The sequence below is a fragment of the Squalius cephalus genome, assembly GCF_949319135.1.
Source record: "Squalius cephalus genome assembly, chromosome: 13".
In the NCBI taxonomy this organism is placed as follows: domain Eukaryota; kingdom Metazoa; phylum Chordata; class Actinopteri; order Cypriniformes; family Leuciscidae; genus Squalius; species Squalius cephalus.
In genome coordinates, this window is record NC_137134.1 from 13,942,562 (window position 1) to 15,069,584 (window position 1,127,023).

At 38.9% G+C, this 1,127,023-nt stretch overlaps 29 protein-coding genes and 8 long non-coding RNA genes across 66 annotated transcripts; 17 read left to right on the plus strand and 20 right to left on the minus strand.

Moving 5' to 3' along the window:
* Positions 1 to 850: 850 nt before the first annotated feature.
* On the minus strand, positions 851 to 42,093 carry LOC307170500 (uncharacterized protein; the record flags this gene model as incomplete). Its single annotated transcript, XM_079891621.1, has 4 exons — positions 42,052 to 42,093; positions 41,485 to 41,525; positions 1,346 to 1,672; positions 851 to 1,143 (listed from the first exon to the last, which is right to left on the minus strand). The coding sequence occupies exons 1-4, from the start codon at positions 42,060 to 42,062 to the stop codon at positions 851 to 853; spliced, it is 672 nt and encodes a 223-aa protein (XP_079747747.1). The 5' UTR covers positions 42,063 to 42,093.
* Positions 12,921 to 13,708, plus strand: LOC307169174. 2 transcript variants are annotated; one of them, XR_013823061.1, is made up of 4 exons: positions 13,020 to 13,041; positions 13,072 to 13,147; positions 13,435 to 13,493; positions 13,586 to 13,708. It is a non-coding gene; the product is annotated as an uncharacterized lncRNA (long non-coding RNA). The 2 variants fall into 2 exon arrangements; XR_013823060.1 differs by having other exon boundaries at positions 12,921 to 13,147.
* LOC307170501 (neoverrucotoxin subunit beta-like) lies at positions 27,137 to 29,138 on the minus strand (the record flags this gene model as incomplete). The annotated part of the gene is made up of 2 exons (XM_079891622.1): positions 29,052 to 29,138; positions 27,137 to 28,878 (listed from the first exon to the last, which is right to left on the minus strand). Exons 1-2 carry the CDS (start codon positions 29,086 to 29,088, stop codon positions 27,137 to 27,139), a joined length of 1,779 nt encoding a protein of 592 aa, XP_079747748.1. The 5' UTR covers positions 29,089 to 29,138.
* A 28,933-nt stretch (positions 42,094 to 71,026) lies between the features above and the next one.
* Positions 71,027 to 78,715, plus strand: LOC307169411. The gene is made up of 5 exons (XR_013823122.1): positions 71,027 to 71,229; positions 71,672 to 71,717; positions 72,536 to 72,596; positions 73,613 to 73,646; positions 78,407 to 78,715. It is a non-coding gene; the product is annotated as an uncharacterized lncRNA (long non-coding RNA).
* A 39,451-nt stretch (positions 78,716 to 118,166) lies between these two features.
* Positions 118,167 to 124,626, minus strand: LOC307169391 (ICOS ligand-like). 2 transcript variants are annotated; one of them, XR_013823108.1, is made up of 4 exons: positions 124,386 to 124,626; positions 122,460 to 122,500; positions 119,198 to 119,524; positions 118,167 to 118,983 (listed from the first exon to the last, which is right to left on the minus strand). XR_013823108.1 is itself a non-coding variant. In XM_079890009.1 (4 exons), the coding sequence occupies exons 1-4, from the start codon at positions 122,971 to 122,973 to the stop codon at positions 118,841 to 118,843; spliced, it is 522 nt and encodes a 173-aa protein (XP_079746135.1). In that variant the 5' UTR covers positions 122,974 to 123,186; the 3' UTR covers positions 118,167 to 118,840. The 2 variants fall into 2 exon arrangements, 1 of the variants encoding a protein (XP_079746135.1); XM_079890009.1 differs by lacking the exon at positions 124,386 to 124,626 and adding an exon at positions 122,963 to 123,186.
* Positions 124,627 to 172,429: 47,803 nt separating this feature from the next.
* On the minus strand, positions 172,430 to 280,344 carry LOC307169377 (ICOS ligand-like). 4 transcript variants are annotated; one of them, XM_079889993.1, is made up of 5 exons: positions 280,186 to 280,344; positions 279,542 to 279,579; positions 279,130 to 279,456; positions 278,680 to 278,918; positions 172,714 to 172,825 (listed from the first exon to the last, which is right to left on the minus strand). In XM_079889993.1, exons 1-4 carry the CDS (start codon positions 280,194 to 280,196, stop codon positions 278,707 to 278,709), a joined length of 588 nt encoding a protein of 195 aa, XP_079746119.1. In that variant the 5' UTR covers positions 280,197 to 280,344; the 3' UTR covers positions 172,714 to 172,825; positions 278,680 to 278,706. The 4 variants fall into 4 exon arrangements, with proteins under 4 accessions (XP_079746116.1, XP_079746119.1, XP_079746117.1 ...); XM_079889990.1 differs by lacking the exons at positions 278,680 to 278,918; positions 279,130 to 279,456; positions 279,542 to 279,579; positions 280,186 to 280,344 and adding exons at positions 173,322 to 173,654; positions 173,729 to 173,769; positions 174,346 to 174,586 and having other exon boundaries at positions 172,430 to 173,097; XM_079889991.1 differs by lacking the exon at positions 278,680 to 278,918 and having other exon boundaries at positions 172,736 to 173,097.
* Positions 191,544 to 196,750, minus strand: LOC307169380 (uncharacterized protein). 2 transcript variants are annotated; one of them, XR_013823101.1, is made up of 5 exons: positions 196,684 to 196,750; positions 196,311 to 196,510; positions 194,799 to 194,839; positions 193,349 to 193,672; positions 191,544 to 193,141 (listed from the first exon to the last, which is right to left on the minus strand). XR_013823101.1 is itself a non-coding variant. In XM_079889996.1 (4 exons), exons 1-4 carry the CDS (start codon positions 195,453 to 195,455, stop codon positions 192,897 to 192,899), a joined length of 621 nt encoding a protein of 206 aa, XP_079746122.1. In that variant the 5' UTR covers positions 195,456 to 195,575; the 3' UTR covers positions 191,550 to 192,896. The 2 variants fall into 2 exon arrangements, 1 of the variants encoding a protein (XP_079746122.1); XM_079889996.1 differs by lacking the exons at positions 196,311 to 196,510; positions 196,684 to 196,750 and adding an exon at positions 195,445 to 195,575 and having other exon boundaries at positions 191,550 to 193,141.
* On the minus strand, positions 277,595 to 579,117 carry LOC307169381 (uncharacterized protein). 8 transcript variants are annotated; one of them, XM_079889997.1, is made up of 6 exons: positions 556,285 to 556,459; positions 555,551 to 555,591; positions 553,809 to 554,135; positions 518,193 to 518,873; positions 496,270 to 496,391; positions 277,595 to 277,698 (listed from the first exon to the last, which is right to left on the minus strand). In XM_079889997.1, the coding sequence occupies exons 1-4, from the start codon at positions 556,293 to 556,295 to the stop codon at positions 518,635 to 518,637; spliced, it is 618 nt and encodes a 205-aa protein (XP_079746123.1). In that variant the 5' UTR covers positions 556,296 to 556,459; the 3' UTR covers positions 277,595 to 277,698; positions 496,270 to 496,391; positions 518,193 to 518,634. The 8 variants fall into 8 exon arrangements, 2 of the variants coding, with proteins under 2 accessions (XP_079746123.1, XP_079746124.1); XR_013823102.1 differs by lacking the exons at positions 277,595 to 277,698; positions 496,270 to 496,391; positions 553,809 to 554,135; positions 555,551 to 555,591; positions 556,285 to 556,459 and adding exons at positions 519,037 to 519,352; positions 520,151 to 520,191; positions 521,572 to 521,687; positions 521,802 to 521,982; positions 533,467 to 533,700 and having other exon boundaries at positions 517,610 to 518,873; XR_013823104.1 differs by lacking the exons at positions 277,595 to 277,698; positions 496,270 to 496,391; positions 518,193 to 518,873; positions 556,285 to 556,459 and adding exons at positions 550,592 to 553,606; positions 559,774 to 559,967; positions 561,354 to 561,551; positions 561,714 to 561,824.
* On the minus strand, positions 350,099 to 355,592 carry LOC307170502 (uncharacterized protein; the record flags this gene model as incomplete). The annotated part of the gene is made up of 14 exons (XM_079891623.1): positions 350,099 to 350,289; positions 350,373 to 350,546; positions 350,685 to 350,957; positions 351,284 to 351,398; positions 351,619 to 351,710; positions 352,146 to 352,263; positions 352,363 to 352,707; positions 352,810 to 352,903; positions 353,003 to 353,181; positions 353,766 to 353,998; positions 354,278 to 354,379; positions 354,536 to 354,910; positions 355,036 to 355,137; positions 355,346 to 355,592. 14 exons carry the CDS (start codon positions 355,590 to 355,592, stop codon positions 350,099 to 350,101), a joined length of 2,640 nt encoding a protein of 879 aa, XP_079747749.1.
* LOC307169430 (uncharacterized protein) lies at positions 419,995 to 421,199 on the minus strand. The gene is made up of 4 exons (XM_079890051.1): positions 420,876 to 421,199; positions 420,541 to 420,690; positions 420,292 to 420,395; positions 419,995 to 420,212 (listed from the first exon to the last, which is right to left on the minus strand). The coding sequence occupies exons 1-4, from the start codon at positions 420,928 to 420,930 to the stop codon at positions 420,120 to 420,122; spliced, it is 402 nt and encodes a 133-aa protein (XP_079746177.1). The 5' UTR covers positions 420,931 to 421,199; the 3' UTR covers positions 419,995 to 420,119.
* On the minus strand, positions 422,207 to 432,052 carry LOC307169387 (CD276 antigen homolog). 2 transcript variants are annotated; one of them, XM_079890003.1, is made up of 4 exons: positions 431,932 to 432,052; positions 430,199 to 430,239; positions 429,780 to 430,106; positions 422,207 to 428,769 (listed from the first exon to the last, which is right to left on the minus strand). In XM_079890003.1, the coding sequence occupies exons 1-4, from the start codon at positions 431,973 to 431,975 to the stop codon at positions 428,618 to 428,620; spliced, it is 564 nt and encodes a 187-aa protein (XP_079746129.1). In that variant the 5' UTR covers positions 431,976 to 432,052; the 3' UTR covers positions 422,207 to 428,617. The 2 variants fall into 2 exon arrangements, with proteins under 2 accessions (XP_079746129.1, XP_079746130.1); XM_079890004.1 differs by having other exon boundaries at positions 422,207 to 428,766; positions 431,932 to 432,049.
* LOC307170344 (uncharacterized protein) lies at positions 478,366 to 482,804 on the plus strand. 2 transcript variants are annotated; one of them, XM_079891440.1, is made up of 3 exons: positions 478,366 to 478,837; positions 478,961 to 479,566; positions 482,719 to 482,804. In XM_079891440.1, the coding sequence occupies exons 1-2, from the start codon at positions 478,646 to 478,648 to the stop codon at positions 479,561 to 479,563; spliced, it is 795 nt and encodes a 264-aa protein (XP_079747566.1). In that variant the 5' UTR covers positions 478,366 to 478,645; the 3' UTR covers positions 479,564 to 479,566; positions 482,719 to 482,804. The 2 variants fall into 2 exon arrangements, with proteins under 2 accessions (XP_079747566.1, XP_079747565.1); XM_079891439.1 differs by lacking the exon at positions 482,719 to 482,804 and having other exon boundaries at positions 478,961 to 479,603.
* LOC307169592 (sodium channel regulatory subunit beta-4-like) lies at positions 496,389 to 696,358 on the minus strand (the record flags this gene model as incomplete). Its single annotated transcript, XM_079890326.1, has 5 exons — positions 496,389 to 497,501; positions 691,385 to 691,711; positions 691,792 to 691,832; positions 696,069 to 696,104; positions 696,333 to 696,358. 5 exons carry the CDS (start codon positions 696,356 to 696,358, stop codon positions 497,290 to 497,292), a joined length of 642 nt encoding a protein of 213 aa, XP_079746452.1. The 3' UTR covers positions 496,389 to 497,289.
* LOC307169408 lies at positions 539,250 to 550,128 on the minus strand. 2 transcript variants are annotated; one of them, XR_013823119.1, is made up of 4 exons: positions 550,009 to 550,128; positions 541,691 to 541,761; positions 539,944 to 541,611; positions 539,250 to 539,859 (listed from the first exon to the last, which is right to left on the minus strand). It is a non-coding gene; the product is annotated as an uncharacterized lncRNA (long non-coding RNA). The 2 variants fall into 2 exon arrangements; XR_013823120.1 differs by having other exon boundaries at positions 549,932 to 550,128.
* Positions 563,505 to 565,396, plus strand: LOC307169376 (uncharacterized protein). The gene is made up of 5 exons (XM_079889989.1): positions 563,505 to 563,597; positions 563,725 to 564,048; positions 564,284 to 564,412; positions 564,625 to 564,734; positions 564,884 to 565,396. The coding sequence occupies exons 1-5, from the start codon at positions 563,573 to 563,575 to the stop codon at positions 564,974 to 564,976; spliced, it is 681 nt and encodes a 226-aa protein (XP_079746115.1). The 5' UTR covers positions 563,505 to 563,572; the 3' UTR covers positions 564,977 to 565,396.
* On the plus strand, positions 579,951 to 590,250 carry LOC307169405. The gene is made up of 7 exons (XR_013823116.1): positions 579,951 to 580,390; positions 585,512 to 585,609; positions 585,706 to 587,320; positions 587,999 to 588,100; positions 588,815 to 588,935; positions 589,090 to 589,202; positions 589,821 to 590,250. It is a non-coding gene; the product is annotated as an uncharacterized lncRNA (long non-coding RNA).
* Positions 605,607 to 668,395, plus strand: LOC307169412. Of its 3 annotated transcripts, none has more exons than XR_013823123.1 (3): positions 605,607 to 605,662; positions 667,969 to 668,072; positions 668,203 to 668,395. It is a non-coding gene; the product is annotated as an uncharacterized lncRNA (long non-coding RNA). The 3 variants fall into 3 exon arrangements; XR_013823124.1 differs by lacking the exon at positions 605,607 to 605,662 and adding an exon at positions 644,457 to 644,580; XR_013823125.1 differs by lacking the exon at positions 605,607 to 605,662 and adding an exon at positions 667,799 to 667,849.
* Positions 614,350 to 619,074, plus strand: LOC307169386 (ICOS ligand-like). Its single transcript, XM_079890002.1, has 4 exons — positions 614,350 to 614,447; positions 615,888 to 615,928; positions 616,005 to 616,331; positions 618,604 to 619,074. Exons 1-4 carry the CDS (start codon positions 614,437 to 614,439, stop codon positions 618,789 to 618,791), a joined length of 567 nt encoding a protein of 188 aa, XP_079746128.1. The 5' UTR covers positions 614,350 to 614,436; the 3' UTR covers positions 618,792 to 619,074.
* Positions 696,359 to 726,788: 30,430 nt separating the features above from the next.
* Positions 726,789 to 729,951, minus strand: LOC307169407. Its single transcript, XR_013823118.1, has 4 exons — positions 729,803 to 729,951; positions 728,386 to 728,426; positions 727,978 to 728,304; positions 726,789 to 727,832 (listed from the first exon to the last, which is right to left on the minus strand). It is a non-coding gene; the product is annotated as an uncharacterized lncRNA (long non-coding RNA).
* A 27,861-nt stretch (positions 729,952 to 757,812) lies between these two features.
* On the minus strand, positions 757,813 to 760,699 carry LOC307169379 (ICOS ligand-like). The gene is made up of 5 exons (XM_079889995.1): positions 760,448 to 760,699; positions 759,066 to 759,106; positions 758,689 to 758,991; positions 758,440 to 758,493; positions 757,813 to 758,287 (listed from the first exon to the last, which is right to left on the minus strand). Exons 1-5 carry the CDS (start codon positions 760,459 to 760,461, stop codon positions 758,079 to 758,081), a joined length of 621 nt encoding a protein of 206 aa, XP_079746121.1. The 5' UTR covers positions 760,462 to 760,699; the 3' UTR covers positions 757,813 to 758,078.
* A 10,776-nt stretch (positions 760,700 to 771,475) lies between these two features.
* On the minus strand, positions 771,476 to 775,317 carry LOC307169384 (uncharacterized protein). Its single transcript, XM_079890000.1, has 4 exons — positions 775,160 to 775,317; positions 773,660 to 773,700; positions 772,399 to 772,719; positions 771,476 to 772,263 (listed from the first exon to the last, which is right to left on the minus strand). Exons 1-4 carry the CDS (start codon positions 775,171 to 775,173, stop codon positions 772,037 to 772,039), a joined length of 603 nt encoding a protein of 200 aa, XP_079746126.1. The 5' UTR covers positions 775,174 to 775,317; the 3' UTR covers positions 771,476 to 772,036.
* Positions 775,318 to 794,016: 18,699 nt separating this feature from the next.
* cusr (Copper-only SOD repeat protein) lies at positions 794,017 to 803,209 on the plus strand. Its single transcript, XM_079889888.1, has 10 exons — positions 794,017 to 794,236; positions 795,443 to 797,510; positions 798,074 to 798,173; positions 799,219 to 799,296; positions 799,394 to 799,492; positions 799,587 to 799,719; positions 799,836 to 799,950; positions 800,532 to 800,656; positions 802,112 to 802,195; positions 802,281 to 803,209. The coding sequence occupies exons 1-10, from the start codon at positions 794,197 to 794,199 to the stop codon at positions 802,370 to 802,372; spliced, it is 2,934 nt and encodes a 977-aa protein (XP_079746014.1). The 5' UTR covers positions 794,017 to 794,196; the 3' UTR covers positions 802,373 to 803,209.
* Positions 803,210 to 804,065: 856 nt separating this feature from the next.
* Positions 804,066 to 817,997, plus strand: xpnpep1 (X-prolyl aminopeptidase (aminopeptidase P) 1, soluble). Of its 2 annotated transcripts, none has more exons than XM_079889970.1 (20): positions 804,066 to 804,210; positions 805,727 to 805,848; positions 808,247 to 808,310; positions 809,569 to 809,673; positions 809,941 to 810,033; positions 813,073 to 813,216; positions 813,337 to 813,432; positions 813,697 to 813,778; positions 813,888 to 814,098; positions 814,447 to 814,536; positions 814,616 to 814,666; positions 814,761 to 814,819; positions 815,099 to 815,176; positions 815,261 to 815,332; positions 815,461 to 815,521; positions 815,615 to 815,684; positions 815,810 to 815,983; positions 816,180 to 816,256; positions 817,072 to 817,170; positions 817,706 to 817,997. In XM_079889970.1, exons 2-20 carry the CDS (start codon positions 805,732 to 805,734, stop codon positions 817,823 to 817,825), a joined length of 1,863 nt encoding a protein of 620 aa, XP_079746096.1. In that variant the 5' UTR covers positions 804,066 to 804,210; positions 805,727 to 805,731; the 3' UTR covers positions 817,826 to 817,997. The 2 variants fall into 2 exon arrangements, with proteins under 2 accessions (XP_079746096.1, XP_079746095.1); XM_079889969.1 differs by lacking the exon at positions 804,066 to 804,210 and adding an exon at positions 805,271 to 805,294.
* Positions 817,998 to 818,414: 417 nt separating this feature from the next.
* Positions 818,415 to 822,073, minus strand: LOC307169394 (uncharacterized protein; the record flags this gene model as incomplete). Its single annotated transcript, XM_079890016.1, has 4 exons — positions 821,983 to 822,073; positions 820,451 to 820,579; positions 820,204 to 820,300; positions 818,415 to 818,712 (listed from the first exon to the last, which is right to left on the minus strand). The coding sequence occupies exons 2-4, from the start codon at positions 820,533 to 820,535 to the stop codon at positions 818,415 to 818,417; spliced, it is 480 nt and encodes a 159-aa protein (XP_079746142.1). The 5' UTR covers positions 820,536 to 820,579; positions 821,983 to 822,073.
* Positions 822,074 to 835,907: 13,834 nt separating this feature from the next.
* Positions 835,908 to 852,160, plus strand: LOC307169410. Its single transcript, XR_013823121.1, has 4 exons — positions 835,908 to 835,974; positions 838,826 to 838,928; positions 839,336 to 839,424; positions 852,029 to 852,160. It is a non-coding gene; the product is annotated as an uncharacterized lncRNA (long non-coding RNA).
* Positions 852,161 to 875,372: 23,212 nt separating this feature from the next.
* cxcl12b (chemokine (C-X-C motif) ligand 12b (stromal cell-derived factor 1)) lies at positions 875,373 to 884,942 on the plus strand. The gene is made up of 4 exons (XM_079891160.1): positions 875,373 to 875,661; positions 878,412 to 878,529; positions 880,459 to 880,542; positions 882,899 to 884,942. Exons 1-4 carry the CDS (start codon positions 875,595 to 875,597, stop codon positions 882,927 to 882,929), a joined length of 300 nt encoding a protein of 99 aa, XP_079747286.1. The 5' UTR covers positions 875,373 to 875,594; the 3' UTR covers positions 882,930 to 884,942.
* A 34,242-nt stretch (positions 884,943 to 919,184) lies between these two features.
* Positions 919,185 to 922,632, plus strand: hmox2a (heme oxygenase 2a). 2 transcript variants are annotated; one of them, XM_079889889.1, is made up of 6 exons: positions 919,185 to 919,292; positions 919,579 to 919,660; positions 920,670 to 920,787; positions 920,881 to 921,372; positions 921,480 to 921,603; positions 921,687 to 922,632. In XM_079889889.1, the coding sequence occupies exons 2-6, from the start codon at positions 919,602 to 919,604 to the stop codon at positions 921,812 to 921,814; spliced, it is 921 nt and encodes a 306-aa protein (XP_079746015.1). In that variant the 5' UTR covers positions 919,185 to 919,292; positions 919,579 to 919,601; the 3' UTR covers positions 921,815 to 922,632. The 2 variants fall into 2 exon arrangements, with proteins under 2 accessions (XP_079746015.1, XP_079746016.1); XM_079889890.1 differs by having other exon boundaries at positions 919,214 to 919,292; positions 919,576 to 919,660.
* A 1,516-nt stretch (positions 922,633 to 924,148) lies between these two features.
* tmem186 (transmembrane protein 186) lies at positions 924,149 to 933,544 on the minus strand. 5 transcript variants are annotated; one of them, XM_079890184.1, is made up of 4 exons: positions 932,911 to 933,544; positions 925,574 to 925,628; positions 925,174 to 925,243; positions 924,149 to 924,903 (listed from the first exon to the last, which is right to left on the minus strand). In XM_079890184.1, exons 3-4 carry the CDS (start codon positions 925,174 to 925,176, stop codon positions 924,244 to 924,246), a joined length of 663 nt encoding a protein of 220 aa, XP_079746310.1. In that variant the 5' UTR covers positions 925,177 to 925,243; positions 925,574 to 925,628; positions 932,911 to 933,544; the 3' UTR covers positions 924,149 to 924,243. The 5 variants fall into 5 exon arrangements, with proteins under 5 accessions (XP_079746310.1, XP_079746308.1, XP_079746307.1 ...); XM_079890182.1 differs by having other exon boundaries at positions 925,574 to 925,612; positions 932,841 to 933,544; XM_079890181.1 differs by having other exon boundaries at positions 925,574 to 925,615; positions 932,841 to 933,544.
* On the plus strand, positions 925,781 to 931,300 carry gde1 (glycerophosphodiester phosphodiesterase 1). The gene is made up of 6 exons (XM_079890179.1): positions 925,781 to 926,523; positions 927,148 to 927,323; positions 927,427 to 927,532; positions 927,684 to 927,776; positions 928,441 to 928,652; positions 930,701 to 931,300. Exons 1-6 carry the CDS (start codon positions 926,257 to 926,259, stop codon positions 930,846 to 930,848), a joined length of 1,002 nt encoding a protein of 333 aa, XP_079746305.1. The 5' UTR covers positions 925,781 to 926,256; the 3' UTR covers positions 930,849 to 931,300.
* On the plus strand, positions 931,767 to 935,725 carry mcrip2 (MAPK regulated corepressor interacting protein 2). 2 transcript variants are annotated; one of them, XM_079890189.1, is made up of 5 exons: positions 931,784 to 932,584; positions 932,738 to 932,807; positions 933,715 to 933,848; positions 934,933 to 935,034; positions 935,361 to 935,725. In XM_079890189.1, the coding sequence occupies exons 1-5, from the start codon at positions 932,530 to 932,532 to the stop codon at positions 935,429 to 935,431; spliced, it is 432 nt and encodes a 143-aa protein (XP_079746315.1). In that variant the 5' UTR covers positions 931,784 to 932,529; the 3' UTR covers positions 935,432 to 935,725. The 2 variants fall into 2 exon arrangements, with proteins under 2 accessions (XP_079746316.1, XP_079746315.1); XM_079890190.1 differs by lacking the exon at positions 932,738 to 932,807 and having other exon boundaries at positions 931,767 to 932,063.
* Positions 935,726 to 936,078: 353 nt separating this feature from the next.
* Positions 936,079 to 946,850, minus strand: slx4 (SLX4 structure-specific endonuclease subunit homolog). Of its 2 annotated transcripts, none has more exons than XM_079890177.1 (14): positions 946,604 to 946,850; positions 946,032 to 946,463; positions 945,199 to 945,364; positions 944,858 to 945,085; positions 942,616 to 942,848; positions 942,244 to 942,536; positions 941,376 to 941,610; positions 941,221 to 941,303; positions 940,969 to 941,115; positions 940,717 to 940,886; positions 938,286 to 940,606; positions 938,043 to 938,142; positions 937,275 to 937,550; positions 936,079 to 936,705 (listed from the first exon to the last, which is right to left on the minus strand). In XM_079890177.1, the coding sequence occupies exons 2-14, from the start codon at positions 946,438 to 946,440 to the stop codon at positions 936,327 to 936,329; spliced, it is 5,040 nt and encodes a 1,679-aa protein (XP_079746303.1). In that variant the 5' UTR covers positions 946,441 to 946,463; positions 946,604 to 946,850; the 3' UTR covers positions 936,079 to 936,326. The 2 variants fall into 2 exon arrangements, with proteins under 2 accessions (XP_079746303.1, XP_079746304.1); XM_079890178.1 differs by having other exon boundaries at positions 945,199 to 945,361; positions 946,604 to 946,843.
* Positions 946,851 to 947,111: 261 nt separating this feature from the next.
* On the minus strand, positions 947,112 to 998,870 carry crebbpa (CREB binding lysine acetyltransferase a). 3 transcript variants are annotated; one of them, XM_079889948.1, is made up of 31 exons: positions 998,057 to 998,870; positions 984,851 to 985,488; positions 968,775 to 968,939; positions 968,446 to 968,686; positions 965,944 to 966,057; positions 964,397 to 964,651; positions 963,822 to 963,915; positions 963,576 to 963,713; positions 962,296 to 962,413; positions 962,015 to 962,183; positions 961,711 to 961,773; positions 961,487 to 961,599; positions 960,942 to 961,121; positions 960,598 to 960,831; positions 958,654 to 958,800; positions 958,212 to 958,392; positions 957,468 to 957,586; positions 957,098 to 957,337; positions 955,810 to 955,898; positions 955,051 to 955,131; positions 954,845 to 954,901; positions 954,348 to 954,425; positions 954,183 to 954,250; positions 953,548 to 953,698; positions 953,098 to 953,244; positions 952,872 to 952,985; positions 952,622 to 952,787; positions 952,344 to 952,511; positions 952,032 to 952,193; positions 950,779 to 951,060; positions 947,112 to 950,488 (listed from the first exon to the last, which is right to left on the minus strand). In XM_079889948.1, exons 1-31 carry the CDS (start codon positions 998,133 to 998,135, stop codon positions 948,257 to 948,259), a joined length of 7,083 nt encoding a protein of 2,360 aa, XP_079746074.1. In that variant the 5' UTR covers positions 998,136 to 998,870; the 3' UTR covers positions 947,112 to 948,256. The 3 variants fall into 3 exon arrangements, with proteins under 3 accessions (XP_079746074.1, XP_079746073.1, XP_079746075.1); XM_079889947.1 differs by having other exon boundaries at positions 960,598 to 960,834; XM_079889949.1 differs by lacking the exon at positions 960,598 to 960,831.
* A 31-nt stretch (positions 998,871 to 998,901) lies between these two features.
* Positions 998,902 to 1,045,715, minus strand: LOC307169355 (adenylate cyclase 9). Its single transcript, XM_079889952.1, has 10 exons — positions 1,042,642 to 1,045,715; positions 1,014,009 to 1,014,172; positions 1,013,733 to 1,013,831; positions 1,012,342 to 1,012,583; positions 1,012,144 to 1,012,246; positions 1,009,990 to 1,010,198; positions 1,008,655 to 1,008,814; positions 1,007,259 to 1,007,407; positions 1,006,727 to 1,006,753; positions 998,902 to 1,003,591 (listed from the first exon to the last, which is right to left on the minus strand). Exons 1-10 carry the CDS (start codon positions 1,044,410 to 1,044,412, stop codon positions 1,002,307 to 1,002,309), a joined length of 4,209 nt encoding a protein of 1,402 aa, XP_079746078.1. The 5' UTR covers positions 1,044,413 to 1,045,715; the 3' UTR covers positions 998,902 to 1,002,306.
* A 1,880-nt stretch (positions 1,045,716 to 1,047,595) lies between these two features.
* LOC307169280 (uncharacterized protein) lies at positions 1,047,596 to 1,062,932 on the minus strand. 2 transcript variants are annotated; one of them, XM_079889819.1, is made up of 7 exons: positions 1,062,793 to 1,062,932; positions 1,053,745 to 1,054,875; positions 1,052,224 to 1,052,322; positions 1,051,569 to 1,051,664; positions 1,051,345 to 1,051,461; positions 1,050,987 to 1,051,220; positions 1,047,596 to 1,049,483 (listed from the first exon to the last, which is right to left on the minus strand). In XM_079889819.1, the coding sequence occupies exons 1-7, from the start codon at positions 1,062,848 to 1,062,850 to the stop codon at positions 1,048,678 to 1,048,680; spliced, it is 2,541 nt and encodes an 846-aa protein (XP_079745945.1). In that variant the 5' UTR covers positions 1,062,851 to 1,062,932; the 3' UTR covers positions 1,047,596 to 1,048,677. The 2 variants fall into 2 exon arrangements, with proteins under 2 accessions (XP_079745945.1, XP_079745946.1); XM_079889820.1 differs by having other exon boundaries at positions 1,053,745 to 1,054,872; positions 1,062,793 to 1,062,897.
* A 1,322-nt stretch (positions 1,062,933 to 1,064,254) lies between these two features.
* glis2a (GLIS family zinc finger 2a) lies at positions 1,064,255 to 1,080,104 on the plus strand. Its single transcript, XM_079889977.1, has 7 exons — positions 1,064,255 to 1,064,667; positions 1,071,730 to 1,071,875; positions 1,074,118 to 1,074,257; positions 1,075,158 to 1,075,328; positions 1,075,970 to 1,076,103; positions 1,076,421 to 1,076,539; positions 1,077,516 to 1,080,104. The coding sequence occupies exons 2-7, from the start codon at positions 1,071,740 to 1,071,742 to the stop codon at positions 1,078,151 to 1,078,153; spliced, it is 1,338 nt and encodes a 445-aa protein (XP_079746103.1). The 5' UTR covers positions 1,064,255 to 1,064,667; positions 1,071,730 to 1,071,739; the 3' UTR covers positions 1,078,154 to 1,080,104.
* A 254-nt stretch (positions 1,080,105 to 1,080,358) lies between these two features.
* On the plus strand, positions 1,080,359 to 1,098,576 carry LOC307169593 (uncharacterized protein; the record flags this gene model as incomplete). Its single annotated transcript, XM_079890327.1, has 3 exons — positions 1,080,359 to 1,080,507; positions 1,083,028 to 1,084,152; positions 1,097,613 to 1,098,576. The coding sequence occupies exons 1-3, from the start codon at positions 1,080,470 to 1,080,472 to the stop codon at positions 1,098,574 to 1,098,576; spliced, it is 2,127 nt and encodes a 708-aa protein (XP_079746453.1). The 5' UTR covers positions 1,080,359 to 1,080,469.
* A 12,480-nt stretch (positions 1,098,577 to 1,111,056) lies between these two features.
* LOC307169402 lies at positions 1,111,057 to 1,112,871 on the plus strand. The gene is made up of 4 exons (XR_013823113.1): positions 1,111,057 to 1,111,183; positions 1,112,004 to 1,112,087; positions 1,112,394 to 1,112,471; positions 1,112,645 to 1,112,871. It is a non-coding gene; the product is annotated as an uncharacterized lncRNA (long non-coding RNA).
* Positions 1,112,872 to 1,127,023: the final 14,152 nt, after the last annotated feature.

Consider the following 1,127,023-nt stretch of genomic DNA (forward strand, 5'->3'; position numbering starts at 1 on the left):
ATACATTAAATCAATTAAGTTACCAGTCAAGTTACCAATTTGATCATTGCTAGCCCTATTCTGAACTTAAGTAACTGAGATACCTAATTGATTTCAAACTTCCAAATGTTAACTCGCTGAACACTGACAGCTGTGGCATCCCCACATTAGCTATAACATTTGTATACTGTAACGTACACACGGCATGGTACTGTATATGCGTGTATTAATGTATTCGGAGCAAACAACTGATGCTAAACCTTAAAAACTTACTTCAAATATGATGTATTCTTATTCTTCGGTGAAGTTCGGTATCTTGCAACTATCTCTCGTCCTCTGCTCGTCCGTTTGAAAACTGCGCGCGCTGCCGGCGAACGTAATTTTTTTTTTAAGTCAGCATCAGCAACTGCCAGTAGCAAATAAAATTTTGGGGTGGCACCCGGGGTGGCCAATCGCATGTCGCATGCCACCCCGGACCCCCCTCTGGCTCCGCCACTGCTACTCAAGGACCTTGACAGAATTGTAGTGGAGTAAAAAGTAAGATATTTGTCTTTCAAATGTAGTGAAGTTAAAGTAAAAAGTTCCCAGAAAAAACAATACTCAAGTAAAGTACAGATACTCAAAAGGTGTACTTAAGTACAGTACTCAAGTAAATGTACTTTGTTACTGTCCACCTCTGCGTTTGAGTTCGCAGATGCTGACACTTCCATTCACCTCCATCCTCTCCACCACCTCCAAGACGGATCCTTCCCTCCATCCTCCCCACCACCACCACCAGGATGGTCCCTTCCCATACCTCACAGGAGGTCGGCTGCGCCCCTGCCTTCGTCTTCAGGCAGGATATGCAGAGTCCGGACCCTCGGATTGCGAGCTATGGACGGGGCCTAGGCCGAAGAACTCTATTGCTTGCTGGGCTGTTAATAAATGTATCATTGTCACAGTATTTATTCTCCCGAGTCTTTCTGGTAGAACTCATGTTGTGTCTGTCTGTCCTACGACTGCTTGAGTTCTTTCTTTTCCACCAAGCAACAATGAAACCTATAACAATAATTACAGGTACAGTGCCAACCCAGAGCCAAGGCGATGATGTTTCCACACTGTCTGGTTCTGTTTCTCCTTGGTTTTCTTGTTCAGTCGATATGGATCTTTTTTCTGCTGTTGATTCTGAAAATAGTTTGAGAGAAAACATTACCTTAAAGAGATAAAGGCAACAGACCCGTCTATAATTTATATACAGCAGCATTCAGACTGAAACATCACTAGTGAACATTAAATATGGATCATTTCCTTGCAGTCTTTAGATTTTAAAGCAAACAACTTTTTTTAAATTAAAAACTTACTGCACTAATCAACTATTTTCACACACCGTTGATGATCAGCTGTACAGTCTCCTGTTCATTTGATGGAGTGATTTGGCAGGTGTATTTTCCTTCATCAGTGTGAGTGAGATCTGTGAGTTTGATGGATAAGTTTCCTCTCTCATACTCCTTTGGAAAAGTTTCAGTTCTGTCCTTGTACTGATAATCTTGTTCTGATACTGTCTCTTCACCCTTGACTATATCACACACAATCTTGCTCCTATTGTCTCTCCATTGAACATCAGTGTCTTGAAGTTTCAGATCATCTTCAGTGGCAGAACACGGCAGGAGAACAGAACCACCAATAAAAGCCTCTACTGTTTCCTGCAGAGACACTGAAACAACACAAACTGTTATTGACCATATTCACAGTTACTTCCTGGTTTTCAATAAGCCTTGGTTATTCCAGTGAACTGTTCGTTATCATTCAGTTCTTCAACACAAAACCATCAATGGTTGACTTTTTAAAGGTCCCCTATTATGCCCCTTTTCACAAGATGTAAAATAAGTCTCTGATGTCCCCAGAGTGTGTATGTGAAGTTTTGGCTCAAAATACCCAACACATCATTTTTTACAGTATGTTTAAACTGTCATTTTTTGGGGCTCAGAAAAACGAGCTGTTTTAGTGTGTGCCCTTTAAAGCTGCAGTTGGTAACTTCTGTAAAAAAATAATTTTTTACATATTTGTTAAAACTGTCATTATGTCCTGACAGTAGAATATGAGACAGATAATCTGTGAAAAAATCAAGCTCCTCAGGCTCCTCCCAGTGGTCCTATTGCCATTTACAGAAATACACCGCTCCCGGTAAGAAACAACCAATCAGAGCCAGGAGGAGTGTCTTAGCAGTGTCAATCAAGCTCGTGTACACGCTAATCACACCCCTCTCTCGCACAGCGCGACGCGTACCGTCGTTCAAAATCAAGATAGCCGGTGTGCCGCGCAGCTGTGCTAATGGCGGACAAACAACCAAAACTGCCAATTTCTCCAGTGGCACCTGCTCATACAACAAAGACAGGTAAACGGAAAAAGACAGATGACGATAAACAAGCCCGTCGGAGCCCATTGACTCAGTGTCAAAACTCTAGCCGCATAGCTAACATACAGATAAAATGTCACGCACTGTGCAAAGCAACAATTGAAACCTGCTAATTCACTGGCTTGTCATGTTGCTGAAATAATGTACTAGCAAACCTTATTTAGCATTACTGTCATGATTCCTGTCCTGTGTTTCCCTTGTCTTGTGTGGACTGTTGTTATTTCCTGTCCTGTGCCATGTTTTGTAGTCATTTGTAGTTTTTCTTGTTTATTAGTCTCCCCAGGTGTTTCTGATTAACCACACCCCCTTGTTATCTTGTTTAGCTTGTTTTCCTGTGTATATAAACCTCTGTGCTTCAGTTGTTGTTTGTCGGTAGTGATGGCCAGATCGAGGCCTTGTGAAGCAAATGAAACAGTTGAACCAAATGTGCCATATTGTTTCGAGGCTTCGAATCAATCCGACACCCGTCTCAACGGTGACACCTAGTGGTCACTTGCAGGTGTTGATCTGAAACAACCTTGATGAGCCATTAAAAAAATTTGTTTTTTTTATTATTATAATTTTCTAATATGTGAAGCTTGTAACCTATAGGCTCCTCACTGTGCATAATGTTATTTTGGTCATGAAAAATGAATATTAATAAAATAAATCAAGCCACAATGTCTCACTTTTTTAGAGATTTTTATTCAAAAAATATTAATTTCTCTGCTGTGGAAGGACTTAGCCTACTTCTTTTTTTACAGATAATTTCTCCAGCCTTTGAAAAAATCCTCTCACAAGGGACACTTGTTGCTGGCATACAAAGATATTTTTTAGCAAGGACATACAAATGAGGAAAGATTACTGCTGTCTCTTTCCAGTAAGTTAGGGGATCATGAGTTCTGGGCAAATATGCATCGTTGATGTATTTTTTCACTTCCACTCTGGCATCAGCTGCAGTATATTGGGTACTCATATGTAGACCTATAAAATGTATATTTACACAATATTATATTATATTATATTCACATTGAAGCTATTTTTAACATGATTGGCAGTTGTGATTGGGACATTAGGTTGTAGGGCATTGGGCTATGGACTTTATAAACAGTGTCCCAAAAGGTTGTAATTATATTTCAATTATAATTATATTTCAAACAATGCATACATTGCATACAGGGACGGACTGGGGCTAAAAAACAGCCCTGGACTTTCTCCCAAATAGGCCCATCATCCGGCCATTCGCCTAGCCGTGTGCGACAGACACTAGCCAGGATGTCCTGATACTATATGCCACAATACTGTAGCCTATCAGACAAGGTATTCACAGCAAGTAACATCGCAAAACCAATGATGATTATTGGGGTTGTGTTTATTAATGAAGCCTCAGCCTTCAAATAAAAACAAAAAATGTGCAATGCCATAAAATACAAATAATGAAATGTCACTGGCTACAGAAACCCCAAATTACACAAACTTGTAATTATAAAACATATAGTTACTATACCAGGGGTCTCCAACCTTTTTGTGTGCGAAGGCTACCTCAAGGGATAAAATAATCTAGAAGGAATTTTTATTTGTTATACTCCAATATTTATTATACATAACATGGTGAAGCTTTTTTACTTTTCACCATCATATGGGAAATAATAAAATATCTTGATATTCTGGTTCAGACTTACAAGCGTTTAAAAAAAAAAAAACAATTCCTGAAAAATTATGAAAATATTTATTGATTTTTTTGTTGATTTTCTTATTGTATGTGTTATCAAAAACAGTAGCCCAAACATTTAGTATAAATATAAATGAAAAATAAAAATAAAAATAAACTGCCATAACTTCCAAACAAAACATTACTGCATTAGGCCTACATTTAATACATTTATACATGACTATATTAATATAACAGCATTTTAAATATGAATACAGGCACATTTCTGCCAAAAAAAAGTTTGTTTTACAGTTAATTCATAAGTTGTGGAGTGAAATGTCTTCTAGCTGGTTCGTTCTCGGAACAATGTTTCGCCTGTTTTTTTTTTTTGTTTTTTTTTTTTTTTTTTGCGTCAATATGTTGAGAATATAAGCGCTGTTTCATCTGGCTTTTTACAAGCTTAAATCACATAGTCATTTGTGGGTTTATAATAGAGATAGAGAATTCTGCGCTGAATTTAAATGCTTCTCAGTGGATCGCGCAGCTCTGTGTATAGCCTAATGTTCGCGTGATCGGGATCAGGCCGCACAGCTGCTTTGTCCGCGATCGCTGTGTTTTGGGCCGAGCTGATAATGCGCTGCTCAGATCAAACAAGTTTTGTTCCGCTTTTTGAGCGTTTGCCATTTGATGTTTCTCATACGCAACGCAAATGACAGCGTATAATCAAAGAGAGTTGGGTAATTGTGTAGAGGCAAAAGTTCAAATTGAAACGTTTAGTTGAAAAGGTCGCAAAATTATACCATATTCGAAGTCTGGAACCCCGACGGCAAGTTGGGGCTATTTATAGAATGTGTTTAGCGGGCAACTAAACACATTGGAGACCACTGCTATTCAAATATAAAGCAAGCAAATTTAAAAGTGCAGCCTTATAAAACTAACTTTCCGTCAGTGGCTATAGGCCGACTCTTCTTCCTCAGTTGTTGTTTTTTACACGTAGCATATAAGTGATCATATTAGTGCCCCTGCTGTTGGCTGTTCATATTGGTTTAATATACTTTTTTTTTTTTTTTTTGTGCCGACGGCCCTCGGTTTGACGGCCGTTCTGGACTTTTCCAGAACGCACAGATTGTCAGTCCGTCCCTGATTGCATAGATGGCCCAACAGTGTCAGTAGCAGGCCTAGGTAGCCTACAGGGGGAATGCCATCCTCTGCACCCTGCAAAATGGCAGGATGAGTGCTCCTCAAATGGAGCATCATGGATGATGTATTGTTGCAGTGGGCTAGATACCGATCACAATACACACATCTCACTTTATTTGGGGTTTCTAAATGGAAATGCTCCCACACCACAGATGTACGGCATCTCTTCTGGGGAGCCTCCATTTTATCTATCTATCCAAATCAATCTATCTATCTATGTATCTATCTATCTATCTATCTATCTATATGAATCTATCTATGTATCTAGATATGTATCTATAATCTATGTATCTATGTATCTATCTATAACATATGTATTTATATATGTATCTATAATCTATCTATATATGCATCTATTTATAATATATGTATTTATATGTATCTGTAATCTATCTATATGTATCTATCTATTAATCTGTCTATATGTATATCTATGTATCTATTAATGTGTCACTATATACTCTGTCTGTCTCTAGCATCAGTCAATGTGTTGTGTAAATTTAAATGTAAGCCTAAATTGCCTATAACTAATCAAATCGCACTATGTCACTATATCACCAAAAATCCGCCACCTCAAAGTCAAACTCCTCTCACAAAAACCCACGAGGTCAAAATGCGTTTATTTCACTTTTATACAGATGCGCGATTGTGTGGTCTGTTCCCGACCGTGTCAATCAAACGCTGATTCGGCGGACCACACCTGATGAAACACTTAGTGAAACACTTCGAGGCTTCGTTTGGTCATAGTCACATGACATGGGTGTTTCGAATCACGCTTCGGATCAGTGTATCGACACATCTGCGCTTCGGGATCTCGCAAAGCTTCGGAACGACTGTTTCGCGTCAGCCATCCTTATTTGTCGGTCATTGTAGCTGTTTCTTGTTCCTGTCCTTAGTTCCGTTGTTCTGTTATTAACCCTGGATTACCTGTTTGTTTAAATAAATGACTGCTGCATTTGGATTCTTCGTTCTGTTACAATGAGGCAAAGATGAAGCAGAGAGAGAATCCAAATGCAGCAAAAAGTTGGAGTAAATTTTGTGATGAAATTGGAAGATCAACACCTGTGGATAAGGTATGGTCAATGATAAAGAGGATGGGTGGAGATAGGAGACAGTGGGAGTACCCAGTGTTGATATTAGAGGAGGAGATAGGTGTCACTAATCTGGAAAAGGCAGAAATAATGGCAAAGTCGTTTACAAAGATACACAGTTCAGAAAATTTATCAGAAGAAGAGAGAAGGAGAAGGTCAGTAACTTTAAATCAAAATATGCATGCGTTAAATAGGAAGGAATCAACTGGTAGTATTATTGATGAGCCTTTTTCTCTGGCGAAATTGGTTAGAGCGATTAAAAGAGCAAAGCCTACTTCTCCAGGGAAGGATCAGGTGTGTTATGTAATGTTAAAACACCTTGGGGAAAGATCACTATTACAGTTACTGGAGGTATTTAACAAGATATGGAAGTAGGGAAAACTGCCAGTTGCATGGAAAGAAGCAGTAGTGGTTCCAATTAGGAAACCTGGCAAAGATCCAAGTAAACCCATAAGTTATAGACCAATTGCTTTAACATCTAACTTGTGTAAGATAATGGAGAGGATGATAACAGAGAGATTTTCGTATGAAATGGAGAAAAAGGGATTACTGGTAAGTTGTCAGAGTGGATTTAGGAAGGGAAGGAACACAATGGATTCAGTAGTAAGATTAGAGAATGAAATAAGAAGTTTAATCAAGTTGGATAAAATAGGGATAGGTGGGAATTTGTTTAACTGGATAAAAGATTTTCTGTTTGGTAGGAAAATTCAAGTGAGAATAGGGGCAGAAGTGTCAAGCCAATATGAGGTTGGGAACGGGACACCTCAAGGAAGTGTGATAAGTCCTTTGTTATTTATTATAATGATAAATGATGTCTTTGTAAATGTTTCAGAAGACATTGGAACATCATTGTTTGCAGATGATGGGGCAGTGTGGAAAAGAGGAAGTAATATAGAGTACACAGTTAGGAAGGTGCAGAAAGCCATTGATAAAGTGGTAGAATGGGCTTATGACTGGGGATTTAGGTTCTCAATAGAAAAGACTCAGACAGTCTTTTTTACCAGGAAAATAATTCAGGAAGAAATTAAGCTAATGATGTATGGGAGAGAGTTAGAGAGGGTAAGTTCCATTAGGTTTTTGGGAGTGATTTTAGATGCAAGGTTGACATTTGCAGAACATATAAAGAAAATGGAAGACAAGTGCAAAAAAGTCATTAATTGATGAGATGTTTGACAGGAAGAGAGTGGGGAGCCAGTCGTTCATCGCTTAAAAGTATATATGTGGCTCTGATAAGATCAGTGTTGGATTATGGTAGTATAGTGGTTGGGTCTGCAGCTAAGTCTCTTTTAATGAGGTTGGAGGTTATTCAGAATCAAGCTTTAAGAATTTGCTGTGGTGCTTTTAAAACTTCTTCAGTACCTGCCATACAAGTGGAAATGGGAGAAATGCCACTGGAATTAAGAAGGATTCAACTGATGGCTAATTACTGGGCTGGATTGCAGGGCCATAATGACTCGCATCCCACAAAAGCAGTATTGCAGGATTGCTGGGAAAATGGAAGAAAGTTAAAGGAAAACTTTGGTCGAATTGGAAATAATGTAGCAAAAGAGTTAGAAGTATTTAATCTTAGAATAATCCCTACGGTAGTTTTTCCAGAGATTGCCCCTTGGAAGATGACATGGCCTGAGGTAGACTGGTATGTGCATGAGGAAAAAAGGAAAGAAAAGGAAGAAGTTAATCTGAAAAGTATATTTAACAATAGAGTAGGTGGAAACTATAGTGAATTTATGCAGATTTATGCAGATGGTGCTAAAAAACCAGAGACAGAAGAAACAGGGTTTGGGGTGGCAATTCCAGGGAAAGAAGTAGAAATTAGTAAAAAAAACATCTAATAATTTAGGGGTATATACAGTAGAGATTATGGCAATTTTAATTGCTTTGCAATGGGTGGAAAAGGTAAGACAGGAAAATGTTTTTAAATGCTCAGATTCTTTATCAGTCTTGGCAAGTTTAAGGTCATTCCATTCAAATTCGGCAATATATCCTGTATGAAGTACTTCAATTAAACACAAGATTAAGTCATATGGGATGTCAGGTTAAATTTATGTGGGTGCCAGCATATGTTGGCATTACAGGTAATGAGATGGCAGATAGGCTGGCTAAAAGGGCGCTAACAAAAGAGAATGTAGAAGTACAGGTTAATGTTAGTAAAGCAGAGGTTAAAAGCATAATTTGGGAGAAAATAAATAAAAGGTGGCAAGAGAGGTGGGATAGAGAGGAGAAAGGGAGGCATTTATACCAATTTCAGAGAAATGTTAAAGAGGACAGGGTGGGAAGTGGGAATAGGAGAGAAGAGGCTGTGATGACGAGGTTAAGGTTGGGACACTGTTCGCTGAATAAAACACTAAAGATGATAGGGAAGCACCAGACAGGGTTGTGTGAGGGATGTCGAGAAGAGGAGTCAGTGGAGCATATAATTATGAGTTGTAAGAGATATGAAACACAGAGGCAGGTAATGAAGAATAGTTGAGGCCGATTGGGGTGCAGGAGATTACATTTAAAAGGTTATTAAGCGCAGTAAATGGGACACAGAGCAGAATATTGATGTCTTTTTTAAGGGAGGTGGGAGTTTTCAATAGGATTTAAGTGATAATTAAAGTTTGTTTTGTGTGTGAGTGTTTATTTGAGGGGAATGAGTGTTATGTAAGTGTAGGAAAGAGAATGGACAAAGCTGTATTATAAATCTATTATCTGATCCACATTCCGGAGCAGAGGGGGGCGGTAATGCACCAAAAAGCTGGATGCCAACCGCCGTAAAATTGGAAAGAAGAAGAAGAAGAAGAAGAAGAAGAAATAACAACAGTCCACACAAGACAAGGGAAACACAGGACAGGAATCATGACAATTACACATCGCTAGAATAATTACTTACATACATACTGTAACGTTACCAGTATATTATCTTGCTAGCTATTTATAACTTATAGAAAGAGTGCATTGTTATGAAGTTACATTACATGTATTGCAAAATACAAAATTATTTGAGGACCAAGTTTGTAGTCAAAGTATGGGCAGGCCATAGTCAATGTAAAGCATATTGTTGATGTTTCGTCCCTACCAGTGAATGTGCGATAACTGTTTATCCACCGTCATCAGTGGCCCTGCATGTTTACTAGCATGCGCGTTCATGGCAGGCTCCGTTGTGGGGGAGGAGCTGTGGAGGGAGGGCTGTAGCGTAGCAGAGAGCGAGGGGGAGTGACCTGTAAGCTGTGCTTGTTAAAATTTTCAGGCTAAGTCAACGTTTTCTAAAAGTTCCCTACTGCAGCTTTAAATGCAAATAAGCTGCTGCTGTACGACACAGGGGGCGGAGCTTCATGAGCTCACGCTCAGTCTCTCAGGACAATTTCATCTCATGGAATGATGATAATATCACAAACTCTCAGTAGCAGTGTTCATTTCGACCCGGAGTCGGACAATAATGCCTACAGAGTCAGAGTGCTTTATAGAGATGGAACAGGTATAGTTTAGTAGTTTAATTACGGTTATAACGTATTTGTCATTTGCTTGTATGTATCCATTATTAATAGCCTACAAGTCTGCTGTTTCGGACCAGGTCTGAATGATGATCAAACATATACTGATGAGTTTAATAAAGTTTATTGTACATAACACAAAAGATGAAGCGTCAGTTTTACTTCAGAAAATCCCCGTAAGAGCGGAGTAAACACAGTAAGTTATAAGAAGTGCGCAAGTACATAAACGAATTTCGGTCGAGTTGAGGGAGCATTTTCTTTAAAAACTAAATAATTCCACCTCATCTTCAGCGGCTGCCTCAGATTTCGGGAGTAAATAGAGAGAGCTATGTGGATTAATACATCCAGCCACACAAAACCTACAACGCTTCGGAGACATTCTCATCAGTGCAGCAATGGCTGATGTGTACAACTCGCTGTGAACTCGATCAGGGCGGGTCTATGTTGAAACGGCAGTGTCTGTGCTTAGTGACGTCACTAAAACAGCATTCTGAAAACAGGTCGTTGGGAGCAAGGGGCAACATTCTAATCTGAAAAATGAAGCCTACCCGGAAGTGCGGAAAACTGCAATACATCGAAAATCCGCTAGGGCCAGGTCCCAAAAGGGAGCAAATGTCCATAGAATCCATGTTAAAATGTCCGTTCTCTTACGAGAGGTTCTCTCGTACTGCGTAAGTCTTACGCTAAGGGATAATCTCTTTTCCGCGAGATACTGAATCCAAAAAATTATCCTTAATTCTGAAATAATGTAAAACGCATTGCGGCAGCATGCAGACACAGGCGAGACGGCTCGCACGCCTATTGGCTGCCCTGCGGCAACTGCAGCAGCCTATCGATAAGGCCCTTTCGTGACCCAATGGGGGCGCTTCGCGCCCAATACGTCACGTCCCGGCGAGACAGGCGTGGCCTAGGGCTATAAATATAGCTTAGAGAGGCTAGCTGTCACGATCCACACACACAGGAAACAAGAGAGATCCAATTTGCAGTATTTATTGGGGTAATCCGTACTCACAAAACCAGTCCAGGCAAAAGGTCAAAATCCATAAAGGCAATCCAAAAACAAGAACAAAACAGGAACCAGGCAGAAACGAACGTCAGAAGTGGTGTGATATGTTACAAGGACTCCGTGACACATACTAAAACAGACAGGGTTAAATACACAGGGAAATGACAATGCTAATGGGGAAATGGCTGAGTGCAATGATTAATGACAAGGGACAGCTGAGTGCAATGATGAGACAAGGATCGTGGGGAATGTAGTTCAAAAATGTGACAGACACCGCGAGGAAGGAGGACATCTAGTGGACACCTGGAGAACACAACCTGACACCGTGACATAACCCCCCCTCTACGGAGCGGCTACCAGACGACAAAAACTACAACACAAAACAAGAGTCCAAGGCGGGAGGCAGAACAGTGAAGGATCAGGGGGAGGGATGGGTGGCCAGGTCCATGGAGGGAAACGGGGACAGGGAGTGACAGTTCATCTGGCGGCCAGGGCGGAGACAACAGTCCATCGGGCGGCCAGGGCGGAGACTCTCCCTCGGGCGACCATGGCGGAGCAGACAGTCCATCGGGCGGCCACGGCGGAGACGACCCCTCGGGCAGCCACGGCGTAGACGACCCCTCGGGCGACCAGGGCGGAGCAGACAGTCCATCGGGCGGCCACGGCGGAGACGACCCCTCGGGCGGCCATGGCACAGGAACAGACACCGGCTCAGGAACTGGAACAGACGACACCGGCTCAGGAACAGACACCACCGGAACAGATACCACCGGAACAGACACCACCGGCTCCGGCTCAGGAACTGACACCACCAGCTCCGGCTCAGGAACTGGAACAGACACCACCGGCTCAGGAACTGGAACAGACACCACCGGCTCAGGAACTGGAACAGACACCACCGACTCCGGCTCAGGAACTGGAACAGACACCACCAGCTCCGGCTCAGGAACTGGAACAGACACCACCGGCTCAGGAACTGGAACAGACACCACCGGCTCAGGAACAGACACCACCGACTCCGGCTCAGGAACTGGAACAGACACCACCAGCTCCGGCTCAGGAACTGGAACAGACACCACCGGCTCAGGAACTGGAACAGACACCACCGGCTCAGGAACTGGAACAGACACCACCGGCTCCGGCTCAGGAACTGGAACAAACACCACCGGCTCCGGCTCAGGAACTGGAACAGACACCACCGGCTCAGGAACTGGAACAGACACCACCGGCTCAGGAACTGGAACAGACACCACCGGCTCAGGAACTGGAACAGACACCACCGGCTCAGGAACTGGAACAGACACCACCGGCTCAGGCTCAGGAACAGACACCACCGGCTCCGGCTCAGGAACAGACACCACCGGCTCAGGCTCAGGAACAGACACCACCGGCTCAGGCTCAGGAACAGACACCACCGGCTCAGGCTCAGGAACAGACACCACCGGCTCAGGCTCAGGAACAGACACCACCAGCTCCGGCTCAGGAACAGACACCACCGGCTCAGGCTCAGGAACAGACACCACCGGCTCAGGCTCAGGAACAGACACCACCGGCTCGGCGGCGGCCATCTTGTCCGGAGACACGGCTCGGCGGCGCCATCTTGTCCGGAGACACAGGCTCGGTGGCGGCCATCTTGTCCGGAGACACAGGCTCGGCGGCGGCCATCTTGTCCAAAGACACAGGCTCGATGACGGCCATCTTGTCCTGAGACACAGGCTCGGCGGCTATCATCTTGTCCTGAAACACAGGCTCGGCGGCGACCATCTTGTCCGAAGACACCGGCTCGGCAGACGTGACGTGAACAGGCTCGGTGGCAGCCCTCTTGTCCGAAGACACAGGCTCGGCAGACGTGCCGTGGACAGTCTTGGTACTTTCTAGGATCTTAAATAGCGTATCAAAATAATCCAACAAGCTTTCCGCCGCTATGGCAATAGCGGGCTGCTCGGGCACAGCCTCCGGGACTACAGCGTGCTCAGAGCCGGCCCAGCCACTAAGCGACCTTTGCAATTGCAAAGGGCCCCGTGACCAGCAGAGGGCCCCCTAGAGTCACTGCTAGCTAGTGGGTGAAAAAAAAAAAAAAAAAAAATCACACATCAAAAGTAACATAAAATAAATAAATAAAAATTTTGGGCCCACAGCGCTCTTTATCTGGCATCATAAGCATAGTAGTTATTTATTTATTTATTATGGCGATTGGCAATTTTCCCGCGACCGCGAGTCTTGACCCTATGATGTCACTTGTTGTCACTTGGTCGGTCAGTCAGTCAGTGACTCCGACATCGACGATGTCTGAAAAGAAAAGAAAACATCTTTCTGGCCATGAAAAACGTCAAAAGAAGAGACTGGAAGACGAGAAGAAACAAGAAGATAAAGGTATGTAAGCCTAATTTTCCGATACCTGTATGGATAACGTTAACCTATCTGCACTAACAAAAGTCGTTAGGAATTGCTTCATATTAACATTAGCCAAAATCATGCTTGTATTAACTTTCATTATGCTACAGTGTTTACATGCTAATAACATGCTGCTGCATGAAATTGGTTTAGTATCATGCCTATATCATTCGATGTGATGTTAAAGCATTTAACAGCAATATAAACCCAGTTTGGCTTCTACACTAAAGGGCTAACGTTAACATTCATTTATTCCTTATGTCCAGGAGCACTTTTAAAGTAACGTTAAGTTACATGCTACCAGTAAACAAAGCACCAGCTGTTGGTGAGTATAAAGGGGTTGTAAAATGATAACCTTCTGCATTTTAAAAATTAATTCTACCTTTATATATAATTATTTTCTTTATGTCATTGCAGCTCCATCAACCACATATATTCCTAGTTCACAACACAGTCATGTCACTCAAGAAGCTAACAATGTTGGTAAGTTCTGTGTTTTATTTTAACCTAGAAATAGACTTACTTTTTCCCAAGGAGACGCACACAAATACATAAGTACTAAATAAGTTTGGATTTGAATAGTTCTATTGAAATGTTACCTTATTCTTATTATTGTTTTTATTATTATTATTATTGTTACTATTGATCTTGTTTGTGGTGTTTTAGATGTTATTGTTTTGTTTATTTGAAAAATTCAAACATTTGAATGTTCTATTTATTATATTATATAATATTTTATTTAAATGTTATTCTATTTGCTCTATTTAATATAAATTATATATATATATATATATATATATATATATATATATATATATATATATATATATATATATATATGCTGTAGTTTGTGACTCTTAAACTCTGTTGTCGAATTAATTATATTTGGTCAGTGAAAATCACTTTATCAGTCTTTTTATTCAGCAAGTTCCTCAGTGTGTTCAGTCTTGCACTGCCACTCAGCTCAGTCAGTGGTATCATCATTTTTTTTCTTTTAGACATCAAACATAGTAGATATAATAATAATAATATGTACCGTATAGTTATTAGGTAGGCATTGCTTTTCTTTAGGTCTTAAAATGATCAAAGGGGCCTCCAACCAAATTTTGCATAGGGCCCCCAAAGGTCTAGGGCCGGCTCTGAGCGTGCTGCACGAGGACGGCCTCTGGGATGACAGCTGGCTGCACGGGCATGACCTCTGGGATGACAGCGGGCTGCACGGGCATGACCTCTGGGATGACAGCGGGCTGCACGGGTACGGCCTCCGGTTCTTTGGGGAGGTTGGAGGTCTTCCTCCTCCTCCGCCTCCGGACCACCGAACTCGTGACCACCGGAACTGGGACCACCGGAACTGGGAACCACTGGAACTGGGAACCACTGGAACTGGGACCACCGGAACTGGGACCACCGGACTCGGAACCACTGGAACTGGGACCACCGGACTCGGGACCACCGGAACTGGCATGGAGGAAGTCTTCCCTCTCCTCCTCCGTTTCGGGACCACTGGGCTAAACCCTGGCTCAGATCTGGAACCGCTGGATAGTTCGGGCTCGGGGCTGAAAAAAGACCGAAGCGGCGAGTGGTGTTGGGGTCCATATCCACCACCTCCTCCCCTGCGGCCTCCACGGGTCCCACGAAAAATGACTAGACGGGTTCCCTTAAACAAATCTCTCCTCTCCCGCTCGGTGGCTGGGGAAGAGAAGTTTGAAAACATACCTCTGGATCTTTGTGGGGACGGAGTCCTTCTGTCACGATCCACACACACACAGGAAACAAGAGAGATCCAATTTGCAGTATTTATTGGGGTAATCCGTACTCACAAAACCAGTCCAGGCAAAAGGTCAAAATCCATAAAGGCAATCCAAGAACAAAACAGGAACCAGGCAGAAACGAACGTCAGAAGTGGTGTGATATGTTACAAGGACTCCGTGACATACTAAAACAGACAGGGTTAAATACACAGGGAAATGACAATGCTAATGGGGAAATGGCTGAGTGCAATGATTAATGACAAGGGACAGCTGAGTGCAATGATGAGACAAGGATCGTGGGGAATGTAGTTCAAAAATGTGACAGACACCGTGAGGAAGGAGGACATCTAGTGGACACCTGGAGAACACAACCTGACACCGTGACACTAGCTCACTGATTTATCATCTCTTCAGCGGAGCTAACGCATCACTGGATCCTGAGAGAAGAAGCCACGCCGTTGAGAAAGCCTTTCAGCGGGATGAGCCTGGCATCTGGAGTCGCTGGCCGCGCCACCTTCAGCCGCCGTTCCTGCTACGCTATCCAGCGTTATATCCTTTTCACTGCATAGTGTGTGTTCGCCGCCGTGACTCACTCCTTCACATTTTGTTCAATGAATCTAAAGTTTACAATAAATCTTTAGTTTACAGTGTGTAGATGATTATTTTCACATGAAAGTGTGAAAACTGATGGTTGAATTAAATTCTGCTGTGGAGGAGCACGTCTTTTTATGTTGTCTTGCGTTTGAATAACTAAATTAATGCTAGGCCTGATTAAGTGACTACAATCTAGACTTGTAGTCAAGACCGACTAAACCGAGACCAAGACACTACCAAGACTAGAGGGTATCGAGACCAAGACAAGACCAAGACCAAGACCAAGACAGACCAAGTCAAGACCAAGACCAAGTCAAGACCAAGACCGAGACCAAGTCGAGACCGGAGGAAAAAAAAGCTACTTTTTTTTTAGTAGCTACGCAATAACTTGTATTAATTCAAGAACAGCAGCATACTAGGGTTCAGCCGCAGTTTACATTCAATACATATTAGACGGTATTACTTATTACTAACAATACAGACAGACCATGTCATTTGTGTGACTGTGAGCTCACCAGGGTTATTATAGTTTTGCATTTTTCATTAGTTTTTATTTTTATTTCGTTTTGACTTTTTGTTTTCAAATTCAGTTTAGTTTTAATTAGTTTTTAAAGTGGGTTTGCTTAGTTTATTTTTTATTTTTTGAAAATGCTTAGTTTTAGTTTAGTTTTTATTAGTGTTAGTGTTAGTTTTAGTCTTTTTTTGTAATTTGGGTTATTTGTCAGGGGCAAGATTCAAAAAGGTCAGAAAAAGTATTGTGTAATAATATCTCAACAAAAACATCATACAATTTTAGAAAAAAATTCACACCCCATTGAAATTTCTTTACCTCTAACAAAATCCACACGCTGTACCAAAAATCTACACATCTTCTATGCAGAATTCACACCCTGAACAAATACCACAGTTGTATAAATTTACCCTATACAGTCATAGCCTACTCATCTGGATTGAAGCAGCAAACATTGTGTAAAAGTAAAAAAAAATGACATAACATTATTTAATATTTGAATCACAGCTTATATAGTGTTTTGACATCGACAACCACAACCAAAAAGTGCATTTTACCTCAAACTTGCGACTAGTTAACTTTCTAAAGAAGGCGCAATCGCTTCTCGGGTCAACATTAACACACTGACAAAATTATATTAAGAATTTAAAATATTTTTGTATCACTTTTTAATGTGTGATTGTGTAAAGGTGTTCACGAGATAGAGATACCAACCTTTCGCAAACTTGCTTTCAACATCGAACGAACACTCGTTCTCATGGAGACGCGGTGTGAACGGAGGGGAGGGGCTGTGTGTGTGTGTGTGTGCGCGTGCGCGCGCATGTAAGAGACGCATGAGTGACAGAGAGACGGAGGGAGAGCAGGGAAAGGAAATGCAGCTGCGTGTTTTAATAGCGTTAAAAAAGGAAAGACCTTGAAAAAGACGAAAACTAAGGATATTTACTCTATAATTTTATTTTAATTTAGTTAGTTTTGCCAAACACACATTACAGTTTTAGTTAGTTATCGTTTTTTTCTAATTCCTCGTTTTTATTTTTATTTCAGTTAACGATAATGTTTTTTACCACTTAGTTTTCGTTTTTTCGTTCGTTTTCGTTAACGATTATAACCTTGGAGCTCACTATAAATGTTTTTGCAGACTGGGTGATATTGCATGACAGCTGTTACTGCACTATTAGAGGATTGAGACTCCCTTAACTTTTGTGTAATGTTGAGGACTGACATGACTGGTACTGACTGGTTCATCTGACAAAACATCAAACACCTCCAACACCATCTTGCTCCTCCAACTGTCTAAAGAATGAGAAATATGTAACTAATTGGAATTAAACTTAATGTGTAGATGAAATCGTAACATCAAATTAAAGATGCATAAGTATAAACTTGGATTAGGCCTAATGTTTAGTCAACACAACGGAGATATGCAGATGATATTTTAAAGACCATTTATTTAGTCAAACACCATCTTAAATATAATACTGTAATCAAACAACACACACACAGATCAAATATACAAATTCATCTAAACAAATGCAAAATACAAATACTAAATATTAATACATCAAAACCTGTACATCAAATCGGCGTGGGCTCATGTGTTTAAAAACGCATAACACTTGAGCCCCGCCATTTGAACAGGAGGGCGCGGCGCAAGGGGCGGTTAGCTTTCTGTACATAAGAAAGCTGGCCGCGAGCTCAGAGTAGAGCAGCATAAATTTTAACTGTCGTCAGGTCAGAGCCGAGATTCGAACACGGGTCTCTGGCGCACAAGCCTTAGAGTTCGCCACTGAGCCACAGGGGGGAATGATGTGAGCTTTCTGTTAGCGTGAGCATATAAGAGAGCATCATGTGAGTCACGCGGGGGCACCGGCGTGGGCTCATATGTTTAAACATATAATAATAACAAATAATGATGTTGCATTATGGAACGTTGTGTATCGTCGTGGATATTGTAGGCTAAATCCCCCGACCACTATGTCGGTCTGAGACAGCGAGACCTAGACAAGACCGAGAGATCCGAGACCAAGACAAGACCAAGACTAAAGACCGACGAGGCCGTGACAAGACCAAGACCGGTCTCGAGACATACAACACTACTACAATCTGATTATAAACTAAGTATTACACTATTGATGCTGTTAAAGCTACATCAGGGGCCTGTTTCAGAAAGGAGGTTCAACCAACTCTGAGTTAAAACTTGAACAGATGGGAAACTCGAGTTTTCAGTTTCAGAACAGCTGAAATTAGTTAGTTCAATCAACTCTGAGTTGACTGACTCTGAGTTAAGCGCGTGCACCACAACTATAAAAAGCCATTATCAATGGAGCGCAGATATTATGAGTCACCATGGCAACAGCGCAAGACAAAAAGAGGTCTGCATATTTCTCACCAGCAGAACTTGATGAGCTTCTGCAAGCATATGGAGAGTATGAACACATATTATTATTTAAAAGATAAAGGTCTGAGGCACTCAGGAGGATGAAGATTAAAAAGCCTTTATTAATCCATGGCTAGTCTCATAAAAATAAACACATGCCTACGTGTTTCGTATTATTTCATATTATTATTATTTTTTAAATATCGGCTGCAGCAGCGAAGGACAGAGAGTTAGCTAAGGAGAAAATAGTTGCTCGAGTCAATGCGTAAATTGACATTTTCATTACTGTTATACAGTGATTGGTGTAATTAATTACCAAATAATCTAAATACTGTAATTTAATTAAAGGGATTGCTCTTAATTCTTCTGTAATTTAAAGTAAAATCTGATGTATGAACACATGAATAGTAGCTGGCTATTTTTCCTACAGTACAAGAATGGCAATGAACATGGCTAATTTTGTGAGAGACGAAGAGGGTGACTTCTCAGACAGTCAAGAGCCAGAGCCAGAACCATACCTGAGTTTTCAGAAGATGAGCTGCGTGCTTTGGAAATAGAACGACAGGAGGAGGAGATTGCGATCGCTCAACAGCCTGAGGTGTGAATCTGGGGGAATATGCCAATCTATCCCGACTGAAATAGTGTCTGTGCTGTAGAGAGTGGGACAAGTTACTGCCATCGATGACCAGGCTCAACGCGTCAGATCAAGATGAGCGTGCCGGCAGTTGTGTCACAGATACCGAGTATTTCACGGCGTTCCATCCTGCAGTAACTTTTACTCTATTTTTTTCCCCGGTGTGATAAAGTGAACTGGAAAAAAAGCCCCACGCCGAATGGACCAAATGGACAACTGTCCACAGAGTAAGTGATTATTTTAAACATGACGCATGTATAGATCGAAAAGTAAATGTGGATAGGAACAGGCTTCACTCAATGTGTACACTTGTCAATTTTAAGAGTGCTGGCCTAGATAATTATAATACATGAAGTGGGAGAGAGGCCGCACTATGCTTAAATATATTTATATTTTTATTTTTGTTTGCACAGATGCATTTCGGCACGTGCCTTCTTCAGTGTGCACACTGAAGAAGGCACGCGCCGAAACGCGTCTGTGCAAATAAAAAAAAATATATATTTAAGCATAGTGCGGCCTCTCTCCCACTTCATGCATGTATAGATCGAACCATATTATACCTGTATTCACATTCACATATTATACCACATATGTTGCGTGATATCATGTGTTGCGTGATATCTCTGCGCCCAAGTAGCAGTGCTTCGCCTAAGCAGCAGTGCTTCGACTGTGCTTCCCCCTAATACAGTCCCAAGTCAATATCTGCCTAGGAAATCACCTAGTGTTAATCTGCATCGCTATTTGTACTCGTTGTGAATACGCAGGCCACAAGAAGTAATTAGGTGTTTTTTTTTTAGATCACTTTTACTCAGGCCATGCTAGCTGGCAACAAAGGATTCCATTCATTGTGCTAAGCTAAGCTAGTGCCGACCCTGTCAAACATGCATTTGTCCACCTATCTAAATGTAGGAAAGAAGGTGAATAAGCCCTATTTCAAAAAACGGTGGAGTGTTCCTTTAAAAGATATTGTCACGGTTCATAAATCCTTGTGTTCATTTTGTGTATCTGTTGGTGTTTTTGTAGGTGTTGGGTCTATGTGTGTGGTGCTTGTTTGTTGCCTAGTGACCAGCTCATCACTCCAATCAGTCACTTCAGCTGCAGCTAGTTTACTGCCTATATCTAGCTGGAGTGAGTTATGCTGGGTGTCTTGTTCTCATTGCCAGTTACCTCGTCAGAGTTGTTTGCTGTGTTTGATCCCCGCTTTCTCCTCTGAGTCCCGTGTTGCGCTGTATTACCGGTTTGGGGTTTTACATCGACCAGCATCCTGGATTGCACCCTGAGTCTGTGATTCCACATTAAGAGTTTCCTGTATTGCACCCTGAGCATCCACTTTGTGGTATCGTCTGTCGAGTTTCATCAGTCTCCTGCATCTTGTCTGACCTGAGTATTTTCTCTGTCTAATAAACTGTTTGCTACTTGCACTTGGATCTTGGAACTCGTTATTGTGACAGAACGAACCGACCACAATGGATCCAGCAAGTGCGTCCGAATTGAGCGCAATCCTGTCAAAGAGCGATATTCGCATGCAACAGGAGGAACAGACGATAGCCACGGGTTGCGCTGTCCAGGCGCTGGTGACCCAAGTTTCCGAACTAACAACCCAGCTGCAGCAACTAAGGACTGAGACTGCTTCTGTTCAACAACAAGTCACGGCCATCCCACCAGCTTTTGCCGCTCAGACCATTCGTGCCACTGAGCCCCGTCTTCCACCTCCAGCGTTCTACTCCGGTGAGCCCCAGTTATGTCGCGCGTTTTTAGTCAAATGTTCTCTGTACATCTCTCTTCAACCTTCGTCATTTCCTACGGAGTAGTCTAAGGCGGCCTTTGTTATAACCCTGCTCTCGGGTCGAGCGGCCAGTTGGGGAACTACTGTGTGGGAACAGAGACTTCCGTGCTGTGCTTTATTTGAGACATTCTCCCGGGAGCTCAGAAAGGTCTTTTATCGCGCTGCTTCCGGTAGAGACGCGGCGCGACTTCTCGCGGAGCTGCGTCAGGGAGATCGTACTGTAACGGACTATTCGATTGAATTTCGCACATTTGCTGTGGAGTGTGGCTGGAATTCAGAGGCTCAATGGGACATGTTTTTATATGGACCATAAAGGATGAAATTTACTCTTTGGATTTACCCGCGGGGGTGGATAAACTTATAGATCTGGCTATTCAGGTGGATACGAGACTACGGCGACAGGGTCCACGGACACAGCAAGAGTGGTCTGCCAGTGCACAGAGTAAGGTATCTTTTTCTCCTGGTGAAATTATGTCTTTTCCAGATCCTGAACCCATGCAAATGGGCAGGTCCCATCTATCGCAACAGGAGAAGCAGAGAAGAAGAGAGAGGGGACTATGTCTGTATTGTGGAGCCGCCGGTCACATCGCTCTGCAGTGTCCAGTAAAAGCCAGCGCCTGCCAGTAGGTAAGAGGTTACTGACGGGTGGAACTACACTTGACTACTCTTTTTCAGATACTCATCTTCTTATCAGTTTGAAATTACCTTCTCAGAGTTTTGATTGTGAGGCTCTTGTTGACTTGGGAGCGGAGGGTAATTTTTTAGACATTAATCTGGCTCATAAGCTCATGATACCGGTGATGACACTCTATCAACCCATCTCAGTAGTTGCACTTAATGGTCAACTATTACCCTCAGTCACACATTCCACTGCCTCCTTAAGACTCGTCACCTCAGGCAATCATTCTGAGGATATTGACTTTCTTTTGATTGACTCTCCTTCTGCTCCTGTGGTTCTGGGACACCCCTGGCTGGTGCTCCATAACCCTTATATAAACTGGCATATGAATTTTGTCATGCCACCTGTTTGTTGTCTGCGTGTTCTTCTGTGTCTTGTTCTGTGTTTCAGGATGAACACATGGATTTGTCTAACGTGCCTTCGGAGTATCTGGACTAGGGCTGGTCCGAATACCATTTTTTGAGCTTCGAAGCTTCGGTAGTAATGAACATCGAATATTCGAAGCTTCGGAGAGAGGGGGCTGAACATATTCTTCTCTCTAATAAAGGCAGGATCTATGTGTCTGTCTGTCCGTTTGCATTTTGATTATTTCGAGAACCGTTCATCCAATCGACTTCACAAGGGAGTGAGTGCAGTGTCGCATTTGGTGCAATATAGATGGACACGCGAGACGCGACATGTTCAGAATTAATAAAGTTTTAGTAAACTACAGAACAGCGAGAGGGAAGCGGCGCACCTCACGTGGGCAGGGGCTTATATGCTCCGAGAACGGACACTGCACTAATGATATAAAATGCACACACACAGGTCTGTTAAATTAAGCAATACTTTTAAGGTAGTCTAATATTTTTCTGATTACTGACACAGTAAAGGGTAGATTTAAATAAAGAAAAACGAAATTTAAATAAAGAAAAACAAAATTAAATAAAGAAAAAACAAAATTTAAATAAAGAAAAACTAAATTTAAATAAAGAAAAACGAAATTAAGTTAAATTAAAAGCCAGATTAATTTAGATTGATAATAACGGGTAAAAAGGCTAATACATTTTGTTTCTATTATTCTATTTTCCACAATGTCAAAGCAACGCAGCTTAACCCAAAGCTCAGGCATGCACTTCGGTCCATACACACTCCGCTGTTCTGCGCTCTAGCCAGAGAACACTCCTGTTGCTGGAACACTTAGTCGGTTCTGTTTCTAGCATGCACGCGTTTTCCGCGTGGCTCGAGCCGCGCCTGAGACGCGTGTCTCACGCAGGCAGTGTGCAAACTCCAACCTGTTAACATGGGAGCCGAAAAAAAAACGGACACGCCACGCAGCTGAGACACTCTCGCTACACAGCCAGTGTGTCGCCGGCCTTATTCAATCGCGAATGAGAACCGTTTCACGGGGGATCCCATGTGTGAAAAAAAAAAAAAAAAAAAAACCCTGAATATTCGAATGTCAAATTTTCAAATCGAATACCAACCCACTGAACGAATATTGGATTATTCGAATATTCAGGTCCAGCACTAATCTGTACTATGATATGGTACGATCAGTTCATATATGTCTACCTGGATGACATATTGATATTTCCTTCTTCTCTCCAGGAACACGTTCAGCACGTCAGGTGAGTGCTCCGGAGGCTGTTAGAGAATGGGCTTTTTGTCAAGGCGGAGAAATGCTCATTCCATGCACAGTAGGTTCCATTTCTGCGTTATATCATCTCCTCCGAGGGGGTCCGCATGGATCCCGACAAGGTTAAGGCTGTGGTGGATTGGCCAACTCCAGATTCCCGTAAGGCCCTACAGAGGATTCTGGGGTTCGCCAATTTTTACTGGCGTTTCATTCGCAGTTTCAGCCAACTTGCTGCTCCTCTGACTGCCTTGATCTCCACCAAAGTGACGTTCAGGTGGTCTGGTGCAGCTGAAGCTGCATTTACCAACCCTTAAGAGCCGCTTCGTTTCAGCTCCCATTCTTATCGTCCCTGATCCTTTACGTCAGTTTGTGGTGGAGGTCGACGCATCAGAGGTGGGGGTAGGAGCAGTTCTCTCCCAGCGTTCACCCACGGATGATAAGATGCCCCCTTGCGAGTTTTTTATCATTGTTTATCACCTGCTAAGTGTAATTATGACATTGGTAACAGAGAGTTACTGGCAGTCAAGCTAGCGTTGAAGGAATGGCGTCATTGGCTAGGGTTCGGGGGTACCTTTTATCGTCTGGACCGATCATAAGAACCTCGAATATATCAGATCTGCTAAATGACTCAACTCCAGGCAGGCTCGATGGGCTTTTTTTTTTCGGTCGCTTTGATTTTTCCCTTTCATATCGTCCGGCTTCTAAGAACATCAAACCCGATGCTTTATCTCGTATTTTTGACTGTTCCGATCACCCTTCCACTCCCGAGTGCATTCTTCCCGAGAGACTTATTGTTTCCACACTCATATGGGAGATCGAGTCGAAGTTCCGCTTGGCCTTAGAAGAGGTAACGCCTCCGCCCGAGTGTCCACCGAGTCGTTTATTCGTGCCGGAGGGATTACGGTCCGACATTATTCGGTGGGGCCATTGCTCCAACGTTGCGTGTCATCCAGGAGTCAGTTGCACCAGTTTTTGGTCAAGCAACGATTCTGGTGGCCCTCCATGGCCCGCGACGTTCGAAGTTTTGTTTTGGCATGTTCGATCTGTGCTCGTGGTAAGACTTCCAATTGCCCACCGGATGGGTTACTCCAACCGCTGTCTGTCCCTTCGAGACCCTGGTCCCACATCGCGCTAGATTTTGTCACTGCCCTCCCGCCCTCCCGCCCTCCCAGGGCAATACGGTCGTTTTGACCGTAGTGGACCGGTTCTTGAAGGCGGCTCATTTCATTCCCTTGCCCAAATTACCGTCTGCCAAGGAGACAGCAGTTGCCGTCATAAATCATGTCTTTCGTTTACATTGCCTCCTGATGGATGTGGTTTCTGACAGGGGTCCCCAATTTATTTCTACATTTTGGAGAGAGTTTTGTCGTTTACTGGGGGCGAGTGTCAGTCTTTCTTCTGTAGAGCAACGGCCAGACCAAGCGTGCCAAACAAGATTTAGAAAGAGTATTGCGATGTTTGGTTTCTCAGAATCCTTCCTCCTGGAGCCAGAAACTCTTGTGGGTTGAGTACACACATAACTCATTACCAGTGTCATCCACGGGCCCATCTCCATTTGAGTGTAGCGTAGGGTACCAGCCACCTATTTTTCCCAGCCTGGAATCCGAAGTCGCTCCCAAATTCATCAGCACGTTCACTGTCACCCAGATTCTTAGTCCGGTGGCAGTCCGCCTCAAACTCCCTCCTGCATACAGGATAATTCATCTCGTTTTTCATGTCTCCACATTAAAACTCGAGTTTCATTCTCACATTAACCTGCCTGTCCCTCTACACACTGCCTGTCCCTCTACGTCAATTCAAGAATAATTCATGCAATTGTATATTGTTTATTTGAATGCATTAATAGTGCAGTTTCTTGTCTCTCCTTGTATTGTTCAAGTGGTTGAGGTTGATATGGGATTTAGTAATTAGTAATAAGTAGACCAATACTTTCTAAAGATAGTCATTATTACATTAATCTAATTACATTGTTGAAGATGTCATTAGAGTAACTTACTTATAATATCAGAGGTGAAACTGGAAGAACAGTATGTTATTCAACCTAATTTTAATTTTCAAGGAGGTGCAATCCTGCAGGTATTAAAGCGGGGCTCAGTAGTTTCGGGATTTCTTCGCTGTATTCTCACCTTTTGCTCGCAGGTTTCTCTCTAGAGCTCCCCCCACAGCTTCGGACTGTTGTAGTCAACACTGTTGTAAAAACTCACTGTTGTAAAAACTCGTTGGCGATTCTCAGACACCAGAGGTTAGTAGATCAACGACATCAAAGCAGATGGGGCATTCTTTAAAACGTCTTCTTCATTCGGGTTCGAACAGCGTGAGGGAGCGCAATAATGACAGCATTTTAGCAGATTTCTTTTGGCCGTAAAGCAATTGTTTACATGGCGAGACCTGATATCATGCGATACTTCCTGACGCGGCGGCCGCCGGCCCGCCGGCTCAAAGTTGCAAGTGCGGATTTTCCGCTCACGGGCACCAGGGGGATGCAAAACGACCACCATTCAACCCGAAATAAGTAATATAACCATTCCAATGACTCCGAAGCTGTTCAGTTATGGTAAAAAAAGTTACTTAGATCACCTTTAAAAGAACATGGCATTTCTCTAGTCATGTAGCACTGATTTCAATTATACGTTTTCTACCATCTTGCTGATAATGTTTCTTTAGTTATTCGGCAGTCCTACAGCCTGAATCCCTAACACAGACAACAGAGAATATGGTGATTTTTTTTTGTCTGTAATATTGCCGTCATCATGTGGTGAACTAATTTATACAGTATATTAAGATTTTATCTGCTAAAAATATATTGAATCTGTTTTTCTTCCTTATTTTATCGTTGAATTTGCTGTCATACCTTATTCTATAGATTTTATTTTCCTGTGGTCAGTACTCAGTTCAATTACTTGCTTTACAATGAACTTCTGTATGCTTTGCATTTATTATGAGTAATTAATAATGATAATTATTAACGAATATAATATGAATATATTTGTTAAATATATTATTAATATTAATCTTAATCACTCTGTTTTTAGGGATGACTGATGTCTTTCTGCAGAAATGCCATCATACAGTGGGATTAAGAGCCAACAGTTTTTGTGTGTTAAGTTGATTATTTTTGTGTGTTTTGTTTATTATTGTTATTGTTTATTGTTTTATGTCAGCTAAATTTATAAATGTCCTATTGGTTTTCATACAGAGAAATGTATGTTTTACTTGTTCAAGGCTTTGTATTGTATTGGTATTGTGTCTTTGTATCATATGAATTTAATATGATTAAGTACACTAGCCTACATTAGACATCAAATACATAATATACTCTGTCTTTAAGGACTATTCGTAACAACATGAACGAAGGAAATAATACTTTCATATATATACAGTCAAATGAGAAATACTTTACAACATGTTACCACACCTGTTAGGAAATATGGTTGTAAATACAAACATTGACTGTGTGAAAGAAGCAAATTATATATATATATATACAGTGCTATGCATAAGTTTAGACAACCATGCTAAAGTTGACTAAAAAGAGGAATAAAAAATCATATTTTGCAAATTGAACTTAATGCCTTATTTAAAAAAATTAGGAAAAATCCAAGTTTGGGCACCACTATGTTAAATTCCCATAGAGGCAGGCAGATTTTTATTTTTAAGTATTTTTAAAAAAAAATTTTTAGGATACTATGCATCCTGATAAAGTTCCCTTGGCCTTTGGAATTAAAATAGCCCCACATCATCACATAGCATTCACCATACCTAGAGATTGGCATGGTTTTATTTCGGTTAGCCTAAAAGCTAGTTTGATTTGCATTGAGAGCAATGCAAATCAAACTAGCTTTTAGGCTAACCGAAATAAAAAAATTCCTTAAAGGTTGGATTTTTCCTAATTTTTTAAAATAAGGCATTAAGTTCAATTTGCAAAATATGATTTTTTATTCCTCTTTTTAGTCAACTTTAGCATGGTTGTCTAAACTTATGCATAGCACTGTATATATAATTATTTTTATTTTTTTTTTTAAAGATGACACTTACTTGAAGACTGTATGGGGCCAATAGTGTCGCTGGCTTCACTGACTCCCACTTTACCCACTATCCTGTAGCGGATTAAGTACTGCTTTCCAAACTCCAATCCAGTCAGAGTAAAGACTTCATCAGCTGTGTTTATGATAATCCACTGTTTCTCAGAGCCAGAATCTGCTTTCACCTGCTGGTACTCCACTCTGTACTGCACAGTTTCTCCAGTTGGGGACTTCTGCAATTTCAGGGATACACTGTCCTCCAGGACCTTCTCCACTTCTGGTGGGGGAGGCTTCGACACGGGCTGGAACTGTGTGTCTGTCAGGTTCCCTGTTTCATACAGATAGATAGAGGAGCCTGGACTGGAGAGTTCGGAGATGGCAGAAATAATGAATCGAAATCTCTTTTCATCTTTATTAGCCTCTGAAAAACTTCTGAAAAGAGATAAGTTCTTTCTCATTTTTGAGATGATATCAGGATGGTTGAACCACTTTCTAATAGATGCTAACGTGCTAGAATGAGGTTTCATTACCACATTTAGCCCTTTAAACTCATCAGATTCCAGAAAGTTCTTCAGAGTTGTGAGATCTGGGTCTTCATACCTCAGAGATGTGAAGGTCAAGCACACCACAACATCAATATTAGGATTAAAGAGGATGGTGTTGAGTCGGTTTGAGTCTTCAGTTTTGATTCCCTTCAGTATCTCAGTGTGAGCACTCAAGAGGTTAAATTCAGCCTTTCGATGATCTAACCACTCGTTAAGTATGTCAGCATTAAACGGGGAGCTATAGTGGATTTTCAGGATGTTTTCCAATGAATTTTGCTCCATCTCTCCTCCTCGTATAGCAGGCAAGACCTTGGCCACTGCTTTCAGGAACATCGTTTTGTAAATGTTAAGAGAGCCCTTAAATAAACGGAGCCTCTCTTTGATGTCTTTGAAAACATTTACAATTGGTTTTCTAGAAAGGTCGTTGCATGTCCTCTCAACTTCTCCCAGCCCCTCGATTATATCTTCAGTGTTGAAAACCAGACTTGAACTAATTTCTCTCTCCAACTGAGCTGCTTTTGTATCCAGTAGAGAAAGAGGATAGAGCCAGACTTTTATTGGAACTGCATTCTGTGGATTCTCCTTCAGTATAGTGGGGAGCTTCTTGTACACCTCTAGGGCCTCCATGTAAGTGGTGGGGTTCTGATCAAGGCGGACGTCACCATGAAATGTGCAAGCAGTCTTCTCAGCCACTTTCTTTTGACCATCTGTCATGTTTATAGCTCCTTGTCCCTCAATGGAAAATTGAGGAATGTTCTTGACCATGACATTCAGTTCTCCCTCAATCTCCTGCTTTTCTTCCCCTTCTGAAAATGTCCGATCAAACACCATGAAGGCCTGAGCTCCGTATAGTACACCTGTGACCACATGAGTTGCAGTTTTCTGGTCAAAGACCTGAGGGTAAGTGAACTGACCCAGATGGCTCATAGAGAGCTGTTCGTATCTTGTGCTTTCGCTGTAATACATTGTAACTCTGGACTGTTGGTTTGAAGATTTGGTATTACGCAGGAACTTGGCAGATCCTCCCACCTCCACCAGCCCTCCCAAGAAGCTGGCCTTCAGGGAAGCACTCACATCCAGGAGACTGGACTTATCAGAGAGTGAGTCGGAGCTACTGAACTTCAAATCTGTCCTGGGCTGTGGATGACTGTCCAAATCTTCTCTCAGTGATTTCTTATCCCACAGAGTGACACCTGAAATGACAGATTACTTTTAGATTTATGTACGAGGAAGTGATTTACTGTTGAAGAAACATGCAGGGTTTGAAGTGTTGTTACACAAGGATTTGTAATTAGTGATACAATATTTCATGAAGAGGGGAAAATAAACTTTTAAAAAAAAATTATTTTAAGTTTTTGTAAAGCACCTGGAATGAAGGTATCCTCGCAGCAGTCATACAGCATACCAGGAAACAGAGGTCTTCCTAGAGCTGCCACTTCAATGGTCTGTGATGCCAAGGCTGCAGTAAATAACAAATAAAAGGTATAATTTTATTTAGAATATGTATCATATATTAACACAATTATATCTGATGATAATGAAAACTGTTTAAGTTAAAAAAAGCAACAATTCGAGCAAACAGCTGAGAAAATCACGTTTTTGTCAAAGACTACATCTAGATCTAATTCAGAACGATGATCGAAACATAGATTGATAGAGTAGATTGAGTCAACACCCTCAAAGTTTGCACAGTCCTATGTCCTGGGTCGACTTTTCATTTGGTAACATTAGGCAGATTTGATATTTTGATAATCCAGTTTTGATTACCAGTTTTGGTAACATAAGGCAATTTTGACATCTTCTAATCTTCCAGAAGATGCGTAATAGTGTCCCCTACCGTAAAACATTGAAAAAGTGGAAATTTCCGTCAATGGTGGAGAAAGAATTAATAATGAAGAAATCCATTTTAAAGCAAGCAATGAAGCCATAGCAAGCACATGGCATGGCAAAGAAAATGGTCAAAGGAAATACAGAATTAAACTTTCAACCTTCAGGTCAGTTTAATTATATCATATAAAATTCTTAATTTGCATGTACACATTTAAAAGACGCTTTTATCCAAAGCAACTTACAATAGAGTCTCTTACATCAATCACCAGAGCGAGCTGTGTTAGCGCCCCCTATTCAGGCAGATGCAGCAGTTCCTGCTTTTGGCAGAAACCAAACTGCTCTCCCATTACCCCTTTTCCACCAACAAGAACCGGGTGCTGGTTCAGAGCCAGAGCCAGAGCTGGTTCAGAGTTGGTTCGACTGACGAGCTTACTAAGAACCGGTTTGCCTTTCCACCGGCTAGAGAGCCACAACAGAGCCAGATCTTACGTCACTGTATACGTCTCATGTTGCCCAGCAACCGCTAGTGCGGTAGCGCCAAACACAAACACGCCAGGCTTGTTCGAGATGCATCGGCTTCTCGCAGATCGATCGCCGCATGACATCAAAGCACTGCGATAGCGATCTAAAAGCACAAGGAGTCGTATGCTCTCCAAACACTCCCGCAGCTCCGATCGGTCCTAGCCGCTCCGATGCATCTCGAACAAGCCATCAACAATAACGGACGTTGCAATACTATGGATGCTCATGGGTTTGCAAAAATACATCGGAATCCAACGCGTTCGTGCAGCTCGCCGTAACTTACATAGACGGATATTATAATCGAGCTGCTATTAGCTCGACTAGCTGCTATTTAAAAATGGCGGTCACAAGTTTCTATTCGTCTTGTTGGTCACGGTAACCCCGCCCCCAGCCCCTGACGCAAGTGGTTCTTTCTTGGCTCCGTTCTAGACCCTGCAATGATTTGGTGCTACTTAAGAAAACAGTTTTACTGGTTCGGAGCTGGTGCTTTGGCGGTGGAAAAACAAAGAACCGATTTGAAACTAGGCTCTGGCTCCGAACCAGCACCAGCTCTGCCTTGGTGGAAAAGGGGTACCAGAGGGCAATTTACATTCTGGCTGGAGATTTGGAAACTTTGTGTCTTATCCCTGAAAGGTAACAGCTCATAGATCAGATGAATTTCAGGCATGTCAGAAATTTTGGTCGCTCCTTGTGACTATATCGCAAAGTTGAAGCAAAGTTACGAACCGATTGCCCTAAACGTTGCCTTAAGGGCGTAAAAGGTCACTAATATATCTGGGTGCGAGACCAAATAGGGCCAAGTAAACAAAAGTCAAAATTTTTAAATCCACCCCGAATTTCACTGGGAGCCAGTGTAGAGATACCAAAACTGGGGAAATATGATCCCTTTTTCTTAATCCTGTTAACAGCCCGGCTGCAGCATTTTGGACGAGTTATAGACAGGATAATGCAGTTTGGGGCAGATTACTATACAATGAGTTGCAATAGTCTAAGATTAAATAAATGAGTGGATCACAATTTCCAAGTCAGTATGGGAAAGGAAAGTTTTTATTTTAGCAACTGATCTCAGATGGTAAAACTACTCTTTACACCAGCACTGATCTACTTATTGAAAAGTAGAGATGAGTCAAAAATCACTCCAAGGTTCCTCGTATGACCTTGAACATTCAACGATAACAGGCCTAACTGGACAGCAAGGCCAGGTAAACGGGACAAGGAGGAACCTAAGATCAAGACTTAAACAATTATTAGCCAGCCAATGTTTGATATCTTTAAAACAATTTAAGGCTTTCTCAGATGAGCAATTTTTGTCTATTCTCACTGGGAAATAAAATTGGGAATCATCGGCATAAAAGTGATAAGATATGCTGTACTTCTGAAAGATAAAGCTCAGGGGAAGCATATAAAATGAAAACAAGCAGCATTTATCAGGGTTCAAGTGGTTTAAGGCCTTTAAGCACATGCATAAAAAGATATTATGTTTTATTTAGCAAGCATGTAAACACTTAGAAACCAAAAGTAATTTATAAAAGATCATATAAGAGATTCAGTCAAGAATCATTTTGTACAGACGTAACTATGTTGGATTGATGTTTATAAGGACGTTCATCCATAATGCATTGTCAGCATTTGAAAGATTATTATACCTTTTGGTGGACAAATGTGCACCTATGAAAAAATGTACAGTGATTGTTAATGAGTTGAAAAACATTATGTTTGAGAGAGATGTGGCAAAGGGTACAGCAAAAAGAACTGGGAACAAGGAGGATTGGGATGTCTATTGCAAATAAAGAAATCAAGTAACTAAAATTAATAGGAAAAAGAAACATGTTTTACAAAATTAAAATAAGTGAATGTAAATATGATTGTACAAAAATGTGGAGTACAAGCAATGAAATAATGGATAGGAAATCAAGTCAAATTACTTATTTTATTGATACAGGTGAGTCATTTTTAACTATTTTTAAACCATATGAAATTTGAAATTATTTTAATGATTTTTTCATAAATAAAGTTGATAAATAAAGAGAAGAAATGTTGTTTGACCAGTTTGTCACATCTTTAATATCAGTATTGAAAAGGGGATTTTTCCTTTAGCTTGAAAAGATGCAAAAGTTATTCATGCAGCACTGGGTTTTAATGGTCATAATAGTCGACCAATAAGTTTGCTACCAGTTCTTAGCAAAGTATTGAAAATGATAGTTTGTGAGCAAATTCAATTATTCTTTAAGGAGAATAATTTGCTCTCTAATTTTCAGCATTTGAGAGAGCACAGATTGATGACAATAACTTAGCAGGAGCAGTATTGTTAGATTTTAGCTTAGCTTTTGATGTAGTGGGGCCTGTTTCAGAAAGGAGGTTCAACCAACTCTGAGTTAAAACTTGGAACTCTGAGTTGACTTACTCTGAGATGGGAAACTCTGAGTTTTCGGTTACAGAACAGCTAAAATGAGTTAGTTCAATCAACTCTGAGTTGACTGACTCTGAGTTAAGCGCGTGCACCACAACTATAAAAAGCCATTATCAGTGGAGCGCAGATATTATGAGTCATTATTATGTCATTATTATGAGCTTCTGCAAGCATATGGAGAGTACAAACACATATTATTATTATTTTTTAAATATCAGCTCCAGCAGCGAAGGACAGAGGGCGAGCTAGGGAGAAAATAGTTGCTTGAGTGCATAAGTTTACATTTTAATTACTGTTATACAGTGTTGGGTGTAATTAATTACCAAGTAATCTAAATACTGTAATTTAATTGAAGTGATTACTCTTAATTGTTCTGTAATTTAAAGTAAAACCTGATGTAACTGCATTAGACTATAGAACAATTCTCTATATTTAACCCTCTGGGGACCAAAAACGCGCCCGCGCGTTTTGCTCGTTTTTTTTTTTTTAGCAATGAAAATAAACACTAAATGCTCTGTTAATTTTGATCTTTCATTTTCGTGTAATACATCAATCGATCCTGTTCAGTGTCTATTTTTTTTTCTGTATATATACTCACAATAAAAATAAAGTGTTTTGCTTTTTGACAAATAAAGAAAAATTAACATGATGCGATTTCTGCCTTCTCTCTGTCAGTAAACTCCCATTTGAAACGCGTTCGAAAATGATCTATAACTCCGCGAAAATTCATTCAAACAGGCAAACAGACCCACGGACATAAAGCTTGAGATCGCATCTTTTAAATGAAGTCATTTATATAAAAAAACAAATATTCTCAGCTTCTGTAATCTGTATAAAAAGAGAGCGACTCCAGTTGACCTCATTACGAGATGATTCACAGTAATGTGACCACGCCCCGGAGAGCGCGTGCTATTCAAACGCAAATTCTGAGAACTATTTCAGACCTGTGAAACGCTCACATCAGCTGTAAACACAGCGCGTTGCGACTCCTCGCGAGTGAGACATTATAGCCTACCTTATGGAGAAACGATTCCTCAGAACAGTGCTGATGAGGAGCAATATGTCCTGAAATGAGGAGCAGATTCCGCTGAGGAGTGAGGTAGGCTGTTTTCTTTTCTCACGTGTGGAATAACATTGTGGAATAACGTTAGTGTAGGCCCATGTAAACCGCAAAAAGATTAATCGCATTTCTATAATATGACTCGCCTTTCTGTGAGATGAATGAAGGGTACATATTTGTAAAGACTGTTTAGCCTAAATATGAATCGCGTGTCTGTGTGTAAAATAATAAACTGCTTTGCTATAGCCTACTGAGATGAGTAAAAATCGACTGGAATATGTTGAAATAAAATGTATTTGTATAAGCAACGTATTAAACTGAAAATTAGCATTTATATGCCCTAATATTTAATAAAAACAACGTTACAGTCAGGCGAAGTATGAAAGACAACATTTTGTTGACTAGACTAGGGTACAGTTTTTAGGCTACTGTAGAATATACCGCCACATCAAAAAAGCTTTTGTTTAGCAATTTCTGCTCATATCTAACGTTATATATATATATATATATATATATATATATATACTATTTTTGTCAAAAATAAAGTCATAGACTAAGATGTTAGATGTTCCAATGTTGGCTATATTCAAACTAATGAATATATATGATAAAATGTAGGCCTATAATCTTTTTTCTTTTTTTTTTTTTTTACAAAGAAAGAGTACACTTGAAATATTGTTGAAATTGTAATTATTGTTGTAATTGTAACATTTTTAATAAAATAGCAAAACATATTTACAAGAGAGATGTAAGCGAAATCTTAAATGGTCAATATAAGTCTTCTTCTAAATACATCTTTTGTCCTTGCATTGTGGCTCAGTCAGTGTCACACCTGAATGAATGGCTCATTAGGCAGAGTCATTATGCAGAGTGGGTGGGACACTGTAATCTAAGGTGTAAACTACTCCTCCCCCTCGCATAATGGATTTCCAAGCAAAACCTGTTGTACACCATTTAAATCAATGTATTTTTTTTTTGTGAACGATAAAGCAAGACTATTTTCACATAATTTTGAAGCTAGAACTCAAAGGGACAACATCCATTAGTCAAAAGTCTTGTGGACACATATTTAATATGTGTTTTGTGGTCTTAATTCAGCAACTTTCATTTTTATTTTTTCCAATAACCACGCATAAACATTATTCTCTTAAAAATACAAACATCTACATACACGTTGCTCGCATATTATGGTAGCCCTGTTTGTGCTATATAGAGTGAATTTACACCTTAGCCAGTAACATGTTTATAAATAACTGAAAAAAGCACAAATGTCAAGGCATGTCAGAACATCTCAAGGGCCCCAAAAACACCTTGGTCCCCAGAGGGTTAACATACATTTTAAAAGGTATATTTTTAATGTAATCTTCTCCCTCTACACACTTTGGTCAATTCAAGAATAATTCATGCAATTGTATATTGTTTATTTGAAAGCATTAAAAGTGCAGTATTTTGTCTCTCCTTGTATCGTTCAAGTGGTTGAGGTTGATATGGGATTTAGTAATTAGTAATAAGTAGACCAATACTTTCTAAAGATAGTCATTATTACATGAATCTAATTACACTGTTGAAGATGTCATTAGAGTAACTTGCCCAACTGTTATAATATCAGAGGTGAAACTGGAAGAACAGTATGTTATTCAACCTAATTTTAATTCTCATGTAGGTGCAATCCTGCAGGTATTAAAAGAACATGGCAGCAGCTGAAAATTAAATATAAAAACATAATTCAATCAAGTAAGGCTTGAGCATATCATGGGTGAAGGCTACCTGACTTTACAAACATTTGACATATTAAATAAATAGCATCCAGTGTCTAGCAGTGCAGCAGCATTTTTGGCTGAGGGAATTCCTGGAGGGACTTCAGAGCCAGTCACTCCCGAAGATCTAAGGGTCTTCATAAAATGTAAGAGGTTTACATGTGTTATTTTTTATATAGGCTATTTTTGATATTTTCATTTATTTTACTTTGGGTTCGGTTTTTTTTTTGGTCCCAACAGATTCTGATGGTAATATCTGTCTTTTGGAGCCTCCTGTCCCAACAGAACCCCAGGCAGTTGTAAGTAGCCGACTCAATACACCAGAAATTATGACAATAGTGTTATAAAGTGTACTCAACCAAATGCTCATCTTCACAGGAGGATAAAGAGTTTCTGCTGCCTAAGAGAGGCCTACAGAGGTAATGTTAATATTATGTGTCTACACATCAATTGCCCTGTCCCAAATGGCACACTTCATATGCACTTTCGGTCTTGTGGACTTACAATGGCTGCCGCGTACGCGTGTCCGTTAAGTCCGTGAGACTGTAGGGTGTCCCATTTGTCATTTTAGGCCTTAGAAGGGTGCTCGCGAGCGCGCCCTTTGCGGTCAATATGCTGATATACACAGTTCAGTGATTTTCAGTAAATGCCACAGTTTAATTCTGTAGAATTTGTTCAGAACTACATTATGTAACTCTAATCTACTACTGTATTTTCAGTTGCCAGTTAAGGAGTCATATAGACTTCATCCATCCATCCATCCATCCATCCATCTTCTACCGCTTATCCGGGGCCAGGTCGCGGGGGCAGCTGTCTAAGCAGGGATGCCCAGACTTCCCTCTCCCTAGACACTTCCTCCAGCTCTTCCGGGGGGACACCGAGGCGTTCCCAGGCCAGCCGGGAGACATAGTCTCTCCAGCGTGTCCTAGGTCTTCCCCGGGGTCTCCTCCCGGTGGGACATGCCCGGAACGCCTTCCCGGGAAGGCGTCCAGGAGGCATCCGGAAAAGATGCCCGAGCCACCTCAACTGACCCCTCTCGATGTGGAGGAGCAGCGGCTCTACTCTGAGCTCCTCCCGAGTGACCGAGCTTCTCACCCTATCTCTAAGGGATCGCCCAGCCACCCGGCGGAGAAAGCTCATTTCGGCCGCTTGTATCCGGGATCTTATCCTTTCGGTCATGACCCACAGCTCATGACCATAGGTGAGAGTAGGAACGTAGATTGACTGGTAAATCGAGAGCTTCGCCTTGCGGCTCAGCTCCTTCTTCACCACGACAGACCGGTACAGGGACCGCATTACTGCAGAAGCTGCACCGATCCGCCTGTCAATCTCCCGTTCCATCCTTCCCTCACTCGTGAACAAGACCCCAAGATACTTGAACTCCTCCACTTGAGGCAGGAGCTCTCCACCAACCTGAAGCGGGCAAACCACCCTTTTCCGACTGAGAACCATGCTGCCGCACTAAGGCAAAAGGTCGTAACTTCAATTTTTGGCAAAAATGAGTTATTGTAATTTTTAGGACAATAAACATAAGTTTTATCATGTAGACAAACATCAAGTTTCAATTCGATTGTTTTTTGGGTGGAATAAGATTATGTTTTTGCCGTAACTTCAAAAAGCCAAGGGGAAACTATGGTAGAAGCCCGTAACGTCAGTTACGGCTTTATGCCTTCGTTTCTCGCTGCTCCTGAACACTCGAATGAAGTTACGGGTGCGCTGCCGTGAAGTTACGGCACTCTGCCTTCTAACCGACCATCAAAGTATTGCCGCGCTGGAGTTACGGGGTTATGATGTAGCAATTAAATCACCTCAGACACACACGTACATTTTTCACAGTGATTGCTTTTGTTAGGTTTGAAGAATGGCATACTCTCGGGGAAAAATGATGGTGGAGATGGCTTTGAATATTTAACATCCAATAATAGCTAGCGGTAGCCTTAAGCTAGTGATACTACTACACAAACTAGACACAAACACTTTTCGAGCCATAATCAACAATTTATCCAGTAACAAACGCTGAATAGAGCAGGCTTGTATGATATCTTAATTCACAGCCCGTAATACAAAGCTACATGTACAACTGAAATAAAATATGCTTCATAGCTAGCTCTCGCCTGCCAATGACAGTCCACTGACTGAAAACTACGCTAGTTGGTTGGTTGGAGCCGCAACGACACACCCATTATACACCAGCAACAGGAATAATTTAGAGCCTACCTTTTGTTGAACCTTGGTTAAAATCCATGTCAAACAACCGACGAGAAGGCAAATCCATTACATCCACCACGAGTTTTTAATACTTGCTACCGGCTCTAAAACTGAAGTGTGTGTGTGTGTGTGTGTGTGTGTGCGCGCGTGCGTGCGTGCGTGAGAAAGAGAGAGGCGCGGACGCGAATCGATCCCACTGTTCGATCGCGCCCGCACCTCTCTCTCTCTCTCTCTCACACACACACACACCGAGTCACACACGCGCGCACACACACACACACACACACACACACACACACACTTCAGTTTTAGAGTCAGTTTTTCAAAAAAAACTTTAAATGTTCCACATCTTTTATACTTTAGTGATGTTAATCAACTTTGTTTTATGAAATTCATGTTAATTAAAACCATTCATACTTTTCCAACTATTCTCACTACTTTAACTTCTTGTTGATACATGTAAAGCCATTTTTCATATTGCTTACATTTTAAGCATAACATTGGCTATAAAATAGAAGTTAAGGTCTTTTGCCTTGGTATGACCGATTGTCATTTTGTGGGCAATGCTAAGGCAGAATACAGTAACTTCCGAAAAAGGGTCAAAGGTCAAATTTGAGTTCAACATTTTTTTGTAGATGGGTTAATAAAGGTATACACTACAACATGTGAAAATTACAATATTATACCTATAACTCAATTGCCAGGACATTAAGATAACTTTAAAGTCATTTTTCTCAGTTTCACACTCTGGTGAGTTAAGGTCTTTTGCCTTAGTAGGGCAGCATGGCCTCGGATTTGGAGGTGATTTTGATTTTCATCCCAGCCGCTTCACACTCGGCTGCAAACCGTCCCAGTGCATGCTGGAGGTCCTGGCCTGATGAGGCCAACACGACAACATCATCCGCAAAGAGCAGAGATGAAATCGTGTGGTCCCCAAACCTGACCCCCTCCAGCCCCTGGCTGCGCCTAGAAATTCTGTCCATAAAAATTATGAACAGAACCGGCGACAAAGGGCAGCCCTGCCGGAGTCCAACATGCACCGGGAACAAGTCTGACTTACTGCTGGCAATACGAACCAAGCTCCTGCTCCGGTCGTACAGGGACCGGATAGCCCTTAGCAAAGGGCCCCGGACCCCATACTCCCGGAGCACCCTCCACAGGCCGCCGTGAGGGACACAGTCGAATGCCTTCTCCAAATCCACAAAGCACATGTGAATTGGTTGGGCAAACTCCCATGAGCCCTCCAGCACCCTGTAGAGGGTATAGAGCTGGTCCAGTGTTCCACGACCGGGACGAAAACCACACTGTTCCTCCTGAATCCGAGGTTCTACTATCGGCCGGATTCTCCTCTCCAGTACCCTGGCATAGACTTTCCCAGGGAGGCTGAGAAGTGTGATCCCCCTATAGTTGGAGCACACCCTCCGATCCCCCTTCTTGAAAAGAGGGACCACCACCCCAGTCTGCCAGTCCAAAGGCACTGTCCCCGACCGCCACTCGATGTTGCAGAGGTGTGTCAGCCAAGACAGCCCCACAACATCCAGAGACTTGAGGTACTCAGGGCGGATCTCATCCACCCCCGGTGCCTTGCCACCGAGGAGTTTCTTGACTACCTCAGTGACTTCAGCCCGGGTGATGGACGAGTCCGCCTCCGAGCCCTCAGCCTCTGCTTCCTCAATGGAAGACGTGGCGGCGGGATTGAGGAGATCCTCGAAGTATTCCTTCCACCGTCCGGTGATATCCCCAGTCGAGGTCAACAGCTCCCCACCTCCACTGTAAACAGCGTTGGTAGGGCACTGCTTCCCCCTCCTGAGGCGGCGGACGGTTTGCCAGAATCTCTTCGAGGCCGACCGATAGTCCTTCTCCATGGCCTCACCGAACTCCTCCCAGGCCCGAGTTTTTGCCTCCACAACCACCCGGGCTGCAGTCCGCTTGGCCCGTCGGTACCCATCAGCTGCCTCAGGAGTCCCACAAGCCAGCCAGGCCCGATAGGAATCCTTCTTCAGCTTGACGGCATCCCTTACTTCCGGTGTCCACCACCGGGTTCGGGGATTGCCGCCTCGCCAGGCACCGGAGACCTTACGGCCACAGCTCCGAGTGGCCGCGTTGACAATGGAGGTGGAGAACATGGTCCACTCGGACTCAACATCTCCAGTCTCCCTCGGGATCTGGTCGAAGCTCTGCCGGAGGTGGGAGTTGAAGATCTCTCTGACAGGAGAGTCGGCCAAACGTTCCCAACAGACCCTCACAGTACGTTTGGGTCTGCCGAGTCTGTCCAGCTTCCTCCCCCGCCATCGGATCCAACAGCTCCGCCCCTCTCTTCACCCGAGTGTCCAAGACATACGGCCGGAGGTCGGATGAAACGACCACAAAGTCGATCATCGACCTCCGGCCTAGGGTGTCCTGGTGCCATGTGCACTGATGGACACCCTTATGCTTGAACATGGTGTTCGTTATGGACAAGCTGTAACTAGCACAGAAGTCCAATAACAGAACACCGCTCGGGTTCAGATCAGGGGGGCCGTTCCTCCCAATCACGCCCCTCCAGGTGTCACTGTCGCTGCCCACGTGGGCGTTGAAGTCCCCCAGTAGAACGACGGAGTCCCCAGTCGGAGCACTTTCCAGCACCCCTCCGAGAGACTCCAAGAAGGCCGGGTACTCTGCACTGCCGTTCGGCCCGTAAGCACAAACGACAGTGAGAGACCTATCCCCGACCCGAAGGCGCAGGGAAACGACCCTCTCGTTCACCGGGGTGAACTCCAACACATGGCGGCTGAGCTGGGGGGCTATAAGCAAACAAACACCAGCCCGCGGCCTCTCACCATGGGCAACTCCAGAGTGGTGAAGAGTCCATCCTCTCTCGAGGAGTGTGGTTCCAGAGCCCAAGCCGTGCGTAGAGGTGATCCCAACTATCTCTAGTCGGAATCTCTGAACCTCACGCACAACCTCAGGCTCCTTCCCCGCCAGAGAGGTGACATTCCATGTCCCTAGAGCTAGATTCCGCGTCCAGGGATCGGGTTGTCTAGGCCCCCGCCTTCGACTGCCGCCCGATCCACTTAGCACCGGCCCCTTACGGTCCCTCCTGCAGGTGGTGGGTCCACGGGAGGGTGGCCCCATGTCGCTCCTTCGGGCTGAGCCCGGCCGGACCCCATGGGGGGAGGCCCGACCACCAGGCGCTCGCATACGAGCCCCAACCCCGGGCCTGGCTCCAGGGTGGGGCCCCGGCTGCGCCATACCGGGCGACGTCACGGTCCTCTGTTTTTTTGGCATCATAAGGGGTTTCTGAACCGCTCTTAGTCTGACCCGTCGCCTAGGACCTGTTTGCCTTGGGAGACCCTACCAGGGGCATATAGCCCCAGACAACATAGCTCCTAGGTTCATTCGGGTACTCAAACCCCTCCACCACGGTAAGGTGGCAGTTCAAGGAGGGGACTCCTTGAACTGCCATATAGACTAATATAGACTTCATCTTATTAAAAAAATATATATATTAATAAAATATATATATTAATAAAAGATTCATTTTATTAATAAAAATGTGCTGAAAGAATGAATGAGGTGTTTAAACACCGCTTCCTCTTTAAAAAAGGGGAGGAGACCGAAAGAAACTCTGGGTTTACCGAAGAAAACCTGCTCCCGACCAGGTTAGGTTCACAGAGTAATTTACCATGGTAGCTGACTCCGAGTATAAGTTACCTCTCTTTCAGAAACGGGCTTGTCTTACTCTGCTTTCTCAGGGTTGACATACCTCCCATTCTGAAACAGAAAACCCAGAGTTTCCCTCATTTCAGGGTTAACATACTCAGAGTTTTCACTTAACCTCCTTTCTGAAACAGGCTCCAGGACATTAAAGATACCGACACACCAGCAAAAGACATTTCACAGGAAGTTTTCCAACTGGATTATAATATTGCAGAAGTTATTATAACATTCTGTGCAGATGGTCAATTTTAACTAACTTTAACAGTCAGTGGCAGTAATTCATCTTTCAAATGTAATTTATTTAGATGCTTACCTTTGTTTATCAGCACCGCAAACACACAGATGAAGCCACAACTGCAGAAACAGAAAACATAAGTTTATTTAACTTAATTTAGCTCAATTTGAATAGTACGGTACAAACACTAAAGTCATGAGTTTGATTCCCACATAACACACATAATAGAGGTAAGATGGTAAGATAGGATAGTGTGTCCCTCCCATACCCTCCCAGTTTTATTACTGATGTCACTAAATGAATCTCTAAATATGTTACAAACTGGTAGTAAATGTTTTTAAGGGGACAACTTTACCCTTCTTATCCTAAACCCTTGAATTTACTTCAAATCAAACTACTATCAACTAAAACTCCCTGAACACCATTCAAACAGTTAATGCTAACTTCTAACCACTTAATCAAGATAATAGTTACATAAACCATGCATGTAAGCTTTATAATCATTCATTAACCAATTCAATGTTTTAACAACACTTAAATTTAGATTTCCTTTTTAATTCTAGTTTAAATAAAGCATTAGAACACGGGCAACAAGCTAAACCAGTGTGTCCAAACAGCGTTTCAATCTGCATTCAGCAAACAAACCTGATCATCATGGTGGACCAATATTATCAATATATTTTTAATTTGACTATACTTCTCACAAATTCTTTTGAAATTAGGGTGAAATACTACTGTTTACAACAGAAAGTATCATAGCTCTTCAGCTTCCGTGCGCCATGCATTCTGCGTATGACATCAGACGTAAGTGACGTCAACAGAAATCACGTGAACTGATCAGATATACGCAGATATTCGTTGAGTTTGAGTTTCATAAAAGTAGCAATACAACATTATTACAACTTCTTTGTCAAGGATAACACAATAAATTTGCATTAACTGTCCTTGTTTTTTTTTTTGTTTTTTTTACGAGACATTTTCATGACAAACCATGCACAAAAAAATAACTGTCACAAAAAAACAACAAAAAAACCCCACAAAATACACATATATTCAAATATATAAAGCCATCCAATCTAAAAACAATTTCTTCACTCTTATACTAAAACTAACATTATCCGTTAAAACCTTAATGTCCAATGTCCACTTATTCCACTCCTGCGCACATGTGTATTCAAACGTCCTATTACTATACAAAGTCTTACACTTACATAGATTCAGATGCATTATACTTTGTCTAGTATAGTGTCCATGTCTTACATTAACCCGAGAGAAATAGGAGTTAAAATACACTGGGACCCAATTATTAATTATTTTGTTGTATCATTTTTAGTTTCAGGAAAGCTAAAACACAACTTGAAAAAAGTTGAAATGACTGATTTTGATGTGTTGGTTCAACAAAAATCCACACTGTAAAAATCTCGTAAAAAACAAAACAAAACAAAAAAAACTTAGTACTATTTTCCCCTAGCTTTTTCTTGTTGACTCAACTTTTGTAAATAATAGTTATACGAACTGAAAATAAGTTGTCTGTGACACACAAAAAAACTTTTAGTTGAGTCAACTTGACATTATTTGTTTTCTGGAGAGGTGCAACTATTCTGTAACAAATCTTTTGTAGTTGAGCCAATTCAAAAATTTTTGTCTATAGGAAACAGAAGTTCTTATTAAGAATAAGGTTCAGATGTAGATTTTTTTTATTGAAAACGTTTGGTCACCATTTTGTTGATGAGCGTTTCCTTGAGTTGGGCAGTTTGACTCTTGGCATATTATGTGAGTTTGTGGTCTTTGTAACAGTGTATAACAAAACACATAATTTGTTGTAAAGAAAGCCATAAACAAAAATGATCAGCTGATCTATATAACAGCATCAGGGGAATAGTTGACTATTCTTATTCCTGAAAAGTGATTATTTGTGAAAAAAAAAATTATATTTACCAACAAACTTTAATGCAACTGATCAGACATTCTGAATTTTGATTTTTAAATACATTATGGGATTTTTTTTTTTTTTTTTTTTTTTAGAAACACAGACCTCAAGAATCAGCATATTAATCTCAACAATGGTGACATGTTTCATGCCACAATGCATGCTGGGACCCATGATTTTAATACTATGGTGGCTCCCAGCATGCATTGCGGCATGAAGCATGTCACCATTGTTGAGATTCATTTGCGGATTCTTGATGTGCGTGCGTGTGTGAGAGTGAGAGTGTGTGTGTGTGTGTGTGAGAGAAAATACATTTTTCCCTTATAATGTATTTTAAAATCACATTTCAGAATGTCTGATTTGCTGCAAGAAAATTTTGCTGGTAAAATATTAATAGAAAAATAATAAATTTTGATCAGAAATAAGATTAGTGATTTATTCTAGTTTATGAGGCTGAAAACTTGATCATCTTGGTTTCTTTTTTCTTAGCAACAAATTATGTGTTTTAGTAAACACTGTTACAAAGACCACAAAAAGCCAAGAGTCAAACTGCCCAACCAAAGGAAACGCTCATCACCAAAATGGTGATGACCAAATGATTTCCAATAGACAAAAAATGTTGAATTGGCTCAACTACAAAAGATTTGTTACAGAATAGTTGCACCTCTCCAGAAAACAAATAATGTCAAGTTGACTCAACTAAACGATTTGTTTGTCTCACTGACATCTTATTTTCAGTTTGTATAACTGTTATTTACAAAAGTTGAGTCAACAAGAAAAAGATTTTTTTTGTTCAAGCTCAAATTTTTTTTTTCAGTGTAAACGTCTTTCAATAGGTAACCATCCAATCTGCTGAAAGTGTACATTATCCACATGAGTAAAATAATGATTTACTAAAACTATTCTCAATAATTTATTTTGTGACTTTGTAAATTTGTCATCCACATACTGGATAAATCAGTCATCCATGAACAACACGCATGCTCAAGTTGACTTTGTACTAGACCTGTAGGAAGAACCGTTAAACTTAAACTTTAAAACTTTAAAAACTAGCATATCTATACATTTAATTTGAGCATTAACTTTTCTAAAACTTCCCAGTATTAGTGAAATGAACAGCAGTAAATGAGTAAATGTTCTCAGACTTACATGAGTATCTGAGTGAAGCTTCTTTCTTAAACTCCTCTGAGAAAACATTGTGTTCTGGATCCTGAAACATTTCTCTGAATGATGTCTCATATATTCCTGCTGTCACTGAGTCTTTAATACACACTCGTGCCTTGACTTTAGTGTATCTCTGTAACAGCAGAACAAGAACACCTACAGAAGAAAATGAAAGAGAGAATTGAAAACAACATTGTTAAATTTAGTGATAAAATTATTATTATTTTTTAAAATGAATTAACAAATGAATCTTCTACAACAATAAATTACCTGTTTTCTTTTTCATATCTGGGCTAAATCCAGAAAGATCTTCTTCACAGTTCCTCTCTCTTGTTTTCATCCTGACAGACTGAACAAGAGCTGAGTGACTCAAGACTGATATTCCCGGACGTCTGATGGGAGGAGAAACTAGTTAGATGAGCAGGTTGGAAAAGTACAGTGTGTTTTGTGGTTTTGTTTATTGTACATCCTCATCCTCATTCTAGAGAGAGAGAGAGAGAGAGAGAGAGAGAGAGAGAGAGATTTGCACAATTTGTTCAAAAGAAGTTCAAAATTTGCTTTTCAAACCTTGTGGTTTGACATATAGCAGGGCTATTCAATTGGTGGCCCGCCAATCATCTCCGTGCGGCCCGACGGCACCAACCTCCCTCCTCCTCTTTTCCTGCGGTGCGGCTAATTCAGTTTGATACTCGCTCCAATTGACCTGAGAAACGTTTTACGTGCGAATATTTCAGCAGTTATATACAGTGCTATGCATAAGTTTAGACACCCATACTAAAGTTGACTAAAAAGAGGAATAAAAAATCATCTTTTGGAAACTGAACTTAATGCCTTAATTTAAAAAATTAGGAAAAATCCAACCTTTAAGGACACCAATTTTCTTTGTGAATGAATAATGTATCGTAAATAAATAAATGTTCTTCCTTAAAATACAGGGTGCATAAGTTTGGACACCCCTATGTTAAATTCCCATAGAGGCAGGCAGATTTTTATTTTTAAGTTTTTTATTTTTTTTATTTTTTAGGATACTATGCATCCTGATAAAGTTCCCTTGGCCTTTGGAATTAAAATAGCCCCACATCATCACATAGCCTTCACCATACCTAGAGATTGGCATGGGGTACTTTCCATAAGATCATCTCTCAATGCAAATCAAACCAGCTATTAGGCTAACTGAAATAAAACCATGCCAATCTCTAGGTATGGTGAAGGCTATGTGATGATGTGGGGCTATTTTAATTCCAAAGGCCAAGGGAACTTTATCAGGATGCATAGTATCCTAAAAAAAAAAAAAACTTAAAAATAAAAATCTGCCTGCCTCTATGGGAATTTAACATAGGGGTGTCCAAACTTATGCACCCTGTATTTTAAGGAAGAACATTTATTTATTTATGATACATTATTCATTCACAAAGAAAATTGGTGTCCTTAAAGGTTGGATTTTTCCTAATTTTTTAAATTAAGGCATTAAGTTCAGTTTCCAAAAGATGATTTTTTATTCCTCTTTTTAGTCAACTTTAGCATGGGTTTCTTTATTTTCAAATATGTTTATTGAGCACCAAAATACAAAATGCACACAATGAGAAACAGTACATTATAAATATGCAACAGTGCTCACATTTTTTTTCCAGTTTCTCCCCCCCACACTTCCAACATTACATTATGGGTTTCTAAACTTATGCATAGCACTGTATACCCTCAAAATCCACTTTTCTCAGGATATAATTGTTTCTCTAGTAATTTGAATATTGTATTCGAAAGGAGATGCAAAGAAATTACACATTGCTGGGTGTTAGATTTTTTAGAGTCACTTATTTGCTTTAAAAAGTCTTTTAAAGTGTCAATGACGTCATACACATCGTACGACTAGAGATACTGCGTTACGGCAATCCTTCAGTCACTTTGGTGATTTCGCGCTCTGCACTTTCTTTTCACTCGAGCCGAGGCATCGACAGCACAGCTGACACAGGTAAATACACGTGCTAGACGAGTTTTTGATTTGTTTGTTTCTGGTCCCGCTTCGGATGCCACGATGCCATCAAGCGGTATCTCTGGTCGTAATCAGTCCTTCACTGACCAATCAGCGTTCATTAGCAGAATGCTAGCGTGTTATGGGCAACAACAACTCAACCTGTAAGAAATCGAAAGGACATAAGTACTCGTTCATTCAACTTTCGAAGTATAACCCATGCTGAACTTGCAAAACCTACAATCAAATCTGAGATTTCTCAACGGCAATCGGGTGAAAGAGACAAATTTAGCCGTATAGCCCCATAGACTCCCATTCAGTCTGCACTCATGGGCGATCGCCCCCAGTGGAACTCTGGTGGAACTACAACCAAAATTCAGTACAATAGGACTTAATAGGGAGTGGGCAGGCTCTCCGTAGACGGGCTCTGGTATAAACAAGGCTTCAGCCGTGCAGCGTAAGATACCATGGCGACGAACACCGATTAAAGCTAAGCTACTTTCATAGTACCTAAAACCCTGGGTTGGCGGAAACTAAACTGAAACATAGCTGGCTAGCCACCTAAACCGGCTTCATGGTATAGGCCCCCGGGGTCCGTTCTTCGTACGTCGCTAACTCACTTAGCTGGATTTGATTGTTGGTGATTTGGCATGATCCTGGATTGTTTGGTTCTTCAACGCTCATCCTGGACTTGCTGTCATAGCAACATGTGCGCAAACTTAAACCTGCTCGGGAGCAGCTTATTTCATGTTAACAGGATTAGACCGCGGCTTCATAAGCGGAGCTGATACGGGAAGTCCAGCGCAGCGCGATAGTGCACTTTCTGAGATATTGAGATATTGAGATAGATATATATATATATATATATATATATATATATATATATATATATATATATAGCCTATATATATTTTCTCGTGATTCGTGAGATTGTCGTTTTTTGTCGCTTTTATGTTTAAAAAAACAGGTTTATTTAGTTATTTATTTATTTATTTTTTCCAAGCCACTTAAGACCCAATGTTGTAAAGCAGTTTTTTTTTATTATTCTTTTTAGGTTATCATCATTTTTTTATGAAGATCATACAATCATGACCATGCCGATTACAGATATGTCACTCAGGCTTTACTAACGTGATTGGTACTATAGACTATAGGCTAAACCATAGACTGCCATCAAGGCCTCAATGAAGGGGATTATGTGAACAGAAAGGGGATTCACAATGTAAATGTGCAGCCCAGTTACTATTGTGATTCTTAATATTCCAGATTAGTAATATTATATAAAATAAAAAAAAGGCAGTTGACTAAAATCTTCCATATCACAAATGTGATAGCAAAATGGCCAGGATCTGTGCATGACTTAATCATTTTCAGAGATTCACATGTATGCACATTATTTGCAAGTGGTAAGAAAAGTTCCACAATTAAATATCAAGCTCACTGTATTACATACACTTATGCTGATCCTAACAGAACTGCATTTTTTCATAGGTGATTATGACATGTTCCTGCAGACAGGTGTTTTATGACCCCATTCCCTGACCCAAACCAGTTACAATGCAGCTCTAGCCAGGACAAGGGCACACAATGAAATGAACTTTGGCTAACTAAAGGGAAGATGTCAGTGTCTGAAAAGTCTGAGGGTTGCACACCTGACAGGGCCTGGGACATTGTTGCATGTGCAAAAACACTTTTCATTAAATGTTTAATAAAAGACTAATATGCTTAGTTCCTTGAGTTTTATTTCAATTGTTCTTTGTAAAGAAAAGCCAGTGGTCAAGTGCCTGCAACAAGAGATATTAGACACATGCCTCATGCAACAAATAAAAAGGAAAAGTTGTCTATACACTGCCCACCTGTAGGCCTATGGCTCCTCTGTCTGTGCAGACTCTTCTGTAGGCCTTTCTGTAGATGTGGAATCCTGCAACTTATATTGCAGCCATAAAGCATACAAGTATAAATTAAGTAAAGTTATTTATGCACTTGCAGGTAGGCTAGTTCCTCCGTATGACAGTTATCTGAGAGGGTTTATTCACTGGCCAGTGCAATGGAAACAAATGGACATTACAAAGTCTTATACTTTCTTTCCTTTGGAAAGTTAGAAAATGTCCACTTACTGCACATATTTCAGCCACCAGTTTCTTGGGAACAGATACAAGTGTTGGTGTATTATGTAAAAGTGCACAAAAGAGGAAAACACAATGTCATTACAATGAACTACACTGGGGAAAAATGTGATAACTCATGGCAAAATATTTTTACATTAACATAAGTTTATCAGTTTTCACTTTCACAAGTCAAAGCAATTCATCATTACTCAAGATTTAACAGTTGAAATGACTATACAGCCTTAATTTAATGCAGCAAAAATTATTTTACAGTGTAGGCTACTAAGATCTTTTCTTTTCTTTTTTTTTTCTCAGCCTTTTTCTTGGTTGCTTTTATAAACAGAACACCATTTATTTAACAGTGCCTTTTATAAAAGAGACTACTGTATAATATAACTAAAAATGACCATTATGTAGAATATTTTTGTACTTCACTTTTATTAGTTCCCATGTTCTAGTGTGGTGACTCTGACATTACAATGAACAAAGTAATTCTGCAATTATTAAAATTAAAAAAAAATAAGCTAATAAGTGATAAAAACATCTAACATGGCCACTTCTAACGGATTTAAATTGTCTGCTACTTTTTGCCAGCCCTCTCTCCTGGCTTTTGCAGACTTTGAGGTGTTCCCTGGCGTTTTGATTAAACATTAAAATTCCGAATAAACTTCGACTATTAGTTCTTGCTCTGCTGAAGAGAAAAACTGAGTGCGTTCTTTGGCCACGCTGAGCAGCCAATAGCAGCGTTGCTGATCAATGTTTCTACTATCGATACATATCCCCTTTTAACCAGCGCATGAACGCGCAATTATCTCAGATAACACATTCCAGCTATACTAATCATATCCGGCAAGTGTGTTCGAAGAACCGAGTTAGCCAGATCATGATTCGCACGATGATATCATCTTGGATGTGTCATTTGATCTCGGATGTAATAAGCAACGTACGAAGAACGGGCCCCCGGTCTCTTCCTTCTGTTTGTTTTCCTTCATTCACACACGCGCACACACATACAGCTGATTCCTATTATCCTCACCTCACCTGCAGCTGATACCCATAGTAATATGGTAAGATACCCAACACTTACACTGAATATTATCTCACTAGATCCTTTTCCCCTCTAATTTCCTCAGCTAGCCTACTTCTTGTCACTGTTTTCTCAGTCTCCTTATCAGCATCAGTAAGATGGAAATGAAAAGCATTATTAAACAGAGGTTGAAGGAAAGGTGGCAAAAACAATAGGAGGAAGAGAGTAAAGGACGGTGGTTTTACAAAATTCAGAGGAGAGTGGAAGAAATGAGATGTGCAGGAAGGAGAAGAGACAATTATATCGAGACTTAGATTTGGGCACACAGGGTTAAATAGGTACATAAAATAGGTAAACATAACACCGGCAGATGTGAATATTGTGAGCAATAGGAAACAATAGAACATGTTATGATACATTGTAAAAAATATGAGGGGAAAAGGAAGGAAGAGAATGAGTTTTGATTTAGTAGAAATTCTTAGAAAAAACTCAAAAGATAAATGCTATGGAATTGTTTTTCATTATCTTAGAATAATCGATATGATTGAGAGGATTTGAGACTTAATTTTATTTTTTACATTTTTTGTTTGTTTAGAATAAAATAAATAATAGACATTCAGATCCACACTCCATACCAGTCGGTGGCAGTAATGCACCATTTCGTTGTGTGCCAACCGCCAAAAAAAACTCAAGAAGAAGTCTCCTTGTCAGATTATTGTTGAACGTTGAGCTTTTGCTTTGTCTCTTCGTTTCTATCTCATCAGTATTTATTCTCATGAGAGACACCCAGTCTTGTCTTGTCCTGTCCTGTCGTGACGTGAGTTATATGTTGGCGATTCATCATTGTAATCTTTACCCAGTGCACCTACTGTCTGTGGACCATCACCTACCAGCTGTCAGTGAGTAACTTCAGAGCCCGTCTACGGAGAGCCTTGGCACTCCCTATTCGCCCCATTGTATCGATCTTGGTTGCAGTTCCATTAGAATTCCACTGGAGGTGATCGCGGGCGAGTGCAGACTGAATGGGAGTCAATGGGGCTAGACGGCTAAATGTGTCTCTTTCACCCGATTGCCGTTGAGAAATCACAGATTTTATTGTAGGTTTTGCAAGTTCAACATGGGTTATAGGTCGAAAGTTGAATGAACGAGTACTTATGTCCTTTCGATTTCTTACAGGTTGAGTTGTTGTTGCCCATAACACGCTAGCATTCTGCTAATGAACGCTGATTGGTCAGTGAAGGACTGATTACGACCAGAGATACCGCTTGATGGCATCGTGGCATCCGAAGCGGGACCAGAAACAAACAAAACAAAAACTCGTCTAGCACGTGTATTTACCTGTGTCAGCTGTGTTGTCGATGCCTCGAGAGAAAAGAAAGTGCAGAGCGCGAAATCACCAAAGTGACTGAAGGATTGCCGTAAAGCAGTATCTCTGGTCGTACGATGTGTATGACGTCATTGACACTTTAAAAGACTTTTTAAAGCATATAAGTGACTCTAAAAAATCTAACACCCAGCAATGTGTAATTTCTTTGCATCTCCTTTCTAATACAACGTTCAAATTACTAGACAAAAAATTATATCCTGAGAAAAGTGGATTTTGATGGGTATTTCGCCATAGACCTCCATTCATTCTGCACTCGCCTGCGAGCGCCCCCGCATGGACAGAGACGTGTTACTGCAGCCAGTCCAGAAACCGGAAGTAAGCAGAGAGTGCCAATTCTCTTCCTATTAGACATTAGCCGTTTCTCAATACCAAGTACGCAAAGTTCGGACTTGAGTCCTTGGTAGTTCGGACTTGACAAGTTCGACTCAGGAGAACGAACTCCCGAGGACGGGAGGACACAAGTCCGATAATTCTGATAGTTAGGGAAAGTTAGGATTTTTTTTTGCCAATCTGCAAAAAAAATTCTTACCATTAGCTTTTTTACCATGTGTTCCTATAGGTGTCTAGTAACACCTCCCAATTTATCCACGGCCAAATCCTCGGGGAAACGCCTGGAGAGGCAATCAAAGTTGGGGTGCCCAGACGGCCTGGGTAAAAATAATGATTTTTTTTTTTTTTTTTCAATATTACCTTTTGAGATGTCTAACTAGGGGTTTTTAGGGGTGCCGAATCTATCCCAGCCATTAGTTTTGAGTAAAAATGACACCAAGTCCATACAAAAACCACATAAAAATGGTTTTATTGAACAACTACAAAACAAAACTTACTAAATCGGTTTAAGGCGAGACACTACAGGTGAATAGAGTCAAATTTTTAACTAGCAGATATCACCATGAAACTTTCCCAGTTGATTAACTATATTAAGATGAGAAAAAAATTGATTACAAGTTTTCTGTAATTTAATGTTTAAATATGCAAATTAGGCAATATCTAATTAAATATGCGCTAATTTGAATCTGAGTATTGGATAAAGCCAGGTTAAAAAATATTGTATCATTGTGTTCACATATTAGATGGGGAAAAAAAATTACAGAGGGATTTATGGATATCTACTTTTGTTATCCTGTAAATCCGAAAATACTGTCAATAGCCTTAAAAAAATGATTTTCGCCATGTTTTTTGGAATAAAATGTTATATAAATCAGGCTAGGAATAATATATTTACAAATCCCTCTGTATATGTCTTCATAATATAACTAGGTACAAGACTGGAGAGTTTGGTGTATATAGGTGCTACTGAAGTGGAGATTTCGGACTTGGAGTATAAGAGAAAAGTTATTTTGAGAAAACGGGCTTTAAAGATTTATCATCAGCCAATGAGATTGCGCATTCAGCCCTTTTACTTTCACGATTGGTTGCTGATAAAAAGGAAATGACCATATTTGGATCCGACAGCGTTGTACAGGAGAGAGAGAGCTTTCCAGCGGTGTGTGTGATGACAGGGAGCAGACAGCGATCGCGGAGCAGCATGTTGATTGAGAACGCCAACTTGTGTTGAATTTGTGAGAAATCTACAGACCCAAACAGACAAAGTGTAGAAAAACAAAGACCTAAATGTGTATTTCGGACTTTTTTCACCACAAGTCTGAAAGAAGACAAATATCGTTGTTATTGAAGACAAATATCCAAAAATCTCAAAATTGACCAGTAAAAAAAACAATGTTTTTGCCTGCCGTGTCTCGCCTTAAAATTGAACAAACCTCATCCAACTCCCCTACATCTCACTCACGCCTGTTATCATCTGGCTGGTTGATGTTCTGGCAAGAGTTACCATGACAGTTCCCACAAACAGAAATACGCTTGACGCCTTGCTTTTTACAGCAGCACCTGAGAGTGTCACAGTCCCCTGCACAGTTGCAGCTGACAAACTTCAGAAGGTAGTGCAGTGCAATGGGATCTGTTGTAGGGACTGGTGCATAACCTTGTTCTCCTTGTTTCCATCCATACTCAAGGACATCCAGTGAAGGATTTTGTAGCAGTAGCCGATCTCTGGTCTGGAGATATGCCCGCAGAGAGTTTTGTGCTGCAGCTCCTGTAGTCGGAGGCAGTTTCTCAGGCTTGATGCTCCCGGCTGCGACCCGCTTGCTGAAGATATCAAATCTTAAGTCTTTCAAATCTTCAGGTGGATTTCCGCAGAATGTGAGCTTGAACAGTTCGCAGCCAGCTTTGATGATGGCACTTTTCTTGGCTCTGATGTCATTGAACACATCCATGGCCCCCTCTGCTTTGTCAGTCTTGCAGAGCTTGGTGAGCAAAGTTGGTTTGCTAAACCCAGAAATTGCTGATACGGTATCGCAGCCAGAGAAGCTGTGCAGGAAGATCAGGTATTTACGGTATCTCTCCGGGAGGGCCTCCCGGATCTTTCCGACATCGTAAGATCGTAATGATATTTGTCTTCTTTCAGACTTGCTGAAAAAACATGCTGCTCCGCGATCGCTGTCTGCTCCCTGTCATCACACACACCGCTGGAAAGCTCTCTCTCTCCTGTACAATGCTGTCGGATCCAAATATGGTCATTTCCTTTTTATCAGCAACCAATTGTGAAAGTAAAAGGGCTGAATGCGCAATCTCATTGGCTGATGATAAATCTTTAAAGCCCGTTTTCTCAAAATAACTTTTCTCTTATACTCCAAGTCCGAAATCTCCACTTCAGTAGCACCTATATACACCAAACTCTCCAGTCTTGTACCTAGTTATATTATGAAGACATATACAGAGGGATTTGTAAATATATTATTCCTAGCCTGATTTATATAACATTTTATTCCAAAAAACTTGGCGAAAATCATCGCGCATAGGTTTAGTATGTATGATCACGCGCGTGAACTCGGCAATCGACTACTTTGGACTTCAGCCGAAAACAGGATGTAAATACAGGTATTTGCGCTGGCTTAAATAACATCATTTTTATCCATTTCTTTCACATCTACTGCAGTCAGATTCACTCGTGTTCACTCTGAAGGAATCACTCACATGACCTGTGCACTTGTAATGACACATCAAGGATGTTAAGAGGCTAAAAGCAGGTTTAAATATTGCCCCATTGAAGTCAACAGGGTGCAAATTTTAAAAAGAGGATAACACGGTGTAGGCAACACCGATTTTTGTCGTTGTTCTCTGTACTGACAGCACTCCAAATTGACAAAAAAATGAGCTCAATGTTAAAATTGACCGGAGTTCTCCTTTAAGATGTCAGGAGTAGCATATTCTGATAGACCAACATGCCCTATCAAATAATGCTCCCAGTGCAAATTCACTTTATTTTACATCACTACTCGCTCCATATGCACTGTATGAATATGGAGAGCATGTTGAGAGATACTTTGTCATAATGTCTTCAAGATGTCAGGAGTCACATATTCTGTAATACCACCTTTAAGATGTCAGGAGTAGCATATTCTGATAGACCAACATGCCCTATCAAATAATGCTCCCAGTGCAAATTCACTTTATTTTAACAGATTATTGATCATTTGTTTCTTCACAGTTTTAAATTCCAGTTATTGTGCGTTTGATGCCGATTCATAGTCCTTGTAATGTGTGTGATTTAACAGACACACGGTAGCGAGTCGTTTAAAAACAGCAACAAACGTAAAATACAAATACAGAAAATAAAGTCATTTTATGCAAATCCAAAGCCTTTTATCTACAGATCAAGCATTATAATGTGAATATATCATATTGGAGAGAATTTTACCGTGCATCCTGCTGTAAACGGACGAGGCGCGCGCGCTGTTACTGAATGGAGAATGATTGACAGCCACAGAGGAGGGAAAACGAGTTTCCGTAAACTTAATGATGTAAATAGACTTCTGTACCTCACATTAAGCTATGGAATGGCTTCAGATGACTTTGTGAAATTATAATCTGACCCAAGTCACCCAAACTGACGTGAAAAAAGCGGGAGGCGCCAAAAAGTGCGCTGTTTGCATTCAGAGGACCCCTGAATGCGTGCATCCAGTATTACAAGAAACCCGTCTATGGCGCGTATGCATTTTTTTGCTGAAAAGAAGGTGTATATGCTAATATTTACACGTTCACAGGTACAATTAAGTAATAAAAAAGTATTAAAGATATCGCAATGCTCACCGTCCGTCAACCGAAGTCTTGACACAGCAAGGATGCCTAGATTTATGGGCGTGGTGACGCAGAACACAATTGTGAGCCTGCACATGCGCAGAACCAGTAAGTAGCACATCTCGATGGGTAGCATGAATCGACAGAACACCGGCAGCAATCACGTGAGCTTTCGCACTAAACACAGAGACCGTGAATGTTGCATGCAGGCAAAGCTTCAGATAGAAAAAATGACAGAAATGTGTGTGCAAATGATTTGTTGTAAAGCAGAGAACAGTATCCTTTCAACATAAAATCTTGAGCGAGAGAGAGAGAGAGAGAGCGAGAGAGAGAGAGAGGTGTGTGTGTGTGTGTGTGTGTGTGTGTGTGTGTGTGTGTGTGTGTGTGAGTGTGAGCGAGAGAGAGAGAGAGAGAGAGAGGGAGGCTCAAAATACATTTATTTACCAAAATTATTAAAAATGCAATTTTACATTATTTTTCCAGGACAAAAAAAATTCAAAATACATCTAAAATAAGTAAATAAATAAATAAATAAATAAAGAGAAATAAATAAAATTAAATATGCAAGTACAAACAGTCATCACTATCATTATCGCAAATACATTGATTCACAGCCCATCTATGTTTAAACTTCTCCATGTTATTTACCAGTTTATGATATGTGAACTCAATTTTAATGCGAGATTTTACTAGTCCTTTTAGAATCGACACAATATCATCTGACCCAGCCCCATTCAAACGATATTTTCTTGATAGCCAAATTGCCAGCTTTTCCGAAAATAAAATTTATTAACACATGCACTTCCCTCTTTCTTCTACTGTATTTTGGACCATAAATAAAAAAAAACTGGTGTAAAAATTTCTCCTAAATGATGAGACCACTCTTCTAAAATACAAAAAACTGGTTGAAGTCTTTTGCACTTTAAAAACAAATGAAAAACTCCTCTCCTGTTCCCCACAGAAAGGACAGCCCTCCCCTCCCCAACCTGTGGATAAAGGTGTGCTATGTGTCTGTTTGTAGCTATAATCCCGTGTACTATTCTCCACTGCAGGTCTCCAGACCTCTTCTCAATGGCAGGTTTGTACAGGGACCTCCAGCTGCCTTTGGGGGAGGCGCCTGGCCCAAAAAACTCTTGCCATTTGGACTCGCTAACAGTCTCTAGTGCTTTAAGATGCCATGATTTCACACGCATAGTATATATGTCCGTCTTATCAGCATTGCAAAAGTACTTCGGCTGATGAGTCTTAAAAGACAGCAAGCAACCTTCTTTCTCTTGCCATGTACCATTCTCTGGTGAAAAAAGCAACTGAGGAAAGCTACAGTGATCAGTCTCTTTTTCAAAACGTTCCATTGCCAGTTTGTAATCCTGAGGCAGGGTCTCAATTATCTGAGTCAGCACATTTTTTATCAATCTGACAGATTTAATTCTCAATTTTTCAGCTAAATTCTCAGGGTTAATCCATTCTTTATTGACTCGCAAATGTCCAATCTTTAAGATGTTTGCTGCCCACATGGCTTTTCTAAGAGTGTCCGATTTAAGAGCATCCACATCCAGAGCAGGATTAAAGAAAAGCGGCTCTTCATTCAGCCACAAGTTCTGAATGTCACTTCCATCCCGTGAGAACTTAAAAAGTGCCCATGATTTAAAGAGTGATCTGTAAAAGAGACTCAGTCCAGACAAATCCAGTTTTTTAAGATCCATCAGAAATAGGTGACGGTCTAATCCCATGTCTCATACTCTTCTCAGGAGAGCACATGCGATCTCACCCCAGCTCACATCCACACCATAGATTAATCTCCTTGCTGTCTGGATTCGAAAAGCCTTTAGTCTCGATTTGATGTCAATCAGCCCCTGGCCTCCTTCTTGCCTTGGTAAGTATAGCACAGCAGCCTTCAGCCAATGCTGTCCCGACCAGAAGAAGTCTACTATCCGCTGCTGTATTTCTTTCACCAGCTTTTCAGGAGGTTCTAGTATCATCATTTTGTGCCATAATGAAGAAGCAACCAGATTGTTACACACCAGAACCCTCCCCCTATAGGACAGCTGGGGTAGCAACCAGTTCCAGCGAGACAACCGGGCACACACTTTCTCCACAAGGCCCTCCCAATTTTTTTCCCTATACTCCTCTATTCCTATAAAAAACCCTAAATATTTAAAACCTGTTCTCCCCCACTGTAACCCACCAGGAAGTATTGGACCTTTAGAAACCCTTCCACACCACAAAGCATCACTTTTGCTCCAGCTGACTACAGCGGACGAGGCTTTACCATAACACTCTAAAGACTCTTTAAGTACCTGAATATCACTTTCCTCTCTAATTATAATTGTGAGATCATCAGCATATGCAGATAATTTAATAGAGTAATTCATGGTATTAACCTGTAAACCCATTAGTCCCCTTCTCAGTTTGCATAGCAATGGTTCAATTACGATACTGTACAATTGTCCTGAAATTGGGCAACCCTGTCTGATACCTCTTCTTACATTAATAGGGATACTTAACTCACCACCCATTTTAATCATACATGTTGCTTTGGTATAAAGAAGTTTGATCATTGAAATAAAACTTTTCCCAAAACCAAAAGCATTAAGGGTATCAAACAAAAAAACATGATCAACCCTATCAAAAGCCTTTTCTTGATCTAAAGACAAAAGACCCAGATTAAGATCATTACAATTGGCATAATCAAAAACATCCCCAATTAAATGAAGATTATCTGTAATTAACCGATTTTTAACACAATATGACTGATCTTTATGTACAATTTCATGCAAAACTTTGTTTAACCTATTTGCTAAAACCTTCGAAAATATTTTATAATCTGTACACAAGATTGCAACAGGTCTCCAGTTCTTTAGGAGTGTTAAATCACCCTTTTTCGGGAGCAAAGACAAAACCGCTCTTTGACAGCTGGTTGGAAGAATTCCTTCATGACAACATTTCTGAAACACTTTAAAAAAGTCCTGACCTACAATTGGCCAAAAAGTCTTGTAAAACTCAGCTGGTAGTCCATCCATTCCCGGACAACGGCCTGAAGATAGACCCATCACAGCTCGAGAGACTTCCTCAAAAGCGATATTCTCTAATGACAGCTTTTTTTCTTCAGATAAAACAGGTAACTCTCTTAAAGGGGTGATGAACTGAGAAATCAAAGTTTCCTTGAGCTTTTGACATATAAGAGATCATCATACTATAATAATATCCTGTAAGTTTCAGAACTGAAAACTACCTTGTTAGTCCAATAAAAGCTTTTATAGACATCAGGCTCAGCAAACGACTCGTTTTTCAAAGTGGGGAACAATGACGTCAAAGAGGATAAAACACCGCCTCCACAAAAGAAGATCAACGCCTACTTCAACACGGCCTGTTTAGCCCCACCCACCGATTCGCCCAAACATGCTAAATAACATTGGACGACATGATAATTGCTACCGGATCGAGCTACTTACAAGCAATAAACATGCTGTTTACTAAATATTGTGCAGCGCCTGTTTGTGGAAGAAGACCGTCTGCATAAGCTTCCTTCGGATTCCAGCATGGTTAAACTTTATTAAATCAGTCAATCACAATTTCCCGACACGGATCTGCCAGCAACATGTAAGTAACCATACTCTAATGCCTGATCTGCGATCAGTGATTTCTGTGTAATTATTCAAGTTCAGATATTTCTCTTAAAATCGTTCAATACTGTTTATGCATCAGTGACTAAACGATCAACTTCACATAATTTCTCGTAGTATTATGAAAATAATCTTTTTTTAAACTGTTATTAAATTATATAGCCTACAGAAAGCGATCAAAGAACGATCCCTTTCGCCCAAGCTGTCAATCAAACAGCACAGCGCGTGCCGCGAGAGCTTATCTGGACACTTACCAAACTCGTGATGACATAATGACACTGTTACACTACACAACGAAGCTCTTACTGTGTACTCACATCGTGTTTGCATTGTGATTTGGTGTAAGCATTTGTGAGAGTGCAAAAATCGCGTTGCAATGATAAGATCTTTATTCACGCGATCAACAGACTGTCTTTCATCTGCTCAATGCTCATCATGCTGCAACCTTTCATGTGATGGAATAGATTTAAATATAATGCTTTAAACAATACTTTTCACGATTTGTTAATCTCGGTAGCTGTAATAGTAAAAACGTAGTAAAAGTTTTCGAGAGAGTTCATGTAATACTAGCTATTTCATTGCAAGCATGTCAGCCAATCACAGCAGTGGGCGTTTACACTGCAGTCTCACAGCAGACACGCCCCTTAAAACGGAGCGTTCAAATCTGAGGCAGAAATCAGGCTTGGAAAAATGGCTTTTATTTATAAATTATGACAATTTTTTATGTAAAAATCATACTAACATTATAAGGGCACCCCAGGCAACATTATAAAATAATAAAACAATCCAGTTCATGACCCCTTTAACAGCTCAGTCCTGGAATGTTCATCTGAGCTTTCAGCAGTGTACAATTTAGAATAAAAGTCAACAGCAATTCTTCGCATCTCCAGTGGTTCTGATGTAACATGTCCATTATTGTCCTTCAGTAAAATCATTTGTTTCTGCTGACCCACTTTACGCTCTAGGTTAAAAAAATAAGAAGTGGGAGCATCCATGTCCTTCAAGTGTAAATAGCGGCTTCTTATAAGAGCCCCTTTAACTTTTTCATCCAGTATTGAACTTAAATAATTTTTCTTTTCAGTCCACAAGTCTTTTACATTAGCATCATCATTAACAGTCATATTTGTTTCAATATCAGCAATTTCCGCTTCCAGCTGTTTTAATGTATTTTTCAACCGTACAGAGGAGTATGCAGTATATTTTTGAGAGAAATCTCTTATATGGGCTTTGCCAACCTCCCACCACTGAATAATATCTTCAAAATTACTCTGTTCTATTTGCCATTTCTCCCAAAAAAAACTCAAAATCTTCACAAAAAGACTTATCTTCTAAGAGTTTAGTATTCAGATGCCAATAATAGCTCTTATGTACACTTTTAGACAAGGTAAACCCAACTGTGACAAGCTTATGATCAGAAAGAATATTGGGGATAATTTCTGTGTTAACAACTTTATTTTTCAGGTTTGAAGATATATAAAAACGGTCCAAACGTGCAGCATAAATCCTCTCATTATTCACTTTCACCCATGTATATTGTTTTATAGAAGGGTTATTCACTCTCCACACATCTGAGAGACTGAGCTTTTTTAAAACACTAGCCAAACAGGAGGCTGACTGTGCGTGTGGTTCTTCCCCATTTCTGTCTAGAACAAAATCTATAGTGCAGTTCCAGTCCCCTCCCACAACAATAAAAAAAATCATCACTTTCTTCTTTGATTATGCTTTCTAATTTAGCAAAGAATAACTTTCTTTCTGCTCCAACATTAGAAGCATAAATATTTACAAAAAGAAAATTTAGATGACTGATTTCAGCCTTAACAATTAAAAACCTTCCTGGTACTACTTGTTTTGATAAAATTTGGACATTGAATGTAGGAGAAAAAAGGACAGCTACACCAGCACTTAAATTAGTACCATGGCTAAGAATATAGTCTCCCTTCCACCATAGGCCCCAGTCAACTTCATTCTTGCAATTGCTATGAGTTTCTTGCAAAAAAGTAACACTCAAGCCTTTCAATCCAATCATTTCTGAAAGTAGTTCATTCTTTTTTCCATCCCTCATCCCATTAATATTAAGAGATCCCACCCTCAGAGTCTCCATGGAGAAAAGATAACAAAAGAAAAAACAAAAGAAAAGAAAGGAAAACTTTACAGCCATAGTGATTATCTAAATTTTCCCCTCGCTTTTCCTAGCTTTTTACCTAGGTTAGTTACATGCTTCCTCATAGCTGCTGACCTTCCTAGCCCTCATTGCTGAAACAATAAACTTTTCTGTATCCGGGAACCTTTTGTTTGATCTAAAAAGGAAATGATTTGCTCAACACTGTACAAATCCTTCTCAACCTCAATCTCAGTGCACTGTGATAAACACTCAAACTCATCATCCATTTTCTCCTGAGAGCCAGCTACCTGTACAACATCACTGTTCATACCTTTATCCTCAGCATCACCCACATTATCAACACTAGCACTCACATCTTTATCAGGTAAATGACAACCTCCAGGTTGTTCCACACATCCAGCATTATTAACATTAGAATCACTCACCTCTTGCTGTCCCTCCACTTCCTCTGTAGCACCATTATCTTGTTCTTCATATCTCGGAGTTTCTACGATATTTACATGGTGTTCGCTGTTATTATCATCGGCGCGAGATGTGGAAGCGCACACTTCGTTTTTTTTCGGACATGAAAATCGCTTATGGCCCAAGTCTCCACACTCAAAGCATCTCAAACTCTCCGAGCTAGCATAAACCATGAAAGAGCTCTCTCCGTGAGTTACACGGAAAGAAGCCTCCAGTGTCCTCTCCGGAGAGCTGAGAAACATGTAAACCATAGGTTTAAAGGAAAGCACGTGCTTTAAAGCGGCGTCTTTACATCCCAGAGGTAGGGTGGATTGCCCTAATGTGGGACATTTTTTGCTTTTCAGACTTTTGTAGAATATTACGATGTGAAGACAATACATTAAATCCACATCCAATACCAATTTGGAATCCTCAGGGGGTTTTCTAATCAAATCAAAAGAGAAAATGCAGATAACACATTCATAAAATAAATTATACAGATATCAGTGCTTTTAGTGCCAAATTGTCTGAGAAAATGTGCAGCTTCCTAATGTGGGACAGTCATTTGCCTAATGTGGGACACTGTAAAGTCTATGTTAAAAGGTCTAAACCATGGTGCACGTTCATTCATGAATAATAGTAAAACATCCTCAATAAGTAATTCTGTCTATTTCTTTAATTCTTTATTTTTATGTTCAGTCATTTTACCATTTGCAATGTTGTTCCTGTCATAAAACCAAGGTTTAAGATGAACGTTGGACAATTGAGCATCATCAAGCAAATAAAACAACATTATGGTTTTGCATGCATGAATTTATTATTAACTTATTATTATGAATGTATTTATTATGAACTCATGAAGTAGCCTATATTTAAAGGTAAATATATAAAATGTTGCATAGGCTTATTACAATATATCAAACAACAGATAAATAACAGCAGATAACAAATGGCCTGCAGAAGTTAATAAGTCATGAACTCATGAAGTAGCCTATATTTAAAGGTAAATATATAAAATGTTGCATAGGCCTATTACAATATATCAAACAACAACAGATAAAAAAACAGCAGATAACAAATGGCCTGCAGAAGTTAATAAGTCGCTACATTTCTGGGAATAGGCAACCTTTACATGTAAAGGCATTGTCGTCGTCAATCACCCTATTGTCCTCTGCACAGCTTTCATGAAACCAATGGGAACAGACTGCACAGGAAACCCACTCCTCTGTCGACTTGGGGTCATTTGAGTCGCCATAAGAATGCTGGCAGACATTACAAGGATCCTGGTTGACTTGACGAACTTCACTGGTTGTGGATTGCTTGTGTGTTTTCTTTGCTGGGTTTGGCTTCTTCCCCTTCTTTTTCATTGCTTTTTCTTTAATGAAAGTAAAGTGGTCATCACTGGTCAGATCATATGATGGAGGCTTTGCCCTCTGGCAGCTGGTAGTTGGCCTTTCTCTGACCGGAAGGGTGATCAGTGATTTGAAGGAGACCTCTGGCTGTGTCACCACTTCAACTTCCAGTGCCAGAGGTGGTGGGGTAACAATGGCGGACTGAAGAAGGTGCTGTGGAGATTGTGGCGGAGGAGATATTGCTGGCTGAACAGCATCATGCAGAGGGTGGCAAGGGGTGTGGTCTGGAAGATCGAACATTTCTTGATGGTAGGAATCATCATCATCATCCCCGTTATTGTCATCACACGGAGGATGGCTTGGAGTTGCACATGCAGGCTCAAGGGGTCTCTCCGTAGTTTCTGATGGCATGAAAATAATTTTTTTGATCTTGTCTGGGTTGAAAGGGAATATCCCTGACCCACGAAATCCAGCCTGGGCATTTGCGGGCGTTGCAGCTTTCCTCCAGGCCTTGGAAAACAGTGGCATGAACAACGCCCTATCAAGACGTTTCCCTCCACTCTCTATGGTGACCCTTCTTCCCTCAAGCCTCCAGAAATGCTTTAAACTCTTGAATAGAGCTCTATCTGCAGGCTGCAGATAGTGTGTAGTGTGAGGGGGAAGGCTAAACACACATACATTGTTGTCTTTCATCAAATTCAGAAAGTCAGTGTTGTACACATGGGAAGAGTGACCATTGTGGGATTACAATTTTATTAAATGTTTAATTTAGTTTGCATCAGTAAAAGTTGAGTACATTGAAGTTAGCATTTTAAGGTTAAGTTAGGAGAATGGTATCAACAGTTTCTGCCAGACCTGTTTTATGCTGATTGGATTAGCTTTAGGTGAGACTTTCACCATTTGTCTTTAATGGCTCTGGGATGGCTCGTGGAACCGTAGTTCCTGGCCAATATGAGCATTTGAATAGTTACGCATATTCAATTGAAACTGGTAGCGCTCTCTGAGTAGGGTGTGTTCCTACTCATTTACATGCTTTGTTTGAATTTGTCTCCACCTTCAAAAGTCCCTCCTCCTAAAATGCCTATAAGACACCATGAACAATTATATACTTTAGATTATGTTGGATTCCTGCAGCCACGTACAGCGGAGTTCTCAATAAAGAATAACTTCTGTTGAACGTGATCCCCAAAGTCTCCTGGTCTCTGCTTTGAAGAAAGAAAACTTTACAACACCATCAACAAGGAGCAAGTAGGTCGTGAATCGTCTTTGGGCAGGCTTTGGAGAAAAAACTTGCCCCATTCAGTGAACAATTCTGTGTTTATCCACCCGTTATCTGACATCCTGAGGAAAGTATTCTCGGGAGCCCCAAAGAGCCAATCTGCCTTCATCCTCTTGCCCTTGAAGATGATCAGGTTTGGACCATACCCACCACCAGCGTTGATGCTGGAAAGGCAATTTGAGGTTTCTCCTTTCTCTCCAGCAGTGATCTCAAAACAAGGTGACCCAGCCTCGGCAACCACCCTGGTGGAGAGGAAGTGATCTTGGAGCCCAGTCTCATCACAATTCCAAATATGATCTGGAACATTCTCCAACCCTAGTCTGTCAATTGTGTCCTGATATTTTTTGAACCACGTATTCACAACAGTGGGGTTGAATCCAGCAGCTCTTTTGGCTGAGAGAGCCTCAGGTTTCCTGATCCTAAGATTCCGATTGCGTCTCAAAAAAACCCTAAACCATTTGTAACCAGCCTTTTCCTTTACTTCACTGAATCCCCTGATTCCTTTCTTGGTGGCAAACTGGTAGGCCAGTTGCTGTATATCACTCATCCTTAGGGGGAATCCTCGTTTTCCTAATGTGACTATTATCTCCCCAAGCTCTACCTCATCCTCACTGCTGATGATAGGCTTCCTTCCTATTGTGTGCCCAGAGCCTAGATTACCTTTCACCCTGCGCTGAAGAGTTGACTTGGGAATGTTCCATGCCCTAGCCAGTAGTCTAATGTTGTTTTACCTGTACCTACTGGTACCGTAGCTCCTTAACTCTGTAATCTTGAGGTAATCTTGCAGTCCTATGTGGGGAAAAATGCAGTGATGCATCGCACACTTTCACATAGACAAAAACTATGTGAACACACATTTTACTGTAAAACATACAGGTGGGTGCATGTAAGGTGCAGTATGTATCTGTATAGAGTATATTTCTGTATGCTGTGTGAAATTCAAGTGGACTACTGTAATATGAAGCATTATAGGAAGTATACAGTATACTGCTTATATACAGTAACAGTGCACTGTACATTGGTGGACATACCTGTTCTCTCTTCGAAACGTTTGAACTATTGAGGACACGGTTGATCTCCCAATATTCGGCTGCACCCTTCGACCCGCCTCAGCCATGGTAAGGCCATGATTGACAACATGGTCTACAATAGTGGCCCTTATGTCATCAGATATGCGCCTATGTCCTCTTCTGCCTCTTCCTCTGTTTTGCCTTCCACCACGCATCCTTGCTCCTCTTCTTCCTCCTCCTCTTGGCTGTTGATCCTGTTCGTTTCCTGGTCCATCCATTATTGGAAAATTGCAACTCTGTGTTGTGGTCTGTCTATATATGCTTCCCAATTGATTGTTCATGAGATGCACCTTTGAGCAATTTAGACAACTGGTTGATTGTTGGTTGAACTAACACTTTACATTCCTTGAGTGAGGGTCAATTTCACCTGCCCGAGTCATCAATTCAAGTTTTTGTACAAAAGGTCTAATAGAAATGTGTAAAACTATGCTTGACAGTTTATGACAAATAGTTAAACAATTTTGCATGTAATGGCTTATGCAAGGAACTAATGCCTAGATATTTTGAGGGGTAAGACTATTCAACAGAGAACCATCTACTATATTTCAACATGACATGAGCAATTGAAAATGTGGAAAAAAGTTGACACTTGTACATTATCAATTGCAATATGTACAAAAGCAATTGCAATTTGTTCAAAGGAATAAGAAATTGCTTTAATGATGTGCACAAGTGACTAGATGATTTGGAATTTGTACAAGTAGTATCAAGAATGGCACTTTTGATCTAAGAAATGCACCAAAGCGACTGAGAAAAACTGTAACATACAGTATCAGCTGTTTCAATTCAGTTGAACTTTGTGAATTCATTGCTACATGTACATTTGTTTTACTGTATACGTCTATTCTTTTACATTATTATAATGTTAATAGATTAAAGATTCAAGTGACTTTATTGGCCTGGTAAAAAGCTTTACAAATTGCCAAAGCATTGCTAACTTTAAATGACAGACATACATATTTATACACAAATAATACAGAAATTATAAATAACAATGAGATAGGAAAGGCAAAAAAGTACACAAAGATTTCTATTGTTATGTAAATGTTCTTCAGTGTTGATGTTATTGTCCTCTTTTGTCGTGGCCACCAGGTTTGCATTTCTCTTCTTATTGAAATATTATTCTATATTGTATGTATTAGCATTTTGTTTTTGTGTCTCAAAGCATATTGTTTTGTATATTGTTTTAGTATGTGGACAAAATGCTTTTGATGCCTTTTAATCGTTTATAAACATCACACTGTTTCTGAAATACACACAGGCATTCAGTTTGATTTCTTCAATAGTTTGCACAGGTTTGACCTGATGCCAGTATCTGATGAGTTTTATTTAGTAAGTGCTGCTTGATGTGGAAACTCAAACTTAACACAGCTCTTCACATCATGGGACGCAACACAGGACTACAGTGTGTATACTGTAATATGTTTCCTCTGGTGCCCTCAAGAGGCTGCAACTGTTATTTTTATATTAACCCAATGGATCCCTCAGATCCTATTCAAAATAACCTTTTAATGTAGGCCTATTCAGCAACTATAAGGAAGGGGTTGATGATGATGAGGCATGTGCACATCAAATCTAATTGTTTTTGTTTGTTTATTTTGTTTACCAAAAAAAAAAAAAATTAAAATTAAGAGACATATTTACGAGAAAAGTTGGATAAAAGCGTCAGTTTTTGACATTGTCATAATTTCGACTCTTAATCTCCTATTTCGTAACAGGGCTGCAGAGGTGGACAGTAACACATTACATTTAGTCTACTTATTTTGAGTGTCTGTACTTTACTTGAGTATTTTTTTTTTTTCAGGAAACTTATGACTTTAACTTCACTACATTTGAAAGACAAATATCATACTTTTCACTCCATTAAATTTATATGAAGATCCTAGAATGTCGTTAAATTTATTTCAGTGGATGATTTTCATAACAGGTGATGGTAAAATGGAAGACGACGGTTCCTCATTGCAGCGCGCTATACTTAGAAAATATGTTTCAGTTTGAACCTTTTACAGATATGGTTTGAACTTTTTTGTTTGCCAAAAACCAACCATATCACAGCCTCCTAAAACTCGTCATCTAACCTGTGGAATCATATTGAGTTATGTAAACTTTTAATTTCAGGTGAAAGCTTGAAATGGAAATTGTCTGTGCTTTTAGAGCTAAAGTTTCAGCAAGAAGTATGGCCAAGTTGCCAAAACCTTGTGGATATCCCACTAACGCATAGGCAAGGTTCGACAATGACGTTATTTAAAATGCAAAAATGTAGCTGGGCTAATAACGTTAACTGAAATCTATTTCGTTTAATAATAATCTTGTCAAATAGACACAATGTAGAAACCTGTCTTTTCTGGTATGATTTCGACTTCAAAAAGAGCTTTGTGACTTTAAACAAGTAGCCTATTTAAATGAGTTCATGGTAGTCGTATGTCGGATGGAGCATCACTGACTGGTTTAAACCATCATGACGGCACAGCGTGCATTCATACAACTGAAACAATAATAAAACAATGCGTTGACATAAAAAGAACAGAAAATTTTTATTCAGGTGTACCTCATCATGCAGTGCCAGTCCTCGTTGTTACAATTAAAGTAACGCATCAGACCCTCTCGTACATCCCTGCCCTCCTCCTCTACACCCTGTGCCACTGCCACCACAGGCTCTGCTGCTGCAGGTGCATCCCAGTCATTGTCATAGTCCTCTCCATGACTCTCGCAAAGGTTATGCAAAGCACAGCAAGTAAGAATCATAGATTTCACGATTGTAACATCACAGTCATTTCTTTTCATGAGACAACGCCACCTTCCCTTCAGTCTACCAAAAGCGTTTTCAACCACGACCCGTGCTCGACATATCTTCTTGTTGTAGATCTGCTGTTCTGCTGTCAGCCGTCCAGTGTCAGTGAATGGTTTTATGAGCCAGTTCTGCAGGGGATAGGCAGAATCTCCCAGGATCCCACTGAGCAAGCGACGTCTGTGGACGTACAAAACAGGTTGAAATCAAGTCCGCCCGTCCAGGCCATGAACTGAACGTCCATTGACAGCCAGAATTAGTCTATTAATGACACTGAGAAATTATGTCCAATCCGGCCATAATCTAAACGTCCACTGACAGCCAGAACTAGTTCAGAAAAGACGTTCATACTGACTATAATCTGGACGTCCGTTGACATCCAGAAACAGTCCATAAATGACGTGAATAAAGATGTCCAATCCGGCCATAATCTAAACGTCCACTGACAGCCAGAACTAGTCCAGAAAAGACGTTCATGCTGACTATAATCTGGACGTCCGTTGACATCCAGAAACAGTCCATAAATGACGTGAATAAAGATGTCCAATCCGGCCATAATCTAAACGTCCACTGACAGCCAGAACTAGTCCAGAAAAGACGTTCATGCTGACTATAATCTGGACGTCCGTTGACATCCAGAAACAGTCCATAAATGACGTGAATAAAGATGTCCAATCCGGCCATAATCTAAACGTCCACAGACAGCCAGAACTAGTTCAGAAAAGACGTTCATACTGACTATAATCTGGACGTCCGTTGACATCCAGAAACAGTCCATAAATGACGTGAATAAAGATGTTCAATCCGGCCATAATCTAAACGTCCACTGACAGCCAGAACTAGTTCAGAAAAGACGTTCATGCTGACTATAATCTGGACGTCCGTTGACATCCAGAAACAGTCCATAAATGACGTGTATAAAGATGTCCAATCCGGCCATAATCTAAACGTCCACTGACAGCCAGAAATAGTTCAGAAAAGACGTTCATGCTGACTATAATCTGGACGTCCGTTGACATCCAGAAACAGTCCATAAATGACGTGAATAAAGATGTCCAATCCGGCCATAATCTAAACGTCCACTGACAGCCAGAAATAGTTCAGAAAAGACGTTCATGCTGACTATAATCTGGACGTCCGTTGACATCCAGAAACAGTCCATAAATGACGTGTATAAAGATGTCCAATCCGGCCATAATCTAAACGTCCACTGACAGCCAGAAATAGTTCAGAAAAGACGTTCATGCTGACTATAATCTGGACGTCCTTTGACATCCAGAAACAGTCCATAGATGACGTGAATAAAGATGTCCAATCCGGCCATAATCTAAACGTCCACAGACAGCCAGAACTAGTTCAGAAAAGACGTTCATGCTGACTATAATCTGGACGTCCTTTGACATCCAGAAACAGTCCATAAATGACGTGAATAAAGATGTCCAATCCGGCCATAATCTAAACGTCCACTGACAGCCAGAACTAGTTCAGAAAAGACGTTCATGCTGACTATAATCTGGACGTCCGTTGACATCCAGAAACAGTCAATGACTGACAGCCAGAACTAGTTCAGAACAAAATGACAAACAATATCTGTAAATTAATTAACTGACTGTAAATTTACGGACTATATCATTAACTGTTAAATTGATCTTGCTGGTCAGACACCAACAGGGTTCATGATGCACACATGATGCTTTTAAGTCCTCCTGGGAAGTTTGTATTCATGAGGTTTTACTATTTGTTTTTTTTTTATGTTTTAAATTAATTTATGAAGCCACTGTAAAATGTATCATTACATGTTATATTGTTATACTATAATACTGTCATATTTTGTGCAGGCATTAGCTTACTTCATTGTAAATAGAAAAGCCTGGCAATGTAACTGCTAAATACCAAAGTATTGTGGTATTACATGTTTCTCACTGACACACTCATAACTCTTCAAGATCGGGCTTATAGAAAATCCCAAGCTTCCTACTCATATTTTCATCATTGTGGCGGCGTTCATGTATGTTCAATTTGTAAATACGATCTTTATGATACAGGTATGTCTTGAGTGCATCAATAGCTCTAGTTTAGGGACAATCCATACAAACAATCTTTACTAAACAGACTGTCACAGTGAGAAGATTTTTGTCCTTTATCAATGCTAAAGGCCTAACCACTGCAGTTAACACCATGCTGTTAAATAAACGTCTGTAGACAAGTCTTAAGGTTAGGGTTAGGGTTAACCTTAATCCTTAATTTCTAACCCAGACCCGGTTTCACAGACAGGGTTTAGATAAAGCCAGGATTTGTCCTTAGTTCAATTTGGGTATTTCATTATAGCTTCTAAAAATGTGCTTTAGAACAACAACAACAAAAAAACATTACTGGCGTGCATCTTGAGACAAAACAATGGCACTGCCATAAGATATGTCAGTGCAAGTTGCTTTCAGGTAATACAGCTCAAACATGCATTTTAGTTTGGGACTACAGGCTTAAGTCTTGCCTGTGAAGTGTGAAACCCGGGGTATTATGTTGTAACTTGTATATAATTCTGCCAATGTTACCAAAGTGTTGCGTTGGACAGAGGATTAACTCTAAACCAACAGGTTGTGTACCAATGCCTCACAGGGTGATAAAGGATGTTGACATTATTAGGCATAAGAGTGTTTCTAAAGGAAAGGTCAAGAATTTGTGAAAGTGTAAAAGGGTCATTATTGGTCACATGAATGTAACTGTCACTCACCACCATGATACCAATTCATTAGATTTTCATATAGATCTACATACAGAATTGTATATGAATATGCAGTGTTTGCTCTGTTTAATATACTGTTTGCTCTATTAAATTGCACTTTATCAGAACAGTGGTAAATAAATATTGTATATGGTCAGTTACTGTAAGTTCTTACAGTATTTTTAATCTTTAATTTTTAATGTTTAATTTTTAATCATGCACTGCAATGAAAAAAACAATTTAACCAATTGATTAAATATAACAGCCAGCCTACAAATCCTACAACCAAATAAGCAGCACATTATATATATATATATATATATATATATATATATATATATATTCATATTTTCCAGTAATTACAATGTTGCCACACTATTGGCTGTCTCTCCTCGCTGTTTTGAGCATGATTGGTTATTCTCTGTTTATTCTGACTGTCATCCAGCAATCTAGCCAATGACAACTATGCGCGCCTTTACGAGTCAAGTTTGAATAAACGTCAGTTGAGCGAGTCGGTGTTTGCTTTGCTGCTGCGCGGGATCTTCAATAGCCTATTCTGTGGGTTTTACATCGTTTAAAACATGGATTATTTTACATCGGACTGCTAAATGTTTATTTTGAGCGAGTTGCTGGATGTAAATGAAGAACAAACCAGGAATATGGACAAAGAATTTTAACAACGGACATATTGCAATCTACGGAAGGTAAATAACTTTATTTTATACAAATTCTGCTACGTCAAGATATAGTGTATTAAATTGAGAATCTAAACGCGATTAGATCAATATTATTAGTGCATACGGTATTCCAATGAATTCATGTTATGTGCTGCTAGCATGTGTAACTTGTCTATGATAAAAAAATTAAAAAAAAACTCAGCATGGGAGCTTTACAACGAGTGAACTGAGAATATTGTATCTTTAGACAGAAAGGAACTGTCACAGTCTTACTCTAAGAATCTGCAAACTAGGCTTTTGAATCTATTGTTGATCTCGGGATGGCTAACCGATCAGTTAAATTAACGAGTCGTAATAATATGTTTTGGAGCTGTTGAGTCAATTTTGCAAGCTTTTGCAAATGTCTCCGTTAGTAAGTAAAACAAATAATAATATTGATGTGTATGTGTGTGTTTCCTTCATGATCCAGGCATTTTGGGAATAAATATTATCCAGCCACACGATGTTCAGATGCGGTGAGTATTGTCATAAAATACACGTGAAATAGAGGCAGAACATGTGAATCTGCTCAAATGCACTAGTTCAAACCCTCCAGACAAGCTTTATCTTCTTGAGTTTACAGGCCTAGCTGACCCAAAAATAAATGTCTTTCAAAATGAAAGTATTTTCAAACCTGTATAACTTACTTTTGTGAAACACAGGAATTTTGGGAATAAAACAACTGTATTCATTGTATGACAAAAATAAAAGGCATTTTCCAAGATATCTTAATTATGGTTCTACATAAGAAACTCATACAATTTCAACATGAGGGTGAGTAAGCTACATAATGAGATTTTTTTTTTTTTGGATGAGCTGTTCTTTTAAGGACATTTGCTAAATTAACCATGTTTTTTATTATAGTGTAGAAACCATGTTTTTATGGTGGACTGATTACAATAATTTATTAAGTGAGTATAGGAGCAGGCTTCACTGCATATATTAATAAACTTTTAGAGTGCTGGCCTGGATAATTGTAATACGTAAAATAGGAAAGAGGGCCACACTATGCATAACCTTTTATTTGCAAAAATGCATTTCGGCGCGTGCAAACTGATGAAGGCACGCGCCAAAACGTGTTTTTGCAAATAAAAGTTTATGCATAGTGCGGCCTCTTTCCTATTTTACGTATTACAATAATTTATTACCATTTGGTTAGTGTTGCAAAACATTGTTAATTTTTAGTAAGGGTTCTCCAGATTTATATAACACTTATGGAACATTAAAAAATGGTCCTATGTTACCCGATCAATAATCCTATTAACACACTTTTTAACAAAATTTTTATTTTTAGATCAAGCATTGGACTTACGGAGCAGAATAGGCACCAACAGATAAAAACAAGTCCATCACTAGTAAGTATCCACTGCAGTATCTGGTTACACTTTATTTCGATAGTCCACTTTAGACATTCTACTAACTATAAGTAACTTTTCAACTACATGTCAACTAACTCTCATTAGAGTATTAGTAGGCTGTACTAGACAGTCAATAGACTGGTAGGTTAAAGGAGAACTCCGGTCAATTTTAACATTGAGCTCATTTTTTTGTAAATTTGGAGTGCTGTCAGTACAGAGAACAACGACAAAAATCGCTGTTGCCTACACCGTGTTATCCTCTTTTTAAAATTTGCACCCTGTTGACTTCAATGGGGCAATATTTAAACCTGCTTTTAGCCTCTTAACATCCTTGATGTGTCATTACAAGTGCACAGGTCATGTGAGTGATTCCTTCAGAGTGAACACGGGTCAATCTGACTGCAGTAGATGTGAAAGATATGAATAAAAATGATGTTATTTAAGCCAGCGCAAATACCTGTATTTACATCCTGTTTTCGGTTGAAGTCCACAGTAGTCGATTGTCGAGTTCACGCGCATAGGTTTAGTTACCTATGATCACGCGCGTGAACTCGGCAATCGACTACTGTGGACTTCAACCGAAAACAGGATGTAAATACAGGTTAAAGCTAGATATGGTGGAAGAGTTCCATTTAACATTTGTTTGGGTTTGCTATATTACACAAATTTAATCATACCGAAGTTCCATAGGTAAAACTTCTATTAATAGATGCGTTAATGTAACTACCTGCAGGGTTAAAAGAAAAGACGTCAAGAACACACAAACTTAAGGAACTTTTACACAACAACAATGTACTAAAAACGGAAGAGTTTTTTCTTTGTACAGATGACAACGTTATTAAAACGATTACCGTTTGGACAGATCCACTGTGTTAATCTACATGTTCCTTCTTTTGGTGATGCACATTTTTCTATCAGACATAAGTTTTAGATACCAGACAAAACGAATGAAATGTGACCCATGCTAATTAATTCCCCCCTTTTACCTCTCTCTTTTATCTTTCTGTGGTCAGGATCCGTCATTCATCAGAACAGCTACCAAGATAAGTGAGTATTCGTCCTCTACCTCCTTTGTCTCAATGTTATTTCAACACAATTGGTCTCCAAAGTACTATATGTATGTGTTTATATTAGGGGTGTAAGATTAAGAAAATGTCATAATTCGATACAATTGCGATTTTCGATGCAAAAACGATTCTCGATAAATAAAAAAAACGATTCACAGTATGTAAATGTAGTTACTTTTCCTATGTAGGTATTAGGGATATGCATCTCCATAACTGAGGCCGATACGATACGCATCTCGATGCATAGCCAACGATACAATACATTAATGATACATATAAGCAGCTGCCAGCTACCGATGCAATGCAATACGATTCACTATTATTACGATCCGGTGCGATTCGATTTCGATTCAACGCATTGCAAAAATATGATGCTATGCAATTCAATATGGTATAGATAGTTAACTTTTATTTCTTTTGTTCAGACATAGGGCAAATCATAAAGTAGCTTAAGTGCCATCTGACTTTTAACACATGGCTCTCTCACAATCAAAAGATTTGGTTTCCACAAAAAAAGCAGGGACTGTAGGCTAACTGACCAGAAAGCAGGTGCTGTTATTATGTGCTTCACGGGCCGTTTATCAGTTTGGACCAGTGCAGCACGAGCCAATCTTGATCAAGCGACACTGTTACTAGACGGCGCTAATAGATCCCCACTGAAGTAATAACATCGCTGCGAGATCTAGTGAGAAGCATTCATATTTCTCTGTTATTAATGGATCAAACAGCGCTGATGTGGAAACATTGTGCCATGAATGAACAATCCAGTGTCCACAGATCAGCAACATTCACCATGGATTTACTGTAGTAACACTAACTGTAACCATGGAAGTATGGCAGGAATAGTAGGCTATAATGCTTTCAAGTTACATTACGTTGGTTTTATTTTGACATAAATAAAATTACTGCCCTCAAATGTTAATCTGAACTAAAATAAACCTTTGTTTATAACTACAATATTACATTTCATTTTTTTCAAGGAGCTGTTTTACATGCTTCTAAGAGTCAATTATAGCTTCATCATTCCTCAAAGTAAAAAAAAAATCATACTTTATGATGTTAGGTTTAATAAAAAAAAAAAAAAGTTACAAATATTAAATCAAGGAAATTTCTCTGGCATTTCTTTCTTTTTCCTGTATCGAAAACGTACCTTACCGTGACACAAGTGTATCGTATTTAACCGAACCATGAATTTTGTGAACCGTTAACTTACACCCCTAATATGTGTGTGTGTGTGTGTGTGTGTGTGTATATGGGGCTGTTTAAACCTGGCCACTTGATGCGTTTTCTCAGATCGGATAGCTATCTGTTTTATCACAACAATTCCATTTACACCTTACACCTTTTGCAAAACGGATATAAATCCGATCTTCGATTCCCTCACTATGCAAATTTAATGGCGTTCACGTCACCGAAAGCAACAGATATGAGCTGCATTTTATTGATCATCCGTTAAAGGAGAACTCCGGTCAATTTTAACATTGAGCTCATTTTTTTGTACATTTGGAGTGCTGTCAATACAGAGAACAACGACAAAAATCGGTGTTGCCTACACCATGTTATCCTCTTTTTAAAATTTGCACCCTGTTGACTTCAATGGGGCAAGTTTTAAAGGTCCCATTCCATGGATTATTTTTATTATTTTATCATGTTTCCTGGGGTGCCCTTATAATGTTAGTATGTTTTTTAGATCAAAAATTGTTATAATTTAGAAATAAAAGGCATATTTCCTAGCCTGATTTCATTCCCTGGTTTGAACGCTCTGTTTGAAGGGGCGTGTCTGCTGTGAGACTTCAGTGTAAACGCCCTCTGCTGTGATTGGCTGAAATGTTTGCATATGAAATATCTGGCATTACATGTGGAACTATCTGGAAAACTTTTACTATTACAGCTATTATACGTTTTTACTATTACAGCTATCGGGATTAACGAATCGTGAGAAGTTTTTTAAGTATTTAGATCTATTCCCATCACATAAAAGGTTGCAGTGATGAGCATATTGAGCAGATGACAGTCTGTTGATGGCGTGAAAAAAGATCTTATCACTTTCTGCACTCTCACTAATGATTTCACCAATGCAAACATGAGGTATATAAATACAGTAAGCGCTTCGTTGTGCAGTGTAACAGCGTCATTGATTTCATAACGAGTTTTGTCAAGTGTCCAGATAAACTCGCGCTGTGTGATTGACAGCTTGGGCGATTGGAAAGGGATTGTTCTTTGATCGCTTTCTGTATATTAATCACAGTTTAAGTAAGATTATTTTCATCCTACTAAGAGAAACGATGTGAAGTTGATCGCTACTTCAATAGTAAATCACTACTTACCGCTTGCTGGAATATAGTTGAAATTGCCCCCTTCGTCAGGATGAAACGCTGAGAGAAGTCTGCTTGATATTATCCCAGGTTAGAATAGGGCTGGGCGATAAAACGATAACGATAATTATCGCGATATAATTTTTCTCGATAAAACGATATCAAGAGGTCGATAAATGTTCGATAATGTTTATGCGCCAAAAGCGGAACGAAACTCATTTGAACCGCGGCTCATTTTATCCGCTCGGCTCAAAGTCCAAACGGCAGCGCGAGCGCGAGCTCACTAAAGTTAGAGCAGATGCGTTTACTCTGATCGGTCTCGGTCACGAAATCCAGTGAGAAGCGCTTGAATTCAGCGAGGAACACAAATGTCTCAGTGATTTAAACCAGCTTAAAGGCAGATGAAACAGCGCTGACAAACTGTGCGCAACGATACAGTCTGAAGGCTGAAATTCCCATCATTTACCACGGATTTACTGTTAGCTTAGTAATATTAACTGCACTATGAAATGTAGGATATACATTGAATTGTATTATATTATTAATGTAGACAATGTATTAAAGGACTAATGGAATATAATTACAGTATTTAATAATGTATTTAGACTACTGTTTTTCATACAAATACCATAGAAACCATAAAGTTACATTTTGCCATGATAGTGAGGTGCTATAGGCTAGCCCTGGTTTTATCTGTGGTTATCATGATCTAAATGCATGATAGGCTACTGGATGACCAATGGTTAAGTTTAATAAAACTCAAACAGTCAGAATATTACATTTTACCAAAAAAAAAAAAAAAAAATTAGCACATGCAGAAACTAAGAAATTGTCCAATAAATATATTTATTTTGTTAAGGAAAAATGACAAATGTTTGTCATGATATGTTCTGACAATAAAGAGTAGTTTAAAACCACAGTTAACGCTCTGGTTTCTACAACTTTCACTTAGGAGCAAAAATCTGCCTTTAAACTTTAAAGAAATAAAGATTTGACTTTTATCGTGATAATTATCGATATCGACTGATATAAAAAAAATTATCGTGATATTTTTTTTTGGCCATATCGCCCAGCCCTAGGTTAGAAAAACAGTCCGTGGTGAAATGGACAGAGCAAACTAACAACTTCGAATTAAACTTTTGCGGTATCCGATTATAGATAAACATCAACCGTCTGTTGACATTTCGCCATCAAAACGCCTGTGTTCCACGGTAAAAACACGGTTCTAGTGATGTCATTAAAGAAGGAAGTAGAGGGGTGTAGTCCAATCGAGCCGTTCGTTGTAGTCAACTTCTGTTAAATAAAATATCTCGCTTGTCATTGAACTTTGAGCTTTATAATTTTACAGATATTATTTATACTCTAACAACAACATTACACACTAACTAAAGTTTGAAACATGGGATCACGAAGAACGGGACCTTTAAACCTGCTTTTAGCCTCTTAACATCCTTGATGTGTCATTACAAGTGCACAGCTAATGTGAGTGATTCCTTCGGGGTGAACGCGGGTGAATCTGACTGCAGTAGATGTGAAAGATATGAATAAAAATGATGTTAATTCAGCCAGCGCTCATACCTGTATTTACATCCTGTTTTCGGTCGAAGTCCACAGTAATCGATTGTCGAGTTCACGGGCATTGGTTTAGTACCTATGATCACGCGCGTGAACTCGACAATCGACTACTGTGGCCTCAATGTTAAAATTGACCGGAGTTCTCCTTTAAAATTTCTAAATCAAAGACCGCAATAGGAGAGAGCGCAACAGCCTTGGTAATATCATTTCGTTTCTTTACTTTTAAAGATGATAACTGTGTTAAGCATCGGGGGCTTACTTTCACTTTGATTTCCGCTAGTTTGCAGGTTGGCTTGATGAATAACGTTAGATGGTCAGCGGCGATGCGGCAGTAGCGTCGTCATAACTGGCTATAACATGACATATAGCCTATAACACGCTCTCACACCTTTATTTTAGAGCGTTTTTGGGAGGAGTAAAATGTACATATGATATGTGGTTTCAACAACCAGATGCATTTACACTTGTCCAGTATCTTCTGGAATGCGGCCCAGACCTCCTCCTGAAGTGGTTTGAGCAATCAGATTCAAATGCGTCACGAATGTGTTTCGGAGGGCATTTACACCTGGTCTTTTCAAGATCGTATAGCTATCCGATCACCAAAATCGCATGAAGTTGTAAATGGCCCCTATGTGTGTGTGTGTGTGTGTGTGTGTGTGTGTGTGTGTGTGTGTGTGTGTGGAATGCCTTATATCAGGCTTGATGTAATTTTACTTGATTTGTGATTTATTTCATTTAATTGATTCGAGTACTCAAATTTTCAACTATGTATCTCTGCTATAAGCTAAACCACAACAGTGGCATTTGTATTTATTTATTTTACATGTTGATTTTTTTGCTTTGATTGTAGCTGCTGTCATGAAATGGGACCCAGCTGCAACAGAGGCCCAAATAAAGTCTGCAGCCGATCATCTGAAACTGCTTGCTGCTATAAATGAAGCTTGTGAACCTTATAGCAGCCATATTTTGTTAATTGTTATGTTATAGCCTATATTGTTTTAACAACATTTTATAGATTATTTAAAGGGAAAATGTGTTAATTTACAACTTAACTGTTCTGGTTTTTAAGTTTGATTGTGTTAATGTATACTTTATTCTTCCGGCTGTTAAGTTTTGGTCCAGCAGAACGAAATAGTAATAAAAATATATTTTGAGATTTAAATAGTTGATTTCTTGGAGTGATTAGTTTGGTTTACAGGAAAATGGTAAGCAGTTTATTACAGTTATATTGTTAAGATATACAAATGCAATTATATACACTACACAGTTATTCAATTGAATATTCAATATTATCAATATTCTTTAAAATCTTATTTAGGTCTATGGTCTGTGTGTCTGCAGTTTCATGACACGACAACCATTAACAATGAGTAACTGGGGTTTTCTCAGTGAGAACTAGCTCACTCACTGCCACTGTTTTGTAAATATTTGTAAGTAAATATTTTTTAACCCTCTGATGGTTTATGGGGTCTTTTGGGACCCCAAATGACTTTTGCTCAAATTAAAAAAAATGTTCCCTTTGTCCAAATGGTATGAAACCTTCTACGGCTCTCAACACTTTCTAGATCTACAAAAAAAAAAAAAAATTGGAATGATATCTGTTTTTATGTTAGCGTGACAAAAATTGTGACACTCGTGGTCTTCGGGGTCTCTGGAGACCCCGCAATCAAAATAGACAAAATTCATCATCAAAATCAGAAACAACGCAGAACACATCGACAGAAATGGCACAAATAAAGTGGCACACTTCCACCAATGCAAAAAACATCCACAATGCTAAATTATATTGCTCACAACACGTGTGTATACACACACACACACACACATATAGAGGAATACATTTTTGAGACTATAAAAACTGTTCTCTTATCATTTGTAAAATAAAATCATCCAAAATGCAGTACCACCACAAAAATAAATTGGTGACACTGACACATTGAAAATGTACACACGCACACACACACACACACACACGCACACACACACACACACACACACATACACACACACACATTTGTAAGGCTATAATTTGTCAAATAAAATCATCCTAAATGCAGAACCAACACAAATATAAAGTGGTCACACTGACATCGACAATGTGTACTCACACACACACACACACACACACACACACACACACAGACACACACACACACACACACACACACACACACACACATTTGTAAGGCTATAATTTGTCAAATAAAATCATCCAAAATGCAGAACCAACACAAATATAAAGTGGTGACACTGACACCGACAATGTGTACTCACACACACACACACACACACACACACACACGCACACACACACTTGTAAGGCTATAATTTGTCAAATAAAATCATCCTAAATGCAGAACCAACACAAATATAAAGTGGTGACACTGACACCGACAATGTGTACTCGCACACTCTCTCTCACACACACACACACACACGCACGCACACACACACACACACACAGGAACATTTGTAAGGCTATAATTTGTCAAATAAAATCATCCAAAATGCAGTACCACCACAAAAATAAATTGGTGACACTGACACATTGAAAATGTAAACACACACACACACACACACACACATACACACACACACATACACACACACACACACACACACACACACACACACACATACACACACAGGAACATTTGTAAGGCTATAATTTGTCAAATAAAATCATCCAAAATGCTAAACCACTTCAAATATAAAGTGGTGTGGTGACACTGGCACATCGACAATGTGTACTCACACACTCTCTCTCTCTTTATCTCTCAGACACACACACACACACACACACACACGCAATTGTGTGTGTCTAGAATCTAGAATTAGATTAAAAATAAATGATTGAAATAAATGATAAAATCTTAAGACTCCAACATTTCTCTTTGTAACATTTTGTTCAGGTTTGATTCTAATCATAATGTAACATTATTGAAAAACTGGGGGGGGTTTTGGTACAAAAAAATGCTAAACTTTGACAAAAATATTTGATTTTTGTTATAATTGTGCTTTTATAATATTTAGATATGAATCCAACTGAATCCAACTTGTGAAAAGATATCTTTCAGGTAGTCTAATAGCAAATAGCATATAATGGAGCTCTATAGCCATCTAGTGGTTAAAATTATTATTTTTTATTTTAAAACTGCATTTTCCAAAAAATGGGCAAAAATGTTACATTAAACCATTTAAAATCATCCATGTTATCCCCATGAATGAAAGTTAGAAATCTGGGTCTTTTATAAAGTGAATTTTACATCAAATGCTGTTTTTTTGTAAAAAGGCTATTTAAATATTTATTTATTAATTTATTTATAGAAATTTAAAAAATATCATAAATTCTCCAAAAACTGCACAAATGTTGAGTAAAAACATTAACAAACAGAATAAAATTACATTTGTAAAAAAAAAAAACTATTATCTTGTTACAAAATTAAATGTTATTTTCTGGGGTCTCTAGAGACCCCAAAACCCAGAGTGTAGACATAAATAAAGACCATCAGAGGGTTAAAGTTGGATCCTTGCAAAATGCACATATGGGATTTCCATGTCAGTATGGGTCTTTAACAGTCTTTGACATTTCTACTACAGAAAACACGTCTAATACAACTTTTATTCTTGCTGCCTTTAGATGTCTAACAATTACGTCTGTAGCACGTCTTGACATCTATACAATGTCCAGAAAAGACGTAAAAAAAACTTTCATTCTGGCTCCTGTGAGGACGTCTTCTGGATGTCTAAGAATGACGTCTTTGAGGACGTCTTCTGGATGTCTAAGAATGACGTCTTTAGCACGTCTTTAATTGACGTCTATACAATGTCCAGAAAAGACGTAAAAAAACTTTCATTCTGGCTCCTGTGAGGACGTCTTCTGGATGTCTAAGAATGACGTCTTTAGCACGTCTTTAATTGACGTCTATACAATGTCCAGAAAAGACGTAAAAAAAACTTTCATTCTGGCTCCTGTGAGGACGTCTTCTGGATGTCTAAGAATGACGTCTGTAGCACGTCTTTAATTGACGTCTATACAATGTCCAGAAAAGACGTAAAAAAACCTTTCATTCTGGCTCCTGTGAGGACGTCTTCTGGATGTCTAAGAATGACGTCTGTAGCACGTCTTTAATTGACGTCTATACAATGTCCAGAAAAGACGTAAAAAAAACTTTCATTCTGGCTCCTGTGAGGACATCTTCTGGATGTCTAAGAATGATGTCTTTTAGACGTCTTCTGGACGACTTTTTGCTCGCTGGGATGTAGTAGGCAACATTCACCCCACCAATATTCCTGGTGTAAGCTGGAAAGAGGTTGCCACGGCCGGCCAACTCCCACAATGTGGACAGTCTTAAAACACGAGCATCATGCAAGCTGCCAGGCAGTCCTGCAAACACGTTCCAGAACAGTCCTTTTCCATCTACAACACCTTGAAGGATGATGGAGTGCCAGCCTTTACGGTTGAAATAGTCACAGTGGTACTCCTGTGGTGCCAAAATGGGTATGTGTGACCCATCGATTGCACCAACACACTGCGGGAGCCCCCATCTGTTTTCAATGTAGGTAGCCATTTCTTCAAACTTCTCCTGGTCTGGGAAACGAATTTGTTCAGGAACCAACAAAGTTTCTGCAGCAGCAGTGAACTCTTGAACACACCGGCAAACAGTTGTTATGCTTACTCCGAAAAGATGACCGACAGTTCTGTACTCTGAACCGGTCGCAAGCTTCCATAGTGCGATGGCCACTCTCTTCTTTAGAGGAACACACTTGCGGAAGCTTGTGTCCTGTCTCTCCATCACTGGACGCAGTTTGTTGTACAAGTATATAAATGTTTCTTCGGACATTCTGAAGTTCTGAACCCACTGCGCGTTTGTGAAATCGGGAACAATAACATCCCACCACTCGGTAGCTCGGTTGAAAGCCCAAACAGAGAGAGTCACTTCATGAGCATTTTACGGTTTCATTTGAGAAAAACTATCGTCATATCATACACACACAAAAAATCAAAGGTCTTCACAGCAACCCGTCAAAATAAAAGTTTGGTTTAACTTGAAGAAATTGACAGAAATAATTATATTAGGCTACTGTACAGTAGATTTAGCTATGTCTCCATGTATTAAAAATACTACTACTACTAATAACAATGTGTGCATAGAAGGTTGCTTGTTTTTCACTTGATTTTTTTATAAGCAATGTTTACATTTAAACAGCATGTAGCCTTCAATGCTTATATGTATTATTTACTTATGATTACTGTCATAAAAAATAAAGTCATTGAAATGAATTTAATATTTTTTTCAAAAAGTTAAATAAAATAGAAAAATGGTTCCAACAGATTTTGTTGTGGTACCGAAATTGGTACAGAGAACCGTAAAATTTTAATGGTATCGGTACCGACTACTGGAATTTTGGTATCGTGACATCCCTACCTTTTCTCGTAGCATCGGCTATCTGCTGTAGCTTCTGAGATGAAGCCGGCAAGTGCTCCTCAACTCCAGCTATGTAGGCCTCGACTTCCTCTTCGAGGTCTGACGGTTCTGAGTTGGCCAGGGGGTGTCTGGAGGACAGCGTGTCTGCTATAAGCAGAGACTTTCCCGGGGTATACACTGCCACGGGGTGAAGCGCATCATCCTAATTAGGAGTCGCTGACAGCGAATGGGGACCTCGTCAAGGTTTTTCTGGTTCATCAAAGGAACAGTTTGTGATCAGTGAGTACTTTGAAGGAATCCAAACTGTTGTGAATTCCCTGCTGTGAGGAGGTCACGTCACAGCAAGCTGCTTCATACAGAGTCTGAGGGACTGTTTGAGCATGCGCAGTGTGTTCGGGAAAATTTTCCTGTGTAGTCAATAGTTGGCCTTCCACCGACAGTCCGTGGTCTTCATTATTACTTTGTACAACAGTGTGCGTCAGTGATGATGTAAGTTACATGATGAGTAGATGTTGTTTATATATTTGAATGTGGCGCGATCTATTAATATTACCGGGGTAATTATGTTTATTTGTTAACTTCCTATTTAGCATGTGTTGCTGAGCCCCGTGAAACAGACGGCCCGACATGTAGTTAATTACCTCACATTTTATTTCCTTATTCTACTGTTTATTTAGCTGTGTAGCTTTGTTTATTGAGGTCGTTATTATTTTGACGTTAATGTGTCAAATTACAGATCGGTAGTTGACGGGTTTTTTTTCAGTTTAGCTTGGTCACGTGACCTACCCGTGGCGCGAAGCTGTGGTGTTGTTTAATGATCCTACACTGACCCCTAGTGGCGATTTGCAGTATTACACACTGTTCATATCTGTTGTAATTCATGTTATTTTATCATTATTACCATTGATGCCACTGAACTTTACTTAGTATTAATATTGTTTTACTGTTGTTATTTTCTGCAGGCATCACAAACCACACATACACATATTACAGTGCCCTGTAGAGTTGTAAAAGTCCAATAAATTCATCTAAAGGAAAGAAGTTGCTGCGTCTTCTCTGACCGGAGGATTAGGCCAGTATACATACAGCCAGCATTTCATCACCGCAGCTGTTCCGTTACAAGTGGTCCTTCGAGCCGGATTGTGTGTATAACTGCGCCATGGCAACTTCCAGCAACCAAACAGATGAACAACCTTCAGTTGTGTCCCGCCCAAGCCGGTCTCACCAACTCCCCAGGCACCTTCGCGACTTTGTCATTGATAACCCTGGCAATTTGCATAGACGTGATGCCACACATCAAATGATAGAAGCGCAAGAGGAAGAGCCTCCAGACCATATTCTGCACACTGGGTCAGAAGATCTCATGCTGGAAGGGATGGAAGCCCGCATGAAAGACATAACTAGGCAGATGAAACAACTACAGTCAGCCATGGACAGTGTTAAATGTAAAGTTCACACTCAACAGCATCCATCCAAATTATCATATCCTCTCCGGAGCTCGAGCCTTCCTCATATTCACCACGGTGAAGAGATATGGCCCAGAGTATCACCCCTCATGGATCATCGGATGATTTGGAAATCAGCTAATGAAGGTTATTGTCAGCTCTTAGACAACAGTGAACCTTACCCACTTACAGCACAGCCCATACAGCAGGGAGAGCTCAGCTCAACAACTCAGGCTACCAGAGCTCTGCAGCCATCCGTCCAGGTAGCAGCACAACCACTAGACCTCAGTGAGTCTAATCGCTATTCAGCTACCCTAACTGGACCAGTGCCAGAGTTTCCACAACTGCCTGCAGTTCAGTCTGCTCACCACACCCCGCTTACTCAGCGAACATATTCACCTTTTCTGCCCGTCCAGCATGCAGGTCAGCACGTCCAGTCAGGGCACCAACCAGCTCAACAGACACCCTCAACAGTGTATCTGCCAAACCAGCATGCAGCCCTGCGGACATACGCACCTACACAGTCTCAAGGTGTACCTCAGCCCTTACTCACAACTGTACAACAGCAGACTTATCCTCGATATGTCCAGCATCAGATCACTCCTCAACCTGGACCACAGCTTGGATTTCAACCTGCTTCACTCAAACAACCAGAGATAATAACACCATCCCGTTCTATCCCTCCTTATCAGCCACCTACTGATCTAGGAGCAGCCTATTCACTTCCACAGACCAGATATCTCCCTGAAGTTCAATCACAGCCATACCAGTCTGGACTTCATTCAGCTGCACACTACCCACAGCTTACTCAAAGGGCTGCCTCACCTACAGCACCAGGATACATTTCTCCCTACAACAATCCTGCAACACTCACCATGACAGAAATGGCTATTGCAGCCTCATATGGTATTCCAAAGCCCAAACTGCCTCTCTTCAGTTCTGGAAGGGAGAGTGATTTCATCATGCTGAAAAGGGGACTGGATAGTTTACTTGGTCCACACCGACATTTGACTGAAGATTATAAATACCAAGTATTACTTGATCATCTCAAACTGCCTAGCGCCTACCAAATGGCAAAGAGATACATACATGACCCCACACCATACTCCAGTGCAATGGACGCTCTGCAGCATCGATATGGGCAGCCAAGACAGTTGGCTTTCGAAGATTTTTCTTCAGCTGTAAACACTCTGGTGGGGATGCTAAGTCGCATGGACGGTCCTGCTCAGTCTGAACTGCAGTGCGGCTCCCACGTAGACACCCTCCTTGGTAAGTTGCCTGGTAACTACAGGGATAGCTTTGCTGAATTCTGTATTAAAAGAGGCATCATCCGCAGTGGGAGCGACCAGACATACACCTTACCCGACCTTGCTGAATGGCTGGATATGAAGGTTCAGGTGCTCCAGGTGTCTCGACGTGCAGCAGAATCCAACACATCTGATCCCAGTCGTATCACACTGAGAAAGAACAAAGCAAGTAAATCACAGTGGGTCAAACCAGCCTCTGTTTACTTCAGCAGTGACTCTACAACAGTCAAAAATCAGCAGACCTCTCCACAGCGACAACGGACCAACCTCCAGTCGGGTTCAAAGAAAGATCAGCCCACAAACAAAGGGAGGGAGCGTTTTAAGCCCTATTGTCCGTATTGTAGGACCACCCAGGATCATTACCTCAACGGCTGTGCAGAGTTCGAAAGAATTACTACTGAAGAGAAAGCCACCTGGATAAAGGACAAAGGAAAATGTTGGAGATGTGGGCGTGGACACTCTCCAGAGAGCTGCACCCTAAAGAAACTCTGCTCCATGTGCAACAAACAACACCTGCTGATACTTCATGAAGTTGTGGCCCAAGACCCGCAGCTAAACATCCTCACTGTCAGTACCCCAACAAATGCAGTGTATCTGGATCACGCCAGCCACTCAGGGCGTGTCATGTTAAAAGTGGTACCAGTGCTGCTCCGTCATGGCAAGAGAACACTAAAAACACATGCAGTGTTGGATGACGGCTCTGAGCGCACTGTGATTCTGGCTGCTGCGGTCAAATACCTTGGGTTGAGTGGGGAAGTGGAGTCACTCAAATTGAAGACCAGCAGACAGGATGTATTGCAGCTCCAGGGAATGGCAGTGTCATTTGAGGTGTCCGCTGACACAAAACCACGCACTTATCACTCCATCAATCAAGCTTTCACTGCAACCGAACTCCAGCTGGCTGAGCAGTCATGTCCAGGTGACAAATTAGCAAGGAAATACAACCACCTGAAAGGAGTCCCCCTACACACATTCACTAAGGTGCAGCCAATGCTACTGATTGGATCTGACCATCCTCATTTAATAACTCCGATCCACTCAGTACGTGCAGGACCGATAGGAGCACCAGTAGCAGTCTGCACCCGACTCGGCTGGGCAGTGCAAGGACCCACTAACTTTCTTCAACATCCACCCGGTGAGAGTTCCTTCCTTCACCTGTCAGTTGACACACCTTGCTCCAACCTACACAAGGATGTTCAACGCTTGTGGCAGCTTGACATTTTGCCATATAAAAGCGAGAGGGAGGTGACGCGATCCAAGCCAAATCAGGCAGCTCTCACCATGCTTGATGAGAAGAGCACCACTGTAATAGTGGATGGTGTCTTAAGATACGCAACGCCCCTCCTTCGGAAGAGGAAAGTAGCTCTGCCCTGCGCATCACCTGTTGCTGTGATGCCCCTCCTTCGCTCTACAGAACGCCGTCTATCTACCAATCCTGAGTTTGCTAAAGTTTACAACCAGGAAATACACAAGCTAGTGGAGGCGGGATATGCTGAGCGGATCACCAGTGAGGAGGCCAGTCGCTCTGCCGAATGCTGGTACATTCCACACCACTTAGTACATCATAACGGAAAGGCAAGGGTGGTATTTAACTGCTCCTTTCGCTACCAGGAGAGTGCTCTGAATGATGACCTGCTACCAGGGCCTTCCCTTGGACCGTCACTATTAGGAGTTCTGCTCAGGTTTCGAGAACATGCCGTCGCTATCAGCGGAGACATACGGGCAATGTTCCATCAGATCAGACTCCTTCCTGAGGACTGCCCACTCCTCCGCTTCCTCTGGCGAGACATGGAGAGAGACAGGTCACCTGATATCTATGAGTAGCGTGTCCTGCCATTTGGCACGGTTTGTAGTCCGTGCTGCGCCATATACGCTGTGCAGCGTCACGTTCGTGATCACCAGAGCGGCAACGAAGACCTGCTGGAAACGGTAATTACCTCATTCTATGTGGATAACTGCCTGAAATCGCTCCGCACGCCACAGCAGGCAAAGGATCTTCTCGACCGCTTGAGAGCCCTCCTAGCGAAGGGTGGATTTGAAATAAGGCAGTGGGCATCCAACAGGACAGAGGTAATCTCTCACCTCCCAACTGAGGCACGATCAACAACATCTGAGCTCTGGCTAACCGCTGAAGGAGATGACCCGAGGGAGTCCACTCTCGGCCTGGTTTGGCATTGCATGACAGACACACTGGGTTATAAATGTCAGCCTGTGACGCCTAAACAGCCCACCCTGAGAAATGTATATAGGGTACTTGCCTCACAATACGACCCGCTTGGATACATAATCCCCTTCACTACCCGTGCTAAAGTCCTGGTTCAGGCTTTGTGGGCTACAGAAAGACAGTGGGACGAGCCTATTGCAGATGAGTTACTTCCAGTGTGGCAGGCCTGGGAAGGTGAGCTCCCTCAATTGCAGCACATAGTTCTTCCCCGTTGTTATGTTCCAGAAGCTGCTGACAATGATTCATCAGTGAGGCAGATTCACATTTTTTGTGATGCCTCGGAGAAGGCGTACGGATCAGTCGCCTACCTGCGAGTGGAGGATCCAGAGGGACGCATCACTGTGTCATTCATTATGGCCAGGTCGCGGGTTGCACCCAAACGACAACAGACGATGCCGCGACTGGAATTATGTGCTGCACTCACTGGAGCCCAGCTGGCCAAAGTGCTCCAGACCGAACTGACTTTGTCCATCCAATCCGTAGTGCTGTGGTCAGATTCAACAACCGTACTGAGCCGTACAGTACAGTCAGAGTCCAACCAGTACAAAGTATTCGTTGGTACAAGAGTTACTGAGATACTTGATCTTACCAAGCCTGGGTCATGGAGATACATTAACACGGACTTGAACCCCGCTGATGATATCACTCGCGGGAAGACTCTCCTTGGATTGTCCCAGCCAAACTGTTGGAGTCAGGGGCCTTCATTCTTGTATCAGTCCTCAGATCACTGGCCAGTGAACCCCTCAGTGCACATAGAGGAACCAGATGAGTTGAGAGCTCAAACCTTCTGTGGCCACATGTCTACTATCAGCAGTGATGAGCCCGATCCTGCTAAGTATGATACATGGACTGAACTACTGCAGGCTACATATCAGTTCCTTCATGGGGCGGCTGCTCCAGCTATGTCTGCCGTCGACCGTATTGAGATGGAGACTACTCTGCTAAGAAGGATACAATCCGATAGTTTCCCGGAAGAATTAAAGGCACTTAAACAGGGCAAACCAGTCCATTCAGGCAGCCGTTTAAGTGCTCTAAGCCCTGACTACGACCAAGCATTAGGCCTCATTCGGGTTGGTGGTCGACTACGCAAAGCAGAGAATCTGATTGAAGGCAGTCTTCACCCTGTTGTCATCAGCCCTGAGCATCCGATCACACAGCTGTTGGTGAAGGATTATGACAACCGTCTGCACCACGCTGGTACTGAGAGAACTTTTGCTGAGATCCGGAGAAATTACTGGATCTTACGTGGTCGACAGGTAATTAAGAAACACCAGAAACACTGTGCAGAATGCTGTTTGTGGCGGAGCAACCCAGTAACACCAATGATGGCCGATCTGCCTGCTGCGCGGCTCCGGATCAACAAACCCCCGTTCTGGTCCACCGGAGTCGACTGTTTTGGGCCTTATACAGTGAAAATCGGAAGAAGGCACGAGAAACGGTGGGGCATTATATTTAAATGTCTTACTTCAAGATGTGTCCACCTGGATCTGTTGCCACACATGGACACAGACTCGTTCTTACTGGCCTTGCGCCGATTCATCTCAAGACGAGGCAAGCCATACGAGATCTTATGTGACCGAGGTACCAACTTCCGGGGGGGAGACAGAGAGCTCAAAGAATCACTGGAAGATCTCGATCCCACATTGAAGCAACAGTTGGCCGACCAAAGCATAACATTCAAATTCAATCCTCCTCTTTCACCCCATTTCGGTGGCGCGTGGGAGAGGGAAGTAAGGTCAGTGAAAGCTTCCCTCCAAGTTGTGTTGCGGGATCAAGTCGTATCAGAGGAGGTATTGGCGACTGTCCTTGTGGAAGTAGAGGGCATACTTAATTCAAAGCCTTTGGGATACTCCTCTTCCGACCTGGCTGACCCCGATCCTTTAACGCCTAACTTGCTGCTGATGGGGCGGCACGACGCATCGCTTCCACAGGCTGCATATGGTTCCAGTGATCTTCTAGGCCACCGCCGTTGGAGACATAGCCAAATCCTGGCAGACCGGTTCTGGAGCCAATTCACCCACCAGTACCTTCCTGACCTTCAGCGCCGCCATAAGTGGAGGACCCCTACTATTGCCCTCACTGCAGACCAAGTGGTTATGGTAGTAGATTCCCAGCTTCCTAGGGCACTTTGGCCCATAGGAAAGGTCATTAAACTTCATCCCAGTGGAGATGGGACAGTTCGTTCAGCGGATGTCAAAATCAAGGGGGCAGTTTACACTCGTCCGGTTACCAAGTTAGTACCTCTCCCCAAAATGCCAGAGGACCACGTGTGCAACAGGGACCTTTAACAACAGCAGGGACTTGTACTTCTTCTACACATTCATACATGAATGTGGGGGCGGCTGTTGTGAATTCCCTGCTGTGAGGAGGTCACGTCACAGCAAGCTGCTTCATACAGAGTCTGAGGGACTGTTTGAGCATGCGCAGTGTGTTCGGGAAAATTTTCCTGTGTAGTCAATAGTTGGCCTTCCACCGACAGTCCGTGGTCTTCATTATTACTTTGTACAACAGTGTGCGTCGGTGATGATGTAAGTTACATGATGAGTAGATGTTGTTTATATATTTGAATGTGGCGCGATCTATTAATATTACCGGGGTAATATGCAGTGTTGTAATGTAACGGAGTACAAATACTTCGTTACTGTACTTAAGTAGAAATTTCACGTATCTGTACTTTACTTCGCTATTTAAATTAATTTCAACTTTCACTTTTACTCCACTACATTTCCTAGATAAAATGTATACTTTTACTCCGATATATTTCCACAAAGCATCTTCGTTACTCGTTACTACAAAATAAAATCAGAAGAAATGTGTGCGACTGCAATAAGGGAGGTTTGGCGAATCACTGCTCCTAGATTGCATTACGCACGCTCCGCACGGCGCGCGCTCTATTTCAGCGTAATGGTTGTTTGTTGCCATGGCAAAGGAGGAGGAAGCACAACTGAAACCGCCATGGAAGCACAAGCACCTACTGGAGGACCTCCCGTTATCGTAGACGACCACCCTGACACAGAGCTGCCAACTCTCACGCATTCACCGTGAGACCGCGTGAGACACACGCAATTGACACTTTTCACACGCTTTCACGCCACACATCCATTTTCTCACGCACAGAAAAATCGCGAAGCAAAGAGGACACGGAGACCGACAGACTAGACAGAGCAGGTTAGTTATGATAGAAAAAAATCTCAGCTTTTTATTACGAAATTCAAACAATAAATACCGTTTTGGAGCTTGTAAATGTTACGTGACAGATCCCTAGCGCACGTGAACCGATCATCTATACTAGCTAATAGTAAATAAACACGAATGAACAATGTTAAAAGAAACAGTACAACTTACCGAAATGTAAATTCATCATACATAATATCGATCAATCAGTGTTTTTCAACCGCGGAAAGGGTCAGTAAAACACCTGGAGAACAATTATGTCACATAACATTTACCGGTAACACTTTATATTACGACCCGCAAACAACTGCGTAAGTAAACCGAAACTACGGTGTACGTTTCTGTAATTATAGTGTACTTCCGTGTAGGTATAAGGGAACAATATGTTAAGTTTTGGGTAATAAAGGGGTACAACCAGATATACAAGCAAATTATTTATAATGTAATTATTTTAAAACTAACAGGTACCTATTCTGTTAATATATTCCAGGCAAAAATTGTACGTCTGTTGTATATAAAAGTTTTTATCACATTTCTGGAAAAATATGTTCTTGTACAATGTAGTTACAGGGTAATTTTGACATCTGTGGGTTGTAAATTAAATATATATATATATATATATATATATATATATATATATATATATATATATATATACATATATATATATATATATATGGCTGTATGTAAGCACAGTATGATAAAAATTTAATCTGAAACAATTTTATAAACAGCTGATTTCGAAAAACATTGGCAATGCTATTTATTGGCTTTTCTTACTAAACTACTTAATGTTTAGCCAAAAAATTTTTTTTTTCTGCTATGACTTTAATTTAGAACGTACCATGTAGTACTTATACTTACCTTATCACATTGTATTGCAATGACACTTAAATGTCAGGGCAAATATACTGTGTAATTAAACGTTTTTTCATTTTTTTTTTATAAGAGTAGCCTACTTTTCTCTGTAATTACTGTGCAAATAGTGTTGTTTCGTATTGTTACATAGTAAGTAGTGTTTGTTACCCGTTTCAACTGTGTAGTTACAGGGTAAGTGTAACTCCTGCGGGCTGTAAATTAAAGTGGTGCTTGTTACCCCCTTGTTCTGTGTAGTTACAGGGTAAGTGTAACTCTTGCGGGCTGTAAATTAAAGTGGAGCTTGTTACCCCCTTGTTCTGTGTAGTTACAGGGTAAGTGTAACTCCTGCGGGCTGTAAATTAAAGTGGAGCTTGTTACCCCCTTGTTCTGTGTAGTTACAGGGTAAGTGTAACTCCTGCGGGCTGTAAATTAAAGTGGCGCTTGTTACCCCCTTGTTCTGTGTAGTTACAGGGTAAGTGTAACTCCTGCGGGCTGTAAATTAAAGTGGCGCTTGTTACCCCCTTGTTCTGTGTAGTTACAGGTTAAGTGTAACTCCTGCGGGCTGTAAATTAAAGTGGCGCTTGTTACCCCCTTGTTCTGTGTAGTTACAGGGTAAGTGTAACTCCTGCGGGCTGTAAATTAAAGTGGTGCTTGTTACCCCCTTGTTCTGTGTAGTTACAGGGTAAGTGTAACTCCTGCGGGCTGTAAATTAAAGTGGCGCTTGTTACCCCCTTGTTCTGTGTAGTTACAGGGTAAGTGCAGTAAATATACAATAAAGGATCCAATTTAATTTCTGACTTTTATTTTACAAAAAAATGTCAAAACACTTTATTATCTTAATAAAACATTATCTTTTCTACAGTATACTCAAACAACAAAGTAACACATTATACCCCCCCCCCCCTTATTTGCGTCCCTTGCTTTTCTTCTTCTTTCTTTTCTTGCTCTTCTTTTTCTTAACTTCCACTGGGGACTCTGAAGTTGAGGAGTTGATGGAGTCCCATTGGTCTTGCTGCACTGCAAAAATATGAATATACAGTATATGCTCTTAGCAAGCTACACCTTCGATTTTAAGTTGTCGAACAATCCTCCACTCTAAACATTTTGTGCCACCTGATATTACTGTAGTAACTGTAATTTTGAAGAAAACACATTTTGGTGAAGTTTGAGTCAGATCATGGGGGGTTGTGATATTTTATAGTGATAATGACTGTAGTGCAGCAGAAAATGTTTTTTAAAAAGGCATATTTGTTCTGACAGCAACAAAAAAAAAAAAAAAGAAAAGCATGAAACACAAACCTGAGGGCTGTGGCAATAGTTCAATAGTTTGGATTGAGCTGATCAACAAACGGACAGGGAACTACGTCATCACGTTGAAAGGTCACGCCTGCACCGGCCGAAGTACCGCCCCACTGTTTACAATGCGACCGTACGTAGGAGGATAATTCAAATAGTATTGTTTGCGATTATATAGAAATAGTATTCAGTGAATATGAATATGAATAGTATATGAATAACATTCTGATGAATATGAATAGTAGTTCAAATAGTATTGCCGGTGCAGGCGTGACCTTTCAACGTGATGACGTAGTTCCCTGTTCGTTTGTTGATCAGCTCAATCCGAACTATTGAAGGTAAAAAGTCTATAAATGATATATTTCTTTTTTTTAAATGACCTATCGTTTCGCTAGATAACAACCTCTTCTTCAGCTGTGATCGCGTACAGCCCATTTAAACACTTAAAAGACTTCTGAAACTGCATTGATTTGGACTTAACGATGGTGACCAATGAAGTCCGTTGTAAATTTTCATTTTGGGGTGAACTAATCCTTTAACAAGTGCATTTATAATGTACAGTACCAGTGATGTTTAGTTCTTCAATTTGATGTTTTAAAAAATAGGAAAGTGGTCACAAGTATAAGCCCTGGAGTAGGGCAGGAGTAAAATTTAAACGTCTAACCTTTCTTTCTTTCTTTCTTTCTTTCAAAGATAAGATTATCACTCTTAAAGCAGAGATCACCTTGCTCAAAGATGAGTGTGATTTTTTGAAAAAGGAAATTGAAAAGATGAAGTCTGCTGTCCCATCTGCAATGACACAAAGATATGCTGTTCCTATAGTGCCACAGCCCTCATGTTTGTGTTTCATGCTTTTTTTTTTTTTTTTGTTGCTGTCAGAACAACTATGCCTTTTTTAAAAACATTTTCTGCTGCACTACAGTCATTATCACTATAAAATATCACAACCCCCCCATGATCTGCCTCAAACTTCACCAAAATGTGTTTTCTTCAAAATTACAGTTACTACAGTAATATCAGGTGGCACAAAATGTTTTAGAGTAGAGGATTGTTCGACAACTTAAAATTGAAGGTGTAGCTTGCTAAGAGCATATACTGTATATTCATATTTTTGCAGTGCAGCAAGACCAATGGGACTCCATCAACTCCTCAACTTCAGAGTCCCCAGTGGAAGTTAAGAAAAAGAAGAGCAAGAAAAGAAAGAAGAAGAAGAGCAAGAGCAGCAAAAAAAGGGGGAGAGGGGGTGGGTGGGGGGGGGGGGGGGTATAATGTGTTACTTTGTTGTTTGAGTATACTGTAGAAAAGATAATGTTTTATTAAGATGAAAAAGTGTTTTGAAATGTCTTTGTAAAATAAAAGTCAGAAATTAAATTGGATCCTTTATTGTATATTTACTGCACTTACCCTGTAACTACACAGAACAAGGGGGTAACAAGCGCCACTTTAATTTACGGCCCGCAGGAGTTACACTTACCCTGTAACTACACAGAACAAGGGGGTAACAAGCGCCACTTTAATTTACAGCCCGCAGGAGTTACACTTACCCTGTAACTACACAGAACAAGGGGGTAACAAGCGCCACTTTAATTTACAGCACGCAGGAGTTACTCTTACCCTGTAACTACACAGAACAAGGGGTAACAAGCGCCACTTTAATTTACAGCCCGCAGGAGTTACACTTACCCTGTAAATACACAGTTGAAACGGGTAACAAACACTACTTACTATGTAACAATACGAAACAACACTATTTGCACAGTAATTACAGAGAAAGGTACTCTTATTAAAAAAACAAAACAAAAAAACTTTTAATTACACAGTATATTTGCCCTGACATTTAAGTGTCATTGCAATACAATGTGATAAGGTAAGTATAAGTACTACATGGTACGTTTTAAATTAAAATCATAGCAAAAACTATTTATTTTTTTTGGCTTAACGTTAAGTAGTTTAGTAAGAAAAGCCAATAAATAGCATTGCCAAAAAGTTTAATTTACAACCCACAGATGTCAAAACTACCCTGTAACTACATTGCACAAGAACATATTTTGCCAGAAATGTGATAAAAACTTTTATATACAACAGACGTACAATTTTTGCCTGGAATATATTCAGAATAGGTACCTGTTAGTTTTAAAATAATTACATTAAAAATAATTTGCTTATATATCTGGTTGTACCCCTTTATTACCTAAAACTTAACATATTGTTCCCTTATACCTACACGGAAGTACACTATAATTACAGAAACGTACACCGTAGTTTCGGTTTACTTACGAAGTTGTTTGCGGGTCGTAATATAAAGTGTTACCCATTTACCTCAGGAAAGCCATTTGATGATCATAATATAGGCACGTTAGTTGGCTAGAAAAAAAGAGCTATAGAGAGTATTTAGCTAAATATGTGTACTATATTACATATTTATTACATTTTTACTTATCATTAAATAAAGTTGTTATTATGATAAAAAACGCATTATATTTATATCTGATAGGGCTCTCTGTATGTTTACAGCATTAGGTGAGATTTTTTTTCTTGAGAAAAATGAATGCCTATCTTGTGTACCTAATATTTATCCAAATTAGTCAATATTGCATATTGTGATCTAAGATTTTTTTTTTTTACATCCCAACAACTTCCCCACCCACCCCACAATAAAGCCACAATAAAGTTCACAATCAAAGTTTTAACCGTTTGCTTTAAAAAAAAAAAAATTACTTTTACTTCTACTTCAATTACTTAAGTACATTAAATATCAGAAAATTACTTTTGATACTTAAGTACAGTATATATCAGATACTTTAAGACTTTTACTTAAGTAATATTCTAAAAGGTAACTTTCACTTCTACCAAAGTCTTTTTCTAGTATGATACTTGTTCTTTTACTCAAGTATTGCTTTCTAGTACTTTATACAACACTGGTAATATGTTTATTTGTTAACTTCCTATTTAGCATGTGTTGCTGAGCCCCGTGAAACACACGGCCGACATGTAGTTAATTACCTCACATTTTATTTCCTTATTCTACTGTTTATTTAGCTGTGTAGCTTTGTTTATTGAGGTCGTTATTATTTTGACGTTAATGTGTCAAATTACAGATCGGTAGTTGACGTTTTTTTTTCAGTTTAGCTTGGTCACGTGACCTACCCGTGGCGCGAAGCTGTGGTGTTGTTTAATGATCCTACACTGACCCCTAGTGGCGATTTGCAGTATTACACACTGTTCATATCTGTTGTAATTCATGTTATTTTATCATTATTACCATTGATGCCACTGAACTTTACTTAGTATTAATATTGTTTTACTTTTGTTATTTTCTGCAGGCATCACAAACCACACATACACATATTACAGTGCCCTGTAGAGTTGTAAAAGTCCAATAAATTCATCTAAAGGAAAGAAGTTGCTGCGTCTTCTCTGACCGGAGGATTAGGCCAGTATACATACAGCCAGCATTTCATCACCGCAGCTGTTCCGTTACACAAACCACAGAGATATCGTGACAGCTTTTCACATGTCCAAACTCCATCAGATTTTGGGGTTCGTTGAGGTCCCGAATAGCACGGACCTTTACCGGGTTGGGCCTGATGCCCTCTTGACTGAGACTATGTCCCACAAAACCTAGTTCCTTTTGGCAAAAGATCCATTTTTCCTTCTTTAGCTTCAGCCCTGAGGCAAGAATGGTACTTCTTCAAGTCTATGGTCATGTTCTTCACACATATGACCATATACCAATATGTCATCCATATAGCTGCATACTCCCTCGACATCCCGAAGCAGCCCAGTCATGCGTTTCTGAAATATCTGTGGAGCACTAGTTATGCCGAACGGCAAACGACGAAAGCAGTACCTCTTGAACGGGGTTATGAAAGAAGTCAACCTCTTGCTGGCGTCATCTAGCGGAATCTGCCAGAAACCACTGGCCATGTCCAGACTGGAAAAAAACATCGCCCCCGTCAGTTTAGAAGTGATATCATCCAAGGTTGGCAGAACAAACTTTTCGCGAATGATGGCTTTGTTCAGTCGTTTGAGGTTGACGCATATCCTTATGTCTCCATTCCTTTTGGTGACTGGCACCATTGGGTCACACCATGGGGTGGGCTCGGAAACCTCTTCAATCACGTCCAGCTGCTCCATTCTTTCCAGTTCTTGTTTGACTTTTGTAAGCATTGGGATTGGTACTCTATGAGCTACATGAACACTGTCTGGCTCAGCTAAACTTTTGAGCATTATTTTAACTGATTCGCATGCCATCTGTAAGGAATATGACTTAGCTCAAATGATTATAGGGAATCAAAATTATGAATCGGGTTGATTCATCTATATTCTTACAATATTAATAAATTATTGAAGCTGAAATTTAGACTTATTCGTATACATCAATGTTCAATTACAATGAATTATAATTCAATCATTAATATACCAAAATGTCCCTCTTTCAGATCAATTAATCAGAGTAATTTTAAGGGAAATTAATATATTAATTAAACAGTTGTTTGTCCCACAAACTGGTCGTAAAATTAATTCCATCAACTTCTCAACAAAATTATCTCTTTCTTATAATTCGAAGAAAGCTATATTTTCTGGCCATGGAAAATTACTTTCTTGTTCTTATAAAATGTAGGTTACTTAACAGTTACTTTACAAACGCATTTGTAAAGCGTAGCTTGATCGTCGTTTCATTGACTTGTAAAATGAACACTTATACAGAGACAATCTAGGATATATGGAATTTAATAATTGGACTAATACTACATCGAACTAAGGAATACAAGTTCTACAATTTACATGAGTATGCATATAACAATACAAACAGTAAAGACAAATACAAGACTAAACGAATAACGAAAATGAGGGAGAGGATGAAATAGAGTTCTGACAATGAGAGAGAGAAAGTGAAACTAACATGTGCGATCAAAGGAAGATCACAGTTAGGCAAAATCACAGGCAGTAACCTTGAGAGACAACAAGGAATCAAATCACCTTAAAAGTTCAATAAACTTATCTTGCAAAATGGTTCTCTTTGTTGCAGAAGAACGCCGAGTTCGTGCGTGTGTCCTAAGAGCAGCTGCGTGTGTTTCTTTAAGAAAGCAGGGCTTGCTTCGATGTGCGCGGCCGCGGGATTTTCAAAAGAGTCTTTTTCTTTAAATTGAAGTTGCTTGCTGCGTTTGCTTCGCTGAGTCCGAATACGAAAATAAAGAAAAGACTTAAAGAAAATAAACGATAAAATGGTGAATACTCCCTTAAAAGGGAGTCATGTGGATCTTCTTCCTGATGAAGACGGTTCGTAAGAAAAGTGCTCACGGAGATTTCCTGAGTCGGTCTTTTATGGAAAATATGGGTTGACGCCTCTGTTCGCACGAACAACCAATCAACGTCCAAAGATCTGAAGCGGGAAAAGGTTCTTTGTCTCTGGGGCAACGCCCACTCGAATGAGTCATGAGGAGATGGGCTTTGAGCTGTTCGGCTCCCAAAATATGAAAAAGTGTAAAATAATGCATATTACTTCATTCTGCTATCAGAATTCGACTCCGTTAGATTGAGAGAATTTCAGAGATATGAAACTTGTCATAGGAAGATTTTAGGAACACCAAGTTACATAAGATATGCGTAATTACAAACATTTTAAAGTTACATGGCTAGAAATAAGGTTTACTCAAAATGTGTTGTACACTAAGCTACAAATGGAGATGAAACTTAAGGAACAAAACACGGTACACACCTGATTTGTCTAACCTTATTACCAAAGTTTACCAGAATACACAAACTACACCACGTAAAAGAAAAAGTATGAGATGGGAAATTACATCCATGTTTACATTTCTTTAGTGGTTATACATATAGAAAATGTAGGATTTAAGTAGGAGGAAAGATTAACCCTTTCACACGTAAGTTCAAAATATTCTGGCTGACCCCCCAGCGTGAGTTTTTCAAGGCGACCGTTATTTAGAATGTGTCACTTTATGGTGTCCATGGTGACGCGTCATTGCTTGTCACGTGACACACCGCAGCAACAACAGAGCTGAATGAATGATGATCTGCTTTTATGTCATTTTTCCTTTTTTATTCAAAATATTCACAAATTTGTTAGATATGGCATGCAATATCTGATATTCCGATTGTCAAATATATGCAGGTGGAAGTGTTTTGTTGTTTAAACACCTTTATAACGATCGCGTTAGTTGAGCTGTATGCGCGATGGGCGACTCCATCTTAGTTTGTGCCGCAGACGCAGTTCAGAGAATCGGATCTGTTGGATTGTTTACAACACGTGAATTCATCCACGACTCCCGAAATACATAAAAGTAAGTGGCTGGTGAACTGGGAGAAGAATAGAGTAAACTTTAAAGTTACTTACACAATGTGTATCTGATATGAATAAAAATTATAATGGAAAGGATTATTATTGCCTCTTCCTTTGACATCAGTGTGTATTTTACAAACTCTAAATGTATTGTTTTTTTAGTACTTATATGTCTGAAACCTAAAATAATCATTATGTGGTTGAAAACACTGAAAAGTTGTGATATATGACAGCTCTGAGTGCGTCTGTCTCTGGCTCAGCGCCAGCCAACGGGAACCACATTTGAATTTAGCAGTTGATCACGTGATGCGCTGACCGTTCTAATCACACCGATGTGATCGTACGCTCCAGGGACCAGCCTAGACTGATCACACCGGTGTGATCGTAAAGGGTTAACACTTTAATTCTGCTCCACTCCTAAAAGCTCCGTTGCTTGACATTCCGTTAGGCAATAAAACAAAGTGTGGGGGGGGGGAGGCAATTCCCCTGGAGAAACATTCTTCACAAATACATTTCAGAGCTCAACACTAGAAAATCATAATTATATGATCAAACAAATTAATAAAACATGCATACAGGAAGGTCAAACCCAAATCTAAGTTACATACATTAAAACTATATTTCTATCCTGAATAACACACAGAGGATGTTTGTGTGTGTGTGTGTGTGTGTGTGTGTGTGTGTGTGTGTGTGTGTGTGTGTGTGTGTGTGTCACATAGAAAGTTTTGTTATCTCTCTGTGGTCCAGAGAGGGGAAGGGGGTTTGGAATGCAGAACTTTGCAAAGTTAAGGGAATGTGTTGACTTTATCCTCCAAGGTGCAATAAAGTGTCGCGAAAGACCATTTGTTGCAGACTAACTGGAGCCAACACAACTGATTTACCTTCGGGGGTTCAGAGTGGGACAGCAAGAAGGAATGTGCGTTTGTGTTCTGATTCAATGAGCCATGATTCATAGCCAGTGTTGCTACACATCAGTCCCAAAGAGCCAAACACGCTCTCTCTTATTTCATCTATTCTTTGTATTAGCCCCATTTGAATTGCAGTACTGCGTCCCAGCAGATTTCCAACATGAGCTCCTCTCACCAAATTAGCATTCATCAGATACTTCTTTTTTTTTTTTCACACTTACTTTTGTTCTCAGTAGGCCCATACACTCCAGCTTGCCACCAGGACTGTGCAGTATGACGTTTGTTTTGCTCAGTGGTATTTTGTTCTTTAGACTTTTCTCAGACATTACAGTGGCGTCTGCAATTTTGAAATTAATTATTTGTCCATCCATGAAAATGTCGACAGTCCATGGTGGAATAGGTGCATCCTCCCTTTGAACTGAGCCTAGGAACATAGCTGACCCCCTGCATCCTCATAAGATATCACTTCTTGCACTGTCTTAGTGTGGCAGACCACAGCGAAATGGACAATCTTTCTGCACTTACGACATTCTGATTATGGGTTTTGTTACATTGTGCATTTCTTCCTGTCACTCCGTTCATTTCTATAGCCTTGTCCTTTTCTTTGTTTTTTGTTTTTTTCTTCCTCTGCCACGATTTTGTTGGTAGAATTTAAACTCCTCCAAATTACTTTCACTTTGCTCAGCATTTTGGATTTTAATGAGCTCGTGGCTACGTGCCATTTCAATTGCTCTAGTGAGCGTCAGTGTTCCTTGAAGCTGCAGCTTTTCTGACAGAGATCTGTCTCTCAGACCGATCACAATCCTGTCACAGATATATTCGTCTTTTAGTTTGCCAAAATCGCGATGTTCTGAGAGCTCATACAGTCCTCTTACGAACACCTCCACTAGCTCTTCATCGCGCTGATGAAAGCACACACATTCGTATATCACGTTTCTTCGGGAAATGAAGTGCTCGTCAAACTTCTGAATCACCACTTCATAGTTATCTCTGTCATCATCGTCGTCGAATGTGAATGATTTGAATATATTCTCTGCATCCTTCCCCATGGAGTAAATGAGAGCACTGACCTGCACATCGCTTTGGTGGCTGATCTGTAGCGCTTGAATCTTTGTTTCCACTCCGGCCATTCGCACGGCCTATCAAACGGGAAACTTTCTGACGCTGAAAATTTTAGCATAGTCCTCTACGGCAGGGGTTCTCAACCTTCTGCAACTCGTGGCCCACCAATGACTGTTTAAAAACATATGAGGACCACCTTTCCAAATATGATAGTGTGAACAGAATAAGAATTCAAAAAGTACAATGATATTCTCTGCTGTTAATCTGTTATGCCACTGTAGCAGACTAGGTCAAGTCATGAAAACTGTCCTTGTATAAAAAAGACTTAGCAGGTTTACTCAGTAACAATAACAGGCTAACATACCAGTAACAACAGATCAGACACACAAGAGGGGAACATTCTATTCATTAGCAGAAATGTTCAACAAAGATCATTCACCCCGATTTACATAGCCTAAGTATAATTTATCAAATACAATTAGCGATATTAACATGACTGTTTAAAACAATATTCTCTTGGCTTCCCAACATAGCCCGGGTGTTTTGAGTTCAAATGTCTCTGCAGCTTTGATGGTTTTAGCACCTCACTTGACAAAATTTCTCTACATTCAACGAACTGTGCCTTCGGCTTAAGGGGATTGCACACCGGACGAGAAGCGCAGCGCCACGTCTTTAAAATATTGCTGACCATAAACTGAGAAAGTGTGCGTCCGGTGTGCGATACCTCGAGTTGTCCTAGACACGACGTGGCACTGCGAAAGCAAAAGCTTCAAAGTGTGCAGTGAGAAAATACAACACTGAATAGGCTACATTAAATTTGGTTTTATATGGGCAGGTACTGAGACGTACATATACATATACATTATATATATATATATATATATATTATATATATATATATATACACCATATGACTAGTAAGTCAAAGTCCAAATCACACTCTTTGCTGTCCAAACTTAATTGATATAAGTACCAATGTAGAACATCATATTGAAACTGTGTCTATTCCTCGTTTAGTGAGATCAAATAATAAATCTACTGCAGGATCTAAGAAAAATCTAATTGTGATTAAACCAGAAAATCTCAATATTAGTGAACAAAAACAATTTATAAAGCTAGGTCTTTTAAACATCAGATCGCTTACACCTAAGGCGGTTATTGTAAATGAAATGGTCACAGATAATAGTTTCGATGTACTTTGCCTTACTGAAACCTGGCTTAAACCAAATGATTATTTCGGTCTTAATGAGTCTACTCCTCCTGGATACTGTTACAAGCATGAGCCCCGTCTGATTGGTCGTGGCGGTGGTGTTGCTATAATCTATAAAGATATTCTTACTGTTACTCAGAAAACAGGTCACAGGTTTAATTCATTTGAAGTACTTGTGCTAAATGTTACTCTCTTAGATGTAAGAAAGAAATCCATATTATCTCTAGCCTTGGCTACTGTATATAGACCGCCAGGGCCTTACGCTGATTTCCTAAAAGAGTTTGCAGACTTTCTCTCAGATCTTTTGGTCAATGTCGATAAAGCATTAATTGTTGGAGATTTTAACATACACGTAGATAATTCAAATGATGCTTTAGGGGCTGCGTTTACAGATTTATTAAACTCCTTTGGGGTCAAGCAAAACGTAACTGGTCCCACTCATTGTCTTAATCATACGCTAGATTTAATTATATCACATGGAACCGATCCAACCGATATAGATATTATACCGCAAAGTGATGAAGTCACTGACCATTACATGGTCACTTGCATACTACGTACCGCTGAAATTTGTCATGTTGCGCCGCGTTATCGACCAGGCAGAACAATCCTTCCAACAACTATAGATCATTTCTCAAATAGCTTACCTGATCTATCTCAGCTGCTCAGTGAACCCAAACAAACAGATGAACTAGAGGAAATGACTAGCACTATGAGCACCATTTTCTCTAGTACATTAGACATCGTTGCACCAATTAGATTAAAAAAGGTTAGAGAGAAAACTAAAGCACCATGGTACAACAGTGTTACGCATGTTCTAAAGAGAGAAACTCGTAATTTAGAGCGTAAATGGAAACAAACTAATCTAGAGGTCTTTAGAATCGCATGGAAAGACAGTATGTCACGTTATAAAAAGGCCCTAAAAGCAGCCAGGGCTGAGCATCTCCGCAAACTAATAGAAAACAACCAAAATAATCCTAGGTTTTTATTTAACACCGTCGCTAGACTAACAAATAAACAGACGTTACCGGAGCAAAATATTCCGTTACAGTGTAGTAGTAATGATTTTATGAATTTCTTCACTGAGAAAATAGAAAGCATCAGAAACACAATTGTAAATGTACAATCTTTAATGATGTCTTATGATTCAGCCTCAATTATCACCCCGCAAGAACAACTACAGCGCTTTGCAACTATAGGACAGGAAGAGTTAAATAAACTTATCATTGCATCTAAACCAACAACGTGTTTATTAGATCCAATACCAACTAAACTACTGAAACAAGTGTTACCTGTAGTGGAAGAGCCTCTTCTCAATATTATTAACTCGTCTTTATCCTTAGGTCATGTTCCAAGAATATTCAAGTTGGCAGTTATAAAACCTCTTATTAAGAAACCACAATTAGATCATAATAACCTAGCAAATTACAGACCCATTTCAAATCTTCCATTTATGTCTAAAATACTAGAAAAAGTTGTGTCCGCTCAACTGTGCTCTTTCTTGCAAGAAAATGATATCTATGAAAAGTTTCAGTCTGGATTCAGGCCGCACCATAGCACAGAAACTGCGCTCGTTAAAATCACAAATGATTTACTTTTAGCTTCTGACCAAGGCTGTATCTCAATACTAGTTTTACTTGATCTTAGTGCTGCGTTCGATACTATAGATCACACAATACTCTTAGACCGACTACAAAACTACACTGGTGTTCAGGGACAGGCATTAAGCTGGTTCAGATCATACTTATCAGACCGTTACCATTTTGTCTGCGTAAATGGGGAAAAATCGAAGATAACGTCAGTAAACTACGGTGTACCGCAAGGATCTGTGTTAGGCCCTCTGCTATTCTCAATATATATGCTGCCACTTGGTAATATTATAAGAAAACATGGAATTAATTTCCACTGTTATGCTGATGACACTCAATTATATATTTCATCACGACCAGATGAAAACGCTAAATTATCTAAATTAACAGAGTGTGTTAAAGATATAAAATACTGGATGACATGTAATTTTCTGCTATTAAATTCAGATAAAACGGAGGTATTACTTATTAGTCCAAAAAACTGCCCACAAAACCTCTTACAATACAACTTTAATTTAGAAGGGTGTCCTGTTACTTTATCCTCTACAGTAAAAGACCTGGGTGTTATATTAGACCGCAACTTGTCTTTTGAAAATCATATTTCATATGTTACAAGAACAGCCTTTTTCCACCTTAGAAACATTGCTAAGCTACGTAACATGCTATCTGTTTCTGATGCAGAAAAGTTAGTTCATGCATTCATGACCTCGAGACTAGATTACTGTAATGCTTTATTAGCTGGTTGTCCTGCATCCTCAATAAACAAGCTACAGTTAGTCCAAAATGCCGCCGCTAGAGTTCTTACTAGATCAAGAAAATACGATCATATAACACCAATTCTGTCGTCTCTACATTGGTTACCTATAAAGTTCCGTATCAATTACAAAGTATTGCTACTGACCTATAAAGCCCTAAATGGTTTAGCTCCCGTGTATTTAACGGAACTTCTATCGCCCTACAATCCATCGCGCTCTTTAAGATCACTAAATTCGAGGCTTCTGGTCATTCCTAGGATATCTAAGTCCACTAAAGGAGGGAGAGCGTTTTCACATTTAGCTCCTAAACTCTGGAATGGCCTTCCTGATATTGTTCGAGGCTCAGACTCGCTGTCCCAGTTTAAAACTAGATTAAAGACGCATCTCGTCAGCCAGGCATTCACATAATACTTACATTTTATACTACAGTTGAATCAGATTGAATGCATTAATATTGCGAACAGCAGCTACGCTAATTATTTCCCATATGCTTTTCTGTTGTTATCTCGGGACACCCGTGCAGAGACGACTCGGCGCCTGTGAAGAGACGACTCGACGCTGGCTATGTTTATGCCCTAAATCAATACATGATTAACTAACTGTATTTCTCAATGTACATTTCTGAAATGCACTTTCTGTAAAGCTGCTTTGAAACAATATGTATTGTGAAAAGCGCTATACAAATAAATTTGAATTGAAAAATTGAATTGAATTGAATATATATATATATATATATATATATATATATATATATATATATATATATATATTAGGGTGCATCAAATTTGAATGGGAAATTTTAATTTCAAAATATCAATTTGGCTGGCATTGCATTTTGTTCCAATTAACATAAAAATGACTTTTGCAAAGTTTTGAGCAATTCCATTGAGATTTAGGGGTGCCACCTAACACATGAACTTTGGCGAAATTTCGAAAAATTTGCAATTTTTTGTCTAATTGCCAAAAAGTTGACCTGGAAATGTTGAGTACAGTGAACTTTTATACAGTAACATGTTCTATAGGGTTATCAAAGTAAAATTTGTTTGTTTGAGCTTTGGGCAACTTGGACATTTCTCAGAATTCAACTTTCAAGATTCTCCATTCATTTGTCCTATAGACAAAATGAATGGTGGTCAATGGGACATGTTCACGTGGCCTTACCCTGTTAATTTACTGTAACAACTGCAATGCTACTCTCAATACACATGAGACATCTACAGTGGGGAGAACAAGTATTTGATACACTGCAGATTTTTCAGGTTTTCCCACTTACAAAGCATGTAGAAGTCTGTCATTTTGATCATAGGTACTCTTCAACTGTGAGTGACAGAATCTAAAACAAAAATCCATAAAATCACATTGTATGATTTTTAAGTAATTTGCATTTTATTGCATGACATAAGTATTTGATACATTAGAAAAGCAGAACTTCATTTTTGGTACAGAAACCTTTGTTTGCAATTACAGAGATCATACGTTTCCTGTAGTTCTTGACCAGGTTTGCACACACTGCAGGATTCTGGCCCACTCCTCCATACAGACCTTCTCCAGATCCTTCAGGTTTCGGGGCTGTCGCTGGGCAATACGGACTTTCAGCTCCCTCCAAAGATTTTGTATTGGGTTCAGGTCTGGAGACTGGCTAGGCCACTCCAGGACCTTGAGATGCTTCTTACGGAACCACTCCTTAGTTGCCCTGGCTGTGTGTTTCGGGTCGTTGTCATGCTGGAAGACCCAGCCACGACCCATCTTCAATGCTCTTACTGAGGGAAGGGGGTTGTTGGCCAAGATCTCGCAAAACATGGCCCCATCCATCCTCCCCTCAATACGGTGCAGTCGTCCTGTCCCCTTTGCAGAAAAGCATCCCCAAAGAATGATGTTTCCACCTCCATGCTTCACGGTTGGGATGGTGTTCTTGGGGTTGTACGCATCCTTCTTCTTCCTCCAAACACGGCAAGTGGAGTTTAGACCAAAAAGCTCTATTTTTGTCTCATCAGACCACATGACCTTCTCCCATTCCTCCTCTGGATCATCCAGATGGTCACTGGCAAACTTCAGACGGGCCTAGACATGCGCTGGCTTGAGCAGGGGGACCTTGCGTGCACTGCAGGATTTTAATCCATGACGGCGTAGTGTGTTACTAATGGTTTTCTTTGAGACTGTGGTGCCAGCTCTCTTCAGGTCATGACCAGGTCCTGCCGTGTAGTTCTGGGCTGATCCCTCACCTTCCTCATAATCATTGATGCCCCACGAGGTGAGATCTTGCATGGTGCCCCAGACCGAGTGAGATTGACCGTCATCTTGAACTTCTTCCATTTTCTAATAATTACGCCAACAGTTGTTGCCTTCTCACCAAGCTGCTTGCCTATTGTCCTGTAGCCCATCCCAGCCTTGTGCAGGTCTACAATTTTATCCCTGATGTCCTTACACAGCTCTCTGGTCTTGGCCATTGTGGAGAGGTTGGAGTCTGTTTGATTGAGTGTGTGGACAGGTGTCTTTTATACAGGTAACAAGTTAAAACAGGTGCAGTTAATACAGGTAATGAGTGGAGAACAGAAGGGCTTCTTAAAGAAAAACTAACAGGTCTGTGAGAGACGGAATTCTTACTGGTTGGTAGGTGATCAAATACTTATGTGATGCAATAAAATGCAAATTAATTATTTAAAAATCATACAATGTGATTTTCTGGATTTTTGTTTTAGATTCCATCTCTCACAGTTGAAGTGTACCTATGATAAAAATGACAGACCTCTACATGCTTTGTAAGTAGGAAAACCTGCAAAATCGGCAGTGTATCAAATATGACTTAAATGACTTATGATAAATAAGTATACAAAGACACAACTACAGATATGATAGTAATATGTAATAATACATAGGCCTACCCAACACAGAAAGATCACCTCAAAAAGAAAGATCACCTCAGTTTTCTTGAGCTGTAGTATTGTTTACCTCAGATCTCCATGGCGACCATTGAGCACTGTTAACCACTTTATCCAACAAAAACAGATGTGCGGTGGCACCCCTAAATCATCATGTACTGGAAAAATATTTTGCATGTGTTGTTTCTACATATATTGGAACACTTTTAGCACCCAGCCATATCAAAATTCAAGAATTGTGTTTTTTGATGCACCCTAATATATATATACATACATACATACACACACACACATCTGATTGAACAAACGGTCAATCTGACATTGTGGCGTGATTGGTGTTGCAATATTTAAACATAAATTAGCTTTTAGATAGCTTTTAGATAATGCATCTTGACTTACATTGAGTGTTTTTGATCATATAAATTCATAAGAACAATCAGATAATTAGAAAATAACAAGATTTGTCAATTAAAAAATAAATAAAAATTAATTTGGTTTAGTCTACCACTGCCTGGCGCTCCGAGGCCCACTAGAGGGCCGCGTCCCACCGGTTGAGAATCACTGCGTATAACTCTTCACTTAAAGAGAAAGACACAGTCTTTTCAGCTTGCCACTATAAATCGCTATTTTTCTAGCCTGGGTTTCCCCATACTGCCTTGCTCGCAGCGCGATTTTATTCACGCTTCTAGGCAGTCTGGACACCATGGACCAAATTTTCCCCTGAAAAAGGGAACCAATCACAGAACGGGGAGGGAGCAGCAAGACGATGACGACACCGAAGCAGTTTGTTTATATCTATGGATCCAACATGGCATCAGACTCGACGTTACGTTCTACCCTCATGTTTATCTTGCATAAACGGTAATATTTGCTAAACGCCATCGTGTACAAATAAATATCTGACCCATCGTCTTTTTCCTCGTCGAATTTCTGTCACTCTACATACGTCATCTGGTATAATTGAAGCGATTGGCTATGAGCTACGTACAGGCGCATTTGATAGACATTCATAGCGCCCAATAAACGGCTCTGGGCATTCGTAAACCACGCCTCAAATACGAGAAAATGAACACGTGGTTCCCAGACCAAGTCTCAAATGAGACTTGGTCTGACGTTAGCCAGGCTACTATTTTTCTGCACTAAACTAGTGAATTTTGCCAAGATATATTCAGAGATGATAGACAAGATGTTATAGAATAATAATTTAATGAAAACCCAATTGTGACAAAAAAAAAAAAAAACTGACATTTGATCTATTTTTAGACCTTACTGAAAACTTACCAGCGCGACATCTGACGGGTTTTCCCAGATCGCATCACATTTGCACAAGATCACAAGATGAAATCATACAAATTCAAACCTAAACCTGCATGGATGTAATAGAAGAAAATTTTTTTTTTAGTACTAAGATTTGTTTTAATAAAATCTAAGCTGGACTGTATATCATATGATTTGATGATATGTCTTTATGATTTACTGTCATTTTTAACCTGATAAAGTATTGATGATTTGAGTTGGTAGGTGCTGAAAAAAAAAGTGTGAACAATGTGGTCAGAGCAAACCTGACTTCCTCTGCTGTCTGGTTCAGAGCTGCAGTAGAACTAACTTCATCAATCAGGGTTCATCAGATTCAACAGTTTTAAGCAGAAACATGAAGATCCTTCAGCTTCATTTCTGTGAGTTTTACTTTATTACATGTTATGAATATATTTACATGAGCTTAACCATAAATGGATTTATGTTAAAGGTTCACAGTGATTTTAATCAGGTAATAGAAATTATGCATTTCTATTTCAATAATTTCTAATTATGTCTTATAGATGTGTTAATCTGTTGTGGAGCTGCAGTGTCAGATCAACTCACTGATTTGGGATCAAATGTGACCATAAACTGTGATCTTGATGAAAATGAGGTTTATTGGATTTTACTGAAAACACCAGATCCTCCAACAGTGATTCTACGATCAATGTCAACCACGCCATCACCTTTTTACTTTAATGCAACATTCAGACAGAAATATTCACTGCAATTTAAACATCGTCTAGTTATTAATAATGTGACCGCTGATGAATTAGGAGTTTATTACTGTATGAAAACAGGCATGCCTCTAAAACTCAGCAACAGCACCAGACTGCACTTCACCGGTGAGTTCTATTGATCAAAACATATTGATGATCAGTGTGAAAACTGTGAATGTTTTGTTATTCATTACTTATTTACTACATCATTTTTTTTTAAACCTGTATGAAAGCCATAATTATCACTCTCATTGGTTGCTCTACACTGAGATTAATATGTTACAGATATTAAAGGTTTATAAAATTGCAGTCATTGTGTTCCAGCTGGAGACTGACATTAACAAACTCTGAACACTTTCATTACAGAATCAACTCAACTAACTGAGTGTCACAATCATACAGCTCTGGAGTTTATTGATCAGAATCAAACACAATGGCAGATTATTATAATCATATCTGCTCTGATGAACGGGCTTCTGCTCATTGTGCTGATCGGTGAGATATAACTTATTGATTTAAAAATGATCAAATTAAATACACAATAGTGCAACAAAAAAAAAGCAATATAATGATGTTCTCCATTTAGGCAGAAGTTTTTAATTACTTTGTTTAGCATACTTTTGACTATTTTCGATCGTGTGTGTGTGTGTGTGTGTGTGTGTGTGTGTGTGTGTGTTTGCTTGTTTTACTTAAGTTGAAGATTTTGAATTTATTGATATCTGTTTGGCTTATACATCTTATATATTTAATGTATTGTTATAACATTAATATTTCTCCTGATTTTGACATACTGTATGTTTTTTTGTATTGTGTTACTATATGGACAAAATGCTTTTGATTCCTATTGTCATTATACTGTTTCTGGTTTGACCTGATGCCATTATTTGATGTGTTTCATTGACTAGTAAGGAGTGATGTTGATGTGGAAACTCTCAGCGCCATATACACACACAGAGTTTGTCATACACACACACGGAGAGAACCATGTTGTTCTGGTGTTGAGATCTGGCTCGGGCTCTTAGAGAACATTAAAGCCTCATGGACCCTCAGAGAGCCCCAGTGCACTGCCTCAAAACACACCAACAGATTTGGCTTTAATGTCTTTACAAAGTTTTACTGAAATTTTTAATTCTTGCCTGTTTGGTTTGTCTTGACCATTGAAACTTGTTAATTTTCCATATATAATTAAAAAATACTACACAATAAAGGTTAAGGTCGATGTCTTCATGGCCAAAGCAAGACATCATATTCTGTGGAGAATATACTGCAGTTTCCTCTTCTGCCTCCAATAGGCTGATAGTGATAGTTCTCCACAATCTAAACCAGTTGAACAACTCTGATACTTTTCATAATAAACCTTTAAAGGAACACTCCACCGTTTTTTGAAATAGGGCTTATTCACCTTCTTTCCTACATTTAGATAGGTGGGCAAATGCATTTTTGTCTTCAAAAAATCCTTTGTTGCCAGCTAGCATGTCCTGAGTAAAAGTGATATAATTTTTTTTAAAAACCCACCTAATTACTTCTTGTGGTCTGCGTATTCACAACAGGTACAAATAGCGATGCAGATTAACACTAGGTGATTTCCTAGGCAGATATTGACTTGGGACTATATTAGGGGGAAGCACAGGCGAAGCACTGCTACTTGGGCGCAGAGATATCACGCCCAAGTAGCAGTGCTTCGCCTGTGCTTCCCCCTAATATAGTCCTTAATATATAAGTCAATATCTGCCTAGGAAATCGCCTAGTGTTAATCTGCATCACTATTTGTACCTGTTGTGAATACGCAGACCACAAGAAGTAATTAGGTGGGTTTTTAAAAAAAATTATATCACTTTTACTCAGGACATGCTAGCTGGCAACAAAGGATTCCATTCATTATGCTAAGCTAAGCTAGCGCCGACCCTGTCAAACTAAAACAATGCAAGCACTGAGACAAAAATGCATTTGCCCACCTATCTAAATGTAGGAAAGAAGGTGAATAAGCCCTATTTCAAAAAACGGTGGAGTGTTCCTTTAAATAGACTGTATATTCAGTGTCTACAAAGTGTAGGTTGGTTATGACGAGAATTCAAACATTGTTTTCAGAGAATCCTTGTGGTCTGTTTTTTTTCCAAGTAGAAACAATGTAAGGGAGTGTATACCTAATGGGCTTTTTTTATTTTGATTATGAGAAAACATTTAGTTTTATTAAAATATCCAATATAAACACCCAAATAAATATCCAAAAACTTCAACAGATGAAAAAGGGATTGTCTGCGTACAATGAAACACAAAGCTCTGAACAGGGACGGACTGGGGCTAAAAAACAGCCCTGGACTTTCTCCCAAATAGGCCCATCATCCGGCCATTCGCCTCTAGCCGTGTGCGACAGACACTAGCCAGGATGTCCTGATACTATATGCCACAATACTGTAGCCTATCAGACAAGGTATTCACAGCAAGTAACATCTCAAAACAAATGATGATAATTGGGGTTTGTGTTTATTAATGAAGCCTCAGCCTTCAAATAAAAACAAAAAATGTGCAATAGGCCTATATCACGAAAAAATTAAAGACCGGAAGTACGTCTTTTAGTAGGGATACGGCTCTTCCGGTTAGTTCTTTACAATGGCGGAGTCCGATAGATACTGCTGGACCAAATCTCTCCGCAACCTGCCTGAAGTCACATATGACGATGTGGTTCGGATGGTAAATGAAAACTCTCAAGTGGAAAAGCGTGAAAGCTGAGTTATGGCTGTCTACGTCCTGACGCAGAGCAACCCGGTGCACTACAACAACAGCTGCGGGCCGTTCGCCAGTTAGGTAAACGTTTCTATGGTAACAGCGAGTTGGGCCAATCAGCAGACGTTGCTGCTACGCTTAGGAGTGTGGGTAGTGTAGTTTTTTTTCATAAGATCGCGGATAAAACATGTTTTTCCTAAAACAAGGTTGATTTCATACGAACTTATAGCTTCTACAGGAGCAAAACCCTTCGTTTCACAACCTCATAGCTCCTGGTCAGTCTACCTCGGATGGTTTAGACATTATGGCTGATAATCTAAATCCTTATGGAGAAATACCGTTGACCGGAAGTTCTGAATCCCTACTCCGCGCTCCGGAAGCAGGAAGTGTGACATAGGCCTATAGCCTAATGTTCGCGTGATCGAGATCAGCGTAACGTGCTTTGTCCGCGATCGCTGTTTTTTTGGGCCGAGCTGATAATGCTCCGCGCTGCTCAGATCAAACAAGTTTTGTTCCGCTTTTTGAGCGTTTGCCATTTGATGTTTCTCATACGCAACGCAAATGGCAGCGTATAGTCAAAGAGAGTTGGATAATTTTGTAGAGGCAAAAGTTCAAATTGAAACGTTTAGTTGAAAAGGTCGCAAAAATTATAGGCTACCATTTATTCGAAGTCTGGAACCCCGACGGCAAGTTAGGGCTATTTATAGAATGTGTTTAGCGGGCAACTCTATGCACCACGTTGGAGACCACTAGCTATTCAAATATAATGTAAGCAAATTTAAGTGCAGCCTTATAAAACTAACTTTCTGTCAGTGGCTATAGGCCGACTCTTCTTCCTCAGTTGTTGTTTTTTACACGTAGTATAAGTGATCGTATTAGTGCCCCTGCTGTTGGCTGTTCATATTGCTTTATTAGACTTTTTTTTTTTTTTTTTTTTTTGTGCCGACGGCCCTCGGTTGGACGGCCGTTCTGGACTTTTCCAGAACGCACAGATTGTCAGTCCGTCCCTGGCTCTGAATATAACTGAGAATACTGAAGATTTAAACTATGTCTGTAACTTTACAACACAACTTTTTTAAATTAAAAACATAACACACAAATTACCCAACTTCACACATCACTGATGATCAGCTGTACAGTCTGAAGTTCAGATGAGTTTGTGATTTTAGGTGTATTTTCCTACATCAGTGTATTGAAGATTGCTGAGTTTGATGGAGTTTCCACTCAGAAAATCACCAGGAAAAGTTTCAGTTCTGTTCTCATAGTCTGAATCCTGTTTCTGACTTTCTGCTGGGAATTATATCACACACAATATTCACTGACTCTGTGTCTCCAGCTCACATCAATGTCTAGTTAAAATCCCCTTATAAAGTCATTTAAATGTGTGTTTTTTTTTGTAATTACTAAAAAAGCCTTGCTATAAAATCTTTTTATTTAAAAGAGTAAACACACAGATGTGATATTAAAACATGCTCATAAATGGATGTATTACAGTAAACAAATAGAAACATTTTTAAGATACACTTAAAATACTTTATCCAGACATTTCAAATGTCCCACATTTAAGATCAAAATTTTAACAATTTAATCTAAATAAATCTATCTTGCTTCCGTCATGCTCACTTCATGTAAATATACAGTACTGTGAAAAGGTTTCTGTAAATGTTAGTACCAAATAATATAGTTTTAAGACAGGTGTTTATATATTTTACTTCAGTTCGCCACAGAAGTAAATATCAGTTTACATTTCCAAACATTAATTTTTACATTGATTGTAATAATCCAGTAACATGTTGGTAGTAGCGTTTGTCTTTGTGTGTGTGTGTGTGTGTGTGTGTGTGTGTGTGTGTGTGTGTGCAAAAGCAGAGTATTTGTATGTATTACCGCATTGTTGTATTGTGTTTTTGTGTTGTATGAACACAATGCTAACTGAAGCCTGATCTGATCAGTCTGGTTCTAATACATAGATACGTTCAGTTTGTTTTTGTCTCTTTTAGTTTGCAGAAGTGTATCACCTGATGCCATTGTTTGATGATTTATCAGAATAGTGTTGCTGTTGCTGTGAAGAGTCCAGTCCTATTTCTCCACAGATTTCTATACTGAGATACATCAAGAGCCTCATTTGGCCCTCAAAGAGCCTCAGTTACTGTAAAGAGCCCAACACCATGTCTCTGGACATTATGATCATTTGCTCAGTTCACTCTGTTCCTCTTCTGATTAAGCAGTTATCATTGTGCATGAAAAGTTACGTGTCAAAATTTTGCAATATTCAGCAAGAAGTAGCCTGGAGTGAGTGACGTACAGTAAGACATGAATAAAGTTATAATGGGATTTGGGACAAAAAAATAATTAATTTGATGTGCAGTCAGGAATTAATAATTTTTGTCTAAATGATGTGCAGTACTAACATGAAATGATACATAATACAGGGTGGGCCATTTATATGGATACACCGTAATAACATGGGAATGGTTGGTGATATTAAAGTCCTGTTTGTGGCACATTAGTATATGTGAGGGGGAAACTCCTCAAGATGAGTGGTGACCATGACATATACTAATGTGCCACAAACAGGACTTTAATATCACCAACCATTCCCATGTTATTACGGTGTATCCATATAAATGGCCCACCCTGTACATTTAATACTGTCAAATGCAGCGTGACAAAGAACACTTGTGGTAAAGATGGAAACTTATTGACAAACTCATTTCCTTCAGATTCAGCAAAATCATGTTCCTTATTCAGTGTTTGAAGATCTTATTGTGTTAGGCTACTCAATAAAAACAATGTGATGCATTTGGCAAGAATATAATGGAACAAAACAAATATATTTTGCACCAGAGAGAACCAATGAAAGATAAAATAAAATAAAAATAATCAGAAGAAGCTTATATAGAAATATATAAAATATGAAATAGAAATGAGAGGTTCTAGCTCCTTTGGAAGACAAATGTGTGTCAAGGAAAAAAATAAATTAGCCTCTAAAACCCTGTTTCTTACTTTTATTATCTATTCTGAACCAGAATATGTACAAAACTGCAGAAAAACAGGCCTCTAAAGGTTTCACAAAAGAAACGCTGGAGAGCTTTAAGGGGACATTCATTGACTTTAATGGGATGAACTGATCGCCTTTGGCTAAAGCGGGTGTGGAATTAGATTACATGTGGAACACAATGCTTTTACTGCTTTTTAGAAAACAATTAATTTAATCTATGTAGAAGAAGAGAGAAGAAACAGGCAACTCAAGGGTGGAATAAAAACAGACTAAAACTGTAGTAGTGATGGGAGATGGATCAAATACATGTGTAATTCTTTTTTTTTATACATCTTCTTGACAAATAACTCAGGTGTGAATTAAGAGAGGGATTTCGGGGGATTTGACGTTACATATAGTAGAGAAGTGAGCAATATTTTCTGAACATATGTTTAAAGGCATGCATATATCTTATATACCTGTTTGTCATTTATGGCACTGAGACAGAACAGATTTATTTTTTTATTCAAGAGAAATATGATGAAACAAACCATAAGCACTGTGGATAATACAGCTGATGCAATGCAAATATTAAAGGTCATTATATTTACACTGTCTGCTTCTCCTGTATCTTCTGCTTAGTTTTTAGTGGATTTGTTTCCTGTTTCCTATCATTTTCCAATAATTTACATACAGCAACATTCAGACTGGAGCATCACTAGTTGGTCTAACACTTATTGTATTTAGATTTGATAAAACTTTTAAAAATTAAAATCATATATTAATCAACCAGTTTTACATTATTGATCAGCTTAAAGTCTCCTGTTTATAATAAGGGCTTGTGAAGAAACAAGTCTATTTTCCTGCATCAGGTTGTTAGAGATATTTCTCTCAGAAAATCATCAGGGAACGTTTCAGTTCTGTTCTTGTACTCTGGATTGAGAAACTAAATAATTATCCTTAATTATACTAAACACAATCATGTCATTGTGTCTCCAGTGTACATCAGTGTCTTGAAGTTTCAGATCATGTTCAGTGGAAGAACACGGCAGGAGAACAGAACCAGCAATAACAGCCTCTACTGTTTCCTGCAGAGACACTGAAACAACACAAACTGTCAAACACTCTCAGAAAAAAAGGTACAAAAGCTGTCACTGTGGCGGTACCTTTACAAAAGGTACACCTTTGTACCTAAAGAGTGCATATTAGTCCCTCAAAGGTACATATTGGTACCAAAAGTGTACATATTAGTTCCAAAAGTGTACATATTAGTACCTAAATGGTACATATTAGAACCCTTTTGAAGGGTACTGTCCCAGTGACAGCTTTTGTACCTTTTTTTCTAAAAGTGAACACAAGACTGACATTACTTCATGTGGCCTGAATTTGACTATTAAATGAGTTGTTCAGATGTTCACCTTTGTTTATCAGCACTGCAAACACACAGATGAAGCCGTGACTGCAGAAACAGAACAAACAGGTTCCTGTAACTCGAGCAGTAGATCATGACACTAATGGTAGTCAAAGTTTGATTCCCACACAGACGGGATAAGATGTCCTTGTTGATAAATGGCAATGATTAAACAAAGTTTAATGATCTTTGTTTTGTAAGTGATAATATTGATCACTAGGTTTAAACAGAAACATGATCTGTCCTGTTTATAAGCTACTTTAACTATAGTGAGATCTGGAGCACTAGCTGGTGTTTAACAGGTTTTACTAGTGAGGACATTTTTTGAATAGTGAAGGACATTCTGGACGTCATAAACAGTAGCAGTCTTTACTTCAGCTGTTTCACTTCAACATTTCTCTGAATGATGTCTTATATTCCCTCTGCCATTGAGTCTATTAATACATTGTCATGTCTTGACTTTAGTTTATTATCACTGCACACGGCAGGACAATATTTCAGAGCTTCCGATAACATCCTCCTCCTGACCTAGAGAAAAATGAAAGAGAGAGAACTGAAAAGAACAGGGAAATACAGCCTGACCTTTTCATGAATTTGCCATTCAAATGAGCTCAAAAGTAAGACTGTACAATAAGAGACTGTATTCTCTGATGGGACGAGAGATTCAGAGATATTTTTAGGGTTGAGATTGTTAGTTTACTTTGAGGTGTGGTCTGATGCCTTTATCTGATGTTACATTTGCTCATAATTTACTCATAAGGAATTGTGCTTGATGTGGAAACTGCCCATCAGGATGTTTGTCATACATGGCCCTCATGAGAAAAGCCCAATTATTGTGATGTTCTGATGCTGAGATTGAGATATGGCTGGGGCTTTTAGAGGCCATTCAAACCCTCACAGGTCCCTCAAAGAGCCCCGGTGAACTGCCCAAAACACACCAAGTGTCAGGAAGGGGTTAGTTGTTTTATATAAATGTGTAAACTAAATTAAACTCATATACCAGAGTCTGATGTGCTATTTTTTAATTTTTTTTTAAACCAGAAACCACATTTCTGCTTTCACGCTTCGGATAAAAGTATCATCCATATGAATAAATGTAAATGCGAAACATTTGGTGTTAGTAAAAGTATAAGATTAGAAATATCCCAACAACTTTGACAGACACATTATTTCATCAAAACAATTTATTGGGTCTTGATCATCATGAGATCATGCAAATACAATTAATCTCTGCTCCTTGTTTCCTCTGTTTATACCTGAGAATATTGAAGTATTAACAATTTAATAATTCAGTTCCAGCACATAAAACATTATTTTCAAGATGAATGTTTACATGATTTAAGGCAGCAACATATTGACAGACTCACTTGTCTTTCAACCAAAAATGTACCTTTTCAAGATCTCAGTGTCTACATTGCAACGGTGCCAAGAATATCCCAAGCTAATTGCTAATATCCCAAGAATATAGCAGCACAAAACAGTCTTTTACATCAGAAAACTGTAAAAACTAAATTTAACTTACAAAGTGGAAAGACGAGGCAAAGTTATTTATAGCACACTTTGTACACACTAGTAAAAGCACTTTACTTAAAAGTGATAATTTTAAAGGATACAAAATATGAAAAAAATAGTCAATGCAAGAATATGTAACGTTTGGTCCTTTAGCAGTTGCAGATTAAAATACTTGTGGAGGAACATTAAGTTCTGGTGAATACTAGAGATAGAGTTGAAAGTTAACTATAATTCCAGATGCAATGACAACCCAGGACCAAGGCGATGATGTTTCCCCACTGTCTGGTTCTGTTTCTCCTTGGTTTTCTTGATCAGTCGATATGGTTCCTTTTCCTGCTGTTGATTCTGCAAAAAGTTTGAGAGAAAACATTACCTTAAAGAGACCCGACCTATAGACCAGTCAACAGACCCGTCTATAGTTTATAAACAGCAGCATTCAGACTGAAACATCACTAGTGAACATTAAATATGGATCATTTCCTTGCAGTATTTAGATTTTAAAGCAAACAACTTTTTTTAAATTAAAAACTTAATGCACTAATCCACTAGTTTCACACACCAGTGATGATCAGCTGTACATTCTTCTGTTCATCTGAGGGTGTGATGAGGCAGTTGAACTCTCCAGCATCAGTGTGAGTGAGATCTGTGAGTTTGATGGAGAAGTTTCCTCTCTCATACTCCTCTGGAAAAGTTTTGGCTCTGTTCTTGTACTGATGGTCTTGTTCTGATACTGTCTCTTCACCCTTGACTATATCATACACAGTCTTGCTGCTATTGTGTCTCCAGTGTACATTAATGTCTTGAAGTTCAAGATCATGTTCAGTGGAAGAACACGGCAGGAGAACAGATCCACCAATAACAGCCTCTACTGTTTCCTGCAGACACACTGAAACAACACAAACTTTAATTGATCATATTCACGGTTACTTCCTGGTTTTCAATAAGCCTTGGGTATTTCCAGTGAACTGTTAGTTCACAATAAATCTTTAATTTACAGTGTAGGTGATTATTTTCACATGAAAGTGTGAAAACTGATGGTTGAATTGAATTCTGCTGAGGAGGAACACGTCTTTTTATGTTATCTTGCATTTGAATAACTAAATTAATTCTAGGCCTGACTAATTAAGTGACTATAATCTGATTATAAACTAAGTATTACACTATTGATGCTGTTAAAGCTACATCAGGACATTGAAGATACCGACACACCAGCAAAAGACATTTCACAGAAGTTTTCCAGCTGGATTATATTGCAGAAATATAAGGCGAAAATATGCCACCCCGTGTTCAGCGATCAGGTTTCACTCTGGCTCAGCATGTTTTGTGCCGCTCCGCTTCCGAAGATGCAAAACTTCGAAGTGTGTTCCCGTGTGTGTGTGCTCTCCGCTCTTGTGTTCTGCTCAATGTTCCGCTGCAACCCCCGTGTGTGTGTGTGTGTGTGTGTGTGTGTGTGTTATGCGCTCTGCTCAGTTGCTCACGGCCCAAAAGCTACCATTCACGCTCACCGGTAAAGCCTTGTTTATACTTTCGCCTGGCTCCGCAGCGCGCCTGCGCGAGTCTCCGCTGACTGCGCGCGCACCTCCCCAAACGAACGAGGCGTTTAAACTTGACACCATAGACAGTAAAAGAAATGGACACAGCGACCCTATTGGATTCAACGGAGAAAAGTGAAGTAAATTAGAAGCACTCACTTCCTGATGGTCGAGCGTACTGCGCAGACTCAAACTGAGCTTGACGACGTAGATGTGACGTGAGCTGTCTCATCTACGGGTCTGTCTTCTAGTGGCTGTGCCAAGAGAAATCTGAATCATTCCCTTCCGAAACTTGCAGAGACGGAGAGTGTGAGTAGGAGGTGTCCATGAGCTAGGAGCAGGAATAACTATTGCTAAGTATTCTGATTAATTATTTTGTCATTTTGCCTCCACGTCCCCCCGATTGCCCGTGAGCTTCTCATCCTGTCCATACGGTAATTTCTCTACTGTGCGACAGAGAGTCGCGTGGTTATGATGCAATCGTTAGCCTATTTTTACAAAAACTGCTTCTACGGGGCCATAACGTAAGATACAAGGTAATGGAGCCTTTTATACATTTTCGTGTTTCTTTAGAAATAAATAATGGACAAATAATGTCTTTAAACACCTCAGATTTAAAGTTATTCGCTGTCAAAGTGACGCCAAAATGAATGGGAGTCAATGGAATGCTAACAGCAGGTGATGGTCTTCTAATCAATGGCGGCGACCGGGGAAGCTTCAGTGTTTTCTGAAACATTGGCCCACTGCTTGACGCGCTCGCTGTTGTACTATTCTTTAAAACGATAGGGGGCGACTCGAGTAATTGTCCTCTAAACCATCAGGATTCAGCGGTGAGAAGAAGGCTATACCATAGACTGTAAAAAAATAAGGACGACGCCCCTTCGCTCTCTTCCATTGGTGAGAAGTGAAGCCGCCAGTGTCCCGATATGGCGCTGACATCTTGGGGCTTGAGTCTGCGCAGTAGCGAGCAGGAAGTAAAGCCGCGAAATCAAGGCCCCGCCCTCACTCTCGGTGTGAAATAATTAATTATAGAAATTTAGATATTAAATTTAAAACTCCAATCTCCTCAGTCCTCCGAAGATCCTGAAAAAAGTCTGTTGGTGCTAGAGTGACTACTTCACTCAGAGAACCTGTCAATCACAGCTGTCAATCATGACATCATGACCCAATATGACCTATACTAGGACCAGTCACCGGGGGGCGATCGAGACGTTTTGGCTTCACTTTTCAGGGCTTGTGCGGCACGTTTGGGCTATACACACGTGACAATGTTTATTTTAGTACACCAACACCAATACCACACAACAAAAAGAATTGTGTAAAACCCAGTAAACCCTGATGTTATTACTCGTGACAATAAAACAAAATATATGGATATGAGTTAAAATTATAAATTTTAACTGAATTATAAATTATGAGCTTTAAAGCTAGGTTTATACTCGACGCGTCCGCACGAGCGCGAAGGTAATAAACTCAGGGTTTACTGGGTTTTACACGATTCTTTTTGTAGTGTGGTATTGGTGGTGGTGTACTAAAATAAACATTGTCACGTGTGTATAGCTTTCTTCTTCTCACCGCTGATTCCTGGTGGTTCAGAGGACAATTACTCGAGTCGCCCCCTATCATTTCAAAGAATAGTACAATGGCGAGCGTGTCAAGTATAAACGCCTCGTCCATTTGAGGAGGTGCGTGCGCAGTCTGCGGAGACTCGCGCTGCGGAGCCAGGCGAAAGTATAACAAGGCTTAAGGCTGTGCTGTAATATGGTGTGTATTGCCGTGCTGGGCAACACTGTTAAAATGACGCTACACTCTTGCTCACTGATCCTCTCCCTGCTATCTGCTCACATGCTCTAATGATAATAGCGTTGTTGAGTACTTTATTTTGATAATAGTCAAAAAGTAAAAATCTGTTAAATCTGATTCTGCTGCATAGAACTGAATGAAGAATAATATATTTTTATTAATTTATTGATATTTAATATTATTTTAATATAGGCATATTTTATGTCCAATTTTGTGTTACTAGAAATAAAAGTGTGGTTATTTTATTGGCTTGATTTTTAAAAAAATTTTATTCAGATTTATTAAAGCATTGAATTTAGTTAAAAAGTTATATATTATATCTATAATACAACTAAAAAAAATAAATAAATAAATAATAATTTCAAATAAGAAATTAATAAAAAAAAACATGTAAAGTTATTTTCGGTTTCGGTTTTTGGCCAAGTGCATCCATAATTTTCATTTCGGTGCATCCATTTTTCAAATGTAGTTTGTTTAGGTGCTTACCTTTGTTTATCAGCACCGCAAACACACAGATGAAGCCACAACTGCAGAAACAAACAAACAAAAAAAAGTTAATTTAACTTCCTTTGGTTCAACTTGTACGGTTCAAACACTAAAGTCATGAGTTTGATTCCCACATAACACACATAATAAAGGTAAGATGGTAAGATAGGATAGTGTGTCCCTCCCATACTTAGTTTTACTACTGATCACTGATGTCACATATAAAACACTACATTTTATTTAAGTTACTAAATAAAAACACTAAAACACTAAATATCAAGAGTTACAGCAGATAAACCATGCATTTAAGCTTTATATTCATTAAATAACCAATTCAATGTTTTAACAACACTTAAACAATTTCCTTTTTAATTTGAGTTAAAATAAAGCATTTGACAACCAAACACGAACACAAGCAACAAGCTAACGTTACATCAGGCCTTCACTGCTGAGAAGTACATGTGTGTGCAAACAGCGTTTCATTCTGCATTCAGCAAACATACCTGATCACCATGGTGGACCAATATTATCAATATATATTTAATTTGACTATAATGCTTAAAAATACTTTTGAAATTAGGGTGAAATACTACTTTTTCATCAGAAAGTCTCGTAGCTCTACACTTCCGTATACTCCATGCGTTCTACGTATGACATCAGACGTAAGTGACGTCAACAGAAATCACGTGAACTGATCAGACATACGCAGATATTCGTTGAGTTTGAGTTTCATAAAAGTAGCAATACAACATTATTACAACTTCTTTGTCAAGGATAACACAATGAAGTTGCTCACAAAAAAATAAAAACTATCACAAAAAAATAAAAATAAAAAAATAATACACATATATATCCTAACCCATCCTATCTAAAACAATCTCTTCACTCTTATACTAAAACCAACATTATCTGTTAAAATTATGTCCAATGTCCACTTATTCCACTCCTGCGCACCTGTATATTCAAACGTCCTATTACCATACAAAGTCTAACACCATAATACTTTGTCTAGTATAGTGTCCATGTCTTACATTAACCCGAGAGAAAGAGTTAAAATACACTGGGGCCCAATTATTATGAATTTTTTTGTATCATTTTTAGTTTCAGGAAAGCTAACTGTCTTTCAATAGTTTACCATCCAATCTGCTGAAAGTGTCCATTATCCACATTAATAAAATAATGATTTCCTAAAACTATTCTCAGTAATTTATTTTGTGACCTTTGTAACTTTGTCATCGACATACTGGATAAATCAGTCATCCATGAACAACACGCATACTCAAGTTTACTTTGTACTAGACCTGTAGCAATAACCTTTAAACTTTATTTATTTAAAAAACTAGCATATCTATACATTTAATTCGAGCATTAACTTTTCCTAAAACCTTCCAGGCCAAACTTACACCACTTAAATTATTATCCAGAACACAACCAAGATGATTGACCGATGTTCTGTTTGCAAGTACACAACCATCAACTTTAATTACTTAATCATCTGCCTTCCTTAACTTACTTCTGTTTTACCCAGATGTCATAAAGCTTATTTTCAGACAGCCTTCATCTTAACAAGCTCCTCATCTATAACTTCTGTATTCTATTTGTCTCCTTTTCTACAATTAAAGCATCATCATCTGCGTATAAAAACATATTACACTCACACACCTCTATAACAAAAATGAAAGAGGGCCAAGCACATCTCTAGTCATCTGTCTTTCTGCACTTTAATTCATCAATAAATAACATGACAAAAAGTTAGACAAAATATTGTGCTAGTTTCACTGAAAAACCATCATGTTTGATGTATAATAATAAAAATAAGCTGTTTTTTTCAGCAGGATGCTGTACTCGTCCTTCTGTCTGATGTGACGTTTGATCCAGTATTAGTGAAATGAACAGCAGTAAATGAGTAAATGTTCTCAGACTTACATGAGTATCTGAGTGAAGCTTCTTTCTTAAACTCCTCTGAGAAAACACTGTGTTCTGGATCCTGAAACATTTCTCTGAATGATGTCTCATATATTCCTGCTGCCACTGAGTCTTTACACACTTGTGTCTTGACTTTAGTTTATCATCACTGTAAGAGCAGGACAAGAACGCAGAGCTTCCAGCAACATCCTCATTCTGACCTACAGAGAAAAATGAAAGAGGATAATTGAAAACAACAGTGTTAAATTTAGTGATACAATTATAATTTTTTTAAATTAATTAACAAATGAATCTTCTACAACAATAAATGACCTGTTTTCTTTTTCATATTTGGTCTCAATCCAGAAAGATCTTCCTCACAGTTTCTCTCTCTTGTTTTCATCCTGACAGACTGAACAATCTCTGAGAGACTGAGGCTGATATTCTCTGACGTCTGATGGGAGGAGAAACTCAGGACTGTTGTCAGACTAGATAAGCATGTGAAAGTGCAAGTATGTTTTGTAGTTTTGTTTATTGTACATCCTCATTAGAGAGAGAGAGAGAGAGAGAGAGAGAGAGAGAGAGAGAGAGAGAGAGAGAGAGAGAGAGAGAGAGAGAACTTCACAGTCTAATGAATTTGGTTTTCAAACCTTATGGTTTAACATACAGTATCAGCATGTAGGTTTGGTTGTGTGTTGCTTGTTTTAATTCAGTTGAACTTTGTGAATTCATTGCAACACTTACATTTGTTTTACTGTATACGTCTATTCTTTACATTATTATAATGTTAATAGATTCAAGATTCAAGTGGCTTTATTGGCCTGGTAAAAAGCTTTACACATTGCCAAAGCATTGCTAACATTAAATTACAGACATACATATTTACACACAATAATAAATAAATTATAAATAACAATGAGATAGGAAAGGCAAAAAAGTACACAAAGATTTCTATTGTTATTTAAATGTTCTTCAGTGTTGATGTTATTTTCCTCTTTTGTCATGGCCGCCAGGTTTGCATTTCTCTTCTTATTGAAATATTATGCTGTATTGTACAAATTAGCATTTTGTTTTGTGTGTCTCAAAGCATTTTGTTTTGTATATTGTTTTAGTATGTGGGCAAAATGCTTTTGATGCCTATTATCATCACACTGTTTCTGAAATACACACAGGCATTCATTTTGATTTCTTCAATAGTTTGCCAGTATCAGATGAGTTTATATTGAGTTTTATAAGCTTTATGTGGAAACTCAAACCTAACACAGCTCTTCACATCATGGGACGCAACACAGGACTACAGTGTGTATACTGTAATATGTTTCCTCTGCTGCCTTCAAGAGGCTGCAACTGTTATTTTTATATTAACCCAATGGATCCCTCAGATCCTATTCAAAATAACCTTTTAATGTAGGCCTATTCAGCAACTATAAGGAAGGGGTTGATGATGATGAGACATGTGCACAGCAAATCTAATTGTTTTTGTTTGTTTGTTTATTTTATTTACCAAAAAAAAAAAAAAAAAAGTAATGTAAGAGATATATTTAAGATTTTTTTTGGTCAAGATATTTATGAGAAAATTTGGATAAAAGCGTCTGTTTTTTTTTTTTTTTATTCCATAATTATGATAGTCATAATTTTGACTCTTAATCTCCTATTTTGTAACAGGGCTGCAGCAATGTAACAAATTACATTTACTTATTTTAAGTGTCTGTGCTTTACTTGAGTATTATTTTTTTCAGGAAACTTATGACTTTAACTTCACTACATTTGAAAGACAAATATCATACTTTTCACTCCATTACATTTATATCAAGATCCCCGAAAGTCGTTATTTAGCAGCTTTAAAAGTCAGTGGATGATTTTCTGATCAGTTGATGGTAAAATGGAAGAAGACGGCGCCATACTTAAAAAATATGTTTCAGTTTGAACCTTTTACAGATTATGGTTTGATCAAACTAACTTTAACTTCAAATTTGTTTAGTTTTAAATGTTTTGTTTGCCTAAAACCAACCATATCACAGCCTCCAAAAACTCATCTAACATGTGGAATCATAATGAGGTATGTAAACTTTTAATTTCTGGTGAAATCTTGAAATTGTCTGTGCTTTTAGAGCTAAAGTTTCAGCAAGAAGTATGGCCAAGTTGCCAAAACCTTGTGGATATTCCGCTAACGCATAGGCAAGGTTCGACAATGACGTTAGTTAAAATGCAAAAATGTAGCTGGGCTCATAACGTTAACTGAAATCTATTTCGTTTTATAATGATCTTGTCAAATAGACACAATGTAGAAACCTGTCTTTTCTGGTATGATTTCGACTTCGAAAAGAGCTTTGTAACTTTAAACAAGTATTTAAATGAGTTCATGGTAGTCATGCTAGTATGTTGGATTAAACCATCATGACGGCACAGCGTGCATTCATACAACTATGAAACAATAATAAAACAATGCGTTGACAAAAAGAACAGAGAAATTTTATTCAGGTTCTTGTCATGCAGTGCCAGTCCTGGTTGTTACAGCACCCACACCTCTCTCTCTCTCTCTCTCTCTCTCTCTCTCTATGAGGGTGTGAGGTGCATTGTGTAGTGTGTGCATTGGAGAGTGCTCTTTCCTTTTTTGGGGTCCCCTGTTTCCCTGTTATCTGCCCCATCTACAAAAATCACTATTTCTAATGTTCCGCCATTTGTTTCCAATGACGCCATCATAAAAGAACTTGTAAGATTTGGGAAATTTGCGAGCCCCATGAGAATGATTCCATTAGGGTGTTTTGTCGTCAAGTCTACATATCGTTAGCCTCATAGCATAATTGCCTAAGTCATATTTCAATGTCTTTGGAAAACAAGAAAAAAAAAATGACATAACAATTATGCTATGAGGCTAACGGTATTCTTAAGTTCCCAAGAACGATCTTTAGAAGCATCTTTTCGAGTTAATCAAGATAATTCTTATGGTATACACGAGCAAAGAGAGTCTGAAATGTTTTGAATGCAACAATATTGGACAAGCGTTTTTCGTGTCCGCATAAAGAAGTGTGCAATGATTCTCAGCCTCCACTGATTACAGTGTTAAACAGAGTTAAAGAAACGAATGGAGTTTTTTCTCACGAATGAAAGGAATAGACAAGACACTGAGCAGACTGAAAGAGTAACGGAAGAAGCAAATGAACAAGATGAGGTGAGTGGAATTGTTTCTAAAAGTGTGAGTGATGATCAGCCTGGATGCAGGCAGTTATGCGGTTGAAAAACCTGATAGTGTTTGTGATGTTACTACGATTAAGATAAGTTAATGAACGCAATGCAGAGGATGTGTTGAAACTCTCTGAACTGTCTCAGAGCCAATCTCACAGCAGAAAAGTGTTCAAAAAGGAGCAAGTATATTACACAAGCCGTTTCTTACATTCTAGCTAAAGATATGTTGCCCCTAAACACAGTGGAGCAAGACAGGTTCAGGAAATTAGTTAAAGTGCTTGTCTCCTGGCAGAAACTACTTTTCCAAAACTGCACTGCCTCAGTTTTATGAAGAAGGCCGCGGAAAGCTGGAAAATAACCTAAGGAGCGTGAGATACTTTGCCACCACCGACCTATGGTCCAGCCGCATCTGAGCCATATATGAGCCTCACCATTCATTACATCGACGAGGAGTGGGCTCTTCAATCAAGATGCTTGCAGATGGCATATTTTCCGGACGACCATACTGCCGAAATACTCACCGCCGGTCTGGAGGATGCACTCGCATCTTGGGGCCTTAGCGAGGACCGCTAGGTGTGCATCACAACGGACAACAGTGCCAACATTGTCAAGGCTGTCTCACTTAAACACTGGACTCGCCTGCAGTGTTTCAGTCAACGGCTGCATCTAGCCATTGGTAAGTTAATAAACATAAAAAAACTCAAGTTTCCAGTGCTAAAAATAGCATATAAAAATGTATAACATATCTTAATTGATTTTACAGCATTTAAGGCTGTCCCGTTTGACTATGCATAATTTAGAAACTGCTTGCGTATTCACACTTACCTTACAAACACCAACTTGTGCGTGGTTGTGCGCTGTAAAGGCAGTGGTAAAGAAATAAAAAATGTATCGTCTAGCCCTGCTTGACGCTATTAATAAACAAATAATGTTCATGTATATTAAGCTGTTAAATACTGTTAATGTTTTAAAATGTGTGTAATGCATCTATTATATTCCACAATAATAACTTCATTCAGTTATGATTCAATTTCGTTTCTGCTGGCATTGAAGTTGTCATGGCATGCTCAAGTCATTATGCCAGTTTGTTGGGGTAGTGTGAATTAGCCTTTATTTAACTCAGAATTGTAGGAGAAAAAGACAGCCCTAGTGTGTGTGATCTAAATGTAGTTTCTCATTATGTTGATTGAGAATGTCATAACATTGTAATTTATCATCACAAAATATTTTCTATCATCACAAACAAGTAATTTTTATAATCATATTTGCCCTGTAAAGTTTCTAAACATGTACTGTTTTCTTCATCATCAGATGGGAGTATGAGAGACCAGAGAATCCAAAGAGCCATGGGTGTGTGCAAAAAAGTGGTCAGTGCTTTTTCCTTCTCTGGAAAAAGAAACGAGAACTAGCGGCCACTCAAGAGGAGCTCAAGCTGCCAAAGCACAAGTTGATCACAGAATCACCCACCAGGTGGGGGTCTCGCCATGCAATGATAGCACGGGTGCTAGAGCAGGAGAAGGCCATTGCAAAAGTTTTATCAGCTGATAAAAAAAAAAACAAAGGCTCCGTCATGGCAGGACATTGATGTTCTGGAGTCTGTTTGCAAGGCTCTAAACCCACTTGCTGACTTCACTGATGCCCTTTCTGGTGAAGAATATGTGAGTGTGTCGTACCTGAAACCTGTACTGCATCTTTTCAATGAGGAGGTCTTGAAACCTGTAGCTGATGAATCAGAGCTCACCAAGACCATCAAGGTTTCTGTCATCAACTATCTGAATGAGAAATATGACAACGTTGCTACTGATGACCTTCTGAACATAGCATCCCTTGTTGATCCTCGTTTCAAGACACGCTACATCAAAGATGACAAGGTCGAGGCTGTGAAATCCAGAGCCGTGGCTCAGATGCTGGATCAATGTCAGAGGACATCGCAAGCTACTCCTGCATTCCCTTCCACTGCACTGGGAGGAGGCAAAGGTGATGATGGTGCTGCTACACCAGCCAAATTGCAGAAGACGACACTGGGCAGCTTTTTCAAGAAGTCCTACACTGACTCTGTTGCACCATCTGATCTCACAGTACAGCAGGCTGAGGCTGAACTAAACAGCTACCTGCAAGCTCCTGATGCAGACAGTGAGACCAACCCCCTGGCATGGTGGAAGATCAATTCAGCAACATACCCCAGAGTGAGCCTCCTGGCGAAACGTTTCCTGTGTATTCCTGCCACCAGCTCACCCTCAGAGTGTGATTTTAGCACAGGTGGCAATATTGTGTCATGCAATAGGGCAGCTTTAAAGCCAGACACAGTGGACAGACTAGTCTTTCTGGCAAAAAACCTGTAAAAGTTAAAGAACAAATTATGTGCACTTGCTAGTTGTATAGTCTTATGTTTACATTTTGCACATTTAATCTACCTCTTAAAGCCAGACACTGTTGTATATTGTTATTTGTACATTTTGCACATTTAAGCTACCTCTAAAAACAAACTGTAAGTGTGTTACAAATGTTGTTTATTATTCATTACAGCGAGATGGTCTTTCTGCTGGGCCTTAGGCCTGTCGCACCTCCAATGGTGCCTTTGGTGGACTATGCATGGCAGAGGCGTCCTCTTCCCTGAGGCAGGCCTAAACCTGACCGCATACTGCACGGTTTTGCTCCAGGGTCTTCAGCTAGGGACCACCGCTCATTGACGTTTCGTCCCTTAACTCAGAACGTCTCACGGTGGCAGGGCAGTGAACAGGGACACCCCCCGCAGCAAAACCTAATTAGATGTTACACCCCAAGCCTTGTCTCGTCATTTCAGCCAGAGCCAGTGGCTTGCTTTCTCAGCTTTCTCAGTGTGGCTCCCCGTAGTCCCATGTCCTTGAGCAGACGTGATATTGATCTGCCCACAAAGCCGCTGGTTCCCACCTCCACCGGGTACAGCCTCACACTCCATCCACTTTCCCTGCACTCCGCAACCAGATCTTCATACTTCGCCTTCTTTCTCTCGTAGGCAGCTTCCAGGCCCTCCTCCCATGGCACTGTCAGCTCGATCAGTATTACTGACTTCACAGCTGCAGACCACAGCACCACGTCTGGTCTTAGGGTGGTGCTGCATATCTCCTGTGGGAACTGGAGCTGCCTTCCCAAGTCTACTTCCATCTTCCACACCGCCCCTGGTGTTAATAGCTTGGTGGGTTGTCTCTTGCTGGTATGCATTGCGTGTTCCCCCTGCCCAATGAAGTGGATCCTGCATCGGCTCTCTGATGGACTCTGGTTGTTTGCCTCCTGTCGACTTTTCTCCAGCACCTCTTTACAATAGTTCAATGTTTACATTTTGCACATTAATCTCATTTACCTTTTTTGTCACAACTTTTTGTTTTATATTTATTTTAGAAAGTTGTCTTAATATTTTAATGCCAAATGTGTAATCTGTTTTTGTTAATAAACTATACTTTAAAACGAAATGATCGAACCCTCTAGTTGTTGTGGCTTCTGTCATTGTTGGGATACTCTGTTAAAGCTGGCAGCACTAACAATTTATAGAAATCAAAATGTATATCGTTATCGATCATTTTGGGAAAAAAATTATCGAGATTACATTTTTGCCATATCGCCCAGCCCTAGGCGGAACAAGCCGTGTGCTGGATGGAACCGATCTCTCATGATATTTTGTGTCCTACGCAGACAGCGGGAGGTGTACACAGATGAAATCTCTAGGAGGACAGTCCCGATGATTTTGCCTGCAATTTTCACCATCCTCTGAATCAACTGCTTTTCAGCTATAGTGCAGCTAGAAAACCATAAACAGCCCATAAGTCAACACACTTTGAATTGCATAGTTGTAAAAATGTATCATGAGCCTCTGAGGGAGTTTCGCTCTTTTCAGCTTCCTCAGGTAAAAGAGCCGCTGATGGGCCTTCCCTACAGCTGAAGTGATGCTACTGCCCCAGGACAGATACTCCGACACAGTGAGACCCATGAAATTAAAGTTGTTCACCCTCTCTACTGCCTCCTCATTAATGTTAAAGGGTGAGTGACCAAGGTGGTCTGATTTACGAAAGTCAACTATGATTTCTTTTGTCTTTTTGATGTTAAGTACCAGATTATGCTTTTTACACCACTCTGCCAGTAGTTCATTCTCCTCCTTGTGTGCCGTCTCATCGTTGTTTGTAATGAGGCCGTGCATGGTTGTGTCGTCAGCAAATTTAATGACGTGATTAGTGGGGAAGGAGGAAGAACAGTCATGTGTGTAAAGTGTGTAGAGTAGTGGACTGAGCACACAGTGATGTATAGTATTTGAGTTATTAACAAGCTTTCTCATTGGTCATTATGTATGTGCATGTACGTTCAAGGAAGTGTTCAGTAAACAGTCGAAACACATGCAAGTCTAGCGTGGCTTATGACATGGTGTTAGAAGCGGGATTTTAGCTCAGTACACGTGTCAGATTGATGGTGTATTGCCCCGTTAATCTGACACAACTGACTCACTTTGCGTTTAGATCAATGCTAATGCCCGGCCACCATACTAACAGGCTCGCGACACTTGCTAAGTCCTTGGTGACCTTTGTGAATGCGAGCGAGTACTTCATCTCTCATTTTGTTGGGATTGCGATTCTTGACCGTGTTTAAGAGAAGCCCTGTCGACTCGCTCAAAAAACCCTGTTGCCTAAAGTAGACTCACAAATCGACAGGCACCGCTTTTACATGTTTAGGCCACCCTTGCCGAACTTATTTAAGCACACTTTGCAGCTCCACTAATAGGCAGCTGCTTTCAATCGCTTCCGTGTTTAACTAAGCGCGGGGCTCCACACTAACTTTTTTACTAGGAGCACATACCCGATATATACCACAATATATATATAGTGTCTGTGTATATTAAACAGAAAAAAGACTATTTAAATATTAACCCTGCATGTTCTGCTGGTCTCTGTGTGAATGAATGGTGCAGACGCGCGGTTTCATTTACCTCACACACACAAACACACTGAAGCACGAGTGACGCTCACGCTGTTTTCAGTCTCTGCTGCCTCACGATATGATGACATGATGAAATTCATCTCCAGAGCCACTCTGAGAGTCACTTCATGAGCATTTTACCATTTCATATGAGAAAAACTATCGTCATATCATACACACACAGAAACTCTAAGGTCTTCACGGCAACCCGTCAAAATAAAAGTTCAGTTTAACGTGAAGAAATTTACAGAATTAATTATATTAGGCTACTGTACAGTAGATTTAGCTATGTCTCCATGTATTAAAAATACTACTACTACTACTAATAATAATAATAATAATGTGTGCATAGAAGGTTGCTTATTTTTCACTTGATTTTTTTATAAGCAATATTTACGTTTAAACAGCATGTAGCCTTCAATGCTTATATGTATTATTTACTTATGATTACCGTCATAAACAGAGATGGGGGACTCGAGTCACATGACTTGACTCGTCGAGTCAGACTCGAGTCGCAAATTTAAGGACTTGAGACTTGCTTGACTAAATTAAGAAAATGACTCGACTTGACTTTGACTTGAGATCCAATGACTCGAGACTTGACTTGACTTGAACTGTATGACTCGAGAATGACTTGATATACATTTCATATATATTTCATCAATTGATGAACAAAATGAAAGCAACGGAACCATTGACGCCAGTCGCGATTGCGTGACGCTGCACAAGCCCAGAAAAAACACATTGCGGTGAGCGCGCTAAATATAAAAACACGAGGCATCGTTGTCCCATGGCATCTCCCAGCATCGTTTCTTTTTGGATATAAAGACTAAAATTGACCATATTCATTCAAGAAGATTTGCTGTATGCATAATAACTGGCAAGGGATATCGGACGACGACCATCACAACCTCGAACAGTCGAACTTCATTCACCACGTCTAAAAGTAAGCTATGGCTTGTTTAACCTGTTTGTTAATTTGACTTTCTTTAAAACTAAATCTTTAAATCTAGAGAGAATATTGGTCAAAACAGCATGCCTCTTTATAAAGCTTAATGTTGTCAATATTCAAATGATAATTAATGATGGCATATGTTTTGTATAACATTTGCCACATTTCTTTCCAATCATGCTTTAAAGGCAAATATGTTGTTCTTTCCAATGACAAAAAACAACATAACATTTTTTAATGTTTTGTCGTGTTTTATGTTTCTCTTAAAGCAGGGTTAGATGTTATCAGGGGGTCGGGGGCAAAATGCCAGCAGAATTAATATGCACCCTAAATTCAAAATGTGGTGGAAAAATTGTCCTAGTATGAGTTATTTTTATAATTAGCCTAGACGGATTTAACTTCATATTTAAAAATATATAACTTATATAAAGGGGATGCCAGTTTGAAGAATACCATTTGGTGGCATAGGAACCATTATACTTTTTGTGAATTGTTTTAATACCTTTTAATGGTCTTCTGCAATGTTTGAGGCATATTTATTTTTTCATGATTTAATGTTGGCCTAATTTCAGTTACATTTACATTTTAGTTTGAAATTTTATTTATTTTTTATTTTTTAGATTTTTATTGTAGTAACCACTCAGCTGTATGTGGAAATGCATATTTAAAAAAAAAATAATTTGCAAATAAAACCATAGTCCACAACTTCTGTAGTTTTAACTTATTTTAATATATAAATTCAGTGAAATCATCAAACGTTTGTATGACTTGCCAATGACTTGTGACCCAAGCTATACGACTTGACTTGACTTGCTTGACATAAAGCAGTGACTTGACTTGACTTGACTTGCTTTTCTCAAAATTGACTTGGACTTGCTTGAGACTTGAAGGTTGAAGACTTGAGACTTGCTTGTGACTTGCACATGTGTGACTTACTCCCACCTCTGGTCATAAATAATAAAGTCATTGAATTGAATTTAATATTTTTTTTCAAATAGTTAAATAAAATAGAAAAATGGTTCCAACAGATTTTTCTGTGGTACCGAAATTGGTACCGAGAACCGTAAAATTTTAATGGTATCGGTACCGACTACTGGAATTTTGGTATCGTGTCATCCCTACCTCTTCTCGTAGCATCGGCTATCTGCTGTAGCTTCTGAGGTGAAGCCGGCAAGTGCTCCTCAACTCCAGCTAAGTAGGCCTCGACTTCCTCTTCGAGGTCTGACGGTTCTGAGTTGGCCAGGGGGTGTCTGGAGGACAGCGTGTCTGCTATAAGCAGACTTTCCCGGGGTATACACTGCCACGGGGTGAAGCGCATCATCCTAATTAGGAGTCGCTGACAGCGAATGGGGACCTCGTCAAGGTTTTTCTGGTTCATCAAAGGAACTAGAGGTTTGTGATCAGTGAGTACTTTGAAGGAATCCAAACCACAGAGATATCGTGACAGCTTTTCACATGTCCAAACTCCATCAGATTTTGGGGTTTGTTGAGGTCCCGAATAGCACGGACCTTTACCGGGTTGGGCCTGATGCCCTCTTGACTGAGACTATGTCCCACAAAACCCTGTTCCTTTTGGCCAAATATGCATTTTTTCCTTCTTTAGCTTCAGCCATGAGGCATGAATGGTACTTCTTCAAGTCTATGGTCATGTTCTTCACGTGTATGACCATATACTGTACCAATATGTCATCCATGCAGCTGCATACTCCCTTGACATTCCAAAGTAGCCCAGTCATGCGTTTCTGAAATATCTCTGGAGCACTAGTTATGCCGAACGGCACACGACGAAAGCAGTACCTCTTGAAGGGGGTTATGAAAGAAGTCAACCTCTTGCTGGCGTCATCTAGCAGAATCTGCCAGAACCCACTGGCCATGTCCAGACTGGAAAAAAACATCGCCCCCGTCAGTTTAGAAGTGATGGCAGAACAACCAAGGTTGGCAGAACAAACTTTTCGCGAATGACGGCTTTGTTCAGTCGTTTTTTTCACACTTACTTTTGTTCTCAGTAGGCCCATACACTCCAGCTTGCCACCAGGACTGTGCAGTATGACGTTTGTTTTGCTCAGTGGTATTTTGTTCTTTAGACTTTTGTAGCTTTTCTCAGACATTACAGTGGCGTCTGCAATTTTGAAATTAATTATTTGTCCATCCATGAAAATGTCGACAGTCCATGGTGGAATAGGTGCCTCCTCCCTTTGAACTGACCCCCTGCATCCTCATAAAATGTCACTTCTTCCACAGCGAAATGGCCAATCTTTCTGCACTTACGACATTCTGATTATGGGTTTTGTTACATTGTGCATTTCTTCCTGTCACTCCGTTCATTTCTATAGCCTTGTCCATTTCTTTTTTTTTTTTTTTTGTTGTTGTTTTTTTTCTTCCTCTGCCATGATTTTGTTGGTAGAATTTAAACTCCTCCAATTTACTTTCACTTTGCTCAGCATTTTGGATTTGAATGAGCTCGTGGCTACGTGCCATTTCAATTGCTCTAGTGAGCGTCAGTGTTCCTTGAAGCTGCAGCTTTTCTGACAGAGATTTGTCTCTCAAACCGATCACAATCCTGTCACAGATATATTCGTCTTTTAGCTCACCAAAATCGCGATGTTCTGAGAGCTCATACAGTCCTCTTACGAACACCTCCACTCAGTGGCGGACTGGGACAATAATTCAGGCCGGGAATTTGACTCCACTGCCAGGCCACCTTTGCTGCTGCAGTCACCACCACCCTATTCATGTAATCTACTGGACTGATAAACTTAGGCTAACCCTATTAATGTAACAGGTTATAGCATAATTGCCTAAGTCATTTTTTGTTTCTTCTTGTTTTCCAAAGACATTGAAATATGACTTAGGCAATTATGCTATGAGGCTAACGATATCTAAAATAATTTTGTAGACATAGAGATGCACCGATTACAATTTTCTAGGCTGATTCCGGTTTTTCATTGAGTTTGACCTGCCGATTCCGATTTTTTTTCTAACCACTTTACAGCACACACAAATATTTATTTTTGATCTTTTCTTGACTCTAACCCTTTCACGCGTAAGTTTAAAATATTCTAACTGACACCCCCTCCCCACCCCCAGAGTGAGTTTTTTTCAAGGTGAACGTTCCCTTTAATGTTTCCATGGCGACGCGTCACGCGATATTATATTTGAAAAGATTGTTATTGCTGCTTCCACAGACATCAGTGTGTATTTTACAAACTCCAAATGTATTGTTTTACTCGTGCTTATGTGTATTTAAATATCTGAAACCTAAAATAAACATTATGAGGTTGAAAACACTGCTTAGTTGTGATATATGACAGCGCTGTATGCGTCCGACTCTGGCTCAGCGCCAGCCAACGCGCGAAAGCACAGTTTGAATTTGGCAGTCATGCGACGTCTCAAATCGGTAAAATAGGGTATATGTCGAACGTCGCATGACGAAACCGGAAACCTGGTCTCATCGCATCCGCTTGTCATAGAAAGTGTTAACAGCCGTATGAACTGACGCCGATATCTATGGAATTTTAAGGTAATCAGCTAACCTACCTATCTCACTTTGTTATTGGCGTTTTATTCTATTTAAATATCTAAACGTTAGTGTGAAGATTTTTTTTTTTTTTTACTTTTAAATATCGATCTTCACATGCGAGGGACATTGGTTATGATCATCTTTGCTCGCTCCTTTTAAGTTATCTTGAGTAAAACAGTAAAAAAATGCAAGAAGCACATACAAAAGACCTGAACCGGAAGCGATGCGTTCTGTTTTCCGGTTTCGTAATGCGACGTTCGACATATACCCTATTAAATATGTAAAATTATAGACGTAATGAGTGGCACATAACGTGAAGTAACATGGCATTTTATTTTGTTTGAAATTTAACTTGTCGAGTGGGACAACTAATTTTCTATTCCACTTGTCCTACAAAAAAATCCACTTGTCCCGGACAAGCAGACAAGCCTTAATGTTGAGCCCTGCACTAACACTATTCTGTCTACTTTTTATTCATTTTTATTTATTATATAAAAAATATGCTACATAGACGAAACGAGACTTGACACAGTACAGCAGCACTTACATTGTTGCTCGTTTGTTGGTTTAATTTTATCTATTGTGATTATCTAAGTGATTTGGATGAAAGCGCTCGTCTGCCAAATTATTATAAATATAATGTAAATGTAATCTTGACCGACCTGTTCCCTTACTGGCGAACATGGCTGGGATTTTGCAGCAGCTTGCTGCGTCTGTGGCCAGGGCTTTTTTCCTTTTCATACGCTCCCTCTCTGCTCCCTTTGCGTTTACGCTCCATTTTTTTAACGATTTAGTCAGATATACCCTGTAGGCAGTGCGTCGCTGACGTTGTGTGGGAGTGTCATTTTCACTCCGCCATTGCCTGATTCGTCGATTGAGAGATCCGTCAATTAATTCGTAGTTGCACACCAGCCTATCACATGCCAGGCTGATCGTCTGCACAGCGGCAGCCGGCAGGCCAGAACGACCGTCAGGCCACCGGGAAATGTCCCGGTGCTCCCAATGGCCAGTCCGCCCCTGCCTCCACTGGCTCTCCATCGTGCTGATGAAAGCACACACATTCGTATATCACATTTCTTTGGGAAATGAAGTGCTCGTCAAACTTCTGAATCACCACTTCGTAGTTATCTCTGTCATCATCTTCCTCGAATGTGAATGATTTGAAAATATTCTCTGCATCCTTCCCCATGGAGTAAATGAGAGCACTGACCTGCACATCGCTTTGGTGGCTGATCTGTAGCGCTTGAATCTTTGTTTCCACTCCGGCCATTCGCACGGCCTATCAAACAGGAAAATTTCTGACGCTGAAAATTTTAGCATAGTCCTCTACAGCAGGGGTTCTCAACCTTCTGCAACTCGTGGCCCACCAATGACTGTTTAAAAACAAACGAGGACCACCTTTCCAAATATGATAGTATGAACACAGAATAAGAGAATTCAAAAAGTACAATGATATTCTCTGCTGTTAATCTGTTATGCCACTGTAGCAGACTAGGTCAAGTCATGAAAACTGTCCTTGTATAAAAAAGACTTAGCAGGTTTACTCAGTAACAATAACAGGCTAACATACCAGTAACAACAGATCAGACACACAAGAGGGGAACATTCTCTATATTCATTAGTAGAAATGTTCAACAAAGTTCATTCACCCCGATTTACATAGCCTAAGTATAATTTATCAAATACAATTAGCTATATTAACATGACTGTTTAAGACAATATTCTCTTGGCTTCCCAACACAGCCCGGGTGTTTTGAGTTCAAATGTCTCTGCAGCTTTGATGGTCTTAGCGCCTCACTTGACAAAATTTCTCTACATTCAACGAACTGTGCCTTCGGCTTAAGGGGATTGCACACCGGACGAGAAGCGCAGTGCCACGTCTTTAAAATATTGCTGACCATAAACTGAGAAAGTGTGCATCCGGTGTGCGATACCTCGAGTTGTCCTAGACACGACGTGGCACTGCGTAAGCAAAAGCTTCAAAGTGTGTGGTGAGAAAATACGACACTGAATAGGCTACATTAAATTTGGTTTTATATGGGCAGGTACTGAGACGTACATACATACATATACTGTATATATATATATATATATATATACATACATATATATATATATATATATATATATATATATATATATATATATATATATATATATACATACATACATACATACATACCATATATATATATATATATATATATATATATATATATATATATACATACATACATACATACCATATATATATATATATATATATATATATATATATAGAGTCACGTTCTGGGTTTTGTTTTATTGTCATTGTCATGTTTCTGTGTCTTGTCATGTGATCCTGCCATGTGTTCCATGTTGTCAATTGTTTAAATGTTCACAGGTGTCCCTTGTCTCGTCGTTAGTCCTGTGTATTTAAGCCCTGTGTTTCAGTCTATTCCTTGTCTGTCGTTAACTTTGCATGTTGGTTGTTCTGATCCTGAGTCCTGAGTCCTGAGTCCTGTGTCCTGTGTCCTGTGTCCTGAGTCTGTGTTTGGGAAGTTTAGAGTTTGTTGAAATAAAAGACTATTGCTGCATTTGGATCCTCCATTCTTCCCTGCTTCAACCTGAAGCATATAATATAATATAATATATATATATATATATATATATATATATATATATACAGGGCCTGAAATTAACACCCGACCACACGCCAAATGCGGGTGAATTCTGCAATTGGCGGGTAACACTGTCAATCTACCTGCCACATTGGCAGGTAGCCAATGAGAATCGACCCTTCGCGGGGAGTTTGATTGACGGCGATCTGGCCAATCATAATCCGCCGAATTTTTTTTTGTCCGACAAAGCAGTCAGGAGAGTTCAACGTTGGATGATTTGAACTTGAAAAAACGGAGTGTACTGAGTAGACCTACTGACATCTTTCCGCAGTTAAAACTTCATTCCTTCTTATGTTCATTCATGTTTATTTTATGCTATAAATTAACTAGAAGGAAGAGATGATCGGTTCACAAGCAGCTTTAACTGAGGCACCACAGCGATCTGTCAAGACACATTACAGAGCCACAAAACGGTATTGTCTAAATTTCTTTAAAAATGACCAAATTTTAACGTTGATACTTTGTTTAATATCAAAAGTAACCAGGACTGTCTTGTCTGTCAGCGTGTTGTAAGTGTCTCTGCTGCGCGATGACTTTTTCATTGCGTGAGATCATGGTTTGGCGTGAGCTCGGTGTAGCTTGTCGGACATTAGCCTGGGTTTCCCCATACTGCCTTGAGCAGCGCGATTTTATTCACGCTGCAAGGTAGTCTGGACACCATGGACTAATTTTTCCCCTGAAATAGGGAACCAATCACAGAACGGGGAGGGAGCAGGAAGACGATGACGAAGTATATGCGACACACCGAAGCAGTTTGTTTATCTATGGATCCAACATGACAGACGTAAAAATATATGCATATTTTTAGGAACACATCTACAAAAATATGCCTGTATTTCAAGTTGATAAAATAATTTAAAATCCACATCAGTTTATTTGTGCCGACGCGCCACGCCCTCCCAGGATCTATAACGTTACCTAGGCTACTTCCACTTTTAAAAATGCATCACAACCGCGCGCGCGCGTTCTGCTTGCAGTCGTCGAGATAGATGCTGAGGAGTTGAAGAAAAGAATAGCTAGTGGAGATTGTAAAGTTGTCGACAATACGTCATCAAAAATCAAGTCTAGTGTGTGGGAGAAATTTGGAGTTATCTGAAGAAAATATTGTGAAAGGCTTTGCTGCAAACATTTTCGTGTTGGATAGCCGCAAATGTGGAACTTCATCCCTGAGGAAGCACGCAGATAACTGGTAACAAAGCAGCTCTATCGAACGGTATTTTTCATATTTAACACTGTTAAGTATGTGTGGTGTGCAGGGTGTGTTTGAACCCAAAATTGTCAGATGTAGGCTAGACGAAATTGTGTGGCATATAGTGGTGTAGCCGCGTCTGTTCGATTTGTGTGGTAACGTTAGCCATGTTCTTCATGTATCGGCCTTTTGACAGCTTCGGCTATAATGGTCGTGTAATAACTTCTGTATGACCTGGCAATAAAAATGTTTGTAAGTGTGTCTATAATGTGATAGTCTAAACTGATTTTATTTCGGCTGGGGGTCGGGTGTCGGTTCTATTTTAAGCGGGTCGGTGCAGATTTTTATTAGTGCTGCTGTTGGAAAACGGGTCGGGTGCGGATTTACAAAATCGGACCCGTGCAGGACTCTCTGGTGTACACATAAATCTCTGACCCATCGTCGTCTTCTTTGAATATCTGTCGCTCTACATACGTCATCTGGTATAATTTGAAATGATTGGCTATGAGCTGCGTACAGGCGCATTTGATAGACATTCGTAGCGCCCAATAAACGGCTCTGGGCATTCGTAAACCACGCCTCAAATACGAGAAAATGTACATGTGGTTTCCAGACCACGTCTCAAAGAGAAAGTGGTCTGACGTTAGCCAGGCTAGTCGGACATAGCAACAGTAACTAAAGCGGCTGGGTCTTTGCGTTTTTTTTTTTTTTTTTTTTTAACTGTTGTTATTTGACATTTAAACGAAGTCAGCCATACGCACCAAACGCGAATATGCGTCTAAATTCGCCTCCGGTGTGAACGCACCATAACGGTTCCTGAACGCTGTAACAGCTGCCCAGCGATCAACACAGCCGCGTGTGATTTGTTTACATAGCCTACGAGCTGCACTCGGTCTATATCTGTATTCTAAGAGTTATTATTACTTGTATGGATCTCGTTAATAACTTGACAGCACTTAAATGTGTATTCTTACAAGTTAAAGAACAAATGTTTGTGCAGTTCCTTTTTTTTTTCACCTTTTATGAGGCAAAAAAAACAAACAAAAAAAAACAAAAACAAAAAACTGGCTGGTAAAAAGTCACTGTGGCGGGTGGATTTTTAAATCCACCTGCCACAGTGGCTGGTGGTCAAAAAAGTTAACTTCAGGCCCTGTATATATATATATATATATATATATATATATATATATATATATATATATATATATATTTACATAGTCTCAACCTGTACCTCAGTACCTCACACACTTTAAAGCTTTTGCTTGCACTCCTACATCTGCTTTTCTTTTCAGAAAACGATCCATATTACAGTAACGTAATGTTACTGCATCTGATTGAACAAACGGTCAATCTGACATTGTGACGTGATTGGTGTTGCGATATTTAAACATAAATTAGCTTTTAGATAATGCATCTTGACTTAAATTGAGTGTTTTTGATTTTGATTCATAAGAACAATCAGATAATTAGAAAATAAGATTTGTCAATTAAAAAATAAATAAAAATAAATTTGGGGGTAGTCTACCACTGCCTACACGGCCCACCAGATGGCGCTCTGAGGCCCACTAGAGGTTGAGAATCACTGCGTATAGCTCTTCACTTAAAGAGAAAGACAGTCTTTACAGCTTGACACTATAAATCGCTATTTTTCTGCACTAAACTAGTGAATTTTGCCAATAGTATTAGTAAAATTAGTAAAAAAAATAGAATTTAGATAATATGTTATAGAATAATAATTTAATGATAACTACATTTTGACAAAAAACTGGCATTCGATCTATTTTTAGACCTTACTGAAAACATACCAGCGAGACATCTGACGGGTTTTCCCAGATTGCATCACATTTGCAAGATCACAAGATGAAATCATACCAATTCAAACCTAAACCTGCATGGATGTAATAGAAAAAAAGAAGAAAAAAACTATACAAGTTTTAGTACAAGAAGTTGGACTGTATATCTTATGATTTTAGCATCTTATACAAATTATCATGAGTTGTCATGAGTGTGTTGTCTTTATGTGACAAATAGCAATTTACTGTCATTTTTAACTTGATAAAGTATTGATGATTTGGGTTGGTAGGTGTTGAAAAAAAGTGTGTACAATGTGGTCAGAGCAAACTTGACTTCCTCTGCTGTCTCAGAGCTGCAGTAGAACTAACTTCATCAACCAGGGTTCATCAGATTCAACAGTTTTAAGCAGGAACATGAAGATCCTTCAGCTTCATTTCTGTGAGTTTATTACATGTTATGAATATATTTACATGAGCTTAACCATAAATGGCTTTATGTTAAAGGTTCACTGTGATTTTAATCTGGTAATAGAAATGATGCATGTTTTTATCTTACAGATGTGTTAATCTGTTGTCGAGCTGCAGTCTCAGATCAACTCACTGATTTGGGATCAAATGTGACCATAAACTGTGATCTTGATGAAAATGAGGTTTATTGGATTTTACTGAAAACACCAGATCCTCCAACAGTGATTCTACGATCATTCTCAACTCCAACACCGCCTTTTTACTCAAATAAAACATTCAGAAAGAAATATTCACTGCAATTTAAACATTGTCTGTTTATTAATAATGTTACCGCTGATGAATTAGGAGTTTATTACTGTATGAACACACGCACACCTCTAAAACTCAGCAACAGCACCAGACTGCACTTCACCGGTGAGTTCTATTGATCAAAACATATTGATGATCAGTGTGAAAACTGTGAATGTTTTGTTATTCATTACTTATTTACTACATCAGTTTTTTTTAAACCTGTATGAAAGCCATAATTATCACTCTCATTGGTTGCTCTACACTGAGATTAATATGTTACAGATATTAAAGTTTTATACAATTGCAGTCATTGTGCTCCAGCTGGAGGCTGACATTAACAAACTCTGAACACTTTCATTACAGAATCAACTCAACTAACTGAGTGTCACAATCATACAGCGCTGGAGTTTATTGATCAGAATCAGACACAATGGCAGATTATTATCATCATATCTGCTCTGATGAACGGGCTTCTGCTCATTGTGCTGATCGGTGAGATATTAGGCTTATTGTTTTAAAAATGATCAAATTAAATACACAATAGTGCAACAAAAAAAAGGAATATAATGCTGTTCTCCATAGGCAGCAGAAGTTTTTAATTACCTTGTTTAGTCTACTTTTGACTATTTTGGATCTTGTGTGTGTGTCCATATATGTTTTACAACTTAAGAAATAATAATATAACCGTTAGTAAATATTGTATCTGAATTTACTGTTTCATTCTTAGCTTTTGCTGCTGGAAAAACAGAAAAGTTGGACAAACACATTCACACTGATCTGCAGACACAAGTTATATATCAGCTTCAAGACCCAAACCAGCTGTAATGTGAGTTAATTCATATATATTTATTGCTAAACGTCTTTAAGTTTTAAATATTGACTTTTTTTTTTGTTATCCCAACAAAATATTGTTCCTCTTTGTTTGTATTCATCTATATCAACTGCAGCTGAATGCAATATTTCTTTCCTTTCCTTGTTGCTCTTCCAGTTCACCGAAGTGGAAATATTCAGTAAGCAAACAGCATCTGTATTTGACTATATAACATGTTCTTAAAATATCATGTGCTTAAGTCAAGAATATAATATTTAATGGTGTAATATATGGGCACATAAATCTAGGCTACAAAAACTGCTGAAAATGTAATTCGTAAACAGTCCATCTGTTATCAAGCTTCAGTTAATATAGTCATATCGATGTGACAATCTTCTATTATTTTTTTCAGTCAGGATTTGCATGTTTGCGCACCTACCAATAAATTGACTGAAAACAAGTCTAGTATTTTATTTAAATGGCCTGACATGAGTCACACCTCCATTATATATATTTATATCAACATGTACTGTATATATTTGTAAAATAATTTGTATTCAGCACAAGTCCACACAGTGTAACTACACAGGCTACACAGTGCGGTTAAACTCAACTGAAGTGTTAAAGCAAAACCAGAAATATGTTCCACTGGTCACTTGAAAACCAATGACAAACAGAGTCTCTCACCTTTGTCTAGAGTGGAGGTTTAACCTTAAACCGAGTGCCAGGACCTTCATACATTTATGTGTCTCAGTTCTCACAGTCATCTTAAACATAATGGAAACAGCAGAATTGCAGTATCTCTGCTTTGTCTACTGTATATCTACACATTTATTGTCAGAGAACTTGACAAGTGTTTGAATGCATGAAAGTTTCACACATGTAAGTTTATATTGGTTTGAATGTCCAGAAGATAAACTGCAACTGTCAAATCTGTTGTTAAATATTCACCTCTGATCTTCATTGAGTGTTTGTATAAAGATCAGATTTAAGTCTGCATTGTGGTCTACAGCCATTTAGAAAGTATTGTCAGTGACAAACATTTTGTGTTTTGCAAAGTTTGCTGCTTCAGTATTTGTAGATAATTTTTTCATGTTTCGATGGTTTTCATAAGTATTAAAAGCTATTTACAGTATTGACCCTTCTTTTTCATAACCTTTGTAATTCACTCTGGCATATATATATTTCTTCTAAAATGAGTATTTTTATCAAGCTCGTATATTTATGTTCAGTAATTTCACTTTAATGACAATTAATAGGTAATTTGCATTGCCATTAAAGTGAAATAACTGAACATAAACATACAAGCTTGATAAAAATGATCATTCTAGAAGAAAATTTCAGATGGCACTTAGAGGCTTTTGCATCTGAACTCTTCATATATATATATATATATGTCTACATGAAGAAACAACAACAATCATTCTATCAAACTGTTAAATCCCCACTCACTGACTGCTCTGCATTTCTTTCTCTGTTTGAGGTTAAAAAATGCTGAGATGTCTAAAGCAAATGTGAACTCTGCTGAAGGGTAAACCACCTGTCAAGAACAACACGACACCATATGAGTCATTTACTGTCAAGTGACCAACTCAGAGGAACTGATGGTTTAAGTATTGAGCTTAGCTTTACACTTTATTTGAGCTAAACCACACTGCTTACACTTCTGCTAAAGAGAGCAAAAGATTTAATGCACAGATTTAATGTCTATTATCTTTTAGGAGATGCAATAAACTTCATCTTGAACAACTGTACCAACTTCAGCTACAGGCAAAACAACTCTGAAATGTCCAATATAAACATGCACAACATACACTTTGAAGATATTACATTTTTAAGCATTTGAAATGCTTAATGACTTAAAGAATTTCAAAACCCTTGTGTTGCTGTCCTTCACACAACAAACCCACACTACTTACAGGAAGTCAGACTGAACTCTGACTCTGTGAATTTTGGCCATTTTGAATGATGAGACTCAAGTAAAAAATGCTACCACCGTATTGGTTACATATATTTAAACATTATATTTCATATATAACATATATATCAAAGTTTAAAGGGTTAGTTCACCCAAAATACAAATTCTATCATCATTTACTCACACTAATGTCATTCCAAACCAGTAAGACTTTACTTCATCTTCAAAACAAAAATGGAGATCAGGACCAGCTGTGAGTGTGTGTTATTAATCAGGAATGGCGAGAGAATATTGGGTTTGGTGCGTTTTTCGTCTTCAAACGAAACTTGAGTCTTCAGCCGACAAAGTTTAAATCCGGTCTGGCTAGAGAGCTTCCCAATGTTTACACTTTAGGTCAGTATGCGGAGATAAGACGGTCTTTTGTGTCTGTTCGAACGCATTCGACCACATGAGTGTTTACATTATGAAAGTAATCCGGTTAGATGTGTTTTCGACTACCTCTGGAAGTGGTTGAAAGTGGACAAGCTCAAAGTGTTTTAGACCCTGTTTACACCTGTATTTAGCGTTATCCACTTAAGATCTGATCAACCAAAACACATCTTAATACCAGGTGTAAACAGGGCCTAAAAACATTCACAGAAGGAAATGCCATTCTGGATCCTTTAATTGTGTTTAATTTTTTCTAATTTAATAATATATAACTAATTTATCCTCATCCTCACAGAGTCAATAAAATCTGGACATCTTTCCGGGGCTTCGCCTCCACTTTCACCTTCATCAGTAGCTCTATAAATTCTGTACTTTACACTTTTGCTGGAAAGTCCTACATTAAACGCGAGGGCCTGGCCTTCATGGCACGGCTGTTTGAGAGCTCAGGGATCGAGTCCACACGAAAGATCCGGCAGAGTCAGAGCAATCGAGAACGAGAGAAGAAAGAAGAGGTCGACTATCCCAACAATAAAATCTGATTCCACCACTAGCACTAATGCTAGCTTGTACATTAGAGTAGAGAAATGGAAAGTGACCACAGCATAAACTTTTTGGGTTATTTTTGAATCTACAGTGTGCTTTATATGCATTTGTATAAGTTAGACTGAATGATGCTGTGCACTTGAACAAGTGCACTTAAGTAAATCTACAGTAACACAGTGTACTTGTGCTATATGTTGTTAAAATAAATGTCATCTGGTTTCATATTCTGTTATATGATGACATTTTAAAGCATGGCTTAAATATCCAAATACAGCATTACTGTATAGCCTACAGCATTTCAAAGATTTGGTTCAGGTGTTTATCCAGTAGAGGGCGCCACACAACAGTGAGAAAACACTAAACCACTCCTTCTTCTTCACTGTATTTCTATAACTTTAGTTCTGAGCATAACCTGTACTGTATTCTGTTATATGTATGCTTAAAACAAAGAATGACTTCATTGAAGTAGTATATTCTCAGAAAAGTCATAACAGCTTAAACAGTTTGGATTCTTAGTTGAAGTCACCATGAAATTATCTTTATCTTTTATCTTCTTGAAAACGGTACATTTGATATTCAAGGTGGCAAGGAGCACATTTGCATATTTCCCAGAAGAATATGTAGCCTACATAAAGGTGAACGTGATTTCGCTAAGTAGGAAGTTTCCTGAATCAACATCCTTGTTGATCCTGGAAAAAACATCTTATCAACCAATCACATTTCAGTGTTAGGTTTAGGGCTACTGTTAGGTTTAGTCTTGGGTTAACGTTAGAGGTTTGAACACCATCTTTATCAACCAATAATTGTCCACTGATTTGAGGGCTAGTCTATGGTTTGTGTGAGGTGTGGGGTTCTGGTTTGACTGGAATGTTGTTTCAGGACCAACAAAGATCTGAGCCGTGTGGAATCCACGTGTACCGGATGTGGGCCGGATCTGGGCAGACACTATGTTGCTGTTGGGGAGGAACTGAACAAACAAAACAAAAAAACATTCCAGGCATTCCAGGTGTGCAGAATGCATCGTACATTTGATCCTACTGGAACTTTGAGATTTTACAATTAGTGAATAATAAAAAAGGTCTGACTGTCGTGCAGTTGAAGACACCATTTACTCATTTTATGGAGTGTGTCTTTATAACAACTTGTATAGCAGATCTCAACTTTGAGCACCATGTTTCATCTTTATATAAGAACAAAAAATGACTGTGTAATGAGTCAGATTTGGTAAATGAAACAGTTCTAATTTGAACATAATTATGAAATAACACATAAAGAAAACAAAATAGATTTAACACTAGCAAACATATTATGAAGAAAGAACACTTGTGGTACAGAATTGTCAAGACAGCAACACACTGACCGACTTTTTTGTCCTTTAGCAAACAATGTTCCTTTTTTAGTGTCTCATTCTGTTATACATTTGAAATGTGTGTTCTGTTTTATTATCATGGGGTTTTGGTTTCCTTGTTTGCCTGACTGTGTTCCCTAGTTAGTTTCCCTGGTTATTAAGTAGTTCCCACACTTGTTCTGTTTGACATTGGTTACACTCCTCGTGTATTTAAGGCCTGTGTTTCTCTAGTTCCTTGGTCTGGTATCGTCAGTGTTAAACGTGGTTGTGTTTATGGTTTCCTCCTGCGATCTCATGAGTTTTCTGTGTGGATTTTATAAAGGCTGTTTCTGTTCTCTACCCCTTTCGTTGTGCGCTTAATGCAACAACAAACCATGACAATAATAAAATGCCGTGCAAATGGCAAGAATATAACAGAACTGAATCAGATCGATATTTCAATGAGCTTCTGCAAACTTGCGGTATGTTTGATGCATGGAAATATATGAAACCAAACTTCAAGGCATTTTTCTGCAGCTCATCAGATCTATTCAAGGATTGACTTCATCTTTACAGACAAGAGAATGTTACCATTACTCAGATTATGTGAATACACAGGTATAGTCATTCTGATCATGTAGTGATCACTCTCTGCTTTCAAATCAACATACCATCACGGTGTGTGGAGATTCAACTCTAGATTACTGGCAAAATAGAAGTTTGTTGAATTCTATCTAATCAGATATATTACTTTCTTGAAACAAACCGCGCCAGGTATGACTGACTGTAACTTCTGGAAGATGTTGAAGACAAAATAATTTCATATAGTGCGGGCATGACGGAAAACCAGATTATCTCAAGGATAAACGATATAGATCAAGAGCATTCTAGATCTCCACCGCTGCCCTATATAAGGAGAGAGGAGTATTACAGTCAGAGATACCTTAACCATGGAGGCGGAGGAGAGGTTATATCTGAGATCTAAACAGCAAGAATTAAATTATGGCGAAAAAGGCTAGAAAGTTGAATTCACACCAATTGAGACAGAACAATTTAACTAGTTATATAACAGAAATTTAGAAGTCACATGTGAATAACCACAGACCAGTTAAGCATTGACAAACAGTTTAGTTTTTGTTTTATGAGGAGCTACACACACCAGAGTCATGTGACAGTGAGAACACAGCACACTTTTTGCCACTTTATCAGTATCAGACTGATAAAGTCAGTCTTCAACAATCCATATCAACAGTGGAGCTTGAAACAAGCTGTTTGTTACACATTCCCTGTGTGTGTTCCTGCACTTTTATGTTGAAGTGTATTCTCAGAGTCAGTCTGGCAGTCAGTAATTACGAAAATTCATTCAACATCTGTCAGGCATGGATTACTGCAATTTAAGATTACTTAATCCCTGACAACATTCAAAAGACAGCTGAAAGACTGATGAAATCCCATCTCTTCCGTGAGCACTTAACCTCATAAAAAACAACAACAAAAAAAAAAAAAACTTTCCTTTCCCTTTAAAACCTCACTTATCGGGCTTATGCTACTCTGAATAATGTCTGAACTTGGTATTTTGAGCACTTCTCGCGTTGTTTTTGCCTCTTCATGATGACTCGCTTAAATTAGTCCTAATTTGTAAGTCACTTTGGATAAAAGCGTCTGCTAAATGACTAAATGTAAATGTAAGATAATCCATGGGGGGAGGGGGACACAGATGTCAAGAATAAGCATGAATCTCAGCAATGGTGACATGTTTAATGCCACAACGCATCCTGGGAGCCATGAGTTTTATACTATTGTGGCTCCCAGCATGCATTGCGGCATGAAGCATGTCACCATTGCTGAGATTCATATGCTTATTCTTGACGTCTGTGTCTTAAACATTTTTTTCCCCCATAATGTATTTTAAAAATCTAAATTCAGAATGTCCGATCTGTGGTGATCAAACATTTTCAATAAATTGTCAAAATCTAAACCTCTGTTAATTCTCAATAAGAACTTAAGAACAATAACAGAAATAACGTCAATCTGGTTAGTAATAAGTGAAGCTGCTGTTTGTGGAGTTGTTTAATCCTCCTGTGCTGAGAACTTGAGAGATTTAATGTGTTTTGTCTTCATTTGATTTCATCTAAGGCTGTTTGATTTCATCTAAGTTCTTGTGTTCCTCTTTTTCTGTTCTTGTTGTTTCTCTTTCCTTCAGTGATTCTGCTTGTTGACAGCAGGTGTTCATCATTAATGCCCAATCATCACTTAATCACTTAAATATCTCATTAAATTTAACTCTGATTCAGAGTTATTTTAACTCTCTGTAGAGAGGGACCAAATGTTCTTTGAGCAGAGTTAATTTAACTCTGGGGAGTTTGTCATGTGGAGAGTTCAATGTATTTATGATGTTCTGATGTTGAGATCCGACAGGGGCTCTTAGAGGCCATTAAAGCCTCATGGACCCTCAGAGAGCCCCAGTGCACTGCCTCAAAACACACCAACAGATTTGGCTTTAAGGCGAGACACGGCAGGCAAAAACATCGTTTTTTTTTTTTTTTACTGGTCAATTTTGAGATTTTTGGATATTTGTCTTCAATAACGTCTTCTTTCAGACTTGTGGTGAAAAAAAGTCCGAAATACACATTTAGGTCTTTATTTTACTACACTTTGTCTGTTTGTGTCTGTAGATTTCTCATAAATTCAACAAAAGTTGGCGTTCTTAATCAACATTCTGCTCTGTGATCTCTGTTTGCTCCCTGTCATCACACACACCGCTGGAAAGCTCTCTCTTCACTGTACAACGCTGTCGGATACAAATATGGTCATTTCCTTTTTTTCAGCAACCAATCGTGAAAGTAAAAGGGCTGAATGCGCAATCTCATTGGCTGGTCATAAATATTTAAAGCCCGTTTTCTCAAAATGACTTTTCTCTCATACTCCAAGTCCGAGATCTCCACTTCAGTAGCACCTATATACACCAAACTCTCCAGTCTTGTACCTAGTTATAATATGAAGACATTTACAGAGGGATTTGTAAATATATTATTCCTAGCCTAATTTATATAACATTTTATTCCAAAAAACATGGCGAAAATATTTTTTTTAAGGCTATTGACAGTATTCTGATTTACAGGATAACAAAAGTAGATATCCATAAATCCCTCAGTAATTTTTTTCCCATCTAATATGTGAACACAATGAAAAAATAATTTTTAACCTGGCTTTATCCAATACTCAGATTTTGTTTTTTAAAATATATGCAAATTAGCATATTTAAACATTAAATTACAGAAAATTTGTAATACATTTTTTTCTCATCTTTATGTAGGCAATCAACTGGGAAAGTTTCATGGTGATATCTGCTAGTTACAATTTTTACCCTATTCACCTGTAGTGTCTTGCCTTAATGTCTTTACAAAGTTTTACTGATATTTTAAATTCTTGCATGCTTGGTTTGTTTTGACAATTGAAACTTTTTACTTTTCCATATATAATTAAAAAATACTACAAAATAAAGGTTAAGGCCGATGTCTTCATGGCCAAACTAAAGCAAGACATCATATTCTGTAGAGAATATACTGCAGTTTCCTCTTCTGCCTCCAATAGGCTGATAGTGATACTTCTCTACAAACTAAACCAGGTGAACAACTCTGATACTTTTCATAGTAAACCTTTAAATAGACTGTATATTCAGTGTCTACAAAGTGTAGGTTGGTGATGATGAGGAGACATTTATTTGGAGTTCAAACATTCTTTTCAGAGAATCCTTGTGGTGTGTGTTTTTCCTAGTAGAAACCATGCAAGGGAAGTGTATACCTTATTTTTATTTTGGTTATGAGAAAACATTTAGTTTTATTAAAAATGTCCAATATAAACACCCAAATAAATATCCAAAAACTTCAACAGATGAAAAAGAGATTGTCTGCACACAATGAAAAACAAAGCTCTGAATATACCTGAGGATACTGAAGATTTAAACAATGTCTGTAACACAACTTTTTAAAATAAAAAATTACACAAATTACACAATTTCACACATCACTGATGATCAGCTGTACAGTCTGAAGTTCAGATGAGTTTGTGATTTTAGGTGTATTTTCCTACATCAGCGTAATGACGATTGCTGAGTTTGATGGAGTTTCCACTCAGAAAATCACCAGGGAAACTTTCAGTTCTGTTCTCATAGTCTGAACACTGTTTCTGACTTTCTGCTGGGAATTATATCACACACAATATTCACTGACTCTGTGTCTCCAGCTCACATCAATGTCTAGTTAAAATCCCCTTATAAAGTTATTTGAATTTGTGTGTGTGTGTGTTACCGCATTGTTGTATTGTGTTTTTGTGTTATATGAACACAATGCTTATTGAAGCCTGTTCTGATCAGTCTGGTTCTTAATAAATGTTATGTCACATGTCTGTCCTGTTTTGTTATGCACTTGGGTGTTTTGTTGTTTTGGGCCATGTGCTCATGTCTATTGTCTAGCCCCTCCCATCTTGTTATCTTATTATTGGTTTCATTTGCCCCACCTGTTGTTCCCTAATTATCTGCCTGATTTGTCCCGTTTATAAGCTCCTTTGTGTTTGCAGTCTTTGTCGGATCGTTGTCTTGTCATGTGTTCCTGTTCTCCTGTAACCCGCTTGGTATGTTCCTTTTTGAAGTTCTTGTTTTGTATTCTGTAATGTTTTCCCCCTCGTGGGTTTTGTTTTGTGCTTTGTCTTTTCTTTTATAAATAAATATTATTTCTCCTTGCATCTGAGTTCTCCATTAGTTTCTTTATTGTAACGTGACAGAACGATCCGACCATGTTGAGAACTCAGCAAGGACTTCCCCACCATCCACCAACCCCCTTTGTGTCGTGCCCCCTATACGAACACATTAGCCGTGTTCGGGTCCTAAATTCTCTCCGCCAACAAGGCGCGGACTTAAGGAAGTTTGCGGCCAAATTCCTTGGAGTGGCAGAGGGATTACGATTCAATGATGAGTCTCTAAAGGACCTTTTCTTTTGCGCCCTCGACGAACCCATGGACTGGATACTTCGGAGGGCGTATGATCACGGTACTTTTGGGGAGATGGTGGAGGGTCTCGCTCGCTTGCAGGAGCGAGAGGCCAGGAAGAGCGTCCCAGTTCCGGTGGTCCCGTGTCCAGTGGTCACAGTTCCGGTGGTCCCAGTTTCGGTGGTCTCGACTCCGGTGGTCCGGAGACGGAGGAGGAAGAAAGGGGCCTCTTCAACTGACGGTCCAGTGATTCTTAACACTAAGACAATCCCGGAGGAGACTGCGATCACTGATGCACAGCCCAGGCGTCCTGTTCTGCCTGTAGCATTCCAGCGATACGTCACGCCTGCCCAGCCAGAGACTGTTCATGTCACGCCTGCCCAGCCAGAGACTGTTCATGTCACGCCTGCCCAGCCAGAGACTGTTCACGTCACGTCTGCCCAGTCAGAGACGGTTCACGTCACGTCTGCCCAGTCAGAGACTGTTCATGTCACGTCTGCCCAGTCAGAGACTGTTCATGTCACGTCTGCCCAGTCAGAGACTGTTCATGTCACGTCTGCCCAGTCAGAGACTGTTCATGTCACGTCTGCCCAGTCAGAGACTGTTCATGTCACGTCTGCCCAGTCAGAGACGGTTCACGTCACGCCTGCCCAGCCAGAGACTGTTCATGTCACGCCTGCCCAGCCAGAGACTGTTCATGTCACGTCTGCCCAGTCAGAGACGGTTCACGTCACGTCTGCCCAGTCAGAGACTGTTCATGTCACGTCTGCCCAGTCAGAGACTGTTCATGTCACGTCTGCCCAGTCAGAGACTGTTCATGTCACGTCTGCCCAGTCAGAGACTGTTCACGTCACGTCTGCCCAGTCAGAGACTGTTCACGTCACGTCTGCCCAGTCGGGGACTGTTCACGTCGCGTCTGCCCAGCCGGAGACTGTATTCATCGCGTCTGCCCAGCCAGAGACTGTTCACGTCATGCCTGCCGAGCCTGTGTTCCCTGACAAGATGGCCGCTGTCGAGCCTGTGTCTGTTCCTGAGCCTGAGCCGGTGGCGTCTGTTCCTGAGCCTTCAGTGACCGCGACACTGGCTATTATGGCCACAGCCATGTGGTGTGTGTGTGGGCTACGCACACACTTGGGCCGGTGGTGTCTGTTCCCGAGCCGGAGCCAGTGTCTGTTCCCGAGCCGGAGCCAGTGTCTGTTCCCGAGCCGGAGCCAGTGTCTGTTCCCGAGCCGGAGCCAGTGTCTGTTCCCGAGCCGGAGCCAGTGTCTGTTCCCGAGCCGGAGCCAGTGTCTGTTCCCGAGCCGGAGCCAGTGTCTGTTCCCGAGCTGGAGCCAGTGTCTGTTCCCGAGCCGGAGCCAGTGTCTGTTCCCGAGCCGGAGCCAGTGTCTGTTCCCGAGCCGGAGCCAGTGTCTGTTCCCGAGCCGGAGCCAGTGTCTGTTCCTGAGCCGGAGGTTCCAGTTCCAATGCCTGAACCAGTTCCAGTGCCCGAGCCGGTGGTGCCAGTTCCAGTGCCAGTTCCAGTGCCCGAGCCGGTGGTGCCAGTTCCAGTGCCCGAGCCGGTGGTGCCAGTTCCAGTGCCAGTTCCAGTGCCCGAGCCGGTGGTGCCAGTTCCAGTGCCCGAGCCGGTGGTGCCAGTTCCAGTGCCAGTTCCAGTGCCCGAGCCGGTGGTGCCAGTTCCAGTGCATGAGCCGGTGGTGCCAGTTCCAGTGCCCGAGCCGGTGGTGCCAGTTCCAGTGCCCGAGCCGGTGGTGCCGGTTCCAGTGCCAGTTCCAGTGCCCGAGCCGGTGGTGCCAGTTCCAGTGCCCGAGCCGGTGGTGCCAGTTCCAGTGCCAGTTCCAGTGCCCGAGCCGGTGGTGCCGGTTCCAGTGCCCGAGCCGGTGGTGCCCGTTCCAGTGCCCGAGCCGGTGGTACCGGTTCCAGTCCCGCCCTGGCCGCCCGAGGGAGAGCCTCCGCCCTGGCCGCCCGAGGGAGAGCCTCCGCCCTGGCCGCCCGAGGGAGAGCCTCCGCCCTGGCCGCCCGAGGGAAAGCCTCCGCCCTGGCCGCCCGAGGGAAAGCCTCCGCCCTGGCCGCCCGAGGGAAAGCCTCCGCCCTGGCCGCCCGAGGGAAAGCCTCCGCCCTGGCCGCTCGAGGGAAAGTCTCCGCCCTGGCCGCCCGATGGACGGTCTGTGTCGCCCTGGGCGCCCGATGGACGGTCCGTTCCTCCCTGGTCGCCCGATGGACAGTCCGTCCCTCCTGTCCCGCCCTGGTCTGTCTCTCCAGTCCCGCCCTGGTCTGTCTCTCCAGTCCCGCCCTGGTCTGTCCCTCCTGTCCTAGTGGAGCGTCTGGTAGCCGCTCCTTAAAGAGGGGGTTATGTCACATGTCTGTCCTGTTTTGTTATGCACTTGGGTGTTTTGTTGTTTTGGGCCATGTGCTCATGTCTATTGTCTAGCCCCTCCCATCTTGTTATCTTATTATTGGTTTCATTTGCCCCACCTGTTGTTCCCTAATTATCTGCCTGATTTGTCCCGTTTATAAGCTCCTTTGTGTTTGCAGTCTTTGTCGGATCGTTGTCTTGTCATGTGTTCCTGTTCTCCTGTAACCCGCTTGGTATGTTCCTTTTTGAAGTTCTTGTTTTGTATTCTGTAATGTTTTCCCCCTCGTGGGTTTTGTTTTGTGCTTTGTCTTTTCTTTTATAAATAAATATTATTTCTCCTTGCATTTGAGTTCTCCATTAGTTTCTTTATTGTAACGTGACAACATAGATAAGGTCAGTTTGTCTTTGTCTCTTTTAGTTTGCAGAAGTGTATCACCTGATGCCATTGTTTGATGATTTATCAGAATAGTGTTGCTGTGGCTCCAGGATACTGGAGTTATAAACATTGCCACAAGTAAGAAGAGTCCAGTCCTATGTCCTATGTAGTCCTATGCATTTGGCAAGTATATAATGGAACATAACAATGTCTTTTGCACCAGAGAAGAACCAATGAAAGATCTATCAATTAAGATAAAATCAAAAATGAATTAAAAGCTTTTACGTGTTTGTCATTTATGGCATTGAGACAGAACCGAACGAGTCAGCTTGAGTTATTTTTTTTTCAAGAGAAATATGATGAAACAAATCATAAGCACTGCGGATAATACAGTTGATACAACACAAATATTAAAGGTCATTATATTTACACTGTCTGCTTCTCCTGTGTCTTCTGCTTAGTTTTTAGTGGATTTGTTTCCTGTTTCCTATAATGTTCCTATAATTTACATACAGCAGCATTCAGACTGGAGGATCACTAGCTGGTCAAACACTTATTGTATTCAGATTTGAAAACTTTTTAAAATTAAAATTATTAAAAACATCATATATTAATCAACCAGTTTTACACTATTGATCAACTTAAAGTCTCCTGTTCAGAATAAGGGTTTGTGAAGAAACAAGTGTATTTTCCTGCATCAGGTTGTTGAGTGTGTGTGAGAAGATATTTCTCTCAGAAACTCATCAGGGAAAGTTTCAGTTCTGTTCTTGTACTCCGGGTCCAGACACTAAATATTTATCCTTAATTACAATCATGTCATTATTGTGTCTCCAGTGTACATCAGTGTCTTGAAGTTTCAGATCATGTTCAGTGGAAGAACACGGCAGGAGAACAGAACCACCAATAACAGCCTCTACTGTTTCCTGCAGAGACACTGAAACAACACAAACTGTCCAAACACAAGACTGACATTACTTCATGTGGCCTGAATTTAACTATTAAATGAGTTATTCAGATGTTCACCTTTGTTTATCAGCACTGCAAAAACACAGATGAACGTCAAAGTTGGATTCCCACACAGACGGGATAAGATGTCCTTGTTGATAAATGATACCATGTTTTGTCAGTGATAGTGATCACTAGATTTAAATAGAAACATGATCTGTCCTATTTATAAGCTACTTTAACTATAGTGAGATCCGGCTCACTAGCTGGTGTTTAACAGGTTTTTCTAGTGAAGACATTTTTTGAATAGTGAAGGACATTCTGGACGTCATAAACAGTAGCAGTCTTTACTTCACCTGTTACACTTCAACATTTCTCTGAATGATGTCTGATATTCCTGCTGTCATTGAGTCTTAATAAAGAACAGCGCTGCTGGATCCTGATGAGAGAGCGCAAATACGACCATATCACCCTCATCCACAAATCACTCCACTGGCTCCCTGTCTTACTCACACACAGTGTCTTTATGGTAACGCCACAGTGATCGTAACCCAAGGAGAACAATGAGAGAGAGACCTGAAAGGAACGGGGAAATACAGCCTGACCTTTTCATGAATTTGCCTTTCAAATGGGCTCAAAAGTAAGACTGTACAATAAGAGACTGTATTCTCTGATGGGAGGAGAGATTCAGAGATTCAGGATTGTCAGACTAGATGTGTGAGTGAGTGTGCAGGTACAGTGTGTCCCATATACACCGTCATGTCTTGGTTTTGTTTATTATTTCCAGTTTCCTCATTCTTTTCATTCTTACAGAGAAACGGACAGAGACATATTTATGCAAATGTAAAAAAAAAATTTGTTTGATAAAATATTGAGACAGAACAGGCAAAAAAGGTGCACAATGATTTGCTTTATTGTATTGTAAGGACTGATTTTCCTGCTAAAACAAAACTCACCCTGCAATAAAGCCATAAAATGCACCCTGGACAGAAGATAGCAAAGACAGAGCACAGGACATTGCCCTGCCCAAACTTATCTCCTTGTCCCCTTGTTTGACTTCACCTCATCCCCCCTCTCCCTCCTCAAGTCACTGAAAGTCACTAAAAATGTCTATATATCACATGATGTATCTTGTGAATCTATTGTTTTTCCTTTTCATGTTTGGTATCATTTTAAGAGTCTCAGTGCGATTGGTAAAATGGTCTTAATTTCATTGCAGTCATTGGTTTAATGAGAGAGATTGAGAACTTAGGAGAATCCTGTTCTCCTCTCTGGGTGATATCTCTTAAAGATATCTCCCGAAACCAGGTGCTACCCCCTGGGGTACATGAATTGACCCAAACAACTCTAAACAATATTTGTATAACCCTTTTGGTCTGGTCCGGGTATTTAAGGCTAGGTGACAGAGCAGTCTTTGGGACCCTTTACCAAGATCAACCCCATACAGTGCGGTTTCAGTGTTTTCCTGTTGGAGAGCACTGACACACCACTGTATGTCTCTGTCAGGAATGCATTGCTTACTTTTAGAGTCATCTTTGAGTAATTGATGTCTTGATGTATTTATTATTTCTGAATTGGCTTTTAATCATTTACTTGTGTAATTGGCATGATACATTTTTACCTGACAAATAAATGTTACATCTTGATTCATTCTGCATTTTACAGAAATCATTATTTCCAGTAGATTAAAGTGTAGTCTGGTGTTTCCGCAAATCTCTGTCCAGGATAAATCAAACTGAAGGCACTTTGAATGGAGCATGGGGCACTTCTTAGGAAGACCTTCTGATTTCTGACTATCTCCTGATTTAGCATGTTGTACCCTGCAACTATTACAAAAAATGACACCTATGGGTCTGCAGTGAGCGGCTGCATAGGGTAAAATACTTGCACTGCACCCCCTGACTATTTCAGGACTGGCTAGTTTGTGATCGTAAGCGCACATTCGCGACGTGATGTCTCAAAGTGACACTAGGTCCGTAATGAACGAATATTTGAAATTATGAGATGCTCAGAATAATCAAAGATCTAAATTAATTCATAATCAATATTTATGATTATTTTCTAATCAGAAACATGATCTAAATTTGATTATCATTTGAAATTGGAGTCAGATTAAGTGTCACAGGTCGGGGTGGGCCAAGCCAGACTGCACCCACCCCTGGAGACCGGGTACCACCTCGAGGAGCGTGTCAGGGACCAGACAGACCAGAGAATAAAGGAGTAACAGTTTCTTTATTGAGTTAAAAGCAAATAATTTGGAAAGTCCTAATTAAAATCTTCCTTCTGGTCGCCAGTAGCAATTCAATGGCCCCCTGGGCCGTAGAGGGAAGAACGTTCGTGGCAGCCCTGCAGCTCGTTGAAGAGGGATCAGAGGAACTCACACCGTCCAGGTAGGTCCCTGGGTAAGTACTCTTTACAGGACCCTCGAGGAAGTCGTGGTTATATGGACCCCATTCGGACTGGAACCAGGTAAGTACTCGCGGCGGGGATGGAACTAGTCCCGGATGCTGCCCAGAGGTAAGTGCCCAGGGAGCGGTGGTCTCAAACTCGGACGGATCACAGGGTGGCGAGCGGGCCGGGCCAGGAGGGGAAGTAGGTGAGTATATCCCGGCAGGTGTCCTCTGAGCCAAGCCAAGTGGAACGGGGGCCTTGAGCCGGGACGGGAGAGAACCTTGGACAACCAGACGACACTCCGATCGAGGTACGTGCCGCGGCTATTCTCTTTCCTTCTCAACAGCGGCAGCAGCTTGCAACGCGGGCATGGAGGGCCACCAGGAAAGAGGACACTTTAAGTGAGACGCTCCCTCTCGGCTGTGCACTGCAACAATACAACAGGGTTCAACGGTCAACAGTATGCGAACGCTCGACAGTGATACTCCTCTCTTTCTGAACAGGGCGGGGGCTTTCAATGCGGCATGTGGAGACCACCAGGCGGAGAGGGCACTTTGAGCGAGACACTCCACTTCGACAGTGCGCTGTAACCAGGTAACAGGGTTTAACTATTCAACAGCATACGAACATTCAGTTGAAGTACCTTCTCTCTTTCTAAACAGGGCAGGAGCTTTCGTTGGGGCGTGTGAAGACCACCAGACGGAGAGGACCCTTCGAGTCAGACACTCCACTTCGGCTGTGCGCTGTAACCAGGTAGCAAGGTTTAACTATTCAACAGCATATGGAACATTCCGTTAAAGTACCTTCTCTCTTTCTGAACAGGGCAGAGGCTTTCGATGGGGCGTGTGACGACCACCAGACGGGGAAGACACTTAGAGCGAGACACTCCACTTCAGCAGTACACTGGATCAATGCAACAGAGTTTTAACTGTTCAACAGTATATGAAATATTCAGCCGAAATACCTTCTCTCGTTCTAGACAGGGCAGCGGCTTTCGATAGGAGCGTGTGGAGACCACCAGACAGGGCGGATGCTTTAAGCGAGACACTTCACTTCAGCTGTACACTGTAACAATGCAGCAGGATTTTACCATTCAACAGTAGATGAAACATTCAGCTGCAATACCTTCTCTCGTTCTGAACAGGGCAGCGGCTTTCGATAGGAGCGTGTGGAGACCACCCGGCAGGAAGGATGCTTTAAGCGAGTCACTCCACTTCAGCTGTACACTGTAACAATGTAGCAGGGTTTAACAGTTCAACAGCATATAAAACATTCAGCATTAACAGAGCCGGGCTGTCTCAAAATGGTAAGTTGGGCGCTTGATATATCAAATCCTTCCGTAGAGACAGCGGGTGAAAGACTGTAAGGAGAGAGTGCACAGCAGACTACTATTACTTCTTCACACGATGAACTTCACTCCATAACACAAACCGTGTGAATCGTCACTTCAGGCACTGCATTCCACTCGCACACCGTGCATTCGGGCCAGCACTCACCCACCGGTCTTTCTCCCACCAGATCAACTCTCGTCTCTCGCAAGGGCTCAACTTCTCTCCAGGGACAGCAGAAAACGGGTGCAGCGATCGTCACATTCAGCGAGGAGCGGACAAAAGTTGGAGACAGATCAACAATTCACTCAGTGTACTAGTTCACTCGTGCCACACACTTTCCAAACTCTCAACACCACTTCAGTGTTAGTGCATATAAACAACGGATCTAATACTCATCACTTTGCGTCTTTCCCACCACTGACGATATTCCTTGGGTTTTCGTTGACAAACACTTCTCTCCTCTTTCCATTTCTCAGCTTCAGTCTTCGCCCGCTTCACAGCCCAGCCTCAAATACAAACAACCCGCCGAAAAAACACAGTATCTCACGGGAGGAGAACCACACCACAGTCTGTTTCCTCTCTCTTTTTAAAGCCCCATCTGAATCCGTGTTCCTCTCACAACGCTCTCTGTAATTACTCCACACCTGCTGTCAATCGGGCAATTGGCCTCGCTGCCATAGCAACAGATTCGCAGTGCAATGAGACGGGTGTCCACAGGAGGTCTCCAAATAACACTGCATTCACAAGGGCTTTAATCTCTTTTCTAAATGTTAGAAAGTCCCTAGTCCCTAGAACGGGATCCGGACACCCAATCTCCATACCTGGCTGGGGGTTGTCCCCGGTTCTCCCGTTGGGACCGTCTCGGCGGGGAATTAGGTTCCTCGGGCCTTGGCCCTATCCCCAATCTCCGGGGGACCACAGCCCATCCCACCACGGGAGGCATCCACACTGGTTCAGTCGGAAGTCTCTCGACAGCTGGTTTGGGATAATTTGGACAAGGGCGCATCAGGTTTCGGTGGAGCACCCGCTCTGGACCTGCTCTCCCTTCGGGACGGATGGCATACACAGGCTGATCAAGATGCGGCTGTCGTTGGATCACATACGGCTGGGGCTCCCACCGATCACTGAGCTTACCCTTTCCTTGTCGGCGGTTATCTCGAACTAGAACTCTCTCGTCGGGCAGTAGCGGTGCACTTCGAGACGTACGGTCATACAACCTCTTGTTCTTAGCTGTGGCTTGGTGAATTCGGTCCGAGACCCGTTCATAGGCCAGTTGAAGACGTTGATGGTGTCTGGCCACCCACCCCGTTACGCTGCCTCCCTCTTCAGCTGCCGCAGTCCCCAGCAATAGGTCCACTGGTAGCCTCACATGCCTTCCGAACATCAGGTAAGTTGGTGCGTAGCCGGTCGTGCTGTGAATGCTGTTATTATATGCCTTTACCATCGCCGGGAGGTTGTCAACCCAATGTCCCTGTTGGTCACCTTCCAAGGTCCCCAAGAGACCAATCAACGTCTGGTTAAACCTCTCACACCCTCCGTTCCCTTGAGGATGATAGGGCGTCGTATGGGTCTTCCTACATCCATACAATTGACACAACTCATGTACTACCCTGGATTCAAAATTTGGTCCTTGATCCGAATGGAATACTTCAGGACACCCGAAGGGCTGGATGACATACCTCCACAGGGCATTAGCGGTGGTGATGGCGGTCTGGTCCAGAGTTGGGATGGCCCAGGCATATTTAGTGAACAGATCTGTGATCACTAAGATGTTTTGAATACGGTCGACCGGCCTACCCAACGTCAGATAGTCCATAGCGATGATATGCATCGGTGCTTTGGCTCGAATGGGGACCATTGGAGCTCGAGGCTCTTTCCTGGCTTTAAACAGGGTGCAACGCGGGCAGCCCCGCAGGTAGGCCCTCGTAGTCCCCTCCATCCCAGGCCAGTAGAAGTGGCGTCGCTAGAGTGCCATCGTCCTCTCCTGCCCTTGATGACCAAGCCTGGTGTGGTAAGCCTCCAGCAGAGCGTGACACCTCCCCTCGGGAACCACTACCTGACAGACCGGGTCACCCGAGTGTGAGTCCTGGAGGGACCGACAAATCACCCCCTCCTTTAGATGGAGCCTCTCCTTCTGGCCCAACAGGCCTCTCACAATTCGGGTTTGAGCCCGGCGTTCCGCACCCTCCGGCCAATTGTCCTGCTCCAACCAGACCCGGACCACTGACAGGTTCTCATCCTCGCCCTGCCACCTCCTCCAACGCTGTGGATCCCATCCCCAACTTGCAGGTGGCTCCTCCGGTGGTTGCCCCGGTGCCTCCACAATGCCCACCATCATTCCCTCGTCGCGGTCTGCCTCCAGCATGGATCTCGGATCCTCTGACCCTCCTTCAGGCCACCTAGACAACACGTCAGCGTTGGTGTGTTCCCTTCCTGGCCGGTACTGAAGCTGATACTCAAAGTTGGCCAATTGCGCCACCCACCTCTGTTCTACCGCCCCCAGCTTGGCGGTTTGCAGGTGTACCAGCGGATTGTTATCGGTCACCACGGTTACCTTTGCTCCCCATAGGTAGTCCTTGAACTTCTCACTGAGCGCCCACTTCATGGCCAGTAACTCGAGCTTAAAGGAACTATAGTTGGCATCGTTTCTCTCCGCGGGGTGTAGACTCCGACTAGCATAAGCGATAACTCTCTCCTCCTCCTGTTGTTTCTGGGCTAAGACAGGCCCCAAGCCCAGATGGCTAGTGTCCGTGTAAAGAATGAAAGGCTGTGTGAAATCGGCGTATGCCAGAATGGGTGCTTGTAACAACTCTTGCTTGAGCCTCTGAAAGGCAATCTCGCATGCCGGATCCCACTGAATCGCTGGGGACCCTCGGCCCCTGGCATGTCCCGTTCCACCCAGCAACTGGTTCATGGGTTTGGCGATCTTAGAGAAATCTTTACTGAATCTCCTGTAGTACCCCACGAAGCCGAGGAAGGATCGAACCTGGCGCACGGTCTTTGGGGCCGCCCACCCCTGTACGGCCGACACCTTCTCTGGGTCCACAGCGATTCCTGCAGCGCTCACGATATGGCCCAGGAACTTTACCTCCTTCCGGAAAAGCTGGTATTTATCCGGTTGGAGTTTCAGCCCATACTTTTCCAGGGAGCGGAACACCTGCTCAAGGTGCTGAAGATGAGACTCAAAATCGGGGGAATAGATAATCACGTCATCCAGGTACACCAGGGTGGTGTCCATCAACTGGCTCCCTAAACAGCGCTGCATTAGTCGTTGGAACGTGGCAGGAGCGTTGCAGAGGCCGAACGGCATCTGGTCCCACTCATATAACCCAAAGGGGGTCGTGAAGGCCGTCTTCTCCCGGTCCCGCTCGTCCACCTGTACCTGCCAGTAGCCGCTCGCCAAGTCTAGTGTGGAATACCAGGCCGCCCGTGTGAGGCTCGTAAGGGAATCCTCGACTCGAGGCAATGGGAAAGCATCCCGCTTCGTCACTAGATTCAACCTCCGATAATCCACACAGAATCTCCATGCACCTGTCTTCTTCCTCACCAGTGCGATCGGGGCCGCCCAAGGGCTGCTGCTCTCGCGGATGATCCCTCTATCCAGCATCCCTCGCAAAAGAGCACGAACCTCAGAGTACAATGGGGGCACCGGTCGGTAGCGCTCTCTACTGGGTGTGGCCTCTCCAGTGGGAATTTGATGCTTAACGATGTTAGTACACCCATAGTCCTCATCATGGGTGGAGAACAACTGTGGCCATTTAGATAGAAAAGCCTTAAGCCGCCTTGTCTGATCCTCCTCCAGCCCTTCTCCCCGTAGGGACTCACCTACAAGGTGGGCCGGCAGTCCTTCTCCAGCCTCTCTGCTGTGTATCCCCGTCTGCGCCAAAGCAACCTCCACTACAGTTGGGCCTACTTGGCTGAACTTGACTTCTCCTGGCTCTTGCACTTGCTGGGGTTTCACCGAGATAACTCGGGCTAGACACTGATGACGATACAGTTGGATCGAGAAAGGATTCGTGTTCCGGACTCTCACCCGGATTCGGCCTCCTTGGGCGGATGCCAGTCATCTGGCCACCTCCACCTTAGGACCATCGTTGTGTGGTTCCACCAGCACCCACTCCTCCGGGTGGTAAAGTCTAGGGGGCACCCTGACCCAGACCATCGCCTCACTTCGAGCCGGAATGGACAAAGCGTAGCGGCAAGCCACTCTCCCAGTGCTCTCCCGGTCCTCCTGTTGCTCGGCCAGGCAAAATCGGCGACAGTCCACTCGAATACGCTCCCATTCTCTGCCCTCAGGTGTCACCGTTGCTCGGGCAGGCCACTCTGGAACAGCTCTTCCCAGCATTCGGAGATGACATTCATGCCCAGTAGGGCGCGATGAGACCCCAGACACGCGTCACGAACCACCACCACTCCCTTCTGGGGTACAACCGTACCGTGGATTTCTAGGTCTGTCACTACATATCCCACATACGGGATGTCGAGCCCATTGGCCCCTCGCAGAGTTAACCAGGGGGCCTCAGTCGTCGGCCGGCCCTGGGTGCCGAATAATTCCTGAACTAGGCTCTCCGCAAACAAAGTAACTTGTGACCCCGTGTCCAACAAACACTGCACCTTCTTGCTATTAACTCGAACCGTGATAACCGGACAGAAGCCCACCAGGCGTTCCTTAGACAGTCCAGGAAAAGAAGGGTCTGAAAAGGGGGTCCCGACCACTTGACCCACAGTGGCCGGAGACTCTAAAAACCCCCTTGTAAAGCGCGTCTGGAAGGGCACTGACGGATGTAATGTCCAGCTTCTCCACAACCGTTACAGATAGGACGCCCCTGTTTGTCCCACTGAAATCGGGGACCCATAGATCGGGCGTAACGACGCTCTGGAAGGCGACTCCCGTCAGAGTAGGCCCGCTCCCGCGGTGAAGGAAGTGAATGGAGGCGTTCTCGGCGGAGTTCTTCGATGACAGATTTGGACAGATCAGACATTTGTTCACGGATATCCCTTTTCAATTCTTCCCGGAGGGCATGCTTCCAATCGGAAGTGGCAGGGGCCGAAGGCCCACTAACAGCGTTCGCAGCCAGACAGCTGGGAGGATCAACACCTTCGGTGTGATCACGCTCAAGGGCTAGAGCCTCTCGCCGCAGTTCTTCGAACGTGAGGTCAGGATTCCGTCTCAGTTGCACCCGCAGACTCTGACGCACGGGGCCCTCCCGTAATCCTAACAGAAACTGATCTCGCAATAGGGTCTCCTCGTCGCCCAGGCCGTGGTCCTGTCTCCCCCTTAGCCTGGTAAACTGTTCCCTCAGTTGCAATGCGAATGGCCGAACAGTTTGTCGAGGCCCTTGCCTACAATTAAAGAATTGTGTTCTCAGGACAGCTACTGGGGTGGTATCTCCGTATTGTACCGTGAGGAAATCAAAGATGGCTCGAACTGTGGTGCGGGTTGCTTCCGGTGCTGCCTGTACTTCTCTTCTTGCTTCTCCCTCCAACGAATTTAACACGAACTGTACCTTCTGAAGGGCATTTAGCCCTTGGAGCCCTGCCAGGTATTCCACCTGGGCCTTCCATGCTGACAGGCTCAATTCTGACCCCGGACCTCCGTACTTCTGGGCCCACGGGGCCCCCATAAAGAAAGGCATAACTGGCTGTCGGGCCACTGGCTCTTCTTCCTCTGCCATTTAGGTCCTTGATCGCTCCACTCGAGGCGGTAACCCTGCCGACTACGCCAAGTTCTGTCACAGGTCGGGGTGGGCCAAGCCAGACTGCACCCACCCCTGGAGACCGGGTACCACCTCGAGGAGCGTGTCAGGGACCAGACAGACCAGAGAATAAAGGAGTAACAGTTTCTTTATTGAGTTAAAAGCAAATAATTTGGAAAGTCCTAATTAAAATCTTCCTTCTGGTCGCCAGTAGCAATTCAATGGCCCCCTGGGCCGTAGAGGGAAGAACGTTCGTGGCAGCCCTGCAGCTCGTTGAAGAGGGATCAGAGGAACTCACACCGTCCAGGTAGGTCCCTGGGTAAGTACTCTTTACAGGACCCTCGAGGAAGTCGTGGTTATATGGACCCCATTCGGACTGGAACCAGGTAAGTACTCGCGGCGGGGATGGAACTAGTCCCGGATGCTGCCCAGAGGTAAGTGCCCAGGGAGTGCTGGTCTCAAACTCGGACGGATCACAGGGTGGCGAGCGGGCCGGGCCAGGAGGGGAAGTAGGTGAGTATATCCCGGCAGGTGTCCTCTGAGCCAAGCCAAGTGGAACGGGGGCCTTGAGCTGGGACGGGAGAGAACCTTGGACAACCAGACGACACTCCGATCGAGGTACGTGCCGCGGCTATTCTCTTTCCTTCTCAACAGCGGCAGCAGCTTGCAACGCGGGCATGGAGGGCCACCAGGCAAGAGGACACTTTAAGTGAGACGCTCCCTCTCGGCTGTGCACTGCAACAATACAACAGGGTTCAACGGTCAACAGTATGCGAACGCTCGACAGTGATACTCCTCTCTTTCTGAACAGGGCGGGGGCTTTCAATGGGGCATGTGGAGACCACCAGGCGGAGAGGGCACTTCGAGCGAGACACTCCACTTCGACAGTGCGCTGTAACCAGGTAACAGGGTTTAACTATTCAACAGCATACGAACATTCAGTTGAAGTACCTTCTCTCTTTCTAAACAGGGCAGGAGCTTTCGTTGGGGCGTGTGAAGACCACCAGACGGAGAGGACCCTTCGAGTCAGACACTCCACTTCGGCTGTGCGCTGTAACCAGGTAGCAAGGTTTAACTATTCAACAGCATATGGAACATTCCGTTAAAGTACCGTCTCTCTTTCTGAACAGGGCAGAGGCTTTCGATGGGGCGTGTGACGACCACCAGACGGGGAAGACACTTAGAGCGAGACACTCCACTTCAGCAGTACACTGGATCAATGCAACAGAGTTTTAACTGTTCAACAGTATATGAAATATTCAGCCGAAATACCTTCTCTCGTTCTAGACAGGGCAGCGGCTTTCGATAGGAGCGTGTGGAGACCACCAGACAGGGCGGATGCTTTAAGCGAGACACTTCACTTCAGCTGTACACTGTAACAATGCAGCAGGATTTTACCATTCAACAGTAGATGAAACATTCAGCTGCAATACCTTCTCTCGTTCTGAACAGGGCAGCGGCTTTCGATAGGAGCGTGTGGAGACCACCCGGCAGGAAGGATGCTTTAAGCGAGTCACTCCACTTCAGCTGTACACTGTAACAATGTAGCAGGGTTTAACAGTTCAACAGCATATAAAACATTCAGCATTAACAGAGCCGGGCTGTCTCAAAATGGTAAGTTGGGCGCTTGATATATCAAATCCTTCCGTAGAGACAGCGGGTGAAAGACTGTAAGGAGAGAGTGCACAGCAGACTACTATTACTTCTTCACACGATGAACTCACCCACCGGTCTTTCTCCCACCAGATCAACTCTCATCTCTCGCAAGGGCTCAACTTCTCTCCAGGGACAGCAGAAAACGGGTGCAGCGATCGTCACATTCAGCGAGGAGCGGACAAAAGTTGGAGACAGATCAACACATTCACTCAGTGTACTAGTTCACTCGTGCCACACACTTTCCAAACTCTCAACACCACTTCAGTGTTAGTGCATATAAACAATGGATCTAATACTCATCACTCTCCTCTTTCCATTTCTCAGCTTCAGTCTTCGCCCGCTTCACAGCCCAGCCTCAAATACAAACAACCCGCCGAAAAAACACAGTATCTCACGGGAGGAGAACCACACCACAGTCTGTTTCCTCTCTCTTTTTAAAGCCCCATCTGAATCCGTGTTCCTCTCACAACGCTCTCTGTAATTACTCTACACCTGCTGTCAATCGGGCAATTGGCCTCGCTGCCATAGCAACAGATTCGCAGTGCAATGAGACGGGTGTCCACAGGAGGTCTCCAAATAACACTGCATTCACAAGGGCTTTAATCTCTTTTCTGATTGTTATTTGTCACACCGTGACATTAAGTGTGGAGCTAAAGTAATATTGAAACTAAATTCCAATAAATGAAGTGAACTTCACTGGAGTGCTGAAAAGACATACACGCATTATTCCTTCGCCCACCGTTGGATTCCGTCGTTGGGCCAATGGGTGGTCCTTACAATATAAATGTTATTCAGGGTTGATATGGTAACGCTTTAGATTACAGTCCAGAAAGTACTGCATAATTAAAGGGATAGTTCACTTTGAAATTAAATTTTGGTATGTTTTAGCTTACCTCAAGGGCATCCAAGATGTAGGTGTCTTTTTTTCCGCAGTAGTTTCAATTTGGATATTTTTAGGTCAAACCGTTCTTGTCTGTCAGTCATATAATGCAGGTCTATGGTCACGGTCTCAAAGAGCATGCACAGAGTCCAAATTAAAACAATTCCCCATCGTCCAAATGAAACAATTCCCCATCGTCCAAATGAAACAATTCCCCATCGTAAGTACACATTGATGGCCTAAGACACGAAACGAGTTAAATCGAGTTAAAACGAGTTAACTCGAGTTAAAACGAGTTAAATGTGTACTTAAAGCCACTTAATATAAAGTGGGACTGACTTTTGTATTGTATGTATTATTGTATTTTGCGGTGTGTTTTGCAGTATATGGTCAAAATACTTTGATGCCTAATCATCTTACTGTTTCTGAAATAGGCATTCAGTTTGATTGTTCATCAATAGTTTGCAGAGGTTTGACCTGATGCCAGTATCTGATGTGTTACATTTACTAGTAAGGAGTGATGTTGATGTGGAAACTCTGAGCATCAGGATGTTTGTCATACACACACATGAGAAAAGCCCAATCCCATGTGTGTATTGTGATGTTCTGGTGCTGAGATACAGCTGGCCCTTAGAGAACATTCAAACCCTCACAGGTCCCTCAAAGAGTCCCAGTGAACTGCCCAAAACACACCAACCGTCAGGAAGGGGTTAGTTGTGATGAGGAGACACTGGCGTTCAGATACTGAGGGTGTATTCACACCTGCCTTGTTTGGTTCGATTGAATCGAACTCAAGTTCGTTTCCCCCCTTGGTGCGGACCTTTTGGGCAGGTGTGAATACAGCAATCAAACTCGGGTGCGGACCAAACAATCGAACCGAGACCCAGCTGAAGAGGTGGTCTCGGTACGGTTCCAAACGAACTATGGTACGGTTCGTTTACGGTGTGAACATGAACCGACCCAACTGCAGAAAACTGCGCCTTTTTATTTGACTGCTCTTATGAGGATACTTAACAAAACGGACATTTTGGCATAATGCTGTGCATGTGTTATTGTTCGTTCAAGAGCGAAAGAGAAAGAGAATTCTGGCGCGCTGTCTGTGCACGCGATACTCTTGCGCGTCTTTCTGCGAGCCGTGTGTGCATTCACAGACAGAGCGTTCTCTTTTGTCTTACCGCGCTTAAATGGTTTAAAAGCACGTTCTCTCCGCCGGAACCGTACTTGCAGCACATAGTCGTCTTCTCAACATCTAATTACAACATCGTATAGATGACATTTTGTCATATGCTCAATAGTTTCTTAATATTGCGTTTGTTGGGAATAACACCAAATCAGTAAAAGAACAAATATTGCATTACGAAATATCTCCATGCTGAGCCTGTTTTTGCACTTCCTGCTTTTCCCTGCTTGAGAATTCTTTTTTTATTATTTATTTATTTAAAAGGGACAGCGCACATTAATCAACATGAGGACAAAGTCCAAAATGTAAATGTGCCAGATTTAGCCATACAGGCTCATTTTCATCTGCAGTCTCTATTGATGGTTAAGAGAAAACAATAAATACACTACAACAATACAATAAATGCATATCAATAAGAAAGCCTTAGATATAGATAAGTAAGAATAACACCACTATTCCCGATCAGGACAACTTTTTTTTATGAAAAAAAAAAAAAAAAAAAAAAAAAATTCCTGTCCAATGAATGGACGACCTTAGCACACGTGTGGTTTTGTTTACAAATTTTGGTTCACTTGCAAAAAGAGCAGTGTGAAAGCGAACCGTACCAAACAAAAAAAATCAACATTACATTTGGTCCGGACCAAAGCAAGTGAACTATCGGACTTTCCTGGTGTGAATACACCCTGAGTTTTATCTAAATGTGTGAACCAAATTCATATACCACTGATGTGCTGTTTGTTTTCTGCTTTCACACTTTGGATAAAAGCGTCATCCAAATGAATAAATGCAAACGCAAAATATTTGGTGTTAGTAAAAACTATAAGATTATAAATTTCCACATGATTCTGACAGACGCATTATTTCATCAAAACAATTTATTGGGTCTTGATCATCATGAGATCATGCAAATACAATTAATCTATGCTCCTTGTTTCCTCTGTTTATACATGAGAATATTGAAGTACATTAACAATTCAACAATTCAGTTCCAAATAAAGCATTATTTTCCAGATGAATGTTTACATAATTTAAGGCAGCAACATATTGACAGATTCACTTGTCTTAACTTTAGCCAAAAATGTACCTTTTCAAGATCTCATACAGTAAGAATGCAGTGCATAAGGCAAGAATATAACAGTACAAAACAGTCTTTTACATCAGAAAACTGTAAAAACTAAATGTAACTTACAAAGTGGAAAGATAAGGCAAAGTTATTTATAGCACACTTTATACACTGGCAAGTAAAGGCACTTCACTTTAAAGTGATGATCATAAAGGGTACAAAATATAAAATAGTCATTAAGTAAGGGTTAATGCCCGACGAGGTGTCCATTGTCAGGTATTAATGGACGACGGCGAGGCTGGTCACTTGCCAAATAACACATTTTTAAAACATTAGTTTATATTTTAATTAGTTTTACAATCGAAATCTAAAGTTTTTACAAACAATAACTTGGTTTCCCTGGTTACGCCTGACGGTTTATTTACTAGGTGTCCTCTATCACTTTTTAATGGACACCCTGCAGCCAATCAGAATCGAGTATTCACCCAGACCATGGTATAAGGCAAGAATATGTAACTTTTGGTCCTTTAGCAGTTGCAGAATAAAATACTTGTGGAGGAACATTAAGTTCTGGTAAATACTAGAGTTGTGAGTCGCTCCGCTTTTCTGCACAGATTAATCTGATGGTTTGAGGTGCAGCACTTTTGACTTCTTTATCATAATTAGGACTTAGTCAATTTAGATTATTATTATTATTATTATTATTATTATTTTTATTTCAACCTTCTTCTCATAATTCTTCCTTATTGCATAATTTACATTTTATGTCATAATTTAATTTTTTTTATCTCATATTTATGATCTACCAAATCATGATAGTTTCTTACATGCAGGAAATGGTTGTACATTCTGATTCCAAGGTTACAGGTGATCGTCTTATCAGTGCAAATGTCATTAACAGCATTAAACTCTCTCACTCCTAAAAAAAATAAAATTATATATATATATATATATATATATATATATATATATATATATATATATATATATATATATATATATAATGAAAGACAGATATTCAAGAAAATATGTCAGTAACTTATATTCTGCTGTTGTTTTGACTGGGCAGTGTTACCAATATAGACACTGTTCTGTGAATCTTGTCTGTATTTCTCAAAAGCATCGTAAGCTTAAGAAGATCATAGAACCATTTCCACCAATGGTCTCGATGATAAAACTTATTTTTTTGTCTATTAACAACTTCCACTGTATATAGTGCTAGCCTGACCTTCTTTCCTATATTTACAGATAGGTCCTACGACACAAACGCGCACGGATTAATGAATGGAAGAATGCTGTTTCCCACAAAATCCATCCTAACATCTTTACAATAAAACTGTTATAGGCTTAATGTGGTCAGCCGTAAATACAGCAACACACACTCACTCAATCTACATGATTATATTCTGTTCTCTGTTATTCAAACAAATCCTTTACACACTTTTATAATTATTTCTTACTTTTTAAAGTTGTGGCAGCAAAAATGAAAGCACAACCTCCTCCACTGACTCTGTGTTTAGTGCTAAAGCTCAAGCAGTTTCTGCTGTTACAGTTATACAGTTGTGTCATGTACCAACTGCTTTATCATTATTATCAGCTATTACTGATTCATGTGTTCAACCTCATGAGCGTCTGAACTCATGTCGTGTCTTTCTGCCCTATGACTGCTTGAGTTCTTTCTTTTCCACCAAGCAACAATGAAACCTATAACTATAACTATAACTATAACTATAATTACAGATGCAATGCCAATCCAGAGCCGAGGCAATGATGTTTCCACACTGTCTGGTTCTGTTTCTCCTTGGTTTTCTTGATCAGTCAATATGGATATTTTTTCTGCTGTTGATTCTGAAAAAAAAAAAAGAAAAAAAAAAAAAAAGTATAACAGGAAACTTTACCTCACTGTGATAAATATAACAGATCCAACTATAATTTACATACAGCAGCATTCAGACTGAAACATCACTAATGAACATCAAATAAGGGATCAACTTCTTGCAGTATTTAGATTTTAAAGCTAACAACTTCATTAAATTAAAAACTTCATGACTTAATTTACTAGTTTCACACACCGTTGATGATCAGCTGTACAGTCTTCTGTTCATCTGATGGAGTGATTTGGCAGGTGTATTTCCCTGCATCAGTGTGAGTGAGATCTGTGAGTTTGATGGAGTAGTTTCCTCTTGTATACTCCAATGGGAAAGTTTCAGTTCTGTTCTTGTAACGAGGGTCCTGTGAATCTAGTGAATCTTCACCCTTGACTATATCATACACAAGTTTGCTGCTATTGTGTCTCCAATGTACATCAGTGTCTTGAAGTTTATGATCATGTTTAGTGGAAGAACACGGCAGGATAACAGAACCACCAATAACAGCCTCTCTATGTACCGTTTCCTGCAGAGACACTGAAACAACAGAAACTTTAATTGTAAATGTACTTTAAGAGTCAGTTATCCTTCAACTGTAGTTTAGTGCTCACCTTTGTTGATCATCATCGCAAACACACAGATGAAGCCACAACTGCAGAAACAGAAAAAACAAGTGTATTTAACTTCCTTTGGTTCAACTTGAATAGTACGGTACAAACACTAAAGTCATGAGTTTGATTCCCACATAACACACATAATAAAGGTAAGATGGTAAGATAGGATAGTGTGTCCCTCCCATACTTAGTTTTATTACTGATCACTGATGTCACTAAATTCATCTCTAAATATGTTACAAACTGGCAGTAAATGTTTACCCTTCTGACCCTATTGGTAAAACCTTGAATTCACTACAAATAAAACTACTATTAAATAAAACTCTCTGCATTTGTACCAGGACAAAAAAAAAAAAAAAAAAAAAAAACTAAATGAAAATAATAGTTACAGCAGATAAACTAATTTACAATCATTACTTAACAATTCATGTTTAATATTTTAACAACACTAAAATTCCCTTTTAATTTTAGTTTAAATAAAGCATTTGACAACCAAAACACAGCAGAACAAACACGAACACGAGCAACAAGCTAACGCTACAGCAGGCCTTCACTGCTGAGAAGTACGACACATGTGTCCAAATAGCGTTTCATTCTGCATTCAGCAAACATACCTGATCACCATGGTGGACCAATATGATCAATATATATTTTATTTGACTATATTGCATTAAATACTTCTTTAATTAGGGTGAAATACTACTTTTTCAACAGAAAGTATCGTAGCTCTTCAGCTTCCGTACGCCATGCGTTCTACGTCATGACATCAGACGTAAGTGACGTCAACAGAATCACGTGAACTGATCAGACATGCGCAGATATTCGTTCATCTTAAATTTACTTCGGTAGGCTATAATCAAGACTCATGATCATTATTAATATCATAATGTTTCTGATCTTAGTCATTGAATCTCTAATCATCTGTCTGTCATATATGCACTTTAATTCAGCTTTAATTTTATCTTTATCATTTATTTTATTTTAAAAGCATTTTATTGATCATTTTCATTGGTTAGACTAGACTGTTTAACAGGATGCCAACCTTATATTTCATTAAGTGATGAAATGTTAATATACCTATTTTAACTTTAAAAATATGCCTTTACTTTAAAATGTACCAATAACCACCATAATAATACAGGAGGCAAAATAGAAATTGCCTATTAATAAAACATGATTAATACTCATATAGACAGTGCACAGCAAAAAACACCATCAGGGTAACACACAACACTAAAATAATGCAATAATCATGAACTACAGTAAATTACATCAATGTCACTCGAAACACACCAATGTACATACGGATAAAAATCATTTATAAAAAATGTAATCATATGTTATAATGTGTAATGACTTGAATGTCCTTTTACTGTTTTTACTGCCTAAATTATCTGGTAATTCATAGTTTTTACTTGCCACTATTTCATACAAATTTTAAATGACTTATAATAAGATGTTTAAAAATATTTGCAGGTTTTTTTTATTTTTTTTTTATCATGTATAGTAAACCAATAACATGTTTTAAGTGTACCAAATATTGTGCTAGTTTCACTGAAGAATAATCAAGTTTAATGTATAATAATAAAAATAAGCTGTTTTTTCAGCAGGATGCTGTACTCGTCCTTCTGTCTGGTGTGACGTTTGATCCAGTATTAGTGAAATGAACAGCAGTAAATGAGTAAATGTTCTCAGACTTACATGAGTATCTGAGTGAAGCTTCTTTCTTAAACTCCTCTGAGAAAACACTGTGTTCTGGATCCTGATCCTCAACTGAAACATTTCTCTGAATGATGTCTCATATATTCCTGCTGCCACTGAGTCTTTAATATACTGTCATGTCTTGACTTTAACACTGTAAAAGCAGGACAAGAACGCAGAGCTTCCAGTGACATCCTCATTCTGACCTACAGAAGAAAAAGAAAGAGAGAGAATTGAATTTAACAAGGAAATACAGTCTGGCTTTTAAAAATGGTTTTCAAAAATGAATTAATAAATGAATCTTATACAACCAGATATTACCCGTTTCTTTTTCATATCTGATCTCAATCCAGAAAGATCTTCCTCACAGTTTCTATCTCCTGTTTTCATCCTGACAGACTGAACAATCTCTGAGAGACTGAGGCTGATATTCTCTGATGAACTGATGGGAGGAGATAGATAAAGAGACTGATGGGAGGAGGAAGAGACTGATGGGAGGAGGAAGAGACTGATGGAAGGAGTAACTAGGGTACAAGTATGTTTTGTTTATTCATCTAAAGAGAGAGAAAGTCTTGCAGTCTTGCAATGAATTTACCTTTCAAACTTTGCTTAAAAACGATGTAAGGGCAGTGTTGGGGATAACTCATTACAAGTAATTTGAGTTATGTAATCAGATTACTTTTTCAAGTAAAGTAATGCATTACTTTTAAAATTTACAACAAAATATCTGATTTACTTTTTCAAATAAGTAACCCAAGTTGCTTTGTTTCCCCATTTATTGTCTGACACTCTCCGGTCCCCATGTTGAGACAAATCCAAGTGCAGAGCCGTTGTGTGTAATGTGAGCATGCATTTACTCATCTCACAACCACACACACACACACACAAATATTCCTCAAAATGAATAAAAACAGTGAAATGCAGAATCAGAATACTATGCAAACCTCCAATAACTAAATATGTTAAATAAAACATTATTTTCTTATGCATTTAATCTCACTTTACTGACCAATGTACTTGCTTCTGACCTTTGATGATTCAGTTAAACCATAAGCAAAAATGACTATAGTTTTTTTTTTTTTATTATTGGTATTAATATATAAAATATATAATTGATGGGAGAAACAAAGCTTTTCGTAACTTTGAATCAATTGAACCAATTTCTTCGAAACATTTTAAAATGATTCACTGTTTTGAAGTGCTCGAATCGCCACACGCTGGTGACCCCTGCTGGTCAGAACAGTGTAAATGCATCTAAAACTCCAGCCAAACGTGTTTAAAAATCACCGTTTACAAACCAATTGAAAGTTTTATTTAAAGTGTAATCAATTAAATGCAATTAATAAATAATCTAATACCAATAAATATGAAGTGCCATTATAATATGTCTCATTTTATTAAATGTAGGGCATGTTTAATGGAGTGCTCATCAACCCAATAAGAGGCTATTCAAGTCAAGTCACCTTTATTTATATAGTGCAACAGTGGCAAGGAACCCAAACTCCATCAGGAGTCCTTTAGCATATTCCTGGTGGAAAAAAAAAGATCCTTGATTTTCGAGATGCCGAGAGCTCCACGTACGTGACAAACTTCGACTTGACAGAGACGCCGCTCTTGCATTTACTTTATTAGACGTGAGCAAATGTACATAAAACTAATCAATGTATGTTATAGCTCAACATGATGAAATGTAAGAATATGATCAGTGTGTTACTCTAATGCTAATCTAGTTTACTGCTAGTCTCACACAGATAAACTAACACACAGAATAACATTAAAACTTTCAACACACTCAAATGCAGTTTAGTGTGATAGTGTAGACCAAGTGAAACAGCGCTGCGTTACTTCACAAGTTTAATTCGTCTAATAAACTGACCTGTGTGAGTAGTAATTCAGCACTTGCGTGTATGAAGGACTAAAAATGACAGAACGAAAAATAAATAAATAAATAAATAAAAGTAGAAATAAATAAATAAATGCAGAAATAATAGTAAAAATAAATACATTTTGGTAATATAAATGGCTATTTCTGTATTTTTACATGTATTTATTTATTTATTTATTTATGCATTTCTATGTATTTATTTATGTATTTATACATTTATTTATATATTTATGTATTTATATATTTATTTATTTATATATTTATATATGTATTTATACATTTATTTATTCTTACATTCATTTATTTCTGTATTTCCACATTTCTACATTTATTTATTTCTGTATTTCCACATTTCTACATTTATTTTTCCCTGTGCATGTATGCTAATCGACCAATGGCTAAGCCACCCCCCCCCCACGCGATGAGCCAATCACAGTACGCATAGCTAACCCAATACACTTGGACATTCTCTGCTTCCTCGTCCATTGCAATGCATTGCGGTTATCAGTTTTCATTCGTTTTTATGTTTTTTCTTGTCATTTTGGCTTTTAAACAGCGTGTGTGTGTGTGATTTTGGTTGGGTGACAGTTGTAGGTTACAGTTTGACAAGAGTTTACAGTTTGACAAAAGCACAATGTTGTGTTTTACACAAATATAAGTAGGCTAAACACTTTGCAGTTTTAATTATGTCCTGTATGAACAAAATGGAGTATGTTTTTATGTTTCCACTGTTCGATCGCGCCCCGGCGCCCGCTCTCTGACACACACACACACACACACATTCCAGCAATGCAATCTTGACATCGCAGCCTGTTCATTATTCTGCGCTCCCACCAAACGCAAATAGAGCGTCAAATTCGCGCGTATCCGCGTCTAGTTCGACGCTTGAACATTTTGAATCCAAAGCGAATAGGACGCGCATAAAGCGAGCGTTTGAAGCGAAATAGCACCTAACTATAACGTTTACACTGTATAAACACTGTATAACGTTATATGTGTATAAACTATAACGTTTACACTGTGAACTGTAAATCTTTGTTCTGGAGCTGAAGCTTATCGACCTTCTCAACAATAAAATTATTAACCCTCCAATGCCTATTTAAGGCCCTTTTGGTGACATCGAGATGATATATAATCTTTCTCTCTCCAAAAAATCATCAATTGCCTCCTGTGAAATGTCTCCTACTGTGACAGCTGCCATAGCGCCTGTTACCGAATGTTGACTGAGTGAGTGGAGGGGGCGTGGTTAGCCATTGGTCAATTAGCATACATGCGCAGGGAAAAATAAATGTAGAAATGTGGAAATACAGAAATAAATAAATGTAGAAATGTGGAAATACAGAAATAAATAAATGTAGTAATAAATAAATGTATAAATAAATACATATATAAATGTATAAATAAATAAATATATAAATATATAAATAAATGTATAAATACATAAATAAATACATATAGAAATGCATAAATAAATAAATAAATACATGTAAAAATACAGAAATAGCCATTTATATTACCAAAATGTATACTATTATTTCTGCATTTATTTATTTATTTCTACTTTTATTTATTTATTTATTTATTTTTCGTTCTGTCATTTTTAGTCCTTCATAGGCGTGTAGTAGTTCGGTATGAAATGTTATTCCTTTATATCCGCGGGACTCACATCGCACAGGGGGCTGATATCTGTCTCTCATTAGCAATCGTGCCCTACTTCACACCACAGTCATGTTAAAAACATCAATGTATTCACTCATCCATAAACAGAGTAGAATAGCATAAAACAAATATACTAACTAAATACTAAATAGAATAGCACCAACAAATATACTAACGTTCGACTACGCCACCCGGAGTAGGCTATACCGGGAATACCAGCCCTACACAGGGGGCGCACAGGTTCGTTAATAAAAGTGGGTGAGCAGAGAGAAATAGGCCAGGGACTACAAGAGATGAGGCAACTTTATTAATATACAAAAAAATTAAACAATCAATACATTGACATTTCAAGGGCACAATATTCTCATGTCGAAAAAAAAAAAAGAAAAAAAAAAAAAGAAACAACACTTTACAAAACCACAATATAAAAATATAAAATATAAAAAAAAATATATATATTTATGTTGTCCCCTACCCTGTTTGCCCACCCCCCATCGGCGGGCGTGTAAAGGGACACTCAAAATATTTGTACTGTACCACACAGTGCATATCATTTCAGCATCTGCAGTTAAATATGTGTACAAAAGATTTATAAAAGTTTCTCAGACAAACACATTTGGTCATTTCGTGGAAAAATCGACCAAATTTCAGAAACTTTCACGCCTCAAATTTTTGATTTTGTTAAAAAAAATATTCTGAAGAAAGACAAACGTAAATGAAGAAGAAAGCCAAAATATTGACATATTTCATGGACGTATATTTACTGAGTACTTTACAGTTTAGTAAAATGGGTCAAAATGACAATTTTCACCTGAGATTTGGAGTCAGATTACAGGGGGGTTAAAATGACTTTAGAACTGCAGCATTATTTTACTTTTACACAGAGATTGATAGGTCTTTTTAGTTAAATCGGTTGACTTTAGCCATCTTTGTTTTATTATATGCCAAGGGTGACATTTTAAAAATGGGAAAACGCACTACTTTTGTTTTTTCCCAAAGTTTGCATGCCTGCAACTCATATTAAAAATATCTTAATGTCCTTTTAGATTCTAATTCTTAAACTTTTCTTTTGGTTTCTTAATTTTTAAGGCAGAATATGGTTAACTTTAAGTCCCTATATATAGGAATGTTAATGTGGCTCCATGAGTAAATTAGTACACATTCTCAATGGTCGCACATTTTCTGAAGAACAAATAATGGTGAATAGATACAGTATGTATCTTTTTTTTTTTTTTTTCTATCATCAAAATTGCATGTTTTCTTGCATTGCTGAATGTTGCTCATGAACAATAATCACGTTGTTTAGCACAAACTGATTAGCCGGAATCAAAACGCGGACAGTGAAAGAATGGATTTGCAGTTTAGCACAAGTCCCGAAGGCTGTGAAGCGGGAGCGACAAGCCGGTAGATATTATTGCAGAGATGGGGTTTGGGGCTGGGTCCGTGGGACTCTTTCTGGGTATGCACCGTTTGTCATGTTAACAAACCATTTAAAAAAACTTGTAATAATTTTTTTGTTTGTCTTGATATAAGTAATCAACTCAGTAATTTTCATGGTGATATCTAAAAGTTAAAATTCTTACCCTATGTGAGAAAAAGAATGAATAGGCGTATATTTGGGTCTTTTTGAAACTTTGAGCAATTAACCCTTTTCCGGCACAGTTTGATGAAAGCCTCAAACGCATCAGAAAGCCTTGTTTTCCCATCACTAACAACACTTCTATTTTTTTATATATATAGAAATGTGCCATTAATATAATTTATACAAATGTACCATTACATTTATTACATTTGTCCGAGATCAGGAAAAAAAACGAATCGTGCTCAAGACTTCCAGTCTACCTGGTTGTGTGTTGCTTGCACCTGCTAATTTGGTTGGAATCTACCAGAAATCTTTCCAATCCTTATTATTTTTTTACATTGAAGTTTTATAGGCTGTTTTAAAAAGTTTTTCTACAGAACATAAAAGTGATATTGTGATTGAAATTGGATGAAGATAGATTTTTTGTTCACTTTTGTTCAACATAGGCTCCCCAAATCACACAAGATGGCTGGTCGTACGGAAAAAGAAAAGGAAAATATATCTCACATGACATGAGCAGGTGCGTGAATTGATGGTGCAACAGAAATAACTTCTTACAGTAAAACAATAAGAAAGCAATTTTAAAGTGTATGCACCTTCATGGAAGCAACAAACACTAGAATGGATGTCATTTTGAAAGAACTTCAGGAACGAAAAGTTAGCCTCCATTTTACACAGGAGGTGCATGCAGGTGCATAAAAGTGTTGCGTATCAGTGTGTCATTAAACTGTAAATTAAATGAAGATGACATACACAAACTGGCCGAATCAATGATAATAATAGATGCCAAAGCAGACTTTCTTGATGCTCAGACCAGGGGTCAAAAATGTGACAATTGTGAAATGTGAAAATGTTATTCCTGAGATTGAGAACAAAAGGTGGCCAGTATCAGAGGAGAATGTGCTGACTTTCTTGAAGGATAAATTGGACCTGGATCCCCATACGCTAAGAAAAAGCGCACCATTCTACTTCTTTATTCTTCTTTTGTTTAATAACTATTTACATACTTAGTGCATATCGCCACCTATTTTTGTGGTTGTGCAATTATTTTTCATTTTTTTTTTCATTTTAGATTAATCACTGTAAATAAGAATAATGTGTGTTTGATGCTAATTATAATAAAAAGAAAGACTGATTAAACTAAATCAGTCTGTGCTTGCAAAGAGAACATGGCTGTAAAAGTTTATTTTTTTATGTTTAGTCATTTTGCTGCCATGTTGCTTGAAAGGTAAGACATATAATGTTTTATTTTATTTTAATTATAGAAATACACAATATTGAAAAAAGTTTTAAGACGTCTGCCTTTACATGCACTTGAATGTTAATGACATCCCATTCTTAATCCGTATTATTTACTATGGAGTTGTTCCACCCTTTGCAGCTATAACAGCTTCAGCTCTTCTGGGAAGGCTTTCCACAAGGTGTGTTTATGGGAATTTTTTGACCATTCTTCTAGAAGCGCATTTGTGAGGTCAGGCACTGATGTTGGACGAGAAGGCCAGGCTCGCAGTCTCCGCTCTAATTCATCCCAAAGGTTTTCTATCAGGTTGAGGTCAAGAGTCTGTGCTGGCCAGTCAAGTTCCTAACTCGCTCATCCATGTCTTTATGGACATTGCTTTGAGCACTGGTGTGCAGTCATGTTGGAACAGGAACATCCCCAAACTGTTCCTACAAAAGTTGGGAGCATGAAATTGTCCAAAATGTGCTTGAATATATGCTGAAGCATTAAGAGTTAATTTCACTGGAACTATGGGGCCAAAAGAAGTGTGATTCGTCACTCCAGAGAACTCGTCTCCACTGCTGTAGAGTCCAGTGGCGGTGGCTTTACACCACAGCATCCGGCGCTTTGCATTGCACTTGGTGATGTAAGGCTTGGATGAAGCTGCTTGGCCATGGAAACCCTTTCCATGAAGCTCTTTACGCACTGTTCTTGAGCTAATCTGAAGGCCACATGAAGTGTGGAGGTCTGTAGCTTGACTCTGCAGAAAGTTGGCTACTTCTGCGCACTGTGAGCCTCAGCATACGCTGACCCCGCTCTGTGATTTTACGTGGTCTTCCACTTCATGGCTGAGTTGCTGTTGTTCCCAATTGCTTCCACTGTGTTATTATACCACTAACAGTTGACCGTGGAATATTTAGTAGTGAGGAAATTTCACGAATGGACTTATTGCACAGGTGGCAACCTATCACGGTATACCACTCTTGAATTCACTGAGCTCCTGAGAGCGACCCATTCTTTCACAAATGTTTGTAGAAGCGTCTGCATGCCCAGGTGCTTTATTTTATACAACTGTGGCCATGGAAGTGATTTGAACACATGAATTCAATGATTTGGAGGGCTGTCCCAATACTTTTGGCAATAGTGTATATATGTATCACAAAATGTTTCAAAAATGTCACTTTTGTCAATGAAGTATGACTCGCATTGATGGGAATATCTGATCTGTCTGCTTATACGACAGGGCCTAGTAACGTTTGCCTATGGTATAGGCTTACTGTAAATTCCATTTTCATTACTGGATTCTGGGATTTCCTCTGCATCACAGAATAAACGGAACATACCTTTCTCTGCATGGAGGGATGGTGTTCCCGTACATGTTCTTTGTGTTTCCTCCTTTTGCAGCCACTTTGTGTCCACAATTTGCAAATATATATATATGAAGAGTTCAAATGCAAAAGCCTCTAAGTGCCATCTGAAATTTTCTTCTAGAATGATCATTTTTATCAAGCTCGTATATTTAAGTTCAGTAATTTCACTTAAATGACAATTAATAGGTAATCTCCATTGCCTTAAAAGTGAAATTACTGAACTTAAATATACGAGCTTGATAAAAATGATCATTCTAGAAGAAAATTTCAGATGGCACTTCATATATAGAACTCAGAACTCTTCATATATATTTGGATATATGCACGATAACAACCACACGTTTGTTTTTCTATTTCCAAGTATTTCCACACTGGCCAGGGGTTCGGTTCACTTCACGTGTGTGTGGGTTTGTGAAGAATCTGTCTTTTCCGTCTCCATATATTTTTTTGTGTGTATGTGATTTTTGCGCGTCTGTTCTCCCGCCCTTCAATCTATCAATGCTGCAGTTTCCGGAGCGCGATCTTTTACCCACTAGTATTTTTTTTATTATTATTATTTTTATTAGTAGGCTATTATCTTTTTACTCAGTAACGGATAGGATTTAAAATATAGCGAAGTACAATACTTCAAAAAAACATATACTTAAGTAAAAGTAGGCTAACATTACAGATTAAAAAAATATATATACTTAAAGAAGAAGTAGGCCTACACACGTGTGTAATTCGTTACTTTCCACCTCTGGCATTTGTATAAGTTAGACTGAATGATGCTGTGCATCATTGACAAGTGCACTTAAGTAGGGGAGACCGGGGACGGTTGTAACACTTTTTTCTTCAGCACCTAAAACGACCCTTTTTTTTTAGCTACACTTCTGAAACTTTTAGGCAAAGTACCCATATTTGTCTACTACAAATGGCAACAATTTAAATTTCTTCAAATATATCACAGACTTTGTGAGATGATCATGAATACAAGGTGGTCCTTTGTTACAACCTACCCCACTACTGGGGTAGGTTGTAACACATACTGGGGTAAGTTGTAACAGGTAGACAAAATGCACAAAAACTAAGGGTTTTTATTAACAACATTTTTATTTTAAATGAATGGCTGTGTGAATATGGGGAGTGTATGTGCATATTTTGTGTGTTCTTCTCATCCCAGGTTTGTGGATGCTGTATGTTGAATTCCACCGTGAGTTGATAGGCAAACTGCATCTTGATTTTTAAGATTTTTTTTTATATTTGGACTGGAAACAAGACAAAAATACTAAGTAAGAAAAACATTTTTTGCAGTGTATGTGTTGGTATTTATTTAACTTTAACCTGATTTTAAATATGTTATTTATCATTCACAAATTAAATTGAGATTGCATAAAAGGTCCAATACAAATTAAGGTCACTTTCAAAACACGTGTTACAACCTACCCCGCCACTGTCACTATTGTTTAACTAGCTGTATTAGCATGGTGCTTTGAAATTAGTAGGAGGTTGATACACCATTCTTTACTATAGAAACTACAGTTTGACCTGATATAACTCATACAACATTATCTACAACGGTAGAAGTACTAAACAAAATATTATCTTGTTATGTTTTTTTACTTTTTTTACTTTTTTACCTAAGAATTTGATTTTCTGCTGTAGCTTCAGGAGAGATTGCAACGCAGACTTGAAAACCTCCATGTGCGATCGTAAAGGAAGCCTGAGGAAACTGAAACTGTCACATAACTCATATCTTATCCCTGATTGGTGGAATTGGTAGTGTTACAACTAGCCCCGTGTTACAACTGTCCCCGGTCTCCCCTACATCTACAGTAACACAGTGTACTTGTGCTATGTTGTTAAAATAAATGTCATTTGGTTTAATATATGTTATTATACAATGACATTTTAAAGCGTGCTTTAAGTATCTAAATACAGCAACACTGTATACAGTATTTTAAGGATTTAGTTCAGGTGTTTATCCAGTAGAGGGCGCCACACAACAGTGAGAAAAACACTAAATGACTCCTTCTTCTTCACTGTATTTCTATATCTTTAGTTCTGAGCATAACATGCACTGTATTCTGTTATATTTATGCTTAAAACAAAGAAGAATGACTTCATTGAAATAATATGTTCTCAGAAAAGTCATAACAGCTTAAACAGTTTGGATTCTTAGTTGAACTCACCTTGAAATGATCTTTATCTTTTAACTTCTTGTAAACATGACTAAAATATGGTATGTTTGATATTCAAGGTGGCAAGGAGCACATTTGCATCTTTCCCAGAAGAATATGTACATAGAGGTGAACGTGATTTCGCTAAGGACGAAGTTTCCTGAATCAACATCCTTGTTGATCCTGAAAAAACATCCTTATCAACCAATCACATTTTAGTGTTAGGTTTAGGGCTACTGTTAGGTTTAGTCTTGGATTAATGTTAGGGGCTTGAACACCATCTTTATCAACCAATAATTGTCCACTGATCTGAGGGCTATTTTATGGTTTGTGTGAGGTGTGGGGTTCTGGTTTGACTGGAATGTTGTTTCAGGACCAACAAAGATCTGAGCCGTGTGGAATCCACGTGTACCGGATGTGGGCCGGATCTGGGCCGACACTATGATGCTGTCGGGAGGAACTAAACAAACAAAAAATAAAACAATGTACAGGCCAGGTGTGCAGAATGCATCGTACATTTGTTCCTACTGGAACTTTCTGTGGGATTTTACAATTAGTGAATAATAAAAAAGGTCTGACTGTCGTGCAGTTGAAGACACCATTTACTCATTTTATGGAGTGTGTCTTTATAACAACTTGTATAGCAGATCTCAACTTTGAGCACCATGTTTTCATCTTTATATAAGAACAAAAATTGAGTGATGTGTAATGAGTCAGATTTGGTAAATGAAACGCAGTATCGTCAGTGTTAAACGTGGTTGTGTTTATGGTTTCCTCCTGCGATCTCATGAGTTTTCTGTGTGGATTTAATAAAGGCTGTTTCTGTTATCGACCCCTTTCGTTGTGCGCTTAATGCAACAACAAACCATGACAATAATAAAATGCCGTGCAAATAGCAAGAATATAACAGCACTAAATCAGATCGATATTTCAATGAGCTTCTGCAAACTTGCGGTATGTTTGACGCATGGAAATATAAAATATATGATACCAAACTTCAAGGCATTTTCCTGCAACTCATCAGATCTATTCAAGGATTGACTTCATCTTTACAGACAAGAGAATGTTACCATTACTCAGATTATGTGAATACACAGGTATAGTCATTCTGATCATGTAGTGATCACTCTCTGCTTTCAAATCAACATACCATCACGGTGTTTGTGGAGATTCAACTCTAGATTACTGGCAAAATAGAAGTTTGTTGAATTCCATCTAATCAGATATATTACTTTCTTGAAACAAACTCTGCCGGGTATGACTGACTGTAACTTCTGGGAGATGTTGAAGACAAAATAATTTCATATAGTGCGGGCATGAAGGAAAATCAGATAATCTCAAGGATAAACGATATAGATCAACAGCGTTCTAGATCTCCACCGCTGCCCTATATAAGGAGAGAGGAGTATTACAGTCAGAGATACCTTAACCATGGAGGCGGAGGAGAGGTTATATCTGAGATCTAAACAGCAAGAATTCAAGTATGGAGAAAAAGGCTAGTAAGCTTTCACACAAATTGAGACAGAAAAATGAAACTAGTTATATAACAGAAATGTAGAAGTCACATGGAATAACCACAGACCAGTTAAGCATTAACAAGCAGTTTACTTTTTGTTTTATGATGAGCTATACACACCAGAGTCATGTGACAGTGAGAACACAACACACTTTTTTTTCCACTTTATCAGTGAACAGGATAAAGTCAGACTTCAACAATCCATATCAACAGTGGAGATCGAACAAGCTGTTTGTTACATATTCCCTGTGTGTGTTCCTGGACTTTTATATTGAAGTGTATTCTCAGAGTCAGTTTGGAAGTCTGTTTGTGTCAGGCATGGATTTCTGCAATTTAAGATAATCCATAGGCTACACTTTTCTAGCAGTAAACTGGCAAGAATATTTCCAGAAATATGACATGTTCTAGATGTCACAGAGAAGAGGCCACTGTGGGTCATATGTTCTGGACATCACAGCCGGCGATGATGGAGGGAGGAGCCATGGAGGAATGGAGGAATGGAGGAATGGTGAAGAGGGCCGGCATGGGGATGACAGGATCAGCCTTGTTTATTGTCATAAAAGCATGTAGGTTTGGTTGTGTGTGTGTGTGTGTGTGTGTGTGTGTGTGTGTGTGTGTGTGTGTGTGTTTGCTTGTTTTACTTAAGTTGAAGTTTTTGAATTTATTGATATTTGTTTGGCTTATACATCTTATATATTTAATGTATTGTCATAACATTAATATTTCTCCTGATTTTGACATACTGTATATTTTTTTTGTATTGTATGATTGTATTGTGTTACTATATGGACAAAATACTTTTGGTTCCTATTGTCATCATACTGTTTCTGGTTTGACCTGATGCCATTATTTGATGTGTTTCATTGACTAGTAAGGAGTGATGTTGATGTGGAAACTCTCAGCGCCATATACACACACAGAGTTTGTCATATACACACACGGAGTTTGTCATATACACACACGAAGAGAACCATGTTGATCTGATGCTGAGATCCGGCTGGGGCTCTTAGAGGCCGTTAAAGCCTCATGGACCCTCAGAGAGCCCCAGTGCACTGCCTCAAAACACACCAACAGATTTGACTTTAATGTCTTTACAAAGTTTTACTGACATTTTTAATTCTTGCATGTTTGGTTTGTCTTGACCATTGAAACTTGTTAATTTTCCATATATAATTAAAAAATACTACAAATAAAGGTTAAGGTCGATGTCTTCATGGCCAAACTAAAGCAAGACATCATATTCTGTAGAGAATACACTGCAGTTTCCTCTTCTGTCTCCAATAGGCTGATAGTGATGATGATTCTCCACAATCTAAACCAGTTGAACAACTCTGATACTTTTCATAATAAACCTTTAATAGACTGTATATTCAGTGTCTACAAAGTGTAGGTTGGTTATGATGAGGAGACATTTATTTGGAATTCAAACATTATTTTCAGAGAATCCTTGTGGTGTGTGTTTTTCCTAGAAACCATGTAAGGGAAGTGTTTACCTTATTTTTATTTTGGTTATGAAAAAAAATAGTTTTATTAAAATATCCAATATAAACACCCAAATAAATATCCAAAAACTTCAACAGATGAAAAAGAGATTGTCTGCACACAATGAAACACACAGTTCCTGCTCTGAATATACCTGAGAATATTGAAGATTTAAACTATGTCTGTAACTTTACAACACAACTTTGTTTGACTTAAAAACTTAACACACAAATTACCCAATTTCACACATCACTGATGATCAGCTGTACAGTCTGAAGTTCAGATGAGTTCGTGTGTATTTTCCTACATCAGTGTATTGAAGATTGCTGAGTTTGATGGAGTTTCCACTCAGAAAATCACCAGGAAACTTTCAGTTCTGTTCTCATAGTCTGAATCCTGTTTCTGACTTTCTGCTGGGAATTATATCACACACAATATTCACTGACTCTGTGTCTCCAGCTCACATCAATGTCTAGTTAAAATCCCCTTATAAAGTCATTTCAATTTGGGTATTTTTTTGTAATTACTAAAAAAAAGCCTTGCTATAAAATCTTTTTATTTAAAAGAGTAAACACACAGATGTGATATTAAAATATCCTCATAAATGGATGTATTACAGTATGTTACAAGAGAAGCTTCCGCACCACCTCCTTCGCACCACCAGAGGGAGATCTCACCCGAATACTGACTGGTTCTCATCTGGACTTCATCTCTCACAGGCCCTCATTCCTGGGACTGATTACACACACACCTGCAGTTCATTATACACACACTACTTAAGCACAGCACTTACGTATCAGTGTGAAGTCTCGTTTATTCCTGTTTATAGTATTTTTTCCTGTATTTGACTTGGACTGTTTTTCATACTTTGATTCTCTGCTGTCTGCCTTGAGCTTTGCCTGTCTTTTGGTCTCTGTTTGTTTGCCCTGCCCTGACCTCGGCCTGTTCCTGTTTATTCTGTCGCAATTGTACCTTTTACTGCTTGTGAATCTGATCAATAAACTGCAGATTGATTCTCACTCCGATGACGCTTCATTACACAGTAAACAAATGTGTGTGTGTGTGTGTGTGTGTGTGTGTGTGTGTGTGTGTGCAAAAGCAGAGTATTTGTATGTATTACCGCATTGTTGTATTGTGTTTTTGTGTTATATGAACACAATGCTAACTGAAGCCTGTTCTGATCAGTCTGGATCTTATAGATACATTCAGTTTGTCTTTGTCTCTTTTAGTTTGCAGAAGTGTATCACCTGATGCCATTGTTTGATGATTTATCAGAATAGTGTTGCTGTGGCTCCAGGATACTGGAGTTATAAACATTGCCACAAGTAAGAAGAGTCAACACAAGTCCTATTTCTCCACAGATTTCTATACTGAAATAGCCTACATCAAGAGCCTCATTGGGCCCTCAAAGAGCCCCAGTTACTGTAAAGAGCCCAACACCATGTCTCTGGACATTATGATCATTTGCTTGGTTCACTCTGTTCCTCTTCTGATTAAGCAGTTATCATTGTGCTTAAGAAATTACATGTCGAAATTTTGCAATATTCAGCACACAAGAAAGCTTGGGATCAGTGACGTAGTAAGACATGAAAAAAGTTAAAAAGTTATAAAAAATAATTAATTTGATGTGCTGACAGGAATTACTCATTTTTTCTAAACGATGTGCAGTTTTAATCTTGAGAAATATAAAATGATATAAATATAAAATGATCTTCCAGTATTAGTGTTAGAGCTGTGTATCAGTTTTTATCTTTTTTATCTTTTGCACACTGTCATACAAATACATTGGGCCCTATTTTAACGATCTGAAACGCAAGTATCAAGCGCAAAGCGCAAGTAACTTTGTGGGCGGGTCTCAGGCGCTGTTGCTATTATACCGGCAGGATAAATGACTCTTGCGCCCGGCGCAAATCTAAAAGGGGTTGGTCTGAAGTAGCTTCATTATTCATAGGTGTGGTTTGGGCGTAATGTGAAATAAACCAATCAGAGCGTCATCTCACATTCCCTTTAAGAGCAGACGCGCTTTTTCCATAGTGGATTGCTATTGTAACGGCGGATTTGCCAGGCGCGATCTATCTATCGTAATAATGTATGATTTGCAAAAAAGAAAACTGCTGCTTCTGTGTAGATGAGAGAATCAAAGTGTATGCGCGTTGTGCACACGCTACATTGATTATGGCCAAGCATGCGCCCTTAAAATAGCATATGAATAACATGCGCAACGCGCCACTGACTTTAAACAATTTTTTCCTGGTTAGTGGCGCAACTGTTTTCTAAACCTGCAAAATAGCATGAAGGAACGTTTGCGCTGGAACACGCCTCCTCTTTGCGCTGAACCGCCCAGGGAGCGCAAGTGTATTTCTTAGTTAACCGACATGCGTCTGTGGAGGGAAAAGTCCGCTTTGCGCGGGTGCAGAATAATGACACATGCGTCGGTGTACAAAGTCAATTGCGCTGGGTGCAAGATTCTGGACGTCATAAACAGTAGCAGTCTTTACTTCACCTGTTTCACTTCAACATTTCTCTGAGTGATGTCTTATATTCCTGCTGCCATTGAGTCTTAATAAAGAACAGCGCTGCTGGATCCTGATGAGAGAGCGCAAATACGACCATATCTCATCCTCAAATCACTCCACTGGCTCCCTGTCTCACTCACACACAGTGTCTTTATGGTCTTCAAACTCACCTTTTTAGAAGAGTTTTTGGATGATTTTTTATTTTGGTTGTTTCTAAATTGTAGCACTTTGGGTTTTTGCTTAGCAAGTGCGTTACAAATAAAATGTATTATTATTATTATTATTATTATTTATACATTATTATGTCTTGACTTTAGTTTATCATCACTGTAACAGCAGGACAAGATTGCAGAACTTCCAGTGACATCATGATCGTAACCCACAGAGAACAAAGAGAGAGAGAATTGAAAAGAACAGGGAAATACAGCCTGACCTTTTCATGAATTTGCCTTTCAAATGAGCTCAAAAGTAAGACTGTACAATAAGAGACTGTATTCTCTGAAGGGACGAGAGATTCAGAGATTCAGAGATTCAGGATTGTTGTCAGACTAGATGTGTGAGTGAGTGTGCAGGTACAGTGTGTCCCATATACACCGTCATGTCTTGGTTTTGTTTATTATTACCAGTTACATCCTCATTCTGATCTACAAAGAAACTGACAGACATTTTTATGCAAATATAAAAAATACAAGTTTGATAAAATATTGAGACAGAACAGGCAAAAAAGTTGCACAATAATTTGCTTTATTGTATAAATGTTATTCAGGGTTGATATTATTGTCATATTTCACTGTTTATTTTTAGCATGACAGGAACTCACAAACCTGACTGACAGTTTTGTATTTCTCTTCTTTTTCACTTTTGTATTGCATGTATTATTGCATTTTGTAGTATATGGTCAAAATACTTTGATGCCTAATCATCATACTGTTTCTGAATAGGCATTCAGTGTGATTGTTCTTCAATAGTTTGCAGAGCTGTGACCTGATGCCAGTATATGATGCGTTACATTTACTCATAAGGAGGGTGTTGATGTGGAAACTCTGAGCATCAGGATGTTTGTCATATACACACATGAGAAAAGCCCAATCCCATGTGTGTATTGTAATGTTCTGGTGCTGAGATACAGCTGGGCCCTTAGAGAACATTCAAACCCTCACTAGTCCCTCAAAGAGTCCCAGTGAACTGCCCAAAACACACCAAGCTTCTTCAGGAAGGGGTTAGTTGTGATGAGGAGACGCTGGTGTTCAGTGTCATGATTCTGCCTTGTCTCTGTATTTCTCTAGTTTTGAGGCAGGATCATGACAGACCCATGTTTTATGTGCAAGCACATGGCCTTGTGTTTGGACCATGTGCTTGTGTTGTCTTGTTACCTAGCCCCGCCCCCCTTGTTATCCTCATTTAGTCATTCAATCTGTGTCACCTGTTGTGTTATCATTAGTCTCCCTATTTAATCCCCTGGTGTTTGCTGTTCTGTGCTCGTTCATTGTGATATCTACCTGTGATTACTGTGTCCAGAGAATAGTCTTGTCTAAGTTTGTATCATGTATTAGCTGTTTGTGTCTAGTCATTGTCAAAGTGTTAGTCTAGTTTAGTCTTCCCTTGTTTGTCTTGCCTTTGTTTTGCCCCCTCGTGGGTTTTGTTTTCTGTTTTATTGTCAATAAATAGTGTGTAGAGCATTCTGTCTGTGCCTGGGTTCATCTCCTTTGAGATTCATAACATTCAGATACTGAGTTTTATCCAAATGTGTGAACCAAATTAAACTAATATACCACTGATGTGCTGTTTGTTTTCTGCTTTCACTTTGGATAAAAGCATCAAAATGAATAAATGTAAATGCAAAACATTTGGTCTTAGTAAAAAACTATAAGATTATAAATATCCAAACAATTCTGACTGATGCATTGTTTATCAAAACAATTTATTGGGTCTTAAACATAAGATCATGCAAATACAATGAATCTATGCTCCTTGTTTCCTCTGTTTATACATGAGAATATCTTAAACACTTTACAGTTTCTGCAAATAATGCAATTCATGCTTTATCATTATTATCAGCTATTACTGATTCATGTGTTAAACCTCATGAGTGTCTGAACTCATGTCGTGTCTGTCTGCCCTACGACTGCTTGAGTTCTTTCTTTTCCACCAAGCAACAATGAAACCTATAACTATAACTACAACTATAACTGTAACTATAACTATAATTCCAGATGTAATGCCAACCCAGAGCCAAGGCGATGATGTTTCCACACTGTCTGGTTCTGTTTCTCCTTGGTTTTCTTGTTCAGTCGATATGGATCTTTTTTCTGTTGTTGATTCTGCAACAAAGAAATATAAGAGGAAACTTTACCTCACTGTGATAAAGATAACAGATCCATCTATAATTTATAAACAGCAGCATTCAGACTGAAACATCACTAATGAACATCAGATAAGGGATCAACTTCTTGCAGTATTTAGATTTTAAAGCAAATAACTTTTATTAAATTAAAAACGTTATGCACAATTCCACTAGTTTCACACACCGATGATGATCAGCACTACATTCTTCTGTTCATCTGAGGGTGTGATGAGGCAGTTGAAGTCTCCAGCATCAGTGTGAGTGAGATCTGTGAGTTTGATGGAGAAGTTTCCTCTCTCATTCTCCAATGGAAAAGTTTCAACTCTAGTCTTGTAACGAGGGTCCTGTGACCCTGAATCTTCACCCTTGACTATATCATACACAATCTTGCTGCTATTGTGTCTCCAGTGTACATCAGTGTCTTGAAGTTTCAGATCATGTTCAGTGGAAGAACACGGCAGGAGAACAGAACCACCAATAACAGCCTCTACTGTTTCCTGCAGAGACACTGAAACAACACAAACTGTTATTGACCATATTACTTTCTGGTTGTCAATAAGCCTTGGGTATTCCAGTGAACTGTTAGTTATCATTCTGTTCTTCAACACAAAACCATCAACGGTTGACTTTTTAATGTTGTATTTCTATTTTAATGCAGTTATCACACTTTTGCCAACACCAGTTTTGTTGATTGTGATTAAGAATTGAATCTAATGGGAAAGTTGGAATAAGAAACACAGTGTGTGTAATTGGACACACACACGCAACATTTTTCCAGTAGTTCAAAAGTTATTTTCAATGTGATAACCAAAAACATTATTTGTTCATCCTTCTGAGAATGTCCCCATTTGTAAAACCAAATGTTGTAAGATGTAGGAAATGCAACATTTGATAGAAAACACTTTTATTTAATAATAAAAAAGAAATTAATTACCACTATAACCTGAGATGAGGGCAGATGAGCGTTTATTGGGTCAAATTAACTATTTCCTGTAACATTTTTTCAAGTTTCACTTTTGAATTAATATTAAACATGATAAAATCACTATAAAATAAACTGTAAGGTGAAGTATGACGTACTCACAAAGTCTCATAAAAACAATACATTTTCTTGCGAATAAATGACAGAGTGAGCACTGCGCTCTCCCTTTATATTAACAGAAGCTGCATGTCAGTCAGTTTAAAGCAAGCTCACTGATTTCAGTGCACTTGTAAAAACTCCCATTGTATTCAATGAATCTAAAGTTTACAATAAATCTTTAATTTACAGTGTATAGATGATTATTTTCACATGAAAGTGTGAAAACTGATGGTTGAATTGAATTCTGCTGAGGAGGAACACGTCTTTTTATGTTGTCTTGCGTTTGAATAACGAAATTAATGCTAGGCCTGATTAATTAAGTGACTATAATCTGATTATAAACTAGTATTACACTATTGATGCTGTTAAAGCTACATCAGGACATTGAAGATACCGACACACCAGCAAAAGACATTTCACAGGAAGTTTTCCAGCTGGATTATAATATTGCAGAAGTTCTTATAATATTCTGTGCAGATGGTCAATTGTAAATGTACTTTAACAGTCAGTGGCAGTAATTCATCTTTCAAATGTAGTTTGTTTAGGTCCTCACCTTTGTTTATCAGCACCGCAAACACACAGATGAAGCCGCAACTACAGAAAAAACAAAAAAAAAAAAAAACAAGTTTATTTAACTTCCTTTGGTTCAACTTGAATAGTACGGTACAAACACTAAAGTCATGAGTTTGATTCCCACATAACACACATAATAAAGGTAAGATGGTAAGATAGGATATAGTGTGTCTCTCCCATACGTTTTATTACTGATCACTGATGTCACTAAATTTCTCTCTAAATATGTTACAAACTGGCAGTAAATGTTCTTAAATGGGCAACTTTACCCTTCTTATCCAATTGGTAAACCCTTGAATTCACTAAAAATCAAACTACTATCAATTGAAACTCCCTGCACACCAGTTCAAACAGCTAATGCTAACTGCTAACCACTTAATCCAGATAATAGTTACATCAGAGAAGCCATGCAAATAAGCTTTATATTCATTAATTAACCAATTAAATGTTTTAACAACACTTAAACGATTTCCTTTTTTAATTTGAGTTAAAATAAAGCATTTGACAACCAGAACACAGCAGGACAAACACGAACACGAGCAACAAGCTAAACCAGGCCTTCATTGTTGAGAAGTACATGTGTGTGCACGGCAAATAGCATTTCATTCTGCATTCAGCAGACATACCTGATTATCATGGTGGACCAATATTATCAATATATATTTAATTTGACTATATTGCTTAAAAATACTTTTGAAATTAGGGTGAAATACTACTGTTTACAACAGAAAGTATCGTAACTCTACACTTCCGTATACTCCATGCGTTCTACGTCATGACATCACATGTAAGTGACGTCAACTGATCAGCCATAACATAAGCAGATATTCGTCGAGTTTGGGTTTCATAAAAGTAGCAATACAACATTATTACAACTTGTTTGTCAAGGATAACAGAATAAAGTTAATTAACTTATTTCCATTGTGGTCCTTGATTCTAAAACCAACATTATCCATTAAAACCTTATTGTCCAATGGCAACTTATTCCACTGCGCACCTGTGTATTCAAACGTCCTATTACCATACAAAGTCTTACACTTACATAGTTTCAGGAATGCTAACCATCTTTCAATGGGTCACCATCCAATCTGCTGAAAGTGTCCATTATCCACCACATGAGTAAAAGAATGATTTCCTAAAACTATTCTCAATCATTTATTTTATGACTTTGTAACTTTGCCATCCACATACTGAATAAATCAGTCATTTATGAACAACACGCATACTCAAGTTGACTTTGTACTAGACCTGTAGCAAGAACCTTTAAACTTTATTATTTTAAAAAAACTAGCATATCTATACATTTAATTCGAGCATTAACTTTTCCTAAAACTTTCCAGGCCATACTTACACCACTTAAATTATTATCCAGAACACAACTAGGATAATTGACCGATGTTCTGTTTACAAGTACACAACCATCAACTTTAACTACAAAATCATCTGCCTTCCAAATGAACAGCAGTAAATGAGTAAATGTTCTCAGACTTACATTAATATGAGATTGAAGCTTCTTTCTTAAACTCCTCTGAGAAAACACTGTGTTCTGGATCCTGAAACATTTCTCTGAATGATGTCTCATATATTCCTGCTGTCACTGAGTCTTTAATACACACTCATGTCTTGACTTTAGTTTATCTATGTAACAGCAGGACAAGAACGCAGAATTTCCAGCAACATCCTCATTCTGACCTACAGAGAAAATGAAAGAGAGAGAATTTTAACAACAGTGCATACATTTTAACAACAGTGCAGGGAATTTAGTGATAAATATCAAATTTGTAAAGATTTAGATGAAAATATGGATTTTTTTTAATGAAATGTCTTTTTCATATCTGATCTCAGTCCAAAAAGATTTTCCTCACAGTTCCTCTCTCCTGTTTTCATCCTGACAGACTGAACAAGCTCTGAGAGACTCACGACTGATATGACGTCTGATGGGAGGAGAAACTCAGGATTGTTGTCAGTCTAGATGAGCATGTGATTGGGCAAATATGTTTTGTGGTTTTGTTTATTGTACATCCTCATTCTGGAGAGAGAGAGAGAGAGAGAGAGAGAGAGAGAGAGAGAGAGAGAGAGAGAGGGTGAAACTTCACAGTCTAATAAATTTGCCTTTCAAACTTTTATTACAGTATCAGCATGTAGGTTTGGTTGTGTGTTGCTTGTTTTAATTCAGTTGAACTTTGTGAATTCATTTGTAACTTGTACATTTGTTTTGTATACGTCTATTCTTTTACATTATTATAATGTTAATAGATTCAAGATTCAAGTGGCTTCATTGACCTGGTAAAAAGCTTTACAAATTGCCAAAGCATTGCTAACATTAAATTACAGACATACATATTTACACACAAATAATAAATAAATTATAAATAACAATGAGATAGGAAAGCCAAAAAAGTACACAATGATGTTTTGTTATTAAAGTATTATTCAGTGTTAATGTAAGGACCCTGTGCTTGTGTCATTTGAGTTCATGTTCCTTTTGTTGTGTTCATGGTCTTTGTAGTTCTTTTGTTCTTGCTAATTATGCTCAGGTGTCTCTTGTTATCTGATTAGTTCTGTTATTTAACCATGGGGTTTATTCTTACCTGGGCGGATTATTATTTGAATGTTAGTTTGTTCTAATGTTTGTGTTGTAACCACCTCCACGCTATACTCAGGTAAAGGGCAACACAGAATAAAGGGGTTCTATACCTATGGAAAATGTCTGTTAAAATCACACCAGAATCTTCAGAATGAATGAACCATCTGACTTACTTTATATTGCTTAATAGCACAGTGAAAATGAAAACTCCCAATAGACATATGAATTAACAAAACATTTAAAACAAAACCCCAAAAGAAAACAGAATACACTGTACTTTGACAATCATAAGCCGCTTGTTTCAATCTCAGATGGACACAATAGTAGTATTCAAGTATTTCCCATTTGTTTAAATACCACTCAGTTCCCTGGATACCATCACTTAGACAATCACATTAAAGCACAACTTATCTGATACGAGTCCAAAGGGGCCTGAAAGATGTGGGCCAAGTCTCTGAAAGAAATCGTGAGAGAAGTCCGAGTCCAAGCAACAAAATCCACTCCACAATTGACTCCAAACAAAGAGCATATGTGGCCCTGGACTTTCTGGCCCACAGCAGCCCACCACATCCCACATCATAACACATTGGCTCATTAATGTGCAGAATAATATTTAACACCACTTATAGCATAAAAATATAACACAATACAAAATAAATGCTATTTGAACATTTATTTGAAGTAACACAACATATTAGGTCATATTTGTAAAACAAAGGGAAACAAACAGAAAAACATTAAGACATACAACATTATTAATATAAAACTATCAAGACAGCAAATCAGCTAGTCAGGGGGTATCAGTGCAGTGTAAGATACACTACTCAGAGTAGGCTGCACCACTCAGCTGAAACTCCTGAATCCAGATTGAAACTATTTTGCATTAAAACGAATTCTCATGGCATACTATTAGGCTATCATGTGACATTAAACTGATGCTTTTTTTTTAAAGCAACTTTTCAGCTCCACCTTTTCTTTTCTTCCACCTTTTCATCCATGGACAATTATTTGTAATTATCTGCTCAGAGAAATTCGCTGTAACGGATAAATCTCTCTCTCTCTCTCTCTCTCTCTCTCTCTCTCTCTCTCTCTCTCTCTCTCTCTCTGTAAATGAGACATGAAAGGGGGCGTATTTCAAGATATGCAATGGAGTCCATTGCGTATCTTGAAATACGCCCGACTCACTCATCCATTTGCGTAGAGATGTAATATTATGAAAAAAAAAAAAAAATTTGTGTACCGGGTGGACCGGCCCACATTGGCCAGTGGCCCACCGGGAAAAGTCCCTGTGCTCCAGATGGCCAGTCCGCCCCTGCTAGTCTCTATGTGAAGTCGCTTGTGGTCGTTGGTAGTGCTGTCGCTCTAATGTTATTGGCAGACTGCTCGTCTGGCCACATCTATACAAAACACCATCACAGTGATACAACTATATTATTTTAATTTGACTAGGAATTAGGCTCAAAAGAAACAGTATGCTGTTGGGAGAGTGTTTTTATATTACCACACAGTAGTGTTCAGTGGATTCAATTATTTAGGCTACTAGATTAACGACTGATCAATCTACAAATTAAACTCACTCATACTGTCATAAATTACTAAAACGTCATCCGAATTTGACAAATAATCAATTTTCTTGTCCCTAATAGTCAACTTTTCTTTTCCATGCATCATTTTATTATATCCATGTTTGTGGTTAGTTACAGTCAAATCATATAAAACAGTGAAATCGCCCAACAATATTATGGTGTTTTCTGGCTCAAAGAGGGAAAACTCACTGTTGTAGGTCTCGAAAGAAACTAATGCATTTTGTGATGTAGATTACCTAGATATTACACTTTTTAAAAATGAGACTCTATAAATCGAGGGGATGGGGGGCCTACAAAACCTCTCAGCCCCGGGGCCTAACATTAGGTTAAGGCGGCACTGTACATGACACAACGGTACAGCTTGGTGTACCGGTAGCAATTGCATGAGCTTTAGCGCTAAAAACAGTGGAGGAGGTGGTGTTTCCCTTTTGCTGCCACAACTTTTGTGCTGCTATATTCTTGCCTTATGCACTGAATACTTATTAACAGAATGAGATCTTGAAAAGTTAAATTTCTGGTTAAAAGACAAGTGAGTCTGTCAATATGTTGCTGCCTTAACAATTATGTAAACTTTCATCTTGAAAATATTGTTTTATTTGCAGGAACTGTGAAGTGTTTAACATATTCTCATGTATAAACAAAGGAGCATAGATTCATTGTATTTGCATGATCTTATTATGGTCAAGACCCAATAAATTATTTTGATGAAATAATGCATCTGTCAAAGTTGTTTGGATATTTATAATCTTATACTTTTTACTAAAACCTAATGTTTTTCATTTACATTTATTAATTTGGCTGATGCTTTTATCCAAAGTGTGAAAGCAGAAATGTGGTTTCTGGTTTAACAAAAAACAAAACAAAAAAAACATCAGTGGTAAATAAGTTTAATTTAGCTAACACATTTAGATCAAAGTCAGGGTGCTTCTCAATACTCAAATTGATGTTTCCTCGTTCCTACGTCCTCCAACCTGTGATTTGGAAACCGATCGTACTCGGCCATCTTGAAGGAAATCTCTGTTCTCTTATTGTAATGAGGAGCAAGGAAACTTCCTGAGGAATCATGAGTGAGGATATACAGGTTTTCCTGAGGAATCATGAGCGAGGATATACAGGTGTTCCTGAGGAATCATGAGCGAGGATGCACAGATGTTCCTGAGGAATCATGAGCGAGGATACACAGGTGTTCCTGAGGAATCATGAGCAGGACACACAGGTGTTCCTGAGGAATCATGAGTGAGGACACACAGGTGTTCCTGAGGAATCATGAGCGAGGACATACAGGTGTTCCTGAGGAATCATGAGCCAGGATACACAGATGTTCCTGAGGAATCATGAGCGAGGATACACAGATGTTCCTGAGGAATCATGAGTGAGGACACACAGGTGTTCCTGAGGAATCATGAGTGAGGATACACAGGTGTTCCTGAGGAATCATGAGTGAGGACACACAGGTGTTCCTGAGGAATCATGAGCGAGGATAAACAGGTGTTCCTGAGGAATCATGAGTGAGGATACACAGGTGTTCCTGAGGAATCATGAGCGAGGATACACAGGTGTTCCTGAGGAATCATGAGTGAGGACACACAGGTGTTCCTGAGGAATCATGAGCCAGGATACACAGATGTTCCTGAGGAATCATGAGCGAGGATACACAGATGTTCCTGAGGAATCATGAGCGAGGATACACAGGTGTTCCTGAGGAATCATGAGCGAGGATACACAGATGTTCCTGAGGAATCATGAGCGAGGATACACAGATGTTCCTGAGGAATCATGAGCGAGGATACACAGGATATTCCTGAGGAATCATGAGCGAGGATACACAGATGTTCCTGAGGAATCATGAGCGAGGATACACAGGTGTTCCTGAGGAATCATGAGCAGGACACACAGGTGTTCCTGAGGAATCATGAGCCAGGATACACAGATGTTCCTGAGGAATCATGAGCGAGGATACACAGGTGTTCCTGAGGAATCATGAGCCAGGATACACAGATGTTCCTGAGGAATCATGAGCGAGGATACACAGATGTTCCTGAGGAATCATGAGCGAGGATACACAGATGTTCCTGAGGAATCATGAGCGAGGATACACAGGTGTTCCTGAGGAATCATGAGTGAGGACACACAGGTGTTCCTGAGGAATCATGAGCGAGGATACACAGGTGTTCCTGAGGAATCATGAGCGAGGATAAACAGGTGTTCCTGAGGAATCATGAGCGAGGACACACAGGTGTTCCTGAGGAATCATGAGCGAGGACACACAGGTGTTCCTGAGGAATCATAATAATAATAATAATACATTTTATTTCAAGCGCCTTATCAGGACACCCAAGGACACTGTACAAAGCAGATATAAACATTTAAAAAGTCAAATAAGTTTAAACCGCGGCAAGACAACAATGAGCTGATATGGGTCAGGCGGAATATGACTGTCTGAACAAAAAAGTTTTGAGTTTGGATTTGAAGAGGTGAAATGAGTCCATGGTACGGAGGTCAGGAGGTAGGGAATTCCAGAGATGGGGAGCAGAGCGACTAAACGCCCTGCTCCCCATTGTGACAAGACGGGCAGGGGGAACGGAAAGCTGGCAGGTATGGGAGGATCGGAGTGAACGGGTCGGGATGTTTAAATGGAGGAGATCTGAGATGTATGGAGGAGCCATGTTATGAACTGCTTTGAAAGTGATGAGAATTATTTTAAAGATGATCCCCTGTTTGATGGGAAGCCAGTGAAGTTGTTGCAGGATGGGAGTGATATGATGAGAGATGGGGGTCCGAGTAATCAGGCGTGCAGCAGAGTTCTGGAGGAGCTGCAGCTTCTGGAGCGACTTATTGGGGAGACCAAACAGGAGTGAGTTGCAATAATCTATCCGAGATGTGACGAGACTGTGAACCAGGATGGCGGTGGTTTGGGGAGTGAGAGAGGGACGGAGACGGGAGATGTTGCGCAGGTGGAAGTAGGCAGACCGGGTGATGCTATTAATGTGAGACTGGAAAGATAGTGTGCTATCGAGGATGACACCCAGACTCTTAACCTGAGGGGAGGGAAGGACAATTGAGTTATCAATGGCAATGGAAACTTTATTGGCTTTGGAGAGAGTATGAGGTGTGCCTACCAGGAGGACTTCGGTTTTGGAACTGTTCAGTTTGAGAAAGTTGGATGAGAACCAAGAGTGGATTTCTTGGAGACAGAGGGTGAGGGAGGTTGGTGGGAGTAAGGAGGAAGGTTTAGTAGAGAGGTAGAGCTGGGTGTCGTCCGCGTAGCAATGGAATTTAATGTTGTGTTTACGGAGGATGTGACCAAGAGGGAGGATGTAGATGATAAAAAGGAGAGGCCCCAATACAGAGCCTTGGGGCACTCCAGCAGAGACGGGGAAAGTAACGGATTTCTGGGATTTGAATTGTATGAACTGTGTGCGATCAGAAATGTATGAAGTAAACCAGGCTAAGGGAATGTGGGTGATACCAATGGATGATAGTCGACTGAGGAGGGTAGGATGAGAAATGGTATCAAAAGCTGCTGTGAGGTCCAGAAGAATGAGAATTGAAAGTAGTCCAGAATCAGAAGCCATGAGAAGGTCATCAGTAATTTTGAGGAGTGCGGTTTCGGTGCTATGAAGTGGACGGAAACCGGATTGGAACTGCTCGTAGATGCTGTTGGACATGAGGTGATTATGGAGTTGAAAAGCGACAGATTTTTCCAAAATTTTGGATATGAAGGGTAAGTTGGATATGGGACGAAGATTGTTGAAATTGGTGGGGTCCAGGCCAGGTTTTTTCAGAATGGGTGTGACCGAGGCAGTTTTGAGTGAAGGGGGAACTGAACCGGATCTTAGGGAGGAGTGGATAATCTCAGTGATGAGAGGGGCAAGTGAAGAGCAGCAGGATTTAACCAGGGTGGAGGGGAGTGGGTCGAGCTGACATGTGGAGGGTTTAGATTTATGAATAATATCAGAAATGGCTTGAACGGAGGGAAGGTCGAAACTGGAAAAAGTAGTTATTGGGGATGGATAAGGGGTGTTGAGGTTGCCTCCAGAAACTGCAGCTCCAGATGAAGTCAGGTGTTTATGGATATCCGTGATTTTAGAGACAAAGAAGGACATAAGTTTATTGCAGAAGTCCTGGGATTGCATATGGTAGGGAAGAGAGTCAGGAGGTTTTGAAATGGAGGTGAGAAGGGAAAAGAGGGTTTTAGAATTGTGATGATTAGAGTGGATTAAATGAGAGTAGTAGGCAGATTTAGCTGAGGAGAGGGAGTCCTTATACAGATTAACATGGTCCTTGTACATATTGTTGTGAATGGTGAGTCCAGTTCTATTGGCAAGGCGTTCCAGCTGACGACCCTGAGATTTCAGAAGGCGTAGGGCGGGAGTGAACCAGGGTGCTGAACGGGTGAAGGAAACTGATCTGGATCTCATAGGAGCATGGGTGTCCAAGAGAGTGTGAAGATTTTTGTTGTAGTAAGAAACTACTTCATCAGGTGAACAACAGGCAGATATACTGGGAAAATTATTGATATCAGATGCAAAGGTGGCAGTGTTAATGTCCTTAATATTCCGGAAGTAGATGGTGCGAGGGATGGTCATTTTAGATAGCGGGAGGGTGATGTTAAAAGTAATGAGCATGTGGTCAGAAAAAGCAACGGAGTGAGTTTTACAGCCAGAGGGGGTGACGCCAGAACAACAGACTAAATCCAGTATGTGCCCTTTACAATGAGTTGAAGAGTCAATATATTGATTCAGACCAAAGCTTTCCAGGCAAGATGAAAAGTCTCTGGAGAGCAGAGAACTGATATTGTCCATATGAATGTTGAAGTCACCCAGGATGATTAAGTTATGGGAGAGGGTTGAAAGATGGGTGAGAAGCTGAGAAAAGTCATTCAGAAAATCCTTGTTATATTTTGGGGGACGGTAAACAGTGACCACAACTGTGGGAGAGGGTCCAGGCAACAATGAAGCAGAATACTCAAAGGATGAAAATAGAGGAGAAGCAGGAATCGGCACTACTTTCCAGGTCTCGCGATGAAACAGTGCAAGACCTCCGCCACGTCCGGAAGCACGGGGCTGGCAATTGTAAACAAACCCCGGCGGGGCAGACTCGTTAAGAGGAATGAAATCGTTAGTCAGTTGCCAGGTCTCTGTCAGACATAAAAAATCAAGATTATAATCCATAAGGACATCTCTGATTAGAGGACCCTTGTTATTGAGAGAGCGGATGTTCAAGAGACCGAAATTGACGGTGGCAAAGCTACTTTTGCAGGCAGAGTTAGTCACTTTGGGCAGGCTAGCCAGGCTACTGTGATTAGCTCCCCGGCTAGCGTTACGAGAGCGGCGGCGTGTGGTAAGCCAAGTTGGGATGGAGGAATAAGAGTTCTTGTAAAAGCGCTTACCGCGCGATCCACGGTGGATGTATCTCCGGTTTGGCTGGAAGAAGATGTCCGAAGGAATGGAGCAACCAGGTAGAGGCTGGAGGACATCGACATGGCGTCGGAGCTTCAAAAGCTCAGCAACAGAGTACTGGAACAGAGCATCGGCTTGCAGGTGGGCAAGAGACACCAGAAGCCAGCCAAGCACGAACCAGAAACTTGACCGGAGAATCCACGTCATCCTGCACGGGAGAGAGGCTTGGGGGCCGGAGATCCTCAGGTATGCATCAGCGGTGAAGATGTTAGAACGTAGTCGGGATCACAGAAGAGCGATACTCCAACAGTTACTGGTCATAAGCGACCATGAGTAAGGAATCATGAGTGAGGACACACAGGTGTTCCTGAGGAATCATGAGCGAGGATACACAGGTGTTCCTGAGGAATCATGAGCGAGGACACACAGGTGTTCCTGAGGAATCATGAGCGAGGACACACAGGTGTTCCTGAGGAATCATGAGTGAGGACACACAGGTGTTCCTGAGGAATCATGAGTGAGGACACACAGGTGTTCCTGAGGAATCATGAGTGAGGACACACAGGTGTTCCTGAGGAATCATGAGTGAGGATATACAGGTTTTCCTGAGGAATCATGAGCGAGGATACACAGATGTTCCTGAGGAATCATGAGCGAGGATACACAGGTGTTCCTGAGGAATCATGAGTGAGGACACACAGGTGTTCCTGAGGAATCATGAGCGAGGACACACAGGTGTTCCTGAGGAATCATGAGCGAGGATACACAGGTGTTCCTGAGGAATCATGAGCGAGGACACACAGGTGTTCCTGAGGAATCATGAGTGAGGACACACAGGTGTTCCTGAGGAGTCATGAGTGAGGACACACAGGTGTTCCTGAGGAATCATGAGCGAGGACACACAGGTGTTCCCGAGGAATCATGAGCGAGGACACACAGGTGTTCCTGAGGAATCATGAGTGAGGACACACAGGTGTTCCTGAGGAATCATGAGCGAGGATACACAGGTGTTCCTGAGGAATCATGAGCGAGGACACACAGGTGTTCCTGAGGAATCATGAGTGAGGACACACAGGTGTTCCTGAGGAGTCATGAGTGAGGACACACAGGTGTTCCTGAGGAATCATGAGCGAGGACACACAGGTGTTCCTGAGGAATCATGAGTGAGGACACACAGGTGTTCCTGAGGAATCATGAGCGAGGATACACAGGTGTTCCTGAGGAATCATGAGCGAGGACACACAGGTGTTCCTGAGGAATCATGAGTGAGGACACACAGGTGTTCCTGAGGAATCATGAGTGAGGACACACAGGTGTTCCTGAGGAATCATGAGTGAGGACACACAGGTGTTCCTGAGGAATCATGAGCGAGGATACACAGGTGTTCCTGAGGAATCATGAGCGAGGACACACAGGTGTTCCTGAGGAGTCATGAGTGAGGACACACAGGTGTTCCTGAGGAATCATGAGTGAGGACACACAGGTGTTCCTGAGGAATCATGAGCGAGGACACACAGGTGTTCCTGAGGAATCATGAGCCAGGATACACGGGTGTTCCTGAAGAATCATGAGCGAGGATACACGGGTGTTCCTGAGGAATCATGAGCGAGGACACACAGGTGTTCCCGAGGAATCATGAGTGAGGATACACAGGTGTTCCTGAGGAATCATGAGCAAGGAAATCATGAGCGAGGATACACAGGTGTTCCTGAGGAATCATGAGCGAGGATACACAGGTGTTCCTGAGGAATCATGAGTGAGAATACACAGGTGTTCCTGAGGAATCATGAGTGAGGATACACAAGTGTTCCTGAGGAACCATGAGTGAGGACACACAGGTGTTCCTGAGGAATCATGAGTGAGGATACACAAGTGTTCCTGAGGAACCATGAGTGAGGACACACAGGTGTTCCTGAGGAATCATGTGTGAGGATACACAAGTGTTCCTGAGGAACCATGAGTGAGGACACACAGGTGTTCCTGAGGAATCATGAGTGAGGATACACAAGTGTTCCTGAGGAACCATGAGTGAGGACACACAGGTGTTCCTGAGGAATCATGAGTGAGGATACACAGGTGTTCCTGAAGAATCGATAGGCTGCTGCAGTTGCCGCAGGGCAGCCAATAGGCGCGCGAGCTGTCTCGCCTATGTCTGAAAAAGAGAATGGTAACCCCTACTAGTCAGCTTTCTCCACAGAGCATGACACTGTGTACATTCTGTGAGTGAGATCCCATCCTCTATGGGTGGGCTGAAAACATGCGGGACAGCTCCTCCTACTGGCTGAAGTCTTTAGCCTCTGGCCAAAAAATCCTCCGATGATGCAAAATGACGATTTTTGCGTCATCGGTGGATTTTTTCCAGACAAAAAATACATAAATCTCTCATCTCAGGGAGATATGAGGGTGGAAAGCATGGTAATTCGAAAATACTACAGGTTTTCTACTAATACAAAGCTTAATGCTAAATCCTGAAGTATCCCTTTAACCATTAATGGCTTTATGTTAAAGCTGCATTATGCAGCTTTGCCGATTTCTTCGCTGTTTTCTCGCTTTTTGCGCACGGGTTTCTCTATAGAGCTCCCCCTACAGCTTCGGAATAGATATTTGACAATACTGTCGTCAAAACTCGTTGGCTCGTCCCATCTTCTCCCGCTGGTCATGTGCATTTGTTTTCAAAGAACCCGGCGAACGCACGGAGCCATGTCCACTGAGGTATGTATAATACACAGAAGGCTAGCATATAAATGTTTAGATAGTATATGTGTGCAGTGCCGTAAAGCAGTTTGTTACATCGCGAGATCTCATATCAGCCCGCCGGCCCAAAGTTGCAAGGGTGGTTTTTCGTCTCACAGGCGCTCGAGGGGTGCGAGAAGCTGTTCGGTTAAGATAAAAAAGTTACTTAGTTCACCTTTAAAGGTTCACAGTGATTTTAATCAGGTAACAGTAATGACGCATGTTTTTATCTTATAGATGTGTTAATCTGTTGTCGAGCTGCAGTCTCAGATCAACCATAAACTGTGATCTCGATGAAAATGAGGTTTATTGGATTTTACTGAAAACACCAGATCCTCCAACAGTGATTCTACGGTCAACCTCCACTCCAACAGCAACTTTTTACTTAAATAAAACATTCAGAAAGAAATATTCACTGCAATTTAAACATCGTCTAGTTATAAATAATGTAACCGCTGATGAATTAGGAGTTTATCACTGTATGAACACACGCACACCTCCAAAACTCAGCAACAGCACCAGACTGCACTGCACGGTGAGTTCATTTTCTCCTCTATTGATCAAAACATATTGATGTACAGTGTGAATGTTTATTTTTCATTACTTGTTATTTACGAAATCAGTTTTTTAAACGTGTATGAAAATCATAATTATCACTCTCAGTGGTTGCTCCACAGAGATGAATATGTTACAGATATTAAAGGTTTATAAAATTGCAGTCATTGTGCTCCAGCTGGAGACTGACATTAACAAACTCTGAACACTTTCATTACAGAATCAACTCAACTAACTGAGTGTCACAATCATACAGCGCTGGAGTTTATTGATCAGAATCAGACACAATGTCAGATTATTATCATCATATCTGCTCTGATGAACGGGCTTCTGCTCATTGTGCTGATCGGTGAGATATTACTACTTATTGTTTTAAAAATGATCAACAATTGGACCATCGATCAGATCCTCGAAGAGTTCCCTCGTCTGATGACCAAAGGCATGGTAGGTATAGGGAAATATGATCTTGAATATGAGGATGCATTGTTTAAAACGCTTTATTAGTGTGCTACATTGAATTGGTTTTAAAAATGTGTTTTCCATTTTATAGATTGCACAGAACTTTCTTGTCCTGCATTGTGCTGCATCAAAGTTGTTTGAAACTTGGCTACCCATCTATGCTGAGAAGATCCTGTACCTGGCAAGACAGGAGGGGAAGCTGACATTGCCCCTGGATGGATTAACACCAGGTAATTCTTGTCAGTACACTGTAAAAAAAATCCGTAAAAAAACGGTGCAATGTACCATATTATTTTGAAGGAATTTTCCGTATTTGTCTTTTACAGGTCTTTTACCGGTATTTTGAATTACGAGTTGCATTCTGGGAACCATAACCTGATCGGCGCGAAAAGTTTGAGATGCAAAGCGCCATTACACACGCAGATGATAGCAGCCAAAGTTTCTTTATAAAGTCGGATTTCGGATGTGTGGAAGCCATTCTGATACTTCTGTGGTAAAAACCGAAAATTATATTTAACTATATGTCAAGCTGTTTACGTAATGTTATTTAGTTGAAATCTGGCTTGTTAGGCAAATGAATGTCGGAGCCGTCGCGTTTATCATTTTATGCATATCGTCACACATTGAAAGATTTAGTTCACACTCGTGGAAGTTCCCTTTATTGTATGTTATAGTGTCCTCGTTGTAATTGGTTTATTTACTTTTATTTGTCGGTGCTGCGGTTTTTTTCGTGCGGCGCGCATCCGTTAATGATGTTTTATTAACAAGGTTCGGGAGGAGCACGTTCAGATAATTAACACAGGTGGAGAGCACTCAGCAATCAATGGTAAGAGGTGTGTATATATACTCAGCAGTCCCACCTCATTCCATTGACAGTTTTTGCAGCATGTAGTCCGACAGTATCGTCCTAACAGGTCCGAATCGAGCGATTCCCGTCCGATGAATAACCTCTCGTCTTTGGAGAACCTCTGCCGCAATCCTCTGACCAATATCGCGGGCGTCAGGCTTGACAAACGGGATCATAACCGCGGGCGAAACATCCGCGATCTCCTTCCGCGTATTTCTCTGCACCGGTCCATGCAATAATTCCCACCATTGAGAAATGGTTAGTAAGGCAATGCCGCCCTCTTCACGCGAGGGGAAGGGTCTTCCTCTTTCGTCAGGCCGCACAGCAGGCCCGCGCCGCGGATTCAGTACCGGCCAGTCCATACTCAACGTTTGCCGGGTCAACTCAGTGAGTGCTCAGCTCGGCCTTTCTCGTGTCTGTTTTGGTTGAGCTTGGCTTGCTTCAGTAGTTTGAGTCACGAGCCAGTCATGCCATATGTATACAAATTTTTGATCGGGGGAATGCACGTTTTAAATTGTTTCTGTACAAATGATTTACTGTCATACATGATCAGTAGGTCACACGTTACGTGCAGATTGATCACAGAATCATTAAGAACCTATATAGGTTCTTATTCGCCAATTAATAAAATATTGGAAGAGCATAAATATTTAAGTTGAACCAATTTTCATGCTTGGGATTAGTTAAGAAGACATATTATGTTAAGTCAGCAAAAATATATTTGGAAAAAAATTAAATGAAGAGATATTTTCAAATCCAGTCAACTTTAGGATGGCTAATGTTGACTGGACAAATAAACACAAATCTAGCCAACATAAAGTATTAAGGCCGGTTATGCTATAAAATAATTTAATGTGTAAAACAGAACTTATTTTTTGTTTTGTTGTTAAAATGAACATTTATAAACATTTAATAAACATTTGATATAATATCAAAACAACATTTATTAAATTGTCGAAGTTTCGTTTCTGCATTATGAGAGCGGATGGATCCTACAACACTTTCATATATAAAACCTTTATTTTTTTTAAATCTTGAATATAGCCGTCTATTTTTGGTAATAAATAAAAAAATAAAAGCGCATCGCTACATTTAGGAGAGAATGGAAGGATTCTGGATTATGGTTTGACTGCGCAGAAGGATCTGGAGGGACTACATCTCCTTTGATTTAGCGGAAGGATACATCTCCTTTGACTTCGCGGGTTTTACAAGGCATCGGCTCGGCTGCGGTACGGGAGACATTTTGTCAAGTTCATATTTAAGGTAAGTGAAAGTGGCACTGAATAAATTATCAATTTTAGGCCTAATAATGACAAAAATGTACAACATATTCAATGGTTTTGTGTTGTTACGTCCTGAGACGTAGTTTGTGACTGGTAAGTTATTTAGAAATGTTTTATAAGTTATGTCCGAGAGAAAGTTAAGTGTAACGTTACGTCAAGTTCACTTGGCACGGAATATGTTAATATTTCGAATATGTTCAAGTTTATCGACAAAAACTTATGTACAACATAATCGTACCACCTAAACATATTCGTTGTTTTGTGTGGATATTTATAGGCGTAAGTTACATTTTAAAACCATAAAACGTTAGGCCTAACTTATGTCCGAGGGGAAGGCCGCCATGTAACGTAACGTTTACCTTACGTTTAGCTAAGGGAACGTTGTATATTACTCGTTTGATTAATAAAACATGTAAAATGTACTACTATAACATGTAATAGGTTTAATTTCGGTATGTTGTATGATAATTTTTGTGTTTCCGTAACGTGAAGAGAATGCGGTCTTTCTCTCATCATTATAGCCCATGTAAATTAACGTTAAGGCCTACTTTTATGGATGCGAGTAACTGAAATCTATGAAACGTGCAATGTTAAACACATTAATACGCTATTTTAGGGTAATGTGAGTGTGATTTATGCAGATAAGATTGTGAAAACTTTTGCAACGGTCCCCTGAAGAGACCGACATAACCTGAATATCTAACGTTGCAGCTACGATAAAATGGCGCTCATTTTAAAACCGCGTTTTGACCTCTTGAGGACGGCATTTCACAACGCCGTTATCAATGGGTGTCTCAGAGACAGAGCGCAACGCGTCATAATCTGAAGACCACGCCCACCAAGGGGGAAAACAAACCAACCGTCTCCATTGACTTTGCATTGCGAGAGGCTGCCTCCTTGTCATTTCTTGCTTCTAACAAAATACAGAAAAATGCCTAAAAGCTGCTATGTGACAAGGTGTACAGCAAACAAGCTAAGAAACCCAGAAATAAGTTTTCATAAGCTGTCGACCCCAAAAAACGAACGTTTGAGGACATAAAAGTGGATACAGGCTGGAACGAATGGGTAAATTGTGGGATCCTGACACTCAGTATGCACTAAAAATACACTACGTGTGCAGTAAGTTAAACATTTGGTCACTGGGGAGTCAAATATCCAAATGTCAGTTTTATATATTATATTTCTGTAAGATAAACTATCCTGTGTAGCCGATTATGGTATCCTCCAGCGGGCGTACGTTAGTTCTCAGAGTAATGAGACACGTGACGCTCTGTCTCAACTGCCTGTATCCACTTTTATGTCCTAAACACTCGTTTTTTTGGGGTCGAGAGCTAATAAAAACTTATTTCTGGGTTTTTTAGCTTGTTTGCTATACACCTTGTCACACAGCAGCTTTTAGGCATTTTTCTGTCTTTAGTTAGAAGCAAGAAATGACAAGGAGGCAGCCTCTCGCAATGCAAAGTCAATGGGGACGGTTGGTTTGTTTTCCCCCTGGGTGTGGGCGTGGCCTAAATACGCTCTGTCTCTATAGAGAGCCTAAGTCCCTCCCCTTCCGGTCGACCACCATGGGACCTTAGTTCGGAAAAATATTGTATGGTAGTCAATGGCGAGAGACAACAAATATTTTGATCTCGTTTGAATTGGGCCCTGATTTACACATATGATGTTTGTCAATTTAAAAGATACATTTTAAAGTCAAGAAAGTCGCAGCTTGATGTAAAACTGCTGAGGTATAAGACTGTGAAAATACGTAATTACAAAGACTACAAACCCAGAAGGCGCACATGGGACGTCATACCTTTTCTCTCAATGAATGAAGCTAACTTTACTGAAGCTAACGTCTGACATTTTTTCTATAGTCTTACATTATAATGGTAACGTTACGCCGTCATGCCTGAGTGTTTTGAGCCAGAATACACACATACGAGCAACGGATCTTGTGACGTACATAATGGGAGATGAGAGATGTAGGCTAGTTCATTGAGCGATTTTCACATAAAACTAAACGTTACTCTTCTGTTTTATGACAAACTGCGACTTTCTTGACTTTCATAATTACCTTTTAAATTGACAAACATCATATGTGTAATTCAGGGCACAGTTCAGACGGAATAAAAAGATAAGTTGTCTCTCACCATTGACTTCCATACATATTTTTTCCGAAATAAGGTCCCATGAGCCGGAAGCGGAGGGGTGGGACTTAGGCTCTCTATAAGCTTCCTAGGTCGTGAATCAGCTGATACTATTATTTTGTGTACTCATATTCGTGCACTAAGTGATTTATATTAGTGATCACATAATTTTGGATTAGAATGATTTCTTTTTTTTGACACACTTTGTATTGTACTATAGCCTAAGTATATTTCAATTATAGCCTAAATATATTACAATATGGAGTAAAATTGGTTGCAACTCCTGTTTCATAACAAATTTAAGGAAATAGCCCGAACTAATATAGTTATGTTAAATAATTTAATTAAAGGTCATTTTATTTTATTGTGATCAATTGTACTTTTATTTTTTTGTGATCAATTGTACTTTTATTTCTCCATCAGGGTGTGGCCAACGTGATGCTCTGTCGCCATTGCAAGTTTACAGCCAAAAGCCAATCAATTCTCCTTCAACACTATCTTCTTAAGCACTGGCACGTGACGAGAACACTCCACTGCATTTACACACATTGTGTGTGTACTTTTAAAACCAAAGGTGCGTTAAAGACTCATCTGGCAAGATTTCACTCAGAAAAAAAAGTGAAAGAGTTTTCTACATTCGGTTGCTCTGTTTGCGAGTTCAGTGACATCTGTGAGGAAAAGACATATTTTAGCCATCTTGCAAGCCATCTGAAGCAACATGAGACTGTAGCATGCCCTTTTGTAAACTGTACATTTGAAACCAATGTATTATCAACTTTTAAAACGCACAGAAATCGCAAACATAGTAAACGAACTCCAAAGGATTTAAAAGAATCTGTTTTAACGCATTGCGAACAATTTGTAACTGAAGAGGGGAGTGAGGATATTGAGGAAACTAATGCTCCACTTGTGAACACCACTAGCGAGAATGATTCTTTAGATTGTAATACGTCATTGGAACACAAAGTTGCAGCACTATTACTGTGTATGCAAACAGTTCTTCATTTATCCACTAATGCCATTCAGGTAATAATTGAAAATCTTAACGATTTACTGTCTTTTTCAAGCTTGCATACAGTTAGTCTTATTAAGGACATTTTGCAAAGAAACAATTGTACTGTTAATGAAACTGTAATTTCAGAAATATCTGAAGTCATACATAAATCTAACCCTTTACTTGTCACTAGTGGAAAAGGGTCATTGGCAACACACCACAAACGATTAGCATATTTCAAAAACAACTTTACTGTAGTTGAACCCGTGGAATACGTTTTTGAAAGACCAAACAAAAAGTCATTTGTCTATGTTCCTATTTTAAAACTTTTAAATACTTTATTGAGCCGATCCGAAGTTTTTGAAAACACTTTCAATTCTTCAACAGAAACAACTGGATTATATACTTCATTCAGAGATGGACACTATTATAAAGGAAACAAACTTTTTCAAAATGAAGATTTGCATTTGAGCCTAGGCTTGTACATTGATGATTTTGAAACTGCCAACCCACTGGGTACTTCGCGTAAAAAAAACAAGATAACAGCTGTTTACTGGGTTATACTCAATTGGCCACCACATTTCCGGTCAAACCTTGATTCCATTCAGTTGGCCCTTCTGGGAAAAAGTGACAATGTCAAAGAATTTGGTTATGAGAGATTCTTTGGTCCTCTGCTCAATGATTTAAAGATTCTTGAGAGAGAAGGCATTTTTGTAGAGCAGCTGGGTGAAAAAATCAAAGGAACCATTTTTGTCGTTTCAGCTGATAATCTTGGTGCCCATGGTCTGGCAGGGTTTTATGAAAACTTTCTGGTGGATAAATTCTGTCGGTTTTGTCTAGCCTCTAAGAGTGAGATTCAAACAACTGAAGTACAAGAAGGAAACTTTCAATTAAGGACACCAGAATTGCATGATTCCAATTTGGAGCAGCTAAAATCTAATGAAAAATTGACGGATGTTAATGGTGTGAAGCGAGGCTGTGTTTTGCGAGATCACCTGTCTTATTTTCATCCAGTAACTGGATTCCCTCCGGATTTACTCCATGATTTTTTTGAAGGGATTGTCCCTTTTGAAATTGCTCTCTGTTTGCGGAAGCTGATTTCTGAAAAGATTCTCACATTGGACCAGCTTAACAACATCATTGAGTTATTTCCATATGACCATACTGATAAGGTAAATAAGCCACAAAAAATTCCAAAAACATTTGCATCTGACAAAAAGAAAAGTATTGGTGGTAACGGCCATGAGAATTGGACGTTGTTGAGACTTCTTCCGTTTATGATAGGCAGCCTAGTACCTGAAGATCAAAAGGCATGGCAAGTTTTAATGGACCTTAAGGACATAGTTGAGCTTGTAACCTCACCAACTTTTTCAGAAGATTCACTGTGCTATTTGGACTCAAAAATTTCTGATCATAGGCAGTTGTTCAAAGAGGTTTTTCCAAATGAAAAGCTTAAACCCAAGCACCACTTTGTTGAACATTACACTCATCTTATCCGCTGCTTTGGGCCCTTGCTTGACATGTGGACTATGAGATTTGAATCAAAACATAGTTTTTTTAAAAGGATCGTTCGTGACAGCAAGAATACCAAAAATATCCTGAAAACTTTAGCAAATCGACATCAACTGATGCTGGCATATGTCCTAGAGTCATCTAGTTTTTTTAAACCAGTGCTACAAGTCAGCAAGGTCAAAACCATCAGAGCAGCTTCACTTGAACCAAACCTGAAGACTGCCATTGAAAGAAAGCTTGGGTGTCGGAACACTCTTTCTTTTGCTACAGCAGTAACTGTTCATGGAACAACTTACACAAAGGGTATGGCTGTCTCTGTTGGTTCATGTTCAGGATTACCAGAGTTCAGCATAATCCAGAATATTTTGATCACTGATGGTGAGGTTTCGTTGATCCTGAAAAGCCTGGCTTCATGGTACATTGAGCATCTTCGTGCTTACGAAGTTGTTGGAAGTGCCTTTGGAGAACTACACGTAAAGCTTCTCAAAGAACTTAACGATTTCTACCCTCTTACAGTGTACAAAGTTGGAGGAAAGCATCTGGTGTGTCTCAAGAGGTATATTCATTGCTAGTAAGTAATGTGCAGACCTACAAACACTAATACTTTATATAACTATATGATGATCTGATTGATTTCATTATGTTACTGTCTCTTATATTTCTGTACAGGTATCCTTTAGAACCATGTTGCTTCGTGTTATACTGGGCCCAGAAAACATTCAGAGGCTTGACCTTCCTGGAAAGCCATCATCACTGGAAGAGCTGAAGGATATCATCTGTCAAAAACTTGAAATTACACGTGGCATCACACTTCAATTTGAAGACCCTGCATTTGACAATCAACTCTGTAATCTGAATGACATTAGTTACCTGCCTGATGACAAAGTCACTCTTAAAGTGTTTTGGGAGATTGAGTTAACGTCAGCTCAAGATGACACTGTATCTGATTTCACCTTGGACACTGCAAGCATGTCTTCTGGGTCCACAGCATCCTTCAGCCAGTGTCAACGTTTAGGTCCATGGCCAGCCAACTTTACTATACCTACCTTTTCCTATGAGCTTGAACTAAGGCTAAGAAAAGGAAATGAAGAATATGGAAAAAGTGAAAAACCTCTAAAAGTAACTCGCGAAATGAAAATTGACATCCTGGAAAAGTTGGCAGAGTCCATGTATACCTTTTCAGCATACCCTAGTGATAATGAGTACGAGAAAGTTGCTAAAGCTTTAGTCGTGAAGCATTCATGCCTCAGTGAACCAGGGCCTGGTACTGGATGGCAGGGATGGAAAGTGAGTTTAAAGTTCAAAATGGCTAATTATCGACAGAAACTGCGCTCTACAGGCTGTAGTGAAGTACAGATCAACAAGAGACAAAGAGGTAAACAAGGTGGAACACTCAAAAAACCGAAAAGGGCAGAAATCAACTTTCTTCCTGATTTCCCAACTGGACTTGATGAAGCAGCACTGGAGGGGGAGAGAATGTGGCTTGAAGAAGAACTCAAGAAGAAGAATGTAAATCTAACCCAAGTCGATGCCAAAATGGACCTGACCTTCTCCCTAAGAAGACGCGAGGTGATTTCTGATCAACCACCTGTCACTACGATCAGACTAAGATGGCCAGCACTTTTCTTGGAACAACAAGTACGTTTAGCAAGTATTAAGTTAACCTATTTTAACGCCGTTTTCACACTTGGCTCATTTGGAGCATTTGTTTTAGAAGGTGGTTAAAAAAAATCTTTGGTTCTCTTTTTAGGCATATATGAACAAATACGGTCCAATGTAAAATGGTGTGAAGTCAAACAAAGAACATGCAAAGTTGTTTCAAAACACAGAACTACAAATCTGCACATTGTCCTTAATGTTTACTTGTGTTATCAAATTTTGTTTTCCAGGTCTATGCAGAATTTAAAAGAATCACTGGTGTTGAGCTGAACTCAACTTTCCACAAATCCCTGGAAGTCAATGCCAAAGGTTTGATTGCGATGTATCGTTCCAGAAGAGGCGATAATGAAGATGAGTTGAAAGCTGTGCTAACAAGCCTAGATGAGCAGGTAAATTATCACACGGATAATGTCACACGCTTGCATTTACTAAATATTTGTGTGTAAGGCTGTGCAATATTGCTAAAAAATAACACAATAAAAATTGTCAGTTAATATCGATAATTATCATGATAAATTATATCCATGCCCCATCTTTCAAAAAGGCGTAAATTTCTATGGCTTGTTCGACTTGAACTGGCGCTGCACAGACCAATCAGTTTATGACATCAAAGTACCGTATTTTCCGCACTATAAGGCGCACTTAAAAGCAGTATATTCTATTCTATGCGCCTTATAATCCGGTGCGCCCTATATATGAAAACAGTTCTAAAATAGGCCATTCATTGAAGGTGCGCCTTATAGTGCGGAAAATACGGTACCGTGGAGCCGTCTGGTCTCTAATAATCGATCTCGCAGTACTTTGATGTAATTTACCGATCGGTCTGTGCAGCGAACAAGTCGTTCAAGTCGAACAAGCCTACAGTGTGTGCTCTGATTGGCCCGCTGATCCAGTGCGTTGTGATTGGCCGAACACCTCAAGCGTGTTTTGGAAATGTCATGCCCCTTACCAAAATCACAAGCTTCAGCTTCCAAAGCAATTACAAAGACAGTAATGATGTCAGTTTTACCAGATGAGTTGGATTCTGAAAATGCAAAGCCGATCAATCGGATACTCTTATGTATTTTCGGTAACGTTACACAAAGCTTTGTAACTTTGCAGATATTATGCACAAACCGCTACAGTACATACAGTACATAACACACTAAAGAAAAATGAAAACACAGCATATGATGCATCATATGTTGGTTATGTCATTATGTCATATTCTTGTGAGTTAATAAGATGTGGCTCTATTGCCTCCTGACCACTGTACATTCTAGTTGATGTTATAAAATGAAGTCATTTGTAAAAATTAATGTAACCTATGTTTTTTGAATGCAGACCACAGACATAGCAATGCACCGAAGGTCAGCAGCACTCAGAGGTCTTCAGTTTTATCTCAGAGAAAATATACCAATAGTAAAGACGATTCAGGTCAGTAAAAATGCAAAACAAAACTGCTACTTGAGAGGTTTTATATTATGTATTAGAGATGTCAAAATTCACGCGTTAATTTTTTTTTTTTTTTTTTTTTTTTTTTTACACGTTAAACGTCTTTAACGCAATTAATGCTGCATCTATTCTTTCCTGTCATCCTTTGACTAGCGTTATAGTAGGCTATATGATCACACTATCAAGCGCGATAAGATGCAAAAGAGAAATTTGTTGCTGGTGTCCTGAATGTCTCCCTGTGAACATCTGACATGAGCACACAGAAAGCCACTTTAGACAGCAATGCCAATAGCACATTGAGTTCTCTTTCATGCTTAAAAGGACAAAAAACACGTTCTGAACGCCCATATTTGGTGAGCGACCTTGTAAAGTCTTAAATTATTTAAAAACTCTTAAATGATTGTATAGGGTTGGGAAAAAATTGGATGTTTGTCAGATCAGGGTCATGTAAACTGACAGCAGCCTAAAAAATCTGCTGCAGTCAGTCATTGAACAAAAGGACAAAAAAAGAAAAATGACTCGCTGGTCTTTACTGACTCATTAGCCGCGTTTCCACTGTCGGGCCTGTGCGAGCCAGGGCTTTAAACGGGCCGTGCCGGGCTAATAGCCTCGGGCCAGTAGCACCGGGCCCAAAATCTGCTTCGTTTCCACTGTCGGGCCAGCTCCACAGCGCTTCACTAAAACACGCCCTTAACACGCCTCTTTGGAGCAATGACACATAAACACATCATTTCACCAACAAATGGAAGTTTGTCAGAAAACTAATCGGAAAGAAATCACTGGAAACAGCGTGATCGCAAAATAAACGTGATAAAAGCGACCGTTTGCTGGCATTTTTGTTGTTTACTTGAATATTAAAAACCTAATCATCTAAGTTTTACCACAGGTAGGCTAAACATTCATTTGTCAAAATTGCATATTAGTCACACATAAATAAGTGGTTTAGCCTACTTTTAGGTCTATTTCACATTAGAAAGAGGACACACACTTATTCAGTCTCGTCTGTTTCTGTTTATTTGGTAGTTAGGGCTTTTAGAAAGAATGAAAATATGGGATGAATTTAGTATCAAAATGGTTAACACGTGCAAGCACACTTATCAATGAACTTGAAACATGTTGCAGAAATGTTTTATCCATGCCTTTCAACTTGCGTGTGCAAAATTCTAAATTGAATGAATGTGAAGCAATTTGTACAAATATAGACATTTTTGTGAATACAAATGTTTTCCTTTGTATTAGTGTATCATAATTTGCGCATGCAACACAGAAGATGTGCATGTGTGGATCAGGTGACGCGCGTGCATTCATTGACATCTTTTCTGAGTCGATCTTATTTGATTCATTTGGATTTTGAGACTTTCTTTTCGCGGTTTTTAAGCATTTCAAAACCCACACACAAACAACTACAAATGAATAGGCCTGGTGCTAATTATTAATGTGTGCACAACTACCCATCCAAGACGTCAATGAATGCACGCGCGTCACCTGATCCACACATGCACATCTTCTGTGTTGCATGCGCAAATTATGATACACTAATACAAAGGATAACATTTGTATTCACAAAAATGTCTCTATTTGTACAAATTGCTTCACATTCATTCAATTTTGAATTTTGCACACGCAAGTTGAAAGGCATGGATAAAACATTTCTGCAACATGTATCAAGTTCATTGATAAGTGTGCTTGCACGTGTTAACCATTTTGATACTAAATTCATCCCATATGAAAATGTCTACAAATATGCCACCAAAAATAGCCTACGACCTGAGGTCAGGAGCTCTCTCCCCCAGTAGGCTACAGTTATATTTTCAGTCATAGAAACAGAGAAAGTTCCCGAAAAAAAAGGTTGCTTTATTTTATGATAGTCTGGTAGGCTATAAAGAGACGAGACGTAGGCTACTGACAGATAAAATAAAACCAAAAAAAAAACATAATTGTGATAGCCTTTATGATTTGTCTGATTTCTTCAAGCATTCATATTTACTATGGTAATGGTTAGCGTGCATTTTGCATAGCGTATAAATATTTCTACCTTATACGGTGATCAAAATCCACATCGGATCACAAACAGAAGGCATTCAAACATGAAAGTGAGTTTTGTGGTAAATTATTTTATACGTTTTTAATGCTGACAGAATCATCCGGCGCTGCCATCTCCAGACTCATGTAAACCCGCCTCTGTTCGTAACCACTCCTCTAGCCTGAGCTGGCCCGCTTTGGCTGTTGGCCCCGAGGAAGCCCCAGCGAGGCCCGATCAAGCCCCGGAAATGACAGTGGAAACGCGGCTGGTCCTGGCACGCACTAGCACGCCCGCTCTGGCCCGACAGTGGAAACGCAGCTATTTAATGGAGATATCCGTGATATTGGCCTTCATTCATAGTACTTAGTAAAAAGATGCTATATTTATTAAATTGATTTATCCATTAATTATAGTCATTCAACATTAAAGTATAATTTAAAGCTATCAAAAGAAAAAATTACTTTTAATTTATATTAACTTGAACAGTCTTCAAGAGGTTTTCAATGTTTTTGCCTGTGTAACCTTCTTGAAAACAGTGCTTTAAAGTTTCCAGGTATGTCTAACAATAATATTCAGGTAGGAAATATAATCGAATGTAAAAATTACACTGCACAGTCTTCACTATATAAATGAAATAGATTACTCATTACTAAAACATTAATAATACAGACTGCAGCATGTTTATTAGGCTGCTGTCACTTCAGAGGGTTATTTCAGCCAAAAATGACACATTCTGTTATTTACTCACCCTCGTGCTGTTCAAAACCTGTAAGACTTTTGTTCATCTTCGGAACACAAATTAGTATCCAGACAGGTAGTAAATACATTAAAGTAATCTACTAATCTCCCAACACTACTGACGAAAGCACCACTATGCATGTGTGTTGAGCAGACGTTGCGCATTGGAGATTAATAAAGTGGTAAATTTGTTTTATGCACAAAGCATTTACTTTATAAAATACTTGTTTTATGGAATGCCTTTTTCGTGAATTAAATAAATGACGTTATTAGAGACTGACATGTTTGGTGCGTGTTTTTACATTTAGCGGTTGAAAATTAAGTTCAAGTAGTTTTGATGAACAGTTGTTTTTATTATCACATATAACAATTATCTTTTTCCCTCCAATTTATTCATCTATCTTATGTGGTTCAAACCAGAGAGGCAATGATGTGGAGAGGCAGACCAGAGGGATGCAAATTGGTCTCCTTGAGACAGTCATTGATGCTGGAGGCCTGGATTCAGTGGTGGATGTCGCTGTAGTGGTGGAGGAAGAAGTTCTGCTTAACGTTTCAGATGTACCAACTGCCTTTGGAGTGCTTTTTGGACTGTTCTACACTCTATATATTGATTATCCCAAACAGTGGAAGTACCTTTTTGAAGCAGTGCAAAAAGTATTTCTGGGTCTCGACAATGAGAAGTGTTCCGCTCGAATTCAGTCACTGAGAACCAAACTGTTGCAGGTGTAAAAAAAAAAAAAAAAGATCTTGTTTAGAGGTCAGAGGTGGTATAGGGATGACGTAAAAACCCAGAAGACTAATTTGCCACTGGTTCCCTCAAAATATTCCTATGCTTCTTAAAAAAAAAAAAATTAATAATATTAGGCTTTTTCAATTTGTTAGTGAAATAAGGTTTGTGGTAAACAAGTTGATGATCCTTAGATGTTTTATTCTACAATGATAAAAATAAAAAAAACGTTTGGGGTGTATGAGTGTGTAGTTTACATTTGCAGAATTCAAGTATTGTCAAATTGTGTTTACCACTGAGCTTATTTCACTAATAATCGAATCAGACTATCGGGTTTTGACATCACCCCTGCACAACTCGGAGTGTTATGATGCCAAATATTCAGTTGTTGTTTTTTAATACTTTTTATACTTATGAAATATCTCTGACATCATTTTGTTACCAGTTATGTTGTTGTAGTATTGTTATTAGTGGTCAAATCAATTAATCATGATTAATCCCATCTAACATAAAAGTTTGTATATAATGTGTGTGTGTGTGTGTGTATATATATATATATATATATATATATATATATCACACACAAACTACTGTATATTGCCAAACGTAATGACATCCCATTCTTTATCTGTAGGGCTTAATATGGAGTTGGCCCACCCTTTGCCACTATAACATCTTCAACTCTTCTGGGAAGGCTTTCCACAAGGTGTAAGAGTGTGTTTAGGAAATTGACCATTCTTTTAAAAGTGCATTTGTCAGGTCAGGCACTGATGTTGGACGAGAAGGCCTGGATCGCAGTCTCTGCTCTAATACATCCCAAAAGGTGTTATATGGGGTTGAGGTCAGGACCTGCTTTGTGCACGGGTACGCAGTCATGTTAGAACAGGAAGAGGCCATCCCCAAACTGTTCCAACAAAGTTGGGAGCATGAAATTGTCCAAAATGTCTTGGTATTCTGAAGCATTAAGAGTTCCTTTCACTGGAACGAAGGGGCAAAGCCCAACCCCTGAAATCCCTGTTTTGTGGAGGGGGGGATTACGGTGTGGGGTTGTTTTTCAGGGGTTCCAGTGAAAGGAACTCTTAATGCTTCAGAATACCAAGACATTTTGGACAATTTCATGCTCCCAACTTTGTTGGAACAGTTTGGGGATGGCCTCTTCCTGTTCTAACATGACTGCGTACCCGTGCACAAAGCAGGTCCATAAAGACATGGATGAGGAGTTTGGTGTGGAGCAACTTGACTGGCCTGCACTGAGTCCTGACCTCAACCCCATATAACACCTTTTGGGATGTATTAGAGCAGAGACTGCGATCCAGGCCTTCTCGTCCAACATCAGTGCCTGACCTGACAAATGCACTTCTAAATGAATTGTTAGAATTTCCTAAACACACTCTTACACCTTGTGGAAAGCCTTCCCAGAAGAGTTGAAGCTGTCATAGTGGCAAAGGGTGGGCCAACTCTATATTAAACCCTACGGATAAAGAATGGGATGTCATTAAAGTTCATGTGCTTATAAAGGCAGATGTCCTTGCATATACCCATATGCGCACACATATAATGTGACACACACACACACACACACACACACACACACAAACTTTTATCTTGAATGTGATTAATCAACTTGACCACACAAATTATTTTATGTATTAATTAGTGTTTGTAGTTTTTACTACAATTTAAAATGTGCTTTATTGTTCTCTAGTAAATGTTTTTTAGTTCCATAAATGTTTAAAATTAAATTGGCAGTATTGAATTCAATGTTTGTCAACTGAACACTTTAGCCTGTATGTTTAGTTTGTGTAGATTGTTGTGAAATAAAGGCTAATGTGTTTTCATTTGTGTTTTTATCTCATTTATTTTGTTAACCTCAGTATAAAATGTAGTACAGAAAATTTTTAGCTAAGCCCAAATAAATTCTGATTAAAACATTTTAGTTGAATGAACTTTAAAACTAGTTGAGCAAACATACTTTTTTAAGTTGTAGTCAAGTTTGGGCCAACTAAAACATTTTAGTTGAATGAACTATAAAACTAGTTGAGCAAACATACCTTTTTAATTTGGAGTCAAGTTTGGGTCAACTAAAAAATAATAATTGAAGCAACACTTTAAAGAGAGAAATTGAGTGAACGTAAAATTTCTGTGGAACTAGTTACTAAATAATAATAAGTTGAGACAACTTTAAATTTTTTACAGTGTATCGTTAACACTGTCCTGCAATTTATCTGCAAAATCTCGTAAAATATATATATAAAAAAATAAAAAAAACATACAAGCATGTGTTTCATGACATGTGTTTAGTAATCCTTAATTGAAACACAGTTAAATAAATACAAGATGCATACATTTATGCAAGCTTCGTCTTTTACCATAAACTGTCTCTTTTGTACTCAACTAAATAAACTTCAGACAATCAAAATTGTTCTACACGCAAACTGTTATCTTTGCTCGGTCACTTAAACTTCAATGTGCATAATCCTGCAAGGATTTCATCTCGCCTCCTTTTTTCTCGCGTCTTTGATCTAAGCACAAGAAGACGAGCATCGGCCTGCTAAGCCCCACTCTCCTCCTACCTTTGTTCAGCCACACACCGCAGGAGCTCAGTTTCTCCAGGTAAGTTTATCCACTGCTGCAGCAGTGATGTCTCCTCTGGTCCTGGAGGAGCTCAATTTCTCTGGCAAAGTTTTCTCTAATATTGCAACAGTAATGTCTCCTATGCTCCCGCTGGAGCTCTTTTACTCTGGCTAATGTCCCCACTGTCACAGCAGTGATGTCTCCTATGCTCCCGCTGGAGCTCTTTTACTCTGGCTAATGCCTCCACTGTCACAGCAGTGATGTCTCCTATGCTCCCGCTGGAGCTCTTTTACTCTGGCTAATGCCTCCACTGTCACAGCAGTGATGTCTCCTATGCTCCCACTGGAGCTCTTTTACTCTGGCTAATGCCTCCACTGTCACAGCAGTGATGTCTCCTATGCTCCCACTGGAGCTCTTTTACTCTGGCTAATGCCTCCACTGTCACAGCAGTGATGTCTCCTATGCTCCCACTGGAGCTCTTTTACTCTGGCTAATGTCCCCACTGTCACAGCAGTGATGTCTCCTATGCTCCCACTGGAGCTCTTTTACTCTGGCTAATGTCTCCACTGTCACAGCAGTGATGTCTCCTATGCTCCCACTGGAGCTCTTTTACTCTGGCTAATGTCTCCACTGTCACAGCAGTGATGTCTCCTATGCTCCCACTGGAGCTCTTTTACTCTGGCTAATGTCTCCACTGCCACAGCAGTGATGTCTCCTATGCTCCCACTGGAGCTCTTTTACTCTGGCTAATGTCCCCACTGTCACAGCAGTGATGTCTCCTATGCTCCCACTGGAGCTCTTTTACTCTGGCTAATGTCCCCACTGCCACAGCAGTGATGTCTCCTATGCTCCCACTGGAGCTCTTTTACTCTGGCTAATGTCTCCACTGTCACAGCAGTGATGTCTCCTATGCTCCCACTGGAGCTCTTTTACTCTGGCTAATCTTCTCCACTGTCACAGCAGTGATGTCTCCTTTGCTCCCACAGGAGCTCTGTTTCTCCAGCTAATTTTTTCTACTGCCGCAGCAGTGATGTCTCTTCTGTAGTACTTCTCTATTAAAGAGCACTCTATCCCCTCTTTCTCTTCTTTCCTGTCTCCTCTTTCTGTCCAGCGAGCATTGGTCTCTCAGTGGACGGAGTGAGAACTTTCCCGGTAGAGCACTTACGTTTTCTCCTTCATCCAGCGAGCATTTGGTCTCACAGCGGATGCAGTGTGAGAATCTCCCGGGCAAGCACTCATTTTCCTGTTTCCTCTTTCCGTCCAGCGAGCATTGGTCTCCCAGTGGACGGAGTGAGAACTTTCCCAGTAGATCACTTATGTTTTCTTTCATCCAGCGATGCAGTGTGAGAAAATATCCTGGGCAAGCACTCATTTTCCTGTTTCCTTTTCCTGTTTCCTTTCCGTCCAGCGAGCATTGGTCTCACAGCGGACGGAGTGAGAACTTTCCCAGTAGAGCACTTACGTTTTCTCTTTCATCCAGCGAGCATTTGGTCTCACAGCGGATGCAGTGTAAGAAAATCTCCTGGGCAAGCACTAATTTTCCTGTTTCCTCTTTCTGTCAAGCGAGCATTGGTCTCACAGCGGACGGAGTGAGAATCTTCCCAGTAGAGCACTTACGTTTTCTCTTTCATCCAGCGATGCAGTGTGAGAGAATCTCTTGGGCAAGCTCTAATTTTTCCTCCTTTCTGTTTCCTCTCTGTCTAGCTAGCGAGCATTTGGGCTTAGCGGAAAAGCGCAAATCCTCACGATCGGTCACTGTAAACTACAACCGCTCCCCATTCGCAGACCAACAGGGGACGTCAGTCCAGGCAGTGGGCCACCATTACGGGCCTCCCCGGTCAAGCATCCAGGCCCCTTCTTGAGATGCCAGCCCGCCAAACTCGGCACTCATTTGGGGGGTCTTTAGTCCGGCGGCTGTCCTCTGCTCTTTAGCCTTTGGGGGGAGTACTCTGGGTTCGGGCCGAACTCCGAGCTCGGAGCCCTCCCTCCGGACAGCACGCCAAATACGCATTAAACTTTACCCCTTCAAATTATATGTAAGTGTGAACTCGTGAAATGATGTTTTATTAACAAGGTTCGGGAGGAGCACGTTCAGATAATTAACACAGGTGGAGAGCACTCAGCAATCAATGGTAAGAGGTGTGTATATATACTCAGCAGTCTCACCTCATTCCATTGACAGTTTTTGCAGCATCCCTCCACCACCCCTTCTCCACGCTTCTAGTCCTAAGCACTTACATACGGGGGGAGTACTCTGGGTTCGGGCCGAACTCCGAGCTCGGAGCCCTCCCTCCGGACAGCACGCCAAATACGCATTAAACTTTACCCCTTCAAATTATATGTAAGTGTGAACTCGTGAAACCAGTTATGATAAAGACGTGCAGTAAGTTAACTTATGTTTTTGAAGCAGTTGAATGCCTTCATACAAAAGCTAACGTTACCAGAGGAAACGTCAAGAAAAGGAAAAGCCATTCAAGACTTAACGTTAGTTGATTTAAAAGGCATGAACTTGAAGATACATCATGATACGTGAAGATGCAGTAACGTTGGATCAAGGAAAACAAACCACCTTTTCTGCCAGATGAGGTAAGTTAACGTTAATGTTATGTTTAGGCTACGTTAGACTTTTTGTTGTCTTGTTTTAGACGACACAAGGACACATATTATATGACTTTAAACCCCAAATAATGACATTGAAAGATTAATTTACACTTAACACGGCTGCTATTATCACCTATAATAGCAGTCGTGTTAAGTGTAAATTAATCTTTCAATGTCATTATTTTGGGTTTAAAGTCATATAATATGTGTATATAACTGGTATTATTACCTACTTCTGCCTGTAACGTTAGTCATTAGTTTATTTGTGTTTCTGTTGTTGCATGATGATACAGTACAACGTGAAGTGAGACTGTATGTGAAGATGCAGTTCAGCTGGATCAAGGAAAGCACCTCCACCTTTTCTGCCAAATGAGGTAACTTAAAGTTATGTTTACTTTAGACTTTTTATTGTCTTGATTTTGTTTTAGACGACATGCTTGACTTTAAAGACCAAATAATAACCTTGAAATATTAATTTACATTTAACATGACTGCTATTATTTATACTTCTGCCTGTCACGTTAGTCATTCTTTACCAGCTCCCTCCTCATTAGTTTGTTACTTTGTTTCATAGTGTTTCTGTTTTTTTTCGCATCTATTGACTGGACTTTACTGCTGTACTGTGCATCCCAAGCACCACCACCATCCTTATGGGTTTGTATTTTGTTTTATTAGCATTTTTTTATTTTTTTTATTAATCATTATGAGTGTTCAATATTGGCAAAACACATTTAAATTTAAAGTCTAAATTTAAATGTTTATAGAAAAAGTTGGTTGCTGAACACCCCCTTCAAAGATCTGTATGCTTATATGGTCAGTAGAAAAAAAAATTGTATAGGGAATATTTAAACTATTTTTGGAGCGGTTTTCTGAAGTGATTGTGTGATGTTTTTCATTTTGTAATAACTTATTTGTTTAAGATGATGGGCATTCAAGATTGCTGTCATTCAAGAAATTGACCACATCTCCTACCCCACTGAGGCAGTGAGCTACATGGCACTTATCCTGGAGTTCATATAAAGGTAAGCAACACATTTTTAATTTAATTATTTATCTCTAGCATGCTGTTGTGTTACTGTTTATGTAGTTGAAAATAATTAAACATATTATAAGGTATAGTTGAGCAGACAAGCTAACATAACATGCAATTGGAGTCCAGTGGAAACAGAAGTCTTAGCGTTTTATACAGTGTTTGAATTTGAAAGAATTAGGGATGGCAGTTGATAATTTAACGAACGTAAAATACTGTACAATTGTTTTTCAACCTCAACCTGGTCTGCATTATACTTTGTAGTTCAGTTTACTTTGTTTAATTTCTTGTGTAGCTAAAAACATATCCATTTTTTTCTTCATATATCCATTTCCTGTGCAGAAATCCTGAACGAAGGTCGAAAAGGCTGAGATGAAGGAAACCAAACGTCCACACATTCCTCAAAGACTTCTGAAGTTCCTGTATGAACAACTTCGAAAATCCATGTAAAGTTTAAGCTTTTGTCAAATCTCAAAATGGACCTTTAACTGAATGTACCGAAGGAGGAAAGTTTTTCACGCAAGTTGTTCACCCCAAAATTAAAATAATGTCATTAATTACTCCTGCAAGACTTCTGTTCATCTTCAGAACAAAAATGAAGATCTTTTTAATGAAATCTGAGAGCTTTCTCTTCTTCTGTTGACAGCTTAAGCAACTACCACTTTCAAGCTCCAGAAAGGTAGTAAAGACATCATTAAAGTAACATGAGAATACTTTTTCTGCACAAAAAAAACCCTAAAATAACGACTTTATTCAACTATTCATGTTCTTCATGTGGGCCTCTGAGAGTTCACGTGGTGTAAACAGCGCAGAGCTTCTGGGTTGTACGTCAGAACGTAGACTCACTATTGGCCGACGTTGGTCATGCGTGTGATGCTGGCCAATAGTGAGTCTACGTGCTGATGTACAACCCAGAAGCGCTGCGCTGTTAAGGCCCTTGCACACTGAGTCCGAAATTCGCGTCCGAAATTTTCGCACGTTAAAAAATAAATACGACCTCACGTTATGTCAATCACACTTGTACACTGCCTCCGAAACTTTCGTCTGTCAAAAAAAAATCGAATCGGGTTCGATTTTCTGCGTTTTTCGCATCCGTAACAAGGGTTTGAATGGTGTTTTGACAGTTTAGAGCCACAGAATGACGGATACGAAAAAACGCATGCGAAAATTTCGGATTCAGTGTGCAAGGACCTTTACACTACGTGAACTCTCAGAGGCCCACATGAAGAACATGAATAGTTGAATAAAGTCATTATTTTATTTTTTTGTGCACAAAGTATTCTCGTCGCTTGATAAACTTATGATTTAGCCACTGTAGTCACTTGGACTATTTTAAACATTGTCTTTACTAACTTTGTATGCTGGCAAGTTTCAATATCTTAGAAGCCTATGGAGAAGTGAGACAGTTCTCAGATTTAATAAAAAATATCTTAATTTGTGTTACGAAGATGAACTAAAGTCTTACGGGGTTGGAACAACATGAGGGTGAGTAATTACTGACAGAATTTACATTTTTGGGTGAACTAACCCTTTAAGGAATATTGTGTTCTCTTATGCCTGGTTCAGATTACACGATTTTTTTGTCTGTTACGATAGTCACTGTCAGATTACACGATTTTGACTCCTAAAAATCTTGTCATGTCGTGGACAAGAAACATGTCAGACTACACGTTGTTTTCCGACCAGTCATCGCGAGCCGTCTCACACACTCATTCACTCGCGCATATACACGCTCACTCACATAGCCTACACGCACTCACACACACACACACTGACTCACTCACGCTCACTCACTCGCACATTCTCTCTCTCTCTCTCTCTCTCTCTCTCTCTCTCTCTCACACACACACACACACACACACACACACACACACACACACACACTCGCGCTCACACACTCACACACTCGCGCACACACACTCTCGCGCGCACACACACAGTCACACACACTCACTCACTCACGAACACACTATCACTCACTCTCCTTCCCTCACTCACTCGCGCGCCGTCGTCGTGGAGGACCGTAAAAAAATTAAACATGCTAGTCTTTTTGTAGTGATGTCGTGAAGCATCGCAGACGCGACGTAGGTTGTCGCCCACTATGACACACTATACGAGATGAAACGATCGAATCTTGCGTCCCGACGCCCGTTGTCGTTTGCGAATCCCCACGACACCCTACGTCAAACGGATCGTGGCAAAATCGGGCTAAAATCGTGTAATCTGAACCAGGCATTACAGAAAAATGGCATCAACACTGTAACATTTCCCTCTATTAACTATAAGTCTAAAGCTATTTTTAATGTAAAAAGCAGCAGCCCTGTCTTTGTATTCCATTTGGTTTTGTTTGTTTGTTTCTGCATTTGTATTGTTTTGCTTTTGAAAATGTTTTGAATCTTTCACAGTTTATGATTTATTTAAAAAGAATTGTGAGCTATTTGGTGCAACACCAATATTGTGCACGTACCTGCTGATGTTTTTTCCTTTGTTTGTTTGTCTAAAAATGTATTCCACAACACAAGCACTTTTTAATGGTGCTTTGCACATTGTTTAATTGATGTAAAAAAAAAAAAAAATATATATATATATATATATATATCTTTACCCATTGAATGCATTTAATAATGTTTACATGAAAATGTTTACAAAAATAAACCACGTTCAATTTGTATATATTGTTCTTGAATTATTTGCTACCAAAAGATATGCCATAAAATTCTATAAAAATAGAAATTTCTGTATAAGGATTATCCGTGAATAGTACGGAAAATGTACTGTTAATATATAGAATTTTCCGTTTTAGAGGTGAAGGAACTGTCTGTAATTTAACGGAAAATGTCCTGGTAATTTACGGAAAATACGGAATTTTCCATTTTAGGTTTGACGGAAGTGTCCGTCAATGGTACAGAAAAACTCAGGTAAATCTACGGAAATATCCGTTTTAAGGTTTACGGAAGTGCCCGTACAATAACGGAAAAAGTGCTGGTAATTAATTACCAGCACTTTTTCCGTTTTTTAACGGAACTTTTTTTAACAGTGTAGATCTTGTAAATGCAGGGTTTTTAGGGGTCTTACGTGGGTGGGCAGCAGTAGCAGCTGGGGGGTTTAGCATTCCTCTTTCCAACATTTTTGAAGGTTTTTGACAAACTTTTCACTTCATTTTGGCCAGAATAGTGAATAGTGACTTAGTGAATAGAGAATAGTGAGTGATATCATCATAGGAATAGTTAAATAAATCCGTCAGCCTCTTTATGCTAATTGGGTACAAAAAAGGCCAAGTTTTCACAGCAGAGTCAACACAGCAGTACCGGTGTCACTAATAACATTAACCAGTCCCTCCAGAAAAACACAGTTTTTTTGTGATTGTTGAGGGCACAAATCCTTGATTATGTGGCACGTTTTCTTAAAAAATGTGATGGAATATGCAGGATATTTATGCGATGATATTGCGGCGATTGTGAAATCACAGGTATGCCATTCTACATCGTATTGACACCTATGTCTTACAGATGGCGTTGGGGAACTCGCCCTGAGGCAGCTGCCAGCCTTGCTTCCACCTACAACTTGGAGAGTTGGCCATGGCCGCGGTGCGAAAGTGGTTTGCCACACCATTCAGGAATGCAGCTTGGCCTTCATCGACCATAAGCCTGTAAGTCTTCAAGCACATCTAAAGGGGAAACTTTATTCATTTTATCAACATATCTGAGCTCAAGACTGTGCACGCACGCATGCATATCCAGGTTTGTTTTACTATACTTTTGGGGACAGGCATCAAATATAGCCTGACAGTATTCGGAAAATAGCTGTTCTATAAGCTTAAGTTGGTCACTATCACAGCATCCTGAGCTTCTAGAACACCTCAGCAGTGCCACAGGCTGGTAACCTCTGTACCACACCGCACTGATGCAGTAATTTGTTCTAAAACAGGCACCAACAAAGTATTGAGTGCAGAAATTAACATATTTATCAGAAAGTTGACACTTTTGTATTTTAACCCATTTGGACCTGACTCTATGAGGTTGACTCTAAAGAAGTCTTCTAAATCTACAAAGCATTTGCGGCCCATCTATCTGACCACCTAACCCCGCTGCCCATCGGCCAGATAGGATAGTCAGATAGGTGGGCCGCACGCATTTTCTGAGCATGTTTATTGTAATGATATATCAATCAATTTATGGCTTTTTAGGTCAATTGAGGTCTGAATCATTTTTTTAATTGTTTTCTGTAATGTGAGCTATATGTTCTAAGACTTAATCAAAAAATATTTTGTTATGTGCAATGAAATGTAGACTATTACAGTTCAACTTTTTGAATTATAAATGCACCGAATCTTTTCCAAATTGTAAAGCTAACTAGACTTTATCATAAAACAATTTCTCTAGTGAGGACCAGGAAAATGGTCCTCACAATGTCTATATTTGAATTATACTTTAGTAGTCGGTAGACATTTTCTCCTTACTCACTTGCACTCTCTAACTCTCGCTGTCTTGTATTCTTTCTTTTTTAGCCTGGAATAAACATGGTGGAGTACCTTCATGAGGCCAAGGCATGCAAACCTCCACTGCACCAGTTCCACTATATTTTTTATATGAACTGCACCAGTTCCACTATATTGTTGCTATTAATTAATGTTATATAATAAAAAAAATTCAGAGATTCCATTGTTGTTTTGTTTTTGTATGGTTTAAGTGTTTATTGCATAATATATGCATACATCTAGCATGTATTCTGTTCTAAGTTTTATAGCTATGGGTAGTCTATTGCAATCTGGCATTTGGGTTAATTTTACCCAGAATTTGGGTACACTTTATAACAAATACGTAGTTGAATCAACCCAGAATTGTAATTAATTTCACCCAGCATTTGGGTACACTATATAACAAATATGTAGTTAAATCAACCCATAAATGTATTTAAACTGACCCAGCATTTGGGTTCACTATATAACAAATATGTAGTTAAATCAACCCATAAATGTATTTAAATTGACCCAGCATTTGGGTAGAATATTTAACTCATCTGTTGGGTTAAAAATGACCAACCCATCTTGCTGGGTCAAATTAATTACTGTTGGTCTGGTGCAATATTGATCCAGCGGTTGGGTTATAAAACAACCCAAGTTGGGTTATTTTTAACCCATCATTTTTAAGAGTGTGAACTCATTTGATGAGAAGCCCTGCAGCATTAAATGATCCGAGCTGACCGAGGGGATCAGATAAATCCTCAAAGTCCAAATTACAGTCTCTGCTGCACCAACTTAATTGATATGATTGATATGAATAGCCTACTAGTGTAGAACATTGCATAGAAACTGTGTCTATTCCTCGTTTAGTGAGATCAAATAAATCTACTGCAGGATCTAGGAAAAATCTAATTGTTATTGAAACAGAAAATCTCGCTATTAGTGAACAAAAACAATTTCTAAAGCTAGGTCTTCTAAACATTAGATCACTCACACCTAAGGCAGTTATTGTAAATGAAATAGTCACAGACAATAGCATTGATGTACTTTGCCTTACTGAAACCTGGCTTAAACCAAATGATTATTTCGGTCTTACTCCGGTCAATTTTAACATTGAGCTAATTTTTTTGTAAATTTGGAGTGCTGTCAGTACAGAGAACAACGACAAAAATCGGTGTTGCCTACACCGTGTTATCCTCTTTTTAAAATTTGCCAGGGTCACTCCGAAGTGATCGCGGAGTGAACGCGTTCTAACGCGTTTTAATCCCTTTTTATTTTATTTCTTTCTTTTTATTTGTTGGTTGCTTCAGTTGCCTTTTAAAGCTCTTTACATAGGCTTTTGAGTTTCATGTTAAAATGTGCCTGCCATAAATGATGTCAGATTTATCATGGTCTTCCAAATCTTGCAGTGAAATATAACTGTTTTGTGCAAAGTTTTAGTAATTAAATCAATTGGATTATTTCTTTTAATTGAAACATTTAATGTAAATGAAAAAGACTGTTTAAAACATGTTGTGAATCGGCTGCTTGTATTTCTCTTTAGATGTCAGTATTATAGTTGATTTGTATTGCATTAGAACTCATTTGATGAGAAACCCTGCAGCATTAAATGATCCGAGCTGACCGAGGGGATCAGACAAATCCTCATGTTCAATACGCATGGAAAGCGTCTTTCCCCGAAACGCAATCATCTTAATGGGCACATAGCGCTGATCCAAATCCGAAATGTTTGCTGCGCCCGACCCTGAAACGGCCCAGCTGCCAGCTTAATCTGCTATGAAAATCATTTCATCTGTCTTTGCCTGGACCAGGGTCACAGCTCTCTTGCGTGTTTATCTTTTTTATTGAACACAGTGTTCACTGTCATCCATCTGACAGTCAGCTAACGGACGGTTTGATTCCACCTGTGATCCTAGAATTACACTGTTACCAATCAATCATTTACTGAATATAAAAGATGACAGTTTTATGTGCATCCTAACATGACAGTAACTCAAATCATGAAAAAAAGAGTTTTTCTGTGCACACAATGAAAGTCAATGGGGTCCAAAGTTGCTTTGTTTGGACCCCATTGACTTGTATGGGCAAAAACAGTTTTTTTTTAATTATTTTATGTTCAGCAGGTTTTGGTGAATTACCCTCAACAAGAATATTCAATGTCCAAATTGTAAAAATTCAGGTAAATAATTACATAAAAAGCCTTAATGACAAAAAGCCATAGTGTTTACTTATTTTTATGGCATAATAATGACATTTTTGTCTCATAATTTTGACTTGTCCAAATTTTGATTTTGTATTTTGATTATGATTGTCAAAATTATTATACAAAGTCATACTTATGACATGTCAGAATTATGAGAAAATGTTTGACTTAATGCTTTTTTTCTGAATTTCAACTTTTTCTCAATTTTGATTTATCTCATAATTATGGCATGTTATATTTTTGACTTTTTATGTCATAATTTACAAAAGCATTTTTTTTATTTTTATTATGTGGCAGAAATGGGCTTGCATAGATCTGACATGACCAGTCAGGGATGAAATAATGCCCATAAAAAAAATCATAATCATAAATTTTCTTTTTAAAGATTAATCTCCAGTTCCATCACATGTAATGTAGGCCTTGCCTAATTGTGTGGATATTTCTCTTCATCCGAGGCAAGCTGTACTGTTTTTGACAGTTAACCCATGTCATTTGAGGATATTTCTTGTCTTTGCAAAATCGCACTTGTCAGTTGTCAAAATTTTGGCGTTTTGCATTATGGAATATGCTCCAGGACATAGTGAGACATTAGTTCACTGGTGAGGTCAAGGAAATCATATGATGCATTCCTGTGCTTTTAAATGCATTTCAGAACCGACCAGTGTATAGGAGTTACTCTTCAACTACAGGCACTTATGTCCCAGGGGTTGAATTTTTAAGAGATTTCCAAGTCTTTTTGTTATATGAAGGTCATTTCAAAAACGATATTTCTCATGCCTTTTTTGCTATTTGTAAAAAATACAAAAGAATCATATACTTACTAAAAATAAATAAATAAATACATACCTTTATGCTCACTAAGGCTGTACTTAATAGATAAAAAAAATTGTAAAAACAGTAATATTGTGAAATATGCTTTTAAATAACTGTTCTATTGTAATATATTTTAAAATGTAATTTATTCCTAATCAAAGCCTAATTTTCAGCATCTTTAGTCCAGTCTTCAGTGTCTTTGATCCTTCAGAAATCATTATATAATGCTGATTTGCTGCTCAAGAAACATTTATTATTATTATCAATGCTAAAAATGATGATAATAATAACAACATAATAATTGTCTTAAACTTTTGTCACTATTGATCAATTTAAGTATTCATTTCTTTTAATTAATTTTATACATTGTTTTATCCTTGTCCCGATGTAAAAATTTATTATAAAAATATGAATTATTCCAGGTAAGACATGATGATCATCTAAAAATAAAAAGTATTCATTGTGTGAAAATTATTTATATCATTTTCCCCTAAAATTATGAATCTCCCTCGGTCATAACGTCATTTCCATCATGACCAACCATTTTGCCCTTAATCATTTTTTATTATTATTATTTAGTGAACAGTTTCAGTGAATAGCATGAGATGTTGTTGAGATGAAATATGAGACCTAATATGTGAATAAAATAGATAAAATCAAAGTAAATATTTCATGTGAATAGAACATTTTTAGTCACACACATATATATATATGGCCAAAGTCGAAGAAACACATGCTAATCCAGGGATTACTTTCAGTTCTTCCACATGATAAGCGGCTGAAATCAAATCTGCTGTACACAATGTTGATGTGGTATTTGACAAACTCTCTAAGCTCTTGGCTTAACATGAATCAGGGGCCAAATCCCGAGTGGCTGCAGTAAAGGACCTCTAAAATATAAAACTAAGCCATAGCCGGTGAAGAGTGTCCTCATATTTCATCGATTTTAGATTTATAAAGTAAATATAATATTTAATATAATATATAGGCCTATTTAGCTTATAATATAGCCATGTGATTATAAGTGTACTAACTGAAAATTGCAATTTAAGTCATAGAAACATTAACTACAAAATGAAAGAACAATGTAAAACATAGTATTTAGTATTATTCAGTTGTTTGTTCTTAGTTTCGTTATCATGGACATAAATGGTAGGCTACGTTAACACAACAATGATGTGCTAAAAACTGAAGAGTTTTTTCTTTGTACAACCTTATCAAAACGATCCCTGTTCACACGGATCCGTGAAAACGACTAATAACGCTATGCATGCCCGACAAGTTGGCGATGTCACTTTGTAAAGAAAGAATATGCGCCTGCGCACTACGCATTCTTTTACTCCAGTGCAAATTGTAACAAATTACATAAGCCTATCTATCATTTTTTGTCCCATTTTCATTCTAATGATGTTAATCTTGATGATACGGTCTTATTACTTTGTCTTCTGGGTAAATTTCATCTTCACAAAGCCAGAAACATTCACTGACTGTAATCTCACATTTAGATTCTCCTCTAAAATTAAGTCCATTTAAAAAAAAAGAAAACCCAACTGATGACTGAACCAATCATATATTTTTAAATATGCTGTGAGAGACTCACAGATCTTTAATATCATTCTGTAATCCAGATTTATTTCCTCTATGCAGTTGCCCAGCAAACATCTCTTTCTGACTGGAAACAACAGAGCTGTAAACGACACCTTAAAGGGATAGTTCACTTTGAAATTAATTTTTGATATGTTTTAGCTTACCTCAAAGGCATCCAAGATGTAGGTGTCTTTTTTTCCGCAGTAGTTTCAATTTTGATATTTTTAGGTCAAACCGTTCTTGTCTGTCAGTCATATAATGCAAGTCTATGGTCACTGTCTCCAAACACAAGCACAAAGTCCAAATTAAACAATTCCCCATCGGCCAAGTTAAACAATTCCCCATCGTAAGTACACGTTGATGGCCTAAGACACGAAACGAGCGGTTTGTGTGAGAAAACGAACAGTATTTATATTGTTTTTGTCCTCTTGTAAACACACACACACACCCAAATGATCAGAGGACGCGGGTGCTTCGGTCTGCGCAAGCGCCGGAAAGCGACGGAAAAGGTCAGAGGGCGCGGGCGCTTCGATCTGCGCAAGCGCCGGAAATTATCTCTACACTATAGCTACACGAACATGAATCCACACTGTCTATTACTATTATTATTATTATTATTAGGCTAGTAGTAGTAGTAGTAGTATCATTGACTGCACCCTTATGAGTAGTACACATAGTTTCACATTGGTTTGACTAGCAGCTGCTTAGTATAGGCTACACATATCTTATAACTCTCTCATGTAAAACCATTCTTACCAAATATATGGTGCAGAAATACATTTTATTGCTCATTTCATGTAATGCCAGCTTTACAAATACAAAGGACACATAAAGACGTTGTTCACATACCTCCGTTGGATGAGAAAACACCAGGCACAGCTGATGATGTCAGTACTATGCGATCCTCTCCTTGGTTTATAAAATCATCAGGGGAAAAATGATCGCTGCAGACCCTCCTCAACTTTAGTACGTTTATGGGTGTGTTGATATCCAGCCGAAGAGCGATCAACCATAACTTCAAGAGGGAAGGCTTATAAATTGGGAATTCGTGAAAAGTCACCACTCCCGGATGAGTTCGCGCGAGCATACGTAATTGTTTTCTTTTACGTCGGTTTAAACATCCTGGATAAGCGCAAATTAGAACCATTTCGATTAGCCGTCTTACCTACAATCTCTGTTCTGTGTAAACAATGAGTGACGTACACGCGCGAGAGATAATTTCCGGCGCTTGCGCAGATCGAAGCGCCCGCGCCCTCTGACCTTTTCCGTCGCTTTCCGGCGCTTGCGCAGACCGAAGCACCCGCGTCCTCTGATCATTTGGGTGTGTGTGTTTACAAGAGGACAAAAACTATATAAACACTGTTCGTTTTCTCACACAAACCGCTCGTTTCGTGTCTTAGGCCATCAATGTGTACTTACGATGGGGAATTGTTTAACTTGGCCGATGGGGAATTGTTTAATTTGGACTTTGTGCTTGTGTTTGGAGACAGTGACCATAGACTTGCATTATATGACTGACAGACAAGAACGGTTTGACCTAAAAATATCAAAATTGAAACTACTGCGGAAAAAAAGACACCTACATCTTGGATGCCTTTGAGGTAAGCTAAAACATATCAAAAATTAATTTCAAAGTGAACTATCCCTTTAACCACACAGAGAACAGCTCACGCTCAGCAGTTTGATTCATTCATTCTTTTATTGGATTAGATTAACTTTGTAGATGTTGATATAAAAGTAGAAGTAGGAGTAGAAGTAGAAGGTATTTATAATAGCTCCAAGTAGATCACACAGGTGAGGATTGAAGTGAAGGTTTGTGGAGTTTTTTTTTTTTTTTTTAGGATGTATGGTTGGTGGTAAAAGTTCTCAAAAGGCATAAATGAGAGAAGAAAAAAAAGAGAAACTCAAGGTAAAGCAAACAAAACATGTTCTTTTTTATTATTTTTATTATATAGATCTACTCATATGGAGTGTCTAGGGTTTCTAAGTTATTAAAAGTGATAAACAAGTAAATTATAGAGGATAGGGGGTCCAGTCGACCCCATTCCCTTTTTCTTATTCCCTGAAACCAGTCCGTGTCAGTCAGCCGGTAAATCGATGGCCCATGTAGGAAAAAAACTCAATAGTGCGAGTGTTAGTTAACATCCCTCATTCAATAATATTAACAAAATTAAGAAATCATCTTTAGTGGCAATAAAGCATGCCTTCTCATGCACTTTCAAGCATTTTCCCAAAAGTTTTTCCCCCACACTAAAATGTTTTTTATGTGGATGATGTGGAGATGAACCCAATTGCAGACAGTAGTCACAGGAACACAGTTTATTGTACAAATAACAGGAAAAACAAAGCCCACGAGGGGGCAAAACAAGACAGGACTACGAGTGACTAAACTAGACTAAGACTCTGACAATTAACTAGACTATAAACAAACAGCAAAAACAGAACTTTCTCTAGACAATACTCTTGACAGGATACTCACAAGGTTTCACAAAGAATAACACGCAATGTTAGACAATGTACCGACACAGGACAGAGAACATGAGGGGATTAAATAGGGAACAAACTAATCAAGAAAACAGGTGACGGCGATGATACAATAATGATAACAAGATGAGATAACAAGGGGGCGGGGTAAGGTGACAAGACAAGCAAGCACACAGCCAAAACAAATGGCCATGTGCTTACACATAAAACATGGGCCTGTCATGATCCTGCCTCAAGACCAGGGAAAATCAGAGACAAGGCAGAATCATGACAGAACCCCTCCCTTAATAAGGAGCGGCTTCCACACTCTAAAAAATGCTGGGTTGTTTTTTAACCCAGAATGCTGGGTCAAGTCTGTTGGGTAATTTTGTTGGGTTATTTTATCACATTTAAAACACCTTTGGGTAGTTTTAATTTTCCAGTTTTTGGGTTAAACCTGCTGGGTCGCAACGCTGGGTTGTTTCACGAGCTTCCCGCCTTGGAGATGTTTAAATTCGCTCCAGCTGTCATTTTGAGAGGACAAAGGGGCAAAGCAGCTGGGTGCAACTGTTTTAAGGTAAGTTTATATAATGTTTTATTTTATTTTTTCTTAATAATTAGTTTGAATTAGCACAATTATAACTTTTTTCGCACCAATAATTCTTAAATTTATATAGTCAGACTAAGATTGGTGATGCAACTTACGACAAACGGCTATTAAGTTACCTCAGAATCAGATATTGACTCGCATAGTCATTTTAATGTGAGACGACAGATTAATACAGTTAATGATTCTGTATCACACGGAATTATGAAATATGTGAATATCTGTGAAAACAGAGGAAAGAGTCGTTTCTGTCACTGACAAGCGAATTGAACAAAGTGAGTCGAGTCACTCAAAACAAAACAATTGAGTAATATGACTCGCTGCCCTTAGGTAAAACGCCTGCAATTGTCCTTACCGACATGTAAAATACATAAAAAGTAGCCTACGTAAATGTCGTGGGACCGCGGGTATAAAAGAAACTACCATCCGGTTCAAATAAACCGATTCACACTTGCAAGTTTGAAACAAAATGATTCCCGGAAATGAATCGACTTATCAGCACCGCGAACACTTTCAAAGTGCGTGCGTGCTTACATCCAGATATCTATGCTTACATCAGTGCCGTGGGTTGGACCAGTGAGGTGATTTGGTGTAGTACAAAAATTATTTTTTACATAGGCTACATAAATTCGTTTTTGGTAAGTGATGTAATTTAAAATTTAGTTTTTTTTTCCTAGTTAGAAAACCATATGGATATGAACTCTTCTCTTCGAGTGGCAGTTACCCAGTCTTATCGACAAGTTTAACGGTAAGTTCATGTTTATTATACACTTTTGCTGCTTTTACATCTATAATTGACTGCCTGTGATAATCAACTCAACCTCGCGAAACTTAACGCATATAAATTTGATCCGTGCTTAAATATAGGTAGCTCACAAGGCTGCCAACTTCTGAATTTAGCAATTTATACCTAAGCTTGTGGTTCGATTCCGATCTTGATTCAATGTCGATTCATTTGGATAAATATCAGTAGCTACATGTTCATTTTTTAATGAACCTACTATTCAAACCTACTATAGTATGGCCCTGCTATTCTTTTTAATTCTTTCAACTTTAGTTAGTGTGTTGTGTTGCTGTTTGCATAAAAAAGATCTGTAAGGTTACAAAAATCAGTCACTCCAAAGTGAGAGAGCCTATTTTATGTAACAAAATTTTAAGGATTGCAATTAATTTAGAAAAATTGAATCAGTCTTTGGAAAATATTCCACAAGGTGATGTTTGTTGTTTTAAATCTTCAATACAACATAAAAGGCAAGGTATTTAGTATCATTATTGCATATTTATTTTTTATGTCTGTAGCTTATTGCACAAACTTTAGTATATTTGTTGTAGCTGGTCCTGTTTCTGAGATGTTATGTCTCATTTCTGCAGAGAATAGAGGTGATTTTGCTCTTTTGGTCCTTCCCCTTCTTCTTCCTGCCACAGTGTAATGGTCAGAAGGTAAATCGGCCATCTATTGACGAAGCTAGCTAGAAAGGCTTTCATTGATCTTCAACTAGTGAGTATAAAACCGCATAACTGCTATTTAAATTGCATTGTAACCTGACTGGAACTGCCTGTGCATTACGCAAGGGATCCTGTACATCCAGCCAGTTGATATTGCAGAATAAACTTCAACAGGGTAATCAACACAAAGTGGAGGGATCTCGTATCACCCTGAAGGAGTTTATTTTGTGATGAAAACTGACTGGATGTACATTACCTCAAAACAATTCCTGTTAAGCAACTTTGATCCTAGACAAAAAAACAAGATCAAACAAGACATAATGTAAAGCATACCACTTATTATATGGCTTTTCGCCAAATAAAAATATTGATTGTTGAAATCATGATAAACTCCATTTCATGATAAACTTCACACAGTTATTGAACTGAATTGAATCAACACTGAACTGACTTCAACTGAATAATGAAACCGTTGCCATTTAAACAATCTGTATTTTTGTGTTTATTTTCTTTTATAGGTCGGAACGAACATGGTGGAGTTTCTAAACCGGGCAGAGTCTACATAACCCGTGTCTAAGAGTCGTCGTCTTCTTCGGAGTCAAAAAAAAAGTAAATTTTACTGTGTACATACTGTAAAATAGGCCTACAATTTTGCACATCTGTGAATTTCACTTTAATTTCCTAAGAATTAAATGGTATAAATTACATTGTTCAAAACTAATTTTCTTTCTTTCTTAACTGTATTTGACTTTATTTAACTATACTTGTGTACATTTTTGCATATTTTAAAAATGATTTTGCATTTGCTGACTTTAAAATGAATTGTCTGTTGATTTCACTGCGTATTTAGACCGTTACACATAGTTAAACGTATAAATGTCATTGTTCAGAACTAATCTTCTTTCTTTCTTTAATTGTATTTGACTATTTAATACTTGATGTATTTTTAAATGATTTTGCATTTGCTGAATTTAAAATATAATTGTCAATGTCACTGTATTTAAACCGTTAAACATGTAATAGTTTTAGAACTAATCTTTATTTATTTATTAAAACTGACAATATTGAACTACTTTGATGTCAGCACTAAATGATTTTTGCATTTAAATTTAATGTGCAGTTTGTTGTCATTGTTGCCAATTTTAACACATTTGTGAATGTCAGTTGACAAGCATTAAAAATTATTTTAAGTCTAAACATGTTCTTCATTGTTTCTTAATTCAAAGTTTTACAGTAAAGCACAGGTGAAATTATAAGAAAAAGAAAAATAACCCAGCAAAAATAACCCAGAATAGCAAATCCATTAATGGTAAAAAAATTACTACATCTTGGGTTTCTAGACAACCCAGCCTGCTGGGTTAAAATGTCACTGGGTTAATTTAACCCAGCATGTGTTCTGTCCAATATTTACCCAGCACTGGGTTGCCAATTGGGTTGTTTTTAACCCAGCCAATTTTAGAGTGCAGACGCTCCCTAAGGGAACACTAAACACGTGACATGACAGACTGAGACAAGGACACAAACCAACAAAACATGACAAAAACTAACAAAGGCAGACACGAAAACACGACAACCGGGTTGGGATGAAACAGTAAAAATAACAAACACGGGAGGGGGGGGGGGGGGCGGAGGAACAAGAAAGTTCATAGGAGGGAGTCCATGGTGAACCGGTGGGTCAGGGGTCTTGGGTCTTCGGGACGAGGGTGTGGGCTGCGGGCAACGGGTCCGGGCAGGTCTGGGTGGAGTAGTGTGAAAATTGGGCGAAACAGTCCGGGTTGGACAGAGACAGGGGGTATAGTGGATAACTGAGCAGGACTCTTGACGGGGGGGAACAGGTAACGAAACAGGACACATGACAGGAGGGGTAATAGGTGGCTGTGGGGCTGAAACAGGAACTGGGCTTCCCGATGACGGCTCGGAACCAACGCTCCCCATCTCCGCCTTGGAAACAGCGTCGTCAGTAGCCGTCTCTGGAACGTCGCTTTCTGTAGCTGACTTCGGAATAGCGCTCACGGCAGTTGACTGGGGTACGGCGCTCACGGCAGCTGACTGGGGTACGGCGCTCACGGTGCTCTTAGAATCAGTGGACTCAGGACAAGACATGACTGACTTGACGGGGACTTCAAGAATCTGGACAAGACGTTTAAGGTATTCAGACATTGTCTCGGCAGCGACGAGGACAGGCATCTTCTGATGAGCAGAAACCGACCGCAAGACAGCTTCAGCAGCTGAATCGGCCGCTGCTCTCTCTGCAGCGCTTGCAGCAGCAGGCTCTGGAGCAGCGCTTGCAGCAGCAGGCTCTGGAGCAGCGGGCTCTGGAACAGGAAGAGATGAAGAACGGAAAGCTCCTTTCCTCCTCCTCTTTCTCCTAGGACGCGGTGCAGAATCCGTAGCTGGACTAGCGACCAGTTGGAGATGTTCAGCAAGGACCATAACTGGAGCTGGGAGGGCGTTCTCGGGCAGCGCAGACTCTGTAGAGGATGACTCCGAAGGAGAATCCCACGAAGTCCGTCTCCCTCGTTTGCCACGGAGCTCAATGGGTGCAGAAGAGGCCTCAGGAGAAGAAGTGGAACCAGCCTGATCACCATGGGCAACAACGGCCAGGACGCGACCCTCTGGGACTACAGGTAGCGAGGCAGGTGTAGACAAGATGGAGCCCCGCATCTCCCTTCGAGATAAACAGTCCACCATGTCAGTAAACGGCCGGTCTACCAACCTCTCCCGTTCAGCAAGAGGCGGAGGAGCGTTGAGACCCGCTATGAAGCAGCGGTTGAGAAGGATGTCAGGGAGGAAGAGTCGCTTCTCATGAGCGACCCGAGCGTACTGTTTAATGGACCTCTCCCCCTGAGGCGGAATCGGCAGCTTGCCACCACCTTGTGCCACCACTCAACAAAAAGATCCGCTTGGGACTCGACGGGCGAGGACATACTGTCCGCTGGGTTCGGTTTTGGTCGGTACTGTCACAGGGTAAGCCTGTGACTATGCACGGACTGAACACGCGCACACACACACGCACATTTCATACATACATCGGCGTCATGTTAACACGGTCTGTTTGCCGGCACTGACAATCATATATACACGGACTTGTGTAAAATTTGATGTTATTGTATGTTTAAAGGTGTGTTGTGGTGTATTATGTCCTGTGTGTTAGTATTACCTGGTTTACGTGAGTTATATGGGGAATCAGTGGCTGTAACATCAGTGTATATAACATAATAGCATTGTTGTCTGATGTACAGAAATAAAACACCTCACTATTATTATTTGGTTTATAAGATTTATTCAGTACAGTGTTAAGAGTCATACAAACATACTTACCACATTTGACGAGTCATTTGCCAAACCTGTTCAGTTAAAAATCCGGTTTATTTATACTTGGTGTTCGCGCCATCTTGGTAATGCGTCCGTGTGTGTGACGTCACCGGGGGTTCCATCCGTCATAGCTTTACAAAAGAAATGTTTTATGAGTTATTTGTTTTATTATTTGTGTGTACATAATGTGTGTGTTATGTGTATATCTGCAGATATGAGTTGATGTATGTATTATTGTTATTATTATATGTATATGTGATTTATGTGAAATATAATTACCTTTGCAAATGGTATGTCCCGGACCATGGGAGGAGTTAGGCCTATAAAAAGGCTCCAGAAATTTAGTATGGAGATGGGAAGCGCTGTTTGTGTCGTGCGGCTGCACGTACAGGTCAGAGTTTGTCTTGTTAATATAATTTATTTTTATTATGTGTCTGGTGCAGTTTGTATTTAAGTTTTTTTTTGTTTTTTGTGTTTTGTTTCCCAATTATTGAGTGACTCAACGTGTGGCAAATAAAATGTATCCTTGAACCTGACCAACGGCTTCCTCTGTCACTTTGGGCCTCCATCCGCTACTGCTATCTTAACAGTTGGTGTCAGAAGTGAAGGAAATAAATAGCGGTAAAAGTGACAGTGAATCAAAATGCCACCGAAGACCAGAGGTCAGGTGACTACAGATGTGGAAACGGAAGAAGATCAAGGTGCAGTGGGTGGTGTTCCAGAGGAAAGTTTCCAACCTGCTGAGGTTCCAACTACCACAGGTGATGCAGCTGTGACAGCCCTGGCAGGGATGTTTCAGGCCTTTCTGCAGTACCAGAAGGAGAGGGACGAGAGGCAAGAGAGAGAGTCAGCTCGACGGGAGCAGCAGTACAAGGTCCTCAATCATCAGGTCACGCAGATGCAGATGGACGTGGAGCGTACTAGGCATAAAGCTACCTGTTCAGATCAGCCAGTTACACGAGTGCTGGATCATGTGCCTCCGTTGCCAAAGCTACAAGATAGTGATGATGTTGAACATTTTCTGACTACGTTCGAGAGACTGGCAGAGGTGTACAGGTGGCCAAGGGAGGACTGGGCTGTACATCTGATTCCTTTGCTCACTGGAAAAGCGAGAAGTGCTTTTGTCGCCATGTCTCCTGCTTTTACCTCTGACTATGATAGAGTTAAAGAGGTAATTCTCAAGAAGTATGAGATTAGTCCAGAGACTTATAGACTGAGATTTCGTTCATTAAACACAGCCTTTGATGAGTCCCCGACAGAGTTGTACATCCGCTTAAAGGACTTGTTCTCAAAGTGGGTCCAGCTGGAGGTGAGCAGCAAGACAGAAATGATGGAGACCTTGGTGTTGGAGCAGTATATGAAGGTGCTGTATCCAGAGGTGAGGACTTGGGTGAAGGAGAGAAACCCCAGCACTGGAGGAGAAGCAGCCGACCTGGTAGAATCCTATATAGCAGCGCGGAAAGGATCTTCTGGGACCTTTCGGTATTCTGGTATCTTTCCAGCAGGAAGAGGTAAGTCTGTGGGGTCAGGGGGTAGTTCGTTCTCTCAAAGTCAAGCCCACATTTTGAAAACCACTCACCTGAAGCCCACACTACCGGTAGCTACACGCCAGACTTTGTCTAAAGACGATATAGTATGTTACAATTGTGCAGAGGCAGGGCATACTAGTCCACATTGCCCTTTGAGAAAACCTAAATCTGCCAGATTGTGTTATGTGCCCCAATCCAGCTCTAAGGTAGTAGTTAACCTAGATAAGGAACCCATCATTTCAGTGTTGTTGAATGGTAAGCCACTAACAGCGTTGGTAGACACAGGTTGTGTACGTACTTTAGTACAGTCACAGTATATAGCCAGAGAGTCATGGACTGAGGAGACGGTAACAGTTTGTTGTGTACATGGAGACAAGTCAGAATTGCCTACCGCTGAGGTGTATTTGGAGGTTAATAATCAGCCATTTTTGATGAACGTAGGTGTTGCTACAAATCTGCCATATCCAGTGTTGCTAGGGACTGATATGCCCATATTAGCAGACTTGGTGCAGGAGACAGCTTGGTGTGGAGTAGTTACTCGAGCGCAGGCTCAAAAGTTTACCCAGGTGTCCCAACCCCAAGATTCTGTAGATAGCACCCTTCAGGAGATGCCATTTTTTATAGAAGAAAGTTTAGTTGAAGAAGGGTTGTCCGAGGAAGATAGATTGGACAGACGCAGAAAAAGGGTTGCAGACTTGATGGATAGCGCAGAACAGGCAGAGTATGAGTGGGAAGAACCTGAGATTGGTGAATCAGATTTGGTCATACCCAGTGAACTAGGGCAGCTTCAGAAAGAGGATGTCACGTTGTCTGCATGCTTTGAGAAAGTTGGCAAAGATGAGACTGTGAGTTCATTTTATGGCGAGAGGTTCCTGGTGAAACAGGGTCTTCTTTACAGACAAAGTGAAGAAGGCACACAGTTAGTGGTACCCAAAGCACAGCGCAGGAAGGTATTAGAACTCAGCCATTCTATTCCCTGGGCAGGTCATATGGGATTCATGAAAACGTTAATGAGAATTTCCAAACGGTTTTATTGGCCTGGTATGTATAGCGAAGTGAAGGAATATTGCAAGACTTGTCCTGAGTGTCAATTGACAGTTGGCAGAACACCTGCAAAGGCACCTCTTATTCCGATACCTGCAGTTGATACACCTTTTGAAAGGATAGGGGTTGACATTGTCGGACCTGTAGAGAGAAGTCAAAAAGGGAACCGGTTTATTCTGGTAATTTGTGATTATGCAACCAGATACCCAGAGGCCTACCCCTTGAGAGAGGTCACTTCAAAACAGATTGCATCTGCACTTTTAAACTTCTTCTCGCATGTAGGCATCCCTAAAGAAGTGTTAACTGACCAAGGTCCCAATTTCATGAGTCGCACTCTGCAGCAGGTCTATCAGTTACTGGGCATTAAGAGAGTTCGAACTACTCCATATCACCCCCAGACTGATGGTCTGGTAGAAAGATTTAATCAGACCTTAAAAGGCATGTTGAAGAAGTTTGTGTCTGAAACCGGAAAAGACTGGGACAAGTGGCTGCCTTACCTTTTGTTTGCTTACCGTGAAGTTCCCCAAGCATCCACTGGGTTTTCTCCTTTCGAATTACTTTTTGCTCACCAGGTCCGAGGTCCATTGGATGTCTTGAGAGACAGTTGGGAAGCTAGTGGCAAGCTACCCAAGCAAAACACCCTTTCTTACATCCTCAAAATGAGAGAGCAGTTACAACTGGCATCTACCCGAGCACGAGAGAACTTGCAACAGGCACAAGTGAAGCAGAAGGCATGGTACGACCAGAAGGCCAGGTCCCGAACCTTTCAATCAGGAGAGCAAGTTTTATTACTGCTACCGACATCAGAGAACAAACTGTTGGCCAAATGGCAAGGTCCTTACCAGGTGAGGAAGAAAGTTGGTCCTGTAACGTATGAAATCGAAATGCCATCTAGGAATAAACCTTTGCAAACTTTCCACGTCAATATGTTGAAGAAGTGGCACAGTCCGTCTTCACTGCCAGAACCAGCAGGGGCAGCCGTGAAAGAGCTCATGGTGAGGGCAGTGCTGGAGGAGGACGAAGTAGAGGAGCAGTACTTACCTGTTCATCAAAGTGAGTGCCCTTTAAATCTGCAGCATCTGACAACTGAACAGAGAAATCAATTGGAAGAATGCATACCTGACCAACTGTTCCTGGACACACCTGGGAAAACAGACCTAGTACAACATTACATCTATTTGAAGGACTTGAAACCGATCCGACAACCAGTTTACCGAGTTCCAGAAAGGCTGTTGCCCATCATGAAGCAAGAATTGGAGATGATGCAGAAACTGGAGGTTATAGAACCATCATTCAGTGAGTGGAATAACCCCATCGTCCTAGTACCTAAGAAAGATGGGTCCCTCAGATTCTGTTTGGACTTCAGGAAACTCAACTCGGTGAGCAAATTTGATCCTTACCCTATGCCCAGAGTGGACGATTTGATTGAGAAACTTGGTAGTGCAAAGTATCTTACAACACTTGATCTGTGCAAAGGCTATTGGCAAGTGCCCTTAAGTCCAGATAGCAAAGAACTTACAGCATTCAAGACACCGTTTGGGCACTATCAATTCCGGGTCCTTCCTTTCGGGCTGCATGGGGCACCTGCGACCTTTCAGAGGATGATTGATCAGATCCTTCAGGGAACTGAGAATTTCGCTGCAGCATATTTGGATGACATCATTATTTATAGTAGGACATGGCAGGGTCATCTGGAACATCTCAAGGAAGTGTTAACCCGAATAAAGAATGCTGGACTTACCATTCGCTCAGACAAGTGCACTATAGCTAAGACGGAGACCTGCTACCTTGGTCATGTGCTGGGGCATGGAATCATACGCCCTCAGGTTGGGAAGGTTGAGGCCATTAAACAGGCTGAGCGGCCTGTAACAAAGAAACAGGTGCGATCCTTCCTTGGCCTGGTGGGGTGGTATAGACGTTTCATCCCAAACTTCTCTGCGAGGGCCGTAGCCCTTACTGAACTGACAAAAAAAGAGTAAACCTAACAAGCTTAATTGGACGACAGATTGTGACCGTGCTTTCGTGGATTTGAAGGATGCTTTGTGCAAAGAGTCAGTGTTGCAAAGTCCAGATTTTGAACAACCCTTTACAGTTCAGACCGATGCTTCACAATTTGGCCTTGGGGCTGTGCTTTTACAGGGAGAGCAGGGGCACTTGAGACCCATTGCTTTTATCAGCAGAAAACTCCTTCCACGAGAAACACGGTATTCAACCGTAGAGAAAGAGTGCCTAGCTGTCAAATGGGCCTTAGACTCTTTTAGGTATTACCTCATGGGTAGGAAGTTTAAGTTGGAGACTGATCATCGGGCACTGGTTTGGCTTGGTCGAATGAAGGACACGAATGCCCGTATAACACGGTGGTTCCTGGCTGTGCAGCCATTCGATTTTGAAGTTTTGTATCGGACTGGCTCTGAGAACTGCACGGCAGATTTCCTCTCCAGGACACCACGAGTGGTGTCTAGGGAAGGGGGAGGAAATGTCACAGGGTAAGCCTGTGACTATGCACGGACTGAACACGCGCACACACACACGCACATTTCATACATACATCGGCGTCATGTTAACACGGTCTGTTTGCCGGCACTGACAATCATATATACACGGACTTGTGTAAAATTTGATGTTATTGTATGTTTAAAGGTGTGTTGTGGTGTATTATGTCCTGTGTGTTAGTATTACCTGGTTTACGTGAGTTATATGGGGAATCAGTGGCTGTAACATCAGTGTATATAACATAATAGCATTGTTGTCTGATGTACAGAAATAAAACACCTCACTATTATTATTTGGTTTATAAGATTTATTCAGTACAGTGTTAAGAGTCATACAAACATACTTACCACATTTGACGAGTCATTTGCCAAACCTGTTCAGTTAAAAATCCGGTTTATTTATACTTGGTGTTCGCGCCATCTTGGTAATGCGTCCGTGTGTGTGACGTCACCGGGGGTTCCATCCGTCATAGCTTTACAAAAGAAATGTTTTATGAGTTATTTGTTTTATTATTTGTGTGTACATAATGTGTGTGTTATGTGTATATCTGCAGATATGAGTTGATGTATGTATTATTGTTATTATTATATGTATATGTGATTTATGTGAAATATAATTACCTTTGCAAATGGTATGTCCCGGACCATGGGAGGAGTTAGGCCTATAAAAAGGCTCCAGAAATTTAGTATGGAGATGGGAAGCGCTGTTTGTGTCGTGCGGCTGCACGTACAGGTCAGAGTTTGTCTTGTTAATATAATTTATTTTTATTATGTGTCTGGTGCAGTTTGTATTTAAGTTTTTTTTTGTTTTTTGTGTTTTGTTTCCCAATTATTGAGTGACTCAACGTGTGGCAAATAAAATGTATCCTTGAACCTGACCAACGGCTTCCTCTGTCACTTTGGGCCTCCATCCGCTACTGCTATCTTAACAGGTACATTCTGTTATGTGGATGATGTGGAGATGAACCCAATTGCAGACAGTAGTCACAGGAACACAGTTTATTGTACAAATAACAGGAAAAACAAAGCCCACGAGGGGGCAAAACAAGACAAGACAGGACTACGAGTGACTAAACTAGACTAAGACTCTGACAATTAACTAGACTATAAACAAACAGCAAAAACAGAACTTTCTCTAGACAATACTCTTGAAAGGATACTCACAAGGTTTCACAAAGAATGACACGCAATGTTAGACAATGTACCAACACAGGACAGAGAACATGAGGGGATTAAATAGGGAACAAACTAATCAAGAAAACAGGTGACGGCGATGATACAATAATGATAACAAGATGAGATAACAAGGGGGCGGGGTAAGATGACAAGACAAGCAAGCACACAGCCAAAACAAATGGCCATGTGCTTACACATAAAACATGGGCCTGTCATGATCCTGCCTCAAGACCAGGGAAAATCAGAGACAAGAAGGCAGAATCATGACAATGTTAAAATCATTTTACTGTGCAAGCATTAAACGTGATAAAAGCTCACTGAGACGATAAATAGAGATTAGAAATATTCAGTTTTTCTCACTGTATTTTTCTGGCACGATCATTTTATCATCAAAATATTACACCAGTTCAGGCCCCACTTAAATGCTATTTTATGGTCTAAAACACAATACACCCAAAATACACTCATTACTCATTAAATGGGTCATATAATGTCATTTTTGTACAAGCTAATATGATTCTTTAGGGTCTAAATTAAAAGTTTGTAATATACTTTAATTAAACTTTAATTAAAAATTCTCATTAGTATTGTAAGAAAACACTCATTTTACCTGGTCAAAAACAGCTCTGTTTTCAGCACGCCGTTTAAGTGCATGTGTCTTTAAATGATAATGAGCTTTGCTCACCCCGCCCCTCTGTTCTGTGCGGACACCGAGTTCACGCGCGTGATCATAGGTAACTAAACCTATGCGCGTGAACTCGACAATCGATTACTATGGACTTCGACCGAAAACAGGATGTAAATACAGGTATGAGCGCTGGCTGAAATAACTTCATTTTTATTCATATCTTTTACATCTACTGCAGTCAGATTCACTCTGAAGAAATCACTCACAATGGCTAAGCACTTGTAATGACACATCAAGGATGTTAAGAGGCTAAAAGCAGGTTTAAAACTTGCCCCATTGAAGTCAACAGGGTGTAAATTTTAAAAAGAGGATAACACGGTGTAGGCAACACCGATTTTTGTCGTTGTTCTCTGTACTGACAGCACTCCAAATTTACAAAAAAATTAGCTCAATGTTAAAATTGACCGGAGTTATCCTTTAAACCGAGTGCCAGTACCTTCATACATTTATGTGTCTCAGTTCTCACAGTCGTCTTAAACTCTAATGGAAACAGCAGAATTGCAGTATCTCTGCTTTGTCTACTGTATATCTACACATTTATTGTCAGAGAACTTGACAAGTGTTTGAATGCATGAAAGTTTCACAAAGTTTATATTGGTTTGAATGTCCAGAAGATAAACTGCAACTGTCAAACCTGTAGTTAAATATTCACCTCTGATCTTCATTAAGTGTAGTGTTTGTATAAAGATCAGATTTAAGTCTGCCTTGAGGTCTACAGCCATAGATAATAAGTATTCAGTGACACACATTTTGTTTTTTGCAAAGTTTGCTGCTTCAGTATTTGTAGATCAGTTTTTCATGTTTCGATGGTATATTGGAACACAACGATAAGCATTTCATAAGTTAATACTATTCATACTGTTAAATCCCCCCTTCACTGACTGCACTGCATTTCTTTCTCTGTTTGAGGTTAAAAAAAAAAATGTAAAAAAAAAAATGCTGATAAGTCTAAAGCAAATGTGAACTCTGCTCAAGGGTAAACCACCTGTCAAGAACAACACGACACCATATGAGTCATTTACTGTCAAGTGACCAACTCAGAGGAACTGATGGTTTACGTACTGAGCTTAGCTTTACACTTTATTTGAGCTAAACCACAATGCTGACACTTCTGTCTATTATCTTTTAGGAGATGCAATAAACTTCATCTTGAACAACTGTACCAACTTCAGCTACAGGCAAAACAACTCTGAAATGTCCAATATAGTTATGCACAACATACATATATGTTATATGTTAATATATAAAAAAATTACAAAGAATGTGAAATTCTTAATGGCATGTAAAAACTCATAGAAAAGAAGCTGCAAAACCCTCGTGCTGCTGTCCTTCACACAACAAACCCACACCATTTACAGGAAGTCAGACTGAACTCTGACTTTGAACTGAATTTTGGCCATTTTAAATGATAAGACTCAAGTAAAAATGCTACAGGTTACATAAATTTAAACATTATATTTCATATATAACATATATATCAAAGTTTAAAGGATTAGTTCACCCAAAATACAAATTCTATCATCATTTACTCACACTCATGTCATTCCAAACCAGTAAGACTTTAGTTCATCTTCGAAACAAAAATGGAGATCAAGGCCAGTCGAAAGCTGTGAGTGTGTGTTATAAATCAGGAATGGTGAGAGAATATTGGGTTTGGTGCGTTTTTCATCTTCAAACTAATCTTGAGTCTTCAGCCGACAAAGTTTAAATCCGGTCTGGCTAGAGAGCTTCCCAATGTTTACACTTTAGGTCAGTATGTGGAGATAAGACGGTCTTTTGTGTCTGTTCGAACGCATTTGACCACATGAGTGTTTACACTATGAAAGCAATCCGGTCTAAAGTGTTTTTGACTACCTCTGGAAGTGGTTGAAAGTGGACAAGCTCGAAACGTTTTAGACCCTGTTTACACCTGTATTTAGTGTCGTCCACTTGTGATCCAATCGGGATCCGAAATGCCATTCTGGATCCTTTAATTGTGTTTAATTGTGTTTTTCTAATTTAATAATATATAACTAATTCAACTAAGTCAATAAAATCTGGACATCTTTCCGGGGCTTCGCCTCCTCTTTCACTTTCATCAGTAGCTCTATAAATCCTGTACTTTACACTTTTGCTGGAAAGTCCTACATTAAACGTGAGGGCCTGGCCTTCATGGCACGGCTGTTTGAGAGCTCAGGGATCGAGTCCACACAAAAGATCCGGCAGAGTCAGAGCAATCGAGAACGAGAGAAGAAAGAAGAGGTCGACTATCCCAACAATAAAATCTGATTCCACCACTAGCACTAATGCTAGCTTGTACATTAAAGTAGAGAAATGGAAAGTGACCACAGCATAAACTTAGCAGGAAAATTCTGTCTTGTTTGGGTTATTTTTGAATCTACAGAGTGCTTTTTGCATTTGTATAAGTTAGACTGAATGATACTCTGCACTTGACAAGTGCACTTAAGTAAATATACAGTAACACAGTGTACTTGTGCTATATGTCGTTAAAATAAATGCCATCTGGTTTAATATTTTGTTATATAATGACTTTTTTTTATCCAAATACAGCATCACTGTATACAGTATTTCAAAAAATTGGTTCAGGTGTTTATCGGGCACCACACAACAGTGAGAAAAACACTAAACAACTCTGTCTTCTTCATTGTATTTCTATTATTTTTCTAGTTCTGAGCATAACCTGCACTGTGTTCTGTTATATTTATGCTTAAAACAAAGAAGTATGACTTCATTGAAGTAGTAAATTCTCAGAAAAGTCATAACAGCTTAAACAGTTTGGATTCTTAGTTAAAGTCACCTTGAATCTTCTTGGAAGCATGACTAAAATACGGTATGTTTGATATTGAAGGTGGCAAGGAGCACATTTGCATCTTTCCCAGAAGAATATGTACATAGAGGTGAACGTGATTTCGCCAAGGAGGAAGTTTCCTGAATTAACATCCTGGAAAAACATCCTTATCAACCAATCACATTTTAGGGTTAGGTTTAGGGCTACTGTTAGGTTTAGTCTTGGGTTAACGTTTGGGGCTTGAACACCATCTTTATCAACCAATAATTGTCCACTGATTTGAGGGCTAGTTGGTTTGTGTGAGGTGTGGGCTTCTGGTTTGACTGGAATGTTGTTTCAGGACCAACAAAGATCTGAGCCGTGTGGAATCCACGTGTACCGGATGTGGGCCGGATCTGGGCAGAAAGACATTATGTTGCTGTCGGGGAGGAACTAAACAAACAAAAAATAAAACAATGTACAGGCCAGGTGTGCAGAATGCATCATACATTTGTTCCTACTGGAACTTTCTGTGGGATTTAACAATTTGTGAATAATAAAAAGTTCTGACGGTTGTGCAGTTGAAGACACAATTTACTTATTTTGTGGAGTGTGTCTCTATAACAACTTGAATAGCAGATCTCAACTTTTAGCACCATATTTCATCTCTATACACAGAGTAAAAAAAAAAAAGACTCATGTGTAATGAGTCAGACTTGGTAAATGAAATGCAGTTTTAATTCAAACATAATTATGAAATAACACATAAAGAAAACAAAATAGATTTAACACTAGTAAACACATCATGAAGAAAGAACACTTGTGGTACAGAATTGTCAAGTCAGCAACATACTGACCGACTCATTTGTCCTTTAGCAAACAATGTTCCTTTTTTAGTGTCTCGTTCTGTTATACATTTGAAATGCGTTTCTGTTTTATTATCATGGGGTTTTGGTTTCCTTGTTTGCCTGACTGTGTTATTACTTAGTTCCCACACTTATTACTTAGTTCCCACACTTGTTCCGTTTGACATTGATTGAGATCCTCATGTATTTAAGGCCTGTGTTTCTCTAGTTCCTTGGTCTGGTATCATAAGTGTTAAACATGGTTGTGTTTATGGTTTTCTCCTGCGATCTCATGAGTTTTCTGTGTGGATTTAATAAAGGCTGTTTCTGTTCTCTACCCCTTTCGTTGTGCGCTTAATGCAACAACAAACCATGACAATAATAAAGTGCTGTGCAAATGGCAAGAATATAACAGCACTAAATCAGATCGATATTTCAATGAGCTTCTGCAAACTTGCGGTGTGTTTGACGCATGGAAATATAAAATATATGATACCAAACTTCAAGGCATTTTTGTGCAACTCATCAGATCTATTCAACGATTGACTTCATCTTTACAGACAAGAGAATGTTACCATTACTCAGATTATGTGAATACACAGGTATAGTCATTTCTGATCATGTAGTGATCACTCTCTGCTTTCAAAACAACATACCATCACGGGGTGTGTGGAGATTCAACTCTAGATTACTGGCAAAATAGAAGTTTGTTGAATTCTATATAATCAGATATATTACTTTCTTGAAACAAACCGTGCCGGGTATGACTGACTGTAACTTCTGGAAGATGTTGAAGACAAAATCATTTCATATAGTGCGGGCATGACGGAAAAAAGAATGGAGTGAAGAATGAAGGAAAATCAGATAATCTCAAGGATAAACGATATAGATCAAGAGCATTCTAGATCTCCACCGCTGCCCTATATAAGGAGAGAGGAGTATTACAGTCAGAGATACCTTAACCATGGAGGCGGAGGAGAGGTTATATCTGAGATCTAAACATCAAGAATTCAAGTATGGCGAAAAAGGCTAGTAAGCTTTCACACAAGCTGAGACAAAAAAATGAAACTAGTTGTATAGAAGAAATGTAGACGTCACATGGAATAACCACAGACCAGTTAAGCATTAACAAGCAGTTTAGTTTTTGTTTTATGATGAGCTATACACACCAGAGTCATGTGACAGTGAGAACACAGCACACTTTTCTGCCACTTTATCAGTGAACAGGATAAAGTCAGTCTTCAACAATCCATATCAACAGTGGAGATCGAACAAGCTGTTTGTTACATATTCCCTGTGTGTGTTCCTGGACTTTTATATTGAAGTATATTTGAGTCAGTGTACAGAGTCAGCATTTAGGAAAATTCACTTCAACAAACATCTGTTTGTGTCAGGCATGGATTTCTGCAATTTAAGATAATCCATAGGCTACACTTTTCTAGCAGTAAACTGGCAAGAATATTTCCAGAAATATGACATGTTCTAGATGTCACAGAGAAGAGGCCACTGTGGGTCATATGTTCTGGACACGTCCATAGCCGGCGATGATGGAGGGAGGAGCCATGGAGGAATGGAGGAATGGAGGAATGGAGGAATGGTGAAGAGGGCTGCCATAGGGATGACAGGATCAGCCTTGTTTATAGTAATAAAAGCATGTAGGTTTGGTTGTGTGTGTGTGTGTGTGTGTGTGTGTGTGTGTGTGTGTGTGTGTGTGTGTGTGTGTGTGTGTGTGTGTGTGTGTGTGTGTGTGTGTGTATGTGTGTGTGTGTGTGTGTGTGTGTGTGTGTGTGTGTGTGTGTGTGTGTGTTGAAGTTTTTGAATTTATTGATATTTGTTTGGCTTATACATCTTTATATATTTAATGTATTGTTATAACATTAATATTTCTCCTGATTTTGACATACTGTATATTTTTTTTGTATTGTATGATTGTATTGTGTTACTATATGGACAAAATACTTTTGGTTCCTATTGTCATCATACTGTTTCTGGTTTGACCTGATGCAATTATTTGATGTGTTTCGTTGACTAGTAAGGAGTGGTGCTGATGTGGAAACTCTGAGCTCCATGTTTGTCATAATTATACACACACGGAGAGTTCAATGTGTTTATGTTGTTCTGATGTTGAGATCCGGCTCGGGCTCTTAGAGGCCATTAAAGCCTCATGGACCCTCAGAGAGCCCCAGTGCACTGCCTCAAAACACACCAACAGATTTGGCTTTAATGTCTTTACAAAGTTTTACTGAAATTTTTAATTCTTGCATGTTTGGTTTGTCTTGACCATTGAAACTTGTTAATTTTCCATATATAATTAATCAATACTACAAAATAAAAGGTCGATGTCTTCATGGCCAAATCAAGACATCATATTCTGTGGAGAATACTGCAGTTTCCTCTTCTGTCTCCAATAGGCTGATAGTGATAGTTCTCCACAAACTAAACCAGGTGAACAGCTCTGATATTTTTCATAGTTAACCTTAGACTGTATATTCAGTGTCTACAAAGTGTAGGTTGGATGTGATGAGAAGACTAGACTTTTATTTGGAAGTCAAACATTATTTTCAGAGAATCCTTGTGGTGTTTTTTGTTGTTGTTTTTTTTTCAAGAAGAAACAATGTAAGGGAAGTGTATACCTAATGGGCTTATTTTATTATTTTGGTAATGAGAAAACATTTAGTTTTATTAAAATATCCAAAAACTTCAACAGATGAAAAAGGGATTGTCTGCGCACAATGAAACACACAGTTCCTGCTCTGAATATACCTGAGAATACTGAAGATTTAAACAATGTCTGTAACTTTTCAACACAACTTTTTTGCATTTCTGAGCGTTTATTCCTGTTTATAGTATTTTTTCCTGTATTTGACTTGGACTGTTTTTCGTACCTTGATTCTCTGCTGTCTGCCTTGAGCTTTGCCTGTCTTTTGGTCTCTGTTTGTTTGCCCTGACCTGACCTCGGCCTGTTCCTGTTAATTCTGTCGCAATTGTACCTTTTACTGCTTGTGAATCTGATCAATAAACTGCAGATTGATTCTCACTCCAATGACGCTTCATTACACAGTAAACAAATAGAAACATTAATATACACTTAAAGCACTTTCAAGATATTATTCAAAATTTTAATAATTTAATCAAAATAAATCTATCTTGCTTCCATCATGCTCACTTCATGTAAAAAAGTTTTAGGCATGTTAGTAACAAATAATATAGTTTTAAGACACAAAAGGAAATAATAGTTTACATTTCCAAACATTCAATGTGACATTGATTATAATAATCCAGTAACATGTTGGTAGTAACGTTTGTGTGTGTGTGTGTGTGTGTGTGTGTGTGTGTGTGTGTGTGTGTGTGTAAAAGCAGAGTATTTGTATGTATTACGACATTGTTGTATTGTGTTTTTGTGTTATGAACACAATGCTAACTGAAGCCTGATCTGGTCAGTCTGGTTCTTAATACATAGATACGTTCAGTTTGTCTTTGTCTCTTTTAGTTTGCAGAAGTGTATCACCTGATGCCATTGTTTGATGATTTATCAGAATAGTGTTGCTGTGGCTCCAGGATACTGTAGTTATAAACATTGCCACAAGTAAGAAGAGTCCAGTCCTATTTCTCCACAGATTTCTATACTGAGATACACCAAGAGCCTCATTGGGCCCTCAAAGAGCCCCAGTTACTGTAAAGAGCCCAACACCATGTCTCTGGACATTATGATCATTTGCTCAGTTCACTCTGTTCCTCTTCTGATTAAGCAGTTATCATTGTGCATGAAAAGTTGCGTGTCAAAATTTTGCAATATTCAGCACATAAGAAAGAAGTATCCTGGAGTGACTTAATATATTTTTTCTAAACAATGTGAAGTTTTAATCGAAATATAAAATAATAAATATAAAATGATCTTCCAGTATTAGTGTTAGAGCTGTATCAGTTTTTATCTGTTTTATCTTTTGCACACTGTGTATACAAATACATTGTTTTAATTGACGTGATATCAGGAATTAATGAACATGTTTGGTAAATGATGTGCAGTAGCCTACTAACATGAAATGATACAAAATACATTTAATACTGTCAAACGCAACGTGACAAAGAACACTTGTGGTAAAGATGGAAACTTATTGACAAACTCATTTCCTTCAGATACAGCAAAATCATGTTCATTATTCAGTGTTTGAAGATCTTATTGTGTTAATCCACTCAATAAAAACAATGCGATGCATTTGGCAAGAATATAATGGAACATAACAATGTCTTTTGCACCAGAGAAGAACCAATGAAAGATTAAATAAAAAAAATAATCAGAAAAACCTTATACCTGTTTGTCATTTATGGCACTGAGACAGAACAGAACGAGTCAGCTTGAGTTTTTTATTTTTATTCAAGAGAAATATGATGAAACAAACCATAAGCACTACTATGAGGCGCCACGTAGGATTTAAATCAAACTTCGCTTATCAATACATACATAACACACGTGCATACACCTATAAATTACTCGCATATACATGTATAGCCTACTATTGGATGTTCAAAATACATATATGAAATACACGTGCACACTAATATGAAATCCATAACAATACATATTATGTTAGTAATGAATGCATACACTTGTGAATAACTTGCATATACATATAAACTTGACGCACGCATACACCTATAAATACTCGCATATACATATAAACTCGATGCGCGCATACACATCCATAAAACACTCGCGCATACATAACGTGGATGTGTGCTTTGTGTATATATGTATATGCGAGTAATTTCATATGTGTATGTGCGTGAACTTTTCAGTGCAAACGGAAGGCATTTCAGTGTAACCGGAAGGCATTTCAGTGTAAAAGGAAGGCATTTCAGTGTGGCATTTCAGTGTAAAAGTCATTTGTGTCATTTTGATAGTTTGTTTTCCAATTTGAGATGAAATAAGCATAAACGAGAAAACGGCCCCTTTATTCGTTTTTTCGTAAAAAAAAAAAAAAAAAAAAAAAAACGAAAAAAACGAGATTTCGGCTTGATTTTTCGTTTTTTTAGTTCACAGGCAAAAAACGAATAAATTACTTCAAAATTCGTTTTCCACATGTGGGCGGCCTGACACGCCCCCTTCCGCCGATTGGTCAAGCAAGTCTGAGCATGTGACGTCATCAGTTGTCGCTCGGGTCTGTTCAACAAAATAAAAGTCCTCTACTATGGCTACAGATTCTTAAACTGTACAGGGCAGGTCCTATTGGGCTTTCTTCTGTGCAACTTTACGCGTTTCACAGAAATCTTTACATCAGAGATATTAATTATTAGTCTGCCACCAGCCTGTTTTATTTAGCTGTGTGTGGTGAAGCTGCGCTTGACAGCGCCGAGCGAGAGAACTTTTCTTTTAGACGCTCCGTTTTGAAACGGGATGGTGATTGCAAATACTGTAATGCCAATCGGCTGAGGGTGGGTACCGATGATGGTGAAATACATTTTTACTGAAACTGTAATCATATCCGCGACCCGCGAGAATGAGACAGATGATTGACAGGACGATAGTGAAGGCAATTAAAGGTGCTAGATATAACTTCTGTTAACAAAAAAATCAATAAAAAAAAAAAGTGTTTAATCTAAGTGACTTTGTCTTTGTTTTATTGTTTTTGTTGTTTTTAATCAAATAATTGTGAACCACAAACTGAGCCTAATTCGTTTTAAAGGGCAATTTCCAAATATATTTATTTGTTATAATATGGGTATTTTATAATACTGCATAAATAAAAACAAGCACACGCAATATGTGTGCCTATAGGCTAAACACCACCGTTTTTTGGTTTTGTTTGTGTGAACTTTTATCCCCAACCATATTTCTTCATGGGCTCCACTCCAGGGGTCACATCAGCACCCCTATACTTCCCATGGTACTAACTGTAATTAACAGTATGCTGACCCAGTTGATATGTAAAATCTTTGGTATATGTAATCTATATGTAATACCTAAAAACACTTTACAGTGTGATGGAAATAAACTTTTCTTAAAGCATGTTGTATATCACCACAGAATTATTGGCACCCTTCTATCTGTGTTGTATACTGTAATAGACAATTGTCCTGCAAAATGATGAGGTTTTTTGTAAGAAAAACTGTAAATAATTCAAATGTCCACACGAGTCTCAGGTTCAATGAATACTCTGTATTGTTACAATCGTGCAGCAGGTAGCATACAGGCAAGTGCTCAAAACTAAAACTCACTGCAACCGCTCGAGTCTCCTAGGGCAACGCCCCCGCATACGTACGTAACAGAATGCCCTGGCTTAAAGCTATAAAGTCACATTATATGACATCTCCCCTTTTAAGTTTTGTTTCTTTCTCTGAGGATACACACCAAAGATATCCTGACTGTTCCTATAACTGAACATTTGAACGGTACTGCACTTGATTAAACAGTAAGGCACTAGTATCAGTAGGCATCAAACATTACTCTGTGCAATATATAAACAAGCATTAGAACGTAAGCTCTCTTCGCAGTGTAAATAAACTTTTCAGTCCACAAAATCAACAAACATTTCCTTTAAGTCGTCTTTTCCCCTCCCCACAGTGCATGGCTCCGAAGATGAATAAAATAGCCACACCTTCACAGATTCAACCTTTCAACAGGTTTACTCAGTCTACCAGACCGGGTATGGTACAATCCAGTCTGAGTCTCTGGCGGTTTGACACTGGGGGTTGGTGATGCAGTGTCAGCGAAGACTGCGGGGTCAGGCTGCTGTATGGTAGCACCCTGCTGTAGTCCATCTGGAACTAGAGGGTGAGTGTCTCCAGCTACTGGAGGAACATGCTGCAAGTGACGCCGGTTGCGTCTCAAAGTTGCTCCCTGAGGTGTTTCAATAACAAAGGAGCGTGGTGTGGTGCTGTCTCCCGTGACAACGGCAGGTGTTCTCCAGGCTTTCTGATGGTCCAGCTTCATGAGGACGGGATCACCTGGCTTTAAAGAAGGCAAGAGCCTAGCTCCATGGCGCTGATTAAAGTAGAATGCTTGTTTCCCCTTTTCCCATGCATCCTTAGTCCTGGCCGTTTCCAGATCAGGCCATCGGGGCTGTAGATTTGCCTCCAGTGTTGGAAGGGTTGTCTTTATCTTCCGGCCCATGAGTAGCTCTGCCGGGCTCACGCCTGTGGTGGTGCAAGGCGTTGACCGAAAGCACATAAGGGCAAGCAGAGGGTCTTTCTGCATCAAGATTCTTTTAGCGGTCTGAACCCCTCTCTCTGCATGTCCATCAGTGTTGGGCAAGTTACTTCGAAACAGTAATGCGTTATTTATTACTTGTTACTGTCATTTCAAAGTAATTCGTTACATTACAATATTACTGTATTTAAAATGTAAGGCATTACACTACTATTGCATTACTTTTAAGTTACTCTCACCAAAATAACTGCAAATATGGATTTGGCAATCTAAATGTAGCGTATGATGCTCAATTAGCTCATTACACATCCAGTAGAAGGTGATGTGGTATCCGACTGAGCTTGGACCCATAAGAAATTTTACCATGATGTACTATAGTACATACCATGGTATACCAAAGTATTACCATGGTAGTACCATGGTACCTTACATCTAACCATGGTACATACTATATAGTACTTCAGATATTATCATGGTACCATGGTACATTGCATGGTACTGTAGATGTTACTATGGTACATAGTATGGTACCTCAGATTTACCATGGTACCTACCATGGTACATACCATAGTACCTCAGATATAACCATGGTACATACTTTATAGTACTTCAGATATTATCATGGTACCATGATAATATCTGAAGTACTATACTGTACAGTATGTTAATATGGTAAATAGTATGGTACCTCAGATTTACCATGGTATATGCCCTAGTACCTCAGATATAACCATGGTACATTCTGCCGTACATATTACCATGGTACATTCCGCCGTACATATTACCAACATACTACCTCAGATATAACCATGGTACCTCAAATATTACCATGGTACTTTGCATGGACGCATGGTACAGACATCTTTTTACTTTAAGCCCGGGGGAAACTTTAGGCTTAAACTTTAGCAAAAATAAAAATAACTAATGAATAATAACTAAGCCAAATATTTTTATTTTATTTTAATTATTATTGTGAGTGACTGCAGTAGTGTGGGCATAGGCCATTTGGTCTATGAACGAGTCATAGATCTCCAAAATCAGTTTTAAATGTATAATTTAATATTAATGAGATTTTTATTTAAGTAATGTTCTAATTCTAGATGTTTGTAAATGCTGCATGATTTTGACGTGGTTTAATCAATGGCCGTGCGCGTGAACTTTGAACATTCATGTCGCTTTCAAACACTGGAGTGGCCGCGGCGCAGAGTTGCCATGGAAACGGCACTGGACCACTGCGACTGGTAAGCAGGAAACTCCCTCTCTCGCTGTTGAGAATGTACTATCCGCTGCAGGCTCACTCATCTCGGCTCTGTCTGATTAACGTACAGGAAGTGAAACATTTTGCGCGGACGCTTCTCCTCTGCTGATCTCGCGGTGATTTTGTTTTGTTTTTTGTATGAAGAAAAAAAAAACTACCACTTTATTCCAGGTTAACTAACAATGCTTGTAACGCGCGTTACTGACATTTGTACCGAGTAAAATATTATTTTTTTTCCCCCTGTAATGCCTTACATTACCGCGTTACAGCAAAAAGCAATACATTACAGTAATTAATTACTTTTGTAACGCGTTACTCCCAACACTGATGTCCATTCCCTTGAGGGTTGTGTGGACTAGAAGTGATGTGTATAAAGTCAAACTCTCTTGCAAAGTCTTTAAATTCCTGACATGAAAACTGAGGCCCATTGTCAGACACGACCTCGTCTGGACAGCCAAATCTTGCAAACACTGTCTTCAACTTCAAGATTACCTGCGAGGCAGTGGTTGTCGGCAGGTGAAGTATTTCCAGGAACCGGGAAAAATAATCAGACACGACAAGGTAAGTGTGTTTGTTATGATCACACAGGTCCATAGCAAGCCTCTTCCAAGGCCGGTCAGGAAGGGGGGTAGAGATGAGAGGTTCTTTCCGCTGGCTAGGTTTCATCTCTCGGCATACCTGACAGGACTGGACTTTTTGTTGGATTGCTGTTGAGATGCTGGGCCACCATACGGACGCATGGGCTCGCTCTCTACACTTTGTCAAACCTTGGTGTCCGTCATGTATTTGGTTCAGGATGTCTTCTCTCAGCACATCTGGAATCACCATACGGCTGCCTCTGATGACGATCCCATTGCATTCAGATAATTCAGCTTTCATGGGAAAATACTCTCTGATTGCTGCTGGGACGTGGCCTATGTAATCTGGCCACCCTGCCTTTATGTACTGCAACACCAGCTGAAGGTTACAGTCGGCTGCTGTAGCTGTCTTTATGGCCTCAAGCTTACGTGGGGTTGCAGGCAGGGCATCTACAATGGCTGCTATATAGCACGCTACATCTGAGTGAGTGTCAGACTCCGTTTCCAGGCACTGTAGTGGACTCCGTGAGAGTGTGTCGGCCACTGTTAAGGTCTTCCCTGGTGCATATTCGGCTATCGGTTTAAATCTCATAAGTCTCATGAGTAGTCTTTGGCACCGTATTGGTACGTTGTCCAGGTCTTTCTGATTCATGAGTGGCACCAGGGGTTTGTGGTCGGTAACCAATTTGAAGCTCTCAAGGCCACACAGATACTTTTCAAATTTCTCACAGGCCCAGACACTCGCCAAACACTCCTTCTCAATCTGTGCATATCTGGTCTCGGCATCAGACAGGCGACGTGAACAGTATGCCACAGGTTTCCATTCCTCTTCATGTAACTGCAACAGGACTCCGCCTATACCATAACTGCTGGCGTCAGCTGAGACAGCAGTAGGCCGGTTCAGATCGTAGAACTTCAGGACTGGAGAAGTGGACAGGATGTCTTTAATCCACTGGAATGCCTCCTGCTGAGAATGGTCCCATGTCCATACTGACTTGGACTTTAACAGTTCATAAAGTGGCTGACACACTGTAGACAAATTTGGAATGTATCTCCCCAAGTAATTAAACATGCCTATAATACGCTTTAGGTCTGGCACGTTCTGTGGTGGTGGGAGCTCGCGGATTGCCTTGACTTTTTCAGGGTCGGGCCTCACACCTGATTTGTCAATGACATGACCCAAGAAGTGAAGCTGGTCCTGCCTAAACTTACATTTCTCTTTGTTAAGCTTCAGGCCGGCTGACTCGATCCTTTCCAGCACCTTGCTGTGACGTTGGTCGTGCAGCTCTGGAGTATCTCCATACACAAGGACATCATCCATAAAGATAGCCACGCCTACCAGACCATTGAGGGTCTCAGTCATTTTGCGTTGAAAGATTTCCGGAGCACTTGTGATTCCGAATGGGAGTCTTTTAAACGCATATCTCCCAAAGGGGGTTATGAAGGTGGTTAACTTGGTGCTTTCAGGGTGCAGAGGTATCTGCCAAAACCCGGAGGCGGCATCCAGTGACGTGAACATGGTTGCGCCACTGAGTTTAGCAGTAATTTCCTCAGCAGTTGGAAGGACGTACCTCTCTCTCCTTACAGCCTCGTTTAACCTCTTCAAATCAACACAGATGCGCACCTTCCCATTTTTCCTTGGAACTGGCACCATAGGCGCACACCAGTCAGTGGGCTCAGTCACAGGCTCAATCACCTCATTTTCCTCCATGCGTTTTAATTCCTCTTTTACTTTTTGCAGTAGAGGCAACGGGACACGACGAGCATTGTGCACTGTGTATGGCTCGGCGTTATCTCTTAACAGGATTTTAACAGGTTCAGTTTTGAGTGTCCCGTGCTCACCGAACGCTGTGTGGACTTCCTCGACACGTTTCACAAGCCCCATGGTCATTGCGGTGGCTCTGCCTAGCAGATTGTTTGCGCTGCGGCCACTGATGACGTATACTGGAAAACAGTATGGCTTTCCTTTATATTCTGTGCTGGCTTGGAACTTTCCTAGACAGTCCAGCTGACCACCTGGACTGTACAGTGTGATATTAGATGACTCCAATTTCTTGTCGAGAACTAGTTTGTTGAACGCCTCTGCTCCCATAATGTTTACATCTGCACCCGTGTCAATTTTGAATTTGACCGGTGTTGTTCCAATTGTAAACTGTACTGTCCATCGTTCATCACTTCTGTTTTCATTTGTGACTGCACCCAGGAAGTATGGTGTCTGTGAAACAGTCTCTGTCACTTCTCTGACTGATTTACTATAACATTTCTTTTCCCAGTGACCCACCTTCTTACACTTGTTGCATGTGGAGTTCTTGGCTGGGCACCTTTCCGGATCTCTGTGTTTCAATTTTCCACATTTTCCACAGTTTGCGTCTCCTTGATCATTTTCTCTCTTTTTAGGTTTCCACTTGGGCTTTCCTCTGCCTAATCCTCTCCCGCGGATTTCCTGTACTGCTGCATGTGACTCCCCCTGCAGGTGAACTTGGAGTGCAACCTCCTCAGACTGGCGAACAGTTGTAATCGGTTGGGCAAGTGTAAGATCAGCCATTAGCTGCAATTTACGTGACAAATCCTTGTCCAAAATGCCCACAACAATGCGGTCGCGGATGTGTTCGTCTCTATTTACACCAAAGTCGCAGTGTTCTGATAGCTCATAAAGGGCTCTGATAAACATTTCAGCTTTCTCACCGGGCCGCTGCGATCTCTGGTGAAAACAGGCGCGCTCGTGAATCACGTTGCGTTTAGGATAGAAGCATGCGTCGTATTTTCCCAACACAACGTCAATCTTCTTCTCATCCCCCTCCGTCTCAAATGTGAAAGACTTGAAAATGTTTTCAGCCTCAGGCCCCATGGCATAAATCAGCGAACTGACCTGAACTTCGCCGTCCACTTTACTCAGTTTAGTGGCCAGCCGAAATCGCAGGAAACGTTGCTTCCAGTCAGCCCATTCATTTGGACGATCAAAAGCGAAACTTTCCGGAGGATGAAACTTGGCCATCTTTTCAGAGAAGCAATGTGTCCGTCAAACGCTTATGACACCATGTAAATAATTCAAATGTCCACACGAGTCTCAGGTTCAATGAATACTCTGTATTGTTACAATCGTGCAGCAGGTAGCATACAGGCAAGTGCTCAAAACTAAAACTCACTGCAACCGCTCGAGTCTCCTAGGGCAACGCCCCCGCGTACGTACGTAACAGAATGCCCTTAAAGCTATAAAGTCACATTATATGACAAAAACATTGCGAGCAAATGTCGAATTCTTGTTTGAAATATTCAACAACGTAAGAGGCTTTAGGCTTTTTTTATTATTTTTTTTACGAACAAAAACGAATAAAGGGGCCGTTTTCTCGTTTATGCTTATTTCACTTCAAATTGGAAACCAAACTATTCCTTTTACACTGAAAAGTTCACGCACATCCACATATGAATGAATCACTCGCATATATATATACACAAAGCATACATCCACGTTTTATTTTATATGTATGCGCGACCCTTGTGAAAAAGAAGTGTGCTTAATTGTATTGAAAGCGTACTTTTTGTGTGCTTAAAATAATCAAAGTATATTTTTTGAAAAGTGCACTTGCAGATAATATAATAAAATTAAAATTAAAGACCACTTAAGTGTACTTAAAGGGAATACACTTTAATGACAATATTTATTAACACACTTAAGTGCACTTTTTACAAATGCACTTTGTAATAATATCTAATTAAGTTTAACTTAAAGTAAGTACACTTTCATCACAATATTTATAAACACACTTAAGTGCATTTTAAAAAATGCACTTTGTAATAATGTCTAATTAAGCTTAACTTAAAGAAAGTACACTTTCATCACAATATTTATAAACACACTTAAGTACAATTTTTACAAATGCACTTTGTAATAATATCTAATTAAGTCTAATTTAAAGTAAGTACACTTTCATCACAATATTTCTTAACACACTTAAATACACTTTTTAAAAATGCACTTTGTAATAATGTCTAATTAAGTTTTACTTAAAGAAAGTACACTTTTATCATAATATTTATAAACACACTTAAGTGCACTTTTTACGAATGCACTTTGTAATAATATCTAATTAAGTTTAATTTAAAGTAAGTACACTTTCATCACAATATTTATAAACACACTTAAGTATAATTTTTACAAATGCACTTTGTAATAATATCTAATTAAGTCTAATTTAAAGTAAGTACACTTTCATCACAATATTTCTTAACACACTTAAATACACTTTTTAAAAATGCACTTTGTAATAATGTCTAATTAAGCTTAACTTAAAGAAAGTACACTTTCATCATAATTTTTATAAACACACTTAATTGCACTTTTTACAAATGCACTTTTTAATAATGTCTAATTAAATGTTACTTAAAGAAAGAACACTTTCATGACAATATTTATAAACACACTTAAGTGCATGTTTTAAAAAATGCACTTTGTAATGTCTGCTAAGTTTTACTTAAACATACATTTAAAATAATTATGATTTATAGTGTTTTAAATTTATTAAAGTTAAAGTTATAAGTTATTAAAGGGAATTTATTTTGATGTATTGACTAATATATAAAATAACAGTTTTAATGGAAAACATGGAAAATAATTGATTTTAATTCCAACTCAAGTGTGTTGTCCAAAATTAATTTGTTAATGTATTGTAAATGTGTTTTGTCTATAATATATACTGTGTGCATTATGCAGTTGAAATGTATTTTTCCAATACATCTGCTTATACAGTATAATCCAGTACAACTTATTGTTGACATTTTTATCACCAGCCCTTGCTCTATGAACTCAACTAGTGTCAGCTTTCTACATAATATTTGAAAATAAAATGTAATATATGAGAGGAGTCTAATAGTAATGTGTTGTAGCTACTTTACATCTGTGAACATAATACTTTCAATATCATTATGTTGTTCTAAGTCAATTAAACACACATTTAAAATTTTATTAATTGCGAGCAAAAGTTAAACAAATGTAAACAAAATGAATTTGCAATTAAATTAAGTTAAAATACATTTAATTTTAATCACACTAGACTACATTGAAAAAAAAGATTAACTTTTAGTTAGGTTAATGAGTAAAGTTTTTTGAACTTACAGAGTCTAACAACACAATGAGTTAGAACAACTTAAACAGAAAAGCTGAAATAACATTTAACCATGCCTATGAATATGTTGTTTAATGCACATGCGCGAAAAATACTACGTCATTATGACGCTCTACTTCACTAGAGTTTGAAAAATGCGCTATGTTTTGCGATCCGTTTGCGATGCGTGATCATACTGAAGCTAGCCAAACAAGAGAACAAAAGCAGCACCACGTTTGGATGTTTGCTTGCAGATGAGACGTTATGCTGCAAATAATCAGTCAAGTAAGTATATATTGATGCTTTAGTTAATTTTTTTTTCACCGTAACATGTCAGTTGCTGAGTTCATTTTAATCGCAGATATTATAAACTCAATAGACTCGGGAGGTGAATTAATCATGTTTTCAATAATTTATATATGATTGCATTCTAATAATGTCTTACATTGTAATGTGAGGAAGGCGTGTGTGGTCGTGTTCGAGGAATTTGGTTGCTGATTTTTTAAAAAAAAACTAAACCGACTTTTTAAATTATTTTAAACAAGCTACTAAACATTTGCTGAATGCTGATCCAATATTGTAACACTCGAAGACGTTTATATAGCCTACATTTAATACAAATAATCAATCTTATAACCACCATAAATATTTAATATATTACCCACCTCTAGAAAAAATGCTTGTAATGTGTTCAATTTCATTTTGTATTTAAAGAGTTGTTCAATTACTATTTGTTTTGGAATATGTCATATTTTTGTGTTTATCTGGATTTAAACATTCATTTTGCAGGATCAGTTCATATTTGTTATTGGAGATACAGTGCAAGCGGTGTGGAATCACAGACCTGTATTGATGAGGTGATGTTACAAGATTTATCATGACAGCACATCCTGATCAAGCTAAAACACTACTTTCAAGTCACTAACTAACGTTATCCCTATAGCTTTTAAATGCTTTGAATCTTTTGCATGTGCAAGTAATAAATTCCCACCTGTGCATTTACACCTGCCCTATAATCATCATATATTTTATAGGTAACAAACCAAAGGAAGAAGGCTTGCAGCATGTGTCAACCGTGGTAAATACAAGAACAGGAACATCCTTCATGAAGATAGCTATGTGGGGCAAGCTTAAAATGTAAGAATACCTTTCTTAATTTGCATTGGTCCTGGGTTTGCATGGGTCATATATCTATATTTGTGTAATTGATAAAGTTATGCTTAATTCCCTGTAAAGTGGCAATAAAAAGGTTCTCTATTTTTAATCACTTTAAGCCCAGTGTCAGTAAAGATGGCGTAGTCAGTGGAATCCTGGTGTTTGTGGGAAATAGAAGGAACCTTGCCCAGCTTTCTACTACGATGTGGCCCTGGTGACTGAGGTAATCAATCACATCACACAATTTATCAACAGTTAACAGTCAAAAGTTTACATACACCTTGCAGAATAAACTGCTTCATCAGGGTAGTACTAAATAAAGATAAAACGTATACATTTTTGTGATCCCTATTATTGATAAAACTGTTAACATTTTGCAGATACTGCAAGGTGTATATCAACTTTGAAGCGCAACTGTATATCTATCTCTTTCATTCAATTGAGCCAAATATAATAATGGACTGGATCTGTATTATAAACAAATTTTCTGTTTTTTTGTTTTTTTCCTCAAGGCATTTTTTTCTGACTTTCCTGCATCTTTGAAACATTTCCATTCACATATACTCTGGAGAGCATCTGGGACATTGACATAAACAACACTTTCCAACAACTTAAAAAATTGGGTGACAAATCATTTTGGTTTTTGTGCTTTTGGAGTCAAAATTTTTATTTTTTTTTAGTGGTTTTTTTTTTAGACAAACTTAGATTCACTGTAATGCTGGAGTAAGCATTTGGTCCTGTTTAATGTTGGTGCTGGTAAAGGTTTAAAGGGATACTCCACTTTAAAATGAAAATTCTGTCATCATATACTCACCCTCATGTTGTTTCAAACCTGTATGAATTTCTTTCTTCTGCTGAACATCCCTTTAAGAGCTAAATAACAAGGTTCGGTAACTTTTAATTAGGTCTCATTTGTTAATATTAGTTTATTTTTTAGCCAACATGATCTAACCAAGACTAATATTATCTTACTTAGACTAATAAATGCTTAAAGTATTATTCATTCTTAGTTCATGTTAACTGAAGTAGGTACCTAATATATTTTTGTAAAGCATTACCCAAAGGTCTCTTTCCAAAACTGTTTGTGTTTATGCATAGTGTTTCTTGGGGTTTTCTTGTGCATCAACAGAAAGGTTTTTATGTACTTCTTTTAGAGATTATTTTGTCAGTAAATTTAGAGGGTTTTACATTTAGCTTTGTTGATTGTAACATTGCATTTAATTCACACTTAAGTATTGTTAACTGACATTAAAGTATATTTTAAATCACATTAATTGCGTGTCATTATATTGTGTAGTGCACTTTAAGTATATTTTAAAAACACTAGAAGCAATTATGAAAGTAGATATAAAGTTGTAATAAAGTACCAATTAAGTTGTTCCAAAAAATCGCTCTTAATGGCAACTTATTACATTTTATTTCAACTTAATATGTGATATATTATAAATTAATTGCACTTAATGTGCATTCAGTGTGTCGAAAACATTGCATTTAATTCACACTTAAGTGTATTGTTAACTGACATTAAAGTATATTTTAAATCACATTAATTGCGTGTCATTACATTTTGTAGTGCACTTTAAGTATATTTTAAAAGCACTAGAAGCAATTATGAAAGTATATATAAAGTTGTAATAAAGTACCAATTAAGTTGTTCCAAAAAATCACTCTTAATGGCAACTTATTACATTTTATTTCAACTTAATATATGATATATTTGAAATTAATTACACTTAATGTGCATTAAGTGCGCCGAAAAGATGCCATTTAATTCACACTTAAGTGTATATATTTAAAGTATATTATTTATGTAATAAGTACACTTTATAAAAGTACACTTAAGTGCACTTTTTTTTCACAAGGGGAGTGTTTATAGGTGTATATGCATGGAAGTTTATATGTATGTGCGAGTGTTTATAGGTGTATATGCATGGAAGTTTATATGTATGTGCGAGTGTTATATGCATGGAAGTTTATATGTATGTGCGAGTGTTTATAGGTTTATATGCATGGAAGTTTATATGTATATGCGAGTATTTATAGGTGTATGCGTGCGTCAAGTTTATATGTATATGCAAGTTATTCACAAGTGTATATGCATTCATTACTAACAAAATATGTATTGGTATGGATTTCATATTAGTGTGCACGTGTATTTCATATATGTATTTTGAACATCCAATAGTATACATGTATATGCGAGTAATTTATAGGTGTATGCACGTGTGTTATGTATTGATAAGCGAAGTTTGATTTAAATCCTACGTGGCACCTCATACACTGCGGATAACACAGCTGATGCAACACAAATATTAAAGGTCATTATATTTACACTGTCTGCTTCTCCTGAATCTTCTGCTTAGTTTTTAGTGGATTTGTTTCCTGTTTCCTATCATATTCCTATCATTTACATACAGCAGCATTCAGACTGGAGGATATAGTTGGTCAAACACTTATTGTATTCAGATTTGAAAAAATCATTTAAAAATTAACATCATATATTAATCAACCAGTTTTACACACCATTGATGATCAGCTGTACAGTCAGAATAAGGGTTTGTGAAGAAACAAGTGTATTTTCCTGCATCAGGTTGTTGAGCTTGAGTGAGAAGATATTTCTCTCAGAAACTCATCAGGGAAAGTTTCAGTTCTGTTCTTGTACTCCGGGTCCTGACACTGAATAATTATCCTCAATTATACTATACACAATCATGTCATTGTGTCTCCAGTGTACATCAGTGTCTTGAAGTTTCAGATCATGTTCAGTGGAAGAACACGGCAGGAGAACAGAAGCACCAATAACAGCCTCTACTGTTTCCTGCAGAGACACTGAAACAACACAAACTGTCCAAACACAAGACTGACATTACTTCATCTGGCCTGAATTTGACTATTAAATGAGTTGTAAAGATGTTCACCTTTGTTTATCAGCACTGCAAACACACAGATGAAAGTCAAAGTTTGATTCCCTCACAGACGGGATAAGATGTCCTTGTTGATAAATGTTATCATGTTTTGTAAGAGATAGTGATCATTAGATTTAAATAGAAACAGGATCTGTTTATAAGCTATTTTAACTATAGATCTGGAGCACTAGCTGTTGTTTAACAGGTTTTACTAGAGAAGACATTTTTTTATATAGTGAAGGACATTCTGGATGTAATAAACAGTAGCAGTCTTTACTTCACCTGTTTCACTTCAACATTTCTCTGAGTGATGTTTTATATTCCTGCTGCCATTGAGTCTTAATAAAGAACAGTGCTGCGGATCCTGATGAGAGTGTGCAAATACGACCATATCATCCTCATCTTCAAATCACTGGCTCCCTGTCTCACTCACACACAGTGGCCCTCATTTATCAAAAGTGCGTACACCAAATTTCCAGCGTACACCTGGTGTACACCCAAAACCACGGTGACTTTGAGATTTATCAATATGGACGTTGGCGTACGGCACGCTCAAATCCTACGCCAGCTCAGGAGGTGGTGTACGCACGTTTTGAGTGCGGGAATGCGCAGAAAAACAATTCCTAACACCACAAAACGCACTGACAAACTAAAAGATATGATATATTATGACCCACTGTAAAAAAAAAAAAAAACAACATAGTAATTATAAACTTCAGTGTTTATTTTTGTGCAACATGGACTTCAATGTTTAATTTTTTGTGATTTTACCAAAGCATTTGATTTGTAGGCATATGTATTCCTTAAGTTGCGAGCCTGTGCGCTTTACCTGACGTTTCAAGCCTTGTTTATACTTTCGCCTGGCTCCGCAGCGCGAGTCTCCGCACCTCCCCAAACGGAGGCGTTTATACTCGACGCGCTCGCCGTTGTACTATTCTTTGAAACGATGGTTAGGCCAGGGTTAGGCCCGGCAGATGTGCACGGACTGGGTTTAGTAATGAAAGGCTTTCAATGACCAAAAAAATAATTCAGACTGACAAAATAATAAAAATGACATTCTTCTTCTTTTAAATAATAATAATAATACAAATAATAATAACGACATTCTTCTTCTAAATAACAATAAGCGTCATTAACAATAAAAATCTAGAAATCAATTTTGTTTCTTTCCACTTCCCTGGTTTCGCTTTCTCTTTCTCAAAGAAGTTTCTCTTCTTTGCCGTCTTCCGTGTGTCCATGGCGTAAAATGAGGGCGTGGGGGGAGCGGAGACTTGAATATATAGGGGCGTGTTATTCTAATGACGATCGTTTTCAGCCGCGGCATTTATCAAGGGCAGGTATTGCGTACACCTGGATTTCAGAGGTACGCACAGCTTCATAAATCAGGCGATGAGAGGAGTGTAAGCATAATCTTACGCCAATATATACGCCCGTTTCTACGCAAGAATGATAAATGAGGGCCAGTGTCTTTAACGCCATATGGGAGATCGGGCTTTCTGTTCAGCCACTCCCAGACTGGAACGCTCTCCTGACCATCTAAGGACTGTGGATGCTTTTAAATGCGGTCTTAATGCCAGTGACATCCTATTATTAATATTAATACATTATTATGTCTTTAGTTTATCATCACTGTAACAGCAGGACAAGATTGCAGAACTTCCAGTGACATCATGATCGTAACCCACAGAGAACAAAGAGAGAGAGAATTGAAAAGAACAGGGAAATACAGCCTGACCTTTTCATGAATTTGCTTTTCAAATGGGCTCAAAAGTAAGAGTACAATAAGAGACTGTTTTCTCTGATGAGAGGAGAGATTCAGAGATTCAGGATTGTTGTCAACAATCTAGATGTGTGTGTGAGTGCGCAGGTACAGTGTGTCCCATATACACCGTCATGTCTTGGTTTTGTTTATTATTACCAGTTACATCCTCATTCTGACCTACAGAGAAACTGACAGAGACATATTTATGCAAATATAAAAACAATAAAAAAAGTTTAATAAAATATTGAGACAGAACAGGCAATAAAGGTGCACAAAGATTTGCTTTATTGTATAAATGTTATTCAGGGTTGATATTATTGTCCTATTTCACTGTTTACTTTTATCATGACAGGAACTCACAAACCTGACAGACAGTTTTGTATTTCTCTTCTTTTTGACCTTTGTATTGTCTGTACTGGGCCCTTAGAGAACATTCAAACCCTCACTAGTCCCTCAAAGAGTCCCAGTGAACTGCCCAAAACACACCAAGCTTCTTCAGGAAGGAGTTGGTGTTGATGAGGAGACACTGGCGTTCAGACACTGAGTTTTATCCAAATGTGTGAACCAAATTAAACTCGTATACCACTGATGTGCTGTTTTTTTGTTTTTTTTTTTAAACAGAAACCACATTTCTGCTTTCACACTTTGGATAAAAGCGCCATCCAAATTTATAAGTGTAAATGTAAAACATTTGGTTTTAGCAGAAAGTATAAGATAGTAAATATCCAAACAATTGTGACAGATGCATGATTTCATCAAAACAATTTATTGGGTCTTGAACATCATGAGATCATGCAAACACAATGAATCTATGCTCCTTGTTTCCTCTGTTTATACATGAGAATATGTTCCTGCAAATAAAGCAATATTTTCTAAATAAATGTTTACATAATTTAACCCTCTATGGCATGACTTTTAGTTTTTTGGGAAAAAAAATCTTTCACCCCATTTTTTGGGAGCTTGGGGGTCCTTGATAACATATCCATCATAAAATGTGCCCCCCCTCCACCCCTGAACCAGATATGGGTTTGTTGCCTCAGGGCAACACTGTGCTACGAGGGTACTAAAACTCAAAGGTTTTCTACATAAGTGGAATAAGGGAAAACAAGCAATATGTGCATTAGAAAATGATTTATTTTGACAAACATCAATCACAAATGGTTTTAACCTATCACAAACATCAAATAATCAACAAAAACAACTATTACTACTAATTACAACTAACACCCCCCATAACACTTTATGTATAAATTTTCATTTTCATATGAACATTTACACCAAACACTACACATACACATACATATGGGGGGTGTTAGTTGTAATTAGTAGTAGTTGTTTTTGTTGATTATTTGATGTTTGTGATTGTTTTTTTTTATTGTTTTTTCTATGTTTATGTAACGTAGGGTGCTTTCACACTTGCATTTTTGGTGCACACCTGGGTTCGATTGACATCAGAGTTTGGTTTGATTGGATGAAAAACTCACCCTTTCCGAACCATACCCCAGTCTGAATAAAAAGTGTGGTCTGGTGGACGTATGATTTAATAAAACTTTGTGTTTGTGTGTTCTCACTCCCTTTTCTGGCAAACGTGACTGACGCATTGCATACTTTGGGGTGGTGGTGGTGGTGGTGGTGGTGGTGGGGGCTCTTAAGCAATTAAAATGTCTTTTCCGTTGCTTTTTTTGTTTGTTTTTTACAGTTAAAATTACAGGAAAAAAAATACAATCACAACTAACACCCCCCATATGTATGTGTAGTGTTTGGTGTAAATGTTCATATGAATATGAACATTTATACATTGTTATGGGGGGTGTTATTTTTGTTGATTATTTGATGTTTGTGATAGGTTGAAACCATTTGTGATTGATGTTTGTCAAAATAAACAAAATAAAATAAACCTTCTAATGCACATATTGCTTGTTTTCCCTATTCCACCTATGTAGAAAACCTTTGAGTTTTAGTACCCTCGTAGCACAGTGTTGCCCTGAGGCAATGAACAAAAAAACACAGTTTTAGTATATAAATAAAAACAAAATAAATCTTTAAACAATCAAACATACTTCTTTACATACTGATGCACATGCATATATTTTTTAATAAAACAATATTTTAACTTAAACATGTTAAAAAGTGATATTTATCTTACTAATTGGTGGCACTCTGTAGCATGTGGTTTTGCTTCATTAAAGCACAGCTCCACCCCCCCAAAAAAGGTCACACCCACTTCAGCCCCTCATTTCATTGAACAGACATGTCAGGTGATATTATATATAAAAAAAATATATATAAAAAAATTAAAGGGGCGGTGTGAGGTCCAAAAATGTGGTTTGTTGCCATAGATCCATAAACACCATGCCATAGAGGGTTAAGGCCACAACATATTGACAGACTCACTTGTCTTACAACGAAAAAATAAACCTTTTCAAGATCTCATTCTGTTATACAGTAAGAATTCAGTGCATAGGGCAAGAATATAGCAGCACAAAACAGTGTCTTTTACATCAGAAAACTGTAAAAACTAAATGTAACTTACAAAGTGGAAAGACAAGGCAAGGTTATCTATAGCACACTTTATACACAAGTAAAAGCACTTCACTTAAAAGTGATAATCATAAAACGTACAAAATATAAATATAGTCATTAAGGCAAGAATATGTAACTTTTGGTCCTTTAGCAGTTGCAGAATAAAATACTTGGAGGAACATTAAGTTCTGGTAAATACAAGAGTTGTGAGTCGCTCCGCTTTTCTGCAGATTAATCTGATGGTTTGAGGTGAATCACTTTTGACTTCTTTATCATTATTAGGACTGTCCGTTTAGATTTTTTTAATATGATTATTTAAATTTTTAAAGTCATAATTTCAACTTTCTTCTCATAATTCTGACTTATTGCATAATTAACATTTTATGTCATAATTTCAACTTTTTAATCTCATATTTATGATCTACCAAAACATGCTTGTTTTTTCTTACGTGCAGGAAATGTTCCTACATTCTGATCCCAATTTTACAGGTGATCATCTTTAACTCAACAACATTAACAACATTAAACTCTCTCACTCCTAACAAATAAATTAATAAATAACTTAAGACAGATATTTAAGAAAACATGTCTTATGATCAGGTCAGTAACTTATATTCTGCTGTTGTTTAGACTGGGCAGTGTTACCAACATAAACACTGTTCTGTGAATCTTGTCTGCGTTTCCCAAAAGCATCGTAAGATTAAGAAGATCGTAGAGCCTTTGCCACCATTTGTGGCTTTAAACAACTTCCACTGTATATAGTGCAAGTCTAACCTTCTGTCCTATATGTACAGATATGAGACAAACGCGCACGGATGAATGAAAGGAAGAATGCTGTTTCCCACAAAATCATCCTAACATCTGTACAATATAACTGTTATAGGCTTAATGTGGTCAGCAGTAAATACAGCAACACACACTCACTCAATCTACATGATTATATTCTGTTCTCTGTTATTCAAACAAATCCTTTACACACTTTTATAATTATTTCTTACTTTTTCTATCTAAAGTTGTGGCAGCAAAACTGGAAGCACAACCTCCTCCATTGACTCTGTGTTTAGTGCTAAAGCTCATGCAGTTTCTGCTGTTACAGTTTTACATTTGTGTCATGTACCAACTGCTTTATCATTATTATCAGCTATTACTGATTCATGTGTGCAACCTCCTGAGCGTCTGAACCCATGTCGTGTCTGTCTGCCTTACGACAGATTGAGGATTTTTTTCTCAAGTAAACAATGACTATAACTATAACTATAACTATAATTCCAGATGCAATGCCAACCCCGAGCAGAGGCGATGATGTTTCCACACTGTCTGGTTCTGTCGATATGGTTCCTTTTCCTGCTGTTGATTCTGCAAAAAAAAAAAAAAAAGTATAACAGGAAACTTTACCTCACTGTGATAAAGATCACAGATCCATCTATAATAATACAACAGCATTCAGACTGAAACATCACTAGTGAACATCAAATTAGGGATCAACTTCTTGCAGTATTTAGATTTTAAAGCTAACAACTTTACTTCAATTAAAAACTTCATGCCCTAATCTACTATTTTCACACACCCATAATGATCAGCTTTACAGTAGGATGTTCAGATGAGTGTGAGATGAGGCAAGTGTATTTTCCTCCATCCGCAGAAATAAGATTGTGGAGTTTGATGGAGAAGTTTCCTCTCTCATACTCCTCTGGAAAAGTTTCAGTTCTGTTTTTATACTCTGGATCCTGTTTCTCTAGTGAACGACTGCTGGGAATTATATCACACACAATCTTGCTGCCATTGTGTCTCCAAAACACATTAATATCTTGAAGTTTATGATCATGTTTAGTGGAAGAACACGGCAGGAGAACAGAACCACCAATAACAGCCTCTACTGTTTCCTGCAGAGACACTGAAACAACACAAACTTTAATTGTAAATGTACTTTAACAGTCAGAGGCATTCATTTATCTTTCAACTGTAGTTTAGGTCCTCACCTTTGTTTATCAGCGCAAACACACAGATGAAGCCGCAACTGCAGAAACAGAAAAAACAAGTTTATTTAACTTCCTTTAGTTCAACTTGAATAGTACAGTACAAACACTAAAGTCATGAGTTTGATTCCCACATAACACACATAATAAAGGTAAGATAAGATAGGATTGTGTCTCTCCCATACTTAGTTTTATTACTGATCACTGATGTCACTAAATTTATCTCTAAATATGTTACAAACTGGCAGTAAATGTTTTTAAGGGGGCAACTTTAACGTTACCCTTCTGACCCTATTGGTAAAACCTTGAATTCACTACAAATAAAACCACTATCAACTAAAACTACCTGTAACTTACCAAAAAAAAGAAAAAAAGTGCTAATGCTAACTGCTCTTAATCAAAATAATAGTTACAGCAGATAAACTATGCATATAAACTTTATAATCATTAATTAACCAATTCCTGTTTAATATTTTAACACCACTAAAATTCCCTTTTAATTCCCTTTAAATAGTTTAAATAAAGCATCTGACCACCAGAACACAGCAGGATAAACACAAACACGAGCAACAAGCTAACGTTACACCAGGCCTTCATTGCTGAGAAGTACATGTGTGTGCAAACAGCGTTTCATTCAGCAAACATACCTGATTATCATGGTGGACCAATATTATCAATATATATTTTATTTGACTATAATGCATAAAATACTTTTTAAATTAGGGTGAAATACTACTTTTTCAACAGAAAGTATCGTAGCTCTTCAGCTTCCGTACGCCAAGTGTTCGACGTATGATGACATCAGACGTAAGTGACGTCAACAGAATCACGTGAATGATCAGACATACGCGTTCATCTTAAATTTACTTCGTTTGGCTATAATCAAGACTCCTGATCTTCTGCTGAATTTTCACCATTATTAATATCATAATATTTCTGATCTTAGTAATTGAATCTCTAATCATCTGTCAGTCATATATGAACTTTAATTCATCAATAAAATATTTGACAAAAGCTTTTTTTATTTTATTGTTATGATTTATTTTATTTTAAAAGCATTTTATTTATCATTTTCATTCGTTAGAATAGACTATAAAAAATATCTTCCAGTTTAGTTCCAGTTTAACAGTGTGCCAACTTTATATTTCAATAAGTGATAAAATGTTGATATGAGAGCGGGGCACAAAGTAACGCTTTTTTACTTTCTCAGTTTGTGTAAATCTACTTATGGTTCAGAGTATTTATTTTTTCCCACATTAATTTCCCACATGTCTAGTACAATTATGTGTTTTTGTTTTATTAATACAGTATATACTTTTTTTCTGGATATACCCCGAAAGAATGGAAGTGACATGTGACAACATGATGCCCCATACATTGTAACATGTGTGGGGCACATTGTAACATAACATATGACAGCTTAAAATGTTATCTGATCTAATAAAAAAATATACAAAACAAACTAAAATATTTTCTAAATAAAATACAATTAAAAAACTTTTTCATATAAAATAATGGCAATTTTTAATGATTAAATATAAACTCATTTTTGAGTTTTGACTACGAACACATGAAAACACAGCTATACAACATAGTTCAAAACAAATAAATAATTAGTAATTTCTGAACATTGACTCTCAGTCTTTATTCACCTTTTTCTCACGTTTTCTCAATAAAATTAATAAAAGTATAGAATATAATAGCATATTTCTAATAGGGGCACATTGTAACGCAGTGTGACAACATGCCCCGCCTGCACAACTGTTAAACCCTGCTAGTGTCTTCTGCTGGTTAGCGAAGCATTAAATAACTATCTCAACTGTTAAAGAACATCTTGGAGATTAAAATAATATCAGATTTGTCTTATTTTAAATAAACACAAAAAATAGAGATGAAAAATTAACTTGAGTAAGAAATATACTTTTGCTATGGTTTAATAAATGTCTATGGATATCTTCCAAAAAAAATAATTTTGGCGGAATTTTTTCTCTATATAGTGTTGATATGGCAACTAGTAAATACACTAAGTTTCGTCATCCAAGCATGTGTGGAAGTATTTAAAACAAGTGTGTTACAACTAGCCCTGTGTTACGTTGTGCCCCGCGCTCCCCTACTTTAACTTTTTAACTTTAACTTTAATTCAAAATTTGCCTTTCCTTTAATATGTACCAATATCCACCATAATAATAAAAAAAAAAAAAAAAAAAAACACCATCAGGGTAACACACAACACTAAAATAATGCAATAAACATTTATTAATTTACATAAATTATCACTTAAAACACACCAATGTACATTACTGATAAGAATTATTTATAAAAATTGTAATCATATATGTGTAACGTTTTTACTGCCTAAATTATCTGGTAATTCACAGTTTTTACTTGCCAAAACCATACATTTATTTCACTATTAAATTACATATAATATGATGTTTAAAAACATTAGCAGGTTTTTTTTTTTTTTTTACCATAGTAAACCAATAACATGTTTTAACTTAAATGTTTTCATGTTTTAACACAATAAAATATTGTGCATCTAGTTTGACGTATAATAATAAAAATAAGCTGATCTTTTCAGCAGGATGCTATACTCGTCCTTCTGTCTGATGTGACGTCTGATCCAGTATTAGTGAAATGAACAGCAGTAAATGAGTAAATGTTCTCAGACTTACATGAGTATCTGAGTGAAGCTTCTTTCTTAAACTCCTCTGAGAAAACACTGTGTTCTGGATCCTGATCCTCAACTGAAACATTTCTCTGAATGATGTCTCATATATTCCTGCTGTCACTGAGTCTTTAATACACACTCGTGCCTTGACTTTAGTTTATTATCTCTGTAACAGCAGAACAAGAACGCAGAGCTTCCAGTGACATCCTCATTCTGACCTACAGAAGAAAAAGAAAGAGAGATAATTGAATTTAAAAGCCTGGCTTGTAAAAATGGTTTTCAAAAATGAATTAACAAATTAATCTTCTACAACAAGATATTACCTTTTTCTTTTTCATATCTGATCTCAGTCCAGAAAGATCTTCCTCACAGTTCCTCTCTCTTGTTTTCATCCTGACAGACTGAACAATCTCTGAGAGACTGAGGCTGATATTCTCTGATGATCTGATGGGAGGAGAAAGAGACTGATGGGAGGAGAAAGAGACTGATGGGAGGAGGAAGAGACTGATGGGAGGAGAAACTAGAGTTCATGTAGTTTTGTTTATTCATCTAAAGAGAGAGAAGCTCACAGTCTTGCAATGAATTTGCCTGTCAAACTTCATTTATAATCATACAGTATCAGCATGTAGGCTCAGTTGCATGTTGCTTGTTTTAATTAAGTTGAACTTTTTTTTAATTCATTGGCACATGTACATTACATTTGTTTTGCTGTATACATCTATTCTTTACATTATTAAAATGTAGATGGATTCAGGATTTGAGTGGCTTTATTTTAATGGTAAAAACTTTACATTGTCAAAGCATTGCTGACATTAAATTACATATTTACACACAATTAAAAAACGTTTGATAAAATAATAACAATGAGACAGAAAAGGCAAAAAGTACACAAATTTGTTTTGTTATTTAAATGTTCTTTAGTGTTGATGTTATTGTCCTCTTTTGTCATGGCCACCAGGTTTGCACTTCTCTTCTTTTGAAATATTATTCTCTAATGTATTAGCATTTTGTTTTGTGTGTCTCAAAGCATTTTGTTTTGTATATTGTTTTAGTATGTGGACAAAATGCTTTTGATGCCTATAATCATCACACTGTTTCTAAAATACACACAGGCATTCAGTTTGATTTCTTCAATAGTTTGCACAGGTTTGACCTGATGCCTTTATCTGATATATTTATCTGATATATTTACTAGCAAGTGTTGCTTGATGTGAAACTCAAACCTAACTCAGCTCTTCACATCGTGGGACGCAACACAGGACTAGTGTGTAATGTAGTGTAGTGTTTCCTCTGCTGCCCTCAAGAGGCTGCAATTGTTATATTTGTACCATATAAACCCAATGGATCCCTCAGATACTATTCAAAATAACCTTTGAATGAAGGCCTATTCATCAACTATAAGGAAGGGGTTGGATATGATGATGATGAGACAGTGGCGTTCAGAATGTGCACACCAATTAAATGTCAGTACACAGATGTGCTGTTTATGCATGTATGTACTGTATAGCCTAATGTATGTATGCGTGTATATGTTTACCAAAAACGATGTAGGCTAAGGACAGTGTCGGGGATAACTCATTACAAGTAAATTGAGTTACGTAATCAGATTACTTTTCAAGTAAAGTAACGCATTACTTTTAAAATTTACAAAATATCTGAGTAACTTTTGCAAATAAGTAACGCAAGTTACTTTGTTTTTCCATTTATTGTCTGACACTCTCCGGTCCCCATGTTGAGACAAATCCAAGTGCAGAGACGTTGTGTGTAATGTGAGCATGCATTTACTCATCTCACAAGCACACACAAAAAGATTCAATATTCCTTAAAATGAATAAAATCTGTGAAATGCAGAATAAGAATACTATGCAAACCTCCAATAACTAAATATGTTAAATAAAACATATTTTTTTATGCATTTAATCTCACTTTATTGACCAATGTACTTGCTTCTGACCTTCGATGATTCAGTTAAACCATAAGCAAAAATGACTATAGATTTTTTTTGTATTAATATGTAAAATAGGCTATATAATTAAAATGATATAAGTGATGGGAGAAACAAAAGCTTTTTGTAACTTTGAATCAATTGAACCAATTTCTTCGAAAAATGTTAAAATGATTCACTGTCTTGAAGCGCTAGAATCGCCACACGCTGGAGACCCCTGCTGGTCAGAACAGTGTAAATGCATCAAAAACTCCAGCCCAAACATGTTTTAAAAACACCACAACCAATGAAAGTTTTATTGAAAGTGCAGTCAATTAAATGCAATTAATAAATCATCTAATACCATTACATATTAAGTGCCATTTTAATATGTCTCATTTTATTAAATTGCTGGCCATGTTTCGGGCATGTTTAATGGAGTTAAATTGTATGGCATGTTTAATGGAATGCTTGGTTAATCAACCCAATAAGAGGCTATTCAAGTCAAGTCAGCTTTATTTGTATAGTACAATAGTGGCAAGGAACCCAAACTCCATCAGGAGTCCTTTAGCATATTCCTGGTGAAAAAAAAAGACCCTTGGTTTTCGAGATGCCGAGAGTTCCACGTACGTCAGTGACAAACTTCGACTTGACAGAGACGCCACTTTTGCATGTAGCCTACTTTATTAGACAGGTGAGCAAATAATACTAATTAATGTTATATAGCTCAACATGATGAAATGTTAGAATTTGATCAGTATGTTATTATAATGTTGATCTAGCTTAGCCTACTGCTAGTCTCATGCAGCCAACAAACTAACACACAGAATAACATTATAACTTATAACACACTCAAATGCAGTTTAGTGTGATAGTGTAGACCAAGTGAAACAGCGCTGCGTTACCTCACATAATTTGTCTAATAAACTGACCTGTGCGAGTAGTAATTCAGCACTTGCGGGTAGTTCGGTAGAATGAAATGTCCTTCCTTTCCGCTGGACTCGAATAGTTCCGCTGGACTATTTTATTGTGGTGCTGATAGCAATCGTACGGTGGCCGAGAAGGGTCACAACACAAACAAACGCCACAGCAACTACAGAAAACACCTCCAAATTCAGAAAACACATACAAACGCCACAACAACTACATATTCAGAAAACAACTTCGTCGATTTCACATCACGTACGCTGCAAATATTCACAGCACGAGCAAATAGCTGAAACGAACTGCAAACTGCAAAGACACAACGGAAATGTTTCCAGGGGGGCCATAATCAGTGACGGCTACAAGAGGTAATGTTAAGTGTTTCTCTTTTATTATGACAGACTTGTCGATGTGCTCTGATACCGAAGTGGTTTTGTGTGTTTTCAACATATTAAGTTATTGTCCTCATAACGTATTAGTCCACGCAGATAATTGTTAAACGTTCTGCCAAGTAACGTTGTTAGCTGGAAACTAGCTGGCTAGCTCGCTTCTGGTCACTAAATAGATGCATTACCGGTGTTTGTACATTGTTGTCCTGATATCTGAACTATTTATTTATTTTTCAGATTGAAATTTTCTGATTGAAGTTTTGTGCTGCAAACCACTTCGGTATCAGAGCACATCGACAAGTCTGTCATAATAAAAGAGAAACACCAGAGAATGTCTAATAAGGCCGTAGACGGGCTCTGGAAACACCATAGACAGTATATAAACTGGACACAGCGACCCCATAGGTTTCAACGGAGACAAGTGAAGTCAGAAGGACTAACTTCCTGATGGTCGAGCGTACTGCACAGACTCAAACTGAGCTTGACGACGTAGATGTGACGTGAGCAACCCGTCTCTCTTCTAGTAGCTGTGCCAAGAGAAATCTCAATCATTCCCTTCCGAATCTTGCAGAGACGGAGAGTGTGAGTAGGAGCTGTCCATGAGCTAGGAGTAGGAGAAACTTTTGCTAACTATTCTGATTAATTACTTTGACATTATGCCTCCACGTCCCCCCGATTGCGCGCAAGCTTCTCCTCCTGTCCATACGGTAATCTCTCTACTGTGCGACAGAGAGTCGCGTGGTTATGACGCAATCGTTAGCCTATTTTTACAAAAACTGCATCTACGGGGCCATAACGTAAGATACAAGGTAATGGAGCCTTTTATGCATTGTCGTGTTTCTTTAGAAATAAATAATGGACAAATGGAGTCTTTAAACACCTCAGATGTAAAGTTATTCGCTGTCAAAGTGACGCCAAAATGAATGGGAGTCAATGGGATGCTAACAGCAGGGGATGGTCCGCTAATCAATGGCGGCGCCCGGGGAACCTTCAATACTTTATGAAACCCTTCCCCCCTGGGAAACACTTACCTCTTGTAGCCGTCACTGATTATGGCCCCCCTGGAAACATTTCCGTTGTGTCTTTGCAGTTTGCAGTTCGTTTCCCTATTTGCTCGTGCTGTGAATATTTGCAGCGTACGTGATGTGAAATCGACGAAGTTGTTTTCTGAATATGTTGTTGTGGCGTTTGTATGTGTTTTCTGAATATGTAGTTGTTGTGGCGTTTGTTTGTGTTGTGACCCTTCTCGGCCACCGTATTATCGCGACCTGCTTCATCACACCACATGTTAAAACATCAATGTGTTCACTTATCCATAAACATTAGATCCATCTGCATGACGACAAGTTCCATAATTCGTAGTACCCCAGAGAGTGCAGGATGCCAACCCCAATTTAATTGGTTTCTTTTTCAGCAATAAAGGAATGCGCATGCTCAGGTTTAAATCGTCTAGGCCATTTGCCTAGATGATTTAAACCTGAGCATGTGCATTCCTTTATGTACATGTACTATTTTGTGAATAATTTGGCCATATTAAATTAAATTATTAAATTAATAATTTGGCCGTATTAAATAGAACTATTAAATGCTAACTCTAATCGTATCTTATTATAGGTTTACCATGGTAATTTTTGTTAAAATCTATTGGCTAATGTAAAGGAAGCTCGATGGTGTTTTATGCCCCCAATGGCTCCTTAGAGGCAGCTAACCCTACCCTCAACCTTAAACCTACCCATCCCCTCGCTGCCTGGAAGGCGACGTTGGGGGCATAAAACACCAAAGACCGTAAAGGAAGACATCGGACAAACCCGAATGCAAGCAGCTGATTTTCAATTTTAAAGCACGACCGTTTGTTTGTTGTTTATTTTTTTTTTTTAAGAGATTTGTTCTCCAATGCTTGCATTTTTTGGCAGAAAGTGCAAATAAAATGTTTAATGGCAAACTACTTTTCCTTGTTGTTTACCTGTTAATAAAATTTGTGGGCCGGCCAGGGCCTATATTGGTTCTGTATAGGCCTATGTTATAGTTTTTAAAGGTTCCTGTTTTCTAATAGGCTGTCAGCCGGTTAAAATTTAGGCCTACGACTATCTGTGACTGTGACACCTGTATTAAAAATCAAATTATTTATTTATCCACCCCAGCATTGTGTGTTCATGTTATAATCTGCGTGTATGGGATAAAAATAGTTTCAAATATAGGGGTGTGCCGGTTTCAGAAATGGTGATGACGGTTATGACGTGAGTCAAATGTGAGGTTCGTAACATAATCGTCGTCGGCGGGGGGGGGGGGGGGGGGGGGGGGGGGGATGGGCGTTGCGACGTTCGTCTGTTCATTAATTATTGCTTTTTATTTATTAAATACATGCAATTGGTTGATGAAACATTTATTAAAATTAAGATACAATTTGTACAAAACGAAATTCACTTTAAAGAAAGGCTTTCTACAAAGAAAAACGTAATGAAGTGGTAAAAATCATGTCTGACGATTTACAAAACTTGCGTTGGTACATGGCAAAGAATCAAATACAGTTGGAAACGACATAGACCATTAATGACACAGAGGGGCTGTTTACACCTGGCCACTTCATGCGTTTTCTCAGATCGGATAGCTATCTGATCGTGAAAAGACCAGGGGCCTCATGTACAAAGACTTGCGTTGAATTCATACTAAAACATTACGTACGGACAAAGCTGTAAACGCACAAAAAAACCCAGATGTATGAATCTCTGCGTACGAAGGATCCCACGCATATACTCTTTGTACATCCCAGTTAACGTAAAATTGAGCGCACATGCACGAGCACAACGCCCCAACCAGTCTCCTCCCTTAATTAAATTAATTTAAATATGGTAATGAGTCCACTTTGGCAAAAGAAAGCAGTAAGAAAATGGCGGCAAGAAACGAAACTTTACAGAAAGTGAATTGGAGGTGCTACTATTGGAGGTAGAAACGAAAAAAAAAAAGCTTTATTTGGAACTTTGTCCTCTGGAATTAATAACAAAAGGAAAAAATATGAGTGGGAGAGTTTGGCTGATGCCGTCAATGCGGTGGGATCTGAAAGTCGCACTGTAGAGTAGACTGAGTACAGTTGAGACACTTTTTGCGTTTTGATTTTTCACACAAAAATAGACACTGAAAAGAAGTGAATTTCCACATGACATTTCATAGCTTGTAGACTAAGATATTATCAATCAATAATACCCACAGGTAGTTTATATTTTCCACAATTAGCTCATAAAAATAAGGTGCTTTTTGTCTCAACTTTGTCTCAACTGTACCCATATGTGGTACAGTTGAGACAGTGCATGGTACAGTTGAGACACCCATTTTTAATGATGTGAAGGTAACTAACCATTCATTGTAAATATAAAAATAAAGACAAATAAAGAAAATAACAATTGGGCAACATTTTTGTTTATTCATCCATTTATATTCATTCATTTTATTTAAATTAGCACTGGTTAAAATGTATAAAGCAGCAGGGCCGGAGTGGGGCCACTTTTCAGCCCGGGAGTTTCAGGCCCAAGACTGGCCCACTTTTTCCATGGTGGAATTCCAAATGAGCACTTTTTCCAAATTGGATAAATGAAGCAACAGTTCAGCTCTTACTGTTGTGTAGTTTTTTATTAATACCATGGTTCAACAAATAATGTAAAGGTTAAATAATAATTCACTTAAGCTGAGAAGTTAACAAAAAATATTCCACAAGGATAGGTTGATAAATTAACAAAAGCAGAAAGAAAGAAAGAAAGAAAGAAAGAAAGAAAGAAAGAAAGAAAGACAGAAAGAAAGAAAGAAAGAAAGAAAGAAAGAAAGAAAGCATTTGAAATGTATCCCACTCTTCCACAAAGAGGCATATTGAACTAATGTCTACAGATTTATTTGTATTCAAAAATATTCAAAACTAATGCTTTTTTAATCAAAAAACGTGATATCTACTTTCAGATAAATGAGGCCTATTATTAATCAGATGCAAATAGAAATATAAAGCCAGTCCTAATTGAAAGAAAACAAGTTGACAAAAAGATTGAATCCAATATTGGGTGATAATATAGTATAATGAGAGATTTATAAGCTATTTTTTTGTAGGCTGGTCATTTTTGACCGGGAACACTGCACAAGTGTGACTGCCATTTTGTACAAAATAAAAGTTTTTCAAAACAAATTTCCTGGTGAAAAATTAAAGTAGACTAGTGTGATCAACAGTGCAAATTTTCATATTTTATGTAATATTTACAAATTTGTTGAAGATTGAATCCAATATTGGGTGATTATATAGCATAACAAGTGATTTATAAGCTATTTTTTGTAGGCCGGTCATTTCTGACCGGGAACACAAAAGGTGTTATAGGGTTTTGAACACAACCTGAGGGTTAAATAACTTCAATTCATATTTTTTACTCTGGTATCCTCTCTACCTGTCCCTGGACTGGCTTATCTGCTGCTCAGAAAAATAATTAAGAGGTCATTTTACTGCATACACAGATCAAGCTTGAGTTTTGTAATCAATATTAATTCTATGAATCACCATGTATTGGGTGATACAAAAAGGCTAATATTTTAATTAAATTTTATATTTTGCTTGTGAATAGGTTGACAACGCTACAACGGTATTAGCCGAATAATTACGTTGCAGCGTTGCTAATGCTAATCATTACTAGACCTATCTCTCTTTACCTGTTGCCACTTGTGTTTGTCCTCTTGAAAATAAATCTGTAAGCTTGGCACATTTGGCATCCTCCTCCTCCAATGCCTTTCTTTTTTTTTCAACCTGGCTTTTTCAGCCCCTCCAGGCCTCTTCCTCCCATCCATCCTCCCTAACGCGTACCGTTACGGTAGGGCCGGCCCAACTATCGGTAGGCGCCGGCGGTGCCGCGGTAGCCTACCTGAGAAAACGTTTTGGAAAAGATGGGCTATGGACCCAACAAACTCTATGGGAGGGGAGGGGAGAACTCCCCCTCATGGTACAACCCATGCAGAGGCTGGGCGCTGCTGTGTCAGAATGCGGAACGTGTGTAGCCTAATGTAACTAACGTGACAAATGTGAAAAAAAATAAATAAATAAAAATCCTCGACCGGCCCAAAAGTGATGCGGCCCACCGGGAATTCTCCCGATTCTCCCGATTACCCACCCCGGGCAGAACAAGATATGTAACAATATTTATTAATAATACACAGTTTAAATATAACAAATATCAAATTTTATTTTCATTTGCGTCCTATGCTGGCTAATTACGGCGTTTAAACTGTTATCATAACACTGAACAACTAAACAGTGTGTTTCCTATAATAAAACTCTATCGGGGGTACAGTAGACGTGTCTCAACTATCCCCCGCTGGCCACCTCGCACATTTCTCTAGATTTTGCAATTACCTTGACACAATGACACAATACCATGAAATATGCCAGTTTTTAGGAACGTACAGAATAACGTTTGTGGTGATACCAGTTACGTTTAACAGTCACATAAGGAAAATAAGCTATTTATTGTGGAGAGTGCATGGTGAAGTGAACGTCATATCTTAGAAAAAAAAACTTTTCCAGATATTTTCGGGAATGCGTCCGTTGTTCAAATTTCCCACGATCAAAGAGGACACTAATGCACGTGCACAGCAAAAATCACAACCTGTGCTTGCTGCGAACGCAAGTTATTTAAGGTGTCTCAACTGTACACATGTCTCAACTGTACACAGTCTACCCTAAATGACCTTAAAAAGAAATGGTCTGATATAAAGGTGGACATTAAACCAAAGTTGTCATTGCCATAGACTATGGGTTGTATCAATTTGCATATGCTTTTATATGTTCTCAATTGCATAATTGATAGAATATTCCCATAAGGCTTGTGTGACAATATATGTCAATTATTTTATAAATTGCAAATTAATAGCAATGCTTCCCACATGTGGTGGTGCGATAGACTTGTAGAACAATTCATTGTGTAATGTTTGCAACTTCACTTCATTACCTGTAAGAGTCGCCAACGGACAAAAACAATGAGAAATGTACGTACGCCAGTCATGAAATTGGCGTGGAGGAACGCACATTCTCGCGTTAATTTCACTGTTAGTACATACGACCGTGAGCGTGAAAGCTGGCGTACGCAAAGTTTTTGTGCGTACGCAAGATTGATACATGAGGCCCCAGGTGTAAATGCCCTCCGAAACGCATTCGAGACGGATTTGAATCCGATCGCTCAAACCACTTCAGGAGGTGGTCTGTGCCGCATTCCAGACGAAACTGGACAAGTGTAAATGCATCTGGTTGTTGAAACCACATATGCAAATTGTACTCCTCCCAAAAATGCTAAAAAAAAAAAAAAAAAAAAAAAAAAACTTGTGAGAGCGCATTATAGCCTATGCTAAATGATATGTTATGGACAGATATGACGACGCTACGGGAACATGCATCACGCAAATGAGAAGCTGAGCATATTCATTAAGCCAACGTGCAAACTATCGCAAATCAAAGTGAAAGTAAGTCGCAGACGCTTAACACATCATCATCATTAAAAGTAAATAAACAAAATGATCTTACCAGGGCTGTTGCCGCTCTCTCTTATTGCGGTCTTTGATTTAGAAATTTTAGCTGATGATCAATAAAATGCAGCTCATATCCGTTGCTTTCGGTGATGTGCACTCCATTAAATCTGCATATAGTGCGGGAATGAATTGAAGATCGGATTTAAATCCGTTTCGCAAAAGCACATTGGCCCTCATTTATCAAAAGTGCGTACACCAAATTTCCAGCGTACACCTGGCGTACACCCAAAACCACGTTGACTTTGAGATTTATCAATATGGACGTTGGCGTACGGCACGCTCAAATCCTACGCCAGCTCAGGAGGTGGTGTACGCACGTTTTGAGTGCGGGAATGCACAAAAAACAATTCCTAACACCACAAAACGCACTGACAAACTAAAAGATATAATATAATATGACCCACTGTAAAAAAACAACAACATAGTAATTATAAACTTCAGTGTTTATTTTTGTGCAACATGGACTTCAATGTTTAATTTGTGTGACTTTACCAAAGCATTTGAATTGTAGGCATATGTATTCCTTAAGTTGCGAGCCTGTGCGCTTTACCTGACGTTTCAAGCCTTGTTTATACTTTCGCCTGGCTCCGCAGCGCGAGTCTCCGCAGACTGCGCGCGCACCTCCCCAAACGGACGAGGCGTTTATACTCGACGCGCTCGCCGTTGTACTATTCTTTGAAACGATGGTTAGGCCAGGGTTAGGCCCGGCAGGTATGCACGGATTGGGTTTAGTAATGAAAGGCTTTCAATGAAAAATAATTCAGACTGACAAAATAATAAAAATGCCATTCTTCTTCTTTTAAATAATAATAATAATACAAATAATAATAACGACATTCTTCTTCTAAATAACAATAAGCGTCATTAATAATAAAAATCTAGAAATCAATTTTGTTTCTTTCCACTTCCCTGGTTTCGCTTTCTCTTTCTCAAAGAAGTTTCTCTTTAATTTGCCGTCTTCCGTGTGTCCATGGCGTAAAATGAGGGCGTGGGGGGAGCGGAGACTTGAATATATAGGGGCGTGTTATTCTAATGACGATCGATTTCAGCCGCGGCATTTATCAAGGGCAGATTGCGTACACCAGAATTTCAAAGGTACGCACAGCTTCATAAATCAGGCGATGAGAGGAGTGTAAGCATAATCTTACGCCATAATATACGCCCGTTTCTACGCAAGATTGATAAATGAGGGCCATTGTGACCAGGTGTAAATGGAATCGTTTTGATAAATCAGATAGCTATCTGATCTGAGAAAACGCATGAAGTGGCCAGGTGTAAACAGCCCCAGACTGTTAACAATTGTTTTTAATTAGTGTTTAAACATTCTCTATGATAAAAAATGTTTTTGGCGGTTATAGAGATCTAATGACGGTGTTCAACTATAACCGTCGGTCACCCCTATTCAAATATTAAATAGTGATGTCCGGTTCGTGAACGAATCGTTCTTTTGAACCGGTTCTTTTTAGTGAACTGGTCGAACCAGTACCGGACTGAATCGTTCGAAACAGTTCGCGTCTTGCGTCAGCACTGATCCACAACAAGTTACTAAAGTTACTCACTTTCGGACATGCCTGAGTCCTGACAGTCCCTTCGACTCAAAATAAACCAATATCCCGGAGTAGGCATTACTCCAGTAAATCCAACAGTTCACTGAACTGAGACATGTTGTGCTGAGAGAAGTGATGAGCACGAGCAGTTGATACTGAGCATGCGCGCACTACCGAACATACAGGTACGCGGTTCTCGGATCACTAGTACAGAACCGAGAACTGTTTCTTTCGGACACGTTCGATACGGAGAACCGATGAGCTGATGAGCTGAGCATGCGTGCAATTTCTTCAGAGGGACGTCGTGTAACAAAATAAAACATGTTAGAAACATGTTTATCACATGCCTTTTCACTGTATTATTTTAAAGATTGGAAACACAATGAATGGATTGTAAAACTAAACATTTATTATTATAATAAAACATTATTTTCTGGAACAGATCGTTTAATTTCTAGTACTAGAAATTGTTGATATACACTTTTGACGTAAGCTCTTGCCTAGGTTTTATAGGGTGCAAAGTAAATGTTTATAATGTGTTAATCAAAACATAACGTATTAAACATACTGGAGATATGCATCAAGTTTTTAGTTTTGTCGACTGAATAAGGCTATAGTAAGGTTTCAGTAGTTCTCAGCTCACACACAGGCATACGGTTCTCGAGTCAAGAACTGGTTGTTGCAGCAGTTCTCGGATCACCAGTACAGAACCGAGAACTGTTTCTTTCGGACACGTTCGATACAGAGAACCGACGAGCTGGAGAGACTGCGCATGCGTGATAGCACCGTCTCTGAACCGAACTTTCTTTTGGCCAACTGAGTGTGTTCGTCTATGTGCTGTGCTGATACATGAGCACGGGTGAACCAAGGACTTGAATGAGGGGCCGAATTCGGCGAAATGTAAGTTTATTTAATTACAAATAAAATAAAAATGATGAAGACCAGTTTATTAACTTTAAGACATGTAAAACATCCGAGTTTGCGCATCGCCTTAGGCCTACTACTACAGGGTTCATTCTCAAAACGTAAAAGAAACCTATCCAAGATGATTATGAAGATGAGTACTATAATTTAACTGAAGTTATGATTACAAATGCCTTTATTTGAATGTATATATATATATTATTTTTTTTTTTTATTGCACTTCAAACAAAATAATGTCAATGTACAGTCAGAATTGCAATATATACAAAATGGAGAAAAAAAAAAAAAATAAATAAACAAAACAAAGAAACATACAGCCAGGGGGGGAGGCTAAACATTACATAAAAATATTAAAGGATTCACAAACCAAAATAGTTTTAATTGCTTTCTTATTGTGGGAATGAAAGATAGTTTTGGTATACAATTGCATTTCTTTTTCAAGAACCAAAAACAAAGGTTTGGTTTTACTGTACTTACATTTATGTATATGGAATTTAGCAAAAATTAAAATTAAATTTATAATATAGTACTCTTTCCTTTTATTTGAGGGACTATTATTAAAACCAAATATAACATTTTCTAAACATAAAGAAAAAGAGGGGTCAATGTTGTCAATTATAAATCTAGACAAATCTTTCCAAAATTTGTTAACATTAGCGCAATGCCAAAACAGATGAAACAAAGTTTCAGGCAATGTATTGCAAAAAGAACAATTCAGATCAATATCTTTTTTAAATTTGACAAGAAAATTATTTACTGGGTAGTATCTGTGTAAGATTTTGAAACTTACTTCCTTTACTTTATTTACCAATAAATATTTGTTTGGTAAAGTCCAGATGGCCTTCCATAACAAACCTCCAACCAATCTATTCCAGTAAGCAATACAGTTTGGCCTGGTGACAATGTCTTTTTGAAAAAATGAACGAATGGTTTTATTTACATTTATGACTCCAGGGGCAAAACAAATTTTTCCAATTTCAGTATCAAATAAATTAAAGGAAGAAAGGGGCGCAGTTCTGGTTTGGTTATTAGCTCTAAATAATGCCAAGACCCCTGTGGGAATTGCATCCATGACAATCGAAAACTCCCTGGGCGTCACTGGAATTTTATGGAGATTTAGAAACTCAGAGTAAGTTAGCAGCATACCTTCTTGATTTAGTAATTGATCTACTCGTATTATACCTGCTAAAAACCATCTTTCAAAAAATAAGGTTTTATTTTTAAATAATAAATTGTAATTGTTCCAAATTAAATATCTATGGGGTGAAAAATTATGCTTATATAAAAGGGACCAAGCAAGCAACATTTGTTTGTGAAAGGAAGACAAATTTAGAGGGATTTTCTCAATTTTATAATTGCAAATCAAGAGAAAATCAAGACTACCTACTCTGGAGAAAACAAAATTGGGTATGAAATTCCAAAGGGAATTTGGATTTAGAATGAAATGTCTAATCCAATTTATTTTAAAAATATTATTTAAAGTGCTGAAATCAAGGAAGTTCAAACCACCTGATTCATAATTATTCATTATTATAGACTTCCTAATATAATGAGTTTTGTTTCTCCAAAGAAATTTAAATAAGGCAGTATCAATAGCTTTACACATCTCCTTAGAAACAGCGAGTGAGGTCGCAGTATATACTAATCTAGACAGTCCCTCAGCTTTACATAACAAAACTCTACCTTTTAGGGATAAATCCCTCAAAAGCCAGTGATTCAGCTTTGCTTTAGTTTTCTGGAGAATGGGATCAAAATTTATCTTACATCTAGATTTTTGGTCTTTCGAAATGACAATCCCCAAATATGTCACAGACTCCTTTACTGGGATATTAGCAATTTGTTGTAATTGACAGTCTTTAACAGATAACAGTTCACATTTGTTAATGTTTAAGTAAAGGCCTGAAGCTTTAGAAAAGGTATCTACTACTTTAAGAGCTGCTGAGACTTGATGTTGATCTTTTAGGAACAGTGCAGCATCGTCTGCTAACTGGGATATTATAATTTCCCTACCAGCGATAGATATACCTTTTAATTGGCTTGTCTTAATATGAATATTCATAAGCTGAGTGCAAAACAAGAAGAGATAAGGGGAGATGGGACAACCTTGCCTTATACCACGGTTTAAATTAAATCTAGATGATGAACCACATTTAAGTTTAATAGAACAGTTTGCGTTCCTATACATTGTTTGTATAGCATTACAAAAAAAATCTCCAAAGCCAAATTTTTCTAAAGACCTAAAAATAAAAGCATGCTCCACCGTATCGAAGGCTTTATAGAAATCTAAGAAAAGAATAAATCCATCATCAGTACTTAAATGTGAATAGTCCAACACGTCTAGGACTAATCTTGTATTATTTGAAATATGTCTTTTCTTTAAGAAGCCAGATTGAGCCTCATCTATAAGGGGGTCCATAACTGATTTGATTCTATTTGCAAAGACTAAGGCAAATATCTTATAATCATTGTTTAAGAGAGAGATTGGTCTCCAATTATCTAATAGCAAAGGGTCTTTTTTTGGTTTTGGAATCAAGGTAATTAATCCTTGAGTTAAAGTAGGTGGAAGACATCGATTTTCTATACTCTCTATATAAACTTCTTTAAGAAATGGGGCAATAAGATCAGAAAAGGTTTTATAAAATTCAGCCGTGAGGCCGTCAACCCCAGGAGATTTGTTAATCTTAATATGTGCGATAGCATTTGAGACTTCCTCAACAGTAATTAAGCTATCACAAAGTTCTTTTTGTACAGGGTCGACAGATTTACAATTTATTCCAGAAATAGAGTTTAGAAATAAATAAGCCGAATGATCACAGAATTTGGATGAATATAAACCACTATAAAATTCTGTACAAAATTTTGATATTTTAACTTGGTCATCTGTAACATCCCCATCTATTTTGAGTTGTTCAATTGTATTATTTTTAGAATGAAATTTCTCTAGACCAAAAAAATATGCAGAGTTTTGTTCCCCTTTCTCCAACCATCGCTTTCGTGACCTAGTGAAGGCTCCTTCTGCCTTATTCTTATATAATTTGTCCAACTCCAATTGTAAAGTGGCTAACTCAGCTTGTTCATCTTCATTTGGACATGATTTTGAGGATAGGACAGCTAATCTTGAAATAATATTGTTCTCTTTAGTACGTCTTTCTATTGCCATTAAGCTACCCTGTTTTCGAAAATACTTAGCTACCTCAAATTTCAACAGCTCCCAATTACTGCAGAATTTCTTTTCTGAAAGTGCTTTATACCAATGACATAAAATAAGACTGTTAACCTTTGTTTTAATATGTTTATATTGTAGTAATGAACTATTAAGTTTCCAATATGAACTTCTACCCATGGTATGTGGAGAAGTGCTGAAATTAATAGAGATAAGAACAGCTTTATGGTCGCTGAGCGGTGAAGGAATCACACTAACAGAGACATCTGAAGATTGTATATTCGCAGACACTAACCAATAATCTATTCGAGATTGCCTGTTACCAGACTTGTTGCTCCAAGTATATGTCAACGAATCAGGAAACGTAGACCTCCATATATCAACTAAATTGAATCTCTCCATAAAACATTTAAGGTTTGTATTTTGATTATAAGATGGTCTTGCTGGTAAACAATCGAGAGAGCCATCCATAACAGTATTAAAATCACCCCCTATGATAAGAGAAAGATCCGGGAATTGCGATAGCTCCTGAAGGATATGCTCTTCTAAAGTTTCAAATAAATGATCGTTTTCGCTTTTAGAATTAAATCCATAAATATTCGCAATGAGCAATACAGAACCATGAATTTTGAGAGTTTGACACAAATAATGTCCAGATCCATCACGTTGTGTATGCAGAATCTCCCCGGTGAATCTGTTCTTTAAAGTGATGACACCGGCGGAGCGCTCCGATCCATGCGCACACCAGATGTCGTTACCCCACTGAGTCCTCCAGAAACGCACATCATCAGGAATCGAATGAGATTCTTGAAAAAAGCAAAAATCAGTCCTATGCTGTTTAGCAAATAAAAATAAAGCTTTCCGTTTAATATGTTGCCTTAACCCCCTGGCATTTAGTGTAACTATAGACAATGACAGAACGACAGTGAAAAGTGATCCACAAAAAAAAAAGGTGCGATTACAAGAACAGCTGGTAGGAGAAACCGCGTAGGCTAGGTATATAGAAAAATAAATAAAATAAAACAACACTCGAATTTCCAATGGCCATGAAAACTAATCTTGTTCAAATAAAATAATTATGAAAACAGTGTTTTCATTTGAGGACAAATGTGTGTATAAATCCCACGTTGGCATATAGGAGCAAGAGCAAAAAATCAACCATGCAGACAGTAAAGTGAGCAGAATTGCTGCATGTCCTCGGTTAATTCCGGTCCCGATGGCAAAGGTAAAAATAAAATAATTTAAAACATAACGGTCTTCATTTTAGTTCAAAATACTGTCTACAAAATGATCCAACTTTAGTAGGGATGTAGCCTAGGTAACGTTACCTCTCCTCATCTCTCATGGTGGGTTAATTTCGATCCCAGCAACAAAGGCACGTCCACCAACAAAGTAAGCAGATTTTCCTTTGAGACGGGCTTCATTTACTGCAGGCCATAGCTGGAGACGTCGTGCTCTGTCCATCTTAGACAGATCTTCCGCAAAACGCAGACCGTGACTCCTCAGGTATTCTGACTTTTTTGCTGCTTTCCACACAGAATCGCGAATCACCCTGGATGTGAACTGAATAATTATTCCTCTGGGTTTATCAATATTGGACAACTCCTTTCCTTTCTTCTGGCCCAGACGATGCACTGTGTCAATGAGACTAGGAAGTTTGGCCTTCTCTGCAGGTAGGACAGCTTGACATATGCCAATAGCTTCTTGGCGCACATCTTCTTTATCAGGCTCCGGTACTCCGAATAAACGGAGATTCCATCTTCGTGAATAACTCTCCAACTCTGCTATACGCAACTCAGCTGCGCTCAAGCGCGCCTCATCGCTGGCGATACGCTTTTCAAGAACTGCAGATTTCTCCTTAATGTCCTTTATCTCAGCACATGCAAAGTCAATGGTTTTCTTGAGTCCCTCAATTCGCATGGTGTTGTCAGAGATCAATCTCTCCAAAGCATCGGATCTGGAGTTGATGAGTTGCGAGAGTTGTAGGACTATGTCAGAGCTCTCCGTTACAGTGGTCTCCATTACAGCGGCTGAAGTAGGTAACTGCTCAGATTTACCTTTCTTTGGAGCAGGTGATTTGCTGGGGGTAACGGGCATGGCTGTAAAGTCTTCCTCAGCCGACATATAGTCATGGAAATGTTCCTCCATGCTAACGCTATCTGGTGTGACTGTTGTCTTATTAGACCTTGATTTTCTATCTCTTTTACGATCAGATGTCGCCATTTGGTCAAATTAAATGTTGTTTAACCAATTTAGAGTCAAACGTTACATTAGATAAAACAATTAGACTATCACTTTCCTGAAAACAGTTTAAAATTCGCGGCCCTCCTTAAACCATGTGCTTACTAGGGCGCCATCTTGAGCCTCCTCTTATTTGAATGTATAGTTATCCGCCGGGATGATAGAGTTGACGTCATTACGTGATGACGTAAAAGAACTGGTGAACCGGTTTTTTGAACCGGTTCATTGAAACGAACTGTCCGAAAGAACCGGTTCGCGGAAAAGAACCGGACTTCCTATCACTAATATTAAAGGGGCATTATGCAAGTCTGAGTGTTTTTTCTCTACGAGCTCCCCCTAGTGTCTGGTAGTATAATGCTTTCAAACACTCTGTCGTAAAAACGAACTGTTGTCCCTCCCCCCCTCGCCACGAGCAACCCAGCTGATCAGCTGTCAACCCAGCTGAGCAGAGGAACCGGCTATTTCAAAACCAGTTATGTCTACCGAGGCAAGTAAAGCAATACTTTCTTTCCAACTGATGGCGATTTTTTTATTTATTGTGTTGTCATGCATACTAGTATTTTTACCGGGAACGAACGATATGAACGAGGCGAACTACTGCTTTCGTGTTTGTTTGTTTGTTTTTGGGAGAATGGGCATGAGCATAAAAAAAATATATATATATATCGGAGGCTAATATTTGTCTAAAGTTATATTAGCAAGGTCTATAAGTTCATCTGGTAGAATGATGGTTTACCTTTGCTTGTCTAAGAAAACATCAGAACGTTTTTTCTAGCTCGATCATGTGCAACATTTTGCGCGTCTGATATTGCCTACTATCAGACGCGTTGACTTAGTGACATAAAATAAAAGTGTAAGTTACACAAATAAAACCGACAGAGGAACGGCCAAACAACTACAGAAATCAAACGTGTTTGCTATGACAATGCTAACATCAAAGTTATAGTATCTAGCGTACTAGTACGCCCCTAACAGACAGCGATCATAATAAAAACCTTTACAGACAATAGCAAACATCCTGAGGTCGCAATTACTTGAAATTTAAATATTAAACACAGTTTATTCCAAAGATACTTAACTTACAAGTGCAGCAGCAGGATCAGCATCCGTTTTGCAGGCTTCTGTTTCTCTCAGTTCTCACCATTCTGAAAAAGCCGGTCCGATATATTTACTCGAGTCTGACTTCTTGCTCGGTCAGTCTCCCGTTTCCTCTTTCGTTGGTCCTCCGACAAAGATTTCCTAGCTTTCTGCTTCTTTTTTACAGGCTCAGCCTCAGCCATAACTCAATCTATCGTTGCCCTTTGCTTATAGCTAGCCCGCCGGTGCTTGAATATGGGCGTGTACGTGACGTGTGCAGTGCCGTCAAGCAATTCGTTACATCGCGAGACCTGATATCACGCGATACTTCCTGACACTGACCCGCGTCCCAAAGTTGCAAGTGAGTTTTTTCCGCTCTCGGGCACCAGGGGGGTGCGAAACCACCACCATTCAACCCGAAATAAGTAATATAACCATTCCACTGACTCCGAAGCTGTTCAGTTAAGGTTAAAAAGTTACCTAGTGTCCCTTAACTTTAATATAGCCATAGCCTAACTATAAAAAAAAAATCACTGCTGTAAATCTGTGCAATATAGCCTACTTTTTTTCAGCACTGCAGGGTTTTTAATTAAAATTTTAATAAAAAAATAAATAAAAAAACAATGACCAGGGCTTGTATTATTTGGTAGCCTATTATTGCCTTTTTTGCTACGCGAAGTTTAAAATAAAATAAAACACACTTTCAGAACTATGTCTTACTGAAATACAGTGAATTCTCATCATTTGTGTAAAATCCCGAGTTTGTTTTTATTTTTTCTTGGAATGGATGGGTTTTGGTGAGCTTATTGGCTGGAAATCACCCATCCCAATCTGGCAACACTGTGCACCATCACAATACTTATAGGCAACTAGTCATCATATCTTCCACTCCATGAAACACATGTTAATGCTCAGTAGTACACATATATGATTCTTTAAAGGTCCCATGACATGGATTATTTTATTATTTTATAATGTTTCCTGGGGTGCACTTATAATGTTAGTATGTTTTTAAGATCAAAAAAATTAATAATTTAGAAATAAAAGGCATTTTTCCTAGCCTGATTTTAGCCTCTGATTTGAACGCTGTTTGAAGGGGCGTGTCTGCTGTGATACCTCAATGTAAACGCCCACTGCTGTGATTGGCTGACATGCTTGCATATGAAATATCTAGCATTACATGTGGAACTCTCTCGAATATTTTTACTATTACAGCTATTATACGTTTTTACTATTACAGCTATCGAGATTAACGAATCGTGAGAAGTTTTTTAAGTATTTAGATCTATTCCCATCACATAAAAGGTTGCAGTGATGAGCACTGAGCAGATGACAGTCTGTTGATCGCGTGAATGAAGATCTTATCATTGCAACGCAGTTTCTGCACTCTCACTAATGATTTCACAATGCAAACATGAGGTAAGTACAGTAAGAGCTCCATTGTGCTTAGGGATGGGACGATACACTTAAACTCACGATACGATGCACCTCGATATGCCAGGGTCACGATACGATACGTCACGATACGATATCAAAAAATATTTTTTTTTTACTGTATAACAACAACTTATTATGGTGACGTTGAAGGTGGTGGTTCATGTTTGATGTGTTGGATGTGGTGTACGGAATGACAGCATGGCATTGCTTACACACAGTCTTAAGGCCATTGCACACTGAGTCCGAAATTCGCATTTGAAATTTTCGCACGTAAAAAAAAAATTCGACCTCACGTTATGTCAATCACGCTTGCACACTGACCTACGAAACTTTCGTCCGTAAAAAAATAATTCGGATTGGGTTCGGTTTTCTGCGTTTTTCACATCCACAGACAGTGTTTTGAGAGTTTTTTTGAAAATTCAGAGCCACCGTACAAGCGAACGACAAAATCCAGAATGACGTCTGACAAGTTGATACACTTCGTCTCGCAGTACTGTATGAAAAACAAAATGCGGATTACAAAGACACTAAATAAAATATAATCTGTATACAGCTGTTCTGTCTGCCCAGCGCTTCTGCCGGCCGCGCGCGCGTGTGTGTGTGTGTGTGTGTGTGCGTCCCAGTGGGCATTTGATGTCAATTTAACATCAATGTGACATCAAACATTGATGTCAAAATTACGTCACAAAATAGGTCAAAAATGAAAGTCATATTGACGTCAAAGTGTCGATGTCAATTTGATGTCAAGATTTTGACCTCTGCTGATGTCATTTTGATGTTATTTTGATGTCATGCTTTGTTGGCATTTGATGTCAATTTAACATTTATTTGATGTCAAGATGTCATGATGTTGATCCCAGCAAGCACAGGATATAGACTACAGCGTCAGTCAGACGTTGGATTTTGGATGAAAATGAAAGTCGGGTTGATGTCTAAATCCAATGTTTGTTTGACGTCAAGCTCCAACGTTGGGCAGTCGTTGAATTTTGGTTGGAATAAACCAAACAAAAAGGTGAAATGCATGGCCGTATTACCAGCTTCACTTAAAACTAACCAGATTTACTTTATTTAATTTCCGTTTTAATCAAATCATATTTTGTATTTTAAAGTTACCATGATGGTGGTTAGCGTTTGCTTTAGTTGGACTCTTGACTTTTAAGTATAAAGTTTTCTCTGGTTGCTATAATTGTGTTTATAAAGCACATTTGTCGTGGCAAAAAAGCCATGAGAAAATTTAGATCAGGTGATGATTGCTGATGATAATAACGATATCATCATGCAGTTACCTGAATCCCTGCTCATGTTCAGTGTCTAATACTTTGATTATATAGGACTTTTTTTAATGTTGTTTTATAATAGAATTCATTAAATTTTACCAAATAACATAAAGGATTATAAAAACATGTAGTGCATTAATCCTTTTCCTCTACATTATTACTTAGCCATCAAGAATCAGTGTATGACTCTCAACAATGGTGACAATCAATGAAATGCTTCAGCTGCAGTGCATGCTGGGTACCACCAATCAAAACTCACCCATATCTCCCAGCATGCATTGCAGCTTTAATAAATGATGCAGCTGGAGTTGATCTGATTATCTGGATATTTTGTTTGATTGTCACCATTGTTGAGATTCATATGCAGTTTCTTGATGTCTGTGTGTGTGTCTAAGTACTGCCATAGATGAAAGGTTTTTGTGCACTAAATAGATTTAAAAAAGTCCCATATAATCAAAGCATTAAACACTGAACAAAATCAGGGATTAGGCATTTACATGATGATATCATCATAATCATCAATAAACAGCCAACATCTCCTGATTTTATGGCTTTTTTAGCTATAATAATTATGCTTTATAAACACACAATTATAGCAGCCAGAGAAAAGTTTAATTTAAAGAGTCAAGGGTCAAGAGTCCAACTAAAGCAAACGCTAACCACCATCATGGTGACTTTAAAATACAAAATATTATTTCTTTAAACCGGAAATTAAATAAAGTCAGTCTGGTTAGTTTTAAGTGACGCTGGTAATAAGTGTACGGCCATGCATTTCACCTTTTTGTTTGGTTTATTCCAACCAAAATTGAACGACTGCCCAACGTTGGACCTTGACGTCAAACAAACATTGGATTTAGACATCAAACCCGACTTTCATTTTCAACCAAAATCCAACGTCTGACCGATGTTGTAATCTATATCCTGTGCCTGCTGGGCATCTGTTTGACATCAGGATGCCATGATGTTGATGTCATTTTAATGCTATTTTGATTTCATTCAATATCAAGCTTTAAGATTCAGATCTGATTAAATTTACCTTTTATAGTATATGCAATTATAGTGTCTGCTGTCATTTTAAACGTGAACTAAATGTAAATATGCTAGGATTTAAATAAATAAAAACACACATGCAAAATACATAGACCTAGGTCTATAACTTTCAAGATCATTCAGGCTAGGTCTTTTAGATGTTGAAAATGAGTCACATTGATTTACAGTGAGTAATAAATATACTTTTTTCAGACATTGTTTTGACATAAATTTCACATCAATTTGACGTCTTGTTTCATGACATCAAATCAACATCGATTTAATGTCAATGATATTGACCTGAGATGTAGGGACCAGAAAAAACATGTCAGATTGATACCTTTGTTAGGCATCTTTACAACCACAAGGAATAATTACAAAATATAATGAAAATATGCATATTCATGCATGTCATGCATGGTGGTCAAAATCTAGACTATTTGTTGATGTCAAATTGACGTCAAGGTGCCCGCTGGGGTGTCCGTCCATAGACATACTGCCTGTTCAGGATCGACTGGTTCACGGAAGTTGGTGGTTTTATTTTTATTATGTGGCTCCAGTATCGCTAGCAAAGCATCAAACTGTTCCACTGACATTCTGAGGTAAATTTTGAATCGCTCGGAATAATTTCGCAACTCCTTGATAAGGAGGTGAAACTCCTTCCTCTCGGCGCAATCTCAGGATTGGATGGACCCAATATTTCCTTTCTTTTTTTCTTTTTAAGAAGAAAGAGTGCAACAAATTCATCCTCACTGCTTGACGAATCTTTTTGTATTTTTTGCGTTTTTTTCCGCAAAGGTTTAATAAATACGCATCGGACTCAGTGTGCAAGGTTTCTGTGCGTGACGAATTTTAAGGCTGACGAACACGAAAAAACACATACGAAAATTTCGGACTCAGTGTGCAATGGCCTTTAGTTTTACCCTGCTTGATCAGCAGATGGTGCTGCCAGCCTGCCACCATAGACTGTATGTCTGCCCCATATACATACACACACATATAATACACTAAATTATTTATATACTACGCAAATCATGCAGCAGTGCCATCTATCTTTATTTCGCGATCCATTTTTTTCGACCTCGATGCGTTTCGTCACGTTTTGTATCGCGATATTTCGTCAAACGATATTTCGTCCCATCCCTAATTGTGCTGCATAACAGCGTCATTGATTTCATAACGAGTTTTGGCAAGTGTCCAGATAAACTTGCGCTGTGTGATTGACAGCTTGGGCGATTGGAAAGGGATTGTTCTTTGATCGCTTTCTGTATATATTTTAATCACAGTTTAAATAAGATTATTTTCATCCTACCAAGAGAAACGATGTGAAGGTGATATTTTAGTCACTGGTTTGATTTACTGATGCATAAACAGTATTGAACGATTTTGAGAGAAAGATTATCTGTCTGAACTTGAACAATTACACATCAGACATTCACATAACCCACTGGTTCTTCAGAGGCTCGGATGAAGGAACTAAAAAAATACTTTTGTGTTCATTTGTACATCCAAACACTGAGCAACTGCCATGCTTCGCTCGTTTGCAAGCCATGATGTCTCTCGAGGAAAAACCAATAACACGCTCGCGCAGCTCATTTTCTCATGGGCGGGCCAAATTCTCTTTGCGGGCAAAGAAGAGAAAGGGGAGGTAACCTTTCCCCCTATGACGACATAAAGGGAAGATTTCTAGATTCGCCCGTCTGAGCTTTCATTTTCTCAAAATACCAGGGCTTGGTTTACACCCATTAGAACGTCTAGCCACTGGGGGACCATAGGCAGGCTAGGGGAACTCATATTAATGTTAAAAAAAACTCTGTAAGGCCCGATATATTGGTCCAATCTGCCGGTCCGCCAATACACGGGGAAGGTTATCACGTGCTCTGTCCTAACTCTTGCAAAGTATTGGTTGGTTAAATTTGTAATATATTAATCATATATTTACTCGTTTATTTCATCTGACTCCATAAATGAAAGGGTTTTAATGATATCTGTGGATCATTAATCATGAGTGAATGTTTGACTATTCCGTTTAACTCTTCAATGAAAATAATGTCAAAGTCAGTTAGAATAATCAAATGTAACAATTTATTATGTCAGGTAAATGTATCATGCCAATTTCATAATCAATTCAAAGATAATCGATACAAAACATCAAATGCTCTGGAATAGAGAAGATGCAAACCCAACATTAAGAAATACGTGAGGCTGAGAGATCTATATCTCTCAGCCTAACGGACCGATCTCAAGTACAGAAAAGGCCCAGAACTCTCTGCTGCATCTCATTAAATAGTCAGACCTCTTTCACATGGAAACATGTGCTAACAAAAGAAATTTGCATGCAGTGGTCGCACCTTCATGGGGGTGGGTGACCATTTGCTTGAGAGACCACCTTCCTTTGTAAGTCAGTTATCCATAAACTCTTAAAACCTAATTACCTTTTATTTTATCTATCTGGATATGAGATATCTGTACCACTCACTTTGAGACATTTCAAATGACACCAAAAACATAACAGTCAATGATAAGCATTCACATTAAACCATATTCTTGTGTGAGTCCTTAGTAGTTTGCGGAAGTGAGGTCGTATGGGGGAGGTCAAATGGTAATTAGCCCTTTGTCTCAGACCAGGGCCTCAACCAGTATTTTCAGTCTTACACCTCATAAAGTGAAATTTTCATGTCATGGGACCTTTTGTTACGATGAGGCAAGGACGAAGCAGAGAGAGAATCCATATGCATGCGTTATTTTAATAAAACAAACAGGAAATCCAGGGCAAACAATGGAACACAGAACTCAGGACAGAAACAAGGAAACAGCTACAACGACCGACAAACAAGAACTGAAGCACAGAGGTTTAAATACACAGGCAAACAAGCTAAACAAGATAACAAGGGGCAGGGCTAATTAGAAACACCTGGGAGACTAATAAACGAGAAAAACTACAAAGGACTACAAAACATGGCACAGGACAGGAAATAACAAAAATCCACACAAGACAAGGGGAACACGAGACAGGAATCATGACACCTTTAATGTATTTGCATTGTACTAAAATGCTTTCATTTTCAATGGGCATGTATGCGGCTGAAACAGAAGCCTAGTGCGTCCCAAATTTTTTGACATAGTCATAATGGCCTTTAGAAAAATGTTTTTTTGAGGAGGTGGGGTAGTGCACTATAGGCCCCTGTGGTGCGGCCTAAGCTTTTGTCCTTACGGGCATTTTTTTCCTTACATTATTTTTACTTTTATACTTTAAGTAGTTTTGAAACCAGTACTTTTACACTTTTACTTGAGTAAAAAGCTTGAGTTGATACTTCATCATCCACAGAAGTCTTTTTAAACCCTAGTATCTATACTTCTACTTGAGTAATGAATTCTGAATACTTTTGGCACCTCTGTGATTCAGTAGCATTCAAATATTCATCCAGTTCCTTTTGCTTGAAGATCAGATTTATTGCACTGGTATGGAGCCAAAGCTGGCCATAGGATCTGTTTGGGGATCTGTCTAGTTCTTGTGGTCTCTGCTAAAGATCTGTGCCGATTGCTTTCTTGTCGACGAGGCCTTCACAGGGGATTGACTAGTAAACACAGTCTCTGCTAGGGTGGCCATACATCCGGATTTTAAGCCCCCTGTCCGGCGTCTGGCGCAGCTTCAAGCCGGACACTCATTTGCACTTTTCAAGACAGGTTCATTTCAGTGGTCAGTTTTTGAAACATACATCACAATGTCTTGAATAAATACAAATACTGTGAACAAACACTTTTTTGTCTCTTCTGTTACACATAGGTCTACATCAAGATATATCGTAGATCAAATTGTCTGGCAATGAATAGAGTAGACAGTATTCAGAATCACTTTATCATGATGCCATCGATATGATGGAAAAAATTGTATTGTTGTGAATACACCAGAGTCCTATGCAATTATTCTTGCCTCACTAAATGCCGCAAAGTGTCCTCCTTTTTGGTGTTATGGAAATGGCCACCCTAGTCTCTGCTGACATTCAGGGCTGCGTTTTGGTCGTGTCTAGGTGCAGGTCCACCATCTGATCAGGATATGGACCAGATCAGGCTGACTACGGTAACCTCTGGATAAGGTTGAGACAGACAGACTAATATTAGCGTAGATACTATACCATTTTTCTTATGATGTACAGTGGCGGTTCTAGACCATTTCAACTGGGGGGGCCAAGCTGGGGCCAGTTGTAGTATTAGAGGGGCCAGTTACATTTAGACCTTATTGTTGTCATATCATTTTCTGCACTGCACTGCCAGGCATTAACAGGCAAAAGACCATGTTTACAATCATTCAACAATGTATTTGCATTTCCATTATATTTTTACATTTGCATTACATATTCAGTATTAGCAGTGGTTAAAGTGGGATTTGGCAGGTGGGGGAACCCTCAAATTTTGTGTAGGTGCAACAGGGAAAAATGACTCACGTGGGACAACATATTGAGTATTGTGGTATATTAATACTTTTTGGGACAAGAGTGTCACTGTGGCACAATACTTATTTAATACTTATTTTAATGTTTTTATTTTGGTCCACCTACATCTACACTGATATGATGAAGATACGGAACACAACCTTTTTTTCACAATGTAAATGTAAAGATAAAAATGGGAAGTCAAAACTGACTCAAATGTGAGTTAGGGGGGTTCGGGGGCATACTCCCCCGAGAAAATTTGGATTTCTCTGACCTACAAATGTGCAATTTTGGGCTTTTGAAGGCCAAAAAAAAAAAAAAAAAGTAATTTTAAATAATACAAATTATAGTCTACGTTTAACGCAGTTGGTGTAATTGGCAGACGTTTCGTTAGGCATCAAGCGCTGTGGAAACGCGTCAAAGCATTCTCATGTATAAATATATATAATAAATAATAAATATATATAATATAATAATAAATAATAAAATATATTACAAGGGGAAATCGGTTATCTGACACTGTGGACCTGTGATATAGGTTTTCACCAGCTTTAGTGCATATACAACATACAATTAAATTATGCTTATTTTAAATGTATTGTGCAGACTAGGTATAAAAAATATAGGAAAAACCATGATAATACGAAACGCTTCAAAACAGAGCGCACAAAGCGCGTATGCGCATCGCGGGTGCAGAATGATGTGCTCAAAGCAACATGGAGGGCCCTATCTTGCACCCAGCGCAATTGACTTTGTACACCGACGCATGTTTCATTCCTATTTTGCACCCGCGCAAAGCGCGCTTTTCCCTCCACAGAAGCACGTCGCTAAACTAGGGAATGAACTTGCCCTCCCATGGGCGGTTCAGCGCAAAAAAGGAGGCGTGTTCCGGCGCAAACAATCACTGGTGCTATTTTACTGTTCCATAAAACAATTCCGCCACTGGCCAGAAAAAACCTAGTCTAAAGTCAGTGGCGCGTTGCGCGTTGTTCATTATGCTAAGGGCGCATGCTTGACCATAATGTATAGCGTGCACAACGCGCATACACTTTGATTCTCTATTCTACACAGAAGCAGCAGTTTTCATTTTTGCAAATCATATTATTACAAACGATAGATAGATAGATAGATAGATAGATAGATAGATAGATAGATAGATTATTAACCCACATTATTATATGCCTGTTTAACCGAAGCTAATTTGGGTGTGTTTCTCCATCCCCAATGTCACTTCTCTCTCTTTTACGGCCGTGACGAGAGCGTTGCTGCTCTCCTTGGCTGTGAACCGCTCCTGGCGTGCGCCTGGCAAATCCGCCGTTATAATAGCAATACGCCAAGGAAAAGGCGCGTCTGCTCTTAAAGGGAATGTGAGATGATGCTCTGATTGGTTTATTTCACGTTACGCCCAAACCACACCTATGAATAATGAAGCTACTTCAGACCAACCCCTTTTAGATTTGCGCCGGGCGCAAGAGTCATTTATCCCGCCGGGAAAATAGCAACAGCGCCGAGACCCGCCCACAAAGATAATTGCGCTTTGCGCTTTGACACTTGCGTTTCAGATCGTTAAAATAGGGCCCGGAGTCACAGTGTTCAGCGCTGCGCTGCACAAGTGCGCATTTAAAAGTTCACGGCACAGAGCGAAAAAATGTCGAGCGCACAAATCCTAGTGTATATCTGTCCAACAGTTTATTGATAATTTGTTTCTTAACAGTTTTAAATTCCAGTTATTGTGCGTTTGATGCCGATTCATCATCAGTCTTTGTGATCTAACAGGCACACAGCGAGTCATTTAAAAACAACAACAAACATAAAATACAAATAGCCTACATAAAATAAAGTCATTGTATGCAAATCCACAGCCTTGTATCTACAGATCAAGCATTATAATGTGAATATATCATATTGGAGAGAGTTTTACCGTGCATCCTGCTGTAACCGGACGAGGCGCGCGCGCTGTTCGAATAGGCTACTGAATGGAGATGATCGAATGATTGACAGCCGCAGAGGAGGGAAAAGGAGTTTAACGTTAAACTTCTGTAATGCGTTTAATAAAAATACAACATATTTTACTCACCATATTTCCTTCTTTGCTTGAACTATAAAATTCGCGCAAAACGTCCACCAACTTCTGAATAGGAAAAAAAAACCTGCAGATCGGCTTTAAGCTCTCCCAGCAAGCAATAGCCGTCATTTCAACGTCTCGGTTAAATAGACCCGATATAGTCCGGCTATGTGTAACCCACTTTTAGCCCAAATAACATTTAATCTGGATAAATGTATTTTTTTTCAAAATAACTTGTGAGATGTATGATATTCCATCATGTAAGCAAAGTCAACTGTGATTACAAGTTGTTTGGTTTGCTTTATTTTACATGTTATATGTGTAGGCTGTGCGCACGATTTAGCTCGTATTCAGACCCGGCTATTGTAGCCCACTTTTAGTCAAAACTGATTAATTGTAGTTTTTTTGCCAGGCAGTCCATGAAATGGTTGATATTTCATCACGTTCGCATTGGTAATGATATCTACAAGGTTCAATGTGTCATTTCACGACATGGTCGATCTGTAGTCACGATTTAGCTCCGAATTGGACGGGCTATATGCAGTCTGCTTTAGCCCACCTGGCGAAATGAAAGCAATCTGGTCTACGTACGGCTTGGCTATAGCCCTGATTCAGACCAGCGAGCTAGTATAAGAATATTAGTCTTAAAAATGTTTTCGCTCACACAGCTTAATGTTTGCTGTCACACATAAACATAACAGAATACAAAATCTACGATATGACTGTCTATCATTTCAAATTAAATCAAATGCAATTGCATTTCTCAACCGCTAGATGGCACAGTCGAAACACTACTGAGACATGACTACTGGGACTACTGGCATTGCGCGACTAGATCACTTTAGCCAGATCTCGCGATATTTCCTCCATTTTCAATTTTATTTTACACGAGGCTGCTGTCAGAGAGCAACGGGTGAGCAACACTCTGAAAACCTTCAAATTTCTACTTCGATCTTGTAAGTATGCGTGTTATTTTTGTTATGTTCATTGTTTAAATTAGTTAGTTGTTATAATGTGTAGAAACCGTGACATTTTGAGTACTATTTTTCTCCAACAAGTTAACGTTACCTGCACGTGTTATTGCAACTGTGTGCCCTTAATCTAAAATGTATCTAAATTCAAGGTGGTAAGCATGAAACTATGAAACTTATAATTACTATTTTTATTATTATTAAAGATACCAATATATTTTTGTTTTTAGATTAGCGTAAGAAATAATAGTTTTTGATTTAATGCAAATTTTCAAAGTACTTTACATAAAACTTAACAGCAAAATAGTGCAACATGAAAAGAAATTATAAAAAAAAAAATATTTTTTTCCTTTCCAATTAATAAAAGGTAGTGGCAAACAGTTAAGTCTTTAAACTTGATTTAAAAGAATTAAAATATGCAGCATACATTCAGTTTTCAGTGAATTTGTTTCAGATATATGGTGCATAAAAACTGAATGCTGTTTCTCCATGTTTTGTTTTGACTTTGGAAATATAAAAGTAGCTGGCTACTGTCCCAGATGACCTGAGAGGTCTGCCCTGGATGGTTCATAATGCATCAGAAGATTAGAAATTTACTTTGGCCTTAAAATGTTAATTAATTTAATAACCATCTGTAGTATTTTGATATGAATTCTTTGACAGACAGATAGCCAGTGTAAAAACCTCAGTTTAGTAAGTGAACTGGAGTGATGTAATCCACTTTATCTGATTTTGTGTTAAAGACACTGTTTATTGCAAATTATCCAGCAATCAGTCAACAAAGTACAGCAATTGAATATACAGAACACTTGTCACTGACTACCATTAAATGTCTTGTTACCAACATTCTTCATAATGTATATTTTTTTGTGTGTGTGTTCAACAGAAGAAAGCCATACAGGTTTGGAACCAAGTGAAAGTGAGTAAATGCTTACATGATTTTTTTTTTAAGTGAACTACCTCTACTGTATAAGTATCTTTTTATGTTCATTAGAGTTATATGAGTAAGTGATAAAGAATGATTTATAGAGAGAGTTCACTTTGAAATTAAATTTTGGTATGTTTTAGCTTACTTTAAGGGAATCCAAGATGTAGGTGTCTTTGTTTCTGAAGTAGTTTCAATTTTGATATTTTTAAGTCAAACTGTTCTTGTCTGTCAGTCAGTCATATAATGCAGGTCTATATGGTCACTACCTGAAAGAGCACAGTTGTTGTCAGGATTTGTTATGATTTCTCTTACATTATGAGCGTGCTTTTTGACGTGCCTACATTTGTAATTAAAAAATTTTTATCAGCAGGAAAAATTTGTCTAACGAACAGTTCTGTTTGTGTTTAAAAATCCATACTGAAATCGAACCGAAAGCCTCGTACAGAATGGCTCAATACGTGTATCGTTACACCCCTAAAATATATGTATGTATGTATGTATGTATGTATGTGTGTGTATGTATGTATGTATGTATATATAAGTGCATCACCATTATGCAGGCAAAAATGTTCAATTATTGATATTAATTTATTAATAATATTGATATAAATTATTGTCTATATTGATATAAATTATATAGTCTCAATCTATATTCCGTTAACTCTATATTGGCCAGCTCTAGTGTGCATCCTAGCAAAAGTGAATGACTGTAATTAGTTAAAAATGATTGTCAACAATGCTTTTCTTAAGCAATAATTTTTTTCTTTTTCTCATTTGGCAGACACAGTGATGACCAACTTTCCTTCGGCGACTGAATGGGAAATAAAAAATGCAATTTCTGGTCATTTTAAACAAGCACCAGGGAGAGCAGGGGGTGGTGGTTATGGATATAAAGCTAACAATTAATTCTTAAACATTTTTGTATCCTAAGTTGTTTTACATATTTTCCAATATTTTATTTGTTCATTTTTATGTTTGAATGTTGTCTAAGTTGTTAATATAATTGTTCTAAATAAATCCCTTTATAATCAATTAGTTTGGATGGATTTTCCCTTATGAGAACCTGTTATATTTGAGTGAAAAGAATCCTTATGCCTCATTTTGTTGTCTATTACATGTATATGTAGTGTAATTGATGACTAGTCTATTCTTGGGCTATGGTTAGACGTCTATTAGATTTTCACTGACAGCCCAAAATCAGCCTTGTTTTAGCCTAGACCCATATTGCCTGTCTATTAGACGTATATATGTAGTCGTTTAATAGCTGTCTAATTGATGACTAGTCTATTTTTGGGCTATGGTTAGACGTCTATTAGACGTATAAATATAGTCATTCGATAGCTGTCTAATTGTCTATTCTTGGGCTATGGTTAGACGTCTATTTGACGTATATGTAGTCATTCAATAGCTGTCTATTCTTGGGCTATGTTTAGACGTCTATTAGATTTTCACTGACAGCCCAAAATTAGCCTCGTTTTAGCCTAGACGTCTGGGCTATGTTTTGACGGCTATTAGACGTCTATTAGACGCAAAATTGCTTGCTGGGCTCACTCTAGAAAATGTGTGGGTAAAATTTGTTCCGCGTTGCCACTGTCTAATAACGGATGTGAAAAACAAAGATAGCAAATAAACAGTTTTGTAAAAATTATTTCACACTCCACATTTAGGGGGGCCACAAGGGGGTCCAAGCTTGTTGTCACGGGGGCACTGGCCCCCCCTGGCCCCCCTCTAGAACCGCCAGTGATGATGTAACAAGTACATTGGGTGTTATAGGACTATTAACTACAACTAGTGATGTGACGTTCGGCACTGAGGCTTCGAAGCTTGTATCAAAAAAATGAAACATCTCAGAGTAAAGCACTGCACCGGAGCTTGATTCATTTTGCCATAACCACGTGATCTGTGAAGTCCGAAGCTTCATTTTCGCACACAACCACGTGACTGCTTCGTATTCTGATTCAAATAATGGGAACCCCTTCAGGCGATGTCAAGTGTAATTCGCTTCTTTGATCAAAATAAATCATTAATATCAATAAATATTTACATACACTCACCTAAAGGATTATTAGGAACACCATACTAATACTGTGTTTGACCCCCTTTCGCCTTCAGAACTGCCTTAATTCTACGTGGCATTGATTCAACAAGGTGCTGAAAGCATTCTTTAGAAATGTTGGCCCATATTGATAGGATAGCATCTTACAGTTGATGGAGATTTGTGGGATGCACATCCAGGGCACGAAGCTCCCGTTCCACCACATCCCAAAGATGCTCTATTGGGTTGAGATCTGGGGTCTCATTTATAAAACTGTGCATAGGAACCTTACTAAAAGTGTACGTGCGCCCGAAAGCCAAAAATGGTGTACGCAAAAAAATATTCGGATTTATAAAACCGTTCGTACGCCAGAACCTGCGCAGAATTCACTTTATAAATCCCAGTCAGCGGAAGATTGTGCGCACATGCGTCTCCTCCCCGAAATAACCATATATGGAGCTTACAACGCCTAGTTTTACTATGCAGATCCTCATCTGCATATCATTTGCATATGATTATTCATCCATGTGATAACGTTTAACGGTACAAGACACATTACATTAATAAAAATCAAGTAGTTGCCTATCCTTGCCTTGTTTTTGAATATAAATCAAATAGTGTAAAATACATTTCAGAGAAAGTTTTTCTCAATCTTTTCCACTGGCCGAATTGTATTTTGAATTGATATTTTTAATGGAAACAGATAGGCCTTGGGCATTATTTGCACGAAACTATTTTCTCAGACAATCTGGTATTATCATGATAAGCAATCATCTCTGTGGTTAAAACATTAAAACACAGCACGCCACAGGAAAAGTGTTCTATTGACAAATATTTCTATTGACTGAATTTGAATATAAAAATGTTGTAACTTCTCAGTAATGATTTCATGTTTAAGTGCTTAACTCCATTAATTTGAATGGCATATTTAATCTAAATGTTTATATCAGAAGTAAAACATAGTTTAAATCATTATTTTATTTATTTAAACTGTTATTTGCGTCAGTTTCACTAAACGGCCCAACGCGCTCGCTGGCGCGGACATTTAAGAAGGGATGGATATTTGCTTCAAGTGACAGGCTTGGTGAGTGAAATTATATTTGTATTATCTTTCTGTATATGTTTAATTTTCTTTAGATTTTCTGTCTAAAAGTGACCAAAAAGACACTTAACTCCAGCTCACCATCGGTGTCGCCAATTCCCTTTGTCTCCAGAATGTGCGTACGCACGGCTCAAAGTTTGCTTAAAGGTGCGCACATTCTCCCGTCAAGTTTGTTTTTTATAGATCACAACCTTTGCGTGGGAACTGGCGTACGTACGTTTCCAGCCCTGTTTTGTGCGTACGCACGCTTTATAAATGAGACCCCTGGTGACTGTGGGGGCCATTTTAGTACAGTGAACTCATTGTCATGTTCAAGAAACCAATTTGAAATGATTCAAGCTTTGTGACATGGTGCATTATCCTGCTGGAAGTAGCCATCAGAGAATGGGTACATGGTGGTCATAAAGGGATGGACATGGTCAGAAACAATGCTCAGGTAGGCCGTGGCATTTAAACGATGCCCAGTTGGCACTAAGGGGCCTAAAGTGTGCCAAGAAAACATCCCCCACACCATTACACCACCACCACCAGCCTGCACAGTGGTAACAAGGCATGATGGATCCATGTTCTCATTCTGTTTACGCCAAATTCTGACTCTACCATCTGAATGTCTCAACAGAAATCGAGACTCATCAGACCAGGCAACATTTTTCCAGTCTTCAACGGTCCAATTTTGGTGAGCTCCTGCAAATTGTAGCCTCTTTTTCCTATTTGTAGTGGATATGAGTGGTACCCAGTGGGGATTTCTGCTGTTGTAGCCCATCCGCCTCAAGGTTGTGCGTGTTGTGGCTTCACAAATGCTTTGCTGCATACCTCGGTTGTAACGAGTGGTTATTTCAGTCAAAGTTGCTCTTCTATCAGCTTGAATCAGTCGGCCCATTCTCCTCTGACCTCTAGCATCAAAAAGGCATTTTCGCCTACAGGACTGCCGCATACTGGATGTTTTTCCCTTTTCACACCATTCTTTGTAAACCCTAGAAATGGTTGCGCGTGAAAATCCCAGTAACTGAGCAGATTGTGAAATACTCAGACCGGCCCGTCTGGCACCAACAACCATGCCACGCTCAAAATTGCTTAAATCACCTTTCTTTCCCATTCTGACATTCAGTTTGGAGTTCAGGAGATTGTCTTGACCAGGACCACACCCCTAAATGCATTGAAGCAACTGCCATGTGATTGGTTGATTAGATAATTGCATTAATGAGAAATTGAACAGGTGTTCCTAATAATCCTTTAGGTGAGTGTATGTAGTTTTGTGCAGGTTCAGTTTGTATTAATTCCTGGTTCATAAGTGCTTCAATGGACCATTCTATGATAATCTTTTATTTTGGTCATATAAACTTTACTGTAGCTCAAACAGAGTGTTGGCACTTGTAACGCCAACGTCATGGGATCAATTCCCAGGGAAAGCAAGAACTGATAAGAATGTAAGTGTACCTTGAAATGCAATGTAAGTCGCTTTGGATAAAAGCGTCTGCCAGATGTAAATATGACTATATGAGCCTAGTTATTCATCCACATTTTCCAATTTATTCACAGACTCATGTATTCATAAATGTAAGTACAATGATATGTGGAAGACTATTATAGACGTATATTTTTTTTGGTTTTCATAGCACAAACTTATTTATTACTAGCCTGGTTAAAACCAGACCATTCTCAGTAGTAACTGAGTTATGGTCTGGCAAAGCTTCATAGACAAATCATTTTCAAAGGGGTGTCACCAACGGACGTCACTCAAATGCCTCTGGGCGCAATTGGATAGACCTAAAACCAATCAGAGCGATGAAGGAGATGACGTATGCAGAGCGACGGAGAAACATCTGAGACTCAGACGGCAATTTATGTAGCAATGGCTTCTGACGACTTTTGACGTTTTTGTAAAAGAAATATGATAATAGCTGGTGTCCACCACCACTCCATCAACATTTTTGCAAAGTTTGGAAAACCTAATAGCATCTCAGACCGACTGAAACATCTCGGATTGACGGTCGAACAGAAAACATCAAGCTCTGATCGCATTTGCTCCCGTTGTAAGGCATTTATATTGCGATTAGAACGTGATTTGCCAGTGTATAGGTCATGGTTAAAGGACGAGCAAGACGGGGAAGCGACAGGATCGACAGATGCCGTCGAAAAAACACAACGTGAGTCTACTCCGTCAAAAACACAGAGGGATTTAAAAAAGTTTTAAAAGTTTCGGCCAAACACTCCAAGTCCTGGTCGACCGAATATTGCTCGGAGGAGTATATACGGAGGTAAGCTTGTAACGTGGTGTATCCATCTTTGTAATGTACAAAATCTGCTTCATCGTCGCTGCGCTGTCGTCATCGTGTAAAGCCCGCCCCAACGTTTCTGATTGGTGCCTCGATTTCGACGGAATAGAAATGGGCTTGAATGAGCTCTTCGCCAGACTACTTGCAGAGCAAATCTAAATTTGCCGGAAGTTGTCTGGGTTTTCCCAGGCTAATTTATTACATGAAACAGTCCAAAAATGGCTGGGTCCTCTGGGACGCAAATGCAGCCTTTTCTACCTTTTGACCACAAGATGTCATTAGTGTCACTGTGTTGAGAAGCTTCGAGTAATGAACCCTTTTTCAGCACAATTTGATGAAAGCCTCGGTTTCCCATCACTAACAACACTTTTGTTTTTTTTATATATACAAATATGCCATTAATTTAATTTATTTGAATGTACCATTACATTTGTCCGAGATCAGGAAAAAAACAAATCGTGCTCAAATTCGTGTCTGGTTTGAATCCAGAATGAGCTCAGGTCTGTTTTGCGAAAAGCAAGCTGCAGGCTGCCGTCAGATGCAAGTTCCACTAACTGTGATTGCAAATTAATGGGGAGTACAACATCCACATCACTTGGGTCTACTGAAAAAGGATCGCGAATCCACGCATTTCCAACTCTTCGGTCGTTGGGAAAATAATCAGAGAATTTCTGTGTTAATCTGGTCAGGTGTTCCCGGACAATTATCTGTATGTCGGTGCTGATGTGAGGGAATTCCTGCAGAACATCAGTGAGGTTAGGAAACATGTCAAAAATGTTCTCCTGCACTCTCTTCTCCCACAATACCAACTTCCGTTTGAATGCTTCAATTTTGTCAGCCATCAAGAAAACACTGTTGTTTCTCCCCTGAAAGGATAGGTTTAGCTGGTTTAACTGGTCAAAGATATCGGACATGTACGCCAGTTTCCCAAGAAATTCAGGCTCTGAATAATGCTTTGCCAGGGGAGACCGTTTCTCCTCCAGAAATGTGTGCACCTGCTTGCGCATTTTGAAAAGACGATTAAGAGCTTTTCCTCGCGAGAGCCACCTAATTTCACTATGATATAACAACTGGCGGTGGTCTGATTCCAGCTGGTCGCACAAAATTGAAAACAAGCGGGAACTGAGAGCACTGTTCTTCACTAAATTAATAGTTTTGACAGCAATGTCCATCACCTCATTTAAGGTGCTCTGTCCATAATTTTTCTCACAACACCACTATGTTTGCCAGTCATTGCGGCCGCGCCATCCGTGCAAATGCCTACGCAATTATTCCAAACCAGGCCATTCTTTGTGAAATAACCATCAAGGCAATTGAAACACTCATCTGCTGTCGTCCGTGTCGAGAGCTCATTACACATCAGTAGATCCTCATGTGTTGCACCTTCCCAGTTGTAGCGTACAAATGCAAGCAATAATGCCATCTTTGAAATATCTGTTGATTCGTCGATTTGAATGGCAAACAAGGGGCTTGCTCGCACTCGATCCAAAAGTTGCGTTTCAATATCATCGCTCATGTCTATAATCCGTCTGGAGACAGTGTCGTTGGAGAGTGGGATTTCTTTTATTTTGCTAGCAGCACTTTCCCCTAGTACCTCGCGGCACATGTCAACTGCACATGGGATAACTAGCTCTTCACCAATATTAAACGATTTCTTAGCACGGGCGATATGGCCAGCTGCCAGATAACTTGCCTTCAGGGTGCTTTTTGAAGCGATTGTGAGTGACACAATACTACTTTGCTGTCTTTTAAGTAGGTCTCGCTTTTGTACAAAGTAATCCACAGGTTTACCCACACATGTTGGATGTTTAGTCTGTAGGTGACGTTCAAGTTTGGATGGCTTCATGGACTCATTTGCCAAGACCTCACCACACTCGACACACTGTGGTTTTTCATCCGACGAAGTAAATCCATATTTAATATAGTCCGGGTTGTACTTGCGTTTACATTTTGCTGCCTTTGAAGTTGAAGGAGTTTCCGAATCTTCTGCTTTTTTTCTTTTAAAAAACGGATGCATTTTGTCAAGATAACAGGCCGTGGCTGCGTACAATTTATTAATAAGTCTGGCATAGCAGGTAGCTTGTGTTTGTATGTGTAACATTATGTAAATAGAGTAGGACCTTGTCCAATAAGAGCCTTTCGTGGCAATAATAAATTATTTTGATAGGATAGTTGAAATACAGCGTTAGAAGCCACGGCAATAATGAAGTACGACATTCGAAAATCAGATTCGTTGGAGGACTGGCTATGTTTACATGCGCAACCTTTGTTTCAATCTGTGCGCTTTTATGATTAGGCTTTTTAGTCCGATTGAGCCGCCAATACGTACTAATGGATGATTTTGTTGCATGCAGTCTATTGCAATGAGCCTATTATGAAGCCCACTTATTGGCTGTGCTAGTGAACACTGAAGTCTCGCGACCCCCTATAGAATTATCAACGACCCACTTGTGGGTCGCGACCCACCGGTTGAGAAACCCTGCTCTAGTGTGAAGACGAGAATTATTTCTTTTTATTTTATTTTTTTGGGTTTGCCTTCTTTGTTTTAGTTGGGATTGTTTAATAAACTTTGTTTGGCTGCTTCAGGATCCACATTTCCTCTCTTTGCCTCATTTGCCGGACCTGATGTGAAACTAATCTTTGACTATGCTAAGAATTGTATTAAACAGATGTTTTTGGACATTTTTGTACCGTGCAAGTTAATACCAGCCGCGGCGCTACCAGGCCCACCCATTTTAGGTCCGGGCCCACCCATTTTCTGGTTTTGTATGTTTCTTCATTCGGATCTATTTGCGATCCATTCCATTCTAAACAAACAATGCAGTTTACATGCTTCGTCCTTGTTACATTATTCATTAAGATAATAATTAATAAATGCACGCATAATTATTTTCATCTATGTTGATTATGAAAAGTGAACTGCACGAGAGACATGGAGTGGGTCAGACATGATTTTGACCACTTAATTAAGTTTTGTTTTGTATAAAGCCTTTTTTAAGTGAATTTCGTTTTGTATAAATTGTATCTTAATTTTAATATTTTTTTTTATCAACCAATTGCCTGGATTTAATCCTGCAAATATAGCAGACGATATAATCATGGAGGCGCCAGCGCGGTCACTTGCATTGCTCGACGTGAACTGGAGCGCATCTCATCCTTAACGACTTAACGAAACTCAGCGTATGCCTCACAGACATGAAATATATCTTAAGAAAGCCCAAAATGTCTTTTTAATAGTTTAAAACGAAAAGAAATAGGCTACTCTCTGATTATGTAATCCATGATGTGAATTTCTCTCTATTGGCACGTTCACTACGGAAATGGCGATCGTCAACTTCATCTTTGCAGCTGTTGTTGCTGTTAATAAACTAAAAATAATAGGGCTATAATTTTATTAAACAATAAATTAAAGAAATTGTAATTGTATTAAAAAAAGCAACAAAAAAAAATTCTAAGTTTTTTTTAACCTATGCTAATTACACATTAAATTCAGGTATACTGAGTCGCTGTCCTCAGTGCCGCAGAAAAGCGCTGAAACGGAGATGAAGGGGAACCCGTTTTTTTTTTTTTTTTTTTTTGCTTAATTTAACTGGCCCATCCAGTTTTCTGGAGGCCCACCTACAATCAAAATCCTGGCGCCGCTAGTGGTTAATACACAGAAAAAAATTGTTTGCCGTGGTAATCTTTAATCAAAATCTGAAAAGTTACTTCCGGTCTGGAATGGCGTTCCTTCTCTGATGATGTAGGTTTGACGGCTTGGGTTGGGAAACGCTTAACCACTCCCCTCAAACCGTTAGTCTGTTATGAGCAGAGATGGAGAGGAGGAGCGCTAGAGTAAAACCCTGCCCTTTGTTCAATATTCCGTTTCACTGGGAAATGCATCACAACAATGAAGAAAAGTCGTTTGCAACTTCCGGTTCACACGGACTTTAATATAATCTTAGTTGTACTTTATAATATCATACGGTTTTGACATCTTGTACAAATTATCATGAGTTGTCATGAGAGTGTGTTGGCTTTATGTGATAAATAGTTTTGCTGATGTTACTGCAATTATCTGGCAACTTACTGTCATGTTTAACTTGATAAAGTAATGATAATGGTGAGGCGTTAGGTGTTGAAAAAAAAAAGTGTGTACAATGTGGTCAGAGCAAACTTGACTTCCTCTGCTGTCTGGTTCAGAGCTGCAGTAGAACGAACTTCATCATACATGTGTGGAGGGAACCAGGTTTCAACCAGTAACATGAGGATCATTCAGCTTCAGCTCTGTGAGTTTATAACATATGAAAATATTTACATGAGTTTAACCATAAATTGTTTCTTGTTAAAGGTTCACAGTGGTTTTATGTGGCTAATTAAAAATGAATTTTAATGCATGTTTATTTATTTATATCTTATAGATGTATTAATCTGTTGTCGAGCTGCAGTCTCAGATCAACTCACTGATTTGGGATCAAATGTGACCATAAACTGTGATCTTGATGAAAATGAGGTTTATTGGATTTTACTGAAAACACCAGATCCTCCAACAGTGATTCTACGGTCAACCTCAAATCCAACAGCACCTTTTTACTCAAATAAAACATTCAGAAAGAAATATTCACTGCAATTTAATCATAATCTAGTTATAAATAATGTGACCGCTGATGAATTAGGAGTTTATTACTGTATGAACACACACACACCTCCAAAACTCAGCAACAGCACCAGACTGCACTTCACTGGTGAGTTCATTTACTCCTCTATTGATCAAAACAGTGTGAAATTGAGTGTTGATTATTTATTACTTGTTATTTACTAATTCATTTTTTTATGAAAATCATAATTATCACTCTCATTGGTTGCTCTACACAGAGATTAATATGTTACAGATATTAAAGGTTTATAAAATTGCAGTCATTGTGTTCCAGCTGGAGACTGACATTAACAAACTCTGAACACTTTCTTTACAGAATCAACTCAACTAACTAAGTGTCACAATCAGACAGCGCTGGAGTTTATTGATCAGAATCAGACACAATGGCAGATTATTATCATCATATCTGCTCTGATGAACGGGCTTCTGCTCATTGTGCTGATCGGTGAGTTTTTCTTACTGTTTTAAAAATGATCAAATTAAATATACAATAATATATAATGTTTTATTATAATATTATATATTATAATACACAATAGTGCAAAAAAGCAATATAATGATGATATTAGGCTGCTGAGGTTTTTTATTACTTTGTTTAGCCTACTTACATTTAACTATTTTTGCTTATACAATTTACGAAAAAATAATATAAGCGTTATTGCATATGAATTTACTGTTTCATTCTTAGTTTTTGCTGCTGGAAAAACAGAAAAGTTGGACAAACACATTCACACTGATCTGCAGACACGAGTTATATATCAGCTTCAAGACCCAAACCAGCTGTAATGTAAGTTAATTAATATATATGTATTGCTAAATTTCATTACCCTAAGTTTTAACTATTGATTTTAATTTTAATTAATTAATTATAATACAATTCTACTGACCTGTTATCCCAACAAAATATTGTAGCTTTTTGTTTTTATTCATATCACCTGCAGGTGAATGCTATAAGCAAAGTGGAAAATAGTCAGCAAGCAAACAGCATCTGTCTCTAACATGTTCTTAAAATATCATGTGCTTAAGTCAAGAATATAATATTTTATGGTGTAATATATGGGCACATACTGTAAGTAAGTCTTGGCTACAAAAAAAAACTATTGAAAATGTCATTTGTAAACAGTCCATCTTTTATCAAGCTTCAGTTAATCATATCGATGTGAAATTCTTTATCTTTTCCAATCAGGATTTGCACGTGTTTGCGCACCTATAAATTGACAAAAAAAACAAACAAACAAGTCTACTGTTTTTTATAAATGGCATGATGAGTCACAACTCCATTATACATATTTATATCAATATGTAGGCTACTGTACATACATACATAATATATACATATGTAAAATCATTTGTATTCAGTCCACACAGTGTAACTACACAGGCTACACAGTGTGGTTCAACTCAACTGAAGTGTTAAAGTAAAACCAGAAATATGTTCCACTGGTCACTTGAAAACCAATGACAAACAGAGTCTCTCACCTTTGTCAAGAGTGGAGGTTTAACCTTAAACCGAGTGCCAGGACCTTCATACATTTATGTGTCTCAGTTCTCACAGTCGTCTTAAACTCTAATGGAAACAGCAGAACTGCAGTATCTCTGCTTTGTCTACTGTATATCTACAAATTTACTGTCAGAGAACTTGACAAGTGTTTGAATGAATGCATTAAAGTTTCACACAAACCAAAGTTTATATTGGTTTGAATGTCCTGAAGATAAACTGCAGATGTCAAATCTGTAGTTAAATATTCACCTCTGATCTTCATTGAGTGTTTGTATAAAGATCAGATTTAAGTCTGCCTTGAGGTCTACAACCATACACTCTAAAAAAAAAATCTTTAAAATGTATTGTATTAATTTAACAGAATTTTCCGTATTTATTTTTTACAGGTGTTTTACATGTATTTTGAATTTTGCACTTCATTGCGTTGTGTTTTAGGTTTATATATTTATAGTGTACATGAAGAAACAACAACAATTATTCTATCAAACTGTTAAATCCCCATTCACTGACTGCACTGCCATTCTTTTTGCATTTGAGGTTAAAAAATGCCGAGATGTCTAAAGCGTGAACTCTGCTCAAGGGTAAACCACCAGTTTAGAACAACACGACACCATATGAGTCATTTATTGTCAGGTGACTAACTCAGAGGAACTGATGGTTTAAGTACTGAGCTTAGCTTTACACTTTATTTGAGCTAAACCACACTGCTTACACTTCTGCTAAGAAGAGCAAAAGATTTTAATGCACAGATTGAATGTCTATTATCTTTTAGGAGATGCAATAAACTTCAGCTTGAACAACTGTACCAACTTCAGCTACAGGCAAAACAACACTGAAATGTCCAACATAGTTATGCACAACACACACTTTGAAGATATTATATTTTTAAGCATGTGAAATGCTTAATGACATGTAAAAACTCAGAAAAGAAGTTCCAAAACCCTCATGTTGCTGTCCTTCACACAACAAACCCACACCGCTTACAGGAAGTCAGACTGAACTGTGACTACATCTCGGCCATTTTGAATGCTAAAAGTTAAGTAAAAATGCTACAACTGTACAGGTTACATATATTTAAACATTTAGTTTAACAAAGTTTAAAGGGTTAGTTCACCCAAAAATTAAATTCTATCATCGTTTACTCACACTCATGTCATTCCAAAACAGTAAGACTTTTGTTCATCTTCGAAACTAAATCTTTTTGATGAAATCTGAGTGATTTCTGTCCCTCCCTTGACAGCTACGCAACTGCCACTTTGAGTCTTCAACAAGTTCAAAAGAGATCGTAAAATTAATTCATATGAATTGAGCGTAATTGAGTGCACTTTTCGGTAGTATTGCGTGACAGGATTTCGGCCCTACGCCACTGCTTTAGTGTACCAGGACAATATCCTGTAAAAAAGGCACTATCCTTTTGAAGAAATTCTAACGCTCAGAGAAAAGGCTCTGATCTTCTGCCTTTTCTTACCAGTTGGCATCTCTGGTTTTAATCCTTTTGTCCATTTTTAACCACTTCTGTCCTGATTTCTTCGAGGGGAAGGTTTATGGGTGGGTAAATGTATGGGCTTTTTCAGACCTTGCGATCTAATGGACAAAATAAGCTTGCACAATTTACAAATGATTGCGACCGGAGACGACGGAAAAAAACTTGGAGAGCATCAGCTTTTGTTTCTGCTCTGACAGCCACAAGATCACGTCGAACACTGTGAGTGTGTGTGTGAGAAATCAGGAATGGTGAGAGAACGTCTCGGTTACGTATGTAACCCTCGTTCCCTGAGTAGGGAACGGAGACGTTACGTCGGATGACGACGGATGGGGTTTCGCTTAGAAAGCCTCTCACCTTCGAGTATATAAAACGAGCCAATGGCCATGAAATGCCATGGGTCTGCGGAATTTGCATAGCGTTTCTCCGCCCCACGCCGGGGGTATATAAGGAAGTACGCCGGCAACATGCAGATATGTTTCTTCGCTGAGGAGCCGAGACTGAACTCAGGCGTTCCAGCGGTACAGCGGAAGTGGCAGGGAGACGTAACGTCTCCGTTCCCTACTCAGGGAACGAGGGTTACATACGTAACCGAGACGTTCCCTTTCGTTGTCACTCCGAGTTACGTCGGATGACGACGAATGGGGTTCCCAGTGTAATCACGCCACCTCTCGACTGTCTTCCAGTGCCCTGCGTAAGTCTGAGCTCCCTGTCGTGAGACTGGCACGGACGAAGGACTCCTACTTAAAGGGGGGGTGAAATGCTATTTCATGCATACTGAGTTTTTTACACTGGTAAAGAGTTGGATTCCCATGCTAAACATGGACAAAGTTTCAAAAACTAAGTTGTACGTTTGAAGGAGTATTTTTGTTCCAAAAATACTCCTTCCGGTTTGTCACAAGTTTCGGAAAGTTTTTTTCGAGTATGGCTCTGTCTTACGTAAGATAGAGCGGAATTTCCTTATATGGGTCCTAAGGGCACTTCTCCGGTAAGATCGCGAGCGCGCGCGCACTCGTAAACCAGAGCAAGAGAGTGAAAGCAGTTCGCCATCAAAGCGCCCTGCCCGGCTTTTGGGAAGTCAATGTCACCAAAGAAGTGTGTTTTTGGTTGCCAGGGCAAGACAACCATACACAGATTCCCAAAGAACCCAGCGTTAAGGAACCCGTGGATGGAGTTTGTTTTCCTGAGCATAAACGGAGTTGTTCCCTGCATTTCGACGATGATTGTTTTATAAACAAAGCCCAGATCTACGGATTTGCAGATCGTCTAATGCTTAAGGATCGAGCAGTCACAATGATAAAGGTTCGCGGTCGTGCGTTGGAACGGTGAGTAAAACTGTTGAACAAATGTATCTGTGTGTTGTTAGCTAGGCGGGTAAGCACATCTTTAGCTTCGCCCACACGGCCCGCCCCCAGCCGCTCGTTTTTTTCCGGAAAGACTCGGTACAGTCGATCTTTCAATTAAAAATATAATAAAACAAAAGACTTTTTGGAGATATGAAGGATGCAATATTACTCTATAGGTACTCAAGATTAACAGGAGATTGAGTGAAAATGAGCATTTCACCCCCCCTTTAACACAGGAATACCAAGGTACACTGGGAAGCATATCTCAGTGGAAATATGCAATCATGCCCAACCCGAAGAGGGGGGCTTGGAATACACATATGACCCCGAAGGGCTGCATACGGAGTAACACTGGGGTGTCCAACCACAGGTGGAATATTTCAACCCCAGGGGTGGCAAGGTGGCTTGCCAAGGGAAAGACACATGCTCAAAGAGGCTAACAGTGGAAATACACATGTGGGGGTCGCCCGAACGGGAACCATGCACATGGAGCCACCTAGCCAAGTGCGAAAGCTGCCAGTGGCATAACTCTGGCGTTGACGTCAACAGTGCTGGAGGAGACTCAGGGCTTATGAGGCTCACCTGAGGAAATATCGCACGTATCCCGTACGTGGAGAGGAATGGCGAGCAAGCGAAGACACCTGAGCAGAATCTAGCACCGGCTAGTTGAAGCAAGTACATGACAAGAAACTGGCTTTCCCTTCAGTTTCCCACCATGACAGACAAAGAGCTGGTCTGAGGTCCTGAAACACTGCGTTCTGTCAACGTAAGCATGGAGGGCGCGTACTGGACAGAGCAGTGCCAAGGCTGGGTCTGCCTCCTCCAAGGGCAGCGCTTGCAGGTTCACCACCTGGTCTCGAAAGGGTGTGGTGGGAACCTTGGGCACATATCCAGGCCGGGTTCTCAGGATCACGTAAGAGTTAGCCGGCCCGAATTCCAGGCACGCTTCGTCAACCGAAAATGCCTGCAGGTCCCCTACCCTCTTGATGGAGGCCAATGCAACCAGGAGCGCTGTCTTCATAGACAGGAACTTAAGCTCCACTGATTGCAGAGGCTCAAAGGGAGCACTCTGCAGGGCAGTTAAAACCACTGAGAGGTCCCAAGAGGGTACGAGGGGAGGACGAGAAGGATTCAGTCTCCTCGCTCCCCTCAGGAACCTGACGATCAGGTCGTGCTTTCCCAAGGACTTACCATCAACTGCGTCGTGATGTGCGGCAATGGCGGCAACATACACTTTCAGGGTGGAGGGAGACAGCCTTCGCTCCAACCCTTCTTGCAGGAAGGAAAGCATGACACTGATGGGGCATTTCGTGGGTTCTAGATTTTTAGAAGAACACCAGTTGACGAAGAGGTTCCACTTCAACGCATAGACATGTCTCGTGGACGATGCTCTAGCGGAAGTGATGGTAGCCACCACCGCTGGTGGTAGGGTACTCAAACCTACCTCGTCCTGTCCAGGAGCCACACGTGGAGGTTCCACAGATCGGGACGATGGTGCCATAAGGTGCCCTGTCCCTGAGAAAGCAGGTCCTTCCTCAGGAGAATAGGCCAGGGAGGTGCTGTCGAGAGGAGTACTAGTTCTGGGAACCAGGTGCGGTTGTGCCAATACGGGGCAACCAAAATTACCTGCTCCTCGTCCTCCCTGATCTTGCGCAAGGTCTGCGCAAGAAGGCTCACTGGGGGAAACGCATACTTGCGGAGGCCCTGCGGCCAGCTGTGCGCCAGTGCATCCGTGCCGAGCGTGCCCTCGTCAGGGAATAAAACAGGTCGCAATGGGACGAGTCGTGGGAGGCAAACAGGTCTACCTGTGCATCCCCGAACTGATCCCAAATCAGCTGAACCGTCTGGGGATGGAGTCTCCATTCTCCAGCGAGAGGCCGAAGCCGAGACAGCTCGTCGGCTGCCTGGTTCAGGTCTCCCGGGATATAAATGGCTCGAAGCGACCTCAGATGCTTCTGACTCCATATGAGGAGGTGGCGGGCGAGTTGCGACATACGGCGGGAGCGTAGACCACCTTGAAGGTTGATGTACGCTACTGTGGCGGTATTGTCTGATCGGACTAATACGTGTTGACCCCTGAGCAACGCACGAAAGTGGTGCAGGGCAAGGCGTACAGCCAGCAACTCGAGGCAATTGACATGCCAAAGGCGCTGGGGTCCTGTCCAGGAGCCCGCGGCAGCATGTCCATTGCACATGGCACCCCAACCCGTGGCAGAGGCATCTGTTGATACAACAACATGCCTGGAAGCTCGTTCTAAGGGAACTCCGGCCCGTAGAAAATTGAGGTTCGACCACAGGGGGAAGGTCTGACGGCAGGTCGGAGTCACTGGGACTCGGAGCGTGCCGTGTTGCCATGCCCACCTCGGGACTCGATCGCGAAGCCAAAGCTGAAGCGGTCTCATATGAAGCAAACCGAGCGGCGTTACTGCGGCTGCGGATGCCATATGCCCCAGGAGCCTCTGAAAAAGTTTCAGTGGGACCGCACTCTTGCCCTCGAACTGACGAAGACAAGTCAGCAGTGACTGCGCGAGCTCGCTCGTAAGCTGCGCACACATGGCGACTGAGTCGATTTCCATACCGAGAAAAGAGATCCTCTGCACTGGGCAGAGTTTGCTCTTCTCCCAGTTGACCCGAAGGCCCAGACGAGCTAGGTGCCGGAGCACAAGGTCCCTGTGTTCGCAAACCTGGTCTCGATAGTGAGCTAGAATCAGCCAGTCGTCGAGATAGTTCAGGATGCGAACCCCGTGTTCTCGTAGGGGAACAAGGGCTGCCTCGACGACCTTCGTGAAGACGCGAGGAGACAGGGCTAGCCCGAAAGGGAGAACCGCGTACTGGTATGCCTGCCCCTCGAAAGCAAACCGTAGAAACGGTCTGTGTCGAGGAAGAATGGAGACATGGAAGAAGGCGTCCTTCAGGTCGATCGCTGCAAACCAATCCTGCGGCCGTATGCACTTGAAAATGCGTTTGGCCGTGAGCATCTTGAACGGCATCCTGCTTTTTAGGGAGCGGTTCAAGACGCGCAAGTCGAGGATTGGTCGTAACCCACCGGATTTCTTCGGTACAATGAAGTAGGGGCTGTAGAAGCCGGACTTCATTTCGGCTGGAGGGACAGTCTCGATCGCACCCTTCGCCAGTAGGGTGGCGACCTCCGCTCTCATGACAGGGGCATTGCCACCGACCATAGTGAAGCGGACTCCCCTGAAGCGGGGAGGAGACCGCGCGAACTGAATCGCGTTGCCGAGCCTGATGGTTCTCGCGACACAGCAGGGCAGTCTGGAAAGCTCTAGCCAGGCTCACAGAACTGCGTCAGCATGGGTGGTGCAGCGAGGCGGAATGACCGGCCCTAGGCGAGGGTGGCATAGCGGCCCTGTGCGGGGGCACGGTCATTAACCGCGTCCTGCCAGAGGAGGCAAGGGGAGGACCAGCGTCCCACGAGGGCGTGCTCTGGCAGGGGTCTGGCGACAGAGGGGGATGAGAGGAGCATGGCCCATGGGCGGCGCATGCTGTCATCCACAGCCTCTTGGGGCTTGGAGGAAGGGACATCAGTTCTTGAAACAAGAATTTTCCCCCGGCCCTCCACCGGGGGAAGGAGTGGCCCTGGTACCAGCTCCTGAGAAGAACTGAGCACTGCATGACCATGCCACGATAGTGACAGGGAACATACAGACCATGATCACCGTGCGATCAAAAGCAGCGAAGGCGGAGGACACCCGCGGGCTGCGAAAGTCACGTGGACTCTCGCGGAGCGCAGGCGTCCTGATGCACGTCCGGGAGAAGCTTACAGCGCTCGGGGGGAGGGCGGGGCCACTCCAGCCGATGCTTTCAGCTGCCCCGTGGCTGACAGCTCTGGATCGGTCCCGGCAACGATGGCACTCCCGTGGGAGGCAACGCAGTCGAAACTTCATTTCCAGAGGAATCAAGCCCGCCTTGTGATGCTGTGAGTGCATGACACCATCCACCAGAGCCCCGAATGAAACACTGGGTCCCCGAAAGAAACCAGGCACACACGGAAGCTCCACGGTTTGCGATGTGGAGGGGGGTGTGGCCCGAGGAATTGACTCGTCGGTTGTTGTGCCACACCGAACCCTCAGATCACCCTGGCCACCAGCCAAAGTATCCCTTCACGAGGAAGAGATAAATTGGGGTGTGGCAGAGGGGACTCTACTCACATGGAGATCATTGAGTCTCGATCTATAAACATTGCGATGGTCATGTTCCCGCAATGAAAACATGACTCATCAACGAGCGACCGTTAGGCAGATTAATCACGCACACACACCCAGGAAATAGAAAATACACGGGCGAACCGTCTTGAAAAAGACGTGCCGCGTGCAGCTCTGTTAGAGAGTGGAAAAGCTCAGCAGAGTGCTGAAGCGCCCAGGGAGAAACACACTCACTGTCGGCAGATTACTGCACAAAACAGCAGCAGGAAATGCGATCTCGCTGGAACACGCCGTCACACCAACACACTGAAGAGCCGCTCGTCTCGAAGAGATTTGAGATGACACTCAGAAGGCTTGTGGAGTGAAGTATTGAACTTGGCTCCGAAGCGAAAACATATCTGCATGTTGCCGGCGTACTTCCTTATATACCCCTGGCGTGGGGCGGAGATACGCTATGCAAATTCCGCAGACCCATGGCATTTCATGGCCATTGGCTCGTTTTATATACTCTAAGGTGAGAGGCTTTCTAAGCGAAACCCCATTCGTCGTCATCCGACGTAACTCGGAGTGACAACGAAAGGGAACATTGTGCTTGGTACGTTATTCATCTTCCAACCAAACTTGGGTCTTCAGCTGACAAAGTTTAAATCCCGTCTGGCTAGTGCGCTTCCCATAATGTTATGCATTAGGTCAGTAGGCGAAGAGTAGACGGTCTTTTGAACGCATTCGACCACATGAGCGTTTACACTACAAAAGCAATCTGGATGAATACGTTTTCAACTACCTCTGGAAGTGTTCAAAAGTGGACAAGCTCGAAACGTTTTAGACCCCGTTAACACCTGTATTTAGTGTCATCCACTTGTGATCCAAGCGACCAAAATGCATTTTAATAACAGGTGTAAACAGGGCGTAAAAACATTCACAGAGAGAAATGGCATTATGGATCCTTTAACTGTGTTTATCTCATTTAATAACTAATTTATCCTCTTCCTCACAGACTCAATCAAATCTGGACATCTTTCCGGGGTGTTGTGAACTTAGAATCGAAAGACCAGGAGACTTAGTTGTTTCTTCAGCAGGATTCTTTATTGAGAACACGAGCTGTCAGTAGCTGCAGTCACCAAGTCTGACGTGAAATGTTCTCTTACAGTTTATATACATTTAGGGGCAGGAACCGAAAAAGACAGGTTTAGGAACCGGTTCTAGACTGGGAGCATTGCCCACCCTAATCCACTCAGCATATCTATTCGAACACTGAGACCCGAGTACAGGACTGGCTGGACTTTCTTGCTAAAACACAAACTCCAAGAGTTTCAGTAAAACAGGACTGACCAGAGTCTTTTGCTAGAAAACTCTGATAATCATAATTTATACCTAACCTTAACATGCTAAATTCAATGTAAACCTATATTAAACATTTTAATAAATATGCTTTCCCACAGGGGCTTCATCTCCACTTTCACCTTCATCAGTAGCTCTATAAATCCTGTTCTTTACACATTTGCTGGGATGTCAAAGTACTATTACTTCCATAAAATTTTACTTAAGTACAAGTAAATGTACTGGTCGAAAAATCTACTCAAGTAAAAGTAAAAAGTAGCTCATTTAAAATGTACTCTGAGTAAAAGTTACTGAGTTACTTTTTTAACAGCGGGGTAGGGGTGAGGGACTCTCCCGTGTAGGGTTGTAACGGTATGAGATTTTCACAGTATGATAACAGATTCAGAAATGGTTTGTTTTGTTTATTAAAATTTCAATAAAACATGTCTAATCAACTAATTTCAATAACTGATTATGAATTAGATTAAATGAGTACTTCACTTTAAAATGAAAATTACCCCTTGATTTACTCACCCTCAAGCCATCCTAGGTGTATATGACTTTCTTCTTTCAGACGAATACAATCTGAGTTATATTAAGTCAAGTCACCTTCATTTATATAGCGCTTTAAACAATATAGATTGTTTCAAAGAAGCTTTACAGAGATATTAGAAAATTAAAGTAACAGAGATTGTTTTGGCTTTACAGCAGCTCTAGAATAAAGATATTGTCCAGCTAAACTTAGTTTTGATTGATTCACTTCCATTGCAAAGATCATTAGTTATTAACTTAGGGACCGCTAACACAACACTGTGTAAAACAGAAAACCTTTAATGCGTTCCGGCCTGTTCATTTGCATGACAACAGTGCCTGATAACTTGAGAACACAAACCTTGAAATAGGTACCAAGGTGCAAGCTTTGAAAGATTTTGAAAAACTTTATCATCTCCGTGTAAACTTCAAAAACGTGAATCTGTGAAAACGCTGACGGCGTGGACATGCGTATTACATGTTTAGTCTATAGGTATGCACATTTGAATATATATGTGCGCAGGCGTGTAGTCTTTCTTTACAAATTGACCTCAGCAAATTACTTATGCGGCCTGCATAATACAGATATTTTTTTGTCGCTTCCATGGATCCAAGCAAACTGGAATCATTTTGATAATGTTTTATCTGTACAGAAGTGAAGGACGCCTCTGATATTAACACCCTGACGCCTCCGAGCTTGATAATGGCAGTGGATTGCAACTAGGGCTGGGCGATATGGCTGAAAACTGTATCACGATATAAGTGTTTCATATCGGTCGATATCGATAATTATTGAAATTTTTTATAACATATTTAAAATAAGGACCAGTCCAGGAGACAAATATATTATATTTAAAGATTTTTTATTTTAAACTTAACCTACCTCTGATTATAATCCCATCAGTTATGAAGGCAGAAATGTCAACACGACCATGGAAAACTCAAAAGTCTAAAATCACAATGAACACTTAACAATTATCTCTTAACATTAAGGTGCAAAATTAAAGAATACGTAAGAAATGCTTTATAAAGGGGTGGGTGATATGGCAAAAATATAATATTACGATTTCTTTCAGGAAAATCACGATTCACGATTTTATCACAATTCTTTTTTATGTTGGTTTTACTATTTTGTGACTGAGCATTGCAGCTAAACTAATGTCCATATTTTAAAAACAAAGCCTTAGGTAACAAAATATAAAATAAAAAAGAATGGCAGACAGGGGCGAAGATAAAAAATGTTCTCATTATTTTCTTTGTTATTAAATATTAAGATCAAAGATACACATTACACATACACAACTTAATATACAAATTAAAAAAACAGTGCTTTATGTTTTCAGCTACAGTAGGTGTGTTTAACAGTAGCATTGCAGAAAGTAATTAAATGAACAAATATGAAAATAAAACAAAACAGACTTCACTGTATAAATTATACATTGATACTTATTAAAGCTATTAGTAAAGTTATCAGTCAAGAGCAGTGAGTGATTTTCTCTTTACATTTTGTTGTTTTATTAACATTAAAGGGATAGTTCTCCTAAAAATTCTAATTTTCATAATTTACTCTCTCACGTTGTTTTAAACTTGAATAAGTTTATTTCTTCTGTTGAAAATAAAAGTTATTTGGAAGAATGACCAACAGTTGATGTACCCCAGTGACTTCCATAGTACTATATTTTTCTCCTATGGAAGTCAATGGGGACCAGCTACTGTTTGGATACCCACATTCTTCAAAATATTAATATTAGAAAATATTAGAAGGAAATGAATACAGGTTTGGAACAACATTAGAGTGCGTAAATAATGAGATAATTTTTATTTTTGGGTGAACTATCCCTTTAAGGACAAGCGGCAGCGTGTTTACTATTACTACTGTCTCTTTAAGAGCTGCGCGCGACGCGTCTAATATACACGCATTTGACAAGCAGATTTTCTCTAAATTTTCTCAAGTTTGCTTTCACTTTAGACATATCCGACTAGTTTATGTAAACCTTGTGTGTATATAACAGTATTAGCACAATAAGACTCGAAAGACAGGCTTTTAGTGCATGTGAGCTTCACATGTAACGCGCTGAGAAACGCACACGCTAGAACAGCGCATCAGCAGCACGCGAATGACAGAGAAACTGACGACGGTCTTGCATAATCCAACACGGTCTCACCCCTATTCGTCACATACTGCCGTTTGGTCATTTCCCCCTCACGTCCAAAAGTCAATGCTGTGTGCTGTGTACCAGGATTCACATTCGTGCCTGGATGTTGGAAGTTGGCACATCTTGTCAGTATGAAATTTGAGTATGAACAGCATGAACAGACAATCGTTTAAAAACCACACCATACTGTACATCCCTATTAAATTGCTTTGGCAGCACACATGATGCTCAAGTGATAAATGTACATCACATACAAGTTGCTCTGATAAACAGTTTGTCAAAAAGCTCTCCTTACACAATATGTAAAGATACTTTCATTTTATGCAGGTGTACTTCTGTTGTGAAAAAAAAAATCTTGAAAATACATTGGTGTATGTACATAAGATGGAAATATTCTAGACTACACTTATCTTTAAAATACTTGTGTAACTGATGGCAGGGATAGCAGGGATAGGGATGAACTATGAATCAAATAGTAGCTAGTTTATACACCAAGTAAACTGCCCTCTGTTTCTGATTCAAAGTCAGTGTGGAGTAGACGCCATCTTCATTACTGTAACAACATCTGATTAATTATCTTCAAACAAAATCGAGCACTGACAGTTGCAATTTAAGAAATACTCATGAATTAATATTTCTGTGTATTAATTTTACAACATGTCTTTAATAATACTTAACACTTGTTGAAAGCGTGAACAAATATTTTTTGCCAGATTAGGTCTTTAAATTGTAGACGGACTGCCATATATGTAGTAATGTAGCAATATAATATATTGGAAATGTGTTAATTATTTTGTTTCATTTCAGGTCCAAAAACTTTCTGCCTTGGGCTATATGCCCATATTATTTATAAGCCAGAGGCGCAAGGGCACAGGCAAGTTGATGGCAGATGTAGTCACGCATCTGCCACCAATGCAAAAACACACGCCTTTCTTAACCAGCATGAAGAGGGCATATGACTTCATAATCAAACTGAATGGTAAGATAATTTTATGTATAGTTCATTAGTGTTTGTTGTTGATTTCCTTGACAATGTGTACTGAATTTATATTTTTGCAAACTTCACAACAGATGTGCCCCAGCCCCAGCAAGACCAGCCCCTGCACCTAGACCAGCCCCAGCAAGACCAGCCCCTGCACCTAGACCAGCCCCAGCAAGACCAGCCCCAGCAAGACCAGCCCCAGCAAGACCAGCCCCAGCCCCAGCAAGACCAGCCCCTGCACCTAGACCAGCCCCAGCAAGACCAGCCCCAGCAAGACCAGCCCCAGCCCCTCCATCCCCAGCAAGACCAGCCCCTGCCCCTCCAGCCCCAGCAAGACCAGCCCCTCCACCAAGACCAGCCCCAGCAAGACCAGCCCCTGCCCCTCCAACCCCAGCAAGACCAGCCCCTCCACCAAGACCAGCCCCAGCAAGACCAGCCCCTGCCCCTCCAGCCCCAGCAAGACCAGCCCCTCCACCAAGACCAGCCCCAGCAAGACCAGCCCCTGCCCCTCCAGCCCCAGCAAGACCAGCCCCTCCACCAAGACCAGCCCCAGCAAGACCAGGCCCTGCCCCTCCAGCCCCAGCAAGACCAGCCCCTCCAGCAAGACCAGCCCCTGCCCATAGACCAGCTAATCCCACAAGACCAGCAAATTATTACACTTGAACTGTTTACGATCGACTCTCAGGCTCAGCAGCCTGTGGAGCCTCTACCACCCAGGAACAGACAAAGTAAGTAATCTTGCATTGCACCACATCTGTAAATTTATCCTATGTTTTTTTTTTGCAATCAGTGCAAAATATAAAACAAGTTACACAGGGGGAATTTCACCTCTTTTAATTAATTAAGCCACTCCTCCAAGATACTGAATATAAAATGCTTAACCTTTTTCCCTTGCACCTTAAGCCCCACTATCCAAACCAAGCCAAGGCAGACGAGCCCCACCATCCATTCAACGTCAACTAAAGAAAAGACAAAGTAAGTAATCTTGCCTTGCACCGCATCTGTAAATAGGCTCCATGGTTTTGTAATCATTGTATTAATATAAAGTTAACCAATGTGAATTTCACCCCCTTCTATTAATTAAGCAACTTCCCCAAGATACTGAATATATAATTCTTAATATTTTCCCCTTGCACCCCTAAGCCACAGGTACAGGAGCCACACAAGCCCCACCCGCTACCCTGGCCAAAAAGAAGAAAACAAAAAGCAAGTAGACATTCTTATATTTGTTAAGTGTTGTGTATATTTGTTTCTATTCTTTGCACCCCATGTGTATATCAGCAGCCATGTGTTGGGTGTAAAGGTGTTTTTGCATGTAGCCCCCTTTAATTGGACCAAACTCAGGGTGTATTCACACTTGGTCTCTTTCAGCCCTCAAAGTGAACTAAGAACAGTGACTCAGTGATATATGAACACCTCAAGCAAACTCAGACCCATTTGAAGTGAACCAAACTTTTTTTTGCCTTTGTCATTTAAGGTTGCAAATGCAGTCGACAGACAATGTATCTATACGATAAGATATTGGAAAGACGGATGAATGGGGTAAGATGTAGAACCACATTTTTCATTAGGCTGTCTTAGGGCTGGGCGATATGGAGCAAAAAATATATCTCGATATATTTTGCTATATCTCGATATACGATATATATCTCGATATCTTTACAGGAAAAATAACCCCCCAAAAACTACTGCAAAAACAAATATGCCAAATACCACAAAGTCTTTTTTTATTGACGTGCAAATAGGTAGGCTGTTCCTGTAGGAACAAATTGCTTCTGCAACATTTAAAAAAAAAAAAATCCCTGTATACAAAATAATAATTTAACTGTAAAATAAAGGAAGAAATAATACATATATTGCACTATTTTTAATAAACCTGTATAAAAATATCATTACTAATTTTGGCAAATGAATGAAAAAATGCCATATATCCCCCCAAAACTGCACAACTGTAGAGTAAAACATTAATTTTAAAAAAAGTGATAAAAATGCATCTAAAAATTTACATGATTGTTACAAAATCACACTATCTGGGGCCTCTGGGGAACTCAGAACAACTGCTAGCATAAAGTTTAAGGTAAAAATAACTGCCATTAAATTACAGTATCTTACTACTATGCAATTAGATAAACTGTTCATTCATTACATCACTTTACCTCTGTCTTTATCCACCTTTATCCTCTTCTCTTGTTTTTGGCACTGTATATAGCAGAATAGGTAACTTAGGCTAATGCTAATTTATAATGTGTCATGTAAATTCGGCCATCCGTCACAATCAGGAAACTTTCACCGTGTCTAGACCTTGCGCGAGCTGCCAGGCCCGTTTCTACAGGGGAGCATGTTAAGTGTGAGTGCGGCCTCAAACAAAAGCAATGCGGCGAGAGGCGACGCTACACAAAAAATGACCAACAACAACTGATCGCGCGCGCGCGCTGTTTCTGACGCACTTCAAGCACTCGCTGGGCGGGAAAAGATTGATGTGCCTGACTGGACTCGGGGGACTTGGTTGAATGAGACAACACGCGAGGGGAGGGGGAACAAAAGCAAGGAGGCGGAGGAGGGCGGGGGCGAGCACAGCATTGAGAAGGCAAACAAGCAAATAGGCGAAATCAGAATTAAATATAAACAATATATCGATACGATATGTCAAAATCCATATCGAGTTTAAAAAATATCTCGATATATCGTAAATATCGAGATATCGCCCACCCCTAGGCTGTCTGATTATCTCTTGACTCATGTCTGTCTCATCTTTCAATCCACATGAGACAAAACGGTAACACTGAGCAGTAGTTATCAACCCTCTCACAAGTGCTACCCCTTACGAAAAAGAAGTATACTTCAAGTTAATTTTATGAAGTATACTTAAGTAATGTTCAAGTATATTTGTAAGTATACTTTATGTAGTAAGTATACTAATATCAATGTGTACTTGTAGTAGATTTGTAAGTGTACTATTTCAATACTGCTTGGGACTAAATTGGCCCACTTTTAGTATGTAAAAGTATACGTTTAAGTGTACTACAAGTGTAAACTAAGTACACAACTAGGTTTCTTATTTTTAATGCATCTTTACTACAAGTGAATTTATAAGTATACTAGTAGTTTACTATTTTAATACCAGCAGTACATTTTTTAGTTAATGAAAGTACGCACTGAAGTGTACTCTCAGTAAACTACTAGTTTAGCAGTTTATACTGCAAGTATACTTGTACGTTTTCTTTAAGTGAAGATAACATTATACTATTTATATATTATTTTGCACTTGCAGTATACTACTATGTTCAAATGTAGATATTTTTTATACTTGAAAAATACATTTAACTGTACTTCATGCTTTCTTTTTTATCAACACTTGAATGTCGGTAAGTTTCATAAAGGCAACATTTTAAACAAAGAATTTGAGAAAATCACATTTTTGTTAAAGACTGCGCCTTAATCAGATTCAGAATGATGATCAAAACAGGAAAACACAAATGGAGTAGATCGAGTCCAACAACCCCAAAGCTTCACAGTCATGTGTTACGCTTCATTTCATTTGGTAATATTAAGCAGTTTCGATTTACAAGCTTTTTAATGTTTGATTATCACGTTATTTTACATTTGAGTGAATAATCTACTATCACTTGGTTCAGCTTCTTCTTCTCCTGTGTTTTGATCCAGAGTTTCTGTATTAGAAGATGTGTCATAGCGCATCCTACCGTATAACAGTCCTATCCTAACATGGATAGCTGGAAAATTCAGTCAATGGTGGTGAAAGAGTAAAGTAGAATTAAAGTAAATTCCGATGTACCGATGCCAGTGGACTAGCCAACACAAAATTTCAGATATGCAGAATTAGAAACATATGGTTTATGTCAATATTCTAAACAATATTTTCGCAAGTTTCATAAGACTATATATGAAAACTATGTTAAAAAAAAGTTTGTTTATTTATTAGGCTACTCGATCAAAACTGTTAACAAAACTACAAGCCAAGTATACTTTGAATACTTAATTATACTTTTAAGTATATCTCGATAAAAAGATAGAGTACAAGTACAGGCCAAATATAATTGGACTTTTCTCTCAGTATAAGTCAAGTGCACCTAAGTGTAATTAAGTGTATTTCTACGAAGTACATAAAGTGTATTTATAATTATATAAAATTTAGACTAAAAGTATACTTTCTTATTGTTTAAGGGACATACTGTAAATCCTAAACAAAAACAACAATGCAAATGGAATGCGACAACAGATTCTTATTTTTTATTGAGCTTACAAAAAATACATAAGTACTCTTGTTAACTAAATGATGTTCCAAGTAAGAACGCCAGTATAGAGAGCTAAGTACAACATCATTATTTGAATGATAAAATCATTACAGTAACTACACTGAACTGATTTTGTGTGTGTGTGTGTGTGTGTGTGTGTGTGTGTGTGTGTGTGTGTGTGTGTGTGTGTGTGTGTGTGTGTGTGTGTGTGTGTGTGTGTGTGTTTTTCTGCAGGGGAAGGCAGCAGAGGTCAAAGTGCGCTGGCTACCTTGCTCTTCCTGGTAAGTGATGGCTGATGTCACTTAATCCATAACCACACACGGTATTAGTGTTTTAAAATCTGGTCCCTTTCAGCCTTCAAATTGAACTTTGAAGTGAAAGTGGGACTGATAATTGTTTTGGGCCCAAGGAACTATCTAAGCATACTCGGATCCCTTTTAAAGTAAACTGAACTGAGACCACATGAGAACATGTGCACACCAGCCTTCAAGTAGTCATCTGGCTCAAGTTTGGTCATATGACATCTGAAACAAATGCATTCTAACCTGTTTGCCCTATACATTTGCTAATTCTATTTTGTTTATTTGGGTTGTTTTATACGGTGTTTGCCAAACAGCAGTTATATTTCCCATTACGAACCAAATGTAGTCCAATTAAAATGGCCTGTGAGGTCAAATGAACCAAGAACATTTGTGTTCTTTGTGTTCACATTATGAGTTCACTTAAAGATGATGCAGATCACTTTCTAGTCCACTTCAGCTCTGATGGGGTCTTAAGCCCAATTCATAGTTACATGTAGATGTGACGCAGATGCCTTTGTGGTGCCATTGCGTCTTTGCTGACCCCCTCTGCGACCAACATAGAGACCTTTAACCACATAATTTCTGATGTGGTTAACCCGATGCAGAACTTCAAAGGGTTGATTGTAGGGATGACTGTGTCCAAGCGACTGAGTCCAGTTTTCACTTGGAACAAAATGACTGCTGTTTGACAAACGCCATTTAAAATAAACCAAAATAAATTATCCAACAGAAAAAGGGTAAACCTTTATTTTTCAGCTTCAGATGACATATCTTCAAACTTGAGCCTGAAGACTAGTTGTGAGCTGTAGGCTGTACTGTATGCTGTGTGTAAGATGACTTGTGGACTATTTACAGTGGCAGAGTCTGGGAGGACACCTGGGAGCCGGCCAGCAAATTCGCCTGATGACCTGTACTATTACTAATACTATTACTACTACTTATACTGTTGTACTATTTGTTTTGTATATATTTGTCAATAATTAAATTCACAATTGTTACATTTTATGATTGGTCTGTCCAATTCATTGACTGCACTGAATAATTAATGTGTCATGACTTTGTACTGCATTTGAAGGGAAAAGTAAGATAGTGGAAAGTTGCATGTAGTGACAGTCAAGTCAAGTCACCTTTATTTATATAGCACTTTTTACAATACAGATTGTATCAAAGCAGCTTCACATTGATAACATGAAAATAATACAACAAAGTTTCTTTCTAAAAGAAAATTACGTCCTCGTCCACCTTAAGGCAGATTAGCAAGCCAAAAGCCAATGGCCTAAGGCAACCAGAACAAGTACCACATTGACATTATACTAACTGATCATGTACATTTTAGTCAGTATTTATGGTAATTTTGGAGCAAAGTAAATGGGCTCCTATCCCTGGTGATAGATGCCTCCGTCATCAGGATGTATTACTGAAAGACTGCATCCTTTTTTACCTCTGATCGCTTGCACACAGTACTGTTTTTTTTTTTATCATGGTTGTCTGTTCAGAACAATTATGAGAGTTATTAAGACATTTCCAGAGCCGGACAGTAACTGAGTACATTTACTTGAGTACAGTACTTAAGTACAATTTTGAGGGATCTGTACTTTACTCGAGTATCATTTTTGGGGAGTACTCATGACTTTACTCAAGTACATTTGAGAGGCAAATATTGTACTCTTTACTCCACTACATTTCTGTCCATAACCGTGAGTACCCGTTACTTCTTCTGTAGTAAAATGTAAAAAAAGGAAAAAAGAAACATCTCGGAAACCCTCTCAAATGTGATTGGATTGTGCAGGCACCACTGATTGGGACAGCCTATCAGCAATCACCTTCAGCTTTCCGCCAAAGTCAACTCCATGGTCAGATTTAGATAAGAGACGAAACCATGGACGAAACAATGGATGAAGACGCAGCAGGTCCATCCCGGGAGCGAAAAAAATTTTCCCAGGTTGGTAGGGGAAGACTCATGAATATTCATTAGGGAAGTCATCCCTGATTGGTCTTAACCCCAGTGACGGGTAGGTTTAGGGGCAGGGTTAGGGAGGTCATAAGACCCCCAGTGACGGGTAGGTTTAGGGGTGGGGTTAGGGGTAGGTCATCAGACCAATCAGGGATGACTTCCCTAATGAATATTCATTAGTCTTCCCCTACCATCCTGGGAAAAAAATATCGCATCCCGGGAATGTGCCAAGCCGTGGCCCCACCTCGCCAGACTATTTCAATTTTCTGAACAAGTTAATGATGGTTTTCGCTTCAAGTGTTTGCTGTGTTTACCAGTGTAAGCACTGTGGCAGTAGTAATGCAATATTTAGAAAACGTACTCTTGTACTCTTGATACTCAAGTACTTTTAAAAACAAGTACTTTAGTACTTTTACTTAAGTAGACATCTGACTGTAGTACTTTTACTTGTACTTGAGTAAAATTTAGCAAGGGGTATCTGTACTTTTACTCAAGTAATGTAGCTGTGTACTCTGTCCGCCTCTGGACATTTCAAACATTCCCAATGAAGAGAAGAGGCACATTTATCAATTTTCATCAATGGTACATGGGTCAGCAATGATTTTTCAGGTCAAGAAAGAACTATGACAATTAATATGAAAATGAATTGAAATCACACAAATATTTTTTTTCCTCCTCTTTGTCATCAATCAACATACATTATGTGCATGACATAAGGTACATCTGAAGTCTGATGTGCATAAGGACATCAGACTTCAGAGACCAGAAAGACTGGAGACATGAGCCTGAGAAATCGTTAAAGCCAGGAACATTTCCAGCTTGGCCATCAATATAATTTTAAAGTCTAATGTTTTCTTGTCATAAAACCAGGGAGAGGTAGGTTTCCTATGTTTCCCTGACAATATGGAACGTGCCAGGACACTGAGGACATCAATCTGGTCACCCTGGAGTGACTTGACTGTGGGCGGTTTGTAGGCCTATGACAGTGGTAGGAAATCTAAGGCCTGGCTGTGCAAGGTGGGCCACATGTGGACTGATGTGCTGTTTAATCTGGCCTATGTCTTCATGATCAAAGGCCTCTGGTCTTAATTCTCAGGAAAATGTTGCATTATTCATGAAATACCCTCAGTCCCCACTTATTCTAACCTTAACCAGAGGTGGACAGTACCAAAGTACATTTACTTGAGTACTGTACTTAAGTACACTTTTTGAGTATCTGTACTTTACTTGATTATTATTTTTTTCTGGAAACTTTTTACTTTAACTTCACTACATTTGAAAAACAAATATCATACTTTTTACTCCACTACAATTCTGTCAAGGTCCATGAGTAGAAAGTAACATAAGTCAGTGGATGATTTTGGTTGCAGGGGTTGCATTGTGGTTGGAAATGAAAGTCGGGTTGACTGATGTTGGTTTCTGACGTGAACCTGATTTTCATTTTCAACCACAATACAACGTCTTTCCAACGTTGGAGATCAACGTCAATCTTACATTGGATTCTGACATAAACCTGACATAGATTCTGACATAAATTTTCATTTTCAACGTTGGGTTTGGTCTTCTAAATGTGACTTTTGTCACTTTTTTGGAGCACACTAGCTTATAGATAACAGTAAGGTTAACATATTCATACTAAAAGCCAAAAAAATGTAAATAGGGCAATATTTGAGGGAACAGCCATTTGGGTGTCTGAAACCATTGTGGACGTTGAGTGCACTTATCCAATCTTACATTCAATCCCACTACTGGAACTGTGTTCAAGAAATAAATGTGATATTGGTATGAGGGTAGGCAGACGTAGATTCAGAGGCAGACGTAGATTCAGAGGCATACAGTACTTTAAGTTTTACATACAACAATAATAAAACAATGCATTGACATTTACTTTTTACTTTTGATACTTAGGTATTTTTAAAAACGAGTACTTCTGTACTTTTAAAAATAGGTCTTTACAACTTTTACTTGTAACGGAGTAATATTTGACCAGTAGTATCTATACTTTCACTCAAGTAAGGAAGTTGTGTATTTCGTCCACCACCAAGTATGAGCTCTTATCCTTAGGCATAAGATATAGGGGATCCCAATGTAAACTAAATATTTCTAAACTATAGGCCTAATTTAAACCTACCTCAACTACAAATTTTAATAATGTTGCTTGAGGCTGCAGCAGTTGTGCAATAGCTTCATGATATAATGCATATAGGGTGTGTAGGTTGTGGATAGGTTGAAAGATGAGCAATAGACTGTGGCTTTGATGTGCTTCAGTCTGGCTACATATCACTTTGTTTATGTTTTTTTTATTGTAAGTATATGTCAGATGTATGATAAAATAATATGTTAAGTTTTATGTGTGAAGTATGTGAACTCAAGGCAAATATCCCTCTGGGGACAATAAAGGAGGCTATCGCCTGCAAAATGGGCTTCATGATATGTAAAAATGTAAACGTTGTCGTAAGACTATAGCAAGCACATCATTGGAAAGGTCTCAAACCTCAACAGTAACATATGTCAGTCTGAAGAGGATACATTACTCCTGATTTGAATTATTGACCTCTGCTCTGAACCTTGAACCCAGTACATGTTTGTGCAGGCTTGTCATTTAGCAACAGTATGTGCTGCACACATAGGACCAGCTGTTATAGAAAGCTCTGGACCTTAGCTGTCATGCAGATATGGTCTCCAATGTTTAATCACTGTCAAATATGGTAATAAGCTAGTTTGACCTATTTAACAATTCAATTTTTAAAATCTGATGAGACCAGTGTGTTCCCCATCCCCCCCAAAATTATACACTGCCAACTTCTACTTATGAGAAATATACCAATATATTTCAAAACTACAACTTCACACAGAACAAAGTTACAACGCTAGTGTTACTTGTAGTTCTTCCGGGCTGGGTGGTTGGACTTGTTCGACGACTCTGTTTTTCTGCTGTCTGCTGTGAATGGGCTCCAACTACACTCGAAAAATTTAAAACTGAGCAAAGTGTTGTTGCTGGTGACAAAACCACTGATTAAATATGTACATTGAAGCTATACTGGTGTTAAAAACCCCCTGACCTGCATTGAGGGATATGGGATTCATAGAGTATGTGACCCGCTCAGCCCACATTGTAGTGTTCTGTCTTACAGCATACTGTAATGTTTCACCAATAATAATACTGGAATGACATTATTAAAATAATGTAATGAATACCATGATAACATCTAAATAAATGTTGATAAATGTAGCATTATAGTTTTAAAAATATCAATAATCAAATCAATCCAGCTTCCCTGGCAATAAGACAGAAATAATAGCATTAAAAGAAATACATATAAACCATATGATCTCATGAATAAATGTTATCTATGTATCCATGTAAGATGTATCTGGGCCATTCTACAGAATTGGTGCAAAGTCAGAGTTGGAAACATCTTGAAATTTTTTTGTTTTTTCCCACAAATTTTGCATGTATGCAAATTGTATAATATCCAAGGTATGCTTTTCTAGTAATTGTGCAGTTAATTCTCATATTGTATTTTCAGAAAATGCTGGAATATTTTCCTTCTCCCCAAATTTGTCACTACCGAAACACAATATTAAATAATTTATTAAGAAGGCTTATAATGACCTATTAAGATTTTGTTTACATCTACCTTATAAATATATATTTTTTCTATTTTTAAAAAATATTTTTACTGGTTAAATCAATAAAGATTATAATTTTAATAATATTTTAAGTGTGATTTATGAGATTTGTTGTATTTTGAACCCAATCTTTCTTTGTAGAAGGCATAAAGTTTATCGTACTGATTTCAAAGTTAAGGATTCATTAGTATTAATATGCATTGAACCAAACACTATCATAACATCTTAGTTGATAATTCAATATACTTTATTTTTGACAAAACATCCCATGTTACGGTAGTGACTGCACATTTTTGGTAGTGACAGTAATGTTTTGGTAGTGACCACAATAATTAGTTTGCCATGGCTGAATCAGACTGTCCACATTTTATGTTAATATAAATAAATAACTATGATGCACATATGCAGTCAGTACATATAGCAGACACACATCTGACAGTAAATATCTTATAAGAACACCTCGAGCTATTCTATACTTTGGTCTTGAGGTGCAAGTGAGAAGAGGTATGCTCATAGATTTTTCTTCCTAAAAAAACAACAACTTACAATGTAGACTCAGAACCACTTTGTTTTATTTTCACATTTTCAACATTTTGTTTATGAGTCATTCAGATAAATCTCCAGAACCACTGAACTCTGTGTGTGTGTGTGTGTGTGTGTGTGTGTGTGTGTGTGTGTGTTTACATAATACATTAATTTCAGAATAATTTTCCTCATTCAGATAAATCTCCAGAACCACTGAACTGTGTGTGTGTGTGTGTGTGTGTGTGTGTGTGTGTGTGTACTGGTGTCTGATCACCCTCACTGGAAGTGCTAGGTGGTGTGGAAGCCCTGCAAAATGTCTCCATCTCTTTTTGTCTTTTCACCATCATCCTGTGTCTTTTCTGTCTTTTCCTCCATGCTTTTCTGACATGTCTTTGCTCCCTGTCAGATAATTCACTGATACTCTTCAACTTTCCTTCTTCCCTTCGTTTCTTATTTCTTTCATTTTCTTTCCTTAAGTATTCCTCGTACTTCACTGGGTCTTCCCTCAACCTTTGTTTGTATTCTCTCTGTCTCTCTGTTGTAGTTTTTCTATTTTTTTTAGGCATGTTGGTGTTTTATGTCATTCTCCTTGCCAAGTTAATCATAGAAATTAACATTACTGACAACAACCTTACACCTAAGCTAGTATCATGGACTGCAACCTTAAGTAATTGTAACCTCATCACATTACAGAATTTTAACAGAATATTGCATACTAAAACACTACTAAAACATACTACAGTAGTAATTATTTGCATAGCTGTACTAAAATGTAGTTTATTCCTCCAAATAAAGGATTATGTGTTCCCTTTTGTCACTACCAAAACAATGTCACAACCGAAACTTCAAGAAAATGTTTCGGTTGTGACTGTTTTGGTAGTGACAATTTTAGATAACTTTTGAGCCTAGCTCGAAGATGCTAATCAGCACATGGTTAGCCATCACTGGTCAGAACAGTTGAACACATATAACAACTAAATTTTATGGAATAACATCCCAAAAAAAATACTCAATAGCAGAAAAAATGAGTTTGGTAGTGACATTCCTTAAAGTTACACACAGATTTTTAGACTTTAGAACACATTTACCTCAAAATGATGGGATCAATCTACTCACCATATAGCACATGAGAGAGAGGGACACAGGAATATTTCCTGATCAAAAATGTAGGAGTGTGGTTAAAATCAGTCTCAGCCAATGGACTACAACATTCACTGTTTTGGTAGTGACATGAAAATGCGGGACATGTTTTTTTAGATAAAGTTTCATGATTTAAAAATAAAATATAAAATAAATATTTTTTTTAACTTCATTTTTTTTAAAAAAACAAAAATATTTTTTTTAAAACAAGAATGGAAAAATTTGCAAAAAATTATTCAATATCATTTTCACAAGTTGAAATTTAGGGGTTAGGGTTTGGGACAGCCACCTCCTAATTGAAAGTAGCCCATAAATTATGATTTTATATATATAAAGCTTACTGATATCTTAAATATTATTGTGGGTTTCAATAGATAATTGAAGGATCTTAGTAAACATCTAAGATTTTAATAATTAAATGCTTTTCAAATGTGTTTTTTGGATGAGGGACAGCAGTTTGCACCAATTCTGTAGAATGGCCCATCTAGGAGATGGAGGAAACTGTCATGATGAAATGTCTTCCCCCTAGTATAAACACTGTAGTTAAGACGACACACCACATTTTAGGCTTTTATTAGCTTATACAACCACAAAACAACACACATAGCTCAGACACATAACAAAAATCACAAATGCAAAAAGTGAAGAGCATGTCAAGTGATTACAAAGGCCTGGTAGGGACTGACCCTGTGATACATGATGGGCAGCTATGGAGTGATTTGCAGTGGTGGTAGTGCAAAAGTAAACATTGCAGGGATTTAATCAGTGCAAAGCTGTTTAATATTACTATGGAAAAAAGAGTGTAATAGTATTGCTTAACAAAAGCAATACAAAGAAGATCAAATAAATAGAACAACAGAAACTTAGGCTACGTTTACACGGAAACGATCTGAAGAGAAAACGCAAAAGTGATCACTTTTTATTCTGCGTTTAGACGAGCGTTATGAGGGGGAAATCTGCGTGCATACGGTGACGCAAAAGTGTGTGAAATTCAATGTAGTATGCACTCCAGGCGGCTAGGTGGCAATGTGAAGCACTGATCGGTGCCTTCACTGTCTAGCAGACTTTTGCATTTTTACCGTTTAGACGGAAACGCGACGGTGGAGCGTTTTTAAGATTTCCACTCTGGAGGGTGGTTTCACTTTTTTGCGTTTTTAAGCCCCAAAAACGCCGTCGCCGTCTAAACGAAAGGCACATCTGATAAAATATTTTTACGTTTTCACCCGCGAGCGTTCTCGTGTAAACAGGGCCCTAAATATATTTATAAAAAAGAAAAAAAGATTATACAAGCCAACAGGGGTAAATGTTGGGACCACGGCCCAGAATGTGTGGAGGGGCAAATGTAGCCTGTAAGACAGTGAAATGGATAGTGGATACTAGACAATAGAGAAAGTGATGTGATGGCTGGCGCAGGGTGAGACTCATGCTGAAAAGTCCATTTCTCCCCTAACCTTTTCTGTGACATTGAGTTGCTGGTTTGCCCTGGGGACAAATGACCTCCTCGTTGTTGAGCATGACAGAAGACTGCTACTGCAAATTATCCTCAGTTTGTTAAATGATTAACCTCAGCTCCATGCCAAACACAGAGCCAGCTTTCCTTACCAACCTGTCCCAGCTGCCCTCTTCTTAATGCTGCCTCCCCAGCACACAACAGCATAAAAATAGGACTCTGGCCATGTTTAGTCTTGCTCAGAGTCACTGCTGGAATGGTACTCCTCAGAATCACTTTCAAAGTTAATTTCGGTTTCAGTCAGAACTTGAACATAACATTTCTTCGCATGCTTTGCCAGGCTGTTGCTTGCTTCTTTGTTCTTCATTGTCAAGCTCTGTAGACCTCGGATACCATCTTGAAGCAGACCCCACGTCTTACCTTACGTTAAAACACATTGAGCCTTTATTAATTAGAAACATTCAGAAACATTGTAATGTATGCCAAGTATAACAAATACATACCTGATGTCACATTAGAAAGCTGGGATGACATCTGCTTCAGGGTGTCTGCACGGGTGCAAAGAGACTTCCAATGTTTGTTCATCTCAGCTATAAGAATCCTCTTCTCCTCCTCAAGTCTCCTTACTGCCATCACAATGTCGAACGCTTTCCTCTTTGTCCTTAGATCTACAGAGTCTGAAATACATAGATGAAACATAAGTCAGTTGTAATTAAGATTAGCATTTCAATATTTTCTGGGGTTACAATCGAGCCATGACAGATTTTGTCCTACTATGTGACTATTTCACAAAGTCAATGGAATTGTGTACATACCACCGTGTGTAAGCTGCCATGGCCAAACAATCTCGTAAGAAAGAATGGTGTCCAATGTCAGTTGTTCTGCATTAGGAACCAAGGTGTTGTACTTTTCCACTACAGAAGTTAAGATTTTTTTTTCCTCCCTGATCTTTCGGCGGATTCGGGCACGTCCTTTGCATCCGTCACTATCCTTATAAAGACGCTGGGACCTCCTCTTAACACTTGCCACCAGCTCCTCTATGCGGTTGGCAACAGCGGCAACATCAGCATCATTTGGGGATGTTGTTGCTGAGAGGAAGAAATTAAGAGATAAGAAATATGCTTCTTGATTCCATGAAAAAATATTTTTGGTGTATGAGCAAAATAAAGCCTCAACAATCTTTTCATATTTCTCTGTAACTGAGAGGCTACACTTGTAGCTAAGTTTGAGTATAGTTAGGTTAGCTAGGTTCTTTATTGTCCCCATGGGGATAATCTTGTCCACACGTCATCAGCAATCAGAGTATGTGCTCTTTGACTACGATTACAATGAGCCTCTTTGGAATTGCAGCCAAGCTTAGTCAGAAGTGATACATCAAGCACCATATCAAACAGTATAAAACAGTATATCCTACCTTCTGCCCACTCATTGACATCAAAGATCCACTTCTCCAGTTGACTGTCTGAGATGTCCATTACCGTTTTCATGGCCTCCAGGTTATGCAACTGGCCTTGCAGGGCTATTTTGGCCTTCAAACATAAATGACAATGAGGGAAACGCCTACAACTTTGACAATTGTTTATAAGGATTGTGAAGTACCTTCACTATTAGAAAACCACATACAATACTAATTAAATATACAGTATATTCGTATATATGTGGACTATGAATATATGTGGTATGAACATTTAATATTTTATTTGACAATATCGCTATGCATTTTGCATAAGGGAAAACTGGTGTCTTTACCTTCCGATATCGGCGGGCAAGGGTAGAAGCCAAGTTGTCAAACTTTTGTTGGTTCCAGCGCATGGCCATGATCGTCAGCATGTCTATGCGTCCTGCAAAAATAAAAAAATATGAGATTATCACCTTTCTTTCCAGTAGCAGTAGGAGAAGAAACTGTGCAGACAATAATAACTTACAGTACTTTGGAACTATTAATCTGCTGTCTTGTGCCAGTTGATTACTGTCCCATGAAAGGGTTGCACAGGATAGTGAAGAAATAGCATGAAACAGTGGCGCAGGACAGTAGTCAAATGGCTTAGAGCACTATGGCAGGACAGTAGGTGAATGGTACTCTGATGTGTATTTTTTATATCGCACTGCCCTTCCTTATTATCCTCACGTCAAATAAAATAGGATGATGGTATTGTAATCGATCCATCCATTTATGTTGAATATTCTGAGCTTTATATTTTCAGAGTCAGCATATATGCATGAGCTCAAAGTGGCTCACCATTGTCATCAGGATAAAAATTTACTGGTTACCTTACCTGCTTTTGACATGTGCTTTGTCGTAACAGCAATCCTTGAGAGGAAGGCGTTACACTGCTCCACCTCTTCCCCAAGAGTCGAACCAGCCCCCTCCTGATATGCTCCACTCCATTTTACCTTTAAAAAAAAAAAATAAAAAAAATAAAACCTAAGTGGCAACAATATTATGCAGGAATTCAGGGAAAGAAAATGTCATGGACAATCATTTTTTCTTACCTCACATTTGAAATCATGAGCTTTGGCATGAAAAACAGAAAGAAATGGCCTCATGGTGAGGAGATCCTGAAGCTCAGGGCATTTCTCTGCCACTCTCTGGAGGTAAGGCCAGTACTTGCATGCCACATCCATTGCAAAAAATGTAACTGGTTTAAAGGCCATTTGCTTTTGGAGGTACAGGGGGTAGGCAAAAATCTCCCCCCTGAACATATTGAGGGCACGAAGCAGAACCCCATGACGACATACAGCGAGTTCCAGGCCCTCCTCGTCTGTTTTTCCTGAGGACTTCTGAGACGTTTCACGCGCCGCTGACCATTGCCCTCCACAGACACCTCTTCCAGAGACCTAAAACATGGAAGATGGTTAACAGTCCAAACTTGTTCAAACAAAGTCCTCTGTAGGACGTGGTGTTTTATAGGTAAATATAGTGAAGTTGTGCAAGTTTACATGACTGGTTGAGGTATGGACATAGTCCACGAATTTTGCGACGTCATCATCATTCGCGATGAACACGCCATCAAAGATGGCTTTTTCCTCCGATCTAAATAAAAGAGATACAAATTAACTTTAAATATTCATATGATTTTGAATTCACAGCAGTTACTTTCAAAGTAATGGACCGTCAATGCACACACAGTACCTTGCTGCACTCTTGAATCTGTAGTGCTTACGGTTTCCATCAACGGATACTGCAAGCATGTCTGGGCTGCACGCTGGGCAGTCAAAGTGGTCCTCCTGGCATAATTTTTCCACTTCGAATCGGACAGCTTCCCACTGCAAGAAGCTTTTCCGGAAGCTGTCTGCTGTGATGTTTCCGCTCTGTTTCAAAGAAGAGTTTAGTAAAAGAGAACAAAAGACAACAGTAAAACGGATCAAATTAAACAATATACTCACTTAAGTAAAATGTTCTAAATGGATGCATTTTGGGATGTTTGTACAAACTTTGTTACCACTCCTTAGAATACATATCGAAGGAAATAAACAATGTGTAAACTTCACTCATACACTATACACTGGTGTATTTGGGGGACCTGGCCATTAAACATACAGGATAGTTTGACATTCAGTCTAAATCTATACGCAAAGAGAGCTACAACGGCTTCCATACTGTTTAGAAGTAAGCCTGTGCAATGTTTAGCCCATTAATCCAAGGGAACACTTCTGGGATCAGGAAATGATATTGGGGAGAAGATGTCAAAGTCAGTAGCCATTGGAGTTGAATTTGAGATCTTCAGAATGACCTGTTTTTTCATAAATGTCTCAGTGCAAACTGCTGATGAGAGAACATGAGTTTATGGTTGTCTATAAAGGGTCTAATGGCTCTTTTCATGTGTGCTATCATCATCATCATGCCCTCATAGTATTATATATGGAGTTACGAAATTATTACCACAAATACTTACACGGCCAAAGCGAACAGTGCGTTGATCCAGCATTCTAAGAAATGCTTGGCTAGACATCCCTGGTGCAGCCATCTTCAGCTCTTCAAAAGAAAAAAGGACATCTGTTGCGTACACAGTTGAAAAGTGAGAAGTGGCAGGCCAGTAGTCATTACGGATCAGGTCATCCACTCCAGGACTCCAAGTGGCTTCACATGCTTTGCATATAATCTGAGGCAATCTGAGATCATATCGCCCTGGAAAAAGAAGAAAATATATACACAAAGTTAATTATGACAGACCAAAATTTTGTAAGGCACTCTATTGGAAGTCACACTTTTGTCAGGAAAATGAACTATCCCCATTCAAACAAAGGTTAATTGTTTTCCTCCACATAGATGGGCCCAGCCAATCTAATCAACACACAACCTATTGACACCTCTGGATTTCCATCCATGATAAAGAAAATCAGAGAAAAATCAAAAAGAAAATTCGACAGAAGTGACCCCCACCCAAACCCATAAAGTTCTTCTTACCATTCATTGTAACCACAACTATGGACTGTCCTGCGATGACACTGGACGATACTTGTAGACAACCGCATATTGTCTCTGGCATCTCCAAAGGAACAAGACGCTCTTGAAAAAAAAAAAAAAAAAAACACATGGATGAGAATTAAACAATAACATTTATTTACTGGAAACTATTTTAAACAAGATGCACTTGACGGCTTCATCGACCTATCAGAAAACAGCATTTCAGTCTAAGAATTTGACTTAAAAACTACAACTTACCACACTGGGTTAGAACCCTCTCCACAACACAAGTTGTGGGAGGCAATGGATGAAAAAATGCACGTGTCATCGTATCCCTGTTGTGGAACACTTGACCTTGGTGGACCCTGACATCACACTGGCCACAGAGGAATGGGTGTGGTCGGCAGTCACAACAATGGATAACGGCTGGACCATTTCCACAATGTTGGCAGATCCGAGTTGCTGCATGTTGTCGAGCCACCATGGTGTTGACCAGTCGGGGTCTCTCTTTCTCCCACCACCCTGATATGAGGCTCTTTCGAGTCGACCAGTCTGCTGAGGCTTGAAGTGCCGTTTCATCTTCATATATGTCCTCCTCACCCAGTGAGCGTTTAAGCTCTTGAAGGAAGGACTCTGTTAAAACAATGCACAATATTTAAAAACAGTAGTTTATTATAACAAAAGAGAATAGCATTGAACAATTTTATAATAAATGAACATACTGTTTTGAACCAGTGAAGTCAAAATAAATAACACACCTGCAGTAACGGAAGGAAAGTCACTGGTCATTTCCGCACTGGTTTCCGGAGCCCTGACATGAGAGACACCAGTCTTTCGACTCTGGCTTTGACTGGGACCTGCTGTAGCAAAAAACAAAAAACAAAGCTGTTGCTTTTTACACTCAATGACACAAACTTTACCTGATGCTAGGCACAGGTACGTAATAATAACCTCAGATATATTCTAATTCAGACCCATGACTTGTGATTATGCTGTATACCTTTCCAAGTCACAAAACTAGATCTGGAGTCTACATTTTAATAAACATTAATGTAAAAAAAATCGTACCTGCTTGTTTCCGGGATGATCTGGGCCTGCCGTAAATAATGTTTCCATCACTGTCCCTCTTAATCCACCTAACATCTTGCTTGCTGTTTGATGGCCGGCTGGTGGACGGATTACTGGTGGAAGGCTGACTGGTGGATGGTTCTGCTTCCTGCATGCCAATGAGCTGTTGGAGGTGAGCTTGATGTTCAGCCTGATCAACAAGGTCACTCATCTCATTCAGGAGACGGTCCATCTCATTATCAGACATGGCACAAAATATAAACACACAGGGACAAAAACAAAACAAAAAAACAACAACAAATAGAGAGACCGGGGGGGGGGGGGGGGGGGGAGGGTAAGACAGCAAGAGAGAGAGAGAACACAATACAACAGTAGAGAGAGGAACAAGATACAAGACAAATGTGGCTCTTAAAAGTGCCTTTTTTTTCTCGATGTAATGAGGTGCTGTTTTTTTTTAAAGGACAGGGATTAAGGAACCTGCAGAGAAAGAGAAGAACAAATCAAAAAAGAATAGATCACCAAACTACATATTACAATATGAATAACTACTAGACTAAGAAGTTAAGCAAATGCTGCTCTTGTTTATTCATGCAATCACAATATCATAAAAAATGAATGGCTTCAAAAAGAAGTATTTTGAACACATCCTTGTTCTGCTTTAATTCTATATATCCCCAATAACCTTTCCCCCAATAATCATTTACACGTCCAAAATAAAATTGAGTTTATTTCCACACAAAAAAAATGTTGTGTATAGCCTACCATATATATATATATATATATATATATATATATATATATATATATATATATATATATATATATATACACACACACTGTATATATGAAGAGTTCAGATGCAAAAGCCTCTAAGTGCCAACTGAAATTTTCTTCTAGAATGATCATTTACAGTATATAAAGCTTGTATATTTAAGTTCAGTAATTTCACTTAAATGACAATTAATAGGTAATTTGCATTGCATTTAAGTGAAATTATATATTATATTATATATTATATGTAATATTAATACAATTACGAGTTTATAAAAAAAAAACATGTTGTAGGCATATAGGCTAGCCTATAAACTCGTAATTTTATTAATTTTGGGCGTGTAAATGCTTATTCATTTCTCTTTCTTATGAGACTGTTGTATTTATTTCTCTTTCTTATGAGACTATTGTAAGCAACTTACCGTGGTGGAATCGCGCTGGGCAATGGTTTCTGCGATGGTCGCACACAGTGACGTGTTGCACAAAATTGCGCCAAAATATCAATCATAATTAAAAAGCACAGTCTTAATATTTTTTTATAATATTTTTTAATATAATTTTAAAGGGGTCAGCATAAATGTCTAAGTGAAGGAAACACGGGTATATTACATTTAAACACACAACTTCCCAGAATGTATCCATCACTTTGCCAAAGGATATGTCCATATTAAGCAATAAAAACATTTCTGCAGTAGGCTGTTTAATTTATTACAACATCATAATCAGTAATGAGAAGAAAGTTCTATAAAAGTAGGCAAATTTTTTTTTTTTTTTTTTTTTTTTTTTTTGTCGCATAAAAAGCAAAGTTGTAGGCTATAGGATCACTATAGTATAAGCAATTGCAAATTGAAATACCATCGGCAAAATCCCACCTAAATTAAGGCATGTTTTAAGCCTACAGCAAATATGCAGTCCTGCAATTATGTCGTTTTAATGTAGCCTAAAATTATATTTAAAAAAATAAATAAATAAAAAGGAGAGAGAGATAGAAAAAGTCGTGATACCGATTTAGTCAAGGATTTCTGCCCCACGAAAATGTATGGTCACCGCGCCAATTATTGTACAGTAGCCTATGCGCCACACGCTACTGTGAAATACACATTTTCAGCATAATTAATCACCTGAAACCATACTTTCCAGCTGGATGGATAACCCCCATTTCGTCAAAATCCAAAGATGAGGGATTTGCATTCAAATATCGGACGACCCTCTCCGTTGTCAAGCGACGAATAGGGGGTACCCTCAACATCGGCATTTGGACGTGAGGGGGAAATGATCAAACTATGTGATCTAAAATTATAAAATATCCCATCTAAATTAAGGCATGTGTTAAGCATACAGCAAATATAAAGTCCTGTAAATATGTAATTTTAATGTAGCCCAAAATGATATAAAAAAAGAGAAAGGAAAAGGTCGTGATACCCATTCAGACAAGGGTTTCTGCCTCACGAAAATGTATGCTCACCGCACCAATGAATGATTGTAACAATATGCGCTGCACGCTACTGCAAAATACACATTTGCAGCATAAAATCAGTCGCCTAAAACCATTCTTTCCAGCGCAGGTAAACCACTGGATGTGTAACCCCATTTCGTCAGAATTCAAAGATGAGGGATTTGCACTCAAATCTATCGGACGACCCTCTCCGTTGTCAAGCGACGAATAGGGGGTACCCTCAACGTCGGCTTTTGGACGTGAGGGGGAAATGACCAAACGGCAGTATGTGACGAATAGGGGTGAGACCGTGTTGGACACAGAGAGGTGCGTGCGCGAGATGCAGAGCAAGAGAGAGAGAGAGAGAAAGGCGCGCATGCGCTGGAAGAGAGAGAATGAATTATCACTGCAATTTTCAAATAAAATTCTTTTCTGTTAAAACCAGATTTTAAAATCAGATTTAATAGTTAATGTTTTTCACAGTCAGTCATTTTTTTTTTGTTGTTTCAGTTTGTTTTAAATAACAAACCTGTTCACCCAAAGAAAAACTCGAAGTGCTATTATAAGACATCCTGTCATAGCTTTTTGGTACATAAGGGCTACCGTAGATGCAACGTGCATTTGAAAAAGTGAGGCGCTAGAGAGCATTATATGTTTGAATGCAAAATACAATTTCACCACTAGATGGGAGAAATTCCTACACAGAGTCCCTTTAACATAACCCTCTGTCATTTTTACTCTTCAAAGTGTACACTTGCAGGTTGATTATAATTAGGCTAATTTACTGATAGACCCATTAATAATAAGGATAAACATAATATAATTGTTAAATATAATTCTAAACATATAAATCTATCATCTGACTAACAAAACATTTATCTCAAAACATAAAATGCTAAATGGGGGATTTCTGTATCTAGAAAACTACGTTGTAAATAGAAAAAAACTATTTATAATAGTTTAGACACTATCAAGAGCACAATCACCAAATCTGTTTATCGGTTTATGATGAGAGTATTCGCGAGAGTGCAGAATTCAGTCAGAATTTAGAGTTAAGCTTGCGCTCTGAACAAAACTCCAGTGTTTCAGCGATTACTTATCTTAATGCATTGTTAACGGAGATGATTTTGCAATTATACTGCCTTGATTAATGCTTGATTACCTAAGTAGTAATAATGCTTTTGCTTAAGCAGATATATGTAACCCAATTATTAATGCTGTACGGAAAATGTATTGTGTGATTTCACTACTATTAAGAAAACTACTTACTTGCATGAAGTGTATGTATTGACTGATTTAGAGTAGAAAGCATTTATGTATTAGAAATTGTTTTTATGATAAATGAAAAATGTAGTAGTTAAGGTATATTTTACATACGATTAAAAGAAGAAAGCAGAGAACGAGAGCTCGAAGACGCTGTAAAGAATACGCTGTGAACAACTGAAGGCTCTGGTGAAGGACTTGGCAGCTCTCCATGTGATGACGTCAGAAGAGAGTTTGGTACCTGGGATGGGCTGTCTACGTATAAAAGACTGAGAGAGAGACTGGACTGACAGATACTGAATAGCCCAGTATCTCTCGACGCCTGATACCAGCTGATTGTACCTTGATTGAAACTTATCATTGTAACTTTACTATTGTACTTTTATACAACTTTTGTTTATGAAATATTAACTTTAATAAAACGTTTATAATAATAATAATTGATAAGCCTTAAGGAGGAACTGACCACAGGGAAGTCTGCTGAGCAAATTGTAAGTACCTTTTGAATGCTTATAGTTTTGTTCGGATTCGACTTTCCTTACCTACCTGAGAATAAATAAATAAATAGGTAAAAGGTGTAATGATTAAAGTACACACCATAAAACAACATCTGATTGGCCATTGCATCTCAACAGGACGTGTGTGATTGGTTATATAGTGCGCAATGCTGTAAACCGTGTAACATACGTGTAACACACGTGTAACGCAACATAAGCAGATCTAAATTTAATGCTGCAAACCTGCAATCGACACTTTATTTAATTTTCATTTTCATCTTATTACAAGATTTATATGTCTAGTTTAAATGTGCAGGTGCATTTCTATCCCAATCCCCGGTTCATATTCACAAATTGTACAATCCCACTGAAAGTTCCAGTAGGAACAAATGTACGATGCATTCTGCACACCTGAAATACCTGTACATTGTTTTGTTTTGTTTTTTTTTTGTTTCTGGATCAACGTCTTTGTCCGTCTTGAAACAACATTCCAGTCAAACCAGAACCCCACACCGTACACAAACCATAAACTAGCCCTCAAATCAGTGGACAATTATTGGTTGATAAAGATGGTGTTCAAACCCCTAACGTTAACCGTTAACGTTAACCCCACAAACAGTAGCCCTAAACCTAACCCTAAAATGTGATTGGTTGATAAGGATGTTTTTCCAGGACCAACAAGAATGTTGATTCAGGAAACTTCCTCCTTAGCGAAATCATATTCACCTCTATGTAGCCTACATATTCTTCTGGGAAATATGCAAATGTGCTCCTTGCCATCTTGAATATCAAACGTAGCCTACAGTATTTTTGTCATGTTTTCAAGAAAATAAAATATAAAGATAAATTCAAGGTGAATTTAACTAAGAATTAGTTAGAAGCTGTTATGACTTTTCTGAGAATTTACAACTTCAACGAAGTCATTCTTTGTTTTAAGCATAAATATAACAATACAGTGCAGGTTATGCTCAGAACTAGAAAATAATAACGTTATGTAAGGCATAATGTAGAGCTTTGCGTCGGGGTCCCGCTATAACATTCGCTATAACAACCGCCTAGCTCTACATTATCCCGCTTATTACATGGCTACCCACCAAATAAATCAATAACACAAAATATTGATTTAAAAACGATTGTATTGCTTCCGCTAAAGAAAATAGTCCGTTCCGTCTCTACGGTTAGAATCCTGCGTCCATAGCAACGCTCTGTTTTTCATGGCAACGGTTTGTTATACTTGGCAGCGGTCTGTTATCAAGAAATAACACACTGCATTCTACATTGGAATTCAACCAAGCCATGTAATAAAGAAATACAGTGAACAGGAAGGAGTTGTTTAGTGTTTTTCTCACTGTTGTGTGGCGCCCTCTACTGGATAAACACCTGAACTAAATCTTTGAAATACTGTATACAGTGATGCTGTATTTGGAAATGACTTTAAAATGACATTATATAACAAAATATTAAACCAGATGACATTTATTTTAAAGACATATTGCCCAAGTACACTGTGTTACTGTAGATTTACTTAGGTGCACTTGTTCAAATGCACAGCATCATTCAGTCTAACTTATACAAATGCATAAAACACACTGCAAAAACAAAGATTAAAAAACAACCCAAACAAGACAGAACTTTCCTGCTAAGTTTATGCTGTGGTCACTTTCCATTTCTCTACTTTAATGTACAAGCTAGCATTAGTGCTAGTGGTGGAATCAGATTTCATTGTGTAACGGTGGTGACCACCCTAGCACAAAAAGTCTTTCAAAGAAATAATATATTCTTTCTGTTCGGGCGCCAGCCAGGAATTTCCTGACAAAGATGGTATTTTTCCCCGGATAGCAAAAAAAAACACCGGTTACAATATTTACAAAAAAATATATTTGTCAGCGACAACAGTTAGCAAAAAGAAAATTTATTTTTCAATGTCCCAAAAACAACACACAAAACAACCTTCAAGAGCAAAAATAAAAAATAAAAACACAAAAAACAAAAAAAAAACAATTGTTCAACAATGCAATTCAAGGGTGAAAAGAAAAAGGAAAAATCCCTGTAGCAATCGCCGCGTCACCAAGTTTGTTGTTTATGAAGGGATCTAGGGGGTGTTGTAGTCAGGCACCGTTTCGGCGGATTAAGCAGCCCATACTTGTCTTCAGCTTTATTAAAACCAGATGATCAGGATGTGCAACGCAGTGAAGTTGAGTGAACTCCGCGACGCACCAGACATCACTCACAGGAAACCTCAGCTCACAAGCGGCCGTCTCTCCCCTTCATACGGTAATACTAATCCAAACAATCACTCCCACAGCTTCAAACCTTCGGATGACGCGCCCTCTCTCAGGTACGAACCCACATTTATATCCTCCTTGCCTCCGCCGTTAATTGAAAAGCGCCTCCCCATACACGCAAAGTGAAAGTAAAAAATAAAAGTAAACAAAACAAAGATGTGGCGTAAAGCTCCTTTTTTTTTTAATCGCCACACTCTCCCTCCCTGGAAGAAAACAACCCACGGTTGTTAAAAAAAAAACATGTATTAGAAACCTAAGAATTCTTCATCCTCCGAGGGTTCTTGAAATAGCTCATACAGTTTTTTTTTTTCCAGAGACTCCAATTCTTCCGCTGTTGGAAAATAAATTTTTAAGTTACAGACATGTGCTGTACGTACATCTTCTCCTGTGTCTTCCAGAGCTATTTGATAGTTCAGTGGACCCAACTGTTTCAGGATACGGTACTGTCCTTTCCATTTTGGTGCCAACTTTGCACTAAAGTGGTGTTTTGCACTTGATTGTGGAAAGTTTCGCAGCCAAACTCTGTCTTTATGTTTGAAAGTTGACTCTCTTCTCTTTTTATTATAGTTCCTCAGTTGTCTCATCTTGGCTTTTCCACTATTTTCTTTAGCTTGCATTTGCAGCTGATGGAGGTGATGGACCACATCGTAAGAAGCAGTGTCTGGAGATAAGTTAGGGCCACGAAGTATTTTATCCATTGGTCCTTGGAGCTTTCTGCCAAGCTGGAGTTCTGCTGGAGATAGTCCAGTGGTCTCTTGGATGGCGGAATTCAGGGCGAATCGAAACTCGGGCAAGAACTGATCCCACTTCTTGTGATTGTCGTCTACGTAGGCTGCCATCATAGTTTTGAGGGTACGATTCACTCTTTCTGTCATGTTGGTTTGTGGATGGTAGGCTGTAGTTAGTTTGGATGTAATGCTCCAATTCTCACACAGCTCTCTGAACACAACTGAGACAAACTGAACACCCCTGTCTGAGAGAATGAAATCCGGAACGCCCCATCGTGTCAGGATCTCTTTTCTGAAGATGGAAGCAACACTTTGTGCAGTGGCCTGACGGATGGGGAATAACTCAACCCATCGCGAATAATAATCAACAAACACTAGCAGGTATTCGTTTTGATTTGAACTCCGTGGTAAGGGACCCATGATGTCAACTCCTAGCATTTGGTTTGGGTGTGTGGTGGTAATTTGCTGCAATTTTCCAGCAGGTTTTCGATTATCATTTTTCAAAGTTTGACATTTTATACAGGTTTTGACATGACGTTTCACATCAGACCACATGCCAGGCCAAAATGCTACTTCCTGGAGTCGCTTGTACGTTTTATAGATTCCTCCATGGCCACTAAGAGGACTGGAGTGATAGTGCTGCAGCAGAGAGGGCCGAAGACTACTGGGAACGTACACACGGTAGTGCAACTGGTTATTTGGGAGGTATGTTTTATGATATAATTTGTCCTCAACAACTTCGTATTGTTCTACCAGACTTAAACTGTTTTCTGCAAGTGCTTGTAATAACTTCGTAACTTCAGTGTCTTTGTGTTGTTCCTCCCACAAGACAACATCTGACAATGGAAGCTCCGGGTCCTTGTGGCTGGTGTACAGACTGCAACTTGAGGTTTGAGAAGTCCTGGATAGAGCATCTGGTGCTACATTGAGTTTCCCTTTTCTGTACTCTATGATAAAATCAAATTTCTGCAGTCGCAGTACCCAACGGATGAGACGACTGGTGGTTTTGGTGGAACCCATGACCCAGTGTAGGGCGGAATGGTCTGTGACAATGGTGAAAAGTTTGTGTTCCAGGTAGTGTTGCCATTTTTCTAAAGCCCACACTACTGCCAGACATTCCTTTTCAGTTGCTGTATAATTTAATTCAGCTCCTGTTAAGGATCTGCTTGCATATGCAATCACTTCCTCCCTGCTAGTATCTTTCCGTTGGGCCAGAATTGCACCCAGGCCCGTGTCACTGGCGTCAGTGTAAACGGTGAGGGGGAGTGCAAGATCTGGATGGCCAAGGATGGGTGATGAGGTGAGGCAAGACTTTAATTGTTCGAATGCTTGTTGGCACTGTACTGTCCACTGAAATCGTTGTCCTTTCTTTTTCAGTGAGTTGAGGGGTTCGGCTATTCTCGAAAAGTTTGGGACAAACCGATGGTACAAGCCTGCTAATCCAAGGAACCTTTGAACCTCCTTCAGGTTTTTTGGCACAGGGTAGACATGAATGGCCTCTGTCTTACCTGGGTCTGCTGAAATGCCTTGAATGCTGACAACATGTCCCAGAAAGGTGATTTATTGCAGACACAACTTGCTCTTCTTCAAATTAATAGTTAGCCCAGCCGTTTCCAACCTGTGAAGAACCGTCTGAAGGTCATGGAAGTGCTGGTTGATCGAAGGTGAGTAAATGATTATATCGTCTATATAGACGAGGCATATTTTTCTTCTTAACTCCCCCAGGACTGTTTCCATAAGTCTCTGAAAAGTGGCGGGAGCATTTTTGAGACCAAAAGGCATAACATTAAACTGATAGAGCCCTGCAGGTGTGATAAAGGCAGTCTTGGCTTTGCTATCGGGGCTCATTATCACCTGCCAATAGCCACTGTTAGTAGTGGTAATAGTGGTGAAAATGGCAGCTCCAGAGAGTGACTCCTGGATTTCTGTAATGTTGGGGAAAGGGTAAGCATCACTTTCTGTGACCGAATTAACTTTTCTGTAATCCACACAGAATCTAAGTTTTCCATCCTTTTTAGGAACCAAAACCACTGGTGAGGCCCAACCAGAGTGAGATGGTTCAACAATTCCTTCCATCAGCATTTCTTCAAGTTGCTCATCCATGGCAAGTTGTTTTAGAGGAGACATGCGATATGGTTTTTGTTTAATGGGTACTTGGCAAGTAGTATAAATGTGGTGTTGCAGAACATCAGTACGTCCCTTCCGGGGAGTACACACCTGAGGGTTGCTTTGCAGGATGTGGAGCAACTGTTGTTTACCATCTGGAGGTAAATGAGCTTCATCCACTGCCTTTTGAATTAACATTTCTTTATCCATACTGTCAGGGTGTTTAATTAGCAGTTGAGTAGATGGAGGTGGAATAGAACTTAATAAAGACAGATTCTGTGTGATTTTCTTCTGTGGCAGGTTTCCTTGTGGTGGACTTACAATTGGTACACTGGCATTGCCTGGTTGAAAGGGATACTCTTTTTCAAGAGAAAACTTGAAAGAATATTTTTGGTCTATGACATTAACCCTCTGGGGTCTGGGGTGTTTTTGGGGTCCTTGAGATGTTCTGACATGCCCTGACATTTGTGCTTTTTTCAGTTGCTTATAAACATATTAATGGCAAAAAAAAAATTACACACTATTTAGCACAAACAGGGCTCCCATAATATGTGAGCAACAAGAATGTACATGTCTGCATTTTTGAGAGAATAATGTTTATGCGTGGTTATTGAAAAAACTAAAAACTAAAGTTTCTGAAATAAGGCCACAAAACACATACTAAATATGTGGCAATAAGACTTTTGACTAATGGATTTCATCGCCTAGTGTTTTTTCTTCAAAATGATATGAAAATCATCCTGCCTAATCATCCACAAAAAAACGATACATTGATTTTAGTTTTGTGAAACACTTTTAGTTTGGAAAGCCAATATGCGGATGGGGCGTAAACGCTCCAACAGCATCATGCATATGTAGTAGTTCACACCTGGTGAGACTACGTCCCTGCATACTTAATGAGCCATTCATTCAGGTGACGTGTCACCTATAGCTAACTTAAATATACAAGCTTCATAAAAATGATCATTCTAGGAGAAAATTTCAGATGGCATTTAGAGGCTTTTGCATCTGAACTCTTCATACACACACACATATATATATACATATATACATACATACATACTTTATAAGCACATACATACTTTATAATCTTTTCAAAACTAGTCAACGTCTTTCAAAACTAAAGTATACATTTTATCATACGTATTTCAAAGTAAAGGATTCATTAGTTAGTTGATGACTTTATTTTTGACAAAACACATACAGTATATAGCCTATTCCTCATCTCAGTATAGCAATAGAGTTTGCTAAAAGCTGTTCATTCAATACAGCAGTATTTGAAAATCGATCATATTTTGTAAAATTACATTTATATTTGCATTTATGTCAAAACCTATACACTTTTAAACATCAAAAGGACATTTATTAATATGTATTCGTGTCAAAATGACAAATAAACAGATTTTCCTATTCAATTTTGCATGGAAACGCTTCCAAGACGCTTGCGTGTCGCGTGAAAAATAGGCGTCGGTTCTATTTCTAGAATGCACGCGTTTTCCACGCGGCTCGTGCCGCGCCTGAGACGCGCGTCTCACACAGGCAGTATGCAAACTCTAAACTAACATGGATGGGAGCCGAAATAAAAACGGACACGCCACGCAGCTGAGACGCTTACGCCACGCATCCAGTGTTTCACCGGCCTTATCCAGCGGATGTGGGCGTTTCACAGGTTTGTATGGATCGCCTCACATTTGCGTTTGAATAGCGCGGTCTCCGTTGGTGGAGTCACATTAAAACTTAATTAGCTGAGATGAGAACGACTGACATCTCTCTCTTTACATACATATTATATAAACTGTGAATATTTGTTTTTTATAAAAATTACTTCATTTGAAAGAAGATAATTCAAGCTTCATGCCTGTGTGACTGTATGCCTGTTTGACTGAGTATTCGCTGAGTTACAGTTCATTTTCGGACGCGTTTCAGAATTGACTTCACTGACGGAGAGTAGGCAGAACTTGCATCATGTTTATTTTTCTTTATTTGGCGAAAAGCACAACACTTTGTTTTTATTATGAGCATACACAAAAAAAATACACACTAAACAGGATCGATTGATGTATAACACAAGCATATAAGATAAAAATTAATATTTTTTTTTAATTTTTTTTTGCACTCATACGAAAAAAAACGAGCCTATCGCGCCGGCGCGATAGCCGACCTCAGGGGGTTAAGCTGCATCCCACTGAAGAAGATAAAATCCAAACCTAGGACTACAGCATAGGCGAGAGCTTGTGACGTCAGAACAGCAGCAGGTATAGTGAAAGCTTGGTCATGGAGTTGTAGGGTGGTATTCATCCATCCTAATGGAATCTCTGCTTTTCCATTTGCCAAGTAGAGAGGTCCACGGGACCATGGGTGGAGCTGAGTGGATGATGGAAACAGCTTCATGAGACTTTCATGAATAAGAGTGAAACTTGCACCAGTATCCACGATGGCTTTTCCAGTCCAGGCAGCAATACTGATGGGAACAACCAATTGCTGAGGTACTGACATCGGTGCATTAGGGCCTGTGGGTATTATGGTCGTCTTGATGGTCGATGGAGGCTTCTGCATTCTCGTGGCAGTAACAGAGTTGTTCGAAGACTGACCCCTTGTCTGAGGAGAGGAATATGGATGCTGCGGGGACTGTGGAGGTATATAGTGTGGACACTTCCCTGGCGGATGCTGTCCTCTGCATCTCCAACATTGAACGGGGGCATTCTCAACAGGTCGGTTCGGTGAGGGTTTTTGTGATGGGGGGGAATGCTTTGGACCCAGTCGACCGTCATATCGAAGCTGTTGTTCATGATCTTTTTCCAGTTGGTGTCCTAACTTAACCAACTCCTCCACAGTACTCACTCGACTACGCAATTGGCTGGCCAGGTACGGCTTGATGTTTTTCAGTATCATCTTTACAATTTCACCTTCCATTAGATCAGCCTTCCATCTTCTACAAAGTGCTCTGTAAGAAAAAGCAAAGTCTCTTATAGATTCTTTCTCACCCTGGATCTTTGTTCTAACCCGTTCAGCCAGTTCATCCTCATAATCTTCAGATAAGAATGCAGAAAGAAAAGCTGCCTCAAACTCACTCCATGTGGTTATGCTGGAACGTCTGACCTCCCACCAGTCACGGGCGGTCCCATGTAGGACAGTACGGAAGGTGGCCAAGATATCCACATCAATGAGGGGATGAAGAGCCAAGAAATCCTGACACTTAGTTAGGTACAGTAGGGGGTCTGCATCATCTGATGGCCTTCCAAAAGTGGGAAAAGTTAACCTGATATGGTCACTTTTTATTACAGATGACGGTTGAAGAGTTGCAGAAGTTAAAGACTCAGATGGCAGAGTTGAAGTAATGGGGGTGCTGGAAACTGGTGGTGCCACGTTTTGTTCCTCAATCTGAGTCCTTGAAACTCTTGAAACTCTTTCTCCATCTCATCTTTCAATTCCTTTACACATGTAGAGAACTTGTTAATTTGAGTGACACATTGCTGAAGATCTGTGGTAAGGTGATCGTGATTCGTTTGAAATGCGTGTTGAACAGCTTTGAGATCCTGCTGAACTTCTGACTGAAGTTGGTCCACCATGAAACGCATTTCCGACACCATATTAGATTCCACCTTTTTCAGTTCATCTGTAATCATTTGCTTCACAGCTTTAGTCAACTTGTCTGTTTCAGATTCCTCCTGTTGTTTGGTGGTGGTCAACAGAGTGAAGACTTGACTCTTGTTATCCTCCATTTTTGCAGTAAGGTCAGCGAGTTGACTTTTGTGGTGAGAAGAAGTGAATTTCATTTCTTGGGTAAGATCATTCACATTTTTTTCTTGTCTTTTCATGAAGTCAAATAAAATATCCCAGTTACCTTGTACCTGAGCAGTAACCTGTTGAATTTCCCTTCCAGGAGTTGGTAGAACGTTTGGCAGGTCGTGTTGTGCAACTGAAGACGGAGTTTCTCCTTCGGATGATGTGCAAAGCTGCATGTTATCCTTTAGGGGTGCCCAGGTGAGAGTTTGCACGGGAGTGCTGCCAGCTAGAACAGGAGGAAACCTTGGAAAAAAGGTTCCAGGATGCATGGGACTGAATGGAATAGGGGTGTTATACACTGCAGAGACACCAGGTGGAGGTACTTGAGGTATCAGAGGTCGCACTGCTGGTGGCCATACTGGAGTTGCAATGTCTGGGGGTGGCTCCATTTCTACAAAAGTAGATGGGGAAGGAGGGGTTGCCGCCATATTTGTTGTGTTCACGAGTGTGATTGAAGTGTTGCAGTGTTGGCAGAAAATCAGTAAATGTAAAATGTAAATCAGGAATAGTGTTTGTGTCAATTTTTTTCTCACACCATAGTTCACAGTTTTCACAAAACCACACAAAGTAATGTTTCACAAAATACTTTTCCCCAGTACAAGTAATTATCCCCTAGTTAGACCACTTAAACACAGTTTTCTGTCAAAACATGTCACAGGATTTGAGGGATTGAATTTTCAATTTGAATGTTCAACAAGTCACAATCACTTTTAAAATGTTAAAGATTTTGTAGCAGGTTCACCCAAAGAAAACAAGAGGTTTTCCTTTTAAGGTACACACAACCTCAATCCGGAAATGTCTTTTAGGTTGCAATAATCCCCAGCAAAAAAAAAAAAGAATTTCCACAAAAATACAATGTTCATGTTCAAGTCCCTGTTCGGGCGCCACTCTGTAACGGTGGTGACCACCCTAGCACAAAAAGTCTTTCAAAGAAATAATATATTCTTTCTGTTCGGGCGCCAGCCAGGAATTTCCTGACAAAGATGGTATTTTTCCCCGGATAGCAAAAAAACACCGGTTACAATATTTACAAAAAAATATATTTGTCAGCGACAACAGTTAGCAAAAAGAAAATGTATTTTTCAATGTCCCAAAAACAACACACAAAACAACCTTCAAGAGCAAAAAAAAAAAAAAAATAAATAAATAAAAACACAAAAAAAAAAAAAAAAAAAAATTGTTCAACAATGCAATTCAAGGGTGAAAAGAAAAAGGAAAAATCCCTGTAGCAATCGCCGCGTCACCAAGTTTGTTGTTTATGAAGGGATCTAGGGGGTGTTGTAGTCAGGCACCGTTTCGGCGGATTAAGCAGCCCATACTTGTCTTCAGCTTTATTAAAACCAGATGATCAGGATGTGCAACGCAGTGAAGTTGAGTGAACTCCGCGACGCACCAGACATCACTCACAGGAAACCTCAGCTCACAAGCGGCCGTCTCTCCCCTTCATACGGTAATACTAATCCAAACAATCACTCCCACAGCTTCAAACCTTCGGATGACGCGCCCTCTCTCAGGTACGAACCCACATTTATATCCTCCTTGCCTCCGCCGTTAATTGAAAAGCGCCTCCCCACACGCAAAGTGAAAGTAAAAAATAAAAGTAAACAAAACGAAGATGTGGCGTAAAGCTCCTTTTTTTTTAATTGTCACAATTGTTGGGATTGTCGACCTCTTCTTTCTTCTCTTGTTCTCGATTGCTCTCATTCTACCGGATCTTTCGATCTTTCGGCACTCAATTACGCTCAATTCATATGAATTAATTTTAAGATCTCTTTTGAACTTTTTAAAGTCAAAGTGGTAGCGTAACTGTCAAGGGAGGGACAGAAATCACTCAGATTTCATCAAAAAGATAATCATTTCTTACTTTCTTACTTATCAAGTCTTACTGATTTGCAGAGATGGGCATAAATACATGGAAATGTATTTAAAATACAAATACAAAATACTGTGTGGAAAAATGTATTTAAATACAAATACAAAATACTGTGTGAAAAAATGTATTTAAATACAAATACAGTATTTTGTATTTTGAAAATACACAAAATACAAGTGAAATTGGCCATCCAGTGCAGGTATAGGTCACAGTGAATGAATAAACTACACAGGCCTACTGACTTATCATTCTTAACCACATCTCTGCCCTCTGTGTCATTCTTTCTGTCATTCTTTCTGTCATTCTTTCTTTCTTTCTTTCTTTCTTTCTTTCTTTCTTTCTTTCTTTCTTTCTTTCTGTCATTCTTTCATTCTTTCTTTCTTTCTTTCTTTCTTTCTTTATTTATTTCTGTCATTCTTTCATTCTTTCTTTCTTTCTTTCTTTCTTTCTTTCTTTCTTTCTTTCTGGCAATTACAAATAAACTTATGCAAAATAGCAGCCATTTATATACTTATTCCTGGTTACAATGTAGTCTATTACTTGTGGAACACTATTAAAAAATTCATACTGTATGTAAAACTGTGGGAACATTTTCTAATATCTAGCAAAGAATATGGATGGGCGATATGACCAAAATCTTAATTTTACTTCACAGTAACAATATCATGTTTTCACAATTCTCAATATCAGTTTTGATTCCACAGCATAAACTGAATTTCAAACTCTTTTTTTTTTTTTTTGCAGGTAGTCCAATGCTTTTTAAGTAATTTTATGTTTATTTTATGTAAAGTTTATTTGTTTCTATAAGTTTATTCAAATTAGAAAGTGTATCTAAATAGAGATTTCATTTAGAATTAATTTAGATTCATTTGACACTATTTCCCCCTTTTTTATTATTATTTTTCATGTACAATAAAACTAAAAGCTGAAGATTTTTGTGGAGTATCATTCATCAGTGTTTGTTTTTCCACTCCAACGTTCCAATAATTCCTGCCCACTAAAAGCTGCACGGATAAATTTGCTTACCCCACAATTAGGCCCATCTATGTCAACGATTTAGAAAAAGTTCCATCAATTAACACTTTATATCATCACTATGATAGTGTAATATCACCCAGCCCTAACATGCAGTAATGCTTTAAACACATTTGACAAGCTAGTTGATAAAAATCAACAACCGGTCAAGACTGATTGGCTAACGCTATTTTCCTAGCCTGGTTAAAACCAGACCATTCTCAGTAATAACTGAGTTATGGTCTGGCAAAGCTTCATTAATAACTAATTTCCAAAGGGGCGTCACCAACGGACGTTGCTCAAATGCCTCTGGGCGCAATTGGATAGACCTAAAACCAATCAGAGTGATCGTCATCGTGTAAAGCCCGCCTCAACGTTTCTGACTGGTGCCTCGATTTGGACGGATTAGAAATCGGCTTGAAGGGGCTCTTTGCCAGTCTACTTGCAGAGCAAATCTAAATTTGCCGGAAGTTTGTCTGGGTTTTCCAAGGCTACTATTTTCCCACTTGTCTGTGCACTTTTATTCTTTCATGTTAACTAAAGTGAATAATGCACTATTTTAACTTTAATCAACAAGTAGAATAGATCATGACATTCTCACCTTATTCCAAAAAAAAAATCGTTGATCCAATACTGAGCTAGTGAATGGGCCCTATTTTAACGGTCTGAAACGCAAGTATCAAGCGCGAAACGCAAGTAACTTTGTGGGCGGGTCTTGGGCGCTGTTGCTATTATACCGGCGGGATAAATGACTCTTGCGCCCGACGCAAATCTAAAATGGGTTGGTCTCAAGTAGCTTCATTATTCATAGGTGTGGTTTGGGCGTAACGTGAAATAAACCAATCAGAGCATCATCTCACTTTCCCTTTAAGAGCAGGCGCGCTTGTTCTAAAGCGGATTCCTATTATAACGGCGGATTTGCCAGGAGCGGTTCACAGCCGAGGAGACCGACGTTCTCGTCAGGGCCGTAAAACACAGAGAAGTAACATTGGGGATGGAGAAACACACCCAAATTAACTTCGGTTAAACAGGCGTATGATAATTTGGGTAAATGTGTAAGCTAGATGTATGCTTTTATAATAAACTATCTATCTATCTATCTATCTATCTATCTATCTATCTATCTATCTATCTATCGTAATAATGTATGATTTGCAAAAATGAACACTGCTGCTTTTATGTAGATGAGAGAATCAAAGTGCATGCGCGTTGTGCACACGCTACGCTACATTGATTATGGCCAAGCATGCGCCCTTAAAATAGCATATGAATAACATGCGCAACGCGCCACTTAGTCTAAACCTGCAAAATAGCATGAGGGAACGTTTGTGCCAGAACACGCCTCCTCTTTGCGCTGAACCGCCCCGGGGAGCGCAAGTGTATTTCTTAGTTAACTGATGTGCGTCTGTGGAGGGAAAAGTCCGCTGTGCGCGGGTGCAAAATAGGAATGATACATGCGTCGATGTACAAAGTCAATTGCACTGGGTGCAAGATAAGGCCCAAGGTCTGAACTAGTTGATGCACAAAATCAATACCCTGATAAAGAGGTTGACTGGCAAAAAGTATTTTATGTATTTTGAAAATACAAAAATACTCACCTTAAATGTATTTAAATACAAAAAAATTTCCAAAGGCTTTAAAATACAAAATACAAAATAGTATTTTGTATTTCAAATACGTATTTTAAATACATGTATCTGAAATACTGCCCATCCCTGCTGATTTGGAACAACATTAGTGTGAGTAAATGATGATAGAATTTTATTTTTGGGCGAACTAACCCTTTAAACTTTGAAAGAAGTTTAGCTAAATGTTTAAATATATGTAACCTGTAAGGAGGTAGCATTTTTACTTTACACTTGACATTCAAAATGGCCGAAATGTAGTCAGAGTTTAGTCTGACTTCTGTAAGTGCAGTGGGTTTGTTGTGTGAAAGACAGCACGAGGGTTTTGGAGCTTCTTTTCTGAGTTTTTACATGTCATTAAGCATTTCACAATTTCACTTTGTAAAAATTGAATATCTTCAAAGTGTATGTTGTGCATAATTATGTTGGACATTTCAGTGTTGTTTTGCCTGTAGCTGAAGTTAGTACAGTTGTTCAAAATAAAGTTTATTGCATCTACTAAAAGATAATAGACATTCAATCTGTGCATTAAATCTTTTGCTCTTCTTAGCAGAAGTGTCAGCAGTGTGGTTTAGCTCAAATAAAGTGTAAAGCTAAGCTCAATACTTAAACCATCAGTTCCTCTGAGTTGGTCACTTGACAATAAATGACTCATATGGTGTCGTGTTGTTCTTGACAGGTGGTTTACCCTTGAGCAGCGTTCACATTTGCTTTAGACATCTTGGCATTTTTTAACCTCAAACGGAAAAAGAAATGCAGAGCAGTCAGTGAGTGGGGATTTAACAGTTTGATGGAATGATTGTTGTTTCTTCATGTAGACTATGTTCCATCCTGACCATGTTCATTCCACTTGTTACACATCCACTTTTCACATAAATAAATATATGGACATTGCTTTGAGAAGAAATTAGTTATGTGACGTACTAAAAAGTAGTGAAATTAGTTAGTTGATAAAAGCAAACATATAGGCCTATAAAATAATAAACAGCAGCACAAATTACCATTGCATTTCTTTGAGTTCTCTCTCGCTTTCAGAAAGCGTTTATCTCCCATCAAAATAATCAAATTGATGGTTATTAAAATTACAAATCAAAAGCTTTTCAGGATAAAAACATAAAAAAAATCCATGAGAAAATAATATTAAAACGTTTAAATGATTGCTTTTGAAATCAGATGTTTTCCACCTTTGGAAAAGTTAAGAGAGGTGTATCATGAATGACCTGCAGAGGGCAGCAGAGCGGAGCAATGATACACAAACACAAGACTTCTCCAGACTGTCCCTGCGTCTGAATATATAGCATATGTCTAATAGGGGATAGATGGCAGCATGAATGAACTGTCAAAAGTTGAGCTCTCGGTGCCAAAGTTTTAAAAGTAAAGCAATTAATGCCGTCAGCAAAATTCACACGCACTGAATCGTAAAGTTTTGTACCAATCTAAGATATATTTGACCCAAGACATGCCTAAGTTTGCACAAAGAAGAGCCAGTGAATCTGGAAAAGCAGATTCAAGAACCACATTTTCCCACTACACCACACATGGCAATTGCTGCAAAGAATATTGTACTTAAAACCAAGGATATTTTTTAACAGATGAGTTTTCAGCTTCCAGACAGTGTTTCAAAATGTCCCTCTTTAAGAGATTGATTTACTGACATATACTATCACGTAACGAAGATTTTATACACAATTAAACGGACTTTGATATGAATAGTCTACTAATGCTCGTTTTAGGTCTTTTGAGATGTGGGTTCAACTGATCTTTCTTAAAACAGATGGAAAATTGAAAGACGCATGCTGCATTTTCAGTGTTTTGCCCTCCAGTTCTCGGCGCCAGTTATGATTGAACATCATTCAAGAATGCTAACGTTAAACTGTAAACTTAACACAAATGTAATATAAAATATCGTTCACATCTAGTATGATGAGACTCTTACGAGTCTTACCTCAGCAGGTGATCGGTTGGCATGATGTCCGCTGTGACGAACCAGGCTCACTGAAAAGGGCGCGTTTTACCGGAGAATCTAAACCGACTGACTGACAACTAGGCTCCTGCTCACGGCTGCTTACGGCTGCTCTTGACGAATATGATTGCTTGCCTTTGAACCACTGTTGATCTCACAATCCACTTCAGAGTGTAGACTGAATTCAAATTTCCCGCTTTCCTTGATACAGATCCAAATTAACAAGATCAGCTAACCGCTGTGGGCGGGACTAAACAGCGGAAAAGTAATGGCGGCAAATTTGAATCTGCGTCATCGCGCGCGCGCGCACACACACACATACACACACATAGATAGCGTTTATGATATCTATGCACACACACACACACACACACACACACACACACACACACACACACACACACACACACACACACAAAGCCCTGAATGTGCAGCAACGAAGATTTGGAAAAATATTCATAAAATACAGGCCTACATGAAATTATGGGAGAATAAGCAGAGATGGGAAGCAACGAAGTACAAATAGCCTGCTTAGTTACTGTAGGCTACTCAAGTAGATTTGCACTTGACGCACCACAAGACGACTCTACAGATTCGGCGGCATTCATTCGCGGCAAATCATTACATACATGTAGATTCCTTTAAATGTTAAGGGGAAGATTAAAAAGCAGAAACTGGATCTGTGAATTCAAACAGAAACACAATTGAATTCATATCTTGCTACTCAGTCAGAATCTTATTAACCTTATTTGGAAAAAAATCATGTAATTTGTACAGTATTTAAATAGCCTACATTTAAGATGAGTATTTTTGTATTTTCAAAATACATAAAATACTTTTTGCCAGTCAGCCTCTTTATCAGGGTACTGATTTTGTGCGTCAACTAGTTCAGACATTCACTAGCTCAACATTGGATCAGCGATTTTTCCTTTTCTTTTTTTCTTTTTTTTTATAAGGTGAGAATGTCATGATCAATTCTACTTGTCTAAAGCATTGCATGCTAGGGCTGAGTGATATGACACTACATATCATAGCGATGATATAAAGTTTGAATTGATGGAACTTTTTCTAAATCATTTACATAGATGGGCCTATTTGTGGGGTAAGCAAATATCCGTGCAGCTTTTAGTGTTCAGGAATTATTTTTAAAAAAAGAGTTTGAAATTCAGTTTATGCTGTGGAATCAAAACTGATATTGAGAATTGTGAAACCATGATATTGTTACTGTTCAGTAAAACTGAGATTTTGGTCATATCGCCCATCCATATTCTTTGCTAGATAGCAGAAAAGGTTCCCACAGTTTTACATACAGTATGAATTTTTTAATAGTGTTCACCACAAGTAATAGACTACATTGTAACCTGAAATAAGTATATAGATGGCTGCTATTTTGCATAAGTTTATTTGTAATTGCCAGAAAGAAAGAAAGAAAGAAAGAAAGAAAGAAAGAAAGAGGGCAGAGATGTGGTTAGGAATGAAAAGTCAGTAGGCCTATGTAGTTTATTCATTCACTGTGACCTATACCTGCACTGGATGGCCAATTTCACATGTATTTTGTGTATTTTCAAAATACAAAATACTGTTTTTGTATTTAAATACATTTTTTCTCACAGTATTTTGTATTTGTATTTAAATACATTTTTTCCCACAGTATTTTGTATTTGTATTTTAAATACATTTCCATGTATTTATGCCCATCTCTGCATATAGGCTATCTGATTTTAGGCCTATTGGCAGACATCCATTTAAAGTGTATTTGGTGTGCAAAGTGCAATGGCATATAAAGAAGCTTTTTTCCAAATCCACTTAAGTTTCTCAGCTTGCACTCTAGTAACATTTGTGTGGTCCAGGTAGCTTTGCATAAAAAATGGTTGTCATTCGCAAGGCTACTTTTACTTTTATACTTTAAGTAAATTTACAAGCCTACTTTGTTACTTTTACTTGAGTAAAGAAGTTAAATCAGTAGCCTACTTCTACTTTTAGTATTTTTTTTATTTTTCTACTTGAGTACGGGAAGTGAGTACTTTTGCCATCTCTGAGAATAAGACAATGAAATAATAATCAAAATGAGCATGTATAAGCAAGACAAGATTAAAAGACTAGCCTATACAATAAATAATAATTCAATACAGGCCTACTGTGTAGGGTACTGTATGTACAAATACTATTATTTAACCTTAAAAAAACTCACTTTAACCCCCACATTTTTTTTAGAGTGTATGGTTGTAGACTTAAAGGCAGACTTAAATCTGATCTTTATACAAACACTCCACTCAGTGAAGATCATTAATATCTAACAACAGATTTGACAGAACAGTTTATCTTCTGGACATTCAAACCAATATAAACTTTGGTTTGTGTGAAACTTTCATGCATTCAAACACTTGTCAAGTTCTCTGACAATAAATGTGTAGATATACAGTAGACAAAGCAGAGATACTGCAATTCTGCTGTTTCCATTAGAGTTTAAGACGACTGTGAGAACTGAGACACATAAATGTATGAAGGTCCTGGCACTCGGTTTAAGGTTAAACCTCCACTCTAGACAAAGGTGAGAGACTCTGTTTGTCATTGGTTTTCAAGTGACCAGTGGAACATATTTCTGGTTTTGCTTTAACACTTCAGTTGAGTTTAACCGCACTAGTAGCCTGTGTAGTTACACTGTGTGGACTTGTGCTGAATACAAGTTATTTTACAAATATATACAGTACATGTTTATATAAATATATATAATGGAGGTGTGACTCGTGCCAGAACATTAAAAAAAAAAAAAAAAAAAAAAACTTGTTTTCAGTCAATTTATTGGTAGGTGCGCAAACATGCAAATCCTGACTGAAAAAGATAATTGAAGAATTTCACATTGATATGACTATATTAACTGAAGCTTGATAACAGATGGACTGTTTACAAATTACATTTTCAACAGTTTTTGTAGCCTAGATTTATGTGCCCATATATTACTCCATAAAATATTATATTCTTGACTTAAGCACATGATATTTTAAGAACATGTTATATAGTCAAAGACAGATGCTGTTTGCTTGCTGAATATGTTCCACTTCGGTGAACTGGAAGAGCAACAAGGAAAAAAAAATATAGCATTCAGCTGCAGTTGATATAGATGAATACAAACAAAGAGGAACAATATTTTGTTGGGATAACAAAAAAAAAGTTTTATTATAATTAATTTAAATTAAAATCAATATTTAAAACTTAAAGGCATTTAGCAATAAATATATATTAATTAACTTACATTACAGCTGGTTTGGGTCTTGAAGCTGATATATAACTTGTGTCCGCAGATCAGTGTGAATGTGTTTGTCCAACTTTTCTGTTTTTCCAGCAGCAAAAACTAAGAATGTAACAGTAAATTCAGATTCAATATTTACTAACGGTTATATTAGTATTTCTTAAATTGTAAAAAATATATGGACACACACACACACACACACACACACACACACACACACACATACACACACACACAATAGTCAAAAGTAGGCTAAACAAAGTAATTAAAATTCCTGCTGTTTACGAGAACATCATTATATTGCTTTTTTTTTTGTTGTTGCACTATTGTGTATTTAATTTGATCATTTTTAAAACAATAAGCCTAATATCTCACCGATCAGCACAATGAGCAGAAGCCCGTTCATCAGTCCAGATATGATGATAATAATCTGCCATTGTGTCTGATTCTGATCAATAAACTCCAGCGCTGTATGATTGTGACACTCAGTTAGTTGAGTTGATTCTGTAATGAAAGTGTTCAGAGTTTGTTAATGTCAGTCTCCAGCTGGAGCACAATGACTGCAATTTTATAAACCTTTAATATCTGTAACATATTCATCTCTGTGTAGAGCAACCAATGAGAGTGATAATTATGTACATGTACATGTTTAAAAAAACTGATGTAACTAACAAGTAATGAATAATAAACATTCACACTGTACATCAATATGTTTTGATCAATAGAGGAGTAAATGAACTCACCAGTGAAGTGCAGTCTGGTGCTGTTGCTGAGTTTTAGAGGTGTGCGTGTGTTCATACAGTAATAAACTCCTAATTCATCAGCAGTTACATTACTTATAACTAGACGATGTTTAAATTGCAGTGAATATTTCTTTCTGAATGTTTTATTTGAGTAAAAAGGTGCTGTTGGATTTGAGGTTGACCGTAGAATCACTGTTGGAGGATCTGGTGTTTTCAGTAAAATCCAATAAACCTCATTTTCATCAAGATCACAGTTTATGGTCACATTTGATCCCAAATCAGTGAGTTGATCTGAGACTGCAGCTCCACAACAGATTAACACATCTATAAGACAAAAACATGCATCATTTCTATTACCTGATTAAAATCACAGTGAACCTTTAACATAAAGCCATTTATGGTTAAGCTCATGTTAATATATTCATAATATGTAATAACTCACAGAAATGAAGCTGAAGGATCTTCATGTTCCTGCTTAAAACGGTTGAATCTGATGAACCCTGGTTGATGAAGTTAGTTCTACTGCAGCTCTGAACCAGACAGCAGAGGAAGTCAAGTTTGCTCTGACCTGACCACATTGTACACACTTTTTTTTCAACACCTACCAACCCAAATCATCATTTTATCAAGTAAAAAATGACAGTAAATTGCTATTTGTCACATAAAGCCAACATACTCTCATGCAACTCATGAAAATTTGTATAAGACGCTAAAATCATATGATATACAGTCCAACTTAGATTGTACTAAAACTTTTTTTTTTTTTTACATCCATGCAGGTTTGGGTTTTAATTTGTATGATTTCATCTTGTGATCTTGTGCAAATTATTATGAATTCTCATGAGACTGGGTTTCTGTCTAGTCACATAGTCACATCCAGTAGCACCTCACTGCAGTACACGAGATCCAGGGGGCGGAGTTGTATCCAGATCTAAGGGGTGGAGATTGGTAGGTTTAGGGGTGGGTTTAGGGATCAGGGGGTGGAGATGGGTAGGGTTAGGTATATGTAAGGTGCACGGCTGCACGCGAAGTCACTCCTCAGAACTCACAAACACATCCTAAGACATTGCACTGCACACACACACACACCTGACTCCAGTATCTCCACCTTTCAAAAGCCTTCCCGATAACTATTTGTGTCTTGGAATAAACACGATGGTATTCCCTCGCCCTAATCCTCCTCCTCCTCTTGACTCAGCCATGTTCAATTTCTCTTGTTCGTTGATAGACGCTGGCTTCTTCTTCAGCTCCGACTTCGCGTGCAGCCGTGCACGAGTGCAAAACCTCACAACACCCACCCCCTGTCGGTGATTGGTTGGAACACTATTTATTTTGGTTTTGAGTGGTTGGTGAAACCAGTGGTTTTTGTGTGCAGATCTCAGAGCCTAGGCTGCCTACAGAGACACATTTTTTTGACGGCATGCTTATGGGGCGGGCAGCTAGCGATGTTTGTCATACATGGCCCACATGAGAAAAGCCCAATTATTGTGATACCGGTCTGTAATTTCCCTGATGTGCTGGATTTAGAGTGGGTTTCTTAAGCAGTGGGGTTACCCGAGCCTTCTTAAATGCTGTGGGAAAGGTACCAGTGTGAAGAGAGGTGTGTATGATGTATGTGAGTGCGGGTACAACTGAGGATGAAATGGCTTGAAGTAGGTTAGTGGGAATAGGATCAAGCGGACAGGTGGTAGGGCGACTGGAAAGGAGGAGTTTGGAGACTTCTGCCTCTGAAAGTAGAGAGAAGGAGGGTAGAATGTGTGTGTTAGCTGATAAAATGTGTGTGTCAGTTTGTGGATTGGTAAATTGGCCGCTGACGGTGGTTGTTTTATTTATGAAGAATGTGGCAAAATTGTCAGCTGTTGGGGTTCATGAAGGAGAAGGAGGAGCAGGGTTGAGAAGAGAGGAAAAGGTTTTGAAAAGCATGTGAGAGTCAGAAAAATTGTTAATTTTGTTGTGATAGTAAGTAATTTTAGCAGTAGAGATATTAGCAGAGAAGGAAGAGAGGAGGGATTGATAAAGACCAAGATCAGTAGGATCTTTCGATTTGCGCCACTTCCTCTCTGCAGCCCTGAGTTTAGAACGATGTTCACGGAGAACATCAGATAACCAGGGGGCAGAGGGTGTGGCGTGGGCTGGCCTGGAGGAAAGGATGTTAAAGTGCAGAAAAGAGTATCAGTTGCACTGTTAGTATCTAGTGTTGAGAGCTGATCAGGTGGAGGAAGTGTGGATGAGACCAGAGAGGATAGACGAGAGGGTGAGAGTGAGCGTAGGTTTCGCCGAAAGGTGACTTGTGGAGGAGTGTGTGTTGTGTTCTGAGGCAGGTTGAGGTTGAGAGTGAGAAGGAAGTGATCTGAGGTGTGCAGCGGAGTGACCAGTGTATGGTCAGTGGAGCAGTAGCATGTGTAAATAAGGTCCAATTTGTTACCTGATTTGTGAGTAGCCGCAGCAGATACTCGTTTGAGGTCGAATGAGGCAAGCAGAGTGTGGAAATCAGCAGCCTGAGGTTTTTCTAGGTGGATGTTGAAGTCTCCAAGAACTATGAGAGGAGTACCATCCTCAGGGAAGGATGAGAGTAGCACATCAAGCTCCTCCAAGAAACTGCCAAGCTGACCTGGGGGATGATATACAACTACAAAATGGATTTTAATAGGGCTAGTGATGGTAATTGAATGTGATTCAAATGAGCTGTTGTCACACAGAGGTAGTAAATGATCAAATGTCCAATCGTTTGAGCAGACCAGTACCTCCACCCCTACCAGTCAGGTGAGGGGTGTGTGAGAAAGTGAAGTTAGTGGAGAGGGCAGCCCGTGTGGCAGTGTCCTCTGGTCTGATCCAGGTCTCAGTCAGGGCCTGTAGGCTGAGACCTGAATGACTAGAAATAGATGTAATGAAATCAGCTTTGTTTACAGCAGACTGGCAATTCCAGAGACAAATAGGAAAAGAGAATATAGTACTAGAAGACACCGGAAAGGTACGCAGGTTGTTAGGATTGGACTGCCTCCGACGTGTGAAGTGTGATTTACGTATGTTAGTAATAGTAGGGATTTGAAAACACATAGTATAAGAGAGCTCACAAACAGAAAGATCAGATGAAAAGTTGTGTAGAAGAGAAAGGAAACAACAAGAAAATTAAATAAACAAGAAGAAATTAATAATAATAATAATAATAATAAACTTTATTTTATAGAGCGCCTTTAAAAGCAGCTTCTCAAAGCGCTGTACATAAAACCACAGTCCACCGGAAAATACTACAAGTAAAAATGAATAGAAACAATAACAGCAATTTAAAAATTACTAACAATCACAATTAAACATCAGCATTCAAATGCAAGTTTAAAGAAATGTGTTTTGAGAAGAGCTTTAAAAATGCCAAAAGTCTGTGCTTCCCTAAGTTCAGGGGGGAGAGAGTTCCAAAGTGTAGGAGCATAGACAGAAAAAGCCCTGTCGCCCATAGATTTTAGGTGCGTTTGTGGAACAGTTAACAAATTACACTGTGAGGAGCGCAGTCGGCGACTTGGGGTGTAAGTGGTTAATAAACCAGATAAGTATTGCGGAGCTAAGCCGTGTAATGCCTTGTATGTCAGCATCATGATTTTAAAATCAACACGGAACCTGACCGGGAGCCAGTGTAAGGACTTCAGAACTGGAGTAATATGGTCAAATTTCCTAGCTCCCGTCAAGATCCGGGCAGCAGAATTTTGTACATATTGCAGTTTATTAATGGTGGTTTTAGAAACTCCAGTTAAAACTGCATTACAATAATCCAGCCGCGAGACCACAAAATAATTAATCAGCTTTTCCGCGACAGATAAGTTTAGCATTGGACGTAGTCTGGCAATATTTCTGAGGTGGAAAAACGATGCCTTCACAGTACTCTGGACAAAGTAATCAAAAGTGAGGCTGGAGTCAAAAATTACACCAAGATTCCGCATCTTACTATGAGTCTCTAAAACAGAGCCATCAACAAACAGGGACAATGGAGCCGCTTTGCGAATTTGATGACGGGAACCTATAAGCATAATCTCAGTTTTCCCGCTGTTCAGGCAAAGAAAATTATTATTCATCCATGCTTTAATCTCAGAAATACAGCCAAAAAGATAACAAGCATCAATGTCTTCACCAGATTTAGAATGGATGTAGATTTGGGTATCGTCAGCATAAAAGTGATAATTAAGGCCAAGCGATCGCAGCAGATGCCCAAGTGGAGATAGATAAATGTTAAAGAGTAGAGGGCCTAGAACTGATCCCTGAGGAACACCAGTAAGCACCGTGCAAGTGTCAGACCTAAAGCCACACATCGAAATAAAATGGGAACGATCAGTAAAATAGGATTTAAACCAGTCTAAAACTGTCCCGGACACACCAAAAACACTTTCTAGACGTGTAAGTAATAGACCATGATCCACAGTATCGAAGGCAGCTCTAAGGTCAAGAAGAATAAGAAGTGAGGTAGCTCCAGAATCAGAGGCCATCAACAAGTCATTGGTAACTTTGACCAATGCCGTTTCAGTGCTATGGCATTTACGAAAACCTGACTGAAGGGGTTCAAAAAGGTTATTGGTTGTAAGATGATTACAGAGTTGAGAGGCAACAACACGCTCAAGTATTTTTGCCAAACAAGAAAGATTCGAAATGGGACGAAAATTGTTAAAATCATCCACAGGAGCATTATCTTTCTTTGGTACAGGCGTAACAGCAGCAGTCTTTAGTACGGCTGGAACAACCCCAGTTTCCAATGATTCATTTATAATGCTAAGGATAGTAGGGCACCACACAGGGAAGCATGTTTTAAATAAGTTCGTAGGAATTGGATCCAACAAGCAAGTGGTTGATTTCATGTTGGATACCTCCCTTGTGAGAGCCTCAGAATCAAGCAGTGAGAAATGAGTAAAAGAAACACCAGTGAACCCAGATGTACAAAGGAGTGAAGTGGCACAGTCAGGATTAACATGAATTTCTTTGCGAGCATTGACAATCTGGATACTCAGATTGCCTTAATACTTAATACTCAAGTGCCTTGTCGGTGTCCTTGCTCGGTGGAGTCGCACAGGTAGAGTCGTTGGTCTTTACACTCTTCGGTCTTTGTAACTATAAGTGGGGCGGTCTACGAACTCCTTGTGAGTCTTGAAGCTGACTTCTGCTGATGAAACTGCAAACTATCTTCAGTAAAAAAATTCTTTAATTTATTATAATTCTGACAATGTGGTGATATCATTGCCTTTGATTGCATTATTAATAGAATGAAACTTTGAAACACTGAAGCAGAAACATTGTTTGCTAAAGGACAAACAAGTCTGTTAATATGTTGCTGCCTGAACATTATCTGTTCTTTTAACACGTTGCGTTTGCCAATATTACATTTATTTTGTATTCTTTTTGTATTTTTCATGTTTATGTTAAAATTAGAACTGCTCACCATTCACTGATACATTAATTTTTTAAATTACAACATTCAATTTCTTTCTTTCTTTCTGTATTGTGCTTGTGCACAAAATAAAACTGAAAAACATGGAGCTCAGGGTTGAGATCTACAGCTCTGCAGACTGATGTCAGAACACAACTACACTCTACAAAACGAGTAGATGGAGTCTTTGTACTTTGGAGTCTTTTAACCTTTAACACATTTGCATTATGTGCACGACTCCAGTCAGAAGATTTACATGTTTTCCGACACAAGAATGACCTTGTTTAATAAATATCCCTAAACAGTTTGATCAGTTTAGTTTATGCACATTTACTTATTAATCACAATTGAAATGCTTTTTGAGAGTTACTATTTTTAACAGTTACTATTGAAGCAAAACAGCGGTTTGCCTGCATTAAGCACATAAAGTGTAACTCTTTACACTTAAAAACACATCAATGTGAAAATTCACATCAGGTATTATATGTCTGTGTATTTTATGACATAGAACAAAAAGTTAAAGTAATCTTAACCACCTTCCCACAGGAAATTCCCAATGGAACCGTTGATTTAAATGCAAATTATCTTCCGGGTTTTATGAAAACAAATGGAACACAAATGAGCTCTTGTGCATCCTGAACTCGACCCTAACTTTTGCCACCTTGTATGTCAAACATACAGAATTTTTGTCTTACTAAAAATGTTTTTGTAAAAATAAAACAAAATATGGTGATATTTATGCTCAAAACTAGAAAAAGTAAAAATACTCAATATTCAGACAAAGATTACAGTGAATTGTCTCCTTTACAGCCTCTTTCTGAATGTTTGTCTCACTGTTGTGTTTCAGTACATAAATTGTAGTAGAGTAATATTGTCTAAATTTTAACCTGAGGTTTAGTGGTTTAAACAAGAGATCTCAGTGAATGTCCAAATGAAATTAGGTAAATTAAATCAGTTTGAACGTCAAATTTGAATAACAGATGAGGTGTCTAATAATCTTTTATTATCTTGTCTACAGAGTACGATTTGGCTTCTTTTTATAAGTCACTTTATATCTGTAAAGGCCAATTCACACCACACAGACAAACGCCAACAAACATGTTTGTTGTGTTTTGTCTGATCGGATTGGCATTTGTCTGTGCAGTGTGAATTGGCCTTAAGTCAGCATAGTTTATTTTAATCAGCAGTTACACGTTTTTTATTATTATTATTATTATTATTATTATTATTTTTATTATGTAGTTGTGAAATTAGTGGGATAGTCCTGCCTCTGTGTTTGTTGCATGCTTCTGAATCCATTAATCATCTTTAACATCTTTAAGATCAAAACATTTCCAGGAGTGGATAGCTTGTCTTCTGAATTCTACGGATTGTTTGCTAAACAATAGGTTCATGCTTTACAATATCAGAAAAATAAGATGCTTCCTGTCAAAATACCCATGCTAGCTCCTCATCCAAGCTTTTGTCATTTCAAGACCTAAAATATTGCTACCAAATTTATATACCATACTAGTATATACCGTACTGGCAACCATGGCTGCCTTTTTTATCGTAAATTTCAGATTTTTTTAATTTATTTTTTACAGTGTACCTCAATTTATCACTTTAATGCTTCCTCCTACTAGCTACGGTTACTGAGCAAGCGACGCCTATAGTTGTTCCTTTGCAACAAGGCACCAAATCACTTTGCAAAACCTTCATCTGTTCCTCTCTGGTGGAATGAGATGACATCCTCCAACTAAACTGCTGAAACCAAGAAGCAACTAAAGGCACACCTTTTCCACAAGCACTTAACCACCTCACACATTTTAACCAATGCGCTTACGTTCGAAACCACATACTCTATGAGTGGTTACTTAATTTTAATAAGTACTTAGTGAGTGCTAAAAGAGTACATACTATAAAGCTTGAATGAGTGTATTATGAATGCGATCAAGACATCATCCGCCATGTTGGTGTTATATTGCGGCTACTCACAAATCAGGTAATCAATTGGACATTATTTACACGCACTACTGCTCCACTGACCATACACTGGTCACTCTGCTGCACACCTCAGATCACTTCCTCCTCACTCTCAACCTCAACCTGCCTCAGAACACAAAACACACTCCTCTACAAGTCACCTTTCGGCAAAACCTACGCTCACTCTCACCCTCTTGCCTATCCTCTCTGGTCTCATCCACACTTCCTCCACCTGATCAGCTTTCAACACTAGATACTAACAGTGCAACTGATACTCTTTTCTGCACTGTAACATCCTGCTTGGACAACTTCTGCCCCCTTTCCTCCAGGCCAGCCCGCGCCACACCCGCTGCCCCCTGGTTATCTGATGTTCTCTGAGAAACATCGTTCTAAACTCAGGGGTGCAGAGAGGAAGTGGCGTAAATCGAAAGATCATATCATCAACACCTCTCTTCACACTGGTACCTTTCCCACAGCATTTAAGCAGGCTCGGGTAACCTTTCTGCTTAAGAAACCCACTCTAAATCCAGCACATCTGGAAAATTACAGACCAGTATCCCTTCTTCCATTCGTCACGAAAACACTTGAACGAATTGTTTTCAACCAGATCTCTTCCTTTTGTTGATTTGAAAATCATGCTTTCCCGTGTTATGGTTGAATCACGGAAGCTACACCAGTTACTTTTGCCAAGAGATTTCTATTTATTATGTTATACATGTATCAGACAGAGAGAAACAGGCATAGCAGAATAAGGCTATAGGTGAGGAGGTCTTCATTCCAGATTTCTCTGTTCCCCATTTCTCTATTCTCTCACCCCATCATGCCACCTGTAAATGGTTTCTCTCCCTGTGTTTCTCCTCCCTCACCCAAAATTTTAGTCTTCACTTTCTTACACAGAACAACCTCCTGGACAACAACCAGTCTGGTTTCAAAAGCGGACACTCAACTGAGACTGCCCTGCTCTCGGTAATTTAAGCTCTGAGGTTAGCAAGAGCAGCTTCCAAATCTTCAGTTCTCATCCTGCTGGATTTGTCCGATCCTCCTGTCAATCCTACAGATGAAGGGCATCTCAGGAACCGCACTCCAATGGTTTAAGTCTTACCTCTCAGGTAGGTCCTTTAGGGTGTCATGGAGGGGTGAGGTTGTAACGGCCACCTAATGTTATAGTGTTCATGACATGAATGTTGTGTATGCCTTTAAGATGACATGTTATTGTATGCGCGCTGTTCAAGTGAGCGCGTGCGCGCAGTGAGAGAAGAGTATTGCTCGTGAGAGGAGAGAGATGACCGCTTTACCGACTGCTCCTTTGATTTACTGTGTTTACGTTCTACTCTTATTTGTAGCGTGTTTTCAGAGTGATTTTCCCCTGTTAATATTCGCTCTATGACATGTATGAGAAGAGTGCATTTAACTGAGAGGAATTATATAAAGACTCGTGGAACTACCATCCGTTCGCGCTGTCTTTTCTATTCATCCTGGGCAGACTTAAAACTCTGACAGCGTTACAAATTGGCGCCCGAACAACTGGATTCACCGGTCATCTCTTGTCCTTTATCTACAAGGAGGTTCGGATTGTTATTGTTGTTGTTGTTTTTTGGAAGAGGTTTTCGTTGCTGGAGTTTTTCCATTCCACCATGCTGACTAGCTTGCTAACTATGGACACCATGCGGTCGGTGCGTGACTGATTTTCAGGTGATGTTGTTTTTTTTATGTTGGTTTTGACTGGTTTCCAATACTATTTTCGTGGATCGCCCGAATATTGACTGTTTTCATAGTATAAAACCAGTTGGAGGAATTTTTTATTTTATTTTTCTCTCTCAACGTTTTTCCTTGTGGAATGTGGATCAATAACTGAACTGAACTATATTGAAAGAAACAAAAACAATCTGATTTTTTTTTTTTTTTTTTTTTTTTGTGTGTGTGTTGATCGGACAGTCATTAACGGATGACAAAAAGGGAACATTGAAGTGAAGACTGTGTGGAACACTTCTGGGACATAATTATTATTATTATTTTTTATCTGTTCATTTCAAACCAGCACGTGCGGAATAGATTGCATTTGGAAAGGACACTTGGTTGAGTACATTTTTGTTGAGACTTTTGTGCAAATCACTAATTTTTCATAGTTTTTCTGATACTATTTTTTTTTGTGGGTAACATTGCTGTGTTATACTGTTGTGCAGCATATCTTGGTTTGCAGTTAAAGGTGAAAAGCAGGGCAGAAGTTAATTTTCTGAGTTTTTACATAAACACACTGCTGTTTTTCTTGTGGGTATAGAAAAGTTAACAGTTAGTACAAAGTTAGTACAGCTTTTGACTCATATTTGTGTAAATTTACGGTATCTTGATTTATTATTTGCATTTATTGATTGTGATTTCATACATAATGGCTACTCACCCTGACTTTCAGTCTGACTTTACTGACTGGCCCGCAGATGAAGACTCTTTTCTACAACAGGGAGCGTCACAGCATACTATTGAAGATTTACGGTCTCAAAACAAGTTGTTACAAGCAGAAGTGGCAGTGCTGCAGCGGTGCCTTCGCGAATCGATTGACCTACAAAAGGACATGATGGACCGTTTAACACATCAAGAGTGTACCGTGCCTGTGACCCCACATCCAGCTCCCAGAGCCAGCTCAACTCCTTACAGTTTGGGGCAAGCTAAGTCATCAGCTCAAAGGTCAGTGCCAGTCAATGTAACTTATAGCTCTGTACCTACATTTTCTCAACCACTCACTGTGGATATGAGTGCCACAACAAATGCACTTACTGCTATGCTTAACCAATCACGGCTCGAGCCACCCGTGTTTGCTGCAGATGGTTCCCTGAATCCTGAGGAATGGCTTCAGTCTCTCAACGTGTATAGGACCTCCCTGGATCTTTCAGATGTCCAAATTCTCCTTGAGCTCCCACGTTTTCTGTCAAAAGAGCCAAGAAAATGGTTTGCTGCACTAAGCACACATTTGGCCAGTTGGAATCAGTTCTGTGAGTTCTTTAGGACAGTCTTTCTGCCTTCGGACAATCAGGAACGTGTCCTGAGGGGCATTTTGGACCGTATGCAGATGCCGGATGAGCCACTGCCGACCTTTGTCGCTCATATGTTGGGTGAGTTTCGTAAGCTAAGGTCCCCTCCACCTCAACTAGAGCAAATAGACTTGATAAGGAAGCATGTTCTTGAGAAATATAGAGTCGCTCTTTATGGCACACCCATACCGTCAGTCATGGACCTTCTTTTGCGGGCTCACGAGCTTCATGCAGTCCTTGGTCCAAGTTTTGAGTGTCCTCCTCAGAGACAAGCTAGCAGTACGCCTAAAAGGGATGTTCACTGTTTTAAGTGCTCCTTGCCAGGATTCACCACTCGTACTTGTCCAAATTGTAGTCTAGGAGAAAGACTGCGTTTGTCTCCAATGGAGCCCCCAGAACCCCCGAGAGATACAGTCAATAGGGTGTCGGACGTTGGACGGATGGATGGCTCTGACCAAGCCATGGGTGAAGGAAACATGGCCCCAGACTTTGCCCAGAGGGGAAACTTCAGAGGAGGGAGGACGTTCAGACGAGGCAATCCTCCCTCCAGAAGATAGATGTGCCTCGCTTACCTGATGATTCCGTAAATGATCAACCTGAGCTGTGTCATGTGGAGGATATTGCTTCCACGTCCTATTGGAATACCCCGTTCAGAGTGAAGGTTAATCTTTATGGACAAGTTTTTGATGCAACTCTTGACACTGGTGCTTCTCTCTCTGCGGTGCACTCAGCGGTTGTCCAGACTATTCCTGGGGGGGACGTACGATTAAAACCGTGGTCTGCACCTCCAGTTCAGCTTGCGGATGGAGCATCCTGTTGCCCGCTGGGTGTCATTTGGTTGTCTTTGGGTTTCTTGGGCCAGCGTTTCTATCACCGCTTTGCTGTTGTCCATAATCTTTCTTCTCCCGTTATCTTGGGTATGGATTTTATGTTGAGATCTTCAGTTTCGATTCATGTTCCGTCCAGGACGGTAGTGCTCGGCGATGAGCCGGTGCCCTTTGAGGAGTTAGAGGGTGCTGACTTAAAGATACCTAGTCCTGATCCTGATTTGTCCTGCCTGGATTTCAATTCTTCTGCCCTGTCTGAGAAGGTTGGAGAATCATCGCTGGAAAACGAGCAGCAACATAAATTAACTGAACTGCTCAAGACCTTCAGTGGGTTGTTTGATGGACATTTAGGACGCACCTCTCTTGTGGAGCACGAAATTATTACAGCTGATGCAAAACCGGTTCACCTTGCCCCGTACCGCACTTCTCCTGCTAAAAAGGAACTCATTGAGTCTCAAATCAAAGACATGTTGAGAGAAGGGATAATTGAACCTGCCTCTGGTCCTTGGGCTGCCCCAGTTGTAATTGTACCAAAGCATTCAGGAGAGCCAAGGTTCTGTGTCGATTATCGTGCACTAAATAAGCTCACTGTTAAAGACTCTTATCCTCTACCGAGGATTGATGAATCTCTTGACTTCCTGGCTAGAGGGACTTTCATTTCCACCATTGACTTGGCCAGAGGCTACTGGCAGGTGGCAGTGGCGGAGAACTCCAAGCCAAAGACAGCTTTCATTTCCCACTGTGGGTTATTTCAGTTTCGGGTCTTACCTTTTGGATTGTGCAATGCGCCCGCCACATTTCAAAGGCTCATGAACACAGTCCTTGCGGGTCTCATCTATAAATCGTGTGCCGTCTACTTAGATGATATTGTGGTGGCGTCGCCTACTTTCGAACAGCACCTTGTGGACCTGAGAGAGGTTCTCACCAGGCTGGGATCTGCTGGACTGTCTATCAAGCTGGCAAAATGCCAGTTCTGCAGGAGCGAACTCACCTTTCTGGGTTACAAAATCACCCCAAATGGTATCATGCCAAATGAGGAAAAAGTGAGAGCAGTGATTGATTTTCATACCCCAGCTAATGTGAAACAAGTGCGACAGTTTCTGGGAATGACCAGCTATTATAGGCGTTTCATCCAGGATTATGCCCGACATGCTGAGCCACTCTTTGCGTTGACCAGGACGGATGTTCCCTTTGTATGGTCAAATGAATGTCAGACAGCCATGGATTATCTCAAGGACAAGCTTACTTCCGCACCTATTTTGACATTCCCGGACTTCTCTCTTCCTTTCTCTATCCATGCGGATGCGTGCGACAGTGGACTTGGCGCTGCACTCATGCAGAAGGACGAAAATAGCAGAGATGTTGTGGTGGCCTATGCAAGTCGTGCCCTCCATAAGTCTGAAAAACCCTATTCTACTCCGGAAAAGGAGTGCTTAGCGGTCATCTGGGCCCTCGAACACTTCAGGCCTTATATCGAGGGTCTACATGTGACTATTTTTTCAGACCACAGCAGTCTGAGATGGCTTATGTCGCGCCCAAACCTCTCTGGCCGGCTGGCTAGGTGGTCTCTCAGATTGCAGGATTTCGACTTTGACATTGTCCATAAGCCAGGGACAAGTAACAGTGTCCCTGATGCACTTTCACGTAACCCTGTTCCTTCTGGCAGTGTACCTTTGGGACTTCTCCCTGATTATGCCATTATTGGGGGACTGGACCTGCGTGCTTTACCCCCTGTAATGTTTTCAGATCGGGAGCACATTAGGCAGCTGCAGCTCAACGACCCAGAGACTGGAAAGCTGCTGCGGATGTTGGAGGCACAGGATGAGAATAGCGCTGAGGACTTGTCTCAGTATGAGATCCAGGATGGACTCCTGTACTTTGTGGATGGCAAAGTGGCTTGTAATCTCCACCCTATGAAGCGCCTTAAACTGTACGCACCTACGGCTATGAAAAGGAGTTTGATGGAATATTACCATGATCACCCGATGGCTGGTCACTTGGGCATGACGAAGACTATAGCGCGGCTGAAACTTCGATTTTACTGGCCAAAAATGTCATCTGACGCTAAGAAGTATGTTGCCTCCTGTACTGTCTGCCAGTTCACAAAACCAAGCCAGAGAAAACCTGCTGGGTTCATGGTTCCCATCCGCCCTCAAAGACCTTGGGAGTATACTGGAGTGGACTTTGTGGGTCCTTTACCGCGCACACCCTGCGGTAATGCTTACATTTTGGTCTTTGTGGACTATTTTTCGAAGTGGGTGGAGGTTAGTGCAGTACGAGAAGCGACTGCCCAAGTTGCTGCCAGCAAGTTGCTTAGTGAGGTGTTCGCACGACATGGGGTGCCTAATTACCTGATTTCGGACAGAGGGTCACCATTTGTGAGTGAACTATTCAGGCATGTTCTCACTACTCTGGGGTCGGAACACAGACTTACAACTGCGTATCACCCCCAGACGAATGCAACGGAGAGGGTGAATCGGACGTTGAAGACGGCCATCCGTGCTTACGTCGGTAACAAGCACACTGCTTGGGATCGTTACCTGCCCCAAATTTGTTTTGCTTTGAGGACTGCTCCACATGAAAGTACGGGCCAAAGCCCATCCATGTTGCTGTATGGGCGAGAATTGAATACCCCTCTTGACCTCATCACTCAGCCGAATAGTGATGGTGGGGATGAACCTGGTATCCCATACCTGGAAAGCTTGGAGTCATCGATCAGAGAAGCACATGATCATGCTAGGTCCGTTTTGGATGAGAACCATGACAAAAGAAAGAAGTACTACGACAAAAGGCGTCGGCCTGTGTCTTACTCTGTAAATGAGTTGGTCAGAATTAAGACTCATCCCCGTTCGGATGCACTGGCGAACTTCACGGCTAAGCTAGCACCTCTATATGCTGGCCCTTACCAAATTGCACAAAAACTGTCGGAAGTGAACTACAGACTCATAGACGTGAGTACGGGGGCAGACGCAGGTGTATTTCATGTCGTGAATCTGCTTCCTTTTCGTACCTGGGAACCGCTTGAGTCAGAGACTGAGCCCACAGGGGTTTCTGTTGTAGAAACGTCAGCTGACAGTTCTTTGCTTGATGAAGTGCCGGAGGAAACAGAGGATACTGCCGGTGCTACCGCCGTAAACCTAACGGACTTGGAAATCAACGTTGACTATAGTCTCCCTGTGTCGTCCAGTGCTCATGATGTGTCAGGAAATGTTGACAGTGTTGATGAGTTGCCTGACCTGCAGGTTGACGTTGGGTCTCAAAACGATGACTTGACTGTTAGTGATAATGTTCCTGACAGACACCATTATGACTTGAGACCTCGACGCGCACCAAGAATCACCTCAGACTGGTCGAGTAATAGGTGGACGAATGTGTACCACACAGACAGACTGGACCTTAAATAGTGTTTTGATTACGTCAATGTGTGTTAATTTGCTTGGTTTGTCACTTTGAAAGGCAGAAGGTTTAAAGGAGAAAAGAGGAGAATTGAGAATTAGTTTTAATACTTAGTCTGTTGACATGCTTGTTACAATGTTGTACACAAAAAGAGAAAAAGTGTAAAAAAGGATGTCCTATATTTTGTTTCTGTTTGGTTACACGCTGTTTTCATTTGTTTGAAAATGCTGCTGCAGACAATGTATTTTGGTCCATCTGTACTGTCATGTATGCCAGTGTGTACCTTAGTAATACATTCTCCAGTATGGTTCTGTTATTTTGACAACTTTTCATGTATGAGGTTGTTTAAAGTGATGCTGTACTCAGTTGTGCACGGCTGAGGGCAGCCTTTACCTTCCTGGGGGGGATCTGTAACGGCCACCTAATGTTATAGTGTTCATGACATGAATGTTGTGTATGCCTTTAAGATGACATGTTATTGTATGCGCGCTGTTCAAGTGAGCGCGTGCGCGCAGTGAGAGAAGAGTATTGCTCGTGAGAGGAGAGAGATGACCGCTTTACCGACTGCTCCTTTGATTTACTGTGTTTACGTTCTACTCTTATTTGTAGCGTGTTTTCAGAGTGATTTTCCCCTGTTAATATTCGCTCTATGACATGTATGAGAAGAGTGCATTTAACTGAGAGGAATTATATAAAGACTCGTGGAACTACCATCCGTTCGCGCTGTCTTTTCTATTCATCCTGGGCAGACTTAAAACTCTGACAGCGTTACAAGGTGTCTAAGACTCAACATCTAGCTACTGTGGTGCCTCAGGGCTCAGTGCTTGGACCACTTCTCTTTTCCATCTACATGACATCACTAGGATCTGTGATTCAGAAACATTGGTCCCGGCCAATCCAACACCCCAACAACTTCTCCATTCAGCTAGGCTCGTCATCCATAACTCCATCAAGGTCAGCCAGGAACCTTGGAGTTGTGATTGGTGATCAATTGAACTTCACAGATCACATTGCTAGAACTGCCCGGTCATGTAGATTTTCCTTGTACAACATTAGGAGGATCAGACCCTTCCTATCAGAACATGCTACACAACTCCTTGTCCAAGCGCTAGTTCTATCCAGACTGGACTATTGCAATGCTCTCCTGGCTGGTCTTCCAGCTTGCACTGTCAAACCTCTGCAACTGATCCAGAATGCAGAATGCTAGAGTGGTCTTTAACGAGCCAAAGAGAGCACATGTCACTCCTCTGCTCACAAAATTGCACTGGTTACCAATTGCCACTTGCATCAAATTCAAGTCGCTGACATTTGCCTACAGAACAACCACTGGCTCTGGCCCCTTTTACCTAAACTCATTACTTCAGACTTATGTGCCATCCAGAAACGTGCACTCTGCAAGTGAACGTCGTCTTGTGGTGCCATCTCAAAAAGGCACAAAATCTCTTTCTCGGACCTTTACCTTGACTGTTCCCTGCTGGTGGAATGACCTGCCCAACTCAACTCGAGCTGCTGAGTCTTTAGTTATTTTCAAGAAACGGCTGAAGACGCATCTTTTTCGGCAACACTTGATCCATTAATATTAACACTTTCTCTTCTATTCTAATCTATATCTATAAAAACAAAATCCTATTGTCCTACTGTTAGTTTAACTGCTTCTATTGCTCTGATTTGTAAGTCGCTTTGGATAAAAGCGTCTGCTAAATGATTAAATGTAAATGAGAGCTTGGTCATACACCTCTCAGGTCAACTCTATTGGCGTTAGAGCCCACTCCATCAGAGTATGGTCTCTTCATGGGCTTGGGCACACAGAGTGTCTAAATACAACATTTGTTTGGCAGCTGATTGATCTTCACTGAATATCTTTGCTAGATTTTATCACTTGGATGTTTCCTCACTTGCATCACAGGTATTGTCTGTACATGAGGAGTCAAATTGGGCTGAATCTGATGCCCAGCCTTTATCTTAAACTGTTGTGGCCCTACCGAGATGGTGGTGTTCAACTTGGTCATATAGATAACGGACTGGATGATGTCACATAACATTTTAAGGTAAATATCACAGTGATTTATCTGCTGGTTCTTATGGCTGTCCTGTCCTTGCCATGACTGGATTCTTTCTCTAGAGCTTTACACATTTCAAACAAACATCTTCATGCTTGTATCTGAAACAAGAACTAAAAGAGGAGAGTGCTTCCCACTTTTCCCAAAAAAACTTGATTACTTGACTACTAACCAGACATTTCATTTTTGAACTGTCGCCATGCGTGCACAAAGCAATATGAAGATGAGGTTTTCACGGTTCATGGATTCATTGACCCGCCCTCGCTATGTGTGTGCGTGTTGTGTGAATGGACGCGGCTCATCACGATGAGCCGATCAGCGCCAGCTGTTCTGAATGAGGATGTCCTATATATTGTTTGTCACTTCGTCTTGTCTTTGTCAGATGGTTGTGGAGGTTCTCCCTGGGATTACTCACTGTATTCTCCTGCGTTCCAGTTTCTATTCCCATGCTATGGACTTCAGTGTTTCCCGAAGGATTATCTGCCTGTTTCCTGCTTCGTTGCCGAGCCTGAGAGATTCCCGCCTGCTTCCATTCTGACCAGCTCTACCTTCTACTACTTTGTGTTAATACACACCATTGTAACTCGCTATTGAATCCTTGACTGTTTTCTTCCGAGCCATGACAGAACCATCTGACCAGACTATGGATTCAGCGAGCGCACCCAGATGGGAGCAGATGTTCGCCGGTAACCACGCCCGTATTGATCGTCAGGACAAACAGATCGGGGCCTCAGGCCGGGCAATACAGGCTCTGGTAACGCAGGTGTCCGAGCTCACCTCTCAAATTCAACGTCTGAGAGTTCCCACTGCGCCAGCCCCGCCCCCGCCTGTTCCCCCGGGTTTTTCCAACTTCAACCGGCCAGAGCCGCGCATTCCCACACCAGAGAGGTATTCTGGCGAACCCAATCTCTGCAGACCTTTCCTAACTAAATGCTCGATTTACTTCTTTCTGCAGCCAGTGACGTTTTCTTCCGAACAGTCTAAAGTGGTACTAGTGATGACGTTGCTGTCTGGATGCACGGCTCTGTGGGGAACAGCGGTGTGGCAGAATAAACATCCTTGCTCCTCCTCGTTCCAAGCACTCGAGCAGGAGATGAGGCGAGTGTTCGACCGCGCGATCGGCGGACGCGAGGCAGCCCGTCAACTCGCCGAACTTCGACAGAACAACAGGACCGTTTCCGAATACTCTATCGAGTTCCGGACGTTGGCAGCCGAGTGCAAATGGAACGAGGAGGCACAGTGGGACATGTTCCTGCATGGGTTGGCTGACCGTGTTCAGAGGGAGATATTCACCATGGAATTACCCAAGACTCTCGATGGACTTATCGAACTAGCCCTACTGGTCGATGCACGTCTGCAGCAGAGTGTGAACACGGTCAGCCCTCGAACGATCCTGAACCCATGCATGTAGGTCGAGCTCGGCTTTCCCGGGAGGAGAGAGAACATCGCAGAACGAGGGGTCTGTGTCTCTACTGCGGAGAAGCCAACCACTTCATTGCCACACTGAAAGGACCTCACTCTTACTCACCCAGTCACCTCACGCTCCCATTGTCCTGGGCCATCCGTGGTTGGTGAAACACGGACCCAGGATAGAGTGGGGTCAGAACTCTGTGTCCAGTTGGAGCGTTCAATGTTATGCCTCATGTCTCTCGTCTGCTGTTCCGTCTGTTCCTCGTTCTGTGTTGCAGGAGGAACCAGTGAATCTGTCTAACGTGCCACCAGAGTATCTCGACCTGAAGGAGGTGTTCAGTAAGTCCCGGGCTGCTTCTCTTCCTCCACATCATCCCTATGACTGTGCTATAGATTTACTGCCAGGTACGTCTCCGCCTAAGGGCAAGTTATATTCGCTTTCTGCTCCAAAAAAGGGAGGCTAGGGAGAAATATATTTCTGATTCTCTAGCAACTGGGTTCATCCGCCCCTCCATCCGCCTTCTCCAGCGGGGGCGGGGTTCTTTTTTGTGGGGAAGAAGGATGGTTCTCTGTGACCTTGTATTGATTACCGGGGGTTGAACAGCATCACGGTAAAGAATACTTATCCTTTGCCGTTGATGTCTTCAGCCTTCGAGAGGTTGCAGGGAGCATCAATCTTCACAAAATTGGATTTACGTAATGCATATCATTTGGTTCGCATCAGGAAGGGGGATGAATGGAAAACCACGTTCAACATCCCCAGGGGGCACTTTGAATACTTGGTTATGCCGTCCGGTATTTCCAACTCCCCAGCGGTTTTCCAGGCACTCGTCAATGATGTGTTGAGAGACATGGTAGAAAAGTTTATATATGTTTACCTGGATGACATATTGATTTTTTCTTGGTCTCTCCAGGAACATGTTCAACACGTCAGATGAGTGCTTCAGAGGTTGCTAGAGAATGGTTTTTTTGTCAAGGCGGAGAAATGCGCTTTTCATGCACAGTCTGTTCCTTTCCAAGGGTACATCATTTCGTCTGAGGGAGTATGCATGGATCCTGAGAAGGTTCAGGCTGTGGTAGATTGGCCAAGTTCAGATTCCCGTAAGGCCCTACAGAGGTTTCTGGGGTTCGCCAACTTCTACCTGCGTTTTTTTCGCAACTTCAGCCAACTAGCCGCACCTCTGACTGCCTTGACCTCCCCCAGAACTGCGTTCAGGTGGTCAGACACTGCTGAGGCTGTGTTTGCCAAACTGAAGGGCCGCTTTGTTTCTGCCCCCATCTTAATAGCCCCTGATCCTTCACGTCAGTTCGTGGTGGAGGTCAACGCATCAGAGGTGGGGGTAGGAGCAGTGCTATCCCAGCGTTCCCCCACGGACCACAAGATGCATCCCTGCGCGTTTTTGTCTCGTCGTTTATCACCTGCCGAACGTAACTATGACATTGGTAACAGAGAGTTGTTGGCAGTCAAGTTAGCGTTGGAAGAATGGCGTCATTGGTTAGAAGGGTCGGGGGTACCTTTTATCGTCTGGACCGATCACAAGAACCTGGAATATATCAGAACCGCCAAAAGATTGAACTCCAGGCAGGCTCGGTGGGCACTTTTTTTCGGTCGTTTTGATTTTTCCCTCTTGTACCGCCCAGGTTCCAAGAACATCAAACCCGATTCTTTATCGCTTATTTTTGACCGTTCTGAATGCCCGTCTACTCCCGAGTGCATTTTACCCGAGACCCTATTTGTCTCCACACTCACATGGGAGATCGAATCGAAGGTCAAGACGGCCTTAGAAGGGGTAACGCCTCCGCCCCGTTGCCCACTGAATCGATTATTTGTGCCGGAGGGATTATGGTCCGACGTCATTCAGTGGGGGCATTGTTCCAACGTGGCTAGTCATCCAGGAGTTAATCGCACTAGTTTTATGGTCAAGCAACGATACTGGTGGCCTCTTATGGCACGCGACATTCACAGTTTTGTTTTGGCTTGCTCGGTCTGTGCCACTGTTAAGACTTCCAATCGACCTCCTGATGGGTTACTCCAACTGCTGCCTGTCCCTTCGAGACCCTGGTCCCACATTGCGCTAGATTTTATCTCCGCCCTCTCAGGGCAATACGGACGTTTTGACCATGGTGGACCGGTTCTCGAAGGCGGCTCATTTTATTCCCTTGCCAAAATTACCCTCAGCCAAGGAGACAGCGTTGACCGTTGTAGACCACGTTTTTTGCTTACATGGCCTCCCGATTGACGTGGTTTCTGACAGAGGACCCCAGTTTGTGTCCAAATTTTGGCGAGAGTTTTGTAAATTACTGGGAGCGACTGTTAGTCTGTCCTCAGGGTTTCACCCCCAGAGCAATGGCCAGACCGAGAGAGCCAACCAGGATTTGGAAAGAGTGTTGTGGTGTTTGGTTTCCAAGAATCCTTCCTCATGGAGCCAACAACTCTCAATGGTGGAGTACGCTCACAATGCGTTACCAGTGTCATCCATGGGCCTATCTCCGTTCGAGTGTAGTTTAGGTTACCAGCCACCAATTTTTCCCAGTCTGGAATCCGAAGTCGCGGTTCCCTCTGCTCACGCCTTCGTCCAGAGGTGTCACCGCACATGGACTAGAGCCCGTGAGATTCTGCTCCAGGTGGGGGCGCGCACCAAGGCTAAGACCGACCGCCACCTCCTGCGTTACAGTTTCTGTTCCCATGCTATGGACTTCAGTGTTTCCTGAAGGATTATCTGCCTGTTTCCAGCTTCGTTGTCTGCCCATTGCGTCCCTGCGTTGCCGAGCCTGAGAGATTCCCGCCTGCTTCCATTCTGACCAGCTCTACCTTCTACAACTTTGTGTTAATAAACACCATTGTAATTCGCTATTGAATCCTTGACTGTTCCTTGACAGAGGTTCCATGAGACTGGTCTGCAAATGAGGCTTATTCGTTTAGTTTTTACTAGAAAAAGAGACAGTGAAAAACGAAATCTCAATTAGTCTGAAAATGTGAATCCTAAAATGTATGGTATAAGCACTTCATTGTCTCTAATTGTTCAGTCGTAATAAATAGCAATACATATTTTAACCATTCATCCATCCTCAATACCACTTACCTTCTGTAATGAAAAGTAAAAGTTTTTCTCCTCACATAGTTTTAAGAGAAAAGGCCTCATTAATAGAAAGGGCCCGCTTGTTTGACCACACTTATTCTCCTATGAAAAATGTTTCTTCATGTTTTATTTTCCATTGTTAAATGTATTTTTTTTTTAATATATGATTTTATATTTGTTGATAATAAACTGCACATTTACCAAATCTGATTCATTAATTCCCTTTAACACATCAGTCGATTGGCAGCAGAATTTGGTGAATAAATGGGTGTTGCTCTTTTCAGTGTGTATAACTCCAGCATCGTGGTGCGAGGGTTTCCACAGTAACACCACACCTTATGTAAAACATTAAACACTGGCATCATGTGACACACCTCTGCAAACATTTATTTAACAACCCGACTGATCACTCTGAGAACAGGCTTGTCCATATAATACAAAACAAATGCTCTGTTTTTGCAAGGTATTTAATGGATGAATAACATCAATATGTAGACAAATATGAACATGATAATAATTAAAATACATAGATATAAACCAAATTTGTGCCAAACAGTTCAATTTGATCAAAACAACCATTAAGGAAACACATGAAACCAAGCCTATATGGTGATATGACTGTAAACAAATATGAATGAAATTTGAAAAGCAAATTCATGAAAATGCTGTTTTTTCACGTTTTGTTTCTCTTTCTCTGCTGGTCAGATTGAGGACATCACTGGAAGCTCTGCATTCTTGACGCACTTCACAGTGACGATAAATAGACAGTGTGTTAAAACACAATGACACTGTTTAAATATGTGTATGTTCATTTAACAAAGAATGGATAAATCAAAGTGCTGTGATTTTCTCATTCACCACCATTAGCATTTTTCTGAATGTTTGCAGTTTGTTTGTGTCAATTCTTTGTGGCAGTACTTTATGGCTTTTGCCTGAAACTTAACCTGAAAATTTATGTTTTGATCTGAATCAATAAGTGATTGATCTGATGGCTGAAATTCACTAGTGATGCTCCAGTCTGAATGCTGCTGCACATAAATTATTGATGGCTCTGTTGCCTTTGAGGGCCCAATCAGACTCTTGATGGCTCCTGGCCCAGCTGTATCTTAGCGGCAGAAATCTGTGGAGAAACTGCCACTTCTTCATTGTGGCAATGTTTATAACTCCATCCTGGTGCCTCAGCAACACGATTCTGATAAATCATCAAACAATGACATCAGGTGATACACTTCTGCAATCTAGAGACAAACAAACTTAACGTATCTATGTATTAAGAACTAGACTGATCACTATGAGAACAGGCTTCACTTGTATATAATTCATAATACAACAATTGTGTAATACATACAATACAAATGTTCTTCTTGTTTTTTTCCCATTGAGGTTTTCTTGGACAATTTTTTTTTTTTTTTGTCACATAAGAGGCTGTTATTGGTGGCCTTGATGTATTCTGCTACTAAACATGAGGTTTAACTTTATGACAATGTGATTTGGAGACACAATGACAGTGGAGTTGTGTGACATAATTCCCAGCAGTCATTCACAAGAGAAACAGGATCCAGACTATGAGAACAGAAATGAAACTTTTCCTGTTGATTACTGGAAACTTCTCCATCAAACTCAGCAATCTTCAATACGCTGATGTAGGAAAATACACATAAAATCACACACTCATCTGAACTTCAGACTTTACAGCTGATCATCAATGATGTGTGAAATTGGGTAATTTGTATCTTTCATTTTCAGTTTACTAAAGTTGTATGCTTTAAAATTACAGACATACTATGTTTAGGATCTACTCCAGTCTTTTCAGGTATAATCAGAGAAGGCAAGGAGCCAAAAAAAAAACCAACAACCTTAGTTGTATTATTATTATTATTTGGTTTCTGCTAAAAAAGTTTGGTTTCTGCGGTAATATGAGTTTTAATTTGTGTGCACATTTGGAATAGATTCTTTGAAAAGTATCAATATTTGAACTCCAAATAAATGTACCCTCATCATAACCAACCCACATCAGTCACCCCTAACTAGTAAATAAAACGCATCAGATAATGGCATCAGGTCAAACCTCTGTAAACTACTGAAGAAAGATCAAACTGAATGTCTATGTGTGATTCAGAAACAGTATGATGACAATATCTATCAAAAGCATTTTGTCCATATACTACAAGAACACACTACAAAATGCTATAAAAATGCTATAATACTTACAATACAAAAAGAAAAGATAAATGCAAATCTGGCTGCAGGTTTGTGACATCCTGTCATGACAAAAGAGTAATAATCAGTGCAACAGGACAATAACATAACAATAACAACAGGACAATTTTTTTTTTTTTTTTTTGTGTGTAATTTGTAATTGTGTATGTATGTAAAATAATGTTACAGGGCTTTTTGGCATGGTATCAGTTTTTGAAAAACACTTTTGAAAACTGTGTCGGACAAACTACCAATGATGGAGGAGAGAGCGCTCGACTTAGCGCTGAGACGTAGCCTAAAGCCATCACACACTTCCAACTTTCCCTATCACCACCTCTGTTTCTCCCAAAATTCTCTCTCCTTCTTTTCCCCGATGCAGGAAAACATGACCAACATTTTTTTTCCATGGTTTGTTTTTGCTGGTAAACCTTGACCCCTGTGTTCCATGCTACGTGCACTTTCACAAAGCGTTGCTGCTGTCTTTCTGGAACGGGGCAACCGTTGTACAATCCGCAGACTATTAGATAAGGCCAGAGGATATCCTCTCCTTTACAAGCCCAGGAGAGAGAGAGGGGAGGGGAGAAATCCATTACAGAGAGCTCAAGAAAATGGAAAAGAATGTGTGAGAGACATTTCATTTAAAAATCACACATTCACGCCTGGGTTCATTTGGTACACTGTATGTAATGCACACTTTTCACTAAATAATCACTTCACACCATAATATCCTGTTTTACTAATTTTGTGATTTCTTAATACAAATTCCTGATCAGTGCCTATCATTCTGAGAAAAAAAAAACACTCTTTGTAATTATTTATAAAAAATGAACATGCTCCGAATCATGTCAAGTCACCTTTATTTCTATAGCACTTTATACAATACAGATTGTTTCAATGAAGCAAACAGAATTCAATTCTGCTGTAAAGCAGCTCAAAAAGACAACAGTAAGCAGTCATTATGTAGGCGAAATCAGCTTTGTGTTGATTCAATTCGGTTCAATATTTGTGTAAACTTTAGCAATTATGAAATGTGTTAAATTTAGCTATAAAGCAGCTCTGGAGAAAAGAGTGATGTCATCATGCAGCTCAGGATGTGAAACAACATCAAGGCCATCCGTGCTATTAGGTCATGTAAACAAATAGCAATATATACATTGTTTTATCTAACTCGTCCATCAACCAAACAGTTGATGGACCCCATTGACTTCCATAGTAGGAAAAAAAAAATACTATGGAAGTCAATGGGGTCCATCAACTGTTTGGTTACTGACATTCTTCAAAATATCTTCATTTGTGTTCAACAGAAGAAAGAAATTCATACAGGTTTGAAACAACTTGAGGGTGAGTAAATGATGACAGAATTTTAATTTTTTGGTGAACTATCCCTTTAATTCTGTCACCATTAAGGACGACCATCCTTTAACCTGAACAGATGACACCTTGGATGCACTTAGAGGTTCCTCTATATTCATTACCATGGATCTTTCATCCGGATATTGGCAAGTGCAGCTTAATGAGGTAGACAAACCAAAAACAGCCTTCATTACTGGTTGTTCTTTATACCAGTTTACAGTGATTTCTCAGTACACCTACTGAGAAACGATGGTCAACATATGATAGGGAGTTTTGGGCTATTGTTTGCAGTTCCATTCGTCACTTCCATCAGTCTCTCTTGGGTTATTCTTTTCTAATCATGGTGGGGGTTCTGGGTTTGAGCCTTCAAATTCTGTGTTTTCTGCCATTTCTAGCGTTACATGCCTGGGAATGGACACTGACGATATGCTACAGGCTCAGAAAGCTGAGCCTGTTGTGAGAATTGTCTCTGAATGGGTGTTAACACAGAAAAGACCCCCATATGCAACGCTGAAAGGTGCTGCTAATGGATTTTCTGGAAAGAGTTTGCAAGGCTTACCTTTGTAGATTCTGTCCTTTGTCGAAGAGTCAGACCTCCACCAGGTGAAAAAATTCTGCAGGTTGTAGTTCCACCTGCACTACAGCATAGCGTGTTTGAGACTTTGCATGGTCATTCACTCTCTGGACATTTCAGTGCACAAAAGACATTGCAACTTGCTCTAGTGAGATGCTACTGGCCCCACATGTCTAGGGACATTACACAATGGTGTGTCCAATGTCAAACTTGTGTTTCAACATTTAGTTTGGGGTCTTTCAATGAGATCTGTGGTAACTGTTTTGACAAAGGGAGTGAAAAATGTGTGAAACAAATGTGCTAAGAATGTGATGATGAAGATCAAGTGGATCCCAGTTTCTAATTCTCAGCAAATTAGAAAAACTGTAATGCCTTAAAACTAAAGCCATGAATCTACTATCATCTCATCTACAAACTTATGTTGCAATTTTGTGCTACTTTCTACAAGTCATATTTCCTCTTTTGAGCTACAAACTTTTTAAATTTGCTACCTAATTGTGAAAATCTTTGTTTGGAGGACATTACTGATGCCATTAATCATCTTAAAATCAAAACATTTCCAGGAATGGATCAATGGTTTGTCTTCTGAATTCTACATATTGCTAAAAATAATTATTTTCATCATAAGTATTATTAAAGGTTATCTTCCTCTATACACTTACTCAATACAATATTACGTTACAAACATGTCTCAATAACAATTACAACGTTTATTTTGTAGTGCTGTAAGAATGAACAAGGTGCTATTATATAGATATATATAAATACATATACAGTATATATGTAATAATAATTATTATTTTTATTGATTTATTTATCAGTTGATTTATTGATTTATTTATCATTTGAGATACACACTGAAATACACACTGTACAAAAATAAACAAAAACAATTAAATTTACTGTAAAACCGGCAGCTGTGGTTGCCACATTGTGTCGACCCAGATCTGTCCCTCATACCGTGTGGAATGATGGCACTTGGAGCTCTGCTCCCGCTTGCCAGATCTGAACCACAATCAGGCCACAGGAATGCTGCATATCAGCCAAGCGTAAAGCAAATAAAGCACAACTGTACCTTTTCTGTATAAAGTAATCTCAGCCTTAACAAGCCAGTTAACAAGCAGAATCACTGAAGGCTTTGAAAAACAAGAACAGATAAAAGAGAAGAGATGAGCAAAAACATAACAACAACTACACCTGACTTCCAGCCACAGCCTTAGATTAAATTAACTTTAAATCAAAGAACACATTAAATCTCTCAAAATATCAGCAGAAGATGATTAAACATTTCCAAAAACAACATAACAGCTTATTACTAACCAGTTTGACTTATTTTCTCTCATACATCTACAAAAGTTCTTATTTTTGTTTTAGCTCTAATGCTAATGGTTACCATTATGGTGATTAGTGTTATCTTTAGTTGAGCTTTTCACCTTGATTTTGTTTTAGTTCTGTTTTCTCTGGCTGCTGTAACAGTGTGTTTATAAAACACATTTACCGTAGCAAAGGAAGATAAGACATAATGTGACCGGGTGATGATAGCTAACTATTGATGTTAATATAATCATCAGGCTGATTCCCTGATCTCATCTGAGGATGAAACATAAGTCTGTAGTGCCATGAATGGGAACTTTAGCAAAATGTTCTTAGAGCATATTTTTGGGATAGTACTGATACTTTCCATGGGAAATGCATTCCAATCTAGTTGGACGCACTGGGCCCTATTTTAATTTAAGTGCACGGTCTAAAGCGCAAGGCACAAGTGCACTAAGGGTGTGTCCGAATCCACTTCTGCTAGGTTAATGACAGGAAAAATGGTCGGTGCGCCCGGCGCATGGTCTAAAAGGGTAGTCCCTATTCTCTTAATGAGTAATGGGTGTGTTTTGGGCGTAACGTGAAATAAACCAATCAGAGTCTAATCTCCCATTCCCTTTAAAAGCCAGTTGTGCTCGCGCCATGGCGGATTGCTATTTACGGTTATGGTGGAATTTGCAAGGGGAAAAACCGAACGTGTCTCCAGAGCGCAAATGGACATCTACGGGACAAGCCGGAGTCCACCATATCTATGTGTGCACAATATTAATCTTTTACATTTTAATCCTTTTATTTGTAATATTTGGCATGTTTGTGTGCTGTTGCGCGTCCCTGTGTATGTAATCAACAGAGTGTATGAGCGTTGTGGACCCGCCTGAAGAAGCACATTAATAATGCACCCTTTAAATAACAAAACAAAATTAAAGCTGCAAGCAGCGATGAAAGGGCCCTCGCACCCGTGCCATCAACACTCGGTGGCTTTAGGAAGGCAGAGCATGGTTGGGAAATGTACATTTAAGGAGGTATATATAGTAAGAGTATGTCAAAGTCAGTTACAAAATGTTTTGTATAATGGTGATAATAGCATGCTTCATGACTCAGCTAAGTGTTGCTAGCATGTTCAGTCTGTTTCTAGCATGCTTAGTACACAATAATTATGTGGTTAGTACTGCATTACTGTGTTAACCATGTCAGTTTCTGTTGCCAGTAGGTGGCGTTATGACTATAACTGAATATGAGCATGGATGTGTGTTCAGGACAGAACTCTTATCAAACATGTGAAGTTTGGTGCAAATTGGACATTGCCTTCTTGAGTAACAACAAAGTCATGTTTCATTGAATTAGCATTCTTTAGAACTTAGCTAAGCATTGTTAGCATGTTTTAACATGTTGCTAGAACGGCATCAACGTGTTAAACATGTCACTTCCTGTTGCCAGTTGGTGGCGCTATTACTATAACTGAACATTCTCATGTAGATGTGTTCAGGCCATGACTCTTATCAAAAGTGTGAAGTTTGGGGCAGATTGGACATTCCATGCCTGAGTTACAGCAAATTCCTATTTAATTGCAATAATAGCATGCTTTAGCACTTGGCTAAGAGTTTGCTAGCATGTTTTAGCATGTTTCTAGTATGTTGTTAGCATGTTTAACACTTGCTGGCACTTTTTTATATGTTATTAGGAGTCCACAACAGTGTTAAACATGTCACTTCCTGTTGCCAGCAGGTGGCGCTATGACTGTAACTGAATATAAGCATGGTCATGTGTTCAGGACAGAACGCTTATCAAAAGTGTGAAGTTTGGGGCAGATTGGACATTCCATGCCTGAGTTACAGCAAATTCATATTTAATTGCAGTAATATCATTCTTTAGCACTTAGCTAAGTGTTTGCTATTATGTTTTAGCATGTCTCTAGTATGTTGGTAGGATGTTTAGCACCTACTGGCATTTTTTTATATGTTATTAGGAGTCAAGAACAGTGTTAAACGTCACTTCCTGTTGCCAGCAGGTGGCGCTATGACTATAACTAAATATGAGCATGGACATGTGTTCAAGAGATAACTCTTATCAAACGTGTGACGTTTGGGGTAGATTGTACATTGCCTTCTTGAGTAACAACAAAGTCCTGTTTCATTGAATTAGCATGCTTTAGCACTTAGCTAAGTATTGCTAGCATGTTTTAATATGTTTCTAGCATGTTTAGAACTCAATGGCATTTTTAACATGTTGCTAGAACGGCATCAACGTGTTAAACATGTCACTTCCTGTTGCCAGTAGGTGGCGCTATTACTATAACTGAATTTGAGCATAGGCATGCGTTCAGGCCATGATTCTTATCAAACATGTGAAGTTTGGGGCAGATTGGACGTTCCATGCCTGAGTTACAGCAAATTCCTATTTAATTGCAGTAATAGCATGCTTTATCACTTAGCTAAGTGTTTGCTAGCATGTTTCTAGTATGTTGCTAACCTGTTTAGCACTTGCTGGCTCTTTTATATATGTTATTAGGAGACCACAACAGTGTTAAACATGTCACTTCCTGTTGACAGCAGGTGGCGCTATTACTATAACTGAATATTCTCATGTAGATGTGTTCAGGCCATGACTCTTATCAAACGTGTGAAGTTTGGGGCAGATTGGACATTCCATGCCTGTGTTACAGCAAATTCCTATTTAATTGCAGCAATAGCATGCTTTAGCACTTAGCTAAGTGTTTGCTAGCATGTTTTAGCATGTTTCTAGTATGTTGTTAGCATGTTTAGCACTTGCTGGCACTTTTTTTATATGTTTTTATATGTCCACAACAGTGTTTAACATGTCACTTCCTGTTGCCAGCAGGTGGCACTATGACTGTAACTGAATATGAGCATGGTCATGTGTTCAGGACAGAACGTTTATTAAAAGTGTGAAGTTTGGCGCATATTGGACATTGCCTTCTTGAGTAACAACAACATCCTGTTTCATTGAATTAGCATGCTTTAGCACTTAGCTAAGTATTGCTAGCATGTTTTAACATGTTTCTAGCATGTTTAGACCTCAATGGCATTTTTAACATGTTGCTAGAATGGCATCAACGTGTTAAACATGACACTTCCTGTTGCCAGTAGGTGGCGCTATTACTATAACTGAATATTATCATGTAGATGTGTTCAGGACAGAACGCTTATCAAAAGTGTGAAGTTTGGGGCAGATTGGACATTCCATGCCTGAGTTACAGCAAATTCCTATTTAATTGCAATAATAGCATGCTTTAGCACTTAGCTAAGAGTTTGCTAGCATGTTTTAGCATGCTTCTAGTATGTTGTTAGCATGTTTCGCACTTGCTGGCACTTTTTTATATGTTATTAGGAGTCCATAACAGTGTTAAACATGTCACTTCCTGTTGCCAGCAGGTGGCGCTATGACTATAACTGAATATGAGCATGGCCATGTGTTCAGGACAGAACTCTTATCAAACGTGTGAAGTTTGGGGGAGATTGGACATTCCATGCCTGAGTTACAGCAACTTCCTGTTTCATGGCGAAACATCGAAATTTGTAAGGCCGCCGAGGACCCGCCCTTCGACGAAAACTCAAGATCTTCGCAATTTAACGTCGCAAAGGCCTTAAGATTACACTCACCAAATTTGAAGATGATCAGATTAAAACTGTAGGAGGAGTTCGTTAAAGTACGAGGCCTGAAAATGGCAAAAACTGCACAAAAATCTGAGAGGAAGTTCAAAATGGCTGACTTCCTGTTGTGTTTAGGGCTATGCTCCAAGAGACTTTTTTTGTAGGTATTAGGTCATTACACGTATGTACCGAATTTCGTGCACGTACGTGGAACGTTGCAGGAGGCGCACTCCGTTGAACTTTTATAGGTGGCGCTATCGAGCCATTTTGCCCCGTCCAATTCTGAAACCTATATCAGATGTAAATTTTCGCCAGTTCTGACGCGTGTGCAAAGTTTCGTGAGTTTTCGCGCATGTTTAGGCCCTCAAAAATGCAATTCAATGCGGAGAAGAATAATAATAATAATTAAAGCTGCAAGCAGCGATGAAAAGGGCCCTCGCACCCCAGCCACCGCCACCCGGCGCCTTTAGGAAATGCCTTAAGATTACACTCACCAAATTTGAAGAGGATCAGATCAAAACTGTAGGAGGAGTACGTTAAAGTACAACATCAGGAAATTACGAAAAATGTCCAAAATCTAGGAGGAAGTTCAAAATAGATCACTTCCTGTTGTGTTTAGGGCTATGCTCCAAGAGACTTTTCTGTAGGTATTGGGTCAATACATGCATGTACCAAATTTCATACCTGTACGTGAAACCAGGAGCCGGGGCAAAATGTGGGGGCAATAATTTACCGAATTTGCCCCCCCCAATTCTGAAAACCATATCACATGTAAATTTTCACCACTTCTGAGGCGTGTGCAAAGTTTCATGATTTTTCGAGCAAGTTTTGTATTTGCCACACTTCCTGCTACCAGCAGGTGGCGCTATTGCTATAACCAAATATGAGCATGGTCATGTGTTCAGGACAGGACTCTTATCAAACATGTGAAGTTTGGGACAGATTGGAAATTGTATGGCTGAGTTACTGCAGGCTGTCTGTGGTTGCCTAGCAACATCGGAACTGCATTCAACATTAATATTGAACTTATCTGATCATATCACCAGAAGGCCGAAATTGGGTGAACGTTTGTCAGGCCGCCGAGGGCACACCCTTCGACGAAAACTCTAGATCTTCGCAATTTAACGTCACAAAGGCCTTAAGATTACACTCACCGAATTTGAAGAGGATCAGATCAAATCTGTAGGAGGAGTTCGTTAAAGTACAACATCAGGAAATTACGAAAAATGCCCAAAATCTAGGAGGAAGTTCAAAATAGCTCACTTCCTGTTGTGTTTAGGGCTATGCTCCAAGAGACTTTTCTGTAGGTATTGGGTCATTACATGTATGTACCAAATTTCATACCTGTACGTGAAACCAGGAGCCGGGGCAAAATGTGGGGGCAATAATTTACCGAATTTGCCCCCCCCCAATTCTGAAAACCATATCACACGTAAATTTTCACCACTTCTGAAGCGTGTGCAAAGTTTCATGAGTTTTCGAGCATGTTTAGGCCCTCTAAAAAGCGATTCACTTTGGAGAAGAAGAAGAAGAATAATAATAAACGGAGCAAAAACAATAGGGTCCTCTCACCATCGGTGCTCGGGCCCTAATAATAAACAGAGCAATTCCAAGAGGGTCCTCACACCATCGGTGCTCGGGCCCTAAATACTGCGCCATTGACTTTAGACCAGGTTTTTGTTGGTCAATGGCGCAGTCTATTTCAGATGCCTCAAAATAGCAACGCGCCAACAATGCACCTGAACACACCTGAACATACCTGAACACACCTCGTTTTCAGACCAGCAGCCCATGGGCGCACAAATGGGCACACTTGCTAAATAGGGCCCACTGTTGCAAAACAAAGACTTTTTTCCACCTTGAAACAAGTCTCATCTCAATCTGATCTCATTCTGAAGCTGAAAAATGAACAGTGAGATGTTGATCATACAAAACATCCAGACATGTGTGTGTGTGTGCTTTCGTGTTTGTTTTGCTTGTGTTAAGGCAGACAGCAACAAGACGGTGGGTTTGTTTAGTCTCATAAACATTGAACAACAACCTCAACAGAAAGAAAGTCAAGAGATGTTCAGATACAACCATAATCACAGAGAGACAAATGGATAAGCAGATATGAGTGAGGGACGACGTGTCTCTCTGCTCGTGTGACTTTCGTGTTTTCTGGTTTCTTGTCGTGTTGTGTTGGTTTAGACAAACATGGATTCAAAGACGAATGAACCTCAGACAGACAGAAAATGACAGAGGGTTTATAAATTAAAGCAGGTCAAAACTTAACACAACACACACACACACACACAAATATCACATAGACACGCCATATGTCACACACACAGGACATTAAATTAGCTGTAAATACAGAGAGAAAGAAAGAGGGGACAAGTAAGGGAACATTCTCAGAACTTTAACTAATATTCTGTTAAGGTTCTCTTAAAGCTGTGAATAAACATTCTCTAGTAAAATTATTAAAACATTTGTTCAAAGTAATTTTAACTTTAATAATGTTCTTAAAATGTTAGCACAAAAACATTATTTTTATTTGGTACGAACATGACTTTAACTTTTTCACATAATGCATATTCAAATTAACAGAGTATGGAAGAAGCAAGTGACCTCAATTGATTTATTTTTTTAAACATATTTAATATCTTAAATGTTCACTGGGACATTTGAAGTGTAAAATGTATTGATAAAGAGTTACAGTAAGTCTTGAGAATTTTGTTTAGCCTGTCATTGGAAGATGATCTTAAGATTATCATAAACTTCTGGTACTTCTCATGCGGACTTCCCAACATACTTATGTATATGTCAAGTGATTTAAAAAGTGAGTTAAAAGTGTTTAAATTATTAGTATTTTTCTTCAACACACCTATCTTTTCACTTCAGAAGACATTGATTCATCCACTGGGGTTTTATGGATTACCGTCACAACCGATGTGTGTAGTTTTATTAAGCTTCAACTGAGTGGCATTTTTAATTTCCTAAAAAAAATAATTTGTGTTTATCTGAAGAAAGATGGGGAAAGCATGAGGGTGAATAAATGCTGAGTACATTTTCCTTTTTGTTTGAACTATCCCTTTAACTTTTCTTTTGTAGTATTTTTAAATTATATAGAGAAAATTAACACGTTTCAATGGTAAGAAAACAAACCAAGCTTTCAAGAATTTCAAATTTCAAGACTGTGTAAGAACGCCAAAACAGTTGGTGTGTTTTGAGGCAGTGCACTGGGGCTCTTTTAGGGCCTATGAGGTTTTTATTGGCCTCTAAAGGCGCAACTGTATCTCAGCACCATAATATCATACACACATGGGGCTCTTTGTGTGTGTAAATGACAAACACCCTGGAGCTCAGGGTTTCCACATCAACACCACTCCTTACCAGTCAATGAAACACATCAGGCATCAGATCAAAATACTGATAAACAATCAAACTGAATGCCTGTGTGTGATTCAGAAACATTATGATGACAATATCTATCAAAAAGCATTTTGTCCATATACCACAAAACACACTACACAATGCTATAATACATACAATACAAAAGAAAATGTAAAAAAGAAAAGATAAATGCAAATCTGTCTGCAGGTCTGGGAGGTCCTGACAAACCAGTATAACAGGACAAAGACATCAACATCACATCTAAATAACTAAACAATTCTGTCTCATTGTTTTTATTATATCAAACTTTTTTTAATGGTGTGTAAATGTATGTGTGTAATTCCATGTTAGCAATGCAATGTAAAACTTTTACCAAGCCAACAAAGCCACTTGAATCTTGAATCTGTTACTTATAACATTGTAAAACAATAGATGTATAGAACAAAACAAGTGTATGTGTGCCAATGAATTCAAAAAGTTAAATTAAATAAAAAACAAGAAACATACACAACCAAACCTAAATGCTGATACTGTATGTGTGGCTATAGACAAGCCAAGTATGGAAAGTCTGTGAGTTTGAGACTTTTGTTTTCTCTCTCTTTCAGTTTCTCTAGGTCAGAATGAGGATGTTACTGGTGACACAACATACTTGCCTACTCACTCACCCTCTTATCTAGTCTGACAACAATCCTGTCTATTTGTTTTTCTCCTCCCATCAGTCTCTATCTCCTCCCATCTGATCATCAGAGAATATCAGCCTCAGTCTCTCAGAACTTGTTTAGTCTGTCAGGATGAAAACACGAGAGAGGAACTATGAAGCAGAAATGTTTCACTTGAGGATTAGGATCCAGAACACAACCTTTTCCTAGAGGAGTTTAAGAAATGACACGTCCCTCTCATTCTCATGTAAGTCTGAGTACATTTACTCAATTCCTTCACTGCTGTTCATTTCACTCATAGGATCAAACATCTCAATAAACATAAGTGCGACTATAGCGACCTGCTGAAAAGACCAGCTCAGCTTATTTTTTATTATTATGTACATTACTTGGCTATTTTTCAGTGAAACTAGCAATATTTTGTTATCTAACCAATGAAACGGGAAGCTTTTGTCATGTCTTTTATTGATAATTAAAGTCCAGGCATGACAGACAGATGAATGGAGATACAATGAATGAGATCAGAAACATGTTCGATATTATTAATGGTGAAAATGGAGTAGAAGATCAAGAGTCTTGAATATACTGTAAATTTGGGAAAGATTAATGAATATCGGCACGTCTGTTGACGTCACTTCCATCTGATAACATCCATAAAACACATGGCATACGGAAATAGAAGAGTTTACAAATCTATCTGTTCAAAAGTAGTATTTCATCCAGATTATAGAAATATTGATGTGCAAAATAGTCAAATAAAACGCCGCAGATACAAACTTGATTTATGAGCCCTATAGGGGGGTATGTGGATGTGTTCTATGTTGGTCTTATATGAATTAGCCACAGTTGGCTGTGACTAATGAACAGGTAAGTTTGATGAATTCTGAATGAAATGCTATTTGTAAATGTCATGCTTGTTAGCAATGACCGTCTGTTGCTCATATTTGTGTTTGGCCTGCTGTGTTTTTGTTGTCAAATGCTTTATTTAAACTAGAATTAAAACTGAAACCTTTTAAGCATCAATACATTAAACATGAATCGGTTAATTAATGATTATCAGGTTTATCTGCTCTAACTATTATTTTGATTGATTTGTTATTAGCATTTTGTATTACCGTCTTTGTGTCCCGGTGCACGTGCAGGTAGTTTTAGATTGTAGTTTGATTTTGCTAGTCTTACAGTGACCAGTAGGGTAAGATGTGTGAAGACGCTTCCCTTCAATAACATTTACTGCCAAATTGGAACATATTTAGAGAAGAGTTTAGCATGTACAGGATAATGATGCAGCATTCAATATATGAAGACTTCAGATGCAAAAGCCTCTAAGTCCGTCTAACGTTTTTCTTTAATATTAACATTTTTATCAGGCTCCTATAGACCTTATGCGCCAGAGAAACGAGGGCGCCGCCATCTTTAAAATATTGTCTTTGAACTTACGTTTTTGCGGTCGCTCTGTATATTCCTATGGCATTGCTGTCCAGGAGTAATTAGCTTTTGAAGTGGATTTAATTAATGTAAAGTTAACTAAAGTTATCATGAGATTGTAATGTTTAAAGCAGATGTCATAACAAATGTCAGTAGACCGGGAAGATTTTAAAACGAGCCGTTCATTCATAAATACGCAAGATCGCTGTGAAAATACAGATCGGAAGTCAAAAGACAACGAGCGCAGCGCTGAAAAGGGGCGGGGCTACATAGCCTATAGGTTTATGAATGGTTTCTGAATGGACTGGCTGGGATTTAGTGAGTTTGTATTTTATGAACGTATACAGAGAGCATTCACTCAATATTATTATCTCATTTTTGACATGGCTTTTACAGGCTTTTGCATCGGAGGTCTTCATATTATTAAAGAGAATAGATACATGTATTAATTTACTCAACTAATGAATCTTGACAATTTATTTGAATAATGATTAATAAATCAAATGACAGAATCCCATTCATAAAACAAAAAACAAACAAAACAATATACAGATGACCTCTGCTTGTATATCTTATGAGGCAAGAAAGATGAATTGGGAAAGCAACAGATTTATTTCATTTAGCAAATAACAAAAATAACAAAGCCAGGTCTTACCTACAGTAATGATTGATTATGCACAAACATACCCAATTGACATCTAAACTTTTGAAGTCCATGTTACACAATAGAATAGTTTAAAATTCAGTAGGCCTACTATTTGCTCACCCTTTTGTTGCAATGCTATATGACCTTTTTTTTTCGTTTTCGGAACCATGACGACGCGTCTCCACTTCCTTCCACTGTAAAAAAGAAAAAAGGTCAAAATATTCCAGAAATGGTCATTTCTGATTAAGTAATTTGGAGCCGAGTCTGCACAGTAGTTATCCTGAGGTGGAGCCGTGGGATCAAGACTCCCTCTCCCGCAAACTCAATCGCAAGCACAGCTGTCAATCATGAAGTTACACCCTGTTTTTATAGCATCAAATAACTAGGCTATCTAAAATCAAACTTATTGGGAAAACAAACACTTGAACATACGTCTGCGTGATACTACCCGAAATGACAGAAACCATATTTGAAAAAAAGTTGTAATTGGATTATTTTTTTTAATTTTTTTTTAGATTGGCTCACGTTTAAGATCTCTCCTTCTGCATGTAATAGGCTACTGCAGTTAGCCACCAGGGGGGATCAAAATGCTTTCTTTGGGTTTGACTCTTTTTTTTTACAGTCTATGGTTTGACTATACTGAGCAGAGGGTTTGCCTTAGCAGGCAGTTCATAGGGCCAATTAAAAAAACACATTTGAAAAAGAAAGGGGGGGAAAACACAAAATCCTGTATGCAATGGAACTAGCTATATCATATGTTAGAAACAAAAAACAAGAACACACAGGATTTTTTTTTAAAATGAAGTAGAAAGGTTTGATTTGACAATGAAAATTCTTAATATCTTAATATTTTAGGAACTAATACTGGATTACATGGCAAAAAAATACTGTATGTTTGACATACAAGGTGGCAAAGAGCACATTTGCAGCTTGCCTTGAGGGATATGTGCATAGAAGTGAATGTGATTATAGGACAGGTTTCCTCTATCAACATCCTTGTTAGTCCTGCAACAACATCCCCATATCTAGCACTCAGATTTCAAGGCTGGGTTAGAGTTATAAGCTTGTACAGCATTGCTTATAACGTATGGTAATTTCCCTCAAATTTTAGGAGTATGATTCGGGTTTAGTGTACAAGTAGAGTTCAGGTTAACTGAAATATTTTTGACTGAAATGTTGTTCCTGGACAAACAAACAGCCAAAGCTGATCCAGTTTTGAACACATATTACTTAAAGCTGTTTAGTCTTTTTCTCTCTCTCCCATTTTTTAGTAGTAAGGACATTTTGGACCTCACAAGCACTAGCGGCCTTTGCTAATTGCTAAATGTTTCACCTGATTCACTTGAAATGCAACAGAAGGGGCCTTCACTTCACACAAACCAGGGTTGGAAATGTATGGGAAGGTGAAAATACCACCAAAAGTATTTAAAATGCCACCCCAAAAAATAAGGATATGGGGTAAGGAGGAGCCTCTTTCTGAATGTGGTTGTCTCACTGTTGTGTGGCGCCCTCTACTGGATAAACACCTGAACCAAATCTTTGAAATACAGTCTATACAGTGTCCTAACATATATTTGGAGACCTAAGCCACACTTTAAAAATGTATTTGCATTATTTAACAAAATATAGCATAAGCACACTGTAAGTGGCCCAGCCACACCTGTGCAAACAAAGTCACAACCAAACATGATGTAAGAAACCTCAAATGTGAACAAAGCCATAGACCCTCAGATATGATGATCCTCTTGTAAGGCACCCATTTTTACTTTGTAAAATTAAATTTAAATATATATATAGGCCTACATATCTGTAAAAATATTATCATGAAAATATTTTCTAAGTTTCTAAGTTTCCAACAAGAAAAGATTAATCTTTTAATTCATGTTTTTTTCTTCTTCTCTCTTTTGTTTTAGTTGAGTTGCATGCACACACACACACACACACACACACACACACACACACACACACACACACACACAAGGATATGTTGAATAGGCTTATCAATTTTTGGCCTGTTTTTGATGTGCATGATGCCTCCTGCCATTTAATGGCTGTTTAGTAAAGCTTTTGATTGGCTCTTGTTTGAATTTGCAGAGGACCATATCTGCTAATGACATCATGCACATTGCCACTGAAATCTTTAGGCTGTTTTTATCACTCATGAGTCATGGTGGTCACTCTAAACAGGGTTTAGGCTGCAACAGAAAACAGCTTAAAGGAGCTTTCACCCACTGAATTGTTCATTGCGTTCCACCTTCGGACTAAAACTATACCTGTGCAGAAGTTCTAAAATTGACCAGAATTCTAAAGTTAATAAAAATGTTATGCCTGAAATATTTAATAAATATCATACAGCTGTTAATTCTGATCCTCAAACTTGATTGGTCAGCAGCACTGGGAGATTTCTCTGTTAGTATCACCCTGCTTGTCCGTTTGCAGCAATAGGCCTCATATTTACAGACTGCATTGTGAATGTTCATTTTATGTTCAATTGATTTTTTCACATAGTTTCAGCACTTCTAGTATTATTTTTGTGTAAGCATTTATTTCATTGGTTGAAGCCTTTGAGAAAGACCCTAGATTCATGTGAAATGGCTTTGACAGATTCAGTTTCCTGGACATTCACAGCAATATAAACTTCGGTATAAGTGTTGTAAATATGCTTTATGCGTTAACACACTTGGCAAGTAAGTGGGCACTAAATGTGCAGACCAAGTAAACAAACAAAGCTAGCATGCTGCAATGTGTCTGTTTCCACTTGAGGTTTAGACAACCGTGAGAACTGAGATACATAAACTTACAGGTTTTGGAAAAACACTGCACTCGGTTAACAGTAAAACCTCCACTCTAGACAAAGGTGAGAGTCTTTAGCTGTGCCCAAGCCAGTGGAACATGTTTATGGTTTTGGTTTAGCACTTCAGTTAAAAACACCACTGCATAGTGTTACTTTTTTACCTAACAAATTGCAATATATAGAACAACTATATATATATATATATATATATATATATATATATATATATATATATATATATATATATATACTTTTTTCTCTTTTTCATTTTTTTTTTTTTTAGTTTAATATTGATTTACAATGAATCTGGAAATGGTGCTTAATGTATGTCTGTGTTCACTTCATAAAGTCATAAACGCCAATCAATATGAATATCAATATGGAAATGATTTAATATGACACTGAAATTTCATTAACTTGTCCTTGTTATTAAAGTAAAATGCTGTTTACATGAAGTATAGGAAAATGCCTACTATTACTAGAGGGACTAATACCAGCTAAAGAACTTTTTTGTAGATTATTAAAGTGACATTCTCAAACACACAAACACACACACAAAAAATATATATTTTTTCAAAATGAAGCAGCTTTATAATAAAGGTAAATTATAACTGAAAGGCTGGACTGTTTTCTGAGAACAAATGTGTTTTCCTAAATGTTTCCTAAAGTTTTCACATGGGATTTAAATATTATTTTATATGAATTATATATTATTTATATATTGTGAAACTAATTAAGTTCATGTAGATCTAAGAATGGAAAGTGTTAAAGGCAGTCATATCAATATAATTTTGAGCATGAGTCAAAAATAAGTACATTCAAAGGGATAGTTCACCCAAAAATGGAAATTGTCATCATTTATCCACCCTCAAGTTTTTCCAAACCAGTATGAGTTTCTTTCTTCTGCTGAACACAAAAGAAGATATTTTGTCTATGTCGGTAACCAAACAGTTGATGGTAGCCATTGACCACTATAGTAGGAAAAAATAAATAAGTCAATGGCTACCGTCAACTGTCTGGTTACCGACATTCTTCAAAATGTTCAGCTGAAGAAAGAAACTCATACAGGATTGGATTAACTTGAGAGTGAGAAAATGAGAAAATGAACATTTTTTTAAATTATTTTTGGGTAAACTATCCCTTTAAAGTAAAAGAATGAGAAAATCGAGAAAATATTTCTGCCATTCATTTGCGAGCACATTTCTTCTTATTATTTGAATACCTAAATATACTCAGATGTTTTCTCAATATAAAATGCATTTAAAAAAAAAAACAAAAAAAAAACAACAACAACAGACACAAAAAAAAAAAAAATGAGAAGAAAAAAAACCCCTGAGTGCTGAGTTAAAGAAAAGTAGGTTGACAAGCCACAAAATTTCACAAGAGAAGACTTTATCATCTTATGGTCATATAACTGATTCTGTTTTTCTTTTTTTATAAAGATTATTTTATACAGGCATTAATTGAAACATCTTGACAAAATAAACAGTCCCCTTTATTAAATAAATTGTTAAATAAATCTACTTCTTGGTCCAAAAGCATGGAAACCAAGCAGGCTTCATAAAAATAATGAATAATGTGCACACACTCCATACTGAGATCAAAGTATGCTAGAAAAAGAAAGATAAATCCACTTCAGCAACTACCACAAACTTTTTACCAGATACAGATTAAGACAAAAGTTGGTTAAACTTTATTTTAAATGGAGGGGACATAGTTACATTGTACTTACTAAAATAAGTACTGAGTAATATTAAGTAACTACACAAACATGGTATAGCGCTACCATTAGGGTTAGTTACTTGTAGTTATGCATAATCTATTGTTATTACTATAGTAAATACACATAGTAATGTTTAACTACATCACCTTAAAATAAAGCGTTACCCAAAAGTCTTCCAACTGACAAAGAGAAGTAGACCAACTAGTATACATAAAAGTTCCTAAACACTCATGTCATCTGCAACAGGGGTTTTCATGCATTTTGATTCCACCAATCTACACATTATTACAGTTTTGTTGGATGTACACACAAGGAAAAATATAAAACTATAGCTGTCAATTTAATCAAATAATTGTGATCATTCTCATGACTTCCAAGCAGTCTAGAAAGCACAATTAAATATTAATAATAATATAAAATTTAGTTGATTTTGATTTTATTTGTTTTCTTTTTCTTTTCTTTTTTTTTCAGTAACTTTTTTCTGAACTTTTCCTCCGACCCAAGTTTCAAACCCCCTGATCTAAAATTCTTTTTAGAACTTTCAGAGTGAACAAAGTGAACAAGATAAGTATAAGATCAGTCATACTCGTGTGTTCATGACTTCGGCAGGTTTAGAGCTGCATATGTGCTGTTGATTTGGCTGGAGCGAATATTTCTACGCAGCTTGGAAAAATCCATTGTGGCGTACTGAAAGAGAAATATCAGCAATTCCAGCTACAGTTGACCAAAATGACATAAATCCTTAATAATTTAAGTTTATTCTTACTTGTAAGTTGTGCTCCTCTATAACTCGCGTCTGCTGTAGATCAGTGTTGAGTTGTGATTCTTCTGTGGACCTTCTGTTTCCAACGACAAAAACCTTTACCAGTCCTAAAAACAGAACAGTGAATTCAGGTTACATTATTCTTTCTTAATAATAATGAAATAGTCAAAAGCCTAAATAAATAATATTTACATATTTAATTAACTTCAGCTGCAGAAAAGCATGATATGAATATGGCTGAAAATATCTCACCGATCAGCACAATGAGCAGAAGCCCGTTCATCAGACCAGATATGATGGTAATGATGTGCCATTGTGTCTGATTCTGATCAATATTCTCCACCACTGTATGATTGTGACACTCAATTGTGTGATTGTAACACTCAGTTAGTTGAGTTGATTCTGTAAAGAAAGTGTCCAGTCTCACAGTAAAAAACTAAAGATTTAAAGCACTGAGAATTATGATAATAAATTGTTATTTATTAATATAATTATGTTTTTCATATCTAGAAATGTATAATGACAAGTATGAATGTAAGCAGTGATCATTAGTGAGTCTTGATCACTGAAAAAGTAAATGAACTCACCGGTGAAGTGCAGTCTGGTGCTGTTGCTGAGTTTTGGAGGAGTGCCTGTTTTCATACAGTAATAAACTCCTAATTCAATAGCGGTTACATTATTAATAACAAGACTGTGTTTAAATTGCACTGAATATTTCTTTCTGAATGTTTTATTTGAGTAAAAAGGAGATGTTGATGATGAGAATGATCGTAGAATCACTGTTGGAGGATCTGGTGTTTTCAGTAAAATCCAATAAACCTAATTTCCATCAAGATCACAGTTTATGGTCACATTTGATCCCAAATCAGTGAGTTGATCTGAGACTGCAGCTCGACAACAGATTAACACATCTATAAGATTAAAAAAAAAAACTGATAAAACCCTGACGCATAACACAACAATTTTAATTTAATTTGAGTAAGTTTACAAAGCCTGTATAATATATAGTCATATCATATAATAAACTCACAGAGCTGAAGCTGAATGATCTTCATGTTGTTCTTGATTAAAACACCTCAATATGATTCTGCTTCTCTCCACACAACATAAAGATGAATCTACTGCAGCTCTGAAGAAAACACAGGAAGACAAAAAACCTTCCACATCAAGCAGAGGAAGTCTAAGTCAAACTCACTCTGACCACACTTTTTTCAACATCTAATGCTCTTATTGCCATCACCAATTTATTAATAAACTTAAAGGGATATGCCCAAAACTGAAAGTTCTGTCATCATTTACTCACCCTAAAGTTGTTAAACCTGTATACATTTCTTTCTTCTGTTGAACACAAAAGAAGATATTTTGAAGAATGTTGTAATCAAATAGATGATGGGCCCCATTTACTTCCATAGAAAAAAATAAATAAAATAAAAATAAATAATATATATATATATATATATATATATTAGGGCTGCACGATATGAGGAAAAGCTGCGATGTGTGATAACATTGTTTAATATTGCGATGACGATATGACTTGCGATAAATATTCAAATGTGAATGTTAGCTATACTGTTCCCATGTCTTAGTGCTTTAATAGGTTCTTTAATAGGTAGGCTACATGATCAAGTAGCCTACATGCATTGTATAAGCTGTATATTGCAGACAATTTTTTTAATTTTGCTGCATCAGTTTGTGCTGGTAATGAACAAAATTTGAAAGGCAAATGCATGGAAAAATCCAGACAATATACGTGTTGTTTTCAGTTCTCTGTCTTTCCCTTTCATTTTCTCTGTTCATGAATGAGGATGTAACTGGAATCTCTGCATTCTTGTGCTGCTCATGCAATGACAATAAACTGAAGTCAAGAGAGCGTATTGAGACACAATGTCAGCATATACAGTGAGGAAAATAAGTATTTGAACGCCCTGCTATTTTGCAAGTTCTCCCACTTGGAAATCATGGAGGGATCTGAAATTGTCATCGTAGGTGCATGTCCACTGTGAGAGACATAATCTAAAAAAAAGAAATCCAGAAATCACAATATATGATTTTTTAACTATTTATTTGTATGATACAGCTGCAAATAAGTATTTGAACACCTGTCTATCAGCTAGAATTCTGACCCTCAAAGACCTGTTAGTCTGCCTTTAAAATGTCCCCCTCCACTCCATTTATTATCCTAAATGAAAAAAGGTCCACTGTTGGAGCAATCATTAGAAAATGGAAGAAGCTAAACATGACTGTCAATCTCCCTCGGACTGGGGCTCCATGCAAGATCTCACCTCGTGGGGTCTCAATGATCCTAAGAAAGGTGAGAAATCAGCCCAGAACTACACGGGAGGAGCTGGTCAATGACCTGAAAAGAGCTGGGACCACCGTTTCCAAGGTTACTGTTGGTAATACACTAAGACATCATGGTTTGAAATCATGCATGGCACGGAAGGTTCCCCTGCTTAAACCAGCACATGTCAAGGCCCGTCTTAAGTTTGCCAATGACCATTTGGATGATCCAGAGGAGTCATGGGAGAAAGTCATGTGGTCAGATGAGACCAAAATAGAACTTTTTGGTCATAATTCCACTAAACGTGTTTGGAGGAAGAAGAATGATGAGTACCATCCCAAGAACACCATCCCTACTGTGAAGCATGGGCGTGGTAGCATCATGTTTTGGGGGTGTTTTTCTGCACATGGGACAGGGCGACTGCACTGTATTAAGGAGAGGATGACCGGGGCCATGTATTGCGAGATTTTGGGGAACAACCTCCTTCACTCAGTTAGAGCATTGAAGATGGGTCGAGGCTGGGTCTTCCAACATGACAATGACCCGAAGCACACAGCCAGGATAACCAAGGAGTGGCTCTGTAAGAAGCATATCAAGGTTCTGGCGTGGCCTAGCCAGTCTCCAGACCTAAACCCAATAGAGAATCTTTGGAGGGAGCTCAAACTCCGTGTTTCTCAGCGACAGCCCAGAAACCTGACTGATCTAGAGAAGATCTGTGTGGAGGAGTGGGCCAAAATCCCTCCTGCAGTGTGTGCAAACCTGGTGAAAAACTACAGGAAACGTTTGACCTCTGTCATTGCAAACAAAGGCTACTGTACCAAATATTAACATTGATTTTCTCAGGTGTTCAAATACTTATTTGCAGCTGTATCATACAAATAAATAGTTAAAAAATCATATATTGTGATTTCTGGATTTTTTTTTTTTAGATTATGTCTCTCACAGTGGACATGCTATGATGACAATTTCAGACCCCTCCATGATTTCTAAGTGGAAGAACTTGCAAAATAGCAGGGTGTTCAAATACTTATTTTCCTCACTGTGTAAAACATCAAGAGAAAGGTTTCACTTGAAGGTCAGGATCCAGAACACAGTCTCTCCAAAGTTTATGAAAGGAAGCTTCCCTCTCATACTAGTGTAAGTCTGAGTACATTTACTCATCATTTGATTTATTGCTGCTATTTTCATTAAAATGAGATTAACATCCAACTCTTCTCTTTTATAATGTATAATGTAGAGATATCAGGAATCAAACAAATGTCCAAACTATTTTTCCCAAAGACTTTGTTTATTCACAATATTTTTGCAATATGATGTCTCTTATTTTTCAACAAAAATTAAACATAAAACACTGGTCAATAGCTTTGAAAGACTGAACATCTACAAAACGTAGAATAAGCCAGATGATAGTGGGTTTAGAAAGCAAAATCTGCCTTCGAGAGAAGATATGTGACAACATAATTAGTTCCTGTTCTTTACATGAAAAGTTGTCAAAACATCTACTCCTCATTTTCTTAGAAATGACACTATCCAGAAAAGTGATTTTATTTTCTTCAATTGGCTTTTTTTAAAGCAATGGGGGAAAAAATTGCTCAAAAGAATGAAATGCTTTATAAATGTAATGACATAGCCTTGGAAGAGAAGCTTTCATAATACTTTCTATGAAAACTTGAAACTCAAAATGAAGTTTTAGTTGTTTAGAAAACAATCTGTAGAATTCAGAAGGAAACTGTCCACTCCTGGAAATGTGTTGAGTAGAAGCCCCATTACTCAACACATTTGTAATGTCTCTATACTGTGAAGTCACTCGTGGGCGTTCCCAGTGCTGTCAATCTAATGTTATTGATAGACTGCACGTCTAGCCATATAGAAAATACTATCACAAGTGATATATAAAACTAAGATATCATTCTAATTTGATCAGGAATCAAGCTTTAAAGAATTACAAGCAGCATTCTGCTGTTGGAAAGTGTTATATTAACCACAGCACATGCTCAGTGCATTAAATCAATAATAGATTAACGATCAGTCTATCAACAATTAAACTCACTCATACTGTCAAAAATGACTAAAACGTTATTCATATTTGACAAATAATCATTTTTTTTTCCCCTAACAATCAACATAATGCAGGGGAAACTAATATGGACTGCAGTAGTGCTAAACTGCATCATATAATTAACAACACACAAACTATCAATGTATGAATCAAACTCAATAAGACAGTCGATGGTTTCTTTCCATGCATCATTTTATTATGCATGTAGGCCTACGTGGTTACAGTCAAATCACATAAAACAGTAGAATCGCTTCGCTTGACAAAAGCGCTCCTTTGAAATGAATGGGATCATGCTGCTTTGTACATTCTTATAAAGCTGTAATGTGTTTAAATGGACAGACATATTATAACTTGTAGATTCCATCTCATTCTGTTATACAGCAGTGTAACAGTCTCAGTTTATTATAAAACAGCAAAATTATGAAATGCTTGTTTCACACTGCAAGTGTGAAGGAGACATGAGCAAAAAAAAAAAAAAAAACATAAGACTTTCGTTAATCTTCGGGACACAAATGAAGATCTTTTTGGTGAAATCTAAGAGCTTTCTGTCCCTCCATTGACAGTCTTAAGACGCAACTACCACTTTGACGATTTAAAAAGTTCATAAAGTGATCGTAAAGCTAATCCATATGATTGCTAATCCATCAAAATTTCAGAAGAGACTCAATTGCTTTATATGATGAACAGATTGAATTTAGGCTTTTATTCACATATAAACATTCATCAACTCACACATCAGGTGTCCGGCCCTCATATGTGGATTACTCAATTACTCGGGAGCATCTTATTTCATGTAAACGGGATTAGATTAGCTTTTTAAGCGGAGGTGATACTTAAAATCTGTCCCAGCCACTACAAGAGTAGTCTACCCTACTGAGGGACAACAATAATTTAAAATAATGATTTAAAAATAAATTTGCAAATAATATTATAATGTTGTAGTCTATCATAATATAGACACAGCCAGTTTTCATTATTGAGAGAATTATTTGTGATGGAATAATTAGCTAATAATTTCTTTTTATTTGAGTCTAAATGTAGGGACACACCAAACAGACGCCAAAGAACTAGTGCTGATGAAAGCATCGCATCGGGGCAAAAAACTGCACTTGAACACACCGAGAGAACAGCCGACTGTCAACTCGCATGCACGTTCTGCGCCCGCGTGTAAATGAGACAACGGTCTATTTCTGCAGATATATTCATATATATTCGCCATTCAAAAAGGGAAACCGACGCTGTAGATACACAAAAAGGAAACAAAGCAGCGCGTTTTTACCGTTTTGAACATCAATCCTGCTGAACACTTTCTTTATTCCACTCGTGTTAATATTAAAGTCCCCAAGTGGTGAAAATCCATCTTTTAATGTTGTTTATATGTCTATGTGGTGAATTTACACATGGTTTAATACAAACCATGTGTAAATTCATAAGTCAATACCATTGCTGAGTATTAGTCTCAAAAACACAGTGATTCTAGTCACGAACTACCTTGTAACCAATCACGTCAACCTGAGCTTGTGTGAGTGGAGGTGGGGCTCATTTGCATATTCATAGAACCGCGTATACTAAATGAGGAAAGAGTGTAGAGCTATTTTAAGGCATGAAGATTTTTTTCAAAGAAAAAACGTTTAAATGTCATTTTGGTGATCAAATATGAGCTTTAAAGGAACGATATGTAGTTTTTCGCCGCTAGAGGTCGTCTATGCTAAAGCTAGCTTGATGATGTCTTCACCTCAAAGCCAGTGGAAAAGAATCCGATGGGACTCGGGCAGAAATCATATTCATGGATGTGATTATTAATGTTACTGTAGTATGAAGCAAGAGCTGGAGTGATTTCTAATGAGAGACGAGCGCGAGAGCAAACGGTGCGGAACACACCGAAAAAAAGGCCCGATAGCCAATCGTCCGCTTGGTGTGCCCCTGTGTTTACACACAGTTACAATTTAGTTAGTCTAAGCCGTGCAATCATTTGAACAGCTATTATGGGAGTGGCTTGATGCAGCACTGCAGATAACTTTGTTAAAAAAAATAATAATAATAATAAAAAGCTGTCTGCTGTGCCATTAGAAAAATGTTCTTGACCCTTAAAAAAGTAATTAATGCTGTCACGTATATCTGCTTCACAGGTTAAACAATTAGCTAATTACAACAATGAAAATGTAAAGTCTGTACAAATACTAGAAAATGTGAAATAATAGAAATAATTGGGAATCATGTAGCAAACAGCCACTTTTTATTTATCGATTATAACTCATGTCGTTTTGGTCACCTGGCTGTTTCCTTACAAAGGTGTGTGAAGTTCTTTTTTACTATTACGTTGCTGTCCTGCCGCCAGAAAAATCGCTGCATTGCTGATCATGTTTTTGAGTATCAATATATCTGCCCTTACCAGTGAACACAAGAACGTTCAATAATCTCAGACAACTTAATCCCGATAATTTAATCAAAGCCGCAAATTTGTTTGAAAAACCAAATTAAATAGAGATCAGTTATCATGAGAAAGGTACGAAGAATGGATCGCAGTTGTGGTAAACGGAAGCTCACGCATGTTCACTTGATGTACAAGAACCAATGAGGTTCATTCTTGTGTGTTAAGCAGCACGTTTGAACAGAGCTTCTGTTTGTTGTTAATATGTAAATAAAAGACTAAATTTAAACTGTTCATCATGTAAAGCGATCATGTTTCTTCAGAAAATGTGGACTAAACCGCTTAATTTAAATGGATTCATTTTACAATCTCTTTATTAACTTTTTGAAGCATCAAATTAGTAGTTGCGTAGACTGTCAAAGGAACAGAATTCGTTCAGAATTCATTAAAAATATCTTCATTTGTGTTCCGAAGATAAACAAAAATCTTATGGGTTTGGAATGACATAAGGGTGAATAATTAAAGACAGAATTTTCATTTCAGGTGAACTATCCCTTTAACACTATTTTGCATCAGAAATAAACAAAGAAAGCTGTACAAATTCTGTTAAAAGCCATGGAATAAGAAAATATTAAATATAAATAAATATAATAAAAAAAATACGGCTGTATATAAAATACTCCTGTACGGCTGCGAAAGCTGGATCATCAACCAGAAAATGCAAAACTCACTCAACAGCTTCGCCACCAGTTGCTACAGAATCATGCTCGGCATCAAGAAAATGGATCGAATAAGTAACCAAGCTGTATACGAAGCAGTCGAAAAGAACCAGCTTATCCTTCAAATCCAACAAAGACAGCTATGCTTCGTCGGCCACTCACTTAGAAGAGACCCAAACGACCAAATTAACAAATATGTGTTATATGCGCCCAAAGAACGACATGGCAAACGAAGCCGAGGAAAGCCACGCACATTATATCACACATACATCGGCAAACTAATCAACAACGACATGCCACCAACTGCTGACGAGATGCGAAGAGCTGCTAGTAATCGAACAGAATGGAGAAAACTTGTGCAAACCCATTTTGTTTGCAGCCGATTGATGATGATGATGATGATGATAAAAAAATAATAATTTATAATAATTAATTTGAAATTTAAACTCGATATTCTGATATCCCACAATTCTGACTTTTTTCTCCTCAGAATTGTGATATAAAAGTGTCAGATTTCTTTAGATAAAATTGTTACAGGTTTCAATATTATTTCATGCTGTAACTGTTAGGGCTAATACACTATGTCCCCTATGAACTGCATGAACTGAATATTATGTACATCTATTGTTTACATAATTCAAGCTTTAATAGAAGGGTAATCGCAGGTTTCATCAGTTCAATATGTCCGTTTAATGGCTTGCAAGCGTCTGCATTTAGCTTCAAAGAGCATCTTCAATGACGGTAGTCTATAAAAATGAAGACAGAAATCTTTTTTTCTGATTCTGACATCCAAAGGCACAACAATACATTTTTTTCTCTCATTCCATGGATTTCTCGCGTTTTCCTCCACTTGTTACCACCTTTTTCTGACACTGTGATGTCTGCTCTCAAATGGTCTATAAGGCAGCCTGAGGTTTTTTTCTCCGGCGAATTATGACATAGGCAATAAACACAATAAAAATTACAGAGAAAGTGCCAACACATATGGAAATGATCCACGTCCGGCCCGGTCCTTGGTTTGCTTGATTAGATGTGTTTTCTTTTCCTGCTGTTGATTATAGAGAGAAACAAAAATTACTGCACAGATATAAAGACAATATACCTGTCTGTAATTTATATAAAGCAGCATTCGGGCTGGAACATCACCAGTTAACTTTTTTAATTAAAAACTATATGGTTTGGTTTTACAGACAGGTCTTAGATTAAGCCAGGATTAGGCCTTTGTTCAATTAGGGCATTTAAGTGGCTTTTATAAACGTACCTTAGAAAAAACATTACTGGTGTGAATCTTGAGACAAAACAATGACTTTGATATATTTTAAGATATGTAAGTGCAAGTTGCTTTCAATTAAAACAGCTCAAACATGCATTTTATTCTGAGACTAGACTTAAAGGTGCTCTAAGCGATGTCACACGTTTTTTAGGCCGAAACATTTGTTGTACAGCAAACAACTCCTCACCATCCGCTAGCTGCCTGTCCCCTGAACACTCTGTAAAAAACACGCTGTCTGTAGACACCACAGGCTCCACAAACGGCAACAAAAACAAACCGGGCCAGCCTGGACCACGAAACATAAACAGTGTTCCAATAACCAACAAGAATGATTTGGGGGTGGGGGTTGGGGGGTTAGTGCACGTGCACATGAAGGGGGGTGTGGGGAGTGGAGGAGAGAGAAGCATGAAGAGGGAAGTTAGCTAGAGGAGAGATGTCCTAGACAACGTCAACGACTAACGATAGAATTATATTCTCTTGAATTTTGATGTGGCCGACACACGACCAAAGAGACGACGTTCCGATGAACAAATAGCACAGAAGAGGGAAAAAGAGAAGGAACACGCAAAGTCCCGAATTTACATCGGAAAAGCATGTTTCAGGAAGCACGGAAGGGAAGGGGAGGGGACGGGATGAGGAGGAGGGAGGGTCCAGCTAGCCTTCATTTTGTTTGACAATACTTTGAACGTCAAGCAGAAGTGACGTCACCCAACATCGCTTAGAGCACATTTAACCCTTGTCTGTGAAACCGGGAGTATATATATTAATCAAGCAGTTTCACGCACCGTTGATGATCAGCTGCACTGTCTCCTGTTCATTTGAGGGTGTGATGAGGCAGCTGAAGTCTCCTGCATCAGTGTGAGTGAGATCTGTGAGTTTGATGGAGAAGTTTCCTCTCTCATACTCCTCTGGAAAAGTTTCAACTCTAGTCTTGTAACGAGGGTCCTGTCCTGCCACAGAATCTTTACCCTTGACTATATCACACACAATCTCACTGTCATTGTGTCTCCAGTGTACATCAGTGTCTTGAAATTTCAGATCATGTTTAGTGGAAGAACACGGCAGGAGAACAGAACCACCAATAGCAGCCTCTACCGTTTCCTGCAGAGACACTGAAACAACACAAACATTAACTGTAAACACAGTCAGACATTTATACATGTAGCATGAATTTATCATTCAAATTCAAAGTTTAGATGCTCACCTTTGTTAATCAGCACTGCAAACACACAGATGAAGCAGCAACTGAAGAGGAACAGAAAAAACAAGTTCCTTTAATTTCTTTACTCTCAACCAGTACATCATGACATTGTCAACAGGCTTGTTTGAAATGATCAGAGTAGAACTGATCACGCCGGTTAGAAAAGTTCTCTGACTTGCTGTGATGTAAAGACTCTCTACTCTTACGTAGGCGAAGTGTCTGTTTACCTAGGGTGACCATATTGTAGTCTTCAGAAAAGACAGACATCCTCCTGATGTTCTCTTGTATACTTTCCTTATGTGGGCTTCTAGGTCGCTAGCACCTTTATTTAACACTGGCATGTACGTGCCAGCTTTGCATGTCATGCATTCTGCTTCACAAGGATCCCGACCGAGACGAAAACAAATGAATTTCCTCTGTAAATCGTCTGTGAATTTACATTTGGGCTTTTTTTTATGCTGTCCATGAGCCATGTGCCACTGTTGACAAGCAAGCCGTGGTGCTGAGGGTAATGATTGAGATACAGTTTGCATTATATACATGACCGACCGACCAATGGTGGAGTGCGAGAAGGCGGGACCTAAAGCAATGCTAAAACGCACATCAACCCGATCACTTGTTTAGCGTTCATGTAAACACTACACTCAGATTCATCAATCGGAATGAATTCAGTCCGATTGAAACAAAAGGTGTGCATGTAAACATAATGAATGCCGACTGTAGAAAGAAAAAGCCGAATCCCGGACATTTTGGGCGATCTAGAAAAATCCCGGCCGGACGCATTTTTTTAGGTCCAAAAGGGGACATGGTCGCCCAGCTGCACAAACTAAAAGCATGATGGGAAGTGATTTGCTGCTGATAAAACTTAACACACATCGGCTTAGAATAATATTGAGGTTTGTTTGTCAAACATGTTAGTCTTTTAACTCTAATTTGCCTGCTCGTCTCCATTCAAGGTAAAGTGTTCGGAATTTCAAATGAGCCGAATGCTAAAGTTTGAGACTTTCTAATGCCTTTCTAAGACAACAATTGTTGTACTTCACATTCAGTTTGGACAAATTGCTTGTCACAGAAATTACACTCCTATTTAAAAATAACAAAATCCTGCATGCACATCACTAAATCATGACATAATTATTACATTGTGATTGTTATTATTATTTTTTATGTAGAAAGTTAAAGTGAAATCATTGGGGTAACATGCCCCCCATAATTATTGTAATTTGTGGAGTTATTATTTAAAAAACATGTTCATTAGTATCAGAATGAATAGTCTCTCTCTAAAATTAAAAATATTTATAAATAAACATTAAATGGGATTCAGATTAACTGGATTTTCATTTGCAAATTGTCACTAAATTGATCATTTTGATACTAAATTGATAATTTATTGATTTATTCCCCTTAATAATATACTGGATGTTGCTTAATTAACATGTAACTTAGATGCTAAACTCTAAATGTGATTTAGCAGTAGGTGTTCTTGTTCTGAAGGGGGTATCTTCACCCAAGTTACTCTGGTAAAAAAAAAAAAAACGTTAATATCTTGAATGCACTGTAAAACAAGGCCAATCAAATAAACGTAACTGCATGCACCAAAACACAATAAGGAAATACAACATGCTAATGCTAAAGGCACGTAATGTTATCGCGGCAGATCTAAGGTGAAATGTGTGGGAGGTAACGTTACAACTCGTTTTGTGTAAACAGAATTTCATTAAAAATCATAAACATACCCGATGATCAAGGTGCCCCGATAAAACTCATATATGTTATACATTATGTTTCTGAAATACTACTTAACAAAAACTATCGGGCCTCTAAACCCTTTCCTGGTTTCCGGGTTCTCTCTGTGTCGGAAGTTGTCATAGACATATGCGGCGGAAATCTATAGTGCTGAAAATATTTTAATAATATATTCTGCAGCAAATATTATTTTTATCTATTTTTTTTTTTTATTCCAACAGCAACAAAAAACAAAGAAACAAACAAAAAATCGCGATTAAGTTTTCGCGACGTACAACTAGATGAAAAAAATATATAGAGAGACGGATAGGCATATTTTCAAATGTACCATCACTCTCTCAGCCGCTGTATTCGAAACCAGTGCTAGTTAGCAGGTTCCTGTTAGTCCCTGCTGGTAGATGCTGGAACTACACCTCTCCATGTTTTTTTTCATAGACACCCTTTCAGAAGTAGGCTATACGTGTTTTCTGATTAAATAAAAAGTATTTTAGAGCTCCTTGTTTGAAACACCTTGTTTGAAATTTACTTGTTTTTGTAATTTCATGCCAAGTTAAAATGTAACGCAAACTACAATTTTATAAAAAAGCAACAAAAAAATTAGCTACTTGCTTTAATTGTCTTTTTGCCAACTTTATTTAATTGCGAAAAACAAATATAGCCTATATTTTTTTTTTAAAGATGTAGACCCATTTTTTTCTATTTTAAGTTAATATTTTTTTCCCTTTATTTGGATAACTTTGGCTAGGGAAGCATGTAGTTTAAAGTAAAAGATAAAAGGGTCACACAAACACACAGCTGCTGGTTCTCCAAGCAAGTTTTTTTGCAAGCACCAGTGTCACGATTGCATCAAACCGATGTTCAATATTGCTGAGGAAACTTCCCTGCATTGTCGGTGTTACATTTTCAGTTTCTGAGATTTTCAGTTTCTGTGAGCGGGATGTAGGCTACGATATGAGTTTTCTTTTGAGTTGGGTTCACTCGGCATTGCATCAGCTGTCGCAATGGGGAAACTCCATTCTCCGATAAATACTAAAGAATTAACAAATCATGCCAGTATGAGTAGCCTACACTGGCCAATGATGTTCAAGCGTGGAAAATAGAGACGGGCTCAACTGCTATAAGGCGAACATCATTTCCTCAGAATCTTTCTCCTTCAAGACATCTGCTGTCTTCACTAAAGGCTTCACCACTCACCTCTTTAGGTCTGTGTTCAGTTCAATGCCCCGCCAGGCAACCCTCTAGATCAGTGCTTAATTTGTAAATAAATAGTTGCCGGATTGAAAAAAAATTTTTTAAAGGCATTGTGTCTGAGACTGACCAACACTTTTGTTTTCCCGGAACATAAAAAGACGTCATAAACTGACGGCACGAGCCTCATTCACAGGTTTCTGCACTGTCCTAACTACAGCCTACCAAAAGTGTTATTGCCAGCAGCCATATCACCCTGTAGCCCAAGACTGGTTGCCCACTGAAGCTAAGCAGGGCTGAGCCTGGTTAGTACCAGGATGTGAGACCTCCTGAGAAAACCAGGTTGCTGCTGGAAGAGATGTTAGTGAGGCCAGCAGGGGGTGCTCACCCTGTGGTCTGTGTGGGTCCTAACGCCCCAGTATAGTGGCAGGGACACTATACTGTCAAAGAGCACCGTCCTTCAGATGAGACGTTAAACCGAGGTCCTGACTCTCTGTGGTCACTAAAAATCCCATATGTCCTTTGAAAAAGAGTGGGGGTTTAACCAAGGCATCCTGGCCAAACTTGCCCATTGGCCTCTGTCCATCATGGCCTCCGAATCATCCCCATATACTGATTGGCTTCATCACTGTTTCCTCTCCACAAGTAAGCTGGTGTGTGGTGGGTGTTCTGCCGCAATATGGCTGCCGTCGCATCATCCAGGTGGTGCTGCACATTGGTGGTGGTTGAGGAGATTCCCTCTTCCATGTAAAAGCGCTTTGAGTGCAGAGAAAAGTGTAATGAATTAATATTATTATTATTATTATTCTGCCATGATACGTTGAGACCAAAAATCATTCAGTCGATCAGTAATATTCTCTCACGGACCACGTCGTTGCCTTTTCTACTACACCGATTTCTGATTCTGACTGATCTAACTCCCTTTGCTCGTGTCTCCTATCCTGATTATTATTAGCAGTTCCATCTTCAGGATCTCTTTTCTTCAGAAACACTTACAGCTTACTCGTGGATACGGAAAATGAAAATATGCTTGACTGTCTTTTTGACATTTTGCCGATATTAACTTATTTATATTAGAATAATTCATCAGGTATACACTCTCCAAACTTGATCCTACTCTCCAAACGTTACGCTTTACTGCGTGCAAAACAATAAGCACCTACCGATGATATTGATTTTGAACTTAAGAAACCTGATCAAAAATGTATTTGCTTGAGGGCCGATAGAAATACATTTCCATGAACCCGTGCTTTCTGTATATAACAATTTATATATGATTTAATGTTGGTTAGGCTAATATTAAAAATGCACATTATTTACCAAATCTGATTAATTAATTCCCTATTACAAATCAATCGACTGGCAGCAGAATTTAGTAGAGAAATGAATGTGGCTGCTCTGTTTATTAGTAGCAGTGTTTGGCTGTTTCTCGATATGCATTCTTAGGCCCCGATCAGAAAGAACGCGCTTTTTGGAGTGAGAGGCGCCTTTTTTAAATTGTATTATATGGACCACTTGCACTGAGCTTCGTGACGCACTTCCGTTTGGAAATAATACATCTCACTTATTTCCGGTTATGTTTACTTTCAATGTACTGTGGTGGTCAATGAGAGTTGAACAAACGCCACCTAAAATGAGTGTCCGCAGCCAATAACATTTAAAAATTTGACAATTTTTAAGGTATATTCTGATAATATAATTTTCCAAACTTATCGGAACATGAGGTTTCAATCCAACCAATCAATTCTGAGCAGGCCGAACTCATTTTCTTTTTTTTCTTTTTTTTCTTTTTTTTTTTTCATTGTCCAATCGAATGAATGGCGAGGCGGGCCTTCCTGTTGTGGTGACCGAAGTTTACAGTTGCTTGGATCGTCCGGAGACTACAATGATGGAGAAGAAACTTGTGGTGGCCTTCGCGGGTTACTGGAGCTGTATGACTTCACGAACCGCGACTACCACAATGTTAACAAAAGCATAACAAAGTTAACAAATATGACAGTTTACTTAACAGCAAACCAAAGATTCCAGAGCCTAGCAACATAAAAAAAAAAATAATAATAATAAAAATAAAAAAACGCAGCGCACTGCTCTTTTCTAAATTAAAAAAAGTAAACCAAAAAAAAAAAGCAAGTGCGGTGCACCTCGCATAACGCGTTCTGTGTGATCCTCTCGTACTACGTCATCATCAACCGTCGAAGTTCAATTCCAATACTCAAGAATGCAAGTACAGAGGACGCATGGGGTGCTTCTCAATATCCCTCCTCGTCTCCTCGCTCCTCCATCCTATGACCCGGAAACCGATCGAGCTCAGCCATCTTGAAGGACATCTCAATAGGCTTTATGCCCAGCTCTGCTACTTCCTGAACTTCAGCCAGCTCCTTTGTTTCCTGTCTGCCATTATTGGACAAACTGATTAATCCAGGTGTGTCTGATTATTGTTACTGAGGTCAGGCACACCTGGATTAATCAGTTTGTCCAATAATGGCAGACAGGAAACAAAGGAGCTGGCTGAAGTTCAGGAAGTAGTGGAGCTGGGCATAAAGCCTATTCTCTAAATGCACTGCGAGGAGTCGAGGATCGAGGAGTGAGGAGGCTTCCTGAGGAGGCTTCCTGAGGAGTCATAAGCGAGGATACACAGGTGTATCCTATGCGGAAGAGTTTTATCGACTTAAACGTGACGCACGTATAAATTCTCCTCCCCCTGCACATCAGTCACAATCATTTTAATTTATACTTTACCTTTGCAGTTTATATAAACCACACATCTCACATCATATCTAGCTTTATTATTATTTATTATGAATTTCTTAAATAAACAAAATTCAACAACATAAGGGCAGATCCTCTGAGCGCTGCTGATGACGCGATGAAGTGACGCTCGCGTGATCAAGTATTCCAATGCATAAAAAAAAGTTACATTCGATTCCTCCATCCTCATTTTCTTTCCTTGCAGTCTTCCCTCGCATCCTACAGGGGGCGGAGCTGAGACGCGAGGAAAGGAAGCGTGGAAAGGAAACGAGGATGCACAAATAAGAAATGAGAAGCACCCATGAAGGTGCCCAGATGTGTTCTTGAGGATGCACTGAATGCAGAGAATCGAACCGTTAGAAATCCCAGAAGATTTATGCACGCACACACACACACACAATCTTTCAAATCTGCCGGCACTCGAGAGCTCGCGAGTAATCTCCCCCTCGCATTCGTCACGGTGTCACTGAGTGAAAAACGACAGGCGAAGCTTGAATTTACAGGCATGTCCCTCTTTGGCTAATGTAGTTTCAAGATGGAGGGGCAACATGGCGACCGGCATTCGAACCCCTCACCCGTATGTACTTTCAATGGCAGATTATAAACTTAAGAGAATACTTTATTACTTGAAAGACGTAAATATACATTAATGAGCACATATATTTTTGAAAGAACGAAGTGTTTTTTGCTAAGAATCAACTAAAAAAGTTACACAGTGTAGCTTTAAGGCCTATTTGTGCACTTGAGAGTTTGTAGACGTTTAAAAGTGTTGTGTTGCCCTTTATTTTTTGCAATATTTAAGTGTTCAGTTTTATTTTGATTTAAGAAAATAAACATGATTTCTCATATTACAAATCAATTGTTTCTTATTTTCACTGGCATGTCTCTTAGGTGTCCAGGACTAGTGCATCTTTGAGCCAATACGTTCGGTATGAGTAAAATACTTAAATACTGTTAAAATCAGATACTCTTGGTGACTTGTAACTTGTAATGGAGTCATTTTTGTTGTATCTGTACTTTTACCCTAGTTTTCAGGTACTCTTTAAACCTCTGTGGCTGTGTGACCCTTTTATGTATTAATTATTTTGCTTTAAAAGACATGTTTCCCCAGTCAAAATTATCCAAAAACAAGCTGATGCTTTATCCTATTTGCCCAGTCTTGCATTAACATTAAAACATGTTATTTTTTTATTTTTTTTGTGGTGTTCTTTATTCTCTCCTTGTTAAAGCTACACTGTGTAACTTTTTTAGTTGATTCTTAGCAAAAAACACTTAGTTCTTTCAAAAATATATGTGCTCATTAATGTATATTTACTTCTTTCAAGTAATAAAGTAGCCTATTCTCTTAAGTTTATAATCTGCCATTGAAAGTACATACGGGTGAGGGGTTCGAATGCCGGTCGCCATGTTGCCCCTCCATCTTGAAACTACATTAGCCAAAGAGGGACATACCTGTAAATTCAAGCTTCGCCTTTTGCGTTTTTCACTCAGTGACACCGTGACGAATGCGAGGGGGAGATTACTCGAGAGCTCGCGAGTGCCGGCAGATTTGAAAGATAGTGTGTGGTGTGTGGTGTGTGTGTGTGTGTGTGTGTGTGTGTGTGTGTGTGTGTGTGTGTGTGTGTGTGTGCGTACTCACATTTGAAAGAGAGAATTAAAACGTCAACGTGACAGACAAATCAGCAAGACCATAGTCAATATTGGAGTAACTTTTCCCAGATGGAAAGAGCTCATGAGGAGAAAAGATTTTAAAACGGACGCCGAGGTTGCCTGCTTTCTTCTCGACAGGTAATTCAGCCTGTTGTAATTCATTTGTGTAAATTCGAAGTTTTAGTTGCTTGTCTAACCATAGCATGGTTGTGCATAACGCCAGAACGACCTCTAGTATAACTTCATCCTCGCGTCAATGGTGAAAAAGTATTGTTTACCTTGTAACATAAATCTGTGCTGCGACGGATCACAGGTGATGAATAGTTTTAAAGGCGCAATTTTTTAAGCTATATAAAAAAAAGGACACTGTAAATTTTAGTTATTTTTAATTGCTTTTACTTTGTACACATTGTAACGTTAGCCTAATCTGATTATGCTGGGATAGCCGATTCCAAGGGTGACGTTTACCTCCTGACATCTGTCCTGTAGTTTTATTCATTTTAGACGTATTGTTTATTATTGTCATGGACGAAGTCGATAACTGGAAGCCATGTTAATCTTGGAATAATACGGCCACCGTAGGAGTTAAAACGCTCTCGGAATTGAGAGGAACAGAAACTAATATTCACTGGGTAGTCATATACAATTTCACCGCTAGATGGGGGTAAAAATCACACAGTGTAGCTTTAACAACACTATGACAGCCAAATGAAGTATGAAAACCAAATTTCGTATACACAGGGTAAGAGATTCATAGCTTTTGAACCGTTTACAGGCGGCACTTATACATAAAAAACGAATGAGGAAGGACCCAGCAAAGAGGGGTCTGCAACCCCTGAATTATTATGATCATGTCATATGGATAAATGTTCTAAATCGATGACAGTTTATCAGAGAAACGGTTCCTGGCATATTTGTTGATGTCATTATTCTCTCTGTTTTCTTGTGCTTCTACAGTTTAACGATTTAGTTAACTTCTAATCTCGTTACTTCACTTCTTTGAATAACAATACCTTCAAAATGGAGCCTCTGTGATGTCACACATAATAAACACACATGACTGACAAAGACAGAAAATACCAAAAAATACCATTAATTGTGAAGTGTCTTTATTATATGTGTCATTTTGTTAAATTGTGGGGCTTGTTTTGCTTGTTTGTTTGTTTTATGGAGAGCTTGGTTATTCAGACTAATAAAAGACTTAACTATTCTTAATTAATCTCATTAATACGCAAAGGCAAGGCAAGGCAAGGCAAGTTTAGCACATTTCATACACAATGGCAATTCAAAGTGCTTTACATAGAAGAAATTAAAATAATAAAAAGAAATAAGAATAATTAAAACAGTTTAGAAAAATAAAAAATAAAATACAGTACAGTAGCCTACAAACAGTTGGACGAACATTGGCACAGTGCTCATTCAGTAAATGTCACATGATGTCAGTTTTTAATGTTTTACATTACAACACTCTGCACCAGGATGCTGGAGTTATAAAGACTGTTTCTGTTTTTTTCCAAGAAGGCAAAGAATGTACTTGTGTTCTGATTGAGACCGGTCTTGCCAGGCGACCTTTAAAGAAGGAACTCGGAAGGACACAAGGACAAAGAAACAAAGAAAGATCTGACAATCACAGCATATTATAAGTAGTGGCTAATGCACAATAAATACAACATAACATCACAAACAAGTGTCATAAAATATACATTTATTTCATATTATTATAGGCTAGAGATTATTTCCATATAATTATATATCTTTTTTATTTTACCGCTTGTTTTTATGAAAATGAGTAGCCTTTGTGTTATATGCTTTGTCAATGTTAAGATTATTTTTAATAAGCCAATAAAAATACTGCAGGCTTCTTCAGGTTATTACTTTGTTAAAATTAAGTAGGGGAGCGCGGGGCACAACCTAACGCGGGGCTAGTTGTAACGCGCTTGTTTTAAATACTTCCGCACATGCTTGGATGACGAAACTTTGTGTATTTAGTTGCCATATCAACACTATATAGAAAAAAAAAATCCGCCAAATTTTTTTTTTTGTTTTTTTTGGAAGATATCCATAGACATTTATTAAACCATAGCAAAAGTAAATTTCTTACTTAAGTTAATTTTTCATCTCTATTTTTTGTGTTTATTTAAAATAAGACAAATCTGATATTATTTTAATCTCCAAGATGTTATTTAACAGTTGAGATAGTTATTTAAGTAAACCAATATCCTTCAAAAAGGTTTCATCAATATAGCGGATAAATAAAATGTTAAGTAAAATTAAATAATCAAAGTCAACTTGATAGTCAATATTGCTTCTTTATAACAGAAACAAACTGCTTCTGAAAAAGTTAGATGCCATGCAAAATGTAGTGTGCAATGTGACTCACCACAAATGTATTGGAGTAAAAAGTTAATTTACTTATTCAAAAAATAACTAAATGCTCTTCAATAGAGCATTAACCTTTTAGCATCACTCACAGGGATTTAATTTCCGAACTGCCGCCACACGTCCAGGAAAAAAAATATGGGTAACACTTTTTTTATAGTCCCCTTTAGACATTCTGTTTACTATAATCATTTTGCAAATATATATATATATATATATATATATATATATATATATTATTTTTTATTATTGCTTTTATTATTCATATAGCAAAAAGAAACACACCACTGAAATAATTAGATAAATGGGAATTAGTCTTAAAACCTGAATCCTAAAATGTTTGTGATTATCGCCACCTCATTGTTACCAATTGTTCAGTCATTATAAATAACATGATATTTTTTAAATAACTCCATTCGTCTGTCTGCCTGTCCATCCATTCATCCATATACTGATTATCCTTTGTGATGAAAAAGCATAATTATTAGTTTAGAAAGGGCCAAATTATCCTCCTGATGATATATTGTTTCTTTATGTTGTGTTTGCTTTTGTTAAATATTTTATTTATTTATAGGCCTACATCATTTTATGTTTGCTAAAACTGCACATCATTTACCAAGTCTGATTCATTAATTCCCTATAACACATCAGTCGATTGGCAGCAGAATTTGCTAAATAAATGGATGTTGCTCTTTTCAGTGTTTATAACTCCAGCATCCTGGTGGAAGGGTTTCCACATAACACACCTTAGTAAATGTAAAACATTAAACAAATTGAATGGCAAATTTATGAAAAGGCTGTGGGGTTTTTTATTTTATTTTTTACCCTTTTGTTTCTCTTTCTCTGCAGGTCAGATTGAGGACGTCACTGGAAGACCTGCATCCCTGAAGTACTTGATAAACCAGACTGTGTATTGAGACACACTGACAGCAGGAATGTGTGTGAGATCAGAAAATAACACAGTTTAAATCTGTGTCTCTATAAGAACTGTGGCGAAATACCTGCTAAACTACAGTGTGTGGAGAGTTTTATACACTTGTGAAAAATTATGTAAAGTGAACAACAACGCCATAATATATTTCTCTTTTAAAATCAAATCTATATTGATCACATTAAAACAGCTTTGTCATAGTTTTAATTTTGTGTTTGTGTATAAATACTAACATGTACAGCACTGTATATTTACACGGACTGGGTATGACAGAAGCCAAGAACCTTATTCAATAAATACATCTGTAACAGATTGATCTTCAGTGTTCACTGGGATATTTGAAGTGTTAAATGTCTTAATAAAATGTCTTGAAAGTGTTTAGTGCCTTAAATGTCCCTTTAGTATGATAATTATTTCAGCCTGTAATTTTTTCAATAATGAGCATTCTGAACACTTCCCTAAACTTTACCACCTTGCATATCAAACACAGTATTTTTGTCTCCTTAAGTAAGATCTGTTTATTTGAGAAACAAAGCTGAGTATGAAAATAAGACTTGTTTTGAATATAATTTAATATAAGTCATCAGCAAACAATAACTGAAAACAAGCTCTCTATATATCAAGGTTTACAGGGAGAGGAAACAAGAAACAGGTGAGATGCATTAATCAAACAATGAATAGTAACACATGCAAACAAAGAAAACAGAAAAGGAAACAACGATACAAAGAAAAGAAAAAAAACAAGTAAGGGTATGTTTACACGACAACGATGTACAAAAAAATGGAAAAGTGTTTTCTTTGTACAGACGACATGTTGTGTGTGTTCATACGAATCCGCAAAAACGAAAAGTCGCTATTATGTATAGGGAACACAGCCAGGCAAACAATGAAACCAAAACCCCATGATAATAAAACAGAAACGCATTTCAAATGTATAACAGAATGAGACACTAAAAAAGGAACATTGTTTGCTAAAGGACAAATGAGTCGGTCAGTGTGTTGCTGTCTTGACAATTCTGTACCACAAGTGTTCTTTCTTCATGTTGTGTTTACTAGTGTTAAATCTATTTTGTTTTCTTTATGTGTCATTTCATAATTATGTTCGAATTAGAAATGCATTCCATTTACCAAGTCTGACTCATTACTATGACATTATGTCTTCATTTAGTTTGTCTTGTTCAGTTCATTTGCCCTCATTGTGTATCTTGATTAGTTAACCATTCGCACCTGTTTCTGTTCTCCCTGATTACATTCTCCCTCATTAGTTCCCTTATAAAGTTGTTCTGTTCACTGTCTGTGATTGTATGTGTTACTCTGTGATAACTCTTTGTCTTCCTGGAATAAATATCACTTATTTGGATTATCTTCGTCTTTGTGCGCTCTCTTGTTATCTGCGTTATTAGCAGCGTGACAATTACACATCAGTCAATTTTTTTTTCTTTGTATATAAAGATGAAACATGGTGCTCAAGGTTGAGATCTTCTATAGAAGTTGTTATAGACACTCCACAGAATGAGATGGTGTCTTCAACTGCACGACTGTCAGACCTTTTTATTATTCACAAATTGTAAAATCGGTTGTAAAAATTTGGTTCCTCCCAGACAGCAACATATGTCGGCCCAGATCCGGCCCCCATCTGGTACACGTGGATTCCACACGGCTCTGGGTTCTGGGCTGGATCAACATCTTTGTTGGTCCAGAAACAACATTCCAGTCAAACCAGAACCCCATACCGTACACAAACCATAAACTAGTTGATAAAGATGATGAAGCCTAAACCTAACAGTAAACCTAAACCTAAAATGTGATTGGTTGATAAGGATGTTTTTCCAGGACCAACAAGGATGTTGATTCAGGAAACTTCCTCCTTGGTGAAATTACATTCACCTCTATATACATATTCTTCTGGGAAAGATGTAAATGTGCTCCTAGACACCTTGAATATCAAATGTACTGTATTTTTTGTCATGTTTTCAAGAAGATTCAAAGTGACTTTAACTAAGAATCCAAACTGTTTAAGCTGTTATGACTTTTCTGAGAATATTATTTCAATGAAGTCATACTTCTTTGTTTTAAGCATAAATATAACAGAATACAGTGCAGGTTATGATCAGGGGTCCGTTCTTCGTACGTCGCTAACTCACTTAGCTGGATTTGATTGTTGGCGATTTGGCATGATCCTGGATTGTTTGGTTCTTCAACGCTCATCCTGGACTTGCTGTCATAGCAACATGTGCGCAAACTTAAACCTGCTCGGGAGCAGGCTTATTTCATGTTAACAGGATTAGACTGCGGCTTTATAAGCGGAGCTGATACGGGAAGTCCTGCGCAGCGCGATAGTGCACTTTCTTTCTGAGATATATATTTTTTCTCGTGATTCGTGAAATTGTCGTTTTTTGTCGCTTTTATGTTTAAAAAAGTTTTAGGTTTTTTTGTTAGTTTGTTTTTTTTGTGGCATTTCCAAGCCACTTAAGACCCAATGTTGTAAAGCAGTTTTTTTTTTTTTTAGGCTATCATAATTTTTTATGAAGATCATACAATCATGACCATGCCGATTACAGATATGTCACTCAGGCTTCACTAACGTGATTGGTACCATAGACTGCCATCAAGGCCTCAATGAAGGGGATTATGTGAACAGAAAGGGGATTCACAATGTAAATGTGCAGCCCAGTTACTATTGTGATTCTTAATATTCCAGATTAGTAATATTATATCAAATTAAAAAAAGGCAGTTGACTAAAATCTTCCATATCACAAATGTGAAAGCAAAATGGCCAGGATCTGTGCATGACTTAAGAATTTTCAGAGATTCACATTTATGCACATTATTTGAAAGTGGTAAGGAAAGTTCCACAATTATATATCAAGCTCACTGTATTACATACACTTATGCTGATCCTAACAGAACTGCATTTTTTCATAGGTGATTATGACATGTTCCTGCAGACAGGTGTTTTATGACCCCATTCCCAGACCCAAACCAGTTACAATGCAGCACCAGGACAAGGGCACACAATGAAATGAACTTTGGCTAACTAAAGGGAAGATGTCAGTGTCTGAAAAGTCTGAGGGTTGCACACCTGACAGGGCCTGGGACATTGTTGCATGTGCCATATTACACAACATTGCCAAAAAAAAAAACACTTTTCATTAAATGTTTAATAAAAGACTAATATGCTTAGTTCCTTGAGTTTTATTTCAATTGTTCTTTGTAAAGAAAAGCCAGTGGTCAAGTGCCTGCAACAAGAGATATTAGACACATGCCTCATGCAACAAATACAAAGGAAAAGTTGGCTACACACTGCCCACCTGTAGGCCTATGTCTCCTCTGTCTGTGCAGACTCTTCTGTAGGCCTTTCTGTAGATGTGGAATCCTGCAACTTATATTGCAGCCATAAAGCATACAAGTATAAATGAAGTAAAGTTATTTATGCACTTGCAGGTAGGCTAGTTCCTCCATATGGCAGTTATCTGAGAGGGTTTATTCACTGTCCAGTGCAATGGAAACAAATAGACATTACAAAGTCTTATACTTTCTTTCCTTTGGAAAGTTAGAAAATGTCCACTTACTGCACATATTTCAGCCACCACTTTCTTGGGAACAGATACAAGTGTTGGTGTATTATGTAAAAGTGCACAAAAGAGGAAAACACAATGTCATTACAATGAACTACACTGGGGAAAAATGTGATCAATAACTCATGGCAAAATATTTTTACATTAACATAAGTTTATCAGTTTTCACTTTCACAAGTCAAAGCAATTCATCATTACTCAAGATTTAACAGTTGAAATGACTATAGCCTACGGCCTTAATTTAGCAAAAATGATTTTACAGTGTAGGCTACTAAGATCTTTTCTATTTATTTCTCAGCCTTTTTCTTGGTTGCTTTTATAATCAGACAACCATTTATTTAACACTGCCTTTTATAAAAGAGACTATAACTAAAAATTACCATTATGTAGAATATTTTTGTACTTCACTTTTATTTGTTCCCATGTTCTAGTATGGTGACTGACATTACAATGCACAAAGTAATTATGCAATTATTAAAATAATTAAAAAAAAAGCTAATAAGTGATAAAAACATCTAACATGGCCACTTCTAACGGATTTAAATTGTCTGCTACTTTTTGCCAGCCCTCTCTCCTGGCTTTTGCAGACTTTGAGGTGTTCCCTGGCGTTTTGATTAAACATTAAAATTCCGAATAAACTTCGACTATATTAGTTCTTGCTCTGCTGAGGAGAAAAACTGTGCGCGCTCTTTGGCCACGCTGAGCAGCCAATAGCAGCGTTGCTGATCAACTACTATCGATACATATCCCCTTTTAACCAGCACATGAACGCGCAATTATCTCAGATAACCCAATCCAGCGATACTAATCATATCCGGCAAGTGTGTTCGAAGAACCGAGTTAGCCAGATCATGATTCGCACGATGATATCATCTTGGATTTGTCATTTGATCTCGGATGTAATAAGCAACGTACGAAGAACGGGCCCCTGAACTAAAGATATAGAAATACAGTGAAGGAGTTGTTTAGTGTTTTTCTCACTGTTGTGTGGCGCCCTCTACTGGATAAACACCTGAACTAAATCTTTGGAATGCTGTGTACAGTGATTTGGATACTTTTGGATAAAGTTTTGGACAAAATCATACTTTTGATTTGGATAAACGATGACGATTCTCGGGGTCCACGACTAAGAGGGGGCCCAGAGAAGCCTCCAATAAAATTGTGGTGCTAAAAAAATATTTGATAGTAAAAATTATTAACTTTAAATTATTCTATTTGCTGTTTCCTGGGGCCTGTACCATGAAGGTAGCTGAACAAACTCGGGGTTACAGGATAAGTTTTGAGTTGACAAAACCAAACCGATGCAATCAGGCTTTATTGGTACCATGATGCAGCTCATCAACTTTCTCTGTCAACTCAGGCTTTGATCCTCAAGCTATGATTACTCCACGTGCGCGTGCACATAAAAGAGTGACGTCGACACTGAACAACCAATCGCGGGTCGCGATTTTTCCGCGGATGAGCAAGAGATAATCATTCATAATTACGACGAATTTAAATATGTATTTCAAGCTCGAAACAATACGGTCTCTGCTGCCAAAGCAAGAGAAGACTGTTGGAGAAAGATTGCTGATTGTTAATGTGTAAGTTAAACAAATACGTTCTATATTTATGTAAAATTATGTATGTATGTGTAGCCTATACGTGTAATATAGCCTATAGCCTATTTTCATAATATATAAAAATGTGCATGTAGTCTACCGGTACTAAGAAAAATTAATATTCATTGATTTTTAGATGCAACCCCAACTCCAAATGTTCTTGGCAGCAGATAAAGACAAAATATAAAAAATATAATTCAAAGTGGTGAGTATTTACCACAACCTTTTATTATTTTTGTGAACATTTTATCACAAACACTTGCAGAAAACAGAAATAAAGAATTAAATTCAGAAAACCAGAATACACTGTGGCAGAGTAGTTGGCTCTGAGTAGGCAATAAGGGACGGACGATTATGGATGGGATTACAGGTGCTACAATCTGACCCTGGTGCTGGCTCCTCTAAGCAAGTAACACTGGGTACGTGTGCAATACATTACTACTTTTTGAAGTTTTAAATATGGCTGACTGTATATTCTGCAGTAGAGGGAAATACAGTGTCCCTGTTGAAGCCAGCACACATTCACACAGTCTCCCACACAGAGGTCAGTATGCAGCAGACAGAACACCAAACATAACCTGCTTTACAACAGTTATGCTTTACATTGGCCTATTTTTATTTATTAGGGTGGAGGAAATGAAGACACTCTGTCTGTGTGTTCTCAGACAGTTGCTGATGTGAATGCACTGGGCTTTTTATTATGGAAAACATTTGAATGTGTGGCATAAAGGGACTGGCCCTTACACATCTCTTTTATTGTAGGATTTTTCACAACCTGCCCCAGAAACTGAAGCCTCTACCTCAATGGGCTTCAGAAGAAATGTGTAAGGATTTAAAACCCTTGCCATAAATTACAGTCAGTCCTGTGTTTGTAGGATGTCAAGGAACTTTTTGTGATTTTGATGAGCCTCCAGAAAACTTGTAATGATCATGTTTGTGGTGGAATTATGTTTCAGGTGGAAACAGACTCAGTCAGGGCCCTGTACAAAAGGAGACTCGAACTAGACTGCACACTAAAGGAGCTGACTGTGAGCTGAGGAGGCTTCAAACAAAATCAAACAGCTGGATAAAACTGATCTCAGTATGTATATATATATTAGTATAACTTATTTAACCAAGTAACACTTTAGTATGAATATTTATTAATGCAACTTTCTCTTGCTCTCTTTCTCCCTCCCATCCCACAAAACCAATAAAACTTTTATTAAGTGTAATATTGTATGGTGATTGCATCTACGTCTGCACCAGCTGGGTGGTCAAGTGTGATCGGGTCAGTGTCATCGGGGAGAAGCTGGTTTTGTGGTGTTTCTTGCTCCTTTCTACTGGTGGCTATATTGTGCAGAATGGCACTGTAAGGCCCGATATATTGGTCCAATTGCCGGTTCACCAATAACACCGGGAAGGTTATCACGTGCTCTGTCCTTACCCATGCAAAGTATTTGGTTGGTTAAATTTACAATACATTTAGTTATGTATTCTCTCGTTAATTCATCTGACTCCATAAATGAAAGGTTTTAATAATATCTGTGCCTCACTAAAGGTGAGTGAATATTTGACTATTCCTTTTAGCCATTAAATGAACAATGTCAAGATCAGTTAGAATAATCGAATGTAACATTTTAATGTTTCAGATATCAGAAATTAATTCCACAATCAATTCAAATATCTAGAACATGGTTATACATTGGTTACACCAAAGAATCTTACCCAGCTTGTACCTGAGATAGGGAGAGAGAAAGAGAAAGAAAGAAAGAAAGAGAGAGAGAGAGAGAGAGAGAGAGAGAGAGAGAGAGAGAGAGAGAGAGAGCTACCACCTATTCCATTTCTCACCAGCCAAGTACAAGCGACCAGATAGAGCAAGCACACCTTCCTTTATACTGTTTGCCCAGGTGACATGGGGGATGGGGAAGACCACCCTCAAATGGCTTAACCAGTTTTCTCTAAACTTCTCTAAACCTTATTACCTTTTATTTTATCTATCTGGATATGAGATATCTGTACCACTCACTTTGAGACATTTCAAATGACACCAAAAACATACCAGTCAATCATAAACATTTACATTAAACTATGTTCTTTTGTGAGTTCTTTGTTGTTTCTGGGAGGAAGTCAGGCTGTATGGGGAGGTCGAATGCTAATTAGCCAGCAAGGCCCTTTTGTCTCAGATCAGGGCCCCAACCAGTATTTTCAGTCTTACAGCACATGCAGCCACTATCTGTGATGCCCGCTCTGGTGACTCTTAAGGGCCGAACACCATTGAAATGTGCCTTTAGGAGGCCAAAGGTCATCTCTATCTTCACTCTGGTTTTACTGAGGGCCACATTGAAGCGGTGCTGTGGCCCTGTCTGAGGGTCATGATAGGGGGTTATTGTGTAGGTTTTTCTAGCTCAGTTCAAATTAACAGTGTTTTGTACTGTACCAAATTTAACTTGCTTTCCTCAAAGCGCTGACACAACACAGACTCACGGAAAATTCGTGAGACAAGCACTGGAGCCAGGCCATTTGGCATCCAAACTTGTGATCATATGTTCATGACCACAAGTCATCTGCAGACGAAATGTTTAGTAAATCATTGTTATATCTGCTAAAGTTACTATTAATTTAAAGATTCATCTCACAGAAAATAATCATCTCACATATTCACATCATCTCTCTGAACATTAAGACTGTGATAGGACTTCCTATTAACATAATCTGCCTCATGTTCTCCTAGAGCAGTGGAGATTGGAGCAATAGACTGCATACATGCAATGACATGGGAATCCTATCAAAAGATTAACAGAAGAAGAATAAAAATTTTTTTTCAAAATAATTCTTAACATGTATTATATTGTATACACTTGTGAAATTTGCTTAAAAAAAAAAGTGTTCATGTGATGTCACCCTATCAATATATCTTACTGGCAATTTTATAAAAGCCCTCTTTTATGGACATGCATGTCAATAAATGTCCGGGGAGCACTATTAATGAAACTTTTCATGTACTCCTGCAGAGCGAGGACCACCTTACGAATGGTTTGACAAACCGTGTTTTCCCATAGCTTCTGTGCGTCACCCACCGTGCAAGAATGTACCACTTGCAAAAAAAAAAAAAAAAACCTAACGCAATATTTGCGGAACAGTAAGTGCATGAATTCGACGTGTTAAATTCTTTATGTGCGGCTCAAGAGGTTCTCAAAGATAAGACATTCCTTCCACGGAAAATCTGTATCTTTCATACAAGTAACTTTTAGGAAAGGCAAGGGGATTTTGTCTGGCTAAAAATTCTTTCTCTACGAAGTGCTCGTCAAACAATTTGCGCTGAGATATCCACCGGATTTGGAAGAAAAGGTGAAGTCATTGCAACAGACACTTGGAATAAGTTACGTCACCTATATGTTTCTTTGCTCTCAGCTGATTGGTCAAACTTCAGTCTGAGATCTTGAATCCAGAACATAACCTGCCCCGGAGCAGGTTAGCCGTGCAGCGTAAGATACCATGGCAACGAACACAGATTAAAGCCGAGCTACTTTCATAGTACCTAAAACCCAGGGTTGGCGGAAACTAAGCTGAAACATAGCTGGCTAGCCACCTAATCCGGCTTCATGGTACAGGCCCCAGGGGCCTGTACCATGAAGGTAGCTGAACAAACTCGGGGTTACAGGATTAGTTTTGAGTTGACAAAACCAAGCCGATGCAATCAGGCTTTATTGGTACCATGATGCAGCTCATCAACTTTCTCTGTCAACTCAGGCTTTGATCCTCAAGCTATGATTACTCCACGCGCGCGTGCACATAAAAGAGTGACGTCGACACTGAACAACCAATCGCGGGTCGTGATTTTTCCGCGGAGGAGCAAGAGATAATCATTCATAATTACGATGAATTTAAATATGTATTTCAAGCTCGAAACAATACGTTCTCTGCTGCAAAAGCAAGAGAAGACTGTTGGAGAAAGATTACTGATTGTTAATGTGTAAGTTAAACAAATACGTTCTATATTTATGTAAAAGTATGTATGTATAGCCTATATGTATGTGTAGCCTATAGCCTATTTTTGTAATATATAAAAAATGAGCATGTATGTAGGCTACTAAGAAAGATTAATATTCATTGATTTTTAGATGCAACCCAAACTCCAAATGTTCTTGGCAGCAGATAAAGACAAAATATAAAAATATAATTCAAAGTGGTGAGTATTTACCACAACCTTTTATTACTTTTGAGAACATTTTATCACAAACACTTGTTTGCAGCAAACAGAAATAAAGAGTTAAATTCAGAAAACCAGAATACACTGGCGGAGGAGTTGGCTCTGAGTAGCAATAAGGGACGGCCGATTATGGATGGGATTACAGGTGCTCTACAATCTGACCCTGGCGCTGGCTCCTCTAAGTAAGTAACACTGGGTACGTGTGCAATACATGAATACTTTTTTAAGTTTTAAATATGGCTGACTGTATGTTCTGCAGTAGAGGGAAATACAGTGTCCCTGTTGAAGCCAGCACACACACACACACACAGTCTCCCACACAGAGGTCAGTATACAGCAGACCGAACACCAAACATAACCTGCTTTACAACAGTTATGCTTTACATTTCTCAGACAGTTGCTGATGTGAATGCACTGGGCTTTTTATTATGGAAAACATTTCAATGTGTGGCATAAAAAAGCGACTGGCCCTTACACATCTCTTTTATTGTAGGATTTTTCACAACCTGCCCCAGAAACTGAGGCCTCTACCTCAATGGGCTTCAGAAGAAATGTGAACAAGGTAAGGATTTAAAACCCTTGCCATAAATTACAGTCAGTCCTGTGTTTGTAGGAAGTCAAGGAACTTTTTGTGATTTTGATGAGCCTCCAGAAAACTTGTAATGATCATGTTTGTGGTGGAATTATGTTTCAGGTGGAAACAGACTCAGTCAGGGCCCTGTACAAAAGGAGACTCGAACTAGACTGCACACTAAAGGAGCTGACTGTGAGCTGAGGAGGCTCCAAACAAAATCAAACAGCTGGATAAAACTGATCTCAGTATGTATATAGTTATATTATCTATCTATCTATCTATCTATCTATCTATCTGTATGAATATTTATTAATGCAACTTTCTCTTGCTCTCTTTCTCCCTCTCATCCCACAAAACCAATAAAACAGTTTGAGACCTATATCTGCAGTTTCAATGTGCTTTTATTAAGTGTAATATTGTATGGTGATTGCATCTACATCTGCACCAGCTGGGTGGTCAAGTGTGATGGGGTCAGTTTCATCGGGGAGAAGCTGGTTTTGTGGTGTTTCTCGCTCCTTACTGGTGGCTATATTGTGCAGAATGGCACATTGCGCCATCTGTGATGCCCGCTCTGGTGACTCTTAAGCGCCGAACACAGTTAATGTGCCTTTAGGAGGCCAAAGGTCATCTTTATCTTCACTCTTGTTTGAGGGCCACATTGAAGCGGTGTTGTGGCCCTATCTGAGGGTCATGATAGGGGGTTATTGTGTAGGTTTTTCTATCTCAGTTCAAATTAACAGTGTTTTGTACTGAACCAAATTTAACTTGCTTTCCTCAAAGTGCTGACACAACACAGAATCACGGAAAATTTGAGTCAAGCACTGAGCCAGGCCATTTGGCATCCAAACTTGATCATATGTTCATGACCACAAGTCGTCTGCAGATGAAATGTTTAGTAGATCATTATTATAACTGTTAATGTTACTATTAATTTAAAGATTCATCTCACAGAAAATAATCATCTAACATATCTCTACCTGAACATTATGGCTGTGATAGGACTTCCTATTAACATAATCTGCCTCATGTTCCCCTAGAGCAGTGGAGACTGGAGCAATATACTGCATACATGTTGCAATGACTTGGGAATCCCATCATAAGATTAACAGAAGAATAATAAAAAAGATTTAAAATAATTCTTAACATGTATTATATTGTATAGCCTAGTACATTTGTGAAATTTGCTTTTTGAAAAAAAAAAACAAGTGTTCATGTGATGTCACCCTATCAATAGCCTATATCTTACTGGCAATTTTATAAAAGCCCTCTTTTATGGACATGGTCGATAAATGTCCGGGGAACACTATTAATGAAACTTTTCATGTACTCCTGCAGGGCGAGGACCACCTTGCGAATGGTTTGACAAACACATGTTTTCCCCCAGCTTCTGTGCGTCACCCACCGTGCAAGTATGTACCACTTGCAGGGGCGTAGTTTGTGGGGGGGTTGGGGGGGAGATAACCCCTCCAATATTTATATCTATGCATTACAACCCCCCCAATATTTATACCATGATCACATGAAAAATATGCAGACCCAAACTTCAACCCCCCCAATGTTTAAACCAAATCTACGCCCTTGACCACTTGCAAAAAAAAAAAAAAACGCAACGCAATACAATTTGCGGTACAGTAAGTGCATGAATTCGACGTGTTAAATTCTTTATGTGCGGCTCAAGAAGTTCGCAAAGACATTCCTTCCGCGGAAAATATCTTTCATACAAGTAACTATCAGTTAAGGCAAGAGGATTTTGTCTGGCTAAAAACTCTTTCTCTATGAAGTGCTCGTCAAACAATTTGCGCTGAGATATCCACCGGATTTGGAAGAAAATGTGAAGTCATTGCAACAGACACTTGGAATAAGTTACGTCACCTATATGTTTCTTTGCTCTCAGCTGATTGGTCAAACTTCAGTCTGAGATCTTGAATCCAGAACATAACCTGCCCCGGAGCAGGTTAGCCGTGCAGCGTAAGATACCATGGCAACGAACACCGATTAAAGCCGAGCTACTTTCATAGTACCTAAAACCCAGGGTTGGCGGAAACTAAGCTGAAACATAGCTGGCTAGCCACCCAATCCGGCTTCATGGTACAGGCCCCTGGTGTCAAAAAAATGTATTTGTTTAGGAAACACAAACGTCCGTGGGCCCCTCTCCCCCTCTCGATTATCATAAAATGGTTCAGTCCAGGCAACACAAACAGCTTGACTTCACTTATAGCGCCGGTGTGATGAAGTATCATAGAACCGAACGGTTCGTTGGACTATTTTTCCTGCCGACCAAAATTTCATTATTTCAAATGTAGGCGCGTTGCGCGTGGCAAGCGCGCTCATAATGTAAGAGACGCCGGCGCGACCACAACATTGTCCAACATCAAATGTGCAAACGTAATGTTATCGGAACGAAACTGGGCTACTCGTTATTGTGTGGTTGATAGACCGCTCATCAGTTTGGACCAGTGCGGCGCGAGCGATCTTGATCAAGCGACACTGTTACACAGCGGGAATAAGAGATCCAGTAAAGAAATAATTTGAATTCGCCACAGAAGTAATAACATCGCTGCGAGATCTAGTGAGAAACATTCACATTTCTCCGTTATTAACGGATCAAACCGCGCTGACGTCGAAACCAGGAAGCAACATTGTGCCATGAATGAACTATCCAGTGTCCACAGATCTGCAACATTTACCATGGATTTACTGTAGTAACACTAACTGCAACCATGGAAGTTTGGCAGGAATAGGCTATAATGCCTTCAAGTAACATTACGTCGGTTTTATTTTGACATTATGAATACAATTGCTGCCCTCAAATGTTAATCTGAACTAAAAATAGACCTTTGTTTATAACTACAATTAGGTTACATTTCATTTTTTCCAAGGAGCTGTTTTGTTTATGCTCCTAAGAAGAGTCTAGCTCCATCATTGGTCAAAGTGTGTTAAAAATAATAATAATAATAAAAAAATTCTCTGGCATTTATTTCTTTTTGCTGTATTGAAAACGTACCAAACCGTGACACAAGTGTATCGTATTGAACCGAACCGTGAATTTTGTGAACCGTTACACCCCTACTATCTATATCTCTCTTACCTATCTACCCCTCTGAAGCAATGGTTGAAGCAATTTGAATGCTGAGAAACTTTACTAAGACGATTTGAAAAGTTAGTTTATCTGTTTATTGTTATGAATGTTTGATATTTACCAAAAACATCACTTTGCAGTGTGTTGTTGAATGAGTTTTTGTATAATAAAGGTATTTTTAATTAAAACATTTGTTAGTAATAGTCATTATTGGGATTTGATCTGGTGTTTTACGACTGCATAATGGGTGCGATGTAGGTCTTCATTTTCATTAAAGTGGTCTTAAAAAGGTCTTAAAAAAGTCTTAAATTTGGGGTGATCAAACCTGGGGAAACCCTGGAAAGAGGCAAAGGGTCGACAGTATGTTACCCAATATTTCACAAGAAAAGGTGGGTTTGTAAGTAGGCCTAAATTGTTAGTGGACCGCCCGTGACAATGATCGTAGCCTACGGCACTTTTCTGTGCATATGCACGCTTTGTACATGAGGCCCCAGGTCTCTACGGTAGCATTTTTCGACAAGTTAGCACGTTTCGATAGAGCAGGGTGCAGCGGGTGCACGGCTTTGCCTCACATACATACAAATATAAATATATGTGAATACACTATATGACACATACAGCTATGCACAGTATATACATTATACACTGAAGTAGTGCAGTATTACAGAGGACAAATTACAGGTGTGGAAATTGTCTGATTGACTTAAATATATGAGAATGATAGTCAAAATACCATAAACCATGATTTTATGTAAATTAATATGAAAAAAGTCTCAGCTGTGTTGGGGGCCCTGTCAATATTCTTTTTATGGGGCCCAAAATCCTTAGCAGCGCCCCTGCGTGTCCACTACAGCGGCAAAACTCCGCTCAGTGCCACTGGCAACGGTGTAACGTCTCCGCTTTGGTTGCGAGTGTGTTTAATCGAAGTTTTTTTCAACACACGGAGAGTATAATCATCAGCGATGCACGCGATTACATTTAGAAATACCGGTAGACAAGATTTGTTTCCAAATGCACCAAGCAAAGATCCTTTCAATTTTATAAACCCAGCCAATATAATCACAATGAACACATCCAAAATAAAATTTTTAACACATATATAACAACTGCAAAACCACTCAATTGACATCTGTCCATTTTGGATTTAGATTCATTTTCTGTAGCCGTTAAAAAAAAAGAGACATTTGCGCGTACTTGTGGACCAACTCAACTCTGACAGATTGGGGAGGGAGGGGGGGGGGGAGTGATAGTGGTCATGTAATCTTTATTTATTTATAATTTATTATTATTATTATTATTATTATTGTTGTTAAATTAGTGTTCATAAACGAGTTATGTATGATCTTTCAAGAATTTCAAGTTAATAATATAACAATTTACGAAAAATATTTTTAAAGCTAGTATTATGTGGTGCCCCCCTAGTGGTTGTGAATGGTTGGTGCCCCTGGGCACTGGCCCAAGTGCCCTTATGGATAATCCGGCTCTGGCTATTTGGAGAACGACTGAGGATGTGGGAAACCATCAAATTCTTTATGGACCACAGCCCTAGAATTTTTAACCGGTCAGGCGTGAGAGAGGGGAGCCATGGCACTCAAAGAGTTATTAATGCTTGGTGTGAGCAGAATTAGTGGAGGGTTGGCCAGGTGTCCTGGTGAGTAGCGTTAGCTACGTTTGAGCTAGTCTGGTGCAAACTTAACCCGGATAATATAACGGAACAAGCAAGTCTTTTCAAAATATTGCCGTCATGTAGAATAGCAAGGAGGGACAACGACTGAAGACAATCCTGGTTTCACAGACAGGGCTTAAGACTAGTCCTAGACTAAAATGTAAGTCTGAGCTGTTTCCACTGAAATAAACTTGCACTGACTGATCTTAAAAATATATCAGTGCCTTTTTAGTTTTAAGATGCACATCGGTAATGTTTTTTTCTAAGCATGTTTATAAAAATTACTTAAATGTCCTAATTGATCTATGGTCTAATCCTGGCTTAGTCTAAGCCCTGTCTGTGAAACCGGGCCATTATTTACTTACAGTAAGTCAGTCCAAATCAGAGCTGTAGAGATGCACACACTGCACAGGCACCAATCGCTAGTCTCATCGACGCCTCAAACGTCATGTAATACCCTTCCTCAATCCACGCGTTATCAATTTCTCACGATTTAATTAGCGATGTTTATTGTCAGAAAAGAAAAAGAGAGATCGATGTCCCCATCACTGTGTTTGTGTGGGCTATCAGCAGTGGAGAGTGTGTGCTGCCGTGAGGTGACCGCGTTTTGGAGTTTAGTGGAACAGCTCGACCTGCGACCGGCTGACCTGACGTGCCTGAACCCGGTGCCTGAACCCGTTTGTTTTGCGAATAGCTTATTCTCATTTCAGGCAGGATCACGGTCCCCTTTAAGTCAGCACACACGAATATGTTTACAATGGAGTTATTTTATCCATAATTTTTTTTATCAAATAAAACATACAACCAACTTTTCTGAAGTTATGTAAGGCGAATATAGCTGCTAGCGTACGGTCGGTAATTCTACTAGTGAGTTCCTCTTATGACGTCAAGCCCCATCTAGTGGAAGGGAGCGGGAGCGGTTAAAACCACTGTTAAAAGTGGCAACTTTTTATATTATATTAGCATTTTGGTATAAAAAACAATGGTGGGCGGTTCTTATCTTTATGTAACACATTGCATTACTTCGTGAAAAATTTAACCTGCAACTTACACTTTAAGCCACGCTTTAAAATGTCATAACAAATTATTAAACCAGATGACATTTATTTAAAAAACATATAGCACAAGTACACTGTGTTACTGTAGATTTACTTAAGTGCACTTGTCATATACAAATGCATAAAGCACACTGCAAATACAAAGATCCCTAAACAGCCCAAACAAGACAGAACTTTCCTGCTAAGTTTATGCTGTGGTCACTTTCCATTTCTCTACTTTAATGTACAAGCTAGCATTAGTGCTAGTGGTGGAATCAGATTTTATTGTTGGGATAGTCGACCTCTTCTTTCTTCTCTCGTTCTCGATTGCTCTGACTCTGCCGGATCTTTCGTGTGGACTCGATCCCTGAGCTCTCAAACAGCCGTGCCATGAAGGCCAGGCCCTCTGTTCAAAAGTTCAAAATGATCTCAAAGTGGTAGTTACATAGCTGTCAAGGGAGGGACAGAAATCACTCAGATTTCATCAAAAAAAATCTCCATTTTTGTTTGTCTTACTGGTTTGGAATGACATTAGTGTGAGTAAATGATGGTAGAATTTGTATTTTTGGGTGAACTAACATTTTAAACTTTTAAACATATCTTATATATGAAATATTGTTTAAATATATGAAACCTATACGGAGGTAGCATTTTTAGTTGAGTCTTGGCATCAGAGCTGATCAGCCCTATACACATTATTACTCAAGGCCCCGCCCCCCCTCATGTCAAAGCATGCAGGGCTGCTTTCCAGTCCAAAATTGTCATGCCCTTCACTCGTGAAGTTCCCTCCGTCTCGTTCACTCGGATGTACGTCATTGCTTACGTTGCACGAGTGCCCATACTGGCGGAAACTGCGGCGGGCTGAACTGGAACGTCCTAAGCCCTTGATCACTTGGAATCAGCTGTGGAGTTGATTTATTATTTGCATTTTTTTTTCCTTTAAGAATTTGTGTAATGCAGCATACAAATGTTTATAGGTGTGTTTGGGTTGTTTTAAATTAAAAAAATATAGAATTAATATATCATAGAGTTGTTTGTTGTGGTGATGATTAGATGAGATCTGTGGGGACGTCACAATCATACTGCATTGTGGGACATATAGGTGCCTGAAGTGTACTTTTGAAGTAGACTCACTCCCTCGGTCAAAATCGAGGGAACGAGGGTCTGTCCATATAAACTTCCCTCGTCCACTTCACAAGTGGAACGCACTTCAAAATGGCGGCAGGGATTTTTACAGTGCTTAGGGAAGTTTGCAAGTGCGTGTCTAAAAGAGGACTGGAACGCAGCACCTGTCTAAAGTTAAAGAGGCTACATGCGATTTTCTGAAATTTAAACTCGCTACTGACACCTGTGGCCAAAAAACGGAACTGCTCTTCCTTTCTGCTCGCTCTCGTACATGCACACCACACTTCACAAGTCATCTGCTGCAAAGAGGTCAACATTATGTTTACAGAGGTAAGAACAGTCAAATACATATATTGTTTGAGAAACTAAGTTTGTTTGCTGACTAGCGGTGGTGGCAGAGTGATCTGAAACGTTTAACATGAACGCGCTTGACGTCACATCCGCACACTGAAATCCGACCTGACAGAAAATAGGAAAAATAGGATACAGGCTTATAGGTGCACCCACTGTGAGCTGACAAGAGCTATGTCCCAATGTGAAGGCTGGATCCTTCGAAGGACTGAAGACTTCAAGGATGCAGCCTATTCGTCCTCCGAAGGACGCACCATGTAGCCTCCGTAGGATTTCCTAATTGCGCAGCCAGGTGTTCCCGATTACCGCTCCAGGCGCCAAGCAACGGTGCGAGAGTATGCTGCCATCCTGACAATTCATTTGATATGCTATGGAGCCAGAACTGGCTATTGTCATTTTTATGTTTTATATTTTACTGGAGGAAATGGTATTAAGGATGTTTCAGGTAATACTTTCGGCTTAGCCGAAGATTCAAATGTTTATTTATATCTTACCTTGATGCGATTTTGTAGGCTAGTGTATTATTTTTATTATGCACATAAATGGACCATGGTAAATATATTTACACATATTTTTAACCCCATTTGAATATAAACAGTTGAGTGCGGATGTTACTCCCGCTCTTCATCGGCAGCTGTCAGTCACTGTTGCTAGGCGACAAGAACAGTCCTCCGTAGGCTAGAGACCGGTCCGAGCGCTTCAGATGCGTCCTTTGAAATGGGACTGAGCTGTAGTTAGCAACAATTTGTTAATATTGTGACAATAGGCCTACATTTTGTTACTTTAATTTTCAAAATAACCAGTGGTGGTAAGGAACTACATACTTCGTTAATACTCGAAGTAATTTTCCCACACGGGACAGCAACACTATAAAACTGTTATTTTACAATATGATGCATTGTTTTACATTAAACTACACAAAAGTATATAGTTTAAATGTATCAACCTTGAAAATATTATTAAGTAAAATGCAACATGCAGTAATAGAAATGCAGAATTCCTTTACTTTTACTCTTGATGCCTTAAGTACATTAGAGTATGCAAGATAATGAAAAAAAATTGCTTAACTAAGGTTTAAAATAAAAATAAAATATGACTAGTAGTTTTTCGCCAATTTGGTATTAGTGGTTATTAAAAGTACTTTAGTGTAATAAAGTATCTCAATATTTATTCCATGAGTCAGCCCTGCAAACCTGTTGGTAGACAACTTAGTGGATAGTGTAAATATGCAGTCAAACACTCTGCAGACCGTCCCAGATGATGTCCCACCAGCAGGAGGCCTTACCAGGGTCTCTATTGTGGAGCCCATCCCGGTCCAGCAGCACACCAGGGTCTCCCACTCAGCTGAATAAAAGTCTAAATCATTTTTCTTATTTTATATACTGTAAATTTAAATGTTTATGTTAATTTTGATATGTTTAATGTATGTTGTAAATAGTTGGGGGGAAAAAAGGTATAGAAGAATTTGTTTCATGTAGAAATTATGACTATCATTACAAAAATAAACAATGTCCAGAGCAATGAATTCTCTTTTATTTACACATTTAAAGTTGCATAAAAATAAATGTACAGATTTTTTTTTTTCCTTTTAAAAAATATAGGTGAAAAAAAAGTTAAACAAGATTATATACTGTATATATATATATATATATTTCTCAATCATTCTTTCAAGAAGAGAAAACAGCCTGTCCATCCTCTCCCTACTCTCCTGTGCTCTCCTCGCCTCTGCAGTCCCATGTCTTCTCTAATCAAGTCCAAAAACTCGTCCTCTCCATCTCGCCTTCTTCGTGGTGCTGGTGCTGATGCTGGTGGTGCTGGTGCTGCCTCTGGCTCCTCCTCTTCTTGTCACACACTGATGAACTCGGCCCTGGTGTGTCCTCAGGGATTGAGGCGATGAGGACAGCGGGGTTGGTGCAATGCCTCTGTCCCAACACCTCATCCATGAGGACAAACCAGGGCCAAGTTTCAGCAGTGGGTTTCCCACTCACACCCTCTCCTGTCCCAGGACACGTGCAATCTAAGGCAGAGCAAATTAACCACGGCTTGTTAACAACAACAGCACAATACATTTCAGCAAAGATGTGTGTATTAATTTTCTTATGTATATAAAACTATATACCCATATAAAAATGGGTCTGGGGAATGTAACTCCCATACAGGTACAAAATAATATATATATATATTATTTTGTGCCTGTATGGGAGTTAGATTCCCCAGACCCATTTTTCACTGAACTGTTCTAAAAAAGCAGAAAAGGGTACTTAACACAGGAGTGCAATCTTAAGTGCATTGTTAACACTGCAAATTATGACACATCAATACCAATTTAGACCAACAGTAAAAACCAAATTTGGGGGTTGGTTGTTTTGGCTTTATAGGGTGAGTGATATTTCTTATAATACACAAGTGAGATAGACTAGTGCAAATATTACAAATAGGTCGTTAACTTTATTACCACAAGTTTTGCCTAAAACTACCTGACAAATGAAGCCATGCAATGATGACGAAGGAGTTAAGATGAAGTTTATAATAAACTTTAACTCTGGTTTCGCTAGCTATTTGAGTAAATGAAAACATAATACTTACATTTAAATGTGAATTTGCTGTCCACCACCGATCTCTAGTCTCGGCCGCCGGCCTGTCGTCAACGGCGCGCAATGACTTATGGGGTAGAATAGGCCGCTAAGTGTCCATTTATGTATCCTTCTTTTCACGGGGAAACGAAGGGCGCATTTGGCGTCGCTTTTGAATCAGGGTAGCCTTCGTCGCGGCGCGATGACGCAACCGTCCTTCGAATACGGCCTTCGCAGGAATTGGGACAGCCTTCATCGAGCCGCGGTGACGCAATCGGCCTTCAAATGCGACCTTCCAAGGATGCAGCCTTTGAATTGGGACGTCCTTCGTCGCGCCGCTGTGACGTTTTGTCTCGCCGCGGTGACGCAATCGGCCTTCAAATACGGCCATCCGGCCTTCAAATACGGCCTTCGAAGGACGCAGCCTTCACTTTGGGACACAGCTAAAGGCTCTTCAAATCACACTAGATGGCTGGTCGTATGCAAAAAGAAAAGGAAAATATATCTCACATGACATGAGCAGGTGCGTGAATTGATGGTGCAACAGAAATAACTTTTTACAGTAAAACAATAAGAAAGCAATTTTATATGCACACCTTCATGGAAACAACAAACACTAGAATAGATGTCATTTTGAAAGAACTTCAGGAACGCACACCCCCAAAAAAACGTATTTTTTTTAATATGGTCAAGGATGAAATGTATTGCATTGTGTTTTGTTTGTGTGTTTTTATTGCCTCTTGTATTGATGTAAAGCACACTGGTCAACTGGTGTTGTGTTTAGTAGTGGTATAGAAATAAAATTGACATTGACATTGACTATCACCCAGCCAGCACAGTCACCTGGGGCCCAAATGGGTTTAACCTGGGCTATCTAATTGGGACCCAGACAGTTTTGTCCTCGGTTTCCATGTTGGCCCCACATGGGTTTGCCCAGATGAAATGAACACTGCTTAGTGTGCATACTACAGGCTGTTTAATGTAACACTTAATCAGTGTTGGAGGTAATGAGATAATTAAGTGATTGAATAATGATTGTGCATTATTGATGAACACCTGCTGTTAACAAGCAGATTCACTGAAGGAAAGAGAAACACAAGAACTACTTCCAGCCACAACCTTGGATGAAATCAACTGAAGATAAAATACATCAAATCTCTCAAGATCTGATTAAACAACTCCACAAACAGCATTACCAACTTAATTTATTAGTAACCAGACTGACTTTATTTCTGTCAGACATCTACAGAAAAGAATTAAGAAGAGGTTAAGATGTTGATTATTTATTTGAAAGTAATAGTTTGATTTGATGTTACCACTGTGGCGATCAGTGTGTGCTTTAGTCAGGCTCTTGACTTTTTAACATTAGTTTTTCTCTGGCAGCTGTGTCTGTTTGTTATGGCAAGAACAGCAAGAGAAAACTTAGTCATATGCTGTAAGCTGATTAATGATAAGAATATACTCATCATATAGTGGCATAGCTCATTGTGTGAGGTTTATGTTATTCATTTTGTTTTATTGTTGTGATTCTGCAACGAGAGAATAATATAATTTAATTAGAACGTCTATTATTTTTAACACACTAATTACATATTTCGGGCTCCCCCTAATCTTACTCACACACAGACATCAAGAATCAGCATATGAAACTCAACAATGGTGACATGCTTCATGGTGCAATGCATTCTGGGAGCCATGGATAAGTTTCGTATGATGCACCCAGAATGCATTGCAGCATGAAGCATGTCACCATTGTTGAGATTCATATGTTGATTCTTGATGTCTGTATGCAAGTAGAACTTGCTGGAGTCCAACATGTGTAAATGGTGTTTTAAAAATCATTTGATGTTCCGATTGAACTGTTCTGATTAAACTGTGCTGGATCTCTTGCTATAGAATCACAACAATAAAACAAAATGAATAACATACTACCCGTATAAACCTCACAAATAATCAATGAGTTAAGCCACTATATGATGATTATATTCTTATCATCAATCAGCTTACAGCATCTGATTATATTTTCTCTTGCTGTTCTCACCATAACAAACAGACACAGCTGCCAGAGAAAAACTAATGTTAAAAACTCAAGAGCCTAACTAAAGCACACACTGATCGCCACATTGGTAACATCAAATCAAACTATTACTTTCAAATAAGTAATCAATGTCTGACAGATATAAAGTCAGTCTGGTTAGTAATAAGTGAAGCTGGTAATGCTGTTTGTGGAGTTGTTTAATCAGATCTTGAGAGATTTGATGTATTTTATCTTCAGTTGATTTCATCCAAGGCAGTGGCTGTTTAGGCCTAGGCCTAGTTCTTGTGTTTCTCTTTCCTTCAGTGATTATGCTTGTTAACAGCAGGTGTTCATCAATAATGCACAATCATTATTCAATCACTTAATTATCTCATTACCTCCAACACTGATTAAGTGTTACATTAAACAGCCTGTACTGTGCACACTAAGCAGTGTTCATTTCATCTGGGCAAACCCATGTGGGGCCTACATGGAAACCGAGGACAAAACTGTCTGGGTCCCATCTAGATAGCCCAGGTCAAACCCATTTGGGCCCCACATGGCTGTGCTGGCTGGGCATAAGCCATTGGCTAATAAATTATTTTACTCACCACCAGTGTGTGTTAGAGGCTAAGTATAAGCTTAGCATAGATATATTTTTCACTCACTCTACACTCTGACTGAGACTGTGAAGGTGAGAATTATTATTATTTTATTTATTTTTTTGGGTTTGCCTTCTTTGTTTTAGTTGGGATTGTTTAATAAACTTTGTTTGGCTGCTACAGGATCCACATTTCCTCTCTTTGCCTCATTTGCCGGACCTGATGTGATACTAATCTTTGACTATTCTAAGAATTTTATTAAACAGATGTTTTTGGACATTTTTGTACTAAACATTTAGTGAGTTTTTATTCTCTGACCTCTGTTAGTATTTTTAACAAAACACTGAAGGACATGAAGGATGCATCAACCATTAAATTATACCCATATTAGTCTTCTGTCTATTATGAAAAGTAATTTTATTATATTATAAATTTATAAAGATTATAAAAGTTTTAAAGTCCAACTGAAATCAAAATGGATCCTATTTACTTTGTTAGCACATATTACTAGTCTTGTGGTGAAAAATTAATCCGTGCAAGTTAATAATACACAGAAAAAAATTGTTTGCCGTGGTAATCTTTAATCAAAATCTGAAAAGTTACTTCCGGTCTGGAATGGCGTTCCTTCTCTGATGATGTAGGTTTGACGGCTTGGGTTGGGAAACGCTTAACCACTCCCCTCAAACCGTTAGTCTGTTATGAGCAGAGATGGAGAGGAGGAGCGCTAGAGTAAAACCCTGCCCTCTGTTCAATATTCCGTTTCACTGGGAAATGCATCACAACACTGGAGAAAAGTCGTTTGCAACTTCCGGTTCACGCGGACTTTAATAGCCTATAATCTTAGTTGTACTTCATAATATCATACGGTTTTGGCATCTTGTACAAATTATCATGAGTTGTCATGAGAGTGTGTTGGCTTTATGTGATAAATAGTTTTGCTGATGTTACTGCAATTATCTGGCAACTTACTGTCATGTTTAACTTGATGAAGTAATGATGATGGTGAGGCGTTAGGTGTTGAAAAAAAAAGTGTGTACAATGTGGTCAGAGCAAACTTGACTTCCTCTGCTGTCTGGTTCAGAGCTGCAGTAGAACGAACTTCATCATACATGTGTGGAGGGAACCAGGTTTCAACCAGTAACATGAGGATCATTCAGCTTCAGCTCTGTGAGTTTACAACACATGAAAATATTTACATGAGTTTAACCATAAATTGTTTCTTGTTAAAGGTTCACAGTGGTTTTATGTGGCTAATTAAAAATGAATTTTAATGCATGTTTATTTATTTTTATCTTATAGATGTATTAATCTGCTGTCGAGCTGCAGTCTCAGATCAACTCACTGATTTGGGATCAAATGTGACCATAAACTGTGATCTTGATGAAAATGAGGTTTATTGGATTTTACTGAAAACACCAGATCCTCCAACAGTGATTCTACGGTCAACCTCAAATCCAACAGCACCTTTTTACTCAAATAAAACATTCAGAAAGAAATATTCACTGCAATTTAATCATAATCTAGTTATAAATAATGTGACCGCTGATGAATTAGGAGTTTATTACTGTATGAACACACACACACCTCCAAAACTCAGCAACAGCACCAGACTGCACTTCACCGGTGAGTTCATTTACTCCTCTATTGATCAAAATAGTGTGAAATTGAGTGTTGATTATTTATTACTTGTTATTTACTACTTCATTTTTTTATGAAAATCATAATTATCACTCTCATTGGTTGCTCTACACAGAGATTAATATGTTACAGATATTAAAGGTTTATAAAATTGCAGTCATTGTGTTCCAGCTGGAGACTGACATTAACAAACTCTGAACACTTTCATTACAGAATCAACTCAACTAACTGAGTGTCACAATCAGACAGTGGTGGAGTTTATTGATCAGAATCAGACACAATGGCAGATTATTATTATCATATCTGCTCTGATGAACGGGCTTCTGCTCATTGTGCTGATCGGTGAGATATTCTTACTGTTTTAAAAATGATCAAATTAAATATACAATAATATATAATGTTTTATTATAATATATAATATTATATATTATAATACACAATAGTGCAAAAAAGCAATATAATGATGTTATTAGGCTGCTGAAGTTTTTTATTACTTTGTTTAGCCTATACTTACATTTAACTATTTTTGCATATGAAATGTTTCATTCTTAGTTTTTGCTGCTGGAAAAACAGAAAAGTTGGACAAACACATTCACACTGATCTGCGGACACAAGTTATATATCAGCTTCAAGACCCAAACCAGCTGTAATGTAAGTTAATTCATATATATTTATTGCTAAATTTCATTAACCTAAATTTTAACTATTGATTCTAATTTTAATTAATTAATTATAATACAATTCTACTGTCCTGTTATGCCAACAAAATATTGTAGCTTTTTGTTTTTATTCATATCACCTGCAGGTGAATGCTATAAGCAAAGTGGAAATATTCAGCAAGCAAACAGCATCTGTCTTTGACTATATAACATGTTCTTAAAATATCATGTGCTTAAGTCAAGAATATAATATTTTATGGTGTAATATATGGGCACATAAATCTTGGCTACAAGATTTGGCATGAGTCACACCTCCATTATACATATTTATATCAATACGTAGCCTACTGTTTATATAAAATTGTTAAATAATTTGTATTCAGCACAAGTCCACACAGTGCAACTACACAGGCTACACAGTGTGGTTAAGCTCAACTGAAGTGTTAAAGCAAAACCAGAAATATGTTCCACTGGTCACTTGAAAACCAATGACAAACAGAGTCTCTCACCTTTGTCTAGAGTGGAGGTTTAACCTTACACCGAGTGCCAGGACCTTCATACATTTATGTGTCTCAGTTCTCACAGTCGTCTTAAACTCTAATGGAAACAGCAGAATTGCAGTATCTCTGCTTTGTCTACTGTATATCTACACATTTATTGTCAGAGAACTTGACAAGTGTATATTAGTGGTAATATACCATATATATATAATATTAAGTGGTATATTGGAACACAACGATAAGCATTTCATAAGTTTTAAAAGCTATTTACAGTGTTGACCCTTCTTCTTCATAACCTCTGTAATTCACTCTGGCATGCTGGATATCAGCTTCTGGGACAAATCCCGACTAATGGAGATCCATTCATGCCTTATTAGTGCTTGCGTTGGTCACAATCTGTGGGCTTCTGCTTGTCCACTCGCATATATATATATATATATATATATATATATATAGTCTACATGAAGAAACAACAACAATTATTCTATCAAACGGTTAAATCCAGACTCACTGACTGCTCTGCATTTCTTTTTCCGTTTGAGGTTAAAAAATGCCGAGATGTCTAAAGCAAATGTGAACTCTGCTCAAGGGTAAACCACCTGTCAAGAACAACATGACACCATATGAGTCATTTACTGTCAAGTGACCGACTCAGAGGAACTGATGGTTTACGTACTGAGCTTAGCTTTACACTTTATTTGAGCTAAACCACTGCTTACACTTCTGCTAAGAAGACCAAAATATTTAATGCACAGATTTAATGTCTATTATCTTTTAGGAGATGCAATAAACTTCATCTTGAACAACTGTACCAACTTCAGCTACAGGCAAAACAACTCTGAAATGTCCAACACAATTATGCACAACATACACTGTGAATATATAAAGTTTTATGAAAAATGTGAAATGCATAGTGAAAATAATAAATAAATTAATTCATTAATAAAAAGAAAGAAAATAAGCTGCAAAACCCTCGTGTTGCTGTCCTTCACACAACAAACCCACACTACTTACAGGAAGTCAGAATGAACTCTGACTTTGAACTGAATTTTGGCCATTTTGAATGATAAGACCACCGTACAGGTTATTTAAACATTATATTTCATATATAACATATTTTTCAAAGTTTAAAGTGTTAGTTCACCCAAAATACAAATTCTATCATCATTTACTCACACTCATGTCATTCCAACTTTAACTTCAACTTCAACTTTTATTTATTTATATAGCACATTTCTGCCATACAAAGGCAAAAGACCTTAAGTCGCTAGAGTGTGGAACTGAGAAAAATGACTTTAAAGATTTTTAGTTGTCTCGCCAAATTAATTATAGGTAGGACACTGGAAATCTGGCAAATAGATGTTTTAGTAATGGAAATTATATACATAAAAAAATCTTGAGCTCAAACTTGACTTTTGACCACTATTTTAAAGTTACTGTACTCTGCCTTTGTATTGTCAGCAAAAAGTGAGAAGTCATGCCAAGGCAAAAGGCAGTAACTTCCACATTATCAATATTTGGTTGCTGATATCACCATTAACAAAATCATTATAGTGCACCTGTATAAAATCTAGTGATCATGGCATTTATTTTGTATGATTTACAATTATTTATAGCCATCTACTTATTGCTATCCTGTGCTTTGGTTGCATTCTGATGGCATTATTAATACATTTGACATGACAAAATACCTCCTATTAGTCCAGCGTTGACTCGATCGACCGCGTTTAGGGCGGGGCTGAAGGCGAAGTTTTGGCACTCTGCCAGCTAGTTTGCCGAGCTTTAATTCTTGGTTGTATTCATCTGATACGGCAATGTGTAACGTTTTTCTGTCAACTCTGCATAATCCTTCGCGATCGATATCGCACGCTTGTCGATGGAGCAGACCATACTAAATGTTCTGACCGCAATTGTGCTGGACAAAGCTCTGAGGACATCAGAAGTTAGAGCGACTGATGGCAGCTGTACAAAGTACACAGGCTACACCGTAATTTTAATTTTAATGGACATTAAAACAAAGGCAGATAACCGTACAATCTGGTAGGTAGCATTATTTGATAGAACACCGGCACAGTAACTTCATATTGACGCGCGGCCAAACAAAGGCAGAGCGCCGTAACTCGTAATTTGAGCGTTCCAAAACAAAGCCAAAGAGCGGTAACTGATGTTACGGTGTTCTGCCTTGGTTTCTCATGGGCTTTTGGAAGTTACTGTTAAGACAAATCATTATTTTCTCGATAAAAAAACGGAATTGATTCAAGATACTTATCCACATGATAAAGAAGGTCTTGAATGTGCCAAAAATATAAATAACTCATTTTCGACCAAAAACGAAGTTACGGTCTTTTGCCTTTGCACGGCAGATTTAATAGCAACGTTGTTGCCCAAAGTGCTTCACAGTTAATTAAAACAGTAAGACATTCATATATAAAAACAAATATGAAAATAAGACCACACACTCTTGAACATACCCTCAAAAAAAAAAAAAAAAAAAAAAAAAAAAAATTTACTAAAAGCTAAGTTAAAAAGATACGTTTTTAGTTGAGACTTAAAAATTTCTATTGTCTGAGCTAGCCGGATATGAGAGGGAAGACTGTTCCACAACTTGGGAGCCACAACTGAGAAAGCTCGGTCACCCTTTGACTTCTTTTTGGAATAAGGGATTGTCAGCAGAAGTTGGTTCGTTGATCGTAATGTCCTGCCTGATTTGTACGATCCTAAAAGGTCAACGATGTAGTTTGGAGACATGTTATGCATTGCTTTAAAAACCATTAGTGAAATCTTATACTCAATCCTGTAATGAACTGGTAGCCAATGAAGACAGCGTAGTACTGGAGTAATGTGGTCCCTTTTTTTTAACCATTCCAAACCAGTAAGACTTTAGTTCATCTTCAAAACAAAAATGGAGATCAAGACCAGCCGACAGCTGTGAGTGTGTGTTATAAATCAGGAATGGCGAGATTGGGTTTGGTACGTTTTTCGTCTTCAAACGAAACTTGCGTCTTCAGCCGACAAAGTTTAAATCTGGTCTGGCTAGAGAGCCTCCCATAATGTTTACACATTAGGTCAGTATGCGGAGATAAGACGGTCTTTTGTGTCTGTTCGAACGCATTCGACCACATGAGCGTTTACACTATGAAAGTAATCCGGTTGGATGTGTTTTCAACTTCCTCTGGAAGTGGTCGAAAGTGGACAAGCTCAAAGCGTTTTAGACCCTGTTTACACCTGTATTTTCGTCCACTTGTGATCCGATCGACCAAAACACATCTTAATACCAGGTGTAAACAGGGCCTAAAAACATTCACAGAAGGAAATGCCATTCTGGATCCTTTAATTGTGTTTAATTGTGTTTTTCTAATTTAATAACTAATTTATCCTCATCCTCACAGAGTCAATCAAACCTGGACATCTTTCCGGGGCTTCGCCTCCACTTTCATCTTCATCAGTAGCTCTATAAATCCTGTACTTTACACTTTTGCTGGAAAGTCCTACATTAAACGTGAGGGCCTGGCCTTCATGGCACGGCTGTTTGAGAGCTCAGCGATCGAGTCCACACGAAAGATCCGGCAGAGTCAGAGCAATCGAGAACGAGAGAAGAAAGAAGAGGTCGACTATCCCAACAATAAAATCTGATTCCACCACTAGCACTAATGGGAACGTGACCCGTGACACGTGACCCGGATCGGAATGGACGCTTGAGACTTCGCTCCTTGCTAAACCACTGATTATAATCCCCTTTTTCCCAAAACATTTTATCAGTAATTTTTTATCTCAAGTATGCCTAAACCTCCTCGTGACAAAGATTTTCCTATATTTTCAACGTCCGGTCCATCCACTGGGAGGAAGAAAGCGACGACTCAACCGACCGCGTGCTCGACTACTGAGGATCAGCATGGCGAATCTAGGCCCACGGAGGCTACCGACATGGCTACTATGGACCAGATTTTGACGGAAATCAGATCTGTAGCCTCGCGCGTCAATAACATGGATGAATCTGTTGAATCTCGTCTGGACACGATATAGACAGTACTTTGGGTGACAAAAAAACATCCATCGCATCGGTCGAGCTTTCTCTCTCCAATTTATCCAACCGGGCAACAGATCTGGAAAGGCGAATGGATGAAGCCGAGACTCGGATCTCTACTACAGAGGATAGTTGCGATAATCACGGTGCCAAAATAACAGCTATGCAAAAGATAGTGGATATGCTACAGCTGAAGGTTGACGACCTGGAGAACCGTGGTCGTCGGAAGAATTTAAAAATTGTCAATCTCCCGGAGAAAGCGGAGGGTTCAGCTTCACTCGCGGACTTTCTCCAAACGTCCATTCCAACTTTAGTTGGCCTACCTGCTGACTTTCCTTCTCTGGAGATTGAACGTGCTCATCGCGCTCTGGTCCCTAGCCCGGACGCGAACAAGCCACCAAGAAGCATCCTAGTGCGATTTCTCCGACACTCTCAGAAAGAAGCGGTTCTCAGGGCAGCTCTGAAGAAGCGTGACATCCTCTACAATGGATCCAAATTAAGGTTTTACTCCGACCTTTCGGCGGAGGTCCTGCGCAAACGTCGCGAGTTTGATTCAGTGGGAAAATTGATGGCCCGTCGTAATATGTATCGTGGCTTCGCTTACCCGGCGCGGCTCCGCTGTCTTCACAACGGGCAAATTCATCTTTTTGATACCCCTGAATCAGCCGCCGCCTTTCTGCAAACTCTTACTTGAGATATTTTACTCTCGTTTGTCTGGTAGGATCACAGGAATACTGTCTTGATTTAGTGAGTCCCTGTCATTACCTTTTACTTTCTTCTGACTATATTTAACAGAGGTAACCTTATTGAAGAGGTACATACGGTGATGTTCGATTTAATTTTAAATTTAGCTCCCCGTCTAAAATATAGCTCTCATTATTTTTATTTTTATTTATTTAAAAAAAAAAAAAAATCCTAAGTGACTATTTTCTCCGTTGGGGTTCTATATGTATTTATTCTTCTCTTGGTTTGGCCGTTGTCTCTGGCGCCCGTGCTGTTATGGTGGTCTTTAAATTGAGTTTGGATTTGTATCTGATTATTATGTTCGTTGACTTCATTCTGGGGGATGTTACTCTGTCGTTTGGGGACAGAGTCGGGGAGGGCGTGCGCTGCAAGCCGTTTCTCGTTGTTTTATTTGTCTGTTGTAAGTCAACTCTCTGCCGTTTTATTATGCCAAACATTGTCGTTTTATTTATGGGATAAATTCGCACCATTTATGGCTGGTTCACTTAAACTTATCACTTGGAACGTTCAAGGGATTGGACATGTAATTAAAAGGAAAAAATGTTTAACTCATTTGAAAAAACAAAAACCCGACATAGTACTGCTTCAGGAAACAAAACTATCCGACACTGAACATTCAAAGCTGGGGAAAGACTGGGTGGGTCAAGTTTATTTCTCCTCTTTCTCGCGAACAAAAGAGGGGTAGCTATTCTTATTAATAAAAATCTACCTTTTATTTTAGAACATAAGGAATCTGATCCTGAAGGGAGATTTATTATGATCACAGGTTCAATCCTCAATCACCATATAACTATTCTCAACGTTTATGCTCCAAATATAGACTCCCCTAACTTTATATCTCAGATGATCTTATTGTTCACTTACCATTGTAAAGGCTTAGGTTTCCTAGCTGGAGACTTTAATTGTATAATGAACGCTTCCCTAGATAAATCCTCATCTGCAAATATATCAAATCCTAAAACATCTAAGTTGCTCAACAATTTATGTTCAGATTCTGGCTTAATAGACGTATGGCGTCAATTAAATCCTAAAATGAAAGATTATACATTTTATTCTCATCCTCACAATTCATATTCTAGGCTTGACTATTTTTTTCTTCCTAAACAATTTTTGCATGCAGTTCAATCTTGTCGACTCTATCGCTCCTATCAGATCACGCAGCAGTACGCTTGCAAATTGACCCTGCTTTCAGTATTCCCAGATCCTCAAATTGGAGGTTTAACACATCTCTTTTAAACAGCGATCCTTTCTCATCTTTTGTCTCAGATAGTTTGTCACAATTTTGGCTTGACAACAGAGACTCTCCAGTGTCTTCTGCCATGATTTGGGACGCAGCCAAAGCCACTCTACGCGGTCACCTTATTTCTTATACTTCCCATCTTAAAAGAGTCAAAGATAGTAACAGGAAAAAACTTTAAAACGAGGTAACCAGATTGGAACAAATACATAAGCAATTTCCTACTGTTTCGAACTTAAAAGTTTTAGTGAATGCAAGAATTAAGCTAAATATGGATCATACCTCCCATATTCAGAAGCTTCTGCTCTTTACTAAACAAAAATATTACGAATTTGACAATAAATCTAGCCGGTTACTGGCATACCAACTAAAAAATCAAAATAATGACCGGTCAATTAATATGATACAAAATATAAATGGTGTCACTTCGAGTGACCCTTTAACTATAAACAGTACTTTCAAGGAATTCTATAAATCTCTATATAGTTCTGAATTAAAAGCAACAGACTCTGACATTGCTGCCTTTTTAAGTAACATCACATTACCGTTATGCTCGGAGGAAGATCTTTTTAACTTAAACGCTCGGTTTTCAGTAGAGGAGGTTTGGGCAGCAATTCAGTCCATGCCGAATGGGAAATGTGCCAGCCCAGATGGTTTCCCATTGGAATTTTTCAAAACATTCTGACCTAATATCCACCCGATTTTCATGCCTGCGATCAATGATATCTGGAAAGGTGAAGTCATGTTGAAGTGAAGCTCATCTTATAGGCCTATTAGCCTTCTTAATGTGGACTATAAGATAGTGGCAAAAGTTTTAGCCCGAAGATTGGAATCTATTCTTCCCAAGGTGATTAATCCTGATCAAGCAGGATTTGTGAAATCCAGACATGGTTCAGATAACGTACGTCATGCTCTAAATGCTATACATCACTTTCGTACTCAAAAAAAGACATCAATGATATTATCTTTGGATGCCGAAAAGGCTTTTGACCTCGTGGAGTGGCCCTTCTTGTTCTCGGTTTTGGAAAAATTCGGATTAAGCTCTAATTTTATTAATGTTATTAAGCATCTTTATTCAGACTCTATTGCCTCTGTCAACACAAACGGTTTGATGTCCGAATTTTTCCCAGTACGTAGAGGTTGCAGACAGGGATGCCCCCTGTCACCCTTATTGTTTACATTATTCATTAAACCCTTGGCAGAGTCTATCAGGACCAATCCTGATATATCCGGAATTATAATTAAAGGGAAAAAACACGTCATCTCTCTGTATGCTGATGACGTTCTTTTATATTTAGAGAATTTGCCGACTTCCACTTCTGCAGTTCTGAATTCCTTAGCTTCGTTCAGTACTGTGTCGGGTTATAAAATCAATATCGAAAAGTTTCTATGTCTTTTAATTACTCTCATAAATCCCTGATACAATTTCCTTTTGAGGTTTCTAAAAAAGGCTTTAAATATTTGGGCATTTTCCTCACTCCTGACTTGAACAATTTGTTTGAAACAAATTATTCTCCTTTAATTCAAAAAGTTAAAAAAGATTTAGAAAAGTGGACATTACCAATTTCCCTTCTTGGGAGAGTAAACGTCATTAAGATGAACTTACTTCCTCGATTAAATTATCTTTTTCAAAATCTCCCATGCTACTTAGCTACATCGTTCTTTCAATCTTTGAATTCTTACATATCTCGTTTTATTTGGAATAATAGGCAACAGAGAGTTGGTTTTTCTAAACTCTGTAAACCGAGGGACCTCGGGGGTCTCTCCTTACCCAATTTCCAGCTTTATTACTGGGCTTCCCAAATCAAAATAATAACAAGCTGGGTCAGGAATAGGCAGGACGCTCTGTGGATTGATTTTGAATCTTCATTTTGCCATCCAAGAAGTTTAGGTTCCCTGTGCTTTATTAATAGTATAACTCAGATAAACTCTCTTACTGACAATGTGATTGTCTATAACACATTACTGGTTTGGAAGGACGTGAAAAAACATTTGAATATCCCTCAAAGTATATCCATTCAGTCCCCTCTAGCTTTGAACCCGGACTTTCCCATTCAGATTAGGAGCATTGGATTGCTGGACTGGACTTTTAGGGGTCTGTCTGATTTCTCAGGAATGTTTACCTCTGAAACTTTGAGATCATTTGTACAAATTAGATCAGAGTTTGATATACCCTCAGAAGACTTTTTCAAATATCTCCAAATTCGGCATTTTATAGAGTCTCTTATAAAGCGAAACAAAATTCGATTCAAATTATCAGAATTGGAAGAAACCATATTGTCAGTTAATTCTTTCAAAGGGCTTATTTCCTAATTTTATACCTCACTAGCTTACTCTGATTCCTCAGTTTACGATTCTTTGAAACCATTGTGGGAACGGGACCTAGGAGTTCTTGTTTAACTCCGAAGATTGGACCAGGATCTGTGATGGTATTTTTCCAAAATGCACCTCGATTTCCATATATGAACAAAATTTTAAATTCTTTCACAGAATTTATTTTACACCTGTTCGTCTGCATAAAAAGTTCCCAGGTTGTTCCGACCTCTGTTTTAAATGCAAGACTTGTAAGGGCACATTTTTTCATGTATTTTGGTCCTGTGTTCATATCCAACCATTTTGGAAAGGGGTTCATTCTGCAATCCAGGAGATAATAGGAAAATGTTTTATTTTATCCCCCTCACTTTTTTTTGCTGAATGACATTCCTAAAGACCTGCTTGACTCAGACTTCAAACCTCTGTTTACTACCCTTATATTCCTGGCTAAGAAATGTATATTATTAAAATGGCGTACATCTCAGGTCCCTACTATTTCTATGTGGATTTCTCAGCTATCAGCTTTTCTTCCTCTGGAGAAATTAATTTATGACCTCAGCCACAAACAGGACAAATTCAGGAGTCTTTGGGATCCTCTCCAATCCTTTCTACACAAATTTTGAATTTTTTTATTCTAAGAAAGTTTTGGCTTGTTTTGATTTATGTTTTCTGTAAACAGACACATTTGTATATTGTACATTTTATTTAACTTGCAGCGCTTGGGGTTTGTTTGTTTGCTTATTTGTCTTTGTTTTCGTTGTTTGTATTATTTGAAAATCCTTAATAAATAAATAAATAAATAAATAAATAAATAAATGCCATCTGGTTTAATATTGTGTTATATAATGATTTTTTTTTTTTTATCCAAATACAGCATCACTGTATACAGTATTTAAAAAAAATTGGTTCAGGTGTTTATCCAGTAGAGGGCGCCGCACAACAGTGAGAAAAACAGTAAACAAGTCTGTCTTCTTCACTGTATTTCTATATTATTTTTCTAGTTCTGAGTATAACCTACACTGTGTTCTGTTATATTTATGCTTAAAACAAAGAAGAATGGCTTCATTGAAGTAGTAAATTCTCAGAAAAGTCATAACAGCTTAAACAGTTTGGATAAAGTCACCTTGAATCATCTTGAAAACAAGACAAAATATGGTATGTTTGATATTCAAGGTGGCAAGGAGCACATTTGCATCTTTCCCAGAAGAATATGTACATAGAGGTGAACGTGATTTCACCAAGGAGGAAGTTTCCTGAATCAACATCCTTTGTAGCAGCCCCTCGGCGTCGACAAACGAGACAGAGAGTTTCGACGGGTGCTTAATCTTCTTTATTCCGCTCACTTTGAGCGCCATTAACCGTGACTTCGATAAACGTTGTGTTGTAGCACCGTGGAACTACATAAAGAAACAATATACTCATAAATAAAAAATGTATGTACAAATGACAGATTACTTAAACAAATACACATTTACAGATACCCAAAAGGCAAATAAATTATTACATACATGAGAAATGAACCAAAAGAGCTCGACAAATAACACGTGTCATACGAAATTATATATTACTTTAAAATACAACATGCAAACACACAATAAAGACACATACCTCGCTCCGCTTGCCAAAGGGTACTAAAAGAACCAAAACGTAAAGTGCATCCACCTTTTTACAATATATATTTCAAACTTTTGTAAACACCACGTGAGAACCACACTGTGCTCCTCGTCCGCACCTCTCTCTTCTTCCTGAGTTACAGCTTACGTTACGTAGAGAGTGTGCGTGCGCGCACACACCACGTTTAAAAGGGACACACACACATACATATTTTTGCGGTCATTTACACTCCCACCAATTATGAAATGATGAAAGAACAGGACAAACTGTGAATGAATCAGAACATGATTTCTGAACATCAATATGACCGCCTTCAAACAGTTTATATGCATGCGAAGTCTAAAATGTTAGGTTTTATAGAACTTAATTACATGGTCTGATGCAATGGAATCACAAAGCAGTCGTTGATTACTCATTTTCAATAAGTACCACCAATTTTTGGATGGGCCTTTCAATGACTGTGGGCTTGGAGCGTTGATTTTGTTTTCGCTCCCCTAACTGCAACTTGACTCGCCTTACAAGACCATCACTTCCTTCACTGGTTCCCACCACTCTGCCTAATTGCCACTGACCTCTGGGAAGCATATCGTCTTTGATGATTACAACATCATTCACTTGAAGGTTACGGCGAGGAATATGCCATTTCTGACGTGCTGCAATGTTGAGAAGGTATTCCTTCTTCCAACGACTCCAAAATTGTTCGATTAGGTATTGAACTCTGCGCCATCTTTTAGTGGCATACACATCTTGTTTTACAAACTCTCCTGGAGGTGGAAGAGCAACATCAGACTTCATCATTATCAGATGGTTTGGGGTCAATGGTTCGAGTGAATTTGGATCATTAATCCCATCTACCGTTAGAGGGCGGCTGTTTACAATGGCCATTGCTTCATAGAACAGCGTTCTGAGTGATGCGTCATCAAGCCTGCCTGGGCATAAAGCAAGTGTGGCATTGAGTACATTTCGCACAGTTCGTATCTGGCGCTCCCAGACACCTCCAGCATGGCTTGCAGAAGGAGCATTAAAGACAAACTCGCATTGCCTTTCTGTAAGAAAGATCTCTAAGGCGTTGGTGTCAATCTCTTTCAGTGATTTTGCGAATTCATTTTTAGCTCCAACAAAGTTAGTGCCGTGGTCACACTGAAGTTTGCGAACTGCTCCTCTGAGGCTGATAAAGCACCTTAGGGCATTGATAAAGGAGTCTGTAGATAGGTCCTCAATCATTTCAATATGGACTGCACGAGATGATAGACAAGTGAATAATAGGCCATATCTCTTAAGCTCCTTACGAGCTCTCTTCACAATAAATGGCCCGAAACAGTCCATACCACAGTACGTGAATGGAGCGGAAACCTCAACACGTTCTCTGGGAAGTTCTGCCATACGCTGTTCTTCAGCTGGTCGTCTGAGTTTCCGACATTGCACACACTTGTATATGAACTTGGCGACGGACTTACTGCCTCCAATGATCCAGAATCCATTCATTCTTAACTCCATTTGAGTTTGGCTTCTTCCCTGGTGACGAACTTTGGTGTGGTAATATGACAGAATTAGTTTAGTGATGTGGTTACCTTTTGGAAGTATTACAGGATGTTTTAGATCTTGACTGAGAGATGAGTGTTTTAGCCTCCCACCAACACGGAGGATGCCATTGTCCAAAATAGGATCCAGAGGGTACAGTGCGCTTGAATTTGGTAGAGCTTCTCCTCTTTCAATTTTTTGCATTTCTTTTGAGAATGCTTGCTGCTGTACAAGCTTGATGACCACCTTAGCAGCTCTCTCACGTTCTTCAACTGTCACATGATCACCGTTGTACATCTGTTTGTGGCCCAATCTGTTTATTCTTGCAACCACCCTTAGAAGCATAGACCAAGAAGAGAATCGACTTAAGCGACTGAGGATGTCTGCTCCGTCTCTGACTGAGGTCACAAAGGTTTGGACTAATTTAACTTCAGGATCACCGACAAGCAGGTTCACAGGTGTGTATGGTGTTGCATTTACTTCCTGTTCCCACAGGAATTTGGGTCCTGATAACCACATTGATGTAGAGATGGCAGACGCATTAAGCCCTCTAGATGCATAATCAGCAGGGTTATCTGTTGTATTTACGTAACACCAATGACTAGGATCTGTGACATCTCGAATCAGCTGCACTCGATTTGCGACAAAAACATGAAACCTACGGGCTTCGTTGTTAATGTATGCTAAAACGACCTGCGAGTCTGTCCAGAAGAACTCTTGGTCAATCTTCATTTCCAGCTCATTTTTCAGCATGACACTCATTCTGGCAGATATGACAGCGGCTGAGAGTTCTAACCTGGGAATGCTTATGACCTTTGTAGGTGAGACCCTGGCTTTAGAGATTCAACTGCGCATGCGTCACGACTGAGTGCGTTGTTGTGTTTGGAGCTCCGTCGAATTAATTCAGAAACCTTGTTTTTCTTCTTTACACTCTTTTACAAACAAACTTTTTCATTTTTATAGCGTGTGAACATATCTGGAATACTATTCTCCTTAAAAAACAATCGGATTGCTCTGATATCGCTACATATATCCAACCTTTCGAACTTCCGCTACTAGCCTTAGCCCGCTAGCATTACACGCGTGGTCGCGCCTATCGATCGACTTATTTACACCCGTATCACTGAAAGCTATAATTCGCCATTATAGCACATCTGCTATAATGGCGAATATAACGGATGTGTGTCTAACGTTACCTTTGAGTGCAGGTGAGGACACCTTCGAGCTGCATTCTGTGCAGTTAGAGCTGGAATCCGTGGAGAAGCAGATCCGCGACCTACTAGAGAGACAGGCCGAGCTACGAGATCGACGTTTCGCGCTTGAAACATCACGCGCCGATGCTCACAAGTCAGTGGTTAGTAACCTTTTGACTTCGACCTCGTCTACTCCATGTGTTTCTCTGCCCAGGATGCGATCATCCCTGGTTTCATTCACTCCGGCACCGACACAACAACATGGACCCTGGGTGATTCCACAGCGGAAGACGCGGGCCAGGACCAGAGCTAGGACCTCTCCGCCCCTCCCGGCCTTCGAGATCTCCACCCGGAACCGCTTCTCCCCTCTACGCGAGACGGAATGCGACGCTGTGATCATCGGCAGTTCCATCGTCCGGCATGTCCGTGCTACCATAGGTAAAGGTAAGGTTCGCACTCACTGCTTTCCTGGTGCTCGTGTTCTCGATGTCGCTGCACAGGTTCCCGGGATTCTGAACGGTGACGAGCCCGTCGGAGCTGTCGTGCTGCACGCGGGAACGAACGACATCAGGCTACGGCAGTCGGAGGTTCTGAAGAAGGACTACAGGAGCCTGATCGAGACGGTACGCAGTACATCGCCTGAAACAACGATCATCGTGTCTGGACCGCTTCCCACCTACCGACTAGGACACGAAAGGTTCAGTAGATTATTTGCTCTAAATGAATGGTTAATGTCATGGTGTAATGAACAGATACTGCTCTTTGTAAATAATTGGAATCTTTTCTGGGAGCGACCTAGGCTCTTCCGTGCTGATGGCCTTCACCCCAGCAGAATCGGAGCGGCTCTTCTGTCGGACAACATCTCCAAGACGCTACACACCATATGACTAGTAAGTCAAAGTCCAAATCACACTCTTTGCTGTCCAAACTTAATTGATATAAGTACCAATGTGGAACATTATATTGAAACTGTGTCTATTCCTCGTTTAGTGAGATCAAATAATAAATCTACTGCAGGATCTAAGAAAAATCTAATTGTGATTAAACCAGAAAATCTCAATATTAGTGAACAAAAACAATTTATAAAGCTAGGTCTTTTAAACATCAGATCGCTTACACCTAAGGCGGTTATTGTAAATGAAATGGTCACAGATAATAGTTTCGATGTACTTTGCCTTACTGAAACCTGGCTTAAACCAAATGATTATTTCGGTCTTAATGAGTCTACTCCTGGATACTGTTACAAGCATGAGCCCCGTCTGATTGGTCGTGGCGGTGGTGTTGCTATAATCTATAAAGATATTCTTACTGTTACTCAGAAAACAGGTCACAGGTTTAATTCGTTTGAAGTACTTGTGCTAAATGTTACTCTCTTAGATGTAAGAAAGAAATCCATATTATCTCTAGCCTTGGCTACTGTATATAGACCGCCAGGGCCTTACGCTGATTTCCTAAAAGAGTTTGCAGACTTTCTCTCAGATCTTTTGGTCAATGTCGATAAAGCATTAATTGTTGGAGATTTTAACATACACGTAGATAATTCAAATGATGCTTTAGGGGCTGCGTTTACAGATTTATTAAACTCCTTTGGGGTCAAGCAAAACGTAACTGGTCCCACTCATCGTCTTAATCATACGCTAGATTTAATTATATCACATGGAGCCGATCCAACCGATATAGATATTATACCACAAAGTGATGAAGTCACTGACCATTACATGGTCACTTGCATACTACGTACCGCTGAAATTTGTCATGTTGCGCCGCGTTATCGACCAGGCAGAACAATCCTTCCAACAACTACAGATCATTTCTCAAATAGCTTACCTGATCTATCTCAGCTGCTCAGTGAACCCAAACAAACAGATGAACTAGAGGAAATGACTAGCACTATGAGCACCATTTTCTCTAGTACATTAGACATCGTTGCACCAATTAGATTAAAAAAGGTTAGAGAGAAAACTAAAGCACCATGGTACAACAGTGTTACGCATGTTCTAAAGAGAGAAACTCGTAATTTAGAGCGTAAATGGAAACAAACTAATCTAGAGGTCTTTAGAATCGCATGGAAAGACAGTATGTCACGTTATAAAAAGGCCCTAAAAGCAGCCAGGGCTGAGCATCTCCGCAAACTAATAGAAAACAACCAAAATAATCCTAGGTTTTTATTTAACACCGTCGCTAGACTAACAAATAAACAGACGTTACCGGAGCAAAATATTCCGTCACAGTGTAGTAGTAATGATTTTATGAATTTCTTCACTGAGAAAATAGAAAGCATCAGAAACACAATTGTAAATGTACAATCTTTAATGGTGTCTTATGATTCAGCCTCAATTATCACCCTGCAAGAACAATTACAGCGCTTTGCAACTATAGGACAGGAAGAGTTAAATAAACTTATCATTGCATCTAAACCAACAACGTGTTTATTAGATCCAATACCAACTAAACTACTGAAACAAGTGTTACCTGTAGTGGAAGAGCCTCTTCTCAATATTATTAACTCGTCTTTATCCTTAGGTCATGTTCCAAGAATATTCAAGTTGGCAGTTATAAAACCTCTTATTAAGAAACCACAATTAGATCATAATAATCTAGCAAATTACAGACCCATTTCAAATCTTCCATTTATGTCTAAAATACTAGAAAAAGTTGTGTCCGCTCAACTGTGCTCTTTCTTGCAAGAAAATGATATCTATGAAAAATTTCAGTCAGGATTCAGGCCGCATCATAGCACTGAAACTGCGCTCGTTAAAATCACAAATGATTTACTTTTAGCTTCTGACCAAGGCTGTATCTCAATACTAGTTTTACTTGATCTTAGTGCTGCGTTCGATACTATAGATCACACAATACTCTTAGACCGACTACAAAATTATACTGGTGTTCAAGGACAGGCATTAAGCTGGTTCAGATCATACTTATCAGACCGTTACCATTTTGTCTGCGTAAATGGGGAAAAATCGAAGATAACGTCAGTAAACTACGGTGTACCGCAAGGATCTGTGTTAGGCCCTCTACTATTCTCAATATATATGCTGCCACTTGGTAATATTATAAGAAAACATGGAATTAATTTCCACTGTTATGCTGATGACACTCAATTATATATTTCATCACGACCAGATGAAAACGCTAAATTATCTAAATTAACAGAGTGTGTTAAAGATATAAAATACTGGATGACATGTAATTTTCTGCTATTAAATTCAGATAAAGCGGAGGTATTACTTATTAGTCCAAAAAACTGCCCACAAAACCTCTTACAATACAACTTTAATTTAGAAGGGTGTCCTGTTACTTTATCCTCTACAGTAAAAGACCTGGGTGTTATATTAGACCGCAACTTGTCTTTTGAAAATCATATTTCATATGTTACAAGAACAGCCTTTTTCCACCTTAGAAACATTGCTAAGCTACGTAACATGCTATCTGTTTCTGATGCAGAAAAGTTAGTTCATGCATTCATGACCTCGAGACTAGATTACTGTAATGCTTTATTAGCTGGTTGTCCTGCATCCTCAATAAACAAGCTACAGTTAGTCCAAAATGCCGCCGCTAGAGTTCTTACTAGATCAAGAAAATACGATCATATAACACCAATTTTGTCGTCTCTACATTGGTTACCTATAAAGTTCCGTATCAATTACAAAGTATTGCTACTGACCTATAAAGCCCTAAATGGTTTAGCTCCCGTGTATTTAACGGAACTTCTATCGCCCTACAATCCATCGCGCTCTTTAAGATCACTAAATTCGAGGCTTCTGGTCATTCCTAGGATATCTAAGTCCACTAAAGGAGGGGGAGCTTTTTCACATTTAGCTCCTAAACTGTGGAATGGCCTTCCTGATATTGTTCGAGGCTCAGACTCGCTGTCCCAGTTTAAAACTAGATTAAAGACGCATCTCTTCAGCCAGGCATTCACATAATACTTACATTTTATACTACAGTTGAATCAGATTGAATGCATTAATATTGCGAACAGCAGCTACGCTAATTATTTCCCATATGCTTTTCTGTTGTTATCTCGGGACGCTAGTCCCGAGGTAAATACAGATCGTCAGCTCCAGTTTGTATCCAGCCTCTCATGGAAACTACAGATTCTCCAACACCCGTGCAGAGACGACTCGGCGCCTGTGAAGAGACGACTCGACGCTGGCGATGTTTATGCCCTAAAACAATACATGATTAACTAACTGTATTTCTCTGTGTACATTTCTGAAATGCACTTTCTGTAAAGCTGCTTTGAACAATATGTATTGTGAAAAGCGCTATACAAATAAATTTGAATTGAATTGAATTGAATTGAATTTAGCCATCACCAGACTGCAGTGGACTTCACTCTTGTCATTTTTGAAGCGGAGGTAGGAACAAGCACCATATCCTACATTACTCGCATCGGAGAAGTGGTGTAACTCTGTTCTGACTATGTCACTGAAGGTATGTGGGTGATAACATCTTGGTATCAATACTTCCTTGAGTTTCAGAAGATCGTTTTTCCAACCCACCCATTGAGAACGCAAGTCATCAGGAAGTTCGTTGTCCCATTCAGTACCTCTACGACACAGTTCTTGTAGGATACACTTTCCCTGTAGAATAAATGGGGCGACAAACCCAAGAGGGTCATATAGAGAGGCTATAACAGACAGAATACCACGGCGAGTCAATGGTTGATCCTTAAGGTCAATGCTGAAACTGAACGTGTCATCCTTTGTTGACCATTGAATGCCGAGTACGCGTCCAGCTGGTGCTGCTTCAAGATTAAAGTCAAGAGGCTTTGATGTAGTTGCCTTTTCTGACGGGTTTAAACAACTCAGAACGTCTTCCTTATTTGAGTTAAATTTGTGAAGCCGTAAACCTCCATGTTTACACACTCTTTGAGCTTGCATTATTAGTTCTTTGGCTTCACTGGTTGAGGGAACACTGATTAACCCATCATCCACATAAAAGTTCTTCTCAATGAATGCTGAGGCTGAAGGATAGTTAACCTTGTGCTGCTGTGCCAGGTACTTTAGGCCAAAATTGGCACACCCAGGTGAAGACGTGGCACCAAAGAGGTGGACTGCCATGCGATATTCTTGAGGCTCTTTCTCCAAGTCTCCACCCTCCCACCATAAGAATCTCAGGTAATTGCGTTCATCAGGTGGGACGAGAAACTGGTGAAACATCTTCTCTATGTCACAGGTAACTGCTACTGGCTCCTTTCTAAAACGGCACAGCACTCCCACCAAGGAATTGGTTAGATCAGGCCCAGTCAGAAGTGTGTCATTTAGAGATATACCACGAAACTTTGCTGAACAATCGAATACCACCCTCAGCTTGTTTGGTTTCTGAGGGTGGTACACCCCATGGTGTGGGATGTACCACACTGTCTCTCCACTTAATATAGCTGGAGCTTGTTCTGCATCACCCTTGATAATCATCTCTTCCATGAAAGCCTTGTAGTGATCATAATACTGTTTATTGGACTTGAGCCGTTTCTTTAGGTGTTGTAGTCGAGCAGTTACTAGCCCTTTGTTGTTGGGTAGTGAGGGTCGGCTGCTGCACTTAAATGGGAGAGGAAGCTCGTAATGTCCATTATCCTTCTGATGAATATTGGCACTGAGGTGCTGTATGAAACGAACATCCTCTTGTGACACACATTTATCCTCATAAGCTTTCTCATTGAAATCTGACTCAAGAATTTTCAGGATATCATTGGGCGATGGGACAGGTATTTCCTTTACTGCAACACGGTGGACAAAACTCTGATTTCCTTGTCGGTCAAGGTGTGGATTAGACAGGCCTATAATACTCCACCCAAGCACAGTTCTTTGCGCGAAAGGCTCATTTTCACCACCTATAATGGCTTCCAAGGGAGCTAGAGCAGATGGGCAGTCAAATCCAATTAAAAGTCCGACTTCACAGTTCAAAAGTGGTGATAGCTGACTTGCTAAGTGTCTGAGGTGACTCCACTGAAGCGCTGTGTGCTTGGTGGGAATATACGACTTGTCCACTGGAATGAAGTCTCTTTTGTATGCTTGCTGTAGTGGTATAGAACTTGCAGATTGTAGTCCTCTTACTTTAAGTCCACAGACTCTCTTACTGGCAGTGATCGTGTCAGCAGCTGTCATGGTGCTGAGCCTCAATTGCACAGGTTGTGAGACAACATTCAAACTTTCAAGAAGATCTTCCAAGATGAAACTTGAGTCGCTCTGGGTGTCAAGTAGAGCATAAGTTAGTACTTCTCTTTGGGGTTCGTCCACTGTAGAGATGAAAACTGGCACAATGCTGGAAGTAGCAGGAGAACATTGAGTGAGTGCGTGGGTCATGACTTTATGAAGTTCCTCATTTGCTTGAACATTCGTAGATGCCCCTTTAGGGTCCTTTGAAAGAGCTTTATCCCTTTCTTCATGTAAGCAGGTAGGATGACTTCGACCACACGTACCACATGTATGTCTTCTTCTACAGTCTTTACTCATGTGTCCCTTTCTGAGACATCCGAAACAGAGGTGGGTTTCATGAATGAAGGCTTTCTTTTCTTCAATAGTCTTTCCAGCAAATGTAGAGCATTGAGCAATGTGATGTTTTTCATCCTTGCAGAAAAGGCACGATGTCTTTGGCTTAGAGATGTACGTCTCTGGTCTTTTTGAGCTTAAGTCGTTCACCTGAACCTTTGTACTGAGAGCCTTAGCACGTTTGGGGAACCTTTCATCTGTGTTCCTTTGATTCACAAATAGCGCAGAGGTTATAGGGTTACAAGCTATTTTTGCTTCCTTTTGCAGAAATTCTGTGAAGCATTTGAAACTTGGATAGTCACCTGATGTGTCTAGCTCTTCCACCACGATTCGGTTCCACTTTCTCACAATCCATTCGGGGAGTTTCTTTAACAGCTTGTGGTTTTCTTCAGAATCATTTAGGATGGCTAATCCTTTTACGTGAGGAATTGCCTCGACACAACCTTGTAGGAAATCTGTGAAATCTCGTAATGCCAGTGGGTCATTTGCTCCAATTTTGGGCCATCTCATCAGCTTGTCTCGAAACGCTCTTTGGATGACGAACGAGTTCCCGTACCTTTCCTGTAACACTTTCCAGGCACCTTGATACGCATCCTCAGAATTTCTGTAGAAATATCCCTCCACCGCTTTGCGAGCTTCCCCAGCAAGGTAATTCTTCAGATAGAACATTTTTTCACCAGAAGGAAGAGGTTTTCGATCAATGAGGGCCATGAATGACATCTTCCAATCTATGAATTTTAAAGGGTCACCAACAAAGACAGTGGGTTCTGGAACTGGCAGCCGATGTGTGCTTAGTGAGTTTGCTATTGCTTGAGCTAGATTTGCAGTTTCCTGAGGTGTTGTAACTTTATATCCTTCACATGATGCTTGCTGAGGTAGGAACAACTGTGCTTCCGGGTTCAGTTGAGATGTAAGCTCTGTCCTTTGGCAGCCAGTGTGAATGCTAGGGCCTTCGTCATCTTCACAGCAATGAAGGTTGCCTTCCAAATCGTTATACACTTTGACACGAGCTGCTGCTACTTTAACTTCTTTGTCAACTTGTAGCTGTTGTAGCCGCTTCTTTTCCTCAACTAGCCTTAACTGCATTTCAGCCTCCTTCTGCTTTATCTCCGCTAACATTCTCGATTCACAAAGCTTCCAGTCATGCTCCATCTTATCAAGCTTAGCTTGTTGATTGTGAATTTCTTGTAAAGCTTTAGCTTGTTCTAGTTTCGCTGCAAATTCTGCCTGTGCATCAGCACGCTTACTTGAGACTTTAGAAGTCTTTGATTGGTTATCGGATCCCAGTGATGACTCTGAAACGACTGTGTTTGTTACTGTACATCCAAAGACGGATCCATATTCATCCTTATTCAGCACCTGCCTTACTCTTTCCTTCACAAGTTCTTCGTTGTAACTTTCATTAAATGTTTCCAGTCGTTTACTGACAAGATCATTGATCTCTGCAGTTAGTGCAGCGCAGGCATCCATACGTTTAACAATGTCTGGAGTAGTAGTGTGGTTACGCAGAATCGGTTCATAACGCTGATAGACTGAATCATGTCTGCCTTGAATGTCCTGCTGTATTTGCTCCAGGTCTTCACGTGTACAGAATGTTTTCAAATTTGATCTAGCCTCTCTTGCAGCCTGCTTCCAGGACTCATATGTCTTATGGAAGGACCTTTCCTGTTTCTTTGCTTCGAGCTCATGCATCTCGCGACCTTTCTCTGTTAAGCTTCTTTCACGTGAGCTTGCTCTGATCTGTTGCACTGGTGGGTTACTTATTTCTTCAGCTGGAAGTGGCATCTCCTCGACTGATTCAACTTCCTTTTCAGGTGGGTTTTCCATGGCCTCTTTAAAGTTGTTTGCTTCTTTAAACTGGGCAACTTAAGCTATAAGTGATACCATTTCCATCAGACCTCTAAAATGTAAGCACTCAAAATATTAGCAACGAGAATCAACACAAATGCATAACTGTAAACACTTTTAACATTTAAATATTTCCCTTGTAATAGATCAGAAATTTCAGTGTTTACAAACAGTAATAAAGTTAACTATACTCTTTGTGTATGACCTTTTAAATGTCCAAGATAAATCTTCAACAATCAACGTTCAAATTTAACACACAAGTTTTTTATAGTCTTTAAATAATCAAGTAAACTTGAATATTTTCTTGTGATTTGACTTATTCAATTTAAATGTCTCTTGTAGTTTTATCCTTCAATTTAATAGTTCAAAAAAATTCTCCTTTCCATTTGAACATGTCAACTTACAGAGTTCCAATGAATGGATGCAGCTCACGTGGGAATACGATTTAACTCACAGTCTCAATCTCATCTGTAATGTTAAACGGTGCCTTGCTACCACCTTGCGATCTTTCCCTTTAAGCAGTTATAATGACGTCACGATCCGCTGTGACTGCGCAGACGTCCGCAGCGCCGTGCTGATCCTCGTGCGGCGTTGTGATGAACTCTCTCGAACAGGGCAGCAGCGAAGCGATGCAGAGTCCCGATAAGCGTCGAGTTTCACTGTAGCAGCCCCTCGGCGTCGACAAACGAGACAGAGAGTTTCGACGGGTGCTTAATCTTCTTTATTCCGCTCACTTTGAGCGCCATTAACCGTGACTTCGATAAACGTTGTGTTGTAGCACCGTGAAACTACATAAAGAAACAATATACTCATAAATAAAAAACGTATGTACAAATGACAGATTACTTAAACAAATACACATTTACAGATACCCAAAAGGCAAATAAATTATTACATACATGAGAAATGAACCAAAAGAGCTCGACAAATAACACGTGTCATACGAAATTATATATTACTTTAAAATACAACATGCAAACACACAATAAAGACACATACCTCGCTCCGCTTGCCAAAGGGTACTAAAAGAACCAAAACGTAAAGTGCATCCACCTTTTTACAATATATATTTCAAACTTTTGTAAACACCACGTGAGAACCACACTGTGCTCCTCGTCCGCACCTCTCTCTTCTTCCTGAGTTACAGCTTACGTTACGTAGAGAGCGTGCGTGCGCGCACACACCACGTTTAAAAGGGACACATACACATACATATTTTTGCGGTCATTTACATCCTTGTTGGTCCTGGAAAAACATCCTTATCAACCAATCACATTTTAGGTTTAAGTTTAGGGCTACTGTTAGGTTTAGTCTTGGGTTAACGTTTGGGGCTTGAACACCATCTTTATCAACCAATAATTGTCCACTGATTTGAGGGCTAGTCTATGGTTTGTGTACGGTGTGGGGTTCTGGTTTGACTGGAATGTTGTTTCAGGACCAACAAAGATCTGAACCGTGTGGAATCGTGTACCGGATGTGGGCCGACACTGTTGCTGTAGGGGAGGAACTGAACAAACAAAAAATAAAACAATGTACAGGCATTCCAGGTGTGCAGAATGTATCGTACATTTGTTCTTACTGGAACTTTCTGTGGGATTTTACAATTTGTGAATAATAAAAAGTTCTGACCGTTGTGCAGTTGAAGACACCATTTACTCATTCTGTGGAGTGTCTATAACAACTTGAATAGCAGATCTCAACTTTTAGCACCATGTTTCATCTCTATATACAGAGTAAAAAAAAAAAAAAGACTGATGTGTAATGAGTCAGACTTGGTAAATGAAATGCAGTTCTAATTCGAACATAATTATGAAATGACACATAAAGAAAACAAAATAGATTTAACACTAGTAAACACATCATGAAGAAAGAATTGTGGTACAGAATTGTCAAGACAGCAACACACTGACCGACTAGCAAACAATGTTCCTTTTTTAATGTCTCATTCTGTTGTACATTTGAAATGTGTGTTCTGTTTTATTATCATGGTGTTTTGGTTTCCTTGTTTGCCTGACTGTGAAACCTAGTTAGTTTCCCTGGTTATTAATTAGTTCCCACACTTGTTCTGTTTGACATTGATTACACTCCTCATGTATTTAAGGCCTGTGTTTCTCTAGTTCTTTGGTCTGGTATCATAAGTGTTAAACATGGTTGTGTTTATGGTTTCCTCCTGCAATCTCATGAGTTTTCTGTGTGGATTTAATAAAGGCTGTTTTTGTTCTCTGCCCCTTTCACAACGAAATGCAACATGCGCTTAATGCAACAACAAACCATGACAATAATAAAGTACTGTGCAAATGGCAAGAATATAACAGAACTAAATCAGATCGATATTTCAATGAGCTTCTGCAAACTTGCGGTATGTTTGACGCATGGAAATATATGAAACCAAACTTCAAGGCATTTTTCTGCAGCTCATCAGATCTATTCAAGGATTGACTTCATCTTTACAGACAAGAGAATGTTACCATTACTCAGATTATGTGAATACACAGTTATAGTCATTTCTGACCATGTAGTGATCACTCTCTGCTTTCAAATCAACATACCATCACAGGGTGTGTGTGGAGATTCAACTCTAGATTACTGGCAAATTAGAAGTTTGTTGAATTCTATATAATCAGATATATTACTTTCTTGAAACAAACCGCGCCGGGTATGACTCACTGTAACTTCTGGGAGATGTTGAAGACAAAATCATTTCATATAGTGCGGGCATGACAGAAAAAAAGAATGGAGTGAAGAATGAAGGAAAATCAGATTATCTCAAGGATAAACGATATAGATCAAGAGCATTCTAGATCTCCACCGCTGCCCTATATAAGGAGAGAGGAGTATTACAGTCAGAGATATCTTAACCATGAAGGCGGAGGAGAGGTTATATCTGAGATCTAAACAGCAAGAATTCAAGTATGGAGAAAAAGGCTAGCAAGTTGCATTCACACAAATTGAGACAGAAAAATTAAATATAACAGAAATGTAGACGTCACATGGAATAACCACAGACCAGTTAAGCATTAACAAACAGTTTATTTATTTTTTTATGATGAGCAATACACACCAGAGTCATGTGACAGTGAGAACACAGCACACTTTTTTGCCACTTTATCAGTGAACAGGATAAAGTCAGACTTCAACAATCCATATCAACAGTGGAGATCGAACAAGCTGCTTGTTACATATTCCCTGTGTGTGTTCCTGGGCTTTTATATTGAAGTGTATTCTCAGAGTCAGCATTTAGGAAAATTCACTTTAACAAACATCTGTCTGTGTCAGGAATGGATTTCTGCAATTTAAGATAATCCATAGGCTACACTTTTCTAGGAGTAAACTGGCAAGAATATTTCCAGAAATATGACATGTTCTAGATGTCACAGAGAAGAGGCCACTGTGGGTCATATGTTCTGGACATGTCCACAGCCGGGGATGATGGAGGGAGGAGCCATGGAGGAATGGAGGAATGGAGGAATGGTGAAGAGGGCCGGCATGGGGATGACAGGATCAGCCTTGTTTATAGTCATAAAAGCATGTAGGTTTGGTTGTGTGTGTGTGTGTGTGTGTGTGTGTGTGTGTGTGTGTGTGTGTGTGTGTGTGTGTGTGTGTGTGTGTGTGTGTGTGTGTGTGTGTTGCTTGTTTTACTTAAGTTGAAGTTTTTGAATTTATTGATATTTGTTTGGCTTATACATCTTTATATTAATGTATTGTTATAACATTAAATATTTCTCCTGATTTTGACATACTGTATATATATATTGTATGATTGTATTGTGTTACTATATGGACAAATGCTTTTGATTCCTATTGTCATCATACTGTTTCTGTTTGACCTGATGCCATTATTTGATGTGTTTCATTGACTAGTAAGGAGTGGTGTTGATGTGGAAACTCTCAGCGCCATATACACACACGGAGTTTGTCATATACACACACGGAGTTTGTCATATACACACACGGAGAGATGAACCATGTTGTTCTGGTGCTGAGATCCGGCTGGGGCTCTTAGAGGCCGTTAAAGCCTCATGGACCCTCAGAGAGTCCCAGTGCACTGCCTCAAAACACACCAACAGATTTGACTTTAATGTCTTTACAAAGTTTTACTGACATTTTTAATTCTTGCATGTTTGGTTTGTCTTGACCATTGAAACTTGTTAATTTTCTTATAATTAAAAAATTATTTTAAAAAATACTACAAAATAAAGGTTAAGGTCGATGTCTTCATGGCCAAACTAAAGCAAGACATCATATTCTGTAGAGAATATACTGCAGTTTCCTCTTCTGTCTCCAATAGGCTGATAGTGATAGTTCTCCACAATCTAAACCAGTTTAACAACTCTGATTCTTTTCATAATAAACCTTTAAATAGACTGTATATTCAGTGTCTACAAAGTGTAGGTTGGTTATGATGAGGAAACATTTATTTGGAATTCAAACATTATTTTCAGAGAATCCTTGTGGTGTTTTTCCTAGTAGAAACTTTTGGTTATGAAAAAAATAGTTTTATTAAAATATCCAATATAAACACCCAAATAAATATCCAAAAACTTCAACTGATGAAAAAGGGATTGTCTGCGTACAATGAAACACAAAGCTGTGAATATACCTGAGAATACTGAAGATTTAAACTATGTCTGTAACAACACAACTTTGTTTGAATTAAAAACTTAACACACAAATTACCCAATTTCACACATCACTGATGATCAGCTGTACAGTCTGAAGTTCAGATGAGTTTGTGATTTTAGGTGTATTTTCCTACATCAGTGTATTGAAGATTGGTGAGTTTGATGGAGAAGTTTCCACTCAGAAAATCACCAGGAAACTTTCAGTTCTGTTCTCATAGTCTGAACACTGTTTCTGACTTTCTGCTGGGAATTATATCACACACAATATTCACTGTCTCCAGCTCACATCAATGTCTAGTTAAAATCCCCTTTATAAAGTCATTTCAATTTGGGTATTTTTTGTAATTACTAAAAAAAGCCTTGCTATAAAATCTTTTTATTTAAAAGAGTAAACACACAGATGTGATATTAAAACATGCTCATAAATGGATGTATTGTGTTGCAGTATGCAGTATGTTACATTTCTGAGCGTTTATTCCTGTTTATAGTATTTTTTCCCGTATTTGACTTGGACTGTTTTTCGTACCTTGATTCTCTGCTGTCTGCCTTGAGCTTTGCCTTAGACTCTGTTTGTTTGCCCTGACCTGACCTCGGCCTGTTCCTGTTTATTCTGTCGCAATTGTACCTTTTACTGCTTGTGAATCTGATCAATAAACTGCAGATTGATTCTCACTCCGATGACGCTTCATTACACAGTAAACAAATAGAAACATTTTTAAGGTACACTTAAAGCACTTTTAAGATATTATTCAAAATTTTAATAATTTAATCTAAATAAATCTATCTTGCTTCCATCATGCTCACTTCATGTAAATATACAGTACTGTGAAAAAGTTTTAGGCATGTTAGTACCAAATAATATAGTTTTAAGACACAGAAGGAAATAGTTTACATTTCCAAACATTCAATGTGACATTGATTATAATAATCCAGTAACATGTTGGTAGTAACGTTTGTGTGTGTGTGTGTGTGTGTGTGTGTGTGTGTGTGTGTGTGTGTGTGTGTGTGTGTGTGTGTGTGTGTGTGTGTGTGTGTGTGTGTGTGTGTGTGCAAAAGCAGAGTATTTGTATGTATTACCGCATTGTTGTATTGTGTTTTTGTGTTATGAATGCTTATTAAAGCCTGTTCTGGTCAGTCTGGTTCGATACGTTCAGATTGTCTTTGTCTCTTTTAGTTTGCAGAAGTGTATCACCTGATGCCATTGTTTGATGATTTATCAGAATAGTGTTGCTGTGGCTCCAGGATACTGTAGTTATGAACATTGCCACAATTAAGAAGAGTCCAGTCCTATTTCTCCACAGATTTCTGTACTGAAATACATCAAGAGCCTCATTGGGCCCTCAAAGAGCCCCAGTTACTGTAAAGAGCCCAACACCATGTCTCTGGACATTATGATCATTTGCTCAGTTCACTCTGTTCCTCTTCTGATTAAGCAGTTATCATTGTCCATGAAAAGTTACGTGTCAAAATTTTGCAATATTCAGCACACAAGAAAGAAGTATCCTGGAGTGAGTGACGTACAGTAAGACATGAATAAAGTTATAATGGGATTTGGGACAAAAAAAAAAAAAATTAATTTGATGTGCTGTCAGGAATTAATAATTTTTGTCTAAATGATGTGCAGTTTTAATCTTAAGAAATATAAATTATAAATATAAAATGATCTTCCAGCATTAGTGATAGAGCTGTGTATCAGTTTTTATATGTTTTATCTTTTGCACACTGTGTACAAATACATTGTTTTAATTGACGTGATATCAGGAATTAACATGTTTGGTAAATGATGTGCAGAACTAACATGAAATGATACAAAATACATTTAATACTGTCAAACGCAGCGTGACAAAGAACACTTGTGGTAAAGATGAACTTATTGAAAAACTCATTTCCTTCAGATTCAGCAAAATCATGTTCCTTATTCAGTGTTTGAATCTTATATCACAATAAAAAAACTTGTTGCTTATCATGTTAGATCATGTTGCTTATTCAGAATGAGTCAGCTTAAATTATTTTTTTTATTCAAGAGAAATATAATGAAACAAACCATAAGCACTGTGGATAATACAGCCGATGCAACACAAATATTAAAGGTCATTATATTTACACTGTCTGCTTCTCCTGTATCTTCTGCTTAGTTTTTAGTGGATTTGTTTCCTGTTTCCTATAATGTTCCTATCATTTACATACAACAGCATTCAGACTGGAGGATCACTAGTTGGTCAAACACTTATTGTATTTAGATTTGAAAAAATCATTTAAAAATTAACATCATTAATCAACCTGTTTTACACACCATTGATGATCAGCTGTATGCAGTCAGAATAAGGGTTTGTGAATAAACAAGTGTATTTTCCTACATCAGGTTGAGTGTGTGAGAAGATATTTCTCTCAGAAACTCATCAGGGAAAGTTTCAGTTCTGTTCTTGTTCTCCGGGTCCTGACACTAAATAATTATCCTCAATTATACTATACACAATCATGTCATTATTGTGTCTCCAGTGTACATCAGTGTCTTGAAGTTTCAGATCATGTTCAGTGGAAGAACACGGCAGGAGAACAGAAGCACCAATAACAGCCTCTACTGTTTCCTGCAGAGACACTGAAACAACACAAACTGTCCAAACACAAGACTGACATTACTTCATCTGGCCTGAATTTGACTATTAAATGAGTTGTTCAGATGTTCACCTTTGTTTATCAGCACTGCAAACACACAGATGAAAGTCAAAGTTGGATTCCCACACAGACGGGATGAGATGTCCTTGTTGATAAATGATATCATGTTTTCTCAAAGATAGTGATCATTAGATTTAAATAGAAACAGGATCTGTCCTGTTTATAAGCTACTTTAACTATAGTGAGATCCGGCTCACTAGCTGGTGTTTAACAGGTTTTACTAGTGAGGACATTTTTTGAATAGTGAAGGACATTCTGGACGTCATAAACAGTAGCAGTCTTTACTTCACCTGTTTCACTTCAACATTTCTCTGAATGATGTCTTATATTCCCTCTGCCATTGAGTCTTAATAAAGAACAGTGCTGCGGATCCTGATGAGAGTGTGCAAATACGACCATATCATCCTCATCCTCAAATCACTGGCTCCCTGTCTCACTCACACACGGTGTCTTTAACACCATATGGGAGATCGGGCTTTCTGTTCAGCCACTCCCAGACTGTGCAACGCTCTCCTGACCATCTAAGGACTGTGGATGCTTTTAAATGCGCTCTAAACGCCAGTGATATCCTATTATTAATATTAATACATTATTATGTCTTTAGTTTATCATCACTGTAACAGCAGGACAAGATTGCAGAACAATAAACAAGAGAGAATTGAAAAGAACAGGGAAATACAGCCTGACCTTTTCATGAATTTGCCTTTCAAATGAGCTCAAAAGTAAGACTGTACAATAAGAGACTGTATTCTCTGATGGGAGGAGAGATTCAGAGATTCAGAGATTCAGGATTGTCAGACTAGATGTGTGTGTGAGTGCGCAGGTACAGTGTGTCCCATATACACGTCATGTCTTGATTTTGTTTATTATTAGCAGTTACATGATATGATACTTCATTCTGATGTACAGAGAAACTGACAGAGACATATTTATGCAAATATAAAAACAATAAAAAAGTTTGATAAAATATTGAGACAGAACAGGCAAAAAAGGTGCACAATGATTTGCTTTATTTTATAAATGTTATTCAGGGTTGATATTACTGTCATATTTCACTGGTTACTTTTATCATGACAGGAACTCACAAACCTGACAGACAGTTTTGTATTTCCTTCTTTTTGACCTTTGTATTGTATGTATTATTGCATTTTGTATTGTGTTTTGCAGTATATTAAAATACTTTGATGCCTAATCTTCATACTGTTTCTGAATCACACAGAGGCATTCAGTTTGATTGGTCATCAATATTTCGTAGAGCTGTGACCTGAGGCCAGTATATGATGTGTGTTACATTTACTCATAAGGAGTGATGTTGATGTGGAAACTCTGAGCATCAGGATGTTTGTCATACACACACACATGAGAAAAGCCCAATCCCATGTGTGTATTGTGATGTTCTGGTGCTGAGATACAGCTGGCCCTTAGAGAACATTCAAACCCTTACAGGTCCCTCAAAGAGTCCCAGTGAACTGCCCAAAACACACCAAGCATCAGGAAGGGGTTAGTTGTGAAGAGGAGACACTGGCGTTCAGACACTGAGTTTTATCCAAATGTGTGAACCAAATTAAACTCATATACCACTGATGTGCTGTTTGTTTTTCTGTTTTAAACAGAAAACACATTTCTGCTTTCACACTTTTGGATAAAAGCGCCATCCAAATGTATAAGTGTAAATGCAAAACATTTGGTTTTAGTAGAAAGTATAAGATAGTAAATATCCAAACAATTCTGACAGATGCATTGTTTTCATCAAAACAATTTATTGGGTCTTGAACATCGTGAGATCATGCAAATACAATGAATCTATGCTCCTTGTTTCCTGTTTATACATGAGAATATGTTAAACACTTCATTCCTGCAAGTAAAGCAATATTTTCTAAATAAATGTTTACATAATCATAAAACGTACAAAATCTAAATATATTCATTAAGGCGAGAATATGTAACGTTTGGTCCTTTAGCAGTTGCAGAATAAAATACTTGTGGAGGAACATTAAGTTCTGGTGAATACTAGAGTTGTGAGTCGCTTCACTTTTCTGCAGATTAATCTGATGGTTTGAGGTGCAGCACTTTTGATCCCTAACCCTTTATCATTAATAGGACTTTGTCCATTCAGATTTTTTTAATATGATTATTTAAATTTTTAAAGTCATAATTTCAACTTTCTTCTCATAATTCTGACTTATTGCATAATTAACATTTTATGTCATAATTTCAACTTTTTAATCTCATATTTATGATCTACAAAAACATGATTGTTTTTTCTTACGTGCAGGAAATGTTCCTACATTCTGATCCCAAGGTTACAGGTGATCGTCTTTAACTCAACAACATTAACAACATTAAACTCTCTCACTCCTAACAAATAAATTAATAAATAACTTAAGACAGATATTTAAGAAAATATGTCTTATGATCAGGTCAGTAACTTATATTCTGCTGTTGTTTAGACTGGGCAGTGTTACCAACATTAACATTGTTTTGTGAATCTTGTCTGCGTTTCCCAAAAGAATAGTAAGCTTAAGAAGATCGTAGAGGCTTTGCCACCATTTGTAGCTTTAAACAACTTCTACTGTATATAGTGCTAGCCTAACCTTCTGTCCTATACTTACAGATATGACACAAACGCGCACAGATGAATGAAAGGAAGAATGCTGTTTCCCACAAAATCATCCTAACATCTGTACAATAAAACTGTTATAGGCTTAATGTGATCAGCAGGAAATACAGCAACACACACTCACTCAATCTTCCGGTTTATATTCTGTTCTCTGTTATTCAAACAAATCCTTTACACACTTTTATGATTATTTCTTACTTTTTCTATCTAAAGTTGTGGCAGCAAAACTGGAAGCACAACCTCCTCCACTGACTCTGTGTTTAGTGCTAAAGCTCATGCAGTTGCTGCTGTTACAGTTATACAGTTGTGTCACATATGCTTTATCATTATTATCAGCTATTACTGATTCATGTGTTCAACCTCACCTGAGCGTCTGAACCCATGTCGTGTCTGTCTGCCTTACGACAGATTGAGGATTTTTTTCTCAAGTAAACAATGACTATAACTATAACTATAACTATAACTATAATTCCAGATGCAATGCCAACCACGAGCAGAGGCGATGATGTTTCCACACTGTCTGGTTCTGTCGATATGGTTCCTTTTCCTGCTGTTGATTCTGCAAAAAAAAAAAAAAAGTATAACAGGAAACTTTACCTCACAGTGATAAAGATAACATCAGCATTCAGACTGAAAAATCACTAATGAACATCAAATTAGGGATCAACTTCTTGCAGTATTTAGATTTTAAAGCTAACAACTTTACTTCAATTAAAAACTTCATGCCCTAATCTACTATTTTCACACACCCATAATGATCAGCTTTACAGTAGGATGTTCAGATGAGTGTGAAATGAGGCAAATGTATTTTCCTCCATCCGCAGAAATAAGTTTGTTGAGTTTGATGGAGAAGTTTCCTCTCTCATACTCCTGTGGGAAAGTTTCAGTTCTGTTCTTGTACTCTGGATCCTGTTTCTCTAGTGAATGATTGCTGGGAATTATATCACACACAATCTTGCTGCTGTTGTGTCTCCAAAACACATTAATATCTTGAAGTTTATGATCATGTTCAGCGGAAGAACACGGCAGGAGAACAGAACCACCAATAACAGCCTCTACTGTTTCCTGCAGAGACACTGAAATGAAAGAAACTTAAATTGTGAATGTACTTTAACAGTCAGTTCATTTAACTTTTAACTGTAGTTTGTTTAGGTGCTCACCTTTGTTGATCAGCACCGCAAACACACAGATGAAGCCACAACTGCAGAAACAGAAAAAACAAGTTTATTTAACTTCCTTTAGTTCAACTTGAATAGTACGGTACAAACACTAAAGTCATGAGTTTGATTCCCACATAACACACATAATAAAGGTAAGATGGTAAGATAGGATAGTGTGTCCCTCCCATACTTAGTTTCATTACTGCTCACTGATGTCTCTCAATTCATCTCTAAATATGTTACAAACTGGCAGTAAATGTTTTTAAGGGGACAACTTTACCCTTCTTATCCTATTGGTAAAACCTTGAATTCACTACACTGTTAGAAAAAACTGTAGAAATTACAGTATTACTGGCAGCTACTTGCCAGTAACTTACTGTAGATTTAAATTGATGTTATTTACTGGCAACAATTTGTTCAAAATTAAATGAACATTAAACATTAACAAGTCTTTATATTTACAGAATAAAACTAAAATAACAGCCTCATGCAAAGCATTCTGGGAACCAAAATCTGAAGGAAAAAAACAGAAAAAGGTTGATGAAGATTTCTGGTTCCCAGAATGCTTTGCATTAGATTGTTATTTTATAATTTTATTCTGTAAAGACAAAGACTTGTTAATGTTTAATGTTCATTTAACTTTGAACAAACTGTTGCCAGTAAATAACATAAATTTAAATCTACAGTAAGTTACTGGCAAACAGCTGCATAACTACAGCAATTTTTTTACAGTGTACAAATAAAACCACTATCAACTAAAACTACCTGTAACTTACCAAAAAATACAAAAATAAATGTGCTAATGCTAACTGCTCTTAATCAAAATTATAATTACAGCAGATAAACTATGCATATAAACTTTATAATCATTAATTAACCAATTCATGTTTAATGTTTTAAAACCACTAAAAATTCCCTTTTAATTCCCTTTAAATTGTTTAAATAAAGCATCTGACCACCAGAACACAGCAGGATAAACACGAACACGAGCAACAAGCTAATGCTACATCAGGCCTTCATCCAAATAGTGTTTCATTCTGCATTCAGCAAACAAACCTGATTATCATAGTGGACCAATATTATCAAAATATATTTTATTTGACTATAATGCATAAAATACTTTTTTAATTAGGGTGAAATACTACTTTTTCACCAGAAAGTATCGTTGCTCTTCAGCTTCCGTACGCCAAGCGTTCTGCGTTATGACATCAGACGTAAGTGACATCAACAGAAATCACGTGAATGATCAGACATGCGCAGATATTCGTTCATCTTAAATTTACTTCGGTAGGCTATAATCAAGACTCCTGATCTTCTGCTGAATTTTCACCATTATTAATATCATAATATTTCTGATCTTAGTAATTGAATCTCTAATCATCTGTCAGTCATATATGCACTTTAATTCATCAATAAAATATTTGACAAAAGCTTTTTTATTTTATCGTTATCATTTATTTTATTTTAAAAGCATTTTATTTATCATTTTCATTCGTTAGAATAGACTATAAAAAAAATCTTCCAGTTTAGTTCCAGTTTAACAGTGTGCCAACTTTATATTTCAAGTGATAAAATGTTAATATGCCTACTTTAACTTTCAAAATTTGCCTTTCCTTTAATATGTACCAATATCCACCATAATAAAATTAAAAAAAACACCATCAGGGTAACACACAACACTAAAATAATGCAATAAACATTTATTACAGTTTTTCTTGATTGCTTAAACACATTTCTTGAAACTATGCCTCGTATTCTCAAAACTATAAACACAAATCCATAACGTCTCACCCAATTCCCCAAACATCCTATTTTCAGGTCAAAATGAAGCTCTACACTCAAAACCATTCACTCTTGCTGAAAAACCCAACTTTGCCCTCAGACAGGACACACAAGCCCTCAAAATCACACACACTACAACATAGTCTAAGACACTGGTGCAATAAATTCAAAACAACATTTCCAAAACTGGTAAGTTATGTTGCTTGTGGTTCCCCCCTCACAAACCTTTTCACATGATGAACACAAAAGACACAACCAGTGGATACATTGGCACATTTTTATTCATACACAGAAAACACACACACACAAACATTTTTTTTTCCTGTTTTACTTTTTTTTTTTAACTCTTTTTTTTTTTTTACTCTCTCCTCTATTTTTTTTTAAATATTTACTTACAGTAAGATGTGTGTGACCAACATATGACAGTAAAAGAACACACACACAAACCATATTCTAATATGGAATTCGAATTGTATTGGAATGGTAAAGAGTGTTGGGACGTAACAGGAGGGCCTCCACTCAAGGAGACAATATGATGAACACGTCTAAGAATGTTCCACATATGGTTGAAATACCTAGAAAGATAACATTCTGGGAGTCAAGACTATAAAGGAGAAAGGAAGCCCTCCCTTCACTGTCACACTCTGCAGCCACACTGTCTGACTGTACGACTGCTGGCCTTTTCTTGCAAGAAAATACACCTCATCAAAGACTATTGGAAATGTTTGTCTCTTATTCAGTGATAGAATTTTGTTTGCCACCACACCTCCCTGAAGGTTCTCGAGGCGACGGTAAAGCGACTCAAATTTGGCCTTACTCGTAGCCCAGCCTCCCTCATAGTCATACCATTGATAAAGACATGGGCAACTAGAGTGGCTTGAATTTCATCTGAGACTGCTTGTCTTCTTGTCCTTGCCCTTCCTCCTCCTCATTCTTATCCCTCTTCCTTCATGTCTTTCTGGATCCATTGTTCCAAAATGCAATAATCTGATTTGGGCCCTTTTATATATCTATTGACGGTTCTGATTGATGTGTGTTAAATTTTGACTCTTAGTGTTTCCACTTGGGTAATTGTGTGCTAACTGAGCTGAAGCTGTGCTGACTTGAGTGAACAATTTTGAATGCTAGTGCTTTCTAAATGACAACATGGTCTAAGCAATGAGAAATGAAGGGATTTGTGTGTAGAGTTTTGCAGTGACAGTTCAACAAATCTGACTCATGTGTCAAAACAGGGAATAGTGTTTATAGTTTAGTGAAATGGGTGTGCTTTTTGATAAATGGCGTTATGGTTTTGAAATTTTAGTTCAAAAGCCTGGTTATAGTGTTTAAGCAATCGAGAAAAACTGTAATTTACATAAATTATCACTTAAAACACACCAATGTACATTACTGATAAGAATTATTTATAAAAATTGTAATCATATATGTGTAACGTTTTTACTGCCTAAATTATCTGGTAATTCATAGTTTTTACTTGCCAAAACCATACATTTACTTCACTATTAAATTACATATAATATGATGTTTAAAAACATTAGCAGGTTTTTTTGTTTTTTGTTTTTTTTTACCATAGTAAACCAATAACATGTTTTAACTTAAATGTTTTCATGTTTTAACACAATAAAATAGTGTGCATCTAGTTTGACGTATAATAATAAAAATAAGCTGTCTTTTCAGCAGGATGCTGTACTCGTCCTTCTGTCTGATGTGACGTCTGATCCAGTATTAGTGAAATGAACAGCAGTAAATGAGTAAATGTTCTCAGACTTACATGAGTATCTGAGTGAAGTTTCTTTCTTAAACTCCTCTGAGAAAACACTGTGTTCTGGATCCTGATCCTCAACTGAAACATTTCTCTGAATGATGTCTCATATATTCCTGCTGTCACTGAGTCTTTAATACACACTTGTGTCTTGACTTTAGTTTATTATCTCTGGAACAGCAGGACAAGAACGCAGAACTTCCAGTGACATCCTCATTCTGACCTACAGAAGAAAAAGAAAGAGAGATAATTGAATTTAAAAGCCTGGCTTGTAAAAATGGTTTTCAAAAATGAATTAACATATTAATCTTCTACAACAAGATATTACCTGTTTCTTTTTCATATCTGATCTCAGTCCAGAAAGATCTTCCTCACAGTTCCTCTCTCTTGTTTTCATCCTGATAGACTGAACAATCTCTGAGAGACTGAGGCTGATATTCTCTGATGAACTGATGGGTGGAGGAAGAGACTGATGGGAGGAGAAAGAGACTGATGGGAGGAGAAACTAGGGTTCATGTAGTTTTGTTTATTCATCTAAAGAGAGAGAAAGCAAAAGCTCGCAGTCTTGCAATGAATTTGCCCTTCAAACTTCATTTATATAATCATACAGTATCAGCATGTAGGTTCAGTTGCATGTTGCTTGTTTGGCACACATATTACATTTGTTTTGCTGTATACATCTATTCTTTACATTATTAAAATGTAGATAGATTCAAGATTTGAGTGGCTTTATTTTAATGGTAAAAACTTTACATTGCCAAAGCATTGCTGACATTAAATTACATATTTACACACAATTAAAAAACGTTTGATAAAATAATAACAATGAGACAGAAAAGGCAAAAAGTACACAAATTTGTTTTGTTATTTAAATGTTCTTTAGTGTTGATGTTATTGTCCTCTTTTGTCATGGCCACCAGGTTTGCATTTCTCTTCTTTTGAAATATTATTCTCTAATAATGTATTAGCATTTTGTTTTGTGTGTCTCAAAGCATTTTGTTTTGTATATTGTTTTAGTATGTGGACAAAATGCCTTTGATGCCTATAATCATCATATTGTTTCTGAAATAGACAGAGGCATTAGTTTGATTTCTTCAATAGTTTGCACAGGTTTGACCTGATGCCTTTATCTGATATATTTACAAGCAAGTTGTGCTTGATGTGAAACTCAATCCTAACTCAGCTCTTCACATCGTGGGACGCAACACAGGACAGTGTGTTATATGTTTCCTCTGCTGCCCTCAAGAGGCTGCAATTGTTATATTTCCACCATATAAACCCAATGGATCCCTCAGATACTATTCAAAATAACATTTTAATGTAGGCCTATTCAGCAACTATAAGGAAGGGGTTGGATATGATGATGAGACAGTGGCGTTCAGAATGTGCACAGCAATTAAATGTCAGTACACAGATGTGCTGTTTATGCATGTATGTACTGTATATGTATGTGTGTATATGTTTACCAAAAACTATGTAAGGACAGTGTCGGGGATAACTCATTACAAGTAACCTGAGTTACGTAATCAGATTACTTTTCAATTAAATAACGCATTACTTTTAAAATTTACAACAAAATATCTGAGTAACTTTTGCAAATAAGTAACGCAAGTTACTTTGTTTTCCCATTTATTGTCTGACACTCTCCGGTCCCCATGTTGAGACAAATCCAAGTGCAGAGGCGTTGTGTGTAATGTGAGCGTGCATTTACTCATCTCACATGCACACAAAAAAAGATTCAATATTCCTTAAAATGAATACAAACAGTGAAATGCAGAATAAGAATACTATGCAAACCTCCAATAACTAAATATGTTAAATAAAACATAATTTTTTATGCATTTAATCTCACTTTATTGAATGTAGCCTATTTGAAGGCAAAATCATTTCATACAGTGCGGGCATGACGGAAAACCAGATTATCTCAAGGATAAACGATATGGATCAAGAGCATTCTAGATCTCCACCGCTGCCCTATATAAGGAGAGAGGAGTATTACAGTCAGAGATACCTTAACCATGGAGGCGGAGGAGAGGTTATATCTGAGATCTAAACAGCAAGAATTCAAGTATGGCGAAAAAGGCTAGCAAGCTGCTTTCACACCATTGAGACAGAAAAATGAAACTAGTTATATAAAAGAAATGTAGACATCACATGGAATAACCACAGACCAGTTAAGCATTAACATGCAGTTTAGTTTTTGTTTTATGATGAGCAATACACACCAGAGTCATGTGACAGTGAGAACACAGCACACTTTTTTGCCACTTTATCAGTGAACAGGATAAAGTCAGACTTCAACAGTGGAGATCGAACAAGCTGTTTGTTACATATTCCCTGTGTGTGTGTGTAACGTGATAGTTCAGACACACGCAGGAGGTTTTACCCTTGTCATACACAAGTAACGGACTTACACCAAAAAGTCTTATAAAAATACAAAATTTATTTATACAACAATTAAAAAAAAAAAACTAAACACTTGTATGCATAATCAAGAGAGCAAAAACATTAGATGTAACTGCTACAATTCAAGGGCTCGGAATAATGTCAATCTGGCGCCCTGGTTAGACAGCGAATGAGAAGGGCTAACACACAAATCACGCCAATAAAGTCATATGTAACAGCACACAGTCACACGTGAGATTTACACAGCAAGGGCAAATAGCAAGTTTAAAAACCGGTGTAACACTTCAAAGTAACCCCACACATTAAGGAATAATGGTACAACTAAATTGGTTTGATCAGTACAAAAGCCCTAAAACCAATTCACATATAACCAATTAAAAATAAAACCCAGACGAGCAGCCAATATACTCCTAGACCGAGAGAAGTTTACATAAGCAAAACATCACAATTATATTATGCATGGAGCGGAGTTTCATCGAACACAGTTAACAGTCTAGTCACTCACGACCCCGCCCACTTGGCGCTCGTAGTGCAAAGGGAAGGAGGCGCTAAAGGTGAGGTGATGACAGCGACCCACACACGAAAATCCCAGCTCCAACGATTCCCAGGATTCAGTGACCAACGGGAGAAACCGGAACTGTAGAGCCGAGCTGAGAGACAATGGAAGGGCAATCAGTCCCAAATAAACACACGTCAGTGCCCACTCTTTCGTAAACGATCAGAATTACCACTTCCCTTAGTATGAATAAATAGCGCGCGTTGATTATTCTCGTGGGCCTCTCACTGTCAGGAGTCAATCGCGTTTCGTTGTCACTGCGTGGAGTCGAATATCCAACACATCGGCACAAAGGCAGTCAAGCTTGTCTCGTTACGGTCTCTCTCACGGTCAAGGAACGCACGCAAAGGACTGCATGCTGGTTCTTATATTCAGTGGATCTACCAATCGCGTTGTACCACTGGCTCATCAGTAACATTGGACACACCTGCAACCACAGACTTGCAAATACACATGTACACCTGGTAGACATTAACCCACCCTCACAAGTTGTCAGACAGTCAGTGTTATCCTCCCGTTACATTTTCCCCCAGCCTTTAATAATGGTCGCCCCGAACATAGTCCATAAGAGTCAAGCGGCCAATGCCATGGAGTGTCCAGACAGTTAGAGTATGTAGCGCGCAGGTGTTTTGCCACGGGTAGCACGCAGGGGATATCGACGAGAGTCCTGATCGTCGATGACTGCAACAAACTCTAGGGCTGGGTCGTGACTCATAACTACAGGAGGTAATTCTACAGGGTCAAGCTCAGGGGCTTCATGAGTTTGTGTGGCTGATGCATAAGGAAGGGAAGTACTAGCAGCCAAGTCCACTGGTTCACATCGAAGACTTGGAGGGTCAGTCTGGTGTTGGGGGGCAAGAGGGAGTGAAGCTAGAGGAGTGAAGGGCCAGGGGTGTTGTCCTGGAGGGTCAGTTTGGTGTTGGGGGGCAAGAGGGAGTGGAGCTAGCGGAGTAAAGGGCCAGTGGTATTGTCCGAGGCTGCGTCGGTTGGGGCACTGACTTCCACTAGAACAACCCTCTTCATTGCGGCTGGTCGCTTGTTGGTCCCCAGGACAAGGCCGCAAGTTATTGCGGTGAATTGTTCGAATGGGACCCTCTTTCGTCTCGGGCCGAATGCTAAAGACTGGTTGATCCCTGCGTGGCTGGGCCACAACTACAAAGGGTGTAGGGAGCCATTGTGGAGCTAGTTTTCCTTTGGCTCTACGGCGGAAGTTCCTTAACAGTACCCTTTCCCCCGGTAAAAGTGGCAGGGTTCTAGCATGCCTGTCGTAGCTAGTTTGGTTCCACTGCTGACGACGTTCAACACTGTTGCGTACAGTGGCATAAGCTTGAAGGAGAGTTCGATGGTGGTTCCTAACCCAACCTTCCACATCATCCCGATACTGTGGCGGTGTGACTTCATGGAGCACATCCACGGGCAGTCTGGCATGGCGGCCAAAAAGCACATAATGAGGAGTCATCCCAGTGCTTGAGTGAGTAGTGTTGTTGTAGGCTTGCAAAAGGGCCGGCAACTGACTGGGCCATTTAGCGTGCAAGTCTGCATCCATGGTGCTCAGGAGGGAAAGGAGAGTACGGTTGAACCGTTCACAAACTCCATTTCCCTGTGGGTGGTATGGCGTAGTGCGACTTTTCTTACAACCATACACAGCACAAAGCTGGTACATCAGGTCTGACTCAAAAGCTCCCCCTTGGTCGCTAAGAATACGCTCTGGGCAGCCAAATGGGAGAATGAGTGCTGTCCATAAAGCCTTGGCAGTAGTGGGAGCAGATTGATCTCTGGTGGGCACTGCCAATGCGTAGCGGGAGAACAAATCTGTAATCACAAGGATATATTGAAAAGTGTCAGAAGGCCTCCCAAGGGACAGATAGTCTATTGCCACAACTTCAAAGGGGTAACTGGCAGAAATGGGGCACAAGGGTGCTTTTTGTGATCCTCCCCGTTTGCCCACCACACAATTAAGACATTCGGCCGCCCACGTTCTAGCATTTGTGCTCATCCCCACCCAGTAGAATCTCCTTCGCAGTAGCGAGACCATTTTGTCACCACCTGCATGACCTGCAGCTTTGTGATATTCTTCCCACACTTGTCGGGCTTGAGCCATTGGCACAATGATTTGTCGCACTGGAGCTCCAGTGTCTGGCTCAGTGACAAGTCTAACAAGGGCCCCATTATGGAATTCCAGCTGGTCCCACTCCCTCAGCAAGCAACGGAGCTGTAGAGACAAAACAGAAAGGCAATTAATTATTGGGGGCTCACCTTGTGTCTTCCAGATGTGTAGCTGCTGCAGGTCAGGGTCCATCTTCTGCTGGCGCTCCCATCGTCCTACCCTCTCGGGTGACTGCGGGGATGTGGTGCTCTGTGCTGCATGTACCACGATGACTGCTGTCTCTCCTGGTATTCGAGAAAGCACATCGGCATTCCTATTAGCAGTTCCTGGTCGGTAGCGGATTTCGTAGGAATAATTGGCTAGCTGGGCCACCCATCTCTGCTCCGTCGCCCCCAATTTTGCAGTCTCCAGATGGACTAAAGGGTTGTTGTCAGTGTATACCGTAACTTGAGCTCCCCACAAATAGTCTTTAAATTTCTCAGTGATGGCCCACTTCAAGGCCAGCAGCTCTAACTTGAAGGAGCTATAGTTTTGGTCACTGCGCTCTGGGGGATGGAGGCTACGGCTGGCATAGGCTATAACCCTCTCCCTGCCTTCTTGGACTTGGGCAAGGACAGCTCCAAGGCCATTCAGACTTGCATCTGTGTATAGTCTAAATGGAAGTTGAAAATCAGCATAGGCCAGTATCGGGGCACTGAGGAGGGCCTGTTTAAGTGACTCAAAAGCGACCTGGCACTCGGGGGTCCATTGGATGGTTGAAGAGGGGCGATGGGCATTTCCCTGCAGGAGCTGGTTGAGGGGGGCCGCTACCTTTGAGAAAGCAGGGATAAATCTCCGGTAATATCCTGCGAACCCCAAAAATGAACGCACCTGTTTCACTGTTGTTGGTGTAGCCCAGTCGCGGACGACTGCAGTTTTCTCTGGGTCTGTTGCTACCCCCTGGCCGCTGACTACATGTCCCAGATAGGTCACCTTTTTCTGGAACAGATGGCATTTACGAGGTTGTAGCTTTAGGCCATGCTCCTGGAGGCAACGAAAAACCTGCTCAAGATGCTGTAAGTGGGTGTTAAAGTTGGGCGAATATACAATGATGTCATCAAGGTAAATGAGAAGAGAATCATAAACCTGAGCACCCAGGCAGCGTTGCATTAGCCTCTGAAACGTGGCTGGAGCATTACAGAGGCCAAAAGGCATGCGTTCGAACTGGTATAGACCGAAGGGAGTGGTAAAGGCAGTCTTTTCTTGGTCTGCAGGTGACACTTCCACCTGCCAGTACCCGCTTGCCAGATCCAGAGTTGAATACCACTGGGCCCTGGTGAGGCTGGTAAGAGACTCTTCTATACGTGGCAATGGGAAAGAGTCTTTATGAGTCACTGCGTTAAGCCTCCGATAATCTACGCAGAACCTCCATGTCCCATCCTTTTTCTTTGCCAGAACAACCGGGGCAGCCCATGGACTTGAACTCTCTTTTACAATGCCATTCTCTAACATACCTTGTAGTAGCGCCCTCAAGTCGGGGTAAAGGTTAGGAGGAACCGGTCGGTATCTTTCTCGAATCGGTGGAGCTGTGCCTGTGGGGATCTGGTGTGTGACAACCGCAGTCTTCCCAAAGTCGTCTTCATGGGCCGCAAACACGTGGGACCACTTCCGCAGTAGGGCTGCCAGCTGGGCTTGCTGGCCCCTAGTCAGGTCCTCACCGCACAACGCAAGGGCTGGGTGATCTTCAGTCTGCGTCTGTTCTACGTGCATAACATCAACTTCAACCAACTGGGGTTCGATGTTTCGTAGCACGAGTCTGGAACGTCCCTTTATGTCTCTTGGGTCTATCTGGGTCACCGAAGCAAGGGGGCGCCGTTGTGGCAACTCTAGGGGGAATGGATTTGGGTTGCAGACACGGAGGGGAACCTTCCCACCTTGCACCCAGCTCAATGATCTAGCAACACACCACTCCTGCCCATGGTGATCCAAATCTTCAACTAAGACCGCACAATTAGGCTGGTTGGTAGCTTGTGGGACGTGGGCCCAGACGATCATCTCACTTCCCGGGGGTAACACTACAGGTGGTTGTCGCTGGAGTTTAGCCACACCTTGGAGCTCTACCTCAGGCATGGAGCTGTTTACTCTTTGGCAGGCGGCGAAGGCTGCATCCCAGGCTTTCTCTGCAGAAGGGGAAAACACAGATTTAAAAGCTGCAATACCAGGGTGTCTACCCTGGAAAATGCCCGCCCAACAGTCTGCCACCACATTCATACCTAAAAGTCCATATTCTGTGTTTATGCAGTCATCTCGTACGATAACCACCCCCTTCTCATGCACTTCCACACCCCCAATGTTAAAATTCAGTACTGCATAGCCCACATAAGGAATTTGAAGTCCATTAGCAGCTCTCAAAGCCAACCAAGATATTTGACTGGGATCTTGCATACATTCGTCACTAAAATGACGCTGGAACAAGGCTTGGCTAAAGAGTGTAACTTGAGAGCCAGTGTCTATTATGCATGGGATCCGTCACCCTTGGACCAACACTTCAACCTCTGGGCACCTACCCACCATAGAGGGCCTTTGTAGGGACGTGGCTAAGGGCCCCTCCCGGTTCACTGGCCCTGCTGTGACCGGGGGTATCGAAAACTCGACTGAGCTGGACGTCTCCTTGGACAAAAACGCTGTATATGTCCCCCTTCTCCACAATCATGACAGATGGCGCGGCCTTGAGCATCCCACTGATAGCGCTGTTGGTCGGGGGGGGCTGACCCCAAGCGTTGGCGACGGGGGTCACGGTCGGAGTGAGGACGCCAATGTGGCTGGAACGGTGCCTCAGTTGCTGGGGATTGTGTTGCTGAGGCTTGGCCCAGATGCCCCTTCAGTTCTTCTACCAAGGATTTCCCCAAAAGTGTTAGCTGCTCCTTTAATTCCTGTTGTAATTCGGTTCGCAATGAATCCTTCATTCGTTGCCAGTCCAAAGCATTTTTCCCTTGGTCCTTCACTCCAGTTGGTGTCGCTGCTGACCTTGATGGAGGAGTCAAAAAGGTTGGACAAACCTGAACCTCTTCCTCTGGGGCCAGCTCTTGTTCTAGCGCCTTCGCTTCTCTACAGGCATCAGCAAAAGTGGATGTTGGGGTCCGGCGGAGCTGTCTTGACAATTCCTGCTTTATCAGTCCATGTCTCAAACCCATAACGCATTGAGTTCGCAGCAATTCATCATCTGTTCCAGCAGTCAGGGGTTCTCTGGCCCGCCACCTATGATGCAGCTCACGTAGACGAAGGGTAAATGCTCCTACCCCCTCCCCTGGTTGCTGTTTACAAGTAAAGAACTGAATACGTAGTTGAGCAACAGGCTGCTGACCACCATACAATGAAGCTAGGGCATCTAGAATTTTTACATCAGTATTTCGTTCTCCTTCAGCCAATAGCAGGATTTCTCTTTTAGCATTCCCCTCCAATGCACTCAGCACAAAATCAACCTGCTGTACCTCATTCAGCCCCTGAGCCCGAATAAAAGCCTCAATTTGGTTTCTCCATTCTTGAAATTTAGAGGGCTCCCCTCCATCAAATTTTGGGACCCATGGCCCTCCCATAAACCATGGCATTAACGCATTTACCTGGGGCTGCTCGTCGTGACTCATATTACTTGTGTATGTCAAGGGCCCTGCCGACTTACGCCAAAAATGTAACGTGATAGTTCAGACACACGCAGGAGGTTTTACCCTTGTCATACACAAGTAACGGACTTACACCAAAAAGTCTTATAAAAATACAAAATTTATTTATACAACAATTAAAAAAAAAAAAACTAAACACTTGTATGCATAATCAAGAGAGCAAAAACATTAGATGTAACTGCTACAATTCAAGGGCTCGGAATAATGTCAATCTGGCGCCCTGGTTAGACAGCGAATGAGAAGGGCTAACACACAAATCACGCCAATAAAGTCATATGTAACAGCACACAGTCACACGTGAGATTTACACAGCAAGGGCAAATAGCAAGTTTAAAAACCGGTGTAACACTTCAAAATAACCCCACACATTAAGGAATAATGGTACAACTAAATTGGTTTGATCAGTACAAAAGCCCTAAAACCAATTCACATATAACCAATTAAAAATAAAACCCAGACGAGCAGCCAATATACTCCTAGACCGAGAGAAGTTTACATAAGCAAAACATCACAATTATATTATGCATGGAGCGGAGTTTCATCGAACACAGTTAACAGTCTAGTCACTCACGACCCCGCCCACTTGGCGCTCGTAGTGCAAAGGGAAGGAGGCGCTAAAGGTGAGGTGATGACAGCGACCCACACACGAAAATCCCAGCTCCAACGATTCCCAGGATTCGGTGACCAACGGGAGAAACCGGAACTGTAGAGCCGAGCTGAGAGACAATGGAAGGGCAATCAGTCCCAAATAAACACACGTCAGTGCCCACTCTTTCGTAAACGATCAGAATTACCACTTCCCTTAGTATGAATAAATAGCGCGCGTTGATTATTCTCGTGGGCCTCTCGCTGTCAGGAGTCAATCGCGTTTCGTTGTCACTGCGTGGAGTCGAATATCCAACACATCGGCACAAAGGCAGTCAAGCTTGTCTCGTTACGGTCTCTCTCACGGTCAAGGAACGCACGCAAAGGACTGCATGCTGGTTCTTATATTCAGTGGATCTACCAATCGCGTTGTACCACTGGCTCATCAGTAACATTGGACACACCTGCAACCACAGACTTGCAAATACACATGTACACCTGGTAGACATTAACCCACCCTCACAAGTTGTCAGACAGTCAGTGTTATCCTCCCGTTACATGTGTTCCTGGACTTTTATATTGAAGTGTATTCTCAGAGTCAGTCTGACAGTCAGTAATTAGGAAAATTCATTCAACATCTGTTTGTGTCAGGAATGGATTTCTGCAATTTAAGATAATCCATAGGCTACACTTTTCTAGGAGTAAACTGGCAAGAATATTTCCAGAAATATGACATGTTCTAGATGTCACAGAGAAGAGGCCACTGTGGGTCATATGTTTTGGACATGTCCACAGCCGGCGATGATGGAGGGAGGAGCCATGGAGGAATGGAGGAATGGAGGAATGGAGGAATGGAGGAATGGAGGAATGGTGAAGAGGGCCGGCATGGGGATGACAGGATCAGCCTTTGTTTATAGTCATATGTAGGCATGTAGGTTTGGTTGTGTGTGTGTGTGTGTGTGTGTGTGTGTGTGTGTGTGTGTGTGTGTTGCTTGTTTTACTTCACTTTAACTTTTTGAATTTATTGATATTTGTTTGGCTTATACATCTTTATATATTTTAATGTATTGTTATAACATTAATATTTCTCCTGATTTTGACATACTGTATATTCTTTTGTATTGTATGATTGTATTGTGTTACTATATGGACAAATGCTTTTGATTCCTATTATCATCATACTGTTTCTGGTTTGACCTGATGCCATTATTTGATGCGTTTCATTGAATAAGGAGTGGTGCTGATGTGGAAACTGTGTCATAATTATACACACATGAAGAGATCCATGTATTTGATGATCTGGTGCTGAGATCCGGCTGGGGCTCTTAGAGGCCGTTAAAGCCTCATGGACCCTCAGAGAGTCCCAGTGCACTGCCTCAAAACACAACAACAGATTTGGCTTTAATGTCTTTACAAAGTTTTACTGACATTTTTAATTCTTGCATGTTTGGTTTGTCTTGACCATTGAAACTTGTTAATTTTCCATATATAATTAAAAAATACTACAAAATAAAGGTAAGGTCGATGTCTACATGGCCAAAGCAAGACATCATATTCTGTAGAGAATATACTGCAGTTTCCTCTTCTGTCTCCAATAGGCTGATAGTGATAGTTCTCCATAATCTAAACAATTCTGATAGCCTGGCTAACGTCAGACCACATCTCATTGAGATATAAAATTGTGAATAAAATCGCGCTGCGAGCAAGGCAGTATGGGGAAACCCAGGCTACAACTCTGATACTTTTCATAATAAACCTTTAAATAGACTGTATATTCAGTGTCTACAAAGTGTAGGTTGGTTGTGACGAGAAGACTAGACTTTTATTTGGAAGTCAAACATTATTATCAGAGAATCCTTGTGGTGTTTTTTTTGTTTGTTTGTTTGTTTTTTTCAAGTAGAAACAATGTAAGGGAAGTGTATACCTAATTGGCTTATTTTATTATTTTGGTAATGAGAAAACATTTAGTTCTATTAAAATATCCAAAACCTTCAACAGATGAAAAAGGGATTGTCTGCGCACAATGAAACACAAAGCTCCTTGCCTTGAATACCTGAGAATACTGAAAATTTAAACATGTCTGTAACTTTACAACACAACTTTTTTTGCATTTCTGAGCGTTTATTCCTGTTTATAGTATTTTTTCCCGTATTTGACTTGTACTGTTTTTCGTACCTTGATTCTCTGCTGTCTGCCTTGAGCTTTGCCTTAGACTCTGTTTGTTTGCCCTGCCCTGACCTCGGCCTGTTCCTGTTTATTCTGTCGCAATTGTACCTTTTACTGCTTGTGAATCTGACTATCAATAAACTGCAGATGGATTCTCACTCCGATGACGCTTCATTACACAGTAAACAAATAGAAACTTTAATATACACTTAAAGCACTTAAGATATTATTCAAAATTTTTATAATTTAATCTAAATAAATCTATCTTGCTTCCACCATGCTCACTTCATGTAAATATACATTACTGTGAAAAAGTTTTAGGCATGTTAGTACCAAATAATATAGATTTAAGACACAGAAGGACATAGTTTACATTTCCAAACATTCAATGTGACATTGATTATAATAATCCAGTAACATGTTGGTAGTAACGTTTGTGTGTGTGTGTGTGTGTGTGTGTGTGTGTGTGTGTGTGTGTGTGTGTGTGTGTGTGTGTGTGTGTGTGTGTGTAAAAGCAGAGTATTTGTATGTATTACAGCATTGTTGTATTGTGTTTTTGTGTTATGAACACAATGCTTATTGAACCCTGTTCTCATAGTGGTCAGTCTGGTTCTACATAGATACGTTCAGTTTGTCTTTGTCTCTTTTAGTTTGCAGAAGTGTATCACCTGATGCCATTGTTTGATGATTTATCAGAATAGTGTTGCTGAGGCTCCAGGATACTGGAGTTATAAACATTGCCACAAGTAAGAAGAGTCCAGTCCTATTTCTCCACAGATTTCTATACTGAAATACACCAAAGCCCCTTTCACACAGAGATTCCGAAAAATACACGGATAAAGTGACCCGGGATTTGACCCGGGTTCGTTTGATTTTGGTTCATTCACACTGCCAGTGATTTTCCGGAATCAGAGAGCGCGTTCACACACAACCCGTGTATGTCCCGGAAAGACACGTGACATCGATGTGACTTGTAATGTCTCAGCAGCGTCTTCAGTTTGCTTATGAGCTGCGATTTCTCTCTCGAGAAACCACGCTTGTGCATTTATTTCTCTGATTCGATCCTAAACTTGAGCATTACGTACCGCTTCACAGCTGGCGAACCATCCCGCGCTTCAGCGTCATCACTGCGACACGGCATTATTACGGCTTTTGTTCACACAGCGCGCGTTCCGGGACTGAACACGGCAATGTTACTAGGTCCCCAACCCGGCATCGATGCCGGCATCAATCCCGGGTCGTGTTTGCGTTCACACAGAAGGCGTTCCGGCAATTTGCCGGCAATTTCCCGGGTTCAATGCGCTGTGTGAAAGGGGCTCAAGAGTCTCATTGGGCCCTCAAAGAGCCCCAGTTACTGTAAAGAGCCCAACACCATGTCTCTGGACATTATGATCATTTGCTCGGTTCACTCTGGTCCTCTTCTGATTAAGCAGTTATCATTGTCCATGAAAAGTTACGTGTCAAAAATTTTGCAATATTCAGCACACAAGAAAGAAGTATCCTGGAGTGAGTGACGTACAGTAAGACATGAATAAAGTTATAATGGGATTTGGGACAAAAAAAATAATAATTAATTTGATGTGCTGTCAGGAATTAATAATTTTTGTCTACACGATGTGCAGTTTTAATCTTAAGAAATATAAATGATAAATATAAAATGATCTTCCAGTATTAGTGTTAGAGCTGTGCATCAGTTTTTATCTATTTTATCTTTTGCACATTGTCATACAAATACATTGTTTTAATTGACGTGATATCAGGAATTAACGAACATGTTTGGTAAATGATGTGCAGTATTAACATGAAATTATACACAATACATTTAATACTGTCAAACGCAGTGTGAGAAACAACACTTGTGGTAAAGAAGAACTTACTGACAAACTCATTTCCTTCAGATTCAGCAAAATCATGTTCCTTATTCAGTGTTTGAAGATCTTATTGTGTTAGGCTACTCAATAAAAACACTGTGATGCATTTGGCAAGAATATAATGGAACAAAACAATGTCTTTTGCACCAGAGAAGAACTAATGAAAGATCAAATCAAAAAATAATCAGAAAAAGCTTATAGCTGTTTGTCATTTATGGCACTGAGACAGAACAGAATGAGTCAGCTTGAGTTATTTTTTTTATTCAAGAGAAATATGATGAAACAAACCATAAGCACAGCGGATAATACAGCTGATGCAACACAAATATTAAAGGTCATTATATTTACACTGTCTGCTTCTCCTGTATCTTCTGCTTAGTTTTTAGTGGATTTGTGTCCTGTTTCCTATAATGTTCCTATCATTTACATACAACAGCATTCAGACTGGAGGATCACTAGTTGAGCAAACACTAATTGTATTTAGATTTGAAAAAATCATTTAAAAATTAACATCATTAATCAACCTGTTTTACACACCATTGATGATCAGCTGTACAGTCAGAATAAGGGTTTGTGAAGAAACAAGTGTATTTTCCTGCATCAGGTTGTTTAGTGTGTGTGAGAAGATATTTCTCTCAGAAACTCATCAGGGAAAGTTTCAGTTCTGTTCTTGTACTCCGGGTCCAGACTCTAAATAATTATCCTCAATTATTCTATACACAATCATGTCATTATTGTCTCTCCAGTGTACATCAGTGTCTTGAAGTTTCAGATCATGTCCAGCGGAAGAACACGGCAGGAGAACAGAAGCACCAATAACAGCCTCTACTGTTTCCTGCAGAGACACTGAAACAACACAAACTGTCCAAACACAAGACTGACATTACTTCATGTGGCCTGAATTTGACTATTAAATGAGTTGTTCAGATGTTCACCTTTGTTTATCAGCACTGCAAACACACAGATGAAAGTCAAAGTTTGATTCCCACACAGACGGGATAAGATGACCTTGTTGATAAATGATATCATGTTTTGTAAGTGATAATAGTGATCACTAGATTTAAATAGAAACAGGATCTGTCCTGTTTATAAGCTATTTTAACTATAGTGAGATCTGGAGCACTAGCTGGTATTTAACAGGTTTTACTAGTGAGGATTTTTTGAATAGTTAAGGGCTGGACGTCATAAACAGTAGCAGTCTTTACTTCAGCTGTTTCACTTCAACATTTCTCTGAATGATGTCTTATATTCCTGCTGCCATTGAGTCTTAATAAAGAACAGTGCTGCTGGATCCTGATGAGAGTGTGCAAATACGACCATATCACCCTCATCCTCAAATCACTGGCTCCCTGTCTCTCTCAGGATTGAGTACAAGGTCTTCCTCTTCACACACTAGTTATGGTATTTATTTTGGTTGTTACTAAATTGAAGCACTTTGGGAATATTAAAAATTGAATATTTTTATATTTTGCTTTAAAGTGCGTTACAAATAAAATGTATTATTATTATTTATGCATTATTATTTCTTGACTTTAGTTTATCATCACTGTAACAGCAGGACAAGATTGCAGAACAATAAACGAGAGAGAATTGAAAAGAACAGGGAAATACAGCCTGACCTTTTCATGAATTTGCCTTTCAAATGGGCTCAAAAGTAAGACTGTACAATAAGAGACTGTTTTCTCTGACGGGACGAGAGATTCAGAGATTCAGAGATTCAGGATTGTCAGACTAGATGTGTGTGTGAGTGCGCAGGTACAGTGTGTCCCATATACACCGTCATGTCTTGGTTTTGTTTATTATTACCAGTTACATCCTCATTCTTTTCATTCTTACAGAGAAACTGACAGAGACATATTTATGCAAATATATATAAAAAATAAAAAAGTTTGATAAAATATTGAGACAGAACAGGCAAAAAAGGTGCACAATGATTTACTTTATTGCATAAATGTTGTTCAGGTTTAATATTATTGTCCTGTTTCACTGTTTACTTTTATCATGACAGGAACTCACAAACCTGACTGACAGTTTTGTATTTCCTTCTTTTTGACCTTTGTATTGTATGTATTATTGCATTTTGTATTGTGTTTTGCAGTATATTAAAATACTTTGAAGCCTAATCATCATACTGTTTCTGAATCACACAGAGGCATTCAGTTTGATTGTTCATCAATATTTCGTAGAGCTGTGACCTGATGTCAGTATATGATGTGTTACATTTACTCATAAGGAGTGATGTTGATGTGGAAACTCTGAGCATCAGGATGTTTGTCATACACACATGAGAAAAGCCCAATCCCATGTGTGTATTGTGATGTTCTGGTGCTGAGATACAGCTGGCCCTTAGAGAACATTCAAACCCTTACAGGTCCCTCAAAGAGTCCCAGTGAACTGCCCAAAACACACCAAGCGTCAGGAAGGGGTTAGTGTTGATGAGGAGACACTGGCGTTCAGACACTGAGTGTTATCTAAATGTGTGAACCAAAGTCTGATGTGCTGTTTTTTTTTTTTTTACACGTTGGATAAAAGCATCACCTATATGAATAAATGTAAAACATTTGGTGTTAGTAAAAAGTATAAGATAGTAAATATCCAAACAATTGTGACAGATGCATTGTTTTCATCAAAACAATTTATTGGGTCTTGAACATCATGAGATCATGCAAATACAATGAAACTATGCTCCTTGTTTCCTCTGTTTATACATGAGAATATCTTAAACACTTCACAGTTCCTGCAAATAAAACATTATTTTCAAGATGAATGTTTACATAATTTAAGGCAGCAACATATTGACAGACTCACTTATGTTTTAAATTTAGCCAAAAATGCAACTTTTCAGGATCTCATTCTGTTAATAGGATTAATAGTTAATAGGAATGCAGTGCATAAGGCAAGAATAAAACAAAACAGTCTTTTACATCAGAAAACTGTAAAATATAAATATAACTTTAATATAAGTGGAAAGACAAGGCACAGTAGCACACTTTATACACACTAGTAAAAGCACTTTCCTTAAAAGTGATAATCATAAAGGGTACAAAGTATAAATATAGTTATTAAGGCAAGAATACGTAACGTTTGGTCCTTTATCAGTTGCAGATTAAAATACTTGTGGAGGAACATTAAGTTCTGGTAAATACTATGTGAGTCACTCTGCTTTTCTGCAGATTAATCTGATGGTTTACATCACTTTTGACTTCATCATAATTAGGACTTTGTCAATTTAGATTTTTTTTTATGAGATTATTTAAATTTTTAGCATATTAGCATATTTTTAGCTCAGAGCCAGATATGAGACAAACGCGCACGGGTGAATGAAAGGAAGAATGCTGTTTCCCACAAAATCATCCTGTAAAATAAAACTGTTATAGGCTTAATGTGATCAGCAGGAAATACAGTAACACACACTCACTCAATCTACATGATTATATTCTGTTGTATGTTATTCAACCAAATCCTTTACACACTTTTATGAATATTTCTAATTTTTTCTATCTAAAAGTTGTGGCAGCAAAATGAAAGCACAACCTCCTCCACTGACTCTGTGTTTAGTGCTAAAGCTCATGCAGTTTCTGCTGTTACAGTTATACAGTTGTGTCACATACCAACTGCTTTATCAATATTATCAGCTATTACTGATTCATGTGTGCAACCTCCTGAGCGTCTGAACTCATGTCATGTCTGTCTGCCCTACGACTGCTTGAGTTATTTCTTATCCGCCGAGCTACAATGAAACTTATAACTACTATAACTATAATTCCAGATGCAATGCCAATCCAGAGCTGAGGCGATGATGTTTCCACACTGCCTGGTTTGGTTTCTCCTTGGTTTTCTTGTTCAGTCGATATGGTCACTTTTTCTGTTGTTGATTCTGAAAAAAGTTTGAGAGAAAACATTACCTCACTGTGATAAAGATAACAGACCTATAATTTATATACAGCAGCATTCAGACTGAAACATCACTAGTGAAAATTATTTAGATTTTAAAGCAAACAACTTTAATTCAATTACACAATTCCAGTAGTTTCACACACCATTGATGATCAGTTGTACAGTAGGTTGTTCAGATGAGTGTGAAATGAGGCAAGTGTATTCTCCAGCATCCGCAGAAATAAGTTTGTGGAGTTTGATGGAGAAGTTTCCTCTCTTGTACTCCTCTGGAAAAGTTTCAGTTCTGTTCTTGTACTCTGGATCCTGTTTCTCTAGTGAACGACTGCTGGGAATTATATCACACACACTCTTGCTGCTGTTGTGTCTCCAAAATACATTCATATCTTGAAGTTTATGATCATGTTCAGTGGAAGAACACGGCAGGAGAACAGAACCACCAATAACAGCCTCTACTGTTTCCTGCAGAGAACATGAAACAACACAAACTGTTATTGACCATATTCACAGTTACTTCCTGGTTTTCAATAAGCCTTGGTTATTCCCAGTGAACTGTTAGATTAGGTCAGAAGAGCGTTTATTGGGTCAAATTAACCATTTCCTGTAACACTGTAATATTTTTTCAAGTTTCACTTTTGAATTAATATTAAATATGATAAAATCACTAGGTTTAATAATAAACTGTAAGTTGAAGTATGACGTACTAACAAAGTCTCATAAAAACAATACGTTTTCTTGCGAATAAATGACAGAGTGAGCACTGCGCTCTCCCTTTATATTAACAGAAGCTGTCAGTCAGTTTAACAGAAGCTCACTGATTTCAGTACACTTGTGAAAACTCCCATTTTGTTCAATGAATCTAACTAAAGTGCAGAATAAATCTTTAATTTACAGTGTATAGATGATTATTTTCACATGAAAGTGTGAAAACTGATGGTTGAATTGAATTCTGCTGAGGAGGAACACGTGTTTTAATGTTGTCTTGTGTTTGAATAACTAAATTAATGCAAGGCCTGACTAATTAAGTGACTATAATCTGATTATAAACTAAGTATTACACTATTGATGCTGTTAAAGCTACATCAGGACATTGAAGATACCGACACACCAGCAAAAGACATTTCACCGGAAGTTTTCCAGCTGGATTATAATATTGCAGAAGTTCTTATAACATTTCGTGCAGATGGTCAATTGTAACTGTAACTTTAACAGTCAGTGGCATTAATTTATCTTTCAAATGTAATTTATTTAGGTGCTCACCTTTGTTTATCAGCACCGCAAACACACAGATGAAGCCACAACTGCAGAAACATAAAAAACAAGTTTAACTTCATTTGGTTCAACTTGAATAGTACGGTACAAACACTAAAGTCATGAGTTTGATTCCCACATAACACACATAATAAAGGTAAGATGGTAAGATAGGATAGAGTGTCTCTCCCATACTTAGTTTCATTACTGATCACTGATGTCACTAAATTTCTCTCTAAATATGTTACAAACTGGCAGTAAATGTTTTTAAGGGGACAACTTTACCCTTCTTATCCAATTGGTAAACCCTTGAATTTACTTCAAACTACTATCAACTAAAACTCCCTGCACACCAGTTCAAACAGCTAATGCTAACTGCTAACCACTTAATCCAGATAATAGTTACAAGCAGATAAGCCATGCATATAAGCTTTATATTCATTAATTAACCAATTCAGTGTTTTAACAACACTTAAAATATTTCTTTTTTACGTTTAGTTAAAATAAAGCATTTATTTAGCTACATATATGGCCTTCATTGATGAGAAGTACATGTGTGTGCAAATAGCGTTTCATTATGCTTTCAGCAAACAAACCTGATTATCATGGTGGACCAATATTACCAATATATATTTAATTTGACTTTAAATTGCAAAAATACTTTTGAAATTAAGGTGAAATACTACTGTTTACAACAGAAACTGTAGTAGCTCTTCAGCTTCCGTGCGCCATGCGTTCGACGTAAGATGACATCAGACGTAAGTGACGTCAACAGAAATCACGTGAATGATCAGACATGCGCAGATATTCGTTCATCTTAAATTTACTTCGGTAGGCTATAATCAAGACTCCTGATTTTACTGTTTTTACTGCCTAAATTATCTGGTAATTCATAGTTTTTACTTGCATAAAACCATAATTTTATTTACAGTAAAATTGCATTTAATATGATGTTTTAAAATGTATAGTAAACCAATTAACATGTTTTAACTGTAGTGTACCAAATATTGTGTACAAAATATTGTGCTAGTTTCACTGAAAAATCATCAAAAAAGAAGCAGTTTTTAGCGCAATTTTCCACCGGACAAATTGCGATTGTTAACTCATGATTTCTGTTCTGTGCGTCTGTGCGCACCAATCTTGCACTTCTATCTACTCCTCAACCAGACCACCTAGAGACTTCGGGTTTTCGGCATTATGTTAAGGAAGGTCTAATCTCGGGAACGCACAAAAAAAAATCCAGGAAAAGATTTACTATCTCTTAGTGTTGTGATCCCATGAGGTGAGAAAATTGCGCTAAAACACTCACTCAACAAGTTTTTATTACTTGTTTCTGCAGGATGCTATACTCACCCTTCTGTCTGATGTGACGTCTGATCCAGTATTAGTGAAATGAACAGCAGTAAATGAGTAAATGTTCTCAGACTTACATGAGTATCTGAGTGAAGCTTCTTTCTTAAACTCCTCTGAGAAAACACTGTGTTGACTTTAACACTGTAAGAGCAGGACAAGAACGCAGAGCTTCCAGTGACATCCTCATTCTGACCTACAGAAGAAAAAGAAAGAGAGAGAATTGAAATTACCAAGGAAATACAGCCTGGCTTTTAAAAATGGTTTTCAAAAATGAATTAACAAATGAATCTTCTACAACAGATATTACCCGTTTCCTTTTCATATCTGATCTCAATTCAGAAAGATCTTCCTCACAGTTCCTCTCTCTTGTTTTCATCCTGATAGACTGAACAAGCTCTCAGAGACTGAGGCTGATAATCTCTGATGAACTGATGGGAGGAGGAACAGACTGATGGGAGGAGGAGGAGACTGATGGGAGGAGGAAGAGGCTGATGGGAGGAGGAAGAGACTGATGAGAGGAGGAAGAGACTGATGGGAGGAGGAAGAGAGACTGATGAGAGGAGGAGGAGACTGATGGGAGGAGGAAGAGACTGATGGGAGGAGGAAGAGACTGATGGGAGGAGGAAGAGGCTGATGGGAGGAGGAAGAGGCTGATGGGAGGAGAAAGGTTACAGGTTTTGTTTATTCGTCTAAAGAGAGAGAAAGCAAAAGCTCACAGTCTTGCAATGAATTTGCCTTTCAAACTTTATTTATAAACTTACAGTATCAGCATGTAGGTTCAGTTGTGTGTTGCTTGTTTTAATTGAACTTTTTTTTAATTCATTGGCACACGTACATTAGTTTTGCTGATTACATCTATTCTTTACATTATTAAAATGTTAATAGATTCAAAATTCGAGTGGCTTTATTGTTATGGTAAAAAGCTTTACATTGCCAAAGCATTGCTAACATTGAATTACATATTTACACACAATTAAAAAAAAAAGGTTGATAAAATAATAACAATGAGACAGAAAAGGCAAAAAGTACACAAAGATTTCTTTTGTTATTTAAATGTTTGCATTTCTATTCTTTTGAAATATTATTCTGTATTGTGTATTAGCATTTTGTTTTGTTTGTAGCATATTGTTTTTAATATTGTCTTAGTATGAGGACAAAATGCTTTTGATGCCTATAATCATCATATTGTTTCTGAAATACACAGAGGCATTAGTATGACTGTCCTTCAAGAGTTTGCAGAGGTTTGACCTGATGCCAGTATATGATGTGTTTCATTCAGTTCTGCTTGATGTGGAAAAATCAAATTCAAACAGTGTCATATGTTTCCTCTGCTGCCCTCAAGAGGCTGCCATTGTTATTTTCCCACCATATAAACCCAATGAATCACTCACATACTATTCAAAATAACCTTTTAAACTGTAGGCATACATGTTAAAAAAAAAAAAACTTTTACAAACCATTTGCAAGTTTTATTGAAAGTGCAATCAATTAAATGTAATTGATAAATCATCTAATACCATTAAATATGAAGTGTCATTATAAAATGTCTCTTATTAAATTGAAGGGCATGTTTAGTTTGTTTAATATAGTGCTTGTTTAATCAACTCAATAAGAGGCTATTAACGTCAGGTCATCTTTATTTACATAGCGCTTAATACAATACAGATGTTTTCACACAGCTGTACAGTGATAACAAGAAAGATTATGTATTTCAGCTGTTGTTCAGCTGAAGTCAGTTCAGCGTTATTTCAGTTCCATTGTAAAGATAATCAATTATTAAATTAGTTAATATCATCTATAAAGTAGTTCTGCAAAAAAAAAATATTTCATCATCCAGCTCAGTTCAGTTCTCAAACAACAGCGTCAGTTCAGTCAGATCAATAATACTGTTGAATATTAATATTTAGTGTCCCCAACTTGGTGACAGTGAAGAAAAAAACCTTGGGAGAAACCAGGCTCAGTCGGAGGGCCAGTTCTCCTCTGGTCATATATATTTTATTTGACTATATTGCATAAAAATACTTTTGAAATTAGGGTGAAATAGTACTTTTTCACCAGAAAGTATCGTAGCTCTACAGCTTCCGCACTGCATGAGTTCTATGTATGGCATCAGACGTCAGTGACGTCAACAGAAATCACGTTAACTGATCAGACATGCGCAGATATTCGTTGAGTCTTGAGTTTCATAAAAATAGCAATACAACATTATTACAACTTCTCTGTCAAGGATAACACAATAAAGTAGCATTAACTTATTTGTATTGTGGTGTTTTTTTTTTTTTTTTTTACAAGACATCACGACAAACCATGCACACACACACACACACACACACAAAACTATCACAAAAAAAAAAAAAACTATCACAAAAAACACACATATATATCCATATTAAGCCATCCTATCTAAAAACAATCTCTTCACTCTTATACTAAAACAGGGATTAAAGTGAAAAAAATTCTTCTGACTTTTTAGGCCAAGTCATATTCCTTTACCTTTTTAAATAGTCGAGACCAATAGCGTTTTAAGGGGAGACGTTTTAACCGCTTTAATATTGCCAGTAGGCGTATTTTAAAAGCTATTTTAATCTATGAAAACCAGGCAGGGAGCATACTAATATAATTATAATTTGCCTATATATATATATATATATATATATATATATATATATATATATATATATATATATATATATATATATATATATATAGGCAAATTATAACACGTTTACACAAAATTTGTTAACACACACAAGTAAGTTACTTTTCCCCTTTACTTAACATCAATTGTAAGAATATGACTAATAGTAAAGACTAGTACTAATAAATAAACATTAGGCCTTTGCTAAAGCTATTAAATAGCAGTCCCAAACTAGTTTTTGTTAATACAATGTTGGTATGAGCCACTACAGTCATTTAAAAATATAAAAAAAACAGGTGTACATTATCACTTTTTAATGGACACCCTGCAGCCAATCAGAATCGAGTATTCACCCAGACCATGGTATAAACAATATTAACAATAACTGTTAATGAAACATGGAAACTGCTCCTGGTGAAAAGAATGAGAATCAAACCTGCACTACTTTTATTTCGTGTAATTTACAACGTAACGGCGTTGCATGCTCGTAGTTTCTTTTGCACTTGATCAGTGAGGCGATACAGCGCGCGCCGCTGCATTTGCGCGTGCAATTAAGTGTGCGCTACGAGAACAGGATAACGGCTGACAGGACAAGAAAGTCCGTTTTTCTGAGGTGAAAAACTTTATTTCAGCGTACACTTATGTCACTGCCTGCCTGGTAGTTCCTATTGTGCTGGGTTTTCTGAAGTAGTCATGATTCGCCTCTCATAACATAACATGTATGGCGAGTGGATCATGCCTTTTCTAAGTCTACCCTGAAGAAGGCGAAGGAGCAGTCTACCCTTCCGTCGCCGTCAGTCCGTGTCTATTTTTGAATGGGATTGATAGAGACGTCAGACGACAGACCGGCGGCGACGTCACGGCGGCGTCACAGTAGTAACGTATACCTTACGGCGACGTGGCGACGGCGTACGTGAGAAATGTATAAAAAATCATAACGTCTGAACCAGGCACGTCGCCTAATAAGACGCCTGATACACACGTCGTCCCTCAGTACGTCGCCTAATAAGACGCCTGATACACACGTCGTCCCAATATAATGTTATTTTTCCCATGTTGATAACGAAAAGTGAATAGCATGAGTAAGATTGGATTTGCAATAGGCTATATCGGGAGACATGATTTTTGTTTTGTAGGAAGCTTTTCTTTAAAGTGAATTTTTGTTTAATATTAAAGCCTCTTAATTTTAAATTTGTCATCACCCAATTGTATGGATTTAATAAAAAAAGAAGCGAATATTCCATAAACAGGCTCTAACTTGTTGGTCTTTCTACAGCAGTGTTTCAATAAATGGTCTATCTTTTCTAGACAGAAAAGTTAACAACAAAGTAATAAAAAAATGTATTTGCAAAATCTATCCCTGCCTCCAGATACAATGGTCCCCCTTGTATGAAAATATTAATTGGAATAGAGCATGGAGTAACCCACATACATTTTTAATTACAAACAAAGTAAAAGAAATATAATTTAAAATTATTTACCATTATTACCCCTGTAAAAAGATTATCTCTAAATTTATAGCCTACCGTAGACGAAAAATGCAGCTTTTGCTTTATGGAAACGGAAACGTTAGACCATTTATTCTATAATTGCTCACACAGCTCTTCTCTGTGGAATGATATAGCCTACAATGTTTCATTAATGGACAACTTGGCTCAAACATGGCCTACATTTATCTAATTTTGATATCTTCTTTTACTTTTCTGACTCAAATTTCTCTGTACAATATATAGTCAACTTAATCATTTTGTTGGAAAATTCTTTATTCTTAAATCGAAGTTTATGAAAAACTACGGTGACGCATTGCTGCCACATATTTTTTTCCACTCAATTGTCGTAATAACGAGATCTTATGTCGTTTTAACGACATATTTTTCTCGTAATAACGAGATCTTATTTCATTAAAACGACATATTTTCTTGGCCTTATAAGAACGTGTGTAGTCATGTACAAAATATGCCTTTATCCACATAAAATTGATAGCCAATCATGTCTTTATCATACGTTCAAAAAGCTGAAGAAATAGCAGCCCCCAACGGACATTCATGTTAAAAGATAAAATTCTGTACACACCTTATTAATAACAGATGAGCCCAGAATACGAACATTGTGTTTAATTCATAGACTGTAAAAAAATAGGTTGAATTGCATATTAGGCTAAGCATTTTCCTCTCATAGAAGAAAAAGCTTAATGTGGCTTAATATACTTCAGTGATAAAGATCAAATGCTGTACACACCTTATTAATAAACCATACTATCCTACAGAAAAGCAGATGAGCCCAGAATATGAACGCAATGCATTTAATTATACGTTAAGCGTTTTCCGATAGAAACCCTTTATTATAAAGAAAATAAAGGTGGCTCTTAACGTGGCTTTCTATGGGAGGATGGCAATTGCGGTGCACAGCAAATCCTTTAAATGGTATTCAATGCAAAACAAAAATGAAAAATAAAAGTAGCCAATAAAATAAACAAATTATTGTGGCATTAATTAGCCCACAAACAATATTTATTTTAAAGACTAAACGAATTTGTTTAAAGAAAAAAAACAGCGTTGGGCGTTTATCTGTAGAGTGTTTCAGCCGCCCTTTTCAAACTGGCGCAATAAAATGCAACAGAATTTGATTTGTTAAACATGAAGGACTTATCAGTCTGGCATGGCCGCTCGCTCTAACGTTAACCTAGATAAATGTTCGCTATTATTAAGCGCATATCCGAGTGTTTGTGCGGAGTGTGGAGCGCGCACTGCATGGCACACATGGACGCGCCGGTGCCATCACTCGCATTTTCCTATCAACAGTGGAAACAACTTAAATACTCCATTTCTGGTCATACAGAAAAGAATAATACATCAGTCGCAACTTTATTTGTGTAAACTCTCAACAACAAGAAAACGTTGTGCTTTTGTAAAATAAAAGAAAACGAACGCGCTTTCATGATCTCTGTGAATTGGAGCGCGTCTCAAATGAACCGAAAAACAGTTAGCCTCACAGACATGAGAAATATAACTATCTATATAAAGTTTATAAATAAAATAAAAATGTCCACCAACGAAAAAAAATCCAATCGAAAGCAAATACGGTAGGCTACCATCTGATTAGGCTATGTGATCCTGTCCGTATGAAAGGCGCATTCATTAGCCTACTTTTGCCGGTGCTTTGCGGCAAGTTTTATGCGCTTGAGCGCGGAATAGCCATATATACACCCAGGATTGAATATAAACGTGCGATTAGTCCTAATTGCTTAAATAAATTACTACTAGTCTAGAAAAATCCTTTAGTCTATGGCAACTCTAATCAATAGCCTACATTTAATATTTGACATTATTTAATTAGTAATTTTATCCAGCTCTTTACATTAAATTAGTTGAGTTAGCATAATTAGTTAATGAACAAATAAAATAATAAAATAAAGTTTAAATTATACCGGTAACATTGCTTATTCCACCACACAAAGGATTGTTTATGGTGACAATCCGTTATACATGTGAAGATTGTATATGGCTGTATCTTGAAGATTTTTGTATTGTATCTTCTGTTATAAAGATGAAGATTGACATTTCGTTAATTAAACAAAATAAGAACACAATGTTGTAAAAAATAAACAACTTAGGCTATCTGTTAGATGTGTTTTGACTACTTTTTGTTTAATTATCTCTAGGTAATGAAGATATAGCCTATTAACAAAAATAAATCTTAGGCTATATATAATATATTATATAAAAAAAACCTTATAGGCCTATATAAAATATATTTAAAAAAAGGGCCTCATTGATTCATTTTGCCTGATTGGGGGCTGTTACTATTTGCATAAGCTTTTTGAACGTAGAAGTGTGAAAGGCGCGATAGGCTGTCAATTTTATGTGGATTATAAAGGCAAAAAACGAGAAAACGAGAAAAATATGTCGTTTTAACGACATAAGATCACGTTATTACGAGAAAAGATTACGTTAAAACGACATAAGATCTCGTTATTACAATAATTGAGGGGAAAAAAAAAATATGTATGTGGCAGCTATGCGTCACCGTAGTACTGCTCTTGATGTGTAACAATTATCGTCAGTTATCCTCTTGCGCCCTCTGTTGGCATTTGTACATACATATGTTCATTGTTTATATATTTCTTCATGTATTTTAATAGTGTTGTTAAATAAAATAAAATAATTACAGTTTTTCTCGATTGCTTAAACACTATAACCAGGCTTTTGAACTAAAATTTCAAAACCATAATGCCATTTTTCAAAAAGCACACCCATTTCACTAAACTATAAACACTATTCCCTGTTTTGACACATGAGTCAAATTTGTTGAACTGTCACTGCAAAACTCTACACACAAATCCCTTCATTTCTCATTGCCTACACCATGTTGTCATATAGAAAGCACTAGCATTCAAAATTGTTCACTCAAGTCAGCACAGCTTCAGCTCAGTTAGCACACAATTATCCAGGTGGAAACACTAAGAGTCAAAATTTAACACACATCAATCAGATCCTTCAATAGATAGATAAAAGGGCCCAAATCAGATTATTGAGTTTTGGAACAATGGATCCAGAAAGACATGAAGGAAGAGGGATAAGAATGAGGAGGAGGAAGGGCTAGAAGACAAGCAGTCTCAGATGAAATTAAAGCCACTCTAGTTGCCCATGTCTTTATCAATGGTATGACTATGAGGGAGGCTGGGCTACGAGTAAGGCCAAATTTGAGTCGCTTTACCGTCGCCTCGAGAGCCTTCAGGGAGGTGTGGTGGCAAACAAAATTACTGAATAAGAGACAAACATTTCCAATAGTCTTTGATGAGGTTTATTTTCTTGCAAGAAAAGGCCAGCAGTCGTACAGTCACACAGAGTGGCTGCAGAGTGTGACAGTGAAGGGAGGGCTTCCTTTCTCCTTTATAGTCTTGACTCCCAGAATGTTATCTTTCTAGGCCAATGATGGTATTTCAACCGTATACGTGAAACATTCTTAGACGTGTTCATCATATTGTATCCTTGAGTGGAGACCCTCACGTCCCAACACTCTTTACCATTCCAATAGGGTATATGTCGAACGTTGCATGACGAAACCGGAAACCTGGTCTCATCGCATCCGCTTGTCATAGAAAGTGTTAACAGCCGTATGAACTGATGCCGATATCTATGGAATTTTAAGGTAATCGGCTAACCTATCTATCTCACTTTGTTATTGGCTTTTTATTCTATTTAAATATCTAAACGTTAGTGTGAAGATTTTTTTTTTTTTTTTTTTTTTTTACTTTTAAATATCGATCTTCACATGCGAGGGACATTGGTTATGATCATCTTTGCTCGCTCCTTTTAAGTTATCTTGAGTAAAACCGTAAAAAAATGCATGAAGCACATACAAAAGACCTGAACCGGAAGCGATGCGTACTGTTTTCCGGTTTCGTAATGCGGCGTTCGACATATACCCTATACAATTCAAATTCCATATTAGAATATGGTTTGTGTGTGCTCTTTTACTGTCATATGTTGGTCACACACATCTTACTGTAAGTAAATATAAAAAAAAATTTAGAGGAGAGAGTAAAAAAAAAAAAAGAGTAAAACAGGGGGAAAAAAAATATTTGTGTGTGTTTTCTGTGTATGAATAAAAATGTGCCAATGTATCCATTGGTTGTGTCTTTTGTGTTCATCGTGTGAAAAGGTTTGTGATGGGGGAACCACAAGCAACATAACTTACCAGTTTTGGAAATGTTGTTTTGAATTTATTGCACCAGTGTGTGTTAGACTATGTTGTAGTGTGTGTGATTTTGATGGCTTGTGTGTCCAGTCTGAGGTCAAAGTTTGGTTTTTCAGCAAGAGTGAATGGTTTTGAGTGTAGAGCTTCATTTTGACCTGAAAATAGGATGTTTGGGGAATTGGGTGAGACGTTATGGATTTGTGTTTATAGTTTTGAGAATACGAGGCATAGTTTCAAGAAATGTGTTTAAGCAATCGAGAAAAACTGTAATTACTTTTAATACCCTACTTTATTTGAACCAATTATATTGCCTCATTTGTAATTATGTATTTAAGTAAAGGCTATTGTTCACTTCAGATCTATCTTTATGACCAAAAAATATATAGCCTAAATAAATAGTCGACACTGACAGCCCTAGTCTTGAACATTTGACCATGAACCTACATTGTTTTGCATTTTGTGACTAAACGACTATTTCCCTATCTTATATTTTTTCATTGTTGATTTCTTGAAAATAATAGGCTATTAAAATACTTTCTTGTCACCTTCTCCTGTAAACAATATCGTGAATAGTTTCATAGTGTGTATTCGCCCATTATGGTCGACTGTGTAAATTAAAATTATTACCACCTTCAAAAGTAAAAACTCAGAATGACACATTCCAGAATATTATGTTTATAGATTACAATTAATGAATTTATCTGTTCAACTTTAAAGTTGTTGTTAATAATTGTGCAAAAAGTTGTGACTTTGATGGTGTATAATTTGCATAGTCCTCATATCCACTAGAAAGTGAGTGAATTATAAAAAAAAAATTAAAAAAAATATGTTCGTAAACCATTCAGAGATGACATTAATGACATACACAACTTTGTATACAATACAAAATTTGATATTTTCCATGTCATCAGAATACAAGAAAAGAATGATTGATTAGAAAGATAACAAAGGAAAGATAAGAAAAGCTAGGGGGGGAAATAGATATTATTTTATTGTGACGCGACATTGGAGTCATGCTGTGGTGAGACGTTGGTGTCACGCGTCTGTGATGCCACGTGCTGTGGTGAGACGTTGGAGTCACGCGTCAGTGGTGCGACGTGCTGTGATGCGACGTTGGAGTCACGCGTTGGTTTCACGCGTCTGTGGTGCGGCGTACCCCTTCTGTCAGGTAAAAGTACACGACTGTCGACTTCGGTAAGTTATCCGTGGCACTATCCACTCGTCATAAACATGCTCTAAACACGCACGCAGAGTGGAATAGGAGGAGCGGGGAGCAAGGATCACAGCGCAAATTTGAACTATATCGATGCGATATGGTCTAATTCCATATCGCATTTCAAAAATATATCGATATATTTTTATATCGATATATATCGCCCAGCCCTACCTGCATTAAGTGTGTCACTGAAATATAGTTCTACCTCAGCGCTCAGCTGTAGCCTGACATGCACTTTCCGTGAGCGGTAATTGAAAACCCGGAGTGGACCGTGAGCGGAGTGATTACAGAATGCTTAGAGTGGAGAGAGGAACGTGCTTTTGCTCCACTCCAGGCTTTGATCACATCCCCCTCAGCAGGGTGAATACACCTCGTCCTTCCTTAAAGACCTTTTCAAACTAAAATTAAGATATTTATTACACTATTTGAGAAATGAAAGCCTATTACGGCCTTAAAATTATGAAAAGTGAATTTAAGACTTTAAGGACAGACTGGAACCCTGCAATTGACGGAAATCCGTCATAGACTTGCTGCAATTAACGGAAATCCGTCGTAGCGACGGAGAACTTTAATCCCTGCTAAAACCAACATTATCTGTTAAAACCTTATGGCTACTGTCCAATGGCAACTTATTCCACTCCTGCGCACCTGTATATTCAAACATCCATACAAAGTCTTACTTTTTGTACCATGTTTAGTTTCAGGAAAGCTAACCGTCTTTCAATGAGTAATCATCCAATCTGCTGAAAGTGTCCATTATCCACATGAGTAAAATAATAATTTCCTAAAACTATTCTCAATAATTTATTTTGTGACCTTTGTAACTTTGTCATCCACATACTGGATAAATCAGTCATCCATGAACAACACGCATACTCAAGTTGACTTTGTACTAGACCTGTAGCAAGAACCTTTAAACTTTATTTAAAAAACTATCTACATATACATTTAATTCAAGCATTAACTTTTCCTAAAACTTTCCATGCCATACTTACACCACTTAAATTATTATCCAGAACACAACTAGGATAATTTACTTATGTTCTCTTTACAACTAGGGCTGGGCGATTTAAATCGTGAGATTGTTATGCGCATCTCGTCAGTAAAGCCGGTCCCTTGATTAGTAGTAAATCGCCATCACCTGCTTTCAGATGGAGCGGCATTCACTACAAAGAGCCGTAGTTAACTGACAAGCTGAGCCATATCGCATTAATTATCGCTGGCGATACGTCCGCGATTTTAATGCTCCCTCTGGGCTCTATTTTTCCGTAAGAATGGTGCCTTTTCATTGCTACGCTGATGACACCCAGATTTATTTTCCCCTTAAACGCTCAGGCAACATGTAAAATGAGGATGTAAAAATATGGATGGATGTCATCAAATTTTCTCAATCTAAACGAAAAGAAAACAGAAATTATATTCTTTGGTCCCCCCCCCCCCCCCCTCGTGACATTCCCACAAACTTGGTTAATGATCATCATGCCCCATCTCAAGCATCTCAAGCCAAAACTCTTGTTAAAAACTTTGAAGTTTGGCTTGACAGTGAGTTGAACTCAGTGGTTAGATCTTGTTTCTTTCATCTCCGTCTTTCCAAAATTAAGCCTTTTATGAGCCATTCCACCGAATGGGTGACATTTACGTCCCCAGAACATCATATGTATAAAATTGCATGAAAATTAACTCTAAAATACATTTTATTATTAAGCAAAATGTCCTGCATATTAAGCTAACTACAAATTATAAAATTTATAATTAAAAACATTAATAAAAACTACATAGAACACAAAAAAAAGCATTTGCTGCATGTCCCGACTCTCTGTCTCTAAACTTTGCCATGAAATATAATGATTAAAATCCTTCAGAAATCTTAAGTTTTGGGGATTGTTGTGTGACTTTATATCCAATGTATTTAAAATGTTTGTTTGTTTTTATGAGAAAAAAATATTTTATCTAATATTTTAGATAAAATACACATGTTTTTATATCATCACGTTTACACTACTGTAACTCACTGTATTGTGGAATGAACGCTACTTCCTTGGCCCGTTTCCAGTTGGTCCAAATTGCGTCAGCAAGACTTTTATAGGGCCTCCGTAAATTCATTCACATTAGCATCATTGCATTGGCTGCCTGTGCAGTTTAGAGTGGAGTTTAAAACCCTAGTTTTTGTTTTTAAGTTCCTAAACAACTTAGCCCCCTCATATCTATCTGAACTTCCATCTCTTCTCGAGCTCTTCGCTCCGGTAGCTGCTAGTCATTGATTGCTCTTTCAATTGCTCTTGCGTTAGTGTTTTACGTGGCATCTACGTTAGGCCTATAACGTTACTGTAAATTCCATTTTTATGACTTGATTCCCGGATTTCCTCTGCATTACTGAAATGATTGGCGTCATAAACATAAATCATAAACGGAACTTACCTTTCTCTACATGCGGGGATGGTGTTCCCGAACATGTTTTATGTGTTTCCTCCTTTTGCAGCCAAATTAGCGTCCACAATTTTTGCAAATTGGATATGCTCGACTCGAGGACAACCACGCGTTTTTTTTTTTTTTTCTAAATCCAAGTATTCCCATACTGGCCAGGGGTTCGCTTCACGTGTGTGTGTGTGTCTGTGTGAAGAAGCTGTCTTATCCGTCTCCATATTTTTTGTGATTTTAGCGCGTCTCTTCTCCCCTGGTTCTCCCGCCCTTCAATCGATCAATGCTGCAGTTTCCGGAGCGCGGTCGACCCACTAGATATAGGCCTATACAATGTGAACATATGTTGTCTGTGAATTTTTAATATAATTTTTCGTGTAAAGAATGCTACAATTTAGCGGGTAGAAGTTTGATACGGTTAGACTTTGTGTGAGAGCACTTTGTGGACTACAGTATTATTATTATTATTAAAAATAATAATAATAATACTAATTTAATATATATATATATATATATATATATATATATATATATATATATTTTTTTTTTTTTTTTTTTAATTAGTATTATTTTTTATTTTTTTACTCAGTAACGGATATGATTTAAAATGATTTAAAATGTAGCGTATTGTAGTAATACTAACTTCAAACAAACAAAAAAACTTAAGTAAAATTAACATTACAGATTTAAAGAAAAATACTTTAAAAAGTAGAAGTAGGCATCACTGATCTATATAGAATGATATCATTATATAGATCAGTGGTAGGCATACACAAAAAAAAATATCAATTACAGTAACGCGAGTGTGTAATTCGTTACTTTCCACCTCTGGTATTTGTATAAGTTAGACTGAATGATGATGTGCACTTGACAATTGCACTTAAGTAAATCTACAGTAACACAGTGCACTATATATCGTTAAAATAAATGTAATCTGGTTTAATATATGTTGTTATAAAATTACATTTTAAAGTGTGGCTTAAGTATCTAAATACAGCATCAATGTATTACAGCATTTGAAAGATTTAGTTCAGGTGTTTATCCAGTAGAGGGCGCCACACAACAGTGAGAAAAACACTAAACAACTCTTGTCTTCTTCACTGTATTTCTATATCTTTAGTTCTGAGCATAACATGCACTGTATTCTGTTATATTTATGCTTAAAACAAAGAAGAATGACTTCATTGAAGTAGTAAATTCTCAGAAAAGTCATAACAGCTTAAACAGTTTGGATTCTTGAAGTCACCTTGAATTTATCTTTATCTTTTATCTTCTTGGAAACATGACTAAACTATGGTATGTTTGATATTCAAGGTGGTAAGGAGCACATTTGCATCTTTCCCAGAAGAATATGTACATAGAGGTGAACGTGATTTCGCTAAGGACGAAGTTTCCTGAATCAACATCCTTGTTGGTCCTGGAAAAACATCCTTATCAACCAATCACATTATAGGTTTAGGTTTAGGGCTACTGTTAGGTTTAGTCTTGGGTTAACGTTAGGGGCTTGAACACCATCTTTATCAACCAATTATTGTCCACTGATTTGAGGGCTAGTCTATGGTTTGTGTGAGGTGTGGGGTTCTGGTTTGACTGGAATGTTGTATTTAGGACCAACAAAGATCTGAGCCGTGGGGAATCCACGTGTACCGGATGTGGGCCGGATCTGGGCCGACACTGTTGCTGTCGGGGAGGAACTAAACAAACAAAAAATAAAACAATGTACAGGCATTCCCGGTGTGCAGAATGCATCGTACATTTGTTCCTACTGGAACTTTCTCTGGGATTTTACAATTTGTGAATAATATAAATGTCTGACTGTCGTGGAGTTGAAGACACTATTTACTCATTTTGTGCAGTGTGTCTCTATAACAACTTGTATAGCAGATCTCAACTGAGCACCATGTTTCATCTTTATATAAGAACAAAAATTGAGTGATGTGTAATGAGTCAGATTTATTGTTCTATTGTTCTCACTTTATATAAATGACCTTCCGTCCGTCTGTCCTGATGTCTCTATGCAGATGTATGCTGATGACACTGTAGTCTATGTTCATGGTAAGAATATCTCTCAGGTGGCTGAGAAGCTCACTAAATCCATGGATAACATTACAGCTTGGTAGAAACAATCCTGCCTGCAGCTGAATACATCAAAAACAGTAGCAATGTTTTTCACAAAGTCCCACAAAAATTTTAGTGTTGAGCCGGATATTTTCGTTTCTGGGGAAAGGCTGCAGATCGTGTCAGAGTACAAATATCTGGGGGTTTTGATTGATTCAAAATTGTTGTTTACTTCACATGTAAAAAGGGTCTGTAATCGCATCAAATTTAACCTCATGAATTTTAGACACATTCGCCATCAAATGTCCACACAGGCAGCAAAAATGTACATGCACTCTATGATCTTATCACATATCACTTACTGTCTACCCATCTGGTCACAAGCTGGTGTTACATCTCTGAAACCTCTGCAGTCACTTTACAAACGATCTGTTAAAATTCTGGATAAGAAACCAATTATTTCTCATCATTGTCCAATATTACAAAAACATAGATTACTCAGCTGGGAAAACATGGTCAAATACTCAAATCTATGTCTTCTATACAAAATTATTCATGGTTTATCATCTCCTCCACTCCACCAGTTTGTCGCGTACGGCTGATCAGCAGAACCAGTTCCCACACCTGTTCCGTTGGACATTGGTTACACTCCTCGTGTATTTAAGGCCTGTGTTTCTCTAGTTCTTTGGTCTCGTATCGTCAGTGTTAAACATGGTTGTGTTTATGGTTTCCTCCTGCGATCTCATGAGTTTTCTGTGTGGATTTCAATAAAGGCTGTTTCTGTTCTCTACCCCTTTCGTTGTGCGCTTAATGCAACAACAAACCATGACAATAATAAAATGCCGTGCAAATGGCAAGAATATAACAGAACTAAATCAGATCGATATTTCAATGAGCTTCTGCAAACTTGCGGTATGTTTGACGCATGGAAATATATGAAACCAAACTTCAAGGCATTTTTCTGCAACTCATCAGATCTATTCAAGGATTGACTTCATCTTTACAGACAAGAGAATGTTACCATTACTCAGATTATGTGAATACACAGGTATAGTCATTCTGATCATGTAGTGATCACTCTCTGCTTTCAAATCAACATACCATCACAGGGTGTGTGTGGAGATTCAACTCTAGATTACTGGCAAAATAGAAGTTTGTTGAATTCCATCTAATCAGATATATTACTTTCTTGAAACAAACCGCGCCGGGTATGACTGACTGTAACTTCTGGGAGATGTTGAAGACAAAATCATTTCATACAGTGCGGGCATGAAGGAAAAAAGAATGGAGTGAAGAATGAAGGAAAATCAGATTATCTCAAGGATAAACGATATAGATCAAGAGCATTCTAGATCTCCACCGCTGCCCTATATAAGGAGAGAGGAGTATTACAGTCAGAGATACTTTAACCATGGAGGCGGAGGAGAGGTTATATCTGAGATCTAAACAGCAAGAATTCAAAAAAGGCTAGAAAGTTGCTTTCACACCATTGAGACAGAAAAATTAAAATATAACAGATATAATATATAAAATATAACAAAAAGTTATATAACAGAAATTTAGACGTCACATGGAATAACCGCAGACCAGTTAAGCATTAACAAGCAGTTTAGTTTTTGTTTTATGATGAGCTATACACACCAGAGTCATGTGACAGTGAGAACACAGCACACTGTTTTGCCACTTTATCAGTGAACAGGATAAAGTCAGTCTTCAGCAATCCATATCAACAGTGGAGATCATCAAGAATAAGCATAATGAATCTCAGAAATGGTGACATGTTTAATGCCGCAATGCATCCTGGGAGCCATGAGTTTTATACTATTGTGGCTCCCAGCATGCATTGCGGCATGAAGCATGTCACCATTGCTGAGATTCATATGCTTATTCTTGACATCTGTGTCTTAAACATTTTTTTCCCCCCATAATGTATTTTAAAAATCTAAATTCAGAATGTCCGATCTGTGGTGATCAAACATTTTCAATAAATTGTCAAAATCTAAACCTCTGTTATTTTTCAATAAGAACTTAAGAACAATAACAGAAATATTGTCAATCTGGTTATTAACAAGTGAAGCTGGTTCTGTTTGTGGAGTTGTCTAAGGCTGTGGTTGTAGTTCTTGTTGTGTTCCTCTGTTTTCTGTTCTTGTTGTTTCTCTTTCCTTCAGTGATTCTGCTTGTTGACAGCAGGTGTTCATCACTAATGCCCAATTATCACTTAATTAATCACTTAAGTATCTCATTAACTTTAACTCTGATTCAGAGTTATTTGAACTCTCAGAGAGGGACCAAATGTTCTTTGAGCAGAGTTAATTTAACTCTGGGGAGTTTGTCATGTGGAGAGTTCAATGTATTTATGATGTTCTGATGCTGAGATCCGGCTGGGGCTCTTAGAGGCCATTAAAGCCTCATGGACCCTCAGAGAGCCCCAGTGCACTGCCTCAAAACACACCAACAGATTTGGCTTTAATGTCTTTACAAAGTTTAAGTTTTACTGAAATTTTAAATTATTGCATGCTTGGTTTGTTTTGACAATTGAAACTTTTTACTTTTTGCAAAGCAAGACATCATATTCTGTAAAGAATATGAAGTTTCCTCTTCTGCCTCCAATAGGCTGATAGTGATAGTTCTCCACCAATTAAACCAGTTGCACAACTCTGATACTTTTCTTAATAAACCTTTAAATAGACTGTATATTCAGTGTCTACAAAGTGTAGGTTGGATATGATAAGACATTTATTTTTAATTCAAACATTCTTTTCAGAGAATCCTTGTGGTGTGTGTTTTTCCTAGTAGAAACCATGCAAGGGAAGAGTATAGCTTATTTTTATTTTGGTTATGAGAAAACATTTAGTTTTATTAAAAATATCCAATATAAACACCCAAATAAATATCCAAAAACTTCAACAGATGAAAAAGAGATTGTCTGCACACAATGAAACACAAAGTTCATTGCTCTGAATATAACTGAGAATACTGAAGATTTAAACAATGTCTGTAACATAACTTTTTAAAATAAAAAATTACACAAATTACCCAATTTCACACATCACTGATGATCAGCTGTACAGTCTGAAGTTCAGATGAGTTTGTGATTTTAGGTGTATTTTCCTACATCAGTGTATTGGAGATAGGTGAGTTTGATGGAGAAGTTTCCACTCAGAAAATCACCAGGAAACTTTCAGTTCTGTTCTCATAGTCTGGATCCTGTTTCTGACTTTCTGCTGGGAATTATATCACACACAATATTCACTGACTCTGTGTCTCCAGCTCACATCAATGTCTAGTTCAAATCCCCTTATAAAGTCATTTGAATGTGTGTGTGTATTACCGCATTGTTGTGTGTGTTATATGAACACAATGCTAATTGAATCCTGTTCTTATAGTGATCAGTCTGGTTCTACATAGATACGTTTAGTTTGTCTTTGTCTCTTTTAGTTTGCAGAAGCGCATCACCTGATGCCATTGTTTGATGATTTATCAGAATAGTGTTGCTGTGGCTCCAGGACACTGTAGTTATAAACATTGCCACAAGTAAGAAGAGTCCAGTCCTATGTCTTATGTAGTCCTATGCATTTAGCAAGAATATAATGGAACATAACAATGTATTTTGCACCAGAGAAGAACCAATGAAAGATCTATCAATGAAGATAAAATCAAAAATGAATAAAAAAAAGTTTTTACATGTTTGTCATTTATGGCACTGAGACAGAGACAGAACGAGTCAGCTTGAGTTATTTATTTTTTTCAAGAGAAATATGATGAAACAAACCGTGAGCACTGTGGATAATACAGCTGATGCAATACAAATATTAAAGGTTATTATATTTACACTGTCTGTTTCTCCTGTGTCTTCTGCTTAGTTTTTAGTGGATGTTTCCCCTGTTTTCTATAATTGACATACAGTAGCATTCAGACTGGAGGATCACTAGCTGGTCAAACACTTATTGTATTCAGATTTGAAAAAACTTTTTAAAATTATTAAAAACACAAAACATCATATATTGATCAACCAGTTTTACACTATTGATCAACTTAAAGTCTCCTTCTTAGAATAAGGGTTTGTGATGAAGCAAGTGTATTTTCCTGCATCAGGTTGTTGAGTGTGTGAGAAGATATTTCTCTCAGAAACTCATCAGGGAAAGTTTCAGTTCTGTTCTTGTACTCCGGGTTCAGACTCTAAATAATTATCCTCAATTATACTATACACAATTGTGTCATTATTGTGTCTCCAGTGTACATCAGTGTCTTGAAGTTTCAGATCATGTTCAGTGGAAGAACACGGCAGGAGAACAGAAGCACCAATAACAGCCTCTACTGTTTCCTGCAGAGACACTGAAACAACACAAACTTAAATTGTAAATGTACTTTAACAGTCAGTTCATTTAACTTTCAACTGTAGTTTGTTCAGATGTTTACCTTTGTTTATCAGCACCGCAAACACACAGATGAAGCCACAACTGCAGAAACAGAAAAAACAAGTTTATTTAACTTCCTTTGGTTCAACTTGAATAGTACGGTACAAACACTAAAGTCATGAGTTTGATTCCCACATAACACACATAATAAAGGTAAGATGGTAAGATAGGATAGAGTGTCCCTCCCACACTTAGTTTTATTACTCACAGTTAAGAAATTAATCTCTAAATATGTTACAAACTGGCAGTAAATGTTCTTAAATGGGCAACTTTATTATGCTATTGGTAAAACCTTGAATTCACTACAAATCAAACTACTAAAACTACCTGCATATGTACCAGGGAAAAAAAAAAAAAAGAAAGAAAAAAAACTTAATGAAAATAATAGTTACAGCAGATAAACTACTTTACAATCATTACTTAACAATTCATGTTTAATGTTTTAACAACACTAAAAATTCCCTTTTAATTTTAGTTTAGATAAAGCATTTGACAACCAAAACACAGCAGGCCAAACACGAACACGAGCAACAAGCTAACGTTACACCAGGTCTTCACTGCTGAGAAGTACACGTGTGTGCAAATAGTGTTTCATTCTGCATTCAGCAAACATACCTGATCACCATGGTGGACCAATATTATCATATCAATATATATTTTATTTGACTATATTGCATTAAATACTTTTTTAATTAGGATGAAATACTACTTTTTCACCAGAAAGTATCGTAGCTCTTCAGCTTCCGTACACCAAGTGTTCGACGTATGATGACATCAGACTTAAGTGACGTCAACAGAATCACGTGATCAGCATGCGCAGATATTCTTCATCTTAAATTTACTTCGGTAGGCTATAATCAAGACTCATGGGGCCTGTTTCAGAAAGGAGGTTAAGTGAAAACTCTGAGTATGTTAACCCTGAAATGAGGGAAACTCTGGGTTTTCTGTTTCAGAATGGGAGGTATGTCAACCCTGAGAAAGCAGAGTAAGACAAGCCCGTTTCTGAAAGAGAGGTAACTTATACTCGGAGTCAGCTACCATGGTAAATTACTCTGTGAACAACCTGGTCGGTTTCTTTCGGTCTCCTCCCCTTTTTTAAAGAGGAAGCGGTGTTTAAACACCTCATTCATTCTTTCAGTACATTTTTATTAATAAAATGAATCTTTTATTAATAAATAAAATATTGCTATTTTTAATGCAGTTTTTTCCTATTTTTTTTAATAAGATGAAGTCTATATGACTCCTTAACTGGCAACTGAAAATACAGTAGTAGATTAGAGTTACATTCTGAACAAATTCTACAGAATTAAACTGTGGCATTTACTGGAAATCACTGAACTGTGTTCATCTGTGCAACAGAAGTTGATGGACCGTCCTCCTGCTGTTCTTCCACACTCTGGGGGCGGGGGGAGAGATAGAATACCTGTTTATACTTAGATTTAAACTTTGATTCTATAGGCTACTCCACATAAAAATGTGAAATAATCAGAATGTGTAGACACATAATAACATTACCTCTGTAGGCCTCTAAAATAGCCTATATAAAAAATAACACATGTAAACCTCTTACATTTTATGAGGCCCTTGGATCTTCGGGAGTGACTGGCTCTGAAGTCCCTCCAGGAATTCCCTCAGCTGTAAATGCTGCTGCACTGCTAGACACTGGATGCTATTTAGTTATTTAATATGTCAAATGTTGCAAATGTTTGTAAAGTCAGGCCTACACCCATGATATGCTCAAGCCTTACCTGATTGAATTATGTTTTTATATTTAATTTTCAGCTGCTGCCATGTTCTTTTAATACCTGCAGGACTGCACCTACATGAACATGAACATTAAAATTATGTTGAATAACATCATACTGTTCTTCCAGTTTCACCTCTGATATTATAACAGCTGGGTAAATTACTTTTATTACTAACGACAAATGACATCTTCAACAGTGTAATTAGATTCATGTAATAATGACTATCTCTAGAAAGTATTGGTCTAATTATTACTAATTACTAAATCCCATATCAACCTCAACCACTTGAACAATACAAGGAGAGACAAGAAACTGCACTTTTAATGCTTTCAAATAAACAATATACAATTGCATGAATTATTCTTGAATTGACCAAAGTGTGTAGAGGGAGAAGATTACATTAAAAATATACCTTTTAAAAATGTATGTTAAATATACAGAATTGTTCTATAGTCTAATGCAGTTACATCAGATTTTACTTTAAATTACAGAAGAATTAAGAGTAATCCCTTTAATTAAATTACAGTATTAATGTTCTAATACTGTAAAATTACAGTAATAATGTTTGTACTGGTGAGAAATATGAAGACCTCTTTTTGTCTGGCGCTGTTGCCATGGTGACTCATAATATCTGCGCTCCACTGATAATGGCTTTTTATAGTTGTGGTGCACGCGCTTAACTCAGAGTCAGTCAACTCAGAGTTGATTAAACTAACTCATATCAGCTGTTCTGAAACTGAAAACTCAGAGTTTCCCATCTCAGGGTAAGTCAACTCAGAGTTCAAGTTTTAACTCAGAGTTGGTTGAACCTCCTTCTGATCTTCTGCTGAATCACCATTATTAATATCATAATATTTCTGATCTTAGTAATTAAATCTCTAATAATCTGTCTGTCATATACGCACTTTAATTCAGCTTTTAATTTTATCTTTATCATTTATTTTATTTTAAAAGCATTTTATTGATAATTTTCATTGTTTAGACTAGACTGTTTAACAGGATGCCAACCTTATATTTCATTAAGTGATATAATGTTAATATACCTATTTTAACTTTAAATGTTTTAACCTATTTTAATTTGTCTTTACTTTAAAATGTACCAATAACCACAATAATAATACAGGTAGGACAATAGAAATGGCCTATTAATAAAACATGATTAATACTCATATAGACGGTGCACAGGGTCAAACACAAAGACAAAACACCATCAGGGTAACACACAACACTAAAATAATGCAATAAACATGAACTACAGTAAATTACATCAATGTCACTCGAAACACACCAATGTACATTACTGATAAAAATTATTTATAAAAAATGTAATCATATGTTATAATGTGTAATGACTTTTTTATTTATTTTTTTATCATGTACTGTATAGCAAACCAATAACGTTTTAAGTGTACCAAATATTGTGTACAAAATATTGTGCTAGAAAAATAATCAAGTTTGATGTATAATAATAAAAATAAGCTGGTCTTTTCAGCAGGATGCTATACTCGTCCTTCTGTCTGATGTGACGTTTGATCCAGTATTAGTGAAATGAACAGCAGTAAATGAGTAAATGTTCTCAGACTTACATGAGTATTTGAGTGAAGCTTCTTTCTTAAACAGTTTGGATTCTTAGTTAAAATCACCTTGACTCTTCTTTAAAACATGACAAAATACGGTATGTTTGATATTCAAGGTGGCAAGGAGCACATTTGCATCTTTCCCAGAAGAATATATAAATAGAGGTGAACATGATTTCGCTAAGGAGGAAGTTTCCTGAATCAACATCCTGGAAAAACATCCTTATCAACCAATCACATTTTAGGGTTAGGTTTAGGTCTACTGTTAGGTTTAGTCTTGGGTTAATGTTAAGGGCTTGAACACCATCTTTATCAACCAATAATTGTCCACTGATTTGAGGGCTAGTCTATGGTTTGTGTGAGGTGTGGGCTTCTGGTTTGACTAGAATGTTGTTTCAGGACCAACAAAGATCTGAACCGTGTGGAATCCACGTGTACCGGATGTGGGCCGGATCTGTGCCGACGCTATTGCTGTCTGGGAGGAACTAAACAAACAAAAAATAAAACAATGTACAGGCATTCCCGGTGTGCAGAATGCATCGTACATTTGTTCCTACTGGAACTTTCTCTGGGATTTTACAATTTGTGAATAATATAAATGTCTGACTGTCGTGGAGTTGAAGACACCATATACTCATTTTGTGCAGTGTGTATCTATAACAACAACTTGTATAGCAGATCTCAACTTTGAGCACCATGTTTCATCTTTATACAGAGTAAAAAAAAAATTACTGATGTAATGAGTCAGACTTCGAACATAATCATGAAATAACATAGATATAGTAAACACAACATGAAGAAAGAACACTTGTGGTACAGAATTGTCAAGACAGCAACACACTGACCGACTCATCTGACCTTTAGCAAACAATGTTCCTTTTTTAGTGTCTCATTCTGTTATACATTTGAAATGCGTTTCTGTTTTATTATCATGGGGTTTTGGTTTCCTTGTTTGCCTGACTGTGTTCCCTAGTTAGTTTCCCTGGTGTTTAATTAGTTCCCACACTTGTTCGTTTGACACTCCTCGTGTATTTAAGGCCTGTGTTTCTCTAGTTCTTTGGTCTGGTACGGTCAGTGTTAAACGTGGTTGTGTTTATGGTTTCCTCCTGCGATCTCATGAGTTTTCTGTGTGGATTTAATAAAGGCTGTTTTTGTTCTCTATCCCTTTCGTTGTGCGCTTAATGCAACAACAAACCATGACAATAATAAAATGCTGTGCAAATGGCAAGAATATAACAGCACTAAATCATATCGATATTTCAATGAGCTTCTGCAAACTTGCGGTGTGTTTGACGCATGGAAATATATGAATCCAAACTTCAAGGCATTTTTCTGCAACTCATCAGATCTATTCAAGGATTGACTTCATCTTTACAGACAAGAGAATGTTACCATTACTCAGATTATGTGAATACACAGGTATAGTCATTTCTGACCATGTAGTGATCACTCTCTGCTTTCAAAACAACATACCATCACGGGGTGTGTGGAGATTCAACTCTAGATTACTGGCAAAATAGAAGTTTGTTGAATTCTGTATAATCAGATATATTACTTTCTTGAAACAAACCGCGCCGGGTATGACTGACTGTAACTTCTGGGAGACGTTGAAGACAAAATCATTTCATACAGTGCGGGCATGAAGGAAAAAAGAATGGAGTGAAGAATGAAGGAAAATCAGATTATCTCAAGGATAAATGATATGGATCAAGAGCATTCTAGATCTCCACCGCTGCCCTATATAAGGAGAGAGGAGTATTACAGTCAGAGATACCTTAACCATGGAGGCGGAGGAGAGGTTATATCTGAGATCTAAACAGCAAGAATTCAAGTATGGCGAAAAAGGCTAGCAAGCTGCTTTCACACCATTGAGACAGAAAAATTAAACTAGTTATATAACAGAAATGTAGAAGTCACATGGAATAACCACAGACCAGTTAAGCATTGACAAGCAGTTTAGTTTTTGTTTTATGATGAGCTATACACACCAGAGTCATGTGACAGTGAGAACACAGCACACTTTTTTGCCACTTTATCAGTGAACAGGATAAAGTCAGACTTCAACAATCCATATCAACAGTGGAGATCGAACAAGCTGCTTGTTACATATTCCATGTGTATCATATTTCTTGATAACAGACCGCTGCGAAGTATAATACACCGTTGCCATGAAAAACAGAGCGTTGCTATGGACGCGGAACGGACTATTTTCTTTAGCGGAAGCAATATAATCGTTTTTAAGTCAATATACTCCTTTTTAAAACAATATTTCGTGTCAAATTATTTATTTATTTTGTAGGTAGCCATGTAATAAGTGGGATAATGTATAGCGAGGCGGTTGCCCATTCAGCCTGTCGGGGTTGTTATTCGCTATAACAACTGCCTCGGTAATACTTTATCCCTTAGGCCTACTTAAGATAATCCATAGGCTACACTTTTCTAGGAGTAAACTGGCAAGAATATTTCCAGAAATATGACATGTTCTAGATGTCACAGAGAAGAGGCCACTGTGGGTCATGTGTTCTGGACATCACAGCCGGCGATGATGGAGGGAGGAGCCATGGAGGAATGGAGGAATGGAGGAATGGTGAAGAGGGCCGGCATGGGGATGACAGCAGGCAATGACGGCGTGGATGGAGCCAACCACACAGTCTTGTTTATAGTCATATAAGCGTGTAGGTTTGGTTGGTTGTGTGTGTGTGTGTGTGTGTGTGTGTGTGTTTGCTTGTTTTACTTCAGTTGAACTTTTTGAATTTATTGACATTTGTTTTGCTTTATACATCTTTATATATTTTGCATTTTATAACATTAATATTTATCCTGATTTTGACATATTGTACATTCTTTTGTATTGTATAATTCCTATTGTCATCATACTGTTTCTGTTTGACCTGATGCCATTATTTGATGTGTTTCATTGACTAGTAAGGAGTGGTGTTTATGTGGAAACTCTCAGCACAATGTTTGTCATACACACACATGTAGAGATCCATGCGTTTATGATGTTCTGATGTTGAGATCCGGCTGGGGCTCTTAGAGAACATTAAAGCCTCATGGACCCTCAGAGAGCTTTGTTTTGTCTTGACCATTGAAACTTGTTAATTTTCCATATATAATTAAAAAATACTACAAAATAAAGGTTAAGGTCGATGTCTTCATGGCCAAACCAAAGCAAGACATCATATTCTGTAGAGAATATACTGTAGTTTCCTCTTCTGTCTCCAATAGGCTGATAGTGATGATGATTCTCCACAATCTAAACCAGTTGAACAACTCTGATACTTTTCATAATAAACCTTTAAATAGACTGTATATTCAGTGTCTACAAAGTGTAGGTTGGATATGAGGAGAAGACTTATTATTTTCAGAGTAAGGGAAGTGTATACCTAATGGGCTTTTTTTATTTTGGTTATAAGAAAACGTTTAGTTTTATTAAAAAATCCAATATAAACACCCAAATAAATATGCAAAAACTTCTACAGATGAAAAAGAGATTGTCTGCGTACAATGAAACACAAAGCTCTGAATATACCTGAGAATATTGAAGATTTAAACTATGTCTGTAACTTTACAACACAACTTTTTAAAATTAAAAACTTAACACACAAATTACCCAATTTCACACATCACTGATGATCAGCTGTACAGTCTGAAGTTCAGATGAGTTTGTGATTTTAGGTGTATTTTCCTACATCAGTGTATTGAAGATTGGTGAGTTTGATGGAGAAGTTTCCACTCAGAAAATCACCAGGGAAACTTTCAGTTCTGTTCTCATAGTCTGGATCCTGTTTCTGACTTTCTGCTGGGAATTATATCACACACAATATTCACTGACTCTGTGTCTCCAGCTCACATCAATGTCTAGTTAAAATCCCCTTATAAAGTCATTTCAATTTGAATTTGAATTTGTGTGTGTGTGTGTGTGTGTGTGTGTGTGTGTGTGTGTGTGTGTGTGTGTGTGTGTGTGTGTGTGTGTGTGTGTGTGTGTGTGTGTGTGTGTGTGTGTGTGTGTGTGTGTGTGTGTGTGTGTGTGTGTGTGTGTGTGTGTGTTACCGCATTGTTGTATTGTGTTTTTGTGTTATGAACAATGCTTACTGAAGCCTGTTCTGGTCAGTCTGGTTCTACATAGATACGTTTAGTTTGTCTTTGTCTCTTTTAGTTTGCAGAAGCGCATCACCTGATGCCATTGTTTGATGATTTATCAGAATAGTGTTGCTGTGGCTCCAGGATACTGGAGTTATAAACATTGCCACAAGTAAGAAGAGTCCAGTCCTATTTCTCCACAGATTTCTGTACTGAAATACATCCAGAGCCTCATTGGGCCCTCAAAGAGCCCCAGTTACTGTAAAGAGCCCAACACCATGTCTCTGGACATTATGATCATTTGCTCGGTTCACTCTGTTCCTCTTCTGATTAAGCAGTTATCATTGTGCATGAAAAGTTATATGTGCCAAAAATCTGCAATATTCAGCACACAAGAAAGAAGTATCCTGGAGTGAGTGACGTACAGTAAGACATGAACAAAGATATAATGGGATTTGGGACAAAAAATAATTAATTTGATGTGCAGGAATTAATATTTTTTGTCTAAACGATGTGCAGTTTTAATCTTAAGAAATATAAAATGATAAATATAAAATGATCTTCCAGTATTAGTGTTAGATGTGTATCAGTTTTTATCTGTTTTATCTTTTGCACACTGTGTACAAATACATTGTTTTAATTGACGTGATATCAGGAATTAACATGTTTGGTAAATGATGTGCAGTGCTAACATGAAATTATACAATTTACATTTAATACTGTCAAACGCAGCGTGAGAAACAACACTTGTGGTAAAGAAGAACTTACTGACAAACTCATTTCCTTCAGATACAGCAAAATCATGTTCCTTATTCAGTGTTTGAATCTTATATCACAATAAAAAAACAATTCAATGCATTTGGCAAGAATATAACGGCACAAAACAATGTCTTTTACACCAGAGAGAACAAATGAAAGGTCTAACAATTAAGATAAAAAAAACAACTTCCACTGCATGCTAGCCTGACCTTCTGTCCTATATTTACAGATATGACACAAACGCGCACGGATGAATGACAAAAGTATTCTGTTTCCCACAAAATCCATCCTAACAGCTGTCAAACTTTTAGGCTTAATGTGATCAGCAGGAAATACAGTAACACACACTCACTCAATCTACATGATTATATTCTGTTCTCTGTTATTCAAACAAATCCTTTACACACTTTCATGATTATTTCTAACTTTTTCAGTTACTTTAATCTAAAGTTGTGGCAGCAAAACTGGAAGCACAACCTCCTCCACTGACTCTGTGTTTAGTGCTAAAGCTCATGCAGTTTCTGCTGTTACAGTTATACAGCTACAGCAACTGATTCATAATGTCTTCAACCTCATGAGTGTCTGAACCCATGTTGTGTCCGCCTGCCCTACGGCTGCTTGAGGACATTTTCTCAAGTAAAACATGAAACCTATAACTATAAATGCAGACAATACAACTAATATAATGCCACCCAGAGCCAATGCAATAATGGCCACACACTGCCTGCATGGTTTTCAGTGGATATGATTCCTTTTTCTGCTGTTGATTCTGCAAAAAGTTTTACAGAAAACATTACCTCAGTGATAAAGATAACAGTAGGCTACTCCATGCGTTCTACGTATGACATCGGACGTAAGTGACATCATCAGTTATCACGTGAACTGATCAGACATACGCAGATATTCGTTAATCTTTCTCAAATTTACTTTAGTATATTCAAGACTCCAGATCTTCAGCTGAATTTTCACCATTATTAATATCATAATGTTTCTGATTTCAGTCATTGTATCTCCAATCATCTGTCTGTCATGTCTGGACTTTAATTAATCAGTAAAAGACATGACAAAAGCATACTTTTATTTATCATCTTCATTGGTTAGACTAGACTGTAAAGAAATATCTCGTTAAATTTACAGTAAAAAAAAAATGGCAGCTGTGGTTGCCAGAAATTTACGTAAAAAATACAGTGACAATGTTCCAGTTTAACAGGATGCCAACCTTATATTTCATTAAGTGATATAATGTTAATATACCTACTTTAACTTTCAAAATTTGCCTTTACTTTAAACTGTACAAATAACCATCATAATAATACAGGAGGCACAATAGAAATGGCCTATTATTAAAACATGATTAATACTCATATAGACGGTGCACAGGGTCAAACACTAATACAAAACACCATCAGGGTAACACACAACACTATAATAATGCAATAAACATGAACTAAATTACACCAAATGTCAAAAAACACACTAATGTGCATTACTGATAACAAAAATAAGAATTATTTATAAAAACAAAAATTAATCATATGTGATGTGACATGACTTCTGGAAATGTCCTTTTACTGTTTTTACTGCCTAAATTATCTGGTAAGTCATAATTTTTTACTTGCCAAAATTTTTCAGTATGTTACAGTGAAAAATACATTTAATATGATGTATTAAAAAAAAAAAAAGACATGTGCATTTTTTCACTGTATGGTAAGGTAACTTACCGTTAAGCAATTAACATGTTTTAACATTTTTACAGTGTACAAAATAGTGTGCTAGTTTCACTAAAAAATAAGCTGTCTTTTCAGTAGGATGCTATACTCACCCTTCTGTCTGATGTGACGTCTGATCCAGTATTAGTGAAATGAACAGCAGTAAATGAGTAAATGTTCTCAGACTTACATGAGTATCTGAGTGAAGCTTCTTTCTTAAACTCCTCTGAGAAAACACTGTGTTCTGGATCCTGATCCTCAACTGAAACATTTCTCTGAATGATGTCTCATTTAATGACAGACTGTCAATGAGTCTGTCATTAGTTAACTGTCTATTATTTTCACAGGTGTGTCTTGTTTAGTGATTAGTCCATTTGTGTATTTAAGCCCTCATGTTTGCCATGTGTCTTTGTTAAGTGTTTCCCTGTAACCTCTATGTGGTGAGTTTTAGTTTGTCAAGTTATGCTTAGTCAAGTCTTTGTTTTGTATTTTGATCACGTTTGGATGTAAATAAACTGCATTTGGGTTCATCAAGCTCGCCTCCAGTGGATCCTTTACAAGCACATATGACATAGTTTTCTATGTCAAATATTCTGTTTTGAGTTCATCATAACCCATTAAATGTTTTTAAATAGCATTCTGCATAATTATTTTATTTTATAAAAATAAATAAAGCTGTCATTATCAGTTCTTTCACATGTAACTTCCACATTGTAATAGAATTGTTGAAAATCTTTATATATATATACTTTTTTTTTTTTTTTTTTAGGAAAAACAAAAAATGTCATGTGCATAATAATGTCAACCTGATGCCATTATCTGATGTTTTCCATTTAAGGAGCTTGCTTGATGTGGAAACTCTTAGCACCCGACTGTTTTTCAGAAACGGACACAAGTGAGAAGAGCTCAGCCCCATGTGTCACTCTGGTGCCAAGATACATATGGGGCCCTTGGAGGCCATCATTGCTCTCATTGGGCCCTCAAAGAGCCCGAGTGCACTGCCTAAAGAACCAAACTCCAACTTTTGCTTGCTTGTTTTTACGGTCCTGAAATTTTTAATTCTTGCAAGCTTGGTTTGTTTAGACCACTGCAGGGAGATACTGCAGTTTCCTCTGCTGCAAGTGTTATTCACCATCTAAACCCAATGGAAACCTCAGATAATATTCAAAATAAAGTTGTAAACTTTATATTCAGCATCTACAAGATAGGGGTTGGTTATGATGATGGGACATTTTTTTTTTTAAATTTATGATTCAACACCATACCCACAGCAATGTCTATTTTAGTGGCAATCAACAGTATTTAATTTTTTTTTTTTTTTTTTTATCATTACAATATCACTTCAATACATTGTTTACAATAATTGAACAATTTTGTCTTAAAAACAATCAATATAGAAAACATAAATATATACCAATAGCAACAACAGTAATAATCACAAATGATAGAATCTTTCAATTTAATGTATGATAGAAATTCTAAAATTATTCCAGGAGAAACCTTTTTAAAAATGTCAATATATTTTCTGAATAAAAATGCTGTCTAATATAATTTAAAAACAGACATTCCATTAAAAATTTTTACATTCAAGAAATTCGTACAAAAATGGGACACGTGGAATTCTCAAAGACTGATTTATGTGCACACCAATTAAATCTCATACTACCACAGATCTGCTGTTTCATTACTATTATTTTGATTTACCAGAAACCATGTATGTGTGTGGCTGAGACATTTATGAGAAAATTTGTTTTGCATGCAAAATGAATAAATGTAAATGATTTTAGTAAATCAAAATCAAAATTTAGTAAATCAAAACCACCCCCCCCCCAAAAAAAAAAAAAGAAAGAAAAAATACTCTGAGAGATGCTATTTCATTGACAAAATTTATTTGGCCTTGAACATAAAGATCATCCACATACAATAAAACACAATGGTCCTTCCTCATTTCTTTCCTCAGTAAATACCTGAGAATATTGAAGTACATTTTAAAAATAACAGTTTATGCAAAATAAAACATTTTCAATATGAATGTTTACTAACATTTGGTCCAATGCAAAGTGTATCTAATTAAATGCACAAACACTCGAACTGTTGAGGCAGCAATATATCGACAGGATAATTTGTCCTTTAACTTTAGTCAAAAATGTTTGAAGATCTCATTATGTTATACAGTAAAAGAATGCAGTGCATATAAGGCAAGGGTATAACGGCACAAAACAGTGTCTTAGGCACCAGAAAGCTGTAAAAAATCAGCTAAAAGCAACTTTTTAACTTACAAAGTGGAGAGGCAAGGCAAATGTATTATAGCACATTTCATATACATTAATTAAAAGCAATTTACACAAAAGTGATAGAAAGTAATCAAATGGTACAAAATATAAAAAATAGTATATAAAAATACAAAAAGTAGCTTTTGACCCTTTAGCGGTTGCAGGGTAATTATGCATGTTGTGCTTCGTCTCCGTTATTCTGCACGGATGAATCTGATGGTTTAAGCTGCATCACTGAGCGATGGAAACCCATTTATGCCACAAAAGAAAGAAAAAAACATGCTTTGGGTAAATCATGTCACAATTATGACAATTAAAATTATGACATAAAAGGTCAAAAGTATGACATGCTAAGTCATAATTATGAGAAGTCAAAATTGACAAAAAAAAAAATATATATATTTTTTTATGTGTTCATTTCTATTTTATGTACCTCAAAATTTCTACTTTTTAATCTAATAATTATGATTCACCAATGCAGGATTTTTATTTATCTTTTCTAATGTGGCTTTTCATGGTTACTTATCAGGGCAAATGTCACTAATGACATCAAAACATCGAACACTCCTAAAATAAATAAATAAATAAATAAATAATGTAAGAAATAAATGCCACTGTTGTTTTAACTGTAAGCAGATCAAAGTATTATAGTGAACCTTGTCAATGAGCAGCAAATGTGACGTTTTGCAAATTTCTGAAAAAAAAAACAAACAAAAAAAACGATACAGATTCGTGTTTTACTACGGGTACTGTGTCGCTTTTTCTTTTTGCTTGGAAACTCTTTTTGGTTCAAGGTTCATTTGTTGTGGCTTTAAGCTACTATAACAACTTCCACTGCATATAGTGGTAGCCTGATCTTCTTTCCTTTATTTATGAATATGACACACAGACAAGTAACGGAAGTATGCAGTTTCCCAACAAAATCCATCCCAACAGCCGTAAAGCATTAAAAAAGCTGAATTTGCAGAATTAATTCGAATTTGTCTGCTATTTCCAAATAATGCATGACGTCACTCCAGACTGCTAGGTAGCCTTATAGTGTGCACATAAAGATAATACAGTAACACATGCACTCGCTCAAGCTATTTTTAACCAAATCCTTTGCACACTTGTCTTTTTTTTCTTACTTTTTCAATCTGAAGCTGTGGCAGCAACAATGACAGCTGTAAGCTCCTCCTCCCCTGACTCTATGGTTAACACGAAAGTTCATGCAATTGCTGTACGCCAAAATGTACAGTTTCATTTATCAGCTGATTCGTCATGATCATCAGCAATTACTGATTCAATATGTGCAAGGGTTCATAACCTCTTGAGCGTCCGAACCCACGCTGCGTGCGCTTGACATTAAGCACCTTGAAATATTTTTTCTTAAGCAAATTATAATTAAAACTATAACCCCTATTAATGATATGCAAACCAGGACCCAAAGCGTTGATGGCTCCACAATGTCTGGTCTGGATTCTTCTCCTTGGTTTTCTTGATCAGTGGTTGTGTTTCCTTTTTCTGCTGTTGATTCTACAACAAAAAGTTTATTACATTACTGCACTGTGATAAAAACAACAGCTCTGTCAAAATTTATATGCAGCAGCGTTAAGACTAAAACATCACTAGTGAACATCAAATATTGGATCAATCCTTTAGTCTATTTAGATTTTATTTAAAGTATACAACTATTTCAGTTGAAAACGTAATGCAAGAATGCACTAGTTTCACACACCGTTGATGATCAGCTGTACAGTCTTCTGTTCATCTGATGGTGTGATGTAGCAGGTGTATTTTCCTGCATCAGTGTGAGTGAGATCTGTGAGTTTGATGGAGAAGTTTCCTTTCTCATACTCCAATGGGAATGTTTCAATTCTGTTCTGGTATTGTGGGTCCTGTAACTCTAGTAAATTACTATAAGGAGTTAAATCACATACAATTTTGCTGCCATTGTGTCTCCAGCTCACATCAGTGTCTTGAAGTTTAAGATCATGTTCAGTGGAAGAACACGGCAGGAGAACAGAAGCACCAATAACAGCCTCTACTGTTTCCTGCAGAGACACTGAAACAACACAAACTTTAAGTTCAAATACACAGTCTGTGGAATGAATTTATCTTTTAAAGGTGCAGTAAGCAATATCTGAAAAACACCATTGATAAATGAAATCAACACGCAAACAAACAATTTTGTAAAAACTTGCTAGCTGTCTGTTCCGTGTGCTGAATTTTTTATACTTACTACTGGTAGTATAAATATGGGAAGAGCAAAGTGTTTTGGACCAAACAGACAGAGCGCTACAACACACTTGTTCAGCAGTAGGGGGCGTGTCCACTCATGATGGGGGAGGGGACAGAAGGCGTTTCTCAACGTCAAGGAAGGATCCTCGGAATTTCAACCAAGGACTGAGTCCTCCGTTCGAAAAATATCCCACATACAGGAAAGGATGCATATGTGTAGCCTTCGCGCTCTCAAATCACCCACAATCCTATGTGCGCAGCTTTGCTATCTTGTTAAAAAAAATTCTAAATGTCGGACGTTAACGGAGTCGGAGCGTTAACGGGGCAATATGCTTTCAAATGTAAGTATATTTACGTTACCAAACATTTGTTTTAAAAAATAATTACATCCATTATGTTATGGGTCAAATTGACCCGCACTGTTTAAACACACTTGACAGTCAAATAATCAATATGATTAAAAAGGAGTTTATTGATTTAAAAAACGATTATATTGCCTGAGTGAACAGAACTGCGTCCATAGCAACGCTCTGTTTTTCATTTTCACTGACGTAATGACACACACTTGCTAGCCTGTTCCATTTACGTGTTCTCCGAATGCTAAAGAGGAGCCTCGCCTAGCCAAGTGACTTGGAAGGACCAGTCCTGCCAAGGAAGTATCCTTGACATTGAGAAACACCTAGTGTGAGTGAGAGGGAGATTTGAAGAAAGACTAAGTGAAATGGCTGAGAGACACTACCAAAGTGGAAAAAGGTCAGAGGAATATCACTGAAAGAAGAGGGTTATGATCAGGCAAGAGCTGAACCCATGTTAATATGGGAAGAGCTTTCCAGCACTGGAGAGACGTTAGAGAGCAGGAAAGCCCGAAAGCGGATTTGTTTCTTCTTAACACGTGTGTAATATTGGTTTTTGCTTTGTTTCACAGAACCAAGATATGCTGTTGTTGTAATGTTAGCTGTAGTAACAGCACAGATTTGAGTGTCATTGTTTGTCTGGAGCTGCTGGCGACTAACAACAAACTCTTGCATGTATACTCTTGTGTCATCTCTTTTTCTTTTTTTTGGTTCCTCTTTTTGTGATCACTGTAATTATGAAAACTGTTTGTGTTGCCTAGTTTGTTTGTGAATTTAGGGAAGGTGAAATAAAGTGAGGGGTGTCTTTGGGTATTGATTATAAATATCAACAATGTTTCCCAGAAATCGCTAACTGATTTTTTAAATGTGTTGTTCAGATGTTCACCTTTATGTATCAGCACTGCAAACACACAGATGAAGCAGCAACTGTAGGAACAGAAAGAAACAAGATCCTATTAGTTACTGTAACTCAACTTTAATAGCATGATGCAAACCATAACAAAGTCATGAGTTTTATTCCCACATAACACAAACAATGAGACAATACAAAGATAACACACAAGACGAGCGTGTTCAACGTGCAGACACGTGACATTGTAAATGCGAGTAATGATAGTTAGTAGACATAAATAGGAGTATATACATTTTCACAAACGATTTCACCAACAGAGATGAAAAGAGATGGAAAGGAAACATGAGATGATAGACGGTGTAGGGAGTATTTATTTTATTATAAATATATGGCTAAATTGCAGCGCTCCCTTAGTGCTTCTCTTTTTCATGGTTTGTGTTGTGTGTTCACTTCTCACTAATGTGTGTGTGCACTAACTTGGATGGATTAAATGCAGAGGACAAATACCGTCTATGGGTTACCACAATGCTAATTAGCTACTAAATTATAATTGCAGCTATTTGCCTGCACATAAACATACTAATTATGAATTAATAATAAATTAATAAAGTATTAATGATGCTTACAATATCTCCCACTTATTTCTAGTTTAAATAAAGCATTTGGAAACCAAAACACATCAGGCCAAACAAAGATACAAGCATTCAAACTAACGTTACACCAGGCCTTGTGTTTGTCCAAACAGCATTTGATTTAATCAAACATACCTTATCACCATGGTGCCCCAATAATATCAATATGTTGTATTTAAATAAATTGCATATGAATATGTCTGAAATTAATTTCACAAAGAAATAATAAAAAAAAAAATTCAAACTTTTCCGCTTCCCTATGCCATGCCCATGCGCTGGCGCTGTTTTTCTTCTTCTTCCTGTTTACGGCGGTTGGCATCTTGGTGCTTTTCCGCCACCTTCTGCTCCGGAGTGTGAATCACAAAATAGGTTTATAGACTAAATCACCCATTCTCCAGGAGCGTTAGCAATAAAGTAATTTTCAGGTCGTGTCAAAAAAGTTGTTGATTTAGATAAATTGCTGCTTTCTGTACGTTTGACTTGTGTACGATGATTTTTTTCTCAAATACGATACTTGGACATTTGCAATCTGGCAACACTGACCCTCCTTCCTTTTCCCCCACACACCATATCCCAGTCCATGCGTTCTGGTTCTACCCTTCTACCAGAGGGGGCTTTGGTTCTGCCTCTACTGATGACATCAGATGGAAGAAAGTGAGGTCGACAACAACAGCAACTGGGATGTGCAAATGAAACCTCGTGGAGCACGGTTTCCCCGGACGAAGCAGCCACGACACATTAGGCTTAGGCTTGTTTGAGATGTGCCTAGCCTCCCTCGCCTTAAATGTATGCGAGAGTATGCGGCTGCAGTGAGGACCGAGGAGAGGAGTGAAAAAAGTGCAGGCAAGACGAATTCACAGTTCTCTCTTCTCGCAGTGGATCTGACACCTGCGAGATCAAAGATGGATATCGCGGAATTCACGCTCGTGCACAGTGCTGATAATAAACTGGATGTAATTTAAGTTCTGTTGCTTTTATATGAAAACATGTGTATATGTATACGTACACACACACACACACACACACACACACACACACACATATATATATATATATATATATATATATATATATATATATATATATATATACATATATATATATATATACGTATTTGTGTGTGTGTGTGTGTGTATATATATATATATATATATTAAAAATGACATTACATAACCCATATCACCCATACCATATATTTATATACACGTAAAACATATCAGAGTTTTAAAATCAAACATTTTAAAAGAGAACAATACATCACGGTTGTTTCAACCAATGAGATTAAGCTGTGTCGTCAGCAAGTCGTTTCCCATCATGCTTTTGATCAGCGCAGTCGGTGGAGAGCAACTGCGCTCGACTGCAGAATCCGACACGTCCGCTTTGTCTCACCTGTCTTGCTTTCTTTCTAAGTTTCTATTGATCATTTTTGCATGAATTGAAATACATGAATTGTTCACTGATTTTAATTATTAATTATAAATTGTTCTGTTTTAAAACAGATTTTATTGTATTATATTACATTATTATTATTAAAAATACACAATAAACCTTCTTGTGCAGTTAAAGCTTCAATTGTTCTTTTTTCTGTTTCCCATTAACAGTTAATTACTACATATTCTACACTACAGGTTACACAGTAGCACTATAAAATAAATAAAATAACATTTCATAATAACATTTCATTCTTGGAGCTGAGACGCGAGGAAAGGAAACAAGGATGCACAAATTAGAAATGAGAAGCACCCACAGTTTATCTTTTATTCTAACTTCTTGCCTCACATAACTAACGGTAAAAATAAGTTTCCATTAAAAACTATAATTAATCATGAATAACATAAGTGTTTTTTATTTTATTTTATAAATAACATTCGGAAACTGTTTTTGAAACGAAGTTTCAAGATACAAAAAAATAAGAAATTACATTTATTTATTATGACTGATTTTATTGGACATTGCACAACACTGCAACTTCACTTCACTGATGGGACAGATGCACACAGCTTTACTTTTAAATCTTAAATACATATAGGCCTAGGCCTACTGTAAAATACATATAGCCTATAACACACATTATGTATCTGTAATAGGACTTAGGCCTATATGTTTATTACTGCAGCTAATTGACTATTAGCCTAATAGATTTTAAATGGATAGTTCGGCCAAAAATTATATTAAACCCATGATTTACTCACCCTCAAGCCGTTCGAGATGCATATGTCAATCTTTTTTCATACGAACACATTTTCAGTTATTTTAGAAAATGTCTTAGATCTTTCAGTGGTTATAATGTGAAGTTATGGGGTCCACCTCCTTCGAGTCCCAAAATGTGCATGCAAATAACTCTAAAATAACTGAAAATGTGTTCGTCTGAAAAAAGATTCACTGTAAAACCCAACAAGTTAACTCAACTCAAACCGATTGAGGAAACTGATTGCGGCAAACCATTTAAGTTTAAAAAAGTTTAAAAAAATTGATGACTCAATATAAGTTCACAATACTCATATGTATTTTTTTAAAACTTAAATGGTTTGCCGCAATCAGTTTCCTCAATCGGTTTGAGTTGAGTTAACTTGTTGGGTTTTGCAGTGTTGACATATGGATCTCGAACGGCTTGAGGGTGAGTAAATCATGGGTTAAATATCATTTTTGGCCGAACTATCCCTTTAAGTTACAGGCTATGCAATATGAAAATAAATTCTGATTTGGTTAATTGTACATATGTGTTCTCAATGGTCTTAATAATTGTTGTGGTCTCGTCCCCTATCCTTTCTTTCCCACGCACAGCTGCATAGTAAACATTTCTGAGGTAAATAAAGTCAAATAAAAAAATATAGCGCTGCTTCTTGCCACTTTTACTTTGTACCTATTCATATAGAATATGCAAATGTAACATTCATCTCCATAACCTAACCTTTCATAAATATTTTCGTTTGTATAACAGTTTTTTATAGTTTGTAATAATAACAAAATGTCGGCTATGAATAGGCTAGCCAAAAGCATCGGCTAAACTCCTCCATCGCAGATCCGTTTAAAAACTGCTCTGCTCTAGTAGCCTATTTGTTAAATTAGTTACCTACTGGTGACTATTTCAATGACAGTTGAACGATTTTCCCTCTCCACTTACTGTAAAATGATGTATCAATGTTCCCTTATTTCTTCGCAGTGTCCTTCGAATTGAACATAATTGCTCCCTTCGCATTGGATTCTCATTTAAGATGGCGGAATAGCTACCCTGTGAAGTCGACTTCTCAGTCCACATACGGTCGAATGGAAACGTACCTCAGATATTTGTTAATCTTTCTCAAAATTATTTCAGTATAGGCCTATGCAAGACTCAAGTGTTTTTTAAATATATTCTGACTCTTGAAATTCTAATATCGAACATGTCTGCAACCAGTCAGTGATGACTGTCATGACATCCATCAGGGCAAAAATACAAATTTGTTATAAATACACACTGATGTTTATGGAAAGCGATCATAGCTTTCTTCATTAAAATTTGACAACGATAATAATAATCTGGTCATTTCAGCAGGTAGGCTACTCGTCCTTCCGTAGCCTATGATGTGACATTTGATCCAGTGAAATGAACAGCAGTAAATGAGTAAATGTTCTCAGACTTACATGAGTATCTGAGTGAAGCTTCTTTCTTAAACTCCTCTGAGAAAACACTGTGTTCTGGATCCTGATCCTCAACTGAAACATTTCTCTGAATGATGTCTCATATATTCCTGCTGTCACTGAGTCTTTAAAACAAGTTTTTCAGTTTCAGTGTCACTGGACAAGAATGCGGACCTTCCAGCATACATATTCATGACCTGCAGAGAAAATTAAAAGAGAGAGAATTGAAAATAGGGAAATACAGCGTGGTTGATTCAAATTAATTAACAAAAAGTTCACAGTTTGTTTGTTTTTTTTTTTGTTTTTTTTTTTTTTTTTCCTTATCTGGGCTTAAGAAAGATCTTCCTCATAGTTCCTCCTTTCATCCTGACAGACTGAACAAGCTCTGAGAGACTCGAGAGTATATTCTTTGATAGACTATGGGAGGAGAGACTCAGAAGGGAGGAGAGACTTTACAGATTCAGTTAGATATTCTCATTCTGACCTAGAAAAACCTAAAGAGAAAGCAAAAGAAATGTCCTTCCACACTTTGCTTGTTTATATATCAGCATATGTGTGTGTGTTGCTTGTTTAAATTCAGTTTAATTCATTGGCACATATATATTTGTTTTGCTTTACATTTGTTCTTTTGCACTGTTATAATTTTATAAAATAATCTTCATTTTTTTACATATTCTTTTGTTGAATGTAAAGCATTTTGTATTGTGTTTTTGTAATATATGGACCAAAATCTTTTCATGTCTGTTCTGATCAACTGGTGTTTAAATACATAGATGTTTGATTTTTGAGTTTGCAGAGGTGTGACAACTCGGCTGTTTTTCAGAAACGGCCACAAGTGAGAAGAGCTCAGCCCCATGTGTCACTGGTGCCAAGATACATACGGAGGCCATCATTGCTCTCATTGGGCCCTCAAAGAGCCCCAGAGCACTGCCTAAAGAACCAAACTCCAACTTTTGCTTGCTTGTTTTGACACAGTTTGAGATTCTTGCAAGATTGGTTTACAAGATACCATTGCAACTTTAATTTTCCATATTTAAAAAAATATGGTACATTTTTTAAATAAATTGATATAGAATAATCGAATAATAAACTGAAATGGTAATATAGACAGAGTATTGTGGTGTGAAAGAAACAATAAAAGATGTTATACATGACTAAAAGGTAGTGAGGAGAGAAAGGAATCAATAGCAAATCTAATTAAAAAGGGTAAGGAGAATAAGGATGTGGAATATTATGGTTATGAATTTTAAGAGAGTAAATAGAGAGTAAAGGCTATGTAGTGGACTAGGTAAAATCATTTTATTTAAATAAGGTTAAGTTGCATTGCCCCGCTCCGGATCTTAAGGATTTCTGTGCATTCAACTGATCAACAAAAAACCAAAGTATACCTTGGCCTTTAAACTAGTGGCCACGAGAAAAAAAATATATCTCGTGGCCATGACATATTCTCCCATTCAAATGAGTTATATCGTGGCCATGACAAAACTAAGAAATTTGTCAAATTAATGCTAGTTTAAGTGGTGTTTCTATATTAAATGAAAAGCAATGCATCCAATAATTATTAAATGTAATCAGTAACTTACATGAGTATGAAAGTGAAGCTTTCTTTTGTCGACTTATCTGTGAAAATACTGTATTCTGGATTCTCTATAGTGAATCATTTCTCTGAATGGTGTTTTATATATTCCTGCCATCACTGAGTCTTAATACACTGTCATATCATATCACTGTGAGAGAATGACCAGGTTGCTGATCTTCCAGTTACATCCTCATACAATGACCTGGAGAGAAACCACAAGAGAGAACTGAAAACAACTGAATACAGCCTGGATTTTTCATGAATAGCCTTTCAAATTTTGCTTGACATTAATAAATCCAACAGATGTAGCTGAACAAACAGAAAAACAAGTACTCTCTTCTGAAGAGAATATAGATATAGATACCTGCAGTTGATTGTTTTTTTTGTTTTTTTTCTGCCTCATAGTTCCTCTCTCTCTCTCGTCTTCATCCTGACAGACAATGTTGCAATCTGATGGGTCGATAGACTAGTTGTCAGACCTGATGAGCGGGTGAATGGGCAGATCATGTGTTTGAGAAACAAACAATAGCAGCTTCTTTTGAGGTCGAGTGTGTCTGAACTCCCTCTGACAATGAACAAAATATTACACATGGTCTAGACTAACTGATCATCCATATGACTACTGTTAAAAAAAAAAAAAAGTTATGGATATGTCCTTAAACTCTAAAACAGAATTTTTTTTTCCGCTTTCAAAAACCACCGACATAATTAAAAAAGGAAACATGAGCAGGTTCCTCTTGTAGCCTACAATATTGGTGTTGTACCAAATAGCTCACAAAATTAAACTTCATAAACTGTAGAAGTCAAGCTTTAAAACATTTTCAAATGCAATAAAAACACAACACAAAAAAAGAAACAAACAAAAATAAATAAATGTAATACAAAGACTGACTGAACTTCAAATTTGACTCCTGAACTTCAGTGAGCAAATTTGTCTCTTCATGGGGTCAAACTGTGTTACCCAACATAGGCTATATTTTTTATATTTTATTAATATTTTTTAATATTATTTATATTTATATTATTTAAATACTTTAATTTATCCCAGAGATATATTTGGGAGCAAATCAAAGTAAAAAATCATGAACTTTAAATGTAGTTGTCCTCTGCTGCCCTCAAGAGGTCGTACATGTATGTAAATGTTTTATTTGATGAGAATTAATAATTCGTACAACAGCCCTAACTCTACCTGAGCATGGCAAGGGGACAGATGTACCAAAAGTGCTCCTCATCTTATATAAAATGTTGGTCTGGTAAAAACAAACAAACAAAAAACACAGAGACCAAGCATTTTGGACACATTTTGCAAGTTTTTAATCTCTGACCTCATTATAATTATTGGTAGACTTTTTCACAAAAACACCGAATGTCCAGTAATGTCTCAACCATTATAACCTACATTTTTTGTTTATTCTCTTCTGCTTATTCTGAAAATTCATACGTTGCAACATTTTGGTTACAATAATGCACTATAATAAAAATGCTTGATTGATGTTTCTGAAACATTCTTGTAATTCTTTCGAATAATGATATCACATATTATCTCATATTCTACATTTTTTTAAATGGTTGTATTATGCTTGTTTATATTTATAGTCATGTTTTATTGTATTGTTTAATGTACTAAAGGTCATGTTGGTGATTTTACACCTTGCCTCTTGAAGTAGCAAAATGGTGGCGCTATAGCGTCTACCGATAAGTTAACCATGTTTACCAACCAAACCTTTGTCATTTGGCAGAACCTTTTAACCCTTCTCTGTGTTTCACTGTGTTTCTGACATATCAACCCAGTCTCATCATTTGTAACAATTTGTACAATTTGTTTAGTTGATGAGATTAAACTGTACAAATTCAATCTTAAACTTGACCATGATTGTAAAAGGGGGAAAAAAACTATAAAAGCTTTTGTACAATCTTAATTATATAAAATCATACAACTTTAGCATTGTGTACGAATTATTCATTGTAATAGTTGTCTTAAGAGTTTGTTTTATGTGACAAATGTGTTTGCTAATGTTGCAATTATCTTGCAATTTACTATCATATTTAACTAAGTAATGATGATGGTGTGAGGCGTTAGGTGTTGGAAAAAAAAAGTGTGTACAATGTGGTCAGAGCAAACTTGACTTCCTCTGCTGTCTGGTTCAGCTGCAGTAGACTTCATCATACAACTGTTCAGTAAAGGCAACCAGGTTGATTCAGAGGTTTTAATCAAGCAGTAACATGAAGATCATACAGCTTCATCTCTGTGAGTTCATTACTGTTCATATTAAGAATATATTTTGCATGCACTTCATCATAAATTCTTTTGTCAGTGGTTCACAGTGGTTTTAAGTGGCTAATCTGAATTATTCTGCATATTTTTTATCTTATAGATGTATTAATCTGTTGTCGAGCTGCAGTGTCAGATCAACTCACTGATTTGGGATCAAATGTGACCATAAACTGTGATCTTGATGAAAATGAGGTTTATTGGATTTTACTGAAAACACCAGATCCTCCAACAGTGATTCTACGATCATTCTCAAAACCAAAGTCACCTTTTTACAATAATTCAACATTCAGAAAGAAATACTCAGTGCAGTTTAAACATCGTCTGGTTATTAATAATGTAACCGCTGATGAATTAGGAGTTTATTTCTGTATGAACACAGGCACACCTCCAAAACTCAGCAACAGCACCAGACTGCACTTCACCGGTGAGTTCATTTACTAATCTATATTGATAATCACTATATGAATATTTTCTCTTAGTTATTTATACATTTATAATTCACTACTTCAGTTTTTGGAGCACCTATATAAACATAGGCAGTTAATGGTAACTCCACAAAAAGTTGAATATGTTTGATATTGACCTACAAAATTGCAGTCATTGTGCTCCAGATTATCAGCAGTTGTTACTTTAACAGATTATGAACACTTTCATTACAGAATCAACTCAACTAATTGAGTGTCACAATCATACAGCGCTGGAGTTTATTGATCAGAATCAGACACAATGTCAGATTATTATTATCATATCTGGACTGATGAACGGGCTTCTGCTCATTGTGCTGATCGGTGAGATATTAATGCTCTTCTCCATAGACAGCTGAAGTTAATAGTGTTTATTTTCCTTATGTAGGCTTTTGACTAATTTCAGCATTTTAGTTGACTAAAAATTTTTTTTATTATATATTTATATTTATGGCTTATATAAGCTTATATAATTTAAGAAGAAATAATACAATCTTTAGTTAATATTGAATCTGAATTCATTGTTCTGTTTTTAGGACTAGTGAAGGTTTTTTATGTTGGAAACAGAAGGTCAGCAGAACAATCACAACTCAACACTGATCTACAGCAGACGCGAGTTATAGAGGAGCATCAGGACCAGTTACAGGTAAGAATTCATTAATGAAACTCTTGATATTAATGTAGGATTCCTGATGACCCTTTACTCCAACAGCATGCTATCATTTGTTTGATGAAACAATAACTTTGATCCATGGACAGCTACAGTTTCTATTGTTTTCTTCATTGCTGTTTCAGTATGCTGAGGTGGATTTTTCCAAGCTGCGTAGAAACTTTCGGTCCAGTCAAGTCAACAGCACCTATGCTGCAATAAAGCCGGCGAAATCATGAGCATATGAGTATGATGGACTTCTTATTTTGTTCACTGTTTCTTGAACCTCTAACCACAAACTGTTTGGCAGATCTCATAATAGATATTACCCACATTTACCACCATAACATTCTTTAGATCAGGGGTTTTGAAATGCAAAGCCCGCCGAAGATCTACTGGAAAGTTTAGAGAGAAAAAAAGTCAAAAGAAAATATGTTAAAATTTACTAAATTTGATGTGCTTTGATTTATCAATGCATCATTTATTTTGTATAAAAAAGCAAACAGCATCAGTTAAATGACCAAAGGTTTAACTCCTGGGGTTTATATACATTAAAAAAAAAATAGTGTGCTAGCAAATAAATAGTATAAATATGTTCTGTATGGAAAAGCAATGTCCTTGTATTTTAAATTTACTCCATTATTTTAAACTGACACTCCAAAAAAAAAAAAAAAAAAAAAAAAAAATTATATATATATATATATATATATATATATATATATATATATGAATATCTTTAATACATTCCATTTTTAGATATCATTAAATTCACCATTAGGTTTACATTTGTTTTGAATATATATATTAATAGTATAAAATGACAGTAGCCTATCTAAAATGTGAATTTGCCCAGACGTTTATGAAAATATTCTTATGCTGACAACACAAAACGGTCTTCTTATAAAGTTGTTGCTTTATATTAAATAAATAAAAATATATTTTTATGTATAAGCTTTTGTGCATTTTTTTTTACATGTCAGAAAATAATGAATAACCTGAAAAATCTGCAATACTTAAAGTTGTTTCTCTGGTAATGATATTATAATTCCTCATGGAAACATTAAATAATGTCACTATTGATAAATTACGATGTTGTGATCGTATGAACACAGACACACTTAAAACATCATTGTCAGATTCATTAGTAAAATGAATAATACATAAAGAAAAAAAAACAAGAAAAACAAAGTCTAAAGTCTAAAATGTCACACCTCAAATTTGGATCACTTCTTTTGTAATGTTATTGATGTCATATTTGTATATTGGATATATTTATTCTATGTATATACGCACGCACAATGCGAATCTGTCAATTTGCTAAACAACTGACTTCATTTTCAACTGAACTCAACAGAAGTGCTAAACCAAAACCAGAAGTTTGTTCCACTGGTTTGGTCACTAGACAACCAATGACAAACAGGGCCTCTTTGTCTAGAGTGGGGTTTAACCTTAAACCGAGTGCAGTGTTGTTGTTTTTTCCAGTACTATTAATGTATCTCAGTTCTCACAGTTACCTAAACCTCAAATGGAAAAAAATACCATTATATGAGATTATATTTGAAGAGTTCAGATGCAAAAGCCTCTAAATGCCATCAGAAATTTTCTTCTAGAATGATCATTTTTATCAAGCTCGTATATTTAAGTTCAGTAATTTCACCTAAATGGCAATGAAAATGACCTATTAATTGTAATTTAAGTGAAATTACTGAACTTAAATATACAAGCTTGATAAAATGATCATTCTAGAAGAAAATTTCAGATGGCACTTAGAGGCTTTTGCATCTGAACTCTTGCATCTGAACTCTCGTTTACTAGGTCTACACAGTGAACATTTCGTGCTTGTCAAGTGTGTTATGAAGTTTATATTGCTATGTACATCCAAAATTAATACTGCATCTGTGAAAGCAGCTTCTACGGTCATTCTCAGAGGTTTCAACCAATGAAAAAAAAAAGTTGTACTAGGAGTGTTGAAACTAGGCCCTTGTCATAAAACACAAGCAGCTGCTGCCACATAAAAGCATGTCGTCAGATAACAGACATGACACTCTACACGCACTCCTGAATTAGCTTGCAAGTGTGGACGTTTTTTTTGTTTGTTTTTTGATTCCCCGAAAATGACTCGTTAATCACCCCAGTCTGCAGGACTTTCCAATCAACAGTGAGCGCAAAAGGGGGCAATAACAGCAACCTCTTCATCCACCTCCGACTCCGTTATCTTGTATAGAGAACTATAGTCCTGAAATGGGAAATATTACATTAACCTGTCTTAAAGTTTACTTAAAATCTCTTTAGAGAGCAGTAATTCTTTCCTATTTTTACTCAAAATAGGTCAATGTTAGCATTATGGAACGGTAAACTCTCTCAAGGAAATTTTTTTCACTCATTTTCTATGCCGGAGAAAGTTTCATGCAGAAAGTTTACAATAAGACTCGTAGGAGTAATACAACTCATGACATATGAGCAAAGACATCCAGTACAGCTGAGTAAAATGCAGATAGAGACATTTTGACTGATTAAACCTGAAGAAAATGAACACACTATTGCAAAAGTATATGGTTTATCTTCAAGCCATCTAGGGTATTTTCATAAGGATAAATCATGTTGTATTAACAAAGTTCGGGAAGAGAAGGTTTAAATGATCTACCCAATCAGCATGAGAGGAGGCCTGTAAATACGTAGCCGACTCACTTACTCATGACAGTTTGCCACGTTCGTAGCTCGCCAAATATACGCATATGCTTTTACACTATCTAATCAGCATTTGTGTGAACTTGTGACCGTATTGTTATAATGCAGTTATAAAATAATATAATTTCTGCCTAATTCTGTGATAAGAAGCTACATCAGTTCACAGATGGATGTTATTTCAAACTGGTTGCCATAAGTGTAATTTAGCCTTGGCTTGTATGAAATGGTGTGATTCTTCGAAATAAATAAATAAATCAAGTTAAGATGAATTTGACTGACTGCATTTTTTTTTTGTTCAACATTTCTATAGATATCACGATATATCATTATCGTGAATTATTTTGGCCATGATAATCATAACCCATCATAATCTTGTCTTAGGTAGGGTTGGCAAGTTTTTTCATAAACACTTTTTGTTATTCTGGTTGAATCTATCTCCACATCCTGATATCAATCAATAACAGAAGTGGTCTAAATAATAAAATATACGTACATGCACATAAAAAAACTCATTTTTGTGTATAAATTGCACGATAAATATGCGTGCTATAGAGACGCATTTCATGAGATTGGGTTGGTGTTTCCGTTCATCCGCGCACTTGCTCGTACAGACACATGTCCTCATTGCACTCTTTAAGGCTATGCAGAGTTGTAGACAAACAGTCACCAAGTGCTGCAAACAAACAGCGGCCTCCTTTTACAGTTCCTCCTGAACCAAAACAACCAGCTTATGCTGTGTTCAGGCCATGTCGTAATCATGATGTAGAGACGGCTACCCTTGACTTCCTACTCAAAGTTGTTCACGTCCTCAGACTTGAATTATGCATTTCTATGTCAAAACCATCAATGCTGAAATGAATCTCCAGCAGTCAGGTGGTACAAATAAGAGCTCTTTAATTTGTTTATGTTCATTATTATTGTAATGTTAAGTGCTTTGACACATGAGGTATACGGTGTCTCTCATGCCTTTGCTGAACCTGCTCTGGCTGTACATGTTCATGTGTTTTGGAGGAGGTGTGGCTTTAGAGACGCTCTGAAGGGCGGGGGATCTCATGCTTTCAAAGCTAGATCGCTATTGCTAGCCGCTCTGAAATGGCCTAGCATACCTTTAACATCTCATGGTCATGTTGAGTGAAAAAAACACAGCCCCAAGTGTCTTCCACCAGAAGTCCTGTTTCACTTTACAATGTCAGTTTATTAACTGTATCAAGTACAAATCAAATGACATTTAGTAACATATATACATAATGTCATATATATTCTGAAGTGTTTCTCTGAAGATTATCTTACTGTTGTGTGACCTCATCATGTTTTTGGCTGTAGAAGAGAGAAACTGTTATTAAGACATAGCCTATAATCAAAGAAACCTTAACTGATGACTGAACCAATCAAATATTTTTAAATATGCTGTGAGAGATTCACAGATCTGAGGGTGTAAGATCATTCTGTAACCCAGATTTATTTCCTCTATGCAGTTGCCCAGCAAACATCTCTTTCTGACTGGAAACACCACAGAGCTGTAAACGACACCTTAACCACACAGAGAACAAGCGCAACTCACACTCACAGCAGTTTGATTCATTCATTCTTTTATTAGATTAGATGAACATTGTAGATGTTGATATAAAAGTAGAAGTAGAAGTAGAACAACTTCTAGAAGTAGAAGAATAACTAAGCTGCTACTTTTCATTACACAGATCGTATGGCTTCTGTTATGACAGTTAACGTTATATTTTGGACATTGGCTTGTAGTCTTGTTTATGTGTTTCAGAGCTCCTCTGCTGCCCTCTGCAGGTCATTCATAATAGCTCCAAGTATGTCATACAGGTGAGGATTGAAGTGAATGTTTGTGGATTTTTTTTTTAAGGATTTTATGATTTTGGTGGTAAACGTTTTATCAAAAGGCATACAAGAGGGACCAAATAAAGAGATAAAAACAAAACGCGTTCTTTTCTTTTTTTTACAGATATGATTTATCATATAGATCTAGGCCTACTCATATGGATTGTCTAGGGTTTCTTACAATTATTAAAAGTGAAATTATAGAGGATAGGGGGTCCAGTGGACTACCCCGTTCCCTTTTTCTTATTCCCTGTAACCAGTCCGTATCGGTCATCCGGTACATCGATGGCCCATAGGAAAAAACTCAATAGTGCGAGTGTTAGTTAAAGGAGCTGTATGTAAGATTGTGGCCAAAACTGGTACTGCAATCACTTTCAAATTACTGTAGAGCAGTGTATCCGCTCCCCCTCCCCCCTGACTCGAGGTTGCCAGATATGATGCAGGATCCAGCAGGAACGTAGGCTGCTACAAGGAGCTGCAGCTGTGGTAAGAGCAGCAGAGCTGGCAACCCGGATGCCGAAACACTTCTGACTTCGTGATTGGTAGATAGTTGGAGGGCGGGGCTTCAGGCCAAAACACAAGATGACAACATCAACATCAGTTGAGGGCTGCAAGTTCACTTTTTAAATGACAATAGCCTGGCCGTACTACTGTTGTCAGCGATATAAGTATTTGAAATGAACATAATTTCTTAATGTCTAGTGACATATCAGGGCCATTTTATGATTAATTGAAATACATTTCTTACATACAGCTCCTTTAACATCCCTCATTAAATAATATTAACAAAACTAAGAAATCATCCTTATGTGGCAATAAAGCATGCCTTCTCATGCACTCATAAATGGATGCAAAATCAGAACATCTGTGATCTATTACAGCATTGTTGTATTGTTTATTATATAATGGACACGCTACTGAAGCCTGTTCTCATTGTGGTCAGTCCGGTTCTTAAATACATAGATATCTTTAGTTTGTGTTTTGTCTCATTTAGTTTGCTGAGACTTGTCTCATGATGCCATTGTTCAGTGGGCTATTTTATATTTACTTCTCACATCCTCCACCAATTCTGGCCTCAGCACTCCTCTCTCACTCCTCCTTGATGATTGACTCACCCTGGACTACAATGCCCAGAATCCTTTGCTTCCCACCATCTTTTCCCACCATGTTCCCATTTCACCTCATTATTATCACATTAGTGTCTTATACTGTATTCAGGCCTCATCTACATTAATTTGGAAACATATAAAATGGTATTTTCATTTCAAAATGTTCTCCATCCACACAAGGGTTTTCAAGTTATTTGTCCACACTAAAATATTGGAAAAATGCTAAAAATCATTTTACTGTGCAAGCAGAAAACGCAATAAAAGCTCACTGAGATGGTGATGATATAAGACCGGAAATACTCAGTTTTCTCACTGTATTTTTCTGGCACGATCATTTTAGCAACAAAATATTTCACCAATTCAGGCCCAACTTAAATGCTATTTTATGGTCTAAAACACAATTGCCCTCGTTTTGACATAGGACAGAAACAGCTCCCTCCTTCAGGGAACGGGGGTTACAATAGTAATTATATCTATCAGAACAGTATGCATCACATGACTAAACATACATCATTGTTTACAAATAGGCCTACCTCTGTTTTCACAGTCCACAAAGAGAATTTTTTTCAAATTATTCCACAAGTCAAAAACGCCATCTCAATGTGGACAAAAGTCCAAAACATAGAGAAATTAAAGATGCATTTTCAAATGCATATGGATTCATGTTGGCATATTCTCAGTCTCAATTTTCTTTCCAATTCACCTTGCACCTTGATGTTTTTCTATTCTGGCCCTGTCCCAAATGGCACACTTCATACATACTTTCGTGCATTAGAGACCGAAATGGACACCCCATTTGACATTTTGGGCTCTATCATACAGTTGGCGCAATGCAGCACCAGGCGTGACTCAAGTTCTCTTACGAGAGGTCTCTCGTACTGCGTAAGATATCTTACACTCGGGGAAAATCCTTTTTCCGCGAGATATTGAAGCCAAAAATTATCCTTAATTTTGTAATAATGCAAAACGAGTTGCGGCAGCATACAGACATAGGCGAGGCAGCTCGCGCGCCTATTGGCAGTTCTGCGGCAACTGCAGCAGCCTATCGAGCGAGGCCTGGCGTGACGCCAGACCCAATGAGGGTGCTTCGCGCCCGCTGCGTCACATCCCGCCGAAACGGGCGTGGTCTAGGCCTATAAATACCGCTCGCAGGCAGCTATTATCTGATTTTTCATCCTTCAAGCGAAGCACACGCATCGCTGGAGCTGGAGAGAAGCCTCGCCGTCTGAGAGAGAGCACCTTCAGCGGGACGAGTCACTGAAGTCGCTGGCCGCGCCGCCTTCCTTGCCTTCCTGCTGCGCTTTCCGGCATTATGTCCTTTCTTTGCTACTGTGTTTATGTATGTGTGTGTGCTCGCCGCCGCGACACACACTCTCATTGCACTAAAAGAGCCGGGCGTCTTTTTCAAGACGCCCCTTTCCTGAGGATCACGCAGCTCTCGCGCTCGCTGACGGCGACTGCCCTCACTGCGAGCTAGCTACTGCCTATGGTGACTCTTAGGACTCACCTGGCAGCCTTCTCCGAGACTGCTCCTCCGCCATCCCTTAACCCGCAAAGCTCGCCGGTTCGCCCGCTTGCCTTGCCTGCTTGGGGGACGATACCCGTTTTCCCTCTGTTCGAGCCGCGCAAACTGCGCCGTTCACAAGGGAGGCTGGAAGCGGACGGTCGGGGTTAGTTTTTCTTTACGTTATAAGAAACAGTGGAGGAATCGTAGGTTTTTCGCACGAGAGACCGGTGTTCGAATCCCGGTCTAGCGGCAGTTAAAATTATGCCGCCAATGCTTCGCTCTGTCAGTTCCCTGAAGGCGACTGCAGACGTGCATTTTGCAGCCATCGAGCGCGTTGTACAACCCGCTCGCCTGCACCCAAACACCGTTTCTATGGTTTCCGTGCGTCACTGGCGTAAGGAGGAAAGAGAGTGTTTCCGGTCCCGCTGCGGATGGACCGACCTCCATTCCTCACACATTTCTCATTCCCCTCTGAAGTTCGGGCAACTGGAAATGTCTATATTGCAGTGAGCAAGCCTGTTGTAATACACGTTTGACTCTCAGTTTTTGCGCGCGAGAGACCCGTGTTCGATCCCGGGTCTACCGGCAGATAAAATTTATGCCGTCAATGCTCGCTCTGTCAGTTCCCTGAAGGCGACTGCAGATGTGTATTTTGCAGCCAACGAGCGCGTTGTACAACCCGCTCGCCTGCACCCAAACACCGTTTCTATGGTTTTCCGTGCGTCACTGGCGTAAGGAGAAAAGAGAGATTTTCTGGTCCCGCTGCGGACGGACCGACCTCCATTTCTCATACATTTCTCATCATCAGTGCTCCAGCTGGGCCTGCTCCGCATGCGCACACTGCAGTTCTGGCTGAAAGCGCGAGTCCCACGCCGAGCGTGGACATCCGGTCTGCTTCGTCTCAAGGTCAATCAGAAGTGCGTCACAGCTCTGAAACCTTGGAAAGCGGACGTGTCTGTGGTGTCCTACATAAATCGCCAGGGCGGCCTCAGGTCCAGGAACCTGCACAGGCTAGCAGAACGCCTCCTGGTATGGGCTCAGCGCAACCTGCGCTCGCTGAGAGCAGCGCACGTGCCAGGGCTCCCAAACATAGGACCAGACAGACTGTCCAGGAACAATGTTCCGGCAGGCGAATGGTCTCTATACCCACAGACAGTCCAACTGCTGTGGAAGAAATTCGGCAGAGCGGAAGTAGACCTGTTCGCGTCTCAAGAAAACGCTCACTGTCTGGAATTTTTCTCCAAGAGCAGGGACGCGTTGGCTCATGTATGGCCCCGCCGCCTGCTCTATGCTTTTCCCCCCGTCTCTCTCCTGCTTCAGGTGATAGAGCGGATCAGAGAAGAAGGATGCTCAGTACTGCTTGTAGCACCGTTCTGGGAAAACCAACCTTGGTTCCCAGTTGTGATGCAGCTAGCGAGCACTGCCCCGTGGCCAGTGCCAGTGAGGAGAGACCTCCTCTCTCAGGCCCACGGCTCAATCTGGCATCCTCACCCGGAATTGTGGTCCTTTCACTGGGCCATCAACGGGTACATGTTGAACTCATTCGAGCCTTTACAGACGATTGATCTGAAACATCTGTCTGCTGGCTCTCGCTTCAGTGAAGCGCATAGGGGACTTACACGCGCTCTCAGTGAGCGCGACGTGCATGGAATTTGGGCCTAATGACTCGAAGGTTATACTCAAACCTAAGCACGGTTATGTTCCAAAATCCCTCAACACACCGTTTAGGGCGCAGGTCATCTCCCTGTCAGCCCTACCGGTCCCTGATGAGGAAAGAGACGCGAGCCTCCTTTGCCCAGTCAGGGCATTACGAGCTTATGTGTCTCGCTCGTCTGTTTTCAGACAGACAGAGCAGCTCTTTGTTTCGTTCAGCGGGCGCTCTAAGGGACTAGCCGCGTCGAAACAGAGCCTATCCAGATGGATAGTTGATGCTATAGCGCTAGCATACGCCTCCAAGGGCATGCAGTGCCCGTTGGGTGTCAGAGCGCACTCCACGAGAGGCATGGCCTCTTCGTGGGCCTGGTGCAGGCCAGGCTGCTGTCGGTCTAGTTAACCAGTATTGTCTGTCCTGATGCTATCAGCTCAGAATGCTGCGTCTACTGAGCACAGCTCGATGATCGACAGTGAAAAGCAGTAGCACAAAGATGTGCCTGGGCAAACTGTGTAAGACCCACATTTCCCCATCAGTTCAGGCCGTACCCTGCCCTGTCTGTATGATGTAATTCGCGTCTAAGCGACGCTGCTATACGTGGAAGAGTGCGGCTTCGCCCCTCCCTCTTCCTGGACTCCCTGTGAGTTCCCTGGGTGATTGTGCACTATATGAACCCCGGGCTTTCGCCCTTGGGTCTATGGTGTGAGATCCCTGCATGCACGGCGTCTTGCATTGGGTCCCCTAGCGTAAGATATCTTACGCAGTACGAGAGACCTCTCGTAAGAGAACGTACTCGGTTACTAACGTAACCTCGGTTCTCTCTAGTAGAGGGAACGAGTCCTGCGTATCTTGCCGTGCATGCACACGCTCTGGTTGCTTCGATGATGAAAAACCAGATAATAGCTGCCTGCGAGCGGTATTTATAGGCCTAGACCACGCCCGTTTCGGCGGGATGTGACGCCTCGCTCGATAGGCTGCTGCAGTTGCCGCAGAACAGCCAATAGGCGCGCGAGCTGCCTCGCCTATGTCTGTATGCTGCCGCAACGCGTTTTGCATTATTACAAAATTAAGGATAATTTTTGGCTTCAATATCTCGCGGAAAAAGGATTTTCCCCGAGCGTAAGATATCTTACGCAGTACTCGTTCCCTCTTCTAGAGAGAACCGAGGTTACGTCAGTAACCGAGTACGTTTTTTTTGCTAGTTTCAGCCTGATGCAGTTATCATTTTCATGTCCTGCGCCACGTTGTTTAAATAGCAAATGCATTTGCGCCCATGGTCTGAAAACGAGGTGTGTTCAGACGCATTGTTGGCTCGTTGCTAGAGACGTTCTTTCCGTTTGCAAATTCCGCCATGTAAATAGCGAATCCGCCATGGTGCAAGCGCAACTGGCTTTTAAAGGAAATGGGAGATGAGATTCTGATTGGTTTATTGCACATTACGCCCAAAACACACCCATTACTCATTACTCAGAATAGGGACAACCCTTTTAGACCATGCGCTGGGCGCACCGACCATTTTTTCCATCGTTGAACTAGCAAAAGTAGATTCAGACTCTGGAGGTAAACTCTGATAAACGCCCTAAGTGCATTTGCTCCTTGCGCTTTAGACCATGCACTTAGATTGTTAAAATAGGGCCCTTTAGGTTTCAGAAGGGTGCTCACGAGCGCCTCCTTTGCGGTTCGATATGTGCCCTCGATGTGCACAACTTTGCTGTTTATTTTTCCTGTGAAAAAAATATCTTCACGCCTTAAAATATCTCGAATGTAACTCCCTTGCCTCATTTAGTATACACAGATCCATGAATATGCTGATTGGCCCCGCCTACACTCACACCAGCTCACAGATTCACTCGACCAACTTACTGAGGTAAACGCTGCACAAAGGTATCACTCTTTACAACGTTGGACACATAATGGTAATTAATATGATTAGCCTTTTGCTTGACTATGTTACCAAACAGCTAATAATGTGTTGCTAATGTTACAGAAACTATGTTCCCATTCACCATCTCAGTCTGTCTTCTAACAATCATCAGAAATGCTTTAAACAACTCAGAATGTCAGAGGAAAAAGGCATAATATTGTAATATACATCATACACCCGCTATATTGCTAAATCTACCCGATTTTTCATATCATCAAAAAATAATAGCAGGATAACCTGGCTTCTCTCGCAACTCTCCTGATTCACAGCAGTTAATGATTCTTCACTGTGATGGTTCACTGTAGTTTTCAGAAGAAAATACCCAGCAATGGTGTTGACTTATATGCACGTTTGGTCTTAAAGCACATTAAAAACACCACATAGACATATAAACAACATTAAAAGCTTGATTTTCACCACAGGGGGACTTTAACAGAAACCATGCGAGAGTCATATTGAAAAGGAAATGCACCTAATGGGATTTGTTTGATTGAGTCATTTATGAGAAAATATTTACTTTTAGTGAAAATCATGCAACTTGCAACACGCAAATGATCCAAACGCTGTTTCATCCACACAGTTTATTGGGTCTTGAACATAAAGATCATCCACATACAATGAGACACAAGGTTATTTGGTCCTCTGCATATCTGAGAATACTGAAGTCTCTAGGCAGCATCATTTTACATCCTCATGAAGCTCTAACATAATACATTATAACTTGTAGATCCCAGCCTATCAGACTAGAGTAGAGCAGACACATAAAGATTCTTGTTGTGCTCTTCTGACTTCAGTCTGCAGATCTGCACAGCGGATCTATGTTCTGGTAAACATTTACACAATTTCTGTCTCTGTTCTTTGTTCTTCCGAAGGGAAAAGGGCAGATACAATTATTTTTCTATAAGAAAAATATGATAAAACTGGCTATAAGTATAATACTACAGATAATACAATGGTAACCCAGAGTAAATGTGATGATGTCACTCTTTGGTTTCCTTGATTAATTGCTGGTGATTCTGCAACAAAAAAGTGAAGAAAAACAACATTACTGAACTGTGTTAAAGACAACAGATCCATCTATAATTCTTATTCAAACATTACTAGTGAATGACACATTTTTATTAATATTTTTAACAATGTTTCACACACCGATGATGATCAGCTGTACAGTCTGAAGTTCAGATGTGTGTGTGTTATAGCAGATGTATTTTCCTGCATCAGCGTATTGAAGATTGTTGAGTTTGATGGAGAAGTTTCCTCTCTCGTACTCTAATGGGAAAGTTTTGGCTCTGTTCTTGTACTGATGTTCTTGTTCTGATATTGTATCTGCACCCTTGACTATATCATACACAATCTTGCTGCCGTTGTGTCTCCAAAACACATTAATGTCTTCAAGTTTAAGATCATGTTTAGTGGAAGAACACGGCAGGAGAACAGAACCACCAATAACAGCCTCTACTGTTTCCTGCAGAGACACTGAAACAACATAAACTGTAAACACACAATTTATTCATTTATACATGTGGCATGTGGCATCTTTTTGTTTTGTGTTCACCTTCACGTATCAGCAGTGAAAATACGCAGATGAAGCAGCATCTGCAAACAGAAATAGAAGTAGAGCAGCTTTTTAAACAATTGTACAAAGCTTGCATACACAAACAATAATAACAAATCTGAAACATCAGCCAAAAGTCTTATGAAGAGCATGTAGCTCGAAATGTCATCTTTTTTTTAGCAATACAAAAGTTACTTATAAATCTAAACATTTGATTAGAACATCCATATTTATCAGGTTATCCATTTGAACAATTTTGAGGTTAAATAATTATTTTTTGTTAGTATTTTAAATTAGATTTGGTTTTCTTTGAGCCAGAGTTTAGTTGGGCACGTGTCAGTGAGAAAACATAGCGCTACACATGCAGTGAATGAAGAATCTGTAGTTGACCGTAACCCTTCTGCTAAAACATTGAATTCACTGTAAACCTACACAATCTACTATTAACTAAAGCTACCAAGAAGACAATGCAAAATGCTAACAACTAAATCAAAATTATAGTTACAGCAGATAAACCATGCAGAAAAAAAAAACTTATAATTAATGAACCAATTCATGTTTAATGTATTAACAACACTTAAGAGATTTCCCTTTTAATTACATTTGATATAAAGCATTTGACAATCAAAACACATGTAGGCCAAACACGAACACGAGCAACAAGCTAACCAGACGCTCATTGTTTAGAAGTATGACTCGTGTTTGTCCAAACAGCATTTCATTCACATACCTGATCATCATGGTGGCCTAATATTATCAATATATGTTTTATTTGACTATATTGTATAAAAATATTTCCTAAATTTAATTGAAATGCTACTTTTTGAACAGAATGTATTGTAGCTCGTCAGCTTCCGTACGGCATGCGTTCTACGTATGACATCAGACGTATAAGTGACGTCGACAGTAATCACGTGAATGATCAGACATGCGCAGATATTCGTTAATCTTTCTTAAATTTTGAGAATTAACATCTCCCAAAAGTTGTCATCATTTACTTACCCTCAAGTTGTTCTAAACCTGTCTCAGTTTCTTTCTTCTGTTGATCACAGGAAGATATGTTGAAGAATGTTGGTAATCAAACAGTTGACGGTAGCCATTGACTTCCATTGTATTTTTTTCCTATTATGGAAGTCAATGGCTACCGTCGATTGTCGGATTACCAACATTCTTCAACATATCTCCCTATGATCAACAGAAGAAAGAAACTCATACAGGTTTAGAACAACTTGAGGGTAAGTGATGACAACATTTTCATTTTTGGGTCAACTATCCCTTTAAGATCATCAATAAAAGACATGAAAAAAGCTAGACTGAGTATTGGGCTACCCTGTAAAAAGTGAATAGTTGGATCAATTTTAAAAAATTACTTAAATTGGTAACACCTAAAGAAATTACGTTTTCTCGACTTAAATTATCATGTTTTATCGTGAAAAACGTGATAATTTAAGTTGAGAAAACTTAATTTCTTTAGGTGTTACCAATTTAAGTAATTTTTTTAAGTTGATCCAACTATTCACTTTTTACAGTGTTAGTTTCACTGAAAAAATAATCAAGTAATGTACATAATAATAAAAATAAGCTGAGCTGGTCTTTTCAGCAGGTTGCTATAGTCGTCTAATGTGACATTAGATCCTATGAGTGAAATGAACAGCAGTGAATGAATTGAGTAAATGTATTCAGACTTACATGAGAAAGAGATTGAAGGTTCTCTCTTAAACTCCTCTGAGAAAATGTTGTTTTCTGGATCCTGATCCTTAAGTGAAACATTTATCCGACTGATGTCTCATATATTCCTGCCATTGTGTCTTTAAAACATTTTTGACTTAAGGTTTGTTTGTTTTTTCACTGAAAAAAAAAAAAAAAAAAAAAGATTGCAGAGCTTCCAACAACATCCTCATTCTGACCTACAGGGAAAAAAGAAAGAGAGGGAATTGAAAACAACAGGGAAATACAGCCTGGATTTTTCAAATGGGTTTCAAAAATGAATAAACAAACAGTTTATTTACAACAATAAATTACCTGTTTTCTCTTTCATATTTGGTCTCAATTCAGAAAGATCTTCCTCACAGTTCCTCTCTCTTGTTTTCATCCTGACGGATTGAACAAGTGCTGAGAGACTGATTCTCTGATATTCTCTGATGGGAGGAGAAACTAGTTGTCAGACTAGATGAGCTGGTTATTGGAACAAGTACAGTGTGTTTTGTGTTTTAAAAAAATATATTTATATTATAACTAGTAACATCTTTATTTTGACCAAGAGAGAAAGCAAAAGTCCCAAACTCACAGCCTTGTTCGATCTTTGCTTGTTTAATCAGCATGTAGGTTTGGATGTGTGTTGCCTGTTTCAATTCAGTTGAACTTTTTTAATTCATTGGCACACCTACATCTACACCTACACACACACACACACACTACTGTTATAGATTTAAGATTCAAGTGGCTTTATTAGCCTAAAGCTTTACATCGCCAAAGCATTGCTAACATTAAATTACAGACATACATGTTTACACACAATTTAAAAACAAAAAAGTTTGATGAAGTAATATTCCAACCAAGGAAAAGGGGTAAAATTAACACCATGATTTGTTTTATATAAATGTGACTCAGTGTTGATGTACCTGTTGATTGTGCAGTTTGTGGTCCCGTTGAACTGGTTAAACGTTTGTCATGACAGGGTGTCACAAACCTGAATGCCAGGTTTGCATTTCTCTTCTTTTTGACATATTCTTTTGCATTATATTATAGAATTAGATTTTTTGTAGTATATGGGAAAAAATGCTTGCCTGTTGTCATCATGCAGTTTCTGAAACACACAGGAGGCATTCAGTTTAATTTTAATCAGTATTACCTGAGTTGACCTGACGCCAGTATGACAGGTTTCATTGACTAAGGTGTGGTGTTGATGTGGAAACTCTGAGCACCAGGATGTTTGTCATACACACACAAATGAAAAGAGTGTTTATGATATCCGGGCAGGCCCGGAGTGGGTAATCGGGAGAATCGGGAGAATTCCCGGTGGGCCGCTTCACTTTTGGGCCGGTCGAGGAATTTTTTCTTTTCTTTTCTTTTTTTTTTTTTTTCTCTTCACATTTCAATGTCACATTAGTTAGATTAGGCTACTAGCGTTCCACATTCTGACACCGCAGCGCGCAGCACTCTGCATGGGTTGTACCATGTGAGGGAGTTCTCCCCTCCTATAGAGTTGGTTGGGTCCATAGCCCGTCTTTTCCAAAACGTTCTCAGGTAGGCTACCTGAGAACGTTACCTGAGACGTTACCTGAGGCTACCTGAGAACACCGCCTGCGCCTACTGATAGCTGGGCCGGCCGTAACGGTACGCGTCAGGGAGGATGGATGGGAGGAAGAGGCCAGGAGGTATGGAAGCTTTGTTTCCGCCACAGAATAAAACATTTTAAAAGATAATTGCGACTTTTTATCTCGCAATTCTGACTTTATTTATCAGAATTGCGAGATATAAAGTCAGAATTGCCTGAAATAAAGTCGCAATTGCGTGTTATAAAGTCAGAATTGCGAGTTTTGGAGTCAGAATTGCGTGATATAGAGTCAGAATTGCGTGATATAAAGTCGCAATTGTGTGTTATAAAGTCAGAATTGCGAGATATAAAGTCAGAATTGCGTGATATAAAGTCGCAATTGTGTGCTATAAAGTCAGAACTGCGAGATATAAAGTCAGAATTGTGTGAAATAAAGTCGCAATTGTGTGCTATAAAGTCAGAATTGCGAGATATAAAGTCAGAATTGTGTGAAATAAAGTCACAATTGCTTCTTATAAAGTCAGAATCGCACGATATAAAGTCGCAATTGCTTCTTATAAAGTCAGAATCGCACGATATAAAGTGTCAGAACTGCGTGAAATAAAGTCGCAATTGCTTATAAAGTCAGAATTGCGAAATATTAAGTCAGAATTGTGTGAAATAAAGTCGCAATTGCTTCTTATAAAGTCTAAGTGAATTATTATTTAACCTTTACACTATTTGTTAACCCATGGTATTAATAAAAACTACACAATAGTACGAGCTGAACTGTTGCTTCATTTATCCAATTTAAAAAAAGTGCTAATTTGGAATTCCACCATGGAAAAAGTGGGCCGGTCTTGGGCCTGAAACTCCCGGGCTGAAAAGTGGCCCCACTCCGGCCCTGTATCCGGGTGTATCAATAGTCCGAACAGCAAGGTATTGTCACAATACTCATATTGGCTTTTTGCAGGAGACCAACTTAAAAAACTCAGATCAAGTCAGAGTTCGCATGCAAGAAATGGACTGGACAAGTATTTCATTCAGATATTTTGAGCAAATCTAGAGGTGTGGAAATCATAATCAACTGGTGCGTTCAGTTTTCTCCTTCACAAACTTTAGTTGACTCTGGCGGTAGATATGTAATTGTTTTTGGCCTGCTATAGCCAGACATGAATGCAGTGAAGATGAACGGTTACCTAGATTTTGTTTCCAATTTTCATACTTGAATCCTTTATAAGACTCTAAATCAACATCTTTTATTTGGAACAAAGGGCCTATCAGAATTCACAGGGAAATCCTTCAGAAACCAAAGCTTTTGGGTGGGCTTTCCCTTCCTAATTTTTTATTTTACTTCTGGGCAGCAAATACATTATTCTGGTTTCAGAGTCATTTTGGGCTCTGCGATTGGGTACCGGCTTGGGTTAGTGTTGAAGAGGGTTCCTGTTCCCCAGTCTGCAGTCTCGCACTGTCCTTATGGTAATCTCATCGTCCGGCAATCATTACGAATATGGTCCCATATTAGAGCTCATTTCGGCCTTCAGCATTTGCTGGTGATTCATTTCACTAATTAATTGTAAGCCTCTAGTTCCCCCTTCACCTAATGACAAAGCATTTAATACATGGCAGAGAGCAGGGATTTTGGTTGTCAATGATATCTGTATTGATCATATTTTTCCCAGTTTCACACAGCTGATGCAAAAATTCTCCCTTTCTAATGTACTTTTTTATATAGATATTTACAACTCCAAAACTTAAAAATTCATTTCCTGACCTTCCGAATCATATTCTTGAAGTAGCCCTACACAAAAGGGCTGCATCCCTACATCTTCTATCTGTGCACAACACAGCCTCATTCAATTCAAATGTATTCACTGTGTTTTCTTTCTTTGTGTTTGGGGTTATGGGTAGGATGGGATGGGAATAATATATTTCACTGTTTTCTTGTACATGTATCATGTTGTAAAAGTTTCATAAACAGATTAAGCAAAATAAAATAAATAGCCACATCAACTGAAAGAGCCTGATTTATAATAGTGTCCTCACATTTTAGGGTGATCACATCCTGATCAAAGCAGATGTGGGACTCTGAGAACATCTCAGATAATGGGCTGAAACAAACTACACAAAATGTTTGAGTTAAGAATGGTTTGGTTTCAGTTCAACATTGCGGCAGTGTCGGCAGGTTCAGTTGTGGCAAATGTGTTGTTTCTGTAACTGAAACAAAGTGCTTAAGTTGTAAGTTTCTAACGTATCTGAAACTGGCTGTGGAGTTTTAAAAATTCTGTAAAGATTCTTAAGTAACCAAATTAACTTAAAGCAGTTTGGTGTGATAATTCTATTGATTAAAGCAATCTATCAATCCACAGTCGATAAAAGCATTACAAGGGAAGTAGAACTGGCACCTGTGGGTCACTCTTTTCTCCATTTTTTTTGGAAGACCTACTGTAACAGTCATAAGTCATACAAATATAAAACAAAACATGTTTTCACTCAAAATAAAAGTTAGCAACAAAAAAAAAAACTAAAAAGAAAAAAAAAGGTAAAGCATATCTTTAGCTAGCTTGCGTCACTTGCGTCTGGTGTCATCCAAGGACGCACATGCTTTGTTGACATATGGAAGAGTCTGCGATAATTTCTGTTGTTTGGAAAATGTAGGACTTAAAATTTAAAGAGATGGAAATTGAGGGGAAGCTTTAAGCTGTATAGTGAGAAATTGAATTGACAAGACCAGGAAGATGGAGTTGAAGAATATATAAAAAAAAAAAAAAGTATTGTACATAAAACAGTGATAGAGATATTCAGCTAAAGTCAGTTCAGTGTTGATTCAGTTCCGTTGTGAAGATCATCTATTATTTAATTAGTTAAATTAGTAAATTAGTTAATTTCATCTATAAAGCAGTTTTGCAAAAAATTGTGTTATCGTCCAGCTCAGTTGAGTTCTCATACAACAGCGTCAGTACAGTCAGATCAATAACATTGTTGAATATTTAGTGTCCCCAAGAACTAAGCACCCAGAGGCGACAGTGGCAAGAACTCCATCAGGAGACAGAATGGAGGAAAAACCTTGGGAGAAACCCGGCTCAGTCGGTGGGACAGTTCTCCTCTGATCAATGAACGAACATGGTGTGTCGACCAGTCGGCTTCACCTTGGCTCCTCCCTCCCTCGGCTCCATCAGAGACCCTCGTCCCTCCGGCTCCACCTTGGTCAGCCGTCACCCTGCCTGCGCTACGAACTTACGAGCCATCCACTGCCCTCAGTCTCTCCACCCCTTCGACTCCAACGGCTCCGCCTTGGTCCTCGGTCGGTACATGTTCAGTCTGATCGGCATTACGAACACCATAGGAAATAAGGAAGCATCGATACGTCACTTTACAGGAAGTGGAGAGGGAAATGTACCCAGCTGTCAGTGAGCATAGCCCTTCTGCACAGGACTGCAAGGGGAGTGACTGAATGAAATGCAGTGAAAAGGAGTTCAGGCCCCAGCATTATTATTGAGTTTAATTAGTCCCATGTGTGGTTTACGTGCGGAAGACGCAGCAGTTACATTGCAAATTATCATGATTATGGTTAAATAAGATAAAATACACATATAATATAACCAAATTACATTTATTCTCATATTAAAAATGTATCACTCTGTTCAGCACTTTCAAATATGAACAGTTATATTCATTAAATTAATAATACATTTATATATAAATGCACATGGATGTATTTACACATGTGTATTAAATGAAAATATGGTAATTTAAATTGTATTCATTTTCAGAAGCTTTTATTATGTCATCATATCTACTATATGCATATCTGCATATAGATCTATTCTAAATTTTAACAGGTTAAAAATGACGAGGTGCAAAATGTCAAATGTCCAAAAATAAAACACAAAGATGAAATAATAGTTCATAATAAGATCAATAAGATGCATTTTTTTAAATAGTTGAATTTCTAATGAATGCACAACTGTAAAGTAGACATTTCAGTTCTCTACTGCCGTCTGAAAACTGTAACTCTCCACTTGATCCACACACTGGAGATCTCTGCTCTCACCACTGGATGGCAGCTGTTACTCTCTTGGTGTCATGTGTTTGGTTGTTCACTGTAAACGTCACAATATCCTGAGATTATTTCTCAAATTAATCCAGAGATGACAGAGAACATTTATAGTTAGTGAGCATTATGAGACTGAAACTGGTCTAAGACATGTAGCGTTTGCAAAGCAACTCTGTAACTGTGTGTTTGTTCAACAGACTTTATGAGACAGGCCTCCTGAGTCACTCCACAGAATCGACCTTGAAGATGTGTGTTTGCAGCCACAGATCTAGAATCAGGTGTTTTAGTGAATGTTTCTCTGCAGCCAGTCGTTTCACTGACTCTTGTGTACTTTAGTTACTGAGACCACGATTTTGTTAAACACTGCACTGGATCAGCTCGTCTCTGAGTTTTACACTGATACTAGTGAGTTTTAAAGAACAGTCTACTACACAATAATTAATTTCCTTATTTGTAAGAATTTGGGCTTTACATCACCAAACAACAATAGTAATGTATCTACAGAGGTGGCAACCAATAAAGTGTTGCAGTCTTGCAGAGATTATGTATTTTATGTAATCCAGATGTTGGTGATGTTAAAGTTTATAGCTTAACTTTAGCTATTTAGTATTTACTTCTAGTGATTTACCAAGGTTTCAAAATTCATGAAAGGTGTGTTCATTTCTGAAGATTATCATGATAAACATAAACTTTAATTGGTCCCAGAGCTTATTTTTCTGCAGTAAGACAATGGGAAAATCCTATTGGCTTTTTGTCGAAGGAACCAGAGTGATGCGAACTTCTGGGTTGACCTACAAAAATATGTCATCAATTCAGCACTTTATGAGCGTGAGGATCTCTCTGATGAACAGTAAAACACAGCGGTTCACATCATTTCAAAAAACTTTTTTTTTATAGAAAACTATGTTTACAGTCTTCATCTTATGTCAGATGACTCTTCACAATTTATTTTGATTTAAATTAGAATCGAACTACTGAATACACCTTTAATGAAACACACGTCAAGTTAATGTGTTCAAGATCAAACCAGCTCAAATACCTCATGAAAACAGTGGTTATAAAAACAAAAAATGTTTTTTTATTAATAACGTGGGGATGGTAATAAGGGCATTAGATGTTGTGGTCAGAGTTTTAGACTTCCTCTGCTTGATGTGGAAGGTTTTTGTCTTCCTGTGTTTTCTTCAGAGCTGCAGTAGATTCATCTTAATGTTGTGTGGAGAGAAACAGAATCATTCTGAAGTGTTTTAATCTCGACAACATGAAGATCATTCAGCTTCAGCTCTGTGAGTTTTACATATCAATATATTTATATGCATTTTACAAACTTAAACTTAAACTAAAAGGTTTGAATTTGATGCATGTTTATTTTTATCTTATAGATGTGTTAATCTGTTGTGGAGCTGCAGTCTCAGATCAACTCACTGATTTGGGATCAAATGTGACCATAAACTGTGATCTTGATGAAAATGAGGTTTATTGGATTTTACTGAAAACACCAGATCCTCCAACAGTGATTCTACGATCATTCCCAACACCAATATCACCGTTTTACTCAAATAATGCATTCAGAAAGAAATACTCCAACCTGGTCTCACAGGATTCCGTGAAATGTACACGGGCCCTTAACTCAAAATCCGTGGAGCCATCACGGAATCGCCCCAAATTCCGTGATGCGGCCACGGATATTACTCCAACGCAAGTCAATGACACTGACCTTCCGTGGTCCACACACGGATACCCGTTTCAATGACGGAGTGCAGATCTCACTCAATCGACGTGCTTTCTCATTTGGAAACGCAACATTTGAAGTATTTGTGAACTTTTCCAACATCAAATGCCATAATGACGTTAACCTGACTGTTATTGAAGCTACTGCATTGTCCTGTCATCATAAAATTTCGTTTTGTTTCAGTTAGCCTAACCAAAGTCCCGTGATGGCACCACGGACCTCAACAACCTGACCTCACTCATGGACGTAATGTTGCTGGCTTGTTTAGGAACGTATAAGCTTTAGGTCGACTGTGTTGCAATGGCATAATTAACTTGACATTTTGTCTCGTCCTGTCGTCATAAAATCCAGTTTGATGGCGTTTTACACCTATTGCTCGCTTGGCTATAGTCAGATCTAAAATCTGTGGTAGGAGCACGGAGTGAGTCTGTGGTGAGACCACGGATAACTCCAACGCGCAAGTCAATGACACTCATCTTCCGTGGTCCACACACGGATACCCGTTTCAATGACAGAGAATAGATCTCACTCAATGGACGTGCTTTCTCATTTGGAAACACAACATTTTAAGTATTTATTTATTTTCCAACACCAAATACCATAAAGACTTTAACCTCTCTGTTATTGTAGCTATTGCATTGTCCTACCATCATAAAAATTCAGTCTGATTCTGTTAAGCCTAACTGAAGTCCCGTGATGGCACCACGGACCTCAACAACCTGACCTCACTCACTGGATGGTGTGATGTTGCTCACTTGTTTAGACACTTGAAAGCTTTATGTCGACTGTGTTGCAATTTTGTCTTGTCCTGTCATCATAAAATCCAGTTTGATGGCGTTTTACACCTATTGCTCGCTTGGCTATAGTCAGATCTAAAATCTGTGATAGGAGCACGGATTGAGTCTGTGGTGAGACCACGGATAACTCCAACGTTCGTGATATGGTCACGTAATTTAATCTATTGATTCGTGCCACGGACACGTTTATTTTGTAATTTTTCGTCTTTCGTGATCACAGCTCGATTATTTCTGCCTGTCGGCTGCAGCAGAGAAGCTGTTTAATCAACATTTATTCACGAGATCTTATCGTGGTTTATGTATTTTTTTTAACGTTATTATTTCGGTCTTATTGCCAGGGAAGCTGGATTGTTTAGCTGTTTATTGATATTTTTAAAATAATATTTTATTAGTAGGAAATCGCGCTGAAGAAGTCTCGTTCCAAACACATCGCGATATTTGGCATCAGTTCACGTGTGTCAGCTGTTGGTAAGTAGCCTGGTAAATAAATACCTATTTAAATACGCTGTCCTAATAATGTGTGATATAATGTCTTTTCTGTTTGTCGATATTAATCTGCCAAATATATCTGCCATTTCCCCAGAGACTTTGCGTTTCATTGCTTTCTAATTCAAAATATATGATTAAACACTTCCTGTCACGTGACGTGCTATAGGCTTAGATATTCATATCAGATAAAAAATAGTACAATTAGTTCCAAAGTTGTATTTGTAGTAGAAGCACAGTAAAAACATCACTTACCATGCTTTTACCACAGTAACATTAGTTTTACTGTGATAAGTGTAGTAAAAAGACAGTAATCACAAAACTTACCATGCTTTTACCACACTATTGGTAGTTTTAATGTGATACTTATTGTAAATGCACAGCAACCACAACACTTGCCATGCTTTTACCACAGTAACCCTAGTTTTACTGTGATAGGGTGTGGTAAAAGGACAGTAACCACAAAACTTACCATGCTTTTACCTCTGTATTGATAGTTTTAAAGTGATATTTGTTGTAAATGCATATTAACCGCAACACTTGCCATGCTTTTAATGCTTTATAATGTAACATCCAATATTTGTAAGGTAAATCAGTACTTTTTCCTTTAAATAATCCTATATATTATACATAATGATATTTTCTTTTCTCTTTTTTCAGCTGAAAAGACCAAAAGGGCCTTTCGGACTCAGTCAGCCCATTATTGTTTGAGGAGAAGTAAACGGAGGAGACGGACAGCTGCAAAGGCAAATATTCACAATGGTATGTATGTGTTGGTTTTAACCCTAAATCAAACATTTTATCAAGCATTTTGTTGTTTCTTAAAACTTTTCTCACAAAACCCATAGCCCAGTCAGTACAAACATAGTCTGAAAGTCTTAATAATTCACAAGATTTAACAAGTTGTCAAATTCGTATATGATACTCGTACATATTTGTATACTCGTACACAATCCTGCAGCTTTTACTCCTAGTGCTGTCATTGGCTACTGCCTCAATTCCTGTACATATTTATCGCGATATTTGTAAATCAGTTGCGCCACTTCTTGGAAAGTTGACGGATGTCACACACACTGTCAGAAAGTTGATATTAATTGCAAATTGGTCCCCGTCTGTTCATGTTCCAGTGATACATGATGTCTCTCCACACCTCATAACCTACCTCTGTTTTTCAAGAGTGGAAAAGCTTATGTGACTTGTCACATGACATCAGCTACTTGATTATTTTGTCATAATCAGATCAGTTACACTGCTGATAACTGTCCCGTTTGCATGTAAATCATTTTCATATGATTATTGCTTGCTATTAAAGACATACTTTTATTCATAGAAATGCCCATATATCAGTGAACTTATAAAATAAAAATGCTTTTAACATTTAATTATGCAACACTCTTTACAGAAAACATATCATACAGTTATAAACTGACTATTTGCAAGTAATGTATTAAAATTACCTTCCTTTCTGTTTTGCAGGATTACTTAGCCCTTTTTTTAAAGCTCTACAATATCAAACTCAACAGCTCTTTTAGGAGCCAACCATTACAAGAGCTACTAGTGAGTCGAAGCGAATCTTGCCGTGATCAGCCCTTCCCAGGTGAAGTTTCTAGAATATTGCAATCAATATTTACTCATCAAATGTTCTCTCCTGAATCATATGGTAAATTAACTTATTTAATACTGTCTTAATTTATGTTTCAAGAACAATAGTAATTGCACATAGAGTAAGTCGAGACTTTCTTGTTTTACAGCTGAGAAGGAAGACCAGTCCTTATATCAACGCAAGCTAATCGAATAAGTCCTTTGTTTCGGGTGAGGAAGGAACATCTGGTGCCCAAAGACAGAAAAGTGCGCGAGTCCATTGGTATGTATTGTATTGAAACAATGCTGTAAAATGTAGTACATAATTTGATGTTGACAATTTTACATTGTACAGGTTATCACTTGGTTTTTGACCAAGTGAAGCTCTTGAAACAATTGACAGAAGAGTATGTTGTCTGGAAAGAAATCAAGCATCACTGGCAAAGGCTCAAAAGAGACCATGCCTTTCTTAAAAATCTTTTAAAATAGGTTGCTGTTGATATGGGTATATTAGCTTAGCTTATATTATGTGCTGCAATATATTTATATATATATATATATATAATACTTCAGTGTGTATAATATATCATGTACTGACTGCTGCCTTGTAAATTTATGTAAGGTACAGGCAACTCTGGCCCTTTTGCGTTCTCCTTTTTGAGGTTGAGAGTCAACCTCCAACCCTAATCAAGCACATCTGAAAATTTTAACCAAATTCTTCAGGTTTACTTCTAGACAATAGGCAGGAGGGTTTGAGGTCGGAGCTAAACCTGCAGGACAGTGGACGCTGAGGGCCAGAGTAAACCATCACTGCTTTAAATCATGCAGAACATAAGCTGACCTGACTGTCCATTAAACAACTTCATTTGAGAATGGTTTGTGTTTTTTGTTTTACTTTCAGACCAGGACTGGAGAACGCCTGACAGTGGGATGTTGAGACTTCTTCCTCTGGTTGAGAAAAAGCTACACCACATCAGTGATCACATCTTCTGTTCTTCAACTGAACAAACTGTTTAGACGAGGAAGAAGAACACGAACACGATAGAGACATGTACAGGGAAGAGCAAGAAACCAGTTTAGCTGTGATAATGAATCATTATTTTCCAACACAATATCAAATCTGTTTTCTGTATCATAGGTGACTGAATATGATTATCTGGCACTCGTTTTGTGGCTTCAGCAGCTGTGAATGGATTCATATGATGTTAATGTATTTTTGAAGACACATTTTTATTTATCTTGAATCTCATTTTTCTTTATGCTACTTTATCAACTTTATGCTTTGTCCTCCAATAAAGTGTTTAATAAAGTATGGTAACTATTGTGTATTGAAAGTGGTGTTTGGTACAGTAAATCTAAATTTTTATTTGAAAAATTTTAATTTCTTATTTTTACCCTTGTGTGGTGTTCATATTTTTGTTATTCAGCCAGTGTTCGTGGGTCTGGTGGACCCGCTGCATTTTTGGGTTTTTAATTCAACACAATCAAAAAATATGTGTTAAAATACTCAACAGATGTTTACTTCATCCCAATTACAAGCAATATAAACAGCCTTTATGGTTAATATTTCCTCTTTAGCTTTGTGAGATCACATTTAAGAATTGCAGCCTTGTGCGGGAACGGCAGGGGTAGAAACAAAATTCACTTTTGCACTCACGCTCTCTCACACTTACAATCACACACACACACACACACACACACACAATAACAGCAAGCCCTGACAGGAGGAGGACAGAGTAAAGGTAAACAGGACCTAAAAATTTCCACACTTTTATTAGCCCCGGGTCCACCGAACATCCTGTGTGTAATATAAATGTGTAGGGAGGGTGTACAGTGTGTGGTCATTGAAACTGTGTTCTGATATATGTTCTTCACAGAAAATGAGCCAAGGCCAATGAGTCTGAGGTTGAAAAAATACTTAATCGTATAATTTTTCTTTTGATAAAAAATGAAAACGGGTCCAACAGACCCGAACACCATACAAGGGTTCATTTAAAAATAACTACATATAATTAATAACTTGACCATGATTCTTTTACTTGGGACATAAAAAATGTAGATCTGGTTAATGATATTTGGGACAACAATGCAACAAAAGTTGCACATACTGCACTTGCATGTATGCCAGTTAGCAGTGAAATAAAAGGAAGCTATGTGAATGAAGTGAATGCACCTGCATGAAGACGCTGCAGTGGGCTATCTTGCTATAAATACTTAACACTTAATTGAAGATGATCCATGTTGATCATTCTAGTACATCTACAACTGATTTTCGAATGAAAGCATATATCACTGATGTCAGGCATATAAGCAGCAATCAGAGGGGGTGAAAAGGAAATGTTGGCACTGTTTTTTTGTTGTTTTACTGAATGGTGCATTACCCTTGTGTAATATTAATAGTGTGTGTAGATCTGTGTAGATTATACTGCCCTTCCACCCCCAGGGGCCAAGCAACGGCCCCAAGAAAAGAAAACAAATGCACATTTCAAATGACTGTAACTCAAAGTCCGGTTAATGTATCAAAGAGAAAATCAACTGGACAACTACTTATGCTATGTTTAATAAATAATGTTGGCCACAGTTTTCAGACATATATGGAAAGCTGGCATAAAGGTTATTTTTAAAGTGCTCACAGTAAAATATAAAATTTCAGCCTGTCCCTCATATATGTCATAAAGGTTTGCACAATGAACAAATTTAGATATCCAGTTGTCCATTAAATATATTATTTATTTAACATTTATTGTTTTATTACTAAACGTTTTAAACTACATTACCCACATATCTCTGTCATTCTATCAGTGGAACAGGAAGCATTGTACTGTAGTTCATTGAAATGTGCAGACATGCTTAGGGTTAGGGTTAGGATCTCGGTAAAGGAGTAATTTCTCACAACATAGAGACACTTTATAGTTAGCTTAATGTATAACTAACGTAATAATAACACCAAACCATACTTTGTAACATGAAGCGTCGTTTTATATGGGTTAAACGATAGTCCAATCACAGCGAGCTCTGCGATAAAGTCACAGCCAATAACAACCCAGCTGAACAGATGCGTCACACTTACATGCCCATTTATGGCAAATGAGGACAGATCTCTTCTGGTTCTGGCTGCAGGGATAGATACCTTAAATATGTAATATTTAGGCTGTTAAACATGTATCATTTCTAATTAAATTATAAAACTCATATTTAAAAACAAAAGACTCTTTGTGTGGTTACCATCCAAAACCGAGTTCACATGATCAATGACACAAATTTGCCTTTCTGATTAGACTGATGCATAAATACATTTGAAAGAGAAACTTTTTTCTAAGCAATGGCATACAGCAGGGTAGTTTTGCAGTATTTTAATTAAAGATAATTGCATGTAGGCCTACTAAAGTGCTTCTAACATTTACAGTGTATGTATAGTCAAAGATATATCAATTATATTCAAATAAATGTAACAAAAGCACAATGAATGGACACAATTTTGAAAGCTTATTCCAATATTTAATGTCAAACAAATGTAGCGCCAAAACTACTGCACAACAGTATAAAAATCAGTTAATTTAAAATATCCAGATACAGGGGCAATCTATTTTAGTGACACATACATTAACGTTCAAAAAATTGCTATGATGAAGTTATACATTTACAAACCAAAAGATGAGATTCAACTTTGTTATGTGAAAATACATTTGTTTCGTCGCTTTAAAGAACAAATAGGCAAAAACATAAGCACAACATTTTACATTCTCAACTTTCATTCTATATCCTTGTGATTATTGGTCACTTTTATTGTAACTATGCAATAAATATGTCCTTTAGCAAAACACCTGATGAGCACTGACCCTTTTTTATAAAGGCATTAGGCAGAAATCAAGTACAGTTTATGAAGCTGAAAAGAGAAAACAAAATGCTTTAACAATATGGAAAAAGATAAATCACTATTTTCAATATTGGTTCTGCATATATCAAAGAGATCCTGAGGAGGAGGGGGACTCCACATGAAGACTTTCAGAAACTGAGACAGAGCAAAGGGTGCACCTCGCTGGACACATCCTACGCATGCCCAAACAACACCACCCAAACACAGTGATGAAGTGGACACCACCAGGAGGATGCAGGAGACAGGGAAGACCAAGGAAGACATGGAGACAGATGTTTCATGAAGACCTGAAGAATGTCAGTGTCCCATGGGAAGATGTGGAGAACTTGGCCACGGATCGAATACGTTGGAGGACACTTGTTGCCCAATGTGCCCAGCACAGGACTTGATGATGATGTTGTGAGTTTATCCATAACCGTGGGATATGTTTTCTGTAAAGAGTGTTGCATAATTAAATGTTAAAAGCATTTTTATTTTATAAGTTCAACTGATTTACAAATATCGCGATAAATATGTACAGGAATTGAGGCAGTAGCCAATGACAGCACTAGGAGTAAAAGCTGCAGGATTGTGTACGAGTATACAAATATGTACGAGTATCATATACGAATTTGACAACTTGTTAAATCTTGTGAATTATTAAGACTTTCAGACTATGTTTGTACTGACTGGGCTATGGGTTTTGTGAGAAAAGTTTTAAGAAACAACAAAATGCTTGATAAAATGTTTGATTTAGGGTTAAAACCAACACATACATACCATTGTGAATATTTGCCTTTGCAGCTGTCCGTCTCCTCCGTTTACTTCTCCTCAAACAATAATGGGCTGACTGAGTCCGAAAGGCCCTTTTGGTCTTTTCAGCTGAAAAAAGAGAAAAGAAAATATCATTATGTATAATATATAGGATTATTTAAAGGAAAAAGTACTGATTTACCTTACAAATATTGGATGTTACATTATAAAGCATTAAAAGCATGGCAAGTGTTGTGGTTAATATGCATTTACAACAAATATCACTTTAAAACTATCAATACAGAGGTAAAAGCATGGTAAGTTTTGTGGTTACTGTCCTTTTACCACACCCTATCACAGTAAAACTAGGGTTACTGTGGTAAAAGCATGGCAAGTGTTGTGGTTGCTGTGCATTTACAATAAGTATCACATTAAAACTACCAATAGTGTGGTAAAAGCATGGTAAGTTTTGTGATTACTGTCTTTTTACTACACTTATCACAGTAAAACTAATGTTACTGTGGTAAAAGCATGGTAAGTGATGTTTTTACTGTGCTTCTACTACAAATACAACTTTGGAACTAATTGTACTATTTTTTATCTGATATGAATATCTAAGCCTATAGCACGTCACGTGACAGGAAGTGTTTAATCATATATTTTGAATTAGAAAGCAATGAAACGCAAAGTCTCTGGGGAAATGGCAGATATATTTGGCAGATTAATATCGACAAACAGAAAAGACATTATATCACACATTATTAGGACAGCGTATTTAAATAGGTATTTATTTACCAGGCTACTTACCAACAGCTGACACACGTGAACTGATGCCAAATATCGCGATGTGGAACGAGACTTCTTCAGCGCGATTTCCTACTAATAAAATATTATTTTAAAAATATCAATAAACAGCTAAACAATCCAGCTTCCCTGGCAATAAGACCGAAATAATAACGTTAAAAAAAATACATAAACCACGATAAGATCTCGTGAATAAATGTTGATTAAACAGCTTCTCTGCTGCAGCCGACAGGCAGAAATAATCGAGCTGTGATCACGAAAGACGAAAAATTACAAAATAAACGTGTCCGTGGCACGAATCAATAGATTAAATTACGTGACCATATCACGAACGTTGGAGTTATCCGTGGTCTCACCACAGACTCAATCCGTGCTCCTATCACAGATTTTAGATCTGACTATAGCCAAGCGAGCAATAGGTGTAAAACGCCATCAAACTGGATTTTATGATGACAGGACAAGACAAAATTGCAACACAGTCGACATAAAGCTTTCAAGTGTCTAAACAAGTGAGCAACATCACACCATCCAGTGAGTGAGGTCAGGTTGTTGAGGTCCGTGGTGCCATCACGGGACTTCAGTTAGGCTTAACAGAATCAGACTGAATTTTTATGATGGTAGGACAATGCAATAGCTACAATAACAGAGAGGTTAAAGTCTTTATGGTATTTGGTGTTGGAAAATAAATAAATACTTAAAATGTTGTGTTTCCAAATGAGAAAGCACGTCCATTGAGTGAGATCTATTCTCTGTCATTGAAACGGGTATCCGTGTGTGGACCACGGAAGATGAGTGTCATTGACTTGCGCGTTGGAGTTATCCGTGGTCTCACCACAGACTCACTCCGTGCTCCTACCACAGATTTTAGATCTGACTATAGCCAAGCGAGCAATAGGTGTAAAACGCCATCAAACTGGATTTTATGACGACAGGACGAGACAAAATGTCAAGTTAATTATGCCATTGCAACACAGTCGACCTAAAGCTTATACGTTCCTAAACAAGCCAGCAACATTACGTCCATGAGTGAGGTCAGGTTGTTGAGGTCCGTGGTGCCATCACGGGACTTTGGTTAGGCTAACTGAAACAAAACGAAATTTTATGATGACAGGACAATGCAGTAGCTTCAATAACAGTCAGGTTAACGTCATTATGGCATTTGATGTTGGAAAAGTTCACAAATACTTCAAATGTTGCGTTTCCAAATGAGAAAGCACGTCGATTGAGTGAGATCTGCACTCCGTCATTGAAACGGGTATCCGTGTGTGGACCACGGAAGGTCAGTGTCATTGACTTGCGTTGGAGTAATATCCGTGGCCGCATCACGGAATTTGGGGCGATTCCGTGATGGCTCCACGGATTTTGAGTTAAGGGCCCGTGTACATTTCACGGAATCCTGTGAGACCAGATTGAATACTCAGTGCAGTTTAAACATCGTCTGGTTATTAATAATGTGACTGCTGATGAATTAGGAGTTTATTTCTGTATAAAAACAGGCTCACCTCCAAAACTCAGCAACAGCACCAGACTGCACTTCACCGGTGAGTTCATTTACTCCTCTATTGATCAAAACATATTGATGATCAGTGGGAATAATTACATTGGTTATGCACTACTTCAGGATTTTTACACACTCATGAACAACATAATTTTGCACACACAGAGATGAATATGATATAAATATTGAAGTCAGTCATTTATTACTGTATCTCTGAACACTTTCATTACAGAATCAACTCAACTAACTGAGTGTCACAATCATACAGTGGTGGAGTTTATTGATCAGAATCAGACACAATGCCAGATTATTATCATCATATCTGCTCTGATGAACGGGCTTCTGCTCATTGTGCTGATCGGTGAGATATTCTTTAATTAAATACATAATAAGCAAATTAAATATTCTGTAGCCTTAAAATATCAATATCACGCTCTTCTCAGGAATGTGAAGTTTTTCATAATTTTTTTTTTTTTTTTGACTATTTTGGTTTTTATGTGTCTTCAGTATATCTTGACTATTTAAGACAGAATGATCTACCCTTGAGTAAATATTAAATCTGAATTCCTTGTCTCATTTTTAGTTTTTGCTGTTGAAAAAACAGAACGGTTGGAAAAATATGATCCTGATCTTCAGACACGAGTTATATATCAGCCTCATGATCCAAACCGACTAACATCACAATAAGCTCAAATATGTGAAACCATCATTAATAATTTTAGTAAAATTCATTATAAGTTTGGATAATTGTTAAGAATTCTTGCTGAGCTGTTATTCAAACAAATCATAGAGCCTTTTGTTTGGATTAATGTTAATATAAAGCTGAATGTTAATATAGTTTTCTTTGTTGCTCTTTCAGTTCAGTGACGTGGATGATATTCAGCAAGCGACAGCATCTGTGTTTGATTATATAACATGTTCTTAAAATATCATGTGCTTCATATACTCAATGTCAAGAATAAACATTTTTACATTGTAATATCAGACGCTGGAGACTGGTGCTAATTGTCACATTTTTTACTAAAATAAAAATGATTTAGAAATATATTACATCCCTTTTTGACTACAAAAAGGCTTTTGAACATTTCTACCATTATTGGTTTGGAAAAGACTCATTAAACATGGTCTTTTAGTTATTAATACATATTAAAGTGTAGTTATTGCGCTGGTTCAGATTGCATTTGTAAAAAGCTTGTAAAAAGTTTTTGTATTTAACAATAATTTAGTGTGTTTTTTGGCAAGATGCATTTCCACTTGAGCTTGACAAAGTACAATTACAAACCTTTTCTGTCCTGGGTTTCTCAGCATGGCTAACTAGTAGTAGATTACTAAGGTTAATGCCCAATTATTATTATTATTATTATTATTATTATGCATTTTGTCAAAAGTGTAATATTTTCTTAGAATATTTATTTTTTTGTAATATAAAAATAATCTCATGAATTAGAAAATTTAAGAGTCTGATATATAACATGTAATATATACATTTTATTTTACATTTATATGTTATATAGAAATATATTTGATATTTTGTTAAATATATATCATTGTATTCAGCGCACAAAAAAGGCCCGCCGGCTGCAGTGGAAAAACTCTGAGGCTCTAAACCAAAACCAGAAATATGTTCCACTGGTTGTTTCTCTCACCTTTGTCTAGAGTGGATGTTAAACTGAACCAAGTGTCAATACCTTTATATGTTTATCTCAATTCTCACAGTTTTCTTAACCTCAAATGGAAACAGCAGCATTGAGGTACCTGTACATTGTACACTGTAAAAAAAATCCCGTTGTTTTTACGGAAAAAAACTGGCAGCTGTGGTTACCAGAACAATACTGTAAAAAACACATCAAACCGTAAACATACTTACGGAGTTACATGTAAATTTAACATTTTAAACATGTATATTTAACATTGGATTTCAGTAATATGATATAATGTTATTCAACCTATTGAAGTATTAATATCTGTTTTGTACCATAGAATTACACTGACCAATCAACAATCTCAGCAGTAATGAGAGTTACATGATTAATCAAAGCTCATCACAAGTTGTACTTCCACAAGAAAGTTAATATTATTATACAGAAGGTGCACAGTGTCATTCACACAAACATTAAACACCATAATGGTAACACACATGAAATTTTAAAAATACAATAAACATTAATTTAACAACATTAAATGTAACATAAACCCCTAATGTACATAACTGATTATAAAAAAACTAAGAAAACTATGATGAAATATAGTTATTTCAACAAAAATACGTCAAATGTGAAGTGTCACGCAGGGAATTGTGGGAATGTCAATTTACGATTTTTCACTGTAAATTATACAATGACTTGTTCGTTTTTTTTACCGTATATACGGAAACTTTCTGTTAACCAATTAACAGTTTTTCACTGTAGCATTTTTACAGTCTTTTACTGTTAAAATCACGATCATTTTTTACAGTGTATCGCTTCTGTACTTCATACTATCTAGATCTACACATTTCACATCAGAGCATTAGACATCATGTAAAACACCTTCACACTTGATAAGTTTATATTGCTGTGAATGTTCAACAGTTAAAGCAGCTTCACATGAATCTAGAGTCATTCTCAGAGGCTTCAGTTCACTCAGAGGAAGAGCTGTGACTGAGCTTTTCCTTTCCAGTTTAAAAGAAAGGTTGATTTGCATGAAGTGTCTGAATGGCTTTGATGAAAAAAGGACCAACACCAAATTTAATATAAAATATAAATTTCAACATCATATTCTGTAGATGAGATAATAGATTTGAGACTTCATTGAGTCAGACATATTATAACTATAGATCCCACCCTATTCGCTTCAATTATTGGAGATATGATCTTGTGCACACTGTATGAGCACACAAAAGATTCATTTGACTGATGTGTAATTAGGAGGGCTTGAGGGGGAGTAAATCATGGGCTAATTTTCATTTTTGGGTAAACTATCCCTTTAAGATTAGGTAGTTAACTATTGTTTAAATCACTCTAAAACTCACTATCAGTATAATTTACATAAAACTCAATAATACTGAATCACACTGATAGCCTGCAGTGCAGCGTCAAACACAATTGTTGTAATGGTACTTAAAGAAAAGCGACACTAACTAAAGAACTACTGAATGCACCTTCAATCTATTAATAACATAATAAAAAAAAATTCCCTGTTAGTTTAAATAAAGTAAAATAAACAAATCAGGTCAAAAGCAAAAATGAGCACGGAAACAACAGCAGGCCTGCACGTGTTTGTCTGAAGACTGTTTCATTCAGAAATCATTTAACATACCTGTTCTTCATGATGCCTTATAGTATTAATATAGTGTGTTATAATATATAACACATTAATATGGAATTAGGGAGAAATACTGCTTTTTTTAAACAGAAAGTATTGTAAACATTTCCGCATGGATATAGATGTCATCAGATGTACAGTAAGTGACGTCAACCGTTAGCCTGGATGCCAGCCGAACTTAGCCCCGCCCATAAAATTTTTAGGTCGGGAAGTTCGGTCTGGACTCGATCCGTTGAGGAGCTATTATGCCCGAACAAAAATTGTTCGGACCAATCAAATTGTCAGGGGCGGGCTTTATACGAGGATGGACAGTTGAGCAACGGTAACGTAATCATCCACGTCATCAACGAGCGCTTGGTTAAATGTCTGCCGGAGAATTGAGATTTCACGAGTTCACGCCTATTTTTTACAGTCTATGGTTCACGCTTACAAATAAGTCAGATAGAATAAATGCATATTTGGCGTGCTGTCCGAGGAGAGGGCTCGGGCTTGGTATTCGGCCCGAACCCAAAGTACTCCCCCCGTATTCCTGGCTGTGGAAGGACAAGCCGAGAGTGAGTGGAGGGATGCTGAAAACTGTCAAGGAATGTTAGGTGAGTTGACAGAGTGAATAATATGCTTCCTCTCATGCTGATAGTGTAGACATTGTGTTTGATGACAAGTTGATTGGATTGATTATTTGAATGTGCTCCTCCCGAACTTTGTTTATGAAACATCATGTGTAAATTCCGCCATCGCGTCTGTTATAGAAGATATCCACAGCGCATTCATTTTAAAAGAGGACAGAGAACCGCGATCGGAAACATGAATGAAAACTTACTCCGTTGCTCTGATTGGTTGTAGGTCTATCCAATTGAGTGCAGAGGCATTCTCTTTCCTGGTTCGGTTAAAACACGCCCCATAATCAAAGCTCAATGGACCAGTATCAGACTCACATTCTGACTAGAATCTGAGTATGACGAGGTCAGGCTAGTCAACCGTAACTAGGTGAAATAATCAGACAATAATTCACAATAATCAGACATGCAGCCGGTGTATTTATTAATCTCAAATTTACTTCAACATATTCAAGACTCCTGAGTCAGAAGTTGACTTTTGTCATCTGAGAATGCTGAAGTAGACTTTAAAGGAACACGCCGACTTTTTGGGACTTTAGCTTATTCACCGTATCCCCCAGAGTTAGATAAGTCCATACATCCCCTTTTCATCTCTGTGCGTGCCGTAACTCTGTCTGACGCACCCACCGCTAGCCTAGCTTAGCACAAAGACTGGAGGTAAACGGCTCCAGCTAGCATACTGCTCCCAATAAGTGACAAAATAACTAATCTTAAAGAGATGGTAATCAAGGGATGTAGACAGGAGAAGAAGAAGGAGAAGGAGAAGGAGAAGGAGGTAGTGATGTGACATTTGAACCGAGGCGTCGGATCTTGTGTCGAGAAAAAATGGGCGTGCCAGATGAAGCCGCGATTCGAGGCTTGTGTTGTTAACGTGAAAATAATGTAACTAATGACAAACGAGGCCTCGGTTTGAGTGGATACGTCATCGGTTCGGTCTGAGTGTCGCTTCCGGATAAAGGGGTTCGAAACTCGCGCCACCTTTGTGGGTGTTGCAGGAGTAGTAGAAGCAGTTGTAGAAGTGTCAGAGAGTTAGAGAACTCCCATAGCCATTGTGGTTATTGTGTCATATATGTGTTAGGGCTGTATATTATTACATTATCAGGTTAGAATAGTTATAGTATATTGTTATTATTAATTATAGTAGGCCTAGCTATATTATAGTCTTGTTACTAATTAGATAGGATTATTTGGATTGCTTTGGATTTTTGGATCTGGACTGGACTGCTTTTTGATTTGGATTGGCTTTTTTGATTTGTTTGCTTTTTGTGAAACAATTCTTAACTTTTCCCACCCCAGACTATTCTGTTGCAGTTTACTTTATTACACTCCCTCCACTATAAGCACTGCACTCAACACAGTGTCACTTTTGCTGTTCATACTGTCACTATCCAAACAATTTATGAATAATTCATTAATTGTGTGTGTGACAGACAGTTGTCTCTGCACAAGTAAATTCAGACAGAGAAAGATACATATTTTATTTTATACCCAGGCAATGGACAAATGTTTGCTCAGGTCATTGGTTCAAAATTAATTAATTTGTCTGCTATTTCTTTGCACAGTAGCTAGGTGTCACTAGTGAGCAATGCTGAATGAAGCTTCGAGTAATGAGCCTTTGGGTGAAGCAATGGGCTGCGAGGTCTCAGTGGTTCAGGAAGCCTCATTTTGCCATCAGAAGGAGGAGGAGATGGAGAAGGAGTCTTTAATAATCTACATGTAATCCAGATAGTGACTGGCAGGAAAACACAAACGATACATCAACAATACCCCGACAAACAGAGAATGAAACACAAGAACATATATCTGGTGCTGAGGTGATTGAAGACAGCTGTCTGTGACTGAAGATGTGTGCAGGTGGTGCACCAGGAAGGATTCTGGGTAATGTAGTCCTGAAGGTGACCAAGTCATGTCACGTTTATTTATATAGCGCTCAAAGCAGCTGTACAGTGATAACAGGAAAATTATGCATTTCGACTGTTTTTCAGCTAAAGTCAGTTCAGTGTTGATTCAGATCCGTTGTGAAGATCATCTATTATTTCATTAGTTAAATTATTAAATTTGTTAATTTCATCTATAAAGCAGGTTTGCAAAATTTGATGTCATCTAGCTCAGTTCAGTTCTCATACAACAGTGTCAGTCCAGTCAGATCAATAATATTGTTGAATATTAATATTAAATGTTCCCAACTAAGCAAGCCATAGGCGACAGTGGCAAGGAACCCAAACTCCATCAGGAGACAGAATGGAGGAAAAAACCTTGGGAGAAACCAGGCTCAGTCGGAGGACCAGTTCTCCTCTGGCCAATGAACGAACACTGTGTGATTATTATGATTCAGGCTGCATTCAGAGTCAGAAGTCAGATCCGGATCAGTAGCATTCAAATATTCATCCTGTTCTTTTTGCTTGAAGATCAGATTCATCACGCTGGTATGGAGCCAAAGCCAATCACCATCGTCCATTCCCACCTCACACCTGTCACTCAGCCCAACCCAGAGCCCAGCCAGCCATCACCCCGCACCACGGACACGACACCAGAGCCAACCACGGATGGGAAGCTTCCGCCCGCCGCGACAGAGGAGCATGTTAGGATTACAGCGCCAACCATCGGCCCATCACTCCATCTCGGCCCGTCAACCTGTCGGCTCCACCAGGCTCCCTCGTCCCTCCGGCTCCACCTTGGTCAGCCGTCACCCTGCCTGTGCTACGAACTTACGAGCCATCCACTGCGCTTAGTCTCTCCACCCCTTCGACTCCAACGGCTCCGCCTTGGTCCTCGGTTGGTACCTGTTCAGTCCGATTGGCATTGCGAACACTATAGGAAATAAGGAAACATTGATAATTCACTTTACATGAAGTGGAGAGGGAAATGTACCCAGCTGTCAGTGAGCCCTTCTGCACAGGACTGCAAGACGAGTGACTAAATGAAATGCAGTGGAAAGGAGTTGAGGCCCCAGCATTATTATTGAGTTTAATTAGTCTCATGTGTGGTTTACGTACGGAAGACGCAGCAGTTACAATGCAAATGATCATGATTATGGTTAAATAAGATAAAATACACATATTATATAACCAAATTACATTTATTCTCATATTAAACATTTATCACTCTGTTCAGCACTTTCAAATATGAACAGTTATATTCATTAAATTAATAATACATTTATATATAAATGCACATGGATGTATTTACACATGTATATTAAATGAAAATATGGTAATTTAAATTGTATTCATTTTCAGAAGCTTTTATTATGTCATCATATCTACTATATGCATATCTGCATATAGATCTATTCTACATTTTAACAGGTTAAAAATGACGAGGTGCAAAATGTCAAATGTCAAAAAATAAAACACAAAGATGAAATAATAGTTCATAATAAGATCAATAAGATGCATTTTTAAAATAGTTTAATTTCTAATGAATGCACAACTGTAAAGTAGACATTTCAGTTCTCTACTGCCGTCTGAAAACTGTAACTCTCCACTTGATCCACACACTGGAGATCTCTGCTCTCACCACTGGATGGCAGCTGTTACTCTCTTGGTGTCATGTGTTTGGTTGTTCACTGTAAACGTCACAATATCCTGAGATTATTTCTCAAATTAATCCAGAGATGACAGAGAACATTTATAGTTAGTGAGCATTATGAGACTGAAACTGGTCTAAGACATGTAGCGTTTGCAAAGCAACTCTGTAACTGTGAGTTTGTTCAACAGACTTAATGAGACAGGCCTCCTGAGTCACTCCACAGAATCGACCTTGAAGATGTGTGTTTGCAGCCACAGATCTAGAATCAGGTGTTTTAGTGAATGTTTCTCTGCAGCCAGTCGTTTCACTGACTCGTGTGTACTTTAGTTACTGAGACCACGATTGTGTTAAACACAGTTTTATCTAAACTACACTGATACTAGGGAATTTTAAAGAACATTCTACACAATAATTCCCTTAAGAAGTAATTTGGGCATCACATCACCAAACAACAATACTCTGCAGCCAATAAAGTGTTGTGGAGATGATATTTTAGGAATCCTGATGTTGGTGATGTTAAAGTTTATAGCCTAACTTTAGCTATTTAGTATTTACTTCTGGTGATTTTCAAATTTCATAAAAGTTGTGTTCATTTGTGAATATAATTGTTTGTTTGTTTGTTTATTTATTTGATAGGGACAAAGCATGTTAATGAACATTAGTATGAAATACAAAATGTAAACAATCCGGATTATTAGCAACATTATTATTTACATCTGCAGTCCCTATACTGTAGGTACACACAGAACAAATACTCAGCTAAACACTACAAAGAGACAAATAGACAAATTATAAAAATTTCTACAAAAAATGTTTACACAACTGATTCGTCATAAGCCACTTCTTCAGATGATCTTTAAAAGTCTGATAAGTAGAACATTGTCTTATTGACCCTCGTAAACTATTCCAATATTTGCTCCCTATTACAGATAATACTTTCTGACAAAAATATGTTGTTGTTATTATTATGATAATCATAAACTTTTATTGGTCGCAGAGCTTACTTTTCTGCAATAAGACAATGGGGAAATCCTATTGGCTTTTTGTCAGGGAACCAGAGTGATGCGAACTTCTGGGTTGACCTACAAAAATATGTCATCGATCCAGCAATTTATGAGTGTGAGGATCTCTCTGATGAATAATAAAACACAGCGGTTCACATCATTTCAAAACACTTTTTTTATAGAAAACTACATTTACAGTCTTCATCTTATGTCAGATGACTCTTCACAATTTATTTTGATTTAAATTAGAAGCAAACTAATGAATACACCTTTAATGAAACACATGTCAAGTTAATGTGTTCAAGATCAAACCAGCTCAAATACCTCGTGAAAACAGTGGTTATAAAAGCACAAAAAAGGTTTTTATTAATAAAGTGGTGATGGTAATAAGGGCATTAGATGTTGTGGTCAGAGTTTTAGACTTCCTCTGCTTGATGTGGAAGGTTTTTGTCTTCCTGTGTTTTCTTCAGAGCTGCAGTAGATTCATCTTAATGTTGTGTGGAGAGAAACAGAATCATTCTGAAGTTTTTTAATCTCGACAAGAACAACATGAAGATAGTTCAGCTTCAGCTCTGTGAGTTTTACATATCAATATATTTACTTGCACTTTACAAACTTAAACTAAATTGTTTTATCATATATCTTCATTCATTGTTTTATATTTCACAGAGGTTTTAATTAGGTAATACTAAATTTGATGCATGTTTATTTATTTCATTTTTTATTTTATAGATGTATTAATCTGTTGTGGAGCTGCAGTCTCAGATCAACTCACTGATTTGGGATCAAATGTGACCATAAACTGTGATCTTGATGAAAATGAGGTTTATTGGATTTTACTGAAAACACCAGATCCTCCAACAGTGATTCTACGATCATTCCCAACACCAATATCTCCTTTTTACACAAATAAAACATTCAGACAGAAATATTCAGTTCAGTTTAAACATCGTCTGGTTATTAATAATGTGACCGCTGATGAATTAGGAGTTTATTACTGTATGAACACAGGCACACCTCTAAAACTCAGCAACAGCACCAGACTGCACTTCACCGGTGAGTTCATTTACTCCTCTATTGATCAAGTCATATTGATGATTAGTGTGAAAAATTATATTGGTTATGCACTACTTCAGGATTTTTACACACTCATGAACAACATAATTTTGCACACACAGAGATGAAACTAATATAAATATTAAAGTCAGTCGGTTATTACTGTAACTCTGAACACTTTCATTACAGAATCAACTCAACTAACTGAGTGTCACAATCATACAGCGCTGGAGTTTATTGATCAGAATCAGACACAATGGCAGATTATTATTATTATCATATCTGGACTGATGAACGGGCTTCTGCTCATTGTGCTGATCGGTGAGAAATTCTTTAATTAAAAACATAATAAGCAAATTAAATATTCTGTAGTCTTATAAAATATACTATTTTGGTTTTTAGGTGTCTTCAGTATATATTGACCATTTAAGACAGAATGATCTACCCTTGAGTAAATATTAAATCTGAATTCCTTATCTCATTTTTAGTTTTTGCTGTTGAAAAAACAGAACGGTTGGAAAAATATGATCCTGATCTTCAGACACGAGTTATATATCAGCCTCATGACCCAAACCGACTAACATCACAATAAGGTCAAATATGTGAAACCATCATTAATAATTTTAGTAAAATTCATTATAAGTTTCAATAATTGTTTAGAATTCTTGCTGAGCTGTTATTCAAACAAATCATAGAGCCTTTTGTTTGGATTATTGTTAATATTAATAAAAAGCTGAATGTTAATATAGTTTTCTTTGTTGCTCTTTCAGTTCAGTGACGTGGATGATATTCAGCAAGCGACAGCATCTGTGTTTGATTATATAACATGTTCTTAAAATATCATGTGCTTCATATACTCAATGTCAAGAATAAACATTTTTACATTGTAATATCAGACGCTGGAGACTGGTGCTAATTGTCACAAGTTTTATTAAAATAGAAATTATTTAGAAATATATTACATCCCTTTTGAACATTTCTACCATTACTGGTTTGGAAAAAGGCTCATTAAACATGGTCTTTTAGTTATTAATACATATTAAAGTGTAGTTATTGCGCTAGTTCAGACTGCATTTGCATTTAGCCTGTAAAAAGTGTTTGTATTTAACAATAATTTAGTGTGTTTTTTGGCCAGATGCATTTCCACTTGAGCTTGACAAAGTACAATTACAAACCTTTTCTGTCCTGGGTTTCTCAGCATGGCTAACTAGTAGATTACTAAGTCTAATGCCCAATTATTATTATTATTATTATTATTATTATTATTATTATTATTATTATTATTATCTATATTATTATTATTTATATTATTATTATTATTCATGTTTTTTGTCAAAGGTGTAATATTTCCTTAGAATATTTTTTTGTAATCTAAAAATAATCTCATGAATTAAAAAATGTAAGAATCTGATATATAACATGTAATATACACATTTTATTTTACATTTATATGTTATATAGAAATATATTTGATATATTTGTTAAATATATATATATATATCATTGTATTCAGTGCACAAAAAGGCCCGCCGGCTGCAGTGGAAAAACTCTGAGGTTCTAAACCAAAACCAGAAATATGTTCCACTGGTTGTTTCTCTCACCTTTGTCTAGAGTGGATGTTAAACTGAACCAAGTGTCGATACCTTTATATGTTTATCTCAATTCTCACAGTTTTCTTAACCTCAAATGGAAACAGCAGCATTGAGGTACCCGTACATTGTATCGCTTCTGTACTTCATATATCTAGATCTACACATTTCACATCAGAGCATTAGACATCATGTAAAACACCTTCACACTTGATAAGTTTATATTGCTGTGAATGTTCAACAGTTAAAGCAGCTTCACATGAATCTAGAGTCATTCTCAGAGGCTTCAGTTCACTCAGAGGAAGAGCTGTGACTGAGCTTTTCCTTTCCAGTTTAAAAGAAAGGTTGATTTGCATGAAGTGTCTGAATGGCTTTGATGAAAAAAGGACCAACACCAAATTTAATATAAAATATAAATTTCAACATCATATTCTGTAGATGAGATAATAGATTTGAGACTTCATTGAGTCAGACATATCGTCCCCTTGGAATTATAAGGTTCTATCTGACATTTTTGTCAAAATTTAGTTATTCACATATTCTTATTCTGTGACCACTTCTTTACATTATGTGATGTTGTTTTTTAAGTTGTGTACATTTTGGAACTTTTTATTTAGAAAATAAAAAGGTTCTTTCTACACAGTCGAATGGAATGCAAAAACTTTAAAGCTCAATATCTCAAAACTGCTCAGAACGCAGATAGAACCTTATAATTCCAAGGGGACGATATTATAACTAGATCCCACCCTATTCGCTTTAATTATTGGAGATATGATTGTGCACACTGTATGAGCACACAAAAGATTCATTTGACTGATGTGTAATTAGGAATGAATAAATCATTTTTTTCATGAAAGGATATTGTCATGAAACACCTGGGGAACTAATCAACATGAAGAACTACAAAGCAAAACACACGACAGGAACATAAAAGTCCACAAACACACAGGGAATATATGACAGAAGTGCAGTTTTAATCTTAAGAAAGATCAAATAATCCATAAAGATCTCAAAATAGATTTAACAACAGTGAACACAACATGATGAAAGAACACTTGTGGTAAAGACTCATTTGTCCTTTAGCAAACAATGTTCCTGTCTTAGAGTGTCAAGATCTAATTCTGTTATACATTACATTCGGTTATAAGTAAAATGCAGTGCAAATGGCAAGAATATGACAGTACAAAACATTGTCAAAGCTCTGACAATTCAGCTAAATATATATTTTTTTAAAAATGCCAGAAAAGTTAGAGAAAGTGAAAAGTCAAACTTGTATGTCATTTGTTTTCTTCAGTCATGAAAGAAAGGAATAAGGCACCTTTAATTATTTCTTAATAGAAATATGATCATGGTATTACAGGTAACACAATGCAAACCCAGAGCAAAAGCAATGATGTCTCCACTCTCTCTGCTGATTCTGCAAGAACAGGTAAAGAAACAAACATTATTGCACTGTGACAAAGGCAACAGATCCAAACAGCTGCATTCAGACTGAAACATTACTTGTGAACTTCAACCATAATCATTCAAGGTTTGATTTTATAAAACATTTCAAATTAAAACTATCATACATTAATCAACCATTTCTACACACCATTAATTCTGGTTGATTTTATTTGGTTTTACTTGTTTCAATCACATGGAACCACTGTCCATGACTAAATCATGTTCAGACAGAGAGCACATCTGAGTGTGCCGTTTATACAAAAAAAAGAAAAACTAAAACCCCTTGTCCTGTCTCTCTGAACGATTATCGTCCTTTTGCACTCACTTCTGTAGCGATGAAGTGCTTTGAAAAATTGGTCAGAGCTTATATTTGTTCCTCTCTCCAGTGGTCTGGACCCTTTATGGTTTGCATATAGGCCTAATAGGTCTACATGATGCTAACCACATTTTATACTCTGCTCTTTCACAACTGGATCAGAGAAAGGGGAATTATGTGTGATTGCTTTTTGTGGATTATAGCTCTGCTTTTAACAGTGTTGTCCCATTACACCTCTGCAAAAGCTTCAAAATCTAGGGCTATGAATTCCTGGATTTTTTGACAGGACGCCCCCAGGTGATTAAAATGGGAAACTACACCTCCTCTACACTCACCCTCAACATCGAAGCCCCTCAGGGCTCTGTCCTCAGTCCCCTGCTTTCCCTCTATACCAACGACTGTATGGCTAAACACAGTTCTAACAAACTGATGTTGACACAGTGGTGTTAGGCCTCTTTAGTAAAAACGATGAGAAGGCCAACCTTGAATGTAAATGTAAATCATTTACATAAAACTCTATTAATAACATCCAAAAGTTTTCCCTGTTAGTTCAGATAAAGCAAAATAAACAAACCAGACCCAATGCAAATATGAGCATGGAAACAACAGCAGACCATCAGGCCCAGGTTTTATTCAGAAATCATAAAACATACCTGTTCATCATAATGCCTTATATTATTAGTGTATAAATATATAACACATTAATATAGAATTAGGGAGAAAGTATTGTAGACTTTTCCATTTCTGCACAGATGTGTTCTATAGATGTCATCAGATGTACAGTAAGTGACGTCAACAGTAAGGTGAAATAATCAGACATGCGCAGCAGTCATGTTTATTAATCTCAAATTTACTTCAATATTATCATGACTCCTGAGTCAGAAGTTGACTTTTGTCATCTGAAAATGCTTAAGTAGACTTTAAACATACTCCAGTTACAGTTCTTGCAAATAAAACATTACCTTGAATATGTTTACTAATATTTGCTTCAGGCTAAGAAAAAAAAGAATCTTAAAACACAGCTTCTAAAACATGAATTTTCCTTCAAAAAAAGTTTATCGCCAGCATAAACAGCATAAAACTCTGAGAACTCTTGACTTACCTTGAGGTAATTTACTTTTTGCCTTTGCCACAGTTTAGTTTTGCCTTAAAGTGACAATCATCCTTTCGTTCCCTCTTCTGTGTTTCTATGGAAAACTCAGGAAATGAACTCAGGAGATGCGGATAGGCTCCACCCACTGTTTCCATCTACTCTCATCCACATTATGTTGTGCTGACCATCATTGTTTGCAACGTGACAGTGTCAGTCGGTCATTCCTATCAGATCTGAAAAACAATTGGATACAGTGTGAAAGGAGCCTGAATAATCAGACAGAAAATATACAAAACGCGAAACGACACTTTACAGTTCTGTGGTAAGTTTGTACTCGGTTACTATCGTAACCTCGGTTCCCTGAGAGTAAGGGAACGAGTATTGCGTAGCTATACGCAGTGAGGAAACTCCTTTTCCTCCATAATACTGAAGCCTAAAATGTAAAACGCATTTGCAGCTGCACAGCTAGCACAGTGAGTGTCTGGCTCACTCATTGCTGTGCTGCGGCAAGTGCACATCCAATGGCGTCAAAATAGGTGCCAAAATAGGGCGTGGCAAGTCTATATTAGAGCCCGAATTCGCCATTATAGCAGGTTTAAATCGACTGAAGTGACAACTTTGCCATGTTACTATAGTGCGGCCGGCTACGCAATACTCGTTCCCTTACTCTCAGGGAACCGAGGATACTATAGTAACCGAGTACGTTCCCTTTCGGGAACGGTCACTTTGTATTGCATAGCTATAAGCAGTGGGGACGCCATGTAAAATGCCGCACTATAAGTAACTGGTTGCCTACTACAGCTCAGGACTCCTGAGCTCACAGAAACAAGCCAGAATCCAAAGTATATATATTGGAAAAGACAGAATAATATATATAATGTCAGTAAGCTCAAACCCAACATAATATACCAATAAGACCGGACACCATCGGGTCTATTAAGTACAGGGGATATCAGAACCAGCCAAAGGCGGGTTTTATAATAATAATGGATAATGTGCTTATGAACAGTGACATGACACGTAGATAAGACCAGACACCATCGGGTCTTAATCATACTGAAAGGAACTTCGCCTGCAGGGAAGGCACCTCCATGTTGTAGAACCTCATAAATGTGGAAGGCGAGGACCAGCCGGCCGCCGCACAAATGTCCTGAATAGGAAACCCAGAGGACCAAGCCCATGACGAAGCCATGCCTCTAGTCGAATGGGCTCTAATACCTATAGGGCAAACCTGACCTACTGAGGTGCACGCCAGAGATATGGCATCCACTATCCATCTGGACAGTCTTTGCTTTGTGACTGAAGATCCCTTGGATCGGCCACCGAAGCAGACAAAGAGCTGTTCTGATTGTCTAAAGACGCAGAACACTCCAGATAGATTCTCAGTGCTCTGACAGGGCAGAGCAAATTAGCCTCCCCATCCTCTGCAGAAGGGGGAAGTGCTAATAATGTGATAACCTGTGCTCTAAACGGCGTTGAGAGCACTTTGGGTACATAGCCATGTCTGGGTTTGAGGGTGACTTTAGAGTCACCAAATCCAAACTCCAAACAGGAGGGGCTCACAGAGAGCACCTGCAGATCCCCCACTCGCTTGATAGATGCCAGTGCCAGCAGGAGAACAGTCTTAGCGAGAGAGGCTTAAGATCAACCGACTGGAGCGGTTCAAATGTGGTCTCTTCAGGGCCCCAAGGACCGTGGAGAGGTCCCATGATGGCACAGACGGAGGTCTGGAGGGGTTCATCCTCCTGGCTCCTTTTAGAAACCGTACCACCAAGTCGTTTCTTCCTAGCGATTGGCCAGCCACCGGAGCATGATGAGCTGCAATGGCTGCCACATACAGTATACTTTGAGCGTGGACGGGGAATGGCCCGCGTCCAATAACTCTTGTAGGAAGGAGAGTACCACTGATACCTCGCATGACCCTGGTTCAGAGAGTTTGTCCGAGCACCAGCTGGAGAACACTGACCACTTCAGAGCATAGAGGCGCCTGGTAGACGGGGCCCTAACACAACACTGGGTCGGCGTGTATCAGCTGCAGGACGGGGCTGAGAGACCTGCTTCGCCGGTTTCGCTGGCTGAGGAAATCCCTTCACCGCCGGGCCGAAGGGGGCGTCAAGGAACACAGTTCTGTCCGCATCCTTTATCTCGGTGAGGTTCAGCCAGTGGTGGCGCTCGAGCACAACCAGGCTAGCCATGCTCCTCCCGATAGGTGTGTAGTGTATGCGATGTAAACACAGCAAGCAGGGGAGTATATTGAGTGTAGGATGGATAGCTTGACTTAATTGAAGGATAAACAGTCCTTGTTTTGCTAGTGCAGAATGAGGTGAAGATACAGATGATCAATAGAGATGTGAATGATGAACAGGTTTAGAACTAAAGATAGATGAGCGTGGAGCATAAAAATATTAATGATCACACAGGTAAGTCCATTCAGGTAAGTAGGCGAGTCCTTATGCTGACTCAATGTGTGAGTGTGCACAATGAGGGAGGTGAGGTATCAGCAAACACATACAGGTGAAACATATTTTTGTTGTACTATGAAATTGGTTAAAGTTACCCTATAATGCAAAAATGTATGTGCTCTCATAATCTTTAATCAAAATAACGTCCTATACCTCTTGCAGCGACATCTCTTCTCTGATGATGCGTTTACTGACGCAAGGGCGTCAAAACCAAATGAAAAAAAAAAAGAAACTAAAATAAAAACATTTGCTGTCTTTTACCATAGTAGTTTACGTCATCTATGATGATTTCCGCTGCTGAGAGCTAAATGAAATGAAAGCAATTGCTTTCCTGGGAACAGGGACCATTATTAGAAAAAGGCTCCCTGCATTGTGTGGTTGTCAGAAAACTATCAGAGATTGACAAAGTGGCTGGACAATGAGGCAGTTCTGATGGGCTCCAGTGTCCATGGGATAAATCCTGAGACGGTCAGTGAAAGAGAAGCGCCATGTTACTGTGCCTAGACTTCTTGTTGTGGCTGAGCTAAAACAACAACACGTGGATTTGACTTGATCAGCTTGTACCCGACATCAAGCTGTCCAAGAAAATGAACCATCCATTCGGTCCTGCATTTCTTTGACCTGGCTGCCACAAACAGCTGGATCACGAGCAAAGACTATCAGATCTCCAGAGAAGGAGAAACTGCAGTATTTTTACTTTATAGCTGCTGCTATAGTTGAAATGATGCTCAAGCATAGGGTGTTCGAGGTCAACAGGTTCACAAGATGTCCAGTGATGATGATGAGATGAGCATTCAAGCTAAGAAGAGGAGGCCTGTTGAACCACAGCCAATTGACCACGTCAAAAAATACGGGGCTCTCTGTTTGCCAAAGATGGTGGAGGCAGAACATGCATTACGGTTCAGAAGAGGAGGATGCAAAGGAAACATTTGTCAAATGTATCAGATGTTTGTGTGTGTTTCAAAGTAAAAATAAACTGTTTTCCTGTTGTACCATGAGTCGTTGTTAGTGCTGTGTGTGATGTGATCTGCTCCCTTACCACGTCACATTCCTGAAGCACCAAAAAAATAAAACGCAACTCAGTAAAAAGCCAACTCAATAAATATAATGCACGCAATATGTTTTGCGAGATTCTGAAGTGTGCATTCGATGGACACTTTACTATCCCATAAGAGGATTTGTGAATGGCAGTGAAGCGATGCGACTGACGCTGGTAGGTCACATGATAATGACAACATGGTGAATGTTGTACGTCCAGGTTACATTCATACTACACACTCTCATACTATAGAGAATGCAATTTTTTTGGTCCTTACCAGTGCCTGGATTCGTGTAGCTACACAATATAGCCTACTGATTCACGAGCTTGGTAACTATAGAGCTGATTAAACTAACACTAAAAATGTCCTTTCCCAGTCACCGTACCCCAACATATGTCATGACGAAAAAATTATACCCCAAAATATAATTACATGAAGACAAAATTCCCTTGCTCTTTGCCTCAGTGGAGGTTTGAAGGTTTTCTCATTGAAAGCAATGCGCTACCACATCACTGGACCCTTTTTCTGACAGTGTAGTGACCCGAGGTAGAACGGGTAGACTTTTTAAAGAGGCAAAAGGGGAACAACCTTGACCGTCACCAAGTTGGGACAGGTGTTCAGCAATGACCATTTCAGTTTTAAAATCAAGTCATGCAGGCCTATTATAGGTCCAGAGACATCGCTTTCGAAAGTGCGGGAGAAACATTATTAATAATTTACATTGACATTTTTTCTTTCCATCTTTAATTTTTACGTAATAAACACTAATCTAGAAATCATTATTTTATTTTGTGCGCATGCAATTAAGGACAGGTTTATATTAGCCTAGCCTAAATTTTGGTATTTAACATACCATTTTAAAAATACAACAGCCGTTCTTTATATTTTTTAACACTACATTTCGCAAAAGTAGCCTACTTTCACAGACCAAAAATATTTTTCTTTTCTTTTTTTAAAATGTTGCATCTTCGCCACACTCCAACACAGCAGGCGTCGCTCGCTCGCTATTCATTTTAGTTTGCAACCCGGCAGTAAATTTATATACCGTACGAAGAAGAGATCGGGGTCTCGTTTTCCCAGATCTGTTTTTGAGAAGATTAGTATTTCAGTAATATTAGTGTATATATATATGTATTATACCGGGTCACCATGGTCATCGGGTATGTTTATGATTTTTTACGGAAATCTGTATTTACAAAATACAAACGCAATTCGTACAAGAAGTCCTGATGGTTATGCGCTCGTGTTGTTTACATTTGGCCTGGTTTGTTTTGTTCCTCATTTTCTTTATTTACGATAGAATCAACAGGAAAACTCTTTGTACGTTATTAATGCATTAAACATGGATCGATTAATTAATGATTAACGGGTTCATCTGCAGGAAAATGTCGGCAACTATTATTTTGCCGCAGTCATTAGCAGTTAGCATTAGTATTTAGAATTTCAATATTTTGTGTCCCGATGCATGTGTGTAGCTTTATTTATGTGTGTCGATAATGCCTGATCTTACAGTGCATTCAAGATATTCAAGTTTTCACCAGTATGGTAATATGGGTAAAGATGCTCCCTTAAGAATGTTTACTGCTAAATCATAGCGATGAGTTCATTATTCAGTCATTACTTTACAGGATGAAGATGCAACCTCCAATATAAAATATTAAGGGAAATACATGGAAATATATACTAATTTATTTGTAAATTTGATGCAGTTTGACAGTTTAGTTGAACAGTGATCTCAATCCACATGAAGTCACCATGAAATCAAAATTGTATGTGTGTGTGTGTATATATATATATATATATATATATATATATATATATATATATATATATATATATATGTATCCGTGCTCATCATTGTTTATTTATTTTATACATGTGTCTCATAATCTTTAATCAAAATAACGTCCCCTCTCTTTTGCATCCACATCTCTTTTCTTATCTGATGACGTGTTTAATGACGTGAGGGCGGGTCAACCAAGCCAAACAAAATCAAGTCCCTCCCCGTGTTTTTTTTCTTGTTCAAGAAGCTGTTTCACTCTAATATGCATAACAATAGGGAAGAAAAGACTATTGCAACTTCCATATCATGCCAACTTTAACCTGAATCACAGTTATATAGAGATTCATCTAAATTACACTAATATCTACTTATAAAATTACACAAACAGTCTCTTCTTGTTCACGATTTATGTTTAAAATACTTGAAGGGCTGTACTTTTGTCCAATGAGATTTTAGTGTTGGTGCGGCTCCCGGTCAAATCACAGAAATGAAAACCAAGCAATTCACAAAATGTAGTGTACTAGCTCACTGCTTATTGTGTTCATGGTCAGTTATTGTGTTAGTACAAAAACTCTGATTAGAATGAACGACAAGACTTTTATCACATTGCGTCTGCTTAGTTTTGTCTTGTTACTTTTAGTAAAACAAAGTAATTGCAGTCTGTTTTAAGTCCATAATAATTTAAACCTAAAAATAATATTGAATGACGTGTTCCCTCGAATTTGGGACATTTTCACCTTAAACAAGCCTGTTGCTATCATGCTGTACTGGTTGAGATTAAAGAAGTTAAAGGAACTTGTTTATTCTGTTTCTGCAGTCGCGGCTTCATCTGTGTGTTTGCGGTGCTGATAAAGAAAGGTGAGCATCAGAACGACACATCAGAAAGATAAATTCATGCCACAGACTGTGTGTTTAACAGTTTGTGTTGTTTCAGTGTCTCTGCAGGAAACAGTAGAGGCTGTTATTGGTGGTTCTGTTCTCCTGCCGTGTTCTTCCACTGAACATGATCTGAAACTTCAAGACACTGATGTGCATTGGAGACACAATGGCAGCAAGAATATGTATGATATAATCCAGGGTGAAGTTTCACTAGAGTTACAGGACCCTCGTTACAAGAACAGAACTGAAACATTCCCTGATGAGTATCTGAGAGGAAACTTCTCCATCAAACTCACAGATCTCACTCACACTGATGCAGGAGACTTCAGCTGCCTCATCAAACACTCATCTGAACATTGTACTGTACAGCTGATCATCCATGGTGTGTAGAAATGCTTGATTCATGTATGAAGTTGGTAGCACTTTAGAATAATGGTCTGTCATTAATAGGAAACTATGCTGGAAGTAATGCAGGACTAATGAGTAGTTCTACATTAACACTTCATATACTACTATTAACTAATATGAAAACAAGCTTAACTAATCATAAGTAATAGCACATTTAGGACTGAGATACTTCCTTATTAGGTAATCAATAATTACTGAATGAGAATAGCCTCAATAATAACTAACCATGACGAAATAAAAAAGAATGACCAATAATCACAACATTATCCAGTGTCTGAGCCAAAATAAATGGTCTTTTTTACTCTGAATATAGTCCTAACATGCATCACTTATTACTCAACTAATTAATTAAGTTTTACCTTGAGTGAACTGCTAGTGATCTGGACCATTATTTTAAAGTGAAAATTACAATTTTATGACTAAATTTAGAGTAAAAAAGGCGATTAATTATGAATTAGGCTGTGTACACCTGGTATTAATACTAAACAGATTCACGTTTACACCTGGTGTTTTAATCTGTCTCTTTTGTCCACTTTCAAACACTTCCAACCACTTCTGTCCTGATTTCTTCGAGGGGAGGGTCTATGGGCTGATAAATGTATGGCCTTTTTCAGATCTTTCGATCTACTGGACGAAATAAGCTTGCGCAATTTATGTACGAATGCGACCGGAGACGAAGGACAAACATACGCATTTTTGTTTTGCTCTCAAAACCACAAGACCGAATGCTGTGAGTGTGTGTCAGAAATCGGGAATGGCGAAAGAACATTGTGCTTCATACGTTTTTTATCTTCAAACCAAACTTGGGTCTTCAGCCGACAAAGTTTAAAGTCCCCTAGTCTCGCGTAGCCTGACCTTCATACTGACGGCAGAAGGTCTGGGCTCTTTCTCAACTTTTCTTGGCCAAGGACTGCCCAAGAGGACGTTTGACTAACATGTAACGCAACCAATCACAGTTCGTTTTGTTCTGCGTCATGTTTAGGGGCGTAAAATTTTAACAATGATATCCCTACAATAACAGACCAGCATGCATCTAATAAATGATTAATTCAAGAGCGTTGTGCAAGTTTACTGCAACAATGGCGCCACAAACTTCACATACTTTTGAAAATCCAGCATTTAGTTGATCCTGGTAAGAGCTCATTGTCACAGTTGTAAACACAACGGCTTTCTTCTTTCACGGGGGGTTTTGGCGTCACGGCATTTGTTTCCAGGCGGACCGTTAAAGAACACGACACACACATCTCCCGGACATCCTGTAGAATTCAACCAATCAGATCGCGACTTCGAAACACCTGAAGTGTTTCCAGAAAAGTGTGCCATATGCATCAGTCGTTCAGCCAACGGTCAGTGGGCGTAACGTCTGAGGCTGAGACTAAAAGTCCCCCTGTGGTGAAATCAAGTTTTTAATGTTGTTTATATGTGGTGTTTTTAATATGCTTTAAGACAAACCATGTGTAAATTCATCAGTCAACACCATTGCTGAGTATTTTCTCCTTAAAACTGCAGTGAACCAAAGACAGTCTCAAAAACGCCGTTTTAAATCGTCGGTGTTTCTGACGTCAAAACGACCTTGTAACCAATCAGGTCAACGTTCGTGCAGGCTTTAGAATATAAGGGATAGTTCACCCAAAAATTTAAATTATACCATGATTTACTCACACTCAAGTCATCCTAGGTGTATCTTTCAGAAGAATACAATCAGAGTTATATTAAAAAATGTCCTTGCTCTTCCAAACTTTATAATGGCAGTGAATGGCCGTTTCTGTTTTGAAGTCCATTAAAGTGCATCCATCCATCATAAAAGTGCATCTATCCACCATAAAAGTGCATCTATCCATCATAAAAGTGCATCTATCCATCATAAAAGTGCATCTATCCATCATAAAAGTGCATCTATCCACCATAAAAGTGCATCTATCCACCATAAAAGTGCATCTATCCACTTACCACCATAAAAGTGCATCTATCCATCATAAAAGTGCATCTATCCATCATAAAAGTGCATCTATCCATCATAAAAGTGCATCTATCCATCATTGAAGTGCGCCACACGGTTACGGGGGGTTAATAAAAGGCCTTCTGAAGCGAAGCAATGCAATCGTGTAAGAAAAATATCCATATTTAAAACTATATCGACTAAAATAACTAGCTTCCGACAGACGGCCAAAAGAATAACACATTACGATGTATGATGTAGGCTCTTAATTTGAAAATTAAAACTTTTTTTTGTTTGTTTGTTTCAGAATCAACAGCAGGAAAAGAAACTACATCCACTGAACAAGAAAACCCCAAAGGTGAAACTGGATCAGACAGTGTGGAGACATCATTGAACTGGTTTATCATTCTATTACCTGTACTAACAATAAGTATACTATCTATAATTGGCTGTTTCATTTATTTTTACTGTAGAAAAAAAAAGCCAGCTCTCTGATGCTCTTCTGTCAGTAATGAAGACAAAACAGTGACTCAAATGACATTTCAGGCCTAAAAGTTTACATTTTCGCATTTCTCATTCTCATTTTTACAGCTGTCACTGGGTCTTTCTGGTGCTTGTGACTGTTTTGAGCTGTTACATTATTGCCTTACACACTTTTTTTTTTTTTTTTTGCTGAATGAGATCTTGAAACACTGAAACAGTAGCTATATTTTTAAAGGTAACGGACCAATGAGTCTGTCAATGTTACTGCCTTAATTCTGAACAAGTGTACTTCATGTTTTGTTTGTCGATATGAATGTATTTGTTGTAAATTATATTATTTATGTTGAAATTAAAACATGTATTCAATCAGATTTTTCACACACACACACACACACACACACACACACACACACACACACACATATATATATTTAAACATAAACTTGATGAAAACATCTGTGTAATATCAGATTTAGTGGATGTGCATAATACACATGCACATTTGAATAAGACTGTTAATTAACAGATTTCCTGTGGACAGTTTATTTATTTTTTACTTTAAAAAAATATACCCTCCGCTGCACTTATTTAAGTTGACTTATGTTGCTCACAAATGTCCTGATGTCTTAATAACAAGTACATAATGTCTTATGAGAATATACAAGATGTTATAAGAGGTCCCTTAATAATATGAGAATAATGATGTTTTTGATTTCAGATGAGAGCTTTACTTCATTATTTTTTCCAAGGCTTTTAATTCTTAATTTACATTTCAGACACTTTTACATTTTTTTTTTTTTTTCATTTTTTTTTTTTTTTTTTTTTTTAAATAAGACCAACTTGTCTTGTTTCTGACACCGAAATCATCGCAGTGAAGAATAAAGTAACTTTTCAGTTGTCATTTCTAAGAATAAGAGTACATGTTTTTTTTTATTATTATTATTATTATAGAATAATCTTGTTTCTCAAGAGTAAAAGTTTGCTTTCTAAAGCTGAGACTCTCCCCTGGCTTGTTCAGCTATTCCTATTTATGTTGGTGTTCGTACACTGTAAAAAATGTTACTGCTATTTACTTAAAAAAATGATGGTAACAATATTACACATAATATTTTTGAGTAGTTAAAGCTTGATTTCATTCATGGAATCTACCTGAATAAATCATGAAAAATGCCCTAATTTATTTAGTCTATGACATAATGAATTACAATTTTTTAGTGAAATGTGCTTTTTTATTTGAAGTATTTTTTATTCTCAAAATTGTGTGAAGTCAAGCGAATGGATATGACCTGTTTATATTTAACTTTGAGATATATTGTTTTTTAAAAAGACTGTATGCTGCTAGGACAGCACATAATCGTTACTGTAACGATCACCAGCTGGAGTGCCTCTGAGAGTCACCAGAGGGCACTCCACACCAGACTGATCACTTCACAAAACTACAATTCCCATAATGCTTCATACCTGGGACTGATTGCGCACTCACCTGCATCGCATTCAGACACTCCATATAAACCACACTCAAACAGAAGATCACTGTGAAGTATTGCATTGCCACGGACTGTAATCACTGAGCGTTTTCCCCATTCTACTGTTCTGTTTATTGACCTCGGATTGTTATCTCGTTTCTGTCTGTTTGCTGCCTGTCTCGACTTGGATTGATCTTGGATTATTGTCTCTTGCTGCCTGCCCTGGGGCCCGTTCTTCGTACGTTGCTTATTACATCCGAGATCAAATGACACATCCAAGATGATATCATCGTGCGAATCATGATCCGGCTAACTCGGTTCTTAGAACACACTTGCCGGATATGAATATGATTAGTATCGCTGGATTGAGTTATCTGAGATAATTGCGCGTTCATGCTAAGTTTAAAAGGGGATATGTATCGATAGTAGAAACATTAATCAGCAACGCTGCTATTGGCTGCTCAGCGTGGCCAAAGAGCGCGCTCAGTTTTTCTCCTCAGCAGAGCAAGAACAAATAGTCGAAGTTTATTCGGAATTTTAATGTTTAATCAAAACGCCAGGGAACACCTCAAAGTCTGCAAAAGCCAGGAGAGAGGGCTGACAAAAAGTAGCAGACAATTTAAATCCGTTAGAAGTGGCCATGTTAGATGTTTTATCACTTATTAGCCTATATATTTGTATTTTAATAATTGTATAATTACTTTGTTCATTGTAATGTCAGTCACCACACTAGAACATGGGAACAAATAAAAGTGAAGTACAAAAATATTCTACATAATGGTAATTTTTAGTTATATTATAGTCTCTTTTATAAAAGGCACTGTTAAATAAATGGTTGTCTGTTTATAAAAGCAACCAAGAAAAAGGCTGAGAAAAAAAATAGAAAAGATCTTAGTAGCCTACACTGTAAAATCATTTTTGCTGCGTTAAAATAAGGCTGTATAGTCATTTCAACTGTTAAATCTTGAGTAATGATGAATTGCTTTGACTTGTGAAAGTGAAAACTGATAAACTTATGTTAATGTAAAAATATTTTGCCATGAGTTATTGATCACATTTTTCCCCAGTGTAGTTCATTGTAATGACATTGTGTTTTCCTCTTTTGTGCACTTTTACATAATACACCAACACTTGTATCTGTTCCCAAGAAAGTGGTGGCTGAAATATGTGCAGTAAGTGGACATTTTCTAACTTTCCAAAGGAAAGAAAGTGTAAGACTTTGTAATGTCCATTTGTTTCCATTGCACTGGACAGTGCATAAACCCTCTCAGATAACTGTCATATGGAGGAACTAGCCTACCTGCAAGTGCATAAATAACTTTACTTCATTTATACTTGTACACTCAAAAAAATGCTGGGTTGTTTCTGTAAACACATTGTTGGGTTGATTGTGCTGGGTCAAAATATTGGGTTGTTTGGGGTACTGTAAACACATGATTGGGTTGCTCATGCTGGGTCAAATGAGTTGTAAGGGGGTTATTTACAAATAAACAGTTGGTTGGGTTATTTTGACCCAGCAACTGGTTTATTCTTTGCGGAACTTTCTGGATCTTCACTTCAGACTCGAGGAGCACGCCACACGGGAGCAGGCAGTGTTTTATGGTAAGTTAATAATGTTTAACTATATTTTTAAAAAGTTGTGGTAACTGCAAGCTAATTTCACTGTTCAACATACAGTCTTTGATATGGAAGTAAGAGGTGTAACGTATTTATTCTGTGAAACCTAAATAGCCACAGCTAAGTTAGCCGGTTAGATTTGTTGACAAAATTCCGCATCGTTAAATCCTTAATTGTAAACCAGCTAGGCCTATATCAGCAGCCTTTTTAAAATATGCAGTTTAAATTGTAACTTTATCACGTAATTATCGTATTCATTGTGGACGTTGTGTATTTAAAAGTGAGGAAAGCGTTTTGAATGAAATCCATACAAGCGCGGTATAATTTTAGACCCTCACAGGGCTTGCACGTAAAATTGCGGGAAATTAGTCTCGAGGCTATTGTAGCTACTAGCTAGTGAGTTGTGTGTGGAAAGTGTGCTGGTATATTGTAGAAATACTCGTCAGAAGAAGCGACTGGGGTAAGTTCCAGCATAGTCTCCTCCTGCGTGTGTCTTCTGTAATGTCTGTCGGGATCGTTCAGAAAAAAATGAACTGAGGAATAACATCACGATACGCGCCGTCACATTGTGATCTGGTTAGTATAGCCTAGTGTAAGGAATTTCCGCCTGAATTGTCAATGGACAGGCGCCAGTTTTGAGAAGAAAATTATTAAGAATAATCGTCAATATTTAAAACTTAAAAAATGTAGACTTACATGATACACTACCATGCATGTCATCTTTCATTTTATTGTGTAACATTATCTAAGCGTGACGATCATCAGCTCTGCAAGTCAGGAGATTAACGAGCAGCTTTGTTGGTTTGTGAGTTTTAATGTTAAAGAAAGACACTATCAACATAAAGGCTACAGTAATATTTTTACTTTTATTGCCTAAATGTTGAAAATATTAGTCCAAAGTACTCTTTTATTACTATAATTCAGTTTGCAAATAATGAATTTAAATAGACATTTTGTTTGTTTGCCACATTTAGTCATATTTGTTTGCAATAACATTTTTTTGATACTTCCACAAAAAAAGCTTAACTTGCATGTTAGTTATATTGCAACACTAAGTGATTGTGTGTAATCATTAGGTGGGGACCAACGTGGTTAAATATTCACAAAATGAGATGACTGGAGCATTGCTGCATATTCTGTGCCTCAAGGATGAGACGAGGGGGACATGTCAGACCTTTGCCACTGTTCCAGGCCACGCCATCGAGACCGAGTCTTTGCAGGAGGCTGTTCATCTTTGTTTCAAAGCTTTTTTTGTTTTTGATGTTAAATACACTCCCGCCTGGGAGTTTCTCCAGCATGCCATGTATCAAATTAATGGAAAGAGTCCTCCTCTGTAAAATTTGAGGACAACAGTTGTTTCAGGCCCACGTGATATTTAGTCGCATTTTAAATGTTTGTTGCTGTTCTTAATAAATTAACACATCTTAATAAATGAAATCGTAATCGTATAAGTTCAAATGAGTTGCTTAATGACTTTTAAAGGTGCATTGTGTAATATTTACGAGGATCTGTTGACAGAAATGCAATATCATATAGGCCTACATAACTATGTTTTCAGTGGTGTATAAAGACCTTACTTAATGAACGTTATGTTTTTATTACCTTAGAAGTATACAGTGTATAATTGTAATAATTGTATACAAAAAATTATTAAAGATATGTATTAAAAATGTAAAAAAAAATAAAAAAAATAAACGAGATTTAAATCAAATTTACAGTGGTCTCTCTGGTTTATTGTATTACAGAGACAATAATTATTTTATATTCGTAATATAACAAATATTTGTTACTAATTTTATTAAGGCAATGAGACACGAAATAACCCAGCATATAAGTAGGACTTAACCCAGCAAGAGGGTTAATTCCACCCACTGGTTGGGTCAAATGAATGACCCAGAAATATGGGTTAAATGGTAAAACCCAGCACTTGGGTCAAACCAACCCAGCGCGTGTTCTGTCCAATAGTGACCCAGCCGTGTGGTTAAGGTTGGGTTATTTTTTAACCCAGCAGTTTTTAGAGTGTATGCTTTATGGCTGCAATATAAGTTGCAGGATTCCACATCTACAGAAAGGCCTACAGAAGAGTCTGCACAGACAGAGGAGACATAGGCCTACAGGTGGGCAGTGGATAGACAACTTTTCCTTTTTATTTGTTGCATGAGGCATGTGTCTAATATCTCTTGTTGCAGGCACTTGACCACTGGCTTTTCTTTACAAAGAACAATTGAAATAAAACTCAAGGAACTAAGCATATTTGTCTTTTATTAAACATTTAATGAAAAGTGTTTTTTGTGGCAATGTTGTGTAATATGGCACATGCAACAATGTCACAGGCCCTGTCAGGTGTGCAACCCTCAGACTTTTCAGACACTGACATCTTCCCTTTAGTTAGCCAAAGTTCATTTCATTGTGTGCCCTTGTCCTGGCTAGAGCTGCATTGTAACTGGTTTGGGTCAGGGAATGGGGCCATAAAACACCTGTCTGCAGGAACATGTCATAATCACCTATGAAAAAATGCAGTTCTGTTAGGATCAGCATAAGTGTATGTAATACAGTGAGCTTGATATTTAATTGTGGAAATTTTCTTACCACTTTCAAATAATGTGCATAAATGTGAATCTCTGAAAATTCTTAAGTCATGCACAGATCCTGGCCATTTTGCTTTCACTTTTGTGATATGGAAGATTTTAGTCAACTGCCTTTTTTTTATTTGATATAATATTACTAATCTGGAATATTAAGAATCACAATAGTAACTGGGCAGCACATTTACATTGTGAATCCCCTTTCTGTTCACATAATCCCCTTTATTGAGGCCTTGATGGCAGTCTATGGTAGCCTATAGTCTATGGAACCAATCACGTTAGTGAAGCCTGAGTGACATATCTGTAATCGGCATGGTCATGATTGTATGATCTTCATAAAAAATTATGATAGCCTAAAAAAAAAAAAAAAAACACTGCTTTACAACATTGTGGCTTAAGTGGCTTGGAAATGCCACAAAACAAAAAAAAAAAACCTAAAACTGTCTTTTAAACATAAAAGCGACAAAAAACTAATCACGAGAAAAAATATATATCTCAGAAAGAAAGTGCACTATCGCGCTGCGCTGGACTTCCCGTATCAGCTCCGCTTATGAAGCCGGGATCTAATCCTGTTAACATGAAATAAACCTGCTCCCGAGCAGGTTTAAGTTTGCGCACATGTTGCTATGACAGCAAGTCCAGGATGAGCGTTGAAGAACCAAACAATCCAAGATCATGCCAAATCGCCAACAATCAAATCCTGCTAAGTGAGTTAGCGACGTACGAAGAACGGACCCCAGAACTTCTGCCTGTGACCTGACTACTCTCTGTGTCGGTTCTCTGATCATCCTGTTTTGCTGTTGCCTGACCCTTGCCTGTTTTGACGTTCCTTCATTAAAAGCTGCAAATGGATCCTACTGAGTCTTCCAATTCATAACATTTACTGCACTATCATTAGCAGAGTTATTGCTACATGTATGTAACAATATGCTAGAATATTTAAAAAATGCAGTTACTCACAACCTAACCATAAGCCCTACTCTTCTGCACAATGGTAACGATCAAAACTTTAATATAATAGAAACTCTTTCAAATTTCAGACATACCTGAACATTGAACATTAAACATTAACAGATGTTTCCCTTTACTCAAAAACACATGAAATAACACTTAATTTCAAGATTTACTCTCCATTTCCAGCCATGTGCAAAGCATGCTGGGAACAAACAATGGTGTTTCTAAATAAAACCGCATAAATGAGCTAATTCTCTTAAAATAAATAGGTAGCCCCTTTTCCTTAATTTTATGAGGTTTATCAGTTCCTCAATTCAAGCCTTAAAATTGTGTATGTTTCCTTAAAAAAAATAGGAAATGCATCTCTTGGTGTTATTAGTGAAATGTTCTCAATATTTTCAATAAAACACTGAACCACAATTTTCTTAATAAAATATACATAATATTTTTAATGATCACCTCAATTTTTTTAATGAAAATTACAAGACTCATGATTCATTTTTTACAGTGTATGTTCTTTAAAGAATGAAAATAATATTATTGGTTTTAATAATTATGTTATGCGGCAGCCGGCTAACCATGGCAGGCTACATAAGCGTGCTCATTGGCTGCCCGGCAGCAACTGCTGCAGCCTACCAGTGAGCCCTGTGTGACGTCACACCCTCCACACCCTTCTAACCGTCAGGATGGGTGTGGCCAGCGTGTATATAAGGAAGGGTTCACAGGCTGAGAATCTGGTTTTCATAGTATGATGCGCAAAAGCTCGTGGCGCGGCACGGCAGGTTATGCAATACTCGTTCCCTCTTCTAGAGAGAACCGAGGTTACATTAGGTAACCGATTGCGTTCTCTTACGAGAGGTTCTCTCGTATTGCGTAAGTTAGCTTACGCTACGGGAACCCTTTGTCAACGCCGTGCGCGCCAAGCATCCAGTGCATGAGTCCCAGGGAGACCGGGGAAAAACAACATGCTGGAGCAGGTGGCCAGTCGGAGAAACGGGCCAGCACATGTACAAAGCACTTCATATAAGATAGAGCGGCACTGCCGGTCTATATACCAACGTAAGCAATGCGGCCAGCAGCACGGGCCCGCACAGTACATAAGCACACATTAGGGGAAAAATAGAGCGGTCTCACCGGTCTATGTGTAGAGAGAATAACCCCCAGCGCCACTATGTGTAGGACAGGCGGCCAGCGGCGCGGGCCAGCACCGGTACACAAGCGCGCAATGGGGAACAAAGAGACACAGCCGGTCTGTGTACAGAAAACTCTTCCCTTGGTGCTATTAACCAGAAATATTACCAGTACATGAACGTAGTCTGCACATGAGCGACTGGGCAGAACATACACATCACTTATACTGATAGCAGTTTAGCCTGCAAGGCGGGAACTTCCAGGTTATAAAACCTCACGAATGTCGATGGGGAGGCCCAACCCGCCGCCATGCAAATATCGTGAATAGAAATTCCGCTGGACCAGGCCCATGACGAGGCCATGCCTCTAGTGAAGTGGGCTCTGATACCCATAGGGCACTGCAGGTGTTTGGAGGCGTAGGCTGCTGCAATCGCGTCCACTATCCACCTGGACAGGCTCTGTTTCGGGGCAGCGAGACCCTTGGTGCGCCCACCGAACGAAACAAAGAGCTGCTCGGAACACCTAACGGCGGCGGAGCGCGTAATGTAAACTCTCAGCGCCCTGACGGGGCATAGGAGGTTATCACTGTCCCCGCTATCGGATGCTGGCAGAGCCGACAGGGAGATGATTTGCGCCCTAAAGGGGGTACCAATCGCTTTAGGGATGTAACCGTGTCTCGGTTTGAGGATGACTATGGAGTCATTTGGTCCGAACTCAAGACATGCAGGGCTAACGGATAGCGCATGCAGATCCCCCACGTGTTTTACTGAAGACAGAGCTATCAGAAAAACGGTTTTGAGCGAAAGGTATTTCAAATCCACGGATTCAAGCGGTTCAAAGGGAAAAGCCTTCAGGGCCTCCAGGACCAAGGACAGATCCCAAATAGGAACCGAGGGGGGCCGCGGGGGATTCATCCGTCTGGCTCCTCTGAGGAAACGGATGATAAGCTCGTTCCTTCCTATTGCACGGCTGCGCGTCGTCTCTGCGAACGCTGCAATAGCCGCCACATACACTTTGAGCATGGAGGGGGACCTGCCCATGTCCAACAGCTCCTGTAGGAAGGAGAGCACCCGTGGAACCCCACATGTACGTGGATCCAAGCTCTTAGTAGCGCACCATTTAGAGAACACAGACCATTTATACGCGTAGAGCCTTCTCGTGGAAGGAGCTCTAGACTGCATGATCGTGTTTACGACCCCTTTTGGCAAGTCAACGGGATTATCCACGCATGCAGAGACCAGCGCTCTGGATGGGGATGCCAGATTGATCCACCGGCTTGAGAGAGGAGATCCTTTCTCACCGGGATCGGCCATGGGGCTAAGTGCGACAGCCTCACCAGCTCTGGGTACCAGATTTGGTTCTCCCATCGCGGGGCTATAAGAAGCACTGGGTGGTGCGTTTCCCTGATCCTCTTGATGACCTGTGGTAACAGGGAGATCGGAGGGAAAGCGTACAGCGGGAGGCTGGGCCAGGTTTGGGCCAGCACGTCCTCGCTCTTTGAGGAGAACGTCGGGCAGTGAGCGTTGTCTTTCAACGCAAAGAGGTCGACTTCCGCCCTGCCGAACAGGCGCCAGAGTGACTGGACTGTCTGAGGGTGCAGAGACCATTCTCCCGGGGGAATGATGTCTCTGGACAGTCTGTCTGGGCCGACGTTCAGGTGGCCCGGCACGTGCGCGGCTCTCAGCGAGCGCAACGAGTGATGAGCCCACACGAGAGGCGTTCTGCCAATTTGCAGAGGTTCCTGGACCTGACACCTCCCTGTCGGTTCACATATGACACCACGGACATGTTGCCTGAGCGGACTAGCACATGGTGATCCCGTATGAGTGGGAGGAAGCGTGGTCTCAACCGCTATCATCTCCAAACAGTTTATGTGGAGGCATTTCTCCTGGTCTGACCACAGGCCAAAGACCGGTTTGCCCTCGAAAAGAGCGCCCCAACCTAAGTTGGATGCGTCCGTCGAGATAACTTTGCGGTGCGAGACGGCTCCCATTGTCACTCCCCGCTGGTACCAGTCGGCCGCTAACCAGGGCTTCAGTGCTGAAACGCAGCTCTGAGTCACTCTGATTCGAATGCCGCCAGAAGCCCAGGCTCTGCGAGGCACTCAGGCATTCAACCAGCGTTGCAGCGGGTGCATACGCAGTAGACCCAGCTGAAGCACTGCTGCAGCTGAAGCCATACAACCCAGCATCCTCTGAAATGTCTCGAGAGGTGCGGTGCTGCCCGGCTGGAAAGACGCGGCCAGGCGTCGAATACAGCGCGTGCGCTGTGTAGACAGGCGGGCCATCATTGCCACAGAGTCCAGTTCCAAACCCAGAAAAGAGGTTGACTGACTGGGCACCAATGAGCTCTTGGTCCAGTTGACCGTGAGACCCAGGCTTTCCAGGTGGCTGAGAAGCACTGTTCTGTGAGCGATGAGCTCTGCTTCTGACTGTGCTAGAATTAGCCAATCGTCCAAATAGTTAAAAAGTCGCATTCCCTGGCCTCTCAGGGGAGCGAGAGCCGTGTCCATGCACTTCGTGAATGTACGGGGTGCTAGGACAGGCCGAACGGCAGGACGGTGTATTGATATACCTGACCGTCGAAGGCGAATCTCAAGAATGGCCTGTGACGGGGTATTATCTGGATCTGAAAGTAAGCGTCTTTCAGATCGAGAGAGATAAACCAGTCCCTCGGGCGAAACTGCGCGAGGATCTGCCTGGTTGTGAGCATTTTGAACGGTCTTCTCATAAGAGCTTTGTTAAAATATCTCAGATCCAAAATTTGTTCTGAGAGCTCTGTCCTTCTTTGGAACGAGGAAATAACGGCTGTAAAAGCCCGACTCGCTCATAGAAGGGGGAAACCGGTTCTATAGCCCCTTTGCACAGAAGTATCGCTATTTCTGCTCGAAGTAGATGTGCTACTTCCCCATTCACTCTCGTCTCAGCACCCATTCTGTGCTACTGTGCTCAGCACCCATTCTGACACGCCTGGAATAGCTTCCCACGCTTTCGCGTGTGCAGCTAGGGGCAGAATGGCCTCTGGGCTCTGATTGCCGCGCATCGCGGGCTCGAGAGCTCGAAAGCTCGGACGCAGCGCGCGCGCTCTTGGTGCTTAAATACGGCGGCTCGCATGCCGCGATGGCTGGCCGTTTTACACACAGTGTCCCAGTGGCTTTGGACGGGGAACATATAGTGTGAGGCGCGATGCGCGAGGGCGGCGTCGGGGGCGAAATGTTTGTTAGTATGTGTGAGCGCTCGAGGGCGGGCACAGGACTTACATTTAAAACATGACCGGTAGTGAGAGGCCGTGTAACAGAGCGGGCAGTGAGTAGGTGTGGGCACGGTGGACACGTGACGTACTTCTAGCACTCGAGCGGCTTTTGCCCGCTTTATGAGAGTGGGCTCTGTGAGAGACACGGGATTTATAGTGCTTGTGTGCAGGGGTGAACACAAGAGACAATCGGCACAATCACTACACTTGAAACACATGCGGCGTGAGCCGTGCAACCAGACATTATGCTCTTTTTTGAGATTTCTCTGAGTCGCTGTGAGAACGGCGGTTGCGTGCAGGCGAGAGGGTAGATTTACCGGCTCGTTGGCTGCGAGGTAAATATCTGCAGTAGCCGTGGCAACGGGGACTGACAGAGCGTGAAGCTTGGTTGACGGTGGTCCGGCCGCAGCGGGACTTAACCGTCTTTTCCTCCCTCGTGTTTAGATGCTCATAAATACTCGAGCACCATGAATAGGTGTGGTGCGAGAGGCGAGTTTGCTTTCTGTATGTAAGAAAAGCTGGCCGCGAGCTCGGAGAAGCGAACAGCAAAAGATTTTATCTGCCGCGAGAGCCGGGATCATACACGGGTCTCTGGTGCGAAAGCCTAAGATTCTGCCACTGAGCCACAGGGGAGAACACATTAGCTTTTGGTTAGTGCGAGCATATAAGAGAGCGTCATCATGTTTCGTGTTGGCGTTTGTTTGCAGGCGTGCGTGTATTATAACAGGCTCGTTTACTGCAATAGTAATATTTCCAGCCGCCTGAACTTAAGAGAGGACTGAGAAATGTGTGAGAATTGGAGGTCGGTCCGGCCTCAGCGGGACTAAAACACTCTCTTCTCTACTCTTTTCGCTGGTGAGTGAGGCGCGCACGCTGAACGTTGCTCGTGACCGTCCGCTCTGTCATCCCTTGTGAACGGCGCAATCTGGGGTCAGGGTCAGGGTCGACATTGAGAGTTCTTCGCACTCGGGAGAGTGCGGTGGCAGCGTGCTTGCGGCCCAGGCAGAGAGCGCAGATGAGGTGGCGGTCTCCGTTGCTGAGCGGGGTGCGGCACGAGCCGCAGAAAAACGAGGCATTTCTAGAAAAACGCCTCGTGCTCTTTTAGAATGAGAGAAAGTGTGTGTCGCAGGGCGAGCACACACAGCTGTGAAAGGATATGTCGCCGGATAGCGAAGCAGGCACGGATGGCTGAAGGCGGCGAAGGCGGCCGGCTTCTTCAGGCGCTTTCCTAAGCTTGCTGGTCGCTGGTTTCAACGGTGGCGGCTCTCAAGATCCAGCGATGCGAAGAGCTTCGCTGAAGACAAGAAAATCAGATTCTCAGCCTGTGAACCCTTCCTTATATACACGCTGGCCACACCCATCCTGACGGTTAGAAGGGTGTGGAGGGCGCGAAGCTCCCTCATAGGGCGTGACGTCACACAGGGCTCACTGGTAGGCTGCAGCAGTTGCTGCCGGGCAGCCAATGAGCACGCTTATGTAGCCTGCCATGGTCAGCCGGCTGCCGCACTGCGTTGACAATGAATACAAAATTAAGGATAATGTTTTGGCTTCAGATCTCGAAGAAAGAGAACTTTCCCGTAGCGTAAGCTAACTTACGCAATACGAGAGAACCTCTCGTAAGAGAACTTAGCATTAATTTGCAGAGTTTTTTTCTATTGGTTTGCCTTTCAAATGTTGTTAAAGAGCACTGGAAGTAGTTGATAGAACAGAAAAACAGTAGCTGCTCTTTCCTGAATGAATTCATGAATAGTTGACTTTTACAAGAAATTACCCTAATTGTGATTTTTTTTTTTTTTTTTTTTTTGTCCTATCTGAACTCATTCTCTTGTTTTCATCCTTAACAGTCTGCAAAGTAATTTTCTCTGACAATGTAATTCAAAGACACACACACACAAAATATACATATATAATGATAATTTTTATCAAGCTTGTATGTTTATGTTCAGTTGTTTCACTTTAATGGCAATGATAAATATCTCTTTATTGTCATTAAAGTGAAATTACTGAACTTAAATATACGAGCTTGATAAAAATGCTCATTTTAGAAGAAAATTTCAGATGGCACTTAGAGGCTTTTGCATCTGAACTCTTCATATATTTATATATATGTGTGTGTGTGTGTGTGTGTGTGTGTGTGTGTAGTCTTAAAGGGACTTTGATGGAAGGGGAGTTTGATTACAGTCAATAAAACCAGATGATCGGGTCAATGGACCAGTGCAGTATGATATTTGTGATTTGCAGCAGTGCTTTTTATAATAATATAATTTAAATCTTGAAGCCTAATGTTTATAAATAAGTGAACATTGTTAACAAGAATTGATGAGTGAGGAAGAAACTATTTGAACACTGTTTTACTAAAGTTATTTAAATGATAATTTTCTGAATTATGTCTCACACATTCCTGTCGTGTTTGTCACTGTAAGCAGGAAAAGAATGCAGAGCTTCCAGTTACATACTCAGGCAGTTTACACAACACCATTTTCAACTAAAACATTTTTACATCATGAGTGAGAGAAGTTTTTCTTTACAAAGTTGCATCGCCATCTACTGGCCTTGCATGAATAATAAAGGGTTTTTAGTAGTTTCCGCGGATCCGTGTGAACGGGGATCGTTTTGGCAATGGAGCGTCTGTACGTAAAAAGTGCAAAAAAACACTTTTTTTAATACATTATTGTTGTGTAAATGTACCCTATATTAAAACCTTCAGATAAACTGAGGGGCCGTTTACACGACACGGTTTTCAACTAAAAAACGTTCATTTACACGACAGCTGTGTTTTAGGGGCCTGAAAACGCAAACTTTTGAAAACTATACCATTATCGTCTCTGTGTAAATTACAAAAACGCGAATTTGTCAAAACGGTGATGTCATGCGCATGTGTATTACGTGTTCAGTCTATGGGCATCTAGTGTTTCTTACAAAGTGACATCGCCATCTAATGGCCTGGCATGAGTACAGGTTTTTTTTTGTCATTTTCACGGATCCGTGTGAACGGGGACCGTTTTGACACCATTGTCAAAAAAAACAAAACGTTTCCATTTTTAGTACATCAATGTCATGTAAATGTACTGTTGTGAACTTAGAATCGAAAGACCAGGAGACTTGGTTGTTTCTTCAGCAGGATTCTTTATTGAGAACACGAGCTGTCGGTAGCTGCAGTCACCAAGTCTGACGTGAAATGTTCTCTTACAGTTATATACATTTAGGGCCAGGAACCGAAAAAGACAGGTTTAGGAACCAGTTCTAGACTGGGAGCATTGCCCACCCTAATCCACTCAGCATATCTATTCAAACACTGAGACCCGAGTACAGGACTGGCTGGACTTTCTTGCTAAAACACAAACTCCAAGAGTTTCAGTAAAACAGGACTGACCAGAGTCTTTTGCTAGAAAACTCTGATAATCATAATTTATACCTAACTTTAACATGCTAAATTCAATTTAAACCTATATTAAACATTTTAATAAATATGCTTTCCCACAGTACCCTGAAAGAGATAAAACATAAAAAACAAAAAACATATAGCCTGTTTTTGTCAAGAATTTGCCTTTCAAAGTTTGCTAGGGATCAGGTTTGATTGACACAGTGATTTGTTTCCCTTTGTAATAAAACTAAGCTAACACATATTCTATGACCATGTCATAATGTTACATTTTTTAATTCAGATTCATATATCATGCGTGAAAAAGCAGACCAGGCCAGGACGCAAGGCAGGAGCAGCTCGATGGCGACGATTGGCCTGGCACTTGAGCCTAGCCTTCCTCCAGGTTAGGCGGTAACGTCAAACAAAGCGTACAGCAGATGGAACTCCAACCTCTGCCTCTTGGTCAGGGAATAATGGGGGTGTAAACCCGAACTGTCACTCAAAGGGAGACATGCCAGTTGCTGAGGAATGCAAAGTGTTATGGGCGTACTAAGCCCAAATTACAAAAGAGGCTCAGGATGTCGGGTTGTTTGCTGTCATGTGTGGTCTCTAGGTCCTGGTTCAGTCTCTCAGTTTGTCCATTAGACTCTAAGTGGAAACCTGAAGACAGACTCACCATTGTCCCCAGCAGTCGACAGAAGGCATGCCAGAAGCGGGATGAAAACTGAGGTTCTCTATCTGTGACAATGTCCTGTGGAATCCCGAAGACTCTGAACAAATGTTCAAGAAAGACCAATTTCTGCTGTTTCCTTGGCAGATGGTAACTTGGGAATGGGGATAAATCTGCATGCCTTAGAGAATCGGTCGACTACTACTAGAGTGGTGGTATTTCTTTGGAATGGTGGGAGCTCGAGACAGGCAGTCCGGTTTCAAATTCTTGGATCCCGGTCGATAGGTCAATGTCAACTGGAAACGGTTAAAAAACAGTAACCATTGAGCCTGGTGAGGTTTGAGCCACTTAGCCTGTTGGATGTACTCCAAATTCTTGTGATCCGTGAAGACTAGGAACTGGTGTTGTACCGCCTCAAGCCAGTGCCTCCACTCTTCTAATGCAAGCTTGACCGCCAACAGTTCTCGATCCCCCACATCATAATTTCTCTCAGCAGGTGTTAATCGATGTGACAGGAAGGCGCAAGGATGAAGCTTGTTGTCCACTCCTCGCTGTGAGAGAATGGCTCTTACTCCCATATCCGAGGCATCCACCTCCAACGCAAATGGCTTCTCAGGATCAGGGAGACTTAGAATAGGAGCAGAGGTGAAAACGGCTGAGAGAGGGGCTGTTACTGAAGTAAAGTTCCGCACAAACTTGCGATAGAAATTCACAAATTCGCAAACCCCAAAAAACTTTGCAATTCCTTCACATTGGTGGGGGTAGGCCAATTGGTGACAGCCCTGGACTTTTCTGGGATCCATCTGGATGTTACCTGGGGCAATAATGAATCATAGGAACTGCACTTCAGAAACATGGAACTCACATTTCTCGGGCTTAATGTACAAATGGTTATCCAGGAGGCGACGGAGGACTCTTAGAACATGTTTTGTGTGTTCTTGCACACAAGGGGTTCTTGGGACTGAGGAGAAACATATGAGGAACTCAAAAATTTGCATGTGGCATGACAGGTGGGTCCCCACTCAAGGATGGTGTTGGTGGACCAGTCGATATGGGGGTTGTGCCAAAGAAGCCAGGGATAGCCCAGGATTACAGGGAATGCAGAAGACTGGATTAGATTGAAAGATATCTCCTCTTGATGTTGAAGAATAGAGAGACGTAGTGGGAGTGTTTGACAAATTATTTCTCCATGGCCCAGAGGTCGCCCATCCAGGGCAGTAACAACCAGGATAGACTAAAGGGAATCAGAGGGAAGGCTCAACTTCTTGGCCAAGGAAATGTCCATAAAATCTCCAGCTGCACCGGAATCCACCCAAGCCTGCAGAGAATTTCTTTCATTGCCCCAGGAGAGTGAGACCGGAAGGAGTAGGCCAGTGTTGTTTAGGGGAGAGATTTGGGTAACTCCCGTCACAGACCTCTGCACGGGACAAAGCTTTTCCCAAAAGCTCAGGACAGGAGACTCTGAAATGTCCAGACTGGCCACAGTAAAGGCAGCGGCCCTGTTTCATGTGCCGATCATGTTCAGTGGGTGACAATCTGGTACTTCCCAATTGCGTGGGCTCTGGGGTTTCTTGGGAAACTTGAGTTGTGAGGTGTACAGGCATGGGGATGGAAGACTTACGGGCACATTCTCTCTCTATAAGTCTATTGCAAGCGGATCGCCACCTCAATTAGAGTCTCAAGAATACCAACAGGATCTCTGGTAGCAAACTCATCCTGGATGGCCTCTGAGAGGCCGTCCTGGAAACATACAATGAGGGCCTCTTGATTCCAGCCACTAGCTGCTGCAACAGTGCGGAACTGGATGGCATAGTCTGCCAGACTGCGTTTATCTTGCTGGATGGACAACTGCCTCTTCGATGCCTGCTGACCTCGGGGAGGATGATTAAAAACCAGTTTGAACTCTCCCACAAAGGCAGAGTAACTAGTACAGACGGGACTGTGGGACTCCCAGATGGCTGTGGCCCAAGACAGGGCTCTTCCAGAGAGAAGGGTGATAATACAGGCTATCTTAGCCCTGTCTGAAGGGAAGGATGATGGTTGTAACTCAAAAGTGAGAGCACACTGCGTCAAGACACCATTGCAGGCACTAGGGTCTCCTGCAAAGTGTTGAGGTGGAGGTAGCCGGGGTTCAGATAAGAGTCTTGGGCAGGGCCTGAAATTAACACCCGACCACACGCCAAATGCGGGTGAATTCTGCAATTGGCGGGTAACACTGTCAATCTACCTGCCACATTGGCAGGTAGCCAATGAGAATCGACCCTTCACGGGGAGTTTGATTGACGGCGATCTGGCCAATCATAATCCGCCGAGCAGGTGGATCAGCAGTCAGGAGAGCAGTCAGCAGTCAGGAGAGTTCAACGTTGGATGATTTGAACTTGAAAAAACGGAGTGTACTGAGTAGACCTACTGACATCTTTCCGCAGTTAAAACTTCATTCCTTCTTATGTTCATTCATGTTTATTTTATGCTATAAATTAACTAGAAGGAAGAGATGATCGGTTCACAAGCAGCTTTAACTGAGGCACCACAGCGATCTGTCAAGACACATTACAGAGCCACAAAACGGTATTGTCTAAATTTCTTTAAAAATGACCAAATTTTAACGTTGATACTTTGTTTAAAATCAAAAGTAACCTGGACTGTCTTGTCTGTCAGCGTGTTGTCAGTGTCTCTGCTGCGCGATGTGTTTTTCCTTGCGTGAGATCATGGTTTGGCGTGAGCGCGCGCGGTGTAGCTTGTCGGACATAGCAACAGTAACTAAAGCGGCTGGGTCTTTGCATTTTTTTTTTTTGTTGTTGTTTTTTTGTTGCAACTGTTGTTCTTTGACATTTAAATGAAGTCAGCCATAACGCACCTAACGCGAATATGCGTCTAAATTCACGCCTGACGCGCTATTCGCGTCCGGTGTGAACGCACCATAACGGTTCCTGAACGCTGTAACTAACAGCTGCCCAGCCATCAACACAGCCGCGTGTGATTTGTTTACATACGAGCTGCACTAGGTCTATATCTGTATTCTAAGAGTTATTATTATGACCGCCGCTAGCGTAGCTAGCGAAAGCGGTCATATAGGGATTGTCAAAGTTTTTTTTTTTGGTTTTTTTCGTCAATCTACTGAATTTTCCGTCAACGATACCAGGGACACTGAAACACCGAGGAACATGAAATTTGGTGAGCATGTAGCCCTACTAGACTTTTACGGAAAAAATTCGTTTGGTCCCCGGGGGCCACACCCCCCCCCCCCCCCGCGCTGGGCCCCCCCAAACCCAAAAAAATGCAGTTTTTCCTAAATAACTACTTGAACCGTGGAACCGAGGATGAAGAAATTTGCAAAGTATGTTGGTCTTAAGGGCCCACATCAACCTAGCCCATAATCGATTGTCAAAGTTTTTTAGTTTTTTTTTCCCGTCAATCTACTGAATTTTCCGTCAACGATACCAGGGACACCGAAACACCGGGGAACATGAAATTTGGTGGGCATGTAGCCCCACTAGACTTTTACGGAAAAATTTTGTTTGGTCCCCGGGGGCCACTCCCCCCCCCCCCCCCCGCGCTGGGCCCCCCCAAACCCCAAAAAATTCAGTTTTTCCTAAATAACTACTTGAACCGTGGAACCGAGGATGAAGAAATTTTTATGGTATGTTGGTCTTAAGGGCCCACATCAACCTAGCCCATAATCACTCATTTGTGATTTGCGCCCCTCCCATAAAAAATGAAAATGCAATATTATTCTGCTTTAATCGCCCCTATCTTCAGTGGAGATGTTCAGAACTGCACCATATTTCATGTGTATGATTAACTTGACATCCTCTGGGGGTATGCTAAGTTTCGTAGAATTTCATCCATGGGGGGGGGTATAAAATAAATTCATTTATGTGCACATTTAGTGACTGTACACTCATCGGCCTGTAGATGGTGCTGTTGAGCGAAGGGTTGCTGGTTTAGGATGATACTGTCACACACACACATGCAGGAATACAAACAAACGCAAGCATGCACACACACTGACATCCACACGCACAGACACACACCCATACACACACATACAAATCCACATGCACAGACACACACACACAAACACACACACACACACACATGTACGCACGCATACATACACGCACAGACACACACACACACAGACACAAACACACACACATACACACACACACACAGACAGACATGCACATACTACTACTTTTTTTAGGTATCAGCCATATACCCTATTTACCAATACCCAATGTGTTATGCTTGGGCAGTATACTAATGACGTGGGTGGGACATGTTTCATGTCATGTTAGATCACATCCTGAGAGTCTACGCTTTCAGAAAATATATAGTTTATATAGCTGAATCAGTTTTCTCTTCATGGTACAGACCAAAATGTATTATGTGTACACTTTCTTCACCTAAATCCATAAAATCCCATTAATTTCAATGGGACATTTACTTAAGTGTTCTACTAGGTACAGTGGGAATGAGTTTAATTTTGTTAAAATTGTTTTTTTAAAACTCTGGCACCAGGGCTACAAGATAAAACCACTTTTTTGGGGAAAAAATGTTTTTTATGTCAGTAAAACACAACAAACCCATGCCTGAAACCCATAACTGACTTTTACCATCAACAGGCACCTCAACCGTTTGGTAGAGGTTTGTAGAAATTGAATGGGAGGGTCCTTTGAAAAAAAAAATCACAGATTTTTCATACTTAGTATGTATAAATATAAGTATATATACTATTTTGATCCCGTGAGGGAAATTTGGTCTCTGCATTTATCCCAATCCGTGAATTCGTGAAACACACTCAGCACACAGTGAACACACAGTGAGGTGAAGCACACACTAATCTCGGCGCAGTGAGCTGCCTGCAACAACAGCGGCGCTCGGGGAGCAGTGAGGGGTTAGGTGCCTTGCTCAAGGGCACTTCAGTCGCTTTTTACTGTTAACCACTGTTATGGATGTGACGTTTTCACATTATGGATGTTAAGTGTCTAAACTAATGACTTTTGATATAAAACTTAAATAGTAATGGCAAATAATTACAAAACTCTAAATTATCCATGATCCACAGGAATACTCCAGACAGTCTTTTAAAATATACAACTTATATACATAAACACGCAATACAGCCAAATTGCTCCACGTCAGTTATTTTTGTGGAAAGCCAGTGCAGGCCTGAGCGGCGGTCATATTTTGTACCGCCATGCGGTACATCTAGTTACTTGTATGGATCTCGTTAATAACTTGACAGCACTTAAATGTGTATTCTTACAAGTTAAAGAACAAATGTTTGTGCAGTTCCTTTTTTTTCACCTTTTATGAGGCAAAAAAAAAAAAAAAATGGCTGGTAAAAAGTCACTGTGGCGGGTGGTCAAAAAAGTTAACTTCAGGCCCTGGTCTTGGGTTACGAGGCATTGGCTGAGGTGCTTGGGCTGGAGTCATGGCAGGATCGGCTGGCAGTCTCCGAAAAAGCTCTTGAAGAGATGTGGGAATGTCAGAGGTGGAAAGTCCAGGTTCAGAAAGTAAAAGTCCTCCTCGGTATTTTGTTCCAATCACCTAGATTTGCTAATTAGCACAGTTTTTCAGCCAGGAGATACTAGCTAATTGGAACTAATTAGTGAAATCAGGTGGCTAAGTTCATGGGTGGAATAAACATATGGCAGAACTTTTACTTTCTGACCCCTGGACTTTCCACCTCTGAGGAATGTCAGATAGCAGGCTATCATGTTTTGTCATCAAGGTCTCATGTTGGGCTAAGGCAGCCTCCTGACGAGCAACTGCCCCATGAAGATCCTGTGCATGAGATGAATCTGCTGGGTCCATGTCTGGCTCAGTGTTTCTGTCAAAAACACAGGGTTAGAACTAGTGTGAAAACTTGAACACAGTCAAAAAGGTGAAACCAAATGCAGAAAACCAGATTATAGTTCTGGGAAATGTCTTCAAATCTTTTATTTGATGAAAAGGAACGTCCAAACTTTCCTCAGATAAATCCAAAAAGTAAACTCCAAAAAACTTCCCAAAATAGTTTGACAACAGTTCCAAAAAGTGAATCCAGAAGGAATTTGAAAAAAAGTTCACAAAGTAGAAGTGATGTTATATAACACTGTCAGTAACGTGCGGTGAAATCTTGTCATGGGTAGGCTGTGACCTATCAATGTGGCATATATGTTCATATATTCATTCAGCAACCCAAGTTCAATATCAGGCATCATCACATCGCTGCCTGCATACAGCAAAGTCAGTCATATGTGAGGCTAATGCCCAATCAGATCTAATAATCAAATTAATGGACACATCTATCTTATGACTTATACAACAAACAAATGTTTTTTGCGGGACACAGTAAGAGAGGGAGGCGGCGCGGTGTCAGCGAACCGACAACCAGCCTAGTCACTCCTTCAAAATGCGCAAACGCGCACAGACAGCCACACACACACACACACACTATTGGTCTGGTGACGGCGCACCAGGATTTGAATAGGCTACAGTCAGAAAACATTGTGTCAGCAGTACATTTTTAAAGTACAAAAACAGCTTATTCGCTCCTACAAACTGCGCTACGTGCACACACCGACACGCAGTTGTCATGGTGAAACATACAATCATTTGGTAACTTATCTCTGAAAAGCCCTGAATGTGCTCTGTACAGGACATGTAATGTCTCAGAGAAATCGCTAAAACATAATGTCCTCTACAGAGGACAAAACACTATAGTAGGTAGTCAGGAGTTTTACATATAAATTGTCTCTGGTTTTACTAATCACAACTAGGTAAGCAAGATGATACGCACCTTTGTACGAACAACAGTGTTCTCACAACTCGGCGGTTTGTAGGCTTCCAAGTCATGAACCCAGCCATTTGTGAACTGAACGTGGGCTTCCATAGATTTATAATTACGAAACTGAGCCTCGGAATAAGCACTCACACCACAGACTAAATAAACAAAAATATCTGGAAATGTCAGAGGAGGTAAATCGTCGGGGTCTCGAGTATATTCTCTTGCAGGCACCTCAAACGGATCCATATTTCCGATCAATGACATCTTTTCCATGTACCGTTTTCTTGCGTCAGGTAAAAGTTGGTCTCTGTATAGTACATTTCGTTCTTTTAATCGACTTTTCAACATTGTTTCGTGTAGTAAGTGATTGTTTTAAATCTCGTCCGATGTGGCCTCACAAAATGGCGGCGCACTCTTGTTTACGTCCCAGAATGCACTGCGCAGTGACGTCGGTTGCCAACATAGGCGAGTGGGTCACGTGACATGAAGCAAGCTCGGTCTCTGCCTCAATGTTGATCATTCAAGACAGCATGAGAACTGACTGCGCATGCGCAAACCTACGTAAACTACGTTCTATGGACCGAAGAGGCACTGCTAACCTCTGCCTCAATGGCCATGGCTTTGAATTTCCTGCATGAAACAATGGTTTTAGGAGCAAACAATGGCAAAATTAGTATATTATGTGTGTATTCCTGAACATTTTTGTTACAAAAATTGATATTTGGAATAAAATAAATGCAATTAATAATGTGGTGAATTAATAAAGTTCTTGGAATTAATAAATGTAATGTCAACATTTCCTTTGGTGAGGCACTGCCCTGCCTACCCTGACTGCACGTCCCTGACTGAAGCTATACTGCGTGTATCGAGTTCGCAGCGCAATTTCTCATGAAGCTCCGTGCCGGAACGCGTACTGTTTTCAGAGAAACACGTGAAGCCTCACTTTCTTTCCAGTCACGTGAATGCTTCACTTTGCATTTCGGAATCTTTGAACCCAGACTACCACTCTACAGGTTTTTGGAAATTTAAATCCCTACATCCCTACAATGTAGATCTGTGAGTACTCTAAAAATTTCAAAGAGTAGTGATGTGACATTTGAACCGAGGCGTCGGAGCTTGTGTCGAGAAAAAATGGGCGTGCCAGATGAAGCCGCGATTCGAGGATTGTGTTGTTAACGTGAAAATCACGTGACTAATGACAAACGAGGCCGTGGTTTGTATGGATACGTCATCGGTTCGGTCTGAGTGTCGCTTCCGGATAAAGGGGTTCGAAATTCGCGCCACCTTGTGGGTGTTGTCAGCAGTAGTAGAAGCAGTTGTAGTAGTGTCAGAGAGTTAGAGAACTCCCATTGTCATTGTCGTTATTGTGTCATATATGTGTTAGGGCTGTATATTATTACATTATATCAAGTTAGAAAAGTTATTGTTATTATTAATTATAGTAGGCCTAGCTATATTATAGTCTTTATATTATATTAATTTTACAGTATATTAATTAGATAAGATTATTTGGGTTGCTTTGGATTTTTGGATCTGGACTGGACTGCTTTTTGATTTGGATTGTCCTTTTTGATTTGTTTGCTTTTTGTGACTTCTTCCTTTTTCCTGGTAATGGAGCCAGCAAGAAAGAGGAAATCCTCTCCTGTCTGGGCTTAACAGAAGCATCAGTATCCTCATTTATACCAGCTGGCACTGCCATTTTTATGTTCCCCTGCATCCTCTGTGGCTGGAGAGGTTTTGTCCAAGAAGAGAAATCGTCTAAACCCCAACACACTTAATAGTTGAATTTCTAATGAATGCACAAGACATTTCAGTTCTCTGCTGCCCTCTAGAGGCTGAAAACTGTAACTCTCCACTCGATCCACACACTGGAGATCTCTGCTCTCACCACTGGATGGCAGCTGTTACTCTCTTGGTTTCATGTGTTTGGTTGTTCGCTGTAAACATCACAATCTCCTGAGTTCATTACTCAAAACAAACCAGAGATGACAGAGAACATTTATAGTTAGTGAGCATTATGAGACTGAAACTGATCTAAGACATGTAGCGTTTGCAAAAGCAACTCTGTAACTGTGAGTTTGTTCAACAGACTTTATGAGACAGGCCTCCTGAGTCACTCCACAGAATCGACCTTGAAGATGTGTGTTTGCAGCCACAGATCTAGAATCAGGTGTTTTAGTGAATGTTTCTCTGCAGCCAGTCGTTTCACTGACTCTTGTGTACTTTAGTTACTGAGACCACGATTGTGTTAAACACTGCACTGGACCAGCATGCTCGTCTCTGAGTTTTACCTGAACTACACTAAAACTAGTGTAAAACTAGTGAGTTTTAAAGAACATTCTACACAATAATTCATTTCCTTATTTGTAAGAAGTAATTTGGGCTTCACATCACCCAACAACAATACTAACGTATCTACAGAGGCGGCAACCAATAAAGTGTTGCAGAGATTACTTATTTTTGTAATCCTGATGTTGGTGATGTTAAAGTTTATAGCTTAACTTTAGATATTTAGTATTTACTTCTAGTGATTTACCAAGGTTTCAAAATTCATGAAAGGTGTGTTCATTTCTGAAGATTATCATGATAAACATAAACTTTTATTGGTCGCAGAGCTTATTTTTCTGCAATAAGACAATGGGAAAATCCTATTGGCTTTTTGTCGAGGGAACCAGAGAGATGCGAACTTCTGGGTTGACCTACAAAAATATGTCATCAATTCAGCACTTTATGAGCGTGAGGATCTCTCTGATGAATAGTAAAACACAGCAGTTCACATCATTTTAACACACTTTTTATAGAAAACTACGTTTACAGTCTTCATCTTATGTCAGATGACTCTTCACAATTTATTTTGATTTTAATTAGAAGCAAACTACTGAATACACCTTTAATGAAACACACGTCAAGTTAATGTGTTCAAGATCAAACCAGCTCAAATACCTCATGAAAACAGTGGTTATAAAAGCACAAAATGTTTTTTTATTAATAAAGTGGGGATGGTAATGAGGGCATTAGATGTTGTGGTCAGAGTTTTAGACTTCCTCTGCTTGATGTGGAAGGGTTTTGTCTTCCTGTGTTTTCTTCAGAGCTGCAGTAGATTCATCTTAATGTTGTGTGGAGAGAAACAGAATCATTCTGAAGTGTTTTAATCTCGACAACATGAAGATCATTCAGCTTCAGCTCTGTGAGTTTTACATATCAATATATTTACTTGCACTTTACAAACTTAAAGTAAATTGTTTTATCGTAAGTCATAAATTGTTATTTCACGTTGGTTTTAATTAGGTAATACTGAATTTGATGCATGTTTATTTTATATATTTTTTTATCTTATAGATGTGTTAATCTGTTGTCCAGCTGCAGTCTCAGATCAACTCACTGATCTGGGATCAAATGTGACCATAAACTGTGATCTTGATGAAAATGAGGTTTATTGGATTTTACTGAAAACACCAGATCCTCCAACAGTGATTCTACGATCATTCCCAACACCAATATCTCCTTTTTACACAAATAAAACATTCAGACAGAAATATTCAGTGCAGTTTAAACATCGTCTGTTTATTAATAATGTGACTGTTGATGAATTAGGAGTTTATTACTGTATGAACACAGGCACACCTCCAAAACTCAGCAAGAGCACCAGACTGCACTTCACCGGTGAGTTCATTTACTCCTCTATTGATCAAAACATATTGATGTACAGTGTGAATAATTACATTGGTTATGCACTATACTTCAGGATTTTTTACACACTCATGAACAACATAATTTTGCACACACAGAGATGAAAATAATATAAATATTAAAGTCAGTCGGTAATTACTGTAACTGTGAACACTTTCTTTACAGAATCAACTCAACTAACTGAGTGTCACAATCATACAGCGCTGGAGTTTATTGATCAGAATCAGACACAATGTCAGATTATTATTATCATATCTGCTCTGATGATCGGGCTTCTGCTCATTGTGCTGATCGGTGAGAAATTCTTTAATTAAAAACATAATAAGCAAATTAAATATTCGGTAGTCTTAAAATATCAATATCACGCTCTTCTCAGGAATGTGAAGTTTTTCATACATTTTTTTTTTTTTTTTGACTATTTTGGTTTTTATGTGTCTTCAGTATATCTTGACTATTTAAGACAGAATGATCTACCCTTGAGTAAATATTAAATCTGAATTCCTTGTCTCATTTTTAGTTTTTGCTGTTGGAAAAACAGAACGGTTGGAAAAATATGATCCTGATCTTCAGACACGAGTTATATATCAGCCTCATGACCCAAACCGACTAACAGCACAATAAGCTCAAATATGTGAAACCATCATTAATAATTTTAGTAAAATTCATTATAAGTTTGGATAATTGTTAAGAATTCTTGCTGAGCTGTTATTCAAACAAATCATAGAGCCTTTTGTTTGGATTAATGTTAATATAAAGCTGAATGTTAATATAGTTTTCTTTGTTGGTCTTTCAGTTCAGTGACGTGGATGATATTCAGCAAGCGACAGCATCTGTGTTTGATTATATAAAATATCATGTGCTTCATATACTTAATGTCAAGAATAAATATTTTTACATTGTAATATCAGACGCTGGAGACTGGTGCTAATTGTCACATTTTTTACTAAAATAAAAATGATTTAGAAATATATTACATCCCTTTTTGACTACAAAAAAAGCTTTTGAACATTTCTACCATTATTGGTTTGGAAAAGACTCATTAAACATGGTCTTTTAGTTATTAATACATATTAAAGTATAGTTATTGCGCTGGTTCAGATTGCATTTGCATTTAGCCTGTAAAAAGTGTTTGTATTTAACAATAATTTAGTGTGTTTTTTGGCAAGATGCATTTCCACTTGAGCTTGACAAAGTACAATTACAAACCTTTTCTGTCCTGGGTTTCTCAGCATGGCTAACTAGTAGTAAATTACTGAGACTAAAGCCCAATTATTATTATTATTATTATTATTATGCATTTTGTCAAAAGTGTAATATTTTCTTAGAATATTTATTTTTTTGTAATATAAAAATAATCTCATGAATTAGAAAATTTAAGAATCTGATATATAACATGTAATATATACATTTTATTTTACATTTATATGTTATATAGAAATATATTTGATATTTTGTTAAATATATATCATTGTATTCAGCGCACAAAAAAAGGCCCGCCGGCTGCAGAGTGGAAAAACTCTGAGGTTCTAAACCAAAACCAGAAATATGTTCCACTGGTTGTTTCTCTCACCTTTGTCTAGAGTGGATGTTAAACTGAACCAAGTGTCGATACCTTTATATGTTTATCTCAATTCTCACAGTTTTCTTAACCTCAAATGGAAACAGCAGCATTGCCGTACACGTACATTGTATCGCTTCTGTACTTCATACTATCTAGATCTCAGAGCATTAGACATCATGTAAAACACCTTCACACTTGATAAGTTTATATTGCTGTGAATGTTCAACAGTTAAAGCAGCTTCATATGAATCTAGAGTCATTCTCAGAGGCTTCAGTTCACACAGAGGAAGAGCTGTGACTGAGCTTTTCCTTTTCAGTTTAAAAGAAAGCTCATGATTTGCATGAAGTGTCTGAATGGCTTTGGTGAAAAAAGGACCAACACCAAATTTAATATAAAATATAAATTTCAACATCATAGATGAGATAATAGATTTGAGACTTCATTGAGTCAGACATATTATAACTATAGATCCCACCCTGTTCGCTTCAATTATTGCAGATACGGTATCTTGTGCGTATGAGCACACAAAAGATTCATTTGACTGATGTGTAATTAGGAATGAATTTGTAAATGATGTTGTCATGAAACACCTGGGGAACTAATCAACATGAAGTACAAAGAACTAAGCGAAACACACATCAGGAAACGTGAACATAAAAGAACATAAAAGTCCACAAACACACAGGGAATATATGACAGAAGTGCAGTTTTAATCTTAAGAAAAATCAAATAATCCATAAAGATCTCAAAATAGATCTAACAACGGTGAACACAATATGACGAGAGAACACTTGTGGTAAAGACTCATTTGTCCTTTAGCAAACAATGTTCCTGTCTTAGAGTGTCAAGATCTTATAATGTTATACATTCGGTTATAGGTATAATGCAGTGCAAATGTCAAGAATATGACAGTACAAAACGTGTCAAATCTTTGACAATTCAGCTAAATATATAAATAAAGAAAAAAATGCCAGAAAAGTTAGAGAAAGTGAAAAGTCAAACTTGTATGTCATTTGTTTCCTTCAGTCATGAAAGAAGGGAATAAGGCAGCTTTAATTATTTTTCTAAAGAGAAATATGATCAAAGTATTACAGGTAACACAATGCAAACCCAGAGCAAAAGCAATGATGTCTCTCTCCACTCTCTGCTGATTCTACAAGAAAAGGTAAAGAAACAAACATTATTGCACTGTGACAAAGGCAACAGATCCAAACAGCTGCATTCAGACTGAGACATTACTTGTGAACTTCAACCTGATCATTCAAGGTTTGATTTTATAAAACATTTCAAATTAAAACTATCATACATTAATCAACCATTTTTACACAACATTTATTCAGGTTGATTTTATTTGGTTTTACTTGTTTCAATCGCATGGAACCACTGTCCATGACTAAATCATGTTCAGACAGAGAGCACATCTGAGTGTGCCGTTTATACAAAAAAAGAAAAACTAAAACCCCTTGTCCTGTCTCTCTGAACGATTATTGTCCTTTTGCACTCACTTCTGTAGCGATGAAGTGCTTTGAAAAATTGATCAGAGCTTATATTTGTTCCTTTGTCCCCAGTGGTCTGGACCCTTTACGGTTTGCATATAGGCCTAATAGGTCTACATGATGCTAACCACATTTTATACACTGCTCTCTCACAACTGGATCAGAGAAAGGGGAATTATGTGTGATTGCTTTTTGTGGATTATAGCTCTGCTTTTAACACTGTTGTCCCATTACACCTCTGCAAAAGCTTCAAAATCTAGGGCTATGAATTCCTGGATTTTTTGACAGGACGCCCCCAAGTGATTAAAATGGGAAATTACACCTCCTCTACACTCACCCTCAACATTGGAGCCCCTCAGGGCTCTGTCCTCAGTCCCCTGCTTTAGTCCATACCAACAACTGTATGGCTAAACACAGTTCTAACAAACTGGTGAAGTTTTCTGACACAGTGGTGTCAGGCCTCTTTAGTAAAAACGATGAGAAGGCCAACCGTGAATGTAAATGTAAATCATTTACATAAAACTCTATTAATAACATCCAAAAGTTTTCCCTGTTAGCTCAAATAAATCAAAATAAACAAACCAGACCAAATGCAAATATGAGCATGGAAACAACAGCAGGCCATCAGGCCCAGGTTTCATTCGGAAATCATAAAACATACCTGTTCATCATAATGCCTTATATTATTAGTGTATTAATATATAACACATTAATATAGAATTAGGGAGAAAGTATTGTAGACTTTTCCATTTCTGCACAGATGTGTTCTATAGATGTCATCAGATGTACAGTAAGTGACGTCAACAGTAAGGTGAAATAATCAGACATGCGCAGCAGTCATGTTTATTAATCTCAAATTTACTTCAATATTATCTTGACTCCTGAGTCAGAAGTTGACTTTTGTCATCTGAAAATGCTTAAGTAGACTTTAAACATACTCCAGTTACAGTTCTTGCAAATAAAACATTACCTTGAATATGTTTACTAATATTTGCTTCAAGCTAAGAAAAAAAGAATCTTAAAACACAGCTTCTAAAACATGAATTTTCCTTCAAAAAAAGTTTATCGCCAGCATAAACAGCATAAAACTCTGAGAACTCTTGACTTACCTTGAGGTAATTTACTTTTTGCCTTTGCCACAGTTTAGTTTTGCCTTAAAGTGACAATCATCCTTTCGTTCCCTCTTCTGTGTTTCTGTGGAAAACTCAGGAAATGAACTCAGGAGATGCGGTCAGGCTCCACCCACTGTTTCCATCTACTCTCATCCACATTATGTTGTGTTGACCATCATTGTTTGCAACGTGACAGTGTCAGTCGGTCATTCCTATAAGATCTGAAAAACAATTGGATACGGTGTGAATGGAGCCAGAATAATCATAAAGAAAATATACAAAATGCGAAACGACACTTTACAGTTCTGTGGTAAGTTTGTACTCGGTTACTATCGTAACCTCGGTTCCCAGAGAGTAAGGGAACGAGTATTGCGTAGCTATACGTAGTGGAGGGAAACTCCTTTTCCTCGATAATACTGAAGCCTAAAATGTAAAACGCATTTGCAGCTGCACAGCTAGCACAGTGAGTGTCTGGCTCACTCATTGCTGTGCTGCGGCAAGTGCACATCCAATGGCGTCAAAGTAGGTGCCAAAATAGGGCGTGGCAAGTCTATATTCGAGCCCGAATTCGCCATTATAGCAGGTTTAAATCAACTGAAGCGACAACTTTGCCACGTTACTATAGTGCGGCCGGCTACGCAATACTCGTTCCCTTACTCTCAGGGAACCGAGGTTACTATAGTAACCGAGTACGTTCCCTTTCGGGAACGGTCACTTCGTATTGCATAGCTATAAGCAGTGGGGACGCCATGTAAAACGCCGCACTATAAGTAACTGGTTGCCTACTACAGCTCAGGACTCCTGAGCTCACAGAAACAAGCCAGAATCCAAAGTATATATATTGGAAAAGACCGAATAATATATATAATGTCAGTAAGCTCAAACCCAACATAATATACCAATAAGACCGGACACCATCGGGTCTATTAAGTACAGGGGATATCAGAACCAGCCAAAGGCGGGTTTTATAATAATAATGGATAATGTGCTTATGAACAGTGACATGACACATAGATGAGACCAGACACCGTCGGGTCTTAATCATACTGAAAGGACCTTCGCCTGCAGGGAAGGCACCTCCATGTTATAGGATCTCATAAATGTGGAAGGCGAGGACCAGCCGGCCGCCGCACAAATGTCCTGAATAGGAAACCCAGAGGACCAAGCCCATGACGAAGCCATGCCTCTAGTCGAATGGGCTCTAATACCTATAGGGCAAACCTGACCTACTGAGGTGTACGCCAGAGATATGGCATCCACTATCCATCTGGACAGTCTTTGCTTCGTGACTGGAGATCCCTTGGATCGGCCACCGAAGCAGACAAAGAGCTGTTCTGATAGTCTAAAAGACGCAGAACACTCCAGATAGATTCTTTTCGCTCTGACAGGGCAGAGCAAATTAGCCTCCCCATCCTCTGCAGAAGGGGGAAGTGCTAATAATGTGATAACCTGTGCTCTAAACGGCGTTGAGAGCACTTTGGGTACATAGCCATGTCTGGGTTTGAGGGTGACTTTAGAGTCACCAAATCCAAACTCCAAACAGGAGGGGCTCACAGAGAGCGCCTGCAGATCCCCCACTCGCTTGATAGATGCCAGTGCCAGCAGGAGAGCAGTCTTTAGCGAGAGAGGTTTAAGATCAACCGACTGGAGCGGTTCAAATGGTGGTCTCTTCAGGGCCCCAAGGACCATGGAGAGGTCCCATGACGGCACAGACGGAGGTCTGGAGGGGTTCATCCTCCTGGCTCCTTTTAGAAACCGTACCACCAAGTCGTTTCTTCCTAGTGATTGGCCAGCCACCGGAGCATGATGAGCTGCAATGGCTGCCACATATACTTTGAACATGGACGGGGAATGGCCCGCGTCCAACAACTCTTGTAGGAAGGAGAGTACCACTGATACTTCGTATGACCCTGGTTCAAAGAGTTTGTCCGAGCACCAGCTGGAGAACACTGACCACTTCAGAGCATAGAGGCGCCTGGTAGATGGGGCCCTAACACAACACTGGGTCGGCGTGTATCAGCTGCAGGACGGGGCTGAGAGACCTGCTTCGCCGGTTTCGCTGGCTGAGGAAATCCCTTCACCGCCGGGCCGAAGGGGGCGTCAAGGTTCTGTCCGCATCCTTTATCTCGGTGAGGTTCAGCCAGTGGTGGCGCTCGAGCACAACCAGGCTAGCCATGCTCCTCCCGATAGGTGTGTAGTGTATGCGATGTAAACACAGCAAGCAAGCGAGTATATTGAGCGTAGGATGGATAGCTTGACTTAATTGAAGGATAAACAGTCCTTGTTTTGCTAGTGCAGAATGAGGTAAAGATACAGATGATCAATAGAGATGTGAATGATGAACAGGTTTAGAACTAAAGATAGATGAGTGTGGAGCATAAAAATATTAATGATCACACAGGTAAGTCCATACAGGTAAGTAGGCGAGTCCTTATGCTGACTCAATGTGTGAGTGTGCACAATGAGGGAGGTGAGGTATCAGCAAACACATACAGGTGAAACATATTTTTGTTGTACTATGAAATTGGTTAAAGTTACCCTATAATCCAAAAATGTATGTGCTCTCATAATCTTTAATCAAAATAACGTCCTATACCTCTTGCAGCGACATCTGTTCTCTGATGATGCGTTTACTGACGCAAGGGTGTCAAAAACAAATGGAAAAAAAATGAAACTAAAATAAAAACATTTGCTGTCTTTTACCATAGAAGTTTACGTCATCTATGATGATTTCCGCTGCTGAGAGCTATGGAAATTAACTGAAAGCAATTGCTTTCCTGGGAACAGGGACCATTATTAGAAACAGGCTCCCTGCATTGTGTGGTTGTCAGAAAACTATCAGAGATTGACAAAGTGGCTGGACAATGAGGCAGTTCTGATGAGCTCCACTGTCCATGGGATAAATCCTGAGATGGTCAGTGAAAGAGAAGCGCCATGTTACTGTGCCTAGACTTCTTGTTGTGGCTGAGCTACAACAAAAACAGGTGGATTTGACTTGATCAGCTTGTACCCGATATCAAGAAAATGAACCATCCATTCGGTCCTGCATTTCTTTGACCTGGCTGCCACAAACAGCTGGATCACGAGCAAAGACCATCAGATCTCCAGAGAAGGAGAAACTGCAGTATGTTGACTTTAAGCTGCTGCTATAGTTGAAATGATGCTCAAGCATAGGGTGGTCGAGGTCAACAGGTTCACAAGATGTCCAGTGATGATGATGAGATGAGCATTCAAACTAAGAAGAGGAGGCCTGTTGAACCACAGCCAATTGACCATGTCAAAAAATGCTGGGCTCTCTGTTTGCCAAAGATGCTGGAGGCAGAACATGCATTACGGTTCAGGAGAGGAGGATGCAAAGGAAACATTTGTCAAATGTATCAGATGTTTGTGTGTGTTTCAAAGTAAAAATAAACTGCTTTCCTGTTGTACCATGCATGAGTCGTTGTTAGTGCTGTGTGTGACGTGACCACGTCACATTCCTGAAGCACCAAAAAAATTAAACGCACAAGCCAACTCAGTAAATATAATGCACGCAATGTTCTGTGAGATTCTGAAGTGTGCATTCGATGGACACTTTACTATCCCATAAGAGGATTCATGAATGGCAGTGAAGCGACGCTACTAACGCTGGTAGGTCACATGATAATGACAACATGGTGAATGTTGTACGTCCAGGTTACATTCATACTACACACTCTCATGCTATAGAGAATGTAATTTTTTCGGTCCTTACCAGTGCCTGGATTCGTGTAGCTACACATTATAGCCTACTGATTCACGAGCTTGGTAACTATAGAGCTGATTAAACTAAAACTAAAAATGTCCTTTCCCAGTCACCGTACCCCAACATATGTCATGACGAAAAAATTATACCCCAAAATAATTACATGAAGACAAAATTCCTTTGCCCTTTGCCTCAGTGGAGGTTTGAAGGTTTTCTCATTGAAAGCAATGCGATACCACGTCACTGGACCCTTTTTCTGACAGTATAGTGACCCGAGGGAGAACGGGTAGACTTTTTAAAGAGGCAAAAGGGGAACAACCTTGACCGTCACCAAGTTGGGACAGGTGTTCAGCAATGACCATTTCAGTTTTAAGTCATGTAGGCCTATTATAGTTCCAGATACATCGCTTTCGAAAGTGCGGGAGAAACATTATTAATAATTTACATTGACATTTTTTCTTTCCATCTTTAATTTTTACGTAATAAACACTAATCTAGAAATCATTATTTTATTTTGTGCGCATGCAATTAAGGACAAAAATATTTTTCTTTTCTTTTTTTAAAATGTTGCATCTTCGCCACACTCCAACACAGCAGGCGTCGCTCGCTCGCTATTCATTTTAGTTTGCAACCCGGCAGTAAATTTATATACCGTACGAAGAAGAGATCGGGGTCTCATTTTCCCAGATCTGTTTTTGAGAAGATTAGTATTTCAGTAATATTAGTGTATATATATATGTATTATACCGGGTCACCATGGTCATCAGGTATGTTTATGATTTTTTAAGGAAATCTGTATTTACAAAATACAAACGCAATTCGTACAAGAAGTCCTGATGGTTATGTGCGCGTGTTGTTTACATTTGGCCTGGTTTGTTTTGTTCCTCATTTGCTGTTTTAAGATAGAATCAACAGGAAAACCCTTTGTACGTTATTAATGCATTAAACATGGATTGATTAATTAATGATTAACGGGTTCATCTGCAGGAAAATGTCTGCAACTATTATTCTGCCGCGGTCATTAGCAGTTAGCATTAGTATTTAGAATTTCAATCTTTTGCGTCCCGGTACATGCGTGCAGGTTTATTTGAAAGTCTTTGATAATGCCTTATCTTACAGTGCATTTAAGATATTCAAGTTTTCACCAGTATGGTAATATGGGTAAAGATGCTCTCTTAAGAATGTTTAGTGCTAACTCATATAGCGATTAAATTATTCATTGTTCAATCATTTACAGGATGAAGATGCAACATCCAATATAAAATATTAAGGGAAATACATGGAAATACTAATTTATTTGTAAATTTGATGCAGTTTGACAGTTTAGTTGAACAGTGACCTCGATCCACATGAAGGCACCATGAAATCAAAATTATATATATATATATATGATTTATCCGTGCTCATCAATATTTATTTTAGTCATGTGTCTCGTAATCTTTAATCTAAATAATGTCCTCTCTCTTTTGCATCCACATCTCTTCTCTTCTCTGATGACGTGTTTAATGACATGAGGGCGGGACAACCAGAACCAAAAAAAATCAAGTCCCTCCCTCCCTAAGTTTTTTTCTTGTTCGAGAAGCTGTTTCACTCAAATATACTTAACAATAGGGAAGAAAACACTATCACAACTTCCGTATCATGCCAACTTTAACCTGAATCACAGTTATAGAGAGATTCATCTAAATTACACTAATATCTAATTATAAAATTACACAAACAGTCTCTGTTGCGTTAGACTTTTGCGAGTGAAACCGCTTCTATAACAAGAAAAAAAGTAGGGCGGGACTTGATTTTGTCCATCGCAAATAGAGAGGATCATTACAGTTTGCTATTGGTTGATCTCATGTGGATTGACAGGATCTCCTGCCCTCGCTCCAAAAAAACAAGTCATAATGCTTTTAGTTTGCCCATCCGCCTGACTGGCTGTTAGTTTTAGCACATGTTAGCATGACATCACAGCAAGTCGGACAGAATTTGTTGATCATGCTGTACTGGTTGAGATTAAAGAAGTTAAAGGAGCTTGTTTTTTTCTGTTTCTGCAGTTGCGGCTTCATCTGTGTGTTTGCGGTGCTGATAAACAAAGGTGAGCATCTGAACGACACATCAGAAAGATAAATTCACACAGACTGTGTGTTTGACAGTTTGTGTTGTTTCAGTGTCTCTGCAGGAAACAGTAGAGGCTGTTATTGGTGGTTCTGTTCTCCTGCCGTGTTCTTACACTGAACATGATCTTGAACTTCAAGACACTGATGTACATTGGAGACACAATGGCAGCGAGAATGTGTATGATATAGTCAAGGGTGAAGATTCACTAGAGTTACAGGACCCTCGTTACAAGAACAGAGCCGAAAGTTTGCCTGATGAGTATGAGAGAGGAAACTTCTCCATCAGACTCATCAATCTCACTTACACTGATGCAGGAGAGTTCAGCTGCCTCATCTCACACTCAGATGAACTTCCGACTGTACAGCTGATCATCACCGGTGTGTAAAAATGCTTGATTCATGTATGAAGTTGGTAGCACTTTAAAATAATGCTCTGTCATAAATAGGAAACTATGCAGGAAGTAATGCAGGACAAATTCTTATCAAACACTTCAGATACTATGAACTAATATGAAAACAAGCTTAACTAATCAGTAAGTAAAAGCAAATTTAGGACTGAGATACTTCTTTTTTTCACTGATAATTAATAATTATTGAATGAGGTGAGCCTCAATAATAACTATCAACTATCCATAATGAACTATAAGAATTACTTAAAGCCTGCTCTCCCCCTACTGACCTAATGAGTAAACATTACGTGAAGCGTGCTTGACAGACGGGATTTAAAGTCCCCCTGTAGACAATAATTTTATCCCTTAAAACTAATCTTTGATCAATAACTTGAATGTAACCCTACACCCTTGCTTCATTTAGTATATGTGGAACCATGAATATGCAAATAAGCCCCGCCTCCACTCACTCGCGCCAGCTCAGATCGCTGGACGTCATTTGAAGTGGAATAGTCAATTATACAGGCTTGTCTACAAGTCAATGTATCAGAATGGTAATGCGCTTTATGTATTGTTTTCTACAACATCGGACACATAGCGGTAATTAATATGATCAACCTTTTGCTTGACTATGTTATCAAACAGCTAATAATGTGTTACTAATGTTACACAAACCGGTTTGCCACCTCAGAGTCAGACAGCTGCCTTCTAACAATCAGTCTCCTTAGAAACGCTTTGAACAACTGAGAACGTCAATGGAGACATATATAGTTTATCATGTCATCGTAATATACACACAATTCACTCTGTTCTGTTGATATGAAAATTCTGGTACATTTAGCAATACACCAGGACAACGTGGCTTCTCTTGAGACTCCCCTGATTCACAGCAGTAAATGATATGCTAAAGCCCGCCGGTACATTGACGTGATTGGTTACAAGGTCGTTTGTGACGTCAGAAACCGCCGATTTCAAACTGTGTTTTTGAGACTGTCTTTGATTCACTGCAGTTTTAAGGAGAAAATACTCAGCAATGGTGTTGACTTATGAATTTGCACATGGTTTGTCTCAAAGCATATTAAAAACACCTCATAGACATATAAACAACATTAAAAACTTGATTTTCACCACAGGGGGACTTTGTAAACTTTGTTGTCTGAAGACCCACGTTTAGTTTGAAGATGAAAAACGTACCAAGCAAAAAATGTTCTCTTGCCATTCCCTGATGTCACTCACAGTGTTCGGCTGTTCTTGTGGCTGTCAGCAGAAACGAAAGCTCTCTATATGTTTTACCATTGTCTCCCTTCACGTTCATATGTAAATTGCGCAAGCTTATTTCGTCCAGTAGATCGAAAGATCTGAAAAAGCCCATACATTTACCCAAACATAGACCCTCCCCATAAATCAGGACAGAAGTGGTTGAAAGTGGACAAAAGAGACGTATTAAAACACCAGGTGTAAACGGGTATCTGTCTCCCTTGTCTACTACTACTATCAACCTAAACGCACCTTATAGGGATAGTTCACCCAAAAATCAAGCATAGCGTTAGTTCTGGCAGGTCACATTAGTCAAGCTCGCATCAGCTGATCCACATCTACCTATAGGAATACGACGCCCATCACTGTACATGTATAAGCTCCTTCAGTATTATCAGCAGCTATCGCATTTCTCAGGAGCTAATTAGCCTCCTCCATCCCCAGCTCCTCCTCTCGTCAGTCAGGATTTGGCATTCTGATTCCCCTTGAATCAGAATAACTTCTCGAATTATGTTGTACTTTAAAATCTTGAATTAAATATATTTGCAAAAATTAATGTTGGTTCTGTTCTGTTTACCCCAAGGGGGGTTATTGCTGCTCTCCCTGCTCTTATCCATGCTAGGCTTCTTGGATGCGCAGGGAATTCTCGCCCAGAACAGAACCATACCGCCAATCCAAACTATTCTAATTGTCAATCGTATTTGATTGTAGTGGTCCTGACAGAAATGAAAATTAGCCCATGATTTACTCACCCACAAGCCATCCTAGGTGTAAAAAATTCCTGGCTCTTCCAAGCTTTATAATGAAGTCCATAAAAGTGCATCTATCCATCATAAAAGAGATCCCGGGGGTTAGTAAAGGCCTTCTGAAGCAAGCGATGCGTTTGTGGAAAAATATTCATATTTAAAACTTTATAAAGTAAAATAACTAGCTTCCGGCCAAACGAACATTCGGACTGGACTTAATTGTAAAGCGCAACTTATGCGAGTAATGCGACGAACTGCTGATATTTACGCTAGGTCATGACGCACTACACTACTTCTGACATCACAAGTTTCGTAAGTAGACTGAGTTTGGCCGGAAGCTAGAATTTTACTTTGTAACGTGTTAAATAGGAAAACATTTCTTACACAAACACATCGCTTCACTTCAGAGCCGTGTGGAGCACTTTTATCATGGATGGATGCATTTTTATGGACTTTAAAACAGAAACGGCCATTCACTGCCATTATAAAGCTTGGAAGAGCCAGGATATTTTATTTAATATAACTCAGATTGTATTCGTCTGAAAGAAGAAAGTCATTTACACTGAGGGTGACATGAGGGTGAGTAAATCATGGGCTAATTTTCATTTTTGGGTGAACTATCCCTTTAATACCAAGTGTACACGGCCTAATTCGTAATTAATCGCCTTTTTTACTCTGAATATAGTCATAAAATAGTAATTTTCACTTTAAAATAATGGTCCAGGGGCCGTATTCACAAAGCATTTTATCTTACCACTAGGAGTACTCCTAAATCGCACTAAAAGATTTTAGCTAGGAGTTTTCTCTTAGAAGTTATTCACAACGCCTTTCAGACCTACTCTTAGTAAAAAAAAATGACAACTCCTAAACTAAGAGTGAGTCTTCGTTGCCATGGATGACGTTATTACTCATGCACGAGCTTGACTGAAGTGACCACCTTGATTGGCTGATGATTGTAACGCGGGAATGATTCAAACCCCTCCCCTACGATGATGAGTGACAGGTGACAGGTCGGAGAATGCGTGCGTTACACAAGTAGTGCGAAGGACGGAAGATGATGAATAACTGAATAAATAGCCTAAATGAATAAAGAGTAAGGCAAAACAAATAGCCTAGTAGCCTAATGAAACATATGGATTGATGCAATATCTTTGCAACATTATTGAATTAATCTGTCACTATATGCCTCTGCCTACGTTTGCAAAGAGAAGAACATTTTAATTTGATTCACAATGAAACGTTACAATTAGTTTACATGCAATGAGTAGCCTAGTTTTGGTTGTTGGTGGCGTTATTGCATCCCTAGTTATGCCTACAATGCAGAATTGTTCCCTCGCAATTGGAAGCTCCTGTAGCCGCCGCATACGCATTTCACAACATCGCAACGTGAAATGCCACAAAAAGCGGTTTGTGAACAGGTCTTAGTGAGTTAGGAGTCCTCTCGACTTCTTTTAAGCTGTCCCAGGCTTAGGTGCTACTTTTAGGGCTAAAATGCTTCGTGAATTACTCTTAGTCAAAAAAATTAGGAGTCATAAAGTTACGAGTGACACGCCCATTATTTTTAGGAGTTGCTCCTAAATTCGCCAGTTAGGAGCTACTTTTAGCCTTAAAATTCTTTGTGAATACGGCCCCTGATCACTAGTAGTTGGTAGGTAACTAGGTGTTGGTAGGTAGGTGTCACTAGTTAACACTTGAGTAATTAGCGGTGTATTTTATGACTATATTCAAAGTAAAAAAGACTATTTATTTTGTCTTAGACACGATAATGTTGTGATTAGCATTAATTGGAAATTCTTTTTAGTTTCTCATGGTTAGTTGATATTGAGGCTAATCTCATTCAGTTATTATTTAGAACCTAATAAGAAAGTATCTCAGTCCTAAATTTGCTGTTACTTACTGATTAGTTAAGTTTGTTTCCATATTAGTTCATAGTATCTGAAGTGTTAATGCAGTTCTACTCATTTGTCCTGCATAGTTGCCTATTAATGACAGAAGTTGTTAATTTAAAAAAAAAAGTTCAAGTTCACTAGTTACAGATAAAACTCTTGCCCTTTATCAAAGTGGTGTATTTTGTTTGTTTCAGAATCAACAGCAGGAAAAGAAAGTAAATCCACTGAACAAGAAAACCCAGAAGATGAAACTGGATCGGACAGTGTGGATACATCATTTAAATGGTTTTTCATTCTATTAATTGTACTAACAATAAGTATACTGACTATAAGCTGTTTAATTGTATTTTACCTTAGAAGAAAAAAACAACAAGCTCTCTCATTCTCCCCTGTCAGGACTGAATACAAAAAATAGTGATTTAAATGACACGTCAGTCCTAAAAGTTTCAATTTTCACATTCTCACTGTATTTTCCAGCTGTCACGGGGTCTTTCTGGTGCTTGTGACTCTGCTTTGAGCTGTTACATTATTGCCTTATACACTGGGTTTTTCTTGCTGAATCAAACACTGAAACAGTAGGTTTCAGGTAAAGGACCAATGAGTCTGTCAATGTTACTGCCTTAATTCTGAACAAGTGTACTTAGTGTTTTGGTGGTCAATATTAAATGTATTTATTATAAATTATATAATGCATGTTAAAATTAAAACATTTACCAAATGTGATTTTTATATATATATATGTGTGTGTGTGTGTGTGTGTGTGTGTGGACAGTTTATTTTTTTACTTGTTTAAAATCTTTTCCTTTTGCAAGTTTTTATAGAAGAAACTATGACAGTTTTTTCCCTCCCCTGCACTTATTTAATTAAGTTGCCTTATTATGTTGTTCACAAACCTAATGCCTTAATTACTTTAATGTAAGCCTTAGTTTAGTGTCTTGTAAGAATGTAAGATGCTATAAGAGGTCCCTTAATAATATCAGAATAATGTTGGATGTTGTTTATTACTTGGGTCTGATTTCAAAATAGAGCTTTACTTTATTTTTTTTAATTATTATTATTGTTTCCTTTTTTTTTTAAGCTTTTCATTCTTAATTTCTTTTTCTTGCCAAAGAATAATTTTGGTGTTGGTCCAATTTCATCAAAGCAATTCAGACACGCTTTTACAGTTAATTTTTTTTATAAGACCAACTTGTCTTATGTCCGACACAGAAATCCTCCCAGTGAAGAATAAAGTAACTTTTCAATTGTTATTGCTAAGAATAAGAGTACATGTTTTTTTATTATGGAAAAACTAAATCTTTGGTTTCGTACTGTAGAATCTTGTTTCTCAAGGGTAAACGTATAAGCTTTCTAAAGCTGAGACTCTCCCCTTGCTTGTTCAGTTACTTCTATTTATGTTGGTATAATTATGTTCTTTAAAGTATCAAAATAATATTCTTGGTTTTTATAATTGTTACCTTGTGTGTGTGTTTTTTTTTTTTTTTTTTTTTTTGCTATAGTTGAAATCAACAGCAATGATTGAAATAAATAAATGTAATCAAACTTACGTGAGTGTGAGAAGCTTTCTTTCATTGACAATTCCATTCTGCTCTTCAAGTGAAACTTCCGTGATTTATGTGTCAAACACACTGTCGTCATGACTTCAGTTTATTATTACTAAAAACGCACAACAGGAGATTCCAGTTTTAGCCTCCTCAATGACCTCCAGCGAAACCAAAAGAGTGAACTTAGCATTCATTTGCAGAGTTTTTTTTTTGTCATTTGCCTTTCAAATGTTTAAGAGCACTGGATGCTGCTGATAGAACAGAAAAATAGTAGTTGCTCTTTCCTGAATGAATTAATGAATAGTTGACTTTTACAAGAAATTACCTTTATTGTGATTTTTTGTTGTCATATAATCTGAACTCATTCTCTTGTTTTCATCCCTACAGACTGCGCAAAAAAAGTGTAATTTTCTCTGACAATGTAATGCAAAGACTTTTATATAAATTATATAGTCTTAAAGGAACTTTTATGTAATGGGAGGAGAGTTAAACTGATTACAGTCAATAAAACCGGATGATCGGGTCAATGGGCCAGTGCATTATGATCTTTATGATTTGCAGATCTTTATCTTTTATAATAACATAATATAAATATTGAAGCCCAGTGTTTATCAATAACTGAACAAGAATTGATCAGTGAGGAAGAAACTATTTGAACATGGTTTTACTAAAGTTATTTAAAGGATTATTTTCTGAATTATGTCTCACACATTCCTGTCATGTCTTGAATTCAGTTTGTCACTGTTAGAGCATGACAAGAATGCAGAGCTTCCAGTTACATACTCGGGCCGTTTGCACGACACCATTTTCAACTAAAACATATTTTCATCTTGAGTGAAATCAGTCACATTGCCATCTACTGGCCTAGCATGAATCCGTGTGAACGGGGATCGTTTTGACAATGGACAAATTGCCGGTTTGACAAAATCCGTTTTTTAGTACATTGTTGTATGTACCCTATGAGACCTTCAGATAAACTGAGGGGTCATTTACACGACTCTGTTTTCAACTAAAAACGTAAAACATTTTATGTGTTTTGGCCGTTAATTTACACGACAACTGCGTTTTGTGGGCCTGAAAAGGCAAACTTTTGAAAACGGGTTTTAAAGTCAAGTTTTTGAAAACGATATCGTTATCATCTCCGTTTAAACTACAAAAACGCAAATTTGTAAAAATGGTGATGTCATGCACATGCATATTATGTGTTCATTCTATATGCATTTAGTGTTTCTTTACAAAGTGACATTGCCACCTACTGGCCTGGCAGCATGGTACAGCGTTTTAGTCGTTTTTACGGATCATTGTGAACGGTGGATCGTTTTGACAAATGGAAAGCGCAAACTTGAAGAAAACAAAACTAGAGGTATTTCACATTTCATGGAAAGAGAGCTCGATTGCATACAGAGAGGCCTTAAAAGCTGCTAGGTCTGATTATTTTTCAACCCTATTAGAAGAAAATAAACAAAACCCAGATATTTATTTGAAACAGTGGCTAAACTAACGAAAAATAAAGCTTCAAGCCCAGAAGTTTCCATGCAGCACAGCAGTAATGACTTTATGAACTTCTTCAATTATAAGATTGATAATATCACGGAGAAAATTATAACTATGCAACTGCAACGTGATCTCATGAGAATACGTGTGTATTTTTACGTAAAGTGTAATTCTACCATACGTACATTTACTTACGTTTTATACACACAGAAACGTATAATACTGACGTATTTACAGCACTAAAACGTAAAATATTTACGTATTAACAGCACAAAAACGTAAATTATTTACGGTAACTCTAGGCTACCGACGTATTTGTACGTATTCTTATTTATGCATATTAAAATCGTGGCATTAATGTTTTGACTATTGCATTCAAATGTCTTATCAATTACGTTTTTAAGTCGCATTTATGTAGTTTACTCAAGAAATAGGCTAATAGCATTTCGCTCTGTTCGTGCCTTCTGCTGCAAACTCGTTTCGGAGGATTAGCCTACATGCAGTTAAACAATAATACACTTTAAAACCTTAAAAATACCTTATTTAATCGTTAAACCATTTTGTAATATTTAGTTTATTTACAGTGACACACAAAATGCGTTTTCTCCAATAGAACAATAATACACCAAAACCCAACATAAATTCACAAAAGACATCAATTTTATTAGCTTGATATTTAATCCAAATCTTTAGAATCCACACGTTTGCAAGAAAGAGATCCAAACTCAGCCCTTTATCCAGTGAATGATCTTCATCTCCATTTCACAGGCTATCACAGCAGCGCAGTCTGTAACTGTCAAATCCCGCGCTCGTGATGAATACAAATTAAAAAATTGCGCCCTCAAGAAGCGTTACGACATGTTTTACGGCAGTGATATCAAACGCTCATTGGCTCTCGCCACAGATTGCGACATGCCGTATTTCAGTCGGTAAACTACATTTGAAATGGAGAAGCGCGCGCGCCTTCACACAGAGCGAAGCCGGATTAACATTTTCATGGATTAACAACTTAAATTCTGCTCTGTACCTCATTCAAAACTATTATACTGAAAGAGAGGACTGTGACTGCAACACATCGTCATGTGAACGACTTTTGGTACCGGTTTTGACATTTTCGCAATAAATAAATTATTGTGATTAGCCTACACGTTGTTTTTCTTCATAATTGTAGATGTAGTTTTAAGAAATTGTTATGGGTAGGTTTAGGGGCAGGAGTAGGATTAGCTGCTAAAAAAATCTTTTAATGCTAGATTGTTAATAAAATTGCCATTTCCCTACACATCTCTGTACGTTTTATCCTTTTTATATTCAGTATAAAATGGGTAACATTATGTTTAGGTTGGGAATAGGGTTAAGGGATCTTCCATTTATCTATAAAACGGTAAAAGGTCAATTATACAGATAATATATATACATATAATATATAAATTATACATAATACATGGAAGGACCATGTAAACACTGTCTGTTCCAGACTCCAGCAGAGGATGCATTTCTTACGGAGACTTCGATTGTATGGAGTAGAACAAAAATGTATGTTGTTGTTCTATCATGCAATATTAGAGAGTATTTTAAAGTACGGTATTACAAGCTGGTATGGTAACCTGACAGTACAATCAAAATCACAGATCGCTCGTCAAGTAAAGACAGCTATGAAGATGGGGGTCAAAAACTATCTGCCCCCCCCAGAAAATCTATGAGCAGTCGGTTATCAGACAGGCACAAAAAATAGTTTCTGACCGGACCCACATCCTTCATCCAGAATTTCAGCTTTTACCATCTGGTAGAAGATTTAGAGTTCCTAAATGTAGGCTAAACCGTTATAAAAATTATTTTTTACCTATGTCTATTAAGCTCATTAACTCTAGTATGTAGGTGTGTGTAATATGTTCTTCTTGCAATCTGTAGGCTTTTGGGGTGTGCAATATGTTGGTTGTTGAGGTGTGTGATATGTCAATTGTGTATTTTTGTAGGCCAGATAGAGTGTGCAATACATAAGTTGTGTATCTTAGGGGTATGAGTGTGCAGTATGCCAATTGTGTATTATAGAGGCCTTGTGGAATATATCAGTTGTGTATTTATGGGTACTATGGGGTGTGTAGTATGCCAGTTGTGTATTTTATGGGCCTTAGGGAGAGTGCAATATGTTAGTTGTGTATTGTAATGGGATATATTGCAATATGTCACTTTTGTATTTTGTAGGCCATATGGAGAGTGTGCAATATATCAGTTGTGTGTTTTCGTGTGCAATATGCCAGTTTTTAATTAAGTAACAGTTTTTAAAGTTTTATAAGTGCCAATGGAAGGCGTTAATGTGTCTACTACTATACATGTACCTATTTAAACGTACATGCGAGAAACGAGAGAATGTTTGGGAGAGGATGCGCTAAGGAAATGTTTATTCTTTTTGTACAGTGTCTTTTTGTGTTGTCTCTGTAAAGCTATGGAATGGACAGAGTCCAAAACAAATTTCCCTTCGGGGACAATAAAGTATATCTCATATCAGATATCTTAATGATATGAAAGATTTGTAAATATTTAACGTTTTGTTGCTGTAAAAACGTAATAATGTTACGTTTAATTGTTGCAGAGACGTCCATATCATACGTTTCAGCATCTATCCAAACGTACAAAACGTACGTTTTCTATCTTTGAAAATTACGTACTACGTATTAACAATGAGACCAGGCTGGCAACCATCTACTACAGTATCGCATCAGGGAGAGCATTGTAGTCTCCCTGAGGAAAAAAATTGATTCATTCATTGCTATAGAAGAGGAAGAATTTGTTAAACTCGTTAAATCAACAACATGTATGTTAGACCCTATACCGACTAAGCTTCTGAAAGAGATGCTTCCAGAGGTCATAGATCCTCTTCTTAATATCATTAATTCATCTTTGTGATTAGGATACGTACCAAAAACTTTTAAAGGGTTGGTTGAGTGTGATTTCACTTTTCTAACTTTAGTTAGTGTGTAATGTTGCTGTTTGAGCATAAACAACATCTGCAAAGTTACAACGCTCAAAGTTCAAAGCAAAGGAAGATATTTGCTTTTAAAGAAAAGGACTACAACAAATGGCTGGTTGGGACTACACGACATTCCTCTCAGGTTAGTGACATCACTAACCCTAGAATTTACATAAACCCCGCCCCCGGGAACACGCAGTCCATGTTGAGAAGAGGAAAAGTTGTTGTATAAGAGTACATTTGTAGTCAGCTCAAACTTTAGCATCCATCTTTTCACATGCAATAGAAAGTCACTCTGCGCATCTCACGACAGTTCATATATGAGCAATTAATAAATTGATCATGACAGAATATCCTAAATGAAGATAGTTAACTCCACATCAGCAACATAAATTCATCAACTAACCATTCAGAGACATCCTGTTGCATTCTATGTAGTCACTTCTTCTTGAGTCTCTCCATCTTTGTCAGACTCTATTTTAACATTAAATGCAGAACAGTTTCTGTCATTTTAGTGTGTCTGCGTGAGGTAATAGCAGCTGCTAACACACATGAGCTCTTGAAACCCCGCCCTCTGCAGCAGCTCATTTGCATTTAAAGGGCCAGGCACAAAACGGTGCGTTTTTGCAAACCCTCAAAAAGTGACAACTTTAACTTGCTATATAAAAATATCTGTGGGGTATTTTGCGCTAAAACTTCACACACACACTCTGGGGACATCATAGATATATTTTACATCTTGTGAAAAGGGCATTATACCACCCCTTTAAGCTGGCTATGATTAAACCGCTTGTAAAAAAAAACACAACTTGATCCTACAGAATTAGTCAATTACAGGCCGATCTCGAATCTACCTTTTCTGTCAAAGATATTAGAAAAAGCAGTGTCTTCACAACTATGTTCCTTTTTAGAAAGAAATGATATCTGCAAGGATTTTCAATCAGGATTTAGACTGTACTGTGGTACTAGTTTTTAGATAGTACTGAGACAGCTCTCATTAGAGTCACAAATGATTTGCTCTTATCATCCGATCGTGGTTGTATAGTGTTACTCGATCTTAGTGCTGTATTTGATACTATTGACCACAACATTCTTTTAGATAGACTCGAAAATTATGTTGGCATTAGTGGAATTGCATTAGTATGGTTTAAATCATACTTATCTGACCGTTATCAGTTTGTAGCAGTAAATGATGAGATGTCTCATCGATCACAAGTTCAGTATGGTGTACCACAAGGCTCAGTACTAGGACCGCTGCTGTTCACTCTGTACATGCTACCATTAGGAGATATCATTAGGAAGCTTGGCATTAGTTTTCACTGTTATGCCGATGATACTCAGCTCTATATTTCTTCACGCCCTGACGAAACTTATAATTCACTGTTTTTTGAATTTGTCTTTCAAAGTTTGCTTGTTTATAGGCATATGATCAGGTTTCCCTTTGTAATAAAACTAAGTATGACCTATTCTATGACACTGTGATAATGTTAATATTTTTAATTCAGTTTCATATATCATGTGTGAAAAAGCAGACCATTTTGTGTTGTTTTTTTCTACATGGACAAAATGGTTTTGAGGCCTATTCTGATATATAAGTAGGCCTATATAAAGTATAAACTTTGATGTTGTACATTTGCTAGTAGGCTACAGATCTAATTTGGGGTTAAGAGTAAGCCATTCCATATTTAGTTATAGATATGCTTAAACCAGACTATTAGTTATAATTGTTGTTGCTGTTTTTGTTTGAGTATTTTATTTGCCATTATTTAAAAAGCAAACACTGTAAGCATCACAGTTTGCAGTTTTTCCCTGCTGCCCTCAAGAGGCTGAAAATGTAAATGTTTTAGTAGGTGTTACATTAGTGAACACTTACTGAAAGATCAGCAGTTTTGTGTGTTAAGTAAATAAAATAATACATGAATGAATATGTCATCTGCTAACGAGATGTAACTGAACCTGGTTAACCATGTGAACATTTGATCCCTCGGCAGAAACTGTCTGTTCTCCTCTGTGTTTTAGACACAACCAACCCAGTCATAATAAGATTAGTGTTTTAGTTTGAAATGCGTGAACATTGGAATGCTCCCACGTGAGCTTTATCCATCATAATAATTATCATTCCGTATGGGAAATAAACTGGTTCTCTGTCTGATTTATTGGGTAGGGGGTATGGTGATTAGTATAGTTATTGAGGCTGGATTACCTAACATATATGTATATTATTTATGTATGTATGTACTGTATGTATGTAGCCTATGTATGATCAAATAACATGAAATACAGTGGTTATAAACACAAAAACTGAGCTTAAACTGCTTAATGGATTGATGATGTTGGTGGAGTATTAGGTGTTGAAAAAAGTCTGCATGTGGTCAGAGCAAACTTGACTGTCTCTGATTGATGTGGCAGAAGTTTTTTCCTGTCTGCTTCAGAGCTGCAGTAGATTCATTTTAAAAGATGTTGTGTGAGAGGAACCAGGTTTCATTAGATTCAACTGTTTTAATCACGCAGTAACATGAGGATCATTCAGCTTCAGCTCTGTGAGTTCATCATTACATGTTATGAATATTTTTTACATGTGCTTTATAAACAGTGATTTTATGTGGCTAATCTTACTTTTTTTATCTTATAGATGTGTTAATCTGTTGTCGAGCTGCAGTCTCAGATCAACTCACTGATTCGGGATCAAATGTGACCATAAACTGTGATCTTGATGAAAATGAGGTTTATTGGATTTTACTGAAAACACCAGATCCTCCAACAGTGATTCTACGATCATTCCCAACACCACAATTACCTTTTTACTTAAATAAAACATTCAGAAAGAAATATTCAGTGCAGTTAAAACATTGTCTAGTTATTAATAATGTGACTGCTGATGAATTAGGAGTGTATTACTGTATGAACACACGCACACCTCCAAAACTCAGCAACAGCACCAGACTGCACTTCACCGGTGAGTTCATTTGCATTTTCAGTAAACCATGCTTATTGATGATCACTGCTTACATTTGTCTTTTATATTTTATATTTTATATTTTATTTAGATAGGCTATGAAAAACTTAATTATTCTTATTTATTATCAATATTTTCACAAAATTGTTTTAAAACAGACTGTGAACACTTTCTTTCCAGAATCAACTCAACTAACTGAGTGTCACAATCAGACAGTGGTGGAGTGTATTGATCAGAATCAGAATCAGACACAATGGCAGATTATTATTATCATCATATCTGCTCTGATGAACGGGCTTCTGATCATTGTGCTGATTGGTGAGAGATTTTCAGCCATATTTAATATTAATATAATGCTTTTTTAAGAAAAATAATTTAAGAAAATATAATACAAGCTTTTGTAAAAATGTAATATAAATTAATTATTTCATTTTTAGGACTGGTAAAGGTTTTTGTTGTTGGAAACAGAAGATCAGCAGAAGAATCACAACTCAACACTGATCTACAGCAAAATCAAGTTATAGAAGAACACGACATACAGGTACAAATGTGACATTATCTTAACTAATTATTTTCTGTCTTGAAATTAGCATTCTTGCTAGCTTCCATAACATTACTTTTAGTTCATTTTGGTTTAATTGTAACTGGAATTGCTGATATTTCTCTTTCAGTACGCCACGATGGATTTTTCCAAGCTGCGTAGAAATATTCGCTCCAGCCAAATCAACAGCACATATGCAGCTCTAAACCTGCCGAAGTCATGAACACACGAGTATGACTGATCTTATACTTATTTTGTTCACTTTTTCTTAATGTTTATTCAACTTCTAACCACAAACTGTTCGGCAGCTTAACACACATGACATTAACTGGTCTGCGGGAAAGTTCAGAGAAAAAAAAAAATATATTTTTTTTTTATTGATTCCATTTGATATTATTAAACCAGTTATTTTAAGTTATTTTATTGAATTGTAATATTTTGTTTTGTTTTAACAGCAGGTAGACAAACACAGTGTCTCCTTAACAGAAAGTAAATATTTTTCCCAACAATATTTTACTTATGAAATATTTTTATTTTTAAATGCAGTTTGAATGTTTGAATGTTTTATACATGAAAATATAGCCACTAAGGAATCATATTTTAATATATGATAATATATCATATCTGGGGGTCTGTGGCATCAAAAAGATTTTAAAACCCTGCTTTTAAATTAAATGTATGTGTTTAAAAACTTTTCTCAATTCAAAGGTGTTTGCCTTGGAATAACTGTAGGCGGCGAGCTACATAGGCCTACCGTGCACCCCCCCCACCTCCCAACAAAACCATACTTTTTTAAAAGGTCTGGATGTGTAGAATATGAATCTGAATGTTAACATTGAAAATTTTGGGTTGCACTACCTGTTTTAGCCCTGTGAATAGGGAAACCCTAAAAAAACGATTTTAAGCAATTTTAACACATCGAGATTGTCCTAGTCAATCAGAACAGCTTTTAGGTGACCCAATACACACTCAAACTTAACATATGATGACTTAGGTCAAATACCTACCATGCTGCTTATTGGTAGGTGTCTAAAATTAACATAGGTAAGGCTTTATGTCGATATAATGAGCCCATTTCATGTATAGGCCACGACCTAGATTCGCCTATCATGCACCCCAACCCCCTCCCCTGAAAAAAAATCATGCTTTTCTGAAAGGTCTGTATGTGTAGAATATGAATCTGAATGTTAACATTGACATTGTTGGGATACACTAACTGTTTTAGCCCTGTGAATAGGGAAACCCTAATAAACGATTTTAACACGTCGAGATTGGCCTAGTCAATCAGAACAGCTTTTAGGTGACCCAATACTCTTACTACACTAAATTGATAATTACTTTAAATAGTTGTTTTTAATTATTTTTAATTTAATATGGTTAAGGCCTTGTATGGATATAATCAATCAAGGACCATTTCCATAGCATCAGTTAATATGCTAACGTGCTAACATTCCAACCCTCATTACCCTTTCCATCGAAGTAATTTCATTGACAAATCAGAAACCTGTCTGGGTTGTTCATCCAATGACAAAATAAGATATTTTTTTAATTTTCATTAACAGTTTCCTCTGTGTCAGGCAGACTGTCCTGAAAGACTGTTCTTACTCACACAGACAGATACCCCAAGTCTGCATCCTCTGCCTATACAGCAAGAAATTTGTTTCACTGAATTGCTCGATGTTTGAATATTTTAGTTTACAATTTAATATAATTGACCCCTCTTACTACACTACATTGATGCTTACTTTAAATATTTGTTTTTAATTATTTTAGATTACATTTGATAGATTGATAGATATATACTTTATTCATCCCAAAGGGAAATTTTAGACGTCCAGTAGCTTATACACACACACACACACACACACACACACACACACACACACACACACACACCTCACACACATAGATAATCTAGTCGGTTATGTAGTTGGTTTCTTCAACATAGTTGAACTGCTCAGTTATGCCTGAGTAAAGACATGAGTCAGTGGGCCAAGTGACTGCAGGTCCTTCAAGGCATAGGGTATGTCATGGGACAAAACCAAAGTCCAGATGCATTGTGCATGTCCCTGGTCTTGTATATAGACCACTCTTGCAATTATGGGCAAACGTAGATTCTGATGCAAGATTAGCCAGAATGAAAGAAATACGTGACAAGAGATTAGCTGAACCACTGGAATCTGCTCACAGAATGACTGTAACCTGTGAACTTATACCAGACACTATTACAGAAGGTGATGGATATCACAGAGAATGCTACCAAAGATTCACCATGAATCTCAAAAGACTCGACCAGAAGCCTGAACTATTAGCAGCAAGTTCAAGGCAAAGTCAGAGGGCCTCAACTGGTGACAAGGTGCTCTTCACACCTGACTGTATATTCTGCAACTCAATTACACGGAAGAAGGTACAAAAGAAAGGGATATGGACGAATGAGGGGTTAAGAGAGTTTGAGTGTGATGGGTGGAGAACAGTCCTCAAAGTTGCAGAACAAAAATTTGATGAAAATTTGCTTCGCAGAATTAGAGGAAAGGATCTATTTGCTACAGAAGCTAAATACCACAAATCCTGTAGAGTCCAATATACACAAAATTTAGAAAAATGGAGAAGTGCAAGCAAACAAATCCAACTAGTAGAAGCTCACGGTGAGGCATTTGGTGCTGAGGCAAGTTTGTGCATCCTAGATGAGCTATGTAGATTTTGGTCAGATCAGTCAATTTCATCATTTTGTTGCTGCCGATGATTTCCTTGTCAATAACTCGAGATACAGCACCAAATGTCTCACCGTGAGCTTCTACTATTTGGATTTGTTTGGCCTTGTTTTCTGTGCTTGCACTTCTCAATTTTTCTAAATTTTGTGTATATTGGACTCTACAGGATTTGTGGTACAGTGGGGCAAAAAAGTATTTAGTCAGCCACCAATTGTCCAAGTTCTCCCACTTAAAAAGATGAGAGAGGCCTGTAATTTTCATCATAGGTACACTTCAACTATGAGAGACAAAATGAGAAAAAAAATCCAGAAAATCACATAGTAGGATTTTTAATGAATTAATTGGTAAATTCCTCTGTAAAATAAGTATTTGGTCACCTACAAACAAGCAAGATTTCTGGTTCTCACAGACCTGTAACTTCTTCTTTAAGAGGCTCCTCTGTCCTCCACTCGTTACCTGTATTAATGGCACCTGTTTGAACTTGTTATCAGTATAAAAGACACCTGTCCACAACCTCAAACAGTCACACTCCAAACTCCACTATGGCCAAGACCAAAGAGCTGTCAAAGGACACCAGAAACAAAATTGTAGACCTGCACCAGGCTGGGAAGACTGAATCTGCAATAGGTAAGCAGCTTGGTGTGAAGAAATCAACTGTGGGAGCAAATATTAGAAAATGGAAGACATACAAGACCACTGATAATCTCCCTCGATCTGGGGCTCCACGCAAGATCTCACCCCGTGGGGTCAAAATTATCACAAGAACGGTGAGCAAAAATTCCAGAACCACACGGGGGGACCTAGTGAATGACCTGCAGAGAGCTGGGACCAAAGTAACAAAGGCTACCATCAGTAACACACTACGCCGCCAGGGACTCAAATCCTGCAGTGCCAGACGTGTCCCCCTGCTTAAGCCAGTACATGTCCAGGCCAGTCTGAAGTTTGCTAGAGAGCATTTGGATGATCCAGAAGAGGATTGAGAGAATGTCATATGGTCAGATGAAACCAAAATAGAACTTTTTGGTAAAAACTCAAGTCGTGTTTGGAGGAGAAAGAACACCATACCTACTGTGAAGCATGGGGGTGGAAACATCATGCTTTGGGGCTGTTTTTCTGCAAAGGTACCAGGACGACTGATCCATGTAAAGGAAAGAATGAATGGGGCCATGTATCGTGAGATTTTGAGTGAAAACATCCTTCCATCATCAAGGGCATTGAAGATGAAACGTGGCTGGGTCTTTCAGCAAGACAATGATCCCAAACACACCGCCCGGGCAACAAAGGAGTGGTTTTGTAAGAAGCATTTAAAGGTCCTGGAGTGGCCTAGCCAGTCTCCAGATCTCAACCCCATAAAAAAATCTTTGGAGGGAGTTGAAAGTCCGTGTTGCCCAGAGACTGCCCCAAAACATCACTGCTGAGGAGATCTGTATGGAGAAATGGGCCAAAATACCAGCAACAGTGTGTGAAAACCTTGTGAAGACTTACAGAAAACGTTTGACCTCTGTCATTGCCAACAAAGGGTATATAACAAAGTATTGAGATTAACTTTTGTTATTGACCAAATACTTATTTTCCACCATAATTTGCAAATAAATTCTTTAAAAATCCTACAATGTGATTTTCTGGACTTTTTTTCTCTCATTTTGTCTCTCATAGTTGAAGTGTATCTATGATGAAAATTACATGCCTCTCTCATCTTTTTAAGTGGGAGAACTTGCACAATCGGTGGCTGACTAATTACTTTTTTGCCCCACTGTATTTATTTTCTGTATCAAATATTTGGTAGCATTCTCTGTGATATCCATCACCTTCTGTAATGGTGTCTGGTATAAGTTCACAGGTTACATTCATTCTGTGAGCAGATTCCAGTGGTTCAGTTAATCTCTTGTGTCACGTATTTCTTTCATTCTGGCTAATCTTGCATTATATCCATAATATATTTTATAAAGGATATTATTTTATATCCATACAAGGCCTTAACTATATTAAATTAAAAATAATTAAAAACAACTATTTAAAGTAACTATCAATGTAGTAAGAGGGGTCAATTATATTAAATAAAGATGGGGAGGGTGAGGAGTTTGAATGTTGGGATGTTGGAATGTTAGCACGTTAGCATATTAACTGATGCTATGGAAATGGTCCTTGATCGATTATATCCATACAAGGCCTTAACTATATTAAATTAAAAATAATTAAAAACAACTATTTAAAGTAATTATCAATTTAGTGTAGTAAGAGTATTGGGTCACCTAAAAGCTGCTCTGATTGACTAGGCCAATCTCGACGTGTTAAAATCGTTTATTAGGGTTTCCCTATTCACAGGGCTAAAACAGTTAGTGTATCCCAACAATGTCAATGTTAACATTCAGATTCATATTCTACACATACAGACCTTTCAGAAAAGCATGATTTTTTTTAAGGGGAGGGGGTTGGGGTGCATGATAGGCGAATCTAGGTCGTGGCCTTGAAATGGGCTCATTATATCGACATAAAGCCTTACCTATGTTAATTTTAGACACCTACCAATAAGCAGCATGGTAGGTATTTGACCTAAGTCATCATATGTTAAGTTTGAGTGTGTATTGGGTCACCTAAAAGCTGTTCTGATTGACTAGGACAATCTCGATGTGTTAAAATCGCTTAAAATCGTTTTTTAGGGTTTCCCTATTCACAGGGCTAAAACAGGTAGTGCAACCCAAAATTTTCAATGTTAACATTCAGATTCATATTCTACACATCCAGACCTTTCAAAAAAGTATGGTTTTGTTGGGAGGTGGGGGGGGTGCACGGTAGGCCTATGTAGCTCGCCGCCTACTGTATATTGTATGGTTGAAACTTCTCTGAGCAATTGTTATATTCTTCGAAAATACTTTAGTCTCTAAACTGTCGTGACACAAAGGAAATATTTTAGAATGGAGATTGTGCACATTTATGTGAAATCTGATTGGTTGAGTTTTTAAATGCTAGACAGAGAAGAGTAATATCTGAAATATTTCCTTTTTTGTTAGGATATAGAGGACTGTTTATTTTGTCAATGTGCTGTATAAATGCCTGTATAAATTAATAAAAAAATTAAACAGCATCAGTTAAATAACCACAGGTTGATAAAGTGTGTTATTTTTAGTTAACAAACTGAAGTTTTATTGCTTTCCAACATACTTGTCTCAAGCTCAGCACTCATTATTGTTGTTGCCACCGCCTTTGTCTTGTTTGTGTGTGTGTGTGTGTGTGTGTGTGTGTGTGTGTGTGTGTGTGTGTGTGGCAAGAGTCAATGAATGGCATAAATATTTTTTAGGTGGAAAAACATTGTCCTTTTATTTTGAATGTACTCCATTATTCATATGACTCCCTTTAATACCTTACATTCTTAGACATAAATAAAATGTTCAGTTTTAAAATCTGAAAATAGTTTTAAAATCTAAAAATAGTGTATATCATGCAAACATCAATTTACTTAATTGATAAAAACACAAGGGTAAAATCAATTCCAGAGTCATAATAAATATTGATGAATTAGATTATGACTGATTCTGAATTTTTCTGAAAATTGTCTGATTCTTTTAAAAAACATAATAAAAAAAAAACATCATACACTCTCACTCAGACATAAAAAATGTATATATATATATATATATATATATATATATATATATATATATATATATATATATATATATATATATATATATATATATATATATATATATATATATATATATATATATATATATATATATATATATATGTATATATATATATGTATATATATATATATATATATATATATATATATATATATATATATATATATATATATATATATATATATATATATATAAAATATTATATTTTATATATACATTTTATATATATAGTGTGTGATGCATGCCAGGGCATATGATGCACAGCACAGTGCGGTTAAACTCAACTGAAGCGCTCGACCAAAACCATAAACATGTTCCACTGGCTTGGGCACAGCCAATGATAAACAGGGTCTCTCACCTTTGTCTAGAGTGGGGTTTAACCTTAAACGAGTGCAGAGTTTTTTCAATACCATTATACATTTAGGTTATCTCAGTTCTCACAGTTGTCTTAACCTCAAATGGAAACAGAGCAGCACGTTGCATTGCATTTGTTCTGCCTTGCAGAGAGTAAAGCATGCCAAACACCTTCAACAACTGAAACATAGGACAGGTCTTTGACCAATGAAAAAAATATTTTTTAAATAATAGTAAAGTGCTGAAACCTGAGCCTCAAGCATGGTGAACATAAATTGAACATTTGCATGTAAATATGAGGCTGAAAACAAAAATAAGCAGAGTGATACAAACAGTGAAACAGTGCTGTTGAACTGTATCAGCATTATTTGAATGATTTTTGGAGACTAACATCTGTTTAATTTTTTTAAATAAATAAATAAATAAATAAATAATATATAATTCCATTGAATTACATAACTTTTAATCTAACAATGGAACACAAAGAAAGACCCAAATTATGGTAAGTACAACATATATTTTTCCACATGTGATCTTTATTGAGTGTTGTGTTTGTATAACCCTATGTTTATGTCTCAATAAAAACAGCGACCCCAAGTGTTTGGCACAATTACTTGCACCTACCCACATTACAGTACCTTACTGGCTTTAGAAAGCCACACACCCATGCCAACTTCCTTGATTCTTTATTTCATTTATTAATTTATCTCACCTTTCCCAAGTTGACACTTGAATAGAGTAACCAGACATCCCCGTTTCCCAGGGACAGGACTCTAAAATGGGACTGTCCCCGGCAAATGGGAATTCCTGGTAGAATTTATGAAATAAACATTGTAATGATGTCCGATTCGTGAATGAATCATTTGAGTTGGTTCATTTCATTGAATAGGATCGAATCCGTTGATAAAACCAGTGTGAATGGCCCTGTTTACACCTGGCATTAAGTTGCGTTTTGGTTGATCGGATCACAAGTAGACGAGGGAGACACATTCCCGTTTACACCTGGTGTTTTAATCCGTCTCTTTTGTTCACTTTCAACCACTTCTGTCCTGATTTCTTTGAGGGGAGAGTCTATGGGCGGGTTAATGTATGAGCTTGTCCAAATCTTTCGATCTAAATGGAGAAAATAAGCTTGCACAATTTGCATATATGAACGCGTCCGGAGTTTATGGGAAAATATATGGAGAGCATCAGCTTTAGTTTCTGCTCTGACAGACACAAGAGCGAACGCGGTGAGTGTGTGTTAGAAATCAGGAATGGTGAGAGAACATTGTGCTTGGTATGTTTTTCATCTTAAAACAAAACTTGGGTCTCCAGCCGACAAAGTTTCAATCCCGTTTGGCTAGTGCACTTCTTTCTTCTTTCTTTCTTTCTTTATTAATTTATATAGCACAGTTTAATACAACTCGCGTTGCCCAAAGTGCTTCAAAGTAACAAAGTATAAACACAGAACAATAGAATAAATTAACATATCACATAAAAAAGACACATAGACAATAAACCAGTTAAGAAAGCTCTCCATTAGAGTTTAAGAGATGTTGTTTTAGCATGGCTTTGAACATGGATAAGGTTTTGGCAGATCTAATCGATTGAGGAAGATCATTCCATAGTTTTGGACCTGCTCGAGAAAATGCTCTATCACCCCTATGTTTATATTTAGTCCTGGTAGTACAAAGCAACTGTTTATCTTCAGATCTCAGGGATCTAGAGGGGGTGTAAATTGCCACCAGGCTAGATAAATACACTGGGGCTAAGTTGTGCAAGGCCTTAAAAACTAGTATGAGAATCTTATAAATAATTCTACATCTTACTGGCAGCCACTTTAGTGAAATTAATAGTGGAGTCACAGAATCATATTTCTTTGCCGACTTTATCATTTTAGCTGCAGCATTTTGGATTTTCTGTAAACGCACAATTGCTCCGGCATCAACACCATAAAAAAGGGAATTACAATAGTCCATTCTAGAAAAAACAATGGACGTAATGGCTTTCTCAAAATCTGAAATAGATAGAAATGGTTTAGTCTTAGCTAACAGACGTAGGCTAAGAAAACAGGATCGCACCACAGAGCTAATTTGCCTGTCCAGCTTTAAATCACTATCCAGAACAAATCCCAAATTCTTTACACTAGATTTGACAAAACCATTCAAAGAAGTTGTATTCAAGTACTGCAGCACATCATGTTTTTTAGGGCCAAACACGATGACATCAGTTTTATTTTCATTAAGCTTCAAAAAGTTTGCAGCCATCCACTCCTTAACATCATGTAAGCATGCCAATAAAGTATCAAGTGAATTTGAATTTAATTCTCTCACGGGCAGATAAATCTGCGTATCATCAGCGTAGCAGTGGAATGACACTTTATGTTTCCTAAAAATTTCCCCCAATGGTAACATATAGAGGGAGAAAAGAATTGGGGCAAGAATTGATCCTTGTGGGACTCCCCAAAGCAGATGTAATCTTGAGGAATCACAGCCCCCAAAGCTAACAGAAAAAAATCTGTCTGTAAGATAGGATTTAAACCATTTGAGAACAGTACCTTTTAGGCCAACCCAATGTTCTAAGCGATTGATTAAAATCTCATGGTCCACCATATCAAACGCTGCACTAAGGTCAAGCAAAATCAGAATAACACTTTCCCCATTATCCAATGAAACAAAGATGTCATTTAACACTTTGACTAGCACTGTCTCAGTACTATGGCAGGACTTAAAGCCCGACTGAAAGGGCTCGCTAATTGAATTTGCCGTGATGTGTGCTTGTAGCTGCTTGAATATCACTTTTTCTAAATCCTTGGCTAAAAAAGGTAGATTTGAGATCGGTCTAAAATTATTAGGATCCTCTATTGCCAAATTAGGCCTCTTTAATAATGGACGAACTGTAGCATACTTAAAAGCTGCTGGACAGGTGCCCTGACTAAGTCACTTGTTAATAAGGTTCAGCACTGTGGTTCCTACACTAGCAAAAATCTCCTTAAAAAAATGAGGTGACATGACATCATCTTTAGATGAAGAAGGCTTAAGATGTACAACAATATCCACCAAAGCTGGAAGGTTAATAAGATGGAATTCACTCCATTCCGTGCTACAAGGCACAGCCAGATCAAAAATCGGAGTCATCTGTACTTTTAGTATTGTAGAGTGTATACCAGCAATTTTATCATTAAAAAATTTCAAAAAATCTTCACAGTTTAAGATTGAAGGATCTGGATACCTAGTTTGCCTAGGATTAACAACAGAATTTATTATCTCAAATAAAATTTTAGGATCATTCACATGTTGAGTGATAACATCTGAGTAATACTTGTGTTTAGCATCTCTAGAGGCCTTCTGAAATGATTGTAGCGATTCTCTAAAAATCCCGTAGTGGAACTGCAATTTATGTTTTTTCCACCTCCTTTCAGCTTGTCGAGCATGTTGTCTAAGTGCCCGTAGGGGTTCATTATCCCATGGCAAATGTTTAATTTTACCCCTTTTAGCTCTAAGAGGAGCAACATTATCCAAAATATCTGCACAAACTGAAGTAAACCGTTCCAGCAACTCATCAACACTTAAGTTCATCAAAGATGTGTCCGATAAAATAGATTCACCATAATCTTTATACAGAATAGAGAATTCAGCATTAGTAGAAGAATTGAATTTTCGAGACCATATTTTTTCTGGCAGTGACTTTTCCACATTCTTGTAAAAACATACATTGAAGAACACTGGTTTATGGTCCGAAAACACTACTTCGTCAATCATAATGTCCTGAATATGTAAATTAAAAGATAAAACCAAATCTAACGTATGGCCCAACTTATGAGTTGGTCCTTTGACCCACTGTGTCAAATCATAAGAGTCAATCATATTTGCAAACTCTCTGGAGACCACATCCTGCCCACAGCACAAATGTACATTAAAATCCCCAATAATTAAAATTGTGTAATCAGGTTACTCACAAAATCAGAAAATTCGTTCACAAAGTCCTTATTTGGCTTTGGAGGATGATACACAAGAGATTTGTAAACATTGTCTGAAACGTTTGTAGCTCAAAACTATTGTAAAGTTCAGTTGAGATCGACCGACATCCGATTTCATCTTTAAAAATAGACATAAGGCCCCCACCGCGACCAGTTAACCGAGGGGAATTATAATAGGAGTAACCCAGTGGTAAAAGTTCGGACATCGGAGTAAGATCTCCTACCTTTAGCTAAGTTTCCGACAGAAAAAGGAAGTCCAACTTTTTGTTCATAATAAAGTCGTTGAGCATGAAGGTTTTATTTCCCACGGAGCGAGCATTGAGCAAAGCCATCTGCACTGTGGCTTTTTCTTTGATCATTTGCCGCTCGCAGCGAACGGGACGAAGATTTCGCAGCTCAATGCCTCTCCAACAGACTCGTGACCATCCTGTTTGTCTCGCAAAGGCCGGACCATCAGGGACTATCGGGTGAATCCAACCACTCATGCCAGTCGCAAAACGCCGACATAGTATTCGGTTTACACTTCTCCTATCCACGTGCGTTGAATCTGGCCGAAATGCAGCACTGAAATCTCTGTTTACTCATTAGTTCAGTAGGCGAAGAGTAGACGGTCTTTTGTGGCTGTTAGAACACATTCGACCACATGAGCATCTCTACACTACGAAAGCAATCCGGTCGACTACCTCTGGAAGTGGTTGAAAGTGGACAAGATCAAAACGTTTTAGACCCTGTTTACACCTGTATTTAGTGTCGTCCACTTGTGATTCGATCGACCAAAACGCATCTTAATACCAGGTGTAAACAGGGCCGATGATTCATTCATAAATAGATCTGTTTTGAGTTGTTTGAGTTGTTGCTGGTGTGTTCAACTTATTGTTTACTCATTCAATAATTAATAATATTAATAATAATACATTTTGAGATGTAGGCCTATACAATTTAAATGACAAATTTTCATGGGCAAAGGAAAAGTACTCCTCTCAGAAAACGGACAATTAAAGATACTTTTAGATGTTTAATTACTACTTTGAGCATTGTGATCGCTACATAAAGGCTTAATTAACAATTTTTTGTGAAAATGTCAAACTTGACCAAAATTGAAATTTTTCACTTGTTTTTCCTGTAGCTCGAAATTAACTTGTGTGCATTCTGACTCATTTGCCAGCATGGGTCACATATTCAGATCATCACAAGGGTGGCATGAGCGATGACATTGAATGCCAACTTGTGGAACGAATAAAGGCAAGCCCTTATTTTGCCATACAGCTGGACGAGTCGACGGGCATAAGCAACGCCGCGTTACTGTTAGTTTTTGTCCGATACTGCATGGACAGTAATCTTTGTGAAGATCTGCTATTTTGCAAAGAACTTCCAACGAGAACCGCAGCAGATAATGTCATACACTGCCTTGATGAGTACTTCTCTGAAAAAGGTCTTGATTGGAAATACTGCTCAGGTATTTGCACAGACGGCGCAGCTGCTTTGATGGGAAAACATTGCGGTGTTGTTAAACAAATCCAAGAGCGAGTGCCAGAAGCAAAGTGGATGCACTGTTTCTTGCACAGGGAAAGTCTTGCAACAAAGCAGATGTCACCAGAACTATATGAGGCCATGAACATTGCTGTAAAAACTGTTAACATCAAATTAAGACAAATTTGAAATTTCCACAATACTAAATATTCCACGGTCAACTGTTAGTGGTATTATAACAAAGTGGAAGCAATTTGGAACAACAGCAACTCAGAAGTGATAGGCCATGTAAAACCACAGAGCGGGGTCAGCGCATGCTGAGGCTCACAGTGCGCAGAAGTAGCCAACTTTCTGAGAGTCAACAGCTACAGACCTCCAAACTTCATGTGGCCTTCAGATTAGCTCAAGAACAGTGCGTAAAGAGCTTCATGGAAAGGGTTTCCATGGCCGAGCAGCTTCATCCAAGCCTTACATCACCAAGTGCAATGCAAAGCGTCAGATGCAGTGATGTAAAGCAGCTGCTACCGGACTCCAGCACCGGTCTCCAGCAGGAGACGAGTTCTCTAGAGTGACGAATCACACTTCTCTGTCTGGCAATCCGATGGACGAGTCTGGGTTTGGCGGATGCCGGGAGAACGGTATCTTGCCTGACTGCATTGTGCCAAGAGTAATGTTTGGTGGAGGGTGGATTATGGTGTGGGGTTGTTTTTCAGGGTTTGGCCCCTTAGTTCCTGTAAAAGGGACTCTTAATGCTTCAGTATACCAAGACATTTTGGACAATTTCATGCTTGGGGATGGCCCCGTCCTGTTCCAACATGACTGTGCACAAAGCAAGGTCCATAAAGACATGGATGAGCGAGTTTGGTGTGGAGGAACTTGACTGGCCTGCACAGAGTCCTGACCTCAACCCGATAGAAAACCTTTGGGATGAATTAGAGCGGAGACTGTGAGCCTGGCCTTCTCGTCCAACATCAGTGCCTGACCTCACAAATGCTCTTCTAGAAGAATGGTCAAAAATTCCCATAAACACACTCCTAAACCTTGTGGAAAGCCTTCCCAGAAGAGTTGAAGCTGTTATACTGTAGCTGCAAAGGGTGGACCAACTTGAAGAATGGGATGAACATTAAGAATGGGATGTCATTAAAGTTCACGTGCATGTTACATTTATGCATTTGGCAGACACTTTTATCACATTTTTAAGCAACTTACATTGCATTTCAAGGTTCACATTTACATTCTTATCAGTTTTTACTTTCCCTGGGAATCAAACCCATGACCTTGGCATTGCAAGCGCCAATGCTCTGCTGTTTGAGCTACAGGAAAGCTGTTAAGGCAAATAACCTCAAAGAGGAAATATTAATAATTACTCATAACTTGTTATGATTAATTTTGAATATTTGGATCAGTTAATTTGATTAACTTGATGTAAATTAATATTACAATCAATTAATCAGTTCATCAGGCGAACACTTTTGATAATTCATTGATTCTAAGGAAAGGGTATTTTTTCATGGCCACAGCTGTATAGTTTCGATTGTAATGTTGTTGACTGATACATTTATGTTGAACGATAATAAGTATTACAGGCTGCAGGCTTTAGTGTGGTTAAACTCAACTGAAGTGCTAAACCAAAACCAGAAACATGTTCCACTAGTTGGTCACTTGTTGACACCCAATGACAAACACAATCTCTCAGCTTTATCTCAAGTGGAGGTTTAAACCGCAAACCAATGCTTTTATCAGTCAGTTTCTCATTGCTTTCTTAGCCTTTCTTAGGAAACAGCAGCATGCAGGGATGATGCTCCTTGCTTGTGTTTCTAGATCTACACTTTTAATATCAGAGCATTCAATTATGCTGTGAAACATGGATAGCACTTTCACACTAAGTTTATATTTCTGTGAATGTTCAACAATGACTAAGAGGGTCTTGAGTGGTGAAGTGTGGTGGGGGTGTGACACGGCGGTTGACAAAAGGAGAACGGGTGGTTATATTCTCACATCAAAAGAGCTTTGTTGGTTTATAGCACCCCACCCTACCCCCGTCCTCCATTATTTAATTGTTAATCACTATTAAGACCTGCTATAAACCTCAGGTGCAAAAGTAGATGTATGTGATAAAGTAACAAAATAATAACAAATTTCCTTTGCATTTCTTTGAGTTTCTCTTTGTCGGTCTTCTATGTTCTATTGCAATCCAAATGATTAAAATTAGGATAATTTCAATAACAAAAACAAAAGCCTGTCAGGATAATGCACATCAACAAACCGTCACTTTAAAAATACATTGGCGCATGTAAAACTATTTTAAATACATTTAAAAATAAAATAATGATTATTATTATTATTATTATTAACATGACCTATGTTGATGCACAGAAAAATATTTTGCATTTTTCTCTGTGCAGTGGTGATACGCCACTCTGAATTATTATAAATGGCCTACAGAGGGCAGCAGAAAAAAGACCAGCAAATGTCTAAAATATAATGTAAACTGTTATAACTGATGAAATGTACAGTGTTATTGATTGTGCATTTTTACACTAAAAATGGATTCTTAGTTGATATTTTTCAAATTATGTCAATAATAACTAGCCTTTTTAAATATATGTTATATTTTTTATTATCATAGACATGCTTTATTCTGCCTCATCTAATTGATACATTAGATGAAGAACCACAAAGATTCTTAATTATTTAAACTATAACTTTGTTTAAACAAATTCGTGTACTGTTTTTTTTTTCTGATCAAACATACAGTCTTGAACAACATCAACAATAACTGGATAATTTAGGAAAATTAGTAAATTATCGTAAATCAGTGAATAATCAGTAAATCAGCTATTTATATCAATGAAAAACTGATTTTAGTTACAGATTGGCCTACTGACAGCTTGTCTGATCTTCTGACATTTTATACAATCATAATTTAAGCAAATTTGGCTCTACCAAGGTAAGAGACTGTCTTACACAGAGACTGGTGAAACTGAGCAGTGGAAGTATACACATACACTTACATTCGTACAAATTAGCCACCTTTTAATCACTCATGCGAATTCGTACGAATTGGTCATGAGATAGCGTTGGTAATTCTGTTCATCAGTAAAACACAACTTTGCATGGTTTTCAGAGATATAGAAACCTATTTTATTTATATTTAAATATTTTTTATTTACAATAAAGAAGAACCATTTAGTCAGTTTGAGTTATGTTTAATGAATTCAATCAGTCAGAAAAAAAAATGTTTTAGGCTCAAATTTAAAAGAGAGATGCATAATATTGCACACCTAATTATATATATAAAAAAAACATTTTATTAATGTCAATTATAAAACATGTCTATTATAAAACATGACTGAAAGGGTAATTGGTCAACCAGAATCACAAGAAAGACCATGATGGTCGACCAGATCCTAAACCAGACCAGCACAAACCATCAACAACAACAACAACAAAAAGGAAATTCATGCTGATTTAGTGATGTGATGTTTGACTGGTGAGGGAAAATAATAATTGAATAATGATCATTAACTTACATGAGACTGAAGCATCCTTTCGTAAACTCCTCTGGGAAACATTGTGTTCTGGATCTTGATCCTCAAGTGAATCATTATTTTTTATATATTCCTGTCGTCTTTGAATCTTAATACACCGTCATGTCACGACTTCAGTTCACTATCAAGAGTGCAGGAAGAATGCAGTGAGTTTCAGTGACACCCACATTCATGAGCTACAGAGAAATTTGCCTTTCAGATTTTGCTTGTTTATTACCAGCGTCAGTAAATGCAGCTGATACACAAAAACATCTCTTACTCTCTTCTGAAAAGAAGAAATACATTTTTTACATTTTTTCTATTGTCTTGCACATTTGCTGTCATTCATTCTTGACTTTAGTTTAAAAGAGCATGATAAGAATGTAGAATATCCAGTAACACCCTTATGTGTGTACAGAAACCAAAAGAGCAAGAACTTCCAATAAAAGGGCAAAACATGCAGCATGAAATTCCTTCTCATGTGTTTGCCTGTGTCCTTGGTTGCTTATTAGTTAATTGATCAGTCCCTTGTGGCTTGTTTTACCCCACATTATCTATGATAGTTATGTTTCCATTTGGTTGAGTTACGTTCTCTTCTGTATTTGGTTTGGTTGGTTTGTGTTTGGTGGTCGTGGTTTGGTTTTCCTGCATTCTCCTTGTGTTTCCTGTGATAAATGATAAGTGATAAATTCATTTGCCTACTTTCATTTGGACACTCACTGAGAAGATGACTTCTGTTCAAACCTTTAACCTTCAGGTTAAACTTCAGACAAAATGACTGCAGTGTATGTACTGTATTTATTTATTTATTTTTTCATAAAACCAGGAAGAGGATTTGCATTTGAGCCAATGGTTCCATTGGGAATTTCCTGTTGATTTTTATTTTTGAATAAAATAAGGTGGTTATACACAAGCACATGCCTGATGTGAAGTTTTACATTGATGTGTTTTTAACGTGAGTTTCACTTTATTTGTTTGAAAACTGCTGTAGTTCTTCAATAGTAACTGGTCTCAAAAAGCTTTTCAAATGTGATTAATAAGTAAAGGTGCATAAAAGTCTTAAAGACTGTATAGATATTTATTAAACAAGGTTAAACTGGTGTCGGAACACATGTAAAACAATCTGCTGGAGTCCTGCACATGATGCAAATGTGTTAAAGGTTAAAGACAAAGACTGCATGTATTTGTGGAGTGTGTTTAGTGTAGTTGTGTTCCTCTGGCATCAGTCAGATCTCAACCATGAGCAACATGTTTATCTGTTTTATCTTGTGCACACTAGCCTGACTACGTCAGCCTTCCTACTTCCGCTAATTTCATTTCGCTCCTGTAGTCAGTCTGAGATAGCAGCCTATCTTTCAGTTTTCCACCGGCCTGAAAACAGCCGGGCCAATCAACGAACAGAGGGCGGGCTGAGAGCCGTGACGTAGACGCTGATTGTACCGTGGATGCATAGATTTACTTCACATAATCTGCAAAAGTCGTTCACAGCCATGTTCACTCCGGTATTTTGCTCGATGGTTTAGTTTTTGCATCATACATGCGTTTACAGTGGAAGTTAGATGCGGCTGAGCATGCGCATAACACATTGGCTTACGGGTGAAGGGTTACAAATTTTAAATCTATCTGAATTCAACAATTTTGAGTCTGCTGTTACTTCCGAACTACAACATGCCAGTAAAGGCGATTTGAGAGAAGGTTTTTTGAAAATCCTAAAGAATATCTTAGGACCCAAAATCGATTGGTCGAAAATTACCAATTGTGTACAGAAGAAGGGTGAAACTGTTTGTGAGTACACAGAGAGGTTCTGTCAGGTAGCTGTAACGTACAGTGGAATAGTGGATGATTCCGAAAGTGTGTTAGCTGACAAAGGAGCTCTAATCCGAATTTGGGCAGATGGTCTTGTAGCTGAGTACAGAACAGCCTTGCCATTCCTAGATATTACGTGGGCTAAAAGAACTCTCAGAAGTAACCTAGAAAGTTTAGCTATTTGGGAAAGAGATTCTGATGTCAAAGAGAGAGTAAGAATTGCAGCAGTTTCTGTTAAGGTCAACTCAGAGAAGCCAAAGAAATGCAAAAGTCCTAGAGAAGCCAGTTGTTCTTACTGTGGCAAGCACGGACATTTTGGAAATGAGTGTAGGAAAAGCAAAAAGAACTTTAAAGATGTAAATAAGGTTACTCAGCTTCTGCTTAGCCTGCTTGATATTCTGAAGCAGCCCCTCCCCTCCTCGTTAAACTCGTCGGGCAACTTGATACAGTGTTAACCATTTAGGCTGTGAGTGCTTAATTTCCCCAGTAACTCACAACAAAGATGAAAGACTTATTGACTGTCACAGCCTTTGTTTGGGGGACACTCAGTATACTCACAGCCTTAAATGTTATACTGCAGAACACTACAATCAGACACCATCCTCTGTTAATGATGTTTATTAGGACTGATGTTTCACTGGAGAATGGAAATGTGCCAATTTTCTCACACACTGTACAGTGTGCACACAACACAGGGACAGAATAGGACACGGACAAGTGAGGTGCCCTGGGAAGAACTGAACGCAACAGGCGTTCGGGGGTGAACCCAGGGTGAAGACACTACCTCATAGGCCTTTCCCCATTTAGTCCATCCTTACCTCACTGGTCCATAGGTGTCAAATCAATTAAGATTAGGAAAAGAAAAAACACTATCGATCACAATGTTTACTTTGAATAAGAGTTAGACGTAAAACCACTATACGATCAAATGACTTATGGAAGAATGAAGTCTATGCATGAATACTGCTGGTCTGCCGTTTCTTTGTTTTCTTGTGTTACAGGTATGTGTTGATGTCTTTGCAAGCGGAAACCTGGTGTAAAGCATCACCTCAGATTTCCATGAACAAGCCTCATGAGGGACGAGTCATCCGAGCGACTCTACGTGAGAAATGGACTCTACAGGAAACAGACTCCACAGCAATTCAGGCGCCATGGACTTTCAAGACTTCCACTCTTATGCTACATGGTTTTCTGTGTAATCATGTAGTTTATATGACATTTTACACCCTGCGTCGCAGGTGTCAACAGTTATGGTTTTGAGAACTTGTGCCTGTAACTTTTTCAAGTTACAAGAATGAACTTTTAAGTGTCTAAATTTGTATTTTTGTGAGAGTTTTTAAGAACTCTCAAATGGGGGACTGAAGAATAACACATTTTAAGAATCTATTTCAAATATGTTTTAGATCTGGTGATCCTACTTCCTTACATAACATCACATAAAACTATAAGGTGAAATATACTGTATTGGGCATTCAAGGTGAACATGAGGGCATCCATTTACTGATTAGATTTAACAGTTTCCTTTGAAGGGGTTTTGTTAGTCTTTGATCTTCCAACTAAGAGTTGAACTGTGTGTGAATGTTACAAAGTCTTAGTTCTCGTGACCATGTGTTGTTTATACAATTTGGGGGGTACCATTATCTCAGTTGGGGGTAATTGCCTCTATTGTCTTTAGATGATTAGATGTAGTGGTCAGCCCTAAGTCTGTGTGTAAGTTCAGCACCTTTAAGGACAGCCCACTGAAATGCCTATAAAGAAACCATGTAAAGTACGTTAGTTAGACTTGGAAGAACACTACAGACGACACACAGCGAAGACCCAAATAAATCACTTCTGCTTATCCCAACGTCTCCTGCCTTGTGTGGATGAAAGAAAACTTTACAACAGAGTAACCAATGATTTTAAACTTCAGACAAGCGCCCCCCTGCGAGAGAGAAAACAGTTCTCTATTATGCTATTCCAGACTCTGTCTACGAAGCAAAGTGAAGTAGCAGAGTCTGGTATTACCAGGCTAGTGCACACTGTAGGCTACACAGAAAGAAAGAAAGAAATTAACTGATAAGATATCAGGGTTAATGAATAGGGGAACGGTAAGCAGTTCTAATTTTGACATAAACATGAAAAAATACATAAAAGAATACAAAATAAATGTAATATTGGCTAACACAACATGATGAAAGAACAGAAAAAAAAATCAGGCAGGAACATATTGGCATGCCATATTGTCCTTTAGCAAACAATGTCCCTGTTTCAGAGTTTCGAAGTGTCATTCTGTTAGTAATACCAATACATGTAATTAAAAGCAAAAGCCAAGACATCACCACAGTGCCTGGTTCTTTTTTTGATCTACAGTATTGCTTAAGATTTCACAGTTGCAAATTAAAAATCTCAAATAAGATCCTTCGATATAGCTCCTCTGCTGCCCTCTGCAGGTCACTTTAATCAGGTCTGAGGTTTTAGTTAAAGTCCCCATGAAATCTGAATTACATTTGGATTTACATTTTGGCTTTTGGTATGAATAAGTTAGCCTTACTGTAATCTATACCTAGTGTGCTTCAAAACAATGACAAAACAATTATTGTCATGCGAACATTGGGTTGCTAGGTGGGGGGTTTACTGTATTTCCAAATACTCACCTAAACTGCACTCTCCACACTTTACATTAAACATATACTTTTACATTTACAAATACTATATATTTTTCATATTAGTTAAAATCTCTTCATAAGTAATATTAATTAATAAATCAGCCTTATAAAACCAGATAATCCAGATAAAACATTTAAATGCGCTCATAAGTGGATGTACAACAGTGAATAAATGACAGGCTTATTCTCAAACTGAAGGTATGTTTTAGGCTCTAAAAAGTTGATCAAGTCAAGAATACTTCAAATGTTCCAGTGAACGAAGATAAATGTATGTTATGCATTCTGATTTATTTACAGAGTTGGATTATTGTGACGAGTCTCCGTTGTTCCTGCTCTGGTTAATTGGTGAACATTTTTTAAACATAATGGACAAAGTTTAAAAAAATGAACTGGACGTATGACAGAGTACCAAATACACTCCTTCAGGATTGGTATAACCCTGTGTCTCAATGTCCATGCTCTCCATCCTAAACAGTAGGCTGCATAAGTTTTGTAAAGGTTTTTTTTTTTTTTTCAGCATCCCAAAGAGCCCAGTGTTAGGGGAACAGTGGATGCAGTTGGTTTTTTCCTGGGCAGCAACGAAGTTGTGCAAGTGTGTTTGTTTGTTCCCGGCATTCCGGTGACAAATGGTTTATAACCAAGGCCCAGTTCTATGCTGGATTTGCAGATCGTTTGAAACTGAAAGATGCGTAGAGCGGTCCCAGCGATAAAAGATCATGGTCATGAGTCGGCATTGCAGGCGGTAAGTAACGTCAAATGTCTGTGTTTGTAAGCAATCGGCAACAAGTGCATATAATGTAAACAACACGAATGTATAGTGAATCAAACGTTCTCCAGGGATAATGCGATGATGAATTGTGCGTGACTCTTTAGCTCCGGTTAGCCTCACCTCCAGGAGCTCGACTGTTTTCGGAAAGAATCGGTACAGCGTATCTGTCTTTTTATAAATCGGACTCTTCAGGGATATGAAGGATGCAATACTAGTCAAGTCAAGTCAAGTCACCTTCATTTATATAGAGCTTTTAACAATATAGATTGTTTCAAAGCAGCTTTACAGTGATAATAGGAAATTAAAGTAGGCCTAACAGAGATTGTTTTGGCTTTACAGCAGCTCTAGAATAAATATATTGTCCAGCTAAAGTTAGTTTTGATTGATTGATTCACTTCCGTTGCAAGAGCGTTAGTTATTAACTTAGGGGGCGCTTACACGACACCATTCTAACAGAAAACCCCTAACACGCTCCGGCCCGCTTATTCACACAACAACAGTGCCTGGTGGCTCGAGAACGCAAACTTTGCAATAGGTTCCAAGGTGCAAGCGTTGAAAACAAATTGACTTCAACAAATTACTTTCATATCATTTCTTTACAAATTGACTTCAACAAATTACTTGTCTGGCCTTAAAAATTTAGATAGGCTACAGAATTTTTGTCATTTCCGCATCTCCATGTGAACTGGAATTATTTTCACAACGTTTTATCTGTACAGAGGTAGGGAAGGGAAGGAGGCCTTCAAAGGGGAGAGACTAGTTGACACTTCAGGACTGCATTGTCGTCGTGTCCATGCCATGTCCTTCATCAGATCTGGATACGGCCTGGATCCGGCGGACTGCGGTAAACCTCTTGGATAAACAGAGAGACTAATATTAGCGTAGACGCCATCCTTCTTATGATGTAACGAGTACATCAGGTGTCATGGGATGTGTTCCTGCGGTAACATGGTCATACGTCCTGGTTCTGGTAAGAACTCGAGCTGCTGCGTTTTGGAGTTTGTTTATTAAGCGTGCAGGGCAACCACCCATAATAGCATTATAATAATCTAGCCTTGATGCCATGAACGCATTAACTAATGTTCCGCATTTGTCATTGGAAGCATGTCGTAATTTAGATATATATTTTTAAGATGGAAGAATGCGATTTTACAGATACTAGAAAAGTGACTTTCAAATGAAAGATGGGTATCAAAGAGCACACCCAGGCTCCTAACCGATGACGAAGACTTAACAGAGCAGCCATCAAGTGTTAGACAGTATTCTGGGTTATTACGTACCTATTACTAGTCTATAGGTACTCAAGATTAACATTTCTGCACAGAAGATGTGAGATCATATTTATATACAATTTTGCAGATATTCAAGGTAACTTTTTAAACAGAATATTCAGTACCAAGAATGAGGTAGACAGTGATTGATACTGACAATGTGAGCAATATATGAAAAGTAGGTATAATGGGATTTGTTTGGCTCATTTATGAGAAAACATGTCCTTTTCCTGAAAATCTTATAACTTAGAACATGCAAGTCTGAACATCAACATTCGCAAATTTCATCCACACATGTATAGTGTCTTGTACATAAAGAGATTATAAAATGAAAGACTATTTGCCTCTCTGAAAGTACCATGGGAAAACTGAAAAGTTTACATTCTCATGAAGTTCCAATGCTGGTTTATGGACAGATATTACAGCCCTGGAGCTAAGCGTTTTATTTTGTGCGGACTGAATGTATGAGCACTGAAATAAGCCTTTCAATTATGTAATAACAGGAACTAATCAGATTTAGTCAATTACATTTTAAGAAACACAAAATAATGCATAAAGAATACAAAAGGCATTTACTACAAACACAAAATGATGAAAGAACACTTGGGGTGCAGATTTATTCAGGCAAAAACATACTGACAGAATCACTCTTCCTTTAGCCAAAAAAGTTCCTGTTTCACTGTTTCAACATCTCAACAAAGCAGTGTATAAGGCAAGAATATACCAGCACAATAAACACCATAATGAACCAATGAAAGCTGTAACAATTGAACTAAATGTAACAACAGTCATAAAAGTTGGCGAAAGTAAAAATTGAAGCTTTTTAGACCTGACTTGTCATTTCTGTCTCTGTTGGTTGTTGTTCAGAAGAGAATAAGGCAGCGTGAATTCTTTTTCTCAAGAGAAATGTGATTAAACCAGCTATAAGCACTATTAATACTACAGTTAATACAATGTAAACCCAGAGCGAATGCGATAATGTCACCATATCTGAACCTGTTTCTTCTCTTTGGTTTCCTTGATCAATTAATCCATTTTCTTTTTCTGATGTTGATTCTGCAACAACAAAAAAGTAAAGAAAAAACATGTCTACACTGATAAAAGACAACTATGTAATCATGTATTAATAGGCGAGTTTCACACACCGTTGATGATCAGCTGTACAGTCTGAAGTTCAGATGAGTGTGTGATGAAGCAGATGTATTTTCCTGCATCAGTGTATTGAAGATTGTTGAGTTTGAGAGAGTAATTTCCTCTTGTATACTCCTCTGGGAAAGTTTCAGTTCTGTTCTTGTAACGAGGTTGCTGTAACTCTAGTGAATCTTCACCCTTGACTATATCATACACAATCTCGCTGCCGTTGTGTCTCCAATGAACATCAGTGTCTTGAAGTTTCAGATCATGTTTAGTGGAAGAACACGGCAGGAGAACAGAACCACCAATAACAGCCTCTACTGTTTCCTGCAGAGACACTGAAACAACACAAACTTAAATTGTAAACACACAATCTGTGGCATTATTTTATCTTTTAAATTTGGTTTGTTTTGCTCACCTTTATTTATCAGCACCGCAAACACACAGATGAAGCAGCAACTGCAGAAACAGAAAAAAAAAATCCTGTAGGTTCCTCAGTGAGTAAAGCCTCAAAGTAATTCATTCAGATCTGTTTCACAAGTTCACACTTACAAATAAGTCAGATAGAATAAATGCGTATTTGGCATGATGTCCGAGGAGAGGGCTCCGGGCTCGGTATTCAGCCCGAACCCAGAGTACTCCCCCCGTATTCCTGGCTGTAAAAGAAAGAGCCAAGTGTGAGGAGTTGGGGTGGTGGAGGGATGCTGAAAACTGTCAAGGAAGTTAGGTGAGTTGACAGAGTGAATATATATATGCTTCCTCTCATGCTGATAGGGTAGACATGGTAATTGTTTGATTGATTGATTGATTGATTGATTGATTGATTGATTATTTGAACGTGCTCCTCCCGAACTTTGTTAAAGAAACATCATTAAGAAAATCTTGTTTTGAAGTAAATTGTTAAAATGAGATCATATGGTCTTTATCGTTTAAAAATAATTATTGTAATTTAGTTATTATTTAATAATTCCATACATTTTAAACACATCCTTTACTATTGGATAATTAAGTGGAAAAAAAGAAAAAAAGAAAATCTTAGGCCTTCTGTTAATGCTAGTTTAAGTGAAGCAGTTGAGGACCGAAACATAAGGGCAAACACGACACAAGCAACAAGCTACATCCTCACGTTTCTCCAAACAGCGTTTCATTCAGAACATACCTCACAATCATGATGCCCTAATATTGTGTATACTGTATTAAAGTATATCAAATATTTCAGAAATTACGATGAAACAATAGTTTTTCAAACCATAGAAAAGAATTGAGTATATGTCAATATGCTATATCCGGCTTGATGCATCTGACGAAAGCAACCTCGTGAAATGATCAGACATGCGCACCAGATATGATATGTCTTAATCGTTCTCAACTATATTAAAAAAAAACTGAGTATCAGACAGGGGCGTAGCCAGAATTTTATTTTTGGGGGGGCCCATCTTAAAATGAGGGGGCAACTAATATATATATATATATATATATATATATATATATATATATATATATATATATATATAGCCTAGGCTATAGCAGCCTAGGACATAGCTCGGCGATTATTATCTTTTACATGAAGTACGAGGGCGATTATAAAAAGTGTCAATGATGTCATCTTACTCAGCAAATAAGAGTTTGGTTCCAAAACGTTATATATATATATATATATATATATATATATATATATATATATATATATATTAGTTCCAGCAAAAATCTGTATTGTATTCTGGTCGGTGTTGAAAAATCCATTTTTAATTTTACGTAAAATGCGACATCCACGCAGTCAGCGCACCATTCCACGCTCTGTAAACCGTAACGGCGGCGCTTTGAATAAGCCCGGCATCCTAGTTTTCCTTCTTCTTTGTGATCCACAAAAAATAATAATAATAATTTTGACGGCATTGGTGACCCTGTGGTGGTTTCTGCGGTGGGGAAGAAACGTAAGCCATCGAAATCTAATAATTTAGGCTACTTGAGGAGATTAAGAAGATGAGGCACGCTAGAGGAGGAAAAATCTCGACTGTTGCTTGTTCTCACACGACAGCATCAAACTTCTGTCACGCTGACACTTTGACCCAGGGGATCTTTTGAAAAACTTTCAATTGTTTTACTCAAAGTCAACGAAAACCGAGCAGGACCAAGCCATTTTACAGCTGATCGCCGTAAAAAAAAGTTCAGGAGGTATTTCTTAGCGATGGTGATTTAATGTCGGCTATTTTTAGTCCAGTGCCTGTAAGTTAGGCTATATAAGATTAGTATTGACAGAGTTCAGAGGCTGTCATATGTGGATCAACTTACTTTGTGTATTTCAACAGTTAAAATATGAAAAACTTTTATATTGATTCAATGGATTAATTGCATTTTGGGAAAAAAAGTGTCATGAATTTATTGCATTTTGGGGGGGAAACTAATCCTTTTTTATAATAAATATTTGAAAATCAAAATATGGATTTGAAATTATGTTATTATAACCTAAAATATGCTATGTGAAAGTTTGAAACAAAAAATAGTGGTTTTAATCTTTCCACTCTCTTGGTAAAGAAAACACATTACTCAAAATTAATCATAATGAATTTATCGCGTTTTGAAACCAAACTCTTCATATACAACAGATATAGGCTATACAGGAAATGTGGTCATCACTGGTTGTGAAGGCGGTTCATCAATTGCAAACAAGTCATTGCGCAATGTGCCGATCTGAGTCGAAGTCTCACCGCTATTGTGTGATGAAATATGTGCGTTTCTGTCTCCTAGCCGCTTCACTCGCTGTCGTCTTGTAGTAAGCTGAAGCAAACTCAGATGTAGATGGCTTATTTTCTCCTTCTCGCTCATCTTTTCGTGCGTAATATTGTACTTTGCACAACGCTGCCATTCACCGCATGAACTCTCTCGCGAAGATGACAGCGTAGGTTACGCACAACACGTCAAATCAAGTTTGAAAACAGCCGCATTTTACCGCGCAGTATTTTGATTTATCAATCTATCAATTAGACTAACACATCAATAATTTCTTATTTTTATTATTTTATTTTAAGCCATCATAAATCTGAGGGGGCCGGACATATAAATGAGGGGGCCTAGGCCCACCCAGGCCCCCTCGTGGCTACGCCACTGGTATCAGAGAGAAGTTGAAGTTGACTGACACATGCTTTACAGCCATTCTCAAACTGTGGTCCGCGGACCACTAGTGGTCCGTGAGGGTACTGCAGGTGGTCCGTGAAAAGGCAAAATAAAATATAAAATAATATTTTTTTTTACCTTAATTTTACCAGGAAATTCCCATTTAAAAAAAGAAAAGTAAAAAGAATATGTAGGCCTATATTGATATAACATTTTAATTAAATTGTCAAGTTATTGTGTGATTACTAAAATAGCCTAGTGGTGTTCGGCTGTGACATTCAAGTTCAGTGCCGTTAGAACCACAACATTGGTTCGGTGGATAGCAACAGGTTCTCTGAAGAGAAAATGGCAGAGGCAAATATGTTCTCATTATCACATCACACGCATAGCCTTTAATGGTGCGTTCACAACGGACGAAATTTCGCTTCAAACTTTTGTTTTTACGCGCGTCAATTTAGCTCTTGATGCGCGAATTGATACAAAGTGGTCAAGCGTATCACTAGACGCGGCAGGCGCAAATTTCACATAATCCCTTTTTGAATTTGACGCGCTATTCGCGTCCGGTGTGAACGCACAGTTAGGCATAGGCAGTTTATGAAACGAAATGTTTATAAATGGAATGAATAAGGCCTGTTATTATTTTATTTTCCAGTTAGTTTCTTGATCTCGCGTTTCTGAAATGTTTTGCAGATGTGCTGTTAAGTGGACAAACTTTTTGAGGACTTGTAAAACTCGGAAGATTAATAATCCCCTAAAATCGCCAAAGGTTTTGAAATGTTGACTATATTCCAGTGTTCTTATTACTGTATAGATTTCATACTACATTGCTATGGAAATAAGCCTGTTGTTCAAATGAACCTGATTATGCCCTTGGGCGCTTGAGTAGCCTAAATAAATAAATTAAATATGTGGCAGCCGTTGTGTGCAGTAAACTTTCCTTTAACAAGCCTGTTGTAGCCTACTGTGATGACCAGTTATAGTTTTAGTGCTAGTAAGCCTATTTAAAGGTGCAGATTAATTCAGGTAGGACTGTGTGTAGACATATTTTATGATGTGTATTATGAGGTGGTCCGCGAAAATTCTTGATTACAAATAGTGGTCCACACACTCAAAAAGTTTGAGAACCCCTGCTTTACAGGAATGTTTGTTCTTTGGCTATTGACCCTCTGAATCTTCACCATTGTTTCTGCTGCAAGTCATTGTATCAACAACGATCTATCTGTTTCATTATCAATTTTATTTCAACCTACACAAAAGCTACCTCACAAACAGGTCCTAAAAATACACTACTCACCCTACAGCCTATAATAAATAATGAACAAAACAAGAATACTGCCAGTTGACTCACTTAATGTTGATGAATGGTGATGAACAAAATATGTTCTCAATTTCAATAAGACAACGTATCAGAGACAACTAAAAAAACTTTTAGCTCAGCAGGGAAGACATCAAATAACTAGTTGCTCACCTATTTTTTTTTTTTTTTTTTTAAGTTTAATGAATGTCAATTATAAATGCACTGTATAAATAATCATGAACAAAAATGTATTGAATAATGTTTACATTTCATTATTAACTTACATGTGAATGAGATTGAAGCGTCCTTTCGTCCTTCCTCTGAGAAAACACTGTGTTCTGGATCCTGATTCTCAAGTGAAACATTTCTCTGAATGACGGCTTATATATTGCTGTCTCTGTCTTATAGTGCTGTCTAATCTTAGTACATCATCATGCCTTGACTTTAGTTCACTGATACTGTAAGAGCAGGGCAGGAACATATGTTTCCAGTGACACCCACACACAGGGCCGGCCCTGACCAATTTGTTGCCCTAGGCAAGATTTTACCTGGTGCCCCATGCATCACAGCCCATTTCACCCCGTCATTGTGTTCATGATTATATATATATATATATATATATATATATATATATATATATATATATATATATACACACACATTACAGCCTAAACACAAATAGCAAGAGCATTTACATCTAGCATTCAAGTCAAGTCACCTTTATTTATATAGCGCTTTTTATAATACAGATTATTTCAAGGCAGCTTTACAGTGATAACAGGAAAATAACGCAAAAAAGTTTGCTTCTGTACAGCAGATCTAGAAGAAAATAGTGTCATAGCCCAGCTTAAGTAAGTTCAATGATGGTTTATTTTTGTTGTAAATAAGTTATTAATTTAGTTCATTTAAATATAGCCACTCTGGATAAAAATGTGATGTCATCGTCCAAATGTCATTCATGCACAAACTATTCATTGAGCACTAGCAAAAGTGTTTGTTTTCCAGTTGATGGTAGCAATCTTCCACTAAACTATGGCACGTTTCATGTTTTCACCATGAATGAAACTGAGAAATGTCTTCTTTAATGTGAATTTTGCATAAAACATTGCTATTTTAATAAACCTGTATATAAATATCATTACTTATTTTGGCACAAAAAAAGCCATTTGGCTTTCCCCCCCAAAACTGCACAAAGAGTAAAACATTAATTAAAAAAATGATAGTAGGCCTAAATGCGTCTAAAAAACTGACATGATTGTTACAAAATCACACTGTCTGCGGCCTCTGGAGATCTCAGAACTGCTAGCATAGTTTAAGGTACAAATAACTGCCATTAAATTATAGTATCTTACTACTATGCAATTAGATAAACTGTTCATTCATTCCATCACTTTACCTCTGTCTTTATCCCCTTTTATCCTCTTCTCTTCTTTTTGACACTGTATCCATTGCAGGCTATAACGCTAATTTATAATGTGTCATGTAAATTCGGCCATCCGTCACAATCAGGTAACTTTCACCGTGTCTACACCTGGCGCGAGCTGCCAAGCCCGTTTCTACAGGGGTGCTTGTGTAAAGTGCCCTCAAATAAAAGCAGTCTACATTGGATGCGGCGAGGGACGACGCTACACAACAAATTACCAACAACTGATCGCGCGCGCTCTGTTTCTGACGCACTTCAAGCACTCGCTGGGCGGGGGATTGATACTCCGGACTGGAGTCGGGGGACTTAGTTAAGTTTTTGTGGAGTTGTTTTGCTTTATTTGGTAGTATTTCGAATTAATGGTTTTAAAATAGTATTAGTAAAAGAAAATAACTAATTTTTTAAAAATCACTCGTTCACTCATTTTGGCGCCCCTATGGATGAGTGTCGCCCCTAGCATTTGCCTATTCCGCCTATGCCGTGGGCCGGCCCTGCCCACACATGAGCTGCAGAGTTCCCTTTCATATTTTGGCTGTTCATTAACAGCGTCAGTAAATGCTGATAGAAAAAAAATAGCTCCTAAGTACTTCCTCATGAAAATAAGAAATAAATCAATAAAAACAGCATTTTCTACAACAATAAATTACCTGCATTGTCAAGAGACCAGACAAGTGAGTGAGTTTCCCTCTGAAAATGAACAAAATATTGATAACAGTGCACACACACACAGAGAGAAAAAAGGAAATATATATAGTGATATATGATCTATTTAAACTGTGAACTTTTTTTCTATAGTGTCTTCCACATTCCTGCTGTCATTCCAGTCTTGACTTTAGTTTACTGTCACTTAAAAAGCATAATATGAATGCAGAATTTCCAGTAACACCAACATTTGTGTGCAGAAACCAAAAGTATAGGCTACAGCCTGTTTTTTTCTTCATGAATTTGTGTTTTCATTTGTAGGCTTGTGGAATGGTATTTTGTATTGTGCTTCTGTATGGACTCTTTGAAAGCTATTGTTGTGATATAGGTCAGTCTGTTTTTGATCATGAGGAGAAGCATTCATTTTTCTTTTCATTCATCAGTGTCAGTAGACGATAAATCTGAGAATGATTCCATATACAATGGCTCATTTTCAGGGGCGCTGCATACAAGACCACATTTGTGACTTTGCATGCGTCTTCAATATTTGCATTGTTTTCATAAAACCCGGAAGAGAATTTGCATTTGAGCCATTCATGGTTCCATCAGGAATTTCCTGTGGGATTTTAGAATTTATATTCATTATTTGTGAATTAAATAAGGTCGTTAACATTACGTGAAGAGACTTTCACTTTTTGTTCCACGTCATAAAATACACAAGCATTCACATTGATGTGTTTTTAACATGAGTTACATTTTATGTGTTTGATGCGGGAAAACTGCTAGTTCTTCAATAGTAACTGGTCTCAAAAAGCTTTTCATATGTGATTAATTAGTAAAAATGCATAAAAGTCTTAAAGATTGTACACTCACCTAAAGGATTATTAGGAACACCTGTTCAATTTCTCATTAATGCAATTATCTAATCAACCAATCACGCACAACCATTTCACGCACAACCATTTCTAGGGTTTACAAAGAATGGTGTGAAAAGGGAAAAACATCCAGTATGCTATGCGGCAGTCCTGTGGGCGAAAATGCCTCGTTGATGCTAGAGGTCAGAGGAGAATGGGCCGACTGATTCAAGCTGATAGAAGAGCAACTTTGACTGAAATAACCACTCGTTACAACCGAGGTATGCAGCAAAGCATTTGTGAAGCCACAACACGCACAACCTTGTGGCGGATGGGCTACAACAGCAGAGGACCCCACCGGGTACCACTCATCTCCACTACAAATAGGAAAAAGAGGCTACAATTTGCACGAGCTCACCAAAATTGGACAGTTGAAGACTGGAAAAATGTTGCCTGGTCTGGAGTCTAGATTTCTGTTGAGACATTCAGATGGTAGAGTCAGAATTTGGCGTAAACAGAATGAGAACATGGATCCATCATGCCTTGTTACCACTGTGCAGGCTGGTGGTGGTGGTGTAATGCAGGGTTTTCTTGGCACACTTTAGGCCCCTTAAGCCTGGCTCACACTACAGGATTTTGAAATCTGGTTGCAGCACACACTTAAGGAGGATCTTTGCAGATTTTCTTCCCTCAAATCTTAAAACATGCTCACACTACAATATTTGAAAATAGTGGCGCATCACACACTACAAGATATTCTTAAGATTATCTTGCCAGATTTAGCACCTCACGTGACGCGATCTCACGGGGAAGCGCATGTAAACAAAATGGATAGTGTGTCGCGGCAACTTGCTGTATTACAGTTTTTCTCGATTGCTTAAACACATTTCTTGAAACTATGCCTCGTATTCTCAAAACTGTAAACACAAATCCATAACGTCTCACCCAATTCCCCAAACATCCTATTTTCAGGTCAAAATGAAGCTCTACACTCAAAACCATTCACTCTTGCTGAAAAACCAAACTTTGCCCTCAGACTGGACACACAAGCCCTCAAAATCACACACACTACAACATGGTGCAATAAATTCAAAACAACATTTCCAAAACTGGTAAGTTATGTTGCTTGTGGTTCCCCCATCACAAACCTTTTCACATGATGAACACAAAAGACACAACCAGTGGATACATTGGCACATTTTTATTCATACACAGAAAACACACACACACACACACACACAAAAACATTTTTTTTTTTCCTGTTTTACTCTTTTTTTTACTCTTTTTTTTTTTTTTACTCTCTCTAAAAAAATTTTTTATATTTACTTACAGTAAGATGTGTGTGACCAACATATGACAGTACAAGAGCACACACAAACCATATTCTAATATGGAATTCGAATTGTATTGGAATGGTAAAGAGTGTTGGGACGTAACAGGAGGGCCTCCACTCAAGGAGACAATATGATGAACACGTCTAAGAATGTTCCACATATGGTTGAAATACCATAATTTGCCTAGAAAGATAACATTCTGGGAGTCAAGACTATAAAGGAGAAAGGATGCCCTCCCCTTCACTGTCACACTCTGCAACCACTCTGTGTGACTGTGCGACTGCTTGCCATTTCTTGAAAGAAAATACACCTCATCAAAGACTATTGGAAATGTTTCAATGTTTTCAGTGATAGAATTTTGTTTGCCACCACACTAAAGCGACTCAAATTTGGCCTTACTCGTAGCCGAGCCTCCCTCATAGTCATACCATTGATAAAGACATGGGCAACTAGAGTGGCTTGAATTTCATCTGAGACTGCTTGTCTTCTTGTCCTTGCCCTTCCTCCTCCTCATTCTTATACCTCTTCCTTCATGTCTTTCTGGATCCATTGTTCCAAAACGCAATAAACTGATTTGGGCCCTTTTATCTATCTATTGAAGGATCTGATTGATGTGTGTTAAATTTTGACTCTTAGTGTTTCCACCTGGGTAATTGTGTGCTAACTGAGCTGAAGCTGTGCTGACTTGAGTGAACAATTTTGAATGCTAGTGCTTTCTAAATGACAACATGGTCTAAGCAATGAGAAATGAAGGGATTTGTGTGTAGAGTTTTGCAGTGACAGTTCAACAAATCTGACTCATGTGTCAAAACAGGGAATAGTGTTTATAGTTTAGTGAAATGGGTGTGGTTTTTGATAACTGGCGTTATGGTTTTGAAATTTTAGTTCAAAAGCCTGGTTATAGTGTTTAAGCAATCGAGAAAAACTGTAATACTTATTCTTTGTAGCAATAAAAAAAAAAAAATCAAACGAGCGTGGACGAGAAAATGGTTGGGAAGACGGAATCAGCATGGATTGTCTGTTCTTCAACGAGAACTAGAGGTACGATTTTTAACTGTTTTAAAATGTTTACAGTAGTGCGCTAACAAGGGCTAGATTGTTTACAGTTGTTTGGCAACATGTTACCATTAGTTTATAGCGCTAACGTACTGCACACTGTTACAGTGTAGAACTGTGTTTTAGTAAAATTTAAATCAAATAGGTGTTAGAAGCAGAAGCAGGAATGTAGCAACACAACAGGTCTGGTCAGCAGGAATGTGTAGTAGCTGTAACAATGGTGATCAGCAAGTAACGTTAATTTGTTGCCTTCTCGTGCAAGATGCAGACATGTAACATTAAATCGGTTGGATTGCTCCGTCTCTCAATTTCAATTTCTCTCAGATTGTTACTGTATCGTACTGATATGTTTTATTTTTTCAGTTGATATTATGGACTCTATACATGACACTGTTTAAAGAAATCTTAAAAGATAAACGTTGAAAAGCTAACATTAACATTAATTACAGAGCATTAACTACACTAAATGTAATTGAATAGGCTAAAAATTATTATCCAAACAGATTGTTAACAATGTGAGTAGGAACCAAAAGCAAAATGTCTGCTGTTTAATGATAGAAGCTCAAGACAGTTCAAAATAACTAATGATGGTTCACATCAAGTGTAGCGCTAGTTATACATGATTTTGAAGTTTTGTTTTGTTTTGAGTTTTTGCTAGTGTCACTCAAATGTGGAAAATATATATTTATACTTATTAAGGGTTAAGTTCATTAAAAGTGTGTGTGTTTTTTTTTGTTTTTTTTGTTTTTTGTATAGTTGGAGGACAGATCAGGTTTCAAAGAGCTGCTACCTACGGGTGACATCAGATGAATCTGAAATCCTGCTAGGGAGAGTAGAACCACTGATCACCAGGCAGGACACCAAGATGAGGCGGGCAATTACAGCCAGGGAGAGGCTCTCCTTGACCCTCAGATTCTTGGCCACAGGTTTGTATTTACAAATGTACAGGTTTGTCTCTTGTGTTTTCAGTTTACAGTAATTAGGGCCCAAGCACTGAAAGCACCTGTGTTGAACTACATTGGCCACCACACTCAGTCAACATGATGTCAATAAACATTGAGAATGCTAAATGGGCTTTATGCACAGCTGCACTACTTCCTGAACTTCAGGCAGGTCCTCTGTTTCCTGTCTGACATTATTGGACAAACTGATTAATCCAGGTGGTCAGGCACACCTGGATTAATCAGTTTGTCCAGGTGTGCCTGACCACCTGGATTAATCAGTTGGTCAGGCACACCTGGATTAATCAGTTTGTCCAATAATGTCAGACAGGAAACAAAGGACCTGCCTGAAGTTCAGGAAGTAGTGCAGCTGTGCATAAAGCCCATTGTGCTTGGATATTGGATATCTCAAATGGTGTTGTTATGGAGTGAGATTAAATTAATGATAAAACAGGGAAACAGGAAAACATACAAATAGCTTTGACATAGTCTACTTACATTTACCATTTTAAACCTGTGATATTTTCAACTATTGAAATTATTTATGAAATGAATGCACTATATTTTAATTAAATAATATGTGTGTTTCTGTTGAAGGTGAAACCTACAAATCATTGAGTTTCCAGTACCGAATTGGGGCCACTACTGTGTCTGATATAGTGAAGGACACATGTGCGGCACTACATCAGGTCTTGAAAGATGATTTTCTAAAGGTTAGAATTTCCTAATATTTTTATTATTAGTATCACAATAACAAACATTATGACATACAGTATTTACAAATATGAAGACAACCAACATAGTTCGAAAATGACAAACTGAAAGAGGAGAAAACACAAACATAACAGAATGTATGTGGTGGGCATAAGGTTTAACTTCACTGAATTTATAAATTCTGTATAGGTGGGGTTGAGATTCAATAGTTAATCTATTAAATCAGGTGAGGATAAATCTCTCACCTTGTAAATAAATCTATCATTCTGCTCTTATTTTTGCAGACACCAAAATCAGAGGACGAATGGCGAGCAATTGCCAAGAACTTTGAAGAAAAATGGCAATTTCCACATTGTCTGGGTGCCCTTGATGGCAAGCACATCTACATTCAGCCGCCAGCCCACAGTGGGAGCACGTGGCACAATTATAAGAACAGATTTTCTGTTCTTATGATGGCAGCTGTGGATGCGAATTATAAGTTTATTTATATCAGTGTTGGCACTCAGGGCAGGGTTTCAGATGCTGGGCTCTTTGCCAATTCTGACCTGAGGAAAGCGCTGGACAAGGGGTTCCTAAATGTTCCTCCTCCAGAAGAGCTTCCTAGGTCAGATGTTTTGCTGCCCTATATGCTTGTGGGGGATAAGGCTTACCCACTAAGAACAGATCTGATGAAGCCCTACCCTTTCAGGCAGCTGGACCACAACCAAAGGGTCTCCAACTACCGACTCTCACGGGCACGCAGAGTTGTAGAAAATGCCTTTGGCATTCTCGCCAATAGGTTTCGAGTTTTCCGCTCCACCATCCTTCTTCATCCAGACAGTGTTACAAAGATCACCCTGGCTTCAGCATGCCTCCACAACTTCCTTTGTGAGCGCCGTTCTGAGGCCTACATGCCACCAGCACTGGCAGACTGGGAGGATGCAGACCACAGAGTCAACGAAGGAGCATGGAGGAGGGATGGTCTGGGGGCCATGCAGAATCTGCAAGCTGGAAGGGCACGAAACCCCACCCTCACTGCTAAGCAGCAACGTGATGTCCTGAAGGATTATTTTACGTCACCTGCTGGCCAGGTGCCATGGCAGGAAGACTACGTTTAGAGAATTGATAAACATAAGCGTTAGCTAGGTGTAGCACAGCAATGTACATAGTTAGAAGATTACATCATTTATATTTTTGTGGTATTTAAATATTGTAATTATTTAAAAACAAATTATAATGTACATAGCTAGATTACATTTATATTTTTGTGGTATTTAAAATATTGCAATTATTTAAAAACAAATTATAATTTAAACTCACAGCATGTCTATTTGCTATTATTAAAATAAAGACAGTATTCATGATCACATTTCAGTTCTTTATTCAATTATTTATTAAACTGCCAACTCAACATTTTAAAATATTCATTCATTCATAAAACTTTCAAAAGCTTTCACTTTGAACTACACATCTCTTACAGTAACCTCAAATGCCATAGTCATACATTTCAGGTGTTAAAGGGATAGTTCACCCAAAAATGAATATTTTGTCATAAACAGGTTTGGAACAACATGAGGGTGAGTAAGTAATGACAAAATATTCATTTTTGGGTGAACTATCCCTTTAATGAAGTTTTGTGCATGTGTGATGAACTTTGTGTATATCGTACTGCATATTTTATCTGCAACTACTTATCCAAATCTTCTAACAACCTGAAATAGTTTTGAGGCTGAGCAGGACCCTGAGGAGGCAGGAGCTGATGGTAGTGTTGATGTTGTGGCTGTGTGTATAAAGGGGTTGAGGAGAACATTTGTGTAGGTGAGTATGTAGCTGGTGGAATGTGTGAGGATGGTGATGGAGTGGACTGGTCAGCTTCCTGGGCCTCAAACAAAATATTCATTATTTTTTTCTTTGCCCTGGTCTGTATGCTTACATTTTTTATTAATTTAAATTCCACAGCAACTTGATGTCCAAAGGAACTGTAATGATCTGGAGTGGCAAGAACTGAAGTAACTTGCTGTAACAAATTAAGTTTCTGTCGCTCAATAGAATCTGCATCCCCTTTGCAACGTTTCGATCCCGATTTGGGAGTGGGAAAAGAGGTGGTGAGTTCTTCACCCCTTTGTTGGGTAGAGGGATGTGGTGCTGTGGTTAATGAGATAAAAATTAAAGTAAGAGAAATCACATTGTTATTACAGCACAGAAGCAAATCCATTTAGAAATAAACATTTCAGAGCATATAGTAGAATATTTATAAATGATTAAATATCTCCATAACATGTAAAAGAATAATAATATGTAAAGAATAACGTCTCGGTTACATATGGTAACACTCGTTCCCTGAGAGAGGGAACGGAGCCGTACGTCGTGGTGAACGACGAATAGGAATCTCGCTAGAGAGGCCAATCTACTTCGAGTGAAACTAAACGAGCCAATGCATATTGGCGTGCAATCATTTGCATCAGCTGTGCAGCCTCGCAGCGCGGGTATTTAACGAGCAGCTGGTGCGATTGCACTTCAGTTTTTTGCTGAGGAGCCGAGCCGGTGAGCTGGCTGCCCCGGCGGGTCGCAGCAGATGTGGCGACGGGACGTACGTCTCCGTTCCCTCCCTCAGGGAACGAGGGTTACCATATGTAACCGAGACGTTCCCTATCGTCCGGTCACTACGACGTACGTCGTGGTGAACGACGAATAGGAATCCCTACTAAAGTGCCACAGCTGCTGCACCCCATCCAGCGCCCTGAGCAAGCCTCTACACCTTCTTGCCTGGAAGGACGATAGGAGAGCGCTTACACCAAGAGTATCCACACTGTTGTTCCGTGATAACCCATACAGTGATATATTGGATAACACTGGGAAGCGTGCCCGAACTGAGGGAGGGGAACGCTGCGGGAACCACATTCTTAAGAAGAGTTATGTGGGAAAACACATATGGACTAACCCAAGGGTTGTACTGCATATGAATAATGGGTGGCTTAGCCCAAGGGAAAGACACGGGCTTCCGTTTAGGAGCAGCCGTGGAAGATATACACATATGGGATCCCTGTAGGGTCACACATATGGGACCCAGCCTAGACCCGGTTCTCAAGGATTCAGCGGGTAAAGGCCTGGCACCGGACGCTCCGCCACGTCCGGGCCGAGGGTGTTTGGAGGACTCGACAGGTTTTGACTCTGGAGCAATAAGGGTGCACAGTAGGGTGCAGCAAGCCGACAGAGCCGGTACTCTCAGTGTTTCTACTCATTTAGGGTGAGAACACGGGAGGACACGGGCTCTACACGTAGGCTATAGTATCTAGCGAACGTGTTAGGTGTCGCCCAGCCCGCAGCTCTACAGATATCTGTTAGCGAGGAGCCACGTGCCAGCGTCCAGGAGGATGCAACGCCTCTCGTGGAGTGTGCATGCAACCTGAGCGGGCAGGGCACGCCTTGAGCTTCGTAAGCCAAGGCGATGGCATCCACTATCCAGTGGGCCATCCTCTGCTTGGAGACAGCCTTTCCCTTCTGCTGGCCTCCGTAACAGACAAAGAGCTGGTCTGAGGTCCTGACGCTTTGGGTTCTGTCCACGTACATACGCAGAGCGCGAACGGGACAGAGCAAAGCCAGGGCTGGGTCTGCCTCCTCCAGGGGCAGCGCTTGCAGGTTCACTACCTGATCTCTAAAGGGAGTGGTAGGAACCTTGGGCACATAGCCAGGCCGGGGTCTCAGTACAACATGGTTGTCACCCGGCCCGAACTCTAGGCACGATTCGTCGACCGAAAAAGCTTGCAGGTCCCCTACCCTCTTGATCGAGGCCAGTGCAATCAGCAGCAAAGTCTTCAAGGAGAGAAGCTTTAAGTCTGCTGACTGCAAAGGCTCAAAGGGAGCATCCTGAAGTGCTCGGAGCACCAGGGAAAGGTCCCAAGAGGGTATGGAGGGGGGACGAGGAGGATTTAATCGTCTTGCCCCCCTAAGGAACCTTTCGACCAGGTCGTGCTTCCCAACTGTTTTGCCATCTATGTGGTCATGATATGCTGAAATAGCAGCAGCATGTACTTTAAGGGTGGAGGGAGACAGCCTTCGCTCCAACCCTTGCTGCAAGAAGGAAAGCACTGACCCTATCGAACATCTTCGGGGGTCCTCTCTGCGGGAGGAACACCACTCGACGAACAGGTTCCACTTCAAGGCGTACGCACGTCTCGTAGACGGCGCTAGCGCAGAAGTGATGGTGTTAAGTACCTCTGGGGGTAAGTCACCTAGAACCTCCGCGTCCCGTCAGGGACCAGACATGGAGTTTCCAGAGGTCCGGACGCGGGTGCCAAAGGGTGCCCCGTCTCTGAGTCAGAAGATCCTTCCTCAGAGGAATGGGCCAGGGAGGGACTGTCACGAGGAGCATAAGTTCTGGGAACCAAGTCCGGGTGGGCCAATAGGGAGCCACCAGAAGGACTTGCTCCTCGTCCTCCCTGACTTTGCACAGGGTCTGTGCAAGTAGGCTCACTGGGGGAAATGCATATTTGCGGAGGCCCCGGGGCCAGCTGTGTGCCAGTGCATCCGTGCCGAGTGTTCCCTCGGTCAGGGAGTAAAACAACCGGCAGTGGGAGGTCTCTGAGGAGGCAAACAGGTCTACCTGAGCCTCTCCGAACTCTCTCCAGATCAGCTGAACCGCCTGGGGGTGGAGTCGCCATTCTCCCGGGAGCACAGCTCGTGATAGCTCGTCGGCCACACGGTTGAGCACACCGGGGACATACATGGCTCGAAGCGACCTCAGATGCTTCTGACTCCAAAGGAGGAGATGGCGGGCGAGTTGCGACATGCGACGGGAGCGTAGACCACCTTGACGGTTGATGTACGCAACGGTCGCAGTGTTGTCCGTACGGACCAGCACGTCTCTGCCCTGTAGCGGCCTTTTCAGGCGGCTCAGAGCGAGACGTACTGCTAGCAACTCGAGGCAGTTGATGTGCCAATGCAGTTGGGGGCCCGTCCACACCCCTGACACTGCATGCCCGTTGTACGTGGCACCCCAGCCCGTGGCAGAGGCATCTGTGAAAACCACAGCATGCCTGGACACCTGTTCCAAGGGGACTCCTGCCCGAAGGAACGAGGGGTCTGACCACGGACTGAAGGTCTGGCGGCACTCCGGAGTGATTGCCACCCGGTGAGTGCCGTGATGCCACGCCCATCTCGGGACTCGGCCGTGAAGCCAGTGCTGAAGCGGTCTCATATGGAGCAGGCCGAGCGGAGTTACCGCTGCTGCCGCTGCCATATGCCCCAGGAGCCTCTGAAATTATTTCAGTGGGACCGCTGTCCTGCCTTAGAACGTGTTCAAGCAGTTCAACACCGACCGAGTGCGCTGCTCTGTGAGGCGCACTGTCTGAACGACCGAATCCAACTCCATACCGAGAAAAGAGAACCTCTGCACGGGGGCGAGTTTGCTCTTTTCCCAGTCGACTTGAAGGCCCAGCTGGCTGAGGTGCCTGAGCACGAGGTCCCTGTGTTCGCATAACTGATCTCGAGAGTGTGCTAGTATGAGCCAGTCATCAAGATAGTTGAGGATGCGAACGCCCTGTTCTCTCATGGGAACAAGGGCCCCCTCTGTGACTTTCGTGAAGACACGGGTAGACAGGGACAGGCCGAAGGGCAGGACCTTGTACTGATATGCTCGACCCTCGAACGCAAGGCGCAGAAACGGCCTGTGTCGAGGAAGAATCGAGACATGAAAGTACGTGTCCATCAGGTCGATCGCTGCAAACCAATCTCGGGGACGGATGCATTCGAAAATGCGTTTCTGCGTGAGCATTTTGAACGGTAGCTTGTGAAGGCTCCAATTCAAAACTCACTGATCCAAGATCGGTCGTAACCCACCACCTATCTTGGGTACAATGAAGTAGGGACTGTAGTGCCCTGACCTCATATCGGCTGGAGGGACCGGCTCTATCGCGTCCTTCGCCAGTAGGACTGCGATCTCCACGCGCAAGACATGGGCATCGGCTGCTCTCACTGTAGTGGAGTGGATGGCCCGAAACTTGGGGGACGCCGGGCGAACTGAATCGCATAGCCGAGCCTGATGGTCCGAATAAGCCAGCAAGACGGACTGGGGAGCGCTAGCCAGGCTCGCAGAGACCGTACAAGCGGGACCAAAGGGACCATAGGCTTACCCGGAGTGGGGCAGCGAGGTGGAAGACAGGGGCTCGGCTCGGAAGGCTCTCTCTGGGAGGCGGCCCGTAGCGGAGTCTGAGTGTGCTGTGCAACACTTACCTGATTCCACGAGGCAGGAGGTGCAGGAGGCGGCTTGGTTGCATTCTCGAACCGCACACTGTTGCCTGCTGGCGATAGAAGAGGCGGATGAGAGTGGTGAGGATTCTGTCCTCCCACTGCTCTCCTGGCCCTCTTCAGACCCAGGGATAGAAGAACTGCTCTCTTTTTTTTTTTCTTTTTTTTTTTGAGAATTTGGGTACCACTGTGACTCCAGTGGTGGAACACTCAAAAAGATTCGTTCCCCGGCCCTCCACCGGAAAAGAGCAGCTCCACCCATCTCCGGGTCACCCATCTCAGGGGTGATTGTTTCACCGACCACTTAAACAGTGGCTGAGACGGGCGGTGTCATCCTCCTGCAGCGGACACAGTAGAGCAGGCTGTGTCGGAGTGTTTTTATTTTTATTTTTATTTATTTATTTTTTGCAGGGGATGACACCCTTGGCGACAAGTAGACTGAGGGGCAGCCCACGAGGCACTCTGGTGGTACGTCGGGGAAGCACTTCAGTCTGCTGCTGACTGCGGAGAACTGCTGGGCCAATTCTCAACAGTGTCGCCGAAAAGGCCACCTTGTGAGATGGGAGCATCGAGAAAGCGTACTTTGACGACGTCTCGCACCTCTGCAAGGACAGCCAGGGGCACTTCTGGACCACCAAGGTGGACATCGTCTGGCCGAGGGCCTGCGCTGTGACTTGAACACGGTCAGTCGACAAGTGCAGCTCAACTCCGGCTCAGAACTACCCTCGTGCAATAAGAGTGCCTTGGCCTCGCATGCAGGGCAGAGGTGGCTCGCCAGAGGCACAGCCACCCCACCAACGAGGGTAGCGAGAGAGGTGAAAACTTAACAGAATTTGGCACTTTTGCCGTTCCATATTTTGGCACCAATATAGCTCCATACTCCTAAGTTTTCAATGCACATCCGAGAAAGACCCGGGAAAGCATGGCTGTCAGTTCTGAATCTGATTCAGCATAAGCACACACACTATTACAGTGGGAACTCAGCATACCCTCATTTCCAGAACAAACAGGCCCTCTCTCCGATGCAGCAATCGACATCTGCCCTCAGCTGGAGCCCTGAATGAAACGCTAGGTTCCTCCAATTTTGAAGGACCAGCAATCTCATCCAGAAGCTGCACAGCTTGTGATGCGCTAGAGAGGGAGGGGCCCTAGGGGGTTGGTTCCCCGAAGGAGAAGCCCTCAGCTCTCAGATCACCCAAGCCATTTTACTGAAGTAGACCTCTCCTGGTGGCCACCAGGGAGGGCGCTACAACAGAGAATAGACAAGGAGACCGCGCACCTAGAGCGCCGAGCGAGCGCTGGGTTGCCGTGACAACCCGCGCTGCAGCCCGGCAGCTCGACGGCACACGACACGCTGAGGAGCGAGAGATCCGTCGGGTTTTCCCCGCGAACGCTCTCGCTCATGGTCCCCCAGAGTGTCGAGCAGACCTGCAGCTGTGCTTTACACACAGCAGCGGCTGGCCAACAACAGAGGGGACTCAACTTTCCGGAGAAAGAAGAGTTGACCGGCGTGCCGACGTGGTCATGTTCCCGTGCGAGAACATGAACCACCCACGAACACAGTCTCACATGTTTCCCAGGCATGCGAGACAGTGATCGTGGCCGTCAGTGAGGACAGGAAACGACCGCAACCAGAAACACACGGGTGGAATGTCATCTTTAGAAAGACGCCACTCACACCCATGTAAGCTCTTTCAGGGAAATACTCTCCTAGGTACTGAAGCACGCAGGGGAACGGTCGCAGCGGACACAGACAGGAATATGCAACCTGACGTGCGCTGTCTCTCTTCACGGCGGTCTTACCAGCCATAAGAACGGCTATTCAGCGCTCTTGGCGCACCGTTACCAGCTGTGAAAACAGCTTTTTTGTTTTGCTCAGTCAGAAACACAAAAACAAAAAGAGAGAGAAAAAGAAAGTCGACCCCGCTGCTGCGCTGTATCGCCCGCACCAGACACGAGAGATCATCTTGAAGAGCTTGCTCGTTGTTTGATCACTCAGTAGATTAAACAGCATCGAAACGCTCGGCTCCGAAGCAAAAAGCTGAAGTGCAATCGCACCAGCTGCTCGTTAAATACCCGCGCTGCGAGGCTGCACAGCTGATGCAAATGATTGCACGCCAATATGCATTGGCTCGTTTAGTTTCACTCGAAGTAGATTGGCCTCTCTAGCGAGATTCCTATTCGTCGTTCACCACGACGTATGTCGTAGTGACCGGACGATAGGGAACTAATAAAATAAATAATTTGAATAAAGACATTATCATAAACATTGACCATTTTGGATACACCAGTTATGAAAATGTCACTGCTTGATCTGTTTTGTGCAAACTTTAAAATAGGACATCTGGCTGGCATCCTGAATGACAAAACAAATCTGTCATCACTTTTTCAGCATTTTATTAGTCTTTACATTTACAATTGTTATTTTACCTGGTGCCTCGGATGTATTTATAATGTCCTCATCGCTGGTGGGGTCATCCATGTCCTGCCCGTCAATCAAGTCTTTGACAGATTGATCAAGCTGAAAAATAATTTTATGTCAGTGAAAGAATTTCAAGGATTAGTTCACCCCTAAATGAAAATTTCCTGATAATTAATAATAATTATAATAATAATTAATATCTAATTATGCAAATATCTATATTACTTAAGCACACAATATGCCTGTCCGTAATACTGCTCTGCTTACACTGGTCTCACTGGGGCGTTGGGCAACATGTTTTTTGAGGAACTCCAAATTCCTCAACAGCCAAGCCTGCTTATGAGTGAGTCCTTTCTCCCCACTCCCACTTGGTTTCAGGTTTGAGAAGCTTGGTGTATTGTGTCCGTAATGTTGTTGCTCTTGTTTTCACCTCCTCCACTGAAAATATACACTGACCAGTGTTGTAGTCGAGTCACCAACTGTCGAGTCCGAGTCGAGTCTCGAGTCCCCGTGTTCGAGTCCGAGTCCAAGTCCGAGTCACCAAAGAAGAGACCGAGTCGAGTCCGAGTCGAGTCACCATTACCTGAGTTCGAGTCCGAGTCGAGTCTCGAGTCCCCAGTGTTCGAGTCCGAGTCGAGTCATCAAGGTTGAGTCTGTGTTATATTTCAAGACTGCCTGCATTTCTCTGCTCTGGCACCTTTAAAGAGCTGATATAATTATAAAAGAGGGTCTACATTAAGCAAAAATGACACCACTGTGTTAACAAATATAAATAATAGATAAATACAAAAATAAATATAAATAAAAACTTTTGATTTCAATAATGTAGGCTATTAGGCTAAATGTTAAAATTAACATTAACAATGCTGTAGAAGTGCAGTTTATTAATAGTAGCCTAAATGTTAAAGTTAATATAGTTAACTAGAGTTTAATAAATGGAACATTATTGTAAAGTGCTACCGATTTGTTATACACCGATTCAGACGTCTCGTGAGTTCGTTGTTGGACAGATGGACACTGGACAGTTGTTTTAACCATTCATTAAAGTGAATCGTTCAAAGGAGTCATTAGTTCGCGAATGGGACGTGTCATTAATGGACGTGTAGCCTACGGCTCGCCTTGTGTGATTATCTCGGCAGTTTAGGACAGGACATCACACAAGATTTGTGTCAACACAGAAAACATTTCATCACTAGATAGGTATTTTCGTTAATTGAAATTGTGGCTAATGTCAGCTGAATGTGCGGAATGCTTTTCCTTTTCAGAGAAGATAAGGCAAAGTTTTTTTGTTTTGTTTTTTCAGCAAAATTCACACCCCGCGGTAATTCAGGAGAAAAAATCTCCTGAGAGGAGAGCACCACTCGTGTTGTTTGAAGACGGTGAGAGCGCGCGCGCGGCTGGGGCTTTCTCTCTGCAGACTCTGCTCGTATATGCAGGAAAAAAAGAGATCCCTTCTGGTCTTGGAGCCCAAAACAGGAAAAGTGTAACATCTTATATCAAATTTTAAAACCTATTTAGTCAGAAACCTCATCCAACGTCATTCATTTGATGAATGCTCAAGTCCGATTTTATATATCCTCGAGTCCGCGAGTCCAAGTCAAGTCACGAGTCCTGAGAATAGAGTCTCGAGTACTCCATCACTGACACTGACACTGACATACACTGTTTCCTCTCTAAATTCAACTGAACTAATATCATTAAATCTTAGTAATATTATTCAAACAAACTAACTGTGCAATTCATCTTTTGTTAGACCTGAATGTAGCAGATGATCATTGACCTAGATCTAATGTTTACATTTGCTAGCTAGTGCGCTAGCAACTTTTTACACTCACCCGGTACGTTCAAATCTGAAGCGATCTCTCCCCAGCTCTTCTCTTTGTCGCTCCGGTTGTGGTATTCTTTTGAGGAGACATTAAATAGGCACTCATACTGTTGCCACATCTCCACCATCCGTTCTTCCATCTCCGTTGTCCACCGGACCCGTACAGCTGCTTTCGCGGTTGACATTTTCAAAACTTCCTTCAAAACTTCCGTCACTTCCGTCTCCTTGTAGACCTGTCTCTCATTGGCTATTGTGGCTATTATAAATCATAGTTTTACGCCCGATTTATAATCCTAGATATCAAACATGTTTGATATTATCGGGGCGGCCCCGATGTGTCTGCGAGCAGATCGGGAGGTGCAAGATTCGGTCTGTGAACGCCTCACATTACCAGATAATCTGCGCCGAACATCGGAACCGATCGAGGTCCTCGACAAGATTTTTTCTCAGATTCTCGGGAGGGGGTAAATCGGACATAAATCGGCCTAAAACTCCTGTAGTGTGAGCCAGGCATTAGTGTCAATTGGGCATCGTTTAAATGCCACGGCCTACCTGAGCATTGTTTCTGACCATGTCCATCCCTTTATGACCACCATGTACCCATCCTCTGATGGCTACTTCCAGCAGGATAATGCACCATGTCACAAAGCTCGAATCATTTCAAATTGGTTTCTTGAACATGACAATGAGTTCACTGTACTAAAATGGCCCCCACAGTCACCAGATCTCAACCCAATAGAGCATCTTTGGGATGTGGTGGAACGGGAGCTTCGTGCCCTGGATGTGCATCCCACAAATCTCCATCAACTGCAAGATGCTATCCTATCAATATGGGCCAACATTTCTAAAGAATGCTTTCAGCACCTTGTTGAATCAATGCCACGTAGAATTAAGGCAGTTCTGAAGGCAAAAGGGGGTCAAACACAGTATTAGTATGGTGTTCCTAATAATCCTTTAGGTGAGTGTATATTGATATATATTAAATTATGTTTTATAAACAAAGTTCGGGAGGAGCACGTTCAAATAATCAATCCAATCTACTCATCATCAAACAATTATGTCTACCCTAATCAGCATGACAAGAAGTATATATATATCCACTCTGTCAACTCACCTAATATTCCTTGACAGTTTTCCAGCATTTGGTCCCGCCCATTTGTTGTAATGTCAGAGATCGAAGTCGAACTCTTCCCGTCTGATGACGACGCCCTCGCTGCCCAGGATCCATCGCAGTTTCCCAGCACTGCAACGAGCTCCCAGGCTCAACAGGACACCGCAGCTGAACCTCCAGCTACATCGCGAGGCCGCCGGCCTAGCCAAGCCGCTTCCCGTACCCCGAGGCGCCGTGGCTTGCCCTCACCTCCACCATCAAGATTTCCACCACCATCTCCAGCTTCATCCTACACTTCAGCACAACCGACCATTCCTGCAATAGAAACATGGACTGTATTGGGATTGAGACAAGCGCTAATCAGCGCTGATGTTCATTTTTCCAGGAGAATGAATAAAGCACAACTGTACAACCTGTATGTTTCACTCCAGTCTGCTTTCCCGTCTCCAAAATCCACTCCATCTGCAAAATCCGCAAAAAAGGCACGTTCCCAGAAAACTCCTACTCCCTCTCGCGCAGGGCCCAGTTTTCCGCGAGCGTCAGGCCGCAGCAGGCCTTCAGCTAGCCTGAGCCACGCCCCAGATTCCGCCGCCGCTGCCAGGCCCCAGTCTCCTCTCCGCTCCGCCGAGCTACAGACCGCAGCTTTCTCCAGCACCGCGCCCCACGTCTCAACGCCATTTCTAAACGAAACAGGCGGCAGCGTGAGTATGCTTCCACCAACGGTGCAGGCTCAGCTACCATATAATTTTCCTGTCTCTTTTTCCAACTCGTTCCCCTGTCCGTGGCCTGCAGCCCCACCTCCAGACTCTAGCGCGAGGCTGCCTCAGCTAGAGTCGCAGGCCCAGTCACCATTTCTGCCTCCCCAGCTCCCTTCCTTTCCCACTTTTTCTGTTCCTCCACAAGCTCCAGGTTTCGACCCAAGTGTGAGGTTGCCTCCACAAACGGCCCCGGCCCCGGGGTTTTTTCCTCCTAACACTTTTTCTCAAAATCGTTCTCCTTTCACTCTGTTTTCCGCAACGCCGATGCCCATCCCGCCGAACGCTACAGCTATGGAACCGCCCCCTGTTGCCAGTAACATCAGAGCTCAGATCCTCACAGGTGCAGACATCGATTTATCTTCCCTTCTCTCTTTACTTCCTCCCTCTGTCTCAAACCGTCAAATCGACTGCGGCGATTTTGAAGTCACCCTCAAAAACCCAGTTAATAATTCATCCCGCATTCTTTCGTTCTCTGAATTTGCTATTGCTTTCAGCCGTTATAGCGAAATAATTTGTGCCGCACTGCCGCACAGGAGAAGAGAGTTAAACGATTATCTCGCGATAATCGCAGAACTCGCGCTATCATACGGAGGAACCCATTTCTATACTTACCATAAATTGTTCTCTGCAAAGTGCGCTGTCCGCGTAGCCCAGTGGAACCAGTGCCCTTACTGGGGCGCCCTAGACACAGAACTACACAATAGAGTGTTCCTATGCTGCCGTAACATATCCTGAGCGGTTTGCAGATCCGTTTCTCACTCCACCACAGCTTGTCCCTTGATTAACCCTCCTCCCCGCCCAGATCCATCACCAGCTGAAAAATCAACCAGTTACGTCCCACGGCCAGCAAACATCAATTTCAACGACTCCGATTCCAAAAGAAGAAATTTCTCATCCAACAGTCAAGTTTGCAATAACTTCAACTCAGGACGTTGCACACGTCAACGCTGCCGTTATTTGCATATTTGCAGCTATTGTGGCGGCGCTCATGCCCGCACTGTATGCCCTGTTAAAAGGTCCGTAAATAAAGATTCAAAAAATTACTTGTCGACTCCTGTGAATATTTCTCGTCTGTCTACTGAATTGTCCCACCACCCCAACACTGATTTTACCAACTATTTACTGTCTGGTCTCGAGCGCGGTTTCAAACCCGGCGTTGAAAGCCTCCCCACTCAAAGTATCATATGTGATAATCTCCAGTCCGCTCTCGCTGAACCCGACTCAGTCGACATCCTGATTAAAAAAGAAATCGAATCAGGTTTTATGATTGGTCCTTTCAACAATCCTCCTTTCGAGTGTTTCCGTATCAGCCCCATTGGAGTGGCTACCAGAAAATTTTCAGGCAAGAAACGCTTAATAATCGATCTCTCAGCCCCACACAACTCCCCGTTTCCAAGCATAAACAGCCTTATTTCGCTGGAACAATTTTCTCTTAATTACCACACCATTGACCAAGCTATAACCTTGATTAAAATCCCTGTAAAGGCAATTCTAAAAAAAAATTCTAAACACATTATAAATGTTAGAAATGTATTGCTAAATCATATTACAAAGACTGTGAACTGTGAAGTACTGAATTGTGGAGTTAGACCGTTAAACAGTTTTTCACCGTTGCTGTGTTCCGGATTTTCTGGGCGGAGCTAAAACGGGGGCTCGATGACGCACTGGAGCCCCTGAGCTCCTGGACACGCCCTTACTTGATGACGCACTGGAGCCCATTCACATCAATCAATCAACTTTTTATTCAAGACACAGAGGTCCATAGAGACAACACAGTACAGATATATACATAAATACAAAACAATACAAAACATTTAAGAATGATGCAGATGAGGCATCATTAAAACATATACAGGCTTCGGGTCCAATGTTTCCAAAAGCAAGATGTGTACCTTGTGTCACTCTTAGAAACATCAACTATGGACACAATGATCATATTCTTAGACCCTGTCAGTCTGCACATGAATCTATACATAAAATGTCTTAAAACAGCATTAAAAGTGGGCACATTGTTAGACACAAACATTTCACTGGCACTACTCCACCTAGGAATTTTAAGCACAATTCTCAGTGCATCATTATAAGCCACTTGAAGTTTTTTCATTTTCGACTCACTAAAATTACACCACAGGTGGGCAGTATACAGTGGAGTGCAATAGGTTTTGAAGAGTGAGACTTTAACATCAGGAGTGCACATATGGAATTTGCGTGCCAGCATGTTTGCCTGCCCATACAGTTTTCCACACTGACGCTGCACATCATCATCATCACAGAGGTCATCTCTTATCACATGTCCCAGATATTTAACTTTCTTTACAACCTCTAGTGGTTCACCTGCCAATGAGAAAGAAGGATAGACACACTTCTTATCCTCCTTGGTTCTAGCGATCAGCACCACACTCTTCATTGAGTTAAATTTTATATCAAACATTAGTCCATATTGAGAGCATATTCTAAGAAGTTGCTGCAGGCCAGCACTGGAGGGAGACAGTACCACCAAATCATCAGCATAAAGCATATGATTAATGAGACTATCCCCCACCAAGCAGCCAGTTCTACAACCCTTTAGCTCCATAGATAAATTATCCATGTACAGATTGAATAGCAGCGGAGACAGAATTCCGCCCTGCCGCACTCCATTGGAGACATAGAAGGGTGTTGACAAACTCATCCCCCACCTGACTTGCATAGTTTGGTGAGAGTACCAGAACTGCAATATCTTGATTAGGTAAGAGGGGACACCACGCTCATGTAGTTTACCAAACAGTTTCCCATGGTTGATACGATCAAAAGCCTTTGACGCATCCAGGAAACACATGAAGACTGTGCTATTGAGTGATCTGTACCTATGGACAATTTCTTTAAGTGCATAAATACACAGATCAGTTCCATGCTTGTTCTTAAAACCAAACTGATTATCCGTTGACGCTATGTATTCTGCAAGCCTATACATAAGGATCCCCTCTAGTACCTTGGATAGTATACTTGCAAGTGCAATAGGTCTATAGTTATCTATACTAGTTAATTTACCAGTCTTATTTTTAACTACAGGTACTAGCAAGACAGATAACATGGATCCAGGAAGTATGCCATGCTTCATTAACCCAGAAAAGCAAAGAGCAAGTAAAACTGAAATACTTTGACTAGCGTATTTCAGATGTTCTGCTGTTATTCTATCCCGCCCACAGGCTTTGTTCATTTTAAGTTTGTCAATAGCATAACATACTTCCTCCGGTCCAATGACTACACCATCACTGTGAGGTATCTCTCCTATGTTAAACACATCACTCTTCACACAGTTAAAAATGTTCTCATAGTGTCTCCTCCATAGCTCTGCAATATTTTCAGGTTCAGTAATGCCATCAATACTAGAAGGCAGTGGCATTTTGCTGTTGTTAACCACTTTCACCTCCTTCCAGAACTCATAAACATTATTAGATTGTAACTTTCTCGCCATAGAGTTCGCCCTCATAGTCTGCTCATTTCTTTTTATAAAACGCACAGCATATTTGAACCTAGCATTAGACCGTACCTTGTGCTCACAGACTGGGCCATGCCTAGGTTTGCCTGCTAAGACCCATCTTCTAAATGCATTTCTTGCCTCCATATGAACATCATGGACATAGTCATTCCACCCTGGTCTTACAGTATGTTGTTTCACCACTTTACTTCTTAGTGGTTCACTTCCATCAACTAAACAGTTCACAATTCTATCATACATTGCACATAGGTCATTATTGTGACTTACATTCTTACAGCTGCTATCCACACACATAATTGCATCAACAGGTAACTCAATATTTCTCAAGTGCACATCAGTCAATAACTTGTAATATTGCAGGTCATCTTCTGTAAGCCTTGTCCAGTCCAGTATCTCACCTGGTTTATGGCTGTCACTACAGACAAGCTCAGGTAGACCCTTAATATTTATGAACATAGAGACAGGAATATGGTCTGCTGTGGCCAAACCATATAGGATCTCAGCCTCCTTTATACAATCATGTGCATCAGCTGTAGATATACAATGGTCCAACCAGGATGTAGTATGCCAAGCTTCACTCACATGTGTATAGCTATCAGCTGGCAGTAATTCCTTAGTGGACAAAATAACCTTGTTATCTTTGCAGAATTGTGTCAAGTGTTGACCAAAAAGTGAATTAGTATCTGATATATCAGCATTCAGATCCCCCAAGACAAATATGGATGTATATTCACTTTCCCTTATGTAAGACCCAATAAAAGCAAGCTTATTCAAGTACTCATTTTCATTTTTGTGACATTCATATGGAGTGTATACATTTAAGATTATAAAAACATTCTTATTATGCATCACCTTAATTCCTATGCACCAGTCCACATCTAACCTGATCACAGTGACTAATGGGTCAAGTTTGCAACTCAATCGCGAGTTACTGTCAGTATTAGTTACTACATCCTAGTTTGCTAGCTAGCTATGCCTTCGTCACGGAAATGCGTATTACCTGGATGCGATCACGTACAAAACAGATCGGTGTCCTTATTTAAATTTCCGAAAAACTATCATATAGATCAACAAGAGGTGGATTAATTTTGTGAAGAGCCACCTTGATGGACAGCTGAGGATCACCGCCAAAACCCGCCTCTGTAGTGATCATTTTACATGGGATAGTTTTATAAACTTTAGTCGGAGACAACTGGGATTCATTCATTCACTGATAATCCGCTGTTACTGGTGAATGTGGCCGAACCGACTATCTCATCCTCCGTCGCGCCGACAACTGGTGCCATCATCGGCAGTGCGTGCCCACCAATGAGTGTAAGTTGCCTTGTGTGCTTATGTTATAATTATAGTAGGTAGTCCAGGCTCGAACATGTATGGCTTTGTAAAACAAATTAATCTGCTAGGAGCATCCATTCCGGCTGTAGCTGTGACAGTTGAGTGTGGCGATGGCAGCTTTCCCGCGAGTGGGCTTGTTTTCTGCGCAGCCAGCGGACACGCCCCCAGCGTTTGAGAGCAGAGACTACTGCTCATTTGTTCAAGATTTTGATCGCTTATTTTATGTACTTGCCGGCTTTTTTTATCATTAAAATTTGGCTGGGTGGCTAATAACACATTTTTCTGTGGTGTGACAAACTCAGAACACATACTTAATTTTGACTTTACAGGGACTTTAAAGACGGAGGTTACGGCGCCTGGCTTGCTAAAGTCGACATCACCTCTGCTTTTAAAGTGATGCCCATTCACCCAGATTCATGGCATTTGTTCGGCGTACGCTGGCAAAAAAAATTCTACTTCGCTGTCCGTTTAACTTTTGGCTGCATCCACCCTCCTAGAAAATCCACATTGTTCTAAACGAGAGCTACTATCTCTGCTCGGCCACCTAAAATTTGCGATGCGCATCATCCCGCAAGGCCGCCCTTTCATCTCACATCTCCTCTTCCTCGCATCATCAGTGCACGCGCTGGAGGACCAAATCTCCCTAACTACTTCATGTTGCAATGAGCTCAGTTTATGGATAACTTTCCTTAAACAATGGAACGGCCTGTCCTTTTTCTATAATGATCTGATTTCTCTCCCTGAGGATATCCAACTGTTTACTGACGCAGCTCCCTCCATTGGTTTCGGAGGGTATTACCAAGGCCGTTGGTTCGCATCTACATGGCCCGCCCAGCTGTTAGACTCACCGCAGTCACTAACATCCTCAGCGCTGTTCGAGTTGTATCCTCTAGTGGTAGCAGCTTTCCTGTTTAGTAAAGAATGGTCAACTAACAGCATAATGGTACACTGCGACAACGAAGCAACTGTGCATTGCATCAATAAAGGCCGCTCAAATTCCCTCGCACTAATGCCTCTCCTAAGACGCCTCATTTGGATCGCAGCTTGCGATCAATTCATTTTAACTGCAAAACATGTTCCAGGTTCCAGAAATCAAATAGCTGACTCTCTCTCTTGTTTTGCTTTCCAGAAATTCAGGCTGCTGGCACCAGATGCGGACCCATTTCCAACCCCAGTACCTCACTATTCAGAGCTGATATTCCCATAAACCACCCATTGAAACCACTTCTCGATGCCTCTCTTAATTCCATTCTTCAAGCCGTTTCACCCAGCACCCTCCATTCCTACTTAACCGCATGGAAGTGTTTTCAGTCTTTTCACTTCATATACAAGCTGCCTTTTCCAAATTTTTCTCTGCTCACCATCACTTCATTCATAACCTATCTCGACAGCATCAAGAACCTCAAGGCCGGCTCCATCAAGGGTTATCTAAGCGGAATCCAATTCTTCCACAAACTCCTTTTTGGTTCACCCTCCACAGAGATAGCAAATTCTCAGACATCAATGCTCATCAAAGGTATCCAAAAAACCCAACCCACCCGCCCAGATGCCAGGAAACCTATAACGTTAGACATACTCACTAAATGCATCTCCACCCTCCGCAGAGGTTACCACTCCACCAACACGGCCCGCACACTGGACGCAATGTTCATTTTGGCTTTTTTCGGTTTTCTAAGATGCTCAGAACTCACCATCACTTCCAGCTTTAACCCAAAAATCCACCCCACAACAACAGATCTATCAGTGCTAGACAACAAAACCATCTCCTACTTCATTAAGCAAAGTAAGACAGATCAAACCAGGAAAGGCCATTTCATATATATTTTCAATCTCTCATCACCAATCCAACCATACCAAACTCTCTCAGCCTACTTGCTTTTCAGGAATTCACAGTCTAAATCCCCTTCTGACCCACTTTTCGCAGACGACTCCAACCGCCCTGTTACACGTTTCTGGTTCCAAAAACACCTTAAATCCGTTTTGCTCCTTTCAGGCATCCCAGCAGACCACTTTTCCAGCCATTCTTTTCGCATAGGCGCAGCAACCACAGCTGCTCAAAAAGGCCTCTCTCAGCAGCAGATCCAATCACTTGGCCGTTGGTCATCGGAAGCCTTCAAAAGTTACATCCGCTCAAACCGCTTCCATATCAAAGAAGCCCAACGAACCCTCATCAGCTAATTCTTTTTCCAACTCCTCATTCACGTTGAAAGCAAGTCATTCCCAACACCACAGCAGCATCACCTCTTCCTCCAACAGGAGCCCCTTTTTTTTCCACCCAACTGGCTCTAGTTAGTTAAAAGCAAGTTAACCAAGTCTACCACAGCTAATCTACTCCACTCCCGCAGAAGTTTCTGTCACTCCGTCCAAACTTATTCCACTTCTGCAGCAGTGTCTTCTACTCCGCTCCCGCAGGAGCTCCATTACTCCATCTAAACTCGCTCCACTGCCGCAGCAGTGTCATCTACTTTGCTCCTGCAGGAGCTCCATTACTCCGTCCAAACTTGCTCCACTGCCACAGCAGTGTCATCTACTCCGCTCCCACAGAAGCTCAGTTCTAGGTCCAAAATTGTTTTGGATATTTAAGAGCAAGTTGAAAGCAAGTTTGGGCCACTGCCGCAGCAGTGTCATCTACTCCGCTCCCGCAGGAGCTCCATTTCTCCATCTAAACTTGCTCCACTGCCACAGCAGTGTCATCTACTTTGCTCCCGCAGGAGCTCCATTACTCCATCCAAACTTGCTCCACTGCCGCAGCAGTGTCATCTACTCCGCTCCCGCAGAAGCTCAGTTCTATGTCCAAAATTGGTTTGGATATTTAAAAGCAAGTCGAAGCAAGTTTGGTCCACTGCCGCAGCAGTGTCATCTACTCCGCTCCCGCAGGAGCTCCATTTCTCCATCTAAACTTGCTCCACTGCCGCAGCAGTGTCATCTACTCCGCTCCCGCAGGAGCTCCATTTCTCCATCTAAACTTGCTCCACTGCCACAGCAGTGTCATCTACTCCGCTCCCGCAGGAGCTCCATTACTCCATCTAAACTTGCTCCACTGCCGCAGCAGTGTCACCTACTCTGCTCCCGCAGGAGCTTAGTTCTATGTCCAAATAATTTGGATATTTTAAAGCCTTTGAAAAGCAAGTTTGGTCCACTGCAGCAGCAGCATCTCCTCCTCTACTGCAGGAGCTCAGTTCCCTGCAGCAGTGTTTACTCTTCCGTCCTTTTGCTATCAGCTAGTTGGATAGCAAGCCAAAGTAAATTTGATCCACTGCCGCAGCAGTGTCAATTCTAGAGCTAGTTCTCCATCAACTTGCTTTCACTGCAGTGGTTATTCCATTCTCCTCCGCTTCCGCAGAAGTACATCACATATGACCATCCCCAGCCTACTACCTTAGAGGCGCACCCATCCGACGCCATGTTAGCTTTGCACTCTGCAAGTTTTGGGGGGGTCACCAACATCATGGCGGCTGTCCGGCATTTATTTGCAGCTTTTGGGGGGAGTACTCTGGGTTCGGGCCGAATACCGAGCCCGGAGCCCTCTCCTCGGACAGCACGCCAAATACGCATTTATTCTATCTGACTTATTTGTAAGTGTGAACTAGTGAAACCAGGTTGTCGGAAAACATGTAAATGAACAATCTGCTGGAGTCGTGCACGTCATGCAAATGTGTTAAAGGTTAAAGACAAAGACTGCATGTACTCATTTTTGGAGTGTGTTTAGTGTAGTTGTGTTCTTCTGACATCAGTCAGATCTCAACCATGAGCAACATGTTTATCTGATTATCTTGTGCACACTGTAAGTAGGCTACACAGCAAGAAAGAAAGAAATTAAATGATGTGATATCAGGAATTAATGAATCAGTGAACGATGAGCAGTTCACTCAAAAAAATTATATGTTGGCTTTAATTTAACTTTTTTATGTCAACAGGTTCCACATAAATGGGTTACGTTAAACAAACATAATTTGTTCATGTAACTTCAATATCATGGAATTGAGTCATTTTAAGCAACCCATTTAAGTAATCTCAAAGTGAATTTGTAAAGGCTTTCTGACATGATTCAGGTATTCAAATTTTTTATATTCATTCATCCATCCATTAAGATTTCCTTTATTTTAGTGACATATAATCAAATAGATAGACTGTAGCTAACTATTTACTACACTGTAAAAAAAAAAGTTGGGTCAACTTAAAAAAATAAGGCAACTTATCGCAAGCTCTTTTTTGAGTAAACTCCACAAACAGGGACTGAAGTCCACGCAACTCAAAATATTACGTTAAAATCATAAGTTGCTTCAACATAAATAGTCATGTTTAGCTAATGAATAACAGAACAAAGTATTTATAGTTGGCTGAACACAAATGGGCCTATTATCTTATAGGCCTATATTGATTTATTATATATTATTTAAATAGTTTAATTAAATAAGAGACAGACCATAACACAAGTCAGATAATTTTTTTTATTTAAACAGTTTGTGTCTGATGCACAACTATGACATTATCATATGCAAGTCTTGAATTTGTTAACTCAATGCATTGTACTTACCAATGCATGTTAAAGAACATTAGCCTGAAGGTTCAGTACACCCAAAATGAAAAGGCAGTCATCATTGATTTACCCTTAAATTGAAATTGAAATTAAAAAGAAAATATTCTGAAGAATGCTGCTAAACAGTTGACGGTAGCCTTAAAATACTGCGGCAGTCAATGGCTACAATCAAATATTTGGTAGTAACATTCTTCACAATATCTTCTGTGTTCAGCAGAAGAAATAAACTCATTCATTTTTCGATCGAACAACATGAGGGTGAGTAAATGATGACAGAATTTTCATCTTTGGATGAACTATCCCTTTAAAGCTAAGGTTGAAACCAATTAATACTTAACATTAATCAATACATTGACAGAGCAGTATTGTTTTTTTGTTTTTTTTAGTCATTAACTATAAAAGTACCAGTGTCCAGTGGAGGAATGTCACACAAATTTTCCCATGACATTTGCAAAATGGCTTTGTCTTGCAGAGAAGGTACCTCCAAGATCCATGAAAATCTTCTGAATTACTTTGAAAGTATACTTCAGTTCTTTTGGATAATCCATATTCAGTGCATTCATGAGTCCGAACAAGCGTATACTGCTGGTAGATCTGTAATAACCTCAAGAACAATGGCCTCTTCCAGTATTAGTTGGTCAGAGTTGGTAGTGATGTAACAGCGGCATATTCGGCCACAGTAAGGATTCCGATCTCTACATCTTTGGTGCCGTGTTCTAAAGGATCAGTATCCTGGGAGAATAATTGAAGTGTAAATTTAAAAATAATAACAACAACAACATTATTATTATTATTGATGTTGTTGTGTAAATAACCTGAATACATGTAAAACATAAATAGTTTAAAAAATGACCAAGAAATGAAAATGAAAATGGTAATTTACCAGACGCATCCTGAGTAAACTTGTAGAGTTTTCATGCTGGAAAAGTGGCAAGATCCCTCAAGATCTGTTGTTTTCTGACGTGTGGTAATGTCACTCACCTAAAAAGAAAGGAAAAAAAAAAATATATATATATATATATATATATATATATATATTTTTTTTTTTTTTTTTTTTAAATCTGCAGATGCACTATGACCTTAACTCTTAATAATTTAACATACTGTAGGGATCTCTACTGCTTTGGGAGTTAAAGGTACAGCACACCCAAAAATGATAATTCTGTCATCTTTTACTCTTCCTCATGTAATTCCAAACCAATATGACTTGGTCCATAACAAAGATTTTTTTAAAGAATGTACAGATTGCTCAAACACAATCAAATTAAGTTAGGACAAAATGTATATCAATTGTGTTGTTTAAGCTCATTTTAAAGGTGCTCTAAGTGATGTTGGCGTCACTTCTTGTTGACATGTAAAGTATTAGGCTTGTTTGACTTGAACCGGCGCTGCACAGGCCGATCGGTTTATGACATTAAAGTACCGCGAGAGCAATTCAAAAGCATAAGGAGCCGTCTGCTCTCTATTCGCTATCGCGGTATTTTGATGTCATTCACCCATCGGTTTGTGCAGCGCTAGTTCAAGTCGAACAAGCCTAAGGTCAAACAAAACGGAGGCTAACTAGACCCTCCCTCCTCCTCATCCACGCACTAACCCCCCAAACCCCACCCCCAAATTTAGTGTTTAGTGTTTAGACAATGCGTTAGGATTTTGTACTGTTAAATTGAGATAATTACGTGGACCTTAATAGAAAAAAGCATTTCAAGTCAACAAACACAATTATTATAAGTAAACTAAATATAAATATGTTATGTAAAATGCACTTGTTCATTTTTTTTGAGTGTTCATATTTTAACATAAACATGAAAAATACATAAAAAATACAAAATAAATGTAATATTGGCTTACACAACTCCATGAAAGAACAGAAATGTTCAGGCAGCAACATATAACAGACTCTTTTAGCAAACAATGTTACTGTTTCAGTGTTTCAAGATCCTTTTCTGTTATACATTCTGTATAAGAATAATGGGATGCCAATAGAAATAATTTAACAGCTCAAAACAACTTGAAAGAACCAATGAAACCTGAAACAATTTGACAGAAAACTGAAAGGTGAAACTTTTAAATCTGCCTGTCACGTTTTGTTCTTTCGTGACAGAAGAGAATAAGGCAGCTTGAATTCTTTTTTCAAGGACAATTACGATTAAATAATACAGACAATATAAGCAAATGCCATGATATCACTACATTGTCCTGAAATATATTCTTCTCATTTATGAGAAAACTTTAACTTTTTACTACATTTGCAAATTTCATCTACAGTTTATTGTATCTAAATAAAGCCTTCAATTATGTGTTATGTCCTAAGACGTAATTCTTTGTAATTATTTTTATTTTCTTGTGTTAGATTCCCCTCCTGAAGTTCTGTTTGCTTCCTTGTGTTAATAAATTTTATTTTATTTTGTATCAACAATGTTGTTGTGTGTTGTTCCTCCTTTCCCCACAATGTTCTTTATTGCTCCTTCCTATCCCGACTGGGAATGAACGTAGTATATGTGATAACAGGAATCAATGAATCAGATTAGTAAATGAAATTTTATCAAACATTAAATAATACATAAAGAGTACAAAATGCATTTAATACTTGCAAACAATCATTTCATATGGGAGTGCGAAGAAGTCAAACATTTTTGGAAAGGTGTGAAAGAAATGATAAGAGAAGATTCTTGATGTTAACATTCCATTGTCACCTTTACTTTTTATATCACATTTGTTTCCGAGATCAAGTTAAAAAAGAAAGAGTTATAAATATATGCATTCTTCAAGCAAAATGGCTTATTTCTTTAAATTGGAAAAATATTTGTGCACCAAGTAGGACGTTGGCTAAAAGAAATGGTAACAAATATGTCAATGGAAAAGATTACTTGTCTTTTAAGGGACAAATATACAGTTTTTGATGGAGGTGTTAAAAAAGACTAAGAAAAGAGGAGGTATATAAAATCAATGTAAAATACTGAGAGGCTGTTTTTTTTTTTTTTTTTTTTTTTTTTGTTCTTGCTTTCTGTTACATGGAAATCTATATGTTCATGTGTATAGTTAAAAAGGAAACAAAACAAAAAAATACTGCCAAACACAACATGATGAAAGAACACTTGGTGCAGAATTGTTCAGGCAGAAATACACTGACACTCTCGTTCATTTTTATCTTGAGCAAAATATCAGAAAAGCTTTAGACCTGACTTGTTATTTCTGTCTCTGTTGGTTGTTGTTCAGAAGAGGATAAGGCAGCGTGGATTCTTTTTCTCAAGAGAAATGTGATTAAACCAGCTATAAGCACTATTAACACTACAGGTAATACAATGTAAACCCAGAGCGAATGCGATGATGTCACCACATTTGGTCCAGTTTTTTCTCCTTGATCAGTTAATCCATTTCCTTTTTCTGCTGTTGATTCCGCAACAAAAAAAGTGAAGAAAAAACATGTTTACACTGTGATAAAGACAACAGATCCATCTATAATTATACTGGAACATTAGTATAGCGAATGCCAACTATATTAATCATGTATTAATAGGCGAGTTTCACACACCGATGATGATCAGCTGTACAGTCTTAAGTTCTGATGAGTGTGTGATGTAGCAGATGTATTTTCCTGCATCAGTGTATTGAAGATTGTTGAGTTTGATGGAGAAGTTTCCTCTCTCATACTCCTCTGGGAAAGTTTTGGCTCTGTTCTTGAACTGTTGGTCTTTTTCTGATACTGAATCTTCACCCTCGACTATATCACACACAATCTTGCTGCCATTGTGTCTCCAGTGTACATTAATATCTTGAAGTTTCAGATCATGTTTAGTGGAAGAACACGGCAGGAGAACAGATCCACCAATAACAGCCTCTACTGTTTCCTGCAGAGACACTGAAACAACACAAACTTTAACTGGAAACACACAATCTTTGGCATGAATTTATCTTTCTGATGTGTCGTTCTGATGCTCACCTTTATTTATCAGCACCGCAAACACACAGATGAAGCCGCGACTGCAGAAACAGGAAAAAAAATCATTACCTGTAGGTTCCTCAATGAGTAAAGCCTCTAAAAGTAATTCATTCAGATCAGTTTAGAAAATCTTGTTTTTATTTTGAAGTAAATTGTTAAAATTAGATCATTTGGTCTTTATCATTTAATAAATAATTACTGTATAATTTAGTTATTATTTAATAATTACATACATTTTAAATACATGTATTATTCATTGGATAATTGAGTGGAAGCATTTAAAACTGAAAAAAAAAAGAAAATCTTAGGCCTTTTTTTTTTTGCATCGTCACCATCATCCTGCGTGCTAAACTCATGTTGAATTTAGCAGTAAATGTTCTTAAAGCTGCCTTACTCTACTGGTAAAACCTGAATTCCTTGAATTCACTATAAGAGACTATAGACAAATCAAATTACCATCAAATAAAACTAATAATTGTATAAGCAATGAGATTCAAGATGGCCGTACAAAATGCTAATGCTAAATGCTAATTACTAAATCAAAACAAAGTTTTTAACTGCTGGTAAACATGTTAGTCATTTATTACTCAATCCACATTTAAAGTATTAGCAATGTCAAAAAAAATTCGGTTAATGCTAGTTTAAATTAAGCAGTTTAAGACCAAAACAAATCAGGCCAAACACCAACACAATCTATCTTCAGTGACACCGGACAAATATGACACATTTGTTCAAACTGTTTTCACTCAGAACATACCTTACAATCATGATGCCCTAATGTTTTCAAGTATACTGTATTAAAATATATCAACAAATTCAGAAATTATGATGAAACAATTGTTTTTCAAGTAAAGAAAAGACTTCCGTATGCCTGCTTGAAGCATCTGATGAAAACCAAGTGAATGATCAGACTGACGCATGCGCACCAGATATGATATATCTTTATCGTTCTCAAGGATATTCAAGTAGCCTATATTCAAAAATACTGAGTATCAGAGAGAAGTTGAAGTTTACTAACACATGCTTTACAGGGAATGTTTGTTCTTTGGCTTTTGACCTTCTGAATCTTCACCATCAATTATATTGTTTCTGCTGCAAGTTATAGTATTGACAACGATCTGTTTGTCATGTCTGAACTTCAGTTCATCAATAAAACAGCACAACATTCATGATATTCAGAGATATACAGTTATCAGTTAAAATAAAGATGGATCATTTAATCAGTTTGCATCTGTCACGAATAAGAGAATTCAACCGATGAGTCAAATCAGTCAGAAAAAAAGTTTTAGGCTGCACATTTTTTTTATAATTTACATTCATTAAAGTTTAATGAATGTAAATTATAAAATCACTGTATAAAATAAAAAATAAAATAAAAAAAATATTGAATAATGATTCCATTTCATTATTAACTTACATTGAGATTGAAGTAAACTCCTCTGGGAAACATTGTGTTCTGGATCCTGATTCTCAAAAGAATCATTTCTCTGAATGATGTTTTATATATTCCTGTCGTCTTTGACTCTTAATGCACCGTCATGTCATGACTTCAGTTCATTATCACTGAAAGAGTGCAGGACAGGCAGGACAGGAACAGTGACACCCACATTCATGAGCTACCTTTCAGGTTTTGCTTGTTTATTTAACAGCGTCAGTAAATGCAGCTGATACAGAAAAACAGCTCTCACTGTCTCCTGAAACGAAGAAATAAATCAATAAAACTGCATTTTTTTTTCTACAACAAGAAATTAGCCGCATTGTAATGTCATGTCATGAGAGGACACGCAGGAGGATAGTTTTCAGACCAGACGAGTGAGTGATTTTCCCTCTGAAAATGAACAAAATATTGATAACAGTGCACACACACAGAAAAAAGAAAAAAAATTAAAGTGATATAATGATCTATTTGAACTGAACTTTTTTTCTGTTGTGTCTTCCACATTCCTGCTGTCATTCCCAGTCTTGACTATAGTTTACTGTCACTTAAAAAACATGACATGAATGTAGAATGTCCAGTAACACCCACATCTGTGTGCGGAAACCAAAAGAGCAAGAACTGGAAAAAGCACACAGCCTGTTTTTTGTTTTTTCATGAATTTGTCTTTTCATTTGTAGGTTTGTGGAATGAATTGCTTGTTTCTATCTAGCTCAAACATTTTTGTTCAGCTTAATACACTTATTCTTTCGCATTATTACAATGCACACAATATTTGTCTTAAATTTTTCTTCAATATTGTCAACAAACAGCAAAGCTTTGTATTGTGTGTATTATAGCATTTTGAATTGTGCTATTCTATGGACTATTTGAAAGCTATTGTGATAGAGGTCAGTCTGGTTTTGATCATCAACACTGAGCACATTCGTGACTTTACTTAAGCAATATTTGCATGCGTCTGTTGTTTTCATATAACCTGGAAGAGAATTTGCATTTGAACCAATGGTTCCATCAGGAACTTCATGTGGGATTTTAGAATTTATTTAGACTATTTGTGAATAGCGGGAAAACCGCTGTAGCGCTTCAATATAACTGGTCTCAAAAAGCTTTTCAAATGTGATTAATAAGTAAAGGTGAATAAAAGACTGAAAAAATTTATAGAGATATGTATTAAGGTGTCGTAAAACATGTAAATGAACAATCTGCTGGAGTCATGCACATGATGCAAATGTGTTCAAGGTTAAAGACAAAGACTCCATTGACTCATCTGTGGAATCACCACATTGTCCTGAAACATCTTGTTCAGTTGATTCATTTTCTGCTGTTGAATCTGAAAAAAAAAAAAAAAAAAAAAATCTGTTTGTTCTGATGGCAACATTCTTCTCATTTCTGAGAAAACGATTACTTTTAGTGAAAATCTTATTACTTATAATGCAAATGATTTGAACACAGACATTTGCATATTTCATACACAAAGTTTATTGTATTTTATACATAAAGAGATTATCCACATACAGAAAGCACAAGGCTCTTTGTGCTCTAACACTGTTATGTGGACAGATATTGTTATAAATATTACAGCCCTGGAGCTCCATGTTTTTCATGTTTAATCTTGTGCACTGAATGTATGAACACTGAAATAAAGCTTTCAATAGGAATCAATTAATCAGATTTAGTAAATGAAATGTTATCAAACATAAAATAATACTTAAAAGTACAAAATGCATTTAATACTGGCAAACATAAAATGATGAAAGAAGCCTTGTTGTGCAGAATTGTTCAGGCGGCAACATACTGAATTGTCTCATTCATTTTTTACTTGAGGAAGATATCAGAAAAGCTTTTGGACCTGACTTTCATTTCTGTCTCTATTCTTTGTTCTTCCTAAGGGGCAAAGGCAGATTAAATAATTTCTCACGATGAAACCAGCTATATAAGCACTATACTGTGAGGCCCGATATATTGGTCCAAAGCCGGTTCGCCAATACACGGGGAAGGTTATCACGTGTTCTGTCCTCACTCATGCAAAGTATTGGTTGGTTAAATTTGCAATACATTAATCATATATTTGCTCGTTATTTCATCTGACTCCATAAATGAAAGGTTTTAATAATATCTGTGCCTCACTAAAAGTGAGCGAATGTTTGACTATTCCTTTTAACCATTAAATGAACAATGTCAAAATCAGTTAGAATAATCATATGTAACAATTTAATATTTCAGATATCAGAGATCAATTCCACAATCAATTCAAATATCTAGAACATGGTTATACATCGGTTACACCAACTAATCTTACCCAGCTCGTACCTGAGAGAGAGAGAGAGAGAGAGAGAGAGAGAGAGAGAGAGAGAGAGAGAGAGAGAGAGAGACCACCTATTCCATTCGTGTCCAGCAAAGAAGAGCCAGAGAGAGGGAGCACACCTTCCTTTATCCTCCTGACCAGGTGACATGGGGGATGGGGAGACCACCTTCAAATGGCTTAGCCAGTTTTCTCTAAACTTCTATAAACCTTCTTACCTTTTATTTTATCTATCTGGATATGAGATATCTGTACCACTCACTTTGAGACATTTCAATTGACACCAAAAATATAACAGTCAATGAGAAACATTCACATTAAACCATGTTCTTGAGTGAGTTCTTTGTTGTTTCTGAGAGGAAGTGAGGCTGTATGGGGGAGGTTGAATATTAATTAGCCAGCAGGGCCCTTTTATCTCAGACTAGGCCTCAACCAGTATTTTTAGTCTTACAATACTACAATGTAAACCCATACCAAAGGAGATGATGTCACCACATCTGAACCTGTTTCTTTTCCTTAGTTTCCAGCAACAAAAAAAGTGAAGAAAAACATTACTACTGTTATGGAACAGAGACTCAAGACAAAAGGATATTAGTGAGAAACAGGTTTATTGAAATAAGTAGTGGTGAGTACCAGTGGATGACGATATTGGTGAATGTCTTTAATGTGGATGAGATACACTGACAGTGTATGGTTCTTTTGCAGAAGATGAAGGAGGTCATGGATGCTGTGGTGAGAGATTGCTGGAGTGCACACAATGGAACAGAGAGAGGCAAGTAGCTGGATGAAGACAGGAACCCAGAAGACGAAGGAGACGTCGGGTAAACAGGACGGTAAATATTTTTATTTTGGGGGAATCTGAAATGAAGTTCCCGGCTGACCGAGAGTCGAGGAGGGCGTGTACTGTAATAGGGACATGTGAGGCAGTAAGTATGACTTCGGTAGTAAGTGGCTTCATATTTACTGATGAGGAGTGGATGATACTCCCCATTGGTCATGGTGGACAGATGGGACAGGCAGAAATGATGCGTCCACCATCACCACAGTACAGACATAGACCCTGGGTCAGCCTCCTCTGCCACTCAGTGTGAGAAAGACAAGTGTTTTCCAGTTGCATGTGGACTAGTTCTGGAGAACTGGTAAACTCTGGCTGGCGAGGCGGAGAAGATGAAGGCTGGCCCTGTAGGTCCTCCAAGCAGGGTTGCATACTACGATAAGATGGGATGGCGAGATGAATGAACCGTTCGAGACCCATGGCGTCGTCATATGCAGCAAGATGCAGTCGAGGATTTAAACCAAACTTTGCCCTCAGACTGGACACACAAGCCCTCAAAATCACACACACTACAACATAGTCTAAGACACTGGTGCAATAAATTCAAAACAACATTTCCAAAACTGGTAAGTTATGTTGCTTGTGGTTCCCCCATCACAAACCTTTTCACATGATGAACACAAAAGACACAACCAGTGGATACATTGGCACATTTTTATTCATACACAGAAAACACACACACACAAAAACATTTTTTTTTCCTGTTTTACTCTTTTTCTCTTTTTTTTTGTACTCTCTCCTCTATTTTTTTTTTTTATATTTACTTACAGTAAGATGTGTGTGACCAACATATGACAGTACAAGAGCACACACAAACCATATTCTAATATGGAATTCGAATTGTATTGGAATGGTAAAGAGTGTTGGGACGTAACAGGAGGGCCTCCACTCAAGGAGACAATATGATGAACACGTCTAAGAATGTTCCACATATGGTTGAAATACCATCATTTGCCTAGAAAGATAACATTCTGGGAGTCAAGACTATAAAGGAGAAAGGATGCCCTCCCCTTCACTGTCACACTCTGCAGCCACACTGTCTGACAGTATTGTATTTTTTTCTTGCAAGAAAAGGACAGCAGTCGTACAGACTGCTGTCCTTTTCTTGCAAGAAAAAAATACACCTCATCAAAGACTATTGGAAATGTTTGTCTCTTATTCAGTGATAGAATTTTGTTTGCCACCACACCTCCCTGAAGGTTCTCGAGGCGACGGTAAAGCGACTCAAATTTGGCCTTACTCGTAGCCCAGCCTCCCTCATAGTCATACCATTGACAAAGACATGAGCAACTAGAGTGGCTTGAATTTCATCTGAGACTGCTTGTCTTCTTGTCCTTGCCCTTCCTCCTCCTCATTCTTATACCTCTTCCTTCATGTCTTTCTGGATCCATTGTTCCAAAACGCAATAAACTGATTTGGGCCCTTTTATCTATCTATTGAAGGATCTGATTGATGTGTGTTAAATTTTGACTCTTAGTGTTTCCACCTGGATAATTGTGTGCTAACTGAGCTGAAGCTGCGCTGACTTGAGTGAACAATTTTGAATGCTAGTGCTTTCTAAATGACAACATGGTCTAAGCAATGAGAAATGAAGGGATTTGTGTGTAGAGTTTTGCAGTGACAGTTCAACAAATCTGACTCATGTGTCAAAACAGGGAATAGTGTTTATAGTTTAGTGAAATGGGTGTGCTTTTTGATAAATGGCGTTATGGTTTTGAAATTTTAGTTCAAAAGCCTGGTTATAGTGTTTAAGCAATCGAGCAATCGTTTAACTGTAATCAGAGCATAAATATTTGTAAGATTTATACTATCTGAACAGTTACTGGGTCTTTGGGTAACAAAGATCTGTGAATTTAACTGTTTGTGAACCAGGCATCTGCGGACTTATGCCGCGTTTTCCACCACAGGAACTTTCCCCAGGAACTAGGAACTTTGGGGTGGTACTCGTTGTGTTTACACCGCAGGAACCAGGGTCTAAATGAAGTTCCGGGTAAATATTTCCCCCTTCGAAAGTCCCTGCTCACGAGGTAGTACTTTTTCAAAGTTCCGGAACTTTCGGGGGTGGGACTTGGGCCCTGAACATGCTGATTGGTTGAGTTCATGCCGCATTTTGATTGGTCGACTCCACGCAGCATTTTATTAAACCCATAGACATAATAAATACATTTGTATTATAATAATGTATTTATTATGTCTATGATTCAACCACCATCTGTTGCGGTGCATGCAGTAACAGTCGTCTAGCCTGGTAATACCAAACTCTGCTACTTCGCTTTGCTTCGTATACAGAGTCTGGCATGGCATAATTGAAAAGCGTTTTCTTTCTCGCGGGGGTGGGGGGGGGCTGGTCTGAAGTATAAAATCATTGGTTACCCGTCAGCCAATCACATAACGTTTGGTTATGACGTGTGTTATGCGCCAGCTCAGCCGCATCTAACTTCCTCTGTAAACACATATGATGCGAAAACGAAACCATCGAGCGAAATACCGGAGTGAACATGGCTGTGAACGACTTTTGCAGACTATCTGATCCTCCATGAATGCAACCAAGGGGGACACAATCACAACTATTGCCTTGCCGGCCTTTGGCCTCCCCAGTTTCTCGCTGACGATCGGTAATAGTTGATAAAATAAACTTTTCCCCAAACCTGTCGGGAGTAGGGCTACAACATCACCTCCATTCAAAATGTTTAACAAACACTCTTCTTGTTCGGGCTTCAGTTTGCAAATGCCGGGAATATTCTCCACAACAGAGCGAATTGCATCCCGTGTCTCCATATCCGCGGTCGTTTTCGATTTCCCTAACTTAAACTAAACTCCAGTGGGAAATGTAAGACCGGATTTAGACCGTACCATAGTACCGAGACAGCTCTCATTAGAGTCACAAATGATTTGCTCCTATCATCCAATCGTGGTTGTATCTCGCTATTATTAGCTATGTTTCCATCCACATGTTTTTATCCGAATTAAGTGATATCGAATGAAAAAAGGCATTTACGTGCATCTGCATCATCATAGCAATGTGTTGATAGCGTCGTTGTTTTCTTATTATAGCTTGATATGTCTCTATCAGCTGGCACATAAGCACTATTACAACTTGTGCAATATTGATCATTTGTTGGTAGATGGCACGATCCATTTTGTCTAGCAAAACTTTGTTCGCAAATGTTTGCTTGAGTGTTGTGCGATTCAGTGCGAAAATGAATGGAAACACCTTAAAATGTCTCAAATCAATTCGATATACCAATTTGATCGCAAAACAGCATGTGACATCATTACGTACAGGTTTTTATTCGCTTTAAAGCCGTTGGATGGAAACACACTTTCACCAGCTTTATTCGCATGAGTTTTTTTACCGAACTTCAGATAATTCGATTGACAAGTGGATGAAAACTTAGCTAGTGTTACTCGATCTCAGTGCTGCATTTGACACTATCGACCACAACATTCTTCTAAATAGACTCGAAAATGATGTTGGCATTAGTGCAATTGCATTAGCATGGTTTAAATCATACTTATCTGACCGTTATCAGTTTGTAGCAGTAAATGAAGAGATGTCTTATCGATCACAAGTTCAGTATGGTGTGCCACAAGGCTCAATACTAGGACCACTGCTATTCACTCTGTACATGCTACCATTAGGAGATATCATTAGGAAACATGGCATTAGTTTTTACTGTTATGCTGATGATACTCATATTTCTTCACGCCCAGACGAAACTTACCAATTCACAAAATTAACGGAATGCACAGCTGATATAAAAAATTGGATGACTAGTAATTTCCTACTACTAAATTCTGAAAAAACAGAGATTCTAATTATTGGACAAAAAACTCACGTAATAACCTAGAATACTGTCTAACACTTGATGGCTGCTCTGTCAAGTCTTCGTCGTCGGTTAGGAACCTGTGTGTGCTCTTTGATACCAATCTTTCATTTGAAAGTCACGTGTCTAGTATCTGTAAAACTGCATTTTTCCATCTTAAAAATATATCTAAATTACGCCATATGCTCTCCTTGACAAATGCGGAACAATTAGTCCATGCGTTCATGACCTCAAGGCTAGATTATTGTAATGCTCTACTGGGTGGTTGCCCTGCACGCTTAATAAACAAACTACAGCTAGTCCAAAACGCAGCAGCTCGAGTTCTTACCAGAACCAGGAAGTATGACCATATTAGCCCGGTTCTGTCAAAACTGCACTGGCTCCCTATTAAACATTGCATACATTTTAAAATATTGCTGATTACCTACAAAGCACTAAATGGTTTAGCTCCGCAGTACTTGAGCGAGCTCTTAACGCATTATAGTCCTTCACGTCTATTGCGATCTCCAAATTCCGGCCAGTTAATAATACCTAGAATATCAAAATCGACTGCTGGCGGTAGATCCTTTTCCTATTTAGCACCAAAACTTTGGAACAGTCTTCCTAACATTGTCCGGGAAGCAGACACACTCTGTCAGTTCAAAGCTAGATTAAAGGCACATCTCTTTGACCTAGCATTCACATAACACATTATAAACTTCTATAATTCAATGTTAGGCTGCATAGATTAGTTCAGCCGGAACCGGGAACACTCGTTACATCATAAGAAGAATGGCATCTACGCTAATTTTAGTGTCTTTGTTTATCCCGAGGTTTTCCCGCAACCTGCCGGATCCAGGCTGTATCCAAATCTGACGAAGGACCTTCGCCTGGACAAAAAAACAGTGAAATCAGCCTATCGAGCTATATTTATAAGGCCCAGGCCACGTGAGTTTCGGCGGGACGTGACGCAGTGACGATAGGTCTCTCGATGGTCACCGTGATTTTGCCAAGTAAGACATGTTCCTGGATCAACATATTTTGTTGATCCTGGATTAACATTCCTGCCCCAAAATGTAGTCCTAACCCTATCCCTACCCCTAAACCTAACCCTACCCAAACTTTTCCTTAAAATCTGAGGGAAATGACAGGCGAATAACACTGATGTTGAAGCACCTCACCCTGGTTTTAAGCCTAAACTTGACATAAACTGTAAACTTGTTCCTCAAATCTGATTGGTTGATTGGAAAGTTGTTCCAGGATCAAAAATATGTTGATCCAGGAACATGTGGTACTTGGTGAAATCACGTTCACCGTCTCTCGATAGGCTGCTGCAGTTGCCGCAGGGCAGCCAATAGGCACGCGAGCCGTCTTGCCTATGCATGCATGCTGCCGCACATTTTACATTATTTCAAAATTAAGGATAATTTTTGGCTTCAATATCTCGCGGAAAAGAGTTTTCCCCATAGCGTAAGATATTATGCATTACGAGAGAAACTCTCGTAAGAGAACAGTGGTTATTAAAGCACAAAAATAATTTTGTGAAGTGATAAAGGGGCATTAGGTGTTGTGGTGAGAGTGAGTTTGACTTTGACTTCCTCTGCTTGATGTGGAAGGTTTTTGTCTTCCTGTGTTTTCGTCAGAGCTGCAGTAGATTCATCTTAATGTTGTGTGGAGAGAAACAGAATCATATTGAGGTGTTTTAATCAAGACAAGAACAACATGAAGATCATTCAGCTTCAGCTCTGTGAGTTTATATGAATATATTTACATATGCTTTGTCATTCATTGTTTTGTTATGTTTACAGTGATCTTAATTATAATGCTGTTGTATTTTTTATCTTATAGATGTGTTAATCTGTTGTGGAGCTGCAGTCTCAGATCAACTCACTGATTTGGGATCAAATGTGACCATAAACTGTGATCTTGATGAAAATGAGGTTTATTGGATTTTACTGAAAACACCAGATCCTCCAACAGTGATTCTACGATCATTCTTAACATTAACATCTCCTTTTTACTTTAATACAGCATTCAGACAGAAATATTCAGTGCAGTTAAAACATAATCTAGTTATTAACAATGTGACTGTTGATGAATTAGGAGTTTATTACTGTATGAACACACACACACCTCCAAAACTCAGCAACGGCACCAGACTGCACTTCACCGGTGAGTTCATTTACTCTTCTATTGATCATAATGATGATTAGTGCAGTTATTTACTTATTTATTCACTACTTCAGATTTTTTTTTACACATGAACAACATAATTATTTATTTTCATTGGTTGCTCCTCACAGATATGAATATATTATAAGCTAGATATTATATTCAGATGTTTGAAACTGTAGTCGTTGTGCTCCAGACTGTTACTGTAACTCTGAACACTTTCTTTCCAGAATCAACTCAACTAACTGAGTGTCACAATCAGACAGCGCTGGAGTTTATTGATCAGAATCAGAAACAATGGCAGATTATTATAATCATATCTGCTCTGATGAACGGGCTTCTGCTCATTGTGCTGATCGGTGAGTGACTCTTCTTTAGTTTAAAAAATGAAATATAAACATGCTATTTGTAAAAAAAAAAAGATATATATATATATATATATATATATATATATATATATATATATATATATAATTCTCTCCACTGAGTGGCGATTTAGTTATTGTGTAAAAGTTATTTATTTAGAATTGTTTATTTATTTATTTATTTTTTGCCAAAATATTTTTATTAAGATTTTCTTCACGTAAATCCAATCACAATCTTGTTAATACAAAATTGTCCATTTTAAACCCATTAAAAGGCAGGAATTAAGCAGGAAAGAGCTAATACAGTGAACAACGCTTCTCTCTTCAACATAGGTCATTAAGCATAGAAAATAAAAACATAGTATAACATATAATCTTATCTCAAAGTGTACATTCTTCCACTCTTATTTGAAGTGAAATTTAAACTTAAGCTTAAATTGTGGAACTACAGGTTTCCTTGTCTCAAAAGTCCAAAAAATCATCTGTCAAATCTAAGTCCTTAATAAAGTCTATGAAAGGTCCCCAAATCCTATCAAATAAATGTTGTTTAGATTTCCTAATGTATGTTATTAGAATTGTTTATTTTGACTATTCAGCAATTAATATGGCAGTTTTGCACATTAAAATATGACTTTATATTTTAAGAAAGAATAATACAACCTTTGGTAAATATTGAATCTGATTTCGCTGTTTTATTTTTAGGACTAGTGAAAGTTTTTGTTGTTGGAAACAGAAGATCTGCAGAACGATCACAACTCAACACTGATCTACAGCAGACGCGAGTTATACAGCATCAGGAGGACTTACAGGTGAAATATTGCAAACCATCATTAGAACTCAAATCTATTTCTGTCTTGAGAATTATTGTTGACTTACTGTATTTCAACACTGTAAAAAGTGTTCAGTTCACTTACTTAAAAAATTAAGTAAACCCGTTGTATTTATTATGTAAATAAACGTAATGCTTAATTGAAAAAAATAAGTAATGTGAACTTGACAATTCCACATTAATTAATGTTTTCGATTAAGCATGAGGTTGATTTGCTAAATAATTTTAAGGCAACGGTTTTCCTCAATTTTTTTAAGTGAAGTCAAACTGATCACTTTTTACAGTGAACAAACTTATTGTTTAGATTATGAACTTAATTTTGGTTCAGCAACAACTGCAGCTGAACTACTAATACTGTCTTCCTCTTTGCTCTTTCAGTATGCTGAGGTGGACTTTACCAAGATCCGGAGAAATATTCGCTCCAGCCAAATCAACAGCACATATGCAGCACTAAACCTGCCGAAGTCATGAACACACGAGTATGACTGATCTATATCACAAGCTGAAAATGCAAGTTTTTGTTGTTTTTACAACTTAAAACAGTGTGTGCATTAATTCTAAGTGGTACTTTGGAAATCTATTGTTCTTTGTCGTTTACTCAAACATGTTCATGTTCATTTGGGTGAGATTTCATGCAATCTTTAGAATATTATTACAATTATTATTATTATAAGTATTACTGAAATATTTACTTAAATGACAAAAATCTTTTTAATGTAGTGTCAAGAAAATGTTTTCAGTACTTCAAGTTCTCAGAGAGATAATTGCTGGAAGATGAAGCAGTGACGCATTCATGATTATTTATTCATCTGGGTTTTTTCTCTCTCTCTCTAATGTTTTGCATAGTTAATGTCCTTATGATAAAAACAGGGTGAAAGCAGGTAACGTTCTTCAGCCTTGTGACATGAATGAACACTGTGCACTTTTGCACGTATTGGTTTTTGTATACTGCTAACTTTTATTTTCAGTAAAATTGTTAAAATTATTTACTATATTATACATCCTTCGGATGAGACGTAAAACCGAGGTCCTGACTCTCTGTGGTCATTAAAAATCCCATGGCATTTCTCGCAAAGAGTAGGGGTGTAACCCCGGTGTCCTGGCCACATTCCACCCATTGACCCTCACCAATCATGGGCTCCTAATAATCCCCTTACATTAAATTGGCTCTATCACTCTCTCTCCTCTCTCCAGCTGGTGTGTGGTGAGCGCACTGGCGCCGCTGTACTGTGGCTGCCGTCGCATCATCCAAGTGGATGCTGCTCACTGGTGGTGGTTGAGGAGAGACCCCTGATATGATTGTAAAGCGCTTTGGGTGTACAGTAGTACATATGAAAGCGCTATATAAATGCCTCATTCATTCATTCATTCATTCATATTTTAGTATATAATTTAAATTATTGATATCTTGTTTTTTTGAAATCACCAAAAGCTTGCAAAGTCCACAGTGGTCTGCGTAAAGCAAATTATTATTTTGTCTTGTGGAATATAATGTGAATATATGTTATGTGAAAGAGTATTAAATAAAAAAAACATAATGCAAGTTTTATCATCCTTCTTATTTTTTAAAATGATCATAATTTCATGGTCAGAATTAATGGCACCCCTTGTAAATATTATCAAAAAGGCTGTTAAAAATAAATCTGCATTGTTTATCCTTTTGATCTTTCATTTGAAAAAATTCGCAAAAATCTAACCTTTCATTGAAGTAAAAGGATTGAAAGTGGGGAGGAAATCACATTATGAAATAAATGCTTTTCTCCAAAACACGCTCGCCGTAATTATTGGCTCCCTGTTATTAAATACTTCTTGCAACCTCCTTTTGCCAAGATAACAGCTCTGAGTTTTCTTCTATAATGCCTGATGAGTTTGGAGAACACCTGACAAGAGATCAGAGACCATTCCTCCATACAGAATCTCTCCAGATCCTTCAGATTCACAAGTTCATGTTGGTGCTTCTTCTCTTCAGTTCAGCACACTCATTTTCTATATGGTTCAGTTTAGGGGACTGGGACGATCATGGCAAAAGCTTCATTTTGTGCTCAGTTACCCATTTTTGTGTTGATTTTGATGTTTGTTTTGGACCGTTGTCCTGATGGAAGATCCAACCAGGCCCATTATAAGATTTCTAGCAGAGGCAGACAGGTTTTGATTTTTTATCTGTTGGTATTGGCCATAATACCATGTATCTGAACAAGAAGTCCAGGACCTCCAGCAAAAAAATAGGCCCACAACATATAATATCCAGCAGAATATTTAACGTAGGCATTGGGGTACTTTTTATCCCTGTTTGCACCAAACACATGGTGGGTTTGCTGCCAAAAAGCCCTTTTTTAGTTTCATCTGACCACAGAATCCGGTCCCTTTTGAAGATCCAGTCGTGTCTGACGACTGAATATGCTGGAGTTTATTTTTGGAGGAGCGAGGAGGATTTTTCTTGAAACCCAACATATGGGGATGTAGGGGTTGTTTGAACATTTTTTTGAGGCTTTCTGACCCCCAAGACTCAACTAATTTCTGCAATTCTCCATCTGTGATTATTGAAGAGTCTTTGGCCACTCAAACTTTCCTCCTTACCGTGCATTAAGATAATATAGACACACGTCCTCTTCCCAATCTTTAGTTGATTGGAACTTCTTAATTATTGCCCTGATGGTCAAAAATTTCAATTCTTTAGCTATTTTCTTACAGCCACTTTCTATTTTGTGATGCTCAACAATCTTTTGATGCACATCAGAACTATATTCTTTGGTTTTACTCATTGTGATGGATGATTAAAGAAATTTGGCCTTTGTGTTTCCTCATATTTAAACTCCTGTGAAACAAGAAGTCATAGCTAGACAATTTCATGTTCCTAGTCACCCTGGTGTGCTAAATAAATAGGTAAATATTAATGGGAATATACTTCAGAGATATTTTACTAGTAAAAAAAATCTAGGGGTGCCAATAATTGTGGCTGACGTGTTTTGGAGAAAAACATTTCATAATGGGATTTCCTCCCCACTTTCAATTCTTTTACTTCAATGAAATGTTAGATTTTTGCTTTTCTTTTTTAATGAAAGATCAAAAGGATAAACAATGCAGATTTTTTTTTTCAGCCATTTTTGATCATATTTACCAGGGGTGCCATTAATTCTGACCACCACTGTACTTATTAAATAAATTGTTTTACATTCAAAGGCTAAACCATGTGGTTAAACTCAACTGAAGTGCTAAACCGAAACCGCTAAACGTGCTAAACGTGCTAAACGTTCCACTGGTTTGGTCACTAAACAACGAATAACAAACAGAGTCTCTCACCTTTGTGTAGAGTTGAGGTTGTTTAATCATGAACCGAGTGCAGTGTTTCCCCAATACCTTTATGTGTTTATGTCAGTTCTCACAGTTGTCTAAACCTCAAATGGAAACAACAGCACTGCACTACGTCTGCTGGGGTTTAAACACTCCTTGTCTGAATATCTAGATCAACCCATTTAATATCCAGAGCATCAGACAACTGTGTTGTAACATGAGAAGCACTTTCGCACTTGAAAGTTTTCATTGCTGTGAATGGTAAGACTGCAGTTAGTCTGCAAATGTCAAAGCAGTTTCACATGAATCTAGGCCAGGGGTCTGGAACATAGAGCACACGAAGATAGGCCTACTGAATCATGAGCAACAGAGAGAAAGAGAGAGTACATTTTTAGGTGGCCCTTTCTCATAGCAACACTTTTACATAGCCGTAGGCCTACTATGCCAAATAAAAAGTGAAAAGAAATAATAAAATGAACATTCACACTACAGTCTTTGTGAAGTCAGAGCTGAACCCAGTCTCACTGCACGTATTTTGTGATAGATGAACATCGTAGATGTGCATATAAAAGTACTGTAATAAGAACAATTATGCCGTTCCTTTTCATTACAGATCGTACCGCTTCTGTAACCAGTTAATGTGATCTTTTTGAACATTTGCTGGTAAATGGTTTTGAGTTTGTATCATTCAGAGCTTCTCTGCTTCTCTCTGCAGGTCATTCAGTTCAGAGTGACTCATCACTGTACGGGAAACAGTGGAAAATATCTGATTTTATGTGCATTAACATACGCCGTTTTATAATCTTGAGATATTTAAAATGGGGCAATATTTATTTCTATAAGGGAAGGTTTGTGGATTTTTTTTATTTATTTATTTATTTATTTATTTTTTTTACTCTAGATTTAATTTGGTTGGTGTCCAAAGAAAAGTATAGAAGACAGACAAAAAATAAACTAAGTTTCAGATAGCTACACTGTAAAAAAAAAAAAAAAAAAAAAAAAAAAAAAATATATATATATATATATATATATATATATATATATATATATATATATATATATGATATTTATATTTATGATATATATATTCATTATTTGTAATCACAACTTTTTCATCTTTTGTCAGATCAACTTAGGAGATTGTCTTAATGAATAGAAACTCAAACTATTATGTTATCTTAACCACATTAGTTATCTTTGTTGTATTAACTTAAATTTTTTTTATTTCAATGAACTCAAAATTTTAAGGCAACAAGGTAACATTCTTTTTTAAGGTGAACCTATGATTTTTTTTACATATTCTTTTTTTTTTTTTGTGGCCTTAATTGGAATACGTTTACAGTACTCATAAATTAGCTTTTAAACTTAAATGTTTTACAGATTACTTGTTCACTACAGTGACAGTATTGAAATTGCTTAATTTTATGCCTTATTTTCAAAATGAAGGTCCGTCTGAGAATTACAGTTTACTCAGACTTACAAAAACTCTATTTTAGTTTGTCATTGTAAGAGCAGGACAAGAATGCAGTAACACCCTTATTAATCACCTTTCAAAAAACTGAAAGAGAGAGAGAAACAAAAGGGTCAAATATGACTATAGTTTGTTTGTATGCTTGTCAGTTAACTGATGTTTTATTTATTTATTTATTTAAAACATTTTAAAAAAATGGGTAACACTTTATTTTACGGTGCCCTTGATACAGAGTAATTACTTAATTAGGTACTTAGTAATAGATGTTGTAATAACATGTAACAAAATGTACTTAACATGTAACTAAGTTATGGAACATCCTGTACTTACAGATTGTAATTACACACATGTAATAGGCAGCTACTGTTACACATCTGTAACAAGCCGAGTTGGATAAGGTTTATAGATACACATGAAGTACACTTAAGTACAATCTTGATACACTTTATTTTACGTAGCTCATCCCTGTGTAATATTATGTAATTACAATGTAATTAGGAAACTACTGCATGCATTTAAGCTGTGAACTAGTGAGTTAAGTCAAACTAAGGCAGAGATGGATAAGGTATGTATACACAAAGTACACTTAAGTACATTCTTGACGCACTTTATTTTACGTAGCTTATACCTGTGTAATATTTTGTAATTGCAATGTAATTAGGAAGCTAATGCATGTATTTAAGCTATGAACTAGTGGGTTAATTCAGATGGATAACATATGTAGATACACAGGAAGTGCACTTAAGTACAATCTTGATACACTTTATTTTATGTTACATACAAGTAATGCTACAGAACATACACATTTACCATGTGTAACTGCAGACCTTAGTAGCCTAACATATTTAAGTACTTGTTGTTACATTGTGTTATACTAAGTACTTTCTTACATAATTACAGTGTACCAAGTCCGTAACATGTATGTAACAGACTCGGCTTGTTACATATGTGTAACAGTAGCTGCCTATTACATGTGCGTAATTACAATCTGTAAGTACAGGCTGTTCCATAACTTAGTTACATGTTAAGTACATTTTGTTACATGTTATTACAAAGTCTATTACTAAGTAATTAATTAAGTAATTACTCTGTATCAAGGGCACCGTAAAATAAAGTGTTACCAAAAAATGTTTTTAAATTATTTCATTTTCACCAAGATGAAAAAGTATGCATAGTGAAAAATAATAGTGAGGTAGTTTGTTGGTGTGGGATATCTTGTTTCTGATTTGAGTGGGTTTTCCACGTGTTTCAGTTTCCTATGTTTTTTACCATGGTTTTTCATTGACTATTTGAGTTGTTGCACCTGTTATTTATTTCATTGATTACTTTGCCTTGATATTTTAGCCCTGTGTGTTCAGGTCTTTTTCTGCTCTCCTTGTGTTTATAGCAGTTGTTCTGTTCATGGTTTTTGCCCTGAGTGGTTTGTTTTGAGTTTTGTTAAATCTTTGCACTGCTAGATTTACTGTAGATACATTCTTATGTTTTTTTTTGTTTGTTTTTTTTTTGCAACTAAATGCTGAGTTTTGTCAAGTATTTTAAAATTGTTGCAAGCTTGTTTTTTTTTCTGACCTTTTCAACTTGTCCATATATGATTTAATAAAAAATGTGGTCAAACCAAACCAAACCTAACCAAAGTACTGTAAAAGATCATATGCTGTAGACGGACAAGAGGATGCAAATGGTAGCTCTCTATCAATTCACAAGGTCCACCCACTTACTCTTACTCAACTGATGTGGGAAACATGTTTTTTGTTCCTATCTTTGATTCAGAGCTCTGCAAAAGAGTTTATCTTAAATGGTGTGTGGATGTAGTGTTTTAATACTCAGCAACAACATGAGGATCTTTCAGCTTTTACTTTGTGAGTTTATTGCATTATGAATATATTTACTTGCACTTTGTCATAAATTGCTTTACGCTGTGGGTTCACAGTGGGTTTATGTGAGTAATTATAATGCTATTGTATTTATTTATTTTATCTTATAGATGTATTAATCTGTTGTGGAGCTGCAGTCTCAGATCAACTCACTGATTTGGGATCAAATGTGACCATAAACTGTGATCTTGATGAAAATGAGGTTTATTGGATTTTACTGAAAACACCAGATCCTCCAACAGTGATTCTACGATCATTCTCAACACCAAAATCACATTTTTACTTTAATACAACATTCAGAAAGAAATATTCACTGCAATTTAAACACCGTTTGTTTATTAATAGTGTGACTGCTGATGAATTAGGAGTTTATTACTGTATGAACACACGCACACCTCCAAAACTGAGCAACAGCACCAGACTGCACTTCACCGGTGAGTTCATTTACTCCTCTATTGATCATAATGATGATTAGTGCAGTTATTTACTTATTTATTCACTACTTTTTTTACACATGAACAACATAATTATTTCTTTTCATTGGTTGCTCCACACGAATATTATAAGCTAGATATTATATTCAAATGTTTGAAACTGCAGTCGTTGTGCTCCAGACTGTTACTGTAATTATGAACACTTTCTTTCCAGAATCAACTCAACTAACTGAGTGTCACAATCAGACAGCGCTGGAGTTTATTGATCAGAATCAGACACAATGGCAGATTATTATAATCATATCTGCTCTGATGAACGGGCTTCTGATCTTTGTGCTGATCGGTGAGTGACTGTTCTTTAAGAAAAAAAATATTTAAACAGCAAATGAAATGAAATTTTCGTCAACAAATATATACAGTATAAATATAAATATGATGCTCTTCATATTCAGCTGATGTTGTCGTAATTGTGAATTTCCCATTATATTGTCTTTTGACTATTATTTGTCTAAAATTTAAGGAAGAATAATATAACCGTCAATAAATATTGTATCTGTATTCACTGTCTTGTTTTAATAGTGTTTGCTGTTGAAAAAACAGACATGTTGGAAAAACACAGTGATGATGCTGATCTACTGCAGACACGAGTTACATATCAGCTTCAAGACCCAAACAAAATGCCATCACAATAAAGTAAATGATGTGTAGCCAAGACACAAATTAAGCATCATCACATTCATTGGTTAATGTTCTTTCTGTTATCAAGTCTAGAAGACCAAGTACTTTAGTTGCATTAAGCAAATTTAAAAATGTGTTTGTATTCTTCAATAAATTAACTAAAAGGATCTTTGGAAATGCATGAGTCACACATTGTTTTTGTACAGTTTCTATTTTAATGTTGTTGACTTATACATTGGTGTTCTATGGTAATTTTATTATAAATTATAATTATTATGGATATTTATATAATTTGTATATAAATTATATGTATATGTATGTTAATTATTATGTTACTATTATTGTGAATCACTACATATATATGTTACGTAAATATATATATATATATATTTTTTTTTAATATATATTATTATATATTTCATTTTTTTTCACTTGTTTATTTGACACCCAATGACAAATACAATCTCTCACCTTTGTCTAAAGTGGAGGTTTAACCTTAAACCACATACCATTACCAATGCTTTTATGTATGTCTGTTCTAATAGTTTTCTTAGTCTCAAATGGAAACACCAGCATGTATTTCTGCTGGGGTTTAAACACTTTAAGGGATGATGCTCCTTGTTCGGTAAATTTAAAATAATTTAATTTTAAATTACTTTTTTTCTTTTCTTTTCTTTTTTATAACTACTTAGATATGCTATGTTGATGCAAATTTGCACTGTTTTCTGTAGGGTGTGGTGACACACTAGCCTGGTAATACCAAACTCTGCTACTTCGCTTTACTTCGTAGACAGAGTCTGGAATGGCATAATAGAGAAGTGTTTTCTCTCTCGCGGGGGGGCGCTTGTCTGAAGTTTAAAATCATTGGTTACCCGTAAGCCAATCACATAACGTTTGGTTATGGCGTGTGTTATGCGCATGCTCAGCCGCATCTAACTTCCACTGTAAACACATGTATGATGCGAAAACAAAACCATCGAGCGAAATACCTGAGTGAACATGGCTGTGAACGACTTTTGCAGATTATGTGAAGTAAAAATCTACGCATCCACGGTACAATCAGCGTCTACGTCACGGCTCTCAGCCCACCCTCTGTTCGTTGATTGGCCGGCTGTTTTCAGGCCGGAGGAAAACGGAAAGCTGTCTCAGACTGACTACAGAAGCGAAATGAAATTGAGCATAGTCAGGCTAGTGACACACCACTGTGAACGATCATAAACGACCTGGAGATGGCAGCAGAGAACCTAAGATACACAGAAATAATGTCTAAAATATAACTTTTATTACAACTGTTATTAATGACATATATATAAAATAACAACTGTTATTAATGATTAAATTCACTGTTATTCTCATCAACGCTTCTATAGTGAACTGTGTTATAGAGTATACAGAGTGTACTTTTCCTATTAAGAAAAACTATTAAGAAAAACTTTGTTGTCAAAAAAATTGTCAAAATTGACATTGTTCGAACTGTCAATAATGACCTTTGAAATGTACTTTTTTTCTACTATCATAGACTTGCTGTATGTTCTACCTCATTTAGAGATACATTAGATGCAGAACCAGAAACATTCCCAGTTATTTAATCTAATTAAAATTATTATATTTTAAAATAATTTGTAATCAAACATACACAGTCTGAAAAAAAAAACATAAAAAATAACTAAATGGATGATTGAATAAAATGAGTAAGCAAATCAGTTATTATTAATCAGTAAATCAGCAATTTATATAAATGAAAAACAGATTATAGTGACAGATTGGCATATTGACAGCTTGTCTGATCTTCTGATGATGTTGTTGAATCATATTTTAAGCAAATTTGTATGAAGCTTAAATCTTTCTCGGAAATAACAACATCGCTTACCAGAGAAGAGCCACCATCATGTGACACCAGGTAAAACTTGAGCTGGACCTACGTCATGTTCAAGAGAATAAGGAAGCAACGGATTCTGATGAAATAATCAGAACAAATGATCTATACAATATAAGGTTCCATACAATATTTACAGTATGTACATATATGTATAGCCTATCTATAAATATTTTAACCCATCTTGACTTGCGAAGGATTATGATTTTTGTAAAAAAAATTTTTAAAGAAGTTGTGAATTACTACGATTCAGAGTTTATGTGAATGTCCTGAAATTAAATGTGTATTATACCTCATTATTGTCAATATCATAAACATATGCTGAAGTATAGCACAAAACATAACATCATTATATTAAATATAGATTTTGTAAAAAAAAAAAAAAATCTTATTTTTACTTTGAAGTGAATGGTTATGTAAGATGTCCCATCACAACTGGGGCAGAATGTCTTCATTTAAAGATGGCATGAAACAGAAGTTGTGACAATCTTTTCTTTCTTATTGTGACTTATATGAGTGAAATGGCTTCTCGAACAAGAGAAAAAAAAAGATTTTGTTGGATTTTGTCCACAGGGAATTGATTGTGGGTGGTTGTGGTTTGCTATTGGTCGAAATAATGATGTGCGTGGATGATTGATTTATAATAAATACTGTAATATTACATACAAAAAATAAGAACTGTCAATTTTGGTTCCATGGTGAATTTAATCAATACTTATTATAATCAATTTAGTTATTATTTAAATGTAACTTTTTCATTAATCATCATCACCTATGTATAGACCAATTCAATGGAAACATTTATAGTCTGTTGCTATTATTGATAATTATTTTCATTAAAAAAATATAAAACATAGGCCTATAGCCTAACTCATACAGTGTGCTTCAGATGAATCTCTCTTTGAATGCATCAGTCATTTGACCATCATTAATCAACTAAACTGTTAGAATCCATCAATTTACAACTAATTTTGCAAATATTCAAATTATTTCCCTTAATAATATATTGGATGTTGCATCATCATGTACAGGTTAAAATCTCTAAATTGTTACAGTTTAGCAGTTGATCTTAAGTTGGCTTCTCACCCATGTTACCTTTTTGGAAGATATATACATATGCTATTCATCCAAATATCTTACCTGCAAAAGCAGAACATTTGTATTGTATGTACTATTTTGTCTCATTTAGTTTGCAGATGCATGTCACCTGAATCCAGTTGTTTAATGCCTTACATTCAATAGTAGTTTCTGGTAAAAAAAAAAAAAATAATAAATAAATAAATAAATAATAATAATAATAATAATCACTGAACCATCGAAGAAAATGTCAGGTAAATTGACTTTTTTTATGAGAAATGAGAAAACACGTGACATTCTGATTGTGAAAATCTTGGGAGCTTGGTTTGTTTTCTGACCATCATGGGATCATTTTATGGATTTAGTTTTAATTTATTAAATTAGTTTTAATTAAATTAAATTGGAAATAACCTGTTAAACATGACACTATTATTGTTTAAGTCATTATTTAAAGTAGATACTGCAGTTCTCTACTTCCCTCTAGAGGCTGAAAATGGCAGTTCTCCACAATATCCACACACTGGAGATTTTGATATTGTGATATTCATGTGATTGGGCTGTTCACTGTAAAATGTCACACTTTCATGCGCACTCACTGACTCAAGATGAAACGTGAAACGTTTATGAAACGTGATCCACACCGTGTTGGATTAGTTTGGTCTTGTCTACCAGCTCAGTTCACTCCACAGAATCAACCCAGGCTGCGTTCCAGTCCAAAATTGTCATGCCCTTCACTCACTAACTTCCCTCCGTCTTGTTCACTTGGATGTACGTCATTGCTTACGTTGCACGAGTGCCCATACTGGCGGAAACTGTAATGGGCTGAATTGGAACGTCCTAAGCCCCTTGATCACTTGGAATCAGTTATGAAGCTGATTTATTAATTAAAAAAAAAATTTCTTTAAGAATTTGTTTAATGCAGCATCCAAATGTAAATAGAGCCTAGGTGTGTTTAGGTTGTTTTAAATAAAATAAAAATGATAATTAATATATCAGAGTTGTGGTGGTGATTAGACGAGATCTGTGGTGACGTCACAATCGTACTGCATTGTGGGACATATAGGTGCCTGAAGTGTACATATGAAGTAGACTCATTGGTTGCTCCTCACATATCTGCTCTGATGAACGAGCTTCTGCTCATTGTGCTGATTGGTGAGTGACTCTTCTTTAGTTTAGAAAATGAAATATAAACATGCTATTTGTAAAAAAAAAAAATATCAATATGATTCTCCTCTCCACTGAGTGACGATTTAGTTATTGTGTAAAAGATCTTTGTTTAGAATTGTTTATTTTGAATATTCAGCAATTAATTTGGCAGTTTTGAGTATTCAAATAAGACTTTATATTTTAAGAAAGAATAATACAACCTTTGGTAAATATTGAATCTGATTTCGCTGCTTTATTTTTAGGACTAGTGAAGGTTTTTTTTGTTGGAAACAGAAGATCTGCAGAACGATCACAACTCAACACTGATCTACAGCAGACGCGAGTTATACAGCATCAGGAGGACTTACAGGTGAAATACTGCAAACCATCATTAGAACTCAAATCTATTTCTGTCTTGAGAATTATTGATAATTATTGTTGACACTGTATTTCAACACTGTAAAAAGTGTTCAGGTCACTTACTTAAAAAATTAAGTAAACCCGTTGTATTTATTATGCAAATAAACGTAATGCTTAATTGAAAAAAATAAGTAATGTGAACTTGACAATTCCACATTAATTAATGTTTCCGATTAAGCATGAGGCAAGGCAAGGCAAGTTTATTTATATAGCACATTTCATACACAATGGCAATTCAAAGTGCTTTACATAGAGTAAATTATATAATAATAAAAAGAAGAATAATTAAAACAGTTTAGAAAAATAAAATAAAATACAATACAGTACAGTCGGACGAACGTCGGCACAGTGCTCATTCAGTAAATGCATAGCTAAACAGAAGTGTTTTGAGTCTGGATTTGAATGTGACTACTGTAGGAGCACGTCTGATCTCCTCTGGAAGCTGGTTCCAGCTGCGGCTGGCATAATAGCTAAAAGCGGACTCGCCATGTTTAGAGTGAACCCTTGGTTAGAGTGAACCCTTGCATATCTGCAATGTATTGAGGTCCTAGGCCATTGAATGATTTATATACCAGTAATAATACTTTAAAATCAATCCTAAATCTAACTGGGAGCCAGTGTAAAGACCTGAGGACTGTTGTGATATGTTCATATTTTCTTGTTCTGCTCAGAGTCCTGGCGGCAGCATTCTGAGGTTTATTTACTTAATAATTTTAAGGCAATGGTTTTCCTAAATTTTAAGTTAAGTCAACTGATCACTTTTTACAGTGAACAAACTTATTGTTTAGATTGTGAACTTCATTTTGGTTCTGTTTTCCTCTTTGCTCTTTCAGTATGCTGAGGTGGACTTTACCAAGATCCGGAGAAATATTCGCTCCAGCCAAATCAACAGCACATATGCAGCTCTAAACCTGCCGAAGTCATGAACACACGAGTATGACTGATCTATATCACAAGCTGAAAATGCAAGTTTTTGTTGTTTTTACAACTTAAAACAGTGTGTGCATTAATTCTAAGTGGTTCTTTGGAAATCTACTGTTCTTTGTCGTTTACTCAAACATGTTCATGTTCATTTAGACAGGGTCACTTTTCACAAAATCAGAACCCCGAAGGCATTTTGTGATTATTTATTTTACAACATTTCTAGGGGTATTAAGGGGTGCGGAATCCAAATCTGCTGTATATGAAGCTCAAAAATGTCCCAAAATGCCTCAAAATCGAGAAATTCAAAATGGCCGCCACCGCCAGGCTGAAATCTATTTTTCAGTATATCTTTTTAACTAAACAAGGTACAAACATGAAATAAATGTGCTTTTGTAAGTTTTCCTACATGGGCAATTCAATGCCATATTTAGATTTAAGAAGTAATGTGAAGAAACAGCTTAGATATTGCAAATATAGTTGTTTTTAACTATGAATAATTACTCAGTTATTATAATAATTATTATTATTATAATTATTATAATTATTACTATTATTGTTGATATTATCAGGCTATTTACTTACTTTGTATTTTTTGTTAGGTCAAATGTACAAACAAATACAAAAAGTTACAAACTTTAATTAAATGTTCACAGGTTTTCACACATGGGGAATTTAACATCCTGTCCTGATTTAGATCAAGTGCCAATAATCAGCTTGAAAATCACACAAGTATAGAGAAAAAAGTGGTCATTAGTGATAAAGAAGTTGTCAATCAAATAAGATCCAAAAGCAGGAAGATCCATGGGTCATGGTAATATTCACTGAACTATATCCCAGTAGAAGTTACAGTGACAGCTTATTCGCAGTCCTCTTCAATGTTATGGCAAGTGTTGTCAAGCTTCCCGCAGTTGCATGTGTCTATACATTCCATGCAACTCTTTCTGAATAATAGAAGAATAGAATAGAAAGATTACAAACAGTACAAGTACAGGTACATTGGAATACTCTACCAGTCTATCATATTTGCACATTCTTGTACACAATGATCAACATCAGCTAATTCCCTATACACATACCTGCAGCTGCAGCTGCAGCGTTGGCTGAGGCATCCCTTGGTACACCCACATGAAGTGAACTCCCTGCAAATTCATCATGAAGTTTCATATCATGCGTTCACACTATCAAGCGACAATCTGGAACCGAGCTCACCTGCCACATCCTGATCTTCCTCCAGTGGATGAAATGGGATGGATGCACAAGGAAGGTCAGTTAGTGCCACGGCTAATGTCTCTGCCACCTATGCCTAAAGCCTGCAGGGAGTTCACTTCATGTGGGTGTACCTAGGGATGCCTCAGCCAACGCTGCAGCTGCAGGTATGTGTTGATCATTGTGTACAAGAATGTACAAATATGATAGACTGCACTGTTAACCCTTGCTGTAAAAAAAAGGCCAAATTCTGACAGTATCATACCTTTTTCCATTAAAACAGTAATATACCATAGAAAACAAAAATAGCCTACAGGAATACAGTATATGTATTATATATATACATTATAAGAGTTTTGCCCTCATTAGGCCCATTCCTTGTTTTTCCCTTATGAAGCCCGTCACTGACTGGCTTATTGGGTTCATACTTTACTCTTTCACAGCCTCAGGCATCTTGCCTCGGGCTACCGTATGGAGCGGAGCGAAGCTAAGCACACACAGCGTTTTGAAAGGGGTTCCCATAGCATAAGCTAACTTGCGCAGTATGAGAGACCTCTCGAAAGGGGTTACTAACGTAACCTCGGTTCCCTGAGATGAGGGAACGAGTATTGCGTAACCCGCCGTGCTTTTGTGCTTTGATCGGGGATCGTTTCAGTCGATTAAACCTTAGGTCCAAGGCGGAGAATGGGCGCTTTTATAGCCATAGGCCACGCCCATTCTGGTGGGCTCTGACGTGTCAGGGCGCGAAGTGCCCTGATTGGTTTGCGCGTCTGAGCCGCCTCGCCATAGGTTCGTGCAGTTGCCACAGCACAGCCAATGACCACTCTCGCCGTTCATCTGTGTATGCTGTGCAGCTGCACTGCGTTTTAAAACATTTGGCTTCAATATTCTTGAGAAAAGGAATTTTCCCATAGCGTAAGCTAACTTACGCAATACTCGTTCCCTCATCTCAGGGAACCGAGGTTACATTAGTAACCGAGATGTTTTAGTCGCAGGGGCGGTTCTAGGGTCAGTGGATATTCGGGGCTTTAGCCTAAACTAAAATTGGGTATTTTTATTTAAAGGAATTAATTAATTATAAAAGCGATTTAAGGGAATAAAGAAAAAGAAAGGCTTATTGTATTAGTGAAATCATTTTAACTAAATATTTTATTTTTAATTATGCATGCATTCTCTCTAAATGAATCAAGGACATTATAGCATATTTTCAATTCAAAAAGGCAAAATTTTATATATAAATAAATAAATAAATAAAGTTGAGTAATTTGCATCACCGGATACTGTCGGTAGTACATTTCTATATTAAAACAGTCAAATATTAAATGTTTATCTACTTACATTTTTATCAGGCATTCGTTCACTTCTTTAATCATTTTGACATTGATGTGCTAGACCGCTGAACTTTTAGTCATCCTAACAACAAACAGAGCGGTGCGTAATGGAGTGTATCAGAGCAGCATAAAGAATATCAAATATATTGCAGTGAATCTCTTATTTGCATCTTAAGTTTATTGCCAATAGAACTCGGTGAGCTCGCGCAAAACACATCTCATTTAAACGCCTCTGATTGGCCGATGCGTTCAACAGACATGTATATGATTGGCTACAATGCTCAACGCTGCAAAAGCACGTCTTAAGTACCTTTAATGCAAAGGGAAAAATATCAATAAAACTGTAATATGCACTTTTCATGATTAGGTTATCGCGGCTGCTGTAATCTTATTCACATTTGTTTTTCTGATTAATTGTTTTGCTCTATGAGAAAGACAAGGTAACAAAATATTCGGGGCTTTACTGGGTGAGTGGGTGAGTGGGTGAGTGGGTGGGTGGATGATTGGGTGAGTGGGTGGAGAATTTTAACTGTGACAAGATGATTGACAGGCCAGGATGTGACAGAGCAACCATTAAGGACGCAATTGTATGACATGATAGTATCTCCCAAAGCTTGCCTACTCTTCTGCTACTCAAAAGTATGTACTTTTTCTTCACAAAAAGAGTACTTTTAGGACGTAGTATAGGCGATTTGAGAAGCAGCACAAGTTTCGAAACGTTTTTTCCGAGTATGGCCCTTTATGACATCATAAAGTGCGGAATTCCTTGTATGGGCACTTCTACTGGAAAAGCGAGTGCACACACACATCAACCAGAGCAAGAGCAACGCCCCTCAACGTGCAAGTGAGTTTATTTGTTCCCGGCATTTTGGTGATGAATGTTTTATAAATAAAGCCCAGTTCGATGCTGGATTTGCAGATCGTTTGAGACTGAAACATGGAACGGTCACAGCGATAAAGTATCCCGATCATGAGTCGAAAACCGCAGGCGGTAAGTAACATCAAATGTCTGTTTTGTTGTCAATCAGCAACAAGTGCATATAATGTAAACAACACGAAAGTATAGTGAATCAAACGTTCTCCATGGATAATGCGATGATGAATATTGTGCGTGACTCTTTAGCTCCGCCCACGGCACGCCTCCAAGAGCTCGACCGTTTTCAGAAAGAATCGCTACAGCGTATCTGTCTTTTATCAAACTGATAAAACTAAAGACTCTTCGGAGATATGAAGGATGCAATACTACTCTATATACTCAAGATGAACATTTCTGCTGAGAAGTTGTGAGATAATATATTTTCAATTTTGCAGATATTCAAGGTAATTTTTTAAACAGAATATTCAGGACCAATAATGAGGTAGACTGAATAGTAGGTATAATGGAATTTGTTTGGATCATTTATGAGAAAACATTTACTTTTAGTGAAAATCTTATAACTTATTACATGCAAGGTATCTGAACACCAACATTTGTAAATTTCATCCACACATTTATTGTGTTTTGTACATAAAGAGATTATGAAATGAAACACAAGACTCATTGCCTCTCTGAAAGTACCTGGGAAAACTGAAATGCATTCTCATGAAGCTTCAACACTGTGGTTTTATGGACAGATATTACAGCCCTGCATGGAGCTAAGCGTTTATTTGGTGCAGACTGAATGTATGAACACTGAAATAAACCTTTCAATGATGTAATAACAGGAATTAATCAGATTTAGTAAATTAAAATTTAATAAACATAAAATAATGCATGAATACAAAAGGGATTTACAACTAGCAAACACAACATAAGAACACTTGTGGTGCAGATTTATTCAGGCAGAAAAACATACTGACAGTCTCACTTTTTCTTTAGCCAAAAAAGTTCCTGTTTCACAGTTTCAACATCTCAACAATGCAGTGTATAAGACAAGAATATACCAGCATAATAAACACCATAATGAACCAAGCTGTAACAACTGAACTAAATGTAAAAATAAGAGTTAGCGGAAGTAAAAATGAAAGCTTTTACACCTGACTTGTCATTTCGGTCTCTGTTAGTTGCATATGTTCATGTGTATAGTTAAAAAGCAACAAAAAAAATAAAAATAAAAATACTGCCAAACACTACATGATGAAAGAACACTTGTGGTGCAGAATTGTTCAGGCAGAAATACACTGACAGTCTCGTTCATTTTTATCTTGAGCAAAATATCAGAAAAGCTTTAGACCTGATTTGTCATTCTGTCTCTGTTGGTTGTTGTTCAGAAGAGGATAAGGCAGTGTGGGTTCTTTTTCTCAAGAGAAATGTGATGAAAACAGCTATAAGCACTATTAATACTACAGGTAATACAATGTAAACCCAGAGCAAAGGCGATGATGTCACCACATCAGGTCCCATTTTTTCTCCTTGATCAGTTAATCCATTTCCTTTTTCTGATGATGATTCTGCAACAAAAAAAGTGAAGAAAAACAACATGACTGCACTGTAATAAAGACAACAGATCCGGCTATAATTTATATACAGCAGTGCTCAGACTGGAGCATCACTAGTGAACATCAACTTTCTAATCATATATTAATAAACAAGATTCACACACCATTGATGATCAGATGTAGAGTCCTAATCTCAGATGTGTGTGAGATGAGGCACACTGTAAAAAAAAAAATCCCGTAAAAAAAACGGTGAATCTCTGGCAGCAAAGTTTCCAGACAGATTCCGTTAAATTACAGCAAATAACCATTTCACAAAATTACAGGCAAAAACCATAAAAATACAGAATTGATAAATAACATTCACTGTACAATGACAAAACGGTAAAATTCTGTCAAAAAATACAGACCATTACCTGTAAAATTACACTTTTTTCTTACAGTGCAGCTGAACTCTCCTGCATCAGTGTAAGTGAGATTGATGAGTTTGATGGAGAAGTTTCCTCTCTCATACTCATCAGGGAATGTTTCAGCTCTGTTCTTGTAGACTGGGTCCTGTTTCTCTGAATAACGGCCTTCAACTATATTATACACATACTTGCTGCCATTGTGTCTCCAGTGTACATAAATGTCTTCAAGTTTAAGATCATGTTCAGTGGAAGAACACGGCAGGAGAACAGAACCACCAATAACAGCCTCTACTGTTTCCTGCAGAGACACTGAAACAACACAAACTTTACTGGAAACACACAGTCTACCATTTATGCAGTTTAAGTGTTTGTTTATTCCTCACCTTTGTTTATCAGCACTGCAAACACACAGATGAAGCTGAAACTGTAGAAACACACACAAAAATGGATTTACTTAACCTCAACCAGAAGAGCATTTTGCAAGCAACTTTTAAACATTCATAGAAAGCTCACGCACCCAAATGAATGAAAACCAGGTGCAAGACACAAAATAGAAGGCACTAAATCTCATCTCAACACAATCATTGAATGGTTTTGCTCTTATTAATCAGAGCATCAATATTTGTAAGATTTATTCTATTTGAACAGTTATTGGGTCTTTAGGTAACAGTGATCTGTGAATTTGACTGTTTGTGAACCAGGCATTTGTGGACACAGTTTTTCATGTAGATTTTGTAAAAATAAAAATATAATTTTTATTTTGAAGTGACAAAAAAAAAAAAAGATGATTTAGTAGGATTTTGTCCACAGGGAATTGATTGTGGGTGGTTGTGGTTTGCTATTGGTCAAACTTATGTGAGTGACAGTTTGTTCTGCCCTCACACAAAGAAACGTGAATTTTAAAATAATGATGTGCAAGGATGATTCATTTATAATAAATACTGTAATATTCCATACAAAAATAAGAACAGTTAATTTTGGTTCCATTGTGAATTTAATCAATACTTATAATCCATGTAGTTATTATTTAAATTTATTTGTTTTCATTAATCATCATCACCTATGTATAGGCCAACTAAATGGAATCATTCATAGTCTGTTGCTATTATTGATAATTATTTTCATTAAAAAAAATATAAAACATTGTAGGTCTATAGCCTAACTCATATAGTGTGCTTCAGATGAATCTCTCTTTGAATGCATTCTGTCATTTGACCATCATTATTCAACTAAACAGTAAAAATCCATCAATTTTCAAATTATTTCCCTTAATATTTTGGATGATAATCATCATGTACATATTAAAATCTCTAAATTGTTACAGTTTAGCAGTTGATCTTAAGTTGGCTCTTCACCCATATGACCAGTTTGGAAAACCTTAAATGCACTGTAATGTACAGTCTGTACTGCTAGGCAAATCAGAAATAACGTTATATAAACTAAAACTAACGGCACATGCACTGAGAACGGCAGGCTAATACAAAATGCTGACACTAATGCTAATTGACTAAATTTAAATGTTATTAGCTATTTACTGCAGATACACCTCTTTATAAACCAAGCCATGTTAATGTATTCATGACGTTCAATGCGGACACCGCGGTTTGTTTGTACACAAAACAGTCGATGGCCAAAGCAGACAAACCGGACCAAAAGCGAAAGCAAACACCAGCGCTTCAGTGCTGTCTGAGAAGGATATAACCTTAAACCCATAGTCTACTACACGCCTTTGTCCAAACAGCGTTTCATTCAGAAATCATCCTACCTGGTGATCATCATAGTGCCCTGTAATTATTCACATACACTGTTTTAAAATATATAACGTATAAGTATTTACGAAATTAGGGTCAGATGCTACTTTTAAACAGAAAGTAGGCTATCGCAAAACTTCCGCATTTATATGCTCTCAGAAAAAAAGGTACAAAAGCTGTCACTGTGGCGGTACCTTTTCAAAAGGTACACCTTTGTACCTAAAGAGTGCATATAAGTCCCTCAAATGTACATATTGTTACCAAACGTGTACATATTGGTACCAAACATGTACATATTAGTACCTAAATGGTACATATTAGAACCCTTTTGAAGGGTACTGTCCCAGTGACAGCTTTTGTACCTTTTTTCTGAGAGTGCATAGTCGTTTCATCAAAGGTAAGTGACGTCAACCTGACTTCAACGCACACAGATTCATATCAAATAGTGTTTTACCATCCAGCACGTCCAACACATTAACCATATTGTAGCCTATGTTATATGTCAATTATAAAATGTGGCTAAAACCAGATTAATTGCTTCCTTGGTCGACCAGCATAAAAAAAAAAAGAAAAAAAAAAAAGACAATCACGTCGACAAGATGACTTAAGTGTGAGAGGGAAGCTTCGTAGACTCATCTGAGAAAACAAGAAAAACAACAATATTAGAAGTTTTCCATGAATTTGCCTTTCAAATTTTTCTTTTCTTTTTTGATATTTACAGATGCAGCTGATAAAAGATAAAACAGCACTCAAGGAAGAAAGAAAATAAATAAAGGCTGACATAAGAACTTACATGTAGGCTATTGTTTTTTGTGTTTTTTTTTTTTTTTTTTTTTGTGGGCTTTTTTTTTTTTTTTTTTTTTTCATATCTATAGACTCAATCCAGAAAGATCTGCCTTATCCTCTCGCTTTTCCTTCTGATGTGCTGTAAGTGCTGTAAGCATCTGAACTTTCTCTGAAAATGAACAAAATACAATAGTGCACATGTGCACACACAAATATAGTTATCTCACAGGACAAGAATGCAGTGACGCCCTCATTCATGAGCTAAAGGTGAACTGAAAGAGAGAGAAGCATGACAAACATACAGCATGGACTAATTTGCATTTCAAATTGTAGACATACAGGCTACTTTCAGAAAAAAATATAGGTTTGATTGCGTTTGCTAGTGTTTTAACTGTTTGGCACATACATATTTGCTTTTGTTATTTAATTATTTATTCTTTCATTTATAATTGTAACACACACACACACACACACACACACACACACACATAAATTTAAGTCATTATTTAAAGTAGATACTGCAGTTATCTACTTCCCTCTAGAGGCTGAAAATGGCAGTTCTCCACAATATTCACCCACTGGAGATTTGGATATTGTGATATTCATGTGATTGGCTGTTCACTGTAAAATGTCACACTTTCATGCGCACACACTCACTCAAGATTCATCATATAGCCTACGCAAGATCAAACCCTGAGTTGACAGAGAACGTTTATGAAACGTGATCCACAACGTAGTTTGGTCTTGTCTACCAGCTCAGTAACTGTGAGTTTGTTCACTCCACAGAATCAACCCAGGCTGCGTTCCAGTCCAAAATTGTCATGCCCTTCACTCGCTAACTTCCCTCCGTCTTGATCACTCAGATGTACGTCATTGCTTACGTTGCACGAGTCACTACCGGCGGAAACTGTAATGGGCTGAACTGGAACGTCCTAAGCCCCTTGATCACTTGGAATCAGTTATGGAGCTGATTTATTATTTACATTTTTTTCCCCCTTTAAGAATTTAAGAATTCAATAAAAAAATGTAATTTATATATCAGAGTTGTTTGATGTGGTGATGATTAGACGAGATCTGTGGTGACGTCACAATCATACTGCATTGTGGGACATATAGGTGCCTGAAGTGTACATATGAAGTAGACTTGGTCAAAATCGAGGGAACGAGGGTCTGTCCATATAAACTTCCCTCGTCCACTTCACGAAGTGGAACGCACTTCAAAAAATGGCGGCAGGGATTCCCCCGATGGGAAGTGCTTAGGGAAGTTTGCATGTCTAAAAGTAGACTGGAACGCAGCCCTGACGTTTTGTGTGACAGTAATAGATCCAGATCTGGAATGAGATTTAGTCGATGTTTCTCTCAGATTAATCAAACACAAACATGTCACTATAATATGATTAATAACAATATCAAAGGTCTTATGAAAACAGTGCTATTAAAGCACAAAATAATTTTGAGAAGTGATAATGGGGCATTAGATGTTGTGGTCAGAGTTTTAGACTTCCTCTGCTTGATGTGGAAGGTTTTTGTCTTCCTGTGTTTTCTTCAGAGCTGCAGTAGATTCATCTTAATGTTGTGTGGAGAGAAACAGAATCATTCTGAAGTGTTTTAATCTCGACAACATGAAGATCATTCAGCTTCAGCTCTGTGAGTTTATATGAATATATTTGCATTGTCATTAATTGTTTTGTTATTGGTTTACAGTGATCTTAATTATAATGCTATTGTATTTTTTTATCTTATAGATGTGTTAATCTGTTGTGGAGCTGCAGTCTCAGATCAACTCACTGATTTGGGATCAAATGTGACCATAAACTGTGATCTTGATGAAAATGAGGTTTATTGGATTTTACTGAAAACACCAGATCCTCCAACAGTGATTCTACGATCATTCTCAACACCAATATCTCCTTTTTACTTAAATAAACATATTTATATTTCATAGACAGAAATATTCAGTGCAGTTTAAACATCGTCTGGTTATTAATAATGTGACTGCTGATGAATTAGGAGTTTATTACTGTATGAACACAGGCACACCTCCAAAACTCAGCAAAGGCACCAGACTGCACTTCAATGGTGAGTTATTTTACTCCTCTATTGATGACAATAATGATTAGTGCAGTTATTTACTTATTTATTCACTTGACTGTTACTGTAATTATGGACACTTTCATTAAAGAATCAACTCAACTAACTGAGTGTCACAATCATACAGCTCTGGAGTTTATTGATCAGAATCAGACACAATGTCAGATTATTATAATCATATCTGAACTGATGAACGGGCTTCTGCTCATTGTGCTGATCGGTGAGTGACTCTTCTTTAGTTTAGAAAATTAAACATGCGATTTGTAAAAAATATCAATATGATTATCCTCTCCACTGAGTGGCGATTTAGTTATTGTGTAAAAGTTCTTTGTTTAGAATTGTTTATTTTGACTATTCAGAAATTAATTTGGCAGTTTTCGAATTCAAATATGACTTTATATTTTAAGAAAGAATAATACAACCTTTGATAAATATTGAATCTGATTTCGCTGTTTTATTTTTAGGACTAGTGAAGGTTTTTGTTGTTGGAAACAGAAGATCTGCAGAACGATCACAACTCAACACTGATCTACAGCAGACGCGAGTTATACAGCATCAGGAGGACTTACAGGTGAAATACTGCAAACCATCATTAGAACTCAAATCTATTTCTATCTTGATAATTATTGAGAATTATTGTTGACACTGTATTTCAACACTGTAAAAAGTGTTCAGTTCACTTACTTAAAAAAATTAAGTAAACCCGTTGCCTTAAAATTATCAAGTAAATAAACGTAATGCTTAATTGAAAAAATTAAGTTATGTGAACTTGACAATTTCACATTAATTAATGTTTCCGATTAAGCATGAGATTTATTTACTTAATAATTTTAAGGCAACGGTTTTCCAAATTTTTTTTAAGTGAAGTCAACTGATCACTTTTTACAGTGAACAAACTTATTGTTTAGATTATGAAATTCATTTTTGGTTCAGCAACAACTGCAGCTGAACTACTATACTGTCTTCCTCTTTGCTCTTTCAGTATGCTGAGGTGGATTTTACCAAGATCCGGAGAAATATTCGCTCCAGCCAAATCAACAGCACAGATGCAGCTCTAAACCTGCCGAAGTCATGAACACACGAGTATGACTGATCTATATCACAAGCTGAAAATGCAAGTTTTTGTTGTTTTTTACAACTTAAAACAGTGTGTGCATTAATTCTAAGTGGTGCTTTGGAAATCTATTGTTCTTTGTCGTTTACTCAAACATGTTCATGTTCATTTGGGTGAAATTTCATGCAATCTTTAGAATATTATTACAATTATTATAATTATAAGTATTACTGAAATATTTACTTAATAACAAAAATCATTCAAATGTAGTGACAAGAAAATGTTTTCAGTACTTCAAGTTCTCAGAGAGATAATTGCTGGAAGATGAAGCAGTGACGCATTCATGATTATTTATTCATCTGGGTTTTCTCTCTCTCTCTCTCTCTCTCTCTCTCTCTCTCTCTCTAATGTTTTGCATATCGTCCTTATGATAAAAAAAAGGGTGAAAGCAGGTAACGTTCTTCAGCCTTGTGAATACTCTTGTATTGTTTTTTTACTGGTAACTTTTTTTTATTTTCAGTAAAATTGTTAAAATGATTTACTATATTTTAGTATATAATTTAAATTAGTGTATTGATATCTTGTTTTTTGAAATCACCAAGATCTTGCAAAGTCCACAGTGGTGTAAATCCAATTATTATTTTGTCTTGTGGAATATAATATGAATATATGTTATATGAAAGAGTATTAAATAAAAAACATAATGCAAGTTTTATTATCCTTCTTATTTTTTTTAATGATCATTACTTATTATATACATTGTTTTACATTCAAAGGCTAAACCATGTGGTTAAACTGAAGTGCTAAACCGAAACCGCTAAACGTGCTAAACGTGCCACTGGTTTGGTCACTAAACAACCAATAACAAACAGTCTCTCACCTTTGTGTAGAGTTGAGGTTGTTTAATCATGAACCGAGTGCAGTGTTTCCCCAATACCTTTATGTGTTCATGTATCTCAGTTCTCACAGTTGTGTACACCTCAAATGGAAACAACAGCACTGCACTACGTCTGCTGGGGTTTAAACACTCTTTGTCTGAATATCTAGATCAACCCATTTAATATCCAGAGCATCAGACAACTGTTGTAACATGAAAAGCACCTTCGCACTTGAAAGTTTCTATGGCTGTGAATGGTAAGACTGCAGTTAGTCTGCAAATGTCAAAGCAGTTTCACATGAATCTAGCCATTCATGGTTCCGTCAGGAATTTCCTTTGTTGTAGAGGTTCAAAGGGGTCACCCTTCATAGCGTCTAGGACCGTGGAGAGGTCCCAGACCGGAACCAGAGGGGGCCGGGGAGGGTTTAATCTCCTAGCTCCTCTCAGGAAGCAGGTGATGAGATCGTTCCTTCTCAGTGACTGGCCATGCATAGGTTTTGTAAACACATACACTGAGCGTGGAGGGGGACCTGCCCTCATTCAAAAGCTCCTGTAGGAAGGAGAGAATCTCTGTAACGGAGGCCCTTTAAGAAGGGGAGAAAATGCCCCAGCACGTTCTCGACCGCTTTCATCTCCAGACAGTTTATGTGTAAGTGCACTTCCTGGGCTGCCCACAGGCCAAAGACCGGCCTGAGTTGGAGGCGTCTGTCTAGACTACTTTTCGTTTCGAGACTGTTCCCAGATCCACGCCTGACCGATACCAGTCTGCCCCCTTCCAGGGCTCCAGTGCTGTAACACAGTTCTGAGTCACCCTGAGGCGAATACGGCTGGAGGTCCATGCTCGAAGCGGGACCCGTGTTTTCAGCCAGTGCTGGAGAGGGCGCATGTAAAGCAAGCCCAATCGAAGCTCTGCCGAGGCCGAAGCCCAGCATCCTCTGAAAACTCTTGAGAGGAAAGATGCTGTTGACCTTGAAAGACGCTGCTGAGCATTGTATTCGCAGCGCGTGCTCTGTCGTCAGCCGTGCTGTCATTGACACAGAGTCTAATTCTGTCCCCAGAAAGGAAATTTTCTGGCTGGGAGACAGTGAGCTCTTGGTCCAGTTGATTTGGAGACCCAAATCTTGTAAATGGCTGAGTAATAAAGCTCTATGGGCTATCAGCTCTGCCTCTGCCTCTGACTGCGCTAGTATCAGCCAGTCGTCCAAATAATTCAGTATTCACATCCCCTGTTGTCTCAGGGGAGTGAGCGCCATGTCCATGCACTTCGTGAATGTACAAGGTGCTAAAGATAGACCGAACGGCAGGACGGTGTACTGATAGCTCTGGCCCTCGAAGGCGAATCGCAAGAAAGGCCTGTGATGGAGCGTTATTTGAATCTGAAAATAGGCATCCTTCAGATCCACTGAGATAAACCAGTCCCTCGGGCGAATTTGCACAAGGATTTGTCTGGTTGTGAGCATTTTGAACGATCTCTGCATGAGGGCTTTGTTCAAACGCCTGAGATCTAGGATGGGTCTGAGACCGCCATCCTTTTTGGGGACGAGGAAATACCTGCTGTAGAAACCTGACTGGTTCTGCATCAGAGGGATGGTTTCTATAGCCCCTTTTTTCAGCAGTTTCGCTATCTCGGCACGAAGAAGATGTGCTACTTCGTCTTTCACCGTAGTTTCGACCCTGGCTCGAGAGCGTGGGGGTCTGCGAGCGAACTGCAGCGAATACCCTCGCTTTATAGTGTTCAGCACCCATTCTGACACGCCCGGGATCATTTCCCATGCTTTCATACTTAAAGCTAGAGGGAGAATGGTATCTGGGCTCTGGTCGCTGTGTGTGTGTGGTGCATAGCATGCAGTATTTGCTAGTGGGCGCGCGCTCTCTACACACAGAACACATTTTGTGTTTATTGATGGGAGCTCTGAGTGAGTGTGTCGCCTCTATTGAGGGAACTGAGAGACCGAAACGTGCTGTCTTTGATGGCGGTCCGGCCGCAGCGGGACTCGACCATCTTCGTCTTCTCAGTGTGGTCAGGAAGACTTTGAGGGCCCAGGTTTCAGCGCTATCTTGGGCCTGGGTCCCCGTGGGGGAGGCGTCCTGTGGCGGCTTGAAGAGCGCGAGCGCTGCTGAGACTCTCTCGGCTGACGCCGCTGTGAAGCTGGCGGCGGAGGCGGTGGTGGCGCTGTGTTCCGGTTAGGCGGCTGCTTTTTTCGCGGAACTAGAGCGTCTTGGAATGGCTTGCATGGCTTGCGACATTTTCTGGACTTCTGAATACTGCTCCGCAAAGCCTTTGACTGCCGGGCCGAAGAGACCGGATGGAGACACAGGCGCGTCGAGGAAAGTGGCTCTGTCGGACTCTTTCATGTCGGACAAGGTTAACCACAAGTGTCTCTCGGTGACGGTGAGAGACGCCATATTTCTCCCGATGGCCTGTGCAGCGGACTTGGTGGTTCGTAAAGCTAGGTCCATAGCGCTTCGGAGGTCCGTGAAATTCTCAGGGTTCGGGCCCGCCTCGTCCATGGTGCGGAGAAGGTTGGCCTGATAAATTTGAAGCACAGGCGGCATAAGTGCGACCGATCAGAGCCGAAGTAGTCCTGCAGGCTTTCAAGGGTAGCGAGGGTTTGGACTGCCATCCAGCGGAAGGCGGGCACAGGTGTGTGGCTACCGCTTCCTCAACCGGAGGAATGGTGAGGTAGCCCTTGTCTTTCGCGCCATCAACGTTAGAGAGCATCGAAGAGACAGAAGGCCGCAGCCTGGCAGAAAATGGCGCCCTCCAGCTTTTAGATAGTTCCTCATGGAGTTCCGGCAGGAAGGCAGCGGGCCTGCTGGGCGCGGGTTCCTTGGGCAGAGACCAATCGAGGCCAAGGTCCTCCACGGCCTTGGTGAGGAGGTGGAGAAGTTCAGCTTCGAAGCTAGCCCGCACACCGCTCGACTCTTGCAGGGAAAGGGCGGGGTCCGGATTGGAGCCCGACCATCCTTCACTCTCCGAAGCGAGAAGAGAGCAGCTGTCCTCTTCCGCGTTGTCCCCGTCAGACTCGTGATGCACGGCGGGGGCGGTAGGGCACTGGCCGGCCGTGATTGAGGTGGGGGACTCAGGGAGCGATGCACACAGAGAGTTAGCCGGCATGCTATCGCTCACAGGGATGACCTCTGGTGTTCTCTGTGAACGGCACTTTTTACGGCGCGGCCCAGACGAGAGAAGTGGAGGGGCGGGGTCCACGTCGAAGGAGGCTAGTCGAGCCCGCAGGGTCGACATAGCCATGTCCTCGCATTCCGGGCAGCCACCCTTGGAAAGCGCGTGGTCCGCATGGTTCCGTCCCAGGCAGGAAACGCACAGGATGTGGCGGTCCCCGTCGCTGAGGGTGGCTCGGCAAGAGCCACACTTGGAAAAACAAGGCATTTGCAACAACGGCTCAGCTCTTTTAGGAAGACGTGTGTCGCAGGGCGAACACACTCAATGCAATACAATAGTAGGAAAGGATATAGGCACCGGATAGCGCAGCAGGAACGGCGGCTGAAGCGGCGAGAAGATGGCCGGCTTCTGGTCTGCGAAGCAGATGGCTCGTCCCGCTGAAAAGGCTCGTCGACGGCGCAGGCTTCTTCCAGAGAGCAGCGATGTGATGTGTACACTTCGCTGAAGAGATGAAAAATCAAAGAACAACCTATCTGGACTCAGCTTATATAGACATAGCCACGCCCATTCTGGTGGGATGTGACGTGCACGGGCGCCTGCACCCTCATTGGTGCTTACGTCACCAGCAGTCCCTCGATAGGTTGCAGCAGTTGCTGCAGAGCAACCAATAGGCGTGCGAGCTGCCTCGCCTAGGTCTGCTTGTGCAGCAATGCGTTTTAAATTAATGCAAAAATTAAGGATAATATTTTGGCTTCAGTATTCTTGAGAAAAGGGATTTTCCCGTAGCGTAAGCTAGCTTACGCAACACGAGAGTACTCTCGTAAGAGAACTGCTGTAGCACGTCGATATAACTGATCTCAAAAAGCTTTTCAAATGTGATTAATAAGTAAAAATGCATAAAAGTCTTAGAGACTGTATATTGATATTTATTAAGTAAGGGATAATGTAGAGCGAGGCGGTTGTTATAGCGAATAGCTGTTTGTGGCACATTAGTATATGTGAGGGGGCAAACTCCTCAAGATGGGTGGTGACCATGGTGGCCATTTAGAAGTCGGCCATCTTGGATACAACTTTTGTTTTTTCAATAGGAAGAGGGCCATGTGACACATCAAACTTATTGGTAATGTCACAAGAAAAACAATGGTGTGCTTGGTTTCAACCTAACTTTATTCGTTCATGAGTTATTTACAAGTTTCTGACCACTTATAAAATGTGTTCAATGTGCTGCCCATTGTGTTGGATTGTCAATGCAACCCTGTTCTCCCACTCTTCACACACTGATAGCAACACTGCAGGAGAAATGCCAGCACAGGCATCCAGTATCCGTAATTTCAGGTGCTGCACATCTCGTATCTTCACACCATAGACAATTGCCTTCAGATGACCCCAAAGATAAAAGTCTAAGGGGGTCAGATCGGGAGACCTTGGGGGCCATTCAACTGGCCCACGACGACCAATCCACTTTCCAGGAAACTGTTCATCTAGGAGTGCTCGGACCTGGCACCCATAATGTGGTGGTGCACCATCTTGCTGGAAAAACTCAGGGAACGACTCAGGGAAAAACTCCTAGATGAACAGTGCCACAAACAGGACTTTAATATCACCAACCATTCCCATGTTATTACGGTGTATCCATATAAATGGCCCACCCTGTATATTGGAATTCAACCAAGCCATGTAATAAACAAGGTTAAACTAGTGTCATAAAACATGTAAATGAACAATCTGCTGGAGTCGTGCACGATGCATATGTGTTAAAGATTAAAGACAAAGACTCCATGTACTCATTTGTGGAGTGTGTTTAGTGTAGTTGTGTTTTTCTGACATAAGTCAGATCTCAACCATGAGCAACATGTTTATCTGTTTTATCTTGTGCACACTGTATGTACACAGAAAGAAAGAAATTAAATGATGTGATATGTTGAATGTTGATGTTGAATCTGAAAAAAAAAAATTATCTGAAAAAGAAAGAGTATAAATATATGCATTATTCAAACAAAATGGCTTATTTCTTTAAATTGGAAAAATATTTGTGCACCAAAGGGATATCGGACGACCATCACAACCTCGAACCGTCGAACTTCATTCACCACGTCTAAAAGTAAGCTATGGCTAACCTGTTTGTTAGTAATTTGACTATCTTTAAATCTAGAGAGAATATTGGTCAAAACAGCATGCCTCTTTATACACAATTATGTTTTCAAATGTAGCTTATGTTGTCAATATTCAAATGATAATTAATGATGGCATATGTTTTGTATAACATTTGCCACATTTCTTTCCAATCATGCTTTAAAGCCAAATATGTCGTTCTTTCCAATGACAAAAAACAACATAGAAAACTGTTAATGTTTTGTCGTGTTTTATGTTTCTCTTAAAGCAGGGTTAGATGTTATCAGGGGGTTGGGGGCAAAATGCCAGCAGAATTAATATGCACCCAAAATTCAAAATGTGGTGGAAAAATTGCCCTATTATGAGTTATTTTTATAATTAGCCTATATGATATTAAAAAATATTTCCAGAATATTAATTTGGCGCGATTGCAAATGTGATGATTTTATAAAACAAGTAAACAAAGAGTGAATATTGTGATGTGACATTTTAGACATAATATTCCAAATATTCTGTTTTTGCTCTATTTCTCCAATGACAAAGTTCCAAACAAGCCATAGAAAGAGTTATGCGTATTTGTGATTCAGTGACCTAGTTGCTTAGCTCCAGAACGAATCTGCCATTTTGAACAAATCAGTTGAATGAATGCTTCTATGACTCGTACATTAAGACGGTGATTTGGCGCTGCCTATTGGCGGTTTTAACTTCATAATTAAAAATATATAACTTATATAAAGGGGATGCCAGTTTGAAGAATGCAATATGGTGGCATAGGAACCATTATACTTGAATTGTGAATTGTTTAATATCTTTTAATGGTCTTCTGCAATGTATGAGGCATATTTATTTTTTCATGCTTTAATGTTGGCCTAATTTCACATTTACATTTTAGGCTATGTAGTTTGAAATTTTTGATTTTTATTGTAGTAACCACTGTAGTTGTAATTGTAGTAACCAACAACAAAATGTTGCAAATAAAACCATAGACCACAACTTCTGTAGTTTTAACTTATTTTAATATATAAATTCAGTGAAATCATCAAACGTTTGTATGACTTGCCAGTGACTTGTGACCCAAGCTACGACTTGACTTGACTTGCTTGACATAAAGCAGTGACTTGACTTGACTTGCTTTTCACAAAATTGACTTGGACTTGCTTGAGACTTGAAGGTTAAGACTTGAGACTTGCTTGTGACTTGCACATGTGTGACAACTCCCACCTCTGATTTTAAGGGACAAATATACAGTTTTTGATGGAGTTTGGGGACCTTTCAGATCGTTCTTAAAATGTGGTGGACTTGGAAAAGTGTTAATAAAAGACTCATAAAAGAGGAGGTATGTAAAATCAATGTAAAATACTGAAAGGCTGTTTTTTTGTTTTGTTCTTGCTTTCTGTTACATGGAAATGTATATGTTAATGAGTATAGTTAAAAAGTAAAAAAAAAAATACTGCCAAACACAACATGATGAAAGAACACTTGTGGTGCAGAATTGTTCAGGCAGAAATACACTGACAGTCTCGTTCATTTTTATCTTGAGCAAAACTTCAGAAAAGCTTTTAGACCTGACTTGTCATTTCTGTCCCTGTTGGTTGTTCCTCAGAAGAGAATAAGGCAGCGTGGATTCTTTTTCTCAAGAGAAATGTGATTAAACCAGCTATAAGCACTATTAATACTACAGGTAATACAATATAGAGCGAATGCGATGATGTCACCACATCTGGTCCATTTTTTTCTCTTTGGTTTCCTTGATCAGTTAATCCATTTCCTTTTTCTGCTGTTGATTCTGCAACAAAAAATTAAAGAAAAACAACATGACCGCACTGTAATAAAGACAACAGATCCGGCTATAATTTATATACAGCAGCGCTCAGACTGGAACATCAACTTTCTAATATATTAATAAACAAGATTCACACACCATTGATGATCAGCTGTAGAGTCCTAATCTCAGATGAGTGTGATATGAGGCAGTTGAAGACTCCTGCATCAGTGTAAGTGAGATTGTTGAGTTTGATGGAGAAGTTTCCTCTCTCATACTCATCAGGGAATGTTTCAGCTCTGTTCTTGTAGTCTGGGTCCTGTTTCTCTGAATAACGGCCTCCAATTATATCACACACAATCTTGCTGTCATTGTGTCTCCAATGTACATTAATGTCTTTAATTTTAAAATCTTTAGTGGAAGAACACGGCAGGAGAACAGAACCACCAATAACAGCCTCTACTGTTTCCTGCAGAGACACTGAAACAACACAAACTTTAACTGGAAACACACAGTCTACCATTTTGCAGTTTAAGGGCCCTATTTTAACGATCTGAAACGCAAGTGTCAAGCGCAAAGCGCAAGTAACTTTGTGGGCGGGTCTCGGGCGCTGTTGCTATTTTCCCGGCGGGATAAATGACTCTTGCGCCCGGCGCAAATCTAATAGGGGTTGGTCTGAAGTAGCTTCATTATTCATAGGTGTGGTTTGGGCGTAACGTGAAATAAACCAATCAGAGCGACATCTCACATTCCCTTTAAGAGCAGACGCGCTTTTTCCATAGCGGATTGCTATTGTAACGGCGGATTTTCCAGGCGCACACCAGGAGCGGTTCACAGCCGAGGAGAGCAACGCTCTTGTCACGGCCGTAAAAGAGAGAGAAGTTACATTGAAATGGAGAAACCCACCCAAATTAACTTCGGTTAAACAGGCGTATGATAATTTGGGTAAATGTGTAAGCTAGATGTAGGCTATGCTTTTATAATAAATTGTCTATCTATCTATCTATCGTAATAATGTATGATTTGCTAAATGAAAACTGCTGCTTCTGTGTAGATGAGAGAATCAAAGTGCGCGTTGTGCACGCTACATTGATTATGGCCAAGCATGCGCCCTTAAAATAGCATATGAATAACATGCGCAACGCGCCACTGACTTTAAACTAGTTTTTTTCGGTCAGTGGCGCAATTGTTTTCTAAACCTGCAAAATAGCATGAGGGAACGTTTGCGCCGGAACACGCCTCCTCTTTGCGCTGAACCGCCCCGGGGAGCGCAAGTGTATTTCTTAGTTAACCGACGTGCGTCTGTGGAGGGAAAAGTCCGCTGTGCGCGGGTGCAAAATAGGAATGATACATGCGTCGCTGTACAAAGTCAACTGCGCTGGGTGCAAGATAGGGCCCTATGTGTTTATTTTGTGCTCACCTTTCTTTATCAGCACTGCAAACACACAGATGAAGCTGAAACTGCAGAAACAAAAAAAAGCTATTTACTTAACCTCAACCAGAAGAGCATTTTGCAAGCAACTTTTAAACATTCATAGAAAGCTCACGCACCCAAATGAATGAAAACCAGGTGCAAGACACAAAATAGAAGGCACTAAATCTCATCTCAACACAATCACTGAATGGTTTTGCTCTTATTAATCAGAGCATCAATATTTGTAAGATTTATACTATCTGAACAGTTATTGGGGCATTGGGTAACAAAGATCTGTGAATTTGACTGTTTGTGGACAGTTTTTCATGTAGATTTTGTAAAAAAAAATAAAAATAATAATAATAATAATAATAATTACATATATCATTTTTAATGATCAGTTCAAGTGAACTGTTATGTAATATTCCCCATCACAACTGGGACAGAATGTCTTCATTTAAAGATGGCATGTAACGGAAGTTGCAACAGTCTTTTCTTTCTTATTGTGACTTATATGAGTGAAATGGCTTCTCGAATAAAAAAAAAAAAGATTTTGTAGGATTTTGTCCATAGGGAATTGATTGTGGGTGGTTGTGGTTTGCTAATGGTCGAACTTGAGTGAGTGACAGTTTGTTCTGCCCTCACACAAGGAAACATGAATTTTAAAATAATGATGTGCATGGATGATTCATTTATAATAAATACTGTAATATTACATACAAAGAACTGTCAATTTTGGTTCCATGGTGAATTTAATCAATACTTATTATCCATGTAGTTATTATTTTAATTTAACTTTTTCATGAATCATCATCACCTATGTATAGGCCAACTAAATTGAAACATTCATAGTCTTTTGCTATTATTGATCATTATTTTCATTAAAAAAATATAAAACATATGCCTATAACCTAACTAGTGTGCTTCAGATGAATCTCTCTTTGAATGCATTCTGTCATTTGACCATCATTAATCAACTAAACTGTTAAAATCCATAAATGTACAACTAATTTTGCAAATATTCAAATTATTTCCCTTAATAATATTTTGGATGATCATCATCATGTACAGGTTAAAATCTCTAAATTGTTACAGTTTAGCAGTTGATCTTAAGTTGGCTCTTCACCCATCTTACCTTTTTGGAAAACCTGAAATGCACTGTAATGCTAGGCAAATCAAAATATAAACTAAAACTAACTGCACATGCACTGAGAACGGCAGGCTAATACAAAATGCTGACACTAATGCTAATTGACAATTTAAATGTTAGTAGCTATTTACTGCAGATACACCTCTTTATAAACCAAGCCATGTTAATGTATTCATGACGTTCAATGCGGTCACTGGTAAAGGTTTGTTTACACAAAACAGTCATTGGCCAAAGCAGACAAACCAGACCAAAAGCAAACACCAGCGCTTCAGTGCTGTCTGATAACCTTAAACCTGTGTAGGCTAAGTTACTACACGCCTTTGTCCAAACAGCGTTTCATTCGGAAATCATCCTACCTGGTGATCATCATAGTGCCCTGTAATTATTCACATTGTTTTCAAATATAAATATTTATGAAATTAGGGTCAGATGCTACTTTTAAACAGAAAGTAGGCTATCGCAAAACTTCCGCATTAATATGTCATGAGTCATTTCATCAAAAGTAAGTGACGTCAACTGAGACGCAAACGGACGAATATCAAAATACATGAATAGTGTTTCACCATCCGAGCACATGTCTAACCCTAACCCATTAACCATATTGTAGCCTATAATATATGTCAATTATAAAATGTGGCTAAAACCAGATTAATTGCTTCCTTGGTCGACCAGCATAAAACAAAACAAAACAGACAATCACGTCGACAAGATGACTTGAGTGTGAGAGGGAAGCTTCATAGACTCATCTGAGAAAACAAGAAAGAAAAACAACAATATTGGAAGTTTCCCATGAATTTGCCTTTCATTTTTTTTTATATTTACAGATGCAGCTGATAAAAGATAAAACAGCACTCAAGGAAGAAAGAAAATAAATCAAATAAATAAATAAAGGCTGACTGACATAAGAACTTATATGTTTTTTTGTTGTTGTTGTTGTTGTTGTTGTTGTTTTTCCGTATCTATAGACTCAATCCAGAAAGATCTGCCTCATCCTTTCGCTTTTCCTTCTGATGTGCTGTAAGTGCTGTAAGCATCTGAACTTTCTCTGAAAATGAACAAAATAGTGCACATGTGCACACACAAATATAGTTATCTCACAGGACAAGAATGCAGTGACGCCCTCATTCATGAGCTAAAGGTGAACTGAAAGAGAGAGAAGCAGAACAAACATAAAGCATGGACTAATTTGCATTTCAAATTGTAGACATACAGGCTACTTTCAGAAAAAAATTATGTATGCATATAGGTTTGATTGCATGTGTTTGCTAATATAAATATAAATAGCACATAAATAACAAAAGCACATAAATATTTACTTTTGTTATTTATTTATTTTATTATTTATTCATTCATTTATAATTTTAACACACACACACACACATAATTTAAAGTAGATTCTGCAGTTCTCTGCTGCCCTCTAGAGGCTGAAAATGGCAGCACTCGATCCACACACTGGAGATCTCTGCTCTCACCACTGGATGGCAGCTGTTACTGATTGACTCTCTCTGTGTTTCATGTGATTGGCTGTTAAGTGTAAAATGTCACACTTTCATGCGCACACACTCACTCAAGATTCATCATATATACGAGATCAAACCCTGAGTTGACAGAGAGCGTTTATGAAACGTGACCCACACCGTGTTGGATTAGTTTGGTCTTGTCTACCAGCTCAGTAACTGTGAGTTTGTTCACTCCACAGAATCAACCCTGAAGATTTGTGTGACAGTAACAGATCCAGAGATTTAGTCGATGTTTCTCTGCAGTCACTCAGTTAAATCAAACACAAACATGTCACTTTAATATGATTAACAATATCAAAGGTCTTATGAAAACTGGTTATTAAAGCACAAACATAATTTTGAGAAGTGATAATGGGGCATTAGATGTTGTGGTCAGAGTTTTAGACTTCCTCTGCTTGATGTGGAAGGTTTTTGTCTTCCTGTGTTTTCTTCAGAGCTGCAGTAGATTCATCTTAATGTTGTGTGGAGAGAAACAGAATCATATTGAAGTGTTTTAATCAAGAACAACATGAAGATCATTCAGCTTCAGCTCTGTGAGTTTATATGAATATATTTACATATGATTTGTCATTCATTGTTTTGTTATTGGTTTACAGTGATCTTAATTATAATGCTATTGTATTTTTTATCTTATAGATGTATTAATCTGTTGTCGAGCTGCAGTGTCAGATCAACTCACTGATTTGGGATCAAATGTGACCATAAACTGTGATCTTGATGAAAATGAGGTTTACTGGATTTTACTGAAAACACCAGATCCTCCAACAGTGATTCTACGGTCAATGTCAACCACGCCATCACCTTTTTACTTTAATCCAACATTCAGACAGAAATATTCACTGCAATTTAAACACAGTCTGGTTATTAATAATGTGACCGCTGATGAATTAGGAGTTTATTTCTGTATGAAAACAGGCATGCCTCCAAAACTGAGCAACAGCACCAGACTGCACTTCACCGGTGAGTTCATTTACTCCTCTATTGATCATAATAATGATTAGTGCAGTTATTTACTTATTTATTCACTACTTCAGATTTTTTTTACACATGAATAACATAATTATTTATTTTTATTGGTTGCTCCACACAGATATGAATATATTACAAGCTAGATATTATATTCAGATGTTTGAAACTGCAGTCGTTGTGCTCCAGACTGTTACTGTAATTATGAACACTTTCTTTACAGAATCAACTCAACTAACTGAGTGTCACAATCAGACAGCGCTGGAGTTTATTGATCAGAATCAGACACAATGGCAGATTATTATAATCATATCTGGACTTATGATCGGGCTTCTGCTCATTGTGCTGATCGGTGAGTGACTCTTCTTTAATTTAGAAAATTAAATATAAACATGCGATTTGTAAAAATATCAATATGGTTCTCCTCTCCACTGAGTGGCGATTTAGATATTGTGTAAAAGTTCTTTATTTAGAATTGTTTATTTTGAATATTCAGCAATTCATTTGGCAGTTTTGAGCATTCAAACATGACTTTTATATTTTAAGAAATAATAATACAACTTTTGGTAATAAATATTTAATATAATTTCGCTGTTTTATTTTTAGGACTAGTGAAGGTTTTTTATGTTGGAAACAGAAGATCTGCAGAACGATCACAACTCAACACTGATCTACAGCAGACGCGAGTTATACAGCATCAGGAGGACTTACAGGTGAAATACTGCAAACCATCATTAGAACTCAAATTTGTTTCTGTCTTGATAATTATTGTTGACGTACTGTATTTCAACAAGTGTTCAGTTCACTTATTTAAAAAAATTAAGTAAACCCGTTGCCTTAAAATTATCAAGTAAATAAACGTAATGCTTAATTGAAAAAATTAAGTTATGTGAACTTGACAATTCCACATTAATTAATGTTTCCGATTAAGCATGAGGTTTATTTGCTTAATAATTTTAAGGCAACGGTTTTCCTCAATTTTTTTAAGTTAAGTCAACTGATCACTTTTTACAGCGAACAAACTTATTGTTTAGATTATGAAATTCATTTCAATTCAGCAACAACTGCAGCTGAACTACTAATCCTGTCTTCCACTTTGCTCTTTCAGTATGCTGAGGTGGACTTTACCAAGATCCGGAGAAATATTCGCTCCAGCCAAATCAACAGCACATATGCAGCTCTAAACCTGCCGAAGTCATGAACACACGAGTATGACTGATCTATATCACAAGCTGAAAATGCAAGTGTTTGTTGTTTTTACAACTTAAAACAGTGTGTGCATTAATTCTAAGTGGTACTTTGGAAATCTATTGTTCTTTGTCGTTTACTCAAACATGTTCATGTTCATCTGGGTGAGATTTCATGCAATCTTTAGAATATTATTACAATTATTATAATTATAAGTATTACAGAAATATTTACTTAACAAAAATCATTCAAATGTAGTGACGAAAATATTTTCAGTACTTCAAGTTCTCAGAGAGATAATTGCTGGAAGATGAAGCAGTGACGCATTCATGATTATTTATTCATCTGGGTTTTTTCTCTATCTCTCTAATGTTTTGCATAGTTAATGTCCTTATGATAAAAACAGGGTGAAAGCAGGTAACATTCTTCAGCCTTGTGACATGAATAAACACTGCACACTTTTGCATGTATTGGTTTTTGTATACTGCTAACTTTTTTATTTTCAGTAAAATTGTTAAAATGATTTACTATATTTTAGTATATAATAAAAAAAATTATATAGGCTATATTATTAAATTAGTGTATTGATGTCTTGTTTTTTGAAATCACCAAGAGCTTGCAGAGTCAACAGGATCATTGGTGTACATTCAATTATTATTTTGTCTTGTGGAATATAATGTGAATATCTTATGTGAAAGAGTATTCAATAAAAAACATAATGCAAGTTTTATCATCCTTCTTATTTTTTAAAAGGATCATTATTATATACATGTTTTTACATTCAAAGGCTAAACCGTGTGGTTAAACTGAAGTGCTAAACCGAAACCAGAAATACGTTCCACTGGTTTGGTCACTAAACAACCAATAACAAACAGAGTCTCTCACCTTTGTGTAGAGTTGAGGTTGTTTAATTATGAACCGAGTGCAGTGTTACCCCAATACCTTTATGTGTTCATGTATCTCAGTTCTCACAGTTGTGTACACCTCAAATGGAAACAACAGCACTGCACTACGTCTGCTGGGGTTTAAACACTCTTTGTCTGAATATCTAGATCAACCCATTTAATATCCAGAGCATCAGACAACTGTGTTGTAACATGAAAAGCACCTTCGCACTTGAAAGTTTCTATTGTGAATGGTAAGACTGCAGTTAGTCTGCAAATGTCAAAGCAGTTTCACATGAATCTAGGCCAGGGGTCTGGAACATATAGCACACGAAGATAGGCCTACTGAATCATGAGCAACAGAGAGAAAGAGAGAGTACATTTTTAGGTGGCCCTTTCTCATAGCAACACTTTTACATAGCCGTAGGCCTACTATGGCCAAATAAAAAGTGAAAAGAAATAATAAAATGAACATTCACACTACAGTCTTTGTGAAGTCAGAGCTGAACCCAATCTCACTGCACGTATTTTGTGATAGATGAACATTGTAGGTGTGCATATAAAAGTACTGTAATAAGAACAATTATGCCGTTCCTTTTCATTACAGATCGTACCGCTTCTGTAACCAGTTAATGTGATCTTTTTGAACATTTGCTGGTAAATGGTTTTGAGTTTGTATCATTCAGAGCTTCTCTGCTTCTCTCTGCAGGTCATTCAGTTCAGAGTGACTCATCACTGTACGGGAAACAGTGGAAAATATCTGATTTTATGTGCATTAACATACGCCGTTTTATAATCTTGAGATATTTAAAATGGAGCAATATTTATGTCTATAAGGGAAGGTTTGTGGAAGGTTTTTTAACTTTATATTTCATTTGGTTGGTGTCCAAAAAAAAAGTACAGAAGACAGACAAAAAAATAAACTCAAGGAAGTGCAACGAAAAATGTATATCAGTAAAGCACAACAAATGCAGAGCATATGGCTACATGCACCCTTATTCATGAATAATTTGTTTAGTTATGAGTCATGATTTAATAAATTAATCACATCTGTCAGAAAAAAAAAGAAAAGAAAAACATTTGATACATTGTTTTTTCAGTTAATTTGATGTAAGGTTTTGGGTCAATGACCCAAAACCTTACATCAGATTAACTGAAAAAAACAAGTTCATTTTAATCAAAGACTACTGTCATGGAACAGAAGAATGCAGACAAAGATCAAATGCAAGAAGAGTTTATTGAAACACAAACGGATGTAAACAGGTGATTGACTGGAATGTAGATCATATAAAATGAAACTGGAAGGAGAATAACTGTTCTTATCTGAAGGCAGGCAGAGATTACAGATAACTGGAAGGATGGCTTGAAGAAGAGATGATCACTGAAGACTGAGGAAGACAAAAGACTCGACAGTTCTAGAAAGTGATTCACATGTATTTAGGTAGGTGTTCAGGGTTGATATCTGAATGAGAAACTGAACGAGTCACAGCAGATTTCACTTTCCACAGCAGGTTAAATTAGATCTAGTGTTTAATCTTATGTTGGGATTTTTGTTTTCTGTAGAGACTGCGGTTTGGTCTATTTCTGAGGATATGCCAAAGAAAATTAAAAATGTAGCATTATTTAAATGGAACATATAGTTTTACAGTCCAGTGTTAGTTATGTGTGCTTGTGCTATTGCTATCTAGCTGGCAGTTTTAAGATTCTGATGTTAATGGTTTTATGCAATTAAGTTAAGTTTCAGATAGCTACACTGTAAAAAAAAAAAAAAAAAAAAAAAAAAAATTATATATATATATATATATATATATATATATATATATTCATGATTTATCACAACTTTTTCATCTTTTGTCAAATCAACTTAGGAGATTGGTTTAATGAATAGAAACTCAAAATATTATGTTATCTTAACCACATTAATTATCTTTGTTGTATTAACTCAAATTTTTTATTTCAATGAACTAAAAATTTAAAGGCAACCAGGTAACTTACTTTTTTAAGCTAAACCAATGATTTTTTTTTAAACATATTATTCTAATTGGAATACGTCCACAGTACTCATAAATGTTCGTTTTTAAACTTAAATGTTTTACAGATTCCCCTCCTTGAACTGCCACCTTAAGGTGATGGAGGGGTTTGAGTAGCCGAAAGACCCTAGGAGCTATGTTGTCCGGGGCTATATGCCCCTGGTAGGGTCTCCCAAGGCAAACAGGTCCAAGGTGACGGGTCAGACTAAGAGCGGTTCAAAAAACCTTTATGATGAATTCAAAAACAAGGACCGCCCTGGAGCCAGGCCCGGCAACCCGATCCCTGTACACGGAAACTAGCTCTAGGGACGTGAAACGTCACCTCGCTGGCGGGGAAGGAGCCTGAGATTGTGCGTGAGGTTGAGAGGTTCCGACTAGAGATAGTCGAGATCACCTCCACACACGGCTTGGGCTCTGGAACCACACTCCTCGAGAGAGGATGGACTCTTCACCACTCTGGAGTTGCCCATGGTGAGAGGCGGCGGGCTGGTGTGGGTTTGCTTATAGCCCCCCCAGCTCAGCCGCCATGTGTTGGAGTTCACCCCGGTGAACGAGAGGGTCGCTTCCCTGCGCCTTCGGTTCGGGGATAGGTCTCTCACTGTCGTGTGCGCCTACGGGCCAAACGGCAGTGCAGAGTACCCGGCCCTCTTGGGGTCTCTGGGAGGGGTGCTGGAAAGTGCTCCGAGTGGGGACTCGTCGTTCTACTGGGGGACTTCAACGCCCACGTGGGCAGTGACAGTGACACCTGGAGGGGCGTGATTGGGAGGAACGGCCCCCCTGATCTGAACCTGAGCGGTGTTCTGCTATTGGACTACTGTGCTAGTTACAGCTTGTCCATTACGAACACCATGTTCAAGCATAAGGGTGTCCATCAGTGCACGTGGCACCTGGACACCCTAGGCCGGAGGTCGATGATCGACTTTGTGGTCGTTTCATCCGACCTCCGGCCGTATGTCTTGTACACTCGGGTGAAGAGAGGGGCGGAGCTGTCAACTGATCACCACCTGGTGGTGAGTTGGATCCGATGGCGGGGGAGGAAGCTGGACAGACTCGGCAGACCCAAGCGTACTGTGAGGGTCTGCTGGGAACGTTTGGCCGAATCCCCTGTCAGAGAGATCTTCAACTCCCACCTCCGACAGAGCTTCGACCAGATCCCGAGGGAGTCTGGAGATATTGAGTCTGAGTGGACCATGTTCTCCACCTCCATTGTCGACGCGGCCACTCGGAGCTGTGGCCGTAAGGTCTCCGGTGCCTGTCGAGGCGGCAATCCCCGAACCCGGACACTGGACACACACTGGTGGACACCGGAAGTAAGGGATGCTGTCAAGCTGAACAAGGAGTCCTATCGGGCCCGGCTGGCTTGTGGGACTCCTGAGGCAGCTGACGGGTACCGGCAGGCCAAGCGGACTGCAGCTCGGGTGGTTGTGGAGGCAAAAAATCTGGCTTGGGAGGAGTTCGTGAGGCCATGGAGAAGGACTATCGGTCGGCCTCGAAGAGATTCTGGCAAACCGTCCGACACCTCAGGAGAGGGAAGCAGTGTCCTACCCACACTGTTTACAGTGGAGGTGGGCAGCTGTTGTCCTCAACTGGGGATGTTGTCGGACAGTGGAAGGAATACTTTGATGATCTCCTCAATCCCACCGACACGTCGTCCATTGAGGAAGCAGAGGCTGAGGGCTCAGAGGTGTACTCGTCCATCACCCGGGCTGAAGTCACCGAGGTAGTCAAGAAGCTCCTCGGTGGCAAGGCACCGGGGGTGGATGAGATCCGCCCTGAGTACCTCAAGTCTCTGGATGTTGTGGGGCTGTCTTGGCTGACATGCCTCTGCAACATCGCGTGGCATTCAGGGACAGTACCACAGTACAGTGGTGGTCCCTCTTTTTTAGAAGGGGGACCGGAGGATGTGTTCCAACTACAGGGGGATCACACATCTCAGCCACCCTGGGAAAGTCTATGCCAGGGTACTGGAGAGGAGAAGGTGTTCCAGGCGCGTCCCACCGGGAGGAGGCCCCGGGGAAGACCTACATGCTGGAGGGACTATGTCTCCCGGCTGGCCTGGGAACACCTCGGTGTCCCCCCGAAAGAGCTAGAGGAAGTGTCTAGGAAGAGGGAAGTCTGGGCATCTCTGCTTAGACTGCTGCCCCCACTACCCGGCCCCGGATAAGCGGAAGAAGATGGATGGAGATGGATGGGTTTTACAGATTACTTGTTTACTACAATGACAGTAATTCAAATTGCTTAATGTCTGAGAATTACAGTTTACTCAGACTTACATAAACTCCTCTTATTTTAATTTGTCATTATAAGAGCAGGACAAGAATGCAGTAACACCCTTATTAATCACCTTTCAAAAAACTGAAAGAGAGAGAGAAACAAAAGCGTCAAATATGACTTTCAAATATGACTATAGTTTGTTTGTATGCTTGTTTGTCAATTAACTGATGTTTTATTTATTTATTTAACATTTCTGTTTCTCTGTTAATTAAAACATTTGTTTTTAAATTATTTAATTCTCACCCAGATGAAAAAGTATGCATAGTGAAAAATAATAGTGAGGTAGTTTGTTGTTAGGGTTATCTTGTTTCTGATTTGGGTGGTTTTTGCACGTGTTTAGTTCAGTTTCCTATGTTTGTTACCATGGTTTTTCATTGGCTATTTGAGTTGTTGCACCTGTTGTTCTTTTCATTGATTACTTTGCCTTGATATTTTAGCCCTGTGTGTTCAGGTCTTTTTCTGCTTTCCTTGTGTTTATAGCAGTTGTTCTGTTCATGGCTTTTGCCCTGAGTGGTTTGTTTTGAGTTTTGTTAAATCTTTGCACATGCTGCATGTAGATACATTCTTATCGGTTTTTTTTTTTTTTTTTTTTTTTTTTTTTTGCAACTATATGCTGAGATTTGTCAAGTATTTTAAAATTGTTGCAGGCTTGTTTTTTTCTGACCTTTTCAACTTGTCCATATATGATTTAATAAAAAATACTATAAAAGAAAGACTAACACAGATGTATGTGGTCAAACCAAACCAAAGTAAAAGATATGCTGTAGACGGACAAGAGGATGCAAATGGTAGCTCTCTACTCAATTCACCAAGGTCCACCCACTTACTCTTACTCAACTGATGTGGGGAACATATTTTTTTGTTCCTATCTTTGATTCAGGGCTCTGCAAAAGAATTTATCTTAAATGGTGTGTGGATGTATGTTTTAATACTCAGCAACAACATGAGGATCTTTCAGCTTTTACTTTGTGAGTTTATTGCATTATGAATATATTTACTTGCACTTTGTCATAAATTGCTTTACGCTGTGGGTTCACAGTGGTTTTATGCGAGTAATTATAATGCTATTGTATTTATTTATTTTATCTTATAGATGTATTAATCTGTTGTCAAGCTGCAGTGTCAGATCAACTCACTGATTTGGGATCAAATGTGACCATAAACTGTGATCTTGATGAAAATGAGGTTTATTGGATTTTACTGAAAACACCAGATCCTCCAACTGTGATTCTACGATCAATGTCAACCACGCCATCACCTTTTTACTTTAATACAACATTCAGACAGAAATATTCAGTGCAATTTAAACACAGTCTAGTTATTAATAATGTGAGTGTTGATGAATTAGGAGTTTATTACTGTATGAACACACGCACACCTCCAAAACTGAGCAACAGCACCAGACTGCACTTCACCGGTGAGTTCATTTACTCCTCTATTGATCATAATGATGATTAATGCAGTTATTTACTTATTTATTCACTACTTCAGATTTTTTTACACATGAACAACATAATTATTTCTTTTCATTGGTTGCTCCACACATATATGAATATATTATAAGCTAGATATTATATTCAGATGTTTGAAACTGCAGTCGTAGTGCTCCAGACTGTTACTGTAATTATGAACACTTTCATTACAGAATCAACTCAACTAACTGAGTGTCACAATCAGACAGTGGTGGAGTTTACTGATCAGAATCAGACACAATGGCAGATTATTATTATCATATCTGCTCTAATGATCGGGCTTCTGCTCATTGTGCTGATCGGTGAGTGACTCTTCTTTAAGAAAAAAAAAAAATTAAACAGGAAATGAAATGTAATTTAGTCAACAAATATATACAGTATAAATATAAATATGATGCTCTTCATATTCAGCTGATGTTGTCCTAATTGTGAATTTCCCATTATAGTCTTTTGACTATTATTTGTCTACAATTTAAGAAAGAATAATATAACTGTAAATATTGAATCTGAATTCACTGTCTTGTTCTTATAGTGTTTGCTGTTGATAAAACAGACATGTTGGAAAAACACAGTGATGATGCTGATCTACTGCAGACGCGAGTTACATATCAGCTTCAAGACCCAAACAAAATGCCATCGCAATAAAGTAAATTATGTGTCACCATCATTTAAGGATTTTTTGAACATAGACACAGATTAAGCATCATTATCACATTCATTGGTTAATGTTCTTTCAGTTATCACGTATAGAAGACCTAGTACTTTAGTTGCATTAAGTAAATTTAAAAATGTGTTTGTATTCTTCAATAAATTAACTAAAAGGATCTTTGGAAATGTATGAGTAACACTTTGTTTTTGTACAGTTTCTATTTTAATGTTGTTGACTTATACATTGGTGTTCTGTGGTATTTATTTTAAATTATTTTTATATAATTTTTAATATGAAATATATTAATATGTATATTAATTATTATGTTACTATTATTGTGGATCACTACATATATATGTTAGATTTGAATTTTTAATCTACATGCTATAGTGTGGTTAAACTCAACTTAAGCGCTAAAGAAAAACCAGAAACGTGTTCCACTAGTTGGTCACTTGTTTATTTGACACCCAATGACAAATAGAATGTCTCACCTTTGTCTAAAGTGGAGGTTTAACCTTAAACTACCATTATGCTTTTATGTCAGTTTCTCATAGTTTTCTTAGCCTCAAATTGAAACAGCAGCATGTATTTCTGCTGGGGTTTAAACACTTCACGGGATGATGCTCCTTGTTCGGTAAATTTAACGTAATTTAATTTTAAATTACTATTCAATATAATATATAACTACTTGCTATGTTGATGCACATTTTGCACTGTTTTCTGTAGGGTGGTGACACACCACATTTCAACCATCTTCCTAAATTCATCATGTGAATCGTTTATAAACCTGTTTTCTGAAGTTTTATTAAAGGGTTAGTTAATATTAAAGGGTTACTTCACCAAAAAATGAAAATTCTGTCATGCATTAATCATTTCTTGTAAAATAATTCTGTAATTACTCACCCTCATGTTGTTCCAACCCCGTAACCACTAATTTCCACCAACTGCGGAATGGCTGCGGATCCGCTCCGGAACGGCGGCGCAGTCAATAGGTTTCCATTAAAGTCTATGGGTGCTAAAAAAAAAAAAAAAAAAGTCTATGGGTGCTTCTCGCTGGCTTCTCAATTCTTATTTGTGCATCCTCGTTTCCTTTCCTCGCTTCCTTTCCCCGCGTCTCAGCTCCACCCCCTGTAGGATGCGAGGGAAGACTGTAAGGAAAAGACGCGAGGACGGAGGGATCGAATGTAACTTTTTTTTATATATTGGAATACTTGATCACTCGAGCGTCACTTCACCGCGTCATCAGCAGCACTCAAATGATCTGCCCTTATGTAGTTGAAGTTTATTTATTTAAGAAATTCATAATAAATAATAATAAAGCAAGATACCCTGTTGAAATATGTGAGATGTGTGGTTTATATAAACTGCAAAGGTAAAGTATAAATCAAAATGATTGTGACCGATGTGAGGAGAATTTAGACGTGCGTCACGTTTTAGTCGATAAAACTCTTCCGCATAGGATACACCTGTGTATCCTCGCTCATGACTCCGAAGCCTCCTTACTCCTCGATCCTCGACTCCTCGCGGTGCATTTAGAGAATTGAGATGTCCTTCAAGATGGCTGTGCTCGATCGGTTTCTGGGTCATAGGATGGAGGACGGAGGAGCGAGGAGACGAGGATTGAGAAGCACCCAAAGTGTGTTTTTTCACTGACTGCGGAACGGCTGCGTTTCGACTCCGGCGTTCCGCAGCCCTCCGGAGCAGATACGCAGAGCTTCTATTTTTGCAGGATGCCGGAGAGCTCCGCAGCAATTCAGCACTTATATCCGGCTGATCCGCAGCCGTTCCGCAGTTGGTGAAAATCCGGGGTAGACTTTCGTTCATCTTCGGAATACAAATTAAGATATTTTTGATTAAATCTGTGAGCTGTCTCACTCCTCCATAAGATGGGTCTCAACGTAGGGTACTTCTCAATATCCCTCCTCGTCTCCTCGCTCCTCCATCCTATGACCCGGAAACCGATCGAGCACAGCCATCTTGAAGGACATTTCAATTCTCTAATTGCACCGCGAGGAGTCAAGGATCGAGGAGTAAGGAAGCTTAGGAGTCATGAGTGAGGATACACAGGTGTATCCTATGCGGAAGAGTTTTATCGACTAAAACGTGACGCACGTATAAATTCTCCTCCCCCTTATTGGTCACAATAATTTTGATTTATACTTTACCTTTGCAGTTTATATAAATTACACATCTCACATATTTCGACAGGGTATCTTGCTTTATTAATATTTATTATGAATTTCTTAAATAAACAAACTTTAACAACATAAGGGCAGATCCTTTGAGCGCTGCTGATGACGCGATGAAGTGACGCTCGAGTGATCAAGTATTCCAATATAAAAAAAGCTTTCATTCGATCCCTCCGTCCTCGCGTCTTTTCCTTGCAGCCTTTCCTCGCATCCTACAGGGGGTGGAGCTGAGACGCGAGGAAAGGAAGCGAGGAAAGGAAACGAGGTTGCACAAATAAGAATTGAGAAGCACCCCTGGTGTTTAAAATGGTTCTAAAGTGTGCGTTTCCTGGATGTCCGAATCGTGAGAAACCAAGAAGAAAACGTAAAAGTGCGTAAACGTAAACGGTTTGCACAAAAATTATTCTCGTTGCTTGATAAACTTAAGGTTGAGCCACTGTAGTCACTTGGACTATTGTAACAATGTTTTACTAACTTTTCTGGGCTGGCAGATATTGATTACCCAGAAGTCTATGAAGGAGTGAGCCAGCTCTCAGATTTCATCAAAAATATCTTAATTTGTGTTCCGAAGATGAACGAAAGTCTTACGGGGTTGGAACAACACCTTTAATGCTTTTCAGAGTTTCTTTTTGAAAGGAATGTTGTGAACAGAATGTTTCATTTGTTGGTATGTTGTGGGAGTGGCATTTTAGAGTGTTTAGTTTAATTGATGAATTTGTTGAAGCTTGAGAGCATAAATAATTGGTAACTTAGTTGATATTAAAATGGCATTTAAGCCAATTCATAGGTCTTTAATGTGTTAAACAATGTTTCTATATTGAATGCTGTGGGTTGATCTTGTTTAATGTTATGTAACAGATTAATCCACAAGACATGCATTGAGACAGGTGTAAAACACCTTTCCATGAGGTTGTTTTCTGCAATTTCATTGCAGTTCATTGCAAAAAAAAAATTGTATTGTATATAACACCTGATGTACTCGTTACATCATAAGAAGAATGGCATCTATGCTAATGTTAGTCTTTCTGTTTATTCCGGTTTACTGAAGTCAGTCAGATCCGGGCCGTATCCAGATCAGGTGGTGGACCTGCGCCTGGACCCATCCACAACGCATCCCTGAAGTGCCAGCCTCATCAGCCCTGTGAAGGCCTCATCGACACAACAGCCATCAGCACTAATCCTCAACTAACTCTGTCTACATACCGGCGTGACTCCGACTTCCAATCAGATGGAACTGGATAAATATTCTGAATGTTCTGATCCAGTCTGACTTCTGATCTGCAATGCTGCCTGAATCATAATCATACACTGTTCGTTCTTTGGCCTGAGGAGAACTGGCCCCCGACTGAGCCTGGGTTCTCCCAAGGTTTTTTTCTCCATTCTGTCACTGATGGAGTTTTGGTTCCTTGCCACTGTCGCCTTGGCTTTTGGCTTTTGGCTTGCTTAGTTGGGGACATTTAATATTCAACAATATTATTGATCTGCCTTACTTAAGGTGGAAGATGATGCAATTTTCTTCTAGAAACAAACTTTGTTGTATTATTTTCATGTTATCACTGTGAAGCTGCTTTGATACAATCTGTATTGTAAAAAGTACTATATAAATAAAGGTGACTTAACTATTGTAAATTGTATCGGTGATCGTTAATTTTCCATAATTTTTTTTTTTAAATCAAATGTATTTTACAAATTAATATTATAGTAGTAATTAATTATTTGGTACTGCTGCAGGTTTCAAAACACCTTTAGTTGGTTGAACTTATTGGATGTAGTTTAGAAAACTAATCTTTAGTTTGGTGAACTTATTGGATGTAGTTTAGAAAACTTAACTTTAGTTGACTGAACTTAAATTTGAAGTTAACTTAACTAAATGAAATCAGTTCATTGTACTTTATAACTTGTCAGGTAAACTTTTTCTAATTTGTCAGGTACAATTTTCCAAATAAGTTAGTTTAACTAAAAAAAAAACATGCAAAAAGATAACAAAAAATAATGAGTTAAGTCAACAAAAGATATTTTTACAGTGTAGAAATCTCAAATGTCATGATTTGCCAATGCAAGAGAGTACCGGCACCTTTTTTCCCCCACTCTAAGCACTGGCTGTCTGGGTTATGAAAACTGGTTATTAAAGCACAAAAATAATTTTGAGAAGTGATGATGGAGCATTAGATGTTGTGGTCAGAGTGACTTTGACTTAGACTTCCTCTTTTTGATGTGGAAGGTTTTTTGTCTTCAGTTTGTCGTCTGTTTTCTTCAGAGCTGCAGTAGATTCATCTTAATGTTGTGTGGAGAGAAACAGAATCATTCTGAAGTGTTTTAATCAAGAACAACATGAAGATCATTCAGCTTCAGCTCTGTGAGTTTATATGAATATATTTACATGCTTTATCATTAATTGTTTTGTTATAGGTTTACAGTGATCTTAATTATAATGCTATTGTATTTTTTTATCTTATAGATGTGTTAATCTGTTGTGGAGCTGCAGTGTCAGATCAACTCACTGATTTGGGATCAAATGTGACCATAAACTGTGATCTTGATGAAAATGAGGTTTATTGGATTTTACTGAAAACACCAGATCCTCCAACAGTGATTCTACGGTCAATGTCAACCATGCCATCACCTTTTTACTTTAATACAACATTCAGAAAGAAATATTCACTGCAATTTAAACACAGTCTGTTTATTAATAATGTGACCGCTGATGAATTAGGAGTTTATTACTGTATGAACACACGCACACCTCCAAAACTGAGCAACAGCACCAGACTGCACTTCACCGGTGAGTTCATTTACTCCTCTATTGATCATAATGATGATTAGTGCAGTTATTTACTTATTTATTCACTACTTCAGATTTTTTTACACATGAACAACATAATTATTTATTTTCATTGGTTGCTCCACACAGATATGAATATATTATAAGCTAGATATTATATTCAGATGTTTGAAACTGCAGTCGTAGTGCTCCAGACTGTTACTGTAATTATGAACACTTTCATTACAGAATCAACTCAACTAACTGAGTGTCACAATCAGACAGTGGTGGAGTTTATTGATCAGAATCAGACACAATGGCAGATTATTATTATCATATCTGGTCTGATGAACGGGCTTCTGCTCATTGTGCTGATCGGTGAGTGACTCTTCTTTAAGAAAAAAAAAAATTTAAACAGCAAATGAAATGTAATTTAGTCAACAAATATATACAGTTTAAATATAAATATGATGCTCTTCATATTCAGCTGATGTTGTCGTAATTGTGAATTTCCCATTATAGTCTTTTGTCTATTATTTGTACAATTTAAGAAAGAATAATATAACTGTAAATATTGAATCTGAATTCACTGTCTTGTTCTTATAGTGTTTGCTGTTGAAAAAACAGACATGTTGGAAAAACACAGTGATGATGCTGATCTACTGCAGACGCGAGTTACATATCAGCTTCAAGACCCAAACAAAATGCCATCACAATAAAGTAAATTATGTGTAACCATCATTTAAGGATTTTATGAACAAAGACACAGATTAAGCATCATTATCACATTCATTGGTTATTGTTCTTTCAGTTATCACGTCTAGAAGACCTAGTACTTTAGTTGCATTAAGTAAATTTAAAAATGTGTTTGTATTCTTCAATAAATTAACTAAAAGGATCTTTGGAAATGCATGAGTCACACTTTGTTTTTGTACAGTTTCTATTTTAATGTTGTTGACTTATACATTGGTGTTCTATGGTAATTTTATTTTAAATTATTATTATTAAGGATTTTTATATAATTTTTAGATGAAATATATTAATATGTATATTAATAATTATGTTACTATCACTGTGGATCACTACATATAAATGTTACATATATAGATTTGAATTTTTAATCTACAGGCTATACTGTGGTTAAACTCAACTGAAGTGCTAAAGAAAAACCAGAAACGTGTTCCACTAGTTGGTCACTTGTTTATTTGACACCCAATGACAAACAGAATCTCTCACCTTTGTCTAAAGTGGAGGTTTAACCTTAAACCACATACCATTACCAATCGTTTTATGTATGTCAGTTTCTCATAGTTTTCTTAGTCTCAAATGGAAACAGCAGCATGTATTTCTGCTGGGGTTTAAACACTTCACGGGATGATGCTCCTTGTTCAGTAAATTGAACGTAATTTAATTTTAAATTACTCTTTTTTTAACGTTTTTTATTACTACTTAGATATGCTATGTTGATGCAAATTTTGCACTGTTTTCTGTAGGGTGTGGTGACACACCACTGTGAACGATCATAAACAACCTGCAGATGGCAGCAGAGAACCTATACACAGAAATAATGTCTAAAATATAGCTTCAACTGTTATTAATGATTAAATTCACAGTTATTCTCATCAACACTGCTATAGTGAACTGTGTTATGGAGTATACAGAGTGTACTTTTCCTATTAAGAAAAACTTATTGCCAATATTGACATTGTTCGAACTGTCAATAATGACCTTTGAAATTTACTTTTTTTCTACTATCATAGACTTGCTGCATGTTCTACCTCATTTAGAGATACATTAGATGCAGAACCAGAAACATTCCTAATTATTTAATCTAATTAAAATTATTATATTTTAAAATAATTTGTAATCAAACATACACAGTCTGAAAAAAACACATAAAAAATAACTAAATGGATGATTGAATAAAATGAGTAAATCAGCAAATCAATTATTATTAATCAGTAAATCAGCAATTTATATCAATGAAAAACAGAGTATAGTGACAGATTGGCATATTGACAGCTTGTCTGATCTTCTGATGATGAAATAACAACTTCGCCTACCTGAGAAGAGCATTAAGGTAATATAATCACATCATGTGACACCAGGTAAAACTTGAGTTGGACCTATACGTCATGTTCAAGAGATTAAGGAAGCAACGGATTCTGATGAAATAATCAGAACAAATGATCTATACAATACGGTTCCATACAATATTTACAGTATTTACTTATATGTATAACCTATCTATAAATATTTGAACCCATCTTGACTTGCGTAGGATTATGATTTTTGTAAATTTTTTAAAGAAGTTGTGAATTACTACGATTCAGAGTTTATGTATGTGAATGTCCTGAAATTAAATGTGTAGTTATGCCTATACCTCATTATTATTGTCAATATCATAATGCTGAAGTATAGCACAAACCATAACATCACTATTCTAAAACATAAACTTTAGTGTCTGTATGTGTTTGTACACTTGTATGTCCTTTTATGACAATATCATAATAACCTGATATGAAACTTATCCTTGAAATGACAGATAAGCCCGAAATGAAACACGGCCGTCTGTTTAATGAGCAGAACGGTCATCTGATGAAAGAATAGCTGCTCTCATTCTAATAATGAAGTGAAAGTGGAGATATGATCATAAGGGAACCAAAGATTAGAAGCAGCTTCTTTATTTGTGGACTGCTTGTTTAGTCACCATATTTCTTGTGTATACGCCAGCTATAATTAACCATAATAATGTGAATCTTTCCATAGCAAAAATGAGTGTCTTTAAATGGACTGTTGTCTGCATCACATCTCCTCATTGAGGCCTCAACAGTCATTATCAAAAATAGCACCAGTTGAAGAACCTCAAGAGCATCTTGGAGAAGCTCCTGCCAAAAATAAATCCTACGGCTCCTATATTTATCAGGAAAATGTTGTTGTATTGGCCACTTTGAGGAGAAATCAAACAGCAAGAAACAGAAAAGTAGAAAAAAATACCAATGATCGTAGGTTTCAATTACTAAATTTGCTCCTTAATCTATGCCTAACACCAAAATGTTGAGATTTATTTTCCTTTAGTGTGTTCATCACTTCCATAAACCTTAATTCTGGGGAAAACCTGCAATATTTCCATGGTTTTAAGTGATGCTTAGTGTATGTTGTGTCAGCTGTTATGTGTCTATGTCAAGAAAAGCGTGAACGCAGGATGTTGAGAAGCCACTCCCTCTACATGCCCTCCCTGGAGACTATAGAAGAGACAAGCCACAGTCTCATTCAATCCGGCTACACACTGAGACATTGAGGAGTTCACACATACACACACATGCACACATCAGACTACTCTAGTACTGAAGGTTATAGACACACGCAGAGGGCTTCCCTTGTGAAACCACTCACACAACTGCCTATAACTCTTTCTACCTCTTGCTTGCAAACTCACACATAAACAACAGCTGGTAACATGTTGCTGCCAAGAGCTTTGACCCTGTTCATCCTGTGGGGTAAGTGCCAACTATCTCTCTTTTTTTCTTTTTTTTTAAACCCAAAAATATATGGATTTGAATAACCAACACTGCATGTTCAAAGTGTGTGGTCTCTCAACTTTGAGTTTCTGGAAAATTGTTGCAAAGTCAAGGGTAAAGTTAATGATTTGCATCATATTGTGTCACTGTAAGATATTATACATTCTTAGTTAGCGTATTAGCATTTGACAGTCTGTAATTGTTTAACAATTGTTAAATTATTCAGTGACCTTGTGATACCTGGTGATATCTAGTGTTTGTATGTGATACCTATAGTGTTTCATAAGGTATAACGTGATGCTAAATGCATAACAGGCACTACAAACAAACTTCAAGGTTGATGAATGTGAGAGAATGTACATGCTAATTTTTTACTACACTTAAAAATATTGGTAATTTCTAAGCCCTCTTTTTTAAGTTAACATAGTTAACCTGTATCCTTAGTTACGGTGTATGAGTTAAAATTTTAATTTAACCTTCACACCTATTACACAGTGGAAAGTGCTGAAAAAGTCAAATCATGCTTTCATGTCTTTGATATTTTTTTATGAATGGGAGTTTTGCATAGCTGAAAACTTTACTTTTTTGTATGGATCACTGTTGTTCAGTATGACTCAGCTCGACTGTGACATTATTTATTTATGTGTTAAACCACACAATTCACAGAATTCAGCCGGACACTCCCTAAGTTCTTCTTAGAGAATCTCTTAGAAATGTGACACCTGAACCCACCTGTCACCTGAGCACATCCTAAGCTAATAATATTGTCCTTTAATGAGCGTTATTGGCGTCTAAAAAAGTATAACACAGAGGTCTTCAACCCTTCTCCTGGGGACCCACTGTCCTGCAAAGTTTATTTCCAACCTGCTTCAGCACAACTGTGGTTTTTAAGCGATCCTGAAGAGCTTGATTAGCTGGTCCAGGTATGTTTGAATAGGGTTGGAGTTAAACTCTGCAGGACAGCGTGTTGAAGGGTTGAAGACCTCTGGTATAACAGATGAGGTGTTGACATGAGTAACATGTCTAATCTCACACTGGAATCTGACTGATCTGTTTGATATATCTGCATGTGATCTTCTAAAATTAAACGCTTTAAGTCATAAATGGTTTGTAGACTTCCTGAAAAGAATGAATGTGCTTAATTTGAACTCCTGATATTTTGATTATTCCATTGACTGTGTTTAGGTTGTGCCTCTTGTGTGCGGTATCGGGCTGAATTCAACATGGTGGGGATCACTGGTTGGATCAGCTTTGACTCCACAGAGCTGAAGTCCACTGTTAATCTCACAGGAACCGGAACGTGTCCATCATTCAATATCTCCCTCACTACGTTCCCTGTTATGTACGGCCATTTTGCTTCACCCTGTCAAAAGTCATACATAGGAGACAGTGTTTTCACCTTTTCTGTAAGTACTCCCCAGGCTGTGGTGAATGTGCCCGCTCTATTTGAACAGCACCTTAGTCTGGAAGCCCTCTCAGTGCTGGTGGAGACATGTAACGGCACAAGGATTTGTGCCGGACTCATGTCAGAGTCCCCGGTCAGAACGTGGCAGGCACGGTTTTTCAGTCCCGTGGGTGGGAACATCTTCATCCGGCAAGTGACAGGAGAAACAGGGGCGAGGGTTCTCTCAGATCTAAGAACTATCAATCAAACCAGGACTTTTACAAATGTCACAATTTTAGTATCACAAAGCACTGCCACCAGCTGCACTACACTTCTTGGTAGTCTGGATCCCAAGAGTCTTACAAAGCTGGGCCTTCTGAGTGTGGGATCACCTCTAGAACCTGTGAAGTCTCGGTTGGAAATCTCCGCTCTCAGTTCTGGTGTCCGCTTCGCTGTTCTCAACTTGACCTCAAGCTACGCGTGTGCAGAGATCCGAAGCGTTGAACTGAAGGTTGTCAGTGCTGTCCTGAACATGCAAGGGATTAAAGGCTACTTCACCTTCCATCAATCATCTCCGTTCGATCTCACCACCATCACTGTTAACCTGACAAACCTGGACAGAAGAGTTGGGCCGTACCACGTTCATCAGTTTCCCCTACCCCAGATGAGATCTCCCTCGGATAGCAGCTGCAGCAACAACAATGTTGGGGGTCACTGGAACCCCTTCAATGTGAATGTTATGGCACCGGCGTATCCGCCACCAAGAGGATCCACGCATGATCGCTTTGAGGTCGGAGATCTGAGTGCCAGACATGGCTCTCTGGAGGATGCGAGTAACTTTCAGGCCACTTTAACTGACTGGAACCTACCTCTGTTTGGGTGGAATAGCATTGTGGGTCGATCTGTCGTGATACACTTGCCCAATACGACACGATTTGCCTGTGCAAGTATAGGCTACCCCGGCGAAGTGACTGTCGCCAAGGCGGCCTTTCGTGGACCGGTTGTGGGGACGGTCCTGTTCACCCAGCTCAGTGGTGACCCATATTCTGATGTCTCTGTGTTCATGGACCTATCTTACGCACAACTCTCTGCACCTTCTACACTAAATCACAACTGGCACGTCCACATCTATCCCATCAGCACAGAGACAGACAGTGACCAGGCATGTTGTCTGTCCACTGGAGGACACTGGAACCCATTCTACGTAGACACAACGGTGAGTGCATACACTGTTAACTGTGGTCCTGACAGCCCTTTTGCCTGTGAAGTTGGGGATATCGCTGGCAAGCAAAAGACTCTCGACCTACAGTCTGAGATGGGTACGGTGGCTACCAAGAACTTTTTTACTGACACAACCTCTTGGATGTCTGGAATGATTGGTCGTTCCTTGGTGATACATGGTCCAAACCAAACGCCTCTACGGATCGCTTGCGCGAACATCACCTTGTTCCGCTTTCCCTCTGCTCGCTCAAGTTCTTGGTACGGGCCTGAATCTTCTGAAGGTCAAGTCCGATTCTCCCAAGTCTCTCCTCAAGGGCCAACAATCCTAAATATCTCCTTCACCGGGCTTAACAGCAGAGCTAGTGGCTACCACGTCCATATTCTTCCAATCAAGAGCGCACAGGAACCCTGCTCCGACAGTAACATCATGGGGCACTTCAACCCGTTTTCTGTGAACGTATCCTCATCTCCAGCTCCAGGGATTGGCACAGTCGACCAGTATGAGATTGGAGACATCAGTGGGAAGTTTGGATCACTGACGGGTCAGAACAACTTTCAGAACCAGTACATGGATGGTAATATGCCACTTTCAGGTCCGAACAGCATCATTGGCCGGTCACTGGTCATACATTATAACAACGGCTCAAGGTTAGTTCTTTTATGAATCATACATCCTCAAAACAGTCATCTGGCATTTGGCCTTTCACGACATTTTGAACTTTAAAATAAATATAAGGGATAAGTTTGCTTCTTCTTAATCTATTTATAAGCAGAACCATACATAGGAAAACAACTGCAGGTGCAGGTTGTGATACAATTCCCAATTCTGCATTTTGTCTCGGTTCCTCATTAAGTGTGTCAAAGTCTGGCACATTTGCCACATTGAGACAGCAGTGAGACTGTCAACTTTTAACATTTTTTTTGTAAAAACTGTATATTCCGGATAAAAAACCTCATGTCAGTTTTGTGTAAAGCTATTTAGAATAATTATGGAGTCAGATATCTGAAATACCTAATATCCATCCTGTCATGAAAAGTATGCGTGGGAAGATTCACACAGCTCATTCCTCTACACACATCATTCATAATGTTTATTTATACAATACACCAGATTTCTGTGACCCGCCTACTGTAGGAATGTGGGAAGAATCCTGTGCAATTTACTCGAACATGGATAACTTAAAATGGTTTCTGTCTTTCCCTATTTACAGAATGAGGTGTACAGATATCTCAGCAGAGAACACCCCAGATGGAAATTGGGTGATCGCTGAGGCCATGTTCAGTGGGGAAGTAACTGGGACAGTGATGATGGTAAAAACAATAGCAAATCTAATATAGAAGTTTTTAAGAATAAATAATATAAGTAGATTTTTATAGGTTAGGTGTTTGCCTGTTCAAAACTCAATCGTCATGATGGTAGGGTTTTCTGGGTGGTTGCCAGGATCTAAGGTGTTGCTACAAATTTGTCTATTTTGAATTGCTTCCACTTTTTCCATTGTTACTAAATTAGAGGGAACTGTAAAAAATAAGTGTCGTCCTCATCTATCTCTCTCTCACCATAAAGTGGCTTGAAATCTACCGTCACTTTAAATCTGCCACAAAAAGATGACACTGCTAATAATGCTGGATGGAGGAGGAAGGGGTGGTGAGGGGTAACTGGGTGAGGCTGTGGTTGTGCAGGGGTACAGCTCTTGTCCTGCTGGGACGGTATGACGCTCATCTCTACCACAGGCAGATGGATCTGTCACATGCCGCACAACAGACCTGCAGCTGTCTTGTGGTCTTGGTGTTGCGTGCGGAAGAACGACTCACATGATTTACAACAACTACAAAAAATTATAATTTTATATGTATAACACATTTTGTCTAGAGCATCTGGTGCATTGAAGCATTTGTCATAAAAAATGGTTAAAAAGCTTTGCTTCCATCCATTTCCCCTGTCGAGCAATTTGTTAGTTCTACTTGATTTTTTCAAGTTCTTCATTAGTTTTTGAATTCAGAGTGGTCAAACAAGGCAACAATTTAACTTTACTTAACCCTTTAATGGGCAGCAATATAAAATGAAAAAATACCCCAGGATATTTATTGTTGTTTTCCAGCACATTAGGATGCATAATACAATACATAATATAATAATACAATTGAATGTTTTTTTACCAAAAAATATTGCTTATACAGTAATCATTACATATATTATTGTATAATTTTTACAAATATATATTTATAATAATTTATTTTAAAATAAATATACCAAAAAAATATTTATATAGCCTATATTTTAAAAAAAAATGAGATATTGTATTTATTATTTATTTTAATATATTAATGCTAAGTGATACACTGTACATGTTTTTAGTACCAACAGACCTTTCCAGATGGCAGCTATGGTGACGTTAGGTTAGAGGTGGATCTACAGGCATTGCAACCATTAAAAGTAAGTTCGATTTTATCCGATTTTTCATTAGTCATGTTAGCTGTCGTAATAAAATTTTATTTAATTGAATGTGACCACTTTTATTATTGGTTTCTAGTTTGCAGAGGCTTCCTGGTACATTGCAGATGACCCGGTGGCGCCAGATGGTTCATGTCCGGGGGAAGACGAAATGTTTAATCCATTCAACATTACAAATGTGAGAGAAGATGAACTATTTTCTCATCAAATGCTACATATACATTTTTGAATACATCATGCAAAATAATTAAGACAGAATAATTGTCTCTCAGATGAACAACTGTTCTCAGATGAGGGCTCTGTCCTGTTTGGCTGGAGATCTGACGGGCAGACATGGATCCATAAGTCTCACAAAGAGACAACTGTACAATGACATTCTGTTGCAGCTGGCCGGAGACTTCACAGGTAGCAAATATGAATAACTTTCACACTTGCATTACATGCACATTGTATCTTCATGCGTTGGAATAAAATTCTACATAACGATTAACATAGAAATTGTCTCATTGTTTTACCCCCAGTTGTCCAGAGGTCACTAGTTCTCAGACTCAATAGCACCACAACTACATGTGCAGATATTCACTCAGAATCCCCTTCTGCCATGCAGATCTTCCCCAAAAAGGCGTCCTTCAGCAGGTGCGTTCAAAAATACAGAAGTGTCCTTCATGCTTTTTACGTTCAAAATATTAACTAAAATCTAGTTTTTAAGGATTAGATTAGGTAGAAGTACTGTAGATCCTTAAGGTTAAAATTGCATGTTTCACTGTATTAAATAACTACTTGAATTTGTCATGTCATGGCCCATGTAATGATGCATCATGATATAAATTGGTGTTTATATATCAATAACTGTACTAAGAATATCAGGACATTTCACAGAGAAAAACAAAAAAATCAACAAGGAAGAGCAAAACTTAGATAATTAGATTGCTGTGTGTAAAAATAGAAATAACTAAGTCAACAATCAAAAACATCATGGATGGGAAATGTTTATTATAATTCAAAAAGAAACACACACTCATTTACAGATGACAATGACTCTTGACATTACACAATGACTCCTGGTTTTCTTTAACACATGATATGTCACCTTTCTATAAAAGTTTTTAGTACATGACATGTTGTGATGATATTGATATTTGGATCCATTATATCACATAAAAATAATCTAAAGTCATCCATTAGATTTATTATGGCACGTTGACTGTTGTGTGCAGGTATGATTTCCGTAAGAGAGTGGCAGATGCGCTAGCCCTCCCCATATCCAGAATTTCCATCTTACCTGGGTCTCCTTCACAAAGGTCTGACGGGAAATGCCAGGAGGTCACTTATCTGGTGTCAGGTAAACAAAAGAATATGAAGCGACTTTTCTGCGACTTTTGTTGTATTCAGCTTCACAGGACATGTGGCGCTCATAGCGTGAGAAAAAAACTGTGAGATCTGACGCATGTTTTCATAGCCTAACGATTAAAAATAGCTCAGTGTTCAATGATGTGGAAATAATGCTAACAATAAATATTGTTATACAGTAATAATAAGCATATATTGTATGACAGAAAAGAGTCCCACTTGTATTAGATCTTTTGAGGGTCTGGGTGTGTCTCTTCATATATTATTGCAGTTATCGCTTTCCTCTGCTGAACTGACTTATTATGCTTTTTCTGTCAAAACAATGAACAATCCAGTCCATTCAAAAGACACAAAAAAGGGAAACTGCGCGGTAATCTGATGCGCTGGTGGAGCATAGAGACGTGGTGAAACAGGAGAGCGGTATATGACAGAGGTCTATACCACAGGACGGCAATAGAAACTAAAGTGTTCTATTTTTTATTTGTATTTTTAGATGGTGTGTTTTATAAGAAACTTTTTGAACTATACTTCATTTTTTTAAGAAAATGTGATGGGTGAATGTTGTGATTGAGTTGTGGGGGGTTGCAATGTGTTTGCATGCTAAATATAGTAGAAATGGCATTGTAGTTCTCTACAGGGCGTAGTTGAAAAGATCATTATCATATTTTAAGATGACTGGTCAAAAAAAACTGCAAGACACTTGGAAAAACAGGTTTTTTTCATGCACTGGTCAATTTTGAGATTTTGGGCTATTTGGCTTTTCATAACATGTTTGAAACTAGTGCAAAGAAAACATCCAAATGCATTTTAAGTGTTTATTTTATTGCACTTTATCTATTTGCATCTGTAGATTTCAGTTGCAATAGGACATGTATTTTAAAAAACTGTTTTCTCAAAATTATATATTTTTTTCTCATCCACAGTAGAACTTAAATACACCAAACTTTACAGTTTTATTTATATTCTCAATGTTTTTAATGAGGGGTTTGTTCATATATCATTTGCTTAATTTTATACAACATTTTATTCCTAGTGCAATTGCATTTGTTTCTGGCTGTTGGCAGTATTTCCTGATTTATGGAGTGATATAAATATATATAAAAAATCCCTTCTGTAAAAACTCTTGACTCTTAAGAATTTTGAACCTAGCTTTATCCAATGTTACGATATTTAATTATTTAAACATATCTTTTTAGAAAACTGGTTATACAAAAAATACTTGCAATTCTTACTTAAAGCAATCAACTGGTGAAGTATGATGATATCTATTAGTTACTTCTTTTTTTACTCTATTCACCTGAGGTGTCTTGCCTTGAAATTTGAAAAATCCTATTTAAATCATAAAAATGAACAAACTTTAATAGATTAAAACTGTGGGGAAAATCATTAGAAATGACCAAAAGTTAAATGGATAGAAACAATGATGTTGTAACAACCTGTTTTCCAGGTGAAGTGAGCCAACAGAAGCTGAGCTCAGTTAAGACCAGTGACAAGATGGGTGGGTTCAAAGAATCAAAGACGTGCACTCCAAGTAAGCCTGAACTCTTTGTTTATCAACATTTACGTCATGGAAAAGTGTTTTTCACTTTTAAACCTGGAATATCTTCCTTTTTCAGTTGGAAAGGCAGGACTGATGCTGGTCCCCTGCAGGATGGTCCTGTCCTTCATGATGGCTGCAGTCTTTCTGCTCGGGTTACTGAGGCACTAGATGGACCCTGCAATGATCTCACTGCTTTCACTTCAATACTTTAATAAACCAGGACAGGTTCACCCCAACGTTAGGAAGCCGTCAAATTGTGGTTAGACACCATATCGAAACGTCTTTCCAAAAAAAAAAAACTTTCAGTTGACAAAACACAGACAGCATCAAAGTGTCGGCCCAGATTCATGGACACTTCTATCTCTTACAGCCAACTTTTCATTATTGTCCGTAAATAAAATACAGCGCTACCCTGTATACTGTAAAGAACATTTCTCATTTCGTCATGTGCATTTTACACACCCATATTCATTTAAGACGTTTACATGATCATGTTTCACAAACGTCTTGAACTTGCTGCTCTGCTCTTAATGGTTTTTCCAAGTAAATTCCATTGTAAATTGGTTGTAAATTCACTGTAAATTCATCAAAAGCCTAACTTAATACTGTATTATGCTTCTTTATTCCCATGTAACTCAGATTTCTATTACGTGTATGTTTTATGATGCAATCCGTTTGAAAACAACACAGCCCTGGATTTCATGCAACATGACTTTGTTATTTGAGCCTGTGTCTTAGGCCGCACTGTTTTGTTTTGGGTTTTGTTTTGTTTTGGGTTTTGTGTGTGTGTGTGTGTTTTGTGGATGTCTGGCAGGTCTTACTAAGAATAATTACAAATATATAAAGCTACCATTCAAAAGCTGGGGGGAGGGGGTGTAAGTTTAAAAAAAAAAGAAATTAATACTTTTATTTAGCAAATTAGTCAAAAGTGACAGTAACGACTTTTACATTGTTTGAATAAAATGTATTTCAAATAAATGCTATTCTTCAGAACTATCTATTCTTTAAAGAATCCTGGAAAAAAGTATCATGGTTTTCACAAAAATATTAAGCAGCACAACAATTTCCAACATTGATAATAATAAGTAATGTTTCTTGAGCAGCAAATCCTCATAGAATGAAGGATCATGTGACACTGAAGACTGGAGTAATGATGCTGAAAATTCAGCTTTGATCACAGGAATAAATTACAATTTATATAATAATATTTCACAATATTACAGTTTTTACTGTACTGATTAAATAAATAGGCCCATAGCCATTGTGAGCTTAAGAGACTTCTTTCAAAAACACACTATATATACCACTTAATCTGTGGAGATTGTTCTTCATCTCGTGCACCGTACCTGGGGTACCACAAGGCTCAATTCTGGGTCCAGTTTTATTTTCACTATACATGCTCCTCCCTTTATATGCAATTTTTAGAAAATATAACATCTCATTTCATTGTTGTGCAGACGACGCTCAGTGCTATTTTCCCTTACATTCAAAGCGTGTTATAGTTAACAGTGTCTGTTTGGCTTGAGGAATGTTTAATATGGATGTTGTTCACTTTCTTCAGCTAAATGACGCAGACAGAAATCATTATTTTTGGCCCCTCTGCTTTCACAGAGACATTGTCAGTAAATTAGGACTTTTGTCTGGTAATTTGCATACACATGCTATGTAGATGTTATTTTTATTCAGTTATTACTTTTGACTAACAAATCAATGCTGTAGTCAGAAGCTGTTTCTATCAACTCAATATATAATATAGTTTAAAAAAAATAGAGTTTTCATTTGGTCTTCATAGCAATACATGTCTACTAGACTTCTGTGAATCGCGAATCAAAATAGACTAGAAGTGGCCGTGGGAGATTCCCATGTGCGCCGCTGTGTGACTGGAAGAGGCAGCATGTCACGTGCCCTCACACGTCATCACTGTAATGGCAGCTTCCTTCGCACACTAACACAAGGAACAGCAGAGTTTTACCAATAGTTTACATTTCAGGACTCGCTTCTCCAAGGTAAATGGTGAATTGTTTGATGTCAGCCATTCACTATATGTGCTGCATGCTCAGAAAGCGGAAGTGGATTGTGCAGCGTGAGACCAAGACGAGTGTTATTGTTGTCGCTTGCATAACATGCGCTTGTTTTGATAATCGAGGAAGCGTCTGCGCGCACCACACAATCTCTCATTTGATAAAAAATGTATCAATGTGCGTGTGAAATAAATAAAACCAAGTATGTTTGCAGACTAATACCATTTCTTTAATCGAACAAATTGTATTTGGTACAATTACGGGGTACTGCCACACCTACCACGGAAAAAATATAATACAAATAAATTCTTACTATAGTATTGTTTTGGTTTAATTTAAGTTTACTGATGCGTTTTTAATTCATCGTAGACTGCAGATGTTTCGTGAATGCTCGCTTATTGACTGTTTAAATGTACATTGTTTATATTGTCGAACTGTGGAGCCCGTCCACCCAATCAGCTGTCGATATGATAATTCCGTTGCAGTGATTGGATGATGGAACACTTACCTCTCGATGATGTAGCTTTTTGGCAACAGCGCATGTTATTTGTGAATGAATAGAGCACGGCTAAAATATATATCCACAAAAATAAACTGTAATATAGGCCTATCTAAAATATCAGTGACTTCAGTTTCCTGGAAGCCCTACAAAAAAGCATTAAATTAACCATACTTTACCAAAAAAGGCATAGTAAGCTATACTGGTTTATTAATACTGTAAAATCAATATGAATTCCAATATATAGTCTCTCATAGAAAATCAGAATATTTATTAATTCAATCGTTCATTGACAACAATGACAGAATCTTTTATCTTTGAAAAATTATGTTTTTAGTGTTAGTCTTTTGCGAAAGGAACCAATAAAGTGCTTCAGTTTCGCATTTGGTAAATGGTTGCGTAATGACAAAATAAGAAGACGTAGACAGTAAATCTTTAACTATGGGATGGACACATTGTGCCACCTGAGAGACAGTCTGCAAGGTAAAGGTTAACAATCTCATATCTTTCCAACTTTGAGCGCCACGTTAACAGTAAGACCTCAGGTTCACAGAGGGAAAATGGCTACAGGTAATTCACAGAAGCCTTTTTTACACTTATATGCACTCTTGCACAGCCAGAAACCATTTAACTTCTGTCGAGTCAACACTATAATAACTTGTTGATTTCACGTCGATAGACTTGGAAATTATTCTGATGTCACTGTTAAAAAGTAGTCTAGCAGTGGTTTTAATTTATTACAGTCTTATATCAAAGTTGAAAAATTCACACTCCTGTGAACAGATTTACTAAATTAATTGTTTGGTTCGCATATACATTTTTATTTCTTTCACACAGGGATCATTCGACTGAGATTATAGTTGATTAGCATTGGCCTGAAAGTGAAAAGTTCACGTCTATTAGAATTAGATATCGACTAAAATATTACACTGGCAAATTACTGATTGTTTTTTCACTCTGTACTCATCATTGTGTAAATTTTGGCACTTTCTCTCTGAACAGACGCTATGTCCCCAAAGATCACGGTGGAGTTGCTCCGGCAGCTCCGGCAGGCCATGAGGAACGGCAAGTGCATCGCAGAGCCCATCCAAGCTTACATCATCCCTTCAGGAGATGCACATCAGGTGAACCTGCTCTAAAACACATGAGCTGTGCTCCACTAATGTGAAACCTGTGATTTATAAACACACAACCTGTGATTTATAAACATACAGTCTGTGGTTTATAAACATACAACCTGTGATTTATAAACATACAGTCTGTGGTTTATAAACATACAGTCTGTGGTTTATAAACATACAGTCTGTGGTTTATAAACATACAGTCTGTGGTTTATAAACATACAACCTGTGATTTACAAATATACAGACTGTGATTAAAAAAAAAAAAAAACATAAAAACATAACCAATATACAATATGTTATTTATAAACATACAGTTTTTGATTTATAAACACTCGACCTTATAAACACGCGGCCTGTGATTTATTAAAATTTGGCCTTATAAACATTGAAATTGTGATTTATAAACATACAGTCTGTGATTTATGACATATTGCCTGGGATTTATAAAAATTCAGCCTAATAAATATTCAACCTGTGATTTGTACATACAGCCTGAGATTTAAATATACAACCTGATGTACAGATTTCCAAATGTACAGACTGTGATTAAAAAAAAAAAAACCCATTTGATTCCACCATGAAAACATTCAAACTGTTATTTAAATATACAGTACCAGTCAAAAGTTTGGAAACATTACTATTTTTTATGTTTTTGAAAGAAGTCGCTTATGCTCATCAAGCCTGCAGTTAAAAAAAAACAGTAATATTATGAAATATTATTACAATTTAAAATAATGGTTCTCTTTTTTTAATATATTTTAAAATGTAATTTATTTTTGTGATGCAAAGCTGAATTTTCATCAGCAAGTACTCCAGTCTTTGGTGTCTTATGATCCTTCAGAAATCATTCTAATATGCTGATTTATGATCAATGTTGGAAACAGTTGTGCTGCTTAATATTTTTTTTATAACCTGAGATACTTTTTTCAGGATTATTTGATGAATAAAAAGTTAAAAAGAACTGTATTTATTTAGAATATAAATCTTTTGTAACAATATACACTACCGTTCAAAAGTTTGGGAACAATAACTATTTTTTTTTTAAAGAAATTAGTACTTTAATTCAACAAGGATGCGTTAAATTGATAAAAGGTGATGGTAACGATTTATATTGTTAGAAATGTTTTTATTTTGAATAAATGCTGTTTTTATGAATAAATGCTGTTAACGTTTTACTCATCAATGAATCCTGAAAAAAGTATTCCAAAAAAATATATTAAACAGCACAACTGTTTCCATCATTGATAATAACTGAGTATCAAATCATCATATTAGAATGATTTCTGAAGGATCATAAGACACCAAAGACTGGAGTACTTGCTGATGAAAATTCAGCTTTGCATCACAAAAATAATTACATTTTAAAATATATTAAAAAGAGAACCATTATTTTAAATTGTAATAATATTTCATAATATTACTGGTTTTTTTTTGTTTTTGTTTTTTTTAACTGCAGGCTTGATGAGCATAAGAGACTTATTTCAAAAACATTAAAAATAGTAATGTTTCCAAACTTTTGACTGGTACTGTACAACCAGTGTATTCTAAATATACAGACTCTGATGTATAAAAATACTGCATGTGATTTATAATAATTCTGCCTTGTAAACATTTAACCTGTGATTTATAAACATACAGTCTATGATTTTTAAACACACTGCATGTGATTTATGTGCATTACAAGTGTGTGTGGTGTGGTGTAGAGTGTCGTTAAATTTCTGTGATTTATAAACATAGAAGCTTTGTCCCAAATGACACACTATACACTATGCACTATGTAGTTTAGTATAAGTTTAATACAAGTACGCAATTTGAGACGCATCTACAGTCTTTGATTTATAAACATAATAGTCTGTAATTTATAAACATACTGCATGTGATTTATAAACATAGTCTGTAATTTATAAACATATGTGATTTATAAACATAATAGTCTGTAATTTATAAACATTCCAGTTTATAAACATTCAACCTGTGATTTATAAACATACAGCATGTGACTTTTTTTGAACATTCCACTTTATAAACATTTAACCGGTGATTTAAATGTACAACCAGTGAATTCTAAATGTACTGCATGTGATTTATAAAAATGCTGCCTTAAAAACTTGCAATGTGTTTGTGTGTATAGTGTGTAGTGTCTCAGTCGTGTTGAGTCGTTTAATTTCTATTGTGTGAGTGATGGGCTTCCCTCACCCCCTCCTTTCTAGCTCTGTGATTATGAAATCTCCTCTGATTGTGTGTGTGTGTGTGTGTGTGCGTGCCCTCCTGCTGAGTGTTTTCTTTCATTCTGCTGGATGGTTAAATTAGCAGTAATTAGGACTGATTGCTGACAGAGCTGATCTCACTTTTTCCCTTCGTCTCTCTCTTTTCCCCGCTGCATCTGTCCATCCTGCAGAGTGAATACATCGCTCCCTGTGACTGCCGTCGGGAATTCATCTGCGGATTCAACGGCTCTGCAGGTGCGTGCAGATGTTGCTCTTAGTTTATTGAATTTGGGGATCTACAGGATGCACTTTTACAAAATTGCAATATGAAAATACCCTCTTTAACTGGGTCACAGTGGAGATTTATCAACTATACAAACATCACAGTTGATCACACATATTGGAACAATTATGTTTATTACAAGATATAGATTACTTGCATAAATAGAGATAAATCACAATCAGACAATATAATCCCAGATAAACACACACACACACACACACACACACACAATTATCAACATTGCAATTACAAGAAGTGCCGTTCACCCCACCTCAATCTCTGTCACCCAAAGAATGGGGAAGTAAAACTGGTAAAAAATGACTATGAGAGACCACTTGTCATGCATGATTTTTAGTGGTGTGACCAGATTTTGTTTTTAGGCACAGACTCATTTAGGAGTGGCATGAAGCATAACCCAACATCCCTCATATACTACTACTAATAATAATTATAACGGTAAATAATTTAAAAGTAATAATTTAATAAGAATAATCTAACATTTAATGAAACATTTTTAGCAATAATAATAACTAATATTATTATTATAAATTATTATTATTATAAATTAACAACAATAAATTAGAAGTAATAATCTAGTAAGAATGACTTTAATCTATTTTTTAATTAGTTTTATATAATAATATATTATTATTATATATTAACAATATAATTTTATTGTTTATTATTATTAAGTGTAAATCTAATTATTATTATTAATTAATATTTTATAATCATAATATTTTAATTTAATAATAACTATTGTTTTATATTCTTACTTTTAATCAAATTAATATGATTATTTATTAATATATATAATAATTATTATTATGAAGATGATAAATTATTATTATAATAAATTAAGAACAATCATTTAAAAGTAATAATTTAATAAGAATAACAGTCATCTCAAATGTAATTTAAATGTTTAATAACAACAATAAAAATAATTTTATTATTTAATATTTTGTATTGTTTATTTTTAATTGTAGATCTAAATATTTTAATAACAATTATAATTATTATTATTATTTTAATTTAATACTAATTCGATTTTTTTTAACAATCTCAAAATAACAGAACAAAAACAGAAAATATTTTTTGAAATTGTATTTTCTTTCCACTTTTTTGGAAGTGCTTCTGGTTTTTGCTTATATTTCTAATAAACATGTTTGCGCATGTTTGCAGGCTGTAGTAAAGCGACTTGATTAATGCTGTGTGTGCTTGTTCCAGGGACTGCTATAGTCACAGAACAGCATGCAGCTTTATGGACTGATGGGCGGTACTTCCTGCAGGCCAGCCAACAGATGGACAATAACTGGACTCTGATGAAAATGGGTACAGGGCATGTTTGCATAATTTTATGACATGCAGTTGCTAGGTCATTACATTTGTTATCAGATCGCTGCTATTGGAAGCAAGTTGGCCAAGCTGCTGCTTTTCATGCGCCATTACAAAACATTCATTATAATATTTTCTTGATTTAATACTGAGCCACATTCCACTGACTTCACATAGATCAATATTGAGGTGTATGTCGATTAGTCTATATACAGCATTGTTCAAAAGTGCAATATGAATATGATTGTCATTTTTTATGGCCAGGATTGAAGGAAACACTGTCCCAGGAGGACTGGCTCATCAGCGTTCTCCCAGAAAACTCCAAAGTGGGAGTTGATCCTTGGATCATTGCTGCCGGTGAGGATTCAACAATAACACCTTTGAATATAAATATAGTTATGCATTTATATTTTATTTAAATAATTAATTGTTTAAATGGCTTGACGCTTCTGCATATTAGTTAGACTATTAGACTATTAAAATAATAGATATAGTTATCCATACAGATATTTTCATTATTATTATTATTATTATTGTATTATATATATATATATATATATATATATGTATATATATGTATGTATATATGTATGCATATGTATATGTGTGTGTGTATATATATATGTATGTATATGTGTATATTTGTATATGTATATATATGTGTGTGTGTATGTGTATATATGTATATATATGTGTGTATATATATATAATTTATTTAACTAATGATTTTGATTACCATTTTATTAAAATTATTAATGGTTTGTAAGGGCATGACACTAATACATATTCTAGAATATTTTATTTAAATAATTGTATTAATATTTTGAATTTGAAAGTAGGGCTGCACGATGTGTCGTTTAAAGGAGAACTCCGGTCAATTTTAACATTGAGCTCATTTTTTTGTACATTTGGAGTGCTGTCAGTACAGAGAACAACGACAAAAATCGGTGTTGCCTACACCGAGTTATTCTATTTTTAAAATTTGCACCCTGTTGACTTCAATAGGGCAAGTAGTAAGCCTGCTTTTTAGCCTCTTAACATCCTTTAAGTGTCATTACAAGTGCACAGAAAATGTGAGTGATTCCTTCCGAGTGAACACGGGTGGATCTGACTGCAGTAGATGTGAAAGATATTAATAAAAACGAAGTTAATTCAGCCAGCGCTCATACCTTTGTTTACATCCTGTTTTCGGTGGAACGCCATAGTAATCGATTGTCGAGTTCACGCGCGTGATCATTGGTAACTAAACCTATGCGCGTGAACTCGACAATCGATTACTATGGCGTTCCACCGAAAACAGGATGTAAACAAAGGTATGAGCGCTGGCTGAATTAACTTCGTTTTTATTAATATCTTTCACATCTACTGCAGTCAGATCCACCCGTGTTCACTCGGAAGGAATCACTCACATTTTCTGTGCACTTGTAATGACACTTAAAGGATGTTAAGAGGCTAAAAAGCAGGCTTACTACTTGCCCTATTGAAGTCAACAGGGTGCAAATTTTAAAAATAGAATAACTCGGTGTAGGCAACACCGATTTTTGTCGTTGTTCTCTGTATTGACAGCACTCCAAATGTACAAAAAAATGAGCTCAATGTTAAAATTGACCGGAGTTCTCCTTTAAGCATCGATATCGCGATGTACGAATCCACGATAGTCACATCGCAGGATGTGCGATGTAGGCTGTCGTAGTTGATCCGTTATTCATTACCGTACGGGCCAGCTGCTCACAGGCCCTTGGACGAATGTGATTCGCGGATTAATTGCACAGCTTAACCATCATAGAGTGAAAGTTTATCATTTGCATGTGTTTTTAAGTCCTGTCAGTTTAACAGGGCGCATATAAGAACGAGCAGAGAGAGAGAGAGAGAGAGAGAGAGAGAGAGAGCCCCGGCCGCGCGCGCGCTCACCTTCACCGTCTTCAAACAACACGAGCGCTGTCTTGCTCTCTCTCCCTCGCGCACATTAATCTAAATAAATTGACACGATGGTGTCGAACAAAAGAAAAAGAAAAAGAAACTATCCAGTGATGAAATGTTTTCTGTGTTGTCAAATCTTGTGCGATATCCTAAACTGCCGAGATAATTACACAACGCGTGCCGTACACGTCCGATTCGCGAACTAATGATTCCTTTGAACCGATTCAATTTAATGAATGGTTTAAACAACTGACCTGTCCAACACTGAACTCACGAGACGTCTGAATTGGTGTATAAAAAAATCTGTAACACTTTACAATAATGTTCTATTTATTAAATTATTTAACTACATTAGTTTACTATTACTAAACTGCACTTCTACAACAATTTCAACATTTAGGCTATAGCCTACATTATTGAAATCAAAAGTTGTACAGTATTTGTTAACATAGTTAATGCACTGTGAAGTAACATTACCAAACAATGAACAGCTGTGTTTTTATAAACTAAGATAAACAAAGATTAATAAATATAGTAACAGAAGTATTGCTCATGGTAAGTTCATGTTAGTTAATATGTTAACAATTCAAACCATATCCTAAAGTTACAAACAAATAATTTACTCTAATTTAAATAATACTCTGATGTTTAAATCATTTAAAATGAGAATGTAAGTGTGCTCACCCCATTTTTGTTTGTAAGAAAAAATTAGATTAGATTTCATATCGCAATATATATCGCAGAAAAATAAAATATCGCAATGTCATTTTTTCCCAATATCGTGCAGCCCTATTTGAAAGGATTTTAATAATTAAATAAATATTGAAAATTATTAATAATTGTTTAAATAGGCATAACGCTTCTGCATATTAGTCTGAGCTATTGAAAATAATGAATATGGTTATCCATACAGATATTTTTATCCATATTTGTAGGGGTGTCATGCAACATTTATGAAATTATCTCAATTTAATTTTACTGTTAAAATTCATTGTATTCATATTTAAGTAATTTTTTTATATAATTTACAGCTATTTTTTAATTATAAATATTTTTTTTAATGGGCTTGTTGCTTCTGCATAGTAGTCTGCTTTTAACTGGGTGAAAAAAAGAGTTTTAGTTGTACTTATTCATTATCACTGAAGCGTATTTTGATGGACTCTGTGATAGATTAATCTGTTCGAATATTTTCTGTTGTGAAACTGTGATAGATTGAACTCTGTGAACTATATTTTTCAGTTGACTCTTATGAAAAGATTTTAAATGAAGTAAGGCCAGATCTAGTTTTAGAATTTTTATCTAAGATAAAAAAAATATTTTTTTTTATCTCTTTTTCACCATGAATGGTGTTAAACTATAAACAAACGAAGAAACAAACTTAGTTTTACTTTACTTCGTAAAGAAAGAGAAATCGTACTTATTTTACTTGTGAAACGTCATGTGGTGCATCAGCTGTCTGTGATTGTGTTTGTTCAGACCAGTGGAAGAACATGTCGAAGGCTCTGAGCAGTGCGGGTCACTCTTTAGTCGCGGTGCAGGCCAATCTCATTGACGCCATCTGGGAGGATCGGCCGGCTCGGCCCAGCACCAAACTCATCGCCCTGGGGCTCAAATACACCGGTCAGCACTTCTCAATGGAGGATAATAATTACACACTATATACATTTGATCTTAAAGGTCAGTCATGAAGTTTGTGCTGCTGAACATTGAGACATTTTTGTGTTGCTGTTTCCCTTGTAGGCCTAACCTGGCAAGATAAAATTACAGCTCTGAGAGGAAAAATGGCAGAAAGGAAGATTTCCTGGTTTGTGGTCACGGCTCTAGATGAGATTGCGTGTACGTATCAGCGTGGTTAGTGGTCAGATCACGACCCGGCCCTCGTTCTCCTCTCCACTTTCCTATTAACCCCAGTCAGAGAGCTCTTAAGTCAGATTAGCTTGTGTTGATGTTGATAATTATAGACTTGATTGCGACATTTGGTAAGGTGAAAGTCCTGGAAATGTCTTCACAAACATAGTAAAATTACTTGTGAGATCATTGAAATGATTACTGAAGTATCATGTGACATTCAAAACGTGAAATCTCACTCTCTCTCTCCAGGGCTTTTTAACCTGCGCGGGTCAGATATTGAATACAACCCCGTGTTCTTCGCCTACGCCGTCATCGGCATTAGCAGCATAAAGTAAAACTTGCATTCCTGATTCTTCACTTTATACTGAAAATTCCCCAGGTTTCAAAAGCATGACCCGTGCTCATTGCTGTCATCTGGTCCATGTGTTATGTTATGTTAGATTGTTTGTGGACAGCAAGCGTTTGTTGGACGCTGCGGTCCGGCAGCATTTGGAACTGGACAGCCCGAGCAAACCGGATCTGACCGTACAGTGCTTTCCGTACGAGTCCGTGTTCTCAGAGCTGAATGCGGTTTGTGCGGCGCTGGCGCCCAAAGATAAGATGTGGATTTGCGACAAAGCCAGCTGCGCTCTTACACAAGTCATACCTAAGGTGAGTCAAGATACTTCCGAAAAATCCAACTCAAAGGAAGCATATACAGGGAAAATTAAAGTGGTCCCAAAATTGTCCCCTGAGGAACGCCACATACAAAAAGGGGCCTATGGGGAGGAAATATTCCCTATATTCACAGCAAATGTATTATCCTTTTGGATAGGAAGTAAACCGCTGTCATTATACAAAATCTGTCATATTTTTAATGCTGTTTTATGCCTTTTTTTATCAATTTGACTAGGTTGCTGTGCTCAAAACATGGAAAGTCTAGATATTTGAATGTTCCATTTAAATATGATTAAATATAGTTAACTAAAATTAAAATTGATTACAATTGTAATTGTCCAGGCCCACAGAGCTGCAATCCCATACACACCCTTATGTCTGGCAAAAGCCGTCAAGAACCCCACAGAGATCCAGGGCATGAAAATGGCACATGTAAGTCCACGTGGCTAGAGATATTCCAGAAATCTTCAACTTTTTTGCCTAATTAATCACAATATTTTCATTATCACAGATCAAAGACGCCGTGGCGCTGTGCGAACTTTTTGCCTGGCTGGAGAAAGAGGTATCGTTATAATTTATATAATCCTGAAATTTATTCATGTTTTTCTACCTTATTGATTGAATGATGAATATAAGAGTATTTGTCATTTATATAGATTCCCAAAGGTACGGTCACAGAGATATCAGCAGCAGATAAAGCAGAAGAATTACGCAGGTGCGTCGAACATGCTGCATTTGACCTGCAAAAAGAACCAAACAATGAATTTTTCCACACACATTGACTTAAATATATTTTTATATAATTTTATAAATCAAAGCAGTATCATAATACTGATGCCATCGTTGCCAGTGCGTTCAAAAAGCTGCATTACTTGCTGTTTTTCTCTTGTATGAGATTGTGGCGCCACCATCTGGTGATCTGTGGAACTGCAGACACTGAAGCAGCAAGAAAATCTGCTTTCAATTGAATTTTTTTTCTTTTTTGTCTGTCTAGTCAACAGAAAGACTTTGTTGGGCTGAGTTTTCCGACCATCTCTAGTGTCGGTCCAAATGGGGCCATAATACATTACAGGTGGGCTGCTGTGACAGTATTTAACCATGCATTTAAAGTTGTTTTTTTCTAAATTGTTTTTTTTCTGATCTATCATTTAATTAGGCCTCTCCCAGAAACCAACAGAACTCTTTCTCTTAATGAAGTTTATCTTATTGACTCCGGCGCTCAGTACAGGTAAGTAAACAAACACTGCAGGACAATTAGTGCTTCATTTATTTTTTATTTATTTAGATATGAAAGAGTTAAATAAATGTGTTAGATTATATAAATATATAATGAACATTTTTGTCTTTGAAATCCAGAGATGGAACTACAGATGTGACTCGCACAGTGCATTTTGGGACCCCATCTGATTATGAGAAGGTACAACATGTTTTTTTAATTTCCTTCAAAATCAAACTCTCTCCTTACTTAATATTCTGAAAACTATCAGTGCAAAATATTCAATCTCTACAGGAATGCTTTACATACGTCCTAAAGGGACACATCGCCGTCAGTGCTGCGGTTTTTCCCAATGGTACCAAAGGTACGTCCTTAAAATCAGAAACTTGAAGTTCGGTTTGTTTTGGAGCAGTTTGAAGTGCTCTAATGCTGTGTAGAGTGAGGTAAAGAGAAGCGTTTGGTCTCAGTGGACTGTGCTCTTTTCTACAGGTCACCTGTTGGACTCGTTTGCTCGTGCTGCTCTCTGGGACTCTGGGTTGGACTATCTTCATGGTACCGGCCACGGCGTCGGATGTTTCCTTAACGTGCACGAGGGTCCGTGTGGCATCAGCTATAAAACCTTTGCAGACGAACCTCTGGAGGCCGGAATGATCGTCAGCGATGGTACAGAAACACACTTACTTTCATTCTGGATTTATTCATTGTAGTTTTAAGGATCTGAAAGTGTTTTAATGCTCCTTTTTTAACTTGTTTCTGTACTATTGTAAGGCGGCATTATTGCAACTCTGCCTCAAATGTAGTTAAAGTTTACTGTGAAGTTGGTTCAATATATTTGAGTCTTGTGCATGTTTTATTCCAGAGCCCGGGTACTATGAAGATGGATCTTTTGGCATTCGGCTGGAAAACGTTGTCCTGGTCGTTCCAGCAAAAACCAAAGTAAATACTGCATCAAACCACTCCATAATCAGTTCATATTTGAAGAGTTCAGATGCAAAAGCCTCTAAGTGCCATCTGAAATTTTCTTCTAGAATGATCATTTTTATCAAGCTCGTTTATTTAAGGTAAGTAATTTCACTTAAATGGCAATGAAAATAGGTAATTTTCATTGCCATTTAAGTGAAATTACTTAACTTAAATATACGAGCTTCATAAAAATGATCATTCTAGTAGAAAATTTCAGATGGCACTTATAGGCATTTGCATCTGAACTCTTCAATTATGCTGAGAAAATACATCGATTTTCTGATACAGCTCATTTCAAAGGTGCACAAGGTCAAATATTTTGACACATTTATGTGGTGCTTTCTCCACACCAGTAGGTGTCAGTATTGAGTCTAAGACATAACAGCACAAACTAAACCAGAAATAATTGAATGCACCTTTGAGAGGTCTGAAATATTTCAGCTTTCAACATCCTTTTTTTCAGTATAACTTCAAGAACAGAGGTATTCTGTTCAAACATTTGCGTTTACGTGATGCCCTCTCCACACAAATAGGTGTCAGTATTGAGTCTAAGACGTAACAGCACAAATTAAACCATTTGAGAGGTCTGAAAAACGACATTTATAATGTCAGTATAACTACAGGAACTGAGGTATTCTGTCCAAATATTTGTGTTTACGTGATGTTTCCTCCACACCAATAGGTGTCAGTATTGAGTCCAAGACAACAAACTAAACCAAAAATTATTTAATGCACGTTTGAGAGGTCTGAGGTTCGATATTTCAGCTTTCAACATAATTTTTTTTCAGTATAACTACAGGAACAGAGGTAGTCTGACGTTTGAACCCCTCACCCTAGTCCCCATCCAGCTGAAGATGATCAACACAGACCTGCTCACACAGAAAGAGGTAAGAGCAGACCGATAGATACTACCATTGGGTTGCAATGGCCGACTACTTTATTTAGAGTGTTTTTAATAAATATAGTTAATTTTTGATACTATTAGTGGTGGTGCTTTAATTAGCATGCTAACAGTTTGCTGTGTTTTAGCAACAAGGCAGTTTGTACAATAACTATGAAAAAGTCTTGCAAACATTTTTTGTAAGTGTTTATTTAAAAAATAAAATCTAATAACAACAACTGAAAAGAAAATGATTAGAGATGCCTAAAGCCCAAAGCTTACTTCAGTTTTGATGCGTACGCCATTTGATAACGTGCCCGACACATTAGAGCGCACTAGAAAGTTTAATTATTGTCCAGTGTCTGCGCTATTTTGCATACATTAGCATAAAAACTTGTAAAAATCCAAGTGTACGTTAGGGGTTTATGCTTGAGACAGCTATCTATCAACAACATTTGAATGCATGAATCCTGTAAACCTCTATGAAAATGCTTTCGTTAAAGCATGGATTGCTGTAATAATACATACTTGTCATCCTGCAGCGTGATTGGGTGAACGACTACCACAGGAAATGCCTGGAGACGATTGGAGCAGAGATGGAGCGGCAAGGCAGGAAGGAGGCTCTGGATTGGCTGATCCTGGAAACTCAGCCGATTGTCTAAAAATGTTGTTTACAGTTTTTCTTTTTTTGTCATCGTTGTAACGATCGCTCGTTCTCTTTCAGTCTTCGCCTCTATCTGCTTTTCTGGTGGATATATTTCACTTTCTGCATCTTTTGTAACGTACACTTTCAGCTGTTTTATGCGCTAATTAAAAACTGTGTGGAAAAAGACACACTGCCTTTTACTTTTGCTCATCCCAAGGAATAATTCGTCCAAAAAATAATTTGCTCAAGTTCATGTTCTTCCAAACCTGTGTGACTTTCTCAGCTGTGAAATGCAAAATTATACATTTTGATAAACATCCAAGCTTCTTTTTTTCGTCTAAAAGCATATGTTAACCAAATCTACATCCATACTCTAACTTTGTGTGAGGAACAGATGTAATTAAGCTAGAATATAGCGCAGAAGTCATGAACCACATTCTTGGTGATTTTTGGTCACCATTCACTCTCATTGTAAGAAAAAGAGCAGCGTGAACATTCTGCTAAACGTCTCTTTTTGTGTTCCACGCATGAAAGAACATGAGTCGGGTTTTGGACGACATGACGGTGCTCAAAGTTTTCCTTAAAAACGAACTGTCCAGGACTATCTACAGCTGCATGTAAAAAATGGGCGGGACTAGGGTGATGCCGCTCTTGGGGTCGCGGGCGTAGTCCTGCAGCGTGAGTGGAGTGTGAGGGGGGATCCTGTCCTCCTCGTGTCCCACCGGCAGAGGGTTGGTGTAGATGTAGTGGATCCGTGAGTTGTCCTTCGGCCCCTCCTGACGTCTGAAAAGGGCGAGCGGGTTACGGAAACTATGGGTTTTCTTCACACAAGTAACACCCACGGGCTCTTCGGGAACCTCGCAGGCCACGGCACTCTCATAGATGCGTGCCCTCTTATGCTTCCTGTGACACAAAAATATGTACCATGACACAATTTAAGGTCCAATAAGAAGGTCTTGACCAAATATGCCAGCAATATGGAATATGGGGGAAATGAGATGGGAGGAAAAACTAAATTTGAATGCTTTTGCGCTCTCTTGCTTTGGAAACATTTAAAATCCCAGCTAAGAAACTTTGGATTTGCTCGCATTTTTTGCGTCCAGGAGGCAAAACTATATTTCAGGTCTTTTTGCAAGTGAACATAAATTATATTTCAAAGATTTGGAAGCAATTGCAAAGTTTTCTCAGGGGAACGCAATACTTTTGAAAGAGAATGCAAAAGTTTTTAAAACGGTATTTCAATGATTTCTCGTCCCCTGAGAAACTTTGAATTCGCTCGCAACACGTTTATGATTAAAAAAATATATATAAGGTACAAGGAAAAACTATATTTCAGTGTTTTTACGAGCCAATGCAAAATTTCTCTGGGAAACGCAATACTTTTGCGAGAGAAGGCAAAAGCTTTGCGAGCAAACTTAAAAGCAATGAAATAAATCATATTTCAATAAATCATATTACTCTCAAAAATGTTTCTCTGGGAAATGCAATACTTCTGCAAACAAACTCAAAAAGCATTTAAGTAAATTATATTTATTATATAACTTTGTGTTGGCTTGCAAACCCCTGGAAATATGACAAATATTTCGATGCTTTGCGAAACTTGTGTGATGGAAATAGTATTCGTTCTGAGAAACTTTGCATTTGTTTGCCAAACTTTTAGTTTTAACCCTTCGAAATAAATATATTTTTAATTTCAGTGAAATTACAGTAATGTACTATATTTTAGTTTGATTAATTTTATTTTAGTTTAGTTTGAGTTTTATTTTATTTTTTTGATATTTTGTATTTTTAGGGGATTTTATGGTACTACATTATATTTATGCAGTAGTTATTTATGCATAAGTATATAGTATTTATACATTTAATATATAGACCTGTCATAAATCTTAAATGCTTTTGTGCAGACTTAAGTTTTTTTTATGTTTTTTTAAGACATGGCAGATTACTGCTGAAGTAAAAAAAAAAAAAAAGTGCACAAAAATACTATTTTAAATTTTAATATGAAAGATATATTTTCCAAAACGTTTTACTCTAAAACTGTGAGAAAATCTAAGCTTTAAGTACAATTTTGTTTTGTTGCAGCACCAAACGTTTCCACTAGAATAAGTCTCCCATTCATTTCCAATGCGACCATTTCTGACCGCGAACAAACGTGTGATTATTTTATTCAGGACCATTTACCCTTTTTAAATCATGTCCATCATTTTGTGTGTGTGTTCACACAGCAAGTGTGAAAACCTTTACTAAGTTTCGCACCATTCTGATGAAGTCAAAATTTCAATTGTTCTGCCAAATTCTGAGATTTGATTTAATGCAAGGACAAACATTATTTCTTAAGTGTGGCTTAAGTGTCCAAATATGTTTTAGGCCTATTGCACATGTCTGTTTACTCACCTTCTGTGTCTTTGATATGAGATACAGGTGATGATTCCTGTCACTATCAGGATACACAGAGCTACTGACGAAAGCACGATGTTGAACACTTTGACTTCTGTGTGAGGAAAGAGAGACGATTGTTTTCATGGACAAAAAAAAATTAAGCATTTATACTTTTAAGGAACATTTAGCACATATTTTGAGACAGAAAGCTAAAGCACATTTTTGATAAAACTACTTATGAGTTAAAGCACGGTTTACTCACCATAGAGAGTGGCTTGTGTTTCTGTCTCGTCTGGTTCCAATGAGGCCGTCCCGTTAAGAGACAGAGCGATCCCCGTTAGGCTCATGTTGCTGATAGCATAAGCCAAAAGTGACCAACAAACTGTTTGGTCTGGAAAGAAGTGGTCAGAATATTCATTAGTATGAAGCCATGTGACTCAAGTGGATTTGGTTCCATGGAAACGGCACAATCTCATCACCCCACAGTGGCCCCCTAAATTCATTCAACCAGCTTGGTGTCCTTAAAGATCCAGATCACATCCCAGAAACCCAGAGCAAAACATTGAATTCTTTGGATTGTGCACAAAAAACTTTCAGAGTTTTTCATTTGGAAACTTGTGGTTGCGTAAAATAAAAGGGAAAATGTTCATAACGTATGCATCTCCTTTAGCAGGGCCTGTTGCAGTATGAACAGATAATAAACACAAAGCCTGCATTCATTAGCGTTCATGCTTCATTTCATCTGGGACTTTACAAACAAAAATACGCAATTAACTCTGGCACTCGACATGAGAATGCTGGGAAATAATCCCATGATGCTCACACGTTTCCCACATTGTTTACAATGCACCGGCATATTCTTGATTTTCCCTTGATTTGCCAAATTTCTTTTCTGGAATAGTTATGGTTTATTATTAGAAAATCCCACTGGACATTCTATTTAGGCTACAAGACAAACAAATATCGGTTCCGCATTTCCTAAAGGACATTCCTCAGACAAATATACACAGAATTTGGACACAAGACACGGCTCATTAAATCATAGTGCAAATTAAATAAATGTTCAGTGTCTTCACACGTAATGTTTCGTGCCAATAATAATAAATAGGCTGTAGCTTTATATGCTCTCTGGTAATATTGGTTTTGGACAGATCATGGAAGATCACGACAGCGAAATATACCAGATTTTATTTCAAACTGCATATCTGTGCACGATACGATAGGCGTATGTGGGACTACACAGCATTTACACTTACAGTATGCTAGGACTTCATGCTCGTGCAGTGCTCACATCAACCGCTAGATGTCAGTGTTGGCGCTCAAATCATGACGCTTCTGACGTGCAACCTATTTTTATTTAAATATTATTAACGTCAAGGTAATATAGTACAAAGTATAGACACATAAAATGTAGAGGCACGTATATATGAGCCTTACAAAAATAAAATAAAAATCGAAACAAACTGCAGTTTTGAAGTTTTGCTTGGACATAAAGCTCTGTGTTCAAAAACAATACATTCTAATTGCTAAATTTTCTAGGGTGGATATACAAACTGGCAAGTAACCATAGCCTAAACGTTTAGAAAATGAGAACATTGCCCGTCGTGCGTCTGTTTAAATCAATGATGATTTTACCGCGTCAGGGTTGATGTTGGAGAGCTGACGAGATAACGTTACAGGTGATGTTGAACTTATCGCTCACACAAGTCTACAGGATTTTACACATTAAGCCAATAACTGACTCCTTTAAATATATCTGCATTGTATTAGCTAGTAAATAAACATCGCTCTTACCGTGTAGATATCCAAAGTACTCGCATAAAGAGCAATGCTAACATGCACGTAAATGTCAGTCAGCAATAAAGTGATTCACATTTCAAATTACTAGGCTACACATAAACAAATGAGAAGATTTGTGACACGAGTCATGAATCATTGACCTCTGAGCTGCAAATCTATTGGCTCCTTTTTCAATCATATGTATCTTTGTAAAGCCAGTTGTTCTGGTGGAAATTAGGCTTTTGTCTAATATTTGTATGGCTAACTATCAAATATGTTAAGTTTCAAGACACATATTGAAAGGCTCAATCATCATAAAACACTGTATTTCAAGCTTGATACCAGCAACATGTGGAATAAATTACCATCTTGTATGGTCTCCAGCCTGAACAAGGGTTGTAAATGGATGCTGGGTTTAATTATTTGTATAAACGTGTTCCTCTTCAAGTTGTGCCAATGTCAATTGATTTGATGCATATAACCGTGAATTCGTGGGATCACTGACACCTCATGCCCTCGCTGAGAATGTTTGCTGGACAGCCTGGTGGGTAAAACCCAGTTATATTGGGCTCAGACATGGGTCAATGAGAGGCTTCAATGCTGATTTATGACAAATGCCAGTTATAATAACACAACGAAAGGCTTCAATGCTGATTTATGACAAATGCCAGTTATAACAACACAGAAAGATCTTTCTCACCATACGCCAAAGGCTGCCACACAAATACCAAGCAATTATTGTGGGTTGTTCTCAGCGAACTCCCTGAAATTTTGAATTTTTTCCCCCAGATCATTTAAAAAATCATACTTATTGCATTACAAACAGTGTGAGGCCAATACAGGTGTAAACTACATAAAATATTGATAATGTAGGAGAAATTCAGTTTGAACCATGTTGTGAAAAAAAGTGATTTAATATTTTTGTGACCAACTCAAACCCGTTGCGAAATCTGTGCAAAGTTCCCAATGGCATGGATTTCTATTCAAATGCCTATATTTCGCCGTGAAAATTCATAGAACAACGGTAAAATTAATGTAGAACGGTTAAATTTTCTGTAACCATTTATTTACGTTTAACAGTAATGCAAAGTGGCTGATAGTCTAAAAAATGGTTCAGTATCCTGTTAATAATTTCCATATTAAGTCATAAGGACACAAAAATGCCTCCACGAATAACTCATTTATTAATCACTTACAATGCATTGTGTCTGATTATATCTGTATCTTTACACATCAAAAATAGTTATTCCATGTTTCACAGCTGTAAATGGCATACAGTATCTCACTGAAAAACCAGCACAAACTGCATCTAAACTGGGAAGAGATGTACAGATCTCTTCTTCCAGCGCTGTTCTGTTTGGTTCTGCACTCTGTGATATATCAGGGCAGTTTTACATGGACCGTGACGCATTAAACAGACTAATAGGGGCTTTGTGTTAACCCTACATATTTAAAATTGCATAAAATCATAAATGCATATACAGACAAACACTGAAAACAGCTGACAGAGTCATAGACTCAGTATGAAAGTAGGCCTATATATTTAGTCAAAAACCATTCGTAGATATTATGAAGTTAGAACCATTTACAGCAGTTTCCTTGAGAAAGAAGTGATATGATATTGTTTTTCATAAATGTTGTGCATCGCAGCCTTATCTATACAGCATCAGAACGTGTTCATTCAGAACCAGCATGACTTCATCAAGCAGAAATGTAAATCATACACAATTCTTCACAAAGATGCTTTTGTTTTCTTTTGCCTTGCTTTTTTTTTTTTAAATTACGCTATAGTCAAACTTTAGGCATTGTTAGATGTTATTTATTTAGTACGGCATTTTTTTATTAGATTAGAACTTTGGGGGACATTTTTAGGCAATATTTGTCCTTAAAAGTACTATATATATATATATATATATATATATATATATATATATATATATATATATATATATATATATATATATATATATATATATCTATATCTATATAGATAGATATAGATATAGATATAGATATAGATATAGATGAAAAACTTTAAATGAAAATGAAATAAGTTTAAGCTGAAGCACTAACATTTCTAACTGGAAATAAATTAAAAGCTAAAACTAGAACTGGATTTTTTTTTAATATTAAAAAAATAAATATATATATATATATATATATATATATATATATATATATATATATATATAAAATGACAAAATCACATGAAATGCTAAAAATTTAACTGATATTAAAATTAAAAACTGAAATACTAAATTAAAGCTGAGCTATATATATATATATATATATATATATATATATATATATATATATATATATATATGCTTTATTTCAATGAACAAAACTGATCACTTTTGTTTCTCCTTCAGGGTCTTTGTATGTCCCACCTATAGACACAGACTTGTATATGGTGCTGGTGGGGCGTTTACGGCTGAACTGACCTTTATGCAGAATCTCAGCATGAGACGTGTGTTTCGGCTGGACCGATCTCACACCCTGTTGGGCCAGACTGAACCGGTCCTGCTATTTCTGCTCCAGGACTGCTTACAGTTTGGCAAGTGACCCGTCGCACAATGTGGGAACCGGTGGAGAGTTCATTCAGCAAGTGAGGCAGAGACAGAGCCAAATGACAGTGAATGGAAGCAGCACTCAGACATTGTAAACTACTCAAACAAAGACGTCAAACTCCAGCTTAGCAACAGCTTCAATGACAATGTGCAGGATAAAGATGCCGTGCTGTGAATCATTTCCAAATGTGATGGGGCAAGCCTAATTAAACCTGATTTGGTTACTTAAATAATTGTGTCCTTTTGTGAGATTTTCAGCTTTGAGAAAGAACACAACATGGCATTGTGTTCATTTGCATAGTCAAAGTCAAACTTAGATTCGTTGTGTCGCCAAAAATCACAAAAAAAAAAAAAGTTATTTGGTCTCTTTGTCACTGCAAAACTAGTTTTGGCAAGACACAACATTTTGTTGTCTGCTTTGTGTTTTTTCCTGTAGCCTCTTGACTGGTAACCCCGCCCACAGCCAAACCTCATTGGTCCAAAATCCCACTCCTCATGAATATTAAACAGACAGGAAAATACTGATCATGTAGTTAAGAAACAGAGCTCAACAGTAAAGATTTTCTGTCATTTTTCATTTTAACTGGCGCCACCACAAAAATGATCAAATTTTATGTTTCGCAATATAATTGTATAATTGCTAAAAATCTTTTTATATATTTTTCATTCAATGTTAATCAAGAGAATATTATGTTAATATTATGTGTGTGCGTGCGTGCGTGCGTGCGTGCGTGTGTGTGTGTGTGTGTGTGTGTGTGTGTGTGTGTGTGAGAGAGAGAGAGAGATATTCTGAACTTTTATATTTATCGATAATATATTTTGGTAATATATATTATAAAAATATATAATACATCATAAATATATTAATTCATATATAGATAATATTTATAATACAATCTTATATTTTATCATACTTTATATATTTTACTTTTATAAATGTAACCATTTTTTCCCTTTTTTTTTTGTCACACACATGTAGGAAATATAAGTTTTGAAAGATTAAACATCAAAATTTTCTACAAACCAACTTGACATGATCAAACCATACATTAACTTCCCACCAAAACACTATGACTTCATAAATTTAATAAACCTACTTCTGTTAGAAAACAATGCAAAACTAAAACCAACCCATAAAGTTTCCTACACATTCTGCATCTGTCATTTTTGCAAGAGAAAACTGTTTTGATTGGCTGTTATTTTTGTAGCGTCACACACACCGCATTATTGGTTTCTGAATGAAACGACTTTTTGTGTTGCTCTTTCATAGTGTGTATATATAATCAATATCAGTACGATCTAGTTTTGTTGCGTGGTTTGTTTGCAGTTTAGACGTGGAGTAAAGCTGACCTGAAACCTCAGGATTGCCTGTGTGTGGCTTTGATTATTTGATTGTTTGTATGAAGTGAAGTGGACCGACTACTATCGGCACATTGGTGATTGTGTTCGCTGAGCTGTGGCGTCTTTTACAAAAGATCAAAACAGAAGACCACCCAAAAACACACAGGGGTGCCATGCTGAATCAAGTGACGTGAGAAAGTGTGAATATAAATAGACATAAATATAAATCAGACATTAATACATAGTATGTATTTGAATTGTGGGTTATAAAATATGATGTGCCATCAGCATGAATCTTTAAAGAGTGCTGTGCTCTATATGTCTGACATATTTTAGGCTAAATTCTGTATCATAGATTAATCTCTGTCTGTTCTATATCTCCGTTTCACCCTGTTTTACAGATCCTGGATGGGGGAGCCTGACAGCCCACACAAACACCCCAGCCGGGACGTCCCGCCGGTTCATTAGTGATGGCAAGTCCTGTCTGAGCCTTTCTCTTGTGTAAACACAGATTCTGTCCATGTGATGACCTTCAGCGGAGTAGAACGAATGAATGAGAGAAGGGGAAGAGGGGATGTTGTGATAAGTATCTATTTCAGTAAGACGACAACATCTGATCACACTGTTCCACCTCACTCACAATATTAACATTTATTAACATATTCATATTTTTCCCTCATATGCTGCTTGGTGAGGGAATTGTACAGAAACTTTGAAGGTCAAGGTATTTTTTTTTATCTGCAGCACATTGTAATAAAATTGAGCATTTTAAATATTTTTTAAAAAAAATGCATATGAAAACAATTCACAGAAAATGTGAAATATGTACATACATTGTTATATAATATATATTTTGATAAGACTATATTATAAAATATATACAATATATAATAAACATAATGATAAATATATAGATAATTTGTATAATACAATATTTTATTTAATCATAATATTTACTTAAAATTTTTTAAAATATTTTGTGATACATTTTTATAACATTGTATATTGTAAAATATACAATATATAATAAATATAATGATACATTTATAGATAATGTTTAAAATGCAATGTTTTCTTTAATTATAATATTTATTATATTATAAATATTTTGTGTAATACATTTTTTGATAATATTATTCTAGTGTCTATTAATATATATACAGTATATAACATTGTATAATACAAAATTATATTTACAATTGTATATTTAATTATACTATATATATTTTAGTTTTTTACTCATTTTTATACAATACATAATTTCAAAATATTGTACATTATAAAATATTTGCAATATGTAATAACTATAATAAGAAATATATAGCTAATATTTTATATTACAATATTATATTTACATAATACTTAATACTTTATATATTTTAATTTTATATATTTTTTGTAACTGAGTTCTATATAATAATATAAAATTATAATATAATACTGTACAGCCTATTATAAAATATACATAATACATAAATATATACAGTAGATCATTTTTATAATACAGTGTTATTTTAATTATAATATATACTTATATATTTTCATTTAAAAATATTATAATTTTTTCCCCCTGCACATCTTCCCCCTTGTCCATTTATCTTACACTGAGAAGCAATGTATAATATGCATTCAGTGAGACTTTCTCTAAGATTTTCTCTAAACCAAATTTGACATTATCAGATCATCCATCAACTTTCCTCCAAAGCAGAAGATCTACTTCAACACACCTGCCTAAATAACCATGACATCAATAAGATATGTCTTTTCTTGGATTCAAGGGCTTTCAGTGGAGAATGAGCCGCATCCACAGTGAAACACCACAACTGCTGCCAAACAAGATCTTCAATGCAGCCGCAGCGATCAGCATTAGCCGGATCCTTCACTTGAGGAAGTGTGGATTGGATCAAACTCATCCCTGGAGCAGAAAGCGTTTTGAACTGGACTACATGTCATCACGGCCTCTGAAAAACCGCCAGGCTGCGGCAGTAACTCAGTCTCATCTACATGAGAGATGGACGCGCGTGATGATTCATTACGGGAGTGTGTGGACGCAGACACTAGCCATGCCAGAACTGAGACATTCCTCTCTGTCTGTCGGCTGATAACAACCTCCAGCAGAATCCGTCAGGACAACGGTGGCAGACGATTCCCGTGCCAAACGCACAACTGCCTCAATGGTTTATTGAAGAAATGAAATCTTTTACACCTGCCAAAAGCAAAAACAAGATTTTTATATTTTCTGGGAAAACTGCCTTTGCTAAATTTGCCACTGTAAAGCTACTGTGTTTGACAAGGTCCTGCTAAGATGTTCTGAGCGGTTATTAGACCATTGACAAGTACAGAGATATAATATAATATAATATAATATAATATAATATAATATAATACACTTCCATTCAAAAGATTGAAGTTTTAAAATATTTTTTAAAGAAATTTTAAAGATATTAATACTTTTATTCAACAAGGATCCATTCAATTGATTAAAAGTGACAGTAAAGACATTTGTAATGTTACAAAAAATCTATTTCAAATAAATGCTGTTCTTTTAAACGTTATATTCATAAGAGACTTCTTTCAAAAAATTAAAAACAATAATATAATGATATATAATATAATATAACATAACATAAAACATATATTATAATATATATACCATTCAAAAGATTGGGGTTAGTAATGTTAGGTAATTAAATAAATTTTAAAGAAATTAATACTTTTATTCAGCAAAGACACGTTACATTGATCAAAAGTGACAGTTTTGAAAATTTATAACGTTACAAAAAAAATCTATTTCAAATATATAACTTTATACTCCTTTAAAAAACAATAAAAACAGTATATAATATAATATAATATACACTTACATTTAAAAGTTTGGGATTAGCAATTTTAAGTAAATGTAAAAAAATAAAAAAATAATGAAATTAATACTTTCATTCAGCAAAGATACATTAAATTGACCAAAAGTGACAGTAAAGACATTTACAATGTTACAAAAATCTATTTCAAATAAATGATGTTCTTTTAAACGTAATATAATATAATATAATATAATATAATATAATATAATATAATATAATTTTAATTTATAAATAATAAACATTTTAACGACTGAATGAATACATTTCCTTCTTAGCACCGCCAAGTGGAAACCATGAAGTAGATGCCAACACATCTGTGTTTGTAGATAAAGACACAGCATGCTAATGAATGTTGAAATATTAGGAGCACATCCAATACATCTGCAAGCCCTGAAAATTAGGTTCTAAGGGACCCGATGGAGAGCCAGGTGCTCGAAACCTGCAGAGTAAAACTCAAGATCAGTCAGATTCAAGCACTGTTTCCGGCACGGTAATAACCATCCATTATGAGCTCATTAATCTTCGAGTCTGACACCGATTCTCTCTCACACTCCACGCTCTTATTGGTACAGCTTTATGGAAGAGATTTTATTCCTGCGGTTTTGCAGCAGGGCAGCAGCTCAGATCCATCAGGTGGGTCTGGCACTATAGGAACAATGTCAGAACAATGTGTTTCTGTAAAACGTCAGACTTCTGAGAGTGTGCATGATACTGCACAGCTAGCGCTCGAATCAGCGGATACTTCTAAACACATTCCAGCGGTGAAGTTTATGCAAAGGAGCCGGCTTGCTACATTACATATCCGATGCTATCAGCAGATCTCTCCTGAAGCGGGAACAGAATGAGACTTATGGAATGAAACTGCAGTTGACGTAATTGTATTTGTACGGCAACAATGCAGACAAATTGGAAACAGAAAAATGAAAAATAGGTCCAAAAAGCTACTTTTTTTCAGTTACTAATGGGGTGAAGGGAAGGTTTGTGATTATATACAAGCACTTTTTGTAGTGGGAGTAATTTTCTCCTTTTTGCGATGAAAATTTGAGATGCTCAATGCTAAGGAATGTTTTATCATCTGCCAGATGATACTTAGAAACTAAATAGTACAAGCTGCATGGTTTGCAGTATCATTCATGTAGCACAAACGGTTTGGGGAAAATTACATGCCAAAATTGGTTAAAATCCTTAACGCAACAGTACACGATGCTAGCCTTCAAAAACACTACTAATGAGGGGTGTAATACACTGTATTTAATCACAAGTTTGATAGAAAACACTGTTTCGGACTAGCATACCTAAATGAATGAACTCACCTTGGAGACGCTCCAGAACAGATGTAGTCTTGGAGTCCGTCCATGTTTCGCCTCCTTTGAGAAAATGCAGAGCCGAATCGTTTGATTAGCTCAAATCGGAGTGATTAATCATGACATATTTACGCTGCAGTTGTGGAAACAAAACCTTAAGCACAAAAAGATGCAGCCCTCATTTCTACATTTCTATCGTAAAATATCTCATCACCACCTTTGAGAGAATTTCACATTGGCTCTGAGTCAACGGAGATTTGATACAACTCACAAAACTACTATAAAACTGGCAGAAATCTTTATTCTGAAGGCTTAATTTTAGCATTTTCTGCAAACCAGACGTTACAGGGCCGGTAAATCTCTTTAAACCCTTAAGTGACTTTGATTAACCCACCGTTCAAATGTTCAACTCTTACATATATCAGATACAACGTCTGATGGATGCACTTGTTCGCATTTATGGGAATGCTCATAAGATGGTGTTTTTCCATGGGCACGTACTCATCAAGAAAGATATTCTTGCAAAACGCACTCTCGGTTTCTCTGGGAAAGAGGCTCAGACACTCTGGGGAGAGATGGATGTGAGGAGGCAGCAGGAGGCCCAAAAATAGGCTGACATCTCTCACATGGAGCGCATAGGAAAAATGTGCCCTCGAAGAACAGTTTTCACTGGAGACAGAGGACCACAAACTGACAGAACATCTCCAGAACACCATGAACTATGTATAGACTCCTTTAGAAATTATATTTGCTTTGTGAGGTTAACTGCAAGTCCAAGAACAACAGGGTTGAGGGTTTAACATTGTACAGGTAACAGGTTCAAACTGCAGGTGATTTCACCAAGTACAACATGTTCCTGGATCAACATCTTTGTTGATCCTGGAACAACATTCCAATCAACCAATCAGATTTGAGGGACAAGTTTAGTTTAAGCCAAGTTTAGGCTTACAACCAGGGTTAAGTGCTTCTACATCAGTTATTCACCAATCATTTCCCTCCGATTTTAGGGATAAATTATGGGTAAGATTGGGTTTAGGGGTAAGGATAGGGTTAGGATTAAATTTTCGGACAGGAATGTTGTTCCAGGATCAACAAAACATGTTGACCCAGGAACATGTCTTACTTGGAAAAATCACGGTGACCTAAACTGCAATCTTCTAAACTCAAGAAAAAAGTTAATAGTTTGTATTCATAAGAATGTTATTTTTTTTCTTGGGACTATTCTCAAGAAGAAACTTTTTAAAATAATTATTAAAAACTTTATAGCCATCGTAACGGCCCTTTGAAATGGCCAGTTTTGATCACTTCGGTTTGGAACGACCTTTCAATATGGTGGCCATGATTGTTCTCGACACCGATTTGTTCTTTGGGGGCGGATTTATCGCGTTTGGAACACATCCAGTGTTGGATTTGTTGTATTAAGTTGTGGTCACATATACCATTGTTCTGCGAATTTCAATAGGATTCCCGTCGATCAAGAATTTTGCCGTGAGAGCGAAAGATTTCCCCACACAGATTTCGCAATGTATCGAAATTCGCCACGTTGACCATTCAGACGATGCCTGGAGCTTTTTTACCTACGAAATTGACCTGAAATTGAGCTAATGTGACCGCACATTAGTATAGAAGCTTGTTTCAGCCACAGAATAAAAAATTAAAAAGGTAACTGCAACTTTTTATCTCACAATTCTGACTTTTTATCTCAAAATTGCGTGATATAGTCAGAATTGCGAGAGATAAAGTCGCAACTGCGTGCTATAAAGTCAGAATTGCATGATATAAAGTCGCAATTTTGAGTTATTAAGTCAGAATTGTGTTATAAAGTCAGAATTGTGTGATATAAAGTTGCAATTGCGTGTTATAAAGTCGGAATTGCGTGTTATAAAGTCAGAATTGCGTGATATAAAGTCGCAATTGCATGTTATAAAGTCAGAAATGTGAGAAATAAACTTGCAAAATGCATGTTTATCTCGCAATTCTGACTTTATAACTCGCAATTGCAACTTTATATCACGCAATTGCAACTTTATATCATGCAATTGCGACATATCTCGCAATTCTGACTTTTGAATTCAGAATTGTGAGATGTAAACTTGCAATTGTGAGATAAAAAGTCATAATTTACCTTTTAAAATGTTTTATTCTGTGGTGGAAACAAGCCTCCATACTTCTCAGTACTCATTACAATCCTTTTATTCTTCAGAACAAAAAAGAGGTTCTTTTGAAAATATGCAAGAACTTTCAATTATGCAGTTCTAGCGCAATGTTAACTGTAGCAATAACACATATTCTTTAAGCCTTGTTAGCATAAAATGAGATGTGTTTGTGCTGAAAATAATGACTTAAAAATAAAAATGCTCGGAAATAATTACTTGCTTACTAAACCAGTGGCCAATACATATATCGCCGCTCTTACACTCATATGCAGCAGGTGTAAGAGGCGTGAAACAGGTGTCGCTAGTGATCGTGTCAAGATAGACTAGCTCAAAACCAGCAGGTCTAAGCTTGTTTTGATCACAGGGAGCTCTGTGAAATATTTCCTCCATTTCAGGAGTTTCTCAAAATGCTGTTTTGCGCGGATGCTTCTCTTTTTTCATCAACTATTAGGTGGGCTTTCCTGAGGGAGACAGCAGGCAGGTTTCATCCACGCTGCCAACTTAAACACTGAAACTACATACAGTGGAGTTTACGCTACAGTGCACACAGTCATCCGAGCGTGGAGGACCGGAGAGGGGAACAGAGCCGAACTGTGTCCCAGGAGAGGGGGTTTAGTGTGATACCACTGCTGCCAGCTGCAGCTCGCAGAAAACCTCTGCCCGTCCACTGTGGAGAACTACTCACGTCTCCGCTGTCAACATTTAATCCCTTTGTACAGGTTTGTCGGATCCTGCTGTTTTAACTGGCATCACTCAGAGACAGACCAAAAACACTGTTCAGACACGTATGTCGACTGGGACGCACAGCATAAGAAATGCAGCATGATTAGACTCTCATATGTGTGATTTACTGTAAATGAGAGTCGGATCATGAGATGAATGTCAGGCGGTGAATGTTTACTTTTCCAATGCGTCGTGAGCAGGAAGAACCGCATGTGCTCAAACAAGCAAGAGTGTATTCGTGATGATGGTCAGTTGGTTGTGAGCGATACTTACAAAGTCCTCTGAGAGGTTCAGCTGGAGAACAGTGTTTCAGCGAACTCATGAAAGATACTTATAAAAACAAATATTCCAGGCTGGTTTATTTTCTGGTTTGGTGTTGACGGATCAGCACAGTCCTGCTGCTTAGCGTTAAAACTTCTGATCAATGTTTAATCTATTCGAATATACATCAAAAAAGCAATTTATGCGTGCAATGACTTGAATGCACTTCTGTTATGAATGATATGTACAGTATGAATTACATTTATTTTTTTATTTTTGTGGGGCATAATGGCAAAAATGTCAGGGTGATACAACTGCCCTGATAACAATGAAGAAAAATAACTCATAAAAGAATGAAATTATTATGTTTGGCATAATATTGACCTATAATTTCTTTCAAAAAATATTATCATTATTTTTAAAACTTGTCTGACAAATCAAAGGCATGTGGTGCAACCAAAACATGCAGGTTAAAAAAGGGTCACAAATTCTCCTAAAATATCAGATAAGTTGTCTTTTTTATGACGAGACAAGATTAGGTCTTGAAGATTATGTCATATGGTACAACCATATACACAAACTTTTATGTTAGATGCGATTATTAGATGCGCAATTAATTGATTGACACTAATAATTTATCATATTTGTAAAAATAATAATTACAATGTGTTTAATCATGTTTTCAAGGTGTAAGGAAAATATGTTGTTACTTTTTCATGATGGTTAGGCCACATTACATTGCATTAAATCATTTTTGGAAAAAGAGAAAATCACTAAAAACTTGCCCTCCATTGTCATAGACATGCAAGAATTGCAAGAAAAAGAAAAGCAGAGAGTTCAGTTTGCCACACCCCAATTGGTCAATGTTCTCACAAAGAGAAAAGTCAAGAGGTTGAATGAGCACTGAACTTGAGTCAGAGCCATGAATCCATGTCTGTGAGCCAGACCCTTGACAATCATTCCTGGATAGCTCTCAAATCTGTCGGATGATCTAACTGACAAAAACCATACAGAGAGAAATCCACAATAAGACAGTTATTCCCAAGACTTCTGTGAAAATATTCAAAGCTCAAAGGCGTAAATGCGAACAGACTGTAAGCGTTTTGTAGGCTTCTGGTTTCCAATTTAATAAACTTCTGAAGGAGTGTTCTCCTGATCGAATTCATATGTCTACCAGTACCTCAAAGTACATGTTATTCTACTAATCTCCAACACTGAAGATGTCTACTGAATAATGACATAAATTTATTCTGGGTAAGATCATCTATAGGTGTTTCCTGAGTCCTGTTTACATTTCACAGATCATCTTTTGGCATATATAGAGGAAACCACTAGAGATACTGTCAGTATGCATTGTCTTTGATGGACAATAAGGAAGCTGTGTCTCTGTGTGTGTGTGTGTGTGTGTGTGTGTGTGTGTGTGTGTGTGTGTGTGTGTGTGTGTGCGTGTGCGTGTTGGGTTACGACATGATATACTGTCAAAACTAGCCACAAATCACATATTGATATGTCAAACTGTACTAAAATATGATTTAGACCAGGAGTTTTCAAACTTGATGCCAAGGACACAGTATATTATATAAAGAACCCTTTATACTGCATTGAGAAAAAGCATGATAATATGAGAAATGAAATAACTAGCTTGTGTGCTGAAAACCACAACGAAATTCAGAACACATTAGTAACCGCATAGAAATATCCTGGTGACTACCTAGAAAACACAAACATGCTAAAATCGGATAAGCACAATTTAGCAACCACCCAGAGCACCCTTGCAACCAAACATGTGAAAAATTCCTCAGACCACCTGAGCAACCACTTAACAATGCCTTGGCAACCATCCAGCACACCTTAGCAACTACCCAGAGCACCCTAAAAACCAAATGTTTCAAACCATCCTGAACACTTCAGCAACTGCATACCAACCACTCAGAACATCCTAGCAACTACACAGCAACATGATGAAAACCAATCAGGTAGCAACACCCTGGCAACCATCCAGCACACCTTAGCAAAAATCACTCAGCTGGCAAAAAAATATTAAAAATGCATTTGTAGTTTCAGTTTATAAAACTTGAAAACAAAAGTAGGAATCTGCACACCAAACAAAACAAATCACTCACATTAGCAACTGCATAGCAACATCCTGGCAACCACCCAGAACACCATAGCAACGTGCAAAAATAGAGTCATAAAATCTTAGTAACCATGAACACCCACAATGTGCTTAAAAAAACACTCAACACATCTTACCAACCACTCGGAGAAACCTTGCAACCAAACATGTAAAACCATTAGCAACCACATAGTAACACCCTGGAAACTACCCAGCACACCTAAACTGCATAACCATAACAACAGCCAGGCAACCACCTCCTAAATTCTGACAGGCAGTTTTGCACAGGCAAACACGTCTTGCATTTCAGAGAATGTAAATATTAGCGCTGGATGAAATTAAACAACATTTTTAATGTTTTATTAAACAACATGATTCTTAATTCCCAAGAATGATCTTTCTATGCTGTTTTCAGTTGATGAATAAACAGAACATACGCGCCTCCAAATAAATCCCAGTATGCTTATGCTTCCTTACATTTGATATGAAAGGTCACAGAGTTCAAATTCGTTCAGTTTTATTACGAAATTCAAACAATAAATAGCCTACCGTTTTGGCGCTCTTTAATGTGTCTTGACAGATCTGTTCCCGCCTCAGTTCAAGCAGCGGCTCGTGATCTGATCATATCTTCCTCTTTCCTTACAGCACGAAATAAAAATGAATGGATATCAGAAGGTATGTACAAATATGCAGTACAACTTACCAAAATTGGTATCATGTCTGATGTAATCGATCAATTTGTGTTTCATCTGTGGAACAGCTTGTAAACTTGTAAGCTTTGTCGTCACGTCGCCTTTACCTCAGGAAAGCCATTCAATGACTTGTTGTTGTTAGTCAGGTAAAACATTGACTCAAGAGGAGCATTTTGCTAAATATATGATCCATATTACATATTCAATATATAGCCTATATATTTTTACAGTTCTTCAGTATTTAATGTATGTTTGAATAAATCCGTCACGTTTTTATGACACCATTTGAATGTTTGCCATTTTAGTATGAAACATAATTATGTAATTATAAAGTTAGTATTATAACTTATATTACTATAAAAATATTCTTTGTGTGTAATTTAAGTGTTTGTAGACAAACCAGTTCATATTAATATTATAGTAATTTAACTGACTCCCTGTAGCCTATAACTTAGTTTAAAGCTTTAGTTGTTTTTTCCTTAAGAAAATTTGCCACACACTGTACCTGATATAGCCAAGATAATCGAATCAAAATCAAATCGAATCATGAAATTTGTGTCAATATCCAGTCCTAGTAAATACAGCCTAGTTTAAAAATAATTGTTCAGAGCAATCATTATGTAATTGCATCAGCTGCATGAATTCCCCTCAGTTGATATGTTTACGTGTTAGCAAGAGCGTTAACAGTCAGCAGAGCAATGCCTTCAGAGATGTACAGATGTGGCGGACAGAAGCCGTATTGTGTGTGCTGCGTATGCAGTTGTGTAAAACAGATTGTTGCCTGCTCACCCTCTTCTCATACCACCCGGATCACTGCATACGAACACGCCTGAGTGACCGCCAGCACTCCCATAATCCTCTATGTTCCTTGATACTGAACAGAGAACAAGAAAGCACATTACCTCAAATTTACCATGGTAACAGTTACACTTCAAAGGTCCTCCTGCAGTTTTCCTCCAGCTAGGTTTGCCAGAGCTACTGTAGAGTTCGCACACAGAATTTCCACCATCTCTTTCTCAGTGCTAAGAGGCTAGCCAACATCAACAAACCTTTATCCCATAATTAAACATAAGAGTAAGTTGGAAACATCAATTCCTTTGTTTCAGCTGCTTATACACCCACAATTCCATTGGGTTCACCCCACCCTGAAAAAAAGAAAGGTTAGCAAGATTTTAAAAACACAATTAGACATCTGCCTTGACGCTAATTGCTAGCAAAGCTGGAACATGTCGACATGCTAGTGCACTACATGACGTACTGGGAGATATCTGCTCTATGAGAGCTAACTGGAGGCCAAAATCACACCAGAGTTGATTTGCAAATCCCAAATAAACTGAATCATCAAGGCCTGAGTGGGCGGCATTGACAACTATTTCACTAAGATATATAGCTTTGTTGAGAATAGGAAACGAATGGGGCCATAAAGCAGCTCCTAATGCAGTCTGGGAGTATTAGCTTTAAACATCGGTTCTATTTTCCTCATTAAACGCCATGATGTGATGTCAGAGTAATCGAAAGCATCTGAACTCTCTGCTGCGTTCACACTTAGGAAACCTACTTGAACTTACGACCCTCAAAGCCAAAAGGAGACACTCGACCGAAAGGGTTTAACGTCAATATCAGGTGTAGATCTTCAGCAGCCATTATAATCAGAGACTGATCGATCGTAATTGTGTAAAGCGATTTGAGAAATCAGACAAACAGTGAATGCTTGAAGGCCAAGAAATCACAATTCTGAATCCAGGTCGTATGATTTGAAAGTACTTTAAAAGATGAATCAACGCCAAAGATTAATTACATGATAAATACGGATCCAAGCTAAATCAACGCAATCAATCTTTTGAAGGTTAGACGCTTAGGTTAGACGTTTGAAGTTTATTAATTTAAGTATACTTTCATTTAAATAAAATAAAAAGTACATTAAATATATGCAATAACAATGGAAGGTGCACCTAATTAACTCACAATGCTCAGACATAAAATTGCAAAACAAAACAAAATAAAACAACTAAATATTTATTTAATTATCTGTATGCATGTGCAACAATAAATAAAATAAAGCTACACTTAACTCAAATATGATCCAATATAAAATGAACATGCATAAAAAAATACTATTTAAAACTATTTAACTCAAATACATAAAATGTATGCATTGAAATAAAATAAAATAAAATATATTTGGATAAAAGCACCAACTAAATGCATTAATGTCAATATAAAAAAAAATATATATATTTTTGGCTTTTTGACAAATTGCTTTTGTTCCTCTTTTGTAAGTCGCTTTGAATCAAAGCATCTGCTGAATGCATAAATATACAAATAAACAAATAAATGTAAATTTACAGAAATTAAATAAACTAAAATAAATTAAAATATAGTTGGCTAATTGACAAATTGCTTTTGTAAGTCACTTTGGATCAAAGCATCAGCTGAATGCATAAATTAACAAATTAATTAATTAATTTAAAAAATAAAATATATTTAATAAATAAAATAAAATAGTTTAATTAAATAAATAGATGTACAAATGAATAAATAAAAAAATAAAGCTACACCTAACTTAAATGCTTAGATATAAAAAGAACATTAATAATAAATAAAAATATAGCCTAACATGAACAAGCTACAACTAATTAACTCAAATACATTCAAAATGAAGTAAAAAGGAATGGATGCCACACCTAATTCACACATAATGCACACACCTGCACACAAAAAGAAAAAAGGTCACAGCAGTGTGTCAGAGATGAGAGGACGCGCATGTGTGTGTGTGTCTGAAAACATAAAATATGAGGGTCAGAAATGTAATGAGCGGTCATTAATTTTTATAGTCCGAGATCATGCGGCAGGTCCTGGAGGCAGACAAAGATCAGGAGTGGTGACTTCTCGAGTTGAATCTGCAGGGGTGACCTTCAGACTGTCTGGACATAAGAGGTCAGAGACATACCATAAAAAAACATTAGCTGTCAATACTGCTTTCTCCAGTAATTCAATACACTTGGGTGGATAAATTGTGTAACCTGAATTTCAACACCTTTTAAAAGAATCTGGGAGTAAAGTCACATGCAGTTTTGGGACGAATGGAGCGTGAAATTAAATTTCTCCTCTTGCATATAAAAATGTTATGCATCTATCCTCTTGATAAAACTTGTAACAAACCAGGAATTCAGAACCTTGTTTTCTTTCATAACTCACCAACTGCGACTTTAATTTCACGGTTTATTGTTTCTAAAGTGCTCGAAAAAAGTGCTTTAGTTATAATTTAAGAGGGAAATTACATTATTTTCAACTAACTGCCAACTAAAACTTTAAGCTAATTAATTTTCCCCTTTTTATGACAGATCTCGAGCCGGAGCTGGACACGAAACACATTTTCTGCTTGCTTAAAGGTGCTAATGAGAGGGAAATGACTGCGGGCCATGAGATTCAGGTCAGTTCAGTGAAAGACTCTTTTCAAATAAACCACTTCCCTCTTATCGTACCATCTAACAAACCACTTCCCAGTGAGTGAGGGGATAAAACGTGTAATTTTAAACAGTGTACGACCTGACTCTCAGTTAACAGCTGAAAGTGCACGGCTATCAGTAAACCTGCCTTCCGTACAGTCGTGGTCTCTCACTGTATGTCGACGGCCAAAAGAAATAAACAAAGCAGAGGCGGCAGATTGTGTGAAAGCCACTCACCACCAGTCAGAGAAAACACACATCACTCAGTCAGCTCACAAAACCACAACACAATCTCAGCCACATGAATGAGTGACGAGGAGACAAGCGTCAAACTCTCACCCACACTGATCAAATAGAGGCGCTTGCTATAAATAGATGCGAGAAAGAGATATGAGGTTCAAATAAAATATGCTGTGAATGCACAACGTGTGAGATTTTTTCCATTGGCTGTTTTTTTTTTTTTTCTCTGTACTTGTAAAGATTTGGATTTTTGCTTTGTTAAAATAACTGTCAAAACGATATTATGGCTTAAATAATATTTTCAAAAATATTAGGGTTGTCAAAAGATTAAAATAATTTAAAAACAACCATGTTGTTTTTAAATTATTTTAAATGTTTATTATAATAACAGATTGACACTCCGTTAGTTTTTAAGAAAAGAAAACTTAAAAGTGAATATTTTGTAAACATGTTTGACTGATCAGCTGGTGGGTCTCATTTTTCATCCACAAAATTGTTGGTAAATTAAAATTAGACAAATTAAATTCATTAAGATACTAATTTTATTCAACCCGATAAGAACAGAAGATGCATCTACAGGTGCTGGTCATAAAATTAGAATATCATCAAAAAGTTGATTTATTTCAGTAATTCCGTTAAAAAAGTGAAACTTGTATATTATATAGACTCATTACATGCAAAGTGAGATATCTCAAGTCTTTATTTGTTATAATTTTGATGATTATGGCTTACAGCTTATGAAAACCACAAAATCAAAATCTCACACAGTAATTACACAGTGATACCATGGTCATTGAACCAGGTCTTGGTTCTTTTGGCAGTGTGGGCAGGTGCAAATCCTGCTGGAAAATGAAGGAAGCATGAAGTGCACTGAAAATGTCCTGGTAGACGGCTGCGTTGACTCTGGATTTAATAAAGCACAGTGGACCAAAGTCCTCTTTTCTGATGAGAGCGAATGTTGCATCTCATTTATAAACCAAGGTCCCAGAGTCTGGAGGAAGAATGGAGAGGCACTCAATCCAAGATGCTTGAAGTCCAGTGTGAAGTTTCCACAGTCTGTGTTGGTTTGGGGAGCCATGTCATCGGCTGGTGTTGGTCCACTGTGCTGTCCACTCAACGCAGCCGTCTACCAGGACATGTCCAGAGCACTTCATGCTTCCTTCAGCAGACAAGCTTTATGGAGATGCTGACTTCATTTTCCAGCAGGATTTGCACCTGCCCACACTGCCAAAATAACCAAAACCTGGTTCAATGACCATGGCATTACTGTGTAATTACTGTGTGATTTCATGTAATATTCTAATTTTCTGAGATTTTGATTTTGTGGTTTTCATAAGCTGTAAGCCATAATCATCAAAATTATAACAAATAAAGGCTTGAGATATCTCACTTTGCATGTAATGAGTCTATAAAATATACAAGTTTCACTTTTTTAACGTAATTACTGAAATAAATAAACTTTTTGATGATATTCTAATTTTATGACCAGCACCTGTAGTTAACTCACAATGCCAAACCAAAAATGCATACACATGCATAAAAACAAAAAGCAAAGCAAAAAAATAAAGCAAAACACAAATGAAAACAGAAGCTACACAACTTAAAATCATCAGACATAAACAATTGCATTAAATAGACACCTAATTAACTCAAATATTTGGACATAAAAACGCCAAAACAAAAACCCTGAAAAGAGAAGCTACAACTAACTCATTCTCAAACATAAAAACGCCAAACACAACTGCAAACAAAAGCTACACCTAATTAACTCAGATCTTCAGACATAAAAACGCCAAACAAAACATACAAAAAACAAAACCTGAAAAGAGAAGCTACAACCAACTAAAATTCTCAAACATTAAAATGCCAAACAAAACAAAACTAAAAACAAAAGCTACACCTGTCACGGTCACTGGTTGTAGCACAAAGGAAAGTTGGCAGGACAAAAACAAACTCAAATCTTGACAAAACATTGAAAAGACTCTGAAACAAAACAACCAACATGGCACGGACGAGGACAGACCAAGAATTGAAGAAAACGCAGTCCTAAATACACTGGGCAAACAAATTATCTAATGAGATAATTGACAAGACACCTGGGCTGCGTTCTCCGATAACGTTGTCTCTTAGCGCGCTACGAAGACTCAAAAGGTACACCTTAACTACAGGTATACCTTTCCTACGTGTGTTCTCCGAACTATACCTTAGGATGTTGCTTAAGGTAAACCTTCTTAAGTTCGACCTTAGCAGGTGCTGTCCATGGTGGAGGCGCTGAATAGGTTGATATCGATGCCTCGATGATCGATTGTGCGCTCTTTCCTTCACAGCGGTATAGGTAAAGTATTGAGAAAACAATGTTCTTTATAAAGAAGCGTTTTAGAAATAGTACAAACTGCATTTATCGGGGCTCATTGAAATATGTACATGCAGAAATAAATATGAGTATGTGTTTATAATTTAGCAAGTGTGCAATCCCAAACCCTTACGGCCATAAGTGTGTTAATGTTCTCCACAACGTATGCTGATTATCCACCAGCCATGTAGTTGACATACACTAACTGGCTCCGCGGACGGCGCCGTCTTTGATTTAAAACTATAAAGTTTGTGTAAACTCATCTTTCTTTATATAGACTCCTAAGCCTTTTCTGTCAAATGGTTCGCCAGCTGATGTGCCTTAGGATAGTAATTAAAAAAGCTAACAACCATTAGTGTATGGAAACTTTATTAATGAAAACACTTCCATACACTGGGTGTAGGCTATAACAACTTAAGTATTTTATGTGTAAAATTGTAAAGTAAAGTAAAAATGTAATTTTAATACTAAATCAGATTTTATATTAAATGTTCATATAAAATTGTCTATGTGTAATTAAACTGCGATGTAAAAAAGCTTTTTGCGTAGTGGTGGCCACTAGCGGTATGAACCGTCAGCAGCGATAAGGTATAGCTAAGAGCGCTCCAGACCAACCTTACGAACGTATGACTTACAGAAGGTATACTTAACTAAGAAGGTTTCGGAAACCACGTATTAACGATAAGGTACTTCTTAAGGTACAACTTAAGAACGACGTAGCGTTAAGGTAGTTTCGGAGAACGCAGCCCTGAACAGAAACTCAAAGCAACTATAGTAACAAACAGGTATGGGATGGAAGATAACTGAACAAACTGTACATACAAACTGACAGCAAAAAACTAGAACTGAAATACAAACATGAATCAAAACACACTAAACAAGTGACAACACCTAATTAACTCAAATTCTCAGACATAAAAATGCCAAACAAAACATCAAATTGAAAACAAAAGCTATACCTAATTAACTTATATTAAAACCATACAAAAGCCAACAAAAAACTGAAAACAGAAGCTACACCTATTAATTCAAATCCTTTTAAAAAATGCCAAACAAAATAAAACAAAGCAAAACAAAAACATTTCAATTAAATTGAATTTGAATTTAAAAACGGCCATTTTGACAGCATTAAGGACAGTGCTAATTGATATCATCCAGTAGCACATCTGATGTTGATGAAGTACTTGAATCTTACTGATGGACCTGTTGTGGTACATATGACAAAACCAGTTGGAAATGCTGCTGTAGAGCGTGTGATGAAGTCCTGACGCGCGAGTGGACTCTGTCAGGTCAAGGACTGTGGCTCTAGACACTGGACAGCGTTTCTGTCTGCAACAGTAAACACAGAGCGAGAACTAATTGCCTGTTTTGGCAGTTTTTCCAATGAAATTGTTAACAGGTTTGTCATAAAATAACATTTAGTAATTTATCATTTTTGTTATTGTGACTATAAATACTGCAACATATATACATTGACTTGTAAGAAAAAAAAACTTGTAAGAGAGCATGTTAAAACTATAATATTCACCAATACTTACAATATTTCAGGAATTACTTAATGTATTAATGTATTGAAGAAGAGAAACACCACAAATAAATGTGCAATATGTTTTTAGAATCCCAAAGGGTAAAAAAAAAAAAAAGTTTTCAAAGTTCACATGACTTACCGGAGATCTAAGATTTAATTTAAGGTTTTATTTTATTCAAGAAACAACTGAAATAGTAAATAAATAATTTGTGATTTTAATAAACAACAGCATTTAAAAATGTTTCAAACAGTTCAAAAGTTATTTCTGATAATTAAAGAACCTTTAAAATATATATATAAAAATGTAAGGATTTATAAATTAAATAACTAAACAGTAATTAAATAATATGTTTTGGGGGGTCTTTTGGCCAAGTTATGAATACATATATTTTTAAATTGATATTAATATCAGATTATAAAAGATTTTTACATTTTTTGTAATTTTTTTGTTGTATCAACACATCTTCATTAATATTTTAAGAGGAGTACAGAAAATACATAAGTTCTACTCAAATTGTTAAATAACGACAACACAATATGATTTACTTCACGTTTCTTATCCTAGACGTGCTATAGATCTCTTGTGAAAACTTTTGAATTTTTCCCAGACCAAACCTTTACACCCATCAGAGTATCAGTCATAATTAACAGAAATGCATCCCTATAAAGGAGGACAGTTTCTCTCTACAGCCCGATGATCACACACAGGTTTTGAAGGTCCGTCTTGATGTTTCTGGCTGAACTCCAAACCTGCAGCTTTTCATCCTGAGCTGAAAGTGCTTGTTTGTGACGCATGGCACTTACTTGAAGATAAACACCTTTAACTAATGGCTATCAGGATTTTCTCTTTAACCACAAGACAAATACTTCCTTCCCACACAGAGGAGGACTCATCAGCTTCATTAGTCATTTGAAGTAAGTGTATATTAACAGATGTGTGAAGTTTGCCCGCCTGTAAATCACACAAGCGAACGCCTCCGAGCTCTAAATCTTGAAGCGGGTGACAGAAATTCAGGAACAAACTCGCTCAGTATCACATAAGCAAGATGTCAGACACTGAGAGCCTCCGTACAGGAATTATTATGTGAGCTGAAGAAATGAGCAGAGGAGGGCAGCGTGTGTGAGCGTTTGAAGCTGGCGGTTTGCAGTTTCATCAAACACCGCCTTTATATTAACATACTAATACCATTGCTGTAGTGTGTAGTATACGTGTTTTTTGCTCACCAGCCACTGTGGCTAGTTACTAGCCACACAGCATTTTCACTGGCCACAATTTTGACATCGATATCATGGAAAAAAATATCTATATAGATATTTTTAATATTATCTCATAATTTGACTGCAGGTATATTTGACTGCTGTCACTTTAAGAAATGACACACAGATCCATTATACTGTTGCACATGCATTTTCTTTCTTAACTGTTTACTTTCACTTAAAACTAGGGCTGTCAAAAGATTAATCGCGATTAATCGCATCCAAAATAAAAGTTTGTGTTTACATAATATATGTGTGTGTGTACTGTGTATAATTATTTTGTATATATAAATACACACACATGCATGTATATATTTAAGAAATATTTGCATACATATACTGTATATATATTTATATAGTTTATATTATATATAAATATAATTCTTTTTATATATAAATAACACATTTTTCTTAAATATATACATGCATGTGTGTGTATTTATATATACAAATTTAATTATACACAGTACACACACATATATTATTAAAAAAAAAACTTTTATTTTGGATGCGATTAATCGCGATTAATCTTTTGACAGCCCTACATAAAACATAACTACTCGCCAAGAATATAACATTATTTTGTGTGTATTTGACTGTTTACAAGCAATAAGCAGCGAAAAAGAACTCAATTTAGTGCTGAAAGGCGGATTTAAGTGCGCGCAGTTTGAGTGTAAGCCGAAAATCTGTGGGAATGAGTAAGAATATGAGCAATACGTGCAATCCAAAAAAAATAATTCAAGCCCTGTAACAGCAACAATATTCATCCGGAGCAAATAAAACGAGTGAGTGAATGGAGGCGGGTTTGCATGTAACTCACTGTCGGAGAGAAAGCGCAGCTGGTATCGTGTATCTGTTCGATATGTATCGAAAAATCGATATTTTTGACAACCCACATTGCGCTTTTGCAGTATACAACAGAGCAAACCATGAGGAAAACTGTCTCCCACAATGCAATGCGCTACAGTAGTAGAGGACACTATTATCATTAGTGGTCGACCGATATGGGATTTTTAATGGCCGATGCCGATGCCGATATTGAGAAAGCAATCTGGCCGATTGGCCGATATGAGGCCGATACAATACATGTGAATACAGTAAATGAGAGACATGAATATTGGTGAAACTAAATGAACATTTATTGTACATACTATTTATGCAAAATTCTTTTTGCAATAAAAAATATTTACTAAGAAATTAAAATGTAAACAAAAAGGTAAGGTAACACTTCAATAAATAAAGTTTTAGTGCAACTAAAACTATTTATTTGTAACCTGCAGTAAGCAGCAGTCATTTTTTCAGTCACATAAATAATTACTGCTGCTTACTGCAGGTTACAACAAATAACATTTATCATTAATGAACCAATCTAAAGAATATTCATAATGACAAAATAGTATGTGAGATTATATACATTTTATGTACAACATAGTTAAATATAAATCTCACATAGTTTATTTACACTATTTACTTTAAAATAGTTTAATAGTTCAACCTTTTTTTAAGGTTGTTTTACTTCAAGTATATTTAAATAATAATGATTTATGTGTTTAGTTTTGCTTGTGTGTTTCTTTAAAAAGTTGCAAGCCGTCACATGTATTTGCATGACATACATGAACATATGAAAATGTATACTACACACGATATTACGCCAATCATGGATAAATAAATACAGTAGATAGTGAATAACATTTTCAAGGATTTATTTTTAAATGTAATATTATTACATCGTGTTCTCTTCTCATCCACCTCACGCGACCAACTGATCTGTAATGCACGCGACCCAGCTTTTCCGTGCACGCGAGTCCGTTGGAAAACAGCGTCTAGTTTAAATGTAACCCGAGAACAACGCGCGTATCTGAGGAACAGCCAGTCACAGGATTTTTGACTGTTTGTGAGGTAAAATGTTTTCAGTTTTGTTTGAATTCGTTTATATCACATCTGTGACCCCCACTGGAGCTACCGCTGGGCTGCGGATCTGACATATCACGGTACTGTTTGAATAGACTCTGCTGCACGCCGGAGTGTTTTTGTGTGTAACACAATGTAGCGTCAGGTTAGAAAGCGAACGCGAATGGTCATTTACTGTGTCTGTCAGATGTCTGCTTCACTTCTGAGTGGCTTGTTTTACGGTGCTGGGCGGAGCAGAGCGAGTGTATTCAGTTCATTCACGCTCGCTCTGTTCGCGTCAGTGGAAAAAAGCGCGAATGCACAGTCACAAACTGTTTTGAAATATATCGGCCAAACGGAAAGATTTATCGGCCGATGCCGATGTCTAAAAAATTCCAAATATCGGCCGATATATCGGCCTCGGCGATATATCGGTCGACCACTAATTATCATGATTATCACTTATTTAATCGCAAAAGTTTTATGCAAATTTATATGAATGCAAAATAACATTTTATTTCCAAATGTAAATGGAACCCAACCTGATCTCATGAGAAAATTGTTCTATTGTTGGCAATTTTCATATGAATTCGTATTAGGGGTGTAACGATTCGTTTTAACAACGATTCGATTCGTATCACGATTCGTGGTTGTCGATATGATTCAAGGACGATATTGGTTCATTTAGAACGATACGATCCGAAACGATTCAGTGACTTGAAATCGATTCAGTGACTTTTTAGCCAAAAATTCTTGTAAGGGAATCAGGTATCAATTAATTATGGATATAAACAAACAAGTAAACAACAATTAATGTCAAATGCATTAACATTTTATTTGAATAAAGTAGGACTGCACGATTATGACAAAAATTATAATTGTTGATTATTCCCTTGAAATTGTAATTGTGATTATTAATTACGATTATCACAACATTGAATGATGTTTTGAATAGCTTGGCCTTGGGACCCACATTTCCCCATGGCCATCAAGCCGCGACCCACCTTTTTAGGCATTATACAGGCCTATTATAATACATTTGTTTACACAAAAATTGTTGACACACAAGTTCTGTCCCCCTTTACTTAACATACAAAAAAAATTGTAAGAATATGTCAAATACTGATAAACAGGCACTGCGAGGTTAAGCTATTAAATAGCAGTCCCAAACTAGTTTTTGTTAATACAGTCTTGGTATGAGCCACCACAGTCATATAAAAATATACAAAATAACCAGTAAGTGGCATTTTGTTATGGAAACAATTAGGCCACCATGGTGATACACAATACTTAGAAGAACTGGCAAAGAAACATGGAAACTGCTCCTGATAAATAGCAACACACATGACGTACCAATAACGTAATTTATTGGTATTTTACTTTTATTTCTTAACTTACTAATTTATGACGTTGCATGCTCGTATTTCTTTTGCGCTTTAGTGAAGTGATACAGCGCGCGCCGGCGCATTTGCGCGTGCAATTGTAGAGTGAGGAAAACGGAAAGTCCGTTTTTCTGAGGTGAGAGACTTTGCGCTGCTTGTTGTCTTCTCGCTGCTGCTGGCGCGTCACGCATGGCGATCACGTCACAGATAGGCAGACTGAATCGAGTAACGTTTAACGCCTTTATCATTAAAAGTGCTAAGAAAAAACATCCATATAAAGTCTGACGTGCTTAAATCCAATGCGTTATTTCCTAGTATCGATACAATCGATTCATTACCTTTTAAAACGATGATCGATATATGTCGTCCGGAAGGCCAACTTGCCGAGCACAGATCGATGTAGTTGGATCATAGGAATATAAATCGATACATCGATGTAGTTGATGAATCGTTACACCCCTAATTCGTAATTTGTACCGAAAATGTCAGATTTTTTTTTAAAAACAAAGCACGAAGGTCCACTCCTAGACCTAACATTCAGCAACGGCGTAAGCAAATCGTAAGAAAACGTACAGTATGAATGAGATTGCACAAAATCAATCGAATTAGCCACAAATGCGCTAAAATAGTTGCAAATTGCCATGAGTGTGTTGAGACCAAACATGCTAAATTAAAGGCAATGGAATAAAGTAATAGAGACCACGATTAGCACTTTTTTCAGTCATTATTTAAGCACAAAAGTTTTACTCAAATATGTATTAAATGCAAAATTACTACATTTAATTTATAGCATGTACAGTAGTATATGGAATCCAACCTAATCTCATGAGAAAACTATTACGAGTTGGCAATTTCATATTAAAAAAAGCATGAAGGTCCAGCCCTAAAAAGAGAATTCAATTAAAATAGTTACGAATTGCCATGAGAGTGTGTTGTAACAAAACATTCTAAATTAAACGCAACGTAATAAAGTGATTTAATACTAGTACATTTCTATGTGAAAAATGTTTCACATTCTGAGTACTTGGCCAACAATGCACTTGGTTGAATGATTCCCTGTGGATCATAAACAACTTCTTACTAGTTTGAAAATGCGTAATATTGTTTTAGATCAAATCAACTATTAAATTAGATTTGGATTTCAATCAATCAATCTGTCTTATTGTTGCAGCTGTCAGCACGTGTGTAAAACCAAATTAAGAATACAAACAATAAAAACCAAAACAGACCCACTAAATTATATATTAATTGAATACATGTTTGTGATGACCTGTACGTTCACTAGAAACCCCTCACCGTCTCTACGGCAAACCTCTTGTGATAAGAGGTGATGACATCAACATGTCTGGAGTATTCCAGAACGCTCTATTTTAAATCGCACTGTGAGTTTTAATGGAGGGGTCATTAGATCTGATTGACGGCCCAAGGGATCTCCCTCCATTAAGTTACAGCAGTAGACTGACCCCTCAAGTAGGAAACATCACGTAAAAAGTCTCCGCTGGGTGGTAGACCAATCAAAAGCCTCAAGCCGGCTCTCCATCCAGCCATAGAAGTGGAAATTAGACGATTAAAAAAAACATTCCCATTTAAACCTAAAATGTTTAATCTGAATGACAGGAAAATGAGGACATCACTAATAAGGATCAAATGTTCAAATTGTTAAAATGTTGCCGTTACACATGAACTGGCCAATAAAGTTCTCATAAGACACCAAAAACTTTAGTTTTCTATTTTAATATAATTTTTAAATGTAATTGATTCCTTTGATTAAAGCTGAATTTTCAGCATCATTACTCCAGTCATCAGTGTCACATGATCCTTCAGAAATCATCCTAATTTGATGATTTATTATCAATGTTGGAAGCAGTTGTGCTACTTTAATATATTTTTTTATAACCTACGATACTTTTTTTTCAGGATTCTTTGATAAATAAAAAGTTAAAAATAGAACAGCATTTATTTTTTAACGATATAAACTACCATTCAAAAGTTTGGGGTCAGTCATTTTTTATTGAGCAAGGATGTGTTAAATTGATTTTTTTTAAAAAGTAAAACATTGGGCAGCGTGCTGACATATGGCGCCGTTGTGCTTCGGGTGACCCGAGTTCGAATCCCGGCTCGTGGACCTTTCCCGATCCCGTCCCCCGTCTCTCTCCCACCTCGCTTCCTGTCCACTCTATACTATCCTATCACAATAAAGGCAAAAATCACCCAAAAAAAATTTTTAAAAAAAATAAAAGATTTCTATTTTGAATAAATATATAGTATACACACACACACTTTATATTTACAAAGTGTTATGTTAGATGAGATTAATCGTGATTAATCGATTTGACAGAACTAGTTCAACACTTTAGTTTCAACTTAAGTAAATCTCTGCAGCTGGATGCAAATCCCTTAAATTAAGAAAACATTCAGTGATAATACCTTTACAATTTCCCCTAAGGGATTTTCTTAACTTTCTTTATGCAAATGGAAACTGAAACTCTAAACCTACAGGATGAGATTTCCAGAACTCTGACTGAGCTCATTATACAATGCCTAATCTACTCTTTGATGCATTAACTGACAGTTGATATCATTGGTGTTACCTACTTTTGTAACATCAGTGAACAGAGATGTATTCAAATGGCAATTTTTAGTAAAATGCAGTCATCGTCTTTCATTTACGCGTGTTAACTCAACAATGCTGTCTAGGTGTGCAGTGGCTGGGTTTCGAGGTTACTGTGTCCCACAGGGAAACCATGGCGTCCCAAACTACATTAAACATAAATTGACAGCAGTGCTTACACATACATACATCATTTACTTAGGCTGAAGAATGTGTATTCTTCTGTGAACCCTCATGTAACAGTCAAACAAAAAGCGAGGGCTCTTCTTACGGTTTCTATTATATCTGATGCATCAACACTGTTTCAATATGACCCTAAAGATTGATGAACGAGGGTAAAAACACACAGACATACTCCCTGCCTGCACAATATCGGACAAATTATCAAGATAAAATCACCATTAAGCTCCTGCTGATGACATACTCCCTGTTTTCCAGTCCTGCAACAAGCAAAATTCCCTCTTGCTATTAGCTTTTAAAATCAAACCTAGTACTGGATGTCTAACTATATAGTATAAACATCTGAAGACATGCATGTTCGATCTGACACTAAAAGCAAAGGGAAGTGAGAAAGTTGGACGGGCTCCATGGCTTCATGCATCCCAATGTTTTTGACGTTCCCGAATTATCTCAAGAATAAGAACACTTTTCAGGAATATTTATGCGTTTACGGTTTGTAGCATATTGTTAAATTTTTCTGGACACAAAATAAGATATTTTTTAAGAATATGGTTAACCAAACAGTTGATGAACCCCATTGACTCCCATAGTATGGAGAGAGAGAAAAAAAATACTATGGAAGTCAATGGGGTCCATAAACTTTTTGGTTTCCGACATTCTTCAAAATATCTTCTTTTGTGTTCATCAAAAGAAAGAATCTCATACAGGTTTGGAACAACTTGAGGGTGAGTAAATGGTGACTGAATTTTCATTTTGGGGTGAACTATCCCTTTAACTTGTCCTAAACCCAGAATATTCCTTTAATCCGTTCACATTCAACGCCAGCCGCATTACAAACATTTATCTGGGAAAGCCAAACTGCATCTAATGGCCTCTGATTCAGCCAAGCAAGACCAGACACTGACAAACACACAAAGTAGACCAACAATGCGTGGAGCTAAACAATCTGAGCCAGTTGACGCTGTCTTCAAGCGCACATGCGGCACAAACTCTCTCTCTCTCTCTCCCGGTTATGGATCAGTGGAGGCTAACATACCGCTAGGATAAACAGGAATGGAATCCATGAGACAGCTTAAAGCCTGGTTTTCAGGAATGAGGGCGGGGGGTTGTAAAGCTGTCTTACTGATAGGTGTCTTCTTACCTTCAGGTCGAGCGGAGAGGAGGGGAAAAAAACACACGCTGACCCACTCATTGCATTCCTAAGGGATCTAAATGACATTTTATGAGGAACGCACAGGCCCAAAGATCATCAAGAGTTTATAGCCAACAATAAACAACAATAAAGCTAAGCGGAGCTACGGAAGCCCGTGACACACGTCCTGTCTCTAAAGATTAGGGTTTTGCCCTTTTAAACTCACTCACTGGCTTTTCCTCTCAACATCCCTCAGTCGCTTTTATGACCGAAGCTCTGGATTAAGGCTGGTTGATGGTGGTCGTTTCACACTCCATTGGTGTTATAAATCAAGTACCTCCAATTCTGACTATAGAAGGCTCGTTAAAAAACAGATTTTTGAGGATTACCTTTATTTGGCATAAATAGTGCTTACCTTAAATCAAATTGCTTGCGAAACAATTGGATTTACGATTAAAAGCTTGTAGACTTACAAAGGACTGGATCTAGAAACCAGGATATCATAGAAACTTGGAGATGAACTCTTTTGACTTCGTTTGAGTGAGTAATAAGTAATTCCCAAGTATATCAACTTACTAACAACCCCTCAGAACACCTACATAACATCTTAAAAACCACTCAGAACACCTTACCAACTACATAGCAACACCCTAACAACCACTGAGAACACCTTAGTTAGCATTGCAACACCCTGGTAAGGAACCACATAACTAACAACTCACCAGCAACAACAGTTCAGAGAATCTTAGTAATAGCATAGCAACACCATAGCAATAACCTAGAACACCATAACACAACAAAGCAAAACACTAATAACTACACAAAAAACAATCAACTGCATAACAACACCCTGACAACATACAGATCACCCTAGCAACACACTACAGTTGCTTCTATGTGGTTGGTTGCCCAGGTGTTGTTAGTTTGTTGCTATGTGGTTGCTAGGGTGTTTCTGGGTGATTGCCAAATTTATTAACAGCATCTAAGACCACATTAGTAACCACATAGGAACACCTTGACAATCACCTAAATACCCTCGCAATCACATATAGTTACATTTTAAAGAACACCTTAATTACCACATGGCAACACCCTAGCAACCACATAACAACACACCAGCAGCAACACTTCAGAAAATCTTAGTAATGGTATAGCAAGAAAACACCTAGAACACCATAGCAACCACATTAGATACATTAAAAAACACTCAGAACACATTAATTACCACATGGCAACACCCTAGCAACCACATAACCACACACCACCAGCAACACTTCAGAAAATCTTAGTAATGGTAGAACAATGCCATAGAAAACACCTAGAACACTGTAGCAACCCCATTGCAAGACACTAATAATGCCTTAAAACACTTCATTAACTGCATAGCAACACTGAGGCAACCATCCAGATCACCCTACCAGCACACTACGGTTGCTTCCAGGTGTTTTGAGGGGTTGTTAGTGTGTTTCTATGTGGTTACTAGGGTGTTCTGGGTGATTGCCAAGCTGATCAACAGCCCCTCAGAGCATCTTAGTAACCACAGAGCAACACCTTGGTAATTACCCAAAACACCCTATAGCAACATAAAAAATTCTCAGATAATATTAGCAACACCCTAGCAACCACTCAGAACATGTCAAATCTAGTAAAAGCTCTTCCATCCAAAGATGTGCTGATTTTGGTCATGAGCATGTGCCTGTCATTTTCGATGGCTCCCATATGCATCCGACATGCGGTTATGTGTTGTACAAGTTAAAGGTTTATGCTCACTGACCTCTGCCTTGGAGCGCACACTCATATTTGGGCGCATAGTACCACCCGGAGAGGAGATGACAGTGTGAGCTCAACGAGCAGAACCATGCCTGCTCTATAAGCCAAAGAACGGGCCAGGATCAACAGGCATCCGCTGTTGTAGAACCGTGGCAGTGATATATGCTTGAACCAACACAGCGTGACTGTAGATCAAATGCCAGGATAGTTGCGGCGGGCAGCAGACGCCTGCAGAGACGAGGCAGGGGTTCTTTCATTGAAACAATCTAGGAGTGCATTAGACAAATTGTTGTTTTTTTAATATTGTTGTTAATGTACGTCTTACTGAGCATATTAAGAAAGGCCTGCTGAGCTTCAATCAACCACACCATTTGACAAGTTTTTTTTTAGTTAGCTCCGAAAAAATGAAAAATCGTTCCAAAACTGTATGACTTTCTTTAGTCTTTGGAGCACTAAAAAAGGTATTTTGAAAGTCACTTTTATTGTATGGACAAAAAAAATTTTTTTTACACAATATCTTTTTTCATAACAAGATTAGTAGACTAAATAAAATTTTTGGGTGAACTACCCCTTTAACGTACAAGACACATTTTATTACACAATTTTACCTTATCATGTAGCTTGTAAGGCAGCTAGCTACTTTCTCTTCAGAGTAGCTTAGCTAATGTCTATATAAAGTAGTTGATAGCTAGCTAATATTTTTGAGTATAGCTTGTCAGAAACTTTAGATATCGAAGTAGATTTTATAAAGACTGACTTTAAAATGCTCCAAAGTGTTCACGCAATTTTAATGTTTACTTATTTTATCATGTAGCTTGTAAGGCAACTAGCTAATTTCTATTCAGGATAGCTTAGCTAATGTCTCTGTAGAGTTTTTGATAGCTCAGCTAATATTTTTGAGTATAGCTTGCCAAAAACTTTAGATATCTAAGTGGATTTGATAAAGACTGACTTTAAAATATTACATAATGTTTACAGTTTTAACTTTTTACTATTTTATCATGTAGCTTGTAAGACAGCAAGATATGGGCCTACTTTCTCTTCAGAGAGCTTAGCTAATGTCTCTGTAGAGTAGTTGATAGCTCAGCTAGCTAATATTCTTTGAGTATGGCTTGCCAAAAACTGTAGATATCTAAGTAGATTTGATAAACACTGACTTCAGCATGACATGTAGCTTCCTGTCTATTCTGGGAATGTCTTCAGTTTTGTTTATTTTCTTTGTGTTAAACACTTGTAATGACTAGCTGTTTCACAGATAGCAGCTCAGAAATCAGAACGCCTTTTACATAATTGAGATTTAATAGAAAAATTGCTGCGTAGTTGACGAAGCACTCAGGGTTATTATTTAACCAGCTGTGAAAATATGACTCGGGTTTCACTGAGAGGAGAAAAAATATTCATTACATATTCACACTCGCTGCCAAAAAGATCCAATTTACCTCAACTCTGTATGTGTTTCACTAAAACATAAACTTGATTAGAAAGACGCTGAGGTGCTAAGCAGTGATATTTTGGTAACATTTTACAGCTGATGTTACCTCAGTAATTTATGTTCTACTAATTAAGGCTCAAAAGCGCTAACGGCTAATGCTAATCCAAGCAGAATGTGCTACGATTGACTCAATTACGTCATTTACTCGCAATTAATTGCTAGCATTTTCATGTTTATGAAGTGTCCTGTTATGTCTTCATTCTGTTGTCAGATATCTACAGTACACATACATTTTCACATAAACGGCTCCATTAAGTTCTCACTCTTACCAGCCGCCTACGACAAATCCAAGACAAGCAGGAGTTGGTGAAAGGTTGAAATCGCTGGCAAATAGACCAATCAGCGGCTGAGCCTTTGATAAGCAGCCTGACCCGGAGGCCAGACACGTCTCTATGAGTGTGTGTGCCAGTGATTGACCCTAAGAGGCCTGGGCGGTCATAACTCAGACTGAGAGGGTACTGTGAAAGGGTACATGGTAGGATTTAAACTCTTCTGCCCTGACAAATGATTCTCTTTTTCTACACGGCTACATACACACACACACACAGTGTGTGACATGTCTTAATCGCACCCTTTAAATATAGATTGCAGTCTGTCAGCAAAGAAACAGATCTAAGCCTGAGCTTTAATGGATTGAGTTAAATTGTTGGTTCTTAAAGGGCCAGTTCAACCAAAAAGAGAAAATTCTCACCCTCACATTGTTACAAACCCATGTGATCTTCATTATTCGCTAAAAAAAATCTTGCCCTTCATAGTATTCCTTTAAATCTAATTTGCACTTCTGCATAGAGGTGTTTTCTGCGAATAACGACTGAAATTTTGCTCTGTTTGTCACATTTCAGATGTTTTAGAAGACTAAGCAACGCAAACATATCAAATGTTTTCAACCACAAATTTTTTTTTTTCACACAAATGTATATATTTTGAGTTCATCCCAATTATGTTAGACCACGAAATGGAACACTAGAAACTTAAAAGCCAAATTATTAGTCAGTAAGCAATTACGTATGTGCCTTAATAGTATACATTAAGTCAGTTTTACCCATAATTCGTTGTTTTTCTTAAAGGCTTTCTTCAATGAAATCATTTAGCAGATCATTTTCAAAGTGTAAGTGGGTGTTTCTCGTGTGTGTGAACAGGACAAAGAGAACCAAGTTAGATTAATGGACGCCATCTTGTAGCCGCCTCTGAGGAAACCTGTAACATGTTACTCTAATGTGGTGTAGCTAGCCAATATAAATCAAACGTCTTTGTGACATTTAAATAATAATCTGAAACATCTCTCAACGTGTAAAGGAAGAAATAACCATTTGTTACGCACAATGGCTTTAAACAGAAAAGGGGGCACTTTCACAAAGAATGGTGGTTGAGTTTGACCTTCAACCTTTTCTATTTAAAATCATGTTAATGTGGATGTGTGAATAGTCTAAGGCGAACAACTTCCTCTGAATGCGCTTTCACACTTCACGGCTCAAAGCCAGACCCAGACGGAGACCTCTGGAAGTTTGTCCAGCTTTGTGAACGTGCCCTTGGTTAGAACGGCCTCTGAACGTTGCCTTAACGTTTGTGTTCGGAATAAAGAAAAGGAGATGGGGAGTCCGAACTCGACATCCAGGCTGGAGTCTGGGAGCCCAGGCATTGTTTGCAGAAATCAGAGGTTCAGGGAATTCTGATCGGAATTCAGTGAGCGACGCTGCCTCTGTAAAGTGGTACTTGTGAAGGAAAAAGAGGGAGAAAGGGAAACAAAGTGAAAGAGAAGGGATTAGAAGGGATTCTATTATTTTTTGCATTCACTGACGCGTGCGTATTAAAGCATTTTAGGTAATGACTGGGTCAGTAAAGTGACAAATCCCACCTGTTTATCATTCAATTAGAGGCAAAAGTAGAATTTGATTTTCTACAATTTATAATCTGCAATTACAACTGTTTCCATCAGCCTCACTGAGATAGCATACTCCTATATACTCTAATTCTCTACTCTAAAGTCCAAATCTACTTCTGAGAAACAATAAAAAGAATATGGTAAGGAAGTTTTCCAGAGATCATTTTAATGGAGCAATCAGGCGACATCTCCAGATATCCAATGGCAATAAAGTCTATGAGTCCAGAGCTCAGAGCATTCATCATTTGTGTGCAGAAACACAAGAGAAAAATGCCAAAGCCTTTAATCCAACCATTATCACAGAGATAGAGATAGAGATAGATAGATAGATAGAGGGAGAGAGAGAGAGAGAGACCTGACAAGACTCTTAAATCCACCATTAAAGCTACACTGTGTAGGATTTTCTCCCATCTAGCGGTGAAATTGTTTGACTACCAACTGAATATTACTTTCTAGCCCCTCCCATTCCGAGGGCGTTTTAACTCCTACGGTGGCCGTATTATTTCAAATCTGCCGGCAGTCGCGAGTAATCTCCCCCTCGCATTCGTCACGGTGCCACTGAGTGTAAAAACGCGAAAGGCGAAGCTTGAATTTCCAGGTATGTCCCTCTTTGGCAACACATTCTCATACCCAAGACGTCACTTTTTGTCACTTTCAACCATGCTTCAATATCTGACGCTCAAAGCACCCTTTAGCGTCCATATGTGACGCTTCGGTTATGGGTAGGTTTAGGCGTCATGTAACTGACGCTTTCGAAAGCGTCAATATCCGACGCACAAAGCACCCTTAGCGTCAATATGAGACGCTTCGGTTGGGTAGGTTTAGGTCTGTGGTAGGGTTATGCGTCTCATATGGACGCTAAAGGGTGCTTTGAGCGTCAGATATTGAAGCATGGTTGAAAGTGACGTCTTGGGTATGAGAACGGGCTGCTCTTTGGCACATGTATTTTCAAGATGGAGGCGCAACATGGCTGCCGCCATTCGAGCGACTCGCTCGTATGTATTCTAAATGGCAGATTCTACGCTTACGAGAATACTTGATTAGTTGGTAAAAGTAATTACACATTAATGAGCACATATCATTTTGAAAGAACAAAGTGTTTTTTGCTAAGAATCAACTTAAAAAAATTACACAGTGTAGCTTTAACTAAAGCTGAGTTTGACCGACTGGCCAGAATTTCTGTTTCTTTTAATCAGTTTGATCCTCCCTGTAAACGGTGTTGAATGGACCTTAATAAATAGACTTGATTTGATGAGTTTCCTTTTGTTTTAGACAATGTCTATTTAACCCAATGAATTGTTATTGAATTAATCAGTATTTTGTTAATGCTAAGGAGAATTAAGGAGACTTAATCTTGTCCAAAAAAAGTTTTGTGTTCTCAAAGTTTACATGGTTGCTTTTCTGCTTTTTGTTGCGTGGAAACAATTGTGACTATCTGTTTAAACAATGTTAAGATGATTTTCTCTAATCAGTGAAATGTCTCACATCAGCGATAACTGTGATTTCAGGATTTTCTCTCATTAAAATGTAAACCTGGTCTGGATCTGGCTCTTGATGAGTCTATTCTTGGTCTGGTCTCGACTCCTGCTATACTTTAAGGCACAGAGGAGCATATAAGTTTCCAGATGCAGGAAATTGAAGATGATTCATCAAAGTCAAGTAACACAGATTGCGGGTCAGTTTTACTGAATTTGGCTGCTGTTTGTGAGTGGCTTGACGCATGCGTTGGGCAGCTGCTCATATGTCACAACCTTGGCAGTAATCGCAGATGTGAATTTGTAACAGCTAACTGTTTCGGTGATTAAAATCTAAATGTTTAAACAGGCGGACACATTTGTTTCTGCACTAGAAAAACCAGAAATATTTTATGACTTCATCCTACATTTGCAGAGGAAATCTAGATGGAAAACTAGTAATCAAAACTTGCAATGTTCAGACTGTTGCTAAGGTGTGGGTAGGGTGTTCTGAGTGGTTGCTAAGGCATTGCTAGGGTGTTATGTGTGGTTGCTAGGCAGCTAGTAGGTTGTTTTGAGTTTTGCTATGATGATAATAAACCCATTACTGGTTCCGTCCTCAAGTCTCAATGATGTTCTGAACCTTAGAAATGTGTAGGGTCCCTTTTCAATGTTAGCCTATGGGATTTTTCCACGCACTTATCCATCTGTCAAATGAAAATCAGTTTTAAGTGGAATAATACTCTTATTTACATCTGATTAAGAGATTGAGATAAAGGGATTGAGATAAAAGGAGTGTTAAAGTATCTCTTCTTCACGAATAGATAATATTAACACTACTGCATTACATTTTTTGGTTAAGCAAACACATGCATTGGCCAAACCTCTTCTTACACACACACATCACTTTATGCCTGAAAAATCAAATCATCCATGTCTCAACAGAAAACTGACATTCTGTGTAGATTGCAGAGATTGTTGGCGCCAGATAGAAAGCAGAGATCTGAGATAACCCTACATCTGATAGCAGCTCTCTATCCATTGTTATGGTACATGACTGTTTATTATTGCTTCTGTAGTAAAGATAACTAAAGATGTCGCTCTAGTAAACACATGGATCAGCGACCTCTAAACATCTTCATTCATATAACGTCAACATCAGCCATGTTCTGGACAATATTTTCCCAAAGTAAAATCCATTAGGAACATCTAGTATACATTTAACAAATATTTTTCTATGAAGAAACAATAAGAGATAGTTAAATGTAACAGGTATAACAAACCAAGAGTTGATAGTGACCAGGAATGAAAAATAAAAACGCATAACTAATATTTCCAGTTGTCTGTCTTTCATTTTATATCTCTGTTTCACTCATTCTCTTTTATTTTATTAATCTACACCCGATGTGTCTAAATAAAACATTAGCATCAAAAACATACCGTAAGTTCACTGCTAAAAATAAAACAGGTGGTTAGTCTTAGCTGGTTTGGCTTCTCTCACAGCCTGACCAGCTGACATCTGCCCAAAATACCCCTAAAACCATCAAAACAGACAGCCATAACTATCTTAAGAGGCTAGAAAACAACAACAACAGTTTTTCTCAGAAATCGCTTAAAATGCTTGTAATCGGACTACAGTTACTTTTCTATTGATTACATGATTACATGTTATTCATACAAGGGCAGTAAGGGATTCATAATTTATGATTTTTTATTATTTTAAAATTATTTTAATTAGAAAAATGTATGATTTTTAAAAATTATTAGCTTTAAAAAAAAAAAACTGCAGTTCCTTCACAATCCCCAGTCTGGGAAACCCTGACATAATGTAATATTTAATGCACTCCATGTTGATGATAAAAAAAATGGAATATATTCCATTTCTCCTCATATTTCTCTTTTTTGTATTTTTATATCAATATGGTATAAGCTAATCCTATTCAATTCAATGTGATAAATGAGTTAGGTCAAAAAGTAATCCGAAAGTAGTCCGATTATATTACCTAAAACGTGTAATGTAATTGATTACGTTACTAACTACAGTTTTTGTCATGTAATTTGGAATCAGTAACAGATTACAATTTGTAGTAATCTACACAGCACTGCATATTTGTGTATAAACATCTGATAAACATCTTAAAAAGAGCAAATAACCAACAGTTTTTTGAATGTTTTAGTGGCGTACTGCAGATTTGCAAATTCATTACATTTTGTACACACTGAAAACATACACATTCAAGTGGCTAAGCTTGTCCTGCACTTTACCTTGAGCGCCCGTTTGACACAAGCTCATATTCTTCTAACGCACCGATTATGGCTTTGCAGTAGTCTCATATGTAAATATTTGCCCCCCAAAACGGTCATTAGCGGTGGGTTATGAATCACAAAACTCGTTAAGAGGGAGAGTAAATAAACAGCAGAGAGACCAGGTGGAGGAATGTGTGTGTGCGTGTGCAAAAGAGTCTATATTTCAGTCACCACACCAGGACTGCTGTACCAACATACCCTCACCCAACTACCTGAGAGTATTTTTCTTGTTCGGGGCAGTAAAATGTGTCTGGGAGGAAGTCATTAAGATGATGTGTTATCTGAGCTCCAGATGAGTTTGGAGTGTTTATTCCCTGCTAGTTTAACTGACCGTCTGATTGCATCTACACATATGCAGGCTCTGTTGCCTTGAGATATTTTATATCCTCTGCAAAAACATTTCCTAAATTATGATCCATTTATCACCAAAACCAACAAACTTCTGGGTGACCCCATGACCCCCTGTTGTGGTTGTTTGCTCTCTGTAAGTGCTTCTTGAATGTGCTTAGAACATTTAAACCGCAGAGTAAGATCTCTAGGAGTTCTTCTTTAACAAATCCTATGCAAAGGCCATGAGACCCTTCACCCTGCGAGTTGGCAGTTAAAGCCATCTTGACAGGGGTCAGGGTAGTGTTAAGGCAAACCACAATCCCTCAAATGTGTTTGTTGGTGTGACAAAAAACAAACATTTACCTGAACACAAAAGCCACTCCATATCGAAGGCAGCTGCTGTGAAGAGTTTACAAAGGCTTTGGGAGAGCATGGTGGTCTGGGAGGCATCTATCTCTCTCTTTCCCGCTTTCTCTTGATCAGGATCACCTTGTTATTTCATCTGCTGAAAGCTACCAGTCAGTTGTTCATTCAGACCTGGGTGTGATTACCTCATTGCATTAGCTCAAATGGCCGATTTAAGCTGGAAAATACAGATAACACAAGTTATTCTGTTAGGTGTACAAGGTTTCCAGTTGGTCATTTACAGCTATTAGCTGGCTAAGGTGGTTGATCTGCTTTACTAGCAGTTGGTAGGCCTGAAGTGAACCTAGTGGACCATCTTGGTCAAGTTTATTAGAGATGCTAAAACACCTTGGCTAAAATTCTAGGGGTATATGGACCTTAAATGGGACACTTCATGTGGACTGTAGCCTTTGTTTGTGCAAGTCCATGATGTCCATAATCCATAGGGTATCTCATTTGCCATTTTATGATTAAGAAGGGTGTTCAAGATTAGCTAGATTTTGCTAATGGAGCTTAAGCTTAAAGGAACACTCCACCCATTTGCATTAAGCTTTGCAATGTTAGAAACCCAGACATACTATTGAATGTTCGTGCAACATTTTCTCATTTTCCCCTGAGACGAGAGAAATCTGTATTTACCTCTTTACACTTCCTCCTGCAATGACGCAAAAATCGTCATTTTGCGTCATTGTCGGAGGAAGTGTAAGAGGGGGGGATTTCTGTTAAGACTACAAGCACTAGTTCCCACCCTTTCAAACCCGCCCATAGGGGGTTGGACCTAATGCGCTAACAGACCTATCACAGATCAGTGCCAGTGCCTTTGATTTCACCAGCAGAAACCTGCATGTCCGGCCGTCGAGATCGTCCAAAATGTCCGGGATTCGGCTTTGCTTTCTACAGTCGCCATTCATTGTTTACATGCACACCTTTTGTTTCAATCTAACTGAATTCATTCCGATTGGTGAATCTGAATGTAGTGTTTACATGAACGCTAAACAAGTGATCGGTTGATGTGCGTTTTAACATTGCTAAGAAAATACCCGCTCCTCCGTGAGAGATACCAGTGCGTCTCACAGACGCTCATCAGTAATCACGCCACCGCTTTTGCATTCTACAGTCGCCATTCATCATGTTTACTGTGGCGAGCAGGACGAGGCTAGGGCCGCGGGAGAAAGACGCGAGGCCGGTGGCGTGATCGGTTGATGTGCGTTTTACCATTGCTAAGAAAATACCCGCTCCTCCGTGAGAGATACGAGACCAGTGCCTCACAGGTGTCGGTCATCAGTAATCACGCCACCGGCCTCGCGTCGTTCTCCCGCGGCCCTAGTCTCGTCCTGCTCGCCACAGTAAACAATGAATGGCGACTGTAGAACGCAAAAGCCGAATCACGGACATTTTGTGCGATGCGATCTCAAAAACCCGGGCAGACTCACGGAGACTAGTTAGCTTTATTGTTTACAACTGCTATCTAACCGGTAGGCGTGGCTTGGGAGTGGCCTCGTAGAGCAGCGAAGCAAGTGCATTCTGGGAGTTGTTGTCTTTCATCCACATGAGCCAAAAATACATTTTCTGGCTTTTCTCAGTCTAGAAAGCTTCAAATTCAAAAATAATTTCACATTTCTTCTACATAAATGACCCAATTTAAATACACATTCATCTTTCCAGAGGTGGAGTATCCCTTTAAGTTTTAGCGTCATGATCAATACAGAATTTATGTTGCATTTTTATTGGCTAGTCAGTAGACATAGGTTGTAGCAGCAAACACTGTGAGATGATCATGTTAAATTTCTTCGGAAAAGAGGCCAACTTGGCATGACAATTTTACTAATGGAGCTTGAGCTTAAGTTTTAGTGCCATGTTGCAACGATCAATATGCCATTTCATGTCACATTTTTATTGGCTAGTCAGTAGACTTAGGTTGTAGCAGCAAACACTGAGAGATGATCATGCTAAATTTCTGACACTGTCAGAAAATTATCGCATGCTATCTTTGGTCGCAAGACTGTCTTTGAACCTCTCTAGGACCACCGTTTAGGAGCAACGACCACAGAAATTGTCGATTGGTCATCTTTCGTCTGGGACAGCCCAAAATCGTACAATGTGTACAGAGCATAAAGTGTGGTGTTCGAGCTGAACAGCAAGTGCTGAGGGTGGCATTTGGGACAGGACCTTGGTCTAACCTACTTTGAGCAACAGACCAGCTACCAACTGTGCCATTCTCACTTCTCCTCTCCATCCCCCCTTCCTTTTTCAGTTTTATTCCCTGTCGCCTTCTCAGTAGGAGCATTCCTGCAGATTTAATGACACTTGTCGTGAGACAGTGGGTCAGGGAGGGTTGGAAGGACATGTTGTGATGAAAGTCAGGATTGAGAGAGACAGGGGAATGGGGTCAGTGGTCAATCTACCCCTGCACTCTGGCCTCTGTCACCCCCTTCTCCACGGCGTTGAGTTTATCTGTCAGCAGATGGCTTACCCACCCGCATACTGTTGATTCAGGCAAAGACACAAAACAAACGGAGAATTCACCTCGGGCTTAGACCCGCTCACCCGTATCCAAGACTGAATGTGCCATTCACCTACAGCTCCCAAAGGGCACCCTAAAGCCTCCTGCCATGTCCACGCTTTGGTGACATATTGTCGCATGGACTGCTGGGTAGTAGACTAATGTAAGTTACACACCAATTTAGGATTTGTTAGGGTGGTTTGGGGTGATTGTGAGAACCCTTTTGAACCATCAAATGACAAATGGGACTCCCTGTAGTCTCGTGGACTTTACAGATACACAACAACTGCCATAAGTCTGCTTTAGTGCTTAATTTGGAAAAGGGTTAGCTTCTCTCTGGTCCTATTCCAAATGCTGGACTCGTCGTGTTCTGCTTGATACTGTAGTGGTGTTATGCTGTCCAATCCTTCTCCTGGAGGGCCACTTTCCTGTGCAGTTTAGCTCCAACACACTGGCCAGGAAGCTTCTAGTGATCCTAAAACCCTGATTAGCTGGTTCAGATGTGTTTAATTAGGGCTGGGGCTAAACTCTGCTGGATGGTGGCCCTCCAGTTACAGGATTGGACACCCCTGATGTAATGCATATACTGTCTGCAAAAAGATACATCTAGGTTGTGTCGAGCACCCCTTTGAACCATGAATGTGCTTACGAGAAGGCCAAGAAACCACACATCCACACCCTACAACCAAATCCTACAGTTCTAGGGCCAGTTGAGTAAGATCACTAATGATAATTCATATAAGATCTCATCATGATAAACAGGATGTGCCAGATACGAGAAATGAAGAATCAGCTCTCTTGTGACCAGAGCATTGCCAGAGAAACGTATCATGGAAACATTAACCTGATGGGCACAGCCAAGGTCACCATTAGCAGCTATTTTAGGGCTAACTTTATCTCTGTCATAGTTACACACTCCAGGGATTAATGAGGACTAATCTGGCCTTGGATGGAAGAAAAAAGGAGCACGCTTGTTTTTAGATGCAGGGAAAGGATTGGGAATTATTGCTTCATGGGTCGGTTACGCACAAGACCAATGAGGAGCCTTTGTTTGAATGAGTGCCAAGTTATCTACTATGGTGAAATAAATGCCTAATCTGGACTTTTGGATGCCCATGTTTAGCAGAAATAGCTTGTGAAAATGGACCAATACTCTAAGGATGCATAACTCATGTTTACCGACTGCAGAGAAAATCAATTAGAGAGGATTTCCTAGATGGATAGTAGTTTACCTCACACAGAGTTCAAGTATGCCGACCTCTGCATCTCCTTTAGGGAAGAGATAACTCTGTGTTCAGCTCCAGAACAATCGTGGGGGACAAGGAATGGTATTCAAAAGGCTCATAAAATGGGATGCAAGTAGCTGAGTAAGGAATTTAGAAGGGAAAAATGCTACATCTTTCTCCAGTGTCCCATTTCCCAAATGTGTTTCACATTAGATGTACTGTATGTGATAAAAAATGTTGGTGATTTTGATGAATTAGAGTATAATAATTCCAATCTTGTATGACTTAATTTATTCTGAGGGACACAAAAGGTGAATGTTTAATAATTGAACTGGCTGCTCTTTTCAATGCATTTTAGTCCACAAGATTCATAAATGACACAAAAGCAGCATAAATGTAGTCCATATAACTCATATATAATACATTATATTCCAAGAATTCAAAACATGAGGGTGAGTAAATAATGATGGAATTTAAATTTTTAGTTGAACTAATACTTTAAGGGCAAGGATATGTCTGAAGTATTTACGCTGACGTAATTTAAAAGCGCAGACAGGAACTATGGTGGTATGTCCTGGTGAGCCTCTTGTGTTTCTCTTGTTGGTTTTGCTTTGTTAGTTTCCAATGAAGCAACCACTTCACCATCTGCTCCAGCATTTAGAGGAACTTGAGCCCTGAAGTCCGACCCTAGAGCCTGGGATGTGGGGTCGAAGAGGACGTTGCTGGACAATGGTTCGGCCAAATGACCTCCTCTCACTTCAAAAACAGCCCCTGCTCCAACAGCCTGGACTCATCTCCTAATGGCCTCACCTCTATTACAAGAGGAAAAAGCCCTCGCCAATGCTTGTTCATCAAACCGTATCCAAGACACGCAGGAAAATTCAAAAGGACAGATTAGAGGAATGCATGCATACAATGGCGAATAAAACAATGTTTATACAAATTAGTGAAAACAGTCTCACTGGAGACACATTTGACGATACTTCAGAGATACCGCGGGTCTACAGACAGAGACAAAAGAAGTGTGGGAGAGGCAGAAATACAATAGCTTGTTTAAAAAACCAATTCCGTCTTAAATTTGCTGGCATGATTTGCTTCGCCTAATGAGAACACAATCGATCAGACCGAATGGAGGAGAACAAATAGTCTTTATCTCAATCTGTTACTGAACATCTGTTTGGACATAGAGTTGGGGAAGCTAAGCACTAAAAGTTGTTCAACTACAGTCAAGTTGGCCTTTAAAAAAATTGCTAGAAACTACTCAAAATAGTATGTTTAAATGAATAAGATGCATACAAAAATGTAAAACAATTAAAAATATATAACTTTACATATGAGACACAATGAGAGTCAACCTTAATTAGACAAAGAGTGAGAGTTTTACAGTTGCATTGACCATATGGGATCCATCTTTAAAGCAACCTCAATCAGACGTAAATCACTCCGGCTGTCGGATCGAGAGTGGATCATGTTTTCAGTGTTTTCTCAGAAACGGCAGGTGTTGAGAGGGTGACACTTTAACGATGCTTATAAGTGCCCATTACACTAAAAAATGGATTGAGAACCAGCCAGCATCAGTTAAATTACCAACAGACCCAGTATTACAAAAGTTTAAATGGTGTTCAACATAGAAAAATAACTCGAGGCAGGAACAGAGTGATTACATCTAAACTCAACTAGAGTAATTTGACAGCATCATTCTTCAGCATTTTGTAGTCATATCTACTAAAACACAACATATAGCTAAATTTCAGACTTGCACAACTGAATTCACCTCTATAACAACCCAAATAGTGTCAGAATGCATGTCACTGCAATTCAACACCCAAAATACAAAATGGCTGCCAAGTTTTGAAGAAAACAACACGATAAAAAAAGATCTGAAACTGCACAAATATTAGATCAATAAGCATACAGTGGATTTTTCAGCAATTTGATTTAAAGACTCAGATTTAAAGAAGAAAATGGTTTAAATCTCAGACAATTTTGGCTTGATTGACAATTTGATGCTCCTATTGCGCCTCAGTGTTCTGTTCAAACAAAACGTACACCTTAAACATCCTTTTCATCTACCTCGAGTGCTTAATTACGCTTGTAATGTGGCTAAGGGTAAAATGACTGAAACAGAGCACTTGTCGCTTCATGCGGAGAGGAAGAGAGCAGTCGTGATTGTGTTCAGAGTTCTGCTCTAATGAACACGCAGCACCTGCTTCCAATCGAGGCTTCTTGGCTGAGCAGGAGGAAGTTCGTCCTCTCTGATTATATCACAGAAATGTGCTTTTAATGTGTCAGTCCTCCATTTCAGCGCTGAGAGGGAAACGTAATGCTCTGTAATGAGCCTCATTTTTCTTTGCGTGATAAAGGGAGGACAGATAAAGCACTTCAGCGCAGTGGTCCTGCTGAGCACAAAGAAGTTTAATAGGAAGTTTTTGGACCAATTATTAGCTTAGATCATTTGCTTATTATCAGTTATGGTATTACATTTAGAAAGAATAGAACAGAATAGAATATTTTCAGAAATGTTTACTTTATATGATTATATCAGGTTTTATCCAACATTTTGTTGACATTTTTGGTTATAAATTTAGAAAGAATATTATAGAATTGAATATTTTCAGAAATGTGTTTACTTTTTATGATTATATTATATTATATTAGTATTTTCCCAAAATTCGTTTACATTTTTGGTAATAGATATAGAATTTTTTCAGAAATGTGTTGACTTTTTATGATTATTATATTATATCATATTATATTATTAGAAGAATTTCTAATAATATAATATAATTATTACTAATAAATGTGTAAATAATAGAATAATATTTCCAATATCTATTGATTTCTAATTATTATAGGACATTTATGAATATTATATTATATGATATTAGTATTTTTGCTAAATAATATGTTGACATTTTTGACAATAAATGTAGATATGCTGTATCTGCTGTGCTGTTCATGCACATTTCATTCCTCCATTTTCTAATGTTATCTTGGCTTTTGCAACCTCCTACTAAGCATTTAAAATTTGCTGTCAATTAAAACTGACTCTGGTTGCTACGTTTCCAGCAACACCGGGCAAAACACGAGCCGAGATGTGCGCTCGCCCTGCTGGAGAACTCAATCTGATGTCATGCGCCCCGTCTCGGCCTGCCACGATCTTTACTGACTGTCAGTCAAGAGGAAATCTCAGGACCACATCCCCAAATTACTTCCTCAAATCCCCTCATTCTCATTGATGGCCCATAATCAGTGTATTTAGTGTCACTTCTTTGTCACATAAGATTTATGTTCCTTCTATGGCTCAGATTTAGATCATCTATATTTGACGACCACCCCAAACCCTGTACTACTGAGGTCTATAATACCTGGAGAAAGCTATACGTTTGCATTCCCATTCCTGATTGGCTGCCTCAAGACTCCCAGGAAGTATATGACATGAAATCTGTGTGAATATACACATACACTTTAGGTCTAGATGTTGTATTCATGACATCGACCAGCTGGGGCTAACGGGTCATGCTAACCAGCCAAAACCTTGACCTTCCTGCATTTCAGCCATATGGCCTCAAACAAGCAAACAATGATCCCTATCTGCCCCCGACATCAGGATCCATGGAGATGGGGCAAAATTCAGAATATGCACTTGACAAATATGGCCGTCTGAAAGTGTGGGGTGGGAGTTTCTGAGGCAGAGCGTTTACGTCTTTTGTTTAATAGAAAGAGGAAAAAATGCTCATTGAAGGGCTGCCAGAATCCGACACACAATGCTGCAAAGTAAACGTCCTGCCATCATTTAAAGGATCTTTTTCCCCTCTTACAAGCACAGTTTCAAAAGAAACTTTAAAGAAAAGATCCATTAAGCACTTAAAGACAAATGCCAGAAATAAGGCGTTCAAACTTGATATCTGGGAAAGAGCAGATCTTGCTGCAAAAAACGCATTGGAATTTTGCTCCAACTCTCCAATGATTCATTAACTGATTCACTGGCAAAATCCAACATGGATGTTGTGGATTTTAAGTGAAGAAACAATGTTTTAGTCTTTTTATCACATAAAACTATCACATGACTTCACCAGACTTATAATATAGAGCACTTGCTGTATGGACCACTTGTTTTTGTGTAAATTTTTTGATGCTTCAAAGCTTTAGTCCACATTTATTATAATTGGATGGAAAAGAGGAACACAAAAGAAGATATTTTGACTAATGATTCAACTGTTTTTGTCCATTTAATGAAAGTCAATGGGGTCCAAAACAACACGGCACAGCATTGACTTTCATTGTATGGACAAATAATACTGAGACAGTCTGTGTGTTCCACAAGAAGAAAGTGAGACATACCGGTTTGGTATAAATGATGACAGAAATTTCAGATGAGTGCATTAAACATTAAAACAGTGTAAATGCAGCCCAGAAGTCTGAACAAATTTTCCTTTGGCTCACACACGTTTGTGACTCAAAGGAGTAATAAAGAAGCGAGAAAGCAGACTGAACTTAGACAGAAGTGTTCTCTCTTTGTTCAGGGCTGATCCTTGTAAACCTGGTCTGGCTGAAGCGATTAGACCTGGTCTATAGGGGGTCTCTCATGCAGACTTGACAGGAACCAGCTGAGACTCCTGGAGAAGTGTTAAACTGATAACTACCCCCAACACAAGACCCCCCAGCATTCACTGTTGACACAGGATGGACTTTCCCTTATCTCCTCTGCATCTGATATCTACTTTAAACACTGGATATACCGGAATCATTCCAGTTCTTTTTCCTCATTTACTTGAGCTAACATTCGTGGTGGTTTTGGTGTTTCATTTCCTCACCTTGTTTCTAGAGCAAAACCTACTGTAGCACACCGTAAAAAGTGAAAATGTACCTTGAGGAGCAATTTTTACACTTAAAAACTTATTTTGTTGTTGTAACCCAACGCAATCTGGTTGATTCAGTTGTACTAAATTATATTTCAACAAGAATAAAACCAGTAAATTTAGATGTTACTTTTGTTTAGATTACCTGAAACTTGACTTATTTTTGCAGACTTGCCAATTTTTCATTGTATTGAAATTTTACTTAACTTTTTTGCTATTTTGCATCACTATATAATTATATAATAAAATATTTCAATATATGGTAAATGTATAATTATAATATTGTGCATACTACTATTTTATATTATATACAGAATATATATGAAGAGTTCAGATGCAAAAGCCTCTTAAGTGCCATCTGAAATTTTCTTCTAGAATGATCATTTTTATCAAGCTTGTTTATTTAAGTTCAGTAATTTCACTTAAATGGCAATGAAAATGACCTATTAATTGTCATTTAAGTGAAATTACTGAACTTAAATATAAGGTCTTGATAAAAATGATCATTCTAGAAGAAAATTTCAGATGGCACTTAGAGGCTTTTGCATCTGAACTCTTCATATATATATATATATACATATACAGTATATATATATATATATTCTGTATATAATATAAAATAGTATATATATATATATATATGAAGAGTTCAGATGCAAAAGCCTCTAAGTGCCATCTGAAATTTTCTTCTAGAATGATCATTTTTATTTAAGTTCAGTAATTTCACTTAAATGGCAATTAATAGGTAATTTTCATTGCCATTTAAGTGAAATTACTGAACTTAAAAAATGAAAAATGATTAGAAACTGATCATTCTAGAAGAAAATTTCAGATGGCACTTGGAGGTCTTTGCATCTGAACTCTTCATATATATATATATAGATAGATATAGATAGATATACATACATACAGTACATACATACACAACAAGAAATAATGTTATAATTTTATAAAATTATGTAATGTAATAAAATTATAATCACTATTGCAGTAGCATAAATAATTACATATTTTAATATATGACAATACATATATTAATATAATATTTTATGCAATACTAAATTATATATATTTAAGTATATATATATATATATATATATATATATATATATATACACACAATATAATATACAACATATTAACAAATACATACAAAAAAATATATACACAATTATATATATTAAATCTTTACTTAAAAAAAATTAAACACTATTGAAGTAGCATTTGTTTCCGGGTGACTGCGTTGCCACAAGTTGCCATCAAACAGACTGAACGGTTGAGCGGTTTGTTTAAAAAGTCTGATAGAGAGTGATTGTTTTTTATTTGCTGTGCAGCCGCAGAGACCAGCAGAGGGAAGCCTTTCATCCCTTTAATGTGTTCCCTCTTTTCAAATATGACAAAAGTTGTCCTCTGATTCCTAACAAACATCTCAGCTTCTCAGTTTGGAACATAATAAACCGTGCATGCGTAAGGAGCGAGTCTCTCAGGACAGATGTGAGCGCTAGCACGGATCAGACCTCCGGCTCTGCTTTGCTGGGGTTGAGTGCTACGACACACCTGCTGCTTCTAGATGCCTATCGACCAGTGGATACTGAGTCTGATGACTGGAGTTTGAGTATGGCTCGTATGTGCAAATGTATATTGTTTAATGGGTTTGTGTTTCTTTGACTTCTTCCCTTTTTTGTAAGGTTTGTGTGTTTAGTATATTTGTATTAACTGTAATCACGAATGGATGTAAATAATCTCCTTATGGAATCTTGGACCAACAAAAGTCCATCATCACATTCATTAAAGTTTGTACTAGATGGAAATCAATACCGTAACATCAAAAGAAACAACTTGAACAGAAGAGAGAAGGAAACCTACTATACCACCAAAAACGTTTAAAACGCAGTCATTTTTATCATGTAACCATACATACAGCCAATCATATAGCCAACTGTGATTAACAGATTATCATGAAAAAATTACTGAATGTTGAAATAGCTTTTAGGTTTCATTTGGTAAAGATCTGGGTAAATCCATCCAAGTATATAGCCATTATTTAATATATTGAATTGATATTGTTAATGAATTAAAAAATTGTAAATGTACAACATATAAACAAACAAATATATTCACAACAATATATTAGTTATCATAATTACATATTTTTTTCACTGTTGTAGTAGCTGTTAGTTTCCAGTTTCAATCAAAAAGACTAAACGGTTTGTTTAAAAATGTCTGACAGAGAGTGATTTTATTTTACATTTTTGTAGTCCATAATTTTTATAAATTTTACAATTGTTATCTCATATAATTTCATAAAAAATATGTCTTACATTTTGCTTAACTGGCAATAAATAAACCCATATAAATTAGGGTATGACAACGATGTACTAAAAACTGAAAAGTTTTTACTTTGTGTTTTTCAAATACAGACGACAACATTGTCAAAACGTTCCGGATCAGTGAAAACGATTAAAAACGCTCTATTATTCATTCCAGACCAGTAGATGTCACTTTGTAAAGAAACGCTACGCACCAATTGACTGAACACGTAATACACATGTGCATGACTTCACCGGTTTCACAAATTTGCGTTTTTGTAGTTTACACTGATACGAAAGTGGTACCGTTTTCAAAGACTTGCACTGAAACCCATTTTCAAACATTGACGTTTTCAGCGCCGTTGTCATGTAAATGAACGGCCAAACCGCATGAAAAGTTTTCTGTTTTTAGTTAAAAATGGTGTTGTGGCCCCTCAGTTGCTAAATTATTAGCCATTAATTAATAATAAAACTTTTTTTTTTTTAAATAAAATGGTACCTTTGGGGTAAGTTGTGCCAGATGCATTGGGGTAAGTTGTGCCAGCACCATCAACTAACAGTGATATTATTTACAGAATTTAGAGGCAAATCTCACTATTACAAATAATCTTTCAGTAACAAATACCAATTCAAAGTGGGGGAAAAATTTGCGACATTTATATATTTTGAATATTAAAATCAATTCCTAGATAGTTTAAGATAAAATAAATAATATGCATTGTGCATTACTAAACTGTTGGTTCTCATTTATGCAAATTGTTCGTGTATTCCCCAACAATTAAACTTTCCAATTTTCTTTCAAACCAATTTTCTTTCAATCCCCATTGCAAATAGGTAAAAAATGGCACAACTTACCCCCACTCTCTCCTAGTGTAATTTTCTGCTTCAGTGAAATGTAAATAAACACAAATATAAAGTGATTTATTCACTGTCCTGCGTCATGCATTCGTCTTCTGTTGTCCGTCAGCTCTTCGTGAGAACAAAGTGAAGGAAAACGTTTCTCTGAAACACGAAACCTGAGGATGTGAAACGTGCCCTCTGCCCTCTAAAGTGATACAAGTTGCAGAGTTGTCACTTAGGTCAGTAGTGATGTTTAGTAATCTTTTCAACATCCTCCTGCTCACTTGCACTTTAAAAAAAGGCCAAGGGTTGAGATCAACAATGTGAACATTAACGCAGGATTTACTAATATCACTGGACGCCTCAAAGCCAGAAAAAACAACAAAGTCAAAAAAAGTTCGAGCGCTTACATCTTAAAGCTGAAAATCCGAGCGTTTGATCTCAGATCAAAAGGGATCACTAAAATACTCCGAGTGTACATTTAAACAACAAAGAAAATACTTCTGTTGTTTAACAGGGATGATTGTTTTTCCACCTGCAATATTGTTTGTTATACGTGCCAAACGTCACTGACTAAATATTACGAACTGCAAGATGTTTGAAGTGCCACTGAAACACAACAGACTCTCGATGACCTCAAAAACATATAATTAATGTTAAGTTTGTATACCACTCCTTTTCACATGCCTGTTGTTTGCACCTCGGCTGACCGCTTGATAACTATCAACACCCTCTAAAGTTTACGGGCTGTTAAGGGGGTTTGGTCTCTCAGCGTGAGGGTCTGAATGCAGCCTATTAAAAGTGTAACACAGTGTCTCCACTGACTCTGTTTGAAAGGTACTTCACCAGCCACTGTTTTATGGAGACGGACACTCACATGCCCTTGCTTTGGTCTGTGCTCGTTTTTTTTTTATTTGCGCATTGTTGCAAAGGCCTGTTCAACTGGGCAAGAACTATGTTGTTCAATCGATCAATGCATTCAAATGTGCTGCGTCAGGACGCGTCGCGCTAGTGATAGTGATCGTGAAAAATGGCATGACACGTCTTAACGCCCCATATTTGAATGAAAACAAATGCAAATTAATTTGGCAGAGCAAATTATAACAGTTTTGGTCTGTTAATTACGCAAAGGTATCGTATGGCTTCAGATATATAATAAAATGAAATAAACATTAAATAAAAAAGTTATAATTTTTATATTATATAATTTCTGTAAAATATTCTATGTTGGTTAACTGCCGATAAATATTTGGCAGCTTAGTCACAAATTATTAATGATTTGGGGTAAGATGTGCCAGCGACTTTGGGGTAAGTTGTGCCAGTGGCATCAACTAACAGTGATAGTATTTACAGCATTTGGAGGCAAAGCTCACTATTACAAATATTATTTCTAAATATTCTAAATATTAAATATTCTGAATCTAAAATACTTTTCCTTGATAGTTTAAGAGAAAAAAAAAAAATGCTGCAAAATAAAATGTTTTAATGTAATGGTAAAGTACAATTTCCCATGGCTTTTATCATGTGACCAAAAAAATATATATATTATTGTAACCTTGTTTGGCAGCTTTTCCTTCACATTTCTTTAATTATAATTGTCTACAGAACTAATTTCCAGCATTTAAGCATAAGATTTTAGGTCTTCATAAGGTCTTAAAGATCACAAAAAGTGTGTATTCAAACTTTTGCCTGTATATACTTCAGATACACCCGAATCATGTAGAATATTAAAATGGAGGGAATCTGCTGGTAAACTTGAGAGCCAGGAAATACAGCAGCGCCAGTTAAGTGAAAGTCGACTACCAGAAAAACATGACATGAAACAAACAATAACAAATCGAAGCATTGAGAAACAACAATACTGAGATAACAGCAGGGACTCTGCTTTCTCCGCTCCTCTGAGAAGAGAAAAAAGATGCAGAGGAAGACAGAAACAAGAGAGAGAGTCTGAGTCAGACTGTCACTGTTGAATCTTTGCCAGAACATTTTCGGACTTTCGCTGGAGAAGGTGGCAGTCGGAGGACAGGGTCCAGCCCCCCTCCCTCCTCCTCCTTCATCCCCTCCTCCTGAGAAAGGGGGGGTGTTTCCCTCTGGTCCTCAGTCTTAACACTTCGCAGAGCTCTGAGACGCCACACTGAGCTCTGGAAGCTAGCTGTGACGGACAAAAGCCACACACACACACATACACACACACACTTGGCATGGATAGCAAAGTTCTAGCGCTGGTGGCCCTGCTGACGCTCGCCATATGGAGCCCAGAGACTGACGGTAAGTGGGTTACGACTAACATGTACAGATTTACAGCATTTAAGTTTTCAGATGATGCTTTGACGTGTTGTGTTGCAATTCAGTTAATTATAAATAACAATACATTGTAAAATAAATTTGCTGCCTAACATTTTTAAGTACAATCAACTTGAATGTTTAATTAATTTCAGCTTAATTTACATTTTACTGACTTGAGTTGAATCTTGTTTAACATTAAAAAGTTGAAAATTGCTTAACTTATTTTGATGAGTTTAAGCAATGTAAAAAATATGTTGTCATAACTTATTGATCATATAATTTTTTTAAGTGTAGCAAGACTGGTGTATCATCCTGGGCATCTTATGCTAAAAAAAAAAAAAAAAAAAAAAAAACTTGTTTTATTTTGAGTAACACATTTATAATAAATGAAATTAGTGTATTCATTATAAATGTAATAAAATAATATATTGTAATGTAACAAAATAAATATGTTCAAAGTGACTAAAAATGTATTTTGTTATTTTGAAATATAATAATATTTAATATTAATAATAATATTAATTCATTTTAAATTCATCACTCAAAACAAAATATATACTAAACAAAAACAAAGCAAAGCTAAAAAGTAAACAAAAACAAAGCTAAACTAAACTAGACAAAAACTAAACAAAACAAAAAAACAAAACAAAAACTCTGAATTTTCAAACAATTTTCAATAGTTTGAGAAATTGCTTGTAAAATTCACAATAATAACAAGGAAACGGCAAGTAACATTTAATAAAACAGGAAATATTTAAGTAGAAACCCTGAAATAGTATTTTCTTGCAAAACATACTCCAATAATCTTTGTTTTATTTACAACTTCGTAAAAGTTTTTACAGTGTATGTTCTGCTGAAATGTTTTATTACTTGAGTCATAAATTGCAGAACTGCTGTATTAAGTTTTCCAGAACAGTGACTGTTTTCAGTTAATGATCATTAAGGAGTTAACGGTCATTAAGAGGTCCCATTAATATCACCTTGCAGCTGGTAAATGCCCTGCATAAATTAGCATATATGCCTTCACTATAGCTGTACATGTCTTTACATGTTAGCGGGCCTGATCTGAAAGGCCAGAAGGTTTCGGTGAGATGTTTAACCAGCTGAAGTCTGGCTTTGTTGTTTCTGCTGTGCAAAAAAAACAAAACAACTAACACTGTTTACTTATCCGCAAGCTCTATTAATTACTGTCTAATTAGGGAATAGTAAGCAAAAAGTTCCTGCGCTGTTCACTTGGCGCAGTGTTTAGTCAAGGCTTAATGGGCCGGTGTTTAACATGATAAAGGGAACAGAGAGTGTCGGGAATATCTGTGGGAATTCAGAGTTTGACTTGCCCCATAACCGGGTCTGTTTCGGCAAAGTGCAAAGAGAAACCAGGGAGATGTGAAACCATTCAGAGAATGTTCTTCAACAGATTCATTTAATGCACAAATTCAGGTCTAAACCTGGAGTGGCATAGTGTGATTATGGGATTGTGCCGTATTTAATGTTGAGGACCCTCAGAAAGGCTCCTGATGAAAAACGTGGCGAGTGAAAAGCCAGGCCGGCCCCTGTGTGAATGGATGAGGGCCACTAGAATGCAGACTAATCTCTTTTTAATGATCAGGGTTTGTTAATGGACGCAGGTGATCGGACACTTTCAGAAGATGCTTTCGAGAGTTCAGTGATTTGTGTTGTACTGTAGGATGATATTGCATTAACAAGAACTATGGACTGCTTTAGTTGGGAATTAAGTTTCTAATATGTGATTTCATTGTGCCTTTGTAAGTTCTGAATACAAAGGTTTTGTCAAGTAATTTTAAAGGTTCAGATCAGCAACTGAAAAAAAAAAAGTTGTTTTAAAAAATTATAGTACTTGTTATTGTATGCATCTACAAAAACTTTGTGATAATCTGTTGCAATGTAAAACAAAAAAAAACTATTGGGTAATTTTTTATTATAATTTTTTTACATAGGAAACAAATCAGTAAATTAAATTTTAAAATTGAAAACAAGATTTGTTTTAAACTATATTTCCATGAATTAATGAAAATAATATGAGTATTTATAAGTATATGAGTATAATATACTTATAAATAATAAGTATTTTAAAATGTGTTTCTAATATAATATCTGTATTTTGAAGATCTTATACACTACCATTGAAACATTTGGGATTTTTTACATGTTATTGAAAGAAGTCTCTTCTGCTGCATTTGATGATCAAGAAATACAGTAAAAACAGTAAAATTGTCAAATTATAATTATCATTTAAAATATCGGTTTTCTATTTGAATATATTTTAAAATGCAATTTATTCCTGTGATGCAAAGCTGAATTTTCAGCATCAATACTCCAGTCTTCAGTGTCACATGATCCTTCAGAAATCAGTCTAATATTTAATGTTCAAGAAACATTTGATTATTATCAATGTTGAAACTGTTGAGGAAACTGTCTCAAGTTTCCTTAATGAATTGAAAATTCAAAAGAACAGCATTTATTTAAAACAGAAATATTATGTAACATTATGAATGTCTTTACTGTCACTTTTGATCAATTTAATGCATCATTGCTAAATAAAAGTATCAATTTCTTTCAAAAACAGCATACCAACCCCAAACTTTTGAATTAATTAAAGTACATTAATTTATCACTTCAATACAAACTGTAACTTTAGATCTCTTTGATATAAGAGGCATTTTTCATATTTCTCCTCCACTGACTCCACATTTTCTGTTCTGATCCCGTCACAGCGAAACCCATCAGTCTGGTGGAGAGATGTTGGTGCCGGTCCACTCTCAACACCGTCCCGCAGAGGAGCATCCGTGAGATTAAGTTCCTCCACACGCCCAGCTGCCCGTTCCAAGTCATGTGAGTCCACATCCCACGGCCGTCTATCTCACAACAGCAAAACTCTACCACATTTTTCATGCTTTCCACAACTACATTAAAGTACACCAACGATAGTCCTTTTCAGAGCGCCAGAAATAGCTCTTAAAGTTGCAAATTTCCGCAAACCATGTGGGAAAGAAGCAATGTGTGTCCAGTTATTCAGTAACAGAGTAACAAAAAAGGACTGAATGAGAAAATTTGAGAGAGTGATTTTGTCCATCATGAGCGTTCAGGTTTTCATGACACAATAATTGTTAAGGGTCAAAATGATTAGCTTTGTGTTACGGGTGACCTTGTCCTTTTCATTTTACCAGCATTTGGTATTACTTCAGTGGTCTGGAATGTATTAAACCGAATCATTTGTACCCCGTCAGCAGCAGAAAAGCCAAAGCGCTACAGGGGATCAAGGTTACAGGGGTTACGGAGGTTAGCATGTAGCCAAGGGTCATTTGGGGAACAAACTTTGGCCGGAGGAAATCACCTTTAATCTGCCACCTTCCACACATCTTGTTTAGAAATCCTTTCAGATGCATTGGCCTAGATGAAAGACAGCCACCTACCCTTTCCCCCCTAGAAACGCACATCACTCATTTTGTTGTTAGCATTAGCTAGCTGTGAGGTAATTACTACCTGCTGGCTCGGTCCCAGACCACCGACAAGCTCGCGCAAAAGATCGTTTAGACTAGCTAGATTAACTCAGAGCCCTAATCACAAACAAACAAACAAATAAAAGCAAACTCTCTCAAGATAAACTCAATGGAAGACATCCCGCCGGAAAACAAACAGGGGGTAGCATTACACTTTTAGTTAGCTTACTGATCGGGAGGTTGATTGGGAGGATTCGTGTGTAGAATTGGGGTTAAGCGGATCTTTTATCTGAGCCGACAGGCTCCATTTGTCTAGACAGATTGAGAGATCCGTGTGTGTGTGAGGTGTAAGCAATACGAATAGGAGCCATTTGAATGGCAACGTGAGCCGCTAACTCTCAAACACAACCTTTTGCCACTGAGGTGCGAAGTCTGGGTGTCATTTGTGTTGTTTTCTCCATGTGTGGGTGAACGAAGCTTTTGAGGGGATTTTCCTGGCTGTGCCGAAGCAAATTTGGAGGTCAGATATCAATCAAAAAGATTTCTGCTCGAGTAATTTCAGACACTTTACTTTTTCTATTTGTCGTTAACCAACAAATTCTCCCAGCAAAAGTTATTTTTTTGCAAATATCAAGGTAAATATTGCTGTAGGCCTAGTTATTGCAAGGATGTAACATAGATAGATAGATAGATAGATAGATAGATAGATAGATAGATAGATAGATAGATAGATAGATAGATAGATAGATAGATCTACAATACCGTTTCTATGACTTTTCAAAAGAGGAAAAAACTTATGTCAAGGTAATAAAACAGAATTTACAGTGTTATAAATGTAGATTCATTAAATGAAAATGTAAAAAACGTTGCTAGATTTACGATGTTAATAACTGGAAACATACCATCACAGTCTGTTTACTTCAAGAACGATAATTATTAAGATATTAATGTGTATGAATGTATCAGTGTATTGACAATTTCAGAGGAAATCAAATAATTGATGTTACTTTAGACAAACTATATGCACATGCACAGTTCTGGGAATCTCAGTCAAAATCTTCAGAATCATCAAAAATTCCGAACTTCCAGACAGCACAACATTATCCTCACGGACCGGACCGCCTCTAATTCAATCCAGTTATCTGATGGAGTGCAGTGACTCCTGCCAGTACAGTAGAATAGAGGAGCTGAAATGTAGTCCATGACGGACAGCTGATACGATCTGATGAAACACACTGTAGAGCCGCAGAGGGAGAAAGGTACAATCTCTCTTTTGCTCTCGTCCGAAACAAATCCCTTCTTTTCTCCCTCTCATTACCAGTGCCAAGCTGAAGAACAACAGAGAGGTCTGCATCAACCCCAAGACCAAATGGCTTCAGCAGTATCTAAAGAATGCCATTAACAAGTAAGAAGAAACTCTTTCTACTCTAGAAAAAAAACAGTTCACTGGGAATCATGGGATAAGATACAGTCTGTTTCCTTATAGACTTAAAAACTTTGAATTAAAATGTAAACAAATCTACTGGAAAAGAAATCATGGTTAAAACTTAAACTACAAAATGTTTATTCTAAGGTGCCACGACACGGTTTTCAACAATACACTGAAAACTCTTTATGTGTTTTGGTCGGTCATTTACACAACAACAGTGTTTTGAGAGCCTGAAAATGCCAACTTTTGAAAACGGGTTTCAAAGTGCACATTTTTGAAAACGATACCGTTATCGTCTCCGTGTAAACTACAAAAACATGAATCTGTGAAAACAGTGATGGCATGTGTATTACGTGTTCAGTCAATAGGCTCGTAGCATTAATTTACAAAGTGACATCGCCATCTACTGGCCTGGCATGAATAATACAGCGTCTTTAGTTGTTTTTCGCGGATCCGCTTGAACCGGGATCGTTTTGACAACGAAAAATGCAAAGGAAGCTTTTCTGTTTTTAGTACATCGTTGTTGTGTAAACGTACCCTTACTGATCTCAGTAATAAATGTAACAAAAAGTTACGTGTATACACTTTACTTACAAAAAAGTATGTAAAGTGTAGACATAACATTACACATAACACTAGCTGCGTTTCCATTACCCTTCAAATTGCGCAAATCGAAAATGCGAATTTGAAAATACGCCCAATGGAAACACATCAATTTCGCAAAAACTCCCATATATTGCACAAAAGTTTTTACGCTTGCATGAGGTGGTTTTTCGGCCAATTCGAAAAAGGAATATTTCGCAAAACTGCAAACCGTTTTTCCACATTTAGAGATCACCTGGTGAGACACCTGGACACCTCACACAGTTCCTCTGTGAAATCGCGAACTATAACCTACAGAAACATCTCATATGTTCCGCTCCCAAGTATTATTTTCTTTTTTCTTGCCATTAATGCTTGGATAACACGCTTACGTCTCATTCGATTAAAAATAATGGCTAGTGCGGTGGCTGCGATATACATAGACCTATCAACAGCTACCATGATTTCTGGAATGATTTATCGCGTGAGAAAAAAAAAAACGTTTTAGTCACATAACATCGGTTAATGGAAACGGTGTCATTGTGCAAATTTTTTTTATCGACATTTAGGAAATACCGCAAAAGTTTTGCGCAAATCTGTAATGGAAACCAGGCTATATGCAATTTTTTCAAAAACAGCCATTTTCATGTACATGCAACTTGGGAGATTCGTTCTAATTGTCAAAACTGGAAATAGCGATGACCTTTGAGGTAATTTTACACCTCTAATTATAAAACGTTAAAAAAAAGTAAAACAATGCTTTACATAAGAAAACCTATCATGGAATCAAACCGATTTATTAAAAAGAAATAATGAAATGTATTATGTTCTGATGTAATCTGTATGTAATCAACTGTATTAAATTTGCAGTGAGAAGGATTTACAGAATGTGTTAATTTACGCAATTTACTTTTCATCAAAAGCAAATGTAAAGGTGCTGTAGCATTAAGTGTTTTAAAACAAATCTTAGCTGCAATTTACAAGTTGTTGTTCCTGACAATTAAATGGCATATGTGGAATGTTATTGGGTAATTTAAGATTATATAAATTACACGTTTACCTAAGTAGGTAATTAGGCTCCACCACAGAGCATTAAGCATTTAACCCCTGTTCATTGATCACACTAATTGTAGATTAATGTTGAGGTAACAGGCAGAGCAGAGGTTTTACACCACTATAATCGGCCTCCTATTGTGCCACTGAGCCAAACTGACTGATACCAGTAAAACATAAAAAGGGCAGGAAAAAAACACTATAGATGTGTTGATTATTATGGGTCAGTCTGGAGCAAAAAGAAGCCAAACTAATAATGATGACAAAAGCACATAGCAAAATTAGTAAAACTTAAAGTAAAACTGCAAATTTACAAATAAAAACCTATTCAAAAATATGAATAAGTGCTATATTAGTTTATAAATAATACTAAAATAGCACTGCTCTACTGTCTGCCTTTGAATTTATTACAATAAATCTAAAACTTAGTAATCTTTTTGTTCCAAGTGACCTATGCAAAAGACTTTTTGATAAAACTATGTTCTAGATTGATTAAAAAAAAAAAACATGTTGCATGCATTAACAGAATAGTTCATAGAAATGTTCAAAGACTACAATTACAAGTTTCATCCTCAGAAATGTATTAAATGTTTCAGCATTGACATCTACAGTATTAGTCTTGAAAGTAGTACTGTATATGTAAAACAAAACAAGTGGTTGTTCATGTCTAATAATATGACTTTTCTTTCTCTTTCAGAATAAAGAAGTCAAAGAAGCGTTCAAAGTAAACACGCGAGGATGTGCGGGGAGGACCATGGTGCATCTCTGACCTCTAAAGAGGCACACGTCCTCTTCCCTCGCTCTCTTAGATCACTCTTCCTCTTTCTGGACTGCTTGCACAAACAGCACTTCACCTAAACCAGCCTGCAGCTCACCAAAACACAACCAAACACCTTCATCCTGACGCACTGCTACTGCTGGCTGTGACTATTTACTGGTGCACGAGTGAATGAAGCGATTGAACGCGACCTTAAACGTGTGAATGTGAAGGCAAGAGAAATATTTACAGGTTTTCCGCAACTTAAAGGGCAGTAAAAATGAGATTTTGTGGATTTGTGTCATAGGGATGTTTAACCTTTAGGATAGTTTGGGATTAATAAGGGACGCAAGCAAGTGAAAAAGATGCAGAAAGTTAAAACTGCCCCTGTTCAAGCTTACTTTAGCTGTAGTCTAGGTGTTTAAAAGCTCATCAGCACACATGAATGATCTAGCATGCTAAAGCTAGCTCTGTTCCAAAACCTAATGAGCCACCTACCTAGACACCCAATGCAAAAAACGACTAAATAAACTGCCTTTTATTAAATTTACGTCAGTATCAGTGGTATTTCACAAATGAAGCAATCCCAGAATGCATTGCGACAAGCTCAATTCAAAATTCAAGAAGGCGAGCGTGAAAAGCAAAGCAATTCATAAATATACTCAAATTTAATTCAATCCTAAATAAAAAGTTAAAAATGGACTATTGTTCCCTGTATTTCTATGCGTTTTTATTCTTAAAAATTGCGCAATTAGCTTAGCAACATGCTAACGCCAAACTGTTTGAAATCAATTGTGAGCTGAACATTTTTGTGGAGTGTTTCAAATCAATCACTTACAAAGTTCCATAACAGTTTACACGACACCAATTTCAACTAAAAACGTCAAACATTTTATGCCTTTTGGTCGTTCATCTACACGACAATGCCGTTTTGAGGGCCTGAAAACGCAATCTTTTGAAAACGGGTTTCAAAGTGCACGTTTTTGAAAACGATACAGTTATCGTCTCCGTGTAAACAACAAAAATGCGAATTTGTGAAAACATTTTCAGTTTATGGGCGTCTAGTTTTCTTTACAAAATGGCATCGCCATCTACTGGCCTGGCATGAATAATACAGCGTTTCTAGTCGTTTTCATGGATCCATGTGAACGGAGATCGTTTTGACAATGTTGTCGTCTCAATGCAAAGGAAAAACGTTTCGATTTTTAGTACATCGTTGTGTAAACCTACCCTTAGAAGATAGTAGGCAGTATGTGTTGTGCACTTAGCAGTGCACTATGTAAGTAAGAGATAGCAAGGCTTTGGAACAGAGACACGTTTGGCACAGGGCTGCTATACTACAGGAAACAGAGTCATAGTTTCCTGCCTTCCTCTTCCTCTCTGCTACCTGTGTGTAGCAAATGCCATACACTGAAATTCAAGAAATATGCAGTTTAAAGCAGATATTATATTTGTATAAAGCAGGTGTTGTTAATGCAATCACGCCATGGCAGCTTAAAACTTCTGCTCATGTGTATCGAGCGACATTCCGTGACTCAGGCCTTAATTAACAGCATTTGCATACAGATCTGCACTGTCGAGTGGCCTAAATGTGTGTCATACTGGTTGTGACTTGGATCCAAAAAGAACAACCAACATGTAAATATTCTCCAGCACTAAATGGCTGTCAGTAAATGGGTTGAACAGGGACCAAAACTGAACCGCATAAATGCAAGCGATTTTTGTAGACTAAATTAATATTACTTTATGTATTCCATATGTATCGTGAATTGTTTTTAGCCACAAAATTAAGATATGACTGTGATTATGGTCTCCATGACATTAACACATTTATCTAACACACATTGTTTCTGATCATGTTTTGACTCAAATGCCCAATTGCTGTTTTTGAGCCACTTTAAAAATATAAGGAATTTGTAATGTAATGATTTATTTTTGTATTTTGTATTGATCGATATGAATAAAAACACAACAGTACAATGAAGGAATTTCTAGAGAGCATTGTATTACAGAACACACTTCCACAATTATTCACTTGTCCGAGTTATATGCTGTTTACAAGCTCATTTAAATGAAACCTTTGAAAAGAAAATGTTATATCATATTACTTTTATAACTTGTAAAATGTTATTTTATATATCTATCTATATATATATATATATATATATATATATATATATGCACAATTTTAAAATATATATTTATATAGTGTTTTATATATATATATATATATGTGTGTGTGTGTGTGTGTGTGTGTGTGTGTGTGTGTGTGTGTGTGTGTGTGTGTGTGTGTGTGTGTGTGTGTGTGTGTGTATACATACATAAATTCATCATCATATTTCCTTATATGAATTTTCTTCTGTAAACTCTAGGAACCATAAGAAAACAGTCAAACATGTGTTTTTCATCAGGTCTTTCTAATAAGCACTGGACAGATGTATGTTTCTTTTGTTTTCCACTGTTACTAAATGCAACTTTTTATTGTAAAAATGTCCTGTTAAAAAGGCCCCAGTGTGAATGTTGCCTCAGGGTCAGTAGAGCCAGACGTCTGCACCCTAAAACACGGATTTCTGGAAAAGACATTTGCTGGACCGTGACATATCAAATGCATTTATTTACTAAGATTATCAATGATGATTTGAATTACTAAAGGACTGAGAACTGAAATTTGTACATTTATAAATCACCTTTTTCGATAATAAAAAAAAAAAACGTATCTGAGAATCTACAACTACACCTACAAAAATGTGGTTCAGTTTAACTCCACTGTTGGCCTGTGTCAATCAGAGATTGTCAGTCAGTGAACAATAGAGTTCTGAAATCAATACAGCTGGTATTTATTGTAAAAATCACTAGTCATTTCTTCAAGATGTTTGACCTTGAGGAAAGGCTGGACCCCTGGACTCATTTATAACACCTGAGTGTATGATTTCTGTAGTGAAAGTTTGATATGAGTCCTCCGCAACAAGGTCGGTCTACAAATACATTAAAAGTGTCACTTGTAAAACTGGAAACATATGACACAGATTGATTCCTCATCTGACTAAGCTTTCATACTGAGAACAGAGGGAACGGTTTATGTGGACGGGTTTAAAATGTGCTTTCAGAAGTAATCAGGGATTGTATAATATGGATAAATCAGCAATACTAATAATAATCAGTGTTGGGAGTAATTAATTAATAAATAATCTAATTGCTGACGTTTAATTACTTTTCCCTTGAGGGATTACTCTTAATATTTCTCTTATTTAATTACCGCTTCTGCAGTAATTGCATTAAATATTGTATAGACAATTCTGAATAGTAAAAAAATATTGTTGGTTTTAATTTAGAAATAAGTAGGTTACCTGGTTGCTGTAAAAATTTGAGTTAATTGAAGATTTAAATGAAAATTTGAGTTAATTGAAGTTTAAAATGTGAGTTAATGCAATGAAGGAGATTGGTTTAATAAATAGAAACTCAAAATGTTATCTGAACCACGTTAATTATCTAAGTTGATTTTACAAAAGAATAAAGTTAATTGCGCTAGCAAATCATGAAAATATTTTTTTTACTGTGTGGGTTTAACAACAAAATTCAATGTTAAGTTTTAATGTAACCCTACACACTGGTCAGTTCAAGAATAATTCATGAAATTGTATAGGCTATTGTTTATTTGAAAGAATCAAAAGTGCAGTTTCGTGTCTATCCCTTTATTGTTTAACTGGTCGAGGTTGATACTTAGGATTTAATTAGTAGCCTAATAGGCTAATCCAATATTTTATAGAGAAAGTAATTATAACCTAATTACACTGTTGAAGATGTAGGCCTAATTAGCTAGTAATGAACTATTTTTTTGAGTAACTTATCACTGCTAAATATGCGCTACACAAGTAGGCTAAGTGAGTGGGTTTAGTTTTGGGATATAAATAGAGCCGATACCAAAATCAAGCTCCAGACATCCGGTTTTTTACATCCAGATGTTCATTACCTAAATACATTGACGTTCTGCATAATTATGTATTGTAGTGCGTGCTGCGATAAAGAAATGTTTCTGGTTCAATGACTAAATTCAGCTCGAGATCAATCTAAAACAGCGGCGGGCGGTCCATGTTATCCCGTCTCTAGAGAGCTGGAGAAATCCAGGGAGTGAGATTCGGTCATGTTTTACTGTACGGCTCTGAACAGCTCAATCTAGTACTAATAAGAACCACACACAGGTCTCGCTCTTTGGGCGGACAGGAACCGCAGAGCGTTGGGCTCGAATCAATCACACGGTAATTTGTCCCGCCTTTCCTCGGCGCGGGAGAACAGGCTCGTGACAGCGCGATCCTGAGGGAAACCGACACCTTCATTTCCTCAACCTCAAACACAAGTCCAGTTGTTCGTGAGCCAAATAAATGAAGACTTATCTGTAGCGTGCTATTTCATCTGATGCGCGGCCTGTACATCTTCATTTGGAAAGTTCTTGGAAGGTTCTCGGGGTTCTGCAAATTGTTATCAGAAGAGTGAATTAAGATGTTTGAAACCGCTCCAAGCCACACAGAAACTGGGAAATCAGTGTCACTCGTCTATTTGATAATAGACTTGCTGCAACAGAGTGATTACACTGCAAAAAAAAGTTTCCGATAAAAAAAATCTAAACCACATTAAGTTTAATTAAAAAATATTTTTATTATATATAAATAATTAAATTCCATAAGATATTCAAGTTGTTTCTTTCTTTTGTTGAACACAAAAGAAGATATTTTGAAAAATGCAACCAGTTGAAAGGATTTTTACTTTTTTCCTATGGAAGTCAATGGCCACTGTCAACTGTTTGGTTACCAACGTTCTCATCTTCTTTTATGTTCAACAGAAGAAAGAAACTCTTGGTCTGAGTCGGAGCGGTCTGATATATTTTAATAAATAAATATTTGATATTTTTAGACAAAAATACTGATGTATTCTTTCACCAATGACATAAGACTATTAAAACATGCATTATGTGAAATGGTTTAAGCAGAAGTCTGAACCAGGTCCTTTTTGAGAATATCTCTTTCCTCCAGTGTTGATGTATCGCTTCCTGGCGGTAGTTTTCATTCATATTTAATTCACTTTTTTAATGTCTTTTACAGAAACAGAAAGTTGATATAGGCTAATTGAAATAAAACCTCTGTGTTACACAAATGAATTCTACAAGATCAGGACGAATCCTGTAGTTGGGTTCAAAAAGTTTGGATCAAACTGGGGAAATTCATAGATTTTTACGTTGTCAGAACAAAATATGAAGTACAATACTCACTGCCACAATGCCACAGTGTTGTAAATGCGTTGCAAGGGCATTGCTATACAGTTGCCAAAATGTTCCTGGTGGTTTTTAGCACATTTCCATAGGGTAGTTAAAAGAGCTCAATAGGCCTATCCAATGGTTTGTGTCCCTCTATCAGTGTGTCTATGGTATTTTTGAACCCATTTTTCATCCTCCAGGTGTAACTCTGATTACTTTGAAAGCTGCACGAGTGTGTTCAGGACGAGTTGCACAAAATGTTGTTCTCGGATATGCTCCATCAAGCTGAAATCTGATGTTTGCCAGCAAAACAACATGAAAATCTACTAGCTTGAAAATAAAAGAGCTATTGCAGTTTTCTGGTTTGGGTCAGGCTGTCATAAGTGATCAGAGGCTACATTAACAATATGGAGAATCACCGTCCTGAAAGACAAATGTCTTCGTGCAGGACAAAAAGTTCATAGCATCCTATCAAACATCCCTCGTGTTTGACAAGCGACATCCATAATGGACCGTTCGTAACTGTAAACAGATCTGGAATGTTCCAAGATCCATCATGACTCGGGAAAACTGTTTCCTTAACCCTGGGATGGAGTGAAGGGTCAAGCTGCTGCAGTAGGCCTATTGAAAACAGGCTGTTCAGAGGAACAAGACAGAGAAAGATGGAAAAGGGAGAGAAAGGTGAGACCGTTGATTCATATGCGGGTTTGGGCACACGCTTTATTGATGTGATTTTAATGGGATGATTTGTCAACCATGTTATAGCAGCTCTGGTTTTTCACTGGAAAGGAAATTTTGATGGCTATACAGGATTCATTCATTACTCATATAGGATAATTTCTTAGTTTGTCTGTGCGGATTTGTTTAGAATTTATTCATTGGTAAGTTACGTCATGTCCATAAGTAAATTTTCATTTAAGATTAATCACTTCAGATTTTGGCTTCATGACTCCCAAAAGATTGTGGCGCCCTTGGACTTGGCTTGATTTTTTAAATAAATCATTATGTTTTCGTTTTATTATGTGCGAGTTCAACTTCTTTCAAATAATTTTACTGAATAACTTGAGAATATTTACCAACAGGCCTATGTTTTGCATGCTTTTAAGCTCCATTAGGGTAGACTGTGTACAGTTGAGACACTTTTTGAGTTTTGATTTTTCACACAAAAATACATACTGAAAAGAATTGAATTTTCACATAAAATGCCACATGACATTACATTAGCTTGTAGACTAATATATTATCAATCAATAATACCCATAAGTAGTTTATATTTTCCACAATTAGCGAATAAAAATAAGGTGCTTTTTGTGTCAACTCTGTCTCAACTGTACCTATGTACGGGACAGTTGAGACAGTACTATGGTACAGTTGAGACACCCATTTTTAATGAGGGAAATGTAACTAAATGTTCATTGCAAATATAATAAATAAAGACAAATGAAGAAAATAACAATTGGGCAACATGTCTGTTTATTCATCCTTTCTAAATTCATTAATTTGATGTAAATTAGCACTGTTAAAATGTATAAAACATGAACAAGATATTTAACAATATTCATTAATAATATACAGTTTAAATATAATAAATATGAAATTATATTTTTAATTGCATCCTATGCTGGCCAATTATGACGTTTAACCTGCTATCATATCACTGAACAAATAAACAGCGTGTTTTGTAATATAACTCTATTGGGGTACGGTTGAGACACTTGTGTCTCAACTATCCCCCGCTGGCCACTTCTCACATTTCTCTAGATTTTGCATTGAGCTTGCATGACCCAATACCATGAAATATGCCAATTTTTAGGGCACAGAATAACGTTTGTAATGGTACCAGTTACGTTTAACAGTCACATAAGGATAATAAGTTATTCATAGTTGAGTGCGCAAAAAACGATGCAAGCCTTCCCTTAGAAAAAAAACTTTTGCAGATATCTTCTGATCGGAGACGCGTCCAGTCTTCAGATTTTGCAGGATAAAAGAGGACACTAATACGCATGTGCACAGCAAAAATCACAAATTGTGCATGCTGCGCGCGCAAGTTATTTAAGGTGTCTCAACTGTACACATGTCTCAACTGTACACAGTCTACCCTATATCATGTGACTCCAGTTTCCATCTCTCAGCTTTAGGATATTTTTTTTCTCAAGATTTAACGACAACAATTTGAATGAGCATAGATAAATATATAGCTATACAGGATTCAGCAATTTCACTCGAGCAAGAGCGTTTGTTGTTTCCGTTATGCCTCGTGCCACACGGACGACCACGTCACGCCTCTATACAGCAGTTCAATAAACAAGAAATTAATATTAAGTAGCCTCCCGTTTTTAGACACAATATCGCCAGATAGGCTATGCTATTCATTTTTGGTCCGCCAAAGAAAATAGTTCCAGTCCCGTTTCCGATCAACATTCAGCAGTGGTGATTCGTTATGAATCAATCAAAGTTTTTGAACAAATCAATTCAGCGAAACATTCAAAAACTCTCTCAATATTGCACCTGACGCCGCCTGGAGAAATCAAGTAACCTACAGAAAGGCCACTAGAAATCCTCACAATTTACAGCCTGACTGAACTAAGCGGAGTGATACAAACAGTGAAAAGTGCTGTTGCCAAGTGTGGCTTGGCCAATCAAATTCGAGGGCTGAAACTAAACTGCAGAATCAATTTGGTCTGGTGACCTGCTCCCTGGTGTTGAAATCATTTAATCTAAATTACACAACCATAATGTTTGTTAATCTAGGTCGTGAGAAACTTTTTCTGACATTCGCAACTTTCTTGAGAACAACAGGTTTCTGATATTTTGTTAGCTGTGATTTGTCAAAGCAATGGGTTCATATCTACTCTTTTGCTGGCTGACCGTTGCATGGGTGAAAATAGTTCAGAATGAAACCAGTTTCTTGGCAGGACAATTTGGATCTTGAAACAAAAATGCAAAAACTATACTCTGGTCAGAGTTAAAAATTGTACAAGAGATGAAATATTAAGTCTTTCAAAACATAAATGTATAAGTTCAGTGAAAAAATACATAGTTTATCTATAAGTCTGGCAAGAATGGTACAAACACGAAGGACCAAATTTCACATCAACGTGAATGAAGTGGTTGTCAAATCACAATGAAGTCAGCCAAAAGTCCAGAGTTCCCAGAAAACCTTTTATTCAAAAATGACAGTGTATATTTTCACAAGGTCAGCAACACAAAGTTGGTCATAAATGGTTTCACACATTGACCGAACCTTTTTTAAAAGCACCCAATATCATATTTACACACATTTCTGCTTGCCAGATATCCAAGGGTTAACAGCACATGGAAGAGCAATAAAACCAAGTTAAATAACACAATAAATGATTTCTTGCACATTCTTCAGTGAATATTAAGTATTATTCTCAGTTCTAGACCTGATTTAATAGATGACGTGGTCCTGTTGCTCCCTGCAAATAGGAACAACCTGCTCTGCGATATGGCTTCCTATCTGCAATTAAAGGAAGTTATTTTTGGAGGCCGAATAAGCAAAGCTTTCATTGAGAGCAGTTGAGATATATTATGGCCGACTGAGTCACGTCAGAGACATAAGGAGCCTCTTTTGGTCCTACAGGAGCAATAACCACAATAGCAAATGAACCGATCCAGGTTCCTCTAGTGCTGTCTTGGGAGCACATCAGTCTATTATAAACAGACACCTTTTTAAGCCATGAGAGAAGATTCAATGAAGACCAGTCTGACCTTCAGAAGGACCACACAGGTGAAAGGTCATGGGACCCCGGTCTGGGTGGCATGATGGAATGCTCTCCAAATAGCGCCCCTGGGGTACCATGAGGACATTATGATGCAGCAGTGGGAACAGTTTCACGGATCGTTTTGGGTAGCGTAAAATCATTTATGCGTAAACCTGGAAGTTAGCATCCACTCTGGTTCCCTCGATTCATTTGGCTTTTGGATTATTTCAGATAATAAGCTCTGTGACCAACAAAAATTTATGGTTCTTATATGTTTTGTTCATCAAGAAAATCTTTATAAATGAACACAACTTTTAGGAATTTTGAAGCCTAAATACAATCACCAAAAACCCATTCACAAATCCATTGTCTTCTGGACAACTGAGTGCAAAAATGTTCAATCGTTTCCATAGTTTACGACTCATTTCTGCAGCACTTTACTGGTTATCAGCTGGTCAACCAGTCACCATGTTCTCAAAGATGTTCTACAAGCTCAGACTAACTACTAGCTCAGTGTTTTCCCAATCCTTTTCCTGAATCCGCAGTAACACTACACATTTTCGAACTCTTCTGAATCAAACACACCTGATTAAATTCATACATTTTCATGCGTTTCAGTTGAAAAATGCTCTCTGTCCACACTAGCGTTTTCAGGTGTTTTCCAAAAGTTTCTCATCCACACTGAAATGTTGGAAAACGGTAAATTCACCTTACTGCATGAGCATATGTAAAACCTCACAAAAGCTCACGGAGATGATAGGCCCTACAGACGCAAAAATAAATAATAATTGCGCAAATCTTCTGGCAGGGTAATTTTATTTAGCAAAATATCTCACCATTCACTGATGCGTTGAGGTTGCACGCAGTCACCATATGTATTGACCTATAGACCAACTATGATCATCTTGGACTAGCAATTGACATATAGACCAGCTTGAACTAGCTAATGAGCTAATGACCATCTTGGACTAGCAAATGACCTATAGACCAGCTTGAACTAGCTAATGAACAGGCTTGTTCGACTTCATCCAGTGATGCGCAGACCGATCGGCGGCCGACTTGAAGCAGTGCATGCCGGTTAGAAATTGTGTCCGACTTGAGAAAGTGACGACACAGCTGTTCCACGATTGACCGAATCCACGACCTCTGATGACGACACAGCTGTTCCACGATTGACCGGATCCACGACCTCTGATGACGACACAGCTGTTCCACGATTGGCCGAATCCACAACCTCTGATGACGACACAGCTGTTCCACGATTGGCCGAATCCACGACCTCTGATGACGACACAGCTGTTCCACGATTGGCCGAATCCACAACCTCTGATGACGACACAGCTGTTCCACGATTGGCCGAATCCACGACCTCTGATGACGACACAGCTGTTCCACGATTGACCGAATCCACGACCTCTGATGACGACACAGCTGTTCCACGATTGACCGGATCCACGACCTCTGATGACGACACAGCTGTTCCACGATTGGCCGAATCCACGACCTCTGATGACGACACAGCTGTTCCACGATTGGCCGAATCCACGACCTCTGATGACGACACAGCTGTTCCACGATTGACCGGATCCACGACCTCTGATGACGACACAGCTGTTCCACGATTGGCCGAATCCACAACCTCTGATGACGACACAGCTGTTCCACGATTGGCCGAATCCACGACCTCTGATGACGACACAGCTGTTCCACGATTGGCCGAATCCACGACCTCTGATGACGACACAGCTGTTCCACGATTGACCGGATCCACGACCTCTGATGACGACACAGCTGTTCCACGATTGGCCGAATCCACAACCTCTGATGACGACACAGCTGTTCCACGATTGGCCGAATCCACGACCTCTGATGACGACACAGCTGTTCCACGATTGACCGAATCCACGACCTCTGATGACGACACAGCTGTTCCACGATTGACCGGATCCACGACCTCTGATGACGACACAGCTGTTCCACGATTGACCGAATCCACGACCTCTGATGACGACACAGCTGTTCCACGATTGACCGAATCCACGACCTCTGATGACGACACAGCTGTTCCACGATTGGCCGAATCCACAACCTCTGATGACGACACAGCTGTTCCACGATTGGCCGAATCCACGACCTCTGATGACGACACAGCTGTTCCACGATTGGCCGAATCCACAACCTCTGATGACGACACAGCTGTTCCACGATTGACCGAATCCACGACCTCTGATGACGACACAGCTGTTCCACGATTGACCGAATCCACGACCTCTGATGACGACACAGCTGTTCCACGATTGACCGGATCCACGACCTCTGATGACGACACAGCTGTTCCACGATTGGCCGAATCCACAACCTCTGATGACGACACAGCTGTTCCACGATTGGCCGAATCCACGACCTCTGATGACGACACAGCTGTTCCACGATTGGCCGAATCCACGACCTCTGATGACGACACAGCTGTTCCACGATTGGCCGAATCCACGACCTCTGATGACGACACAGCTGTTCCACGATTGGCCGAATCCACGACCTCTGATGACGACACAGCTGTTCCACGATTGACCGAATCCACGACCTCTGATGACGACACAGCTGTTCCACGATTGACCGGATCCACGACCTCTGATGACGACACAGCTGTTCCACGATTGGCCGAATCCACAACCTCTGATGACGACACAGCTGTTCCACGATTGGCCGAATCCACGACCTCTGATGACGACACAGCTGTTCCACGATTGACCGAATCCACTACCTCTGATGACGACACAGCTGTTCCACGATTGACCGAATCCACGACCTCTGATGACGACACAGCTGTTCCACGATTGACCGAATCCACGACCTCTGATGACGACACAGCTGTTCCACGATTGACCGAATCCACGACCTCTGATGACGACACAGCTGTTCCACGATTGACCGGATCCACGACCTCTGATGACGACACAGCTGCTCCACGATTGGCCGAATCCACGACCTCTGATGACGACACAGCTGTTCCACGATTGGCCGAATCCACGACCTCTGATGACGACACAGCTGTTCCACGATTGACCGAATCCACGACCTCTGATGACGACACAGCTGTTCCACGATTGACCGAATCCACGACCTCTGATGACGACACAGCTGTTCCACGATTGACCGAATCCACGACCTCTGATGACGACACAGCTGTTCCACGATTGACCGAATCCACGACCTCTGATGACGACACAGCTGTTCCACGATTGACCGGATCCACGACCTCTGATGACGACACAGCTGCTCCACGATTGGCCGAATCCACGACCTCTGATGACGACACAGCTGTTCCACGATTGGCCGAATCCACAACCTCTGATGACGACACAGCTGTTCCACGATTGGCCGAATCCACGACCTCTGATGACGACACAGCTGTTCCACGATTGACCGGATCCACGACCTCTGATGACGACACAGCTGTTCCACGATTGGCCGAATCCACAACCTCTGATGACGACACAGCTGTTCCACGATTGGCCGAATCCACGACCTCTGATGACGACACAGCTGTTCCACGATTGACCGAATCCACGACCTCTGATGACGACACAGCTGTTCCACGATTGACCGGATCCACGACCTCTGATGACGACACAGCTGTTCCACGATTGACCGGATCCACGACCTCTGATGACGACACAGCTGTTCCACGATTGACCGAATCCACGACCTCTGATGACGACACAGCTGTTCCACGATTGACCGAATCCACGACCTCTGATGACGACACAGCTGTTCCACGATTGACCGAATCCACGACCTCTGATGACGACACAGCTGTTCCACGATTGACCGAATCCACGACCTCTGATGACGACACAGCTGTTCCACGATTGACCGAATCCACGACCTCTGATGACGACACAGCTGTTCCACGATTGACCGAATCCACGACCTCTGATGACGACACAGCTGTTCCACGATTGACCGAATCCACGACCTCTGATGACGACACAGCTGTTCCACGATTGACCGAATCCACGACCTCTGATGACGACACAGCTGTTCCACGATTGACCGAATCCACGACCTCTGATGACGACACAGCTGTTCCACGATTGACCGGATCCACGACCTCTGATGACGACACAGCTGTTCCACGATTGACCGAATCCACGACCTCTGATGACGACACAGCTGTTCCACGATTGACCGGATCCACGACCTCTGATGACGACACAGCTGCTCCACGATTGGCCGAATCCACGACCTCTGATGACGACACAGCTGTTCCACGATTGACCGAATCCACGACCTCTGATGACGACACAGCTGTTCCACGATTGACCGAATCCACGACCTCTGATGACGACACAGCTGTTCCACGATTGACCGAATCCACGACCTCTGATGACGACACAGCTGTTCCACGATTGACCGAATCCACGACCTCTGATGACGACACAGCTGTTCCACGATTGGCCGAATCCACGACCTCTGATGACGACACAGCTGTTCCACGATTGGCCGAATCCACGACCTCTGATGACGACACAGCTGTTCCACGATTGGCCGAATCCACGACCTCTGATGACGACACAGCTGTTCCACGATTGACCGAATCCACGACCTCTGATGACGACACAGCTGTTCCACGATTGGCCGAATCCACGACCTCTGATGACGACACAGCTGTTCCACGATTGGCCGAATCCACGACCTCTGATGACGACACAGCTGTTCCACGATTGGCCGAATCCACGACCTCTGATGACGACACAGCTGTTCCACGATTGGCCGAATCCACGACCTCTGATGACGACACAGCTGTTCCACGATTGACCGAATCCACGACCTCTGATGACGACACAGCTGTTCCACGATTGGCCGAATCCACGACCTCTGATGACGACACAGCTGTTCCACGATTGACCGAATCCACGACCTCTGATGACGACACAGCTGTTCCACGATTGGCCGAATCCACGACCTCTGATGACGACACAGCTGTTCCACGATTGACCGAATCCACGACCTCTGATGACGACACAGCTGTTCCACGATTGGCCGAATCCACGACCTCTGATGACGACACAGCTGTTCCACGATTGACCGAATCCACGACCTCTGATGACGACACAGCTGTTCCACGATTGGCCGAATCCACGACCTCTGATGACGACACAGCTGTTCCACGATTGACCGAATCCACGACCTCTGATGACGACACAGCTGTTCCACGATTGGCCGAATCCACGACCTCTGATGACGACACAGCTGTTCCACGATTGGCCGAATCCACGACCTCTGATGACGACACAGCTGCTCCACGATTGGCCGAATCCACGACCTCTGATGACGACACAGCTGTTCCACGATTGACCGAATCCACGACCTCTGATGACGACACAGCTGTTCCACGATTGACCGAATCCACGACCTCTGATGACGACACAGCTGTTCCACGATTGACCGAATCCACGACCTCTGATGACGACACAGCTGTTCCACGATTGACCGGATCCACGACCTCTGATGACGACACAGCTGTTCCACGATTGACCGAATCCACGACCTCTGATGACGACACAGCTGTTCCACGATTGACCGGATCCACGACCTCTGATGACGACACAGCTGCTCCACGATTGGCCGAATCCACGACCTCTGATGACGACACAGCTGTTCCACGATTGACCGAATCCACGACCTCTGATGACGACACAGCTGTTCCACGATTGACCGAATCCACGACCTCTGATGACGACACAGCTGTTCCACGATTGACCGAATCCACGACCTCTGATGACGACACAGCTGTTCCACGATTGACCGAATCCACGACCTCTGATGACGACACAGCTGTTCCACGATTGACCGAATCCACGACCTCTGATGACGACACAGCTGTTCCACGATTGACCGAATCCACGACCTCTGATGACGACACAGCTGTTCCACGATTGACCGAATCCACGACCTCTGATGACGACACAGCTGTTCCACGATTGACCGGATCCACGACCTCTGATGACGACACAGCTGTTCCACGATTGGCGGATCCACGACCTCTGATGACGACACAGCTGTTCCACGATTGACCGGATCCACGACCTCTGATGACGACACAGCTGTTCCACGATTGACCGGATCCACGACCTCTGATGACGACACAGCTGTTCCACGATGGACCGGATCCACGACCTCTGATGACGACACAGCTGTTCCACGATTGGCTGAATCCACGACCTCTGATGACGACACAGCTGTTCCACGATTGACCGAATCCACGACCTCTGATGACGACACAGCTGTTCCACGATTGGCTGAATCCACGACCTCTGATGACGACACAGCTGTTCCACGATTGACCGGATCCACAACCTCTGATGACGACACAGCTGTTCCACGATTGGCCGAATCCACGACCTCTGATGACGACACAGCTGTTCCACGATAGGCCGAATCCCCCGCATGACAACGATCACGTGCGTTTCGTGTTTATTCTCACACCTTCAGTTCCACTAACACTCTCAAATCTGTTTTTTATAACAGTAAAATCTCTTTTCATGTAGTCGCGATGTTATATTGTGTCATGTTTATCAAAATAAAAAAGATTAAAAAAACGTAGACCCCACTTCATTGATAGTAGCTTATGTTGAACTTTATTCTTGTACAATACGCTGTATTAAGCAGTACATAAAGTATTGAATGAAAATGTCTCTGAAAAGTCTGTGTATTTGACAAATATTGCATTTATTTCACCTCAGCTGTGGTAAAGTATGCAAACACAGTGCAAGCGTCACTACGGGAAGCAGAAAGTGTCCGACTTCACGTCTCCATCTTCAGCTCCTCCCGCCTGCACACGGCAACTCTGTCCTGTCCAACACACCTATTATCTTGGACTAGCAAATGACCTATAGACTACCTTGAACCACCTAATGAGCTAATGTCCATCTTGGACTAACAAATAAGATTACCAACTTGAACTACCTAATGAGCTAATGACCAGATTGGACTAACAAATGACCTGTAGACCATCTTGAACTGGCTAATGAGATGATGAATATACTGGACTAGCAAATGACCTATAGACCATCTTGGACTACCTAATGACCATCCTGGACTAGCTAAAGAGTTGATGACCGTCTTGGACTAGCTAATGACTAGGGCTGTTTCTCACAAGCATTGTGAGCTAAGTTTATCATATTGACTGTTGGTGGCAATGATTCTTTGATCTTGCAATGCTTTTGGGAAACACTGGCAAGGCCAGTTGGTAACCAGCTACCATGTTCCAAAAAACACAGCTATCATCTTTGGCAGGATTTTGTTTCAGTAGGATAAATTGGTGTACAAAAAGATATGGCTAATGCCAGTGGGTTCTGTGGGAGTGATGCTATGTGACTGTATTGGTCTCCATGTTCGCAGAACCGCTTGGCACAGTTTCATCACCATCCTGGGACCATAAACAAAAGGTTGAGACAGAGAGGTCTGACCTCTGGCCATTTATCTTCAACTTTGACCAGTCACATCAGTCAACAGACCCACCGGGCACCACTGGCACTCCCATAACAAAGAAAGAAACCTCCCTATGACCATACACAGTCATATCGAGCTACGTAAATTATGTTGATGAATTAAGTAGACGACAAGATTGCTTGGAAAACTCTCAAGACTTCAGTTAAATATGAGATATATTTAATGCCAGAACATGATCAGCTTGATAGCCATCATACTTTTTTAGGATATAGCTAGCTTGTGTTTTTGCCAAGCTAAGATGACAATGATATCTTAATCACCACTATAATAAAAAAAACTTGGTGGCAATTATACAGAAAGAAATTATATAAGGTGTAATCAAACCTGTAAATGTAATCTATAGTATGATATGATACGACTGAAAATGACAAACAATAATTAAAATATGCCTTACTTATTCAGGAAAACTTCTGTTAGCTAATGGCTAAGACATCACAAAGCTACAGTGAAGCTAAACAACACAAACACTGTACTTTCAGAACACATTTTTCTTTAAGGGAATATGAATTATCAGATGGAAGTAATGTAGAATAGGACTTTATTTAATCTATAATTGGATCACTAAGTTAATCCAATATGGTTAATATTATTTTTCCCCTTCTATGGTTAAATCAACAAAGAAGAAAAAGCAGAGACAGTTAATGAAAACTGCAACAACAAACATTTTATTTCTTCAAATATAATGCAGATTGATGGTCTACCATTGAGCTTCTAATCAAAATCAAAATTACACAATGACATTTTTTTAAAGAAATAGGTCGATTGTGATTCATTCATTTTTTTCTTTAATGCAAAAATCAGTGGAAAATCAAATTTCGGAAGTGGTTCTCACAGTTATTATGGGAATTTTGGATGTCATGTATCGAAGCATGTCAAAAATTAGGGTAGTTGACGGTCGGTCTACAGTAGAGAGGTCAAATGACTTGACTTTGGACTCTAGAGAGACGAACGCCAGTGGATATTAGCTTGAGACCTGAGATTCTTGCTAGGGCACATCAAATAGCTGTAAACATGAGAAAAACAGACTTTCTCTTCTAGAAACCTTTCTTTGGCCCCCCCATCAGTCAGACCACAGACGACCCAATGGGAGTGAGAGGAGCGGGACAATTGAGCTGCAAATATAGGAATACAATGCCCTAGTGAAAAAAACAAACACTTTATTGTATTTGAAATATATTCTTTTTTCAATATTGCATATACTAACAAATTTTTTTAACTATCTTTTTAAATGTATTAAAAGTATATTAGCGTCATGCTTTTACCTATTCAAAATAGCACACTTCAAATTACCTAATCATTGAAGTATACTAAATTAGTCTGGCTGCAAGTATACTTAGTTTTTTTTTTTGTTTTTGTTTTTTTTCCACCAGGGTGGGATGCAGGAATTTTGACCATATCAGACCTATGTTTTGGCAAAATGTGTGAATGTTGATGGAAGTCATATTTATTGTGTTCAAAGAGACAATATCGGTTAACTGAAAAAAAAATTAAAGAATTATTCAGCTGTTTCTAAATGGCATCTTATCAAGGATGTCTCAATTTCACCCCTAATTTTGTTGACTTGATCTGCAAATTCAAGAGAAGCTTTTTGGAGCTCAATTTTTCTTTTTAATGATGCTCAGTGGGATTAATTTTGGTCGCTTGGAATGCTTTTTGTTTATTAGCACATCCTGTCATGTTCTGCCAAAAGAATTACTCTAAAAGTTCTCTAAAGTTTACACTATTTGCATTGACTTAAATTATCTCTCAACAGGCGTTTAACCTTTAACATAGAATAAAGCCATCCGTTTATGACTGCATGATTGTTCGCACCACTCTAAAAGTAGAAATGTGTTTAAATCATCTGTTCAATAGCGTAAATGTGATTCTTCCTGGAGCAGTTATGAGTATTCCAGATGTGAGCCACGTTTTAAGTATTCACAAAGGACGTGTCACATTAAATTAACTGCTGGTGGTAAGTCCAGGGGCTTATTTTAATTGAGATGAAATGTCCTTTTATCATGAACAGAAAGACTTGTTTATTTTAGAGGCGAGGCAGTATTGAAAAGCAAGTTTCAGCTAAATAAATGTAACAGGGGTGCATGCAAGTTCATAGGAAATGAAAGAAATCGAACGGGGTATTTACACTCAAAACAAAATGAATATGTAGCCTATATAAAATTGTGTTTTCAGCAGGATATATTGCATGGCTTACATTAAACAATAGAACAGCAATAAAACAGATGTGTTAAGGTTCACCTGTCACATATTTTGCCAGAACAAGCTTCAGTTCTCAATAGTGCAAAGAAACTAGTGATGACATGATGTGAAAAATAAGTTGTGCAGATATGCCAAAAAAAATTAAGCGCTCAAATGTGAGCATCAGTCATTTTTATACTACACCTCCAAAATCTAGCGAGCTGCCTACCTAGTACCTACTATAGACAGCATTTTTTTGGCAATGTAAGCTCAACACGAAGGCTGCGTTCCAAAAGGTAAGCAGCACTATTATGTGTCCTTTTAAGATACCACATTTCGACCAAATTCTAAAACAGAGTTGCATGTATCCTTCTTATACAAGGCAATCCCAAAATTGTGACAAGCTTAGTGAAAAAAAAAAAATCATCCAAAATGGCCGACGAGCCAAGCGAATTGTTTACTACAAATACTTGTATTCCATTAAATACTGAAGTCTGAATAAAAAAAGTTAAAATTATTATTTTACAATTCTCAATATTAGTGTTTATGTATATTTTGTGCATGCGTATTGTTAGCTTAGCAACATGCTAACATCAACATCAAACTGTTGGAATCAATAGAGTGCAATAGTTCCCGCCCACTTTTTCAGCAGCGTTGTTCCGGAAGTATTTTTTCCATTCATTTATCCCATAGGGATTTCAAAAAAGTATTTGGCTGTGTTCAAAATCACCCCCTATACCCTCATTTACTATTCCCTACATTACTCCATTAACAAAGACACTGAATGTGCAAGAACGGCTGCCGCTTTTGCATAGTTTGTCCTTGCTGTATAATAATCATTTGAAACTTAGCAAACTGGCAGCTCAGTAGTAATGAAAATATTTATCTTGTAATCTGTCATGGAAAAAAAATTTATAAGCCTTAATTAAACAAGTTAGCAATCAAGTAAAAATGAAAATCAGACAAAAATACAAAACTGTGTACTTAAAGGGACTGTGTGTAACTTTTTAGGTATTTTATTATCTAAAATCAATATTTTTATTAATAAATATGCCCTCAATGATGTACAAATACCTATGCCAATGATCAGACTAATCCTCGTAAACGAAGAATTTATTATCTTTATATACATGGGACGGGTAAGTCCACGGAGGCTTCCATGTAGTTCCGCCATCTTGAAAAACTATAATAGCAGAGAGGGACAAAAAGTACAAGGCCAACGCGTTTCCACAACGCGTTTCGTTCAGAACCAGCGTCACGTGACTGAAGCCAGCAGAAGCGGAGGAGCAGAGCAGTGAGAGGCGCTTGTCACTGCACCGGCAAGTTTAAAAGGCTGCACTGCACGGTTATTTATACACCGTTCATTCATACATACATATGAGTCACAGGATAAGGAGTCCTCGTCGTCGAAAAAGTCCAAAATAGACCGTAAAAGGAAACGTGACCGGAGATTACAAAAACAAGGGTTAATGACGGGATAGCTAATGCAGGAGAAAGCTTTCAAAAGAGATGCTGAAGTTGCCTGCTTTCTTCTCGACAGGTAGGCCTACGTCAATGTTACGGTCTTAATTACAAGCTTTTTTTTCATTGCTTGGTTGTATACTTTATTATATAGACAGAAGAACATTTATAGTAAAAGTTAAACAGGCTCTTTGATGAATAGCAGCTATTGAGTAGGCCTAAAGTAACATTAGAGAAGTTTTTTATTATATAGACAGAAAAAAAACTATAGCCTATAAGTTTTTTATTATATTGAGAAGTACTTTATTATATAGACAGAAGAACATTTATAGTAAAAGTTAAACAGGCTCTTTGATGAATAGCAGCTATTGAGTAAAGTAACATTAGAGAAAGGCTCTGATGATGATGATATCTAACAATGCAAGTACTTCAAAAAATATAACGAGTAAAGAAGGCTTTATTACTACCTTATTTAATGTTTTTCACAGTCAGTAATTCATACTGTAACATTATTTTTTCGTTGTTTCAAGTTTCAGTTTGTTTTAAATAACAAACCTGTTCACCCGAAGAAAAACTCGAAGTGCTATTATAAGACATCCTGTCATAGCTTTTTGGTACATAACGGCTACCGTAGATGCAACGCGCATTTGAAAAAGTGAGGCGCTGGAGAGCATTATTCGTTTGAATGCAAAATATAATTTCACCACTAGATGGGAGAAATTCCTACTTACAGTCCCTTTAACGGCTTTAGTGAGGAAAAGAACTACAATCCAAAATATAAGATAAAAAATATGCATATATATTCAAAGATTTAAGTATTTTGAGAGCGTTGGGAAACCGACTTGATTACGTCATTCTAGTGCTTCATTGGAGTGGGCGGAGCTAAATAACTCTTTTGGCAAGTTTGCTAGTTTCGACTCTCTGATTGGTGGAATTTTCTGTACAGCATCATGGGTACTGGAGTTTTTCACCACAAATTCCACTATTACACTATTTTAAAACTAAGTTTAACTAATGAGGACAGACGGCTTCAAAAGAAGCAAATACAAAAAATAACAACTTAATAGCTCACAGTAGGGCTGACTTTAAAGGTTTATAAGTTATTGTTAAAAATCAATTTCCTCATGGAGGAAATGAATGAGTTTTACTTCCTGTTGTTTCACGAGTAGATTTGCTTCCTAAATTCCTAAGAGTGCTGCAAATCAGTCACTTATGTTCCATGTTGCCTTAGAAGGTGATGCATATGTAGGCAGTCCTCAAAAACAGGACTGTGGCATCCGCCTGATTCATTCTGAAATAATGTTACATACCAAAGATTGTTACATGCAAATCTTCAGCCCGCTGGGATTTAAAACTGACACCGTGAAGAGATGTACTTGAATTTCATTACAGGTCCATATGTTTTATATAAAAACCGTTCAGCCCACTACCACAACAGTGGGCTAACAAAGCAGCCTTTATCTGTCGAGCTCTATTGAATGAAAATCCGAAATCATATTCAGGATAAAGGTTTGCGTAAACATTATAGATGGTGTATATTACAGAGAAAAAAAGGCAATGCTCCTCCCGGGTTATAGATTTGTCCTTAAAACGAACAGGGCTATAGCTGTACAGTGGAGTACATTAGGACAGTGTGCAGAATTATTGAGAGGATTGTTTTGCCTGCACTTGTGTTGTGGGTGAAAAGGGAGGTTCTGATTCCTGTTTGACTTGTCGAAGTCCAGGCAAAATGTTTATTAGTCTAACAGTTGGACGCCAGTCTCACAGGGTGGGGCGCATTTGTTCAATACAGTTTTATATAAATCCTGACACATATTCATTGCCAATGTTAGCAAAGTCGTTTTTTTAGAAAAAAGTGAGCACTGCACAAAACTTGCCACCATCATTCTTAGGGTACGCTTACATGACAACAATGTACTATAAACAGAAACGTTTTTCCTTTGCGTTTTTGCATGTACAGATGACAACGATTCTCGATCATCCGGATCCAAGAAAACGATTAAAAGCGACGTATTATTCATGCCAGGCCTGTAGGTGGCGATGTCACTTACTACGCGCCTATAGACTGAACGTGTAACACTCATGCGCATGACGTCACCGTTTTCACAAATTCACATTTTTGTAGTTAATGGTAGACGATAACGGTACCGTTTTCAAAAACATGCACTTTAAAACCAGTTTTCAGGCCCCCAAAATGCTGTTGTCATGTAAATTAATAAGATTATATTACTGAAAAAAAACAAAAACATTTTATCATTTTAAAATTGAATATTTTTTATATCATTTGCAGTATTTTTCACAGTATAAACGATATATTAAACAAAATAACTCCAGTATGTGCATGTAAAGCAGGTCTTAGGGATGTACCTCTTTAAAATAATCCAGGCTTTCCTGAAGTTTATTTTCGGGAGTCTATAGCTTACCTTTCCACTACTCCAAATCAGAGACGCCCCTGGGGCAGCCTTTATGCAAACTGAAGAGAGCGACCCGAGATCCTCAACGGTCTTCCAGAAGAGCTGGTAAAGACGCCCTAGAGCACCCGAGCCGAACATCACCCACACATGTGCGTAGAACAGATCCAGCTGTAGGTGAGTGAGAGGGTTTGGTTAAAAACACTTTGTAGGTGTTAACATAATAAACCGGGACTTATTCTGAGAATTAATGGATAGTGATGTTGTTTAAGAGACTTGCTGAAGGCCTGTGGGCTTCAAAGTCTCCACACGGCAGCTGAGTAAATATAACGTAGGAAACCAGGGGTCAAAAAAGGGGGGAACATGATGAAGGCATGATGAGAAAGATGGTCAATGCAAATTTGAAGTTATCTATATGAATTACTGGGAATACAAGCATTTAGTAAGATCAAAAGAGTCTGAAAGCATAATTTATCGTAACTGCAGGTAAAAGGACACCAAATTAGTGCTCTTGCTAGATCAGAAGGTGAAAATATCCAGATATGAAGTACGTCGATATTTGGTTCATGATAGTTTTAAGTGCCATGCGAGACAAAAACCAGCCGTGGCCCTTAAAACACAATCAGCAGTTAAAACAGAGATGATTACTGAAATAATATTTCTACATATGACCCATCACATTCCTTAAAGAACATCTGTATTTCAGTGAGAAACTCCATTTTGTCTTTTTAGCACTGCTTGAGTGAGCCAGAACAAGATCCAGAACAAATACTTTGGAGTTTTGCTATGCTTCGCTAGTCACTAACTGTCAACGCTGTCAATGATGTAAATGTTGCGCTAATTCGCCAAATCCAACATAAAAGGAAGCCCTGGGGTCTACATCAAATAAACTCTTTGCAGAGAGACCTCACAGTAGATAATCTGGGCAGTTCATCTCATGATGTAAAGGATCCAAGCTAAATTACGTGTCTGGGCTATTTGATTTTATACAAATGGGAAAATAACTGAAGTGCAATCTAGTTACAGCCCGATTAATAAAACCTCACTCGTGCTCACAAATCTTGGCTAAATTATAACATTGTGATTTGGTAAAAAATTAATTGAAACTCAGTGTATGGGCTACTAGCAAGCTCTTGCGTGCCATTTGAACTTTTGTTTTTGGTTGGCGCATGGATCGTCTCTTCTTCTTCTGCTCTTTTTCCTGTTGTGACGGTTAGCAAACAGCATTGCATTATCGCACACACCCCCTCCTGGATTGGAGTGTGGATCGCCTGTCACTGACTGTAGTAGCGTTTCCATTACAGATTTGCGCAAAACGTTTGCGATGTTTTCTAAATGTCGATAAAAAACTATTGAGAAATGACTGTGTTTCATTTAACCGATGTTATGCGACTAAAACACCATTTTGTCCTCTCGCGATAAGTCATTCCAGAACTCATGGCAGCGGATGTTGGTAGGTTTACGCATAATCGCAGCCACTGCACTAGCCATTATTTTTAATCGGAGGAGATATAGGCGTGTTATCCAAGCATTAATGGCAAGGAAAGTCCCTTTTACTTGGGAGCGATTACCTATGAGGTGTTTCTGGGTGTTTCTCTCTCATATCTGCTTCTTTGTCTTTTATGAGTTTATTGAAGAACTTCTTCTCTTCTTCTGTTTAAACATACCACTCCGTCTTTAAAGAATTATCAACATTTACGTATGCCAGGTGAACTGTAAAGCCGGATAAAAAAATGTTTCCATTGCAGTTTTGCAAAATATTCCTTTTCAGAGTTGCCTGAAAACCACCTCATGCGAGCTTAAAAACGTTTTTGAGATTTATGGGCTTATTTTCAATTGACAATTTCAATTTGCGCAAGTTGAAAGGTAATGGAAACGTGGCTTGTATTCGTCGTCTGACTGCACCGAACCGTGACGCCCCTAATATATATATTGCGACCTCTGAGCAGCAAAATGTTTCTAGGGTAGGTTCAGCGAAGATCAGTCTAGATTTCTTCACTGTCTTGAAGGCATGTTTATCAGGCATTTAAAAGTGACTCATGCAGGCCTGTATTTGATGGCTCTGACCAAAAGAATCAAGAGATGTTTACCTGCATCAGTGTTTACCAGGGAAAGTCCTCTCTCTCCCCAGAGACACACTGATCAGTGAGATTGGGAAAGAGCTATTCACACGGGTTTTGAGCACAATGAGGTATTGGGTGTGTGGTGTGCTAGTAGTTTGTGTGTGTACCCCCTAACGAGGCCAATGCCGCCCTCTACGGAAGCATTGGCGACTGCAGAGCAGTGACAGCAGGAGACAGGAAGAGCCACAAATACAGGAACACAGTGTACCAGAGACAGAGAGCAGACACAGGGAGTAATGAGAGGAGAATCACACGTCCACTAATCAGAGGGGGAGAGAGAGAGAGGGGTCGGACGGACGGACGGAGGGAGGGATGCTGTAAAAAGATTTCTAGTAAGAACAGTATAGAGTCATGGTATAGTGGTAGTGCTTTCAAGACATCAGTTTCAATTTGGCCTACATCAAATAACCCAATCCTCTCTCCCACAATCCCCTTCCTTGGATAATTGGTGAAAAAGTCCCATGGATTTATATTTGAGGAGGTATCGGAGTTGTATCTAGGTACTAGGATATCATAATGGCATTAAAGAACCACCAGTTTCACAATTCACGGTTATTCACCCCTTGAAAACATTAACTCCCTTGACTTCACCAAGCAACATGGAAAGCAGCATACCCCTTTTTTTTTAAGAAAATGTAAAAACTATGTGTTAATTAGTTAATTATAATTAATGACAGAATGTTAATTTTTGGGAGAACTAACCCTTTAACACACTGCATATAAAAATTCAGTGTTGTCATATTTCGAATACCTCAACTGTATTGAGGTAATTTATTTGTTGTTAAAAGTTGTTTATTACTGACTGTTCACTTGTCTTTTTTTGCAAATTCAATACAGTTTGAAATCAAGCTTCCTTGTGCAGTGTGTGAGCTATTGCAACAAAGTTACCCTATTGTAAAGACAAATACACAGAGTGAGCAAATGTTTAAGTTAGATTATTGTAATGGTTATTGATCAATGTTTAAATATGTAAACAAAAGCCTAAATTAAAAACCGTTCATCGTATAAAGTGGACGTGTCTCTTCAGAAGACTTGAATTAGCCTAAACTTTTCCATTAAAATAGATTACTATTACAATGAGTTTTGTGCTTTTTGAAGCTTGAAAATAATGATTGCCTTGACAAAATGGATGGGCAAAAATGTAGATATTAAAATATTTAGTATGTGGTGGTTTTCCCGATTGTATTGAAAATTATACTGAATTGAAGTTAGAAATTCCAGTATCATGACCACTAATTAACGTCCTTCTTCAATAAGGTAAAAATGTGTTAAAAGTAGCTATTTTCTACATAGATCTATGACTTGATTGAATATTTATTGGTAATACATTAACTATCGCTGGCTAAAAGGTAACTAGTAACTAGTACTCTCAGTATTTTTTGAGAAGAGTAATTTGTACTTTTACTTAAGTACTTTTTTGACACCAGTACTTTTACTTGTAATTGAGTATTATTTCAGCAATGTAACAGTACTTGTACTTGAGTACAAATTTGCAATACTCTTTCCACCACTGAATAAGACCTGTGGCTCTACTCACCAGGGTGACCCTCATTATCATTAATTAAAACTAAAACTATTAAAAACATTTGTATTCATTTAAATAAAGCTGAAATAAAATACTAATTTTAAATGAAAAAATTTAACTAAACTAAACAAAAATGCGAAATTTGCCATAGTAAGTTAAGTAAAAACTAAACCGGAAATACAAATAAATTACATGATCTAAATGGTAATATTTTAAAAAATAATACTTACTAAAAATGTATCGTAATTAAAAGGAATACTGAAAAATAAAATTAAAAGCTAATTCAAAATATTAATACAAATTATTATTGTATATAATTAATACTAAAATACCCCACACATGCATAAGTACACGCCAACACATAGCAGCACACACTCTCACACATGACGGCGAAATATGCAGAAACACCAGTCAGCACACAAATATGTGCATTCAAACCTGAACACACAGTCACTGCTCTTTTGAGAACTGTATTTAGCAGCAGTTGTGCATTACTGGCAACACAATCAGCGGACCACACAATGGATCCGTGTCATAATTTATGTTTGAGTCTGCAGACAGACCATCTATGAATAAACAATTGTTTCCACGGCTGTATCTTGTAGTAACGGTATGTGTAGCAGGAATCCCCCAAGGCTTTGTCCTCAGTCCCATATAGTTGTTGTAATGGTCTATAACTGGCCCTCTGTGGGCCGTTTCTGCGTAGGGAATCCGGATCACCTACTCCCAGAGACCTGATATCTGAAATCAGCCGCCAAACATAACACAACAAATCAACTTATCAGCCATAAACCATGTTCACTTCAGATTACAGACTTTGAGAAACAGATTGAGGGAGTCAGGGAAAGGGGTAACAGGAACCATGTAAATTGCAAGAGAGGGATTCTCATATGTATGTGTGTGTGTGTGTACATGCATGTACAGAACAATCTGAGCCAGGCTGGGTGTATTCACTATGAACCCCCTGTTGAGACAGAGGCCTGGGATAGAGCAATACAGACATACAGCTCGATCCCTTTGTCCAGCCTTGAGAACAGACTTGTGGTCACCATACATCTGATGATCTGCAAGCTTAAAGGAATATAAAAATAAATAAATAAAGTCAGTTATCATTTACCCACTGTTATGCATTTCTAACATTCTTTTTTCCATTCTATAAAAAGTAGAAATCACAACCATGATTGACATCAGGATTACTGCATAAATTCAGCATATACTATTATCTTTTTATAACATCAATTAAAAGTTGACATTATTCACATTAACAATATTTAATGCAAAAATACCTATTAAATATTTTAACATTAATTGCATTAAATTATTAAATATATGTATATGTAATGCATTTAATGTATTATGAAAAAAATGTAATTATTTTTGAATTATTTAAATTCAGTAAAAAGGGTTCATTATTTGGTCATAATACCATTGTGGGATGCTTTACCATTATAAATGGTCTGCATACCATTATATGCATACATAAGTTATTTCCATGTTAGAAGACAACATAAAGTATATTGCTTGGACAATTATATTTCACATACACATTTAAGACTGGCATTCTCAGAACAACTCTGTGAGTCTTCTGAATGTTCCTATATAAATCAAACCAATATAAGGCAGTTAATTGCCCAAATAAGGGTGAATTAAGTTTTGAGTAAGTATATGAAATATATTTAAACCAGACCAAATAGGGCAATGTTTCTATCTTTAAGATCATTCTTCCATGAAAAAGAATGAGAGAGATACATACAAAAATGTACAAGATAGAAAAATATAGGAGGGGGAAAAAAAGTTCTGCTGAGGATTCTCAAAAATAGCAGCGTTGTATTCTTAAAGGATTACTCCCAAGTGAAAATTGAAGGGGAAAAATGGTAACGGTTCAAAAAGGAGATTATATGAACTCCAAAAATCAATTTAACAGACATTTGGCATGCTAAACAATAACTCCCCAAATGAAAACTGTCTATTGTCTATTGAATGGGGATGTCTAGCTTTGCTCATGTAGTGAAAATATTAGCGAACAGAGCACTATTACTGGAAAAAACACTAACTCAGAGAATGGACTCTCAGCTTGTTATCTTCTAACAGTCCTATGTGTTATGTCTTATGGCTAACACAATACGTGTAAGACACTTAGAAAATATCAGAACTAAATAGAGCTTCGATAGAATCTCATAAAAACCATGTAAGAAAAAAAATCTTATATATATATATGAAGGAAGGGATGGATGGATGGATGATGGATGGAAGGAAGAAAGGATGGATGGAAGGATGAAGGAAGGGATGGATAGATGGAATGATAGATGGATGGAAGGATGATGGATGGATGGATGGATGGATGGGTTGGATGAAGGAAGGATGGATAGATGGATTAAGTGATAGATGGAAAGATGGATGGATGAAAGGATGGATGGAAGGATGATGGATAGGTGGATGGATGAAGGAAGGATTGATTGAAGGAAGGATTGATAGAAGGATGAAATAATAGATAGAAGGAAGGAAGGAAGGAAGTGATGGAAAGAAGGCTGGCTGGAAGGAAGGAAGTGATGGAATGATAGATGGATGGAAGGATGATGGATGGATGGATGGATGGATGGATGGTTGGATGAAGGAAGGATGGATAGATGGATTAAGTGATAGATGGAAAGATGGATGGATGAAAGGATGGATGGAAGGATGATGGATAGGTGGATGGATGAAGGAAGGATTGATTGAAGGAAGGATTGATAGAAGGATGAAATAATAGATAGAAGGAAGGAAGGAAGGAAGTGATGGAAAGAAGGCTGGCTGGAAGGAAGGAAGTGATGGAATGATAGATGGATGGAAGGATGATGGATGGATGGATGGAAAGATGGATGGATGAAAGGATGGATGGAAGGATGATGGATGGGTGGATGGATGAAGGAAGGATTGATTGAAGGAAGGATTGATAGAAGGATGAAATAATAGATAGAAGGAAGGAAGGAAGGAAGGAAGGAAGGAAGGAAGGAAGGATGGATGAATGGATGGAAGTGATGGAAAGAAGGAAGGAAGGGAGGATGGATGAAGGAAGGATTGATTGAAGGAAGGATTGATAGAAGGATGAAATAATAGATAGAAGGAAGGAAGGAAGGAAGTGATGGAAAGAAGGCTGGCTGGAAGGAAGGAAGTGATGGAATGATAGATGGATGGAAGGATGATGGATGGATGGAAAGATGGATGGATGAAAGGATGGATGGAAGGATGATGGATGGGTGGATGGATGAAGGAAGGATTGATTGAAGGAAGGATTGATAGAAGGATGAAATAATAGATAGAAGGAAGGAAGGAAGGAAGGAAGGAAGGAAGGATGGATGAATGGATGGAAGTGATGGAAAGAAGGAAGGAAGGGAGGATGGAAGGAATGATGGATGGATGAATGGATGGAAGTGATGGAAAGAAGGCAGGAAGGATGGATGGATGGAAGGAAGGAAGGAAGGATGGATGGAAGTGATGGAAAGAAGGAAGGAAGGAAGGAAGGAAGGAAGGATGGATGGATGGATGAATGGATGGAAGTGATGGAAGGAAGGAAGGGAGGAAGGAAGGATGGATGGATGAATGAATGGAAGTGATGGAAAGAAGGAAGGAAGGGAGGATGGAAGGAAGGAAGGAAGGATGGATGGATGGATGGATGGATGGATGGATGGATTAGTTTAAACTATAATTGCAGCATATGGAACAGGTAAACATATTACAGTACACGACTAAGTAGGTATAAATCATAGACAGTAAAAGAAATGGACACCGCGACCCCATTGGACAAGTGAAGTCAATTAGAAACTCGTACTTCCTGGGGGTCGAGCGTACTGCGCAGACTCAAACTGAGCTTGACGACGTAGATGTGACGTGAGCAACCCGTCTGTCTTCTAGTAGCTGTGCCAAAGAAATCTGAATCATTCGCTTCCGAATCCTGCAGAGACGGAGAGTGTGAGTAGGAGCTGTCCATGAGCTAGGAGCAGGAGTAACTTTTGCTAAGTATTCTGGTTAATTATTTTCTCACTTTGCCTCCACGTCCCCCCGATTGCCCACGAGCTTCTCCTCCTGTCCATACGGTAATTCTCTACTGTGCGACAGAGAGTCGCGTGGTTATGACGCAATCGTTAGCCTATTTTTACAAAAACTGCTTCTACGGGGCCATAACGTAAGATACAAGGTAATGGAGCCTTTTATACATTTTTGTGTTTCTTTAGAAATAAATAATGGACAAATGGAGTCTTTAAACGCCTCAGATGTAAAGTTATTCGCTGTCAAAGTGACACCAAAATGAATGGGAGTCAATGGGATGCTAACAGCAGGTGGGGGTCCGCTAGCCAATGGTGGCGCCCGGGGAAACTTCAAAATAATATGAATCCCTGCCCCCCTGGTATAAATGTATAAGCTCTATCCATTGTTACTATGACACTTGTGAAGGACAGACCGGATCTTCTCCAGGAATGACTGTGGACAGAAACATCAGCGTGTGCAGGTGTCCTTGACAGTCCGGAAATGTGTATTTTCTTTCGCCTCATATGCTGTTACTCATGGCTGATGTATGTGGGTACAGTGCATCTGGTGTTCAGCAGAGCTCAGGGAAAGGCTTGAACATGAAGCCTGTCAGCAGGAGCTGTTTTTTACAGTTCATAACCCCATCCACCCTTGAGACTCATTCATTGGCTTGCATGCGTGTCACAATGCAATCTCAGTATCAGAGGGGAAACTCTAAAAAATCCAATCTAAGACCCATTTCCATGTCCCACCTGTGATTAGGTCTTGTATATTTAAGTAAAGCAGGCAGTCAAGCCAACATAAATGTTTAGAAGCCCTTCAAATGTCCAGTACACATTATTAACGGCTTCTCAGTCGTCTGCTACACAATACATGAATGGTGTCTTGGTGTTAGAGTCCTGTAGTCACGTATTATTCATCATTAGTCATCTATGAGCTGGAGTTTGTGTGCCCCTCGAGGCCTCCACTCCTTGGTACATTGGTACAACTCCTTGGTACTCCAATCCCGGTACATGCCTGCTTGATGCAAACACTTTCCTTTCTTTGTTATCCAAACTGTTTTCTGCGAGCAGCGCGAGGCATGTTTCTAATTATAGTCCAGCGGAGGCTCCCGCCAACATGTGATTCATGGAGCAGGTGATCCGGAGACTCTTCCCTTGAACGTCTGGAGGAGAAGGACTCGCAGGATTTACACTCAGACTCTTGCTGTGCTAAATCAATGCTGCACTACTGTAAACTATATATCATGCCCTATCACCTATTCGGTGATGTTTGCAAAGTCACTATTACTATTGCTAATACTTAAGCCGTTTTGGTATGTACCTCATCCTGCACCAGTCCACAGACATGAATGACTGAAATCATGCGGCTTGTTTGTTTGGACAATAAAAAGGGTGAAAATCTCAGACTTTTATTGAAGAAGGGACAAAAATATCTAATATTTATAAATCTTTCTGCACTGGCTCCTAGAAACATAGAACGATAGATAGAATGATGGATGGAACAATACATAGATGGATAAAAAGATAGACTGATAGACAGATGGAACGATACATAGATAGATGGATAGATATATGGATGGATGGAATGATAGATGGATAGAATAATAGATTATAGATGATGGATAGAGCAATAGATGGATGGATGGAACGATAGATGGATGGAACGATAGAAAATAGACATAAGATAGACAGATGGATGGATGGATAGAACGATATATAGAATGATGGATGGAACGATACATAGATGGATAGATAGATGGATAAACAGATAGACTGATATACAGACAGATGGAATGATACATAGATAGATGGATAGATAGACAAATAAGATGGATGGATGGAACGATAGGTGAATATAACAATAGATGATAGATGGATGGATAGGGCGATAGATTGATGGATGGAACGATAGATAGTAGTCAGATAAGATAGACAGATGATGGATGGATAGAACGATAGATGGATGGATGGAACAATAGATGGGTGGATGGATCGATGGAACGATAGATAGACAGATAAGATAGATGGATAAATGGAACAATAGATGGACAGAACGAATGATGATAGATGGATGGAATGATTGATAGATAGATAGATAGATAGACATAAGATAGAGGGAAGGATGGATGGATAAAACAATAGATGGGTGGAATGATAGATAGACAGATAAATGGACAGATGATGGATGGAACGATAAATGAATAGATGGATGGAACGATAGATGGATAGACATAAGACAGATGGATGGATAGAACGATAGATGGATGGATGGATGGATAGACATGAGATAGATGGATGATAGATGGATGGATAGAACAATAGATGAATAGATGGATGGATAATGGAACGATAGACAGATGGATGGATGGATGGATGGATGGATGGATGGACATGAGATAGACAGATGGATGATAGATGGATGGATAGAACAATAGATGAATAGATGGATGGATGAATGGAACGATAGACAGATGGATGGATGGATGGACATGAGAGACAGATGGATGATAGATGATAGAACAATAGATGAATAGATGGATGGATGAATGGAACGATAAGATAGGCAGATGGCTGGATGGATGGATGGATAGACATGAGATAAACAGATGGATGGATAGAACAATAGATGGATAGATAGATAGATAGATAGATAGATAGATAGATAGATAGATAGATAGATAGATAGATAGATAGATAGATAGATATTAAGCCATGACATCATTTCCACATACAGCGGACACATTAAATAGCTCATTAAAACTAAAACACTAGCACACTATAATTAATTCAACGCAACACAGTTATGGACTATGAGGCTTACTAAAATGTTCACATTCATCCCATTGCAAAAGCAGCTTAAGCCATCCTAAGTTAGCTGGTTTAAAGTGGTTAGGGGCAGTTGTCAGCTGGTTAGGCCAGCTAAATAAACTGAACACCAGCTTGACCATCAAAACCAGCTTAAACCACCTCAAACCTGCTTCATTTCCAACAGGATCAGCTCTTCAAACACAGTCAGCCTGTTTTTCCGAGAGCAAATGCTCCACAGATTTGTCACACCCTTGTTGATCAGTTTACTTAAACTGTACATTGGAGAAAACAAGGGGAAATCCTAACAGACAGGAAGGTTCTCCTTTTATAAAACGAGACTCAAAACTGCAGTGCCAAAAATATTCAGGCAACAAAACAATGCGCGAGCAAAATATCTGGATGACAAATTTGAGCCTCGACGCCTAACAATTGATCAGAGTGATGTCACCGCCACTATCACCGACTCAAAGTCCTCCTGTGATCCGTGTACAGGAATCCAGCCCGCGTGATAATCACTCTCCAGTCCCAAATATGCACATAAACAATGGAACTCGCATTGAAAATGAAATAGCACAGCGGTGAAGTCAAGGCCAAAGCAATATTGTTGATGTTAGGAAGTTCGTCCCTAATAAACACAGAGGTGGGCGGTCATCATGCGGAGCGCAAAATAAAGAAGTCAAAGCTGGAGCACTCGAAGACATAAAAGAGCTGTGAAAGTGCCAAAGGGCTTTTCAATACTCGGACGTGGATTTGCAGAGGGAAAACGTCTTTGTTCCTTTGTTTAAGTGGAGCGGCTTGTCTGTGGTCCGATCTAAGGTGCATTATAATCGTGTTGTATCCTTATGTGCAGGTCATGTGCCCTGTCAAATTCATGGCAGGCGGATCCCATATTCATAAGAACACACTGACATAAATAGAAGGAAGTACTTCAGATCACTATAGGCTTTGGAAAACACGACTTCCTGATTATGTGGCCTATATGCTGATTAAAGATGATAAATGTGTCTGACACATGTATCGAATTTTAAGCATGGCTGAGATCATTTTCATTGTTATAGCAATAATATACGGGGCTCATGCAAGAACATATACATGGAAGGTATTTTCTGTCAAAATTAAATAAAATCAATTAAATAATAAAAATTAAAACTAAAACTAAAATTAAAACGCAAAATTTGTGACAAAATTGAGAATGAAATTAAATGATTTAATTTTAATTTTCACAGTGACAGTGCATCATCCCTGTCAAATTGAAAAATAAAATGCAGTTTGTGATTTCACGTTTCATTTTCACTATCTCGAGGCAAGACTGCCTATGTGAGCCTGGACCACAAAACCAGTCACATGGGTACATTTTCTGAAATTGAGATTTATACATCATCTGAATGCTGAATGAATAAGCTTTCCATTGATGTATGGTTTGTTAGGATAGGGCGATATTTGGCCGAGATACGACTAATTGAACATCTGAGGGTGCAAAAAAAATCGAAACATTGAGAAAATCGCCTTTAAAGTTGTCCATTTATGTTCGCGATTGTGCTGCATTCACTCACAAAAATAAATGTTTTATATATTTACGGTAGGAAATCTACAAAATATCTTCATGGAACATGATCTTTACTTAAGATCCTAATGATTTTTGGCATACAAGAAAAATCGATAATTTTGACCCATTCAGTGTTGGCTATTGCCACAAATTTACGCGTGCGACTTGTGACTGGTTTTGTGATCCAGGGTCACATGTAATCTGTATTTAAATGGTTAATCTGGTTTTAGTTTTCATTTTTATCATTTAATTGATTTTTTTTTTTAAATTTAGGCAGAAAATGCCTTCCATACATATACGCCATGGGCGTTTTTAAAAATCTGTTTTTTAACAGTAAATACTGCTTTGTGGTCAAAAGTGGCATTTCTGCCTCACAGCCAATAGGTTAAAACACAAATAACACATTTTCTGAGCATGTCAGTGCTGCTTGCTAGGACAAAACTCACCGTCATGACGCTGGCCTGAAAAGTACCAGAATATGCGCTAAAGCACTTGTTCTGGACGGTCTCAGAAGCATTTTAATGCCTAAATGTGTGTGTGGCCCCTTTGAAATGCACCGTGGATAAGTCTACGGTGGGATGCCAATAGGTGATTGTTTCCTTCAATCGTTTTTACCGTCCGCCGCGTGATTCGAGAGATTATCTAGTTTCTACTGACATCTACTGGTGAAGGTTGAAATCGCGCCTGGATTTAAATCAGTTAAAATGATCAACAATATTACAATTGATCAAAATGATCATAGGCCAAAATACAACTTTGTTATATTATATTATATTATATTATATTATATTATATTATATTATATTATATTATATTATATTATATTATCATTGTCTGATTCCTGGTATATCTATATCAAAACAATTCAGTGTCAGTAGGCTACAATATGAGCCTGAACTGACAAAAAAATAAAAAAAGGAAAAAATTAACTGAGGAGAAATTGTATAGCTTGAATGCAACGTATGTCATTTTGGATAAAAACGTCTGCTAAATGATAAATTAAATAAATGATAATATTGTTGTCTATCAGGAATCTGACAATGTTAATATATAATATAATATAATATAATATAATATAATATAATATAATATAATATAATATAATATAATATAATATAATATAATATGAATTTTGACCTATGATCATTTTGAGATTTAAATAAATGATAATATTGTTGTCTATAACAGGAATCTGACAATGTCTATAATATAATATAATATAATATAATATAATATAATATAATATAATATAATATAATATAATGTATATTTTGACCTATGATCATTTTGATAAATTAAATAAATTATAATATTGTTGTCTATATCAGGAAACTGACAATGTCCATAATATAATATAATATAATATAATATAATATAATATAATATAATATAATATAATATAATATAATATAATATAAGTTGTATTTTGACCTAGGATCATTTTGATAAATTAAACAATTTATAATAAATTCAATACATTTATAATAAAATAATAAATTCTTCACAACCTTTTGTCAAAAGTGTTCATTATAAAATACAAAATGAAACAAATAGATCGAATAAGAGACTTAGACTATATAAACAAATTACTGTGTCATATTGCTCACTCGTTCACTCATGCACTCTTTGCGATGACACTTGTCCACTATAAAGGTAATAAGTGAACGAAAACGAGTGAGCGAATTCAGACGTCATTCTGCTTCCTGTTTGAGGCGGGATTAGTTTTGTAAACACGCATTCAGTATGAGGTGAACTGCAGCAGACTGCAAACACAGCATTATCAGGTAAAATAACAGCCGTCCTGTTTCACACAGCTGAAGAACGCGTAATCCGATTTCAACTGCATCCATAATGTAATTACAGTCATTTAGATGGATAAACTTACTTGCCGACTGTCTTACACAAGTCAATGTCACGCGCATGACTAATAATGTCACAATGGATGTGAGTTGCGCAATGAAGACTAGCACTAGACAGTGATGATTATGTGGTTTATCACTATTGAAAGAAGAGTATCTAAACATGTTTGCTTTTAAACGCCACAGCTCATCTTCTCTGTTTATCAAGCAGACATAAATAACTGGCACACGGTCATGATGGCTGCAGATTCAGCAGAGAACACCCTCACTGAAAGCAATGATGATATTCTCAGGTACTCTGTTCCCTTACAGTGCTATTAAGACATGTATCTTAAGAAACTATCTAGAAAGCACATCAAATTGACCTTGAATGTACTTGTTTTGAGGGTGCATTACATTTCTCCTTGTTAAAAAAAGTTTTACACCTAAATAGTTGGCCTTCTTTTGACAAAAATGCTGAAACTCATGAAAGCTTTCATATTGGCTTTGTCCAAACTTGACAGGCTTGTTTGAATATCAAACATGATTGTATTATTCTATGCATGTTTGTATACTAAAGTGTAGACTTTATAAGCTATACAAGATTGAACTCATTTAAGTCAGTTTAATGTAATTTAAGTTGAAGTGACTTAAACATCCAAGTTGTTTGTACTTGTATATACTGCCTACTTAAAAAACAAACAAAAAAAAAAAACTGTAATATTTGATATAGAACACATTATGAAACCTATGGAAGCTTGTTTCCGCTAGAAATAAAGAAATAAATGCTACAAATAAGTCAGATTTGTGTGTTATAAAGTAAAAAATGTGAGATATAAACTCACAATTTAGAAAAAACAGTCGATTTTTCCCCCCTTCAGAATTGGTCTTTGTATCTTGCAATTGCGACTTTGCTGTATATCTCACAATTCTGGAAAAATAAAAATAAAAATGTCAAAATTGCGTGTTTATATCTCGCAAATCTGACTTTATAACTTGCAATTGCGAGAAAAAATGTCAGAATTGTGAGATAAAAAAAAAAATCGCAATTACTTTTTTATTTATTTATTCTGTGGCGGAAACAAGCTTCCATAGAAAGCCCCTTGATGTGGCAACAATGTTGGTATCACATGACCTACCAAAACTATACAATTCATCTCAGTAATTTACCCTCATTTTATCGGATTGATTAATCGGAATAGGAAGTTATTCACAAGTAGTGCCATTCAAAACTCCAACTGGCTATTGCATGATTTTACATCCAAGCCAGTAGGTGGCGGTATAGAGCATAACAGATTTTTATCTTTACAAATCGTTTTTCAGTCCTGATGACCTGTCGGAAGTGTTGGCGGCTGGAACCAAGGAATCTCACGACAAAGCCGAGAACTCGCCATTTGTCAAGGACTTCCTGAGGGGCCGAATCAAACGAGAACTTTTTAAGGTGAGTCTAATGACTCTTGTAGGGTTTGACAAAAACAGCTTATCATGTTCTGACCTTCACGCTTGTGCTATTTTGTCATCTTATCAACCCCAGCTTGGCACAACCGGCCTGTACCATGTGTATTCTGCCATTGAGGAAGAGATCGAGAAGAATAAGGACCATCCCATGTTTGCCCCACTATATTTTCCCTCTGAGCTTCATCGGCGAGACGCCTTGGCCAAAGACCTGGAGTATTTCTACGGTGAAGACTGGGAGAGCAAGATCTCCTGCTCGGCGGCCACCAAGCCCTACGTAGACCGCATTCACGAGGTGGGTTGCAACGACCCGGTTCTTTTGGTTGCGCACGCTTGGACCCGCTACATGGGTGACCTATCAGGAGGGCAGATTCTAAAGAAAGTGGCTCAGCGGGCCCTCAAACTGCCCCCTACTGGCGAGGGGTTGAACTTCTTCCATTTCGAGGGCATCCACAACCCCACGGCCTTCAAGAGGCTGTACCGCAGTCGGATGAACGAGCTGGAAGTGGATGCTGAGACCAAAGAGAAGCTGCTAGACGAAGCCAACCTGGCTTTTAAATATAATTTGGACGTAAGAGGATTATCAAAGACCAAGTCTTTTAGGTTATGTGATGTGCGAATACATGAATATAATAGTCATTTTTGTACCTCCCTCCATGTTCTTTGCTTTTCCGTCAGGTATTCTCAGAGTTGCAGGAGATTGGGAAGGACATTAAGGAGGAAGTGCAGGACGTTGGCTTCCCTGCACACGGGGATATGGGTGGGGACATCAGTAAATGTCCCTACTACGCAGCCAAAATGGGTGAGGAAGTTGTTAGCGACAACATTTAAAAATGTTTTAAAAATTGTATTTTTACTGTACTGCTTTCCTTCTTGTCTGTCTAGCGGTGAGTGGAAACACGACCTACGCATGTCAGTTTGCTAGGATGCTGCTTCGACAATCCACAGTACAGGTGATTCTGGCCACATGGGTCGCTGCTGTTGCCGGATTGGCTGCCTGGTACCTCATGTGATCACCTTTACCTGAGTCAACCAATCAGAGAGGAGAATAGGAAACGGCTGGGCTTCAAAGTGAAAATCTTTCACTCACAGGGTCGTGTTGTGAAAATGTTCCTGCTGATCATATAAATGTTAACCCTCAATCTATACAACATATGTGTATTAAATACAATGCAAGTTTTTAGTCATACTGAGAGAGGGGAAATGATGTTCTTTATCCTGTTTTCACTCTCAGTCAAGAGTGTAAGCACACTTTTAAGGGCATGCAAGAGTGAAGACATTGGAGTTGCTTAAAATGAAACAATTTATGTCAGAACTTTATCTTTTCTGTTGCACATTGTAATACACATGTTAATTGAAAATATATCCAGGTACATCACTGTGCAGTGAATGATTCATAAGAATGATGTCTGGCCTGATTTCTAAATCCATGTTTTCCCAAAGAGGAGATTAGGGAGTGTTTGTCTTTACTGTGTCTCAAACCCCACTATAATATTCATATATTTATCCTCTACAAATTAGAGTAGTTTAGTATTCTTATCCCTGAACCATGTAAATTAATGTCAAATACAAAAAAACCTACATGAACGTTCTTGTACTGTCTCACCAATATAGATTTGTACACAGGTTCTACAACCTCTACCGTCTCGTTAGGAGGATAGTGATGATATTTGTGGCTGGATGATATTATAACACTTCCCAATGTCCTCCTCAGAAAAACCCAAACATGAATGTTATAGTTTCCTACAATGCTAATCACAGTAACTACATCAACTCAGAAACGAGACGCGAGATACAAATAGAAAGTGCAAATAAATGCAATTTCATTCAACGGTCTTGTTTCGTACTCTGTGTCTTTCCCTCTCTAACACTGTAAACATCTGTATAGGTTATAGAAACTATGAATCATAGGAACAGACATCATATAGTTATTGCAATCCCACCAGTTTCCAAATTTACCTAATAGTTAGAAGTTTCAAGAAGTATTTCACTCAACAGTATACTTTATTTTAAGTAGGCCTATATGTATATATTTAAGTATATTCAACTATATATATATATATATATATATATACAACAATTTATTTAGCAGCACCTTAAGGATTTTGTGATCTTAAAGGGATAGTTCACCCAAAAATGAAAATTGTATCATTATTTACTCGAGCTTCTTTCTGCTGTTGAACACAAAATAAGATATTTTGAAGAATATTGTTAACCAGCCAGTTGATGGTAACCATTGACTTCCAAAGTATTTTTTTTCCTACTATGGAAGTCAATGGTACCGTCAACTGTTTGATTACCAACATTCTTCAAAACTCAGAGGTGCAAATTCATGTGAGAAAATTATTCTTCATGCTCCTCCCAACCATTCTTTCACAATTTGAGCCTGATGAATCTTGACATTGTCATCCTGGAATATGACCATGATGTTTCTTCCTACATGGTTGTTTAAAGGGATAGTTCACTTTGAAATTAAATTTTGGTATGTTTTAGCTTACCTCAAGGGCATCCAAGATGTAGGTGTCTTTTTTTCCGCAGTAGTTTCAATTTTGATATTTTTAGGTCAAACCGTTCTTGTCTGTCAGTCATTTAATGCAGGTCTGTGGTCACTGTCTCAAAGAGCATGCACAGAGTCCAAATTAAACAATTCCCCATCGTCCAAATTAAACAATTCCCCATCGTAAGTACACATTGATGGCCTAAGACACGAAACGAGCAGTTTGTGTGAGAAAACGAACAGTATTTATATCGTTTTTTAACTCTTGTACACAGCCACGTCCAAGTGATCTGAGGGCGCTCGCGCATCCTGGTGTGTGACGTGTACGCAGACTGGTGCATAGATATATATATACACTAGATGTCGCCTTGGCTACGGCAGTTCATTGGAACGAATGCCGTAGCCAAGGCGGCATCTATTCTAGTGTGTATATATATCTATGCACCAGTCTGCGTACACGTCACACTCTTTGAGACAGTGACCACAGACCTGCATTAAATGACTGACAGACAAGAACGGTTTGACCTAAAAATATCAAAATTGAAACTACTGCGGAAAAAAAGACACCTACGTCTTGGATGCCCTTCAGGTAAGCTAAAACATACCAAAATTTTATTTCAAAGTGAACTATCCCTTTAAAAAATGAAAAGCTACACAGTCCATCTGTTAAGGTTAGAAGAACTGTTGCCAAACATAACATGCTAGAAACATAATAATCACTGAAATAATGATCAAGTCATAAACTCTATTTAACTCCAAACAGTGACTTTTTTTGGGCCTGGCTGTGTATGTCCTCACTGCGGCACTCTATTATAATTTTTCATCAATTATGTGAAATAAAATCAATATATACTTTAACACAACATCTTTATTTGTCACTTTTCAATGGGAAAACAATATCCAGTGGTGTAGCCTATGACATGACATTAAATAAGAAATGTAAATTCATGACAAACTCCCGAAAACTTTCTCAAATGCATTTCTGTCCACCACTTGCCCCAGTCTGGTGGAAAAGTACATCGTGTCAGAACTGCTGTAGCGCTTTAAACAAAGGATCGGCTCTCCTTTGGTGTCCCCTGAGTCTCCCAGCGTCATGACATCAGACACGGGCACGTATACGTCCCGCCTGTGACCCCAGAAGGTCAGGTGCGACACCTTTAGGACGGTCTGCGTTGAATCCAGATACATCATGCCCACCACTCTTCTGACATAGTGGCTTATAGAGTAGAGCATGAGGCCAGCGAACCCTGCTATGCCTGTGGTGTAACTCACCAGCATCCCTGAGGCCTGTCCCTGCAGGTACAGGTAATACACAGCGGGCAGTAAGACCACAGTGATGCCCGTCTGCATCAGTTTGAGTCTCGAAAGAGCTCGCAGGCCTTTGATAGCCGGGAAAGCATACATTAGATTGAATTCTCTCAAGGCAAGGTCAGAGCAGAATGACACAGGTTGAATCTGCAGGGCGCGTGAGAACGTAACGGGCATCCGTCGACCGGTGTGTGTCGGGTCACTGCTGTAGAGCACTTTAGCTTGTGAAATGAGTCCTGCATGATGACACCGGCACCCATATAGAGGAAGGCGGGAAATTAAGCGTGATGACATCATCTGAGGAGACAGTAACCATGGCAACAATTGTTATAATTAATACAACGGCTGAAATTATTTTTTTAACTTTAGAAATATAGCTCACTTGCTTAAAAATACTTTAAACACGTTTATTCTGTTGATGAGATTAAAGACACTGTCAAGGACAATCCTAATGCGATTAGGCTGCTAATATATGATAATGACAAAGGAAATACACCAAATAAAGGCCACAATAATTCAATAAAATGTATTAATAGTAACAATTCGTGCTGTTTTGAAAGCACTTACCATCTCTACTCAAGTTTAGTGCATCGCGAGGTGCTTCTGTGAAGCTGGACATAGTAGAAAATCAGAGAAACTTCAAAATAAAAGTATTTTAGTTTTATTGCTTTACAATATTTTTATATAAACTTGGCAAATGTAAAACTGTTTTCAATTATAAAATACAAAATAAAGCAAATAATAAACTGTTGTCTTATTGTTTTGACACGTTTACATTTTTGCGATTTTTCCCCCGTCATGTCAACCAAAATCCTTTACGTTACAGGGACGGTTATGTTTTAGTCAGGTTTGGAGGACATTTTCTACCGTATTATAGGCAGCAATAATTATGACAAAGAAACACACCAAACAGATGTGAAAAAATGTATTATGTTAACAATTTGTGCAGTTTTTAAAACTCACTTACCATCTCCACACCAGTTCAGTTCATCTCGCACTGTGACTGCTGCTGTGAACATGCACTTCAAAATAAAAGTCTTTAAGTTTTTATCACAATAAAATAAAGTAAATAGATAATAACAATAAAATAAATAAATAAATAATAATAACAACATAAACCGTTGTTTTGGTGTTTTGTCACTTCATGTTTTTTGCAAAATGTATCCTTATCAACCACAGGGACTTTTATGTCTTAGTCAAGTTATCCTGTTCTATTGTAGGACGTTTCCACCACGGCATCGCATAGATAGATAGTATTTTAAAGATCTTGCACTGTTTGTTCGTGAAGCAGGTGAAACAGGTTATCGACACGCAGTTTAAAGGCATTTATTCAGGTTGCCTTTAATATCAGATGACGCTCTTCATCGTGATGAGGTCAGGAGTCAGTGGGGTCACGCGAGCAATTCCGAACGTTATTCGTGATGATGTCATCAACACATCATGACAGTTCGTTAGCAGGTTTCTACTGACAGACGGTTGTGTGGCGATGAATGACTCAAACTGAACACTCCTGTGTCAACATTTTGATGACACTCGCAATGTGGATTTCATCTGAAAGCAACGATCGAGCAGTGTCTTAAATAAGCAATATTTATTGATTTAATTGTAGAAACAGCGCTTGGTTTGGGTTTGTAGGTTCGTTTCCTCATCATGCTTCAGTTAGGAGACGGGCTCACACTCTTCTCTGCGGTCTTCGTCGTGGTTCTGCTGGGAACCAGAAGCGCCGTCTGGCCCACGGTGCTCACAGCCTCTCTCTACCTGTTTCTGGTGATGTTCCGGTTCCCGCAGGTGCCCTCCAGCCGGGCCAGACAGGTGCTGCGGCCCGGGACGAGAGCGTCGGCGAGCGGCGTGTCAGCAGTGGCGCACCGCGGCGGAGGACACGACGCTCCCGAGAACACCATCGCTGCTATACGGACGGTGGGAACAACATACCGATTCATTTCGGTTTAATGCGAATAGATTTATTTTTTCTCGCGTGGCAGTATTAATTTAAAGCCACTGTATGCTTATTTTTAAAGGCCGTACATAAAGTGATATTTTACAAGTAACGTTAGGTAAGAAAACATCACTGACAACGTGAACGAATTGTTGTTTTGATTCGGATCTTGTATTGAATCGATTCAAATAAATGATTTTTAACGAATCAATCAAAGCGGTTCATTGACAGAATACAGAAAATCGAGAACATTTTAAAAAAAAGAAATGTTTGTGTAGTCATTGATAAGGTGTTGTTGTAAAACATTTGAAAAAAAGATTGGTCAAGCTCGGGTTAATAAAAGTGTTAACCAACTCTTAGTATTTGTTGTATATTCATTTACTGCGTTTTGACTGAAATGTCTGCTTTCATGTGATTTTTCTTTTTAAAGAGTAAGTTGCATACATACTATGCACGTGATAAGCATCACATGCTCCTCAACCTCAAAATCGCATTTCTTGTATTACACATTGTGAAAGCATTGCGTTAATTGTGGTTTTCCTCAATCTACAGATCTAAGCAGTGGTTTCTTCCTCTTTCAATGACTCTTGATTTCTAACTGAAAGGCAAGTGAGAATGGAGCCACGGGTGTAGAGCTGGACCTGGAGTTCACGGCGGATGGGGTTCCCATACTGATGCACGACGACACTGTGGACCGGACCACCAACGGGTCGGGACCACTGAACAAGCTGCTCTTCTCTGAACTGCGCAATCTAGATGCGGCCGCCAAACACAGATTCAGGTTAGATGGGAAGAACGACAGACTAGTTTTCAAACGTTGAGCATGAATAAGCAAGAGCAAGTTGAAGACAGCAGGTGGTATGTTTGTGTTGATTGCGTGGCAGTGAGCGTTTCCGAGGTGAGAAGGTCCCAACGCTGCAGGAGGCTGTAGAGGAATGCATCAAGCTCAAGTTGACCATTTACTTCGATGTCAAAGGTCATCCAGATGAGGTACTGTCGCAACTTGCATTGCTCTGCGTGAGTCCATTATTGGTTGGACCGTTTCTGTGCACCAGTCTTGATCCTTTGAGCTCTTACTTCACAATCGCTTATTGATTTAATGATTGGTAGTGCTTTCATGTTTGTTATCTGTTGTCCATAGGCAGCTGCAGCACTAAAAGAATTATTTCAGAAGTATCCAGTGCTCTACAACACTAGTATCGTCTGCTCATTTGAGCCCAAAGTCATCTATAGGGTAATATAATTCAGTTTATTTGCATCTGATGGGACTTGAGTTTATCTTGGAACATGTTTTAGGTACTTCAAGGCTGCATTTATTTGATTAAAAATACAAAAAATAAATAAAACATTAATATTGTGAAATACTATACAATTTTAAACAGCTGTTTTCTATGTGAATATATAGTAAAGTATAATTTATTCCAAAATTTTCATTATCATTACTCAGTGTCACATGATCCTTCAGAAATCATTCTAATATGCCGATTTGATGCTCAAAAAACATATTCATCAAAGAATCCTGAAAAAAAATGTTACACAACTGTTTTCAACATTGATAATAACAACGAATGAATCAAAATCCTCATATTAGAATGATTTCTGAAGGATCATGTGACACTGAAGACTGGAGTAATGATGCTGAAAATTCAGCTTTGATCACAGGAATAAATTACATTTTAAAATATATTAAAATAGAGAACAGTTCATTTAAATATTCATAATATTTAACAGTATTACTTTTTTTTTTTGTATTTTTAATCAAAGAAATGCAGCCTTGGTGAGCAGAAGACTTATTTTAAACACATAAATCTCACCGATCCAAAACGTTTGAGCGGCATTGTAAATTGGACAGTAATACACTAATACTGAATTGTATCGGCTGCGCACCTCCTTTCCAGATGCGGCAGGCGGATCCCAATGTGGTGACCGCGCTGACCCATCGGCCGTGGAGTCTGAGTCTTTTGGGCGACGGGACGCCGCGGTTCTCGTCCGCGTGGAAACATCACTGGATGTGTGTGTTGGACGTGCTCCTCGACTGGGCCCATCATCACCTCCTGTGGAAACTGTGCGGAGTCTCTGCCTTCCTGGTGCAGAAGAACTTCATCTCGCCGTGAGTTCCAAAACTGGTCATTTTCATTGCCATTTTTACATAATTATTGTGAAGCCATGTTATTATGTGCATTACATTACCGTAAGATCTTTAACACACCTACCACAGGTCCTAAAATAAACTGCATATCAGTCACAGTAAAGCAACCACTGAAATGACCACTCTGTGGTTATGTTTCAGTACAGACTAAAGCACTGACCATTATTCTTGACCACTGCTTAACAACCCTAACACTTATTATTTTAGTCGTCTCTTTAATGCCACTGCTGGGACCTTCAGTGGTTATTGGTGCTGTCGGGGATCATATTATTGCTTATAGCTATGGTTAGGGAGACATATTGACTGCTTGGTTATTCATTTACATTATACATTTTTCAACATTTCACCTTTAGTGTTTTGAGGACTGCAACTCCTATTCAAAATAATCAAATATAGAATTTTCACCCGTGCAAAAATAAACACCCCTAGAAACACACTAAGGCTCAATCCCAATTCACCCCTTGGCCCTACCCCTCCGTTTTGCGCGTTCCCGTGAAGGGGTAGGGTTGTCTCGATTCTCTTTTGGTTGGAGGGGTAGGGGTAAGGGGAAGGGCCAGATAGCCCTTGAAACGAAGATTTTTCGGGACCACACTTCAAACGAAGGGGTATGAGAAATGTACCTGCATACACCGGCTACAGAGGCAACATGACTGCCATAATAATTTTCTTTATGTCACATTCAATCTTGTGTTCATATTTACGGTCATGTTCCTCAAAGAAACGGTTACAAAAAAATCGTTAAAGTTCGTTAACAATATGACGCGTGTAAAAAGCAAAAGTTTGAAGCGAAGTGGACGCGCGAATGAGGTGAATTCGTGTCCACTGCGCCACGCTAAACGCCTCATTCGCGCCGCAAGACCTCCAGACGCGTGTAAACGCGTCTTAACATTGAAATAATTCGCGCCAGACGCTCTATTCACGTTTGGTGTGAACGCAGCTTTAGGCGTCGAAGATATCGTCATCTCCGTTGTTTTCTGCGAACTTCAGAAGAAAAATGCAAAAAAATAGCTGCACGCAAGACTACAGCTGACGACGACATCTTGGAAGTTTGTGATAAACATTGGTGCATCTCCTGTGACGTAGGCGCTAGCAACGACGTATAATGACGTGTAACGGTGTAGTAGTGGTGTCCCATTTCTTAGGGGAATATTTTCACCCCTACGCCTTGCCACTCTGTTTCAAGGGCAAGGGTAAGGGGTAGGCGAAGGGTTAGGGGTAGGCGAAGGGGTATAAAATAGAATTGGGATTGGGCCTAAATAAAAGGCCCGTTCACATCAAGGATGATAACTATAAAGATAAAGATATAGTTCTAAAAATCATTCTCAATATTAAAGAATAGCAGGGGTCACACCACAGCTATAAGGATAACGGCACAGAGAAACGATATTGTTGGAATCACTTTCAGAATCATTTTATCCAGCTGATAAACGATAAAAACAGACAGCCAATCAGAATCCATCCTGCTGTAACGAGCTCGGGCATTTAAAGTGACAGACAAGCACACGCTTAGAATAAACAGAACGATATTATGCGCTGGTGTGGATGCTAATATATATATGTTTTTATAGTTATCGTTCTTGGTGTGAACGGGTCTTAAGGCTATGAGAGGGCAGCAGGGATGACATTTTTGAAAATGAAAATCGCACAGGGCTCTCAAAGTTGAAAATTTGAGTTGGAATAGTTTGCAAGAGTGCAATTCTAAACACAATGAGGCTGTGAAAGCGACTAGTGAGTAGATGAGTTTACCTGTTTGACGTAAAAGCTTTAAAAAAAAAGTGGTGTAGTACTGATGTATTTATGCTGTAGAATAAATGAGAAAACATCTCCACCACAGCCCTTCTTTCAGGCATTTAACCCCAAAAAACAGTCACGAACATGGGAGTAAATCTGAAAGTAAATCTGAAAGTGAATCTGTGTGGGAACATTCAAAGTGTATTTAAACATCAGCGCCATCTACAGCGTGGGAGTGTGTGTTGCGCTTCGAGATGGTCACTGTGTTGTTTCATCAGGGACTATGTGCAATACTGGGCAACCCGAGGTGTGGAGGTGGTGAGCTGGACGGTGAACACGGCCGTGGAGCAGCAGTACTACCAGCAACTACTGAAGATCAACTACATCACCGACAGTCTCGTAGAAGACTGTGAACCGCACTACTGAAACGCCACTTGTACAATCATTAGGCCTTTTATAATTCGAGCAACTAACCTCTGTGGTTCTTTACTCAAAATACTACGATATGTCTGTATTGAATTGCTTTGATTTAGGCAGCATGCTATAGAGACTTACATTTACAGGGTAACTAAGTGCTTTCATTGTGTGAAATTTTTTAAATGGGAGTATTACTGCTCGATTGTACTGTACACACCCACTCAGGTGAGCCAAGTTATGACTATATAGTTATTACATCATTAATTTGATACAGTTCCCCTTTTAATGCCATTATTTATCGAAGAAGGCTTTTATTTGTGTGGAAACAGCATTGGAAATGAATTGCTGAGTTTAATGTATGGCTTTGTTCTCAATCATGACATTAGTTGTGTATGCCTTGCTATTTAGGTTTGTTCATTGTTTGGTATTAATAGCCAATGAACAGGTTACTTTTGAAACAACATGTCTAAAGTTATATCTTCCTATGGGGGTCAATAAATTTATTATAAGCAATAACAATGGTCTTTATCTGAGGTAGGTTCTCTGGCAGCTACCAAATGTCAACCTAATGTTGGACACATAAATACTAATTCAGGATTACTTGAAAGTGGCACGTTTCTCTGTTTTCTCTGGTGATTATAATACAATAAAATGAATACATTATTAATTAAGAGTCATTTTGTCACAGACGTTGCTTTTCAAGGACTGTTGTACAACAGTTGTGTAACAATTGCATCAGACGGTTTTCCTCTCTTTTATTCAGTCATGTTTAATGAGTGAAAGGTGTAACTTCAGTACCTGCATCGCAGGTTAGTGAGATTAACGTTACGGTTTAATTAACCCAAACACGGCAAGGTTCAGGACTGTTAATGTGTATGAAGTAAAGCCCGTCCGGCTCCCACATGGTGCGTGAAGCGCCTCATAGCTGCGCACATTTGCGCAAACCGCTGTCTTTCCTATTACGCGCTCGTTATATTGTACATTAACCAATGTTTGAAGGCATGAAGAAACTAATGTTTAGATTTTACACAAGAAGAGTCAGTAGCTTGCATGTTTCCCACGCGATGTGTGAAGCCCCTCGTTGCAGCGCACATATGCGCAGCCTCAAGTTATCATTATCAAGCAGTCTTTTATGAGCGTTTATCAGTTGAACGTTTGTCGGCATGATGGAACCCGTGTTTATACTGTACATAGTCTATTAGTACATTGTTTGATGTCCACAAGGTGAGTAGGTGAAAGGTGACCCCGGTTGTACGTCGCGGGGGGCGTGCCGTGACGTCACGGGGGAAGGTTGCAATCTGAACGTCCCAATTTTATAGCAGAGTCCAGACTGAACCAGAACTCAGAAAGTTTCTCCGCAGCGACACATCGCACACAGGACAGTCTGCGAATTAACCCGACGCGTAATTAGGGTAATAAACGCGCTTAACCTTCATTGACCTTACGCCTGCTGCTGTGAGTAAATACACGGCGCTTAAGTCCCGTTGGCTGCAAGCGACTGGACGACAGATTTGCGAACCGGATCGACGCTGCTTATTTCCAAGGTGGCTGCGTCAAGAGAGCTCCGTCCTGAAGGGGGATCGCGTGACGTTTCCTGGCGTGCATATAATCGTGACATTCGCACTGACCGATCCGTAGACCTCGCGTGGATCCATCGTGCCGCAGGGGTCCTTCAGAAACCGTCTCGCACATGATGTACACAATAACCAGAGGTCCCAGCAAACTTGTTACACAACGGAGAACAGGTACAGATTTGAACGGCATGCACAGTCTATAATATAAGCGCAATCGCCGTCAATGGTCGGTAATTTAACGCAAGTATAGTAAGAATTAACCACCCTTTAATCTGGTTACTGACATTACTTTAGAGACTTATTAACAGATATTATTTCTTGCAGGCCCTACGCAACAGATTGAGAGCAAAGCGAGCGACCTGAAACAGAAGCAAAGCCCCTTGCTTGCATCGGAGTGAGTAATTCAATTTATATGCACTAACGTTACCTGAGCTCGCGATGCTCTCTTCACGCGAGTTTAGTCGCTGTGGTGAAATTTACACATGATTTAACTTCACCTTTAAAAATGTCCTCAGCGTCACAGTCTCGTTTATAAGCTTAACACACTTTAAAGTATCCGTACTGAACAAGCTGGCCTCAATTATTAATCAGGACGTCCTTTTTACGCCTTTGCCAAAGTCCCTTGTTTTTTTCTTGCGCCGTGTGACCTTGCAAGTGTAGCGCGTGCGCGCGTGGAATGACGGCGTGTTCGAGGATTCTGTCGCGATTCCATTCGTTATCATTTCTGTTGACGGTTTAATAACTAACCTTTTGCAGTTATTATAATGCGAGCACATGCTTGTCACACCCCCCCTTATATTCCCACAAGGACGTTGTGCTGCTTTCGGAGGCTAAAGAGAATCACGGCGTATTTTACGACACACGTTCGCGTTTGTGTCTGTCATTTGTGTGTTTGATATTTCAATAACGATAAATTTATGCCTGAGGTTATGCTGATATAATCGGCAACTGGGTTTCATAACGTGTAGCTAGCTGTCACTATAGAAACGACATTGTGTAAGGAAGTATTTGGCCTTAAAGGAACAGTTCACCCTAAATTTTTTCTTCGTTTTCTCACCCTCAAGTCGTTACAAACATGTATGAATATGTTGAAGAATGTACACACTCTTTTCCACATAATGGAAATCATTGGGTTGGCTTTCTAAATTAATAACCTGTTCTTTTATTTAAATGAAAAGCATGAGAAATTAATCGAATGTTAAACGGATCAATTAAATATAATGTATTATGAATGGGGTACAAATGTAAAAATTCAAGGTTATTGAAAACCCATATTAATCAATGTGATTTTGTTTGTGTAGTTCACCAGAACCGAAAATCGTATTTAACCGGCTGAACGGAAAGCGGTACCACAGATCCACCTCTCCAAACGCTGCCAACACTACTGAAGGATTCACCCCAGCACACGAGGACAATGTTCGATTTGTTTATGAGGGTGAGTTAATTTTCCAGAACACCAGTATTTTGGTTACCTTGATGTTTAAGACCTTGAGGAGGGCCAAGGTTGGGTAGTATTTGCCAAGACCTTAATACACTGAGGAGAGACCAAATGGATTCAAAGCTCTACAATAACTGGAAGTTGTTACAAATTTGCGGCTGCAAATGGTGCATATTAGGTGTTGAGCCATTAAAACAACTCTGAATCACTATAATTGTACTTTGCGAGGTAAGTTCAGCAGAGTTTGTGTGAAGAAGGGCAGTTGTTATCTTCAGGAGGAGGGTTTTTGTCTGCAGGCCAGACTCCACCTCCACAGGCTGATGCAACGGACCCTCAAGGGCAGGTTTATGCTCTTTTGTACAGTGACAGGCTAGTCAACTGAGGCTTTATACTTTCTAAAACTGCTTTACAGTCAATAGAAAAGACAACCGGTTTAGGGAGTGTAAAGGAAGTGTTCAGAATTGGTAAAAGTAACCACCTATTTTTCTAACAAGTTCCCAACGAGAAGAGCATGTTTTTCTAGCTGCAAATTGTTCTTTTGGTGGAACACATGGCACTGTTTTCCTAAAATGCTATTCACAGCGTCCTTTGTACCTTTGATTACTGAATAAAGGATTTTAAAAGCCATTCAGACTGACTGATAAATGAATCATTGTTTATTTTGTGAATCTGTTCATTTATTAAAAAGAATCAAATTGACTTCTAAATTAGACATCAGTATGGCTTGCTGGCAAGTTTTACACTACAAAAGATCAATATAAAGACGATTACATATTTTAGCATGTGACTAGAAAAATGTGTGTGTATATATCTTTTACAAACTTGCTGGCAAACCATATGTCAATTATTTTCAATAAATTATTTAAATCTATTTCAAATTGGATTTTAAAATCCTTTTAGTAAACAAACAAATAAAAAGTAATTATTTGTATATGTTTATTTGTGTATATATATATATATATATATAATATAATATAATTAAAAAAAAAAAATTATAAAGTAAAATACAACTCCCTCCCTCATATACATGATATAATTTACGGTATACATGCTATAATTTTCAATATTTGTTTGATTGCAGCTTGGCAGGAGGTGGAGCAGAAGCTTGGAGAGGGATCCCAGCCGGAGAACGGGAAAGGGCCAGTGCAGTACGCGGAGAGAAGCCCCAATCCCAGCATGAAGAGTCAGTCAATGACTTCTGTCCTACTTACTCTCTTTAAATAGTCTCTTCTTTGCTGACTTGTTCTCTCTGCTCAGCCCCTAGTGGAGGCCTTCGCTGTCATTACGATATACATATTCACATTATTCAAGTAAAAATGAAAATTCTGCCATTTACTCACTCTCATGTCATTCCAAACTTGCGTGACTTCCTGTCAGGAACGGAAAAGAATATATTTTGATGAATGTTCATGTTGCTTCCACACTATGAAAGGAAAAAAAGTGCGTATTTTGTTTGGTGTTTTATTCATATATATGGTGAAATCTCAAGAACTTACTCTCTTTTGTCAGATTTTGTGCCTATTGATCTTGAGGAGTGGTGGGCCCAACGCTTCCTGGCCAACATTGTCAACCTGTCATGACAGGTGCATGATGGGGCATGAGGAGATGGTCCTGACTGAGGCAGAGCAGCCTGACTCTCCTGAGGAGCTCAGGTGATGATGTGAGAGATTCACACGCTGTATGAATTCAGCCCTTCCTGTGGAACTGTTTGCCCAGCCGGACCCAGATTCTCTCTCGTGCACACGGAAGACGATCAGACATTTTTCTTCTGCTTGTCTTTCTTTGTTAGAATGTGAGATGTCTGTTTTTCTCCGCAGATCTTTGCAAAAAAAAGTGATGTTATAAAACAAAACAAAAAAAGTAAACTTTTTTTTTTCAAGACATCTTGGTTCTGTTTTTTTTTCACGGTTGGTTACAATCTGAAATATATGGGTCATTTTAATATCATTTTTATTTTAATTTGTATTGTTTGCATTTATGATTTAGTACAAGTGGGAATTTAATTTCTGCACACATTACATATGTAGTTAAAAAAAATTCTTTACATAATGCCAATTGAGTGAGTGCAATTAAATGTGCTTGTTTGTCATGAAAATTAGTTAAAATATGACCTGCATATGAAATCTTGACCGTTTTGGTTAAAGGAATCTGTAAAACTGCTGGGTGAAATTTAATTAGAACAGTTGAAATGAACCGAACCAATTATTGTATAAAAACACGAGACACATTAAGAAATGTATTTTAATTACATTATCCAGACATTAAATTAAATTCATTTAAAAATAATATTTTCAATTCAAAAATTGTACAAAAAAAAACATCAATATGAAGCTGATAAAAAAAGGCATTATTTAAATCCTTTCACACTTAAGACCATGAGTGTGTGTTTTTTTTTTGTTTTTTTGAAAAGATGAACATTGTATTTTAACAATTTCTTCTGAAAATGAGTTTTACCACATTATTTTATTTCAGCCCTCATGCAACTCCTCCATTGGGCTTAGCTGTTTTTTTCCTCCCTCTTCCAGCTGCACTTCCATTAGTTTTCCCACCTCGCTTCCTGCGGGAAGAGGCATTCTGGCCTTGTTTGGCTGTACTGAAAGTGATGCACTGGGAGTCCAGGAAGTCTAGTAGCTTAGCAGCACCTAACCTGATGCCTGCCGCTTTCAAGCTGGACCGCAGCTCCGCCAGGGAGAGAGGCTGGTACTGCAGCACTCGTCCGTACAGTTTGGGGTCGGATAGGATGAACTGACGTACTGCGAGGAGTTTGTCCTTCTCACGCACAACAGCCTGAGACGCTGTGATGCCCTCGCTGTCCGAGTCATCGTCTCCGGACACACACAGCTCTGGGTTCGACCTGGATAGAAGAAAAGGGTTGAAAAATGTTTCTTTAGGCACTTTTTCACTGCATGGTATGGCTCGGTTCGGTTTGCTTTCCCACTGCAGTTTAGTACCGCTTCAAAGTGGGTGGGATTATAGACTGATCATTACAGTTGTGCCGCCTCTACTACCGTGACATCATAGTAACACAAACACGCAACACAAACAAACGCACAACACAGGAGCAATGGAGAATATCGATGGAATGGTGTTCTTGATTCTCGGCATGTGGATGTTTTTCACTGCAAGACAAAGTTTGTTCAAGTTTGGTGTCTCGTGTAGCAAATCCAATGATGCTGGTAGTAACGATGACCAATCAGTGATCTGCAGTGTTTACACGTCACTTTTTAGTATCGGTGCGGCTCGCTTGGAATCTCAACCGAGGTGGTACTATTTAAGTCAGCTGTACCGAGCCGTACCATGCAATGGAAAGCAGCATATTTAGTATTAATTGTGTGTATAGCAGGGATGGATTATCACACAAACTACTGAGCATGTGCCCAGGGCACTAAACCAGAGGGGGGTATAGCCATATAGTAGCTGTACCTTTCGGACTCCGCAGTGGAGGACGTGTTAGAGTTTTGAGAGGCTGATAAAAGCTCATCTTCTTCACTTGTCGGTAGTTTCATAGGGGAGACAGCAGGGGGCGCTGTAGGTTGCTTAAAGGAGAGCGGCACAGACTGGGAGTTGGAGGCATTCGGGGGGCGTTGGGGTCCAGAGGTCTCCTCCTCCGACTCGGAGCTCTGCAGCTGGTGGGTGTACTGATGGATCTCTTTCAGCTTCAGAACCATCTGTTTCTTGGGCAGCGGACGCACACCAAACCTAGACAAAAAAACATTATGCATCTCTGTGTTTTTGAGCATTTTGCTTTGGCTATGTGAGGGCAAAGTTGCACAACATCTGCATTTGATTCTCATTTTAAAGTTGAATATTTTAATACTTTAAAAAACTATTAGGATGTACATTATGTTGATTCGGTTTCATAACGTGGCTACCACTGTCAATCAAGAAATGGCATGCAAGAATGTGTGTTTGTTTATACATTACAAAACAATAAACACACCCTATTCAAAATTAAGACAAAGTACTTGGATAAAAAAAAAAAAATCAGTCCATAGCTTCTGTGATGAACTCTAATGAATTAAAACACCATGAGGGGAGCTGACTAAAAAAGATTCAGTTCATAACGTTAGTTCTGAAAATAAAAAGTTGCAGTATAATGTATTCCACTTGGTTTGATATTTTGCTAACTATTGCAATGACATGAATACATTTTTAAGTGTGACAGTGTCTAAATATTATTTTTATGCTCACCTATTGAGTTTGTTTTTGAGCTCAGGTGTGTCCATATCAGAGTAGCCTGGCATGGGAGTGATGGGTATCAGCGGTCCTTTATTCCTCTTTCTGCAATCAACTGTACAGAAAGTTAAAATTGATTTTAGGAAGGTTTTCTAAAACAAACTAAAATAAATGACTTATCTTATGACATATCAGAAAAAATAAGAGCTCCAGGGAAACATAATTGACATGATAAAAAAAGAGGACAACATGTATTACCTGGAGTCTTAAGTTCAGCAACTCTCTTGGCAGAGGGAGCTGCCAGTCTCTGAGAAAGAGGAAGCGGAGCGTTCTCTTCCTCCCCCCAATCATCCCACATGTCAGGGTCAGGAAGGCTGTGATTGAACGGACCTGGACTTGGATCAGGAGTTTTGTTACAAGCTCCAGATGCAAGAGGAGACGTGGCGTGTAGACCTGTCGTTTGTCCCTTACCCTCGAGACCTGGTGGACTAACTGTGCCTTCACTGCTATCAAGTCTTAGACTAAAGTGGGGCTTCTGGCTTGCAACACCTCCATCCAAACCCCAGGAGTCATCAAACGCTATAGGAGGCTCATCCATGTCACAGAATGAGTTTCTTGCAATATCCACCACTTCTTCAACACTTTGATTGGGAAGATCTTCTCCCACTTCCATTTGCTCCATCCCATCGTTCTCTCTCTCTCTCGATCTTTCAGGATGACTGTAACTCAGAGAGTCTGGGGATGGACTGGAACATTCCTGCTGAAGAGAGCTTCTCTGCTTCTTCTCAGGTGTTTTACTAGGGGAAGGAAAACTCAGTTGTAGAGACACTAGGCCAACTTTCCCCTCACCGTCACCAACCGTAGGGGAGCCGAACGGGATCTGATGTTGTAAAGAAGAGTCTGAATGGAGAGGAGTGCTACTTGAAGGCTGTGGGACACCCTGGGTTTGTCGTCCCAAGATGGTGCCGGTGTGGGAGCCATCAGAAGCCCTTGCAGAACAGACCTGAGACAGTCTTAGAAGTTGAAGTGGTCTCTGGTAACCTGGTGAGCGATCCGTATCAGTGCTAGGACGTTCTTTGGAGAGAGTCTGATCTGGTTTGAACAGTTTGGACACGGGAACCGGCTCCTCTCTAAGGCAGTTGCTGCTTAAAGAAGCAAAGCTGGTAAGTTTCAAACTGTCCGAGGCAGAGGAAGAGGAAGAAGAGGACGATGCAGAGCAAGATTTGGGGAAGAGTTGGGTTCGGCGCATGCTAACACAGGTCTGGGTAGAGCTACAGCGTGTGGATGCTACCGGAGTGGCTGGAATCAGCCAGGAAACCTCAGCAGAGCCATCAAACACACTTTCATTTGCATCCCCAGGACTACAGTGCTCTGGTCGGTCAGACTTGGCTTCTGTATCAGTCGTCACCTGCTTGGAAGCATTTACCTGTTTCCCGGCATGGCCTTGGGATCCAGATTCTTTGAAACTGTTTTCTGCAAGTTTAACTTTGCAAGCATAGCTTGTGGACGGTTCTGAGGGAGATTTGAACGGAGACAGAGGGGACAAAGCACATTTAGTAGAAGCTGCATCGTCACCATCCACATCCTCACCGGAATCATCTGAGAGTACAATGAGCTCAACCTCTTTGCTGTGTGATTTTGGAGAGGAAGGAGGGTTTTCTTTTCCCTGGCAGCTTGAGTTGTCTTCACTTAGGGGAGACTTGCCTTTATCTACTGTATCTTCACCCTTATGTGGAACAGGAGACACCCCAGGCATGGGAAAGGAAGTTTCACCTGACACATATGAGCTTAGCGGAGGGCTTATGGACAGGTCAATCACCTCACTGACACATGAAGGGCGAAATGGGGCAGGTGTGTTTCGCTGTAGTGTGCGTGACTGTTTTTGCTGAGAGCATGATGCTGGCGTCTGTGACGGTTCCATGTATTCGCCTACAGACTGGGAGAATAAACGGTCGTAACTCTTGTCTAGACTGGCATCTGGGTCTCTGTTTTCAGTTGTGCCGTCATCAAATTCTGGAATCAAACTAACTCTCTCAGTCTCTGGGCTAGGCTTTTGAAGGGTTTCTGTTGGACTTGTTACCATGGCAGCCTCTGTCCCATCCACACCTTGTTTGTTACTATGGCAACTGCCAGCAGACTTCTCAAAGAGGGATTCTGTCTCATTTTTCTCTATCCCTTCATCTTTCTTTTCATTTTCGAGGGATGAATTTGCATGTCCCTCCTCTTCCTCTGTCTCTGTCGCAGTCTCCATTTTCCTTTGCGTCGCTGCAAACTCATAGATCTCGTCAAGCTCTTCCTCATCCACCTGGTCCTCTTTCTCTCCATCTCCTCTCTCTCTCTCCTCTTCCATGTCTCCTTCCTCTCCACCAGTCTCTTTAAAATCATCCTCTTCTTCGCTGTCCTCATGCTGCCACATTGATTGGAGGAGCTCCAAGAAGTTGCTTTCTGCCAAGTTCTGGTCTTCTTGGTCCCTGAGATGAGGCTCAAGCGCTGGAAACATTTTAGATTCTCCTCTTGGGTTTTCCTCCACGCTTCTGGAATATTCCTCACACTGCTGTTGCAGCTCAGCCAAACCAAACCTGAAACACAACACAGATTTATTATCCACAATATACGTCATCTAAAATCTATTTATATACAGAAATAATTGTAATATTTGAAACCACACTATACGGGTTGTAATACTGACCTATCAGCAAGCTCCTGTACGTGTGGTAGCAGTGTATGTGTCAGAGGACAGTGGGCTGTGTAAAGATACTGCAGGAGGGCCAGTACTGCCTCCCCAAGCACATCGCCCAACAACACCCTCTGAGCAACAGGCATACCCTCCTCCTGAACACCAAACCCTGAGTCGTGAACCTACAAACACATGGTTCCAGCTGCTTTATTCATCTGCACTTAATGGTTAACGTTTGTGGCGTCAGTGTAGAGATGCACTAACCATGTTGGCCAGCAGGGGGCATCGCGCGTACAGCATAAACGAGTGTGTGAAGAAGACATCCCCACTGTCCACCTGTAACTGCACATCACTGAGTTGAGGGTTGTTGACCATACTGCTCAGATCTGATGATAGCTTTGAAATGTACACCTGAAAAACACAACAAAGGACATAGTAAAGTACTCCAGAACATTTAATATTGAGCCAATCATGAGAGTACAGTAACAGGAAGATAAAATTGAAGGAAATTCTTACTGAGGCTGTTCTGGGTGTCTTATTGTCATTTGTTTCTGGAACAAACCCACTTGAGGGAAGTTCATTCGTGGCATCGTCTTTATCTAAAGAACAGGGGACAGTGTGAGACGAGTGTAATAAAAAAACGTCTTTTTGTTTCTCAATACCAGTATTACCTGACTTGTCCCCTGTGGCTGTGTACTGGGTGAGGGTCATGCCTTCCTCTGCAAGCTCCATCAGGTCCTGCAGAGCCTGGGTGCCTGGTGTACCCGAACAGGCAGTGAGAGGACAGGTAGACCTGTGCTGTGCTGGGCTCTGATCCGAAGGCTTTTCCTGGAACAAATCGGCCTCTGAAGTCACAGCTGGAGGTTTCTTGACTGGAGTTACTTCAAGAGACTTGACTTTTTCCCTCTGAAGTTGTAATATAAAGAAACTTTAAGAAACAGCATCCACAACTTCTTTAACAAACAAAATATTCAGTGAGAAATAATGTAGAACGTGATTTTATCCATTGGGATTTGAATGTGAAATGAAAATGATGGCAAGGAATGTAACAATCCCGACTGTCCCTATTCTAAATTCCTAACTAATGATATGTTCTACATTTCATAATGTAGTAATGTAGGTTCATGTCTTTTAATAAATTATTTAAATAATAATTTTTACAGTTAACATGTTTAAGAAATGCATGTAAAATATTTATAGAATTTTTTCATGAACCTTTTTTTTTTCTTTGACACTGTGCAGAATTAGACAAAGGGAATTTAAAGTAAATTTTCCAGCAAAAATATTAATGAATACTCTAGCTGCCACAGAGTTATACTTTTAAAGTATAACTAAAGCTATTATTGTAAATTATAATTATATATATTTGTTGTACTAAAACATCAACTCTAACATTTACATAGTTTATATATTCATGTTTATAAAAATGCAATTTTTATAGTTACTTCATTTTGATAAAAATACACCTTATTTATGAACAAACATTTTACTTTGGAATAAGAATAAGACAAGGGGAATCTCTTCAAGTAAATGTCTCACCTCTGGTGCAACCCATGGTTGTATGAAGTTGCTTAGTTCAGATGTGTAAAACTCTGAAACCGAGTCTGGTCCTCCTCCGTGAAGAGCACTTTTGTCCCAGAGGGGGGCGTGAGGCTGGAGAGGGAGTGCGGAGGGGGATAGGGTGGGTGTTGGCGGAGAGGGGGGTCTGGAACGGAGCAGGAGAGATGAAACCCGCTCCTGTCGACGATTCAGTGCTGTCTGAGGGTCCTGAATGAGGAGTAGTGGTGGGTGGACAGGAGATGCTCCCTTCCTTCTCTTTCCACGGCCCTTACCTGAAAGAGAACATAAATGACATGCTATGTGTAATAATATACAATTTTACTGCTTTAACTGAACAAAAAGTGAGTTTACCTGCACCAGGTCTCCACTGTAAGACAGGAGCTGCCGTTGCTGGAGGGCTGGAGAGCTGAGCCAGTATCTCTCTTTCCTCCACCATCTCTCGCTTCTTTTCCATTTCCTGCTCAAGTAGAGAGCGGGACAGAGCCAGCGCCATGATGGTGTCCTCGTCCATCTTCTGGGCTTTCCTCCTGGTTCTCTTTTTCACAGGCACACCATCCCTCCTTGTTGTGCTACCTACTTGTTGTCTGAAGAACATAGAACATGAAATACAATATGTATTTACAAGATCTCCTGGGGACAATTGTTATTATTGTGGTGTGAAGCAGGGTGGGGCCAAGAGGCGTGGGAGCGGAGCGAGGCCAGTGCTGATGAGAGACACCTGCGCGACAACAACGCTCTTGCGTCCCATGGAGGAGCTCTGGAAGGATAAAAGGAGGAGCACCAACAACGAAGGGCGTGAGAGGACCAGGCCTGGGACATTTTAAGTTGCTGTTTTATTATGTTATAGGTGGCAGTCGGCAGAACGCTCACTGCTGTTCTTTCGTTTGGATTATTTTGTCATTAAACTTTATGTTGACTGTTTGCCATGTCCCACATCCTTCTTCCCTGAGCCTGAACTTTACTACAATTATATTTATTTTGAAAAATTGGTAACCCTTTTTGTAAGAAAGCTCCATTTGTTAACATTAACATGAACTAACAATGAAAAATACTTCTAAGCATTTATTAATCTTAGTTTAAATGTACAGTATGGAATTTTTCGCCGCTAGGGGTCGCTAACCTCTTTACAATAACAAAGGCGTAGTTTGATGACGCAACATTTGCTAAGAATTATGGATCTTGTCGTCAACGTCAAGCCGACCGATCTAGTAATGTTTATGGATGACTGAATACATAGATGCTTTTATCATTACTGTGATATGAAGCAGTTCGGGATTGCTAAGAGACAGCTATCAGCTCCACACACGACGCGAGTCCCGCGGATATAAAAGGAATATGGACATTTCATTCTACCGAACTACACGTGCAGAATTACTACTCACAGGTCAGTTTATTAGACAAATTAAACTTGTGAGGTAACGCAGCGCTGTTTCACTTGTTAACGTTACACTAGCACACTAAACTGCATTTCAATGTGTTGAAATTGATGTGTTAGTTTGTCTGTATGAGACTAGCAGTAAGCTAGATCAACATTAGAATAACATAACGTTACAGATCATATTCTAACATTTTATCATTGTTGAACTATATAACATTGATTAGTTTTATGTAAATGTGCTCACCTGTTTAATAAAGTACATGTAGGAGCGGCCGAAGTCTTGGACGTGGAGCTCTCGTTTATATAACGTACTGTCTATGGGAGCTCTAGGCATCTCGAAAACACCGCGCTGATAATGATTTTCGTTATAGTTCTCCTTTTTTATCCAAAGTCTGCTTGCCATGGTCCATAATGTTTGAACGAAACAACAACAGCGTGCAAATAGACATTGCGAACTACACAGTTGTCTGCGTCTGTCGCTTTGGTTACTATCAGAGGGCTCTGGTTGCTATGGCAGCACGAGCGGAAACCAGGGACAACGCGGATATGACGCCATTGACTGCGACAAAACGGAAATAAAGAAACGTGCCGTGTCTTCGAATTAAATTAAAATTTCTCCTGGTTTGAAAGTTGTTGGAAACAGTCGGGATAATGTAAGTACACAACTAAAAAATATATATAACATGGATATAGTGATTTTTGCTATTTTTAAAGCAAAAAAAATACATATTGTGCCTTTAAGTTATAAAGTAAAACTAATAATGAACAGTTGTTTTTTTTATAAACTAACATTAACAAAGATTAATAAATACTGTAACAAATGTAGCTATTGCTTATTTTTAGATAATGCATTAACTGACATTAATGGGACCTTATTGTAAAGTGTTACAGAAAAATGTATTTTATGTCTATAAATATCATATATTTTTTATTTATTGTATTGAAAAAGATCATTTATTTTATTAATTTAATTTACTGTTTTGGCCATCATTTATATTTTTTAAATCTAATGGGATTTTTAAATATTATATTCAAATTACTGTGATGAGTTTTTTTTGTATTGCAGTAATAAAATGTGAGGGTAAAATTGTGCACAAATGTCATGAAAATGTCACAATGGAAAATAATTAAAGTTAAAAAATATATAAAGTATATATATATATACACATAAGAACATATTATTGTCAAACATATAAAGTCAAAAAGCTGACTTACGATTGGTCGGAGGAGTTGTGGCTCACTGTCTCAGCAGCTTGTCTCCTCAGAGCCTGGAGAAGATCATTGGGCTTCACACCCATATCAGTCGAGCAACGCTTTAGGTGGACAGACCGGCTTTTCTCTGATTTAAAACTCTTTCCGCAAATGGGACACTCTGGGACCCGTGGTCTAGGGTGGGAATGATGGGATGTCGAGGGAGCGCTGCTTTCACTGGCATCCAGACATCTGAAGAGCAGGAGAAAGAGGCAGAAGACAAAGGTGAATCTCACACTGCATTGTTTGTGAAACAGATAAGAATGATGCCACATAATCTAGTGTGTGTTGAGGTTATAATGCACCTGTTGATGTGCTGAGTGCGAAGCGGGGGACTCATGCACGACAGATCTTTCTGACAGAGCTGGCAGAAGAACAATCCTGCCTCTTCCACGTTCCCAGCAGCCCGAGCCTCGCGATCCATCTCCTGCTGAAGCTGAAGAGCCAGGGCTTCATCTCCGCTCACATCTTCTATAGGAAAACATGCACATACACTTACAGCAAAAATTACTTTCATCGATCACGTTAAAAAATGTCAAGCCATAAAAACTAATTCTGTTTTACAATTTAAACCATTTTTTTTTTTTTGAATTGTGTCAATTTTGGTTGAAAGTCAAAGCATTAGTCATGTTTTGCACCATATGCCACAATTTTTACAGTAGAAGTATAAATTTATAGCTGTTATGGACAAAGCCTGATGAATCTTGACATTGTCATCCTGGAATATGGCCATGATGTTTCTTCCTACTTGGTTGTTTAAGAAATGAAAAGCTACACACTCCATCAATTAGGGTTAGAAGAACTGTTGCTAAACATATAACATGCTAGAAACATAATAATCACTGCAATAATGATACAATCATAGACACTTAAGCATTTGCCTATTTAAAGCCAAACTTTTTTGGGAGGGGGCCGGGAAGTGTATAGTTTATAATGTATATATAAGTAAAACAAACATACTTATTGCTGGGCTGAGGCCTGTAAAATATACAGAAATCCAGTTATTAACAAACCTCTAACTTCATACCTAATGATCTGCATGACCTAAATATGATGTGTCAAAACAAGTTAATGTGTTTATGAAAATTGAGAGGCTTGGGTGGGTGATTCCTGGGTCTGTAACGATTTGAGACCATACCTGTGTGCTGGATCCCGGCAGTGGTGGGACAGTTTCCCTCAGACTCTGTGGCTGTGGGTTGGTTGGTCTCAGCATGTAGGAGTCTCTCTGGACTGGCTCTCTTAAACTGTTGCATTCTGCGGATCACGGCATCTTTGACCTTCCCTGTGCCAGAGACATCAGGGACAGGCTGGGAAGCATCGCCAGATACTACAGCCTGTTGAGTCTTGTTGATGTCACTCTTTATTTTAGTCTTAGCAGCATCTTTAGTCTTCTTCCTCCTCTTAGGGGGGTTTCTTCTAGAAGAGGGGGAGGATGGCTCCTCATCCTTGGCTGCTGATCTTTTCTCATCTCCAGATCCTCCTTTCCTCCTCACTCTTTTAAGGAGACGAGAGCACAGGTCGGTGAAGTCCTGATCCGAGTCGTCCATGATGAGCCAATCACACACATGATCTGTCACATCAGTATGCATTATTAAACATCATTTGAATCTTTATATTGTTGATGAAATGCATGAAGCTACATCAAGATTGTCCGTTTGGTTTCAAAAAGTACAAGGAAGAGATTAATGTAAGCAAATGCATCATATTTACCTTTGTTTACATTTTACTTTGCCACTATTCGAACCTTATACAGGCTAGTTAATATCGGTTAACGTACTTTTACCACGATTCATTTCATAACAACTTAAATACATAACGTTGGCAAGATGCACTTCATTTTATGTCTTTAATACAGATGATTTTATATCGTAAAACGACGATTTTCTAGTCAAATGTGCTGCATAGGTCTATGTTGTTCAAAATACTGTCCAGCAAACCGCCGCCGTCTACTTCCGGTGACGCGCAGTGCGCGGTGACGTAGTGACTGCGTCGATTGCGAAACAATCATCATGTGATATAACCATAAAACTTACGAAATTGTTAAAAAGACGGTAAATCCCACTAAATATGGCAAATAACTAATTTGATTTATCATATTACTTCTAAATCTGACAGGAATTAAATAAGCCCACGGACGCAACAATCTAACGTTACCACACACATATTATATATAATAAATATAACATATAAATAACATTAAAGACACATGGTTTTGATCTGTTGCACACAGTTTATTTAACAATATGGTATATAAGTAAGAAATAAGTTTTTCAACCAGTTTATACAATGATTCCATTCTCTCTTCCTTATATTTATAGTACTTTGCTTAATAACTTGCATGATTTACATTGAGGGAAAGAGTAGAGCCCCTGTTCAAGTTTGTGTGAGAGGAATGAGGGTCAATACCAATACCAGAATCCATAACTGCTCCGACAAGCGCTTGATCGCCCATTCTCTCTCGCTCAGCTTAAGGGCCCTCTCTCTCCCTCTTTCTCTCTCTCTCTTTCTATCTCTCTTTACATTTATATATCTGTATAACAAAATTAGGACAAAAAGCAACAATTTTCTACATCTGCAAGACAGAACCTCTGGATCCAGGCCAGTGAGATGTTGTAAATGTGTACATGTCCTCTTGGATTCTGTTGTATTGTCTGAGCGATGAATATGTGTGTCTCTGTGTGTCTGCATACATGCGTATGCACAGTTCCTATCAATACAAACAAATAGTTCTCCTCATACAAACTTCACAATGAGGAGAGGAGGAAATGCCTCCGAATGCATGTCTGAAAAAAAAATGGTACAACACTAGAATACAATCGCCAGGAAGAATGACAGAGCAGAGAAACCCTGACCTAAACTCCCAGACAAATTATTTTACAGTCTTCCAACACAAAAATGCTGTAAAGTTAGATAAGGTACAAAACAAAAGGTATGAATATTATAATGAAGTTTTGTAATTTTCTTAAAAAAAAGAAAAGGCATGAAACCAGACCCCCCGCGCGCCCCTGAAACAAAACAAAAATTAAACTGTAAAACAAAGCATTGACCACACATGGGTCTAAACTGAACAAAAAATATATTCTTTGTGATTTATATTTCTTTTAAACAATTTTCAAATCCCTCTTAAAAGGAAGAAATCAGTCTTGTTTTTAGGAAACAATAACATTCCCAAGCCTTATCAACATAAATTTCTTTCTTTTTTTCATACATTTCTTCAAACCATCTGTCAGTACAAATGACATTACATGTCAGTACAAAAATTTGAGAATATTAGAGAAAACCCAACAGAGCCACGAAAAAAAAAAAGAAAAACAAGAAAAGAGGAACGGGGAGACTGTGGTGGGTGGAGTCTCCCATTAAACGCTACAATCCCTCCACAAATTTCTCCAGCGTGTCTCCCGTTGTGTCTCCCACCATTCCTAAGTCACTGGGCAGCCCTCCGCGGTTGGGCGTGTTAAGCTGCGGGAGCATTGCACTCTGCTCAGGTGTGCCCAGGTGTCCCTGCTCCATGGAGCCAGGCATGGGTGTCGTCAGACCAGGGCGTGGTGACCCTGTGTGAGACGGCACGTGCTGCGGTGACGGCTGCGGCTGAACCTGTGGGGAAGGACTGGAATGTGGAGGAAGTTGCCGCGACGGAGGTCTGGGCGACTGTACGGGAGCCGGTGAGCACACCTGGTTACTGAGTGCATTAGCCATGGGCTGACCGGCTAGGTGCGCACCTTGCGGCTGACCGGAAAGCAGGTGAGCTTGTGGGCTCATGGGACTTGATTGCGCCGGTGAGCCCATTGGAGGCTTGAGGACGACCTGCTGTTGCGAAAGCTGCTGCTGCTGTTGGAGCATGCGTTGGTGCAGGAGGTTGGGTGTGCCGTCCATTCCCATCTGGCCCATGGGTCCACCTGATCCCTGCATGGCCAACTGCTGCTGCTGCTGCTGCATTCGGAGTTGCGTGTAGTTGGTAGCAGTCCCTTGTGCCTGCGGGAACTGGCCATGTGCCTGCGGCATCACTCCCTGCTGTTGCTGCTGCTGCTGTTGTTGTTGTTGTTGTTGTTGTTGTTGTTGTTGTTGTTGTTGTTGTTGTTGTTGTTGCTGCTGCTGCTGCTGCTGGTGTCGCAAAAGCTGACGGCGGTACATCTCCTGCAGCTGCGGGTTGTTCATGAGCTGACTCTGCGGTCCAAGAGCTGCCATGCCTTGTGGTGTGGGCTGTTGCTGCTGAGGTGCCATGCCAGGTCGAGGCACTCCCTGCATGGCTGCCATGTTGGGAATCGCTGGCTGTGCTGCATGCATGCCCTGTGGCGGTTGTTGCTGCTGCGGCTGGTTGGCGTGGTACTTCAAAGTCCTCTGTTTGATGAAGGCGGCCATGAGTTGCGGGTTTGATTTGAGGATGTTCAACACCTGCTGCTGTTGTTGGGGCGAGCTGGGTGACTTGAGGGTTGCTAGCAGCTCCTGCAAGGCATTGGAGGCGATGGCTCCAGGTCTCTGTGGTGCTTGCAGTCGCGGACCCTGTGTGGGCACCATCAGACGTGGCTGTTGCGTTTGCTGGGGCATCGTGGGTCTCTGCATAGGCATGGTCTGCTGAGGGCCCTGTGCAGTCTGTTGCGGAGCAACCTGCTGCTGAGCCGCTTGCATGCCTGGTTGAGGGCCTCCTGTCCACTGCCCTTGCGACATGGGCTGCATCACCTGCTGTCCGCGTGGTCCAACAAGCTGCATGGGCTGCTGCATCAGGCCTGGCATGCGCGGCTGCTGGTGGTTCATGGGAAGGCCGTTCATGGTCATGCGATAGTTCTGGTTGTGTTGAGCCTGTGCCACCATCTCTATGTGCCGTGCCATTTTGACCGCCATAGGCGGAGGCTGCTGCTGAGGAGGCTGTTGGGGCGCCGGCTGCTGTTGGGGAGGCTGCGGGAGCGGAGACGGCTGCTGGTGTAGCGGGGAGGCCTGTGGGCCAGGCTTGCCTTGTGAAGCTTGAGGAGGGGGGTGTCCATTTCGGGGTGCACTGGGATAAGCCGGAGACATGACGCCTGCATTGGGCGTAGCTGGCTGGTTGGACAGCGGTTGCGGCGTTTGAGGGGTGTTGGGTTGCTGATGCGAGGTGGGTGTGCTGGGGGCTGTTGATGCAGGTGGTGACGGCAGGCTCTGAGGCACGGCTCGGCCCTGCATAGTGGCCATGCGTCTCCGCATCATCTGCGCCTGCTGCACCCTATGTTGCAGCTGCTGCTGACGCAGTTTGTGCTTGATATTGAGGCAGAAGGGCACGGGGCACTTGTTCTCCTGGCAGTGCTTGGCATGATAGCAGCAGAGTGCAATGAGCTGCTTGCACACCGGACAGCCACCGTTTGTCTTGCGCTTGCAGCCCTTAGTGTGCTGCACCACACGCTTCATCTTCTGGCAAGATGGCAGGGAGCAGTTGGCATTGCGGCACTGACAGGCATGCACCAGAGACTGGATGCAACGCTGGATGCTCAGACGCCGACTCTCCTGAGGACTCTTGGAGGCCTCGCCGCTTTGGCTGTTGCTGTCATCGTCCAGACCCAGACCCCACTTAACCATCTGGTGCTCATGGCCCTTAGTGTTGTAGCAACTTATGCACAGGTCAAAGTCCTGAGGAAAGATGAGGACACCGTGATCAAGCAAGGCATGACCGAAACATAAAAAGTAATCTCATAAGAAGTCAAGTAAAAGTTAAGATGCATTAACAACTGGACAAAAAATATAAGGATTTGTTTACACTACTAGTAGAATAATAGCCATCCCCAAGTTTCCCTAAGTTTCATACTACCAAGAGGTTTATTTCTTTTACGCTCCAATCAAAATAAAAACGATAAACGCACCCATCCACTACTGATCATTAAAAACAGCTGTAGCATGTTACAGGAGCCTCTGGATCTTACCTCACAGAGAGTACAGTGCCAACGTGTCTCGACATGGTGTTTACATTCATTGCAGGTGTAGACAAAGCGGTCCTGGCCCTGGTTGTGCAATTCCACCAGCATGCACATGGTGCTCCACTTGCAGCGCCGCAAAGAGCTGAACTCCCAGTGCTTATCCCGTGCTAATGTCAAGAAGGCGTCCCTTCCGTCCATCAGGTCACAGGTCAGCGGGGGATCGGGGTCAATGATGGGTAGTAGTGAGTTGACCATAGGCCCAGAGTGCAGATGGATTACAAAAAACACCTGGGAGAACAAGTAGGAACAGGTAAGAGGTTTCTTCAAGTTATTCCCAAGAAAACCACTTGGCTTCAGAGGTGTCAAGTAATGAAGTACAAATACTTCGTTACCTTACTTAAGTAGAAATTTGGGGTATCTATACTTTACTGGAGTAATTATTTTTTAGACGACTTTTTACTTCTACTCCTTACATTTTGACGCAATTATCTGTACTTTCTACTCCTTACATTTTAAAAATAGCCTCGTTACTCCTATTTAATTTCGGCTTGTTTTCATTCCGGCTTGTCGTGGTTAAAAAAAAATAAAAAAAAATTGGCCAATTACACAAACGGTTTAGATCTGACTCCCGCCTCCTGAATACACATCGCTAAACTGATTGGCGTTGTGGTGTCTTTCTAACTTGTGAGAGATTGTAGTCACATTTGGTTGTGCGCAGCGCCAAAAGTCCTCCGAAGGAAACCTAGATGCGGTAAGCGAGGGAGAAATCGGGGCAAATCGCGTCAAATATTCATTCAGAGAGAGAGAGAGAGAGAGAGAGAGAGAGAGAGAGAGAGAGAGAGAGAGAGAGAGAGAGAGAGAGAGAGAGAGAGAGAGAGAGAGAGAGAGAGAGAGAGAGAGAGAGAGAGAGAGAGAGAGAGAGAGAGAGAGAGAGAGAGAGAGAGAGAGAGAGAGAGAGAGAGAGAGAGAGAGAGAGAATTTTTTTCCTTACATTACTTTTATACTTTAAGTAGTTTTGAAACAAGTACTTTTATACTTTTACTTGAGTAAAAAGCTTGAGTTGATACTTCACCTTCTACAGAAGTCTTTTTAAACCCTAGTATCTATACTTCTACTTGAGTAATGAATGTGAATACTTTTGACACCTCGGCTTGGCTTACATGCATATCAAAAGCTGACATTCAAAACAAACAATGCAAATTAATCATGCAATGCCTCATAGAGCAGGTTAACAGTCAGATGAAGAACATATAGTAGACCTCTTTGTGTTTCTCCATTGCGGCGTAGAGTTTCTGAGAAAGGTCATTGGCTACATTCGGCATCCCAGGTTTCTTTTTATTCGCTCGGCTCACGCTGCTTTTATTCTTATTTGTTTTCTTATTGTTCTTCTTCTTCGCATTCTTACTGTCCCCTGGCGTGCCCTGTTAGAAAGGAGGAAAATGTCAGGATGTCTAAATAGGACGTTTCAGGTTTATAAAACAACAGGAATTACTTAAACATCACATAGGCCAGAGATGTACATTCATCTACAGAGTATCAAAATATTTATAAAAAAGGCTTCTCTCATTCACCTCTGGAGTTTCACAAGCAGCCGTGTTTTCTTCTTTTTTCCTCTCCTCTTCCTCTTGCTCCAACTCCTTGATGCTCTCCTCCAATACATTGGGCCAAAAATCACCCTCAAAATATGGAAGTTCGTTTGCACTCGTCAAACGGTCCTCTGTGGCTTGCTTAAAGATATCCTATCAAATACAAACACCTTTCAGTTATACCATATACTGAGGTACTCGTTGGCATATACACAATGAATTGGTTTCTATTTTACAAAAAGATCATATGGTCTCTGCTATACCTTGTAGTCGTGCAGTATTCGCTCGGCAAAGGCCTTGTCCAGCATTTTGCGGTACCAGTCTTGCAGGCGCTTGGGTTTGGGGATTTTCTGGTCGGCAGGGTGACAGTGGAAGATATAGTCATCACCTTCACTAGGCGGACATGCCCAGATGTGCGCCGTAACGTATCTAAAGTGGAAATGTTCAAAGTTCAGGGCATGAATGGCAACTGTACTTGCTGGACTTGAGTAAAAAGTAAATGGTGAAACCTACCCAAGCTTCTTGACGTATTCCAAATAGCCAATGAGAATTTCGTGATAGACTGCTGTTCTCAGCAAGCGAGGTCTGAAGAAGTGAATACTATCGAGGTACGATACGTATACCCGTCTAGGTAGGTAAAAAAAGACAAAGAGAGACTTTTAACTTCATTGCATGCCAAGCACTATAAGCGTTGCTTTAAGTATCTGTTTTTCGCTAAAGAACTTGGGTAAGAGTTTACCTGGTGTTAGGGAAAGGGCAATCAGAGCCGTACTCTTGAACGTGCATGCCGAAGAAACACACGTCCACTCCGTCAATCTCCTCAAAGGCGAAAAGTGCTTTGGTTCTGTAGGGGAAGCTCTCAGACATCTCTCCTGTGTCTACAAACCTGATACGAAACAGGGGATTAAGCCACCTTTACCTTTTCAAAGAACAAATATTAACACGCCACTATAACATCAACATTTTGATTAATGAACCAATATTGAAACGGGTGAAACTTTGATTAGGCAAATAAGTCTATGACAAGATATTTTTCTTTACACAACACTGCATATACAGAGCAACCAAGCCAGTTAACTGATTGGTTTTGGCATCCATACTTGCCCTCTCAAGGATCATCTGAAGGTTAAAACACCAAATTGTGAGATTGGCTTATAGGAAAATAAAAGGTAAGCAAGGTTAAATTTACCTGGCCTTCATGCCAGGTTTGATTTCTACCATCTTGTCTGAACTGGCTACAACTCGCACAAACACCTCTCCAGCTTCCGGATGGTTCTGTCTCTTCAAGTACTTGTTCACCCGATCCTCTATATACGTGCCTAACCGCGTTGTCTGCAACCCTGGATCGAAGACGACAACATTTAGCACAAAATCAATTTTAAAGGGATAGTTTTTAATGAAACGTGAAAGATTTCACCATGAAATATGGTAAATGGAAGCTCAAACATGCAAATGTTTCCATTTGATGTGCTCTGTGTGTGTGATGATCAATGTTTAAGGCTAAATTAAATATGTCCAACATTTAAATCAATCAAATATCTTCAGAAGACTTGAGATTAAACCGCTCAATTCATATGAATTACTTTTACGATGTCTTTATGAACTTTTTCAATCGTCCAAGTTTTGGTTGCATGGAGTTTCAAAGAAGGGACAGAAATCTCTCAGGTTTCGTTAAAAATATCTTAATTTGTGCTTCAAAGATGAACGAAAGTCTTGCGGGTTTGGAACGACATGATGGTGAGTAATTGATGACAGAATTTTCAGTTTTCAGGGTTAACTATTCATTTAACATTAATGCATCACATGAACAGACCTATTACTTACTTTTTGCTGAAAACTTGTTCTCTTTTCTCGACTTTCCACTCTTTTTCAAACAGTTAGCACAGATGAAACTGCAGAGAGAAACGCTCATTAGCACTGATTTCCCACATCGTGTCCAGAATCGATATCAAAGCAACACTGTTCGCTCTGAGGCGCTGTCAAACTCACCCAGAAGACCAGATGACATCATAATGCAGGACACATATCTGATGCATCTTCCGCCCACAATCTTTACATTCAACAAACCTGAGAAGAGGAAAATTGATTAACGGGGGATATAAGCGCTCTGTATTCTGGCAGGTTTCACTTTGGCAAGTGTCTGAATGTGTAATCACTAACTGCAAGTGCAGGTAGTTAAGGTGAAACATCATTCAGATTCTTTTCCTCCAGTTCTTACGCATTTGCAAGCAGGCCAATGCAATTGCGCCTTTGTAGGAGGTGTGGACTTGGACAACTTTAGGATAATACTGATACTTGGAGACTGTTAGTGCTACGTTTGTGTGGTGGGAGTGTTTGTATGCCCTATGTTGGTTACAACAGGGGGCGCCACAACTGTATGAGGCAATACCGACCATACGGCCACTCGATTAGAGCATGTGCTACTTGATAGTGTGTTAATTGCTGCCTCATGGAATTCTGGGAAATAAAGTTTAGCATTTACTCACGGCTCAGGATCTAACGTGTCATTCTTCTTCCTTTCAAACTGGTGTTTAGAGATCATGCTGCATTCAAAGAAGATCAGATATAGATTGAACATTCAAGACATTCAAAGGTTTCAAAAAAATATTTATTCTGAATGATTTTGATCCATAAAATCTCCTAAACCAAGATTGAATATAAATATTAAAAGAGAAGGGGAACAATCACTTACGTCTGTGGCTGAGCAGGATCATCTCCTAGCGTCACACTGTCACCCTGAATCTCGTTGAAGCACTTTTCGCAGAAATGATACCTATACAGTCACAATAAACACAAGTTGAGTCATGAATCACTTCAGGAATTACATGGAGGTGCACAAGCAATTCACACAAGAGCGATTTATTTATTAACATTTTGTATGATTATTCCCTGAATGTCATAGGAGAAACTCTGCCAAATGCTGACATAAAAAAAATACCAAATTCAGTGGATGTGAGTGTATAAGCGAGCGAGAGCGGCTGTGTCTGTTTGCCAGTGACATGCTCTATGCTACAGGGGGCGCAAGGGAGCCTGTTCTGAGGTAACAGGCAATTTGCAGCAAGAAGAAAAACTCATAAATGTGCCAGTGCAAATATTACAACTGCCAATAAATTAAGACTGGCTGGAGACTTCAAACTGAGTAACCGTGAAGAAAGAGAAAAGGGGGAGGGGGTTGAGAGCGAGTATGTTTAGCAAATACATGTGAACAGGCCTGAGAGTAAACTATGCTAGCGTACACATATCCACACAGGGAGGTTTAATGCCAGTGTATGATCTGACGAATCAAAACAATTATAATTATCGCTCCGTGCCAAACCGCACACACACAAAACTAAAAACCACACCACATGACAGGGAGCACATCTGCTTGAATTGAAAGTGTCCTCTTAAACGTTTAAGGCTGTTGACAACATGGATGTCACCTCAAGGAATGGCAAGCGTGTCGTCTTACCTGTTCTGATAACTGTAATAAGTGCCATCTCTGGGTATCGTACACAGTTGCTTCCCGTAACAGCACAGTGTCTGAGGAGAAAACTCGTACTGTTGGAGGAAAGGAGAAAAGAGAGTTTAGAAACATGACTGGAAAATCCTGTTTATGTCAGTTTGTGTACTGATGACCAGTATATGAGTCAGTTGACTAGATAATATAAAAATACTGGTGTTCTCTTCAACAGTTGCACTGAAAATATGACAATAATGGAACTACCGTTGTATTACTATTACTTGCACCACAAAAACTGAACCAAAAGTGTGTTGGCAAAAATAACAAATTAATAATTAATAGACAAAACTGCATAATTTGTGATGTGGATAACATGCTTTGAAAATTACAGCATGTCAAAAATTGATATTCACTTTATTTTTACATTTCCATAAATTGTTTAATAGTATATTTATTTCCCCATTATTACTGATTATTATTATTAATATAATCTTTGTGGAGAGATTTTTGCACACTCATTTACTATATAATAATATATTTAATATAAATGTATTATTACTTTTGTGGAGAGATATTGTATAACCATTTACTATGCAATTTCTTTTTATTTATTATTACCATTATTGTCAGGCAAAAGTATTGTATAACCATTTATTATATAATTATATATTTAATATATATTTATTTGAACATAAGTATTGTTATTATTATTATGGAAAAATATTATTGGATAATTTATTAAACAATGATATATTTAATACACATTTATTTGCACATTATTATTATTTTTTACAACACATTATTGATATTTTATAATCATTTTTATGATTTATTTTTGTGAAGATATTATAAAGCAACCATTTATTTAACAATTATATATATATTACTATTACTTTTGTGGAGAGATATTATTGGATAACCATTAATTTATTATACAACAATACACACACACTACATATATTTATTAGCACATTTATAATTATTATTAATAATAATAGCGCAGCAATATAACTGTACCATTAAATTAAAAAAATCAAGTAAAGTCACCTTTATTTATATAGCATTTTATACAATACAGATAGTTTCAAAGCAGCTTTACAGTGATAACAGGAAAATAACAGAACCAGATATGCAAACCTTCAATTCTGCAGTAAAGCAGCTCTTACAAGACAATAGTGTTATTGTTCAGTTCCGTATTCAATAATACATTTGTTTGCACATTATTATTACTTTATGTTATTATCTGTGGAATTAATATGACAACAGAATCGGAGCTGAAAGTCAGTGATCATCTCACCTTCCTCCCGCAGCAGTAACCGAGGCCCTGCATGACCGGGTCGATCTCCTGCTCGAACACCTCCGCCAGTTTAGAGCAGTACTTGTACACGCGCGATGTCTTCCTGTTGTACAGCCAAGCGTTGTTGAACATCAGCCACACGTCGTCCACGTACTGCCAGGGCTCCTGATACTGACCCGTGTCTAGTTTGCGCTTGATAGTGGACAGGTCAATGGGGTTCTTCACGATATCGAAGTAGTCCTAAAGGCAGGAAAGGAAACACCCTCATAAATCAGTCAAATATGTACTCGTACAGTTTTCACACTTCGGTATTAGATATATTTTCCAGTCATTTCACAGAGATGCAGGCACGTATGTATTTAAGACTCACAGGGATGCCCAGAAGTGTCGGGTCCACAGGCTGTCGGAAGGGCAGAGACTCTGGATCCTGCCTGTACAGAGACTCCAGCGTCGGCATCAACGCCTGCCGCAATTCTTCCGGCTTAAAGACTGAGAAGAAAGAGAGAGCAGGAAACACAAAAGACAGGGACAGACAAAAGATTAATGAGGACCTATTATGCTTTTTCACATTTTCAACTTTCTTTAGTGCATAATGCAGCACCAGGTCACTCCAGAAAGAGTCATTCTCTACATCAGAGCTCACTGTTTCTGAACTCCCTGAAATGCCTCCTTTGTAGTCTTGAGTTTTCTTCTGGGAACGAACAAGTCACATAATCCCACATAATTTCTGTCCAAGGCATATGCAAAATAAAGAGGCGGCGCCTGCTTGGGTTAGTTAGTACATAGTACACACGTGACATTTCCCAAACACGGCCAAAGTGGTCAACCAATTAGAGAACATTGTGCTTTTCAGAAGAAGAAGGGGCTTCATAGAGACAGAAACTAAACAGAACGTTACTAACAGACTGGAAAGAGAGGAGCTGCAACAACTGAGAATATGTGAAAAATAATGAACATTGTTGAACATGAACACCTCTTCTTCTAGTGGACCCCAAAAACAAAATGAAGACTTTGAAAAGGGGCATAATATGGTATCTTTAATGAAACTAACAACAAAAAAACCTACAAGGACAGAGAATTGTAGAGCTCACAGAAGAGAAATATAGGTTCATACTTTTCCTGCGAGACTGGGGCGGTGAAGAGGACGTTGTGCCGTTCGTCCTGCTTTCATCCTCCTCTTTGGTCTCGGTCTTCAAGTCCATCTTCTTGTCTTCCGCCTCCATTGGCTCCTGCTTGGCCTCCAACCCCTCTTGCTCCTCCTTTTTGACCAATAGGGAGCCTGTGTCGTCCTCCGTCTAACAGAGACCAGAACAATCATCAGAATCTGACACATTCATGCCATGTTTGGGGTCGGTAAAATTGTTTTCTTGAAAAAGTCTTATGCTTATCAAGGCAAAAATTACAATATTATGTTTTCTATTTGAATATATATTTTAAAATGTAACTTATTCCTGTGATTCAAAGCTGAATTTTAAGCATCATTACTCCAGTCTTCAGGCTCACATTATTATTCAGAAATCTGAATATAATATACAATATATAAATATAATACACACCTCCATCTTGGGCTCTGTTTTGATGCTTATGTCATAGTCCTGCTCTTCTGTTTTAGTGTCACTGGGCGGTACGTCAGGCACGGCATGCTGGGAGTGCAGCTCGGCGCTGGCTGCTGATGCTGGAGTGGGCACACGGTTTTCACCACTCTGAAAGAGAGAGAGTGTCTGATTTACTGCCTTTAAAACATTTTTATTTGAATTTTGTCTTAAAACTGAAAAATTACCGTCTCATTTTTGGCAGTTTTGCTTGATTACAAAAACATAACTTTAATCCAAAACCTAGTGAGCGGCCTACTGAGGTCAAAGTTGAGCCTTTTTCCCTAAAGGTGACGAAATTACACGAGCAAAACGGTCCATGTTCTATTTTGTAGTGATGTATGAAGCAGATTTCTGTTGGTCAACACTTCAGAATGTGTGAATGACTTGATGAACCCGTTGCGAAATTTGCATGGGGAAATCTTTTACCATCTCGATTTCATGCTATTAAAATGACTGGATTTCGGCCACAAAAATTTGCTGAATAACTGCACAAGTTCCCGAACATTAAAGGCCGTTACACACAAAGCCGTTGGCCAATGTCAGGCCGTCGTTGAGTGTCTGTACACATTTTTGTTTTTTTATGTTTTGTCATTGTCAGCACTAGTCAGACCCGTCGGCAGCTTTTTGGTCAACTGAGCATGTTGAATCGGTAGCGAAGCAAGTCGGTGGCAGTGATCTACCGGTATATGGTTAACTATAGTCAAGAGGTAAACCAGCACTGCTTTATGTTCTTCTGGTTTCCCTTTTTGAATAAGGAATGGAACGAATTACGAATAACAACTACTGCCACCTGCTGGTATGGAGTTATTTCCTCTCACGCAGGCGCAGGACGTACTTGCCAGTTGGCCATTGGTTGTAGTCTTAGCTGTGTGTTCAAGAGCAACTTTTGGCCTGGATGGAGGCGACGCGAGGCGAAACCACAGTCGGCTTTCGTCCAAAAATCATGCAGCAATTCATGTATCCTTCATGAAAAATGCAATCACAGAATGAACTGCAATAAGCTTACTGAAAAAAAATTACCAAAATAAAAGCTTGATGGTTTACCGTTTGAAAATTAAGATATTAAAGATATAGTTCCCCCAAAATGAAAATCATCATTTACTCTTCCTCAAGTTGTTCCACTGTATGAGTGTTTTTTTCTTCTTCTGTTGAACACAAAAGGAGATATTTTGAAGAATGTGGGTAACCAAACAGTTGATGGACCCCATTGACTTCCATAGTATTTTATTTTTTCATACTATGGAAGTCAATGGCTACCATCAACTGTTTGGTTACCCACATTCTTCAAAATATCTCCTTTTGTAAAGAAAGAAACACATACAGGTTGAGAACAACTTGAGGGAGAGTAAATGATGACAGAATTTTCATTTTTGGGTCAACTATCCCTTTAAGACAGTCATAAATATGACTGTAATTTTACAGTTGTACCGTAAAATAAAATTATATTATTTTTTCGTAAATACTTGATTTTATTTACAGAAAAATATCATGATAATAATGTTACTTTTCTTTTAATATTTTATTTAGTAATAATAATTATTAGTATTATTAGTATTATTATTTCTGGTTTAGGGTTAATATTTTATAGTCATATTGATAAATAAAATCACACATATTTGGGCCAAATTGTGCAGCCCTTTAAACAAGCATAGCAAACCATTTTAAATTGCGTTTTTTTTTTTTTTTTTTAAACAACGAAAAAGGGAGAATTAATCGCAATCAATTCCTCCAAATCATGTAGCCCTAGTTTCATATGAAGTGCAATTTGTGTGATGCCTAAAACATTTCTGTCCATGTCCTGAATGAGTTGGATATAAGGTTTCATTTGGGTCAGGATGCTGCCTATATGGGGCAGCTCACTAGGTTTGGTAACGGTCATTTGAGGACGGCTCTGCGGGGTCTCACCGGTGTTCCAGGGAGGGGCAGCTCCGCCTGCTGCATGTGGGGCGGGGTGCCCTGAGCAGGGGCGGGGTTGGGTGTGGAGGCCTGACTGGGCTGCAGTGCTGCTGGCAGGTTAGTGGTGCTGGCGGTGGCGTTGGGGGGTGGTGTGGCGCGGAGTGGAGCCTGAGGGGGCGCGGGGCAGCCTAGTGAGGGGCCCAAGGGCCCAAGTGCATTCAGGGGGAGGTTAGCGTTCGGCTGCTGCTGGGGAAGGAGAGATTGCACGCACACAAGCAGGGACAAAACATGTTAAGAGGGGAAATCGCCATGCGGAATGAGGTTACTTTAGGAACGTGAGTGCATGTGTGCACCTGTGAAACGGCCGCCTGCGCGTTGGGCTGGCCCATGTTGACGTTCATGGCATTGGTGTTGGCAGGGAACTGCGGTTGAGCCATGAACGGCGTCTGGTTGGCCGTCTGCGCCACCATGTTCCCAGCGTGAGCTCCCAACATGCCTTGCGTTGGGGGCATTCGAGTGGGAGACATATTTATCTGAAAGAAAAAAAAAGAAGAAAAAAATTGGTGTTCAGAAAATATCGAAAGTTTTAAACCTAAATGAAAAATACCTTTTTAGTGTGGCTTTCTTGTAATAGTACATTGACTTTAGTACATGTTTAAATTAATCATCACTAATTAATTTTTTTTTTTTTCACCATTTCATGCTTTTAACTTTTAATGTTATTGTTATAATCTATTATTGGGTCTTATTTTAATCCTAGTGTCAATTTCTTGTTCTTGCCTCCTGTAAAACACTTTGAATTGCACTGATTTGTTTGGAAAAGTGATATATAAATAACATTTTATTGATTGATTGATTGATTGATTGATTGAGCAAGGAGCCAGAAATGAAGACTGACCGTAGGGACTTGGTTCATGTTGATCTGTTGATGGTTTATCGGAGAGGCAGCACGTGTTGCCATGGGAGCCTGAGACATCGGCACATTGGGCATTGCACTGAATGGATTCATCCCTGTTGGAGAACACATCACACAAGATTGATAATGCAGTTTTTTGTTTAAAGTTGAGAAAACAAATGTGTTTCCCCAGACATGATTTGCGGCGAATGGGACTGGCGAAGTACCTTGAGACACCTGCATTCGATTGATGATCGGATTTGGCACATTAGGCATAGGCACGGGTCCATCTGAAGAGAGGGACGAGACAAAATGAGATCAGAAAACCTGCAAAGTTCGTGCGTTTGTGTGTTTCTAAACCTCATGTTGTGTTCAGGTTATTTTGACTCAAAGAGTTTTTTCTCCCTGCTAATTAATGTTATCACATTGGACTAAAACTTACTCACATAGGCCTATGTTTAACAACTTCTCCCCCAATTGATAAAACAATTGAATCCAATATGTGGTGATAATATAGCATAAATGACTCACTCTGCCGAGGTCCCATGACATTAGGCTGGTTGAGGGCCGGTGGCTGTTGTCCCGCTGCAGTCATGGGTGCCTGGTTAATAATCTGCTTCTGTAATCGAGACCTTCTCTTCTCCTCCAGTTCTTTCTGGATCTTATAGATCTTCTCCGCCAGGAAGTGATAGTACTCGTCCTGTACAACACACACAGACTACGTTGTTAAAATCAACAGTACTGAAGAACTTTCACTTTACTTTATCCGCCTTTAGGATGAGGTGTAAGCCTGACTGTTGGTTTGCGCTCACCCTGCTGTTGGCGGACTCGTACATATCCCCTTCCACTTTTCGTGCGTACGCCACCAGGTTCTCCATACGGCGGTCCTTCAGGGCGGCGGGGTCTGGCGTAGGGAAGATGGCCTGCACACTAAAACACACAGAGACCAAAACTATGTTTAAGTTACTTATTACAAAGAACAATCCCCCTGGATCAACAGGACATTGATTAAATTTTAAATATACATAAATGTTATAGCTGAAGCCTTCATTTTATTTTAACTTTAAGAGGTCTTAAATTTGGTCACGGAAACAGGAATTGCAATACGGCTCAATGTGAATATTAAACTTCAATAGGCGATGATTTGCTGCACATTTCAAAGTGAAAACGAGTTCTACAAGCTCAAGGTTTCAGAAAATACTGTGTATTAATGCCCAGTAAATGCTTATGATCTACTGTTGATGAATTATGACATTGTTTACTTTATGGCGTTTGTATTGTAATGTGTTTTAGATGGTTGTAAGAGTGCTTACTGTAAAAAGTAATCATTTCAAAATAATGATTAAAAGTCCCATGTAATGAAGAACCAAATTTTATCTGCTTATTTTGGTTACAAAATAAACTGCATAGTAAATTTAATCCAATGGTAATATACATAATTCCATAATTATCAAATTAACAGAAATATTTAAAAACCTAGCACACTTTTTGTATTCAAATAAATTCAATCATTTTGCTTGTACATGCCTCCTGTCCCTTTTTTTCTTTTTTTTTAAGTTAAAAACAAATCAATTATTTGATAAATTGTCATTGTGCAAGACTGGAGTAATGATGCTGAAAATTCAGCTTTGATGACAGGAATAAATGACATCTTAAAATCTTGAAACAAAATATTAGAATTAAAATAATATTAAATATTAAAATAAAAACTTATTTTAAATTGTAATATTTCAAAATATTACCGTTTTTACTGCATTTTTTGATTAAATAAATGCAGCCTTGGTGAGCAAAAATATTTAAAATATTTATAAAATATATGGTAACACTCTTAAGTTTAGGGTCCAATTCTCACTATTCACTAGTTGCTTATTAGCAGGCATATTACTAGGATATTGGCTGTTTATTAGTACTTATTAAGCACATATTAATGCCTTAATCCCACCCAATACCTAAACCTAACAACTACCTTACTAACTATTAATAAGCAGTATTTATGAGTTGATTGAGACAAAAGTCGTAGTTAATAGTGAGAATTGAACCCTAAACTAAAGTGTGACTAAATCCACATAGTGCAAGATCAGCTTTTACTAACAGTTTGTGTACGAGGTGGTTACGGAGGTCCTGAGTGACATGCTCGTGCCAGGCTTTCCTCACACCGGTGGCTGACAGAGGGGCCGCTGTGGGCAGGTTACCCATGCTGCCTACCGTAGTGCCGTCCGGCATCAGCTGACTGCGCCAGGGGAATCAGTAGACTTGGTTAGCACACAGATTTAAAACATCAATTTTTAGCAATTAAGAGCTGGAGGTGTGTTTTGGTTGGTGTGTGTCCGTGTCGTACTTGTTAGAGTTAAGTGTTGACGACATGGTGCCATCTGGGAGCAGCTTAGACTGTTCTGATGTCGGGACGCCGATTTGGTTCAACTGACCACCCCCTGGACAAAAAAATAAACAAATAAAAATACATATATACAATTATAACAATAAATAAATATACATAAATGAAATACTATATATAGTTTATATATCATTTATATACAAATTTCATCTATTTTAACAATATATATGTACTTGTTTTAATTTAATATATTTATTTATTTATCAGCAGCAATGGCAAAATCTATATTATTTCAATTTCCCCCCAAACAAATTATGGTTACAATATAATTGAAATAATAATAATAATAATAATAATAAAAAAAGTGCATATATATATATATATATATATATATATATATATATATATATATATATATATATATATATATATATATATATATATATATATATAAAAACATGCATGCATACATACACACACTACTATTTTTTTATACATTTTTCTACTATTATTACTACTATTTACAACTATTATTATTATTAATATATTTCTTTGCTATAAAGTAATTAAGTGTTTACCGAGCGCATTGATGGTTCTCATTTGCTGCTGGTGTGGCGTCTGTGCAGTCGGCTGCCCGGGGCCCTGCGTCTGTGCAGGGGTCTGGGTCTGTGTGGGGCTCTGGTTGCTGTAGGGGAGACCGAGGGCAGCGTATGCCCGCTTCATGGAGCTGGGGTCGATGGGTGTGGAGCTGGGTAGAGCGGGCGCCGTCTGCTGCCCCGTGCCGACCGACCCGATGGGGGATTGCAGACCAGCGTTGGGGGGACTCAGCATTGCTGTAATACAGGAAAGAGATGTTAGAAGCCTTCTGGGAAGACGACATCTGCATATTTCAAACAAGATATGAAAAAAAATCAAAACCTGCCAAACAGCCATCTGGAAGAAAACATTATTTGTGGGGAAAGAACTGAGGAAAGTAGAAAGGAAAGGGAGTGGGTCCGAGACGCCATTTGCATGAGGAAGAAATATCACAACACAGACTCTCCAACATGTAAATCCCGCAGCGCAGAAACAAACACTTTAGCTGCCTCGCACTCTCAGAGTCATGATGAGAGACGCTTTGAAGAGGGAGAGGCAGTTTGCAGGTCTGTAACAGCGTGAGATTTTAATGAGTCACCGGCGCGCTCGGCCAGCGGGGCGGCACGATTCTCCTCATCTTTCGAGCCCCTCCTCCTCAGCAAACATACACGGGCCACATAAAACATTCACGCACTCACAGCTACCGAACTACAATGATGCCTTTCCTCACAGAATCCAACTGAATATCTACATATCCAGAAAACACCATGCAACTGAATTCTGAATTTAGATCTAAACGTTTAAATGCTTCATAACAGCTCTGTGGACAAATATAAACAGTGATTACAACTATTTTAATGGATACTGCATAACTTAGAAAAATAGTGTTTTGGATACTGTTTAAAGCTTGTCAAAAAGTAGTGCACTTAATTGTAAAAGAACGGAGGTTGCGGTGCGCACACAGAAAAATCCAGGAGCACAGAATCTTGTTATCAACGCGGTCCCGCGACTTTTCGGTAATAAAATAGCGGCTATTCTGAAACTCACAGCTTCGTTGTTAACAGAAAAAAAGAGACTCTGAACAGACGCAGGTAATTCACACACGCATCTCTCATCTCTCTCAAGAATTAATTCAAATAAATACTATAATTCATTCATTCAAATAAATGTTATCTTAAATTTCAACAGAAGTAATTATGAAATTAAATATAAAGATGTCAAGTCCTACTTAAAAAAAAATGCATTTAATTTAAAATTAAACCACAAAACATTCTCATTTGATGGCAGTTAACATGTAATTAAGTGTCTGAAACATGTAATTAATTAAGTGTATTCTTTTAAAGTATACTGTGTCCAAGTACTATTTTAAAAGTAAGCTAAAGCGTACTTTTTCACATGGGGAAGTTTGTTGAGAGAGCATCCAAAGAGTGCAAAGCTGGAATCTAGACAAATCTACTTTGAAGAAACTCAAATATAAGGCAGTTTTGAATCATTGTCATCATTGTATATTTCATCATTTATAATTCTCAAGCTTCCATTTGGAACTCACGTTGCTGGTTGCGCTTGTCACTGGCGTTCTTCAGCGGGAGGCAGACGGGACAGTCGTGTCTCGTGCAGTTCTTCCAGTGCGAGATGATCTGCCTCGATGAAGCACAGTGAGCCACTGCAGAGACAGAGAGAGAGAAGAAAGCCTGAGCCAAAGTACAAATGTTGCAAAACTGGGAGCAAAAAAGCTCCCGTGGGAAAGCAGGTCTTCACAGAACTGTACGCAGCAGACGCACACAGATGTGATTTTAAAGCATTCAGTAGCACACACAAAGCTGCCTCTCAAACAGCTCACGAGTACCAAACTGAGTGCTTTTTCACGGATTATTGCACTTAAATGGTCAGAAATGCACAAAATTGTCAAAATGCCCGTCTTGGCAAGTACTTACATAAACACAGTCAGTGATGTGTTGATGTGAACGTAAACAGTTGAGAAAGAAAATGCATGTGTATCAGTAAATTAGATCTGTGCATTAGCTCTTAAAGTGACAGCAGCCTAATATACCTGCTGCTGTTTGTGTCATTAATGTTAATCAGACAACAAAAGATAGCGAGAAGAATGAATCTGTATTTAATTTATACATTGAAACAATTCCTGTAGTATTCCTGTATCTGAATACTGTTGGTCCTACCTGAAAACCTTAAAGCACTCTGCCTTTCCTTTGTATTTTTATTTTATTGCATTTATTTGTGCTTCTGCTTTTTCATTTGTTTGTATGTTCTTGTTTACTTGTCTTTTATTTTGTAAATTCAATTCAATTCAATTCAAATTCAAAGCTTCCTTGTGCTGTGTGCAACAAAATTACCCCATTGTAAAAACACAAATGCATAGAGTCACTTCCAAAATGAAATATTTTTTAAGCAGTGCTGTACTGTATTTGAGTAAATATAAATAGTTACTGAACTCAAGTATCTTTTTTATATCATACTCAGCGACCAAGTTGTCACATTGCTCGTTTTCAGTATCTGCACAATTATGATTTATTGCTGCTGTGATTTACTGGTTTGAATGAGGTGCAAGCATAACAATGTTGATGGTTCTAAAAGGAAGCGAGTTCTGCCAAGAAAGCCTTCAGGATGCTTTAAACACTGTCTGCAAGAACATGACGCTTTAAGAATGATCTCTATAGACGTTCACTTTCCCCAGGAGTCCGAGAGAGAGAGAGAGATACGGGTGTCACCGCGGGCAGGGAACAACAGGAAATGAGCTGGCAGCGTGGAGGTACGTTTGGCACCACGCTTGCGTTTGAGTTGAAATGAAGCCCTGTGCTCCGGGTCCAACAACAACTACGGCACTAGGAGCAAAGCAGCCGGGCAGCATCGGGCCGCCGTAAGCCCTCTCCTGCTGTTTGCCAACTCCTTAATACTGCATTATACCATAAAGGCAAGAGTTTCTCTCTAAATGGACTATTGTATTTGAGACGGAACAAAGCATATGCTCGGGAAATTCCCTGTGTTTGTGAATGAAACGTAACTAGCTGTGAACCGAAAAGGCCAGAAATAAACTACGCAAGCGCACAAACATGTATTGTGGTGGTAACAAACCTCAACGGGGCGACTTTCGAATGTGCCATTAAATCGGATGTTATTAAAAAAGCGAGGTGTAAGCGCTGCAGCTTTGTCTGACGCACACAATGCTCCAAACCCCACATCAGACAAAAAACATCTCATTACCGCTCTCGCTGAGACTAAACAGAGCACAGACAGCAGATTAAAACAGGTCTGCTACTGCACACCTCAACCCACAAAATACAGCAGACACACCTCAATGGATTATCTCTCTCTCACACGCGCACACACAATTTTCTGCACGAAAATCATTCTTCACGCAACCCTTGTTCCAAACCCAACTTGTTTTAATAAATATTTCACGTTGAATGAAAATAATATTGTATTACACGCATGAAAATAAGAAACATTTTTAATTAATGAATATTTTGTTTTCATGCATGGAATTCTTCACATTATTAATTCTTCATTAATTTGTATAAAATAGCACAAATAAAAAATGTGCACACATATTTGTTTATATTTTTTATAAGTTAACCTATCAATTCCAGATAATGAATATATGTATTACTAAAATTAATATCAATTAGCAAAATATGAACAAAATTAACATAACATTAATTATATTAATTAAAATAAAAAAGTAGTTAAAAGTTTGTGCACCTTTTGCAAGAATTGTTTAAAAAAAATAATAATTTAAACACATGGAATTGCATTTCTTATACCTATAGTACTTATAAGTACTAAAATAAATCTGAATGGAATCATTAAGGAACCAGAAGTGTTAGGAATTCGAATCTGAGAGAAATAGATATCTTGTAATACTTTTTAGAACAATATTCTCAACCAATCTTTGCTGTCTGTTTACTGTCTGCTGTCTATTCTTGCCACCTTCTGTTCAGCAACTTTATAATATCGCCCTTCTGTAACACTATCAGCACAACTTTTCATGTTGTGGTCAAAAGCAGCGTGCGACACTCACTCAATGTCGACTCACCTTGGCAGGATTTGCCGGCCTGGCAGTGTGTCATGTGGTTGAGGACGTTCTTCATGGTCCTGCAGTGGGGCAGGGCGCAGGCTCGCACCTCTCCGTTGGCCTGCTCGCGCCGCTGGCACTTGTGGGCGTGGAGCAGCAGAACCAGCTGCTGCTGGATCAGCTTACGCTTCTCCGGGTCGGCCGTGGGGCCCGCGGACACGCTCTGACCCGCCACCATCCCCACCGACACCTGCTGCTGAGGCTGCAGGCGAGAGAACGGGCGACGGCGTCACAGGATTAACTTTGGCCTGCAAGCTCCATACAGTTTGTGTGCATGATGGGAAACTCACCATGTTTGGCACGCTGGTGACCGTTGCTCCTTTTAGGTCCGTTGGAAACGGGGGCAGGCTGTTGGGAAGGCCGCCTTTATTCTGAGCGTTCACGCCAGTCGTGCCCATTTGTGTCCCTCCACCCTGGTACTGACCAAACGGACTGTTGCCACCTGCCATGCCCATCTACAAACGAAAGAAAAATGGAAATATCATTCCAGGTGAGTCATCAGAAGTTCCAGACACCGAATCACATTATCTAAAATTTCAGTTTCAGATAGCGCTCGTACACCGAATTGATTCCTCTTTTTGTGTTTCCTTGCCCTTGAAAGGACACATGCACGCACAATTGTCAAAATACCCGTCTCGGCAAGTATTCTCTCGGTTATGTCATAAGTTGAGAAAGAAACCGGATGTTTATCAGTTTTTTCGGTCCGTGCATTTGATCTCATACTGACAGCAGACACCTATTATTCCTAATGCTGTCGGTGTCATTAATGTTAATAAACCAACAAAATACAGCTTTAAGTAATAAATGAAAAGCAAAGTTACATGTTACGTCATGCAAACATGCCGTGTTAACCAACAGAAAACTAGTTTGTTTGAAAGTGACTTCTGTGTGAGCTGTGCTTCATACATCACCTCACTACTGACAACAATGGACCTTTTCGGTCCACAAAATTTACCGCACACTAACAGATAAATTAGTTAAATGATATGAACTGACAGTGATATAGTTTTCTCTGTGATTTTAGATTATTTTATTATATTTATCAGTCAGGAGGATTCAATATGAGTGTTCATTTCTCCTTTTTTACAGTTAACACTCACTTAAAATTCCTTAATTTAATAACACTTGCATTTAATCTTTAGAATATCTCAAAATGAATATCCTAATTAATAATGAAAACAATCAATTATGTGTTATTTTAGTATCATTGAGATACTATTAGTTTTTTGATTATATATTTTTAATTTGAAAGTTTTAGTAATTTAAGTTTGTTTTTATAGTCTTTATATGTCTATATAACTTTTATTCTTTTTTATGTCAGTTTTACACCAGGTTAACTAAATGAAAATGAGAAATGCTGCTTTGGCAACTAGCTGAAATAAAATTTTTATTTTTGATATATATTTTATCTAATTTGAGTTAGCATTTGTTTTATTTCTATTAACTAAAATGATTATGGTTTTAGTTTTAGTTAACGACAATAACCCTTTGATCAACAATGAATTTTATTCAGTGATGGCACTAAAAATCTTCATAATGCAGACATTTCTATGAAAAAAACACAAAACACATTTACTTAATTTGGCCATTATATTCATATAATGTGAGCATTTGCATTGATCTAAAATGCATCAATTTGATCTAAGTGTTAACATTTTCACAGCTCAATATGATCTTGAGCATGCAGGGCTTCCCGTCCCTCTCCCTGTGCTGATCTCCGGCAGCGTGCCGGCCGTCCACTCTCCTCTGTTGACATCGCTCCAGCAAACCAGATAAAAGAGGCCAGCGGAGTGGCACACGCACCAACAGCCCCTCCTCTCTGCTCACTCATTCATGCACACCAACACACTTCTCACGCTACTCGCTCTGCTTACTCATCCACACACACATGCTCTCTCTCTCCCGGAGCAGCCAGGATTCCCTTTCCCAGCAGATCTAAAGACCCATTCACACAAAGCCTAACTATATAAATAATATCTCGAAAGATTTAATAATCATTATATTTCTGTGAGAATAGTGGAGTCCACACCACAACTTTAACCCTCTGGGGACCAAGGTGTTTTTGGGGCCCTTGAGATGTTCTGACATGCCCTGACATTTGTGCTTTTTTCAGTTATTTATAAACATGTTAATGACAAAGGTGTAAATTCACTCTATATAGCACAAACAGGGCTACCATAATATGCAAGCAACTTGTATGTAGATGTTTGTATTTTTAAGAGAATAATGTTTATGCGTGGTTATTGGAAAAAATAAAAATGAAAGTTGCTGAATTAAGACCACAAAACACATATTAAATATGTGTCCACAAGACTTTTGACTAATGGATGTGGTCCCTTTGAGTTCTAGCTTCAAAATTATATGAAAATAGTCTTGCTTTATCGTTCACAAAAAAAAAAATACATTGATTTAAATGGTGTAAAACAGGTTTTGCTTGGAAAGCCAATATGCGAGGGGGAGGAGCAGTTTACACCTTGTCCCACCCACTCTGCATAATGACTCTGCCTAATGAGCCATTCACTCAGGTGTGACACTGACTGAGCCACAATGCAAGGACAAAGGATGTATTTAGAAGAAGACTTATATTGACCATTTAAGATTTTGCTTACATCTCTCTTGTAAATATGTTTTGCTATTTTATTAAAAATGTTACAATTACAACAATAATTACAATTTCAACAATATTTCAAGTGTACTCTTTCTTTGTAAAAAAGAAAAAGAAAAAAGATTATAGGCCTACATTTTATCATATGTATTCATTAGTTTGAATATAGCCAACATTGGAACATCTAACATCTTAGTCTATGACTTTATTTTTGACAAATATATATATATATATATATATAAAACGTTAGATATGAGCAGAAATTGCTAAACAAAAGCTTATTTTATGTGGCAGTATATTTTACAGTAGCCTAAAAACTGTACCCAAATCTAGTCAACAAGTGACTGACTGTAACGTTGTTTTTATGAAATATTAGGGCATATAAATGCTAATTTGCAGTTTAATACGTTGCTTATACAAATACATTTTATTTCAACATATTCCAGTCGATTTTTACTCATCTCAGTAGGCTATAGCAAAACAGTTTATTCTTTCACACACAGGCGCGCGATTTATATTTAGGCTAAACAGTCTTTACAAATATGTACCCTTCATTCATCTCACAGAAAGGCGAGTCATATTATAGAAATGCGATTCATCTTTTTGCGGTTTGCATAGGCCTACACTAACGTTATTCCATAACGTTATTCCACACTTGAGAAAAGAAAACAGCCTACCTCACTCCTCAGCGGGATCTGCTCCTCATATCAGGATATATTGTTCCTCATATCAGCACTGTTCTGAGGAGTCTTTTCTCCATAAGGTAGGCTATATTATGCCTCACTCGATCGCGACGCGCTTTGTTTACAGCTGATGTGGGCGTTTCACAGATCTTCAATAGTTCTCAGAATTTGCGTTTGAATAGCACGCGCTCTCCGGGGCGTGGTCACATTACTGTGAATTAGCTCGTAATGAGCTCGACTGGAGTCGCTCTCTTTTTATACAGATTACAGAAGATGAGAATATTTGTTTTTTATATAAGTTACTTCATTTAACAGATGCGATCTCAAGCTTTATGCCCGTGGGTCTGTTTGCCTGTTTGACTGAATTTTCGCGGAGTTATAGATCATTTTCGAACGCGTTTCAAATGGGAGTTTACTGACAGAGAGAAGGCAGAAATCGCATCATGTTAATTTTTCTTTATTTGTCAAAAAGCAAAACACTTTATTTTTATTGTGAGTATACAGAAAAAAAATAGAAACTGAACAGGATCGATTGATGTATTACACGAAAATGAAAGATCAAAATTAACAGAGCATTTAGTGTTTATTTTCATTGCTAAAAAAAAAAAACGAGCAAAACGCGCGGGCGCGTTTTTGGTCCCCAGAGGGTTAAAGGTAGTAACAAGGAACAATATTTGGGGAATCACTTTTAGAAAAAATTGTTCCAGCTGATAAATGATAAAAACATAAACAGCCAGTCAGAATCCATCCTGTTTGAAAGAGCTTGAGCATTTGAACTGGCAGAAAATATAAACAGAACGTTATCATGCATTGGTGTGGATGCTAATATAGTTATCGTTATATCGTTATTGGTGTGTGAATGGGACTTCAGGTTCTTAAGTAAAAATATTTCATTGTAACTGGACACTATCGTACACAAATGTTACATGCGCTCGAGATTCATATACTCCCACAGACTTCTTTAAAATGGCCCATCGTTTTAAAAATGACACTGATGTGGCCAATAACAAAAGCTGAAGTATGTTTAACTTAAGGCTGGACGATATGACCAAAATTTATATCACAATATATTTCTTGATTTCGGCCGTTACGATATAATTCCGATATCGATATGAACAATATAAAAGCCTCAGGAAAAACTGCCAAGAACGCCCACAACGAATGTCTGTACCTACAAACTTCTGAAAAATTCATTTGCCAAGTCTCTGAAACCTCCTCCTATAAAACTATATAATATTTTAGAAATAAAAATGGTACAAATAAATTAAAGGAGTCATGACCTAGTATTACCTTGGATACCTACTGCTGTATTATAGTCTTTCAGGCCCTTCTAAAAAAGAAAAGTGGAAAAAAAATAAACACAGAGCTCCTCAGACCCTTATTTCTGAACGCATTATTGTCTCGCGAGATCTGATGCGATATTTTGGCTGTCGTGGACAGTCATTTTAATAATGCAAATGAGGGGCGCGTTGATTGGTGGCAGGAAGGAGGGGGTTGACACCGCAGGTGACGCTTTAGCATATCATTCCAAAATGGCATCATGGCGCAAATTATGAATGAACCGGACCTGGCCGCGACCGGCTTCCCGGCCAGTGTATAAGTATGAGGCGTCGTTTAGGGCTTAAATCAAACTTCATTCACGCACACATATATGAAACACGCTTGCATACATACTAAGTAGTCACACATACATGTATATGAACTCTCCACGCACATACTCATATGAGACGCGAGCACACACACACAAACTCGCGCACATAGTTACTCATATGAGACGCGAGCACACACACACACACAAACTAGACGGCGCCTCATATATAAGCGTTAGGCAATCAATATACAATAGCCGAATTCATGATGATCTCAGTCATTTGTTGTTTGCAAAGTAACGTTAGCAGCCATTCCCCATGTTTACCTCGAAGCTAATACTCCCGCTAGCATACAATAGCCGCATTAGCAGTTGGCTGCTGTTTGTTACACAGAGTAGAGCAATAAAAACACATTCTTACTGTTTCAATTGCAGGCAAGTGTCTGATTGTTGAAAATGGCCCCTTTTTCCCGAGCTTCGATGCCAACTTTGCCTGATATTGCCTCAAATTTGTGAAGGATTCCGGCGTAAAATGTTTAGTTAGCACAGACACATAACGTTAAGCCAGTGGGAAGGGTTGTAGGAACCGCGTCATTAAAAATGAATTTAATCCACTGGTCCCTGACAGCTTGGTCCGTTCTTGGGAGAGAAAACACATTTACATGTTGATTCTGGCAGTCAACAACAGAGCAACTCAGTGTGCACTACGTTTCTGCTTCTTTCTCGACTGAATATGAGGGGAGGAGGGGCGCCAGGGCGCACTTCCTGCGGCAGGTCTGCGGTGTCCATATATGGTATATCCTGCCCTGTCATGACGTCAAGTCGGGGCTGAAATCAAAATCTCGTATTTGAGTGCGCGTGCACGCGCGCTGGTTTATGAACCCTGGGGTAAACGAACGCTTCACTTTTAAATATCGGCTTCCCGGCCAGTGTATAATCGTTAGGCAATCATAACATACATTGATTCTCGTGGAAAAGTGAAAATTGCAGGTCATGACTCCTTTAATTTTTTATTTGTATTTAGCCTTCATACAAACAAGAAATGTGAAATCACCGTCAAATAAACATAAGACTCTCAACTTATTAATATGAATATCTTTAACTTTAAACTATAGGCTAACATAGGCTGATTATATTATTCTCATAGATTTAAAAAAGTGCTCCAGCCAGGATAAAGAATATGAAGTGCTCAGAGTTGCTGTAGAAAAAAGAAAAGTGAGCAACAACAAAAACACATGTTGCTGAGGGACATTGAGTGTTGATGACACCCTGAATTCACTCTGATTGCTGAATCTGAATGTAGTGTTTACACGAACGCTAAACAAGTGATCGGGTTGATGTGTGTGTTTATGTCAAATCGGAATAGATTTTTTGACATGCGCTCACTGCACAAATAGAGTTTCCCGCTGTTTGCACATAACTATTCTCCTACGTTGATTCTTTATTTGTTTTAAACAGCAGACTTAATATTTATCCATTTCTAGTCATAATTTGGAGACAATGAACATATGAACCGTTGTGCCGTGTTGCTTATATTTATCACGCAGTAAAAATGCCCAAACCCAGTCGTCTGTGGATGAGAATCTGAAACAAGGACTGGTGGGACGTTGTCCAGCTTCACTTCACAGACACAGTGAAATGAGAATTTTAGAATGACGGGACTATCATTTATATGACAATTTATTCAACAGGAAAAAATGTATCGTTCGCACGTCATACATCATTACGCTATTTCAACGTCATTGCACATGCGCAGTCCTTTTAGTTTCAGTGTTCAATCCAATCAAGTGTTATACATGTCCTCTCGATCGGATTAGAAAAGGAATAAACCACCGCTCTCAATTCGATCTAAATTTCATTCGGATCGAGCTCAATCGTATCGATTAAGGCGTTTAAATGAAGGCTTTTCAGTCCGATTGAGCCATCAATCCGATTAATTGTAGTAAATAGTAAATAAAGTATTAGCAGGGTAATAGCATAGGTATCGCTAGATCAAGATGTTTAAGTGACTTCGATATGTGGCAAACAATAAAGCGTGGATATAATGGTTTAATAATAGGGGTGTAACAATTCGTTTTAACAACGATTCGATTCGTATCGCGATTCATGGTTGTCGATATGATTCAAGGACGATATTGGTTCATTTAGAACGATACGATCCGAAACGATTCAGTGACTTGAAATCGATTCAGTGACTTTTTAGCCAAAAATTCTTGTAAGGGAATCAGGTATCAATTAATTATGGATATAAACAATCAAGTAAACAACAATTAATGTCAAATGCATTCACATTTTATTTGAATAAAGTAGGACTGCACGATTATGACAAAAATTATAATTGTTGATTATTCCCTTGAAATTGTAATTGTGATTATTAATTACGATTATCACAACACTGAATGATGTTTTGAATAGTTTGGCCACATTTCTCCATGGTCATCAAGCCGCGACCCACCTTTTTAGCAATTATATAGGCCTATTATAATACATTTGTTTACACAAAAATTGTTGACACACAAGTTCCGTCCCCCTTTACTTAACATACAAAATTTTTTTAAGAATATGACAAATACTGATAAACAGTAGGCACTGCGAGGTTAAGCTATTAAATAGCAGTCCCAAACTAGTTTTTGTTAATACAGTCTTGGTATGAGCCACCACAGTCATATAAAAATATACAAAATAACCAGTAAGTGGCATTTTGTTATGGAAACAATTAGGCCACCATGGTGATACACAATACTTAGAAGAACTGGTAAAGAAACATGGAAACTGCTCCTGATAAATAGCAACACACATGACGTACCAATAACGTAATTTATTGGTATTTTACTTTTATTTCGTAACTTACTAATTTACGACGTTGCATGCTCGTATTTCTTTTGCGCTTTAGTGAAGTGATACAGCGCGCCGGCGCATTTGCGCGTGAAATTGTAGAGTGCGCGCTACTGCAATATAGCGGCTGATGAGAGGACAGGAAAGTCAGTTTTTCTGAGGTGAGAGACTTTGCGCTGCTTGTTGTCTTTGCGCTGCTGCTGGCACGTCACGCATGGCGACGACGTCACAGATAGACAGACTGAATCGAGTAACGTTTAACGCCTTTATCATTAAAAGTGCTAAGAAAAAAACATCCATATAAAGTCTGACGTGCTTAAATCCAATGCGTTATTTCCTAGTATCGATACAATCGATTCATTACCTTTTAAAACGATGTTAGATCGATATATGTCGTCCGGAAGGCCAACTTGCCGAGCACAGATCGATGTAGTTGGATCATAGGAATATAAATCAATACATCGATGTAGTTGATGAATCGTTACACCCCTATTTAATAAACAAACTATGGAAGGCTACACACACAACTAAACTAAGCAAAGATTGTATACAGAATCAAGAAAGTAAAGAAAAGTGAAGAAAGAGAGAGAGAAGAAAAGAGAATGGCAAGATTACAATCAGTTAACTACAACCTTCGAGAAACATCAAAGAATCAGGGTCACCTTAAAGGGGCAAAATAACTTAGAAACGCATCTAAAGGCTGTGAACAGGTACTTGCATTGACTTCGATTGTTGAAAAAGTCCAGATGCAGGAGATTCTTGAGATTCTTGATTTTGCCAGGAGTACGCTTAAACGTTCGTTTGGGTTCTTGGGGTGGTCCAGACTGAATCCAAAGAAATTAACTTGACGATGAAGTTGCCGGAAGAAGACAGGAGAATGTTGTCTCAAAGAGATTGAGCCAAGATCTGAACTAATCAGATACTCTTAAAGGTCCTATCAGTTCACACTCATTTGTTGAGGTGACCAATCAAAGATGACCGGGAGAAAGTCTTAGTTCATCTAATCCCCATTTACATATTCATGCTGGCATGGAGAATTAGTGCAGTCTTTACATAAAAGTATGGTACAAATATCATGATGCACTTTATCCTAACATATTGTACACCATTGATTATAAAATCAAAAGAGGATTCTTTTGATACCAAGAAAGGGGATATGAAGACATTAAAGCAGTGATACATCATCTTTGGATATCAACATTTGAAGTTACTCTCACATAACTAAAGAATCATAACTAGTCATAACTAATAAAACATAGGGACATGCATAAAACACAGAAGAAATACTTTAAACATTTGGGAAAGTTTGTGGGTAAGAAAGGAGTGAATGTCCTTGTGTATTGGAGTTTATCGCTATAGTCTTTAACCAAATGGCTAGTGCCGTCTGGACTCTCGTGCTGTCTTTGAGGGTGGCAGACAGTCTCTTGCTCAGATCGTTCAGGAGAGCAGAGGTGATAACAGCCTTTGAAGAGAACTAGTTTGAGGGCCGATGACAACAGGGGAGAGGGGGAAGGTTTTATGAGGCCTAGAGCATTTTGGATTAAGTCCATTCGTTACAATATTGATACTGAATTATTGTTCAGCCATAGTTTAACTTCTTTTAACACCATGAAACTGCAGCAGGATGGCACAAGATGCAAAAAATAGTACAACAATGCAACTGCCAAAGCCGCACTGGACACATGGCCTAAAGGGAAGCACAGATGCTTCAATGAGTTGAGCAGATCCGCTTGAGGTTGAGTTTGGCTTGAATCCTTATCGATCAACTGGAAACAACAATAGCACAGATAGAACGCAATGATACATGGTTTCACTTACAAACACTAACAGCAGAGCTCCAATACAAGGCGGACGGTTGTTGCTTTACCATTTACTCCAAATAAAATGTGTCTGAAAAGAGCGAGCTGCACAGCCCAAAGCCAATCCAGATGAGCCTCTTGTGCGGTGAGAGCATTCAACCGCCTGTGTGACACCGAAAGGGTACAACAGCTTCCTGATGATACCCTGTTAAACCTCAGGCCAGAAAACAATCCCTCCCATCTGACACCACCAGCATCCAACTACGAGTTCGACTGCCTAGATTCTTGCCGATTTTCTATTTTTAACTGGTCATGTGACAGATGGACCATTGGTCTTTATTTGAAGCTGAAAATCATGCTGGAGAACATGATACTAGGACCCAACCAAAAACCAAGGGTGCTTTCACACGTTTGGTTTGTTTGTTCCCTCCTCCCCCGCTGGATTGTGTTCACATTATATTATTATGTTACTTATATGTATATATCTCATTTGTGGGAGGCGTAGGACCATAAAATGTTCATCCAATCATTGCATTCAGTCCTGTCAACATATGTATTTCTATACCTCCGCACACCTGCTCGCGCCGACATCACACATCATCAGTGCGTTTCATGCTATGCAGAGTTATGGCGCTTTTCCACTACACAGTACCAGCTCGCCTCGGCTTTGTTTGGTTTTCCACGGTGTAAAAGTTGTACATGTACATTTTTCGTACCACCTCCGGCGAGGTTCTGAGCGAGCTGAGGCGATACTAAAATGTGACGTGAAAACACGGCAGACTGCTGATTGGTCAGAGAGAATAGTCACTATTCACTGCGTCATCATTGCACGCGCCAGATGGAGTATCCTGAATAAAAAACAGCAAAAACAAAAACATCCAAAAACAGCATACACTCGATTTCCTCCATTGTCCTGTGTGTGTGGGTAGCGGGTGTGTGTCGCGTAGAAGATTAAGTCACGGCAGTTATCTGCGGCGTCGCTATGACAACCCGGTACTATTGTGGAGGTACTATCTGCAATGGAAAACGGAGCGAAAAGCGAGCCGAGCCGAGACGAGGCGAGTCAAGTCGAGTTGAGCTGGTACTGGTAATGGAAAAGCGCCAATAGACAGACGTCAGTCACCGAGCAGCGCAACCAAAACATCAGCCGCCTTTTACAGTTCATCCTGAACCAAAACAACCAGCTTATGCTGCCTTCACAACATAACTACTGTAATTTGAAGGAGATGGAAACCCGTGGCGTTATACTCGGAGCGGTTTGTGACTAGAATTTACGCGTTTCAATGTTAACACTATCAACGCTGAAATGAGGCCATCCTTAAAAATATCTTGGTTTGCCGTAACAGCAACAAAAAAAAAAAAAGGTCGGTTGGTCGGTCTATATTTTTTTTTCCGAGATTCGATGTAAAAAAAAATGTACAATTTTGGTCAAATTTGCATATCGGGACTTCACTGACAGTTTTCCAGAACTTCGTGCTATATATATATATTAAATAACAATTAGAAAACCTGTATAAACTGAACACCAAAGAATAATATTATAGCGGTAATATTATAGGCCTATTCATGTAACGGGAGCGCTGCCAATAACGCACCTAAGCTGTCAGAATTGGGAAAAGTGATGATTATTAGTATGTCAAATATATCAAGGAGACATTTCAATTGTTTATTAATAAACAAGTGTTTTCTGTGTCAAAGATGAAGTTGACGATGCTGACGCGATCTTCGCAGTAGCCTAGTGAACGCGCCAGAGAGAAATGCACATTTCATTACATAAGCAGAGAGCAGTCTGTTTTCTTTCGTTTTGAATTGTTTTGTTTAAAAGTGTACATTTCATGCTTTTTTATATATAGGCCTATATGTCTCAGGTCTGTGAGGCAAGTAGCTTATACGCTGAGTTTCGGTTCATTTAAGAGACCAGCTCCAGTTCACGCGCCGGCGACTCCGTGTCCTGATTATATTGCCTTATTTAGCCTACCTCTTATTTATTAAATACATGAAATTGGTTGATGAAACATTGATCAAAATTAAGATACAATTAATACAAAACGAAATTCACTAGAAAGACAGACTTTCTACAAAAACAAACTTAATGAAGTGGTTAAAATCATGTCTGCCTACTCCATTTGTCTTCCGATATTTTCGGGATCATATCTTATTCATGCTATTCACTTTTCATATAATCAACATGAAATTTAAAAAATGAATATTATTTTATTTAAACATGAATATGAAACTAAATCGTTTTTTAATGACTGTGGGCTACAACACAGGCCTATTAGACAGTAGCCTACAGAGAAATTTACTGTCGGAGCGTTGCCGGTGAGCATGTGGGGGGAGAGATACAATTTTCGATCAATCATCAAATTTTATTTTGCTTGATATGCCCATTCTTAATATTTGGTGTTTTAAATGCCTGTTTGAGATCTCTGTGAAGTTTTAATTGCCGCTTTCAGAGCGGTCACGTCCGTAACATTGTTTCTTCCTCATAAATGCGAACACGAAAAATAAAATAAAATGAATAGGCTATAAATTATGTTCTGTGGAGAGCCAATCCCTCTTCATCCGGTGGGTATAATAGCCTACTTTTGGTTTGCGCAGTGTAATTCATAGAATTAGCCTACTAAAACATATTTTTCGTGGATCTGAGTGTCGCGATTTCGCTTTCATTTCGCATAGGCCTACAGCCTACACAGCCCTTATAATCATAGATGATGCCACGGGTTTTTATTTAAAAGAAAGAGCGTAGCCTACGTTTGTAGCCTATATGTAGGCCTATTTATTCACAATAAAATATAATTAATATCATTTTATTGCATTTGTATTAGTTGTTTGAAGAGTAAAAAAAAAAATCGGTCGGTCTTAACGCAAGTTTACAATCGGCAAGTCGGTCGGACTAAAAGGGAAAAAAAATAAATAATTGGGTCGGACCTAAATTGACTGGGTCGGTCGGGTTACGGCAAACAAGAATATTTTTAAGGATGGCCTGAATCTGCAGCAGTCAGGTGGTACAAGTCAGAGCTCTTTGAGTTGTTTATGTTTATTATTATTGTAATGTTATGTGTTTGAGACATGAGGTATTTTAACGCCGTCTCTCGTGACACTTTTGTTTGCTCCCTGCTGTGTGTGTTCATGTGTTTTGGAGGAGTGGCGGCTTTGGAGACGCTCTGAAGGGAGGGTGGGATCTTATGCTTTCAAAACTAGCTCGCTATTGCTAGCCGCACTGAAAATTACCTACCCTACCTTTAATGCGATTGCGTCCATATTAGCAGCGAACCATACCCCAAGACCACCCTTTTTATGCAGAATCGTATATATGGTTCACGGGTGCACATTCAAGTTTGGAAAACAGTGTTCACAATCCAAACAAACCAAACTCTGACGTCAATCGCACCTGGGTGCGCACCAAGAGTGCTAGTGTGAAAGCACTTCTGTCAGGACCACTATCGTCAAATACAATTGACAATTAGCATACAGTGTGGATTGGCGGTATGGTTCTGTTCTGGGCGAGAACTCCCTGCACATCCATGAAGCCTAGCATGGATAAGAGCAGGGAGAGCAGCAATAACCCCCCTTGGGGTAAACAGAACTGAACCAACATGAATGTATTGCAGATATCAATAATTTATAAAGATTTTAAAATACAACATAATTTGAGAATTTATTCTGATTCAAGGGGAATCAGAATGCCAAATCCTGACTGACGAGAGGAGGAGCTGGGGATGGAGGAGGCTAATTAGCTCCTGAGAAACGCGATAGCTGCTGATAATACTGAAGGAGCTTATATATGTATACAGTGATAGGCGTCGTATTCCTACAGGTAGATGTGGATCAGCTGAGAGTCAGCTGATGCAAGTTTGACTAATGTGACCTGCCAGAACTGACGCTACGCTTAATCCCAAGACATTATCAAATTCATGATAATTTTTCAATTCAAAGTTTCACTCGAATTGTTTTACTTGTGATAATGAATAATAAAAATAATAAAAAAAAGCTAAATAAAAGCACTTTCCAGGTCTAAGCCCAATAAATCACTGGCTATTTGTGCACTGGGATTTGAATTTGTAACACAAATGCACACACCTGCCAATTCTGACACCGGAGTGCTGCTTTCAGACCCCGTCAGTCAAGAACCCATCTATCATGGAGAGACACGCTCTATTCATAAAATTTGCATGGAGCACGGACGACATGTGTATGCATGTAACATGGCACTTGACGTGGAGAGCTTTTCATTTGCCTTCCCATCAAGCGTAATACTGCCGCGGCTTTTATCGCAGGCCTTAAAACAAAATGGCAGAGTTTAAGAGCGCTCTGGCACGTATGCTCTCGTAACACAAGCATTTAAGCCTAATAAAAAAACACAAGTGCAGGAATGAGTCATGCAATCAAACAATGAGGCAGCAAAGAGCGGCTTCAGATAAAGAGTGATAAAGTGAGTCCGTCTGCTGCTACACTGGCAGATGAAGCTGGACATACAGGCTGATTTACACACTGATCAGATTCCACCAGCATACTAGAGCTCTAAAAAAAGACATGAAACAGATTTCACCAAACATAACTGTCATAATTTATTGCAGAGTGAAACGGGGACTTGATGGCACCCATGTGGACTTAAGCGCAGGGATCCAAAGTTAATAAAATTCTACTATTTTGCGAAAATAAATTAAACAAAATACTAAAAATTAAAAATCACTCGTTGTAGATACTACAAGTGAATATAGGCATCCTAACATGATAATGTACAATATGAAAAATGTATATTGATTTAGAAATTTGCTAAAGATTATATTTAAGTTTATTAAATTATTACTGATGTTACTGTTAATTGGTTAGGGTTAGAACATTGACATTGAGTGTTACATGATCTAAAAATAGGAAATGAGCTACACAATTCAGTGTTATTTTAGTAGTATTATATATTATAGTATTTATAAAAAAAATTCACATTTTATATTTTAATTTTGGTTTTAGCTTTAGCAATTTTATTATGCTGTTATATTGTTTAAGTTTGTTAATGCTTCTATTTAGCTTTATTTTAGTTATAGTAATTTCAGTACTTTAAATTATTTCAGCAAGTCGCAAAGACAACATTTCTGATTTTCGTTTAAGTTTTTCGTCTAGTATTTATATTTTATTTCAGCATTTTTAATTAACAATACCAATTTTAGTAGTTTTAGATTTAATAGAATAAAATAAATAAATAAATGTTATCGGCCAATAACTTGAAATGGTAAAAAGCAGAATATCCATAAGAATATATAAAGCAGCATTTCCATCCCAAGGAGAACAAAATCATTAGTTATGGATAAATCAGAAAAAAAAAAAGAAAAAAAAAATAGAAATGGAAGTTGTAGCCACCACTGGGCAAACCACCACAGCTATTTTATTAAATGTACCAAATTGTGTGTGGTTTATAGTGTGCAAAACAAAACCACGCACACACACACACACTTCATGTTTTCTAGCGATTGGTAGCAGATGTTTATTTGTGTGTCAGAATGTCCTAGAATAAATTATTTAGAGACATGACGTGAGGTAAAGTTACATGATTTTTGTGGTGCACATCTAGAATGTATATGATAACTGTGCATGTCTTCATACCTAATAAAAATTGATCAAACGTTTTGGAATTGTATCACATTCTTGCCAATCAGCTTATTTATCCCAAAATGTGCATACAAATATCTGAATGGAAACCTGGCTAACAGTGGGCATTTTTGTTAATTTCTCATTTCGATCATTGACAGGTCTCAACAAATGAGTACTCTAGTACTCTGGGGGCAGGGCATGTGCAGGGGGCGGGGGGCGGGGCGTGTCTGTCATTAAAATGAAAATATTTTAAGACTGTTACGAAAATTAATGTTGACAAATAAAAATATGACATGAAAACATGTCTGTGAGAACATCAACGTATAAATAGAAAAAAAATAACTGTTCAATATTATTGAAAAAGAAACATCTTAAAGGAATAGCTAAAGAGTAAATGATCTCCAGTAAACTGAAGCACGTTCTATGACACATCCTATGAGATTAATAATCAGATATCCTAGATGCATAACATAAAAATAATATTACAACTTGCATCTGCACAAAAGGATGCGAAAGTGAACTAGTTTTTTACAGAAATGGAAACTCTGGATGCGCTCTTGCCCGTGTATCACGCTGATATAATAACCCAATCATAGTCAATAATGTCGGACGTTCCATTTGAGCTGAACGGTCGGTTAACTGTAGCGTTTTGCAAGCTGGTTATTAAACTCAACCAAACACTTATTTGAGATTAATCAGATATAGACAACATAAAAGTAATCGTACAACTTACATCTGCACAAAAAGACGCAAATGCGCATGTGAACTTGACCGTACTAGTCTGATGTTGTGGACGCGCTCTCAGAGCGCTGAAAAACTAAAGCACAAAGAATTTACAACATTCTATTACAATTGTTTTCTCATTATACTGTTAGGCTATGATAGATTGGCGTTGCACATCTTGCACTTAACTGCATTTCATGATCTAAGTGATTCACTGCAGTGCGCGTTTTCAAATCCAGTTTCACTTTATTTCGCCGGTCTGGAAGGCGTGCTGTCTAACGCTAACAAATCAGACCTCAGGAACTGCCAATCAAATGCCGCAATAACCAATCAGAAAAAGAGAGATATGTGGTTGTTTTTTGGGGGCGATCATCGTTTTCATGATCGATCGTTGCTGTCACGTACAAGTACTTGAGTACTCGGGTACTCGTGCCCATCCCTACTAAGGAGATGAAAAAAAAAATTGTGTTTCATCTTAACATGACTATGAACTCTAATTGAGTGAAAGTGAAACCACAGCAATGGAAACCGGTCATCTCACCTTGTTGATGTTGCCAGCTTGCTGGGCGTTGATGCCCATCTGCTGTGCCCCTTGTGTGAGAGCCTCTGCCAGGACACTAGCCGCTCCTCCTGGTGCTGCCGCCCCCGCTGCCCCTCCCGCCCCTACAGACGTTGCCACCTGCATGGCGGCACCCTGGTACTGCATCCCCGGCGCGCCTCGACCGCGGCCTACAGACCCATTGATCACCTGACCTGGCTGAGAGCCCGCATTCTGTCCCATCATGCCGCTGTTCAGCATGGCCTGGTTAAATCCCGTGCCGAGTCCCATGCCAGCTGAGCCAGCGTTATTGCCCTGCGTCCCTGGGGTACCACCTGGTTTCTGTGCTTGAGACGGGTGAGAAGGGGAGCCCTGGCCCAGGGGACTCTTTCCAAGCCCAGTCAGCTGAGGTCCGATGCCCACAGGCTGTGGACTGGCCGAGTTCCTCCCGGCGCTGCTTCCCGGCCGGAGCAGCTCGGAGAGCTGCTTGTGTTTGGCAGCCGCATCGGGGACCATGGGGCCGTGACCGCCTGTACCTGCACCACCGTTAGAGGGCATGGACATCAGCCCCAGGTCTCCGTTAGGAATCAGCTCATCTGGAAGATCGTTCTCCAGGTCATCCCAGGAAAGTGAACCCAACTCTGAGGAAAGAAAGAGATGGAGAATGGTTATTTATTCGCTTCTTGTATCTTAATATGAAATTAATCAAAATTACGCGGCACAAACAAATACGCCACTGTCTACGTTCTGCATTAGTATTTTAAGATGATTCTTGAATTTTCCATCATATTTTGCGTCTCATGTGTTGTTGATTGAAATGTAGAAATATTTATGTGTAAATATTACACTAAGGTCAATCAAATTCCATGCTATTAAAGGACAAGTTCGGTATTTTACACTTAAAGCCCTGTTTACAGATCGTTTCTGATGAAATAGAACGGTAAAGATTAAAATTTGGACACATGCTGCTGTCCCGAGAATTTTAGGTTTCTTTCGCTTTCCCCCCCACCTCCACAATGGCTGCATACGTGCACTGGAACAATCCTTCCTAAAACGCATTAAACTTTCGTTTACAAAGACGTGAAACTCACAGAGTGGTCAGGGGTGTTCACTGATATGCTCACACAAAAATCGCTGCAAAAGATGCTTTCCAACAGGTGTTTTACCATTCGTTGTAAAACTGTGGACCTATTTTTCCAAACGCCTCACACCCGTACATTCTTCCGTTGAGAGCTTGAATAATAGACACTCCAGCCCAGTTGGTGGCGGAGTAATACCGTACCTCACAGCACATCCAATACAAGTCAATGGAGTTGGACAAAAACTACGATAAAACCTGTTGGAAAGCATATTTTGTAGTGATTTTTGTGTGAGCATATCAGTGAACACCCCTGACCACTCGGTGAGTTTCACGTCTTTGTAAAACGAAAGTTTAATGCGTTTTAGGAAGGATTGTTCCAGTGCACCTATGCAGCCATTCTGGAGGTGGGGGGGAAAGTGAAAGAAACCTAAAATTCTCAGGACAGCAGCATGTGTCCAAATTTTAATCTTTACCGTTCTATTTCATCAGAAACGATCTGAAAACAGGGCTTTAAGTGTAAAATACCGAACTTGTCCTTTAAAGGGTCTAATCTAAGCTGTGATTTTGACGCCATGCAAACATCGCTTTAGCAGCTTCATGTTGTGAAGGAAAACAGCAGAGAGTAGCAGCCTAAATCAATATGCCTGCATGAGGCTTGATCTGCTAATAGCCCTAATAAATCCACCTCATCTGTTAAAATCTGCTAATGAACGGCTGACACCTTATATACACAAGGGAGTGTGTGCGATATAGCAGAACAGCTGGGAGGAAGGAGACGTTCTCCATCATGTCCGTGACTGTGCGAGACTAACACCGGCTGTTAGCATGATTAGCAGAGTAAATGCCACCAACACATCAGGAGGGATGCTAAGAGATGATGTCACCGCTGATTTAGGCGCGAGGGCAATAAACTAATAGATTTGATAATGATTCACTATTTATCCCAATGAGAATAAGCCCATTTAAAGTAAAATAAATGGGAGAAAATAAAAACAATTTTAATAAAACTGCAGGTGGTAAGCTATATAGTACTTACTAAATACAATGCAATGCTGTACACTACTAGTGATGTCAAATTACAATACGCTGACTAATGCATGTGAAGTTTATTGTTGAAGGAATGTTTCATATACTATTTTTATAAAACCGTAGGCAATATACAGTACATACTGCAGTGACCCACACACAGGTGCGGACAAGCAACAGTGAAGTATACTACTGTTTGTAACATTTACCATTAGAGACTGTTTTACATGGTAACTTTAAAAATCATTGGTAGTACAGTACATAGGCCTACAGCGTAGTATGCTGTACACACTAGTAAGGACAAGCAACGATGTAGCAGAATACTGTTTGCAACATTCATATGCTTTTTGTATTAAAATTACAGGCAGTCTTTAGTACATACTGCATAGTGTGCCATACACTAGAGTGGTCAAAAGACAAAGTTTGTAACATTTCCCACTGTAGACTGTTTCATACACTATTTGTGTTAAAATCACTGGCAGTATTCAGTACATACTGTGTACTAAATACTACTATTTGTAACGTTTACAATGGCGCACAGTAGTGTGGCTTAAGCGACATCGTAGCATACTACTTTTTGTAATGTTTACCACTGAAAACTGTTTTGCATGCTATTTTTATTAAATCACTTTGCAGGATTTAATACACACCGTATACCATGCCATGCACTAATGTGGTTTATGTGACAACGAAGCATACTAATATTTGTAACGTTTACCATGGAAGACCATGGATTTTTTTTTTTAAGTTGTAGGTAGTCTGTACAATACACACTTCATAGTGTGCCAACACACAAGTGTGGTTAAATGACAATGTCACACGTTTTATAAAATCATAAGCAGTATACAGCACAAGCAGCATGGAGTGCCGCACGCTAGTGAGGTCAAATGACAATGTCGCGTACTACATTTGTAATCTTCCCCGTGGCATTTCGTTTCACGTGTCTTTTTATATAAAATAATACGCAGAACAAAGTAGATACTACACAATATGCCGTACACTTGTAACCCATTCAGATAGCAGCCTATGTTTTGGCAGGCCTGAAAAAAAATTGGTCAGTGTGCGAGCGGTATTTCCCAGAGCAACACTGTGCAGTCTATCCCCGGCTCTGATTGAGATGCAGCATGGGTAGCACTGAGGTCGCACCGGTCCAGGAGTAAACACAGACACGCACGCTGCCAGACACAGCAGGTGCTAAACACGAGGGAGGCAGGAGTAGGGATCATCCCTTTTCTTTTGCTCCCTGACGCGGTGGCTGGCTGCTTAATGACCCACATCACAAAGCCAGACTCGTGCACGTGCTCACTTACACACTCAGCTGTGTAGTGCCAACGTCCCGCCCCCTACAACCTTGAAGCCGTGCCAAAATGCAAAGTAACGTTTGGGTTTGAAAGCACCTTGGAGTCTAGAGTCCCAACGGGGATCCAGATTTCTCCCTCCATCATCGTGCTGAAGCCCGCTATAGTGGCTCCGGCGGTGGGCTAATAATAGTCTCTCAGCGCGGCAGTAGACCACAGCTGTTGTTCACAGAGTCTAAAAGATAGCGGGCCGTCTGAGCTGGGACAGGTGCGCCTCGCCTGGGATTTCACTCGGATGGGGAGGATGGCAACGGATCCACATGAACGGAGACTTTCAGCTTGGCTATCCATCTCTGTCAAATTAAATATTCCTGAAAAAAATGTGTCACGGTTCCATAAAAATATAAAGCAGCATGACTTTCTATATTGACAATAAAATAAGTTTTCAATATTGATAATAAATGGGCACCAAATCAGCATATTAGACTTAAAGGTGCTCTGATCGATCAGTTGCCAATCGTTATTTGCCGATAATCATTTTATAGGCAGTTTGATCTGTTGACTTTAAAAAGGCTGATCAGAAGAGCAGATCAAATGACGCAAAACTCGTGAGACAATTTTTCTATGCATAGCATTAAAAAAAAAAACTTCACCGCATTCACCGGTCTAGGTTTCTCAAAAAGTAGGGGATGCACGATATTTCGGCCACCATATCGGTATCAGCCGATAAACGTTCATTTTTTATGTTATCGTTATCGGCCTGATAAGAAAATTTGGCCAATATATATTAAAGCCGGTCAGCTTCAGATGCGCTCTGTCCGCCATGATAGTTTTGAATTGCTTGAAATATGATTGGAATCACTTAAAAAAAGGAAAATACAGTTAATGCAACATGTATGTAGCCTATATGACAAACTGCACAATTATAATGAGAACATAATTGTGTGCTTGGGACATGGTTTTTAAGGATAAGGCTTTTGTTTTTGTAATCAGGCTCTCAAAAATTATATACAAATTTGGACTTAGATTTATATCGGTTATCGGCTTTCAAATATAAAGAATTATCTGTATCAGCACATCACTAATAGGGCTGTGCGATTATAGTGCATTTTTTCCCTTCATAGCTATGCGCTTTCTTTCCTCCCTAAAAGCCCAAACTTAACCTCCAAATCAGCTAAATAAGTGATTGTTGTAAAATACAGTCTAATGTTGCTAAACCGCAGGACGTGCTCGATAATGAAAAGTTATTAAAACAGCAGTAAGCCGAAAGAGCACACGAGACTTCTTTCAAAAACATAAATTTTACCGACCCCAAAAACTTTTGAACAATAGTGTACACATGAAGTAATTCTCTCAAAGCTAAATTTTGTAAAACATACAGGGAACCTTATAATGTGGTACATTACAAAAATATGACTTAAAAAAATTAACAAAAGGCCCAAGGATGACAATCAATAACCAAAAGCTCTTTGGATACCAAATGAAGTAACCTTTGAATTATATATTATAGCATATAATAACCATATTATTATAGCAATGTGTAAAATAAATCATTATAAACTCATAAACACTAAGGTTTTAAATTCTGCAGTGCTATGGTGAAAAGTGGTGCAGGAAACACTGGCATAGAGTAAAAGATCTTCGAAGTTTAAGAATTGATATAATGATGTTCAAAAGAGGATTGCTTTTTATTTTTTTTTAATCAATATTTATTCCCCAGCCCTACTTTATGGCCTAAGAAGAGCAGAACAACAAAGTGTGAATATTTCCCTAGAATTCCTTTTCAGGTTTAGGAGTGTTTGCACACAAGAGACTGCGAGCATGTGCCGGATCTGAGCAGCAGACGGGTTCAAGTTTCACGAGGCTGTTTAGACCAAACCTGCTGCTGATAGACAGCAGTGGAGTTGAGGGAGAGACGCGAGGAGACGCTTGGCTCCGTGGTGGAAGGTTAACACAGGGCTGGTTTGGTCACATGGCGTACCACTAAATGTTTTTATTGGGCTGAAACGCATCTTGTAAAAGTGTCATGTTTCCTCCTTTCATCCCAGTTCACAAACACTGCATTCGGTCTAAATCACTGCTTCGGTCTGAACCAATGCTTTTCACTAACAAATTTCACTTTTCCAAAGTGAACAGCTCATTTACAGCATATTCAGCCCAGAGAGTTCAGAATTTTTGGTTTCTGCCAAGAATTTTAATTGTCACATTGCTAATTCTTATGATTTTTAGCTTTAGATTCATTATTTTAAAACTGGTGAGTTTAGAGAAGTAGATTCTCTGATCATTTTATAATGCTGACAGCATGTTGGGCTTTAGCAGTAACTGACTTGACGTATTTCAGCCACAGCTTCAGCTATGTATGATGTAGGGGGTGGGACACTATAGATTCTAGAGTGCTTTTGATTGGACACAATCTGATGAGAAGTGCTGAGTGATGTCATCAAAATCATTGATCCATATTGGTGAAAGTGAGAAACCATGGGCCCTATCTTACACCCGCCGCAATGCAGCGCCAAGCACGACGCAAGTGTTTTTTTGCTAGTTTCAGTTCGACGCAGTTCACGTCCTGCGCCACGCTGTTTAAATACCAAATGCATTTGCGCCCATTTATGCACCCATGGGCTGCCGGTCTGAAAACGATGTGTTCAGGCGCATTGTTAAAGGAGAACTCGGCAACTCTAGCGAACTCTAGTCACTTCTTCGCTGATTTTTCCGTTTGTTGTCGCATGTTTTCCCCACAAGCTCCCCCTACAGCTGTGGGGGGGCGTATATTTCACAACACGGTCGTAAAAAACTCACTTGCGGCGGCCTCCTCCCCCTCTCTACCGCTGCTCATGTGCGTTTGTTATGATCGGAGCAAGCCAACTGTATCGTGTGGAGCTATGTCTACCGAGGTGGGTAATCTGGTAATACATCATACATGCGTGTGTGTTTATGTCGAATTGCCGTAAAGCAATTCGTGTTTCGCGCTCGTTCTCGCTTCTCACGAGACTTCCAATTTCTATCTTGCCGGGACGGTAGTCCCCAAGCTGCAAGGTTGGTTTTCCGCCTGGGAACGCTGGGGGGAGCGGGGAAAGTCACCAATATCACCAGAACAGGTTGTTTAACCATCTAAATGAATTCTAGACAGTTTTATTAAGTTAAAAAAGTTACCATGTTCTCCTTTAACGCGTTGCTATTTTGAGGCAACTGAAATAGCCTGCACCATTGACCAACTGAAAACTGGTCTAAAGTCAATGGCGCAATTTATTTTTGTTATTTAAAGAGCGCGTTAGTACTGAGCACCTATAGGCGGGTCCCCAACGCTCGTACACTCTGCTTATTAAACACACAGGGACGCACATCAGCGCACAAACACGCCAAATATTAAAAATAAAAGGATTACAATGTAAAACCTTATTTTTGTGTACATAAAGATATGGTGGAATCCAGCTTGTCCCATAGATTATCTGCTTGCGCACTTTTACTTCGCGCACGAGCAGATCCGTTTGCGCTCTGGAGATGCGTTCAGTCTTTCTACTATCAAATTTCGTCATGTAAATAGCGAATCCGCCATGGCGTGAGCGCAACTGGCATTTAAAGGGAATGAGAGATGAGAGACTGATTGGTTTAACGCACATAAAGCCCAAAACACACTCATTACTCATTAAGAGAACATAGACCATGCACCGGGTGCGCCGACCATTTTTCCCGTCGTTAAACTAGCAAAAGTGGATTTGCCCTAACTGCACTTGCGCCTTGAGCTTTAGACCATGAGCTTAGATCGTTAAAATAGGGCCCCAAGTTTAGAATGCTTATATCTCCTAAATGCGAATTTTGTAATTGTTTTGGAGCACACAGCTTATAGATAATGTAAGGCTAGCATATTCAAACTAAAAGACAAAAAACTTGATTTCATGGAGACTTTGTGTCGTGAAGTGTATTCAAGCCTTCAGGAGGACCATGCAGAAAATGTGGATGGAATTGAGGAACCCAGTTATAAAAACAGAACTTACTGATGTGAAACACATTTTATATAAATAAATCAAAAATAGGGCTGTACAGTTAAATTCAAACTGCGATATGCATTAGTGTCTGTGACTGTTGTTTTAATATAAAGTCTGCATGTTCTGCGAATATGGGCAAAAAATTACATAATTTAGGAAAGATTTCACAGGGCCCTTGGCTAACTGCTAAGTGCTAACTATCAGCACAATTAAGCTATCGGTAAGCCGCCGCCCCCCTTAGTTACTGTTCAGAACTCGGACAAAAAAACAGAGTTGCTAACTGTCTTACAATGACAGCTGTCAAGTGTGAAAACCTTGTCCCAAGATGTTTTTGATACATTTTGGACACAGAAGGACCACCTCTCGTCGAGGAGCATTCAAGTGGGACTTAAATATGCCATGGAGGGATATATAAAAGAATAAATATGGTGGGTAACCAGATTCATTTGGAAGCGAGGGTTTACAGATTACATTGCAACGGGGAGAAGCCTCATGTTACGGTCATCACGATCTCAGATGAACAACATCCAGGATCAACACTGTTCATGTACCACAGAGTAAGATTAAATTCATTTACATTTAACCAGTTTAATATGGGGAGGCAGTGAAATGTAGACCTCCATTTATGCGTTTTTGACCTACACTCACTGTACAGTTAACGTTAGCTATTTAGGTTTGTACGTTAGCATGGCCTCACTGATTTTAATTGTAACTTAATGAGAGTATGACAACCAGAAAATGAACGTTTTTGTCTTTATTGAGATTGGGGTTGAATCCTTTGGGAACCAGGGTACTGCGCCCACATCAGTGATAAATTAACCGGGTTTCAGTCGCAGATAATTGGTCCGTTCGCGCAGGTCTTTTCACACTTTTGAAATGCGCTGGTGAAAAGCGCGGAAAATTACGGTGATTCAAAACATGAATACCAAAGCTCATCCTCTCAGGATACCGGGAATCAGTGTTACAAGTACCCCAGGCACATCGTTTTTTACCATTTTTGTAGCATAAACACCATCAAAACGATGAAAGCATCGGATCTTCCAATGTTTCTCTATAACGCTGGAACCTAAAGATGTTCGAGTTCCGGTCCCCGTGCAACTGATACTCAACTGCCATTGGCTCATCTGCGTTCGAGGGGAGGGGCATACCGCTGGGTTAATTAAACCATCTTTGAAAATGTATTCATCTGAATTCACCCTTTTCTAAGAACATCCACTAAAAATATTATAGCTAAAAAAAAGGAAAGAAAACACTAGTTCAACTAGTCAACCATCCTGACACCTCCCTAATTACAGCTAATAATTACCAAGTTGTGTACACTGAACCGTACAGTAGAGAAACTCTCCATTTGTGATGAATTACAGATCAGTTCTCTTGCTAAGTTAAGCTCTATATTAGCAGTTAAATTACCTTAACCAATAAAATGATCAATTAACTAGTGCTGCACAACTAATCACTGAATAATCAGGATTATGATGAACTAACATATTCTGCTCCTTTAGCATCATTTGTCTTCTATTTACAATGTACATTTTGCAGCAGTTGATCATACCCAAACACAGCCATCAAAACGACCATTAACCCAGGCATATCAAGAACTCTGGCCATATTCTTTGGCCTGCAGCACAGTGTCTCAAAGCATGTTACGGCACTCATTGGACACCTCTGGTGTGCAATACCAAAGCGCTCTAAGAGAAGGCATGTGTGCGAGGGAGTTGATAATCTGCCGACTAACTAACTAACCAACGATGTGCAGAAGTCTAAGTCCAAGCTGACTGTTGTGTGGTCTGTTGGAAGTTGTTAGGGATGTTGCTCTTCAAGCTGATTTCTCACTAGTCAACTAATCAATCTTAATGAAACCCTTGCCTTTAGAATTAGGCTGGTTTCAGGTTCACCGTACCAAGATATGTAAATGTAAACATGACCCTAAGACAAGCTTTTGCGTTAAACAAAAAAGCTAGACAGAGTGCGACAAAATGCAGGGGGTTCGAGATGAAAACTGCACAAAGCCATGATGTAACGGACAAAGATGTCTGAATGTCGATGACTGCAATAATGCTTTTAAAGTGCATTTTCCTACAGATTAATCCATGAACACACATATGGATGCTAGTTGATGTGCGGCCACTAGAAATAACAAAAACTAAACTAAAAGAAATAGATCAACTAGGAAACCTCACACCAGTTGACTACTCTGGTGTTAGACTAACTAACCATCCACAATGCATCCGTACCTAATCAAGACCAGTTTCATAGGTTGTACCCCTAACCCTAATATATTCACAGCTTAGTTGTCTGCATATTAAAAAGGAATAAGAAATGTTCAGTCTCTCCATGATTTCAAATTAAACATTTTGAGTTTTGCAGCCCAAAATGAATGAATTTACTGTGGCATTTCTAAAAAACTACAGTGATTGCAGCAGTTTTTGTGGTGATTTGAAGTAAAAATCCACCAATAATCATTCGCCTATATTTATACAAGTTTAGCATTTGACAGTAAGAGTAGTAACCTAGTGTTGTCAAAAGTACCGACTTCGGTACTGAAATTTAAAAAATGTGACGCTTTTGAGCGCTGAGTGGTATCATAAACACTTCTGATTGGCCATTGTGTTCACGCGCTCATCAGATATGTCGGTGATTGGCTACGATGATCAACGCACGGGAGCATTTGAGAGCACGCAGAAGTGTTTGAAAGTGTAAGCGCTCAGTGAAGAGCGTCATTGATGTATATTTACAACATGTTTTTGAAGTGTAAAAGAATTTGGAAAAAAATCCAGGTCCAGGTTTTTATGAATTTGCATTAATTCTTGCGATCACAAAATTGCTAAATCCTGGAGGCTTTTGCAAAAGCCAAAAACATAACCATTCTGGGCCAGTTGGATTAGAATACACATTCCCTCAGTGGCTACATTTACATGCACTTAAATAATTAGTTGGTAATCAGATTGAAACGGCCACATGTAAACATCTCAATCGATCCGACTGAGCTCAATCCAAATGAAACTTCGATTTTGGTGTGGTGGTGTAGACCTGACATAATCCGATCAATTAGAAAAAAACTAAACATATTTGCTTGAAAATGACTAGGCCTATCTTCTCAATCGGATTCAAAAATAACCTCACTCAAGTTGCGCACATTACCAGAACACATCTCTGTTTACATATGTTTGACTTCTTACGAACATGTGTATGTTCATTTATGTCTGAAATTTAATAAAACATTTGTCAGCTTTCCTTCTAGGTAAGTCAGTTATACTTTCTGTAGCTTTGATGACTTTCAGAATATGAAATCGGATTGGATTCATTCAGACTAATGAAAACGAGTGCATGTAAACAGGAGTACCAGCACTGCTCAATAGCAAATGCAACTGAAACATCTCGGACTGATGGGGGAAAAACAATTATTGAAACAAACTGCACACTTCATCTGTCAAAATCATCAGCTCATTAAGTAGTATAGTCTGAACGCACGAAGGCAAGATGGATGCTGAAGCGTGTGATGGTCCAACAGAAGCCAGAGAAACAAGTCTCTACAGGTGAAACAAGACTCCTCGGCTATTAAACCGAGAGCTCAAGTTCACATACACATGCACTAGTAGCCTGCGGACAGATAATCAGACACATTACATGCTGATTAGGATAAACGAGGGGATGTTGAACTTTTTGCAACCTGTATGCACTAACTGACAGCTTTTAACACATTTGAGCGCTAGTCATCGCATGCATGATGCAAATCTATTGCATGCAGACATTTATGTGGTTAATGACAGCTGAGGTAATGCGTCATAAGTCACTTCAAATTGGTTTGTTCAAAGTAATGAAGAAACAGAACATGATGTTCTAACTGGACAATAATACAAACCCCAAACAGGTTAATTAATCCATCCACACAAGCATTAACTATTATGGCTAACAAGATCAACAGTATGATCCCATGTGTCTGAACATGATAACTTGGGCATTAATCATCACATTCAACAAAGCAGCAGTAGCCTACCTACTGTACTTCAGGCAATCTTAGAGGATTTTGCTTTCTCACAAGAGCGGTAGTTTGGCTTTTCGAGTGCTAGATTGGTTTTTCGATAGTTTAGTTTTGCTTGGGCATGTGATCTCAACATAGCGGTGCCCATCATATACTGAACAAAAATTATTGTTGGTTTAACTTAAAAAAAATAAGTTGCCTGGTTGCCTTAAAATTGAGTTCTTTGAAATTAAACATTTTAGTTAATACAATTAAGGAATTGGTTTAATAAATAGAAACTCAAAATATTGTGTTGTCTGAACTGCATTACTCATCTAAGTTGATTTGACAGAAGAAAAAAAGTTGCGATAACAAATCATTTTCTGCAGCGTAGGCCGACCCGCTTCATGTAATAATAATTATAATAAAAATAATGCATGTTCCGATAAAACATATAGGCCTACCTTTAGTCGCTTTTGAAAACGTACTAATGTGTAAACTTTCTAAGCACAAATGTATTGGGTGCACCTTTATGACTGTTTCATAGTGACCACAAACTAAAACTTTCACTTTCAGAAACTGTCCCGGGACAGTCCCATGGAGTTGTCCGTCCTTCATTCACTATCAACTGGAACTCTTTCCATGTGCAGATCTGAAAGAAGACTGAAGAATGGACGTGATGATTTTCATCAGACTGATGCAATATGTAACAAAAGTGACAAGATGGGCAACTTGAGGATCAGTGGGACTTTTCTAGATGCACACAAGTTTGATTGGAAACTACTCAGCCTCATGTCGACCAAGTTTAACCTTCATTCCCTACACATTATTGGCAAAGCAACTATATTAACGCTATGCTAGTTTTATTAGTAACTAGACTGCAAGCACTACATTGGTGAAAACGAAAACGGTAATCATTTATTCACCCTCCTGAATCTCAAAACTCATGGGATTAACTTTCACTATATGGAAAACGACGTTGTTTCTCCTTTAGTGCCATACGAGTTTTGAAGGGTTCCCAGCTAACATGAGCATTTCTCAGAGATCTAGCAAACGGTCTGGCCATGTTCTCTAAGTTACGAGCAAACATTCTTCCAGTAACGCTAATATAATGTTCGTTCAAACTTATCTAGTCTTTAATAGCGTTCTCAAAACGTTATTTTACATTGTTCATGTAACGTTTTGCTGAAATGTTTTAGTTTGACGTTACTACTTGCAACAGAAGGTCCAGAGAACATTCAAAAGTAACGTTCCCGTGTTTGCAAAATTATCCAATATAAAGTTCCCGCAACGTTCGGGTAACCAAGTAAAAACGCTCATAAAACATTTAATAAACGTTTCCCAAAAGCATCGTGAGCCTAAGTTTGTTTGTGGAGACCATTGCCACGAGTATTCTCTGTGCTTTTGGGAAACGCAGAAACTTTAAGAAAACATTCACAAATAACGTTTTTTAGCGAGAACTTTATAAAAACGTTCTTATAACATATTTTGGTTACGCTTTATTTTAAGGTGTCGCTGATACAAATATGTTCCAGTGCATTTATATATTTAAGTACAACATGTACTCAGATTTAGTTGCATGTAATTATGCATAATTTACTGTTAGTAGTAGCTACTATGGTAACATAAGTAACGAGGACAGTGTAAAATAAAGTGTTCACCATATTTTTGTTAGCTGAGTGAGTATACGATTATGACAGTAACTTGATTTTGGTGTGCCTGGGTCAGTTAAGTGTTTCTGGGCTCATTTGACAGCTGGGTTACACACATGGCGCATGAATAGGCGTATGGTAGTGCTTCATAAGAGTGTGTGAGAAGAGTTTGGGATCAGGCCTGCTGCTGCTGCTGGACTTTTACCTGGTGCGTCTGGAGCAGGTGCTGTCAGCTTCGCTCGCTTCGCGCTTGAAGGACCAACATCGAGCACATTTTCAGCCATTGCGATAAAGAAATGCTTCTGGCCGAATGTTGTGTGTGGAAATGCAAAGTGAAGGATCCTTTCGTCAGAAGAACAGATGTTACCTTACTTTTGCAAGACGTGGGGAGTGTGGAGCGGCTCGGCGGAGGATTTTCTCAAAAAAGCAGCAACAGCGCCCCGCGTCGCCACCACCATTCACCCCATGATAATCCAACACCCAACACCCACATTATCATCGTTATATTGCCGAGAGAAAACGCCTCCTTTCCGCCAATTCAACGTAAAATCCCAAATAAAATATCCACGGGAATCCTCGCGCACGAGCGTCGTTAGTTTTGCAACGGAATGCGATCCATTTTCTGACATCAATTTTTTTCGTGCAAAAACATTCTGGCTCCGTGTAAAAATGCACGGTTGCATGAAAATGAGATATTTGTGCAAAATAGTCCCCTCGGCGCTGTCTGCCCTCCAAAAGCGTCCGGTAAACAATCCCCGCTCCGAGCGAAATACAGACGCAAGCGTCGCTCTTAAGGGGAAATCAGATATGCGAGGGTTTCGTGGCCGACGAACGCCGATTAAATCCAGGATTTTTCGCCAAAAATTCCTTCGCGGCGATATAAAGGTGTCATTTTCCGCTGAACGGTGTCGTCAAACCTCGGTTTGGATGCTCCGTGCTCAAAAATAAAAAATAGTGCTCTATCGAAATCCTGATTCCGAGCCGCGACAAGATGGCGGCTGTTGATTCCTTCGATACAAAAAGTTTTTTTTTTTTTTTTCTTTTTCCAGATAGACGGAGCCGAGGGGGAGGGGGAGCGCGAGCGCAATCACGCCCTACGTCAAACCTGCTGTGAGCGCGCGAAGCGGCCGCTGGAGGCAGCAGACGATCACAAATGAGTATCTGGGGCTCAATAATTGTTAATTGCGTCAATAATCTTGTAGACTAAGTCATATTTGGGATAAGAATTTGAAATAAATTAATAGTTTTAAATTCAGCCGATATTAGGTCTCTAGTAGTTTGCAGTAAAACAACTCAAATTGCACTTATACTAAAATCTAAATGTATTGAACAAGAATAAACAATGATATTGTGCTTATATTTTTTGTTTCATATCTTCTGACCCACATAAATAGTAAACATGCCACTTCTGCTACCAAAAGTGGCAATTTAAAAAAAAAATGGTGTCACTGGTGAATAAATTTAAGTTTTAAAGAAATTCTACATGCATATTAACTTTTTTTTTTCCCAGCTGGCCCACACATAAAACAGACACACGCCATTTCTGATATCTTTTCATTGTTTCTCTACTCTCGAAATCTGGCACATGCACATGTAGCATCAATTTTGAAAAATAAAAATAAAACAATACATGATATGTACATACAAAGTGAGTGCACTGTGCAAATGTATACAGATTATGCTTTTTGCCTGAATATAATGGCTAATAAATCAATACCTGCTGTGTCTCATGTGCATAAAAACAAATGATTGAAGAACATGTGCTGCATGGAAAAAAAAAAATCTTACCCACAATGCACAGATCTGTCTCGCAGCGTCTGCCCGCACTATTAAAATTCTTTGGTATACACATATTCCCACAAAAAGCCACAAATAATTCATACACAGTTAATAAAAGCCCGTGAAAATCATATTTAAGGGCACATTTTTTAACACTCTTGAGCACCAATACTTTAGATTTGATTTGCACTCTGTCGCTTAACCAATTAACATTTGTTACATTTTCATACAAAAAAACAACAACAATATGAAGCAGTGAATGCCATGTGACGATGTTAATTGGCAAAATAATTAAAACCTACTAGGATGCAGGCAGTGGTGAGAAAGTGGAAACAATCACACATAAAACAAACATCACACTTTTCCATTTTAGCTCATTCAAAATAGCATAAAACTTAGTAGAATTAAATCTGAGGCACTTTTTAGAGTTCAGGCCTTGAGGACTGAAATAGGTGCTTGTTACGTTAGGTGGGACTGGTCATAAAGACCCACCCCCTCCCTGCTTTAAGTGGCTCCCTTTCATAAATATGCCCTTTTGATATTAGGCTCTGTGGCTGCACACCGATTCATGCACAGCCCCAATAAATATGAATGCATTTAATACAAAACCACATACATTATGCACAAGTAATTATAATTCAATACTGTCAGCACTGGGGGCTTCTTTAGCCAATGGAGTGATACAATTACTCAAAGGTGAATGTGTTGGCTGGAGAGCAGTGCACCATAAAACAATTAACAGCAAAAACAAATCCCTTTTCCATCCCGAAAAGTTCCATTTAAAGATACACAGTGTACATTTAAAAAAAGAAAGAAAAAAAAGGCTGGAATTATAATTCACATCAAAAAGGAAATAATAATATGATACAATAACAATATTGCAGGTGTTCTGAAAGCAGATATTTTGACATTTTGGGGGGAAATCAACAAAAAGGCACTGGATTTATTCATATTTTGAGAGCAAATTAGTGATTTCTCTGTAAACAAAACAAAGAACAAGTTCGTTCCTCAACCTCAGAGGCCAGCTTATTCATTATACATGATGGCAGAGGATACTGATCCAACCGGTGTGGACTGATAGAGGACTTGCTGCTTATCTTGCTTTGCTCCATTGACTAATGTAAGACGCATTGCAAGATATACTGCAGATTATTCTCTAGTGTTCTGAATGCATCGGAGACGGAAATCGCTGTAATGGAAAAAACGCACTAAACTGCCGTCTAATCCCAACAGAATCGACACCAAACAATAAAAATAAAAAATCCGGCTATAACATACATTTACTTCTGCCTACTTTCTTAGTAGATGTGATTTATACCAAAACTGCAACTCAAGCTGCTCGCCGACTATGGCAACACAAGAACCATTTTCCTCAAGGCCATGGAGTGAACAGGTATCATAAGTGCACGGTAATCAATAAAAACGATACCGACGGGCTCTGATATGAAAAGTTTGAGGCACTGAATGAAATTAATTAAATAATTCAGCTACAAAACCTGTTCAACTGAACACTTAATTGAAGGCCTCATTGGCAGGAGTTCACTGGAAATATTTAGGGGGAAACAGTGCCCCTCGTTCTGCTTTATATTGTAAGTGCCATGCTTATTTGAAAAATCAGTTTATTAATTTAGCTTTGAATCCTGTGGGACATCCCCTTACATGCCATAATTGTGCTAAGGAATGAGGGATAAGGACCCGTCAAGTCAATGAGAAACAAATTATAAGGCCAACATTTTTGTATGCAAAAAAAATGCATTGAACAACATGTTTACAACGAACATTACACTCTGAATTTCTGAATGCATTCCAAATCACCAGCCCTTGTGTCCTCTAATGAAGTGCAGATATCGCACAGCATGGTTTCTGCCATCTTTCTTGATTGCGTTTCAAACAACTAAGGCTGATTCTGCCGTTTTTCTCATTTCATTAGTTCAGGGTGCTATTGTGCGTGAGACACATTTACCTTCTATTGATAAAAGCTACATTATTTGCTGCCAGATATATTAGATATTAATATGGGCATTGTGGACAGAAGTGCCGGAAGCCCATCTCTATCTATACACCCTTGTCTTCCTTGGTTTTATTTTAACGTGATGTAGGTGACTGCCCAATGAGTAGTGAAACTAATACGCTGTATATTCATTATAATAACTATAATACATCCGCCTGTAATCCTGTCTTAATTAGCAACTGGCACTTTGATTATTTTGCGAGAAAAAAAAAACACTGAAATTAAGGGGGAAAAAAAATGAATATGGCATAAGAACAATTTTGTACATTTTTACGTTACGAAAAACAGCATTTTTCCACTTTTCGAAAAGCCATGCTGATATATTTGTTCAAATATCTCTGAGTTGTTCATTTGACTGATCTTATTCGGTTTACATATCGTGAAGGCACTTTATAAACAAAATTTTTTGAGAACATCAGAAATTAAATCCATTTTCCCCTCTGTGCTACACTGTGATCCACACAGCAGATGCTTAGCGCACCCATTTATCTATTTAGGTCACATCATCAACACATATGCCCTATACAGGCTGCTAATGCTACTCATTGGAACTCCAACAGTTGTGGTCGGAAAAGCCCCTTCAAGGAAGTAGAGCCTCGATGTTAACAGCTGATTGGCTCTTGAGGAAGGACCGCTGCTCAGCCGAGGTGAGGAGGACATTTAAATCACTCCACTGCCCTGAGCTTTGTATGCTCATCTACTTCATCATCCTCTCCTTGTAAAGGTGTCTCTGGTCTGGCCAATGGTGCGTACAGTTGTGCTATTGACGGAGGCTGTGTACCACTTAGCGATGGCTGTTGATAAGGACTCTCGTAATCCTTTTCTTTGAGCTCAGGGACAGGAAAAGTGTCCTTAGTGTCTTGGTGCAACTCCTCTGTAATCTGAGACGGGCCTAATACACGGCCCTGAGGCACACCGTGGCCACTGATAGAGACAACATCAGGAGAAGTGGATGAAGGGTTTAGTGGTGCGGCGGATGTTGTATTGGCGAGTGTGTTGGGCTCTAAATGCCCAATGGCACCGTCCACCTGGCACTGTTCCAGGCTTTGTGTGGACCCCGATCTGCCCTCGTTCATTTGGGGATACAGGTAAGTCCTCATCTGCCCTTTCCCTTTTACGTTTACAGTGCCACGATAGTCAAAGGTATAGTTCATTCTGCTGAGCACACAGTGGCTCTCTTCGCTAACCTGTATGCGGCACTCCACTCCTGTGCTGTCCATGCGGCTAGCGATGTTGACCGTGTCGCCCCATATGTCGTAAAGCAGCTTGGTAGTGCCGATGACGCCAGCAGTCAGGGGCCCGTGGTTGAAGCCGATTCGCAGCTTGAACTTGAAACCCAACATGTTCTTGTTAAAATCGTCCACAACGCGCATCATTTCAAGAGCGAAGTCAAAGAGGGCACGCAGGTGAGCGTGCGGGTGCAGCTGCTCCTGGCACTGCTGCGCATTTAATCCAGATGCTGCCATGTAGGTGGCGCCAATGGTTTTAATCTTCTCTACATTGGAGAAAGCAGGCTTGCGCAACAGTTCGTCAAAGTCTCCAATGAGTTCGTTAAGTACTCGGTAGCACTCTTTCCCGCCCTCGTAGCTCTCTTCGTAGAACTCGCTGAAGTTGACAATACTTGCGAAGATGACCCCGACAATGTCGTGATTTTTAGAGTAACTCTGGTTCACCTTCAGCTGCTCGGCAACATGGATGGGGATGATGTTACGCAGCAGCCAGTCCGCTTGATCTCGCATGGTCTGAATCTTGATGCGATGCTTGTCGGCTTCCACGTTACCATGGTAATGTAGACGGTAGCTGACCTCGAATTCCCGGTTGAGGAACCAAACCAGCAGCATCAGAAGGAAGAAGGAGAGCACGGTCTCGAGGACGAGCAGGTCGAGAGCTGTGGGCGCAGAGTCCAACTCACCTGTGTGATCTGCTTCGACACTCTGGTTACTCATGTTCCTGCAGCCAAGGGAAAGAGATTTTAGATTTGATTGAGTGGTATATCAAATTCTACAGAATAATAACACCAACAATAACAGATGCTCAATTGTAAGATGTTTTAATTGTATTTTTCAGCCATGGGCTGCTAGGGGTGGGTTTAAGCCCTGAGTTTTTTTTGTTTTGGTCACCATCTCTTTATCGTATGGCATTTTAAATGCTTCTAACCTTTGGGAATGCATGTTGCTGAGATTAAAGGCTGGAATACATTACACAACTTTTTGCCCTGATTTGCAGTCTCAGGGAGAGTCAACACTTGGCAAAATTCAGAGCCAGTCTGGAGATTTTTAAGTGTCAAATCTAGGGGTGTAACGATACACAAAACTGACGGTTCGGTACGTCCCACGGTTTTGACGTCTCGGTTCGGTTCGGTTCGGTTCATTTAGGTGGGGTGGGGGGTTAGAAAGCTAAAATTGCTTTTTTTTTTTTTTTAAACAGTGCTTTAATTAACAAATTGTGTCCTTATCTTTAAATTAATTCAATTACAAGTAAACGTCTCGCAAGGATAAAAAAAATTATCTGCTAATGCTGTAAACTATATAGGAGCCCTTACTTTCACATTACTATAACATTAAAGCTTAACAACAGAGCCTAGACTTTTAGCCTAAATTCAGTTGCTATTTATTTTTAGATATAATAATAATAATCAACACTCAAGTAACAAATTGTATGAAAACATGTAAACTGTACATAAGGCAGTTTTTACATTAACATATGTTTTTACTCTAGTTTATTATTGAAATATAATTATTTACACAGTTGCTGTCATTTTCATGACAGATATTTTAAACATACATTAAATAATCAAGATGTCATTAACAGGTTAAGTAAACTATAACATATAGGCTAATACAGTGCATTTATTTAGTGAAAGGGTTCATTTCCTTAGCAAACCAACAAGCTGTGGACACTGAATGACTTGCCTGAGGTAAATAAAGCTATGTGAAAAACTAAGTGTTTTATTGACGTATTTCCGCTGTTAAAACACTGACTTAGCGATTACACGAGTTATGATGCCTTTCAGTAAGTATACTGTATCTTTCAACATACCTTCAGGTGTCCATTCATGTTTATTCTGTAACTGAGGAAGAGATGCTCGCATTTACTCGCGCTCCGCGCTGCCGCTTTAAATGAGGAGCCTAGTATAGTGATCTGTCACGCCACATCAAAGAGCGCCAAAACGACAATTAATGTTTGAATTTCGTGATCAAATAGACAGAATCTGAAAGATTACACCTTGCTTATTATCGAAAGTAACAGAACACTGAGCTTATTGCGATTAAATGTGGTTAATGGTGGTTAGGCAACAACGCTGTATTCGTTGTGTACACATAAGACATGAGGTCCAATGGGGGCGGGGCGGGGGCGGGGCGGGCGTGTTCGGTACGCCATGAGAGTATCGCGATTCGTATCGTTGGTGGTGTATCGCGGTTTTTCGGTTCGGTTCGAATATCGTTACACCCCTAGTCAAATCGTGTAGTGTATGATAGGCACAGACTATGATTCCAGAATATCAAACATGAGGGATATTTTGAGATTCACAGACTATTTACATTTATGCATTTGGCAGACGCTTTAAGCGACTTACATTGCATTCAAGGTACACATTTTACATTTTGTCAGTTCTTGCTTTCCCTGGGAATCGAACCCATGACCTTGGCGTTGCTAGCGGCAACGCTGTACTGTTTGAGCTACAGGAAAGACTATGATTCCAGGTAGTTGGAGGATATCAAACATGATTGATATTTTGAGCCGATTTTAGAACGCATATTGTTTTCATTTGTCACATGTCTCTCAGCAATGAGACCTGTTTCTGTGTGAGTTTGTTGCATTCAAAATGACTTAAAAGTCAAGTGTGTGATCCTCTGTCATTAAGTGTATAGACCTTATTCAGAAAAGCGCCATGACAGGTAGAAAGCGAGGCTGTGAGAGATAAGTATAGTACCGTGTTTTCAATAGTATCCACTGAGTTTTTTGTCTACTGAAATTTCTTGGAAAAATAGTTTTGCAGTGAAAAGCAGCAGAAAAATTAAACAACACATTAAATTACAGTACAACCCACTGAAGAGATGCATGTCTATCCCTCACAGCCTTGCTTTCATTCCAGATAAAAATCAAAGATGGCGCTGGTTTTTAAAAGTCATGTAGTATATTTCAGCCTTAAGGCAAGTTCACACCAAGAACGATAACTATACAGATGACTATAACGATATTAGCACCCACACATGACAAAGTTGTGTTTATTATAAGCCCGAGCAAAAGTTTTCTCTTCTGCTGCTTTAAATGCTCAAGCTCTTTAAGTTCGGGTGGATTCTGATTGGTGGTCAATGTTTTTATCGTTCATCTGCTGGAAAAAAAAACATCGTTCCTCGTTACGTCATTATCATTCTAGCCGTCGTGTAGACTAGAACTATTATTAAAATATTATAGTAATAGTAACCATTATAGTTATCATCCTTGGTGTGAACGGGCCTTTAAAGTCGTGATGACACTAAGGTAGTGACAGATCTTTTTTTCTGTATTATGATGTCCATTTGAGTGTAACAAATTATCGACAAAGAAACAAAAAAGTAGGGTTGGGACTTGGTTCTACCCGTCGGTTGCTGATTGGGTTTTGAGATGCGAGTGTTGCACTGAAAAGTGGAGGCAGATGAATGTGAGCTAGCACAGGGTTTAAGCGATATAACGATTGGAGAACGTCTGCAGAAGTCAGTCATTTTCACAAGAAGATCCAGTTATGACATTGATAAATTACTTGATCGAAACTTTTTTTTTTTTTTAAATGAATGCACGGATTAAATGTTCAGAAAAAGATCAATAACAAGAATTTAGAAAACTGGAAATTTCCATTTCATGTCAACTTTAAGGTTAATGGTGCCCTTGGCTTTTAATTTTAGTTATAAATAGATTGATTAATAGATTCATGTAATTAAAATGACTTCCTGCAGATGTAACGTTTCAGCATTTATTTTTTACAGGTAAGTGCATCATATTTGAGTATTATATCAACACATATTCATATAAAGAAAAAAAAAAAATCACAAATATCAGCTCAAATCAGTGTCAGCATGATGAAGCAGTTAAAGAAACACTCACCCAAACGCTCGAAAAGTGTCAGTAGCACTGCAAGAAGAAAACAGTTATCATAAATCAGATTTCTCTACAGCAACTGTACAATCTGACAGTCACCGTACATGTCCACCTGAGATGAGCTGGCGTTTTCAATTCACTCTCTATGGAAGCTGAATGGTAGGAGTGTGTGACGAATTGTGGGATTGACCGCAGAGCATCAAAAAGTTGAAAAAGGATCGTTTGACTTTTAATGATTGCTTTCAATAATAAATGACTTTTTTCACCTTGTACTGAAAGCAATCATAGACCATAGTGAAAACACCCATATCGTTGCACATTTTACAGACATACCAATGTTGTTTTGGGTGGCATTGGGAATATTTCTTCAGCATCGGGTGGACATGTACCATCATGAACTGTATAGGTTTGTGTTTTGTTGAGTCTCATGACTATGCTCTAAAACTATAATACAGTTATGTAATTAATTCAAACACTAAGCTGATATTGGTAAAAACATAGCTAGTTGAAGTAGTAACAAAAGCTGAGGATGTCTGACCTGAGCCTGATGGTGGCGCTGTAGAGCAGGATGAGTAAAGACAAACCAGCAACAGTGGCCAAAACAGAGCGCATCCAGAAACTGAGCTGGCAGAAGTTACAGTACTGGATAATAGCAATAATGAGAGCACAGCACAGGAACATGGTCACCTACAAAACCAGAAATGGAAAGAGCGCAAGTTTAAACAGTGAACCAATCACTGACAAACATATTTAGAAACCAGGGCTGTGGGTTTGTGTGTATCTGGACCTGTAATGAGCTTGTCAGCAATCTCAGCATACAGTATGTTCCAATATAAAATCCTCAATGCATTGCATACTATACAGTCACAATACAGCTTGATCCTGTAGAGTAACAGTGTTCTCAACATCCTCGAAGCTTCAAAATTCTTCCTCTAATTACCCTAGTATCCCACACTTTGATCAAACAGGATTCAAGAAACTGGGGAAAATGAACACTCTTTAAGATGAAGGTATACCATAATAAGCTTGTGAAACCACTTTTGTGGTAAACAGTGTGTTTTTGTGTTCAGAAGAATGTTTACTTTGATTTGCATACAGCTTTTTGAAGAATAAAACTCTCTAGGGATCTAGCAAAGAAACCCCTTAATAAATTCCCATGTTTGTTTTAATGGTAACACTTTACTATAAGGTCTCATTTGTTAACATTAATGTATTAACTAACCATGAGCAATACATTTGTTAGAATATTTATTAATCTTTGATAATGTTAGTTAATAAAAATAGTCGTTCGTTGTTCATGTTACTTCACAGTGCATTAATGTTAACAAATACAAATTCTGATTTTAATAATGTATTAGTAAATTATGAAATTAACATTAACTAAGATTAATAAATGCTGTAGAAGTTTTGTTTATTGTTAGTTCATGTTAACTAATGAAACCTTATTGTAAAGTGCTACCGTTTAAATGTTATTTAACGTTTAATAAATTTCATAATATTCTATTCTAAACCTATTAAGTTACGAGTTTGTTAAAAAAGGCGGTTTACATTTACATTATTTGCATTGTACTTGAGAACTTTGACTTAATGGTGAGCACAAACTTACACAAGTATTGAAATGTCTTATGCTCTGCATTTATATGATCAAAAATAGTTAAAACATTGTGAAATATTTTAAAACAACTGTTTTCTATATGAATATATTTAAAAATGTAATTTATTCCTGTGATCAAAGCTGAATTTTCAGCATTAGTCTTCAGTGTCACATGATCCTTCAGAAATCATTCTAATATGATGATTCACGAAGCATTTCTGATTTTTATCAATGTTGAAATATAATAAAAAGTGTGATATTTTTTCCCAGGATACTTTGATAAATAGAAAGTTAAAAAGACCAGTATTTATAGGAGTAGGAGGGATGTTGAGGACGTCACCTGGATGGGCAGCTCCAGAATGTTAGCCAGGTGGGAGAAGACCGACACAGCAGGAAGTGAAACGAGCACAGCCCCGATCACATGACGTGGGATCCAGCCAGAGACCAGCTTCAACAGAGACCGGGTACAGTTCTGCACATCATCCAGGCAAAAGATCATTCTGCAAAACAGGGATTAGAAAAGTTACACTCATATAGAAATTATGACTGAATAAAGTGACATACATTTTCAATTTATGTCTGATAACTATTTTGTCTAAATAATTTCTAAATTATACACTAAAAACTAATTTAGGCTTCACAACATTATAATGTCCAGTTTGAAAAGTGGATATTGATTTTGAGATTTGCTGAAGATTACATTTCACTTAAATTATTTTACAAATGATATGACATGTGGACAATTTATATATATATATATATATATATATATATATATATATATATATATATATATATATATATATATATATATATATATATATATATATATATATATATATATAAATATATATAAATATATATAAATATAATATATATAAATATAATATATAATATATAATATATAATATATATATATATATATATATATATATATATATATATATATATATATATATATATATATATATATATATAAATATAAATATATATATATATATATATATAAATAAATATATATATTTAATTATTACAGTGTGGCCACGATAAATAGATAAATATAAATATATATATATATATATATATATATATATATATATATATATATATATATATATATATATATATATATATATATATATATATATATATATATATATATATATATATATATATATTTATCGTGGCCACACTGTAATAATTAATTCCCTTGTTTTGGTTAAATCAGAACTAGGGAACAAATTAGTACAAAGTGGTGACAATTTAGTAAAACAAAGAAATTAGTTCTTAATTTGTGGTTACAATATAATTTTTTTTTCCTGTAATAAATTATTAATCATTAGTGTTAATAATTTACACTAATAATGTATTTATAAATTATTTAAATGATCAGTTTAATTATAATAAATTATAACTTAAAGTACATTTTTAAAAGCATTAATAATTTAAGTGAGTATCAAATGACAGTAAAGGAAATTTAATTGTAAAAACAAGGGAAATGAGCATTAATTAAATTAACCAATAACCATTTGTATGATATGTAAACATGGGTTGTCATATGATTTATGTATGATCGTTTTCATAAACTATATGGGCTGCACATCAAACTCTCCATGATCTGAACCCTTAAAAATGTTTTCTTTTTCGTGTTGTTTTACAAGACAGTCCAACTTACCGAACGGACAAAATGAGAGAAACCAGTTCCAACAGAGCGGCAGTGATTGCCAGTCCGAGCGTGGTTGCCATGGGAGTCTCCATGGAAACAAGGGGATACAGGAAGCAGGCGATGGTCAGGGCGAGGAAAACGGCACAAGACAGCAAAACATCAAGCAGAGAGCTGAAGACTGGACTCGCAAACGTCTGCACCGGCACGTGATTCACCACCTGGTGGAAACGCAGAGCAGAAGACACTGATTTGATGAGATTGCAGTTCTCTGAATAACCAGAAGAGGTCTATGCATGACTGTTTTAAGATCTACATGTTTCTTTGGTAGGAGAGTGTGTGCCACTGTTTTATTTGACCATCATTGAGATATTTTCCCAACTTTTATTAATATTTTAAAAGGTTGAGTAAGTAAGTAGTGTGCTTAAACTCACGGTTATGGTAAGTGGCGTGACATTTCACAAACACCCTTGAAGCGGTCAACCAATCACAACACACAGGTGCATCTGACCAATCAGAGCACACTGTGCTTTTCGGAAGGAGGGGCTTCATAGAGACAGGAACTAAACAGAGGTAACTACTATAGTACGATGCATTGTTGGAGAAACTAACCAGCTAGTCACGACTGTTTCCTAAAGCTGTAGTAACATGGTCGCACCTCTGTCGTTTGAACCACATTGGATCAACAATATAGGACTGTCGTTAATGGAATCACACGCGAGTAATAACTTCAGCTTACTAATCTATTCAAGATCTCCAAGATGCTGAACGAACATGGCACCTAATGACTACTTCATTGTCATTTTGCTTTATTTGATGTATGATTCATCGTGGGTTCCCTCATACGTCATTTCACGCACATGCGCTGATTGTTGACACGTAAATATGTTGACACGCTAAATGTTTATATATGTATAAATGTACAGAAGTCAACATTTGAAGTGGATCAAAACCTTTCATCAAAGTTATACATGATTTTGAACAATACCCATTCTTGTCTTAGGACAACTTTGATCAACATTTTTGATCCACGTCAAATGTTGACAACTGTACTGTATATTTAAATAGAGTTAAAGATACAGAATGCACTGAATATTAGCTTGCTTACTGTGCTCAAAAGAGCATGATCTATTTAAAGGCAGGGTGGTGATTTCTTCAAGAAAATGTTTTTGTCATGCTGGTTGAAAGTCTCTTTACATCCTGATAGCAATCACTAAGTTAAGTGATCTAAACATATGTATATGTATACATGTTTATGTATATTGAAGTATGATATTACATTATATTATATTATATATTATATTTCATCTGTGGAAGACATAGGACCATAAAATGTTCATCCAATCATTGCATACAATGTCCTACCTGTCAGTCAACATATGTATTTCTATACCTGTGTTTCATGCTATGCAGAGTTAGACAGACGTCAGTCACAGAGCAGCGCAAACAAAACATCAGCCGCCTTTTACAGTTCCTCCTGAACCAAAACAACCAGCTTATGCTGCGTTCACAACATAACTACTGTAATATGAAGAGAAGGTTCGTGAGTCGAATTTATGTTCCAGTGTCAACACTTTCAGCAGCGAAATGAATCTGCAGCAGTCAGGTGGTACAGGTCAGAGCTCTTTCAGTTGCTTATGTTCATTATTATTGTAACGTTATGTGCTTTGAGACATTTTAACATTGGTATTTTAATGAAATTGTAGGTTTGCAGACTCTGCTGTGTGTGTTCATATGTTTTGGAGATGCTCTGAAGGGACGTGGGATCTTATGCTTTCAAAGCTAGCTCGCTATTGAAAAATGAAAATTCCACATGTCATTTTAACAAGAAGCTTCTAACCACAGTTTAAAGATTGCAATGCTGTTTGAGAATGTTCGTTGGAACTATGGTTTCAGGAAACCTATGTTGGTAACAACGGAATTTGCGATCCATAGTTGGCTAACGATGCTTTCGGGAAACACACCCCGGAGCGTTACTGACAAACTGGGAAGAGAGGTGCTGCAACAATGTAAAATATGTGAAAAATAATGTTTTTTAATGTGAAAACCTATACTAGCAGACCCCAAAAACAAGACTTTGTAAAAGGGCATAATAGGTTCTCTTCAGTATATTTTTATTTGAGGTATTTTATGGTTTTAGTTAAGTATAATGACCCCAGCGTGTACCTCCTCGTGGTAGCTGTTGCGGTACGCTGACTCCAGAGGTTTTTCCAAGAAGTTCAAACTCAGCTTGTTGATGGGTGGCTTGAAGAAGTAATCCTTCATCAGACTAACACAAGATGGAGAGAACAAGAAAGAACGGAAATGAAACATTGAATCACAAAAGGACTATTTACAAAATGTACAAAATCTTCTCTCGCTCACCTGTCTTCCTTTATCACTTCCACAAAGTGTGCGTCACTTTTCTCTCGAAAGTTTTTGGAGCGGAGCGGGAGGATCGCCGAGTGGTCCTTACTGCCGCCTCCTTCTGCGGTCAGACTTCCAGCCCAGCTCCTGTCCTTCTCCTGCAGTTTGTCACACAGAGACGACTGGCTGACTCCCACCCGCTCCTCGCACAGAGGACTCAACAGCCCGTTCAGGGTTTTAGGGCTGCGGCCTGCAGGAAACTGTGCAAAAGAAACAGAACTCAAGAGTCGTTCTTTGGGAATCAGATTCTAAAAGATTCATTCGTTCAGGAATTTGACTACACTGGTCATTAGGTAGGTTCATCAAAATGAACCAGTTCAAAAGAGCCATTCATCCAGGAATCAGTTCTACAGCAGATCACTAAAAAGAATCGGTTCAAAAGTGCCATTCATCCAGGAATTTGGACTGGAGGCGTTACATTCATCAAAAACAACCATTAGTTCAGAAATCGGTCCTAGTGCAGATCATTAAAAAGAACTTGCTCAAATGAGACATACGACTACACTGGCCACTGATTCATTAAGAACCCGTTTGAAATATTAATTTGTTCAGCAATTGGACTACACTGGCCATTTTGTAAGTTTGAGGTTCCGATTCCTCAAAAAGAACCAGTTCAAAAGAGCCATTTGTCCAGGAATTGGTTCTAAAGCAGATCAATAAAAAGAAGTAGCTCAAAACATTTACTAAAAGGAATTTGTTTGGGAATTGGACTGCAATGGTCGGGCTGTAGGTTTTTGATTCCTCAAAAAGAACTGCTTCAAAAAAGCCAGTCATCCAGGAATCCGTTCTAATCCAGGTCAATAAAAAGAACCAGTTCAAAAGAGCCATTCGTCCAGGCATAATTTCAAATGAAGATCACTAACCAGAACTAGCTCAAAAGAGTCATTGGTTTGGGAATCACTCTACATTGGCCACATTGTATGTTTTTGATTCACTAAAAAGTACCAGTCTGAAAGATTCATTAGTTCAGGAATCAGACTCCACTAGTCGAGCTGTAGATTTTTGACTGATCAAAAAGAGAACCATTTGTCCAGGAATTGATTCTAATGTTGACTAAATGATTGAACTTTAGTAGTGTGCATATAAAATCTGCCATCTCCTCAAGTTTATTTGGGACTAAAACGTTCATAAAACCTCTCAGCTTAATACTCCAACTAATTACATCAACTAACATTGCACAATATTTACCCAGAACCAGTGAAGACTGGCATTTCTGCTTATGAACACCTGATGAAATTGAGTACATTGGGTTCTAGCACCAAGGTGTGTGCTTCCATTGTGCAATTTTCTGAGGTTTTTTTCTTTGTTGGTGTTCATATCTGTTAGTTTAGTTTAGTTTTGTTACATACCTTGCTGCTGTTGGCTCTATGTTCATCCTGGCAGCCATTTCGAGTTGCCTCATCTGCTATCGGATTGTCAACGGCATCTACGGAGATGCAACACACAGGCTGTGGAGGGAAAGAGACAATCAACAAAAAGAAATAGGATAGCTCACTTAAAAATGAACTGAAAAAAGGTTTGAAATGAAATGAGGGTGAGTCAGTAATGACAGATTTATTAGAACTATTCATTTAATATCATTTGTGCATTTAAAACAGCATTTCTGTGCGTGTTGAGGGACGTACCTTGCTGTGCGAGAGAGGTTCTGTGAGGGCGCTGTATGTGAGATCTGGAGTGTGCGTGTTTGAAGATGGACTTAATATTTCTCCATAGTCCCGGCCCAAACTGAGCTGGAAACAGCCACACTGTGAGCCCATCTTCCGGCCCGAGATCAGATACGTCTTTAAACCTACAAACAAAAGAAAAATGCATTGAAATCACCTCACGTCAATTTCCTCTACATATTTCCCAGCAGTCCTTAGAAAGTTTTTCACAAATCTATAAGCAGATTTGTTATTCCTTACAATCATGTCATCACAATATTTAACTACTGAACGGGTTCATATAAAACATCTAGCTTTAGGCTACACGAGTAATGATTTATTACTGTAAAATGAACTGTAATTAGATCATATACTTTCAGCAAATCTACTTTTCCTATGAGGGCAAACAAGGTCTGATCCCCGCTGATACTAAGCAGACACACATCAAGCGCTTGAAAGCACCTGAGCACGTTTGTTTCAGCACTGGTGTTTACATTAAACAACACTAAGCACGAGGATGAGCGCTTCTGTTGTACCAACACTCACACACACTTTAGTGTCCGGAGGAGAAGCTCTGTTGCACCAATACAAGCAAAAGCAAACAGAAAGTGATTACAGCAGGGCAGTATCAGCCTGTTCAAACAGAAGGCTTACAAGCTAACCGTGTTACACTCATATATAATCTCCTAAAACACACACAGGCTAAGTGTCAGCGCTAACACTGCTGCAGGGAAATGTCTGTGCATATTTGTGCTTAAACTACATTGTATAGCCTCCAGGGACATTTTCTCAAAACCTCAGCCGAGTTGCTCCAGCAGCTTCTGTGAGAGATGAAAGACAAGTCTGAGAATAAACAGGTCCGTCCTCTAGACTATAACTTACTCGAGTCGTGAGCGTCCAGCCTAACAAACATCATAAAGATCAGCTCTTCTGTTTCTCATACACATCAACACAATAGCACAACCATGCAATACTCTACATGATTATGTGATGCGTTCATGGAATTGTGATTACCATTATCGTGCACTTGAAAGGCAAGTCAAATGTTGCCAGCCAAAAAAAAAAGCATGTTTTAAACATTTACATTAAAAGCAATAATTAAAAAATAACGATAATATAAACTTATACTTAATATAATTATTTTATATAAAACATTACAAAATTACTGTGAGAAAAAATTCAAGTTTTCAAAGTTTTAGTGTGAGTACTACATTAAACTGCTATATATAATGTTGAATATAATGTATAATAATTAGGGCTGTCAAACGATTAATCGCGATTAATCGCATCCAAAAGAAAAGTTTGTGTTTACATAATATATGTGTGTGTATGGAGTATAATTATTTTCTATATATAAATACACACACATGCATGTATATTTAAGAAAAATGTGTTATTTATATATAAAATATTTATATATAATATAAATTATATATAATATTAATATATATACAATATATACATGCAAATATTTCTTAAATATATACATGCATGTGTGTGTATTTATATATAGAAAATAATTATACACCATACACACACATATATTATGTAAACACAAACTTTTATTTTGGATGCGATTAATCGCGATTAATCATTTGACAGCCCTAATAATAATGCAATGGGGGAATATTTGTGGGTCCTGATAATACCAAATGTTACCAGTAAAAAGTGGCCTATATTATTTTAATTATATCTAGTCAGCGACGGTGCAAGAATATTTGTCTAAAATAATTCTGTATTTTCAGCTTTAGAATCATGAATATTTGTATTCTGGTATCTCTGTTGTCCTGTGCATTGGGTTACCAAGTCCAAGCCTATTCATTTACACACACATAACGTAATATCAAATTTAGCATTTTAACAGTAGAACAGTACATTTTTTGTTAACCTTTTATCATATGTCTTGGAGTATCGCAATAATATCGTATTGTGAGTTCAGTATCATGATATGTATCTAATCGTGACATGAGAGACATTGTTACACCCCTAGTAAATTATTATTATCTCTCTATAAATTACAGGAACGTCTGTCTGTCTGTGTGTCTGTGTGTGTGTCTGTATGTCTGTCTGTGTGTCTGTGTGTCTGTTAACCACATATCTCTCGAACCGTTAGTCCGATGGATTTCAAACTTGACAGGTGTCTCGCTACGGTCACGAGTAAGTGCAGTGCCAAGTTTGACGTTGTTTGGATGAGAAATGCTAAAGATATCGTTAAATATATCATTTTTATAAGGTTGTGGTTTAAAAATAAACATTCTGACATTAGAGGGTTGTATCGGTCAAAGAAGCCCCAAGAAGGTTGTGGTTTAAAAATAAACATTCTGACAATCTGTCAGCTGCACTGTTTACTTCTGAATATTATAGTTTGGTTCCAAAACGTGATAAATCCATTTTGATTAATTGGAGTAAAAATGTGTTTTCTTTACCAAGAAACCAACAATTACTAAAAACACACACAAAAACTGATTTTGCACGGGCACTTTGCACTGCTCCCTGAATCGACACGCTTATTCATTTGTGGATGTTAACTGAATCTGTAAGTCAGCTATGCTGTTTACTTCTGAATATTATATTTCATTCTGGTGCGCTTAACGTTATCGCTACTGTGTAAAAGTAGCCTATGCTATTCACCAACTAAACATATCCTATTCAATGCGTTCACAGTCTCTTTCACGGGCATCATTTGTAGTGGCCTATACACAAACTGTTTACTCAAGCGCAGCGTTTTCTCAGAGTTCACTGTGTGCTTTCTACCATGCACAAAAAAAAATGTCACTGAACTTTTGCTGTGTAATTGTAACAATGAGCACTCAATCACACAAAACCAACAATTACTAAAAACACACACAAAAACTGATTTTGCACGGGCATTTTTTGCACTAGTTAGTCTAATTTTCTATTTTATTTCAAAGTTGGCTTGGTTTCATAAAAAAAATTATATTAATAATAATAATAATAATAATAATAATATTAATATTAACTATTTAGTTTTATTCAACTTTTTTATTAACCATGTAATATTTGTTACATATATTGCTACAATTAAATTGTAAATAGCAGTTATTTGTTTGACAATTAATCTAGGCCACAATGATCATGACAGCCCTAGACAGAATGACATAAGACTACTAAAGTTTTCTGATGTTTTATGTTTATACTCTTTAAAAGTCAACCTGCAAATGGCTTAATTGCATTAAAATGGTCCAAGAAAGTGTTAACTTTATAAAAACAAATGATATCATGAATCATCTTTATGTAAATAATTAATTTGGCTAGATTCTAATGTTGATGTGCAAATGCTGACAGTTCATGACAAAGGTGTCAGTGGTATAAAGATCAGGGTTTTGATCCTGTATTGAAAATATTTTGGAAGTTACTAGGGGTGTAACGATACCCTCACGTCACGATTCGACATCACGATACTGAACTCACGATACGATATTATTGCGATACTGCGATTATTATTGCGATTCGACATTAGGCTATATATAGTAGTTTAATGTAGTACTCACACTAAAACTCTGTAAACTTGATTTTTTTCCCCCTCACACAGTCATTTTTATTTTAGGTGAACTATACACAATACATATTGTTGCATTTTTTTTTTGTGATATATTGTGACAAGATATTGTTACACCCCTATCAGCCACCAACATGAATCTGTCCCGCTAAAGATTTATTTGATAATTTAATGCCGCGACACCTGCTATTCTACAGTACCCACTGATAACACTCCTGTGAGAGTGTTTGTGTAAGTGCTCAGTGAAGTGCAAACATTTCTTTTTACAATGTGGTTTTGCAGCGTTGAGCTTTGTAGCCAATCACAGACGTATCTGTTGAGCACGTGAACGCAATAGCCAATCAGATGTGTTTAAGTTGGTCAGAATCCGCTCAAAACGGCAGAGTATTGGTTCAGTGCAGGTTCTGCACGCTTGCGATTCCTTTCATTAGAACTAACAAAGTAACACAATGTCAATAAGGGATTCACTGTACACAGCTTCATTGATTACAACGGGAGTTTTCGCAAGAGTGCAGCTGTGTACCTCGTGATGAACTGAAGTAATTGATAGGCAGCTTTAGTGAATATAATGCTCGCTTACTTTATATAATATATATTTTCATGCTGAATGAACACCTAATGATTGCAGATTAAAACGGTTGAAAATGAAAACATGTTCTACATAATGTGTTACTTCGTTGTTTATTTTATTACTTTTTTTTTTTTTTTTTAAATCAGGTCACTTGACTATGGAAGCTTGTTTCCGCCACAAAATAAAACATTTTAAAAGATAATTGCGACTTTTTATCTCACAATTGCGAGTTTACATCTCGCAATTCTGACTTTATTTCTCAGAATTGCGAGATATAAAGTCAGAATTGCGTGAAATAGTCGCAATTGCGTGTTATAAAGTCAGAATTGCGAGATATAAAGTCAGAATTGCGGGAAATAAAGTCGCAATTGCATGTTATAAAGTCAGAATTGCAAGATATAAACTCGCAATTGCGTGTTATAAAGTCAGAATTGCGTGTTATAAAGTCAGAATTCTGACTTTTTTTCTCACAATTGCGACTTTATATCTCAGAATTGCGACTATATCTCGCAATTGCGACTTTATTTCTCAGAATTGCGACTATATCTCGCAATTGCGACTTTATTTCTCAGAATTGCGACTATATCTCGCAATTGCGACTTTATTTCTCAGAATTGCGACTATATCTCGCAATTGCGACTTTATTTCTCAGAATTGCGACTATATCTCGCAATTGCGACTTTATATCTCGCAATTGTGAGAAAAAAAGTCAGAATTGTGAGATAAAAAGTCGCAATTATTATTATTTATTTATTATTCAGTAGCGGAAACAAGCTTCCATACTTGACTTTTTACATATAAATTTACAGATTTTTAAATATAGTTCTAAGCACCTTGTTCTATGATCCTGCAGTGATTTATTTATTTTTTTTTATTTAAAGAATAAATAGGATAAGTTAATATTACAAACAGTTTCTTTGCATTTATTTTGGATTTATTCTCATGGGTCGGGTACTTTGTACTGTGGATGACACTGTTTGTCTGCCACCACTGAAGACCATTTTTGACCCAGGAAAAACCCGGTTAGATGCAACTTTAGGATGTGGCAAGTAGTCCTTCTCAAAAGTATGTACTTTTCCATCACGAGCACATAGCAGAAGTATGCAAACTGATATACAGCCACTGTTTCATGCTCAGCTACAACGAGCCACAAACACAGGCCCACTTCCAAACAAGCTTGGTGCCAAAGTACATACAGATCTGTACACATAAAATTGACAGTTGTTCAAACACAATGGGGCCGCAGAGGCCACATCAATGAGCCATTCACGAACATCAAGCCCCTTTTAGCCTCTTTGTGCTGGAGACACAGATTGATGCAGACCCGAGCCACAATTCAGAACAGAGCTAATGAGCTTCTGGGTCAGAACCTGTCTGAGCTGGATGGCCATATGGGCCCGTTCCTCCCAAGAGATCTGGACTCAAGGAAGTCATAAATAGTCCTTTGACCTCTCAAACATGGGAACTGAAAGCAAGCTGGGATCAGGGGATATTCTTGCAGTACACACAACCCCGGAGGCACTGCCTTCTTCCAGGGAACTGCCATAAAATAATTCAACATGGCTGGGAATCCCAGCCTGGGATTAAACCACGAGGTTCTCCGGACTAGAATTTCCATTGAATTACATTAGCATATGCAGCCACAGATATACCGACACATGCAAACATTCATCTATAGTTCATTGGTAACAAAGTGGCACCTTCCTGTCATGGCTGCCCCTTGATGATAGTATCCCCATTATATTTTGCCAACTGTATGTGTAGCACATGAATTTAAGTGCTTGTTGCTTTATTTACAGTATGCCTGGTTAGGACACACTGAGCATTTATTTTTTTAGAAGTCATTTACAGATAGAAAGATACAGTAGCACAAACAGCATATTTAGTAAGCAAGACGGTGACTGACTTACTACTGACAAACATTAGTGAGATTCAGTGGGGGAAAAGCAAGCAGAACTAAAAGCAGGTGCTTCGCCTCAGAGTTGCAATATGCCATTTCCTCTCTAGCAGTATCTAATGCTTCAGGCATTTACAAGAGAAACTGTTTATTATAGGTGCAGCTGGGAACCTTATAAAGTCGCATCACAACTGACATTAGTATCACAAGAAAACACAATAAAATGCATGTTATACCAAGCAGAACTGACACACTGATTCCTCGCATGACTCAAAAGGATAAATGAAAGCATTTTTTCATTAGTAGTTGTGCACTGCAGCAAACGATGAACAACAACAGGTGAAGAAAAAATGATAAAATAAGATTTTAAATATTAATATAAAAGATCTGATAAAAAGCAGGTCACAGCTCATTTATCTGTTAGTGGTCATTGATCAGAGGAGGATGGACCATCTGCATGTAAGAGAGATGGAGAGAGCGAATTATCTCCTGATGGACTTTATTGATTGCCATTAACCGAGTGAAGAATCCACCCAGCATGCCTCAGCAAAGTTCTGCTTGGGATTTTGCATCTAAAACAAAAATATGTAAAAGGGATGCACAATAATGACAATACCTGTTCATTTTTAATGTTATATTTATCGGCCGATAAGGCAATTACGCCGATATAATAAAGCAGATAAATAATGGATTATTTCCTTCAGCTGAGACACTTCAGATGTGCACTGTTTGCCATGATGGTTTGAATTGCTTGAAATATGATTGGAATTACTTCAAAAAGGAAAACACTTTCACTTTCAAGTCTGTCATATAAGCTACATAAAATTATAATGAGAACACCACTGTAAAAGAATGACGTGAATTCTTTGTTCGCCCCCGTTTTAACATGTTGTTACGGGAAGAGCGCATCCACACCTACACGACTAGCAGAATCAAGTTTGCTGGTGCATGCACAGCCTTTTAACTTTGTGCAACTGTAAAATTGTAATATTGTTTAGTCTTGACCCTCCTGGAAGGCACAGGTGAGTATTCTTAAAACTAGTATAGATGGCCAATCAAAACCATCTGAGACCTGGGGGAATAAAAGAGTTCATCATCACATCTGTTCTAGCTAGGCTAGGCCTACATGAGGTGCCTCTTGTGGATCAAACTTATTGGATATTGCAACCCAAACCTGGTCAACCCTGGAGCAGGGGTTTCAAACTCTGCTCCTGCAAGGCCACTACGCTGCAGAGTTTAGCTTGAACCTCAATTAAACACAGCCAGATGATCAAAGTATTAAGGATTATTGGCACAGGGTGGAACTAAAATCTGTAGGACGGCAACCCTTCAAGAACAGGGTTTACCACAGGGGTAGAAGACCCTGCTCCCGTAGGGCTACCATACTGCAGAGTTGAGCACCAATCTATATCAAGCAAAGTTGAACAGCTAATAAAGATGTTCGGGATTACTTAAATAAATAACAGGCAGGTGTGTTGGAGTATAGCTGGATATCTCCAAAAGCAGGGTTGGCTTCCCTTGGTTTACCATGAAAAAGTGAAGTACGTACTTCAGTGGCCCCAACTTCCCGTTCCTAAAGACTTCCCAACAATACGCATTTTGGATGTCACCTAGGGTTGGGTACCGAACTCGGTACTTTTAACGGCACCGACAGAATTGCGTCTGTACCGATTTCCATTAAATCAATCGGTGGCAAATTTCGGTACCTGAGAACACATCTGGGCGCGAGAGCAAGACTACTTAAATACGAATCCTGCATGTTCTGCGTGTCTCTGTGTGAATGAGTGGCGCAGACGCACAGTGTCATTTACCACACACACTGAAGCACGCGTGACGCTCGCAGTGTTTTTCAGCCTCTGCAGTCTCACTATATGAGAAAATGAATGCATTTCCAGAGCCGCTCTGAGAGTCACTGAACTTCATCAGCATTTTACAGTTTAATTTAAAGGGGGGGTGAAATGCTATTTCATGCATACTGAGTTTTTTACACTGTTAAAGAGTTGGATTCCCATGCTAAACATGGACAAAGTTTCAAAAATTAAATTGTACGTTTGAAGGAGTATTTCTGTGCCAAAAATTGTCCTTCCGGTTTGTCACAAGTTTCGGAAACTTTTTTTCGAGTATGGGCCTGTGAGACGTCAGATGTAGCGGAATTTCCTTATACGGGTCCTAAGGGCACTTCTCCGGTAAGATCGCGGGCGCGCGCGCACCCGTAGACCAGAGAGAGAAGAGAGCGAAAGCAGTACCTCATCAAAGCGCTCTGCTCGGCTTTAGGGAAGTCAGTGTCACCAAAGAAGTGGGTTTTTGGTTGCCAGGGCAAGACAACCCTGCACAGATTCCCAAAGAACCCAGCGTTAAGGAACCAGTGGATGGAGTTTGTTTTTCCGGGGCAAAAACGAGTTGAGCAAGACTGTTTCCCTGCATTTTGACGATGATTGTTTTATAAACAAAGCCCAGATCGACGGATTTGCAGATCGTCTAATGCTTAAGGATCGAGTAAAACTGTTGAACAAATGTATCTGTGTGTTGTTAACGTTACTAGCTCGGCGCGTTAGCACAGCTAAGCTGCGCCCACACGGCCCGCCTCCAGCCGCTCGGTTTTTTCCGGAAAGACTCGGTACAGCCTATCTTTCTTTAATAAATATAATAAAACTAAAGACTTTTTGGAGATATGAACGATGCAATACTACTCTATAGGTACTCAAGATTAACAGGAGATTGAGTGAAAATGAGCATTTCACCCCCCCTTTAAGAAAAACTGTCATTATATGATATATCAACACATGGAAACTCAAAGGTCACTACAAACTGTCAAAATAAAAGTTTGGTTTAACTTGATAATATATTACTGTTGTACAGTAGAATTTAGATATCTCAATTTAATAATAATACTAACACTAATAATAACAAATTATCAAAAACGTATTAAGGAATAATCACACTTTTTCCTCTATGTTGTCAGATGTGGTGCATGTTTGAAAAAATGTTTTAATTTCATATAAAATATCAATTAAATGAATGTTTTATGTCTTCATTTGATTACAAGAAAATTCACAGCACAGAATTTGTGGGGGAAAAAACATTTTATAGAAATGATTTTTATTTTTATTACTAAAATGGTTGTTTTTATTAATATTCAAGCATTACAAACAATGGCAGACAGCGACCAAGGCAGCTCTGACATAATGTCAATAACACTTCTACAAATGACTGTTTCTTTACAGTTATTGAGGTAAACATGCCTAAATTACCAAAAAAAGGTACCGTTGGGTACCAGCACCGAATCTCAGGTACCGGTTAAAATGTGAACGGTACCCAACCCTAATGTCGCCCTAATCTGACATGTCAGTTTCCGGTCTAGAGCCTCTACTAATGAACTAATGGGTGAGTCAGCTGTATTCGATTATGGAGGCATCCAAAGCAATGCTCTGTTTTTGGAGCCTCCAGGAACAAGTAAGGAAGCACTGATTTAATAACTGTTAAAAGGATCAAAAACATGGACATGTAAATCTAAATTATGATGTTTTAGATGTTTTAACCATCTAAGTGGACTTCAGGGGAAGTAGAATAACACCATTTAACTGAAATCTTAATACATCAGTTTCATGTTTCACTGCGAGTGCACTTTTCTGACTTCTAAGCTGATTCAATCACTGTTTCACCATCACACTCTCTTTATTTTTGGCGTGTTTTTCTGTGTAAAGAAAACCAAAGATAAGCCTAGTCTTGTCAGGGCAGGATGCCCACGGTAGGTCAGGTGAAAGAGAGATTGAGAGACTGCCTCTTCACATGGACTGACTGTGACATTCCTCATGAGCATCCAAAGTCTCCAGAGTCAGTCCCTTCATATTACTCCATTCATTGCAGAAGTGAAGGAATGAAGGAAGAACAGGAACCCTCCAGAAAATTAAACTTACCAAAGTAAACAATTGTCCAATCAGTTCAGTCTCTAGGATACTTTGGTACCTAGTTATGACTGAGGATCCTCCATCATGCAAGTGTACGGGATTTCGTGGCAAGTCAGATTGCCCAAAAGTTTAATACGTTAGGGGTCATGGATTTGCTCCAATCCCGAAGCTTTAAGCAAAGCAATAGTTTGCCCAAGGAAGCACCCTTTGAAACGTCACAGATTATTGCGCGGTTTTCCTACAATGCTTCAGAGCATCTTAGTAGTGAGATCTGTACTGTTAACAGATCGCAGCAAGCTTGCCCTGCATTCACTTCCTGTCACATGACCTTTGACCCAAGCAACTGTGGTCTTTGCACTGCTGGGTCACGTGCCCTGCAACTCCAGAGATGACAACTTAATGCATCTAGTGCATTGGTTTATCCCAAAACACATCTAAAATAATCTTTAACAAGCTAATTAGCGTGATGCAAGGACAACCTGTCCTTAAATCTCAAAGTGTCTCTTCCTCTGAAAGATGGCAGTAACTTACTCCCACTCGCTCTCTCTCTTCCTCTCCTGGCTAACCACAACTTTCCACTTGCTCTGGAAACCTTTGTAGTGCAGACAAAAACAGAGGGAAGGGTAGCAAAGTTGAAAAAAACAATGCAAAGAGGTGATAAAGAGATCAAACTGAACAGACTAAGTCAGTGTGGGAAGCATTAAATTAATTTTGGGGTGCAATCAGTTGAGGTTCATCTTGCAAGACCTGGTCACGTCACATTTTAAGCTGAATGGAAAGATGTCTATCGGCTCTAGGCCAGATGTTTTCACACCGCTTCCTGTTTGCTCATCTTTGGTTTTCTCTTTATGAATGTGTCTCAGTCTTTTCCACTCGTCCAATAGCCTCGTTTGTTCTTCTTTCTGACTTCCTGTCTCCTAGCTCTCTTTTCACATGTGTGTCTTCCGTGAACTGTGTCCTTGCTGTTCTGTTGATCATTTTGTTTCCATTTCTCTTGCTTTCTCAGAGATGGGCGGGGAATGAAGAGATGAGTAGAAGAGGACAGAGAGAAAAAGAGTGTGTACTGTGTGGTTTCAGATGACACCATATTAGGATACAGTGATGAGCCCAAGGATATGCACAACTCCCTCCCCTCGACTTGCTCTCTCTCTCAATTCAATTTAAAGCTTTATGTGAATGAGAAAAATTGTTTTGTATTGTCAAAGAAATGTCAAAAGACAAAACTGAACAAGTACAGAAAACAGTAATAAATGGGCAGAAAAAAAAAAGAAAAGAAGTATCGTTTAAAAAACTAAATCTAGGACGGTGAATTTAAAGCATTAATTTAGTGTAATTAATCACACACAAAAAAACGGGTATGTAAATTCTGTGATGAAATCTGTGTTTTATTATTAAAGCAGTGGAATACTAATCGTTCTCTTACGAGAGGTTCTCTCGTATTGCGTAGTTGCTACGCTACGGGAAAGCCTTTCTTTCTCGAGATACTGAAGCCAAAAATTATCCTTAATTTTTATAATCTTGTCAACGCAGTGCGGCAGCCTGCAGACCTAGGGCAAGCTTACTAGCGTGCCCATTGGCTGCCCTGCGGCAACTGCAGCAGCCTACCGCTGAGCCCTTGGCGTGACGTCACGACCAATGAGCGCGCTTGGCGCGCTTAATGCGTCACAGCCCGCGAAAAGGGGTGTGGCTTAGCGTATATAAACAGGGCTCGGAGGCTGCTTCTCTGATTTCTGTCTTTTCAGCGAAGCTCTCCGCATCGCTGTACTCTGAGGAAGCCGCCGTCGAATCAAGCGACCAGCACGCCGAGGATCTCAGACTGAGGATGCCGGCCGCCTTCGCCGCCTTCAGCTTTCCCTGCCTGCTTCGCTATCCGGCGAATATATCCTTTATTGCTCTGTGTTGTGTGTGTTTGTGTGTTCGCCCCGCGACACACTTTGCATCTAAAAGAGCGCGAGGCGTTGTTTCAAATGCCTCGCTCGTCCTGTGGCTCGTGCAGAGCCACGCTCAGCGACAGAGACCGCCATGTATCTGCGCTCTCTGCCTGGGCTTCGACACGCAGCCGCGCCCTTTCCTCGGGCGGCTGCGAACAGTGTGAGGATTTGCCAATGTCGACCCTGCGGGCTCGACTCGCCATGTTTGATGATCCTCCCCCTTCTCCGGCTGCCTCTTCCGGGCCGCGTAAGAAGAAACGCCGCTCTCAAAGGCCTTCCGAGCCGGTTATGACAGCTGAGCGCTCGCCGGAGCCCCTCCCGCGAGCCTCGCTATCTCCTTCTCCCCCCCACCTCCCGACGCGCAGCGGCCGGCTTCGCCCGCACTGCCGTCGCCTCAGGGGATGAAGCAGTCCAGCTGGTTACTCCCCTCTGTCAAGCCGCGCAAAAGGCGCCGCTCACAAGGGATGTCAGAACGGACGGTCACGGGCTATAGCTTCCTTTACGTTACAAGAAAGCTACCCCCCCCCCGGATGACGCACGCCCTCTCCCCCTCTGTTCGAGCCGCGCAAGGCGCCGCTCACAAGGGATGTCAGAAGTAGACTGTCACGGGCTGGCTTCCTTTACGTTATAAGAAAGCTACCCCGCGTCTCGGTCGCGCGCGTCACTCACCGGCCACCTCCGTTTCTCACACATTTCTCAGTCCCCTCCTAAGCTCAGGCGACTAGAAATATCTATATTGCAGTAAACGAGCCTGTTTTTATACACGCACGCCTGCAAACAAACGATGTCACAGCACATGATGACATCTTCCCGCTCTCTCTCCCTTTGTTCGAGCCGCGCAACTGCGCCGTTCTCAAAGGATATCAGAGCGGACGTCACGAGCACCGGCGAAAGGAGGAAGAGAGTGTTCTCGTCCCGCCTAGGCCGGACTACCTCCAATTTCTCGCATATTTCTCAGTCCCCTCCAAGTTCAGGCGGCTGGAAATACTAATACTGCAGTAAACGAGCCTGTTTTAATACACGCGCGCCTGCAAACAAACGCCGAAACGAAACACCGCTCGGTCATATGCTCGCACTGACTGGAAGCTCATGTATGCCCCTGTGGCTCAGTGGCAGAACATTAGGCTTCCACGCGGGAGACCCGTGTTCTAATCCGGCTCTGGCGGCAGAAATATATTTTTTTCTGCTTGCTTCTCCGAGCTCGCGGCCAGCTTTCTTACATACAGAAAGCAAACCCGCATCTCACGGGATACATATTTCTCAGTCCCCTCTAAGTTCAGGCGGCTGGAAATACTATACTGCAGTAAACGGGCCTGTTTAAATACACGCGCGCCTGCAAACAAACATCGAAACGAAACACGATGCTCGGTCATATGCTCGTACTAACTAGAAGCCCATGTGTGCTACTGTGGCTCAGTGGCAGAATATTACGCTGCCGCACCGGAGACCCGAGTTCTAATCCGGCTCCGGCGGCAGAAATATATATTTTTTCTGCTGGCTTCTCCGAGCTCGCGGCCAGCTTTCTTACATACAGAAAGCGAACCCGCATCTCACAGGATGGTGCTTGAGTATTCATGAGCGTCTAAACATATGAGCCATCAAAGCATTTGCTTTATAACGCCTATGGTGTTACAAGTGTAGAAAATGTGCCCACTCCCATGTGCTCACTGCTACACACAAACACGGTCTCCCCGGTAACGTTTACAGAGCGCACTCTCATAAAACGGACACATGCCGCTTGAGTACTAAGTGTAGTAAATGTGCCCACAACTCTGTGCTCACACCTAGCTGCTGCCCGCTCTGTCACACAGTTACCCCGGGTTGCAGATCCTCTAAAGCTCACAAACATTCCGGCTCTGGCCGAAGGTGTCATAAGTGTAGAAAATGTGCCCACTCCCATGTGCTCACTGCTTCACACAAACAGGGTCCCCATGGTAACCCGCACAGAGCGCTCTCTCATGAAGCGGACGCAAGCCGCTCGAGTATTAAGTGTAGAAAATGTGCCCACAACTTTGTGCTTACACCTACCCGCTGCTCGCTCTGCCAGTCAGTTACCTTGGGTCGCAGACCCTCTAAAGCTCCCAAACACTGGCCGTGTCATAAGTGTAAACTCTGCGCCCGCTCACGAGCATGCGCACTCACTTTTAGACATTATAAGCCCCACGCCACTCTCACGCCTGGGATGTTTGACAGCAAATCACACTCCATCCGATGGGACCGAGCTACTGAACGCTGTACAGTCGGCCAATACTGTTTACCAGCCCCCGTGTTCGAGCACCAGCGGCGCGCACGCCGCTCCATCCTCTCTGATACAGGTTCCCCATCCCGCGCAGCGCGGCGATCTGAACCCAGAGACCATTCGACCCCTAGCTATGCATGCGGAAGCATGGGAAGCGATTCAGGGCGCGTCAGAATGGGTGCTGAATACTATAAAACACGGCTATTCGCTTCAATTCGCTCGTTGCTCTCCGCGCTTTACAGCACAGACGGAGACGAGAGTGAGTCCAGAAGCTGCGCACCTGCTTCAAGCAGAAATAGCGAAGCTGCTGCGCAAAGGGGCTATAGAACAGGTTCATCCTTCTCTGAGCGAGTCAGGCTTTTACAGCCGCTACTTCCTCGTACCCAAGAAGGACGGAGCGTTAAGACCTATTTTAGATCTGAGACATCTGAACAAAGCCCTCATGAGACGGCCGTTCAAAATGATCGCAACCAGAAAAATCCTTGCGCAGATTCGCCCAGGAGACTGGTTTGTCTCTCTCGATCTAAAAGACGCATACTTTCAGATCCAGATAACTCCCCGTCACAGGCCATTCTTGAGATTCGCCTTCAACGGTCGAGTATATCAGTACACAGTCCTGCCCTTCGGCCTGTCTTTGGCACCCCGTACATTTACGAAATGCATGGACACGGCCCTCGCTCCCCTGAGAAAACAGGGAAAGCGAATACTGAATTATCTGGACGATTGGCTTATTCTAGCGCAGTCAGAGACGGAACTTGTGTCTCACAGTACAGTGCTTCTCAGCCATCTGGAGGAGCTGGGTCTCTCGGTCAACTGGACCAAGAGCTCGCTATCGCCCCGTCAGTCAATTTCCTTTCTTGGAATAGAACTGGACTCGGTGGCTATGACGGCCAGACTGTCGGAGCAGCGCGCGCGCCGCATCCGCCTCCTCGCCGCATCCCTCCAAATAGGCAGCCGGGTTCCGCTGAGGACATTCCAGCGTATCTTGGGGCATATGGCCTCAGCTGCAGCAGCGCTCCAGCTGGGCCTACTGCGCATGCGCCCGCTTCAACGCTGGCTGAAAGCGCGCGTGCCCCACCGAGCCTGGGCGGCCGGCGGCTTGCGAGTCAGAGTGAATCAGGGCTGCATTTCAGCCCTGCAGCCCTGGCTGGCGGCCGAATGGTATCTCACAGGAGTGACTATGGGAGTGATTTCACACCGGAAAGTCGTCTCGACAGACGCTTCCAACTTAGGTTGGTGAGCGCTCTTCGAGGCAGACCGGTCTATGGCCGCTGGTCAGACCAGGAGAATCTCCTACACATAAACTGTCTAGAGATGCTCGCGGTCGAGAAAGCGCTCAAACACTTCCTCCCATTCCTCCACGGTCACCATGTTCTAGTCCGCACGGACAATACATCGGTAGTGGCCTATGTGAATCGCCAGGGCGGTGTCAGATCATAGACGCTCTGCACCCTGGCGGAACGCCTCCTCGTGTGGGCTCAGCACTCTCTGCGCTCGCTGAGAGCCGCGCATGTGCCTGGCCACCTGAACGAGGGCCCCGACAGACTGTCCAGGGACAACGTTCCCCCTGGGGAGTGGTCTCTACACCCCCAAACAGTCCAGTCACTGTGGCGCCGTTTCGGCAAAGCGAAAGTCGACCTTTTTGTGTCAAAAGACAACGCTCATTGCCCAGAGTTCTTCTAAGAACGAGGACGCGCTGGCCCAGACCTGGCCCAGCGGCCCGTTGTACGCTTTTCCCCCGGTCTCTCTGCTGCCTCAGGTCATCGAGAGAATCAGGGAAGCGCGCCACTCAGTGCTCCTCATAGCCCCATGCTGGGAGAACCAAGCTTGGTTCCCGGATCTAATGCAGCTGGCAGACTCAGCCCCCTGGCCGATACCGGTGAAGAGAGACCTTCTCTCTCAAGCCCGCGGCTCGATATGGCATCCCCATCCAGAGCGCTGGTCTCTGCATGCGTGGAGCCTCAACGATTACACGCTGATCTGCCAGACGGGGTCATGAACACGATCATACAATCTAGAGCTCCCTCTACGAGGCGGCTCTACATGTCGAAATGGTCAGTGTTTAACAGATGGTGCACTGCTAAGGGGCTCGATCCACAGACATGTGGGGTATCGCGAATGCTGTGTTTCCTTCAAGAGCTACTGGACGCGGGCAGGTCCCCCTCCACGCTCAAAGTCTATGTTGTGGCCATTTCAGCGCTCTCTGTTTCAGAGCGAGGCCGCGCATTAGGAAGGAACGAGTTCGTCATCCGCTTCCTTAGGGGAGCCAGGAGGATGAACCCCCCGCGACCCCCCTCGGTTCTTATGCGGGATCTTTCTCTGGTCTTGGAGGCCCTGAGAGCGCATCCCTTCGAACCCTTGGAAACTGTGGATATGAAATAGCTCACGCACAAACCGTTTTTCTGATAGCTCTGTCTTCAGTCAAACGAGTGGGAGACCTTCACGCGTTATCTGTTAACGCCGCGTGCCTCGAGTTCGGACCTAATGACTCCAAAGTCATTCTCAGACCGAGGCATGGGTACGTTCCCAAAATTTTGGGCACTCCCTTCAGAGCACAGGTCATTTCCCTCTCAGCCCTGCCAGCGCACGGCAGCGAGGCCGATAGTAATCTCCTTTGCCCGGTCAGGGTGTTGAGAAGCTACATTTCACGGTCCGCCGCTTTCAGGCGCTCGGAACAGCTCTTTGTTTCGTTTGGTGGGCGCACCAAGGGTCTCGCCGCCTCGAAACACAGCCTGTCCAGATGGATAGTGGACGCTATTGCTGCTGCTTATGCGTCTAAAGACCTGCAGTGCCCATTGGGCATTCGAGCTCACTCCACCAGAGGCATGGCCTCGTCGTGGGCGTGGTCCAGCGGGATTCCCATTCATGACATTTGTGCAGCGGCAGGCTGGGCCTCCCCCTCCACATTTGTTAGGTTTTACAACCTGGATGTTCCCGCCTTGCAGGCGAAAGTGTTATCAGTCTAAGTCTCACGTATGCCAGCCCACTATCTGTGCGCGGGCTACGTTGTGTGATTTAGCTCTACTGGTTGAGCTGCACTACACAGGGAATTGTCAGTTCGGACCGGCCGTGCCGCTCCTAACCCCCTAGTGTGCTTATGTACGGCGCTAGCCCTCTTCGGGCCGCCCGGCTCTCTGCTATCACGTTCCCCGGGCTCTCCCTGGAACTCATTCAGTGGATGCTGGGCGCGCACGGCGTTGACAAGGGCGTTCCCGTAGCGTAGCAACTACGCAATACGAGAGAACCTCTCGTAAGAGAACGTTTCGGTTACTCACGTAACCTCTGTTCTCTCTAGAAGAGGGAACGAGTATTGCGTAGCCCGCCGTGCTCGCGCCACGAGCTCATTTCGCTTCATGCGACAGAAACCAGAGAAGCAGCCTCCGAGCCCTGTTTATATACGCTAAGCCACACCCCTTTTCGCGGGCTGTGACGCATTAAGCGCGCCAAGCGCGCTCATTGGTCGTGACGTCACGCCAAGGGCTCAGCGGTAGGCTGCTGCAGTTGCCGCAGGGCAGCCAATGGGCACGCTAGTAAGCTTGCCCTAGGTCTGCAGGCTGCCGCACTGCGTTGACAAGATTATAAAAATTAAGGATAATTTTTGGCTTCAGTATCTCGAGAAAGAAAGGCTTTCCCGTAGCGTAGCAACTACGCAATACTCGTTCCCTCTTCTAGAGAGAACAGAGGTTACGTGAGTAACCGAAACGTTTTTACTTGCATCGTGATGCTGAGGTGAACGTTTCTGCATCAATGCATAAAAATAAAAACTTAAAAAAAAAATGTAATCGGCCTATCATATAGGGCTGCTTGATTATGGCAAAAATCATAAACATGATTATTTCAGTCAAACACTGAAATCATGATTATTTAACACGATTATTGGTGGGCGATATGATAAAAGTCTTAATTCATGATATGAGTCATTTTAGATAGTGAAATTTCACAATTATCAATACTTTATACAAAAACTAATCCTAGGTTAACTAATGTAGCCAAGTAAAAGGTCCTCAAAACAATTACAGAAGATAAGTAAGCAATCAGCAATACAATAAGAAAAAGGAAACTATTTGCAACCAAAGCCGACAAATAAATACAACAGAACAAAAATACAAATGAAATAAAGAGTGTGTCAAGTTTTTTCAGAAAGATGTACGAACAGTGGTATTCAGATAAGTAATAGCCTACAACAGAAATTGAATAAATCACATGTAAAATAACACAGCAGAGTCTTCCCTGCATACATTAAATATAGACTAATCTACGGAGTCATGGTGAAGAAAAAAATATGAGATGGAAGGAAAAGCATTGACATGCATTTCCTCCCATCTCATATTTTTTTCCATCATGTCCGTACTAATCCTTATTAAAGCCACAAAAGCTATTCACTCAAGAGCAGTGAGTAATTTTATCTTAGTCTGTTGTTGATTAACATTAACAACATTTAACTTTAAGAGCTAAATGCTAAATCCTAAATCCTAACCCTATAGTAAGTACATGTAGTTGCTTAATATTACTCAGTACTTAAATATATAAATCACACTGTTACAATGAAACCTTAAAATAAAGTCTAACCCTTTAGGATCTTTTTGTTAATCTACCCAAGGCAAACTTTCGTTTAAAAGCATCATTAGAATGGAAACAGCACTTGTCATTCTGTTCCATTCTAATTATGCTTTTAAACGAAAGTCTCGGGTAGATTAACAAAAAGACCCTAGGTTGCATTTTGCATTTTGAGAGTTACCCTTTAAGGTGATGTAGTAACATTGTGCTTACTCTATAATAGAGTAATATTAATTAACTAAATGTACTTAGTTACGGTTAGGGTTTGGGGTTATTTACTTGTAATTATGCATAATTTACAGTTATTACTATAGTAAGCACATGTAGTCACATGGAACTACATCAACATAAAATAAAGTGTTACCCTATTTAATATTAAGCATGTCCCGCAGTTTAGCAAAAGTAGACTGCATTTTACAACACTCGGATAATCGGGTGTTAAAGCTACACTGTGTAATTTTTTAAGTTGATTCTTAGCAAAAAACACTTTGTTCTTTCAAAATGCTATGTGCTCATTAATGTGTAATTACTTCTACCAACTAATCAAGTATTCTCGTAAGCGTATAATCTGCCATTTAGAATACATACGAGCAAGTCACTCGAATGGCGGCAGCCATGTTGCGCCTCCATCTTGAAAATACATGTGCCAAAGAGGGACATACCTGGAAATTCAAGCTTCGCCTTTCACGTTTTTACACTCAGTGGCACCGTGACGAATGCGAGGGGGAGATTACTCGCGACTGCCGGCAGATTTGAAATAATACGGCGACCGTAGGAGTTAAAACGCCCTCGGAATGGGAGGGGCTAGAAAGTAATATTCAGTTGGTAGTCAAACAATTTCACCGCTAGATGGGAGAAAATCCTACACAGTGTAGCTTTAAGTTTGGCTTAGGGAGGAAAGAAAGCACACCACTGTGAAGGAAAGGATAGTGCGCTGGGAGGAATGCGACAACGCCACTATAATCATTTTGCCTCGGCTTTCTTGTTCTCATAATTGTTATTCTCTTCGGAAGCAGAGCACTCTCGTCCGATGTTTGCAGATAATGTACCGGACTTCTTGAAAGCATATATTTGGGAAAATTCCGCTTTTTATATAAAAGAACATGCATAAATGAGAAAAAGTGAGAGACGTGCATGATGTTAAAATTAGTTAAGTGCAATAAGCCACAAAAAAAGATCGCAAATCGTTACTCGCACTGACTGACAACACTGCATATGTTGTGTCTGACAATAAATGTCTAATAAATATTTTTTTTTCTTTTGTAGGTATACATTTTTTATGGGGTCAAATGTTTGTAGGCATCTCCTACTCTCTTCCCTCCATTCCAAACTCTGCTGTTGCTTACAACACTTAAATGAGGCCAGGGAATGCAAAGGGAGTCTCTCTCTCTTCTCCATCTCTCTCCATCACGCTCTCCATTTCTCTCTGGTCTTGAGCACACAGGATGACGCACAGGGTGAGTGAGCTGCGTCATACTGACACACATGGACCTACAGCAATGTCCCTCAGTCGAACAGTGACCAAGATGGATGAGATGCACACTTTTCTCTTAGTTTCTCTCCCTCAGACGAGCACACAACGGTATAACGGATTGCTGAATCATTGATACATTAAACCATATCCTGTCCCAAGAGCACTTTATAATCTGATGGCATGATTGAGCATTCTGCCTGTGTCTCTTATTTCTCTCACACATTCTGCCTGTGTCTCACCCTCACACTGATACATACTGATAAAGAAGACACTAAGACTAGAGTTGGAACTGCAGAACTGATGATTCAACACCTATGATTCACAAACTTCTACACATCTCTCACCCCTTGTATGTTCGCTGATTAAATATTTAGGCAAATTTGAATAGGCTTCGAGATGCCAATACGAGTTCAGTACTCTCCGCTCCGTTTAACACGTTTTATTTACATGTGTAGATCCTAGGACTGGGCTGGACATATTGATTCCCTGGTTTTAATTTGAATGAACCGATATAGATACGAAATTGCAAGACCAATCTATTAAGGCAAGTTTACTCAACAACGATGTACTAAAAACGGAAGTTTTGCATACAGACGGCAACGTTGTTAGATCTACAAAAGCGACAAAAAAAGCTGTATTATTCATGCCAGGCCAGTAGATGGCGATGTCACTTTGTAAAAAAACACTACAAGCTTATAGACTGAACATGTAATATGCATGCATGATGACACCGTTTTCACAAATTTGCGTTTTTGTAGTTTACACAGAGACAATAATGGTATTTTCAAAAGTCTTTTTTAGGTCCCCAAAACGCTGTTGTCGTGTAAACGAATGGCCAGAACACATAAAAAGTTATCCATTTAGTTAAAAACGGTGTCGTGTAAACGGCCACTTAGTCTACGCTGTTTTCAGTTGATGCGTGAATAAAACTCACTCAACTAAACAGCATAATATTACAGCATTAGTCGAGAGACTTTTTTGACCTTGACAATGTACCTACAATAACACTTCCAAATGAATTAATATCAAATAGAGATCCGAATCAAAACGAATGGAGAGCAAAATCGTGAAACACCAACATCTAGCCCTAGTAGGTTCATTTAGCAGAATCCCAAAAATTCACACAGAATCTGGACTACACGCAAATAAAAACTTCAATTTAATTTAATAGCATGATAAAAAGCATTAAAACTTCACCTAAAAAAGTATCAATCAACTAAATGTAATAAAATAATATAAAAGAGGCAAGAAAATAAAATTAAAGTAGGGCCCCATGAAATTTGTTTTATTTTTTCCCAATTTCGGTTACATTTTTTTCCCATTTTTTTCCCATTCATTTTTTCCCATTTTTATTTTTTTTGGACCCTCATTTTAAATGGTTAAATTATATTTTAGTAAACAAAAAGCAATTTAACAATAATTTTAAATTTTAAACATTAAGTTTTTTTTTTGTTTTTTGTTTTTTTTTTAGACATGTTTTGGGCCCAATAAAATACTGAAAAGACTGAGACTTGCAGCTTTCTGTGTGTGCTTCGATGCGTGCGCACACAAAACTTCTCGAGTCTTTGTGCGCTTGAATGCTTAAATTGGCAAGTCTTGAAAACACGTAAAAATGATAAACTTTCGTGAACATGCAGCACTGGCCCGATCGGGACAGTGACAGTCCCTTAAACTGTCTGGAACGTCTTTCACGCTGAAAGGCGCATCTGCATCCGCATGAATAAAAGGGTCCCCGCTGTAACATTGTGCCAGGTAAATAAGAGGATAACATCTAGTGGAAAAGATTAGTAATAAGATTAACGTCTATTAGATATGTCCAATGTTTGCAGAAATAAATACGAAAAAAAAATGGTTGACGACCACACGTTGTTGATCTGATTGGTTACATGGTAGTTTGTGACCTCAGAGACACCAGCGATTTCAAACCGCATTTTTGAGACCGCCTTTGGTTCACTGCAGTTTTAAGGAGAAAATACTCAGCAATGGAGTTGACTAATGAATTTGCACATGGTTTGTCTTAAAGCATATTAAAAACACCACATGGACATTAAAAACTTGATTTTCACCACAGGGGGACTTTAAAAATAAAAAAAATTAAATGAAAGAAAAAAAAATGCCCAGCAACATCAACTGCATCATTGCTTTTAAAAATCTACACACACACACACACAGCTTCATATGTCACCACTGGGAATCTGACATACCAGTTCTGAAGCGACAGTCCTGTCTATGTGGGCAGGTGTGTTGACGTGCGAACATGCAATGCATGTCATGCAACTTGAAGGTCACAGTGCATGTTTGTGGTTGAGCCTGTAGTCTGAGTCAACCTTTTGTAGTAGAAAAAGTGTAATGCACACATTACAAAAATAACACACGTAGGTATTTATATATTATTATCTATGCTCTAACATAGGCATAAAAAACCCTCTCACAGCGCATGCTCTGTAATGCACACTTTCACACGCACACACACAACATGACTCTGACCTCCGGCTACAGGAAGGTGTCTTATCAAAGTAATTCCCTGACCTGTTCACAAGCAACGCCAAGGCCAAAGCCTGGCAAACACACAAAACCAACCAGCTGTGTCAACACACACGCACAGTGGTGTGGTGATGTAAAAGCTGAGTGTTAAGAGAAAGAGAGAAAAGGAAAGGAAAAAACTAAAACCTCCGGAGCTTAAATATGCCAACAGTTTCAGAGCGCGAGTTAGGGAACACGCCGCGGCATGTTTCTCCAGAAAAAGAGGAAGATTTTTTAGATTAGTCAAGAACAGGTCATGACATCACCTGGCAAGACTGTTACTCTACATCGTAGTCAAGAGCTTGCAGCTCAAGGCAGAGAGGAATCTGAAAACATGATCAAAATATTTACGCCTATTTTAGACAAACTGCGTTTTAGGTGAATACTCTCCAAGTGCAGCCTATACTTCTCCAATACTCTCATTTTGACATTTTTGTGTGTATTTGATCGTTTAGACGTGCATCTGGAGCTTAAAATATAATTTGCTTGTCTAGTTGCAGTCTTAAACCTGATGATCAGGTTTAAATTAGTCAGCGCCGTCAACCAGATGAATCAGCGCCGACAAACCGGAGAAACACTGTGCGCAACGATACAGTCAGAAGGCTTGGATTTACAGTAGTAACTAACTGCACCATGGTATTGTGGCAGAAATGTGGGAATTTTATTATATTATTAAAGGTATTAAAGGAGTAACATAACATAATTACAATATTTTTTTATTAAGCTGACGCATTTGTGCATTTGTATTTAATACTAAATGTATTTAGGCTACTGTTTTTCATACAAATACCATAGAAACTATATAGCTACATTTTACCATGGTAGTGAGGTGCTTTACGCATGGTTATCATGATCTAAATGTATGATGCTACAGATGACCAATGGTTAATTTTAATAAAAGTAGAGTCCCAAACAGTCAGAATATGTACATTTTACCCTATTTAGGTTGTTACAATTGTATATTGTATATGTATTTGTATTTTGTTAATGAACATAAATCATTCCAACTCAAGCTACTCCTATACTGTCAAATCAAGTTATAGTCAAATGTGCATTTCTAAGAGACAAAACGCGTAATATTAATATTGCAGCCTGCACTGCAAACTGAGCTGAAGAAGCACAAAGTCAGGCAACATGACTTGAAACAATATCCACCTGTTAGAACATGCAGAAACTAAGAAATTCATTTATGTATTAAGATATTTAAGGAAAAAAGACTGGAAATGTGTAAAAGAATGTTCTCTCCTTCAGATTTGTGAGATGTTCACCTGTTTGGCAAGTGTCTGTCATGTTCTGAAAATAAAGAGTAGTTTAAAACCACAATTAACGGTCTGGTTTCAACAACTTACAGGAGCAAAAATCTGCCTTTAAACTTGAAAGAAATAAAGATTTGACATTTATCGTAATAATTATTGATATCGAATGATATGAATTTTTTTATTGTGATCATTTTTTGGGCCATAACGCCAAGCTTTACTAATACATAATTAAGTGTGAAGTGCAAAAAACAACAACAACAAGGTTTACAGAAATCCCATTGGGAATCCATTCGCCGAATTAAACATGCAACGTAATGAGGTCATGAGTTTAGAGTCGGAGCCGTAGCTGTGTGGGCTGGGCAGTGCGTGCATAAATGGTGCGATTGCACTTTAGTCACGGCTCAAGGTAGGCTGGGTAAACCCAGCCCGATCTGCCGGCGATTTGATTTTGCTCTGCAGCTCAGGCTGGAAACCTGTACATTTTTCTATCCTGCTTCCGTTACAAATCTGTGGAGACCAATCACAAACTGGTTTATCCACCTGGCGCTATTGGCGGGTTTAACACAATGATGACAGAGAAGCAAAGTACGGCACCCGGATCGTTGGTCTGATTGGTTGAAGGACTATCCAATTGCGTACAGAGTCATTTGAACTATGCCGGTTGATCACGCCTCTTATGCAATAGAAAACACAGAGCAGACTCCCCAGACTAATGTTCAATCTTAAAAGATTGAGCTTGGTCTGGTGATAGCCACACTAGGCTCAAGGTCCTTTCACAGTCCAATTGCCTTTTCTCTTCTCCCACGGTTCCCAGCCTGTCTAATTAGGCGAAAAAGCCCAAAAACATGCTTTAAAAAAATGGCGTGCAGAATATAGCAAACTAGTTTTCCATTCCAAACATTTCCTATATATAGAACAAACTCATTTTGGGATAGATGAACCAGCAGTTTACTTGCTCGCTTCATGGACTTCCAAATCAAAACCAAGATTATGGAAGTCTAAAGAAAGAAAAAGCCTCACAGCTGTGTGTATTTGTACCCGCATACACTCGTCTTGTGGCTTAAGTTCCTTGACAGACTGGACAAACCTGTCCAGCTTGACCAGACTCGTGACCTTGGAGTGAGAGAACGATATGAGAAGGAGAGGAATGAGGATAGACTCTCCTTGTGTGTTCAATGGACAGACTCCTGCTCAAACTCTGTGCCCTTCATGTATATACTGAGAGTATATGTATATGACACAAAAATATGACTGTTTACGCATGTCTATACGACATATGGACGAAGGGAATTTCTTTCCCAAATAAAGAGCTCGTCTATATCTCCTGGCACGAGTGTGTCCATGTGTGTGAACAGGGTTGGGCTCCTTATCTGCAAGAACACACTCCGATCTGCTCCAACTAAACAACTTGCTTTGGGTCTATGGCTGGCTCACATAGCTTAAAATGCAACATTGGCATTTCAAGATGCGTGTCCATTTTAATATTTAAAATGGTCATTTAATTTGTTTATTTAGATTCTTTTTTAATCAGAGGAACCAAGTAAAATACTGTAAATTATCTAAACATACTAAAGCAACACTAAATGCACCAATATAAACAACAACATTTAGTTACATAAATATTACCAAATCAGATTTTTGAATAGAGATGTTGCAATGGAAACTGACTCAAATTAATCAATATTACAGAGTCTGTGACCAGTTTCACTACAAAGTTTAATCTATGAACCCTATAAAGCCAACTGTATCATATTTGATACACAAATTTCTATGGCCTCTAAATGATTAACATGATAAAAACCTGTTGTACATAACCTACTACGAGCCGCACTTTTTATAAACTTTTTTGTATAATTGTAAAAACGTCCCCCTTCAGGTCGTGGTACTGGTGTCTGTGAAATCTTTACTGATTTTTATAAAGTAAACGCAAGAATAACTTATATTGTTATTAATATTTCAAAAGGAAAACTTACTGGACTGAAGCAATTTTACTTGATTACCCATACACACACACATAATCTATAAAGTTACAAGTTAATAGTCTTTAAATTAATGGCCAAATGAAAATCACTGTGATATTCACAAGGTTTAATTTAATATAAGCACCAAAAATTGCCAAACCAGGCTGGATCAGCACCATCAAAATGCATATTACACTTACTCTGGATCTGTTGACCAGGGTTGGATCATGGCCCCACAAGGCCCCTGGAGCCATTTTTGGCCAGTCGTCCTCTGGCCGCCGCCACGGGACAATTTGGTAGGCTAACAATAGACTAACATTAACATTTTTTTAAATAAAATAAATAACATAGTAGTCTGTGGCCCCAGTGGTCAGTGTGTGATCGGAGGCCAGAGGACTGCAAAAGTGAAACAGGCAGGAGGAAATAAACACATATAATTGGTTTCTAATTAGACTCCATGTGCTGCAGTGATAATTCACAGGTCTGTTTGTTTCACAGTGTGGGAGCACAGCGGCGCAACGGATTATAGCCAAACTGAGCACATGCAAATATGAAAGTACACCTGCACACAAACCTGTCAAACATGCACACAAATCCAAACATACACTACAGTTCAAAGGTTTGGGGTCAGTAATATTTATATATTTTTTAATAATAATAGCGTTTTGCAGCAACAAAACGACAAAGTTATTCGTTTGCGATGACATTTGCCAAGCATGAAAGTACAATGGTGGTAATAATAATAATATTGGTAATTATTAATTTACTTTTATAAAACGGATAGTTCCAGTCCTTGATTCTGATTGGTTGAGCCGTGTTCAAAGTCGTTGTAAAGTACTAAACAAACATACACCTGTGACTGCATTACATTAACAACCTCTTTGAAACTACATTGCTTGGCAGAGGAATTGTTGCTGGTGTTTATTTTATGAATAAAATAAATATTAAAATTAATATTTTTATGGAGTAACCATTTTATCGTGTTTTCGCTCCGTTCCGCGTCGTGCCTAACAACGACCCTTAGCTGCTCTAAATCCACTGTAAAACACGGCTTCACGGGGCTTATTGCCAAACGCTTAAGTAACTATTATTGGTATAATGGCCATCTTAACCCCAGAATGAACCATTATAAATATAGTTTTACAGCTTGTGTCCAGTCTGAAAGCAGAACACACAAGGTGTACAGCAGGGTCAGACCGCAGCCAGGTAACGTCCAGGGAAAACACTGCAAATAGAATCGCTAGCTGTGAGACAGACAGTGACACATCCCTCACACAGCTGGGTTACTAGCATGTGCCATTGTTCACACCCACCCACCCACTGGAATCAGACGGTCACATGGGGTGACATGACTGGCACCAAGGCAGAGGGCCATTTGCGAGACCACCCGGTCCACAAACGTCAGCTTCACTTCCTTCTTACAGAGGGAGTACAGCACTTTCTAGTCTACTTGGAGCTTGAGATGAGTTCAACAAGTGTGCTAATTGTTCAATGACTTTTAGGAACCCGGACCCCTAATTACCAATGCGCAATGAACCTTGTCATCAACAAGGAGCGAATCTAAAGATGCTGGTGAAATACAGGAGCGGTTTTCTAAACCATAAGGATTGGGTTTACAGAGTTGGTATACTGTTATTATTCAGTTTATGACAAGAGGATGTCTGAAGGGGTGTCGCTGATAAAGAGGGAGGAGATCCCGAAAGGTTCAGTTAGGGAACAAAAATAAGGGTTCATATTAAGGACACGGGTAGGGAGAGAGGCCGAGAGAAGGACCAGGGTAAAGAAAAAAAATAGAGACCTCTGCTTGTATCTGTCACTACGACTTTAAATCAACAGCTCTGCTGGATATAGGCATTCATACAGACATTGATGTTATTGAGAAAGCAGAACCGTGAATGCAACCGTGACTGTTACAAAGGGAGGCCACAATGAAAAGAGCTACAACAGCGATACAATAGAGCTACAGATGAACAACGAGCCTTGACAGCGAGTCTACAATTAAGATACAAAAGAGATTATATGAGGGCGCCATAAAAGTGAAAAATATCTGCAGCCAAGATTAGCTTTTTGCCACACCTGGCTGTGGCGAGTTAATGAAAAACAAGAGAAGGAATATTACCTACTGTAATTTTAATTATTTTTACATTTAATTTTTATAAAAAATATTTTATTATAATAAATAAAATATATTTTCCTTCTTACAATTTAATATTACAATTATTACCAACCAACTGGTTTTAATTATGTTCCAAATGCTGATTTTCTTTAGCATCTGGCACTAGGGGAGTTAATTTTGGACTGTGATTGGAGCCCTTTATACAGGGTCCTGAGGAGGACACAGCGACAGACTGCAGAAAAAGTCTAAGACAATAATCGTTTTCCACAGTTCACTTCAGTTAAGTAACTAAAGAGATTAAATGAGGGTGCAATAAAACTAGAGAAGAGTTGCAGCCCTTTGTACAGAGTCCTGAGAGGACATGACTACAGGGTGCACAATAAAAGATGATCATCTTTATCTTCATCATCAAAGCAAAGCTGGGAAACAGCAGTCAATAAAAAAAGTAGGGAACGACACAAATATAAAACAGCTTAAGTGCCATAGATTGGAGTGCAAAAGTCTGACATTACAAATCTGTGGCTCAAAATTAAATTTAAACCTAAAAAATAAAAAAAATAAAAAGAAGCAAACCAGAAGTATTTTCACTAAACTTTTGCACCCCAGTGTATGCATTCAAAAAATAAAACTTCTTGATAAAATTATTCTTGAGTCTTTACCTTTCAGCTGATCAGCAACACTGTGCCCGGCACGTTCCATCACTCGTCCATCCTCCCTCTCGTAACAGTCATCCAGAAAACTTGCTGTGACCTCCGACAAGTGCACCTTTCCCGCAACGCCCAGCTGTTCCATAAGATTGGCCAGGTTGACGTCGTTGGACCAGACGTCAAACTTAAAGCGCTTCATTCCCAGAATGCCACAGAGCACGGTGCCGGTGTGAACGCCAACACGCATGTCCACGGTCTCTGATGTCTCCTGGCAGAACTGCTCGATGGCCTGGATCATCCCAAGCCCCATTTCCACACAGCAGTATGCGTGTTCGGGGAGAGGCTCAGGGCAGCCCGCCACACAATAGTAGCAATCTCCTAGAGTGCTGATCTTCTCGCAGCGGGTCAACTCGCAAAGACGGTCGAAGCGGCCGAAGAGGTCGTTCAGCAGTCCTACCAGTGCATGGGCGGACTTGTTGGCACTCATTTTGGTGAATCCCACAATGTCAGCGAAGAGGATGCTGACTGGCTCCATGCGCTTCATGTTGAAGGGCCTGAAAATGATTTGTCCTCGAGGAATGGAATTCTTCTTACGTTTGTTGTTTTTGGGGCTGGACGAGGTCGCGGCGGCGGCAGTGCCGACGGAGCACGTACCTGCGCTGTATCGTTTCCCTGAGCTCTCGCTCTCCTCGTCTCCCTGTTTCATCAGCTCGTCCGCCACCAGCCGCGGCATCACAGAATGGATCATCCGCTCCTTCAGCGCCTTCTCAACCTCCAGATCCTTCCCGTGCATGATCGCCTGACCCACCTTGAGAAAGGTACTCCGAGAGCGCACTTCGGACATGATGAATATGTGGATGCCAATGACGTGTGCGCACAGGTGCAGCAGGACTTTACCTGGGCCGAGCCAGCTTGGAGTACGCCAGTCTGAACTTTCCACCCCTGACCCTACATAACTACCATCCGACTGAGCAAGGGGCAGCCAACCTAAAGCTTCATAGAGGACAGAATACAGCAGGCCTAGAAGCACCGACGCATACAGGGGCAAATGCAATACACTGTACAGCAAAAGCAGCACCTCCATACAGAGTGAAAATGTCCCAACTGGTGATATACAAGGAGCATTTGGAAAAGCAGGTAGTAGTGAATGATTGCTTGCTTTCTGGCCATCAAAAAGAGCAAAGAGAGCAGTTTGCGTCTGGGGCGCCAGGGTGATGCCAAACATGATCACTGTTAGGAAGAAGGAGGCATGGTTGTAGAATCGCGCATACAGCCTTGAGAAGGTAAACCAGAGGAGGAGAAGGCAAAGCACAAGAAACCCTGCCGTGGGGACCAGGAAGTTTGTAGGGTCACACCTGTTGCTATTGATCCCAAAGTAAATCCCCCACAGCAGCGCAGCGGTGGCCAGGTAAAACAGGATGTAGCGGAATCTTCTCTGCATCTGCGGGAAGCAACGTTCCCTGCATGCCTCCTCTAGTATGGAGGAGTCAAACTTGGGGTCCCAGCACTGCGCGGCAGACCTCTCGAACAGCTGCGGGACTCTCCTCGGCCTGCTCAGATGAGTCCTCATAGCCCTGGGAACACCCAACTCCCCTGAGCTGCAGCTTGACGAGATGCTGTATTTGCAGGGTTTGGAGGAGCCCATGTCGACAGGGTCAACCTCTTGGTCTGGATCCACCTGTTGATCCCGGCTGTCGGTTATCTGCACAGTAACAGCTCCCCCTTCACTATCACACCTAACTTCGGTCTCGTGTAGCGGCTGGTGCTGCTCTGGCAATGCCATGGCAATGAGACAACAACTGACTTTTAATTATCACATATCACCTACTGCTGACAGTACAGAGGAAGTGGCATTTGACACGAAAAACACTGTTTTGTTTTTGAAAAGAGTCCAGCCAGAACGAAATTGCAAGTGCATTCACTATGGAGATGGACCGTCTTGGACTCTTGAGCAGTTCCTTATCCGATTACGTCAGCACTCGAATTCCATTATATTCTATGGCTCAGGGGCGCGTGAACGCGCATGTGTGCACTTTTGCTCCGAGAGACTGACGCACTGTCATCCGCTCAGCCTCCTTTTTTGAGCACATCGTTTTAAATTTGCATTCAACACAACAAGAGCAAGTAAGTATGGCTGAAAATATACGAGGTTGGTTCACATAGGGTGTCCTGAAACGGTTTTTAAATTAGTTTTTTTAATCCAGTCAACACTGTCCCTCAAACACCCTCTCCAATGCTCGACGATGTTTGAATTTACTTTCCATTTCCAAATGACATGCAAAGGTAATGCAAGTTTATATTTCATATTTCCAAATGCCAGATTTCACACATTTCTTGTAGTACTCGGTTTCGGTCAAATGTCAGTTAACTTAACTTTACAAGTCAGCAAATTCACAACTGAACGGTTGCTATTTGTCGAAAGAGTATTAGCTGGTTTCTCTGAGAAAACTTTTTTTAAATGCACCGCTTTTACCTTTTTAGTGTCAAAAATCACAGAAAATTGATTCAAAAATATCTAACAACGCACTCCCTTATGTTCCGACATCACGTAGAAGCAAGAATCGTCCAATATATCCCGTAAACGGAGGGGGGAAAAAACGCCTGATAAGACATTAAAGCTGCCCGTCTTTTCCCGTCAAAACTCGGTGCATATCCCGTTACTGCCCCACTTCTGCCCCTGTCGAGGGTCAGAAGACGGCCTATCCCCATGGAGGAGCCCCGTCCTTTCCTGAACACACACTCCGGATGTCAACCGTGAATATTCCAGCTTTCAAAGCGCATTAAAATGCTTCCAAGCTCAAGCTGACGTCGTGACAATCCCAAATGACATCAGGCGCTCGCGCTAGGGGCCAACGCGGCTGTGCATATCTGCCAACTCCAGAAGACGAATAACACTTATGATTTCAACTTCCAAGAAGAAGAAAATACTGATGGCATCGAGGCACTCTGACAAGTCAAAGTGGGCTGAAGTTAAGTTTATCCTCGTTTGTGCGTAATCCCTTTTAACCAGTTACTTGGAGGTAATCTCAAATAGTTTCAATGCAAAGTGTTCAAAATAAAGACTAAAGTTTTTTTTGTTTTGTATCCCCCCCCCCCCCAGGCCTCAAGTCGTTTGATCGGGCTGGCAGTTCAACACTCAACGGAGTTCAGAGGAAGAATGAGATCTCACACTCCATCGCTTAAAATCCCACGCCAATGCTCCAACATTATCCGCCTCTTTAATCCCCACTTTGTCTGTTTAACATTCCTCCAAAACTCAGTTCAAGTCCGCTTTTTTTCGTAGACAAGCGCATGCCAGGCGAGCGCACCGCAGCTGTGTCGCGTTGCGTCCTCTTCCGTTCGCTCTCGGTTCTCCTCCCTGTCTGTCTGCACGAGCCTGTTGAGGGTAACGGTTGGTGTCGTGAGAGCCGAACGGCTTCAGGTAGGAGTTGAACACCGCTGGTTGGCGCTTACCCGGGCGCTGCGTTCACCAGCAACACCACCATGTTCTGAGCACACTCGGAAAAGATGGTTGTGGGCGTGCCGTGGGGTGGACAACTTAACTACAGTGTTGAAATGTTGAAATACAGGGGAGGGGGCAAGTTACAGGGGAGCGCGCACGCTGGGCTCTTTAACGGCGGCGCGCACGCACGAGAACTCCTCATACTCAAGTTCTGAAGTTCTCTGGGAACTGGGCAGGGAGCTCATGTTATGTCATAGAAAGAACAGGTACGTTGGGTATAATCATGACACTATTGGACCTGCATTTGACCTGTTCCTTGAGTAATTAATAATTGTCACTGTGGTAATAAATAAGTTAGTATGTATGAGTAAAGTATGGAGTCAAAAGCATGACACATAGATTTGCAAAAAGAATAAAGTATTGTAAAAGAAAAAAAGTTTTGCAAAACAAAAATAAAGTGTTGAGCAAAAAAAAAAAAAAAAAAAAAAAAAAAAAAAAAAAAAAAAAAAAAAAAAAATATATATATATATATATATATATATATATATATATATATATATATATATATATATATATATATATATATATACTTTATTAGCTTTGCAATTCTTTATTTTTGTTTGCAAAAAAAAAAAAATCAGTAAGTACATTGTAAAAAGTGATAAGTTGACTTAACTTTAAAAAAGCGAGGAAACCCGTTGCCTTAAAATGAAGTAATAAACATTATGCGTAATTGAAAACATTAAGTTATGTGAACTTGACAATTCCACATAACTTAATTTTTTCAATTATGCATTAATTACTTTTAAGGCAACGGGTTTACTCACTTTATTTAAGTTAAGTCAACTGATCTCTTTTTGCAGTGCATGTAATTATTATTTTTATTTTATTCTTATCAGAATGTGGCGTCAAAACTGATGAAAGCTTTTTAATGGTGACCTCAGGTATTCGAGGGAAAAAATAAAGTAAAATAAATTAAAATGGTTCCCACAGTTATACAAACCTGGAAATATGTGGACATAAAAAAAAAAGTGATTTACATGCCTAGAAATGTAACGGAAATCTTAAAAAGTAATGAAAAGGATTATAATGAATGTATTTTGAATATTATATTTCACTTTTTGTAAGTGTAAATTGTCAAATTATATTTAAAAAATCATTATCCAGTAATTACGAAGCACTGGTGAAGTCGTCTGTCCAAAACAGTTTTCTTCAGGGTTATCCTTAATCTGTTGTACGTTTAATCCACTTTACTTAAAAACAATAGAAGTATAGTATGAATGGTATTTTCCCATTGAGTGTGTGTCTGTATGTTCCAGCATCATCTAGGAGCATACCTGAGATTCTGGGTGTGTTTTGACCTTTGATCTATCAGATAAGTAACATCCAAGTGATAATCGTCCCGCACTTCCTGTGTCAGACATTCATCACGTCCAGTTTCTGAGACATGCTGTGTCGTGTCAGATGGGAAAGTTTATGGCACAAGAGTGTGTTCAGGAATTTGACCAACACCAGGCTGTGGACTCGCCATGCATGTACAGCTTTTATTTCTTGTACACACTGCTGCAGATTGTTAAACAAACAAGAGAATAACTAGCAACACAGTATTTAGTGCAAATCTCAATTAAAAACTCTTATCAATTGTATACTCAGGCTACAGCATTCACAATTCTAACCCTTATATAGGAGTCATAAAAACTTGCTTTCATGTGTATAAATGTTTTACACAAATTACCTTCTTGAAATTTTATTTTTCTGTATAGATAAATGCATAGATTGCCGCTATCAAAACAGATAAGACTAATCATTTACATAAACAGTACTTTTATTAAACCAGAGGTTATTGCATTGAACTGTGATCAGTAGTTTTATTGCAGTCAGTTTAATGATATGCCACGCCATCTAGTGGACATTTTGGGTTCTCGTATGTTCTACATGTTGAAGTGAAAAATCATTTTCATTTGTCTCACAATTCATCCACTTATTTAGGTATTTTATTGACGTAAATATCCAGTTTATTTTCCATATTGTGTAAATCAATAGCCACAAAAACGTTAATGTCACCACAGGATTAACATGCAGTAATATGAGCGAACTCAACATGAAATTCTCATCTCATTTACCAACTACTCGTATACCACTAAACCGCACAAAGGAAAATGATCAGTATGTACAAGTGGAACTGAAGTACTAATGAAGTCAAGATAAACTTTCTACCACATATATAGCATATTCACATGACATTCAAACAAGAAATAAATAATATTATGACATGTTATATTTATTCTGAACATAGTATAAATAAGTAATGTTTTGCAAACCGATTTAAATTAGAACAAGGAAGAAAAAGAATAACCGAAAGAAAAGACACTGATTCCCTTCGTTCAGATCTGTTTTATACAGACTGGTAAAAGTCTCTGTGTTTAATTGGCTTCCCAGAATCTCACAAATGTTATGTCACTTTTACTCCCTCCCTTCCTTGCTTTATTTATAACCATTTATTCATAACTGTTATTCTCATCCATCCATTCATTCAACGCTTTGGTGCCCTCAGACTTGACTGATTGTGCCTCAGGTAGAAAATAAACCCTCACTCCGTTCTTCTTTTACTGTCTCCGCCAACGGTTTTGGGGTTTCTCCTTGGTTTCTGCAGCTGCCACTTCCTTGGCTTCCCTTTTCTCTGCCAAACTGCTGAGCAAAGCCGGCAGGTCATCTGTGATGGCCTTATCAATCTTCTCCAGCATGCATCCTCCTGTCCAGCCACAGTATGAGGAGAGGACCTTAAAGCCGCTGGGAGGATTCACTCCAAAGAAGTCCCGGTACGCCTCCGGTTCTGGCAAGTCGAACTTGCTCACATTGGTCTTGGCCAGAATGGACTTGAAGATGTAGAATTTGTCAGGGTCACTGACGATATCGTGGAAAACCTCCTGTGGGTCACTAAACCAGCCCAACTTCTCATGATACGTCTGCAAGTAGCGGTCGACCAGGAGGGCGTGGATGCGCACGCGGATGCCGTGCTGGCGGATGAAGGCGATTTTGTTTTCCAGGCGGTTCTCAATGACTTGATTTAGGTCCTCCAGCAAGGAGATCTCCTCACGTTTAAAAAGGTCTCTGTTGGTGTCAGGATTGTAGTCCTGCGGCCAGAAGGAGCTCACGTAGACGCGTGGGGGTTCAGTCACATTAATCAGGGGGGCCATGCTCCAGAAGAGGGCGCCGTATACACGCATTAAGTCCTGGGTTGTCAGACTGTCGGCCTTGTTGAGGATGATGCGGATCTGCGACTCGCGTCCCTTCATCTGTCTGAACAGCATTTCCAGTTCTAATCCCACGTCCAGTTTGGTTGGGTCAAACACCAGGAAGATGAGGTCAGCACGGTCGATAAACCACTGGCACACTTCGCTATAGGGGTACCCTAAAGGACAACAACAGAGTAAACGTGTTCAAAGGCAGAATGTTATACTTTTATTTTAGAATCTGATTCTTATTCAGAAATGGTTCTTTTGAGAGAAAAAAATGCACTCAGATGCTGAGGGAATACCGTAGGCTACTAAAATACGTATTCTGTGGCGCCGAAACACCACTAGTGAATCTGTGGCGCGAAAACTAAAAAACTTGGGCCTGGTTTCACAGACAAGGCTTAGAGAAAGCCAGGATTATGCCTTAGTTAAATTAGGACATTTAAATCGCTAAACATGCCTTAGAAAAAAAAACACTACTGGTGGTGTGCATCAAAACAATGGCACTGATATATTTTAAGATTATGCCAGTGCAAGTTGCTTTCAGTTAAACCAGCTCACACATGCATTTTAGTCTAGGACTAGGCTTAAGCCTCGTCTGTGAAACCGGGGGGTAAATGTGCAACCAGTGAAGCATTGTCAGGGTTGTGCAGGTTTGCGTAACAAAACCAGCCCAATTGCTATTCAAAGCCCGCCCAATCACGGCCAAAACTGAGTATTGTCCTCATGCGAATGATTCATACGAACTGGTTCTTTTAGTAAATGCATTCAGCACAAGGAGTGTAGTCCAATTCCCAAAATAATTACTTTAATGAGTCAATTATTTTTAGTGAGTCAAATATGCACAACTAACTGGCTGGTTGCTCATATAATGTGTAGTTAAAGAAATACACTACCATTCAAGTTTAGGGTCTGTAAGATGTTTTGGATTTTTAAAGTCTCTACAGTATAAACAGTAATATTGTGAAATATTATTGCAGTTTTCTATTTGAATATATTTTACAATGTCATTTATTTCTGTGATGTCAAAGCTGAATTTTCAGCATTATTACTCCAGTCTTCAGATCCTTCAGAAATCATTGAGTTGCTGCTCAAGAAACAGTTCTGATTATTATTACTGTTGAAAACAGTTGTGCTGCTTAATATATTTTTGTGGAAACCGTCATTTTTTTTTTTTTTTACAGGATTCTTTGATGAATAGAAAATTCAAAAGAACAGGATTTATTTCAAATCTATAATTTTTATACATTATAAATGTCTATACTGTCCCTTTTGATCAATATGAAGCATCCTTGCTAAATAAAAAAATCATACTGACCTCAAACTTTCTTTTTTTTTAGTATTGTTGTTTAATAGTTAAGCCCAATAACTTGATTGCATTTATACTACCTCTAAAAAAGTATTTTTGCAAGAATTGTTTTAAATTTATTAAAATTTAAATGATCTCATAATTCATAAATGGAACTTAATTTCTTTTTCCAAGCATGTTTTCCTTAGAAGTACTAAAATAATCATTAATGAAACCATTAAGGAACAGAAATGGTTAAAATCTTCACGATTGCTATCCCTGCTTCAAATAAGCCAGAACGTTTAACATTATTCAATGCGTTTTGTCTGAATATCCTCTTTCAAATATTAGACTCTTTATATTTTTTGTGTCTTCAATGCAGTCTTTTCACCTCTCTCTTGTTGTTTGCGGTTCTCAATGATTCCAGGTGTGTCCACAAATGTGACGCGCTCCAAGAGTTTGTGCGGCATCTCGATTCCCACCAGCTTTTCCAGGAACCCCTGACCAAACTTCTCCAGTGGCGAGAAGGAGCGGGAACTGTCCGCAGCCATAACAATGCCCTCAATGTTGCGAACCTTCTCACCGTGCATTAGGACCGTGTATTCTGAGGTTGTGGGCTCAGCCCCTGAGAAAGCAAAAGAGCGAGATGAAGGAGATGTTGTATGTTGAACTAATATTCTCTTATATAATAGCTCATTTAATGTGGTTCTTTCATTGTGCATTCATCCATTTAATGACTGATGTGTTACCAGTGTAAAGCTGTTGTGAAGTGTCATGGAGACCCAGAAGATAATTGATCATGGAAGACTTGCCAACGCTCCAGGGACCAAGGAACAGGACCATGGGCTTAGAGGTGATCTCTGCATCTGATCAGTGTGAAGAAAACAGACCGTTTAACTGAGGTGAGGGCTTCATTTTGACACTTTTTTGTGGTATTAAAGCAGTCATCTGATGATGTGAAACATCCGTTCACCTGATACTTCATGCTGCCTGAGCTCATTGTATTTGTAGGCATTCTCCAAGGGTTTAATCGCAGTGTGGTAGATATGCTGCAGCTTCTTCAGAGCGTCTATGAGAGGTAGAGTTGATGAAATGATTACAAAACAAATAATAATAGCAGAATGAACTTGTTTATAATTTGATAATTTTCTGGGGACTGATTTTAGTTTGCATAGACATTGCTACAAAGATTATATAAACATTGCAATGAAGATTCAAGATATTGAATAAGCAAAAGGAATTACTGTTTTCACTGTAAAAAAAAAATATTGGTTCAATGAACTTAACATTTTAAGTTCATTAAAATAAAAAAAAATGAGTTAATACAATGAAGGAGATTGTTTTAATCAACAGAAACTCAAAATATTATGTTATATGAACCACATAAATGATTTGACAAAAGAAAAATCACATTTACAGTGCACATTGTGGGAAGTTCAATAAATTCTTGAAACAGTAATAAGCACATTATAGGTGACGTGTGACCAGAAAAATTAGCTTTTAGTCAAAATTGTTTCAGTCAAGCTAAAATGTCATTGGTTAATGTAGACATAACTGGCCTGATGTGGTAATACTGAACAGGATGTAATACTTTATTTTATCATTTTGTATTTTCGTATATGACTCACCGACAAATTCCCGCGAAGGTTCAGCTGTTGCCAAACGCAGCGTCTCTTCAATGTGAGATCGATCTCTTGCGGCAGAACCTGAGGGGGTTGTTTCCTCCACTGCCAGAGGAAAAATACCCAGCATAAAACCTGAATCTCATGTCATCAACATTTGTTTTTTATGTGGCTTTAAAAAAAAAATAGTTACCATTTGGTTTTTATTTTATTCACATATTTCTATTTTGTTTTGATGTATTTTGTATCAGTGGCATTCTTTGTAGTTAAAGGGATAGTTCACCAAAAATAAAAATGTTGTCATCATTTGTTCACCCTCAAGTTGTTCTAAACCTGTATACATTTCTTTCTTCTGCTGTACAAAAAATAAGATATTTTAAAGACTATGGATAGACAAACTGTTGATGGCCATTGACTTCTAAAGTATGGGGAAAAAAATACTATGGAAGTCAATAGGGCCCATCAACTGTTTGGTTACAGACATTCTTCAAAATATCTTCAAAAGAAAATAAATTCTTACAGGTTTGGAACAACATGAGGATGAATATCATTTTTGGGTGAACTATCCCTTTAAGCAATCAGTTGTGGAATCAACAGAACATTTCCACAGTTTGAATTTACACCTGAAGTAAACAAGATCTCTGAGGAAAGAAGCTGCGTCTGTATTTACACTAGAATCACAATCACAGGATACAATGTACTGGCTAATATTAATCTTAGTTGGCAATAATAACCTAGCTCCAAAACAGAATACAACTGTCATTTTGGGTTTATCTACTGCAACATCTACATCAGCTCTATTTGGAGCCAGTTTAACACACTCACTGTACTATTAAAAGCATCTGAAACATTTCTTCCCCATTACAAAACTGTCCTCCATGCAGGCCAGAGAACATATTGTTATAAATGGCCATTGGACTTGTGCCAAGTGTTATTTCTGTTTGGTTATTTTGGTGGTGGGTTTATTCTTGTGCCCCCTTTGACCAAAGTATCAGGTGAAGAAGCACAAGGAACTGACTTTAACAATAGTGTCCCAGCCTGCCCCCTAATGACGGGACAACAACATAACTCCTTCTCTCTGGTTATTTCCACTATAACGGGTTTAACCAGAAGCTTTGTGATTATTCTGAAGCTCTTTATTACATTAGATTTTAAATTAAGGGTGACATTAGTAACAATTATGTGAAATTTCGCAAAAAAACCTAATTATTTTCTAAAATTCGTTAATTTGTCTAGCCGAACAGCAGCAGAGGTGCAGTCAGATTTACTGTTGTTTAGCAGATTTTTGCAGGCGAAATCCAGTCATTTCTACAAGAATCCAAGGAATTGAGAATTTAGCAAAGATTTCCACACACAGATTTTGCAATGGGTTCAAGTTGGTCATGCAAATTTGCTTCGTTGACCTTCGCTGCTTTGTTTTTTCAAAATTTTAGAAAACTGATCGCAATTCAACAATTAGACATTATCTTATCTCATATTAACATTAAATGTTCAATAATTATTAATGCTGACTGAACTATACTGTACCAGATGCTTTAGATGCTGGTATATCATCGGACACTTCTTCCACCGTTACTTCTTCAGCAGGTGCAGGAACTTCTTCTTGGACCATGATTTGCTCTGAAGTTGGTTCTATAAGCTTCTCAGTTGCCTCTTTGGCCAATTCAGCAACCTCGTCAACAACATCTTCTGCAAGTTCCTCAATCTCTTCTGTTTCCACCATTTTTAAGGCTTCTGGTTCAACCTCAGGAACTCCTTCTTCCTCTGTTACAGCCTCCTCTTCTAAGTCCTCTTCCTCTGCTACCTCTTCTGATCTTTTTTCCACCTGCTCCAATAGCTCTTCAGTCTGAGAAAGTTCCTCTTCTTCACCTGCTTCTTCTTCAGTCTGAATAACCTCCTCTACCTCAACTACCTCTTCTTCAGTCTGAGAAAGTTCCTCTTCTTCACCTGCTTCTTCTTCAGTCTGAAGAACCTCAACTACCTCTTCTTCAGTCTGAGAAAGTTCCTCTTCTTCACCTGCTTCTTCAGTCTGAAGAACCTCCTCTACCTCAACTACCTCTTCTTCAGTCTGAGAAAGTTCCTCTTCTTCATCTGCCTCCTCTTCGATCTGAAGACCCTCCTCTACCTCAGCTACCTCTTCTTCAGTCTGAGAAAGTTCCTCTTCTTCACCTGCCTCCTCTTCCTCAACCACCTCCTTCTCAATCTCCTCTTCGACAGATTCCTCAACAACCATTTGTGCCTCTAAATCACTGTCTACCTCTGAATTCTCCTCCTCCTCCTCCCTCACGTCATGTGCCTCCTCAAAAACTTCCTCCTCCACCACTTCATTGGATGCCTCTAACTCAACTTCTGCCTCCTCTTCATGTGCTTCCTCCTCAGATATCTCTTCAGAAGAGGCCTCCTCATGACTCAACTCATCAGATTTCTCTTCTGAAACAACCTCGTCCTCTTCGTCCTCGTTAGAGCTGACATCTTCTGCCGCGGTGTCAATATGAGCACCGGTGCCACAGGGTTGGCAGACAGGTCTGTTTGGTGCAGGAGTGTCATTGGAGGAGCTTTGACTGATATCCTCTGTGCCATCACAGCAGTTGAACAGCTCACCTTCAGACTTCAGCTGGAGCGGCACAAGCGGCTCAGTCTCAGACCCCACTGCATCTGCTAAGGAAAACAATCAAATTAACCAATATATAACTCAGCACATTCCCACATTATGAAGTATAAATCACATTTGTATACATGCCTTCCTGTTGCTCAAACAAGGTCATGAGTTCGATTCCCAGGGAAAGCAAGAAATGTGTACCTTAAATACAATGTAATTCGCTTAGGATAAAACCATCTGTCAAATAAATAAATCTAAATTATTACAACACAATGGCAACAAAAATGACTATCTACAAGTTAGTGAGGCACCAAAATAGTTTTTTTTACTGAAACGCCAAAAACGTTTTTTTTTTTTATTTAGTTGAAAACCAAATATCAGGTTTTACTAATAAAAATTGTGTAATTGATTGCGTATTCTGTTCAAGGTGTTGTTTACAGGTCATAAAACAGTCATAATAATTTGTTACATTTATATTTTATGCATTTCATGGCATTCAAAGTGCTTGGAAGGGGGAATCTCCCCAACCACCACAAATGTGCAGCATCCACCTGGATGATGCGACGGCAGCCATATTGCGCCAGAACGTACACCACACCAGTTTATTGGTGGAGAGGAGATGAAGTTATGAAGCCAATCAGTATATATATGGAAATGATTAGGTGGCCATGATGATGGACAGACGCCAATGGGCAAATTTGGCCAGGATGCCGGGGTTACACCCCTACTCTTTTTTTCCCAAGGAAATCCTGGGATTTTTAATGACAGAGAGTCAGGACCTCGGTTTAACGTCCCCATCACTATACTGGGGAGTTAGGACCCACACAGACCACAGGGTGAGCGCCCCCTACTGGCCTCACTAACACCTCTTCCAGCAGCAGCCTGTTTTCCCAGGAAGTCTCCCGGTAGTGACCAGGCTCAACCTTGTTTAGCTTCAGTGGGCAACCATTATTGAGCTACAGGGTGATATGGCTGCTGGCATAGTAAAGTTCTTCAGCAACAAGTCGCCTCACTATATTTCAGACTGGCTCATTTTAAATATTGCTGCTCTAGCATAATTTCTGGTCACAGGGAAGTGCAAACTGATTCGGCAGAATATTTTTGGTTGCCGAAATATTGGTGCATCACCAGTACAAGTCGCATCTCTGCCCTCCTCATAACATCACTTCTCCTGAAGAGAAGTATCTGACATATAACATTAGCATTTAGCATTCTGTGTTTGAGACCATACCATCTACAACGTCACAGTAAACAAGACACCCGTGGTTACTGTCCTAAATAATGTAAAAAACTGTATCTTAAAATGTTATAGCTGTAATACCATGGTTTATGAATTTGAACAACATGACTTGGCTGCTTTGGTGTGAATATGTGAGTCTGTGGTGATGACCCATGTCTGTGATTCATGCGGCGATGAATGCGCTCAATGAGAGCTAAATGCTTTTCATGTGAATCACATCCTGAAATAGGAAGCAGAGCTGGCAGGAGAAGAGAACGCCAAGTCTTTTCTGTTCATGTGGATCATAAGAGCAAGGTTTATTTTTCAAACTGTCCTCCAGCTCTGATAAGGGTGTTAGCATGGCGGCTTTGTACCAAGATTCCCACCTCTAGGTTTAACTTTACACTGAAACGTACAGCTCTGCTTTTATGCAAACAATCATCAAATTGTAAATATCGGTGCATTAATTTGTGGATTAATATTGTTTTCTGGTATAATTTGTTGCAGACTGAAGTTTTTCAGTTCATAGCCATTTCAGTGGCCTTCAATGCAATTCATGGAGATTTGTTATGTACTACATTATATGCCTACTTTAGGACTGCATTAGAGTATTAAAGTGTAAAAAATGCATATTCAAGGACAAATTACACTCATAGAAGAAAATGTTCTATATAGAACCTTAAAGGGTTCTGTCAGGCGTTTCATATATAGAACCTTTTAGGGGTGCATCATGGGGTCATTTTATTGGTTTAGTTTTGATTAATTAATTTTGTTGTAATTCACTTTTCATTTTAATTAAATTTGATGAATTAAACAGCTTATAAACATAATTTGAAGAAAAAAAAAATGAAATAAACTGTTAAACTGTAAAATTTTGCAATCATTTAAGACATTTCTCCCTATAGTACCTTTTTGGGATAAAGAGTTCTTTAAAACTGAGTCAAGAACCATAGGTTTATATAGCAACCCACAGAACTAAGAGTGCACCCTTAAAAGACAAACCCCAAATTAATCTGTAGGCCCGGTTTCACAGACAGGACTTAGATAAAGCCTGGATTAGGCCTTACTTCAATTAGGACATTTTATAAATGGGCCCTAAAACATTACTGACATGCATCTTGAGACAAAACTGGCTCTCATATATTTTAAGATACTGTTGCTTTCAGTTAAAACAGCTCAAACATGCATTTTAATCTGAGACTAGGCTTAATTCTTGTCAGTGAAACATGGGGGGAAAGTGTTTTCGAAACACTTGAACAACTTTTCAAAATCGTGCTGACAGCAGAGGGCACCAAATTGGCTATAGTTAGTTCAGATAAACATGTTCCACCTTTGGCATTTGACCACTTGCTTGTAAAAGTTCTCTCTTGACAGGCTTGTGTGTTCCTTAGAAGTCTCTAATTGATTGAATTGGCTCTGGTCAGTGTAAGTGTGATATGTTTTGCACACTTAATACGCTCACAGACCCAGGAGAGCTGTATTTAAGCCATATAGACAAAGTGTAAGAGTGTCATCAACGCAACCATGAGTGTGCCAATACTTTTGAAGGCCTAAGGCCATGTTATATCATAAGAGTTACTCTTTACTGCTCCTATTTACCAGTCCAAGATTATGGTTACATCACATCGCAACAACGCAATAATGTGAAATAGTACAAGAAAATGGATGAGGGAATGATAACTATTTATCTGACCTCATAATGAGGTCTTTATTTAAATGCCACTGAAATTGACCGAAAGGCTAGTTGTCATGTGCTACAGAATAGTGTGTATAGCTCAGTATCATATTCTGCCATTTTGATTTACTTAAATCCACACAGGTATTGTTTTTAGACAATGGCTGGGGAGCAAAAATAAGAGCAGCTCCATCATATGAAAATATAAAACCAACTAAGTCATATATACATGCATTTTTCCAAGTTGTAAGTGACGGAGAGCAGCCCATCCCCCTTTGACAGTATGTTCTGAGGTGAGGACAGGAATGGACAGGTGCTCGATCCCAAGTCCCAGGTCTTCACCATGACACAAATAGCCTGCCCTCTGAGAAAGAGTTTCTCTGTTATTCTCTGCTAAAATGACATTGAGGTTCAGCTTGTAAATGTACATTCCTTTTTTGATACCATTGACTTCCTTCTGCCAAGCTACTCTATTCTACTCTACAAGCACACAGTGATGGTCGTGTCTACAGGAGTGATTTTTCAAAGATAGCTCTGGTCACTAGGGAAAATCCAATGCAATCATGTGAGACACTTCTGGAAGGTCATTATACCAATTCATTTTGATGACAGACTTTGGCTCAGGCATTTCAGAATGATCAAACTAACATTTGAGATGCTGCGCAATGAAATTTGTCCAGTTATCAAATCACATCCACAGCTGAGGCAAAGTCACGCAAGTTTTTTTGTGTTGCACATCAAGGGATTTATTTGGTAAATGTGTTACCATCGGAATTTATATGAATGTTGTTTTATCAGATAAAAAAATATGTATTTTTAGAATTTATGCACATTTTGGCATTTCCATCCAGCTTTTTTTAACGCAATATCCCAAAATGCACATGAAAATAGGTGGATGGAAACTTATCTTTTGTTTCACTGAATGCTTTGAGAGTTTGCTGCATTACTAATCAGCCGGAAATATATACTGTAGTGCAATCAATGAAGTCTGATTCACAAATGAATGACTCTTATGATCTGGTCCTTCTTATTAAATATATAAACAGCACTGAGTCCAATTCCTGAGAGAATGATCTTATGATCTGGATCTTTTTAGTGTATCACAAACACTAGCAGTTTCTCAATTAATTTAAAGTATATGGCACTTTTTTGACAATAAAATTTAATTTATTTTTTCTATTCTTTAAAATAATTCATTTATGGAACCATTAAAGGACCTGAACTGTTAAGAAGAATCTGAACCAGATGAATTCCATATGTTTTCCATCCCTAGTTAAGGTTCAGGATTGTTCCAGTAGAAATGCACAAATGACTGCAAGTTTCAAAAGTTGCACAGTTTCACTAATTATTTGGATCAGTATTCTAAAATGAAAAATATGATAACTCTAGTAATGACTGAAGTCATTGTAATCTTGTGAGGTTTTTGTAAGGGTTTGGATAGTGATGACTCAAGTGTTACTACATCCTTCTAAAGGAATGACTGGTCATTTGGATCAGTTTTCTAAAGTGAAGATCATGGAAACCCACTAGTAATGACTCAAGGGTTATCAAATCAAATCCATCTGAAGCAATTACTATCTGAAACCTTACAAAAACCTCAAAAGTTTACAATGACTTAAGTCATTACTAGAGAGTTAACATGCTTTTCACTTTGAATACTGATCCAAATAATTAGCAGTTCCCTCTAAAGGATTTGGTAATACTTGAGTCATTACTTCTGATCTTTACTTTAGAATCAATTATACAATGTGCATTGCTCTCATTAATTATGAAAATGTAGTTCACTGAAAAAAATGATTTATTGACTTGGTTGAATTTACAAAAAAAAATTATGTTAATTGGTTCCACATAATTCATTTTAGGTACATTTAAACAAATGCATTACGTTGAACTAAGTTCAACTTGATGCATTTGTTTAAATGTAGCTAAAATCAATTGCGTGGAACCACTTACGATAAAAACATTTAGAAAATTCAATGAATTTACTGAAATCATTGAATTTACTAAAAAAAATTATCGTAAGTGGTGCCACGCAATTGATTTTAGCTACATTTAAACAAATGCATTAAGCTGAACTTAGTTCAACGTAATGCATTTGTTTAAATGTAGCTAAAATGAATTATGTGGATCCAATTAACATAATTTCTTTTAGTAAATTCAACTAGTCAATGAATCATTTTTTTCAGTGTTCTTAGTCCTGGGAGGTATTAAAAAACAATAATATTGATAGAATAGCTAACTGCCACATTCAACTGAGCGCTATTACTTACTATTCGTTAATCAGAATTTCTTGTAGTTAATAGTAGTTACTAGAGTGTTAAACCCAAGAAATCATTTGACAAATAGTCACTTATCAGTAACAGGCTAATATAGCATTGCATTTCACGTTCCTTTCACCTAATTCATTATGATGACATAAAATAATGTGATCAAACGTACAGCTAATACAAAATCTAATTAATTACCTCATCCGTGAACATGATTAGAGAATTCCATACATCTCAGGATGGTGAAAACGACATTTCCCATCGTTCCAATCTCCTTCATAGCATCATCAAGCCTTGCCTTTGTTATTGTTTTGAAAATGCGATCTCTGGTGGCGAAAACCTACATATTGTACCTTTTATGATGGAACAGTATTCTAAAGTGTTACCGATAATTCACATGGCATTTTGTCTGTTTGATTCAACCTCAATCTCATGAGGAATATTTTGTTTGAGGTGACAATTTTATATAAATTCACATGACGTGATTTGTACGTAAATATATGATTTTTAGGAAAAAAATATGATTAAAGGTTCACACCTAAACCTAACGGGTTTAGCCACCCGTTCGCCAAAACGTAAAATATTTACAACTTGCCTTAAGAGTGTATTGATTTGGTTTCAATTTGTATTGATTTGGTTTGGTTTTATTTGTATACTGCAGGTGTGGCTGTGTTTTAAAATACCTTCAGTGTGTACGGCTTGCTGATTGAATGCGTTTGTGTAGCAACATTGTTTACTCTGGTTTGCGCGTAATGTCTGCGTATGCTTGGCTGCTGTGAGTGGACTGTACAGGGAAAACCCCAGGTGCTAAAACAGGCCGCATACAGTAGGCAGGACAGAGGCTTTAAGTCCTGTTAACATAATGGTTGCCCCTACAAGGCCTGCAAGACAGAAATAAAGTCTGATTGAGACAGTACCGTTGTGACAGCAGCTGTGGACTGGAAGTGTAAATGCGGATAGAAAGTACAAGGGGGCGTGTAAGTGGAGCTGTGAAGCATGACCACGCAACCGGCCGAGGAAGAGTGTCTGATTACATAGTGCACTAGGCCTTTCCACCTGACCGTACAGACACAGAAAGAGAACAAGAACAATGCAAGGACAGACAAGGATAATACTTAAAAGCAAGCCAGAGGAAGCTACAGCCTCAAATTATTTGACCAACAGTAACTGGCTTTCTTGCACTACTTAGAAACAAGAAAGCCGCCAACTGTTTCTCTTACAGTTGATTGCAATTTTGAATAGAATCATGAATTCTATTGGAGTTTTAGAGAACAAGACATAAGAATTTAAATTTACTAGGGATGCACGATATATCGGCCACCATATCGGTATCGGCCAATAAGAAAATTTGGCCGATATTAAAGCCGATAAATAATGTATGATTTCCTTCAGCTGAGACACTTCAAATGCGCACTGTTCACCATGATGGTTTTGAATTGCTTGAAATATGATTGGAATCACTTGAAAAAAAGAAAATACAGTTAAGAGCAACATCTGTCATATAGGCTACATAATATTATAATGCGAACATCATTATAATTGTGTGCTTGGGACATGGATTTTAATGGTGATACTTTTGTTTTTGTTATCAGGCTCTCAAAAATTATATAAAAATTTGGATTTAGATTTATCGGCCAATATATCAGTTATCGGCTTTCAAATATAAAGAATTATCTGTTATCGGTATCGGCCAAAATGTTCATATCGGTGCATCCCTAATATTTACATCTGTAAGACTGCAGACTACCTTTGTGCCAGTAGCTTCTCTGATGCATCCGAGATTACAATGGCCCTGTTTATAACTGGTATTAAGATGCGTTTTGGTCGATCGGATACTTCCAGAGGTAGTCGAAAGTGCATCCGAGCGGATTGCTTTCGTAGTGTAAACGCTCATGTGGTTAAATACGTTCAAACAGCCACACAAGACACCTACTCTGACCTAACGCGTTAACATTATGGGAAGCGCTCTAGCCAGACGGGATTTAAACTTTACCGGCTGAAGACCTAAGTTTGGTTTGAAGACGAAACAAGTACTAAGCACAATGTTCTCTCACCATTCCTGATATTTATGGATTGTATAGTTCAGTGTTTATGGATATTATGATATTTATATATATTTATGAATAAATAATATTTTTATATTTTCAAAGGCATATTTAAAAACTTTTACAAGTATATGAAGAGTTCAGATGCAAAAGCCTCTGTGCCATCTGAAATTTTCTTCTAATGATCATTTTTATCAAGCTTGTATATTTAGGTTCAGTAATGTCACTTAAATGACAACTAATAGGTAATTTGCATTGCCATTTAAGTGAAATTACTGAACTTAAATATACGAGCTTGATAAAAATGATCATTCTAGAAGAAAATTTCAGATGGCACTTAGAGGCTTTTGCATCTGAACTCTTCATATGTAACCAAAATGAAAAAGAGGAGTATATTTCAGAATATAGTGAATAATTCACACTTGAGATCAAGGAACAATTTAATTGCATTAACTTACTTTAACCACATATTCAAGTTCATAAAGACAAAAATGAGAGGAAATTCTGTCACCAAGAAACCACACATATCCATTCTGTAAAACATGTCACCATATACATTAGGTATATGAATATGCAACCGATGCAGCTCTCATTTTCACCAAGGACAAGCAATCCGATCTAGGATTTCAGATTACAGTCTTTATCTTTGCTAAACCTGAGGCCAGTTTGTCCCAGACAAAAAGCCAGTCACTCTTAAACATAGAAGTCAACTGCAGCTCTTGGTTCAGCAGCCCGCCTGTGTTCAAATTCCAGTTTTTTAAGCTTCTTACCTGCAGCGGTGAGGGCCAGTAGAGACAGCAGGCAGCAGAAGGGGAGGAAAAGCCTCATTTTGACTGCCAGGACTGTCCAGTTCCCTTCTCAGTCTATATATACCCCTGGAGAGACGCAAGAGGGCCTGCGGAGGGTCTGGGGGTGGGGCGGCGCTCATGGACATTGAAGCATTTGCACAAGCGTCAGCACTGGGAGCAGCTGCCTTCTCCAATCAGATGGCCTTTAACCTTTGCCTACTTTTTGGGTAACCGGACTAATGTGGAGTTGTAAGGAAAGGTTCAGTTATTCGCTCAGAGGGACCGAATCTGGTCACTTAAACATAAACAAGAGCTTAGTTGTGGTCACCACTTTGGTGCACTTATATTGACTACGTTTACACTAACAAAAAAGCATGAAAAGTCACCACCTTACCATATTTTTCATGGTAAAACAACGTAAGTTGGCATGAAACAGAAGTTGTGATATTTTGACATATGTCCGAGTGAAACGGCAAAAAATACTTGATTTTGTTAATGGGGAATTGATTGGATTGTTCTGGTTTTAAACTATTGCTGTGATATCATGCGTGCGACAAGTGGCATGCATTGCCTAGCCCATGCGCCAATAAACACATCATCAGAAAAGTTGCTGCAAGAGTTCAAGGGCATATGAATTTAAAATAAATAATTCATTTATAGTAAATACTCCAGTATTCCACAAAAAAAAAAAAAAAACAGAATTGTCCATTTTGATTTCATTGGGACTTTAATTTTAGACAGTATCTCAAGTGACCACCAGATGGCGCTTCTAATGACTTGGGTCCTGGAGGGCCACTGTCCTGCAGAGTTTAGCACAACCCTAATCGAACACACCTCAACCAGCTAATCAATGTCTTCAGGATTACTAGAAGGCTAAAGCAGGTGAGTTTTATTGGGGTTGGAGCTAACAGGACAGTGGCCCTTCAGGACCGAGTTAGCCCATCCCTGGACTTGACTGGATGCTTACACTAACAAAAAAGTGTTAAAAGTGCCAATATTACCATAATGCATGTAGCTACAACTTGGTATGCTTGTACTTTATAGCATTCATATACATTAGCCTATATGGTTATATGAATGTAGTAAAATAGGCTACTTTTTGTTACGATAATTTTCTTTCACAGAAACTAAAGCACAAATCCAACTACATGTTGCAAAATGTATAATGTAGTTATATATATATATATAATTTTTTTTTTTTTTTTTTTTATTACACAAGCAAAATGAGAGTTGAGTTGAGGATAAGGCTACGACAAGACACTTCGACCGAAGTCGAGAGTTTTCACGACGCGAAACAGACGTCTTCACGATACGTCTCCATGGTGGGGGCGGGGTCACACAGCAGGGCGGGATGGAGGAGAATAATACCGTAATCTGAGAGAGAGCGAGAGAGAGAGAGAGAGAGAGAGAGAGAGAGAGAGAGAGAGAGAGAGAGAGAGAGCACATCTGGAGGAAAAAAATAAAGAATCATCATTTCATGTCCTCCACCCTCTGTCTTATTCTCCTCCCTCTCCCTCCGTCTCTTTTTCAGATTGAGGAAGAAGCCGGGAGACAGTAGACAGGCGTCGTAAGCAAGCGATGCTCCTTTGAAATGTATTTATTTAGGAACGATTTATCGTAACTTGACATAATATTTCCCGACAATTGTATACGCTCTTACCTTAAACGAGCAGCTTACGTTTTTTAGCCTAAACAATTTCGCATTGTGCGTGAGTTAGAAATGGTCAACTGGATCCAGGAGTGTTTTTGATGAAGACATCTGGCGTTTTAATCTAAGCGTTAAACGGACCGCGCGCGCTCCTCAAGTCGTCTCAGCGGGTCACGTATTTCGGAATCCGACGGAACGTCATTATTGAGGTAAAACCGCCGGGTATGTCGCGTGCATCTGGACAGACACAAAATGTATCGGCACACCTCTAGAAAAACATTAGGGTTGTGTGTGTGTGTGTGTGTGTGTTATTTTGCTCAAGTTTTATCCAGACAGTCTGACCCAATTTCTTAATAGATATAGCCCAAATGGGTTTGATAAACAGACTCCGTCATAAACAGAGACCACCTGGTGTTATATAACTTATGACAATGATCATGTCAGGGTAGCTACAGGTGTGAATGGAGGACACCTGAGCTAGTGGGTGGGAGTCTATTTGTGTTCCAGATGCTGTAATATCATGTTACTTTATACGGCTTTCTAGAATACTTGATTCTGATTGATCAGTTATTCTACGTCAAATATTTTTGTATACTGCCTCCCCCAACCCCCCTCCTCCCCCTATATAGTCTCCTATAAGATATATTCTATCTGTGCTAGTTTCACATTTCCCGTATTACTCATGTGGTCTCTTTCTTTTGCACGTTAAAATATTTCATGTTTGTTCATGTTTTTATACGGTAGGTGTGTGAAAAGTTGGCTAATTTACAGTCAGCAGTCCATTATTGTGAAATAAACCCCCTAAACATCATACAAGACACTTTTTATTGCAGTCATGATGTTTATTTTTTTAAATGTTGGGTAAACAAATATCCTATCCTGCCTTATTGTGATATCTTGTGGCTAATCAGAATAACTTTTCTTAACCACTTCACGCTATGCTTAGCTAGTAGGCTAAGCTGTTAACCAATTTGAAAGACATTTTTGTGATTAGCGGGACACTTGGCGTGCTTTTATTGCATTTTTCCCACTCACATTAGTAATCATCATAAATTAGAAAACAAACTTCATCCTGTGAAACCCTTTTTGAAATTGAAAGTTGCGTTACCATGAAACGGTATTTAAAACCTTCTAGAGGGCTCAATTTTTGTGATATCAACTTCAAATTTGGAACACAACTTGGTTAGACATGGATTTGAGTGTCTATACATTTTAGATTACAAATTATTTAGAAAAAATATAATTTATAAAATAAATATTTACACTTTTACTTTTTGAAGTAAACAAGTTTTTACACTTTTGCTTTCACTTTATGCATGAACTACAACAATTTAATGAAGCGTATTTTCATGTCTTTGCTCAAAAAGGGATGAGAGTATGTAATCTTGAGGGCTAGTCGTTGAATTAGGTACTGTAATCCAAATTCAAAATACTAGAGAGGGTTGTTTTCCCCGCCCCCTCCTCCTCAGATTCAATGCTCATGCGGGTTGCCAGATTGAGAACACACAACAGGAGTGAGCGCAATTGGAAATGAAGGCGACAAGCTTTAAGTTAATGAGTTGATATATCCGCATTTTAATAAGCCTCTTGTCATAAAGCTTTTTTATTACAGTGCTTTTTATGTCGGGTAGAATCTGCAATCTCTGACCCAGTTTGTTTTCTGGCTTCCATGGCTACAATACGCCGTTTTCTGCCAACTGGCAACCCTGGGTGTCTAAATACTTTTGGGTAAATTGGCAGTGGGCGGGGTCACAAAGTCTAAAACAAAAACAGACATTTTGACACCGAACAAACATTTCAAAAGTAGAATAACTGGCTGTAGCATTGGTTTTCAGAGAAACAAAGAAGTGAACTAAGCATGTTTTCTAAATCTCTACAAACATATTATGGTATTTTTGTGCTTAAGTACAGTCAAAATAATTACATACAACACCTTTAACAGGTTTATTTTTCTCAAATGAAAATGAGGATGTGAGGTATAGATGTACAATAGATCATACTGTTCGAAGGTCCTATATCATATCTAATTTTCGCTAATAATTCGCAAACTAGTTTATATGGCGTCTACCCTTTCTAAGGTCCATTAACTTTTGCATATATCGCAGATGTACGGAAATATTCAAGATTGGAAGCTATCAAATGTGCGTCAGAAGAATCGGCTATTGAAAAACCCATACTGATGATTGCTAATCCGAATCTGTGGGTGTTTGCTGAGTCCAGCTCAGTGTCTATGGTGGTTATGGCAGTACTTTGGGAGGTTCTCGGTGCAACGCCAAGCCCAGTCCTGATGCAACAAACTGCAACATTAACAGAGAGTCTAAGGAATGGAATGAGAGACAGATTGTGGCTGAATGTGTGTGGCTGGGGAGTATGTGCATGAATGTTTCAGTGGGTCGTGAGACATTGTTCACTGTGATTTTTCACGGATGTGTTCGTAATACTTCTGTTTTGACTTATAGTGTGGTTTTTTCACTTGCATTGAGGTTCGTTGGGTTCAGCGGAGAGAATGGGTGAGGAAAGCAGAAAGGAGAGATGAAACCGCACATTCTTGTCTTGTGAAACGCCAACCACCAATGGCTGCTTCTGAAATTCTTTGTCTCCAGTAGTTCCTCATGACATTGTCCTAAACTTTACCTATACAAGAGCGCTTTGTACACACGGTATTGAGCAATATATGTTCATTTCCAAAAGAAACACAGAGAATTCATTCCTGAGCTCCCTCCCTCCCTTTTCTCTTCATCAACCCTTATGTCTCATTCTATTTTCTCAATCTCTCTCCCCCCTTTGGCTTGAGTTTGAGGTTGGACAGAGTTCCTGGAGGCCTTTACGAATCATGAGCAATCCAAGGGGAGGAGGAAAGCCATGGAAAATCAGAGCGAGCAAGAGAAAGAGAGAAATATGAGAGCGCGAGAGGAGAGAAAATGATGTCTGAAGAATTTCGAATTGCACTTAATCCACACCGTCCATCTGATTCTCTGCCGCGTCGTTCTCCCAGACTTCCTCTCTGCTCCGTGTCGCTGGAGAAACTGCGCACGATTGCGCGCGCTCGGTCCGCAGCTGCTTCTTGTTATTGTTTATGAGCTTGGCTCTCTCTTTGCATTTCTAGTGTACACTTAAAAGCGCAGTGGAAACAAATTGAGTGAATCTGCTGTGGCCAGAGGAATGTGTGTGTTTGTGTGTGTGTCTGGATGACAGACTATACGGAGAGAGAGAAGGAGAGAAGAAGGAATGGGAATTTTAGAGGAGGGGAGGCTATGTTGACCTTGTCCTGTTGCCAGACGCAGGGGGTGGAGAGTGAAGAAGGAGTGATGAAGAAAAAGAGAGAGAGGGAGCGATGTGGTGTTCATTGCCTTCTGTAGGATGTTGTTGTTTCTTCCTCATCAGTGATTCATTATTAAGCTGTGTTTTGCTCTCCACCCTTATCCTGTTATGGATGAATGGCAGAGAGTGTTTTTTTAATCACGGGTCTTCAGAATAATCAACTCAGTCTGTTTCTTCCGCCACACTGTAAAATATTATATGATCAATGAGTTATGACAACATATGTTTTTACATTGCTTTAACTCATTAAAATAAGTTAACTTCTTTTATAAGTTATACAAGATTCAACACATTTCAGTTTAATGTAATTTAAGTTGAATTGACTTAAATCTCCAAGTTGATTGTACTTAAAAATTTAAGGCAGCAACTTTTTTTTACAGTGTTTTTTTTTTTTCAGATGCGCTCATAATATCAAGCTACTGTATATCGATATAAACGTTATCGTCGCATCATTTTGTGTCGTTTATAAAAATACGTCGATATATCGCACAAACTTGATATACCACCCAGCCCTAATATATACGTTGTATTTGGGGCACTAGCACTCCATTCTCATTATTTCTTTTTCTGTCTCTCTTCCTCATGCCAGACTCTGAGATTGCAAGCTAAATAATGGGATTGCATCACTGAGATTTGGAAGGAGGGAGTGAAAAAGAGAAGTAGGAAAGGAATGATCACCCACTGCTTTTCAGTGTAAGTCAACCAAAGTAGTGAAAGGGCCAGAATTACAGACACTCGCAAATGTGGAGGAATGAGAAACAGAGAACAAGAAAGAGAGACCTTGAGCTTGTCTGTCTGGAGATTACAATCATAAACGTTGATTTTTAAAATACATTTCTGGGTGGTATTTCACGCCAAAATTAAAAGAATAAATAATACAATATTTAGAATTTATGCGCATCTTTGCGTTTCCATCAAGTGTTTTTTATGCGATATCCCAAAATGTGCATAAAAATGGGTGGATCGAAACAGGGCTATTGAAAGGCAGCTTCCCATTTTTAAAACCTGTTGAATGTTACCAGCAGGTCGACATTCAGAAATGCGTGCAATATTTGTGTGGTGTTTGTACTGTATGTCTCAATGTTAGTGTGTATATAAAACTCAGAAAGTAAGGGTGGAGCTCGAGGAAGAAGTTGAAAACAAACCCCCATGCCAGCGACTGAGAGCGAGCGAGGGAGGAGACTAGGGGAAGTGTTCGGGAATCAAAGCTTTTGCAATACTGTGTAATATCACAGAGAGAGAGCAAATCAGAGGAATGAGGAAAAGAAAACTTGCAGAAGTACATGAAAACCAGAAGTGTTTGCAGGAAGATCGACATTTCAACAGTTAAGGCAATGTTCTCTGCAAGAAAAAGGCAACTTTGGGCAATGATGAATGTGGGGGTGTTTTAAAGGTGCTGTATTTCCCCATTCCTGTGCAAGTGAAGAAAGTAATTACATTGTCAGCTGAATATTTATGTAATGCACATCAAGGCAGGAGAGAAGTCATTCAGCGGGTCCAAAAACTTGAGATCTTTTATTTACACATGGAAATAAACAATAGAAAGTCCCCTTTTCACTTCCCATGTAAATTGTTAATATATTTTATAATAAAAAAAAAATACCTAGAGATGCACAATGAATTTATATTCGTATTGGCCAGTATTGGATATTTTTGCTTTTTTTCCCCTTGTGATGTCAAAATTAAGTTTTAGTTTAATATATATATATACACTCACCTAAAGGATTATTAGGAACACCTGTTCAATTTCTCATTAATGCAATTATCTAATCAACCAATCACATGGCAGTTGCTTCAATGCATTTAGGGGTGTGGTCCTGGTCAAGACAATCTCCTGAACTCCAAACTGAATGTCAGAATGGGAAAGAAAGGTGATTTAAGCAATTTTGAGCGTCGCATGGTTGTTGGTGCCAGACGGGCCGGTCTGAGTATTTCACAATCTGCTCAGTTACTGGGATTTTCACGCACAACCATTTCTAGGGTTTACAAAGAATGGTGTGAAAAGGGAAAAACATCCAGTATGCGGCAGTCCTGTGGGCGAAAATGCCTTGTTGATGCTAGAGGTCAGAGGAGAATGGGCCGACTGATTCAAGCTGATAGAAGAGCAACTTTGACTGAAATAACCACTCGTTACAACCGAGGTATGCAGCAAAGCATTTGTGAAGCCACAACACGCACAACCTGGAGGCGGATGGGCTACAACAGCAGAAGACCCCACCGGGTACCACTCATCTCCACTACAAATAGGAAAAAGAGGCTACAATTTGCACAAGCTCACCAAAATTGGACAGTTGAAGACTGGAAAAATGTTGCCTGGTCTGATGAGTCTCGATTTCTGTTGAGACACTCAGATGGTAGAGTCAGAATTTGGCGTAAACAGAATGAGAACATGGATCCATCATGCCTTGTTACCACTGTGCAGGCTGGTGGTGGTGGTGTAATGGTGTGGGGGATGTTTTCTTGGCACACTTTAGGCCCATTAGTGCCAATTGGGCATCGTTTAAATGCCACGGCCTACCTGAGCATTGTTTCTGACCATGTCCATCCCTTTATGACCACCATGTACCCATCCTCTGATGGCTACTTCCAGCAGGATAATGCACCATGTCACAAAACTCGAATCATTTCAAATTGGTTTCTTGAACATGACAATGAGTTCACTATACTAAAATGGCCCCCACAGTCACCAGATCTCAACCCAATAGAGCATCTTTGGGATGTGGTGGAACGGGAGCTTCGTGCCCTGGATGTGCATCCCACAAATCTCCATCAACTGCAAGATGCTATCCTATCAATATGGGCCAACATTTCTAAAGAATGCTTTCAGCACCTTGTTGAATCAATGCCACGTAGAATTAAGGCAGTTCTGAAGGCGAAAGGGGTCAAACACAGTATTAGTATGGTGTTCCAAATAATCCTTTAGGTGAGTGTACATATATATATATATATATATATATATATATATATATATATATATATATATATATATATATAAATCTGAATTTAAAAAGATTAATTGAAGTTGTTTTTTCATTTTTTTTTTTCATTTTATTTACACAAAATAATACAGAATTCTAATATCAGCCATAACATGGAAATAATTACCAGCTAGAAATTTTATATCGGCACATTCCTACTTTTACTAGTGGTCTTAGACTACGATTGATTTATTGATTTAAGTTTTATTTATTTTATTTTATTTACACAAAATAGTACAAAATTTAAAAAATTACCATAACATGAAAATAATTATCAACCACAATTTTAATATCGGCACATTCCTAATTTTAACAAGTGGTCTTAGACTATGATTGATTTAAATTGTATTTATTTTATTTTATTTACACAAAATAATACAGAATTCTAATATCGACCATAACATGAAAATAATTACCAGCCAGAAATTTTATATCGGCACATTCCTACTTTAACTAGTGGTCTTAGACTATTCATTTAAATTTATTTTATTTTATTTTATTTCATTTTATTTTTTAACTAGTGGTCTTTGATTTTTGGACCCCCTTGTACAAACACACACATACCCAATGGATGTGGAGCCAGAGGCCCACTCTTCATCAACTTTTCCTCTGCATCACAGTAAGAAACTGAGACTGGGGGGAAAAGAATGAAGGAAAGCAAAGAACTCAGATCTATATATCTCTGTAATGCGTTCTGCATGTTTTGACTGCAGTGTGGCTGCTGGTGTGATGAACTGCTTCTCTGTGTGTGTGTGTGTGTGTGTGTGTGTGTCTGACCTGCCTGGCAGAAAGAAATGTAAATGACTTACAGTTGCTGAAGTGGAGCTGCACGTGTGTGGGAGTGTGTCTGCGTGTGTGTGAGAGAGAGGGCATTTCCTTCTAAAAAACAAACTGCGAAATCACTGCTGTCTCACAGTGCTGGTGCCACTGTGAAGTCGGTAACATTATAATAATATGGTTTGATTTTCTCAGGATCGAAGCCATGCTGTCGCTGGATGAGCCCCTGGACTTGAAGATTCTCTCTGGCCCTGACAGGACTCTCAGAACGTCCATCTGTGCCCCGCTGCACTTTTCCCGTGCGCGAATACCCCGGGCACTGCACAAGTCCACAAGCCCTGGTTAGTCAACCACACAAACCACTACATAAGACTATACAGATGAAGCTTCAAACTAGGGGTGTGAATCCTTGTGTAGAGTAGACAGAGAATCGATTTGGTTCACAATTCACAGGTTTTCAATTCCATTCAAGAACTATTTTTGCTAATTCAAAACAATTCGATTCTAGACGATTCAGAGAGTGGGGAGACAAAGAAAAAAACTTCAGTCCATTGTTAGATCATGTTAGTTCTTAATGATGCTACATCTCTTTATTTTAATAGCCTATTAAACATTGGCATGCTGTGTGTAGAAATTCACATAAGCCAAGATTTAAAAAGGCTTTATAAGTAGTATTGTTAGTTCATGTTAAAGTGATAGTTCACCCTAAAACGAAAATCCTGTCATTAATTACTCACCCTCATGTTGTTCCAAACCCGTAAGACTTTCGTTCATCTTCGAAACACAAATGAAGATATTTTAATGAAATCTGAGAGATTCCTGTCCCTCCGTTGACACTCCATGCAACCACCATTTTGAAAAGTTAAAGAGAAAGAGATTGTAAAACGAATCCATATGAATTGAGCGGTTTAGTCAAAATTTTCTGAAGAAACTCGATTGCTTTATATGATGAACGGATTGAATCCACCTGTTGGTGGATCTGTCTCGAGACTCGGCAGCCCGACTGTTTGGGCGGATTAATAAAGCATTGTTGATTTTAATTTTGCTTCTAGGTCCTCTGTTTCAGAACCTGACAGGTCTAAAATCATTGGAGTTTATTAGGGGTGTAATGGTTCTAATTACTCACGGTTCGGTTTTTATCACTGTTTTAGGGGTCATGGTTTCGGTACGGTTCGGTATGTGCTATGTTCAGGGGTAAAAAGGACTACTGTCAAATATAAATAAAGACAATAAGAACAAATCATCTAAATACAATCAACAGCACAAATAAATACAATGGAGCAAAGATACAAATACATTAAACAGTGCTTTTCAGGTTATTTAGGAATCTAATAGTACAGTTTTCAATGCAGAAATTGAATAAAGTAATCAAATGTAAAACAACATGATTGCATATAATCTTCACTGTATCAATTAAAGAAAGATGAATCATTATTAAAGTTATTCAGTCAAGAGCAGTGAGTGATTTTCTTGTCTTTTGTTGTTTGGTTAACATTAAAAACACATACAGCAGGAATATTAGGCTGCTGTCACTTTAAAACATAATTTTCGAATGTTTACTTTCACGTAAGACATAACCTACTATGTCTGCTAGGATACTCGCCAAGACTGGGCATGTTGACGTCATTTTTGTGTGAATTTGTCCGTTCAATAGCAAGACTTGAAAGAACTCAATATTTGTGCGCTGTCTGAGACGCGGCTTTCTGTGTTCGCGCTTCGGACGATCGCACACACAAATCTTCTCACAGCGCACAAGTTCTCTTTCACTTCTTCTTGCGCTTGAATGTTTAAATTGGCAAATTAGAGAGAATTTTCTCTCAAATCTCACACCTATTATCCACTTTCTGCATCCACCACTGTTCACGATTCAAAAATCTATGTTTCAAGATGGATCGATAATCAATCCATCGAGAAAATTCGTTAATTGTTACACCCCTAGTCAGTACCTTGTTTAGGTCCTGAAAAAAATCAGTGGATTTTGCTTCAGTGATGAATAATTCAGTGACTCAATGGCTGCATCTGAAAACTGATAAATGCTGCTTTCAGAGGACGCATTGCAAGGTAGGCAGGGATCAAGGCACGTCTGAATCCAAAGTTAACTTCACTTCCTGTCTCCTGAGATCCCCTCATCTGATGGATTTTTGAAGGCAGCATACAGTAGAAGTATCCTTCGCTGTCTTTGATTTCCCACAAACCTGTGTTTTCCATTCCGTGACAGTTGAGCTAGAAAATAAAGATTGCGCCTGAAAGTTAGTGGTCAGTTTGTGTAAACTGTACGTTTTTGACCAATGTTTTCCACTTTTGATGTCATTTCTAGCTAGAAATTACTATTGTAGTGGTTTTCTCCAAACCTCGCTCTATTTTTCTGTAGATCATTAAACTGCTACTGTTTCGTGAGGAACCTTCGTTCACAAACGCTGCCAGCAAAGTCATGTCAAGTCTGATAGGCCAGCTAGGCAACAAGTCACATGCCTACGTTTTCGGATGCAGCCGATTAGATAGTCTCTTGACCACCAGCTGGTTTAAAAATGTAACTGCAGAAAGAGCCTGTAACAAACTAACCTCCTCTCTTCTTCTCTCCAGATGCAGCTGATAAAGACATGTCAGACTCTTCATCATGCACAGCTGTGGATCTGAGTCTGTCTCCATCCTCCTCTCCCTCACCACCCTCTCCCATAGACAGCGGCTCCAGCTGGAGCCCCACAGCGCCTCTGCTGGCCTCAGTGAGTAACTTTCCCACAACTTCTTTTGTTTTGGAACAAAATTGCCAGGTGAACAATACATGACTAAATCCTATATGCTTGTTACTGGTGTTACCGGGGTCCAAAATGAACTATTTTTTTGCCTCAAATCATTAAATGAATAAAACAAATTTGCCTTGTTTCCGCCAGATATAAACTCACAATTGAGAGAAATAAACTCACCGCAGAATAAAACATTTTAAAAGATGATTGCGATGCATTTGCGAGTTTACATCTCCCATTTCTGACTTTATTTCTCAGAACTGCGAGATAAAGCCAGAATTGCATGATATAAAGTCAGAATTGTGAGATATAAACTCGCAATTCTGAGGAAAAAAGTATTTTTTTCCTTAGAATTGGACTTTATAACTCTTTATATAACTATAAAGAGATGCAAGATATAAACTCGCAATTGCGAGAAAAAAAAGTCAGAATTGTGAGTTTATTTCTCGCAATTCTGACTTTATTTCATGCAATTCTGGCTTTATGCTCGCAGTTCTGAGAAATAAAGTCAGAATTGGGAGATGTAAACTCGCAAATGTATCGCAATTATCTTTTAAAATGTTTTATTCTGTGGCGGAAACAAGCTTCTAATGATTAAAATCACTGGGATGAATCAAAATCTGTGGTGTAGACAATGTTTCTTCTGCGTTCTGCTGGAAGAATGACTGCCTTATGCACAGTCCCATAATTCAATTTATGGGACACTATTTCACACACTAATTCATTTCAGTCCAGTCTCACACAGTATCCTGATCTGAACCCCTGATCGGAACATGTTCAGACTTGTCCGAGCACGAGGTGGTCTCCTACTCCTGAACCATGATGAGTCGGGCATGATTCAGAAATGAATTACTGACACATACGCTCTTCTACTCACAGGAATCCGAAAGTACCACGTATCACGAGGACAGCGCCTCTCCTCCTCCAGGTTTCCAGTTCTTTCTGCCCATTGGTGCAGAGGGTGCCCTGCGCCTGCCCTCCTCGATGCTGATTGGTCGGCACTCCCCTGAGCCCTCTAGTGACGAGCAGCTGGCCTGTCGCTGGCGTAAGGTGAGTGACAGAGAGCCTGTTTTACTGTTTTGATCCATGATCATGAGGTTGATGACTAAATAAATGTCAGACATGCCATAATCGGTTTCCAAGAGAAACACATTAACAAGGACAGTGCAAATGTATTATAAAACAGGAAATAATGGACATGAGTGATGTGAGTGAATGGACGTGGGTGATAAAATACAAAAAAATCCAATAGACTTAAGGGCCATTCACATCAAGAATGATAACTATAATAACTATAAAGTTTTAAGCTGTACTCGCATGACTGAAATAGTTTCCCGAGAGGCGTTTCAAAGATGGCCGCCGAGTGAAATGACTTGCCTTAAAGGGATTTTGGCAACCACCCACAACATCCTAGCATTGTTGATGCTAATTTTGTATAGTACATTTCAAAGTAGAACTTGCTGTAGCATTGTTTTTTTCTGAGAAACGTATGTGAACGTAGCATGTTTCCTAATTCTCTGCAAACATATTATGGTATTTTTGTGCTTTAGTACAGTAAAAAAAAAAAAAAAAAAAAAAAAAAACGACATACAGCACCTTTAAATATTAAAAGCGCTATTCACACATATGTTCATTCTGTGCTCCTCATCTTCCTCTCTGCTCCTCATGCACTCTCTGTCTTTACTCTGTAGTGCCATCTGCTGTTCGAGAGCCTGCAGGATCTGGTGGACCATGTGAATGACTCGCATGTGAAACCGGAGAAGAATTCAGGATACTGCTGCCACTGGGAGGGCTGCGCGCGCAAGGGAAGAGGCTTTAATGCCAGGTCAGACAATATACGCGCATTCATGGGATTTAACATTATTTCTAAGCAAAATTAGGTGAGGTTTATGATTAAAACAGGAAAAATAAAGTAGGTAAGAAAAAAAGAACTCAAGATATATTTACATTTATGTATTAGTTTTTCATAATCATAATTTTTTCATAATATATTCATATTCATATTCATTCTTTAAAAAAATAAAATAATTTATGATTATGAAATTGCTTTTAAAACCATCACTCTCCGAGATATGTTTGCTTTTGGACAGTGTGTGTGTACAGTAGGTGAGCACTAATCCAGGATCCATTTGTTTAATGCAGGTACAAGATGCTGATTCATATCCGGACTCATACCAATGAGAAACCTCATCATTGTCCTACCTGCCACAAGAGCTTTTCCCGCCTGGAAAACCTGAAAATACACACACGCTCACACACAGGTGAGATCCACGCATTTGCAAGAAGAACCAGTTTCTGTGTGTGAAACATCAAATATGCACACACAGATAATATGGTACACATCAGATTAGCCCATGATTTACTCACCCTGAAGCCATCCTGTGTGTATATGACATTCTTCTTTCAGAAGAAGCATTATTACTTAAATAACTATTTACTTAAAGGGATAGTTCACCCAAAAATGAAAATTAGCCCATGATGTCAGAAGAATGTCATATACACCTAGGATAGCTTCCAGGTGAGCAAATCATGGGCTAATTTTCATTTTTGGGTGAACTATCCCTTCAAGTAAATAATTCTTCAAGGAAGAAGCCAAGCCTGTTAATCATGTCTCTAGATCAAATAAAGATAAAGTAGACTATACAAATTAAGTAAATGGTGCTTGATGTTTTTCAGGTATCTAACAGCAGCATCAAGTTTTCAAGAAAACATTCAGATATTGAAATTATAATACAAAAGCAATCAATGTTAAATAAAAGTACTTAAATTATTTTATTTAATAATTATTCTCATTAATAACAATATTAGTAAATCAAAATGATTTAATAATTAATTACAATTAAATAAATCATTATTGTATAAATATAATTATAAGTGTTTTTTGTATATTTGTAAATCTATATGATTATAATTATTTTAAAAAAAAATTATATTTAGATTTATTATGCTATCAGACAATATTTTTAATAGGTGCACCAATATTTTAATCCGCGCTCTGCGTACCGAGTCTGTAGAATTAACTGTAGAATTAGATTTGTATTGTTAACGTTTTAAATACCAGAATGCCAGTACTTTTGACACTCCTAACATTCAGACACATCACCATTTCCCCACACAAAATGACAGGTCTCTACAGGCCTGTGCCGTCTGGTTGTCCCTGACGGACCTCGGCTGTCTCGAACCCTGCATTCCTCCAGTACAAGCCTTTGATTATCTCTTGCTCTTCTGCCCTCTCAGGAGAGAAGCCGTACATCTGTCCTTACGAAGGCTGCAACAAGCGCTACTCGAACTCCAGCGACCGCTTCAAACACACGCGCACGCACTACGTGGACAAGCCCTACTGCTGTAAAATGGTGGGCTGTCTGAAGCGCTACACCGACCCCAGTTCTCTCCGAAAACACATCAAGGCACACGGCCACGCTGTAGTGCAGGAACGCGCCACTTCTCCCAGAATCAACAGGCTGGAATCGGACGGCGCATCACCGGTTGATGGCCGACGTATGGATCGATCTTACCCAGGGGCGGCTCATTTCATCTTGCCAGGTGCGGCGACAACCTTATTTGGAGCTCACACCTTTACCAGGCCCCTTGGGGGTCACCCCTTGGATCTGTCCAGGCTCGGCCCGCTTTTAGGAGCAGGGCACGTGCTGTACCCCAGCTCCGGTGCTCTTGGGCTCGGGAAGGTGCCTATCTTACACCCCTTGTTGTTGCCGCCATTCGGACTCAGTGGAGGACAGTCTGAAAGAGGGGTTGAGGAAGAGGAGGATGCTGATGATGATGAAGATGAAGGCAGGATGGGAGCAGGACTGGGCCCTCACTCATGGGTCGTGATCCCTCCGGGAATGCTGTTCTTGAAACACATGGCGACCACGTAAAGAGAGTCATATTGCCTTGTTCACACTGCACACAAATCTGATTTGGATTTCACACCTGATCAAACTGAAAGAAAGCAGATCCGTTACATCTCGTCTCGAATGAGGCTAAAAAAAACTTCTTGGAAATATGATCTAACAGTTGAGAGTTCAGAATTTGAACTGTTCACGAATGTGATGTGAATCCGGTTTATTTGTTTTCTGTTCACACTACAAAAACAAAACTGGTTTGTGTCAGATACACCCAAAATTCTTCTTTTGTTTCTGAACAAGGCCTTACGGGCTGTTTACACTAAGGTCAATAACGATAACTATAAAAGGTTTTAATAATTGTCTAACTCTGTGAGAGTATCGCAGTCCACACCACAACTATAACGATAACGACACAGAGGAACAATGTTATTGGAATCACTTTGATAAATTATGACAGCCAATCAGAATCCATCCTGCTTTAAAGAGCTGGAGCATTTAACAATGATAAACAATGTTATCTTTATTTGGTGTGGACACTATTATAGTTATCGTTAAAGTGATCTTTATAGTACACTTCTTAGAGGAAACCGATTCAGTCAATCGTACACACAATATTTGGATTAGTCATTAAGGTGCTGCCTTTTAGGAGAATCATTATGGGAGAGTTTACATACAGAGTTATTACACAATATTATGTGGCAACATTCAAATATTAATTTTTCAGTACTTGCTGACACAGTAATATTCATGCATCATCTGTGCACATTATAAATCATTATGTCATCAAAGAAGTCAGAATGTATGCAATGTGACGTCTGACGAGAAACCTAGTGGGCGAGCTTCCTAACTCATAATTATGCTGCGTTGACTCACAGTGGCCAAACAAAGTGACCAGGATGTGAATATAAAAAGCATATGATATGACGCTGTGAGCCAACAAAGCAGTTTGTACTAAACTTTTTTCCACAACTAGGACAACGAGTAGGCCGGATATGTTCAATTAAAAAATATATTACATGAAAAATAAAACCCTAAAATCGGTCAAGTTAATTTAGGCATAACAGCATTTTAATGTACAGCATGAAAAATAAGCATTCCTCACTCATTCTTACTTTTAAAAGTGTTATTAAATTATTAGCGTTGTTAACGTTCAGTGAGCGTTAGAGTAAGGCAGAGATAATCTAAACTGAAAAATTAGGGTGAAATGTGATATCTTTTTAAAAACTGGGATGCTCCCTATTGTAGTGTGTATCAAACCAACTAGTTAAAAGAACAACTAGTCTCTCTGGACCAATTCGGGACATATATGAAAAGTACCTTTTGAATGATTTTGTCAAGCAAAATTTGTGATTGCTATAAGTAATCATCAGCTTTTATTCTTCATTATTAGCCATTTAATGGTGCAACTGTGTTTATGTTTTGTACGTTTTCGAAGACGAGACATTGACTGTGTCAAAACTGTGTCATATGATGACATGAGTCCACTTGGATTCCACTATTTTTTATCCATTATTAAGTTCTGTGGCTAGCGGATTACTAAACCTTTATGCATGGCTGACCTTTCTCACTTAGACGGCGCCTGGTTTTGCACCAGGAATCCCATATGTATCGCTCTGATTTGATATCTGCCATGCACAATGGATAAATGCTAAGACTATGGCCTGTCAAGGCCAGCGCAAGTATTTTAATGAAATGTATTTGCACAGGATATTTTATTGATCATATTTTTACCAGTACCAAGTGCCTTCTATTGTAAGGTCGTTATTGACGAAATACAATGTATTAAATACATTTGGATGTATATTGTGAGTGTATTTTACCAGATTTAGTTCAATAGTCTTCTATCGTAAATGTTTTCTTGACGTTGAGGCTAATGTCTCATGAAGTCTTTCCATACAACAGGACGTCTGTCAATGTGACCGGAATGAGATTTTGAAATCGAGGACTGTGACGCAAAAGTCTAATAAAGAGTGCAATTACCAAAGTGTGTACAGTGTTGTTTTATCTAAAGGGGATTAAAGGCTTTTATGTTTATTGTCAAAGGGTAAATGTTTGGTTAGTTGAATGTGAGGTTAATTCATATAATCAGCAGAAGGATATTTTTGCTTTATTTGTATTACAACTGGAAAGGAAGTGCTTTGCATTAACTACGTATATGGAAAATTTGTGGTCTATTTGAAAATAACTATAAAACACTGGCCCACTAGCCCAACCCCCTTCCTCAGTGAACACCTGTATGAGGTGGGAGGGGGTGGGGCCACCTGTAATTCTAAGGCAGCTTTAACTCTCAGGTTTTCAGCTAAATGGGCCATTGATTGCCTTGAAACCAGCCACACACACCAAGACATGGAGGTGAAACTCTTCAAAGGATATGGCTGGAAGAGGTGAGCTCTTGCATATGTCTTTCGTTTAAAGCATGAACTTGTGTCTATTAAATTAATATTGTGGTCAGTTTTTGGTCATCTAGTATTTTAATAATGCCCTGGTTTGGTAATTTTGTAAACTGAATGGATATGACAAATATGCTGAATTGAAGGAAACTCCTACACTTATTCAGGGACAGCTTTCAGGATCCTTAAAAAAAATAATGTACTTCGTTTAGAAAATTAATTTAGAAATTTAGAAACATTTGAATCTGGGAGGGAAGTAAAAGACCACATTAAAATTAAATAATTCCAGTTAATTAAAGTTCTTGCTGCTCCTGTAGATGCTTAATGTCTAGCTTGGAGACCGGGGATGGTTGTAACATGGGGAGAGTTGTAACACTATCAATTCCACCAATTAGGGATACGATTTGAGTCATGTGATCACTTCAGTATTTTCATCACTTTATATTATATTAAATAGTAGTTTCTTAAGCAATATGTGATGCATTTCCCCCCTGCTAATTTCAAACCACTGTGCTAATACAGCTAGCTAAACATTGGCTAACAATGTTGGGTGGGGTGGGTTGTAACACTTATTTAAAAAGTGTTACAACCATCCCCTTACTAAGAATATAACTAAGAATTTTCTTGATTTGAATGTTTTTAAAGAATAACTAGGGCATTGAAAAGAAAGAATGACAGAGGTGTCTCTGCCATTGTTTTAAATATTAAAGTGGTTTGCATGGAGGAATTTAACAACTCAAAGCCAAAGAAGGTTTTGGTGAAATGCACCCTATGCAGTTTCTGGGCCCATCAAGCCTGCACTCCAGGGTTACCAGCATAATTAATCTGTCAGAACTGTGACTGATTAAGAATAAACACACATTGACACACACTCACACGCACATTGACTTTATTTTTTTGTTAGACTTAACAAAAGCCTATTGTTACAATTGGCCTATTGTTATTATTAAGTGTTCTGTTAAGTAAGTTTGTTCTATTAGACACATTTAAACACACACACGTGAGTCAAACAGATATAGGATGTTATTGAGAGAGAGAGAGAGAGAGAGAGAGACAGAGAGAGAGAGAAACTGTTCTTTTATTTCAATAAATCTGTTTTTGAACAATATCATATGTATGACATCCATTTTTACTTCTTTTGTCTATTGTTACAACTTACTCTAGTGGGGTAGGTTTTAACAAAGAAACACCATGTATTTGACATCAACTCACAAGGTCTGTGATATTCTTGTAGAGCAGGGATGTCCAATCCTGCTTCTGGAGGGCCACTGTCTTGCATAGTTTAGCTCCAACCCCAATTAAACACACCTGAACCAGATAACCAAGGTCTCACTAGGCATTCTAGAAACTTCCAGGTAGGTGTGTTGAGGCAGGCTAGAGCTAAACTCTGCAGGACAGTGGCCCTCCAGGACTGAGTTTGGACACCCCGGTTGTAGAGGGTTGAATTGGTTCCTTTTGTAGTAAACAGATGTGGGTACTTTGTATAAAAGTTTGAGAACTCAAGCTAAAAAATTAAGCGAGTTATAGGTGCTGAAGCTTAAAGTGTTAGCCTAGAAATCTAGACGCACCCTAGCGGCAGCAAAATTTATTTTGCAGCCAGGGTAGTCTAGCAACTCTCCGTTGACTTTCGGAGCTGTAAAAACCTAAATTGGGTCAGGCCAATCACGTCGTGTATAGAGTAGGCGGGGCGGGCTTAACATAATGACGATAGAGTTGCGACGGTTCCCTGCTACTTGAAAACAAAGAATGGCGGCTTAAATGCTAGTCACGTTGACAAAATTGTGTAAACTTGCAAATGTAATTTCGCTAAATCATACATCTTAAACCTCAGAAAGAATGGGCTATGGTAACAGTGTTGTAAAATGACTGACTAAACATTAAAAATAAATGTTCCAATAGGTTCCATAGAAGAACCATTGTTTGTTCCCCGAAGAACATTTTAGTGACGTTCTTAAAATAACCATTTTATCCCCTTTAGTGTGAAGAACATAATTATCTAAAGAAACTTTTTCTATTCTAAATAACCTTTTGTGCAATGGAAAGGGTCCATAAATGTTAAAGGTTCTTCATGAAACCATTTATGCCTAAAGAACCTTCATTTTTAAGAGTGTAGCGACGCTACATGACAGAGATCACGTTACCGAAATTTTGAGGCAAAAAGGTCCATTGTTTATTGTCAATATTGTAGTGATAAGAAGAACAGCGCACACAGAACCCAGTAAACACAGAACGTTGGCACAATGTACCCAAACTTCTAACAACTTTTTAACAACATGGCCAAAAGGTTGCTAAGTATGTTGTGTGGTGAAGGTTGTTACAGCGTTGTCACAGTGTTGACATTGAGCCATTAAGCCAATCTGTTCAAGTTTGATATTGACTCTTTCATTGTCTGTTCATTCATTCAAATCTCCTCACTCTTGTTGTGCCAATATGTTTCTGATAAAATGATAAGCCTAAATTATATCAATGGAATGTACTTCATTTAATACTTTTACTGTTTTTTGTCTCTCTTAGATGCAGTTTGGCTCAGGATAGAGGTCCACACAGGTGCCACATTAAAAAAGGATTCATTCTGCTGCTCACATTGACATTCTTATTGTCTGCCATCATTTACTTATCTGATTTCTCTCTCAAGACCACTGTGCATCCTGGCATCTTGTATAAAAACGTAGTAAATCAGATAAGCTCCTATTACGTGGCTATTGAGTTCCCTTCTGGCCGTGATAAGCAAACAATATTTTTAGCACCTGCGCCCGCACCCAATGCTCATCAACAAGTCCAACAAATTTCTACACAAACCACAGACATTTCAGTGCATCATCATATAGCTCATCCAAGCAACTATCAGTTCATTCTGGATGAACCTGATAAATGTCAGCAGAATCCGTTCCTGGTCTTGATGGTCCCTGTGGCGCCCCATCAGGTTGAAGCTCGTAACGCCATCCGGAGCACATGGGGGAGTGAGAGCACAGTCCAGGGAAAAGCAGTGATGACTCTGTTCTTGGTGGGTTTGACTGGAGGATCCGACTCTGAAAAAGCTCAACAGCAACTGGAGGAAGAGAGCCGACAACACAGAGACTTACTGCAGAGCAACTTTGTGGACTCGTACTTCAACCTGACCATAAAGACGATGGTGATCATGGACTGGTTGGCCACTCATTGCCCTCAAGCCAATTTCAGTATGAAGGTCGATTCTGACATGTACTTAAATCTGGAAAACTTGATGACTCTCCTATTGGCACCAATCACACCCAGACAGAACTACATCACTGGAGTGGTGATGCAAAACCGGTCCGTTATCAGAAACACACACTCAAAATGGTACGTGTCAGAGGAGCTTTACCCCGAACCGAAATACCCCACTTACCTGCTGGGAATGGGATATGTTTTCTCCAATGACCTGCCAGAAAAAATAGTTGAGGCTTCCAAGGAAATAAAGGCCTTTAACATTGAAGACGCATATGTGGGCGCTTGTGTGAAACATTTGGGCATTGCACCCTCATCCCCCCCAGACCCTTCACAGTTTAGAATCTATATGGGACAATATAATCGAGAGGATTTTCTCAGGGTCATTACAACAATCCTGGGATCCCCACAGCAGCTAATAGACATCTGGAAGGACGTAAAGAGGCCCACATAAAAGGGACCAAATTGGAGTGTTTCGTGGTTGCCTGAATTTGATTTACATAAGACGCAATACATAGTTTTTTTCAGGATAGGTTTTGAAACATTAAAACGACTTTAAACGACTACTTGAATGTAAAGGTCATTAAGTAAATAGTTATTTATAAATGTATATTTTAAGATTATTTCTTTCTAGATTGTCTAATATGTATAATAAATATTATATATAATATTTATAAAGTGTATGCATATGTGTGTGTGTGTATGTGTGTGTGTGTGTGTGTGCGTGTGTATCTCTTGAAAGAGTAATAATTTAAAATAAGTTAAATTCGAGAATCTTTTATATGTTGCATAAAAATAATACTCAACTTTGTCATGGCATTCAGGTACCAAATTGTGAGGTTACACTTTATTTTAAGGTGTCATTGTTACAGTGTAATTATACATTCAAGTACTGAGTAATATTCATTAACTACATGTACTTACTATAGGGTTAGGGTAGGATTAAGATTTGGTTGAGGGTTATATGCATAATTTACTGTTATTACTATGGTAAGTACATGTAACATATGTAACAAAGACACTGTAAAATAAAGTGTTATCAATTGTGTTTAATGTTCATAATTGTAACAGAGGCTATCATTCCTATTTTAAATTTAGATTTATTAAAGTAAATAAAAAACTTTTTTGTTAAAATGTTGTACAATTTTTGTCTCCACTAAAATTTTAAAGATTGACGACCAGGCATGCACTGTGCGATTTCAGCAAGGTTACCAACTCACACTGTACGAATAGATTGCATGCGATGTAAAGCCAAAGCTCACGTTTTATGTGGTCCAAATGTCGAGCTGCGACTTCCATTGACACTATATGTGTGAAACGAAATCGATATCAAGAGGATTTAGTCCCATAGAATTTATTTCCCATTTACGTATTAAATTATAATTATTAAGGTAGGACTACTTTTATTATTAAATTGATATTACAAAATGTTGCACTGCCAGCATAACACTATAGCGGATAATAAAAGATTAGATTAGATAGCTTACTCCTTATTGAAAATGATTTAAAAAAAACATCTAGGTCTATTATAAAATGAATTATAGGACAATAATAAAAATTATTAACAGTCTATAATAGGCTATGTCCGGACACTGCAATAATCAGTCATCAATGAAAAATACGTTTTCACTTACTTTCACTATGTATATTGGCCGCAAGAGAAGTATTAATAAAATAAATTAAGAAAGCTATATATCATTATCAGCATATGTTGAAGTAGGGTCTAGTATCTCTTGTTGTCTCTGAGAGAATATACCCCGAAAGCTCATCAGTTTTTACTTTCACTTTATGTAGTGAATAATTTAATGGGGTTTGAGACATCTTCACCGCCATAACTCCCGCGCAAAGTTTGCACATTGCTTGTGTGATATCCACTCCCTCGCCATCATGGTTTAAAACGTCTCAGGCTACGCATGTAACCGTGGTTCTCTTACGAGAGGTCTCTCGTATTGCGTAAGGTTAGCTTACGCATCGGGAAAGTCTTCTTTCTTCGAGATCTGAAGCCAAAAAATTATCCTTAATTTTGTATACATTGTCAACGCAGTGCAGCAGCCGACAGACCTAGGCAGGCTGTATAAGCGTGCTCATTGGCTGCTCGGCGGCAACTGCTTAAGCCTATCGGTGAGCGCTCTGAACGCGGCAACCAATGAGGGCGCTTCGCGCCCTCCACACCCTTCTAACCGTCAGAATGGGTGTGGCCAGCGTGTATATATTCAGCGCTCATAGGCTAAAATTCTGATTTTCTTGTCTTCAGCGACGCTCTTCGCATCGCTGGATCTTGAGAGCCGCCGCCGTTGAAACCAGCGACCAGCAAGCTTAGGACAGCGCCTGAGGAAGCCGGCCGTCTTCGCCGCCTTCAGCCATCCGTGCCTGCTACGCTATCCGGCGACATATCCTTTACATTATTACTGTTTCTGTGTGTACTCTAAAAGAGCACGAGGCGTTTTTGTAAAAACGCCTCGTTTTTGCGGCTCGTGCTGCGCCCCGCTCAGCAACGGAGACCGCCACCTCTCTGCGCTCTCCGCCTGGGCCGCGGGCACGCCGCCACCGCACTCTCCGAGTGCGAAGAGCTTTCAATGTCGACCCTGCGGGCTCGACTTGAAGCTTTCGACCAAGCTGTCGCTCCGCCTGTCCCTGCCGGGCCACGCAATAAGAAGCGCCGCTCGCAGCGACCACCGGAGACTGTTGTGACTGAGGAGCTCGCCGGAACCTCTCCCTCGAGCTCTCTCTCGCCCTCTCCCTCCCGGCCGCTCAACCGCCGGCTCTCGCCCGCGCCGCCGCCGCGTCAGGAGATGAGGCGAATGTGATAGAGACCCGTACTCTCCCTCTGTTCGAGCCGTGCAACTACGCCGCTCACAAGGGATGGCAGAAGCGGACGGTCTCGGAGCGAGTTTCCTCTCCCTCTGTTCGAGCCGCGCAAACTGAGCCGCTCACGAGGGATGGCAGGAGCGGACGGTCTTGGAGCTCTCTTTACGTTACAAGAAAGCTACTCCGTCCTCGCGCGTCACTCACCGGTGAAAGGGGAACAGAGTGTTTTCGTCCCGCCGTGGCCTGGACTATAACCTCCATTTCTCACACATTTCTCAGTCCCCTCTTAAGTTCAGGCGACTGGAAATATTACTATTGCAGTATACGAGCCTGTTATAAATACACGCTCGCCTGCAAGCAAACGCCGTCACAAGACATGATGACGCTAACCGAGTACTAATGTATTCTCCCCTGTGGCTCAGTGGCGGAATCCTAGACTGTCAAGCTAGAGACCGGGGTTCGATCCCCGCTCTCGCGGCAGTTAAAGTTTATGCTGTTCGCTTCTCCGAGCTCGCGGCCAGTTTTTCTTACATACAGAAAACAAGCCCGCTCTCTCCCTCGTTGGGCCGCGCAGATTGCGCCGTTCAAGGGATGACAAAGCGGACGGTCACGAGCAGCGTTCAGCGTGCGCGCCTCACTCACCGGCGAAAAGAGAAGAGAGTTAGTCTCGCTACGGCTGGACAACCGCCAATCCTCACACATTTCTCAGTCCCCTCTTAAGTTCAGGCGACTGGAAATATTACTATTGCAGTAAACGAGCCTGTTTTAAACACACGCACGCCTGCAAACAAACGCCGACGCGATACATGAGGTCGCTTTTTATATGCTCGCGCTAACTGAAAGCTTATGTGTTTTCCCCTGTGGCTCAGTGGCAGAATCATACGCTTTCATGCGAGAGATCCGCGTTCGATCCCAGCTCTCGGGGCAGATAAAAATTTATGCTGCTTGCTTCTCCGAGCTCGCGGCCAGTCTTTCTTACTTACAGAAAGCGAACCCGCCTCTCGCACCACACCTTCTCAGGGTGCTCGAGTATTTTTGAGCGTCTAAACACGAGAGAAGAAAAGACGGTTAAATCCCGCAGCCCTGCGGCTGGACCACCGTCGAAGCTTAACGCTCTGTCAGTCCCCGTTGCCACGGCTACTGCAGCTGTTTACCCCGCAGTCAACGAGCCGGTATCTACCCGCTCGCCTGCGCGCATCCGCCGTTCTCACGGCAACCCAGAAAAATTTCAAAAGAGCATAATGTCTGGTTGCACGGCTGACGCCGTATGTGTTTCTAGTACAGTGAATGTGCCCACGTTCTGTGCTCACCCCTGTACACAAGCACTATACATCCCGTGTCTCTCACAGAGCCCACTCTCATGAAGCAGGCAAAAGCCGCTTTAGTGTTAAAAGTAGGTCACGTGTCCACTTCTCCGTGCCCACACCTACTCACTGCCCGCTCTGTCACACGGCCTCGCACGACCGGTCATGTTTTAAATGTAAGTCCTGTGCCCGCCCTCGAGCGCTCACACATACTAACTAACATTTTCGCCCCGACGCCGACATCGCGCGTCGCGCCTCACACTATATGTTCCCCGTCCAAAGCCACCGGGACACTGTGTGTAAAACGGCCAGCTATCGCTACGTGCGATCCGCCGTATCTAACCACCAAGAGCGCGCGCGCCGCGCCCGCCCCTGAATGTAAGTCCTGTGCCCGCCCTCGAGCGCTCACACATACTAACGAACATTTTCGCCCCCGACGCCGCCATCGCGCGTCGCGCCTCACACTTTATGTTCCCCGTCTAAAGCCACCGGGACACTGTGTGTAAAACGGCCAGCTATCGCTGCGTGCGATCCGCCGTATCTAAGCACCAAGAGCGCGCGCGCCGCGCCCGCCCCTCCGTTTCGAGCTCTCGAGCCCGCGATGCGCGGCGATCGGAGCCCGGAGGCCATTCTGCCCCTGGCTGCACACGCAAAAGCGTGGGAAGCTATTCCAGGCGCATCAGAACGGGTGCTAAGCACAGTAAAACAGGGCTATACTCTGCAGTTCGCTCGCCGCCCTCCGCGCTTTCAAGCGCGTATCGAGACCAGAGTGAATGGGGAAGTAGCACATCTACTTCGAGCAGAAATAGCTACACTTCTGTGCAAAAGGGCTATAGAACCGGTTTCCCCTTCCATGAGCGAGTCGGGCTTTTACAGCCGTTATTTCCTCGTTCCCAAGAAGGACGGAGCTCTCAGACCAATTTTGGATCTGAGACGTTTGAACAAGGCTCTTATGAGAAGACCGTTCAAAATGCTCACAACCAGACAAATTCTCGCGCAAATTCGCCCGAGGGACTGGTTTATATCTCTCGATCTAAAAGACGCGTGCTTTTCAGATCCTGATAATACCCCGTCACAGGCCATTCTTGAGATTCGCCTTCGACGGTCAGGTATATCAGTACACGGCCCGCCTGTCGACACAGCGCGCGCGCTGCATTCGACGCCTGGCTGCGTCCCTCCGGCCGGGCAGCACCGTACCTCTCAAAACATTTCAGAGGTTACTGGGTTGTATATGGCCTCAGCCGCAGCAGTGCTTCGGCTGGGTCTTTTACGAATGCGCCCGCTACAACGCTGGCTGAATGCCCGAGTGCCTCACAGAGCATGGGCTTCCGGCGGTATCCGCATCAGAGTGACTCAGAGCTGCGTTTCAGCTCTGAAGCCCTGGTTAGCGGCCGACTGGTACCAGCGGGGAGTGACAATGGGAGCTATCTCACACCGCAAAGTTATCTCGACGGACGCTTCCACCTCAGGCTGGGGCGCTCTGTTCGAGGGCAAACCGGCTTTTGGCCTGTGGTCAGACCGGGAAAAATGCCTCCACATAAACTGTTTGGAGATGATAGCGGTCGAGAACGCGCTCAGGCGCTTCCTCCCATTCATACGGGATCACCATGTGCTAGTCCGCTCGGACAACACGTCCGTGGTATCCTATGTGAACCGACAGGGCGGTGTCAGATCCAGGAATCTGTGCAGGCTGACAGAACGCCTTCTCGTGTGGGCTTACCGCTCGCTGCGCTCGCTGAGAGCTGTGCACGTGCCGGGCCACCTGAATGTCGGTCCAGACAGACTGTCCAGGGACAACATTCCCCCGGGAGAATGGTCTCTGCACCCCCAGACAGTCCAGTTTCTCTGGTGCCTATTCGGCAGAGCGGAAATCGACCTCTTCGCGTCGAAAGACAATGCTCAATGCCCGAAGTTTTATTCGAAGAGCGAGGACGCGCTGTCCCAGACATGGCCCAGCCTCCCGCTGTATGCTTTTCCTCCGATCTCCCTGTTGCCACAGGTCATTTCGAGGATCAGAGAAACGCACCACTCAGTGCTGCTTATAGCCCCGCGATGGGAAAACCAAACTTGGTACCCAGAGCTAGTGAGGCTGTCGCACTCACCCCCATGGCCGATCCCGGTGAGAAAGGATCTCCTCTCCCAAGCCGGTGGATCGATCTGGCATCCCCATCCAGAGCGCTGGTCGCTGCATGCATGGGTGATCAACGGATACCCGTTGACCTGTCAGAAGGGGTCGTGAACACGATCACACAGTCGAGAGCCCCCTCCATGAGACGGCTCTACGCGTCTAAATGGTCGGTGTTTTCTAAATGGTGCGCTACTAAAAACTTGGATCCGCGCGCATGCGGGGTCCCGCGGGTGCTCTCCTTCTTACAAGAGCTGTTGGAAAAGGGCAGATCCCCTTCCACGCTCAAAGTATATGTGGCCGCTATTGCAGCGTTCGCTGAGACGACGCGCGGCCGGGCAATGGGAAGGAATGAGCTCATTATCCGCTTCCTCAGAGGAGCTAGACGGATGAATCCCCCGCGGCCCCCCTCGGTTCCCTCGTGGGATCTGTCCTTGGTCCTAGCGGCCCTAGAGGCTTTTCCCTTTGAACCGCTTGAATCCGCGGATCTAAAGTATCTGTCGCTTAAAACCGTTTTTCTGATAGCTCTGTCTTCAGTCAAACGAGTGGGTGATTTGCACGCGCTATCTGTTAGCCCTGCATGTCTTGAGTTCGGGCCGAATGACTCGAAAGTCATTCTCAGACCGAGACACGGTTACATCCCCAAAGCGATTGGAACCCCGTTTAGGGCACAAGTTATGTCCCTCTCGGCTCTGCCAGCATCCGACAGTGGGGACAGTGATAACCTCCTATGCCCTGTCCGGGCGCTGAGAGTTTACATCACGCGCTCCGCCGCTTTCAGGCGTTCAGAGCAGCTCTTTGTTTCCTTCGGCGGACGCACCAATGGTCTTGCCGCCTCGAAACAGAGCTTGTCCAGGTGGATAGTGGACGCGATAGCAGCAGCTTATGCCTCCAGACACCTGCAGTGCCCTCTGGGCATCAGAGCCCACTCCACTAGAGGCATGGCCTCGTCGTGGGCCTGGTCCAGCGGAATTTCTAATCACGGTATTTGTATGGCGGCGGGCTGGGCCTCCCCGTCAACATTCGTGAGGTTTTATAACCTGGAAGTTCCTGCCCTACAGGCAAAAATACTGTCAGCATAAGTGACATGTATGCTCTGCCCATTTCTCGTGTGCAGACTACGTTCATATGCTGGCGCTATTCTGGTACTATACTCAGGGTGAAGTGTTTGACTCAGACCGGCTGATCCGCTCTGTTTCCTATTTCCCGTTACGCGCTGTTGTCGGTGCTGGCCCGCGCTGCTGGCCGCCCGTATTATTCTCTGTCGCGCAGGAATTTTTCCCTTCATGTGAGACCGACTATGTCGTTTTTCTCCTACCCTTATGAGTGCTTATGTACTGTATGGGCTCGCTCTGCCGGCCCTACTGTTTGTACTGTTATATGTTTATAGACCGGCCGCGCCGCTCTATTTCATATGCTGCATGAAGTGCCTGTACTGCGCTGGCCCGTCTCTCCGACCGGCCACATTTCCCAGCAGAGTGTTTTCCCCGGTTTCCCTGGGATTCATGGGCTGGATGCTCGGCGCACACGGCGTTGACAAAGGGTTCCCGATGCGTAAGCTAACCTTACGCAATACGAGAGACCTCTCGTAAGAGAACGTACTCGGTTACTAATGTAACCTCGGTTCTCTCTAGAAGAGGGAACGAGTATTGCGTAACCTGCCGTGTCGCGCCACGAGCTTTTGCGCTTCAGACTGCGAAAACCAGAATTTTAGCCTATGAGCGCTGAATATATACACGCTGGCCACACCCATTCTGACGGTTAGAAGGGTGTGGAGGGCGCGAAGCGCCCTCATTGGTTGCCGCGTTCAGAGCGCTCACCGATAGGCTTAAGCAGTTGCCGCCGAGCAGCCAATGAGCACGCTTATACAGCCTGCCTAGGTCTGTCGGCTGCTGCACTGCGTTGACAATGTATACAAAATTAAGGATAATTTTTTGGCTTCAGATCTCGAAGAAAGAAGACTTTCCCGATGCGTAAGCTAACCTTACGCAATACTCGTTCCCTCTTCTAGAGAGAACCGAGGTTACATTAGTAACCGAGTACGTTCCCTGAGAATAAGGAACAAGATGCTGCGTCCCCTAGGGGTCGCAAAGGGGAATGCCTCCGGCATTACTGGTGTCTGAAGCATGAGTCTAAACACGACAATGAACTTGACATTGGTAGGCGGCAGCCTATGACGTCATCACCCCTAGGGGTCACTATGGGGAATGGAATACCCACGCTGCCACACTGAAGGGATGAGTTAAAACAGTGACCAAGGAGGCTCGCAGAGAGCCTAACAACTTAGAACCAGGCCGAGATTGCAGGACAAAGGCCTTAAGGAGGTCTAGCTCCATCCAAAGCCTGTCAGGGAGGCCTAGAGAGGGCCTAGCAACTTGACACTAAAATAAAACTGGAGCTCAGCCCAACCTAGATTCACCAGAGGAGGCTCAAGTTGGAAAGCCTACGAATCTGACTCAGAGAAAGGAGGCCTCAATAAGCTGACTCTCTAACTACGTTTTATACCCAAGACAGCTCCAACAAGGCTCAAAGGGAGCCTACAACTCAGAAATGTAAGGGGACAGAGCTCCAGAGGAGCAGAGCCCTAAATGAAGAGAGAAGGCCTAGCAACACTATATCAAAGAGCAGCCGAGGAGGTTCCAGTAGAGCCTAGTAACTCAGCTTCTAGCCCGTCAAGCTCCCTTTAAGGAGAAACACAGAGGGCCTAACGACTCGACGCTGCCCAAGGCGGAGCACTGAGGAGCAGTTTCTGTAAGGCAGTAACCAAGGAGGCTCAAAGGGAGCCTAACGACTTGACAACACTGCTTGCTATAAAAAAAAGGGGGACCGAGAGCACAAAAACAGCTTCCCGAGGAGGCTTGAAGGAGCCTAACCAACTCGCACCGTATGCAGGTGAAGTTCGAAAAGCTGAGGCTTAAATAACTCTCTATAGCAAGAGGAGGCCTATGGCATTTCCTAAGGCAGTGGCCAAGGAGGCTCAAAAGCCTGACAACTCAGCACCAGCGGAGGTGGAGCTCTGTAGACGGAGGCCTCAACATGACGACCAAGTGAGAGGACACCTAATAACGTCCTATACAGAACAGCTTCAATGTGGATGCCTCACCCACTGTGAGATAGCTGGCCAGAGTCTCTTCGATCAGAGGCATTGACACAAACCCATACTCACACATTCCCTTCACATCAGCATAATTCGCTTGAGTGTGATGGATGTGGGCTGAATATGGCTTTCCCCAAGATCCCCCCACCTCAGAATGAAGATCTTGGAGAAAGGGAAGGATCATATGAGCTGGACGGTTGTTTCCCGACAGGAAACAGCTCACACTTCTCACGTTTCCATGGCAGATCTAATCTCGGCGTGGCGCGGGACATAACTTCCAGTAACTTGTCATATGCGGGGCAGGCAGGATAAGAGCGCTCGGAAGCATCATCGATCACATCAGCCTCGTCCTGCTTGTCATGGCTCGAAGCCAGGAGCACGCTCGCTCTCGTCAGCCGCAGATGGCAGCTGAATGAGAAATATTGATACCTTTCATTTACAGTTAAAGACCCAAGGACCAGATATGATTAATTAAGACCAGGAGTTAGATGTGAAGTCAATTGAAGACAAGAGTCAGAATTATAATAAATTGAAGAATTTTTTTTACTGAAGATAGTTTGTAGTTTCATCAGCAGAAGTCAGCTTCAAGACTCACAAAGAGTTCGTAGGCTGCTCCTCTTACAAAGATCACAGCAATTATACCCTTCACCAAGGTCTAAGCTATGCCATTACTTCAGGTTGAAATATTCTGATTGGCTAAGAAATAGATAAACAGTACATTTCCACACATGGACTGATAGGCAGTAGCACATCTCCATAGCCTGTGCGGCTGCCACCAGGACCCTGAGTTAGGTACGAGTGGCCCTCCGAGGTCACAAGACTGTGTGTCTAGGCGCCAGCATGTCGAAGAAAACAAGTCAGTCAGTATCCAATAATGTCACTTGTTCCTTAACCTGTAACCAAGAATACTAACACACACAGACACACAGCTTCAAGGTTGGATTTGGTCGGGCTCTAACTATAAACAGGAGACTCTTCCCAAAACATCCAGATAACAAGTTCTTTCTCTTAGTGAGAGGACAATGTAATATAGAACCATAAAGTAAATGCTTTACAGTTTTTCTCGATTGCTTAAACACATTTCTTGAAACTATGCCTCGTATTCTCAAAACAGTAAACACAAATCCATAATGTCTCAACTCAATTCCCCAAACATCCTATTTTCAGGTCAAAATGAAGCTCTCCACATCACAAGCTATATTGGACCTAGCCAGGCAGAGGGGTAAAATCCACTTGCATGCCTGTTCCCCGCTGGCACGCATCAACTGAAATTTTTGTCAGGCTTCTTCCATTTCATCATCTCTGTGTCCTAGAAAAATAGAAGTACTGATTACTGTCACTGTAACACATCCTAAATGGAAGCATTCAGAAAACTCAATCTGTATGTGAGGCAATTTGATGCATTTCTTTGTATTACAGTAGTATAGGACAACAGCTACAGTACATGTATGTGTTGTAACAGCACATAGTACAGCTCTCAAAAGATACAGTAAAGAGCAGTCTGAAGTACATCTACCTGTTTTTTCTCCCAGAAGGTTCTTGTGATCGAGGTGACGGTGAAGCGACTCAAATTTGGCCTTCCTCGTAGCCCAGCCTCCCTCATAGTCATACCATTGACAAGGACATGAGCAACTAGAGTGACATGAATTTCATCCGAGACTTGTCATCTTGCCCTTGCCCTTCCTCCTCCTCCTCCTCCACTCCAGTGTCCTTGACCTCCTCCTTCATGTCTTTCTGGATCCATTGTTCCAAAACTGAATGAACTGACTCTGGCCCTTTTATCTATCTATTGAAGGATCTGATTGGTGTGTGATCAATTTTTACTCTTAGTGTTTCCACTTGGGTAATTGTGAAGCTGTGCTGACTTGAGTGAACAATATTGAATGCTAGTGCTTTCTAAATGATAACATGGTGTAGGCAATGATAAATGAAGGGATTTGTGTGTAGAGTTTTGCAGTGACAGTTCAAAAAATCTGACTCATGTGTCAAAACAGGGAAATACTGTTTATAGTTTAGGGAAATGGGTGTGCTTTTTGATAAATGGCGTTATGGTTTTGAAATTTTAGTTCAAAAGCCTGGTTGTAGTGTTTAAGCAATCAAGAAAAACTCTAACTAAGAAATAGTCACTTAAACTATTGGTTCCAATGACCCTTGTGACCTATAGCTGTCATGGTGAACTAGAAGAACATATATAGGTTTTAACATTTGTTGAATACCTTTCTCAAACAAAAGGAGCACATATTTAATTTCTGGAAGGCGGGCTAAATGAGCCAACACTGTTACTGCATTCCTGGCTTCGACCAGACCTCAGTCACCTCTCAGATATTTAATACAGACATTAAAGAATACATGAAAAGAACATTTAAGTAATTACACTGGTAACTTCTATAGCTAAGCAAAATATCATAAGCCTAGAGAAGTCAATCAACTCATTTTATATTTAGAAGGAAAAATATTGCATAATACCTTGATTATAATCACTCATTAGATATACAATGAAGCAGCAGTGGATTCCAGAATCCACTCCCTTCAAGTTCATCAGCAAGCTCCATCTAAGAGCACCACGACTTCAGTTTCCTATTCGCCTCAGCCGAGGCAGGTTCTAAACCGCGAGGCACAGATGGCTGTGCCGATTCCCTCAAGAAAAGATACAGACAAGAGCGTTTGGGCGTCTGAAGTTCGAAGTTTCTTCACAGAGAAGCGATCACAGTGCATGCAAACAGCCCCCTCAAGGACTGAGAGTGCATGCTCCTCGCCCATGCAAATGACGCACATATATCGTGTGTGTCATCGGGTGTCAGAAAACGCTGACTCGGATGCACACACTGCCTGAAAGACTTAGCACCAGCCATAATCCCCTTGTTTAGACACACGTTCAAACAAACAGGTATCCTGAAGACAAGAAAAAGGGTGACGTATTTGACCCTTTTATACTCGCGGTCGCACCGGTGATGATGTCATAGGCTGCCAATGCCAAGTTCATTGTCGTTTTTAGACTTATGCTTCAGACACCAGTCATGCCGGAGACATTCCCCTTAACGAACCTTAGGGGACGCAGTGTGAATTCCCTTTCGAAAGGGAGCGGAAAAATTTCCTATATGACATGACATCTTTCTTTATAACCAATTGCAAAAATGATGGACAATGGTTCACATTTACCGTGATAATAAAATGAAGCAAATATTAAATAAATGTGTAAATAAAGTAAAAGTGAATAGTAAAACAAGTACATTCATGATCAAGTAAATTAATATATAAAAAAAGCACCAGTGTTTACACGCAGGTATACACAAAAGTGGTTGTTTTCTGAGTTTCCCCTGCCTGTTTCTGAGTGTTTGGATTAAAAAACTGTTTCCTGGATTTCTCCATAATCATGCGCTTCTTTGATATATCCACCTGTGACAACCAGCTTATGTCTCATATTCAGGTCTTTGATTGTTGTTTCTTTCGATACTTTACAACTCAAATGTTGACAAGGTCACGTTGGAACCTTCATCTTGTGCTTTGCATGTCATTCAAATATATTGGTAAGGTGAGGCAGCAGCTTCCAGACTGTCATAATGCCTTAGATCATCAAAACATTTAGACATTAAAAGACACTGTATTCAGAACCATCTGAAATATTAGGAGCTATTTTAAGTAACAGTTGGCATTAGAAACACAATGGAAAACACTTTTTGACAGAGGAGAATGATTGAGAGCTGGGTGGTAACATGATCCTTTTGAGTAGCAAAATGATTCTAGATCTTCGCAAACTCACTGTTACACCGTGACAGCCTCACCAGGTGTTTTTTAAAGGATACAACAGGTCAGGAAAAAGAACAAGAGGAGGAGCAAACCGGATACAGCGACACTGAGAACACATGTCCAGTATCGCTGTTACTCTCAAGACAAGATAAGGTATGTGCAAACACTTTACAGATTTGATTTTGTATTTTGTAATGGCTTTAAGCATCTTAGAGTAAATTGCATCATCTCAGGTTTTTATAGAGGAGAAAGTACTGAATTTGCATCAGTGAAATTTAATATGATTTTGTTGAAGAGCTTTCGAGCACAAAATAACCACAGTATTTTTGCATTTTATCAATTGTGCAACAATGACCCACTTAAAAAAAATCTTTACATTTAAAGGGATAGTTCAAGTAGGATAGATTCACCTAAGAACATTCTGTCATCACATTCCCATCCTTTGTCTGAACTATTCCTTTAAAGTTTAAATTCAAATTTATGGAGCCCCTAAATGGACATGGTGATGGAAAAATTATGAGATGGGAGGAAAAAATATATTTCTATGCTTTTGTGTTCGCTTGCAAAACTTTTGCATTCCCCTGAGAAACTTTGCATTCACTCGCAAAACGTTTGTGTTCCCTTTCAAAACCTTTGTGTTCCTCTGAAAAACTTTACGTTACCTCACAAAACTTTGGTATTCTCCTGAGAAATTTTGCGAAACATTTGCGAGAGAATGCAAAAGCATTGACAAATAATTTTTCCTCCAATTTTTTGGGACGAATTGGACAAATTGGAAATTCAGTCTAGAAATAAAACACATTTTTAAACAAAAACGTTCTTTTCTCTTCAGCCTCGTTCAGATGTTCTGTAAGTGTTGGCTACTGGTTATTCTCCTCATCCTACTTAATGTTTTATTGCTGTATTTCACTGCTTCTACCCTCGAAAGAAGAAACGGGCAGAAGGTGGCGAAAAAAATAGGGAACTACCATGTTGCTTACCCTCAAAATTACAGATTTATCCTCGACCAGCCAGAGAAGTGTGAACAACAAAAGCCCTTTGTGGTGGTCATCGTTCCTGTGGCTCCGGAGAACTTCGAGGCGCGTAATGCCATCAGGATAACGTGGGGCAGCGAGGAGCTCGTCCGGGACAGAGTGGTGCTGGTTCTGTTTCTTCTGGGCTCGCGAAGTGATAACGAAACACTGCAGGAGCAACTCCAGAATGAGAGCCAGCAGTACCAAGACCTTCTGCAGAGCAACTTCCAGGATTCCTACAGGAATCTGACCATTAAAACCATGGTGATGATGGAATGGCTCAGCAGAAAGTGTCAACAGGCGTCCTATGCGGCGAAAGTGGACGCCGACGTGCTCCTCAACATGAACAACCTAATAAATATGCTTGTGAGTCTGAAAAAACTACAACATAACTACATTACCGGCCTAGTGTTGTCTGGCAACAGTGTCTTGAGAGATCCATCCAACAAGTTTTATGTTCCTCACTATGTGTATCCTAAATCCAGATATCCTCCATATCCTCTGGGAATGTGTTATATCTTTTCTATGGACTTGCCGCAGAAGATCTTACAAATCTCGAGGCATATTAGACCTATTTTTATTGAGGACGCATATCTGGGCATGTGCTTGAAGCATTTGGGAATTACTCCTAAACAACCACCAAATATCAGGCAGTTTGTGGTCAAACCGCCGCCACAATTCAATCGCTGTTACTATTCTGGACTAATAGCAATACTTACAGACAGCCTGACTCAGCTGATTTCCTATTGGATGGATATCCACTCATCCAGCAAACCTTGCTGAGATGCAACATTTCTGTAGCTAAAGGTTCAGTTCAATTCATTTTACAAAAGTAACCTGTTTGTTTCACCTGAAAGCTGTGTATCTCTCTCTCTCTCTCTCTCTCTCTCTCTCTCTCTCTCTCTCTCTCTCTCTCTCTCTGTGTGTGTGTGTGTGTGCTTGTGAGTATCGTTCGACACATTTGCATCCTAAATGATACACTGTTTCTATGAATTTTAAATGTAAAACAACGCTGTCAACATTCTGTTTACACGACTTATGTAAATTTCATTCAGGACATTTTTTTTTTAAGGCTGAGTGATTACAGTTTTTCTGAATTGCAAAAACACATTTCTTGAAACCATCACTCACTTTTGAGTCATTGAGTGTAAGCGATGACTACTGTGTTAAAAACACAAGTGTATCACAGTGTGAAATGTGTTTTAGTGAGTGGGAATGTGTTTAGAGTTTTGCAAAAAGAGAGCATAAGATTTGCAAACAGTATTTTAACTACCTGAAATTGTTTAAGGTTTTACAGAAAGAGTGATTTATTCGACAAATTGGTTTAGGCTATTGAGAATTTGGTTCAGAGAATGGGGTTTAGTGTTTTAGCAATTCAGAAAAACTGTAACGACAGAATTTTCCTTTTTGGATGAACTATCCCTTTAACCAGGTAAAGCCTACATGAAATAATATATAGTCAGGATATCATCATCATTAATAATCATTTGAAATGGAACAGTTAATAGAACCTTTAAACACACACACACACACACACACACACACACACACTTATAGTTTTTTTCAACTGCTTACACACATTTTTAAAACTTTGCCTCTTTTTTTGTTAAAACTTTGCCTCAAAATGCCTCACATCTCTTGCAAAATGAAGCACTGCATTCAAAATATCACAAATATCTCAAAAGCAAACATTTGTCATAATATTATTGTGATATGGTTAGATGCCGTTCTCACGCCGTTCTCTCAAGGCCCTTGGCCTCGTCCTGCTCGCCACAATTATATTTTGCCATAATATTATTGTAACACCTGCTTTGCAAAATTTGTGATGAACCAGATCAATGGACCAATCAGAAGACACAGGATTCGAAGGAGGCAGAGCTACACACGCATGGACTTTTCCAGCCACACTTTTTTATATATATAAAAAACTATCAATGGAATGAAATAATTAAAAAATAAAGACAAAAAATAAAAAATAGATATGAATCAAACATTCACCCTTTAAAGAAAATAAATTGTACACAATTCAATTGTGACTTAAACTTATAGTTACAAATAAAATCAATTACCCAAATGAAATACAAACAATGTCAACAAAAGACAAATGTAAGACTGAAAATACTGGTTGAGGCCTGGTCTAATGAGACAAAAGGGCCCTGCTGGCTAATTAATATTCGACCTCCCCCATACAACCTCACTTCCTCTCAGAAACAACCAAGAACTCACACAAGAACTTGGTTTAATGTGAATGTTTATCATTGACTGTTATGCTTTTGGTGTCATTTGAAATGTCTCAAAGTGAGTGGTATAGATATCTCATATCCAGATAGATAAAATAAAAGGCAAGAAGGTTTATAGAAGTTTAGAGAAAACTGGTTAAGCCATTTGAGGGTGGTCTCCCCATCCCCCATGTCACCTGGTCAGGAGGATAAAGGAAGGTGTGCTCCCTCTCTCTGGCTCTTCTTTGCTGGACACGAATGGAATAGGTGGTCTCTCTCTCTCTCTCTCTCTCTCTCTCTCTCTCTCTCTCTCAGGTACAAGCTGGGTAAGATTATTTGGTGTAACCGATGTATAACCATGTTCTAGATATTTGAATTGATTGTGGAATTGATCTCTGATATCTGAAATATTAAATTGTTACATGTGATTATTCTAACTGATTTTGACATTGTTCATTTAATGGTTAAAGGGGGGGTGAAATGCTCATTTTCACTCAATCTCCTGTTAATCTTGAGTACCTATAGAGTAGTATTGCATCCTTCATATCTCCAAATCGTCTTTAGTTTTATTATATTTATAAGTTAAAGATTGGCTGTACCGAGTCTTTCCGGAAAAAACCGAGCGGCTGGGGGCGGGCCGTGTGGGCGGTGTGCTATAGCTGTGCTAACTGATCTAACAACAACACAGAGAGACATTTGAAGTAGTTTACTCACCGTGACTGCTCAATCCTTAAGCATTAGACGATCTGCAAATAAGTCGATCTGGGCTTTGTTTATAAAACAATCATCGTCGAAATGCAGGGAACAAAGAGTCGTGCACAACCTCCGTTGATGCTTCGAAAAAACAAACTCCATCCACTATTCCCTTAACGCTGGGTTCTTTGGGAATCTGTGCAGGGTTGTCTTGCCCTGCCAACCAAAAACCCACTTCTTTGGTGACATTGACTTCCCTAAAGCCGAGCAGAGCGCTTTGAGGTAACGTACTGCTTTCGCTCTCTTCTCTCTCTGGTCTGCGAGTGCGCGCGCGGCCGCGGAGAAGTGCCCTTAGGACCCATATAAGGACATTCCGCTCTATCTTACGTAAGACAGAGCCATACTCGAAAAAAACTTTCCGAAACTTGTGACAAACCGGAAGTTTTTTTTGTTCCAAAAATACTCCTTCAAACGTACAACTTAACTTTTGAAACTTTGTCCATGTTTAGCATGGGAATCCAACTCTTTAACAGTGTAAAAAACTCAGTATGCATGAAACAGCAATTCACCCCCCCTTTAAAAGGAATAGTCAAACATTCGCTCACTTTTAGTGAGGCATAGATATTATTAAAACCTTTAATTTATGGAGTCAGATGAAGTAACGAGTAAATACGTAAGGAATAATTGACGACAGGCCGTTGAATTATTAGAAAAATAATGCACACCCGAGGTGGTAATGCGGTCACGACGCGAAGCGGAGTGGCCGTTCACCTCGGGTGTGCATTATTTTTCTAATAATTCAACGGCCTGAAGTCAATTATTCCGCTTATACTACAGTTACCACACCTCGAAACATTGTTCAGATTATGTATTTCAAGACGTTTGTAAAGTTTTTGTCATTAAAACGCTCTTGTATGTAGGACTAATTTCTTACGCATTTAATCCAATGCCTCCGTTGCTAATTCCAAAACGTCATTTTAGAGTTAGTAACGGAGGTTTGAGCCACTGATAGCAGACTAATGCTGGAGACACACGACTAGCTGACACATTCTCTGACTGTTTTCATCGACTGCAGCAGATTTTAAACACCGACTTTGAACACAGACTGAACGCGCTGAACGCGCGTTTGGGCAAAATTAGTCATAAGTATCAAATTGCATTCATAACCGGCCTTAAAGTGTGTCCCCGGCTTTATGCAGTTATTAATGCAGTTATTAGAGAGAGATGTTGCAATAATGAGACAGAAAAGCATGTGCGTCAGTATTATTAGCCTATTTATTTATTAATTTAATTCGTTTTAATTAATTTGTTCATTCTTTTTTCTATTATTGACAGATGACAGTAGACTATAGCCAAATAAATGAAACACAAAGCCCTTTTAACAAGTAGGCCTATAAATAATTATTTATTTATTATTATCTGCAATAAAAATCCGTACTGCAGGACTATCCATTTATTTAGCCTATATTCAGTTTAATTTTCTATTGATTATAATATAGACAGGACTATATACTTTATTTATTAAAATTAAACTGCATGTTTCTATTGATTGTGAAGCTAGACATTGAAAATTCCAGATCAAGCGCATGGGGCTAAATGCTTTTTATTGTTATGAATTGTATCCTATTTTCCGTTATTACCGTTAACTACGCGAAGTGATATGGAACTGTAATGCGTTCAAGACCTGCCTGGAACTACTTTAGCCGTGCGTTTCCCTGAAAATAATGCACACCTTAGAACGTTCGTCAACCAATCAGATTCAAGCATTCAACGGCCCTGTAGTATAAATATGATTAATGTATTACAAATTTAACCAACCAATACTTTGCATGAGTGAGGACAGAACACGTGATAACCTTCCCCGTGTATTGTTGAACCGAGATTGGACCAATATATCGGGCCTTACACAAATGTCAAAGTTTTAGTTCCTTTCTTTTCCCCTTTTAGCTAGTTAGTTTCTGTTTTGAGTGTCCTTATAATTTAGAATTTGCTTTATTGGCTTTTGATCTAATTTAGTTACACCTAATTAACTGGTTTTATTAGTTATTTACTAGTTTTGGATATATCTCTTTCATTTCCTAATTTCAGTGTATTTTGTGAAATGACCTTTTCACAACCAAAATTTAAATTACAATTTCCCAACAAAATATTTGAAATAAATGTACAATACCATTCGTTACCACATTAACAATGAAAGAAAATATAGGTGATATATCTCTTATCAGATCAAATAATTATTTTCAGTTCAAAGATTTCAGTCCAAACAAAAACAAAAATTTGGATTTCCCCCTTAGTTCTGAGAAAATGTCAGTTCCAAAAAAAAAAAAAAAACAATACCTCAATCTTTAATGGTCCCATATTGTACACCTTTCTGAAGTTTTATTTTAGGTTTTGATGTCTTTAAGAATATATATTTTGCGGTATAAGAACCAAAAACCATCTCAATATATTTTTACAGCTCCTTTCTCATGAGCTCTGCCAAGAACAGGTTGATTTTGGCCTGTCTACTTAATATTCATGTATATTCAGCAGCAAGCCATTAAAAAAAAAAAAAAAAAAAAAAAAAAAAAATCACACTAAGGCTAAATGGGGAATCATACTAAATACCATAACTGTATTATATACTACTACTGTATTTGTCCCGTTTTTGTCTCCTTTATCTATCTCTTTCAAAACTAGAAGCACAAAGGGGATTCAGTGGATCCTCAAGACTCCCTGCACTGACGCTGTACCCTCACCTTCAGTTTCAGCTCCTTGGATTTTGCAAGACTTTCCTTGCTCCTTATTTTTAATAAACATTAAACTTCCCAGTGTTGGTCTTTGTGAAAAAGTGCAGATACACCTAAGTATGATTAGCGCACAATTTCTCACAAAATCTTTAGTTCTATTTAGTTTGCTCCTGCGCTGACTTGAGCATATTTTCTCCTCTCTGTCGGACACTACAAGAACAACATAGAGGAAAGGACAGACAACATACTTGACGTGCAGTTTGTTAGACATTTATAAATCCCATTGTTCTAAATAAGTGCAAAAGTCTATATATATAGGTCATTGACAAATAAACCTTCAAAAAAGTTTTTTTTTTTTTTTTTTTTTTAATCTTTTCAAAACTGATGTAATGTATGAACTTTGACTTTTTGAAATTTAAACAAGTTTCAGTTGTAAACATTTCTAAGTGTTTAAATTCACCTGACATGGAAAGTGTACCAACCTACCCATACTTGAAAGCAGTTTTTACCAGTTATTGTGTAGTAACCGATCTGGCTCGAAGGACCAATTTGTTGTGTATACCGATGTGGCTCGGGTTAAATTAATCACTGTGGTAGTCTATAAGACAAATAGAAAACAATATATCAATACGTAACATTCATAAAATAATTATTAATCAATAACAAAGACATTTCAATAGTTAGAAAGGCATTAGAACATATCCAGAAGTCGTTTTATTCACTTTTGCAATCTTGAACCCGTGGCCGTTGCGTAAATGACGTCACATCGACAGCGCGCGCAAAACAGAATGACGAAGCACTTTTCTTAGCATAATCAATATAAATATACCCAATGAAAGGCTATTACAATAATGCTTGATTCATAACAACTAACACTTTCCAGCATATTCCATTTACTCCGTTATTCCACAAGGGGGCGTTAACAGTCCATAGTCATTGAATCTGTCAACTCTCAATAAGAAAACCCTACTAATATAAATCTATTACCTGAAGTGCTAAATACAAGGCCCTTTGTAACACAAGTATTTGAGAGGGGTCTACAAACATTTTCACTCATTATTAAGGTTCCTCTGGACGATAAATTATCATGTATACTGTAATTACCATAATAAAAGAACCATGTTTGCAGGTGTGCCACCCTGACATGCAAATTGCTGGACAAAAGTTTTTCAATTATCTCAACAGCTTTAAAACTACTGAAATTTATAAAATTTGTTTATATGAAAGGTTCAAATGATGCCATAGAATTTAGTTTTTAATTTTTTATACCATTTTAAATAGTTTTTTAGACTGTTCATTTGTGCGGACATTTTTGGGGGTTTAAGATAACAAAATGTAAAATATGTGTTATTTAAATGTACTAAAAATGAATTTAAACTAAATAGGTTTTATAGATTAAAGTGTGTCATGAATTTATCAAATTATGTTAAAAGGAAATAATGCACTTGGACACTTAGGAAATAATCTGTGTGTGTGTGTGTGTGTGTATAAAATTGACAATATTAGTCCTATTAATTTATATAGTAATAAGTGCATGGGGTGCATACGCATTGTAAACATTAAGATTAATGAAATTTCACTTAATTAAATTCTACATTTAACTTGTTTGCAATGGATTTTTTAAGACAATCACCTGTTACCTGCAAGTGAACATTACGTGATACCCTTAAATAACATACAAGTTTAAGAACAAAAATACTTCAAAACAACTGCAACATGGTCTTTAACCAAGGTAACCAAGGCAGACACGGCTGGTTGCCACAATAAACATTAAATATTAGCACATTTTTATCATTTAAAAATAACATTGCTGTAACTACATTCACATGTCAATGTATTATATACATATTGTAAATAAATTCATTTATTGACTACAAACTACCAAAAATCACAGTTCTGCTCTCTAACTCAATCGATTTGATTTGGCGCCGAAGCGCTTCCGGGAACTATCTGAGGGCTACGCGAATCACGTGACAACCAAGCATTTTGAAATTCCGTTGTCGCTCAGGGCCAGGCAAGGGGATCCAGCCATAGATATACATAATAAAGGCTAGATGTCTGGTCCGCGCTGCTGGCCAATGGAGGTCGACGTCCGCACCTGGCGGCCATCTTGCCACAGTCAGCTCGCTCACTCGTAACATTGTGTTTTAATGCATGCACTTTTTAAATAACCATAACTTGCTCAATTTTCTACCGATTTTCAAACGGTTTGGTTTGTTATAAACGTCAGAGATGTAGTTATGACACTGCATACTTATGAATAATTATAACCATGGACTTCCATATGAAAATAACATTGAACAGAACAGATAGCTGCAATGAATATAGGGGAGAGCGGGGCACAACCTAACGCTTTTTGACTTTCTCAGTTTGTGTAAATCTACTTATGGTTCAGAGTATTTATTTTTTCCCACATTAATTTCCCACATGTCTAGTACAATTATGTGTTTTTGTTTTATTAATACAGTATATACTTTTTTCTTGATATACCCCGAAAGAATGGAAGTGAAATATGACAACATGCCCCATAGGTGGGGTACATTGTAACATGTGAGGGGCACATTGTAACATAACATATGGCAGCTTAAACTGTTATCTGATCTAATAAAAAAAATATACAAAACAAACTAAAATATTTTCTAAATAAAATACAATTAAAAAACTTTTTCATATAAAATAATGGCAATTTTTAATAATTAAATATAAACTCATTTTTGAGTTTTGACTATGAACACATGAAAACACAGCTATACAACATAGTTCAAAACAAATAAATAATTAGTAATTTCTGAACATTGACACTCAGTCTTTATTCACCTTTTTCTCACGTTTTCTCAAGAAAATTAATAAAAGTATAGAATAATAGCATATTTCTAATAGGGACTCATTGTAACGCAGTGTTACAACATGCCCCCGCCTGCACAACTGGGATTTAAACCCTGCTAGTGTCTTCTGACTATCTCAACTGTTAAATAACATCTTGGAGATTAAAATAATATAAGATTTGTCTTATTTTAAATAAACACAAAAAATAGAGATGAAAAATTAACTTAAGTAAGAAATTTATGCTATGGTTTAATAAATGTCTATGGATATCTTCCAAAAATAAAATAATTTTGGCGGATTTTTTTTTTTCTATAGTGTTGATATGGCAACTAGTAAATAAACAAAGTTTCGTCATCCAAGCATGTGCGGAAGTATTTAAAACAAGCGTGTTACAACTAACCCCGCGTTAGGTTGTGCCCCGCGCTCCCCTACACACGCACAAGGTATTTATGTTATTTATGTTAAATCAATATATAGGCTACTAAAACTCAGTGTACAGAATGGCAACATGATATATATATGTATTACTATTATAATAAAATAATTTGAATTATTACATGTTTATTTTAACTTCTTCAGGGTTGGGCCATTTCTAGGCTTTCCCCCCTGACATTGCTGTGCCAACTTTAGAGATCACTCTTCCCACATATTTTGGCCTACCATCAAATGCCTGACCTCTTTAGAAAGTTTAGTTTAGTGTAGTTTCTTAGGAAACAATAAGAATAATTGTGTGAAGTACTGGCACAGAGTTATAGAGGCTAGAATATTGTTTTTTCTTTCTGCCGGATAACAAGCATCTCTGAACTGACCACATTTCAGCCCTCTAGGTCACTTGATATGACTTTAGAAACACAACTGAGCCCTAGCACCAGGTCTTGTGAAGCTGTGTGCAAAAGCAGATCAATATAGAATTAAATATGAGTAACTACAACCACACTCACAGCTTCTTGTTATTAGCCAGCTAATAACTACAACCACATCCACAAAGATTGTAATTTAGACAAAAGATTAGTTGTCATAAAATCGTTACTGGTGTCAGTAAAACCTATAATTGAACAGCTCGATTGTGGTCTCTGGCTTGATAACTTGCGCAAGTAGCCGTGATACACAACTATGCTGCACGATTAAGTAGTTTTTCAAAAAGAAAAGCTGCAATTTCAACATGTTCAAGCATCCAGAATTATAGCCACGTTAATAATGTTTGTAAGAAACCAAACCGTTTGTAAATCCGTCAAGATTTCAGCGAGATAAGAGTATTTGTGTTTGTGCAGATCACTTTACATCAGGTAACCTACCACAGAGCCTGCCAGAAAGCTTGCCTGTGACAAGATGGCCGCAGGTGATGACGTTTGAGACTCCGCCTCAAGACATCTAGCCTTTATTATGTATATCTATGAATCCAGCACCCAGAAAGCGTACCTTCCCCGGGCGCCGCCATTGGTTAGCAAGCCATCACCTGCTGTTAGCATTAGCATTCCATTGACTCCCATTCATTTTGGCGTCACTTTGACAGCGAATAACTTTACATCTGAGGTGTTTAAAGGGGTGATGAACTGAGAAATCAAATTTTCCTTGAGCTTTTGACATATAAGAGATCATCATACTATAATAATATCCTGTAAGTTTCAGAACTGAAAACTACCTTGTTAGTCCAATAAAAGCTTTTATAGACATCAGGCTCAGCAAACGACTCGTTTTTCAAAGTGGGGAACAATGACGTCAAAGAGGATAAAACACCGCCTCCACAAAAGAAGATCAACGCCTACTTCAACACGGCCTGTTTAGCCCCGCCCACCGATTCGCCCAAACATGCTAAATAACATAGGACGACATGATAATTGCTACCGGATCGAGCTACTTACAAGCAATAAACATGCGGTTTACTAAATATTGTGCAGTGCCTGGTTGTGCAAGAAGACAGTCTGCATAAGCTTCCTTCGGATTCCAGCATGGTTAAACTTTATTAAATCAGTCAATCAGCACAATTTCCCGACACGGATCTGCCAGCAACATGTAAGTAACCATGTGTATTCTAATGCCTGATCTGCGATCAGTGATTTCCGATGTGTAATTATTCAAGTTCAGATATCTTTCTCTTAAAATCGTTCAATACTGTTTATGCATCAGTGACTAAACGATCAACTTCACATAATTTCTCGTAGTATTATGAAAAAAATAATAACTAATTATTAAATTATATACAGAAAGCGATCAAAGAACGATCCCTTTCCAATCGTCCAAGATGTCAATCAAACAGCACAGCGCGAGCCGCGAGAGCTTATCTGGACACTTACCAAACTCGTGATGAAATAATGACACTGTTACACTACACAACGAAGCTCTTACTGTGTATTCACATCGTGTTTGCATTGTGATTTGGTGTAAGCATTTGTGAGAGTGCAAAAATTGCGTTGCAATGATAAGATCTTTATTCACGCGATCAACAAACTGTCTGTCATCTGCTCAGTGCTCATCATGCTGCAACCTTTCATGTGATGGAATAGATTTAAATATAATGCTTTAAACGATACTTTTCATGATGTGTTAATCTCGATAGCTGTAATAGTAAAAACGTAGTCAAAGTTTTCGAGAGAGTTCATGTAATAATAGCTATTTCATATGCAAGCATGTCAGCCAATCACAGCAGTGGGCGTTTGCATTGCAGTCTCACAGCAGACACGCCCCTTAAAACGGAGCGTTCAGATCTGAAGCTGAAATCAGGCTTGGAAAAATGGCTTTTATTTATAAATTATTACAATTTTTGATGTAAAAATCATACTAACATTATAAGGGCACCCCAGGCAACATTATAAAATAATAAAACAATCCAGTTCATGACCCCTTTAAAGACTCCGTTTGTCAATTATTTATTTCTAAAGAAACACGACAATGTATAAAAGGCTCCATTACCTTGTATCTTACGTTATGGCCCCGTAGAAGCAGTTTTTGTAAAAATAGGCTAACGATTGCGTCATAACCACGCGACTCTCTGTTGCACAGTAGAGAAATTACCGTATAGACAGGAGGAGAAGCTCGCAGGCAGTCGGGGGGACGTGGAGGCATGAAGTCCGATAAAGTCAAGGGAGAAGCTCATAGAGAGTCATTGTAACGAGGACGCTGAGGCTGAGTGATAATCCATGTGCGGAAGTTTATTAAAGACAGTTTCCACAAACAAATACGATAAGGCAGGCAGAGGGTCAAAACCAAGGCAGCAGTCAGATCTTTCAACATACCAAGGGGAATTCCAAAAGGCAAGAGTGAGTAGGCAGGCAGAATCATACACAGTAGACAGGCAGGGTAAACAGGAAATAACGCTTGGTAAGGCAGGTAAACTGGCAATACTTCGCAATGAGTACAAGTATGGTCTCTGGTTAAATAGCAGTCAAACAGGAAATGAGTGCAGAAGAAGCAGAGGGAGTGGAACACAGTCAGTACTCAGGTGAGGGCTCCCTCTGCTGGTTTGGCATTACAGTCATAAAGTTGCTCCTGCTCCTAGCTCATGGACAGCTCCTACTCACGCTCTCCGTCTCTGCAAGATTCGGAAGGGAATCATTCAGATTTCTCTTGGCACAGCTACTAGAAGACTTACAACTGTCAGACAGGTTGCTCACGTCACATCTACGTCGTCAAGCTCGGTTTGAGTCTGCGCAGTACACTCAGCCATCAGGAAGAGAGTGCTTCTAATTGACTTCACTTTTCTCCGTTGAAGTCTATGGGGTCGCTGTGTCCATTTCTTTTACTGTCTATGGGGCCAGGCCAACCACAGCTACTACGTGCATGGTTTGGCAACGGCTCTGGGTTTGGCATGACAGAAATCACGCAAAGTGCGCTCCCTTAATAATTCCTAAAAAGCTGACATCTCAGTTCATCGCGATCTCACAAAGCTCCACTATTATCAATGAAGCTGAATGCACAATATATCTTTCATAATGTCAACACACATTTGCCAGCATGCAGAATTCATCACTGAACAAAAACTCAATTTTGGATTCTATCTTAAATGCATCTCATTGGCCATTGTGTTCAAGAAATCAAAACATATGTCTGTGATTGGCTACCTTGCTCAACGCTGCAAACGTTATAAATAGAAACTCGTTCTGGCCTGTAAATCGTTTTTATTTAGTTTTAGTTATTCTTGTTGCTTTTGTGTAACATATGAATAACAATTTATTTGTTTTTAGATGTTTTATTTTTAGATATTTCTATTTTGCGGGAGTCCCGCGAATCGTTTAATTGTCCCGCAACCCGCACACACACACGAGTACCTTACGCCCGCACTCGGCCATCAAATCTAGTCCCGCGCCGCACTGTCGCGTACGGGTCCCGCGGGAGTGCAGGTCTCTACATCCATCGACTGAACAGCATTTTCTCTACATGTTTCCGTTTTGTTGTTGCTCGATCAGCAGCAATGTTGTCTGGGGTTGGGCAAAAGGAGGGACAGTGGGCAGTGCTCAGGGTGGGACTGAAGGTGGTGACTGAATAGTTCTGACATCACATTTTTACGGAAGTCACAATGGCCGTGAAAAAGCTACTTTATGCAGGCCAGGGCCGGACTGGCCATCTGGCAGACCGCGCACTTTCCCGGTGGGCCGATGTGCTTTTTGGGCTGATACATCTAAAAAAAAAAATAAAAAAAAATAATATATATAATTTTTTTGTCTAAACCAGTGGTTCTCAATTCCAGTCCTCGGGACCCGCTGCCAGGGCCGGCGATTGCTATGGGCGAACTAGGCGGTTGCCTAGGGCGACAAATGTGTTGGGGGCGCGGGCGCCCTCTAGGGTCACCGTTACGTTACGTTAAGTTTGGCAAGTGCGCAGCTGCTGGCGCGTTGATGAAGAAAATGAAGCGGTCTAATAAACCCTCCAGTGCACAGGGACAAAAACGGAGAAAGGAAGAAGATAAAAGGAAAGCCCAGTATAGAGGTAAATCTTCTCATCTCAGCCATTAAGGTGTTAAATGAAATAAATTTGCTTAGTATTTGTCACGAACCACACACGAAGGAACGAGAAAGATCCAAATGCAGTTTAGTATTTAATGGGGAATTCCAAAAGCATAATCCAGTCCAGGCATAAGTCGTCATCAAATCCATCCAAAGAACAAGAAACATAAACCAGGAAACTACAGGGAACAGAAGTGGTGAGATAAAATACAAGGACTCCGTGACACATACTAAAACAGACAGGGTTATATACACAGGGAATTGACAATGCTAATGGGGAACAGGCTGGGTGCAATGATCAGTGATAAGGGACAGCTGAGTGCAATGAAAAGACAAGGATCATGGGGGATGTAGTTCAAGAGTGTGATGGACACCGTGGGGAAGGAGGACATCTAGTGGTGACCCAAGGAACATAATCCAGACACTGTGACAGTATTGTGCATCATCACCTAATATTGAACGTTTCATTGCTGTCACTAAGCTATCACTAGCTAGCTAGTCACTTTGCTAGTTTGCTACGTATTACTAGCAAACGTAACTTCACTAATAAGTTATGTAAATGACATTTGACATTTACATGGATGTAAATGTCAAAAGACCAGTATTTCGGATAACGTATGCATGCTAGTTATGAAAAGAACAGTTGCTCTCTACTCTAACAGTTACATTCATTATAACTAGCAGGCTCATACACACAGTAATTATGCTGATAGTGGTGTTGACGTGGTGTTCACCCTTCTGTACAGTTCCCCTCTAGGAATATACTAAAATATGTTGTTGTTTTTTTAATTGGCCATGACCAGATGCACTCAGGCAATATTTGCAGAGGCCGGCACCTGCTGGAGAAAGGACACCTGATCCTTCATGTTCTCCTCTCTCTGAACTTTGTAAGTACAACTAGTACTATTGTTGCTGTTTTTGTTATTGTTATTATTATTAGCAATTATTACTTTTATAATCACATCACATTAATACTACTAATTGTAATCAGTAGTATTATTTAGCCTTGTAGCAGCCTAATAGATTAGTAATAATAGTAGTGGTGGTAGTAATTGTAATTTATCTACTACAAGTTATATGGTCAGAGATAAAATGTATTTGTACAATGCAACTATGTGGTAGGATGATAGAAATGACCAAATGCAACTGTGTAACGAACAGCATGGATGAACTCTGTGTTTAAATACATACAGCTGCAGGAGTAGGGACATCCAGTAGTAGTATTTCAGGGACCAGTGACACACAGGCCAGGAACACACAGTCTGCATCAAGTGAGTCTGTTTAATAGTATTTATTCAAGCCACATCCATACTTTAAAGTTTAAAGTACAATAGAAAAAGGTTAGCATGTATTAAAATACAATAGCTTGTTTTCTTAAAGAAGTTCAACCACATTCATCATTTCACTCACTGCTTGTCTGGCTATACAATATGCTTGTATAGAGGTGAAGGTGAAGGGACACCCAGGACCACATCAAGCACTCAGGGCACCAGTGAAAGACAGACGACTGAGACCAGGGACACGCAGCCTGAAGGAAGTTAGTCCTTTGAATAACTAATTCAAGTTACAACCATCTGACAATATGTACTAGAAGATAATGAAAACACATGGAAATCACAATAACATCCCATCCCTATGAATCTAATTTCAACCACAGTTTTAGTAATTTTCACTAATTTAATTTAACACCACTGATCTGGCTGTTGCAGGTGAAGGGGCCACATCTAGCATTCCAGGCACCAGTGAAACACAGACCACTGAGACCAGGGATACTCAGCCTGAAGCAAGTAAGACCCTTGAATACCGTTTATTCAACCACAATTTAAAACTTCAGTGACTTGTTTCCAAGTAAACATTGACATTCCTCATTAATTAATCTCAAACACTACTGGTCTATTATACTCTATATGCTGGTCTATAGTATAGTAATGTATAGCTTAAGCACAGCATAGTAATTATGTATATTTTTTATATATTTACCGTCTGTTGTATTATAACTTATAAGACCATTGACGAATCTCAGAAAAACAGCACAAACAAAATAAGAACATTTGATGGATATGGATCAAATGAAGAGTACTAATTTGTTATTGCATTTTTGCTTGACATTGTGTACCCCTATTAAAGCATTAACATCAATTTTGCATGCATGCATTTGCCTTTAGGTGAAGGAACAACAAACACAACATGCTCTGCTACTACACTGCCGCCTGCAGACACCTCACCCTCTGCAATTCCTGATATCCAGGGAGCACCTATAGATCCTGCTGACTGGCCAGCCCTCTGTGATGCGGTAAGGACAGAGTTAGTTAGCAGAGGACCGTACCAGACCAGTCCAGACTTTACATTTCCAAAAAGAGATGATGGGAGAAGCTGCCACTACAACCACTTCTACAGGAAATTAGTAAATGGGGAGAAAATCAAGAGAAGCTGGCTTGTATATTCAAGGGGAAAAAAAACCTCTGTATTGCTTTTGCTGCAAGCTCTTTTCACAGAAAAATTATAACCTCATTAGTAGTGGCCTAAATGACTGGAAGAATTGTAGTGAGATCCTGAAAAGCCACGAGCACAGTCCAGAGCATTCGGTGCACATGACCAGATGGAAGGAATTGGAGACTCGACTTGAAAAGGGCCAGACAATTGATCAAATGCAAATGCCACTCCTTCAAGCTGAAAGGAGGAGGTGGCGTGAAGTCCTGACCAGGTTGGTGGCCATAATACAGTCTTTGGCCGAGCGAAATATTCCCCTGCGGGGGAAATCAGACAGGCTATCAAACAATGGAAACTTCCTTAAGGAAGTTGAGCTCATGGCCAAGTTTGACCCTGTCCTCAAACAGCATGTTGCTGATGTGGAGAGAGGAGCCAGCCATACAACATACGGTAACACTTTATTTTACGGTGTCCATTGTGGTGGATTTTAATTAATCAACGTTAATTAATCAACTAACATTTGTTTTTCTTGCAGGAATAACATTCATATGCTTTTAATGTGTCAAAACTCTTTGGGGAAAAACTTGTGACTTTGAGTAGTGTCTATGGGTAAAAATAACATAGTTAGGGGAAGTGAAACTAGACAGTCTGTTAGAACAAATTAAGTCATCATTAAAACCTTGTGATAAGTAATCACAAGATTAGAGTTTTCTTTACCTAGTAACAGAGGGGTTTGCATATGAAGAACCAATCAAATAGTGGGGAAATTATGTAATGCAGCATGAAATTTATGCCATACTCTGATTCTATAAAAACTGTTGTATATGTGTTTTTCGGTGGGATTCTCAATGGAATTTGTCTGAGATCCTCCGGCCTTGCTTCTTGGGAGAGATTCCCTGAGAACTGCTCGGGAAGATCTCCTGGCCGTGATTAAAACATTTAAAGGACATTTGCAGGTCTGTTTGTCAATTTATTCCTGCGCAGGAAGCTAGTTTAGGTAGGAAGCTAAGTTAGAAAGAAAACTAGTTTAGGGAAATCGAGTCAGAAAGCTGGTGATCTATAAAGTGGGGACGTCAGGAACGAGACCCAAAAGATAGAGCCAGGTAGTCAGTTACAGGTGATCTATAAAGTGGGGACGTCAGGAACGAGACCCAAAAGATAGAGCCAGATAGTCAGTTACAGGTGATCTATAAAGTGGGGACGTCAGGAACGAGACCCAAAAGATAGAGCCAAGTAGTCCGGTGATCTATAAAGTGGGGACGTTTAGGACGAGACCCAAAAGATAGAGCCAGGTAATAGGTTTAGGGAAAAATATCCACGACAATTTGGCGAGCCAGCCAGGAGTCCTCGGAATTCTCCCTCTGTCGGATGGACAGGGAGCGAGGAACCACGTTGTCTTCACTCTGCCAGACTGCAGAACCCTGTTCGACAGAGGGACCATTCCAGTCGGGCTAAAAGGACCTAAAGTATTAAGGTAGGACAACAGACTTGACATTTTTCCTTTGAAATGCTTCTAAATTAATTAAAAGGTTTAATTAAAAATTGGCTTTTCTGTTAAGTAAAATTTTGAAGAAAACTGGTAATCACATCTAAAAGATTTAAGGATTAAAAAAAAAAATGTTTTACCTTTGCTAAAAATGTTTTACCTCTGCTAATAAGAGCAATGATTATGGTTAAATTCAACCAAATTAGTATATGTTGAGTATTTTATTTGTTGTTTTTGAGAGTGCGCCTAGAAAGCTGTCAATGAAACTTTGTTCTGCAAATAGCAACTTTTCATGCTGGAAACCAGATCCAGGAGGGGAAAATACCCTGAGATGCTGTAGTAATGAAACTCGCTTTTTGTTTGAAATTTTGTTTGAAAAAGACTTTGATTTTGATTGAATTAAAGAAAGGTTAATAGAGAAAGAAAAGAGAAATGTTGAAATGTTGAAATAAGATCAATAGATAATTTAAATGAAGAAATTGTTAAAATTATAAATCATAATAATAGGAATATGCATTTTGTGATAATTAGGAAATTTTGAGTAATGAAGAAACTTTTATGAGTTAGACTTTGATTTATTAAAGTAGATGAGATATAAAACTGAGCAATAGAATTTAAGCAATTCACTACTTTTGCTCTTGAAGTGATGAAAAAATAATAAGATAGTAACTACACGTGTTTAAATGTTATACTTTCTATATGAAGGCGTCTAGAATTTGTATCCCGTTATCCCTGGGAGACAGTGTGAAAAAATGGTTTTGATCTAGGAGAACCTGAGAGTCAATGGTTTATGGTTAACTAAGATCATTTTTGTGCATTGTGCATAGTATGAGAATGAGATTGGGTGACCAACTTTAAATATAATTTGTGATTTGAACAAGCACATAACTGACATCTTAGAGTCATTTTATTTTAGTTTCTGATAAAAGAGAAAAGAAAGAATTATTTTAATTTACATTATACACTGTGTTATAATTAGAGAAGTTTTCCTGCTTTTTCCTGCATCTTTGCAAAGAAGAAGTGCTTGCTTTTTTCCGCAATGAAGGACTAAGCTTTTTAATAAATTGAAGAATTGCTGTGTTGTAAACCAGAAGAGACTTTTGGAAATGAAGCTGTTTAATTTGATTTTTGCGGTTCTCTGAGTGTTCAAGATTTCAGACAGCTGCCTTGAAAAGTGGGATGACTGCAGAAAAATAAAAGAGGAAGTGGGGCCTGCAGCCGCCCTCCTGAAAGAGGAAGTTGACACTTCTGAGAGGGGTCAGCATTGTCATGACGCACTGGAAAAAGGAAGCAAATGCAGGCGATCTCAAGAATGTATGTTTATTAAACACTTAAACACAGAAGTTCAGACGCAGGCAGATGGTGAGGGTCAGACGGCTGAAGCAGGGTGGCGCAGGGACTAGATGGTCGCGATGAATCCGGCGGTGAAACGGCGTGAAGGTGAAGACAGGATCCAGACACGAAGAACACACAGCACAGGACTCCAGGAAGAAACCAACTCACGGGAAACAGGAAACACAGCACAAACATCGACCAACAATCTGACAATGAGAGAAGAATTCAGTGAGTCTTTAAAGGAACTGGAGATGAGTGGCAGCTGGCGCCGAGCTGATTACAGATGAGATGATTGACTGATAATTGATACGGTGACACCCACACACACACGCACATGGCACACAGACAACAATAACAAATGCACGAGACAAGCAGGAAGCAGCGCACTCATGAACCTTGACAGTACCCCCCCTCCTAGGGACGCCTCCTGGCGTCCCCAGACTCCCTTACCTGTCGATGGAATTCATCAATAAGGGAGTGATCTAGTATGTCTCTCGCAGGAACCCAACTTCTCGCCTCCGGACCGTAACCTTCCCAGTCCACCAAATACTGGAATCCTCGTCCCCTCCGCCTGGTGTCCAGAATACGGTTAACCGAATACGTCGGTTCCCCATCTACAAGACGCGGCGGTGGGGGAACCGGTACAGGCGGGTTAATTGCTGATCGAAACACAGGCTTAATTTTGGAGACATGGAACACGGGGTGTATCCTCCTGTACGCTGGAGGAAGGTTGAGGCGGACTGCCACCGGACTAATAATCTTGGTGACAGTGAACGGGCCAATGAATTTGGGTGCTAACTTATTCGAGACGGAACGGAGAGGAATGTTCTTAGTAGAAAGCCACACTTTTTGACCGACGACGTAAACGGGAGGCTTAGACCGGTGGCGATCGGCGTTAGCCTTATTGCGTGCCCCCACCTGGAGTAGAGTCTCACGGGCTCTAGTCCAGGTGCGGTGGCACCTCTGGACAAAAGCGTGTGCGGAGGGAACCGCGACTTCGGATTCCAGACTGGGAAAAACAGGTGGCTGGTATCCTACACTACCTTCAAACGGAGAAAGGCCCGTGGATGACACTGGTAACGTATTGTGGGCGTACTCCACCATAGACAGTTGTTGACACCAGGAAGTCGGATTCTTGGAAACCAAACACCGTAACATTCTCTCTAAATCCTGGTTGGCTCTCTCGGTCTGGCCATTGCTCTGAGGGTGAAACCCAGAGGACAGGCTAACAGTCGCGCCCAGTAATTTACAGAATTCTTGCCAGAATTTGGACACAAACTGGGGACCCCTGTCAGAGACCATGTCAATCGGAAGGCCATGTAAACGAAAGACGTGGTCTATGACGGCAACCGCTGTCTCCTTGGCTGACGGCAATTTGGGCAAGGGAATGAAATGAGCCGCCTTCGAGAACCGGTCCACCACGGTCAAAACAACCGTGTTGCCCTGGGAGGGCGGGAGGGCGGTAATAAAATCTAGAGCGATGTGGGACCAGGGTCTCGAAGGGACTGGCAGCGGTTGGAGTAACCCATCTGGCGCGCGATTGGAAGTCTTACCAGTGGCACATACCGAGCAAGCCAATACAAAATCGTGAATGTCGCGGGCCATCCGTGGCCACCAGAATCGCTGCTTAACCAAAAACCTTGTACGATTGATTCCTGGGTGACAGGCTATGTTGGAACAATGACCCCACTGAATAACCTCAGACCGTAGTTCCTCCGGCACGAATAAACGGTTCGGTGGGCACCCGACCGGGGGCGTTACCCCTTCTAAGGTCTTCTTGACCTTCGATTCGACCTCCCATACGAGTGTGGAGACAAATAGACTCTCCGGTAAAATGCACTCGGGAGTAACCAGGCGTTCGGAACGATCAAAAAGACGCGATAAAGAATCGGGTTTAATATTCTTGGAACCCGGGCGGTACGAGAGAGTAAAATCAAAACGACCGAAAAAAAGTGCCCACCGAGCCTGCCTGGAGTTTAACCTCTTAGCAGTACGAATGTATTCCAGATTCTTATGATCGGTCCAGACAATAAAAGGTACCCCCGACCCTTCCAACCAGTGGCGCCACTCCTCCAACGCTAGTTTGACGGCCAACAACTCTCTGTTACCAATGTCATAATTACGTTCGGCAGGAGACAGACGGTGTGAAAAATACGCGCAAGGATGCATCCTCTCGTCCGTGGGGGAACGCTGGGACAACACTGCTCCTACCCCCACCTCTGACGCGTCGACCTCCACCACGAACTGACGTGAGGAATCAGGGGCGATGAGAATTGGGGCCGAAACAAAGCGGTCCTTGAGTTTGGCAAACGCGGAGCCAGCCGCGTCTGTCCACCTGAACGTAGTTCGGGAGGAGGTCAAGGCGGTCAGAGGTGCGGCTAGTTGGCTGAAATTACGGATGAAACGTCTGTAGAAGTTGGCGAATCCCAGAAACCTCTGCAGGGCCTTGCGGGAATCTGGAATTGGCCACTCTACCACAGCCTTAACCTTGTCAGGGTCCATGCGAATCCCCTCGGACGAGATAACGTACCCCAAAAATTGAACCGACTGTGCGTGGAATTCGCATTTCTCCGCCTTGACAAAAAGCCCATTCTCTAGCAACCGCTGAAGCACTCGTCGGACGTGCTGCACGTGTTCCTGGAGAGATGAAGAAAAAAATCAATATGTCATCCAGGTAAACATATATGAACTGATCTACCATATCTCGCAGCACGTCGTTGACGAGTGCCTGGAAGACCGCTGGACTGTTGGAAAGCAGGGGCGGGGTATATAACCAAATATTCAAAGTGTCCCCGGGGGGTATTAAAGGCGGTCTTCCATTCATCACCCTCCCTGATGCGGACCAAATGATAAGCATTGCGTAAATCCAGTTTCGTGAAGAGAGTCGCTCCCTGCAACCTCTCGAAGGCTGAAGACATCAACGGCAAAGGATAAGTATTCTTTACCGTGATGTTGTTCAGTCCCCGGTAATCAACGCAAGGTCGCAGGGATCCGTCCTTCTTCCCCACGAAAAAGAACCCCGCCCCTGCAGGAGAAGAGGAAGGGCGAATGAACTTGGTTGCCAGAGAATCAGAAATATATTTCTCCATGGCCTCCCTTTCTGGAGCAGAAAGTGAATACAACTTGCCCTTAGGCGGAGATTTACCTGGCAGTAGATCTATAGCACAGTCGTAGGGACGATGAGGAGGAAGAGAAGCAGCTCGAGACTTACTAAACACCTCCTTCAGGTCGTGGTACTCCTCGGGCACGGTTGACAAGTCCGCTGCTTTCTCCTGTAAGACAGACACGGAAACAGACGAACAGGCAGACAAAAGACAAGACTTATGACATTCAGTGCTCCACTCATTGATAGTTCTGTGTTGCCAGTCTATTTTGGGATTGTGTTGAGTGAGCCAGGGGTGTCCAAGTACTATGGGGGCCAGGGGGGAGTCCATGATGTAGAAGGTGATGGTTTCAGTGTGGTTTCCGGAGGTGGTGAGTGTGAGAGGAGCAGTGGACAGGGTGATAACAGGGAGGTCTTGGCCGTTGAGTGCGTGGACAGAGATGCGTTGGGTGAGTGGTTGTAGAGGAATGTGGTGTTTGATGGCGAAGTGATGATCCAGAAAATTACCTTCGGCCCCTGAGTCCAAGAGTGCATGACAGTGGTGTTGGTGATGCGACCATCTAAGTCTAACCGGGAGGAGAGTAGATGTCGCTGATGGTATTCCTGAGGTCTTAGCAGCGGAGATCCCACCCGACAGTAGCCTCATAGTTACTGACGGGCTGGGCCTTTTAACGGACACGTGTTCAGAAAATGTCCAGATCCTCCACAGTACAAACAAAGGCCCAGGGATCTCCGCCTCTCCTTCTCCTCCCGGGAAAGCCGAGCTCTTCCCACCTGCATGGGTTCGGTGTCGTGGATGGGGCTGACCGCGTCGGTGCCGCTGGACCTCGGGAAGTCGAGGAAGTGGACTGGACGTTCGGTTGGCGCGCGTCGACTCATCCGGCCAAGCCTGGAGTCCACCCGCAACGCCAGCTCTATCAGACCATGGAGGGTCGTCGGGAGGTCCAGGGCGTAGATCTCCTGATGTACGCGGTCAGCCAGCCCATGCAGGAACATGTCCCACTGCGCCGTGTCGTTCCATTGGCACTCAGCGGCCAGGGTGCGGAACTCAATGGCGTAGTCTGATACAGAGCGATTACCCTGTCTGAGTTCCGCCAGCCTCCTAGCAGCCTCCTTCCCGGCCGCCGCGCGGTCGAAGACGCTCTTCATGGCTTCCGCGAGTGCCTGGAACGACGTGCAGCAAGGGTCTCTATTCGCCCACACCGCCGTGCCCCAAAGGGCCGCCCTCCCAGTCAGGAGAGTGAGGACAAATGCCACCTTAGAAGTTTCCGTGGCAAACGTGCGTGGCTGTAGGGCGAAATGCATCTCACAACGGGTAATGAAAGCACGACAATAATCAGGTTCTCCAGCATACCTCTCAGGAACTGGCATACGAGGCTCGGACTGGGAGAGCGGATCAGCAGGAACGGGGGGCACGAACGGCGTGGGTGACGCAGTGGGCATGCGCAGATGTTGAATTTGCTGGGTTAGCTCGGACACCTGCGCCACCAGTGCCTGTATGGCACGTCCGTTGTTGTTAAGCCCCTCCTCTTGAGCGTCCATTCGTTGAATGCTCGTGCCGATGAAAGCTTCCATCGATATCTGGGTCTCGCCTGCTGCTCCCATCGATTGGTGAGATCGTTCTGTCATGACGCACTGGAAAAGGAAGCAAATGCAGGCGATCTCAAGAATGTATGTTTATTAAACACTTAAACACAGAAGTTCAGACGCAGGCAGATGGTGAGGGTCAGACGGCTGAAGCAGGGTGGCGCAGGGACTAGATGGTCGCGATGAATCCGGCGGTGAAACGGCGTGAAGGTGAAGACAGGATCCAGACACGAAGAACACACAGCACAGGACTCCAGGAAGAAACCAACTCACGGGAAACAGGAAACACAGCACAAACATCGACCAACGATCTGACAATGAGAGAAGAATTCAGTGAGTCTTTAAAGGAACTGGAGATGAGTGGCAGCTGGCGCCGAGCTGATTACAGATGAGATGATTGACTGATAATTGATACGGTGACACCCACACACACACGCACATGGCACACAGACAACAATAACAAATGCACGAGACAAGCAGGAAGCAGCGCACTCATGAACCGTGACAAGCATGGGGAGACTGAGACAGTGCAAAGGTGACAGTTCACTTGAGACTTTTCCTAAAGACAATTTTGCCATGCATTATGAAATTTTGTGGCAGGAGATGCAAAAGCCAGACCGATGAGAGAGCCATCACAGCCTGACGATCCAATTTATCAGCCTGAAGTTCAACTGAATGACAGTCCACACAGAAAGACAATCAGCCGTGTGGGCTAGGTGCTGCATTTTCAATGATCACTACAGAGACCGTTTCAAATTTAGTTATTATTAACTTGATTGTTTTTGATTATCCACTGGTTTCAGCAATTCTTCATATTTCTTCATATTCTTCTCTGTTTAAACTAACTCTTTGAATCTGCTTTCAATAGATACCAGTCAGTAACAGCCCTTCTGCAGGAAGTTCAATAGCGGAAGTTAACTCAGTTAAAACTGAGGCTGGATATGGCAGTGAGAGTTATGTAAAAGTATTTATAGGTTATTGACATTGCAGAATTCTATGGAAAATAAAAAATACTATATAGGCCACAAGGCGTCTAAAGAGAAATGATGACTAGAAAGCAAAAATATTGGTCACTCCATTTCATTTGAAGGTAATTTTCTAGATTCAATAGAAACAATGTTTCTAATTCTAAACTTTTGAAATCACATGCTGTCATCATCATGGATACGAGATATAAATGTTATAAATGTTATTTTCTTTTTGTCCATGGACCAAAGATTGTGTGAAGATTCCCAAATCTTCTTTTAAATAGCTTATGAGCAACAGCAAAAAGTTGAAAATTGAAATTGTGCAATGAATGACAAATTGCATTTGAGAAATTTAAGATGGACTCTCTCAACTGCAACTGTAGGTCTATACGATGATTATTATTAAAAGTGTTTAATCTATTTGATTTTTGAAAAGTTAGGTTTACGTCCACTGTGTAAACTTAATCACATGGCGACTGCATCGGACAATTGAAAATTGATATCCTAACGTTCAGACACTGTCGCAAGGGGAATGCCACAGTGTGTCTTACGTTCAGTAGTTTCTGTCGTCGTCGAACTTTGTTACCGTTCAGATTTGGTGGTATTCCACACATAATAAATATAGGTTCCCCATTCAGTTCATAAACTGCTATGGCAGACAAGAATGTATGAATCTCTGGCCAGAGAGGGGTGTGTGAAAGTGTGTGAAAGTGAGTGTGTGAAATATGGTGTTCTGAGAAACACAGAGACAAATAAATGATGTCAATCAAAACAGCTGTATCTAAATTTATAAAATATGACCCACAGGTTAAAATATGACCAATAAAACAACGACCATGGATGATTTTGACTAACTATCCTGGTCTGGGTTTATTGTTATGGCAGAAATAAACAATGCCACACCTGCGCAGCGTATAACTTTGGGAAGGCAGAGAGCAAGCAAGCTTGCCCTGTCCACCCCATACTTAACTTTTTACTTTTTACAGGATGTCATGATGGATCTCATCGAACAGAACTGATTCTGTTCCAAATGTATAAAAATATTGTCTTGTTACTGTTTAACATGAAATTTTACAGGTCTCATCAAAAAAGGACGACCGGCCAAATAAGCAGATGAGTCTGACGACATGATACATGATGTTGTAATTAACAAAAATACTTAAGATCTCCATTCACAGGTGAAAGCAGCCAGGAAATGGTTCACTCCACAAACAAGGTCCCATCTGGGGTGCGGTGACACCTCCGTCCAAGCATCTCGACTTAAACTACACCAACCAGCCCTCAGCAACGAAACGCAAACACCAACAGCAACCCCACACACCAACGACAACGCACAGCGTCAAGTGGTGAAGATGGAACGTCCATGGGGCAACGAGATGATCAACACATCTGGAGGAAGATGTGAACCAACTAATGGTTTAAGCTTAGCATGATAATTAATTTTGTGTGATGTTTATTGATGTTTTATTTGGTTTGATCAAACTGTACTGTACTGTATGATTTAGATCTCATGATTTGAACAATTACTGATTAATTTGAAAATATTTCAGGTACATGTAAATTGTGAAGAGGAAAATCTCTTAATTCTGTAGAGTATAGGGACTCTAACTAGGTACATTACTGTAAAGATAATAAATAATCTAGGAACTATTTTTGAAGAAACTTGGGGGTTTTAGAACCCTAATTCAGATATCATAGATTAATTAATAGTGTAATAGTTGTTCTCTAATAAGAGAGAATGGAGGATAAGTTACTTTGCCGGACTAGGTCCGAATAGATAATTGGGTAAACTTCTATAGCGATTAATTAATGACTACATTAAATATTTTTTAGGTGTTTCCATTTGTTAAAATAGCAAAAGAAAAACTTTCAAAAGGAGATTGATTTTGGGAAACATATTTCATTTCTGGATTATTATTAGTTAGAGAAATTACCAGTGTGATTATTGAAATGTTCCTTTCATGTATTGTCTAATGTCTGTATTTGATATCTGAGAGGTGACTGCAGGTCTAGTCTATCTAGGAATACAGTAACAGTGCTTGCTTATTTAGCCCGGCTTCCAGAAATGAAATATGGATTTGCTTTGTTGAGAAAGGTCTTCAACGTATTAGAAAAAATATGAGCACAAAGTTAAAACCAAGACCAAGAACAATGTAACTCAAACATGTTAAATTTAAACTAAAATGAATCTAAACAGTTAAGACATTTCAGTGAATATTTGCTCATAAAGCAAAATTCTAAAAAGCTTTCTTAACTCAGAATGAAGTTACAGATTTAATGATCTGGATCAATGGATCCATTATGAGCTATTCCGCATTGCAAACAAATAGAAGCAGGACATGTTATGTCCATCAGTTAATTCTGGAAAAAATAGGATTTTAGGATAGGTAATTAATTAATGATTAAATGGCATATCAGTAGCTAAAGCTATTATCATGGCAAAGAGCTTGGGTTAATTTTCACATAATGACATTGTTTGAAACAAAATAATACAATTATTGATATTTGTGTTAAGGATAAAAATGAAAAGATTTTAGAACTTTTTGGTTAGATTTATTTACACAGATTCTTAAATAGATCTTACTAAGTAAAACAATCGCCTGCTTGAATTAAAAGCTAACAAATAAGGTTAAGAAAAATCAGCAGTTATCACCCTGTTAAAGGCCTAATAGATCAAATGGGATTCAAAATCCAGAGAAAGATGATAATTAAACTTGACTCAAGGTCTACTAAAGTTATAAAGGCAATGTACTATGGTGTTTTAGTGTTTTACTAAAGATGGAATTAGATTGCTTGAAGATAGAATGTAGGGAAGAAGATGGTATGTGTATGTGGAAGATGGTATGTGTATGTGGTAACATTGGAAACAGGTGGTATTTTAATTACAACTTAGGATGCTGATTGAAGGAATATTTGACAGGTATTATAAAGTAAAAGATGGAACATGGTATGATTAGAGATATCAGGTGGTATTATAGTCACTGACTTATAATGGGATGATTTGGGAAAGGTAAATTAGATTGCAGGTAAATCAGGCAGGTATGGAATAATTCATTAGAGTAATTAAAAATCCAGGTATTTGGTCGTGTTTGATTACGACCAGAGAGGGGAATTGTGGTGGATTTTAATTAATCAACGTTAATTAATCAACTAACATTTGTTTTTCTTGCAGGAATAACATTCATATGCTTTTAATGTGTCAAAACTCTTTGGGGAAAAACTTGTGACTTTGAGTAGTGTCTATGGGTAAAAATAACATAGTTAGGGGAAGTGAAACTAGACAGTCTGTTAGAACAAATTAAGTCATCATTAAAACCTTGTGATAAGTAATCACAAGATTAGAGTTTTCTTTACCTAGTAACAGAGGGGTTTGCATATGAAGAACCAATCAAATAGTGGGGAAATTATGTAATGCAGCATGAAATTTATGCCATACTCTGATTCTATAAAAACTGTTGTATATGTGTTTTTCGGTGGGATTCTCAATGGAATTTGTCTGAGATCCTCCGGCCTTGCTTCTTGGGAGAGATTCCCTGAGAACTGCTCGGGAAGATCTCCTGGCCGTGATTAAAACATTTAAAGGACATTTGCAGGTCTGTTTGTCAATTTATTCCTGCGCAGGAAGCTAGTTTAGGTAGGAAGCTAAGTTAGAAAGAAAACTAGTTTAGGGAAATCGAGTCAGAAAGCTGGTGATCTATAAAGTGGGGACGTCAGGAACGAGACCCAAAAGATAGAGCCAGGTAGTCAGTTACAGGTGATCTATAAAGTGGGGACGTCAGGAACGAGACCCAAAAGATAGAGCCAGATAGTCAGTTACAGGTGATCTATAAAGTGGGGACGTCAGGAACGAGACCCAAAAGATAGAGCCAGGTAGTCCGGTGATCTATAAAGTGGGGACGTTTAGGACGAGACCCAAAAGATAGAGCCAGGTAATAGGTTTAGGGAAAAATATCCACGACACCATGTTACAGAGTAATTACTTAATTAATTACTTAGTAGTAGACATTATAATAACATGTAACAAAATGTAATTAACATGTAACTAAGTTATGGAACAGCCTGTACTTACAGATTGTAATTACACACATGTAATAGGCAGCTACACTGTAATGAATTGCTGTAAAAATTACAGCATTATTTTACAGCAGCTGGCTGTTTTCTAATAATACAGCATATTGCTGTAAACTGCAATGCATTGTGGGGTCGCTAGGCGGTTTAATTCAAAATACAGAATATTGCTGTAAATTTCAAATCTTCTGAGGCATTTGTGATCTTCAACGGTCGTGTCGTCGACTTTCGGGTAGCGCAAGAGGAGTGCTTCACAACTCTGTGGTAAGTGACTTATTTCAGTTTCTTATAATCAATGTTTGGTAACTCGTAGACTATGAAGGTGATGTTATATTCGCGGTTCATATTGGTAACCCCGGATCACACATCCTCCGACCGCGGGGCGCGAAGGAGACTTGCGCCGGGCTTCAGCAGCGCGGACGCGGTAGTATTTTACACATCTCACCCCGGCGCTACAGCGGCTATGGGCAGAAAATCTATGGGCTCCTGTGTTAAGAATTACATGTAGTCCATGAGCCAGGGCCCCAAATTTGGTCCATCGGTATCAACGGGGGGGCAAATGCTATCATTGTTTTTTGGCAAGGTATACACCCCTAGTATTAGAAAAATCACGATAGCAGTGCAGCGGTGGTAGCGAAATCACTTTTTTGAGCTCATGAAGTTACTAACCCCCTAAAATAAATTCCGTTTTTGAAATCTGGTGTATATCTGGTTTAGGCTCATGCTAGGGATATTATCAATATTCTATAATATGGTGCTTGGTATCGTTGGAAAGGGGACCTTTTAGGCTTTCATTTAAGCCCAGTACTGAATCTGTCTGACAAACACAGAGGTCACAAGACTTCT

What these genes read in the sequence shown, in the direction of transcription:
- cusr (XM_079889888.1), top strand. Translation starts at nt 794,197, where the DNA reads ATGTTGCTGCCAAGAGCTTTGACCCTGTTCATCCTGTGGG. An exon ending in CATTATAACAACGGCTCAAG is followed by an intron (nt 797,511 to 798,073) that starts GTTAGTTCTTTT and finishes CCCTATTTACAG; the next exon opens with AATGAGGTGTACAGATATCT. An exon ending in GCTGGCCGGAGACTTCACAG is followed by an intron (nt 799,720 to 799,835) that starts GTAGCAAATATG and finishes TTTTACCCCCAG; the next exon opens with TTGTCCAGAGGTCACTAGTT.
- LOC307169387 (XM_079890003.1), bottom strand. Translation starts at nt 431,975, where the DNA reads ATGTATAACATATATGAGTTTTATCGGGGCACCTTGATCATCGG. An exon ending in CGGGGCACCTTGATCATCGG is followed by an intron (nt 430,240 to 431,931) that starts GTATGTTTATGA and finishes GTTCCTCTTCAG; the next exon opens with TTGCTGCTTCATCTGTGTGT. An exon ending in TGCAGTGCTGATTAACAAAG is followed by an intron (nt 430,107 to 430,198) that starts GTGAGCATCTAA and finishes GTGTTGTTTCAG; the next exon opens with TGTCTCTGCAGGAAACGGTA.
- LOC307169391 (XM_079890009.1), bottom strand. An exon ending in TGCGGTGCTGATAAACAAAG is followed by an intron (nt 119,525 to 122,459) that starts GTAAGCACCTAA and finishes GTGTTGTTTCAG; the next exon opens with TGTGTCTGCAGGAAACAGTA. An exon ending in TGTACAGCTGATCATCACTG is followed by an intron (nt 118,984 to 119,197) that starts GTGTGTGAAACT and finishes AACTTTTTGCAG; the next exon opens with AATCAACAGCAGGAAAAGGA.
- glis2a (XM_079889977.1), top strand. Translation starts at nt 1,071,740, where the DNA reads ATGCTGTCGCTGGATGAGCCCCTGGACTTGAAGATTCTCTCTGGCCCT. An exon ending in TGGCCTGTCGCTGGCGTAAG is followed by an intron (nt 1,075,329 to 1,075,969) that starts GTGAGTGACAGA and finishes TTTACTCTGTAG; the next exon opens with TGCCATCTGCTGTTCGAGAG. An exon ending in GGAAGAGGCTTTAATGCCAG is followed by an intron (nt 1,076,104 to 1,076,420) that starts GTCAGACAATAT and finishes TGTTTAATGCAG; the next exon opens with GTACAAGATGCTGATTCATA.
- crebbpa (XM_079889947.1), bottom strand. Translation starts at nt 998,135, where the DNA reads ATGGCTGAAAATGTGCTCGATGTTGGTCCTTCAAGCGCGAAGCGAGCG. An exon ending in GATGTCATCTGGTCTTCTGG is followed by an intron (nt 954,251 to 954,347) that starts GTGAGTTTGACA and finishes TTCTCTCTGCAG; the next exon opens with TTTCATCTGTGCTAACTGTT. An exon ending in CAATGGAGAAACACAAAGAG is followed by an intron (nt 951,061 to 952,031) that starts GTCTACTATATG and finishes TTGTTCTCCCAG; the next exon opens with GTGTTTTTTGTAATCCATCT.
- LOC307169386 (XM_079890002.1), top strand. An exon ending in TGCGGTGCTGATAAAGAAAG is followed by an intron (nt 615,929 to 616,004) that starts GTGAGCATCAGA and finishes GTGTTGTTTCAG; the next exon opens with TGTCTCTGCAGGAAACAGTA. An exon ending in TGTACAGCTGATCATCCATG is followed by an intron (nt 616,332 to 618,603) that starts GTGTGTAGAAAT and finishes TGTTTGTTTCAG; the next exon opens with AATCAACAGCAGGAAAAGAA.
- LOC307169381 (XM_079889997.1), bottom strand. An exon ending in TGCAGTGCTGATACATAAAG is followed by an intron (nt 554,136 to 555,550) that starts GTGAACATCTGA and finishes GTGTTGTTTCAG; the next exon opens with TGTCTCTGCAGGAAACAGTA. An exon ending in TGTACAGCTGATCATCAACG is followed by an intron (nt 518,874 to 553,808) that starts GTGTGTGAAACT and finishes AACTTTTTTCAG; the next exon opens with AATCAACAACAGAAAAAGTG.
- LOC307170344 (XM_079891440.1), top strand. Translation starts at nt 478,646, where the DNA reads ATGGCGAATATAACGGATGTGTGTCTAACGTTACCTTTGAGTGCAGGT. An exon ending in CCGATGCTCACAAGTCAGTG is followed by an intron (nt 478,838 to 478,960) that starts GTTAGTAACCTT and finishes GTGATTCCACAG; the next exon opens with CGGAAGACGCGGGCCAGGAC.
- hmox2a (XM_079889889.1), top strand. Translation starts at nt 919,602, where the DNA reads ATGATGGCTGCAGATTCAGCAGAGAACACCCTCACTGAAAGCAATGAT. An exon ending in AGCAATGATGATATTCTCAG is followed by an intron (nt 919,661 to 920,669) that starts GTACTCTGTTCC and finishes ATCGTTTTTCAG; the next exon opens with TCCTGATGACCTGTCGGAAG. An exon ending in CTTTTAAATATAATTTGGAC is followed by an intron (nt 921,373 to 921,479) that starts GTAAGAGGATTA and finishes CTTTTCCGTCAG; the next exon opens with GTATTCTCAGAGTTGCAGGA.
- slx4 (XM_079890177.1), bottom strand. Translation starts at nt 946,440, where the DNA reads ATGGACGACTCGGATCAGGACTTCACCGACCTGTGCTCTCGTCTCCTT. An exon ending in CGCACTCAGCACATCAACAG is followed by an intron (nt 945,086 to 945,198) that starts GTGCATTATAAC and finishes CCTGCTCTTCAG; the next exon opens with ATGTCTGGATGCCAGTGAAA. An exon ending in GTACAGGAGCTTGCTGATAG is followed by an intron (nt 940,607 to 940,716) that starts GTCAGTATTACA and finishes GTTGTGTTTCAG; the next exon opens with GTTTGGTTTGGCTGAGCTGC.
- LOC307169380 (XM_079889996.1), bottom strand. An exon ending in TGCGGTGCTGATAAACAAAG is followed by an intron (nt 193,673 to 194,798) that starts GTGAGGACCTAA and finishes GTGTTGTTTCAG; the next exon opens with TGTCTCTGCAGGAAACAGTA. An exon ending in TGTAGTGCTGATCATCATCG is followed by an intron (nt 193,142 to 193,348) that starts GTGTGTGAAACT and finishes TCTTTGTTGCAG; the next exon opens with AATCAACAACAGAAAAAAGA.
- LOC307169280 (XM_079889819.1), bottom strand. Translation starts at nt 1,062,850, where the DNA reads ATGAGGCTTTTCCTCCCCTTCTGCTGCCTGCTGTCTCTACTGGCCCTC. An exon ending in ACTGGCCCTCACCGCTGCAG is followed by an intron (nt 1,054,876 to 1,062,792) that starts GTAAGAAGCTTA and finishes TGTTTTCCTTAG; the next exon opens with CAGATGCAGTGGGGTCTGAG. An exon ending in CAGGCAGCATGAAGTATCAG is followed by an intron (nt 1,051,462 to 1,051,568) that starts GTGAACGGATGT and finishes CACACTGATCAG; the next exon opens with ATGCAGAGATCACCTCTAAG.
- xpnpep1 (XM_079889969.1), top strand. An exon ending in TTGCCTGGCTGGAGAAAGAG is followed by an intron (nt 814,667 to 814,760) that starts GTATCGTTATAA and finishes TCATTTATATAG; the next exon opens with ATTCCCAAAGGTACGGTCAC. An exon ending in CCCCATCTGATTATGAGAAG is followed by an intron (nt 815,522 to 815,614) that starts GTACAACATGTT and finishes CAATCTCTACAG; the next exon opens with GAATGCTTTACATACGTCCT.
- cxcl12b (XM_079891160.1), top strand. Translation starts at nt 875,595, where the DNA reads ATGGATAGCAAAGTTCTAGCGCTGGTGGCCCTGCTGACGCTCGCCATA. An exon ending in AGCTGCCCGTTCCAAGTCAT is followed by an intron (nt 878,530 to 880,458) that starts GTGAGTCCACAT and finishes TCTCATTACCAG; the next exon opens with TGCCAAGCTGAAGAACAACA. An exon ending in CTAAAGAATGCCATTAACAA is followed by an intron (nt 880,543 to 882,898) that starts GTAAGAAGAAAC and finishes TTTCTCTTTCAG; the next exon opens with AATAAAGAAGTCAAAGAAGC.
- mcrip2 (XM_079890189.1), top strand. Translation starts at nt 932,530, where the DNA reads ATGATGTACACAATAACCAGAGGTCCCAGCAAACTTGTTACACAACGG. An exon ending in AGCCCCTTGCTTGCATCGGA is followed by an intron (nt 932,808 to 933,714) that starts GTGAGTAATTCA and finishes TTGTTTGTGTAG; the next exon opens with TTCACCAGAACCGAAAATCG. An exon ending in TGTTCGATTTGTTTATGAGG is followed by an intron (nt 933,849 to 934,932) that starts GTGAGTTAATTT and finishes GTTTGATTGCAG; the next exon opens with CTTGGCAGGAGGTGGAGCAG.
- LOC307169377 (XM_079889990.1), bottom strand. An exon ending in TGCGATGATGATCAACAAAG is followed by an intron (nt 173,655 to 173,728) that starts GTGAGCACTAAA and finishes CTGTTGTTTCAG; the next exon opens with TGTCTCTGCAGGAAACGGTA. An exon ending in TGTACAGCTGATCATCAACG is followed by an intron (nt 173,098 to 173,321) that starts GTGTGTGAAACT and finishes TTTTTTTTTCAG; the next exon opens with AATCAACAGCAGAAAAAATA.
- LOC307169430 (XM_079890051.1), bottom strand. Translation starts at nt 420,930, where the DNA reads ATGAAAACAGGCACTCCTCCAAAACTCAGCAACAGCACCAGACTGCAC. An exon ending in CACCAGACTGCACTTCACCG is followed by an intron (nt 420,691 to 420,875) that starts GTGAGTTCATTT and finishes CTTTCTTTACAG; the next exon opens with AATCAACTCAACTAACTGAG. An exon ending in TAGAGGAGCACAACTTACAA is followed by an intron (nt 420,213 to 420,291) that starts GTAAGAATAAAC and finishes TTTCTCTTTCAG; the next exon opens with TACGCCACAATGGATTTTTC.
- LOC307169355 (XM_079889952.1), bottom strand. Translation starts at nt 1,044,412, where the DNA reads ATGGCATTGCCAGAGCAGCACCAGCCGCTACACGAGACCGAAGTTAGG. An exon ending in GAAGTGATAAAGGAAGACAG is followed by an intron (nt 1,012,247 to 1,012,341) that starts GTGAGCGAGAGA and finishes ATCTTGTGTTAG; the next exon opens with TCTGATGAAGGATTACTTCT. An exon ending in GCAACAGCTACCACGAGGAG is followed by an intron (nt 1,010,199 to 1,012,143) that starts GTACACGCTGGG and finishes CGTTTCCACCAG; the next exon opens with GTGGTGAATCACGTGCCGGT.
- gde1 (XM_079890179.1), top strand. Translation starts at nt 926,257, where the DNA reads ATGCTTCAGTTAGGAGACGGGCTCACACTCTTCTCTGCGGTCTTCGTC. An exon ending in CCATCGCTGCTATACGGACG is followed by an intron (nt 926,524 to 927,147) that starts GTGGGAACAACA and finishes TCTAACTGAAAG; the next exon opens with GCAAGTGAGAATGGAGCCAC. An exon ending in AGCCCAAAGTCATCTATAGG is followed by an intron (nt 927,777 to 928,440) that starts GTAATATAATTC and finishes CCTCCTTTCCAG; the next exon opens with ATGCGGCAGGCGGATCCCAA.
- LOC307169379 (XM_079889995.1), bottom strand. An exon ending in AAAAAAGTGTAATTTTACAG is followed by an intron (nt 758,494 to 758,688) that starts GTAATGGTCTGT and finishes TTTTTTTTACAG; the next exon opens with TGTGCCTCATCTCACACACA. An exon ending in TCTACATCTGATCATCAATG is followed by an intron (nt 758,288 to 758,439) that starts GTGTGTGAATCT and finishes TTTTTGTTGCAG; the next exon opens with AATCATCATCAGAAAAAGGA.
- LOC307169376 (XM_079889989.1), top strand. Translation starts at nt 563,573, where the DNA reads ATGAAGATCATACAGCTTCATCTCT. An exon ending in TCTGCTCATTGTGCTGATCG is followed by an intron (nt 564,413 to 564,624) that starts GTGAGATATTAA and finishes TTCTGTTTTTAG; the next exon opens with GACTAGTGAAGGTTTTTTAT. An exon ending in AGCATCAGGACCAGTTACAG is followed by an intron (nt 564,735 to 564,883) that starts GTAAGAATTCAT and finishes TTGCTGTTTCAG; the next exon opens with TATGCTGAGGTGGATTTTTC.
- LOC307169384 (XM_079890000.1), bottom strand. An exon ending in TGCAGTGCTGATAAAGAAAG is followed by an intron (nt 772,720 to 773,659) that starts GTGAGCACAAAA and finishes GTGTTGTTTCAG; the next exon opens with TGTCTCTGCAGGAAACAGTA. An exon ending in TCTACAGCTGATCATCAATG is followed by an intron (nt 772,264 to 772,398) that starts GTGTGTGAATCT and finishes TTTTTGTTGCAG; the next exon opens with AATCAACAGCAGAAAAAGGA.